Source organism: Lagenorhynchus albirostris, chromosome 12 (assembly GCF_949774975.1).
Source record: "Lagenorhynchus albirostris chromosome 12, mLagAlb1.1, whole genome shotgun sequence".
Classification (NCBI taxonomy): Eukaryota; Metazoa; Chordata; class Mammalia; order Artiodactyla; family Delphinidae; genus Lagenorhynchus; species Lagenorhynchus albirostris.
The window spans coordinates 32,242,071-33,315,748 of NC_083106.1; the positions used below are offsets into that span (position 1 = coordinate 32,242,071).

The 1,073,678-nt window shown below is 36.8% G+C and overlaps 2 protein-coding genes, 1 long non-coding RNA gene, 2 other non-coding genes and 1 pseudogene across 7 annotated transcripts; 3 read left to right on the forward strand and 3 right to left on the reverse strand.

The window, feature by feature from the left end:
• Positions 1–326: 326 nt before the first annotated feature.
• On the forward strand, positions 327–131,339 carry ARHGAP18 (Rho GTPase activating protein 18). 3 transcript variants are annotated; one of them, XM_060167927.1, is made up of 15 exons: positions 327–493; positions 72,642–72,838; positions 76,481–76,719; positions 80,406–80,469; positions 84,752–84,930; positions 94,961–95,126; positions 97,286–97,377; positions 101,627–101,704; positions 105,343–105,502; positions 107,889–107,971; positions 112,292–112,498; positions 113,546–113,686; positions 124,475–124,599; positions 128,192–128,256; positions 129,824–131,339. In XM_060167927.1, exons 1-15 carry the CDS (start codon positions 381–383, stop codon positions 129,913–129,915), a joined length of 2,001 nt encoding a protein of 666 aa, XP_060023910.1. In that variant the 5' UTR covers positions 327–380; the 3' UTR covers positions 129,916–131,339. The 3 variants fall into 3 exon arrangements, with proteins under 3 accessions (XP_060023910.1, XP_060023911.1, XP_060023912.1); XM_060167928.1 differs by having other exon boundaries at positions 128,195–128,256; XM_060167929.1 differs by lacking the exon at positions 327–493 and adding an exon at positions 15,407–15,502.
• A 41,660-nt stretch (positions 131,340–172,999) lies between these two features.
• Positions 173,000–778,755, reverse strand: LAMA2 (laminin subunit alpha 2). Its single transcript, XM_060167667.1, has 65 exons — positions 778,641–778,755; positions 621,146–621,316; positions 615,008–615,120; positions 569,721–569,963; positions 518,561–518,740; positions 515,561–515,650; positions 514,046–514,163; positions 508,523–508,701; positions 502,404–502,503; positions 492,571–492,731; positions 479,968–480,108; positions 477,437–477,610; positions 432,388–432,489; positions 430,781–430,992; positions 422,050–422,161; positions 416,316–416,429; positions 410,078–410,205; positions 399,840–399,926; positions 391,795–392,006; positions 386,810–386,916; positions 381,378–381,558; positions 378,190–378,326; positions 366,422–366,658; positions 364,431–364,574; positions 362,536–362,715; positions 362,241–362,429; positions 362,024–362,157; positions 357,960–358,077; positions 350,608–350,742; positions 338,656–338,780; positions 332,278–332,364; positions 328,268–328,461; positions 310,347–310,489; positions 306,905–307,003; positions 294,609–294,720; positions 289,689–289,851; positions 288,176–288,386; positions 281,007–281,123; positions 280,146–280,309; positions 278,666–278,804; positions 259,798–259,900; positions 250,749–250,865; positions 249,116–249,298; positions 247,513–247,518; positions 244,323–244,477; positions 237,663–237,806; positions 236,522–236,655; positions 234,495–234,654; positions 231,392–231,516; positions 226,948–227,110; positions 226,125–226,269; positions 219,687–219,825; positions 217,595–217,606; positions 214,329–214,449; positions 211,672–211,848; positions 207,890–208,038; positions 203,120–203,296; positions 202,714–202,882; positions 193,075–193,187; positions 192,565–192,754; positions 190,475–190,630; positions 187,768–187,921; positions 185,185–185,315; positions 176,229–176,451; positions 173,000–174,698 (listed from the first exon to the last, which is right to left on the reverse strand). Exons 1-65 carry the CDS (start codon positions 778,753–778,755, stop codon positions 174,541–174,543), a joined length of 9,372 nt encoding a protein of 3,123 aa, XP_060023650.1. The 3' UTR covers positions 173,000–174,540.
• LOC132530965 (U8 small nucleolar RNA) lies at positions 661,231–661,378 on the forward strand. The gene has a single exon (XR_009543970.1). It is a non-coding gene; the product is annotated as a U8 small nucleolar RNA (small nucleolar RNA).
• Positions 778,756–827,388: 48,633 nt separating the features above from the next.
• On the forward strand, positions 827,389–827,495 carry LOC132530948 (U6 spliceosomal RNA). Its single transcript, XR_009543954.1, has one exon. It is a non-coding gene; the product is annotated as a U6 spliceosomal RNA (small nuclear RNA).
• A 134,863-nt stretch (positions 827,496–962,358) lies between these two features.
• On the reverse strand, positions 962,359–962,528 carry LOC132530983 (U2 spliceosomal RNA; annotated as a pseudogene).
• A 95,028-nt stretch (positions 962,529–1,057,556) lies between these two features.
• On the reverse strand, positions 1,057,557–1,058,280 carry LOC132530518 (uncharacterized). The gene is made up of 2 exons (XR_009543803.1): positions 1,058,251–1,058,280; positions 1,057,557–1,058,052 (listed from the first exon to the last, which is right to left on the reverse strand). It is a non-coding gene; the product is annotated as an uncharacterized LOC132530518 (long non-coding RNA).
• Positions 1,058,281–1,073,678: the final 15,398 nt, after the last annotated feature.

The following is a 1,073,678-nucleotide window of genomic DNA, read 5'->3' on the forward strand; positions in this document are numbered from 1 at the left end:
AAAGGCTCTGCAGTAATTCATTGTTTCCTAACCAAGACGGCTTGTGCTTACAACGTTGAGAGGCGGCTGCAACGTGGCTGTTTAATCAGATCAGAATAACTCGGGGGTGGGAGCAACTAGTACCCCCGCCACCCCCCACCCCTTAACCGCAACCTTTCGGACTGGGGTTGTCCCCGGGCTGCTGCCACGCTTTGAGTCACCTGTCTCTCCCTTGGAGAGTCGGCGGCCCCGCGCCGGAGAGGCCCCGCCCCTCCCTTGTGAATCGCTGGCCTTGGTGGGAGGAGCCGGCCGATGCTAATGAGCCGAGTTGCCGGGAGAGCCAGGAACTTCTTTCCCCTCCGCTGTGTCAGGATCGCAGAAATTATGCCCCTTCTCTCACCATGAGCTGGCTCTCCAGTTCCCAGGGAGTTGTGCTCACTGCCTACCACCCCAGCGGCAAGGACCAGGCCCTGGGGGGGAACCATGGCAAGGGAGGGGAGGAAGCCACCACGAGGTAAGCCCGGGCACCTGAAAGCTAGAGAACAAAACAAAGCCCTCTTACCTGCTCCGGGGAAAAAAGTGACAGGGAAGTTAGTGTGGGGAGAAAGGAACCAAAAGCCACAGGTCGCGCTAACCTCGTGCAGCAGCAGAAATCTTCGGCTGGGGTTTTCTGTACTTTGCACCTCACCTAATCCTGAAACCGCCTCTATGATGACTGGTGAAGACGGATAGGAAGGAACTGGGGCGATGGCTGTCAGGCTCCTTGCTCAGCAGGTGCATTTGCAAATGCTGAAAGATCAAATAACTATATTTGAAACACTTCCTGTGAGATGGAATTCTTGAATGGGCTCAAGGCCCAGCCACTGGAACTGCTGCTTGGGAACGGCGCCAACAAGCAGGAGGGCTGTTCGCTGTATTCTACAATCTGCTGTTGTTACAGTGTGATTCTTTCCCCCCTTCTTCTGGCTGAAAGCAAACTTCTTAGGCAGAGAGCCCAAGACACTGGCCTGGGGCAGTAGGTTTCACATTCTTTGGCGTATGTAGATTGTTTGTTGGTGGGGGAGCTTTCAAAAATGTTTTGTCAGGAAGTAGTACTCTGCTGCTAGAGTGACCTGTGGTTAATGCTAAATCACTTTATAGGCAGATAGGGCGAATGTTCTATAGACCACTGAGGTGCAAAGAGTACCGTGTATCTGTGTACTTTGTTCTGTTTTTCCAAGCCTCCCCCCCCCTTCCTTTCCTTAATGACCTTCTCACTAGCTGAACATTTTTACCTCCTGTCTTAGATAGAAATTGTAAATATTGGCCTAGAAGCTTGCAAACAGCAAATGCTAACCTAATAGGGTAGGATACTAAATTAGTTATCAGTAAGCACATTTCCTCCTTGATGTTTAATGTGATAATAAAACCTTCTTTGTTCTTTTGTGACTTATGCTTATGCCTTAAGCTGGAATAATGCCTTCTTTCATTTGTTTTAAAATCCGCAGATGTGGAGGAGGGGAATAAAAATCAATGGAACGGCTGTAATACTCTGCGCTAGATTCCCAGGCTGACCAGAATTTTTTCTCACGTTGCAACCACCATATGTATTCCATTGACTTAATTCATTTCCAAAGATAAAAGGGAACTGCTGCCTGTGCTTTGGATGTGTTATCATTTTATTTTGTGTGAGAGGGTCATAAAGTGTTCTCATCCATTTTTCTGTAGCACGCTAACGAGATAGTAACCTTTGAGCAGTAAGCAGACTGCAACGCCAACGCCTTACTGTCTGTAACTTGGACTCCCCTTGACGGTCAAAATGGCCAGAATTATGCAGACTTAGCACATGCTCCAGAGACTTTACTCTGGGATGGCCTGAGGATCTGAGCTGAATTTTGGGTCTTGATTGTGAGAGTGAAAAGAACCTTAGGGACTTTGAGTCCTGACCTCTCATTTTTACCTTGAGGACTCAAACCTCAGGGATTAGGCTGCTGCAGGGTCTGTTGTCGTAGGGCTTTGCCTGGGGCTGCATATTGAGTTATGGAGCCTTTATCCGATGTTTGTGGTTTTGCAGCCTGTTGTGGGTGGCCTATACTTGAGTGGGTTGAGAGAACACAAGAGAGGAACAGCTCATTCTCAACCTTGGCCAGAGCAGGATCATTCTCAACCTAGGCTAGCGCAAAATCGAGAGGGTGTAGGGTGGGCAGCTGCTCATACAGTGAGCGCACTCCATGGCGTGGTAGTGCCAGACCTGTTCCCAAGTGCCTCCCATACTGGCCCCAAATTCCTACCACTGAATTAGAGTCCTAGGCTGGAGAAGACGGGAGCCTTGGTTTGAGGGCTGGGGGGGAAGGAGAGAAAAGGGACAGTCCTTATTGGCTTTTACCCTTAAGCATGGAATCATTTATCAGATGAGCTTAGTGTTTCTTTGGGAGGCACCTTCTTTAGCCTGGAGAGGTTGAGATATTGCTATTGGGGCGGGAGGGGGGTGGTGGTGGGAGGAGGGATTTGAGGGTGGGATGGGATCAGGAGCCAGCCTTTAAAGATGGTGGTGAGGGGGCGGGGCACAGGGCTTGGCTCTGGCCCGAGGTTGTCAGCGTGTACTTGAAGCATTGGCAAGCAGCCCTGAGGTGCAAGTTTGGTGGTTGATGCCTATTTTAAAAAGCTCTTCAAAAGTCAAAACCAAACCAAACCAAAACAAACTGTGAAAAAGACAAAAGTTAGACTCTTGTGTTCCCATCCACCTATTCAGCAGTTGTTGAAGGGAGCACAGAAGTCTAACTTGGCTTATTGCAAGACTTTTTCTCCTAAATAATATGCACTTTGATGAACTACTTAATCAAATGTTTAGTTCAATAAGATGAACTCCTCTATATGCCATTTGAAAAGTATAAAGGATTATGTATATGATTTAGGATATTTATAGAAAGCATTTGAGTTTTAGTCCTATGTTACCAGGTCCTTTTTTAATTGTTGTTTTGGTCTTTGGGGAAGCTGCGATAGTAGGGAATTAATATTTTTGTAAGTTATCTGTTAGTCTAAAATTCCCTCCATTCCATTCCATTATCCCTCTTTATCAGGACACATTCATTGGATACCTGATTAAGGAATTCTTCCTACTCATGGTTAGACCCTCTCAAATATTTACAGAATTCGGTTTTCAATTTGTTTTGTTATATTTCTTCTTGAAAACATTAGGATTTGAAGAAATACGCTGACATTAGTTGTTCTGACTGACTTGTGCATAGTCAAATGTTTCCAGAGGAAACCACTTTTTATGAGTAGCTATATTTATAAGACTTTATTTACTTGTTAATTTTCAAGTAGGTTTCTTAATGTTTACTTTTGCAAAGCAGTTTTTCAAAGAATACTGCGTTTTGTCTATTCTTACTGTTTTCCCTTGACTTTCCCATCATTTTAAGAAAAACTATTGTTTGCTTCCTATCAGTTTTTGCTAATATTTGATAAACATTAATGTCAAATGGTATTTTTCTTATTAAACCTTTGAACTCTAGTTTCGTCTGAGATATTTTTATGTCTTCTATGAGTAAATGTATAGCATTCATCATGTAAGATCTTGTTTTGTTGACCCCGTTTGCCATTGGTGTTGGGCAAGCAGAACCGAGAGGCTTGGTTTATGTCATGATGACATAAACCCTGAAAATCTGGGCTCGGGGGCCAGCCTGCATGGGGTCACATCCCGATTGATTCTCCCACTCATTCTCAGTGTGGCCTTGGAAGGGTTATTTAAATCTCTACCTGTAAATTGAACTTCATATTAGCGCTCACTTCACTGAGAGGATTAAGTGGAATGATCTAAAGCCCATAGAACAGTGCCTGGTTTATGGCTAGCTGCTGCTTGCTCTCACGCTAGATACAGAAAAGGAAAGAACTTATGGAGCTTTGCGGCATATCACATATTCTTCCTCATTTCAGAAGCATTTTCACAAATATCATTTTGTCACATGTTAAGAAACATGGGCATGATCCTTATGCTTAACTAAAAATGGCATAACTGAAAATTAACCATTGTGTAAAAGTTCAGGCCTGGCAGAGGGCTGCCATCGTCTAATGTCTTTCTTTTACGTGAATTTACAGCATTTTAAAAAACCTATGTACTGTATCATGAATAGAGTTCTTTCCGTCTGAATTTGTGTGTTATCTGAAATTTTATATATTTTTGGTGAAGGAAGGATGGCGAAGAGTTGTTATATTGCAATTATGTCATAAGTGAACGACTGTTTCTTTTTATTTTTCCTAGCCTTATCATTGAAGGCGTGATTCCTCATTCTAATTTTGCAGGAGTTACTGACCAAATACATTTTTAACCTGTCCATATGGATAATTGGTTTCTAGATCAATCTAGTCCTCCGTGTGCTGGCATAAGAGTACTTTCTAAAAACTGATTTTTTTTTTTACTGTGTCATTTAGAAGCCCTATTCATAACTTTCTCTTGAATTGTTAAAAGACACACCCAGTATTCTAACTGGGCAGGTCTTACCTTTATTTAGAGTTCTGTGATATTTGCCTTTTAACCGTCCTCATCTGTGAGGCATGTGATTTTTGTGGGCCTGTTTAAAGTTATCTTCATGGGACTTATATTAGGTGTATGCCTTTCAAGTATAAGGATTTATAAATCACAAGAACCCTACCTTCTTAAAAAAAAAAAAAAAAAGCTGCTGAAAACTTTCCTTGTCTTCCACGGTACTCTTACTTCTTTCATCACCTGCCTTTGTTTTTCTTTTCTAACGGGGGCTAGTGCTTATTTGAAGGTTTATGATTGCTCTTTTGGTGTTTGAGTTCTTAGTACGTGTCTTGTTTTTGAGAGTGTTGCAGCATGACGAACTCACAAAAATTGATGCTTTTAACGACGCACACGATGGCTTCTGGATTGCCTGGTAATTAGGCCTAAAGAGTTTTTAATAATTGGCCCACCAAAATGAATTATTTTTCTCTTGTTTTAAAATTCCTCATTATCTGTACACCTGAGTATCATTTACAGGTTAGAAAAAGGACTCAGCATCCTAGAGGCCAAGGCCACACTTGTGACAAGTGGAAGTCCCCTGTGCTCTATGGTCATGGGTCTGTGAGGTCTCACTCCCTTTGGTGGCCTTTGCTCTCCTACATCTTCTTGATTTGAATGCTGCCCAAAGGTCCTGAGAAGCCTCTCTACTTGTCACCCTTGTGGTGTCCCTGTGAGAGAGCTTGGAACAGCAGAAACTTGAGGCCTCCAGGCTGTTGCTTGGGTGGTGATGGAGTAGAGGATGGGAGTGGGCGGAGTTAGCAGCATGGTCTCCAAGCTTGGTTTGGGGAAGAAGGTGTGCTAGGCTGGGTGTGATGCCAGTCCTCTCCTGAACTCTCTCCTTTAGGTGATTACTGTCCTGACCTAAACCTTTCATTTCATACAAATACTCCGAGATGAAATGGTTTGTTGTCAAAGTTTTAGTCAGTATTGATCTTTAATGACTTTGTTTTACTTTTGATAAGAGGAGACAGAAAATAAGAAGTTTTCATATTTGAGGAGAGTGGGGATAAGTAAAGGTGTTGGGGGTGGATTAGGGCAGAGGGAGTAGAAGGGATGACGTCTGGATAATTCTGAAGACACATTCTTTTGACTTCTGTGTTTGTTGCTATGAGCTGGCCAAGTTTATCCCTTTTTTTGCAGGAAGTAAACAGCAACCATGGAGATCTGTGTGGCCAGTTACTACATCTGGAGTCTTTTCTCTACTCAAGCCCACTAAGTATCTGAATTTTTGTGTTGGAAAAAATTGTGAAACGTCATCCACTTGACACATGCTCTTTCGGTAGCTGCTTTTGCAAAGAACACTTGTGTCTTTAGGGAAAATGACGTTTATTGCAGGCATCTGGGTCATAAGGAAAAGACCATATCCCCTGTCTTCTTCCCTCAGGACTGGTCACATGGCATGTTGCTCTCTTTTTGGAACTCTGTTCTTTTCTGTCCACTGGCTTTATAATCTCCTCATTTCGAGCTTGACCTTGGCTGTCAATGGATACCCCACCCTCGTCGCCCTCTATCATCTTACATCTCATAGCAAAGGGACGGACTAATTTCAAATTTTTGAAAGGGGATCAGGTTTGCCCAGTTAATTTTTTTGAACTGTCCCAGGAAGCCTATGATTTGACCATTTGGGGTCTTTTTAGAGAAGCAGATTCTGTAGGCGGGGCAATTTCCCTCCAAAGGCAATGCGGCATCTTTGCTAAGCTGTTCAGAACTTATTTGATTCCTCATCTGTGAAATGAGTGTAATAATGCTCGGCTTCACAAGGTTCACTTTAAAGATCAAATGTGTAGCTTTTGAAAGTATTCCAAAAAAATGTGAACATCAGGAATATTATTACTAAATCCTTTTCAATACAATATCTTATCTTTTCCCTGGACATTTTGCTGAACCAGAATTGTCATATCGAACTTTTGGGTTTAATTTGCACTTTCCTTTTATGCTGTGCATTAAAATGTAAGTTCCTTGAGGATGGAGATCTTGCCTTATTTTGTCTCTTTATCTGGGTTTAGCAAAGTGCTTGACCTACTCTAGGCAGGTAATAAAAGTTTGAATGAATGAGTGTGAGAGGGAGTAGGGTGCAGTGATTACACCTACTTTGTGTAATCACTTTGGAACTGGACTGTCTGGGTCAGAGTCCTGGTTCTGTCATTTAATAGCTGTGTGATCTTGGGGAAGTTATTTAATGTCATAGAGCCTCAGTTTTTTCTTTTCCTTCTGCAAACTGGGCATAGTAATACCTAACTCAAGAGTTATTATGAGGATTGAATGAGTTAGTATATGTAACGTACTTAAAACAGTGCTTGACATAAAGCGCTGTGATTGTCTGTGATGATGCAGGGCAGTCAAAGACCTGTGGGTGAATTAATTTGGAAATACTGTTAGAAAGCATTTTTGAAATTGATTTGTAAGTGGTTCGGGAAAAGGATGCTTGCTTTAATACATATACAATATAACTTCTTAATTTGAAAAATAATATTGTGGAATTAGTTTAAGATATTTATAAAAATATCTCAGATTATATTAATGTTAATAACTACTAAGAATACCAAAACAGTATCTTAAAAAGGGCTTAAAGGTATTGAACCCCTGTTAGGCACAGGTGACTGTTTTAAACAGCTTTGTGTAGTTTGGGTGGATATAAATTTCTAAATCGTTTGTGACTCTTAATAAGATGGGAAATCATCTTGTTTAGAGCAAGGAAAAGTTATTTTCTCATGTTCCTCAAAGACCGAATTGACTTTAGGTTATTTGAACACTTGTAGGTAAAAGTACTAGTGTATCACCATACCTAAAGTTTTTGAAGACAGGATAATTTTTACGCTTTTTCTCCCTTAAAATATATTTGTGTAGTTTCTGAACAACTCTCTTTTTTTTTTTTTGCCCACGCCCTGCGGCTTTTGGGATCTTAGTTCCCTGACCAGGGATTGAAACTGGTTGGGAAACTGCCCCCTGCAGTGGAAGCGTGGAGTCCTAACCACTGGACAACCAGGGAAGTCCCTGAACATCTCTTGATCTTATAACCTAAAAGTGATGTTTCACGGAGCAGAGCTAAGCTGAGGGTGTGATATCCATGGTCCAGGTCACCACCCAGTTCCCCCGAGCCCCATCCCCTTTCTCATTTAGTGCGCACATTTAAAGACTATACTGTTGGTTTTTCTCTTCATCATATTATTATACATAATACATTAACTTTAAATGCCTACTGTGCACTGGGCCTAGGCTAGGAAACTCTGTCCCCTTAGCCAGTTCTTCTCAAATCTCTCTCATACCTGCCTTTCAAATTGCTCTTAGCTCGGTAGCTCCTGCTTACGAATGGCTCACAGGATCAGGCTGTTTGCTTCCACCTCTAAGAGACTGGGGACTTTTTTGGTGGGAGTGGGAGTAACTGGAGGAAAGAAAGAGATAGTGAACTGGAGGGAGGAGGGAGATGTATGCCAGTGAGTAATGCAGTAGCCATTTTCCATAGGGGGAAAAACAGCATACATGGTAATCAAATCCCAGAGAGCTGTAGATTCTCCAGTCGTGCCATTTTCTGGATTCGCGGAGTTCTTTTCACCTGCTGGAAAACTCAAAGCACCATATATTTGTGGCATTGTTGCTATGGGAGGATGTGTCCTGAGTTCCCAACAGCAGGTTTTGAAATACATTTTTCAAACCTAAATAAAATTTTCAAGTAACTTGGGGGTGACTGTTCTCTGTTGCCTCTTAGGATCTTTGTGAATTGAGACGTGACAGTGATGCTTTTTTCTGCTGCCTTTAGTTTCGTCTTACTCTGGTACGGTGTCCTTCTCAAGGTACATGAGAGCCCTGCACATGCCGATACGATATGTCTTTCCACAGCCCCTTAACATGTGCCCGTCTTCCGTTAGGGGGTATGCACTTGTCTAAGTTTGTCGTTTATTTGGAAGATTTAGGAACATGGAAATTGATATATGTTCTTGTGACACTAGTTGAATCAGATTAGAACTGTAAAATGTAATTAACTTAATAAACTGGGAAATGCTTTAACATCATGCTGCTGTGAAACGGAAGCTGTGTAGAAAAATATTGGAATTCACACTAACAAGAATTCTTGAAGTTTGGGTGGGTTGGCTGTAGAGATCTGGTTTATCTCTGAATGCTAACGTCTGTCAGACATTGTCTATATTTTGAGAAAAAGAGTAAGAATTATTTATTGTTGATGAGCAGCATAAAATTGAAATCCTACCTAGAATGAGATTTGGGTAACTTAGAAAGGCATTAAAAATATGTAAATGTAGAATGTTAAAATTTAAATTATTTAAAAGAATCCTAACATGTATTTTAATAAACAACCGTGGAGATTTTTGCTGGATGTATAAAATAAATGTAAGAATTCCTGCCCTGAAGGAGCTTGCATTATAATACAGATGGATTCTGAAACAGCGTTTTCAGTATCATATTTAGGAAACCATGGCATGGTTCCCCCTTTTGAGGTATAAAACTTTAAGATAATTTGTTATTGAATAATTAAGATTTGGTTTGAGTAAGAAAAGGTGAGCTGGCAACTGAAAGTTGAAAGGAACTTTGGCTATTTATAGGTGGTCTAGAAACATGTAACTCGATCAGCTTATTCTATAATTAATGTTTTGACTAGAGTTACTAAGTGTGTGTCTTTTCATTTCTCTCTGGTCCAAATAATACTGTCAAAGCTATGGCCCATCATCTTGATAGAAGTTATTTAGATCAAGGTAGAAGTAAATTTGAATGATGTCTTTATTTATTTTTAAGTAAATCATTGTTATTTTTAAAATTTATTATTAAAAATGGGGATATATATGCTTCAGTATATCCAGGCTAAAATTCTTTTGATTTATGGCATTTTTGAATCATTCTGGATTATAGTATAACTATATGATGTCATCAGACTGGATATATTTAGGTAATTGTATAAGTGTATTAATCCCCTGCTCCCATTTTTTAGAGAAAGGTTTCTATACTTAAGGACCAATAGGGGCCTGGCAGGTTATATAATAAGTGAAGTGGATGATTGGAAAATGCAGGCCTCAGAAGAATGTGGGTTTTGTTAGAAAATGTTAGCTAGAATTTTAAAAATACTGAGTAAGCCCCCCAAAATCCTGTCTGCAGGTTCGATCTGGCCCAGGATCCACCATTTGTGACCCCTATCCTGAAGGTCAAGGTGACTGTTTCAGTCGGCTGTTGCTGTGTAACATACCACCCAAAACTTAGTGACATACCACCCAAAACTTAGTGACTTAAAATAACAATTTTAAAAAAATAACAATCAAGACAGAAAATAACAATTTTCTGTCTTGATTCTGGAGGATCACAATCAAGTTCTTTCTTGGGGGGTCCGTCAGGCAAGATGGGCTGAGGCAAGGGGATCATCAGAGGCGTCTTCATGCACAGGTTTGACACCTGGGCTGGTGGGTCATCTTTCTCCTTGTGCAGCTTCGCCACATGACTAGCTTGGGCTTCCTCATAGCATGGCAGAATCAGAGTAGTCAGACTTCCTACATTCTTGCTGGCTTACCCCAGAGTGAGCATTCTAAGAAGTCTAGGTGGAACCTGCCAGGTTTCTTGGGGCTTGGCCTCAGAAGTTACTCAATGCCACTTGGCCATATTCTGTTCGCCAATTAATCATATCCCGTCTCAAATTCAAGAGCATGGAGGAATAGGCTTCACCTCTAAGTGAGGGAATGGCTTACACAGCTTGGTAAAGAGGTCATCTTTGGCAATAAGCTACTCAGTTATCATTCCAGTCTCTCTGTATCTGGCCCTACCTGCCTTTTCTGGTCTTATTGCCAACTTCTCTTAGAAACCTCTCTTCCCTGGAGCTTGACTTTAAAATTCTCCACTAGTACATGTACACATCCTATGTGCGTTTATCCTTCTGCCTTGCTTTATTAGGCAAGTTTATACTGTAGAAATTTTTCTATTTACTAAGAACATAAATGCCTCAAGGGTGGGCTTGATTTTTTTTTTTAATCCTAAGCACTAGATGGATTCAATACCCTGTATATAATAGGAATTCAACTATATTTGTGCATTGATGGATATTTTATATTTTGGAACGGTTGGGTTTTATGTCTGCAGGACAATTTAGTATAGAGCCTTTTTTTCTTTCCACCAGAAACAAAAAAAAAACTTAATTCTCAAAAACGTTTTTCACAAAAGTGCTAAATTTGAATTTAGGCACAAGTGAATTTGAATTTGGAAAGAACAGAGTCCTGAGAAATGAGATCTTCCTTGTATAGAACATGTTCCCTCTATTTGATAGCAGCAGAGTTGCCAAAGGCCCTTGTTTGTTTACATCCAATGATATTTACTCTAAGGGACTATTGGACACAGATGTAGTATTTTGGAGTACGTAATCTTTTTGAGATCACATAGTACATATGGAAAACATCCCAGAGGCTATATAAAAATTAATTGCCAGTATTTGAGTTGCTTGCTTTTTCTACTCCCAGAATGTTAAATTTAGCAGTCGTCCAGTAATTCTTATCATTGCGCCTTAGCATACCTAAATAGCATCACTGTAGGGTATCCTTTCTTTCTTGTTTAGAGACATTGCTTTACTATACCAGTTACTTAAATGGATTTGTCTCTTGCCACACTTCCTTCAAAGCAAAGAGGAAAACAAGTGGCTAGGACACCCTCTGAACTCTGGGTAGAGGTGGGGGGAGTGTTTTTCCCTTAAAGGAAGGAACTTTTTTAAAATTAGTACTTGAAGATTAGAATATGTATCTATTTCTTTAAAAATACTTTGCGTCTCCAGCTTAGAGCTGCCACTGTTTTTGTGAGAACCTGCTGCATAAATTTTAGTTATTTGTCTATAGCAATGATGGTCATGTTTTATTCGTCAGATCACTTAATTCCTAAGATTTTAAGGTCATTTAAGAAACACATTTACACCAATTTTCCCGTCCCTATACTATTGATCGGAAATCATATCATCTCCATTTTGCAGGTAAAGGAAAGAGACTAATCCCTTTTGAGCTCAGTTTGAAGCTTGAAGCTTGAAAGCCAAGGCCAGGCTATGTGTCTTTAAAATGAAAGGCTTGTTCTAATAGCTTTTTACACATTTCAGGAGAGACTAATACTTTGTTAATCTGCTTAAAGCAAAATTTCTTTAATAAATAAGTGAAAGGAATAGAGCCCTGTTTCCCAAATTGTGTGTGAAATATTGTTACTAGGTGTTCTGTTGAAAAGGAGTTTCGTGGTCCAATATTTTAGTGTAAATAAAGTTTACTGCAAGACGCCTCGTAGCATATAATATTTTAGCTAGTATTTATGAATTGCTAAAAAAACTGGTAGCAAGAAGCATATTTTAAATATTCTAAAGTTATTTGACCTAGGAGCCTTTTTTATTTTTTAATAACACTTGTTACCAATGTTCCAGGGAACACAATTTGTGAAATCCCCAAATATTGCTGTTTCTTTATAAGTGGAAAAATGTTCAAAAATTGTATACTTTGGAGTTAGGGACATATTTTGGGCTTTTTCTGTTGTGTTGGTAGTAGTGGTAGTAATAGGTTTTTAAAAATTACCCTTCTCCTGTGGCCACTATCTGTTTTATTGATACAAGCATACCTGTAAAAATCTCCCCTTGGTGAACATATTTCCACAGTAAGAATGTTTATTGCTTTTTAATACTCAAGCTTTATAGAATATACATCTTTTAATACAACATTTTTAAACTTATGTTTTTATAGGGAAAATTTATACGTATGCCTCCAAACCCAATAACGAAATTTTAAACACAAATGTGGAGGAAATAGCTCGAGTTACATTTTTAGTATAATGGGGACATCTTGAAAAACATACCCAGTGTCAATCAAGAGGATATATGCCACGTCACTGCTTGGAAACAACACTTAATCTTACTAATAGTTTGATCTTCAGTAAACAGCACTTAAGCATTTTACATTCAACATGATAGTTTGTTAATTGTGTATTGGAGTATTGCTGTGTGTTTTGTTTTGGAAAACGGGTTGAGGGTCTGGGGTAGATGTGTTATATGTTATTTTTTCTCCTTGAAAGAAGAGGACAACACCAGTGTTTTTTTCAGGGAAGGATTGCTGCCACTAAATTAGAGAGGCTATCTTAACTTATTTAACAACCCAAGCAGGTAGGTGATATTACTCCCAGTTTACAAATGGAGAAATGGAGGTGGGGAGTGGTAGAGAACCTCACTTGAGGTCCTAGAGCTAAGTGGCAGGACTGGGACTTGAACCTGGGCAATCTGCTATCAGGGTCTTCACCACTGTGCTGTTCATAGAAATTATTTGTTTCCAACTTTTGTAAGCTGAATATGGTTTCTAGAAGTATATGCAGAGCAAGTTAAATTACAACAGAATGTTTGGTTGTCTGGTAGTTAGTGTGTGTGTTTATATATATTTATATAATAAAACTCTGCTGTCTTCATATTGAGAGAAGCTTCTGTGAATCTGGATTCTCAGCAATTCACTTAGGAGTAAAATAGGCACTTCGGGAGATAACCTTAACTGCTTTCAAACCCCAAGATACCATTTACTGCAATGAAGTAGTAAATAGTTTTACTAAATTCTGCTATTTAAGTAAATAATTTTGTGTGGCCTTGAAGTATCTCCTGGCATTTTGTGGTCAGCTATTCATGTAACTGGTGCAAATGGTATCACGGCGGAAAAGAAAAATATTTATTGAGTACTCTCTGTGTTCAAAGCCCTTTAAAATGGACTTTGTTTAATCTTCATTAGGTGAGAATTACCATCCACATCTTAAGAAACAGAAAGCTCATGTACACAGAATAACTGGTCTGAGATCGTGCAGCTTGTATATAGATCAATTGTGATTTGAACCTTGGTCATTTTCATCCTACTGACTGGTATAGAATAGGGGCCATTATCGTTTTTCTCCCTTCCAAGCACATGTGTCTGAATGACAGTGGGGCCTCAGTTCAAGGGTGGCATGTGTTCTGTGGCAGGCCCTGATCTGGGTCTTTCAGAGCAGCAGTCTGGACATGCCATGCTGCCTTGGGGGCCGCAGGAGCCATGGGGAAGTAAAGGAGAAAGCCCCAGGCCGGGACCTCTCTTCTCTCTCCATCAGTAGGCATTTGTAAACTGGAGACTCTCTTCACATGCATTGAAAATCTCCCGACACCAGCATGACACAGTAATAAGATGTACCTTTAAAATACTGCCACCAAGACTTCCTTGGCGGTGCAGTGGTTAAGAATCTGCCTGCCCATGCAGGGGACACGGGTTCGAGCCCTGGTCCGGGAAGATCCCACGTGCCACGGAGCAACTAAGCCCTTGTGCCGCAACTACTGAGCCTGCACTCTAGAGCCCGTGAGCCACAACTACTGAGCCCTTGTGCCTAGAGCCCATGCTCCACAGCAAGAGAAGCCACCGCAATGAGAAGTAGCCCCCCCACTCGCCGCAACTAGAGAAAGCCCGCGCTCAGCAAGGAAGACCCAACGCAGCCAAAAATAAATAAATAAATAAAATTTAAAAAAAATAAATAAAATACTGCCACCATCACCACTGTCATTGCTATTAGGTGGTTGTATTTTTCTATAACGGCTCAATAATCAGATTTTCCTTAGTGCTAGAAAAGTAAGACAGTAAGACAGCTGTGAGGCTACATTGTCTCCAGGTCTTCCCCAGCTATCTAGGTGGTCTCAATACCCTTTCTGTCACATGAGAATTTTCCACTGAAATCCAAACGAGCCATTTTTTTTAACTGGGAAAGTGTGGAAATGTTGCAGTTGCTAATGAACAGCTCCTTTTCACTTAGTAAAGTCATCCAAACACTTCAGGGGGCTGCAAGGACATTAAAGTCTTGGCCTACCACAGACCCAAAAGTCTCAAAATAAAATGACCTATTTGGAGCGTCAAAAGCGCTTTTGATTAAATTACTGAAAATAAGGTGGTGAGGGCTGGCTGACTGGACAGTATATACTTAGAACTATCTTCTAGCCATGGATATTTTTCATAGCAAATAGATTTTCTTAGTTTATAACTACTAACCAAGTGATCAACTCAACCACAGCTCTTTCTGGAGCTTCTCCACGTTTAGGCAAAGTAATTTGAAACTTGTCCGAAAGCCAAAGGTTGGGGATTACCTTATTCTTGGTCCTAAACCTAGACCTGTTCTATAAATAGATTCTGATTTCCAGGCCAAGCTGTCCCTGCATGACATGTCCCCGTAAATGTCCCATTGCCACAAATTGCTAATCTTAGCAAAAATAGAATTCTTTGTCCACTCAGAGCTTTCCTGGGATGCCACCTCAGTGCTGCTTTACCACACAGGAAAGCATGCACACATCACCCAAAGAAATCCATTTGTCTCCTAAGATTCTCTGCCTTCTAAAGCTGTCAGTACTTGACATTATACCCTTTCTCTGTACCCAGGCAAATGGTTTGCATGGAGCGATCTTCCAAAGCAGCCAAGTCTGCAGACCCAGTGCAGGGAGGAGAGGGAAGGGGGAAGGAAAATATGAACCCTGTGCTGCCGAGGAAACCAAGCATGATGGGATAGTCTTGAGAAAGGGGCCTGCTCAGGCAGGCTTAGCTCCATGGGCAACCTGCCTCTTCGGGGGAGAAGGAAGGAAGGAAGGAAGGGAGCATGCAGTTTGAAAAGAGTAAACCATTTCACAGTGTGAAAATTTGACAGAGAAGCCCAGGCTGCCCAGCCCTTCCTTGTCTCAGGCCAGTGGGTCCAGAGGCCTCAGGCTAGGGTAGGAGGGGTGCCCTGGGCTTCAGGGTCAAGAACAGAAAACTGGGCCTAGGCCTGGAAGAGGAGGAGAGCAGTTAAGGAAGTATGCGGCGATTGCTCCTGTGGCCTTACAGAGGTGCTGGCTGGCAATAGAGCTGGCCTGCGGGAGAAGCCAAGAACCCAGAAGGCCACGTGGGCTGACCAGGAGTGAGAGCATTAGGCTGCTGGGCAGAGCAGTTACCAGGGCTCTTGGCCACAGGGAAGTGTGTATGCAGCCTCTCAACAGCCTTTTGGGCAGAAAACAGACGATGGGCAGGAGAAGATTCCCGCAGTGACATGGGCCAGGTATTCACCAGAGACTATTTATTTGTGCCTTTGTAGGGTAATTCACATCTCCTCAATTACGCTTCCTGGGGACGTGGCCAGGGAAGCGTCTCTTCAGGTATACCTTTTATTTTTAATTGATCGTACTGAAATTTTAAACTGTCTCATAACATTTTGTTCTGTGAAACATTAGCCAGTCACTTTTAAAGCTTGGAGAGAGTTGGTCTTTAAATTTCCACCTGGAATCCTAATAGTCCAAGCATCTTGAAGAAGTGATCGAAAGAGTGAATTTCATTAGGACAAACTAGCTTCCTGAGCAAAATGTTAAAATGCACAAAATTCATTGAAGGTTAGATAGATCTTTCCATGGAGATGGCTAAAGCGAAGATCTGCCTGACTGTGTCTCCCCGCCCTGCTCCCGTCCCTATCTGCTTGCTCTTTAAGGGGAGTTCCCCAGGCTTCTAAGGACCCCGTGCTGATAAGAGATGTGGCCGAAGTCTCTTTAAGGATGTAGTCCTTTGTCAAGGACTGGTTTAGGGAAAGTTTTAGTGTATTTGTGTTGCAGGTGACCATTTCTGGGTCATTGACCATTTCTGGGTCATTGACTCCCTCTCCCTCACACACACTCACTACTTCTTTCCTCATCTCATTTTTATTAATGAACTAAATTAAGGATTAACCTGTTAAATTGTGAGGATTTTGTGTACTGCTGTAACATGCCTTATGTTACTCATCAAAGAACAGCTTAAACTGAGCCCCATCTATAAATGACCAAGATGTAATGCGATTGTTACACTGCGTTTTCGTGTACGACTAGCATCTTTTTTCTGTCATTCAAGTAATTTGTATTGCAAAAATGATGGTAGCATTGAAGTGAATTTACAATTTCAGAGATTTTAAGAAAATGTCCAAATATTGTGAAACATATAAGATTTATTTGATCTCATGAATCTTCTAACTTGCGACGTATGTTTTTAAGCTCATAGTATGCAAAGTTTTCCTTCTTTTTCAGAGGAATATTAAATGCTACAAATCTACATAATGCTGTGTTATTGATATATCTCCTGGGACTTCCCTGGGGTTCTGCGGTTAAGACTCTGAGCTTCCATTGCAGGGACATGGGTTCGATCCCTGGTTGGGGAACTAAGATCCCAGATGGTGTGTGGCGTGGCCAAAAAAAAAAAGAAAAAAAGATATATATCCTTTTCTCTATGCATGAACATTTTTTTAACATATAGACGTATTTATTTATTTATTTATTTTTGGCTGTGTTGGGTCTTCATTGCTGCTTGTGGGCTTTCTCTAGTTGCGGCGAGCGGGGGCTACTCTTTGTTGCAGTGCGTGGGCTTCTTATTGCGGTGGCTTCTCTTGTTGCGGAGCACGGGCTGTAGGCACGCGGGCTCAGTAGTTGTGGCTCGTGGGCTCTAGAGTGCAGGCTCAGTAGTTGCGGTACACAGGCTTAGTTGCTCCGCGGCATGTGCGATCTTCCCAGGCGAGGGCTCAAACCCATGTCCCCTGCACTGGCAGGCAGATTCTTAACCAGTGTGCCACCAGGGAAGTCCCTGTGCATGAGCATTTTAAAGTGTTTATACTATTTAATATTTTATTTGCATTACGTCTTGGATAAAAAGTAAATAAGGACTATATTAATTATTTGTTTGAAAGCAAACCTTATCTATAGATTCTAAAATTATACTTGTGAGTAATGTAAACAATCAACTGTTTCTTTACTGTCTGAATTATCATCATTTTATTATATTTAGAACATGAATTCTTTTACACTTGGAGAATTTTATATGTTGTATGTAATGACAGGTGATTTGAGCTGAGGGTAAAATCTACCACTTTTGCTCAATCCACGGCAGATATTTAAGAGTTATCCATTTTAAGTATAACATTTACAGGAATATATCTGATAAGCATGTATTTAATTCAGCAGTGATTTTATTTTATTTTACTTTATTTTATTTTATGTTATTTTTTGCTGTATGTGGGCCTCTCACTGTTGTGGCCTCTTCCGTTGCGGAGCACAGGCTCTGGACGCACAGGCTCAGTGGCCATGGCTCACGGGCCCAGCCGCTCTGCGGCATGTGGGATCTTCCCGGACTGGGGCATGAACCCGTGTCCCCTGCATCGGCAGGCAGACTCTCAACCACTGTGCCACCAGGGAAGCCCCGATTTTATGCATTTTAATGGCATGTACCACTTTAGACGTTGCACACGTATGAAGATAATATTAGTGCTTCATGAATTAGTCATTTGGTTAATTTTTACTTATAATTTCCGTATCAGTGATTTCACATACACACATACACATGAGTTTACATGGGCAGGAAATTTGTATTGATTTTGTGATTAATAAAATGTTATTAGGGACTTCCCTGGTGGTGCAGTGGTTAGGAAACCTGCCAGTGCAGGGGACACGGGTTTGAGCCCTGGTCTGGGAAGATCCCACATGCCGTGGAGCAACTAAGCCCGTGCGCCACAACTACTGAGCCTGCACTCTAGAGCCCGCAACCCACAACTACTGAGCCCGCGTGCCACAACTACTGAAGCCCACGTGCCTAGAGCCTATGTTCTGCAACAAGAGAAGCCACTGCAATGAGAAGCCCGCGCACCTTAATGAAGAGTAGCCCCCGCTCACTGCAACTAGAGAAGGCCCGTGGACAGCAACAAAGACCCAATGCAACCAAAAATAAATAAATAAAATTTCTTTAAAAATAAATAGATAAATCAAATGTTATTAATTGGACTGTTTAGCCAAAGTAGTCTGGTATGTTTGCTTATTAGCATTAGATTCATAATTTAAATTTATGAAATTATTTTAAAAACAAATTAACTGGCCCCCTTTTAAAATTAAATGGCAAGTTGACTTAAATGGTCAAAACTTCTTTGTAATTTCAGAATTCAGAATGAAAATCTGAAGGCTGGGATGACAGGAGTGAGGGCGGTAGAAAAAGAATTGTTTTTCCAGGGATGCTGTTTTCTCAGGTCCTCACGAAAAGCAAATGGAAAAATGTATGCTTTTTCCAAGTGATGAAAAAGAGGAATAGAAAGATGTCTGTATGTATATATTTTGCCTTCACACTTGCACTGATTTCTGAAGTTACTCCAGAAGGACATCTTAATGCAAAATAATGTGTAAGTGGATTATCGTTCCTGTATCTTTCATGGAAGTACTCTGGTACTTTCAAATGCAAAAGCAACAGCTGCCCATTTCTCCTTCCTGGGAGGAAGCTCCTATCTTCGTCTGAGAGGAGACCTGATGCCTCTCACTGCCAGGTTTCTCCTTGTCTTTCATGCTAGAGATTGATACATTTGTCCTAAGCTGCTGATGAGGCCTCAGAGGTCTGGCTGGGGAGCCATCATTAGTGATAACAACTATTAATTCCTCTAGAAATTTAAAATTAGCCCCCTTGGTTGTGTTTGTTCAATAAATTTTAGACAAGGAAGGGTAACAGCAAGTACATTTTTGGATGTTGAAGAATTAGAATCTGCATCTTCTTGGCCTTGTGACATTGAGATCTTCAAGGAGGTAGAAGGAAAATAGAAATTTTTATATTAGACAGTACTTAGATGCAGCACACTTAGAATCAGTTTCCTGAATCTCCAAAAGATGGAATCATTGTCACTGGTAGCAGCTCTGTTTGTTTTCATTACCCAGTGTAGCAGCTGTCAATGATGAGACATCTTTAAAAACAAAAACAAAAATCCGTACTATGTTAACTCTTCTATGAAGTTTGTTGAGCAGGTACTGTGTTCTGTCCTATGCTGGGTACCCTGTGCTATTCAGAGAGAAAACCCTGTTGTGGAGTTTTCAAATTTCTGCTAAGGATGACGAGCCGTGTCACATGTTACAATCACTATAGGAAGTTACAGTCACTATAATAGAGGTTAAAACAAACCAACCAATAACCCTGCTATGGATGTCTGCAGAGGAAGGACATCTTACAGTCAACTAAGGACCCAAGAGAGTTTCAGGTTTCATCTTGTTGGAGTGGTTGGGTAGGATTTGGCTTTGGGGGAAGAAAGTAAATATATTATGAGGAGAGGGAGGTTCAGATGGGCGTTAGTTCTATGAGGATTCTAGTTTGGCTAGAGGACAGGAGGTGGAAGGAAAGGCAAGAAGGGGAGGTTGAGGCCAATTTGTGGCAAGCCTTAAAGGTCAACCTTGACTGGGGAGTTGGGATTACTTTCAGTCAGTGGCTGCGTGTAACCTGCCCACTTTTCAGAATAGCCAACTGCTCCAGTATAGACCCTTGGTTCCCTTAAGCTGGGACAGATGTAATGGAATGGCATTGTGGTGAAAAGAAGGAGCTCGGGATTGTGAGACAGCATGGTTTCATACCTTGAACCCATCACTTACTAATTATGTGACCTTGGGCAAGTTAACCTCGCTGTGTTTCAGTGGCGGTATGAGGATTAGATGAGGTAAACCACAGAAAGCGCACAGACCCATTGCAAATAACTGGGAAAAAAAATAAAAGAAAAAGTTTGGTCACTACTGTACCTCTTATGGCATCTTAGACAGTCTCCTCCCCTGTCTGTCCTATTATGAGCATAGCTCACAATAAGTCTGTCAGTGAATCCAGAGAGAGACAAAATATGATGGGGAGATGGGGGAAATGGTCAACACAGGTAAGATGTAGGTAAGAAGAAAGTATGGCATTTTGTATGAACTATAAGTAGTTCCTTTAGGTTCATTTCCTATAGTGAAGTCTGACTTCCTAGAACAAAGATGCTTGTCTGTCTCCTTCCCATATTCAGGGAAGAGAATGAAAGAAGTATCCTCAGGCTGGGGCGACTTTGGTGGGCTTTGAGCCTGAGCTCGAACGTCCTGGTGAGTCCTGCCTGGTGCCTGAGTAGAAGATAGAGGTTATGGCTTGTCAGCCCTAGACAATCAGAAAACACTTTCTTGACTGTGGGATAAGGTCTCAGCTACAAGCTCTGTCAGTAGGTCCTCAGACCCCTAGTATTTCCAGAACTAACATTTGTAGTGTCTGTCGCTTGCAGTAACTTGGACGGTTGGAAACTGTGGTTGTTTAGAGTTTCTCTGAGATCCATGAACCTGAGTTGCAAGTCCTGAAGGTATGGTGTGTAGAAACCAGGCTCTAACAAGAGCGGGGAATACCTGCCCGGCACCTGCAGCCAATTGTCTTGAAGTGATGAAGCTGTGTGCTTATAAAGAATAGTTTTTTAGGGAGACAGTTTAGTGAAAGTTGACATGGCGACTCCCCTGACTTCTGAAAGAAATGTGAATATGGAGAAAGCCAGAAGTCTGTATAAATATTTCTGTGGTTGCAATTCTGAGGATTTTGGAAGCGTTCAGCTCATATCCAGGTGGTTGGCTTCCTTAGTATCCCAGGGAAGAGGCTGAGCTTGGAAGACACTAGCTCCCTGTGAGGGGCCAAGGAAATTCTGCGTAAGCCTCTGGCACTTGGCAGCTTACCTGACAGGGAACCTCTGGCCTGGCATCTTATTGGTGGAGTGCCAGGCTAGAAGCTACTGTCATTGGCCAGATTTTGAGGTGGGGTGGGCTTTCCAGGGCTCCCTGATAATCACCTGTGGACTGCTCAGGGAGCCTTGTGTGAATGGCTGAGAAGAGACAAGCTCACTAGGAGATGAGCAGGCCAGGCTGCAGAGGGCAAGTGCAAATGACAGAACCAACCACTGGTAGTGGGGTTTGGCTCTAGTGGGAGTTAGTATTTCAGTTTGTGATGGCCCTTAATACACAAATGGACAAGATTCATTATCTAGAGAGGTGACTTGAAGAAATACTCAAGAGTTGAATTCTGAGAGGCTGCACTGCTCTGCAGGAGAGCTAGTTATTATAGCTTTTTGTAAAATATATGTTTACTTAATTTTCCTTTAGCACAGACTTTTTTTTTTTTTTTTTTTTAAACAGTGAGTCAACTTGTTTTTCATTTTGAAAGTTGTTGCCAGCATACTGGATTGTTGAGTCAAAGACGTTTCCTTGGTTTCCTAGGGAAAGGCTTGAGCAGGGAAGAGCATGACACAGTGGGGACGAAAACATCTCAGCCTCTCACTCTTGGGTTACTGTTACTTTTGAGGAACTCTAGTGTGGGCTCTATTAATCTTTGTATATAGGTCAGGGAGGGAATGAGAAGAAGTGGGAAGGAAAAAAAGCAACTTTGTATTTTTGAATATGGCCTAACTGTATCAAAGGGTCACCAACAAGATTAGCACAGTTTATGGTTGCATGTAAGTATAATTCTTGAGAAGACTGAGCTTTTTCAACATATTTCAATAATATTTATTATGAAAAATAAATAATAGCTAACCTTCCCACGGTGCCCTGCGTTTGCCTAGTGCTGTCCTATCTACTTTACAATATCCTGTATGTGAATGTTGACTCCTGTACTTCACAGTACTGTGAGGGTCAGTATAATTTTGTCTCTGATTTGCAATGGAAGAAGCTGCGGCACAGAGGCTCAGAAACTTGCTCGAGATGACATGCGAGGAAAGTAGTAGAGCAGAGCTGGGTTCAAAGCATCCTGGCAGTCTGGTTGCCAGAGTTTGTTCTCTTAGTGACTGCATGATGTCCAACTGTCCACAGACTGAGTTTGAGGCAGGAATAATGACTATTCTGTAGTCCCTTGCATACTGGATTTGCCCAATTTACTTTGGAAGTACCCATTCTACTTCTTTATGACCAGGAAGTGCCTTATTTAATACTAGAAAATCTTAGTGCTGATATCCTCTGTACTTCTAAGAAGTACTTCTTACAGATCTCAGTGAAAAATGCCTCTCAATAGTAGCTTCTTGGCATTGGCAGGCGTTAGGCTGAATATTAGGCTGACATTCCTTGGCTTTCATGATGAGCTTTGGCTGAAGTGAGACCAATCTATGTGATGTATGTTAAATGTGAAAGTCACCAGATGGCGGGATGATCCAGCGTTGGGTATGTGAGTATGATGGGTGTGTGAGTGGTGATTTGGAGTTGCCCTAGTATGCTAAAACCTCCATAATGCTTCAAGTAGGTGGACACGTTTTGTGTGTGTTCCATGTGTGTCCATGAAGCTTATAAAGTAACACAGCATGGTAACATGCTCAGTTACGAAACCTCAAAAATTCTTCCAACAAAATAGCATTCTCCTTAGAGGAAACTTGGAAAGATAAATAAGACTGCAAAGAAGGAAATAAAGGTCACTTATACAACTACTCCAGAGCCAGCCACTATTGAAATTTACTTTCCCTCTTTTTTTTTTCCCCACACATGCATTCCTAGACGTGCTCTCTTAAAGCAACAGTTGGGGTCATTAACATGTTGTTATTCTCCCAGTTAAATTTTAACCAAGGTGTAGAACGCAGGATGTTTCGCACATGCATTTTTGCCGGAGAAACCACAGCTATGTGACTATTTATAGTGTTTCTTAGCTATCTCATGCATCATTTCCTCTGGTACTTCCTCAGTGTCACTGGCAGTCCTGCTGCTGGTCTGTCTGTTCTCCACTCGTGACGTCTGAGTCATCACTGACATCTCTCTCCCCAGGCTTCCTCATGGAGTCTGTTACTGAGCTTGGCTATTTTCCTTCTCCCTGAAATTTCTCAGATCTGTACTTTATTTTTCAACTGCTGCCCCCCAGCCAGCCGTCTCAGTGCTGTCCAGTGCCTGTTTCTGGGCCTCAAGCTGCTTCTCTTTTCAATCCACACTTTAAAGTAATTTTCTCATAACTATTTTCTCAGCATCCTGTTCTTAGCAGAACTCCCACAAGATAACACCTCTCTATTAGTTTCTGGTTGTCTCTACATCGTTTTCAGATTCTCGGTGACATCCTCCTTCACCTCATCCACTCCGTGCCAGGCAAAGACACACCTTGGTCCTTTGTTATTGCATTGTTCAAGGTAAACTGTGCTGGCCCTAGTGGAAATTGTGAAATAAGCAAAGTCTTTGCCATTTCCACCCTCTATTCTCCATTACATTTCTGACCCACAAAGGTTTTTCTTTCCTCCTACGTGTCTTTTGGTTTTTCTTCTTGTTCTATAATTCACACTTCTAGTCAGATATGAAAGGATCTGATATTGGTGGTTGATACTTGAATGAATGTGATCACGTGTTCTTTTATGTGATCAGGTGTCTTTAATGAAATAAAGCTAGTGCAAATAGATACAGTTTATTAAAAAAATGTACTTGGCTAATAAAAAGTTTGCAACTCTGTGTTGATACTCTCCACCCCAAATTAAAAACAAATTTTTTTTTCTAGTATACAAGTCTGGGAATAACTACTTTAAGCTATAGCAGTAAACAAGAAAAGAAGCGGAAGGGGGAGAGATAAAGAAATAAGACAGCCAGTAAGAGATAATAATATTAGCAAGCTATGTCCTTTGATAAAAGTGCATTATTATGAGTATGTTTTTCTTTGATAAAAATGCATGATGTGTGCTAATGGCATCATAGCATATAAGGTGGTGTTTTTATTTTTGCTCCAGAGGCTAAGGATTGTATTTATACACTAGTGCAGATCTGGAGTGAGAAACAAGTAGGTGGAGCTTGTATATAAGTAATTGTGGTTCATGTTACATTTTCTACATCAGGATGTTTTCATTTTTAGAGCCCACCCTTATTTATTAACAGTATTAAGAAATACTTCTGAAGGAAAAAAAATAACAAAACAAAGCAAAACAGAAAATATAAAAAGAAACAAAAAGAAATACTTATGAGTAAGAATTTTCGCTAAGGATCACTGCTTAGTGGACTGTGGAAGAGTAGAAATTCTCCATATCCAGGTCACTAGAGAATGAGACAAGTCAGGATTATGATGGTCTATCATATGGTTCTACTCAAATAGCTTGGTCAGCAATGATGTGGCCTATCCTGTGTTATTGCAACTGCTGAAGTGCAAAAGGCAGAAAGGTTCCTCAGTGATTTGCCTGGAAATCTTCAGTTTCTCTGGACCATTCTTCTTGTCCATACAGTTTTGGCCTTAGACTTCTCAGCGTCTTTAGTCAAGACTTACTTTTGTAATTAGGGAAAAGTGACTAAGTAGATTGTCCCCAGAGTGAATTGCCATGCCACTTTTCCCATTCTAGAGACTACAAAGGTTCCAGCTTGAGAGTTCCACCAGACCAGGCTTTGGCTTTGCCCAGGTTCACCTCTGGTCCTACAGACTCCTGAGGACCGGCCCTGTGTTGGGTTGCCTTACTGAACTTTTTTGGGCTTTTTCTTCCCATACTCAGTGTAGTGAAAAATCAAGCCACGTCCTGAAATGGGAGAGTGAAAGGTACAGGAGCTGTTTTGTAAGGATATTTGAGGTTATGGCTGAGGAGGCAGAAGAGAGGGAAAAAAAAAACTAATATTACTTTGAACTTGTATGGTGCTTTCTAATATGATGTAATTAGATGCTCACCATACACACATACATATAGCAGAAGAGTAAACCATCTTCATTTAGGGACCTGTATAGAGGCAGGTAAACTTGTTATCTAGATGTGTTTGGAGCAGATCTGTAAATGCTCTGGTTTAGTCAGTTGGCTTTGTTTCTTGTTGTGCTTTTTCACTCTTAGGCTTTCTAGGTAGGTGTGGTAGTCAGATTTATGGTCTTAATTCCTGGAATCTGTGAAATTTTTTTTTAACATCTTTATTGGAGTATACTTGCTTTACAATGGTGTGTTAGTTTCTGCTTTATAACAAAGTGAATCAGTTATACATATACATATGTTCCCATATCTCTTCCCTCTTGAGTCTCCCTCCCTCCCACCCTCCCTATCCCACCCCTTTAGATGGTCACAAACCACCTAGCTGATCTCCCTGTGCTATGCGGCTACTTCCCACTAGGTATCTATTTTACGTTTGGTATTGTATGTATGTCCATGCCACTCTCCCACTTTGTCACAGCTTGCCCTTCCCCCTCCCCATATCCTCAAGTCCATGCTCTAGTAGGTCTGTGTCTTTATTCCCGTCTTACCCCTAGGTTCTTCACGACCTTTTTTTTTTTCCCTTAGATTCCATATATATGTGTTAGCACACGGTATTTGTTTTTCTCTTTCTGATTTACTTCACTCTGTATGACAGACTCTAGGTCCATCCACCTCACTACAAATAACTCAATTTCGTTTCCTTTTATGGCTGAGTAATATTCCATTATATATATGTGCCACATCTTCTTTATCCATTCATCTGTTGATGTTTGCTTCCATGTCCTGGCTATTGTAAATAGGGCTGCAGTGAACATTTTGGTACATGACTCTTTCAATTATGGGTTTCTCAGGGTATATGCCCAGTAGTGGGACTGCTGGGTCAAATGGTCATGTTTTTGTAGTTTTTTAAGGAACCTCCATACTGTTCTCCACAGTGGCTGTATCAACTTACATTCACACCAACAGTGCAAGAGTGTTCCCTTTTCTCCACACCCTCTCCAGCATTTATTGTTTCTAGATTTTTTGATGATGGCCATTCTGATCGGTGTGAGATGATATCTTATTGTAGTTTTGATTTGCATTTCTCTAATGATTAATGATGTTGAGCATTCTTTCATGTGTTTGTTGGCAATCTGTATATCTTCTTTGGAGAAATGTCTATTTATGTCTTCTGCCCATTTTTGGATTGGGTTGTTTGTTTTTTTGTTATTCAGCTGCATGAGCTGCTTGTAAAATTTGGAGAAGAATCCTTTGTCAGTTGCTTCATTGGAAATATTTCTCCCATTCTGAGGGTTGTCTTTTAGTCTTGTTTATGGTTTCCTTTGCTCAGCAAAAGCTTTGAAGTTTCATTAGGTCCCATTTGTTTATTTTTGGTTTTATTTCCATTTTTCTAGGAGGTGGGTCAAAAAGGATCTTGCTGTGATTTATGTCATAGAGTGTCCTGCCTATGTTTTCCTCTAAGAGTTTGATAGTATCTGGCCTTACATTTAGGTCTTGAATCCATTTTGAGTTTATTTTTGTGTATGGTGTTAGGGAGTGTTCTAATTTCATACTTTTACATGTACCTGTCCAGTTTTCCCAGCACCACTTACTGAAGAGGCTGTCTTTTCTCCACTGTATATCCTTGCCTCCTTTATCAAAGATAAGATGAGCATATGTGCGTGAGTTTATCTCTGGGCTTTCTGTCCTGTTCCATTGATCTATATTTCTGTTTTTGTGCCAGTACCATACTGTCTTGATTACTGTAGCTTTATAGTATAGTCTGAAGTCAGGAAGCCTGATTCCTCCAGCTCCGTTTTTCATTCTCAAGATGGCTTTGGCTATTCGGGGTCTTTTGTGTTTCCATACAAATCGTGAAATTTTTTGTTCTAGTTCTGTGAAAAATGCCAGTGGTAGTTTGATAGGGATTGCATTGAATCTGTAGATTGGTTTGGGTAGTAGAGTCATTTTCACAATGTTGATTCTTCCAATCCAAGAACACGGTATATCTCTGCATCTATTTGTATCATCTTTAATTTCTTTCATCAGTGTCTTATAATTTTCTGCATACAGGTCTTTTGTCTTCTTAGGTAGGTTTATTCCTAGGTATTTTATTCTTTTTGTTGCAGTGGTAAATGGGAGTGTTTTCTTAATTTCACTTTCAGATTTTTCATCACTAGTGTATAAGAATGCCAGAGATTTCTGTGCATTAATTTTGTATCCTGCAACTTTACCAATTCATTGACTAGCTCTAGTAGTTTTCTGGTAGCATCTTTAGGATTCTATATGTATAGTATCATGTCATCTGCAAACAGTGACAGCTTTACTTCTTCTTTTCCAATTTGGATTCCGTTTATTTCTTTTTCTTCTCTGATTGCTGTGGCTGAAATTTCCAAAACTATGTTGAATAAGAGTAATGAGAGTGGGCAACCTTGTCTTGCTCCTGATCTTAGTGGAACTGGTTTCAGTTTTTCACCATTGAGGATGATGTTGGCTGTGGGTTTGTCATATATGGCCTTTATTACGTTGAGGAAAGTTCCCTCTATGCCTACTTTCTGCAGGGTTTTTATCATAAATGGGTGTTGGATTTTGTTGAAAGCTTTCTCTGCATCTATTGACATGATCATATGGTTTTTCTACTTCAGTTTTTTAATATGGTGTATACGCTGATTGATTTGCGTATATTGAAGAATCCTTGCATTCCTGGAATAAACCCCACTTGATCATGGTGTATGATCCTTTTAATGTGTTGTTGGATTCTGTTTGGTAGTATTTTGTTGAGGAGTTTTGCATCTATGTTCATCAGTGATATTGGCCTGTAGTTTTCTTTCTTTGTGACATCTTTGTCTGGTTTTGGTATCAGGGTGATGGTGGCCTCATAGAATGAGTTTGGGAGTGTTCCTCCCTCTGCTATATTTTGGAAGACTTTGAGAAGGATGGGTGTTAGCTCTTTTCTAAGTGTTTGATAGAATTTGCCATCTGGTCTTGGGCTTTTGTTTGTTGGAAGATTTTTAACCACAGTTTCAATTTCAGTGTTTGTGATTGGTCTGTTCATATTTTCTATTTCTTCCTGGTTCAGTCTTGGCAGGTTGTGCATTTCTAAGAATTTGTCCATTTCTTCCAGATTGTCCATTTTATTGGCATAGAGTTGCTTGTAGTAATCTCTGATGATCCTTTGTATTTCTCAGTGTCAGTTGTTACTTCTCCTTTTTCATTTCTAATTTTATTGATTTGTGTCTTCTCCCTTTTTTTCTTGATGAGTCTGGCTGGTGGTTTCTCAATTTTGTTTACCTTCTCAAAGAACCAGCTTTTAGTTTTATTGATCTTTGCTATCGTTTCCTTCATTTCTTTTTCCTTTCTTTCTGATCTGATCTTTATGATTTCTCTCCTTCTGCTAACTTTGGGGTTTTTTGGTTCTTTTTTCTCTAATTGCTTTAGGTGCAAGGTTAGGTTGTTTATTTGAGATGTTTCCTGTTTCTTAAGGTAGGATTGTATTGCTGTAAACTTCCCTCTTAGAACTGCTTTTGCTGCATCCCATAGGTTTTGGGTCGTCGTGTCTCCATTGTCATTTGTTTCTAGGTATTTTTTGATTTCCTCTTAGATTGCTTCAGTGATCACTACGTTATTAAGTAGTGTATTGTTTAGCCTCCATGTATTTGTATTTTTTTTACAGATCTTTTCCTGTAATTGATATCTAGTCTCATAGCGTTGTGGTCGGGAAAGATACTTGATACGATTTAAGTTTTCTTAAATTTACCAAGGCTAGATTTGTGACCCAAGATATGATCTATCCTGGAGAATGTTCCATGAGCACTTGAGAAAAATGTGTATTCTGTTGTTTTTGGATGGAATGTCCTATAAATATCAATTAAGTCCATCTTATTTAATGTATCATTTAAAGCTTGTGTTTCCTTATTTATTTTCATTTTGGATGATCTGTCTATTGGTGAAAGTGGGGTGTTAAAGTCCCCTACTATGATTGTGTTACTATCAATTTCCCCTTTTATGGCTGTTAGTATTTGCCTTATGTGTTGAGGTGCTCCTATGTTGGGTGCATAAATATTTACAATTGTTATATCTTCTTCTTGGATTGATCCCTTGATCATTATGTAGTGTCCTTCTTTGTCTCTTGTAATAGTCTTTATTTTAAAGTCTGTGTTGTCTGATATGAGAATTGCTACTCCAGCTTTCTTCTGATTTCCATTTGCATGGAATATCTTTTTCCATCCCCTCACTTTCAGTCTGTATGTGTCCCTAGGTCTGAAGTGGGTCTCTTGTAGACAGTATATATATGGGTCTTGTTTTTGTATCCATTCAGCCAGTCTGTGTCTTTTGGTGGGAGCACTTAATGCATTTACATTTAAGGTAGTTATCAATATGTATGTTCCTTTTCCCATATTCTTAATTGTTTTGGGTTTGTTATTGTAGGTCTTTTCCTTCTCTTGTGTTTCTTGCCTAGAGAAGTTCCTTTAGCATTTGTTGTAAAGGTGGTTTGGTGGTGCTAAACTCTCTCAGCTTTTGCTTGTCTGTAAAGGTTCTAATTTCCCCATCAAATCTGAATGAGATTCTTGCTGGGTAGAGTAATCTTGGTTGTAGGTTTTTCTCCTTCATCACTTTAAATATGTCCTGCCACTCCCTTCTGGCTTGCAGAGTTTCTGCTGAAAGATCAGCTGTTAACCTTATGGGGATTCCCTTGTGTGTTATTTGTTGCTTTTCCCTTGCTGCTTTTAATATGTTTTCTTTGTATTTAATTTTTGATAGTTTGATTAATATGTGTCTTGGCATGTTTCTCCTTGGATTTATCCTGTATGGGACTCTCTGTGCTTCCTGGACTTGATTAACTATTTCCTTTCCCATATTAGGGAAGTTTTCAACTATAATCTCTTCAAATATTTTCTCAGTCCCTTTCTCTTTCTCTTCTTCTTCTGGGACCCCTATAATTCGAATGTTGGTGCATTTAATGTTGTCCCAGAGGTCTCTGAGACTGTCCTCAGTTCTTTTCTTCCTTTTTTCTTTATTCTGCTCTGCAGTAGTTATTTCCACTGTTTTATCTTCCAGGTCACCTATCGTTCTTCTGCCTCAGTTATTCTGCTATTGATCCCTTCTAGAGTATTTTTAATTTCATTTATTGCGTTGTTCATCATTGCTTGTTTCCTCTTTAGTTCTTCTAGGTCCTTGGTAAATGTTTCTTGCATTTTCTCTATTCTATTTCCAAGATTTTGGATCATCCTTACTATCATTGTTCTGAATTCTTTTTCAGGTACACTGCCTATTTCCTCTTCATTTGTTAGGTCTGGTGGGTTTTTACCTTGCTCCTTCATCTGCTGTGTGTTTTTCTGTCTTCTCATTTTGCTTATCTTACTGTGTTTGGGGTCTCCTTTTTGCAGGCTGCAGGTTCGTAGTTCCCGTTGTTTTTGGTGTCTGTCCCCAGTGGCTAAGGTTGGTTCAGTGGGTTGTGTAGATTTCCTGGTGGAGGGACTAGTGCCTGTGTTCTGGTGGATGAGGCTGGATCTTGTCTTTCTGGTGGGCAGGTCCACGTCTGGTGGTGTGTTTTGGGGTGTCTGTGGCCTTATTATTATATTAGGCAGCCTCTCTGGTAATGGATGGGGCTGTGTTCCTATCTTGCTAGTTGTTTGGCATAGGGTGTCCAGCACTGTAGCTTGCTGGTCATTGAATGAAGGTGGGTGTTGGAGTTGAGATGGAGATCTCTGGGAGATTTTCGCCATTTGATATTACGTGGACCTGGGAGGTCTGTTGTGGACCAGTGTCCTTAAGTTGGCTCTCCCACCTCAGAGCCACAGCCCTGAAGCCTGCCTGGAGCACCAAGAGACTGTCCTCCACACAGCTCAGAATAAAAGGGAGAAAAAATTAAAAAGAAAGAAAGAAAGAGGATAAAATAAAAATAAAGTAAGATAAAATAAAGGTTATTAAAATAAAAAATAATTATTAAGAAAAACATTTTAAAAAGTAAGAACAAACAAACAAACAAAAAAAACGAACGGACAGAATGCTAGGACAAATGGTGAAAGGAAAGCTATACAGACAAAATCTCACACAGAAGCATACACATACACACTCACAAAAAGAGGAAAAGGGGAAAAAATAATCCATCTTGCTCCCGAAGTCCACCTCCTCAATTTGGGATGATTCGTTGTCTATTCACGTATTCCACAGATGCAGAGTACATGAGGTTGATTGTTGAGATTTAATCCGCGGCTCCTGTGGCTGCTGGGAGAGATTTCCCTTTCTCTTCTTTGTTCGCACAGCTCCCGGAGTTCAGCTTTGGATTTGGCCCCGCCTCTGCGTGTAGGTCGCCTGAGGGCGTCTGTTCTTCGGTCAGACAGGATGGGGTTAAAGGAGCCGCTGATTCGGGGGCTCTGGCTCACTCAGGCCGGGGGAGGGAGGGGCATGGAGTGCGGGGTGAGCCTGCGGCGGCAGAGGCCGGCGTGACCTTGCACCAGCCTGAGACGCGCCGTATGTTCTCCCGGGGGAGTTGTCTCTGGATCCCGGGACCCTGGCAGTGGCGGGCTGCACAGGCTCCCCGGAAGGGGAGGTGTGGATAGTGACCTGTGCTCGCACACAGGCTTCTTGGTGGCGGCAGCAGCAGCCTTAGCGTCTTATGCCCATCTCTGGGGTCCGCGCTTTTGGCCGCGGCTTGCGCCCGTCTCTGGAACTCCTTTAAGCAGAACTCTTAATCCCCTCTCCTCACGCACCAGGAAGCAAAGAGGCAAGAAGAAGTCTCTTGTCTCTTTGGCAGCTCCAGACTTTTCCCGGACTCCCTCCTGGCTAGTCGTGGCGCACTAACCCTTTCAGGCTATGTTCACGCCGCCAACCCCAGTCATCTCCCTGGGATCTGACCTCCAAAGCCCGAGCCTCAGCTCCCAGCCCACGCCTGTCCCGGCAGGTGAGCAGACAAGCCTCTCGGGCTGGTTGGTGAGTGCTGGTCGGCACCGATCCTCTGTGCGGAAATCTCTCCACTTTGCCCTCCGCACCCCTGTGGCTGCGCTCTCCTCCGTGGCTCCGAAGCTTCCCCCTCCGCCACACGCAGTCTCTGCCCACGAAGGGGCTTCCTAGTGTGTGGAAACCTTTCCTCATTCACAGCTCCCTCCCACTGGTGCAGGACCTGTCCCTATTCTTTTGTCTCTGTTTATTCTTTTTTCGTTTGCCCTACCCAGGTACGTGGGGAGTTTCTTGCCTTTTGGGAGGTCTGAGGTCTTCTGCCACTGTTCAGTGGGTGTTGTATAGGAGCAGTTCCACGTGTAGATGTATTTCTCATGTATCTGTGTGGAGGAAGGTGATCTCCGCGTCCTACTCTTCCGCCATCTTCTCCTGTCTCTGAAATTTTTTCTTTTAATATTTATTTATTTGGTTGCACCAGGTCTTAGTTGTGGCACGTGGGCTCCTTAGTTGCAGCAGGCAGTCTCCTTAGTTGTGGCACGTGGGCTCCTTAGTTGTGGCATGCATGTGGGATCTAGTTCCCTGTCCAGGGACTGAACCGGGGCCCCCTGCGTTGGGAGTGTGGAGTCTTAACCACTGTGCCACCTGGGAAGTCCCAGGAATATGTGAATCTTAATCTGTGAATCTTATTTAAGAAAAGGGTCTTTGGAGATGCAATTAAGTGAAGGATCTTGAGATGGGAGATTATCCCAGATTATTCATTTGGGCTCCAAATGCAATCACAATCATCCTTATGAAAGAGGGAGATTTCATGCGCGCACGCACGCGCACACACACACACACACACACACACACACACACACACACACACACACACACACACACACACACACACACACACACACACACACACACACACACACACACACACCATGTGAAAATGGAGGCAGAGATTAGAGTCAACGAGGCCACGAGCAAAGGAATGCTTGTCCCAACAGATGCTGCAAGAGGGGAGGAATGGATCCCCTAGAGGCTCTGATGGGAGTTCGTCTCCATTGACACCTTGACCCCAGTGATCCTGATTTTGAACTTCTAGTCTCTAGAATTATGAGAGAGTAAATTGCTATTACTTTAAGCCACCAAGTTTGTAGTAATTAGCAGCCACAAGAAACTAATACAGTAGGGAAAGGATGTATAAATGAAATGGAAAGCAACTTGGTCAGGACTGTACCATCAAATTTAATTTTTAGAAAGGATCTGCTTTTATTACTTATGCAGAATATACACTTTGAATGCAAACCTGGTCTAGTTTATTTTAATCCTGCTCATCAGATTAGCTTTGCAAAAGCAATGCCCTAATTGTGTCATGCTTGCTTGTCTGTATTCCCAATGTGACTATTAATTTGGGATCCTGTTTGGCTTGTTTATAATTATTTCCACATTGCTTGACACATAGTAGTTTCTTAGTAAATATTTTCCAAATGAGTACATGCTTAAGTATGAGTATCTTTCTAATTAGGGCTCCAGTCTGCTTTTCCGGCTGTATTTCTCCACCTCCCTCCCTCTCTCCTTCTCTCTCTCTCTCTCTCTCTCTCTCTCTCTCAGTACATGTGTGTGTGTGTTGTGTGTATTCTTACCAGGAAAAAAAGAAAGCAAGTTGAGGAGATATAAATAATGAATAATAACTACAGTTTTCCTTATGAATAATAACTGTCCAGATGACAGATGGCACTGGAATAGACTGATTGTACAATATTAATTGGAACATTTTGTTTCATCTTTAGGAGAAGGAGGCAAATTAGGACAAATCAAATGTATATTAAGGATTTATTTTTAAAATATACTTTAAAGTGTATTTTTAGTACCAGTATAGGTAAAACCCCATGTCTCCTATGCCTGCAGCATTCTGCAGAAGCAGTGAATGTTCAGAATAATGTCAGTGAGGCACTGTTCTTTCAAAGATAGGATGGTTTTAAAACATTTAAAAATAAACATTGAAACAAAGGTTTAGAGTAAAACTGTTGTACTAAGTTGAAATTAAAAATTCACTTGGTGAATTCTGAAACATTGCCCATCATCTGAAAGTAGTTTTCTGCTTATAAATTGTTGAATTTCATACTCAGGACCACATCCTGTCTAAGATGATCAAGTGGACTAGATGATTGATTTTGTTTCCTCAAATTTTATTGCAGAATATTTAAGCACTTAGAACTGTTTTTTTTTTTTTTTTTTTTTTTTTGCGGTACACGGGCTTCTCACCGCCATGGCCTCTCTCCTTGCGGAGCACAGGCTCCGGACACGCAGGCTCAGCAGCCATGGCTCACGGGCCCAGCTGCTCTGCGGCATGTGGGATCTTCCCAGACCGGGGCATGAACCCGTATCCCCTGCATCGGCAGGCGGACTCCCAACCACTGCGCCACCAGGGAAGCCCTAGAACTGTTTTAAAATGGATTAGGATACACGTTAAGTCTTACATCCGGATTCAAAGTTTTAATTTAAAAAAGTTTAAAATTCCAAAGCTCAGGCCACAACTCCAGACTAATTAAATCTCAATCCCTGGATGGCTCAAAGACGCCAGTAATTTTTTTTTTTAAGCTCCCAGGTGATTCCAATGTGCAGACAAGTTTGAAAACTACTGTAAGATAATTATAGTCTAATATATGATCTACATTAAGGTTTCCACAGTATTTCCCTGGATGCCCTGTATAGCTGTTTTTGTTTCTAAACTGTGATGTATTTGGTTGCAGTGTCTCTGCAAGGACAGGAATTTTTGTCTGCGCTGTTCATTGTATCCCCAGTGCCTGGAAGAAAGACTGGGCAGAATAGGTCATTGAGAAATATTTGTAGATTTCATGAGCTTAATCCATGGCTCCTGTGTCTGGCTGGGCATCCGCTGAGTGTGTTGTATATGACGGAGTGATGTCTTTACCTGTCTGGTTTTGCTTGAGCAAAAATGTGTCACACTGGATTTAGAAAAAGATTAACGGACCCATCTGGGTCCCTGGGGTTCAGTGGGGCACAGTTTGAAAAAAACCCCAGCTGCCCCTCCCTCAGGTTGAGTTCATATTCTTGTATGCACATTATCACCTTTCTTTCTTTCTTTTTAGTTTTTCCTGTACCAATGGGTTTAATTCATCTTTGTGAAAACTTGAAGCCAACATGGCAAAGAAAACATGGATGGCACTCAGTACCCAAGTTTTATTTTTGACCTTTCAGCTATTGCTACCTTGCATTCCCTTTTCCCTTCACACATTAAAATTACTCATAAGTTTGATGGTGGTAGTATTACTGTGTGGGAAGCTTAAATTCTGGCTGATGGTAAAAGTGGTGAAATTTGGAAGCATAGGTTTTTGCAAGGACAAGGAAAACGTGATGATACTTGGAAGAAGCTACTTGTGAATGGCATTAATAACAGACAAGAAGATCGGGGATGTGTGTCCAGGGAAAAAGCCAGTGAACTTTTTAATGTACTCCTAGTGGTAACAAAATTCTAAGAAATATTTTAACCATTGTTATTTTGTGTCTGCCATGGAGTATTCCCCAAGCATCAATGTTCAATTTTAGGACAGCTCCGGGAGTTTGACAAATAGCACACCAAAGTCTAATCTAACCAAGAGGGAGAATCTAACTGGCTTGAAAATGGTACCTTATTTCTTTTAGAGCCAGAATTCTAAGTTGTCATGCTTCATGAAAGTAAGAGTTCACCAAACCGCCTAAAACTAGCTACTCATAATCATAAGCAAGTATGATTTTTATGAACAACACCAAAAAATCAGTGAAGACTATATGTCAACAAAAGTAACTTTATTTAAACTTGACCTTTGGCACTAGGACCCTGACACTCTCTTAATTTGCAGTTTTATTTTATTTTATTTTATCTTTTGGCCATAACTCGCGGCACATGGGAATCTTAGTTCCCCGACCATGGACTGAACCCACGCCCTCTGCAGTGGAAGTGCGTAGTCTTAATCAGTTTTAGATCTGGCCTTGTGATTTACTTAATTTAGGTTCAACGATATAAAAATTCAATGGTGTTATTCTCTCTGAATATCCTGTTTTCCTTTTTTTCTTTTTTGGAAAAATGTATAAGCAACTCTTCATCTGTTTTCAGATAAATCACTGATTCTTAGATAATTGTTGAGAATAATACTTTTACCTTGTAATCACAGATTTTTGTGTTTAAGGGAATTCAAGTGTCATTTGGTCTAAACTCTTTCTTTTACACATGAGGAGATGGAGGTCAGGAGAGGTAAACCCACAGCCAGCTGGTGGTGGAACCAAGAACAGAACCTAGAATCACTGATGGATGTTCAGTGGATGCTGAAGGTTTCCAGCTGATGGTGGAAGGAGCTGAGCCTGTAATCCCTGATGAACTTTGTTAACTGCCTGCTGCAAGCACTTTGTTTTCCATGCCTTTGAAAGAGTATTATTGCAACAATCTAATATTGAAGTTCTACAAAGTGTAGCATTTATACATGGATGGGTAGAATGTTTTCATTCCGTCTTCATGAAGGATGGAAAAGGAACGTTTTTAGCGTGAGCTCTAACAGAGTTGCTAAGGGTATGGAAACTCATAAACCATGCAGTGTGCATGGCACACACACCCCTTCTTAGAGGGTCATTGGTTGGTTTTGGATAGTTTGGTGGTTTCATTTGTGAAAATTCAATGACTAATACCTTTAGCTATATTTAATGGATTACCCAGTGATGTAGGTGCTATGGTGTTATTTGACCTGTTGCCCCCTCTGCAGTTCATGGGGGTCATTTAACCTTTATGAGTGGTCAGAAAGCAAAAGTAACAGTCCTTACCACTTTCACTTGTAAGAAGACATTGACTGCGTTTGCCACAGATTTATTACTTTCCTGTCTACTACCGGGACACTGACCAACTGCGTCAGATGTGAGGACGCTTGGCCACATCTGCTCTCCCCGTTCTCTCCCACTTTTCTCACCATTCTGTAGCTTCTTCTGGAAGATAGCCAGGAAAGAGAATTGAGTACTTGATGTTCTAGGTCAAGTGCTTGATCCCAATGACACTAACCAGGGTTTTTTCAGTGGCTCTGCTTTACATTTTCTGCAGAAATAAGAGCTGGCATTTAAACTGATCCCTGGCTACTTATTGGTCAGTCCTTCCACGGGATACAGTTGCTTCTCCAGTTGTTGGCAGGCATGAGCAGAGTGGGGTGGAGTAGGGCGTTGTGAGGTGACTCTTGGTTGAAGGTGGAGTGGGAGTTGGGCTGGAATGGAGAGCTGTTTGATTGGCAGCACAGGTAGGCAAGGGACAGAGGGAGGGGAATTGATTACATGCCTCGTCCAAGGAACAAGGGGTGAGGAAAGGCAATTGAGTCTCTGCTTCTTATTCTTTCTGAAATACTTTCTCATATCTCTTATGGCTTTGAACCAAGGCTGTTTCCTTGGTTATAGATTGATTTCTGAGAAGTAGGACAGAAGGCAGGTGACTGTGCTATAAGAGATGCTCCAGAGAGAAATGCCGGTCTTTTTAGATGTCTATGTAAATACTTGTGTGGATTTTCTAGATTATAACACCAGATATCGGAATGCCAAAGCTGCTCGAACAGCCATTCTCATGGTAGATGTGGAAAATGAATTCCAGAGGAATGTATCTGGTTAGTGTCAGACTGAACTAACCTTCCTATTGCCACTCAGCCTCTTACTTAGAGGTTGTAAGGTAAAGGCGTTAGCCACCCGAGTGAGCCGAAGGTGGATTGCCTGGCGTCCAGATGCAGCTCTCCAACCTATGGTGTCATCTTGTCAAGTTACTTACCCACTTTGTCCCTCTGTTTCTCAACTGGCAAATCAGTAGCTAAGGTTGTTGTGAGGAGTAAATGCACAAACACCCGTGCAGATGTTTAAACAAGTTCCTGGCTGATGGTGATGGCTCAGTGAGTGCGAGCTACTGGGATTGTTGTTACTGTTATTCCTTATTGGCTATTTGACTCTCTTACTAGCAATTTTGTCACCATTTTAAAAATGAAAAGTAGAAGCGACATCTTATGAAAATAAAACTTATGAATTATTTATAGATTCAGTTGGCCACACATAATATGTGATAATGAGCTGATGTTATAAACAAAAAGGATTCATAGTTTAGGTCTTAGCCAGTGCCTCTACTGAGGGCCAACAATGTGTGTGTGTGTGTGTGTGTGTGTGTGTGTGTATATATATACACACACACACATATGTATGTATGTATATATACATATATAAATACATATATTTAAGAAAAACATATTTTCTTCATTTAGGCATGTTATAGAGAAATGTCAATATTATTCTTTTGTAATTTCCTAGAACCATAAAACTTAAAAACTTAAACAGATACTTTGTTCGCATTCTCTGCTCCCTTGATTTACAAGTAAGGAAGTAGGCCAGAGACAGAAGTGCTGTATTCACGATTACATAGTTAATAATACAGGCAGGCAGTTTCTGGCCTCTCTCCTTTAAGTCGTAGACATGTGTATACAGATCTTCACGTGTATCACTTGCCTAGCTAATATCTTACACTGCTTCAATATTGGATGGTTGTAATAATGAGAATTTTACTGAACACTTTTCATGGAGATAAAAATAGTTAATTGAAATTTTTAGACAGTTTATAAAATACTTCAATAAGGTATATTTCCTTAATGATGAAAGAGGAGTTAAAAGCCTGAGGCAGAGTTGGGAACAAGCTAAAAACGGACTAGTGACTAACAGCTTTTTCAAAGAGAGGAGTGTGTGTGTGTGTGTGTGTGTGTGTGTGTGTGTGTGTGTGTGTGAATTACTCCATCGGTTTAGAGATTAAGATACTTAGCCAGTATCTTTGAAACCTTTCCCAATTTTGTCGTTCAGGTGAATGGCTTTGGGAGAATATCTGCTTCCTTTTTTCCACATTTTGATTGTGTTTATAATAGAGTATAAAGTAACTTCAAAGGAGAGAAGTTTTTCAAAGGATAGAAACATCAGATTTTCAAGGCTGGTGAAGTGCATTCAGTACAGTAGTGTGTACCTGCAGGTGTGAAATGAGTTAGTATTCTGGATTCTGACTCTGGTCTTCTCTTCAGATACCATTAAAAGGAGTCAAAGATAACATTAAAAAGAGTCAACTGGTGGTACATTAATGTAAATGAAGCAGATAGTAAAAATAAGTGTATGAAAAGAATGTAAATAATCTAATCTGGTGATTTAAGACATTTACCACCCAAAAGTGAATTTACCACCTAAATGATTGAGGACTGAGAAATTGCAAGACGACAGATAACATGAGCTTGAAGACTGTGAATCATTGCTGACTAATTAACAATAGTTAAGGCATGTAAGGCACACTTCAGAAGTGTAAGAAATGATTGCAAATGAAATATTGTGATTTTTAGTTACTCTGTCCTTTTATATAGTCATAAAATAAAAATGAAAACCACTTGTAAAGTAAACCTGATTTGAAACCGAAATGCTATAAAACTTAAAAATCTTCATTTCAGATGTTTATTTGGTGGCCCCATTTAAGGCTTTTTGGCAAGGCTAGAAAGCAAACTGGAGATGGTTATTGACTGAAAAAAACCTGAAATGACCAAGGGAAATAGGAACTGGATATTTGCATTAAATTTCCTTTTAGCATGAAAATATGTTGCCAATAAAATATTTCCATTTTTAAGTACTGAATGAATGACAGTATGAAGCATAGTAGAATTATCCTTCTAACATTTGTCCAAAAGCATGTTTTTCAATATTATCAGAAGCATGCTTGTAAATATTATCAAATTACTCACTGGGCAGGAAGGGAGAGACCTGAGTTGCAGCCTTGTCTGTAACCAGTTACATGACCAGAGACTCTTTCCTTGCTTCTCTGGATTTCAGTTCCTTCATCTGTAAAGTAAAATGATTTGGCTAGGTCATGTAAAGATTTCTTTCATTTCTGTAAATCTATCATTGTTAATAATTTGAGAATTCAAAGATCAATGTGGGCCAAGAGCTTGAAAGCTTTGTTGAGGATATTAACAGGGACCAGATTTTGGAGGAAAGATAAAACTTGGTTTTTCAGAAAGAAGGCAGTCCACTTGGACATGCAGCATGACCAGAGACGTGATTGGAAGGGGCATCTTCATAATTTACTGCCTGATTATTATAAAAGCAGAATAGGTGGATTGAATCAGGGATTGACTCAGCAGATTTGGAGCAGCCATTTAAAGAACTTTTTAAGCAGCTAGAAGAAACTACATTGAATAGAATTATATTGTAACTGATGAATATGAAATAACACAGGTCTGCTTAGATATGGAATTTAACATACTTACACTTCTGTGCAGCAAGGATTAAGGACAAAGCTGACAGTGGGGCATTAAACCAAGACTTAACAGATGTATGATGGGCAGTGCTGAGGGAGCAGTGTCCAAAGTGTTCTGGTTGCTGAGAGAATGAGGTGTGTGGACGGAGGGACTGACATAATGGGCTGGTTGGGAACTGGAAGGTCCCAAAGACAGCCAGGAGGTTGGTTATGGTCCAAGAAGGGGAACACTGGGCACGTTCCTTGTGATATGAGTTAATGAGGCTCAGACTGTGACCATGCTAATGAGACTTGATGTGCAGTGGGAAAAAGTCAGCATACACTATTTAGGAAGAATGCAAGAGGTGTGGGGGTCAGAGTAACACAGATGTTTCAATTCTAAGGGTGATGATTGCAGAGGGCAGGGGTGAAAAATCTGAGCTAGGAGTGACAGGGGCAGGGGTTTTGTGTGTGTGTGTGCATGTGTGTGTTATGAGTCTCATTTCTTTTTTTTTTTTGAATTTTTCTTATTAGTCATCAGTTTTATACACATCAGTGTATACATGTCAATACCAATCTCCCAATTCATCCCCCCCCCCGCCGCTTCCCCCCTTGGTGTCCATACGTTTGTTCTCTACATCTGTGTCTATTTCTGCCCTGCAAACTGGATCATCTGTACCATTTTTCTAGGTTCCACATGTATGTGTTAATATACGATATTTGTTTTTCTCTTTCTGACTTACTTCACTCTGACAGTCTCTAGATGCATCCACGTCTCTACAAATGACCCAAGTTTGTTCCTGTTTATGGCTGAGTAATATTCCATTGTATATATATATACCACATCTTCTTTATCCATTCATCTGTCGATGGGCATTTAGGTCGCTTCCATGTCCTGGCTATTGTAAATAGTGCTGCAATGAACATTGGGGTGCATGTGTCTTTTTGAATTATGGTTTTCTCTGGGTATATGCCTAGTAGTGGGATTGCTGGGTCATATTGTAATTCTATTTTTAGTTTTCTAAGGAACCTCCATACTGTTCTCCATAGTGGCTGTATCAATTTACATTCCCACCAACAGTGCAAGAAGGTTCCCTTTTCTCCACACCCTCTCTAGCATTTGTTGTTTGTAGATTTTCTGATGATGCCCATTCTGACTGGTGTGAGGTGATACCTCATTGTAGTTTTGATTTCCATTTCTCTAATAATTAGTGATGTTGAGCAGCTTTTCATGTGCATCTTGGCCATCTGTATGTCTTCTTTGGAAAAATGTCTGTTTAGGTCTTCTGCCTATTTTTAGATTGGGTTGTTTGTTTTTTTGATATTGAGCTGCATGACCTGTTTATATATTTTGGAGATTAACCCTTTGTCTGATGATTCATTTGCAAATATTTTCTCCAGTTCTGAGGGCTGTCTTTTCGTCTTGTTTATGGTTTTCTTTGCTATGCAAAAGCTTTGAAGTTTCATTAGGTCCCATTTGTTTATTTTTATTTCCATTACTCTAGGAGGTGGATCACAAAAGATCTTGCTGTGATTTATGTCAAAGAGTGTTCTTCCTGTGTTTTCCTCTAAGAGTTTTATAGTGCCCGGTCTTACATTTAGGTCTGTAATCCATTTTGAGTTTATTTTTGTGTATGGTGTTAGGGAGTGTAGCTGTCCAGTTTCCCCAGCACCATTTATTGAAGAGACTGTCTTTTCTCCATTGTGTATCCTTGCCTCCTTTGTCATAGATTAGTTGACTATAGGTGCGTGGATTTATCTCTGGGCTTTCTTTCCTGTTCCATTGATCTATATTTCTGTTTTTGTTCCAGTACCATACTGTCTTGATTACTGTAGTTTGTGGTATAGTCTGAAGTCAGGGAGTCTGATTCCTCCAGCTCCGTTTTTTTCCCTCAAGACTGCTTTGGCTATTTGCGGTCTTTTGTGTCTCCATACAAATTTTAAGATTTTTTTTGTTCTACTTCTGTAAAAAATGCCATTGGTAATTTGATAGGGATTGCATTGAATCTGTAGATTGCTTTGGGTAGTATAGTCATTTTCACAATGTTGATTCTTCCAATCCAAGAACATGGTCTATCTCTCCATCTGTTTGTATCATCTTTAATTTCTTTCATCCGTGTCTTATAGTTTTCTGCATACAGGTCTTTTGTCTCCCTAGGTAGGTTTATTCGTAGGTATTTTATTCTTTTTGTTGCAGTGGTAAATGGGAGTGTTTCCTTAGTTTTTCTTTCAGATTTTTCATCATTAGTGTATAGGAATACAAGAGATTTCTGTGCATTAATTTTGTATCCTGCAACTTTACCAAATTCATTGACTAGCTCTAGTAGTTTTCTGGTGTCATCTTTAGGATTCTGTATGTATAGTATCGTGTTATCTGCAAACAGTGACAGCTTTACTTCTTCTTTCCCAATTTGTATTCCTTTTATTTCTTTTTTTCTCTGATTGCTGTGGCTAGGACTTCCAAAGCTATGCTGAATAATAGTGGTGAGAGTAGACATCCTTGTCTCGTTCCTGATCTTAGAGGAAATGCTTTCAGTTTTTCACCATTGAGAATGATGTTTGCTGTGGGTTTCTCGTATATGGCCTTTATTATGTTGAAGTCGGTTCCCTCTATGCCCACTTTCTGGAGAGTTTTTATCATAAATGGGTGTTGAATTTTGTCAAAAGCTTTTTCTGCATCTATTGAGATGATCATATGGTTTTTATTCTTCCATTTGTTAATATGGTGTATCACATTGATTGATTTGCATATATTGAAGAATCCTTGCATCTCTGGGATAAATCCCTCTTGATCATGGTGTATGATCCTTTTAATGTGCTGTTGCATTCTGTTTGCTAGTATTTTGTTGAGGATTTTTGCATCTATATTCATCAGTGATATTGGTCTGTAATTTTCTTTTTCCGTAGTATCTTTGTCTGGTTTTGGTATCAGGGTGATGGTGGCCTCATAGAATGAGTTTCGGAGTTTCCCTTCCTCTTCAGTTTTTGGAAGAGTTTGAGAAGGATGGGTGTTAGCTCGTCTCTAAATGTTTGATAGAATTCACCTGTGAAGCCACCTCCTCCTGGACTTCTATTTGTTGGAAGATTTTTAATCACAGTTTCAATTTCATTACTTGTGATTGGTCTGTTCATCTTTTCTGTTTCTTCCTGGTTAAGTCTTGGAAGGTTATACCTTTCTAAGAATTTGTTCATTTCTTCCAGGTTGTCCATTTTATTGGCATAGTGTTGCTTGTAGTAGTCTCTTAGGATGCTTTGTATTTCTGCCTTGTGTGTTGTAACTTCTCCTTTTTCATTTCTAATTTTATTGATTTGCGTCCTCTCCCTCTTTTTCTTGATGAGTCTGGCTAATGGTTTATCAACTTTGTTTATCTTCTCAAAGGACCAGCTTTTCGTTTTATTGATCGTTGCTGTTGTTTTCTTTGTTTCTATTTCATCTGTTTCTGCTCTGATCTTTATGATTTCTTTCCTTCTGCTAACTTTGGGTTTTGTTTGTTCTTCTTTCTCTAGTTCCTTTAGGTGTAACATAAGATTGTTTATTTGAGATTTTTCTTGTTTCTTGAGGTAGGCTTATATAGCTATAAACTTCCCTCTTAGAACTGCTTTTGCTGCGTCCCATAGGTTTTGGATCGTCGTGTTTTCACTGTCATTTGTCTCTAGGTATTTTTTGATTTCCTCTTTGATTTCTTCAGTGATCTCTTGGTTATTTAGTAACGTATTGTTTAGCCTCCATGTATTTGTGTTTTTTACGTTTTTTTTCCCTGTAATTCATTTCTAATCTCATAGCATTGTGGTCAGAAAAGATGCTTGATATGATTTCAGTTTTCTTAAATTTACTGTGGCTTGATTTGTGACCCAAGATGTGATCTATCCTGGAGAATGTTCTGTGCGCACTTGAGAAGAAAGTGTAATCTGCTGCTTTTGGATGGAATGTCCTATAAATATCAATTAAATCTATCTGATCTGTTGTGTCATTGAAAGCTTCTGTTTCCTTATTTATTTTCATCTAGGATGATCTGTCTATTGGTGTAGGTGAGGTGTTAAATCCCCCACTATTATTGTGTTGCTGTCGATTTCTTCTTTTATAGCTGTTAGCAGTTTCCTTATGTATTGAGGTGCTCCTATGTTGGGTGCATATATATTTATAATTGTTATATCTTCTTCTTGGATTGATCCCTTGATCATTATGTAGTGTCCTTCCTTGTGTCTTGTCACATTCTTTATTTCAAAGTCTATTTTATCTGATATGAGAATTGCTACTCCAGCTTTCTTTTGATTTCCATCTGCATGGAATATCTTTTTCCATCCCCTCACTTTCAGTCTGTATGTGTCCCTCGGTCTGAAGTGAGTCTCTTGTAGACAGCATATATATGGGTCTTGTTTTTGTATCCATTCAGCAAGCCTGTGTCTTCATGTTTTAGGTAATTATCGATATGTATGTTCCTATTACCATTTTCTTAATTGTATGGGGTTTGTTTTTGTAGATCCTTTTCTTCTCTTGTGATTCCCACTTAGAGAAGTTCCTTTAGCATTTGTTGTAGAGCTGGCTTGGTGGTGCTGAATTCTCTTAGCTTTTGCTTGTCTGTAAAGCTTTTGATTTCTCCAACGAAACTGAATGAGATCCTTGCTGGGTAGAGTAATCTTGGTTGTAGGTTCTTCCCTTTCATCACTTTAGGTATATCATTGCACTCCCTTCTAGCTTGTAGAGTTTCTGCTGAGAAATCAGCTGTTAACCTTATGGGAGTTCCCTTGTGTGTTATTTGTCATTTTTCCCTTGTTGCTTTCAATAGTTTTTCTTTGTCTTTAATATTTGTCAATTTGATTACTATGTGTCTCAGCGTGTTTCTCCTTGGGTTTATCCTGTATGGGACTCGCTGTGCTTCCTGGACTTGGGTGGCTGTTTCCTTTCCCATGTTAGGGAAGTTTTCAACTATAATCTCTTCAAATATTTTCTTGGGTCCTTTCTCTGTCTTCTCCTTCTGGGACCCCTATATTGCGAATGTTGTTGCATTTAATGTTGTCCCAGAGGTCTCTTAGGCTGTCTTCATCTCTTTTTATTCTTTTTTCTTTATTCTGTTCCACAGCCGTGAATTCCACCATTCTGTCTTTCAGGTCAGTTATCTGTTCTTCTCCCTGAGTTATTCTGCTATTGATTCCTTCTAGTGTAGTTTTCATTTCAGTTATTGTATTGTTCATCTCTGTTTGTTTGTTCTTTAATTTTTCTAGATCTTTGTTAAACATTTCTTGAATCTTCTCGATCTTTGCCTCCATTATTTTTCCAAGGTCCTGAACCATCTTCACTATAATTATTCTGGATTCTTTTTCTGGAAGATTACCTATCTCCATTTCATTTAGGTTTTTTTCTGGGGTTTTATCTTGTTTCTTCATCTGGTATATAGCCCTCTGCCTTTTCATCTTGTCTGTCTTTCTGTGAATGTGGTTTTTGTTCCACAGGCTGCACGATTGTAGTTCTTGCTTCTGCTGATGAGTCTCATTTCTGAAACCAGCTTTGTCATTGTCAGTAATCTGCTGGGAGTGTAATCACTTAACCTCTCAGGGCCTCTATATTGTCAAAGGCAAAATGAGGGGGAACAGTAGAACTGTGTCAGTACTTCTCAGTGGGGGCAGTATTACCCTCTTAAGGGCGTTTTGCAAATTTGTGAGGATGTTTTATGTTGTCTCATTGTTTGTGGGGCAGGTTCCAGTTGTGTCAGACATCATACAGTTTCAGGACAGTCCTGCCAAACGAGGAATTATGTGGTGTCCGTCATTCCTTTAGAATGACCCAGTTGGCGTTCCTGACGGATGTCATGTAAAAAAGTCTCATCTCTGCTTATCTTAGAAGGGTGAGCGGCTTAGTAGTCCACAGCAGAGCAGAGCAGTGGGGGGAAGCCCTAAAAAAGTAGAAGCTATAACTTCACACTCATTGTTCTTAGCTGCATCTGGGTGATCCTCCTTTTGATGGGAAGTAGGTGGTATAGGAGACTTTTCAAACCATTTAGCTACCCACCAATGTGTCCCTCTCTTCTAGAAGTTTATTTTGTTATAAAATTATGACACAGTGCCATCACCCATCATTCGTGTGAAGGTCCTCTATCAGAGTACAAGAAAAATTGACCCGTGATGCGCGACCTTCCTTTTTATTTCAGTAGGTGCACTGTTTGCCACTTCGGTTTTTAATTGGAGAGTAGCTCTATCTTTCACTTGTAATCTTGTCTAATATATTAAAGCATATTGAAAATATTAAAACTGAAGTGATTATAGACATCGGCCATATGAGAAAATATGAATGTCAAAATAATGAGACATCCTTTAAAATGTAATGTGGGGGCTTCCCTGGTGGCTCAGAGGTTGAGAGTCCGCCTGCCGATGCAGAGGACACGGGTTCGTGCCCCGGTCCGGGAAGATCCCACATGCCGCGGAGTGGCTGGGCCCGTGAACGATGGCCGCTGAGCCTGCACGTCCGGAGCCTGTGCTCCACAATGGGAGAGGCCACAACAGTGAGAGGCCCACATACCACAAAAAAAAAAAAAAAAAAAAAAAAAAAAAAAAAAAATGTAATGTGGGATTTCTTAGGTTTACATATTTTTAAATTTTTTTTTAAAGTTGGTTTTAGACCAGAGAAAGTTTGAACTTAACATCCAATATTAATGCTCACTGTGGGCACAGATGAAATTCTGAGGGCATATTTTGGAGTCAAATTGAAGGGGAATTTTAATAAAAACTGTCCTTATTTCAGCCTAGAAAAAGGTGCTTTATTGGAAGCATTATTGCTTAAGTAGAAAAATTAGAGAAAGTTTGAAAGAGAGATGTAAAATCAAGTGAAAATCAAGTTGTTACTGTAACTTGTATTTGTGGTGCTTAATGGGGACTGAGACTAAAATTTTGGTGAGATATTGAATACATTTGGCATAACTTTAATAATATTTGTTCAGTCTAGAAAATTTAGTTAATATTGGAAAGCACAAATAAAAAAGCCCAATAAATTGCCTATGAAACCAGTGCCTGAAGATAGTTACATTAACATTTTGGTGCATATTATTTTAGTCGTTTTTTTTTTTTTTTTATTGCTCTTTATAAACTGCCAGTTAAACATGAAGCCCAGTAGATGGGCTCCCGGGGGAGAGGAAGGACTGGACCCTCCTCTCCAGGAACCCACAGCTTGTACTGCAGCCCGTCGTGTGATTGCTTTATTTCTCTGGACTTGAGCCACTCGCAGTGGTGGTGGTGGTGGTGCTGGTGTTGGTGGTGTTGCTATTTGTGGAATCATAGTCCGCGTTTCTTGAGTATCTACTCTTCAGTATTCGGCCCTTTATGTAGTTATTTCCAATCCTTATAACAGCCCTGTAAGGTAGGTACTGTTACTTCATTTTACAGATAAGGAAAGGGATGTTCCAAAAGGTTAGGTGATTTGGCCAAGGCTCCACGTGCAGTGAGTGGCAGGGTTTAGACTCAAAGCCTTCATTTGTCCCTGCAGCGCCAGACTCTCAGGGCAGGGGTTCCATCAGAGGTGAGGACTGCGTCATTTGCTGGTGGGCCTTAGGGAAGGTAGGGAGGGTGCGAGGTTGGGTGGGGACTATGTAGATGAGGCTCTTGGGGTGGGAAAGGTGCCTGGGCTGAGGTGGGCTTGGCAAGCCAGTACTGTTCGGATGGGTTGGGTCCTTGATGACAGAAGTGGGAGATGGGCCTGAGGCCAGGTGGGGAAGGCAGATGGGGCAGAGCTCAGAGGGTCTTGAGTGACAGCCTGGAGGGCCTGGGGACCTAATGAACCAGGCTGCTCCTGTACTGTCTGATTTTATGGTTTACAAAGAGATTTAAAGGAGAATTTGGAGGTGATGAGACCTGTTGAATTCACAGAAGGTTTTTGTATATTTAGTGGTGAATATTTGGATAAACTGATGGTTGGAGACTAACAGTTAAAGGTGCTTTTACATGCAGTGATAACCTTCTTCAATAAAAGAGGTGGTTCTGAAATAAATGACCACTGAAAACAGTGGGCTGATACCACGTCCCGGCTTGGGAAGCACAATTCTCTGTTTCCAGTAAAAGACTATTTGAATGAGGGAAAATGAATAGAAGCAAAACCAAATAAGCTTGTCACACGATGATAATGACAAAAGGAAGGAAGGTAGTGACAAGCGAACTTCAAATATCTGTGGTATTTGTAAGTTGTGGACTTGCTTGAATTCCCAAGGTGCATATGAAGTACATTGGAGAAAAGAGATGGGCACTGTTCTGAACCTCATTCGTCATATTTCGTTTTTTTTTTTAAGATGTTGGGGGTAGGAGTTTATTAATTTATTTATTTTTGCTGTGTTGGGTCTTCGTTTCTGTGCAAGGGCTTTCTCTAGTTGTGGCAAATGGGGGCCACTCTTCATCGCGGTGCGTGGGCCTCTCACTGTTGTGGCCTCTCCCGTTGCGGAGCACAGGCTCCGGACGCGCAGGCTCAGTAGTTGTGGCTCAAGGGCCTAGTTGCTCCGCGGCATGTGGGATCCTCCCAGACCAGGGCTCGAACCCGTGTCCCCTGAATTAGCAGGCAGATTCTCAACCACTGTGCCACCAGGGAAGCCCCCTTCCTTCTTCTTGATGGAAAGGGTACCCCTGACGCTATTCCTCCTCTTGCTTTTCCACTGTTTCCATTGTTCTGTTGTCTCACCACCCTCCTCTCCTTTCTTGTTTCCAGCCCGTTCACACCCGCATATTTCTGACTGCCTGCTAACCCTCCTTTTCCTGGCTGAGAGCCCAGGCAGCATTATCAGCACCCCCCGGCTTCGCCAGGAGCCTGCCGGGAACCACTGAGGTTCTTGTCAGCTTCTCTTGCCCTTCACATATGTATTGCCTTCCGCTTGCCTGATCCTGGCCAGGGGATAACAGCCTGTACCGTGCTAGATACTCTGGATCTCAGTAACTGTTTCCTGAAGGAGTTCATTACTCACTGGGAGAAGAGAACCCTTCATGGGAGGACTTCCTCTTTAGGTATCTCTGGATTCAAAAAAATATCTATATGTATATTTTTCATTTCTTTTTCTGTAGACCTGGTTGATGCCTGACTCAATATTGTAGGCTTATAATTATTTTAAATTTACAAGTGTTCTGTGCAGAAAGCATTTATTAAAGACATATTAAGACTTTCGGCTTATGGGCCAAATAGGGTGGTAGTTCAATTCTGTCTATCCCTGAACAGCATTAAGAGATATCAGAGTTCTGGGCTTTCCTGGTGGCGCAGTGGTTAAGAATCCGCCTGCCAATGCAGGGGACATGGGTTCGAACGAGCCCTTGTCCGGGAAGATCCCACATGCTGCGGAGCAGCTAAGTCTGTGCATCACAACTACTGAGCCTGCGCTCTAGAGCCCTCCAGCCACAACTACTGAAGGCCGCGCGCCTAGAGCCGGTGCTGCACGACAAGAGAAGCCACTGCAGTGAGAAGCCCGCACACCGCAATGAAGAGTAGCCGCTGCTCACCACGACTAGAGAAAGCCCGTGCGCAGCAACGAAGACCCAATGCAGTCAAAAATAAATAAATAAAATAAATTAAGAAAAAACAAAAAAGGAGATATCAGAGTTCTGAAAATGTCACCATGAGTTTTGAAAACATTGAGCAGTAGTGCCCACAAGATGGGGATGTTATTCCATGGCGGCAGTGGCGGGGGGAACCAGCTTTTTTTTTTTCTTGGTAAAATTGGGGTAGTGTGGGATTCCCCACTTTTCGAAATAGGAAGATAGTGGGTTTGTTTTAATCTGAAAATAAGGAGCAATAATGCTTCTATAAGATGATTTTAATTTGTAAGTGCTTCAATATTTTGTGAAATTTGTTGGCATTGGTAACTTTCCCCATCCTATGTGGGAGTTTGAATCTTTTTCTTAACAAAGGAATATTTGTAGATGAATTAGGTATTCGACCTGCAATATAAAAACTATGTGTCATCCCAGATTTAAGGGAAAAGGTATTAAGCATTGGCAAAGAACAGGAAATAGGCTTCTAACAGGTATGGAAGAAAAGGATGGTGTTCCCTGTCAACAAAGAATTATAACCCCATTTGTGGGTTGAGATATACACACATGAAATGATTAGTGAACCAGGCAGTGTTATTTATAACCGTATATGCATTTGTTTTTAATCTCTACCCTGTGGATTCCACAAAGGATTTGTGTCTGTTTGTATATGAGTATGTATAGACAGTGTGTACATCAATTTGTAATGAGGTGCCTTGTAAGAGAATTAGCGGGAGAAGGGAGGAAGCAGGCATTGGAGTCGGGGGGAAAGGCTTCCCAGAGCAGGGAGCCTTCCAGGATGGGGCTGAACTGCCTGGAGAGGGCTGGGGCCTTCTTGGTGAGGGAAGACACATGAGCAAGCTAGTAGATGCTCCAACGGATATATATATACAGGTGACCCTTGACCAACACAAGTTTGAATTGTGTGGGTGAATTTTTTCAATGGTCAATACTACCTGATCTGCAGTTGGTTGAATCCAAAGAAACAGAACCATGGTTACGGAGTAACCGCAGATATGGAGGGCTGACTCTAAGCTATACACAGATTTTTGATTGCACGGAGGTTCGGCAGCCCTAACCCCTGCTGTTGTTCGAGGGTCAGCTGTACAGTCGTAGTGGTGCGGTTGGACACCTGTCATTCTTTCGGCTGCCTGGCATCTGAGTTCCTGTCTGGTTTGGGAAATGCTTTGCTTTCTGAGCTTTGCTTGGAGGCAGAGCCCTCCTCTCGCTGAAAAATAGGGCAGTGCCTAGTGCTGCAGCCCTTGGTGGTGTGAGCTGCGTGGTCTGCTCTTGCACAGTGTCCCTGGGCCACTCCACGGCATGATCTGGGGCATTATTCCTGGCTGTTGGTCATTCTGGGAGCCACCTACTGGGTGACTTTTAATAAAATTCTCTTCTGCTTTGTCAGAGTTGATGTCTGTAACTTGCAGTCAGAAGCCCAGATAGTAATATGCACACATCATTGGGCACTTCCCTTTGTGCCAAGAGAGTTTCATGTGTTTTATGGACATTCAAGTCTCACCACAACTCTGGAAGGAGGTAATGTTGGTCCCCAATTATAGCTGAAAAACTTGAGATTCAGAGAGGCTACGTAACTTGACCAAGGTCACAAGCCAAGCGGAGAGCTGGGATGTGATCCAGGCTTTTCTGACACGGAGACAGATCTTAACCTTTGTGATCTGTCTCCCACCCTCTGAGGAAAGCAGATCGTAACCATTAACTACCTGTATGTATGTTGGAGTACTCTGTTATGAAAAGATTTTCCTCAAAGCACAGTTGAGGAAGGATTTGTCTCTCTTACCTGAGTATCAAAAATAGGATTTGACAGGTACGGATTGTCATGGGTTAGAACATGGGATTAGAAGTGAGGTTTTCTCACCCTTGGTCTGCTTTGCTTTGAGATGTTTGGTACTGGTATCAGGGCAGAGGGCAGACAGTAGATCCTGAAGGGCACGCATGTTTGGAGGAGGGACACGGGGAGGGAAGGGGTGGAAAGGAAAGAAGCTTATCGCAAAGACTCTGTTAGGAGTTCTGCTTGTCACATCTTTAAATTTTTATAACTGCTGGGTATTCTGCCTGGAACAACCTGTACCCAGATATCTGCATGGCTAAACCTCCTCTACCCCCCACTTATTTCAGGTCTCTGTTCAAGTGTCTTATCAGAGAGATCTTCTCCTCCCGCCTCCCTCATTCTCTTAACCCACTTAATTTATTTTCATAGCACTTCTCATCACCTGACAGATTACACATATTTTTATTTTCTCTCTCCTAACTGCTAAAATGTAAGCTCCATGAGAGCAGGGTCTTTGTTTTGCTCACTGCTGGATCTCCAGAATTTAGAAGGTACCTGGCATATAGTAGGTGCTCAGTAAATCATTTTGAGTAAATTAATGAATGTGAGGAAACTGAGGCTTTGAGAGTTTTATATAACTGGCCTAAGATCTCATGGAAAATGATGGAACTGTGTATTAAATTCTGGTCAATGTGACTCCTGAAATCCCTCATGTTCCTTCGTTTGCTAATGACTTTTGCTAATCTGGGAAGATGCCTATATTTGTACATGATTGAGGAAAGAGACATTGCACAGGATTTTTTAGTTAGCAAAGAAAATCTTAGGTAGCTAGCCAACTTTCCTCTTTTACAAATGAAGAAATGACCATGATGCATTGAGAGTTGGTGACATGATCAAAGTAATTCCACTATTTACTGATGGAGAAAGACCAGAAGCAAGATACCCCATCTCCTTGCTCAGTCCTATCCCTCTGTACCCGCCTGCAGCATTCACTTTCTTCTTGATAAAGTGAGCCCTATCTTGATGCAGAATTCAGATATCATTCATTGGTGATGGGTGTGAAATAGTGGGTCATGTTAATTTAATGCCATAATATTAACGCAGTAAAGCAGAGACTGCAAACCAGATGCCTACAGGGACCAGCCGACAGCATAACAGTCAAGTGGGACCGGTGGGAACTATGGCAAACTGCCTGCCAAGAGAAACATGTTACAAGAGAAAAAGGTGGTAAACCAATCTAAAAATGTTTGAAACACCCTGCTGGCCAAACAAAACATTTCTGCCAGCCAGATCTAGCCTGCAGGCTCCCAGTTTGTGACTGCTGAAGTTTTAGTGTAAATAGCTCTTTTCTTTCCAAAGGAGTAAGTTTCAATAAGTGGGGCGATGTCGGAGAATATGTGAAGTGGTGTCACTGTGGTTAATTGTTCTTTAGCCTAGCCAGAGGATCAGTGGGTTGGGCTGTCAAAGTTCACAGAGAGAAAATAATTATCAATAAAGGAGTAGTTATGGCCCGTCTTTATTACCCTGGTGATAAAGTTGAAGAGTAATGTGTTTTCTCTGTCATAATACCATCTGTCCTCATGGAAGGTACTTGGTTATGCTATTTACTGATTGAGAATCAGGAAATCTTCTTAGTGATTTGGCAGGGCTGTGAACTAGTACCTGTATGTCACTGGGCAGATCACCCAATTTTCTACTTTTTCTAATTCAGTATTCATGTCTGAATAATTAAGGGCTGGACTTTATAAGGCCTAGGAAAGAAAGAATTCAGAAGATCTCATGCAGGACTTAAACCCAGTTCTTTATCTTTGTCTCTAAAACAAACAAAAAACAACAACGGCAACAAAAACCAGTGTTGTCAGAGAGAAGAGAGACAAGATAGACAGGGATTGGATGGTTTGTATATATCACTTATGTCTTTAAGCACACTGATAATAGCAGGGGATTTGCTGTGGTTCCTCTCACTTGCCAGCTGTGAAGCTCAAACAGATTGAGAATGATATGACTTGGTGATCTGTAGGGTCATTTCAGCTCTAAACTCCATCATAACTTGAATTAATGTTCCTGAGGACAGGTTTCAAAGGCTTCTACCATGTAGAGCATGGGTTCTGGAGCTGCGTGGCCTAGGTTGCAGTTTCTCTAAGCCTCAGTTTCCTCATCCTTAAAATGGGGATAATAGTGGTGACTACCTCATAGTCTTGCTGTTGTGATCATTGTTCTGGCAAATTATCAAATGCTCCTTTTATTCTTACCATGGAGCAACTGTATGGTGTAGATAGTAAAAATCAAATTTAATTCACATTTACATTTGAAATAAAGTATAAGAATTTCCCCCTTTTCCCAGCAGATATAGGGCTTTTAAATTTCTTGGTAGAAACTGAGATGTGTTGGAATTAAAAGTTGGCAAGGTTATTTGAACCTTGATATGAGGGCAGTGTGGGTATGAGCTCTCGATATTGGATTGGTACCAATTGATTAAGGCACAGAGGTAAAGATGAATGAATCTTGTATAAGATGGGTGTAGGTCCTGATGTTAACAAAAGAGTTAACTTTTGGATGTGTGGCTGGGTAGATGTGCCTGTGACCCCTCGCACAGTGAAACGGAAAGAAGGCTTGCACGTGTGGTTTTGGTATCCATCTCAAAGGAGATCATCTGATGCAACTTTGCAGTGAAGGGATGAGTTGATTACAGGAGAAGATGTTTTAGTAGCTTTCACGTGCTAATGTGAAGGGCCTCTGCACTGGAAGAACAAGTACACCTCTCCAGATCCATACTGGAGCGTAATTAAGGCAAGAAGATGACAATAGACAAATTGCCTCTATCTACTTCAAAAGGAGAGTGTGGGTTTACACTGAGTATTTGTTCCAAGGAGCCAAGAAGCAGGCATCGTGCCCTGAAGGTCCTTCATATCGGGCTGCCCTGGCTACTGAAAGAGCATCCTGTCCTCATCCGCTGCACTTTCATCTTCTGCCACGTTTGTATTCATGTGCACAGTCCGCCACGTAAAAGCACAGTTTGTTATTCCAGGCTTTGCTTCTGTGACCTGAGGTAAAGCCAGATGAGAAAAATATATATATTGTAAGGCTTTTACGTGGAATGGCAGTTACGCACCCTGGTTTTGAATCGTTTGGCATCTAGCAAGGAGCCTTCAGAGGGTCTTCCGCCTCGGGAGCAGCAGCCTGCACTGGGTTTGAGAGGGACTCTCTTGGTTGCGGGCCTGGGTATGCTGGTCCTGTATGTGGCAACACCAGGCAGCGACGTCAGCATCGCCTGGGAAACAGAGGACACAGCGTGGTGTGTCCAGAGGACACCACGTGGTGGACTTGAAATCAGCTCTAAACAGCTGTTGGATTCTGAACAAAACTTCAGGAAACTTGTTTGCTGGGTGAGCTGGTGGGACGAGGCAGTTGGGATGGGCGGAGGGTGGGGAACAGAGCCTTGCTCGTCCTGTTGCCAGGGAGTGCTTGGAAGCAACAAATGAATCTCACCTTCCTACTTAGCCACAGCTGGAAACCTCCTTGGAAGATGTCTTACTCTCAAGCCCCCTCATTACACAGCTGAGGAGACCGTGGCAAGTAGAGGGGAGATGCCCTGCCTGGTGTGAGGCCAGCCTAGAATCCAGACTGCTTCTGTCCCAGGTTCTGGTTACCTCTGCCCCAGCAAGCAGTGGCCCCGAAGTTTCCAGTGAATTCTGCTTCCACTCACGTCAAATTTGTTTTTCAGCATCCCTGAATATTAAGGCACGTCAGTGCGAATTTATCTGAATCATAAATAGAAGTTCTTTGTAGCTTTACTGTGGATTCACCATTGTGGATCTTTCGTTGTTTTTAAAGGTTTTGTTTCCTTTTTCTCTTCTTCCTCTTCTTCTTGAAGGTTCAGTTTTTATTTAATGTACTTAGCAAGATATCCTGTCTAAAGTTCTTTGTTTTCTGAGAGTAAGCTCTCATAGTCTTTAACTCTCATCTCTATGCTGATGACTTCTAAAATTATCCTGCCTTCAGTCAGTACCTCTTTCATGAGCTACTAATCTAGATTTTCAAATACTTTCAGCAGTTCTTTTCTAATTTGAATGTGCAAAAGGGTCACCTGGGAATCTTGGTAAAACGCGCATTGGGATTCAGCAGGCCTGGGATAGGGTCTGAGATTCTGCCTTTCCCACAAGCTTGATGCCACTGCTGCTAGTCCCAGGAACACACTTTATACCCAGAGGGTCATTAATTAAGGCACAGAGGTAAAGACAGATGAATCTTGTATAAGGTGGGTGTGAGCTCTAGGTATACAGTGTCACCCAAGGGTCTCTAACATATTTCAAATTTAGCAGGTCCAAACTGAACTCATCACATTCTCTGTCCAACCTGCTCTGTGTTCTATATTCCCTCTCTCAGTTAATGATTGTCATGTATCCATCCAAGAACAAACTGTGGAATCATCTTGGTTTCTTCTGTGTCCTCCATCCTCTTTATCTGACTGGTCACCAAGGTCATTTGAGTCTACTGGAGAAAAGCTTCTTAAATTTGTCCTTTCACTTCTGTTTCTGTCAGTGCCCTCTGGATTCAGATTCTTATCATCTCTCTGGAATCCCCTCACTCCAGAGCATCACAGCTCCAGGCTGTCTTACTATTTATTCTTCTTAAAAGTATGTTTCTTAAACACTAATTTGGAGTGACATTTGCTTGTTTAGAAACCTTCCCCTGTCGCATTCCAAGTGTTTCAATATGACAGGCAAGGTCCAGCACAGTTTGGCTCCCTGCAATGCCTAACACCATCTCCCCCGCCCCCAGCTGGTTGCAGTTCCCTGGAAGTCAGTATAATCCGTCTATATCAATCCACTCACAGTTCCCCAGGCTCACTGTGTATCTTTGCTCATATGGTTGCCACTGCCTTGAATGCCTTTCTCATCACGTTCTACCTAGCAGAATCCTGCTCAGCCTTCAAGCCCCAGCTCTTACCACTCTTCTATGAAGTCTTGACCACGTCTCCTCCTTAGAGCTTGTGACTTTTCTAATCTCTGCTTCCATAGCAGTTACCACTTGCAATATTGTTTTGGAGTTCATTGCACAGGTCTTCGTTGCCTACTAAGTCCTAGGCCTATCTTGTCTGAAATACATCTACATTCCATAGTTTAGCATAGTGTGGAATAAAATAGGTTTTCCCTAAATGTTTGCTGAGTCACTGAAAAAGCAAATATCCTGTAGACAGACATGAAATTTTGCATGTTGGAAGTAGGAGGGAATTACATCACTCATACATATTGGGCTCTTTGAGGAGAACCTGCCTGCTGCCTCATTCTTCTGTAGCTGCGCTGTCAGTACAGTAGCCACCAGCCATCTGTGGCGACTGAGCACTTGAAACGTGGTTGGTCCAAACTGAGCTGTGATACAGGCATAAGTTACAGGATTTTGAAGACTTAGAATGAAAAGAAAGCAAAAGATCTCTTTAACGGTTTTTTTTTTTGCGGTACGCGGGCCTCTTACTGCTGTGGCCTCTTCCGTTGCAGAGCACAGGCTCCGGACGCGCAGGCTCAGCAGCCATGGCTCATGGGCCCAGCCGCTCCGCAGCATGTGGGATCTTCCCAGACCAGGGCATGAATCCGTGTCCCCTGCATCGGCAGGCGGACTCTCAACCACTGCGCCACCAGGGAAGCCCTCATTAACAGTTTTTATGGTGATTACGTGTTGCAATGATAATATTTTGGGTATATTGGGTTAAATAAAGTATACCATTAAAATTATTTTTACCTGCCTCTTTTTTAATGTGGCCACTAGAAAAATTTAAATTACCACTGTGGCTTGCCTTTTATTTCAATTAGATAGCACTGTTGTAAAATAACGATCTATTGTCACATTCAAAACAACTCAGGAAGGTTTCCTGCCACCCCCTCCCCCCGATTGTGCTTTTTATTTTTTTTAAACATCTTTATTGGAGTATAATTGCTTTACAATGGTGTGTTAGTTTCTGCTTTATAACAAAGTGAATCAGCTATACATATATCCCCATATCTCCTCCCTCTTGCGTCTCCCTCCCACCTTCCCTATCAATTGTGCTTTTTAACATTCTGTCAAGTATTTAATATTTGTGGTTAAGTTTTCAATTATGAGTTACTGATTTAAAAATAAAATCATTTTTATGAAACTACTACCACTGAGTTCAGTTTTCCAAGTTGTAGTGTCTTTTGATTCTTACTGAGCTACTAAACTAAACCTCAGGAACTTTACCATATCTCACCTATGTTAATGTCACAAATCAATAAAAACTCAGAATGTTTATTTATTTACCATGACCTATGGAGTAATAAGAAATGGAAAATGAGAAAGTTTATTATAAAATTTGTAATCCACGTCTTTAACCCTACTGCCTGCATAGTTTCTCAGTACTTCTGCTGGTTCAAAATCACATCCCTTACCATCATAAAAACCTCCTGCTTAATTAATTTTTCAGTGTTTAAAGCTTAAGGATTCCATAAAAGTCTTTTTTTGAGATGCCTAAAGCACTTGTTTTTCTAATTTTCTGTAGCCATAGAATCCTCTTGCAGTACATTCTTAAGTGGATCTCCAAATAACGTATTTATCAAAGTGTCTAAGGTTGAGGGGAGGGGCAAGTGGGGAGTCCAGACAGGCCCTTTCCATCACCTTAGTTTCTCTTTCTTTAAAAAAAATGCACCTCTGGGAGTTCCCTGGTGGTCCAATGGTTAGGGTTTGGCACTTTCACTCGGGTTCAATCCCTGGTCAGCAAACCGAGATCCCGCAAGGTGTGGCCAAAAACAAACAAACAAACAAAAGGCAACTCCAAGGCAAAGCGGCTGGCTAAATTAAGACATTATACATGAAAAATCAGTGTGAACAGATGAATAGATTAAAATTATGTAATTTTTAGAATTGGAAGAGACTTGAGGTATTCTTCTTCTTGTTATAGGGTGAATTTTATGTGATGCTTACACAGTGAACAGTAGGGCTGGAGATAGGCCAACTTCTTCCGTCTTCCAGTAGAATCTTCTTTTCTATGCTACCCTGCGATAATAGCCTAAGAAATACTCATTCCTGGGACATTAGTATGGCCAAACAGTGATGATAGCACCTGTGGTGGAGGGTAGGAACCTGTTGGAGATAAAGTGAGGGCATATATACCATGATTTCATGGAGCGGTAGCCCAAAGTGAGGATTAGGTGACCACTTAGGAGGTAGCCGGTAAATGTCAGTCTCTCTTCCCTCTGTACGCATTCCATAGCTTCTTGCAATTCACTGATTAGCGTTTAAAATGGCGCAATGAATTATGCAAAAGCTGTTTCTGCAGGAGGGACTGTCTTGCAGCCTAATGCAGCACAGATGGAAAGATCCTCTTTTAATCATTGTTCCCACAACACTTGGAAGCTTTTTGAGGACTAAGCACTCAGAAGTGGAAGTGAATGGGCTTCAACAGTAAGTGGATTCCTTCTGCAGAGAGGAACTGAAATGTATTTATGATGCAGAAGGTTGCCCTGTGTTTGAATGCTCATCCTTGTCATCTGAGATTCACGCTTAGAAGCCAAACGTCTCTTGAAATACTTGGGTTCGAGATGCTTCCACTGGAGGAATTACTTCTGCCCAGGCTGGCCCAACATGTATTATTATTTTTCTTCAGAAATGGTGGCGAGTATTTAAATACCAGTTCACTCTGTTCATGAAAATATGCAAATTACCTCTCTTTTTCTGATCTTTAGTCACTACTGAAGAGACTGAATTAGTTAGCATCCCCTTACTTTTATTAGCATAATATTAATGCAGATCATTAGCAAAGGCTTTTTAAAAAAGAAAGCAGAAGCATCCATGGGAAGCAATTCACATGTAAAGCAACAGTGTTTAAGTCCTCAGTGAGGAAGAAGAAACATTTATGATTAGGTTTCTAACTTTGGTATCTGTGCCAAGGGCCACCCACCGCAGCCCAAACAGGCACTTGCTTCTAAAATCACCTTCCCCTTGGAGGTTTCACTTGCAGAGCAAGAACCAATTGGAAAAAGCCCAAAGGGAAAATTTCAGAACAAAGGTGATACACAGTTACCTGTATTATGATTCAGATGCCATTAAGAATGTGTACTATAGAGTATATTTCTAAGACACTGCTTTTTAAAATACAGGAGGAAAAAGTAAATGAATGTTATTCATTGGCCAATTCAAGATATGGTAAAGGACCGACTTAAAACTATTCCCAGCAAAGGGGTTAATATAAAGAGGACACTGGTTAATTCCTTCTTTGCTCAGAGGAAATGGGCTTAAATTAGAGGGAAGTAAAGTTGAATCAAATAACAGGAAGACATTGCTGGCTCTGGGGAGAGCTTTATAAAATTAGAATGAGGTATAGCAAGAGCCTGGAGTCTCCCTTCTTACCTCCTCTTACTGTGTTACAAACATTTTGTACACTTTCTGGCAACTGTGTCTGCCTGTGTCTAACTGGAGTGAGCACTACAGCACCTGCTGTCTGCACCAGTCATTTGCATGGAGCCCGTGCTGCCCTAGCTTGTTGTTTTCCTACGTGTTTTATCTCTTCTCATACCATGTAAACTCTCAGGGATCAGAGTTGAGGCCCTGTGCTGCTTTGGATACCAACATGTATAGTACCTTGCAATGAATGAGGAGCCAGTGTTTGTTGAATGAATGTATGAATCACAACTTGGTTATCTGTTTATTATTATCAAGCAAGAACCTAAGCTCTGTGGCATCATTCCACCAAAACACTGAAGTGTTGACTTCATCCCAATTCCACTGTTTTTTCCAGTGGAAAAAAAAACTTGAAATGGAAAATATACTTCATTATGTAGGTTAATTTCATTATTAAACTATAACCGCAATGATTTTTTAAAAAATAAAATTTAAGTAGGAAATTCTGCCCCATATCATAATGAAGACTGAGGATTAAATGTAGGCATTGATGTTCAGTGAAACTTTCTGTTCACAAAGCTATTGGATTAAGAAATTTATATTCCTGTATTAGATTGGTTGGTATATGCTTAGAGTTTCACAATATTTCTAATAAAAGCTGCATATTTTACTTTATAGAACCAGCTTCAGCAAAACTAAAGTCCTTTATGAGGTGGGAACCCTTAAGAGTTGGCCCTCAAACACCTGAGTTGAAAAAGAAAAACAAAGAGCAAGAAAAAGTTCTAAGTCTTGGATCTTTACTGTGGAGTATCTGACAACCTAGGTCTTTCCGACAGCTTACCCTGACAAGATAGTAAAGGAAGTTCATCTTTTTAAAAAAAAAAATTTTTATTATTTTATTTTTAGAAAACATCTTTATTGGAGTATAATTGCTTTACAATGTTGTGTTAGTTTCTGCTGTATAGCAAATAAAGGAAGTTCATCTTTGATCCCATCATCCTGCCTGGCTACCATGCCCTTGGTGCCCTGCACAACTACCACCTTCTGCCTTAGGGGCACTACATCCTCTTAGTCCTTTCATCTCCTCCTTGTAGTACTTACTCATTCTGTTCTGGTCTCAAGAGGCTCTGTTCTCTAGTCAGTGGCCCAATGGCTAATCTCTTCTGCAGTGTTAGCTTCCTGAGACAACAACTCTTTCTTCCACCTCTTCTTTCTTGGCAAGGAAGGGCATGGGTAACACACTTGGCTGGGATGTGAGTTCCTGGGAGCCTTGGCCAGTTCAGAATGTGGGAGTCAGGAAGGCAACTCAGCAGGTGACCTTTGGGAAAGAATTAGATATCACTCTGTCTGGATTGTTTCTTTGCTGGGACTGGGCAGAAAGGAGAACCATGTAGAGCAGTGGGGATAGCAGTAGAGAGCAAGAGGGGTGGCAGTGGAAAACTGGAGGTGGACGTCCTTGAGCTGGACCTTGATTTAGCGTCAGCTTTTTATAGAGAGCCAACAGCTTGGGTCGTGGCTAGGGAGGGAACTCTCAGGGACACTGGCTTCTTGTGGACTTCTTAGCTTGTTTCAAATTCCCACATGGAATGGCATTTTGGAACGGGATGCCATATTGCTTTTGGCTAAGTGCTCATATTGCTGCCCCATGTAAGTAACAGGTCAGTAGTAGGCTAGCATAAGCTCGGTGATAAGCTGGAGACGGAGGAGCTTCCTAAGAGGACCAAGATAGGAATTCAACTGGGACAGGTTCAGAAACTTCCAGTTTGGAGGATTTAATCCTCCCAGAATTTGATGTCCTGTGGGTGGCATTTACCAGAGCTCAGTGTGCCCGTAACTATGCCAGATGATGTGGTAATGCTAAGGAATAGCATTAGTTATGTTTTCTTATTAATATGTTTTCTTTCCCTTCTGCATTTCCTCCCCTCATTGCCTGTATGTTCTCATAATTCCTTCCCATAAAGCCCTTGCCCATCCCTCATGGTCACCTTAGGTCTCTCTGCCCTCTGAGAACTGTTCCTGTCCTCCAAACAGAGCTTGGTGGCTTTGAGTGAAAACACTCGTTTTCGTGGGATTTTTGTTTAGTTTTGTTTTTCCTTCAAAAGTTAAGGTTAAAGCCCCCACCCCCAGGCAGTACTTTACCATTGGAAATTGCCTTTAGTTTCCCATGTTTTATTTTATATTTCATGTCTCTTTTAGGCTACTTACGTTCATATCTGACTTGTGTTGGGTCAGCTCAGATTCTAAAGCATACTAAGAAAAAAGAGGTCTCAGGTAATCTCATTTACAAAGGAAAATTTATCCTGTAATATTCACATCGTCTACTTTGTAACTGACTCCTGAAGACATTTAGTGGAAAATGTTACAGATGGATTGTTTCTAAGCTTGGCTAAATTATTTGAAAAGCCGGAAATTATTTCTTCACCCCCCCCCCCCCCTCAGTAGAGCTGACTTTTAGGACCTGGCTTATAAAAATACTTCCTGGCCTTCAGTACTTATCGGTGGAGCATTATAGCCTTTGAAGGTCACTTGGAGCTATCCATAAAATTACACTTTGCAGCCTAAGTGAAGCAGCTTTCTTTTCTCCTACCCAGGTATTTGCCACACTGTTGCTGCTGTTTTAAATTGTTCTGCTATTACTACTCACCAGCATTACTTTGAAATGATGTAGAAGTGTGTATCCTCTCCCTTTTCATTGTGTAACATAAACACAGACATCCTTTCACTTTTAACATTTTTTTCCAGTGTTTGTCCATAGCGTTCCTTATGCTGTCTGGTGGAAGCTTGGTTTCATGCCCCTGTAGCCCCACTGAGATAGATGATTTCTCTACCTTATTGTAACAAATAATCACAAAGAACCAAAAAGAGTTTAATAATAATGCTCACATCTTTTCCAAAGTATATGCCCATGCATTTAGCTTCAGTTATTATCAAAAGGTTTTTTTTTTAAATCCAACTTTGCCTTGTGTCCACGTTTTTATTGGCATAGGAAAATCGATGTTACTATGTATATAAAGTCTTACAGAAGGGCAAGAGGTTGGCCCATAGAAATAAGTAAAACCAATATTTTATTCAACACTATTCCAATATTAAATTTAAAAAATATTAATGTTCATAGTTTTGTGTTTTATTGACATATATTTTGTTAGTACCTATATGGTGGTAGGTATTATGAATCAATAGCAACCTACTTTATGAATTGGAGGGGGATATCAGAAAACTGTAATTTGTCAATATTTAGTTAGTCAGCGCCCAGAATGAGATTCCTGGCCAACAGTTAAACATCTATCCTGGATCCCAGATCCTGAAGTATATTGTTATGTCTTGTATGTGAGCGAGTTGCACATTGATGAAAATTTATCTATTTGTATTAATGTATTTTTAAGGCATATTGGTGAACTGTAATGCTGAGATTCTAAGCTAATAGAAGGCATGATGGGGACTTTGTGAATGACGAGTTCAAGCATATTAGAGAAGATGGGGAAGACTTTTGGTCTTCATTAGTGAATCCCTTTCTTCATTTCACCTCTGAAAATGTGTTGAGAACTCGATGGATTCCTCAGAAAGAAAAAAGCACAGCCCTGAAACCAAAAAGACAAAAATTTGATTTGTCAAAAGCAAAAAAAAAGAAAAAAAGGATAAAAGGTTGATGACAATTTGGGGTGCTGATAGCTACCTTTGAAGCCTCATGACTGTTGTGAAACAAGAACCAGGCATTAGACGATTGTGGTGAGAAAGCTAGACTCCATCTCGGGAAAGAACAGCCTCAATTTTGGACCAGTGAGTGAGCTGCAGACAAATCCAGGAGGACTGTGACAAACAGTCACGGGCAGAAGGAGGGATCGCAGGATGGGCTGTGGAGGTAACCTCAAATTGTTGAGCTGAATCTATGCAAATGGTTGTTTGGGTGGAGGGTGAGCTGGAGGTGAGTGGGTAGTGACAGAGAGGAAAGGAAATTCTTTCTGGGGAAGGAATGGTGAACCACAGCAGGGCTTGAGACAACGCTAAAGCATAGGTCATGACCCAGAGCCCATGCTGGAGAGTTGTCTGGGCCGCTGGTTCAGTGAGGCACTGGAAAATTCCACGCATGCCTAGTTTCAGTGTCATTTATAATCTATTTCAAGATAAAGGCTTGAGTAGGTTGGTTGAACAGACATCTCTGATAAGGTGCCCAACATACACCAGGCATTCAACAAATATTTTAAAATTTATTTTAGAGATTAAGTTGACAGGATGAAACCAGGGAATGTGGTGGGCTTAACAAAATGTATGCCAGCGCTTGTTTGTGACTTAATATTAGGTACAGTATGATATGAAATTGGCCCTTTCTTTTGTTATGTTTTTATTCCCTCATAAGGAAGGCTGCTTTCAAATTAAACACCCAAGAGTTACAGAGGCATAGAACAATTACCTATTAATTACCTTTTAGGGTTTCCTGATGACTGATTTCTTTACTGTCTACTTTTCATGTCCTTGTTTCATTCCTTTGTAGTTTTGTGCAATTAAATGAGAAACACCTTAGAAATTAAAAGGATGTTGTTGTTTCAGAAGCAGCCATAAATCAGTAATTAATAATTGAACAGTTCCCAAGCATCTGCTATGGCAAATGGATGGCTAAACCCAGGGATACCCAGATGAAAAAACAAACAAAACCCCCCAAACAAACAAGCAAAAAACTCTGCAGATCCTTGCAGCAAGGAACATACAGTGGAGCGGTAGAGATACAAGCATGAGTATCACAGTACAGGATGTGGTCAGGATTGTGGGGAGACTGAAGGAGCGTGGATATGTCTGTCTTTATTCCAACCCCCATGGAGAAAGACACCAAGATATGAAATTGAGTAATGACAGCTGGAAAACAGATCCAGCTGGAGAGCCTATGCTCCGAATGCGAAGTGGCTGCTGGTGTTGAATCTCCAGATGGCTTGAAACTAACCAGAACAAGGAAAGGAGAGAGTTCTGGAGAAGAGCTGTGTCAGGTACATCCAAGTGTCAGGTAGATACAAGTCCTGGCGATGGAGAATTGAGTGGAGTGCATATGCAAACTCAGTTCGATATGCTTTGAACCAGTCTTCCAAGGTCTTGATATTTCATGTCAAGTCCCACTGCTGATCTCTTTACCCTCGTCTTGGAAAATGACTTAGACGTTCAGATCCCTGGCTACCATTTGGCTACTTGTTGTTGAGTCTTGATGCCAATGGAGGAGGAAAAACTGCCTCCTGAGAGAGATTGGGGGAGCTCAAAACAAAGAGGATCTCACTTCTACCCAGAACCAAAGCTCGAAAATAAGAAAGACCGATGTCTGGTGGCCGGTGTTAGCCCATAACTTCCCCTTTACATACCCTACGTCTATACTTAAAAGGGAAGGGAGTTTTTCCAATTTGCTTGGGCTGCCTCATGACTCTCCCACATGCCCTTCTGTCTTGTGCCTTTTCTCCTTTCTTTCTACTAGACTTGGTGGTAGTCGCTGCTGCCTATACCCCTATTCTTTTTTTTTTTAACATCTTTATTGGAGTATAATTGCTTTACAATGGTGTGTTAGTTCCTGCTTTATAACAAAGTGAGTCAGTTATACGTATACATATGTTCCCATATCGCTTCCCTCTTGCGTCTCCCTCCCTCCCACCCTCCCTATCCCACCCCTCTAGGTGGTCACAAACCACCTAGCTGATCTCCCTGTGCTATGCGGCTGCTTCCCGCTAGCTATCTACCTTACGTTTGGTAGTGTATATATGTCCATGCCTCTCTCTCGCTTTGTCACAGCTTACCCTTCCCCCTACCTATATCCTCAAGTCCATTCTCTAGTAGGTCTGTGTCTTTATTCCTGTCTTACCCCTAGGCTCTTCATGACATTTTTTTTTTCTTAAATTCCATATATATGTGTTAGCATACGGTATTTGTTTTTCTCTTTCTGACTTCACTCTGTATGACAGACTCTAGGTCCATCCACCTCACTACAAATAACTCAATTTCGTTTCTTTTTATGGCTGAGTAATATTCCATTGTATATATGTGCCACATCTTCTTAATCCATTCATCTGTTGATGGATACTTAGGTTGCTTCCATGTCCTGGCTATTGTAAATAGAGCTGCAGTGAACATTTTGGTACATGGCTCTTTTTGAATTATGGTTTTCTCAGGGTATATGCCCAGTAGTGGGATTCCTGGGTCATATGGTAGTCTATTTGTAGTTTTTTAAGGAACCTCCATGCTGTTCTCCATAGTGGCTGTATCAATTTACATTCCCACCAACAGTGCAAGAGTGTTCCCTCCCCTATTCTTTTAGTGATGTTCACATATGAATTGGTTCTACCATAGTTTTCTGTAAAAGTGAGAAAGCCAAGTGTTCATAGCTCTCTCTCAGCAGCGTCACTAATGGGCTTCTCTTCTCAGCTTTACTTAGGCAAAGTTAAGTAAATAGAGCATCATCAGTTCATTTGCTCATTGTTTTGCTGTGTGTCAAAATTGGGCGGACGCTCTGTGAAGACTACAGCAATGTGCTAGACGTATGTTAAGTGACATTTATTTTTAAAGAAAAAGAAAGCTGAAAGAAATAATGGGTAAGTTTTATCCTTCCCCCACATGAAAGGGGTAAAATATGCAAAGGGTAAAAGTAAGTTTACTTGAAATGTGAAAACTAACTAATATATTTTAAAAACAATAGCAATTGGGTCAGGTCGAAGATGTGAGGAATCCTTTCCCTGGGCTCCGGAGGCTGCCTGGGAGTGGGGAGAGTGTGGGATTGCTTTCCAATCAACTTCTTACTGCCTTAAGGCACTGTCAGTGTTCTTTCTTTCTGGTGTCAGAGCCACTTCTAATAATTACTGCTTTCAGCTAAACAATAGTAGGCATTCACTTCCCAGGGAAAAATGACTTGGGTCATTCATAGGCTGCAGCTCTTCATAGTCATTCAAATTCAGTGTAGGCTTATGGACAGGCCATTACGAGTATTAATAGCTTCACCATCTCACGATGGCAGTGATTACTTCTTTAATATCACTGACAAAAGAGAAAGATCTACACATCAGAAACACTTTTTTTACCCCCAGCCTAGAGATAATGTAGCTGGAGAGACAGAGTGAATTTTTAAAACATTTAAAAAATTTTAAACATCTTCAAAACAAAGCTTTTTAAAAAATGGGTATATTTGAAGTTGTGCCCCAGCGTGGCACAAACCACTCTTTATAAAATGCGTTGGAAAAGAATTCTCATGCATTTTAAAGAGGTATGATTTGACTGTTAAATGTATTTTTCTCTAGATAAGTGTAGTGGTCATTTTAAAATGTTAATTATAGACTGTGTGAACAAGATCACTCTTGGTTTTGCTGTGTGCGATATAAACTCACAAAGACTGGAGCATCAGATGTGAAAAAAGTAAATTCTGCCCTTTCTAGTCTATTTGGTATAATAGACCGAAAAAGAAATGAGGACACTAATTTTGGTTCAACCATCACTTTGCTGAGATTTTGAAGAAGACTTACCCTGGCGCCTCATTACCTCATCTAGAAAATGATGGGATAGGTTTAAATCTCTAAGGTCTAATACCATTCTAAAATTTACACTTCAATAAATATGGCTTTATCTAAAATATACTTGGTCATTATGGTTTGATAAGTAATGATCTCAATAAGAACTTTTTTTTTGGCACATTAAAAACAGAACAAAAAAACAAAACAAAAATAACCTTATTCTCTTACATCTCTCAACCCAGTCACTTCTTTTCCCGTGTTGGAAGTAAAAGTAGAATAAGGAGCATGAGAGTGTACGTGTAAGGATCTTGTAAAAAAAGAAAACAAATAAACAAAACCAAGTCCTAGCATCAAAGGGCTTCACGAAAGCAGACTTGGGGCCACAGAAATGCCCTGGAAGGAGCAGGACCAGGAGACAGACTGAATATAAGTGTAGCAATATGATTCTTGATGGGGCAGGGTACAAAAAGTAGAGATTGGATCAGATTGTTAAATATGAGTTCAAAGAAATGTCCTAGTTCCAACTGAATGCCTTGAGATAATTGTAGGAAGAGGTACAGATCGATGACAAAGGAGCATTAAAGAAAATACATATTTTCAAATACACCGGGCAAAAGGGGAAGCTTAGAGAGGATTTCTGCCCATTGTACATGGCGGATGAAAGCAAATGATGGGGGACTTCCCTGGTGGTGCAGTGCTTAAGAATCTGCCTGCCAACGCAGGAGACACAGGTTCGAGCCCTGGTCTGGGAAGATCCCACATGCTGCAGAGCAACTAAACCCGTGCGCCACAACTATTGAGCCCACATGCCACAACTACTGAAGCCTGGGCACCTAGAGCCCGTGCTCTGCAACAAGAGAAGCCACTGCAGTGGGAAGCCCACGCACTGCAAGGAAGAGTAGGCCCTGCTCGCCGCAACTAGGGAAAGCCCGCACGCAGCAACGAAGACCCAACACAGCCAAAAATAAATAAATAAAATAAATAAATTTATATTAAAAAAAAAGCAAATGATGGAAGACATTGGCAAGGTAGGGGTTTTTAAATAATGCTTTTATTCTTTGTCATTGTAGTATGAATTAAATATGGATATATCATTGGAATAAGTCCCAGTCTTGATGAAAGGCTGTAAAACTAAACTAAAATAAACAAAGAAGTAGGTCAAAGGTCATTAGGAAAGCATGTCTGTTTCTTTCAGTAAGGCTTTCTGGAGTGTTGCCCACAGAATTGAAAAGTGCTTTTTCAGATCCATTTGGTGGTTTTGAGAAATCCTGGAGCAGTGTTTTCAAAGTGTGGTCGTGGAACACCTGAGGCTCTTGAGACCCTTTCAGGGGTCTGGGAGATCAGAACTATTTTCATAATGACACCGAGATGTTACTGGCCTTTTTCATTCTCATTCTCTCCTGAGAATACAGTAGAGTTTCCCAGAAACTACATGACTTACAATATCTCAGAAGAGTAAATGCAGAGGCAGATGTGAGAATCCAGATGTTTTCTATTAAGCCAGACATTAAAGACAGTTTCAAAAATGTAAAACAGTGCTACTTATCTCACTATTTTTTTGTCTTGGTTTGGAAAACATAGGGCTTCCCCCTTGCCCCAAATGTTATTTACGATATTTATTCTTCTTATTCTTAAATTAATTAGTGTTTACATTTTTTTTGGTTTTAATATCTAATAGTGTCCATATCAGTGGATATATCTATCTCAAAAACACTCTGGAAGCAAGCCCTTGAAAATTTTTAAGTGTGTAAAGGAGGTCTGAGACCAAAGGTTTAAGAATGACTGTCCCTAGAGGATAAGTAATTTCTCTGAACCTTAGAAGAGGGCAAAGGTGACCTTATTAAACTATGGGAGTGGCAGTTATCTGTAGTTAGCAGTTACACAAATGTTAGCAATGATGCTAACTTGAGTGCCTTCTTCTTGGTTACCTCTGAGACACTTTAATAGGAATTCTTATTTGATAACTCACAACAGACAAAGCAGTGAAGGCTGTTGGCATTCTTTCCATTTTATAGATAGGAAAATGTTAGAATCAGAGAAGTGATTTTCCAAGGATCATGAAAAAAAAGTTGAGCTGGAACCATTTGGTACTTATGAATTCTAGTCCTATATGTTTTCCTGTTGTTTCACTGACTGCATTGGTGCTAGGACGAATCAAGAGATTTTCTTCTAGTGGATCACAGCATGGTGCATGGCAAACTCTTAACTCCTTGTGGAGGACAGCTTGTGTCAGATCACTTTAAGATCCTCTACGACAAAAAAAAAATAACAGGTATCACTAACACCCTGATGATATCAGTACATTTGAAATTCACTGGCCAGGTGGAAAAAATATTACAGAAAAATAGGGTAAAATATACCTGGGGAAAATATAAGGAAACAAAACTCCAGTTTTTATCAACACAGCACGAGGACATGTCAGCAAGATAACACACCATGAAGGCCCATGGGGAGATTTTAAAGTTGAGTATTTGCTGGTGATGCTATAGTGCCCATGGGAAAAAAGCCCGAGTGATAATACTGTGATGTATTAGAGCAAGACTTGTACAGTGGACTAGGAAGCATCTTCTCTTAGAGGACAGTGTCTAGTTCTGTAGTTATAGTTGTAAAAGGTGAGAAATGGGGGAGTTTTGGAAGAGTGGTCATGGATGTTTAGCACATGGGATTCTGGATGGGGAGTGAGGAAAAGCGAACAGAGAACCATCATTTGCTGGTAAGTCAGGCGGAGGTAATTAGTAGTTGCCTGTGGGGCAAAGCGTGTGTTTCTCTGATTTGAGCACCATGTGTTGCTCAGATCAGAAATACAGAATATTTCTGCTGCATACTTCATTATGTCTAGCAGATGTTGCTTTTATGTTTTTGAGCCCAATTTGCAGAATGAACATGGTGTCGTAAAACAATACTCCTAAAAACAGAAGAGAGGAAACTAGTTAACTGGCCTCTTACCAGGACAGTTTTAGGAAGGGCCAGACTTTTAGCCGTGGCCTGTCTGGAGTACAAAAGTGAGACTATTCTAAGAAGAAAAGCAGTGTCATGACATGTTTATTGATGTAAACTGTGAATAAGGAATGTTCAGTCACATTTTTAGAGAAAATATAAACTATTCGGCAGCTGACTAAGGAGGGGACTGTCACTGGACGGTTGCCTCCTACCTACACTCCATCCCCTAATATTTAAAAAAATTGTTTTCTTGCAACATTTGCCAGTGATCCAAAAAAAGAAAAAAAAAATCCTCCTTTTCATGACTCAGTGTCTTCAGGTTGTTACAACAAACCTGTTCAGCTTTTGAATCTTATTAAAGTCAAAATATTGAGTTGATTCATCAGCACTAAGCGATTAGATTTTCGCTTTATGCGTGTTTTGAAAGCAGGGCTTGCTATAGAAGGTATATTTACATAACAACGCTGTTGCTCAGTGCCCTTGCATCTTTCTGCACATGCTCTTATCTTAATGGAAATTTACTGGAAAATTCTTGCCAGAATAAACACATTCCTTCAGGAGTGAAAGGCTTAATGTACTTTTCGTTCAACAGCACCACTTTCCCGTGAGCAGATAAACCAAATTATTTGGCATTAGTCATTATACTTCACACATTCCACAGTTCTCATCATGATCTCCCGTGGGGCTAAGGGTTGTTGAAAATAGCAATAAAGTAGACAATCTTACATTATAATGAGAGGTAAAACAACAGCAAGGAAGGGCGTCTATATATTTGACATGAAATAAACCAAAAATGAATCCGGCAAACACTGTAAATTAGCTTTAGCTATCCTGATAAAGCAGGATTAAGGAATATGAACCAGAGATCAGTTGAGCTGGTGATCACAGAAATGAAAAATATAATTTACTTTTCATTTTTAAGAGAAAAGAGAGCTTTCTCGTTCACACTGTAACTTAAGAATCAGGAGTGTAAACCCTAAACTGAGAACACCGGGTGGTATCATGGCCACAGGGTGGGATACAAGGATGTAAACAGGAGTTGGGGCAGGGAGGGAGGAAGTGTCCTTTGAATTAAGGGATGGGGGGCGGCAAACAATGGACAATGGAGGCTAGAGGAAAGAGGTTCACACAAACATGTCTAGACTTCCTGCTGTTGGCCCTCATTCTAACGCCCACCCATCACCAGGCCAGGATTGCTGCTGGGGTGAGATTATAGGGATTGTTCCATCATTCATGCCACCAGCATTAATAAAGTATGTAATCAAGGCAGAGAGAGCCATCTTTAAAGGGATAAAACTGGCCGATTAGCACATTACAGTTAAGTAGTCAGTTATATTGCATTTATTTGCAGCAATAGGTAATTAAGTTCTTTGACTTTTACTAAGTCAGTTGGAATTAAACTGCTGGGTAGATTCGACCAGAGTCTAGTGACCTTCTTCCTTATGCTGTATTAAATCCTACTATTTTAAATAACTACGGGAAAGGCCAGTTTAAATGTGAAAATGTTCACACACTATTAAAGAATTTTGTTTTGTTGCATTTCTTTTTATTTTCTCTATGTGCAGTAAGTAAAACCAGTCTAGCAGAGTATTACTTCCTAATGTCTTCTTGGGAGATAAAAAAGCAATTTGATATTAGAGTAACAAAACACTCATTCACCAGTTATTGTCTCCACTCAAATTGTATTTCTGAAAAATTATTGAATATAAAGGGGAAAAACCATAGCTGAAAAATTTCCTTCTTCAAGTAATAAGGCTTTTCCCTCTCTATCTCAATATAAACAATAATGAAGCAATTTAATATTTCTATTCTATATGGGTTTTTTTTATTATTAGGCACTTTAATTCAATGTTAGTAGTGGTAGGATATGACTTACAAAGAAAAAAAATACAGTTGAAGTCATTAAAAAATTTATTCACTTATCCTTTTCTTCATAGATTATATTTAACCAAATGTTTACAAGGTAATTCCTAACTACTTATTCAGAATTGCCAATAAATACATTTTTTACCATGTTTTCAAATATATGTAAGTAATGGGTACATTTATAAGTGTAAATATTAAAAGTTGCTTTCTAAAATAGAGTGTAACAGCAAACTTAATATACCATCCTTCTATTGATGTTTTGGTTCCAAAAAACAAAATGAAAATTCAAATGGTGCCTCATTCATTGATTGTGGATATTTGCTATGTAAGGGGTGATTGAGTTTGATTTTTAGGTATCAATGATAAATATGAAATACTGTGTAAAATTCAATCCCAATTTAATTAACCTCTAATCAAGATTTAACCTGTTGCTTTCTAAGAACAAATTTTCAGGTTTAAAGAAGCCTTAAAATAATTTAAGTGAAATGGAAATGGAAGAATATTTATCCCATTGCTGTTTGTTCTTTGCCATGCTTTTCCATAGAGGATAAAACTGTTCACTCTACAAGCGTATTATAATCAGTAGCCTCTCAAGATAAACAGTTTCAAAATACACATTTCTTTGGTTTTGTTTAGGAGAACTTGAGTTTCCAAATTCTCCAGCTCAGTACTGTGATAGTTTAGAAATTGTACTACTTCCTCATGTACTAAGATGAACCGTGTTTTCTTTTGAATTTATAGTCGCAGATATGGCCAGTATACCATGAACCAGGAAATCACCAAAGTTATAGAAAGACCTCCATTTGATCGATCAAGTTCCCAGGATTCTTTGGATGAACTATCTATGGAAGATTATTGGACCGAACTAGAAAATATCAAGAAATCCAGCGAGAACAGACAAGAAGATCAAGAGGTGGTGGTTGTCAAAGAGCCTGATGGTAATAATGAAATTAACAAAACTTTTTTCTCTTTTTTTCTTTTTTTCTCTCTCTCTTTTTTAATATGTATAGATGGGAAATGAATACATGGAAAGGAAGAGGAGGAAAAAAAATATTAAAGCTAGGAAAACCAGAAAAAGATAAATGGTAGCTGCCTTTCAACTTGAAAATGACTTAATTGTGGCAGATTTATAGATGCAGCTGACAAATATAAGCGGCATAAGTAAATGCGCTTAGTTTTGGATGTGGCTAGAATCTTGTTGGCTAAGCTTGCTGTATCATAGACTCTTAGAGTTAAGACTAGAATTTTGAAATCATCTAAGCTTTATTTAAATTCCTTCTTTGATATCCTAGCCACATGGCCATTTGGCCTCTAGTGAGTATAGATGCTGATGATATGAGTATAGATGCTGCTTTTCCGTCAGCTTGAGCTGTTTCGGTGTTCTTTATTTTATTGATTTACAATCTGCTCTACACTACCTTTTACTCACTTATTGTAGATCTGCCTTCTGGAAGATCAGAACAAGTCTGTTTTATTTTTTGCATGATAGCCTTTCAAATGGTTGAGGATAGTTGTCTTGTTACTAGCCAAGCAACTTTTTCTAGAAGGAAAGATTCACATAAATCCATCCTTGTTGGTGATTTGCAGACCTGTCCCAGTACTGGTCATCTTATCTTTCAAAGTATCATCCTCCAGATTGGCAGCAGTGCCACAGTTTAGCCAGCTAAGCTCAGGGTACAGATTTGTACAGTGGAAGATGGTATTAGCATTCTTAGCCTCCACGTTTACTTCTTGTATTTGGTTCATAATTTCACTCAAGTCTCTTTCTAGCTGCATTTCCCACAGTCTCCACTACTGTATTTGATATTCTGGAAGAAGCATGTAAAACTTCACTTTTTTTTCCCCTTAAATTTCATGGTTTTTTTTTTTTTTTTTGCTAATCTATTAAATTAGACACTAGGTTTCTGATGCCCAACTCTGGCATCTATTATATTAGCATTCTTTCTATGCCTTGTGCCACCTATAAGTTTGTAAGTCAGTCTTTGGTGTATAAATTGATACAAATGCCAAGAAAGTAAGAGCCACAGTTAGTACCTTGGGACCCACTGCTTGTAGTGACCTGTTTTTCAACAGAAGACTTCTTTTTCTTATATATATCAATTTATTTATTTTTGACTGTGTTGGGTCTTTGTTGCTGTGTGCGGGCTTTCTCTGGTTGCAGGAGTGGGGAATATTCTTCGTTGCGGTGCATGGGCTTCTCACTGCGGTGGCTTCTCTTGTTGCGGAGCACGGGCTCTAGGTGCGCGGGCTTCAGTAGTTGTGGCTCGCGGGCTCTAGAGCGCAGGCTCAGTAGTTGTGGCGCACGGTCTTTGTTACTCCGCGGCATGTGGGATCTTCCCAGACCAGGGCTCGAACCCCGGTCCCCTGCATTGGCAGGCAGATTCTTAACCACTACGCCACCAGGGAGGCTCTCAACAGAAGACTTCTTAATAATGCTAAATGACTTAGCATCAAGTTGTTTAATACTGAAATCTATCAATACATAAATAGGCTTTTCTCCTTTGCTATACCATTTGTTGAAAAAAAGCAACCGATAATACTTGAAAAAGAAAAGTTAGAGATTTTCCTTAATTTAACACTGATTTGTAAAAGAAAATTATAACCAACTCATTCTTTTATTTGGGTTCTCTTTCATTTTACTCTCATTCTTTCTCACTTTACCAATCCAGTTGAGCTTTTTGTGGTAATAGTGTCTCCCAACCCTTCTGTCTCAGTGTTTCAAGATGGCAGCAGCATACCAGTGGCCTGCTGAGTAAGGAGAAAACATTCTGCAGAAAGCAGCACTCGAGCCTGTTACATAGCCATGTGTCCTTAGCTGTTTCATAATTCTCCAAGACTAAAATGGATTCATACAGTGTTGTGATTTTCAAGAAGAATTGGGACTGTTTCTATACACCCATGCCTTCTTTTTGACTTTAAATTGTTTGAATTTTACCTCTACTTTTTTTTTTTTTTTTTTTTTTGTGGTACACGGGCCTCTCAGTGTTGTGGCCTCTCCCGTTGCGGAGCACAGGCTCCGGATGCGCAGCCTCGGCGGCCATGGCTCACGGGCCCAGCCGCTCCGCGGCATGTGGGATCCTCCCGGACCGGGGCACGAACCCTTGTCCCCTGCATCGGCAGGCGGACTCCCAACCACCGCGCCACCAGGGAAGCCCTTACCTCTACTTTTTAATGGAACAAGTGACTCTATACTGTAATCTTGTTTACTTCCCTTATCATGGCAATATCAGCTTTTTTCTGGCCATTTGGTTTGATACACGTATACCGAGTTCTACCTTAACAGCATTAATAATCACGGCTGACTTTTTATGTCAGTAAACAGTTTTTGTTGTCTGGCATGCAGAATGCCTGGCACTGCCTTATGTTTCTTGAAGCCGAGGTTATTAATACTTTATTTCTGCCCTCATGGAGTTTAGATAGTAGAGAGGGATAGATGGGCACACCAGTCAGGGCTCCATCATGTGATATGGACTATAATAGAGCTCTGCAAAGTTCTTCCCACGTGACATTCTCACATGTGGTTATGAGGCACCCAGGGCAGCTGTGGTTTAGTTTACAGATGAGAAAACAGAGTCAGCTTGAGGCTAAGTGACCCGGCCAAAGTGACATGGCCATCAAGGTGCAGAAATGGGGTAAGGACACAGGTCTTTTGTGTCTCAAGTCCTTGATCTTTCAATTTCCTCTATAAACATGGAGCTTGGAGTGAATCTATTCTAGTTATCATTCAGTTTTTCTGTTAATCATCGACAGATTTTCCTTTTTTTCTTGGCCGCGCCGCCTGGCATATGGGATCTTAGTTCCCTGATCAGGGATCGAACCCGTGCCCCTGCAGTGGGAGCACAGAGTCTTAACCACTGGACTGCCAGGGAAGACCCGAATCGTCAATAGCTCGTATACAACATTTGCTTTACTGTTTACTTCCTTTCAGTGTTTTGAATGGATTCAGTTGTTTAATTGGTTTCCTATAATAAGCTATTTTGGTCTTTTTGCTGAAAATAGTGTGCTTAAAAAAAAATTTGTAAAAAACATGACTTTGATGGGCTGACCTGGGGGGTTAAAAAAATTAATTTGAAATTGATTAGTTCCTGATGTCCAGATGCTCTTTACTTCTTTGCCACACTCCCTGTCAGCTACAGAGAGCAGAGAAAACAAGCCTTTCCATCAGTTAGGGTTGGACTCGGGTAGTGCTGAATTTAAGCCAAGAAACAGGGCTTTAATGGCCATCCCCAGCATCAACTTCCTTCTGTAACTTGATGGAAGTAAGTTATCTTTTCATGGCTTGCTCATCTCTGGAAAGGGAACAGTATTATCTTCCCCTGGTTAATCTGCAGGGAAGTTACAGAGGTTAATCACATGTGAAGTCATTTAAAACTTTTAATTGAGTGTATATGAAATGGATCTAAAATTTGATATCTTTATGCCTGGAGTTTATGGCAGTTGTCCAAGTTTCAGATGATGATTCTTAGCACTGCGGTTTGGTTGTGATATAAGAGTTTCAGTAAGGGTTTTTAAACAGCTTAAAAAAATGTAAACGTTCTCATATTTTGTGATTTAAATACCATTCTTCTCTATTGTCTTAGAGGGAGAACTGGAAGAAGAGTGGCTTAAGGAGGCCGGTTTGTCCAATCTCTTTGGAGAGGCTGCTGGAGATAACCAAGAAAGCATGGTGTTTTTATCAACACTGACCCGGACGCAGGCGGCAGCTGTTCAGAAACGAGTAGAGACTGTCTCCCAGACCTTGAGGAAAAAAAACAAACAGTACCAGGTTCCTGACGTCAGAGACATATTTGCTCAACAGAGAGGGTCAAAAGAAAGGGAGGTAGGTTTTCTTTTTTGATAAAGGGAAGGAATAATTGCTTAGAATCAATTGAACCCATCCAGTTTAATTCAGATCATTAAAAACTTAATGGGCATGTATATGCAAGGCGCTAAAGCTCCGTGCTCTCCATGATCAAGAGGGACTTGACCCTTGTCTTTCTAGAAGTTATAATGATGGGACAGAAAATGAAACAAGTTACATTTCTCTGTGACAGTCCCTGTGTTAGGTGTCCTTGGAGCTTTAGGAATGACCCCAACCTCCTAGACAATGTGACTGCTAATTGTTACTTACAGAAAAGTCAGAGGTAGAGGATTCTTCCTTCTATGTTAACTCTTTTAGGAAAATTTGCTCTTTTTCTAGACTCATGTGGGGATGAATGGAAGTGGAATGTGAAGGAGCTAGTTGTAGCTGAATTATAAAACAGGAACCCTGAACAGGAAATAACTTCCCCTTTGCATCTAGCACCTAGCACGGTGCCTAGCACATAGAAGATTTGAGTAGATATTTGCTAAGATGATGAATTTATTAGTGGAAGCTGTTGGAGTCTGGTAGAGACTCTGGGGCTGATGGCTGTCAGGGGAGGCATGGTACAAGTAGGAGATCTGTATGGCGTAGAACAGTGCGGCTCAGTACAGCCAGTTGGTAGGCTGCTAGTGGCTTGCCCAGGAGGACCTCAAGAGCTTGCACAAAATATAAATTAATATCATCTGCTCCTTCAACAAGAAAGTCTTGCTACAAAGAGGAAAAAAAGGTCAGCTGAACTTAATGATGTTCTTAGGGTCAAAGTTGATCTATACTCTGGACTGTTCTCTGATGAAGTTGGAATAGCTCTGGTCTAGAAGACCCAGTTGGATGATTGGAGTGAGAACAAACAGAATGGATGTTGAACGATGATTGCAGTGATAATAATAGCAGTTATATTTGCTGCTGCCACTACTGAACACCCACTGTGCCGACTACTTTCCATACGATATCCCATTTCATCCTTAGAGCTGTCCTGTGAGTGAGGTATCATCATTTCCGTTCTACAGGCTCGTAGACTTTAAGTCACTTGCTCAGTGGTCCTGTAGAAGTAAACCCAGATTTGTCAGACTCTAAATAAGTGCTTCTAACCACTGTGCATCCTGCTGCGTTTGGCTTTACATATATGATTCTGATATTAGTCTCAGTAAATACATGAGATGTATTTACACTGTAAATAAAGGGTAACAAAAATCTTTAAAGGATGAGGGACTAAATGGACTTATATTTAAGGTATCTTTCTGTCATATAGAGGTTTTTTGCTTTTTGTAGACATTTCATTCTTCCAAGAAATCCTTTATAGCTGCAGGTTCCTGCTCTATTCACATGGTCAATTGTAGATCAAATCCAGTCCATTTTATAGGAGTTTTGGGGTGACTGGATTGCTCTAGGTAGGTCTCTGGCTGCTGTGAGGCAGTTACGTGCTTGCATACCACCCAGTCGTTATTTGGGACATCCACTGGGGTTGAAGGACTGGACTTGGTTTCTAGCTGTAGAAAAATGAATAGTAAGGAAATATAGTATTATGACATTTCCTTCCCAATTAAAGAGCTCTCCCTGAGGGAGTTAAGAGGAAACAAAAGGGGGGGGGGGCGCAGAGAGCTGAGCCTAAGCAAACCATATACTGTGGGATTCCTGCCAGTCTCTAAGAGGATGTTGCTACTCAATGCTTCAAGCAACATTTTCCAGCAAATTCTTGGTAATGTCTAAACCACATGGTTTGAGTTCAAGGTAACTGGTGAGTTGTATCATCTGATGGAGTCAATAAGAGAGAAATAGCACAAGTAAATTAAAATAATGTTAACTTGCTTACACTTTATGCCTTGAATCGAAACACTGCCACCCATTAGAAATATGTCCCCCATCCCTCAAGCGGACATGGGCCAGCTATCTTTACTTGCAGTTCTTCTATTCTCAAATAAGTACAGTGGGCCCTCCATATCCCTGGGTTCTGCACCTGTGGATACGGAGGGCCGACGATACTATGCCATTTTTTATAAGGGACTTGAGCATCCTCCAATGTTGATCTGCAAGGGCAGGGGTGGGGGGTGTCCTGGAACCAGTCTCTCACAGATACTGAGAGATGACTGTCCATATTCAGCTCTTCCGTTTCAAATGCTTCCTCATGAAGCCCTTGCTGACACTGGGAAATATAATACAGAAATGAATACCATCTGCACTGTTATCTTCAATTGCTTAGGAAAACAATTCCAACCACATGCTCCAAAATACGTGTTCCTATGTAAGATTAGAATTACTCACTGTGTGCCCTGTGCCGTGGAGTGCTGGCCTTCTGCAGGCTCGTGGGCGGAGGGAGGAGGATGGTATTGCCCTGCCTGAGGGGGACTGAAGTAGTGCCACGACTCTTGTACCACTTCTGTGATTGGTAGTCGCTCTACACTGACCTGGGTACCTCTAGCCTCTAAGTAGAGCACCTCTGCGTACCTGCCCCGGTGCTTTTCTAGACTCTTCTTGGACTGCAGGTGGAGAGGGGAGTTCTCCTCTGCTAACACCTGAGTTGAAGTATGTGGGGAGGGGACTACAAAGGCTATCTTTTTTTGTATAGAGAGGAAAATCCAATGGAATGAGTATTTTAAAGACAGTTCATTCAAACAGACCTCTGTGTATGATTGACCTAGACTCCCCTTCCTGATTCCTGAATTCCTCCTGAAGCCTTACTTGGAAAGGAGGAAGTACAGCCTGGACACACTTACTGGTGAGAGGAACCAGCCATGTTTTCCTGTGTCCGTAAACCCTTGGAGGGCTGCATTCTTCAGGTGTCACTTCCCCAACCCCTCGAAAATGGAGTTCCTTTGAATATCTAAGCTCTTATTACCTGCTTGGTAATTTAGTTTTAGTTGATCTCACATTTATTACTAGCTTTTTAAAAAAATATGAAGAATTCTATTTTATTATACCTACATGTCAACTTATAATTTTATTTTATAACAGCGTTATTGAGAGAGAATTCACCAAGTCGCCCACTTAAAGTTTACAATCCAGAGGTTTTTTGTGTAGTCACAGATTCACAACCATCCTCACCATCCATTTTAGCACCTTTTCATCATCTCCAAAAGGAAACCCATACCCGTTAGCAGTCATTCCTCATATTCCTCTCCTTACCCAGTAGGCAACCACTAATTTACTTTCTGTCTCTATGACTTTCCTATTCGGAAGATTTCGTAGAAATGAAATCACACAACATGTGGTCCTTGTGACTGATTCCTTTCACTTAGTGTAATGTTTTCAAGGTTCATCCATGTTGTAGCATGTACCTGTACTTTGTTTCCTTTTATTGCAGAATAATATTTCATTGTGTGGGTGGCTCACATTTTGTTTATCTACTCATCTGTTAATGGAAATTGTTAACTTTTTGATATATTTTCTTTTCCCTTCAATTTATAGCGGCATTCTTGATGGCAGGGACACTCTTGATGTTGCCCTTATTCCCCACAGGGCTTAGTAGTGTGTCTTACAAGTTGTGGGTGATCACATGTTTATTGGATGATTGCTTGTTGATTATACCTGTAGTCCTTTTTTTCTGTGATTGATATAATTCTGAGTGCATTTCTTGTACTCTGAAGGTTAGTAATAGAGTTATTTCACAGTACCGTTTCTCTGGTTGTGAGGTGGAGATGACTAAATGGCCCATGTTCTATCTTTAGCCTCCAGATGGTGCAGAATCACAATCAGTCAGAACAGACGAAAACAAATACCAAGGAAAAGATGGTAAGTTGGACCCGTTCTCTTGTATTTTCTCATTTATTAGTATAACAAACAGATAACACCTTTTAAAACATTCATCTTCAATTCTGGTAAGCAAATTCTATTCAGATACTCATATAAAGTACCCAAATAGATGATTACATAAGACTGAGCATATAGTTGGCCTTTGATTTTTTTTAAATACTTGTCTATGTCTATCTGTTCTAACATCTCTGTACATAGTTTTCCCAAATGCTTACCATGTGCCAGGTACTATGCAGAGATATTTACCTAATTTAATAAACTCAGGAGCTCTATATAGTAAATATTGTTCTTAACCCATTCTACAGATGAGAGAAGTGAGGTTTGCAGATGTAAAGTTACTTTCCCAAGGCCACACAGCTAGTAAGGGGAGCCAGTGAATTTGGAACCTCATTTTCAGATCTGAAGTTCTTAGCTCATAAATGGATTGCTTTTCAGAAAGTTTAGAAAAACTTTTTTTTTTTAAGTTAAGATTTTTTTGAGGGGGGTCATTGATTACAACTCTCCTTTTCATTCCTTTTTCTGTATCTGTTATTTCAGAAATGGATTAGAAATTCAAGGCATGGATGAAAATAAATAGTAAGACTTTATTAGTACTTACCAAGAAAGAATTTAAAACTATTTCATGGATTTACAAAAAGGAAAAATTTCTAAATTAAGGTCACAGATTTAATCCTCAGTGTGCTGTTACTTAAAAACTATAGCAGAGGTGGTTGGTGGCTGCCTGAGTCCCGCTTGGGACTTTTCTTTTGTTTATGTCCTTAAGACCTGGCACCTGGAGTGTTCATGGCATTACTTGTGTTGTGTTTGGATTGGAAGTAGTGGAGGAAGAGTATCAGGTAGACTGTGGAGGCCTGGGAAGTGTTCCCAACCTTCCTATAAAAATCAAAGGTTAGTCCAAAATTACTGTGTACAGGACATTTTGGAGTCTTGGAGCATCTAGTATCTTTATCCTTCCTTTCATACTTTTCTCAGAACTTCTCTCCTGCACCCCGCCTTAAAATATAGACACACACACGTATGTGCATATATAAGTGTGTGCATGCGTGTGTATAGACACATACGTATCTATATATTTATGTCTATAAAAGCACTTGATTTTTACTGTTCTGTGGAGATTTCTTTAGTTACATGTTTTATATCAGAATGAAATTACTGGGTGTTTCCCTGAGTCTGTATGCCAGTAGGCACTGAAGTGGCAAGCAGGCTGGAATAGCCAGTGCAGGCGGGCTAGAGAGCTGGGTCGTTAAGAGAGACAGATGAACCTTTTGTGCCAATATCAATATGCTTTGGGCTTTGGGGAAGAGCGACTGGCAATTGCTAAATGAATACTGAGGAAAACATTGTCCTTTCTTGGTGTTTTCCTCCTTTGCCAGAGATGGTGATGTAGGCTATATAAACAGAAGTTCTGGAAGACAAGTTCATTATAGCAGTCCCTTCCAGCCTAGCTTGCAGCAGCCGAGTGGAATGTGACAAACTTGCTGCCTGATTTACATCTGCTTTTGCTGGAATGCTATGAAGTGGGCATAGAGCCTCCAGTCAGAATAATAAGAGAATGTGTATAATGCCATCCAAGTCACTGAGTATTTACTACTGCACCTGTTCTGGGCAATGCCATGCTCTTTTGCTAGCCAGTGAATTAACCAGTGTTATGCAAACATTGAAAGGTTCTGAATGAAATGCATGGAAAATATTGTCTGGAGTTCAAAAGTGGAGCTCTTTCCATTTCAAATCTGTGTGAGCTACGTAGTCTATTTTAAATGTTTTCCCTACACTTAGGCTTTTATGCATGTTCAATCAAAGTTACTCTAAATGAAAAATAAAATTTTAATGTTGCAAGCATTGTTGCATTTCAAATTAATTAATCTACTGCTAAGTATCAATCTTAACTTTTCATCAAATTATACAACTCTGTGTATATGAAAGTCCAATGTTTAATACATACATTTAGAAATACTAATAATGCCGAAATAACTTTTAAAACTTTTGTGTTATGTTTTCTTTTCCGAGTTCCAAGGAGGAGGGGAAATTATTTTTTAAAATAAAGATATGGATTATTTTGGACAATTGAAAAACTTTGAGTTTTGTAAAATATTTGTAACTCAGTGCTATTATCCACTTAAAAACCAAAGGAGAATAGATTAAATAAATTATATTATTTACACTTTTGGGCTTTAAGAGCCAAAAGGTTTATCTCAGCATTCTCTGTTAACGTTTCTCTTTGAGAGTAGATAATTGATTCATAGATACTTTTATTAATCAGTTAACTATTTCTTTTAGCAGTGCTCCTTTATCACCCCTGAAACTGTTTTTCCTGCTATCTGCCTTAACTGGAGTTACCATTTGATCCTTAAGCCTTTTCTATATTGTGTTTTTTATTTTTGCCAATTTTTGGAGGAACTTCATATGTATAAAATGTATTCTAACTTAATTATAATTCTTCTCCTCAGTTTTGAATTCAGCACAACATTTGTTTGTGTGTGTGTGGGGAGGTGGTGTTTATTGTAGCTCTGACATGGTGCTGTTAAGGAGAAAAGGGAGTCGTTTTAACATTCTTGACCATAAACACTCAGCTTTTAGAAAGGTAGCTTCTAATTTAAGAAAATGGCTAATCAGTTTTTTCCTCTTAGAATGGTTTCCTAGGAAACCAACATACATATTCACAGTAAAACATAAAGCAGTGTAAACCAGTGGGAATGTAAAACTCACATTGTGCTTTGACATTTAAGTTAATACTTTAAAAATTAATCGGAGAGAGGTCTAGTTATCCTAATTAAAAAAAAAATTGTCACAGGCTGTTGGAAAAGCATAATGTGGCATAGATGGCAGCAGATAAATACAATCAAAGAGGTTTAAATTTTCTCTTATTTTTGGAATTCACATAGGTCCATTTTACTTACTTTCTTAACTGTGAGATGTCACCAGGGCCAGCTATGTAATTTGCAAGGCCCAGTGAAAACTGAAAATGTAGGGCTTCTTGTTCAAATTGCAAGACAGCAACAGTAGAACGTTAAACCCAGCTTGGGGCCCCGCTGAGCACTACCTAAGTCCTACAACCACGAAGCCCGCACTGCTTACTGAATGAGAGTGAAAAAGGCTAGATTTAGATTTATCCATATTTTCTTTTGAGTAAAACAGTTTTTCTGTGTGTTTTTGATTTAAATGACTATAAGTATAGAAAATATATAGAAGATAATACAAATACATTTTCTGAAGGCATCAGACTTCTAATAATATACGTATATATGACATATTTATTAAATTTTAAAATTAACTTTACCCTCCATCACCTTGCTGTGTTAGTATATAAGCATTTGAATGTACTATGTAAGCTTACTGATGTAGTCCAGAGCTGCCCACCATGAATTAAAGGTCTGCAATGAGAAAATAACAGTAATCCTGTCATTGATTCCAGGTTTTTATCTAGTGTGAGTTGTGTTAAAAACCAAAAACTTATCAAATAGCCAAATTTAGAAGTATTTTCTTCCAAGCTTAAAGCTGACGTTTTCAGCAAATAAGTTTTCAGGTGTTAATTTTTTTCCTGGAGGATTAACAACAAACAAACCAAGAAAATAATGTTAAATTTATTATAAACTGTTGATGTAAATACATGGAACTTATTTCATTAGATTTATAGTTGTAAGAGAGCTGTTATAATCTTTGTAATAATCTGGTGCAAAACCTGTTGCTTCTGGTACCAGGTACCTCCAGACCTGACTCCCACAGTGCACATTGTTGGTGCTAACTTTTGTTTTGGAATTTTTACTATGATAGATAGGTAACATTCCAGAAAGGACATGCAGGGCATGGGAGAAATCTTTTTCAGGAATCTGTTCCACTGTAAGGAAATTAAATGGTATATCATAGTTTTAAGAGAGAGTAACGCTAACCTCCTTCTCTCCTTTTTTTGCTTTTACTCTCCCAGTATAAAATAAAGCAATGATTAAGTCTACTAAATTTTTGTGAGGTTTTTCATTCAGAGCTTGAGATCACCCATCAATGTTTTGGAACTGGACTCAGTCTAAGAATTGTGACCTTAGAGAAAGATTCCACAATTCAACTCTGGCTTTCTAGTTACCACCTTCTCTCCCTACACCCCCATTCACCATTGGTAGAATTCCTTGAGTATACTTTTTACTATTAAAATAACCGTTAATTATTGCTTATAGTAAATAGTACTTTTCCCAAAGGTTTATATGGTTGATGTATTAGAAGTTAAAAACAGAAGTAGCCAAAGCACTTGAATCTTTTGTCTTTTTCCCAGATCAGGCATCTAGCCTAGTTGTTGGCGGAAAGGAGCTGACTCCATTGGTGCCTGAAGAGGCACCTGCCTCTGAAACAGACATCAACCTGGAGGTATCATTTGCAGAGCAAGCTGTCAATCAGAAAGAGAGCTCCAGAGAGAAAATCCAGAGGAGCAAAGGGGACGATGCCCTGTTACCTGTACGTAATACACTCTTCAGATGTCATTATCAGAGTATATTTTTCATCAGCTTTTTATTTGGAAAATTTTAGGTCCTTAGAAAAGTTGAAAGAATAGTATAGCATACACTCCCAGCCTTCCTGTAGATCCATTTAACATTGTACAACCTTTACTTTCTTTTTACATCTATCTATCTATCTATGTATAGGTTATACTATAGACATATACTCACTTTTTTTTTTAGCCTAACAAGAGCATACAAAACAAAACACAGTTATAATGCTTAAGAAATTGAACATTAAAACAATACTTATATTTTAATATATGATCATATTAAAATGTTCCCAATTGTCACAATATTGTCCTTAATATCAATAGCTTCTCCCTTACTCCCACCTGGGATTCAAATGAGGGTCATGTGTTGCATTTAATGTCATATTTTTTTGGTTTCTTAAATCTAGATCAGATCCCTTGATTTTTCTTTAATATTTTGAAGAGTGCAAATCAAATTTCTGATTTTGTCTGTTCTTGGTGACTGAATTCACATTAAACATTTTTGGTCACAGTACTGCCTAGATGATGTTTATGCCTCTCATTGCATCATCAGAAGAGGGCATGACATCAGATGGTCCCTTTACTGGAAATGGAATTTTGACCACTTGGTTAAGGAGACGTTCACCGGTTCTCCCCATCATAAAGATACCTTTTCCTATGTACAATTAATACTAATTTGCGATCCTTGAGACCGAGGGAATATCCTACCGCCCAGTGGCTTCACCATGCATTTGTAATCCTTGCCTGAAACAATAATTAGACTAGTGTTTGAGAAACGGTGATTTTTCTCATTCTATTATTTCTTCTATATTGATTGGCTGGCAATCTTCCATAATAGTGCTTTTCCTCCCTTTTTTTGTTTTTGAATATCACTATTCAAAAACTTCCTTTTTTTATTCAGTGTTTTATAACTTCATTATTGTTTTTCTTTGATGTTTAAATTTACCCAGATTTGACAAAAGGGAGCCCTTCAAGCTGGTTCCTATGCCATTTAACATGTCCTCATTCTCTTACTCCTTTGCTTTCTAGTACAAGATGTTCCAGGCTCACCTTGTACTTTTCTCCTCTCAGATTAGAAGGAATCTGTTTCTTCAAGGAGTCCTTGTTTTTTCAGTAGCAGATTGTGTTTAGAAACCAACCTCTGTGTACTGAGTGTTCTCATTGCTACCGAATGTCTTGTATTTTTAAAAAATACATTTACTGGTATAGATGAACTGGTTTGCAGGGCAGAAATTGAGACACAGATGTAGAGAACAAACGTATGGACACAAGGGAGGAAAGCGGCGGGGGTGGTGGTGGTGGTGGTGTGATGAATTGGGAGATTGGGATTGACATGTATACACTGATGTGTATTAAATGGATGACTAATAAGAAAAAGAATACATTTACTTATTTTGTAGGATTTCACCACACAAAAGTTAAAAAGCATAGTATAATGAACTCCCCAATACTCACCACCTAGCCTCAACATTCATTTTCCCATGACTAGTCCTGTCCTATACATACCCCCAACCAGTTCCCTACTCTGTGTTATTTTGAAACACATCTCTGAATTATATTTTGCCATCTATAAATATTTCAGTATGTGTTTCAAAAAGATAAAGAGAGTTTTTTAAAAAACACATATCCAGGGCTTCCCTGGTGGCGCAGTGGTTAAGAATCTGCCTGCAAATGCAGGGGACACGGGTTCAAGCCCTGGTCTGGGAAGATCCCACATGCCGCGGAGCAGCTAAGCCTGTGCGCCACAACTACTGAGCCTGTGCTCTAGAGCCTGCTAGCCACAGCTACTGAGCCCGTGTGCCACAACTATTGAAGCCAGCATGCCTAGAGCCCGTGCTCCTCAACAAGAGAAGCCACCGCAATGAGAAGCCCGTGCCCCGCAATGAAGAGTAGCCCCCGCTCGCCGCAACTAGAGAGAGCCCACGCAGCAACAAAGAAAGACCCAACGCAGCCAAAAATAAATAAAATAAATGAAAAAAAAACCCCAAAATACATATCCATATTACTATTATTGTACCTTAAAAATTGCTAATAATTCTTAATTTCAAATATCTAATCAGTGTTTAAATTTCAAATTGAATCACAAATTTCATGATTTTTTTTTTTTAGTTTGTTTGAATCAGGATCCAGATAAGGTTCATACATTGCAGTTGGTTGATAATGCCTTTCAAGACTCGTAATCCCTTCCTCGCTCCCTCCCTCCGTCTCTGTGTGTCTCTCTCTTTCTCTGCCTCCTTCCCTCTCTCCCTTATTTCATTACTCTCCCTCTTTTTCCTTATCCTTTCTTCCATTCCTCCCTTTCTCCCTCCCTCAAAATTTGTTTGTTGAAGAAACCTGGTTATTAAGTTTCTTGTTCTGTCCCCATGTTCTTCTGCTTCTTGTAAATTGGTTGACTCTAGATTGATCAGACTCAGGCTCACTTTTTGGTCAAGACTACTTCATATGTGATCATGTATCAAGAGATTAAAAATATCTGGTTGTCTTTTGTGAAATTAGCAGCTGCTGCTGATCAATGCTTGGATCCTTTCGTTTATTGATGGTTACAAAATGATGTTCTAATTTCTTTTTTTCCTTTATTAATGTGAATACTTCTCTTAAGAAAAATGTTCTCAAATGGGTTACTTCTTACTTTCATTTACCAGTCTTCAATTTTTTTTTTTTGTTCCCTAGCATCTTTCATCAGTGACCAATTAGTGTTGTTTCATTTTAATTTTCTTATAAAAATAGTATCTTAACTCATGGATGTAGACATATATGACATGATCCTAGAGAAAATTTCTCATATGTTTCTGGTATATTTTCTGCTTCAGACTTAGAATTGTCTATTTCTGCAAGAAACTCTGATTCCATTTAGTAGAAATATACTTTTTGTGACTATGTTCAAGACACTAGGAATGTTCCTTTCTCTGAGTTGGTCATTGCTTAAAGCCTTTTCAGAGGACAGAAGTACATCTGTGTCTTCTTTCTTCCATGCTGAGAATAGTGGTTTTCAGGATACAGCAGATAATACAATTAGAATATCACATAATTATTTATGTGTTTTATCCTCCGTTAATGCACAGCATATCAACAATGTGATTACTAAGAAACAGTTTAAGCTTGTTTTTCTTTTCCTCAGTTGGTTGTATCCTCGGGATACATCCCAGAAGGACTGTAATAATCAAATTACTCTGCTTTAGGTCGTTTAGGATAGTGATTCTCCATATGGTTATGCCACCAACTGCATACCTGGTTGGGTTAATTAGTTTCATTTCATATTCAATGTTTAGTGATTGCTGTTTTGAAACTTAATTTTATTTTATAAACATGTAAATTATTTAAGTGGTCCAAAAGTCAGAATTAAAAACAAGGTGTATAAGAAGTCTCACGTCTATACTTGAGCCATCACCCTCTTCTCTCCCTGCCCTTCACAGGTAAATTTCCCTTACAGGTAAATTTCTTTTAATTTTATGGTTTATCCTTCCATTGTTAGATAAATGGTAGCCCACTATACACACTTCATTATTTATTTACTTATATTTGACTTAGCAGTATGTCTTGGAGATCACTCCATTGTAGTAGAGAGAAATATTTCTTATTCCTTTTTATTTATACATTGTACCCTGCTGTGAGGATGTATCGCAATTTATTTAACCAGCCACCTGATGGTGGACATCTAGGTTGTTTCCAGGCTTTATCATATATTTTTAAGAATCTATTTTTACGCCTAGTGGGAAAAGTAAAGGAGTATGCATGCATCATGTGGCCTAAAGAGATGATCCAGGCTCCAGACCATCCGTAGCAAAAGTATCTTTTAAAAGTGATGGTCTTCTGGGCTTCCCTGGTGGCGCAGTGGTTGAGAGTCTGCCTGCCGATGCAGGGGACGCGGGTTCGTGCCCCGGTCCGGGAAGATCCCACATGCCGCAGAGCAGCTGGGCCTGTGAGCCATGGCCGCTGAGCCTGCGCGTCCAGAGCCTGTGCTCCGCAGCGGGAGAGGCCACAACAGCGAGAGGCCCGAGTACCGCAAAAAAAAAAAAAAAAAAAAAAGTGATGGTCTAATATATCTCTAACAGATGGAAGGGGGTTTAAGTGAAGGATGGTAGAGTCTAATTAAACAAGATGAAGACTTTGTTGACTTCTAAGTTGTTGATTCGAACAGTGGAATAAACTAGGAATTTTGTTCAGAAACTTAAAGACAAAACTTCCTCTCTCATTTTATTCTCTAACAAACTAATTTTTGCTCACCTGCTTTCTAGATTTTATTCACGTTGTGCCCCAAGCTTAAAATGACCTTCCCATTTCTACCCGTCTGTAGTTCCGTGTTTATCAAGGAAGCCTTATCCCATCCTTTGGGGTCTAGCTCAGTATCTAGCTTTACTGTTAGTGCTTTCCTGTTTGTGAACTTACATTAGATAAAATTTATAAAATCATTCTTTAAACTGTTAAGGTGCCATGCTTTTGATAATTATTGTCAATGTATCCATGTATTTATTTATTTTAATTTTTTTTTAATTTAATTTTTATTTATTTATTTTTGGCTGTGTTGGGTCTTCGTTGCCGTGCGCGGACTTTCTCTAGTTGTGGCAAGCGGGGGCTACTCTTCGTTGTGGTGTGTAGGCTTCTCATTGTGGTGGCTTCTCTTGTTGCGGAGCACAGGCTCTAGGCGTGCAGGCTTTAGTAGTTGTGGCACGCCGGCTCAGTAGTTGTGGTGCACGGGCTTAGTTGCTCTGCGGCATGTGGGATCTTCCTGGACCAGGCCTTGAACCCATGTCCCTGCATTGGCAGGTGGATTCTTAACCACTGCACCACCAGGGAAGCCCCTCCATGTATTTATTTATGCATATATGCTTCAGTTCATCTATACAACCATTTATTTATTTGTGTATCTTCTAGAAGGCATGCGCATACTGTAAGCTTTCTACAGGTCATCAGCATGATTGGTGAAGTAAATATTTATATTCGTCACTCTGAGGTGAGAGTCTAAGCAGATAAAACCTCAAATTCCATTTCTACTCCATGCTCTCCTGCTTCTGTAAATAAGCAGTAGGCTTTATGTAATACATTGTTCTCTGTTGACCTCATTTTACATTCACTTCCTTTTTCTTATGGCATTGGGCAATCTTTGTTAATTCTTTATGATCTCTCACAGCAGATTCAAATTTCTCCTCTTAAATTTGGAGATCAGGCTTTATAACCTTTAATGTGTGTTAAGATGAAAATTTAGCTGTTACTTATTGTTTTTTGTGTACCCATGATATCTTAGAAAGTATGCTCTGTAATTATTTTGTTCATTTATCGAATGATCTCTATGAGGTGGATATTATGATCCTTTTTCATACAAAAAAACAGGTTAGAGAGATTACATGGCATGCTAAGGCTTGGCTTCAGTGACTAAGCCTTTGAAGCTGGAGTTTTTCTGGAAGATCATGATGACATGTGCCCGCAAGGTATATGTGCATTTAATTTAGATGTGAGTTTGTGTCCTTGTATTGGTGCTACTGACAACTTCTTCAGGATAGCTTGGGATGTTATACAAATAAGATTCTGGTTTGTTGAGTCCTTCATATACAATAGAAATTTAGTAGTACTCCTTTATCCTATCTTGGGAGACTAAAATCAGTAAGGCTTTATTTAGCAATTTTTAAGATCATAGCTTTGAAATGATAACTATGGTGAAGCCTATATTCTAGATGCATGCCTATATTTTCTTAAGTCTTTAGTGTCTTTTGGATTCTTACTGAATTATGTTTAATTCAAGTAAATTCATGTTTTATGGCAACTTTGGTTGTCTGGTAACAAAGCTCAGTGCATACTGAAGGCTAAAAACTTGCATGGGGGCTCAAGTTGGGGGTTTGTTAGAAAATGGAACATCTCTGGAGGAAGCAGAAGGACAGTGAAAGAAATGTTAGTTCGGAACAGGGTGAGGAGACTGAAAACCTAAGGCAGACACACATTTGTACACAATGCAAAAGTAGGTGTGTAGGATCGTGATCCAGAATTGTCATGAGAAGTTTAAATTATGATTATTGCTCTCCATTTAAAAAAATAAATTTAAAAAACTGTGAGTTTGAAGTTTTCTAAAACTTCATTTATCTAGAAAAGTATTCATTCCCTAGGATGACAATGACTGAAACACTGTAATAAAATCCCATTTTTACACATGGAAGAATCTTAGATAAGAAATGAATTTCCTAGCAGATGATAAGAAGTCAGCTGTGGAAATTGACCGAGTAAGCGTAGATTCTCTTGCTTTCTGAATTGAAGCTAGAGTGACTTGATGAGTGGAAAACGTCTAGTCCGTCATTACTGACAAAGTGTCTAACGGGCCCCTCATACCTCAAGGCCTACAGAAGAGGGGTGCAACCTGGGTGAGCTGCCTGATTAATTTATGGTAATGCATGGGAGCCAAGGACCTTATATGTTTTGAAAAATTTTATTTCATTCCTTTTTTAAAGCACACTTTTCAAAAGGTGAAGAGCTTTTCTTTTGCTGAAATCGCATTGCCTTCTCTTAGCCAACGAACTGAACCATCCAGTCTATTAACTAAACAAAAACGACGTGAAACTTCATAAATATTTAAAGCTGCTGCTATGAATTAAACATTGGGATAAAGAACTAACTCCTTTCATTAAGCACAATGTTAAATCAATAAATAAATAAAGCTCATGACATATTGCTAGGTAAATCCAATGTTTGAACTAATAATATTTCAGGTTTCTTTACACATTTACTTTGGGTAATGCTTTAAATAATTATATTACGTGTATTTGGTTTATTACAACAAAACCAACTGATTTTAATGAAACATTTAGGGCTTTTTTTAAATTAATAAATGGTTGGTAAATGGAATTGGTTCAGCCCTTAAGAAAACAAAACAATTAGCAGAACTCTGGGGCCAGGCGAGAAAAAAATGGGAAGAGTTTTGTGTGATTTTAAAAGTGAAGCCCAGTACAAATCCCAAAAAATTGGGGGAGCACCGAGCCAGTAACCCTGTACCTCACTGAGCTTGATTCTGTGCTTTTCTCCCTGTCTGGTGTGTGTCTTCATTCATTGAATACACTGGGACAGAACACCCGCAGCGTGTCAGGGCTGTGGTATAGCAGGGATACAGAGGTGATTAAGACATGGTTCCTGTCCTTGCGGGGTTCACAGTCCTACATCAACACTGATCAACCTAGATTCCTCCCTGCCTGCTGTGGGGGGCAGGGAAAATGGAGCAGAGCAGAATGGCCACTGAATTTAGGATTTAGAAGGTCTGAATTTCCTTCCATATATCACTGGCTATGTGGGCATTTTTAGTCTCTTAAAGAACCTCAGTTTCCCAACCTAGACTATGCTGTAATAATTTTTATCCTGTTGGAACTTTTGCAGAACAGAATGACAAACCATTTATGAAAGATGAGTATTATTTTTGTCTTACCTTGCAGTAATAGTTAAAAGTCCAAACTGTGATATCTGGCTGCACGTTCTCGTTCTCAACCCCTAGGCACTGTACCATTAATGCTGGAAATTTTGCTGGAAATTCACTTTGGCTGCATATTAATGATATCTACTGCTGTTCTTTTAATATTCTCATAGGGAAAATGTATTACAAAAAGTTAAGAAAGATTTCTTTTCTCCTATAGTGGACTCTCTTGAGACTATAGCAGATTCCAAAGAAGGTTCTGTAGGAGGTTCTGTGGAGAACTTTAGAAGATTCTCTCTTGGAGCTGAGTTTGCTTGAAAGGAATTAGCTGCTCAACTGCCAAAAGTTGTAGGTTTTAGGAAATGCTCTAGGACAGTGACTCTCAAACATTTTGGCCCTATAACCCCTTTAGGCTCTTAAAAATTATTGAGGACCTCAAAAAGCTTTTGTCTTATCAGTCAGGAAGGATGTTGGTGTTGAGGAGAATAACTACCACAGCTTCCAGTGCTCTGATGAAACCTCAGACGCATGGCCTTCTGGCCAAGAATCTGTGATTTCATACTGTTGGAGCATTTGCTGTCTCCCTGGGGACTGCAGCTCTCTGTGTTTACTCTGGCTGACCCAAGAAAGAAGGCGTACACAGATTTCTACGGAAGCTGTGATCCCATGGAAGATTTTGAGGAGACGAAGAAGGCTGGTACAAAGTGATTTTGGAATGTAAAGAATTTCTTTGGATTGAGTTCCATGGAAGTTGGTCACTGACCTGTGTTCCTGAGCTATGAAACATGAATAAGTAGGCTAAGGAAAAGTTTCTCTTGATAAATAATTTAAAATACTGTGTATGTGAGGGGGGAGAGCTTTTCTTTATGTCAGTTATACCCATGGATATTTACCATGTTAGAAATTAAAATTGAAAAAATTTTAAACTATTAACCCATTTAAAATATATTAGTGTTATGGTGAACATAAATAACATTTTTATGCAAAATAGGCATATTTTCTAAAACAAATTATTAAGAAGTGTGCAATGGTTTTTCATTTTAGCAAATCTCTAATGTCTGGCTTGAGTTGACGTTAGTTGGATTCTCATATCTACTTCTGCGTTCAGTCTGTTGGCAATAACATGTCTTGTGAAAACTCTGGAAAACTCCACTGTGCATCATGAGAGAATGAGAGTGAAAAAGGCAAATAATGTCTTAGTATTAATTATTAAAATAGTGTTGACCTCTTAGACTCCTTGAAAAAAGTGTTGGGCACCTCTCTGGCTCCTTGGAGCACACCTTGAGAACTGCTAATTTAGGACACGTCTTTTGCAGTAGGTTTTAGACTATGAAGTGTTAATGATATGGCACAAAAATGAGCAAAGTAAAGGGAATAAAAGGGAATCAGTTGAATATCCTTGGCCATTAAATTAGGAAATCAAGGGCAAACCCAAGAGATACAACCTTCATAATAAGATTTTTATCAAACTATTAGAGAATGATCGTTGTTTTAGTAATTGGTAAATACAATGGGGCTGTCATTTGTAGTAAATACGTTAGAGAAATTCATGTTCTTACTTTTTTTTTCTTATTTTAATATATTTAATATTAAAAGAGGCTGAATAGGTAGTAGATAATATTTGAGAAAGGCACAAAACTACGAGAACACCACTTCCTTGCCTGTGATAGTGGTATATCTAAGTCTCAGCTTATTTATTCAGTGGTGAAAGTAATAGTAGCAGCAACCACATAAAAGTGTTTGGGAAGTGCCAGGCCTTTAAACCTCACAACAGCCCTCTGAACTAGGTGGCCTTCCCCCTCCCCCTTCCGCTCTCGCCTTTCCCTCCCCTTCCTCTTTCCCCCTCCCCTTCTCCTTCCATTTCCCCCTTCCCTTCTCCCTTTCTCCTTCCCCTCCCCCAACCCCCTCCCCCTTTCTTCCTCCCATTTTACAGAAAGGATGGTTAAAGAGTTGCCAGAAGTCAGACACAACTAGGCAGTAGCTAGATGACCGGTGGGCATCCTGGCTCTAAAGTCTTGCTTTTAGTCTCCCCTCTGCTCTCCCCCTCTCCCCAGTGCTATACAGCCCTTCTTCAGTACCTGCCTTATTTGGATTTTTATGACAGTATTACTATATATATCATATATCTGCATATATAATATTGTATATATAATGCCATGTATTACATATATAACAATGAATGATAATGTATATAAGGGGTACCTGGCACACACCAGTGGTTGCTCCTACTCTCTCATCTCCCACCTCCTCTCCATCTTCCTCCTCATGGTTTGTCTTCACTTCTAATCTTTCTTGTCTCTTGAAGGTCAGTTAACTCGAGTTTTTTTTTTCTCCTTTGGTTTTTATTGTCTCTTGTTCTCTTGGCCACTGGTATTCACACTCCTAGCACATGGTCTGGTTCGTTGTCTGTCAGACTTCACATATTGACTCCCTGCAGGTTTGGGATCATCATCACAACAGGATTGTTCTTCATTCTGACCGGAGAAATTCTGCCAATTTCATCGTCACCACTCTGAGAATAACTTCTTTCTATAGTTACAATTTTGTTGTGTTCCATTAAAAAACGAGTTAGATACTGTAAATCCTTCCTATATTAATGGCATTTATTTTAGAGTTTCAGATTGCCAAAAGACAAAACAGGCACCACCAAGATTGGTGACCTGGCGCCCCAGGACATGAAGAAAGTTTGCCATTTAGCCTTAATTGAGCTGACCGCCCTCTATGATGTATTGGGTGTTGAACTGAAACAACAAAAAGCTGTGAAAATCAAAACAAAAGGTAATTTTGAAATGAAAAACAGTTGGATTTACTCCTGAAGTAGTAAGAATGAGCTTGGCTTTTTAGAAGTATTCTTCTGGGGAGTGGGAAACGCCTACAAAATAAACCAACACATGAATACATGTAAAGTTCAGATTCTAAAACATTCCCTTCAAAATTTTTGTAACTTGATAAAAATGCACTGTCTCCTTGATTATAGAAAATAAAGACACAATCAAATATTTAATTACCATAGAAGGAAATTAGAAGGAAATTCTGAATCAAGGATTCTTAACTCAAATGCTCTCTCCTTTGAAAACTGTATTTAAAAACATCTGGTACATATACTTACTTATTTCTAAAACTGGATCTTGAAAAATGACTTTAAGATAGTTAATCCTGATCAATTACTTTTGCTTATTTATTTCATGGCAAATACATAGGCAGTTAGTAGTCTGTCCCTTTGTTCATTTGCATTCTACTTTTAACTTTTCTGCAAAAAATATTCTTCCCTCTATTAAGAAAATAATGCGACTGTGGCACACAATATCACTAAATTGTGCTTCTCACAGGTATGTGTAGTTTTTTTTTCCTTTGTAAGCAGCTTGCTTTACCCATTATATAAATAGACTTTATTTTTTATAGTATGATAGAGAACAGACACCTCCTCAGTTTCTGATTTTTCCAAGATTTTATTTGTCTGGAAATCCAGATAATTTTCTATTGACACAGCTTTTCTGTTTAGGAATCTCTGACATCTCATTTAACTTTAAAGGTATCTCTTAAAGGGAAACCAAGAATGGGGATTATTGAGTTGCTATGGTAACAAGAGCAAAGACAAGTATTCACCTGATTTAAGTTTTAGAGGCAATTCCTCTGTAGGATTGAAGTGTACCTTCCCTTCAGGTCCTCTCTCCCATGCTGAGCCCCAGAAGACCTCATTCTGTGTTCTGTTCCTTTGAGTATTTTAGCTTAAGGCTTGGGATGGTGAATTTCTGAGTCAAATAGTTCTTCTGGTTTTCCACAAGTCCATTATAGATAATGAAGACTTCAGATGCTTCTTCACAAAGTCTTCTCCAGATACAACATAGAAATATAAATAGTTGTGACTCAGTGTTCAAGACTTTAAAAGTGGCTTAAAGAGGTCTTTTAATTTTATGTCTTAGAATTGCCTCCTAGCAGAGAGAGAAATATTAAGCCATTCTCATTAAAAGTATCACTATTAATATTATAGATTTTCTTTCCATCTTTTTTATATTTTTGTATTTTATCTAAGATATTTATCTTATAAACTAGACTTTTGACATTCTTAAAGATCACATTTTTCTTAGTTCCTAAACTAAAAGTTATTTACTGGGTTACTAGCATTCTGCTGAATGTCATCTCTATTGAGTGTCACAGTTTCCAATGTCTATTTTCACATCACAGGATAATCCCCCGTTCCATGTTCACAAATGATTTATATCTCCCCTGATAATGTGTGTTACACTTCTGAGCTAACTATTCACTTAGTGATGGACGTGGGGTAGGAGGTTCTGGGGAGAAGCTATGCTCACATCAGACTGAAGGTATATAATTTTAATTTAGAAAAATTATCAATTATTACCTGTCATTTCTTCTGGAGTTATTCCCAAATATATAAAACTACAAATTTAAATTCACAAAGACCAAGTATAAACTATTTTCTAAAGGAAAACATTTGTAGAACAAGCCCATAATGTTGGCTGATTTCTCAAAAAGCAAATATTTATATTTTGCTGTATTGTATTCAATAGAATGTAGAATGTCAGTTAAGTATGGAAGAGATGAGTGATATTTATTTTAAGCCAGAACTTTTAATTTGATTACATTTAGTAAATTATTTGCATATTTTGCATACTCCCACAGCACTCTATTTCTCATATGTAACAGTTTATACTTTTCTAATTATTTTGGTGATGATTTGTAATCATTTGTTTAGTTGTCTTTACTTGCTAGATTGCTTTATAAGGCAGGGCCAGAATTTTCCAATTAGGTTGTGTGCACCTAACTGGTAGACAGTGTCACTCAGTCATTCACTTAGGTGCTCAATAAATAGTTGTTGGATCGAGTAACAATATCAGGAATCTGAAACCTTAACATTTTTTCATTAATATTTTATAGGTTGATGAAAGTGAAGAAATTTTATTTTTCTGTTGCAGATTCTGGCCTTTTTTGTGTTCCATTGACAGTGCTGTTAGAACAAGATCAGAAGAAAGTACCAGGAACTCGAATACCCTTGATATTTCAAAAAGTAAGTAGGCCTGAATGGGTCAGCATAGAGAGAACATACTTGAGCTAATAGTGTTTTGTTTTTGTTCTTTTTGCATTCATACTATTTTAATATAGTTTTCCAGTTGTTATGCTCTTTTATTTTATACTTCGATTTTTCTATTCAGGAAACAAATTTGTTTCAAGGGCTTATAATTTTTATTTCATGGTGATGGTTTCAGTGTTATTACTTGTAACTGTGATTACCTGGCATCATTTTTCTGTCTTATATTAGCTGGCTTTGTATAATTGAGATTTCAGTTCTATAATACATAGGAGTGGGAACTGCTGGTAAATTTCTAGGGAATTGAATCCTCATGAATATTCCACGCCTGTATGTATTTTCTAAGCTTTTCTATTTACAATGAGGATGTCCAATTTAATTTACTAGTGCCTACTTCGAAAGTAGACAAAGAAACCATAAAGTAGAATTAGAAAATGATTGCTAAACTATGAATTCACTTGTGTAGTCAACACTCAGTTATTCATAAGACAGTTATCTATGACAATATAGAAACTTCAGTCTAACCTCTGAGCCATCACTGTTTAGAAATACAGATTACATTTGATAAAAGACAGAGAATGCCCATGAGGAAGGTAGGTCAAATCAGTTATGGGCTACCCGAGATGCGGATTTTTGCAACAGCCCAGACATCTCACAGTTCCTGAAAGTTCTGGGGTAGCAAGAATGGCAGTGGGAACTTTCACAGTTGTTTGGCTCAACAAACTCATTCAATACTCAAGCTCAATCTACCTGGCACTAATTCTTCCATTATTCCAAGACAGTCATTTACTGTCTTACCTACTAAGCTCTGACTTCTTCAGTCCTCATATTCACCATTACATCCAAACCCGTGTCTCAGTGTTTCTCCTGATGGACTTTGTTCTACACAGCTTGTTCTACTCACCGGCTTCTGCCAGCCATTGTCTGCAGAACCTGTGTCTGTGTGGATAGTTGTCAGCGGTGTCTGTGAAAACAGAGAGATGCTAACAAACGTAGGCCATATATTCAAATTCTTTTAATGGCAGTAAAAGGTGCGAGTTACTTATACACATGGACAAAGCAGGGATCTCAGTGGGATCCTTTCCAAGTGTATTTGGGTCCTCCAGAGAACCAGAACCAATAGGAGATTTTATCTCTGTCTGTCTGTCTGTCTGTCATCTATCTATCTATCTAGAGAGATTCATCTTAAAGAATTGAGTTCTGTAGTTGTGGGACCTGGCAAGTCTGAATTATGTAAAGCAGGCCAGCAGGCTGGAAACACGGGCAAGGGTTAATGTTTCAGTGTCGAGTCCAGAACCTGCAGGCTGGAAACTCCTGTAGGGTTTCTGTGTTACAGTCTTGAGGCAGAATTGCTTCTACTTTGGGGAACCTCAGTCTGTGTTCTTACAGCCTTCAGCTGACTGGGTGAGGCCCACCCACGTTATGGAAAGTAGTTTGCTTTACTCAAAGTCTACTGATTAAATGTTAATCACATCTAAAAATACCTTCACAGCAACATCTAGACTGGTGTTTGACTGGTATTTGACAACTGGGCACTGTAGCCCAGCCAAGTTGACACATCAGATTCACTGTCACATCAGCAAAGAGTAAGCTTTGGTCTTAACAGAAGTCAATGTTGCCTCCTGATCAGGCCCAGGATTGCATCCAGCCCCTTATCACTTTCTCTTGAAATTGTTTTCGTATTTAGTTAGTTAGTTAGTTATTTTACATTTTTGGTCGCTTCAACGTTCTGGAGACTCAGACTGCCCACCAGTTTAAAGTCATTAGATAAGAGCCTTAAAGGTTTTTGGTTCATATAAAAAATAAAAGGGAACATACAGAGTTGTCTATTAGATAACACTCATCTGTTTGCATTCCCTTTGAATTATAAGCAAAAAAATCAGTGATTTATCATGAAAAATATTTTTTGATTTATCAGCTGACAACTTATTTAGGTATTCTGTTAATTTTGTAGAAAGGAAAGAATTGGAAACCACTGATTGGCAAAAATTCTTATTACCATTCTTTAGAGGATTACATTTTCTCCGTTATTGAGAAATATACTTCAAAAGGGCTTTAACAAAGCTTATCTAATATCTGTAAATTGTATCTGTTTCTTTTTTTCCCTACTTAGAGGCACGTTGTTTAAACTATATTCTCAGAAAGGGTTGGGGAAATAGAAATATTGTTAATTTTTATCTATGGCAAAATTCTGCCAAATTAGCAAATCCTATTTTCACCATCAAACTAATCAGCCAAACCAAAGATACTTTGTATCAAAAAAGTCTGACTTCATATTCAATTCATTAGTTCATAAATTCATATACGTGTGTATTTTCTGTTTGGGGAAAGCCTGTGAACATTACTGATAAATTCTACACTGTATCTTATAAGATAAATTACTAACAGCAGCATGATTAAAATATATAGATCATTATAGTTATTCTCCATTTTTAAGTCTTGAAAATAAAAGGAAAGCTGTAAAGCATTATTTATATTTTAACAATGACAATATAATGTGGTAGCAAAAAATATGTTATTTTCAAAGTGAGAAATAGGAGAAAACACCTGGCATTCCTTCAATGTATATATATATCTAGATCTATTGAATGCTGGTATTCAGCATTAGAGAATAATAAAAAGAATTCAAATATAAGAATGCAGAAAGTACTCTCATTCAGTTATTTAGAAATCATCAAATTTTCCTGTGTATTTAATAAAAGCAAAATTTATATACTGCTAAAAACTAATTTGGTCCGGCTACTAGCTAGCATACAATTTTATTTTTTGTTAATAGAACATTTTAAACATTTTATAAGATGAATTAAAACAAAAATTACATGTACATTGAATAAATGTTGCTTGGTATTTTTCGATAAATTTGGTTTTAACTACTTTATTAAATAATGCTCATCTAATCTAAAATAATTCATGTAAAGATTTTTGCTGTGGGTTTTTATCCAGTGTAACTTGAAAAATGTCTTAGAAGTCATTCCAATTGAATATTTTAAAATCGTGTACTGCTTTGGTCAAAGATGCTTCTTTTTTCAGTTAATAATAAATCTTTGGGAGAATTTTGAGACTACTCTTTGCTTTATTCTTACCTGACTCCCTCAAGATCAGTGCATTCTTTGGCCATAATCCAGGGATAGAAGAGGTGGGGTCATTAAAGAAAAATTGCCCTGTCTTCCAGTGCCTACATGCTCTAAGAGCCTTGGTAAATCATTAAAGGAGGTTTCCCTGAAAAAAAAAAAAAATTAAAATTTTACATTATTTTGGCACTCTGGAAGATTTTATGCCTTAGAATATGCAGAGAGTATTATAGTAAGTTTGGGGCTGAGTGAAGAGTAGGTTTGTCTTTCTGAAGAAGGCAGTTGTGAAAGGAGGGGAATGGGTGGTAGGAAGGAAAACCTATATGATGCTAGGAAATGCTATATTTAAACTGGGACCAAAGAAATTGATTTCTTTAAAATAGCAGAGTGCCCCCTAAAAAGCCTTTGTGTACTGCCCAGGGAATGCACATTCCAGTTGGAAGTCTGCCAAGAAGATGACCACTTCTTTTATTATCTTCCTGGCGTCCAGTGTTATGTCATTGTAGTTTCTCCATTTGCCTCTTCTTGTGTGTTTCTGCTTTATTTTAAAACAAACAAACAAACAACCTTTGTTATTTTAATGGGGTTCTGGAGATAGAGAGATCTGTATGTATTCATCAGGCATTGGCTATGATTTAGAAGCCCTATACAAGAACTGTTTTTTTAATTTAAGTTTACCACCAAAAGCTTAAAGCCTAAAAAGGAATATTTGCAAGCATTTTTTTCCTTCATGTCATAAATAATTCTTTCTTTGAACAGACTAAAAAAGGGATGTAAATATGCAAATACTAGAATTTCATAAGATTTATTTGATGGCAGAACGTGTGTTTCTGAAAAAGCAGAAGAAATGCATGGTCTTAGTTGCTTTGAAACAATGAACGTGGGTCAGTGTCTGTTTGGGATAGCACAGCTGTTGTGTGAAATTATACACTTTTCTTCCAAAGGACCCAACTTTTTCTAAATTACGATTAAAGTGTTGGGATGCATTGGCTTAAAGGATGGGTAGTGGTAGTGCAATAGCATTCAAAACTTTGTGAAATCCAGTTTACACGTCACTGTAATCCGTTTTCCTTTATTTATATATGAAATAGATGTTAAATTTGGGATTGTACCTGTTAAGAATGCCAAACTCAGAACGTTCTTCTGTTTATACACAGCTGATTTCTCGCATTGAAGAGGGAGGTTTGGAAACAGAAGGCCTCTTAAGGATACCTGGAGCTGCTTTTCGAATCAAGGTAATTTCTTGGTTCTAGTCATCTAAAACTTGTTTGTTTAATTATATTTTTTTAGAAGACAAAATAGACCAAAAACCTCTTAACATTCAGTTTATATTTAGTTTTTCTACAGGCTCTTCTGATTTTTTATTTTTTTTTCAAAACTACCCTATTACCTGTAATATTACGGTGATGAATAAAGAGACAAATGATTTTAATCTCTCTACTGTGCAGACGTAAAATAGGAACGAAAGTAAACAAGCAAAAGACAAGGGTAGGGCTTCCCTGGTGGCGCAGTGGTTGAGAGTCCGCCTGCCGATGCAGGGGACGCGGGTTCGTGCCCCGGTCCGGGAGGATCCCACATGCCGCGGAGCGGCTGGGCCCGTGAGCCGTGGCCGCTGAGCCTGCGCATCCGGAGCCTGTGCTCCGCAACGGGAGAGGCCACAACAGTGAGAGGCCCGCGTACCGCAAAAAAAAAAAAAAAAAAAAGACAAGGGTAGTTCTGTCCTTCTGATGAAAAGAGAGCATGGTGAGTCAAAATATTAAGAGCGGGCTGGTGACAGATTTAGTCAGCATGAGTAACAGCAAAAAATGAGTTGTTGTTGTTGTTTTTTTTTAAGGGCAGGGTGATACACTCCACCAGGTGAGCAGAGTAGGAGACTTGACATTAGTTCCCCTACGTTATCAGTCTTAGTGAGCTGGCAAAATGAGACTGTCTAAACCACTCTCCTGACTGCTGCAGTTCTTTGGCTCACTGGGTCCAAGGGTAGCCTGAGTCCGGCTTGTGAAAGAGGCAAGGGGATTCCCAGCCTTCCCAGTTGGAGTCCCCTATCTCCCTCCCCTGCTTTCTTTTCTGTCAAGATGACATTTCCTTCCCACTGTCCATGGATGCTGTGTAACTTCCTCCTTTCTCTGCTCCCCAACTCCTGTGCTAGGGAATAAAGTATCCAATGAATGCATGGTACAAGTAGAATTACCCTACAGATGATGCATACTTCGTACGCCTCCACAGGGTTTTGCAGTGTACAGCGGCCGCATACTTGGAATTGTAGCTCTATCTGGAAAATGTATCCAGGGAAAATTTGTGGTTAGCAGTCATTAACAACCTCCTTTATCCTTATCCTCCAAATTCAGCTCCAGCTCTAAAAAGGTAACACTTATTGCTGCCCACATCCCATATTTCGTCGTCCTGAATTTGTAAATCCAAGAAAAAATAGGATGGGGGAAGAGATATTCTCTGTTGGTTTCCTGAAGATATATTGTGTATGACATCTTTAGAGCTGGATCGGGAAGAAATGATTCTTGGTGGTTGTACACTCTCCTCGCCTGTGGCTGTGGCTGTGATGCGTCCAGGACTGGATTACTGTTCATAGGTTCCACAGTTTGCATCACCTGCTGATTTCAATAAGCTTCCTCAATTTAGGCGGACAGTTTCAGCCTACTTGCCTCTTACTATATAGTGATCTCAGTTTAATAGGATTTGAGTAACCTGATATCTACCCTGCTCACAAATGTCATTCAGCTTGTGTCCCCTGGGTCTGCTGTCTGGTGCACAGAGGTCCCTGAAACTGTTTTGGTGCTCTTGTAAGTTTGATACGTGGCCACTGTCTCACTTCATTTGCTGATACCTGTGGCAGTTTCACCACCAGTCCATCAGGCACATTGTGTGTGATTGGGAGACGAGTTCTGTTGAGAAGTACATTCTCTTACAGAGCAAGAGTCCCTCAATAACCAGTAACGTGACTTCATATTACCCATCTCAGCAAGAATACCACCTCCCAGGTCACTGTTCACGGCCCACATTAGCAGAATGCGACGGCCAACTCACAAGAGTCATAATCACGTTTACTTTGCCATATGAGAGTGGATGTAATGCGGATTTTACATTTTGACCAGGTAGCTGGCAGAGGGATGAGTTCAACTATATGTACTTTCTTAGAAGGTCAATTAAGTGGATTCATCTGGCTCAACTCTTCAACACAGCCTCTTGTCACAGACTGAATGACGCAGCAGCTGGTCTGTTATAAATAATTTAAAGATAATGTGCAAAATTTTGGGTTGTCTTTCCTCTCCCCTCCCCACCACATTTCTTGGACTCTCCTGCCTCCCTCCCCCTCTCCCCTCCACCTCTGTCCTCCTGTCCTTCCCCTTCCCTTCTCTTTCCTCTTTTCCCTCTCCTTCCTTCTCTCTCCCCATTTCCCCTGCTCCCTCCTCCTCAGGCCTTCTCTCCTTTCCTTTCTTCCTACCCTCCCTCCCCCTGTACCTTCTTGCATCCCTTTCTCCTTCCACCTTTCTTTCTCCTACCCCCAATTTCTGGGTTCACTTTTTTTTTTTTTTTTTTGCGGTATGCGGGCCTCTCACTGCTGTGGCCTCTCCTGTTGCGGAGCACAGGCTCCGGACGCGCAGGCTCAGCGGCCATGGCTCATGCGCCCAGCCGCTCCGCAGCATGTGGGATCTTCCCAGACTGGGGCACGAACCCGTGTCCCCTGCATCGGCAGGCGGACTCTCAACCACTGTGCCACCAGGCAAGCCCCTGGGTTCACCTTTTGTATTTCACCAATTACAAAAGTAATTGGGGTAGAGGATGGAATTGTGTTGGGAAGGGAAAGTGTAATAAATTTACCTTACAGGAAAAACAAAGAATGTTCCTTGGGAGAACAGTTTCAAATATTAGAAGGAAGTGACAGAAACTTGGAAGGACTTCTAACGTAATAGGATTTATGCCACAGTGAAAAAGCATATAGAAGGTAGTAATTATGAAACGAAATTGATTTATTATTAATAATTTGGCAAATTTTGTAGCGTCCCTGAGGTAAATGAACTATAGGTATTTCTAATTCTGCAAGGACTCCAGCTCCTTTTGGCAGCTGGCAGCAGCATGGCTGGGTCACTGACAGCCTGTGCATTTCAGACAGGTATACTGATGTATTTTCGTGCCTCATTTGCTATAGAATTTGGTTTTCCATTTCCCAGAGGTGACTAATCAGAGGTGGCCTTCTGCTTTAGGTCCAGAGATTGATTATGTATTTTGTTACGTAACGTACTTCTAACTAATTTAAAACATAGACTTGTTTTCTTAATGATGTTTTAAAAGTTGGTGAAGGGCTTCCCTGGTGGCGCAGTGGTTGAGAGTCCGCCTGCCGATGCAGGGGACGCGGGTTCGTGCCCCGGTCCGGGAAGATCCCACATGCCGCGGAGCGGCTGGGTCTGTGAGCCATGGCCGCTGAGCTTGCGCGTCCGGAGCCTGTGCTCCACAACGGGAGAGGCCACAGCAGTGAGAGGCCCGCATACTGCAAAAAAAAAAAAAAAAAGTTGGTGAAAAATTATAGTATCTAAGTAAAGCCCCCAAATGTAAAGGCTGTTTTAACTAATATTTTAATTCAGTCTTTACTGCTTAAGGTTTGGTGCATGTCCAGGAACATGTGTAAAGTTTCAGAATTTTGGGCCTTAGGTATCATTTTCATTGGTGAAGTACACTTGGGGTGGGAGGAGGAGTATTTTTCTGAGTAATAGAGAAGTGTTGGCCTTTAGTATTTTCAAATGTCTTTTCAAAAGAGTAGAATCTCTTATAAAGTGGGACGTATATCAGTCTCAGAAGGAAAAAAAAAACACATGCACTTACTGGTAGTTTTTTTTTCTCTCTCTCTTCTGCCTTTCAGAATCTTTGCCAAGAACTGGAAGCAAAGTTTTATGAAGGGACTTTTAATTGGGAAAGTGTTAAGCAGCATGATGCCGCCAGCCTGCTGAAGCTCTTCATCCGGGAGCTGCCCCAGCCACTGCTCAGTGTAGAATATCTCAAAGCCTTTCAGGCTGTCCAGAGTAAGTGCTATCCCTGTTTGAAGCAGTCCTTGTGCTGGTGCCATCCATATTAATTGCTTTAATGATACTTTGCGTCGCAAAGATAAATTTGGATAGACGTATTTACTCACTGATGTCAGCGAGTACTCAAATGCCACGTGATGTTTTCCTTTTCTTTTATAAATATACATCTCTGAGTAAATAGATGACAGAATGTTCTCTTTGGGTACGGATTAATTGCATGCCCTTTAAGCAATACAATATACATATTTTCATGTTAAAACCTGGAAACTTCACACTTCTTTTTTAATAGAATGAATCCCGTAAGCTCTGTGATACATTTTTCTTTCCAAGTGTTAAAAGCAACACTTACTGGAGAAGCTGTGGATTAACAGTTATCATAAAAGCACAAGGAGATATGGCAGAGTCTGTGATTATTTCCTGAAAAATTAACTTCTGAAATTGTCATGCAGAAACATGGAACAAATCATTTGGCTGCCTCATTGGTCAGGGGGCAACAAATTTCTCATGTCTTTACATTCTGTGGCCTTAGGCAAGCTCCAAATTAATGTCTCGAGTAGTTCTCAATTCCTTTCCAGTGAACAGAGAGAGCTGATGAGGTTCTTGTACTGTCATAATTATACCTTTTAGTCAGAGAGACCATCAAAAAAGGAAAAGTGCTGTCACCACATTCTAGTGACCAAACCATACTTTAAGTTCCAAATTGGAACACTTTTGAGAGTAAAAGGGAGGCACTATTAATGGTTAGGCTGAACTAAAGTGTCAACCAGAACTGTTCCAGGCTATTCTTTTATTTTTTATTGAGGTATAATTGACATATAATATTATATTAGTTTCATATGTACAATGTAATGATTCGATATTTGTATATATTGCAAAATGATCATCATAATATGTCTACTTAACCATCTGTCACCATACATAATTACAGAAAAATTTTTGCTTGTGATGAGAACTTTTAAGATCTACTCTTAGTAACTTTCAAATATGCAATATAGTGTTATTAACTATAGTTGCCATGCTGTACATTATTTCCCCAGGACTTATTTATTTTATAACTGGAAGTTTGTACCTTTTTTTTTTTTTTTTTTTTGCGGTATGCGGGCCTCTCACTGCTGTGGCCTCTCCCATTGCGAAGCACAGGCTCCGGACGCGCAGGCTCAGCGGCCATGGCTCACGGGCCCAGCCGCTCTGTGGCATATGGGATCTTCCCAGACCGGGGCATGAACCCGTGTCCCCTGCATCGGCAGGCGGACTCTCAACCACTGCGCCACCAGGGAAACCCGGAAGTTTGTACCTTTTGACTCCCTTCACCCATTTCCCCCCGATCCCCACTACCTATGGTGATTCAGGTTGTTCCACCAATCTGTTCTCTGTATCTATGAGCTGTTTTGTTTTTGTCTTTGTCTTTGTTTTAGATTCCACATATAAGTGAGATCATAGGGTATTTGTCTTTCTCCATCTTATTTCACTTAGCATAATCCACTCAAGTTTCATCCATGTTGTTGCAGATGGCAAGATTTCATTTTTTTTAAATGGCTGAATGTTATTCCATTATGTTCCAGGCTATTCTTAAAGCATGTCGTATTGAGATGTTTCCCATGGGTTATCTCATATCATAGCATTTATTCAGAATTTTTAGGGAAACATGACTGAAATCATCTGTTTAAAATATTTTTTTTAATGGTTAAGTTGTGCTATTTTGCATGTATATTCCTTGGATGTGGATCAAAGGACCAAATTTATACCTGAAAAACAAATGCCAGAATGATTGCAGATATCCATGAGTATTAGCTAATGGGGTAAGGGCTACTGAAAATAAGAAGTATCAATGAAAATAATGTACCTCTTCAACTCTTCCATTGCTGGTTGGTCTTCTAGTTGATTCCACAAACATTTATTGAACACCTGTTGTGTTCTAGGCTCTGTTTTACATATTCCTGCTGGAATTGATGGACTCTTACCATGTACACCACATAATTTGTTAACTCACCATTATAGCAAACAAACTTCACTGTTGCAGGTCCACCCTGACACCATATCATAGAAGATCTGATCTCCTATGTCTTTACACTGGGGAATAATTATCATGCGGAAGTTAAAATTATTTCCAAAGCACTGTTGTGTGTCTGCAAACATAAGGCTGCCCGTCATACACTCATAGTTGGAAGTGAGCATTCTGAGAGAGAGAAAGCTCTATAGCAACAGCTGCTTCTCCTGATCTCCCCCAGACACGCTCCCAACAAGGCTTGCTGCTCAGGCATTGTGTCTCACATTTCACAGTGATGTTTATGCCAAAAAACTTTTTTCTTACAAAATGGAAAAAGAAAGTAAAGAGAAATGTTTGGTAAAGACAAGCGTTCAGATGTATTTAATCTGTCTGCAGATCTTCCAACCAAGAAGCAACAACTACAGGCTTTGAACCTTCTTGTCATCCTCCTGCCCGATGCAAACAGAGACACACTCAAGGTCAGCTGGATTCATTTATGTTAAATATCCCTCAGAACTAAACAGAGTAATTTTTCATTATTTGTGGCAAAACAAAATGATGTTATCGTGGAGATATTAGTAGTTGTCTATAAGGAAAAGACCTATTTTTGAGGGCAGATGGTGAAAGTCTTTAACTCTTTATTAATTTATTAACCAGGTTAGTCATGTTAATAGTATCATTAGGTGTTTTTTTGATTTTTTTTCAATTATAACATTTCTTCTACCAAAACAGGTGATTGAGGTTCATTTGTTAATAAAAACATGGGTGCCTTTTGTTTTTTTCTTCTTTCTATTTTCCTGCATTTTCCAGATTTTATCTGGTGAGCATATACTAGTAAGGTGAAAATTGAATGTTTAAAAAGAAAATCCTAAGGCTCATTAAATATCGCCCACCTAAAAAGGTTACATTTGTTTGTAGTTCCAAGCAGTAGAGTTTGAAATGTTATAATGATGATTTTGAAATGTTTGGTTAGCCAAAAGATAGACCAACTCAAATAAATTCTAGTTATTTCTCTAATGAATTACCTTGAGTTTCTGATTTATATCATCATTTCAAAGTGATTTGGTCTGATATTCATATGATTAAATACCATTTACTGTGTATTGTCAGAGGCTTTCATAATAATCAGTGCATTGTTCCACATTGATTAATTTTCCTTAATACAACCATTTATAGAGTAGTTAGAAAAGGTTTAGTTATACACTTTTATAAAAGAGAAAGAAATTTTAAAAATATAATTTAGAAAGAACATCTCCCGTATGTTTTGTTGTTGCCTTAAAAAAATTTTTTTCATACAGGTAAGGGTGAAACCCTTGCCCATTTACCCCCGATGGTTCTTTCTATTTAAAACGAAAAAAATCATGTCAAAAAATTTCCTGTCAAGAAAACAAAACCACCCGTTGGTAAATCTTGGAAATGTCTTTCTGTACCTCATTAAGACCCCCTGAACTGAAGCTAGGTGAGCGAATTCCATGCCCGTGGAATGAATGTTAATACTCAACTTTTCTGCCTGAAGCAGTTGATGAGGATTGCTGGAATAAAAACACTGCATTGCTGCAGGAGAACTTCCAAAGAGTTAGTTAGTCCCTTTACTAAGTCAGAAAATAATCTTTCGCTTCACTGATTAACTGAATGAATAACTGAGAAGGCAGGTTATGTTTGGTTTGGTTTGGTTTTGGAGACAGAGGCCAACTCCAGAAAGGGTTGCATTCAAACACTGTGTGACCAGGGCTGCTGGCTATGGGTGTGTAGACGGTAGCTGAAATAAGGACCTCTGGCCCAGGATGAAGCGGGGACCGATTTTCAGTCTGTTCTCTGCTTGCCAGCCGTGCCCTTGACACAGGGCATCAACTACCTAGAAAGAGGAATTTAATCCATCTTTTTCTTTTTCACATAAAGGTGCCTGTCTGTGTGATGGCCCTGTGAATGATCAATATAAGGTAGAAATTGAAAGACATGACTTACTTAAAATATGCCTGCATTCAGATGAGTTCAAATAATTGTGGGAGGAAACGCTTATTTCGATATGGTTACTGTTGGGCGAGGTTGGTCTAGAACTCGTTCTTGGATTTTGCCTTTAAAGTCCCAGGCACATTCTTTTAAGACAAAATCTGTTTAAAAGTGTACTTTTTAAAATTTTAAAGTAGTTTTAATTTTAGCATATAAGGTTACTGGGAGCACAATTGTATAAATGAGGTGGAAAATACTTTCTTGGGGTAAAAAATTGGAAAATGCCAAACAAGTAATTTTACTAATTTACTTAAGCTTTAGTAGCTTAATTAGCCAGCTCTGATGAAGGTTTCAAACAAGATTTCTAATAACAGAAGCACCAAAACAAGTATGCCATATATAAGAGAATAAACCATCTAAATTTAGTTCTCTAAAAGAGAAGGGAAACTTCATCACAAGGTAATTTCAGGAAGCTTAATGTGAACTTCCTCAATTTTCCCAGTCCTGTTGCCACTTTTTCCGTTGCCATTTGGAGGGATGGGATCATGTGCATGACTTGTGTAGACTATTTCTACAGCATATCTAAGGGTTTGGAGGGACCATGTTAAATCCCATGTCCTGGTTTAAGTCTAGAGCAACAGGTGTCTTTAGGCAAGTTGCTTGACCAAGATTTTTTTTTTAACCTTGGGTTATCGTGCATTTGGACCAATGATCATACCTACCCTTTGACTTGGAGGAATAAAAAAGACTAATGTTAAGATATCAGTGGGGAATTCATGTTAATATAATTATTGGCATGTGTTTATCCTTTTTGTAGTTTTAGGAAGTTCATTGTATACATTTTCTTGCTTAATCCTGGCAGGCTAGGAGATTAGTATTCCCATTAAAATTCCCATTAAATTAAAACTACTTTAAAATTTTAAAAAGTACACATTTTATGAATGAGAAGACTTTAAAGAACAGGGATGCCAAAAGGTTTATCCCAAGATCACACATAGCTAATAAGTAACTGTGCTAAGACTCAAACTGAGTTTTCAGAGAGTGGGTCCAGTGATACTTATATAACACCAGACTGGTGATAGATACATTTTTTTTTTTTTTGGCCACACCTCGTGGCACGTGGGATCTTAGTTCCCTGACCAGGGATCAAACCCGTGCCCCCTGCATTGGAAGCACAGTCTTAACCAGTGGACCACCAGGGAAGTCCTGGTGATAGATACTTTTAAGAAAGGACAGTGCTTGTAGATCAGATGAAGAGACAATATATCCAAAGATGAAATTCTTTCAGCAAAGGTTAGGTTAACATTTTATTAGTTTCATATCTACATATACACACACATATTCTAATATCCTGATAGTAATATTTTGAATAACTTTATTGTATTATGTACCCCACATTTAAGTGGTTTATTACCTAATCTCTGCAATTTATGCTTGTAAAGAAAGAGATACACTGGTCCCTGAATAATTATTCTGGTCTCTGGAATAAAATTAAATATTTTTTCCAAACCTTACCAATTAATCTTTTGTCCTCATTTGAGAAGGTGTTGTTTCTATATAACCTTATGCTTGGATTACAGTTTAACTTTGTGAGCACTGGACCAGAAATTAGATACATAAATCTCATTGTTAAATAGGCTATGCCTTTAGTTTGTTTCAAACTTTGAGGGTCTATATAGTAGCTAAACTGGACTCAAGATCAAGTTGTTAGAGCTTATAGGAATATTTTTTCCCCTGAAATCCTGTGAGAGATGAACACAGTTTTTTTGGTTTTGTTTTGTTTTTCCATTTTGATGTAGTTTGTTTGAACTTTTTCAGGTAGGAATTTTAGGCTAAGTATGATAACATGCTTCTTTTAATAGTTAAGAGTTCAGAAACAAAGCCAGATAGACAGGCAATTAAATTCCTTCTCCACCATGTGCTTGCTCTGTGACCTCTGGTAAGTTACATCCATTCTCTTAGATGCTGTTTTCTCATCTGTATGATGGGGATCAATTACGGCATCTATTTCCAATCAGGATTAAGTGAGGTGATCTCTATGAAGTTCTTAAAACAATGCCTCGCCTGTAGAGATCATTGAATATCTGTGCAGTTATTGTTGTTAATGTTTCGGACCAAAATTGATTCAAGAAAGAAAGCAAAAGAAGAACTTAAAGCTTTATGCCCTAGCAGAAGGAGGGTGATCTAAGCTGCCGTGGCTTTTGTGGAGGGGCGCTCAGAGGACACATAAGTGTTGTCCATGGAGGTGGGAAGTGGGGGGCATCAAACTGAGCATAAACTAGCCTGTTCTGGTGAAAAGCTTCTTTTCGTTCATTCATTTTTTTGAAAAAAATGATCTTCTCTTTGTCTCTATTTCCCCTTCTCCCCATCCCAGTCTCCATTCTTTTTGGATTTCAAATCAGCCAGCTATTGAGTCCCTTAAAACAAACGCAACTGAGATTGAATGAGCCTTTTTAATGGATTTTTTTTTTTTAATATTTAGAGATAAAAAGTACAGCACTTCCTGCAGCAAGTGAATACTTGTTTGATATTTTGAACTATTTTTCAGTGCTCCATGGCTTTGATAGGCAGGCGGTCTGACGCTTCTCCATCCCTCTCCCCACTGCCCAGCTCAGATGTGTGTCCTCTTGCCTCATTCCCCAGGGCCATAGTCCACAGCGGAAACACAGCACCAGCTCCGGGTGTGTTAAGCAATGGAGCAGCTTTGAGGACAAGGCCCACTGGATGTGGCTGGCTGGCTGTAGTTATGCACAACTTATTATTTTTTTTAATAAACAAAAATCCCTGCAGTGCCTTAATCTCTTATCTTCATGTCTAACACAGGTCTCAAAGCGTTATTTCTGTTTCAGGCCCTGCTTGAATTTCTCCAAAGAGTCGTGGACAATAAAGAGAAAAATAAGATGACGGTCATGAATGTAGCAATGGTCATGGCCCCGAATCTCTTCATGTATCATACATTGGGTTTGAAGTCCAGTGAACAGCGAGAATTTGTAATGGCAGCTGGGATAGCTAATATCATGCACTTACTGATTAAGTATCAAAAACTTCTGTGGACAGTAAGTATATATTTTCAAGTTCTGTTAATGAGTGATGATATCTAGATTCTGAAGTCTTTTTATTGTTATAGTCTCTATAAAAAGGTAACCAATATAGGTGATTTCAAATGCTGTTAAAAAAATTGATGTCTATTTTTAAAAGTCTCAGTTTTTAAAATGCCTACATGATTAAGTGTTTCAGTTTGGTAACTTCTAAAATATTTTATTTTTGCTAATGGAATTTCTGAGGATTATTTTTTCCTGGATTATTGCTAGGTACCTGTCAGCTCTTGTTTATTGGTGAGTTTTTCTTTCTCTTTTGACAGGAGAGGCCAGCTGGTTATTAGAAGGGTATAGGTTAGTTGGAGGCTAGGTTGTAGACAGGTGGCTGCTAAAGGGACCAACTGCTGAGTTCGTGGTGCCTAATGCCCGTCACCTCAGGCAGTCTCCAGTCCTGGCGTAGTAGATGGTCACTATGTCCTTGAACTTCACCAAACCTCTTTTTTAAAATTAATCAATTAATAGTTTGGCTGCGTTGGGTCTTCGTTGCTGTGTGTGGGCTTTCTCTAGTTGTGGCGAGCAGGGGCTACTCTTCATCGTGGTGCACAGGCTTCTCTTGTTGCAGAGCACGGGCTCTAGGTGCACGGGCTTTAGTAGCTGCAGCACGCAGTCTCCCTAGTTTTGGCTCGTGGGCTCTAGGGTGCAGGCTCAGTAGCTGTGGTGCACGGGCTTAGCTGCTCTGTAGCATGTGATATCTTCCCGGACCAGGGCTCGAACCTGTGTTCCCTGCATTGGCAGGCGGATTCTTAACCACTGCACCAGGGAAGTCCCTAAGCTTCTTTTTGAACCTTACACAGTGGGTGGTAATTATTATCACCTGGATGCTCTGTACACATGGTAGGTAATATGATGAATTTTTTTCCCACAGATTTAATGAATGGCATAGTCTTATCAAATAGACTGAGTCTTTACTTCTCTCCAAATATAAGAAATAAAGATAATTATTTCTATAGTTTAAAATGGTACTACTTCTTTTTCCTCCCCAAACTTAATTTCATTTCTCCATAGATTCCCAAGTTTATTGTCAACCAAGTGAGGAAACAAAACACTGAAAATCATAGAAAAGATAAAAAAGCCATGAAGAAATTGCTGAAGAAAATGGCTTATGACCGGGAAAAATATGAAAAGCAGGATAAGAGTGCAAATGATGTAAGAAAAACTTGAAGATATACATAGTTATACAGATTGCAGTACTGTTTTTAATATCTTATATACAACAAAGAGTTTTGAATGTTTTTGTAGGATGAATTTCTATACACTTAGTAGGCTCTGGTACTATATATAAGTTAAAGGCGTCAATAATGGTAGCTATGCTCCTATTAGTACTAATGATGAATACGGATAGTTGCACAGGTCTTGGTGACTCAGCATGTGAGCTGTTGTTAAGGAACAAAGGAAGATAGCAAGACAGGATTGTCTCAGCACACACCCACCCACACATAAACACACAGAGGACTCTGTGGAGATTCCAGTTGCCCACTAAATGTGTAATGTTTAGTAATTAAAACAGTCCCTTGTGTGAACCATTGACCTTTTTTCCTTCAATTTTCTCATCTGTAAAATGAGGAAAAAAACTAACCCAGATAAACAAATAGGTCAATATTGGTGTAGTGCCTGAGATCTTTCCTAGACTTCAGTAAGTCCTTAAAGTGTCTTAACTGGAACTTAAGAATTTGGAGAGAGTTATGTTGGAATGCAGAAAATTAAACTATTTCAAAAAAGGGATATTTAACTCTTAGTATTCATAAACTTCTGTAAGAGTATAGTAAGAACTGGGTTTACACTAATGAAATATACATGAAAACACATTCAGAAGAAGTGAGTTACCAAAGCTCTAACTTAAGATCATGAAATGCAAGGGTTTCTATTGTTCTATTTATGGTGAAGACACCCCTCCACCACCATCACCACCATAGAAGTTCCTCAGTTACATGCTGACATCTTGTGGAATAATGTGGAAATGCAATTATCAGCCTTTGATTTTTCTGCTTTGGCCTACTTAGGGATCCAGTAATCACACACAATTTTTTTTCTCCTTTATTTATTTATAGCTCTCACTCTTACAAAATAGCATTTTCCTGGCATTAAACTTTTTTTGGTCAATTTCAAAGTATCTTTAAAAGCATAAAATTTAATAAGTGGGAATTGTACATAGTGTTTATATTTTTTGAGAAATGCTATACAGGTTAGAAAGGATTTTTGAGATATCATTCTTGTTTAACTGAGAATGTTCTATTACCTCTAAAGATTATGAATACGTGAACCTCTTTTGTAGCCCTGATTAGTCACATTAACTTAGGTGACTTTATATCCTTGTGTTTTCAATTAAGACCGTTATAATGTGATACTCTGAGGAACAGTGTATCTAAGAAAACAAAATTTGTGCTGTACCTTTTTTAATAATAAGTCCTTAGACAAAAATTAAAATGTTACTTTTTTTGAAGATGGAACGTTTAAATTATTTTGTCATTTATAGAAAAATAGCATTAACTTGGATTTCTTTAGTTGGTACTTTGGGTTAAATAGAGGAGAGCTGGTCTGAGAATTATGTCTGGACTAGTTAGAAGCTGTATTGTCAGTTTAAGGCTTGGGATTTAAGCCTGGATTTAACTCTCAGTTTCATCATGTATTAGGTGTCACTTAATCTTCGAGTTTTGGTCATCCCTTCTGAGAAATTCAGTGATTATTCTGACAAAATACTACTAAGAGCCTCCTTGGTGCTGAAGCCCCACTTCCTGTTAGGTCTTCCGAGGAGATGGGCCTGCTGCTCCCCTACAGGGAGCCAGAGAGGGATGTAGGAGGGTTGGGCTCAGAAGTGCTAGAGGTGTGTGATGGAGCCTGACCTGGGGACCCTGGGCTATCAGACAGGAAGTGGGCATCAGAGGGGCTTCACCAGAGAGTAGAGCAGAGGCATGAGAAACACAGGTCAGGTGTTAAGTCTCCCTAGCAGAGGAGCTTCCTGGTAGAGTGGTCACCATCGGTGATGGTGGCCCACAGTGGAGGTCAAGTACCTTGTCATTTCGGTTGAAAAAGTTTCATCAGTTGCCAGAGGTTTTTTCCAAGCTGCTATCATTTTCTTAGGGAGAAAAAATGTACCCAGGAAACAATTACAGGACAACAAAGAAAGTAGAAGATAATGTCAAATACTATGCTTATGTGGTGAGTCACCAACTAATCAGTTTTCTACATAGGCTTCCATCAGTTGCCAGAATGTTAACTCGAAAAGATTTAACACGAAAGTCTGGACTTCCATCTTGACTTGACAGTTTGGAGGTGGGAGCATCCTCATGTCCCCTTGCCATAGGGGACCTGTTTCCTGCAGGGTAACAATTGCCTGGATCCAAGGAGCAGCTCTTCCCTTTGGGTGGAACGTGAGCCATCTATGTTTCGATAAACTATCCCCTCCCACACTGTCCCCACATTTTTCCTGTTGGTTTGTGTTTCTTGACTCTCCCCACAAATCATTTGAATGAAACTGGCATGTTTTTTATTTGTTAAACAACTCTTTGATGTGTGGAATTGACACTTAGATAGGGAAGATAATAATTTCAACGTAGGGCCTGTTGAGTATGAGGTGTGTGTTGGATATCTAAGTGGGGAGGACTGAGGGTGTTTGGAGGGAAAATTCAGTCATCCTGGCCAGTGAGGTACATGGAGGGGCAGGGGCAGAAGGAAGGCGGGAATGGGGCTCAGCAGGGAGCCAGGCTTCTCTTCTGTATGTGGCAGGGAACTGCTGAAAGCTGTGACCCCAGCAGTTACATGATTATATTTGCATTCTAGAACAGCTGTTACGATGGCAGGTGAGGGATACATTGGAGGAGTGTGAGAGAGGAGGTTTGGTAGGAGATGCCAGCTAATTTCATTGTTGATGGGAATATATAAACTGGTAGAATCCCTCTGGAGAGCAGTTGGCATGTGGCAAAATCTTGAAAACCATGCTCCTCATTGGACTTAGAAATTCCTTCAGAGGGGAGAATCAGACGAGCATGCAAATAGTTATGCTTAAGTTCATTGCCATTTTCTGTATACTGGCCAAAATTAGAAATAATCCAAAGGGAAAGAGATGGTTAGTTAAATATGTTATGGCATATCGATATAATGAAATACCATGAAAATGGACAAGTGTATATATTGGCATTGGCAGATATTTGTAATATGTTGAAAGAAGAAGTTACAAATCAGTGAACAGTTCATCGCTGTATTTGTAAGGGGTAATAATTATCGTTATTTTGAATGCTCACCAGAGGTCAGGTATGCTGCTAAACATTTTACCAACATTTTATTTAATATTCATAGTAGTTTAGTTGGAGTTTATTATTAAAATAGTCTCTTTTTTTTTTTTTTTTTTAACAGATCAGGAAAGTGAGGCTCAGCAATGTTGAGTAACTTACTTAAGGTTATCTAGATAGGAAGTGGTGGAGCTGTAATTTGAAACCAAGTCTATATGACTTTAAATCCAGGTCTCTCTACTGTTATCCTCTCTTTCCCCATAGAGCACAGAAAAACTCCATCCCCAAATCCTGGGCTTATGTATAGTAATAAAATTGAACATGTATTACTGCCATTATTAGATATGTTTAATATATAGCTTTAAAAACAGTTCTGGGTTGAGCTAAGGCCCAGCAATGGGAATGGAAAGAAGTGTTGAATGTGAGCCAGTAAGACCCATATCAGTGAGATGGTGAAACTGATTAGATGTAAGGAATGTGCAAGAAGAAGGAATCTAGAATGACTTGCTGATTTTACTTTGGGTGATTTTATCAGCAAGATAAAACATCCAACAAAAGGAACAGACTTTGATGAGATAGTCAGTTTTTGGCATTTGGGGTTGACATGCCTTTGTGAAAGTTGGCTATGTGGGCCTGAAGCTCAGAGGGTGGCCAGAGCTGGAGGTGTGCATTTGGGACCAACATAGAGATTGTAGTTGAAGGCACAGACTGGTTCCTGTTACACAAGTGGATATATGGGGTAAGAGATCAAAAAGGCAAAAACCCCAATATTTAAGTAGTGGGCCATGGAAACGGAACTGGTAGAAGAGGGCAAGAAATAATAGGAAGTAAGAGAAAGTTGAAGACTGTAGTGTCTTAGCCCCCTGGGGGAAGAATAAAGTAATGGAGCTTGATCAGTAGTACCAAATGCTACAGAGAGGTTGAGTAAGGTTAGCCTTGGATAAGAGGTCCTCTAGATTTTGCATTTGAAAGGTTAGTTGTGACTTTCTCCAAAGCATTGTCTGTGACTATTGATGGAAGAAACCATGCTTTCTAGGGATTGAAATGTGAAAGACAAGAGATTATAGATCATGAGAATTCATCAAGGCAATATTTTTTTTAAAGCCCTCTGTATGCTATTAATGTTAACTATATATAATTGGGCATTCATGTTATTAAGACATGCTTGACTAGGTAAATTAATAGTTTGAATCAGGTTGTAAGGGACACAATCTACTTAACAAGACCAATGTTTATAATGACTGCAGCATATTAATTATTTGGTACAAGTGTGAATTTCTTAAGTACTAATGAGACATCTATTAATTACAGCAAGAGGAAACAGTGAAAAATAACATAATTGTAGACTATTTGAAAATAACCATTTTCTGATAGCCTTCAACTTGTAGTTGGGAATGATATCTCACACACACACACCACACACACCACACACACGTATATACACATACAACATCAAACACCAGGAGTCATTTGGCTTGATATAGCCCTAGCTTTGCCATTAACGAGACATTAATGGCAAATCATTTTCTCTCTCGGGGTCTCAGTTTCTTCTATAAAATGAGAGTAAGACCAGATTAATGGTGTTTAACCAGAAGTATACAGTAGGGGCTTCTGTGGTATTATTTTAAAAAACAAAAAGCAAAAACCCATGCCTGTGCTGCTTCCCAGACCCACTGAATCAGAATCTCCCAGAGCAGTACCTGCACATGTGTATTGTATAAAAACGGTCAGGGTAATTTTTCCCCCATTTGCTGTATATGTGTTTGTGTGCACATATATTTAATTTTATTATGGAAGTTTTCTAACATACACAAAGATAGAATAGTATATGAACCTCCATAAACCCATCACCAGCAATCACCCATATTTTTTTAATCCTGTTTCATCTTGTCTTCCACACCTTTTTTCCTTTTAGTATTTTTAAGGAAATCACAGACCTTTCATCATTTCACCCGTAATTACCTCAGACTGCATCCCTGTCTAAAAAGGATCTAGGGCAGCTTTGATGAGCGTCTGGTTATGAATTGCTGAATCATGCAGGTTTCAAGTCCATTGTGGACTTAGATCTGGGTGAGTTTTCTTCTGTCATTTAAGCTTACCTCTGAAAGTAAAAGGAAGCTGTACATTTATGAGAGAGCGTGAGCACAAAGTGGGGCTCTGTGAGATTCCGTGAAATAAGCCAGGCTGCTCACCACATCTGCCCTCATTGTAGAGGGAACAAAAGTTCTCTCTTCCTAAGGTGAGCTTTAGTGTTAACTCAGGATGATCTGCTGGTCACACCCTTAATTACCAGTCGAGAGCTTGAGCTTTAGAGAGCTTACAAGACTCTCTAAGAGTTCCAAAATGAGCTGGTAACATTTTTAGGGTTTTGGACATGGAAAAGAAATCTGTTTCTCTCATCTTCTGCCATTCTCCAGAAGAATCCTGGAGTTGGCAGCAGTGCGGTGTAGACTCTGGGTCGTTTGTGGCCGAAGTTGTGTGTCTAGTCACAGCTCTGTTTAGAATTCCATCTCTGGTTTCACTTAACAGCTCTGACCCAGAGCATTGTCGCAGGTACAGTTTCAAGCATCTGCTTTAGGTCTGGAAACAGTGTCTGGATCTAGTTGGGGACTCATGTGGAAAATCAAATTACAATATCAAGCACAAAATCGTGTTTCTTTTTCAGACATTCTCTGATTTTTTTATAGTACTTAAATACCATATTAAAAGAGAAAAATATCACAACTTATTTCATTATCAATTAAGTGATTATTAATTTTGGAAGTTACTTCAGGCCCTTCTTTAAAATTCTCTGAATCTGTAAGTTGGATAAAAGTTTAAGCATTTGGATAACAAAAGCCCAGTTATAGTCAGAGCAGACAGTTCAAGACAACAGAGAACGACTTCTGTATCTCCACCTCCAAGTGATGAATATGCCATTTTAGTTTAAGATACCCTGCTAAAATGTCCTTGTTAAATTTTCTAAAATGTGTGTTATATCTGGCCTTTATTTGAGAAAGTTGTATGTCCAATTTGCCCTTTTGAAGATAAAAGGTTTTTTTTGTAGTATTAAAAAATGTCAGCTTTACATTTAAATTAGCTTTTAATTTAAAAGAAGAAATTAACATTTCTCCTGAGGGTCTGACATTAAATTTATGGCCTCTAGAGTGTAAAAATATGAGCAACACAGTATTTATCTACACCTTTTGAGAAAATACTAAAATCATTGTTTATTTTACCGGATAGTAAGAACTAAAATCCTATTTTTAAAAATATACTTTCGTTCAATGTGTAAAACATGTGAGGGCCGTATGAGATCATTTTCTCTATTTTAACAGTCTTTGCATGCATAAGAAATTAACATTTTGTAAGTTGTAAAATCCTTTGTGACTAATTTTTAATGGCATGTTAGTCAGATACTGCTCTTCTCCAGTCCTGCTGTACATCATAAAACTTCAGCTCCCAAGCACACCAAAGAAATTTAAAAGTAAGGGACAGAGTCACAGCTGTTAAGGCAAAAAAAAAAAAAAAAAAGTGAAATAGGAAGGTTACGAAGATTATACTACTCACAGACTTAGTTATTTTTACGGCTCAAGCTAAGAACAGACGGTTTGGCTTAATGATCAGGCATGTTGCGTCTATTCAAAGCCTGGCAGCTCAGTGTAATTAGCATACTAATAGCTTTAGTATTCGATACACCATGATCCTGGAGCTTAATAGTAGTCATCATACACTATTTAAATGAGAGCTTTGACATCATTTATTGTTTATCATCTTTAGTAAATATCATTTGGCCACCCTTGTCAAGAAATCCAGGGAAAACTTTCCAGAAACAACTTCTAAACACTTCATCTTTAACCATTGCACGTTACCAGTTAAACTAATTTCTCCTCCAACAGCAAAAGGCAGGGTAGATTCAACTTGAGTCAGGCTGTTAATCGTTTTATTGTTATGAGAATTTAGATGGGATGTATTACCACAGAAATAAACACTCTGAGAATTGTTACTCACACACAAACACACACACATACACTTGCACTGAGGGGAAGGGTGTGGGAAATGTTTAATTTCGTAGCCCTAAGAAACCTGTACACACGCCACTCCCCATATGCTGGCAAAAGCCAAAATACAGCAATTACCTGACTTTTCACATACGCATGAGAACTCTCAAGTGCCCTCAGAAGCTGGTACCTGGGCCTCTTCCTTCTAAACTAACAATCAGAGAGACTCTGGGTTCCTGTGTCAGATGTGGTGCTATTGGGTACAACCCCTGACACCACCCTGATTTCATTGTTAGGTTTTATAAGAAATTATGGCCATACTCTCCAAAGTATGATCCCTGACCTCATTTAGAAAGTATAGGCCATGGTCATATTGTTAGGGGTCTTTAGTTGTTCATGAGATGCCTTGGGGAAAAAGTGGCTGCATCCCCAAGCAGGTGCATGCTAATGTTGGTTACTCTCTGCAGGACCAAATGACTGAATTATCCCTTGTAGCATCTTTAATTCCTTTCTTCTGTTCTCTTTCCCTCCCTGTCTTTTCCCAGTAGCAAGGGGAGTAGTAGTACCATGTGGTAGATAGAAGCAACTTAACTTGTTTCTTTCAGACAATATTCCTAAGACTATTTTCTGCTATTAAGGAAAATACTCATTGGTATAGTTTATTTTATTCTGGAGAAATTTTACTTTTATTAGCATACCATTTTTAGAGAGAAATTATATGTATGTGTATATATATATATATATATATATATATATATATATATATTTTTATTTTTGGCCGTGCTGTGCAGCATGCGGTATCTAGTTCCCCAACCTGGGATTGAACCCATGCCCCTGGCATTGGGAGTGCAGAGTCTTAACCACTGGACCACCAGGGAAGTCCCCAGTGAGAAATATTTTTGAGTGACTCATGTAATCAGTAAACATTGATAGATGCCTACAGATGTCACTCAGATATGTGGCATGTAACTAGAATACAGGTGTCATATATTAGAATCTCCATCATAAAAGAGATTCAGTGGAAAGAGGAAATTCCTCTTGATTCTATGGAGTCAGAAACCCTCCATGGAGTGTTTCATGCGGTTTGAGGTGTGTGAGCTGGGCCTTGAAAAATGGATAGGTAGCAGGGGATATTTCAGAAGGGGAGGAGAACATACGTCAAGATAGGAAAGCATGGTGTTTGTAGTGAATTTTGACTGTCCTTTTTTTATCCAAAGAATGGAATATGCCACAAGGAATAGTGGGGGAGGCAGGGAGCAGAGGAAGGTTGTTATATTCCTGAACTCTTTACAGCAACATATTATTTTTCTGGATCATTTTGCTTGTATAACTCATTTATTGTAGACCTTCTATATATAAAAACTTAATCATATCAACTTACTTCACTTTAAATGTCAGCATACGTTTGCCTGCCGTTTTTGATATTCTAGGGTTGTATAAGATGTAATTATGGAAACAGTTTTTGCTGCTATTACTTTCACCAAAGAAAGCCTCTATGTAAGGATATTTGGCACTATGACTTGAGCAGAATTTCCTAACGTTTAAATCAGCATAAAGTAGATGTCGATCTGCAAACCCCAACCTGCTGTTTAGGACCCTCCTATAGTATAGTTATAACAATAGACTAACAGAATCCAAAATACTGGTACTTGTTTCCCTGAGTAGGCAAGGTGGATTGGATCTTATCAATACAGACTCAGTGCTTCAACTGTTGCTATTACAATTTTCGCTCCACCGTTCGAGTTGTCAGGCCCAGCTTATTGTTTTTCACCTCCTATGAGGAAACAGTTGAGGCCAGGACAGCAGGCAGAATGGCCACAGCAGGATATAAGCTAGAGATGAACCCCAAGGGAGAAGTGCAGGTAGCGTAATCCCTGAGTTATAAGATACTTCATTGATTGAATAACTGCTTTGGAAAAAGGTAACAACACTACCACGTGAAATGCCCCATCCATTGTAAGAAGCAGCTCATTTTTCAAAATGCTACAAATGAAAATAAAATCTGTCTTAGAATCAAGGGAAAAGGCAAATTAGACCTGTAAGCTAGAGGCGAGGTGGAGGTCAGAGACTAGGTAAGGTATCAGGCCAAACTACAAGCCCCAGAAATTGGAAGTCAACAAACCAAGCCAAGGGTCCAGGCTGGATGGGAGAGAGAGAGCAGGAATTGAGGGGTCTGGGCACAGGTTGGGATCAGGACGTCCTTTAGGGATTGGCTTGAGCTCAGTATCCCCAGGGAGAGGAGTCATACAAGGCTGCTAGGAATGCAATCCCTCATCTAATCTAGCAGAATGGTGAGCGGGTAGTACCACATGCTTTGTCTTTGACTGGCTTGGAGTGAATGCACCCTTTGGGGCTTCACCGAGTGGTCAGGTGAGGGCACAGCCTGTCTCTACAGGTTGAGCGTGTGTTTGTAGCCTTCAGGGAACGAAGCCATTGTCGTTCCGGGCGCGCAGGCTCAGCGGCCATGGCTCGCCGGCCCAGCCGCTCTGCGGCATGTGGGATCTTCCCGGACCGGGGCACGAACCCGTGTTCCCTGCATCGGCAGGCGGACTCTCAACCACTGCGCCACCAGGGAAGCCCCTTTTCTCCCTTGATGGTCCTATGCAGTATTGCTTTTCTTTGTTATTCCTGCACTACATCTCAGATGTTACTGAGAAGCAGTCATATCTTTTGGGGGCACCTGCGTTTTTATGCAGCCTGATCTAAAAATCATCTTATTTTTGTTAAACGTTGCAAAGAATCACGTTAATTCCATCTGTGATATATTTATACTTCGTTTAAAAAAAAATTCAAGACCATATACATTTAAAAATGATATTACGAGCACAAAAATAATATTGTGCAGGAAAGACTTGTGTGTTATTTATTTACTAGGTAAGTAGACTTAGCACAATGCCTGGTACTCAGTAGATGTTTAGTAAATTTTGGTTGAATTAAACAGGGTGTTTGTAGTGTTTAAAGCATTATGTTTAAACATAATTTGTGCATGCTGTTTGGTCTAAGATCTGTTCAAGAACATATGGTTATAAATAATAAATTAGTATTTATTTTAGCAGAGCCGTTCGGACTTAATTAAGCCTAATATTTTGAATGCCATCGTTGATATTTTGATATTACAAAATCTTTCTCTGATAACCTTCCAAATACATAAAATGTTCTTAACGTCTGTGGGCAAAGGATTTAGAATGGGTCATCTCAATTTCAAAGTATGCGGTCACAGTGTATGCTCGTCAGCCACATGAGGAGCAGACACAATACAAATGTATTAGAAAAGTATGTTTCATTTATTTTAATACTCTCAGGGACAAAAATTTTTGTGAAATTTTGTGAATGCGCAGAAATGTTTTTTAAAATGCTTACATTGCAATAGCATGCAAAGTAACTTCTTTCTGATTCAATTTCATAAATTGCTACATGAAGAAGCACCCTCTAGTAGATAACACTCAGAAATCAGCACTTAATATGGCAGTAATGGTTATTGCTGTCATTCTTTACATCTTTAAGAATAATTAAGCATTACTGCACAGGCATTATGAAGTTCTCCTATCACCATTAAGAGGATATTTGAGGTTTGATGTAATTTAGCAAATTACATTATATAGTAGTTAAGGTTTTTATGTAGTGAAGTAAAATGCGTAGTAGTTAAGCACACTTACCGTATAATGCATTGTACAGTTACATGTTCCAGCTGCTGCCAGCTTTGTTCCAGTGTCATTATTGCTTTGCAGGCTGACGTTCCTCAGGGAGTGATTCGAGTGCAAGCTCCCCATCTTTCGAAAGTTTCCATGGCAATACAGCTAACTGAAGAACTCAGAGCCAGTGATGTACTTGCCAGGTTTCTCAGCCAAGAAAGGTAGAGGCCTGTTTTGTTTTAATTATTCCATGGTATAATTCACTTGCTCTCTCTTTCCGTCCCCTCTTTTTTTTTTTTTTAAACTATGGCTGGTGTGAGGGCTTATTAATGTTGTCTTCCCGGCAGAAAACAAAAGCAGACTTAACAATTAGACTGTTAGAATGAGTTGAGTTCATTGGGTGTAGTTTGTGTTCAAGTGGAGCCTGTTTCGAGCAGGAGGTCTGCGCACTCCTTCACTGTGCCCGCTGTGGGCTTGGTCCATGACGCCACTCATATTCTCTCCAGAATATGGTGACTGGAGGTTAATTACTGTGTGTAGGCTGTTAGGAAAATCACTAATTAGGATACAGTAGGATTAAAAAAAACAAAAGGTACAACTTCTTCTAGGAGATATAATGAATACAAAGAAATGCTTAAATTTTAAAACAGAAGGTATAAAGACTTGAGAGGGGACAGCCGGTCCCTGGAGCTCTGAAGTCAGTAGGACAGAGCATACTATCCTCGGTAGGAACGACCAAGCCTTCCCCTCTGTGTGCAGCTGGTGGGGCAGGAGTAGTCCTCTGAAGGTCATTGGCATCCCTCCCATGTACACTTGCAGAGACATTTTGCGATATCTTTTCTTGAATTTTAGGGGTTCGAACAGGGTACAGGCATTTCAGTGTTCAAATTCTTATTTTTAGCTAAAATTATATTTTAATGCTTCCCCCGCTCATTTCCACTCATTGAAATAAACAAATCTAATTTTTTTTTCTTTTAAAGACAGGGACATCAGGGACGTTGGCCTCTTAGCTTCTGTCTACTCTGTCTCCCATAGAATTTCATCTCCTCAGTCTAACATTCAACTTTTCTGCCAGAACTTCTCCAATTTTAATACAGAACCACATGTATTTAATACGTGTCTGCTCTGTCTACGGCTTTCTGCTAGATGTTGGAAGGGTTATAAAAAAATACTTTAAACTGTCTTCCCTCAGGGTTTGTAAATTGGGAGAAGAGATGAGCCCGTGCAGTTAACAGATGGTGATGAAATAAAAGAGTGTCTTAGTGCTAATTCTGGGCTTTCAGTAAGCCAGCATAAACTTCCCTTTCAACCATGCTCTGAAGGAAGTATTATCTTACTTCTGTTATACTGATAAGAAAACCAAGACTTTGCAAGGTCATGCGTTACATAGGTGGTGGAGTAGAGCTGAGTTCTAAATCTGTGGTTTCTGTCCCCCAAGGAGGTCCTTTAACCCCTCTCCATACTGGCTCAAGCGCCTAGAGGCTATCATGAATCTGGAGGCCATTGGTGCAGAGTCTGGGACTAGATGGACTTTGGGGGGATTAAAGTCCTGGGCCAGTTGGAATTTTGGGGGATTAAGTTCTGGGAGCAGTTGGAATGTCTTGGATGTCTTTGCTCCCTAAAAGTTCTCTCCACTTCAAGGGAGTCAGTCCACAAAGGGTGTACTTGAAGATCTGGCCAGACTTCAGATATAAGCAGCTCTTCCAGGCTAGACATGGTTTAATTTACACAGCATTTACTTGCAGGACCCAAGTGCTCAATTTAATCTGTACTTGTGTTCCTCTACTTGTGGATGACACAAGGTGTGACTCTGAAGTTGTATGATATATTCCACTCTGACTTCAATATTTAGGGTAGAGTAGGATAATAGTAGGCATACTCTTATAAGAAAGCACCAGTTTTGTGACAGTTTCCATTTGCATATTTGGATTTTCTGCTTGTGGTGCTTTGCTACCCCCTTAAGTGGAATCCCTTCTTCTACCTCCCCCCTTCTTGCCGTCCTGCTTCACCCAGAGGGAAGTCTGGTAAGCATCTTGGTCCATTTGCCCTTTCCCCCCCAAGTCCTCAGCCCTTTCCCTTATGCTTGGGGATGCTGGAAGCAGATGATCTGGATCCAAATACCAGCTTTTCCTGAATCATCTTAGGCTAGTTTTCATAATCTCTATAAGTCTCAGATTCCTCATTGTAAAAGTGGGCCTACATTATAGCCTTGTGATAATTAACTGGGAAAATGACCGTGAAGCACATAGCATTATCTGTCTGGGCCATCTAATAAGTGAAATTCTCAGTAAGTGTTTATATGTATCTTCTTTCACCACTTTCCCCTCCTCCCATTTGCATTCCACTTGTATAGTGACAGTGGGAAACCCTACTTCCCTCCATCCTTTTCTTCCCCTTCTTCCTCTACTGAAGCCCAGAACACATGAGTGACATAAAATAAGTGCCCAGTGACTTCACCAGTCTTTGATAACGACTGTTGTCTTTTCTGTATGGATTTGTTGATTAGTATTAAGTGAAAGCTCATGTGTACCAGGAAATCCAGTTCAGGTTTCTTTAAAGTGGCATAAGAACATAGATACTCAAGAAGCAAAATCTGAGAAGAATATCTGACTAGAATTTTTTTTTAGTCTGCCAAAACATTCCACTTGGTTTTCATGAAATAATGACTCTTTTTATACTCATAGTTTATTGGGTTATGTACTATATTTAAAATGAAAATAGAATTATTACATTATTTAATTTCAAAAATAAGCATACGCCAGTTTGAAAACGAAGTGAATCGTCTCTTGGTCAGGATACAGCTTAGCAGGGCAGATCTTAAGCATGAGGACTCCCAGAGCCCTGAGCAGTCAGTGTGTCACGGACAGCAGAGTAGATGGAGCTGGATAACCAGATGAGCCATTAAATGGTTGGTTAGGAAAGCCTCTATGTACTCTTTTTTTCTAATGGTTTGGATAAAAGTCAGACCTGGTTTTCTCTTCTCAGTTCCAGGGAGTGTGTCCTCAGGGTCTTCTGTCAGTGGTTCACAAATCTTTCTGAGCATCAGAGTCCCACTAGAGAGCATTTAAAAACCACATTCTCGGGTTCATGTAGACAAATTAAATCAGAGTTTCTAGAGCCCTGGATCTGATTTTTAGCAGGTTTCCCAGATATAGAGATTTTTGTAAACCACTGAATTTTACCCATTTTTATTGTTTGAACCTAATGCTCTGGAGAGTTGATTCTTTGAAGAGTATAAACCTGTACGTGCGTCCTACTTGTAAAGTCTTCATAATGAGTATTTGCTTCTGTTTTGAGTGTATGTACCTCCCGTATTTGGACGGTCAGCACAGGGAGGTTTATGAACCATGTCCTAGTCTTTATATTCATCTTGCAGACTATTAGAGTGGTCAGCACAGCAAACCCGTGATAAATACCTATTGAATAAATACAATGTGAAAATTAAGGTGGAAACGTTACTTCTTAGAGTTTTATGAGGACCTTTTTGGTCCCTATGCAAAATAGATGACCATATTAATAATTTTATTGGCAGCTAAAATGTTGTTACTTTTCTTTTTAACTTTACAAATTTAGATACTGATTTATTATTTCACCTTCAGATGTACAGTTCCATTTGTTTATTTTAATTTACAGGCGTGACATTTTTATTACCTATTCAGCGCATTTAACAGATGGGAAAATACAAACGTGTAGATAATTACAGTATGTCTAAGTTATGAATTTTCCATACAAGCTAGAATTCCCCAAGGACATTAAAGTGATTTACTTGCAAGCTGTCTGATGATGCAACTAATCAGTTTGTTTTATCCCTAGTAGTGGGGTTGCCCAGACTCTCAAGAACGGGGAAGTTTTTTTGTATGAAATTGGAGGAAATATTGGTAAGCGCTCTTTTGTTGTTGCTATTTATTTATTTATTATTTTTGGCTGCATTGGGTCTTCGTTGCTGTGCGCGGGCTTTCTCTAGTTGAGGCGAGCAGGGGCTACTCTTCGTTGCGGTGCGCCGGCTTCTCATTGCAGTGGCTTCTCTTGTTGTGGAGCATGCGCTCTAGGTGCCTGGGCTTCGGTAGTTGCAGCATGTGGGCTCAGTAGTTGCCGCACGCAGGCCGTAAAGCTCACGGGCTTCAGTAGCTGTGGTGCACGGGCTTAGTTGCTCCGCGGCGTGTGGGATCTTCCCGGACCAGGGACTGAACCTGTGTCCCCTGCACTGGCAGGTGGATTCTTAACCACTGCACCACCAGGGAAGTCCCGGTAAGCACATTTTTTAAATCTTGCATTCCATATGCTGATTTGACATTGCCAGTGGTTATTATTTATGTCTTTGGGAGAGAAAAAGAAATTAGAAGTAAAATATAGCAAGCTGTGGATAGTTAATGAATATTGTGGATTTCTTTTTAGTGGTCTCACCTTTCTGTTCTGGCTCCTTAGAGCTTCTTTGTACAAATGCCCATCTATGTGGAACCTGAGCCAAAGGCAGGTTCTCTAAAACAGGAATAACTCCTAAAATGGTTAATGCAGTTTTTCAAAACTTTTTTCTTTTTTATACACTGATGGCACATCTTAATAAAGGAAGTAATTGAGCTCATTTAAGACCAAGATGACACTTTTATTATGGTACAGTACTAGATATATTTAGTGAAAGCAGAAGTTATTTTTGCCATTGTTGATTGCCTACTAAATAATATACATATGCATACATAAACATATTGTTAGCTTATGAAATAGAAATAAGATAAATGGATTCGTTTTGACCATGTCTCATATTTTATTTTCCCACGTGTAATTATCAATGGGTTGTACTCATCTTCTTATTAAAATTCAACATAAACGTTTTCTCTTATTTTGACCTTTAAAAAGGTAAGAGTGAAATTGTCAACAAATAAATGAAATGGTGTTTAATTCAAAAGAGTAATTGAAAATATTTTAAGATAAGTTTTTAGAATTTTTTTCTAGGACTTAAAAATTTTAGTAAATATTGAAAGTTGAATACAAGAATGTGAAGACTCCTAAAAATTTAAATAAACCACAGCTCCACTAGAACTCTGTATTGTTACCTGTATTAATCAAGATTATTAGAAAAAAAAGATTAAGTATTAGTATATTTGATTTTGCATGTTGCTATTAGATATTGGGAATTAAGCATGGTTTCTTACTTAGGTCAATTCAAAACTGTTGCCACTCTTAATAAAGGTGAATAAGCTTTTAAGGAACCATTTAAAAGCCCATCACAGAATTTTCAACTTCCTAAATTAATTTGAAACCTGCACATTTAGAGAACTACTCAATCGACTTTTCCAATATTTGGCCAAGCCTTATAATATTATGGGAGACAGGAAAAAATGAGAACTATTTCGAAGCGTAAGACTTGAGTTAAACCACTAGGCTTAAAGTTAAAATTGCATCCCTATCTCCCCACTGTATTAAACTGATGCAACATCTCTTTACTAGGGGAACGCTGCCTCGATGACGACACTTACATGAAGGATTTATATCAGCTCAACCCCAATGCTGAATGGGTTATAAAGTCAAAGCCATCATAGAAGTCTTAACGCTGCAAATAACCACAAGGACTCCCTTAGTCATATTTGCTGGGTCAAGAGTGTAAATAAAAGAAACAGTGGGACACTTTTATTATTCAAATGTACCTGACTCTTGAATAGTGACACACTCAAGCTTTAAAAAGTTATAGATTTGTGCTGCTGCCAGATTATGTTAATTATTTTTATTCATATTATTATTAGAAAACATCTCTGGAGTGAGAAGAAAGGGGCTTATTTAGCTTGGAGGCTATTTTCATACACTCTGTGGAATGTGTCCAGAGTGACATCATTTTCTTTAAATGTGAAAATATACTCTCTTCCCTCTCTTTTTTTCTCCTAAAATAATACATACAGTAATATATGCTTTTTCACCTTTCTCTCCTCCTGACATCTGCCTTCCCCCAAATGGGTTTACTTTTCAACCAAAAAGGTAACAAGTACCAGGTATGGCAAGTTGTAAGGGCAGTACCTCTTAAATCAGACTGAATTCAACAGTATTCCTGTCTCTATTGAACGTTAATATTTATCTCTTTGAATCATTTGTTCAAACAGTAGCATCCCACTTCTTCCTGCTGTATCACATGAAGTGATTTGCATTTTTTTTTCAGTTTATCTGACATGTGCACAGAACTGTATCCACTATCAAGAAAATAGAACTGTCAGAAACTGCCAATTATTACTGCACCATTTAAGACTTACATACTCAGAATAAATAAAAAAATCCACGTGGAATAACTGGATTATGGATAACAAGAGAGTGAAAGCCAGATCACTTCACGTATGCTGTAGTCTTCTCAATGAAACTTAAAAAGTCATAGCTGGCTTTACCTGTTGTCATATTAACAGTACAAATATGCATGATTGTGTGATCCAGTAATTGTTGAGAATGTATTCTGCTGAAAGAGGAATTTTTTTTTTTTTAACTCATAAATAAGTCAACAGTAAGAGTTATTCTTCTGGGTGTGACACAGTCATATGAACAAGCTTTTGTTTGTGTCCTTATTTTAAATAATCAGAGCAAATTTATTACAATGCGGTGGAAAGGACTATTCCCAGGGATTTTAATGCACAAACCATATTGTGAAAAGAGATGAGCCTCTGTATGTAAATAAGAGGAATGAAGTGACAGAGAAATGTTCAATATTTTTTGAGTTTAGAGTGTAGTAAATAAAAGGTGATGTAAATAAATATTGCACAACTGTGTTTATGATACTTTTATTAGGACTTTAGGAAAAATTGCACATTCTCAGAAGCTCTTGATGTCACTCTAATTAGGAGGGAAAAATGCTGCTAATGAGAACAGTCGCAAATTTTAATTATAAGAGCAGCCTGTGGATATGATCACTTAAATATCTTTGTGGTGATTTGTGCCATTGCTTTTTTATTTAAAAAATTTTTATAATTAAATGCTTTTTTCTAAATTATCTTCTCTTGGAATTATTACTTTTAACCCTATCCGTTCATGAGTATAATAATGGACCATTTTTGTTTTTGTTAAAAGCCATTTCTACTTTTACTGTTCCTATTTATTGTTCCTGTGTAATTTTTAAAGTGGGAAGACACGTGGGAGATTTAAACTTGTTTCCTTTCTTTTTTTTTTCCTTATGCGAATTTCTATTCTTTAGGATTTTTCAAAACACACTGTATTCTATTTCTGAATTTGACAGTATATATTAATTTCTCAGTTAGTAGAATGTTTTATTAATATTTTCATTTAATGAAGACAGTTAACAATATAAAAGCAAAATCAAGTGCTTAAAGCATTTTACGGGTGCCCAACTTAAATAAAAGACAGGGGTGAATATGATTTAGATAAATGGCTGCGTAAAGCATGTGTCAACTAATTGTCACCACATTTACTACTCACGGCAGGGAGTGGGGAGACACAAGAGGCTTTTGATAATGAAAAAGTAGCAGATCTTGGTAAATAAACATGAAAATGCCACTTTATTTGAGTCCTTCTTAGAACTCATGACCTGCGTTCGTTGACATTGAACAGTAAGTACTGCATTTAAATAACCAAGAAAAATGTCTATCTACACTTATAAAAGAGGAGAAACTTTATAGTGTATAGTCTTAAATATAAATGCCCTTGCATTTTCCCAAATGCCTTTTCTGTAATTTTTTTTCTAGTGAATTTTAAATCTCTGGGTAGATTAGTTTTTATTCGTTTGTATGTGAGGGAAAATAAAAACAACAAATATGTTTGCTTTGCCTCTCAAATATCCTAATTCTTAAGTTGCTGGTGAAAAACAGAGAGCTGGTATTTATAGAAAACTGGTTGCCCTGTTAATGTTTTGGAAGTGCTTCCTCTTTTCTGGAGGGGGTTATTATGAGTCTTTACAATTGCACAATATTTGCTTACTGCTGCTATAGAATTCAGTGTAAACTCCTTGCTAGCACTCTTTGGGAAAAGCAGTTTATTTTACTGACTTTATGGGATTTTTCATTACTATCTTTTCCTACTTTTTCAGATTAGACTGGTTTGTACTTTCTTCCTCACTGTCCTGATTTCTCACCTATTGATCAGTAGGTGGCACTATTGGTCAGGAATTCCTTCGCAGCTAAACTTGGAAGTTTTGAAAGAGAACCTGAGTTCAGAGTATGCGGTTAAGACTCAGTGCCAGGCATCTGCAAGACAATTAGGTAAGAACAGCATGGATCTCTCTCAGATCACTGATTGTGAAAATTGTAAATAATAATTCCGAGGTTTCTATGTTCAGTCTGTTAGTCTGCTTTTATCCTTAACTTGTTGAGTGGAGAGGGAGGGTGGGAGGAGGGTTATCTGAGTCACAATTAAACGTTTTTTTAAAATTAATTAATTAACTTTTGGCTACATTGGGTCTTCGTTGCTGCACGGGCTTTCTCTAGTTGCAGTGAGCGGAGGTTACTCTTTGTTGCACGGGCTTCTCATTGCAGTGGCTTCTCTTGTTACGGATCACCGGCTCTAGGCGCACGGGCTTCAGTAGTTGTGGAGTATGGGCTCAGTAGTTGTGGCTTGCGGGCTCTAGAGCGCAGGCTCAGTAGTTGTGGTGCACGGGCCTAGTTGCTCTGAGGCATGTGGGATCTTCCCGGACCAGGGCTCAAACCCGTGTCCCCTGCATTGGCAGGCAGATTCTTAACCACTGCGCCACAAGGGAAGTCCCACACAATTAAATGTTTTGGCAATGTCTATTTCAAGCAGAAGGATCATGATAAGAGGAAGACAGTGAACCAGGAAATTAAAAAGAGAGATGTCTAAGAGGACATAATAACCTCTGTCTTTAGTGTATATGTGCTTGTTTCTTCATTCAACAAATATTTATTGGGTACCTACATGTATGTGCCAGACAGGCTCTACCCTTGAGGTACATCAGTGAGGAAAAGAGCTCTGCTCTTACGTTCCAGTGGAGGGAGACAAATAATTAAATAAAGTGAATTAATAAGTACAGTCAGCCCTCCATATCCAGAGGTTTCAAGGATCAAAAATATTTGGATGTTTTCATGAATCCTCTAGATGTTTGAGTCAGGAGAAGGCAGGGAGGCAACTACGAGAAATCTGCCTTTTATTCAGCATCTGAGGACTGCAGCTGCAGAGGGAAATTACTCAGTAAGGCAGAGGGCGTGTCCTGGCTTAGTAATAAAACAGTTTAGTAGTAAAGGCTCAGATATTCCATACATAAAGTACTGCAAGCAAGGTTAATGGGCAAGTGTAGACGCATTTAGCAGTGGACTGTGACTCAGAGCTACAGGATGAAGATTTGATCCAAATGAGAACAGATTCAGTTATTACAGGTAGGAAAACCTCAAGCAATTATCTTTTTGCAAAAGAAATAGTAAACGATTTAACAGTCTCCATATATGTTAGTGTTGCAAATGTATCATAATATGTAACATAATTGTGTAACAAAAATATCTACAATAAATCTTTCAGTATTAAATGAATATGTATTTGGATAAAAAAAGAATCCAGAAGTTCCAAAAAGCAAAATAAATTTGCACACTCTGGCAACTATTTACACAGCATTTTTATTGTACTAGGCATTTTAAGTAATCTGGAGATGATTCAAAGTATGTGGGAGGATGTGCATAGGTTATATGCAAATACTGCACCATTTTATATAAGGCACTTGAGCATCCATGGGTTTTGGTATCTGCCAGGGTCCTGGAACCAATCCCCCGCTGATACAAAGGGATGACTGTAAATAAAATTACATGGTATGTTGAAAGGATGGAAATACAGTGGAGACAGAAAAAGGATGAGCAGGGAATGTGACAAATAATGGAGGGATAGGCTCATTCCAGTAGTAAACAGGGGGTCTCACTGAACATCTAAAAACTGAGCAAAAACTTGAAGGAAGTAAGGAACGTGCCACATGGATATCTGGAAGAAAGCATTCCAGACAGGGTATAACCAGAACAAGGACCCAAAGACAGAAGTGTGCCTAGCTCACCAAAGATTAGCAAGGATGCCATCATGGCCGGAGAGCCTGCGAAAGTAATGGATGAGGTCAGAGAGGGAACACCGGGGTGAGCGTGGGCGTGAGACCATGGAGGCCTTGTATCAGGGCGACCATAATTTATTCAAATTAAAACATTTTTGAGAGTGAAACAGGGCACTGTTGGTGAGGGCAGTAGCTGTGCAGTGATGAGAAGTGATCAGATTCTGCATATATATATATATATATATATATATATATATACATTTTTTTTTTTTTTTTTTTTGCGGTATGCGGGCCTCTCACTGTTGTGGCCTCTCCCGTTGCGGAGCACAGGCTCCGGACGCACAGGCTCAGCAGCCATGGCTCACGGGCCCAGCCGCTCTGCGGCATGTGGGATCCTCCCGGACCAGGGCACGAACCCGTGTCCCCTGCATCGGCAGGCGGACTCTCAACCACTGCGCCACCAGGGAAGCCCTCTGCATATATTTTTGAAGGTAGAACCTGCCGGGTTTCTAGTAGGAGAGAGAAGGAGGATGCATTTTCAATTGAGAATAACCACAAGATTTTTGACGCGAGCAGTTGGAAGGATGGAGTTTCCAACAACAGAAATAGGAAGAAGAGGGTAAATCAGGTGTTCTGAGGGAAGAGGGATTCAGGAGTTCATCATGGATGTATTGAATTTGAGGTGCCTATTGGACATTCAAGCAGCAATGTCAAGTAGGCAGTTATCCGCGCAGAAACTCAGGAGAGAGGTCTGGGCTGGAGTTACCGGCTTGTAAATGGACTTGAACCATGAGCTTGCGTGAGATCACCAAGGGAATGAGTGTGCATATAGTAGAAAAAATAACCAGGAGTGGAGCTTTGGAGCTACCCAACATTCGAAGTGAGAAAAAGAAGGAACCAGGAAAAAGATTGAAAAGAAGAGGCCGTTGAGATAACCAAGAGATTGAGATGTGCTAGCAGCCAAGTGAAGAAAAGCTGTTGGGGAAAGAGGGTGATGCTGCTGTCAGAGGCTACTTATGGCTCAGATGCAATGAAAGCTGGGAAGAGACTCCTGGACTTACCTATGTGAAGGTCATTGTTGACCTTGCTGTGCAGTTTAGGTAAAGTGATAGGGATGAAAGACTGATTAAAGTGGCGTTGAGAGAGCAGCTGCAGAAGAATCAAAGCCTGTGAGTATGGACAGCTCTTACAAGGAGTCTGCTACATAGAAACAAATAAATGAGATACTAGCAAGCAGAAGAAGTAAGAGGTGGTATACAGAGGGCCTCGAATGCTGGGCTAAATGGTTTGGGGAATTTAGGCAGTTAAATACTGTTTGAAGAGATGACATAGATACTGGAGCCAGCCTACCTGGGTTAACGAATGTGACCTAAGTAAGACAAGCTCCTTCCTTATGCCTCATTTTCTACTTTGTATAAGGAGAATAAAAGGAATGTTTACTTCTTAGAAGCTTACTAGAATAAGTCAATCCATATCAAAGGGCTCAGCAATATATTTTTGCCTGATGGTATTCAATATAACTTGTATTTTTATTAGTGGTATTATGATCAGTATGATCAGCTGTCAGTCTTATTTGGGGTTATTGGTTTCAATGTCATAAAAGTTTTCCACCTGGAAATCCCTGGCAGTAACTCTTCCTCAGGGTATATAGGGCACTGTAAAGGGCACAGAAATAATTCCAGAGCACCTTTTCTCTACTTGAAGTGAGTTCAGCTCCATTTTAAATATGATTTGTTTCATTTAAGGTAAATAAACTGGCATAAGGGACAGAGTTCTCTCCCTGCATCTGAGACCTAGATGCCCAGGAAGAAAACCGACCCTTAACTTGTTTATTTTCCATACTTGATACCTTTTTCACTCCTGCGACGGTCCTGGGCATCTCCAGTTGGTGTTCACTGCTCCTGCAGACAGAGGTCCTGCTACATTTTCTTGGCTTTTCTGGGTCTGTGATTTCTCAAATTTCATATTTAATAAATATAGCAATGAGAATTTTCCTTCCATTCCAGTTGGCCTCACATCTTAGAATCTGGATTTGGCATCTAGCTGGTTTGTTTTGTTTTGTTTTTTCCACTTCTGGCCTAAAGTATTGCATGGGGTAACTTGGCTCTGCTAGAAAGGGTTTCATATGAAACACTAGAACCCCCTCCCTCCATGTAATCATTTCTTAAACTCCTTAAGATGTCTTTGAAAGTTTCCATGGGCTGTTTCTGCACGTAGCTGCATACTGTATAAGAGAAGCAGATTGGCTGCAAAAAAGCTTCTTCCATGATCTTTCCGACTAAAGCCAACGTGCACTGGCTTTGTCACAAGCAAGCTTTTTATCTTGAGATTTCCAGTCTTGATTTCTCAACCAAAGGAGTTCAGATAAGCTTCAGAGAAAGCAGCCCCACTCTCTTCCATCTTTACTCCTCTTTTAATGTTCACCCCTTGTTGCACCAAGGCAGCTCAGTTCTGTCTCCTGTTGCATCTCCTATAACCTTTAGAAACTTATGGCTTTCATGTCGTCTCTGCCTTAAGTCACTACCCCCTCCAGCCAGGGCCAAAGTGAACAAGGAATTTCCCAGGAAGGCAAGTTCATAAGGAGACTCACAGAGAGTGGCCCAATTCCGAACAGTCAGTTACAATTTTCTCTCTTTCATCGGACAGTTGCCTTGTCACAAATTTAAAAAAAAAAAAAAAAGTGATTTAATCAATACTTGTTCCTTTAAAATGCTCATTTCAATGGGAGAAATCTTGGGGCATCTTAGCTTTGGTTGCTTGTATCACCCAGTTTGTATTCAGCAATTCTACCGAGAATTCTACTGAGATCAAGAAGAATTAATCAACTATTGAGAGATTGTGCGTCACTTCTGTCCAAGAATCTTGAAACACATTCTAGGGACATGCATCATTCATCCTCATTCTTGTCTTCATGTTAAGGCGAGGGAAGCAAATCACATTCTTCATCATTAAGAAATGATTAGACATTACTAGATAATGCCTTAAAGCATACTATGAGTTCATTAGAAGATGTTATTATGATAAGGAATACTTTAAAGTTTCAGAAAGAAATGTAACTATTTGTTCCTCTTTCTTCTCCTTTCCTTTGCTTTCCAAGCATTATAGTGCTTGCTCTTGCTGCGCTGTGGTTTATATTGTGGTAATGTGAAAACCAATCACACGGTAGGATGCATTTTCACAGGAGATTACGTTTAGATTTGTGGGGAGCATTGATACAGGCTGGTGATAGGGAAGGTATTCTCAGCAAATGAATCTCTGATCTGAGGGAGGCAGAAATGGATGCAACTAACTCTGTATTTTATTTATAGATTAAATATACTGGGGAGCATAGAGAAAGGGCACCGTTAATTGGGTAATTGTTAATGGAGGTCATGGTATTTAAGCTGGAAGCCCAGTTAGGATACCAAGGATTAGACCAGGCCTGAAAGGATGAGATTCAGAATTAGGCCTATGGCAATGAAAATGGGTGAGAATGGGTTATATTGATGTTGCAGAGTTGGGGTCAAGAGAACTGGATGATTCCCCTGGATGGGGAGGAGATAGGTTTCCTAAAGACCCCTAGGAGAGTTCTAATTTCATTCTTTTACATGTAGCTGTCCAGTTTTCCCAGCACCACTTATTGAAGAGGCTGTCTTTTCTCCATTGTATATCCTTGCCTCCTTTGTCACAGATTAGTTGACCATAGGTGCCCGGGTTTACCTCTGGGCTTTCTATCCTGTTCCATTGATCTATGTTTCTGTTTTTGTGCCAGTACCATACTGTCCTGATTACTGTAGCTTTGTAGTACAGTCTGAAGTCAGGGAGCCTGATTCCTCCAGCTCCGTTTTTCTTTCTCAAGATTGCTTTGGCTATTCGGGGTCTTTTGTGTTTCCATACAAATTGTAAAATTTTTTTGTCCTAATTCTGTGAAAAATGCCATTGGTAATTTGATAGGGATTACATTGAACCTGTAGTATAGTCATTTTTTTTCACAATATTGATTCTTCCAATCCAGGAACATGGTATATCTCGCCATCTGTTTGTGTCATCTTTGATTTTGTGTCATCTTTTGATTTTCTGAGTACAGGTCTTTTGCCTCCTTAGGTAGGTTTATTCCTAGGTATTTTATTCTTTTGTTGCAATGGTAAATGGGATACATAATACACAAATATAAACTCAAAATGGATTAAAGACCTAAATATAAGGCCGGACACTATAAAACTCTTAGAGGAAAACATAGGCAGAACACTCTTTGATGTAAATCACAGCAAGATCTTTTTTTGACCCACCCCCTAGAGTAATAAAAATAAACAAGCGGGACCTTATGAAACTTAAAAGCTTTTACACAGCAAAGGAAACCATAAACAAGAGGAAAAAACCCTCAGAATGGGAAAAAATATTTGGAAATGAGGCAACTGACAAGGGATTAACCTCCAAAATATACAAACAGCTCATGCAGCTCAATATCAAAAAAAACAACCCAATCAAAAAATGGGCAGAAGACCTAAATAGACATTTCTCCGAAGAAGACATACAGATGGCCAAGAGGCACATGAAATTACTAATTAGTAGAGAAAAGCAAGCCAAAACTACAATGACATATCACCTCACACCAGTCAGAATGGCCATCATCGAAAAATCTACAAACAATAAATGCTGGAGAGGGTGTGGAGAAAAGGGAACCCTCTTACACTGTTGGTGGGAATGTAAATTGATACAGCCACTATGGAGAACAGTAAGGAGGTTCCTTAAAAAAACTAAAAATAGAACTACCATATGACCCAACAATCCCACTCCTGGGCATATACCCAGAGAAAACCATAATTCCAAAAGGTACATGCACCCCAGTGTTCATTGCAGCACTATTTACAACAGCCAGGACATGGAAGCAACCTAAATGTGCATCGGCAGACGAATGGATAAAGAAGATGTGGTACATATATACAATGGCATATTACTCAGCCATAAAAAGGAACGAAATTGGGTCATTTGCTGAGACGTGGATGGATCTAGAGACTGTCATACAGAGTGAAGTAAGTCAGAAAGAGAGAAACAAATATGGTATGTTAACGCATGTATGTGGAATCTAGAAAAATGGTACAGATGAACCTATTTGCAAAGCAGAAATAGAGACACAGATGTAGAGAACAAATGTATGGACACCAAGGTGGGAAGGGGAGGGTGGGATGAATTGGGAGATTGGGATTGACGTATATACACTACTATGTATAAAATAGATAACTAATGAGAACCTACTGTATAGCACAGGGAACTGTACTCAGTGCTCTGTGGTGACCTAAACAGGAAGGAAATCCAAAAAGGAGGGTATATATATATACATATAGCTGATTAACTTTGCTGTACAGACAAACTAACACAACATTGTAAAGCAACTATACTCCAATTAAAAACAAAAAGAAGACACCTAGGAGGAAATGGTGGTGCTTTGCATTGAGTCCTAGAAGAAGGTAAGTACTGGTTTGGGATGAAGGGATTGGGGCAAGAGAGAGGTGTGTATTATGGGTGGAGAAGGGAGAGAAAATGAGGATATGTTGAGGTGTGTGAAGAGCCTAAACAGTTGGAAATGAAACATCTTTTAGGTAAGATGTCTTTAAAAGGTGTATATTTAGAAAATGTGTGCATCAAGATGATAGTTCAAGCCATTGAGGTGTACAGTCCTGAGGGCGTAGGGCCAAGAGAGGGCTAAGAACAACTTTGGAGTATATCTCCTTCCACTTAAAGGATCGTAAAGGAACAGATGCTTTGGAAGGAGCAGTTCAAACCATAGTAGTAGTGTCAGAAGAGGAAGATCATTGGCATCAGGGAAGACAACAGGTCTAACAAGGAGGAAATGGTCAACTCTGTCAGATAATTGAGAGAAGTAAACCAGATGAAGATTGATTAGAGACAAAGATTGGAGCTAAAGTTTACAAGTTCAAGGTTGACCTTCTAGAGGGCAGGTAGTTTTGAAGTGATGGGAACAGAAGCCTACTAGAGTAGGCCAAGATGTAAATAGGACTTGGAAGCTATGAGTTTAGTTGGGATTATTGAGGGGAAGGGAAAAAGGAAGGCATTTTATCAAAGTTTTTTTTTCTCCTTTAATATTTTGCAGAGGGGAAACTTGATCATAAAATAGTTTTCACACATAATTTTCTAATATCTGATATTATCTGTATTTCTATACTTAGTTAATTCAAAAGCTTCTTGGTCCCTGTTATCTAAAATATTGCTCAAGTAATTGAATAACTTTTGAAGAAAACTGTACTAAAGGTGGAAAATTCCCCAAGAACTTTGCCAGTCCTTGGGAGAGATTATTTTTATTTAATTTTGATGATTTTTAAATTTAAGACTCTTTCCCAAGTTTAAAATCAAATGATGTTAAAGTAAGCATGTTTGGAAGCTCTTGTTAAAGGGGCTGATAACTCTGATATATTAAAGCTTGTTCCACATTAACAGCTCTGTCAAAAGCACCCTTGAGGACTTCCCTGGTGGCACAGTGGTTAAGAATCCGCCTGCCAATGCAGGGGACATGGGTTTGATCTCTGGTCCGGGAAGATCCCACATGCCGTGGAGCAGCTGGGCCCGTGAGCCATGGCCGCTGAGCCTGCACGTCCGGAGCCTGTGCTCTGCAACGGGAGAGGCCACAACAGTGAGAGGCCCACGTACCGCAAAAAAAAAAAAAAAAAAAAAAAAAAAAAAAAAAAAAAGCATGACAGCTCTACATTAATAGTAAGATATTTTAAATTGTTCTGTTTTTTCCTTGAACTTCTATTTCCATTGTACTTTCTCCTTATAAATTTATCCTAAAGTAAGCTATTCAGTGGTACAGATTAATTCCATTTCTCTGCAACAAAAAAGTATATATATATTGAAGTTATAGTTGATCAAACAACAAAACTATATCACAGATTTCGAGTTAATAAATACAAAATTTAAGTTTTATTGAAAATGGGGTTCTTAATGAGAAAAAGATTTTTAGTTTTTTTCTGTTTAATTATCCATGAATAGATATTACTTATTCCTAATAAATTTAGCATCTTCTATTTTTCAGATATATATATATGCGCACTGAGAAACTTGTTTACATACAAATGGAAATTGGAATTTAAAAAATTAGTTATAGCAGTGACAGTTTTTTAACTCCTTTAAAAGTTTATCACATGCCAAAAATCATAGCGATCTATCAGCAAAATTATTTGTAACGATCCACCAGCTAATAGGTCCTTCTTTATATTTATTGAAAACAATTTGAAATAATCTGACTTGTGTATGGATTTGTTACTCAGCTGTTATGGTAATTCATTCTGTCAATTTCTGAGAAATATGCCAGAAAAATTATTACTGAATCAAAGAGAGTAAGAATATTTAAAGCTCTTGTTGCACATATTGTCAAAGTGAGGATGAAGAGGCATTTGGGTAGAAGTAAACTTGTATATGTATTTTAGATGTAAAAGGGGTTTCTCAAACTTTTACACCAAATATATGTAAGTACGAGATATATCTAAGTGTAATTTTTATGCAACTGTCAGTCATTTGGCTAGGAAACTACATATGAGATAATAATAAAGAGTAAGAAAAATTAACTTATCTAGGTAGAGAAATGCAATGACTAAGATTCCAGAGATATATGGTTAGTAAAAAAAAAAAACCCAAATCTTTCAGTCCCAGGACAACATACAGTCAGCCTAGAAGGATCCTTTGGCATCTGACCTCAGACTGTAAGAAGGACTTGCAAATTTCTGAATGGGTGCAAAGGTGGCAGATGACTTTCAAGGATGGTAAGTACAAAGCCCAGGATTTGGGAGAAACATTAAATTCAAATTTAAGACATAAAATATATTACTAAAATGTACTACTCTAGGTCTGAACCTATAGTAGAAGCTTGGTAGACCTTTTGTAGGTTGTTCCATGAAGACAAAGACCTAGTGACCTGTTGTGACCAAAAAGCATACTGAGCATTTAGGCTTATCAAAAGAGATGCTAAAAAACAACAGACTACACCCTATGGAGCTTTAGTAAACTAACCTGTATGAGAAGTCTGGATATGGTAAATGAGGTAAGTTATAGGAACAAACTCTTTAAAGTGTACCCATCATTTTGTGAAAATTAGTTATGATGATGGCAATGGTGATTTTAATAGAACCAGAGCAAGTCCAGAGTAGGACTCGCAGTGATGGCCTGTGGGATGCTGTCAGTTGGAAAAGATTATGATTCTCAAGTGTGAATGTGTAGACTGAGAAGTGAAATCGTTATAAATCATAAAGTTGTATAAATTGTGGATTTGTGAACATGAAGTGAGCATCAAACTAAGGGTTAAATTAGATAATGCGTCCAAGAATGAGATTGTCTACACATTGAGAACAGAGTATTTTCTCATCTGGTATCTGCAGTGTTTAATGTAGTAATTCACACATGGTAGGTGCCCAGTGAATGTTCATGATTGTTGATCTAAAACCAAGACTGCCAGTTATTTCTCCAGCAAAAATGGGTTTATTCGGGGTCAACAAAGAATTGTAATTCAGGGTTTGCAATCATGGTGAGCCCCATACAAGTTCCTAATGAAAATGGAAAGGAGAACTCTATTAAAGAGGGGAGAAATAAGTTGGGAGGGTTACAGAGTCCATTGAGGAATTGAGGGTTGGAAGTACAGTGGCTTTTTATTGGCTGAGTTGTGACAGTCTCTCATTGGCTGAGCTCTTGCCAGCAAGAGGAAATCTTTTCTTCTTCCTGTTGGGCCCTTCTATTGTCCTTGGGTGTGAGAGCTCCCCCTTCTGGTGGCCTTACTCTATTTTAATTGAGGTTTTGTTTATTAATTTTTACGTGACTAACAAACACTTAGAGATTACACATATGTAATATAGGAGAATTCTAAAAGGATTCAAAGAAGGCAGGCAAGTTTAGCCATGGCAGGGGCATAATTAACTAAAAGATGCTGGTATCTTTGTCACGTTTCAAGTTGTTGGTGAAGATGTCCATGTCATCCCATTAGGCATTTGACAGGACTCGACCTGGTGGCTGGAGGCATTGTCCTGGAGTGGCCATTTTCTATTTAATTTATTTATTGTTCTTAGATACAAGCAATGTACTCAAGTATGTAAGATACAGTCTGTTTCTTCGAGAAATAATAGTGATGTTATTAGCCTTTATTGGGTAGTTACTTTGTACCTGGCAATATATTATGTTTTATATACAGTGCAATCTAATTTTCACACCACACCTAAAAGTGATATTTTTATAGCCTATTTTACCAGTGAGGAACCTTCTCCACCAGGTCAATTAAGTGGCTGTACAAGGATTCAAACTGACCACAAAGCACATATCACTCAGTGTGCAAAACGTTTACAGCCTGATGCAGGAGATGAAACCACATGCTCTGGGGATGAGAGAGAGGGATATATTACATTACCTGGAAGGGTAAGAAAGATTCCTCATGAGATGGCGCTGAGTTGGGTCAGTGACGAGGCAAAGCCTGTCATGCTCTGTACCTGCAGGCCCTGTAGCTCTGCAGATAAGTGATCACTCGTGACTACTTGCCTTTCTGCGACTACATGCATGAGGCTTAGTTGATATGTCAACTGGGATTAACTCAACAATATAGCTGTGATGTTGTGATTTATGGTAAGAAATATACATTTGGTCTTCTTTCCCATTTCTGGCACAGAGCTCCTAAAAACCCTTGAATTCCCTAATGATGAGAGCCATGAAGGTGTCTTTTGTTACATTAATGAGGTGAATTGGAAAGCAGCAAGGGAGGGTGCTGGTAGCCAAGGGAACCAATCCTAATTAGAGGTTTGGAACTTTCAGTCCCACCCCCAGCTTCCAGGGTAGAGAGCGAGGCTAGGGATTCAGTTCAATCACCAATGGCCAGTGATTTTATCAATCATACCTATGTAATGGATCCTCCGTGAAAACCCAGAAGGAGGTGGTTTGGAGAGCTTCCAGGTCGGTGAACCGGAAGGTTTTCCTGTGCCACTGTGACAGGCCCCAAATTCCATGGGGACAGAATCCCCTTTGTTCAGGACCTCACCCTATGAATCTCTTCATCTGGCTGTTGATTTGTACTCTTTAATATCCTTTGTAAGAAGCAGGTAATCTAGTCAGTAAACTGCTTTCATGGTTTCACTCTAGCAAGTTAATCAAACCCAAGGAGGGGGTCTTAGGAACCTCTAATTTATAGCCAGTTGGTCAAAAGCATAGGTAACAACCTGAACTTGCAGTTGGCATCTGAAGTAGGAGTGGGGAGCAGTGTTGTAGGACTGAGCCCTTAACTGTGGGATCTGATGCTGTCTCCAGGTAGGCAGTGTCAGAAGTAAACTGAATTGTAGGACACCCAGCTGGTGTCAGAGAATTGCACAGTGGTATTGGAAAACCTACACATTGGAACTGGAGTTAGAATAATAATAGTATTGGTGATCTTGTTAAGGCAATGATGCTATGATTTCAAAGTGACTGGCTGAGGTTGAAAGAGACTCCAAATATCACAGTACCAGGCTTCTGTGACGTATGCCAACATTCATACATGTTCCCTGGTAAGGAATGAGCACAGACCAGAGTCTGAATATCCCCAACTTGATGTCATCTTGTAACCTTAACTAAGACCCGTACCCTTTAAACTTACCATAGTGAAATATAATTTGTTTAAGACCTGTGAATCAGTGTGAATTCTGAACAGTCTCCAAACCCAATCCTTGAAGTTTGTGTTTGATTTCTTTTTCTAACCGGTAACCTCTAGAAAAAGGACATTCTACCCTGAGGAAAATCACAAGGAAACCCAGAGGAAGGATGTGGAAGAAATGGCAAACTGATTAATGTGTCTGAGTCTAGGGCACAGAAAATGAAGAGAGGGGCAAGGCAGACTGGACACACTTCTGGCATGTTTGTAATGTATGACCTGTCATGTCTAATTGGACCAAGGGTGGACACTTGAGATGGACATTCAGTTTTCCTGGGAATTTAGAATTTAGACTGAGCGTTCTCTTGTTAGTCTCCACACCCAGGTGGGATTGCATCTGGGACATTCAGAGTTTCCTTATCCCATGATGGGGACTGAGCAGAGAAAGGGAAGGTTTTCCAAAATCAGGAGAACAGTATGTAATTGGTAGGCAGTAGAGAGCCACTGAGATCTTTTTTATTTGAGAATGACCTGTAATCAGTCATCTAGTCTGCCAGAGACATCTAATACTTGTTAGTTCTGAAAATTGCTAAATTCACTGTGTGAAAGCTATTCTAAGGGCCTGCTCTAGCATACTTTGCTGAGATGAAACCCAAGTACTTTTTTTCCACAGGAACTCAGCCTGAGTTCATGGGGCATCCAAAGGGAAGAATGACAGCCACGTGACTCTCCTACTTCCCTCCCTTCTGAAAAGGCTCAGTCATTTAAACACCTCTTCATTTGCTTATCCTGGACCTGGACTTACGCTTTGGCTTTCGGAAAATTGTATTATTTCTTTGGTTTTTTCTTGACCATATGCAACTTACAAACCGTGGCTGTCCAAATCCACTGGGAAGCTCAGCAGCATGGGCCCTCTTAGGCTTGATAATATCTGAGATTGTCTTCAGAGCTTTATTGTTGACAACAGCAGTCTTGTTATTTATTTATTTATTTTTTTTGCGGTACGCAGGCCTCTCATTGTTGTGGCCTCCCCCGCTGCGGAGCACAGGCTCCGGATGCGCAGGCCCTGCGGCCATGGCTCACGGGCCCAGCCGCTCCGCGGCATGTGGGATCTTCCCGGACCGGGGCACGAACCCGTGTCCCCTGCATCGGCAGGCGGACTCTCAACCGCTGCACCACCAGGGAAGCCCTGTGTCTTGTTATTTTTAAGGGGTTCTTTTTCATACACTGACAATGCCTTCTGGAGAAGGTTGCAAACAGCTTCTTACCACCTTTCATGTAAAGAGGGTTAATATGCCTATGTTTTCGCAGAGAGGGCAGCTGCAGCCCAGAGAGCACGGCCAGTGTTCTCATTTATCCTCCTCCTCCTAGTGTGCTTTCAGATTTCTGCCGATAGGGAGCCCAGCACTCTGGGAAATGAGCTTCTCCTGGCACATAGGTACTGTCATTCTCTCTCCCCTTGGCGCCTACCTACTACCTACCTCTTCCCTTACGTGCTCTTAGCCAGCTCATTGTAAACACACTTCAATCCTTGCTTGATTAAGATTACTTGGTATTGACCTAACGTTCCCTGTACTGTTTCCTTGCTGGCCTCTTTCCTGCTTCCCTCACCTTTTAAGATGCTATTTGCAATTCCTTGAAAGTTATTGAACTGATAAACATATAAGGAAAAAAGGCTGTAACAATTAATAACGTTAATAATAACAATAGCAACCATTTGGGTACTTAATCTGTGCCGTGAACTGTGTTAGCACTTTGTAAACATTGTCTCATTAAATTCTGACTAAGGCTCACAAGTGAGGTATTTCTATAATTATCTCGATTTTCAGAAAGAGTAGCTGAGACTCAGAGAGTTAAGTGACTTTCCTAATGGTAAACCTAGTAAGTGACAAAGCCAGGACTTGAATCTACTTGTCCTGCCCAAGTCTATGCTTCTATACACAATACTATTATAACTCATTGCTTGGTGATACGAAATCATTTCTGAGAACCCTGAACATTGTTCATTTTCATAATAGTTAGTCTTTGGCAGCCAAAATTCCCAGTGGTGATTTTGTTTCTCCTTGTTTTACTGTTATTGAAATCTGGGATCCAAGTTCTCTCCAAGCTCATGGTCATCTCTTACTTCCTTTACCAGGAGGTATTTACAGACATGTTTTCTTTACCTAATCAGGCAGTGCAGAGGCCAGTGATTATGTCAATGTTTTATTGGTTTTTAAATACCTTGTGTTAGATGTAATCGAAACCTTACTTCCTTTTAAGCAGATTAGTGTAATTTTGTGTTAGGACCAGATAGCTAAAATCTGATTCAGAGTTACAACGCCAGTAACCAGCACAGCATATATGCCTTTGCAATGCTTTATGTGTATTCTCGTTGATTCATTGCAATAGCCAGGTGAGGTTGATAACAATTATGAGCTTCATTTTGCAGAGAGGAAGCTAAGACTCAATATAATAGCAAGCCACTATCACCTAGATTACTGCATCATTTTCCCAACTTGTCTTTTCACATATCCTCTTGCTCTCCCATTTTTTTTCCCACATTATGTTTTAAAATTGTAAATCTGATCTGAAAGTCCCCTCAGTGGTCTCCAATTTTCCTTAGAATCCAGTCTGAAATCCTTAATGTGGCTTAAGAGAATTTCCACGTCTCACCCCCGACCAAGTTCTCAGCCTCATACTCACCTCTTTGCTCAAAGCTTATCTGACCCAATACTACTGGTTTTTATTCCATCTCCAGTATGTGCCTATTTAACAGAAGTTGTATGTCTGTCTCCCAAGTTATCTGAACAAAGCTCGAACTCCTATTGGCATACTGGCAAATACAGTAGTTTCTTCTCTTCAGTTGTTGCCTACTTGTGCTGTGCTTCACATACTCCACCCACAAAACTGTTTTCCGCATGAGGTAGGCTGAGTCATGGCCTCCCAAAGATGTCTGTGTCCTAATCCTCAGGACCTGTGAATGTTAGTTTATATAGCAAAAGGGACTTTACAGATGTGAATAAGTGAAGGACCTTGAGATGGGAAGATTGTCCTGGTTTATCTGAGTTGGCTTGATGTAATCACAAGGGTCTTCATAAGAGGAGGCAGGAGATTGAAGCAAGTAGTAGATGTGACAAGAGAAGCAAGAGTTTGGAGTAATGAGAGGAAGGGGCTGTGAGCCAAGGAAAGTAGACAACCCCTAAAGGCTAAAAAAGGCAAGGAAACATTCTCCCTGAAGCCTCCAGAAAGAACACACCCTGCTGACACCTTGATTTTAGACTTCTGACCTCCAGAACTATAAGTGAATCAGTTTGTGTTGTGCCACTAAGTTTGTGGTGATTTGTTAAAGTAGCAACAGAAAACTAACACACCACATAACCCAAGTTTCAAGATTCTGCATAACTGAGAGACTGAAATTATTCACTCAGCAAACATCCATTCAGTGCCAGACACTCTAACTAGGCTAATGCCCTTGTGGTCTTTATATTCTAATAGAGGGAGACAGAAAACAAAGAATAAATATCACATTGAAGTGATAAGTGCTATGTATTTAGAGAGAAAAAAAAAGGAGAGCGCAATTTTAAATAACGTGGCCAGTGTGGTCCTCACTGAGAAAATGAGTAATGTGAAGGAGTTAGATATTTGGACTTAGGGAAGGGCATTCCCCAGGCAGATAGACAAAACAGTACAAAGACCATTAGAAGGGAATGCTCTTGGCATGTGCGTGGATGGGTAAAAAAAAGCCAGCGTGGCTAAGGCGGAGTGAGCCAGAGTAGAGTTGTAGGATGATGAGGTCAGAGAGATAATAGTGGAGCCAGTTCATGTAAGGCTTTTCCTTGAATAATATGCGTTAGTCTTGGAGGGTTTTGAACAGAGCCATAAGATGCATTGATGTAGGTTTTAAAAGAATCACTCTGTTGCTGTTTTGAAAATAAACTCAGAGCTGGGGGGTAAGGATGGGGATAACAAGAATGAAAACAAAGATCAGTGAGAAGGCTGTTGAAATAACCTAGGCAAGAGATACTGTTGGCTCAGACCAAAATGGTAGCATGGGATCAGTGAGAATTGGTCAGATTCTGGACGTATTTTGAAAGGTAGGGCCAATGAGATTTCTTGACAGAATGGATGTGGAAATGCAGCTACAAGATTTTTGGTCTAATCAAAGGGAGAATGGAATAGTCATTAACAAGGATGGGGAAAACTATGTGTACAGCAATATTGAGAGCAAAGATCGGGAGTTCAGTTTGGGGCATGTTAATTTTGAGTCATGTTAACATCTAAGTGGAGGTGATGAGTGGCAGTTGGATATTAAAATCTGTCCATCAGGAGAGGTATGGGCTGGAGATACTTGTTTGGGATTTGACAGCATGTAGATAGCATTTTAAATGATGAAGCAAAAGAGAGTCCTAGGAGATGGAGGCAGGATAAGGGATATGCAGAGGCCTCCCCATAGGGATTGGAGTACAGGAAACAAAGAGTAACTGGGAAGTGTGACTTAGAAATGATTGCAACGTGTGTTGGGGAAAATCTATCTATATTACCTTAGGAAAATTAGTTGTCTGTTTTCACATAGAGGGAGCTATTGATTGTCTATGAGAGAAAAACACAGTTTTGCATCAAATCTTTTGCTCCCTTTTCTGATTAACTCTACCGAATGCAATATAAGGAGTCCACTTAGGTATCAGTATTTGCATTTCTTATGCTTACAGCAGTAATGTCATTTTCCAGAGCTCCATAAATCTCCACACGTTGTACTCGAAGATGTCTATTCGTTAAGAAGTGAAACATCAGCACAGTGACTTGAAACGAGGATAATTTTGTGGTTCGGGGAATGGAATTCCTAAGTGCACATTTTGTAGTCTCCCTCCTCGTCCGACAGGTTGTTCTACTCTGCTCTTTGGTTGGAATTGGATGATAGCACTTACCTTGTGTTTGGCACTTTATAGATTATGAAAATTTTTCATGTATACTCTCATTTATTCCTCCCAACAGTCTTAGGAAGAAGATAATATTATTCTCATTTAGAGATGAGGAAACTTAGGCTCAGAGGGGCAAAGCAATTTACCCAAGGTCACTGAGCAAATTTTGGACTTGACTCAAACTTAGAACCACCAGTTCTTCTCCTACTTCATTAAGATACATGAGAATCTTTCAATTTATTAGCTTTTTTAAAAAAAATCAGTTCAGAGTAAGAAAGAGGGCAAAGGACATTTTCTGGGCTTGTTAGAAATGGGTTCTACTAGCCATTAAAAAACGACGTGAGGTTGTATAAAATGTAATCTAAAGATAATTAAGCTATTATAAATTTCTTCTAGGAAATTACTCTTTCTTAGGTCTTGTGTGCTTCTCTCTTGCACAGATTAGTTAGCATATAGGACATAACTTTTCCTTGATTGTTCCCAAGCTGCCTTGGGATTGGTCGAAATTGGAAAGCATCATGAAAGAAGAAGAAGGAAGCCAGTGAAGAAGACTAGGTGTGTGCCCCAGTTCACTGAAATGGGGCTTGCTAATGGTCTCCATTTTGTCCAGAAGTTTCCATCACTCTTACCTCTTATGTTTGCTAAAGTCTGTACTGTGTGAATTCCTCAAAGAGAACTAAAAAGCAATATCTTAAGTATTCTTGGATACATTTTTCTGAGTATTGCTGATAAGGAGAGAGAACAGTAGATAAGGAGGGAGAACAGTACCAGAAGTGAGTGATGACCATTTTTGTTATAAACAAGTTGCCATGGGGGCAGGTTTCCAACTTGATTATTTGCTGCCATGGATGAGAAGTTTGGCTTCATGAGGAAGAAGTGTGGGACTAATTTAGAGTATGAAAGAAAGGGGGAGGCTTTGGGGAGCAAAAGGGACATGATAGATAAAGCTAGTCCCGATGGTTGGGAACACTGTATGTGGAAAACATTCAAGGATGACTCCAGAAGGAGGTGGGGATATGGAAATGATACATTTATTAATAAGGTACACATGTAAGTGGAGATGAAACAATATATCCCAAATGACAGCATCTGAGTATATTTAGTTAGATGCTTGCATGTAAAAGAAATGAGATGTCAAGAGAGTTTGGTGATGGCATGACTCAGGAATAACCATTACAGAGAACAATTTGATAAAAATCGGCTGGTGGAGGGGGAACATTTGGAAACTCAGAGAGAGTTAACTTGAATATTGTCAACTTCCTATCCCAACTTCCACTCCCCAACTGTGTAAAGTTGTATACAAGGTATTTATGGATTTGGAGAATATCATTGGTTTAGTGTAACCTATACGCCCAACTGAAATCAAGTAGGATATTCCTGAAATAATTAAGTGGGCATTCCACGGCACTTATAGTCACCAAGGAGCCTACACCTATTTTACTATGTTTCCTAGGTTTATCTATGACTGAAAATAATGGAAAACTGGTATTTATTATACTTAGGTTAAGTTGAAAGATAGTGGAAGAAGATAATGGTAGCAATTAAAATTTCCATACAAATTTGTTCTATTATAAGAAACAGGAAACCAACTCTTAAGCTTTAGATCTAATATTTGGGAGAACACTGACTTAGAAATTAGAAGACAGCTTACTCCCAATTATTAGTTTGATGATATTGACCAAATCATTGAGTCTTTCTTTTGTTATCAGTAAAATGAGGATAATAAGCCTGCGTCAGTGAGTCAACCTGTTCAACAAACATCTCCTGGGCAAGCAGTGTCTGCCAGGCCCCGTGTTAGCCTTTGGGGATGCAAAGCGGTCTCTGCCCACAAGGACTTCAGGGTCCTCTGAATGATAGGATTGTTGTAAAGAGTAAATAGGTTTAATGAGATGCATATAACAACACTGTGCACATGGTGAGCCTCTGTGTAAATATAAGGTAGTAGTATTTGTGTCAATGAGCCCTCATTAAGCGTTGAATGTGATAGATTGTGTTCAGAACATAATGTTAAACCATTACACGAGATCTTTGTTTCTAATTTTTCTTCCTGTTAAGTGTTTGTGTTTCTAAGCATAACTTCCTTGAAAACAAAGACATTCTAAAAAGCAATTAGAGTTTCATGCCCACGTCATGCTCTCTCTCTTTTTCTGTTATTTTGAAAATACTCACGCTGAAGGCGAGAAAGTGCCAGGAGGAAGCGCCAGGCAAACATCACAGCTGCCACGTACACAATGGCAGAAATTCACAGGCAAAATGCAACGCTGGGTATATTTTGAAGGTAGAACAAATAGGATTTTCTGATGGACTGGATATGAAGTGTGAGGGAAATATAAGATTCAAGAATGGTTCCAAAGATGTGGGCTTGAGAATCTAGAAGGATATGTTTGCCACCATTTAAGATGGGGAAGACTTCAGGGAGAGAAGGTTGGGAATAGACAAGTGGTAGAGATCATATGTTTCACTTTGGGATATGTTAGATTTGAGATGTCTACTGGCTTCCAAGGGAGACGTTAGTTAGGCAGTTAAGACAGGCACATCTGAAGTTCAGGAGAGAGGTCTGGGTTGGAGGTCTTTTTGTATTTTTTTTTTTTTTTTTTTTTTTTTTGCGGTATGCAGGCCTCTCACTGTTGTGGCCTCTTCCGTTGCGGAGCACAGGCTCCGGACGCGCAGGCTCGGCGGCCATGGCTCACGGGCCCAGCCGCTCCACGGCCTGTGGGATCTTCCCGGACCGGGGCACGAACCCGTGTCCCCTGCCTCGGCAGGCAGACTCTCAACCACTGCGCCACCGGGGAAGCCCCAGATCCTCTCACTTTAATGTCTAATCTATCTATAGGTTACTACACTAGACTAGAGTCTTAAACTGCATTTCCTTTATTTATAGTCATCATGGGAAGTCAATTTGTCACTACGCTGGTCATGCACTGGAAAATTATATAATGAACACTGATTTTCTGTGTGCCATGGTGGAGGTGGATTATAGTGTCAAAATCAGGCCACTGATTTTGGTTGTGATACTGTCCAATGCAATTCAGAAATTCCTGATTGACCTTCACGTGATGAACTAATTTTTGCTGTTTCTCAGCATGATTTTCCGGGACTTTCACTAATTTGGCAATTTGAAGGATTGATCAAGTTAGAGTTCTATTCAAGTATCTGCTACAAAGTATCAACTTGTGAATTTTTTTTAAAGGTCAAGGTACAGCTTTTACCGCAGTACACTTTATATAGAAATTAAAGTGATTCTTTTTACTTACCCCTCTTAGAGGTATCTAAGATGGCCAGAGATTTGGGGAAACTCTGGGAGTGAGGGAGGTGGAGCCTTTGAAGGGCCAGCATTCAGTGGGTTTAAGCCAACGATCACCATATGCAGAGAGCAGCCAGTGGCGGCAAGAGTGTTGTTAGGAAGATGGGCATGTGAGGCAGAAAAGTCAGGGATGAAGCAGCTCTTCTTTATGTGAAGCTCTGAGAACCTCTCTCTCTTCCTTCCCACCGAGGGGCTGTATCAGGGATTGGTCCAACAGCAAACAGAAAACACACCAAAAAATTGAATAGAGGAAGTTTAATATAAAGAATTACCAGGGGCTTTTGGGAATGAGGCATTGACTAATTCAAGCCACGAGAATGCTAACAAATTCAAGAATAGCAGATACAGTAGCAGACATTGTCCCTGGTGCTGAGATGGGGCACCCCAGGAGGTGCTGGGTCTCGGAAGTCTGCAGGCTGCGGGGGCCTGGGATGCCGTGAAAGAGGAGATGCCAGGCCCACCAACTCTTCACGGAAAGGTGCTAAACAGTGGCCCTCCCCTAGGAAGCTCTCGGTGGTGGGGGCTTGGTGTGCTGAGAAGCCGGCCTCAGAGATGACGGCTCAGACACACCATCCTGGACCCTCAGCTGGGACGTCTCCTGAAGGCCGTATGCTGGGGAAGCTGCCACAGATAGGGGTCACTTGTTGCTGGCTGCTAGGCATTGCTGAAAAAAAGTCACACACTGCAGGAGCCCAACAAGCTGAACATGGCGGACCAGGCAGAGAAACCTCGTCCTCTTCTCCTGACAGCGTTGAACACCAGGCCACCCGGCAATGGAGAGAGATTTGCAGAATTCAGCCCTGATTTTGCAGAGCATGGCAGGAAAAGTGAATCTGGAGCCGAGAGGTAATAAATCGATAGCTAACACTGCACTCTAGATATCTCCCCACCACCTCTCATCCCCTAAATGAGGGTGGCCCTGTGCTCTTTGCTTTCTGAGGAAATTCTATTTAAATGAAAACATTTGCTGCAAGGTGCCTCTCATAGTGCTTAAAGCCTACTATGAGATTCAAAGTCTCTTAATGAAGAAGAAGACTTAGTGCACAGCCTAACATGCCCTGAACATAAAACAATTCCAGCTCTGTGCCAGGTGTCATTACTTTGGACAAGCCCTCACAACAATACCTAGAGGTTGAGCTGAGGCTCTGGTAGAGAACAGCAAGAAAGCAATTTAGAAAAGCAATAATAAAATGGATGGTGGCAGCCAAAGGCTATTCACAGGGAATTACCTTAAATATATTTGCCATTTTAGTTTTCTGGAGGGTTTTCTTTGTAATTACATGGAGGTCTCTAAGGACCTCTAGTTTCTTTATCAGCTCCTTCAAATTACATCTGTAGAAGACAAGGCGAATAGTTATTTAGGTCAGCATAGTTTTCGTATTTATTTTCTGCGTATATTTCTTAACAAACAACATGAAAGAAAAGGAGCTTAGTCTTAACACAGAAAAGCTGAAATCTAGTTTTTAAAATAGGATTCTAGGCAATTGAAATCAAACCAGAACCTACACTTCTTCATCTACTTGGGAAAGAGATTACTTCTTCGGCAGAATTGGTAGATTTGCTGGTTTGTTATTTTCTGAGCTAAAGGTTCCTGCTCTCTGCACCCTGTTCCAGCACACTTACATGCCCACAAAACAGTACAGCTATCATAGTAACTACCCTGACAAGAAACCTGCACAAGCAGACAGAGTTAAGGCACTGTGTAGTTCAGTGCCCAGAAAGGATAGCAAGGAGGCAGTCAGAGCTGGAGATCATAGTTCCACATGCACTGGGATTCTCTGGTCTACACACAATGATTGACTTGTCCACAACCCTTGCTTTCACTACTCCTGAAGGGGATGAAGAAGATAATCCAGGATGAAGGCAGAAGAAGCAATTTCCTCTTTGTTTAGAAGGGAATTTGGCTAGCATCTTTCAAACATGAAAAAGGACCCATGAGGGAGTTGTTCAAAATAATCAGCATGTAGCAATGGACAAACGGTAGTCTTTAGCAACTAAAAGAATGGTAAATTTGATGTTATATATATTTTACCAAAAAAAAGCAATCAAAATGTAGGCAGCTAAAAAAAAAAAAAAGTGATTTCCAGGCAGTTAATAATAATGTTATTTTTCTGGAGTTTGTGATGTTTGTGGTCTTGTCAGCATCTTTTAATCTGTAATGACTTCTCATTCTAAATATTCACTTTATTAAGAGAAAGTATGGATTAAACACCACCCAGAAACTAAGAAACAGATTTTCCTTATATGAATAAATGAATATAAAGTGAAAATAAAATGAAAGTTTGGAATGAGGGAGGTTTTGGAGACACGAAAGGGACATCGCAAGAGTGAAGACAACCAAAAGAGAAGTCTGGTAGGTTTTACAGCCATTTTTTCTTTAAGGCAATTATATAAAGGGGAATATAACAAATTCTAGAATTTATATATACACACAGGAGACCTGTGTGTAACATTTTGAGTCACTGAATAAAAGAATCAAGTTTTTAGTACCCATTAAGCTCATCTCTAGGGAGATAATTCATTTAATAGATACTATCATCTCAGATAACCTGGATAACATCCTTCAAGAGCTTTTGAGAGATGAGTAATCTGATACTATATCTCTTATCATGTCTTATTTTGCTAGGAATTAGAGTGTGCTGATTTTTAAAAGCTCATTGTATATAAGACTTCTATAATAATTATTATTATTATCACTATTATTATTTGGCATAGAATGACAGGACTGCTTCAGGAACTAATAATCAACTGAATTACTTTTTTTTGTTTTGGTTTGGTTTTTTTTTTTTTTTTGCGGTATGCGGGCCTCTCACCATTGTGGCCTCTACCATTGCGGAGCACAGGCTCTGGACGTGTAGGCTCAGTGGCCATGGCTCATGGGCACAGCCGCTCGGCGGCATGTGGGATCTTCCCAGACCGGGGCACGAACCCGTGTCCCCTGCATCGGCAGGCGGACTCTCAACCACTGCGCCACCAGGGAAGCCCTGAATTACTTTTAAGATTGCCTGGTACAAACATTCCCAGGCCGGTAGTGACCAAAGCCCATTACTGTTGAACAGTTGTACAACAGACCACCATATTTATGTTTCCTTAGACTCAAGCCTGAAACAGGAAGAATTTTCTGCCTTGGGAGCCGCCTCTCCCTGATCCTTAACTTTTCCATAATTGTTTGCTTTTTCCCTAGCTACCTCTAATTTTTGTTGTTTTGCTAAAGTCCTGCTGTGCTATCATTACATGTGCCATGAAACTTGATCACTTAGCAGAGTTGGTTATAGCATACTCGGTACTAGGAGAGAAGGCATAATCGAATCAGAAATGTGTGGAATCAGCTTCCCCTACTGCATAAGCTGTTCCCCCAAAGGCAGTTAGACTCATTGGGAGCCTGTAATAATCCAGACCACCAGGGTACTACTTCATAAATTACTATTTCTTCATGGTAAGCTTTTCTCTTTGGTTGCAATTTCCGGGGCTGCTAGTGGTGACTGCTTGCAATATCCAAAAAAGAGAGAAAGTGGGGCAATGATAGGGAAATAATAGAAGCAGGATCCAGAGCTTGAAATAGCTTTAGGACAGCACTGCTGACTGTAAAGCATGGTCTACTGAGTGGAGTAATGTTAGATCTTTTATCCATCCATCCATCTGTTCACCCAGATGGCAGAATAAATAGTCTAAAAAAAACCTTGGCCATTATGGAAGGAAAGTTGTAAGATTAAATGTAAAAGGGATGTATGTATATATACCCTAAATTGAGGTGTAAAAATTAATCATACAGTTACAGTACGGAGCACCCTACCTTAAGCAAATATGTGCATGTATAAATAACAGGTGATTAAAAACTCGACGTTACTCAAATAGCTGTTAAAAAGCTCTGTGATCATGTAAACAGAGTTAGAATCTCTATCTCAGTGTTTAAGAGTCATGTTTTCCTCAGGGATGTTTGATTTACATCAGGCCACTTGGTTCTGAAACCACATTTAAGAGGAGCATTGTACACTGGAATTCTCAAGCTGAAACTGGTCAGAAAGCTGTTGGAATGCGATACTGGGAGCTCTTGGTGGCTATCTTTCCAGTTTATGGAGATACTTTTCTGCAATATGAAAGACTAAAGCTGATAAATGTAGAGACAGATATGGTTAGTCAGTCTTTGAAGTACCTTCATCGGGAATCCACACTGTTACAGGTGGATGCTTAGCATTTCCAATATTATCAAAATCTTCATCCAAGAGATTGTTATTAGTTTAAGGGCCATTGGAAACACTTTCTTGGTGAAATGTGTCACGTTCAAGATAGATGTTTGGTTAGGAACATTGTACATACAGGTTCAAGGTACAGAAGTCCAGGTATCTCAGAAGACTTCTGCAATTACTATTGTGCTTGAGTTCTACAGTGCCATTGGACCTATTATGTTCCTCCAGTTCATGAGGAACCCAGCCACCTAAACTGGTGATAAGTCTAGGTTGTTTTGCCATGAGAATACTGTTTCTGTACTGGAGCAAGGTTTTCATGCAAGGTGCTGTGCGTCAAAGACCTCAGCATGCAGTTAGAAAGTTCTTGCTAATAAATGTTTGTCTTCTCTTCTGTGGGAGACTGGTGAGCAGCATTTGGCTCATGACTTGCTTTCTTTGTGATACGCCCTCTGTTATGGAGGTTATATCTGTGTGGTGTATGTGCTTATGTGTGGTATCAGCTGCTACCTACCTCAAGCCGCAGGAAGATAACATTTACCCCCCAGATCTGCTATTTGCGGAATGATCAAATTGACCCACGTCTTTCTGCAACATGGGGATGGGGTTTTAATAGCAGGAGCAGAGATGGTGTTGCGGCTGCAGGCACCCCGCGTGGCAGGGTGCCAGAACTGGGCTCTGTTCATAAAGGTAAACGGGAAACGGCCGCATGGGGATGCCTTCCTAAACCAGGGCACGTAAGACTCTCACCATGATAAGCACTCAGTCAAAAACTACAACACACTCGAGGCACTCTACCGCCCTGAGGTTGTTGGCTGGCACATAACCTGGGAGCATTCCCCTCAACGACTTATAGATAATAGAGAAACTTAGAATAGGTTAAAATATGTGTCTTTAAAATGCTTAGAGATTCAGAAGAAGTTGAATACATAAAACAAGAAGAGGGTATTATTTTTTTTAATTACAGGAAGATGTGCTAAACAACAGAATAAAAATTTCAGAAATAAAAAGGCATTGAAATGAAAAATCAACAGATGAGATAAATGGTAGACTAACTTCACTGAAAAGAAAATTCATGAAACACAAAATAGAAGCTGAAGGAATCAGAATACAGTGGAAAGAAATAAAGAAATGGGACAGGTAGAGACAGATTTACCAGATTTATAAGGAAATAATGATGCCTATGTCTAGGCCCTTGCCCCTTCCAACAATACGCCCCTCTTTAGCAATGCGTTCATTTTAGTATATGTTTGTATAAAGTTTGCAGAAGTGAGATTTTAAACTGCAGTTGGTTAATACTGCTGTATCTTTCCATTCCAATTAGCCTCTCTCACACTTTCCTCGTGTTGGGAAGCATTGGAGTAGTTATGTACATTTTTGGGAAAGTTGACTCGGGAATATCTGGCTTGTGTTTGGTGGGATACACTTGCGTAGTTTGCAGCAACTTCTCTGTGTAGCTGAGTTACTGCAGGCATTCCTAGTTCCAGGATTACTCCTGCCACCACTGTGCCAAAATACCTAGGATCGTGTCACCGAAAAACAGGGCCAGAGATGATTTCACGACAGAAAAAGGTCCTCTAGCCCCTGGCACTGGGACAGTAAGGATAATTAAGAAGAAGCAAGATTTGATATATATGGAGTCAGAAGGTGGTCTTCCAGTTTATATACGAAAGAAACGTGCTAGCAGTTTTCCCCATATTTGACAACAATCCTAGACACAGATAGTACTAATGATGAGTTGTGGCACGACAAGAAAACTGCTTAAAAACAAATTATCAACCATAAGAATCAAACTAGAGAACAGCAGACCAAAATATCCTTCTATTCCTTCAACTGAAAAAGATACTACATAATCATTGTCATAAAAGAATATGCAACCAAAAATGAAGGAGAAAAAATCATTATGGAGGTATTCCAGCAGTTAATATACAAATTATATTTTTCTAGAGTTTATTATGTTTGTAGTATTTGTCTGCTTTGTTTCGATTTATAATTTGTGTGATTTATTTTTTTCATTATAAATAAATATTCACTTCATGTTCAATTTTCTGTTCATACTTTGTATTCTTTTTTAAAAAAGACTCCCAGATTGTGGAAATTGCAGGTCCCCGAAACCTGGATCTGTCCGTATAAGTATGAAAGACTGGTTGAGCTGTGGAAGATAAAATGAGAAATTCCAATTTAAGTGGGATTCAAATGGAGAGAATAGGAGAATTTGGAAGAGGCAATATTTAAAGAGATGTGTTGGAGAATTTCCTCAAATTGCAAGAAAACTTAAGGCTTGTATTAAAAGGTACATTAAGTTCTGAACAGCACGAAGAAACCAAATCTTTACCTAAGTACGTTACAGTGAAACTACAGAATATCTTCAAAACCGTCAGAGAGGGGGACTTCCCTGGTGGTACAGTGGTTAAGAATCCTCCTGCCAATGCAGGGAACACTGGTTCGAGCTCTGGTCCGGGAAGATCCCACATGCTGTGGAGCAACTAAGCCCTTGCGCCACAACTATTGAATCTGCGCCCTAGAGCCCGCGAGCCACAACTACTGAAGCCCATGCTCTTAGAGCCTGTGCTCCGCAACAAGAGAAGCCACAGCGATGAGAAGCCTGTGCACCGCAACAAAGAGTAGCCCCCGCTCGCTGCAACTAGAGAAAGCCCGTGCACAGTAATGAAGACCCAACGCAGCCGTAAATAAATAAATAAATAAAAATAATAAAACAATCAGAACAGAAAGAAAACTTACAAAGATGTCGATCAGAATAAAAACAGACTTCCCATCAGTGATAATTGATACAGAAGGACAATGAAATTGTATCTTCAAAGTGCTAAGGGAAAATGTTAACCCAGAATTCTGTACCCCAAACTATCATTCAGTGTTAAGAGTGAAAGAAAAACATTTCCAGACATTTAAAAACTAAGAGGTTTACTTTCACTGAGCTACTTAAATAATATTCCTCAGCAAGAAAAACAAAAGAATCCAGAATGAAGAGGTGAAAGCCATGAAGAAATGGTAAACAAAAGTTTTTAAACTAACGTATTTATTAAAAAAAAACCCAAAACAACAACAGAAAAACAGCAACAGCCAATTTTGATGGATTTAAGAGCAAAATGGAAGTAAAACTATACAGAAGTAACATAAAGGTGGAAAGGATGAAGACGGAACAGTCCAAGTTCTTTTAGACTGCTTTTTTTTCTAAATTAAATTTTGAGTTGAATATATTAAGGTTAAAGAATTAACCTTACATTTTAAAAATTAAGAAAATAAATTAGAAAGTATAATTGCAAAACCGTGGGAAATAAGAGAATTATTTATTCAACATAACGCAGGAAAAAAGGAGGGAAAGATGCAAAACCAAAGTCTGTGTGTCAGGTAAGCAGAAGGTATTATTTTTATTTAGAAATGAGACAAATGGGGCTCAGAGAGTTTAAATGATTCATCTAATATCAGACACCTAAGTGGTGGAAACCAGACTCTCATCTTCTGCCTTTTAGGTAGATTATAGTTCTATCTCACTAAGCTATGTCTCTCCTTCACTTCTAAGAGGAACACACTCTGTAATATCTCTGACATATGGTTATATTTGAATACTTCCAAAGTAGCCCTCAGAGCAAATGTTCCCATCAAATATTTTCTTTCCACCCAATCATCTCATCTCACACTCGTTGGTTTTGGTTGACACAGCCTTCTGAATACTTCACACGAAGCAGAAAGTTTGTCCATGTATCCTAACCTGCCCCAAATACAACAACTCTCACCTCCTGACCTTAGTAAATTACCTTACCATTGAAGCAAAACAAGGAGGAATTGACATGATGTCAAGTAAGGCCTTTGCTTATAAACTCAATTTTATTTATGCTTTTTGGGTTTACCCAAAGAAATTTTTGTTGGATTTTGTGGTCGTTGGAGTTTCCTAAGAATACAGCCCTCCAGAATTCAACTGTCAGGTGTTCTTTCCAGTAGAAGCTCAGCTTGCAAAACAGTGTCAGTGGCCTTTCCCCTTTCTGCAGCCACCTGGTCTTAAAGGGCGCTCCCTGCTCACGTTTGTGTCTGTGGTGTGGAGGGGAGAGGGGAGAGGCAGCGGGAGGCTGTGGTTAGCAGTGCTGGTACTTTGCGCCTTTTTCAACTTGCTCCTTTTGTCTGCTAGACTCTTACATTATCTATGTTTTTATCTTTTACTTTGAGATTTTATCTTGCTTGCTTTTATTCTACTCTATTACATGTATAAAGTTTTATCACTTATTGATGGCTGGAGAGCGATTTATTTTAACTGAATTATTTAAGCTCTAGAAAACTGGAAACATTCTGCTTTCTTTGAATTCCCAGATTGCAACCTGGCTAAGAGTACCTGGGTAAGAGGGCGTATGTGATCTGATTAGTTAGTGATCTCTCAGTTACTGGAGCTGCATCTCTCTGAGAACCAGTGCCTTTTTTGGAGTCATATGAGCTTGTTTAATGGACCAGTATCTTTTATTGAAATTGTGTGTGCACACATGTGTTCAAATAGTTTAATGATCTTTCCTTCTACTCCTTTGGCGTGAGTGAGGCAAGTTTATATGCAAGCCATTGGGCTGACACAAAATAATCCCTTTACAGAAAAATTGGAAATACTTAATGTCTATAAATGCTCTCTTTAATTCTTTGTTTCTCCTTCACTGTTCAAACCACTTCTTCCTTCACCAATCTACAGAAATAGCTTTTGTTGAGGTCATCACGTTGTCTACCAAAAGACTATCTTCTTTATCTTTCAGAAAACACATTCAGCACCTCTCGAAACACTCTCCTCTCTTGTCTTTTCTGACATCACATTTTTTAAATTAATTAATTTATTTATTTGGCTGCGTTGGGTCTTCGTTGCTGTGCGCAGGCTTTCTCTAGTTGCCGCCAGCGGGGGCTACTCTTTGTTGTGGTGCACGGTCTCCTCATTGCGGTGGCTTCTCTTGTTGCGGAGCACGGGCTCCAGATGCACAGGCTTCAGTAGTTGTGGCTCACGGGTTTAGTTGCTCCGTGGTACGTGGGATCTTCCCGGACCAGGGATCGAACCCGTCTTCCCTGCATTGACAGGCGGATTCTTAACCACTGTGCCACCAGGGAAGTCCCATTTTTCTTTAATTTTTAGTTTTTATATTTTTGGCCATGCCATGTGGCTTGTGGGATCTTAGCTCCCCAACCAGGGATTGAACCCAGGCCTTCGGCAGTAAGAGCATGGAGTCCTAAACACTGGACCACCAGGGGGTTCCCTCTGACACCACATTTTCCTGAAATCTTTTTCTGCTCCTCATTCTACTTTGTTGCCATCACCACTTCTGTGTCCAGCCTCTAAATGTGTTGGTTCTTCAAGCCTGGTCCTGAGTATCTCTCTGTCTCTGTTTCTCTCTCTCTCTCTCTCTGCTCTCTGCCTAGGAGATCTTACTAATCTCCATAGGTCCTTGAGTCCTTGCCTCTCAAATTCATATATCTTGCCCAGATCTTTTTTTTTAAGTGTAAGATTCACACATCTAACTGCCAATGACTGACATATTCATGGGATGCTTCATATCTCAAATTCAACATGTTCATAAAGGAACATAGTTATTTTCCTCACCCATTATAGATACTGTTAGCCACCCATACATCTCTATCTTACATTTCCTGCTGGCAGAATGCTGACTTTATTTTAACGGACAATTTTTAGAGCAATTTTAGGTTTACAGCAAGATTGGGTAGGAAGTACAGAGAATTCCCATTATGTCTTCTTCCCCTGCTCCCACCCTCCTCACCCCATACCGCCACACAGTTTCCCCTGTGATGCGCATCTTGCATTAGAGTGGTACACTTGTAACAGTTGACGTAATGATATTAATAAATGATTATTAACTGAAGTACATAGGTTATATTAATGTTTATATTTGTGTTGGCTTTGACCAATGCATAATGTCATTTATTTTATTTTATTGCATTACTTACCTCTTTCTCCCCAAAGAATGAAAGAGACAAGGGAATCCATCCATATTATTCAACATAGGGTCTCCAGCACCTAGCCAATGTGTTACATGTAGGAGGCACTCAGTAGTAGGTGCTAGATGAAAGAGGAGCGATACACTTTACTTTTTCTTATTTTTAATAGTCATGTCCATTGATCTTAAGTTGGCATTCACCAAGATTAGATTTTTTAAATGAAAGGGTGACATAGTGGAAAGGCAGAGAAAGGGGAGAATCAGAGAAAGAGAAAATGGTGGAAAAGGCATTTAATAATTTATCACACTATGAATATTACTACCTCATTTTAGAATGTTTGATCTAGAAAGCATAAATGAAGGTTGTTATATGAGTTTTACAATTTTTATTCCATTTGGGAAAACAATCTACTTTAATTCAGTAGAGATGACTGTGGGTCCGGTGACCGTATCCACTTGTATGTGTTCATAAAGTGTTTGCTGATAATGAGAAAGAGGTTACTGGGTTACTCTTCACTCTTTTTTTTTTTTTTTAATTTCTGTATTTATTCATTTTTGGCTGGTTGGGTCTTCTTTGCTGCGCACGGGCTTTCTCTAATTGAGGCTAGCGGGGGCTACCCTTCATTGTGGCGTGTGGCCTTCTCATTTGCAGTGGCTTCTCTTGTTGTGGAGCATGGGCTCTAGGCGCGTGGGCTTCAGTAGCTGTGGCACATGGGCTCAGTAGTTGTGGCTCATGGTCTCTACAGCGCACTTCAGTAGTTGTGGCGCACAGGCTTAGTTGCTCCGCGGCATGTGGGATCTTCCCGGACCAGGGCTCGAACCCGTGTCCCCTGCACTGGCAGGCAGATTCTTAACCACTGTGCCACCAGGGAAGTCCCTACTCTTCACTCTTGAGAGATGTTTTTATTTAATATCTGTCTTACTGCCATGAGGAAAAGTAGCTTCATTAATTTTTCAGAAATACATTAGATTGAGTCAATTATAGACATTCCGTTAAGTAAATTCGTTTTTTTTTTCATATTCGCACTATGTGGACTGCAATAAACACAAACCAAGCATTTTGAGTAAACCTTTAAGTTATGGAACAATTTAGATTGATTTATTTGGCAGGTGAGGTTCTTTAAAAGCAGGGGGAGATAGGATTTTAAAAACTCATTATCATTTAATCAGTGACTAAATATTTTTTGGTTGTGGTGATAAAACTTTCATTTATTTCATTTATCATCTGTTTTTTGGAAGGATTCTATGAGACACTGCATAAATCTTATAATTTCTTTGGGAATATCAAAAAAGTGGTAGTTTTAACATGCCAGTTTTTTTTTTTCAGTGCCTGTTTCTGTTGTTAGATATATTATCAAAATATGATCCTTTCATTCATCAGATCACATTCTGTAGGAGTCCAGGTTTCAGATCTCCCTGTTTGGATTACCTTTCCTTCTCTGAAAACCCCTCAAGGTCAAGTTCAAGTCTGTGATATAGTGATTTACCCATATTTACATATTTGGTCTTTGTCCATTTCTGGCACAGAGCTCCTAAAACCCTTGGAATTTCCCAGTTGTGAGAGCAATAAAAATTGTCTTTTGTTATGTTAATGAGGTGACCTTTGGAAAGCACCTAGGGATGGGGGCTGGTTGCCCAGAGAAACAAACATGTGATCTGAGGGTTGAAAGTTCCAGTCCCATATCTACCATCCTCGACCCCACCTCTGGGTTGGAGAGAGGAGATGAGGTTGCATCTGGCCAACAGCCAGCGATTTAATCAATCATGACTATGTGATGAAGCTTCTATCAAAACCTAAGATGATGGGGTTCAGAGAGCTTACAGGCTGATGAACTCTTGGAGATTTGGGGAGAATGGCATGATCAGAGAGCATGGAGGCTTCATACCTCTTACCCCATACCTTGCCCTATGCATCTCTTCCATCCGTCTGTTCCTGAGTTTTATCCTTTTATAATAAACTGGTAATCTAGTAAGTAAAAGATTTCTCTGAGTTCTGTGAGTTGCTCTAGCAAATTAATTGAACCCAAGGCGGAGGTGGTCGGAACCTCTGAATCACAGGTGACAGCCTGGAATTGCCATTTGAAGGGGATTGGGGTAGTTGTGCGCCGCTGAGCCTTTAACCTGTGGGATCTGACACCATCTCTAGGTAGATAGTGTTAAAACTAGTTAAATTGTAGGACACCCAGCTGGTGATATGGGGAAAAAAACCCACACATTGGAGTCGGGTGCTGAGTCGAAGTTGGTGATCAGAAGTTGGATCAGAGTCAGAATTCCACCAGGGACTCAAAGCCTCTCCTAGCAGCCCCACAGAACCCCTTCTCCCCTGAACTTCTATGTACTCTAAATTTAGCACTGACTTTGTCTTGCTGCTGTGTGATAGTTGAACAGTTTTTTTGAGTTTGTATGTAGTCAATCTCCCTATTCTCTGGGATCCCTCCTGCCTCAGCCACTGGGGAGGGTTATAAACAGGTATACTTGTCCTATCTGATTCTTCCCATGACCACACTGATTTGATCATAAGCGGTCAACACTGGATTCCTGCTTAGCCAAAAATGCTTTCTGTTTAGGGAATTTCAAATTTGGATCAAAAGCATCTAGTCCTTCTCTGTGGGGTCCTTGAAAATGACTTTTGTAATCAGAAGTTGTCTATATACAGGCAGCCGTAGCAGGGTATCCCATCTGGAAAGAGGGAAGAGTGAAGCAGCGAGCCAGTGGGAAGCAGAGATGGAGGCAGAATAGCTGCTGGGGAACCTGAGGGTTTTCAGTCCTTGACCGCACGTCCTTATGAGGGGTCAGGCTTCTGTTGCTTCCTTGGTTTCCATGAAAACCCCTGATATTGTGATAATACACACCCTTGTGTTGCTTTGGCTGGTTTAATGGATTTACTTACACACTAAAGAAACTTGGATAAGATAAATGCTTCTCATTTCAACAGTGCCTGTATGTTTTAGGAGTTAAAAATGTTTGTGGAAAGAAAGATCTGGAATGATAGCTTTTCTCTCTCTTCTCAATGAGAACACTCCTAGGCTCACAATAACTACTTTTCAACTTAATTCGGCAAGTTCTATTTTTTAAAAGGCAATATAAGCGTAAGAAAATAATAATCTACGACTTTACTTTCAGAAAGTATTGAACCTAATATGAATATTTTCAATATAAAATCAGTGGTTCCAGGACTTCCTGGCTGGGTGACTTTGGACGTCACTTAATTATTTTAAGCCTCTGTCTTTTTCATATCTAAAACGGGGATGATGACAGCACTGCCATGAAGGGCTGCTGAGAAGACTAATTTGGAGATTGTGTTGTGCCCAGCACGTAGATGACGTGTCTGTTAGAACCGATTGTTCCAAGTGAGAGAAAACTCTGATAATTGGCTTTAACAACAGAAAACTGTCGTGCCACACGTAGTTGAAAAGACCAGAGTTATGACAACCTTCAGATGAGGTTTTACTCACTGACGATATGGTTTCTCCACTCTCCTTTATGCATTACCAGTCCCATCCTCAGATTCGATCCTGTGATCCCTCGGCAGATCTGGGCTCTCCTCTCATGTTAGCAAATTGGATGCAACAGTCCCAGCTATCACAGCCTTGTGCACACTATGCCTTAGCTCAAGAGAGAGGTTGTATATTTTCAAATGGGCCTAACAGAAAACTCATTGATTCTCACTGGATTTCTTATCATCCCAGTCAATGTAAGCAGGAGAATGGGATGCGATTCACTGATGAATCACCCAAAACTAGCACCTATTTCTTCAGTAGGGATAGTGGGAAGGGTAGGTCCTCAAAAGTAAGAGGGATAGATTTGAGGCAGATGTCTTCTACAACTCAGCACATTCAGTAAATGTACCTTTTTTTTTTTCACCTTCAAAAGGATTTTAAAAACCTACACAAAATAGACCATATTATCTTCCCCAATATTTTATTTTGTATGAGTTCTCACAATTGTGAGAACTAACTTTCATTAGTTTGTATCTCAGTGTGGTTTTTAGAAAGGCATCCTAAGAAATATTTTATTCTTAATTGAAAGGTTGATCTGAACAACTTATTATTTGGCCTTTTAAAAAATTTCAGTAGGGTTCCTACCTTCCAGAGTCTTCTAAGAAAATGGAATTTTTGCAATTTTTTTAAAAATAAATTTATTTATTTTTGGCTGTGTTGGGTCTTCGTTTCTGTGCGAGGGCTTTCTCTAGTTGTGGCAAGCGGGGGCCACTCTTCATCGCAGTGCACGAGCCTGTCTCTGTCGCGGCGCACAGGCTCCAGATGAACAGGCTCAGTAGTTGTGGCTCACGGGCCCAGTTGTTCCGCGGCATGTGGGATCCTCCCAGACCAGGGCTCGAACCCGTGTCCCCTGCATTGGCAGGCAGATTCTCAACCACTGCACCACCAGGGAAGCCCTTTGCAATGTTTTAATTTAAAGAAAATAACTCTTCATATTAATGTGCTGGATCCTAATGTCTTTGGTTCCTGTTATATTCCTGTTCAATTATTCCTTCAAGCACTTTGTTCTCCCATGACTCTTCCTTTTTGTTACCACATCTTTTCAGAGATGAGCTTCTGGATACAACTGAACCTCTTGGTATCTGGTACCAAGAGTCAGAGCAATCACATCTGGGAAGCTATTTATTAAGCTACACTTTTAAATATTCTAATGTAGTTTAAGAATTCAGTTTAATAGTATACATTATATTGGCTTAAACCGATATAATTTGGATTAGTACCTAATTTTTACAAATTTGTTATTCTAATCTCCCTGAAAAAAGTTTCCTTATCCCCATTCTTCTCTTCCCATTTTATCCTCCTATTTTATTGTTTCTGATCATCTCTACTTCAAATTTTTAAACTTGTAACCTACAGAAATACATTTTACATATACTTTACATTATGATCCAGCATATATACATATTCACACATACATATGTAAAACAAGTTTTACAAAACAATACTTACCGTACAATTCAACTTGATGTTGTCTATTCTGTTCTGTTCTATTCCATTCAACTTTATTATATAAGTTGCTCCTTTATAATCCTGTTATTTGACCTCATGATCCACTGATGTGTCTCAACAATATAACTTGAAAATTATTGCTAAAGCAGTACTTCCTCACTGGGAGATTTTTACCCCACAGGGTTTTTATGGTTGTACTCAAAGGAATTTTGTCTCATAAAGGCAAAATAGCAAATATTTCTATTTCCACTTAAAAGGGCATTATACAAAATAAAATAATTATTGAAATGTTTCCCTTAACTACACAGTTGAAAGCCCACTGGAGCACATCAAGTGACAGTACATGCCAGTAAATGAAAACCAGATAAACGTTATGATTCAGTTACACAGTTGTTTTACTACCCAACAGAGCAATTCTGGGTACCTTGATGTTTTGACTATTATGAAGTTAATTTTGGCAAATTTGCATCGTCAGATGTATGATTTATATTCATCTGATAAAAATTTTTATATGATGCATTGTAATTGTCTCTAATATATTAGAAACCAGTTTATGAGTGAAAATATTAAATTATATCATTTATTTTTTATTTACTGGGACTAAACTATTCACAGTAACAATGTGTTATTTTTGAGAAGTGCCTGCATGGAGTAGTGTAAAAATTCCTCTTTTGATTGTCATTGAGAAACAAAAAATAAATCAAAATTAACCAATTGATATTTTAAAACACAAAAATATAAAAATTGCAAACATCAGATCATAGTTTTGACCCATTTCTGATGCTGTAACACATTACTAAAATTTCAAAGTATTTGTGTGCATTCTGTATATTGAGACCAAACAAAAGGAATTTATCAACAAATTTGCTGTTGCTTATATACTTATTTTTTTGTTTCTTTTTTGTTCACTAGGTTGTTGTATTTTTTAGATTCCACATATAAGTTATATCATACAGTATCTGTCTTTCCCTGTCTGATTTATTTCACTTAGCATAATACCCTCCAAGTTCATCCAAGTTGTTGGAAATGGCAAAACTTCATTCTTTTTTGTGGCTGAGGAGTATTCCCCTGTATATATATATACTACATCTTTATCTACTCATCTGTTGATGGACATTTAGGTTGCTTCCATATCTTGGCTATTGTGTTGAATATAATGCTGCTATGAACATTGGGGTGTATGTATCTTTTCAAATTAGTGTTTTTGGTTTTTTTGGATATATACCCAGGAGTGGAATTGCTGGGTCATATGGTAGTTCTATTTTTAGTTTTTTGAGAAAATTCCATGCTGTTTTCCACAGTGGCTACACTAATTTACATTCCTACCAACAGTGTGCAAGGGTTTCCTTTTCTCCACATTCTTGCCAACATTTGTTATTTCACAAGAAATGTAGCAATGGAATCATAGGGTTAGGGAATTAAGAAAATTCAATTATAAACGAACAAATTGTGTGACCTGGATTTTTTAAATTAAGCTGGTTCCTCCTCCCCTGCTACAGTATCGTTTTCAAAAGGTTAAATATTCATGACCCTCAGGCAAATATAATGTGAACCCATGTCAAAGATTTTATTTAATTCATTAATTAATGAGGAAACCAGTAAGATGTTAAAACTGGTCTAAAGAGCATTTGAGAAGCTACAAACACCCACATAAGCAAAGGAATATTAGGATAAGATTTTTCAGTTAGATACAAAATTGTTACCTTTGGGGTTATCTCTGCCACCAAACAAAACAAACTATTTACATCTCTACTAGACAAAAATCTGCAAGAAATCTTTGACCCTATAGAGTTGTAAAATAGCCTAGTCAAAAGAAAGTCAAGCCTGGTTCTGCACTGAAAGAACACTTAGCAATTTCTTTTGCCTATTTTCAAGTTCTGAATAATTTTTCTGACACCTGTTCTCTCAATATTTTTAATGTTGGAGTGTCCATAATCCTCTGTCTATACTCACTCCCTTAGTGATCTCAGTCAGTCTAGTGGTTATAAATTATATAAACATTTGGATGACTTCCATAGTTATATCTAAGTATAAATATTTAGACCTCTTTTCTCAACTCCAGACTTGTATATTCAACTGCCTATAGTACAGTGCTCTTAGATATCTAATGGACAGCTTAAATTCAACACATCTAAAACTAAACTCCTGCTTTTCCTTTCTATAAAAAGGCTATTACACCTATATCCCCTATCCCCCAATATTGGCTACTCTATCCTTTCAGATAAGCAGAAGTTATCAGTACCTTATTTTCTCACATTCTATAGGCAATCCTTCAGGAAATACCAATCCACCTTCAAAATATATCAGAATCTACTTCTCACCACCTCCACTGCCACCACCTCATATATCATTAGGTATGTCCCTGCAGAAGGGCTGAGCTCCAGGGAGACAACTTTCCCAAATAAAGCAGAGCTTTGATTTGTTCAAGGGCAAATGAATAGTTCTCTAAACCTGAATATACAAACTGGCTCTCCAGAAAACCTATTCTCCTGAAAAGTCCAGTAAGTGGTGTTATTGAATAGAACATTATTTCTTTGATTTATAATTGCTATCTAGCTATTCCTAATATCCCCAAGCATGTATAAACCAACTTCCTCTATTTAAGTATGTTGTGAAAATTCTTTTATATTTGTTTTAAGTCTCGATTTTTTTTTTCTATTCACTTACATAAGTGATAATAGTCACTGTTCAAAACAATTGATTTCTCTGATGTACATGTCACTCTTCAGGGAACCTGAAATGTGCTGATGCTTTAGGTATGTACTTGTGTATCTGTGCAGAAAGGCTTTGTGATAGCTTTCTGGGACTACCATAGCAAAGTACCACAGACTGGCTGGCTTAAACAACAGATATTAATTTTCTCACAATCCTAGAGGCTACAAGTCTCAATTCAAGGTGTCAGCAGGGCTGTTTTTTCCCTAGAGGCCTCTCTCCTTGGCTTATAGATGGCCCTCTTTTCTCTGTGTCTTCACATGGTCTTCCCTCTAGCCCTGTCTGTGTCCTGATCTCTCCTTAGAAGGACATCAGTCATGTTGGATTGTGGCCCACGCATTTGACTTCATCTTACCTTAATTACCTCTTGAAAGAACCCATTTCGAAATACAGTCACATTCTGAGGTACTGGGGGTTAGAACTTCAACACATGAATTTTGGAGGGAGATAATTCATGCCACACTTTCACTTCAGTAATGGGCAGAGATATCATGTTAACTTAGAGATCTGAGTCACCAGCTTGCGTGTCAAGATTCCAAAATAATGGCATTCAGGGCCCAGCCTGGGGCATCCCTTACCTTCATGTGCCCTTTGGTTTGTGGTACCTACTAATCTCAGGTCCAGCAAATGAGTGCAGTTTATTTGTTTGTATTTCTCTCTTGACTCAACACAGATAAAAAGGTTGAAAAACAGAGATAAAAAAGTTGCATCAGTAACAAGTCATATCTTTGCAAATGGTAGTGGAAAAGAAGACTACCTTCTGTACTTATGAAGACTAAGTATTGTGTTTTGTTTTCACGTTAATTGTAGATACCAATTTTATATACAAAATAATTCACTAAATAACTCACATAAAATCAAGGGATTTTAAAATTTGTCAAAGTAGTCTTTTTCTCTGTTGTTAAGCAGAAAACCTAGAAGAGTTCTGTAGTTGGAGACAATAGGCTAAATCAAAGCAGGAGAAAACAGTTATGATTTTTAAAAGCACTGAAGCTTTAAGTGTCTGCCAGTGTTCTGGTGATTTGGGGCTGAAATCTGCTCTGTTCCTTACTTTCCTTTGTCAGCAGTGTTCACCATGGCAACTTCAATAAAACTCCCCTCACAAATGTTTTTCTTCTAGAGTGCAAAGCACCTTTTAAAAGAAGGCCGACAACCTGGTAGGAATGGGTGTTCAGAAAAAATCAAATGAAAAGTATTCTGCTTTCTTCATGATTGCTGTAGGTGGCAGGAGGTGAGGACATTATACAGGGGATAAAGTTGGGTGAAAAAAACATTTTACCTTGTTTTGAAATAAAAATTGTTTTTTTGAGGTATAAAATTAGTTTAAAATATGTTAGAGAAACTTTTCCCTTTCATAACATTTCTTTATTTCTCATCTAAGCATTTGGACAAGCTTTGTCCATACAAATTCATGAGCCACTTTCGAACGTGGATTTTGTATGGACAACTTTAGCCAATTACCTGATTTAGTGAAAGCTGCTTGGGTCCAGATCCATTTCTTGGGACTACTTTGGTAAACTTAACTAATGTGGGATTTTGAGCACACCATTAAATCTCCCTGGGTTCCTTTTAGTCCCTCCCCATAAAATGTGGAGGCAGTAGAAGCCCAGGAGTTCTCAGCCTTACAATCACATTAGAATCAAGTGGAAATGTTTCGAAAATGCCAATGCTAGGACCTTATATTTTATATTTTAATTTATATATTTTAAGATTATATTTTAAGGTCTAGGTGATACTCAGATGTAAGATTTTTTTCTTTTTAAGTACCCAAGGCAATTTTAATGTCTAGCTAGACTTAAGAATCACTGTATTTATTGATCTCAAAGAATCCTTCCAACTACACCTTTCTAAGGCACTGATGTACAAGTTGACTCCGGCAGGGCTTGACTCTGATAGGAGTGCTGATTAAGTACCTTTGCTTTCAAGTTTATGTATCTTTTGTTTCAAGATTCAGGAAAGAATGGCATTAGCTTTTAATTTAGTAGCCTAGCATCTTTATTCCTGCTTATCTATTCATTATCCAGAATAAGCCCAAAAGTCATGTCAGTGTCCAGTGCAGAAGTAATACCTTCACTTTCAAAACACATTGGTTTTCAAAGGATTTTTATTGCTTAGAGGTTGGTCAAAAGGCATTAACTAGATACAATATTACATTATTTTCTTGTGTGTGTGAAAATGGCCAAGACAAAGTTAACAGTAGATTTTTCAAATGACTCCACAATTCTTTGTTGCCATAGTGGGTACCTTTTCTCTTAGAACAGTGGGTCTCAATCCTGACGGCACGTTAGAATTGCCTGGAAGGCTTTTTCAAAATCTTAATGCTTAGGCTATCAGAATCGCTGGACCAGGCACCAGTTCTTTGAAAGCTTGCCTGGTAATTACAAAATGGAGCCAGGGCTGAGAACTGCTTGCTCTAGAATGAAGTTGTGTGGACAAATTGGGTCAAGCAACTGGCCAGTGATGAAATGCTAAGAGTGTGTTAGCCATCTCCTTGATTAGAAACAGCACCTCCTTTTCCCCTGTGGATAACACTGTCAGAGATGATTATTCTTCTTTTGCTAAAATTACCACTGTGAGGAAAATCTATTCCTTTAAATGTTCAGCATCATTAGACTACAACTATTTCTACTGCAGGTGGCAAATGAAACGTTTCCTTAAGTTGATGAATAAAATCTAGGCCTGTCTTCTCACAGATCCCTTTGAAGATGATTGAAATAGTGGGTAAAAGAAGGAGAAAACACAGCAGTTTTTTTAGGACATTAATTTGTTAGGTTAAATTGCAACTCAAAAAGACCCAATGGTGTATGCCTTTTAAGTTTCAGCTTTGTTGTTTCCTCATAGGTAAAAACTGCATTTCAGCATTATTCCTCTGTGATTTTCCTCTGTAGATTGTGATAGTCACTGGAAACTTCAAGAGTCCAGAGCCTCAGTACTGTAGTATCAAATGTGTGCTAAATTGTCATTCTGGAGCTTGGTTCTGGTGTCTCCCCAAAGCCTATAAGTCATCATCAAACAAACAAATCAAGTAATTAAGCTCTCTGGCCTGAATCTGATCTATACTCTCCACCTTAAGCCTAAAAAGGTATCCATTCATGTAGCTAGTTAAATCCTCCAATAATGAATCTGGATCAGGGAAATGACTTGCTAATGCTTTTCGCAAACACGGGGAAAGGGAGCTCATTTCCTCCCATCACGCATCCGAAACCCACTGTGTTTTCAGTGGCCCGACAGAAAGCCAAAGCTGACGTACGTGGAAAAAGGATGACAGAAGTATTAATAGGAGTTAGTAAAAAAAAGTGTTGCCTTCACAAATTACATCTGAGCTCTTCTTGAGATGACTCCAGGGCATGTTGCAAATTCAACAATTTATGATCAGTTGCCTTTTATCCTTCAAATCACGCAAAACAAGCAATTATTTAGAATGCAGTAAATGGTTTAATATTTATGGACTTGAGAAAGAACTTGAATTAAAATTCAGTCTGGGATCTGAATTAGCACCATCAGAATACAGAAGGAATTTAATACGCATGCACAAATTAGTTTTAATAACATACATAAGTAAAATACATTTGTTTTACTTGATACGGTTGTTTTGGAGGATGCTTCTTGGAGTTGAACTTATTTTTATTAGTTGGCTGGGCATGATACAGGTTGAACACCCCTTAGTTCCAGGGCCTTGGCGAAATTCACCTCCAATGGCTTTCCCGTGCCTTTGGTGAGCCTTAGGGATCGGATGCAACCTCGGAAACGAATGTTGGTTGTCAGGCCAAACTGGTTGAGGCCCTCTGAAAAACCAAGCAAGGAGGGCTCAGTTTTGAAATTCAGCTACTATGTTAAGAGCATGCTTCAAAGTCAGCTGTTAGCTTAAGATGCAATTGGAATGCTATTTTACGTAAAGTCAGTGATTTTGTTCTTAGCTTTACTAACAGTTAAACTGGTAGAGAAACATCAACTTTTTTATAGTTATGTATTATGAAATATGGAGACATCTATAATTACACATTTGAAGACATCAAAGAATTTGGTTTGGAAGGGACAAGTTTACAGTTGTGAATTAAAATTATTAAATTTTATTTAATGAACCAAAGTAACTGATCAAATACTTTAAGTACTGAATTAGGACATGGACTTTTAATGGTGACTTTTTTACTTTCTTCCATTGTAAAGATAAATCCCAAATGGTTAAGTTTGTTGTGAACTCACACAAAATCTTTCTCTTCTTAAGGAGAGAGTCCCTTCTTTTAGCAGGCCTACTAGGTGCTAAGATACCATTTAGTAGACTGTAAATGGAGAAGTATATTACCTCCTTCATAATACCTTGGGGTTTGTCCTGATTGAAGCAGGAGATATTTTCTTTTTCTTTTTGTCCCCGAAATTTTTTTTTTTTTTTTGTCTGAGCCATGAGGCATGCAGGATTCTAGTTCTCTGAGCCACCAGGGATCGAATCCATGCCCTCTACATTGGAAGCACAGAGTCCTAACCACTGGACTGCCAGGGAATTCCCAGAAGGAGATATTTTCCAAACCCCAGGAGCAATTTTGGAAAGAGGAACTCAGAATTGGTCCCCATGACTTCTATATCTTTTCCATCATCAACTGCTGCTTAATATACATTTTGCTTGTTTTGTTAAGGAGAGGAGCTCTATATAAATGGGGACAAAGGTTTCTCTGGCCAAAATATTGAAAGACCATTCCAGCAGTCTGCATTACTACAGTATTTATTAAGAGGCTGTTGGCTTACTTCTTATCAAGTTGGGCACTCTTGTTTATAGGCACTTTGGGTAACTCTCTGTGGTTCACATGCTATATTTAATGTGCTGGAGAGGTATTTCTGAATGCAGATTTATTGCTTGGGTTTCTTTGTCATATAAACTCTATAATAGCCTAAGGGGGAAATTAGCTATGTTTAACCCAATGATTTCCAGAACTTGAGGAAATAAGTTCCATAACATTTAATGATTCCTCTGGTATATTAAATTTTTAAAAATGAGAAAGAACACCGATTCTGGCCCTGATTGCTATTAAATGCCTCATATCTTTATAAGCCAAATGCATTTCCTCTAGCCTCCATCTCCCACGAATGAAATTTTGGAGGCAATCATGAAAAGTTCAGTCCCATGTGGTTTATATAAGTAAAATGCTCATTTTACACACTAGAAATGTCAGATAATGTATTATTTATTGGAGCAGATTCTAAAGCTAGGAAGCAAGTATACTTAAGCACACATTCTTGAATGTATTTATAGAATATAAATGTGTTCAAAACCACTAACAAAACAGAGCAAAGATATTCTTGCTGGGGTAGGCAACACTCACCTGGGAACCCTCCAACAAACACGGGGTCATTTGTATCAGCGGATGTAGATGCTCGATTTGGGCTCTGGGCTTCCACCTGGTTCCCATCTACTGTCAGCTCGATTCGGTGCTTGACCTTGTTGGCCGTGACTTTATGCCACTGTCCGTCACACAAATGCCCTGGGATCCCAGCATCATAGACAGCAGTGAATCGGCCGGCGCCATTGTCCACATGAAACATAAGCTAGAAAGCAGGAAATTGAACAGCCACAGATGGTTTCATTGGAAGGGTGTCACGGTGGTTCACAGAGTAAAAGTCATCTCTAGAAAAGTCATTAGCTGAAATAGTTTTAAATGAATAACTTAGGCATATTAGATTAAAAAAAAAACTTGACAGAAATTAAAATGCAGATTTAATGACCAGGAGTCACAAATTATGCTCTTTACTTTCGGACATTGTTGGGAGCAATAGGCAAGACGTATGAGGCTGGTAATAAATAACTCTGCTTTCAGAAAATGTGAAATACAATTTGAGGCCGAGTGACAGAAAAAGGATGTAGTATACACTGGGAAAAATTCTACCACAGATCTTTTTAGAGTGTGGGAGTTCTTAGGAATCTGGTTTACAAATTCATTTGAAAGGATGATTTTTTTTTTTAAGATTTTGATGTTTTAATTGTATATTTTTTCCTTCACAGAATCTATTTTATATATAGGATTGAGAGTTACATAAATTACATTTTGGGGCAAGTTTCATGTCACAGTTACCAAAGACTTTGAGCCAGAAGGCCAGTTCAATTCTTAACAATGAAGAACTTAGACTAGGAGTTCTTGTCTAAATGAGAAAAATCTGTTTTTAGTAACATAGAATGGGCCCTGAAACTTGAGATTGCAGAATTCTTTTGAAGCTGATGAAGAAAAGAAACATATTGAAACATTAAAAACAGTCAGTTTGGCAAAACATTTGACAAGGTAAAAGAAAAGAAATAGGGGTTTTAAAAAGAAGATTAAAAGTGCAAGTAAATAGGTGAAAAGTTTGTAAACTATACAGTGATGTAAATATTAGTTAAGATTTTGCTATATTCGGTGAAATTTGTAACAAGGGAGTTTGGCATATAAAAAGAGCTTGGTGAGAAATCCATATGCATTGTGATGGAACTCGACACCCTGACAAGTTGCAGGGAACTGTGATTATAATCAGGTGAAGAGCAACACTGACAAGATGCATTGAAACTGTGTGTTGAAAATCTGGCAAAACTATTATTATTATTTTTTTTACATCTTTATTGGAGTATAATTGCTTTACAATGGTGTGTTAGTTTCTGCTTTATAACAAAGTGAATCAGTTATCCATATGTTCCCACATCTCTTCCCTCTTGTGTCTCCCTCCCTCCCACCCTCCCTATCCCACCCCCCTAGGTGGTCACAAAGCACCGAGCTGATCTCCTGTGCTATGCCGCTGCTTCCCACTAGCTATCTACCTTAGTTTGGTAGTGTATATATGTCCATGCACTCTCTCACTTTGTCACAGCTTACCCTTCCCCCTCCCCCATATCCTCAAGTCCATTCTCTAGTAGGTCTGTGTCTTTATTCCTGTCTTACCCCTAGGGTTTTAATGACATTTTTTTTCTTAAATTCCATATATATGTGTTAGCATACGGTATTTGTATGACAGACTCTAGGTCCATCGACCTCATTATAAATAGCTCAATTTCGTTTCTTTTTATGGCTGCGTAATATTCCATTGTATATATGTGCCACATCTTCTTTATCCATTCATCCGATGATGGACACTTAGGTTGTTTCCATCTCCTGGCTATTGTAAATAGAGCTGCAATGAACATTTTGGTACATGACTCTTTTTAAATTATGGTTTTCTCAGGGTATATGCCCAGTAGTGGGATTGCTGGGTCATATGGTAGTTCTATTTGTAGTTTTTTAAGGAAGCTCCATACTGTTCTCCATAGTGGCTGTACCAATTCACATTCCCACCAGCAGTGCAAGAGGGTTCCCTTTTCTCCACACCCTCGCCAGCATTTATTGTTTGTAGATTTTTTGATGATGGCCATTCTGACTGGTGTGAGATGATATCTCATTGTAGTTTTGATTTGCATTTCTCTAATGATTAATGATGTTGAGCATTCTTTCATGTGTTTGTTGGCAGTCTGTATATCTTCTTTGGAGAAATGTCTATTTATGTCTTCTGCCCATTTTTGGATTGGGTTGTTTTTTTTTTCTTACTGAGCTGCATGAGCTGCTTGTAAATTTGGGAGATTAATCCTTTGTCAGTTGCTTCATTTGCAAATATTTTCTCCCATTCTAAGGGTTGTCTTTTGGTCTTGTTTATAGTTTCCTTTGCTGTGCAAAAGCTTTGAAGTTTCATTAGGTCCCATTTGTTTATTTTTGTTTTTATTTCCATTTCTCTAGGAGGTGGGTCAGAAAGGATCTTGCTGTGATTTATGTCATAGAGTGTTCTGCCTATGTTTTCCTCTAAGAGTTTGATAGTTTCTGGCCTTACATTTAGGTCTTTAATCCATTTTGAGCTTACTTTTGTGTATGGTGTTAGGGAGTGATCTAATCTCATACTTTTACATGTACCTGTCCAGTTTTCCCAGCACCACTTATTGAAGAGGCTGTCCTTTCTCCACTGTACATTCCTGCCTCCTTTATCAAAGATAAGGTGACCATATTTGTGTGAGTTTATCTCTGGGCTTTCTATCCTGTTCCATTGATCTATATTTCTGTTTTTGTGCCAGTACCATACTGTCTTGATTACTGTAGCTTTGTAGTATAGTCTGAAGTCAGGGAGCCTGATTCCTCCAGCTCCGTTTTTCGTTCTCAAGATGGCTTTGGCTATTCGGGGTCTTTTGTGTTTCCATACAAATTGTGCAAGTTTTCGTTCTAGTTCTGTGAAAAATGCCATTGGTAGTTTGATAGGGATTGCACTGAATCTGTAGATTGCTTCAGGTAGTAGAGTCATTTTCACAATGTTGATTCTCCCAATCCAGGAACATGGTATATCTCTCCATCTATTTGTATCATCTTTAATTTCTTTCATCAGTGTCTTATAATTTTCTGCATACAGGTCTTTTGTCTCCTTAGGTAGGTTTATTCCTAGATATTTTATTCTTTTTGTTGCAATGGTAAATGGGAGTATTTTCTTGATTTCACTTTCAGATTTTTCATCATTAGTGTATAGGAATGCCAGAGATTTCTGTGCATTAATTCTGTATCCTGCTACTTTACCAAATTCATTGATTAGCTCTAGTAGTTTTCTGGTAGCATCTTTAGGATTCTCTATGTGTAGTATCATGTCATCTGCAACCAGTGACAGCTTTACTTCTTCTTTTCCGATTTGGATTCGTTTTATTTCCTTTTCTTCTCTGATTGCTGTGGCTAAAACTTCCAAAACTATGTTGAATAAGAGTGGTGAGAGTGGCCAACCTTGTCTTGTCCCTGATCTTAGTTCCTGATCATCGTGAGGACGATGTTGGCTGTGGGTTTGTCATATATGGCCTTCATTATGTTGAGGAAAGTTCCCTCTATGCCTACTTTCTGCAGGTTTTTATCATAAATGGGTGTTGAATTTTGTCAAAAGCTTTCTCTGCATCTATTGAGATGACCATATGGTTTTTCTCCTTCAATTTGTTAATATGGTGTATCATGTTGATTGATTTGCGTGTATTGAAGAATCCTTGCATTCCTGGAATAAACCCCACTTGGTCATGGTGTATGATCCTTTTAATGTGTTGTTGGATTCTGTTTGCTAGTATTTTGTTGAGGAGTTTTGTATCTGTGTTCATCAGTGATATTGGCCTGTAGTTTTCTTTTTTGTGACATCCTTGTCTGGTTTTGGTATCAGGGTGATGGTGGCCTCATAGAATGAGTTTGGGAGTGTTCCTCCCTCTACTATATTTTGGAAGAGTTTGAGAAGGATGGGTGTTAGCTCTTCTCTAAATGTTTGATAGAATTCGCCTGTGAAGCCATCTGATCCTGGGCTTTTGTTTGTTGGAAGATTTTTAATCACAGTTTCCATTTCAGTGCTTGTGATTGGTCTGTTCATATTTTCTATTTCTTCCTGATTCAGTCTTGGCAGGTTGTGCATTTCTAAGAATTTGTCCATTTCTTCCAGGTTGTCCATTTGATTGGCATAGAATTGCTTGTAGTAGTCTCTTAGGATGATTTGTATTTCTGCAGTGTCAGTTGTTACTTCTCCTTTTTCATTTCTAATTCTACTGATTTGAGTCTTCTCCCTTTTTTTCTTGATGAGTCTGGCTAATGGTTTATCAATTTTGTTTATCTTCTCAAAGAACCAGCTTTTAGTTTTATTCATCTTTGCTATCGTTTCCTTCATTTCTTTTTCCTTTCTTTCTGAACTGATCTTTATGATTTCTTTCCTTTTGCTAACTTTGGGGTTTTTTTGGTCTTCTTTCTCTAATTGCTTTAGGTGCAAGGTTAGGTTGTTTATTTGAGATGTTTCCTGTTTCTTAAGGTAGGATTGTATTGCTATAAACTTCCCTCTTAGAACTGCTTTTGCTGCATCCCATAGGTTTTGGGTCGTCGTGTCTCCATTGTCATTTGTTTCTAGGTATTTTTTGATTTCCTCTTTGATGTCTTCAGTGATCACTACGTTATTAAGTAGTGTATTGTTTAGCCTCCATGTGTTTGTATTTTTTACAGATCTTTTCCTGTAATTGATATCTAGTCTCATAGCATTGTGGTCGGAAAAGATACTTGATACAATTTCAATTTTCTTAAATTTACCAAGGCTTGATTTGTGACCCAAGATATGATCTATCCTGGAGAATGTTCCATGAGCACTTGAGAAAAATGTGTATTCTGTTGTTTTTGGATGGAATGTCCTATAAATATCAATTAAGTCCATCTTGTTTAATGTATCATTTAAAGCTTGTGTTTCCTTATTTATTTTCATTTTGGATGATGTGTCCATTGGTGAAAGTGGGGTGTTAAAGTCCCCTACTATGAAAGTGTTACTGTCGATTTCCCCTTTTATGGCTGTTAGTATTTGCCTTATGTATTGAGGTGCTCCTACGTTGGGTGCATAAATATTTACAATTGTTATGTCTTCTTCTTGGATCAATCCCTTGATCATTATGTAGTGGCCTTCTTTGTCTCTTCTAATAGTTTTTATTTTAAAGTCTATTTTGTCTGATATGAGAATTGCTACTCCAGCTTTCTTTTGGTTTCCATTTGCATGGAATATCTTTTTCCATCCCCTCACTTTCAGTCTGTATGTGTCCCTAGGTCTGAAGTGGGTCTCTTGTAGACAGCATATATATGGGTCTTGTTTTTGTATCCATTCAGCCAGTCTGTGTCTTTTGGTGTGAGCATTTAATCCATTTACATTTAAGGTAATTATTGATATGTATGTTCCTATTCCCATTTTCTTAATTGTTTTGGGTTTGTTATTATAGGTCTTTTCCTTCTCTTGTGTTTGTTGCCTAGAGAAGTTCCTTCAGCATTTGTTGTAGAGCTGGTTTGGTGGTGCTGAACTCTCTCAGCTTTTGCTTGTCTGTAAAGGTTTTAATTTCTCCACCAAATCTGAATGAGATTCTTGCTGGGTAGAGTAATCTTGGTTGTAGGTTTTCCTCCTTCATCACTTTAAATATGTCCTGCCAGTCCCTTCTGGCTTGCAGAGTTTCTGCTGAAAGATCAGCTGTTAACCTTATGGGGATTCCCTTGTGTGTTGTTGTCTTTCCCTTGCTGCTTTTAATATGTTTTCTTTGTATTTAATTTTTGTTAGTTTGATTAATATGTGTCTTGACGTGTTTCTCCTTGGATTTATCCTGTATGGGAGTCTCTGTGCTTCCTAGACTTAACTATTTCCTTTCCCATATTAAGGAAGTCTTCAACTATAATCTCTTCCAATATTTTCTCAGTCCCTTTCTTTTTGTCTTCTTCTTCTGGAATCCCTATAATTCGAATGTTGGTGCATTTAATGTTGTCCCGGAGGTCTCTGAGACTCTTCTCTGTTCTTTTTATTCTTTTTTCTTTATTCTGCTCTGCAGTAGTTATTTCCACTACTTTATCTTCCAGGTAACTTATCCGTTCTTCTGCCTCAGTTATTCTGCTATTGACCCCTTCTAGAGTATTTTTAATTTCATTTATTGTGTTGTTCATCGTTGCTTGTTTCATCTTTAGTTCTTCTAGGTCCCTGGTAAATGTTTCTTTCATTTTCTCTATTCTATTTCCAAGATTTTGGATCATCTTTACTATCATTATTCTGAATTCTTTTTCAGGTAGACTGCCTATTTCCTCTTCATTTGTTAGGTCTGGTGGGTTTTTATCTTGCTCCTTCATCTGCTGTGTGTTTTTCTGTCTTCTCATTTTGCTTATCTTACTGTGTTTGGGGTCTCCTTTTCACAGGCTGCAGGTTCGTAGTTCCCATTGTTTTTGGTGTCTCTCCCCAGTGGCTAAAGTTGGTTCAGTAGGTTGTGTAGGCTTCCTGGTAGAGGTGACTAGTGCCTGTGTTCTGGTGGATGAGGCTGGATTTTGTCTTTCTGGTGGGCAGGTCCACGTCTGGTGGTGTGTTTTGGGGTGTCTGTGGACTTATTATGATTTTCGGCAGCCTCTCTGTTAATGGGTGGCGTTGTGTTCCTGCCTTGCTAGTTGTTTGGCATAGGGTGTCCAGCACTGTAGCTTGCTGGTCGTTGAGTGAAGCTGGGTGTTGCTGTTGAGATGGAGATATCTGGGAGATTTTCGCCGTTTGATATTACGTGGAGCTGGGAGGTCTCTTGTGGACCAGTGTCCTGAAGTTGGCTCTCCCACCTCAGAGGCACAGCACTGACTCCTGGCTGCAGCACCAAGAGCCTTTCATCCACACGGCTCAGAATAAAAGGGAGAAAAAGTAGAAAGAAAGAAAGAGGAGAAAAGAAAATAAAATAAAGGTAAAATAAAATAAAGTTATTAAAATAAAAAATATTAAGAAAAAAATTTTTTAAAAAATGTAAAAAAAAACAAAAAACACGGACGGATAGAACTCTAGGACAGATGGTGAAAGCAAAGCTCTACAGACAAAATCTCACACAGAAGCATATACATACACACAAAAAGAGAAAAAGGGGAAAAAATAATAAATCTTGCTCTCAAAGTCCAACTCCTCAATTTGGGATGATTTGTTGTCTATTCAGGTATTCCGCAGATGCAGGGTACATCAAGTTGATTGTGGAGATTTAATCCGCTGCTCCTGAGGCTGCTGGGAGAGATTTCCCTTTCTCTTCTTTGGTCTCACAGCTCCCAGGGGCTCAGCTTTGGATTTGGCCCCGCCTCTGCGTGTAGGTCTCCTGAGGGCGTGTGTTCTTCGCTCAGACAGGACGGGGTTAAAGGAGCCGCTGATTCGGGAGCTCTGGCTCACTCAGGCCGGGGTGAGGGAGGGTTACGGATGCGGGGCAAACCTGCGGCGGCAGAGTCCGGCGTGACATTGCAGCAGCCTGAGGTGCGCCGTGCGTTCTCCCGGGGAAGTTGTCCCTGGATCATGGGACCCTGGCAGTGGCGGGCTGCACAGGCTCCCGGGAAGGGAGGTGTGGATAGTGACCTGTGCTCGCACACAGGCTTCTTGGTGGCGGCAGCAGCAGCCTTGGCGTCTCATGCCCGTCTCTGGGGTCCGCGCTGTTAGCCGCGGCTCGCGCCCGTCTCTGGAGCTCCTTTAAGCAGCGCTCTTAATCCCCTCTCCTCGCCCACCAGGAAACAAAGAGGGAAGAAAAAGTCTCTTGCCTCTTCGGCAGCTCCAGACTTTTTTTTTTCCTGTCAAAACTATTAAGTGTTGCTTATTCCCCCTTTTTGTCTCTGTGCTCCTGGATCTTTTTGCTTTACTGCCTTTGAGGATGATTTGAAGACTGAGAGGAAGGAGGGAAGAGGATAAGGAAAGCGTATTTTAGGTCAGTGTGTGGTTTTTCTTCTTGGGAGGCAACGGCACCCTAGGATTGGAAATGTGAACAGAGCTGAAGTATGATTCCTGTTGCAAAGGCAAATAGGAAACTTGTGAAATTGCTTGCTCTGCCTTCTTCTTTTTACCTGTGCCCTATAGTACAAAGTACATGAAAACTGGTTATCTCACTGCAGGTAGGGACAGAAAAGGCAGTTAGAATTAGATTATCCATTGTGAGCAAACCGGCACAATACTTTATATTCTACTAATATAACTTTATTATAAATTTGTTCTATTGTGCAATGGTATGTGGATGCTTTTAAATAAATTGAGCAATCAATATGTCAGCTAGACATCTTCATTTCTGAGAGGTGCCTACCCTGTTATAAGAGGCAAAGACTGATTTTAGACAATCTAAGCCCTTTTTTTCCCCACTGGAATTGATAGCTTCATAGAGCATGTATTCATAAAGAGGAGAATAACTTTACTTTTAACCACACAGTAACTAGCTTGAGATCCAAAACCACTTCGGCCATTATTAGCATAGTTGGCTTACCGTAGAATTAGCACATTTAAAGTTTACACTGGTCTACAAAATAAGTGTGTTGAAAACACACAAGAATTGAGATAATCCAGAAGGATGAAAAGATCCAATCTAGCTTTCTCCCAACAAAGACAAGAGCAGGGCTTCAAAATAGAGCAGATGTAGAGAATGGACTTGAGGACACGGGGAGGGGGAAGGGTAAGCTGGGACGAAGTGAGAGAGCAGCATTGACATATACACACTACCAAATGTAAAACGGATAGCTAGTGGGAAGCAGCCCCATAGCACAGGGAGATCAGCTCGGTGCTTTGTGACCACCTAGAGGGGTGGGATAGGGAGGGTGGGAGGGAGGGAGACGCAAGAGGGAGGAGATAGGAGGGTATATGTATACATACAGCTGATTCACTTTGTTATAAAGCAGAAACTAACACACCATTGTAAAGCAATTATACTCCAATAAAGATGTTAAAAATAAAATAGAGCTTTCTACATGTAAACGACAATATCGTGAAGAGAGCAGAAATGCTTAGACTGCTGATGCTTACCTTTTCAGCGATCATTTCAATACCCATTCCATCCATTTTCTGGCTGCTGATTCCCAGAAGAACTCCAGTGGTTCTAGTTGTGCGGAATTCAAATTCTACAAGAAGGTCCAATCCTACTTTGAACCCATCAACTGTAAAATGAAAACATTTTTAAAAAATTGTGGATTCGAGTTTAGGAACTGTTAATTCAAATTTGTACAATGCCACGGTTTTATTAGCTTTCAATTCATGTGTTAGACAACTATAAGTTCCAGACTTTCGTATGGCCTACACCTCCACCATTTATAGTTATTGCTTATTTTCTTGGCTGCCTTCCTTCCTAGAATATAAATTCTGTGAGGGCAAGGACTTTGCCTATATTGCTCACCATTTTATTTCTGTGCTCACCAAAGTATCTGACACATGGTGAAGGTTGAATATATATTTGTTGAATGAATGAATGAACACAGACTAAGATTGACTCAAAGAATCTCGCAGCCAGGTGTGATTGTCAGAAGTCTTGTTGCTGGATGAAGTCAAGCATTTCAATGATTATTCAGTAAAATTTCACTGGGGCACTCTACATGGTACCACGATGATCTGAAAGGGCTCAAATATCCCCAGACATTTTATTTATAAAGAAAGGAATTACAAATACAATTTTGAAGGATAAGATTCTGGGACATAACTAGACTTTTCTAGTTCATCAAGTTAAGTCTTTATAATTTTCCATATTTGATTCATTGGTTTACTTAATCTTTTAGCAAGTATTTAAGACATGCTTCTTAGAAACAAAGTAATCCATTAAGATCAGGCTAGACTAGACCTGCATGAAATATTAGAGGAAAACTCATGGAAATTTTTTCCAGGTCTCCTATTTATTAAGCAAGAAATAAATGCTATGTGTAACCACAACTATCTCCAATGAAGGGAGGCAGCTGTTATGTGAAAGACTTTTTTCTTCTACTGAGAACCTTGATGAGTTTGAATGGACAAAGACGGGCTTAGGGCAGATTTTAAGAATAAAGGGTAGAAGAAGCTGGAATTTTCTGCAAAATAAAACAATGATTTTGTTTCTGTTCCTGAAAGGAGGATAAGGAAAAGAGAGAAATAACATGAAGCCATTCAGCAGAGGATAGGGGGAATGAAGAAGCTATTAAACCCCCAGAAACTGGGTAGCTGGAAAGCTTTTAAGGACAAAGGTGTCAAAGGTTTAAATTGAAGTCGTATATTTTCCAGTAATGTAACCTCCTCTGACCACCCAAGTCTTATATAGATTGTATTACACTGTGTGTTGAGGTGATGGCAGGAGTTATTGGAAACTGGGGAAGTGGCTAATTTTCTGGTCCAGTTTGATCTCGAACCAAAAAAGCCCAGGCAGGATGGTAAGTTAATCTGTTAACTGCAGAAGTTGAAGCTGAAGCTTGCCATCAATTTGACGAAGCTAATGCCAGCTATCTGAATTTGCAGAAAACTTGAGAAAAGCTTTGGGCTTTCACAGAACATGGAATTTGGGGTTCAACATAACCTCCAACATTTCAATATTTAACATATCCTGTGTTTCTCTGTTTTCTGCTTCTGCACAGGGGAAATTTCCCATGTATCCCCTGGTGGAGGGCCCTGCTCTTCCGTCTCCAACCTTTGCATGTGTGTTCAACTCATCTTTTAAACCTACCTCAAATGTCAATTCCTCCATAAAACCTTTCCTGATTTCCCCAAATTAATGTTTCCTTAAAATATCCACAGAACCTTGCTTGTGTGTCTTCTCCAGTTTCTAATTATTTTTTACTTGTCTTCTTGTGATTTCTGAGCATAAAGAATCTTATCTATTGATAGCATGTTCTTGAAGGAAGGGAATGACATCTTATTTACTTCTGTTTCCCATGTTAACTTCTACATATTATGTACTCATTAATTTTTTTTCTAACCAGCAAATGCATGTTCCTATGGTAACCATAGGACTGATTCTATCTTAGAGTATGTTAATGTCAGACTTTTTTGTTATTATGTACAAGTGATTTCATATTTTTTCTTTCCAAATTGTACATTCACTGTCAGTGATCCAGACCTGCGCTGAAAATGCTCACTGGAACGGGGGGAGATACTTAAAGAAAGTCAGGGAAAGGTGCCAGTCATCATCTCCATCAGCAAGAAATGGGCACCAGTATGTGTGCATTGTGTGTGAGGGGAGAGCATGAAATGGAGCCTTGCAAGGAACTGAAGAGAGGAAGCAAGGAAAATGCTGCCTCATCTCCAGAAAGAAAGGTAGATGGGGAAAACTAGAAAGTAGATACATCACATAATATAAACATATGAACCTTCTTGTAGAATTACATTTATTTTGCTATGATTGATCTCCAGGGAAGGAGATGGAATAAACTCACCAGATAGCCTTTTACTTTATTTCTTCTATTCGTTCTTATCAGAATCGGACGTATTAATCTTTAAGAGGCATGTTTTTTATTACTTCTAAAAGTTTTTATTTCTGGTTTAAACAAAGGATGCTAGTTTCAGACCCCAGGGACTTTTATTTTCCCACACAAACAAGAAGTCAATATTTGGACCTAGTTAATATTCAACAGAAAGGACATGGAAGCACCTCACCTGCTTTGGCAAAACCCGTTCCGTCAAAATACGTTCCTTTCTGAGCATTTGCAAAACACGTCCCGACACGGTAGCTGGAGGTTGGCTGTTCAAGATCGGCAGGGGCTTCTGCCATCTGAAGATTCCTGATGCAGCCATCAATGCTGTAGGTCACCTAAACATTCAGGTCAGAAGAAACACATATCGGGTTTTAGCAGAAGTTTGCCTTTATGTGGAATGCAATCATTGGTAGGGGGTTCTGTGTGTATAAACATCTGCCGATTGTCCTAGGCCATCTCCAAAACTGCCTGGATCGGCACCATCAGCCCAGGCTTCAGAGCACAGGTGCAGAGAATCCGGTGTTGTGCTTCGCAACTAAGACAGACAGCGGTCCCCATCCCCCCGGGGCGGCAGACTGGCCTGTTAGGAACCGGGCCGCACAGCAGGAGGTGAGGGGCGGGCGAACGAGCGAAGCTTCATCTGTATTTACAGCTGTTCCACATCGCTCGCATTACCACCTGAGCTCCGTCTCCTGTCAGCATTATGGTGAGTTGTATAATTATTTCATCATATATTACAATGTAATAATAATAGAAATAAAGTGCACGATAAATGTAGTGCGCTTGAATCATCCCCAAACCATCTCCCCTGCCCCACGGTCCGTGGAAAAATTGTCTTCCACGAAACTGGTCCCTGGTGGCAAGAAGGTTGGGGACCGCTGAACTAGGATGTGTCTAGCCTGGAATATGATTGTTTTGATATTCTAAATACTGCACACTACGTCTCTAGTGGGACCACTGGCTTGACAGACTCTGGGCCCCTATGGAAATTGTAACTTTTAATTAGTCTCTTATGTTTCTATTTCATGTTTCTAGTAACAGTTTATTAACCTTACTATATATACATTTTTTTCACAATCTATGTTCAAATTCTACTTGAAAAGATAATTAGGTTCGGTTCAGTGCTTCTTCCTTATGAAAATCTAAGGAAAGCAGTGGATACTTTCCTAAGAAAATGCACATACACATGAAACTTGAAAGCCTGCGTGACACATTCAAAGTTTAAGGATTTTAGAAATAAATCAATCCTATTCTGCTTCATTATATTTCATCTGGGTTAAGGGATGCACGTTAATCACTCTTGCGACTCTCTGTTCAGAGGCTCTCACTTTGATTGGCCTGCGTAGCACAGCCAATAGCTGTGAAGGGGAAGTAATACTGATCAGCCACAAGAGGAGCCAGATACTGAGAACTGTAACCATCACGGACAATTGTCTTTGATGAAGAACGATGCTGCATCGTCACGTGTTCTGATTTGAGCATAGAAATGAACCACACTCGTGTGTAGTGCATTTTCTAAAAACACTAATCCCCTGTGCTTCTTAAAAGAGTGCTTTCCAAAGCCAACCAGGACACATGGTCTGACAAAAAATTATTTTGTGAATACTGATTTACAAAATTTGTGAGGACTTTAAATTCTGACTCCAGTATTGGATAACAGTACTCTAGATCAGGGAGCCCCAATCCCCATGGTACTGGTCTGTGGCCTGTTAGGAACTGGGCCGCACAGCAGGAGGTGAGGGGTGGGAGAGTGAGTGAAGCTTCGTCTGTATTTACAGCTGCTCCCCATCGCTTGCATTTCTGCCTGAGCTCCGCCTCCTGTCAGATCAGTGGGGGCATTAGATTCTCATAGGGGCGCGAACCCTACTGCGAACTGTGCGTGTGAGGGATCTAGGTTGCACGCTCCTTAAGAGAATCTAATGCCTGATGATCTGAGGTGGAGCTGAGGCAGTGACGCTAGCACTGGGGAGCGGCTGCAAATACAGGTTATCATTAGCAGAGAGGTTTGACTGCACAGAGACCATAATAAATCAGCTGTTTGCAGACTCACATCAAAGCCCTAACAGTGAGTGGCAAGTGACAATGAAGCTGCATCTTACGGAGTAGACTGGACATAAGCAACACGCTTTGGGTGTCACTGTCTCGCATCACCCCCAGATGGGACCATCTAGTTGCAGGAAAACAAGCTCAGGGTTCCCACTGATTCTGCATTATGGGGAGTTGTATAATTATTTCATTATATATTACAAGGTAATAATAATAGAAATAAAGTGCACAGTAAATGTAATGTGCTTGAATCATCCCCAAACAACCCTGTGCCACTCCACCTCCCCGCCCCGGGTCTGTGGAAAAACTGTCTTCCACAAAACTGGTCCCTGGTGCCAAAAAGGTTGGGGATCACTGCTCTAGATACTGCATCTCTCAATATTTGCTAAATGTCTAGTCCCGAAACAATACCATCAATATCATCATTATCATCTTCCTTGTTGTCTTAGTGCTTTCTGTATACTTGGTATTTTTCCAAGCACTTTAAGTATATTACCTCATTTAATCTTTCCATCAACCTTGCTTGTTTGGTTATTATTATTAAACTATTTTACAAAAGAGGGAACTTTTCAAAGAAAAATTAAGTAAGTTGCTCAGGATCGCACAGCTACTTAACAGTTAAGCACATATTCAAACCAAGGGAGTCTGGCTCCAGGGTCCACACTCTGTTTTGTAATATTGCCTCTCATAGTCAGATCTGTCTAGAAAATTTGTCACTTCTCAGAAAAGATGATTTCCTATTCATCTATAATTGGTCATGGGCCAATGTGACCTAATAATTCAAAATACATTCATGACTCAGGCAGCTGTTTAGGCCACAAAGAAACAAATTAGACACTCACTGGACCAATTCTTCGGGTAGTGTAGTTAATGGGTAGCCCGCCAATATACAGCATTCCCACAACATCCAGAATATCAGCTTTCTTGGGACTGATGGTTCTGTTGGAGGCACCGTCTACGTAAATAATTCCTTCTTGCTTAATTCGAACAATCTTAATCTACCAAAAGAAGAGGAGTCATTAACACCAATCATAGATAAATTTCAAATATGCAGAGTATAAAGCATAAGAACTTTTAGGATATTCCTTAGGAAAAAGTGAAACAACTTACTGAGGGCCTAATATGTGCTAAACCCATAATATAAGTGAAATTAAATCTGTTTACAGAATGTCTCAAAGTCTGTCTTTTCCATTAGTACCATCTCCAAAAGAGGAGAGAATCTTCCTGGGTGAGTTTTAGATTGAAGACTCTTCTATAGTAGCCAAGTGAGCATCTGTATCAAGAGTATGCTTGTTGTAAGGAAACTTGCAGATTGAGAGCCCTGTCATGAATTAAGTGGGCTGCAAAATTCATGTCCAAATTCAAAAGTTCATTGGTTTGATTGAGCAAAGCCTGGTCTTCCCAGCACAATTTCAGATATGCTACATCCCTCTGCTTAAGAGGCATTTCTCAGTGCAGACCTGCAGGAATGCAGTGCATCCGGGCTGCACTGCCATTTCTGCAGCAGCTGATTAGTACAAAGTCAGGGAGGAAGATGGAAGGCTGACTGGGCTGAAATGACAGCAGCGGATTGAATTATTTTCTGGGGCAGAGTGAAATAAAAAGTGTGGAGACTAGCTTGAGCATAAAATCCTTGAGTCTGAATTTAGGAAAAGGAGCATGTAACCCTGTGAAATGCTGGAGTACAATAATGGTTTAAAAACGAATCTACATCAGGATTAGAGTAATTTAAGACCTTATTTTACACTGATCTATTCTGGTTTTGGAAATAACTTTCTAAAAACCTGCAAGGATAAAATCCCTCCTTAATTTGGCTACTTAGCGTAATCCCAGCCTCATTGTAGCCCAACAATATGTCTTTTTCTCAAGTGTCATATTTATTATGCTATTAGCCAGAGATGAGAATAAACCTTAATGAGAGCTCCTGCATAAAGTATTTGCTAGTCATAAGCTCCCTAGAAAATTTCTTATTTCTAGATAACAAGTTAGTTGACTTTGCGTTTATATTGTATTTTTTCAGGTTCCTTGGCTTTCTATATGATACAAGTCCAAATATGTTAATATATAAAATCCAATATCTAATAATATCTTACTCTAAAAATTAAACATTTAATTTGTCCACCTAGCGAAGCTTTACTTGATAGGCTACCACAGGTGCAGAGACAAATTCCGAGTTTTTGTTTTAATCAGGCAGTATATTATCTACTTGCAGTCATGCCAAAGAGGACAGTAAGCTGGCAGGTGAGCCTTCTGTGCCCATAATAGTACCAGCTTCTGGGTGTAAGGCCAACATTTAAAAAGTTGTTCCAAATGACTGTTAGTGGAAATGATACCCCAGAGGCCTTTAAACGGGAGGTAGCAGATTCTCAGACTCTTGGTGTGCTCAGACCACTGTGGGGTGGGGGTGGGGGGAAGGCGCAACCATAGGGCCCATTTTAGGTTGCCAGCTTTTAAGCTGGTCAAATATTATTTCATAAAGAGAGGTTATTTTAGCACTTTAAAAATAGGAAAATATAATCTTAGAAGAAATATTATTCCTTTCAATTGAATACATAGAGCTTTATGATTAACGCACTCCATTGTCCCATAATAATAATAATACTTACTTAGAGTACTGGAAATGTCTTCAATTGCCTGGCCCTAGTTTGTGGACAGATGTTTGGGAACCACAGATGTACAGCAATGATGGAATCTTATAGCACCATGATGAGGCATGTAAGTGGTCAACTGTAAACCTACCCAGGTTTGATCGCGTCTTCCTAGGTTGGGCAGTTATATATGGCACTTACTGTATTTTTGGCCTCGGCCACGTTCCAGTACCGCCAGAGTCAGTGTCTGCACTGGCAAGATAATACTGGCCCCAGGGGAATGCCGATGGCTGCCACCCAGTAACCCCCTCGTAGGGCACTGCCAACATCCTGGGGACTATTACCTTGTGCCAATGGCCATCATTGATTTTGGTGGGGATCATGGTGTTGGTGTCACCACTTCCCAAGTCATAACTGAAGTAGGGCAATCCATTTCTCAGCTGAACTGTAGCAAAATCAGCATGATTGATCCGGGCCATGTAAAAGAGCAAGCCTGATTCAGCTTCGGTTCGCGCTTCAAATTCAATGGTGAGACTGTGAAATAAAAGTATGCGAAGTAAAACAGAAGAATAAGAACGTTCTTATTCTAGGATACAGCGGCATCTGATCGTGGTGCTTTTTCGTAAAGGATAGCAAAACCTTTTCCAAGGTGAGGACTATCTAGGTCTGCTGAGTTCCTCAACTGGCTTCTCAGGCTCAGACAAATATTCATATAATTCTATTCTTTACAGTATTCAGTGAACTAAAAAAGCTCACCTCATTTATTAACAAATATAGTTAATTAAACTTGAATAAACAAATACTGAGTACTTCCATTTATCGGTTCTTGTCTAATATCTCAGAATAAATCATACCGGTTTTTAACTTTGGTGTCATCAAATGCAATTGCAATGTGACTGTTTCTCGAAAGCCCAAACTGTTTGCTCCCTATCAGGAGAGCTGGTTCCGATTCTGCAGCACAAGGGGCCTGTAAAATACCAAGGAGAGAAGGAACAGAGATTTTGGACTCCATTCTTTAAAAATGTAATGCTGCTGTCTAATGGTTTCTTATATTTGAGTTTAATGTTCTTACAAAATCTCGTTTAAGTTCCTTAGAAATGAAAGCTGCCTCTTATTCATCGCTGTACTCTACTACATAGTAGGTACTTACTATTGATACTGTACCTTTGCATTGCCGAAGGAATGGTGCTCAAAAATATTCATTGATTAATGCATGTTTTCATGATCCTTTAAGGAAATCTATTATTTATATTTCTGAGAAAACTGGAATTTCCTTCTCACTTTTACTTCATTTATGAAGAGTTATATCGTTAGAAGATTGAACAGGGAAAATGACAAGCTTGCCACTGGGTTACAAGAGTAGAAAAATGTGTCCTTCTTGTCCTCCCCATTTCTCTCTCCCACCGGCTTACTTTTTCTTGAAAATTATCGGTGCTAGAAGGTTTCCATGAATTTAGACTTTCAAGCTGGTGTATCTCAACTTGCAAGTCAGCCCATTCAGGCTTAGCCCGTTGCTAGGCAACCCAGCACACTTTTTAATGTAACCTGCCATACACCATTTCAACTGCCACTGTTCAAAGATCAACTTCCTAGGGTGCTTACGAGGTAGAGCTCGCTGCAGGGCTAGCTTCAGAGGCAGGCTTCCTGTGTAGTCACTGAGCTTAATGCTCTGCTGTCACCATTTTGAAATTCTTAATAATTTTTGAACAAGGTACCCTGCATTTTCACTTGGCCCTGGGCCCTGCCAATTACATAGCCAGACCTGACTGGGTAGACCTTACTTGGCTACTGTAACCCTCAGCTCAATAGTTAATCAAGGCTCCTCAAATTACCAAAACCACAATTCCTTTCCTTGGTCTCTATTTTCACAGAAATAGCTCCGAGTACAAGCTGCTTAAGAAGTCTTTTACAACACAAAGTACGTGAGAAAATAAATAACCTGCCTGCTCTCAACAACACATCTGTTTTTAAAGATCTGCACTTAATAGCTGTGGATGGGCCACTGCCCCAGTGCGCGCTGACTCAGCAGAGGTTCCCAAACAGCCCAAGGCAGGCTTTCCATGCTGCATGCTCTCCCCAGGGGGTACCTTGGAGATGACTCCTCAGCGCACAGGAAATTTTTACTTGATGAGGAAAAGCCTTGCCCTCTTTTCTCTGGAGCTTAGTCAAATGGAGCACTCTGCCACAGCAGGTAAAAAGCTTTAAGTGTTTTGAAATGCTGTAAAATTGGGCTTTATGGAAGTATTTCCCTTCTTGCTTCCCAGGAGATGGTCAGTTACAAAGAGCAGACTGTGGCTGAAATTCACACAGATATGCAAAAACCCAGCGGGTAGAACAGGAACATGCTACTTATTCATACAGCTGAATGGACCTCTCTTGGAATCAACATGTGGCACCTTTCTTATTACCCTGACTGCAAAAAGAGCCCAAATGGAAAGGCCTTGGTAGCTTAATGTCTCAGCCTTCAATGATGCTATTAATAGAACTGGGAACATTTATCAACCTCTCACAATATTTCCTGTAGAGAGGACCGTCACAACACACGTAAGTAGCCTGCAGAAATCTCGAAGAGAATCCAACCTGCTGGGAGTCCATCAGGGGCAGAATTTAGCTAAAATATCTCTAAACCCTCAGCTCTGAAAAACTGAGGGATTGAAAAGGTCACTGGATGTGGAGGAATTAGGGAACTATAATGCATAGCCTAAAAGGAAACCACCAGCAGGTTATTTCTGTGTTCTTGTTAACATTGTCTAGTGGCTACATATATATGTTAATATAAAACAACTTTTCTCATGTAATTTTTTAAATTATCAAAGTGGCTATTGTAAAGAGTAGGTCTTTTATGGGTAGCAGCTATTTGTCGTGGAGACCTTTTGTCTTTACATGTTTGGGGTGTTGTGGCCTGAACACCATGCTAACCTTGCTTGCTGGTAGACTGGACACGTGATTTCCAACCCTGGTCTTGAGCTGAGCGGCTCTGCTACACGTTATCAGATTTTCTAGATGAAAAAGGCCCTGCTTACATTGTTTTAGAAAAACCTTTGACTTCCTAAGGGTCCTGTTTAGAAGCGTTACATGCTACATACACCCGCTTGAAATTCAGGAAGAGCAGTGTTACCCGGAGAGGCTTCTGCTTCACTTTTACAACAGGTGGATCCTGAGAAGCAGGTGGAAAACAGTGGCTAATAAAACCGTGTTCTCAGATTGGCCAGTTTTATAGAAGAGATGCATCACTCTATTAGGTAAATGCAAAGTATAAAGCCGTTATGTAAGTTCATTGTTCTTTAAGGACACCCGAGTTGACATTTACTGTCATCAATTTGCAGTGGGATGGATATTATGGAAACAGTTTAAATAAACTGTCTATCACCTTCCTTTATAAAACTGGCAGTTGAAAGAGGGCAGAGAGGTTCCAGTGTAAGAGGATTTTCTGTGTATCTACTTTAGGATTTAAATGGGAAGACAATTCTCCAACAGTCTCTGATCTGGTAATGTTTTTGGTGCAAGCCTAGATGTCTCCTCTCACTTGGTTAAGGGGAGGCGGGATGGATTGTGTCTGCTTTGCATCACTTTCCCTTGGGTGGATCTGAACAAGGCCCGACATTCCCAGCAGGTTTGCCTGTTTGTTGTGCCTCTTCTTCCTTGTCCCTCACACCCTGCAGAGGGTGGAGCTCCTCACCTGGCCACTCAAGCAGCTCTTTTCCTTCTAATAGCATTTTTTTTTTTTTTTTTTTTGTGGTACACGGGCCTCTTACTGTTGTGGCCTCTCCCGTTGTGGAGCACAGGCTCCGGATGCGCAGGCCCAGTGGCCACAGCTCACAGGCCCAGCCGCTCCGGACCGGGGCACGAACCCATGTCCCCTGCATCGGCAGGCGGACTCTCAACCACTGCGCCACTAGGGAAGTCCCTAATAGCATTTTAAAGAGTGACCATGTGAGATGGAATAGAAAATGCCCCAAGGTTTGCACGACAATAAAATGATCTTGTCATTAAGGACATTTTCAACCCTGCTTCCCACAGAAATCTAAGCTAAGAGGAAGGATCTTCTCATGAGGTAATTTTAAGGAACCTTTAAAGAATGGCTGTTGAAAGATGAGTCGTCCTTCTCCAAGCCAGTGTGAGCTCGAGGGGAGGCATTGTCTTTATGGATGTGATACATGACCTGTGCTATTTTGGAAACACTTATCTCTGAAATGTGTTAAAACAATAATACAAATAGCAGTGGCTCATCAATCTCAGCATGTTACAATCCTGCCACCTTGTGGGGACTCTTTAAAGTACATATGGGGGAAAATAGAGGGCAGGATGTGCTTGCTCCTTATTTGTCTCTGCTTGGCAGGTGACAAGATGTGGGCAGACAAGACTTGGGTGGGGAGTCTAAATGTGGCCCTGCACCTGTTGCTGAGAACAGGGACACAGCTGGAGAGGATTCTGAAGGAAGCCATGCTGCCCATAGCCATGCTTACGCAAGTGGGCAGAGCCGCAGGTTAGTAATGGAGCTTAACATTTTCACCCTCATATTGTTAATTAATTTCAGATCAGAATAAAGCATGGTCATTTCCAACTGCTGATTGTTGGCTGACGTTTGGAAATGAGTTACTGGATTCAGGACGGCATATGATTGGTGGATAAGCATTCCTTGACTCTAGATTGGTGCAGAGTAGAGATTTCAGTTGCATGGATCAAAACTGGCATCTCTGTCCTTGAAAGCACCAAATGATGAATGATATAAAAATTGCATCATTGGAGTATAATCTGCAAAAATACTGGTTCACTATGCTGTACACCTGAAAATAATGTAATATTGTAACTCAACTATACTTCAATACAAAATTAATTTAAAATAGCATCATTTTCTTCTTTCATGAGTCAAAAATCCTCTAACAAATGTGGGCTAACATGACATCTGCGAAGTTGGGTGCTTCTCTGTGATGCTCTTTCAGCATGAATACTAAGCGGAAGACACTTTTTACGGCACTGACTTTAATATTCTGAAATACAAAATCCCTATTCAAGCTGTTTACTGAGAAACTGAGTTTAACTCCCTGCACATAAGCTTTTTTGCTAAGTAGTGGGCATTTGCTAACTCCCTGCATATAAGCTTTTTTGGTAAGTAGTGGGCATTTGCGGCACTATTTACACACTAATGCCTGAACAGTAATTCTCTGCAGTATGGAAAATGTATGTTTCCCCTTTAAATACATATCAGTATCCAACTGATTTATCCTTTGGCCGGGACTGTACTTAGCTTTTAAAATCACAGCATTCAATCTGCTGGAGGAAGAGCTTTCTTTTGCTCTATTCTTTCCTTCTCTGCTCCCTTCTTTCCCCCAACTCCCCAAGAGCCCCGAACAGCACAGGGACTCTTCCTGGCTGCTCTTCTTAGTTATTCACGTTTTAAAATTTGAAGTTCGAAGTTCAACTTTCCAATAAACTTCAAGTAAAAAAAACAAAAAACATGCAGCCAACTTATTGTATACAAATCCACACAGGCCACGCTGGTTGTAAAGACTTGGTATAAACGCCGTATATACCTGCTGAGAACCTGTCACATTTTGACAATCTTCTGTAATACTAGAAGTCCACACTCTTAATCCCTCCCGTCCTCCACGAGAAATAGCCACAAATAAAACATGTAGAAATGTTTTATGCAGCTCTAAATGGGCTGAAGAATAAAAGTATAAAGAGAAGACAGGGTATCACACTATCAAATGAGATAATACGCATAAAATATGCTCTCTGATCTATGATGTTCTGGCATGTATTAATAATAGGATTGACATAATCCATTTCACAGGGCAGGGCTTTCTCAAGATACTCTTAAATTGCCCTGGAGGAGAGTGAATGTCGTCCTGTTGCTGTAAGCTGCTGGTGGGGAGGGGTACGATGGCATAAAGAAGAAAACTAAAGGAACTGAGAATAGGAGAGGGTTTCTGTCCACTGTGCTAGAACAAATAAGAAACATATAGATAGGTAGTTCCCACTTCTGGAATTAATGTGTAAGTCTTAATTCTTAAAATTCTGAATTCTGATCTTAAAAAAAGAAAAGAAAATGGTGAGAATTGAAAATGATAGGAGACTTGAGAGATAATAACCATATCGGAGTTTGTTTAAAAAGGAATGCTCACCCTCCTTTTCCTAGCGCTTGATCTCACCCTAACAGTGTGAAAGGTTAAACTAACTAGTTCCCTTAGAAGAAGAATGATGGAGTGTTACTGGGTGCTTTGCACACAGTGTATATAATTTAGTCCATGGTAATCCTCAGGGTAGATATTATCCTCATTTTTCAGTGAGTTTACTTACATTTAGAGAGGACAGTAAGTTATTCAGTGAGCCCCCCCCTGAGTTCACTGAGTAAAGGTAGGTGGGTTATACCAAGACAGGCAGGCAGACCCGCATCGTGGATAACTTGGATTAAAGAAGACCCAGTTTATTTCCTCAGTGTCTCAACGCAAAGGAGCTGAGAGGGGATCACGCACCATGTCCCTCTTCCCCAGTGAAGAAATCAGCTATATAACTGGATGTTGTGGAGGAATCAAGGTTGAAAGACCACTGCTTTTGTCTTTTTAAACATTTATGAAAGCAAAACACATTTAAGAATGTTTTTTGAAATGATGAAAATCATCTCTGGACCATATACCTCTGCTGTTAGCATCTGATGCATTTCTTGGAAAGGCTTTTCTTATGCATTTTTCTAGCTATTGATATAGACATGCTTATGCAGTATAGAGTTTTATATCCTGTTTTCCCTACTTAACATAATGTCATAAGTATATCATCCTCATTTTATATTGTTTCAATTGAAAGATTTTAAGAGTATGGTGGCATATTAAAATTTGCATTTTATGGACCTGTTTTCACACTTCTAGGTACCACTACCCATTTTGTTTGGATGCAGTTTAACGGTGTCCCCTGCCATGCTTCTAATTTTCAGTCTTGGAAGCCAGCAGGTTGTGTTTGCAGCTCATATTGGCATTTATCCTGACTGACCTCTACACATATTTGCTTACTGTGGTATTTATGTTAATGTCTACTTTCTCAAATATGTCTCTCAGTTTCTCTTTCTTTCTCTTTCTCTGGTAGGCTCTTAATAAATATTTTTCATAAAATAAATGTCATAAATGTCTTATTCATCTTTGCATTTAGTAGCCTTTTAATAAATATTTGTCATGAAATAAATTGTCAAACCTTTAAGTAGCCTTTAAAAAGCTGACACTTCTCTCCACACACACAAAAAATAAAGAATGAAGATAAGGGAAAGAAATCAGATTAAAAGAGGAGATCTGTATGGTTTCATGATCTGAAACCCTGAAAATACAATACAGCCCAATAGAGATGAAAAATTCTAAAATATGTAATTTTGGCCACAGTCATACATAATTATAATGTGCAAGAGCTGATGTTCTATGAGTCTTTCTGTACCAATGCACGGGACCACTACTCAACCTCTCTCTTGCTTTTGTCTTATCTACTAAGTGGAATGCTCTTTTTTGGAGAAGTTAAAACATACACTGCTGAGAGAAAATGGAAACTGGAATGAGAACAGAAGGTTATAAGAAAACTTAAATGAGTTAAAATCTCCAGTCCAGGTGGGAAAGTACCTTTGTTTTCAGGAAAAGGGGGAAAAAATGTGATCTCTAGAAACCACAGAAGGATATGCTTGAGACCTCCTATAAAAGAAAGTTTGTGTTTTAGAAATATAACTAAGAAAAGAAAGGTGATCACTGAGGACCAGCAGTGTTATTCACCAATAAACCAGACCAATTCAATGTGGACTGGCTGAGGGACCTGATTCAAGAGAAGTTCAAGTGATACAAAGGCCCTCAAGGTTTTGGTTGACCGAATATGGTACCTAATGATGAACTATGGCATGATCCATTCGTGTACAACATTAAAACATTCCCAGGTATATTAGTAGAATATGGTGACAGACCAGTGAAAGGAGCAACTCTGCTGTCCTCTGGACTGGGCACTCCACTTTGAGTAGTATGGTCTATTCTAGGTGCCATATTTTGAAAGAGATATTTCAAATGTAAGAATATTATCAGTGTGAATATGGGAATTAGAAATTAATTAAGGAGAATGCTTGAGATAATGGAATAGTCAGCGTGGGAAAGGAGAACACTTAGCTGTTTTCAAATGCTTGAAGGGGTGTTTGTTAGAGAAGATATAATGTGTTTGGCTACAGAAACACAATCATTACGTAGAGGTTATAGGGATGCAGTTTTACTTCATTATAACCAATGGCTTTCTAACGACTACAGCCTGCCTTATCATAACACTGGAAAATCCTCGTCAATGGAATGTTCAAGCAAAGGCTGTAAGTCCACATCAAGTATCATATAAAAAGATTCATGTATTAAGATGGAGATTGGACCAGCTGGTCTCTAGGGCTTCTGCTAATTACAATTTATAATTCTAAGTCGTTCAGAATTTAGGATCCACTTTCCTATAGAATCCAAATGGACATTTGGATCCAAGGTCAAAAACGTTTATTTTAACCATGGTGTTTTTAAATTCTTCAGTTGAAAACACTTTCCTGAGTCCAGGGAACAGACACGAGGGATAACAGTCTAGAGAACAGGACGTGAGGCAGAAGGGAGGGAGGATCATTAGCCTTCCCTTTGCTGGGGGAAATCGAGCATAAGGCCACGTTATGGAAGAGCTAAGGAAACATTCTACAGTCCACGTGGCAGATCTCAGTGAGGTCTTAGGAGAAAATCAACTCCTTGAACTAATCCCCATATGACTGACAGCCTTTCACTTGCTAGCTGTGCTGTGTGATTGTAGGTATTTTCTTCTGTGAACTGGGGCTAATAATACGTCCAATGATATAAATAAACATAAATAAAACAATAGCTTGTGAGAATCAAATGAAATAATGGATATACAGTGCCCGGCAGAATACTGGACACATACTATATAGTTACTTAGTAAATGCAGGGATTCCTCACAGTATCTATGTGTGTGTGCTTCCTTCACTTTTCAAAGAAGTTCCACGTGCATTACCTCATTTGATTCTTAAAATAATCCCATCGGCAGGCAAGGTAGGTGTAATACCCACATTTTACAGAGGAAGAAATGATGCTTGGAATAAATGGCCGGTTTTCCTAAAAGATGATTATTTGGCTTCACAAAGTGTTGCAGTGATAAGGAACCAGATTGTATAATCAGACCCACTGGATCAAAATTCCTATCCTGTCACTTACTGGCCGTGTCTGGGTGTATTACTTAGGCTAGCTAATTCTTATTAACTCAACTAAAAATGGGATGATGGTATATAGGTATATATTTTACACAGCTGTTGGGAAAATTACAATAATATTGGATAGAAATTGTTAAAAAGCAGTCATTGTGATCATTACTGTATAGTAATTATGCCATTTACTAAATGCTTAGTATATGCTAGGGGTTTAACAAGCATTTTTTAGAATCCTCATAATGACTCTGATATATGTGTTGTTAGTATATTCATTGTACAGATGAGGAAACTGGGGAATAGATTAGCCAAGTAGCTTTCCCACATTCATACAGATGGTAGGTTAGAGTGCTGGGATTTGAACCCAGGCAGGCTGACTCTGGAACCCACGCTCTAATCAAGGATATACTACCTCCAGTGCTATGAAATATTCTGTGTGTGTCTGTCACACAAACACATATACGTGTAATCATATTAGATACGCACATTTGCATGATGTTTAGAAACAATTTTAATTATGTATTACTGGTTTTAAAAAATAGAATACCAAATTGTATGCATGATATGCGATCTACTATGCAAAATGCAAATAAAAGGGGCTGAAAATCAATATGGTTGCCTCTGTGTGGTGCTATGGTAGGTGGGTTTTATTCTTGATTCTGTAGACATTTCTGTGCTAACTTTTCAACTGAAAACACGTGCCATTTTATAAACAGGAAAATTAAAGGAGAACAGATATATAAAAGAAAGTAATCCAAGGAAGATATAAGGAGAAAAGGTTTTCATAGACAGGTGACTGTAAGGCCAGCAGGTCCGGGGAAGGGCCCAAGGGAGCCAGACGGAACCCCCGCCAAAGTGGCTGACGCAACCGACACCTGACATTGCCACACCACTCGGCCCCGGTCTTCCCGCTCCCCGAGGGGCGGAACCAACGGCTCTGAGCCTGCTGTAACCGACACCTGACATTGCCACACCACCACCCAAGAGATTACCAAAAAAGGGCTGCTTCACACAGCAAGCGCCTCCCCTGCGTCCACCCCTATAAATTTTGTTCGCGCCCGCACCCGGGCGCGACTTCTCTAGCCCCTTTCTCTCGGACTAGTGAACCTCGCCCAGGAGCATTCCCAAATAAACCGTGTTTAAGCTCTCCGCCGTTTCTTGGTGCCGTTCCTTACAGTGACCCTTCCTCTAATTCTAGCAGTAGAGTATACTAGATATCCTGAATAACCTTCGTTCTGAAAATGACTAAAAACACAGCGTTAAAATGAGAAAGCAACGGGATATAAACACTTACATATGCCAGAACTGGGGTGGGTGCAGGTACGGCTGGGGTGGGAACTGGCTCTGGCTGGATAACTGTTTCAGCTGGAACTGCTCCATCTTCATCCTCAGGTGGTTTCTGATGGGCACAGCGACCGATGTCTGCATTTTTGAAGGATACAGGCTGTGCAAAGTCCATAGGGCTACGGGAATATAATTAAAATTCAATACTTTCTCCTATTTTTCATTGTCCTGCTTCCTTACCATGACATCAAATTTCCCCTTTCCCATTTTAAAGGTCATCAGTGCAATTAAAAAAAAAAAATCTAACCTGAAGATCTTCACTGTTTCCTTCCCCCTATGGTTTTAGATAGTGTAGATGCAACAGTGATGCTCATACCAAAAAAAAAAAAAAATTAGTAACAAGGAGATTCACTTACACCGAGTTTATAACGAGGTTCCATATACAGCCTTCAAAAGGAGGAATATTTCTGAGTGGGGAAGGTTGAAATTCAGGTGGAGCACCCCCGACGAAAAGCTTTTTAACTTCTATCGCCTGTTCTACTGTCAGATTTTGCACATGCCTTCTGTCTTCATCCACTTGAACAGTAAAGATGCTGATAAAACATTGAAAATAAGTATAAAACACACAACGTCCGACACAACCGGAAATCCAACTCTTTCCTGCCACCCCGCACCCCTCCTTCCTGAAGCTTCTAAGAGAGCCAAGTTTGACGATTAGGGATTCGACACTAAGCACACAGTACTGTTTCTCAGGATCTCATCCCTCTGCCTCCCTTGTAAACTCTCCTTGAGAGTTTCCGGAAACAAGGCAATGGTGCAGCTGCAACACTAGCCTCTGGTGGTGGTTGACAACAGCGGCCTTACACGTGAGCCTGTGGAGCAGAGGCTTCTGTAAGGGGTAGTAATGTCTACTCGCAGGAGGCTCAGTCGGTTTAGCACAGCATGGGGTCACGTTTTGTTTCGCTCTTTCTTTCTTGCTTTGTGCTAGCTCTTATCTCCTTGCTAGGGAACAAACTGTACTCCCAGAGCTTAGATTGCAGGAATCAACAGCACACACTTACAGGATGTTTTATAAAGAACGTAGCTACTGGCTTTTGAATAGAAGAGGCAGGCCAGAGTACCATGCTAACTGTTCTCGGCAATGATTTTCCTTAGTGGCTGTTTCATTGATTTCCCTAATTTGCTTATGAGAGAGAACTCACACATTACTAATTGAACACCTCATGCTACTTATTCACTCTGCGGATCCTGGGGCACAGAATCAGGAGACAAAGAATTCTGCTGATGAAAATGACCAAAGGCATTTTCTCTTTTGCTCTAGAAGCAGATTTTAAACTTTAGTCCCAGTAGTCAGCATGGGGCTCTTAGTCATAAGTGTTAGTCAATAGCCCGAGGATCATGAATGGATTGCTGAAAACTTATTTCACATCTGGGGAGAAAACCCTAAGTACTTAGGTGGAAAACTCAGTTCTAAAATGCCATTTTACTTGATTTTAGAAAGAAGAAAAACCACATGTCAAATTAGAAACAATAAACTAGGGCAAAGATGCTCTGAAATGGCACTGAACAACTGGCCCACTTTGGGACAATTCAAATGTAAGAGAATAAGACAAAGAATAGATATGGTTGTGGCTCAAAATGTCATTATTCAGGAGGTGCAGAGGGAGCAGGTTGGGTTTAGTTTCAAAGGCAAAATAGGGGAAATGATACATTGATGTTTTGCCAGACTCTGGGCCAAGGACCATAGCAATGGTCCTTTCTTCCTGGATCATAGGGTGGAGATGTAGAATGAGCCTGAGCTTTCAGAAGGAACAGACTGGAAGTAAGCACTAGTATGGAAGCTTACTAGCTGTGTGACCCTGGGCCAGTTACTTAATCTTGCTCAGTCTCATTTCATTCAGTTATAAAATGAGGATAAGAACACCTATTTCGAACCATGGAAAGCATTAACTAAGGCATTGCGCTGAGTCTGTATTACTTAATAAGGGCATCGCTAGAAGACTACAGCTGAATCCAGTTTGTATTTTACATCCTAGGAGCATCAAATCTAGGTCATTTATTTAGTTCTTTGTAAATAGGGATATTACCTACATGTCCTCTCTGATTCTGGAGCATTTCCTTTTTAAAAAGTATTTATTCAAAAACTCTTTACTGTGGACCTACTATGTGCAAAAAGCATTATAAGAACCATTACATTACTATTAGTATTGTGATAGGTCAGCTGAATTTCCTTAAAATTTCAATAGTTGATTCTTGAAGTTTTATAATTAAATATTTTATTACTTAAATTCTATTTATTTGTATGGAATATGGATCTAAGATTTTTTTCAAACCACCACCAAATGAACTGCGTACATGGTAAAAGATATTAAGAGAAGTGCCCTGATATTTGCAATTTACATGAGAAACAAAATCTGAAATTTTTTAAGTTGATGGTAAGAAAGAAATATTTGGGTTGCACTGTCCAAACCATGATCCCTTTCTGGAAACCTCAAGTTACTCCTGAAATATTTGCTACAACTGTGTGGTCTTTAGCCTAATTCTGTACCTGTGTGTAGAATGCTTTCACGTAGGAGAATACCTACTTGCCTAAACGTCTACTCCAGGCTCTTAGGATTTACTGTTTTCGTCCAGTTAGAACTACTGGCCACTGAGGTGGACTCCAGGTGGAAGATCAGAGGACCAAGCAGTTATAAAAGGCAGAGGTCACTGGAGTACTAGGAAATTAGATACCAAAGTGAAGGGAGTGGAATTTTTGCAGAGGAAGGGGTAGAAAAGGAGAGAGAATGTGGGAGGATGGGTAAAGAGAGGCAGAGGGAGAGAAAAGGGCAAGAGTAATATTGAAAAGTTTGCCTCTCTATTATGAGGTGGTATTAATGGTATTAAAATTGCCTTCTTATCCAGAGTTTTAAGAAAAGAAATAACAGTTGACATTTATGGTCTAAATAGTGTTGGAAGAAAGCAAATATTTTCAAGTTAACAGGAGTATCATAATCAACATGAAGTAATACAAATCTCTGAGGTCACAAAAAGGGTAAGAATAAATAGCGGGTGAGCACAGATGGGGGTGTTAAAGTCAAGTATATCTGGGTTTAAATCCTGCCTCTCTTATTTACTAGCTATGTGATTTTTGGCAAATTAGTTAATATATCCTCATCTGTGATGATATTAATACAGATCTCACATACATTTAGAATGACTAAAGGACATAATCTTTGTTTAGTATTTGACACACAGCATGCCATAGAATTGATATGAAGCATTAAAATTGTTTCTGGGAGATGTTCTTAGGGTCATTAGTGATCTCTAGTTAATCAGCTAATTGAAGTGCTCGCCTAAAGGATAGGTGATGATTGTTTTTTGACCTCAGAGTGCTGAATGAGACATTATGGTGCAAATGAGTTCTTGCTTTGCCACAGACTGCAGTGACAACCCACTAATATGTCCAATACATTATCCTTTAATTAACAGCCAATAGTAAAACTGTTTGTTTATATGGCCAATTAACGGAATGACCAGTTTTCAGGGGATGCACTATACACTGAGCTTAATCAAATAAAGGTTGGATTGATGGCCAACAGCTGTGAAGCTGGCATAATAAAATACCCTTCTTGAAGAGACACACCTGTTAAAAGGACACCTTAGCATAACATCATAATGCACTTGAGAATGTCAGAATTCTTTCTCTACAAAATAACATATTTGGGTGATTTTTTTGTCAACTATATTTGTCAGATCTGCATTTGCTTCTTGAAGTTATTTAAAATTTAAAGACTTTAGAAAGTCTTTCCTACAATGAGAAGGACTAACATTTGGCAAAGGACCTGAAATCTAGTCTAGAAGACATGTAAAATCAGTATTCTAGAGCATTCCCTAAGATTCAGATGAGAAAATTCATTTTGCATTTCTCTTCAGAGACTATGACTGCAATATGTGCCTATAAGATTAGTAAAAGTTCTTAGTTAGTCCAAATACTGATCCCTCATTTGTCTTAATCATGGTTTCTAAACATCTCAGTTAGAAGATATCTGCAAGAAGGCTTAGTATCAATTCATCCCACAACCTAATGCTCTATGTAATAGAAAAACATGAACCAAGGAGAGCTTCATCACTTACTTAGAAGAAAAGGCATTCTTATTACTTAAACTGTTATCCACACAAGAGTATGATTAGAAAATGGAGGTCTTTAAGTACAGAATAACATCTGCTTACTTGAACTTTTCCTACACATTCATACTGTTGTTGTGTTTAAAAGCAGTCTCTGTGTTTTGAGGTTTCATCAGATTTGCTTTCCAGTTCTCTTCTATTTCTTCAGTCTAATAAAATGGATTGTGGGTCTGGAGGTCTGAAGTCTCTGGGTTTCTGTTTTCTTTTTCTCTAATTGTTCTAAGCTCATTACCTCTCTGAGTTGTCATACAACATTTTGATGGAAAAAAAACCAAATGACTTCCCCAATAAAGTAAGTATGAAGTACTGTAGCATTCTGAAGAAATGAGAGATCAGCTTATAACACTAATAAGCAATTCCCTGACTCAGGGCTGGGAAGCAGGTGCTCTGGTGGATCAGCAGAAAGGCAGCCACCGTGCACGGATGGCAGGACAGCAGCCTTCTTCCTTCCCTCTCTCAACTCTGTTCCCTCACGGAGCCGTCCCGCAGGGACCCAGCACACCTTGGCGGCGGGTGCGGGGGTAAGGGCCGGGGCCGAGGCATGCGCAGAACCGTGCTCCGTGGGTCCTGCAGCCGCGGGCCGCGCTCTGTATCTGTGACAGATTTTTAAGCAGCCGCCATAACTGCTTTGGAACCTGAATGAAACAGCAGCTGTCAAAGGCTGGCGGCTCCAGCGGAGCTGTTCTGTGCGTTTCACCACGCGCATGCCCTGCTTGAGGAGAGAGTATTCGAGAGGTGAGGAGGGAGTTTTCTCATCTACGCTTCAGAAGATGCATTTGGTTTTTCCAAAGGTGGAGAGGAGAACCACCTAGCATAAAAACGTTAAGAACAAAACTCCTAAGGGTCAAGGGAAATGAGGTTCCCGAAGTATGAAATATAAAGAAGATGAAATTAAACTACTTGATAGTTTTGCAATGCATCGTATGTCCATACACACAAAGGTCCAGTAAAGGACTAAGGCGAGCAAAGGAGTTCGCGTTAGTTATGACAGTACAGTCAGTCGTTAGGACTATTGTTACCCTCTAGTTCTCTCTACATGAACAGAATGTTCTCTCCCGTCGTGAAACAGACTCGGCTCTGGTTTGACGGCAATTTTCCTCATTGTTCGTGCCCCTGTGGAGAGATGCACTTCCAGACGACCCTTGTTCAGGAATATCGCATAATAGGCCTGCAATAGCAAATGGTCATTGAAGATTAAAGAGGAGTCTCATCTATGACTTAGCTTAGTTCCCTGACAGAACTGTGTATTCATCCGCTCTGAGATCTTACCTGAGAAGTTAAGACTCAGTATTTCCTTAAAAAGAGTATTTAAAGCAGCTGGAAATAGCTTTTTAATCATTTACCATTTTTGCTTGTTAGATGGTGTGGCAAGTGGAGATAGTACCACAGCAGTCTCTGCAAAGCAGATCTGCAATGCTGAAAGGAACAGGTGTGATGGCACTGGGCTTCTAACTCACAAATCCCATCAGGAAATAAAGAGTGTCAATAAAATCCCTCTCCCTTGTATTCACAAACAGACAGCTAGCTTCTGGGAATGAGGTCTGACTCCCAGCCTCACGGCATTCTGAGTGTTTAGATTTCAATTCGTTCTCAGGGCTGGTGGAATAGATTGCTATCCACATGTAACTTGTCTCCCACATTTAGAAAGAAGGAAGACAATTTTTCATCCACAAACAGGACTGCTTTCTTTTTGCCACTGTTACTATAGAAACAGTATGGTTTTGAGATCAGTTTATGAACCCCAGGGAGCTTGAATGCAGTCCTTGTCCCCAAAGCTGACGCCACGCTTGCTCCCTTTCTTGTGGAGCAGGGGGGTGGCACCTGATACACGGTGATCACTTGGTCCTCTGCGAGTCACCTGAGGTAGTGGAGATGGTTTCATTCAAACATCATAACGTTTCCGAATAACTTACAAAATCGTCTGTGCCGCATCGTGTCCACCACAAAATGGCCAGAGGATCTGGATTAGTGCTTGCCATTCATCAAAAGGGGCAGCTGCCATCTACTCAATTACAATTTTTTTAGCTGACTGAGTTCTCAAACCCCTTTAGCAGAACATAATCACAAATGACCCTATGGGTATCAAAACTGGTAGCTTTGAAAACTAAAGTACGTCATTTAACCAGTATTGATTCTACGACAGACATGAACTGCTTAACATTGTTTCCTCTTTCAGATAGCATTGACAATGAGATTTTGAAAACTAGATACTCATTATCATTAAAATGTTGAAACATTAACATGTTATTTCTAATTTACTGTGTACTATAGTGCTTAATATTTTCTCATTTTAATTGTTTGAATGGGAACATGTTTTATTTTAAGAACTATCCTGAAAGCTGATGACTCAAGTCCATTTATTTAGTTCTGATGAGGAGAAATCTGGAAACGATGGCTGGTGCTCAATTATTTGACTGTGACCTAGGAAACACATATCCTTTAGTGAAACCTATTTCAGAATGTTTGATCTGGCCCTCTTATTATAACTAGCTTATCATTTGTAGCAGTGAGAAAATAATTTAATTTTTATGATTAAAACATAAAGGCTTTAAGAGAAGTTATATTTTATATTTATTCAGTGCTTATGCATAGTAAAAAATGAGATAAAATACCACTTTTTCTCCCTCTACTCTTCAAAAAATATTTTTTGTTTTTTTTTCTTCCCAAAGAAATCCTTTTCTTCCCTAAGGTCAAAGGTTATCCTTTTATATTTTCTTCTAAACTTTTAAAACTTTTTTCCTTTCCTATGTAAGGCTTTAATTCATTGGGAATTTATTTTTCTGTCTGGCATGAAGTAGAAATTAGTTCATTTTTTTCTGTATGGATAACCAATTGCCCCAGAATCATTCACTGAAAGGGCCACTTTTTCCCTAATGATGTGCAATGCCACCTATTGCCAAATGTTGTTTCCATCTATACTTGGCTCTCTATTCTGTTCCACTGACACAGAGTTATCCATGAATTAACACCATACTCCCATGGTTCAAAACTCTAGCTTCTAATGTGCTGATATCTGCTAGGACAGTCCACCAACTTATTCTTCTATTTCAGGAGTTTCTTGGGCTTTCGATCTTTGATATAAATTTTAGAATTAGCTTGTCCTGATTTACAAAAAGATAAGGGTATTTTCATTGAATGTGAATCTACATATCACTTTGTAGAGAACTGATATATTTTTTACACTGAGTCTTTCCATTAACATGTTGACTTTAATAAGTAGTCTGATGTAATTTTTCAATAAGTTTTGTAATTTTTTCCATATAGGCCTTACATTTGTTTTGTTAGATTTATTCTTAAATTATATACTTGTTCTTGTACTATATTTACTTGTTCTTTTGTTATTGTATTGGCTAAGACTGATACAGTGATAATATTCATCTTTTCTTGGGCTTGATTTCATAGAAAATGTTTATAATGTTTTCCTATCAAGAAGCCCCATCCTGTTCTTAGTTTATCAAGTCTTTTTTTGTTGTTGTTTTTAATCAGGAATGGTTGTTAAGTTTTACCAAAAGTTTTCTCTGCATTTATCAAAATGATTATATGATTTTAGATTTTCTAATATCAAGCCACATTTGTATTCCTGACATATTGCAAATTACTCACGGTAATGCATCTTTGGATTTTATTTGCCAATACAGCTGACCTTTGAACAACACGGGGCGCTGACCCTCCGCACAGTCAAAAATCTGAGTATAAATTATAGTCAGCCCTCCTCATACGCAGTTCGTCTGTATCAGATGTTCTGCATCCTCAGTTTCAACCAACCTCGGATCGTGTGGTACTGTTATATTTACTATTGAATAAAACCCGTGCATATCTGGACCTGTGCACTTCAAACTTGTGTTGTTCAAGGGTCAACCATATTTTGTTTAGTGTTTATTTTTTTTGTGGGGGAAGAAAATGGTATTATTACATGACTACCCATTACTAAATTTTAAATGCTAAAAGTGATTTTAAAAAACGTATAATTACAAACAACACAACCTGATTTACAAGAATGCATGCATATTTAAGGCTATATTTGTAAAGCACTCTGTGCTTTGGCCATGGCATACTGGTAATTCCCAAGAATGCTTTCACTGAGAAAAATGAGATTAAATGGAAAAATGTATATCTTTAAAAATGTGACTGAAAGTACTGGAGGAATATCCATGCAGTAAAGAGTTATGGTGCCTAGATCAGGACAACTAAGAGACAGCTTTTAACAGAATCAAATGGCTAGGGGGTATGAAAACTAAAGCTCACAGCCCTACAAAACAGACACTGTGTAGGCTTTATTTTAATGTCACTAGTGTCCATGCCTGTGTTGGTTGTGTTCTCTTCACCTTCTCCTGCCCAGGTCCATTCTCTGCCTTCTCTCTGTCCAGAGAGGGTGCAGCAGGTTAGGCTCCAACAGACTGCATCACATTAGCTAGTGAAAATGGGAAGCTGATCCTAAAAAAATTAAAATTAAAATTTAAATTTAAGGGACTCCATCTGGTTATCTACAGATCTGGTAGGAAATTGGATTTAGAGAGAAGATTAACACAATGTGAATGTATTTTAAGCTTTCTCTCTTTATATATGCAAAACCCATATGAAATATGGATGTAAATACAGGTGTGTCTGCACCTAGAACTGACCAACAGGAAAATCCTAGTGGAGATAATTGTCCTAAGAAGATGATAGTGGAAATAAATGATGCAAATCAAAAAATATAAAAACAATTTATAAACTGTAAATGCTTCACCTGAGTCTCTATAAAATAATCATTTTATATAAGCATTAGGGAAAATGCATTATTAGCTAGGTGTGAGGGTACCTGTCCAGTTTGCCTTCGTTTTCTCCTAGGTGGCGCTGGTGTCCCTCCACTTCCCAAGAGAATAATACCAGACTCATTCTTGGTGCTGAAGGACAGGTTGATTTCTGTTCCTACATCAATAGGTACAGGGGACAGCTCTACAAAACCAGGCTTCGGGAAGCTAACTGTGTAAACGTTCTTTGGGTAAAAGGAAAGAAGGGAAGAAAGCATTAGAAATGAACATTTAAATTAATTTCTCCATCTCACTCATCCTCCTCAATGCACTCAACGTTACTATGAAATACAGTGTCATTTTAGAACACATAAAAACCCACAGTTACATGGAGAGCTTAAGAGCAACCAAAGAAATATTATTTCTAGCTGTAACTGAATTTTCTGAGCAGTCTGAGTTAAAATAAAAATTTGGGCCTCTGCTTTTATTCTAGAACTTTTGATTTGAAATATAAAAGGTTATCACTGACAGGTAACATTTTCTTTTGGTTTAAATCTGTCTTGCTAAGTCTCCCTTGAAAACTCTCTAACTGATCCCTGGAATAACACCTACCAACTAACTGCTTATGTTTTATAGCTGAGTCTGACCATGGTCTCTGTCTGCATTCTTCCTCAGTGAAGAGCCCAAGGTAAAGATGTTTGCTGCTCTCAAGCATATAAAGACACTCTAGCGGAATTTTAAAAAAATCAGATACAATCTATATCTTAAAAATAAATAAACCAAATATTTCTTAGTCTGGTTTTCTTCTCAAAATGAAAGTAGTATCATTGTCCTTGCTGATAATAAAATTAAAACAGTAACATTTTAAACGGTAACAAAGTGCAAAAGGGAGAAAGTAAAAATCACCCCCATTCCAAAGCTGTGTAGAAGCATATAGCTTTTTCTAATCCATTCATTCACGCATGCATGCACGCATGTTTTCATTCACTCACTTTATCTTTTATACCTGCCCTCTTCCTCTCTCCTCCTGTCTATATTTAAACTGAATCATGACAGGCACGTTCATTTGTAACTTCTCTTTCTCACTTCACATGTGGAGGATATCTCTCTGTCAGTAAACACAGATCTCATCATCACTTATAATGGCAGGAGGTCATTCCATTGTATGAATGTGCTAGGACTTATTTAAGCATGGCCATGGAGTCGGGCATTTAGAGTGCTTAAAACATTCATTTAAAAAGTCCTGGATTTGGCTGGAGTGAAAACAAGGGATCCTTTAATGCAGGTTATTTCCCTCCACAGTGTTTCAGGCCCAGTTAAATGTGTTGTAAAAATGTATAATCTGTTTTTGATTCCAATTTTCAAATCATAGAATTTTGGATACTTCAGATAAAACTACTGTGCAGACTTTTCAATATTTATCAAATATTGAACTTTCTGCATCATATTTTAGTTGCAAACAATTCCCAGTTATTGAAAAGTGCCTTTACAGAATCATCATTTCCACACATACAGGCTATCCATTTTCTGGACAGTTTTCCATCCTCATGCATATATCTTTTGCATGTGGATGAGAGTTAGGCTTTGGAAGATTAAAACTCTGAGTAAAAAGAGGCTAGTATGGATTCTTAGAGATTTGATTCTGTATGTACTTCCTTTTTCCTCATTCCCGAGCTTCTCAGGGTGGATGTCTATGGCTAATTCCAACTTGGAGACTGTAACTAGGCACAGTGAAGACCCTGAAAGTTCTGTTTCAGTCTTTAACCTCATGGCTCAGTGGTGATTTACTTTTTCTTTTTCCCCAAATCCCTTCATCTCCTATCACAATGCTTTAACATAATCTTAATTGGAGGAAGCAGCTAAAATGAATAGTTGTGTCACATCAGGGTAATTAAAAATTTGTAAGTATGATATATTTAACATTTTCTTTTTAAAACAAACCCATCACTTTTAGAATTCCCATAAAACTTTTACTAATATTTGCTGATGACGGTTGGATCTTGTTTACAGATATAATAAGAGCAGTGCTGTGACCTGTGTTCCTCTCTCCTGTGGATCAGCCTCTACTGAAGAGTCAGTGCAAAATAGTCACGTGGTATCAGGAAGCTTCTGGGCTGCTTTGGCAATAAAGAAAAGATACTGAAGATACCTGATAACAGGGTACTTTGCAGTCCCGTCAAAGCCAAGTCTTTGTAGATGGTTCCCACTATGTGCCATTTTCAAAGAAAAGGAGGTTTGACTTCTAAGCTGTGAACAAGATTCTATGCACTAATGATCATGGTGTAAACTATTACTTGCTATTTGTGTAAACTCCTAACACATTTCAGAAAAATAATTTAAGGCTACTAATAAAGCTATATAAAATACACGAAGATAAACTAAATCTAATGTTGATGACAAAAATGAGGAAAAGAGATAAGTAGTGTGGGAAAGGAAGAAGGAACCAGAAAAGGGATTAATATTAAAAATACATGCTATGAAGTGCTGTATGTGTGGGAAACTTGTTCACAATTTGGGGTCTCTATAATACTGTTCTCCTAAGTTCAGTTGATCATGAAAACTTATAGAAGTACTTCCATCTTGCTTTATCATTTATGCATAGCTAAGACTAGGGTCAGTAGGAATTGAAAATATATTAACAAGGACTGGTCCCTGTAATAGACCCAACCTAAGTAAGTGAAATCCGATATGAATGTATTTAGGAAGATATTAAGAAGAGACCAACCTCCAGTGAACATCCTTTGGTAACACCAACATAATCAGGGCTGCTAAGTATATTATATGGAGTTCTTGAAATTTCAATATCTCTGAGGCAGCCAGAATATTTCTTCAAATTTACTTCCGGCCTGTTGAAAAGTTAAATGGAAAACAAAAGCAATATCATTAGGGCAATGGCGGTATAGTGTGTGTGCCTAGTGGATGAAAGCTACATGGAGCAAAGTGCTGCACAGGCAGGCACGTCTCTCAGACTGTGCACACGCACACACATGCACCCAGCAAACTATGCTTCCCAAATTGCTGCACAGGCAGGCACGTCTCTCAGACTGTGCACATGCGCACACACGCACCCAGCAAATTATGCTTCCCAAATTGCTGCACAGGCAGGCACATCTCTCAGACTGTGCACACGTGCACACACGCACCCAGCAAACTATGCTTCCCGAATTGCTGCACAGGCAGGCACGTCTCTCAGACTGTGCACACGCACACACATGCACCCAGCAAACTATGCTTCCATTAGCTACTGGTTGGATAAGTGGATATGAGCACCATCCTGCACAAGGAGTCTTTATGTAGTTCTTCTTCCTCTCCTTTTAAAAAATAATCTCACCTATTGCATTTAAATACAAGGTACAGGAATTAACTGACTTCTTATGAAATGCTTCATATGCATAATGAAATGTGTTTCTTTTTTTCCAACAAAGGGCAGAACTTGTATGGGACAGCATAATCAAAACTACATACTGACAAAGTTAAATAAAATCTTGCTCAAAATTAAAAAAATATCTGGAAACATTGATTTTGAAAAGATAATATTTTCATTGAGACTTTTTTTTGGGGGGTGGTTAGCTGAAGAATAAGATAATGTCATATTTCTCTTTAAAGATTTTAAGTCAAATAAAACCTGAGAAACATTCTTTTGGATTACATAGTCTAAAAAAAAGATACTTTAAGATTAAGTTTACAGATTGACCCTAAAGTCCTTATTCTGTATTGCAGCAGTAACAAAATAAAGCAACCAGAGTCACGAAACATACATTTAATTTTTCCAATAAGGTTGAAAATGGCTTCAGTACCCAAATGACACTTGAATGTTTACTTTTTGCTCACTACTTCTTAAAAAGGGATAAACTTGCTAGCACGTAGTAAGTGCTCAATAAACATAAGCTAGCAGGATATTAATGGTGATGACACCTCTTTCATCTATAGCAGCACTATCCAGTAGAACTTTCTGTGATGATGGAAATATTCTTTTCTGCACTGTCCAAATCAGTAATTAGTAGCCATATATGGCTGCTGGCACTTGAAAAGTAGCTTGTGCCAATGAGAAACTGAATTTTTATTGTTATTTATTTATTTGGCGGCACCGTGCGGCATGCAGGGTCTTAGTTCCCCGACCCGGGATCAAACCCGTGCTCCCTGCATTGGGAGTATGGAGTCTTAACCACTGGACCACCAGGGAAGTTCCATTTTTAAAAAAATTTTCTTTAACTTAAATTTAAATAGCCACTGTGGCTAGTGGTTACCATATTGAATAATGCAGGTCAACAACAATAGAAAAAGTAACACTTTTTTTTATGTTAATAAGCAACTCTAAAAACTGTCCAATCAACACCAAGATATTATATTTATTTGGATAATGGTTAATTCTCTCCTCACTGTCCCATGATGGCAGGATTCCTTTTTTTTGTCTTAATAAAAAACACATGACATGAGGACAAACAGGTAGGAAAGCAAATCAGACCCTGGGAGTGTGTATCAGGTGATTTATGTCATGCTGGGTATTTGTTCTATTTGTTTCTCTCTCTCTGGGACTGTTTTATTTTCTTTGATCATTTCCACTTGTTCCCAAGGTCTTCCCCTTCTGTTCAATTAGCTGGTTATTACAAAAAACATGCCAACTGGAGAGTGAGAATGTTGCTTATATTCTTCTTGTATAAAGTAAAGGAAATGGGTGGACTTCATTCTCAGTGTTCATTTGCTTCCATGTTTGCTTAGAGGAAGACTGATTTATCACAAGTTTCTCAGAGGTCTTATCAATCACTCCTACACAAAATAAATCACTCCTACAAGTTAGACACTTCATTGTTTCAGGGAAATACAAAGAATCATTTCAAAACACAATGATTTAGCAAGCTCGACATTATGAAAATCACAGGGTATAAGTAATCACATATGGTGATCAGATTCCTAATGAAAACCACAGGCCACTGTTTCCTCTGTTTGCCTCAGAGACAAAATTACAAAGCTACACAATGTCATTCCAGAGTTTTATTAGCATATATTTTCACTGAAAGCCAACCTCTGCTTTTCAGCCATCTCAGCAAACAGCACTTGATTGGTCTTATAACTGTATCGTGATTAAACAACTTGGATTGTTTTTTTCACACTTTCATTTCTATACAGTCTGGTTTCTGGTATTAAAAGTCTAGCCTTTGCTCTAAAAATTTCTTAGATCAGCTCAGCTTCATTATGTCCTTTCGGGAAAGTTGGCACCATTAGGTTTTGAAATACCAAAACACTCAGCTGTAGCTCTAGCCAGAGTTTGATCAGCCACTTACAGAGGGCCTGCTGCTTACAACTTCCATGCTAAAACCTCCTGCCTACAAATAGGAACTGAAATGCTCCTGAGAAGCTAGGATGACTGTCCGCAAGCTTCCTCGTCATTAATGCAAACACTTGTTTTACATATAGTATTTCCAGAGAAATACTGACTCCATAGCTAAATTCTAAATAAACATGGCAAGAAAGAAGCAGCTTTGTCAAGAGGTGCAAGGGCCATGTTAACGCTTGCATATTTGCAGGCTTGCAAAAAGCAACCAGGCAGTAGTACGCATTTGGGAGCACAGGTTGATTGTTCAGCAGACAGTACGGTACCTGGGAGACCAGAGTCTGAGGTTCAACCCAAGAGACCAGTTTGTTCCCTGGAGCTAGATTTCGCCCATAAACCTGTCCAGCTGCCCTTAGCGTGTGCTGCTGCATGTGTGCACCTGGCGGCGCTGTGCGTGGGCGGTTGAACAAATAAGCAGAGCAACTTTGTCATCACGGCTGGTGAACAAGTCAAACTGCAGTGATGGTGGGGAAGCAGCAGCATTTTTATAAGCAAAGGGCAGCATGAGAACTATCTCAGAATGCACTACTCGTTCGTGAAATGTACTGTGAATAAAGCTGCATAGGTGTCACTCTGCTTCTGCATCACTGCTTTATCTAAGAAGCCACATTTACCCAACCCATGCACTTGAAGAAGGCATGCATAAATTTAAATTTTACCTTGCTTTCATACTAGGTCAAAGGGAAGAGAAAAAAAAAATGATTTACTTATAATTGCATTTTCATTTAGTAAAACAATAAACCTTAATCATAAATCTTTTAAAAAAGAAAGCATTTCATGGAGATCTACAAAGGAAAGGAATATAAAACACAAACAGAAAAGAAAACAGACATATACCCTTGACTACAGTGAAAATAGAGTCCAACGGTGACCATCTCCCACACTATTCTCTTGGAAAATTTTAATTTTGGAATTGAATTTAAAGCACTCATATTTATCATTCTTACAAATGGGAAAATGCCCAAGTGCTGTTATGCTGTAGTGTTCATGAGTAGCCTGTAAGGAGAGCTTATCGCCTCTTTGAACTTAATTTGAACTTAATATACATAAAAATAATTCATGTTCATCACATCTTTTGTACTTTATCATATTAAGATCCTGTTTGTAGGCAAAATTACAGCTAACTATGAATGCATGGCTCCTTGACTAGTCACAAATATATGTCTAAAGGCTGTTTTGAAATAATGTGCCCTGCCATAGAAATATTATAATTATGAAATTCTGTACTGTGAGAGTAAAAATATCTTGGCAGTAAAGACTCATCAGGTATGTAGTCTGCAAACTAATACATAAACCCATCGCAATGAAGTTAACATATACACTTTTGTAGATAATTCCTAAAAATCACTTTATGGTAATTAAAGCTACATTATCACAAGGATAAATGAAGCCACCTTTGGATAGCCTTATTCTGGGTACATTTAGTTCACTCCTAGAGAATTTAGTTAGTGATCTTGCAAAGTAAATCTTAGCCTTGAACAATTTGCTGGATCCCTAGTATTTAAATAGTACCTGAAACATAGTATTGATAGATGCTCATCAAACACCTGTTGAATGGATAAATGGACTTTGGAGTAATAACTATGCCACTATTCAAATACATTTAATCTGCAGTGATTTTTCTGACCAAACACTTTAAATCTATATTCCTAATACAAATGCAATATCATGTAGATGAATGCAGAGCCAGTTTATTTGCACCATTAAAGCTTATCAACTTATACCCTGATAGACTGGTAACTGGACAGGTGCCTGGTTTACGAGTTTAGATACAGAGAGGAGCAAACCTCTGTCTGAATACTCACTATCATAAAATGAGACTGAATTTTCACTGCTCATTTGAGAAATATGAAAATAATTGACCACCGTACTTTTCAGTTATTCTGAGACACTTCCTATCATAATGTGTCTTTTTAGAGTAGAAACACCTAGACAGGACTTTTGCAACCATCAAAAGGTAACAAACTAAACAAAACAAAAATTAAAAACATGGTGGTCTGTATTTATAGTAAACTCTTACGGGTTAGCCACATCAATTCATCCCATTCTAATTAGATTTAATTAACATTTATTGAGCACCAAATACTCTATAACTTGTATTTCTTATAGGTTATTTTATAACAAGAAGGAAACTAATTAAATACCACATGAAATATTTTCTGACACTTTTTAGTTACTTCTATTAATTTTTTGAACTAGTTAAACTATGAGCTAAATATATCTCCCTATCTGCTCTCTAAAAAACATACGTGAAATTTAAAAAAATGTTGACATGGGCACGAGAATAACTAATACCACTTTAGCATCAGGCATATGGAAAAGTCCAAAATTATTATCATTGCTTGTGCTTAGCCATAAAATAGGTTATACTCACAGTGTCCTGGAACACTGACTAATTTTCAGAACACTAAGCAATGTCAGTGCACCATTATCTCCAGTGAATGTGCAAGGAGAAAGGCAATTACATTCAACTCCAGTTTCTACCTTTAATAACTTTTATAATTCTTTTCATCCGGTGACTGTAAGGGAAACAGTAATTCCCATGCATCTCTTCAACAAAGATATCAAATTAATCTTTAGTTTTTAAATCCTGGTGGTGTTATTGTAACATGCAACATGAATTTTTAGATTAGGCCTTTCTGCAACTAAAGGTTATGACATTCCTGTTGTAATTAAACTTCAGAACTCTAGTGAGCATAGTGGCCATTTAATTAAAACTTAATCCTTAGCTCTAAATATACACCAAATTACCTCAAATTTCTCAGTGTTGGCAGACCACCAAAATATATTTTGTCATCTGCTTTCAAGTCAAGACCGAAGTTGTTTCCAGGAGATGAAGTTGCTATGTTCTCCTCCTGGTTAGTATCTATATCTACAATTGATATGTTGGCTGCAAAGGAAAGAGGAAGTTTCACTTTTTATTTGCACAATACCAACCACATCTATATCATCACTGTTCCTTCAAGATAAATTCACTTTAATTCTCAAATTAACATTGACTTTCTCAAGCACATATACTATATACAGCTATTTAATAATCGCAGAAACGACAATAACATCAATAAATACGTTGTTAAACGATCCACAAAGAAAGCACGAAAATAACAGCCTGAACACCAGTGAAGGTAAACTAATCAAGTTAAAAGAAAGAAGTGTAGATGGACAGCAGAGAACCAGTTGACATAGTTTTCCATAATATAGATAGGTAGTTAGAAAATAGGGTAATATAATTAACTAATGCTAAGATAAATATCTAATTAGAAATTAGATTATTCATTAGAAATATACAGAATTTGTGGTTCCTTCTGTAAATTTCAGTATCCACAGAAGTACTGGGGTTTAAGCTCATCCACAGAGTGATGTTGACAAGATGGCTGTGCATGGAAGTGAAGAGATGGGAATGTTTGTTTTGCAAGATAATGGGATCCACGTCCATTGTAAATTACATTTTAGTTGGGGGATGCTGCGTGTTTTGAGAGAGGTACCGTCTTCATGCCTTACTGCTTTTCTCTCAGGTGTCTAAAGGTTCTTCCAGTAGGATAAGGATAAGAATTCAGAAACAGAAAGGAAAAAGGAAAAAAGAGAGGCTCTTCTCTGTTTAAACTGCTTTGTTCAGAGAGCAGATGGGAACACTTTATCTCATTGATTTTACCCTCTTCATTCTTAAGAGTCAAGCTAGGCTCCTTCTGAATTATGTGCTTTCTCACCATAACATTTGCCTAGGCCCAGCCTTTAGCTGCTAAATATATTTTGGATCCTTGATGCATACTGAGGCATTCGTTCATTAACATGACAAATTTGGCCTCTAAATCTTTGCCTGATATAAGATCTGGATTAGCAAGGGTCTAAAGATGGCCACTTGAACCAATGGATTATAAGGGCATTTCTAAATGTTTATTCTTTGGAACACTAGTTTCTTGGATGTTCCTGGGTCAAATAAATATGACAATCACTGGGTTAAGCAAAATTAAACATATGTCTTAATTTTATAGCTGCCCATATCTTTCAACATGCTAATATGTAATGGGATGCTCCAAAAGAGGGACACAGAGCACCAAGTATTTCCCAAGTTTGTTTGACCCTGGAACATTATTATTTTCTCTCAACTCATCATCTTTTAGAAGAGTGTTCTTTGAAAAATAAAAGAACTAGCAAACCTGAAAATTCCATTGTAATCTGTAGTCCTTCCATTTCAAAAGAAGTATTTTCAATGAAACCAAACATAATTGCCTTATAAAAAATGTCCAAAATAAAATACCTAAACCTATTAACACCTCAAATCCTCAAAGCAGAATTTTGTAAAAATAAACAAACAAAAAATACCTCAAAAATAAGTTCCCAATTAAAAAAATATTCAGCAAGTTAAGATTTAAAAAATTAATTACTTTCTAGCACATATTAATTTCATACACACATATCTTTTTGACCAGACTGGTGGCTGAAATAAAAAATTTTTCATACATATTCTTTCTTATCCAGATCAGCAAAGAAGTTTTCATATAGGGCTGTTGACTGGAACATGAAAATAGCCTTTTTTTTCTACAGACCTGGTATGTATTTTAATGGTGTCTGTGAAAATGAGATTCTCTATCACAGGCAAGCCAGAGACTGGAGGTAGCTTTCCTTCTTATCCCTGAGTGAATATATGCATTTTTAGAAATCATTCTAAGAAAAACTGATTAAAAAGCAGAAACACAATTGAACTGAAACTCACTGGCCCAAGTGTTAGCTTTGATAGAGAGACAGAGGATGGCATATTTTTACTGATTTAAAGGAAGCACTCTACCCTATCCTTTATGAGTGATAGCAATGAAGTGGGTTCTGCTATGGAATGCTAATACTTGCTTTTATTTCTTGCCCTATTTCTTTCCCTTATAGAATAGCCATTAACATAAAATTTTAGAGTTGATGAGTTCAGACATCATTTATGGGTAAGCAGGGAAATAAGGGTTTTATTAAATACTAGACACAGAGTAGGGGCTTAACAAGTATTTTATAATCAATGCTATTAAGGAGTTGTTATAAAGGAATTGTTTTTACTTTGGTAATTCTTTTCTTCTCTCTCTTAGTCCACTGAAAATCTAAATGATCAATCTTGCATCCATATCAATGCACTTGAGGGGATAGGAAGCACTTCTATTAGTGACTGTGGTTCCACTAACTGTCTCTCAGGGAAGGTGGGGAATCCCTCCTGAAGGAGTGGATTTGAATTTCAAGGGACAGTGGCTTTTACAAACTAGCTGAGAATAAAGCAACTAATCTGGTATCTGAAAAGGAGCAATGGCCTTACTTGAGTTCCTGTCCCACTATTCCATGGATTCTGATCTTGCTAAAATCCAGTGCCCTCCCTACAACCAAACCCAATGGGGTCCTTTGATCCTTATCTTAATCCATATCTATGCAGTATGTGAGGTTAAAATTTCTATCCTTCTAGAATTTTCCTCTTTGACTTCCATAATGCCAACTTCTCCAAGCTTCTCTTGCCTTTCCAACATCATTCTCAGTCTCCTTCCCCAGGACCTATTTCTTTGAACACTTCTGAAACGCTGATGTTCCCTAATGTGCTTTCATTTGGCCACTTGTCAGGTTTCAGCTCTCGGGGTAGCTCAAGTTTATATTTACTTACCATATGTTGACAACTCAGAAATATATATGCCTGGACCTGATTTTTGCCTAAAAATCCACATTCAACAGGTGAGTCACTATATACATCCCCAGTTGATATTCCAAATTAAAATGGTTCTCTTTTTCCTCCCAGATCTGTATTATTTATTTTATTTGGTGGCACTAAGACTCCCACCCAACCTCCTAAATTAGAGTCATCCTTTCTCCTCACCATTCCACATCTTACCAATCAACAGCCCTACTAATTTCATCTCCTAAATAACTCTAATAGCTGTCCTTCTTAAAATTTTTTAAATTTATTTTTTCTAATCTTCAATTTTTATTTTTTGGCCACGCTGCACGGCTTGAAAGATCTCAGTTCCCCGACCAGGGATCGAACCCAGCCACGGCAGTGAAAGCCTGGAATCCTAACCACTAGGTCACCAGGGAACTCCCTCTGTCCTTTTTTTAAAAAAACACTTTTATCGAAGTAAAATTGACATAGTATAATTTGCCCATATTTAAAAATGTACAATTTGACAAGTTTTGAGATCTCTATACATCCATGAAATGATCACAGTCAAGAAATGAACATATCCATCACCCCAAAAGTTTCCTTTTGTCATCCTTCCTTCCAGTCCCTCCCTACAAAACCCAGTCAACAAATAACCTCTATCGGCTTCCTGTGACCATATGTTAGTTTATGTTTTCTATATAATTTCACATAAATGTACTTTTTTGTCTGCCTTCTTTTACTCAGAAAACTTATTTTGTTATTAATCCATTTTGTGTGCAAATTAATAGTTCATTTTTTTTAACCACTAAATACTATTCCATTGTGTGCATGTACAACAATTTGTATATCCATTCACCTGCTGATGGATGTTTATTTTTTGTTGTTTTGAGTATCACAAATAAAGGTGCTATGAACCTTCTGGTACAAGTCTCTGTATGGATATATGCTTTCACATATATTAGGTGAATACTTAGGAGTGGATTGGTTGTTTCATGTGACAAGTCTATATTAAACTTTTGAAGAAACTGCCAACCTGTTTTCCAGTGTGGCTCTACCAATTTACATCCTCGTCAGCAGTGTATAAGAATTCCACTTACTTGACATCCTTGCCAGCCCTGGGTATGTTCAGTCTTTTTAATTTTAGACATTCTAGTAACCGTATAGTGGTATCACATGTGGATTCATTTTGCATTTCCTTACTGTCAAGTCCCACTGCAACTCTTATTTCAAGCCATCATTCATCTGTCTGAACTACTATTGTACCTAATTGGTCACCCTGCTTCCAGTTTAACCTGAAAATTTCCATTTCTTATTTCTCCTTTCTCTGATTATTTCCTTATAGCTCCCTTTGTGGGCTCTTCCTTTACTATACTGCTTCAATATTACTGTTTGCTCAAGGGCTTTGGATCACCTTATTCTAGATATGACTGTTTTGTTTTTCTCATCTCTATTAAGGTACAATGATTTAAAACATGAGGATGCTTTGTAGCTATCCATCTCTGCCCCAGAACTCTGCTAATCCTCAGATACACGTAACTAATTGCCTGTCAATTACACAGCTTCTCTAGGTTGCTAAGGATACTAAGAGTACCTTTAATACAGCACATCCAAAATAGAACTCAGCATCTTTTCTAAAAAACTATGCTGCATTTTTCCTGTATCCAATAGCTTGGTAAATGGCACTGACATATTCTTTGTTATTTTAAGGAAAAAAAAAAGGAATCATTTTTGATCTCCTTTTTAAAAAAATCTTACTCTCTGCACTGAGTATATCATAAAGCTCCTCAATTTTAAAATGCTTAATATCTTTCAACTCCATTCTTTCCTATCCATTCTCATGGTTCCCTTCTCCTTGCTCCTCCCCTCGTTTTCCTGCAGACTGCAGGAGCATCTGAAATTGTCACCATCTACCCTCCAGTCTGCTGCTAAAGAAACTTTACTAAAACACAAATCTGATGGTGTCACATTCTTGATTAAAACTCTTAGTAGTTCCCTATCGATTTCAGGAAGAGTTAAACTCATTAGTTTAGCTCATATGGCCCTTTATAAACTGACTCTGTATTCTCTCCAGCTTCATCTGATAATTTTCTGCCAACATTCATCCTGTTAGCCTATGGATTGACTTGTAGTTCCTAAAGCATTTCCCAAAGTGTGTTCAGCCAATGCTACTATGGCATGGATAGATTCTGGTGATCAAAGAAGTCTGGGAAGTGTTGGATCAAACAAAGTTAAACATTCTTCTTAACTACTGTGCCGAGCCTCTAACACGCAAATGTAACTTACTCGGGAACAATGTATACAGACAACAGTATTCCAATTTATTTTATGAGTGCAAAACCAGTTTTTGTCCAAACTGAGGAGTTTCTCCAGGGTTTCCTGTTCCAAGGAAAAGCAGTTGGAACAAGATGTATAATGATGTATTATGCTCACTGAGCCCTTGAGGCTTTCATACAATGTTCACCTCTCTGAATTGTCCAAAGGTGCTTTTCACCCAGAGTACTCTTCAGCCCCTGCTCATGCCTCAGGGTGCTTCCTTGGGGGCTGACCTCTGGGTTTGACTTTGACGTTTCTCTCTTCTGAGATTCCTAGCCTGCTCTGCAGATCTCTACATGGCAGTTAGATTTCTACTCTCTAACCATTGACTGACTTGTCCATCTCCCCCATTAGACTGCAAGTTCCATAAAGACAAGGACTTATAGACTTCACTTAGTTCTTGCAGAGTATTTACTTGGTTCTTGGCAGATATACGTTAAGTGCAGGAATGAAAGATGGTGCAAAGTTATACCTAAATTTTCATGAAATGTCACACTGGCATGTTCAAAATGAATGAAGTCTAATTATATAAACAGAAGAATCTAAGTTTCATTTGCAGATATTGGTAATGCCATCGTACATAGAATTAGCGGAATTATACTAAGATAAAAATAGCAGTCCGCAAAGACCTAATAGGCTTGGATTTCTGTCTTGGTTGTGAGATCTTATGTATATATGTCTGGGACCACATATAAGTTGGAGTCTACACTTTCCTTTCTGTAAACCAGAACAAAATACCTGCTTCATGAGCAAATGAAATAATGTTTGTGAAAGTGTTTTGAAAATGTCCTGGAATCATAAAAATGTTACATTATTATTAATTATTAACTTGCACACATACAAATGTTTGGCATTTTCAAAAAATAAAGAACTGGTAGCTGTGCTCTATCCCCGCTACAAATTCTACCTGTGGGTCACTCTAAAGGAAACATCTTGGCAAAATGGGAAGAAAAGGAAAGCACACAAGATTTTCAAATCTACTACAGGATATAATTTTACAAGTTGTAAGACAGTTTCATGCTTTCAAATTAAGCTCTCAGTTTCAAAAGAAAATGACAGAGAACCATTTGGCTCTTCAATCAGTCATGTCTAACCCAAACCACCTATAAGCTAAGCCAAAGAAATGACTGTATCAATTTTTCACAGAATTTGTGAGTACCTAAGATAACAGACAGGGTCTTCCTCATGATTAGGTACGTGGGAGCTTTGGATAGCATGATTAAGGCTCTGAGTGCATTATTACTACAGAAACTCACCTTGTTTTTGAGTTCTTGACAAGGTGAATGATTTCCATTTCCCATCATTATGGTTTTGATTGCTGACAACGGAAGCCATTCCTGAACCCAGATCATAGCTGACTTTTATGTGCCCATCAGTGAGCTCTACACTCATGAAATCTTTCTATTAATAGAGTAAAAACACACCAGTGATTAGATACACAGAGAAATATATGAGTATTCATTTTCTTTGTGGAGTTTATAATAGGGCTTTATGGCTAAATTACTGACTGTGTTGATCTGTAAGTGAAATCCATTTTTGGATACAGAATTGGTGTTACTATTTTGTGAATGTTTGTGGGTGTGATATTATGGTGCAAATGGTCACAACGAAATTACTAGGATGTGTCCTTTTATGACAGGAGTAAAATTGGGTTCCTTTGAAAACATATTAAGCAAACTAAAGAGTACATTTCCTGAAAGAATTTACTAAGAAATATTGACCTGGAAAAAATAATGAGGCTCTTTAGAACAACCTTTTGACTTAGGTCTCTAGAAGAAGACTAAGGAATAGTTTTTTAGCTGCATGTTTCCATACCGGGGGAATCTTTACTGGGTGCTTCTCTTAAAGGATTATAAGGGAGGTATACTGAAAATAAATAAAAATTAAATTGTATCTGTAATTAAAGTTACTGATGGAAATACATAAACACTATGCACCACTCTTGGGTATTACACAGCCATCCCAGACTCCTTTGAACAATAACTGATAATTCAACAAAAGTGATAACTGCATTGGAACCTTACAGAAAAGAAGCAAGCATATTTTCAGTCATGAAAGATCAGCTGTGCAAATCTTTACCAGGTCTCGTGTGGCAAGGTACATCAGGAGAGCATTTGAAGAAAATGTCCTGAACTTGAACATGACAGTAGAGATGTTGGGGTACCAACGAATGGGGCGGCTGACTAATGCATAGCCTTCTCCATCAAACTGAATAGTCCCCTCACTATCTTCTACCTGTGGACTGAAGAGAGACATTTCACGTGAATCAGACGATGTCTACTTGGTCCATCAGTATTCAATATATCACACTGTCTTCTGAGACTGGACTGTAGGCTCTTGTAGGGCAGGAACCATCCCAGATACATCTTCCATCCTTCCCCTTCTCTCCAGCTCTACTGCCACCATCAGACCAAGTAACCACCATCTCTCACCTGACTTTATTAGGTGTTCAATAACTAGGTCACTGATGTTTTAACTACTTTTGCTGAAGTGCTTGGTGGCTAGTTATGTTAGTGTTTAAGTGTATTTTAGTGGTGTGAACTAGTGGGATTTTGGAATGGGCTGAGAATGCATTATTACATTTCCCAAATACATAACATAATAGGGAGTAGGGGTTGGCTGAAGAGTGAAGGTGGTTGAAAGGTACTAACTTAAAGTTGTAAGAAAAAAAAAGCCGTACCAGGATATAGGCTTCTATTCTCTGAACTCTTGCTATGCAGTAGGATTTTCTGGGACAGATTAGATTCAGATAATGAAGGGTTCCTCTAACTACATGTGTTTGTTGATCTGTCTTCTTCACCAGGATGTAAGCTCTATGAAACCAAGTAGAGATTATGGGCCAGGCTCCATGCCAGGCACAAACTCAGCATCTAGTGTAGTACTTGGCTAATAGCAGAATCTGGTAGATATTTGTGGAATGAAAGGGATATTAGTAAAGCAAATTGCCTCACAGAGAATATATGTTCAATCAATATTGGTTGAATAATTAATGAATATCTAAAATAAGTCTTGTAAATATAACATTTAAAAAGATTTTTTTCAAATGAAAACTTATCATCTATCTATCTTATCTAATTGATGTTAAAAGAGTAAGTTTTGATTGTGGAGATATTTTTAAACTTTTAATATCTGCGTATTAGCTTATATTTGAATCTGTGAAATTGGAGTGTTGTATTAACTTGAGAAGAGAGGAGATATGAGAAATATTATAGTAATCTCATAAAATAACAAGAGGTTAGAATAGTATTTGCATGCAATCTTGGCTAATGAGAAAAATAATAGGGTATAAACATTAATGGCCTTGAGGAGGAGGAACTGTTACTCATTTTAGACAAGTTGGCTTTCTCTCTGTTTCTGGAAAAGGAGAAATAAAACTCTGAAGACAAAAGGAAGGGAAGAGTCTTAACTATGCGTTTCACAGTCAGGTTTTTGTAAATTTAAGATACATCTAAATAGGTATAAGATCAGATGATGCCATATATTTTTTTTTTCTAATGTACCCTTAAAAGATGCTTTTTCAATATTCATGAAACATGTTCACTGAAAGGTTGAGGGACTAAATCAGCCTATTAACAATATAATTTATGTGAATAAATCAGCTGAATAATTTTGGCCTTCCTTCATCATTATAACAAATCCATTAAAATCTAGAGCACCACATTTGAGATAAGAAAATGTAATGTAGCATCTACTAAGGAGAAGTTCCATGAGGTTCTCAAATCCTAGGATTTTGCATTATATACTGCCATGCTACCAGTGACAGTAGGGTGCGAGAGTCACCACTGACACGTTCCCGAGTGCTTTGGTCCAGTGCATTGTTACTCACAAATTGAAGAGAAAAAAATACAAAACTTCATATATAATGTCAGGAGAGGCACTGGAATAAAAAAAATATATATCACATTTTATTTTCCTTGTACGGAAACGCTGGGATATTTGTATCCTGGTGTTCTCATGCCCTTAATCTATTAATTTCCTCAACACACAATCGAAAAAATAGCAGAGTAGATGGCAGGTACCCTGGAGTCTGACGTGGAATTTCAGAAGTCACTTTAACACCTCAGGTTTCAGTGTCTCCACTCTGAGACGAAAGGGTTCGATCTACTCCAACCCTATTAGAGCTTCTACTCAAGCAGCAGGCAAATCTTCGAGCAAGAGTTTTGTACAAGAATAGCAAAACATACAGATGAAAATCAGCCTACTTCATTTAATTCATTAGCTAAAACCAGTAAATCTGGCTTCAAATTGTTGACTTGGAGGTGGGGGAAAAATGAATCTTTCCAGGTATAGACTCAATATTTCAACATCTAACATTATGCTAGAGTTTTCCTATTCATTTTCAATACATTTACCAGGAAGAGTGACAATTCTTTTCTAATTAATAAATGCTAAGCTTCTTAACTTGCCTTTTGTTTCTCTTTTGAACCTGGATTTCTGGTCAAGTTAGGAAAGATTAATTATGCTATTTGGAACAGCCATGCTCTTCCATGTAAAGCTTGTTAACCATAGAACTAGATGAATATTGAAGTTTAGTATATTAATATTTCATCATTGTTTCAGTGTTCAGCTAAATATATTTTACTAGTAGCAGTTTTTTCCCTATTTTTTAAGAAAAATAAGATACACTTTTTTTTATAGCCCTGACAGATATTCCTTTCTAAAACATTACAAAAATTATATCCTTTCTACTGACTACTGAATAAGTGCAAATTTCTAAAACTCACATTCCAAGATTTTCTACAAAATGTTCCTAGTCTGTGTCTTGTAGCCTTGTCTATTTCATCTCCCCCATTTTACCATTTCTGCTCTAAAAGTGCAACCATTAATTTTATGTTAAAATGTGTTATATGTTCTCCTGAAAAGAAAACAAACACCAGGAGTTCTAAAACATTTTTCCTAAAATTACCAAGGCTTATGGAAAAATAGGGCTAGGGCAAGCCACTCAAAATTTGTGACTTTGTAATCAGAGCACTCACAAAAACAGTAACATTCTTGATCAAAATAGTAGTATAATTCAAAAACGTATATTAGGAATTTTTAAAATAAGGAATTATTTCAGTAAATGTAGAACTTTAGCCTATTATAATTATATTAATTCATATAACACTTTATATAATGAAGGCCCAAGATCTTTGCAGAATTGATAATTAGTGATGCTACAGTCTTAACACATAATATGCACTGCTGAAAGGACATTTAAATACTTTAGACATTTGTTTGATAATAAGCTTTGGAAAATCCTACTTAGAAATTTACCAAAGAAATGTTTACGGAAAAGTTGGTGTTGATTTGTGAGTAGCAGAATATTAATGTAGAGCTCATTGTCCTTGTATTGAAAGAATTTTACAGACAACATTCTATATTAGATTTTATTGAAGATTATTAACAAAACCACTTTAAACTATGAATGGATCAGGCTTTCAAACTGTCCTCAATGCCATACTGAAAAGTCCATGATGACAAAAAAAAAGTAGAAAGATGAAAGTTAAAACTTTTGGAGAGGGAATATTTTTGGGCTACTTTCTTCTATAAAACTCTAGAGATGTTGAGAAGAAAATGTGAAGTATACTCTGCTACATTAATGGAGAATTTAGGTCCTAACAATGTACATGTTCCCTTTATACTGGAAATAAAAAATATAAACTCCTTAGCACCTAATGATGTTAGAGTTACTATGTATATATATTAAGCTTCCAGGTATTTAATTTAAATTTTATAGCTTTAACTAAGTATAATTAAAATTGTTGTAGGCTCAGATGATCAGTGGGCTTTAAGTTTTTTATGCAGAGAAATCCTCTACTTCTTCTTAATTGTTTTACATCCTCTATTCAGGTTTATATAAGAATATTTATATATGCTTTATATGCTTTTTAAATATTTTTGAATTCCAACATTCTAACCTCTATCTTATAATTGGTGATGTTTATTATGAAACTTTCTCCCGGTTTATCTTGACCTCTGCTTCTTAAGCAGAATCTCCAAGTCCCATGGGTTTCCACTTGAAAAGCACATACATGATGCTGTGTGTCATTTGAAAAATCCTGTGGGAGATAAAACCTGCAGTATCGTTCTATATTTTGTTGTAAACACAAGCAGAGTGAATCCAGGCTCTGAGAGGCCTGAAGCTTAATCAGTTTAGGGAGCCCTTTCCTTAAGTAAAGATAAATGATGACTACAGAATGGCCACAGACACGCAACACCTCCTGAACATGAAGGTAAGCTGGAGTGGAAGGAGATAGTAGTCTTAACTGATCGAGGCTAAAATGTCTTACCTTTGCAAATTTCACAAAAACACATGACCATGTCAAAGTACTAGGATACTTCCCAAATCCTTGGAAGGTGCCCGCACAGTGAGGGAGGGGACTTAAAGTTTCTTAGCTTCCTGGTAAATCCACCTCTGAACACAATCGCTTCAAACTTGTTGTATATCATCGACATGATAATAGAACACTGCACAATAAAATTAAAGCTTTTGTGATACACAGGCCTGATAGACCTTGGAAGAGTCCTCCTCTCCACTAACCTGACGGTACATCCTTTGCAGTCACCTTCTATCTCTCGGAAATTCCACAACCCTATAGGTTTGCTGTCAAAGTATGCTTCTCCCATACAGCCAGTGAATGTAATCACACGTACAGCATCAGCCTTCTGAAGAGAGAAACGTATTTGTTAGAGTTTAGAATTTCACAGAAAAATTAAGAGTACCCATGAGAGTTATTAGATGAGCAGCAGAATCTGGAGTAGTTATTACCTACTCTTTGTGAAAGTCTTGGTTGTGTACGTATCCATCTTTTAACCATATAATATCCTCATGGATCCTGGTTATTCTGTGCTTTACCAGTTTATCACCATTAGTAAGTGAACACTCCAAGCTTCCGACCTTAGGTAAACTGCTTATTCTGAGATTCTATTTTTTTTATTGGTCTGTAACATGAGATTATCAGGAGAATTAACTAAGAGAATTTATTTATGGTACCACATTTAGTGCCTGGCACAGAGAAGGTGTTTAATAAAAGTAAGTGTTCCTATCCACTAAGGAGATTTACGAGAAAGGGTACATACTGACTACATAAAGGGGAAAAAAGCTTGCATATTGATTACCCTATGATACTGCTGTCCCCAATTTTTCATTTCCTTTTACACCCAAGTAGGTTTCTAGGGCAGGAGAATGAAGGGACAGAGTAAATTTATAAGAGAAGGGTCCCTGTTGTTGTTGTTTGCAGGCATACACAGCACAGAGCCCGACATCGAATAGGGGCACAATAAATATTTGTTGAATGACAACTCTGGTGTCATTCTCACAAGGAAAGGTCTTTATAAATTTATATTTTATATTGGAGCATAGTTGATTAACAATGTTGTATTAGTTTCAGGTGTACGGCAAAGTGATTCAGTTATACATATACATTTATCCCTTTTCAAATTTTTTCCCATTTAGGTTATTACAAAATATTAAGCAGCATTCCCTGTGTTATATAGTAGGTCCTTGTTGGTTATCTATTTTAAATATAGCAGTGTGTACATGTCAGTTCTGGGTATTTAGCAGTCAAGAAGGAGGGGAATGATCCGATCCACTCTAGAGAACCTTGCTGTAATTTGAACAACTATTCCTTTTAGCGTCAATATATTACAATTCTACAACTTTAGAAGCACTTTGCCAAGGCGAATCCACATTTATCTGAATAACCTGGAAGGAAAAAGTGAATTGATATGTTTGGATTTTAGAAAAAATAGAAGATAGTCACTGAGTAGTTAAACATTTATAGTTATAATTTTAGGTTAAACTCATCAACACATACATCTTCCTACCGTTATGATCAAGTGGGGCACTGCCATGGAGAAGGAATGTTGTCAGACACTGACAAATACAAGTCAGGAACAGTCCTTGGAATTCTCTGTCATCTGTGGAAGCTTCTCTTAATTTTCCAGAGGTTGATTATCCTACCTGCGAATTGTATTTGCTTTTTGCTTTTCCTTCTTGCATCATAAAAACTATACTTGGGATATTTTCCTGCTCCTTTGAATTTTCACTAGCATGTTGATTTAATTACTTGTTTTCAGTTTTTTGGTTCATATTCTGGTATGGCAGAAGCCTTGAAACTCTTGGCCAAAATGATGAAGATTTTCTGTAGATTTCATTTGCTTGTGTTTTTTTTCCCCCTCAGACTGGCATAAATAAGTTTCTTTATGTCTAGTGACATCTGAATAATAAGAAGAATTATTTAAGGTGCAATTTAAGGTGTGACTACCATATCTTAGGCATGTAATCTCGCTATTCATTGAGGTAGTAAAGGGTGGTGATTAAGAGTAGAGATTCTTGTGCCTGGTAACGAGTGTTCAAGTCCCAGTTCCACCACTGATGGCTGTGTGATCTTCGGTGAATCATTTAACTTCTCTCTTACTTAGAGTCCTTAACTATAAAATGAGGAGGATATTATCTACATTTTTGGGTTGTTATGAAAACTGTTAATTCATGTAAATTACTTAGAACATTACTTAGCAAATAGTAAGGGTTATATAAACGTTATAGAAGTTTATTACTGTATCCTACAATATGCAAGCAAGGTAGATACTTTTATCTCCCTTTCTAGTTAAGGAAACTGAAGCCCAAGAGGTTAAGTGACTTGCCTAAGGTCATATTTTTGTAAGTGATAGAGCAGGGAATTCAACCTGGATTTAATTTCAAAATTCATGTTTTTTTTGTATTACTCGGTGCTATCCCTATATTTATCTTTCTGAGGAGGAAAGAAAGTTGGCAGTATGACTATATATTACGATGTACCATATATATTTATATGCAGCTCTAAGAAATGAGGATGATTTTAGTGTGTAGCTGTGGAATCCATTCCAATACTTTAGAGTCACATCTCATACACAAAGCAAATAAAACAACCTCACTCTATATGAAGGTTGAGTTCTCATAAATTTGGGGTCACCCTGGCTTTTCACATTTTCTGACTAATCTCATCCCAGGATGATTCTGCCAGACCCAGGATTACACATTGTACTTGGCTGTGCTCTTACATCTCACCCACAGGTCGTTTTCCAACACCTAACTCCACTTAATCAACACGAGCTTCTTTAAAATGCAGGCACTTTGCAATCTGAAATGCATAAGGACCTATCACAAAGCAATTATGAATATTAAGTGCATTACTCGGTAAGAATGAGAAGAGCAACTTGAAAACTTTAAAAATCGGATCATGATCTGAAGGCTTATGGCTCCTGTGATATTTCCCAAGGTATTCATAAATCTTTTAATTAGATGTGAGTTTGAACTTTATAGCACTTTATATCAATAAATCATAAATTGATTCAGAAAATGAGGTATCTTTAGAAAACACTTTGCTCTTGAGGCAACTAAAATATCAAAAAATTGATGCCACAGATGAGGGCAAAACAACTGTTTAAGTAAATACACATAGGTTTAAAAAGACTGTGCTTCCAGATTGCATATTCAAGGAAGAAAATTCTTACTCAAAATATATTCATGTTTTCATAAAAACAAATTAAGTAAAAAGTGGTCAAGTTTTTGCAGTGCTTTATCATGTCTTTGCCCAAAGTCATCATGCCAGGAATTGTCTGCAGAGATTAAATAAACAGAATGGGGAAGAACAACACATTACCTTCAATTTCCCAGTCAAGCCACCAACAAACAGCATTGCGTTTGCGTCCACATCTAGAATAGTGTACCCTGGAGGTGACGCTGAATGGTATGTACTGGGCATAATGCTGGCTTTGGGTCCATCCAGAGCTCTCACGGAAATTGTTCCATTTCTCCCAGTTCTTCCAGGGTACGTGTTGAAATGAAATGAAAGAAAATACAGAAAATGAAGTAGGTATCACATTTCTGGTCACTTCAGATTTAAAAGATATAAAATGTAGAGATTTGTTTTGGAATATTTAAGAGATAGCTGGGTGTTTAGCTTCAAACATTCCAGATTCATTAAGCTGAAAATCAAAACCCAGAATCTGCTCTCTGCTATACGTTTACCATCAGATTCAACCAGGACCACTGAGCAATCTACCCTGATTCTGAATGTGTCCAGTGATAGATAGGAAATGACACAGCAACAATTAGCTGATGGAATTGCTGTTGGTTAAATGGAAAGTCTTTTTCCTCTTGCTTTACAAAACAATATGCTATTTACCTACATGGACTATTTAAACAAGTTTATATTACTTCATTCAGTCTAATTTAATTCAGCAAGTGAACCCCAAATAAGCCACGCTTCTGCATTATAAACTGCATAATTTCTCCTAAAATCCCTGATTATCTTGGATCCAAATTTGCTGAAGTAGTCTTCCTGGAATCATGCATCATTTATTGTTTGGCACACCATCTTAATGTGTACACTATAAAATCCAGGCTACAGAGTTGTGTATACAAATTGTACAGAAGAACTTCACATTTAGATTCAATTAATAGACTTTTGGAAGCTATTATTATTGTATTTCATTTTCTTTTTTTAAATGATTGGTTCCCATGAGTTATTAAACATGAAAATCTGATCTTTTTCCGGAGACAAGCAGTCATAACAAAACTTTGTCATATTTCTCTCCCTACTGTCTCATTTTGGTAATCTTTTTATCTTTGAGGGTGCAGTATTAACTGAAATATGTAGAAACAATAGAATGAATTTATAAATAAGGTTCTTCTTTAAAAGAATACATCTTTTCTAATAGAAGAACTGTACTTTGCAAATATAAGTATTCTTAAGCCCAATAAAGTACTTAATCCCTCCCCCACCATCACACATGTAAGCATTTTATCTGTTGCTCTCTCCTCTCTCTCCCTCACACACACACACACACACACACACACACACACACTTTTATTTAAGATCTTAAAAAGGAATTGAAGATATTTCTTTTCATTAAGTTTTTTTTAAACTTTTAATTGTGAAAAAATTAAACATGTACACCCATAGAATGAAACTCTATGTATCTATCACCTAGATTCAACAATCACCAGATCTTCAAGTCTTCTTTACCCATCTCTGATCAACTTCCCTTGGCCTTTAACAAAACCTCTTGACTGTTAGCTGCTTTGTGTTTAGTAGGTAGTTGGGAATTAGAAAAAGAAGAGGAGAAAATGAAGAGGAAGTATTGGGGACAAGAATGGATTCTACAAGTAATCTGTACACTGTTAGAAGTTAATTAAATTAAAGCATCAAGGATAGAATTAATCAATTTCCTATTCCTTCCCACAAGTAGTGTGGACCTGACATATTTTATATTCATGCCAGCATTTAGATACTGCACCCACCTGTAGCCAAGACTGCTGTGTAGACTAGAAGAGGCACTTTGCACCAAAGACAGATACCAATGGCACCTCTTAGGCTCTGGATTGTACTGAATAAGGGCAACAGAAAACAACTTAACCTCAAAGTTTCTACAGGACAACCAGATGAGGAGGCCAAAAAGGACCGGTCATTCTGTTCAATACCTTGAAGATCTGTCAATTCCTAACATGTTCTACAAAGGTACCATTCACACACACTTATACATGTATATAATATATAACGTTCGTATATATGTGTGTGCGTACCTACATAGCTACCTTCTTGAAACAGAGATAAAATTTTTCTTGTAAACTAGGAAACTACTTCAAAATTCTGTCAATGATCTTAATCTCTATTGAGTTAGTTACCTTGATGCCTCAATACGGTACCAATATGAGTCATCAATAGTCAAATCTGGATACTCGACACGTCCAACCCCGGATCCAACATCCCAGAGGAAGCTTACTTTGCCTTTACGCATCTCTATAGCCAGAAAGTCAATCTAGTGCAGAGAAACACAAAAACAATAGATATCAGATGTAAGGCACCCTGAAAGAGGAAGCCAGCCGAGTCTTTTCAACAGGTACCATTTTCAGATATATGAAATAATTAGAAGCCTCACAATAAAGATTCCCAAATAATATGATCTATTATTTCTACGATTAAATAATACTTTATTATTGTATCTTTACAATACAATGTCCATACACATGTTCATAGTGCTGAGGCAAATGTGTTAATTCAACCAATTCTAATTAGGTCTAACATTGAGACAAATGTCTTTTCTTGCACTGATACTTGTGGTAGAGATAAACACAAATATTTGGGTTCAGAATTCATTGTTTTCACCATGGGCACTGACGTTTTTGAGGGGCCAGGTATGCTTTTTCACCCAAGGTGATCCAAAATTTCTCACCTGATTTCCAAGTATTGATTTATGTGATAAGTGGTCTGTTGAAAAGTCTTGTTCATTTTGGAAGGTCTCCATGTGTATAAAGTCAAATGGGTCAAATGAAAGGAATTAGAAGTTTGAGGTGAGCTCTTTTAGATACAATTTCTGTTATTTCAGTTTGAGTCATTAATTCAACATGAATCAGAAGAGTTTTCATTGGTAAGAAATAGTACACAATTTTCAGTTTCATTTCACATGAAAGTTCATTGTAATTTCTTAGTTAGAGAAAAATGTTTAAAAAGCCTCATTCCTATTAATCTTTCTTCTTAAATAGCTGGATCTGAAAATATACTTCAAAAATAAATGCTGGTATACTCACAAATGAAAGCAGATATGCTTAAACACTGTAAAAAGTTTTCATTTCATTTGCCTTCTAACTTCATTTGACACTTCAGAACTTGGTGAGGTAAGATTCTGAGGTTTTCGAATCTGAAAGGCTACCTTATTCAATTTTGGGACCATTATATTAGACTCTATACATGTCCCACACTACCAGGATTAACCTCTGACTATACACATACACAGTAGGCCAAAGAAAGGCTGAATGTTAGACTTACAAATTTGGCACTTCCAAGATAAAAAAGGAGGTTGTCCGCGACAGCCGTCTTTACGTTGACAATGATATTATTGTAGCTTCCTTTCTTGATTTCTGGCTTGTATGTTCGAATGCAGTCACCTCCCGAAGACACAGATACTTTGATCTTTAAGAAAAACGAGGTACAAAGAACCAAGACTAAATCTCTCAGAAAGTTTGAAGTAGCTCCCAATCACAAAGCCATCATCTTCTCTTCTTTGAAGTTATTTTTCCATCAGCAAATGGTATCATTAAATGCCCATATGCAGACCCCATTATACTCATTAATGAGGGCACAGAAGAGCACCTTTCCACCAGTATTTTGACAATGAGCTGTTCACAGTCTCTCATGGCTTGTTAGCACGCCACTACTTTTTGAAGCATGCAACTAACAAATTCTTGCCTTCATAACTTACTCCTTTATGAATAGGGGAACATTCTCAAGAGGTGATTTTATATGAAGCTAATGGTATAGATCTTCATTCAGGTTGTTTAATGAAATTTTACAATTCAAATTTCAGTGATTTTGGTATCACTTAAAGTAGGAAACCATTTTTCTTTTAGGTTTTGAGCGGAGGTTACCTACCCTGCCATGTTCTTACAGTTGAAAGAGGCCAACTAGATTTTGTTCCAGATGTTCTAACAATAAGAAGAATTATCATTCTACTCAGAACATACATTTCAGAATAAATTATACCTTTTTATTAAGTCACCAGGAAAAGGAACAGAAACAATTTCCAGTGACTATCATCACTAATGTATTTAACAGCTCCTTTTTCTTTTGACTAGTACTTTAAAAATTACTATAAATTGCTAAGATAGAAATTCCTATGTGACTAGAGCTGACACTGTTTGTACCAATTTGTACTTACACTTAGGGAGCCTTTCTTCAATCACAAATAACACTAGTTGATTATTCCATTTAATTTTCTTTGGTTCATGTATACTATCAAAAAGGTACTTTCAGGACAGCAATATTGTTGTTTGGACTCAGAGAGATTCTGTTACTTTGTTAGTGATAGTGTTCAAAGTAGGAGGCGGAGACACATACAAAACTTCTGTCACTGATTCAAATTCCTGGCTTCAGGCTTCAGGAAGCCTCTTGGCCCTCACTAGGGGTGAATTTCCATTTTCTCATCACTTATAGCACCTTGCACACTTTGGAGAAAGCCAACGGCTATTACTGTTACCTCCATAAAAGGGCTGTGCAAACTCCAAACAAGATAGCCTAGGACACCAAACCCGTCTCCATCTTATGGTGAGACAAGGAGGTGTCTTGAAGAGTCTAATGAGAGAGTAGGTGTTAGGCAGCGCCAGCACCCCTCTCCAAGGGTGGTACAGACTACACAGAGGACGTGCTGGATTCAAAATTGGTTGGATTCAAAAGAGAAAGCTAAGGAGAGATTTTTGGTTCTGACAAATATGTAAATTCATCTATGTTTGAGAACTCCCAGGGATATAGCAGATCTGTTGAATCTCCTGCGGATCCTGTGTAAGTCATATACTTGTACTGTTTCCTCGCCTAATCTGCTATCCAAATTGCATTTCCAAGCAAAGAAAACAGTGTGCTGGAAAGAAAGAGGGGCTCACCCTAACGGAGTTCTGTGTGGGGCTGGGGCTGGAATAATCTAGGACGACTGCTGCTTAGACTGCTCTCCCTGTCCTTTCCTTCCCTCTAAGGGTGGGACCCAGACTGCCAACTGAGGAGCACAGTACTGGTCACCAGAGTGTTTGCTCTCTGCCCTGGAGAGTTAGTCTTCCTGCTGGTGTGCTTTTCAGTTAAGAAGGTAGCTCTTTGTTCCACAAAGGTAAGATAGGATTTCCCTTCTACATAAAATGCTAAGAGTAGATGAATCAAAATGACTTGCAAAAGAACACAGATCAAGTCCAGAAGGCTTGACAACAGATTTGTATCAAGGAATTTTTTCCCCTTTTCTTAATGAATTTTATTAGAAGGAATAATCTCAAAATAGAACTGATAATGGTTAAAATGTCACACTGTACAATTTATTAGAGATTTTAAAAAAGATCAAACTGACTTAATAAAATTTATTTATTTATTTTTAACAGGAAAAAAAAAAAATGACTTGCAGAGAAACAACCGGGAAAGGTATAACTCATTTTTGTTATTTGTGATTAAACTAGCCATCATATGTTATTTTGGTTATTTCTTTTGTTATTACAAATAACTCATATGTGTTATAAAGAACACAATGTAGTAATACTCCTCGGTTACTGTTTAGAGAAGAAGTGACTGAATATGGGTGGAATGCATGACTGATCAGGATGTTTCTGCCCTTGCTTGGGTATACCTGGTAAAAATGGTAGGGGATTCCATGACTGGAGTGTTGAAAGCGGGGTTCTCAAAGCGTTGTAGACAGAGCACCAGTACTGAAGCCTAATTCAACTGATGAGACTCCACTGGAGGACTGAAAGTCTGAGTAGCCATTTTAGAACTAAGGGTGTTTAACATCTCTAGGAGTTAAAATTACTCTGCCTTATGGCATACTTTACATATCAAAAATATATGGATCTCTGAACAACATGGCATTGTTATACCCAATATGCCAGGAATTAATCTTGTAAAGTAACCTATTGCTCAACTCTTACACATTTTTATAAAAACCCTCTGGATTTTCTGTTCTCTGGCTTACAGTTTTGAATATATCCTCAGTATCTGAGATATTCAGGCAGCCCAAACTATCTGTAACCAGTCAATAGCTACTAATCTCTGTTTAAATACCTTGTGTTTTGTTTTCCAATTATATTGTTTTATATACCTTAAGACAAGTAAATCAAAGGACAATATTTATAAATTTCTCTAGAAGAAACCTCTGACATACAATCCTCTCATAAGAGGGGAGAGATTTCTGAAATACAAACATCCTCTTAAGATATTTGTTGCTATCAATTATTGTTATTTCTTTTTTGTGTGTGAATTTTTGAATTTTAATAAGCAGGCTCTTATTAGTTATCCATTATATACATATTAGTGTATATATGTCAATCCCAATCTCCCAATTCATCACACCACCACCCCCGCCACTAATTATTGTTATTTCTAATGTGAACTGTTAGTAAGACTTCTAAACAAAAATCACTAAGAAGTAGGTCTCTCTAAGGCATTTCTCATACAACATTATTTACCAATTCGTCATCATGAACTCAAACATTATTGAGGATCTCATTATTATATCTATTGAATTTTCACTGCAGTTTTTCATCCAGTTAACTAGGTCATTCATTTAAAAAGAGTATCAGCCACTCAATTTCAGAGTCAACAACAAGGGGAAATCTACTTTAAAATAAATGTCTTTAATTTCTTGGTCATATTGAATATGTGTTAGGGCCACGTCCAGACACTCATGCCAGATTACAAATATATTTCTAAAATCGGGCAAATGTAATCTTCAATTAGTACAAAACCCATTTGAAAAAAACGTTGGCTGCTTACAAATTTATAACATCTTACAAAAAACAAAGAACTTTGTTGTAACTTCCATTTCTAAAGGTAGTTACAAATTTCCTTAAAAGGCACAGACAATGATTGTTTTTTCAAGCATGACTTTTATACCTTTCTTTCATTTTGTATTTTGAGACAGGTTTTATATATTTACATGCCAGAATTTTATCCTTCTTTCCAGGGGGGTAGGGGTGGGAAGAGGAAGCATTTATAACTGATGAATATATAGGCATATATTTAGATTTCTTTACAATGAAGAAATAATGAAAATGTACAGATTTCCCTGCTTGGTAACTAAGTCAGAAAATGTGGCTAAGTGTGGAATTCACAAGAGAACAGTTACTATGACTGCTTCTTCAAACTTAACATGGCAAAATACAGGAGGGATACATCAATCTTTTTCTTTCTCTTACCACTGCCACTGCTACAGTTGGGTCTCTTATTAAATTTGCTTCCTTCTTTCTAGTTTCTCTCATCTATCCCACAAATTACTTCTGGATTCATATTCAAAAATCACCGTTCTGATTATATTGCATTTCATGTTCAAGAACTTTCAGCTTCTCCTCACCAATGAGGTTTATCTCAGGTACAATTGTGGCTAAAAGAAACTGTTTAACTTACCATTCAACTTACCTGAGAAAACCTGGCCTCCGTTGAATTTTCTAGTTTAATGTTCACTCTAACAATAGTCTTGGCGAATTAGACTGTTCTGTCATGAAATGACCCTGAAACCTCCTTTTCTCACTGCCTTGGCTGAAGTCATTCCCTCTCCTCAGAATGTTCTCCTTCTTCACCTTCTCATCCCATGACCAGCACTATCCAATTTCAGAGCCTGGCTCATCCTTCCCTTCAGGAAATCTTCCCGCCCTGACTAGAGGTGATCTTTCCTTTCAGAAACTTAATAGCACTTCCCAGCGCTCATGGAATGTAGCACAATATTCTGCCTTATCTTAGAGTTATTTGTGTACATATCTTATTTCTTCTATGGCGTTGTAAACTATTCGAGTGGAAGAACATGCCTCACAGCATGTGACCTTGTGCATAGGAGATGCTTTTTCTGCACTGGTTAAATCTTTAAAAATCCAAACCTTGGAGTAACATCTGATTTCTTTTCACCTTGTGCTTCACATATACAATGCTCACCTGTCATCCTTACTGCCTGCAAGGTTCTCATATTGTAGTTCAATGTATGTCTATCTGCTTCTTTTACTCTGAGTTTATGTACTTCATCTTCACTAATCTTTCTGTCATTTTCTAGGTTTCTCTTCAATTAGTCATGAATTCCTTTTCAAGGTTCAACCTGAACTTATTGTCTTGACCTGGTTTAAAGATATCAGGTATGTATAAGGAGGGAGAAGAATATACTGTCACTTGGGCATCATATTCTTGGCCACTTACTAAAAAAATAAGTTTATGGATTAAGAAAGGTTATTTCTGGTCATTTTGGCTTCACAGTTGCTTAAAAATAGAACTTTTTAGAACTACCATATGATCCAGCAATTCCACTCCTGGGTATATATCCGAAGAAAATGAAAACATTAATTTGAAAAGATACATGCACCCCAGTGTTCAGAGCAGCATTATTTACAATAGCCAAGATTTGGAAGCAACCTACGTGTAAAGAAGATGTGGTATATATATTCAATGGATTATTACTCAGCCATAAAAACAAATGAAATTCTGCCATTTGCAACAATGTGAATGGACCTAGAGAATATTATACTTACTGAAATCAGACAGAAAAAGACAAATACTCCATGTTATCACTTATATGTGGAATCTAAAAACTAAAACAAATGAATGTATATAACAGAAACAGACTCACAGATATAAAAAACAAACGAATGGTTACCAGTGGGGAGAAGAAAGGGGAAGGGGCAAGATAGGGGTATGGGATTAAGAGATATAAACTACTATGCATAAAATAAATAAGCTACAAGCATATATTATACAGCCCAGGGAAATATAGCCATTATTTGTAATAACTTTAAATGGAGTATAGTCTATAAAAATATTGAATCACAATGTTGTACACCTGAAACTAATATAATACTGCCAATCAACTATATGTCAATAAAAATAAATAAATTTTAAAAATTGAAGTACAGTTGATTTACAATGTTTATTAGCTTCTGATGTACAGCAAAGTGATTCAGTTATATATGTGTGTATATATATACACATATATATATTCTTTTTCAGATCCTTTTCCATAATAGGTTATTACAAGATATTGAATATAGTTCCCTGTGCTATATAGTAGGATCCTGTTGTTTATCTATAATACATAAAATCATGTATATCTGTTAATCCCAAGCTCCTAATTTATCTCCCCTTTCCCCTTTGGTAACCATTAAGTTTGTTTTCTATGCTTGTGAGTCTGTTTCTGTTTTGTAAATAAGTTCATTTGTATCAAAAAATGGAATTTTTGAGATGGAAGGCTTGGGTATCTGAAAAGATTTCAGTTTAAGCCTGATAACATGAAAACTGTTATTTTTTTTCATTCTATTTCTATAAAGATCATAAGATGACTTCACAAGGTTAAAGTTTCATATTGGCATTTACAGTTCTGTCCTGGTTCATTAAGATGCTACCTTCTAGAAAGTTATGCCTCTATCCTTATAGTCTTCTCTTCTAATAAAGAGAAAAATTTTGAGACAAGTGAAGTATTTCCTATTCTTGCTCCAAAAAACTGTAGAAATTGTAAGCAAAATAATTTTTGGTTGCTTGTACTCAGACAAAAGAATATATAGAAAATAACAGTTCCTCTATGCTATTATTCCTTATAACCTCGTCCGTTCATTCCTTCTACAGCCTCACTGGTTGGCCTGTTTTGCTTTCATTAAGAGCAAGGCTCTCTCATCCATGCCTTTTTAGTACACAAAAACCAGGCTTTCATTCTTACAGTTTGTATTAACTCTATTCGAACAATAATAAAATATATCAGAACTTTCATTTCTAAAATAGTAAGTAGTGATTACTCTTCTCAAGAAATGTCTTTTGAAATTTATGGGAAAAATATCTAATCTTCCATTCCCCACCTCACCTGCAAATAGCTTCAAATTAAAGGAAAAGAACCAGAGATCATTCAACAGGATACACTGAAGGAAGGTATTCCTTCTGGGAATAACACCAAAAGTTACAATCATTTACTGATAACTGAAAGCAGAAAGAGCTTACAGAATTGGCCTGCTTCCGGGCTTGGTTTATCAGTTCTTTTATCTCAGAGATGTTTTTCTTCAGGTTATCCTCAAGTTCCTTGATGGGTTTGAGTTTATCTATCAGTCGATCAGCTTCTTGTTCTAGATTTTTTACAGTGGCATCTGCATCTGCAACTGCATAGAACAAGATTAGCGCATACCATGCACTCACACGCATACACACACACAGACACAGACACCATGCACATGCATGCACACACAGACACACATACACAGAAATGAAAATAGCAGTATGCTTAAGTAAATAATGGAAAAGATTTCATCTCATCCACACGACAAAAGCAAGGCCATGACAGTTGAAGCAGTTTGTGATGGCAAATGGAAATATTTTAGTTGGGACTCAAGCAGACCAGAGGAGGAGATGTTAGAAAAAGAAGGCCAACACTTTGGTTTTGTGATTAAGGTAAAAATTTGCATTGAAGATTGAGAATATGATGAACTAATTCAATGCTTAATTTCTAGCTTCAGCCCCAAAGCTAACCTTTATAGCATAGAACTTTAGTCATAGAATCAAGGAATTGGAGAAGCGTCTGTAAAATGTCACCTAGTCTGTCCAAGCCAGAACTGTATTTAAATCAGGGTTCTCACACAAAATTGGTTTTCCTTCTTTTTCTCACTGTCTTTCTTTGTACATCTTAACGAGAAAAGCTATAAAAATGTCTTCTGAAAAACATCTCAATGTTGAACAATCCTTCGACTGAAGGCCTATATTATATTTTAATTAAATCTTTCATGCTGCAGTTCATTTTCATTTTGAAGAACAGTTGATTCTCCTGCTCTTTACATTAGGTTGAACCACATTAAACTGTCACTTTTGTAGTTAAAATTTAAAGAAGGTTGAATATTGACAATTTTAAAAGGGGTTTAACCCTAACATAATTGAAGGTTATCACTGATCCTTAGACTTCCAGCTTGTGCTTTTCATAGGAGGGCAAATGACACATGGAAAATCAATTATTCTGTCCCTAGGATGCTGGCAGTCTTATCCAAACCATGTCATTAATTATCTGATCAAGTGTGTATTGTTCTGTTTTCTGTCATTGCGACCCTGATGAAAAAGAGAAACTGCTTAAGGTCCAAGGCTTTTGGCCCTGATGAACTATGAAGGATCTGGGAATTAATCCTTAGGAATGAATCAGATGTGCTAGAAAGGAAGTAAGTTATTTTAAAACTCGGTTTTGAAGTAAGTATTTTGAACTCATGCTCATAAATATGAGTTATATAGTTAGTGATGTTTAAAAAGAACTTGGTCTATTATTTTATTTTATTTTTATAAATTTTATTTATTTATTTATTTATTTTTGGCTGCATTGGGTCTTCATTGCTGGGCGCAGACTTTCTCTAGTTGTAGCAAGCAGGAGCTACTCTTCATTGCAGTGTGCGAGCTTCTCATTGCGGTGGATTCTCTTGCCACAGAGCACGGGCTCTACATGTGTGGGCTTCAGTAGTTGTGGTGCAGGGGTCTAGTTGCTCCGCAGCATGTGGGATCCTCCAGGACCAGGGCTCGAACCTATGTCCCTTGCATTGGCAGGCAGATTCTCAACTACTGCGCCACCAGGGAAGGCCCATGGTCTATTATTAACTTCAACTAATAGAGTTGCTAGATCAAGAACTGACTCTTCTGAAATGCAGGTTATTGAGGTCAAAGCTCTTGTTACATAACTGTATAGGAATTCAACATAAAGACAGTTACCCCTCCGTTTTTACACTTTAAATAAACCATTTATCCATTTTCTCCCTTCCTTTAATATTCCCCAATATTACTCTGATATTCTAAAAGTTATTCTAGAAGTGAGAAAAAGTGATTTAGATTTAGATTCATGAGAATGAAAAAAGGGCTATGCAGGGACTACTTAGACAAGTAATGGATCCTTTTCTTCTAAAGCTCCCAGAAGCTTTTATCAAATGTTTCAAAATGGAACCTGGAGGTCCCCCCATCCCCTACTTTTTTTCCCCCTCTATCTTCTGTAGCAGTCGAAGTCATATGGAAATTATCTTCTTGAGGTTTTAAAAATAAATAACCTGTGATATTGAGTCTGATGCTCTCTTGTGCAGTAGTTTTTGAAAACTTCTCACTTTCTTCCATAATTATTTGTGTGGATTTTAAAATCATTGCTGAAGACAGATTTTAATAACAATATTTTACTAGAGAATTATCTATCTCTTTTAGGCTTTACAATTTATTAGCCTAGAGTTTTGCTAAGTCTTCTCTTACCTGCTAAATTTCTTCCCTTATCTTGTTATATCTCCTTCAGAACTTTGCCTATTTGTGCTTTATTTTTCTTTATTAAGCCTGTCAGGCATCTAAAATTTTTTATCTTTATATTCCTAAAGATATACCCCTTGAATTTATCACATCTATTATTTTCTGTCTTCTAATTCATTAACTCTTTTTTATCTTCTTTCTTTTAGTTAATTGCATTTTGTCTGACTTATAGAGTTGATTGCCTAAATTGTTTATTTCAATGCTTTTTAGTAATGTCATTGCATTCATTTTCCACTGAGGACCGCCTTCATCGTATTTCTGAGGTTTTGATATGCTGGATTTTATTATTACTATTTTCTATTTTTCAGTTTTATTTTAGACTTGGAATTTAAACTATGAAATTGTTTAAGACAGAATATTTTTATATCCCAGTGATTGCTCACTTGTTAAGATCTGATTTTATTAATTCTGTTTTATGCGTCTCCAAATATAATGCTCTTGAAGTTGAGAATAATTACTTGTAAGGGGAGGAGTGAGCTTCAGGGGGGGACAGCAACAACAGCAATGTAGATTTTAATCTATTTTAATCCTGCTAGAAGGAAGTCATTTGGACTTCAGTGGCTGCATATATGTTATCAGAAGCATCATAATTTAGCTGAATCTGTGGGAGAATTCAATTTTCTACTTTTATATGGATAACAGATATTTCACTAACTTTTCAAACACACAATTAAAATATTTATGTCAAATATATTCACATACTAACTTTTTGTAAGGAAAGATTCCTTTATTAATCCAGCATTAATACTGTGACACTGGAAAGAATAGCTATCTGATGGGTAAAGCAATACTAAAACATGGAAACATGCAAAGCTGAAGCTTTTTGCAATAGGCAACCAAGCATAAAAATTACTAAAAGGTATGCAAGTAAACGTATACATACTGATTTCTTCAGGTAATTTCATATGGAAAACAGAAAAATAGAAAATTCATGAGAAAATATTTTTAATCGGTATTATAAAGTAGTGATTATCAAAAAAATAGAACTTTTCACAACAGGTGCTAATTACAAATTCACCCCATTTTAAGTCAAACTAGCGTTATCAAGTAAAAGTCCACAAAAACGCATTTAGCAGCCATTGTTCATATTAAAGGGAGCTTTATTATAATGTTCTAATAAGATAGAAACAGACCCAGTTTAATTAGTGTTTATAGATATTAACTATTTCTTTTGATAGATGATAGAATCATAAAAGTGAGATAAATATTATAAAAAGGCCACTCTCAGCTGAGAATCAATCTGAAAATGAATGAAATGATACCTTAACTTACAGAATAAAAGAGAGAGTGACATTTACTTTAAAACTTATTTTCATTCATTTCTTGGGGGGAAATATTGTGATTTGGCATGACTCTGAACCAGTTATTCAGATGGTATCTTTGAACTACAGGGGTAAGCTAACTCTGGGCTTACATAAGAAATAAATTTAAAACTATATATCTCTTCTTTTTCTTCCCTGAAGAAGTGAGGAGTGAAATCCTTCTCCCTAGCTCTGAAGTGCATGTCAGCTGTGTTTGTACTCTTCCTTGCTCAGGAAGGAGTCATGCTAGTTGTATCTATTATTTCATAGCATCATTAGCCTTTGATGTGAGGCAAAGGTGATGAAAAATCAGGCTCCACTCCCCCGTCGAACAGCATCTGGATTATACAGTGTATAACGCCAATAACTGTGTTTTTGTTATTACACTCTACAAATGTTTTAATTCCCAATAAATATATTGGTGCTATATAAAGCGGGCTAATCTCTTGAGACTGACAAGTACAAAGAATCAAGCATCTCCTTTGGTGAAATCACATACTAAGATAACATTTTATCACTTGAAAGAATAAAAAATATTAGAAATCATAACGTTTATTGAGTATAATTAATAAATTATATTTAGTTCTCCCACATTTTCTTGTAAATCCTTGTTAACTCAATATAGTTTAATGCAATATACAAAAGATGTAAAGAAATATTCTTCTTGATAAACTAGATAAAAATTTTAATTTCCTGATAATGTTAACTAACCAGAATCTAAGTAATAAAATAATAATATTTTCCAATTTGAATGCATTTCAAATTGATCCCATTTAATATCCTGTTCTAACAGGATTGCTAATAAGACTGCTCCTTGACCTCTAGGTTCTATGGAATTTCACCAACTCCGAGGATATAATTTCCCAAGTATAACTACTTTCAATTACACTAAAGGATTTTAAAATATTTGGCATCGCTATACCAAATATCATGTAGATTTGAGAATTCCTAATTTCCTCTCAATTGGACGAAATTTGAATAAGATAAGCTCTAGTGCAGAGCTGGGAGTCTTGGATTCTGTGTCTGGAGCTGCACGCACTCAATTCCTGAGCCCAGTCTATGAAGGGAGGAGGGCAGACTACACCACTATGAGGGTCCCTTCCTGCTCTAACAGTTATGAGTCTAGGATACTTTTATAGTGTGAAGAAATAAATGACATAATCAAAGTGAAAAAGCACATCTTACTGTTCTTTGAAGGATCTTTTACCACAGCATTTGTTTTGGCTACGCTGTCTGCCAGTTGATTGTAATTTTTCTTCAGGCCATCAAGATTCTGGTGGAGATCTTTAATCTGTGTCAGTACATCTTTAGCTGTGTCGTTGGCTTGTCTTGCTTTGTCCTTAACAGCTTGCAGTTTAGCGGCTGTGTCTGTCAGCAGAAGATGGTATGAGAAACAAAGGGTCTGGAGTTATTGGCTTAATCCATGCTTGTCAAAGAGAGGCTGTGGCTGGCTGACCTCAGGGACACAGGCACAGAGGGAAAGGCTGAACTTTGTCTCATTCAGTCATAGCAAATGAAGTACATTTTTAGCTAAATTGAATTTTCTCAGGGACCTTTGCTATGAATACCTGATTAGCTCTTAAAATAGCAACATGATTGTTCTAAATGTTCATTGTGTAAGGGTATATTGTGATTTGCTGCTGAACATATTAAAGAGAGAAGTTTATCCACATGAATCAAACAGCTTCATCAAAAGTAGGTTTAATCTGCATTTCTGAGGCGGGATGGGGAGGGAATGAATGTGTTTCAATTTTAGTATAAAGATACTTTTTCAGATATATTAGACCTTGTGTTTGTGTATTTTTATTTGTTTTCAGCATTGGAAATTTTCTATGTACATCTTTACTACTGAAGAGGTGACATGAAAATTGGGAAAGTTACTTAGGATTTTTAATGTTAAAAAAGTAAAAATCATTAAGGTTTTAATATTTCCTGTTTTCTGTAGATGTATGTGTTTCTTTCACCATAATTTGTATAAAAAACATATATATGTGCCTAATAGTATGTTGTAGATTAGTGGTTAAGACCACAGCCTCTGAAGTTAAACTGCGAGGTTCAAATCATATATGCCTCTTTTAACAATGGCCCTTAGTATCCCTAAGTTTGTCCCCTATAAACTGGAGATAACAATGCTATTTACCTTGTAGGATTAGTATGAGGATTACATACACTTAACATAAGCATATTGAATAAGCACTCAAAAAATGTTAGCAACCCTTGTTATTGTTATATCATGCTACTAAAATATAAAAATAGTATCCCTAAAAGAATAGTGCTTTCAGGAACTAATACGAAACATTAACTCCAAGTACGTGTAATAGGTAGAAAGATATTACAGACATGGTTCAATTCTTAATGTCAATGTTTTTGAAAGCTAAAACATTTAAGTAACAGAACTTTGCCAATAAAGATATGCTGAAAGGCAGTTGGCTCTACCTATTACTGTAGGTACTGTAATAAGCTGCAATTGTGTACATCAACATTGTAGAGAATAGTGTTTGTATGATTTTATTTTTCCCACCAATATAAGATTTCCTGGGTCAAAACATGGAAGGACAATACAATAATGAGATGTCTATATTTTCCTTTTTGTAATTTATTCCAACGAATGTCAGCTAGGGTAACAAATGATAAATATCACAGTGTAAAGTACGATTTAGTTTCTCATTCTCACAAAGAAGAATTCATAAGTAAGAAAACTGTTATTGAATAGCCTGACAATGGTACAAATGTAGTGTTAGGAAAAAAAGGCATAAGTTAGAACATCCTTTAAGAGTTCATATCCACTGGCACGGTTTGCAGTGTCCTGAATGCTTACCATTTGGAATGGCTGATAACTTTTCCAAAGTGTCATTCAGAGCTCTCAGGAGATCCCTGTTTCTGACATTGGCATTGTCTAATCTGGTTGTCAAGCCATTCAGATGTTCATCATTTTCTGTGAACAGAAAACAAAAAAGGATGAAACAATTTTAATCATCTCTGAACTGATACATGGATATAAAATTTCAGGTTATTTTAATAAAAATTTAGTTAAAAGCAAGAAATTGATTTACTTTATTGGCATCTGTCCAAAAATATATTTCAGACCAGAATATAAAATATGTGTTTAAATGACCATTTGACACTTCAACATGTTCAACAATTACATTTTCTTCTTGGTATCTGATCTTTATTTGACTTAATTTGATGGTTTTCTATGGAGAAAAAACTTTGACAGATTTGGTCTTTTATTGCATTTATAATGATGCCCTCTTGACATCACTTCCATTATGTCATTATTTTAAAAATTTTATTACCAAAATGAATCACTGAATTAGCTTTTAAAAATCTCAAATAGATATGATTGTTAAGCAGAATCTCCCAACTTTACTAAACATCACTTATTAACATTTATTTGAAAAAAACAAAAATCAAAAGAATGAATAAATAGCTTCTAGCACATTTCCAATTTTTTATAGAGAAAATAATATTTTATAAACTACTTCAAGCAGGCTTTATATAGGTCTTTTCTTGCTACTTTAGCATGCTTACTTTAAAATTAAAATATATTATTTACTATTACTAATGTAATATTACTACTGTAAATTTTCCAGCTTCTCTCCACTAATTTTTAACATGTCTGAATTTTAAGTTAGTCTGTATATAATGTATTTTATAGCAGATAAAAACTAGGAATGGAACAAGTAAGGCAGTTAATGATGGTGTGAGCGACAGTGTACTAAAATCTTTCATTTTATACCTGTTTGTGCTGGTTAAATCGTTTTCTCTGTGCAAATATTTTTGCTTTTTTATCTAAAACAGTAAAATAAATAAGCAACTTGGACTGGGGAGGACCGTTATTTGCCAACACCGAGACTGTTGTTTTAGTCACTTTCCTGGTACCCAGAGTGGGCAGACCAGGAGAGACTACATCTCACAGAACAGAGCCAGAACAGTGTTGATTTGATTGTGTGTCCACCCTTGTAGAGGTAGTGCATCTGGCTTCTTTCAGGAACCAAACAAGCCACTGGCAACTTAGGGAACAATGCTTGCCTTTATTGGCCTTCATCTGGGAAGAATAGCAAAGGGAAGGGAATATAGATGGAGGATTCTTAACTGTCAGTGTACTGGGTGTGAAAAAGAGTACTGAACATATTAATTAATGATCCACTCCATTTCATATCAGGGTTTTATAGGCGGACGAATTACACCACTGTTATACTACAGTAATATAAGTACATAATATTGTTTCAGGCATCTGCTTTTAGGTTCCAAGCCAAAGGCCTAACATCACTGAAAAACAAAGCATAAAGTATTCCAGCAAAATGTGGCTCTAAAATATCAATATGTCCATTTCAGTCACTAAGATATTATTATTTTCAATTCTAGTCCTTCAAAATATACTTTCCAAGTAATTAGATTTTCTCCTCTGTCAATCACAATTCACTTTTCTTTTAATACTTCTGTTACTTTCACTGCACTAAAGTAAAATCTTTGACTAGGTTATGGAAAGAATACTTTCTGAAATAAAGACAGCATGATTATGACTGTGATAGCTATATGAATCCCCTAAGAATAGTTAAAGTCTGCTCTTTTGATATTAATTTAGAAGTCTTCATCAATTAAGGAAATAGAACGGTACAAATTTCATTTCTTAGTTTCTTGATTGTATTTGACTTTTTAAATAATGAAATATTTAAAATGTTCTGGCAAGCAAGATATACATGTACAGTTGCAAAAATCATTAATTTAAAGGGTATCACTTGGTTTACACTATTTTATGAATTCTGAATGCAAATACTGGCAGAATAATCAGGCCAATTATTCAGAAGAACGACTGATCTGAAGAACATTGTTACTGCCGTCCCTCAAGTTTCAAAGCAGTGATTTTGTTCCTCTTTTTCTGTACTAGAAAGTCAAGATGTGAATATTCTGAGCCTGTTCTGATTTTTTTGTTTCAGCTATTTGACTCTATTTTCTTGTTAATTTATCCTTTCTTACACTCTGGTCATTTTTTTCTGAAGTACTTTTTGGAATTTCTCAAACCAAGTCTAAACACTTTATAGCTTTGTCAGTCTAATTGTTTAGATGAATAGAAGTTGTATGCAGAAAAGAATTACAGATTTTAAAATGGAAAACTTACAAAATGTTAGCCATGAAAACCTAGAAAATAAGCACTCCAAGGCTGGCTTTAAATGCAAAGATATATGAGGCAGAGGTATCTATAATCAAAATGTAAGGAAGAACGCATGTGGTCCAGTTAGAATGGTAACATGGCCAAAGAAACAGAATTATTGGTAGTTAAAAAATATCCAACCCAATTCTTTACTTGTAATTTTTGGAGAACAAGAAAAGGATCCAAATTATAATCACAGTGCATTTTCCGCTCCTTATTTCTTCAGTATTCATACCCATTAGCTGTAGCCAAGTCATTTATCTTCTCTCTAGATATCACACCCAACTAACCTCAAAGGTTACACACACGCTCCAGCTTTGGCTCTCCCTTTCTCATCCTCTCCTCCCACATCAGAAGACAAGTGTACAGGAATGGGTTCGTCAGAGACAGAGCTCATAAAGTGAGGGAAAGAAGCAGAACAGCCAGGGTAGACTGTGAACATGCCTGACAATATCATTCCCCTTTGTCGCATAACCATTGACATTGAACCAGGTAGACATATTCAGAATGAAAATCACTAGACAGAGTTGTATGTTACTTCCATTAATAATATGCATTTACTTATGTTGACCTCATTCCTTGTACTGTGCTAAATATATTAGAGTTTAGTTTACTTGGAACTGCTAACACTGAACTATGCTATGTAATATCTCAAAATAAAGCTATTACAAGTAAATCAGTTATACAGCAGAAACTAACACAACATTGTAAATCAACTATATTTCAATAAAAATTTAAAAATAAATTTAAAAAGCTAGTACAAGTATTTCTTTGATCATTAATAATGCATTCTTTTACAAATTCTAGCCATTCGAGAAAGTAGTGTGGTGCAATGAAATTATTACAGGACTTGGAGCTGGAAGCTGTGGGTTCAAATGTCATTTCTATCCCTTTTTACATGTGTAAAATGAAGATAACAACTTCCTTCATATGACTGATATGAGAAATCAATGGAAGGATGTATGAGAAAGTACTGGATTTATCACGGGCAGTTACTAAATAGTAACAAATAATTCATGTTGGTTTGATAATTTACATTGGTCTGATAATTGCCCTGGTACGTTTGCCAGTTTTCAATAATATTATTTACGATTTGCTTTCTTCTTTGTTTAAACCGCATTATCCAGAAACTAAAGCTGTTAATTTTTCTATTATGTTTTTTAATATATGTATATAGCTCTCATTTTCAACTAAATATAAGAATGATTTTTATAGATTTTAATGGGAATGTTCTATTTTGACTGTTGACACTCATCTAATTAAGTTCCTCAAATGCAATTTTTTATTTTTTATTAATATGAACAAAGCACAAATAAATACCTTGAGAGAATTCCCTCATTCACAAGGGTGAAGTTTGTAGAAATGTTTTTAATTTTGAAGGGATCTAGTTAAATGGAATCTACTGCAAAATTACCATATAGATAACATTTTGCAAGCACAATTTTCATTACCGTGACATTTGTCTTATGAGCTACTTCTTGTACTCAATATCACTTCTGACTTTGCTCCTTTAGCAAAAAATGGAGAAATATCCTCTCTTTAAGATTTCTTTGTAAAAAAATTTTACAAGGCTACAAACCTGTTTCATCTTTTGTTCTAGAGGCTCCTTCTGAATTAGAGAACAGGTTAATCTCTGCAGTGCTTCTATCTGCAGTTCCGAAGCAGAAAGTTTGGAATAGGTAAGGGATCTCTATGAAGTCAGGTGGAAACCTTGATTTTGACCTTTCTGGTAATGAGAGATTCCTGCTACTCTCTTCCATTCACTCATTCTTTATCAAATATTTGTTAGGGCCATGAGTTTTAATGTGTCACCTCTGCACCATGGCAAAAACCCAGTTTTTGCCCAGCAGTGGTTAAAAGCATCAGCTTTGAAGCCTGACTAACTTGTTAAATTGTTGGCTCCACTATATTTATGAAGTTTATTCAATCTGTTAGTATTTCTTCGACTTAAGTGATTTTGCTTTAAATATCAAAGGGGGCCAACCGTACTAAATTATATAATATGTGATTGCTCTGTACAATTTATTAATTTTATTACATTATGTTTTGTTTTGTTTTGTTTTGTTTGCGGTACGCGGGCCTCTCACTGTTGTGGCCTCTCCCGTTGCGGAGCACAGGCTCCGGACGCACAGGCTCGGCGGCCATGGCTCACGGGCCCAGCCGCTCCGCGGCATGTGGGATCTTCCCGGACCGGGGCACGAGCCCGTGTCCCCTGCATCGGCAGGCAGACTCTCAACCACTGCGCCACCAGGGAAGCCCCTGCATTATGTTTTTACCTTTGGATATTTTAAGAACATAAGAGGTACAATTTCCCTCAAGTTACTTTACTATAATTTTTCATCCACTTATATAGTCCTTTGTCTTCTTAATATTGAGATTTCTAAGAACCTGCCCCTAGGTCAACCCCATGACTGAGTACAGGATTCCAACATCTGTGCAGAAGGAAGAGCAGCTGTGTAAGGAAGAAAGCTGGGTGAAATTCAGAGCCCTATTCCTGTCCCTAGCATTCTGTTAATTGATTTGATGAGGTTGCTACACCCAGTCTTTCCACTTTGGGGTACACCTAGCCTTCTTTCATGACATTATTCCTATGCTTCCCTTTCCCCAGTTGCTGTCACAAGTTTGCAAAGTGTCCTATCTCTGATTGCCTCTTTTGTCCAGACATGCACCAGTGACTGTGTATGGGAACTTCTAAGATCACTTAATGGAGCCTGCGTTTATAGGAAGGCATATTACCGATAAACTTTGTCCTGATCTAAAAGTTCCAAGTCAGCTCTTGTTCAGCATGGGCACCGTGCTTTCTAGGTCCTCAACAGCTGTTAGCTGCAACTAACTGCACAGGCTCTTCCTCCACACTACAGGGTTGTAGTAGAAGCCCAAGGAGAGGAGGAAGGGGAATTTGCCTGGTGGCAAGATCTCCAAAGACTTAAGATATCAGGATAGAGGGAGTCCTCTCTTCAGCCAGTGGAATGAGAAATCAAAATGACCAGATATCGAAAACTCCGTGTGGTTCCTTTAGGGCAAGCTCTAAAGCCTGACTGTGGGCTTGCAGGCTCGTTTTGTTTTGGCCAGCAAGATATTCTAGAAGAAATGGACTTTAAACAACTTTAAGTAAGACAAGTACTCTCTCTGGTTCTAATAGTTCCTGCCCTTCTATGTTTGGCCACTATTTTGCCCCTTTTCCTTTTAACTCCTAAACCAAGCCCAACTTGGTTTTAATTTCTCAATTTCCTCTATTCACAAGGCTAAGGAGGAACAAAAACTCTGTATGAGGGATCAGCAATATCTACAGGAAAAGATTGCTTTGTTCTTCAGACTACAGTAGGCTAGGGGATCCAGGCTTGGTTTTGTCCATTTAGTCCAAAATTATTCTTTGTCAGTGGAATGGATTTTGTTTCTTTTTCGTATGCCTACCTATGGGAAGGCTGACTCTGGCAAACGGTAGTATGCAAATTCAAAAGGAGTATATATGTATATTTTTGGCTGTGCCACACGGCTTCTGGGATATAGTTCCCCAACCAGGGATTGAACCTGCACCCTCAGTGCTGAAAGCATGAAGCCCTAACCACTGGATCCCAGGGAATTCCCAAAAAGAGTATATTTTTAATAATATAAAAATGCTTTATTTACTTTTTTGGGGGGCAAGGAATAGCGACTTTATTTGGAAAGCCAGCAGACTGAGAAGACCAGTGTCCCACAATGTTTAACTCCTGAGTCATACTTTGGCTTAACATCACTGCAATATTCCTGTTTATTCTCTTTTTTCTAATCTGAGATAATAACATAGATTCTTAACAGGTTAGTAATTGCAAGTGTTATTATATTCATGATCGCAGAACCATTCTGATACACTTGTCTGGACTTCATGACTCAGTGTCTGGAGGATCATAGTACAGAAGAAAAGTATGGATTAATTTGATTAAAGTAAATGTTTGGAATAATTCTGGCACTGCTCTGTAGTTTGGACAGCATCACATGTCATACAATTCACTGACTCCATATTCTTGGGCTTGGAAATAGATCTTTTTATTCCATATGCGTGTCGTCCATTTTATAGAAATGTTATCTATTTGTTCATAAGTAATTAAATAATTTCACTTATTTTGGGCAAAGATGAAAAGTAGGGATAAATTAAGAAGTAAAATAAAGTTTAAAAGTTACTCTATATAAGGTATATAATTATAGAATCTTAGTATTTTCAGACTTCTAATGAACCATCCTCAGCTTCATTCCTTGCCCTGTACACATTCCATGAGAACCTCAACTAGCCCTTTTATTGACAAAAATCTTTTGTCAATCTACAAAGTAGTATTAATTCACCCAGTGGCATTAATTTATCTTCTAACTCTTTCAATCATCAATTTGTACCAAGCCCCATATCCATCAACAAAACAATTTTTATCTCCATGGACGTTCAATCAATTCAATGTAGAATGGCTTCAAGTCTCAAATGCACAGAAAGGCGAATTTACTTTTAACAAATGTACATTCAAAAATTAAAAAGCAAAACAAATTGCTCCTGGAAAGTTCAGGTTCCCTCAAGGCACGGACAGCACAAAAATGGCAGGGAGAAGCTCTAAGTCATTCATGACTAAAGCTCATGAGCTAACTGGATTGTACTGAATCGAACCAAGGAACAACTTAGAAATATGGAGTGTGTACTGGCCTCACCACTTTTATTCCTTCTAAGTCCAGGCACCATAGAGAGAGAAATGACTAAATCTCTATTTTTAATAGCTGCTGCAAAGTATTTTGCTCTGTAGGGCCTGTTTCAGCAGTTCCTGGTGGTAATATATGGCATTTCCCTGATTAACAGCCATTTTATAACTTGTGTAATTGGCCACAAATCAGGGGAATGTCATAATGTAGCAAGAAAACATTCCTGTCTCCGTCAGAGCCTTGGCTTGGATTTCTGGAGGAATTATTACTTGAGTAGTTTGTGGGTTTTCATTACTTTAAATAATGTACTACCTGAAGTACAAAAAAAGACATTTAAACTAATGAATATTTTGTCACCTAACCCCTTCTACCATGCCTGTCCTTAGATTTCTTTCTCCCTTGGAAAAAACTTCTTAAAAATCGGATTCTTTTTTCATTTTTATAACACCAGTATTTGTGGGGAAAGAGAGGCAAGGGCAGGGCTGGAAGTAGGGTGAGGTGACTCAGGCACTCCCCCCAGGTGTGAAATTCAAAGGGGCACCAAAAAATTCAGTGATCAAGGTAAAAATGTTTTAATGCAGTATTTTTTAAAAAATCAAAAAAGATCAATGATGAGCAAATATTAACATTTAAAATAAAAACAGGATCTAACTCTGCACTTGCATGGCTCAACCTCTCTCACCTCACCCTGATCCCAGCTCCGGCCAAGGACACTGGAGACGAAGGAGTGATGGCAAAGTAATGAGATCAACTCAACTTGCCCAAAAGAAAAATAGGGTTGACTCTATAGTTACTGTTCAGGTTGTAATAAGTGCAATCTCCTGCATAGGATTTTATATATATATATAAGGGGTTGTATTTCACCTGTGATACGTAATCCAAAGCATTTACTATCAGAGTGCCATCTATAATGGAGAAAGAATGTGTAATTCCATACCAGCCTCTATTGGAGACTCTTCGTTTAAAGCATGACAAGTATAAATGATGATAAAAGCTCTCTTCTTTCTAAGGTTAGTAAAGACCAACACCATTCTTTTATTTAAAAAATATGCTTATTTCCTGATTTGAGATAGTCATTGTGATACTATACACTAGAAATACAAAGTTAAAAAGAAGACCCTGTGACTGTCCTCAAGAAGATGGAAGCCAAGTCCATGGCTGCAGTGATTTGATAAGTCTATGAGAAAGGGAGGCACAGAGAAGAGGCATGTAATTCAGATGGGGTGCTAGGTTTCCCAGAGAAGATGACATCTGAGCTAAATCTTGAAGGTCTGGTAGAAGGCAGTTGGATGAAAAAGAAAGAAGGATGGTGAGAAGTTCCAAAGAGAAGAATGAACACTGTGGAATGTGGAGGCTTGAAATGGTAGCATGTTTTCAGAGGACATGAATGTTTCAGTAAGGTTGCAGAGCTGGATGCAAGACAGAAAAGGGTGAGTGAGACTCAAGATAGAAACAGGAGGCAATTAAATGAGAACAGGAGATATTTGAATGAAATAAAAATGTAATAGCTTATCTAGAGTGTGGCTGTATTGAATAATACATTTTTAATGCAAACCCCATAATATATCAGGGTAGCTATATTATGCACTTTGATCCTTGAATTAGGAATAAAATACCTAAAAGTGTATTTAAAAGGTGAAAACTTTTCGAGACGTGCCCCACTAAATCGAAAGTTTCACAAGGATATTTATATTACATCTGCCTGATTGATTCCTTTGTGACTATGATTTCTAAAGTCAAAAAAAAAAAGGTGGGGTTTGGTGCTCTTTAAAATTTATCATACATTAAAAGTTCCTATACTCTGTATACAGATGAAATGATGCTATAGAAATTAGGTTTAAAAATTATGAAGTATTGCCCAGTGCAAAATGAGGTGTGAAGGCAAAATACTGTAAAACTGATGAGAGAGTTTACTTGCACTAAATCTAGATAGTAAAAACAATCATAAAAATTATGCTGCAACAATTACACTTTTCCAATAATGTGATAAAATATCCTACCAATTACAACTACAATTAAACTTAAAATAATAATAAAAAGTGGTCACACTAACCTTTTACATCATTTGCTAACTTCTTGGCTTCATTAAGAAACCCGAAGCTTTTCTGAAGAGAGCCTTTGGCACCTTCCTGTAATGAACCCTGAGGACCTGTTGCCTGTGGACAGAAAAAGAAGTGTCACATATCTAAAACAAAAGAATTGTGGAGTAGAGATATCTAGCAGGCAATTGGTACACAGAGTTTACCTTCAGGAAAGCATTCCGGGCTACATATGCAGAATAATAAATTATCAGCACAGATTTGTGATTAAAGTCAGGAGACTGTTTATTGGGAGATGAGAAGAAAGCCTAGAATAGAACCCTTAGGAATCCCAACATTTAAAGGCAGGTACAGAAAGCTGGGCTGGCAAGGTGATTGAGATTCCAGAAAGGACAAAGAGAACCTAGGAAAGCATGATATTATGGAAATCAAGAGATACAGAAGTGGCTCAGAGTATGATGACTTGCTATGTTGCAAGGTCAAAACTGGTCAGTACTATCAAGTGCTGTCGAATGCTCAAGCAAATTAAGAACTAAGCACATCCTTGACTTTATCCCTAAGCACATTTCATTCAAGTTGTGGGGTAAGTCGGGGAGCATTTTCTGTCCCCTAGGTGTTGAAATGAGGAAGAACACTGCTTCTGTTTTGAAATGCATCTCAGAGTACTAGGGCAAAACAAAATCTTCTAAATGAAAATCTCTGAGCCACAGTCATCTCCTAGCAAAGATGGATTTGTTGAACCTTGGACTATAAGAGGTGACACAAAGATAATAGAGTGATATGGGAAAACGATCATTTAAATTGAACGTTTAGCTATCCATTTTAATAGTGTTTGCTCTTCAAGAATCATTACATAGTACGTTAATACCAAAAGATAAATCAAATAGGATCTTACCTGTAAATTTTAAATTGGAAGAGTATTTCAGGGTGCAAGACGAGCTAGAGAATGCTAAATAACTTACTGTTGAAGTTATAGATCTGAACTCAGGTTAGCCCAGACATAATATTCTTCAAATACATCTCCAGTGCCTTAATAACATTTTTTATCAGTCATATGATTTAAACATTAAACTAGGAGAGATTACAGAACTTGCTACTGTAGTGGCAAAATTTATTTTAAGGTGTTATTCCAACAGTTTTAAATAATCTATTGTTCATAGAACAGATTGATTATATAATACTATGACATCTACAAAGGGACATATAGGAAACATCTACATAAACAAAAAGAGACATTGTGCATTTATTTCTAGCACATGCAAAAAGAGCTGTGTGACAACCCTGACAAATTATTCTATGGGAAATGGACACTCTCTTCAACTGAGAACACATAAATTCTTAGTCCTGCAGTTTCCTGTGAGAAATTAGGTACAGTGACACCACATAAGTGTAATTTATTTTGAAAAAAAAGGAAGAGTGTCAATATAAATGGCACAAATCCAATGTACCTTACTCAAAAAAAAAATAAGCCTCCATTACCCACTCAGGTTCTATATTTGTTCCAAATTTATATGCTGTTCTTACTCCCTTGGTTATAGGTTTCCTGAATCAAAACAGATTAGAGAAAGGAAATTACAAAGAAAGAAGGATGAAGATTCTCTAAATAGGCACATGAAAACAGCCGAAGTGACAGCTGACAATCTGTCTGACAATGAGGAAAGAGAAAACCAACAACTAGAGAGAAGAGTTTTTAAATCTCAGAAATCCAAATCGATAAGGATGAAATAGGTTTCAGTAGATGCCAATATTATTGTAGTAAAATAACTATTGTTGATAATGATGATCCTGAACCATCAGGATAACACAGGTCATTCACAGTACAAGATGAAACCAGACAAAGCAAGCTTTCCCCATAGCCTTAACGTGTGAATTCCTCTCCACAAGAACATAATCTGGTGAGTGTCTAACAACCAACATCTTAGAGCTAATCTTGGATATGCAAAGTGAGGCATGGGAGTAAAGGAGGGAGAGAGAGTTGACTTGCTGTCCATGAGAAAATTAAAGAAATGAGGTAAGAGAGAAGAGAAGGGCCAGACAACATGTAAAGAGGCTAAAGTCGGAGCCGTGGAAATTGTGGAGGGATTAGGAGCAGCGATGGGCAATATTTATTTTTTTCTACTTTCTTACACTCTTCAGCAGTTTTGTTGAGGTATAAAAAAACTTCACATATTTAAAATTTACAATTTGATAAGTTTTGACATTTATACACCCATGAAACTGCCAATCAAGGTAGAGAACATACCCATCATTTCTTTTCAATCCCTCCCTTCCACCCCTCCTTGTCTTCCCCCATCTCCACACAAACACTGACCTGCTTTCCATCACTATTAGTTTGCATTTTATAGAATTTTATACAAATAGAATCATCCGGTATGTACTCTTCTTTTTGTCTGGCTTCTTTCATTCAGTGTAATTATTTTGATGTTTATCCATGTTGTGTGTGTATCAACATGTGATCCCTTTTTTATTTACATGGATATGCCCCAACCTATTTATTCATTCATCTCTTGATGGACATTTGGATTATTTCCAGCTTTGGCTATTCTAAATAGAGTTGCTATGAACATTTGTGTACACATCTTTGTATGAACATATGCTGATTTCTCTTGGAGTGGAAACCTCTAAGTGGAGTGGCTAGATTATCTGGCAGATGTATGTTTACATTTTTTAGAAACTATCAACATGTTTTCTAAATTATTTGTACTATTTTAAATTCTCACCAGCAGTGTATGACAGTTACGTTTGCCTACATCCTTGTCACTACTTGATATAGTCAGTCTTTTAAAATTTTAGACATTCTAATAGGTGTGTACATCATTTGGTTTTAATTTGCATTTTCCTCGTGACTAATAATGTTGAGCATCTTTTCCTGTGCTTATTTATTTATTCTTTGGCTAAGCGTTCAAATTTTTTGTCCAAGTTTTAACTGGGTTTTTTGTTCTTATTGAGTTTTGAAAGATATTTATGCATAATATGACAAATCCTTCCTCATATATGTAATTTGCAAATATATTCTTCTAGTTTGTACCTTATCTTAATAAATGGTTGGATTTGTTTTAACATTGTCCATAATTTTTGCATCTATGTTCATGAGGGATATTGCTCTATAATTTTCTCATTTTTTTTTGTAATGTCTTTGTCTGGTTTGTATCATAGTAATACTGGCCTCTTAGAATGAGATAGGACATATTTTCTCCTCTTCAATTCTCTGAAGAATTTATTATTTCTTTCTTAAATATCTGGTAGAATTCACCACTGAAGTCATTTGGAACTGAATTGTATGTGTGTGTGTGTGTGTGTGTGTGTGTGTGTGTGTGCGTGCGCGCGCACGTGCACACATGTGCAGGTATGTAAGGGTTTTAAAATACAAATTTAATTCCTTAATGAGTATAGGGCTATTCAAGTTATTTATGATGAGTTTCAGTAGTTTGCGATTTTCAAAGAATTTGCCCATTTCTTTTTTTTTTTTTTTTTTTTTTTGCCGTATGCGGGCCTCTCACTGTTGTGGCCTCTCCCGTTGCGGAGCACAGGCTCCGGACGCGCAGGCTCAGCGGCCATGGCTCACAGGCCCAGCCGCTCCGCGGCATGTGGGATCTTCCTGGACCAGGGCACGAACCCGTGTCCCCTGCATCGGCAGGCGGACTCTCAACCACTGCGCCACCAGGGAAGCCCAGAATTTGCCCATTTCATTCAAAATGTCTAATTTTTGGCATAAAGCTGTTCGTAATTTTCTCTTATTATCCTTTACTGTATGCAGAAGTTGCTGTGATTTCACCTCTTTTATTCCTGATATTGGATATTGGTGGCCTTTCTCAATTTTTCTGATGAGTCTGACTAGATGATTATCAGTTCAATGATCTTCCATTGGACCTTTGCACCATCACCCAGCAACATGACTGATTCCTGACTGAAGTCCATCTGCTGATAAACTTCCCTGCTGCCAATTTCTTATCTTGCATTTATGAGTGTTGCCTACCTTTTGCTTCCAGACCTCTTGTCTTTCCTGTTTTTCAGGAAGCCAGTGATTTCTTCCTGGATTTTTAGTCAACTATTCCTTGCTCAGATGTAAGGAGGTGGGTGGTATACTTGGGGGTGTAGGAGATATTGTAGCAACAAGGTAAGGAAAGACAAGGAGACAGGGAATTTTGATGTGTGGATGGGAGAGCAAGTATTTTGGTTGCAAAGGACTGTAGATTTTATGAAGGGCAGTGTTAAGAAGTAAGGCTGTTAGGTAGTTTGGAGTCGGTTTCTGGAAAGTTTGAACGTTAGACTAAGGAAACTGGACAATAAGCAACATGGAGCCGTTAAAAGTTTCTGAGTAGGAATGTATGCTCAGAGCAATAGTCCAGAAGAGGAATTGGGCAGCTGTGTGGGACGAAAAGGAGATATCAGTTGACCATTGTAATAGTATGAGCCAGAGAAAATAGAGTTGTAATCTTAGGCAAGGGCATTGGAAATGAGAGGTTTGGGTTCAAGAGATGTGGAGGAATAAGACACGTTTCAATGTTTCAAGAAGCACTTCAAAATATTAAAGTAAAGAGCTGATGGAGTACAATTGTCAGCTATAAGCAGTGTACTAACAATCCAGGTTTAAAAGACAAGTCTTTCATATGATAACAGAATGGAAAACACTAATACGTTATGGATGAACAGAACTGTTTCAATTCATTGGAATTTGGAGAGTTCATTTTCCAACATTGCTTAGTAAGTCACTGAAGCACATCAGCAATATCAGGACAGGTGATGAAGCAGCATTTTCCAAGCTAATTATACTTCATGCATATTTATAAGCATCACATCTGAGTTTCTGGGCTGTGTCTACAGCATATGTGAAATATAAATGAGGTTCTTAGACTTGCAAGATATTTTGTTACTTGCTTTTTAGAGACTGTATTTTTATAAATAAGTTCTTCTCTGTGTATATATACATATATGTATTTATAAATTATCTAAAACCTTTTATTATATCACACAAAATAGGATCTATTATTACATGTAGGTTGCTATATGTTTTATTAGCTAATAATCATTTATAGAAAATGTGAGATAATTTAAAACATCAGAGAAGGAAAGATACAGGAAAAAGTAAAATGATAAAGTCTACAAAGATTTAACAGAGGCTTGGCACTTAATTGGCTTTTAATACATGTTAGTTTTCTTCTTCCTACTATTTGTTAAGTATTCATAGTGACTTGTTTAGGCACCATGTCATTGACTAATAGATGAATGAATTGACTGATTTACCCAATAAAAGTTTTTAGCTCTCTCAAGCACCAGAGTAAGCTCTGATTATTCAAAGATCGAAAGACTCTGCCTTCTCTAATGGAACTGGAGTGGAGAGACAAACCAAAAAATCCTTATAAAGAAAATGATGATTGCCATAATGGAGTATGGAAATATCTAAGTGTTTTGTTGTCAGAGGAGGCTCTCTTAGGGGGAGGAGATGTGCAGGTGAGACCTAAAGTTAAGTTTATCAGGATGGTATACCCACACCCCACTGATGTATTATTTAAATAAGCAAATTTAAAAGTTATCGTTTATATTTCTTTCTATATTACATTTTTATTATTTTTCTAAATGTTCCTCTACTAACTTCTTTATTAGAGATAAATTTTCTGAATTCATTGAAAAAGTTGGTGCTAAGGAGAGATGCATAATTGTTTTTGTTTATTTTTGTTTTCTAAAGAAAGTACTAGCTGAAAATTCATCAGCGTGGTTTATAGCCTATTCCATTACTTCCTCTTTATGAAATAATTTATTTTAGAAGACAAGTCTTGCACATTTCCAATGGGGATAATGTGTCAAGATAATATGTGACTTAGATGATTTTAAATTCAATATCTTTTTAATAAAGAAAACTGTTCAAAATGTGCAGAGGTATATGTAAGGGCTGATAATTAGCTGCAGTGTGTTTATGTAAAATATTTATCAGAAGAAATTTATATTTGGGCATGTTAGGCTGTTGTTAAAAATCAGGGAAAAATTTCTTACTATAATAAAATAAATTCTTAGAAGAAATGGTGGAATGTAGCCCTATATACATTTTAAAAGACATAACTTTTGAGAACACTGAAAAATGTGCAAGTGATGTTACTAGATATATTAAGCTACAAAACAGTTATGTAAAAATTACCCATTTGTACAAAAGCTATTTGCACAGGAAAAAGTATGGACAGATAAACAACATTATAAAACTCGTTGTTTGTGGTTGGTGAGATTACACACATTTTAGATTTTCTCCCTCTTGCTTGTCTGTATTTCCTATTTTGTTTTATAATGGACATGAACTGCTTTTGTAATAATGGAAAAGATCATACACAATTTTTAAAAAAGAAAATCATTGTGTATTGATTTTAAAGGTGTTTTAATATAACCCATATTTTAAAAATCGATAGGATACTAAAATGAAATTATGAATCAAAAATGAGTTCAGAAAGAACCCAAAGAATGACTTTGGTCAGAAATCTGGTGAAAGAAAGGTTGTAGATCCTAGCATTGCGTAATATCCTAAAATGGGACAGGGGTTAGATGAGTCTCTGGAGGACTGGAAGCAACTGGGCACACAAAGGAGACCAAGGGATGAAATAGAAAATCTCCAAAACTACTCATGAGAATTTAGAATTCATGACTGCGAATTTGCAGCTTGAGAACACCAAGAAAGACAATTGAGAGAGGATTTTAAAGTATATAACTAATTGAGAACAGGTTTTCACCACTCACAGCATGAGAGCCATTGCTCCATCACCCTTGGGTGCCACTGGCTTGCTGCTGACAAGCTGTTGAGGGTAGGATGGGTGGGTACCACAAGGAGTCTTGATTTTGAGTACAGACAATGCATAAAGGTCTATTGAGTTAGAAAACCTCCTCAGAGGGCTTATTGCTTTCTTTCCATTTAATGTCCAGAATCAAACTCAACATGGCAATTTCAAATCTTGATTATTCATATATTTATTATTGTATTTATTCCTACTGGTGGAAATCTCAAATACCAGGTCTGAGAGCATTGCTGCCTTGAATAAAATTAGTTTAAATTTATATTGCATTATAGCATCACCCCAAAGAGTTTCTGTGTTGCTGACTGATGTAACAAACTCTTTGATTTCATTTTTAACACTTTATGCCCTCAATTTTTAAATACGCCAAATTCTGGGTAATCAAATAGAAGTTTGTTATTCTGCTTCCAATAGATTTTCTTAAAGTTATTGATGCAAATGAGTGTATCATGTACAAAGAAAATCACTAAAGTCAGCTGGCTTGATGAATACCATTTTCACACACAGATTCAATATTTTTCTATGTAACTTAGATCCTCACTGACTTTTTCATATTTGTTCTTGTGTGAATCAGTTCTTATATAAGTCACTGAATTGCTGATGGAGAAAAAATGTTCACCAGTTTTATTGACAGATTCAATTGTCATACCTATTATGGATTATACTGTTTCTCCATTAACACTACACTGGTACAAACTTTAAATCCCAATGATTATAGATATTAATAAGAAGTCAAAATTACTGTTTGAATGACTCCTAAGTAATCACTGGCAGAATAAAATACAAGATATATGAGAGTTAAAGTTTAAAACTTGACTGACACTATATTATATTGGACCTTTTGAATGCAATGTGTATTCTGCCAATATTTGCACACTTCTTTATGTAGGAAATAAAAACTCAAAATGACCTTGCAAGTATTCTTTATGTATTTTGATTCATCCAATTACACAAAGCAAATATTAAATAAGACAGACTGAAAAGACGATATGACCACATTTCTAAATAGATACTCATTAGAAATACCTTAATGTTTACTCCTATTGTAAGATTCACAGTGTTTAACTATGTGATGTATTGACCAATAGCAGTGATATCAAAAGACTCTGGCTACAGATTAGGAACCAAGATGGCAGAGTAGAAGGACGTGCTCTCACTCCCTCTTGCGAGAACACCAGAATCACAACTAGCTGCTGGACAGTCATCGACAGGAAGACACTGGAACTCACCAAAAAAGACACCCCAATCCAAAGACAAAAGAGAAGCCACAATGAGGTGGTAGGAGGGGCACAATCACAGTAAAATCAAATCCCATAACTGCTGGGTAGGTGACTCACAGACTGGAGAACACTTATACCACAGAAGTGCACCCACTGGAGTGAAGGTTCTGAGCCCCACGTCAGGTTCCCAACCTGGGGGTCCAGCAATGGGGGAAGGAATTCCTAGAGAACCAGACTTTGAAGGCTGCTGGGATTTGATTGCAGGACTTTGACAGGACCGGGGGAAACAGAGACTCCACTCTTGGAGGGCATACACAAAGTAGTGTGCACACCGGGACCCAGGGGAAGGAGCAGTGACCCCAGGGGAGACTGAACCAGACCTACCTGGTAGTGTTGGAGGGTCTCCTGCAGAGGCAGGCAGTGGCTGTGTCTCACCGTGGGGAAAAGGACACTGGCAGCAGAAGTTCTGGGAAGTACTCCTTGGTGTAAGCCCTCCCAGAGTCCACCATTAGCCCCACCAAAGAGCCCGGGTAGGCTCCAGTGTTGGATTGCCTCAGGCCAAAGAACCAACAGGGAGGGAATGCAGCCCCACCCATCAGCAGTCAAGGGGATTATAGTTTTACTCAGCTCTGCTCACCAAAGCAACAGTCAGCTCTACCCACCACTAGTCCCTTCCATCAGGAAACCTGCATAAGCCTCTTAGATAGCCTCATCCACCAGAGGACAGACAGCAGAAGCAAGAAGAACGACAATACTGCAGCCTGTGGAACAAAAACCACATTCACAGAGAGATAGATAAGATGAAAAGGCAGAGGGCTATGTACCAGATGAAGGAACAAGATAAAACCCCAGAAAAACAACTAACTGAAGTGGAGATAGGCAACCTTCCAGAAAAAGAATTCAGAATAATGATAGTGAAGAAGATCCAGGACCTCAAAAAAGAATAGAGGCAAAGATCAAGAAGATGCAAGAAATGTTTAACAAAGACCTAGAAGAATTAAAGAACAAACAAACAGAAATGAACAATACAATGACGGAAATGAAAACTACACTAGAGGGAATCAATAGCAGAATAACTGAGGCAGAAGAACGGATAAGTGATGTGGAAGAGAGAATGGTGGAATTCACTGCTGCAGAACAGAATAAAGAAAAAAGAATGAAAAAATGAAGACAGCATAAGAGATCTCTGGGACAACATTAAATGCAACATAATTCGCATTATAGGGGTCCCAGAAGGGGAAGAGAGAGAGAAAGGACCCAAGAAAATACTTGAAGAGATTATAGTCGAAAACTTCCCTAACATGGGAAAGGAAATAGCCACCTAAGTCCAGGAAGCTCAGAGAGTCCCACACAGGATAAACCCAAGAGAAACACACCGAGACACATAGTAATCAAACTGGCAAGAATTAAAAACAAACAAAAATTATTGAACGCAGCAACGGAAAAACGACAAATAACATACAAGGGAACTCCCATAGGGTTAACAGCTGATTTCTCAGCAGAAATTCTACAAGCCAGAAGGGAGTGGCATGATATACTTAAAGTGATGAAAGGGAAGAACCTACAACCAAGATTACCCTGCAAGGATCTCATTCAGATCGATGGAGAGATCAAAAGCTTTACAAAGAAGCAAAGGCTAAGAGAATTCAGCACCACCAAAACAGCTCTACAACAAATGCTAAAGGAACTTCTCTAAGTGGGAAACACAAGAGATGAAAAGGACCTACAAAAACAAACCCAAAACAATTAAGAATATGGTCATAGGAAGATACATATTGATAATTACCTTAAACGTGAATGGATTAAATGCTCCCACCAAAAGACAGGCTTGCTGAATGGATACAAAAACAAGACCCATATATATGCTGTCTACAAGAGACCCACTTCAGACTTAGGGACACATACAGACTGAAAGGGAGAGGATGGAAAAAGATATTCCATTCAAATGGAAATCAAAAGAAAGCTGGAGTAGCAAAATCATATCAGATAAAAACGACTTTAAAATAAAGAGGGTTAAAAGAGACAAGGAAGGACACTACATAATGATCAAGGTATCAATCCAAGAAGAAGATATAACAATTATAAATATATATGCACCCAACATAGGAGCACCTCAATACATAAGGCAACTGCTAACAGCTATAAAAGAGGTAACTGACAGTAACACAATAATAGTGGGGGACTTTAACACCTCACTTACACCAATAGACAGATCATCCAAAATGAAAATAAACAAGGAAACAGAAGCTTTCAATGACACAATAGACCAGATAGATTTAATTGATATTTATAGGACATTCCATCCAAAAACAGCAGATTACACTTTCTTCTCAAGTGCGCACAGAACATTCCCCGGGATAGATCACATCTTGGGTCACAAATCAAGCCACAGTAAATTTAAGAAAACTGAAATCATATCAAGCATCTTTTCTGACCACAATGCTATGAGATTAGAAATGAATTACAGGGAAAAAAACGTAAAAAACAGAAACACATGAAGGCTAAACAGTGCATTACTAAATAAACAAGAGATTGCTGAAATAATCAAAGAGGAAATCAAAAAATACCTAGAGACAAATGACAATGAAAACACGACAATCCAAAACCTATGGGATGCAGCAAAAGCAGTTCTAAGAGGGAAGTTTACAGCTATACAAGCCTACCTCAAGAAACAAGAAAAATCTCAAATAAACAATCTAATGTTACACCTAAAGGAACTAGAGAAAGAAGAACAAACAAAACCCAAAGTTAGCAGAAGGAAAGAAATCATAAAGATCAGAGCAGAAATAAATGAAATAGAAACAAAGAAAACAACAGCACAGAGCAGTAAAACTAAAAGCTGGTCCTTTGAGAAGATAAAAAAAACTGATAAACCATTAGCCAGACTCATCAAGAAAAAGAGGGAGAGGACTCAAATCAACAGAATTAGAAATGAAGAAGGAGAAGTTACAACAGACACCGCAGAAATACAAAGCATCCTAGGAGACTACTACAATCAACTCTATGGCAATAAAATGGACAACCTGGAAGAAATGCACACATTTTTAGAAAGGTATAACCTTCCAAGACTGAAGCAGGAAGAAACAGAAAATATGAACCGACCAATCACAAGTAATGAAATTGAAACTGTGATTAAATATCTTCCAACAAACAAAAGTCCAGGACCAGATGGCTTCACAGGTGAATTGTATCAAACATTTAGAGAAGAGCTAACACCCATCCTTCTCAAACTCTTCCAGAAAACTGCAGAGGAAGGAACACTCTCAGCTCATTCTATGAGGCCACCATCACCCTGATACCAAAACCAGACAAAGATACTACAAAAACAGAAAATTACAGACCAAAATCACTGATGAATATAGATGCAAAAATCCTCAACAAAGTACTAGCAAACAGAATCCAACAACACATTAAAAGCATCATACACCATGATCAGGTGGGATTTATCCCAGGGATGCAAGGATTCTTCAGTATACGTAGATCAATCAATGTGGTGGACCATATTGACAAACTGAAAAATAGAAACCGTATGATCATCTCAATAGATGCAAAAAAAGCTTTTCACAAAATTCAACACCCATTTATGATAAAATCTTTCCAGAAAGTGGGCATAGAGGGAACCTACCTCAACATAATAAAGGCCATATACGACAAACCCACAGCAAACATCATTCTCAATGGTGAAAAACTGAAAGCATTTCCTCTAAGATCAGGAACAAGACAAGGATGTCCACTCTCACCACTATTATTCAACATAGCTTTGGAAGTCCTAGCCATGGCAATCAGAGAAGAAAAATAAATAAAAGGAATACAGATTGGAAAAGAGGAAGTAAAGCTGTCACTGTTTGCAGATGACACGATACTATACATACAGAATCCTAAAGATGACACCAGAAAACTACTAGAGCTAGTCAATGAATTTGGTAAAGCTGCAGGATACAAAATTAATGCACAGAAATCTCTTGCATTCCTATACAATGATGAAAAATCTGAAAGAGAAACTAAGGAAACACTCCCATTTACTACTGCAACAAAAAGAATAAAATACCTAGGAATAAACCTACCTAGGGAGACAAAAGACCTGTATGCAGAAAACTATAAGACACTGATGAAAGAAATTAAAGATGATACAAACAGATGGTGAGATATGCCATGTTCTTGGATTGGAGGAATCAATATTGTGGAAATGACTATACTACCCAAAGCAATCTACAGATTCAGCAATCTACAGATTCAATGCAATCCCTATCAAATTACCAATGGAATTTTTTACAGAACTAGAACAAAAAAATCTTAAAATTTGTATGGAGACACAAAAGACCCCAAAGAGCCAAAGCAGTCTTGAAGGAAAAAAGCAGAGCTGGAGGAATCTGACTCCCTGACTTCAGACTATACTACAAAGCTACAGTAATCAAGACAATATGGTACTGGCACAAAAACAGAAATACAGATAAATGGAACAGGACAGAAAGCCCAGTGATAAATCCAAGCACCTATAGTCAACTAATCTATGACAAAGGAGGCAAGGAAATACAATGGAGAAAAGACAGTCTCTTCAATAAATGGTGCTGGGAAAACTGGACAGCTACACTCCCTAACACCATACACAAAAATAAACTCAAAATGGTTTAGAGAGCTAAATGTAAGACCAGGCACTATAAAACTCTTAGAGTAAAACATAGGAAGAACAGTCTTTGACATAAATCACGGCAAGATCTTTTTTGATCCACCTCCTACAGTAATGGAAATCAAAACAAAAATAAAAAAATGGGACCTAATGAAACTTAAAAGCTGTTGCACAGCAAAGAAAACCATAAACAAGACGAAAAGACAGCCCTCAGAATCTTCTGCTATCTTCTTTCCACAGCTTGATTAGGAAATTCTGGCACACCACTTGAACCTAATTCTAATCAATAAAAAAATCCTACAAGGCATCTACATTCAAATAAATATTCATAGATGATCTCAAACTAAGTAGGGAAAGAAAGTAATTTTATTTTTTCTTTGAAATTTTCTTCTCTATTCAACTTTCCTATCTCTCTTGGCAGTGTATATATCTTGTTCATTCTGAAAATCTGGAGCATCCTAGCCTTTCTAGATTCCTAGTATCAATGTTTGGAGGTGGCAGGGGGCAATTTACATTTAGTGATCAGCTACTATACACCAAGTATTACCTATATGAAAATCATGGAATATTACTTGTGAAATAGTGCAAATGAAATTCTCACGGAGTTATTCATGCTTCTGTCCCCTCGAGGTCTATTTTCAGCTTAAAATTTAATACTGGAGACATTATTTTCTGGTAAAAGGAAGTAGGAAGAGGAAAACACCACAGTCACTAAGCTGTGAAATGGTGGCAGCAGGCCATGGGAGCAGAATGCCCAGAGTAGAACACAGGCAGAGATGCAACATCTTTCAAAGCCCCGGATGCTGCGGCTGTGCAGTTGGCATCTGACCCAAGGACTTTTCTCCCTAATTATTTTAAGATTTTGTTTTCTTTTTCTCTTTAGTTTCTGTAGTTTAACAATGATCTTTCCAGGTGTGGACTTATTTTATTTATTGTGATAGGCTTCCTTAACTTGAGAAATCATATCATATCCTTCACCAGCACTTGAAAATTTTCAGTATCTCTTTTACTATTACTATTCCCCATTCTCACCCTTTTCAACTTCTGGAACTCCTAATAGATTTGCGTTTCATTTTTACAATCTATATTCCTTGTTTCTTACACTCCTTTTATGTTTTACCATACTTGTTGCATTCTAGGCAATGTATTCAACTCTTTCTATTAACTCATTCTCTTTTCCTATATATTTTATTTTTAGAAATTTTATTTGCTTCTGTTACAAATTTCTGTAATCTTCTGTATTTTTTCTTTTTATCACTCTTTTCTATTCTTTTTAACATTTCAATACTTTTAAACACGTTTATTGTATATTCTCTTTCAGATTTTTGAATAACTTCAGGATCATGTTACATACTTTGCCTGCCTACCCTCTTTCCTACTTGATTATTTATACTGTATCTAAACAGACCACTTTCCTGTGTCCTTCTAGATGCTCTAGAGGTTGCAAGAACCAGGATCAGTTCCTTCCTCTCCCCATTAAATTTTTAGCTTGGAAAGTCTTGTACCATATGGACTTCAACCCATATATAAATATATACAGTATAAATTTGGACTTCAATCCACAGGCTTATGGTTTTAGCAACTTATGAGAGACATTTTTCACCACTGGAGGCATGAAAAGTAACAAGGCTCCTTGGCATGTTCTGGGCTAGAAGGAGTGTTTGTTGATGAGAACAATTGTTTCCAAGTCTCACGGTTTTGCATACTTTCGATTAGTCAAAAAAGACTCCTTCTTTTGTAGGTTTAGGATGATATCTGTGATGTCTTCTCTCCCTGCCTGGGCTTTAAAATCCCAGTCCCTAGACATATGATCTATATTTATGTTCCAAATTCATTGAGTCACCAAGCTGCCAGCTCTAGAATGTGCTATTCTGTTTTACTCTCGTTTTTATTTTTAGATTTTCTTCTGTTTCCTCTTTTTTTTTTTTTTTTTTTTTTGTGGTACGCGTGCCTCTCACTGTTGTGGCCTCTCCTGTTGCGGAGCACAGGCTCCCGACGCGCAGGCTCAGCGGCCATGGTTCACGGGCCCAGCCGCTCTGCGGCATGTGGGATCTTCCCGGACCGGGGCACGAACCCGTGTCCCCTGCATGGGCAGGCGGACTCTCAACCACTGCGCCACCAGGGAAGCCCCTTGTTTCCTCTTTATAAAATAAAGTATGAGTTAAATTTTGGGGAGTTAGAATTTACCTAGCATTTCTGTGAATTTCTCACATTTGGATGGATCTGAATTAACTCAGACTGCCATGTTATCAGAGCTCCCTGACTTTTCTTTCTAGTATCCTTATTTTCTATCAGGGTTTTTCTCCCCACTGATCTGTCACATAAGAGTGAATTTACAAAAATCCAATTTATTCTGTAGACTCGACCCTAAAGCAAGAAAAACTCCTTCAAGTTTTCTGAAGAAAAAACTTCGAGTTTCTATGGATTTTTACTCCCCTCATACTAAGGAATCAACAGAGGGAAGTCACTTACACAGTTCACGTATTTTTAGGATCAGGTGTCTAAGGCTTTAACCTTACTTAATTTTAGGTATATTTTCCTCCTGTCTAATATTTTTTTCAGAATTTCCCCCCTCTCTTTAGTTCATCTAAAGCCTACATATCACTTACACAGCACTGTTCTTTACTACCTCTCACTATTATTGTTTCTATGAGAAAATGCATTACTTACAAATTGCGCTCACTTTCTTCTGTATTTTATATTATTTTTTCCTAGATGTGCCTGAGAAAGATCATGCCGAAGATATTTAGACTTATGGCTCCCAGGAGTGATGGGTAACTGTAGCAAGTGACAGAACTTGAATTTGGAGAATAAAGAGGAAGACCACATTGTGTACTGGTGTTGAGAGCAAGTATAAATTCTTCTCAATTTCTAGTGCTGATTCTTAGTGAAGATCAGACTAAACACTGAGACTGAGACTAATTGAGAAAGAGGATTCTGGATTAGAGTGTTTTAAGGAATTTTGTTGGTGTGTGTTGGGATGGGGAGAGAGAGAGAGGGAGAGTTTCAGACAACAACAATGATTGCAGTGTAAAGAAGAGGGTATAGAAGAAAAAAGAAATCTTCAGGTGCTGTGGGAAGTGAAAAAGTGATTCTTTTTTTTTTTTAATGGAAGATACCTAGGGAAGGTGAGGACTGCCTACATTTTCTACACTGAAGTATATATCACAGAGCACATTCTATTCACCCTGACAAAGGGAGAGAGGGAGAAAAGAAAGAAATGAAGGAAGGAGGAGAACATTTCAGAATAGATAGAGATTGTGTGATTATTGTTGTGTGATGATTCTTCAGGATCTTAAAGAACCAGATCTAAGGAATCCATTCTACATTAGACTTCCTTTTTGTTCCTTCCTTTTGTTTGCCATTTGGATATACCAGATTCAAGTGCAGAGCATCTAAGAACTTCCCAGTGAAAAGGGCAGAGGGTCTCATCTCCCAGTGCTACTGACACCGTGCCTATTGCCTCTGGTGGTCATCCCAAGGACCCAGCAGCACATGAAATCTACTTTTCATCTACTTCTAAAATCTGATCTGCTTGATAACATAGGTTTTAAGTTCACCTATGATCTGGAAACATTTTTTAAAGGTTTAATTCTCTGTTATTTTAGAGTCTGAGGACTTTTTACAGCATCAAAGCAATAAAGATTAGAAAAAAATTACTGGATCTTCATATTCTATTTTCTAAACGGTGACATATTTCCTTTCTCTTTCTCCTGTGCCCACCAATGAGAGGCACAAAATGAGATGTTATCTTGGAGATCACGTGTAGGGAAAACAATCTTTTGCACCAATAATATAATAATAGTATTTATCTGCCTAGCACTAATAGAAATAGTGTTTTTTCATAATGTCTGTTCCTAAAATAGTATTTCATTTTGATATTTAAATAAATTATATATACAAGGGGCTGTTACTCTTCACATAGGAACTATACTACAACCTTGAATTGTTTATAACCTCCACCTGCTTATTATTTAATTAAAATAAAGGATCAACTTTTTTCTCATTCATATTTTCCTTTCAATTCCATTGTTGATTATGTGTGCACTACAAATAGGTAGACTTAAGCAGATTTTTAAAAGTGAAGTGGCTTTACAAATGCTGTCAATTATGCTTTGAGACTATTCCATATTCATTTGTTCCTTTTCCTATGGTATTTTCAATGCTTTTTTTCTTCTCACATTATCTTACGTCCATCTTCTTCACAGTAGTAATTGATTGCTTTATTGCTTGTCTAATATGTCTTTTTTCTCCTTGTATAAATTCCTGCTTTGTTTCTTTGTCCTTTGCTTCTAATTCATTGAAAACATTCTTCCTGCTTTGCAGGACTAGACTCAAATGACTCTTTCATACACAAATAATAAACTTAATCTTACTCTTCTGTGTTTATCTATAGCTCTAGCAATAATACCAGCTCTAACATTTATGGAATGCTAGTACTATCTAGGTAATTGTTCAATTTAATGGCAAATATATTTCTTTTCCAGTATAATAGAACTATATTATAATGAATTATTAAAATTAAAACTTTATTTATTCTGTTCTTGAAACATGGTCCAACAAACTTTCTGGCCAAATCAGTCTTCTGTGTGTTTGTTGTTAGCCACTTAATAAATCAGTGATTCTCTTTAGCTTTTACTTTGTAATTTTTCAGACACTTAATTATTTTTACATGGCTTATAGAGAAGGAATAACAATAACAAGGGGACATGCTGTAATGCAGTAAAACTTGTCCTAATTAAAACAAAAAACAACAACAAAAAACTTGTCCTAGCTCTATGTTTGAGTTTGGCTAGCCTATCATGTATAAGCATCAGTGTTGAGGAAAAGTGAATATTTCATGTTGGCCTGAATATGAGAGTCTCCTGAGTATAAAGTGATAGTATTAAATTTGGGTGAAAATAAACAGGTCTTTAACATAAAATGTTAGAAGTTCATAAAAATGAAGCAATGACAATAGTGAGGATTTTATTGGTACAAAATGTTGTAAATAGGTATGAAAAATGTCAATTAGAATGACATTCATTCATTTACTCACGAGTGTCTACTCTCTGTCAGGTACTGTGCTAAATGCTGAAAATGGTGATCCAATAAAACATGGGTCAGATGAAAATGGTGAACTTGAAGACTAGGATCTTTAAATAGATTTGAAAAATGGTTCCTTTTGAAAGGATAATTGAACATAGGGAAGTTTCTGTAATAACTGTGCCATGATTTTGAATAAGAAGTAAACAGAACATATGGTATTGGTAGAGCTCATTCCAGAGAAACCAAAACAGTACTAACTGCTGATGGAATATGATGCATCATTCACCATGACCATAAAATAAACCTGCTAAGAGTGTGGCAAATACCTCCAATACCCCTGAAATCCATGAAAGCATTGTGCTCAATACCAAAGCAAAGAAAATAGGGATCTGTTTCTTCAACACCCACTATTTATGCATATTTCATTCACAGTCAAGTGTCCAATCAAATTCTTTTTCTCCTGAAATTCTGATGTATTTGGGGGATTCTGTGTGAAGCCAAAGGAGTAAGTGATGGTTCTGAACATTTTAACTCACCACGTGCTTCCTATGAAATGAAATTTGACCTGAAATAGTATTACCAAGGTTTATCACATAACTTGGTTACAAAATGTTGCTCTACATGTAAAGGAAAAAGATTTGTTACTATTGAAGATACTCAGATAATGTGCTATACTTAGAACCCGAAAACTCTAAAATATTAATTGCAAATTTATTTTGAACAATGACAGCAGCCAAAAGTAGCTTTGAAGGTAAACATTTCAACTGATAAAAACAGTATAATAGTTTAGAAATATATGATCTGGCGTGTTTGTAAAATGTGCACCTTATAATCAAACTTTACATAGAATCAATCTGTATGTGACTATAAGCACTGGTGTTAATTTCCAAGGCACTTTCTTACTGAAGGCATATGGAATAATAGTGATAAATTTCCCTGTTCAGAGTCTTATGTTTGACTGTTTTTCCTTTGCGAGTTGGTGGCACAAACTATTTGGCATCTGCGATAATTTCAAGACCCTTATTAATAGTGGAAATTAGTAGGTGACTGAGAAAAGAGTTTTGCTATGACTGAGAATTTATTTAGGATAAAATTTAAAAGGAGCCTTTGAAAATAATACAAAACAAATATTCTAATTTACTAGCATTTTCCAGAGCTTTGAGAAATTTAGTTCAGGTACTTATTCAAACAGATTGACCTCCATTCTCAGTACATAACGCTATTTGTTTCTTACCAGTTCTGTGGCTTCATGTGCAAGATCTTTGGCTTCTTTGGCAATTTTCTCAGCTTTATCAATATAGTCCTTAATATTGCTGTAAGCTTTGAAGGCTGCAGTGGCATTGAAGGAGATGTTTTTGGCCTCATCAAGGATTCTGTTGGGATTGCCCCCCAATAGAACATCAGAGCAGTTGGTACTCAAATGAAGAACATCTTACTTATAACAAATATGGCTTCCAAATGATCATGGTCAGTATAATTATGTTAATTCCAAACCATAGTGAGGTATCTACTAATTGTATTATATTGTAGTTTTCAGTTTAAACTCATATTCCTAAATAATTAAGCAGTGAAATGCTGCCAACATATTTTTAAGTACCCATAGCATCCTCCAGAAGTTTCTGCAACCATGAGCACCACGCAAGTATGAGCAGTGAGACGATTCTTTATGTTATTTGTGAAGCACGCACAGGTTTCAGAGCACTTGTTCTATATTATTGGAATGAAGTTCACAAAACCTCTTTAGAGTAGGTGCACTTCTCAGATGAGGCCAAATGAGTCTCGGTTAAATTGCTTGTCTCAGGTCACATGACCAACATGTCACTAATTAGCTAATTAAGGACCTGGAGCCTGCCTCTGTTGACTTCTAGCTTACTGCTCCATTTACCACCCTTCATGATAAATTAGCAAAATGTTAAAAAATGTTGTAAAGTTGTTATAAAATGAATTGTATGTAAATTTTTTCCAGGGTCTTCAAACATTAATATTTTCCTTTGTATCAAGAGTATTAAGTATTGAAACAGAACCTTACACATGGAGTATATTAAATACAGATTCATTTAGGAAAATTATTCTTGGGGCTAATACACCTATTTTGTTATGACAACCCTGAAATTGTAGGGGAAGCACACCAGTTATACCTAGAAGGCTGTTTACGAGTCAAACACACCTCACCAGTTGCCCCTCCCTCACTGACCCGTATAAGAATCCCAGTTCTAATGAGCTGTTATTTCACAGGGCAGTATGTAGTGCCTCCATGGAATGTGAAAGAAAAAACAAGACTTAAAGGCTATGTATGGAGCCACATTTTCAAAAGCCACCCTTTTAACAATAAATAGTTTGATTTCATTAAAAATATAAAACTGAAATTTGAAGCAGAATGTGTGTTTATACATTATTATTTAAAATGCTAATAAGGAAACTGCTGTGCTCTCCAATAAAGAACAGAAAATATTTTTTCTAAGTGTAGCCTAAGGCAATGTTCACTCCCCACCATGCCATATTTGAATCTACTTTTAACTCAGACTTTTGATGCTGCTCCAGTAGAGCTTTGCCCAGACCCTTCTAATTAGGCTTTTCCACAGAAAGGCCATGTAGCTCGTATGTGCATAATTACAAAAATCAAGCTTTGAAAGCAACTCTCTACCATTTCTGCTAGTCAAAACTTTTGGACAAGCGTCAAGATACATAGATATTTCCAACAACAAATGACATACCTATCAAGGACAGCAGATGAATCATTTAACTGAGCCGCATGGCTCTCAGCCTGGGACACCTTCTCAGCAAGCTTCCTGTCCTTTATTTCTTGGGAGAGGTCATCTATTTTACCTTTCAGATCCTCAGACAGGGGTGGCAATTTAGTTTGAATGTCTTCAACATACTGATATGTAGAGAGAAGAAGGTATTTTAAGTAAGTGAATCCAAGCCTCCTCTCACTTATTAATTTCTCTTGGAGATCTAATTATACACACTTAGGTTTTTATGAAACTTCAAATTTACTAACCTAGCAAAAAAAGAATAGAAAATAAAAGCTATTACTTAATGATAGAGATTAGGAAATATATGAAGGCAATTTATACCAAGAAGAACCTGACAATCTTTTTAAAAAAATGCTACTTTGTAGCATAAATAATAGTCATTGGGATCTTTTACACTATTTGCATTTCTATTACCATTCATCACCACATATCAGTATCTACTGCGTTAGACAGTATGTTAAAAGTCTGTTTGTAGCTTTACATTTCTCTTTTAACTAATATTCTGTGAATATTGAAGCAGATTGTAAGTGCTATCCTAGGAACAAGAAATGCCCTTCATCACTGTGAAAAAAATACAGGTTGGTGTGAGTGTGTGAGTACCCTCACCAGACATTCATGTCTACTGAGCGAATAATGTGAAGTCCTAATTGTTACCAACGGGTGAGCACGGTCACAATAGAATAAGGCAAAAACAACTTTATACCCACAAGAAACTAACAGTATTTGCTTATACTACTGAGATGTCTCATTGATTCCCATTTATGAGAGCTTGTATCATTATCATCTTTCTTTTAACTTTGGGTTTCACCAAATACTCACGTCTATGACTGAGTTGATTTCATCTGCAAGACGGTTGGCTTCATCAAGTATGTCAGTTCCTTCTTTTAAAGTGTCCTCAGTTTGTCGTTTGCCACTTTCAATAGCCTCCTTCTTTTTCTGTAGGACAGTATAAACAAAACATCAAAATGCCCTTTGGGGAAAACCCTATCCAGCCCTGTATTCCTGGCTTTCCTAAGCTGTCTAAACAAGGCTTTGCAAACAAGATATGTCACGTTGACTGTGAGACTACATGAGAGTGCTATAGACTACCCAGCCAGCCCTCCAAGAGTTACTTTATTTAAATACCTGTACAGGTACTTTCTTCCTCCTATTGTGAGAAAGTCATGCAAGAGAAGAAAAGTTGTGTGATGGTAGCTGAGGAATTAAAAAATATTTTTAAAGTGAGATGCACATCCATTTTAACTGAAATGTAAGTACTGAATATGCATTGCTGAGCATGTGGTAGTACACTGAATTACATTGGAATGAGACATTAAATTCCAGAATCTATGTCCAAATGAATGTTTTGTGAGCATAAGTGTAAGCAGATTTATTCTATGGGAGTTCTGTAAAAATTGGAAGAAGTGGGATTTTATTTCTTTTTATTTGTTATTTTTAAAATAATTAATTAATTTTATTTTTGGCTACGTTGGATTTTCGTTGTTGTGCGCGGGCTTTCTTTAGTTGTGGCGAGTGGGGTCTACTCTTCGTTGTGGTGCACGGGCTTCTCTTGTTGCAGAGCATGGGCTCTGGGCGGGCAGGCTTCAGTAGTTGTGGTGCATGAGCTTAGTTGCTCTGTGGCATGTGGGAGCTTCCCGGACCAGAGCTTGAACCCGTGTCCCCTGACTTGGCAGGCGGATTCTTAACCACTGTGCCACCAGGGAAGCCCAGAAGTGGGATTTCAAAGGAAACTTAGGGAAAGTACTTTCCAAAAAAAAAGAGAAACTCTCACATGGAAGAATAAACTTAATGGACTGTTCCATAAAAAAGAGAGCAGACTCTAATTTTTCTTTGAAACTGATAGCTTGTCTCAAACCACATGAAACTCATTCCTAGTCTGGAAGAGTAAAATCAATGAGAAAGATATAGTGTTATTTCTCCGTTTGGAACATAATTTTGCCTTTTTTTTCTTTCTATTTCTGACTCATTCTTTCAATTACCTTTTTACCTGTGGATTTAACTGCATCAATTATAATTTTAAGCCTTTGCCACTTACGCTTTTTATATAAATAATAATGCTAGTTTATACATTCATTTAGATTTCAGTATGTGCCAGGTAGTTTATAAGCTTTTCTCATTTAATTCTAAACTAACACACGTCCTGTGTTTATCACCTTTTAAATGAATAGAAAATTGAACAAGTTAAGTGATTTACCCAAGGTCACACAGTTAGTACAGTGTAGTTAAGATTTGAATCCCAGTCTACCTAATGATAGAGCTTCGGTCTTGAGGTGTGAAAGCACTGACTTTCCAATTGTGGAAATCACACTTCTTATTTGCACTGGACAGTGCTAATTTCACACCCTACTTTCCCTACCTCTTCACCAACCACTTCAATCTGCTGCCAGTACACACATCTTATTCCCGCCTCTGAGCCTTTACAGTTGCAGTTGCCTTCACCATGTGCCCTTCCCCAGTTCCTTGCCTTGTTTCCTCCTCCATTTAGCTTCATGTAAAATGCTTATTCTCTCAATACTCAAAATATGGCCCATTGACCAGCAGCATTGGCATCACCGGGAAGCTTCTTAGAAATGCACAATCTCAATGCCTTTTTGGGAACTACCAACTCAGAATCTGCATTTAACAAGAAGCCTAAGTGATTGATATACACAATAAAATTTGAGAGAAATTGGTTTAGAACACAGCCTGGCACACAGTGAACACTACAGAATTGTTAACTATTATAATTACCTTATTTTCTTTTCCCTAGAACTCATTTATCTGCATTATATTTTATAGGGTGGCCATCGATTATAGAAACATAGATAATACGATTTTACTTTTTGTATAGATTGAACCATCTTGATTGCTTCTTCTAAGAGTTGCTAAAAGCACAGGCTATTTAATGATAATCAGACACCAGTTCATCACAAGATGCATGCATAGGGAGGAGAGGAAATGTACAGCCCACTGAGCTGGAACTAGTGGGCGAAGGATAACATTTAATTCATCAGGCAATACACTGAGAACAAGTCACTTATTATGCATATTAGCCCATGCTCCAGACTTTATGGCCATATTATATTCTTATTTATTGGTTTAGTGACTATCTTTCTCACTATAATATAAATTCCATAAAACAGTCTTTGTATCACTTTATCTTCAGTACCTAGAAGAGTTTCCTCAATAAATAGTTCTGTTTGCACTGGTGACTTTTGGTTCATTCAACTACTCCCAGACCCGGCTAAATAAGAGAAATTTCATTCTCCCTTCACAAACAGCAAATGTAGAGGTAGTCCTGATGTTCCTGGTTATAAGGCATATCTTATTTTCCAAAGGTCTGACACTCTTATATAACTATCAATTTTAGCCCTTAGCTTTTTTTGTGTGTGTGTGGTACACGGGCCTCTCACTGTTGTGGCCTCTCCCGTTGCAGAGCACAGGCTCCGGACGCGCAGGCTCAGCGGCCATGGCTCACGGGCCCAGCCGCTCCGCGGCATGTGGGAGCTTCCCGCACCAGGACACGAACCCGTGTCCCCTGCATCGGCAGGCGGACTCTCAACCACTGCGCCACCAGGGAAGCCCTAGCCCTTAGCTTTTGTATGAACTGATTTAAAATTGACCCTGGACAGACATTCAAGAAACTTTCTTTAGCATGGCTTGTTTGCATTTATGAATCAAGCTAACAAAATGCTGTATCAATAGGAGGGAGAATATTTCCACCTATATGTGAGGTGAAGAGCTACATTCATTTTGGTTTCAATTAAGCAGTGAGTTAGAATCTTTATAAAAGCTCTCTTTGAGTCACTTTAAGGAATCCATTGTTATGCAAAGATCAAAATGTGCTTTTTTTTTTTTTTTTAATAACACTGAAGCAGAAATGATCTAGGGATTAAACAGATTTTCAGTGGTGGCTAGTTTCAGATTAGACACTAATGAAATCTAGGTTTGAACCAAGGAAAGATGAAGATTTGGAGCTCCTAAATATTGATAAAAGCATCGATATAACATTTATCTGTGTTTGCTTTATAGTACTTTCTTCATTGAGAAAGAACACTTCTGTTCTGTCTTGTGCCAGGTACTACTCTCTGCCCTGGAGATACAGTGGGCCAGAAGACATGTTTCTCATGGCTTTCTGGAGGGAAAAAAATTGAATGAATATATTAATGTATATTTTTTATGATGAGTGCTATAAAAATAAATAAAGACAGGGAATGGATAGAGAAGGATGTAGGATATAAAATACTTAAAGATAGGAAGCTTTGAGGAGCAAACGGGGGGCTCATGTTTAGAGAGAATATTCTCCAAGTGTATACCACAAGCATAATTGTTAAGTGATTCTGATTAGACACCAAAGTTGTTGTATTTCTACTTTTAACTTCTAATTAGATCTTAATACATTCCAGAGCTTTGTAAGTTTAATACCTGTTTTTTTTTTTTTGCTGAGGGGTGTTGCTGGGGGGTGGATTAAGAACTTACAAAAGTTATCTTCCTGTCTGTCTCTATCTAGCAACTCATTCTTTCCTTTCTTCCAGCTCCTTCCTGTTCAAGGTCATAATGGTAAACTTGGGGACACACTGCTCAAAACACATTACTTTGCTTGACTGAATTGCTCATCTTCTCTTTGCCCCTCAGCCCACAGTTTCCTCTGCCTTTTCTCCATTGCTGGAAATGGCATTCTAACCCTGTCCTGTTCTAGAAAGTAGCATACAAAGCCTTCTGTGATCTGGCTCCAAAGCCCCATTTTCAGAGCCATCTTCTGCTACAGACTTACGTAGCTTATGAACAAGTATCACTGCTTTATTCGACATTTCCTAAGATCATACTTGCAGAGCTCTGTGTTTCTGCTTATGCTGCTCCATCATTTCTATTAACTTCTATGATGCCATCATTTTGGTGTTTGATTCTCCCAGCCCATATTAATCACAGTGTTACATATAATGAAAGGTTAAAATGCCTGAATTTTCAGGGAATCATAAGTTCTCTGAGGCCAGAAATCATTCCTATTCAGCCTCTAACACCCTGGTTACCAATAGCATCTTGATAATGGTAGGTGTCTAACAGACATCTGCATATTTTTCCTGCCTGCTTTCCTAGCCTTGTATCACACTATTTTCCAAAACAAAACCAATCCTCCAGTTTACATGAACCACTCAGAAAGTCCCCCAAATATAATTTTAATCCATGACTCCAATATTTCAATTGCTTCTGATAGATTTCAGGATAAAACCAAATTCCTCAGCTTCATTCTCAGAATGCAGTTCTCTTATAACTCAAGGTCTGGACCCTCTCTGTCTTCGTTGGCTTTCTATCCCCTCACTAGTTCACAGGCAGTCTTTATTCCAATCCTATCAAATCACTGACATTTCTCCAAAATGTCTATATGTTTGCATGGTTTTTTTTCTTATTTCTGGAATGTTCTTCCTCTTCTACTTTGACTCACTAGAGCTCACCCTTTAGGACTTAGCATACGTGTCAAGTCCTCTATGAAGCCCTTCCTAAATCCAGGGGTGATTTCGATGCCCTTCCTTTGCATACCTCCATGATAACTCCTGGAGTGTACAGACTAGTTTACTTGTGTGAGCCTCCCGCTAAATACAGGTCACCTGAAATCATCAGAGGTGGTGTTTTATTTTTTATATCAATATCAGTGTCTTTAAAGCTTAAGGCTGCATCTGAATCATGGGTGGGATTTTAAGAACACAGGTTGCTGGGCCCCACTCCCAGTTTCTGAGTTGATAGGTTTGGGGGGAACCTGAGAATCTGCATTATTAACAAGTGTCTGGGCGATGCTAACGCTGCTGTTCCAAGGACCACGCCATGGGGACCAGTGTTCGATATACTCGGTTTAGTACATTTCCTGAACTTAGGAGGGGTTTGATAAATGTTTTTAATAATAAACATTACATGCTTACTTCCTTAAATTAAAAAAAATGAGTTGGGTCTTAATTATATCACCTTTTTGTGGGCACAGGCTCAATGAAGTCATTTATTGAAAGCACAACTAATTACTCAATCAAATGGATACAACATATCAGTTCTTTTAAATCTATATGTACATCAGATTAACCCAGGGGATGTTTTAGAATATGGACCCTGGACCACACCTCAGACCAGCTACCTCAGATTCTGGGTGGGAGCCCAGGGGATGCATCTGTTTAGCAAACTCTAAACAGGCGATGCTTTATTGGCCAGTCTAGCATCAACCTTGGCAATCAACCTTAATCAGCCTTGGCAAGCAACCTTAAATAAGCTCTGCCTTATTCATATTAATTTAGTCAGTTTATCTATTTATTCTAGTAAGTTTTAAACAAGCCTTTAGTTAAGCATCACGTGCAAAATGAGAATACAAGAAGGACAACTTACACTTCAATACTGACTACATAAGCTCCAGGCTTCTCTAGGGGTACCCAAGAATGATGGCTCTTGGTTTTAAACATCACTAAAATGAAGGAATAGCTAAAAGCACCATTTACTGTGCCACTACAACTCTTCTTGAAATACTTCCCAGATGCTTATTATAATTTCCACACAGGTTATTTTAATTTCTTAAACTGTTGCCATAAAATGGAGTGGTGCACCTCCGGGTAAGTTACACCACTGGTGTATCACCGAGCAAGATGAATCATGCGGAAGCCTGTGATATGAAGGCAGCCTAGCATCCTGCCTAACAAGACAGTGCTTTTTCTTTAATATTGCCAGCATGTCAGTAGATTCCAAATTGGTTAAGATTAGATACATCAGTGAGTCTCCTCAATCCTCTATCAAAATGACAAGGCTAAGTCCCAGGGGAGGGATCCAGAAAACAATTCTTTTAAAAAATTAATTCATCCTTTTACTTCTTAATCCAAAGGAAAATGGAAAGAAATGAATGGATAAAAAAAATCCAGATTCTTTTTATTCAACTGTCATTCCATGAACAGTTTTGAGAGCATAATATATGCCAGAGAGTGTTCAGTTATAGCTGCAGGTAAAATTTTATGTTAGAAGAGATAAAGGTCTGCCACTGTTTTCAGATCTGTTGGGGTCAAATACTTTGAAAAGAACAAAGGTAAGTTTGTTTCTGGTGAGGAAGTTTTTTTTTTAAATGCTAAATACAGGTTTGTGCCATCATATGAGCTGAATTCACTGTAGGGAGAAGTGATCAGTTTGCCATGTTAAATATTAAGAAAGAAACGAGAGAGAAAGGGAGAGAAAGGAAGGAGAGAAGGGAAGTAGGAAGGAAGGGAGAAAGGAAGGAATGGAAGGAAGGCTCTGTTTTAGTTCTAGCTTCATTAACACTCTAAAAAAGGCAGAAGCTGCCTATCATTTCTTGAGGAGAGAACTCTCTCTTGTCTGAGGAAAAGGAGACAAAAATAACTCAGACTTGATCTGCTCATGTTAGTCCGTTGTAAAATATCATTTTCATAGAACATGTTGCAAAGAAGAAGAGAACCAAAATTTTCCCAGGCTCTGGTCTCTCAGTGAGCTGTTTCCTCTGTGCTCCAATTCCATTAGAAAATCCTCGGCACTTCTGTGATTTATGGCAGCCGGATGTCTAAACCCTGGTTTGTGGATCAGGTTGGGTGGACTGTACAATCATATGGTATTAGTATTTGAAGAAACTCTAGATATGCCCTAGTGTAATGCACTCATTGTATAGTTGAGAGACTGATGCTTTGAGACTTTAACTTACTCACACTAGTACTTCTAGTTAGTGGCACAGTTGTCGTTAAGACCAAGGACCCCTGACACCCAGTAAAGATCTCATTCCACTGTACCATTCTGCCCTTAAAAATCTTAAATAGTTTAAGTTATCTAAATTGTATTTGATTATATGGGCAATGACCATTCATTAAAAAACAAAAAGAAGGCTCATTCCCCGTTCTGCTTCTTAGAAGTCTCCTTTCAGAGCTGTCACACTTGATTTCATGCGTGTGCATCAACTTGCATCAACTTGACTTACTCCGCCATGGTCAAACTCCCACCCCGTGCTCCCAGATTCAGATGAAAGAGCCTCTAAGACTCACCTCCAAAGCAGTCATGTTTTTCTGGTTTTCTGCAGATAAGCGATTAGCTTCTTTGATTTTATCTGTGGCTTCTCTCAACAGGTCCCAAGCATCATCAACCTTGCTTTTGTAGTCTGCCAGTTTCTCCCGGAGATCCTTCTCCATTTCTTCATTTTTCCCTCGGGATTCTCCAAACAGCTTCTTCACTTTCTTCAGAAGGGCTTCTGCAGTTCTATAAACACCCCAGCCCAATAAGAGACAATAAGCCCTTGCCACTGCCTCAGGGTTTATTGGTATTAAACAGTGTTACAAAGAAATGCTAACATTAGAAGTATGGAAAAATTAAAAACAATATTTAAGGCAGATTGACTGTGTGCTAAACCAAGTTGAAAACTGATAGCTGAAAAGTGGCAAGAGCATTTATAATTAAAACTAAAGAAGAAAAAACTCCACACATTTAAAATTGATTAGTAATATAACATTTTCACTTGGAAGGGATCTCATGTTATTCTCATAATCTGGCTGATGAAATCAGTTTTATGATTACTTCACACACCAAAAATAAAATCTACCTGATTAACCATGAGATATTTTCACTGTTACTTTGAATATAAGATATGAATATTGATATGTTTGGTTAGAAACTGAATATAGCGCCATGCTGTTGACATGCTAGTATGATATAATTTTGACCTACTTTTCTTTTCCTTTGAACTGAGTGTTCTGGGAGTTTCCTGGATTCAACTTAATGGTTTTCCTAAAGTGATAATATCTGAGCCCTTTAAGGAAGGCTAAATATTTGAAGAACAGTAGTTCTCAAACTAAAAGGCATCATAATTCCCTGAAGAAGTTGCCAAAACAGATTGCTGGGCCCCATCCCCAAAGTTTCTGATTCAGTAGGTCTAGGGTGGGGTTTGATAATTTGTATTTCTAACAAGTTCTTAGGTGTTGCTAATGTTGCTGATTTAGTATATACTATTTGATTATTAATAACACCATCACTTTGAAGTTAGCTGACTATGAATGTAAAAATGTATTTTTTTATTGAGTGTACGGTCACAGGAATTCATTGGCATTGTAAAATCACTATCATTAGTCACAACCTCAAATTCTCAAACTTTATTTCATAGTATTAGGCATGTATTATTTGACAAGTCTTCTAGTCAGTATTTCCTAAGATGACAAAATGTATAGGATGGCCTGTTAAATTCATAACTTTATCCAAAGATATTTTTATTAAAACAAAAATAATTAATAGTTCTAAAGGCCCTAATAATGGAAATTAATAAAGCAAGACCATTAGCCTAATTGCAGAAGGGACAGCACCAAAAAAAGATCATTTACTTGATTATATATAGGTATAAACATGCCTTTGATCCATTTTAGAGCAAGACAAATGATAACTAAGTAGATGAAAAATAAATAAAGAACAAAGTATCTCCTACTGATATGTGATGGAAAATTTAGAAATCTCTAAACAACAATTTGGAAAGCTCAGTTTATCAAATGAAAAAGTAACAGAGCTTCTACTCACACCAACTCATCTTCAGCAACTTCCTTTTGTGTGTCTAGATTTTTCCTCCTCAGTTCTGTCATCATCTTATCAACTTCATTCTGAAGCTCTTGCAAATTTCTCTCAAAGGCCTTGTCTTGAATTCCTAGAGTTTCATTTAGTTTTACAGCTTTTTCACTTACAGCTGCAGGGGGTAAAACAAATTTTGCAAATTAGTAAACTAAATGCCACATGCAAAAATGGCACCCAACATCTGCTCTTCCCCACCATCTCTAAGAGAAATGTTGTTTGTCATGGGTGTTCCTGCTGGGAAACAGAGAGGCAGTTGCTATAACAATCCATAACAAACAAGGAAATGTGACATATTTCTTCATATTACATTGCTTTTAGGGGGACACAGTAATTAAAACACAGTGTTTCTACCCCAAAAGGAAGAAATAAAGTAAACAAATAGCTCAAACCTTCTTCAGGTAAAAGGTAAAAAATGAGACATGTAGCATAACACTTGGAAGCTGAAAATGCAAGGTCTGCATTGCTGATAAGACACAATCATATTCAATTTTAAAACCCTGAGTATAGAAACACTATCAGTGATGAGATCTCTCAAAACGAACCTGCCCTTGTACTTCCACGCAGTTCTGTGTTGATCTGTGTAAAGGAATGAGGAAAGGAGCCCCTATCTACGGACAGGCATTATGCATTAGGGCTCACAGATACCCTCCAGCAATAACAGCCATCCTAAGAGTCTGTGTTTATTATGCACTAAACAGGTTTTCAAACTGTGCTCTTTGGAATCTTAGGATTCTCCAGGCGCTTCAGGTATTCTACAAATGATATCTCTTCTGCCAAGAATCTGTTTTATAGGTTGGTGCTCTGGGCAAGTTTTCATTTGAAAAAAGAATTCTATGTCAAATAATAGTTTGAAAAATTGGTGAACTGAAACATGTACACAGTTCTTAGTTTTAGACCAACTTTTCCTGAAGCGTGTTCTATGGAGCATTAATTTAGCAAGATGAAGAGAGGTGTTTTTCTGAACTCTTTTATCTTCTGAACACTATTTCTATTATATAATATTACCTATGAAAATCCCCAGAAAAAAGGCTATGGGTTGGCCAAGAGACATTTTCTACCATTCAAAGCTGTATCCTAAGAGCTCTTTAAGACCTAAAGAATTTTCAAAACTCATTTCTATACTTGGAGAAACTTTTCTGATTAACACTGGTGGGAGCTGTTCCAAGGGTCATATGAACAGAGCTCCTGAAAAAAGTGCACATAGTTAGGCGAAGTAGACCAGCCATGGGGATGTGACATGGTGGGTTAGTACAGCGGTTCTGAAATGTGGTCCCCAAATTAGCAACCTCAGATCACCTGGGAACTTGTTAGAAATGTATATTCTCAGGTCCCATCACAGATCTATTGAGTCAAAAAGTCTGGGGTGTGGACCAGCAATTTGTGTTTTTAACAAGCCCTCCACGATCTTCTGATGCACCTAGAGTTTGAGAATCTTGGGTTAGTAGAAGAAATTGAGTTTCAATCTCGAATTCTACCCTTTCCAAAATGCATCTTTCTAATTCTTTTTTAATGATAAATGTCTTTGGTTAGAAAATTGCTGCAGTCAACCTGTTATTTCTGATAACCATAGTTTAATCTGCAGAACAATCTAAATCAGGTCTTTTAAAGAACAAATATGGCCATTCTTAGCCCTGTGGTAGAAATTATGCTCAGGTGCTATTCTTAGAAGTAGGTGAGGGTGCCTACTTTCTGGCTGACTACTTCATAGTCATCCCTTGACATATGCCAAAGAACCTTCTTAAGATCCCACCACTGTGATTAGTAAGATATCACCTAGGCCATGTCATTCTTGTTAAGGAAACATGGTAACCATGGACTATTGATTGGAAAGCTCCTTGGTCCAGCAGACTATGGGGAAGCCATGCTAGAATGCTGATGATGAAATGTAAGAAGGTTTCTACTCTTTAGATTTCAAGAAAGGTAGTAGTAGATTTGGCTCTACTGATGATACAGCCCCATCCTTTGGTCTGAGTGCATGCCTATCTGTACAGTTGATTTTAACCAATTGTAGCATGTAAGTAACCAATGACATCATTTGTCTTCACATTTTTTTTTTAAATGAAAGGGATAAGCCCCACTTTCTAACCTGACAAAGCTGTATGTTTTTTCATTATTAAATGAATACATAAATGAACTTTGCTTAAAGACATTTTTGGAAATTTGATGGAATTTAGGTCCTGGGCCTAGGTGGTATTGAGGAAGGAAGGAATGTGAGATGCAGCCTCACTATTTCTTTTGTGGTCTAATCTCACAGCTAAATTTCTACAGAGAAGAATTTGGTGGAAAAAGAATGATGGAGTGAGAAAAGGAAAAGATGGATTGCATCATTTCTTTTAAATGAAAGCAATATGTAAGCAACCAGAAGAAATTATTAGGGCACACAAAAACTGCTTTAGCAAAATGATGCTATATTAAGAAAGCAGCATTATTTTAATAGAAGAGGTCTGATTGCTCCTTTGCTTCTATACATGGAATTTGGAACTTCTCTGAGTACTTTTAAACTAAAGATAAATGTGTTATGTAGTCTACTATTCCAAGATATACACTATCACTTCAGTATGTTTTCAACAGTATTAAAAATACTTACAACATAAACACATCTTTTAAATTTAATTATCTTTTCCTTCTAACTTATTACAAAGGGAATTTAAAGTTGTTTAAAAATATCTTTAAAACAAGATAAAATAAATATAAAAGGAAATGGAGCAAAGATAAAAAAAATTAATGTAAATCAGGCAAAGAGTTACTAGACAGAAATGCATATGCTGGAATGCCCAGGGCAGTGGATCCTACATCTAGTGTTAAGCAGCTCAGTAGCCAATGCATCAGGATAAAATGGAGTATTTTAAGAGGTATACAGTATCTATAACATACAAACTAAATAAATAAATTCCTCAGAAGAGGCAGAGCTGTTTTTCATGCTGAACCTGAGAAAAATATCCTATAATGGGTAAATTTATCATGAATGACTAATACTATTGAGACCTGAAGAACAGGAAAGAAGGGTGTCCAGCATTTCTTAAGTCTTATTATACATCAGAACATATGCTAATGGTTTATACAGACATTCAAGCCTTGTTATATATATATGTAAACGCTTTATGATTTAACTCTGGCATATTCAAATTTGAATTTTCATGAAATTTTAATAGTTAGATTAATTCTGTCAAAGTTCTTTTACAAAGAGCTGTGGTTACCATTTTTGTTATCATTTACGTTAGTACCTGGTGGAAGAAGAGAGTAGTATTCATTTTGTCCTCGGGTATAGGATCACAGCTGTCCACATGGTACTTCACATGAATTAGAAAAAGGTGCCCCATTTGGACAGACACAGCCAGACCACCTGACTGATGCACAATGTAGGAAATGGGAGACACCTTTGATGACCTAACCCCTTTCTTTGATAGAGAGATTGTGGATGGTGAGCCAAGCCTGGGTTAAATATCATCTCCACTCTGCCCCCTGCTGGTGCCTTTGTGGCACGCACAAAGATGTAGATAAAGTAGGCAGTGCTGGTACTGGAGTCTACCGGAAACGTGTATTAGGATTTATTCTTATGTAGCAACGTTTGATTGAAATGATCAAGATTAGTTCCTAGGATAGGCTGCTGGGTGTCAATGTTTGAGACTGAGTTGGAAGGAAAAGGAAAGTCCCTGGAGTACTGACTAATGTCTTCAGGGATCCAGGTAGAGTGAATCTGTTCTAGCTGCAATGGGATTTTTTTGGTGGGAGGAAGGGAGGGTGGACACTTTCAAATAACATTACTGGAAAATAAAAACAGGGAAAGGACAACAACTTCATCTAGCAGAGGAGAAACCACAACGAGTTAACTGAGATTTTTTTGGTAGGAGTAACTTCTGTTTCGGATCCTGACACGTCTTGCCTGAGATTATGCCTCAGATTGAAACTCTGTTGTTTCTTGCTGTGGGGAATCTTTGGAATTTTCTGCCTCTTCTTGGCCAGTGATTCCTAAGACTGACCTGTCAGGATATGCCTTGAAGGTTCTCACGTCCTGATTTATTTGGCTATATTAGAAAGCAAAGTATCTAAAATGTATAACATTATAGAGCAATAAAAATGTTTTATTTTTAAAGCAAAAAGAAAACACTTTTTCCTATTTTCTCAACATGCATGCATGTTTATCATATATTAGTAGATATTTAAGAACTAATGTTTTGTTGTTTTGTTTTTTGAGGGTTTTTCATTCTTTCTTTTTGCATTATCTGTTTTCTTTGAGTTTCTTAATCTGGGCTTTTGCCTAAAAATGGCTTCCACTTTGATTCTCAAATCAGATTGGTAGATGCCAAGAACTAACCCCTTGAGAATTGTGGACTAAATGCAGTAGAGCTTCTGGTAAGGTAGCACATCCAAATCCCAAGCAACAGATGTTCATTAAAAACTGGTACCAAGTATTTAAAAGCCATTTTGAGAAATTAAAGTGCTGCTTTAAGGTACTGAGCAGAACAATAAAATTAACTTTTTTTTTAAAAATCAAGGATCTTTTAAATAGTTCTGAATACAAAAACAGCACCATAGCAGAGGATAAGTTGCCCATTAACTAATTTAATCATATTTGATCACAATAGCCATTCCTCAAGGATCAGAGCATTCATAAAGGAATGCATTCAATTTACTGCTATTTTGTACTCATAATTCCTAATTCACTGACTTCTGTCACAAATTTAACACTGTAGGCTGTAGATTCTCAGTTGATAATGCCCTTGAATATCTTGATCAAAAAACTTTTTAAAAATCCAACCCTCAAATTTAGAAATGTCATCTCTTACTAGAGAAATTCCAGTCCTGTGCAATCCTTTTTTTCTTTTCCTGTTAGGAGAAATAATGATTAAATTGTGAGTTTTCTAATACCTTCTGCCTGCTGGGCCAGGTCCTTAATGAATTCTCCTAAGGAGTTTGCTCTCGTGTTGGTCCTCTCTGCATCCTGTCCAGTTTGCTCGCCATCTGCTGTCACTTTGGTAGCCTAATGAACCAAATTCGGGAAAAGCATAATTAATAGAGATGATGAAGCTACAGCTAGATAAGCTCTCACCGGCTGCATTTTCTTTCAAATATTACTTTGAGCCAAAGGAAATTGATGAATTATTGATCAGATGTACTGGAAATGACGCCCGTGCTCAAATATACAATTAAACTTTATTACTTCGTCCATTAAATGGAAATCAGAGAGCTGTATTTGGTCTTTTTAAAACCCTCATTGTACGCAATGGCACAGTAGAAGCCATAAAGCAGAATTATTTTTGAAATATTTTGAAGGTACTATTGCCAAAAGTCTTTAATGGATTCTTCAGCCTGCACATGTTGCAGTTTTGTCCATATTTTATTTACTGAAAAAGTGTGGAGTGTAGCAATGATCTCTCGAAAGAGGCACAGACAACCTGTCTCAATCAGCTTGATCCTATAGATTCGGTTTAGATCAATACATTAATTAAAGAAACAAAGAAAGGGAATGCTTAGCTACTAAGTAGTAAATGCTTGTTTTATAACACTGTAAATATCTAGTAAAATGTTAAAGAAGAATAAATGTTAACTTTCCCCATATGACATCACCAAAAAAGATTCCAGTAATCACAGGACCATATATTACTATCAACAAAATAGAACAGAACTCTACAACAGCCCCACCTCCCAAAGAATGTCCTCATACTGTTTCACCCTTATTCACATTGAAAATATCACTTGACACAATGGAATCCATTTAATGTGTTCATAGTTAAGATATACCATATGTAATCAAATGGCATGTGTAACATTACAAGTTTCAGATACTACAAGGCTTAGAGCACCTTGTAATAGGTTTATACTTCGTTTTTTAATGTGTATGCATATGCTAATAAATATGACTTCCTTTTCTAAAAAATAGGGATAATCTAACTACAGAAAATGAATCAAAGAATCACAAACTGCCTCAATACAATTTAAATAAAGGTTCAAGCTGGCAGAGTATTAATACTCCACAATCTTGTACCAGAGTGCTTGCATTTTAGACATGCCCAGAGAATCTAAGTTGTTTTATACATAAACGGATTTTAAATAGAACTTAAGATAGAACTAACTGTCTGGCCAGCACAGAACATGGTAGGAGGTGCTGCAGGAATTATAGTGCATTTTATGATTTCCCAGGGGGCAATAAGAGGTTTAATCCATGAAAGTTTTCAAGGTTTTAAATAAAAGGTAGAATATAAAGTCCAACCATTATCATCTAATTTCTCAACCTTCAAATATTATCACCACAAATAAAAGAATGAAAGGAAAAGAATCCAATGGAAGTTTAAAAAATTCCTCTTTATAGTTTCAGTATATATACAAAATGATTTGGCGTGTGTTAATCAATATATTAGAATGCTCTGGATTAACTCTTCCAAAACATTAATATTGGAATGATTTTCACTTTTAAATTCGAGGTCCAGTTGGGTCAAGAAACTCTACACATACACACCACACAAATGTATGCTCACATAATTTTTTAAATGTTGCTTTTGAATTACTAAGGTCAGCTGCTTAAGATGTTGGTCATCTAAACTGCTTTAGATGTTTGTCTAGTCTGGATTTTACTGTGTTCTATAATATCTCTACTAATTTCACATATCACAGAATACTATAAGGGATTTGATCTACATTATTATCATCTTGCAATATCTTAAGAATTAATATACCACCAGCACTAGTATCACTTACTATACAGAAAATATACATTATAATTTGAACTAAAATTTATTTTTTGCTTCATCAGTATCTTATTTACATTACTAAAAGGTAATATTTCCCATAAATCTCATACCATCGAGCTTTCCAACTCTTGTATGCTCAAAGCATCTAATTTCTTGAAAATAAATGTATACTGATACACTCTCCTTTTAAAATTCTGGATGATCAAGATAATATTCATTGCCTTGACTTCTATTTATCAAGTTAATTTATAGAAAAATGTGTAAGAGTCATTGTTAACACACTCAGTACCAATAACATGAGTACTCCAATATTAAGATGTGAAGAATTCTACATGACCCATGGTAAGAAATAAGTCAAAAATGTTATAATTAAGACCCTATGCAATCAGCTTCCCTGGCTTCCTTTTATATGTAATATGCCAATCTCTTCCCTTCTTAGGGTCTTCTCATATTCTGTTGTCTTTGCCTGGAATGAGCTTCTGCTCAACACTTTAGTGGCTGGATCCTTGTCATCCATCAGCTTTCAGTTTAATAAGTATCTCTTCTTGGTGTGGCCATCCCCAGGGCATCTATCTAGGTTTCTCAGCTTCCTGCAGAAGAATATTTCCTTCATAGCTCCATGCATTTTAGAATTACTATGTACGTGTTGGCATACCTATGTAATGGCTACCTGACTAAAAAGTAAGCTCTAAGAGGACAAAAACTTGGTCTGTTTGCTCATCACTTTATATCCAGCTTAGTATGATATCTAACTTAAAGCAAATATTGAATGAATGTTGTTAAATATATGACTAAACAATTTCCTAACTAATCTTGTCAACATTATTGCCATTCTTATTGCCTACTTATTGTCTACCTTTCCAGAAAAAGCTTTGTTCACACTATTGCTCCCTAACTCCTCTCCAATTATCCAAAAGAAATCCAGCCCCCAAGATGATTCACTTCCAACTTCACCTTCTCTGTGAAGGCATCCCCAATGATTTTGACCCATACGCTCCTTTCTTAGATTTTCAAAAACAACTATCATTACCACTATTCGTGACTGTTGTGGGTAATTTTTTTTTTAGGTGTTTCGTCATATCTATTGAATCGCAGTCCTTGGGGGCTAGGGTTATATCTTATCTCTTTTTTATTCCTCCGAGTGCCAGGAACAGTGCCTGGCAAACTGTAGGGCGTCAAGGATGTTTGGTGATTGACTGATGTAGTAATAATCAACCAAACTATTCCTTTGAGGTTCTAAAGCCTGGTGGAGAAAGAAAAATCTCTTTCCATATGCCTTTCTGATACCATTCAAACTGGCCATATGCCTGGTTTTGCTTACCAGTGAATGTGGATGGCTGGGCATTTTTTCTGGACATTTTTCACAGCCTTATAGGAAGCTGCTGCTGAAGGGCTACAGCTGAGTGCTTAGGAGGAGAGCCAGGCCTGAGTGCCTCTGGTCCCAGCCACACTCCATTCTAGTTAGTGGCCTTCTGGTAATTCAAAACTAGCCTGCGATTGCACACCAAATACCACGCTGGTGGGGGTGAGTGGAGGTAGGGGCCGGGGGTGGGCAGAAATCTTTATGGCCAGCACAGTACTTACTAAGGGAGAAGATAGTCTTCCTTCTGCACAAAAAGAGCTTCCTCTCTTGGCTGCACTCCAGGAGAGGAGGAGATGTGAGATTCCTGGACCAAAAGGCATTGACTTATGATATTAGCCCTCTAAGAGGCGGGTTACACAGTCAGGCTCAGCTGTACCCCAGATTGATATGCGTGTTCAGAGGGCTGACAATACTCTTGTGTTTCGTTTACTCTTCCTGCCTTTAGAGATACATAGAGGGCAAGATCCCTATTTTCACACTGGTGAGGATGAAGGTGTAAAGAGGTTAAGTGACTTATCTGAACTCACACATATAGGAAATAGGGGACAAGACACAAATTTTCTGTCTCACAGCCTTGTATGCTGTCTGTATTAAACATTAACTTCTGTTTGGCTAACATCCAGGAGGACTGGGAAGATACTTGAAAAAGTTAAGCATTCTGGGTGGGAGGAGGGACACGGCTCCAGCTTTTATGTATTTTAAGTGCATAAGCTTTAGGTTTTAGTAAACATATTTAAAAATCCATATCAGAATATCATATAGATACATTAAAAAAAAATCATGTCCCTGGTGGCCCAGTGGTTAAGACTCTGCCTTCCAGTGCAGAGGGTGCAGGGTTGATCCCTGGTCGGGGAACTAGGATCCCACATGCTGTGCAACGTGGTTAAAAAAAAAAAAAATCCTGTCTCATTACACAGTAATGAAGTTGAAGAGTCACCTTGTCAAAACGACCCAGGAGAGACTCCATAAAGGAAGGCAATTACAAATACACTATCACCTATGGGGAGTGGTGATAGATTGTAAAAAGTGAAATTTACAAAAATCAGTTTCAACCAGGACAGGCTATTGATAATGTTACAGATGAAGGCTACATAGTACATGATAGGAGCTGTCTGCCTGATTCAGTTTGGCTCTCCTTGTATTTTATTAACTTGCCATCCCCATCCCTTAGTCAGCTTCCTTCTAACTCACTATTATCTTGTCCTTTGAGTATTTGACAAATGTCTTCTCATTTATCCTAATATGTTGTGCAATCTTCCTTTCATTCTCTATCTTAGATTTTCTTATTTTTACTTTCTCTTACCTCTGTTCTACATATTTCCAGTGTTCCTTTGTACATGATAGCTCACACACTGCTTTGCATGTATCTCTCTTACCTTTGATTATCTTTTTTTACATTCAAGTTCACTCAACTAGGTATTTTTTCCTTTTATTTTTCTTTTATTTTCTTTGTGGGGTTTTTTTTTTTTTTGAGTATTTATATCTAGGCAGCACGCATTACCATTAGGCACACATTCATTTACTTCTGAACAATGTAGCTATTACTTTCTTACTTTAGCTCAAGCAGTTCTCACTGTGCCTCTTGAAATCTGCACATAATTTTCTTGGTTGGATATTACTAGTGTCTTTCATTTTCCGCCTTCTTTATGTTAAAACTAGAACCTAATGGAGCAAATCTAACTACTGAGTAGACAACATTGCTTAGATGTCATCCACCTTTGCATTTGCAGAGGTTTTCTGCTGAATTTAAATTTGAGATCTAATCATTTACATGATATTCTTTAGGGTCAACTTCAAACACTACCGGTTCTGTATATCCAAGGGTCAGTGAAGTACTAGGACAAGCTACTAGGACAGACAGAGCACAAAGAGAGAGACAATCAACTGACCCTGGGGAATGATAATAAGTCAGTTCTATGTGAAATTTCTCCTTAAATATTTCAGGCGTCAGTTTTGAAAGTTCCAAATAAACAAATGTGATTTGTTATACATTATCTCTCTCTCTTTTAAAAAAATATTATTTTATTTACTTATTTTTTATACAGCAACTTCTTATTATCTATTCTATACATATTAGTGTATACATGTCAATCCCAATCCCCCAATTCATCCCACCACCACCACCACCACCTCCACTTTCCTCCCTTGGTGTCCATACGTTTGTTCTCTACATCTGTGTGTCTATTTCTACCTTGCAAAACAGTTCATCTGTACCATTTTTCTAGATTCCACATATATGCATTAATATATGATATTTGTTTTTCTCTTTCTGACTTACTTCACTCTGTATGACAGTCTCTAGGTCTATCCACGTCTCTACAAATTCTCTCTCTTTTAAAATATAACAGCAGAAATGAAAAACATTGTTGGCAACTTAAACCTTTTAAAACTATAAATAAGGCATTGTAAATATATATATATATGTGTGTGTGTTTATATATATATATATATATATAGTAGGCACTTAAATCATTTAAAAACTAGTTTCATCATTTTGGAAATGCCTCATCTTCATTTAAATTTGATTTTCAATATACAGTAAGAGACAAGGTAGATAAAGCTAAATTTTGATATTTTATATAGTTCAGTCTATTACATTGCATTTACCCCTTATGAAATATAAACAGTTAAGAGATGTTTATCAAAGAAAGCAAAATATTCAACTCAATATAATTATATGCCTGATTTTAGTGCATTTTAGAGAAATTCAAAATTAATGCTTATTGTAGGTTTCTATACCTTTCATTTATTTTTATGCTATTTTTAAAATTATTCACAATTAGTTAATTAATTAATTAAACAAATATTGACTGAACACCTCCTATATACATGATACTGGTGATACTGTGGTAAGGGGGAAAAAACCCCACACTTCCTGCTCTTTTGGAGTTTATAGTCTGGTGGGATAGAGAGGTATTTGTTTAATGATCATGAAAATAAATTATAACCACAAACTGAAGAAAAAGCACAGTGGTATAACACAATTATAAGAGGAATCACATCACACCTGGAATATCACAGAAGACTTGTGGTAGACTTCGAGGAGCTGAGCTTTAGAAAGTGAATTGGAATTAACAGAAGTTAACAAGATGTAGGAGGAAGTGATTTACTTCAAGGCTAAAGACAACATGTCCGGAAAGGCTCTGCGGGACAAAGTAATTGAAGGACACCATGGCTGGAGTACAGATGGCCAGGGTCAAAGTGGTGTGAGATGTGGCCAAGGTGAGACTTTGGCCTTTATCTGAAGGGCAATGAGAAGCCAGGGGGACGAGTTTAAGCACTAGGGTGCCATGTTCAAATTTGGGGTAGCAAAAGTGCATTCTGGCTATACCTTGGAGAACAATCGAAGGAAAATAAGAATAAAAGCTGGACAAGCTAGAAAGCTAATCCCAAACTAAGGGCTGGATGAGAGTAGGGTAGTAAAGATGAGATCTATACACAGAAGTGGAACTCACTGTATTTGGTAATGGGTTAAAACTTATTTTTTAAGGAGGATGAGAAGGAAGAAAGTGGCATCAAAGAAGATTTCTAGGTTTCTGGCTTACATGTTCAATGCATCAGGGTCCAGATAACCAGAGCATGAGTTGGGGAAGAGATGAGGCTGGGGAATTAAGACCATGAGGAAAGAGCATCACATGTCAATGAACAAAATGGAGAATTTGAAGGAGGAGAGTGATGTGATCAGATCTGTGATTTAGAAAGTTCACTCTGCCGTAGGAATAATAATTGTTTGGAGTTAGATAAAGTTTAGGAAGAGAGGTAATAGAAGACCTCTGAATTGGGTTGGGGTAGAATGAAGAGCAACCATTCAGTTCTATTTTGGGAGACTGGTAAATATTGGAGGATAAATCATTGAGGTGTTCTAAACAGAAGAAAGTATGGGTTTTAAGAGGAAGACGGTGAGTTTAATTTGAGATGTCCAGTTGATAGTTAGGTACATAGGACTGAAACAGGAGAATGAAGTCTGTCTTGAGAATATGGACTTATTAATCATAAACATATATGTGGCGATCAAAGCCAAAAGAGAGGGTTTACAAAGTGAGAAGAGGTGTGGACTGAGGACTGGACCCCAAGAAAATCGACTTTTGAGGGATGGGCAGAGGAAGAGCTTGAAAATGAAAGGTCTGAGAATTAAGATAAAAGCAGGGAGGAGAGTATGTTAAGAAGGAAGATAGGGTCAAAAGTGCCAATTGCTGTAGGAAGTTCAAGTAAAATCAAGTTTCCACTGGATTTAGTGACCAGCTTGTCATTGATTACCTAGTTGAAATAGTTTTAGTAGCAGGCTGGGAGTGGAAATCTAGACTACAGTGGAGTGAGAAGTGAAAGCAGACCAAGTCTTTGAAAAAATTTGGCTGTGAAATGGAAGAGGGAGGTAAGGACAGTAGCTACAGAGGTATATGGAGTTGTCATCAAAAACATCTCAATATTCCACACTAATCATACTGTCTGACAGTATGAACATGTAACATATGATTGTCGTATTCAAAAAACATATTCCAAGGGGGAAATGGAATGACAATAAATTAAAATACATTGAAAAGGATACATAATTATGCAACATTTTGCATATGTAATATTTGACATTAAATTATATAAAATAAATGTTTAAAATGTTAATCTGGGGGAGGAATATTATTCTCTTTACCAAGGGCTATCAGAGAACTAAATTGCTTCATGAAAAAGATAAGCACAAAATATACAAGCACTTGCAGGACAGAAGGCAGCTCACACCAGCCATGCAGGATCAGACTCGCCAGATGTTTTAACAAACATAAAGAATGTACTAGTCGGGCTTCCCTGGTGGCACAGTGGTTGAGAGTCCGCCTGCCGATGCAGGGGACACGGGTTCGTGCCCCAGTCGTGGAAGATCCCACATGCCGCGGAGCAGCTGGGCCCGTAAGTCATGGCCACTGAGCCTGTGCGTCCGGAGCCTCTGCTCCGCAACGGAAGAGGCCAAAACAGTGAGAGGCCCGCGTACCGCAAAAAAAAAAAATAAATAAATAAAATAAAGAATGTGCTAGTCATAAAATGACTCGCCAGCTAACAAAGTAGAGAAAAGGATTCTCAAAAAGATTGGCTGTAGCAGTGAAAGCACTTTCCAGAGGAAAGGGAACTGGAAGAACCGGGTACCTCTAGGCTCACCATAGTTTTCAATCTTAGCCGCCATCAGAATCATCTGGAAGCTCTTGAAACTCCCAGTGCTCATACTGTGCCTCAGACCAAATACATCACAACCTTTGTGGGTGAGACTGGGCACCACGTAACTCTAATGTGCACTCCTAGTTTAGGCACTATCTCCTCTAACGTAGCCATGGATAATAGGAAGTCATGGCCCCTGCACTTATACTCTGGGCCCAACTGCTGAATCATTCATGGCTGTGAGATAAAGGTACTGGGGGTCTCAGCCAATATTAGTGGATACTTATGTCATCTAGTCCTCTAGTTATGATTACATGTGTATCAATACACCTTTTGATTATCACGCTGATTGACCACAGGCAAAGAAAGAATTGATCATTTTGAATATTGAAGGTCTCCATGACAATCCTGTTTCTGGTGGGGACAAGGTTAATAAATAAGCAAGGATTTCTATTTCCTCCCCATCCTCACTTTATCAAGGAGATACTTACTTTTAGAAGTCTTATTTCTAGGCTTTCTATGTTACAAAATCTGAAGAATGGTCAGATAAAAATGGTATTGAAGTGTGGAAAGGGGGAAAAAGAGTAATGTTCCAGTGGAGAAATCTGGCAAATGCTACCTCAGTCAGGTGATCAAGATCCACATCAACAGTAATAAGACATATTGATTGCACGGGTTCTTAATATGACCTGATAAAATGATACCTTATCTCTGCGGTCTTCCCTACAAAAACCTATATGTCTATTCTGATCATGAGAAAAACATGAGGCAAACCCCAACTGAGGGACATCCTACAAAATACATGAACTTGTCAAAACTATCAAAATCATCAAGAACAAGGAAAGAATAAGAAACTGGCACGTTCTAGAAGCCATAGCCTAAGAAGACACGATGACTTAATGTAATATCCTGGATAGGATCCTGAAACAGTAAAAGGACATTAAGTAAAACTGAAGAAAAAGCAGAGTCTTTAGTTAATAATAATAATCAATATTAGTGCATTTGTTGTGATAGGTAGATCATACCAAGATATTAGTAGGGAAAGTGGGTACGGAGTATATGGGAAATCTCTGTACTATCTTTGCAACAACTTTTCTGTAAATCTAAAACTATTTTAAAATAAAAAAGTTTATTAAAAAATAGTATTGGAGGGCTTCCCTGGTGGCGCAGTGGTTGAGAGTCCGCCTGCCGATGCAGGGGACACGGGTTTGTGCCCTGGTCTGGGAAGATCCCACATGCTGCGGAGAGGCTGGGCCCGTGAGCCATGGCCGCTGAGCCTGCGCGTCCGGAGCCTGTGCTCCGCAACAGGAGAGGCCACGGCGGTGAGAGGCCCGCGTACCGCAAAAAAAAAAAAAAAAAAAAAAAAATCTCAACATAGTATGTCACTAGGGAATTGTAAATTAAAACTAGAATGAGATATTACTACATACCTACTAGAATGGCCAAAATTCAGAACACTGACAACACCAAATGCTGGTGAGGATTCGGAGCAATAGGAACTCTTACTCATTGCTGCTGGGAATGCAAAATGGTACAGCCACTTTGGAAGACAGTTTGGAGATTTCTTACAAAACTAAACACACTCTTCCCATATGATCCAGCAATTGCACTCTTTGGTTTTCACACAAATGAATTGAAAACTTATATACTTGGATGTTTATAGCAGCTTTATTCATATTGCCAAAGCTTAAAAGCAACGAAGGTGTCCTTCAGTAGGTGAATGGATAAATAAACTTGGTACATCCAGAAAATGGAATACTACTCAGCACTAAAAAGAAATGAGCTATCAAGCCATCAAAAGACATTGAGGAAACATAAATGTATACTACTAAGTGAAAAAAGCCAATCTGAAAAGGTTACATACTGTATGACTCCAGCTATATGATATACACAGACAGTAAAAAGATCAGTGGTTGCCAGGGGTTAAGGAAAGGGAGAGGTGAATAGGCAGACCATGGAGGACTTTTAGGGCAGTGAAACCACTCGAAATGATACTATAAAGGTGGAGACATGTCATTAAACATTTGTCAAAATCTATAGAATATACAATACCAAGAGTGAACCCTAAAGTAAACTATAGGCTTTGAGTGATGATGATTCGTCAGTGTAGATTCATCTATTGGAACAAACGTATCACTCTGGTGGAGGATGTTGATAATGCGGGAGGCTGTGCTTGTCTTGGGGCAGGGGGCATATGGGAAATTTCAGTATTTTCCAATCAATTTGGCTTTAAACTTCTCAAAAATACAAAGTCCATTTTAAAAAATTTAGTATGTGAGAGTCTGCTGGAAAGATGAAAGGATGCCAGTTAAGAAGTTATAAGGTAATAATAATAATAATATTAAAGGCTCAGATCATTTGGCTGTAATCAGCTCAGTGAGAGCAACAACAGTGTCAGTTTTGCTTATACCTCTTTCCCAGTGTCTGTCATTCTGTTATAGTGTCTAGAATATATTTGACCCTTAGTAAGGATTAATTAAATGAATGAATGAATGAAAGGCCTCTGTTCCATGGAATTTTCCCTAGTTACCCTTAACATTAAATTAATATTAAATTAATCCATTTGTGTGTATTTCTCAGGTACATTCCTTTATTTTATTTCATGCTGTGTTACATATTTACTTGCACTTGTCCCATATTACCCTCCACATACCTAAATACTTATATACCCCCCCCACACACACACACTCGAGATTGCAACCTCCTTGAAGACAGACTGAGCCTCATTTTTATCTTTCATCTGCCAACACTTAGCACTTGGGCTTTGTATGTGGTGAACATTCATATGTGCTGTTGAATTGAGATTACTTTGGCATGATCTGTTTAAAAATTCTTATTTAGTGTATTCACATAACCAATACAAAATTGTTAATTATTGAATTGATATGAGATACTTTGTACTCATTAATCTGATTAATATCTAACTACATTTGGCAAGAAACTCTGTTCTGTATTTGTACATTCCACATTGCTGGCAGGAGATTCTGAAAATGTGTTTAGTACGCTATTTGTAACATCAGGGCCATTGTTTAGCATCACGTGCTCAGAATCCCATTTGATTTCCCTGTGGAAATTCTCCTAAGCCAGCAGCAGCTTAGGTGGAAATGGTACTGGGTCAGTGGGAATCTGGAATCTGGGTCCTACTTAGGTCCTTGAATTTGGTGAAGTACGTGGCCATTGCTAATTCATTTCACTATCATGGCCTGAGGGATTTCTTATTTAAAAAATGGACTAGATAATCTGTAAGAACCTTCTAGCTCCAATATTTTTTGTCATTTAAAGTTCTTTGATAATCAAACTGGATCCCTAAATTCCAGGCCAGTTTTCCAGTTCATGCATTTTTCTGGCCACAAGATGGCAGACTTTATGCTGTTTTCTTCATTCTGTATCAGGGAAAAGAACCTTAACCCTCTTGCAGTTTTGAAAATTAAAAACTCCCAATATCTTAAAAAGTCTGATAAACGCAACATGGACTTTACATTATGACTCTAAAAAGTGTCTTGAATGCTTTGGATTTTCATGATAAAGGACAGTTCCTCTTTTGTGGGGGGATAACGATTTAGGCTGTATTTCTATACAAACACAAAAATCTTATGATGAGATCAAAGAGACTACAAGTATTTTCATTTGTTTTTCTTTTTCCTTACATATCAGAGCCAGGGCTTTGGTAATCCAGAATCAATAAAAACTTCACCATGGAAGCTACTGGATAGAGTACTCAAAATATACTGTCTTTCTGATATTTTTAGCCATTGTCCTTGACACTTCCCAAGTATGTATCCCAATCTTTTCTTGTGCTACTGGGTTCTCAGATTTTATCTGTGGCAGAAGTAGCAAGTCAAAAATACATCTATTTCATGCACCAAATTGGGATTTAGGAAGAACAAGATTTGCATTTCAGAAATTTGAAGTAATTTTCCTTAATTATACATAATCTATCTGCTTTAAGAAGAAGCATGATTTTGCCAACTTACCCTGGTCAGAAGTTCATTCATTTCTGTCACCAGTGTGTTCAGATTGCCTTCTGCCAACTGAATGAGCCTCTCTGGGGCCCGCTGAGGTGAGAGCAAATGCTGAAAAAGATTTCATTCCATATGTTTTAGAGTAAATGGTCTTGCAGCGATCATGGGTTGAACATTTAACAGAACACATTTTTTCTTTATATACAAAGAACTTAGCCTTCTCACCTTCAGAGAAGAGAGAAAGAAACTATTTCAGCTGGGCACTTACAAAGCACCGTGCAGAATAATCTGGCAAATAATACAAGCTGCTGCAATTTATTGAGACATTACTATGTTCCAGGTCTTTTTGTTTTGTTTTGTTTTTCATTGAGCTCTTACAACAGTTCTATGAGATAAATGCTATTTCATTTTGTATATAGAAAACTGTGGCTTAAAGAGACTTAAAAATTTATACAAGATTGCACAGCCAGTAAGGGGTAGAGTCAAGATGAACCTTGTCTGAGTCTTTAAGGCTCCCATTCTAATCAACAGAGATACAGTTTACAGGTTTATTACCTCTTTCTTTGCGGACAGGAGCCCTGACAGAAGGGCCTGGCCAGACACTAACTAACTTCATGGCATCAATGTTGTAGGAGCTGCCCTGGCACTCACAGATGGGCCATTTTCCTCTCCTGTTAAACATAATCAATCTCACCAAACACTAACAGTAGACAGCATCACTCTGAGAGTTATGAATGAAACAAAAGATGAGACCACTCCATAATCTTATCTAAATGCAGACGAAATCATGGTCTCTGTGCAGACCACAAAAGTACCTCAAATCCCATTTTCTGGCTAATATGAGTGACCACTGCCTCCTTACTAACTGTAGCTTTAGCTTCCCTTTTTCTTCCCTCCTTCTAGATAAGATTCATTAGAATACTTAATTATGGAATTATTCCCACTTCCTAATAGTACCCAGTCCAACACAAACTCCTGCTTCCTTGAATCTGCCCCCAAATTCCCTAGCACAAACCCCCAATACTCTAAGTGATTCCTAATGCCCTGTTATTGAGACAGCCCCAATTCCCCACACTGTGTAGTGCCCCTTGTTGCAACAAGTTAGTAAACCCAACTTCGTTCTATCACATGTGTGTTTCTGGTCATCTCTGGCTGGAACCCAGGGAGCACTGACACAGTTAAAGGAACTGAACAAAGAGGGCACATGACTTGCTTAAGGACTTAGAATATCAAAGTGGGGTTCCAAATATCCAGATATTAAACAAGTTATGGAAGAAGAACACAAACAGAATCAAGAAAGACTGGAATTTAAGGAAAATCAAGGTCATTCTGGCCAATACCCAGCCATAAGGAAACAGGTGACTGAACCCCAGGCTTGGTTGATGTCCACAGATTGGAACCTCTTTCAGAGGGCCCTTCAGTACTTCATCCACTGCTTAAGTTATTACTTTAAAATTATTTTACGTCCTACTGAAGTATTTGCTTCTCTAGTTTAATTTTCTTTCTTTGTATTCCTTCCATACATGATAACTGGTCAGCATTTTCTTTATTAGAACTCTTTGCACTCCTGAATGCTGGGCCTACAAAGGAAACTCAGATTCCTCTGCCTGGCTTTCATGATTGTCCTTCATATCACCCAGCCCCACTGAAGTCTCCAGCCTTATCTTTCACTAGCAGGCCTGACTTCTAATGTCTGCTGGACAGGCCTCGCTCATCCACACCTCTGCCTCTGCACATGTGGCTCTCCTAGATTCAGTGGCAAGAGTATGTAAGGATGGGCTGGGGGTCAAGGAGACCTTGCTGCTGCTGGACTGAGCCCTTCTCTCTCTGAGCTGTGTGAAGGTAGTTTCATTCTCACAGGCCCTAAGTTAAACGACCTCCTTCCATGTCCCAGCTCTGTACCTAGTAGCCATGTGACCTTGTCTCTGTGCCTCAGTGTCCCTACCCGGCTATCTGAGACAAACATAGCTAATACAGTACTCCTTTCCTACTTCTTGGAGTTTCTGTAAAATCTATGTATGATAATTCACATAAGACTTTAGTCAACTGTCTAGCACAGAGATACTCATCAATAAATGTTATTCTTGCTGTCATTATGATTGGTTTCTTCTTCTGGTAAATAAGGATAACAATACTTACTTTGAAGGCTGTGGTCTAAATTAAAGAATATATTCCCTAGAAGAATGTCCGCCAGTGCCTAGTGACTAAATCTTAGGTTTCTTCCTCCAGTCTTCACCAATAATTCTCTGCCTATTGAAATTGTTTCTATCCTTCAAGTTCTAACACAAATTACACTTTCATTAATGATGTATTCCCTGGTTACTCTGGATCTTATCTATTTCTCCAGTCTTTGAACTCTATTGTATGTCAAATGTCCATAAAGCACGTAGTAATTATGTATTTTTGCTAACTGTTTAACTATTTTTAAACCACATAGACTCTACGCTTCCTAAGGGTAGTGACTGCATTATAGAGGTCATGAAACCCCTGGGGAACCAAGTGCAATATTGGGGCTTTCCAGAGTTTCTTAATAAATATCCAGTAATTGACTGATAGTGTATAAGGAGTCACTTTTCATCTTTTTTTTTATTCAGGTGAAACAACTTCAATTTCCTTAACATTTCCTCTTTATCCCATTAACTACTGAAAGTTTTAAGGATGTCTTAGAATAGTGTTTCTCTTACAACAAAATTACTTCTTGTTGAAGTACTTTCAAAAGTCTCCTCACTCTCTAGTACAAAATTTTCACCTTGTGTTTTCATTTTGACAGTAAACTTAAATGTTAATGTAAGCATTTCTGGAACCCAGGCTGGGCACCTGAGAGATGCACTTGATCTTAGCACCTACATTTGCATGCCTGTTTGATCATACGGCAGATTGAGCACATAAATCACTTGTCAAGTGATGCTAAATGTCATCTCAGGACCCCTCACAAAGGGCTCTCTAGTTCAAATTGTGGAAAGGTAGGAGAACCGAGTTACCACATGTCACATGCTGATGAAAGAACCTATGTGGAAGTAGTCAGTGTGATATTCTTGTTGCAAGTAGCAAGTTGCTTTCAGCAAAAATCATCTGTTATTTTATATTAATGTTTTTAATTTGAATTTTATTGGTTCTTTAGGCTTTTGTAAAGATTAATTTGTTTTGATTTTATAGAGCTATTAAGTATAAGGAGTTCATATCTGATTTTATGTTTGCACATATTTAAGGAACATAATAAAATTGATTTAGGCCAAACACTGGGGGTACATGAGCCTCTTTTTCCATAAGAGCAATCAGTAAATTATAGTTCTCAAGTTTGAAAAACACTGGTTTAGAAAGTTTTTGAATTTCCCTAATGGCTGCCTGCCTTGATTTGGGACAAAGGGAAGAGCATTTACCAATTACGGCAATTACCCCTTTGGAAGCTTCTGTCATTTTTCCCCTGGCTCTTGCTGTTACTGCTCCAACCTACCTTGAGTTCCTGAGTCATATTTTCAAGACCATACAGAATTTTATAAGGAGCAGGCAGTGGGCCAGTGAGGTTGATGCTCGTGGCCATCTGTTCCAGGCGAGCCAAGTCACCGAGAAGAAGGCCGGTGCATTCATCTCCACAAACTGTGAAGAGGAAACAGCAAAGAATATTTACTTCTGCTAAGCATCCCAGGCAGATGTGCAAAGATTTCAGCTATGAAATGTTTTATGGCCTAAGTATTATCCTGTGAAAGATGATGTTTCTCATCTCAGATAATAAATGCTTTCGAATGGATGACGGTTGATAAAAGATGAAAAGAACAACAAAAGAGCAGACATTCCTGTTGCTCAGACCCTGAAATAGGGATGATGATATAAACTGAGAAACCAAAGAGGACGAACAAATGGATTTTGAGGGTAAACGAGTGTACTGCCTAAGTACTAAAGGAGAGGTAAAACATGGACTATAACATTATAAATGCCCCAGAGAGTCGCACATGAACAATCTAGAGGAAATCTGTAATTGGCAATAAAATATGCTTTGGAATCTAAAAATGTATACATTGCCCCATTAGATTGCAATGTGGAGTGTCTATAGCAATTAGGTTTCTACGTGCTTCAGGTATTACATATTCAAAAACTGTATGACTCTTTAGCTTGACATCTATTGAGAAGAATATTTTTAAAAGTCAAAAGAACTCTTCTTTTTACAATTTTTTTGTCATGATGAAATGTATTTATTTATTACTTACTTGTTCACTTACTTATGCATTTGCCAACTCTTCCTCTTTAACTATTCAGCACATTATCACTCATGATTAGATGCAGTCCCACAAATTCCTACTTTGATGACTAACCTAATCCTGTTTTGTGGATAAATAATTGCCAAAAGCCAGGAAAACTTTATTCTTGAAGTAGCCAAGAGTGCTAGTGTTCTACCTATATTTTTTCAATGATTAGAAAGGGGGACTATTCAAATTTAGTGGTGGTGGAAGGGGGTTGGACGGTAGTAGGGTGGTGGAGAGAAACAATGGTTTCTTCGCCATTATCACTTGAATCTCATAAATAGTAAAATTTCTAAAATTAAAAGATATTGATTCTTTTGGAGGCTTTATAAAATATACCTATTCAGTTTGGATTTTTAGTTCAAAAATTTTTTTTTCACTCTTTGCATCAGAGTAATGAGATGTAGCTCTCCATGCCAAGAAGCACACGCTACCATATTTATGATATGCATCCGTGCATACAGTTACAATTTCTAGCTTACGTTCTGCAGATAGAGGTATAAACACTATACACATGTTAGAAGAGAGGAAAATATATAACATGAAAAATACTGAGACCTGGAGCAGCTTTGGATCATGCCCCAAACTGGCAAGAATTCAATTAGTTCTCTAAACAGGACTCCCCTGAGCTGCCTAATGGAGAGAAAACCATTAACTGAAGCTTGTAAACAAAGAGAAGTAGTACAGAGAGTGATTCTGTGATGGGACAGCAGTTAGAGGTGAGTTACAATAACCCTTCACAGGGATTAAACTGCCCCAGCAGGGCTTTTAATAAATCAGCTCCTTGCAGGTGACACCTGTAAGTGTTGAGTGTCACCTGCAGGGGCGCTGTAAGCTCCTGATGCCTTGCAAGCTGAGTGAACAAAGAGGCTTTGGGAGCTGGAGGTGGAATCTGAAACTAGAGCTGGATCTCTTCCTCTTCTAGCCAGAACGAAAGAGAATTTGCTCTGCATGGAAACTAAGTAAAAGGAAAAGAATGCTGTGGCTTCAAACCCTCAGTTCAATGCAAGTGCTTGAGAAGCTTCAACAGACCTCTTGACATGAAGTAATTGTAGAAAACACAACCTGGAACACAATTAGGTACCAAATTGACTATGTCTAAACACCAAGACCCTGTCTGATTCTCACACTTGAGTGGGTTTTAGAATCATCTGAGGGCTTTCTTAAATCACAGGAGGCTGGGCCATACCCCTAGCAGTTCTGATTCAAGAGGTGATCGAATCACCTGGTTTCTGATTCTCTGACTGATCATGTGCTTTTCCAACAAACTTCCAGGTGAACACTAATACTCTGGTCTGAGCACCACACTTTGAATAACTACTAGATCAACAGCAATGGCATGACCTGGGAGCTTGTTAGAAATACATAATCTTGGGCTCTATCCTAGATCTAGTGAAACAGAATCTGTGTTTTAGAAAGATTCCCATGTGACCTATGCATGTTAATGTTTGAAAAGCACTACTGTAGGTCAGTGGTTCTCCATCTTGGCTGCATACAAATCATGGCGATTTACAAAATACAGGTATCTAGGTGTTTCCCCTACCCACCTCCAGAGAATCTGACTTGATGGGTCTGTGGTGAGGCCCAGGCAACGGTATATTTAAGAGATCCCAGATGATCCTATCATATAGTCAGAGTTTAGAACCACTGGGCCAGATAACAAACTTTAGGGATGCTCTATCCTAAAGGGAGCAAGGATTTGGAAGAGGTCATTTTATTTGCTGTCTCCTCTGCCGAGAACACTTCTTTCTTCATCTTCACCCATGTGACTCCTGGAGATCTAGGTCAAGTGCTCAAGTGTTACTTCCTCGAGGAGAAGGCCCTGATGACTCTGAAATTACTGTCCCCACCAACCACTACTGTATTCCCTTTGTCTTTTTATCTTAACACTCATGCACGTGCAGGCTATTTTTTCATTTTATGTGTTTATATATTGTTTCTCTCTCCTCAGAGAGGGACCTTAATCAACTTTGGTCACAGTGCCTAAGAAAGTGTCTTGCACATAGTAAATAATCAATAAATATTTGCTTACTACTATCTTTGTGAAAGGAGAGCAAAAAATATTTTGGAGAAGATCAGGGAGTTACAAGGAGAGGACTGAGAGAAGAATAGAGAGAGGGAGAGAAAGAGACAGAGAAATAGAGATAAAAATATTGGCCAAATAGGAAATGTCTGAATGTGAGAACACTATACATGATACGAAATGAAGAATCACACAGATATGTGAGGAACAGAATAGTATAAAAACTATAGTTTTTATAGTTATAAAACTATAAAACATAGTATAAAAATGGCCAGAGAGGGAAAATTGTCTTGTGATTGGAAAGGCAGAAACTGACTCATGTCAAGGAGATGATTGCTATGATACCTGCATGAGGTAATATTGACACAGGAAAGGTATTGGAATGGAGGAATGGAGGGGAAGAAAAGATATACAAAACGTTAATAAAAGAAATGACACAGTTGGGTTACTGGCCAGATAAAGATGATGCTCATTTCTGGGGAGGATGAAGGGTTAAAAGTGTTTACCATTTCTTTGCCGCTCCTCCCATTAAGAGGTGGAGTCTATTCCCCCGCACATCCCCCTTTGAATCGGGGTTGGCTTTATGACAAACTCTGACCATCAGAATGCTTCAGAGGGACACTGAGCCTTAGCTTCAAGGAGTTTCGCAGTTTCTGCTTCCACACTTCTGGAATCCTGCTGCCTTGTGAAAAATCCCAGGCTAGCCTTCTTGAGGAAGAGAGGCAACATGAGCAACAGAAAGGCAGATCCAACCATTCTAGCTGAGGTCCTACCATGTGAATAAGGCCATCTAGGAACCCACCCCACCGCATGATAACAAAAGAAGTATCCAAGGGGACCCTGTTCAAATTGCCAACCTACAGAATAGTGAGGATATATATAGTTGCTGTATATTCTCAACAACTATTAAATTTTGGAGTAGTAGCAATAGATAACTGATAAACTTTGTCAATTTTCACATGTGTGATTTAGAATGTGAATTCAGCTTAGAGCCTTCAAGTTGCAATTCATAGGTTAAAAAGTATTAACAACAGTTCTTAATTTTATCAAAAGTTAAGAAGAATGTGAAGGTCCCTTTCCCACTGAATCCAAGTTCATCATTACTTTAAAAGTTCCATTCAAAGCACTGTGCTCCTTTTTCACTTTCAAGATCTTGAAAGATACTTGATAATATGACATCTCACTATGCTTTTTAGGGTAGTGTACGCTTCAGAAATACTTTGCTAGCTCTTTCTCTAATTTATCTATAATTCATAACTTCCCATTTCTAAGAGGAATTGAGTCAGCTCATTGATAATGGTATGGCTAGAGGCTCCTTACTGATGGTTCCAGAAATTTTCAGGGAAATGTTTTCTCAGTACTCTCAGTTTTCACTTCAGACAAGCAGAAATCAGGGACTGGAATGCAGAACTAGATCTGATTTACTGTAATACACTACAGAGTAAATTGGTGAGCTAAATTGATGCCAAGAGGCATGATGGATACGGATTTTTCTGTCATTTATTCTACCTCCTGCCCATCTGTTTTGGTTCCTCATCTTCAGTTGTTGAAATGAAAATGTACTTAATTGCTCTTTCAAGGACTCATAATTCCATTTTATGTCTCTGTGTCCAAAGGTCTATTATTATCCCATGTCTTATGGTCTCCGTATCTGCTTTTGGGGGAACAAAGTACAAGCACATTTCCATAGATGAAAGGTAAGTTTTATAGTATGCTCCAAGTAATACACTAACATCTGTCCAAATGGGTCAGAAAGACTTATGAATTCGACAGCCATGGGAGTTTTTTCAAAGCTTCTGTACAAGTCTAGTTCATGCAGTTATAAGATAAACACATGGGGAAGTGTGCCCTTTACATAATGGTTTGCTATTTTATCCTGACACAAAATATTTAACTTACACCACAAGCTACTTTTATTTGTCCTCAAAAAGTCTGAAATGTCTGGCAACAAACACTGGAAATGGGATGCAAATTAAAACCACGTTTAATTCACTATGATAGGGAAGATCTGAAGAGTGTATAGAGACAAGGAATATTCACATTATGTAAACAACTGTTCTTTGATAAGGGTGCAGTAACTGCTCAGTGTAAATTGACACCTATCTTATAATCAAGACCCCCAAGGAACCTCTCCAAACCATTCTCCTATTCAGCAATAGAGATAAGGTTATAAAATGAGATTCTGCCTGAAATGCATGGGAGCAAAAGCAAATATTTCAAGACTATGATTATATTTTACATGACTAAATGTTTTTGAGGCTTTGCTTATAAAAGTGTCAGGATAAATTTGTGTCTAATACTAGCAAATGCAATACTACATTCAGGTTGTTACAGCTGGGCACATGTAAGGGGCAAATCATGCAGCTTATATTACAGATCTTTCCGTTAGCAATTAGTACAAAATACTGCATTTCTACCAGAGTCCCCCATGCATAATAACTACTGGCTTACCGTCACAAAAAATTCACACACTGTATCCAAACCAAAGAAGCCAAAGCTGAAATGAGTGCACTGCATGTTTTTAAGAAGGCCAAACCTATTAACCAATTTTAGGTAAAGATACATAAATTGTCTGGCTCTAATCAAAAAGGGATCAAATGAGTAAATATACATTTCTAACAAAAGATAAAATTTGTGTGTTAATGTGTGTGTTTTAATTTAATTCTTCTACATTAAGGCCATTGATAATTCCTTGGGTATGGATTGTATATTTCTCTTTCCTCTTTCTTCTTCAAGAAGAAAGTTTTAGATTAGCATTTATTTAGGGCTTATTAAAATGGATTCAGTTATTCCATATTATTTATAGATAAATATCTTCTAAAATAAAAATGTGGTTTCAGACCCATTAAAAAGGCTTTTTTTTTTTTTTTGCCTGTTAGTTCTTTGAATAGAGGGAAAGACTTTCTGTAGGTTTAGGATGAGGCTGATGAATTTATTCATGTACCAAGCAGTTGTGATATATATACATATATAAACATTAAATAAAATTATGTATATAAATATATATTAAAAATAAGTTCGATATGGTTCAAGTATGGTATAGCTCTTCAAAAAACAAATGGAAGCTTTGAAAGTATTATAAGTAATAATTGGACAGTAGCTTTTATCTATACAATATTCACTACATTGAAGACAATATGTTGTGTCTTGCCTTCATTATCTCATCTAATGTTTACAGCAATTCTATGAGATAAGTACTATTAATATCCTAATTTTAAAGATGAGAAAAAGAGTTACAATCATAGTGTTTATGAATCTATAAATAATGTATTTGAAGAACTTTAAGAGAAAACAAAAATGTAAGGTCACCGTAAAAGGGGTTTTCAGCGACTTGAAAAGCTAAGAATTATTAAAAAAAAAACAACAGAATTTAGCCTAACCTAAGTATCTCATCAAAAACTGCTTCACTCAATGACCAGCAAGCTACAGTTCTGGACACCCTATGCCAAACAACTAGTAAGACAGGAACACAACCCCACCCATTAGCAGAGAGGCTGCCGAAAATCGTAATAAGGCCACAGACACCCCCAAAAACACCACAAGACGTGGACCTGCCCACCAGAAAGACAAGATCCAGCCTCATCCACAAGAACACAGGCACTAGTGCCCTCCACCAGGAAGCCTACACAACCCACTGAACCAACCTTACCCACTGGGGGAAGACACCAAAAACAACGGGAACAAAGAACCTGCAGCCTGCAAAAAGGAGACCCCAAACATAGTAAGATAAGCAAAATGAAGAGACAGAAAAACACACAGCAGATGAAGGAGCAAGATAAAAACCCACCAGACCTAACAAATGAAGAGGAAATAGGCAGTCTACCTGAAAAAGAATTCAGAATAAGGACAGTAAAGATGATCCAAAATCTTCAAATAGAATAGAGAAAATGCAAGAAACATTTACCAAGGACCTAGAAGAACTAAAGAAGAAACAAGCAATGATGAACAACACAATAAATGAAATTAAAAATACTCTAGAAGGGATCAATAGCAGAATAACTGAGGCAGAAGAACGGATAAGTGACCTGGAAGATAAAGTAGTGGAAATAACTACTGCAGAGCAGAATAAAGAAAAAAGGAAGAAAAGAACTGAGGACAGCCTCAGAGACCTCTGGGACAACATTAAATGCACCAACATTCGAATTATAGGGGTCCCAGAAGAAGAAGAGAAAAAGAAAGGGACTGAGAAAATATTTGAAGAGATTATAGTTGAAAACTTCCCTAATATGGGAAAGGAAACAGTTAATCAAGTACAGGAAGCACAGAGAGTCCCATACAGGATAAATCCAAGGAGAAACACGTCAAGACACATATTAATCAAACTAACAAAAATTAAATACAAAGAAAACATTAAAAGCAGCAAGGGAAAAACAACAAATAACACACAAGGGAATCCCCATAAAGTTAACAGCTGATCTTTCAGCAGAAACTCTGCAAGCCAGAAGGGACTGGCAGGACATATTGAAAGTGATGAAGGAGGAAAACCTACAACCAAGATTACTCTACCCAGCAAGGATCTCATTCAGATTTGATGGAGAAATTAAAACCTTTACAGACAAGGAAAAGCTGAGAGAGTTCAGCACCACCAAACCAGCTTTACAACAAATGCTAAAGGAACTTCTCTAGGCAAGAAACACAAGAGAAGGAAAAGACCTACAATAACAAACCCAAAACAATTAAGAAAATGGGAATAGGAACATACATATCAATAATTACCTTAAATGTAAATGGATTAAATGCTCACACCAAAAGACACAGACTGGCTGAATGGATACAAAAACAAGACCCATATATATGCTGTCTACAAGAGACCCACTTCAGACCTAGGGACACATAGCAGACTGAAAGTGAGGGAATGGAAAAAGATATTCCATGCAAATGGAAACCAAAAGAAAGCTGGAGTAGCAATTCTCATATCAGACAACATAGACTTTAAAATAAAGACTATTAGAAGAGACAAAGAAGGACAATACATAATGATCAAGGGATCGATCCAAGAAGAAGATATAACAATTGTAAATATTTATGTACCCAACATAGGAGCACCTCTATACATAAGGCAAATACCAACAGCCATAAAAGGGGAAATCGACAGCAACACATTCATAGTAGGGGACTTAAACACCCCACTTTCACCCATGGACAGATCATCCAAAATGAAAATAAATAAGGAAACACAAGCTTTAAATGATACATTAAACAAGACAGACTTAATTGATAGTTATAGGACATTCCATCCAAACACAACAGAATACACATTTTTTTCAAGTGCTCAAAGAACATTCTCCAGGATAGATCATATCTTGGGTCACAAATCAAGCCTTGGTAAATTTAAGAAAATTGAAATTGTATCAAGTATCTTTTCCAACCACAATGCTATGAGACTAGATATAAATTACAGGAAAAAAAATGTAAAAGATATTAACACATGGAGGGTAAACAATACACTACTGAATAACTATGAGATCACTGAAGAAATCAAAGAGGAAATCAAAAAATACCTAGGAACAAATGACAATGGAGACACGATGACCCAAAACCTATGGGATGCAGCAAAAGCAGTTCTAAGAGGGAAGTTTATAGCAATACAATCCTACCTTAAGCAACAGGAAATATCTCGAATAAACCACCTAACCGTGCACCTAAAGCAATTAGAGAAAGAAGAACAAAAAAACCCCAAAATTAGCAGAAGGAAAGAAATCATAAAGATCAGATCAGAAATAAATGAAAAAGAAATGAAGGAAATGATAGCAAAGATCAATAAAACTAAAAGCTGGTTCTTTGAGAAGATAAACAAAATTGATAAACCATTATCCAGACTCATCAAGAAAAAAAGGGAGAAGACTCAAATCAATAGAATTAGAAATGAAAAAGGAGAAGTAAAATCTGACACTGCAGAAATACAAACCGATCATGAGAGATTACTACAAGCAACTCTATCTCAATAAAATGGACAACCTGGAAGAAATGGACAAATTCTCAGAAATGCACAACCTGCCAAGACTGAATCAGGAAGAAATAGAAAATATGAACAAACCAATCACAAGCACTGAAACTGAAACTGCGATTAAAAATCTTCCAACAAACAAAACCCCAAGACCAGACGGCTTCACAGGCGAATTCTGTCAAACATTTAGAGAAGAGCCCACACCTATCCTTCTCAAACTCTTCCAAAATATAGCAGAGGGAGGAACACTCCCAAACTCATTCTACGAGGCCACCATCACCCTGATACCAAAACCAGACAAGGATGTCACAAAAAAGAAAACTACAGGCCAATATCACTGATGAACACAGATACAAAACTCCTCAACAAAATACTAGCAAACAGAATCCAACAGCACATTAAAAGGATCATACACCACGATCAAGTGGGGTTTATTTCAGGAATGCAAGGATTCTTCCATATAAGCAAATGAATCAATGTGATACACCATATTAACAAACTGAAGGAGAAAAACCATATGATCATCTCAACAGATGCAGAGAAAGCTTTCGACAAAATTCAACACCCATTTATGATAAAAACCCTGCAGAAAGTAGGCATAGAGGGAACTTTCCTCAACATAATAAAGGCCATATATGACAAACCCACAGCCAACATCATCCTCAATAATGAAAAACTGAAAGCATTTCCACTAAGATCAGGAGCAAGACAAGATTGGCCACTCTCACCACTCTTATTCAACATAGTTTTGGAAGTTTTAGCCACAGCAATCAGAGAAGAAAAGTAAATAAAAGGAATCTGAATCAGAAAAGAAGAAGTAAAGCTGTCACTGTTCGCAGATGCTACCAGAAAACTACTAGAGCTAGTTAATGAACTTGGTAAAGTAGCAGGATACATAATTAACGCACAGAAATCTCTGGTATTCCTACTCACTAATGATGAAAAATCTGAAAGTGAAATTAAGAAAACACTCCCATTTGCCACTGCAACAAAAAGAATAAAATATCTAGGAATAAACCTACCTAAGGACACAAAAGACCTGAATGCAGAAAGTTATAAGACACTGATGAAAGAAATTAAAGATGATACAAATAGATGGAGAGATATACCATGTTCTTGGATTGGAAGAATAAACACTGTGAAAATGACTCTAATACCTAAAGCAACCTACAGATTCAATGCAATCCCTATCAAACGATCACTGGCATTTTTCACAGAACTAGAACAAAAAATTTCACAATTTGTATGGAAACACAAAAGACCCCGAATAGCCAAAGCAATCTTGAGAACGAAAAACGGAGCTGGAGGAATCAGGCTCCCTGACTTTAGACTACACTACAAAGCTACAGTAATCAGGACAGTATGGTCCTGGCACAAAAACAGAAAGATAGATCAATGGAACAGGATAGAAAGCCCAGAGATAAATCTATGCACATATGGTCACCTTATCTTTGATAAAGGAGGCAGGAATGTACAGTGGAGAAAGGAGAGCCTCTTCAATAAGTGGTGCTGGGAGAACTGGACAGGTACATGTAAGAGTATGAGATTAGAACACTCCCTAACCCCACACACAAAAATAAACTCAAAATGGATTAAAGACCTAAATGTAAGGCCAGAAATTATCAAACTCTTAGAGGAAAACATAGGCAGAACACTCTATGACATATATCACAGCAAGATCCTTTCTGACCCACCTCCTAGAGAAATGGAAATAAAAACAAAAATAAACAAATGGGACCTAATGAAACTTCAAAGCTTTTGCACAGCAAAGGAAACCATAAACACGACCAAAGACAGTTTGGAGAAAACAGTTGCAAATGAAGCAACTGACAAAGGATTATCTCCAAAACATAGAAGCAAATTATGCAGCTCAATAACAAAATACAAACAACCCAATCCAAAAATGGGCAGAAGACCTAAATAGACATTTCTCCAAAGAAGATATACAGATTGCCAACAAACACATGAAAGAATGCTCAACATCATTAATCATTAGAGAAATGCAAATCAAAACTACAATGAGATATCATCTCACACCAGTCAGAATGGCCATCATCAAGAAATCTACAAACAATAAATGCTGGAGAGGGTGTGGAGAAAAGGGAACACTCTTGCACTGCTGGTGGGAATGTGAATTGGTACAGCCACTATGGAGAACAGTATGGAGGTTCCTTAAAAAACTACAAATAGAACTACCATATGACCCAGCAATCCCACTACTGGGCATATACCCTGAGAAAACCATAACTCAAAAAGAGTCATGTACCAAAATGTTCATTGCAGCTCTATTTACAATAGCCAGGAGATGGAAGCAACCTAAGTGTCCATCATCGGATGAATGGATAAAGAAGATGTGGCACATATATACAATGGAATATTACTCAGTCATAAAAAGAAACGAAATTGAGTTATTTGTAGTGAGGTGGATGGACCTAGAGCCTGTCATACAGAGTGAAGTAAGTCAGAAAGCGAAAGACAAATACCGTATGCTAACACATATATATGGAATCTAAGAACAAAAATGTCATGAAGAACGTAGGCGTAAGACAGGAATAAAGACACAGACCTACTAGAGAATGGACTTGAGGACATGGGGAGGGGGAAGGGTAAGCTGGGACAAAGTGAGAGAGTGGCATGGACATATATACACTACCAAGTGTAAAGTGGATAGCTAGTGGGAAGCAGCCACATAGCACAGGGAGATCAGCTAGGTGCTCTGTGACCGCCTGGAGGGGTGGGATAAGGAGGGTGGGAGGGAGGGAGATGCAAGAGGGAAGAGATATGGGAACATATGTATATGTACACCTGATTCACTTTGTTATAAAGCAACAAGTAACACACCATTGTAAAGCAATTATACTCCAATAAAGATGTAATAAAAAAATTATGAATTTAGTCTTAATCATATCTATGAGTAAAAATTTTACTGTTATACTTTGCCTCTTATTTTTCTAGTCAGTTCTTAACTTCAATTTGGAAAGGAAATATACTTGTCTAAATAGATTTGGCTCAATAAAATTACGCTCATGTTCAGAATTTCGAATTTAAGGAATAGAAGTGTTAAAATATTAAAATTAAATGAGCATTAAAATAATCTTCCTTATTACTGGTGAAACTGAGGGTAATCACAAGTTAGAGTCATTAAACTATTACTTTCTGAATCAATAATAAACTGTAACCTGCCTAAATTAAAAACAAAAACTGAGGAGCTACATAAAGCATCATGCTTTTGAAAAAACTGATCAAATAATAACCATGGTGATAAGAACAGCTAAAATTTATTGAACATGTATTATGCTTAGACACCACCTAATGTACATAGGACTTTATTTCCACTTTACAGATAATAAAATGAGGTTTAGAAAAGTTAGCTAATCAAATGTCACACAACTTTTATGTGGCCAGCCAGAATTCAAAGCGTCTACACCCCTTCACTATAGCATGCTTCCTTGCATTAGGAGATGGTCTGTTTCAAGGACACCACCGAACAGAAGATGATTAGACTACCTCATTTATAAGACTTCCAACTTTAAGGTGATGTGATCTATTTTTCTTCAAGGTTAATAAACTCCCTGGATTCTGCAGAGTGCAAATTGCAATCAAGTAGAGTTTACTCTCAAAATAAAGCCTGACTGAAAAGAAAAGAAATAGTGATCAGCCTCTTCTACACACAGTTCAACAGCACAAGTCCTTAATCTATTAATGGAACGGCTTTCTCAATGTGATATACAAACCACTGAGACTGATGGCCAATAAGAAAATTACCTGGAATCAGAGTGATAGTTGCTGTTCTACAGCATTGCTAGCCTTGACCAAGGCCGAGAAAGTTGCCAACAAGAAACTCAAAGCACCCTTCACTAACAAAATAGATGTGAAAAAGGTGTGAGGAGGGTGAACAGAAGTTACTTTTATAGCTATCCTGATGCCTGGATTTGAACAACATACCCCAGTTTAGAGTTGTAGAAAACTATAATAGCCATACTGGGCTTTGAATAGGAACTAGTACCTGGGGATTAAATGGGGACAGAGAGAGGATGGTGTTTAAAGGTTAGGATGGGGCTTCCCTGGTGGCGCAGTGGTTGAGAGTCTGCCTGCCGATGCAGGGGACACGGGTTCGTGCCCCGGTCCGGGAAGATCCCACATGCCGCGGAGCGGCTGGGCCCGTGAGCCATGGCCGCTGAGCCTGCGCATCCGGAGCCTGTGCTCCGCAATGGGAGAGGCCACAACAGTGAGAGGCCCGCGTACCGCAAAAACAAAACAACCAAAAAAAAAGAGGTTAGGATGGAGTGTGATCACATGTCCAACAGAGCCTCACTCATTAAATAGCAAATGGAGGTCAACTGATGTTTTTTTATCATCTTTTATTATAGAAAGTCCCATTTTCTTTACAGTAATCAACCACATTCCACTATTTTGTTCCTGCTCTCATATATAGGGGACAATAACTGCCATTAGTAATTATTTTTGATTATAAGAGTACTGCAGGGTTCTAGTGATAATACATAAGGGCCTCTGCATTACTGTGATAGATCCTTGTTGGCAACTGGCTATTGAAAACAATAATCTATATAAAACAGATAACTAACAAGGACCTACTGTATAGCACAGGGAACTATACTCAATATTTTGTAATAACCTATAAGGGAAAAAAATCTGAAAAAAAATATACATATATAAAATGGAATCACTGTGCTGTATACCTGAAACTAACAAGACTCTGTAAATCAACTAGGGTTCAATAAAATTAAAAAAAATAAAAATAAAAACAACAATCTAGACTGTGTCTCTGCAGGTCGGTATCAAGTCAGGGTAAAACTTCAAACCTTGGGTTTTATCAAGTGTCTAGAAAGTGCACATTTTACAGAGTTAGTGCACTACCACATTTAGTTAGGCTTACCTTAGGTTACAGGTAAAAAAACCACAGTTTATGATTGCTTTTGCAACATTAGCAAGAAAAGCATCTTCTAAAATGTTATATTTTAGATAAATTGTGACTATAAATAATAAAGCTGATATATACCTAATATTTCATATGCTTTGAATAAAAATAGAAAGCATCAATATGATATTTATAAAATGATATTTCAGGCTCTCTTTACAGAATGACATCCTGCCAACAGCTACTAATTTTAAATTCTGTTCTTTAGGAGAATAATATATTTTACTACGCCACTCATAATCTATTTTAAACATTGTACAAATTGTTCAGTGTTAACTACTAGTCTGTAGAAAATAGGACATGAAAAAATCCAAGTTTTGTGCTTCCCAATACAAAACTTTACTATTAAATAAATAATGCTTTTCTTGCCGAGTCTCAGATTTCAGAAAGGCAGGTGGTTGTTCTCACTTTATAAAATGACTTGTAAATTATGAATGAGGGTTGAAAGAAGAAGTTGGATTTGTATTAACCTAACTTAGTAAGAAGTCCTGATTTGGGAAATCCAATAAAATATCTACTCAGAACTCATCAACATCTGTAAAGAAAGAATGCATTGCAGAGCTCTCTCCAATTATCCCCACAAGAAAAAAATGAAAAGGCTTTGGAGGAAACCTGAGCACCCAGTTAGTGTGTCTTCTCATCTGCACAGAGGACAGGACTCCACTTGACCACCTCTGATGAATAAGAATCTATCATAACTACCATAACGTTTTTTTGGTTTTTTTGGCCGCACCATGTGGCTCATGGGATCTCAGTTCCCCAACCAGGGATTGAACCTGGGCCACAGCAGTGAAAGCTCTGAATCCTAACCACTAGACCACCAGGGAACTCCTGATAACTACCATAATGTTTTAAAACTTAGAGGAAAGAGTCTTAATGGTTAGCAGAGGGGAATAAAAATGTATGTACCTACTGACATTATACACATTAAAATTTTTTCATTTTTTAAGCCCATTTTATCTTTCTTCTTCATAGAGGTAAGATGGGCTCTAAGCCCAGAAGAAGTAAATGAATTAAGAACTGAAATAATTAATGTTGAATATATTGGGAAAACCATGTTTTCTTTTTGTGCCTTGCATTAACAGTCAGCATAGGGGTTAAGAAAGTAAGATTTTCAAGACAGATCTAGGTTCAAATCACAACTCTGTTGAAAAGTCAGGGTGAACCTTGGAAAGGTGACTTAAATCACCTAAATTCAGTTTTATTTATTTATTTATTTAAAATGTAAAAATTTTTGTTGGGGTATAGTTGATTTCAGTTTTTTTTTTTTTTTTTTTTAAATCACACTGTGGACATAATAATGTATGGGGACGTGGCAAGAATGAAAAGAACAGCATATAAAGCACTTAACATCATTTCTGACAAATGGAAGGCTCTCAACACGGGTGAACCTTTAAAGAATTACTACTGTGATGAATCCTGTGTGGCGGAAGGGGCTGTAGGGGATGCCTGGGATTGAAAGCAGATACGTTGGTCAGGTGTGCCCAGGCACTGAGTTGGTTTGGCGGGGTTGAGAACGTTGGTGGTTTGAATTTGGCTAACTATGAGAGACTCTTGTATCTAAATATCTCCTACTAAAGGCACAGACTATTCGTGTAAATTCTTCATGATAGTAATGGAATGCCCATGTATAAAAAGCCTGTGTCCTGCAAGAAACTCACTATTTTGGATCCAATAAAACCCTAGCTTGCTCTCTGGCAATTGTCCGTGGCAGCTATTAGTTTCTTTTAGAAATGTAGGTGGTCAAGAAAAGTTCTTTCATGCTTTCTGCATTTTCTCTGTGTCCTCTACAGCACAATTTAAAATTATTTGTTAAATAAATTAAGAGCATAAACTAACTATACAGGGAGACTCCTTCCACCAATATGCAGCTCACCTGAGATACTGCAATGATCATGCCAATGTCATTTATCCTACATTTTTGGGGGGGTATACATATCCATGATGTAGGCCAAATTAAACTGTGTTTTCTAGAGAATGAACCAAAGAGAGAAGAATTAACTGTACAATACATGCTCCAGGCTCCAAAGAAGCTTTTCTCAGAAGACATTTCTCTTACTATATAAATATTCTCTTGCCAGAACCAGGCTACTTTCATCCACTCCCACTCACGGGCATTATAAAATTCTACTATAGGCACACGTGACAAAACAGGCCCTGCAGATCAAATGTGCTGGGTCAATCCATTCTTTGGTTTCTTGCTCTAAGTTAGCTTAAGGATATAGAAAGATAGAAGGAAAAGAAGAAGTAAAACTGTCACTGTTTGCAGATGACATGATGCTATATATAGAAAACCCTAAAGGCACTGCCCCAAAACTATTTGAACTCATCATTGAATTCAGTAAAGTGGTAGGACACAAAATTAATATACAGAAATCTATCGTATTTTTATATACTAACAACAAACTATTAGAAAGAGAAATTAAGAAAACAATCCCACTTACAATTGCATCAAAAAGAATAAAATACCTAGGTATAAATCTAACTAAGGAGGTAAAAGACCTATACTTGTAAAACTGTAAGACACTGGTTAAAGAAATTGAAGACAACACAAACAAATGGAAGGATATACCGTGCTTATGGATTGGAAGAGTATTGTTTAAATGACCATACTACCTAAAGCAATCTACAGATTTGATCCAATCTCTATCAGAATACAATGGCATTTTCCACAGAACTAGAACAAATGATTCTAAAATTTGTATGGAAAAACAAAATACATGAAAGAGCCAAAACAATCTTGAGAAAGAAAAGCAGAGCTGGAGGAATCAGGCTCCCTGACTTCAGACCCTACTGCAAAGCTACAGTTATCAAAACGGTATGGTACTGGCACAAAAATACACATATAGATTAATGGAACAAGGTAGAAAGCAAAGAAACCAACAAACTCATAGAAAAAGAGATCAGATTTTTCTGATCTCACCTCTAGAAAACTAATTACTTTAAAGTTCAAGGTCCGTTAGATTAGCATTTAGGTTAGGAATATCTATATATTACTTAGTTAAATATTTCCATACTAATAATTTAGTTTCAATAATATTAAAACTAGTTGGAGTACATTGGAAGTCCATTTCAATTATCATTAAAATATGCCATTTTACTTGAGAAGAGTGAATATGTATACACCAATAACTGAATACGATAACGTAAATGTATATTACATATTACACTTCATCTCTCCCCTCCCATCAACCTTGACACTTACTTTTATTTTAAATGCAATACACTTTCATCAAAGATTATTGAAATACATAGAAAAAAAGTTTAAAAAGTTATATTCCCAAACATACCCAGTCTTTACCTTTTGGCATATCTAAAAAGCCAGCCTTAGCTTTTGAGGTAACTCATCAAACTAGAGCACAAACAAAAGTTCTAGTTAAAATGTTAAGCTTCAGACACACATAAGGTGTTAAAACCAGAAATACTGGCCTGTGTAAATACATTAAAATAAATAAATATTGAAATAAAAGACACTTAAATAATTTCCATTTCTATTTGTTAGAAAGAATTAAGACCACTAATGTAAATTCCCTCAAGGAAAAGAATACCATAATATAACTGTCCTCTCTAAATTTATAAATAACTGTTTTAGATTAGAATTTATATAAGATCCAAGAATTCTATTTAACTACTGATATTCGATGTATGTTCAGTATGGCATTACTGAATCCAGAAGCAGTTATTAAAACAAAACAAAACATATGAGTAAAAACACCTGAGTTCATTGTCACTGCTTCCAGGTTCTGTAGGGCAAGAGAAAGTTACGAAGCAGGATGCCCATGGATTTCTGTAAAAACTCGGAAAAGAAAAGTCAGTTGTAATTCAAGCCTTACAGTGTCTGTCCAGCTGATTACAAATTCAGGACGACTCTAAAAATATTTAATAAACCCAGACCTTTAATCTGTCACAAAGGCAATGTCAACTTTAGGTAAAACTGCAAACTCTGAGATGGGCAAAATAAAATAAAATCTGCCTCCGGGAGCTTTGCTGTAGGTCTTCAATGAACTGACTAAAGCATGCTGAGGATTTTCTCAGCTGTTCTCGGCTCAGGAGGTGGAGACAAAAACAGCAGGCAAACAGAAGAAGGTGGATAGATAGTGTCAGAGAAAATGAAGAGTAACACTAGCTATTGCAGAATAAGAAAAAAAAAAGTCAGTCTTTGCCATTGGAAATGAGATAGAAATGGAACCAAGGCCCCCAGAACTAATAGCTAAGTTAGTATACGTACAAACACACTCCATGCCCTCGCGCGCATGCCAGTGTTTGCAGCCGTCACACTTCTGCCCCGTGGCTCCGGGTCGGCACGTGCAGATCCCTGTGACAGGGTCACAGGGGACAGGCAGTGAGCCATGGGGGTCACACTCACATTCTTGGCAGGAGCCTCCGGGGCTGCTTGGGCTGCCGGTATAGCCAGGGGCACACCTGAATTTAAACAGTGACAAAGCAAAGGAGATTAATAGTAAGTCATGTCTCGAAATTGTTGTTGTGTGTGTGTGTATTGTTTGAATGAAACAAAATTGATACCAGAAGTCAACAGATCAGGGGTTAGCAAACTTTTCCTGTAAAGAACCAGACTGTAAATATTTTAGGCTTTGCAGGTCAAGAGGCAAAATCAAACTCATGCAGTGAAAGAAATTTTCAAACACTGTTGGTTGATGGAATTCAAAACATAATAATAGAATATAAATTGTTTTATAATAATAATCTACTAATGGAAAACCAAACTAATAATAAGAATGGGATTCTTGTTGAGGTATCAAATTTACTTAACTAGGGCTCAAATTTATTGCTCTCTGTCATCAAAGTTTGCCCATAACCGCCATTCCCAGCTTGAGTGCCATACAGGATTAGTCAATGGGCCAAATTTTGTGGTCCATACTCTGCCCACTACTGCTCTAGATAATAAACTTTTTTTTGAAGGTTTCATTTTTAAATTAGAAATGAATAAAATTTTCTATTTACTCCTGGGCTTTCCTAGAAGCACGCATTTTAGAGATCAAAATGACCAAGGAATTCAACCCATTAATTTTACCAATGAGCAAAAAGAAGCAAGTGGCGATAAACTACTACATTTTCTATTTAATTCGCCTGGTCTTTCCTTTCTACCACATCTTCCTCAAGATGGATTTTTCATTGTGTATCTCTGGAAGTGGGGTAATGTTATGCCAATAAAATATGTAACACCGACTTGAGAAATTAGAAAGGAAATCCAACTGGATGAAGCCAAATTGCCATCCACTCTCTTCTACCCGTCTGTGCAACAACCATTCATCTACGTATATACCACTGTCGGTTATGTTACTGGAAGTCTGATAACTTCACAAGATGCTGGCAAAACCATATGCTCTGGTTTACCCAGAATGGTCCCAGTTTGCCTGTTGTCCTGGCTTAAGTATTAAAAACATATTCTGTCTTTCCCTAGAGTATCCTGGATTGGAAAATAAATTATACACATAGCCTAAATATAATCAACGGTAAGAATTTTTGTTCAAGAGGAAAATATGGGAGGAAGCTGAGAGACAGTAGGAAATTGAAGGCAAAAGTTGCAAACACTAGCCAGATAATCCTGGACCATCTTTAGTGGCCTGGGATTGTAGAAACTTGCAGGCTGATTGTGAAAGTTAGTTCATCCCATGCTGGTTAGAAAAAGCAAAGCAAGAAGAAAATGATCTGTAACGTTAGGTTTTTATACATTTATGGTTTTAATATTTTATTTCCAATGTACTATTACAAATGCTCAATAAAAGTATCATTTAAATAAGCCCACTTAAATGGTTTCTTAACATTTTCAGGTGAAAGAATTCAATTCTAAGCAGGTTCAGAATGATTAAATGTTCAAAGAGTTTTAGTTACAAGAGTAACGAAGACAAAGCATGGGTAGGGGTTTCTATAATACAGTGATACTCAAGACATTTAAGCAGTTTTAGACCTGAGCTGATGAGTTTGGGCAGGTCATAAGGTGATTTAAATGATTTAAGAAGCTCTCAGAAGTGAAACAAATTTATTTGGAAGGTTACAATAAAAATTTAAGCAAGACCTTTGGATTAATTTAGCTGAATAAAAGCAATTTTTCAGGGAAATATAACCTGATCATTTATGTGTTAGAGATGATGAATGTGGAGCTGTAACAACATTTGAGAACTGCAAAAACAATTCAAGCCATTCCCATTTGATAGTGTATGACCCTGCTCATCTCTATGCTATATAAATGTCACCTCTTATTGATTAAACATTTATGGATGTTAAAAAAGTAATTTTTCTATAATCACTCTGCCTTATGACAATAATTGTCATTTCAGTGTACCCTTCCAGTCTTTTCTATATACACGCTTTTATAGATAGTGGAAACTCCAATTTACAAATGTAGCTATAGTATCAAACATTTTTTCATAAATTATGGCAGATAATCCCCTTGGCATCCAGGGATGTTTTAGTCATCATCCTACTGGTGTTTACAAGGGCATGAAATGAATATTAGCCTAAGCATGAACACTAAAGCACGCTGGCTGACATTAAAATATACATATTCAAATGATGTATATATCTCCACAACAAATGGAAATGTTTTTGGATTTTGTACTGCTTTTAGTTACCTAATTGTTACAAATCTCTGTTGGCATGGAAATTGTGAATGTACTGTTTTATATATATATATATATATATATATATATACACATACATACACATACATATATATGCAAGTAGTGGATATTGTGTTTAAAGTTACCACATACAGAATTATTTAGAAATATATTTTGCAAACTTATAGAAACAGAATTGGAATTTAGAAAACGTGTTTAATTATTTAGTTACCTATTTATTTCCATTATTAACACAACCATTGCTGGTTATATTAAAAGACGATTCTTAAATTGATGATGATAATATTGGTTTATATTTGCAAAGAGATTCGTAATTTAAGGAAGTGCTCCTGGAAGAATCCAGCAAAGGAGTGGGTGAAGCAGGAAATGGAAAAGAAAGAATCTAGGCAATGGTGTGATTCCAGGTGAGGTCCCAGTCTTAGCCTAAGTCCATGGAAAGCTCTGGAGCATAAATAGCATCTCAAGATTTGTTCAGCTTTCGGGCAAAGGAGCTGGACTTTTGTACTCCCACGCTAGCGAGTCATTAGATCTGGGCCACTGGAGGAAGGCGTGGGGGGTAAATTCTCAGGCTTTTTTGCCTCTCCTATGGGAGAGGAGACCTCTATGTAGGTACTCAGGCAGGGTATCCTCTATTTACCTGATCTTCATAATGTCAGTGGAAAGTAGGTAGAGTATCAGCTATTCTGATGTTATAAAAGAGAAAAATGAGACCCAGTAGTTTGTGGAGCTCAGCTATGTCCATGGGTCTTTATAGAACTTTATACTGTTATCAATTACACTAAAATTATCATGTGTGTTTAATGTTAATAGTTAATATCAGTTGCTCTCCATTACCTTAGAAAGAATAAAAACCTACTAAAAATAGTGGTGATAAGCTTGAATATCCAAGATACTGACCTTATAGAAAATATGCATCTAGAAAAATATAAATTACAACCTTCCTAGACAGTCAGTCTGGAATTCTGTTTCTTAACTTACCATTTGTATTACATGTTAGCATTCAATTTAATAACTACCTACATGCATTATCAGAATTTGTAAAAAATATGGTGAGAGGAGGCATTTAAATACTATTGTTTGCGTGTTGAAAAGGAGAACCAAATAACACTTTAATGTTTGGTGGTTTTAATTAAGAATCCCTGATACCATTTATATTCTGAATTACGTGTATACTTGCTGATGTAGTGCCAGAGTGCTCAGAACAGCGATGTGCATGCAGTTAGTGCTAGCCAACAACTTCCAGTGAACTCAAATGAGAATTATGTGTGGCCAGCTTTTTATTACTGTTAACTACAGATAAGCTTTTGGAAATTATTTATTTGTTCTTGTAAAATGCTCCCTCCCTCTGTCTCTCTCTCCCTCTCTAATCTATGTTGGAGTATATACATATATATATGCTAAAATATAAATCAGATAATTGTGAAGTAATTTGGAATCTTAGAAAAAGTCTAAACAGATGGAAGTAAACAACTTTCTTTGGATAAAGTCTAAAGATATAAAAATACTTTTGAAAGCATATAAGCTACTAGAGAATATGAAAATAATGACATAAAAATAATGAATACTTTTCTACTATGATCTTTTATTATATGATCTCTATGCATCATTGCTCTAAATGTATCATGACTGTTCCTACCGTTCGCAGTACTGGCCTTCGTATTCTCGAGGGCAAGCTGTGCAGCGGTAATCATCCAGGCCTTCCGCGACACAAGAAGGGCTGAAACTGAATCAGAAAAGGAAGATTGCAAAAAATCTTTTGACTTATTTATTTTATAAATTTAAGCAATTCTATCTATTAACTAGATGACTATTTTTTGATGGTTAGAAATGGCATATTTATAAGTTTCTATTCAAGGGTAGGCTATCACAACTAAGTACTACTAATAATAGTCAGCAAATAAAGATGGTTGTTTTTTGATGAATTAACAACGCATCTCACCGACCATGTTAAAACTTTGAAATTTTAATAATTATGTGACAACCAGGAAAATATTAAACATCCAGAGAAAGTGTACTATTTTTCATGAATCAGAAGAAAAACATGATGAGAATTCCTGCATATTTGTCAGATAGTAGAATAAGTATTATTGAATATCTTTCAGGTTAAAAAAATGGGGACATAAAAGCTATATAATTTTTTTTCTAAAAAGCCCAAACTGCCACTGGCATTTCAATGCATGACGTGTGAATAGATGTTTCACTTAAAATAAAAGAGTGCCTTTTCTAATTTATATACAGATTTCAAGCTACATTTTACTTTAAGTACAAAATAATGTGATCTAGTGTGAGGAAAGAAGAATGGAAATCTTTCTGCATGAAAATGAATAAGCTTTTCTGACAATTTTATAATCTCTTCTAGTAAGTAGGTCTCATATAACATGCCCTGTTGTCACTACAACACTGACAGACCATGGCCAGTCAGCCCTTCTCCAGGATTCTTGATCACCTTACACCACAAAAGAAATACCAGACAAGACTTGAAAACTAAACTATGCTAAAACGTACTTTTGTATTGTTACAAACTTCTCTCAAATACAAGTAGTGCTTCATTCCCACTGGACAAAATGCATGGTACACTGGAAATTTAGGAAGAAAAGACACATATATTCGTTGCAAAATGGTAATGCTGCAAACACCATTTTCCTTTTTGTTGGTCTGCAAAAGCAGTTGATGCTGAAAAAGCAATAAAGTATATAGACCAGAGCTGCAACTCCTATTGGTCAGGTGCCATTAGGACACTATTTCAATTTTCTGTCTAATGCATTAAATCGATAGTACATGAATGAGTAATAAACTCTAACCTTTGCAAAATATGTGAACAAACTGATCAACTACTCACAACATCATTATTCAACAAATTATTTTTTTTGCCTTCACAAAAATAGACCCACAAATACATAATTGACACATTCTTGCAAGCTTCTAGCTCTTTTAACTCAGCTTGATGCTGAGTTCATCTGCGCGTGCACACACACATGCACACACAAACTCATATACATATATAGGCACTTGGAAACAGATTTTTAGACATTCAAGGGAAATTCTACAGAGCCAACATAATTAAATTATATTCCTTTATAGTAACATATCTGTCTCAATTACTATGCAGGAATGTTATAATTCTCCTTGGATAGTAGATATAAATTTTTTTGAATTATGACATTATGGTGGACTAAACTTTTTCCTTACATCATATATAAGGACTTATGAAAGAGGAAGTAGGAATTACACCTTACTTGAGGTTAGAGTCTATTCTTTATGCTCCCAAATCCCTCATCTCCTCTCAATTTTCATACTGTCTGCAGGACCACTCAGAAATCCGACTATTTTTCCTCTTGTAGGCCATCTTTTACATTCCCTTAGATTTGTTAATTCCAAGGTTGCTTCAACAGAATTTCTGAGATTTAGAGTCTGCTGCTCTGTGTCATCCCCTGTGGAGTCTACTGCAATGAATTAGCTTCTGGGATCCCACCCCCTTATCCCAGTTCACTGATTGTTCCTTTTCAGTCTCCTTTGCTGGATCTACATCATGTCCTTGACCTCTTAATATGCTTCACAGTTCAGCCTTTAGGTTTCTCCTATCCTGTCCTGTCCTTTCTCCCCTAAATGATCTCATTCAGTATTAAAAGGCTCTAAATACTGCACCTATCCTAACAGATCTAAAACTGAGCTCCTGTCCTCCAAAAAATACCGCTAACCATTCTATCGTTTTCCCTGTCTCTGTCAATGGCCATACTTTGCTTCCTTTGCTTCCATTTGCTCTGCCATAAACCACAGAGTCACCTTTGTCTCCTTTCTCTCACATTCCACAGGTATTCTATCTGCAAATGCTGCTGGTGTCACCATAATTAATTCATTGCATTATCCTGTTCTAAGCCACCTCTTGCCATTGGCAGATTTTTAGCCTTCAGGACGTTTAGTTACTCACTGGAGCTTCCCTGACTCCAACTCCTGTCACCCTTCCCCTGTCCCCATTCGCTCTGCTCCAGCTGCCCTGGATCCTTGCTGTCTACTAAGCGTGGCCTGTCTCCAGGCCAGTGCACTTATTTTTTCCTCTGGCTGGTCTGCTCTTCCTCCAGGTAGTCAGGTGACTCTCTCCATTACTTCATTCAAGGCTCTGAACAAGCCTCACCTGTTTCTTTGTGAAGATCTTCATCAAGCACCCTAACTAAAAGGGTACCCCATTCACTCCAGATTCACTGAGGCTGCTCTATTCTTTCCTGGTGGCACTTTCACTATCTGATATTACATTATATATCTATTTGTGTTTTTTCAGCTTTATTAAAGTATAACTGGCAAAAAAAATTGTAATATATTTAAAGTGTACACGTGATGATTTGATACACGTGTATGGTGTGAAAGCATTCCCACCATCTAGATAATTAACATATCTATCACTTCATATATTTACCTTCCTTTGTGTGAGAATTCACAAGTTCTACTCTCCTAGTAAGTATCCATTATACAATAATGTATTATCAACTGTGGTCACTATGTTATGTATTAGATCCTTAGACCTTATTCATTTTATAACTGAAAGTTTGCACCCTTTTACCACCCTCTCCCAATTTCTCCCGTTCCCTGCTCCCTGGCAACTACCGTTGTACACTGTTTCCATGAGTTTGCTCATTTTTAGATTACACCCATATGTGAAACCATGCAGCTTTTTCTTTGTCTGGCAAAAACTGCTGAACACATTTGGAGAAGAAAAGCTCCGAGAAACTCAAACTTGGCCTCATTGTAGAAGGGAGGAGAGGGCATTGAGCCTGGAAAGAGGGGTCAGATTGCAGAGAGTTTCTAACACTCTGCTAAAATATCTGAGCTTTCCTTGGTAGGCAGTGGAAAACCCTTGAGGGTATGCGAGCAATGCTGTACTGTCACAATGGTTAAAAGTTCATTGTATTTGTTTTGGTAAGAGATATTGGAGACTTGAACTAATATGTGGGTGAGTTAGTAATCACTTACTCACCATCCTCCATCTATGAAGAGGGATATCTCAGCCTCCTCCATCTATGTTTCAGAATCTTTTTTTCTTATCTCAGGGAGAAGTGCTTCTCTTCTCATCATACATAGGTCTTTACTTTGTTAATGAATGTTCCAAACTTTATGTGATGACCTTAGGGGGTCATGAAATCACTTTAGTGGGTTTTGGCTAAAGTTTCTTCTAATAATACAAGAAAATAAAATTGAATAGAAGTTACAGTATATATTATATATGTATAGCTAGTTAGCTAGTTAGTTAGCTAGCTAGCTAGTTAGATATCCACACACACATTTTTTGTATTCTAGCTTATGATTAAAAAAAGGTTTTCTTACAGTGGTTGCAATCAATAAAGTTTGAAAGCCACTGAACTAGCCACTTTGATTTCATACTTGATTCTTACAGTGTCCTTTGTATAAAAATATACTTAAATTACGTAACTCATATAAAACAAAAGTGAAACAAATATGAAAACACTTTTTTGTTGATCCTGCTAATCAATCGAGGTAGTACTATTTCTTTCCCTTCTTCACATTTCTTAGAGCTGTGCACTCACACCCACGTGACCTAATGTCTGCTTCCACTACTGATTGCCAAAATCCATCAGGGACCTGCACAGTTAATTGCCACTGTATGTACTTAGTCTCCCTTGGGAGAGCAGCATCCAATGCTCATTCTCTGCTGCTCTTTTCTCTCACTGTGTCAGTGGCAGCGTGGCCTTGGTTCCATTGCCTCCCTCACAGCTCTTGTCCTGGGTCTTCTTTCTCTTCTGACTTCTCTAATGTACATAGTCTTGTCTTTCCTTCTTTCCATGTGCTCCCCTTGAGTAACATGACCCTGGGGAATCTTATCTATAATTCATTTATTAACATATCACTTCCTTCATCTGCCCTCCCAATTTTCAGGTTTTGATTTCTTGTGGCTATTTGCATATTTCCATTCAGATAGACCTTTCATATCAATTTAACTTATTTGAAACATAAATTGTCTTTCTTCTATAGCAGCTCTCTCCTGGTTTCTATTTCAGTTAATGACCCCACCATTTTGGGGGGTCAACCTGGCTACAAATCCCTGGCTTCAAATCCTGCTTTGCCTAAACCTGTCGTATCTAATTAGCTATCAACCCTGTAGAGCTGCATTCAACAATTTTCTCACATCCATCTCCTTGTCTCTATTCTTGTTGCTATTACCTACTTTCAGGTTCTAATTATCTTTTGCCTAAGCTAGTGCAATAGCTTTTTAATCAGTCTCTTTGCTTTTCTTATTTTCCTGTTTCAATTCATTACACTCAATTCCATCATAATAGTCTTCCTAAAGTGTGGCTCTCATCACATTAATCTTTTTTTTTTTAATAAAAATGTGTAATGTTTCCTCATTACATAGAAAATTAAATAGCAATTTCTTAGACTGGTATTCATGGATTTCTACACTATGGCCTCCATTCTCTCATTCATTTTCTTCTGTAATTATGAAATTCTATTTGAACCCATGCTCCAAACTCTTAACAGTTCTTAAACATGATTTGAGTTTTCTGCTGCTAAGCTTTTGCTCCTTACATTTTCTACTATCTCCACCAGTAAAAACCCTTCAATCCACTGTAAATTTAATAATTTAAATACATTTTAAATTTATTATAAATACTCCTACTTCTTTAAATATGTTCTTTAAGTTTCCACAGTCAACTGTGGTACTTTGTGCCTTTGAATTCTCTTTATATCTCAGTTGACCTCTCTGAAGACACCCATTTTACTGTGAGCCTCTCCAAGAGGTGTTATGCTTCTTTTCTATATCTCCTGGAGCTTTTGCTATAGTCCGCCCAACAGGAAATTATAAAGTAATTATTGAATCTTTCTAATCCAGATCATTTATATTTTAATAAACAATAAACAGCATTCTCTTGTTCAAAATCTGGTCATCAGAGGTAGATTAGGGAAAGGAAAATGATATTTTTCATACACCTACCACTTGGTGCTTGGATGAACAAGAAGATCATGTATTTTATCCTCATCAATACACCACTTACCTAAAAATTTACATTTGAGACCCTATGCAAAACTTGTGACTCTGTTCAACCAAAAAGAGGTGCTTACAGAGGAAAGGGAGACAATTACGTGAAAATGTTTGCAGAATGTAAACAAAGCCAGAGATGGAAAAAGAAACTTAGTGAGTATAGGTGGAAACAGTTCTTCATCTGAGTTGCTTTGTGCTTCTTATACACTCAAGATAAGGTGTCCAGGATTCTAATTCTGAACAAAGTGCCCTACATTCTTTTCAAAAGCAAATTCTTAAGAGAAATAAATGCCCTACAATGTAGAGATTGATGTCTATAAATCACTTAGCAGAAAGTATAGATAGCCTTAGCAAAAAGGTAAGTGAAAACACCTAGGGGTTTTCATCAATACATAAACAGTGCAGAATGTTCTGACAGCACTAAAATAAAATATGCCAGCGTTTGTTTCCCCTTATGGTTGTGTTTCCATGGTACCAAGCTCAGACTATCTTAACAGAAAGGGGGTTGTGATTCTGGGAGATATTGACTTACTCTGGAGTATAACAATAAGTCACCCTGCTTTAACAACATTATTTTTCAATTATTTCCTTGATTATTCTTTACCAATCATGAATTAATAAACACATAAAATGAATGGAAACAGCTACAAAATTTATATAATATGCATCAAACAATCCTTCATAGCTGAATTTATGGCAGAACTATATGCAAACACTAGACCTTTCTAAAAATTTATAAAATATGCACATTTGTACATATATTATTTATTTCATAAATATAAGTTAATGTTGGTATTTACATTTTAATTAATAAGCATTATTTACTTGGGACAGAGTTTTAAAAGAAAAATGAACCATAGAGTATTATGTGCTCACTTTTGTCATGTTTTTATATTGTTTAAAAACTCTATCTTAAATTGAGACTTTTGTCTACATGAAAAGAATAGCCAAATCATAGAAAGCCCATGTGCTACACAGATGGTGTTACTGATTGGGAAACATGGTAATATTTCACAATCTTACTTGTTGCTGGAAGAAATCAGAGGGCAAGCACATTGCTGACAGTCATCTGGCAATCCCTTGACAATGCCATAATATCCAAGAACACATCGTTCACAGAAGTCACCAGCAGTGTGATGTTGACAATTCTGTAAAGGAAGAGGGATGTTTGTTTTTAAATTAATGAAAGAATGTAATTTATCATACAGCTCCCCACCTACGCGTTTGTGTGCTCCTGTGAACACACATGCGCATGTGCACACACATATCATTGAGAGAGAACTCAGCTCTTAAACATATTGATACATACTTTTAAAGAAGCTCTTTGATTTGAGAAACGAATACTGGGCTGTTGTAGCTATACTGACAAGAGTTTCTGTTCTCTTTTCCCTACATCAATCTCTGCATTAGTTTTTCTCTTACTCTAATCTGGGGAATAGACTCACAAATTTCTAAAATTTATTGTAGCACCTGGCTATTTACATTTCTTCTCTACAAGGTGTTTAAAAAAAAGTGCTAAAAATCCTGGGGCCTTGGTGCATACCCATCAGCGGGCTTTTTGAAACCAAACCAAGGTGGAAAACATAAATATTTTAAGAGGCAGGAATAGCAAAAAAAAAAAAAAAAAAGTCAGCCTAGTTACCACATTAAGAATGTTATTCACCTAATTCTTGCCAAATGTTGATCATTCTTTATAGATAGGAGGACCCAACCTAAAACCAGGGATCTCAAGTCAATATTTTCTTTTTATGTTTGCATAGTAAGAGGCACTTGGGTAATATGCTTTAAGACATTTCCACAAGAAAATGAGAACAGTTTCAGAATATTGTGTAAACAGTTTTGAAATTAAAATTCTCACAAAGTGGAACTTTATTTAACAATATATTTAGCAATTATTCACGCAATAAGGACTTAGGAAGAGCTACAAGCCAGGTACTGAGAAAGGCACCAGGAGGAATCTAATGAGGGAAAAGGTAAAATAACATTCTAACCTATAAGAATTTATTTCCACTTTTAGAAAAAATTTTAAAAATGGCAAATAAGAAACATGGCAAATAAGAAATGTGGAATTTACTGGAAATGGGACAATTGACTTTAGGAGTTGAGAAAAAGGAAGAAATAGAAGGAATTTAGAGTTGGATTTTAGCTTGATTTTATAAAACCGCATTTGGAATGGTCAGAAGGGTAATTTCTTATAAATAGTATTTTTTAAAAGGTTAAGAAGCAAAAATGTCAGTAACAAAATACATGTATAGATATGCTAGTGAACCCATCTCCTGATCAGCTCAGCTGGAAGCACATGGCCACCTGTGGGCTCTACAGTAGATTTTCCATATGCTGTGCTCTTTGCTTTATTCAATTAATCTAGAAGAACATATTTATTTCTCATGTGTCATCTAATGGCCAGTGTTTGGTATGGTATGTGTGGTCATTCACCACAAACAATAACTGAAGTCTTTTCCTCTGACTTTTTTTATGTTTATGTTACTCTCTGGGGAGAAACCATGCCATTATCACAATGAATTTTAGAATACCGTGGGTTTTTTTTTTCATTATTTGTTGTTATGTTTGAAAACACATTGTGTTACTTACAGATAGATTTTATAATTCACTCTTAAATGGATCCAGTTTTCTATATGATAGGATGCAAATCTCAAATCTTCTAATTCCCCACCTCACTCTCAGCAGATGTTAGCCCTCTATTTTCAGGGAAAAGGCAGCCCTCATTGGGTGTTCCCTTAGCTTCCTGCCAAACAGCACACCATCTTGTCTGCATTACTTTCCATCCCTTCGACATTTAGTTCTGTCCACAAGAAGTGGTGTGTTGTTCTCTGTCTAAAGCTTCTCTCTTCCTAAACTCTGGTTTAGGAAGAAGGCCCTCCTGTCTCCTATTTCCTCCAGCACCTGCATTTTCTCCTTCTTTGATGGCTTATTTCCATTGACAGTTGAGGCTGGTCAAGCTTTTCTTATCTTAAAAAAATCTCTGGGGTTTCTGGACAACTTCCATCCTATGTTTGATAGGCTTCCTAAAAGCATTGTTTACATTGCTGGTCTCTACTTCCTCATCTCCCTTTCACCTATTCATTCTTTAAACAGGCTCTCTCTCTCTCTCTCTCTCTCTATATATATATATATATGTATATATATTTATATATGTATATATATATTCTTTTCCATTATTGGTTATTATAAGATATTGAGTATGGTTCCCTGTGCTATATAGTAGGTCCTTGTTGTTTATCAATTTTATATATAGTAGTGTGTACATGTTAATTCCAGACTCCTAACTTATCTATTCCCCTCCCCCAAACAGGCTCCTGATTTCACTATTGAAGGATAAGTCCAGACTCATGCATAAGATCTTTGTTGCTAAATCAAAATTTACTGACAATAATCAGTCCTCATGATATATGAATTATCTGCAGCAGCTGATATTTCTGGCCACTCTTTATTTGAAATTTTCTCTTCCTATGGGTTCTTTAATAGTACAGTATGTAGATTGTTTTCCTACCTCTATGGCTACTCTTTCTAACCCTCTTTCATGGATTCTTCTTCCCTTTTCTGTTGAGTAAGATTGGGGTCCTTGATGCTAATTTTGGCTCTTATCTCTTTTCTTTCCTACATTTTCTACCTTGGTGATTTTAACCGTTACTAGAACTTCAGCTATCTTCTATGTACCCCAAACTCTAAATTTTATATATATTCTGCCTAGATATCTATCTCTAATGAGTTCCAGACTTACGTTTCTAATTGCTTCTTAGCTAGGTCTTATTGCATAATGCAAAAGCATTTGAATTTGAGATGTCAAAAATCAAGCTCATCTCTTTTAAAACCTGCTAATACTCCTGCATTTCCCATTTCATTTGAGGTCACTATCATCTCTCTGGCATGGCAAGGAAGACCTTTATAATCTGGCTTCTGTTTACCCCTCCAGCCTTCTGTCTAGCCACTGCAAACTTTGCACTCTACGCTAAACCCATATGCAGCCATCCGAAATTCTCAAATTATGCAGTGCTCTCTCTTACCTCTAGGACTTTTCATATGCAAATCCCTTGTTCTGGAATGCTTTTCCTCCTCTTGCCTGGCTAACACCTATTCATTCAGCTCTCATTTTCACTGTTGCTTTCTCTAATAAACATTCCCTGATGCCCCAAGTCTGGGCTAAATGCTCCAGCTAGCTCAACACAGTGACTGAAATATGTTGACATTCAATGGCCATTTTGAATGACTGCATAAATGAATGCATGTTCTAGGTATTATAGAGGAAACTGGTCAGGCTTCTTAAGATGAAAAAGGCCAAGCTTCAAGTCTGATGACTTTGCAGAAAGGTTGGTTAGCAGGGAAAGAGGATTTGTCGTATTTGGATATTGATTTAAGTACCATAATCCTCTCTTATTCAATCATCCAAAGGAACCACTGTATTTTAGCAATAAAATAGCCATTCCATATTTAACAGTAGCATGGTGAGCGATAATGGTTCCAAGATAAAATAATTATCTATGAATTGCAGTCTCAAATCATTCAGCAAGGTGCCAAATGATGAATAAGTGTCAACTGGGGAGTGTTTTAAGAACATACTTTATAGTTACAGAAATGAACATGTGCCCCGAAATACATGGAATCTAGAACAATAATTGTCAGCTTTTGCCTTTGGAAAAAAACTAACTGCATGAGTTATTTTATGTAACCTCCTATAACATTGATAACTGAATCAAAACAATAATGCTAATCATTACTAAAAATACAGAGGTTGAAAAAACATGGTTTGCCTCTTTTATATCTACAACTCTGTATAATTTCTTCACAGAGAAAGCAAATATTTTAACTTTCTTTGGACAGTCAATCTTTCACAGGGTTGCTGACATACTAAACTTGGTTAACAGAATCAAATGTCCCTGTTAGGTCCACAAACACAGCACATAAATCATGATGCTATTTTTGAAACTTTTTGACATCGACCTTTCGTATGACTTTCCTGTCTGCTCTGAAATAGTGGACATAATATTTCTCTTGTATAGATATTAATCTTTAGGAACAATTTTTATATTTTAGATGCCTAATGAGAAGTTTAATTATCTCAAGATTAATATGTGCTACTATCTTTTCAATAGTAGATTAGAATATATGGCATTTGTTTTTATTTTTTGTACATGGGAAAACTGGTGGTATATACTTTTCCACTAGATCAAATGAATATTATATTTATATTTGGAATCTTAAAACTAAGATGAGAAGTTACTTAACCTTCTTTCCTTATAGGGATGCCTCTACACATTCCTTGACATATTATTAAATGCATGGATTCTTATAAGGCAGCCCTTTTCATCTTGTATAACTACAAGCTATAAAGTTTTTCCTTATGCTGAATGAAAACTTGTTTCACTCTAATATTTAGTCAGTGATCCAAATTCAGCCTTCTGAAGCTATGCAGATTAAGTCTAATTCCCATTTCCTGGGGAAAGTCCTCAAATATCTAAAGAACACTATTATTTCCTAAATCTTTTTTCAATCTAAATATCTTTTTTTTCCCCAAGCTAAACAGCTAACAACCCTGGTTACTCAGAATTTCTCTTAAAATAGAGATTATAAAATTTGCAAATATATTTAATGTACTTCCTTCCTTGATCTTGATCTTGTACAAATGAATCTGTAGTCAAGTAAGAACTCCTATTTCACAGAAATTGCTACTATGTGTCATTTCCTTTGTTCTTTCACTTAAACACTAGAATATAAACTCCTAGAGGGCAATGTTCACACATTCCTCATCATTATTCTCCCAGCACCCACCACAGTGCCTGAACTTTGGAAATACTTATTAACAAATGCCTCAAGGATGAATAAACAAGTGAGCCTACCTAAGTTCAAAACCTATTCTATTAATTTCATCTCGTTAATTGTAGCTCATAGTTCCACCTGCTAGGCTCTTTTTGATTCTTGACCACCATTCAACACAGTAGGTATAACTTCTAGCTTTACATCATCTGAATATTTGATAGATCTCATCCAAATCACTGATACAGATTTTGAACATGACAGGGTCAAGCACAAATCCTATGCCTCATTATTGGAGACATCTCTAGAGCTTATTCGAGGTCAGGCTGTTCAGCAACTTCTAACTTCTGTTAACTGATTACCACTTGACCCATATTTTCAACCATGTTTGTGAGGATATAATGAAACATTCTATCAAATGCCTATTTAAACAAACCAGAGTTTGAGCCATAGATCTAACCCTTATAGGCTTATGACTTAAGCAAATTATACAATTTCTCTCAGCATCAGTTCATCAACTGTATCAGAAGGAATAATCCTGTCTGTCTCATAAATTTACTGTAAGAATAAATGAGAAAAGATCTATCTACAGTGGCAAGCCCTGGTTCTGGTACATATATAAGGTTGGACCCATGGTAGTTGTTACCATTTTTACTAAATTTGACATATGATTTATCACACTGTCTGATGAATTTGAAATTACACTGAGATTCAGGGATCTAGAGTCTCAGATATTATATACATAGTAACTCTAGCAATTAGTTTGATATGTTTTGCTTTGAGGGAACCTATTCTGATTCCTAATAAGCACTGTTTATGTTTCACTGGAGATTGAAATCAATCTGTTTCTCATATTCTACAATACTTTCCTTTATAAAACCTGGAGTGGGGCTTCCCTGGTAGTAGAGTGATTGAGAGTCCGCCTGCCAATGCAGGGGACACGGGTTCGCGCCCCGGGTCCGGGAAGATCCCACATGCCGCGGAGCGGCTGGGCCCGTGAGCCATGGCCGCTGAGCCTGCGCGTCCGGAGCCTGTGCTCCGCAATGGGAGAGGCCACAGCAGTGGGAGGCCCGCGTACCGCAAAAAAAAAAAAAAAAAAAACACAAAAAACAAAAACTTGGAATGACATTTCACTGCTTTCCATCCTGTGACAAATTTCATATTTTCATGATTTTGCAAATATTTTTCATATATGGCTCTTAATCACACTGCAGATTCCATCAGTATTCTAGGGTATAATTCACCTGGACCTTCAAATCAAACTCATTTAATCAGCTAAAAGTGTGATTACTCTCTCTCACAATCTCCAGGTACCATTTTGCAGTGGATTTGAAACCCGAGTCTAATGCTTTTTAGCCAAGGCACTGTAAGTTAAATTTTTTTAGGATTAATTTTCAGAGTTATAATGAAATGCTAATAATTCCTATCTTGGTAAGAGGTCAGATAGATTAAATAAGATAAGGTTTATAAAACACCTCATATACAGTAGATTATAGTTATGAGATTATTTACTGAGGATATAGCTAATTGATTAACCACAGATACTGACAATGTTACAGACAACAGGGCAGATCAATGATAGAGATTTATTTTATCCTTTTCATTTTAAAATAAGAATTGTGATAGAGTGAAAATAATATTTCCACAAAGTATTTGGTCTTGAGAAGTTATTTGCACTAGCTGGGACTTCAATTTTCCCACGTAAAATATAGGAGAAATAATATTGACTATAGAGCTATAGTGATAATTAAATGAGAATATACATGTTTATAAATAAATATAGGCATAGATGTGTGTGTTATATAAACTCTGAAAACTCTATCTATCTATTTATCTATGTGATTGTGTATGTGTGTACTGATTAGTATTAATTCACCTACCTCTTCTCCCCCTTCTGGCTTGGGGTTCAATATCATGTAGGTTTTACTCCTCCATTTTGAAGAAAATTTTCCTTAAGGGGTAATGGTCACTGAGCTATCGGTAATCACATGCCTATGTGTAGGATTTATTAGCACCTACAAAGAAGCAACAGCTCTCTTGTAAGTGTCATGAGGAATTATTAAGAGAATAGTTACAAAATGATGTGGGTTTCATTTAACAGTTGAAATGCCTAGCCTGTGAAGTTTTCTATAGTTTCGTTTCTTCTCTACCCCTTATTTTTGAAGAAAGGAATAAAGAAAAAAGAAGAAAAAGTGAGAAAATCTAGCATAGCGCTGGATATAATGGTGGTTTTTACATTCATTTTTGATTATTTATCATCTGATTGGTTCTTAGACTATAAATAGTGGCTAACATGTATGGTAATGATCATCTTTATCATCACCAATCATCATAGCTATCACTTCCACTATAGAGCTTATCACAAGCTAATTAATGTTCTAAGCCTTTTATCTAGTATTTCACTGAATCCATAGAAAAACTCTGAGTTGGCACTATTCTTATCTTCATTTTATAAATGAGGAAATTAAGACACCACTGAGGCTAAATAAATTGACTAGGCCCACACAGCCCAAAAGGGATGAAGCCAGGATTTGAATCAAGGCAGTCTGATCAGAGTCATGCTTATAACCACTATACCAACATAGAGGGCATTGCACTGTGTAGTGGATATGATATTAAACTTGGAAACACAGTACAAATAGTAAAGAAATCAGTATGCTTCAGTTGCCTCAGTTATAGCATCGGAGTAATAATAGCTATTTTCTATTTGCCTCATGGGGCTGTTTCAAAGATAAACAATGTTGTCAAAATTCAGAAGTTATAAGTTCCCTGAAGGAAAATATAAAAATTCAGAGGACAGCAATTTATACTAGCTGTGCATGTGTGATGCACCTATGTATTTATTTTTTACTTCATCTAGGGATATCTCAGAAAATAGACCTCTAATAAGGATCCTTAAGGCACAAAAATAGATATAATAGCCTATTGGTCAAAACAGGACAATATAATGACATCAAATTTTTATCCTAAATAAAAATGAAAGTAAACTGTATATTTTGTGAATGCTTCTAAATTATTCATATGGAGTGACATTACTATTAAAAATTCCAGCGACGATTGCATAAGAAAGAAAAATGCATTTAATTCCCACTTAAGAATGCATAAGTTAACCACATTCCTGAAATTATCTATTGAATTTTACAAGCCAGTAGATTGGTGAAAAAAATGCTATACTTAAACCAAATCATGATTATTTCAAGAATTTAAGGATGGGTAAGACCTTCACCTCCACTCCAGTCCTCACAAATAAGCATATGATAAATTTCCATACTCTGCCTTGATTGAAAGAAGGTATCTTTAAGAAGTCAGGAATAAAAAGAAGTTTTCTTAACATGATAAAAAATATTTACCTTAAACTAATCACCAGCATCATAGTTCGTGGTGAAAGACCTGAGGCTTTCGTATTAAAATCAGCAATAAGATAGGAAGCTGACTCACCCTCCTATTTAACATTTTTTGGGAGACTTAATCAATGCAAAAAATGAAATTATTATACTAGATATAGCTCTGGCAAGGAAGACACAATTATAGCTATTGCAAATATTATTGTTGTAAATATAAAAATAACTGTAAGAATCAAGCAAGAAACTTCTAGAAGTAGAAAAAAAGTGGCTGGATATCAAACACATGTAAAAAATATGTTTTGTCAATATTTACCAGTAATGATCAGTTAATAAATACACTGAAACAAAAAAATGTAATGCTCACCATTAAAAAGAAAATGTAAGATAAATGGCAATAATTTTAACATTAACAAATGCATAGCCCATATGGATAATATTAAAAACTGTGAGACATAAAATGTTTGAATAGAGAAGAGTATCATTCCTGGGTTTAGGGAGGATAGCTGAATAGTGTAAAGATAGCAATTCTTTACAAACAGCTTTAATGCATTTTCAATAAAAATTCCAGTAATATTTTTTGGGGAAGAGATTAAAATAGTGAATCAAAATGTCATTTGGAAGAATATATAAGTACATCAAGTTAAGAAAATTAGGAAAAGGAGAGTAGTAAAGGGTCTTGCTTTACCAGAATTTACAGTGTACTATAAAATGAAGGTAATCAGAACATTATAATAGGAAATAAAAGGTAAGCAGAAAAGAATAGATGATTCTTTAAATATATCTTAAAATGAACAAAACAAATGTGTATATATTCAGATACCATGATGTGTCAAGGAGAAAAGGAAATATTAAAAGATAAATGTTTCTTTAAAGTAACATATTGAAGGAAAATTATCTCCCCACATTATAATAAATTCTGGAAAGACTAAAGAGTTGGATCTAAAATTTCATCATAGAAATAATGGTAAATATTGTGAGATCTCAGTAGATATTGAAAGTCATTGCCTGGGTGAGATCACCATGAGAATGAGTGTAGTCAGACAAGCAAATTGCTCCAAGGATTGGATCCTAGGAATACCAGTATATTGATTTCAGGTAATGAGGAGAAAACAGCAAAGAGGACTGAGAAGGAGCAGCCATCTAGCTTGAAAAACCCTAGACTGTCATGTCCAGAGAAGCAAACTGAACCAAAGCTTCGAGAGGAATGGCTGCTTCAGAGGAGCAAATGCTGCTGATGAATCAAGTACAGTGAAGAGCGGAACACCAGTAGTTGGTATGCATATCGTGGTGGAGGAAAAGCCTGATTTTAGTAGTTCAAGGGAGAATGGGAGGAGAGAAATTGTAGACAAGAGTATAAACTCTTCTCTGTGTGAAAGGAGAGGAATGAAGTGGTAAAAATCAAGAGGGGAAGTGGAGTCAAGAGAGATTTATTTATTTGTTTGATTATTTATGTTTTTTAAGATAGAAGAAGTACCAAAAAGTGATTCAGAAGGGAGGGGAGAATAGGCATGGCCAGAGTGATGTCCTTGAGTGGGAGGGAGGGCTGGGATCTAGAGCATAGGTGGCAGAGTTGGTCTTTTCTACAAACAAGAACAGTTCATCCAAATTGGTGGAAAAACCAGAGTCATTGCACACAGACGCAGAAAGGTAGGTGCATGTGTTAGTGGGAGCTTGGGTTAGTTCTCTTCTGATTGTTTTTAATTTCTCAGTGAAATAAGAAGAAACAAGGCCATCAACTGAAAGTAAGGATGGAAATGGGTCTGGGAAGGGTTTGGGATTTGAAGAGGGATGAGAAGGTAGGAAATTATCACGCAGGAATGTGAGAGAGCCACTGGACTGGAGAAACGTGGCATGATGGAAGAGCAGAATAAAGGTTCCCTTTGAAGTGAGTGATAGTGAACATACGGTGAGACTAGTCAGCATAGTCGACTATTTTCCAGAGCCACTTTCAGATTAGAAGGCATAGGTATTGGAGGAGTAGGATTTAACCGGAGTTGGAATTCACTGAGTAAACGTAAGTAAAGGAGTGGTAATAAGAGAAATGAACATTACAAAGCAGTGATATTAAAGAAGGGTCATGGGACTTCCCTGGTGGTGCAGTGCTTAAGAATCCGTCTGCCAATGCAGGGGACACGGGTTCGATCCCTGGTCCAGGAAGATCCCACATGCCGCAGAGCAACTAAGCCCATGCGCCATAACTACTGAGCCTGTGCTCTAGAGCCCACAAGCTGCAACTACTGAACCTGTGTGCTGCATCTACTGAAGCCCGCGCACCTAGAGCCCGTGCTCCGCAACGAGAGAAGCCACCGCAACGAGAAGCCTGCACTTGCCGCAACTAGAGAAAGTCTGTGCACAGCAACGAAGATCCAACGCAGCCAGAAAAAAAGAAGGGTCATGAATATTAAGCTGGTTAAGAAAGTGAGGGCATGAGAAACATAAGGAATGATAAAAATGTGAGCGTCGATGATGAGACAAAATGTTGACACTGAAGTACTAAGAAGAAGTGAACTGGAAAGAAAAGAAACGGTGGTCAAAGAGAGGATAGTTGACATTGAGACTATAGAGGCACTCAGTTCCTGGTAATGACAAGTTCTCAGACAGGCTCATGGAGTGAGGACAAGACATGGGAAGAGTCCATTTTATGGGCATCAAAATCACCAGGAATTATGATAGGAGTGGTGCCACAGTGAACGGCAATGATACAAAGGAAAAATCTTCAAGGAATGAGGTGGGTGACCTGAGGGTTAGTAAATGGCTTCAACAAGCAGGTGTAGTGGGCAAATGGATGGAGACCTGAGATTCAAAGCTAGGTGTTGTTACAGAAGAGAAAACAAGGATGACCTGAAAGTGGCAGCGAGGAGCAGGGCCACAGCCCCGCCCTCAGGCTCAGGGAAATGAAGAGTGTGAGAAAAAACAGCGGCTTCCACTTGAGACTGCTGCCAGGGGAGTAGTGTGTTGGGAAACCAGGTTTCAGTTTGAGCAAATAAAGAGGACCTCAAAAGAAGAGGGAGATTACGTAGGGGATTTTGCTGATGTCTGGTCATGAGTTCCACAAAGCTCCATGAAAGAGCTTCAGGAGACGAGGAGAGGTGGGAAATGAGTTCAGCAGAGGAGACACCCAGAGTTGCCTGGGGACTAGAGTCTGGGGACCCTAAGTGGTGACAGAGGAAACCTGAATTTCTCCACAGTCCTGATTGTTCCAGGGGTGACAGAGTAGGGTGTTAGCAGGAATGTAATAACAACAACAAAAAAATAAGAGCAGTAAACTGTTTTAAAGAAATGGTTAAATTATGGGATATCAAATCAAAGATAGTAAAGATTTTAGAGACTATTTAACAACATAATATGCTCATGATATGTACATTTTTTAAAATGCAGAACATAAAACTACACCTATGGTGTCATATAAATCTTCTTTATAAACACATACATAAAATTGGTGGGAAACACATAAAATATTAAAGGTTTATATTCAATTTTGGGTGACTTTTATTTTTTTCCTTAACACTTTTCTATGATTTCCAAATGTCTTACGAAGAGCTTATTTTTATTTAAAATCAGAAAAAAACCCTCATGTGATTTTTAAATAAATCGTTGTGTTGTCTGGTATTTGTCTACGATGCTGTTGATAATAATATACTATTTCTTGACATGAGCAGTGGTTTTTCCAGTTGTAACTTTTTAATTACTTAAAAAAATGCATAATATGGTAAATGTATTTTTTTCCCACGTTTTGTTTCACACACACACACACACGTTAAGTCCCCTGCAGGTTAGCTGACCTCTGCACTCAGTATATGAATATGTGTAAAGAGAAATGAGCACATGGGCTTTGTTCAAGAAAGGCTCAGATGAATACCTGGCATATGGAGGTTTCAGGGTCACACAGGCTGCTGTGTCCATGACATTGACATGGAACACAGGTGCCCAGGGCTGGTCCAGGGGTACGGCCACCTGGCTCAGAACGCAGTCGATAAAATCCTGGCATGCATGCCTGAAAGAAAACGAAGGCAATTAGGACAGCCAACTTGGAAATCTTTCTTTAGTAACACTTGGGTTCTTCAGTAGTTAAAAAGAAGGATTTCTTTCCCCTCATCAGCAGTAAAGGCAACACCACTTAGAAACAATGAATGCCACTTTTGATTCCTAATGTGTATTCTGCCTGGTCCATAGAGTATACAAGCAGTGTCTGCGTCATCAGACTTTAGCAAAGGAAAGCTGTCATTTGCAAATACCACTCAGCCTGGACAAACTTCAAATAGTCTTCTTTTTCTTGAAACAAAAGTTTGTTTTTAAATAAAATTGTCATATGGACTAAAGAGAGAATTCCAGTGTCCTTGACAACCTAAAATCTGCTTCCACTGTGCTTGATGGGTAGCTAGGAAATGTCCAATGAGACTCAGAAAAACATTAAATAAATAAAAAAGTGTCACGGTCATGTTATTTATATCGGTATAATTAGAAGACTATAAAAGTAAGAAATTCAAAATAATAAAAGCTCTACATGTCTTGGGAATATTAGGCCACCAAAAAAATGTATCTTTCCTTGATCTAGTTTTTTCATTCTGCAATAAAAATCTGAGCGCAAACAGGAAACTGCTAGCAAAGCTGACATATGCAAAATCAAGACTTCCATCTTCATTTGGGTTTATTACGTAAATGTATCAAGAAACATCTCTGGCTCTTTGAAAGAAAGCCCAGAGCTCTGAAGAGGGAATGAGAACAGTCTTGTGTTTTGGGCTCAGATCTCTTAGTGTGCAAAGCTGTTGCATTTATTAGCCATTGTTTGATTTATGAGTAAGAGATAGGAGTTAGTTTTCCAGATTCCACTGAAGATTATAAAGGGATATTAGCTATGTAAAAATTTTTTCACAGGATATTTTGCTCCCATTGATGAGAAAAGTGATTGCTGAATAAGCAGGGGAAAAAGTGAATTAAGAACTTCTTACTGCCTTTGCATCCTTTTGGTTCTGGACTAGGTCATCCAGAGTGGAGTATGTAGAGGCTCCTTAGAAGAAAAACGATCAACAGTCAGCACTCTCCGTGTTTGTTTTGATTTGGATAATGTGAGAGTACTTCAGTTAAGCATTTAAGAGTCTCTCTGCTTTTATCTCAGACTATAAGAAATTCTAATGAGATTTAATAATATCCTGGATTTGAGCAAGCTGATAAAACTGGGAATAGTATTCAAAATATTTTGAGTCCTATTTGTCTTATAGTGGACCTAAGATATTTTAATAAGTTTATTCATATTCTTGAAAATAAAGGTTCATTTTTGCCATTGTTACCAAATAAGGCCTGGAAATTATGGCTGAGGAATTCATTTAAGCATAACTGCAGAAACAATCCAAGGTGTGTTTAAAAATTTTACCTAGTATGGGTTGTTCCAGTCCTGGTGTGTGCTGACTGTAGAATAAAATTGGATTTTCTTTATATAGATTTCATCGCTGGATACCTATATAATTATTGTTATTTTACTGGTATATTTGCTGGAGGGGTGTGTGTGTGTGTGTGTGTGTGTGTGTGTGTGTGTGTGTGTGTGTGTGTGTGTGTGTGTGTGTGTGTGTGTGTGTGTGTGTGTGTGTGTGTGTCTTTAAAAATCACACAAATTGAGAGTTCCTAGCTCTACTTTTTATATCAAACAGAAGTTTAAAAAAAGTCTTAGAAGAAGAATAACATTAAGAAATGGTACTTTTCATTGAGGAATCATAAGAAATTCAATGTTATGGACTGAAATCTGAAGGTGAGCACCGCAGGTAAAGTTTACACCCAGTTTCTCTTATTACTATGGCTCTTCTCTGGAAAGAGTAGGACAAAGTAGAAAAGCACTCCAGTGTGGGTAAAAGTCTGGGCTCCAAGTCAAGCTCTGTGTGGAAGCTTTTAGGCCTGTCTATGTGATTCTCAAGCCTGGCTGCACATAGAATTGTCTGAGGAGCTTTAAATACGGATACCTGGCTCTGCCCCCAGAGAGTCTATATAATTGGTGGAGACTAGGGCCAGGGTGTGTTGTAAAACTCCCAGGAGGGTCTAATAAGCAGCCAGGATTGAGAGTCACTGGCACACTCCTCATTCCCTGCTGGGAATGTGTGTCTTTGAAGGGCGTACAGACCCTGGTACTATAACATCAATGAATAAGGAAGCCTTGATTTTACTAGTTAGTTTTTCCTGAGGGATACACGCAAGTCGTTTGGTGTCGTTGAGATGTGGTTTCCTCATCCCACAAATAAGCAGATGTATTAACTCAGTTGATTTCTGAAGTTTCTACAGTTCTAACACTCTAGATAAATTTTGTGTCCTTATAAACTTCTGAGTTAGAAAAAAAAAAAAGAAAGACTATTTTGCAACACAAGAATTAGAAACTTCAAACACACTGTAAAGGAATGAGACATATTTATTTCTCTTTAATCTCCTCCTTTCATGGACCCTGTATTTATTTTTTCCATTTTTCAAATATTTGAGGCTATTTTTCAAAATCAGACGTTTTTCTTGTCAGTCAACTGGGGCAAAATTCATGAGAATGATTATATTTGAGTTGGGCAAAAAAGAGGAAAGATAATAGCTACTTTTTAAAGTCCCATCTAAAATTCTTTCTGGAACAAAATAAAGAATTACAGAAAAGCAAGTACATAAACACTGTCCTAATCTTATCCATTTTTTTTTCCTAACTCAAACTTTTCCAAAGTTCTCTTCTTGCCGTGTGCTGAAATTATTCAGAGCTCAATTTTCTTCTGCTCTCCTTCCATCTTTAATTTGTTTTCATAATATGGTACCCCATCATAATGTTAGAATCAAATTGCACAAAAATGTGGGAGGGAGGAAAGAAGGGAATGGGAGACAAAGAGAGTAAAGAGGCAACACACTCCAGGTGCCGGGTTACATAACGCAGAGTTTAACCATTAAAAAAATAATAGATACTTGTGCTGTTGCCAGTAAAAACACTGTCTTGTATCTTTACATGGGTTTTGCAATCAGACAATCCTAGGTTTAATTCCTGTTTCACCACTTACTACATATGACTTATGCACGTTTTAAATACTGTGGGCTGCAGCTTCCTCACGTGGAATGTAAGGATGTTGTATAACTTACTAGTTGAGTATTAATGTAGCTAGGTTTTTTGAAACAGACTTAGGTAGGTTCAGATTGCTGTTTTCCAACTGTGTGATAAAGGGCAGGTTTCCTAACCTGCCTGAGCTTCCATTTCCTCACCCATAAAATGGGAATTATAATGTGCTTAATGATGTTGGTGTAAGTGTATTAGGGAATGCACTTGACATTGTGCAGCATACAGTAAGCACTCAATAAATGGTCAGTTTTGTATGTTTTTTTAATAGGGTTGTGAGGATTAAATGAGATGATGTGTGTGTAGTGCTTGAAATACAATAAATCAATATGGGTGCCTCTATTCCAGATAATTTTTTAGATATAGTCATCGAGAATACACTGAAAACAAAGGCAACACTGCATTGGGAAACAAAATTACAATGTATGCCACTTACCCATACCATGTTCTTTAATATTTTAATGTATATGAAAAGAGTCTTTGGGTCTTCCATGTGCAACTGAAGTGGTAAAGAGCATCCCTAGAAATGTGCATGTGTAAGAAAAAATGTCTAGTCTCGCTATTTTGTCTTTTGAGTTTTATGAGTTGATAATAGGTACTGTTTGAGGATTTTTGTTTGAGGATTTAAAAAATTATTGTTGATAGCCAATTGACAGCTTGTGAGTGGTGATCCAGTACACACTAGCCATTCAACTGTGAGCCAGAAGCCCTAATAAAACATGATGGAGAGGGGAAACAAGATGAAATGAGCAAAATATCATTAGGAGATCACCTGAATTTATGACTTCCATGATCTTATTGCAGAGAACCACATATTCAGCATTGAATAGTTTCCATTTCTACCTACAACCTAACCTGAGTTTAGGTCAGTTTAGGCAACAATGTTAACCGAGACAACAGTGAGGAGTAGCTTAGGTAAAGTATGGTAAACTCAACGGCTCCACACCAACAAATGTGGTGAGGAAATTGTGTTATTTGACTTCTAAAGGTAACCTAGTCTCTACTTCAAATCATAAATTATAATAAGTAAGCATTTCTAGAACTGAAATTTTTAATGAACAGGGCTACAGTGTTATAACCCTACAGGTAATAGGCAAGGCTAAGTGTCTTCACAACTGGCTATATTTACAATGGTAACCAACACTTAATTTTGTTTCTTTGCAACCACATTTCTGGATAAAAACATGAAATGAGTAGCTTGTAAATGCAAATGTCTCTAGAATACCTTACATTTGGTGAAAATATTGTAAAGGTATTGCTTTGCGTATTCATGACCCAAAGCATATGTTACTAGAATGGGATGTATTATTTCAAAACTGTCCTTAGTTCTTGCTTTGATGATTAGATTTTATGCCTGAGTAATTACACTTTAGATTCAAGATGAATTATAAATAAGATGTATAATGGATTAGAGGCAATGGGTTGTGGAGAAAACCTCAGGTAGCTTATTATAAGAGATAGGTCTTTATCCCCTAATCTCTCCTCTAAGATATTACTGTAATTATTGTCTGTTAACAGGAGCTTAAGTGAAATTCACAGGACATAGGTGAAGCCACCAATGCAGATAATAGTTTGTATGTGTTTCTAGTTTTTCTTGATTTTCTTCATATATCATTGGCTTTATTTGTATTTGTATTGGCTAATTTATATTTTCATATAATGATGGAAAATTACTAAAATTAATGGGAAAGTGTGTTTTAGAATATACTATTTAAAAAGCCTGGTGGTCATAATAAGATGAATTTTAACATTTCAAATCTGGAATGGAAGGTAGATTGCATTAAAATAATCTGATAATCTGCTAATATTTTGGTTCATAAGTGAAGAGTACTCTTTAAATAAATGCAGAAAAATACAGCTGTAGTAACTTTCTCTTCAAGATATCTAAGGTCAATTTTGACTACTTAATATCTTGTATAACAAAATAACATTGCAGAATTAGAGAATGTTAGAACTTCAAAACCCAACCTGTAATTTTATAGATTGGATAACTATATAATAACTAAGGCCTACAGCAATTAAGGTATTGACCAAGGTTACACAGTGAGACAGCAGTACAGCCAAACACTCCCTGGGATAAATAAAATTCCACCTCTTGTCTAGAAAAATCTCAAATTCTATCTTTCATCTTTTTCATGCTCATTGGAAAGGTAGCATATTTTGTATGTGCCTCTGTCACTGCCTCATTTTTCACATCTACAATGTGTGTGCATATATATATTTCACACATATTGGGTTGTGCATATAGGTACAATATATATACTTACTGGTATATGTACAAATGTATACATGTGTATGAACGAGTTATGATTTAATAATGAGATGGATTATTTGGTCATTTATTAGATCAAAATATACACATTCAAATAAATATTGCTGTTCAGAGTAGTCACAAAACTATAAAATTATTCCAAGGATATTTCACAGATATTTGCAGTTATTCTTAGGAAATTTGTTTTCTGACCTGTGTGGAATTCATACAATGGCAACTAAGTTGAATGACATTTCAATTTGCAAAGGAGCTTTTATATGTATGATTTCATTTAAATTAATCCTCATGATGATTCTATGGGTATGAAAACCCCAAAGTTCAGCAACTAAGAGCAAATGTCCTGTTCAAGTGGAGAAGCTAGGGAGGATTCACCGAGACCAAACTCCTTTTTTCTTTTCATTGTGCCATGCCACCTCTCAAGAGATTTATATTCATTGTTTTTTAGTGTACTTCACCTGCCTTGTGAGCCATACTTAATAAAACTTCTCAAATCCTATTTACAAAAGATATACAAAATTACAGTCCTCCCTCATTATCGGCCAGAAGATTAGTTCCATGAGTCTCTGTCAATGCTTAAGCCCCAGAGTCGGCGCTCTCATATCCGCTGGTATGGCATTAGTGGATTCAACCAACCATGGATGGAATTTTTGATCTGCAGTTGGTTGGATCTGTGGACTGGAAACCCGTGGAGGGTCCATTGCATATTTACTGAAAAAAATTCATATATAAGTGGACCCAGGCAGTTCAAACTCATGTTGCTCAAGGGTCAACTGTATTTATAAATAAATCAATAGTTAGATCTATAACTACTTATTCCATTAATAATATTATTAACCATATTGACTTTGGTTATTATTATTATGACTACTACCAGGCACTGTGATAAGCGCTTAAGTTCTAGTTCACTTAGCCTTCATGTGATTCTTGGGCTGTGGGTACGGGAGATATTAAAAATATCTAACTAGTATGTAGTGGCCACCAACCAATCTGACTAAGGGGAAAGAATCCATGCTGTAGGGCTGGAGCAGGTCCTGGAGGCCCCTCCCAGGCCAGCCTTTATTTGTTGCACTGTGGAGAGGACTATAGGGTCTGCAGGAGAAGGGGTGAGTGTGATGGCAGTTACTCAGGGGCTTGGAGATTTACCAGCTGAAGCTTAAGCAGGTTTACAAGCTGCACAAGGTCCCAGTCTTAGTATATGATGAAGTAGAGATTCAAATCCAGGTGACTTTTTCAGCAATTCCTCCTCTCCCTAGATCATACTCTTCCTATTAAGATTTAATATTTGTAAAATTTAAATTGGTTCCACAAAATAAAGATCTAGAAAATTTACCGATTCTGAAGATAGTCAAAGGAATATACTAGAAAGTAAAAAATGCAGTTTTAAAAATATAATGACTGAGTGACAGTGGCACTATTGGAACAATTTATGTCCTTCTGAGAAGCCTATGTTAAAGGGAACAGTCTGATATTTACTGCCTAAGTTTTGTCATGTTCTATATAAAAACAATCTTTCAAATCCCAATACAATCTTGTCTCATAATCACTGCAGTTTAAATGTCTCTGTTCAGAAAAGGTGCCAAGAAAACAGATCAGATACAATAAAGGGGCCTTAAGAAAACATTCTTATTTCCTGACTGTTTCATATTTTTACAAATCTTTTAATTTTTATTAGATATTCCCCTTGAGTTGTGATTCCTACTTCTAGGGAGCAATAACATCATCCTCTTCTTACTGCGTCTCATACTGTGAGTGGAAGATCAGATAAAATAGGTTGAGGGTATGCCTGAAAGTAAAACTGACTGTGGTAAAGGTGGTCCTGGGAGTATTTCCATTTGGCTGGTTGAGTGGGACTTGAGAAGGTTAGTTGGAGCCAGCTTACCTCACAGGACAAGCCAGAATAGCCCGGGGGACAATCACATCTTTCTATCAAGTGAGCTGGAGGAGTCATTGCTGTGATGCGTCCTGGTTCAGCTACCTCCATTGAGATTTCAGAAATCCTGGAACAGCGAGCAAATTCTTAGATGGGGGTACCAGTAAATTAAGCTTACCCAGCAAACACTCAATCCTGAAAGAAGGGTCTTCTCAAGGTTTTGTCAACAACCACAAACTTGTTCTATTGTTTTGAAGCTGCTAAATTCTAGGGGCTCCGTGTGCCACATTTTATTTCAGCATCTTCGCTTCCTCAAAGGGTGAGATTACACATTAGCAAAATATTCACATAAATCATAAAGCGTTTAGGAAATTAGATGTCTGATGTCCTATTGAGAAGTTATTATAAAGAGTTTTCCTCCCACTTTTAAAAATGTGAGTGGCTTCAGGTAGACATGGCCAATTAGTTAGACATTTTCATTCTTTCAAACAGACAACCCAAGGTCATTCCCTGTTGGAAAATCTCCAGTTGTTACTAGTGAAATTGCTTTTAATTTGCAACCAGTCCCAATTTCTTGCTCTTGAATCTCTGAACGTCCTTTCAAGAACATTAGAAAACCATCTAGGAAACGACTGAGCATAAGCTAGTAATATTGATAACTTTCTGAGGATAAAGAACCTCTCAAATTAGTCTTTTGTTAACTTTATTGAATAAAGCCTTCAAGTAACTTAACCCACCCTTCCTATTGGCAGAAAGGTCCTCATAATTGAAAAAAATTATTCACAATAAAAATGTTGATACCCTTTGTAATAATTTGAAATTATACATTAAAAAATATACACAGTCCATAAACTCACACTATTTCATGACTAACTGGTAACATGAAATGTTCTGCAAATAAACTTTTTTTTTTTTTGCAAATAAACTTTTAAACGAGACAATGAATAGTTTTGCTTCAATAAAACACACCTCTAAGAGCTTAAAGAGCTTGAATCATAAACTTTATAACAAGCATAGGTAGGTTTTATTGACACTGAATTATGAATGCGCATTCTGACTTGGCTCCCATTGTAATCTACAATCTGAAGACCAGCCAGCCTTTATGAAACACATGTTCAGTTAAAATTCAGATTTCATGCTCCCCTCATTATAGGACGCACAGCAGTTGTGATCTGTAAATAAACCACTCCCCTCCTACAAGAAAGACTCTGGGTTCTCTGACGGAGTAGGAAGGTAACTCGGTGTTTGTTGCAAAGTCATCTCTGCTAGTATCTCATGGTATTTTATAACCTGAGGAGTTTCTAGCATCACCTTCCCTTCTCTGGCACGTGCATGCACACAACAGACTAGTGAGTATATAAAAACCAAGTGAGACCTGAATGGTGTTAGCAACAGACATTTCTGCAACACATCATTATTTTTCCTCAGGGAATCAGAGAGGAACTGTTTTGCTTGAATCAGGGATTTGGCCAAACTCAGGCATCTACTTAAATGAATACTGAAAAACAAAGTCGTTAAGTTCTTCAAATAAATGTAAGACAGGACAAAAGCAAAGAAAAAAGAAAATTTCAGCATTGTAATATGTACAAAGTCAGAACCTCAAACCACATGTATAACAAACTCTCTGCTTCTGAGACTATTTAAATTTGTAACTGAATAAAGATGCAGCGTTATGTGTTAACTGCTTTGAGAGGAAGACTCAAACATATCTCTGACCTTTGTCAAAATTCCACTGTCTTACAAAATCAAGTGCTGATACACTGCTTTATTTGTTTTTACCGTTACTAGATGTTCACTCTAGTTTTTATTGAGCCTAGAAAAAGTGAAGTATTTACTTACTCTAGTGTTTAAAAAAAGGAACTCCTAAGCCACAGGATATTATTTAGTGAGCTATATGAAATAAAGTGATAAGAGAAAGAGACTTACGGGGAAAAAAGCAACCTTACAGCAAAGATAGGTGGAATCGGTGTGAGAGAGGCAAAGAAAGCGTAATGAAAAATGCATGACAACGCTGTTTCTACCAGATCCACTAACAAAATGTTCTGCGTATGACCAAACTTTTTTACTGAAGCATAGAACAATTTCAAAATAACATATTTTCACACTCACAAAGTCACCTGCTGTCTTCCAGGACATGCAAACCTGCTTTGGCTTCTGTCATCTAATTTACATTTGAAATTCTAAAATAATTAACAATATAACTGACAAGATATTTTGGTATATGTTTTTTAAAATTATTTCATAATTGGGATTTGGGATTGACATGTACACACTGCTATTATTTAAAATAGATAACCAACAAGGACCTACTGTAAAAAACAAAACAAAGAATCTCCTGTTAGAAATGAGAAATATGAAAAAAAAATCAAAACAATATAGACTTAAAAGTAAATTTTGGTCCTTGATTTGGTCCCTACTTTTGGTACAATCAGAAGAGCAATATGGATCTTCTGCAACAAAGAAAGGATTTTCTGCTACATGTTTAACAGTGTAAACATTTGAAACATGGTATTCTTTTAAGGTATTTTATTTTATTTATTTTTTAATTTTATTTTTTTAAACATCTTTATTGGAGTATAATTGCTTTACAATGGTGCTTTTCTGCTTTATAACAAAGTGAATCAGCTATACATATACATATATCCCCATGTCTCCTCCCTCTTGTATCTCCTTCCCACCCTCCCTATCCCACCCCTCTAGATGGTCACAGCGCACCGAGCTGATCTCCCTGTGCTATGCGGCTGCTTCCCACTAGCTATCTATTTTACATAGTAGTATATATAAGTCCATGGTAGTATATGTTAAGTCCATGCTGGGACGAAGTGAAACATGGTATTTTGATATTCATTGGTTTGTCAATGAGAGGGTTCATAATTTTGTTTTCTTTTGTTGTCCTGCACTGATCTACTATTTTGTTATATAAGATTATTTCTAAACATCTATTGATTTCATATTCTTATAGACACAACAGAGAAGCTAATATGCCAGAGAAGTTGAGACTATGTGTATGAACTCAACTCAACTTTCTGCCTCCATGGCATACATTTAGCTACATCTGTGCAGTTCCTCATTTTATCTCATTAGATAAGTTTTCCCTTATACTTGAGGCACATGACCTCAAGTATACTCATGTATACTCATGATGTTGAAGAATCCTGGCTTCTTCATTGTTTATTTTCTCTTTATTCTATCATTTTAAAATTTATATCTTGCTACTAATTCCTCCCCTTCCCCAGCCCCATGGTATATAAACATGCTTACTTCTCTCTCCGATTAAACAATCCTCCCTTGACTTTTGACACGACCTCATTCCTCCCTTTTTACGATTTTGTTCATGGAGAACAATAGTCTACATTCATAATATTAGGTTCATTGCATTCCATTCATTCCTCAAAACCTTGAGACTATTTCTGCCCCAGAACTTCACTAAAACTGGTATTATGAATGTCACCAGGTGTCAGTTTCAAAGAGCCTCCTTTTAATTGTCCTCTCTGGGTCATACGAAAAAACCATACCTACTCCCTTATAGTATTCTCATCCTTTGGCTTTCATGACATTCATTCTTGTTCTTGTTCCGTGTACTTTCCTATTCAGTGTGATTCCCAGTCTTTTCATATCATAAGGCACAGGGAAAATGGCAATATAGTATGGCACACTGGGGTGAACAGATGAGAATGCATATGGTTGGGAGAGACAGGACCAACTTGGCCCTGCCTGGTTCCCCTGACGGTTGAAGGAGCATACCTTCTCAGCAATCTTGCAACCTATTTATAGCACAGCAGTGAATTCTCTCTACCCTGTAGGACATCTTCTCCTGAACTTCTGCCTGACATCTAAAATTCACCATGTCAGAGATCAATTCAATTTTTCCCCTTAATCTTGCTTCTGATTCTGTTTCCCTTTTGGGGGGAATGGCAGTAATTTCCACCAGATGACCTGGACACCATCCTTGACTAGTCTTCTATCATCACACTCCCAAACCAAACTTTTAAATCTTTCTTGTCTGATGTCTTACTCATCTCTCTTATAGACTCTAGAATAAGAAATTAACTTGGATATTCATTATAGTTTACCTGCTTTGTCTCATGATATTTCCATAGGTAGCCTTGATAAGAATATAATGGATATCATATAGTACATCCAAGAAGTCTTCACGGGTCACAGTTCTACTGATTCGAGGATCATCACCATAATATTTCCATTTTTTCTGTTAACAAGAAAAGAAACCACTTTGCCGAAACCGAGTGCAAATCCATTGGCATCCTGGCACCCAACAAGTAACCACCTTACCTCTGTCATTTCAATTTCATGTCTTGTCAACTGGCCAATTAGAGGAGCAGCCATATGCCTGATGATAATTCTCACATGACTAGGAGTCCCACCTCGAATGATAACTTGTGGGTTATATGTAGAGAAACCTGTCTCTTCCCGAGCCTCAAAATAGATTGTGTACTTGAGTTTGCCCCCATAGGCCATCAACTGATAAAAGAGAATGAGGAATGATGAGTTAGATAAATCTCCAAATAGCATTATTCTAAAAACATTTTATTTTGTTCTCATGTGACTTCAAAGTTCTTGTCCTTACCTTCTTTCCTTCAAATTGTTCTGGAAGTTTCCAATAAAAAGGTTCCAAATGGAGATCTTGTCTCACCAGATCCATGTGTGCAACAATCTCTGGATGTTGAAAAATGATGCCTCTGGTAGTTGTGTGCTGCAGCGCCTCATCCACCAGGGGCAGAATGGTCTGCTCAGGCTTCAGAGTCACCTGCATGGGATCAAAACACAGCAGGGGCTGAGTTTAAGTCTTTGGAGGCCTCCTTTAAACTCAACCTCCAAAATTTACAAGCAGCTCATGCAACTCAATATCAGAAAAACAAACAACCCAATCCAAAAATGGGCAGAAGACCTAAGGAGACATTTCTCCAAAGAAGACACACAGCCTGCCAACAAACACATGAAAGAATGCTCAACATCACTAATCATTAGAGAAATGCAAATCAAAACTACAATGAGATACTACCTCACACCAGTCAGAATGGCCATCATCAAAAAATCTACAAACAATAAATGCTGGAGAGGGTGTGGAGAAAAGGGAACCCTCTTGCACTGTTGCTGGGAATGTAAATTGATACAGCCACTATGGAGAACAGTATGGAGGTTCCTTAAAAAACTAAAAATAGAATTACCGTACGACCCATCAATCCCACTACTGGGCATATACCCTGAAAAAACCATAATTCAAAAAGAGTCATATACCACAATGTTCATTGAGGCTCTATTTACAATAGGCAGGACATGGAAGCAACCTAGGTGTCCATCGACAGATGAATGGATAAAGAAGATGTGGCACACATATACAATGGAATATTACTCAGCCGTAAAAAGAAATGAAATTTAGTTATTTGTAGTGATGTGGATGGACCTAGAGTCTGTCACACAGAGTGAAGTAAGTCAGAAAGAGAAAAACAAATACCATATGCTAACACATATATATGGAATCTAAAAAAAAAAAAAGTGGTTCTGAAGAACCTAGGGGCAGGATAGGAATAAAGATGCAGATGTAGAGAATGGACTTGAGGACACAGGGAAGCTGGGATGAAGTGAGAGCGTGGCATGGACTTATATATACTACCAAATGTAAAACAGACAGTGGGAAGCAGCCGCATAGCACAGGGAGATACGCTCGGTGCTCTGTGACCACCTAGAGGGGTGGGATAGGGAGGGTGGGAGGGAGATACAAGAGGGAGGAGATATGGGGATATATGTATAGCTGATTTACTTTGTTATAAAGCAGAAACTAACACACCATTGTAAAGCAATTATACTCTAATAAAGATGTTAAAAAAAAAGTGATAGACTGCATGTCTCTCTGCAGCCCCATCCCCTTCTGATGAAGTGTTCTCATGAGAAACAGAACTCGTGCACAATGAACAGGTAGGAGAGGGGATAAACCCTTCTGACTTGTTTGCATAGTGAAATCCACAACATCTGTGAAAACTGGTCTTTTACACTAACAATAAGTAGAGTTTAAAAGTAGGAAGAGTTAAAGGAAAATTAAGGCAAAAATGAACTTTTTTCCGCCCTAAAGAGTGATGATTCTCTAAGCCTGGTTGGACTAAATGCGCAAGTTCTGGTTTTCATTACTGCATGAACACACATCTATCTTCCCGCTCTGGTGCCCTTGCTCTTCAGAGGGCAGCTTCTTCCCATCCCCAAACATAACATTTCCCTTATAATGTTTTCCTTTTTCACTCGGCATCTATTTCCTTATCCGCAATGAACTCTTTTAAAGGCAGGATAAAAACGATATTTACTCCAACTGTCTAATGGCACACGGCCCCTCTACCCGTTCTAAACGTGCGCAGGGGAAAAGGTTACTTAAATGTTTTGCCATTTCCTCCTACCCCTCAGTGCCTGGCTAAAAGACGCCAGCAGGAACTAACATTATACCATTACATGGCTCAGCAGTTCCTTACTCACCCACGTATGGATCAGTCCTTTTGCTTCAGAGCACTGAGTAGTGGCGCCGAAGCAATAGCAGCTGCTGCAGCCAAGTGGGTTCTTGGCCTCAAGTCCGAATTTGCCAAGCCGGCACCTGTCACAGCGGACGCCTTCCACATTCACCTGAAGAAAGATGAGAGATCCCCAGAGTCCATACGGTGACATGGTGAGAGAAATAAACTCAAGAATGAATAACAGGAGCACATTTTAAAGACAATGAAACAAAAAATAAAAGAATGCTGAATATCAGACTCACATCCCAAATAGCATATGCAGTTAATCTCTTTGTTAGCATGGCATGGGTCTAAAACAATGCTTTATTTATAAATGCATGCATTACTAAGGATATTGTATATTGTTTTTAAAATTTAGGCAGCACATTTCCCATTATTCCACTGTGAGGAATATGAAAGAGTCATGAGAATTTTGAAAGCAAAATAAAAACATTGATTCTTAGACAGTGGTGTGATGCAAAGCTGTAAAAAACAGGCAATATGTTAAAATATAGATTTATATAATTATTATTGAATACTGTATATACACACATATAGCATGTATTAAGTATAATGTATAATCATAATTATAATATGTAATAATGCAGCATCATACTTTGTGCTTTGTCTAGGACTTTTAATGGCAGAATCTTCCATTTTCCTAAATTCTCAAGACTCTTAACAACCACTCCCTAGATTTCATCTTTCTGTTTCCTCTGACTCTCTTTGCATAGACTTTTTCTTGTAAAGATACTTCTGATACAGTCTTTACTGCATTTATCCTGGGACTGATTTTCCAGAAATATCTAAGGGAGAAAAAAATCCTTCTTAACCTTTTTTTTTAAAAAAATTATTTTATTTTTATTTATTTTTGGCTGCTTTGGGTCTTTGCTGCTGCACGTGGGCTTTCTCTAGTTGCAGCGAGTGGGGGCTACTCTTCGTTGCAGTGCGCGGGCTTCTCATTATGGTGGCTTCTCTTGTTGCAGAGCATGGGCTCTAGGCTTGTGGGCTTCAGTAGTTGTGGCTCATGGGCTCTAGAGCGCAGGCTCAGTAGTTGTGGCTCGCGGGCTCTATAGCACAGGCTCAGCAGTTGTGGCACACGGGCTTAGTTGCTCTGCGGCATGTGGGATCTTCCCGGACCAGGGCTCGAACCCATGTCCCCTGTGTTGGAAGGCGGATTCTTAACCGCTGCACCACCAGGGAAGCCCTTCTTACCCTTTTTAATTGGCTGTTTTCCTATGTCATTTAACAATACTAATGAGGACTGAAATTTGCATATAGTCACTGTTTGTAATGTCACTGCTTATACGTGATGAAGTTTTACTGAACTTTCACAGCAGTAAATCTATTTTGCAGTGTACAGTAATTGCGGATTAATTTGAGGAGAAATATTTTTTTAAATCAACCTTGTCATTTAGCTGTGATTTTCTCTGATGATGCTTAAGAGAACTTTTTTTTCTCTCCCACATTATTCTTGTTGAAGCAAAGTGAATATGTAAAGACAAACTGAACTTTACTGTCGAAAATATATCATTTATATGAGCTAGAAAAATATGTTGGGTTTTGGTTGAAAATCAGTTCTTAAAAATCAGTGCTAGGGCTTCCCTGGTGGCGCAGTGGTTGAGAGTCCGCCTGCTGATGCAGGGGACACGGGTTCGTGCCCCGCTCCGGGAAGATCCCACATGCCGCGGAGCGGCTGGGCCCGTGAGCCATGGCCGCTGAGCCTGCGTGTCCGGAGCCTGTGCTCCACAATGGGAGAGGCCACAACAGTGAGAGGCCCGCGTGCTGCCAAAAAAAAAAAAAAAAAAATCAGTGCTTATCTGTATGCTAGAATAAAACTGTGTCTGGCAATGAATTTTCATTTGTCTGTCTGTTTGGCCTAATGATGCAGGAATAAATAACTGAATGAAGTTAAAGCTGAGCAATGGAAATAGAACTGAGTAAGGTTTTTCCTTACTGAATTTCGGCAGCACTTACCTTACAAGTACACTGCCCAGTCTTATCAGTACAGGAGCATTTTTTAGTCTCTAAATCACAGGTTGAGTCATCAGTCCCTGGCAGGAAGCAGTCACAGGGATTGCAGTGAGGGTAGCTCCAGTGGCCTCGATTGCACTCTGTACATTTTGCACCAGAGAATTTGGGACGACAGTTGCATTGCCCCGTGTTTATATTGCATTGGAAATCCAAGGATCCCACCGAGCTGCAGTTACAAGGCTATGGAGGAGATAAAAACAGCAATGATTAACATCATTTCATGGGCAATATCTTTAAATTTTAATTCTAATGTTTCTATGCTTCCATTAAGCACATATTAATCATGTGTCTGTTACATGCTTTGTACTGTTCTAGTTCAGTCGCTTGGGAAACATCAGTGAACATAATGTTAAAATTGCTTCCTGCATTTACTAAAATATATGAGTGTCCAGAAACCATAAAGCTATTGAATAAGAAAGAAACTGTGTTTTCTCTGTCTTTGTGGTGAGCAGGAGTTAGGTATAGGTTTTCTTCAAATACTTCTTACTTCAAAGATTGAACTTTAGACAAAGCCATTTTACCTTATCATTTCATTTTTATAGCAGTTATTGTATAGAGACATACCTTACAATCTAATGTACATAAATATAAGTAAATACATAAATATAACACAGTGGAATAAGCATGATATAATAGGGAAAATGCAAAATGCTATAATAGGGAAAATGCAAAATGCTATGAGAACATATAAAAAGCACCAAACCAGATCTGGGGAAGCCAGGGAGAATTTAGAGGAGAAGTGATATCTAGGATGTTGTGTTTTAGAGTTAGGTTTGCAGAAAAGCCCAATCTGAGGTGCTTTGCTGGTAACCTTTTTTCTTCTTCCTAGATACGCATAGGATTTTCTCTTTATATATGTAATTTGAAATTTTGCTAGAATTTTTTTTTTTAATGCTCATTCCAAACCTTTTATTTTAAACACTAAAAAAAAAAAGGTAGGGGCTTCCCTGGTGGCACAGCGGTTGAGAGTCTGCCTGCTGATGCAGAGGACACGGGTTCCTGTCCCGGTCTGGGAGGATCCCACGTGCCGCGGAGTGGTTAGGCCTGTGAGCCATGGCCGTTGAGCCTGCGCATCCGGAGCCTGTGCTCCACAACGGGAGAGGCCACAACAGTGAGAGGCCCGCGTACCACAAAAAAAAAAAAAAAAAAAAAAGTTTAAGCAATTAAAAAGTGATGAGACCATTAAAAAATTCCTATTGCTAGGGTGATGAGAGGCCCTTGGAAAATTTTAACCTATACAAACAAATAAGACTGGATTAAACCCATTCCAGAGTATTGAAGCTATTAAGATTATTAGGCTGTGAAATATGCTCCCAAGGAAGTGCCAGATCCACCACCTCCTGAGACACTTAAAACTCAACTAACAAAACAGTACAAAATGTATTTCTGGGAAAAGGAAACTAGCACAGAAGGGGATCAAGCTACTAATTAAAGATATCTTTTTGTTTTCCTTCTGGTATTCATGTTTAAGCAGCTACTTTTTTTTTTTTTTTAAGAGGGAGGAGATATGGGGTTATATGTATACATATAGCTGATTTACTTTTTTATAAAGCAGAAACTAATATACCATTGTAAAGCAATTATATTCCAAAAAAGATGTTAAAAAATATTAAAAACATAAAAAATTTAAAAAATAAAATGATGCCAAGTTTTGCTAGAATTTTTAAAAGCTTGAGTCTTTTTAAAAATTAATTTACTGGAACATGGTGAGTTCTTTCAGTTTGAGAATAAAATTGCTCTTTAATTCAGTGCTATTTCTTCAAATTTGTTTTTGATTTTTACTTCTGTTCTAATTTATCAATATTCTTCTTCAGGATCACTTATAATTCTTAAAGTACATCATTTTTGTCTGTCTGCCAAATCAATAATATACTACTGTTTTCTGCAGTCGTTTCCCTATTTGCCTCTCAAATTTGTTCTCCATTTTGTCCTTTCCATTCTACACCATGAAAATTCTGTTGTATGTATATACCACCAATACTTATTTTAATTACACTGCTGCATTTTTAGCTTCTTTTCAATAATTTCTTTATCTCACCTCATCAGCAATCTTCAATTGCTGCTCATCCACATGTCTCTTCGTCTCCTATTGCTTAAGGCTCTCTGTTTCTGATTTACAGCTCATAGTTCCTTGCATTTTAATTAAAATTCAAGTGGATTTCTAAATGTTATTTAAGGTCTTGGAATACATCATTTTCACAGATCAGCTGTGCCAGTGATTACTCTGCTGCCTCTGAGCTCTAAACTCACTCCTCCTTGCCCTGCTTTGTGATATTGCAGTTAGACCCTGTGGACACCTCTCCCTGGCCAGGTAGCAGAACATTAGGCTTATTCATTAGAAGGCCATAGTGATGGAAAGACACTTCTGTTCTGGGTTCTGGGTCTTCATTACTATTGCCATCATTATTATTTAATTATTTAGCATGGGAACCCAGAGGCCCAGAAAGAATTCTAGCTATGCCATCAGGCCAGTCTCTCTCCTAGGCTGCTTAGGTCTGCACACAAGCTCTGTCCACAACAGGCTGCTTCTAAGTAGCTCCAGCATACCCATAACCTCCAGCAATGATGGGTAGCATCTATAGACCAACACTTGCCCACAAACTCTGGCAAGTTTTGTGTATTATTATTATTGTTTGTGTTTTACCACCAGCAGGCTATGCATTCCTGTAGTAGCCACATTCTTTTCAACTATGTCTGAACCTAAGCCTTGTTGGGAGTGGGGGGCAGGGGGATGCCTTCCCCTAGCCCTTGGTTCCTTTATTGTCCACCACCCCTCACCCTGGAAGTAGTAGCTACTCTTTTGTACCTACTACTTCAGGACATTTTATATCCCTCTTTTATCCTTTTTACTGGTTAACAATTCTTTATATTCTACTTTCCCTGTTTAAACAACTAGTGTGGTTTCTGTCCCCCAAGTGAGTACCACCTGTCTCTGTGTCTGCGTTTGCCACCATACAGGCTTTGTACTTGACCTCTTTTTGGTGACTTTCTATTAATTATCCTTCTCAGATTTACAGCTCTGTGGCATACTCAAATGCATAACAACCTGCCAAATTTCCAGATCCAAGTCTGGCTGGATCTCACTTTGCATTTCTCACACTTTCATTGCTCAGCTTAATTCTTATACCCACTACTACTAGGGCTATTCCTGCTTCTGCTCCTGCCAGCAGTTTACTTATGGGACAACACTTTCCAGGCTGTGATGTACAATCACCAGCTTTCCATCTATTATCTCTTCCCTGTCGAAATGTTTGGTGAAATATTTTCCCAGATTCTGATATTAAAATATCACCTGGCCTTATTTTTGGTGTCTTTCTGGTTCAGTATTTTTCTGTCTTCACTGCTATCCAGTAAAAAGGTCTGCAGTAGGGGATGCTCCTAAAAGGTATTTTAAACTCAAAGATCTAAAATGTGATTATGTATTATACTACAAACATGGCTATAGTTTCCAAAGCATAGAACAAACAACCACCGTCCCCCCAAGTAACTCGTTCTTATAGAACATCAGATGTAGAATGAGAATTCAAAATAAGGATGACTGAGCTTCCCTGGTGGCGCAGTGGTTGGGAGTCCGCCTGCCGATGCAGGGGACACGAGTTCGTGCCCCGCTCCGGGAAGATCCCACATGCCGCGGAGCGGCTGGGCCCGTGAGTCATGGCCGCTGAGCCTGTGCTCCGCAATGGGAGAGGCCACAACAGTGAGAGGCCCGCATACCGCAAAAAAAAAACAAAAACAAAATAAGGATGACTGACTTATTCCTTTAAATAACTTTTCCTTGACTCATTTAAACAAAACTGACCATAATCAGAAAGAGAAAATTATATGCTATGGAAACTATAATCATGCAATAACTTTAAAAATTGTTTTATGAGATAGAGATACTTAACTAAAATAGATGTCTTAGACTTTATTAACTAAAATAACTGTCTTTAGACTTTAACTAAAATATGAAATGTCTGCTACAAATTTATTATTATAAAACGAAAGCATTAATACTTAAAGACTAGTCAACAGTACAGATAGACATTGGGACCTTTCCAAATCAGGGAGTTTATTCAGGAAGTTATAGTAGAGAATAAAAGAGACCATTAACCATATGTTTAGACAGTACTATAGCCAACATGAAATGTAAATCATAATTAGATGTAATGTTTGTTTAGCAATAGAAGATTTATGCACTATTCCCCTGCTAGTGAAAGATGGCAGGCTTTGTATTCTAGTTCAATAAAAGCTCAGATGATGTGTGTGCTCACACCTCAGCACAGAGAAATTATCCATGACACAAAGAAATGAAAGCTATAAATCTCAAATCACTGTTCATTTAGATTATAATCATCCAAGATTTTTAAATAGTAGGATACATGCTTATAAATATTTGTGAGGGCTGTATGAATTTTTTTGTAATTATTCATAATTATGAAGTGTCTAGCTATTCAGAAATTTAGATTTTTAACAGTTGTTCAAAGTAATCAAAATATTTCGATCGACTTCAGTCAACATAATGTTTATTCAATGATCAGTAAATATAATGGAATCAAACATACAAATGCTTAAAAATAACTTGGTCTACATTCTATCCTGATTTACATCCTGAACATTAAGCATCAGCTTCAATTTCAGGGGTTTCATTAGAGTTTGGCCACATCATAGGATTTTGTAGATAACATGGAACCCTCTTAAGTTTATGTACAACTTATTCATGAGTCAAGCGATGATGGGGCAGATGCTTGGATTTGAGGTTGAAAATGCAAAATGTCAGTCATAGAAACTTAAAATGTTGTTCATACTCATCAAAAATCTTTGGAACTCTTGAGAAATTTTTGTTTTGTTTCCAAAAATGTAGATCTATGGACCTTCAAACTTAATATTGCTATTGGCAATAGAAAAATGAGCATCCTGTCCAGTTTTGAATTTAATCACATGTCTAACTGAAGTCATGTATCTGCACTTCCTTGAACAGTCACCAATACTCTTGTTTTCCTCTAGATCAGTGTATCTAGACGAATGTATTCAGATATTTTATCATATATGTAAGAATGGTTACAGAGTCTACACGTGTGCTGACTCAGTAGAAAATAATAGTTTACATCTCTATAGGGTACTACCATGGAGTCAAACAGGCCACACTTGGTCATTATGTTCCAGTATTTCTCAGTCCAATGTGATCAACTGGAATGGCTCTCACTAACATCAAAAATGCCCTTATTTATTGCTCTTAAATTTAATGGACACAGTTCAGCCCTAATCTTACTTGACCTTCGTGTTGCACTAGGCACTAAAGAATATTCCTTCTTTTTAAACAGTCTTAGTTTTTAGAGCACTTACTGGTTTATTTCCTCTCTTTTAATCTGTTAAACTATAAAACTAAGAACAAAATACATACAGAAATAAAAACTAACAAATAACTGTTTTCAAACATTGGATAACAGGAAGCGAAGGACTGTGATTTTTGAGAGAAGGAAAACAAATGAGTTAGAACATAAAGGCAGTCTAGTCTGCAACCCAAAGACGGGAAACCCAAATAAAGCCCAAAACTATAGCTGAATTGAGAAACAGCGTAGAGTTTGGAGAAGCCGAGGCAATTAGAATTTATGGAAGACAAGTAGAATATGTGTCCCAAAAGAAGGAAGTTAGAGAGAAAATTCCAGAGATATGCAGAAGGGTTCCCTTGAGTCGTTGGCTAAGTACTGATCTGTGCATGCATGGAATGAAATTCTACATGGTTGGAGAAAAAATAATTGGAAAGCCTGAGGCTGAAAAATTCCTAGGGTCCACAGAAAGCTTGGAATAATTCATATTCCCAATAGCCAGAGTGAACAGATAGTAATGCACTTCATAATTATGAATAATTACAAAAAAATTCATACAGCCCTCACAAATATTTATAAGCATGTATCCTACTATTTAAAAATCTTGGATGATTATAATCTAAATGAACAGTGATTTGAGATTTATAGTGTTCTCAATGTATTTAGCACCTTAGTAGTAGGGCTAAGTGATTCCTAGATTAAAGGCTGCTCTGGACCTTCCCTAATAAAATTTAAAAGCAAGCATCAAAAGGATTCAAGTGATCGGTGAGTAACTAACCTGATAGCCAGGATAAAGTTCAACTCTCTTTAAAAGAATACAACAAAATCTAATGTGCAACAATGAAAAAATGTACAACATCCGGCATCCAAATAAAAATCACCAGTCACGCAAAGAAGCAAGAAAATATAGTTCATAACCAGGAAAAAAAATCAACCAGTAAGCATGATCTTGAAATAAAACAAATGATGGAATTAGCAAAAAACTACCTTACAAAAACCAATATTTATAAATATTATAAATAAATATTCTCAAGGATAAATGAAAAATGTGAATATAAGGAGGAGAGAAATGAAAGATATAAAAAGATACAAAAGGAAATTTAAAGATGAAAGATACATATTTGAAATGAAAAAAGACTAGCAACTGGATTAACAACAGATTAGATACTACAGAAGAAAAAAAAATCAGTGAATTTGAACACCTAACAATAGATACTAACAAAAATGAAGAATATAGAAAAAAGAAGAATGAAAGAATAAACAGTTCAGTGAGTTGTGGGAAAATATCATGTGGTCCAACACATACATAATGAGTTCCAGAAGGAGACAATGGGGATGAAAAACAAACAAACAAAATTTTAAAGATACAATGGCTGGAAAATTTCCAACTTTGATGAAATCTGCAATCCCACAGATTCAAGTCCAACTAACCCCCTGAGAAATGAATATAAGGTGACTACAAAAAGACAACATAATCAAATTGCTGAAAAACAGGATTTAGGATTATATACTCAGAAACAATAACTTTGAAAAATGAAGGAAAAGTAGAGACTTCTTGGTAACAAAAATGGAAAGAATCATTGTCAGCAGACCTGAAATACTAGAAATAATAATAATAATAGAAATTTGGATGTATCCAAAGGAATAAAGAGCACTGGAATTGATATTTATATAGAAAAGCAGAAAATAAGTTTTTTCTCCTTTTGAAAAAATAATTGATTATTTAAATCAAAATCATAAGATTATATTGTGGGATATATAATATACAGAAGTAAAATATATGACAACAATAGCATAAAGATAAGAAAGAAAATTAGAGGTTTACCCTTGCAAGTTTCTTATGTTAAATGTAAAGTGTTAAAACATTATTTTAAGGTACATTATGAAAAGTTAAAGACGTATATCCCTAGACAAAGACAAAAATATAAAATAAATAAGTAGAGCTAAGAAGTCAAAGTGAATATAAAAGGTAATTATAAAAAATTACTCAGTCCAAAGTGAGGTAGAAAAAGAAGAAAAATGAAGGTAAGAGCAGATAGGGCAAATATAAAGCAAATAGCAAAATGTAGACTTAATCCATTCAGACTGATAATTGCATTAAGTGGAAATGATTTAAATACTTGAATTAAGAGGCAGAAGCATTAAGATAAACATTAAACTATTTTTAAAAAGAGATGGAATAAATGATAATGTTTTAAAATGTATACGACCACAAAAACACCAATCAGAAGAAAGACAGCATAGCTATATGAATATGATAAAAAGTACACTTCAGAACAAGGAACATTATCATGGATAAACAGGGATGCTTCATAATGATAAAGGCATCAACTTTTCAAAAAGATAGATTCATCTTAAATGAGCATACACCTAATATCACTGCTACAAAATACATGAATCAAAACCCGAGAGAACTGAAAGAAGAAATAGATCACAGGTATAGCTCAACATCCTCAGGTATTGAGAAAACATGCAGACATAAAAATCATTAAAGATAATTGACTTTTATAGAAGATTTTATCCAACGGTGCCAGAACATAACACACCTTGTTTTCAAGGACACACGTTAATCAAAATGGATACGATTCTGAGACAAAAAACAAATCTCTATATATTCAAAAGGACTAAAAAATACAAATTACGCTTTCAGACCAATACAGAACTAGATGACAATAATAGAAAGAGATCTTGAAAACTCCCAAATATTTGCAAATTAAAGAACATACTTTTAAATAATCATTGGATTAAAAATAAAATAAGTAAGAATATTTTAAACAATGAAAATTGAGACACAACATATCAAAATGTATGGGATACAATTAAAGTAGTGCCTGGAAGGAAATTTATAATATGAATTGCTTATATTAGTAAAGAAGAAAGATCTCAAGTCAATAATCTAAGTTTTCACCTTAAGAAACATGAAACGCAAGGGCAAATTAACTTCAAAGTAAGAAAAAAAAAGGGATGTTAAAATAAACCTTTGAAAACATTCCTCCATTCAGTTCATTTAATATGTTATCAAATTTATTGTTTTAAGTTGTTCAGATTATTCCCATATTATTCTTTTAATGTCTGTAGGATCTATAGTTATGTCCCCTTCTTTATTCATCATTTTATTTGTTTCTTCTCTCTTTTTTTCTTGATCAATCTTCTTAGAGTATTGTCAACTTTATTAAACTTTCCAAAGAATCAGTTTTGGGCTTCACTGACTTTTTTCTATTTTTATTTTCTATTTCATTGATTATGTAAACGCTTCAGAAATTATGTGATGGGAATACTTCCCAATCTATTTCATGAGGCTAGCAGTACCCCAATACCAAAACTGGAAAACAACACTACGAAAAATATAAACCAATATTCCTTATGAATGTAGATCCAAAAACCATTTACAAAATGCTAGCAAACGTAATCTAAAATAATTCTAAAAGAATAATTCCCCATGATCAAGCAGGGTTTATCTGAGGATTACAAAGTTGGATCAACATTTGAAAATCAATCAATATGATTCACCATATTAAGAGCTTAAAAAGAAAAATCATATGATCATCTCAATAGCTGCAGAAATTCATTTGACAAAATTGAACACACATTCCTGATAAAAGTTCTTAGCAACCTAGGTACATGAGAGACATCCTAAAACTGATAAAGAGCATCTGTAAGTAAAATATAGCTAACATCATTCTTAATTATGTTTTAATTATAAAAGACTGAATGCTTTCTACTTAACAGAAGGAATGAGGCAAAGATGTTTGCTCCAACTTCTTCTAGTCAACAATTTACTGCAGTAGGTCAAGGAAATGAAATAAAACTTATATGGATTGGAGAGGAAGAAGTAAAACTCAATTTGCAGATGACACTATTCTCTAGATAAAAAATCCTAATGAATCTACCAAAAAGCAAGTAAAACTAATAAGCTTAGGAAGATTGCAGTATAGAAGGTTAATGTATAAAAATAATTGTATTTTTCTGTTCTAGTAACAAACAATTGGAAACTGAAATGGAACAAATAATAGCATTTGCATCAAAAATATGAAATACAACAGTAAATTTAATAATGCACATGCAAGTCTTGCACACCAAAACCTATAAAACATTGTTGAGGAAAATGATAAAGACTTAACTAAATGGAAAGTTATGCCATGTTCATGCACTGGAAGATCTGATGTTCTTAAAACGTCAATTTTTCCCAAATTGACCTGTAGATTTAACATAATCCCAATGAAATCTTAGCAGGCTTTTTAGAAAGAAATTGGCAAGCTGAGTTGTCAATTTATATGGAAATGCAAAGAATTCAATGTAACCAAATGGTATGGGAAATGATGAACAAGGTTGGAGAGCTTATACCACCTAATTTCATTCCTTGCTAGAAAGCTACAGTGATCAAGACAGTGTGCTGTCAGCATAAGGATAAACATAAATCAATGAAACAGAATAGAGTCCAGAAATGTGTGAACGCATATATGGTCAGTTTATTTTGACAAAGGAATCAAAGTAATTCAATGGGGAAAATAAGATAGCCTTTTCAACAATTGGTGTTGGAAAAATTGGACATCCAGAAAAAAAGTGAATTTTGACCTTTACTTTACACCGTATATAAAAATTAATATTGAAAATTGAACATGGACCCAAATTTAAGACATAAAACTGTAAAAATTCTTGAAGAAAACACAGGAGAGATACTTTAGACCTTTAAGAAATATAAATTGACTTCCTAGATGGACCATAAAAAGCATGAACCATGAAAGAAAAAGATAATAAACTAATTTTTATAAAAATTAAAGATACTTAGAGGAATTGAAAAGCAAGTCATATACTAGGAGAAAACAGTTGCAGAACTAGATGTATTAAAGGGCTAGTATCCTGAATATATAAAGAACTCTTTCAACTTATTACTAAGTAAACAAACAACCCCAAATAAAAATAGGCAAAAGATTTAAATAGGCATCCAGAAGATATATAACTGACAAAAAACCAAAATTATTCCTAATATCATTGGACAAAAAAGAAAAGAATGCAAATATATGAATACACACCCAATTGAATGCTTAAAGTAAAAAAAAAGACTTAGAATCTTCAGTACAGGCAGGGATGTGGAGCATTCTTGTGAAGAGGAATGAAAATGTGTCTACACACTTGCTTTTGACATTTATACACTAATGGTCACAGCAAAATTATTCATAATAGGACCAAACTGGAAATGACCCAAGTCATGGCATATCATACAATGAAAAATTATCAAGCAAGAAAAAAGAACTACTGATAAAATATAACAGATGGATGAATTACAAAAGCATTATACTAAGTAGAGGAAGCCAAACTAAAAATAATCCCCCAAAACAAACAAAAAACCCTCCAAAAAACAACATGGAATATGACTATATTTATGTGAGTTTGTAGAAATGGCAAAAGTACAGTGATAGAATGAAAAGAGTAGTTTCCTGGTGCTGATTGGGGGCGGGGGGCAGGGGAAGTAGACTGCAATGGAGCACAAGGGTTGGTTATACAACTGTAATCATCGATCAAAACTCATCACTTTAAATAGGTGAATTGTATTTTATTTAATTAAAGTCTCACAAAAAGCTGACAAAAACCCCCAAACTCATCACTTTTCCTTTTTGAACTTGCATCTCCTCCTATAATCCCTCTAGCAGTAAATGATACGATCACCTGTTGCAAAGCAATACCTGGCAGGCATCCCTATGCCTTCTCTTTCTTACCCCCTAAATACATGAGTTCAGCAGGCCAAATCAGTCTAGGAGTTCCATAACTTAGCTTGCCGCCTAAATGTTAGTGGATAATTGACTGGGGCCAAAACCTCTGTCAACTCTCACCAACGTTTCTGCAAAGGCCTTACAAGCAGCCTTCTACCCTGAGGCTGTATAGATTTCTCTAAATCTGAGTCTGGTCATACCACTTTCTATGGTCCACTCATGGAAAAAAAAATGGGTAGTTTTCTAAGCTAAAGGTTGTTTATATGACTCTTCAGAATCCTCTCACCTACTTCCTGAAAACTGACACCTAGGTATAAGTTGGGAGAAATTCTTATGGATTTTTGGCAAATTCTTTTAATTCATTCTTAATTTCCTTGTACTTTGCAGATATATTCATTGTGTGTAGGTATGAAGTTATAGATGTTTCCGGTTTTATTTTAGAATTTTTGGTTCTTTTTCCTCCTTTTTTTTGTAAGTATCATGGATGAAGCTACATAAATGTATATTTACTTTATCATCTTTCCCACAAGTAAAATGTAAGATACTGATCAATACCTGCAAGCATGCTATAGTGATAGTTCTGTATTGTTTTGTAATATAATATTGACTTTTGAAATGCCAGACTACTGAGGTCTACCAAAATAGAAATCCTTAAAAGACATTATGAGATGAAATAAAGCAATTCACTCACCTTACAACCAGTGGTAATGCTGTGGCCCCAGGTATTAGGTACACATTTAGAACATTTCTCTCCAATGGTATTGGGTGGGCAAATGCATCGACCAGTCTTTGGGTCACAATTATTACCCAGATGGGAACAGTCACAAGCTTCACAGGTGAAAGGATAAAAAAGAAAAAAATAATTTGATATAAAGTGTTTGTGTTGGTTTTTTTTTGCGATTTGTGTCATCTTATTTGGTTAAAGATCCTTGAAAATGACTCACCTCATTCATCTTTTATATTATAGTACCGTGTATTTCAGAGGCGTTGTTCAATAAATATATACTGAATTTCATTTAATAATTTTAAAGGGTAAAACATTTTTGTTTTTCAATTAAGGATAAAAAGAACCGATGTATCAGATTCCCTGTTAACTGTATTCCCTTATATCTGGATACTATCAAGGTTACAATTCTGTTTCTATATTTATTTTAAGTTCATAACTAATGTTTCTGTGCTGTAGAGATTAATATTTCCTTCCTGTTGATGACTCAGATTTGCAATAAAAACAATAAGCTTAATAAGCTTCCTAAATTCAGTATATCGTACATTTAATTAAAATGACATCAGGATATTTCAGTTGTACAAATATTTTTTAAATAGTTGAACTACAGAAATATATTTACATATAAAAACATTTTTTGAGTTTCATTTACCACCTGCATTATTTCTTTTCAATGGATTTTTCATTTTCCTAGCTATGACACTATATATGAAGAGTGCAAACATCCCTATCTATTGCACTTTCTCAAAGAATGCAAAAATAAGATCTGACGGAAAAAAAAAAGATTTGAGAAGATCTTCAAAGCCATTCAAGACAAGGAGTGCATGTCACTTATTAGCTATAGTTGACTCAGTTGCTGAGTATACCTTAGTGCAGCATTTCAAATCAAAAAAGTGAAAGAGAAAAATACCATCAAATACTCAGATTCAAATAGAAGACTAATGTTACGAGAAATCTTTAATTAGTTATATGATGATGAAATCTTTTAAAAAATACATTTAGTTTATTTGATTAAGTTCACTTTTCAAGGGATCACAATGATCATTGCTCACAGCATTCTATCCCGCTGTGAAAAATGTGTAGCACGATGCTTGACATAAATGTTAGCGGTTGTTTTTATTATTGTTGTTGTTGCTAATTTTAAGCCAAAGGATTTATTTTATATATACCCTTTATTAAGAAGAAAAATATTTTCACATTATGTTTAAACTTATGTGCTAAAAAATGTCTTGGGACAGTTACAATCTACTTGCAAGTAGAAATTCTCTAAGTAGTTCTTCAATGGAAGCACAACACTGAATAGGAAGACTTGAGTAATTAGCTAGTTTTCCCTACCAAAACAGAATGTTTATCACAATTGATAATACTAATAAACAAAAATGATGATGATGATGAACACTTACATAACACTTTTAGTGCCAGGCATTTCTCTGAATCTTTTAACTCAACTAATTCTTACAAAACCCCAGTGAGGTAGATATTATTATTTTCCTGACTTAATAGATGAATTTTGCAGAGGGACAGTGAGGCCAGGTCACTCAGTCAAGGTCATATAACTAGTTGCTGGTGGAGTCACTAAACAAATCCAAGCTCTTTGGTGAGAGTCATGCTCTCAACCATAACGCTATCCTGCCTGTCCTGCTATATTTTTTTCTGTTCTGCTTCTCCAGGTTCGAATGCTACTAAGTTTGCATTTCTAAAATGTTATCACTGTTTCATAATTTAAAATAATTTTTTTAGTATTTATAATTTCTGGTAGTGGATATATTTGAATGTGTAGTACTTTTTCATCAATTCAGATTCAGTGAAAATGCTAGTGAGAGTTGTGTTTATAAAGAACAGAGTATACTTTAAAATGCAGCTCTATAAATTTTTTAGTATACACAGATATTGCCCTAGAGATCATACATAGATTCTTAGAGGATCTGTAATTATAATATTCAGAATAACTTATAATGGCTGAATTTATGATAAAACCTGTATACATCAGAAGTGGTTGAGAATATCTGAAAGGTATTGGCTTTTAAAAGAACTTTAGGGCTTCCCTGGTGGCGCAGTGGTTGAGAGTCCGCCTGCCGATGCAGGGGACATGGGTTCGTGCCCCGGTCTGGGAGGATCCCACATGCTGCGGAGCGGCTGGGCCCGTGAGCCATGGCCACTGAGCCTGAGCGTCCAGAGCCTGTGCTCCGCTAATGGGAGAGGCCACAACAGTGAGAGGCCCGCATACCGAAAAAAAAAAAAAAAAAGAACTTTAAATATTATTCCTGCCACTTCTCACATAAATTTGCTACAGTAGTCAATAACAGTATCTTAAAATCTTGCCATGTATTTATTATGGTGCTGTGAGTGTAAGAGTACCATCAATGTTGCATCAGTGAGTTTAGTAAACAAGGGTAATATTCAACCTAGTGACTGTTGGAATAGGGGTCAATTCCAACTTAGTGGCATAAAATTAAGGCAAATGTTCAATCTTTACTTTCATCTGTAGTGTGCTAATTCCCATTTTCTTCATTCAGGATCTGTAGGAAGGCTGTGGCCGGACATAGGAGAACACTGCTTGAGGGAGCCATGGTTAAAAAACCTGGCTTGCAATTTCTCAGGAACTGACAAATATCTAGAGCCAATCTATTTCTCTCTCAGAACATCACAGTTTTCAAGGCACCTGGAAGTAGATGAAAACATTTTTTTTTTGGTACCAGAGAAAGATATTAACTTCCCTGATCCTTGTACCAATTTTGCAATAGGAAGAGTAAAAGTTGAACTGTATTAGCCTGCGAGTAATGTTTAAACTAAGGTAACATTGGCACCAGAAAAACTGAACATCTGACTTTCAAGCTGCAGTAGCCTTTGAGCGACTGGCTGAATAGAGGTCACAGAAGGGGAGGGAGACAGCAGAACTGGGACCTGCGGATGGATTTTTATTGCAAGCACAGTTATTTATAGGGCAGTGTTTCAAACTGCAATGTATTTCATCTAATTTATTTAAAATATATATATATGTTAGGTTAAATATTATTTGCATTATATATCAATACTTGCTTGTTGTCGAAGTGTATTTCCCTTAACTTCTGGGAACCTTGTAGAACCAACTGTTACAAATGCTTAAACACCAAAAGCAGATAATGAATGCATGGAGCTTAGTCTCATTTACAGACCTGTGCATCCTCCTTCTTGAAAGCTGAAATAGCCGTGGGCACAGCGATCACATTTCTTTCCTGTTACTCCGGGCTGGCACCAACATTGACCACTCTCTTCGCAGTCAAATGATTTAGACCCAAAGGAATTGCAGTTGCAGGGAATACACCCCCTTGCTGATTGGAGGCCAAAGGTTTCAGGCTGGCATAGAAGAGGAAAGAGAAAAATTACATTTAAATCAATTAATTCACAATGGCACAAGATGCACGGTAAGATCAGGTGGGAAAAGAGGAGCCTGGGGTTATCCAGGTTCTTCAGTGATGTTATGACAACTGGGCTGTCATTTAATCTAATGGACCTTTTCTATAATGTCCAAGAGAAAAGTTCAATTACTTTGAAATTCTATCAAGATTATTGGAAGAATTAGGGCACTATTATTGTCTGTTATATTTTCACCAGCGTTTCCCTACACCTCTCAAGATTCTAATGGAAATGTGGAAATAAGTGAGGGTGGCATTTCTATTTAATTAAAAATTTTTCTTGTTTCATTCCTAATAATCTGAATTGATTATTTTCAGATCTTATTAAGTCCTTTTACTTGGTAAATATGTTTTCAATATTATTGGCCAGCAGCCTAAAGTTAAAATAAATCTTTTTTTCCCTCTTATATTTGATGTAATTTTTGTCGTATATCCATAAATACTTCTAATCATCACTATAGGGCTCACATTATAAATATAACTCTTAGGTTATGCCTATACTGACAAAATAAGTAGTTTGACTGATATCTCGTTTGTTGGGTTTCATTCTAACGATCAAAACTGATTTGTGAGATCACATATCAAAGCACCAAATTAGGTTGAAAAAGGGAAACTTTCATCCTCTGATGAGTGATTCATATGCATATCTCTTATCTATTTATAACAAATAATCTTCCATGGTCAAGCATTACTAGCTTTGGCTGACTTTCTGGAAATACATGTTATCAGACCTAGAGTGACTATGTTAGAAAATGCTGATGGATTAAAAATCACTCCTACCAGAAAAATGAAAAGCACATATCCTACTTAAAGTATGTCAGGGCTGTCTTTTAAACAGAAGTTTGTCATATTATTATGATATTTTTATCTGGAAACTTAGTCTCAGTAATTACTTCTTTGTAAAACTAATTCCTATTTTGGAAAATTAGACTTAATAATTACTTCTTGGAAAAAATAAATCTTGCTATTTAATGTGAGCCACCCAAAGAGAAATGAAGAAGACTCATTAGGTATTTTTGCCATTCTTGTTAACAATATTAAAAATAAGTCCTAGAAAACAAAATCACACTGAAAATTAGTTTCTTAAAATGACTGTTGCTAAGAATAGTTTTGTTTTTTAAATCTAAAATGGGTTATGTTTGATAATCATTTTAATCTTTATATTTCCTGCTGACTTTATTTTTATTTCTAGTTCTATTTCAGCTTTCACTATATAATTAAAGACAGAAGTGTGCATCACTTCTAACAAATGACCTAACACTTGATTTTGAAGTTAAATTAAGTTATAAGAAAAAATGAAAACATATAGTATTTTTATTCATAAAAAGCAATTCAATGTATCCTTCTAATACGTAATCAGAAATTAAGAAAATGGTTAAAGTACAAGCATGCCCATTACAATATTATTTATCATAGTGAATAACTGTAGAGGCACTTAAATGTTCAATATTAGAGAAAAAGTTAGATAAATTAAATTGTGATACATTCATGTCATGAAATATATGCAATCATTAAAATCCTGTTTTGAAGCAGTTTTAATGATATGAATATATGTAGAATAGAGCGTTAAGTAAAATTTTAAAAAGCAGAATACAAAATTATGTACACACTATAATTCTAATTACATATCTGTAAAGATACACATACCATTCAGACACACACTGATAGAAACATATATACATAGAAATAAAAGACTAGATTATATATTAAAATTTTTAAAAAAGTTGTGCTTCGCATTTGTCCTTATTTCCTAAATTTTCTTGACTTAGAATGTGAATTGTAGAGATAGTACTTTATATTCATCTTTATTTCCTAAGTTTGCTTTACGTAGTGTATCTATCTATCTTTAATGCATAAATCAATAAAATATTAAATAAACTTTCAAATCATTAGTTATTTTAAAAATTCCAAAGTTGATTATATGAAGAAATATATGAGAAGTAATGTCCCTATCATACTTTTCTAATATTAAACTAATGTAATTTTAAAGCCTAGGTTATACCAAAACAAATACTACAAAATTTCAGTAATAAAATTTTAATAAATTGGTGATCAAAAATTTATTTCACAGACCAGGGAAAACCCTGTAGTAAACAACTTTAAGGAACAAATATTCTTAGTCAGTAATTGAGATTAATGAGGTAAAACATATATGGAAGAAAGTGCCTGCCTAGTCTCAGTGGAGAGTCTGATGAGCTCCCATAAATTATTCTCATTTGGGGTAATAATAAAAACTATCACTTACGTATTGTACTTTCTATGTACCAAGCACTGTTCTAAAGCCCTTTAAAATTATGAATTCATTCAAAATCTCAAGGCAATCCTGGAAGATAGTTATTAGCAATAACTTTTTACAGAGTGGTGAAACTGAGGCATAGAAAGGTCAAGTAATTTGGTTACCAGCTAACCAATTGTGGAGTCAGCCAAATCAACTAGACTGGCTTCAGAGTCTGTGCTCTTAACTCTCACATATACTGCCTCAAAGGAAAAATGGTCTCAGGACAAAACACCACTCCATCATACATCAGTGCTGTAGGATATGTAGGAAAAGGGCATGTATCAGGGTTAAAATTCCGTTAAATTTATATTTTGGAGACATACTGATCAGTTATTGTCCTTTTCTTTCACTTTAAATGTATGCATTTATTTCTGAAAAACATAATCTCTTTTAAAGCTTTCTTCATTTAATAACAATAGTAATAATAACAGTAATAATACCTAACATTTACTGAGAACTCTTCAGATGTGTGTCTTATGCACTCTTCTCATGACACCTGGAAACAGCCATGGAGGTGCCTGGATAGATCTCCCTGCAAGAGAGCCTGCAGTGGGAGTGTCGCTGATTGACAAGCCCCAGCTTCCACTCTTGGATCTAGTGGAGGAGCTCACAGCAAGTCACGCTTCTCCAAGTCAATGACTGGTACACTGAAGTACTAGAATCTTCCTGCCCAATCCAAGATTCCTCCAATGGGCAAATTTTGCTGGGGCACTCCCTACTGGCCAGGCTAAGAATTTGAGATTTGGGCAGAATGCACCCAATGAGACTTTCCTACTCAATATTTCCTTCCCTCTCTCCTTTCACATGGTCAGACCCGCATTTCAGTAGAAGGCTCCCTGCATACTGCTCTCTCCTCCATCATCCTTCACTGGAGTTTTCCCCCAGTAAATCTCTTGGCATTTGCTTCTTGGAGGATCTGAGCCAACACAAACCCTATGAAGTAGGTCCTACTATAGATGAAAAAGCTGAATTACAGAAAGATTTAAGAAACTCTTTTACAGTTTACAGGCAGTGTTGGAGTTGGGATTTGATCTGAGGCAGTCTGATATCAAAAGTAGTTTTTTTTAAATGTCAATAAAGAGCCAAGAAATAAAACCATAAATTTGTTCTACTTCCTCCCCGCCTTCCTCCTACTCCATCTCCCTTTTCTATCCCCTACCCTTAGTTCTCCTGAGCTCTGATTCTACACTGGCAAGTCATGTCTCCTGGTACTTTGCAACTTGGCCTTGGACCTATTCTTCCCTCCTTCCTCCTCTCTTCCTTTCTCCCCTCTCCCTTCCTAACTTCCTTCCTCCCAACATTCGTTTTGTTTTGCCCTGTGAGAAGGGGGACCAAACTTTTGTAGTAGAAGACATGCTAACTTACTTTGTGTATGTTGTACATTTATAGTGTGAAAGTGCGTTTCTTGTGTTTGTTGTATACGTGAACAAAATTGTAATGTGGAAATGTAACAAAATCATTATTATGATGAAAGGTCAGCCCAATGTCAGATCAATGGGCTAGATTTTCTTGGCTAGATCTCACTTTCTTTGCTAGATTTCCCTTCATTTATTCATTCGTGTGTTCCCTTCATTTGCTCCAAATGATGCCCGAGGTTCCTTCCCCTTCTAAGATTATAGGTTCCTACTAATAAATTTTTCTTTGTTTTCTAATCCATGATCAATTGAAACTTTTATGAACATATGAACTTGAATAGGCTTTAAAAAAGATATTGATAAAAAAAGATATCGATAGCTATTTTTAAAAGGCAAGACTTCAATCAGGAATTGTCTAGTTTTCGCATTTGCAATTTGCACACTTAGCAACCTTTATTTGGTAAAATGGCACCAGAGCAGGTCAGCAGCAGCACATGGAAAACAACATGCTGAGGCACGAGCCATGCAGCGCCTCTGAGATTACCGGAGCTGGGGGTCGATAGGCTCCCCGAGGACATCCACTGGAGCTGCTGACACCCCACCTCTGGGGAGATCCCAGCACTGGCTGCGCTCTCTGTGGCTGCTCCTTCTGTCGGTGCACCTGCCTGCTGAGGGTGCATTGTTTCCCTACGAAGCCTGATTTACAGACACATCTTCCTGTGATATCACACTGTCGTGTCACAGAGCCAATGGGATTGCAGCCACAGGACACACAGAATCGCTTCTCTGGGTCCCACCACATAGTGGGCTTTAAAGGCCAACAGAAAAATAAAACAACAAAAAAAGAACACATAATATTATTCAAGAGATAGAAGCAAATGATATTTCCAAACTTCCTGCAGACGGCTGGTTTGACACCTGAGAAATGCTTGGTTCTGCTTAACAGTGTTTATCACCAAAATATTACATATGTATGTGAAGGAGACAGTGCAAATCCATGTCCTCTTATGGAGGAATCTCAGGTGCTCACCATACTGAAGGCAGGGCAATACGTGCAGGAACAGAGAGCAACATATTTTGGTTTTTGTTTCATTTTAGCAAAATGGTATCTAAAAAAAATATTTTGATTTACTTCTCTACTGAAAACTTTTGTTGAGTAGAGTGCTCACTGGAACTTTTAACTGATGGAACTAGTACAAAGTGTTTGATAAGAGCAAAGGGTGTGACACTTTTTTTTTCCTGCCAAAAACATAAAAGCAAAAAAAAGAATACATGACTCGCCATAGACTGGGATTAAATTTGTATGCTGTTTCAGAAGCATCTGAATTACAGTAAATATTACACAAATTTACTACCAAGGAAATATAGGTTGAGGGTCAAATGCTAGTGTATGGTAAATTTTGTTCTATTTTGAAAAAAACATTTCAATGATCACAGTAATTTTGTATGTACAATGAGATACTCCTGAACTTGTCTTTCAGTATGCTCAGGAGTACATGAGTGAAAGCCAATGAGAAGTTTGAAGGAAGAAGTAATCATGGTCAGTTCCTACTTCTTACCTTACATTCATCACACTGCCGGCCCTGCACGTTAGGTTTGCATTCACACTGTCCCGTCTGAGCATGGCAAACCTCAGAGAAGGAGCCGTTGGCATTACAGAGGCAAGCTGCAAAGAGAAGAGAGATCTGTGATTGGGAAAAATGTTCTAATAGTCTTAATAGGTTTGTTAAATAGTAATATCCCCCAGGTGGTAACACTGGCCACAAAGTTTTAGAATAGAATGTCTTCTGATTGCTAGGGGTTCTGTTAAGCATTATATTATTTGATGTTTACACCCACTTTATAAGCTGTAGAGATATTTATGTAAAGCAACAGCACAGTTCCTGGCACATTCATATGCTGTGAAAATACTAATGTCACCATTAGTATTCAAATCCTGAGAATGAAGACACTGAATTTCCATGTAGCCATAACTCAAACAAGGCCACTTGATTAGTAGGTGATACAGTTGACTTCGGGTAAAAGGTTCTTTCCACCCGTCCTCCAGCTGTTTTGCTTCTTCACAGATACACTGGGGTAGCACCTAAAATATAATCTCAATATAAGTAATGCATACTGACTCTAGAGCTGAAATAATTTTGAGAAATTATCAAAATGAATAGCACCCATGGCATAATATTAATTCTAAAATTAATGAAGCAAAATTAATTAATTTTTTCCAATTTAATGATTATTTACAATATGCCAGTTTTTGTGTTAAGCTCAAAAAATGAGCTTGAGGGGAAATATATACATACCTTTAAGATTAGAAAAGTATGTAAGACCGTAGAACCAAGTAGACATTTTTCTAAAGAGGATATCAAAGTGGCCAACAAGCACATGAAAAGATGCTCAACATCACTACTCATCAGGGGAATGCAAATCAAAACCACAATGAGATATCACCTCACACCTGTTAAAATGGCTGTCATCAAGAAGACAACAGACAACAAGTGGTGGTGGGAATGTGATGAAAAGGGAACGCTTATACACTGTTGGTGGGAGTGTAAACTGGTCCAACCACTATGGAAAACAATATGGATTTTCCTCAAAATGTTAAAAACAGATCCACCATACAATCCAGCAATCCCATTTCTGGATATATACCCAAACTAAATGAAAACAGTGTTTTGAAGAGATATATGCGCTCCCATGTTTACTGCAGCATTATTCACAATAGCCAAGATATGGAAACATCCTAACTGCCCATCAGTGGGTGAATGGATAAAAAGATGCGATGTATATACACAATGGAATATTACTCAGCCATGAGGAAGGAGGGTATCCTGCCATTTGGATGGACCTTGAGCACACTATGCTAAGTGAGATACGTCAGATATAGAAAGACAAGTACTGTGCTTCCCTGGTGGCGCAGTGGTTGAGAATCTGCCTGCTAATGCAGGGGACACAGGTTCGAGCCCTGGTCTGGGAAGATCCCACATGCCGCGGAGCAACTAGGCCCGTGAGGCACAACTACTGAGCCTGTGCATCTGGAGTCTGTGCTCCACAACAAGAGAGTCCAAGACAGTGAGAGGCCTGCGTACCGCGATGAAGAGTGGCCTCCGCTTGCCACAACTAGAGAAAGCCCTCGCACAGCAACGAAGACCCAATGCAGCCAAAAATAAAAATAAATTAAAAGAAAAGAAAGACAAGTACTGTATGATATCACTTATATGCGGAATCTAAATAAGTCAAACTCATTAAAAAAACAGTAAAATGATCGTTACCATAGGATGGAGAATGGGGGGATAAAATTATTGCTGTTTAGGGTAAAAAATTGCAACAAGTAGTTAATAAGCTATAGTGATCTAATGCACAGTATAATGAATATAGACAATATTGTACTACAAATTATGTAACAGGATAAATATTGCTACAATGGCAACCATGTTACAATATATAAATTTATTAAAGTAACATATTGTACACCTTAAATTTACATGTTATATGTCAAACATATTCAATAAAATGTATATAAGATAAAAACAACTTTTTCAAGTGTATTAGGAGTACAGCATTATAATTTTTAAACTGAGGAAGATATATACTATCCTCAGTTTATATACTATAAACCTTATTACTATGATAGTATATATTATATACTATCTCCAAAGATAGAAAATGTATTTGGTTTAAGTAACCTTTTGTCATTTTTATGTTACAAAGTTGTCTGATGTTATTCTGAAACATATAATAAATCAGCCTAAAAATTAAGAAGCTTTTTCACAAATAGAACAGTAATTAATGGTTCACTCTGTACTCCACAAGTGTATTTTTAATGGTACATATAATTGCATTGATACCAGAGTAAAAATGTGAGGGGGAGATGACATGGGAATTTAGACTATTCGTAGATGTTTTTTGTAAATTTTGTACAATATTTCATGTCTCTGAATACTTTGATTTGAGCACAACTTATAAATACATTATAAATAGCTACTCCATCAGCCTGCACTATTTTTCTGTTCATGGGGCTGGAAGCACTACTTAGTTTTACTGCTTTCCTAAAAACTGCTTGATTTTTCTTCCAATAGTTTGGTCTTCAGTGTCTGCTAACTTGATACTTGTTGGGTGGCCATTTAAAAACTTGTCCCAGCCAGTTATCTTACTCAGGTAATAGCCTACGGATAGTCTATAGCTGGTGTGTGAGAAGAGGCTGAAGAAAATATTTTCTTTAAATATCCATTTCATTTGGCTAATAGAATTGTTATATATACTTTTAATTTCTTTATATATTTCATATATATATATGATACATCGATTTTAAAAATCTCAAATAATTTATAAATTAAAAGCCACTTTTTCTTAGAGTGGGGAATACAAGATTAAATTTACTAAAAAGTCATCTTAAAAATAACAAAAGCTGGGCTTCCCTGGTGGTGCAGTGGTTGAGAGTCCGCCTGCCGATGCAGGGGACACGGGTTCGTGCCCCGGTCCGGGAAGATCCCACGTGCCGCGGAGCGGCTGGGCCCGTGAGCCATGGCCGCTGAGCCTGCGCGTCCGGAGCCTGTGCTCCGCAACGGGAGAGGCCACAACAGTGAGAGGCCCGCATAATGCAAAAACAAAACAAAACAAAACAAAAAACAAAAGCAATATAGAATTTTAAGTGGCATTTTTAAATGAAATGTATGACACAGAAATATGTATATAAATTTAAAAAGCAAAATATATTTCTTAGTAGTGGTGTACTTTTCATGAACAGATCCAGAGGCAACTAAAATAATAGTTTATTATGAATTTTCTTTTTGTAAAGGTTTACTAACTATGCATAGAAGAGCTATTATATCTATGAAAAGTTAAAAATAGAAAATAAATGTGTTTTGGTATTTTTATATGCTAAAGAGCATTAAAAACATAATTGTGTCTATACTTCATGGCAAGTGATATTAAAAATTGGTGATGGTTCAAAAATGTTTTTATAGCATATTCTTCTATGTGTTAAGACTTCATGCCACAGATCCTGAATTTACCACAATAAAAAGAGTGGAACTGTCTCTTCAACCTTATGGAGGGGGTTATTGGAAGATAGAAAATGAGGTCATTCAGCGAGTAACACAGCCTCAGAATTAGTGAGCATCTCTACCAAAGGAGCTACCATGTGTGAGTAGCCCATGCCCCAGGCAGCTCACTAGATACTCTCACATGCTAGATCCTTTAATCCTCATTGAAAATTAGGACACTTTATGTAAATGAGGAAACTGAATCTCAGTGAGGTCAAACGTCTTGCCCAGCATCACACAGGTAGAAAGTGTAGACCCTAGATGATGAGTTTGAACTGGAGAATTTCTTAAGTTCCTTATGGTTTTACACAGATGCCATAAACCCACAGTGTTTAAAGGCGCTTCTGAGCCTGTTGGAAATTTTGCTTTAAAAACAATTGACAATTTACACGTGATATTAATAGCTGCAGACTGTCCCAGAGAGTGGTTTGTTTTTGATTCAATAAATTGTCATTTTTAAATGACAAAAAGCTGGCACTTATCTTCCAAACCTGTGAGGAGAAAGACACATTTCTTATTGAAATGGGGGACGGGACTAGCAGGTCTTTGGTGTTTACAGCGAAGATACTAACAGGCACAACATTTCCAGTGGTTTCTGTATTGTTGCAGGTCCTGGGACCCAACTGAATGATTGGAAGAGTCCCTTCTTAGATAACGAAGTCTGCAGAAGTGAATACTGAGCTGGTATCATAACCTGCTCTGCCTAAAGATTATCACAGCAGGTGAAGTTGATGATGGCAGTGTCCAGCAGTAACGTGGACTAACAAGGATGCTCGTTCCATTTAATTCTCCACAATGAAATCTCTCTTGCATAATATATTACCACTAATATAAATCATTTGTAAATTCTATGCAACACCAAAAAATACAGCTGAAGAGATCAAGATGAGGGTAGGAATGTATTGACTAATATGGATGAAGTCCTACAATAGCTAATTTGCGGAAGTAAAACACAGAAATAGCATTCTGTGAGTAGTCCTAAGGTTAATACCTCAACAGTTACAAATGCCAGTGTGTAAGAATATTGGCAGAATTTTACACCTGCTGTGAAATGCTAGAATGTAAAGTTTATATATGAAAGCATAACAGATTAATACCTACTGACAGGTACTAATGAAATAATACGGACTGATAAATTTATTTCAAGAAAATGGCTAGAAATGTAATAAACAATAAGGATAAATAGGGGCTACCTAATTTTCAAATTCTTCTTTCCTGTCATAGACAGAAACTTATTTCAAAGTCTTCATCCCATGTGGAAACAGAGATATGTGTATCATTTGAAAAATGATACTTCAACAATGCAGCAGTTTTGAAAGGATTTAATCTATTAGCACAAAGAAATGTATTAGAATATTCAGACTCTGTGTATAGGCTGTGTATCTATCTATCTTACATGTATTACACATAATTTGCTACCCTCCAATCCCCACTCAAGAACTCATCAGTTACTTTGAGGTGCAATGCATCAATTCTGTCAGGGGCATCAATAGTTCAGGACTTACGCTGACAGTTCTTTGCATCAACTGCGTCTCCAAAATATCCATCAGCACAAAGCTCACAGTACCGGCCTGTTGTACCTGGCTTACATATCAGACAGGAGCCAGACAAGCTGTCACAGCTGCCAGGGATGGAGAAGTCAAGGTTGTCATTGCACTGGCATGGCTGACACGATCCTCCAGGTAGAGAAGGTTGTCCAAAATAGCCTTCTGCACACCTAAGGTGAAAAGTTGCATCAGTGAGTATTTGGGAGGAACTCATGACACCCTTTGGGGGCAATGTTTATATATTTTTTCATTCTATCCCTCTCCCAGGATATGCTTTCCCTTTAAGCGCTCCTGTTCTCAAATGCAAGGTGATTAAAAGAATGTTTTTCTGTTACTGCAGTGTAGATACAAGATGAAACCCTGCCAGCCCCACTAGTAATTAGATTTCAGCCAGAAAAAAAAAAACTTGTCACTGGCACTGAAGACGAGACCAAAGCATAATAAGAAATCTGCCACTGGCACTGTGGCAGGATCCAGGTCCACGCTGGAAAGCCTTTGCAGGACAACACATATGTACGCAGCTGGTTGTTTCCTGTACACATATGTAAGGTTCACACGTTTCTGTTGCTGCAGCAAGAGCTTGTTTTGGGGAAGCAGGTTCACAAGGCATCTCAGTAGTGAGAATTCAGAGTTTATTAAATAGAAAATTGAAAGAGCCTCATCATTTGTGTGAGGGCCGTACATCTGCCTTACTAATAGGCTTTTATACATTTGCACATCCATACGGAGGCAGGTTTCCACTGAAGAGTCTTTACTGAGTAGCAGGCCTGCTGCATATTATGGTAACATGACATAAGGCGAGGCTTAATGGTGCCCAGAACTCTTATTAGCAAACTCCAGTTCTTTTTTTTTTTTTTAAAGGACTAAACACTATTGGACATATCATTGGAAAAACAAAAGTTCATTTATTTGTGAGGCATGGGAGAGATTTTTTTCAATTATAGTATCAAATTTCCCTTTAACCACACCGTTATGTTTTACAATGCTACTTAATGTTACAGATGCACAGATACACCTTTATAGGAAGTACTTATTTATATTCTACTCTGTTTTCTCTTTCAGTTACATTTGCATATGCTTCATATTAAGCTCCACTTGCCAAAGGAGAAATGAAACAGTACATCTGAAGTCTTATGGTCAGGCTAGCTCTGTTTTCTGTGCTATCTTAGCAAAATAGAAAGTCCTTTACGGCAAGGGTCAAAATTGAAGGGGAATATATCTCAAAAGTACATTATGTTTATGCTCATCTACTTACAGATACGTAGAGAAAAATGCTCTCTACTCTAGAAAGAGAAATGGTTTAAATACAGTACATCATATAAGGATACTTTAATAATATCATGATTGTGGGGCAAAGTCATTAATTTGGTAAGATACATTGATTAGTCTAAGTTTTCTAGAACATTTATAGGTACCATAATAATCTTGTAGAATTAACCTTTTATCATAATTTTTAATGAGATTACTAGTTTTAATTTTAACAAAATCTTTTATAAATTGTGAAAGTCATTGTATAAATATTGCTTGGAAGAATACTGCCACCCACAAATATTAATTATTAATTCTCTGTTGTAAAAATGAACTAATATTTTAGTGCATAAAATTCCTCCACAATCCCTTCAGGAGTGGTAGTCAATAATGATAAGAAGAAAATCCTTTTGAATTTTAATCCGATTCTTCTTGCCTTACTTGATATTCAGAGCTCATGATCACACCCACATATATTCACATCTCATTTTGTTTACCATTAAGAGAGTGACTTTGCTCCACCAGAATAACAATATACAATGATCATTATCACAGATAACAAACCCCCATTATTTTCAGTTCACTTTCCTCAAAATGACTTACTGCCCTCAGGAGAGATGGCGCTATATAACAAGATCATGTAATTTTTTTTTTTAATGTAGATAGTAATTAAGTCCCAAATTCTCCCACAACAATAATTTAAAAAACCAACTCAATCCATGAGAAAATAATTACAATTAAATAGAGTAACTGAAGAGGCATCTGTCTTTTACTTTTTGTTGTAGGACATGTAAGGAGACTTACTAAATATACATGATACATCATTCATATGGCACTTCACTGAAAGTAAGCATTCAGATTTTATTAGGGGTGTGCAGGTGTGTGTGTGTTTCTATACATAGAACAGTATTCTTAGAGACTTACAGAAATGTTTCAATAGAAATTTTTTTAATTAGTTTATTATTTATATATTTTTAAATTGTTTTATTTTTGGCTGCATCGGGTCTTAGTTGCGGCACATGGGATCTTCACTGAGGCGTGCGGGCTCTTCGTTGTGGTGTGCGGGTTTCTCTCTAGTTGTGGCGTGCAGGTTTTCTCTTCTCTAGTTGTGGCACACAGGCTCCAGAGCGCCTGGGTTCTGTAGTTTGTGGCACATGGGCTCTAGCTGAGGCACGCAAGCTCAGTAGTTGTGGCACGTGGGCTTAGTTGCCCTGGGGCATGTGGGATCTTGGTTCCCTGACCAGGGAGCGAATCCCCATCGGCTGCATTGTAAGGCAGATTCTTTACCGCTGGACCACCAGGGAAGTCCCATCAATAGAAATTAAAAGGTAATTCTAGGGTCAGTGAATACAATACCGCTAATCGTATAACTTGTATTAATAATAGCGTTTTATAGTCTGATCAAGTTGGATTCATCTAATTAACATTAGTGTAAATCACAGTCCTTTAGACCTTTCCAGCTTCTCAGACTTTCACTCTACAAAAACAAATTGTTTGTTGAAATCTAAAGTCCTCTCATTTTCATATGAAAGACAAAAGGAAGACATTTGTAAACAGAGTTAATTAGATTTTTTTTTGCTAGAGATGGACCTTAACATGACAAAGTCCCTGTTCCTTTGCACATTTGCTAACTTTTTTTCAAATCGAATTGCAATATTTTAGGAAGAGATTCTTTAAATGTAGATAATACATGCAGTTACGTAAGATGACTTAGGAACAATATTAAAGGAAGGTATATATATATATATATATATGTCTATCTATCTATCTATCTAAGTGAGAGTAAGACTGAGAGGGAGGGAGGGAGGGAGGGAAAGAGAGAGAGAGAGGAAATGGCAGTGGAGAGAAACAATAATGAAAAGAAGAAAGGAAATTGGTGAAACTTTTCTCTATTTCATTCTGCTCCATCATTTTTCAACAACTTTTGGCTAAAATCTTTGGTCTATGTTCTTCCTATCTATAGACTGAAAACAATGCTTCAGTCTCTCTAAGCAAGTTAGAAAAGCTCTTGCTTTTTTTCCCCTCCCACTCTTCCTTAAACATCTACTGAGCACTTGCACATGATACTAATATAAATAAGGAATAGCCTTTATACTACAGTCCATGGAGAAGAAAGATATAGAGTTACACCTCGAACAACATGGGTTTGAACTGCGTGAGTCCACTTCTACACAGATTTTTGTCAATAAGTACTATAGTACTACGTGGTCCGAGGTTGGTTTAATGTGCGGATACCACACTGTGGATACAGAGGGCCAACTGTTTTCAACCACACAGGGGTCGGTGCCCCTAACTCCCATGTTTTTCTAGGGTCATCTATAGTTAAAAATGTAGCAGTGAACTATTAGAGATATGCAAATACTGTTAAAGAAGTATAGAAAAGGGCAACCAACTCGAGCTAGGATTCATCAAGGACCCTTTCAGGATGACAGAGCTGAATTTTAAGAGCGTAGCAGAGTTGGTCTCAGGCGGAGGTGGGGGAAGGGCTGCAGTCTTCCAGGCAGAGGAAGCAGTATTGGCAAAGGCACAGGGGAGGGTGGCTGGAGTTTAAATGGGAATGGTTGTGGAACTGCACTGTATTCTTACTACCTCCCACTTGACTGAATCAGCTGAAGACTGAGGAATTGTGCCTGCTTATATGGTGCCTTTCGGCAAATTAAAAAAAAAGATTCTCTCTGGGCAGATGCAGAAAAATGAACAGAAGACTAGACGTGGCTGGGCACCCAAGCACAGCACAGCTAGTGTATTGGCAAGAAGAGGGCACACTGGATTCGAGCCCCCAGTCTCCCCCTTGGCTGAGCACTTTTGTGCAGTGTACGCACTGCACAACCACAGATGAGCAGCCTTTTGAAACCTCACTTCCAGTCACAATTTTCCTAATGGCACTACTGAGTAAGCATAACTGTCTTTCATCTCTAATTTCTGTAACCCCATGCTCTGCATACAGGACTCAGGGGTCAAGGAGACTCAGCCATGAGTAGAAATTCTCACCATCATAGTGATCAGATGACAATTAGACTTGGTTCAGAGTCAAGACGTTTCTGAAGCAGAGAATATCTAAATTGGATTTTGGAATTGAAATAAAAAAAAAAAAACAAAAAGGGGCTTCTCTGACACTGAATATAAATCATGTGGATAAAACTGTAGGTAAATTTTCCAAATACAAAGCAATTGAATTCAAATACCTTCTGCATTCTCTGTGGCAATTGAGAAATTAAAGTTACCTTTGACTTCTCTCTCCTTACTTAGGGAGGACATAAAAAACTGCCCAGCTCAGGAGGGGACAGGGTTTAAGGGGTCCACATAGCTCATTAAGTTTCTTGTGGCCCTATGGATCTCATTGGATGAACTTGTCACAGTCTCTTAAAATATCTGTCTCCATGAAGTGTGATATGTTGCTGAGGCTACAAACTTATTCAGAAAGTAGCTTAGTACCCAGTAGAGCAGATGTCATCAGCATTTAGCTCACTTTTTTTTCTCCATGTTCTTTTTAATTTCACTTGATGCTCCGGCACTCATCCCTTTTTGCCCTTCAAAATACTGTCTCCTTGTTTTTCTATATTTTTCTCTTCTTGTCCAGATAATATCCTAGACTCTTAGCAAAGTGCCATGATGAATACCCAGTTCCCTCACCCCTGGTTCTCTTCTTTTCATTTTGTTTAAAACAGTCCCTAGTCAGAGGAAAGCAGTACTGTCTCAAGGGATGAGTGCTTTGGCTGCAAGCAGAAGTTTCTGAAAACTGTAACCAGTGTCCTATGTGTGACAGACCATCAGTCCCTATTTTGTCATATCTTGTTTTGCCGTCCTCTTGTTCACAATTTTTCTCCATTCCCTCAATTTAAGCAGCAAGACCATCTGTGCTGCTTGACTGAGTCAAGGGATCTGACAGGAAGGAAAGCAGAAACATAGGAATCTTTTGGACTTTGCCTTTAAAGGTCACCATTTCTATGAATGTGGCACCTCCTCCTGCAATTCATCCCCAAACAGGAAATGGGATGGAGTTAGAAAGGCAGATGGAGGAGAAATGATGAGAGTAGGCATGTTGGTGGATCCCAGTTTGGAAAGAAGACAGCAGTATGTGTCCTGTGTGCCCACGAGTGGTAGGACAGTAGTGGGGAGAGTTATTAGACCTGAGGGCAAAGGTAATCAGGAGGACAGGAAACAGGAAGAGGTCAGCAGAAATGCATTTGGATGAATTACTCAGAACAGGTTGGCCCTACTATAGGTGCGCTACCCAAAACAGTCACACACACACACACACACACACACACACACACACACACACACACACACACTCTCATTCCGGCATTCAAGGCTGTTGGTACTATAAGTAAGCTTGTTAGAACTTTGATTCTAACCAAAGCTAGAGGTGGAAAGTGGGGAGAAGAGAAAAAATTTTAAAAACTGGAACATAATTGACATATAACACTGGGTAAGTTTAAAGTGTACTTGACTGAGATTATGTGTCCAAGCCCTCACAGCTCCTACATATAAAGAATTTGATCTCAAAGTAGAAATTAAACTGAGATAAAAATATAAAGTTATAATTCCCATCTACCTGAGTCTGAGATGCATTCTTGCTATATAATAAAAGTAGGGAATTTATGGTCACGTAAGATTAGAAAATGATGAGTTAAACAAGTTGAAGAGATTTTTTTCACTCCAGGACTGGTCAGAACCTTTCACATGCTAATAGATGCTTCCCAAATGTAAGTGATCATAGAACTCTATTCCAAGAACATCTATAACTTGGAAAACACAGCTTCAGTTTTTCAATGCTGATTTTGTGTAGATGATATGCATAACTGATTACACCAATCACTCACAGAATAGTTTTGATTACAGGATTTTCAGTCCAACCCATATCTCCTTCCTTCCCTGACCCTTATTCTCCCTCACACCCCGGTCTACTTCAGCCTGCACATCCCCAAAAATGTTTCTCCTAATATTTTGGATCCATCTAATGGACTTCTTAGCTCCTACAAACACAAAGAAATGATAGACTCTAAATATTCCTGTAAAACCCTAATCTGTATTCTGGCTAGAAAAATATAATATCACATCTTCCATATAATAATGGATTAAAGTTATTTTTGACTGAAAAACTTGAATGAGAGGTAAGATATGCCATTCGAGGCATGTTTCTCTCTTCTTTTGGATCAGATTAATAAAGGTTTTAGACAGGAAATCATCCTTTTTGTCAGGTATTCCTTTCCTAGGTGAATTTTATTATTCAGACCAGAATGTTCTCCAGAATATGTTCAAATATTCTCACCCACATTAAAAATGTGAGCTGCTTGAGGGCAAGGATGGTAGGATACATCTGTTTATAGCCTATGTCTAGCCCCATGCACAGCACATGGTAGTTGCCAAACAAATGTTTCTTAAATAAAACGTAGGATTTTAAATTGTAGATGGTTCAGAAACCATTGTCTAACGTATACAGAAAATACATATCATGGAGCAAAGCGGTATAAATACATCAGAAACTAAGTCCACCTAGATAAATGGATTTAATGGCCTTCTATGACAGAGCAGCTGTCATTTTCCAGTTGCTAAAAAAAAAGGTTGCCTGTAGTGAGCCAGAGGGATTAGGCATTTGATGTAAATCTGTCTTGGCAATGATATGTTCTCCTATTACAGTAAGTAATATGCATGTGTCCTCCTTTTTTTAAAAAAAACACAATCAAAGACTTCTAGTTTCTCAACCGCAAATAAACCCTCCTTATTTCAGTTCTGTTCCTCCATTACTCATTTACAGATGCTGCCATACTCACAAACAGTACTTGCTGCCGCTAGGAGCTGTCACTGGCACTGTGTCCACAGACTGCTAGCTGCTGGCTAAATTCTCTCTGGGTGATTGGCTCTTCCTTCATTAACTTTATACAGCCTTGTTGAAATAGGGTTGATGGCTGCCCAGGGGACAGGAAAGGATAGGCAGAAATAGCCCTCTGTGGCGTTAGCCTTGGTGATGCTGGGTGAAAGCAGGTTACTTTCTCTGCCTCTCTCCCTACCTTGACCCCCACCCACCTTCTAGTGATGGAAACAAAAGGGACTATTTTCAGTGCTACACCCAGAAGATGCTGTTGTGTTTGTCAATGACATTATGGGAGAATTTTGTACCATTTTCAGTGAGACTGAAATACAGAAGAACCTTTTCCTCCAAAAGATTTTAGGAGGAAAAATAATCACACAAATTACATAAAATAATATCCCTGGCTCCACTGCAAAACAACCTAGTAAAATCAACGGGAATTAAAATACTGGCTTAGAAGTAATTAGAGGAGAATATAAATCATGATAATAAATTACATTTTGTTTCGATTTTCAAATATATTTAAGGTAAATTATGGACCACTTGCTGAACTATGAACTACACATTTAAGCTACATTTTAAGGACAAAAAGCTAATTATGAAAAATAAATGTTGCCAATGTAGACAGTAAGATAAATCTTAAAGTGCATGACTTTGCACTTGAACAATACTTTCTAGAAAGATTGCAGGTTAATGCTTAACCTTTAAGATTAAAACATTAATCAAACACTCTCTGAGTGAATGGAGATTTATAGAGCAATTTCTAGAGAATAAATAAACTATAAAAATATACCGCATTTGTTTGACAAGTGTGGTGAGAAACTTTATTTCACCTGAGCGTGGCGGCTTTTCTGGGATAGTGAGAAGGATGATAATGCCTGTGGTTTTTATAACTCCCAAGGTGGAAATCACATTGAAAGACAGTGTAGTACGTGCTTACCTCTCACAGTGTGGTCCTGTGTACCCGACAGGGCATTCATCACAGATCAAGCCAAGACTTCGGTCCAAATGGCACGTCGGGCTAAAGCTATGTTGATGTCATTGGGAAACAACGGCGACAAGGAAGAAGCATATACACAAAGTCATTAGCAGCATATTTTCATTTCTCTTCTTCCAATGTTGCTGTGACAAAAGGGTACAGGCTAGTCATTCTCGTCTCACAGACGGAGAGTAGGATCTGGCCAATCCAGGATAAAATGACATTGCTATTTCTGCAGACGTGAACACAGTCCAACGGTAAACAGTATCCCTGTGACATGCTATTAACTGATTTTTGACTGTTCTGGGTCCCTGATCATCAGTAACAAGTGGGACTGTATAGCTGCTCTTAAGGGATTCCCTGGGCCTGGAAAAATACAGTCTCACATACTTTCTCTCTAGCCAAACCCTGATGAATTTGAAGCAACCCAGAGAAATCTGTTAGAGATTTTGGAAAACCCAGTATGTGGTAGTGGAAGCTGTGGTAGTGGTGGTGGTGGTGATGGGGTTCCTCTGTCCAGTACTTCTGTCATGGGCGTGGATGTGTGTGTGTGTGCAGGCTGTTGCCCATGTGTACTCAGGGTTACACTGTTTACACAGACAGAACCCTCAGAAAAGCTTTCAGATGAGATCAAGCATGCATATTCCGCCTAAATTTATAATAAAACGAAACAAACCAAAACAACCTTGCCATTTCATATCTTCTGGCATGTTCCAAAGTTTACCTCTCTCTTTGTACATATTTCCATCCTGGGTGTCTGAAGTCACGGAGTCGAACACCAAGTCAGGAGCTAGCAGAGTAATTACGTGCTAGCTTTAGCCTTCATCAACCTGTTCGACTCTGGCCATACTTCTTTGCCTTGTGAGAGACAGCCTTCGCGCATGGACCGTTACCTCAGAAGTGACACATGGGCTCTCTGCAGAGCCATCAACTGTTTGAATTCTGTGACCTCTGCTCCTCTGCCGTTTCAAGGATACTTTTTTTTTTTTTTTTTCTTGCGGTACGCGGGCCTCTCACTGTTGTGGCCTCTCCTGTTGCGGAGCACAGGCTCCGGATGCGCAGGCTCAGCGGCCATGGCTCACGGGCCCAGCCGCTCCACGGCACGTGGGATCTTCCCGGACCGGGGCATGAACGCGTGTCCCCTGCATCGGCAGGCGGACTCTCAACCACTGCGCCACCAGGGAAGCCCCCTCTGCCGTTTCAAAGGAAATGCCCCCAACTACTCTTTCTCTCACTATGTTTTCCCTAAATAGATTTATTTTCTATTATATATGACAGGACAATTCAGTAGAGGTTTGCTTGATGGCTAAATGAATTAAAGAGAGAACTACAAATTAAACACTGAGCTCATTTTGCTCCTGACACTTGTATGACTTTGGAATACTTTCTTAACTTTTGTGCAGGTCCAATCGTGCGTACTATTTTTTTAAATAATCTCCCTTTGGCTTAACTCATAGTAGTCCTGTAAGTAGTTAATATTTCTTTTATTTATTTATTTTTAACTGAAGTATAGTTGATTTACAAGATTGTGTTAGTTTTGGGTGCACAGCAAGTGATTCAGTTTTATATATATATATATTTTTTAATTATTTTCCATGATAGGTTATTACAAGATGTTGAATAGAGTTTCCTGTGTTATTTAGTAAATCCTTGTTGCTTACCTATTTTATGTATAGTAGTTTGTATCTATTAATCCCGTATTCCTAGTTTATCCCTCTCCCACTCCCTTTCCTCTTCGGTAACCGTAAGTTTGTTTTCTATGTCTGTGAGTCTGTTTCTGTTCTGTATATCAGCGATCCCCACCCTTTTTGGCACCAGGGACCAATTTCATGGAAGACAATTTTTCTATGGACCGGTGGCGGAGGGAATAGTTCAGGTGGTAATGCGAGCAGTGGGGAGCGGCAGATGAAGCTTCCCTCGCTGCTCACCTCCTGCTGGGCGGCCTGGTCCCTAACAGGCCGTGGACCACTACCGGTACATGGCCCAGATGTTGGGGGCCTCTACTGTATACAGATTCATTTGTATTATTTTTTGGCTTCCACATATAAGTGATAGCATATATTATTTGTCTGACTTACTTCACTTAGTATGATATTCTCTAGGTCCATTCATGTTCCTGCAAATGACATTATCTTATTCTTTTTGTGACTGAGTAATATTCTGTTTATATATATACCACATTTTTTAAACAGTCTTCTATTGATGGGCACTTGGGTTGTTTCTATGTCTTGGCTATTGTAAACAGTGCTGCTATGAACATTGGGGTGCACATATCTTTTCCAGTTAAGAGTTTTCATCTTTTCTGGATATATGCCCAAGAGTGGGATTGCTGGATCACATGGTAGCTCTATTTTTAGTGTTGTAAGGAACCTCCATACTGTTTTCCATAGTGGATGCACTAATTTAGATTCCCACCAACAGTGTACCCTCTCCAGCATTTATTATTTGTACACTTTTTGATGATAGTCATTCTGACCAGTGTGAGGTGATACCTCATTGTGGTTTTGATTTACATTACTCTAATAGTTAGCGATGTTGAGCCTCTTTTCATGTGCCTATTGACCATCTGTATGTCTTCTTTGGAGAAACGTCTATTTAGGTCTTCTGCCCATTTTTTGTTTGGGTTGTTTTTAAAGATTTAATAATTTTTATTTTTTGATAGTAGCAAGCTATTAGAACCAAGTAGCTCTATCATTTAAAAAATTTCAACTCAGCGGAACATTTAAATGAATCTGGTGAGGTAAGTGGGGAAAAGCCTGGTCTGGCGTATCTTGAGTTCACAAATCTTACTCAGATAAAAGATTTCACGTTAAGGGGTTCTGGTGGCTGCCACGAGCAGCAGAAGCAAGTTACACCCAGTCTATGGTCTGTGAGAGGGGACCCATCTTTCAGAGAGCAGCCTGTGGTTTGCCACCCATGACCCAAAGGGAGCTCACCAAGGGTGATTTTCTTGGCGGGAGTAGGATTGCAGTGAGGAGAAGAGGCACACGTAAAAATGGAAAGAAACAATTGTTTTTTCCTCCTCATGCCGTGATTTGCTATTGTTTTCAGACATAAAACGGAGGACTGGATTTTGACAAACCTCTGGAATGCACGTATGTTTTCTTTTAAAACTGGCATTCTTTAACTACCTCATCATCTACAGAGAAAGTGACCCTTAACTAGAAGCCCTAGGTTTCCCACCCATGTGGGACTACAATGATTGAATGAAAACCATACCAATTGTTTACTGATCCTAAATTAGTTTACCATAAGTCATGCCAAAGGTTCTTGATAAGGCTTCTGACACTTTAAAACTATTTATAAAATAGATTTCAAATTCTTGAATATACTCATGCCTCAGTTAAGGCTGACAGAAGTAAAATAAAACACACTCACTGACAGAAATCAATGCTTTTTCAGAAAAAAATTAAGCAATAACAATATATCAGATTTGACTAGCTCTTTACATTTTTAGAGTGCTTTTATGCATAATTCTATCACATTTTCACAAAATCCTATGAGCTGGTGGGGGCGGGCATAATTTTTCTTGCTCAAAGTCATATGCTAATTTCCAGGAGAATTTAGCACGGGATCCAAAACTTTTGATTTCTAACTTGATGCTCTCTTTTCCCTATAACCATCCAGTATTCAGAATTAAGTGAATTTAAACTTCTAGTAATATAACTATTTGATATGATGAGTCTAAATAAAAGCTCCTCATAAAATATATTTGTATTTGTGCTTCAATACTCCTTGAACAACGTAAACTGAGGGTTCACTCCCTTACTGCTGTAACTGCAGTTATAAGTATGGAGAAGATGGTAGTCAAATACAAACATAAAATTAGCATGAGAAATAAACATGTACAACAAAAAATGTCTATAGAATTCGGATTGGCAAATGCAGCAACTTGACACTGATTTTGGCAAATACAGGAAGCTAACTGTTCTGTGATAGAAAGAGGGAACTGTAAGATCTTTGTTGACTTCAAGTGATTCCAAGATTATGTCATCTAACTCTAGTTGGCTCGCTCTACACCAGCAGAGGCAATATTCGGCTTCCTGGATTATCCACTCCATGCCACAGAAGACACAAGAGATCAAGAATAGCAGGCTTTTTCCACAAACAGGGGGAGGAAGAGAAGCTATTGCTGGAATAAACAGTAAGGAACTACACATAGAAACAGTCTTTTTAAATGGCTGAATGTAAATTTTTATATTTATAAGTAAGTGTATATATGTACATACAAATGAATATGTATGTGAGCATATGTGTATGTATTTAGGTATGTGAATGTATAAATACAGATAAAATTAGCTTTGTTCCAGAATGCATTTAATCTTACCTATCAAAATATGTACATTAAGATAAAATGATGCAATACGATTAAAGAGAAAAAAACTAAAAAATAAGATAAAATCAGGGGTATATTTAGAGTGCAGAATGTGTATTGTAAAAAATGCGTATATATGTGTATATGTATATATTGTACAATATGTTCATTGGATAGTGGCAGATCATATGGATAGTGGCAGATCATATGGCTTTGAACCTTCTCACAGCCAATGCAAGAGGGAACTGAATTGCCTCTTGGTTTCTGTGATGTGACAGGAAATAATGAAGTTTTTCATCACTGGTATAAATTTTCCATCATTAGGGGTTAGACAATCAGGACATGTTCTACGTTTGCATATAAAATAGGAGAGCAGGACTCCTTTTAGCTAATTGTTACCTGGAACACTTGGGTAGGGGAAGACAGACCAGAAGGGATAAGATGCTGCAAAGTGTCGGTGAGTGAGGAAGCTAGGGCTAAGATGGTGTGACTGTCCACGAATAACTGCTAAAGGAGTAGAGGACTGAGAGAAAGAGGAGAAAAATGAAGGGCAAACTCATCTTACTTCATGACTGTGGTTTGGATCACATATATTTTTGAAATTTCTCCATAAGTTTTTTCTTCTTTCAGTTCAGTGATATCTGTTCTCTTTATTCTCAGGAGACCCATTTAGCAAACATATTTCTTTAATTATCTTTAAATAATGTGAAATCTGATGTAATGTCCATAATTGGATTTTGTAATTAGGATTGGGTTATTTTCTGTGTTTCTCTAAACATGAGTTTCTCATTTAGCAAAACAGGAGTATGATCTGAGTAAAGCCTTCATGCTGATAAATTACGAAAGCAAATACTTAGCATCGTGCCACAATAAATTAAGTAATTAAACCTGCAGTTTTTCATCCATCTAGCTCCTTACATTTGAGTTAGCATAGCTGTTGCCAAACACTAGAGTCATTTTTTACAATGGACATTCATAGTTTGTCTAAAATTAAGTCCTATTAAATTTTTTTTTTTTTTTGCTTCTCTTCAATGTCTCTGTAATTGTTTCTATTTCTATAGTGCCATTGGAAGAAGCACAGAGAGGTGAATCAGAATATACGGGTTCTAATATTGGTTCTGCCACAAGCAAGCTGTATGATCACGATCCAGGAACTTAATTTCTCTGGAGTTTAGTTTTCCTTCTGGTATATGGGACTAGTAAGATACACGATAATCACCTGTGTGTACATAAAACTATATGTGGGAAAGTGCTCTAAAATACCTAGCACACTCTAAAATTTCTAAAGTTGTTGAAATGAACAGGTCCTTAAATTTAAATTTTGTCTTAGAATATTTATATTTCTCTGTTGTAAGTACTAATTTTAACAACAATTCAATGTGGCCCCTTGAGTGAGTCCAAAAGTCAGCTCTAGAAGTGGTCCATCCTTTCACAAATTTAAAGTTTAGCATTTCTGATGTGCACAAAGAAGTAGTATTCACAATGATATTAGTAGACAGAACTTATTAAGAGCCTACTCTCAGTTCAGCTTTGTGCCAAGATTATCTCCAATTTTTTTATATAACTGATGAAAATCTACAATGATTTCAATAATATTATTTATTCAAACACATCCTGAGTGTTCAAGGGCAGACAATCATGTGTCTCTTTCATATCATATTTAATCTATAAGCTGTGTGATGCCAGAAATTAATTAATATAAACATCTGAAATATTTACATTTTTATTTGCATTATTACATAATGTAATGATAATTACATTATTATTCTCTAGAGATAAATTTCACTACCTAGTTACAATCTATAGCTAGAATATATACATCACCAATGTGAGATGGCTAAGCAAACAGTGGACACTGTAAATAGTTGATGAAGTGATATATATATATATATTTTTATATATAATTTAAATATTATATGCTTGTCTGTATTCATACATCATAATAATTATACTGATCTATCTCTATCTCCCTACACATTTGATTTATTTTGCAATATTATCTAAGAAATTTGGAGCCAAAATGCTTATGACCTATAAGATTTATGACTGGGGATTAAATAGATAAATCACCAAGGCAAAACTATCACTAAGCCTTACAATTCTAGATGAAGGTTGCAGCAACCTTTAGTTGAATTTTTTTTTTCTGAATAACTTATGAACATTCAAATCCCATCTTCTGAATAATATGTAACTAGTCAAGTTATTCCTCATAGTTTCTAACTCAGATTATAAGTGTAATGACTTTTTAAAAACTTTTTTAAAAGGGGAGTTTCTCTAAGTCATTAAGTATCCCCATTATTTAGTGAATAAAAAAATTCAGGTTATTAGATTAAAATGAATTTTTCTCATCACTATTGTGCAGCTTAACTATGTTAATTTTCAAAGTGTGTTAAATTTAAAAGACCTAATACCTCTGAAAACAAATTTTTAAACAAAGTGGATCATCACTGTTCCCTCTTTCTACTTATAAAAATGCCACTTTTTTATTGCAGTATAGTTGATTTACAGTATCGTTAGTTTCAGGTGTACAGCACAGTGATCCAGGTTTTTTACAGATTATATTCCATTATAGGTTATTACAAGATACTGGGTATAATTCCTGGTAAAAATGTCACATTTAAAGCTGGCATTTAAAATTGTTTTTTGCCCTCTATTGCCAATTCTAAAGTTAAAATTATTACTTAATAATTTAATAATTATTTAATGTAAATGAAAGCACCTGAAATTAAGAATCTTTAAATATTTGGTGTAACTTACATTGTTATTATTGAGTTGTCTTTATTTTAAAGAATCAAGATCTGCATAATATACCGAACTGTAATACACTACTAAAGAACATTTTATCACTGGACACTGGGACCTCAATCCTTTTTAGCACTGACGGATGGTATTGCAACGCTTGCTGACTTTCTCCTTTCAGGAACACAATTAGAATCCATTTTAAAGTAAAGGCACAGTAAGCAGAGAAGAATGGGTCATGAATGCTTATAATTACCCAAGCAAAGTTCTCTCCCTTATGGCTCTTCTGCATTTATAGTAATTGGTAATTAGTTGGTCTAATTTGAAGATAAATTCATAAGGTCTACATATTCACTAAATTACATAATTCTGCAAATATATTAGGCTAGGATTCCCATGGTACTATGAATGGTCAGCTGTGCTGAATTGACAGCTGTGCTAATGCCATTGACATTTTGGCTGAGAAGGAGTGCAATGTAGATGAGTGGCTAGATGCTATCCCTTAGTTTTCCTCACCTCAGTGAAAGTTTTGTATACATTGGATGGTTCTGGAGAATTCCATTCAGCTACGTGAGTGAGTAGGTTCTCCATTGCTTGATCTGACCCTTCACAAGTACACCAGAGAGCAAGGTTTGTGTCACGTTATGACCAACATATTCATTATTTTCCAGATTTCCTTTTGCCTTCTTCCTCTTCTCTGACATCCCTGGTTACCAAAGGATCTTCAGTTTTGTAACCACCCAGGCTCATGCCCTAAATTCTGAAAATGTTCTGATCACTAATATATAGTTACCCCATTTCCCATTTAAGTCTCTTAATGCTATCACTTAAAATGCAGTGTGATTTTTAAAGAAGCCCTCAATGTAAAACTGTAGAGGAATGGAAAGCACATTGGACTTTAAACTTAAAATTCCAACTCTGATACTTTAATATTTTATGACTCTGAGCAAAATAAGGCTCACCATGTTCAATCGTTGTTTTAGGTGCTTTGTGTATTTTAATTTATGTAATTCTCACAAGAACCCTATGAGAGGGTCCTATTATCACAACTAATGACAAGAGAATTGAGGCACAGAGAGTTTAAGTAACTTTCCCAGAGTCACACAGTTAGAAAGTATGAAACTCAGCATTTAAATCAAGGAATTCTCTGAGAATTGGCACTATAATGCTCTTTTCCCACTCAGAAACTCTTTTCTTAATCTATAAAATAAGACCCACTTATTGAATAGTTTTTGAAGGTAAAATAATGCCAAATATAGTGCTTGAGCCTATGCCTAGAATGTAGTAGGCTGCTTTCATTAAATCTTAGTTCTTTCTCTTCTTTTCCAGTGACTAAGATGGAAAATTCTGAGGGAGGAAGGTTGTCAGGAAAGAGGAAAAGGATTTCATGTGAGATGAAGTATAGGAAGCATAGTTCCTATGAGAACTTTTAAATTTAATGACAGAATTATTCTCAAAGTCTTTAGCTTGTAGTATTTATGGACTCTAGTAACAAAAGACCATTTCCATTAGGAATATCTTGGGTAAGACCTCAGAGCATGACCAACTTGATAACAGCTTCACATTAAAAAACTGTAACTGACAGATTTCATTAAAAATCATTAAAAACTTTTGCTCTGCAAGCATTAATACAGCATTTAGAAACAGGTGGAAAGTACATAAAATAATATGAATTTTATTAAGCACTAAGCTTGCCTTTAAGAAAAATTTTTATAATTTCTTTGATTTAAAACTATAGTTTATAATTTTTACTAGTAAAAAGTGTTGATTAATGTTCAACATAATATGCCCCATTAAAATAAAAAACATTTTTGGTTTCAGGGTCTTGCTTACATATTTGCTTAAGGGATGGCTGCTCTAAGGGGAAAGTGAATTAGAGCAGCTGAAATACAGTGTTCCCCTAAAAGGTAAAAGGAAGAGCAGACAAAATATATACTTTTAAAAGTGTGGTACAGAAGGAGAAAAACAAGTATTGTATAATATCGCTTATATGTGGAATCTAGAAAAATGGTACAGATGAATTTATTTGCAAAGGTGAAACAGAGTCAGAGATGTAGAGAACAAACTTATGGTTACCAAGGGGGGAAGGGAGGGTGATGAATTGGGAGATTGGGTTTGACATATATACACTACTATGTATAAAATAGATAACTAATGAGAACCTGCTGTATAGCACAGGGAACTCTACTCAGTGTTCTGTGGTGACCTAAATGGGAAGGAAATCTAAAAAAGAGTAGACATATGTATGACTGATTCACTTTGTTGTACAGTAGGAGACTAATACAGCATTGTAAAGCAACTATATTCCAATAAAAACTGATAAAGCAAAACAAAAACAAACAAAAATCAAAGTCTGTTACAAAGGTTATTATTTTAGGGGAACAAACAGAAAATTTTAAAAAAAGACAGAAAGAAACCTGGATGACTAGAAAAATTGTATGAAGTTTGCATTAAACTTTTTCAAGATGTAGTTTATGTAAAATAAGATGCAAATTATTACCCATATTTCAATATTTATATAATTTATCATATAATACCATTATAATTATTTCAATAAGATAAACATATATATATAGATATATATATACATAATATGATAAACCGTGCGCTAAGGGACAGAACTGGTGCTTAAAGGTCAATTAACTGATTTCTTATTTTACCTTTTTGAGGGGTTTATGACTTGCCTAAGAGTTACAAATATTGTGTGACTGGGACCCAAATGAGCAGCATTTATATTAGTAGTCTTTTTATTACAGTATGAAGATGTGTGTGTGTGTGTGTGTGTGTGTGTGTGTTTGTGTGTGTGTGCGCGCGTGCGTGCAAGTGCTTGCCTGTGGGCACATGTCTATGTTTGTATAATATATGTCTTCTGTTCTTTGGAGTTGGTTTAGAAAATCTATTTGAGTTCTGTCTCTTAGATATTAAATCCCCCAAACTAGAGCTAAAATACTAAAAAATCTGCGGAATAAATAGCCATAACTTTAAATGTTTTATATTTAGAAAAACTCACAGTATCTTCTTGAGAAATTCATGCATAAATCTATTATTTTTTATGTGTGACAAGAGAAAGGGTAAATTCTATATCAAAAATGCACTTGCAGAACTGGATTCCCAGCTCATGAGAGAGGTTAAGTTTGTTACTCACTTATTGGATGGGATATTGAGTGGACAGGCACAGGGCTGACAGTCATCAGAGGTTCCTTTAGTAGGATCACCATAGAAACCAGGAAGACATTTATTGCAATATAGGCCACCAGTGTGATCCTTACAGTTCTGAGGAAGAAATGCACATCAGAGTTTATTATTTCAGTCTCAAGCATCAACATCTTACCAAAAATAGATCTACAGAATCATTAGTCTATTCCCCGCCAGAAAGAATAATTTTCCACATTAAATGGTCAATTTTACAGCTGGGAGAGAGCACTGCAAGTTAATTTAATATCTAGCTTATAAACTACACACTAGTTTCAGCATATGCATACTTACAAAAAGATGATTGAAATTCATTATAAATATTTTTCATTATGCAAATAGTATTTCCTTTTTTCTTTGTTGTTTTTTTAAGGAAATACAAGTGATCATGAGTGTGTGTGTGTGCATAGTTATAGAGTCTTAATAATATATGTTCAATGGAAATTGCACCTGATTTAGGTAAAAATCAATTGTTCAGCTTAAACTGCTGATTTAATGAGAACTATGGCTAATCCTACAAAACCTCTGACACTATGGCCTTTTACATCAGAGATTAATTTGGACCTCAGTAGGCTCTGATGATGTGGACAATGCACTAATGTATTACAGCTGCGAGGGCCTTACTTAACTCATAATTTAAAAATGAGAATACTGAAAAATTAAAAATGTATACCAATAAATAATAAAATCACAAGGCACATAACAATTTCCCTCACACATTGTTTTTTACTTTTTATTTTTTTTATTATTTTTATCATCTTTATTAGAGTATAATTGCTTTACAATGGTGTGTCAGTTTCTGCTTTATAACAAAGTGAATCAGTTATACATATACATATGTCCCCATATCTCTTCCCTCTTGCATCACCCTCCCTCCCACCCTCCTTATCCCACCCCTCTAGGTGGTCACAAAGCACCGAGCTGATCTCCCTGTGCTATGCGGCTGCTTCCCACTAGCTATCTATTTTACATTTGGTAGTGTATATACGTCCATGCCACTCTCTCACTTTTTCCCAGCTTACCCTTCCCCCTCCCCATATCCTCAAGTCCATTCTCTAGTAGGTCTGCATCTTTATTCCTGTCTTGCCCCTAGGTTCTTCTGACCATTTTCTTTTTTTTCTTTAGATTTCATATATATGTGTTGGCATATGGTATTTGTTTTTCTCTTTCTGACTTACTTCACTCTGTATGACAGTCTCTACGTCCATCCACCTCACTACAAATAACTCAGTTTCATTCCTTTTTATGGCTGAGTAATATTCCATTGTACATATATGCCACATCTTCTTTATCCATTCATCTGTTGATGGATACTTAGGTTGCTTCCACGTCCTGGCTATTGTAAATAGAGCTGCAATGAACATTGTGGTACATGGCTCTTTTTGAATTATGGTTTTCTCAGGGTATATGCCTAGTAGTGGGATTGCTGGGTCATATGGTAGTTGTATTTGTAGTTTTTTAAGGAACCTCTGTACTGTTCTCCATAGTGGCTGTATCAATTTACATTCCCACCAACAGTGCAAGAGGGTTCCTTTTCTCCACACCCTCTCCAGCATTTATTGTTTGTAGATTTTTTGATGATGGCCATTCTGACCGGTGTGAGATGATATCTCATTGTAGTTTTGATTTGCATTTCTCTAATGATTAATGATGTTGAGCATTCTTTCATGTGTTTGTTGGCAGTCTGTATATCTTCTTTGGAGAAATGTCTCTTTAGGTCTTCTGCCCATTTTTGGATTGGGTTGTTTGTTTTTTTGATATTGAGCTCCATGAGTTGCTTGTATGTTTTGGAGATTAATCCTTTGTCAGTTGCTTCATTTGCAAATATTTTCTCCCATTCTGAGGGTTGTCTTTTCATCTTGTTTATGGTTTCCTTTGCTGTACAAAAGCTTTGAAGTTTCATCAGGTCCCATTTGTTTATTTGTGTTTTTATTTCCATTTCTCTAGGAGGTGGGTCAAAAAGGATCTTGCTGTGATTTGTCATAGAGTGTTCTGCCTATGTTTTCCTCTAAGAGTTTTATAGTGTCTGGTCTTACACTTAAGTCTTTAATCCATTTTGAGTTTATTTTTGTGTATGGTGTTAGGGAGTGTTCTAATTGCATTCTTTTACATGTAGCTGTCCAGTTTCCCCAGCACCACTTATTGAAGAGGCTGTCTTTTCTCCACTGTATATTCTTGCCGCCTTTATCAAAGATAAGGTGACCATATGTGCGTGGGTTTATCTCTGGGCTTTCTATCCTGTTCCATTGATCTATATTTCTGTTTTTGTGCCAGTGCCATACTGTCTTGATTACTGTAGCTTTGTAGTGTAGTCTGAAGTCAGGGAGCCTGATTCCTCCAGCTCCTTTTTTCTTTCTCAAGATTGCTTTGGCTATTCGGGGTCTTTTTGTGTTTCCATACAAATTGTGAAATTTTTTGTTCTAGTTCTGTGAAAAATGCCAGTGGTAGTTTGATAGGGATTGCATTGAATCTGTAGATTGCTTTGGGTAGTAGAGTCATTTTCACAATGTTGATTCTTCCAATCCAAGAACATGGTATATCTCTCCATCTATTTGTATCATCTTTAATTTCTTTCATCAGTGTCTTATAATTTTTTGCATACACACACTTCTTAAAAAAATTGAAATGGTATTTTTCTGTTAATTAGTATTTTTTGAAACCATGTTCTTTTCAAAAATAAAAAATCAAAATAAAGTAATTTATATCTTGATTTCTTCATATTAATTAAAGTATATTCATAAACCCACTTTGTGTTCACAAAATTGATCAAGACTGGTAAAGGTGAGCAATCAGATAATCAACAAGTGAAACTGTCTATAAAGCACTGATAAGTTTTAATGATGTTTTGGCATCATGTAAACATAACTTCTTCAGTCTCCAATGATACAATAAAATGTATCTAATGCCTATTACCTATCATATGATATGGATTTATTATGACTGAAATACATTTTTAATTTTACAAGCATATAAAATGCTATTTTTTTCTCATTTCCAAAGAATTCATCAGAGCTTGGAGTGCAAAACTTTTAATTTTATCATCAGTAACTAAATAGGTAGAGGTAATGGCTAATAGCCAAAATATAAATTCACTTTAAGCACAAAGTAAAAATTTGTTAATCTGATTGACCAATGGGATAGCCAGTTTGATTCAATGAAAATTCTGAATTATTATTTCTTTTAGTATATTTTTAAGAAGCTCAATTTTAATTACACTTAGTAAATGGATTTAAGAAAAAAACACCCATAAATAAACACTTCTGAACATAGCTTGTTAAAGTCCTTGGGGAGAGGGACAGATTCTTTATTGTAGACAATGTTAAATGAAAATCCAGTAATCCACTTGCTTACAATCTGTAAATGTGGGAGTTAAGCTCACAATACATGAAGTTTTCAAGCTCTGAAATCTCATGACAGTTTCATGACAGTTTCATGACAGTGAGTAGGTTAATTCTTTAGTATCTGGTGATACTTGAAAATAGGTTTTTCTTTAAGGTATCTAAAATTCTCAAATTTATTTTGCAACCCTCTATCAAAGTAGCAAAGATGTTAACTTTATTATCCACATTTGTCTAAATAACAGCACATTGGGATGGAAGGTGCAAAACATGGATCAATTTGATGAAAGGCTTTCCTCTTTGATTTCATCTTCATATTAGTTCCTTGCAGTTTTCAAGTTTAAAGTTGTCTCTTACTAAAAAAAGTATGTTTTTTGCAATATTCTTTGCATATTGTCAGATTGACACAATCAAAATTATATCTTCAAAGACTTAGGGACTTTAAAAAATAAGATTATAAAACTGATTATGTTTTAACCATGTTGAAAATGGTATTTCTAAAACTCAACTGAAAATCTTGCACAACCCCGAGACCATGCTTTTCTTTACTGATTTGAAAGAAAAATAACATGTAGGAGTTTCTTACATTTCCTGATGTCATATTTCAGTTAATGTAAATAAAATTAATCTTAAAACTCAAGTGTTTCTGCAGTTGAAACCATAAAACAATATTAGACAACAATACTATGGAAAACCCAAACTGAAAAAGACGAAAGGTTCGCTCTGATGGGCTGGTTATTTTTACAGGTGTCCTGCTACAAAACTACTTTCCAAATGTCTATTCACATTGCTTATCACAAGAACAATGACAAGGAACAAGTATGCAATCTTCCCATGTGGCTTGAGTGTTTCCTAGATCACTTCAAAAGTACTTTGAGTCAAAATGACCTTTTAATATATAATAAGTTTGCCCTATAACAGAGGTCTGGATTTTGATCTAATATCAAAAAATATTTCAGTTAATTTCTAATTAGATTTCAAAGCCAAACTAAAAAGCAGTTTATCTGTAAGTTTTGTAAATTTTCTGTCTAGTGCTGGTGGGGGGGGAAGCATAAATAATAAAAAAAAGGAAGCTAAAATGCGGGTCAACTGAACAGTAAGAATGCCTTTGATGTGCAACATTTAAATATTTTTCTCTTTGTGGATCACATTAGAATGAATACACTCAAAATGGAACATCAGCATTTAGTTATTAATACCATTTCAGATAAAGAGAATTTGAAAGTCTCCAGAAATATCTTACATGATCACCTATTTACCAGCTACAGAGGAAACCTCAGAAAACACCCCAGATTCTCTCTCTATCATCAAGATCTCTGTTGTTTCCCTAAGATTCATTGTGTTATTTGAAGTAGCCTATCTCCCTGTCCATGAAACAAAGTCAGTAAACTAGGCTTCATTAGTAGAAGGTCTCACATAATCATTGATCCCCTCCCTTCTTCCTCCCAAAATTATGCTGGATGAAACTATTTTATTCTAAAACAATGGGCTTTCATTCTTAGAAATATTACATAACCAAATGAATTAACAGCATGATTTTAGACTTAATGAATGCAACATGAAATATTACTATTGGGAACATTAAAAGTCTGGTATCATGAAATATTTATTTTTGTCTTTCTAGGTTTCAGTAAAGCAAATCTATATCTGGTTTGGGCTGAATATTTCCTATTGCATGTTAGTAAAGTGTTTAAAGGTAATTCAGTATTTTTTCCAAGGTACATTTTAAAAGACTTATTGTATAATTAAAATGAAAATCACTTAGTCTTTCTATTCATAACAATGCCATTTGAAAAATCTACTGATCCACAAATTAAGGCTATCACGCTTTATACTGCAATGCAATTAAACAAAATCTTCTATACAGAAAACAGAAAGAGCATCAATAAACCTAAATGCCAAATCACATTGAAACAAAAGCCCTGAATTTTCATTTTGGATTTTTCCCAGAAGCTTTTAAGTAGAAGAAAAAGGGTGGGGGGAAGAATGAGCAAGAGAAAGAGAGAACATTAAGAAATACAGATAACAGAGTCTGCCTTAAATTCTACAGGGAAATGAGAGTATGATATCTTCCTAAACTGCCACCATTTCAAATTGTGTTTCTGCAAGACTAATGAAATGAGAAGTGTTGTTTCAAGCTTCATGCCATGTCAGACAGTATAAAACTAACATGCCCTTGAGTTAATCAGAATTGTCTATTCAGTGTAATTCTCTAATCCAAAAGCTTCTTAGCAGGATGGAAAGTACTTTGCCTTTTGCAGAGCTTTTTTTCTGGTTGAAGTATAGACTTAATTGTAAAAGGAGTAAGGAGCTCTGGTGAATATGTATTGCATATATTTATGATTTTTTAATCTATATATGTTGCTTTGTATTTAGTTACATGCTGACATTTGACAATAAAAAAATGTAGTATTCCCTCATTTTCAAAGTGACAAAAACTGAATTATGCCTGTTACAGAGGTTACATTTTATACTTTTCATATTATGGGGATATAAATTATTTCCTGTTACAGAAATACAGTCTATTTTTTGGTAGATTTATGGAAAGGATTGAAACCATATATATTTGTGGTAGAAAGGTATCCCAGTCATTAGTTATGCTTTATTATGATGTATCTGATCTTAATTCAATTCTTAGACTAATATGAATAAACACTTTCTAATGCTTGTTAGTCAGGGAGACCACGTATGAAAGAACGTTCCCAGCTTCCAACTCAGTTCAATATAAAGAGTGCCATCAAATCACTTCCTGACTCAAGTATTTAAAGCCCCAAAGGTAGTAACTGAATTGCAGGGCCTATTGAGCTGACTTCAGCCCTGTCAATCAGCATCTCCAAAGGAGAAAGCACTTACCAGGCATTCTCCAGTGATATCATCACAGGATTCCGCGTGACCAAAGCACTGACAGGGTTCACAGATGCCACCAAAAATAGTGCCGTTAACTCGTCTGTGCCTAGGCCAACAAGACTGAAAGGAAGATAAGGCTTCAAGTTAGTCTCAGGGATTTTTTAGAAGTTTGCTTTTTGTCTTTATTGGATAAAGGAAAATATTTAGGTAGCAAACCCAGCAAATGTGCTTGTCAAAGCACTGCCATTATGGAAATATTGCTACAGAGCTATTCCTCTTGACATGGGAGCTTCATACTAACCTTAGTGTTATTGGCAGGTATGAGATTAGAAGAAGCATTAGCTTGATGTCTCTTCTGAAATAGCAAAATAAAGCAGAGATATAAAGAACTGAAACATGACAGTCGCAAAGTAAAAAGCACAGATAAGAAAATGGAAGAAAAAGTACTGAAAAAAAGCAGCCGACAGAAATGGACTCTTCAGAACCTTAGCCTAAGAGAGCACCTAATGTCATTCCAAGGAATATAGATTCTCTGGAGTGACCTCTCTTTCCCACGTACAAACTGCCCATAACTCTGTCCCTTTCAGAAAATCTTTGCAGTCATTTGGAAGAAAGGTAGCATCCGCTCTTAACATTTGATCACACACACATATATAATTTATACCTCTCATTCTCAACTTCCTCCATCCTATTATGCTTTCTCAAATTTACACAAAATAGTTTATGATTTATTTACCATATATTTATTCCCTTGATATTTTATTTTATGGCATTATTCTACTAGAACTCTACTTATATCTATCATTTCCTTTCTAAGTGTGAGACACTTTACCGTCCAAAAATAGAATTCTGATTAGAAAAAGGGTATTTGGGCCATACAGTATCTGTGTGTCTGTGCTGGCTTTCAGTTCACGTCATGTTTAAGTTTCTCTTCCGTGCGGGTCACTATAAATTGGACAGGATGCAAAATAAGGGGACAAACTTCACTGCCCTCTAGGAGGTTATGATCTCCATCAAGTTAAAATTGCATTTTGTGCGTTATTTACCATATTTCTGGATGGTTAACTATGACATAATATATCATGAAAAGGCCTTTTTTTTCCCAGTTGAAAGTGGAAACAAGAGAGAAACCACTGAAGTAATAAATAATATAGAATTGTGTTGTGTATTGTTGGAAATGTTCCTTCTGCCTCAGGATATGAGGACTCTTAAATGTGAACATCGATAGCAAACACATTAAAAAAAAAGGATAAGCTGATACTTCATATTTGAAAGGAAAACAAAACAACTTTCCTCTTAATTTGCGCAGTACAGAAAAGGTGTCAATTTTCTAACCTCTTCTAATAATTTCTCCTCATTAAAACTGTTGTCACCCTAGACTCATTATAGAAGAGATTTTGTAATGTAATATATATTTCTAAAAACTGGTGAAGCTACATATCCAGAAGGGGGTAGAAATTAAGGGTGATGATAACAAGGAGAGAACTGATTTACTCTTTTCAGGACAAATATTCATGGAATTGTCATTAATAAGTTATATATATATATATATCTGCAAATGTACTACTCCATTTGTACATGTACTCCATCTTCTTTCTTCAAATTTCCCAACTCTTTACACCTCTCTCTTAGCCAGTAATTTCATCTCATTAGTCACAGAGAAAATTAAAGCCATTGGCAGCCAAATTTCCACTACCAAGTCCACGAGCATAAGTGTATAATTCCATTTGTCATATTCCCCTCTGGAACAGGCATGCAGGATTCTTCATCCTCTCAAAGGAATATCACTGCACTTGTAATCTGTATTCCATTATCTATTGTCTTCCCAGTATTTCCTCTCTGTGCTGCATCAGTAATAGCTTTCCTTTCTGTTGGATCATTACTATCGGCTTGAAAATATGATCTAGCGTCCCCGTCAAAAATCAGCTAATAGAAAAAAAAGACAAAATTACTTCCTTAATATCCTATAACTTTCAGTTACCTCCCTGTTTTTCTTTTCAGTAAGACTGCGCTAAAAAGAATGGATATATATATATATATATATATATATATGTATGTATAACTGATTCACTTTGCTGTACACCTGAAACTTTCACAACACTGTAAATCAACTATACTCCGATAGAAGTTTAAAACAAGAAAAAAACTAAAAAAAAAATGTTTTTTCTTCCTCACTTCCCTTTTATGCTTCATTCCATCCTAATCAGTCCTGTGCTATCACCACTTGATTAAAACTGCCCTGGTCCATGCCACCAAATTCCAGGGAGCCAAACCTAATACACAATTCTACAATCAACACCTTATTGTTCTCTCATCAAGATATGGTTTAGTTGATTCCTATCTCCCTCAAAAGTCCTCTTCTAGAAACTTCCATGATATTACAGTCCCAAAGTTTCCGCCCCATTTCTTTGCTGTCTCCTCTGCTTCAACCTACTTCTCATTGTCAGGAGCTCCTGGGGGCTTAGTCACTTTTCTTTTTCTTTCCACAGTTTCTCCCAGGTCATTTTATTTAGTCCCCTAGTTGATGATTCCTTCTAAATACATATCTATAGACCAGACAGATATTCTGAGTTCAGGACCTACATTGGACATGGACAATACACTTCACAGCTCTTTCAAACCTAATATTTCCAAAATGGATCATTGATTTCATCCTCCCCATCACAGCTGTTCCTCTCCCAGTTTTCCTCAGCTCAGTAAATGGCACCACATCCAATTGCTCAAGCTCATCATCTGACTCATTCTTAAAGCCTTCAGTTTTTTCAACTCTCCCATGGCATGTCTATCAGATCAGTAAGTCCTATTGGTTCTACTACCAAAATATATTTAGAATAAACACATGTCTTTCTACATCCTCTGTCATTATACTAACAAACCACTATCATCACTGCATTCTACCACAGTAGCATATTAACCATTTTCCTTCCTACCATTCCTGCCATGTACAATAGGTTCTACACACTGTAGTTATAATGACTTTTTCAAAAAAATATAAAACTCAGATCATGGCATCACCCAGCTTAAAGCCTTCTTTCCATTGCATTTAGAATAAAACCACAAGTTCTTATCATGCATGCAAAGCTCTGAATGGCCAGCCTCCTTCAATCATACCTTGTGCCACTTTCTTACTTGCTTACTATAAGCTTCAGCCATACCTGCCCCAACTCAGCTCCTTGCCGACTCCAAACTCTGTTTCATTTCCTCCTCAGCTCCTTTACCTAAGCTGACCCTAAACTCAGTTTAGATGCTACCGCCTCAGAAAACCTTCCTGACAACCTCTCATAAAGTAGTCCCTCACATCTAATCTTCCTATACCCATTCTCAGTACCTCTATCAAGGCACCCTGTTTATTTTCTTCATTGAATTTATCATATTTATCTAAATTTTCTTTGTGGCATCATATAGAAGAGGGAACTGAGATTTGAATCAAAACAACTTTTTTTAGTACCCAACTTTGCTTTCACTTCCTCACCTGTTCCACTTGTCAAGTGAAATGAATTATGATGATACTAGGAAAGTATGAAAATATTTGAAAGATGAACTGTGGGGGGATTTATAAGAAGTAGAAATGAGGAAGAAAAAGATTCTGAATCAACATTGTGGACCCAAACAAAACAGAAGAGAACAATTTTATAATGGAGTTATAGAATGTGTTTTTGGTAAGCTAGAATTAAGACATTAATAGTCTTTGGAGTTTACTCAGCTTTTAAAGGATCCAGGGATATTAGTGATAACAAAACTAGAGTGCCTGGCGTTAGGAACTCAATAAAAAAGCAAATGAATTTAGGAAAGGATAGGAATAGATAATAGTGAGTTTAAGGATAGGAAGTTTCAAAGAAAAGAAGGAATTATTAGAGAGTAGAAAAAACTAAGAAGCCAGAGAGAAACTCCAGAGTTCATTGTCTTCTGATTCAACCAAATTCTTTTATGGATTCCGAAGTAACTTGATTTATCAATTATCATGTGAGAGGCACAGGAAGGTTTTCTTATCCCTGCTCTGCTTCTTTGTTCTGACTCTCCCACACTCGCTTGCTTCTCTCTCTTCCTACCTAATTGTTACCATTATTTAGCATCCAATTTGAGGTTTTTCCACCCTAGGATACTTTCTGTGACGTCTCTCTCCACTGGAATTGCTCATCTCTTTGAAAGATTATTGCACTTAAGTTCTGTACCACTTACTGGTGCCTTAATTATATAGTGCTGTGATCCAATTTTTCATAGGTATTTGTTCTGTCTCCCTAAACAGACTGTTAGCTCTTTAAGAACAGGGATTGTGGTGTAATCTTCTTGATAATCCCCTCAGCATCTAGGGCAGAATTTACCAAAGATTCTTAATAAATACTTTTGAAGAAAGAAAAGAAGAAACAAAATGCATAACCAATTAAATAATTCTAATATTCAGACAATTTTAGATTCAATGGGCATTTTAAATTTGTATAAAAGATGATGAGGAGCACTGAGAGTAACCAATGCGGGAATAAGTGCTAAACCAAGAATAGAATCAAGGTATTTATTATTTCAGTTGAAATAAGAACATAAAGGTTCAAAGAGAGCTTGCTGGTTTGAAATAAAAACTGCTAGGCTCTTAATAAAAAAATACTTTTCATCAAGTACAGTATTTATTTTACATGTAAAATCAAATTTGGGTTGACAGAGCTAATTCATTTCCATGATTATTTTTCTCTTCTCTATTTGAATTTTGGAAAAGTGACAGTGAATTACATTTAGTTTTATTTCCGAATAGGTGAATCTGAGCCCAGTTAAAGAAAACACATTTGTCACCAATATGACTCTAAGCCCTGAGTATCCTCTCGTAGCATGCATTATTTTAAAGTACAAGAGAAACGACAAAGCAAGGCCTAGGGTATTTCTGTAAATGGCATAATGGGATAGTGTGCTGAAGTGGAACATCTTGGTACAGTCAGATGATTCCTTAAAGGCACCATTTTTAAAGAATTTAAGTTCCCATTTATCCGCAAGCCATGCCCTCTATAAGGGAAATGGTGTTTATATTTTTTTGACCAGATTTCAAGTAAAATCAATTTTCAAACTACCTAAAGAAAATGCATAAAAGTAAATAAAAATTATTACCTTAGAATGACACACTGTGACATTAAGTAAGGAACATTAATCTTATTATAAATCTAGAATATTGAGACAGCAATAAATATCTCAAACTTTAGGTGCTAAACAAATCAAAGACCTGTAGGAAATTTTCTAGATCAAGGTATTTCTTCCATATATTATGTTCTGGACATTTTAAAGACTGAGCCCTTCAGATGACTGTGATTTGGTTGTATTCTTAGGAATAAAGTAGATTAAAAAATGGATTAAAAAATGTGGAAAGGGTGAAAAAGAAAAGAAATAGTGCTAAATTCCTCGTAAGTACTCAGGTGGAAATGAAAGAGAAATATATTGAAATATTATTCCACCATCATTTATCCTATTTCATCAACAGATTAAATCAAAAACAAACACTTAAAGAAACATCAGATTTTTAGCTATATGTCATAATGCAAAATATCTCTACAAGAAACCTGATTTCAAGATGGCATTACATGAGTAACACTATTTGAAAGTCATGACTTTTTCGCAGACGTTGGAGTTTCTTCTTTAACTAATAATACACTATCATTTGTGCAATCCTTGATGAAAAAACTAAGCTTATTTTAGAATAGTTTATGGAAAATAATGCTGAAGGAACTTAGAATGCACTGAAGCTATATTCTTGCAAACTTACTTCACAGGAGGAGCCAGTATACCCTGATGGACATTGACAAACTTCCACAGCTGCTGCAATGCTTCTGTCAGTAGGATAGGGGACAGCAGATTCAAGGCCAACAGAGCTCAGCCTGGAGCAGAAGGAAAAAGAAATGGTAAATAAGCAACAGACTCCTAGGTGTTACATCCCTTGAGGAATAGTACAGAAACAATGATGTAAATATAAGCAAATTTTTATGTTTAAAAAGAAGGCAAATGAATATCCATAACTTGATGCTCTGGTCATTCATCATATTAGGCAAAGTCAGCCCAGTTAAAGGTGCTCACAACCAGTACCACAATCAAATGTTGAAAAGATAGGACTATTCTTGCTCATTTCTTGGTTTTTGGCTATGTGTTTTGATTCCACCACCCCCCCCCCTTTTTTTTTGAGATACAGAGTTTAAAATCATAGTTGAAGGGCTTCCCTGGTGGTGCAGTGGTTAAGAATCCGCCTGCCAATGCAGGGGACATGGGTTCGATTCCTGGTCTGGGAAGATCCTACATGCCGTGGAGCAACTAAGGCCATGTGCCACAACTACTGAGCCTGTGCTCTAGAGCCCACGAGCCACAACTACTGAATCTGTGCACCCTAGAGCCTGCGCACGCCGCAACCACAGAGCCCATGTGCTGCAACTACTGAAGCCCGCGCACCTAGAGCCTGTGCTCCCCAACAAGAGAAGCCACCACAACGAGGAGCCTGCGCACTGCAACAAAGAGTAGCCCCCGCTCGCCACAACTAGAGAAAGCCCGTGCACAGCAACGAAGACTCAACGCAGCCAAAAAAAAAAAAAACATAGTTGAAGGAATTTTTAAAACAGAAAACACTCATATGACTGACTTATTTTTAATATTTAAACTAGATAAGCAGAAGGACATAATATTAATATTCAGTCCAACATTTTAAATTTAAAGAAAAATGGAAGCAAAAAAAAAAAGAAAAAGAAAGAAAAGAAAGATGGAAATTATTTTGGTTGCTTTTTCTCAGAGATAGATCTTCATGTTGGTAGGTAAAAGTGAAACTTTTTCAAATGCTCAGTTGAATTAGTTAGAACTATTTTCCTAAATTGTTTTGGGCCTAAATTAAATTCGCTGTTTTCTGTACTTACGGGCTTCACTTTATTGGCACTTCTGTACGATCTGGTGATTTTAGCACAGAGATTTGGTATCATTCATTATTCCTAGGAAAAGCTGGTTTGGTCAAACTGAAAAATGCTGTTACATAAATAGTATATATGTATAGTGTGTGTATGTATTTCTTTCCAAATATGCAACCAATATACATTCACAATTTAAATAAATGTTATTAGTGTCTTATTGGCTTTTCCCCGTTAAAAAAAACAAAATGTAAAATCTTCATTGTTAAGAACACAAACTCAGAAGTCAGACAGATCAAGATTCATATCCTGTCTCTGACATCTACCAGTCCCGTAGCCTAGGAAAAATTATTTAACATCTCTTGGCCTCAATATCATCATCTATGTAATGGAGATAAAACAAGAGTCCATACACGATGAGCTTGATTAAAGGATTAAATGAAATAATGAATGTAAAGCTCTTGATATAGTACATAACTCATATACGTGGTTATAAAATGCTAGGCATTTTATTAACATATATTGACTGCTGCAACAGGATCAAAATGACTACATGAGTAGTATAAGAAATACTATTTCCATCCCCAAAACTAGATTTTTGTCATTTTAATGTATTAAAATAAATTTTAAATAAACTCTAAGAGCACAAAATTAAATGACTGCTATTGATTCATAATGATAATTATTGTTTTTTAAAATGACTGATAGATCTCCATAACACATAATATGCCATTATTTAACCATAAAAAAGATGTAACTGATTCTTGCTAGGGTATGCATTTTTAGTTGCTTTCTTAAGAGTGGTGGTAGATTTTTATTGTTTGGCGATTCACAATTACCAAAGAGCTTGCCAGTTTGAGAATCTATGTTGTAATCAAGCCAGAGAACAAAGTTAATCACCTCATTAAATGTATCTTCAGAAGTGACAACCTTTAACCAAGTCGTAAGCTTTTCAGCAACAAGTTTCTAAAATCTTTATTGTTTTTACTCCGATTTTCTTAATCCTACAAGCATTAAAAATCACTGTTTTACAGTGTTCAGGTTACACAGAGATTGAAATAATTTTTCAAGCGGTAATTTTTTCCACCAAATCAACTTGTATATGAAGTGTCACTGGCAATATTTTTTTAATTGAGGTGACATTCACATAACATAAACTAACCACTTTCAAGTGTCATTTAATATATTCACAGTGTTGTACAACCAACATCTCTATCTAGTTCCAAACATTTTCATTAGCCCCCTCCCCCTTCCACAATAAAACCCAGTATCTATCAAGCAGTCACACTCTAGTCCACTGTTCCCCCAACCTCTGGCAACTGAGAATCTGCTTCTGTTTCCATGGATTTACCTCTTCTGGATATTTCATACAAATGGACATATATAATACATGACCTTTTGTGTCTGGCTTCTCTCTGTTAGCGTAATGTTTTCAAGGTTCATCTACGTTATAACACATATCAGTATTTCATTCATTTTTATGGATGAGTAATATTCTATTGCATGAATATACCACATTTTCTTATTCCATTCATCTGTTCATGGATGGTTGGCTACTTCTACTTTTAGGCTATTGTAAATATATTGCTATAAACATTTGTATACAACTATTTTTGAGTGCCTGCTTTTAATACTTTGGGGTATATAACGAGGAGTGAAATTCCTAGATCTGGCAATTTTTAACACAACATAAGGTTTGGAAGAGTTACTAAAATAAGGATAGGACTTGTTTATGCTAACATGAGTTTATGACTACTCCTTAAGAACAGAGACCCTGTTGTGTCGTCTCTACCTAGCCTGATCACGTCAATACATGCTCAACACATTTTTGTTGGATGGATGAATCTCTGGATGGATAGAAGGATAGACAGGTAGTGGGTAGATGAATAGACAGATGGATAAATGGATGGATACAAGACCAAATACATACATAAATGAATAAATAAATGGATAGATGAATGGAATGTAGTTATATTACAAACAATGTGTAACATACTCCATAACAAATGATACACTGAAGCCAGGATCCACATTTCAGATGAATAAAATCAGATAAGTAGAAGAAAACTTACTTGTTTTATCTAACAAAGAAAATAAATTGAAAACTGCTAGCATTAGGACTTGAGGCCAGAGGCCAGAACTCATCTGAATTTATTGTGACATCTAATTGCCTGCAATTAATGGACTGTCGCATGACAAACTTGTATTTCTGATCACTTTAATTTCAGAATTAGATGATTTCATGATTACTATACTAGTTGATTATCATACAAAAGACTTTCACAACTTACTAAACAGCAGCCTGGTCAATTGTATATAGATGTAATCCCAGGATTTTCAATATAAAATTAATGAGCAAAACATAAAGAAAGATTACTGGAATGTTTTAAAATAGAAAAATGAGTAATTGACTGCTTTAAGAAACAATTTAAAATAGAACAAAACAAAAACAAAAATATTTTCAACGAACTGCCAACCTTCATTTGTCTTTTGAAACAACAGATGTTCCTCTCCTTAATCTATGTAACCATTTTGAGCTATGAGAAATTTCAACACTCAAACATCTTTCCCAGCAATATTGCACATTAGTATTCACTGAGCAGTCCCAATGTTCATTAGGTTCTGCTATTTGTTAAATGGGATTTTAATGTGTTTAACAGTTTTTAGTGTTACTCATGAAGAAGGCTGCAGTTTATTCTTTTTCTCCCTTCAATATGGTCATTTTATTTTCTTGATACAGGCTGCATTTATTTAAATCCATAATGCTGATAGTAATAAAGTACTAAAGTTTGGAGATGCATGAACTGTCGAAGATCTGTCAACTAAATCAAATGTTTTAGCTGGCTAGTTCTCTTTATTCTCTTTATTATTATGAGTGATGGATGAAGAGAAAAGACATAATTATATAAGCTAGTATTGAAAATATTGGAATCATATAAGAAACACTGTCCTGGAACTGTCTTAAAGATTGTTCTTAATGTTTTTGTTTTCCTATATTTTCCACCAGAGTTAGCTATGTCACGCTTCACACACAAAAAAGAAAAAAACCCAAACTATTCTTTAAACAACAGGACATTCGATCTTAAAACTCTTTTATATTCTTAATTCACCTTTTTTGTATAGAAGATATCTATTTAATTCTACTTAAACAAATGTTACTTCAGGTTCGTCACCATAAAGATTTTATCGCTGTTCAGGTGCTTTGTTCTATTTCATTTTTGACAAAACATAAGATGATGACTTAGAACTTCCTTTAGCCTCTGTCCTGTGGAAGTTCCACAAAGTACTACTCAATTAGTGAAGGCTGATCATTTTTACTTCATTCCTAAAAAGGCAACAGAATCATTCACTGGTTCATTCAATGTCTGAGTGGGCCATCTGGGAACGAGCTAGACATTTTCTCCAAACATTTTCAATCCCATACCAAGTAAGGAAAATAACTGACAGAATCTGCTATTGTTGCAGCCATTCATCAAAAATATATTAAATGCTAATATAAGAATTCATCTCTTCCTCCCTAGTTCCACCAGGATGCTCTATGCACACTTCCACTGCACTCTTTATTATACTACCATAAACGTTACTACATGTCTGCCTTTCATACTCGACTATGCCTTCTTTGGATTCAATGATCCTTTATCCATCTTTGTATCCTCTTTCCTTAGCCTAGAACTATCACATAATAATTACTGTGTACTGAGTGTCTTCTGTGCACTATCATGGGAACTTGAGACATAGCTCCTTTAAATATCAATGAAACTAATGTGGTAATCATGTTTTTGTCCACATTTACAAAGCTAGAACCTGAAGCTCAGAGAAGTAAAGTGCCTTGTCACTATAATACCATTAGCAAATGGTGCAGCACAGACTCAAACCCAAACCCAATGGTTAGCCTGTTACTCAACATTGCCTCCCAACATATACTAGATAGCAGGTCAGATGTCTTGGATACATCATTTTCTCACCTTAGCATTCAATCTTGAAAGTTAGGTATTCTTTTTGCCATTTTACAGAAGAGAGAGCTGCAACTCAAATGCACAGGGAAGGCACTCAGTAAATGCTGGCAGACTGAATGAATCCAATGTTACAGAATAGATTTGGGAGGTAGTCAAAGATAATGGGGAGAAAGCACATGTGGGCATAAACCCTGGCTGAACCTCTTCCCAAGAGCAAGTTACATAAATCTTTTTAAGAGCCTGAGAGCCCTCGTCATAATAATTTCTTCAAAATGCGATTACCTGTATCATTAATTTCAAAAGGTAGAAGTATACTACCAACACTATTTCCACAAGCCTCAAAACACTCCTTTCTTTATAAGGATTTTTCTAGATTATTTATTATGTAAATTCTGTGTAATATTTTTGATACCCATGCCAAAAAATTTACTATTAAAAGTCACGTGAAAACATCTTGCCTTGGAGAAATTTCGTATTTCTTTTCAAGCAATAAAGACACATGGGTTGCATCAGAATAAAGTCATGATGGGCTCAGTTATGCTGTGGTAACAGACAACTCCAAATTCTCAGTGGCTTAACAGAAAACAAAAGTTTACTCATGTGAAATCCTCTACAGGTCTGGGTAACTATTCCGGGTAGCTGACCTATGTGTGCTGTCAATATTTCAGGCTGTTTTGATCTTCTGGTAGCTAAGTAAGCTCCACAGAGTCTCAAACTGGCAATTCAATGCTTTTCCAGGGCTTGGGGGGAGGAGGAGAGGAATAATACATCATTTCAGCTCAGATTTCATTGGCCAAACCAAGTCCTATGACCACATCTACCCTCAAAGGAAATGCAATATTCCAAAAGGAGGAGATTAAAAATTTGATGAACTGTACTAATGTCTGCTATAGGGTATAAGAAAAAATATCAAGCTAAATATCAAGGATGCTACTAAAAACAAGGTTTAGTGAATTTAAAGGAGAAAGATACACAGGTTAAGTTGATTTCTCTTACATTCTTAAAGGAAGAATGAAAAATTTTCCATTTTTATCTTCATCTTATCAATGAGGGCAATGAGAAGGAAATCAATTAATTTTATCGTATGGGCCTCTCAGCATTGTCGAAAAGAATGACAGCAAAAATGGTCTCAGTTTTAGAAATATCAGTCCATGCTTTATTCTAGATGTCTCCAAGTCTTAACGGTACTTGGAAAAAATGGTATTCCCTGGAATGATGCAGGTCAGATAGAAAGACTTCAGATTTGTGTGCTGATCTGCCATTAGCAAAATGCTTTTGCAGTCCTCTAATTCCATTCTCATAGTGACTTTCTGACGTTGGCAAGCAATTGTCCTCATCCTTATTTTACAGATGAGGTGATTGAATCCAAAGAGGTCAAAATGACACTTATGTTTACAACTATTAAATAGCTAAGTTGAAAACAGAAGTCAAAATCCTGACCTGCAGCCCACTTCTCCCTCCACTATTCAGTTCCAGTTCCTCCATAACAGGAGGAACGTAAGCCCATTTGCTGAGAGAACTACCCTGGAAATAAATCTTCCTTAAGTAATTCTAAACATGAATTTCTGTTGAGATAGCTTCAATTTACTTGTGCTTGCACACAAGCTGTATACCAAGTTGGAAGCCTACTGTGCAAGACAAGTTGAAATCAATTCAAATGATGTTTTACAAATATGACTCAATCTACTAGTAGATAAGAGATAAATAAAATATAACAAGCGTACTGACTCGGGATTCATGCTGACTTTCGGCTCACCTGAAGTGGGTAGGAGTTTCAAATATGATACGGCTTTCACTCCTTGAACCACGGTGCCTTACAAAATGTAGGCCGCAGAAAGCATCGCCTACTTGGATTAGTTCCTGTGTCAGATCCCATAGACACACTCTGTGAACACGTTGTTCGTGTATGGGGAAACCTCAGCAGGCCCAAATGAAACTAGTGATTTTCAGATGGGTAGACACTACAATTATCTGACATGAATCAGGGGGATTCACGTCTTTGGATTAACTAGTCTGAGAAACAATGCTGGCAAAAATAAATAAGTCCCCCAGCCACTTTTTGTCAATTTGCTTGTCATTTATTTTGAAATCCAGAGGACTCATCTCGTTGTACTTGTTAAACATCGTGGCAATCTCTATTTACTAAATGTGAAAAAACATAATTAATTCCTAAGTGCTGCTTCTCATCTTCATGGCATTTTAACCCAGCTTCTAGCAGAATTGACTCTGCAGAAGAGGTACATTGTTTGGCAGTGGTTCTGTTTATGAATCTGAGATACTCTCCTTTGGGAGATGGTAATGATGATTACGCTTAGTTAAAGTACTACAAATGAAAGACAAACTAGGCCATGCAAGCAAATGAAGGAGGTAGGGGAGCATCAGTAATAAAAAAAACCCTTTTGCAGATAAATCAGTATTGGAGACATTGCTTTGATTATGGTTATGCCAAGTTGTCGGTTTGGGGTCACATTTGGTCATCGAATTAACCTGATTTAGGACAAAATTGCCACGAGAGCTTGTGTTATTTACTATTAGAGTAGAAAAGGAGAAAGGAAAAGAGCTCATTTAGACACAAAGTCAAAACTTTGTCAGAAAAATACATCTTTTTTTTTTTTTTTTTTTTTTTTTTTGCGGTACGCAGGCCTCTCAGTGTTGTGGCCTTTCCCGTTGCAGATCACAGACTCCGGACGTGCACGCTCAACGGTCATGGCTCACGGGCCCAGCCGCTCCACGGCATGTGGGATCTTCCCGGACCGGGGCACAAACCCGTGTCCCCTGCATCGGCAGGCGGACTCTCAACCACTGCGCCACCAGGGAAGCCCCATCATTGTTTTAAAAATGAAAAGCACAGCAGCCTACAGTCAGCCCCTTATGGATGTTTGGTTCAAGTCAGGGAGCTCCCTCTTTAAGGAAAAAAAATGGAGAACAGAAAGGAATAATCCTTTGAAAGCGTTCTAGGTAAAGAGCACTTTACATAATTATCACATATAATTTTCACAATGACCCTGAAAGGTAGGCACTATTTTCTCCACTTCACATTTGAAGAAATCAAGTTTCCACAAGGACCAACCACTTGCCAAAGGTCACACATACAATAAGCAATAGAGCTAATTTAATTCCTAGTCAGGTTACCTCCAAAGCTCATACCTTCCTTTATATCATGCAGCCATTACAGTATTACAGTATTTTTTTTTTAAAAAACCTTGTAGTTACTTAAATGAAGGTGCTTATATTTCTCATCATAAACTATATACTATTAAGTCAGAGACGACTGAATTAATTAATGGAAGAAAATATTTTACAAACCACTTTCTGAATACGGGTATCCTGGAATTGTATCACTTTAGTTTTCCACTATCTGAGTCATCATAAAGGAGACTCTTTTCCAGTATAGCATTTCTCAGTATGGGAATCATTCTTATTGCATGCTCTGGCAGAATTGAAAAAGAATCATCAATACTAAAAAATGACTAAGACAAATTCATCTTGGGTATGTAAAATTTTAAAGCTTAATAGAAACACTTTTCAGAAAACCAGTGCTCCGTTCTTATCTACTATTTGAAGACAGCAAACCTTAGGGATCTTCAGTCACTCAGCACATGCGTGTTTGCCCCAAGGTAAATGTGTGAACGCTGGGAGATGCAGTTCTTGAGTTTACCTGAAGATGGCATCCATCCCAAGGCTGTATGTGATTTGTATAAGGACTCTCTTTAAATTCGCAAGCACGGTCATAAACTCTTTCCTACTGACTGGGAAATTTGTGCCATGTATGGTAAATAAATCTTCTTTAAGTGACAACACATTAATATGTTCTTCAGATGGTTGCAGATACACCTCATCTTGGGCTGTGCTGATTCTCAAGTCATTTCCCTAAAGAGAAAAAGAAAGTATAAAAGGGTGAAACTGTGAAGAAAGGGATTCTCTTCTCTGTGGATTATCCTCTGTAGGCTTTTAATTTCAGGTTAGCTTCCCCTGTCAGTCAGCATATTTCTAGTATGTACAAAAGGCAGAGAAAACAATTCAAATATTAGCCTTAACCAGATGCATCACAAAGTATAAGCTTCCTGGTTACGCATGACTTTGCTTCCCCCATTAACTAAAATAATAAATACCTGGCAACTCATAGAGATATGTGATTACAAATGTCTCAGTTTTACAGAAGTGTACAAAAATTGCATATTTCAAATATACTATTTTATGGTGAGTGGGGGTTGTATAGGAAAATAGGGAAGAAAACTTAGAACAGTGTATGAAGCTATTGTTTTAAAGGACTCTTCTATCTGGGGGAAAAACAAACAAACAAGAAAAAAACCTGCAGTTTAATGTTCACAATAGGATAATGATCATTACCATTTGGGTTAACATTTTATCTTAGTTCATTCGTATTAATAATATGTAACTTCTCAACATTTTACATTTAGAGAATCCCTTTTATCTCAAAGGAATTCCATGACATACTTCTAGTTTCATACACATACATATGTAATGATATATATATATCACCCAGATCACTTCATCTAATACTGGGAACATTCATTTTGGGGAAAGAATTTTTTTTATTGATTCTCATGCATGAAAGTTTCAAGACAAAAAACGACAGAGCCTCGTGCTAAATCAACACAGATCCGTTTGGACTCATAAATATGCATGAAATGTGTGATTCTGTGTGAGCTGAGGGGAGGAGGGCATGTGTTATGTGAAAGGAAGAGTATGAGAAAGGATGGAAGACAGCCTTTGTGATAACTTTAGCCTTCTAGCATTTGGGAACTGCCTATGGCCCTCCAAATCCCAAAAGCAGTTTCTCCTATATTTTTCTTACCTAAATTAGGAGTTTTGAATTTGATTTAACTGCACCTAAATAAATGTTTCCTTTTCCATTTACTTCTACCTAATATAAACAAAGAAATAAACAATAAAATCTACTTGGAAGCAAGGAGAGATGGAAAAAGTACAACTATGTAAATCTGCCATTTGCCTAAATACTTTCAGTATCCTTATATTCTTGGGAAAATGGTCATTAAGTTTTAAATTTAAATTCCAAATCTGCTGTAAAACTCCCATTTACCATTGGAACCCAATGCCTATGCTCAGTCTTTTGGTTATGTCTCAGAGTGAAACATAAGACTGGCATAAAAAAATTCCCAAAATATGATATTTTTCTCTAGTAGTATGTAAATTAATGTTAAACTAGCCAAGTAAGGAGTAACCTCAAATAACGTAAGAGTGTAAAGCAGTTAAATATAAATGACACTTTCCATACTCTACCTCTAAGATGAGCATAAGCTGGAGTACGTGTTCTGTATCTTCCTCCTCTTCTTCAAGGTCGTATGATACAGTAAATGTCAATTGTCCTCCAACTGCTGTGAGCTACAAGAGAGGAGATGCGTAATCATTACAGGTCTGGAGGTGGGTCATTAAATCATGTTTTAGTTATTATTTTAAAATTATTGTATTGCTCTAGAGGGCAGGATTTGGAAGAAGCAGAAATCATGAGCGTGCAGAGTGAGAATGATAGACACTTCTTTAGGAGTAACCTTTATACGAACCTTACCCACCAACAGCAAGCCTGACACAAATATAAATTCATGTGCTATTTTCCCTGGTATTGCAGGCTTGCTGAAATAGGTTAAGTTCCAGGGAACCAAACACAGCCCCTCCTGTCATTCTCCTAGTGCGTAGCTTGAGCTTTAAAATTCCCAAACAGAGAAGGATCTTTGTTAAAATTGGGAGATTTCTACCCATCCCTGAGGGTCACTCACTTTCTGTGGGTCTGAATGATTTCAGCAAAGACATCACTCCATTTCACAGGCACTTTACCTAGACTATAAGCTAAGCTGGGAAATGTTGTTGGTCAAAGAAAAAGAAGTGTAGCAGCAAATTTTGTATCATGATAAAATTCAATCAAAACTCCCAAAGAAGATACACTTTCCCCTGTGCAATCAAATATGCTTAGTTTGAATGAATGCTGTTATCCCTTTTCGTTAAACGAACTTCTTTCCTTCCCACATGCATGCCGAGCCCCATACAATGTATGCTTGAGGTTTACATCCTCTGACATTGACAGTAACCTTGCAGAAAGGATAAAAAAATAGGAAAGCAAGATCATTTACAGGATAGGAATCAACACTGGAGCTTGAGTGACAGACTCGATGCAAATGCTACAGTGCTTTTTAAAAAATTCCACCCCAGCATTGTAAATAGACACTCATAAAACAAAGCTGATGATTTGTATTCTGCAGTTTCCTCCATGCTGACAAACAGACACAGCTTCGCAGCCCTAGGCTCTTTGTGGCCTCTCACAGCAGACCCTGACCACAAAGCAATTCCCGATCATGCTCTGGATTGAAGAGGAGGAACCCGGATTCCTCTCAGAGTTGTTCCATAGGGAATGGAACATAGCTCGCCATGGCTGATTAAACAGGGTTTTAAAATTGCAGCTCCTAATGTCTTCTAAGAGCTCATTACAGGGAGCTCTATAAGGAACTAAAATTCAGAAAACTTTTATTCCCCTGCTCCACTGAGAAATAGCCCTATTCTAATGTCTTTTCATATATAAAATAATAAATATCTCTCTGGACTACAGCCCTTGGCATTATTGTGAGTAATGAGGGGTGAATCTATGTAAAAGGTTTTTGGTTCTATTAAGACAAGCTTCCAAAATTTCACATAGCAAGCTTGTTCAAAATCAGCCAGACATTTTCTCAATGACAGGAGTCTAGAAAGGCAGCAGAAAGAATGTTTCATATATTTCAAAGAGGACTTAACTATTCAGAATTTCATAAATTAATAAAAATATTTAGTAGGAGGTAGGGATTGAGTTTGGGAAGAACATTGGGACATAGATCTATAATGTCGTAAACTTTTGAGCTTCCAAATGTGTTTTGATTATTTAAAATTTGGATTACATGTTATTATTCTTCTGGAATATGTTTCTCTAAAAAAAAAAAAGACCAATGTAAATTAATTCTTAATTTCTTAAATCAATTTGAGAAACTTAGAATTAAAGGTAATTCCCACTTTGCCAATAAAAAGAGCCAAAGTGTGTGTAATTTGAGTATCCCAGATGTTAAGACTTAAGATGAAATACAAAAATGTTTGATCTGTTACAATATTTGATTTGTCAATGTATTTTCCATACCTGCTTATAATCAGTCATATAGTATATGAGATAATATAATATGGGAGAGTAATGAGGGTGGAAACGGGGAAAAAAGAACAAATAACTACATAGAAAAAGAGAGGGGCCTTTTGCAGGTCAATGATAATATAAAACATGAACTAAGGAATAGAATTAATTCAACCTATTTTCCTGAGGGCTTATAGTAATAGTAGTAATAATAATAATGAAAAACTGGTTTCACATTTCATAAAAACTTTTTTCCAAACTCTTCCACGCATATTTGATACCCATGCTTTGGCAACATTAGAACCAGTTTTTGAATCATCTAACAATTTTCATGAGTGAATCTATTTTGCTTCCACCTAAGTTGTGAAAAACAGGAAATTTTAAATAGATGCATGATACTGTTACCAGGTTTTTTCCCCAAACCACAAGTGTTCATTTCTATAATATTAAAATCATTGTCTACTTCATTCATCCTAAGGTGTGTATTTATGATCACCTCTATATAACTACTTAGTCAAGTACTTAGGTAATTTTTTAAAAGACTGTTTAAGATATCATCCTTCAATTTAGAGATTGTACCTCCTAGGAATAATTACTTATTCTCTGTTAAACTCCTTTGCCTCTATTTTTCCTTCAACTCCATAAAGTAATCTCTTCATATGCAATAAGACCAAGCACTTCCTGGTGGTGTTTCCAGCTAATGTGTCTTCCCCAAAGAGTATATACCATTGTAAGGTCTTTGTAATGATTCAATTATAAGATAACACCTTCTTTTCTGAGGAATATTGTTTTTTTGGGGAAAAAATTTTGCAAATACTCAGAATATAAGTTGTCCTTTCATATATGGCTTGGATGAGGAGTTCTGTCTCTTCTCCATCAATGTACTGCTCCATATTCCAAATGCCATTTTTACTTGGCTCCCCCACATGCTTGCTTCTCCACTCTCCTATAATTCCTTCAGTATCCCAATCTTCACTCTCTCCATCAAATCAAATGTGCACAGGGCTGCAAGTCATCAATTAACTTTCTTGTCTCCTCTAGCTGTTATCTCTGGTTATTTGTTAGTTTTGCTGTCAAACTCTAAGATATGTGGTATTACACTCGTTTTCTTTATTTCTACCCATCCACCCTTTTTTTATTTTATCAAGCTGCAGCCTGCTTTCCACCCTTAGTACTTCACTAAAAGTGCTTCTTGAAAGGTCATTTATCAGCTTTATCTAGCAACCACTAATGGGCTTTTGTCCAGTTCTATGTGTCATGTGATAATTCTTAAGATTCTTGACTCCTTGGTCTTCTACTACATTAGACTTTTCTGATACTTCTTCCCCTGGAGTACGACAGAGGTCATAACTCTGTCTCTGTGATAGATACATTTTTCTTTTATTCTATACTCAGTGTATGGATGTCTCCAAGACTCTTACTCTCTTTTGGTTATCCTTTCTTATTGACTTTCCATTCCTCGCTCATGGATCGAATTATGTTCATACCTGGTTTCTCAATCTGTATCTTCTATCCTGTCCCATGTCCCTGTATTAATTTGCTCCTGGTGTCATAACAAAGGACCAGTGACTGGGTAAACAACAGAAATCTGAGATCAAGATGTCAGCAGGGTTGGTTTTTCTTAGGCCTCTCACCTTGGCTTGTATTATAGATGGTCATCTTTTTCCTGTGTTCTTCCATGGTCTTCCTTCTGTGTTTGTCTCTGTCCTAATTTCCTCTTCTTATAAGGACAACAGTCATAGTGTATTAGGGACCACACTAAGAACCCCATTTTAACTTAATTAATTAATTGGAATAAAAGATCCTTTCTCCAAATACAGTCATATTTTGAGGTTCTGGGAGTTAGGACTTCAACATACAATTTTGGGGAACAATTCAGCCTGTAACAGTTCTGTACTGAATGATTGTTCAGTAATGTATCACACACTCAACATACCCAAAGTTAATCTTATTATCTGGGTCTTCCCAGGAAACAACTATTTTCTTAACTTTCATGAAGCATGGGTCAAGCCAATTGCTTTGTTTCTCTACTGTAATTTGGAAACCATAGGTACAACATAATATTGTTTTCACTTTATTTTCTGTATCAGATTAGTGCCTCAATCCTATTTCTTGAAATGCTTCTTGTCTAACTTTCTGTTCCCATTGCTACATCCCACTCACTAGGTCCTCATCAAGCATTTGAATTCAATTCCCTGACTTCAGTCTTCTTTTTTGGGGAAAGTGTTATCAACAATTACTTCTGTTATTGCACTTGCCTAATGAAGAACCTCTAGTGGCCCTGGGATCTATGGTATCATTCAAGTTTCTATGCAGTTTCAATACTCTGTAGGATCTATCTAGCCCCCTGTTCACAAAATCTGTGCAGAGCTGTCCCAGGCACTTCAGTAAACTCACAAAGGCACTGTGGGATGTTGTAAATGTTTGAAGGAAATACAGCAATACTGTATAATGGTTGGACACCACACAAACAACTAGCTCTATGTAGTCCACAATTTTAACAGATAGTTCTATATTTCTCTAGAGGATGTTCTCAAAATTTTGAGCTATGTTTTTGTTTACTTGCATTTTCAGCCATGTCATATCTTTGTTAAGCAAAGTTTTCAGTGGATGCTGTGATAAACAAAAACAAAAACAAGCATTGTACAAAAATCAATGTGAAACAGAAAATAAAGGCAGCAATGTCTGATCTGATTCTCGGTTTTGAGAACTTGAATATTACTCAGCAAGAAAGATCCCATTAGTAAGTAATTGTGGTAATTTATGAAGAAAAGAAATTATTGTCTAAATTTATGTGCATTATTTTTTAATGACTGCTAAGTTGTTAAATTACAAATATTTATTAAGTTGTTTAGCCCTAACTACTGCAGCATATTTCAGTTGGTCTAGAAGGCATTGTGAGAAAAATATGGAGACACTAAGAATACCACAAATTGAAAAAGTTTCAGAACTCCCAATCTAGCCTCTGTATCTATCCATTCTGCTACTTATGTGTGCTTCAAGTAATTTTCCTGCTGCAATTCTCATTCCTACAGCTCTCTGACCATTCAAATGCTGCTTTTCTTTCTTTGCCTGGTTGATGTCCTGCTGGACAGAAGACTGAGGGAAAAAAGTTCTTTCAGTGATATTCTTAAAGTCTACTGAGAAGTCAGTGGCAACCACAACTAGTAAAAGAACTAAAGGACAGAAGAACAGGTAGAGCTCTGTATAAACCAACTCATCCAATAACATTAAAGAATTCTAACCATACATCACATGACATTGGTAAGTTATGTGTACTGTGCATAACTTTAACTTTCCACAATCTTGGACTTTGTAGACTCTATTAATTTTACATTTGAGGTTTTCATATTAGTCCTTTTTGGGGACAACACTGTTTTCTCTAATTTTACAGAGCACTGCATGTACAGCCAATAGAACATTTCATTTTCTCCTGCTATTTAGGAACTAAACTGGCATCGTTCTATTGGCTAAAGAAATATGCTTTTCCACGGGTAGAAATAAGTGCAATTCCAGTTTGCTTTAGGGCCTTTCTTATATTTACTGGACGGATTAGACTATATGTACCAGAGATGAAAATTATATTCCTTTTCAATACAAAGAGAAAGTGAATTTAATGAAAATATTTCATTCCATAAGAGTTCCCAAAGACCTAGCCTTTTATCTTTCCCCTTATCTATTAAGCAAAATTCCCTTTGGGGAGATTCAGATATCAAATTGCGAAGGCGCTGCAAGACAAAGGAGCAGCACCCATCCATCCATTCCTGGGGATGGTTCAGTGCTAAGCCCTTCACTCTCCTGATCCTCAAATTCACCCCATTAAGAAAAGAGCAATGCAAGTAGCTGTTTCCCTTGAATACCTGTTTTAATTCTACCTTCAGGGGAAAGGAACAGCTTGATTCCAAGTAACATTACAGTTACTATGCAATATATAACCTAATGTCACACTTAATAATGCAGTGTGCATGCAGCACATTGCATTAAAGATCTAATGAGGCAGGAAAGTTTTTCCTCATGAGTGGAAAAGGCTAAAGTTAATTCATAAAGCTAAGCTTTACAAAAGCATTTAGTACTAGGTTTTGTGTGTTCTAGCCTCTCTTTTTCTCCCCCCAATTTAAGAAGTATGGATTGGATTGAGGGATGAAGGGTGGATGATCTATGGAGGACAATATATCTGCAAGGAAATTTTTCTCAGAAAAATAAGCCTGGAATATTTGGTCCTCTGATGTCAGAACATCATCACTCTTACTCCACAAAATGGGGTGTGAAACCTAATATTTGCTTTTCTTACCACAGCAAATATTTCAGAAGGGATATACTAAAATCAAATGAGGAAAAGGCTTTGTAATATTGAGCAGGAAAAGTGAAACAGAGCTGTCAATTTCAATTTCGTATCACAAAGAGGGCAGGCGATTCATCTTTCTAGATTCCAAAGCCCCAGAGTATTAAACTCTGAAAAGGTATCCTCCCATTTAAGTGTTTATTAATGTGTCTATTCATGAAGCTCTCTTTCAAAACAGAAAATGTATTCCACTACAGGTTTTGTTATACTCTTCTGTACATTTATAACATTGAGATAAGTGCATGTTTCTCTCCTTTCAAAACTTGATCATTAGAATAGAACCAATGCAAGGGGATGTTGAATTAGAGAACAGGCAGAATTTACATGGGAGATCTTAAAGTTACATCATCTTTGACGCACAGAAAATGGACTAGGAGTTGTGGGTGTCACATGGGGACAATACGTTCTAGAGATGTTGCTTTGGAAGGCAAGAGGCTACTTTATGCAGTCCAGGAGATACAAAGAAAAAAACTCGAGGAATTTTACTTTCTGCCTGCCTTACTCCCTTTCTTTTCTTCCTCTCTGCTTGCTTTTTCTGCCTTCTTTCCTTCCTTTTACACATCTCCCTCAAACCCTACCCCCACTCCCACCATCTCCTTCTCTCCTCTTTCTTCTGATTTTTTTTTTCCTTTTAGACTTGGCCACTTCCAACCCGATAAGATAATTTTGCATCCCTCTGTACTTTGTATCATCTAAAGTTCATATGTATCCAAAGCAGTGATTAAAATTGTGAATGCGTCAGGGCCAAGGATAGAGTTTTGTGGCAGCCCACCAGGGATACTCCCTCAGTGTAACACTCGCTACCTGATCATTCAGTGTCCTTGCAGCCCAGTCCTCCAACTGCTTACGGAACTACTCACGCATATTTATTCTTCCCAACTTTCACCATGTTCTTCCAAATTCTCACAACCTACCTCCTAGCTAGTATTCATATACAATGTTTCTTATTCATAATGCCAAGAGATATTCATTACAGCATTTTGGTTGGCAGAGGGAAAACAAAGCAATTGTGAGAGATACATCTAGAGGAATTACGAAGTCAATATGAGATTCCCATATGAATTTTTGTTAGATTAGTTGTTTATTCACTTGAGTAATGCCAACCTATCTCCAGCATAAGCTTTCTGTCTCCTGCGTAACAAAGTGAGGCCCAATTATACTTTCCCTATACTCAGTTATGATTCAAAGCAAATGGAATTATAAAGGTTTGATCAGGTAAGAATGTATCTGGTTGCAACTGAAAACCAGACAATTAGTGGTTCTCATATAACAAGAAGTCCAAAGGTAGACAGATCAAATTTTTTAAAATTACAATGAATGGGTTAATCTTTTTCTATTTCATGTATTTTCTACAAATGCCTAGATCCTTCTGGGGGCACTTAAAAATATAAACATCTCATGAACAGATTTGCTAAACTTTACATAGAAGACGAAGCACTTAGAAGTACAACATCCCATACATAAATTAGTATTTAGTGTTTTCTCTAAGTTCTCTGACTTAGAGAACTACTTGCTACCTTGTGACATGCACTGATCAAATATTGAGTTGAAATAGTACAGTCTCAACAGATGTGAGTAAATGGTAGCAGCCAAATTCTCCAAACTGTTTTTTGTTATCAAGCCCAGACTCAAAAATAGGATTTTTGCAACAGCTGTTTGTCTTCTGTTTACTTTTTATGTTTGGATGGAAGCTTCCATTAGTACTCTTTCTTTGGGTTGGATTAATTTATGAGTAAATATTCAGTACAAAAAATACATGTAGCATATTATTAAACATTGATCTAATCAAATAAACCATAAATTACGGTTTTATATATACGTATGTTTTGTATTGACTAGGGCTTAATTTTTTTAAGTTCTCTGCCAAGAAAACAGAAAACTATATCCTCATGATATGCAACATTGATCTGATTAAAATAACAGGACCCATTTTAATCCAAGTTCCAGTAAGTTAAATAGAAACAGACTTACTATTTTCACATAAATGACGAATGAAAACAAAATATACAATCCTTGTGGAAAATTTATGAAAACACTGTAAAAAAGAGTTAGCAGCATTGCTGTTTTCTATGTGAATGAGAATTTTAGTTAACCTTTCTCTTACTGCTTAAGTATTTTGTCTTTAAGTATATTCATTACTTTGGATAGTATATGGCTATTGTATAGCCTTTTCCCCTCACATTGCAAAAGTAGCAACAAGAGTGTAATAAACAGAGCTTTCCTCTTGCCCACAGTCAATTCTAACAGTTTATATCTTTAGCAACACTAAATATGGTTGGAACTGCTGCATGTTTAAATAAGTTCAATTAATTTTAGGTTACATTATTTAAATAGAGGTTATTTTGAAATAGCAGTCAACTTATCTCCCTCAAAAGCAGAAGCCAGAACACATCTTGGAATACTATTCCGATTTGATGCTAAATTGATCTACCACTATTCTCTTTGCTTTCTTTCCTCATTTGTGAACTCTGCTGGTGATTCTTTATTAACAGCAGTAGAAGCTGATTATGAATTTTAGAAGAAAACATTCCCAAATGTGCAATGGAAACTAGAGGAGAATCAACAGGCTAATAAAATACATTTAAGTATCTTCTTCCAGAATGAACAGATAAAGGGCTGTGTTAGTTATCTGATGTCTATTAATATAGGGGTCAGATATAAATCACACCAAAGATCAAACCCATTCCTGGAGATCTTCCAGACCTAATTTCAGATCCTGGTTCTGCCTCTAAATTGCTGTATGGCCCTTGGGAAAGTTATTTATGCCTTCAGAGTCTCAGTTGATTTTCACTAAAATGAGCTGAATTACACCTACCTCAGAATTTTGTTCTGAGTATGAAATGAGAAAATACAAGGTAAATTCCTCACCCGGCACCTAGCATATAGTATATAAGTAAAAAATATTGTAAGTTATACTGTTTTAATATATTTTCAAAATTAAATATATACACACTTCACACAAAAAATCTAATCATAATAATATTTATTTCACAATTCTAAATGAACTTTAAAGTCTTAGGTTTTCTGGAAGAGTCACAGTGATGGCAGGATTCAGATCTTATTCATGTTTTAATGTTTCCCTCTGGTACTCTGCATAAGTATCTCACAGATAGTAGATGATACATAAATATTTGCTGAATTTTAATCAAATTCAACACCATATTATCATTTCAATATATGATATTGAATAGATGGAGAAGGCATTAAAAAAACTTGGAAAATTTGTACGACTCCATGAGATAACTTGCAGTTGTTATTAAAGTAGGTCTTTATTGGTCTCTCTATTATTATCTTTATCAGTCCTAAAAACAAACCAAACTAGACATATCTATTTGAGCTTTTTGGTGATTTGAGCTTACCACAGGAACTTACTGTACTGCTGACTGGCAAACTATAAATGCATTTGTTTTAAAATAAGAAGGCTTTAGCACTGGGAAGTTTGATCTGAAGTTGAAGGGAAAAAAATCAATATTTAAGTCATTTAGACATTTACACACATGAAGCAACTATACGCCATTACTTTTCACCAGCTTCTATATGCTAGAATAATAGTGCAATTTCCAGCACTCCCTAATACATATTTTATAAGTCATATGCACATTTTCAATACGTTCTGATACATTGGCAAATAATGTACTCTCTGTATTAAGAAGAGACCTAGCACACAGATTAAAGGAAGCAATAATCCAACTGCAATCACAGCTAGTAAGAGCACATTCTTGATATCACCGTTTAAGAGAGTAGTTGACAAATCAGAGTTCATTCAAAGAGGAATGACCAAGATGTTGATGGCTCTAAAAGCTGAGCAAAAGGTTTAGAAAGGTAATAGGAATCTTTAATCTTAAAAAAGAAAAAACTTAGGGAAAACATGATTGTTCTCTCGAATGTCTGAGGCTCTAGCTTGTACAATAGGAAAAAAACGTGCTCTGTTTGTAGCACAGAAATTGAGCCTATATAAGGAAGTGGGGAGAAGGAGTATTGTTTGGTCATGTGGAAAAATTAACTTCTAATATCTAGAACTGTTGAAAATTGAATGAACTACCTTGTAGGGTATCCATATCCCTGAAGATGAATAGAGCTTCATCTGTCTAGGATGATGGAGGAGGAATGCCTATATCAGCTGAAAGGTTGGACTAGATCTGAAATCACTGGGCAACTTGAAATTCCACCATGCTAAGTTTTACAGCTACTTTATTATAGTTGGTGACTAAATATCAGGGTAAGCCTCTGCAATTTCTATTGTAGAGCCCCAGGATAGTATTAGTTTTATATACATCTGCTTTCTGCTCTGTGATTTTAGAGATAAAAAATTTATAGGAAAGAGCAACACATTTTATTAAGAGAAAACTACTTGTATACACAAAGACAGAATGGCATAGTGGGAAAAAGAACATGTTCTGGAGCTAGACTTCTGGGGAAGAAACAGTCAGCTCTGTCTGCCACTTATTAATTGCTTATGACTAGAGTAAATTACTTAATCTCTCTTTGTCTCAAATCTTCATCCGAAACATGGATATGATACAACAGTAAATGCTTTATAGGGTTGTTGTGAGAATTCAATTGAATAATCTAGAATAGTGCTTGACACTTTACAAGTGTTGAATAAAGGTTAGCTGCTATCATTGTTCTTGTTGCTATTATGTAAAACAATCTGCAAAAGTTTGTAACCATCCAGAGCAAGATTCTCTGATTACCACATCATTGCAACAAATCAGTATGATTTGGGTATTTTTAAGTTTGAAAACAAACATTTGTCACATTTTTAAGCAATATATGCATAACATAAAATTACGGTAGGTCTCAAATTAAGGGACCCAATTACTGAGCCTTATATAATCAAGCAAACATTTATATAAAACTTTAGAATTTCAATAGCACTTTTGGCATCATTTTATTTACTCTTGAAAAATCTCGTATTATTAGTATTATATCATATCATATACAGGGGGAAATTAAGGTTCCAAAAGGTTAAATTGTTCAAGGTCACACTTTTACTTTAGTGATATCGAGATGCAGCCTTGATTTACCTTTTTAAATTCAAGACTCTGTATCTCTCCCTCCTTCTCTCTCTCTCTCTCTCTCTCTCTCTCTCTCTCTCTCTCTCTCACACACACACACACACACACACACACACACACACACACACTCAGTGTGCATGGTATCTATAATGCAAAGATCCTGTGCTCCAGAATAGGACTGACTCACTTTCCGTTACATTTACTGTGTGACTTTGGACAAACTAATTTAATTCTATAGTATACTTAGTGTTATGTCTAAAAGAAAATGAAAATACCTACCTTGAAGGGTCTTTGTAAAATAATTCATGAGAGAAACTATGTAAAACCTATTCTTCATGTTCTACACGAGGCATATTGAATTTATTCAAACATAGTCTCATTTTCTCTTATAATTATTCTGGGAACTGAGCAAGCTTAAAATAAGTTTGTTAATTTGAGTCTAAGTGTTCAAGTAGAAAATAAAATACTGCTGTTTCTTAAACATGAAAATATATTACCTTCATTAATAATGAGAAGAAAAAGTAAAACTTCTCTAAAATACCATTGCTCACTCATTGAATTGGTAAAGATCCAAAAGTTTGATAACATACTCTATTGGTGAAGGGCTTAGGGAAACAAGCACTTTCATGCATTGGTGGTGTATGTATAAAATCTATGGGATCGGGGCTTCGCTGGTGGCGCAGTGGTTGAGAGTCCGCCTGCCGATGCAGGGGACATGGGTTTGTGCCCCGGTCTGGGAAGATCCCACATGCCGCAGATCGGCTGGGCCCGTGAGCCATGGCCGCTGGGCCTGCGCGTCCGGAGCCTGTGCTCCGCAGCGGGAGAGGCCACAACAGTGAGAGGCCTGCGTACCGCAAAAAAAAAAAAAAAAAAAAAAAAAAAAATCTACGGGATCGATTTGGTAATATCTAAAGTACAAATGCATATACACTTTCATATGGCAATTTTACTTCTGGAAATTTATCCAACAGTTATACTTGCACATGTAAGATATAGCTAAGCATGTGATTATTCATTGCAACAATGTTTGTACTAGAAAAGCATTGAAAATAGACCCATGTCCATCAATAGTGATCATTATTGGACATATTAATAATGATAATGGCGATGGCAAATATTCTGCAATGTGGCTGTACATATATTAACTCATTTAACCCTCAAAATAATATTCATACAGCCTTATGAGATAGGCATATCGTTATCATTGTTACATTTATTTTAAAGATGAGAAAACTGAAGCATTGAGTGATTATATAACTTGCTCAAGGTTATAAAGTTGGTAGGTGGTGAAACCAGGACTTGAACCTCATGACCTAGCACTAGAGTCAAAGTTTAACCTCTTTTATGACTGCTGAATGAATTTGGGTGCATCTATTCAACAAAATAAAATTAACCGAAAGTTATATATATAAGTATATATATATATTTTTATACATGGAGGAGAAAAATATCCCTTAATATGGAATTATTTTCATCACATTAAATAAAAACTATAATGTGCTTTTATAATAGGTATGTCATACTACCATTTACATAAAATGAGAACAATTACATCTATGCATATATTATATATATATATAATATATACATAAAAAGTAATGTAGAAATAGGGAAAATAAGAGTCAACCCCAAAATACATGGCAGTTACTATTTTGATATTATTTATTCTTAATTTATCAGATGAAATAACTAATAGAATCAGCATCACTAGCTGGGATATCTGAGTAAGGTCAAATATTTGTGATTTAAGCACCTGCAACATGGCCCTGGTAACCAGGGAGAAAGTGCATTTTTATAAAGAATGCTTTGCACATATATTTAGAGGGGTTTCTGGAATAGTGATACTGAAGAAATACAAAGAAAAGGGAGTCAGGAGACTTGAGTGTTAGCTAGCCCTACTCAAACCAGATGTGTAATTTAAAAAGTATTTGTTTCTGAAGAACAAAACCAAAACCAGACTCTGAATATGGAAGTGAAAGAGCTGACATGATGTCTCAGTTCATGATTATTTCACAGAAGTATGACTTCTGTCATACTTATATGACATATTTATCTGAAAAGAGCTTTAAAATCATCATCTTTACTGTGCAAATTTCAATGATTTTCCTGCTATTTTACTGTATTATTTTGAGATTTCTAAGAAGTAATATTAGTATATTTTGGAGACTACATATATGTACATTTTTATTATTTGACACCTTTAGTTCTAAAATTCTCTGACTAAATGACAATAGAAATCTGATACATCAGACTTCTTGCTTCAATAGTGAAACTCTAATATGCAGAAATGATTGCACTCAAGTAAATATATTACACAGTATTTTAGATATGCCTTGCCCTCTTTTCTTTTCTTTTTTTTTTTTCCCATTGCAGAGCACAGGCTCCGGATGCGCAGGCTCAGCGGCCATGGCTCATGGGCCCAGCCGCTCCACGGCACGTGGGATCCTCCCGGAGCAGGGCACGAACCCGTGTCCCCTGCATCGGCAGACGGACTCTCAACCACTGCACCACCAGGGAAGCCCTCTTTTCATTTTAAGTAGATAAATCATTACACTAAAATATCCTTACCTGAATCTACAAATTTCATCACTTGTATATTAAAAGTACGTCAGACTTTGGACTCCTTAACTCAAAACAAAAACAAAAACAAAAAACCCAGAAGTCAGGGAAAAACAATAGCCAAAATTTTAAGATAAAGCTTAGTATTTCTTGTAAGATATAGGAGAAAACTTGTGATTTTTCTACTAAGTCCCCCAATTCCCATAAACTGTAGGTACGCTTTTATAACAAAGGGAGTATAAATAGTGTTCCTTACTATTTTCTAAGAAAACAGAGTTTCTGCCATACAAAGGCAGACAGACCCTTAGGACACTCCATTCTGCTAAGAGTTCAAAAGGCACGTAAAAGCAGCCCCATCAATCACAACATGAAACACACACTTTCTCACACTCTCACAGGGGTGCAAATATTTATGCAGCTTTGGACACTTATTTTCTTCATGCACTTTCACATCAGCATAGCAATTGTATACTTTTTTGCGGGGGGGAACATTTATGCAGTCTTTGAACCTTACCATATTGCACTGAATTTCGTAGTACATACTTTATTTTATATACTATTTCTAAAGCTTTCAACATCTCTGTTATTTCTCTTTCTTCTCAGTCATAACTGAACAACCCTCCCACACAGACCAGCTGTTTCTCCATTTAAAAGAAGGCAAGTGATTTAACATCATAAATACCAAATTGCATCTCAAGGTCAGAGTCAAAAGCTTTTATGTCTCATTAATTTTTAGTCTCCTCATCAGTTTTTCTCGTTGAGCTACCATTTATATTTTGGTACATGGAAAAGCATGGGACTTGTATTATCAGTTAAAACAGAAGGTTAGCTCCAGCTACTAATGACTAATATAAAACATTTCCAATTAAATGTGTAGTACCTCATATACTTTGTAAATGGCAACAGCAAAACTTCATCAGCTTTCTGGTCCATTTAATAGCAACTTCCCTTCCCACTGAGGGAGAAGAAGGAAAATACGTCTTTGAATTAATCCATCCCCTAAGTGCTGAGACATAAAAATATGGACCTTTATCTCTCTCCTAAACCAAATCAGTTAGGCCACTCATATAATTCTTGGAAGTGATAGATTTAATTTTAAAATATTAGATATTTCTTAGAAATTCACTAAAAGTAGGTAATAAAGAAAACCTATATGCATCACTGTCTGATTTTAGCACTCATTTATTCAATGATAAATAAGCAGAAGTGTGATAACATGAAGAACCTCCCATTGTTTTAGAGTCTACAGCAGTATTTCTGAAAGTAATCATGTATGAAGAAGTTGATGGCAAATCAACTGACTTCATTTATTTCCCCACCTATAAAAGGACTTTTTATGCCTTTTAGCCCCCAAACACTTGTTTTATCATAAGGAAAACATCGGACCAAAGAAGATATGTGATCTGCCCAAAGCCAAAGTGTAAATAATGGCAGAGATTCTGGGACCTGGTTTCAGTTCTGCGTCTCTACATGTGTTCATAGATACTATTTGCTTAGGACAACATGTTTTCTGTTCTATTTTGTTATAATTGTTTTAAAATACTGTCACAAATTCTTTGACACCCATCCCAGTGAGAGTCAATGGGGGTATCTGTCCTCTCTCTTGAATCTGAATGGGTTTGTGATGGCTTTGACCAATGGAATATCGTGTGCAATTTGAGGTAAGGTCATAAATCATCATTATGTTTTGCCTTATTTTCTGGGTACATATTCTACTGGAACTCTGCGCTGCCATGAAGGTTCCTACTACCCTAAGGCCACCATGCTTTGAGGAAGCCCAAACTACATATATTGGTCATGTGTGGGATGTCTGGTCTGTCTCAGGTGAGTTCAGCCTTTGAGCTATTGCATTCCAGGCAATAGCCATGTATGTGAAAAAGCTTCCAATGGTTCATTTCACTCACAACCATTCAAGTCTGCCCGCCTGAGCCCCAAGATATTACTGAGCAAAGAGTAGCCATCCCTGCAATTCTCTGTTCAAATTCCTTACCTGCAAAATTTGTGAACATATTAAAATAGCTGTTTTACACTACTAATTTTGAGGTGGTTTGTCACTCAGCAATAGATAACTGGAAAACTCTTAGATCTTAGTTTTCTCCCATATGGGTTAAGCACACTGGCTAGTTTGATACGTTTAGCTATTGCCAGTCAAAAGGTATACTGTTCTATAGCTTAGCTTTTCTTAAATGACCTTTCTTTAGAGCTATAATTCTGCCATCCTTTTGCATATTATTTTTATGAGCATAGAGCAGCACTTTTTTTTGGTTAAATTTCTTTTTTAAATTTCATTCACTAAACATGTATTGAATATATAATCTATATTTTAAAAATTAATAGATTTCAAACATATAGAGATGAACAGAATAAAATAATTGTTCTCCAGAGAGTGTGGGGAGAGAGAGAGCTGCTGTTTGATTTTTTTGTCCTTATTTTCCTCTTTCTCCTCTTTTTATTTTATAATGAAAGCATTTAGGACTTTAGATTTACCCTGAATACTGCTTTTGCATCATCTGAGTTTTTGCTTTATCATACACTGTTTTCTAGATTATATATAATTGTAATTTAAATTTCTTTTTGCAGGATAGTTATTTTACAGCATGTTTCAAGATTTTAATTCATTTATTACTTTTAATTTATATTTGACCACACCATGATCAGAGACTGAAAACTAAACATTTTCTGGTTTTAGAATTTCTGAAAAGTGTGTGTGTACATGAGTATGCCTGTGTAGTCTGTCATGAGACTGATTTTTAAAATATTCCATCAGTATAGGCCCTATTTATGAATATAAAATTAACAAAGTGCTATTATTTATTTTTTAATCTTCAGTAAGATTTATCAATGTTTACATCCTCTCTCCTTACCTTTCAAAGATTGAGTCATGTATTAAAGTCTATCACTGCTACAACTGTTTGCTTGCATATCAATAAAATAGTGTCAAGGAATATGCAGTGAGTATTCTTCAAACATAAGAAGAAATTCATGATATACTGGCATAGTTTTTATTCTAACAAAGAAAGCCTGGGGTAAACTAATGATATGTATAGTTTCATATCTATAAGACAACATTTGGAGCATTTCTAACTAGCAAGTAATTCTAAGAAAATATACTAACCATATAATTTATTTAAAATTGTAAATTAAGAATCAAATAATTAAACATAAACAATAAATTTCACAATTTCTAAAACTGTTATCAAATCTGACAATATACTTTGGATGCACTAAGAAGTTCAAAAATGAGAGGAAAAAGAACATCCAGGCAAAGTATTTTTTATGCAAGGTAATTTGCATAATAAATTTATAACAAATTAATGCCATAATAGACATTTTTAGTGTTACATTATATTTAGCTAATGAGAACTGAAATGTTAATGTGTATCATAATCATCAGGCAAGCACATTCATCATTTTATTAACTTTTTCTGTCTTATTTTATACATCTGACATTCAAGAAAATTTGATCATTTTTCTGGACCAAATAAAATTGTTATAATTTTAGTTATTATCAGGTAATTCAATAAGCATATTTTTACATATGGCTTGGTATTAAGCTTGGCCTTATGCAAAAGTATGTATAAATCTAAGGATATAGCAAAAAGAACCATGTATTTCTATTTTGGTTCAATTTACAAAATGTGAATCTTTTTTAATGTCAAGTTAGAAAGACAGAAAAGCCTGGTAGCTGTGTCAATGGATGAAAAAGGTGGGGTGAAGCAAAGTTTGCTCTTTTGGAGGAGTACTGATTATGCACAGCATGTGAGGGGAGAAAGCAACAGCACCAGGGGTCTCTGAGTCATCTTGTTAAAGCTCATTGGTTCCTCACCATGGCTTGATAAGAGTGAAACAAAACAAACCCAAAGTGTGGATACTCTAGGAGCATAATAATTAAGAAGAACCCTTTTTTTTTTGTCCACAAACTCTATACACTGAAATAAATAATGTTTGTTTTCTTCCAGTTCAATTGGTTCTAAGCTTCCCAGTCCCTGTAATTTTCTTGCTTGTCAATCATGCCAATGTGAGCATTCAATTCTGAGTATAAAACATGCTCAGATGAGTCAATACGCTCATGTAAAGGCTGGAATTACGAAATTATCTTTTTAATATTTCAGAAATGTGTTTGAAATTTTACTTCCAGCTTTTAAATCATACATTTTGTCTAAAATAAACTAGAATAAGATAAGATTAACTTAATGTACTGCATTTCGTTCACTCAAGCACACAGGCCACAATTTGTAGTAGGTTAATGAGATGAACTCACTTGAGTCCATTGACAAATTTCTCTTTTTTTCATAGTTTCATAAAGACCCAGAGTCAGTGATCAGTTTTATGCCTCCTAGTATTTGCCTAGGTTGTTTAACACTTGAATACTTAAACACACATTCCATGTAACTGATTTTCTAAATTGCATGAAAGTATATACACAATTAATAATGAGCATATTAACTGATTTATTGACATCAATATGGCTTAATTTTAATAATGCAGTTTTGATTTTTCAACTGTTCATAAGTGTACCCTCCCAAGTAAACATTATTTTGCTTCAATAAAATTTACTCATTTAATTTAAACTAAATTCATGTTAATGGATTTCTTATCACAAAAATAGCTCCAACTTCCCTGGTGGTGCAGGAGTTAAGAATCCGCCTGCCGATGCAGGGGACATGGGTTCAAGCCCTGGTCCAGGAAGATCCCACATGCCGCGGTGCAACTAAGCCCATGTGCCACAACTACTGAGCCTGCGCTCTAGAGCCCACAAGCCACAACTACTGAGCCCGCGTGCTGCAACTACTGAGCCCACGTACCGCAACTACTGAAGCCCACGTACCGCAACTACTGAAGCTCGCACGCCTTGAGCCCGTGCTCCACAACAAGAGAAGCCACCTCATTGAGAAGCCCATGCACTGCAATGAAGACTAGCCCCCGCTTGCCGCAACTAGAGAAAGCCCATGCGCAGCAACAAAGACCCAATGCGGCCATAAATAAATTAATTAATTTAAAAAAAATAGCTCCAGTACAACATGTGTATGGAGCAGAAATACCATTATTACATTCTTTCTTCAATTTAGCTCCCATTTTTGTTATACTTTGAACATCCTGACTCTGTGATATAAGTGAAAAACACAAAAGTCAGCAATAGGTGAGCTCTGAGGAGCTTCTACATAATAACAAACAGCTGGATTGGTAGAATTATTATGATAAATGATTCACTTTTGGGGTTTTAACCTAAATATGTGGCATTATACATCATTTATAATGGCTGAATATGTGGACATTAATTACTTCAGGTTTTTCTAGTGATAAATATAGTCTGTTTTACATGATGCCCATATTCCCAGACCTCACAAACGTATGGGTAGAAATAAGGTCTCACTGACATTGGTGTCCAATAAAGATAGTCTTAGACCCCTTTCATTTCCAAAGGAAATCTGTTTTAGTCTCTCATCAAGACACCTCTTCATTAGGTGGCTGCTGGTGCCCATAGCAGGAACCCAGATTCATGCAAAGCTGCTCTTAACTCTCAGGATATCAAATCTGCTCTTGGTTAGATGTGGGGAAAATGGGCTTTTCCTCTGCTGTGTTTCACAGTTTGTCTCACAAAATTTTCACAAAAATATCTTACTCGTTTTTAGTCCTCCACCTTTTTCTCTATTGTAATGAGGATTCAAATACCAGTTTCTCACGGCCCTTCAAGAAGGTGAGAGGAGAAAAAGGGACAAAAACTATGACATCTTCCCTACTGATTTTTTTCACCCCATTATTTCCTCCTGGTCTTTTGCACAAAATAATTCTCACCTCCTTCTGACCAAAGATACAAGCATCCATATATATTATATTAGTTTCCAATTGCTGTCAGAACAAACTTAGCAGCTGGAAGCAACACAAAATTATTATGTCACAGTTCTGTAGGTGAGAATTCCAAAACGGGTCTCACTGGGCTAAAACGGCTAAATCACGGTGTCAGCAGGACTGCATTCATTTCTGGATTTCTGTTCTAGGGCAGAATCCATGTGCTTGCTCATCAGAGTATTGGCAGAATTCAGTTCTGTGGTTATAGAACTAAGGTTCCCATTTCCTTACTGGCTGTCAGCCAATGCCCATTCTCAGCTTCTAGAGGTCATCCACATTCCTTGGCTCATGGGCCCGTCCATCTTCAAAGACAGCAATAATGGACAGAATCTCTTTCATGCTTAGAATCTCTCCTTCCTCTTCCTCCATTGTCACATCACTCTGACCTTCTCTTCTGCCTTCTGCTTCTAACTTTAAGGCCTCATGTGATTAGATTGAGCCCACCTAGATAATCCAGGATAATCTCCCCATCTCAAGGTCCTTAAACTTAAGCACATTTGCAAAGAACTTTTTGTCATGTAAAGAAAATTTTATAGGTTCTGGGGATTAGGACGTGGACATATTTGGAGGGGTCATTATTCAACCTACCACATATATCAGTCAATATAAAGAAATTCTTGAGGGGTCACTAGTCACCAGCTCTGTAAACAGATCCAGAATTCCAATTTGGAATCAAGAGCTGTGATATTGAAATAGTAAAAATAAAACGTGGGGGAGGGGAAATATGGAGAAAGAAAAAGGGACTTGCAATTATAGATTTTGCTCTAAGATACAGAATGGCTGCACAATTTCCATGGAGCAATAGGAGTTAACAGATTAAATCATAACACCCAGAAAAGGAAGGCTTACATTGAGAATTCTGACAGGTTTCTAACAACAGGACTGCAGCCCTAGCAGACACAGCTATAATAAGACCATATACTTTCCCTATGTATCTAATGACATTTTGCTGAGTTTCAAGCAGGAAGAAGCTGAGATCTCCTTAGAATATAAATCATGTCAAAAGTAAGAGTTAAACTCCAAAATAAATTAAGTAAAACTTAAAGTGACTTTTCTAAGCCTAGCACATAGACACAAATTAGGACCATATTGTACATAAACTGTGTGATGACAATATTCTGACAAACATGAAAATGTCTTCTTTAAATAGACAGCTATATTTTTCAGGATATTGAGCTAAAAAGAAAGAACATTTGTATAATGCAGTTTCAATCAAGGGCGCCTTAGTGACCACTATTATTTCTATATCATTTTTCTGCAATGTGTTTGGAAGTCTATATATATTGTGTTGATATAGCGATGGTGACTACATTGAGGCAGAGGACATGTATTCATTTACAAGTAAATGTCACTAATATCTAATGACATGCCACTCCAGAAGCTGAACATTTTCTTTAAGCAGCTGAATCATTTTATGCTTAAGATGCTCTAAACAATATTTTGGAGGGCATATGTTCCATTGGCTTCTTTTTGTTTAAAAAAATTTAAGCTCTCCATTTTAATCATCAGTGTAAAAAGAAAGAGGAAGGAAGTGCATGGGCAGTTTGAGGAACTAAAGGACAAAGAATAAAGTGTGTTTATGCCTAGAAAAACGGGTGTACTCTACAGTGCTGCCTTAGCAGCCTGAAACTATTCAGTGTCAACACATACGAATGAAAAGTGAACAACCATACATAATATTGCAAAACATTCCTCCGTTCCCCAAGTAATAAGCACATTTTTAAACTGTTTGCTATATAATAAGAATAATGATAATAGCTACTTCAGAGCACTGTGAAGGTCAAATCAGATAATGTAGGTAAAACACTTGGCACTGTGTCATGTACACATGTGAACACAAAGTAGTTCAGATATACACAAAATTCCTCAAAACATTTCAGTTATTGCTATTACTAATATAATTATGAAATATGACAACTGCTTAAATAATTGGTAAACATTCTTGTGTGCATAGCAAAGTGTTGTTTCAAGACATTAACCTATATTTTCCTTGTTGCCATATTTTGTACTGGATATAACAAATAGATGATTGGCTTGTTTTTTGTCTTTGCATAAGTATTTTAATATTATATAAACTAGCTTTGTTTTGGGGGGCATGTAGAAAAAGGCCCATTTCAAAAAAGAAGAAAAGGCACTGAGGTTAAAAAACTGTTCATGATTACTTATTGTTCCCTTAATTTTGGTGAAGTGCTACTGATATTTAGTGTCTGGGGGATCAAGGATACTAAATATTTTATAATGCCTTGCATAGTCCCATAAAACAAAGACTTATTTTACCTAAAATACCAATAGCATTTTAAATTCTCTTTTTTTTAATTATTTATTTTTTGCTGTGTTGGGTCTTCGTTGCTGAGCGCGGGCTTTCTCTAGTTGCGGCGAGCGGGGGGCTACTCTTCGTTGCAGTGTGCATGCTTCTCACTGCGGTGGCTTCTCTTGTTGCAGAGCACAGGCTCTAGGCGCACGGGCTCAGTAATTGTGGCTCTCAGGCTCTAGAGTACGGGCTCAGTAGTTGTGGCACACAGGCTTAGTTGTTTCGCGGCATGTGGGATCTTCCTAGACCAGGGCTCGAACCCATGTCCCCTGCATTGGCAGGCAGATTCTTAACCACTATGCCACCAGGGAAGCCCCTAATAGCATTTTGAAGGAGGGGAAAATGAGAAAATGTTATGATCTGAGACTTTACCATCACCATCTTGAACTCTGTGGTCAAAAATTTTAATCTCTCCCTTCCATAAATCTCAATTCCCTTGCCCTTCTCTAGTTTCATTGTACTCCCTTGGCTAAACACACCCTAGTTAAATCCAACTCTCTACCTTCTTTGTATCTGCAACTGTTGAGCTGGATGTATTTGAAGAAACACATAACACCTTGTTGACTGACCTCACATCAAATTCATGATCACTAAACTTATGTGACTCCTTAGTACTTCCTGGTCCATTTTTCCTCCTATGTTCTTGCTTGCTATTTCATATTTTCTCCTTTCTTCTTCAAATTCCAAAATCCTCCTCCCATATCCTCATGCTCAACCATTTTCTATTTTTCTAAGAACATAAAAGCCAACAGAAGAAAACTTCAACCCTTCCCACCACTTCAATTCATGTCCAAGCATATGTCTGTATTTTTTTCCTAGAAAGAGAGGTCTATCATTGCTGTCTCCAAATCCTTTCTCCTCATTCTCTCATAAATCAACTCCAGTCAAATTTTTATACCCATCACTCTACTGAAAGTGCACTTTCCAAGGTCACCAGTAACACCCATTGCTAAATTCAATGGTCAATCCTCATTCTGTACCTTATTTGATCCATCAGTAGTATTTGACAGAGTTGTACACTCTTGATTAACTCAACTGGCTTTCAATACCCTCCTCTCCTGATTTTCCTTCTATCTTTCTGGCTATTCCTTCTTAGTCTCCTTTCTGGTTTCTCCTCACTTTCTTAATGTCTAAGCATCGGAGTGTCCCAGGACTCAATCCTCAGATTTCTTCTCTTACCTCTCTTTTCTCCTGTTTGTGGTTATCATATCTAGTTTCCTAGCTTAACCGACATCTGTATTAAAGATTAAAACATTTTTTAGAAATTTAGTCTAGATGCCCTCCCTTCACTACACAGACAGACAGACAGACAGACGCACACACACACTGAACTTCAGACCTGTATGACAATTATCATCTTAACATCTCTCCTTGGATACCTAAAAGGCATTTCTTACTTAATAGAACCAGCTAGGCTGAGCTCCTGATCTTCCTCCCAAAATATGCTCTTCCCTGTCTTCCTCACTGAAGTAAACGGTAACTCTATTCTTTCAGGTGTTCAGATTGATAACTTTGAAGTCATCCTCAACTCTCCTCTTTCTCTAAAATGTTCCACAACCAAACTCTCAACACATCTTTTTGGCTTTACCTTCAAAATAATCTATAATCAAATCACTTTTCATTACCTCCACTGCTACCACTCTGGTCCAAGCCATCATATCTACTGATCCGATGATTACAAAGCCTCTGGTCTCCCTATTTCTGTCCTGTCCTCTTCATTCTATTCTCAATGTAACAATCATATTGACCCTATTAAAATAGTTCAGATAATTACACTTTTGTGCTCAAAGGCTTCCTATTTCATTGTGAGAAAAATCCAAAGACATTATAATGACCTAAAGGTCTACAACATTACCCCATCCCCTTCTACATTCCCTCTCACTCACCACATAATGATTTTTTTTAACATTCCAGGCATATTCATGTTTTAGGGCATTTGCAATTGCCTTACTCTTGCCTTAAGACCCTCTTGCCCAAGATAACCACATAATTTGCTCCTATATCATTTTGATTTCTTTGAATAAATATTCTATCTAAAATTATAGCATCATCAACCTACCATCACTCTTCCTATCCTCTTCCTTGATCTATTTCTCTCCTTAGCATTTAAAAATTAATTTATTTTATTTTTATTTCTTTTTGGTTGCACTGGGTCTTCATTGCTGTGCGCGGGCTTTCTCTAGTTGCGGTGAGCAGGGGCTACTCTTCGTTGCAGTACACGGGCTTCTCATGGCGGTGGCTTCTCTTATTGCAGAGCACAGGATCTAGGTGCATGGGCTCCAGTAGTTGTGGTGTGTGGGCTCAGTATTTGTGGTTCATGGGCTTCATCGCTCCACGGCATGTGGGATCTTCCTGGACCAGGGCTCGAACCCATGTCCCCTGCATTAGTAGGCAGATTCTTAACCACTGTGCCACCAGGGAAGCCCTCTCCTTAGCATTTATAACCACCTAACATACTGTATTTTATGTACTTAATCAACTTTCTCTTTTCTAACTAGAAATGAGCTCTAGGAGGGCAGGGTTTTTTCTGTTGTCTTCACTGCTCAGAGACTAGAAGTTTCCTGATAAATGAATATACACATCGGTCATCAAATGGTAATTTGCAATGATAATTCTCTTAAGTGTCTGTCTTGAGTACTTAGATCCAAGTAACAGTATAATTAAGAGGAATAGAAGAATCCTAGATAACCATCAGGAGAATGGGGGCCACAGTTGGAAAGACATTAATTGTGCATGAAAGACAGACTTCATCCATTCCACAGATTTTTCTTAGGGCTGGATTTACTGCATTACTCAATTACCTAGAGCAGGGGTCGCCAGAACTGGTTTTACAATTTTAGCAACAAAAATGCTTTTTAGGGTATATATACACATATATATGAGAATACATATATACATGCATGTGTATTGGGTTGGCCAAAAAGTTCTTTCGGGTCTTCCATAACATTTTACGAAAATCCCAAACAAACTTTTTTGGCCAACGCAATACATACATGTATCTGTACACTCTCTTTTTATATGTCATGAACCCTATGGCAAAGAAAATTTGATATTTCTAATATTTGAAAAAAAACAAACAAACTATGAATTCTGGTGAATTTTGGTGATGCAAGCCAGGAGCTTTTGGCATTGGGATTGTGCTGGTTGGCATACAAGTGACAATTATCTCCTCTGTGCATTTCTAAGAAGTAAAGAGAGAAAGACACTTCTTCACTTTACTAGGTTTACCACTTCTTGACTTTACTAGGTTTACACAGAGTCTTCTGGAACACAAACTACTGTTTACTGGCCCAAATTTATTTTTCTCAAGGGATTTTTAGAAACATTTTTTGAAATGTGACAGTATCTCTTTGCATCTGAGCTTCAGAACTAACTCTTAAGTTATATATAGAGGCTGAACTGCCCCAAGCCCATAAATATGAAGCTGTCTTCGTCTGTGAATGACAGTCTAGGATAGTTTACATCCTGGAGTCTTCAGAAATTCTGACATTTGTTTAAACTTGTTTTCATTTTTTTCTCTATGAAAAGGCTATAAACCAGATCTCGTTAACAATCTTATTTCAAAGTAGGAAACATCTCATGTTTTAATATGAACAGATTATTTTAAAAGAGGAAAGGTTTGAATTTATTCACAACTTGGTAAGAGATGATCTCCATGGAAAATGCGATGGAAACGTTTACAGGAGAAAGATTGTTGAGGTAAAGTAAGGTATAGTTCTCCATATTACTATGGTAGTCTTACTGAAGGTAGTCTGTTAACATTCTTTTCTCTAGTTTAAAGGGAAGGCTGAATTCAACTCCAAGTAGAGTAGACAATGGCCAAAAAGATTTCTAAGACTGACCAAATGATTTGATATTCACGTGCATTCACATAATTACAAACCTAATAGATATAAACTGATTACAGAAACCAGATGTTGGGACTTGTATATGAAAGGAAGTAACTAAGATTCTAAAAATATGTATTTTTTTATTCAAAACACACTCTTTGTATTTATCTACATTTTAAGAACATAATTATACAGCTTATTTTCCTGCTCCAAAATCTAATTTCAAAACAAAGGCCTTAACCCATGTTTAGGTACAATTTGTATTTCCAATAAGTACAATCTATACAAAGTATTCTCAATAACTTTAAAGTATTTTATAATTTTGAGACAAAAATCATGCATCATAAATGGAATATTAATAATGGCACTTTATATTAATGTTCTTTTATTATTTATTAGGTTAATACTCAGTGTATTAATAAAATGAAATAATAATTTCCATTAAGAGTGAAAATGGATCTCTTATATTCCTCCATGATTCAATACTAACTAGCATCTGTCATGATAATACCTGTAGCTATAATGTAGATTATTATATAATCCGAAGAAAATGTCTTTTGCATTTCAACTATTAATTAATACCTACTTGTAACACAGCATTATTCATTACACATTCCAGAGGAGCAAAAGTCTATTTATTGCAAAACTACCTTAAGGCTATTCAGATAACCATGTGTCTCCATCCTCATGTCAAGGAACATCATTTTAATTATAGGGATTACTTAATATTTATATAATGTGCCAGAATATGCTCAAGGCAGCCCTAATATACGAAAGGCATGTATTGCCCTAAAGGGTATTCTCCTATCCTCAAACTGACATGAAAACAAAGAAGAACAGTTTTCAAAAATTATGAACAATGAAGTTTCTATCTCTACAATGGTGTTTATTCCAGAGAATGTAGCTGCAGTTCACTGTAGTTGTACAACTAGAGACTCCATTCGCTAGCTGATGTGTGGTTATTCATCACCTGTAAAACAGGATTTGCTTACTGATTCATGATTTCCGTCATATATTGAGCTCATGTTTGCTCTGCACAGTAGGGCATCGACAACCATTATTGTCCTTGTTCATCCTGAATCAGTAGGCAGCAATTTGTTTATGGTCACTGATTCTGTTTCTTCTCTAGATACTTTTTAGAAACCAAAGAGAAAAATAAGTGATAAGCCTCTTCCTCCAGATTAAGTTAGTCAACTGGAATCTATCATATAATTTTGCATATTAAATCAAATTATTTTTATGGGAATATCAAGGGAAACCAAAGGGATAAATAATAATCCAGTTCCTATTACACACCAGATGTTTTATGTATTATTAAATGAAATCATCATGACAATTCTATGAGGTAGCATTTACAATCTCCATTTTATAAGTAAAGTTAGGATATGAAGTGAAAGTATTTTTCTAAAATCTCACAGCTAGTAAATGTTAGGTTTAAAAAACAAAATCAGGTCTGTTTGACTCCATCATTTTTGCTATTATACTACACAACCTTGAGAAATGTATATGGGCTGGGTACCCTAGCGTTCTCCAGAAATGCATTATTGTGGCAAGGAGTGGCAAAACAGTATTTCTAGTTACTTCTTACTGAGGACAAAAAAAGACTTATGGATATGGGGGAGTGGTCTAAATCAGAAGCTTTGATATTGGGTTACATTTGCAGCTAGCATACTGTACATAAGCCTTTATGAATCTATTGGGAATAAAAACCTCTAATTTGGATAATCCCTTGGGGTTCTATTCAGTCTTTTACCTCCTGGAAGATAACACAGGAGACAATCTAGATGATCTTAGGTTTGGTAATGAGATTTAAATACAATACTATAGTTATGAAAGAAAAATAAATAAGTGGGACTTTATTAAAATTAAAAATGATCTGCTCTGCAAAAGACACTGTCAAGAGAATGAGAAGCAAGTCACAGTTTGGGAGAACATATTTTCAAAAGACATATCTGATAGAGAACTTATTACAAAACATACAAAGAACGTTTAAATCTCCGCAATAAAAATGTCAACAATCCAGTTTAAAAAATGGGCAAAAATACGAACAGACTACTCACCAAAGATTTTATACAGATAGCAAGAAAGCATATGAAATGATGTTCAGCATCATACATCATTAGAGAATCAAGAATTAAAACAATGAGAGACCACCACACACCAATTAGAACGCCTAATACCTATAATCTGACACACCAAATACCGGCAACAATGTGGAACAACACGAACCCTCTTTCATTGTTGGTGGGAATGCAAAACAATATAGCTAAATTGGAAAGACACTGGCAGTTACATATAAAACTAAACATTCTCTTCCAATAACCTAAAGGGACTGAAAACTTAAGCCCACAAAAAATTCTGTATCCACAGTAAAACCTACCTGTGGATGACTGCGGCAGCTTTATTCATTTTTGCCAAAACGTGGAAGCAACCAAGATGTCCTTTAGTAAGTGAATAGATAAGTAAGTTGTAGTGTAGCCCCCAAATGGAGTATTTCTCAGCGCTGAAAAGCAATGAACTATCAATTCACCAAAAGAAATGATGAAACCTTAAATGTATCTTATTAATTGAAAGAAACCCACCAGGAAAGGCTGCATACTTATGACTCCAACTACATGACAGTCTGAAAGACAAAACTATGGAGACAGTAAAGAAGAAAATGGCCTATCGCATCTTTGCCGCTTCTTCTAAAAAATATAGATTATGAAAGTAACACGTATATTGTCAAACAGGTGCTGCCAAAGCAGTGTCATGTCTATTCAGGGGATGCAGAGACATAGAAAGACAGCCAGACCCAGGACATCATAATACACATTAAAAATGCTTTAAAATGCGTACACCTCTCTCCACGAGAATATTTTGGAAATCAGCAGACTAAACAGCACTAAGTCAAACATTTAAATTAAAAGCCACAGCTGACCAAATATTATTGTATCTGTTTATTATCTTGAAAGACAGCTGCTTCCTACGTGAAAGCAAATTAAACTTAGTTAACAAACTTCTTTAATTTGATGGCGTAAACTCAAAACTGATGTTTCAAAACAAACGTCACAATTTTAACTTACCTTGACCATTATGTAAATAACCTGCCCTTTTTCATGTGTTGCATAGGAAAATGGAAAGAGATCTGCACAGAAGTCAGGGGGTCATAACTCTAACGTCAGCCTGGTCTCTGGAGAAGCTGTGTATCTTTGTTCAAGTGACTTCATCTCTCACAGCCTCAGCTTCCATTCCATGTACTCTCAACGTGCAAAATAGATAAATACACCTGGTCTAAGAAGGAAAGGGGCTCCCTGTCTGCTCCATGCCTCCTGTCCCAGCACAGGAAGACCACACAGAACACAGTGTGAAAACCATTTAATAGAATATGGCTCAAATGATTTCCAGTTCTGAAATTCTTTGTTTCTGTGTAAATATTCAAAACAGTATAACTCCCTCCTGATTCACAGAGAACAAGACTTTTACTCAAACAATGCTACTCAGGCTCATACAATTTGAGGGCTGGAAAAGAATTTGGCAGACTATTCAGGTCATCTGCCTGGCTCTGAATGGATGTGGCCTTAAATGATCCCAGAATTATTTTTTACAATATTTAGAAAATCCAGACAGGCACTTCTGAAGAAATCCCAACCAAGTTCTTTTTCTACAGCTTCAAAACTTTTTTATTTAGGAGAATTCTACCTATATTTCCTCTTGTTCATCTTCTATGGAAACAGAAATAATAACTATTCACATAGAGCATCTATTTATTCACTCTGCAGGGGATTATTAAGCTCCTAAACAACAGTAAGCAATCTCCTAAGTCCTAGAAGTACAAAGGTGAACAGAAACCAATTGCATCCAGGAACTCACAGTTTAGGGAGGAATATTTCTGTATGCTGGGTGGTGGGAAGTCTCAGGGAAAGAGCACAAAGGAAGACCTAACTCAGTCTGTCCTGGGAGATGGGTCAGAAAATTTTCCTATAGAAATCAATGCTTGAACTGCATTCTGAAGGATGAATACAAGTTAGTCACTCAGGAAAATGGTACAAGAGAATCTCAGACAAAAGGAAAATGTGAGATAGGAAAGTATGAGAGAGCATGGAATACATATGGGCATTTGAATGGCTGGACCACACAGAGTTCCTTCCTGAGTACAAGACCAGAATTGTCTCAGAGACCTCAATGTATCGTTAAGACAGTGTGGTGGACTGAGGCAATCAAATTTGAGTTTTATAAAGATCTTCCTCCATCAGGTATGTGAATAAAGTATTAGAATGGGAAGGCTGGAGGTAGAAAGTTAGATGGCTTTTTCTGTAATTTAGGTAAGAAATGATGTGGGCTTAACACTGACTATTCAGTGTCTTAAATCATTTTAGTTGCTCTGCTCTGAAACCTCCCACATTTTCTATGGCTGGGTGTATGTATCATCAAGGCATCTGGACATGGACAATAGCTCAGCTGAGAAACACTTGTTTTTTCAATTGGTATCAAGTAGCCTCTTTACCATACTTCGTAGAGTTGTTATTTCATTGTTAGTAGTCAGCTGATTGTATTATTCTGTTTGGTGTTAGAATCATAAAATTTTAAATCTGCAAGAGACTTTCTAATTCATTTGGTCTGTTTGTTTTCATACCATGTTTCTCCAAAACCTAGTTTTCTTTTGGGGAAACCACAGATGAGGCTATGGAATAAAACGCAGACAGAGCTCCTGGCCTTGTCACCCAGTACAACCAGGACCGGCCCTGCCAGTCATTGTAACCAGCACCGTTCCTGTCTCCCCTGGTAACCAGCACCAGCCCTGTCACCCACTTGAATGATTTTTCTTGATTTTGTGTGTTCTAATTAAGGTTTTGTTTGCAACACAGGATCTGTTGCTAAAGTTATAACCTCTCCCTAACTTCACCAATAAAAAATTCAAACACAAGGAAGTTAAGGGTCTTGCTTGTGTTTATACTTAGCTAGTGAGCAACAGAGCTCAAGTAGCAAAACTGTTAACACATTCAGGAAGCGTTGGAACCTCTTCTAGAACCTGAAACTGTCCCTAATCCCCAAGTCATATTCTGATCTTGCCAAGCTTCCTCATTCCGGGTATCCATGGCAGGGCATTTTAGACTTCCTGTTAAAAAAGAACACAGCTTATTTCTAAGAGTCATTTTCTCCCCATGTGAGTATGTATGTTTGTGCGTATTGTGTGTGGGTGTTTCTATTTGTAATGACATGGATATATAGATTTGGATTTACACATTTTGTTGTAGCTAAGAAAATATTATAATAGGGTTCCATTGCACAGGCTAAACTATTACTATTGGGTAAAAAAAGCCAACCTCTGAATTCAGAGTAAAGCATGCGGCAGGATTTTTTTTTTTTTTTTAAGCTTTGGGAAGTTTCACTCTCTGGAATCATCTACAGATACTTAATTCATCAGCAGTAATTTTTTAAAGTAATCATAAAAGAGTGGCTCTCAAAATTTTATGCGTAAAGAATCACTTGGGGAGGTTGTTTAAAAATGTAGATTTCCACACATTTCCCTCAGATCTCCTGACTGAGTGAATCTAAGATAGGGGTCAGTAATGTCCACTTTCAATAAAGACGCCCAGTGACTTTGATGTGGGCCTGAGCACCACACTTGAGAGACTGACGTAGCTCTAACTAGATTTTAAAAAGGGGTTGATGTAAATGGTTTTGCTGAACCCCTTAACCTGGCTTGTCTCTTTTAAGTAAAATTATCTTACCACATGAGTCAGGGACATGGAACCAAACCCCATCCCTGCTAAGTCTTACAGGATCAAGTGGTCATAGGGATCATTCTCAGCATAGTTTATATTTTCTTCAGCCTAAATATCTTTCACCAGGCACAAAGTTCATGTGTTTGGCACAACAGAAAGTTATTTCTTGTTCCAAACACTTACTCTATCCTTCATTCTCCAAATATCTGCTAGACAGTGAGATCCATTAAACTGCTGTGTTGTTTCCTGTGTAAAAGTTTCTCATCAAGAGCAGAATTAAGATTAGATATTAACATAATCAAATTTTATCTCTACATGTGTTTTGAAAGAAAAGCAAAAAGTATTCTGACTTTTATAAAAAACCATCACATCTTAATTTAAAATTATTTGATATAAGACAATGCCCCTATTCATTTTTTTCCCCTGTGATGATAAGTAAAAATAAGCTTAAGGCAGTAAATGGCCTCGGAGACCTTCAATGGCCTGCCAAGCTTTGTGCTTGTGGGTTATTTCCAGTTCCATTTCATTATAAAGGACTTATTTCAAGGACACTGGGGCTGATAATCATGTCAAGCCCAGCCTCAGAAGAAAACTGGAAAAAAGGGTATTTACTCAAAGACCAAACCACCTCTTGATAGATTTGGACTAGAAGAGAGAGGTCCCAATAGATAGTTACTTTCTAAATCAAAACACCCTAAAAAATGAAATATATATAAGCAGATTCTTCTTTTCCTTTTCTGCTCTATTTCTCCCTTCCTTCCTTCCGTCCTTCCTTCTTTCCTTCCTTCCTTCCCTTCCTTCCTTCCTTCCTGCCTCTTTTCCTTTCTCCCTCCCTTCCTTTCCTCTCCTGTCCTTTCCTTTCCTTCCTTTCTTTATGGGTAGTTTTTCTAGAAGTTCAATGAATAATGTCTGACCTCAAAATAGGCCCACTAATACTGAGTGCTTATTATTTATCAAGCAATGTCTTAAGTGCCGTATATGTATTAAATCCTCAAAATAATTCTGCTGAAATGGGTATTAGTATTATCTCCACTTTACACATGAGGAAGCAGTGGCACAAAAAAACTAAGTAACTATATTATATGATCCCACAGCTACTGTCTGTAAGAACTAAAGTCAACATAATTCCCTATTCCTATGTTAAGGCTGGCAGCAAGCATAATTTCTAACCCCTATTGCTGAAATACTTATGATAAGAGCTCTGGGACTTGCTTCAGTGTGGTGGAGGGAGGGAGGTGTAGGGGAATAGGTGTGATTATAGTTGAAATAAGATCGTCCATGAGTAGATAATTGTTGAAGCTGGATGGCAGGTTCACTATAATAGTCTCACTACCTTGTATATGCTTGAAACATTTTATTATAAAAAGATAAAAATATATGGAAAACTAACTAACTAAATAATTCTGCAAACAAGCTCCAAGAAAACCTGGTTCCTGGACGGTGATCTGTCTCAACCAGCTTACTTATATACTAATAGCATGCTCTTCAACACTTCAAGACTCTTGTGACAAATCCAAAGCTATGGTATCATAAATTCTGCCCACTTGCCTGCAATACGAGATGCACCCTGAAGTCACCCAACCTTTCCTCTACTGGGATACTGCCCACGAGTATCCTCCTCTGATCTTTCCTTTCCTTTTGAGACGCTACTAAGACTTTGTCAAGGTGGCTGTTGTTTTCCCTTACTTCAGTAACTTCATAAACTTAGTTTTGCTTGGTGAATACGTTTTTTCAGGATATATTTGGGAGGTTGGCAACTGACCGCTGTCTAATAATTATTAGGAATTAGAAGCCTGTATTTTGTTATAGACATAATAACCTGTTCTCCTCTAATTCTTCTCAAACCAGAGATATCACTACAGCAGAATAAGGAAATTGATATCAACCTTCAGTAACTACTTAAAGAATTTTTGACATTTCCTTACAATAGAAATCCAAAAACTAAAGAATTTATGCTTGTGTGATTCTTAAAGAAAGAGCTTTACAAAAGTTCTCTACAAATAATGTCTCTGACTAGTTTCCCTAACTCACACCAAATATAAATTGTGAGATTTAAATTGTGAGGATTAAAATAATTAATTTTAAAAAAAAACAGTTGTTTGTATATTACAAACTTCATTAATGTAAAAAAAATATTGTTATTCTGAAATTTTACTCAATCAGGAGACCAAGACTGGGCAATTAAAACACCAAAAACAACAAACAAAAACTAAGACAAAAAACAAAACCGGAAAAAAAACCTAGTTATCTTAGAATGATGTAGCTTTCCTGATAAAGGAAACGTCACATGGTAAATATTTCAGGTGTGAACACACAAGGCACAAGGAGGTCCAGTTTCTTTGGAAATAGCTGTAAATATATTCATCTGAGTAAAACAATCATCTGTGTCTAGTCATGCATGCTCTCTGCTCCCGTGGCTGTCACTGTTGTCGATCTGAACTTGAGAGGTAATGGCCTCATGATTCAAGGAAACTGCTGAAGTGTGTACTCAGGCTTCAGCTGAAGAGATGGGTTCATTTATCATCATAATAAGCTATTACCATCGAGAGGTCACAACTCATTGAAGAGACAGTCAGTCTAATTGGATCAATTCCGTCAGCTTTCGATGTGCCTCAAAGAGATAAGCACTCTTTCACAGGTAATTTTCAATCACCCAGCAAACTACCTGTTCAATAATTCATCACATTTCAGATTGGGATCTTATCACATAGCTCCTTTTTCCATGTGGCAAATGTTGAATTTTAACTACTTGGAATCTCCGACCTAGTTAATAGAGAGAGAGCTTCAGAAAAAGTAAGGTGAGAGAGTGTCTGCTTTACTCGGCTACTACTGTTGGAAGTGACGAGAAGACCTCAGTAATATAAATGTAAGCTTTATGCTTCCCCAACAGGCCCTGCTGACAATAACAGAATTTCCTGAAACTACCTGGTAAGATAAGAGTGCTATTGGAATCCTTGTGATTAATTAAGCATGACAACCATTTTTAGCTTATAGAATTGAGGCACTTAAGTGATCACATCAAAGCAATAACCTTTACAACAAAGTCTAGAATAGAAAATTAATAGGTTATAATAGATCAAAATAAAAACAGACTGTTACTTAAAATATCTTATTTTACAACCTTGACAATATTACAATCTTGAGTGGGGCAGTAGATAGTCTCTGAGGCAAACTCACCTCAAATCAAATGCTGGCTGTGACTTTAAATAGCTAAGTTACCTTATAATTACAAGCATATTATTTTTCTCCACTATTTTTTACACAAATGGTGGTCATATATACACTATTCTACTTCTAGGTTTAATTACTTAACCATATACCTTGGATCATTCCATATTCGTAGACAAAGAACTTCTTTTCTTATTTACAGTTTTATAGTGTTTGACTGTGTGTATGTACCAAAATTCACTTAATCAGTCTCTTGGTGACAGACATTTTTGTGTTTATCACAAACATTTATAAATGAATAACTTCGCATTTCACACGTTTATATATACCAGTAGGAAAAACTTCCCAGAGGAGAAATATATAAACACATGTGCATTTGTAACTTTGGTAAAGATTTCTAAATTAGTTTTCTTGGATTGCATCAATATGTATCTCCACTACCAATATTACAAGATCTTTGGCGTTTGAAAATCTCACTAATACTGTGCTATCCATTTTGCCATTTTGTTGTCTTTTCCAAGATAAATGACAATTTCTCAGTGTAGTTGTATTATGAGTCAGGTTGTACATTGTTTCATATACCTAAGAGCCATCTGTATTCCTTTTCTATGAACTGTTCATTCGTATCTGTTGCCCATTTCTTTATTGAACTGTTGGTCTTTCTTATCAATTTCTACAACTTCTTTAGATATTAGATTAGCCTTTTGTTTGCTATAAATTAAAACAAAATGAAAATATCAAATTTTAAAAATAATTGATATTTTACTTCATTTGTTTGCTAAGGCTGCCACAACAAAACCATAAACTAAGTGTCTTAATAAACAGAAATTCATTGTCTCACAGTTCTAAAGGATACAAGTCCAAAATCAAGGTGTTGGCAGTGTTGGTTCCTTCTGAAGGCTGTGAGAAAAGGATCTGTTTTAGGCCTCTCTCCTTGGCTTGTAGATGGCTGTCTTCATGTTCACATGGCATTCTCCTTGTATGAATATCTGTCTCCAAATGTTCCCTTTTTATAAGGATATCAGTCATATCGAGTTTGGGTCTACCTTAATGACCTCATTTTAACTTGGTACATTATAGCTGCAGGGTATTGATGCTGTTTATAATGCCTATAAAATTAACTTCCCTAATCAGTTACTGATGGACAGAAATCTTAAATCCCTTTAAATACTTCAGTAAAGCAGGAATAGTTAGATATTTATCACATCATTTACTTGGAAAGACATGAAGCGATGCTTGTTTGCTTTATTTTGGTACCTTCAAGATAAAGTGCAAAACACTGCAGGTTTCTCAAAAATCTAGATAACTGATTTAATTTTTTCACATTTCCGTAAAGCTGCTGTTTAAGTCACATAATCTACTTACTTGCTAAAATTAACTCTCTGTAATTGTCCATTTTTATTTTTAATGCTACCTTATCTTTACCACCACCAGATGCTATATCAGATAGCAACAATAAGCAAGGGACAAAGTGTTTTAACAAGTGTCTTATATTGATACAAAGATTACCTCTATAAATTTATACCTCTGTATAAATTCCAATCCTTGACATTTACTGAGCAGCTTCTGCATGCTAAGGGCATTTTTGAGGGCTTTGTACTATTCTGAGGAGGTGCTGGAACTCTCAATTTGCAGATATTGAAAGTAAGTCTCAACTAAATAATGGGATGTGTCCAAGATTACAAAACTAATAAGGAAGAGATGCAGCATTTGAATCAGATCTGTGAAAGGCATAAGGATCAAAACACTGAAAATCACTTACCAGAGCCTCCCCATGCATAAATAATAGCTTTCAATCAAGAGCAAGATGGTGGGAAAGGATGGGACACAGATATGTATAGAAAATGAAAATGAAGAAAGAAAATAAGTACTCCTTTGGTAGTCCACAATCAAGATGTCAGCAGGATTGGTCTCCTCTGAGGGCTGTGAGAGAAGGAGCTGCTCCAGGCCTCTCTCCTTTGCTTACAGATGGCCATCTTCCTTCTATACATATCTGTATTCCATCCTTCCCCACCATCTTGCTCTTCTCCCACTACCACCAATTAAACAGCATACACTGGGTTACATACGAAAACCCAGTAGATAAAACACTCTGGCCATGATAGGTTCAGAAAGGGCATAATACTGCCCTCCTAAACTACAACAGCAATAGTTGGTGGGTCTGATCTACTGCAAGTGGCAGAGGCCAGCACACTGGAGGTTTGTCCCACAAGGACTTGGGCTAGTACATCAGAACCAGCAATCCACTGGTTCCCTATAGCTCTTCACTGAGTTGCACATGAAACATGGGTGTAAAAGTGTTATTGAAAAGGATATAGTAAAAATGTAAAGTTTTTCATGAAGATTTGATTGAAACTTTCAAATTGATGGTGGTTTTGCTTTCTTTACTTCTGAGATAAGGAATGGGGGTTTCATGGTCTTCCATTTTATAATTCCAAATAAAAAATTATACAGAGTACCCAAATTTCTATTTTCACCTTGTGTGTTTTGTCGTTCATTTGATAATCATTGTGTTAAGCCCCAAGGCTAAAGAGGTGACCAGCCTGAGGTCATGGTAGGTGGCAATCCGTGGAGAAAGCATCATTATTTACCTTTTGTGTTACTCTTAGTTTCTTTTTGTAGGGACAAATTTCATCTGCTATCATATTCCTTTTACTGGAAGAACTGTCTACATTTCTTCTAGTGATATGTTGGTGAAAAAGTATCTCAGCCTTTATTTCTCTGGAATACTCTTTGTTTTGCCTTCCTTTTTTCAAAGGTATTTTGGCCTGGTAAAAATTCTAGATTAATAATTTTTGTTTGTTTGCTGTTGTTTCTTTCCCCCCAATATTTTAAAATATTTCTGTACTGTATTCTGGCTCTCGTGATGTCTAAGAATCTTCTATCTTATCTTTGTTCTTCTGTACATGTTGTGTCTTTCTTTCTCTGGCTGCTTTTAAGATCTTCTCTTTATCTCGACCACTGTTTGTTTTTCTACTAATTTGATTCTGATGTACTTTGACATTATTTCCTTATCATTTTGGGTCTGTTTCTGTTGACTGATTTTTCTCCTGGTTATGGCTCATATGCCCCTGCTCGTTTACATGCTTGGTCGTTTTTTATTTGATGCCAGACATGATAGATTTTACATTGTTGGGTGATGAATTCTGTTGTAATTAATTAAGTAGTATTGGATTTTGCTCTGGTATGCAGTTTTGGAATAAACTGGTTTCTTTTAAGGTCAGCTTTTAAGATTTGTTAAGGTGGGTTAGAGCAGCCTGTAGTCTGGGTCTAATTTAGCCCTATTACTAGGACAGTATCAAGTATTTTACTGAAGTCGTCTCTATTATGACACTGTTCCCCTTTAGGTGGTGGGAAAATGAGCTAGGAATTGTTTCTCATTACTTTTTGGTAGTTCTTCCATCAACATTAGATAGGTAGTTTTCTGCCATCCAAATCAGTATTCATCCAGGTTGAAAGTTCCCTTTACATCTTTACAGATATCTGGATTGATTCTCTCTTCTCTTCTCTTCTCTTTTCTCTCTCGCGCCCTCTCTCTCTCTCTCTCTCTCTCTCTCTCTCTCTCTCTCATTTTCTCTCCACCTTCCTCTTCCCTAATAGTCTGTCCCACAAGTTCTAGCTTCCTGGGCTTCCCTGAACTCCAATCTCCCTCTTTCAAACAACGTTGTTTGGGTTTTCCCTCGGTGCATTTCACCTTGGAAACTACACCCAGGCAACAATCTTGGCAGCTGTTAAGCCTGAACTCATCTATTTCTTTTTTCTCAGGGATCACAGTCCTACACCATCTGCTGTCCAGTGTCTAAAAACTCTTGTTTGACACTTTTTCTCAAGTTTTCTTGTTGTTTAAGAAACGTTTATTCAATCATGGTCAGAAGCAAAAATCCAAGGTATTGTCTTTGAAAAGCTTTTTTAGTATGATTTTTGAAATTGTAGTCTTTGATTCAATTAGAGTTTATTTTTATGAATAATATGAGGTAGAGATGGTTATTTTTTTTCCTCTTTAGATAACCAATGGTACCAGTAGCATTTATTATATGGTCTACCTTATTCTCATTGATCTGCAATATCTGTTTTGTTAAAAATCAAGTATCCATATATGCATGGGATATTTCTGGGCTATTTTTTTCAGCTCCATTGAGCATTTTTAACCCATTTTCTCACCAACAGCACTTTGTCTCACTCATTATTTCTTTTTTAAAATGAGTCCTAAGTCTTTATATCAGGGAAGTTTTGATTAATACTCCATTTCCGGCTTTCTTTAGGATTTCCTTTAATTATTTTTGGCCCTTTGGTTTTCTGTATAGATTCTATCCTTGGTACTTTTATTACTTATCGCTATTATAAAGCACTTCTTTTTTTGTTAAGTTTTTTTCTTTTTAATTGCAGTATCGTTGCTTTACAATATTGTGTTAGTTTCTACTGCACAGCAAAGTGAATCAGCTGTTCGTATACATATATCCCCTCTTTTCTGGATTTCCTTCCCATGTAGGTCACCACAGAGCACTGAGTAGAGGTCCTTGTCCTATACAGTAGGTTCTCATTAGTTATCTATTTTATACATAGTATCAGTAACGTATATATGTCAATCCCAATCTCCCAATTCATCCCAACACCCCGCCCCTTCCCCCTTGGTGTCCATACGTTTGTTCTCGATGTCTGTGTCTCTATTTCTGCTTTGTAAACAAGATGGTCTATATAGAGGACTTATTTTTAAAGTGTTGTTTTAACTGATTTTTGCTGATGTAAAGAAACACAATCGACTTCTATATATTAACTTTGTATACAGTTTCTTTCTTGATTCACCTATTAATAATTTATCTTCTGAGTTCACAAAGCAGATAATCATATCATCTACAAATGACAGTTTTATTTCTTCCCTTTCGATCTCTGTATCTTTTATTTTTTATCTTACTGCACTGTCCAAGTATTCTAGTACAATGTTAAATAAAAGTGGTCAGAGTGAAAATTGTTTGCAATCTTAAAGAATTCTTTCAACATAGATGCTATTCATTTTTGTGGACATAATCTTCATCAGATGAAGAAGTGCCTTTCCAATCCTAGTCTGCAAAATTTTTAAAACATCATGAATCGTTATTTAATTTTAACTATTTCTTTTTCTACCTCTATCGAAATATTTTTTCCCTCTCCTTTAATCAGTCAATATTGTCAATTACTTACACTGACTTTTTGATATTAAACCAACATTGAATTCCTATGATAAAAGTAACCTGGCCAATTTAGTTTTACCATTTTTATACATTATGGATTCTGATTGTTCATGCTTTGGTTAGGATGTTTGCATCTATTTTCATGAATGAGTTTGAACAGGGATTCCCTTTTTCATACCTCCCTGATATCCAGCATATTAAGCCACATAAAACTGCTTGAGGAGTAGTCCTCACTGTTCTGTTCTCTGGAAACCTTGTAAGATTGAAAAAAAAAATTTAAGGTTTGAAATGTGACTGAACAAACTAAACAGAAGTAAACAAAATACTTATTTTATTTATGGGAAGAACTTTTTGGCTACTGATTCAATTGCTTTAATATTCATATCACTTTTCACATTTTTCAGCTTGAGTCAGTTTTATTAATTTTCATTATTCTAGAAATTTGACTTTGAGTCCTCATAGGTAGGCTAATTTTGCATAGTAGACATTACCAGAACTATGGGCAATAAATGAGTTCTTGAATTCTTTTGTTTGCTTTTTAATAATATCTTTCCTCATTTGCCCCTAACAATTCATTTGGTTTATTCTTGACAACAGATCTTCTTCTAGTACTACTCCATTACCAAATCATTTTTTATATGATCTCATTTATGGAATAAAAATTCAATCACAGTTGATTTATCGTATTTACTTTTATGGCCCTACCATTCACCACATACATAATACTTTCTTAATTAATCCATTAAATCTAAGACTTAAATTGAAGGACATTAAGGATGAGGGAGAGAGTTCGACCTTTACTTCTGAATAATTTTGAGGAATGTGGAACAAAGAAGTCAGAAATACAAATTATGCTGCTAAAAGGAGAGTGGATCATGCTTATTAGTAAGTTTTTAGTTTTTTTTTTAACCAAGATTGAAATCATCTTTCAATTCTAACTTAAATCCCAACTCAAGAGTCATTTCTAAGCAATCTAATGAAAACTATTCTGTTGTTGTTAAAAATGTAGCATTGATCACAAAATATTTGTGAAGTTCCTTTTATGTAACAAGGCCTACCCTGTCCTGTAAATCTCAAACATCAATCTCCTTCAAATCCACAGCTTTAATTAGGGATCTTAGGGGTAGAACTGAAAGTCAAGCAAACACAGCAAAGAAATACCAGAGATTACTTTTAGAACCAGACACTATTTTGTCCACAGACTCATAATGTGCATCTTAAGCTAAACTATAGGTATTCTTGGCAACTACATGAAACAATTTACAAGTTTCTCTAAGCTAGAAACAGAAAAAGATAGTATAATGTTGTAGAAAATAAGCATTGTTTTGTAAAGACCACATCACACAAGATTAATTTAATAACACTCAGAGAGAGATTTTCAAACCTTAATCGTAATGCGGGAACAGTAGATAGGCCAAGCCAGATTCTCAGGGAACTTTACAGATGGGAAGAGAATTGCTTTTGGAAGCTGCACTATCTATTTCAGACCACTAGGGTAACCTTAAGTAAGTGACCTTTCAATGTTCCAAAAGCACTTAGTTTACTAAAGCAGTAAATTATTCCAACTCTGAAATACCCAAACTGTTTCTCAATAGCTGTAGCCTGTAGCAAATCAGCAGGACTCTTTGTCCTCTAGCTCTTTCCATTCCTGCCTAGTTTCATGCTTAAACAACTGCCCTAAAACTAAGCATTAACATGTGCCAAGTATTTTGAAAATAAGCTGCTGCCTAGTAGAGCCCTGTGGGTGCCTGACTTAATTCTCTTTGAATATCTATAATGGAGGAGGGCAAGGAATTAACACTCGATTGTGACAATTGTGCTAAATACTCACTCACATATGAGAAAACAAACATTTTCAAGATTGCTGTTGAGGAACCAACTCATAGTTGAGATTGTAATCCAGCAAGACCCTCTGGGGCCTTCTCGGGACAGACTCCTTCCCCCATGTCCTCTGCTGGCCTCTTGTTTGTAGAAAAGCTGTAGGCTCCCAGGCCTCCCCTGAGTCACAAACCCTGGCTCAAGAATTAATGACTGAAAGGATGTGAACACGTAGTGACAAAAATAGCAGTTGGGCCAGGAGAATTGGTAAGAATTTAAACAATAAATCAGCCGTATGACAGTCACAGAATCTTTAGTTCCTCCCTGAAGCACCTAGATAACTGTATCTGATGCACATTTCCTGAGTTGTTTTACAGATGCTAAAACCCCCAACAAATGGAAGAAGTTAACTACTTAATGACCATAAGCATGTAGCCCCCAGACCTACTGAACCTGAAGATTGATAATGTTAAGCCCTGTGACACTACCCTGTTATCTTGCCATCAACCAATCAGAGAATTGTGCACAGGCTGATCACACACCAGGCAACTCCCCTCCATCACTTTGCCTTTAAAATCACTTTGAGGATTTTGGGTCTTTTGAGCGTGAGCCACCCCATTCTCCTTGCTTGGCCCTGCAATAAACCTTCCTCAGCTCCAAACTCTGATGTTTTAGTTTGTTTGGCTTCACTGTGTGTTGGGCACAAAAACTTGCAATTGACAACAAGATCACGGAAATTTTTTAAATGGGTAGTATAAAAATGTGCTACCTTTTCCTAGGCCTCATCCACTATCCACATACATAACTATATTCACTTAGGTACTCCTCATTAGTCCATAGAGGAACTGTAGTCAATAAAAATGTTTCTTAAGATGAAAAGTATTCCTTTGCTAAATTGGCTAGTGCTCTTGAGTTTAATTATGATCAGGCAGGTTTCTATGTTAGCAAAGTGTATCCCAAGTGAGAATAGCTTTATTATTTGGGGTTAGGTTACCAAAAAAAAGGAAGACTGGCATGTGGCACCTTCATTATAACAATATGTACAACACATCTCCCTTCTGTTATAAGTGGACTTATAACCAAGTAACTTGGAAAATGTTTGAAAATTGGTTATATAAATATTTAGGAAAAGCTAATAGCATCTCATAAATATATACATTTTTTGACTTAGGAATTAACAATAAAAAGGCAGAGGAGGGATTATGTACCCACAGCCCCCTGGTCATGGATGTAAACAAAATTCTGTATTTAGGCAGATGTACTAGTTTCTTGATACACTATTTCTGTCAGATTCTGGCAATGGCTCTGATTCCTACAGCAATTACTGGTAAAGAACTTAGCCTCAACTATTTAGAAAAATGGCTTTACTGGATTTACAAACAAGGCCTTACAATTTTCCATTTCCTTAGCAAGATATTAAATCAACCAAGCTAAGCATGTCATCATAACTGTAATTTATGTGATATGACATGACAGTTAAGATGTACTGTGGTAATTTGTGAGAGTTGGCAGTATTATTGTAGTATCAAAAATTTATATGGTTCAGTTATTAAGGCGAATTGTTTCATTCATACTGAGATATCTGACTGTAAACCACAGAGGGATTTCACATTACATTAAAAAATGTCTTCCATATTCAAACAATTTGCACACCCTGTTATGATTATTTTGTTCACTGAATGGAAACTGAAGCACAGACAAGCACAGCTTTTTGATGTGAAAATGATCTGTGGGGGACATGAAGTACTTCGTTGTGGGTGGATATAAGAAGCAGTTCAGCCAGGATAAGGGAAGTTATCTTTGGGAACCAACAACTACGAACAGGATGTCCAAATCCTTTGCTCTGATGCTATTTAATATCGCTTTTGCTTGCTTTCCTTCTGTCAGTTTGATTTTCAGCCAACAGAAAGAAAAAGCATATGACCAAAGAAGAAATGATGGAAAATATGGTAAAGAATATTCTATTTAAAAACTATCTGTAAGTAAATTTCTCCATTGTAAGAAAAGTAAGACCTCTGAAACTCATCCAATGGCTCTTCTCTAAACTCCTCAGAGCAGTTAGAAAAAAGACAGTTTATGTATGTATTTATTTTTTTGGCAATTTTAAGCTATAAACATTCAAGTCGTATGTGCTATTTTATTCCTGTCAGGGATTCAGGAAGTTCCTAAATAGAATAGGATAGAATGACTTCTTGTTGGAAAGGGCTTTGAAGTAAAAGTTTAATTGGATTTTATTACAGATAGAAAATTTTATGCAATATACACTGTCTCTTTAAAAATACATATTCAATGAAAATGTGTTTTATTCATTTACACATTTTTCATAATGGTATTCAGAAGCTTGTAAAAATAAGAAACAGGCCACGAATTAAAATGTTTTCAGTCAGCTAAAACCACTAGTTCCCATTCATATGAACTAGTAACGTTTTCTATCTCAATACTCACACGCCACTATTAATATATTTTAATTTATTTAATCAATGAAGATTTCTTCAAAAGTAATGCTATATTCTTATAGGTGAAAACTAGGCTTAAATAGCATCAACTTGCTAACGAATTTTTCTCAGACTGTCACAATTTCTGGTGTGATTAGCTGACTTAACTATTAGCTGAAAAGGTATTAAGTTCCACAGACCAAGCAAATATTCCCCCTTAGAATTACTATATCAAATTTTGTTTCCAACAAATTGTTAAGCAAAATAAAATAAAATAAAATGATAAAAGCCAAGGAACCTATCTAGATAAAGTTAATCCACAACAGGCTGGGGTGGGGGGGGAAGCACCTGCATTTCTGAGATTGCCACATTTGTTTATCTGTGTGTTTTTATATGTGTGTGAGTGGGCTTGGAAACAAACATGTGCTTTCAGTCTGGCACTTCTCTTAGGGTAGTTCTCTTCCTGAGCTCCAGGAAATATGGTGTTTATATAAGCTTCATGGCAAGCATTAAATTAGTTGTGTAATAAATTTCATTTCCAGTTAACATTCAGACACGGTAGAAAAAGTAGCTCTCTTGAATATCAGTTTTGAAATGAAATAGAAACGGATGAGAAAAACTTCAGTAAGTATTGCACCATAGACAACTCTAGAAAAACAGCTATTTCAGGTAAACATAACACCGTCTCTTCCAATATCTATAATTTGTTTTGCAAAAAAATATCCTAGAGGCTTCATTAATTTATTTGTAGATTCAAACTGTGGACACAGAACAGCAACTATGTAGAGTTGTGAAGTAGGCATGCTGTGGCCCACGGGGCAGGGCGGAAATGTCCACCTTAATCTGATTCAGCTGTTTCCAGCAATTCAATACAGTATACATTTGATTTTATCTGTCTTTAAGGAAAGACTAAATAAAACCCATTATTCTTATTGATCAGTTAAAGCAAAGTAGCAAGAAGCAAGCACTATCTGGACTTACTTTGTTTCCCAGGTACAGAGCTGGCGCGCTCCAGTAGTAGCTCTGGGGCAGGGCTCGTCGGGCCTTCACGCTGCTGATGCTGATCTGCTGATGTGGATCTAAGTCATCCTGCTGCGGAGTCACTCGAATGTGGCCAGAGATGTCAGTCAGATACCAGCCACTCATGTCTTGTATCTTAAAGAAAACACACAACCATCGTTACTTAGGAAAAAAAAACCCACCCACTTCTTTTCTCTTTCATATTCCTGTAGTGTTCATTTTATGAAAATTAAAAACGCAAGAACTATGAAAGTTTAGAAAAAATGAGAGTTGTGAATATCATTAAACTTGTCAGATGTACTCAACTTTAGGTACCAATTATTTTTTTGCTTGATGTTTCTAAGAGTTTCGATGGTATGATATAGTAACTTGCTTTTATTGATCCAATGTGCTTTTTTAAAATTATGATTACAAATGCTTCTTTCTTAAAAATAGAAACTCATTCAAAATTACACATAATGTTATATAAATTATCAAATAGTTGAACTTTGATTTTCATGTTTTTCACTCCACTAGTAATTTCCTGTTTCGTATAGAAAAATTATTTCAAAAGGTGTTATGTATGTGTTTGTAAAGCAGAGGAAGAAAAAATATATGAAAGGTAGCTTTTCATTTAATATTTCCTTCCTTTTCATATATTTAAATTTAAACTTTGAGGCTCAAGTGCATTTGAATCTACCAGCTCACAATACTGTACCTATTCCTTCCCATGAGGTTGGAAGCGTTGTAGGAACTCCTAGCCTAGATCCTTGGCCCAGAGAAGGGAGGAGCCTTTAAGGGGGAATTAGGGAATACATGATGATTTGCTTTTCCATGTTTATACTCCAGCCATGGGTGGGCACACAGCTACCATTCAAAACCATCCAACCTCGTCAGGACAAAACACTGGATAGTGGGGTTTGTGGCTACCAGGTGCCCACTAGATGTGTGTGAGCTGCTTGGTGCTGTAGGTGATGGGGAGCAGAATGGTAATGGTGATAATATGTGGATGAAATATTTTTTTAAATTTCTTCATGTAGAGGTCATTTGATTCTGCATCTCCCAAAGCTGTGGAATTGCTGGGACTGCCCTGGTCAAAGAAAGAGAGATTAAGTAAAAGCTTATGGGATAGCCACACTACAAGATACATATTACTTCCTTCTCTTCCCTTTCCAACATCATCATCAGACATTCTAAGACAGCCCAGTGAGATTCAGAGAAAGTTGTTTCCAGAAGACCTACTGAAATGCAAATATCAATGGACCTAGTTTCTGAAGAACAAGGCTGAGTTCTACCTCTGTTCCTCTGCTAAACATAAAACTTTAGTACATTAATGGAACAGTCTAGAGGGTGAGGTGCGACTCTACAAACAAAAGAAAGAAGTTAAACTAGATGTTCATATATCGTTGGTTCTACATAATTTGCTCCAAAAGCTACGCATTTGATAAAGTATGTATAAATTCAAATTTAGGTATGAGAGTACAATCAGAAACTACTCATAATATTTCAGACTTTAAAAGCAATACAGGCAGAGACAATTTTCATAGTTGTGTTAAGGATTAGTTAGCTGACTGAAGTTGAAAGGCAAGAGTAGTGTTTGGAAGACAGTTTTATTAAAATAGTGATCTTTGTAAAAACCAACCCTAATCATAACAGTCTCCTGCTAAAATCCTCCAATGACTCTCCAAGGATAAGAACTCAACTTCTCAGTAAACTCAGCCCTATATGGTATAGTTTCTCATTCACTCTGCAGGTTTCTCTTTCTTTCCCCAGCCTGTTTCCTGTTACTCTGTACTCCTAAGTGCTGCCACATAGGCTATTTGAAATTCCCAAAGGTCCTCTTGTATAAGGAGACAAATCGCTGTCTGTGGAGGGTTGAAAAGGCAATGGGAGTATGATGAGCAGTGAAGGTGGGAAGGGAAACATGTTTATGTTTATGGTAGAGGAAGAATATCCCAGTAACTACTAAACAGGTAATAATTTGAACTTTTTCAAATCAATTAAGAATGAAGGTATTGTTCAACTTCAGTGTCTCGTTTTAACGAAGAAAGGGCCCTGGCAACATCAAATCACGACTAAAGGCTGGTGGGTAATATGTACCATGTATATAGTTATTAAAGGAGTTTTTATTAATGGGTATCCCAAAAATACTGGTGAGTGAAATACATAATCCTTCATAGCACAATCTGATGTTTTCTCTGTTGAATCATCTGCCCTTGAGGCTAAAGCAACATTAATTCCGTTATTGCTTCACATAATAATCATGGACACCGGAAAGGCTAGTGTTGACTTATTCTAAGAGGTTCCAGTCTACACATCGGTACAAATAAAATCCTAAAGGCTTTGGTCAAAGAGGCACAACTAGCATTTGAAAGAAAATTCTATCACTTCTTCATGATAAGTTTAAGTAGAAGCTCACTACAAGAAAAAATTAATTTCTTATAGAAGGAAAACAACAACAATAGCAAGAAGCCCCGTGGAGCAGCACATAGGATTCAAAGGCTGTTGCTTACATTGCCATAGGTCCAGTAGGAGCTCTGACATCTGTCTGAAACCCCTGAACAGAAACACTCATCACAACCTCTATGATTATCCTCTTGCAAGTTGAAGAAGCCGAATTTGCAGCGACTACAGTCTCCTCCTTCGACATTTTCCTATAAATAGAGAGGTGGGTTAGCAACAGAGGTGCCCTTCAAAATGGAGCATTGTCTCTATTTCTGTTTATGAAAAATACAAGCTTTCTATTCTTCATTTTACCTCTTAGCCTTATTTAAAGTATAATGATATTTTTAAAAATCGTCTCAAAAGCTTCTTATTAAGTTATATGCTGTCCTAACCACACTGATGGGAAATAATTTGGATTCTAATCTACTGCAGTAAGTTACAATTTGATCTTCATCTCTGTCAAGGGTATGGAGTAAATGTCATGATAAATACAGCAATAAGTTAGACATTTGGTTTACTATTTACCGTTCTATGCTGTTGAAGTACTTCGTCTTAGGAACACATGATATATGATAAAAATAAAAGACATTAAGCTAATACATGGATATAGAATAGAACACCGAAATTATACAGATGGTAAAATACTTTTCACTCCACATATGAAAAATACATATATTTGAAGCAAGCATAAGAATCTGACAGGTAGAGAAACTGGGGCAGATAGTTATACTATTTCCCTGATGAGATCCAGTAGGAAGGGAGGAAAATTTTCCCTGGTTAATTTTCAGTGTTTCCTTTAACCCGTTGGTATAGCCAGTTAATCATATAGTAACATTATGGGAAAAAATAGTTCTCATTCAGTGACTGCTCTCCAAATTGGTTTCATTAATCCTAGGCCCAATACGCTGAAAAATTATTTGTTTATAGGTGGGATTCAAGCCAGGGAAAGCTGACTATATGATGAAAAGCTGGGAAGGGTGTAATCTCTCAACTTAAAGAATAGTTAATCTTGACTAATGTCTTCTCAATGAAAGTTCCCTGCTTTCCAGGAAACAGATTCTCAATATTCCCCACACACGAAATTGCTCCACATTTTCCCTCTTCCTTGAATTCCCTTATTACTTCAATTCTGAAGCTTTCCTTTTCCTTAGAGAACTAACTTCTCTCTCAAATGTGTTCCCATTGCCCTTTACACATTGCTCTATTCTAACCACAAAAATGTACTGCTGTATCTTCTAAGATTATTCTCTCCAGCTACATACCATAATCCGTTCAGGTAGAACCCTGTCTTACTTACCTCTATAGTACCAGAAAATGGCAGTGTTCCTGGTACAACACTGAGCACTAGCTTAATAAAACTTTATTAGGTTTAAATAAGTCTCTTGGTGGTCATATTTTTCACCTAGTAGATGTTTCATAAAAACATTTTTGAATAAAGCAAGATTGGTCAGAAGATGGGATAATAAAATCTGAGAACATGGGGGAAAGACAGAAGAGGGAAGAACAATAGAGGAAAAAATAGACATATTTATAAAAAATAAACAAAAAAGTTCTCCTTGTATCCAAGAGAATAATTTATTTGAAAGTAACTTTTGGGCTCAATTTCTATGAATTATTTACCACCTCAATCATTTCTACATTGCCGGGAGCCTAAACAAAGAGGCATCTCTAGGCCCGTTTCATGTGTCAAACTTTAGCCTCCCAATATGTACACAGCTTTAACGACTGCAATGATATTTTTGCTAGTTTTTGTTTCTAAGGTAAATTTCAGATTTTTTGAGATGGTAGATGTCAACAAAACTAATCAAATTAATTTCAGACCTAAGGTGACAAATAAATCCCCCAAACCCTGAAGTTGAGAGCATCTTCAGAAGAGTACACAGGCAGGAAAGATGAAACATATCTATAATCATAATTTAGTTTATCCTGAAGACACAGTACAGCTGTTCTGTACACTGTGTTCTTACGTGGTTGGTCTAATCTACTTTCATTTACTCTAATTTGAAAGCTTGGAATACCACTTTTCTGAGATTCAGACTGAGTTCAACAATTAGAAAGTTTTAGACATCAGTTACATTTTCTGTCACAACATTTTCGCCTGGCAATATGACCTTGAAAAGTAATGATTAAATAATAGCAATATTCAATTTAATTTAATAAACCGAAGCATCACATTAGGGTAGACATTCTAGGGACTATAAAGATGGGTGAGTCAAGGTCTCTGTTTTTACAAGCCAGCATCTAGAGTTGGGTAAAAAGATACATTTACAATCAACCTTAATGCAAGGTGGAATATGAAAAGGTCATCTCAGGGCTTCCCTGGTGGCACAGTGGTTGAGAGTCCACCTGCTGATGCAGGGGACACGGGTTCGTGCCCTGGTCTGGGAAGATCCCACATGCCGCGGAGCGGCTGGGCCCGTGAGCCATGGCCGCTGAGCCTGCGTGTCCGGAGCCTGTGCTCCGCAACGGCAGAGGCCACAACAGTGAGAGGCCCGCATACCGCACACACACACAAAAAAGATCATCTCAGAAATAAATTAAATTATGGCACCACAGAGGAGGAGGGGCTAGTTTCTGCTATGAAGGCTTGAGGAGGATTTATGAAGGAGTGGAATTTGACTTAAACTTTGGAGCATGGTTTAAAAACTCGACCTGTTGGAGGGGACAGAATAGAGGCCTATGTTAGTAAAGTATTAGGAATAAGAAATAATTCAAAGCTTAGTTTGACTTCTGGGGTTACTGGAGACTGAGTAAATAAGGCCAGTTGTATGAGGACTCCATATCTACTTAATTGACCCCCAATAAAAACCCTGGACACCAAGACTTGGGTGAGTTCTCCTGGTTGGTAATACCTCCTATGTGTCGCTGGGAGAAACACGTATGTATGATTTTACTGGGAGAGGATAACTGGAAGTTTGTGCTTGGCCTCTTCTTGATTCTTCCCTTTGCACCTTTTGTCTTTGCTGATTTTAATCTGTATCCTTTTCACTTTAATAAACCACAACTATAACAGCTTTTCAGAGTTCTGAATCCTTCTAGTGAATCATTGAAAATGAGTGTTGTCTTGGGTCCCCCAACACATCACCGTAAAGATAATAGGATGTCTACACCTATAAAAACAGGTTAGCCAACTGGTAGTTTTACTTTGTTTATTGTGACAAATCTTTGAGGCAAAATATTTTAGATCCTGCTACAGGTCCTCAAGCTAATCCTATACTCAATTCACTTCAACCCTCTTCACAAGCAATTATCAACTCATAAATTTGCAAAGACCTTATCTAATATTGTATAGCACCCCAGCTGGAAGCCACCACTTTAAGTTTCTAGACTTCTACTTTTTCAGTCCTGAGTCTATACCATACTTTTTCTTTATTTCATACTTTCTCTAGCTCCTAATCAGATTGAGCTAGACTCACTCAGTTGAGAAGTTCTTGGTTCTGACTTTTCTCTAGCTCTACTACAGTTGAATATTAAGCCAACACTGAATAGTAAATATGGTGGATATAGTACCTATATGTGTGTCCTTGTGGACTGGTTAAAGAGCCTCTTGAAGCTGGTAGGAAAATGAAGAATCAGGGAGAACATCTTTTTAGCTCCCTAGCACTCTGCTCTCTGGACGTGTATAGAATTAATTAGTTATATCAAGTTCTACTTCCTTTTTAGTTTTCTAATCTCCCTTGAGAGAGTATATATCTAAGTAATTTCTTATTGAAGGACTGTGTCTCCAGAGTTTTCTTTAAAAAGATACTAGTTTTAAAACAGTGATTACTAGAGGACATTACAGTTTGATATTTCATAAATTTTAGAGTGGCACAATTCAAACACAGAAGCATGGTGTTCCAGGACTTTTATTGAACCTTCATAGAGACAGAGGTTCCCCACTTTCTAGTAGTTTGCTAATACATGTGATCTTGGAAGCTTGGGTCTCAATTCTTTTTATGGGTTCCCAGGTGCATAATTGCTTTTTCAGAACTTCTTTATGACTCATCATCAACAACTGTCATCCATGAAGCAACCCCTCATTGTATTCCTAATTTATTTTCAGCTTGATGGGTAAGTTTTATGGGTAAGTTCGTTAAGCATTTTAATTTCCTTTGCTATCAATATCAAATTATTAATAAATGCTCTGTATATCACTTCTCACTGTTTCTTTATTCTCTGTAATTATTCATTCATCAAATCATAGCTGAGCTACTACATATAAGGCATTATATGAAATGCCAGAGGGAATATAAAAAATGCCCTCAAGACAATTATAGCAAAAGAAGTAAGAATGTGGACAAATAAGTATAAGGCACAAGGGAGTTACTGCCCTAAGAGGAGTATTGAGTACGTGCTCTGGATCTGACACCAGATTTATGACCAAAGTTCTCCAACCCCCTGAAGGAAGAATAACACAGAGAAGCCACAAGGCTGAAAGAAAAAGATGTATCCCAAGGTTTGTATGATAGGAGTAAAATAGGCTACTGCAGCACTGTTCTCTTTAATTAGAATGTTCACAGATGTAAGAATGTCTATTGTAGACCTTTTAAATCAATCAATCAATCCAAACAGTAAAACCATCATTTTTGTTCTTTTCTTGCCACTTATATTACTAAGATCTTCAAAGGCAAATACCTTATAATGTGTCACCATCCAACTCAGTCGCTAAAGCACAGATGTGAAAACAATTGATCCTGAATACCTAATAATGATGGTGAGAGTCTGTGACTTCTAGCCCAAATACTATTTTAGTCATTATGAGACTTCTCTTTCCTTTAGCTATTATTCTATCACTTCTTTGTACGGATCAACTTTAAAAAGAATTGTTAACATGTAATTTAATACAAATTTTAAAAGTTGTTTTAACTGTTTATCTAAACAAAATGGGGTCTAATCTATTCTCTCTCTCAGCATTTCAAATGGATAGCTCTTGTCAATCCAGTATATTTATTTTAATATTTTATTTATTTAGAGTTCAATAGTGATTCTAATTTACAAATTTAATGGTTATTTTTATACCTAAACCTATGAAGTAGGTAATTTCCAGAATGCTCCAGACTTAATTTCCAGAATGCTCAGACTTCCACTCTAGAGATTAACATTCCCTTATATGACCATATTTTCCTAAAAACAAATATTCTAGTTTTTTCATTTCTAAACCATTACTCTAGTTGGTTATATTAACAAAAATTAAACAGAAACTAATGAGAGTTAATTATTTTTTCATTGTCAAATATTAATCCACATAATAAATATTTTTATTCTCTTATGTATCGTGATAATAAAAAGTGTCACTTCAGACCAGTGGTTCTCAACCTAGTTTTTATTATCTTATCCCTAAGGAGCCTTTTTAGTCATTTTTTTCATAATCATCTCCACCATGAAATTTTAATTCTACAGATACACTGCATGTGCTGATGTACTGTGTGAATATGTTTGCCTTATACATAAAATGGATATGATATTTTTGCCAAGAACAAATTTTCATCCCCTTAGAGAGAAATATGTGCTTTATATACATATTTCTGCTGAACATATTTAGCTGAGTATCTAATTAGATATTTTGTGGCCTACCCTATAAAAAATATATGTAATAACTGTCCTTTTTGTCTTTAGTACTTTTTTTTTCCTAAAAACAAAGTTGAATTAGAAAAATCTGACTAGGTTCTTTTTTCTTGAAGTGACATATTGTTTGGTTGACATCAGTTTTATTTTTGCTATAGTTTCCTTAGCAGTTTCTCTCTTGAGAAATATAGTCACAATAGTTCCCCTGTATTCTTTCTTATGAAGCCACCTTCTTATAAATTAGGAAAAACTTCAACAGTACATGTTTATCTGTGATTGTTAGCCAACTGGGAATTCTATTGACAAAGTTACCAGGAATATCTCCACTGATATTTAAGTTATTTTTTGTGATAGTGCTTCAGAAATTTTGCAGTCATCCTTGTTTATTGGGGTGTTTGTAGTCAATTACAGATTTTCCTGTTATGGCCTTCATTCTAATGTATCCTAGTATTAAAAGAAGTTAACAAAAGAAGGATAATTAGATAATTAGCATTATTTCTTGAGTGTTTACTCTTTAAATATACTGTTCCAAGGCTAAATAATAAATACTTGGTGGGTTAGAAAGAGAGAAGAAAATAAATGAAAATTTAGTTCTCACTTTTTACAACCTTAACTTTTAATATTAGAAAAAACAATATTTTTGAACTGTAACTGTTGCAAGAGACAAATTCTGGTATATACCTTTAATGCTAAAAATTTTACATCTGTAATTTAGATTTTGGATCAAATATATAAATCGAATGCCTCTTGTAAAAATGCCCTGGGTTCTAGCCGAACAAGTTAAAGAGGTAATCATTCCTGTACATAAACGGAAAAGAGGAGGGAAACTCAAACCAATAAAAATATTAGCACACACCATAAAAGTCCCATTGGGGAAAATAACGGAAACATCTCTACTTGTAAAAACAATATAAATAATCAAAAAATTAATCCAGCAGGTATTTATGATTATACTTTATATTTGCACAGGGCTTCAATGTTATAATTACACCTACTGAGAGCTGGGCAAGAAAGATTTAGTATCATTTTATGGATTAAGAAATATGAATCAGACAGTTTAAGCAACTGTCAAATCTTCACACTTCTTTTAGTTTTCTCCTTTCCTTCTTTTTTATGTATGAGCCACTGTGTTATCTTCTTATTTTTTAATAACGAAGAAAATATACAGAATTGATGTCATCACAGAGGTGCAAAAGACATTAAATGGATTGCAAATTGTGAAAAGATCATAAAGGAAAAGAAAAAGGTGACAAGTGACTATGGCAGAAGAACGATTTATACCGGGGGATAAAGGATAGCTTTGCTGAGAAGTGGAACTGACCCTTGAAAAATGCCTAGGTAAGCAAAGGGAAAAGGTCAGAGTGAGGGTTTCCCAGCAGTCTGAATGGAATCTGTAAAATTCCAGAGTTAGAAAGAGGTTGATGACTCAAGAAATTAAGCAAGGCTGGAAGACAGTGGCTGAAGCTCAAGAATATTCTGGCGAGGTAAACCAAGGTCAGATCACATCATTTTGGGCGTCAGTAAGAACTTAATGTAAAGTGCAATAATAAACCCAAAGCAAAACAAGATGAAAATACAGATTTTGATTTCTAGTCTTTTACTTCACTGTTTATCTTTCCATTATGACTTTGATAAAAATAAAAGCACATGTTCCTACCTAGATCAATGTCTATTTATATTATTTATCAGAGCCTGCAATCCAACTGACTTTGGATACATAATATGATGCCAAACTCCAAAAGAGCCAATTTTTAGCATGTAGTACTTAAAATGAACAAATACCAAGAGTCAGAATAGTATTTACATTTACTTGATTTGTCATATGTCTGAGATTGTCTTATCTCTTGTAATTTACCAGAAGAGAGAGGAATTTTCAAAATTTTAATAATGCATAACAATTAGTAAATATTTTTGTGTTGCATTGTTTTCATATTTTGAAATATAATTAGGATGGGGTGCTCAGTAATATCATTATCTAAAGAAGGATATAACAGAAAATCTTATGTGTAGAGGTAATAGTATTTGACAGTGTATTAAGTGAGAAATTTTGTTCACCTCTTTTTAAATCAGGAAATCCTTTTTTTCCTTCAATTAGAGAAAGTTTAAATCTGGAATTATTTTAAAGCATTAGAAAAGTACATATAATATGATAATTATCCACTACCCACAACCTAGAGGCAAAAAATATGAATGTTTTCCCAAGTGTGCTTCAGTTATATTTTTAAAGAAATAAAACTTAAGCGCATTTGAATCTCACTTCCCTCACTGCGCTTCTATCCTATTCCTTTCCCTCTTTCTCTAGAGTTAACTATTATTCTGAAATTAGTACACATAATATCAGTGTATTTAAATTTTTAAAATTTATATTTGTGTGCTCACAGAATGTTTTATGTTTTACAACTTTACATAAATGATAATATAATGGCATTTTTTTCCTTCACTTCACCTGAAATTTATCAGTGTTTTTACACATAAGACCTATTTCACTCACTCGAGTTGTTTCTTGTACCAGATTACATGAATATATTCTAATTTATTTTTTCTTCTTTATGGATATTTAGATTTTTCCTAATTTTCATTATAACAAGTAGGTCTATGTCGAACATCTTGTACATGCTTTTATATGTCTCTTTATACATGTTATATAAGATTCTTTTGGGGTAAACATCTAGATATTGAGTTGCTGGCTGACAGGTTTTTAATATCTTTAATGATACTAGATAATGCCATATTGGCCTCCTAAGTAGTGGTACTAATTCATCCTAATAACAGCATTTCCATTTCTCCAGATTTTCACCAGCACTTGATATTAGCAGCTATCTCCCCATTTTAAATATTACTTTATGGTCTTCAATAATCTTTTAAAAAATACCTGTACTTGACACATTTATTTCTAAGCACCACATAGTTTTGTTACTATTCTAAATATTTTTATTACATTTCCTAATTGGTTATCACTAGTGTATCGAAATGCTACTGCTTTTTATAAACTGATTCTTGTATTCTGCAATCCAGTGAAACTCTTCTGGGTTCAAAATTCTTTGACTAAAGTACATACATTCTGAGAATTTTTTTCAGTGAAGTTGGACTATTAGTGGGAAACACAATAATCTGATATTTGTCTCTAGTTTTAATATTTTTCTCTTTGTCTTGACTAGTGGGCAGGGTTTCTACTATAAGACCTGCTGGTGGTCTTTTTTTTTTTTTATCTTCTTCAAAGGATGTATAATTTTAATTCTACATAATTCTTTACTCCTTCATTATTTCTTGAATATTGTTTCTCCCCAATTTCATCTAATCTCTTCTTTGGCCAGTCCTGCTAAATTTTATGTTGTTTTTTTATCATTCTATCAGCCATGCCACTTAGCATCTCACACTTTTATTTCTTTATCTCCCTATGACAATTTACAAGTCATTTCCTCCATTCTGTATTTCTGATTCTCTATCCAGCAGTTTCTAATCTCTTGTTCAACCCATTTACTGAATTTTAAATTTCAATGACTACATATATTTTTATTTCTAGAAGTAAACTACAGTAATGTTTTTCCACACCTGCGTATTCTTTTAATATAGTGCCCTATTTTGTGTTGTTTTTTCCTATTTTTTCTTTCTTTGTTCTTTTATTTTCTAGTCATATTTTTAGGACTGTACATTTTCTACATATTTTATTCTATTATTTATATTATAAAAGTATGATTACATATTTTGTTTATATAATTTTTTAAGACTATCCTATTTTTTTTTAGTTTTTAGTGTACAAATATTCTGAATTTTACGGCTTCTGATTCCCTTTTGTAGTTATTTTCCTTTTGTGCAGTATACTGCTTTCCAGTGAGCTCACTGTCAGTTAAGGCTATACTTTCTTTCCTGTGGAAATACCATTTGCTTGACTTGTTGAAGAATTCTAGCACAGAAAGGGAGAATAAAACTGACCCCATTCCCATGTGGCACACAGGTTTGAGGGTTTGACAATGCACTATTTTTACCCACCTAGAGCCCCAAAGGAAAGAGAATGTTTTCTATGCCACTCCTAGCTTGCAGGTGCAATTTTCTCGTGCCTGTTTGTTTCACTGCCAGGGGACATTTCTAGAGTCTAAGCTTAAGTGAATTCAGTTCCAATTTCCCTCAGTGAGTCCAAATCCTAGTGTCAAGTCTCAGAAAAGCCATTAAAACTCTAAACTTTAACCCCCATCTTAGGACTATGACCAGTCTCCCACCCCCACCCCACCCCCCAATGACCTTAATTGCACAGTTTTGCTTGAGTTTGTGCTTAACTCAGACCTCCCTCTTTGGTTTAACATCTAGGAAATTCCCTTTCTTTCCTGAATCTACGTGATTGCAAATTTATTTGCTCTGTTTTATCCAGAATACTTGTATTTGAAATGGCAGAAATGGGAAAAGCGGTGTCAACTTTTCTCAGTACTGCATTTTAATAGAATGTTAGTCATTTAAAATTTATAATAGAAATAAATTTAGGCCCAAGACTTTATGACAAAGTACTTTCTTAAAATGTTTACAAACTTCAGTAAATAATTTTTCTAAAAAAATTATGGAAAACTGTTATATATTATAGTGAAAAAGAATAAATGTGCAAATGTTTACTGGTTAATAGACATTTTGGAGATGAACGCTTTTACAGATATCACTTTACCTGAATTTAAGTCTCTAGTATCTTAGCTTCTCAATAATGTTTTACCTGTTAAATAGCATTTGATATATGTTGTTTTGAATAATCAACTGACAATCCTATGTCAAATCATGTTTTTGTTAAACATGCATATAATTCATGACTTTTAAAATTATGTAGATATCTACTGAGACTTGCTTTCTGCACGTTTTTATCCCAAAAAACATTTAGTTTATAAGAACTTATAGTAATCTATTTAAAATATCACATAGTTGAAGGGTAACTCTTTTCATGATGCTAGTTACTTAATTGTTCATTCTCTTTTATGATTTCTTAATTGCTTATTGTTGTGTTTTAATTGTCTATGTAGAGCTTCAAGTGACTTTGTAGAAGGCATTTTTCTTATTAGGATTATAATCACTCTTAGTGCAATATTGAGGCAGGCAGAGAGCAGGTGGTGGCTCGAGGAACTATCCCTCGGATCTCTGCTAATGGCGACAGCTCTCCTGTTCTAGCCTTTCTCTATATATTTTTCAAGGAAAATGAATGGGGTCTGCCTCCTTTATGTGTTTCTCTTTCCTCGCAAAAATACTGGGCATCTCCCTTCTATATATAGTATGTGTGTAACAATATTCCCTTTCTCTTTTTTTCTTATAATTTTTTTTAATTCATTTTTGGCTGCTTTGGGTCTTCATTGCTGCACGCAGGCTTTCTCTAGCTGCAGCGAGCGGGGGCTACTCTTCGTTGCGGTGTGCAGGCTTCTTATTGTGGTGGCTTCTCTTGTTGCGAAGCATGGGCTCTAGGCACGTGGGCTTCATTAGTTGTGGCACGTGGGCTCAGTAATTGTGGCTAGTGGGTCCTAGAGTGCAGGCTCAGTAGTTGTGGTGCACAGGCTTAGTTGCACCACGGCATATGGGATCTTCCCGGACCAGGGCTCGAACACGTGTCCCCTGCATTGGCAGGCAGATTCTTAACCACTGTACCACCAGGGAAGCCCCCTTTCTTTTTTGTCCAGTTTGATCTCCTATATTCTAGAGACTCAGGAGGTTTCTCTTCCATTTTAAGCACAGCTGTGTCTGTACTTTATTTGAGCAAGTGATAAAGGTTAGAGATTTCTGTGGAGTTTTGGAAAAGGAATAAATCACACACAGGAAATATATTTGGTAAATATTAGAGAAGATGCATTAAGAGCCTCTAGGATCGCCCCAAAAGACATACAGGATGATGATAGGTGGTGTCCTTTAAAAAGTGATCACCCACAGACCACTCCAGTCTTGATCTACAAGTGTAAGTCTCCATTTCTGATAATATTAGAATAAAAGGTACTAAATCTAGTTAATTTACTATATTTCAGTACATGGCAACTCTTTACCATGGACTGTACACTTTCTGCCTGTTTATATGGACAGGAGTTTTATTGTTTCAGTGGTCCAAGATAGGTACCTAAATTATCCTTGATAAAACATATACTTATTATATAACTATTATAGTATTTAGCTTCCTATTTCAGACATTCCTGTCCCAATAAATGAACACTCAACATCAATACTAATATTTACTTCTTATTTTATGGTCTAACGTTTGTATACATATGCACACTCATATAACAACTATCAGCATATAATTTATAGCTGCCTAGAGAAGACTAATGAATAAAGGAAATATTCTTAATAAGATTCCACCTATGTTTGAGAACAAAGAAAAAAAGAAGTAACATTTATTTTTACATCAGTATGGAATGCTAACTTTTTCAATGGAGTGGTTATTTTCTCAGCTAATATAGCTAACACTGTCTGATCTGAACGTTTTGGAACTGATTACTATAGCTAAAGGAAATCAGTTTTATCAGTTTAGACTTGGGCTCGCCTCTATGTTTCCCCTATGTGTATAAGCTGCAGGTGTAATATATCCCTTGGTGTTAACACGATTATCTGAGTGTATACAACAAATAAAGTTGCAATTTCTGAACGTACTCTTGGGAGGAAATATTGAGCATTTAATCAATTCCACTAGGGTTTCTCACATTATTTGGTAATTAAACAGAGGATTTTGAACATGGTATTTTCAGACCTATCTGGGTTCAAATTCAGATTATTTAAAAATCTAGACTAAAACCCTTGACAGAATTATTTTCAGAATTAGATACAAAGCTAGAGTAGTTTTGAGTGTACAGTAGATTTAAAGGATTGCTAGTTTTACTGTTGTGTATTTTAAAATTAACAGACTAGACAGGTAGTGGGGGAAACCTGTATTTGTTATAAAATAACACATTCTCAAGGTGACTTATCTTCTGTATTTGTAGGTTTTTAGACAAATGGCATGTGTCTTGCTGCAGTGAACCTGGTTCTAAAGACACTTAACAGGAATGCCACCAATAGAATAGAGAATGGAGATTTACAGACGTTCCAATTGCTTAATGCCTGCAGATATATGAGAGAAACCAAGAAAAATGACCTTTGCTCTAAACAGTGGGACATTACTAGAATAAACAACATACCTTGCAGTTACAGGGTCCAAAACAAGGGTCCTCATTTGTGCTCCCTGCACCACTGCAATTACAGGGTTTGCAGTCTGGGTAGCCAGTGTAGCCCCTGGCACACCGATCACAGCTCACCCCTCTGAAGCCAGGTTTGCAATGACAGGACCCAGGTGCCAGACCTAATGGTAGATGAGACACATATCAATATTTTCTAACTGACTCATAACCCCGCTCAGACTATCACAAGATGGGAAAGTGCCTTGGGCATAAAAATATACTACTTGAAAAAAAACCTAACAACAAACATCTAAGTACAACATCACTAAGTACAACAAAGAAAAAGACTAAGGGTGTTCAACCTAAATGTCCATCGACAAATGAATGGATAAAGAAGATGTGGTACATATATAAAATGGAATATTACTCAGCCATAAAAAGAATGAAATAATGTCATTTGCAACAACATGGGTACAATTAGAGATTATCATACTAAGTGAAGTAAGTCAGAAAGAGAAAGACAAATACCATATGATATCACTTATATGTGGAATCTAAAATATGTCATAAATGAACTTATCTACCAAACAGAAACAGACTCACAGACCTAGAGAACAGATTTTTGGTTGCCAAGCGACAGAGGGTTGGGGGAAGGATGGACTGGGAGTTTGGGATTAGCAGATGCAAACTATTTATATAGAGAATGGATAAACAACAAGGTCCTACTGTATAGCACAGGGAACTATATTTAATATCCTGTGATAAACCATAATATAAAGGAACATGAAAAGGAATGTATATATATATATATCTATAACTGAATCACTCGGCTGTGATTTACACAACATTGTAAATCAACTATACTTCAATAAAGTAAATTTTTAAAAGAGACTGAGGGTGTTCATGGGAATACATATTTGGGGGATAAAAAGGAATAGAGGAGGGAAATAATAGCCATTTAAGTTTGCTTATTTTAAATAGAGAAATGCAAGAGACAATTTTTATTCTTGTCTTTGATTAGAAAAATAGAAAAAAAAACACATGAAAGAATACAAGTTATTGACCTTCAAAATCTGGAAAAATATAAGAGCAAATCAGTAAAATATAGTCCACTCAAAAAACAAAAGAAGGGAGAAAAAAGCAAGGAAACATTACGCTGAGAAAACATAAAACAATGACAGAAAGAGTGCCAAACATACATACTAACAATACATAAGTTAGTCTTACTCTTTCAATTAAAAATATGTGCATGTAATGTTCACAAGAAATAGACAAAATGACAAGAAATATTAAAAATAAAAGAAGGTAAATATACATTAGGAAAGCATATAGAAAATTAAAAACAGTTGTAGTAATATTAATGATGGCCAAAGTAGGATTCAATTAAAATAAATTCAATAGAACAAGCTCTCTGTTTCCATTACTAAAGGTACAATAAAAACATAATTTAAGTTATTATATTTATGCTCCAAATAAGCACTAATTAGAAGTACAAAAAAATATAGACAATGAAAGATACTGGAAATCAAAGGAAAATTGCCCCAAAATCAATGGCTGAGAATGACATTAACCTACCAACTTTAAATATTTACACAAAACACAAAAATCTGAATAATCTAATAATGTTGAATTATATATTAAATGGCATATAAATATTTATTGTAGCTTATCTTTAACTAATCCACAAAAATGTTCAATTTCTCGAAGCAGAACTTATTTAAGGCTTATTTTCTTAACATAAATTGCTACTTCTATATTTGTAACAAATGCTACATTAAATTAGGATTAAATTAATTATGAATATCAAACATGAAGATAGAATTTTATGCAAAACTCAGACACTCTAAAAATTAATAAATATTTCTTCCTAATAACTCTTAGGTTAAAAAGAAAATCAAGACTTTAATTGCAGATCAAATAGTTTTTTAAATAGAATATAAAAGCAGTAAGAAAGGAACTTAGCAATGTTCATTGGATGTTGAAAAACTGAAGCCAAACTTTTAGGTTTAAATATTCCATTATTTTAAAAAATGTAAATAAATTAAAACTTAATTCATGTAATTATCAAAAAATTTTAAAAAACAAAATGAACACCTGGGAAAGAAGGTAAATTTGAAACATAAACAAAAAGAAAAGGAAGCAAAAAAAGGAAACTCAGACAAAGCTGATTAAGGATATCAAAAGAGGACAAATGATGAAAGAATTCCCACAAAAATATTTCAGTACCAGTTAGTTTTTACAGTGTTTTCAAAGTTTGAAACTCCTATGGAGCATATAAAAAACAGAGAGGTATGTAATTCAGTTTATTAAGCTAGTGAATACATGAAATAAAAATCTAACAAAGATAATCCAAAATAAACATAACGACTAATATTTAAATAGCATTTATTTTATGCTAGGCATTACAATTTGCTTACACACTACATATATGCTAATTGAGTTAACATTCAAAATAACAATATGAGGTAGACCCTATTATCTTCCCCACTTTACAGAGGAGGAAACTGAGACACAGAGAAATTTAGTGATTTGCCAAGGTAGCACAGCTGGCAGGTGTCAGAGCCAGGAACAAGTTAACATATGAATCCAGATAAGAAAATCCTAAATAAAATAAACACCAAGCTGAACCCTAAAGTACTGTAAATTAAAAGGACCTTCCATGATGACCTAGTAGAATTTATTTTGGTAATATAAATACCTCATCTTATTTCACTGTTTTATTGTGCTCTGCAGATATTTTGTTTTTTACACATGGATGGTTTGCCCCTGCACTGAGCACGTTTACTGGCACCATTTTTCCCACAGCATCTGCTTACTTTGTGTCTCTGTGCCACATTTGGATAATCCTCCCAATATTTCAAACTTTTTCATTATTATTATATTTGTTATGGTGATCTGTGATCAGAGCTTTGATGTTACTATTATAATTGTTTTGGGGCACCACTAACCACACACACATAAAACAGCAAACTTAATCTATAAATGTTGAGTGTGTTCTGACTGCTCACAGACTGGCCATTTCCCATCTCTCTCCCTCTCCTCAGGCCTCCCTGTTCCCTCAAACACAATATTTAAATTAGGCCAATTAATAACTCTACAGTGGCCTCTAAGTGCTCAAGTGAAAGGAAGAGTTGCATGTCTCTCACTTTAAATCAAAAGCTAGAAATAATTAAGCTTAGTGAGAAAGGCATGTCAAAAGCCGAAATAAGGTCTAAAGCTAGTCATCTTTCACCAGTTAGCCAAGTGGTGAATGCAAAGGAAAAGTTCTTGAAGGAAACTAGAAGTGCTACTCCAGTGAACACACAAATGTTAAGAAAGTGAAACAGCCTTATTGCTGATATGGAGAAAGTTCTATTGGTCTGGATAGAAGATCAAACCAGCCACAACCTTCCCTTAAGCCAAAGCCTAATCCAAAGCTAGGCCCTAACTCTCTTCAATTCTATAAAGGCTGAGAGAGGTGAGGAAGCTACAGAAAAGTTTGAAGCTAGGAGAAGTTGGTTCATGAGGCTTAAGGAAAGAAGCCGTCTCCATAACATAAATGTGTCAGGTGAGGCAGCAACTGCTGATGAAGCAGCCGCATCAAGTCATCCAGAAGATCTAACTAATTCGCAAAGGTGAGGACACTAAACAACGGATTTTCAGTGTAGATGAAACAGGCAACTATTGGAAGAAGATGCCATCTAGGACTTTTATAGCTAGAGAGGAGAAGTCAACACCTGGCTTCAAATCTTCAAAGGACAGGCTGACTCTCTTGTTAGGGGCTAATGCAGCTGGTGACTTTAAGATGAAGTCAATGCTCATTTACCATTCCAAAAATCCCAGGGCCCTTAAGACTTATACTAAATCTACTCTACTTGGATGATAGCACATCTGTTTAAGATGGTTTATTGAATATTTTAAGCCCACTGTTGAGAATTATTGCTCAAAAAAAAAGAGACTCATTTCAAAATATTACTGATCATCTTGACAACGAACCTGGTCACCCAAGAGCTCTGATGGAGATGTACAATGAAATTCATGTTGTTTCCCTGCCTGCTAACACAACATCTATTCTGTAGCCAATGGATCAAGAAGTAATTTTGACTTTCAAGTCTTATCATTAAAAATATGTATTTCCTAAGGTTACAGCTGCCATAGACAGTGATTCTGCTGATGGATCTGGGCAAAGTCAATTGAAAACCTTCTGGAAAGGATTCACCATTCTAGATGCCATTAAGAACATTTGAGATTCATGGGAAGAGGCCAAAATATCAACATTAACAGGAGTTGGAAAGGAGTTGATTCCAACCCTCATGGATAACTTTGAAGGGTTCAACACTTCAGTGCAGAAAGTCACTGCAGATGTGGTGGAAATAGCAAGAGAAATAGAATTAGAAGTGGAGCCTGAAGATGGAACTGGATTGCCACAACCTCATGTTATATTTTAATGAATGAGGAGTTGCCTCTTCTGGATGGTCAAAGAAAGTGATTCCTTGAGAAGGATTCTACTCCTGGTGAAGATGCTGTGAAGACTACTGAACTGACAACAAAGAATTTAAAATATTACATAAACTTAGTTGATAAAGCAGCCACAGGGTTTAAGAAGATTGACTCCAAATTTGAAAGAAGTTCTACTGTGCGTAAAATACTATCAAATAGCATTACATGCTACAGAGAAATCGTTCATGAAAGAAAGAATCAATCGACGTGGCAAACTTCACTGGTGTCTTATATTAAGAAATTGCCACAGCCATCCCAGCCTTCAGCAGCCACCACCCTGATCTGTCAGCCACCACTGACATCAAGGCAAGACCCTCCACCAGCAAAAAATTGCAACTCACTACAGGCTCAGATGATGGTTAGCATTTTTTAGCAAGGAAGTATTTTTTTAATTAAGGTATTGTGTTTTTAGACATAAAGCTATTACACACTTAAGAGACTACAGTATAGTGTAAACATAACTTTTATATGCACTGGGTAACCAAAAATTAGTGTGACTTGCTTTATTACAGTGGTCTGGAACTGAACTTGCAATATCTCTGAGATATGCCTGTATCGTTTAACATTAATACATTTAAAATCATATGTATAAGTCAAATGGAAAAGAAATCCGTTCAATAAAGGTTGCAGATGCATTCCCCCAAATTAATATTTGTTTCTGACGTTAAAATCTCCAGACCTTGATACCAAATGTACAAATACTGCAAGTAATAAATAATGTCTATTAATGTTTGTTTCTAGAAATATTATGAAGTAAATGTCCATAAAGACTTCCTTGTTTAGAACACTTGACTATGCAGGATGAAATTAAAGATAGACAGTTAGCAGAGAGAGATATATATAAAATGGTTGTGCTGTTATGAAATAGAGAAACCCCTTGGAGATCAGAAACTAAAAAAATTACTTTCTAGAGTGGTAAGCCAGTCCCTAAACCAGTGTCTTTCCTGAAGTTGACTAATTCTGATTAACTAGTCTAGAGCATGGAGCATGGTTTTATGGAACAAAAGACAATTTCTAGGTACTACTCAAGTTAGGAGGACATATCAGAGAACTTTACATATAAACTCAAGACTCCTGAAAGGGTAAACTAGAAAATACACAGGTATGTGCGCACGCACACGCGCGCACACACACACACACACACACACACACACACACACACACAATCATGAAACACACAAGAAAACAAGGCCCTGATAAAGACTTAGCAGAAAAATCAAACTGCAGAATCAAATAGATAGCAGAGAATACTGGTAACAGATACAAATTTAAAAATAAACAAAGAGCTGTCCTGTCTTATCTGCGGTTTCACTTTCTATGGTTTCAGTTAACCTATGGTCAAACACGGTCGAAAAATATTAAATGGAAAATTCCAGAAACAGACAATTCATTAGTTTAACATCAAGTGCCATTCTGAGTACAGTGATGAAATCTTGCACCATCCCACTCTATCCTGCCCAGGATGTGAATCATCCCTTTTGGCAGCATATCTCATCCCACTGGTCACATCCCACTGGCCATATTGGTTTTCAGATTGACTGTCAAGGTTTTGCAGTGCTTGCGTTCAAGTAACCCTTATTTTACTTAATAATGGCCCCAAAATATGAGTAGTGATACTGGCAATTCAGATATGCCAAAGAGAAGCCATGAAATGCTTCCTTTAAGTGAAAAGGTGAAATTTTTCAACTTAAGAAAGACAAACTGTATGCTGAGGTTGTTAAGGTCTACCATAAGAACAAATCTTCTATCTATGAAATTGTGAAGAAGGAAAAAGAAATTTGTGATAGTTTTGCTGTTGCACCTCAAATTGTAAAAGTTTTGACCACAGGGCATGATAACTGTTTGGTTAAGATGAAAAAGGCATGGAATTTGTACAAAAAGATATTTTGAGAGAGAAAGACCACATTCACATAACTTTATTATAGTATATTGCTATAACTGTTTTATTTTATTATTAGTTGTTGTTACTCTTGCTGTGTCTAATTTATAAATTAAACTTTATCATAGGTATGTCTGTATAGGAAAAAAACATCGTATATGCAGGGTTTGGTACCATCTGCAGTTTCAGGCATCCACTGGGAATCTTGAAACATACCCCCCGGGATAAGGGGGGACTGTATTTAAATGTTTAAAGAAACAAAAATAATATTAAATATAGGTGAATTAAAAGAGACTATCAGAAAACAAAATGCAGTTAGAAACTTTTCTTATAAAATATACCAAAATAAATTCCAGATGGATTAAAGAATTAAGTATCATAAAAAGAAATCAAGTGGTCAAGATGAAAGTGGTCAAAGGTACAAACTTCCAGTTATAAGATAAATAAGTACAAGGGATGTAATGTACAACCTGATTAATATAATGAACTCTGCTGTATGTTATACATGAAAGTTGTTAACAGAGTAGATCCTAAGAGTTCTCATCACAAGAAAATTTTTTTTCCTTTTTCTTTTATTTTGTATCTATACGAGATAATGAACGTCCACTAAACTTATTGTGGTAATCATTTCATGAAGTATGAAAGTCAAATCATTATACTGAACACCTTAAACAGTATGTCAATTATATTTCAATAAAACTGGAAGAATAAAAGGAAATAAAAACTAAAGAAATAAATAATTTGTGTAAACTTGGAGTAGATAAGAATTTTAGGATTATAAAGGCATGTAAGAAATCCAATAGAAAAATATTGCTATGCATAATAATTTTAGCATGTCATTATTATAGCTAAAGTGGGTTTTCTAAATTTTCATAGGTTATTATATAAAAATTTTAAAATTATATACATTAAAAATTCTTATCTATAATAATGAGACACAAAGAAAATCTAGAAATTGTTCATAACAAATACGACATACTATTAGAGCTCTTACAAATCTATGGAGGGAAAAAAACAACCTTACACCAAAAAGAAAATTAAGGAAACAGAAAATTCACACACAAAATATTTGTTTTTCTCTAGCAATCAGGTTAATGCCAATGAGATAGTGAACATCATTTCTCATGATCTGGTTATTCATTCTGACTAAGAAATCCAAATCATTAGACTACATCTGAGACTGTTTCCTAAAGAGATCATCAGACTAAACAGGAAGAGAAAAATGTATCATGGTTATATGTCTAATTATTCAACTCAAGCCCATACTGAATAAAATAGATCTAATTATAATATTACAAATATTGATTATTGCTTTCAATTTAAAATTAGGAAAATTAATTATTGGCCTGGAACCAAATATCTCTACACAATTTTTGAAAAGGTGAAGATGCAATTGACAGACATTGTCAAGTAGGTTGAAGATCAGGGGAGCATGTAAGGACAGTCTTTTTCTCAGTTTGTGTAGTATGACCTCAAGAGATAAAGTCCAACTTTAATAAATCAAAAACTAGGAATTTAAGCTTTTTATTTAACATGCTAAAAATACCATAGAAGAAAAAAATTATAAAAAGATATGAATGGTAGGAAGAAGGTGATATGAATGAAATGTTTGTGTTCCAAGATGGACAGGCAATAGGCAATATTTAATGGTGATGAAAAATACTAAGAATATTATTCAGATATTGTTTGAAAGATAAGTTCTTCCAAAAGAACTTAAGAGGAGGAAAGGATCAGTGTGATTAAATTCGGAAATGAGACTAGGGGTGCATAAGTTGAAGAGGACACTTTGCTGTTTATTTTATTACCTTCCCTACTGTTAAAATTTTATGTGACCATGTGTTGTTTTTATAATAACTGAAAAATCACTATTTTGTACAACTGTAACTTATATAATATTGTATATCAACTATACCATAATTTGGAAAAAAGAATTTAGAGCACAGAGGAAAAAAATAATTGAAAAATATTTATATCCAGAGATCTTCATTAAAGCATTGGTTAAAATATACAAAATTTAGAAACAATCTTAATATCTATTCAAAGTTGAGTACTGTATTCAGGAGCTAAAACCAGATTTCAGAGAAGCGAACGGATATGGGGAAAAATTCATCATGTAAAGTTAACACACAAATGTTAATAAGAGTACTATGCTGAATTACCACTGCATTGAATACTCATTTTTCTACTTTTTTTTTTGGTAGTCACTTTTTTCAACAACAAAATACCTACCATTTTAAACTCAGGGGATAAAATTAAATTACATTGCTCAAAATAATGTGATTCAGTTGCTACCATAAAAAGATAAGGGACCATAAAATGAAAAGTGACATCAATAATTCACCATTTGAGTTTTTAAATAATCATTTTTTAATCTTTTAAGATTTAAGATTGTAAGGCTTAAACAGATAATCAAATAGTTTTGTAAAGAAAGCAGGTAAGCTAAACTGTGCCAAAGAAATATTGCCAGTCTTTTAAATAGAAGGTCTTTCGGGGAAAAAGCCTATAGCATAGCCATGATTTATTTTAGTCTTTCCACAGAAGAGAAGAATCCAGTCTTAGAAATATAAAGAAACAGTTCCAGATATATTCTATGAATTTTCTACTTTGGCAAGCAACTTTCCTGGAAGTAGTTCCTAAACATTTTACATCAAAGAGTTAATTTGGCATTTGATTACTTAATGTTTGGAGTTCATCGTGAATTTCAATCCTCAAAGAAGGTTTTGTCTTAAATTAATGTCAGCTTCTTTCCCTTCATTAACTCATTCCTACTGCCTTTTACAGTCCTTTATGTAGACTTCTTGCTTTCTGTATTATTAACTACATCTCAGTCTGTGATCTCATCTATTCGCTCTTCCCATTGTAGCACACACATCCCTCAAAGAACACTGTCATTTCACCCTAGAAATCATACATGCTACAAAGCAATATAATAAATAGCAAGACGTCAAAAAATTACATACACCACAGATTTATAATAGACTAGAAAATATATATATAGATATGTAAATATGTATATATGTGTGTGTGTATATATATATATATATATATATACACACACACGTATACTAATGCAAAACAAATGATTCAACTTTTCTTGCTTTTAAAGTATAATTAAACAAACATAATTATTGAGATGAATTAAAAACTGCTTCCTGTAGGGGACATTGATAGCTGTAAGAATAAATTTATACTGAGCCCACGTGCTCTGGGGCCCACGTGCCGCAACTACTGAGGCTGGATGTTTCAACTACTGAAGCCCGCACACCTAGAGCCTGTGCTCCACAACAAGAGAAGCCACCGCAATGAGAAGCCTGCGCACCGCAGCAAAGAATAGCCCCACTCATCGCAACTAGAGAAAAAAGCCTGTGCGCAGCAACAAAGACCCAACACAGCCAAAAAAAAAAAAAGAATAAATTTATTCCATCTTCTGAAAATAATCACACTTGGCTTTAGTTGTCCGTTCATCAGAACAACGGCCTTCTACTATAGCTCTCACCTCGCTGAGCACGTTTTTCATCCTTGACACAGACTTCACTTAAGGAACCAACTGGGTCACAATGGCATGGCTGGCATGGTCTTGGATAATTTGGAGATAGCTAAGAAAAATATTAAAATTCTGTTTTAAAAACAGTAAATTTTTCAATTCAGCAAGCCTTTAAAGCACATTTTAATAAATAATAATAAATTATATTTAGAAGATGATAATATAAGAAATTTTCTTTATTATATGTTTGCATTTTCTAAAATCCATTTCATCTAAGTGGATACACAGAAATAAAGAGGATAGCATAATAAACTACTAAATATTTGTTACCTAGATTCAACAATTATCAAGATTTTGCTATATGATTCATCACGTTTTATTCTTTGCTGAAGTTTTTAAAGAAAATCCCCAGTAAAGAGTCTTTTAATCCCTACACATTTCAGTATGCATCTCTTTCTTTTATAATCACAGTATCATTATCATTACAAACAAAAAGAACAATGTTTGCTTATATAGAGAACATTAGAATATTAGAGAAATATACATTCCATAATAAAATCTTCCTTACTGTTTTATTACAACATAGTTCAAAATTAGTAATTTTTCCCCAAATTAATTTTTCAAAAACTTTTTACATTGATCATGATATAGCTAATTAAATAGAAATTTATATTTGGTGCTTGAAAAAGATGTTAAATATTTACGTTAAAAATTTGACTTTCTCAGGAGGCAGCATAAGCTGGGGGGAAACAATGTAGGCTCTGTTATTAGGAAGGCTTGAGCTCATATCCCAGTGTGTCCACTTACTGGCTATGTGGCCTCCTGCAATTTACTTACTTCCTGATAATATGAGGATAATAGTAGAAACTTTAGTGATGTTATTAAATTAAAATTAAGAGGAATAACATACAAAGCATCTCATGAGATTCCTCACATACATTAAATACACAGTACAACTAGTAGCTTTTAATGTTAGAATATTTTAATTAAACACACCTAGACCGTGCTAATGTACCAAATATACAATATTTATTTTCAAGATGCAGTAGGATAAGAACAAAAAAAAATAAACAAATTCTTTGCCTAGGAAATACTAAAATACTCTGAATATATATATAAAATTGTGTATATAAGTATATCTATATGTTTCTCCAATAAAATACAGTTTTATATATGTATATATCTAGGTTTAATTGATAAATGAAAACCTGTTTGCTAATATAAGTCAAAGTTTCACAAGTAGAGAAATATTTACATGTCTTATAGAATTCAATCAACTATATCCACAGATCAGTTTCAAAATCATCATTTGTTTAAGACCCATTCATTCACTTCCTATTATGAAGGACTGCGCAAAGCACAGATAAGGCCTGATTTCTGCCTTAAAGAAGCTTACAGGAATAGCAGACTTGAAAGATATTGATTAAATAGAATGTGCAAAGTGATAAAACAGACACACAAGCAGCGCGTTCTGGGGCAAAAGAAGAGAGAGTAATAACACAATGAAGTCAAGCAATGTTTCACAGAAAAAGTGACATTTAGACTGGAGCTTGAAGTATGAGTAGCAATTTGAGAGTGGAATTGGGAGGAGGGCTTTCTAACCAAGAGAAAACCAAGACATGAAGAAAAACAAAACAAAACTCTCTGTGGGCATATAGCAATACATTTCTTCGGGATAGATTCTTAGCTCTTATAAATATGATTTATGATTCCAATAATGAGCTTGAGTAAACCAAAGCCTCTTAATTTGTTATCCTTCTTTGTAGTAATTGGAAAAATCTGCCTGAATCAGACTGCTGATCAGGAACAAGTCCTAACATAAGAGATTTTATAGCTTAATCTACTTTATACTTGATTTTTAATTTTATTAAAATAATCAGATTACTAATCAATCCTCAAAGTAAGCACTGCTGCAGGTGTGTGTGTGTGTGTGTGTGTGTGTGTGTATTCTAACATTTAAATATATGTATTTAGGAGATAAATCTAAAATTAGATTTTAAGGCAATAATTTTAAGAATATCATAGAGATACGTTATTTAGCTATAAAATTTGCAATGCACAAAACTTTTCTATCTATATCTTCATAAAAACACACTGAATTTCTACCCAAATATTAAGAACCTGAAAGATTTGAATTTTTAACACAATATAGCATACGTATATTTATGTGTTAAAATATCAAAATCTAGGCTCAGATTCACTTAACAACTTGTAATAACTTGATGAAGCTTCCAGTTTTAATGATGGCACAGTGTCTTGTATAGGTCTAGCACATGGTCAAATGACAATTATGAATTCTGGACAAAATATAAAAATCAAACATTTGAGGACTTGGGAGAATAATCAAAAGCAGGCAGAAATTAGAAGGATTTGAGATTTGAAAGAAGAAAATACAGTAGATGAGATCCATGTTCATATAAGGGTAACAACAAAATTTGCATATCAATACCCCTCAATTCTTAACTGATCCTTTAATTGTACATTAAATCAGGGGACTCCAAGGAGCCCAGTGGATAGCAACAGCTGGAAAGCTAAATGATCTGAGTAAAATTTTCCAGTCTACGCACCATAAAGGGAAAAGAAATAAGAGTTTATCAACCAAGTCGGAAAGGTTAGATAAACACCTGAGCTTTTTATTAATCTGTCCTAACAAGGTATAAAAGCAAGCCTCTTCAGTTTAATAGTGATTAGTCAGTAAGTTGATCACCTATTAAGACAAAATTCACAAATCTTCGGAAGAAGACAACAAAATCTTGTCTCTACACTGTATCATCCTCAAGGTCCTGTGTAAATCATAAATTACTAGACATGAGGAGAAAAATGAAGGTGTGGTCCTTATTCAAGAAACAGCAAGTCAATAAAAACAGACCCTGAGGTGTCCCAAGTATTGAAATTAGCAGACAAGGACTTGTACAGGTCTGTATATATGCCCAAGAATATAAAGGAAATAATGTTCATAAGGAGTAAACATATGGATTATTTCAGCAGAGAAATGAAAATTACAAAAAACACAATAAGTCTAAAAAGCTGAAAATAAAATATCTCAATGAAAAAATTAACTGGATATGCTTAGCAGCAGGTAAGTGATCGCAGGGAGAAAGGTAGTATACCTAATTACAGATAAATAGAATTTATCCAATCTGAAGAACAAAACAAATTTTAATTACCACAGACTCAGTAACCTATAGGACACCGTCCAGCAACCTGACCTGTATGCAGTTGGAGTCACAAAAGGGGAAAAGACAGCATGGTTCAAAAAAGTTTTTAAAGAAATAATGGCTTAAAATTTCCAAAATGTGGTATAAAATCTCAATTTATAATTACAAGAAGCTCAGTAGCCAAGAAGGTAAGCACAAAGAAATCCACATTTAGATACACATGGTCCAATTCTGAAATTGGAATATTTTTTCTGTAACTAAAACTGTAGGCTTTGTAAGGCACATAAGGTTTGTTTCTTCTCTTCCTCCTCCTTCTCTCCTCCACCTCTTCCACCTAGTCCTTGTTCATCTTGTTCTTCTTTTTCTTTTCCTTAATTGTTTTGTTGTTCTTTTCATTTTCGTTCCATCTCCTTTCCCTTCCTCTCCTTTTTCTACTCCCCTCCTTCTCCTCTGCCTCTTTCTTTTTTTTCTTTTAACAAACTTTTACAAATGTAAAAAAAAATTATTTGTTTGCAGTCCATATAGATATAGGCCATGGGCCAAATTTTATCTAGAGGTCACAGTTTGCCAATACATGTTTTGGCTGCTAAAAGGCAAATAAAAAGAGGATATCTTGAAATCAGTCAGAGAATTAAAGACACATTATATATAGAAGAAAAAAATGCAAATGATGGCTGCCTTCTCATTAGAATAAGTGAAATCCAGAAAATACTGTATCTTTATTTTTTTAATAAATTTATTTATTTTATTTTTGTCTGTGTTGGGTCTGCATTGCTGCATGCAGGCTTTTCTCTAGTCGTGGTGAGCAGGCTTCTCATTGCAGTGGCTTCTCTTGTTGTGGAGCACGAGCTCTAGGCACGTGGGCTTCAGTAGTGTGGCATGCAGGCTCAGTAGTTGTGGCTCACGGGATTAGCAGCTCCGAGGCCTGTGGGATCTTCTTGGCCCAGGGCTCAAACCCATGTCCCCTGCATTGGCAGGCAGATTCTTAACCACTGCGCCACCAGGGAAGCCCAAGAAAATACCATATCTTTAAAGTACTGAAAGAAAAACAAACATCTCTCTCCATGTAATGAAAATATACTTCAGTAATAAGGGTAGTATAAAGATATTTTCTGATGAAATAAACCTGAGAGAAATTGTCACCATCAATTCTTGCCCTATTTTAAAAAAAAGCTAAAGGAAGTTCTTCAGGCAGAAGGAAATTATACAAAATTAACAAATTAACAAAAGACATGCAAGATCTCTACACTGAAAACACTGATATGAATAATTAAAGAAGATAGAAATAAGTGAAGAGATATACTATATTCATTGACTGGAAGACTCAATATTGTTAAAGTGTTAGTTCTCTCCATATTTGCATTTAGATTCTATACAACAATCCCAACTAATATTTCTGTCATTGAGAAGCTGATTCTAAAATTTGCATGGAAATGTAAAGAAACTACTATAGTCTAAACAATCTTCAAAAGGAAGAATAAAGTTAGTGCACATATGTTTCTGAATTCTAGTTTTATTAAAGCTAAAGTTATCGGGCTTCCCTGGTGGCGCAGTGGTTGGGAGTCCGCCTGCCGACGCAGGGGACACGGGTTCGTGACCCGGTCCGGGAGGGTCCTGCGTGCTGCGGAGCGGCTGGGCCCGTGAGCCATGGCCGCTGAGTCTGCGTGTCTGGAGCCTGTGCTCCGCAATGGAAGAGGCCACAACAGTGAGAGGCCCGCGTACCGGAAAAAAAAGAAAAAAAAAAAAAGCTAAAGTCATCAAGATAGTGTGCCATTAGCACAAAGATGGACAAATAAATCCATGGAACAGAACTGCGGCTCCAGATGTTGACCCAAAAGATCAACTGATTTTCAAAAACTGCCTCAAAACAATTTAAAAGAGAAAAAGAAAGTATTTTTCCAAAAATGGTGCTGGAACAACAGATGAACCACATAGATCTCAATCATTATTTCATACCCTACACAAAGATTAACTTGAGATGGGCCATAGCCCTAAGAGTTAAAATTATAACATTTCTAGAATAAAAAAGAACAATTTCTTGACTTGAAGAAATACTTCACAAGAGAAGATATAGGAATAGCCAATAAACACTTAAAATAAGAATTTAATCCATGGGATCTGCTGTAAATTCATAACAGAAGATCTGCTGTAGCACCAAGCATTGATGGGAATGACTTAGTGATTGCCTAGTACCCACTTGCGATACCTACTACACCCACATCCACTAGAATGGTTAATTCAAAAAGATAGTCAAGACCAAATAATAGAGATAATGTGGAAGAACTAGAATTTACATACATTTTTGGTGAACATGTAAAACAGTATTACTAACTTGACAAAATGTTGGCAGTATCTTATAAAGTCAAACATATACCTATCCTATGAAGCAAGTACTCTACTCCTAGATATTTACACAAGGTTAATAACACATGACCACAAAAAGACTCACATAAAACTGTTTTATAGGAGCTAACCAAAAACTGGAAATGACCCAAATATCCACCAATAGGAGAATGGATTAAAAATTAAGATGTGTTCACGCAAAGGACTACTCCTTAGCAATTTTTTTTAAAAGAAATAACTACTGATGTGTACAACATGAATAAATCTTAACATGTTAAATTGAGTGAAAGGAAGACCAACAATTTTATGTACTTTATGATTTCTTTTTTAGGAAATTCACTAAGAGGCAAAACTAATTTATGCTCTAAAAATCAGAACAGAGTTTGCCTGGGGGTGGTGACTGACTGGAATGAGGCACAATGGGACTTTCTGGAGAGAATATTTCAGTTCAAATATTTTATATCACATCCTGAAAGATTTATACAGTTTCTACTATGAAATATTTCGAGTCACCTTTGAGAATTTGAAGTCCAATTATTTAGAGAAGCTATCAAAATTATTTTTCCCTATAATACATCTCTGTCTGAAAAAGCCAAAATAACACTTAATGAAAGAAAAAGCATACTTTACCCCTTTGGGTCTGAAGAAACCATCAATGCATGTCTCACAATTTATGCCAGCAGTGTTTCCAGTACAATTAATGCACACACCCCCTCCAATGTACTTTCCATGTATATTTAAACTCAGATTTCTTCTGGCAACATTTTCATCATAATAGCATTCTTCAGCTTTCCCATGACAATTGCAGGCTACATTAGGGAAAAATAAATTTATAGACATTAATTTCAGATATACTTAAAAATAATATTTTGTTACATAAGAGATTTTTATACCATATGGAAAATTATATTACATTATATATGTATATATATATAATCAATACAAAGGTATCTAGAAAGTACTTGGATTTATTAGACATATTAATAAATTTGCATGTTTTAATGGAACTTGAAATAGTTAAAACATAAATTAAGCGGAAGCATATGAAATTGCCAATATTTGACTGATTTTATCTTATAAAACTGATATTTCATATAATTCACCCTACAATTTCCTATTACGACAAACAGATTACTGAAGTATGGTACTGAACGATTAACATCCATGTAATCTGTAATGAATAATTATTATATGTGAACCTCTGTGTTAGATACTACGGGTAAAAAGGATGCTTAGTATATACACTTGACCCTTGAATAATGCAGGAGTTAAGGGTACCAATCCTCTGCACAATGGAAAATTAGAGTATAACTTTGCAGCCAGCCCTCCCTGTCCTTGGTTTCTCATCCCCCAATTCAACCAACCACGGATTGTGTAGTACTGTAGCACTGTTGTCTGCATTTAGTGAAAGAAATCCGCCTATAAGTGGACCCTTGCAGTTCAAATCCATGTTGTTCAAGAGTCAAATGTTATTCCTTTCTTTTACTACTAATCATAACTAAAACCTAGGGATTTTTTTATATGCCACATTCTGTTCTAAATGTTTTATATTTATTACCACTGATTTTAATTCTCCAATAGTTTTGTGACTTACAGACTCTATTAACCTCTTTTCATATATTAGGAATCTCAAGCAAAGAGAAGTGAAGTAACTAGTAAAAGTTCACCAAGTCAGTATTGTAAGCCAAACTCTGAAGTCGGGCTCCAGAGTCTGCAGGGCTAACCACTACCACAATCCCTTCAAGTTATCTGATAAGAAAAAGCTGTACGATAAGTGCCAAGGTATCAGGACAAGATGAGAGCTGGTTTGCTCAGTGGTGAGATCACGCTATTTTGTGCCAGTCTTGGATTTGGGTGTCCTCTTCACTCCTTAGTAGTCCTGTGAGGTAGGGAACTTCATTTCACTAAGGCTCAGTTTCCATATAAAACATGAATTGGTCAGTAGTAATTACTAGGTAGGGATATTTAAAATGCACGTAAAATCATTAGCATAATGCGTTATAAATAAGTTCCCAAATGATTTTCCCTGTTCCACTTCCCCTCATCTTCATCCTCTATGTTTTCGTAACCCCCTTCTCTTCTTCTCCTTTTCTTTTTCATATCACATTACAGGCGTTCAGAGGAATGATAAATTACTTCCCCAGGAAGAATTGGGTAAGGCTTTGAAAAATGGGTAGAATTTATTTTAGGATAGCAACTAGGCAAAAAATATACTATGCAATGTCTTTCCTCATATGTTGAGTTTCTTAGGTGTCCTTGCATTGATTTCCACATCTATACGTGTGTGCGTATGTGTGCATGTGTATGCACGTGCACGGGCCTGTGTGCGGCACACAGCTCAATCTTTTTTTAATTCCACAAAAGGGGACATTTATATACTGTTCTGAACTATCTTTTTACTAACAGTAAATAAACAGTAAATAGCATGGCTCCTTCTCTATTGGTATTATGTTTTCCCTAAGGCTACACTGGGTACTTCTTGATTAATTAGATGCCTAATAGTGGGCAGTTACATTGTTTCCAGATTTCTCCTTTATAACACTGAGTACCTACCAGGAGGGCAATGGAGGTCGGGGTTAGGAGTGGGGGTCTGGTGTTAGACGGCTCCCCATTTGCCAGCTGAGTGACTTTGAGGAGACAGTTCAAGTCTTAGCGTCATTTTGGTATTTAACTCTTAGGTTGTGGTGAGAATGCAGATCATCTAGTAGAACGCCTGAGACAGTAAATACTCAGCCCTGTAAATGTCAGTAGCAGTGGTATTAGCAATTGGGTACTAAAGACAAGGATCATAAAATGTCCTGTACAGCTATCCAAGTCCATCTACAGATTAAATTCCTGCAAGTGCAATTTCTAGTCAAGGGGCATGGGAAATTTTAATTTTAATTAACTTGAAAAAATTCCCTCTGCAAATGCTATGTCAGATTACTCTCCCTCCGATAGATAGGATAAAACTGTTTCCCCACAGCCTCACCAAAACTGTGTATTACCAACATTTTCCATTCGGTGAGCATTCAAACATATGTTGAGTGAATGAATGAACACTTTGGTAAGTTTTAAAAAAAAGTACTATTATTGTTTTAATGGATACTTCCTTAATTATAAATAAGTGTGATCATTTCTTTATATGGTTATGTCATATTTTTTTCCTGAGCAATGTCTGTTTTGATCTTTGCTCATTTTTAACAGGTTGTTTTGAATTTTTTTCTTATTGCTATGGAAGATCTCTTCATATAGTAAGGATATTATCTCCTTTTCTTGTTTGTTGCAAATATCTTCTTCACCTTGTTGGCTTTTGATTTAAGATACAGTACTCTTGCTATATTAGTGGAGAGTTTTCAAAATGTATTCTAGGGGACATGTAGTCACAAATATAAATCACTAGGCATCATAAGCAGTTTTATATCTTTAGGACAATGCACAAGAATTCTCAAAAATCTTGTAAAACTATATTGCAAGAAATAGTCAAGATTTCTGCTACAAGTACAACTAGAGGGAAATACAGAGGAATACAAATTTATTCTCACATTATTTAGAACTAGTATTGCTGACTGTACTTATAACCATGAGCTAATGCAGGTAAAGACTGATGCCTGAGGAGCAGTCCTTTTCACACTCCATGTATGAGGGCCCTTTCCTACAGCCTTGGCTGCTGTTTAAAGGTCCTGGGCCTGCACAGCTTTCATCTATAGCCTTAGAGGACATGGATAATATCTACTCACAAAGAGCCATTTTTCACTCTGTCATCAGCAGTTTGTTATTTCACAGAATGTCCAAGACACATGATAGAAACTGTCTGTTAGTACAGGCTTAGCAATGGAATACATACCCTTTGCACTTTAGAGATATAACCTGCCTCAAATAAGCTAGATTGATAAAAGTCGAAATTAAATTCAAATGAATTAGAAGGCAGTTATTCATTTTATAGAGGGATTTGTCACGTTGCAGGATTTTTCTAAATATTAAGAGGTGAATGGAACACAATTCAACTTGGAAAATAAAATTTTCATATAAGCTTTTACGAATGTGTACATTGCCAAAAGCACAATATTTATACAAGGTTTTATGGTTAAGACCCCTATCTTTAATTTGTGGATTTCAAAAAAAGAAATTATTTTCTCAGTTTGGAAATACAACCTCCCATCTCTTCCACAAAGAAAGATAAAATTGTTTTATAATAACACTATTTTATAAAAATGTATATAGCAGCAAGTGGAAATTTCCTTCTGTGTTGCTTTGTCCATCCCTGTTGCTAATAAGTCTGATCCATCCTTTCTGTTTCCTTGTTTAAACACATACACACAAGTGGAGAGCAGTAAAGGATTCTGCAGAGCCACTTAACGTTACATCATGATAACTCTGTGATAGAATGTTAGAGACAACAGGAAGAATCCCTACCCTCAAATGCTCAAAAGTTCCACGTGTGACTGTTGATATTCTACAAGCAGAAGAGAAATTAATTAAATTTAAGGAAGTTTGAGAAGAGATATTCATGGTGTCATTTAACTTAAATTCAGTCTTAGGAATGAATGTCTGCTCTTGTCGGGACAAGCTGTGGAGATCCTGAGGGATTGTCAGGAATGGGGTTGGGGGCAGATGATAAAAAACAAGGGCTGGGCATCTGCTACCCCCCCCTTTACAACACTGGGTAGTGGTGGCCCATTCCCTCAGATACATCTCAGTAACAATGAGTGGTTTCTAAATCAAAATATCTTCACAAGCACTCAGACACAACTCAAAAGGCAAAAGAGATATGTGCAGAAAGTGAAGGGACTCAAGACATTGATAGGATAGGCAGAATCTTAAACTGAAAAGAAAATGTATTTTATGTTTGGGGAATATTTTATGATTAAAGTCTTCTACAATTCAATAATTTTAAGGACGTATCTTGTCTGACACATGATACATGATATTTTTATTCAATAAATACATAAGGTTGGTATTGGTTTAAAATGGCTACCAAGCCTGTTTTGGTGACCACATACACCTACTGAACTGAAAAAATGTGATTAGGACTGATTCACTAAAATATTACTATTTGAATTCAATAGAATTGGGCTTTCTGGCTAGTTCGGATTTATAGTTCAGCAGAAGTCTTTGTTTTTAGGTCTCATCTTGGCCTGAACAGATCTCCAGAAACAGAAGTTTCTCTAGCTTCCCTGTCACTGTGTTGGGACAGTTGGCCATATTAGGCTACAAAGTCATCTGCTACCTTTCTTGGGTATTCCCCTTCAGGGAAAACTTCAAAAGTGATAATATTAAAGTATAAATGAGTATTTGTTGGCAAATGTTCGCATAGCCAGTTGTTTTACGGTTTTTCATTACCGGCTTTTTCTTGGTTGTCACTGTCCAATAATTACTATAGCGTAGTTTATGCTAATGATTGTCACTGATACCATTTCTAATAGTAGCATTTTATACCGTTATTAATGTGAAACCACACATTTAAAATATTAATGCCTATTATTAAAATAAATATTCTTTCTCCACAAATTTGACTTCTTGCCTTCTCTCTGTTACGTTTTACTCTCCTATTCTTCCCAGCTACTGCCCCCAAACACTACCCTTTAATAAGTATAACTAATGAATCAGAGTCCTTTCTTTCCCAGATAATAAACTGACTCTAACCTGTAGGGTCTGATCTCTTCCCTCTGGTTTTTCTCCATTTATTAGATGATGGGTACTCAAAAGCTATTTACTATTTACCTGAGCTATTTAGGGGAGGAATTACAAAGGGAACAGGCAGAAGGATCTGGAGCTATACTGGTTTCAGAACCATTTTATAAACATACGTGTTTAGAAGGATAATCTCTATACCCTGTAGGTTTTATTGAATGTTTATTTACACTTGTATATATATATTATGCTGTAAGCTTCAGATTCACCCCTGATGACTGTAAGTGTATACTATGCTTTTATCTGTTTCTCATTATTCTCACACAGTGGTAAATTCATGGGTGTTTTGTAAATATTTGTCAAATTAAAAAAAAAAACTTGAAAACTCTAAAACAGGAGGGTAAAAGAGCTTACCAGCTACTGTCTTGGATAAATTATATGAACTGGAAATATGCGCTCACCTGAAATCAGCACATGTTTATATCACCTGTGTCCCAGGGAAGGAAGAATTACTCATGGTGCTGGCTTGTCAGAACGTACCTTCACATTCAGTTTTGGTCAGAAAAGTGCCTGCTCTCCACGGTTTCTGATGAAATCCAGGACAGCACTGATCACAGCTATCACCACACGTGTTATGCTCACATTCACAGCGGGATTTCTAGTCAAAAAATGGGGAAAAAGCATACTTTCAGCATTCTTTGGAACCATAAATGAGGGGCTTCCCCTGAAAGGCAGAATGAAGAGAAAAGGAAACATCAAGACTATGTACCAAAATCTAAAACTCCCGTCAGTCTGGGAAGGAAAAGGTGCCAGCCTTGGGAGTGGGTATATTTGATCAACACCAGCTTAGGGAGGGAGATCCAGGCTGGCTCTGGAATCACTGGGCTCAGACACAGAAGAGAGAAGAGGACCAGCTGGAAGTAGTCTAGAAGACTAGAATCCCTTCTCTGATTCCTGAGATCCACAGGTCTTCAGGGTGGGATGTATCCATTTTAAGGATTCCCTCAAAGTACAATTAACATTTGGTGTAGGAAGAGGGGAAAGAGTAGATTCCTAGGCATGGAGGGGCATGGACAGAATAGAAATCTAATACCCCAAGCCTGAATCTCCTGTCTGTGTGTGTTTTGAGTACAGTCTTATTTCATCACATGGAACTGGCCCTCCAAAGCTGCCACCTGATCTCTCAGTATTTCTCAGCTTGGGAAATACTGCTCATCAATACCCCTGATAGACAGTGCCCACACTCTGAAGAAAGCAGGACCACAACCGTGCCCAGAAAAATATGCCAGGGGTTTGAATCTTCCCGAGGAGGTAATACTATGATGCATTAGTCAGAAAACTAATACTATTTGAGAAATACCATTTGCATTACAGTTTTAGTAGGAAAAGAAATCTTTACATATGTAGCTACATTCACTGATCTTACTATTGAACACATTTCTTCCATACACTATAAAGTGGATGATTTTCTATTTCACCAGTTTATTTATGACTGAGAAAAACAGATGCTCATTCATCTTCTTTTTTAGGTTATGTTCATTTAGTCCATTGTCATTAATGAAAAATTCAACCCCAAACCATTCCAGCATTTTCTGACCTGGCGGTTTCAAGCTCTCTTGAATACTCTCTTCCTTCCTGCCCCTGTCCTACCTCAGCCTCCGGTTCCATGGTCATTTAGATTTACTTCCATGTACGTTTTTCATTTGTTTGCATTAATTTTTTTGATGAAAATTCTTAAAAGAAAGGGTCAGGTTGATTGATGACAGGAGTTCTTTAAAGCTAAATCATACAGCTGGCTGTCACAGCTAGAAAGGTTTCAAAATATATAGACCAGTTTGGAGCCTTTTTGGAAGAAAACTAATTTGTCTTCTGATACTGTGATGGCTGCCTTCAAAGTCTATCATCCTACCTGCCAGCTCTATTTCACCCTGGCACGGCTTTCTGTTAAGTGGGGGCCTGACACCCATTCACAGCGTCCCTGTCAGCAACGCTTCTCATGAAGCATTTTACAGTTCAGAGCTTCATTTTACCAAAGCATCCTATAAATATACATACATTTGTCACTGGATCAAGTGGACAAGCCCTGGCATGACCATAGCAGATGCACATCCCTCCAACCGAAATATCCTTGACCGAGTAGTAATACTGCAAAAAAGCAATCCAGAGAGAAATCCTATTAAGACTACTGCAAGGTGAAAGCAACAAAAGGGAACGTTCAGTTAAAAACTCGGCTTTCTGCTTGTATCCTTAGTTTGAAGCACTAGAGAACAACAGAAGGTTCACAAAAGTATCCAGTAACTCCTCACATTGAAATCATAGCCCAGGGACAGAATGCCTCTAATTTATGTTAGGTGGGCATTTTAGAAATTTCTTTCTTACAGACAGTACAAAGGACTGCACAGTACAAATACTCCATGCTGGAGTATTTATTATTGAGAGCAAATTGTTATGGGGCGGGGGAGCAAGGGCACTAATTCTTCATACAAGTTGAAAGAAAGAAAACCTTTTTTATTATCATTATAGGAACATCAGTGTTCGTGAATCATACGCAGACTGTTTTACTCGATGGATTTGAAAAGAATCAACAAATTTAGGGAAATAGTGCTCATAACAACACATTTCTTAACCATATCAAGAAGAAAATGAAAATTAATTATAAGATTGATTTAACATAATGTGAGAAGTAAACTAGATGTGCAGAATACTTTTTTTTCATTATTATGTTAAAATATCCATGCAATTACTTTCCTATCTGAGTTAACAGGACTGTTTCTAATTATTTTCATCTACTCAGTTATTTTTAAAATATCATTTGTAATTACAGAACAGGACTATGTAAAAATTTTACTTAATTTGTATATAGCATTTTATAGTTGTGAGAGTACTTCATATTACCTTATGGAATCCAAATAACCATCTTATGGTAGACAGTTCTATTATTCCAATTATTTACACTAAAAAAAACCCCCCACACATTTAGTGAGAATAAGTAGGTGGACACAAAGTTCCCTGAATACAAATTCCCTTTTCCAATTTACTTCTTTTCTTCACTTCTTTTTAAAATTCTTTCTGCTTGTTTTTGCTATTTATGTATAGTATCTTTTATAATATTTTTGTTACTTTATCTTACTTGATATACTTAGACCTCACACTATTGTAACTTGCAAGGGAGTTTAGGTGTAGTTTAGACATAAAAAAGTCTGCTCTTCACTAACTTCATCACCTTATAATACAGATACAAACAGGGATAGTTGCTCAGAAAGCTGAGACAGTAGTTTTGTAGGTGTTTTTAAAATTGGGAAATTTGCTTTAAATATAAATGTGCAATGCTTCATTTCTGTGTCATGAAGAGGAGCTAAAATTCAATATCCTATTTTTATATATTTAAATTTATATGTAGTGTTTACAGAACTTGAGTACTTTCAAAAAACATATTTATATGTTGAACTTTACTGCACTATTTTAAAGGCTCATGTACAATGAAGTTATAAATAATAGATGTGCACCCTAACCCCTCTCTGCTTTCTGCAAAAGATGATAAAAGGAACACATTTATTTCCATTGATTTTTTTCTTTGATAGATATACTGTCAGGAAAGATTAAATTTCACTTCAAAATTATTCAGTCTTCCTTGGTGTGTATTTTTAAGTCATGCCAAAATTATAATTAAACATCTTTTTTTTTAACAAGTGAAGAATCTAAACATTGGTGAAAAATAATGATTACTTTTGCATAAAACAATTTACAATATACTGAAATATAAGACAAGGTAAAATTATTTCAGATTTGGAAATAAGGGCACTAAAACATCCAACACGTGTTGCATGGGGACAATAAAACTTTAAAAGTTATTTTGCAATGATGGAGAGGTTAGGTGTAAGTTAAGTAATGAGAAGAGAAAATATGCGAGGGGTACTCAGGAATTGTGAAAAGTACCACCCTTCAGTATTCAGCCAGCCGGTTCAGCAATTTGGTAATTCGTGGCAACCGTCTAACCTTAGTAGGGTCATTCTAGAACAATGCTTTTTCTCACAATCTCAGTTTCTCCCTACAATCCTCTTTTCTCCTCCGCTGTTAGCATATATTTGTTCTATGGATTTACTGCTGAATTGACTCTCTTGGTAATAGTGTCTTGGCTGTGTAGCAGCATATAAAGGAGATGAGTAAACCAGTGACTACGGTGAGGCGTGGACAGGAGAAAGAACAGTTATCACTCATAGCAACTTGGGCTGATCGTCTATGTCATAATCTCTCAAATTCCTGTTTAACACTGGAAAACAACACTTGGTAGCTCCTACTTTCAATGATCTGTTGAAAGGATGCTATAACCATTTTTTCCTGATATTCAATTCATAAAGGAAAATAAAATAGTATATATGATCACTTTTTTCCTATAGCAGCGCTCTTTTGAACTAGCAGTGCCTTGTGATTCATTAATGAAGCATAAAACTAAATTATTTAATTAGACAAAATGGTCCACAGAACGGTGACATCCATATCACCTGGGAATTTATTAGAATTGCAGTTTCTCAGTTCTGCCCTAGACCTACTGAATCCGAATCTGCATTTCCACATCACCAGCTGATCTATGCACATTAAAGGTTATCAAGATGTCATGTGATGTGTGTGTGTGTGTGTGTGTGTGTACTGAGTCATGATATAAAATGTATTTCTTAGTGTGCATTGCAACCAAAAATGTTTCAAAGCCCATTCTCTTCCCGTAGTAACCACCCCCCCAAAGCCAATTATAATAGTAGTATGGATTACCCAAAGTGTCGAAAAACTAACTTAGGCCTCAAAATTAAGATAATGATCTAGGCATTACGATCTCCATTGTACCAAAGAGGAAATTAAAGTTTAGAAACGTTAAAAAGTTTGATAAATGTTACACATCTAATAAGTGGCAGAGCTTAGGTTTAAACAAAGGAAGGTCTGTGGAATTTCAAAGTCTTTCACTCCTTCACTGAAAGATATCTTTTAAAACTATTTAACAGACAATTAAAACGATGGGTGCAGTATCATTCACAAGTTCCAGTATGATTCATTGTAACTTACTCTTCGTGTGACAATGGGGTCAATTTCTCTTGGGTCTTTGTGAGCAAACATCATCAAATCGGCATTCAAGGTGCGGATCCTCTGAAATCTCAGGCGAATATAGCGGGCGGAGGTAAATTCTAGCAGTTCAGGAGACAGATCATCAGCACTTGGTCTCCCATTGATCAAAGAGATGTGAATCTACGCAAGGTGGGAAATCATTTGACAATTAAAGTTACCAAAAATTAAATATCTGGTTTTAATTTTTCTTAGAAAAATAAAGTTAAGCTTCCTTTCTCCCAGTTAGTCAGGCAGATACAGGTTCATATTTACTTACTGGAATGCAGTGAAGTAATTGAGAAATTTTATGAATGCTTTAGTACATATACATGCAATTTATTTGCTTATATTTCAGGTGTGTTGTATATACTGCAATTACCCATATTTCTCTGTTCCAAGGCAGTGCATCTACTTGACTTTCCTAGGATTTCTATAAATTCTTGTCAGTCATTCATTTTCTGAGAATTATTGTGCCCTAACATTATTTAAGACTGTAGTATACAGTGGGAAACCAGAAAACTTGGTATAATAAAGTTACAAAATATCAGACAAAAGCAAGAAACCATCAGGAGCTTAATTTTTTTTATTCTGAACTTGAAAGTATCCAATTATATAGCCTTAAAATATGGAGAGCAAAAATGGACACATTACAAGAAAAACTACACAAATCTCCAAGCACAGTGAGAAATTTCAATAAGCTGGTTTTTGTTGTTGTTGTTGTTTGTTTTTTAGTAATTGATAGATCAAGAAGGCAAAAAATTTACCAAGGATATAACACATTCTATGAAAAATATACTCTATGAAAATATAGTAAAACCTGGACAGGATGGTAATTTTTTCAGGAAAATAATTTAGCACAATTGACACCAGAAGAAATCAAATCTAACCATGCCATTTTCCATGTAAAAAGTGGAGAAAGGTCAAGGAATTACCCTCCAAAGCTAATTTGGAGGCATGGGGCCCACATATTCTAACAGGGATTTCATGAGAGCAGAGAATTCTAATGGGGAATAAACCATTTGATAAAATAAGAAGTACTTCTATCACAGATAAAGGAATTATTTTTCTAATGCCTAAAGAACTCCTATAAATCAACAAGAAAAAATACCAACAACACAAAAACAGACAGAAGATATAAGAGGACTATTCAAAGAAAGGGAAATATAAATGGCTATTAAACTTTTGATAAGATAGTGAACCTCACTCATAACAGAATCGTTAATTAAAACCACTCTAAAAACCTTTTCCAGTTTTTCAGGTTGTCAGAATCCTACAATATTGATAATACTCCCGGATGGCAAGACTGAGGAGGTACAGCAATCCTCACATACTTACGGATGTGAGTGTAAAATGGCACAGGCCCTTATGAAGGTGAATTTAGCAATAACTGTCAAAATTACAAATGCACAGAATATTTTACTTAGAAATTCCACTTCTGGGGAATCACCCTACAGATATATATATATAGATATATACATATATATCTATATATATATATATATCACTAATTAACATGAAATTAATGAAATGTACAACTATACTGAATTCCCACCACATTTTTTGGTAATAGCAGAAGACTGGAAACAATCTAATATCCATCAATGTGAGACTGGTTAAATAAATTATACATCTATACAGTGAATTATATGTACCTTACAAAAGAATAAGGAAACTCTCAATATAATGACAGGAAGAACTACTTTCACTTTTTTGTACTTTGTAAATGCATTATTACCTATGCAATAAATCCAATGAGATTAAAATTGTTAAAGAAACTGAAATTGAGTGGTAAGTTTTGGACTGCACACACACACACACACACACACGCACACACACACACCCCATGTGTACGCACACACAGGAGGCTAAAAAGCAAAGGAAACCATTAGATGAAAAGACAACCCTCAGAATGGGAGAAAATATTTGCAAATGAATCAACGGACAAAGGATGAATCCCCAAAATATACAAACAGCTTATGCAGCTCAATATTAAAAAACGGGTGGAAGACCTAAATAGACATTTCTCCAAAGAAGATATACAGATTGCCAACAAACACATGAAAGGATGCTCAACATCACTAATCATTAGAGAAATGCAAATCAAAACTACAATGAGGTATCATCTCACACCAGTCAGAATGGCCATCATCAAAAATTCTACAAACAATAAATGCTGAAGAGGGTGTGGAGAAAAGGGAACCCTCTTGCAGTGTTGGTGGGAATGTAAATTGATACAGCCATTATGGAGAACAGTGTGGATGTTCTTTAAAAAACTAAAAATAGAACTACCATGTGACCCAGCAATCCCGCTACTGGGCATATATCCTGAGAAAACCATAATTCAAAAAGAGTCATGTACTACAATGTTCATTGCAGCTCTATTTGCAGTAGCCAGGACATGGAGGCAACCTAAGTGTCCATCGACAGATAAATGGATAAAGAAGATGTGGCACATATATACAATGGATATTACTCAGCCATAAAAAGAAACGAAATTGAGTTATTTGTAGTGAGGTGGATGGACCTAGAGTCTGTCATACAGAGTGAAGTAAGTCAGAAAGAGAAAAACAAATACAGTATGGAACACATATATATGGAATCTGAAAAAAAAAAAGGTTCTGAAAATCCTAGGGGTAGGACAGGAATAAAGATGCAGACGTAAAGAATGGACTTGAGGACATGGGGAGGGAGAAGGGTAAGCTGGGTCGAAGTGAGAGAGTGGCATGGACATATATACACAACCAAATGCAAAACAGATAGCTAGTGGGAAGCAGCCACATAGCACAGGGAGATCAGCTTGGTGCTTTGTGACCACCTTGAGGGGTGGGATAGGAAGGGTGGGAGGGGATATGGGGATATATGTACATGTATAGCTGATTCATTTTGTTATAAAGCAGAAACTAACACACCATTGTAAAGCAATTATCTTCCAATAAAGATGTTAAAAATAAAATAAGAAAAAGAAGAAAGGAGTCCTGTGCTGGGCTGGGAGCTATTAAGGAACACAACAGTCTGTAAATGCACTGGGAACTGTGACTTGAGGTCACCCACTGGAATTTTCATCCACTTTTGCAAGACAATATATCATTTGTGTTAATTACACTTTTTGACGGCAGAGGCAATACGTGTCTCCATTCCTAACATTCTGCATTTAGATAATCCCTGAGAGAATTTTACAAACTGACTGCCAATAAACTACTGAGTCACTAGAGGAATAAATACAGCAAACTCTGAGATGAGAAACTAATTCTGATGCCACAAAGAATAGACTCAAAATGCTTCATGATAAAAATATGAAATGTCCCAGCTAATTGAACCTACCTTGGATACTTAGTAAAGAATAAATTCACCTAAATCAACTTTTGAGGATGATAAAATACAAGGTCTTCTAAAATAATAAATCTCCAAATACTGAATATCCTCCCCATCTGATGTAGAAAAGTAAGACAGAGTAAGACAGATCTTGTATATTCCACAGTTCTGGCATCTAACAGGTGAGCCAGAAATGTGTTTAAAGTCAAGTTGTCTCTATTACTTAAGAAGGTATCCATTAAACGGTAAAGGATGAATAAATAGATGTATGAAGCAATTAAAATGAATTCCCCTTACAGATTAATTTTGGCATCCAAAAATTCACCAGTGCCCTTGAATTCATGCTAAATTTCTGTCTTATCAAGCTCTTACTTGACTGCTCCTAAAAATGCTATTTGAAGGGAGAAAATCAGACCATGTCTAGAATTAAGTTTTCCAAAAATTATTAAGGTTTATTTGGCGTTAATGCTATGGTGAACTGTATTTGTGCTATACATGGAATCAGTAAGTGCCTCATTTAAACATACAGGAACTTTAAAAAATGGTGAACATGTTCTCATTTACGTTAATAAACCATATGATCGCTAAAGAAAGGCTTCAGCAAAAGAATACTTCTCTTCACAGCTTTTGTATTTTCATCAAGCGACTCCGCCAAGAGATCTTGTGAGCATAGTTAGTCCCAAGCTGTTTCTGAGACAGAAAACCAGACAGCTGTTTGGCCATGTTTTGTGCAGCTTATTTCCATCATTTTTTTTGTCCTTTTTAAAAAAACTCTCCTTCCAAATAAATCATAATATTGGATAAGATATTTCCACTGGAACCTCGCTGTGTAATTCCAACTCCACTGGATAGTTTAGCATACTTCCTGATTTCCTGTGGGGTAACAACTGGAGGGTGTCTATCTTCAAAAAGATGAAAAGTATCATTCCTCAAGACCACCACTGTCTTGCTGAGAGGCTGTGGGAAGTCTGTGGCAGTCTAGTGTCTTCTGAAATGACTTCCATTACAGACATGTTAGTGGATACATGTTCATGCTGTCAAAGGAATTTATTCCAACTGAAAATATCAGCCTGATTAACCACCGGTTTTTTAGATTTTAAAATTACACTCTTCTTTGAAATTAACTTTCACAGATAGATAAAGAGAAAAAGACACTCATGAGAGATCATCTCTTTTTACGACTAAATCAATATTACACTCTACTCATCCAAATAAATTATTTTTATTAGTGTAAGGGTACTATATAAATCATGTTTCCCTTGCAGATGGATAAGATTTGAGGGCCTCTATGGTATTTTTACTTTGATAATTAGAATATAATTTAAAGACGTTTTTTGCAGCAAATAATCGAAATTCTAGTATGTATAATGGCCCCTTATTATTATGTTTTTCTATTTATATTACTACCTCTGCTTTAGATTACTGGAAAAGCTATATTCCTAACAGCCTCCCCAATGATAGAAGTTTACTGAGTGGATGGATGGGAGAATGAAGGCTACTTAAGGATCATTAATAAGGATAAGAAACTTTGAAATGAGTAGCGGAAGTGGATGGAGTTGACAACTTGACGAACATTTTAAAATCCCCTTTATCAATCTCTAAGTGTGTCAATGAAATTGGTATAACAATTTGAAAGTAAGGTGACACCAGAGGATAGAACAATAATTTTCATATGTATAGGATGAGATCAGCTATCTATAGGTGTGGTCAAAGAACATGTATGTAAATGAGTGGTTGAGACTTGTGGAACCTCTTAAATCTAATCATGATTAATGTGATATTAATTCAGAGAGGGAGAATAAGATCACAATGATAACTTTAAAAAATGAACCTAATCACTTGTATTTTACCCAGCATGGGAAAAAAAAAGAAAGCATACGTTTGGAGAAAGGGGGTGATCTGTATGAAGCTTAGGAAAAGGTGACAGTGCACCAATTTGCCACTGTGTTTCTAGCACAGCACGAACAAAGGCTCTGACTCTGGCTCTGGGTGGTCAACAGGAGCCTCTAAATGATCAATTTTCAGTCTCCACCATACTTGATCTATTAAGAGCATTTGAAACAACTGATTACTCCATTGATTTCCAGGATACCACACTGTCTTTGTTTGCCTCCAGTTACCCATTCCCAATCTCCCTCTCTACTTAATACCTTCTCTCCTCCCTAACTTTCTAATATTGGAGTACCATGGTGCCCAGTCCTTGGCCTTGTCTTCTGTTCTATCCACACTCACTTAGCAATCCCACCAAAGCTCACAGATTTAAGTACCATCTATACTGATGCCTCCCACACTTATATCTCCAGGCTTGATCTCTCCTAAGGTCCAGATACAGAATCCAACTGCCTTCTTGATCCATTTATGCGACTGTCTAATAGGTACCTCAAACTTATATCTCAAACTGAGTTCCCTTTCTTCACCCTCAGTGTTCCCAATCTCATTAAATAATTTTATCCTTTCTATTACCCAGGACGAACAACTTGGAGTCATGCTTGCCTGCTCTTGTTTTCCTTCTTCCTACATCCAACTTTTCTGCAAATCTTGTTGGCTTTACCTTCAAACGTGTTTTATGTCTCCCTACTGCTCCCATTAGCACAGATATACTTTATACCTTTCAGGTCTCAGCTAAGATGTCAATTCCTTCCTTCCATGAACACTTGCATGTCCTGTCTAGGAGCTCTTCCTATGAATTCTCTGAGCTCCACTGTGATCACTGCCTATTTACTTGCTTGTATCTGCTACTAGACTGTAAGCTCAATGAGAGCAGGAACTTTGTCTTATTTACAGTATAGTCTTAGTGATTAATATAGTGAGTAGCATCTAGTAGATTCAATAATTATTTGTTGAATGAGTAAATCATTAACAGTGCCCAAATATTATAGACTGTGATAGAATTTCCAATGAATTAACTCTTTCTTCAAACATTCACAATTTTTGAATTGTGTATGTCATTTAAATTTTGACTTTGTGTATATTTCACCTATATTTTTAATTGCATTTATTGGATGTACATCAAGAATTTTAGCATAAATTTTATTTGACATAATTCAATAAATCTCACTAGAGGTGTAATAATTCAAGTACCTACAAAACATTACAGGCAGATTCCTGTAGCCCCAACATTTGGATAAATCATCCAAAAATTATTTAAGTCACTAATAGAGCCATTTTTGAATATAAAAATAATGCAATATACTTGTATATCCTTAGGTGCCTCAGTATTCCTACTTAACAGAACTGGAAAGATTTTCTTTTCATGCAGAGTGTAGTGTACTGAATTATCTTGGAAGGTCCTTAATAAACATCACACTATCATCAGAAGTTTATAAGCCCAACCAAAATAACTACTATACTTCCATGGTTGATGACTACTGTGCTGCTGGAAAAGTAATATTTTAACATATAAAATGTCAAAGACTGTGAATGACATTAACTTCCTTAACTAATCTATTCCAAGAATATAAGGAAATGTCAGCTTAATGAACTATTTAATAAATATGACTGTATCACTGACATCTGTACCCTGAGCTTAGTCTTAACAGGTCTTTCCGACTCCCATAATATATCTCCTTTCTGACAAGTACTTGGCTCCAAGTGCCCCTGAAACTTAGATTGCTTTCCTCCTGTTCTTTAGAATTACAATTCTTGAATTTGTTATTCCTGGATGAAAACTTTTCCTTCCATGAAATATTTACAGAGATTCATCACTGCCAAAGTAATGGTCATTAATAAACTACAGTAGAATAAGAAAATCAGTTTTCTTCAATGAGTATCTATCATCTTATGTTTTTATTTTTCTCCTCTCTTAGTGAAACTAGTTAAAATATTGTGCTCCAAAGGTTGTGTAGCTTCTCTCCTGGTCAAAGAAGAGAACCTCTCTCTCTCTCTCTCTCTCTCTCTCTCTCTCTCTCTCTCTCTCTGTCTCTAACTCTCTGTATCAGAGTTATTCAGAGTTATTTAATTTTTTGTACGAATACCAGATTTCATGTGGCAGTGCTTTTTAAATCCTATGGAATTAACATACAGAAAGGCTAAGTGGTTTGGAAAGATTAAAAATAGAAGTAAAGTCTTAGCTGTTTTAGGAGTTCCAATTTTCTCAAAGTTTCGAAATTGGTATGGTCCTTCTTTCAAAAAGCTTCTGGTGGTGTTCTTGCTTTGTACAAGTCAAAGCAATCCAGCAAAGCATTTAATTCTAAGCCCTTTGATCTTAGATTAGTTTCATCTGAAACATGTCCAGATGAGGGACATGTAATCCATCATAACTGAATAGAAGAGCCCACTGGTCATAATGTATGAAAGAAACAATGACAATTAAGTTCCTGAAAGTTTCAAAAAAAGGAAATAATTATTAAATGTAAATAGCTTTTTTCCCTCAAAAAGGACCTTGACACATGACCTCATTTTACATCTCTCTAAAAATTTATAATTATTTTCAAATAATAAGTTTTAAAAGTACTCCAAGTTGTGAATTTTTCATTTATCATTTGTGTTTTTCTTCCTCCCATTAAAGTATACGATATTTGTGTGGATAAAAGAAGAGTTGTCAAAATAGGTTTTCTCAGTCTCTTTTGGGAGCGTCTCATTTAAATTTTATCAAATGCAGGTGTCATTACTAAATCTTTGTGCTGTCCAGCTGAGACTATATAGGGATATAGATATCATCCGAAATTCACAGCAAGAAAAGAATCTAAGAGGAGTTGCTCCAGAGCAGACCATGAGGGAAAAATCACCAGAAGAAGAATTCTTTCAACTCTCCTCCAACATTTGCATTGCTCCAAATTTCGTTCTGGGTGTGTCTCAACCAAAGATAGATTAAGAGAATAAATCATTAGTTACCTATTCCAACCTCATAGCTATTTCAGAAATTTCTCTGCAATATACAGGAGCTTACTCATAAAAACAATAGTGATTATGATTCTGTACTTACTGGATACCAGACACTCTTGCATATAATCTGTGTGTACTAACTCAAATAGTATTAACTCACTTAATGCTTACAACAACCTCATGAAATTGGTGCAATTACTATCTCCTTTTTTAAGAAGAGAAAATAGACATTGAAATTTTAACAAGGATGGCTAAGTTCATATAGCCAAGATGTGTTCTGATTCTAGTCTGACTTCTTTGGCTGAGTTCCTCAGCTCACCATTTCACTACCTCAAAGAACAGGGGTTTAGTAAGCATTTGTTGAATGAATAATAGCTGGTCATCTAGGCTCTATTTGAAGACTTCTAGCAACATTAAGCTCACCACTGGTGAGACAATCTTCTCCATACACGCTCTCCATTATTTATTTGCCTTACTTCCATTCCAAACCTGTCTGTGACTGACACCAGTATTTTAACTTCAATTTCTCTCTATTATCCTGCTCTTGCTCCTCTGGAATTATCTAGCTTGTTCAATTTCCCCACCTCTTGGCTTTTCTTCTTGAATCTGTGTCAGGTTTATCCCACTAGTTTTATCTGTTCTAGACTTCCTTGGGTAAACTGTTTACCATGCCCCAGGTCACCACTCAGGACCCACCCCCAGGTCAGATGGTGTTCAGGCCTCCTGCAAAGGGGCAAGAATGAAGTATATTAAAGCACAGAGGATCACTAAGGCAAGGGATAGCTGCAGACCTCATCAACATCTCCTGGGATTGATCCATATCAGTAGAGAACCTCCTGGTAAATGGAAGCAAAGCTCTACATTAATCAAAATCAGAACCAGAACCTGTCCAAAAATCGAAGGCTAAAGCACCAATCGTTCTGAAAAGAACCAACCCCTAAGGTCTTACTAACATCACAATAAATGAAATTAGTTATGACAGGTTTAGTACTTAAGCATTTTAGTAAGTGAAAACCACGCGCTGATATGCAAAAAAATTAATTTAAACTTTATGGCAAATTCTACTTAGTAGGAAGTACTAAAATCTCAAGTTATAGAGAGAAGGGGAAAATAATGTGCTAATACCAAAAATAAATATCTGTGAAACTAACATGTTCTTCCTTGTTGTGGAGAGCTGTTAGAGACAGTTCCGAATAGAAAAAAAGCAACTGAGGGTACAATGACCTACATTAGTAGGATAGAACAATCAGTACACTTGAAAGACATTTAATAACAACACAAAGGAAAACTTAAGCAACATTTTCCTGTTTTGTTTTCAGTCCCTGTGTGGGAACACTTGTTTAAAATTAAAACAAAATCTTGGAGCAAGAGGTCTAAATACAGTGCCAGATTCTGTGTCATTCGATTGGAACAAAACCTAGATGTGTACTTGAAAAAGAAATGCAGTCTCTCGTTCTCATTCTCTGACTCAAGAGTTCCTCAGAGAGAAGGGTGTGTGTGTCGTGTGTGTGTGTGTGTGTGTGTGTGTTGCAAGTATTTAAATGAAAGCTGTAAAAACACATTAATTTGATTTTTCTCATTTATATAGAATAGCGTTTGGGGATGGTCATTGGCAATCTCAACTAATTTAAGATTCAGAAAGGTTCAACTTCAAACGACATGTCAGATTTTAAATGATCGAGACATATTAATACATACTTAGAGAGGGGTCTGAACATAGCACAAGGTCCTCAAGATTGAGCATGCCCTCTAGGCTTGGCGTATTTCTGATATCTCTGACCTATGTGACTGCCGCGTCCCCCACCCTCTGATATGTGTCCCCGGACTGCCCTCTTGCACCAATACAAGGACAGGCTCATTCTTTGAATGTTCCCTTCTTTTGCCACCTTTCTCTCTCTTCTTGTTTTGCTTTCACATTATTAATTTTTTGGTGTCTTCTTCATATCTTTTCTTATTCTCCACTCACCTCTTACGGTTTTTATTCTTGCCCTGCTTCATTTTATTTCATCTTTAGAGTGAAACTGTCCATCCACAGTTGATCAAGTTTCTATGCTTTCAAGTGAAAACATGTGTTCAATTACTTTAAACACGGCCTCTAGCCTAGCTTTGTAAGAAGAAACTGCAGGATTTACCTCTTTAATCCTAAGATTTTTCATTGCACAGAGTAAAAACAATTAATAAAATAAGTTGGTGTTTTTGTGGAACAAAATTTTATACTTAGATAACTGAGGGCTTTTTATTTCAGTGGGCTTGTAAATCTGAGTACCGATGAGTCTGTATGTGAGACTACAAAAATGTTTATACATATATGCCTTTCTAATTTGGGCTAATACCGTTTCTGGTGCTTTGTACGATAGTATGTGTGGATGTGTGTTGTGTGTTCAGATAGCTAATGACAGCTGAAGACCATATATGTTGAAGCAGACTGCCTGGGATCAAAGTCTGGCTCTGCCACTTACTACCTGTGTGAATTTAGGCAATTGACTTAATATCTCTGTGCCTCAGTTTCCTCTGTAAAAGGCAAGTAATAATAATAATACCTACTTATTATGCTGCTGCTAGATTAAAAAAGATAATTCATGCAACCTGAATAGAAAATGCCTGGCACACAGGAAAAACTATTAAGTGTTAATGGTTGTTACTCTTGAAAGAGTAAGAAAACTAACACAAACAGTTGTATGTCTCTTTGCTAAGCAGAATATGCTGTCCTCTTTACCTACCAGCAACCTGGACAGCCTCAGGACAATGGAAGTAGTAGTGATAAAGTTCCCACCCACAATGGAGAGGTGAATCTGGAAGTACTAAGAATGTTGAACTTCAACAGGAGATTATGTGTCAAGAAGAAAGAGCAGGACCTCTTCCTGCGTTTTGCCTCCTTGCTTATAACCAATTTCACACAAGAATTAAGAGAAAGAATGATCAGAGGACTTTCTAGCTCAAACCCCCTCCAGCTCCATGCTGGGACTATTGTTTTGGGGATGGCTTATATCCCCATCCCCTGACATGACAACCTTTGGGCCTGAGGACAGAGTAGGTGACCATGTGCCAACACAAGGACTGCAGGAAGAGGAGGCTGTAGAATTACCAACATCTGGGCAGTAGTTTGTGAGAAGAGAAAGACGAAAAGGAAAAGGATCTGTCACAGGAAGGGACTCCATAAATGTGCAGTCATACTTAAAATTTCGTTGGAGTCACCAGGTTTGCAACACAGCACTGTGATGTGCACAGACGACTAGATACCATTTGAAAATATCAAGGTTTTAAGGAAGTTTTTCATTTAAGAGGTTAGGTGTTAATTTTACATGCTTTATTGAACAACAAGAACAAATATGATCCATGTCAACAGTAGCCTACGTTCAGGTTCTTACCATTATTCTGTACAGAATTGGACCATAATCATTTATTTACTAGGTTTATAAGATGTTGGCTCCTTGCACCCCTGACATCTGTACAGCACCAACAGATCTCTAGTCCCTTCAAAGAAACAGAATGCACCACGGGACCTCTCCTCCCACACAAACAGAAGATGAAGTTTTCTGTAGATTGACCGAGTACACAGTGTTCTTGTTCCTTTGCTGGACTCACACTAATAACTGACCACAGGAAGCTGCAGGGCCATGCCCTCAAAGAAGCTCAAATACAGCTCGTGTTGTGGTTAGCTGGTGGGGGTGGGGGGGTGCTGAAATTCAGGGTCTCATTTTCTGCAGGAACCCATGCAGAATAGTGAATATTCAGAAACATTCAAACTTGAGAAAAATGAATAAACGGCTGATTCGAGGTCACTGATCATTATCCTGTTATTTGTTTAAAGTGGATTTTGTTTTGAAACACTCCCTTTTCTCTCTCCTCTGACAAACATGGCGTGAATGAAAGGTAAAGGGAATAAAAAATTTAATCAATCATCTAGAGGCCAGGGCTGAATTGCTTTCTGTTACACATTTGCTGCCAAATTCACAGAATCAGGTTTGTTTTCAATTATTTGTAACATGTTTTCCTAGAAGAATTTATAATAGGCTGTTTAGGGACTGCCCCCCTTTCTATTAATGATAAAAATACAGCTGTTCCTCCTTAACAAAAAAGGAGTTAAATTAGAAAATTGTTATGAATGTCACTGTTGGGCTTAAGAATTTTTTTGTTTGTTTCTCCAATGAGAAATGGCAACCAGACTGTTTCATTTCTTTTTGCCTCTTACTATGTTTATTTTCAAAATAAAAAGCTACCATTAATCTTTTTTGAGATAGTTTATACTAATAATACCTATAAAATATTAAAAATAAGCATATGTCATGATTATCTATTGATATGTTGCTTCTGTAGTTCTAACAGCTGTGAACTTCATTCCTTGAAATAAAAGTACACTGTAAGTCCAGTGAATATTCACTGACCAGAATGCAATGCTTCCAGTCTCTCCATTTCCAAAATTACCTTTTCTCTCTCATCACAGACTTCCCTGTATCTTTTCTCTAGGCCTCCTGTATCCTGACACTATCAGTATCCCTGCCATCTTCTGTCTGATCAAGTGCTTATTAAACACATAGACTCATTAATAGGAGATGTCATTCCTTATTAGTTGCCTAGGTATGGCAGTCTTTTGAGAGACACAAGTAAGAATCTCTGAAATCCTACTTATAGGCATCCAGTTGGGCTGATTACCTATGTGGAAAGATGACATACAGACTTTTCTTATCCCAGTCATCTCACTCCATTGCCCAGGCCCAGGGACCACAACGGCCATGCTCCAAAGCCCACCTTTATTCACAATGCACTAGAGCTGGTTTTGAAGAAATATGGGGCCTATGACTGCATTAGTATGGACTGGGGTTTATTTGTAGATTTTTCTGAAAATCTGATCAATATTCATTCCCTTCTCTCCTGATAATCCACCTTCTTTTCTGTTTCTCTTTCTTCTCTATCATAATTAAGCCCTTTCACTGGTTTATCTCATGACCTTTCCATCCTCCAGTAATTTACTTTAGGAGAAATAGTCCTGCCTCTTAACTGCTGCATCTATACCCCAGCTTCTTTAAAGTCCCCTTACTGGGTCTCAAAATTATGTCATATTCTAAATAAAATTGAACTAATTTTCTATTTTAATTTACCACCTTGTTTTTACCTGAATCTCTTACAATTATAAGTCCCTATTTTCCTACCAGTAGTATATTTAAGAGATGATGGCACTGACAAAGAGAAAGGAAAACATTCTCTTATAAATATCATTACCAATTTACACAATGTCTACAGAAGTGCACATATACCACCAGCAATACCATTTCTTTTTCAAATAAAAATACAATATGTATGTAGGTCAACAAACTAGTGAATAATTTTAAAATAAGTATTCCAGAGTTCATACATTCAAATGAATGCTGCTCTTTCAAAATACCTATTTTGGAGTGCTCTGTTTACAACAATAGTGCCTTCTCCTTAATCATTTTAATAGTCCTTGTGTTTTTCTTTATTTCTGAAATTTTTCTTTAAGTGGTAGGAGGAAGACTATTTCAAAAACAAAGGTTATTGGGGAAAGAAAAATAAGTCACAAAAATTAAAGGTCAGGATAGAAATTAAAAAATTAAAATTTGAAATAGAGAAAGGTACAGCCAGTAAAGCCTATGCACATTTTTCCTCCACCACCCAGAATTACAGGGCTTCTTACAGCTCTGGCACTCCTAAAGACTTAACAACGAAGGCTGTTGGGAAATATTAAACGTTTAAGAAAGAAACTGGCAACCAAAGATAGTTTACTGGAGAAATCTTTTCACTCGTCAAATCAAATACTTGTAGCCCACTGAAGACAAATAACCATTCATGATGGAAAGGCTTTTACTATGTCAATGACACTTATAAAAAAAAAAAACAACTTAGAGTTAAAAGAAGAAAACCTGACAAAAATATACACTATGCTTGAACCTTAAATGTAATTTATAATTCTGCCTGCTGCTGTTTTCAGTCATTAATATCATTAAAACACAACAAGTTAAATTAATTTCAACACATTATCATTTTAGTATAAATTCTTTTATAAAATAAGGTACCTTATCTTTATACATCATTGGATGGATTATGTTAATAGTGTTTTTCTCTTTAACTCTGAGAAGAAAACGAACAATTATGGGTCATCTAAAGTGTCCTTCCAGCTTGTAGAATGAGTTGTGTTTGTATTTCAATGAACATCTGTTTGACAAATTGTAATGCTAATTATGATTTATCATTTCCATGGCACCAAATATCAAGGTAGTAATAAACACTGATGACTAACAATATTTTTCCATTTCACCCAGATGTTTGGCATCACCAAACTTAGTTTTACAAAAAAAAAATAAATTTCTTGAATTCTGGAACATTATGGTGGAGGGGAACTAATATGAATGACGTGGCGGGTGCTTTTTTTTTTTCTCAATATGTAAAATTTGACTGGCAAGGCTTGTAAGATACAGAAATGAAATTGTACTTAAAAATAAATGTCTTGGGGCTTCCCTGGTGGCGTAGTGGTTAAGAATCCGCCGGCCATTGCAGGGGACACGGGTTCGAGACCTGGTCTGGGAAGATCTCACAGGCAGCGGAGCAACTAAGCCTGTGCACCACAAGTAATGAACCTGAGCTCTAGAGCCCGCGAGCCACAACTGATGAGCCCATGCGCCACAACTACTGAAGCCCACACGCCTAGAGCCCGCGCCCCACAACAAGAGAAGCCACCGCAATGAGAAGCCTGCGCACCTCAACGAAGAATAGCCCCGGCTCGCCGCGACTAGAGAAAGCCCGTGCACAGCAATGAAGACCCAACACAGCCAAAAATAAATTTAAATAAATAAATGTCTTTCAAGTTTTACCAATGCAGCCAAAAGCCAGAATGAAAAAAATAATTAAGTAATTTATATCATAAATTTTTTTCAAAGCAAGTCTCTAAATTCAGAGTTTATCCTTTAGATCTTATTTCAAGAATGTACCATCGTGAGACATCTTTGAATATATGGCATATAAGATCTGATATGACAATTTGGAATGTGGAGCTTGAAGGACATAAAACAGTATACACTCGTTTGTTTGCTTTTGTTTAATGTATAGCAACGCTTGGGCTTTTCCACACCTTTCCTGGAAAACCCTAATCAAGTTCTCCTTTGTGAGCCTGGAGCCCCTTCCCCTGATACTGTTTTTTTAATAACAAATAACATTTTAGTTTTAATAGTAATCAAATGGAATTAGCAAATAGTCCATTGTTTATTATATAAATCACACCAAGGTCTGAGTGCACGTTTCCCAAAAGATTATTTTTACATCCTGCAACAAAGAGAATATGTAATGCTTGCAATATTCCTGTGAGAAAACTCTCTGTCCAAAACTGTTTGTTTGCTCTTTGATTTTGCTGGTTCTACCTCATCTCTCTGACCTCTAAAGGTGGAAATGCCTCGGCTCAGTTCTAGAGCTGTTTCTCTTCTTGGTCTTCATGTACTTCCTGGGTGATCTTGTGCAGTCTTACAGCTTTAAATCTTCAAATTCAGACATTTCGGCAGTATTTCTCATCTGAACTCTAGAATACTATTGAATATATACTGTCTATTCAACCTTGCCATAATGTCTAATAGACATTTCAAGTTTAACATACTCAAAACTGAACGCCTGTTCCTCCTCAGCAAAACTTGCTATACCCACGGTCCTCCCTAACTCGCTTAACTGCAGCTCAGCCCTTCCAGTCGCTCATGCCAAAAACTGTAGACTCATCCTTTGCTCATCTCATTCTCTCACACCTAATGGAAAATCCATCAGCAAATCCTCCTTGGCATATCCAATTGGTCAGGAAATCCTATTGGCACGGCTTTAAAAATGTATCTTCTATTCAGACAATTTTCACCATCTTCGCTGCTGCCAGCATGCTCTAAGCCACTATCATTTATCCCCTGGAGTATTGCAAAAGTCTCTTGACTGCTCTCCTGCTTCTACCCTCCCCCTCATGTGTTAACCAACCCAACACAGCCGGGGAGAAGGGGAGAAGGACAGGAATGGGAAGGGAATGGGGAATGACTGTTGATGTGTATTAGGTTTCTTTTTGAGAATGTTCTACAATTAGATTCTGATGATGGTTGCACAACTCTGTGAAGATACTAAAGACAACTGATGTGTACACTTTAAATTTTTGAATTTGGTGGTATGTGAATTATATCTTAATAAAGCTGTTAGTATAAACTGTGAAGGATCTGAGATTTTCAATTTTTACATTATTTGCAAGGTAACAAGTTAGACTGACAGTTTCCTGGATGCTGGTGGAACATATGAGACTCCAACAACAGGAAAAAGGGTCTTTATCACTCCGAGTACAGGAGGCAGCATGAGCATCAGCATATTTGATGCCAGTCCCTGAGCCTCACTTTGCCACACAAAGAGATACAATGAGGACCAGCTGATACTGGCGCTCCAGTGGGCTGTGTTACAGATGGAGAACTCTGAGGGTAACGAACCCAAATCTTTTACTCTGGGGGGAGATACCATCCATATCTTTCAAGGCTATAAGCAAACCTGTCCTTGGATTCACAGGGAGATACTATCCAAGGCTGTTCAGTCTATAAATAGCCTTGAAAAGATAGCCTGGAACAAAAATGATCAATGCTGCTGGTTTCAAAATTTATAACCAATTTATCAAGGTGTGCCATCTGAATTTAGGCATAAGCTTTTTTTTTTTTTTTTGCGGTACGCGTGCCTCTCACTGTTGTGGCCTCTCCCATTGCGGAGCACAGGCTCCAGACGCGCAGACTCAGCGGCCATGGCTCACGGACCCAGCTGCTCCATGGCATGTGGGATCTTCCCGGACCGGGGCACAAACCCATGTCCCCTGCATCGGCAGGCGGACTCTGCGCCACCAGGGAAGCCCTAGACATAAGCTTTTAAATCTCAACTATTAACCAAAATATAACTATTATTTCAAGAAAACACCACATGAATTGGAAGGTTTGAAGTTGTAGTAATTTAAAAACGGGCATTTATATGCTGATTTTATCATTTAAGTTTATCTAATTCTCAGGGTTAGGAAGGAATTACCATGTTCCTCATTTTTGCAGATGAGGAAACAGGCTCAGAGAGGTTAAAGAACTTACCCAAGAGCAAACAGGTTGATAGTGACAGAGCTGGGATAGTCTGACAGTAAATGTGTGTGGTGGGGCTGTGTGGGTGAGCTGGAGCAGGTAACCCAAGCTGAACACACCTGCCACAGACAAATCCTCTGCACAACTCCTGTCCTGCAAATCCAGAGATCGTTCAACACCCACAAAAACACAAGTTACAAATGTTCACATAAGCACCACTTGGGAAAAATCAGGTTGTAAACCTCATATATAATTTTGCTTTCCAATGTTCTGTCTAGTGCTACTGGGCCTCCCAAAGATTTCCAAGGGCATGAAGCAAAGAACAGCATGAAGGCATTCTGAGTCCCATTTTCTTGAATTTTCACTTTGGACCACAAGTATTAATAAGGATGTGTTTGCAATAATGAGCACATTTTCCCACTGAAGCACCAGGGAATGAAATCCCGTTGCCTAGGGGAAACACAGAAGTCTGTATTGGTATGACCTCAGGAAAGAACATCTGACAAATAGGGAAGCAATTCTGATATAAGATTTTTTCAAAACCACATTATAAATGTTGATTGTATAAATGTGATTAGGAGAAAAAAACCATTTCCTTCAATATTCTGTTAATCATATATAAATTATCAGTTGATATGATGAAAGTATTGCATAGAGTTAAGCCTAAATTTTCACAGGACATTTAGCTGCGTATTCAAGTAGAGATTAACTGGTTTAGGAAACTTGTAAGTTTTGTTTATGTGTTAAGGAGAGACCAAAACAGCGTTTAGTAATCTTTTTTCACACAATGTTGAGCTAACCATAATTTTGCAATAAACCCAGGAATCAGTAATAATCACAAATTTGATTTTTTTCATGCTGGTCTAAGAAGTGAGGCAGCAAATAAGATATCTTTCCTTTATCTCAACTGAAGCGATTACCTCAGAAGGATTTGAGAGTCTAGGTAACTTGTAAATCTTTAATGGCTCAAGGCCTCAGAAAATTGACCCTGGTTAATTTTAATTATAATTTCAAAATATATTATTTACAGTTTGCTACTGCCTTCTAATTTCTTTGATCCACAGCCTTTTCCATAGTTTTCAGAGGTTCCAGATATAATTTTCTTAAAATTGATTTATAATGGTTTTTAGAAGATTTAATCTAGAGCTTCACTAAGAAGATGATTTTATTTTTCTAAAGCATACAATTTCCAGATTTGAGGATATTTGTTAGCACTTCCTTCCAGAGTTTTCAGTTTTTACTCCAGGTGTCATGAGGCTCTGTCAGGTCTAATGTGTAAAGTTCAGGGAGATCTTTGGAATAGCAGACACACCATTGAAAACACATAGAAGATACTGCTAGATAGAGCTAGGATGGAAAGTTGTTACTCTACAGGAATGACTCAGGCTAAATTAAAATATCCAAAGTAAGTAAAAATATATGGAAAACAACAGTATTAAGGAGGTTTGTCATAAAAAACTGAAAGTATATTTGCAGAAGACTCTGAGGTCTTCAAAAAGATAGCAAATATTTTTATTAAATGGGCAAATCTCCCAATTTAACAGCCTAGTAGACAAATTTCCCGAAATGGAACAAGCACTGTGAAGAGGTTGAGTCATTTGTTTTTATAAGTGCTCTGTAAGTAATTATTTCTGAAATCCCAGGCCCACCATTGGTGAGGGACAATGGGGAAGGTGGTTTTCATCTTGCACTCAGCAGGGGCCTCTAGACTAATATGTATACACACCCACGATTACCACAGCACAGTTTGTGCAATTTCACTTCAGATATTGTTAATCATTTCAGCATTCAAAAAGTCTCCTTGAAAAGTCCAGCTAAAGGAGCATACTGATTCACATGGCTGAAAAATACCCTTGCAATTCAGAAGTTATTTTTTATTAAAGGCAATAAGGCGGCAGCATGAGAAGATGTTAGGTGCATTTGGATTCTTCTAGAGTGCTCACTTCTACATTTCCCTGTATATTTTGCCTTTATTCTAAGTCACAGCAAATGCAATAGCCAAAGACTGTGGAGACACTTGAGAATACTAATTTCCTTGAAGAAGATTTCTCAACCAATTGGAAAAGACACGCTGAAAGCCTTAGAAAGATCACTTGATGGAGGATAAATAAGCCCTTAAATAAAACAGCACTAGAGACAAAAGTAAAGTCATCTGTGGAGAAAGGTCTGACTTTGAAGGTCATATAAATATCTAAAATCCAGATGTTATCTTTTCTTATCTTTTAGTAAACATTGTAAAACTGTTTCACTTTTCCTGATTTTTGAATCTGAAATCCCATAATTGATTTTATTCACAAAATAATTATACGTTTTTACTCAGTATGATTCTCATAAAATCTTTTCAGTTCAAAATTTTATTAGTCTAATCATATCAGTTTTTATGTGTGATGATGTTTCATGGCACAAAGCTTATTGTTTTAGATCATTTGAGGTTTTTTTCTCCTTTTTTGGATAATAAACTTTTAAAACTTTAAAAATGGTAATCCTATTATGGATTTTCACTAATTGGGTTCAGAAATCCCAAAACATTTAAAACTCAATTTTGAGCTTTACATTACTGTGTCAATGGTGACTCTCTTAAGAAAGAAGGAGAAAGGGAGACAATGGAATTTTGGATATTTAAATAATTTCTTTTGATTTTTTTGAATGTACAAAAATTTGTATCTGAGAGACTCAGGCTCAGACATGCTGAAATCTGCTCTGACAACTTTAAAAAGGCTCTTGACATATTTGACTTTCCTGTGGACCTAGAAGTTTCTGGTTATAAATAGAACTTCTTTATGACATTAATATACAAGTACTGGAAATTATATTTTAAAGTTTCTTAAGTTGGTCATATCACAGATATAATTAGAGCTAATATAAGTGATAATAATACTATTAATAATAATAATTAGCTAATATAAGCTAATATAACTTCTATATCCCCTAGAAATATCTTTTTATTGGTTATTCACTCAATTCTGTGCCAGTGCATATCAAAATAAAATGTGTATATCCTGTGACTAGTGATTATATTACTAGATTTATTTACAGAAATATTCGTGGATGAATATAAACATCTTTGTACAAGATGTCCATTACAGCATTGTTTATAATCATTAAAAGTTGGAAATGAAGAACCATCAGTGAGAATATGATTAAATAGATTGTAGGGTACCTACTTTCAAATGAAGTACTGCATCACAATTAAAATAATCAAACAATGTAAATCTACCAGTACTGAAATAGAAAAAAAATGTCTACAACATCATAAGTGAAAAAGCAAATCACAAATACCATGCAGAGGATAATTCCACTTGTGAAAAAGCAAGAACACATAATATATTTTACACATGTTTTCATATATGCATTAAAAATAATGTCTAGGAAGGATACATATCAAACCATTAATAGTTGTTAGCAGTGGAAAGAAGAGTTGGGGAAGCGAGGACTCTTTCCTTCAACTTGGCCTATTGATCACAGTGTAATTCTCCTAATATAATTACATTATATAATTTTGTACTGTTTATTTTTAAATTGACATTTAAAAGCATTAAAACAAAACTTTATGTATGTTATAAAACTTTTTGACCCCTTAAGGAATCTTTAGGCTTGATCCCTCAGTCTTACGCATCACCCTAAGGAGCACATCAAGTACCACTACTAGTTCTGGCTTCACTTCTTCCATGCTTGCGGGAGGTAGTGCAAAACAATAACATGCTTTTCACAGTTTTGGGAAGTCTCTCATCGGCTTTTGACTGTTACAGAGAGATTCTGACTCTATATACTTTTGGCATATATTCCAGTCTATTGAAGTTTCCTCAAAGACAGAATCAGAGTAGTTAAGAACAAATTTACAACAGAAGAAATTGCAACTTTAAATGCCATGAAACTGGCCTATAGATAAGCTGCTTGTCTTTTTTCTTTTTTTAACATGTTTATTGGAGTATAATTGCTTTACAATGGAGTGTTAGTTTCTGTTTTATAATAAAGTGAATCAGCTATACATATACATATGTTCCCATATCTCTTCCCTCTTGCGTCTCCCTCCCCCCACCCTCCCTATCCCACCCCTCTAGGTGATCACAAAGCACCTAGCTGATCTCCCTGTGCTATGCGGCTGCTTCCGACTAGCTAGCTATTTTACATTTCGTAGTGTATATATGTCCATGCCACTCTCTCACTTTGTCACAGCTTAACCTTTCCCCTCCCCATATCCTCAAGTCCATGCTCTAGTCAGTCTGTGTCTTTATTCCTGTCTTACCCCAGGTCCTTCATGACCTTTTTTTTTTCTTAGATTCCATATATGTTAGCATAGGGTATTTGTTTTTCTCTTTCTGACTTACTTCACTCTGTATGTCAGACTCTAGGTCCATCCACCTCACTACAAATAACTCAATTTCATTTCTTTTTATGGCTGAGTAATATTCCACTGTATATATGTGCCACATCTTCTTTATCCATTCATCTGTTGATGGACACTTAGGTTGCCTCCATGTCCTGGCTACTGCAAATAGAGCTGCAATGAACATTGTAGTACATGACTCTTTTTGAATTATGGTTTTCTCAGGGTATATGCCCAGTAGTGGGATTGCTGGGTCTTATGGTAGTTGTATTTGTGGTTTTTTAAGGAACCTCCATACTGTTCTCCATAGTGGCTGTATCAATTTACATTCCCACCAACACTGCAAGAGGGTTCCCTTTTCTCCACACCCTCTCCAGCATTAATTGTTTGTAGATTTTTTGATGATGGCCATTCTGACCAGTGTGAGATGATATCTCATTGTAGTTTTGCTTTGCATTTCTCTAATGATTAATGATGTTGAGCATTCTTTCATGTGTTTGTTGGCAGTCTGTATATCTTCTTTGGAGAAATGTCTATTAAGGTCTTCTGCCCATTTTTGGATTGGGCTGTTTGATTTTTTGTTATTGAGCTGCATGAGCTGCTTGTAAATTTTGGAGATTAACCCTTTGTCAGTTGCTTCATTTGCAAATATTTTCTCCCATTCTGAGGGTTGTCTTTTGGTCTTGTTTATGGTTTCCTTTGCTGTGCAAAAGCTTTTAAGTTTCATTAGGTCCCATTTGTTTATTTTTTTTTATATCCATTTCTTTAGGAGGGGGGTCAAAAAGGATCTTGCTGTGATTTATGTCATAGAGCGTTCTGCCTATGTTTACTACTTAATAACGAAATGATCACTGAAGTTATCAAAGAGGAAATCAAAGAATACCGAGAAACAAATGACAATGGGGACACGACGACCCAAAACCTATGGGATGCAGCAAAAGCAGTTCTAAGAGGGAAGTTTATAGCAATACAATCCTACCTTAAGAAACAGGAAACATCTCAAATAAACAACCTAACCTTGCACCTAAAGCAATTAGAGAAAGAAGAACAAAAAAAACCCAAAGTTAGCAGAAGGAAAGAAATCATAAAGATCAGATCAGAAATAAATAAAAAAGAAATGAAGGAAATGATTGCAAAGATCAATAAAACTAAAAGCTGGTTCTTTGAGAAGATAAACAAAATTGATAAACCATTAGCCAGACTCATCAAGAAAAAAAGGGAGAAGACTCAAATCAATAGAATTATAAATGAAAAAGGAGAAGTAACAACTGACACTGCAGAAATACAAAGGATCATCAGAGATTACTACAAGCAACTCTATGTCAATAAAATGGACAACCTGGAAGAAATGGACAAATTCTTAGAAATGCACAACATGCCGAGACTGAACCAGGAAGAAACAGAAAATGTGAACAGACCAATCACAAGCACTGAAATTGAAACTGTGATTAAAAATCTTCCAACAAACAAAAGCTCAGGACCAGATGGCTTCACAGGCAAATTCTGTCAAACATTTAGAGAAGAGCTAACACCTATCCTTCTCAAACTCTTCCAAAATATAGCAGAGGGGGCTTCCCTGGTGGCACAGTGGTTGAGAGTCCGCCTGCCGATGCAGGGGACATGGGTTCGTGCCCCGGTCCGGGAAGATCCCACATGCCGCGGAGCGGCTGGGCCCGTGAGCCATGGCCACTGAGCCTGTGCGTCCGGAGCCTGTGCTCCACAACGGGAGAGGCCACAACAGTGAGAGGCCGCGTACCGCAAAAAAACAAAACAAAAACAAAATATAGCAGAGGGAGGAACACTCCCAAACTCATTCTACAAAGCCACCATCACCCTGATACCAAAACCAGACAAAGGTGTCACAAAGAAAGAAAACTACAGGCCAATATCACTGATGAACATAGATGCAAAAATCCTCAACAAAATACTAGCAAACAGAATCCAACAGCACATTAAAAGGATCATACACCATGATCAAGTGGGGTTTATTCCAGGAATGCAAGGATTCTTCAATATATGCAAATCAATCAACGTGATACACCATGTTAACAAACTGAAGGAGAAAAACCATATGATCATCTCAAAAGATGCAGAGAAAGCTTTCGACAAAATGCTTGGCTCTTTAATTGAACTAAAATAACTTGGTACAGCTGAACATTACTTGGATGCATGCCTCTCACCTATGGCAAGTATGTTTGAATGTTGTACACTTGTAGATTGCTTTAGAATCCACAATGGTATGCATATACAGTATTTTATTTGGTATCATAACAAAGCTGGAAAGTAGAGGGAGCAGGAATCTTTATCCAATTTACGGATAAGAAAATTGTGCTTCTAAGAAGGCACATCAAAGGCCCCAGGAAAAGTAAAGACTAGGAGATTACAGAGACCATGAGTGGTAGAACTGGAAATTAAACTCTTTATTTTTGGTTTCCACCTCAAATCCATTGGAGTGCCCATTAGACCACAACCATTTCCATAAGATGAGCACTCTTTCTGAGCCTGAGGCCATGCAGTAGGTTGATCCATTCATTTGGCTATTTCAGGGTACGTTTCTTACTTTCTTCATCTCAGCCTGCTGATAACAATGCAAATCTCTTCATAATCAGATACTGGACAGGGAGTCACAATGATGTTCTTTCATGACTAAGGCAAGAAAATTTTAGTTATTACTCCCATTGTCACTCACTGATCGTGTCAATATTCCTTCTATATTACATGAAAGAATCTAAAATATCCCTTCTGTCCAGTCCACATGCTAACATAACTTCATAAGTAGGTTGACGTTAAGTTCATGACTGTGGTTAAGCACACAAGCTGTAGTATCATCCTGGGTTCAAATCCTGGCTCTGCCCTTTATTAGCTGTATAACCTTGGACAAGGTGATACTGTCCATCAATTTCCTCATTCGTAAAGTGGTAGCAATGACAATATCGACGGCATTGGCATGAGGTTACTGTGGAAGCTTGAGGAGTTAAAGGATGCAAAGCACTTAGAATGGTATCTGGCATGTGTCAAGTAATAAATAAATGTTAGCTACTCTCACTCAAAATGTTATGTTCGGTAAAATATATTGGTTCTAACCACAGGCCACCTGACAATGCACTTCTGTGTGGCACTGAGCTGGCTCTCCATTGGGCTATGAGTACATTCTTTATGTTAACCACCCAGAAGACTAGCCAGCAACAAAGAACATTGATGCCTAAGTCTCTGTCAAATAATTAAACTCTGTAGATATGCCTGTGCATTTGACATTTGAGACTGACATCAAGATGGATACAGCACCCAACCATCCCTTGCGATCCTTCCTGGGTTAAGTTAGACTGTCAGAAAGTTATGAAATTGATCATATTAACTTAATTCTTCAGGGAAATTTCATTTCTTAAATTGCTTTTAACATCTTTATTCGAGTAAAATTGCTTTACAATGTTTTGTTAGTTTTTGCTGTAAAACAAAGTGAATCTGCTATATGCATACATATATCGCCATATCCCCTCCCTCCCTCCCATGCTCCCTACCCCACCCCTCTAGGTGGTCACAAAGCACCGAGCTGATTTCCCTGTGCTATGCAGCTGCTTCCTACTAGCTATCTATTTAACATTTGGTAGTGTATATACGTCAGTGTTACTCTCCCACTTCATCCCAGCTTACACTTCCCACTCCCCGTGTCCACAAGTCCATTCTCTATGTCTGTGTCTTTCTTTATTCCTGTCCTGCCCCTACGTTCCTCAGAACTGCTTTTTTAAAAAATTCCATATATAGGTGTTAGTATACGGTATTTGTTTTTGTCTTTCTGACTTAAGTCACTCTGTATGACAAACACTACGTCCATCCACCTCACTACAAATAATTCAATTTTGTTCTTTTTATGGCTAAGTAATATTCCATTGTGTATATGTGCCAATCTTCTTTATCCATTCATCTGTCGATGGACACTTAGGTTGATTCCAGGTCCTGGCTAATGTAAATAGTGCTGCAATGAACACTGTGCTACATAACTCTTTTTGAATTATGGTTTTCTAAGGGTATATGCCCAGTAGCGGGATTGCTGGGTCATATGGTAGTTCTATTTTTAGTTTTTAAAAGAACCTCCATACTGTTCTCCATAGTGGCTGTATCAAATTACATTCCCACCAACAGTGCAAGAGGGATCCCTTTTCTCCACACCCTCTCCAGCATTAATTGTTTGTAGATTTTTTGATGATGGCCATTCTGATTGGTGTGAGGTGATACCTCATTGTAGTTTTGATTTGCCTTTCTCTAATGATTAGTGATGTTGAGCATTCTTTCATGTGTTTGTTGGCAATCAGTATATCTTCTTTGGAGAAATGTCTGTTTAGGTCTTCTGCCCATTTTTGGATTGGGCTGTTTGTGTTTTTGATGTTAAGCTTCATGAGCTGCTTGTATATTGTGGAGATTAATCCTTTGTCAGATGCTTCGTTTGCAAATATTTTCTCCCATTCTGAGGGTTGTCTTGTTGTCTTGTTTATGGTTTCCTTTGCTATGCAACAGCTTTTAAAGTTTCATTAGGTCCCATTTGTTTACTCTGGCTTTTATTTCCATTTCTCTAGGAGGTGAGTCAAAAAGGATCTTGCTGTGATTTATGTCATAGAGTTCTGCCTAGGTTTTCCTCTAAGAGTTTTATAGTGTCTGACCTTACATTTAGGTCTTTAATCCATTTTGAGTTTATTTTTGTGTATGGTGTTAGGAAGTGTTCTAATTTCATTCTTTTACATGTAGCTGTCCAGTTTTCCCAGCACCACTTATTGAAGAGGCTCTCTTTTCTCCATTGTATATTCTTGCCTCCTTTATCAAAAATGAGGTGATAAAGTGGGTTTATCTCTGGGCTTTCTATCCTGTTCCATTGAGCTATATTTCTGTTTTTGTGCCAGTACCATACTGTCTTGATTACTGTAGCTCTGTAGTATAGTCTGAAGTCAGAGAGCCTGATTCCTCCAGCTCCGTTTTTCTTTCTCAAGATTGTTTTGGCTATTCAGGGCCTTTTGTGTTTCCATGCAAATTGTGAAATTTTTTGTTCTAGCTCTGTGAAAAATGCCATTGGTAGTTTGAAAGGGATTTCATTGAATCTGTAGATTGTTTTGGGTAGTATAGTCATTTTCACAATGTTGATTCTTCCAATCCAAGAACATGGTATACCTCTCCATCTGTTTCTATCATCTTTAATTTCTTTCATCAGTGTCTTATAGTTTTCTGCATACAGGTCTTTTGTCTCCTTAGGTAGGTTTATTCCTAGGTATTTTATTCTTTTTGTTGAAATGGTAAATGGGATTGTTTCCTGAATTTCTCTTTCAGATTTTCATCATTATTGTATAGGAATGCAAGAGATTTCTGTGCATGAATTTTGTATCCTGCTACTTTATCAAATTCATTGATTAACTCATGTAGTTTTCACTGATTAACCCAAGTAGTTTTCCTAACATCTTTAGGATTTTCTATGTATAGTATCATGTCATCTGCAAACAGTGACAGCTTTACTTCTTCTTTTCCTATTTGGATTCCTTTATTTTCATTTTCTTCTCTGTTTGCTGTGGCTAAAACTTACAAAACTATGTTGATTAATAGTGGTGAGAATGGACAACCTTGTCTTGTTCCTGATCTTAGTGGAAATGGTTTCAGATTTTCAGCATTGAGAATGATGTTGGCTGTGGGTATGTCATATGTGGCCTTTATTATGTTGAAGTAAATTTCCTCCATGCCTACTTTCTAGAGTGTTTTTATCATAAATCGGTGTTGAATTTTGTCAAAAGCTTTTTCTGCATCTATTGAGATGATCATATAGTTTTTCTCCTTCAGTTTGTTAATATGGTGTATCACATTGATTGGTTTGCATATGTTGAAGAATCCTTGCATTCCTGGGATAAACGCCACTTGCTTATGGTGTATGATCCTTTTAATGCTCTGTTGGATTCTGTTTGCTAGTATTTTGTTGAGGATTTTTACATCTACGTTCATCAGTGATATAGGCCTGTAGTTTCCTTTTCTTGTGACAACTTTGTCTGGTTTTGGTATGAGGGTGATGGTAGCCTTATAGAAGGAGTTTGGGAGTGTTCCTCCCTCTGCTATATTTGGGAAGAGTTTGAGAAGGATAGGTGTTAGCTCTTCTCTAAATGTTTGATAGAATTCACCCGTGAAGCTATCCAGTACTGGGCTTTAGTTTGTTGGAAGAATTTTAATCACAGTTTCAATTTCAGTGCTTGATACTGGTCTGTTCATATTTTCTATTTCTTCCTGTTTCAGTCTCGGAAGGTTGTGCTTTTATAAGAATTTGTCCACTTCTTCCAGGTTGTCCATTTTATTGGCACATAGTTGCTTGTAGTAACCTCTCATGATTCTTTGTATTTCTGCAGTATTAATTATTACTTCTCCTTTTTGATTTCAAAGTCTGTTGATTTGAGTCTTTTCCCTTTCTTTCTTGATGAGTCTGACTTATGGGTTATCAATTTTGTTTATCTTCTCAAAGAACCAGCTTTTAGTTTTATTGATCTTTGCTATTATTTCCTTCATTTCTTTTTCATTTATTTCTGATCTGATCTTTATGATTTCTTTCCTTCTGCTAACTTTGGGGTTTTTTTGTTCTTCTTTCTCTAATTGCTTTAGGTGTAAGGTTAGGTTGTTTATTTGAGATGTTTCCTGTTTCTTCAGGTAGGATTGTATTGCTACAAACTTCCCTGTTAGAACTGCTTTTGCTGCATCCCATAGGTTTTGGGCCATTGTGTTTTCATTGTCATTTGTTTCTCGGTATTTTTTGATTTCCTCTTTGATTTCTTCAGTGATCTCAGTAGTGTAATGTTTACCCTCAGTGTGTTCATATTTTTTACATATTTTCCCTGTAATTTATATCTAGTCTCATAGCATTGTGGTTGGAAAAGATATTTGATACAATTTCAATTTTCTTAAATTTACCAAGGCTTGATTTGTGACCCAAGATATGATCTATCCTGGAGAATGTTCCATGAGCACTTGAGAAGAACGTGTACTCTGTTGTTGTTGGATGGACTGTCCTATAAATATCAATTACATCCATCTTGTTTATTGTGTCATTTAAAGCTTGTGTTTTGGGGGCTTCCCTGGTGGCGCAGTGGTTGAGAGTCCGCCTGCAAATGCAGGGGACATGGGTTCCAGCCCTCGTCCGGGAAGATTCCACATGCCGTGGAGCTATTAAGCCCGTGTGCCACAACTACTGAGCCTGCGCTCTAGAGCCCACGAACCACAACTACTGAGGCCCGCACACCTACAGCCCGTGCTCTGCAAAAAGAAAAGCTACCACAATGAGACACCTGCGCACCACATGAAGAGTAGTCCCCACTCGTCACAACTAGAAATAGCCCATGAGCAGCAACAAAAAAGACCCAACGCAGCCAAAAATTAAATAAAGAAAAAAATTAAAGGAAAAAAAAAGCTTGTGTTTGCTTATTTATTTTCATTTTGGATGATCTGTCCATTGGAGAATGTGGGGTGTTAAAGTTCCCTACTATGATTGTGTTACTGTCAATTTCCCCTTTTATGGCTATTAGCATTTACCTTACGTATTGAGGTGTTCCTATGTTGGGTGCTTAAATATTTATAATTGTTATATGTTCTTCTTGAACTGATCTCTTGATTGTTACGTAGTGTCCTTCTTTGTGTCTTGTAATAATCTTTAAAGTCTATTTTGTTTGATATGAGAATTGCTATTCCAGATTTCTTTTGATTTCCATTTGCATGGAATGTCTTTTTCCATCCCCTCACTTTCAAGCTATATGTGTCCCTAGGTCTGAAGTGGGTCTCTTGTAGACAACATATGTACAGGTCTTGTTTTTGTATCCATTCAACTAGTCTATGTCTTTTGGTTGGAGCATTTACTCCATTTACATTTAAGGTAATTATCAATATGTGTGTTCCTATTACCATTTTCTGAATTGTTTTGAGTTTGTTATTGTAGGTGTTTTCCTTCTCTTGTGTTTCCTGGCTAGAGAACTTCCTTTAGCATTTGCTGTAAGGCTGGTTTGGTGGTGCTGTATTCTCTTAACTTTTTCTTGTCTATAAAGGTTTTAATTTCTCCATCGAATCTAAATGATATCCTTGCCAGGTAATCTTGGTTGTATGTTTTCCCCTTTCGTCACTTTAAATATGCCATACCACTCTCTTCTGGCTTGCAGAGTTTCTGCTGAAAGATCAGTTGTTAACCTTACGAGGACTCCCTTGAATGTTATTTGTTGCATTTCCCTTGCTGCTTTGAATATTTTTTCTTTGTATTTAATTTTTGATAGTTTAATATGTGTCTTAGCATATTTCTCCTTGGATTTATCCTGTATAGACTCTCTGCATTTCCTGGACTTGATTGACTATATCCTTTCCCATGTTAAGGGAGTTTTCAACTGTAATCTCTTCAAATATTTCCTTGGACACTTTCTTTTTCTCTTCTTCTTCTGGGACCCCTGTAATTCGAATGTTGGTCTGTTTAATGTTGTCCCTGAAGTCTGTGAGACTGTCCTCACTTCTCTGCATTCTTTTTTCTTTATTCTGTTCTGTAGTAGTTATTTCCACTATTTTATCTTCCAGGTCACTTACCCATTCTTCTGCCTCAGTTATTCTGCTACTGATTCCTTCTGAAGAATTTTTAATTTCATTTATTGTGTTGTTCCTCATTGTTTGCTCTTTAGTTCTTCTAGGGCTTTGTTAAACGTTTCTTGTATTTTCTCCATTGTATTTCCAAGATTTTGGATTATCTTTACTAGCATTACTCTGAATTCTTTTTCAGGTAGACTGCTTATTTCCTCTTCATTAATTTGGTCTGATGGGTTTTTATCTTGCTCCTTCATCTGCTACATATTTCTCTGTCTTCTCATTTTGTTTAACTTACTGTTTTGGGGTCTCCTTTTTGTAGGCTGCAGTTTCGTAGCTCCCGTTGTTTTTAGTGTCTGCCCCCAGTGGCTAAGGTTGGTTCAGTGGCTTGTGTTGGCTTCCCGGTGGAGGGGACTGGTACCTGTGTTCTGGTGGGTGGGACTGTATCTTGCCTTTCTGGTGGGCAGGCCTGCGTCCGGTAGTGTATTTTGGGGTGTCTGTGAACTTAGTATGATTTTAGGCAGCCTCTCTGCTAATGGGTGGGGTTGTGTTCCTGTCTTGCTAGTTGTTTGGTATGGGGCATCTAGCACTGGAGCTTGCTGGCCATTGGGTGGAGCTGGGTCTTAGCATTGAGACAGGGATCTCTGCGAGAGCTCTTTCCAGTTGATGCTACGTGGAGCCGGGAGGTCTCTGGTGGTCCAATGTCCTGGACCCAGCTCTCCCACCTTGGAGGCTCAAGCTTGACACCCAGCTGGAGGACCAAGACCCTGTCAGCCACACAGTTGTCTCTGCACTGCTCCCCTGCTGAAAGCGTCACAATATGGGGACCAACTCAGCCTCTAAGTTCCCTTCCTCAGGATGGGGATCTTCCAGGAGCTCCATCATCTCAGCAGCACAGCCCTCACACCTGACTCCTCTCATGCCTGTGCACTCACCCCTCCACATATCACTATTGAGTGAAAATTTTAAGTCTGTATCCTTAATGTGGAAGAAATACACAAATAATAGTACTAGTTATGCTTGCAGATATTACACTTCCTGCTATCTGAAGTCTTTACGTAAGGATTGCATTAAAATGTTCTCTGAGAATTCATTGCCAAGAAAATGTTTGTCTTGAAAATTTGGAAGCTGTCCTTTGTTAGGCAAGGAAACTGTATAATTTAACATTTTCTCTTTTTTTTTGCCCTAATTATCTGAAAATTCTGAATTAAGTGTTCAACTGCAATAACTAACTCATTCCAGATGAACAATAAATGTGCACTTTAATATTTTTCTGGTTCAGTTAAATTTTCTTTTGTCAGTTTAACATTGTGTTTTGTTATGTATACTACCTTGACACTTTTCTTGGAAGTAAGTGGAGGTACAAAAAGGAACGTCTTTAAAAACGATGGTAATATATTCATTTATTTTATCAGCTGTTCATTCATTTGCTCATCTAGTATTATCTAGTATTATTGAGCACCAACCCTGCCAAGTATCTAGGAAAGAATGAAAAATTAGTCTGTAAACCTGTAGCATAAAAGCATGAGGAAGGAAATATTTAAGAAAATTATTGGGTTTTCAGATCATTGTGTGAAACCCATGTTATTAAAATCATTTCTCTGAACCTCTGTTAACTCATGCTCCTTTGAAAACTGGCTTCTAATCTGTGAATGTAAAATGAAGCTGCTAATTTTTTAACAAAGAGATCAAAAAATCTTACAACTAAATGAATGAAAAACACTTTACATTAATTGCCTTGGTTCTACACATATCTCAACAGCACTCAAGAGATTTTTTGAACTCTTCAGAGCTGTGTTCAGAACCGTCAGTAGATTCCTTTAACTAACTTGATATTACAAAATTTTATCTTTGAAGGTGAATAATGGGCGGGTGGGAATGATGAAATGTCATTTAGAGTCAAGAGTGGTTAATGAAGTCATCAATATAAAAATAATAGACTCCAAGAAGATTTCCAAAACATCTTGAAAAACATTTCGAAAAACATTTCACTCACGATTATGAACGTAAAACTATTTTTACCTCTTACCATAATAGTTTGAACTTAAAAGATTTTATTTTGGTATGTGAATTCCAAAGCACTGCTTAAAAATTTAAGTTACTTTGGAAGCACACATCATAGCCTGTGCTACAGAAGCTCAGAAAGGAAGTGTTCTCTGGTTTCCTCAATAATGCCTTTAGCTAGCTTGATTCTGTCCTTTTCTTTCCACTCAAAAGAGCACTTGAAAAGATTTAGTCACAGTTCTCAAAAACCTGTACAGATTGCCAAACTGCTGATTATATACATAAAAGCCCTAGGAGGTCAGAAAAAAAGAAATTCTAACTTGCATTCTGTATACACACAAATAAATGGTAATAACAGCTCCCATTTATTGAGTCCCCAGCTTGGGCCAGATAATCTATATAAATTGTCTCATTTAATACAACCAGTATTAGAAGACATGTATTTATACTTCTCCATTTTGAGATAAGGAAACTGAACTTCAAAGAGTTGCCCAAGGATACATAGCCCTTGGCTGCGAGACCAAGATTCCAAACCAGGCCTGATTTCAAATCCCATGTGCTCAAGGACACCACCTGTTACCATTCAAAACTCTTCCTTCTATACAGAGCTTAACCATTTCTCCCATGGGAAAAGCTGGTAGGAGAGACAGTCAACTGTCAGAACTTTGTATTAAACATGCTTTGTGTTTCCTCAGGAATTTCAGAGGCTGTTACACTCACTTAACCATGTCTTTCTGGAATGAATAAACAGCAGCTGGGAAAATACATTTCTTACAGAAGTATTCTATATGCATCAGACAAGTAAAAAAAAAAAAAAAAAAAGACCCTCAATTCCAGATGTTAACATAAAATTATCCAGATGCTACAAAATGATCATCCAGAACACCAGAGGCAAAAGAAAACCGAAGTGGAAATTAATTTCAAAAGAGAAATCAAAGTGGAGACACCAATTTGGTTTTGTGCTAAGTTACAGGAGACTGGTTATTTCTGTTTTTTAGAAATTACTCTCTTAAATGATGGAATAGGGTTGCAAAATTAAGTTTACTGACTTGAGTAATTAATGCACAGTCTTCAAGATAACATTCTGGGGCCTCTGTAGCATTTTGCTTATGTGTTACTTTTGGATTGAAAAAGTATAGTTCTCTCTTAGGTACCCCCAAGAGATACGATACACAAAATAAAAATTGTCATACAAATATATTTTACCTATTAATATTCCTATGTGAATGTTTAAATTTGAATCAAGAATAATTATCTTTTTATTCTTGATTTTCCTGGGAGTTTGATGTTGCTCTAGCACATAAAAGAATGACACACGCAAATACTAAAAAATTCTAAGGTGTTACTTTCCTGCCACACTTTTGAAAGTTATGTGGTTCACTGGTCAAGACAGTCAAACTAGATAAGTCAAGTCCCACTTTCTACTCCCAGGCAAGAATGATCCGATTTGGCTGTTGGTATGAAAGACCTTACACATATGTCTACATGATGTAAACCGTGGAGTGGGAAAATGTGAAAAGGGATAAATCATATTCCTCTCTCTCATGGAATTCAATAACTTTTAGCAATGCTCAGAAAACAGCAGTATCTTTCAACTACTTAATGATCTATGACAGTGAGAAAAGATTTTATGTTAAATGATCAGATATAAAATACAGAGATACTTTTTAAAAGCAAATACAGAAAACATTTTTTACCTCATCTTCATTCTTGTTATCTGACTTAAAAACAAACAGATGAGCCAATGATATTTGTATTCCTATCTCTAGAAACATCCTTTTGTAGTTTTCCTTTAGGGAATTGTATACGAGGTAACCATATCACTGAGAATTACGAAGAATTTTGTTGAGTTTTGAGTCTTTGGTTGTTCTTTTACCTTCCAGTCTTCTAATAGGATGACTTGTTTACTTCTGTTTCTGCAGCTGTGAGTTCTGGACAGAGTTGTAGTGACGTTGTTTTTCAAAATAACCCCAAATCCTCATTCCAGACCAGAATATCAAAGTATTCTTTGGTTGGCATATATTTTACTGATTGCTCTTGACTTAATTATTTTATATCTTTTCAACCTTGATTTGCATTTATCTTATGCTTTACAAGTCCCCTCTTTTTAATGGATGAATATCCTATTTGTCATTATTTGATCTGCTTCCAATTTTAGAGTCTAAAGTGCCTGGAGATACTGTTTCTTTTATTATTTTAAAACAAATCTTTGTATATTCTAAGCTGATATCAGCTTCTCTCCATATTCTGCCTTTGTTTCCTCTTTTGATAAAAATCTCATTTGGCTGAAAAGTCACCTGTGCTATTTTCAGAAATGAAAGTTAGGCACCAGCTGTGCTGTTTTTCCAGTGATAGAGATAAAATGCCCCAAACCATCTCTCCTCTCAGTACCAATGTGGAGCCTTAACCAGGGCAAGGCTGAGGGTGACTGATATCCTGGACTCCCCTCCCTGGGGAGCCTTGAAGACACTAGAGAGCCTTGGCAAACTTCAGCAGAGTGGCTCTGAGGGTAAGAAGATGGGTATAAACACGTTACATGCCCTGGATACCATTTCCCCTCATTTTGCTACTGCCCTAATGATTTGGTTTCCTGAGAACACCGTTTGCAATCCTCAGTCCAAGTTTCAATACTCTATATGGTCACAGAGAGTTGTGACCATATAAAGAGGTGTGTTTTTGTTTGTTTGTTTGCCTACATTTAACATCATCTGTGTTAGTATTCAGTAAACATCAGAGGCCTAATGGAATTAACTAGAAGAGACTATGTCACAGCACCCAGACAACACAATGTAAGATGGAAGTGCTGACAAAATGTGTTACAGTGGTCCCTCATATCTGCAGGGCATTGGTTCCAGGACCAACCCCATCCCCGATACCAAAATCAGCAGATGCTCAACTCCCTTCTATAAAATGGCACAGCCCAGTCAGAACCCATGGATATGGAGTGCCAATTATAGTACTTTGCTTTGGGCTTTTTTCCCTACAGTTGTATTAGTTCTATCTTTCTGTCAGTTCTCTGATGCTTTCAGCTAGCCATTGTCTCAAGAAACATGTAGACACGTTCCTTAGTGTGGAGCCCTGCTAACGATGAGTACATCCATATTCTACCAACTGGACTGCTTCATCTGTGATGGTAAGTTAGAGGTTAAACATCACTCTGTGCTTGTTTCAGGAAATTATTAAAAAGTTACCTCCCGATGGAAAGGCTGATCAGAACACTGAGAAAAAATGAAGGACTAAAACATTGCAACTCTAGTAAAAGGTCCCTCACGCTAAAGGGCGAACCCCACATTACATGAGCCTTATTGGAAAAGAATTACAAAACAGGATACATTTTATAAACTAAAGCAAAAAAGTCAAATGCTTTCATTCCTTAGGCTGATAGCATCCTTATTTTTTTGTTATTTAGTAAGCACTTAGCCATAATTATTGTACAGGGAAGAATTCTGCTCCCCTAAAATCCGTTTCTGTGATATGTTTCGGCAAGGCGGGTGTTTGGTTTTTTTCTGGGTGTGGGCTTCAAATCGAATTTTTTCATTCTGAAACTGTTTTACAGCTCAATATAGGCAGCCTTTCTATTGAATTTATTCAGATATGCAGTAGCTGAAATAATCACAGTGCGTCAAAGCAACTGCTATGAGCACAGCCTGTCTCCCATTATCCCCTCCCACATTTTCTATGTGGCACTATTCAGTTCCCTAGACAGGTCACTGCTATTCATTCTCTCTCTCTCTCTCTCTCTCTCTCTGTCTCTCTCTCTCTCTGTCTCTCTCTCTCTCTCTCTGTAACCAAGACTTTTCTGTGCTACGTATGCCTTTACCACCTTGTCCAAGCCTCCAAGGTGTTTTCCCTGATTTATTGAATCTCTTATCTTACCCTCACCCAAAATATAATGTCCTTTATCCCCTGCACCTAAGAGAGTGTTTGCAACATAGATGGTGATCAGTATTTGTTAATGGAAAAAAATAGCTAAATGTTGAGGACTACTCACTGGCTACATAAACCCATAACATTTATTCATAATATCAAATCATTTGGTGGTTGAACTGAAACTGTATCCTGGCCATATTTTTTTGTCCTATCTTTTTTGGTAATGGATTGGCTTTGTAGTGAATAATGTGTGAACTTCTCTACTGCAGCTAATTCAACACCAAATTTTATCTTGTTATAAGATTAATGGATGCAACATAACAAATTATAAAAAAGGAAGAACAAAATGTTTTTTCATCTGCTGATAAAAAGAACAAGTGTAGAGATAAGAAAGCAAAACGGAAACATTGCTATGATTTTTTTCCCTTTAAAAACAAAGTGTTTCTTTTCCCTTTAACATAATCTTCAAGAATTTTCACCAATAATCTTACAATAAGGTAATTCATACTGAAGAGTGGATAACTACTATAAGATGGATGCCAGTTTTTTAAATATTTGAAATGCCTCTAAGAAGGTGGCAGCTGTCACTCCTGATACAACTAACATCTATTTACATGATTATGCTGCACATTTATTGGCACTGGAATGTGTGTGTGTAAAAACACAGATATGCTTTACATTCTATGAACCAAAACTACTCAGCTCCCAAACTTATTCCCAGTAACCAACTCCCACGTGGTTCTCCATGGTACCCGATGTAATGCCTGATTATTCATATGAAAATGCTATTTGCTATTCTCCCATCGACCAAAAATTAAGAAACAAATGCAATACAACTCATTTTAGCTTAATATTTACCATATAACTAACAGTAAAAAAAAAAAACTTCACTATTATAAATTATTATACTTATAAATTATCGTTTCAGTGAAGGGACTTGATTTCCTTTTAATGCTTTTGCTAAAATAATGTGTACAAGTGAGGTTATGCTGAGGACAATTTAAATTTCTGCAAATGTTTCTATTCATGCTTTGGCGTATATTAGTTAAAACCATATGAAACTGCATATTTATTGTCTAAAAATAGTCAAATATTGGCAGTTTCATATGGCTCAACCTAAGAGTAAGCTTGGTTTTAGAAGGCACTTATCTGCCGAGTAAGAAAATAAATAATTCTTATAACTTAATGAAGCTGAAGAACAAATTTACCCAAGGGCAATATAATTTTCTTCTAACTTGTAATCTTGCCAGGTTGCCATTCTCCTTTGCAAAATGAGTATCAGGGGATTTTTGCTACCTATGATTAGAATTTAAATTGTATGTCTCATATGATTCCCAGGTAGCAGAATTCAGCAGTTACTCATTTAGGTATTTTCAATGAAAATATTTGGCTGCAGTCAGTCTGCCACAGTGCAAACTAGTACACATCCTCAGGCTAGAATGCTTTGCAGAAGATTATTCTCCAGTTTTTATTTCATAGCAGGAGACCTGGTAAAGCAGCTCCTGGTATCTTTTTAAGTTTGCCTGTAAAGTACAATTATAACTATTCCACTCCTGAGTTACTTGTCTCAAGGACTTTTGATGATAGCTCTAGTATTGAAATAGTTTCCCCAAGGATCAGAAGCTTATTTTAATAGTTTTAAGATCCTTTGTTGTATTTTCAAGTATACTTCTGCAATAAAAATAGTATATTATCTTTCCTCTGTGAGACTGATTAACTGACACACCCTCAGGTCCTCAGGTTTTTCCCAGGAGAGATGGTGGATGGCATTTAAATACCACACAGTGTCACACAGCCCTTGTGACCAATGGTAAACGCACATTTAGACGATGGCTGATTGGACCTAAGGGTTCAGTTTATGAAGTAGAAATATTATGAGATTTGCCATCAGAAGATTTGAACTGGACCTGAACCAGAGATTAATGTTGAAAATTTACCATTATGTGATCACAAACAAGTTATTTAACCTCCATCAGTAAAATGAGAATGATAAATATTTTGGCTTCAAGTGTCTCCAAGGCTTTGATAAAGATCAGACAGAAGAGTGTATGACAAGTGATTTGTAATCAGTGATGCACTATATCCAAAATGGTCATTGCCAACATTATTGATAACAATAACAACAGTACCCACAAATCCTCTTCCTTCCCATGGGATTTACATTTTAACTGAAGACTTAGTCCCTACTTTGGTAACATGAAAAAAAAAAATGCTGACACCATTAACTATAGGATGACCTGCCATTCTCTCATGCAATGTTTGCTCAGGACTTCAGACTTGATTTTAAAAGCCACAAGGTGAGTTTCAATAGTCTCAAATGCTTCTTATAATGTCCAGTGCATTTAATAGTTCTTTTTTTCCTCTTTCTGTACACAACAAATACAATTCTGTTTCATAATTTCAACACGCTTTAAAGTTGGGTCTCAAAATACTGACAACACTTTCAGAGAATTTTAACATAAGTTTTTCTATTACAAGTTGCAATGAGTACAACAAATGGAACTTGGTTTACCCAGCTTTCTTGAAATTCCTCTACAAGGTGCTCACATAATTTAAAGCTTGTGTACTTGTCTCTACAATATTTATATGGAAGAATAGCATTATTGGATGTATAAGCTAAAGACTGCATATATAATATTAAATCTTATTTTATCCTTTGCAAATTTCCTTATATAATAGTGAGGCTAGCACTGACCAGTCATCTCACATTTAGAGGGGAGCTTAAGCCAATGTTACCTACTAAACTAGAGTATTTACTATCCTATTATATAGGTTACAAGGAGGCATTACCATAAATGACTTAATTTGATCTTTATTATATTTATGTGAATTGGCTGGGGCATGAATTGGGTTGTTACTCATCCGTCCAAGCCCCATGGTTAATCAGTGACACAGCTATACGTGACAGCCATATCTAGCGAACACCCTAAAAGAGAGTAAGCTGTGCCTTTGTGCCCTCTACCACAACCCCAACAAAGCAACAAACAACATACAAGAGAATCCCCATAAGGTTAACAGCTGATCTTTCAGCAGAAATTCTGCAAGCAAGAAGAGTGGCAGGACATTTTTAAAGAGATGAAAGGGAAAAACCTACAACCAAGATTACTCTACCCAGCAAGGATCTCATTCACATTTGACAGAGAAATTAAAACCTTTACAGATACGCAGAAGTTAAGAGATTTCAACACCACCAAACCAGCTTTAAAACAAATGCTAAAAGAACTTCTCTAGGCAGGAAACACAAGAGAAGGAAAAAAACCTACAATAACAAGCCCAAAACAATTCAGAAAATGGTAAAAGGAACACACATATCGATAATTACCTTAAATGTAAATGGATTAAACGCTCCAACCAAAAGACACAGGCTGGCTGAATGGATACAAAAACAAGACGCATACATATGTTGTCTACAAGAGACCCACTTCAGACCTCGGGACACATACAGATTGAAAGTGAGGGTATGGAAAAAGAAATTCCATGCAAATGGAAATCAAAAGAAAGCTGCAGTAGCAATTCTTATATCAGACAAAATAGACTTTAAAATAAAGACTATTATAAGACATAAAGAAGGACACTACATAATGATCAAGGGATCAATCCAAGGATATATAACAATTGTAAATATTTATGCACCCAACATAAGAGCAAACCAACACATAAGGCAAATGCTAATAGCCATAAAAGGGGAAATCGACAGTAACACAATAATAGTATGGGAATTTAACACCCCACTTTCACCAATGGACAGATCAACCAAAACAAAATAAATAAGGAAGCACAAGCTTTAAATGACACATGAAACAAGATGGATGTAACTGATATTTATAGGACATTCCATCCAAAAACAACAGAATACACTTTCCTCTCAAGTACTCATGGAACATTCCCTAGGATAGACAATATCTTGGGTCACAAATCAAGCCTTGGTATTTAAGAAAATTGAAATCGTATCAAGTATCTTTTCTGACCACAACGTTATGAGATTAGATATCGATTACAGGAAAAAAAACTGTAAAAACTATGAACACATGGAGGCTAAACAATGCACTACTGAATAACCAAGAGATCACGGAAGAAATCAAAAACTACCTAGAAACAAAACAAAATGAAAACATGATGGCCCAAAACCTATGGGAGGCAGCAAAAGCAGTTCTAAGAGGGAAGTTTACAGCAATACAATCCTACCTCAAGAAACAAGGAACATCTCAAATAAACAACCTAACCTTACACCTAAAGCAATTAGAGAAAGAAGGAAAAAAAATACCCAAAGTTAGCAGAAGGAAAGAAATCATAAAGATCAGATCAGAAATAAATGAAAAAGAAATGAAGGAAATAATAGCAAAGATCAATAAAACTAAAAGCTGGTTCTTTGAGAAGATAAACAAAATTGATAACCCATTAGCCAGACTCATCAAGAAAAAAAGGGAAAAGACTGAAATCAACAGACTTTGAAAGGAGAAGTAACAACTGACACTGCAGAAATACAAAGGATCATGAGAGATTACTGCAAGCAACTATGTGCCAATAAAATGGACAACCTGGAACAAATGGACAAATTCTTAGAAATGCACAACCTTCTGTGACTGAACCAGGAAGAAACAGAAAATATAAACAGACCAATCACAAGCACTGAAAGTGAACCTGTGATTAAAAATCTTTCAAGAAACAAAAGCCCAGGACCACTTGGCTTCACAGGCGAATTCTATTAAACATTTAGAGAAGAGCTAACACCTGTCCTTCTCAAACTCTTCCAAAATATAGCAGAGGGAGGAACACTCCCAAACTCATTCTACGAGGCCACCATCACCCTGATACCAAAACCAGGCAAAGATGTCACAAAGAAAGAAAGCTGCAGGCCAATATCACTGATGAACATAGATGCAAAACCCTCAACAAAATACTAGCAAACAGACTCCAATAGCACATTAAAAGGATCATACACCACAATGAAGTGGCGTTTATCCCAGGAATGCAAGGATTCTTCAACATATTCAAATCAATCAATGTGATACACCATATAAACAAACTGAAGGAGAAAAGCCATATGATCATCTCAATAGATGCAGAAAAAGCTTCTGACAAAATTCAACACCCATTTATGATAAAAACCCTCCAGAAAGTAGGCATAGAGGGAACTTGCCTCAACATAATAAAGGCCATATATGACATGCCCACAGCCAACATCGTTCTCAATGCTTAAAAACTGAAACCATTTCCTTTAAGATCAGGCACAAGACAAGGTTGTCTACTCTCACCACTCTTATTCAACATAGTTTTGTAAGTTTTAGCCACAGCAATCAGAGAAGAAAAAGAAATAAAAGAAATCCAGATCAGAAAAGAAGAAGTAAAGCTGTCACTATTTGCTGATGACATGATATTATACATAGAGAATCCTAAAGATGCTACCAGAAAACTACTTGAGATAATCAATGAATTTGGTAAAGTAGCAGGATACAAAATTCATGCACAGAAATCTCTTGCATTCTTATACACTAATGATGAAAAATCTGAAAGAGAAATTAAGGAAACACTCCCATTTACCATTGCAACACAAAGAATAAAAGTCCTAGGAAAAAACCTACTTAAGGAGACAAAAGACCTGTATGCAGAAAACTATAAGACACGGATGAAAGAAATTAAAGATGATAGAAACAGATGGAGAGATATACCATGTTCTTGGATTGGAAGAATCAACATTGTGAAAATGATTATACTACCCAAAGCAATCTACAGATTCAATGCAATCCCTATCAAACTACCAATGGCATTTTTTTACAGAACTGGAACAAAAATTTTACAATTCGTACAGAAAAACAAAAGACCCCTTATAGCCAAAGCAATCTTGAGAAATGGAGCTGGAGTAATCAGGCTCCCTGACTTCCGACTATTCTACAAAGCTACAGTAAGCAAGACAGTATAGTACTGGCATAAAAACAGAAATATAGATCAATGGAACAGAAAGCCCAGGGATAAACCTAGGCACATATTGTAACCTTACCTTTGATATGGGAGGCAAGAATATACAATGGAGAAAAGACAGCCTCTTCAATAAGTGGTGCTGGGAAAACTGGACAGCTCCATGTAAAGGAATGAAATTAGAACACTCCCTAACACCATCCACAAAAACAAACTCAAAATTTATTAAAGACCTAAAGGTAAGGCCAGGCACTATAAATCTCTTAGAGGAAACATAGGCAGGATACTCTATGACATAAATCACAGCAAGATCCTTTTTGACCCACCTCTAGAGAAATGGAAATAAAAACAAAAATAAACAAATGGAACCTAAAAGCTTTTGCACAGCAAAGGAAACTATAAACAAGACGAAAAGACAACCCTCAGAATGGGAGAAAATATTTGCAAATGGAGCAACTGTCAAAGGATTAATCTCCAAAACATACAAACAGCTCATGCAGTTCAACATCAAAAAAACAAACAACCCAATCCAGAAATGGGCGGTAGACCTAAATAGACATTTCTCCAAAGAAATGGAGAAATTGCCAACAGATTGCCAACAAACACATGAAAGGATGCTCAACATCACTAATCATTAGAGAAATGCAAATCAAAACTACAATGAGGTATCACCTCACACCAATCAGAATGGCCATCATCAAAAAATTTACAAACAATAAATGCTGGAGAGGGTGTGGAGAAAAGGGAACCCTCTTGCACTGTTGGTGGGAATGTAAATTGATACAGCCACTATGCAGAACAGTATGGAGGTTCTTTTAAAAACTAAAAATAGAACGACCATATGACCCAGCAATTCCACTACTGGGCATATACCCTGAGACAACCATGATTCAAAAAGAGTTATGTAGCACAGTGTTCATTGCAGCACTATTTACAATAGCCAGGACATGGAAGCAACCTAAGTGTCCATCGACAGATGAATGGATAAAGAAGATATGGCACATATATTCAATGGAATATTACTCAGCCATAAAATGAAAAGAAATTGAATTATTTGTAGTGAGGTGCATGGACCTAGAGTCTGTCATTCAGAGTGAAGTCAGTCAGAAAGAGAAAAACAAATACTGTATGCTAACCCATATATATGGAATCTAAAAAAGAAAAAAAGGGTTCTGATGAACCCAGGGGCAGGACAGGAATAAAGACGCAGATATAGAGAATGGACTTGAGGATACGGGGTGGGGCAAGGGTAAGCTGGGATGAAGTAAGAGAGTAGCACTGACATGTATACACTGACAAATTTAAAATAGATAGCTAATGGGAAGCGGTTGCATGGCACAGGGAGATCAGCTCGGTGCTCTGTGACCACCTAGAGGGGTGGGATAGAGAGGGTGGGAGGGAGACGCAAGAGGGAGGAGATATGGGGATATAGGTATATGTATAGCTGATTCACTTTGTTATAAAGCAGAAACTAACACACCATTGTAAAACAATTATACTCCAATAAAGATGTTAAAAAATGTGATCCAAATAAGGAAAAAAGTGAATTATGGATTTTATGTGTGTGTAATTCCAATACATTTCAAGTGCTCTGTATATTCCAACTGGAGTTGAAATAAGCTGGGGGGTTTTTTGGAGGAAGCCACATAAACCTCATTGTATTGAGGCACTTTCACCTTGTTGCTCCAGGTACTAACTGGCTCCATGTTGGTCAATGCAAGAACTATTTTTAGAGGAAGGAAATCTGAAACCCCCATAAATTATTTTGCTAAATCTCTATTCAAAACCAATACAAATTAGTGATACCCTGATGCTTCTCCTTAAGGGAGCAACTCCAAGGGTAATTGAGAAAGGCTCGTTCCTCATTTCCATCCCTGCATTTCCACACAAACTCACACATGCAATCATGCCATACCGTGAACAATATCACATCAAAGAAGGTTCTCAGAAACAGTTTTTTTTACACAGTGTTGGGTTTGTTTCTTCATTTTCCAGTATTTGCAATTCTAAGGATCATCATAATGTCAGGTGATACAAAGAGGGAGAAAAAATTCTGTCTGTATATGTAAAATTCTGTCACATAGGAAATGAAAATAATATCAAAGCTCCACACACAGTTTAAAGGAAAAAAAGGTGTCTTCAAGAATTAATGATGGCTGCTCCAGGAAATTTATACAAGCCTGCCATGTTTCAAAAGCAGAATCAAAGTGAATCTAAGTTCCAACTGAGTTGCAGTCCTGAAGAGCTGGGAAGTGTTGTAGTAAAAAAAAGAGGAAATCATATGTGAATAACTTAAAGGTCTCTGTATGAGGAAACTGAAGCAAAAATTAATATGGTAACTATGAATATTATTTAGCAGTCTAGTGACAATACAAAGAAATTTAAAGCAATAATCCCAGTCACAGAAAGGGGAGAGTCTCATATAACAGAAACACATTTACTACAATTTTAATTCTAGGAGCCCTAAAGCAGTGCCATCCATACAGCCCCATTCTTGTCAATATCAATGTGATTCTCCTCTCCCAGCCGCTCCTTTAACCATCTGTAACTTAGTGACAGCTCAAAGTTTATTTACTAAACTCAAACTCACCCACAGATTCGGTCCACCAAAGCCAATCATGTTTTCTGTCAGAAAAGTAAGCCTCTTTCTTCAGTTAGAAGGAGTTAGAATGTCTGATACGCTTTCCCTAAATAACTAATGATCTGTTCTTCTCCAGGGTTTGGGAAAGCTGGAAATATCTGAACAATGAGCCAAAAGGAGCGGTATCAAAATCACCAGGAGTACTTGTTTAACATGTACATAGAGCTTCCTGAGCCTTTCCCAAACCTACTGAATTAAAAACCCTGGTCCCAGAAATAGCTACCTTTCAAATGTTCCCAGTGATTGCCAAGTAAAGCCAAGTTTGGGAGGAGCCATGGCTGCAATCATAGTTCACAGTGGTGCTTCCAAGTGGTGGTTCTTGTTAGCAGTTCTAAATAGCATCCAGGGGCAAGTGCTTTCAGCAGAGGCAGCACTCGGGCTGGTAGCAGCTCTGGTTGGAATTGGCTCCCTGTGGCACTGCTGGAGAAGTACATCTTTGCAGCTGTACCCACCAAAGTTTTTGTCTTTGGCTGCCCTCAAAGTAATGGAGGCCCCCTGCGGTCTGTTACTACATACTACACAACTATTCTGGAGCTTAGGATCATTCTCTCAAGGCAAGGCAAGCAGGGTTCCTGCTGAGCCCTCTCTTGGCACTGCTGATGCAAAATCACCTTTCTAAAATGAAACTCTTGGAAAGTTTTGCTCCAAGTCTCCTTCTGTTTACACCCTGGATAACAACATACTAGGCCATACTATTATGACCATTGCCTCCATTGCCCTCTACTATTTGTCCTCTGCCAGTCCTGAGACTTGATTATCTCATAGCTCAGTAAATTTCTCTTCTCCCTTTGGGTGCAAGCCCAGGATGCTAGCCTGCAGGACTACTCTCCTTCTTGGATGCAGTTGAACCCAGTCATCTAGGGGACTGGGTATGTGCCCTTCTGGTGAATCCACATGACTAACATTTGTTGATCTCTTGCAGGCAATGTGAGGTGGAGGACAGAGAATGGACCAGGCTAGAGGGTGGAGGCCAAAAAGTGGCGGTGGCTGTAGCAACAAATAAAACTGAAGAAATAAGCAGAGATGATGCTGTTAAGACTCAAGAGGTCAGAAGGAAAGGCTAAATGGTTTCCAGTGATAATATGGACAGAGGAGAGCGCTGAAGTTTGGATATAGATGTCAAAGTCAAGGCTATGATATCCTTGAATTCCTAAGGTATTCACCTAAGGTATCTTTCAGCTCTAAAATGATGTACTTTTCACCTGAAATATGATATCTTGGAACGTTCCAAAAGTTATGGCACATGTCTCTAAAACTACAGACAAGTAATAATGTAATAAACCTTAGACTCAATAGATTTGATGTTAGTCACAGAAGACTATTTTCTATTAATGTTCTATACCTATAACATAAACATTATTACTTAGTGTGTTATAATTGAGATATGTTTATTTCATAATGCCTTGCTGCACAGGTGAGTCTTAAAAATGCTCTGCTCTTATTTTTCTTATTCTCTGACTTAAATTTATATTTAAAGGGTATTGTGAAGATCTGAAAGCAAATGATCATTCAATGCTTAGTTAAAAATATACATTTCAAATCATGGTGAATATTTAGATATTGTTGTCTAAAATAAAATCCTATCTAGAAGACAGTAAAACTTATAAACCAATAAGGAGGACATAGGAGATGTGCATATAAAAATAAATATGAGTGATGCAATAAGAAAGTTGTTTCACCTCTGTGGTATTCTTCCCCCAAACCCAGTAGCCCAGTCTAATCATGACTCAAAATGACTAACATGTTACAAAAAACTTGACCAGTACTCTTAAAAGTGATTAAGGCCAAGGAAAACAAGAGACGTTTAAGAAATTGTCATGGATTAGAAAAGACAAAGCGGACACAATGATGCAATAAATGCAGTGTAGTATCCCAACTTGGATCCCAGAAGAGAAAAAAAAAAAACGACATTAATGATAACATGAATTAAATCTGAATAAATCTGTGGTTTAGGTAATAGAGTATCAATATTAATTTCTTATTTTGACAAATGAATGGTAATTATGTAAGATATTATCCTTAGTGGGAGCTGGGTAAAAGGGACATGCAAATTCTCTGTCCTCTTCTTACATTTATGTAAATATAAAATGATTCCAGAATAAAAAGGCTTTAAACAGTGCATATGAGACTATGCTTCTGTTTATAGTAAATTATATAATTAGTGCTAACACTGTCAATGATAACAACTAGACCAACTGGACAAAATATATAAAAACATTTATGTAAAGCCATATGACAGCTATCAGGAAGATAAAGAATCAACTTCTCAATATCAAGGAGAAGACTGATGTCTATAGAGATAATTAGTGTATTGTGACAGCTTTTGTCCTGTGGACATTTCCCTGTTCAGAAGACATGGCTCAGAGACTGAGCAGTGCTTTGACAGTCTTGCTGTACTAGGAGGACAAAAGTTGGATTCCGGAACTTGTATGGGTGAGACTTAGGTAAATTCCACACACTTTAGTTTGGACTTCAAAGACAGGAAGCCTAGAATGGGGATAAACTAGAATTAAATCAGCTGTCATGGGAGTTCAGCACAGCTTTGAGGCATCTAAGTATCCCAGAAATTGGATTAAGATGATCCATACTGCCATTGCCTGGCAGAAGCATCAGAAAATCCTCATAAGGTAAAGATAATTTCTTAGGCCTAAATTATTTCTACACACAGTTTTTCAAATACAACTTCTGATATGCAAAAATAATCAAGAATGTGAGGATACGATACAGCATAGGAAAGAATCGGCAAATGAAACAGAAATAAAATATATTCACAAAGGCCAGATATTAGAATTATAAAATAAGAACTCAAATAATTGTTACTTTATGCTCAAGGAGATAAAAATAGAATATTGAAAATTTGAATATAATTTTATTATTAAAAATTCAATAGGTATATAAAAATCTGATATAAAACTAGATACCAAACTATTTTAAATGAACCAAAGAGAAATTCTAGAACTGAAAAATATAATAAATGAAATTAAGAATCTTATGATTGGTTTCAATAGTAGTTTTTACATAGCTGAAGAGAGACATCGTGAACTCAAAGTAAGCAAGAAGAAAATATCTAGAATGAAGGACAGAAAGCCAAAAGGATGACTATAAATAAAAGGGAGTGTAAGATGCATAGTGTATACTGTGAGAAGTTCTAAATTATTCTAAATCATATTTATAGAAGAGAGATAATGGGTAAGAAGCAATATTTGGAGAGTTAGTGGCTGAATTAGTTCTTGAACTGATGAAACACATCACTCTGCAGATATACCAACCAAATAAATCCCAATCTAGAAAATAGAAAGCTATCATCTATAGCAACACTGCCCAATAGAACTTTAGGCAATGATAGAAATGATCTATTCTGTGCAGTCCAGTGTGGTAGCTGCTAGTCACATGTGGCTATTGAGCACTTGAAGTGTGGCTGTGCAACTGAGAAACTGAATTTTAATTTCATTTGAATTAATTGAAATATAAATTTAATAACCACATATGTCTAATAAAGATTGTAATGGGCAGTGCAGATCTGGAGCATCATAGTAAAACTAGTGAAAAACAAAGATAAAAATCTTTAAAGAAATAAAAGACTTTACAAAGGACAATTACTAAATAGTTACCTTTTCCGCATAAACAATGGAAACCAGAAGACAATAAAATATGCCAAAAAACAATAAGAAACCTACAATTCTATACCCAATAAAAATATCCTTCAACAATGGAGGTGAAGTCTTCTTATATGCCTAGTTTAAGTCATAGGGCATATTAGAGATGAATTTGCATATTGCCTTTGAAACTTTTGAGATACTAAGAAACTTTTGTTTCTGTTTCCCTGTACTCTGAGAATTCATCTTCTCAATGTGGCTCCTTTGGCTCACCCAGATGGACGTTACCACTTTCTGTACACACTTCTGCTGTGGCATTTATACTATCATTTTGCATTTACTGGTTTACATATTTGGTTTTTACTTGAATGTCACTTCTCTGGGAAGTTCTGAACATAAGCACCTAGTAATTAGATTTCAGATGGTACTCAAAAGTGAATCATTTTAAAACTGAAATTTAATAAGATTTATTTCATAGTCACTTGTCTGGGAAATGTTGGAGACAAGCATCCAAAAATTATTCCCACATGTTATATTGTAGTTGATATCCAAAACTATTACTTTAGAACTGAAAGATGCCTTAGGACAATTTATATATAAAACTAATTCATGTATTAAAGAAATTCAAACTCAGAGATTAAGTGACCTGCCCAACATCCCACAAAAACAAGAGCCAGAAGCAGAGCCCAGTCTTCCAGTCCCATGTACATTCTTCTATATCATGATATCTCAGGATTAAGAATCTTTCTACTTTAATGGATCCAGCATATCTATCTCTATATCTGTTCTAAACCATTATTTGAGTTTAGCTATTACCAACTTTTTTTAAAAAATCGACTTCCAGTCTTCAGTCTGAAAGAAACACTAACCTAGGAGTCAGGGGACCTGGATTCTTATCTCAGCTTTGTCACCAGTGGATCTGGGAGTCTTGGGAGATTATCACCTACCTTTGCTGGACCTGTTCATTCCAAAAAGTAATACGTTTCACAGCATAATATATAAAATGAAGCAGATATTCTAGGAGAGGTCTGAATTTAATTCATATTCTTAAATACTATCATTCTACATCAAATATTTTGAATTTACTTTCTGTCCCTCACCTCATCCACTTTCCAATGAGAGAAAAATAGACTTAAAAAAGCATGTCACAGAGAAAGTTGAATAAGTTGTTCTTAAAAGTCACCATCAATGATTAGTCTTTAGTGAATGTCTAATACAGCATAGCCAGTTAAACACAAACAAATAGAATGTGTGTTTGTTCCATGTTGGCAAGTTGACACGGTCTAAAGGATGGAGAACCACCATCATTATAGGGAGAGCATGCTTCAGGGATATACATGTAACTTGTATGTTACACATCTATCTGGGTACATTTTACATTGTTCAACAAATTTCTGAATTAGACCATTTTTTTAAAGGTAAAGAATAGCTTTATAAATATTAGATAATTATTGGTTCTGGGTAAACACTGGATCCAGGAGAAAAATAATACAAATTCAACTCAAATATAGTCTCTCTGCACTCCTCTGTACTCCCATATCCTCAGGCCAATCTGGCCAGGACTTTGGATGCCTCTGGGCACAAAGCAGGTTGAACAGCTGTTTGACTCACTGCTTTTGACTCCTTGTCATTTGGCAGATTGGAATCTCTGCTGAGAGCACCATTTGGATTTCTTTTCGCCCAAAACTGATATTTTTGAACATGAAATTGAAATATAGTGAGGCACTGGTATACATTCATAGAATAATAGTGCCAAAAGAGAGTGTGATAGATTTATGTCAAAACTCTAACTTGCCCCCAGAAGTGTTTAAAGAGATAACCCTAGATTGGTGGAGGTGGGCATGATAGTGTATGAATATGGATTTTCTGAAACTGTGAATATAAAAAATGATACCAGCTTTAGGTGTGTGACCTGGTGAGGAGAGAATATCAGACATGAATATAAATAGAGATGTATACAAACAGGTAGGAAAAAAAGAGCTAGGCCGTATATACTGAAGGGAGACTGATTAGGGAAATATAACTAGAGAATCCAAAAAAGTCACTAAGTCTAGGTTTGGGTATTTGAGAGGAGGCTACTAATACTACGACTACGACTACCGACAAAAACAACAATCTCAATAGTTGTTATTGTTATTATAACAAGAGCAACAAAAATAGTTAATGCTTACAAAGCAATAGTGTATATGTCTGTCAGCACTGTTCTAATGTTTTAAACATAATAATTCATTTAATCTTCTTGACAATCATAAGAAATAAGAACTACTGTTATTGTTTCCAATTTATGGGAGATGAAACTAAGGCACAGAGAATTTAAGTCACTGATTCAAGATCACACAGCTGGTAGAGGTGAAGTCATGGTTTGACTTTGTGGCTGAAAAGCAATGAACGAATCTAAAATCTTACCCATACAAAAAAAAATGCTACGGAGAAATTGAACGCTTTTGAATTAAGCATATAATAAGCAAAGACTGAACAAAGGAAAGGAACCCCACTGCAGCACTATGTGGTGACAGCAGAAAAACATACAAAAACTGACAAAATTTCCTTCTCTTTAGGTCCTTCAGGTGAATTATATTTCTTCCCAAATTTCCCTCTTTTGTCCCCACCTTCAGACCAGAGTACACACAGATCTAGGCCTTCTTTTAAGGTTTCAATCCTCCTCCAAGTATTAGCAAACAACAGTGTTAGAAAAGTCTCTTTACATTTAAAATTAAAGTCTCTTTATATTTAAAATTAATCACTGACTTTCCAACTTAAGCCCATTTCCTCTTCTCTGATCTTTATTGGAAATGGGAGATAACACACTAGAGGAAGGCAGTTAAAATTCTAATCACTTTCAGTTTTTCCCTTTTATTTAATAAGTTTTTTAAAATGTACTTCTGCTAAATCCTATTTTAAAATCTCCCTGACATTATGACTGATATATTCTAGTTTTTATGACAGGCCTATTTTGGCACCTTAAATGTACTGAGGGTGAGTTTTCTCATCTTACCTCTCCGTTTTCTAAGGGGTGTATCTTGGAATAAAATGAAGTGCAGATGACCTCATCATCTTTGGCGTATGATGGTGGTCCAGTGCGGGGATGAATATTGTAGAGTGTTAGGCACTCTGTGTCCGTCACAGCATGATACTGCCAGGGCTTATAATCAACATCATCAAGTGAGCGTTCCAAAATCCAGTTTCCAGGCCGAGGGGAATTAGCTGCTTTCACAATCACATACGCAATCTGGAACACCTGGGGAAGAGTGACAACAACAACATGTAACTCTGAATTCCAAAGTGTTCTCACTATTACATATCAAATATAAGGCCTACCTAAGGCTACAATAGATTTTATTCAGATATTATTCCATAACCCTATGATATTCTCTAAAAATGTTTTTACGGTTACATATTCATATTTCATACCTTTTGGCTAAGATAAGATGTTCCATTTTGTGGATTTTAGTTCTCTAATAACTCATTAACATCATTTCACGTAATTTTTGAAGTTCTATTATAATCACAATCAGTTAAAACATTTATTACATACCAATTTACTCACCTTACTCTGTTGGAAATTATAATATATGAGTTAGAAATTCCATGTGTGGATAGTGCTTGATAGATTAGAAAACAGTTACTTATGTCACCTAATCCTCAGACAAGTACCATCCGTTACTGTGGTACAGCAAAAACAACATAGTGATTCAGAGGCACAATCTTGTATTCAAATTGTGGTCCCAGCATTTCTGTGACCTCGGGCAGATTATTTTACTTTGTCAACTCCTAGCTCCCTTATCTGCAAATTAGGGTCAATAATAAGTACATTAAGTACACTACTGAGAGACAATTTAGATTAAATGAGATAATGTATGCAAAATACCTAGCAAAAGGCTTGGCTATAAATACTCAATAAATGTCATTTCCTTTACATCCCCAAATAGAAAATAACGGGGAGGAAATTCTAGTACATGCAGACAACTGTTTGAAACTGCAACATATTCAATGAAGGGTTTCTGTACCTTCTGTATAAGAAGTAAACATGTGTTAAAGAAAAGGAAAATAAAGGCATCAAGTGACCGTAAATCAACAGAGTGACAATTGAGGGAAATATGGCAATCCTCTACATTCAAATCTACATAATATATGAAGAGGTAAAAAATAAATATTCTGGATATTTTGCGATGGTCCATATGTGTCTTTACCAATCCAATCCAAAAGAACAATGCACAAACATTACCGAATGACATTTATTTGCAATGTCCTGGGTAGAATGGTAGATACAAACTAGTTTAAGTTATTGTCCCACCATCTATGAATTGATAATATATTGTAATAATGAGATATATAATGAGTACACTAATAATAAAGCAGTGGTATATCTTCTTTTTAGTAAATTCAGTGAGGTACAAGGAGCTTGTCAACCCTAAGCTCTGGGTGATTGGGGTCATTGAAAGGATACAACTGTAGGACAGATCTGCTAAAATGTGATTAAGGGTCTGCTTAGAAGGGAGCTTGAAAGGAATGTTCTGAAAATAAACCTTACTTGCTACATAGTTTTGACATGAGACTTTCAGGAATACATCTACACTGTCTATGGTACACTTTAAGGGACTTAATTTAAAAATATGAAAGGTTGATATATAAGACGTAAGACAGGAGACCTTCAAGATGGCAGAGGAGTAAGACGTGGAGATCACCTTCCTCCCCACAAATACATCAGAAATACGTCTACATGTGGAACAACTCCTACAGAACACCTACTGAACGCTGGCAGAAGACCTCAGACTTCCCAAAAGGCAAGAAACTCCCCACGTACCTGGGTAGGGCAAAAGAGAAAAGAAAAAAAAGAGACAAAAGAATAGAGATGGGACCTGAACCTCAGGGAGGGAGCTGTGAAGGAGGAAAAGTTTCCACACACTAGGAAACCCCTTCACTGGCAGAGACGGTGGGTGGCGGGGCGGGGTGGGTAGCTTCGGAGCCACAATGGAGAGCGCAGCTACAGGGGTGCAGAGGGCAAAGCGGAGAGATTCCCGCACAGAGGATCAGTGGCAACCAGCACTCACCAGCCTGAGAGGCTCGTCTGCTCACCCGCCAGGATGGATGGGGGCTGGGAGCTGAGGCTCGGGCTTCGGAGGTCAGATCCCAGGAGAGGACTGGGGTTGGCTGCGTGAACACAGCCTGAAGGGGGCTAGTGCGCCACAGCTAGTGGGACAGAGTCCAGGAAAAAGTCTGGAACTGCCTAAGAGTCCATTGTTTCGGGGTGCACGAGGAGACTGGATTGACAGTACCGCCAAAACGAGCTCGAGATGAGCTCAAGACGGGCGCGAGCCACGGCTATCAGCACAGACACCAGGGCTGGGAATGAAATGCTAAGGCTGCTGCTGCAGCCACCAAGAAGCCTGTGCGCAAATACAAGTCACTCTCCACACCTCCCCTCCTGGGAGCCTGTGCAGCCCGCCACTGCCAGGGTCCCGGGATCCAGGGACAACTTCCCCGGGAGAACACACGGAATGCCTCACGCTGTTGCAACGTCATGCCGACATCTGCTACCGTAGGCTCACCCCGCACTCTGCACCCTTCCCTCCCCCCAGCCTGAGTGAGCTAGAGCCCCCGAATCAGCTGCTCTTTTAACCCCCTCCTGTCTGGGCGGAAACTGATGCCCTCAGGTGACCTACATGCAGAGGTGGGGCCAAATCCAAAGCTGAACCCCAGGAGCTGTGCAAACAAAGAAGAGAAAGGGAAATTTCTCCCAGCAGCCTCAGGAGCAGCTGATTAAAACTCCACAATCAACTTGATGTACCCTGCAACTGTGGAATACCTGAACAGACAACGAATCATCCCAAAATTGAGGCAGTTGCCTTTGAGAGCAACTGTAGACTTGGGGCTTGCTATATGCGACAGACTGGTTTCTGGTTTTATGTTTATCTTAGTTTAGTATTTAGAGTTTATTATCACTGGTAGATTTGTTTATTGATTTGGTTGCTCTCTTCCTTTTGTTTTTTAATGTATAGATATATATATTTATATATATTTTCCTTTTTCTCTTTTTGTGAATGTGCATGTGTATGCTTCTTTGTGTGATTTTGTCTGTATAATTTGCTTTTACCATTTGTCCTAGGGTTCTGCCTGTCCTTTTTTTTTGTTTTGTTTTGTTTTGTATAGTTTTTAGCGCTTGTTATCATTGGTGGATTTGCTTTTTGGTTTGGTTGCTCTCTTCTTTCTTTTTTTTAAATTACATTTTAATTTTTAATAATTAAAAAAATCCTTTTAATTCTTTTTCTTTTATTTTCTCCCTTCCGTCCTTCCTTCCTCCCTCCTTCCCTCCATCTCTCTCTCTCTCTCTCTCTTTCTTTCTTTCTTTCTTCTCCCTTTTCTTCTGTGCCATGTGGCTGACAGGGTCCTGGTGCTCTGGCCAGGTGTCTCTGAGGTGGGAGAGCTGAGCTCAGGACATGAGTCCACCTGAGACCTCCCAGCTCCATGTAATATCAAACGGCAAAAGCGCTCCCAGACATCTCCACCTCAACGCTAAGACCCAGCTCTGGGCTTCCCTGGTGGTGCAGTGGTTAAGAATCCACCTGCCAATGCAGGGGACAGGGGTTTGAGATCTGGTCCGGGAAGATCCCCCATGCTGAGGAGCAACTAAGCCAATGTGCCACAACTAATGAGCCTGCGCTCTAGAGCCCGCAAGCCACAACTACTGAGCCTGCGTGCCAAAACTACTGGAGCCCGTGTGCCTAGAGTCCATGCTCTGCAACAAGAGAAGCCACCACAATGAGAAGACCGTGCACTACAATGAAGAGTAGCCCCCGCTCTCCACAACTAGAGAAAGCCCGAACGTAGCAATGAAGACCCAATGTAGCCAAAAATAAATAAAATAAAAATAAATTAAAAAAAAAAAAGACCCAGCTCCACTCAATGACCCATAAGTGACAGTGCTGGACACCCTATGCCAAACAACTAGAAAGGCAGGAACACAACCCCACCCATTGGCAGAGAGGCTGCTAAAATCATAATAAGATCACAAACACCCCAAAACAAAACACCGGGCGCAGTCCTGCCCACCAGAAAGACAAGACACAGCCTCATCCACAAGAACAAAGGCACTAGTCCCCTCTACTAGGAAGCCTACAAACCCACTGAACCAACCTTAGCCACTGAGGGGAGACACCAAAAACAATGGGAACTACAGACCTGCATCCTGCAAAAAGGAGACATCAAATATAGTAAGTTAAGCAAAATGAGAAGACAGAGAAACAAACAGAAGAAGGAGCAAGGTAAAAACCCACCAGACCAAACTAATGAAAAGGAAATAGGCAGTCTACCTGAAAAAGAATTCAGAATAATGATAGTCAACATGATCCAAAATATTGGAAATAGAATGGAGAAAATACAAGAAACGTTTAACAACGATCTAGAAGAACTAAAGAGCAAACAAACAATGATGAACAACATAATAAATGAAATTAAAAATGCTCTAGAAGGAATCAATAGCAGAATAACTGAGGCAGAAGAATGGATAAGTGACCTGGAAGACAAAATAGTGGAAATAACTACTGCAGAGCAGAATAAAGAAAAAAGAATGAAAAGAATTGGGGACAGTGGTAGAGACCTCTGGGACAACACTAAACCCACCAACATTCAAATTATAGGGGTCCCAGAAGAAGAAGAGAAAAAGAAAGGGACTGAGAAAATATCTGAAGAGACTGTAGTTGAAAACATCCCTAATATGGAAAAGGAAATAGTCAATCAAGTCCAGGAAGCACAGAGACCCCATACAGGATAAATCCAAGGAGAAACACGCCAATACACATAGTAATCAACCTATTAAAAATTAAATACAAAGAAAAAATATTAAAAGCAGCAAGGGAAAAGCAACAAATAACATACAACAGAATCTCCATAAGGTTAACAGCTGATCGTTCAACAGAAACTCTGCAAGCCAGAAGGGAGTGGCAGGACATATTAAAAGCGATGAAAGGGAAAAGCCTACAACCAAGATTACTCTACCCAGCAAGGATCTCATTCAGATTCGACGGAGAAATTAAAACCTTTACAGACAAGAAAAAGCTAAGAGAATTCAGTACCACCAAACCAGCTTTATAACCAATGCTAAAGGAACTGCTCTAGGCAGGAAAGCACAAGAAAAGAAAAAGACCTACAAAAACAAACTTAAAACAATAGAATTCAACACTCAAATCAATAGAATTAAAAATAAAAAAGAAGTAATAACTGACACTGCAGAAATACAAAGGATCATGAGAAATTACTACAAGCAACTATATGCCAATAAAATGGACAACCTGGAACAAATGGACAAATTCTTAGAAAAGCATAACCTTCCAAAACTGAACCAGGAAGAAATAGAAAATATCAACAGACCAATCACAAACACTGAAATTGACACTGTGATTAAAAATCTTCCCAGAAACAAAAGCCCAGGACCAGATGGCTTCAGAGGTGAATTCTATCAAACATTTAGAGAAGAGCTAACACCTATCTATCTGAAACACTTCCAAAATATAGCAGAGGGAGAAACACTCCCAAACTCATTCTATGAGGCCACCATCACCCTTATACCAAAACCAGGCAAAGATGTCACAAAGAAAGAAAACTACACCCCAATATCACTGATGATCATAGATGCAAAATTCCTAAACAAAATACTAGCAAACAGAATCCAACAGCACAATAAAAGAATCAAGCCCCACGATCAAGTAGGGTTTATCCCAGGAATGCAAAGATTCTTCAATATACGCAAATCAATCAATGTGATACATCATATTAATAAATTGAAGGAGAAAAACCATATGATCATCTCAATAGATGCAGAAAAAGCTTTTGACAAAATTCAACACCCATTTATGATAAAAAACCTGCAGAAAGTAGGCACAGAGGGAACTTACCTCAAAAAAATAAAGGCCACATATGACAAACCCACAGCCAACATCGTTCTCAATGGTGAAAAACTGAAACCATTTCCTCAAAGATAGGCACAAAACAAGGTTGTCCACTCTCACCACTATTATTCACCATAGTTTTGGAAATTTTAGCCACAGCACTCAGAGAAGAAAAAGAAATAAAAGGAATCCAAATCAGAAAAGAAGAAGTAAAGCTGTCACTGTTTGCAGATGACATGATACTACACATAGAGAATCCTAAAGATGCTACAAGAAAACTACTTGAGCTAATCAATGAATTTGGTAAAGTAGCAGGATACAAAATTAATGCACAGAAATCTCTTGTATTCCTATACACTAATGACAAAAAATCTGAAAGAGAAGTTAAGGAAACACTCCATTTTACCATTGAAACACAAAGAATAAAATACGTAGGAATAAACCTACCTAAGGAGATAAAAGACCTGTATGCAGAAAACTATAAGACACTGATGAAAGTAATTAAAGATGATAGAAAGAGATGGAGAGATATACCATGTTCTTTGATTGGAAGAATCAACACTGTGAAAATGACTATACTCCCCAAAGCAATCTTCAGATTCAATGCAATCCTTATCAAACTACCAATGGCATTTTTCACAGAACCAGAACAAAAAATTTCACAATTTGTATGGAAACACAAAAGCCCCTAATAGCCAAAGAAATCTTGAGAGAAGAAACAGAGCTGGAGGAATCAGGCTCTCTGACTTCAGACTATACTACAAAGCTACAGTAATCAAGTCCGTATGGTACTGGCACAAAAACAGAAATATAGATAAATGGAACAGGATAGAAATCTCAGAGATAAACCCACGCATATATGGTCACCTTACTTTTGATGAAGGAGGCAGAAGATACAATGGAGAAAAGACAGCCTCTTCAGTAAGTGGTGCTGGGAAAACTGGACAGCTACATGTAGAAGAATGAAATTAGAACACTTCCTAACACCATACACAAAAGCAAACTCAAAATGGATTAAAGACCTAAATGTAAGGCCAGACACTATAAAAGTCTTAGAGGAAAACATAGGCAGAACATTCTATGACATAAATCACAGCAAGATCTTTTTTGACCCACCTCCTAGAGAAATGGAAATAAACAAAAATAAACAAATGGGACCTAATGAAATTTAAAAGCTTCTGCACAGCAAAGGACACCATAAACAAGACAAAAAGACAACCCTCAGAATGGGAGAAAATATTTGCAAATGAAGCAACTGACAAAGGATTAATCTCCAAAATTTATAAGCAGCTCATGCAGCTCAATATCAAAAAAACAAACAACCCAATCCAAAAATGGGCAGAAGACCTAAATAGACATTTCTCCAAAAAAGATATACAGACTGCCAACAAACACATGGAAGAATGCTCAACATCACTAATCATTAGAGAAATGCAAATCAAAACTACAAGGAGGTATCACCTCACACCAGTCAGAATGGCCATCATCAAAAAATCTACAAACAATAAATGCTGGAAAGGGTGTGGAGAAAAGGGAACCCTCTTGCACTGTTGGTGGGAATGTGAATTGGTACAGCCACTATGGAGAACAGTATGGAGGTTCCTTAAAAAACTAAAAATAGAACTACCATATGACCCAGTAATCCCACTACTGGAGATATATCCTGAGAAAACCAGAATTCAAAAAGAGTCATGTACCACAATGTTCATTGGAGCTCTATTTACAATAGCCAGGACATGGAAGCAACCTAAGTGTCCATCGACAGATGAATGGATAAAGAAGATGTGGCACATATATACAATGGAATATTACTCAGCCATAAAAAAAATGAAATTGAGTTATTTGTAGTCAGGTGGATGGACCTGAAGACTGTCATACAGAGTGAAGTAAGTCAGAAAGAGAAAAATAAATACCATATGGAATCTAAAAAAAAAAAAATAGTTATGAAGAACCTAGTGGCAGAACAGAAATAAAACTGCAGACGTAGAGAATGGACTTGAGAACACAGAGAGGGGGAAGGGTAAGCTGGGATGAAGTGAGAGAGTGGCATGGACATATATATACTACCAAATGTAAAATAGATAGCTAGTGGGAAGTAGCCACCTAGCACATGGAGATCAGGTCACTGCTTTGTGACCACCTAGAGGGGTGAGATAGGGGGAGTGGGAGGGAGATACAAGAGGGAGGAGATATGGGGATATATGTATATGTATAGCTGATCACTTTGTTATAAAGCAGAAACTAACACACCATTGTAAGGCAATTATATTCCAATAAAGATGTTTAAAAAAAACATAAGACAGGTGGCTCTGATGCTGGTCTTTTGAAATCTTTAGTAGGATGTGAGCATTTCTATCTGTGTGCACTAAGGGGAGAATCACGAGCCATCATATGACTGAAAGTACGGATGGTATTTGCATCTTAGGCACAGTTGTGGAAATACTGGTAATTAAAATACTTCTGTAGTTGGTAAATCACTGCTGCCCAAGCCTTCCAAATGCCTCCTCTCTCCTGAGATCATCTGGTTAACCTTGGGATAGCAAGGAATAGCCAAGACATCGTCTCTGATTAGTCTGAGCTTTGACCAATTCTAGTTTATTGACGAACACTCCAGGTGGGAAATATTATGAATTTATATTTCCAAAGGTATATAGATAAGTGTAATTGCAGATATACACACATATATGCCTATGTGTCTATAATTATTGGAATACACTTAGCCATTTTGGGGAAGGGTAGATACGGACATCTTAAAGCTGTGACCAATGGGGTTTGGCAATCAAGAGTCAAAGAGATAAGAAGAGCTTTTAAAGTTCATCTAATAACCTGCTATATTAATTGCATTAATATAAATGTCTTGGTTTTTAATAGAATTATTTTTAAAATAAAGAAGTATTTTTAAAAGTATTGAAGAAAGGACAAGAGTAGGAGTAAAATGGAATATACTCTAGCAATCATAATCTAAAGTATTTGCTACTTCTGCATGTTTTAGGTGTTATTCATAAGGAATTATTTCTCTTAGACACTCTGTATTCAATAACTCATACACATGGAACCTCTTTAAAAAGGAATTCACTGAAGGTCAAACCTATTGATTAATCTGATAGAACAGAGAGATATTTGATCCTATTAAAAATCTGAAATACCCTGTTCCTAATTTCTGGTAATCCTAAATTATTCGTGACAAAGTCTATAAAATGATAAAGAATATGAATAAATAAATTGTGAGCTCCTAAAGGGCAGAGATGCTACAATCCTTATTATACCTTATTATAATTCTTTTGAAATAGTGTGCATTCAGTATTTATTAGTTTTAACTGAATAACCAAAATCATTGCAACATGCTTCCATGTTACTTCTACTAGCTTAACACTTTCTTTTCTGTTTGTTAGAGCCTGAATTTCAGTCAACCAGCATATTTTGTCATTTATAGGAACTAAGACATACATTGCTTGTAATGTTCATCCTATTACATCTCTATGAGTTGAAAAAATTGCTTAAACTCTTTTACCCTGTTTCCCAGTGTTTCTTTTCCAAAGTCAAAACCATGGAAAGATAACGAATATAAAATACTGCGTGGTCTTTGGAAAAAACAATCTATATAAATATTGTAAATTAGCAAATTTCTATCCAGAAAAAAGAATGCACAGATATTTTCTTAGTGGAAAACCAAAAGAGAAATATCAAAGCATAATTAGAGATCATAAGTACAAATAAGAAAAATAAAGATACACTGATGTATGGATAAAGTACTTTGTTTAGAAACAACTCAGCAAGCAAATACAGGAAAAGGGCAAATTGTCTTGGAGCTACAACATGGATTTATGACTTAGGAGCTTCTGTGCTGGCTCTGGAATAATAGATGAAATCCATGAAAAGAAGTTATACTAGAAACCACACAGACTTTTTCTATAATTCAACATAACAGCCTACATTAAGTGACATGGAAAAGCAGTCATTACCTTCGAGAATATGTCACCCCATTTCAAAACAATATCCTTCTTTCATTTATCTTCTATGGATTCTTTCACATTTCATGCAAAATTAATTAAATTAGTTAGCATGTAGTATTTTGAATAAACTTTTAAAAATGTGGTAGACAGCATTATTGGAAAACACAATGAATAGAAGTATTCTTTGAAGGCGTCAGGCAAAGACTGTGAAAATTCTAATAGTGATTTTCTAAGTATGCCAAAATTTTAATGACTTGAATAGAATAATTCTCTAACGTACTCATGCTACTTTTATTAACTCTGTCTTGTGTTTTAAGTATAAAGGCTCTTCAAAATCAGTAGTTATAAAACCTATTTCCAGATAGAAAAAAACTCAATCTGTATGGGGTGCAACAAGGAAAGCAAACACCTCATTATAAGTACAAAAATGCTACGATGGCTAGGCTTTTATAAACCGTAGATATCAATACACAATACCCAAATTTTTGGAGGGCACGTTTTACAAACTTGGTAACTAAAAAAAAATCCCAAATAATTTTTGAAATAATACCAAATGTTTGACATTTTACTGTAACAAAGAGAACTTTCTATTTCATATTCCATTTGTGCATCACCTAATAAAATATCATGTAATTATAATCATATGTCACTGATGTAGCATTAAATTAGATGTTCCTAGAGTATTAAGAACCTAATCTCACTTAGGGTGGAAATGAAGAATACAGTCTTTCTGAAGAATCCTTGTCCCAAAGTAACAAGTAATATGCAATGACCATCATACGCACTGATGCTTCCTCATCTTTTTCACATTATAGGAGGAGACCTCACAGCCTGAACAGCCTAGGAACTTTGGCCACTGTCCTAGGACAGGATATACATTAGCTCACCTGTAACCCATGTGGGTAAGTCTGACCTCCAGAACCAATTTCTAGCACATGCATTGCTGGGTCTGAATTTTTGAAAAATATTCTCTGCTATGACTCTCAGGAACCTACTTTATCCCAGTTCTTTTGTCCTCAGAAGAATCATGGATCCAGGAAAATGCTACCAAAGAGTATTGTGTTTTGGAGGTTTTAGTGATACTTTTGAGTGTCACTGGCACACAGTTAAGAGAGCCAGGCCAAAGTAGGACTCCTTAATGATGTAACAAGGACAGAGGACCTCCGTTTCCTATAGGCTGATCCCCCATGAAAGCCATAAAACTATTAATGAAGGCCACTCTCTGTGGAAGATGGTACTTCAACTTTCTCATAGAGAAAGTTTGTCAAGAGAAAAACACATGGCCATCTAACTTCTGCCCACTGATATGCTCTGCCTCCCTCCCCCCGTTGCTATCTGTCTGTGAACTTCCTATAGCAAATAGTTGTCCACATAACAAAATTGCTTAGTTGTGAAAGAGGCTTTGCAATATTCTACTACCTGCTCTTGCCAATGTTATGGATTTAAACATTTCCACAAGCTGTGATGTCATCTCTAATATGTTTTGAACACTCCTGTGTATTCTTAGTTCTAGTATATGTTTGTCAAATACTCTTATTTATTCATATAGGTATGTTGGCTTTCAGAAAGCAATGAGAGTTATACAATATCAGAACCTGAAAGGATCCTTGGAATCATGAGTTTCAAGCTTAGTACCCACTAGAATAATCGGGGAAGCCTTACAGAAACGTGTGCATGTCTCTGTGTTTGAGTTGATAGATGGAGTTCATGTGTTACCTAATCTTTCACCTGAGACCTAAAAAGAGGATAAATAAATAAATAAGAAACCAATAACAACAAAGATAAGAGCATGAGGAGGGTTCAGTATTTTTCTGGAAGGTCAATGAGAGTCAGCGGAGGAGGGAGAGCAGAGATCATGGCCTAAAGTACTCAGTACTTGCCCTGGGTCAAGTCCAGCAGAAACTCACAAAGGCAAGTCTGACCAGAAGCAGGGATGAGAAGCGGGGCTGAATGTACGAAATTCATCGAAATTCTGAGTTTAATAGAGGCTTCACTCAAAGATGCGCCCACCCAACCACATGTAACCAAATTCTTACTCCCCAGCAAAAAATTTCTGAGCAATCACAGAAAACAAGTGGCTCATTATAATCTTAAAACTTATCTGAATAGATTATTATACAGATTTTGAAAATATTATTACTGGACTTATTGGATCAAGTTCCAACAACAGAAGCTTTTAAATGCTGCTTTAAACTTAAAAAAATTAACCTACAAATAACTCTAATCATTACTTTTTGAGTCAGTTTTATGTCCCTTGTAAATTTACACTTACTTCAATAAACCTAGAATAATGTGGTGGCGGGTCCAGAAGGATAGCTCCTTGTCTGCCTGTGCTTTCAGACAAATTCATTTACAATGATTTCAAAGACGGAAATGATTTGAGATTGTCACTCAGTTATAATGTGCAGCCCATTTATTCTCCTCCCCCCAAGTATACACTACAACTGCTGAGTGTGAATTTAGTGAGTTGCAGGTAAGCAAATGTGCCATTTCACCTCAGGGTAAGTGGCTCCCGAGTCGCCAGAGGAACAGAAACACTCCGCCCTCAATTAAAACAGATTTTTTATACTCACATTAAACTCATGTAAAGTTTATACATTTGAAAATGAATTAATCTACCACTCCAGAATTTCTAAGAAATAATAATCTACCTGGATGACTAATAATCCTTTGAAGATAAAATGTTCAATTATTTGTTGAAAGTTTTTTTTAAGGGTTTTTATCAATGTCTAACTACTCATGGGCAAGTATTTGAAGGACTGCTCCACCTCACTATGCAAGGAAGAAAATCTCAACTTCTAGTTCTGAAAAGTAACAAGAGTTACTTTTTCTGCTCTCTCTAAGTTAATACATAAATTTAAAGCAATTTAATTTCTTATTAAAATGTTAGGTTTGGGCTTCCCTGGTGGCGCATTGGTTGAGAGTCCGCCTGCCAATGCAGGGGACACGGGTTCGTGCCCCGGTCTGGGAGGATCCCACATGCTGCGGAACAGCTGGGCCCGTGAGCCGTGGCCGCTGAGCCTGTGTGTCCGGAGCCTGTGCTCCGCAACCGGAGAGGCCACAACAGTGAGAGGCCCGCATACCGCAAAAAAAAAAAAAAAAAAAAAAAAAAATGTTAGGTTTATTTTCCCCCTAAAGCTGGACAAGTTGATTATAAAGTTGATTTGGAAAAATTAATGAGAAAGAATAGCCAAGAGAACCTGAAATGAAAGAACAACAGATGCAGGGATGTATTATTAAATGAAAAATAATCAACGTAGAGAATATTCAGCTATCCTGGATGCTGCTGTTTACTAAGAAGGCCTTTTTTGAAATGATGGATCTGCGGTGGGACTAATGGTCATCATGGCCACTAATGTCCCCAAAAGAGAGAACACAGCACCATCTATAAACACAGCACCATCTACGATTAATTGTGCCAGAAAAGTGAACCCAAATCAGAGTGGATCTCTACATTTTTAACTATCAGCTTACAGGAAATGAGGTATCCAAGGAGCATGAAAACAGCACCACAGGAATACAATTAGCAAAATCCAGAATGTGAGAACCTTTACTAGACAAACCATATCGCTTCTTCCAAAAATAAATTGCAAGAAAATAAAAAATAATGAGGTTATAGATTAAGAAAGCTTAAGAGATATCAAATAAATACAGTATGTAACTTCAGCTGTTCAAAAAATTCAATCAGCTGTTTAAAAAATTTGGAGGTAAATGTGATGAATTTTGATACTGACTGAATATTTGCTAGTATTAAAGAAGTAGTAGTAATAGTATTAATTTTTAGGTGTGACAATGCTTTTGTTTACAAAAGAGCTGTATCCTTCAGAGATACATACTGAATTATAGAGGAAGTAATATGCATGGAATTTGCCTCCAAATAATCTGGCGGGTGGGGTGGGGTATGATAAATGTAAAACTGAAACAAGAAGGGACACAAGTTAATTCTTACAGGTGGGTGTTGGTTACATGTGGGTCTAGGGTATTCTCCATACTTCTGTGTATGTTGGGAAATTTTCATAATGAGAATTTTTAGAAAGATTACTAATACATCTCATTTTGATAAACAAATGATTCTCTTTTACATAATGATTTTTTTTTTCTTTTTTGCGGTACGCGGGCCTCTGCCTCTCACCGCTGTGGCCTCTCCCGTTGCAGAGCACAGGCTCCGGACGCGCAGGCTCAGCGGCCACGGCTCACGGGACCAGCCGCTCCGCGGCATGTGGGATCCTCCCGGACCGGGGCACGAACCCGTGTCCCCTGCATCTGCAGGCGGACTCTCAACCACTGCGCCACCAGGGAAGCCCTACATAATGATTTTAACACTATTGGTAATTCAGTGCTTGCTCTTAAAAAGCAAATATTTAATGCATTTTCTTTATTATCTTGATACATGGTTAACTCTGCTTCATGCTGCGAAGACATTGCATTCTGAGCTCAAGAAATATATCTTAATTCTTTCAAATTAATTATCAACTCTAAAGGGCATTGCTTGTCCAAAATTTTAGTCCCATCTTAAGAAAACTAGGAACACAAATAAATGGAATCCAAAATGCAATGAGTAAGGTCCTCTCTCAGCTTATTAATGCATTTAGTACTCTATGCTTCATTAAATTGCTATCATTTTTAACAATGTTAGCTGCAGGTAAAATTCATTTTCCTTTTCTTTAGCACTGCCCTTGACATCTGTTCTCTCCTCACATATTTCTCTCTTATCTGAAACAATCTATGGTTTCAAAACATTGACCTGCCTCCTGTGAATGAGCCATTGGCACAGCATGGCTTTCACACCAGCTACTGTTAAAAGAGCAGGTAGGCTGAGTCCCCCACAGAACATGACAGTCCTTTCAATGAAGCCATCACAGAGGACAATATTGGTGTGAATCACAGACAATCAGAAATGTGACAGTTTAAAGCTTGCGTTCTAAAAATTATCCACCCTGGAGAAATACCCAGGATTGCCTTTGTTTTTGTGCTTCTATAGTGATCAGGGTAAGAAGAACCTATACCTTCTCAAATTTATGACATTGCAGACATGAATGAATCACTCTAGTTCAAAGCATTTGGGGAATAATAGCAAAGATTTGTAGTGATGAGATGAGTTAGAAATATAATGTTAACAGTGGAGAATAACAAATCAAAGACAGATGAAACTTTCTGATCTTGGTTCATGAATTCTTTCAACAGATCAGAGCCACATAACACTTATTCAATTTTAGCCATTACAAATGAAATAGCATCAGCTATTTTCTTGCTTATATATTGCCCCACTTCCTTGTCCGTCTCTAGGGACTTTCTTAAGAGTAGTTTGTACCCTCTTTTGTTTATTACCTTAATACCTCCTCTCTACTTAACCCTCTGCAGTGCATGCAACACTCACCACCCTACCTGAATCACTTTCAGAAGAGTTACAGCAACCCATTTGGAAAATTCATGGTTTTTTCCTCCATCCTCATCTTCTTTGAGATCTCCGCAGCTTTTGACTATATTGTTCCCCCCGCCCCCATGTGAAACTCTCTTTATCTTTGGAAAAATGATATTTATTTATAATTCAGGGATTTTTTTAAAAAAAGAGAAACATGTTTTCCTAATATGGCTTTTTACCTAAAATGGAAGGTAAACAATAGGAGAGAAGGGAGTGAAGACAAAAGGAATATTCAGAAGAGAGCACTGTGTGGGGTACACCTGCTGTGGGTCTTTTTAATTCGAATTTCTTTAACAAAGGTGTGTCCCAATGTTCTATGTCCTAATAATCTTTTCTTGGGGAAAGAAGCATTTTATTTAGTGCTTAGTTTTTGCCAGGCACTTCAGCATAAGAAGTTTGTTTCTGTTAACAAGAACCCTATGAGATAGGTAGGTAGGAACTGATTAGAAATTGAAATGAGAGAGTTACCCTAATTTGTGTGTAGAAAGAATAATGGCTCCTCAAAAATGTCTATATCTTAATCCTTGGAACCTTTGAATACATTCTCTTATATGTCAAAAGGGATTTTGCAGATATGATTTAGTTAAAGACCTTGAGATGGAATGATAATTCTGGATTGTATGAAGAGGTCCAATATAATCACAAAGATCCTTAAAAATAGAAGAGGGAAGCAAAAGAGGAGGCCAGAGAGATGGAACATGAGAAAGCTTCAACCCATTTCTGGCTTTGAAGATGGAAGAAAAGGCCACAAGACAAGGAACACAGGTAATCTCCAGAAGTTGGAAAAATCAAGGAAATGAATTCCCCTCAAGAAACTTCAGAAGGGAATGCAACCTTGCCCACACCTGGATTTAGGCCAGTGAGGCTCATGTCAGACTTCTAACCTATTAAAATGTAAGATAATAAATTTGTGTTGCTTTAAGCCACTAAATCTGTGGTAACCTGTTACGATAGCAATGGAAAACTAGTACACTAGGTAACTTGTTCCACTTCACATGACTAGTAAATTATGGAGCAAGTCTATAGATCCAGTTTTGTTTAATTTTGCTTTCTGCATAATACCTTCCATGTCTATGACTATTTCAACTAACTCCTTTATACAGATATGTCCCATATCTCTCAATTTCTAACCTAACCACATTCTCACGTCCCATTTTCTGTTTCAAGCTAACAACTGAACATCTCTATGAAAATTTAATTTTGCTTTGTAAAAAATTAATTTTGCCCTCGTTTTACCACCAAAACTGATACAAGTTACTAGCAGTAGAAACTGTAGAATACTCTACAGATGTTTTTTAATGTCTTACACATAATTATCAATTATTTTTTAAAATTCAATGGAATAGGTGATCAAAAATGGAATACCACCTCTGAAACAATTTAAGGAACCTCAGAAGTAATTTCTATAAGCACCTAAAGTGTGAACCTACCTAGCCACCATTCAACATTAATAAATACAGGTGACACATCCCTCATCATTTCTAATTTCCTTGGGAATTTCTACCAAGGTAACAATCTTAAATATGTCTAAATCACATATTCTTCCTCTGAAATGAAAATCTGCAAAAAAAAGAATTCTGACAAGGTTTGTCAAGCTGGCCTTTACCCCAAATTTTAAAGAGGTGACTTCACTTGCCAGTGAAGTGTGAAGAGTGTAAATGAAATGAAAAATGAGAAAACTGCAGAGCCTGATATCATTCTGGCTAAGATTTTAAAATAAGGATAGGAGATGGCACTCATATAACTGTATAGACATTTTCTAAAGACTGAGTGCCAACAGTTATGACAAATATGCCTGAAAGGTGACCATTTCAAGAGGACATAGGATAAAGTTCTTACAAAACCACCCTACAAGTTCTTTGTTCTTTGTATTCTGCCTAGATTTCTCCTGATTTTTTTATGAGTTCAAAACACACCAAATCCTCATAGAACTTTGGTGATGTCAAGTCAAAAATGATTTATGAAGTGCTGAGCTGGATTTCTGAAGCTCCAAAAGAATCCATGGCACACAGATAACACTTAGGGAATTTTACTGTCTCCTTTATGCTGCCTTCACAAAATTGTGTTTTACTCTGTCAGCAAGTTTGACTGCTCGTGGATTTTCCAAACCTCTCCATGCAGGACTAATTAATTGGTTGCACCAAAGCAAAAGTTTTTTTTTAAACCCTCACCCTTAGAGGAAAATCAAGGCTAATCAAATTAGGACTCAGCACAGGAAAGGGGGAGAAAAGCTTAAAAATTGACTTAGAAAACAATTTTCTGACACTGAAATTCATCCAGTTAAGCAGGTTATGAACGTCATGAAAAGTCATGGTTATAGTTGTCCTGAAAAAGAGCAAATAAATGTTTTTGGACATTTTCTGTGGTACTACATGTCCTACTGTGAACATTCTATCAGCCCTGAATGTAATTAATTTATGTAAAAGCCTTCACTAGAAAAACCCTACACACATTTCCATTTAAATTATTACAAAATGCAATTGTACTCTGACTCTGAAATTGCTATCCAAGAGAACATTTGATCACAATGTCTAGAAACAAATTGTAAAGAACAATATATCTTTGGGAAACATAAGTAGTATTTCATCAATATGGAATCAAGCTCTAACTCATTTATGATACCCAAGGCATAAAACAGAATCCATAGGGCTTCTTGGACAGTTTAATTGACTACAATTACTCAACATCAAATAATAAAGCTGCAAAATCATCAAGAGTAAAATCCGACACTATAAACTGAATCTGTCTAAACAGCAGAGAATGGATGACAGCAGAACATCCACACAACTCTACCATAAGCATATATGGAGGGATAGTTGTGAATAGAAACACTATAAACAACACTTTAATGAAGTGCTTCATTACTAAGCCAAGATTCCGTTAAACCTAAACATACGGTGGATTGTTGCAAAATAACTGCAGCTATTAGTAAAGCGCCATGAAAGGTATGAAGGATGAAAGCTTAACTTTTTCCTATTCCAGGCTTCATGTCTGCAGTGGGCATAAATATGGTATTACAAATAGTGACCATGAAAAGCAAGTAGTAAATAAAGTCACTTATTGAAAGCAGACTTTACCACATTTTGTGTGAAGGAGACCTTTTTTTCCATTGCTTGCCTGTTCAGTAAAATACATTACCAAGTATCATCACAGACAGAAGTGAAGAATAGCCGTATGACTATTAACATTTTTTAGTCTAATCCTTTTTGTGTCTATGTCACTTTAAAATTATAGTACAAACCAAAAGAAGGTCATGATTTGAATTGTAGATGTTCTTGACATGAACAACATTTTAGACATATATCAAGTGCTTAAAGAACACAACATACTGGAATAACTTCAGATTCATTTTTCCAGACCAAACATAAATGAAATTATTTAAATATGAACAGAATAAATTTAAATGTCTATATTCTCGGTAATCTATTTAGGGAGGTTTAAAAGAATATATTCAAATGGGAATTGGAACAACTCCTTGATTAAGAAGGATGGGAAAGACAGTTATACCTGCAGTCAAATTCGCTTGAGCTAGTGTTACTCTCACCCTTTTGTTCCAAGATTCCTATTATGGATTCTAAAATTCTGTACTTCTGTACATATTTTAAAGGCTCACATAGTAATATATTAATTAGTTCATTTATTCTCCAAATATTATTGAACAACAGATTATTTATTGTGCCAGTCCTTAACACAAGTGTTGAAATATAGCAGTGAGGATAAAAAAATTGCTCTTTCATGGAGATTATATTCTAGAAAAACAGACAATACACCAGTAGTCTGCTGGAGCCAGCTTGCGCTAACTTTCAAAAGCCAGTTTTGGCAAGGATGTGGAGAAAAGAGAATACTTGTACTCTGTTGGTGGAAATGTAAATTGGCAGAGCCATTAAGAAAAACAACATGGAGGTTCCTCAAAAAATTAAAAATAGATCTAGCATATGATCTAGCAATTCCACTTCTGGGTGTACACCCAAAGGAACTGAAAATAGGATATCGAAGAGATATATACTCTCCCATGTTTATTGCAGAATTATTCACAATAGTCAAGACACAGAAACAACCTAAGTGCCAATCAATGGATAAATGCATAAAAAAGAGGTGATGTGTATATATATATATATATATATATATATATATATATAAAAATACATACAATGGAATATTATTTCACCATGAGAAAGAAGGACGTCCTGCCATTTGCAACAACATGGATGACCTTGAGCACATATATTACGCTAAGTTAGAAAAGTCATACGGAGAAAGACAAGTACTATATGATATCACTTATATGTAGAATCTAAAAAAGCCAAACTGGTTACAAGAGAGAGTAAAATGGTGGTTACTAGGGAATGGGGAGGAAGGGAATAGGACAGATGTGGTTTCAGGGTACAAAACTGCAACGAGTGGCAAATATGACCTAGAGATCTAATGCACAGTATAGTGAACACAGACAATATAGTATTATAATCATAAAACTTGCAAAGAGACTAGAACTAATTATTACAACCATTAAAAATAAATGATAGCTATTAATATGATATAGGTATTAATTATTGCTATAATGGCAATCATATTACATTATATAAACGTATCAAATTAACATGTACATATCAAATTTATACAAAGTTGTATATCAAATATATTTCAATTTTTTAAAAAGCCAATTGTGTTTATCTCTTCCCAATTCCTTGTTCAGTGACATCAGGTTGGTAGCTTGAAATCAGTCCTGATAACGAATATTTACACCACGGAAATTGGCTAACACTATAAATCAGGACTTTTCTTTCACCCCCAGAGAATCAACTGTTAAACATCTGTCAGGACTCCACTGCAACAGACAAGACAAATGAATAAATAATGCAATTTTAGGTAGGGGTTTCTATAATAAATGGTAATCAGGGAAGAATTTTTATTTGAGCAGAGACTTCAGTGACATGACAGAGGAAGCCATGTCAAGATCTGGGGAAAGAACATTTCAGTCAAAGGAAATAGCAAATGTAAAGGGCCTGTTGTAGGAATGAACTTGGTTCATCTCAAGAAGGCCAATGTGGCTAGAATAAAACAGCAGCTACAGATTGTTGTCAGCTATGATTTTGGAGAAGCACACAAGGGCCTGGTCTTGCAGGTTCTACAGGATGTGGCAAGAAGTGTGGATTTTGGCTTCTGTATGTTAGGAAATCATTGTAGAATTTTGAGCAATGAGGTGATATATCCAACATGTATTTTTTAAAGAGTACTGTGGCTGCTGTTTGGTGAGTAGGTTATGAATAGGGGATGGGAAATCAGAGAGACTAGACAGGGAGCTATGCTAGTAATCTAGATGAGAGATGGTGGCTTAGATTAGGGTTGTAATGGAGCAGATAAGAAGTTGCCAAATTCAGGATACATTTTGTAGGTCGAGTTTTCAGAACTTGGATAAGGGGTATGAAGGGAAAAGAATAATCAAATATAATTCCCAAGGTTTTTGTTTGTGTTTATCTATTAAGAGTAGTACCATTACTGAGAAGGTACATGTTTGGATAAAGTAAATCATCAAGACCTCTCTTTTGAACTATAAAATATGTGATGCTTCATTAGACATTCAGGTGGAGTTGCTGGTTGAGAGACAGAGGCAGGGTAGTGTTAAATGGGCTATTGCCACTTGGGCAAGTTTCATAACCTTTCAGTGCCTCATTTTTTTCCATCTGGACAATGGGAATAATAGTACATTTCCATAATAAAGTTGTGAGGATTATAAAACACAATACACATAAAGTGCTACAGCACTGTCCAGCCCATAGTATACACTCATTAAATATTAGTTAGCAATGCTAATATTAGTTAGCAATGCTTTCATCCATTTCCTAGCATAACATAGGCTCTAAATTGTTATACTTTTTAGATAACCTTGAAAGGCAAAGAAACTTGCATATAGAGTTGGCAAAAAAAAATCTAGATCTATTTTAAAACTTTTAACTGAGATAGAGACGCAGAGCCAAAGAGAAATTAGATTAGTCAATAAATATCTTCAAAGTGGAAGCCAAGTCTACCTTAGCCTTTACTCCTATCTATCCTTATAATTCACATGCCAATAGGCATTTGGGTTTTGGTTGTTTCTGTTTTGTTTTGTCTTGCTTTGGTTTTACTATCGTAATGAACAGAAAATGAAGAAAAGGGGTTGTAAATAATGCAATGGCAAAATACATTTTAAAATTTATTTTATTATTGAGATTTATTACTTGTTTTGAAAGGTCATATTATTTGCTCCAATGATATTGCAGGTAGCATAAAGTTTATGGTTTTCCTAAGATCTGGTTAGGTGTTCTGTCTCACTTACATCACCCTTGCATTCCAGGGAGTCCACAACTTCTAGGAGGTCTGGAAGCAGGAACATAGTCTATGAGACCATATATTTGCAATTTAATTTTTAAATAGCTAAATTTCAAAGACTACGTAATTATATGAGGAAGATGTTCATAATATAATATCCATTTGACAAAACACAGTTGAAAAGAAGATAAAACTTTATGTACAGTATGCTACCAATTTAAAATTCATATGCATTTGTGTGTGCACATATGCATTGGTGTGTGTGTGTGTAGAAGTAAAAGAAAATAAAACCAAATGTTATTGCTATTAACTAATTTTTATAATTCAATAGAGCAGAATATATATCAAAAAGTTAGTTCATGAGGAAAAAATATCTGTAAATATAGCTATGCTTCCTATGAAACCTAGGTAAAAAAAATCCCAAGATGTATAAGGGAAAAACAATCAATAGGAAAGTACCCATGGAAAAAGAAAATGTTTCAAGAATAAAAGTTTAAAGTACTAATTTTAAACCATACCGGATTGAGAGATTGGGACTGACATATACACACTACTGTATATAAAATATATAACTAAAAAGAACCTACTGTACAGCACAGGGAATTCTACTCAATACTCTGTAATGGCCTATCTGGAAAAGAAACTAAAAAAAGAGTGGATATATGTCTATGTATAACTGATTCACTTTGCTGTACACCTGAAACTAACACAACATTGTAAATCAACTATACTCCAATAAAAATAAAATATATATATACTGGAAATAGTAAAATGAAATGATTTTAAAGATATAAAGGAAAAGATGTTTGATGAAGTGTACTTTTATATGAGCATGTAGTTCACAAATTAATTAGGAATTCAAAGTTTTAATGAAAATCAAAAGAATTAAAGATAGTCAATACAGTCAGTATTCAGATAGGGAATAAAAATTATTCCTAGGAAATTGACAATATAGCCTAAATTAGAAAGGACTGTATATGAGTCCTATTTTTTACAATTTACAGTATCATCTACTTTAAGTTTGTTCCCAAAACAGAATCCCCACATTACATATCAATAGATACAAGTGTTTCTTGTTGAAACTGAACTCTTTTGGAAACTTGAAAGTAGGCATCTACTAGAGAAGTCACATTATATCCTAACTTTATTGGGTGTTTAAAAGACTTAGATTACTGAAAAAATGTGTTAAGACTAAGAGACTGGATTAGCAATTTATGTTATTCTGGAGCAAGGAATAATTTACATAATCATATTATAAAGGAGTGATATAATATAATTAGAAAGTAATGTCATAGCAACACAAAGAAGAAAGTTCAGAGACAAGAAGATTCAGCAAAGCTATCCATTTATTCAACAGCTATTTATTGGGCACCTATTATGTCAGTCACCAGAATCCACTGATGCTAGAAAAGTAATGAAAATCTTTAAAGGAATTACCAAGAACTCTTACATATTTCTACATCTAAATAGTATCATATGCAATTACAGCTTTTAATTCAATCATACAGTATAAATTTTATTTCAAGTATAAAATATTATTTTGTCAAAGGTATCATCATGTTTTTAGAATATTTTGATTGAGATATATGACTTTAAAAAACCCCAGCTATTTGACATACAGATTCAGCAAGTTTATAATAAATCATTGTTTCCTATCAAGTTGTTTTAGCACCTTAACCTTCATTTTCTACATTTGACAATGATATTAAAAAGCATGTAATTTTTTGTGTTTAAAAAAATTCTACTTATTTTCTATATGTTCAGAAATGCTTCTTTTGTAAAATTTAGAGTATGGAACTCTATTTAATGTCTATAAGTACTAAGAATTTTAAAAGCTATGTTGATATGTAAATATTCAGGCAGGCTTTCATTGTGATTACTGGAGAGAAGTTTAAAAGCCCTTCCTTAGGAAAATCAATGAATAACACTAAAAATGAAGAAATAAGGATTTAAACTTCTGGAAATCATTTTAACCAAATTGGATTAATGATAATTTTTCTCAAATCTTCTAGCACAGTGTTTAGTTTATTGCAATTGTAACTGCCTGAAGAATTTTCTTATAGAGGCCCACAAATTCTGCATGATTCCTTAAAAGAAACGTACTTAAACTGAGCAATGAATAGCATTTAATAATGCAATAACTGTCTTCAAAACATTTTGAAAAGACCAAGGACACAGAATATGCACTTAAATAGCCAACTGCATATTTCAAGTTATATCTATACATATATTACATGTTAGAGGTTAGTAGTATTCCTGGTAAATCTTAAATTTGAGGTAGAGTTTTAAAATTTAATACTCTTTTATATTCATCTCTTCTTGTTTTTAGTGAGATTATCACAATTATTGGCATGTACACAAGCCATTATACATGCAAATGTATATGGTATACAGAGAAGTCCTATGCTCTTAATTACTCTAAGATTCAAGTAAGGAATTATACATTGCATGAATGTCTATTGGGAGTAGAGAGGGCAGGCTGTGAAATCAGAGAGAACTGGGTTTGGACTCTGGCTCTATTGCTTGCCAGTTGTGAAATTTTGATCAAGTTGCTAAATCTCTCATCTTTCTAATAGAGTTGAAAAAACTCCATAAGGTGATTCATGTAAAACATTTTGCCCCATGTCTAGGAAAAAACAGGTTTACAAAAAGTGCCAGTTAAAACTCCCTAGAGATAAAAGTACCTCTGCTGTATTTCTCAACACAAGTACTCTACATATTATATTTATATTATCAAATTATTTATACTGTAAAAAACATAATTTACACAAATAAATTATGATAAGCAAAATGGTTGATTTCCACTTTGATGACTTAAAGTTATCACAGGCCTCTTTTTGATGACACATTTCCGCAAGTTGAGCAAAACTGCCCAGGATTTAACTTCCTTTCATATAATTCTTTTATCTGCCATGCTTCAAGATTCTCACATTTTACATGGGCACTCTTTACTGCTATTCTTTCCAACAGCATATGGTCTAAAAGTTATTATATATCTCTCTGAATGATTTATCCCAAGTTATCTCAAGAAAGATTAAAAACTGTGAAAGAAAATCTGAACCACTATCACTTCACACCCATTAGGATGGCAACTATCAAAAAAAAAATGCAGAAAATAACAAGGGTGGGCAAGGGTATGCAAACTGGGAAACTTCATGGACTGTTGGTGGGAATGTAATATGGTGTAGCTGCTACAAAAAATTATGATAGCTCCCCAGAAAGTTAAAAAATAGAATTAGCATATGATCTAGCAATTCCACTTCTGGGTATATACCCAAAAAAGAAACAAAAGCAGGAATTCAGAAAGATTTTTGTACATCTATGTTTTATAAGCATTATTAGTAATAGCCAAAAGATGGAAGCAACCAAAGCCATACTTCCAGAATCATTAATTAGTTAAAGAAATTTTTCTCAGCACTGATGGATGGAAAAGCTTATCATTTGAAATGAATTAATTGAGGGAGGTGGCAGTAAGGATAATAATGAAGCAAACATGGAAACTGTATTTAAATATTATTACTGATAAGATGACATATTCCAGCCCACTACTGCAAGATTTTATCACAGAAATAGTAAATACTATGATGGCAGACTGTTAAATTAAGTATTTACTCTGCATTTGCAAGAGTATTCATCTGTGCTTCCCAACCTGGCTCGTTAAATTAATATAATCATAATGACCCAATGCAGAGAGGCAACTGCTCATTAGGGTTTGGGCTGCTTTCCTTGGTTATACTATATTATGATGCTGATTTTTCTTTTAGTTGAGTTCATTGTTTCAGCTAATTTGAGATTAATCTACCATGACCTTCAACAGCAAACCTGGCTGAAATATCACATTAAAATATTTGTAAAAACAAACAGAACTGAGTATTTTGACAGGAAACATATTACTTTTAATATGTAGACCCAACCTGGCTAATAAGTAAAGGATGCTAAAATCTATTTTTTTTTCTGTACTGTTTTATTAGCTATCACCTTAATTTGAAAATTATACAATCAACACGTGCATGTTTAAATAAATAGACTGAACACTGATAGGTGTTGCTGTGGTGAAAGCTTCCAAATTAAATCTTGGTGTTTGGAGCCATTCACCCTGTATTAAAGTTTCTCTAATAAATAAATATTGTCACTCACTGAAATTTAATATGGTGCTTTTTTTGTATATTCTGATATTTCCACTACCTGAGTGGTTTAACTCGTCCCTCTTAGCAGCTACATTACCACAGTTTATCGTTCCCTCTTTCTTGATATATTTTATCTTGGCTTCTCTGATTTTACCTTTCTCTCCTTACTCCACTCACCACTAAATTTGAAGTGCCTAGGTTTCAATTTCAGGACCTCCTTTTAACTCTATACTTTCTTTCTAGGTGATCTTAAACAGGGCCTTTGTATTAAATACAGTGTTCAAAAATCCAATCATATCTTTTATGTTTCCACTTGGATGGTTACTGTGTTTTTCAAACATAACATGTTAAAACAGAGGCCTTATTTACCACCTAGTATCCCCATCCTGGTCTTTCTTGAGTCTATAACTGTCTCAGTAAAATAAATTTCTTCAGGCCAAAATCCTAGGAGTCAACATCTTTGCCTCACTCTTTCTCCATTCCACGATCAGATCTAGTCACATCATCCTCCACAGTAAATCCCAACCTACCACTTCTGTCCATCTGTGCTCCTACCACCACAGTCCAAGTCAACATCATCTCTTGGCTAGAGTATTTCAATGGTTTCCTAACTGCCACCTCGTTTTTAACTCTTGTTTCACTACAATCATTCTCCATTTAGCAGGCACAATAAAATTTCTAACAAAATAAATGAAATCACATTATTCCTTTCTTAAATCCCACCGTAGGTCTCTCATTACACTCAGAATTAAATCTAGCTCCTTATGGTGATTGACAACTCCCTCCTACTCTAAGTAGACCTGGATATGTCCCAGACATCATCTCATAAAACCTTTGCTCTTCATCACTATGCTCTAGCCACATTGACCTTCTTTTAATTCCTCAGCCTACCAAGTTTATTCCTGCCTGGTATAAAATTTACTTAGCATTTTTCATGACTGGCACTTTCTGTTATTCAATTCTCAGCCCAAATATCACTTTCTTAAAAATACATAGAGACTTCCCTTGTGGTCCAGTGGTTAAGAATCCGCCTTCCAATGCAGGCGATGCGGGTTCAATCCCTGGTCAGGGAACTAAGATCCCACATGCTGTAGGGCAACTAAGCCCATGCACCACAACTAGGGAGGAGCCCAAGCACCACAGTGAAAGATCCTGCATGCTGCAACTAAGACCCAACACAGCCAAAAGTAAATAAATAAATATTTTTTAAAAACAAACCATACAAAAATAAAGTAGCACCTTTTATTACTCTCTATCATATTACCCTGTTTTGTTTTTTCCATGACATTTTCACTATTTTACATTATTTATTTGATTTTCCATGTCCCTTCTCTCTCTGTAGCAACCCTCTCTATCCCTGCAATTACAATGTAAAATCTTGGAAAACAAGGACTTCTGTCTCCTTCATGGCCAGACTTTCAGGCTTAGAACAGTGCCCATCAAGTAGTAGTTACTCAATAAATATTTTTCAAGTGTATTATTGTTAAATGATTTTATGTATTTTTCAGGGCATATACCATAAGGGGCATGGTGCTTCCTACTGAGGATCATGTCCCTACTTTGATTAGTATTGCTTTAGATGACAATTTCATGCATCTCAGATTTTTCAGGATGATCCCAGTTTTAAATATGCTTTCTTGCTTTCTTCATAACCCATCAAAATATTCCAATATTTAGTATATTTTAATATTGAAGCAATAATTGAAACTGTTCCTTAAATTCACCAAAAGAACCCCCCCAAATTCTTATCAGATAATATTCTCATTTTTTAACTATAAACAAAACAAATACACATTTTCTTTCAAGTAGAAGAACTATAAAACATGAATAAAATACTAAAAACAGCTGTTTGAAGGCATCAGAGAGCAAGCAAAGCAGCCAGACTTGATTAAAGAGATACAAATAAAGATGAGCTGGCCATTTTCCTCTCAGGGTATTCTTACAGGAAGCTACATCCTAGAGCTTTCATCACTCTCTCAGGATGAGATGACGAACATTGAAGTTCATGGCTATGAAGTCAGCTAGGATGTGAAGGGCCATGAGCCACAGAGAAATGAATCCTACGTTCTGCTCAGCTTTTGACTTCAAGAGATTTGCCAAATTAAGTGGTGAAGGAGCCAGAAGATAAACACCATGCAAAAATTAACTCATAAGAAGTGAAAAGCTAAGCAGATCTTTCGTAAGTCTCACAGAGCTGAGAAGACAAAATTGAAAGTTCAGAGTCTGCCAAGAAAGAAAGAAAAGGCTTTCAATTATGAACCCTGAAGGTCTACCCCTAGAAATAAGGGCAAACCAGAAATAGCCATCAGAATCCCTGATCAAGCCACAAAAATCTAAATAGCTGATTTAATCAAGGCAATCTGGTCCTACTCTAACTCTTGCCAGAATGAAAATAAATTCATTTAAGAGAATTTTTACAAATTTTCAGATACAATGTATATTATTTAATTAAAAAAAAAACAAAAACAAAACTACCAAGCCTTCCATGAATCAGTAAACCAAGAAGGGGGAAAAAGAAAAATAGAAAAAGACTCACAGGTGTTTCAAATGTTAGTTATCAGGCATATAATTAAAAGAAACTGTGATTAATGTGTTCCAGATGACTAAATAAAGAAGTAGTCTGGAATCTATTTTTTAAAAGAATCAAATGGAAATTCTAGAACTGAAAAATAGAATTATTGAAATTAAGAGTTGAGTAAATGTGTTTAATAGAAGATTAGATCCAACAAAAGAAAGCATTAATATACTGAAAAATAGGTCACCTGAAAATGTATAGACTAAAGAAGCCTTGAGAGAGAGAGAGAGAAAAGAAGAAAATAAGGAAAAGCATAAAATATGTAACTGGAATCCCACAAATAGAAGAGAGAATGTAGATAGGAACATTTGAGGAAATACTGGCTGGGAATTTTCCAAAACCAGTGAAATACATCAATCCATAGAATACAGAAGCTTTTGAATCCCAACCAGTATTTATACAAATAAAATCACTCCTAGACACAGGTGTCTCTGAACACCAAAGACAAAGAAATAAAATCTTCAAAGGCAAAAAAGACACCTTACTTTCAAAGGAGAAGCAATGTCTTTCACTGACCTCACATAAATTATGAAAGCCAGGCAATAATGATATAAAATTGTTAAAGTGTTGGAAAAACTTCCAAATTAGAATTTTATTCCTAATGAAATATATAAGTCAAAAAATAAAGGAAGAATAAACACTTTCAGGAAAAAATTGAGAGAATTTTTCACCAGCAAACTGTCATTGAAAAATAAGTCAGAAGGGAAATGACCTTATATGGAAGTAACTAATAAAAGAATAAACAAAAAGCAACAGAAAAAGTAAAACATGTGTTTAAAATTAAACGAATATGGCCTCTTTATGATGGTAATAGTTACTTCTTATGGAGCTTAATATATACATAGAATTAAACACATCAGAACTACTATGGGTGAAAATCTGACTGGGACAGGGGAGAGCTGGGGGTGGGTGGAGAGTGTAGTTAAAATGTTATAAGGTCTTTTGCCTTGTCTGGGAAGTGATGAAAGTACCAATTTATAGCAAGTTCTGAAATCAAAAATACATGCTATAATATTTATGCTGTAATATTATAATTAATACAAGTAATAAAAGACTGCCCAGAACACATGTTAATGAAAGGAGAAATAGAATAATTAAATGGGGGAAAATCTTTAATATCCAAAAGAACTAAAGTCAGAGGAAAAAATATAAAATAAGACAAATAGAAAACAAATGGGAATATGTCACTTTGAACCCAAATATTAATAATGATATTAAACGCAAATAATTAAATATCCAATTTAAAGACAAAGATCAGCAGACTGGTTAAATAAACAATTCAACTACATACTGCTCAAAACAGGTACTCCTTAAATATAAAGACCCCAAAATAAACAGAAAAAGCAATATTATGTAAACACTAACAAAAAGGAAGCTCGTGAAGCTACAAAAGTAAATCTTAAAGATAGAATTACTGCTAGCAATGGTACTATTAAAAAGAAGGGTTAATACAGCTCAAATCCTAAATTTGTATGCCCTAATAAAATAGCTTCAATATATATAAACAAAAACTTACTCACTGATATATTCATAAAACTGCAGCCAATGACTACAGAATCCACATTCTTCCTAAGTGCACAAATGTCAGTGACCAAATGTTAAATGAAAATGAGTTTCAAAAATTTGAATTTCAAAGAATTGAAAATATAATGATCACAGTGAAGTTAAGTAAGAAAAAATAACAACAGCAAAGAGATGAGAAAAACACTCAATAGTTCAGGAATGAAGTACTTCACTTCCAAATAATCCATATATTATGGGAAATTATAATGGAAATTAGAAAATACTTTTAAATAAATGATAATGCAAAATTTCAAATTTATAATATGCACCCAAAGCCATGTATAGAGACAAATATGTACCCTTAAATAAATACATTTGGAGAAAAGAAAGGCTGAAATATTAATAATTTAAGTATCCATTCAAGAAGATAGAAAAAAAAAGTAAACTAAAATTTAAAAAATTAGAAAGGAAGAAACAAGACACATAAACACAGAATTCAATGCAATGCAGTAATCTAAAAAGAGAGAAAAACAACCAAGCCAAATACTGACTATTCAAAAAGTAATAAAATTATTAAAAAACCTGTTAAAGCTTTAAAAACAGGTTGCACAAACAGTATTTGGAATGAAAAAAAAAAAGAGGCATCACCACAGATCACTTATATATTAAAAAGTTAATACTGGTATATCATTAACAACTTCATGCCAGTATATTTGAAAATGGAGAGGAAATGGATGAATTTTTTGAAAAGTCTGACTCAACTAACCAGACAAAATAAGAAATAAAAACTCTGAAGAGTCCCACATTTATTATAGATATTGATCTATAATTAAAACTCTATCCACAGAGAAAATGCCTGAGGCCAAAGGCTTTCAGCATTGAAAAGAAGTTAGTTAGAATACTGATTATCTTTACAGGGAGAGGGACAGAATGGCTCCAAGAGGGTCCTCGGTTAGTTTCTGGGTTGCTGGTTATCTTGATCTGGGTATTGGTTACTTAGGTAGGTTCAATTTATGAAAATTCATCAAGCTTTTCACTTATGATTTGTCAACTTTTTCATACACATGCTTCCCTTCAATAAAAATGTTAGAAATACACATATACATGGAAAATAAATGCTTCCTTCTAAAATAAAAACATTATCACTCTAGTTAAAACATCAAAATTCAGCTCTATGCTGTCTATAAGAAACATATTTCAAATGGAAAGTGGCAGAAAAGTTGAAATTAATAAAAAGAAAAAAATAAACATGCAAATGATAACAAAATAAAGGGGATGCAAATGAAATAATACCAGGAGGAAAAAGTTTTTAAGAACATACTAGTAATGAATACGTTTACTTCTTAATGATTAAAAATTCAAGTAATCAGGAGGATATAAGAACAACAACAAAATAGTACAGAAGGTGTTAAAAAAAGTTTCATCGCCCAAATGACCCTTTTGGGGCTTTCTCTATATAAATATTAATTTTCATAAAAACTGAATATATATTGAATCAATACTTTATTTAAGTTATAGGCCAAGTGAAACTTATAGGTAACCTTCAAATATGTCAGTAATTAAGCTGTTTTAGAACTATTAAACCAGCTTTAGTTTTGCTTCTTTTTCGGAGATTTTTTTGACGTGGACCATTTTTTTACTCTTTGTTTGTTTTTTTAACATCTTTATTGGACTATAACTGCTTTACAATGTTGTGTTAGTTTCTGCTGTAAAACAGAAAGTTATTAAACAAAGTGAATCAGCTATACATATACATATACAGCCATATCCCTTTCCTCTTATGTCTCCCTCCAACACTCCCTTTCCCACCCCTCTGGGCGGTCACAAACATGGAGCTAATCTCCCTGTGCTGTGCGATGCTTCCCATTAGCTATCCATTTTACATTTGGTAGTGTATATATGTCAATGCCACTCTCTCACTCTGTCAGAGCTTATCCTTCCCCCTCCCCATATCTTCAAGTCCAATCTCTATGTCTGTGTCTTTATTCCTGTCCTACCCCTACGTTCTTCAAAAATATTTTTTTTTAGATTCCATATATATGTGTTAGCATACAGTATTTATTTTACTCTTTCTGACTTACTTCACTCTGTATGACAGACTCTAGGTCCATCCACCTGACTACAAATAACTCAATGTCGTTTCTTTTTATGGCTGAGTAATATTCCATTGTATATATGTGCCACATCTTCTTTACTCATTGTCTGTGAATGGACACTTAGGTTGCCTCCATGTCCTGGCTATTGTAAATAGTGCTGCAATGAACATTGTGGTACATGACTCTCTTTTTTTTTTTTTACATCTTTATTGGGGTATAATTGCTTTACAATGGTGTGTTAGTTTCTGCTTTATAACAAAGTGAATCAGTCATACATAAACATATGTTCCCATATGTCTTCCCTGTTGCGTCTCCCTCCCTCCCACCCTCCCCATCCCACCCCTCCAGGCTGTCACAAAGCACCGAGCCAATATCCCTGTGCCATGCAGCTGCTTCCCACTAGCTACCTACCTTACTGCGTTTGTTAGTGTGTATATGCCCATGACTCTCTCTCGCCCTGTCACAGCTCACCCTTCCCCCTCCCCATAACCTCAAGTCCGTTCTCTAAGAGGTCTGCGTCTTTATTCCTGCTTTACCCCTAGGTTTTTCATGACATTTTTTTTTCTTAAATTCCATATATATGTGTTAGCATACGGTATTTGTCTCTCTCTTTCTGACTTACTTCACTCTGTATGACAGACTCTAGGTCTATCCACCTCATTACAAATAGCTCAATTTCGTTTCTTTTTATGGCTGAGTAATATTCCATTGTATATATGTGCCACATCTTCTTTATCCATTCATCCGATGACGGGCATTTAGGTTGTTTCCATCTCCGGGCTATTGTAAATAGAGCTGCAATGAACATTTTGGTACATGTCTCTTGCTGAATTATGGTTTTCTCAGGGTATATGCCCAGTAGTGGGATTGCTGGGTCATATGGTAGTTCTATTTTTAGCTTTTTAAGGAACCTCCATACTGTTCTCCATAGTGGTTGTATCAATTTACATTCCCACCAACAGTGCAAGAGGGATCCCCTTTTTCCACACCCTCTTCAGTGTTTATTGTTTGTAGATTTTTTGATGATGGCCATTCTGGCTGGTGTGAGGTGACACCTCATTGTAGTTTTGACTTGCATTTCTCTGCTGATTAGTGATGTTGAGCATTCTTTCATGTCTTTGCTGGCAATCTGTATATATTTTTAGGAGAAATGTCTATTTAGGTTTTCTGCCCATTTTTGGATTGGGTTGTTGGCTTTTTTGCTGTTGAGCTGCATGAGCTGCTTGTATATTTTGGAGATTAATCCTTTGTCAGTTGCTTTGTTTGCAAACATTCTCTCCCATTCTGAGGGTTGTCTTTTCATCTTGTTTACTGTTTCCTTTGCTGTGCAAAAGCTTTGAAGTTTCATTAGGTCCCATTTGTTTATTTTTGTTTTTATTTCCATTTCTCCAGGAGCTGGGTCAAAAAGGATCTTGCTCTGATTTATGTCATAGAGTGTTCTGCCTATGTTTTCCTCTAAGAGTTTTAGAGTTTCAGGCTTTACATTAAGGTCTTTAATCCATTTTGAGTTTACTCTTGTGTATGGGTTAGGAAGTGTTCTAATTTCATTCTTTTACATGTAGCTGTCCTCTTTTCCTAGCACCACTTATTGAAGAGGATGTCTTTTCTCCATTGTATACTCTTGCCTCCCTTATCAAAGATAAGGTGACCATATGTGTGGGTTTATCTCTGGGCTTTCTATCCTGATACACAGATCTACATTTCTGTTTTTGTGCCAGTACCATATTGTCTTGATTACTGTAGCTTTGTAGCATAGTCTGAAGTCAGGCAGCCTGATTCCCCCAGCTCTGCCTTTCTTTCTCAAGATTGCTTTGGCTACTCAGGGTCTTTTGTGTTTCCATACAAATTGTGAAATCTTTTGTTCTAGTTCTGTGACAAATGCCATTGGCAGTTTGACAGGGATTGCATTGAATCTGTAGATTGTTTTGGGTAGTAGAGTCAATTTCACAATGTTGATTCTTCCAGTCCAAGAACATGGTATATCTCTCCATCTCTTTCTATCATCTTTAATTTCTTTCATCAGTGTCTTATAGTTTTCTGCATATAGGTCTTTTGTCTCCTTAGGTAGGTTTATTCCTAGGTATTTTATTCTTTTTATTGCAGTGGTAAATGGGAGTGTTTCCTTAATTTCTCTTTCAGATTTTTCATCATTTAATGTATAGGACTGCAAGAGATTTCTGTGCATTGATTTTGCATCCTGCTACTTTACTAAATTCACTGATTAGCTCTAGTAATTTTCTGGTAGCATCTTTAGGATTCTCTATGTATAGTATCATGTCATCTGCAAACAATGACAACTTTACTTCTTCTTTTCCGATTTGGATTCCTTTTATTTCCTTTTCTTCTCTGATTGCTGTGGCTAAAACTTCCAAAACTATGTTGAATAATAGTGGTGAGAGTGGGCAACCTTGTCTTGTTCCTGATCTTAGTGGAAATGGTTTCAGTTTTTCACCATTGAGGACAATGTTGGCTGTGGGTTTGTCATATATGGCCTTTATTATGTTGGCTGTGGGTTTGCCATATATGGCCTTTATTATGTTGAGGAAAGTTCCCTCTATGCCTACTTTCTGGAGGGTTTTTATCATAAATTGGTGTTGAATTTTGTCAAAAGCTTTTTCTGCATCTATTGAGATGATCATATGATTTTTCTCCTTCAATTTGTTAATACGGTGTATCACATTGATTGATTTGTGTATATTAAAGAATCCTTGCATTCCTGGGATAAGCCCCACTTGATCATGGTGTATGATCCTTTGAATGTGCTATTGGAGTCTGTTTGCTAGTATTTTGTTGAGGATTTTTGCATCTATGTTCGTCTGTGATATTGGGCTGTAGTTTTCTTTCTTTGTGACATCTTTGCCTGGTTTTGGTATCAGGATGATGGTGGCCTCGTAGAATGACTTTGGGAGTGTTCCTCCATCTGCTATATTGTGGAAGAGTTTGAGAAGGATAGGTGTTAGCTCTTCTCTAAATGTTTGACAGACTTCGCCTGTGAAGCCACCTGGTCCTGGGTTTTTGTTTGTTGGAAGATTTTTAATCACAGTTTCAATTTCAGTGCTTGTGATTGGTCCATTTATATTTTCTCTTTCTTCCTGGTTCAGTCACAGAAGGTTGTGCTTTTCTAAGAATTTGTCCAACTCTTCCAGGTTGTCCATTTCATTGGCATATAGTTGCTTGTAGTAATCTCTCATGATCCTTTGTATTTCTGCAGTGTCAGTTGTTACCACTCCTTTTTCATTTCGAAGTCTGTTGGTTTGAGTCTTCCTTTTTTTCTTGATGAGTCTGGCTAATGGTTTATCAATTCTGTTTATCTTCTCAAAGAACCAGCTTTTAGTTTTATTGTTCTTTGTTAAAGTTTCCTTCATTTCTTTTTCATTTATTTCTGATCTGATCTTTATGATTTCTTTCCTAATGCTAACTTTGGGGTTTTTCTGTTCTTCTCTAATTGCTTTAGGTGCAAGGTTAGGTTGTTTATTTGAGACATCTGTTGTTTCTTGAGGTAGGATTGTAATGCTATAAACTTCCCTGTTAGAACTGCTTTTGCTGCATCCCATAGGTTTGGGTTGTCATGTTTTCACTGTCATTTGTTTCTAGGTATTTTTTGATTTCCTCTTTGATTTCATCTGTGATCTCTTGGTTATTTATGAGCGTATTTTTTATCCTCCATGTGTTTGTAGTTTTTACAGTTTTTTTCCAGTAATTGATATCTAGTCTCATAGCATTGTGGTCAGAAATGATACGATTTCAATTTTCTTAAATTTACCAAGGCTTGATTTGTGACCCAAGATATGATCTATCCTGGAGAATGTTCCATGAGCACTTGAGAAGAAAGTGTATTCTGTTGTTTTTGGATGGAATGTCCTATAAATATCAATTACGTCCATCTTGTCTAATGTGTCATTTAAAGCTTGTGTTTCCTGATTTATTTTCATTTTGGATGATCTGTCCATTGGTGAAAGTGAGGTGTTAAAGTCCCCTACTCTTATTGTGTTACTGTCAATTTCCCATTTTATGGCTCTTAGAATTTACCTTATGTATTGAGGTGCTCCTATGTTGGGTGCATAAATATTTACAATTGTTATTATCTTCTTCCTGGATTGATCCCTTGATCATTCTGTAGTGTCCTTTTTTGTCTCTTGTAATAGTCTTTATTTTAAAGTCTATTTTGTCTGATATGAGAATTGCTACTCCAGCTTTCTTTGGATTTCCATTTGCATGGAATATGTTTTTCCAACCCCTCACTTTCAGTCTGTATGCGTCCCTAGGTTTGAAGTTGGTCCCTTGTAGACAGCATATATATGGGTCTTGTTTTTGTATCCATTCATCCAGTCTATGTCTTTTGGTTGGAGCATTTAGTCCAATACATTTAAGGTAATTATTGATATGTATCTTCCTATTACCATTTTCTGAATTGTTTGGGTTTGTTATTGTAGGTCTTTTCCTTCTCTTGTGTTTCCTGCCTAGAGAAGTTCCTTTACCATCTGTTGTAAAGCTGGTTTGGTGGTGCTGAATTCTCTTAGCTTCTGCTTGTCTGTAAAGGTTCTAATTTCTGCATCGAACCTGAATGAGATCCTGCTGGGTAATCTTGGCGGTAGGTTTTTCCCTTTCATCACCTTAAATATGTCCTGTCACTCCCTTTTGGCTTGCAGAGTTTCTGCTGAAAGAACAGCTGTTAACCTTATGAGGATTCCCTTGTATGCTATTTGTTGCTTTTCCCTTGCTGCTTTTAATATTTTTTCTTTGTATTTAATTTCTGATAGGTTGATTACTATGTGTCTTGGTGTGTTTCTCCTTGGATTTATCCTGTATGGACTCTCTGGACTCTCTGCGCTTCCTGGACTTGATTGACTATTTCCTTTCCCATATTAGGGAAGTTTTCAACTATAATCTCTTCAAATATTTTCTCAGTCCCTTTCTTTTTCTCTTCTTCTTCTGGGACCCCTATAATCCGAATGTTGGTGCGTTTAATGTTGTCCCAGAGGTCTCTGAGAATGTCCTCAATTCTTTTCATTCTTTTTTCTTTATTCTGCTCTGCGGTAGTTATTTCCACTGTTTTATCTTCCAAGTCACTTATCCATTCTTCTGCCTCAGTTATTCTGCTATTAATTCCTTATAGAGAATTTTTAATTTCATTTATTGTGTTGTTCATCATGATTCCTTATAGCGAATTTTTAATTTCATTTATTGTATTGTTCATCATTGTTTGTTTTCTCTTTAGTTCTTCTAGGTCCTTGTTAAACTTTTCTTACATTTTCTCCGTGCTGTTTCCAAGATTTTGGATCATCTTTACTATCATTACTCTGAATTCTTTTTCAGGTAGACTGCCTATTTCCTCTTCATTTGTTTGGTCTGGTGGGTTTTTACTTTGCTCCTTCATCTGCTGCGTATTTCTCTGTCTTCTCATTTTGCTTAATTTACTGTGTTTGACAAATCCTTTTCTCAGGCTGCAGGTTCGTAGTTCCCATTGTTTTTGGTGTCTGCCCCCAGTGGCTAAGGTTGGTTCACTGGGTTGTGTAGGCTTCCTGGTGGATGGGACTCGTGCCTGTATTCTGGTGGATGAGGCTGGATCTTGTCTTTCTGAGGGGCAGGACCAAGTCCGGTGGTATGTTTTGGGGTGTCTGTGAACTTAGTATGATTTTAGGCACCCTCTCTGCTAATGGGTGGGGTTGTGCTCCTGTCTTGCTAGTAGTTTGACATGGGGTGTCTAGCACTGGAGCTTGCTCATCGTTGAGTGACGCTGGGTCTTAGTGTTGAGCCAGAGATCTCTGGGAGAGGTCTCGCTGATTGATACTATGTGGGGCCAGGAGGTCTCTGGTGGTCCAGTGTCCTGAAGTTGGCTCTCCCACCTCAGAGGCTCAGGCCTGACACCCAGTCAGAGCACCAAGAACCTTGCTCTCGGGAGGCCACGAGCCAGGCAGCTCTTTATTGATTTTGTTACAATACTACTTCTGTTTTATGTTTTAGTTTTTGGCTGCAAGGCATACGGGATCTTAGCTCCCTGACCTGGGATCGAACCCACACCCTCTGCATTGGAAGGCGAAGTCCTTACCACTGGACTGCCAGGGAAGTCCCCTTGTTTTGCTTTTTCAAGTCACTCTCATTACTACTCTAGCCCATTTGTTCTCTGCTCAGCATTATTATCAGTGTAGAAGGCCAGGACCTATTACTTACTGAGTATTAACTACTGTGTAGCAGTGTGCTTGGCTATTTGCCCATATTACATCACTTTACCCTATAACAATCTTCTTAAGAAAGAAGTGGTGCTATTGATTCCATTTTCCATATGACCATATTGAGGAGTATAAAAGTAGGACAATTTACCTAAGGTAAATGAGCTAATAAGTGATAGGTCAGGAAATGGAAGTGGGCAAAATTATATCTCCTCCTTTCTCCTTAGCCTCTTGCTCATCCTTCTTGCCATTTTAGTATTTTTAAGACTCAGGGTCATACTGAAAACATGTATCATCTACAAATTAAAACACACATGCTATCACATAACTTAAATATACAGTCAACTTCTAGGAAAAAACTCTAATTTATATGTGCATATGATATATAACTATATATAAGTATAATTATATATATAAGCATATATAAATATAATAAGTAAAAACTTAGACTTCAAGAATAAAATGGGACAATACACAATATTCCACCAACATGAGGAAATACAGTTGTGTTTCATGTGTGAAAGTCATCAGACAGCTGTGAAAAATTGCCCACATTCAGTCTCTTTTAGTCAGTCCTCTTCAGACTTTGCATAACAGAATCAGTATGATTTAAAATTTTTAACAGATCTTTTCCCACAGATATTTAACAGATCTTTTAATTATGTATTATTATTTCTATTTTTAAAAAATTCATGAATTTATTCCCTGGTTTCAAGAATCATTTTCCAGGGTAGTCATCTTGACACCATTTGAAATAGGATCTGCATCTCCAAAACATTTACGTTTTCATGATATTGCTAGAATTTAGTTTATTAGCTATTTATATCAAAATACATAATATCTTTTGTATAGAATCTTGTTTAAACAGCATTCTGGTGGCACTTTCCCCCTTTTATACTTCTACTTTTTTCAACTGGGAAATTTTTAAATATCAATTAAAAAATTACAGTCCTAGACTTCTCTGTTACAAATGAAGAGTTAAATTGATTAAAATCTGCTTTTCCCAAATAAAGCTATAAATGTGGTAAAGTCACACAGAGAGTGACAAATATGACCGAAGTTTAGAACATGTTTAGTAAAAGGATTAGTGAGAAAATTTACTTCATGCTATTTAGCCGGAGACTTAAAGGAGAAATCATAAATTTGAAAATGCATAGCATATTTTATCATAAGAAATACAGTAAGAATATTTCTTCCTTTGTTTCATTTTCAGCTTTAATATGATTCTTACACTATGAATTGGTGTTTTGATTGTTTATTCATTCAATCATTTATTCATTTAATATAAATCTATAGAGTACCTCTTATATGCTGTGTATTATTCCAAGTGCTTAGAATGCGGCAATTCAAAAAAACAACAAACAACTATCTCCACTCTCATGAAAATTGCATTTTAAATGGGGAGATAAACAACATTCAATATAAATACAGATGGTCTTGGACTTACTATGCTTCACTTCAGATTTTGAATTTGTATCTTTTCCAGGCTAGCAATATGTGGTATGATGCTCTCTTGTGATGCTGGGCAGTGGCCGTGAGCAGCAAGACGCAGTCAGCCACAGGATCAGGAAGGTAAGCAACTGATACACTTTCAACCACTTTGTACCCACACACCCATTCTGTTTTTCATTTTTAGTACAGCATTCAATAAATTATTGGTGAAATATTTAACAATTTATTATAAAGTATGCCTGTGTTAGGTGGTTTTGCCCAATTGTAGGCTAATGTAAGTGTTCTGAGCATGTTTAAGGTAGGCTAGGCTGAGCTATGATGTTTGGTGTATTAAATGCATTTTTAACTTACAATATTTTCAATTTGCAATCAGTTTACTGGGATGTGATTCCATCATAAGTCGAGGAAGAGCTGTAGTAAAATACATGTAGTAAGTTAGACAGCCATGTACTTTATGGAGAAAAATAAAGCAGGGAAATGGGTTAGGAAATAGGGAGGGATTTGTAATTTTCAATAGGATTATCAAGGAGGTCCTTGCTATGAACATGACACTTGAATAAAAATCCAAAGGAAATGAAACAGACTGTATGGAAATTAGGGAAAACAATTCCAACACAAGGAACCGCAAGTGCCAAGGACTTCAAGACTCAGTGAAGTAGCCAGTGGGGCAACTGAAGAGGGGAGATTGAGGCCAGGGATGAAAGGGGGTGAGGTAAATTCTTGTGAGTAATTGTGCTTTTTCCACTGAGTGCCATTAGAGGGTTTTAGTGGAAGGAGTGATCTGATCCAATTTGGTACTAAAATCAATGTGAGTGCAGTGTTGAAAGTAGACTGAAGGGGAGAAAATTAAAACTAATGCTCTGCACAATACAGACAGTAAAGCTGGTAGTCACCTTTATTAATGATTAAAAGATCAGCACAAATTCATTTAGTGAGAGAGATTACACTTTCTAATTAACCACAGATCCTACTTGTGACATTGAATCAATGATCTTAAAAAAAAACTAAAGCAGGTAAAGAATTATATGATATTATATTTAATTATATTCTGCTATACTAAACAAGACGTATCATGTAGGACATTTTGAACGTGTAGATTATAATCTCCACTGTAGTTAGTTTTATATTCATCAATTTAGCAGTGACGCAAATAATACCAAGAAAAAATTCAGTGATTTGAAGAGCAACCATGAACCATTCTTTCATCAAATCTGCTGAGTTCCTGCTAGATGCTGAGTGCCATGGTGGGTAGAAACAGTCTGAGAACTCTGCCTTCAAGAATGCTCAATCCAGAAGGACAACAGGGGAATACATCTAATCACCATGCCATGGGCTAAATCCTTCATAGAGCTCTGTCTCCAGGAGACAGATCAAATAGACTGTATTGAACAGAACCATATTCAACCAGAGCTATGTAAATCTTGTTTCGCTTTTTAATATATCATGTGTATCTTCCTTATTTAGATAATGGGATATTAAATGTAGCAATGTCATTTATACTTCTTTCTACCTGTTGAATATTTAATAATTAATTGTATCTATCTCACTTTTTTCATGCTTTATTATTATATGAGGGATTAATTATTAACAGTTCAAGGAAAAATGGTTTTATGCTATTCACACACATTCCAAAAGTATAACAATATTTGTATAGAAATATTAATTCATCCTCCTCCAAAACACAACTCTCACTTTAAACTGTTAACCTATCTCACTAGATATGTCTCTATAAGGTCAATGAATAAAACATTTAGGTCAAGAACATGTGGAACTTGATCTCTGTAGCTGTAAGACAATTTTTCTTGATAAATGCATTTTTAGTTTTGGGGGATAAACCAGGAAGAGAAGGGAATTATGTATTGAGATAAAGGAGATTCCTACACATGAGCATAACTAATTCCATGGCATACCTGGATTATCCAGGAGTGAATATGACTCAATGTACGTTTTTTAAAGGTCTATTAAAAAGCTGCCCCTCTGTATTTTAACCCACTTGCCAATCAACTTTCTTCCTAAACAAATCAAAGGGAAAGCCTAAGAAAATGGCCAGATTTTTTTTTTTTTTTTTTTTTTTTTGCAGTACGCGGGCCTCTCACTGTTGTGGCCTCTCCCGTTGCGGAGCACAGGCTCCGGACGCGCAGGCTCAGCGGCCATGGCTCATGGGCCTAGCCGCTCCGCGGCATGTGGGATCTTCCCGGACCGGGGCACGAACCCGTGTCCCCTGCATCGGCAGGCGGACTCTCAACCACTGCGCCACCAGGGAAGCCCTAAAAATGACCAGATTTTTAAAAGTAATAAAATGAGATCATATATTATAATATATATTGTCATGAAAATCCGGTTGGAAAGGGACTAAAATGGAATATTTTGGACATCCTATTAACCTTCAATTTCCTATTATTGTCTTTTAAATTTACGTATATTTTTACTTACCACTATACTGGGGTTTTGCCTACACATCATTGGAACAGCTAAGCTTCTCTTTGCGATTATGCTGATAGTAGGTCTTTATGATAACTGTAATTGTCAGATGTAATTTAGTTGTATTGCTATTATCGTTATTTCAATTTCTTGCCATGATATTATAATATTTATTTTACTAATCTAGAACTTGGGGCACAGCATGATTAAATTATTTGCTCAAGATAGGCTGTGAGTAAATAGTAGTATTGGGAAAGTTAATAATCCCTTAGTAATAAAAATCTAAAAACCATCTATAAAATAAGTACCTACTTTCTTCTCAGTAAGTTATATTTTTCTAGGGCTCATCTTGAATGATAAAACGTAAAAGAAATTTCCCAGTGTAATCTGTAATGATTCAATCAAGGAAATCCAATGGTGAACTTTATTTAAAATAGTAACTTATTAAAAGTATTCCACAGAGGAGCCAAGTATATATCAACAACAAAAAACCGGCACTTGTTGAAATTCATGCATCTCAAAATAAAAAGGAGAACTAATAAATGGTCAAACCTCTTGCTGAATGAATGACAAACAAACATTTAGTGATATTTACCTATTCATTATGAAACTACTGCCCTTGCCTCCCAGCTGAATAATAGCTCATATTATGATGAAAAACCTATTAATCCTTCATGCTGTAGGTGAAAAAGACTGAAGTTATGCTGTTTTAGAGATATGCTAAAGTGTAGTAGAAAATGAGAGATCTAGTCCTTGTTTTATGACAAAACAGACTTTGGCTATATTCTCCTGTGTAAGCCAGGAGATGATAACCCAGTATTCCTTAAACCCAAACAATGTATGGACCCCTTGAAATTATATACCAAAAATTCTCCCTAAATTAGGTCTTCCAATCCCAGTTTAGGAAATACTGGCATAGTTTGGCGTCTGGATTCATACAACTCCGGATGAAATCCCAGCCCTGTCCATAAAAGACTTTAGTAAGAAGCCCAAGTCACTTAATTTTTCTAAGTCTTAGTGTTCTTCAACTATTAAAGAGGGGTAATAATACTAGCTGCCTTATCAGCTAATTGTAAGAAGTAAATGATATAATAAGGATGTCCACATTTTCTCTGTTGCCAATGCATTGTAACATGACTTCCTGCAGATTTGCCCCTTAATTGAATAGGTTTAAGAACCTGTTCCACAGTTTGTTCCTCCAAAGCCTGAGGCTAAATAAGAGGTCTAATTCCCCTTTCTGTCTGTGGAATTCCCTTATAAAATCTGATTACAAAATCTGCTTAGCTTTTTACATTATTAAATCATTGACTAAATTAAAATCTTGAGACAAGTAGAAATAAGGATTTATTTTATTTTATAGGCTGTGTTCTGCTTCTCTTAAACACATGATGAGTTGATTTACAGGAGGTAAGAGAGGGCTGAAGTGAATAAGGGCATGGGTGGGTGCCATTCTGGGATATGAGGCCATACGAGGACACATCTGTGCCACTTCCATGAGGTGTACTCCAGACTCTGGAGACCGGTAAACTGATCTTATAAACAGATTCCTGCCACTTGTTATGAAGACTGAACTATAAAAGATGTCTTGAATATTCACACCTCTGAAGGCCATTAAACTAAAAGGGAAGAGGGTTGAGCTCAAAGGATAGTATAAGTGACTTGTGCAAATTATATTAACAATTGAGTCTCCTGCTCCATGTGTGATTTAAAAGAATAGGCAGAAAGTAAACCAGAGCAATGAACCATCACTATTTACTGATTCCCTATCCCAGGAGATGACCCAAGGTAATAGACAGCAGACTCACTCCTGATTGGAAAGTTGGATTGCAACTTTCAACGACCACATGATGGGGGACAACTGCTGTGACTGGCAAAGGACCAAGTTGTCTTTATCCAGAGAGGGATAAAGTCCATTTCGAGGCTAGGATTTTCAGGAAATTCATGCATAAGACTTCATTGAACTAAAGCATAATTGATCAACGTAGTAGTTTGCCTGCTTTCCCTGATTGTGCTCTGAGATTTCCTGAGAAATACTGTTAACTCAAGGCTGACATTCAGCTGCTGGTATGGGTAGAAATAAATACATACCAGTTGGCAGTTTAGCTGCAGCACTGAGTCCCTGCTGCTACCCTGTTGCTCAAGTCCTGAGGAGTCCCAAGTGGGTGGAAAGAGTACCTGCTGTGAGACCCACTAACTGGCCCTTTGCAATTCCTGAATATGTGCACCCTGGCCAAAATGGGCCTCAAACCTGAAGTGGGTAGTTCGTATCCTATTGATGATAAACAGCATCCATTAGGGAAATGCCTGGTGCCTATCTAGCCTCCTGAGAAGGTGACAACCCCCCACTGGCTAGTGCTTTCCTCCACTGTGATCACATGTGGAAACACAAGCTCTGCAGTTACGGTATCTGTCATTAACTATTTTAGCCATATCCTCTCCACTAACCCCAAGCCCCTTTGCTGCTCTGCCTCTACTGCGTCAGGGAGGAATGCCTAAGTACCTTTCCTATGCTATCCCAGAGAGTGAGAGAGGAACAGGTTGAGTTAAAAAAGTCATCTAAGTTCAACATTTCCAGTCTCAGCCTTCAGTCAATCAAATAAACTTTTGTATTTGGAATAACAGTAAAATATGGGAACATTTTTCCAGACTCCATCCTATTTGCAAGCCTAAATAATTCTTGATGAATACTTTCCACCTGACCTGAATACTGTAAACAGAAAGAAGAAAAAAATTAAGGTAGAAGGCACTATACCTACGTACCACAAACTCTAACAACTTCTAACATCAATTTTATACAACTACAAGGCTTGTTACCTCATTACTGGCCCAACTTTAAGAATCAACCGTCACATCTTGCTCAACTCCCAGTAATGAGAGGCAATGTACTCAAGAGTCCTGTTATCCAAGAACCTTTTCATACACCCACCATGAGCAGAGTGGCAGCACTCTATTATTTTAAAAGTTTTAAAATGGCACTATTATATTTTCTTTATGTAAGATTTCATTGATCAACATTTTTATCATTAACTCTCATTGGCCAGAACAGAGTCAGCTCCTAATTCAGTTCTAAACCTCTCACGCGAATTCATTTTATTGGGCTGGCCGAAAAGTGAGTTTGGGTTTTTCTGTAAGATGTTATGGAAAAAACCGAATGAACTTCTGGGCCAACCCAAATAGCTGTGCTTTAGAAATAAATGCCAAATATTTTTAAATAGCAATTTACTAAATGAATAAGCCCCTTTGTTCACTGTATCAAGAAAACAATGGAGGGTAATAAGAAAGAGTATCCTTTCACCCAAGAACTGCTAACTACACAAATAGCAAATCCAAGATCCAATTTCAAAGTGGAAAAGTAAAAAAAAGGCATAATACCTGCTGTAAATCCAGTGTAATTGTCACATAATGGTATTCGATTCCATTCTTAATACTGGGACTCTGCCACCAAGTGTTCTTTCCATCAATAGCATTTGTAATCGGGTGTCTCACTATTGAGTCAGCAGCAGCATGTGAAAGAAGAAAAGATCATATGAAGAATTTATAGCTGTTTTTTTAAAGTAAAAAGTAAAACAAAGTTAAAACCATCATCATGTGAAGGTCAAACATTAAAGTAACATAAAGAGAGAACAATATCTTTAACAGAATTTGGTTACTGTCGACTTTTTCACAGCGCTCCGCAAGGTAGCGTGAAATGGTTAAAGACTATAAGAGAAGAAACTGTGCAGCACTCTGGCCATCAACGGAAACGGGCAACTCTAAAGATAACTATAGAAACTAAGTGTGAAGAAATGAATTTGAAGTCTAATTGGTGTGTCAGTCATTCAAAGAAGCAAAAACTCTACTGTTTGAGGCAGCTCTAGTATGACATCAACTTTTTGAACAGAAACATAAAATCCTGAATTGTGGTTGAAAGGTACTTGAAGATTTGCCCTTCTGACACATACATTATTACCAGGACTTGGGCAATTCAATATGTATCTGGTTTTAATAGAAAATGCTGTCAAATCCATCCTATGAGGCTTTTTGCAGTCAGTCCTCAATCTGCCAACTTTCTATTTAAACCACTATTTAAAAATATAATGAAAGATACTCCAAATCTCCCATCCAGGGATGCCTGTCCCCATAATCACTAACTCAGTGGAGGGGTATGGACAATAAAAGCAAGCAAAGAGAGCTTGGCACATGAAACTCCATCCTAGTAACTAAACATGGATCTCCCCTTGTCTTTACTCCAGATACATGAGAACAGGACGTATTGTGAAAATTAAAAAGGAGATTGGCAATAAAAAACAGGAGGTGTGGACGATCGTTGCCACCTCCCCCCACAGTTCCTTCTTACAATCCTCAAAACTCACACATTCTTCATCTCCTCCCACTTAGTTCCATGCATCTCACAACAGCAACCATTACCTCTGGAGTGCCAAAGCTCTTGTTCCTTTTTGAATGCAGTCATTGGTTCTTATCTGCCATCTGTGCTTCTCATTTCCCAAGTAAGGAGGAACAGAACTTGTTCCTCCTCTGATCCGGCCCAGCTTAGGCACGGGTGAGGACGGCAGGAGGGCAGTTTGCTGGGGATGTTCCTATTTCTATTCCTAGGGCTGCAGTAAGAGTTCTTAACTCCCTAACATCTCACTTGGACGTCAGCCTATTTGCCCACAGAAATGTAAATAGAGTGGAGGTTAGCTCCCCTGCTACTCTGATTAATTATGCTTTGGAGTGTCAGTCGTGAGAACTTTTATAACACTAATTCCTTGGGAAGATGTTTCAAATGAATGGCCTAAGAATACCCCTTTATTAGAACATAATCTTTTTTTGCAAACTGAAGGAATATTTCAAATAATAAACAAGCCATATCACTATGAGGAACAATCATGGACTACTTGCAATCTGTGGACGTAATGTAATCTAGCCAGGTGTTTTAATGATAATGGTGATGAAAGAGCATAAGATTTGAACCATGAAGTGCTGGAGTAGGAGCAGCTGGACAGCCTATCTGCACCCACCATTCAGCACTTAACTGACCACGGGCAAGTCACTTAAACTCTGTGTCATTCTTGAAGTGAGGATAACATAACTCCACTCATAGCACAGGTACCCAGAATCTTAACTCTCAGAAAAAAGTAAAAAAAAAAAATTAAATGTATGTGAAAGAGATTTGTGGACTTGATACAGGAGTTCTAGCTCTTTATTTCTCAAAGTAATAGCGTTCAGTAGTAGCGTTCAGCCTACTCCTGCTATCATTTAAAATATCACTTATTTCATAAAATGGAGGATATTTAAAAACAACAAAAGTTTTAAAACAACATAATATTAAAATGAAGGATAATTCTTTGAAAGGTATTCATTTTATCTTCATAAAAAATTTGGAATTTTGTTTTCATTTTCTCATTTTGCCATGGACCAGTAATTGGATGGGAACTCTCAACTTACAGGGTTACCAGAGGAACATTAAAACCATTAATATTCTAGCCATTATTATGCATATACATAGAATTAATTATACATCTGTTCAAAATATGCAGGATTCTGAATCTTTACTGGGGACAAATTACATTTAATAAAATTTTTGAAGATAAAAACCAAGCAAAAAGAAGTCCTCAGTGCAATAGGAGTCTGATAGTAAAGTAAAATCATCTTCAAAAAATTTATAAAAACTGAATATTCATTAAATTTGCCTTTTTCAGATTGTGAACATTTTTATTACATATTAATTTTATTAACATAGTCTGCTATAACCTGTTTAACTGAAAATATAAAGGCTTATATCTTTGATTTACTTATGGTAACATGAGTATATAAGACAGGACAAAAATAATCTATTTTTATTGGTAAATTACTTAATTCAGCTGAACATCTGGATGGGCTTTGTTTTGCACCAAGTCTTATCACATTAGCAGTCCACTGAGATGAGGCACCTTATCTCATTAATGAAAAGTAAAATTGCTGACTAAATTTAATAATTAGCACTAGTTAACTTGTTCTGCTGAAGCTAGGGAAAGTGTTAGGTCTTTATAACATCAACAAATACAAGAAGCATAACTAAATATCAAATAAATGTCCTTGGTGGTATGAGTGGGTGCTGAAATTGGCACATTGGGAATCAGAACCATAATTGAAATATTACTGGCACTGCTTCTGAAGAAAAATAAATATCACAGCAAGCATTCCTTAAACATCCTCCTGAATCTTCTTCACAGATTGTGGGTTTAAAATGTGATAGAAAAACACACACACAACCACATTTCCAAATCATACTTGTGGCTCATAAGGTAGTTGTGAGAGAAGCTATCTAATTGGAAATTTTGATATCTGTCACCTCAGGTCAAATTGATATGAGAATTAGTCATGAAAAGGAAGACTGGGAGATGAATCAACAATTAACCATAATCCCCATTATGAAACTTGAATCATAATTAATTTGAAAATACTGATTAATTGTTGGCATACTTCCCTTATTTAAAAAGAGATAGAAACTTATAACATCCTCAACAGGGATAGTGACTCAAGTCAATCCAAAGGCTAACTGCATCTGAAAATTGGCGAGGGAATCACTGATGAAGTAAATCTTTCAAACTGCTGTTTTAATTGGAAAGCACAATCTATTAACAGTCAGGAGGTGCAAATTTCCTTTTCTTTGTATAGTACTTAAGTACCAACCTTCCAGATTAATTCTAGCTGTTCAGTGAATCTGTGGAATTTTATCATCTGTTGCTTCAACTTTTACTAAAATATATCCATGTGGATTATTGCTAGATTTTTTATTCTTGTGGGGTATTATTCTTTCTAAATTTCTGGTTCCAAAACAGGATTTTGAAATGTAATGAAGCTGGTAATTTGAAATTAAATTAATCAAAGTAAATGTAGGCTGTGATAAGTTTTTAAAACTTACCACAACTAAATAAAATGGGAAATACAAAACATACCTCATATATGTCTTGCTTTACTAAAACAGTTTATTCACTTTTTTGTCCCAAAGTGAAAATATGGGGTGGGATTGCCTAAATACAGATGTCTCCCACTGAAAGACGCTGAATATTGAACTCTGAAGAAGGGAGTGACAGTCACTCGTAGACTTAATTTGGTGAATACATCTCACTGATTTTGCTACCAAGAGTGTCCACTCAATTATTTTCTACCTGAATCACTGCACCTTCCTTCCATCCTGTCTATTTACACATTTCCAGCTTTTTCTCCTTTCCTGGAATGCTTTTCCTTCTTATCTCGGGTAATTCAGGTTTTTAGAGCCCTTCTTGGAACTTTCTCTTGCTACTTCAGTTCCCACTGATGTTTTCCTTCTTAGAAATTCTACATCATTGATAACATGTACCCTAAGGTATAGCCCTAAGTTTACTGCTGAGAATATCTGTTTAATTGTCTTCTATATCCAATTTTATGCATATGTATATATAGATAACCATACATATATACACATACATATACGTGTATATACGCACACACGCACACAAACACGCATATATACGATTTTCGTACTTTCTCTCTCTAACTCTCCTTCTCTGCCCAGCCCGTCCTAAACACACATATACACATTCCCAACCACCCCCATCATTCCCTCCCAGCCATTCCATGCCTCCAGGCTTTCTCACATTCTCTGTGAAATCATCAAGGCCACCAAGTCTTGCAACAATGTCAATTTCTCCCTATCAGGCTTCATCTTCTTCTCTAAGGAACCTAAAGCCCATAGTCCATCAATTCATTTATTTTTTAATTCACTTTATCTTCATTTATTTACCTCAATTTTCTTGCTTTTGATGTTTCCCCAGGGCTCTGACCTAGGTCTTTTGCCCTAAACGTTTTGTACAAGAACAGCAAACAGATAGGATGTGTTCCAATATTCCCTACTCCTACACCCATAACAATCTACACCATAGAAAACAACCAGAGTCACTTAACAGGCAAGGAAGGTTTCTGACGCTTGCCATCTTTGGTTTCTCAACTTTTTGTTTAACATTCTGTGATATACAAGACCAGCAATTGTATTCATAAAAGTCCCAGTTCTCCAAACATATTAACGTTTTCAGTATCTCTAAATTGTATAATAGAGAAGGGACTATGCATTCTTCCCTTTAACCAGCTCCAAGAAAGAATGCACAGTGCCTCCCGACTTTCTTTTGGGATTAAAAAATATAAACTGTGAGAGAAAGCTTTCTTCGTTTTATGAGCATTATAACTTTTTTTAAGAAGAGAAGAAAAACTAAGTAAATTTTAAAATAGTATAATTGTGAAACTTTATTATAAAGCACCTCATTGACACTATTCACTTTATTAATCTCCCCAATATTTGATGATTTCCCAATGTATCAATATATCTATAAATCAACCCTCATCTCTAGAATTATCTCACACCATTCTCTCCTTCTCCATATAAACTCTTTACTCATTAAACCTAATTACTTACAGTTCTCTGAATAGATCATGCTACTTCATGCCTTCAAGATTTATGTATTTTTTATATATATATAATACTTTTCCCCTTTTCATCTTACTAACCCTTATTTTCTCAGTACATGGTCACTTTCTCCCAGGAATCTCTAGATGTTCCCTTAGCACTCAATTTAGTTTTGTTTCCCCTATTCCCCCCTCCAAGTCCTTTAAGTCAAGGACTATGTATGATTCAACACTCTGCTCCAGTAGAATGCATTTCTAGTAGCTGGTGTTCAAATGCTTGCTGAATAAACGCATGAATGAGTCTGAGATATCAGTGTGGTTCCTAGAGGCCACCCAAGAGGGCTTTGTATGACTCCTTTCCTTGAAACGCTCTTCTTGTGGTGTTTAAGAACCGTATAGTCTGATTCCAGCCCTGTACCAGACTCATCCCTACCCTCTGCCCTCTGACACCTTCAGTTGCAGCCATTCCTAACTACCTGTTAGTTCCCTGAGCAAGTACTCTTTTCTGCCTTACTCTGAAACCTCTTCCTGGCATTCCTTCTCTTCCCTCTGTCTCCCCTTTGCCTGCTCAGCTCATATTTGTCCTTGGGTCTCAGTTTAGATGTCACTTCTGGCAAGCCTTCATCTACACCAGGACTAAATTTGTAACCCTCCCTTTTCTCCCTAAAGCCCCTATGCTCATTCTTTCCTTGGTACCTACCACATTACACAGCAATAATCTGCTTTCTGCCACTTCTTCAACTGAGTCAGAGTCCACATCTTATTCCTGTTGGATCCCCAGCAAAGTACCTGGCATATAAGTGACCACTGAATGACTAAAACATGAATTAATAACCACATCTTCAGATAATCTTCTGCAAGTGATAAACTTAAGGACTGCCACAAGTCTTCAGCTAGAAAACTCTCCTCAAGCACCACACCCACTACACATAAGGAATTCCAATAACGTTTGTTAAGTGACAGAGAGGGGCTGTAAGGTTCACAGTGGAAGTAAAGTTCTAGAAATTTGGGGGACCACAAACCCTTTGACTTTAATGCACTTTGACCTCAACATCCTCAATTACAGCTCCTACCCAGTGCCACACAAATTCATCCTAAAATACGTACGGTGTGGATTGCTGCTGTTTTGATGGCAGATCCGACACTGAGGGTTCCTCACGGGCTGCCCAGGGACGTGCTCTACCAATTTGCAATACATTTCAGGTCCTTTTTCTCCACATGTTGCATTTGTGGTGATGAGAGCACTGGAAGCAAGATTCAGGACAGCAGGGAATAAACCTAAAAAAGATGAACAAATGAAGGTGTGTGGGATGATTTTGCTGCATTTTAAAATGAAATTAAGATAGGATGTTTTCCAGAGCATTAAATTAAATGAAAAGGGAATAATCAGTTATAATTAAATATCTGACTTAAGTAAGTACACTACATAAGTAGCATGTGTTATCAAGCGAACCTTTTTTTTCTTTCTGGGTCTTAAATATGAATTCTAAAACTATCTTCTTAATTTTTAACCTCTAATACATAATCAGAAAATCCTGTCTCTAAAACATACTTTTAAAAAAGTCTTCTGTTATCTTCATGTTATTGACACAAGTCTTACTGAAACCTCCATTCTGCATTTCAGCCATTTTGTGAAATTTGTCAGGTTACAAATGTTAAAATAATTCAATCATCCCCAGAACATTACCTCTCTACCTTTAGACATTGTATTCTCTAGGTTGCTAAATGATTTATTATTAAATAAATAAGGTTTCTCTTCTGTCATTCATCATTATTTTGCATTTAGCTATACAATTATTATTTCATAAAATACATGTTGAGCCAACCCAATCCAAAAATGGGCAGAAGACCTAAACAGACATTTCTCCAAAGAAGATATACAGATTGCCAACAAACATATGAAAGAATGCTCAACATCATTAATCATTAGAGAAATGCAAATCAAAACTACAATGAGATACCATCTCACACCGGTCAGAATGGCCATCATCAAAAAATCTAGAAACAATAAATGCTGGAGAGGGTGTGGAGAAAAGGGAACACTCTTGCACTGCTGGTGGGAATGTAAATTGATACAGCCACTATGGAGAACAGTATGGAGGTTCCTTAAAAATAGAACTACCATATGATCCAGCAATCCCACTACTGGGCATGTACCCTGAGAAAACCACAATTCAAAAAGAGTCATGTACCACAATGTTCACTGCAGCTCTATTTACAATAGCCAGGACATGGAAGCAACCTAAGTGTCCACTGACAGATGAATGGATAAAGAAGGTGTGGCACATATATACAATGGATATTACTCAGCCATAAAAAGAAACGAAATTGAGTTATTTGTAGTGAGGTGGATGGACCTAGAGTCCGTCATACAGAGTGAAGTAAGTCAGAAAGAGAAAAACAAATACTGTATGCTAACACATATATATGGAATCTAAGGAAAAAAAAGGGTCACGAAGAACCTAGGGGCAAGACAGGAATAAAGACGCAGACCTACTAGAGAATGGACTTGAGGATATGGGGAGGGGGAAGGGTAAGCTGGGACAAAGTGAGAGAGTGGCATGGACATATATACACTACCAAATGTAAAATACATAGCTAGTGGGAAGCAGCCACATAGCACAGGGAGATCAGTTGGGTGCTTTGTGACCACCTAGAGGGGTGGGATAGGGAGGGTGGGAGGGAGGGAGATGCAAGAGGGAAGAGATATGGGGATATATGTATATGTATAACTGATTCATCTTGTTACAAAGCATAAACTAACACATCATTGTAAAGCAATTATACTCCAATAAAGATGATAAAAAAAAAAAAAACATGTTGAGCACATACTATGCCAGATACCATAAAAGGTTTGGGGGTTTGGGAATGAAAATACTATTAAGATGGGCTTATTGTGGGAAGTGATCCTGATCTGAATCTTGGAGGAGAAATAGAAATGTTTTTGATATAGAAAATGAAGAAGAAAAAAACAAACATACCAGGCAGAGGGAATATTATATGAGTATGGACTTTATTCTGAAAGCTTATATGAATGCTGAGTGACTGACAAGAGGACTGAATTTGTAACTGTTCTAACCTGTTAGATTATGTGATCATATATAGATGCAGATATGGATGTAGATATAGATATAGTATAGCTACCTACAGATTATACACAGAGTATGCACAATGGTTCACATGTATATCAACCCAAACCATTACCTGTTTGTCATTGTCAGTAATTTTAGTGGGATTTTCTTCTAGGTCTTTAAAATTATAATTTATAGTATTAAAAAAGTAGGTAGTAGGAAGGAAGAAATACGCTGAGAATCCTGTTCTTAAGAGGTCAAAACACCTTGCTGGCCAGCAGGATGAAGTTAGATAGTTAAGCCCCTTCTAGCTTCTTCAAACAAAAGCCACTTTACTTACACAAAAGCCTTCTCAGGCAGGAGCCAATATCTCTAAAACTGCCCCAGGACATTGTCAGTTTTACTCTGTGATCTTTGTCTCCCTCACCTCTGCCTAGTCTTGACCTTGACCCTGACTTTGGGTTCTGTTTTGTAGGTATGGGTGAGACTCCCCATGCCCTGCTTTGGTACAGCCCTGTGAGACCTAATTGGAGCTGGGTAGGCCTGGACTTTCTCAGATCTGAGGAATCATGGGAGGGAGCCGAGATGGGAAGATGGCTGGTGAAAATTATTTTCCTCTATGTCGTATGTTCCAAAATATAGAATTGGATTACATCCCAAATTACCCACAGCATTAAATGAATAAAATGTGAGCAAAATGACATGGTTATAAAAGAATTATGGGTATAGAAGTAACATTAAGAAGCTATTTCATATTCATTAATATGATTTAATCACCAGTAACCCCATTATGTAGATTTTATTAGTCCCATTTTACAAGTGAAGAAAATGCAGCTCAGAGAAGACAAACAATATGCACAAAGTTATGAATTACCAAGATCAATAACTAAGATCTGAACTCAGCTCTTTAACTCAGAAGGCTAATTCTCATCAGGGCATGAAGAAAAACCTGGTCCTTGGCAGAGTTTATCAATTTACATACTTAATAAAAGAAATAACTTACCCAGTCACCACCCCTTTGTTGTTTCATAGAGTTTTCCAATCATAAACTAAAGATGTTAATATAATTTACATTTATTTTCTTCCAGTTCTTTCCATTGATTTGTTTGTTACATTTATTGATCATGTGCTCAAAATTAACCTTTTCATAATTTAATTGCCTTGCTTTGTGATCAGGGAACAGGTGACTTTTGAAATTTTATTAGCAATTTTGTTGTTTATTTTAAAAAATCAGTAAAGTGTATTGGTCAGGGAAGTTCCCCAAGTAGTTTCTAACGACCAATTTGAAGAGTCATTCAATATCTGAGCTTCTACTGAATTTTCAGCAGGTTGTATTATAGATTGCAGCCCATTTTCATTATAAGTTAAATGTATTAGACTGTACCTATTTATTCCCATTCAAAAGCAGCAGAGCAATATTTATTGCTATATTCAATATGGGTTACTTGGTTAAGATTATATAAACATTGCAAGTGTAAATGAACTACAAATAGATGGTGAACCTTTATAGAGTACTGACTTACAACCTCTTAATTAAATTCTTAATTTGAGGTCATGTAATGTTAATGACATAAAAGCCAGTTATCGTTACCAATACAATTATGTCTGACATTTTTTTTTCTGAATAGTATCTAGACTAAGTAAATTTAGTTGGATTTGTGGCTTAAAGAACAAAGTCTAAACAAAAAACAAATAATATTTATTCTCCCTATACTATATATTTTATTGGAGATTAGAATATGTATACTATATAGAGAATAATATAATAAATTCTTTTCTATAATATATACATTTAGTAAATAGTCTAGAAAAATTTACATCATGGGAAAAATAGAAATTTTGCTACAATATGGCAAACATTTAAAAATTCACCAAATTGTCACTGTTTTTATTTGAATGTTTTTAGACTATATTTGCTTACTCACATACTGTGCTCTAGTCATACAATTTTGCATGATTTTGATGATCTGCCTTAAAACTCCACATTTTGGTTTTAAATGGCAGAAGCATCTATAAAACCTGCATATGGAGGTTCTACTTTCAGTAATTGTGAAGTAGCTCCTATTAAATCACTCACAGATAACAGCTATGAATTCTAAATAAAATATATTTTTAAAAATCTCAAATACTTGAAGACATTGAAGAACAACTCAAAACAGTTAAACCAGGAGGATGTGTATTCTTAGAAGGAAGATAATGGATGTGTCTCAGACTGCCCATGCAAGGTGGCTAAAACTCAAGTAGAAACCCACAATTTCACTGCCTTTTTTGTTTTTTCTTTTTTTACTTTACTGTCTTGAAGAATCAGAAAACAGAACCAAGAATGATCACAGCTGCTGTAAAGTGAGGAAGAAATACTGGAAAAAAGAAAGCCACAGACAGGGAACCTCAAAATATGTGTATAAACTCTTCCCAAATCTCTCATCAATAACAGATATGCATATGCCCTAGGCAGACTCCAAGTACCCCCGATTGGACCAAAAGAACAAAACAGTGATCATAGTTGCTGCATTCCATAGGAAAGACAAGAGTGTTTCAGTCCAGATAAGTTAACCAGTAAAACACAAAACTATAAGATCGATAACTATTCTTCAGAACATATCAGAATCCTAAGTTTTCTACCATGGATTGTTCACAACATCCAGAATGCAATTTTACAAAAAAATATTAGATAGACTTACAAGGAAACAATAAAATGCCACCAGTACTTAGAAGAAAAGCAGTGAATGGAGACAAACACTGATATCAACCAGATGTTGGAATTAGGACACAAAAAATTTTAAGCAGCTTTCATAACTATGATGAAAGACACACACACAAAAATGCTTATATTAAAAAACAGAGAATAGAAACTACAAAAAATATGAAATATACATTCTGGAACTGAAAAATGCAATATCTAGAATAAAAAATATTACATGAGATCAGTAAAAAAAAATTGGAGGACTTCCCTGGTGGCGCAGTGGTTAAGAATCCACCTGCCAATGCAAGGGACACGGGTTCGTCCCCTGGTCTGGGAAGATTCCACATGCCGTGGAGCAGCTAAGCCCGTGCGCCACAACTACTGAGCCTGCGAGCCACAACTACTGAGCCCGCGAGCCACAACTACTGAGCCTGCGTGCCACAACTACTGAAGCCCACGTACCTAGAGCCCGTGCTCTGCAACAAGAGGAGCCAGCACAATGAGAAGCCCACGCACCACAACGAAGAGTAGCCCCCACTCGCCTAACTAGAGAAATCCCGCACACAGCAACGAAGACCCAATGCAGCCAAAAAGAAGAAACAAAAGAAAAAAAAGAAATAATATATATAAGTATATATCTGTGTGTATAACCATACATACACATATATGCACATACACATATATGTACATATATGTATATATAATTCATGTCATTCTTTGGCTTTTATAAATTATCAATACCAGTAACAACAGAATTTTAATTTGACATTTGTCAAATCAAATGTGGAAAAACTGGTTAGATACTACAAAGGGAAACTGTTTTCAATCCTGTTCAGAATCAGAAGAATGGAGAGAAAGAAAACCCTGAATTAGCAAAACAGCTGAATGTCTTTCCAAGACACCTGCTGGCCAGCAAACAGCAGGTGAATTTATTTTCCTGTACAGCTTTCCAGCTCTTCCAGCTTTTATTTTATAAAAATGAAGAACTTTGACACAGCATCATATTTAATACATGTTTGTCTTTTGAATAACTACAAGTGAGTCACAGAGAAATGCATTTTACATATCAGTAAGTGATCTACTGTGTGGCACAATTCAGACTCGTTCCTTAGGATTTAGGCAATGTTTCTCTAGGTGAAGAGCCAGAGGGTTGTTATCCAGTAGGAAAAACAAGACCATTTCGAATTTGAGCTTTACAAATGAGGAAAATAACTCCCAGAACCTAAAAGGCACAGCTGATTTTCAAACACAATTACTGTAATCCCAAATAAATTAGAATTAATTTTATCATTAAAGATCCACCCTGCCTCACTCCTCTTCCTGCTCTAAATGAAAATCCTTCTCACCTCCTACATCATTCCTGAGTTCTGTGTCATCTAGTTCTCCTTTTCCCTTCTATATGCACACCCACAGGCCAACTTCCATCGTAGTTTTACAAGTCCTATAATTTATTACCAAATTTTCCTTTTTAAGAAAGCACTCCTTCCACCTGCTTATTGTAATTGAAGCTTTGATTTCCTCTGACAATGACACTTCATAGATTTCCCCAGTGGATCCCTAGAAGCACTGGAAAAGGAAAAATAGCCTCCTTCTGGCTTCTAAATGCTACTTACAAATCAGTTCCTCTCGTTGGCACTCATAACTTCTTAAAAATTCCAAGTCACCCAACCTTTCTAAGTGCTCACCTCCGTTGACTGACTTCATGAAGACCATCTACAAAAATATTGGTAACTGATTCACAGTAATCTTCATCCCCCAAATCTCTGTCATTCTTACTAAATAGGTGAACATAAACCAGCATTAATAAAATGTTACTCCACAGAAACCAGAAAATGTTAAAAAAAAAAGGTACTTTAAGGACAAATATGTCTTACTTCTAATCTTAATTCTAAGATCTCTGCTCCCAATTAATTGTTTTGTCCGCAGCTTAATGTTATCTATCTATCTATCTATCTATCTATCCTTTCAGGTAAACATATCCTATCTGATCTTACATCTAATGCAACAGCACCCATACTAGTCTTCCTTCATGACTCCACTTCCATTCATCTTCCAAACTGCTGGAGAAATTACCTTCCTAAAAATTAAGTCTGATCATATCACCTTGTTGTTTAAAACCTCTGTGAGTTGTCTGTTGCCTATAACATAGCAGCCAAATTTCTTGGTAATCTGAACATTTATAATCAGGCCCCTATCTACCTCTCTAAACTCATCTGTTTCCATACTCTTTCATGCCTTCCTACACAACCAGAGTACTAACATCTTACTGTTTACAAATATATCAGGAGCTTTGAAAATTCTTTGTCATGACATTATCTTGTCCATAGAACATTTTCCTTTTTTTGCTTACATGGTCATCTACTCATCTTTCATGACCTAGCTCAAATATCCACACCTCTGTAAAAATGTTTCCTCGACTTTGCAACACAGAATTGGTTATTACCTTCTTGGTGTCTACATAGTACTTAGTTTATATTTTATTATAACCCTTATCACACTGAAACTTTAATATCTTTTACAGTGGATCTCCGGTCTATAACATTATTGAGTACGGGGATAATACTAGCTAGCCTATAATAGCACTCAGATTTAAATTTATTGAATGAGAATAAATTCATGCACTTTGTTATACAGCAGAAACTAACACACCATTGCAAAGCAATTCTACTCCAATAAAGATGTTAAAAAAAAATTTTTTTAATTATGTTTCATGATGAAAGTTTCCTTCTAGCTTATTTTATTTGTTTGTTTCCATCGTGCTCTTTATCTTAATTATATTTAACTGTGTGACGTTTGGTGAACCACCATTTTAAAATGACAGTGATATAACTCATATCTTAAAAGAAAATCTTCCTAATGTAGTTTGGCAAAAAGAATTCCTAAATATATTTTCTTGTTTTCATCAGTTAAAATATTAAACTAAATGAATATTGTCGAGTAGCTGTCTTCACTACCTGTGCCTAGCATACTATAATATTTTTCATTAACATTCAGAGATATTGATAGACATGTTAAATATCAGTATATGTATTTTAATTTCTCAAATAATGTTTGTTGTTAACATCTACAGTCCAACTCACAAAGACCATCGTTAACATAATTGATAACAGACAGTACTTGGAGACTTGCTATGGGAAAGTCATCCAGTCAATGAATTCTCTCCAATATATTCAATTTTTAAATAACTTTTAAAAATCATCACATATTTTTTACAGTAATACAATGCACATTTCTCCCCCCGCCTCCTTCTGCCATCCTAGTCTTGATACACAATATTTCTCTTGCTCGCTTATGCCAAGCATCTCTCCCCTCTCAAACGAATAAGAGGAAACTGTTTGAATGTTTCTGACTTTCCATTTCAGTCTCTAGGTCTGTGGAGCACTTTTAAAAATTCTCATGCAGGCAAACAGAGCTGTTTGCAAGTAATTCAGCATTTGAAAGACAAAAGAGAACATGCCAATTTAAAATGTTCTAAGACATGTCAAGGAAGAAAAGGAGATACTTGTCTGAAATCCTGAGCTATGTGGGTGTGTAGGAACACACTGGTATAAAACAAAAATGGGACAAAACAACATGTTGCCGAAGAGAATGATTTCCAGCTGTGCACTGCAGGAAGTAAGTTAATGCTCCTAATCCATGATGCAGATGAAGAGTTTTACAGAACTAGAAAATCAGTCCAATGTGAACTACTAGCCATCCAGACACAACCATGTTTGTAAGCTGGAAAAAAATAATGCTGAATCCAGTTGTTCAGAAGAAAAACAAAAGGAGGGCATGTATTCTCATCCTAACAGGCCTTTCCAATATGTCTTGTACTGTTGCTCAGTTCTCTTTTCAGCTTCCAAAATAAAAGGATATTTTTGGAGGCTTAAGGGTTGGTTTGGTCTCCTTTCTTCTTTTCTAATCAGAAAAAGTAGTACAATTTCTACTTAGTACATGTTAAAAATTGTTTAGTTTATTCTAAGCAAAGATGAAAATTTAAGTATTTTTATTATTATCAGACACAAAATAAACCAGATGCAAACACACATATTCCAAAGGGTCTTAAGCAAGTTTTGCTTATGGAATATCAACTCTATGTACAGATATTCTGACTAAAATAAGGATTACAAGGGCCATAATAAACTCAAATGCCATCTTAGCCACTTGACCCAACCAAGCGCTATAGGATTTTATTAAATTTCTGACAAAGCATATTATTAATCTTATTAAGACAGGATTACATCATGGATTTTCAATAACCTAAAATGATATATATAAGAAAATAACTGTCATTATGACATGGATTTCTGGTAAGAACACTAACAGATACACCAGGAAGGACATGACAGTACATCTCTATGACAGTGACTCAAAATAAGGCATTTGTACTCAAAGTTCCTCAAACTCCTCAAAATATATATATTTTAAACCAACTCTCTAACTACCGTAGGCTCATTAAATTGAACTTGACCACACTATATCTGATCAATAAAGACTTCTTGAGATGGATAAATAAATAAATTAAATTCAGCAAAATATCATCTCTAGGGCTAGATTGAATAGATTCTTTTTCAAACTTCAAATTTATATCCCCAAAATACAGATCCCCACTACTCCCACTTCCATTATTTGTTGAGGACCTGGTGGACATTGCCCTGGTCACAAAACTTCCATTCCTTTCTATTTGCGTGGAAATCTCACCCACTATCCATTTAAAATTAGTATCTACAAACTGCTTTGTTTTTATTTTAATTTTTTTAATGTTCCACTTGTAGAACAATCGTGAATCATCCTAGAAGTTTTCAAAATCATATGATAAAAAATAATTATTATAGCTGGGGCACTTACTTAGAATATTCTAACATAAGGGTACCCAAAATATTCATTGAGGGGGTGGCAGTTAGGGAGAAATAGACTGTTTCCCAGCTTCCTCCAATCTCACTTCATCCATATCAGCAGAGCATATGTTCAGTATCTGCTCTCTTCTCTCCTGCCTGGCTTCCAAAACCAAGCCTATAAACTAGATGTCTCTTTGGCAGGTCTGTCTGCAAACTCAAAATGAGAAGTAAAAAAGGCAAAGGAGAGGAAATGTGAAACAATTTTAAGTCACTGAAAACGAAATTTAGAGCCTCAAATTGGCAATTACCCCACAACAGAGGTGTATAGAAAACAAAATAAAAACTTTGTGTCTGTGTCTGCTGTTGACAATCCAAAGTACAAAAATATAAGAAAGCTCTAAATTAATTGCTCTGCAAAGAGCATGAGCTTATATTTACGGCCCTCAAACAAAACTATCAGAAGGGACTCAAGTAAGCTTTGGTGCATATAATGGCAGCAGGAAAGACTGTTCCCCATGGGTCCTGCTCTTTAAGGACTGCTAGACAATTTCTTATTTCTAATGATGAAACAGATATTTTTTAAAACAAAACCAAAAACGCTATTCTACATTGTGCTTCCTCTGGCTTAAAAGATCTAGACAAAAGGAAAAAGAAAAGTCACATTCATTTACTATGATCTTTTTCATTTGTTTTTATCAGTAAGTATTAGACTTCCTCAGGGCTTGATCCTAGACCCTTTTCTTATTTCATTCGCATCCCCAAGTAATCTCCAAATAATCCCCAAATAATCTCCAAATAATCCGCAATAATCTCATCTACTTCTAAACCATTTACATACCATCTGCATAGTCAATGTGGAGTTATATCTCCAGGCCAGATATTTTTTCTGAAGCTCCTGGTTTAATTATCCAAATAGCATACAACCTCCACTTAGATGTCTCACCAGCACCTCAAACTTAATCTACACAAAGCAGAGCTTGTGATTTCCAGTGCTCAGGCACCACCACCGTCCCCACACAACCGCCCTGAATTAGCTACTCCTGAGTTATTTCTAGCTCAACACATTTTATTTTACCCACCCAGTGTCTCATACAGAAAGCTAGGAGTCATTGTGGATGCATTCCATCACCAAGAACTATTCTAAGTCCAAAATTAATTTCAGATCCATACGCTTCTCCCCAGCGCGAAGGCCGAGTCACAGGCATTTTTAGCATCTGGATTTTTGCAGTAGCTTCTTAAATGGACTTCTGACTACCCTTTGCCTTTCTTCAATCCATTTTTAACAAAATGGATTTTCTTAAGATGCAAATCTGATCAAGTCACTCTTAACATCTTTCAAGGGAGTATAAGTGCACCTAGGTTAAAATTTAAAATTATTATCCTATTTTATATAATATTCTCTCATCACATTCAAAGAATACTACCTTTAGTTAGTTTCTAGAACAAGGCTCTGTTTTTTCCTTCCTCAGGATTTTGCCTAGAAATCCCTGCCTCTTAACTTTCCTCCACTCTTTATACCTTCCTATCTTTCACAAATCTTTTTTTCTTATACCTTAATTCCTCTGAGATCTTTCCTAACCCTTTCTAAACAATCCCCCATTTTAATCCCTAAATATGCCATACTTTGCCCATGTGTAATTTTATTTAATGATTACTTACCCAAGGTCTATCTCCCATACTGGAATAGAAACTCCATGAAGGAAGAAACCATGTTTATTTTATTTACTTTGTTCCACTGTATTCTCAGGGCCTAGCGAGGGCTGGACACACAAAGGTGCTCAAAAATATTCTCTAAGGAGAAATTAACCTTAGAACTTAGGGTATAATTGTATGCCTAGTCTGAAGAAGTGGAAAACTTCCTTTTGTCAAAATATAAAAGAATAAAACATGAAAAAAGCAAAACAAAACCAACACACACAAAAAAACTCCACTGATACATCTCTTTTATTGTTTTAGTGCCTTGACAACACAGACAACGTTAGTCTCCAGGGCTAAAACCATTATTTCCTTAAAGTTTATTGTGTTAATTGTCTTCTTAAATCCAAGTCCCTAAGCTCTGGGTAGTTTCTTATTTTCTATCTTAGAAAATAAAACTATCTTTTGTGTTTTATGTGAGCAACTTTGAATTCTCTCTGGGATTAGATTGGTTTGGTTGATAAATCAGAAGTTAGATTTATTGATTGATGTATTTCCCCACACCCTGGTCTATGTCCATCCTCATCCCAAAGCCCCTCTACAAAAAAAAAATTTTGGAAGATATAAATATATAAATGTATGGTTCTAATAAATACAATGTTAAAGTTATGCTCATCACTGGAACTTTATATTGTATTATCCCTTTCAAATTGTACCAGGTCTTAGCCTGATCCATAGGCTGAAGAATTAGAATGAGAGTTGTATGAAAAAATACTTCACAGCTGACTCAAGCATCTAATTCTAGTTTATGCTTTAAAAGCAAATTCTATGCAGCTTTAGTATATCTATGGAAATACTTGTTTTATGGACAAATTTTTTTCAAAGTGAGATTTGACAGTGTTTATAGCAAAACACTTTGTTCTCCAGCAGCTGTTTGAACACACATATAAATATGCAAGAAAACTCACAAATATTCTGTTTGCTCTTGTAAATACTTGAAGCAAAAAATCAGCATTTTACAGTCATTTAGCATAGTGTTGCTAATAATACTTTTCATTTACCAAGCACATATAAACTCTCGTATATAATGAGGTTTTTGTCACTTTTGCTTTTGCATTTTTACCAACATTCTTTGACCACTAAACTCTAAGTTCCTTGAGGGCAGAGACCATAATTCATGAATCTTTTTATTCTCAGAGACAACCAGAGTCACTGACATCAAATAGATGCTCAGTTAATATTCATAATATTAATGAATATCAAAAGTGAATGAGATTCGGTGAATTGATTTCATCACATCAGTTCTAACTTCTTTTTAAAAATTCTGGAGTAAGAATATTTGTTCTCGTTTGAACTAAAACAAACAAAAACAAAACCAAGAACCATGAACTTTCCTTTGTCGCATGGTATGTACTGTTAACATTTGTTTGAGTAATGCAATTCATTGATCATAATAAAAGAGTAGCACTGAATTTTACAAAGATTTTCATTTATCGCTTGACTCTCACAACAAAACTATAAGATAGATGGTATAGGCATTATTCACTCGATTATATAGATGAAATAATAGAACATCAATAATGATAGACCATTTCCTAAATACAGAACTTGTGTTTTTCAAATCCAATCCCAGTTTTTTTTCGACTGCATGTAACAAATTCATTGAATTCCTCCAACTCTCCACTCAGCTAGGCAGCGAATTAATACAAGAATGAACAACACAGGCAAACCTTCCACCTTCACAGAGCTTCAAACTAGTGCCAGAGAATTATATAATAGAATTTTTGCATAAATTGTATTAGAAACGATAAATGAAGGACTGGAATTAGGGGGTGACAGCAGGCAGCAAGGAGAGCATTTCGAAGATACTCAAAGTAAGTCTGGCCAGAGGTCAAGCCCAGAGGGTGTCCTAAGGAAAATATGGCTATAAGCCCAAAGAAACCAGATTTAACTAATCTTCACCTTAAATACCTAGGCAAGGACTTGAAACCTAAGTTTGGAGATGCAGAAATTATAGGTATGGATCTCTGAGAAGGCGTCTGATTCTGAGTCAGCTGCTTTCAAAGGGAAAACCTCTGTATTCTAACCTAAAGGCAGAGGTAGCCTTTGCAGTGGATAAAGGCAAGAAGGCTCTACAATTAGTTGCCCTAGAGATCTGAGGAAAAAGCAACCATGCCATTGCTAAAAAATCCACTTACGATTTTCGAAATTTGAAAATTTCTGAAAAACTACTGTCAAAATGTGACCCAAAATAGTTTAGTATTGCAGGCTAAAAACATTTTCAAAAATGTCCTTTGGTCTTGTGGGGGCTTTTTCCTAGTTTTTCTCATGATTATTTGGAAGCATGTCTTTTTTCTCCAATTATTAGTAGACATTAAGATAATAACTCATCACCACCAACTTTATGTTCTTTAATAACTTCAATCACTTTAAATGTTCTAATTTTCTGTAGAGCTCCTACCAAATAAATACCACTGCAAGTATTGCAAAGATCTTCAAAAAGCGTTTTGTTTTTTTTTTAAACATCTTTATTGGAGTATAATTGCTTTACAATGGTGTGTTCGTTTCTGCTTTGTAACAAAGTGAATCAGTTATACATATACATATGTCCCCATATCTCTTCCCTCTTCAATTTCCCTCCCTCCCACCCTACCTATCCCACCTCTCTAGGTGGTCACAAAGCATAGAGCTGCTCTCCCTGTGCTATGTGGCTGCTTCCCACTAGCTATCTATTTTACGTTTGGTAGTGTATATACGTCCATGCCACTCTCTCATTTTGTCCCAGCTTACCCTTCCCCCGCCCTGTATCCTCAAGTCCATTCTCTAGTAGGTCTGTGTCTTTATTCCCATCTTGTCCCTGGTTCTTCATGACCATTTTTTTTTTTTTTTAGATTCCATATATATATGTTAGCATACGGTATTTGTTTTTCTCTTTCTGACTTACTTCACTCTGTATGACAGACTCTAGGTCCATGCACCTCACTACAAATAACTCAATTTCGTTTCTTTTTATGGCTGAGTAATATTCCATTGTATATATGTGCCACATCTTCTTTATCCATTCATCTGTCGATGGACACTTAGGTTGCTTCCATGTCCTGGCTATTGTAAATAGGGCTGCAGTGAACATTTTGATACATGACTCTTTTTGAATTATGGTTTTCTCAGGGTATATGCCCAGTAGTGGGATTGCTGGGTCATATGGTAGTTCTATTTTTAGTTTCTTAAGGAACCTCCATACTGTTCTCCATAGTGGCTGTATCAATTTACATTCCCACCAACAGTGCAAGAGGGTTCCCTTTTCTCCACACCCTCTCCAGAATTTACTGTTTGTAGATTTTTTGATGATGGCCATTCTGACCAGTGTGAGATGATATCTCACTGTAGTTTTGATTTGCATTTCTCTAATGATTAACAATGTTCAGCATTCTTTCATGTGTTTGTTGGCCATCTGTATATCTTCTTTGGAGAAATGTCTATTTAGGTCTTCTGCCCAGTTTTGGATTGGATTGTTTGTCTTTTTGATATTGAGCTGCATGAGCTGCTTGTAAATTTTGGAGATTAATCCTTTGTCAGTTGCTTCATTTGCAAATATTTTCTCCCATTCTGAGCGTTGTCTTTTCATCTTGTTTATGGTTTCCTTTGCTGTGCAAAAGCTTTGAAGTTTCATTAGGTCCCATTTGTTTATTTTTGCTTTTATTTCCATTTCTCTAGGAGGTGGGTCAAAAAGATCTTGCTGTGATTTATGTCATAGAGTGTTCTGCCTATATTTTCCTCTAAGAGTTTGATAGTGTCTGGCCTTACATTTAGGTCTTTAATCCATTTTGAGTTTATTTTTGTGTGTGGTGTTAGGGAGTGTTCTAATTTCATTCTTTTACATGTAGCTGTCCAAAAAGCATTTTATCATCACTAGAATCAATGAGTTTAGGACACAGAGAAGAGACGAATAGGACTCTATAACTTGCGGTGGTTACTAGTTATCCGCATTGAAACTTATTCAGCTTTCAATCTTGCTTGACAGTCAAGTTGACAGAGGGACGTTAATGGAGTATAGGATATATACTATTGGCCGTGAAAGAGAACATTCCAATCAGCATACAGGATGTTGATGCATCTTTGGCGTATCATTCTTACTATAAGTATGATATCCAAAATGAGACATTCTTGCTTGAAAGATATTACAGAAGTTGTCTGTGTAACTGTTCTCTAATTAAATATTCCTAATCAGTCTCCTTTTTCAAGAGTATCACTCTACTAAAATTCCACCCACTTCTAAATTTTTATATGCCACCACACATGATACACTCTTATTTATACTCTCTAGTATTTTAATTGCATGGTAGTTAGAGCTTTTCATTGCTGATGTATAATGAGCTCTCAGATCACTATGGTATCACAAGCTATTTTTTTCTCCACACTTGCACACAGTGTAATTTCTTCGTCATCTTGTTTTAGTGTCATGAGATTTTTGCTTACAAAGTAAATTGCTCTTCAGTTTTATATAAGAAACTTATGATTTCTGTCTGCCCACTTCTCTAACTTCTCTCCTTGTATCTTTAATAATATTTAATCTATTTTTGCACTACTGGTTAATTTAATAATATACTACATCATCTAAAATCATATCTAGATAATATGCCCTGAATCACTTTGGAAGTGAGATATATATGTATATGTGTGTGTGTGTGTGTGTGTGTGTGTGTGTGTGTGTGTGTGTGTGTGTGTGTGTGTGTGTGTGTGTGTGTGTGTGTATATATTTGGTGGATTCAGTCATGTCAAGACAGCCAAGGGTTGGTTATTTTTTTCTTGTTGATACTGAATCTCACAACTGCTACCAGATTGGCTTATGGCTAGAAGTTACTGGTCAGAGTAAAATATTCCAAAAGGTAATTATTTTATTCAAAATGTTAAAATAATTACAGTAAAGCATTGATAATACAAAAAGATTAAACTTAGACACATATAGAAGATTAAACTTAAGGCTCCAAAATTTATTCAGAACTCAAGAAGGTCAACTTATTGAACAAAATGTTTTCAGTATATAGATTTATTCACTCACAAAACTGTAAACATTAACTGGTCCCAAGCATGTTGAAACAAGAGATTTAAACAACACTTTCAGAACGCTATATATTTGCTTGGCTACAACAAACATGCCCAGTAAAATGTTATTCTTTAGAGATATATATTTTGTCTACCTTGTCAGTAATGAAGCAGGCTTGTAAATCATGCTCGTGAAACTGACAGATGGATTTGAGGACCTAAGATTTCTAGGCATTCATAATAATATTTTTATATTGTCTCCATTCTTCTAAACTAAACTGAAGACTTGTTTAACAATATATTGGGTTGGCCAAAAAGTTCGTTTGGTTTTCCATGGGCTCTTACGGAAAACCTGAACGAATTTTTTGGCCACCCCAATATCTGCTTATTGTAATGCTGGACCCAAGAAAATATTCAAAAAATATTTGATAAATAAATCATTTAATGCATGAATTCAACATAAAAGGCTGGTTTACAATATGAATTAAACTTACACTGCAGAGAACAATACAAATAATTTACAATTTAAATTTGACTGTGTGTCTGTATTTGCATTGTTTTAAAGTGATCTAAGACAAATTCTTCTTTCATCTTTGAATCATCAAATCTTATACTTATTTTTCAAAATATACTCAATATTTACATTATCCTCCATCAGTACTGATGCAGCCTAAATCCCATTTTTGTTAAAAGCAGAGATTATAATAATGTGTTAGATTCCTGTGCATTATTGTTAAAATAAGCTCCAAAGAAGTCCACTTTCTTCAAGTTCTTGCATCACTCCAGATCCTATAATAACTGTCACTGGACTCTAACTATAATTGTTTCATCTAGATATTTCAAGTATTCCATAATCTCACTCTAATCCACCTTTCCTACCTAAATTCCCCTAAAATTATCTTCTATTATTCTCAATTAAAATTCCATGCTCAAGTAGTTTCCTTATCTTATTCTGAAAACACTATCTCATTACCCACCTCACCTAGGTTGTGTTAATTTCCCTACCTGAATTATTCTCCATGGGTCTAAATATAATATTTCCCTCAAAATCTTGATTAAAAAAAATTATCCATCCTTTCCCAATCTTTTGCATTAAAAAATCAATGAATCTTTATTAAACAATTTTTCGTTTCAAACAAATTGTTCTTTATTTTATTCTTTTAATGCAAATGTACTTATGAGATGAGAAAAAAAAAATGTTACATAGTTGTTTAAATCACCAGAATGCCTAGCATACGAGGAAGTGCATAGTCAGTGCTCAGAAGTTCTTATCAAACTTTCTTTCATTCGCTTACAGTATATAAACATACTTATCACACACACACACACATATGTGTGTGCGTGCATGTATCTCCGTGTATTAAAACCTATAAGTTTCTGGGTGAAAATTTCTACAAATAAACAGGTTATTACGTATGGATTCTAACTTGTTCATTCATTCATTCATTCAGCAAATATTTATGGAGGCCTTGCTGTATACAAGACAAGGTCAGCCTTTGGCTAAGTCACTGTCAAGTTATTCATTTCTGTAACTCCCTCTGTGTCTAGCTAGAGCTTTACACACAATTAAATGAAACTCAATCAATAAGAAGATATGGTCTCTGTTCTAAAGGAGCTTATTTATTTTTCAGAGCTATTTAGAAGACATTCACCTTAATATACAGGTTATTACTAAGCAGAAAATATTGCTTTTATTTTTAATATTGAGTGCTAGTTTTATGTTCTCTTATAGTCAAAACTACCTGGAATTTTCCACTTTGAAAAATGTTCAATTTTAGCTATGGCTGAATAGAGAAAGTAAGGCCTGAGCAGATGGCTGTCAAAACACCAATGACTACATACCATGGCTGAGAACTTGCACACAAAAATATGCAACTTGGTACACTGTAGACTTCTTTCATGTAAATACCAAGGGACAGCTGGCTTGAAAACTCTGCAAAATCAATTTGATGCTATTCTATATTTGGTCCGTCTTCCACGAATATTAAATTATATCAGCATCTGCTAGAATCCCTGACAGGAAAGGCTGTGTCCCCAGAACCATTTCAAGCCCTAGTGTTTCACTTTCCAACATCAGAAAATAGCTGGAAGCTGAAATCTGTCTTATATGAAGTGTATTGCTTACATGAATGGAGTTACTTGGGAAATAGAATTCTTATGTTTGAAAGAATTACTGCATCCCTACTCTAGTGTTTCATTTTCAAGCTCCAGTGTTTCACTTTCAAGCCCTAGTGTTTCACTTTCCAACATCAGAAAACAGCTGGAAGCTGAAACCTGTCTTATATGAAGTGTATTGCTTACATGAACGGAGTTACTTGGAAAATAGAATTCTTATGTCTGAAAGAATTACTGCATCCCTACTCTCAAAGCACATGTATACTAATGGCTTCTAAACAGCTTTATTCTTGGAGTTTCTTTCTAAATTTGTCACCACTACCTTCATCTTTGCTGTTAGATTCAATTTTAGTGCACATTTATGCGACTGTCTTAATGCAAAATATTTTGCCACTGGGCTACTTGCAACTTGATAATATATTTGTTTTAAAACAGTGTATTATCAAGTTGCAAGTAGCCCAGTGGAAAGTTATATAACTTAACAGAGAAATCAATATTCTACAAATTCAGTTCCTACAGTACGAATGTATTTAATTATCATAGATACTTTTTATATCTAGTCAAAGTACCTATTTCCTTCTGCATGATAGAAAGATAATTGTTACCGTGATTTTAATTGCACACAACCTTTCATTCTACTGCATATTATATTAAATAAAAATCACAAATACATCTAAGGTAAAACAGCCGAGAGAGAGAGAGTAAGTAAAGAGCATTTTACTGATGAGATAAAATAATATTCTAACTAAAACATAAGTTCTAGTTGATGGCTAAGTTTGACACACACTAATAAATATATAGACAGCTGGTAAACTTTGACACGTGTGAGCGTTTGTGCAGGTATGTGCACAGCAAGTACATCTATGACTGAATTTGCACTCCCCTTTAAGCGTAGCAAAATTAGAAAATGATTCTGAGATGAAAAAGAGCAAGGACTTTGTTCCACTAAAAAGAAATCACTGTAAATTTTCTTATGGCTCCATAATGTAGTCAGAACATTTCAAATGTAATTTCTTCAAATGAGCAAAAGCTGCCACAGGTTTATTGTACCCTTCATCCCCTCTGACCACAGAGCTCACATCACTGCTGTTCAGCAGCTATGAAATTTCCCATTTCCCATTTAAAATGCATGAATTTGCACATCATACTGAAAGAAGTAAAAATGGTTTCCTTGATTTAAATTTTTTCAATTTAATTTTAATTCTGATATGGTTCATCTTTTTCTCCATGGATCCTTCTTCTTAGGTATGATTTCTCCTTGACCTACTAACAAAGCTACTGATGAAAAGAGTAATCGTGGCTATATTCAAGCAAAATGTGATATTTCTACCTTTATAAAAGAGCAATAACTGTTGTCAGATCACTATTTTAAAAAAATCTTTAATAAAACAAAATTCATGATTTAAGCTTTAACTTTTTTTAAATGGTAGCATTGTCTGAATATGTATTCTTTTCTTTTAAATGTTAAAACAATGTATTTGAATATTTGCACTTTTCTTAGAAATTTACTTGCTACAGATAACAAGCTACCCAGAGAGAGGGGAGGCAAAAAAGACTTTTTTTTCATAATTGGAAGTAAAAGGTCTAATTTATGCAAAAATAGCAGAAATATACATTTCATTTAATTTTTCACATTTTATAATACCTCAGTTCTCTTTTTTCCCAATGACTCAAACTAAATTACACTCCTCAATAAATGCACTCAGATGTGGACATTTACTATGTGTAATTTTTGTCATTGCAAAATTATTTTCTATGCACTGTGAACCCCAAAACTATGTAGCACTAAATTAATTTTTAAATTTTCAAAAGTTAAAAGAAATTATTTCTTGTGGCACTTGACCTTTTATTTTGACTGACCTTAAGTACACTTCTGCCTAATCAAGAACTGGAAAGATATTTGGACATACCATTAACATCATAACGTAACGTGAATTGGGTTAGACAGATCTACAACTATACAATTTTTGGGTTGAATCTATTCCTTGGGCATATTATCATAGAAATTAGAAAATAAGGTTATCATACTTCCTAAATTTTTTCACATAATTTGACTTATTTATCTCATGTACTCTCTATATAATAAATACTTAAGTAGACTCAGCATTGAATTGTATTTAAGCTCTACATTAAATGTATGAATAACCCTGCTTTTAATACAGTCAACTTTCACAAATGCAAGGAAGAAATAGAAAACTTCTCCCAGACTGTTGATGAAACAGCTGCTGAATGATGCTTCCAATTTCAGTGACTAGCTCTTATCCATGCCCCACTACTCACTCAGTCATTATCAACTGGCTTTGGAGCAGTTAGACTGTATTTATTCACATATCTATTTACCAAAAAAACAGTTATTAAGTACTTATAACAAGTACTATGATATGGAATGAATGACAAATACAAAAATAATATTAATATAGAATTGGTACATATGTTCATTGCAGCACTATTTACTACAGCCAGGACATGGAAGCAACCTAAGTGTCCATCAACAGATGAATGGATAAAGAAGATGTGGCACATGTATACAATGGAATACTACTCAGCCATAAAAAGAAATGAAATTGAGTTATTTGTAGTGAGATGGGTGGACCTAGAGTCTGTCATACAGAGTGAAGTAAGTCAGGAATAAGCAGGACAGGAATAAAGATGCAGACGTAGAGAATGGACTTGAGGACACAGGGAGGGGGAAAGGTAAGCTGGGACGAAGTGACAGAGTGGAATGGACATATGTACACTACCAAATGTAAAATAAATAGTCAGTGCGAAGCAGCCACATAGCACAGGTAGATCAGCTCGGTGCTTTGTGACCACCTAGAGGGGTGAGATAGTGAGGGTGGGAGGGAGATGCAAGAGGGAGGGGATATGGGGATATATGTATACGTATAGCTGATTCACTTTGTTATACAGCAACAACTAACACAACAATGTAAAGCAATTATACTCTAATAAAGATGTTAAAAAAATATATAGAATTGGTACCTAATGAGCTAACAAAGAGCATGACTTATAAGTGAATAAGTAAAATCAAATATATAATAAAAATTGATGTGATATGATAAATGTTAAAAGAGAGGAAGATGAGAGGAGTGGACTGAATGGAGTTGGCAAGACTAGATACAAGACAGCAAATTGGAGTGCTATTCTAGCAATGCAGGTGGGATATAACCCTGTCTGAAGGGTACTGACAATAGGGTACTGAGAAAAAAGCAACAACTGAAGAGAGATTAAGAAAGCAAAATCAGTGAGACTGGTAATTCCTTAAATGCAGGGGTAGGAAAGAAGGAGGGCTCCCAGGTGATCCCCAAGTTTCTTTGCTGGCACCCCGCAATGGTATACAGAAAGCACAACAGATCCGGTTGATGGTCTAGACCTGAAAGTCTCCGATATACACTTGGAATGGATGCCAAGGAAATGTGTGCAGATACACAGAGAAACTCTGTGGAACTGAAAAAATGTAGAACATCTGTATATAAGCATTATGCAGAGGAACCTACAGAGTGTCATCTCAGAAGTCAATGGAAGAGGGTTCTCAAAGAAAGAGGGAGTGCTCAGACATGTTAAATGCCACAAAGAATTCAGGGAAGATAAAAAAATAAATCTTCACTGGATTCAGAAATCAGGGGCTTATTGATGAATTTAATGAGAACTGCTTTATAGAGAGATGGAAACAATGCAGACTGTCACCAGTCGAAGAGTGGATGGATATGAGACAGCAGGTATAGACATGGACGCAGGGGGTAGCGTATAAAATTTTTTTGTTTCACATTTTAAAAGGGGAATAAAAGCAAACAAAATGCTGAAGGGAAAGAAATAATAGGGTGGTATATTAAAAGTATAACTGAGAGTGAAGAAAAAATGGATGGAGTGGGATCTGATTATGGGGAATATTCAAATTCAAGGAGTCGATCAATGTTGGCATGTAGATGCAAACAGAGTTCCCAAATATCTAAACTGGAAGCACTAAACAATTTTAAAACTCACATTACTTTTAAGTATGAGAGTATTTTGAAGTTAGTGATTCTGTTTGTTTTGTTGAATTATTATTATTATTTCAAAAAAGTCCTCTTTGAATAGAAAGCTGGCTAGATGCTTTCTAGTTATCAACACTGTTGCTTCTTATTACTGAAAGGAAAAGTCTACAGTTGTGAGTTACCCTAGGAAAAGCTTTTGAAGTATGATGATTTCATGTGGGCACTCCTCATGTATCTATTGATTTTGTCTACGTTTATCAAAATCTAAGAACATGCTGACATTATATGTCAAAGTACTATTTTTGCTAATTGTTTTGGCTAAAAGCGATTAAAGTACAATTTCTTAAGCCCCAAGAAAATTTTGCCACTGAGAATGCATTTATAACATGCATAGCACTGAACACTTAATTTGAGAGTAAGTGAGGGTTTCATGTTGTGATTAATACACAATGAGAGCTTGTCAATGGGCAGAATTTCTTCTGAGTTTCAAGAATAAGCAAAAATGTAGAATAAGCAAAAATGTGCAGCATTATAACATTCCATTTAGGTAAAGTAAAACTGAATCTCAGTCTTAAAAACCTCAAAAATGTATGATATTATCTTAAAGACTCCTGAAAGATTTCTTTTTTCTTTTCTTTTCTTGTCATTGCAAAGTTATATTTATATACTGAAAATCAACAAGCCAAGAAGTAAGCAAATATCCAGAACAAACCATCCAGTCAACAAAACAACAACAAAGCAGCAACAAAACTACTTAGGTTCTACCACCCAATCATTTCTTGCAGGAGAGATTTTTACTAGCATGGTTGATTTTTTGCTGCTGTTTTCTTTCTAATACTGTTTAAAGCACTGGGGAACTCTCCAATGGATGAAGTATCCTAGAACCTTGAAGTTCATAAAGCTGCCTGGCAGGCCTTATGGCCTATTTTTGGTCCATGGCCTACTTAAAATCACATTCTAGAGGAGTCTTTTTCTTTTGGAAACAAAGGTAAGTAGCATCCCAAATTAGTCCTCATCTTTCTGTAAAACCTGTAGTCCCTAAAGAAATGACGTATATTTAAGTGGAGGAGCACAGCAAGCTTTTCTGGCTTTCTTCCCTTTGGCTATTTATGAGTCTCTTGTTTCCTTATCCACAAGTTCTTATCAGGGCAGGACACACTTCCAATTACAAAAAAGTCACCTACAGTTTCCTCCTGGGATAATAACACCTGTTCTTGCCTGAGCTATTCAAAGGGATGCTCAGGGCATTCTTTCTCCTACCTTTTCTCTCCAAAACTGCTGCTAATTCTTGTGGCTACAGAACTAAATACACTATATACATGTGTGCGTCTGTGTATGTGTGTGTGTAGCAAATGGAAGAAAAATAGCGAAGTAACAGGGAGAGTTATTTAGCAGCTGAACATTTTTATTTCCAGAATTATGTGCATTTTCTGTATAATTTTAAGAAATAAGCTATGTTACATAGAACATATACTAATTCTCCCAGTTTATAAGTTATTTCAAATCGAGGAAAACGTAATTTCAGCATCTGAATAATTTGCCTTTCTAACATTATTTTAACTTTTATATAAAGAAAAGCCAACATAAAAGAGCAGTCAATTCACAGATGAAATATTTTGGAATAAATAAGTGATACAATGTGCTAAACAACTCAATATTTCGCTCGATGCATGAGATACTATAATTTAGCAACCAGGGCTCCACATAATTAAGTGGACTATAATTCAAAAGCTGGGATTTTCTCAAACACTAAGATTTAAGCCTACTATACATTGAAATGTGAATCCAAAAAGGAAAAACTTCAAAGAGCTACTGGGGAATTAAAGTTACGAAGTTTCCTTCAACGAATCAGTTATGTGAAATAAAAGTTATTCATAAGGTACCACAGTGTTCATTGCAGCTCTATTTACAATAGCCAGGACATGGAAGCTAGCGTCCATCAACAGATGAATGGATAAAGAAGACGTGGCACATATATACGATGGAATATTACTCAGCCATAAAAAGAAACGAAATTGAGTTACTTGTAGTGAGGTGGATGGACCTAGAGTCTGTCATACAGAGTGAAGTAAGTCAGAAAAACAAATACCATATGCTAACACATATACATAGAATCTAAAAAAAACAAATGGTTCTGAAGAACCTAGGGGCAGGACAGGAATAAAGACACAGACGAAGAGAATGGACTTGAGGACATGGGGAGAGGGAAAGGTAAGCTGGGATGAAGTAAGAGAGTGGCATGGACTTGTATATACTACCAAATGTAAAACAGATAGCTAGTGGGAGGCAGTCGCATAGCACAGATAGAACAGCTCGGTGCTTTGTGACCACCTAGAGGGGTGGGATAGGGAGAGTGGGAGGGAGATGCAAGAGGGAGGAGATATGGGGATATATGTATATGTATAGGTGATTCACTTGGTTATAAAGTAGAAACTAACACACCATTGAAAGCAATTATACTCCAATAAAGATGGTAAAAAAAAAATCTTACTGGGTCACTAACCTGCCTACTGAAGAGTTAATTACCCAGGGTGGGGGGGAAGTTATTCATAAGATGTGATTCTCATAAGAGGTATAATTTGACAAAAGTAATGGAAACTTTTCTCTATAGGTGAACACTTCTACTTGTGGCCAAGAACAGCTGTGGCCCCAAATACTCGTAGGTACTTCTCCCCCAGGAAAAAGAATGAAGGTTACCTCTCTAGAGAAATATGATCCCAGAGGAAAAACAACATATTCTTGCATTTGATGCTGCCTCCGCGGAAGAGCTAGCTCCCTGCCTAATCACACCCTGGGCCCTCAGTCCTCTCAATCAGCTCCTCAAGCAGATCATCTTAAGACCTCACAGCACAATATTAATAGGGAATAAAGATAGGCAGTTTTTTTAGTAAAGAGTACCTCATAGAAAAGAAGAACCAAGATTAAACAGTCAAAAAAACTGGAAGACAGAAGATTATACAAAGGACTGATAATACCATTTTTGAAAGAAAGAAATTTCTAATTAATATTCCTGGAGAGATATGAGAAGAGAAAAAGAATACAGTAACATGAAAAAGTAATATTACAATTATTTATCTATAATAAAGTTTCAATACAACTTTTGAAGATAGAGTTAAAGACATTGACTATAAAAGAGAAACAAAAGGAAAACATTAAAAATAGGAGAGGATAGATGAAAAAGGCCAAATTCGAAGAAAAGGAGCTTCAAAAAATAGAGAAACTAGATAGAAGAATTTCTACTAAAAAAAAGAGAAATTACCCAAACTTGAAAAAAATTTTATATAATACAATGACTTAAATTTTATTAAAAGGACTCAAAAAGTTTAGCGTCCATGCAACATTTCTTAAGAAACTATTTGAGGATGTACTCCAGTAAAATGAGAAAGTAACCCAAAAAACAGGAAGGTGTGAATTCCTAGACAAGGTGGATTCAATGTAGGAAAACGTTACAGTAAACCTAGGGAACAATGAATCCAAGTTCAGGCAAAACACAGAGGACTTTGGGCAAAGAGATCTAAAGAAAAAAGTGGGACTGTTAGAAAAAACTAATGTACTGAAACATTTTTGAGAGGGGAAACAATATAATAGCAAATAGTATAAGAAGTACAAGAAGAATTAGAAATCCAGGAAACATAAACAAATAAAAAATAACTCTCAAGACAGGCAAGAAAGATGGTGTGCAAGAAAGCTAAGTTGTGATCTATAAAAACAGAATGTCAATTGATAGTATATAAAATTGACAAATTGAGAAATATGAATAGAAGTCTATCAAAAAATATGAGATGAAATTGCCAGAAGTTGTTAACTTTAGACACCTAAGAGTAAAGTAACTGGAGAGGGATGGATAAATGTGTTCTGTTTTCTCTCAAGCTTGTTAATATGACTTAACTTTTTGTGTGTGTGTGTGTATATATATATATATATATATATATATATATATTTTGTGTGTGTGTGTGTGTGTGGTACATGGGCCTCTCACTGTTGTGGCCTCTCCCGTTGCGGAGCACAGGCTCCGGACGCGCAGGCTCAGCGGCCATGGCTCACGGGCCCAGCCACTCCGCGGCATGTGGGATCTTCCCGGACCGGGGCACGAACCCGTGTCCCCTGCATCAGCAGGCAGACTCTCAACCACTGCGCCATCAGGGAAGCCCTGTACTTATATTTTTTATTTTAAAAAACTCAAAATTTTATAATAATAAATCTCATCAACCTTTTCTTTTGAATTGTATATCACTTGTAACATATCCCATCAATTCTTCCTTTTAAGACCCTAGTCATTGTTTCTGATTTTTCTCATGTATGCAAGTTTGCCTTCAGATTAGTTTCCTGACATGTTCAACCCTCTTAGAGTTACTGCATATGCCTCTTAAAGCAACATAAAAGATCATCATGTCCTTTCTTTTCGTAGATCCTTTTCTAAAATACTTAATTTTTGTTTCTTAAAAGAAAATCTTTTATTCAGCGTGACGCTATTATTTCACAACCAATTCTAACTTGAAATAGCAAAAACACTTTACAACATCCAACACAGTCATTCACTCTTGTTTCAAGGCAACTAGATTTGAAAAAGAAATATTCTCATTCTATTTTTTTCCATGCAAAGTAGACTGGAAAATCCCTTTAAATTTTTCAGATCATGTAATGGAAAAAGATGTCATCAGTAACAGAACTGCTGGTTTCAGGATATTGGTATTTCTGTGCATATATTTAGATCTACAAGATCTAAGGTAGGATAACTGCATTTACTTTTATCCTCCCTTGATGCTAACTTTTTTAAAGAATCTTTAAGTATACTGGATGATAGCCATCAAATGATGGCATTCTTCTTTAAAAATGGTCAATTTTCTCTTCAATAGTATAAGTGAAATAATGATTTTAGGAAAATCACTTCACCAATTTTAAGGCAGAAAAAAATTCCTTGTTTAAATTAACTCTCTCTGGAAATATAGGTATCATATGTATTATCGGCCATAGAAGTAAGTGCCCAGCACATGACATATGCCTGGGAAACAGCAGCTTAGTATCACCTTTATCATCCTCTTAGATAATGCATCCCAAGAGATTATGAAAAGTAGTTTTTTTAAGTAATACATTATATATCTGAATAATAAAGTTTTGCTAGACTTTATATTACCAAGTTCAGCTGCCAGACGCCAGGCATGTTTACACAGATCTTCTACCTTTCATAGTGCACTTTTTGAGTAGTCGATAACTAATCCAGAGATTCGCATATGTACTCACTTGCTGAAATCAAGAGTACTCTTATGTACAAAATTTTCTAACTGGTATGCCACAATAGGAACATTTATTATATAAAAACCATAGTGCCTCCCATAGAGTAGGAGCAAAATAAAATGTTTTAACTTAAAATTGAAGTGAATTATTGACCTTGATGAAAATCAAGATGAATTCAACAGACTCTGAGTTACAAAAACTTTAACATTAAATCATGTTAAGTTTGCTCAGAGTTAAAATACTTGAAGATTGTTAAGAAAGAAAAACAGTTTTCACTTTAATTTTTTAAGTGGCTAAATGAAATGTAACTAAACTTAGTTCTGTTTTGTGACCCATTAGAAGCCTAATGGAGTTGCTGAATTGCTTATTTAGCATATTTTAACATATATATGCATACACGACTTGTACATAATTGAATTATCTCTAGCGAAAAGGAAATGAAGTATTTTTTATACCCTGAAATTTTTTTCTTCTTTTTAAAGCATTTTTAAAATTGGTACATGCTACATACCAACATATTATATATTATAAATGCCATGTATTATACATATATGTACCAATATAAAAATGTACACATGTATTATCTTTTCATAATTTAAATGTAAAATCTTAATGTCCTATACTAATATTATCAATGTACTATCATAAGTAAAAACCTATATAACAATTATCCAGGTCAAGACAATACTTCCCATGAATCTACCCTCTCAATCCCTGTATCCACCCTCCTTAAAAATAACTACTCTCCTAAGTTCTAACACGATAGTTCAGTTGTATCTATTCTTGAATGTTGTATAAATAGAATCATGCAGTAGATAGCCTTTTATGTCTAATTTCTTTTGCTCAACATTATGTTTGAGGATTTACCCATGCTGTCAGGTATAGGTTCATTTTTACTGCTTTATAGTATCTCTTACATGACTATGCCAAAAAATATTTATCCATGCTTATATTTATGTCATAGGTTAGTTCCAGCTTTAGGATATTATTAATAGTGCTGTTACAAGCATTTTTGGATGTGTGTTTGGTGCACACATTTCTCATGAATACACGCCTACTAGTTGAACTGCAGCTTCACAGAGTATGCATTTATTAACTTCAGTAAATAATGCCAAGGAGTTTTCCAAAATGGTTTATACGACATACCTGCATACCTGTTTTTATGTCTAATCTGGATCTTAGAGAATTTTTTGGCTCCGTTTGGTATTCAGATAATGGTTCTTGGTCTACTATGCATAGTAATTTAAAATTTTATTTGGTTTTATTGTTACCCATCATCATAGAGGATACCTTAAACTGTTCTTCAGCTAGACAGAAGTTTTTGTGGCATTCAGCATTTAAGCCACAAGGGGCAAAAGAAAAATCTTTCTGTCAAATACTGTATTCTATGCAGATGACAGGACCTGGTTCTTCTAAACAAACTGAAAGAAAATCTCCTGCTGATTGAAGCACAGACAAGAGTGGTGGTTTTTCTCAGTTGGATGCAAGCTTATATATTGTACCTCACAGTTCTTATTGTCTTCAATCCAAATTTCCACTACAGTCAAAAGCTAGAATACAAAATACAAATGGCAATTTTAAAATGCACACGATTGCAAAAATAAGCAAACCCAAGATGCATAAACAACTTGCAAGATAAAAAGCTGTATTTTTGTGCATCATTTCCATTTTCTTGTGCAGACTACATAAAAGAGATCTTTTGATTAGGAACAATGAGGAATACTATATTTATTTAAAGAAATACCTTCCTTTGACAGTCATAAGAAAACTTTAAAGACTTGAACAAGTATAAAATTCTGGAGTGTGAGGGTATTAAATTTCTTAATAAAGTTAGAATTGACAAGAATAAGGTCAATAAAAATAATTAACAAAGATGGTGCATTTAATATTATATACTTAAAATGTTTAGTGCTTTTTATGGTGAAATATTTGTGAATATTATTACACTAAGAAAAATATTTTTAAAAAATACCTCTATAATCCATAATACAGATAAACTGTAGGGAGAAGCAAAAGTGGTTGAGATCCTGCATATGTCCTTTTCCTAAGGGGTTCACAAGTGAGGCCCCCTTTTCTGGCTCTCATTTGTCACCAGTGCTTCTTAAATTAAACACATGACTTTGATGATCTCACAGCAAAGACAATCAGCCTAAACTTATACATGTGTTTTTAAGGGAAGTGGGGAAACCCTGGAGATTTGATATGATTAATTAAGATAACTTCTTAATATCCGTTCTTGATTTGTATCTCCAAATAAGATTACAGCAGTTTTTAAACTCTAAATTGGTATCATTTAGTTAGTATGTTTACTTTTGTTTTTTTTTTTTTTTTTGCAATACGCGGGCCTCTCACTGTTGTGGCCTCTCCCGTTGCGGAGCACAGACTCCGGACGCACAGGCTCAGCGGCCATGGCTCACGGGCCCAGCCGCTCCGCGGCATGTGGGATCTTCCCGGACCGGGACATGAACCCATGTCCCCTGCATCGGCAGGCGGACTCTCAACCACTGTGCCACCAGGGAAGCCCTGTTTACATTTTTAATGATAAATGATCTATATTGAGTTCAATTTCAGACAAGAGTGTTCTCAGCTATTTTGAAAAGTGTTAATTAGCTACCTTGGAGTAAATTCTATTTAATTTCTTATTTGAAGAGATTCCTTAGTTCTATTTCAAAGCATTAAGGCTTGATAATTCCCCCTGACAGAATATAATACCTGATATACTCATGCTTGGTTAGAGTCTAATGACAATATTGAACACTTATTAGTTCACAATCCTAATATCCTTACTTGTTCATATTTATGTTCTGCTCTGCTAGCTGGATTTTATATTCCTTATTTTAAAGATGGTAGGTTAAATAATTCCACCATAGTCAAACATCTAGAAAGTGTGCACAGGATGAATGGTATTTTTCTTCTGTTTTGTACTCAGAAAACACAACTTTAGAGAATCTTTATAAAACTAATGAGCCATCTGAAGGCAGGTTTTATACGGATTCTTCTGATGCAGCTTAAATCTAGATGATGGAATGATGGAAAACTTAAAGTTGGAATGATTAAATGCAGTATCTTGTACTCGAGAAGTTGAAACTCAATAAATACTTGTTCATGAATGTTGACTGTAAGATGTAGTACCTAAAACCAGACCTGCCCACTGAAGTGGTAAAAGTGAGGAGGGGACACACCCAGCTCCAGGTTTTGCTAGGTAGCCCAGACCAATGTAAAAAGTACACAGGATCCAAATGTAAGATGATCAGAAAAGGCATAGCTGAGGTACCCATATCTTCTTGCTCTCCAAGCATACTAGACTCCATCCTCCTCTGCCTTATTTTCCAATGTTGGTCTTGTCTCATACCCCTTCAAGAAATTAGAAGCAATGAGACAGAAACCTTCTCATGTTCACATCACTGTTGCTATAGAGGAAACTACACTCTTATCGAAGACCAAGCTCTCCACATGTGGTCTATAAAGTCTGTATTACAACCTCTCCCACTTTCTCAAGGACCTTGCTCTATTTTGATGTCTAAAAGATGTCTCAAATTAAACTCTTTATTCCTCAGCCTTTCCTCCCTAAAAATCTTGCTCTCCTCCTAATCTATTCCAGCACTTTCAATGACATCATCATCCACGTAGTTGCTCAAGACCAAAATCTAGGATCTATCCTTGATTTTCCTTTCCTAACTACCTTAATTAAACTTTCTCCTTTTTCCCTTATCACCTACATCCAATTCAGCAGAAAGTAGCATTTATTCCGCCTGCCAAAAAATCCCATACACATCTTCTTTTTTCTCATTTCCATGAAATCTACCCTATACAAGCTGCCCTCACACCTGGTTTCCTACAGCCCCTTAGTTCATCTCCCTACTTCAGCTCTTGCATCCCATTAATAAATTCTCCATATGGTAGCCACATAAATCTTTCTAAAATATGTCAGAAGTAATACACATCTCTACTTACAATCTATTTAGAGTAAAATGCAAATGTTTCTCCTGGCTTACAAAGCCCTACATGTTCTGGCCCTGTCTACCTCCCTGACATTCCTTTCTAGAATAGGAACATTCTATTTCTCTAACCCATACCTTCTATGCTCCAGTCACACCAGCATTCTTTTGGTTCCTATAATGTGCAACTCTGGATTATTTTACTAGGTCTTCCCTGACCACCTTAATAACTATTTGGTTATTTGTTATCATATTAGCCTATTTATTCAAAAAAAATTAATAAATATCAATATACAAAAAAGTTGAAAGACTAATGATATCTGGCTATACTTGTTTTATTTTTAAAAGTGAGTTTCATATCATAGTCTGATAGCCATAGATAAGACTTCAAGAAGAGATGGGAATTTGTAATATGATTATGTTGAATGAGAAGGGGACATTACAGCACCTTCCTATTTAAGGTCAACATTTTATATCTTATCACATATAGATGGCACATTTGTCACTGACTCTAAATAAAGCCTTAAAGATGTATATACCATAGACAAAAACATAATCAGTTTTTGGGCCAAGCGCAGCAGGTTTGAAAATGATTTTCTTTTTATTGTGCTTTAATTCATTTAATAAACTAAAATACATAACTAACATTGTCAATGGAACATTTATTTATTCTTTATGAACCATCACCTTGATGAACCAGAAAAACAATACAGTATTATTCTTGCCCTTCAGTGAGCATTATTTTCATAGTATCTTTCCACTAGGACAAAACCCCATTATCTTTAATGAAACTGCTATAATTTTGAGAGACATGTAAAAATGATAACTGGCTATTTCCAGTGAATAGCCAAGAAGAAGGAAGTATTCCAAAAGTGAACGAAGTCTTCTTAATATCCAAAATAAGTGTGTATTTTATCCATAGGAGAATGGATAAATCCTTTTTTTCATAAATAATTATAACAACTTTAATAATTTTAATTCCAAATTACAGCCGTTTTAAGGAAACAAATTAAGGGTGGTAACAGTACTGGAATCTGGGGTTATTTGCAGATAGAGATAAACAGTTCTAAATAAATTTACAGTGTATAATGTTATCACTGTATTTAAATCAGAACCATAATTATAGTAATAGTGAATGAGTTACAAAAATCAGTAAATTTATCATCTACATTCTGTGTTTAAGAATGCAAATAAGTGCAAAATGTAGGTAAAGAAATTTTAAATGTCCCTGCCAGAAATAATAAAAACATATATCCTAAGGGTCGTGGATGGCTGAGTTGTGAACTACAACATTACCTTTGCTTTGCAGAAAGACAAGGTACAGTATGGAACTGTGTGAAATGACTAAAATTAATACTGAAAGTCTACAGTTGGGCCCTGGGTTGGAGGAAGCAAAGGGAGAATATAAGCCATGGTCCAGGAACCTAGCGCTGCATTTGCCCTCTTTCAATAAATTTTCTGTATTCAACAACATTAAACCTACTCATTTTTACAATTTTTGTATGCTACCAGATAAAATTTATGAAAAAAATAGGATCATAAAAGAGCCTTAGTGCATTTAGAATTCTATCTACTCATTATCTCCCTCCCTTTACCACTTAAAATTACCAGGCACATGTAAAAAAACTACCAAAAATAGTTTTGAAAAGGAACCATATTTGCTGAAAAACTTTCCTCCTGACCCCGAAAGTCCTGAAGTAAACAGCGCTAGGAAAACCGTGTGTTCTCAGAACAGATTTCAAGAGAAATCTCTGAAGATCTTTTCTTTGCTCAGTCTTGATGCCGGGCACACTACTGCCACCTTTCACGCTCGGAAACACTCAGAGATAGATGAACCACCAGGCACAGAATAAGAGCAACTCCTCTCCATTAGGTAGAGCCTAACCTAATTACATAAATGCTCAAAAAGATATAAAAGACAAGTCACAGTAATTTCATAAATGTGCAAAGACATGGAGGTGGGTTCAAGGCTTCCAAATAGAATAATCAGCAGATCTCTTTTCTCCACACAAGGAGCATTTCTTAACCCTGTTACCAAAAGAGCAGGGACCTGATTTTATAAAAGACTGTGACTGTCAGGTTTGCCACCAAAATGATGTATGTGTTTAAGTTACTTCTCAGAAAGTGGTCTGCATGTCTTGCCTTAGTAGCTGAAGGCTCTATTAGTGAAGGATGAAAAGAAAGAGAAGGGGTAAGAAGAATAGTGAGTGGGTTTACAAAGTAAAATGAGCAAGGTGGGCTAGTCTCCACATAAATAAATGAGATTACGTATAAGTCTGCTTTTCTCACTAATAAAATTTGAATATGAAAAAACGAACACTTGAATTTTTGGTATATGGATGTACACGTATGCATAGATAAAGGCATAGATATAGGAAACAAGTATATTAAATAAAAAGTCATATTACATTTGCTTTAGCTCTAGACCATTCACCTCTCTGACAGAACTCCTAAAACATCTTCTGAAATTTTTGAGACTTTACCTTAGGGAAAACACATATTTAGACAATCAGGAATGATGGACTGTATAAAGTATGCATTGTCATGAAAACTAATAAAGTAAACAACTACATTTCTCTCCTTCCTCTTCACCCGTGAATGTTTCTATTTTGCCTTAATGTGAAATGTCATAATATACTAGGAAGGGAGAAGTCAATTCCACATTATGACCTTAGAGTCACTTTTCCTTATTCAGAATAGGAGAAAGATATGTTGAATTTAAATAGATCATGAAAGTTTTTAAATCCCTTCTCTCTTGAGGAGAGAATTTTCTAGATTAGTGAAAACTGATTTCCTCAAATCCACTATGTCTGTGAGCACCTGCCATATGAAATTCTAATTATCAGAGCTGTATCCTCCATTTCACCTGAACCAAAGGGAAAAAAATTAAAGGAATATTGTAGCTTTCCCATCTTTTCAGGCATGTTTGGTAGGGATACTTTCAATGTTGCTGTATTTCTGGGAGAAAATTGTCCTGGCTTCAGTATGTGTATGGTCAGTAGCCAGATTTAGAAAGTATAACTTGGTCCCAAGATATATACAGGTTCATTTGGGTTCTCCACTTAGAATTAACATCTTTGATTATAAAAAGACTTTTAAACCTTTTAAACCAATTCAGTAACCAGTTTAAATCTGATTTATTACTGTTGCCACATTGTTCCTGACAAAGAAACCTGCAATAATCCCCAACAGCTGCCGGCCAACAGGTGCTGCCGAATAACATTGAAACACTGAGCCATAAGCTAGAATCAATTTTGTCTCCTTCACTGTTACAATCAAGCAAGCAGAACGACTGGAGCATTTTTAATCTTACCTTTAATATCCTTCAAAAACAGAGGTGGGAAACAGGACCCCACCGCATAATCAAGAAAGCACACTCCCTGTCATGATAATTGTTCTCCAGACTCATGCATTTTATGAGTTACATATAAAACTTATAGGGAAGGTCATCTTCTGAAATCAGAACACAGCTGGAAGGCAGTAAGAATCACATTGTATACATAAAAAACTCAGTGCCTGAGATATCACATTCAAGGGTTTAAATTTTAAGAAGTGCTCATTTGCAATCTGTGAACATATATCAAGGCAATTTAAACTATTTTTGTCCTCTGGCCCTGAATCTACATTCATATCTTTTCCTTCTAACTGCTTCTTTTTGAAAATGGACATTTGAGAAGCCACAAAAGGTCAAATATTTAATTAATAACTCTATGCTTTTCAAAAAACTTATTTCTTCATTTTTCTGAAGACTCACTCTAATGTCTGTCTCCAGCCTGGATTTTTGGATTAAGCACGTTGTGATTTTTTAAAAATAACTATCCCAATTAGAAGAAGTTGTGGAATATTTGGCAAAATTTTGAGGTTTTTGGAAAACTAGTCACAACACAGTTTTTAAAGAATCTGAGCCGCAACCTTGACTCTAGTATTGAGTTTTTGTCATTCTTGGCAAGACACTGTGACTCAATTTTACTATCTATGACACATAAATAACACCAGCATGCTTTATCTTCTGCAGTTGTGGTACCCTTGAAAATCTGTGTGAACGGAAGTTGGGAAAATAAAATTACAAGCTCTGAATATATTCGTGGAAAAAAAATCAATAAGAAACTGTACGATGAATCCTTCTGACAAGTGAAGAATCCTTTTATACCTTATTTTGAGAAATAAATTCCAGTTTTAGTATTTTAAAAAATTTCAGCCATAACTCCAAAGTCCTTGGAAGCAAAAAGAGAGAGAATTCCTAATAGTTGAGAGATTGTGGTCTGGGTGGGAAGATAATTAACTTATTTCTACATTGGCTCAAGCATCTTATAGGCAATTTTTATACTAAATGAGTCTTTATTTTACTAAAGAGTTAACTTCTATGTTCTCCAAAGACACCCAGTGGAGACGATTGTTTCCTCATCACCACCAGGTGAGATTTCAATGGCATGTCTTTCTTAATTAATTGTAGTTGGTAGAGATACTGGTATGTTTAATATGAATGAAGATATTCTCTTGTAGGAAACTGTTTCATAGTAGAAGTGCTACAGTTAGCCATTTCTATCTAGGTCTTTGGGTTATGCATACCCCCCCCCCAAAAAAAAATCACAGACCACACTGCAGTAAGCACTCTACATCCTGGGTACAATATGTATTTATGGTCCCTACAATGTTTTCCAGAAGATTAAGTTGATTCTGTGTGAATCATTTGGAAAATTGCTACAAGTGATTCTATCCAAAAAGTCATCTTTCCCCGCCAAAGGTCCTGGCAATATACAGATCTTGACTCTATCGCTATTTAGGGAATACTTTAAGAGGTAGAAAAAATGAAAAGATAAGCTATCTTTGAATGCATATTTTTCTCAGCATTCCTTTACATGTGGAGATAGAATTTTTTTGAATCTAGATTGAACAAACAGCAAGACTTTAGTAAAACAACTGCTTTGTTAGGAGACTCTATATAGTACTAATTAAAGCTACACCTTTGGATTCTTGTAGACCTGGGGCCAAATACGAGCAAAACTTTTAGTTCTCATTGGTATAATAGGACTAACTATATTTCCACTCTCCCAGTGTTATGATGAAATAGGATGATGGATGTAAATTCTTATGTGGCTTTGTAGTTAATTTTCAGTACTGGAAGAAAATGAGCATCTCTTACCTTCACTAACTTTGAATTCTTTTTTTAAAGTCTGGCAGCCTTATATTACCTTATATCCCAAAGGAGTAATCTTAAGATCAAAAAGATGGACAGCAACGCTTGCATCAGTGAATGCATGCAGGGTTTCTGCAAGCTTTGGCACAAAGATTAATGCCAGCCTCTGAGACAGCATCAGTATCCCATCGTGCAGGTAATGACACCATGTGCAAGAACAAAATAAGCATGTTGTCACTGTCTTCCATTATTTCAGTCCTGAACTATCATGTGTTGTGTACCTTAGTTCTCTTCTTTCAAACTGTACAGCTACTAAAATGGTGAGGGAAATTTCATAGAATGTATTTCATTAGGTTTAAAACTGCCCATAAAATCTGACAATTTGTGTCAGTGTCGCTGCTAGGAAGCCAATAAAGCCAGCACACCACGGCAGGTTGCGTGAAATGCCAGCAGCATCTCCATCACCTGATGAGTCAACTGTACCCCAAAGACAAACTAATCAACACAGACCATTTCACTGACAGTACACTTGTGTTCCCGTATTTCAGAAAGGCAATTTGGGTATACTTGATGTGTAGCAGCTCTTAGGAAAAAATGGCAGCCTAAAATGGAGAAAGCTGGCTGTTAATATTTCTGATGTATTCCTCCATCAGAAAAGCACTGGCCAAAGCGATTCCTTTCACTAAATCTCCCTTAGTGAATAGAATGTTAGACTAGCTATTCGTGTGTGATTTACATACACGTGGCAACACTTTGGGAATCCTGTTTGAGCCCACATATCTTAATCAAATAGCATGGATCAGACATTTCATTTGGAAAAAAGGATGTATTTTAAATAGATTCCAATGCTACAGAGAAATTATTTTTTGAAAGCAATTTAATACGGTTCCATGAATAGCATCTAGGATCCCCAATTCACTTAACATTTAAGAACCTACTATGTACCAGCAGACAATCTGTTTGCCAAACACCATGTGGTGCTCAGGGGACACACAGATCACAGACATAGCCCCTGTTTTCCAGGAGTTCACTCCATTGTGGAGGAAACTGCAGCGGTGGCGCCAGGAGTTGCTTAGCATCCCTCATACTTCGCCTTTCCTTGGTAATATCTCTGAGCTTCCCTAAAACCATCTCGAATCAGTACAATCTAAGGAAAACACTGTGCTGCCACTGCATCTTAGAGACAAGTCTCCTTGGCCCCCTTCCAAGATTGCTTCCCCTGAGCTCTCCACAGAGCTACCTAAGCCCATGATGGGAAACAGCCACAAACCTTCAGTGGCAATATCATGTGATAAATAACATAAATACAAAGACCTCTGTAGTCCAGAATGGTGACTGTTAAAAGATTAGGACATCAGGGGATAATTTCAGGAAATTCTTAAAAGGTGAGGACATGTTGCCCATGCAAATAATAGGAAGTTTAGGAGAAGGGAGGCAGAAGGGGCAACCTTTGAGAAAGTGTATGCAAGTTCACTGTGCAATAACCACAAAGCACTCAGCATGGCAAGAGCACAGCGTGTCAATGCAAGGCGTGTCAAAGATTAAGTTGGGCTGATGAACAGGGACCAGATTATAAAGGAGATGCCTGCCTTACTAAAAGTTCCCATATAAACTTTAAATCGGAGACCATGGCATCCTTAGGAGAATATTAAGCAACAGAGATGTGAGAATGGGAGAAGGAAGGAAGGGTGGCAGATGACTGACTAACTTAAGAAGCTGTTCAGAAATCAAAGGAAGAAATATTTAGATTTTGAATGAAGGTAATGGCTGTAGGACTGGAAAGAAGCAGAAGGCTTTTAGAAAGATGTCAGAGGTAATACCCACAGCACTTGGTGGCTGAGTGGATGGCAACTGTAAAAGCGGGCTCCATGGTATGGCTTGTGATGTGGATAATGGGTGAATGGGGCTCTTCATCAAGATCAGGAATATAGAGGAAGAAATGAGAGGTCACAATGACTAGTGCAGCCTCTATGATCGAAACAAGTATGTTTAAGGCAGCTAAAACAAAATAAGATTATCACCCATTTCTTCCTAAAAGAAATCTGTTAACACAAGTAGTAAAAAGGCACTAAACTCTTAGCAAAAAGCACTTTAAAATTTCACATTAAAATTCTACAAAAGTGTTATGCAGAGAACAATACAATTTCCTATATATGATCACAACCACAAATGACATGTCTCTGGGTTTCAATAATCGAAGATCACATTTTAAACACTTTACAAGTTGGTTCTTACCTAGCCTGTGTTATCTGCTGCCAATATTATATATTTAATTATAGACTGATTAAATACTGATCGTTAGGCATTTATGATAAATACCTAACATTAGGCTTTGCCATCCGAGACACTGATGGGCACTTTTCAATCTTAGGTTCTTTTTTTTTTTTACCAAAACATAAGAATAATTATATCACACTTACATATCTTTTCTTTAAAAATACAATAAATCTCAAACAGATAGTTCTGAAGAAAAAGCATAAGAATAGGAAACACTTGAAAACAGGATCTCCCCTAACAAAAACTAGAAATATGGAGCTAATAGGTAGATAAATAAATATAAAAAGGGACAGAAACACAAAAATTATACATACATATACAATTATATATAATATAGATATAGTCTTTCCCTTGAGTTGAGGCATCTTTGGATCAATCTACAGAGCTACAGAATAACTGGAAAACTTTTCTAGAATGAAACTATTGTATTCCTTCAACAACAATTTATTAGTCTCTGTGTATTTAGCATAGGAACTGGAATTAATTTAAATTGTACAATTACTATTAAATTATTGGAAATATTTTAAAGTAATGAGAAGTCAACAAGTTATCAATTACTCAAAAATTTAGTAAAATACCAGTATTAAAATGCTAAATAGCCAGGACATGGAAGCAATCTAAGTGTCCATCAACAGATGAATGGATAAAGAAGATGTGGCACATATATACAATGGAATATTACTCAGCCATAAAAAGAAACGAAATTGTGTTATTTGTAGTGAGGTGGATGGACCTAGAGTCTGTCATACAGAGTGAAGTAAGTCAGAAAGAGAAAAACAAATACCGTATGCTAACACATATATATGGAACCTAAGGAGAAAAAAAAAAAAAGTTATGAAGAACCTAGGGGCAAGATGGGAATAAAGACACAGACCTACTAGATAATGGACTTGAGGATATGGGGAGGGGGAAGGGTAAGATGGGACAAAGTGAGAGAGTGGCATGGACATATATACACTACCAAACGTAAAATAGATAGCTAGTGGGAAGCAGTCGCATAGCACAGGGAGATCAGCTCGGTGGTTTGTGACCACCTAGAGGCGTGAGATAGGGAGGGTGGGAGGGAATTTAGCAAGAGGGAAGAGATATGGGAACATATGTATATGTATAACTGATTCACTTTGTTATAAAGCAGAAACTAACACACCATTGTAAAGCAATTATACTCCAATAAAGATGTTAAAAAAAAGACTTGGTGCAGCCAAATAAATAAATATTAAAAATAAATAAATTAATTAATTAATTAAATAAAGTGCTAAAAAAATCATCAGGTAGGATAATCCTCACCTGTTCCTCCTTTTGGAGGGCAGATACAGAGTGAAATAAGTCAGAAAGAGAAGAACAAATGTACAATATCGCTTACATGTGGAATCTAGAATAATGGTACAGATAAACTTATTTGCAAAGCAGAAACAGAGTCACAGATGTAGAGAACAAACTTACGGTTACCAAGGCGGGGAAGGGGGCGATGGGATGAATTGGGAGATTGAGACTGACATACATACACTACTATGTATAAAATAGATAACTAATGAGAACCTACTGTATAGCACAGGGAACTCTACTCAATGCTCTGTAGTGACCTAAATGGAAAGGAAATCTAAAAAATAGTGGATATATGTATACTTATGACTGATTCACTTTGCTGTACAGCAAGAAACTAACACAACATTGTAAAGGCAATAAAAATTAATTTAAAAAAATTAAAAGTAAAATGCTAAAAAAGCAGGTTTTCTTTATATTATCTTATTATATAAAGCACAATAGGGCTTCCCTGGTGGTACAGTGGTTAAGAATCCGCTTGCCAATGCAGGGGACACGGGTTCAAACCCTTGTCTGGGAAGATCCCACATGCCATGGAGCAACTAAGCCCACGCACCACAACTACTGAGCTTGCACTCTAGAGCCTGTGAGCCGCAACTACTTAGCCCATGGGCTGCAACGACTGAAACCTGCGCATCTAGAGCCCATGCTCTGCAACAAGAAAAGCCACTGCAATGAGAAGCCCGAGCACCGCAACGAAAGAATGGCCCCTGCTCGCCACAACTAGAGAAACCCTGGCGCGGCAACAAAGACCCAACACAGCCAAAAATAAATTAATTAATTAAAAAAAAAAATCAGGCCTGACAGGAAAATGCTGCTGTTATGGCCATTAAAAAAAAAAAAAAAAAAACGACAATAGATAACGTTAGTAAATCATTTTTTTTTTTATTTCAAGGCTGAGATATTTGAGTGGGCTAAGAATGGAGCAATCATTATCCCCTCCTCCTAGAAGAAAAATGTGAGGTGTGTTATCTATAAAAATTAATGAAGAAGGAAGAAAACAAAGAAAGAAGGAAGGGGGGATGGAGAGAAAAATGAGGGAGAACTTAAACTCACTGCCTTACACAAACCTAACCTCAGCAGCTAACATAAACACTGAGAATAAACTCTGGGAAAGAAACCTTTGCATTTTTACACAAAAAGGACAGTAAATCATAACTTATAGAAGTTTTTATCCAAAATAACACACATTAAAGTAGAATTTTCTTTCCAGTATATTTTTTCTTTCCAAAATAAATTTCTGACAACTCAGCAGATATTTTATAGAAGTTTTGAATGTTACTGAGGAATCTGATAATTCCTTAAGATTTCACTTGAAAATCTGGATCACATAAATTGAAACCAGGGTGAAACTGTGTCAACAAGCACTAACTATAAATATGTCCTGAAATGAGTTTAGTGGGAAATGTGTTAAATTCCATATAACAGATTATGAAGCGTCAAAAAGATATTGTGTTTATAATTTGACAATAATTAGAACGTGTCAAAATATGAGCATATACTATAATAGAATATAAGAAAAAGAATTAGAAATAAAGTCAGAAAATAAGAAAAGTACATTGTTCTTAGTTTGCAAATTAAAATCAAAGTAAGAAAAACAAGAAACTCAGTTTACAATTTAGTCAATTAATTTCAGTCAAACTGTATTTACTAAGAGGACAATATGTTAGGCTCCGATGATTCAACAGTCCACAAAACAAACATGATCCCTGCTCTCACAGAAATACATCCTTGCTAAATTGTTCAGAAATACATATGGGTGTAAAGCAATAAGTATTGAGACATGACTGTATTTGACTGAAAATAACCACCATCATCCTACCTCTGATTTGGAAACCTATTTTTCTAAAATGTTTCAAGACGTAGCAGTAGTTTACATGTCCACCTTGCTCCTCTTTGCTGCTACTACCAAATCAATTTTCTCTTTCCCTCCAGAAATCTCAGCTTATTTGAAGCTTCTATCATCAAGCTATACCACCTACTACATCCCCCACTGCTTTCATAAAACCACCTTCCAGGCATTTTAAAGACATGGTTTCTGATTCATCTTCCTTCCCACCTCTCCTTGTGTAACAGCAAAATCTACACATGTGACTCACCCAGTGTTCAGGTCCTTGACTTCCTCATCAACCTCTTTTATGCCTCTCCATCTCCAGTACCCACCCTCAGGGCTCCTCCCTAGACCTGGAATTCACCACACCACCTCATCCTTTCAGCTCACTTACTCTTGTACCCCATTACAACAAGTCATGGTCCTTTCTCTTACCCATCCTCTCTTTCCTGCCATCATTCCCTCCTCCCAGGCTTAATGATTCCATGATCCATCCTTAAAACCACTGCATTACAAACCTCCTCAACTCCATTTCTCTTTTAAGAAAGCTGCTTCATTCTTTTACTTAAAAATCACTGGAAAATTTGAACATCTTATCACAGGTATGAACTCTTGAATAGTCAGCTTGTACCTACAGTTCCAACCTTGACTCCCTTACTTTGCCCTAGTCACACTGGCCATATCTTGAACCCACCAAACCCTTTCTTACTATTATGCCTATCCACTTTTTCACCATTCTGTCTTGTGAGCTTATCTCCCCAACTCTTGACTTGCCAGCCTCTCTCTCATCCTTCTCTCAGCTGCAATGTCACCTCGACATACAGTCTTCTCTGGCCATTTCATCTAAAATAACTTGACACAATGACTTTCTATTACATTGTCTTGTTTATTTCCTTCTTAGAACTAACTGTATATATAGTTATATTGTTTAATTACTTACTGGCTATCTCCTGCATTAGACTTATAAGCTCCATAAGGACAAATGCCCTTATCTGTTTTTTCGCTTTTATATTACATATTAGCAAATATTAAATTCATACACAAATTAATAGAATGAATAAAAGGGAAGTAATAGGAGAGTAAGGTTTGACTATATACATGTCAAAAATCTAAAAATAGTAAAAAAAAAAAAAAAAAAAAACCCAAAAAGAAAGGGGGGGTGGAACTGGATGAAGGCCATCAAAAGGTGCTAAAAGTTCCAGTTATAAGATACATAAGTACTAGGAATGTAAAAATCATGATAAATATAAACACTGCTGTATGTTAAACACAAAAGTTGTTAAGAGAACAAATCCTAATAGTTCTCATCACACTCAAAAATTTTTTTCTATTTATTTAATTTTGTACTTATATGAGATGATGGATGTTCACTAAATTTATTGTTATAATCATTTCATGATGTATGTGAGTCAAATTATGCTGTACACCTTAAAATTATACAGTGCTATATATCAATTAAATCTCAATATAAAGGAAGAAAAATAAATGAACAAATAAAAATTGATTTAGAAAGGAAAAAATAAAGAAAAACAGTAAAAACAAGAGTTCAATATTTATTTAGCCATCTATACAAAAAAAAATCAGTGTATACCAAGTCTACTAATTATACTCTTATTTTGGTCAATATAACTAAGAGAAATTAAGGCATATAAATGTATTTTAATGTAAAAACTGGTAATAACATAAAAATTCACTAATCAAAAAAAAGAAAAACCAGTCAAGTGGGTTGTTTGATAGCATATAATAAGGAAAATGATACCTGAATTCAATTTTTGAAAATTAAAATTAAAGTAGCATGAAAAATATAGATAGAACCCAGAAATTCATCTATAAGAGAATCAGATTTAAACTATGAAATAACAAAGATACGCTAAATCATAATATTTACAATAAATTCTGAAATTCACAAATATTAAGTAATTGAATATGTCATTGATGAGTCACAAATCTAATGAATCATGGGATTTCTCTACCAAATATCAGGTTCTTATCAACCCTCTTAACTTCATCCTACAGAAATCTTCTTTAACTATCCAGGTAAATACAGTATTATGCTAAGTATAATAGAATTATGTCAAATACATATATTATCTGACATAATATCTATGAGAACTTTCACTCAGAAAATAATTTGTATTGACTATATATAATTCAATGTGATAAACTTTTACATGTTCTTTATTTTCTCTGCCCATAAAACTATACCCATGAGGATACTTTTTATCTCTAAACTTCTATGGGGTAGAAGATTATAATAAATATGTGATCAGGATTTGTATAATAAGTGTTATTTTTAAAAGTAATCTTGGTAAAATATACAGTGGAACTTACACCCAATTTAATCTTCAGTTTCAAAGATAAAACTACATAGGTTCGATCAAATGGTAACAATACAAATAAATAAACAAAAAGCTCTCAGCTCAATATTGATTCAAACTACCATAAGAAACTCAAAGTGTATCAGACTCTAAATAGATCAGATTCCATCCCTTTAGTATTCCTTTAGCATAGGTATTATAAACTCTGGCCTACTGTCCTGGAATGGTTCCATAACCTTGGTGTGATACACTAAAAACATCTTCATTCACAAATTTGGACCATTCAGCTAGTTGGAAATTAAGTAAACTAATAAGATAACGGATACCCCAAATCCTGGGAGTCTTCCTTGAAATAAAAGTCCTTGGTATTCCTTGCTTTTCTCACCTGTCCTTCTCACAGTTACAGGTGTGTAATCATACGACAGAGATTCCTAATCTATCCTTTTGATTTGGTCCATCAATTTTCAGCAGTTTCAGATGTCACAATCCATTATGCACCATTCCTTAAAGCTCTTCTGTCATAAATATCTAATTCTCTGGTTCTTAGCATTGACATAGCATTAACTCTTAAAATTTGATTCACAAAACCACTCCAGTTCTCAAGTATAATACTCCCACTTGAAATTAGGCTACCAGTTTATTAAACACCACAGAGTATTGCTCAAAAAGCCCAAGCTGATTAGTCTTTAATTAAAATAGCCACAGTTTGGACCTTTAATATCTCACTGGATTTAAACTTTCTATTAATTTTTCTCTGAGTCTATTAATCATAGTAATTAAATGAGAGGAACATGTGGAACAAAGACACTACTTTCCTTCATAGATTTCTTGTTTAAAAAACACTGCCTCCCCCCACCCCCGCACGAACACACACACACACATTGTAAAATTTATGTTTTTTAAAAAACTATTATTTCTGCATCAAAAAAGCTACATATTTTCTATTTTCTTTCATGTAGCCAGAATAGTCAACCATAACAATGTGTATATTAGGGCTATGTTAATTTTCAAAAAAAGGGGGGAGCAAGGATGCAGGTAAGAGTGTCTTTCATGTATATGCTGAAAAGCTCACACAAAAGAGAACAGAAATGTACAACTAGCCTGTAATGATGTGTGTAATATATTCTCAATATAATATGTATAAAATCTAACATATATAAATTTGAGTGTAAATTTCCCATCCCCTTTTGAGTTGCCTAGCAACACGAAGGCACCCAGAACCACTGTCAAGACAATGTTACTGAAATTTGTGAGAAGTAACTGTTCACTCATTGTTAAGTCAGGCTCCATCTACATTATATCTAAACTCTTGGTGGATCATTTTCCAGTTTCTGCTGCTAGTAATGTTTTCATACGAAAAAGAGAGTACTTTTTTTCTCTTCAGCTTTCCAGTCAGGATGTTTTTGGCACGATCGATACATGTGCATAAAAATGTGGCTGTTGTCATTTAAAATAAATAATCCATGGCACTCACTGCTGGGGTTCAGTGATTTCATCTGCAGAAAGATTTTGCAGTGTATCTCCGGGATGGTTCTCATTGACAGGTAGAGAAATTAAGTAGTACCAGCGATGTATTTGGCATATGAAACCCAAAATACTTTTATTAAAAAAAAAAACATTCTGCTATCTTAAATGAAATTTCCATTCTACTTTTGGATAGCCTTGTACATAACTGAGAATTGGACCTTACTTTGACACTGTCCCAAATTTATAGTTTTCTCTTCACAGCAGTAGATTCAATGAGGTGATACACATGAAGTATCTAAAACAAAACTGTCAACAAACAGTGAAGACAAAAAGGACAAAAGCCATGTGGAAACACTGAAATGTTATTGCACAAAATATTGGTTTCTTCTTACCCTAACCTAGCTAGTCAGGAATTACACTCTTCCTACTCTTCACTGAACATAAATGTAATTGGATACTGTAGAATATAGACGTGTTATTTAAATTTAAATGTGAAAGCATGATGTGTGTGTGTGTGTGTGTGTGTGTGTGTGTGTGTGTGTGTGTGTAGTTCTCCTTAAGTGACAATTCCTGGGTCTCATATCCAGATACCCTAAACTGCAAAAAAAAAAAAAAAAAAAAAAGATTTTTATCAAAGATGATAATTATTTGAATGCCTTATAGTTGCAAACTATTTCTAATTTGCAACATTTCTCATTTAATGGAGGGCTACATACCAACTCCTGAAATAATCTGATCACAGAACAAGAAATGTCTCTAACTTCAGTAAAACCATAACATTCTTGAGGGATATATCTTGGGATCACAAATCTCATAATACATAAAAAATTTAAATGACTAGAAGTTGAACTTCTTTTTAGGTACCACTTCCTGCTATGAAACAAAGTTTTTATAACTTTTTAAAAGTTAATATAAGGTGTTAATTAACTGACAACCACACTGCAATGTTGGTACTGTGTAGTCAGCTGGACTCACTTACTGGCTGCCAATAACTGAAGTCAGAGCAAAAATTACTGTCCTTAAAAATTTCAAAGTGTATTACACACCTTGGAGATTTCTCACAAATATCTGAAACTGAAAGATTTGTAACTGTATAGGGTAAATCTATAAATGCCAAGGCTCTATCACTGCATTAAAATTTTTAAACAGTTGATTATGTCAATTATTCTATACTATATGCTATAATATAAAAAGGGTTAAATAATTCACAATAAACATGCTCTGGCCATAGAATACAGTGGCAAATTCATGCTGTGATTTAAAATAATGTGGACATAAAAGAAAATTACTAGACCATGAATGCATTTCTCAAGTTAATATTCAAATGAGCCTAATTCCGGGGTTTTGCTTTCACTGGAAATTAAACAGATGTACAGATGTCAAGAGTACACAGGAAATACTTTTGAAAATTAAAACTTAAATGGTCAGTTTGCTCAAATATTTCACCAATGAATTAGGTATGTAATTCCAATATCATTTTATTTTATCTTAAAATAGGTTTCATAGCCAACCGTAAGTTTCTCCTGAAGGGTTTCTTAAAGAAGTCAGCAACTGTCACAGACTTTTGTATTCTAACAAAACAGGAAGAGTTTTTTTAAATCGTGCTTTTTGCTTCACTATTTAATATGAGAAGCAGATTGCTTTACCTTCTTCAATTTATTGTGAAGAATTCTAAAATGAATTTTTATGTTATTATACCAACATTACTGTATTTTACTTTGAAAAATTTGTAAAGCAAATATGAAGATGTTTTTGCTTCCATAATAGATTGTAGTATTTTCATCCATTTACATTTTGGGGAGCACTAGTTTTACCAAAATATAGCAATAGAGTGTTTCATATTTCAGGACAGCAGAGGAAAAAGGGCTATGTCAATTGATACAAATTTCTATTTGTAAACCAGTCATCATTATCAGGGGAGAAAAAAAAGTAGAAGGAAGCAAACCTAGGAGAATAAAGTAAGCTTCCTAGCAGGATTCTGCTCTCAGGAAAAAAAATAAACAAAAATCACAAGGTGATTTTTCCCTTTGTACGGGACAGATTGTGCAATACCCCAAATCCCAAGAATTCATTCTTTTTGAACCAAAATTCAACCTAAATGATCATCTCTATGTTTATACTTGTTTAAACTGATTGAATCACAATCTTCTACCCAACATTAAAGAAATAACATTGAAATTGTCCCCTTTATAATGATTAAAAAGCATTTTTAATACCTACATTCTTAGATCTGTAGACTAGTTCTTTCAACCTTTAAATACAGGAACCCGTGCTGATTAAAATATCCTCTTTATGCATATATAGAAATATATGATATTGTGTGATTTATGTACTGACAAGTCCTCCCAGCTCAATTAAAAACTAATTTTAGCTCATTTGTTTTAGGTAACAAACAACACACAATGAAAGTATTTCAGATTAAAGCTTTCAACAATGAACTCTCTGATTAAGGCAAGATAAATAAGAGTCAAAGTGGCCTGCTTGAAAACAAAACAAAAATACAAACTAGTCTTTTACCATGTACTTGGCTTAAGGCAAACCAATAAATATTTAATAAGCTCACCACAAAGAAGTCCACTTCTTCCCAGACACAAAACTCTATTGGGTGTTATTACCTCTAGCTGTGGACCCAGAGCTTCCATTAGCAGGATCTATTATAATAGGAAGTTGAAGCACAGAACAACTTATTAGGAGCTCGGGCAGCCAGCCAGGCTCTAAATGCATGTTCATATTTGAAGATATATGTTTTCTTTGTTAGATACACATTTCTGAGATGTTTCACTTGCATCTCATTTGTTGTTGTTTTATTCCTATGAGTTACAATAAAATAGTCCCTAATTAAACCATCAATAATCAATAATTAGAATAATTACACCCTTCAGGGAACCAACAGGAAATACAAAAGACAATAATATTTTTTCTGAAAAGGACAGGCCGAGGAAGAGCTGAAAAATAAAAAACGCTAACTACATATTGTGTGCTGCGGAAGCCTGATAAACACTTCTCTGAAACAAAGCTATATGAGATATCCTGGCTTGTGCTAGAGCTTTGAGTTTAGTAATATTTCAGCAGTGGCCATAATAAATAGAAAGCATTTAAAAATAATAAACATTTATAACTACTCTTAGTTCTATTCAGCAAAATTATCTAGAAAACTGGCTTTTATAAATATCAATGAAGTTTGATGTGAAGTGAAAAATAGTAAGTTACATTTTATAAGCTCTTATTATGTGCCAGGTCCTTGTATGTATTATCTGTAATTCTTAGGACAGCTCTGTGAGGCATAGATTTAATAGGCAGAGTACCTGAGGCATGAGAGGAAAATGTCTTGCTTTCTAGTAGCCAGCTAGCAAAGGTACAACAAGAATTTTGACACAAATTCAAAGGTCTATTCTTACTTAGCCCATGCAGGCTATTTGAATGCTATTTTGTAAACTGATGCTTTATCAACTGAGCATATATGAGCACCATGCATGATTTCACTCACTCAAAAGAAATTAAGTTCACATGATTCTTCTCTGCATTACTCCATCTTCATAATTTATATTTAATTTTTACAGTTTTTAAATTTTAGAACAAATGTTTCACATGTATATGCTTTACTACAATTCAGTTGTTAAAATTTTGAAGGATGGAGCCCTATTTCAGTAATTTAAAATATATGTATAAAGTATCAACAAACTTGTTAACTAAATATTATAAAATTCAAGAAGCCAGGTTCACATAGTCATAATATCTTCTAGATAATCATCATTTTTAAGCAACCTACATCCACACATCACCACCACTGCCATTCTTTATAAAATGTTTTTGTGAAGACAATCCTTTCACTTCTAGAAACTCAATATTACTTTATAGAACAATTTTGTCCTGTTTTTCATTTAATTGACTAGGAAAGGATAATTTCATTTTTATTCCATATCCTATTAATTTGAAGTGAATCTAATAGACTTGATAAATGAACAACTTTAGCATGAAGAAATTTCTGAGTTTTCTAAATCAAATGCTTCAGTTTTAATTTATTTGGCTCAACTCAGATGAAACTTAATCTCCATCAACATAGAAAATAAACGTGGAGAACCAAATTTCTCTTAGTCCTATGATTTCAAAGACTTAAAGAAAAAAAAATATTTCTAATTTATTCTAAATTCTGAGCACTTATGAGAATACCAATCACTATTTAATTGTCCAGGCAATGCTTACGCAGTATTGGGCTCCGTGCCCCCTGATCCCTTCTCATGCCCATGGTAGCATATGTAATGTACATTATTATAGTGCCTTAGTCTTAGGCTGGCCTAGCAGGTTTTGTTTAATACCTAAAACTTCTTTAGTAAAACATTTGTCCATACCTAATGTGTTTATTTTTTTATCAAAAAATGCATTTGATGGAGAAAATAAAATGTTACTTGCCCAGGATCACATTTTCATAGCCTGTGCATTGGTTTGGCACTAGCAAGCCTATTTCATTAACAAGTGGACACTTTATTTTTTTTTTCCACTAAATTTGCATTGTCATGCCCCCTTTTAAAACTCCTTCACTTGTCCCAACATGGTGCACTCTCTAAATAGACTAACATTTCAAGTACTGATTATCAGATCAAATGTTGAGCAGTACTTGCACAAATAAAAATTATAAAGTAAATAAGCAAAATAAAACCAAGCTATGACTAAACAACAAGGTCCTACTGTATAACACAGGGAACTATACTCAATATCCTGTGATAAACCATAATGGAAAAGAAAATGAAAAAGAATATATATATGTATAACTGAATAACTTTGCTGTACAGCAGAAATTAACACAATATTGTAAATCAACTATACTTGAATAAAATGAATTAAAAAAAACCCAACAAACTATGACTTTGGTTGACAAATGAGTTACACTGGTTCCTGATTTTCCTTTAAAAAAACAAATATAGTGACATAATTTGAAAAAGGCATTTCCAGTTCAAGTTGGTGACATTTTTCTCTGAAAAAAGAGGGCGAATTAATATGAATGTAAATATTTAGGTGAGTATTCAACTTAAGTGAGTACTCTGGTTAAGCTAACTTTATTTCCATCACAGTAGCAAGAGACCAATTAAGGGTCATTCATTTATTCAAAAAACATTAAGTGATCAGTTTGTGCCAAGCACTAATCTAAGCCCTGGGAATACATAGATTGTTAAAATGTGAGGAATCAGTGACCAGCATAGAGAGCAGCGTGCTCTTTTTCTTCTCTACAACTTCAGACTGAGCTCCACTAGAGACCTAAACTCTAAGGCGATGTTTATCACAGTTGCAGGCTGAATTAACCCCCAGGTACTATAAAGAAGTTAGCAGACCACCCACCAGGAGGGTGATGTTTTCAACGGTCTTTCTTTAATTTAGGAGAGAAGATTCTTCCACTAAACTCTTTGAACAACTATAACATTAAGCCACTTCACAAATTGCCTACAGGGTTACAGCCTCTTTTTACTCCTAAGTAGGGTAACTTCTAAGAATGAATGTTGGTGCTACTAGCAGTTGTATCAGGATAGGAAGTGTAAACCGGCATGGTCCTGGGCAAACAAGAATATACAGTCATACTATCTATAAGGCACTGAACTGGTTTTGATTTCTTGAACTGAACTTTTTCTTCCCTCAAACCCAAACATCCAAATACACACACACACACACACACACACACACACACACACACGCTCATGCACGTACACTTGCAGACTGTCGATTTCAAAAGTTGATTCAACCATAGTAGCTACATGAACTTGTGCAGTCACTAAGCCTTTCTTACCCAGTTTACTTACCTGTCAAATGGGGTTAATCTCTATATTTACAGAGTTTTGTGATAATTATAATTATATAATTTTTAATTCAGGAAAAGTGTTTGGCATGTAAATTTTAAATGTAATACATATTTATTACTATTTTAATTATTGTTCCACATCGACTTTGGCCTTTGGAAGGGGCACTAGAGATTATCATAACATCTAGGATAGTGGTGATCCTAAAATCATTGGTCAGTAATAGATATCCCCTTTTCTGTTCTCATCAAAACACTGTTAGAAATTTCCAAATAGTTTAAAAAACTCAATTGCTTTACATTTGAAAATTGCATGCTGAGTAACTAATATGATAAGGTATTCTATCATATATTTCATAATATCACCTCATTCAATTGTCAAGTACAAACTGGAACTTGCCATCTACCTCTAAAAGGATTAAACTATGAGCCGCTGCAGCTGCTGACCTTCAACACCCCCTGAAAGGAGTTCAGGGTGGAGATCAGGAGTGAGGCCCTCTGTGCTCTGGGAAAAACTGGCAGAACAGGTCTTCAGATAGTTAGATATATTCAGGATAAGATTTTATAAGCCAAATTCTTGCATCTCCTTGAACCTAGAAAGGCACTAAAATCCTTCATGGTGACGTCTGCTCCTCGTGACTATCAGTAATCTTCACAAGGGTAGCAGCAACCTTCTGCAAAAATGTGTGCTTGATTGCATGCACTCCCCTTTCACAAAAATCACATATATACTGACCTTCCCACCTGCCTCTTAGGAGCTGTTTCTCAGAGCTATCTGAAATGCTATCCCCCGGGCTATAGTCCTCATTTTGCCCCAAATAAAACTTAACTCACAACTCTCAAGTTGTGCATTTTTCTTTCAGTTGACACAGTCTTCACCACAGACCTATGGAACAAATGAAAAAAGTTAACTAACCCGTCTAAAGTCAAAAACGTAGTCATTGACAGGCCAGGAATTGAACCTGGATCTTTTAACTTCAAGTCCAGGACTGTTCCCTTCAAATTGAGTTTTCCCTTTTTCCTCTTCCCTAACCATCAGACATACCCTCAGAAGCTTTGGAACATAAAATTTAGACACATGATTTGTTAGATAATCTGCAGGAAAAATACACTATCATATACTGGTCTTGAGATTGGAAAATGGTCATACCCACACAGAGAGGAATTTGACAATATCTAATTAATTTATATTCACGTTCACCCTTTGACTGAGTAATCACACTTTTAGGAATCTATTTAAATACATAGTGAAAAACATATAAAAGAGACATACACAAAACAATTGCCTGCAATCTACTTGTAGTAGCAAAAGACTGGAAAAAATACCCTTAAGTGGATTCTTTGTAAAGACTATTTTGAGACATTCCCCTCAAAATGTAAAGGTAACCCAAAACTAAAGAAAACGGTGACACATAAGGGAGAGAATAAACAGGATGGATAGACAGAGTCTAGTTTTCCCTGAACATACCTTTATTTCATAGATTTGACTTTGGAACTATGAAAAAGTTCTACATTTTTATGAAAAAAACCAAAACTTTAAAAATTGTAATGCCTGGACTTCCCTGGTGGCACAGTGGTTAAGAATCCACCTGCCAATGCAGGGGACACAGATTCAATCCTTAGTCCAGGAAGATCCCACATGCCATGGAGCAACTAAGCCCGTATGCCACAAGTACTGAGCCTGAGTCCTAGAGCCTGTGCACCGCAACTACTGAGCCCACCTGCCGCAGCTACCAAAGCTCGCACGCCTAGAGCCCGTGCTCCACAACAAGAGAAGCCACCGCAGGGAGAAGCCCGCATGCCACAACAAAGAGTAGCCCCTGCTCACCACAACTAGAGAAAGCCCACGTGTAGCAACGAAGACCCAACACAGCCAAAAAAAAAAAAAAAAAAAAAATGTAATGCCTTAAAGCAAAAAATCACATAAAACAAATGAAGCTGTGATTAGAGTTGGTAGCTTAACCACATAAACATTTTTTCAGGTGAGTATTTTTTTAAGAAAGGTAATTTGACTGCACATGTCTAGTGGGATGTTTCAGAAGTACAAACTAATGACTACGAATTTTTTAAAAATAATTTCAGTAACTATGTTGTATATGATAATATTGGTATTATTCTAAAAGTACATATACAGACAGAGAGATAGCATGACAGAGCAAATAAATTATTAGGAATAAAAGCTTTCAGTAAATGAGAAAATAGATACAATATAAAATATAAAAAATTAAACATAGCCCCATTATCCTAAATGGACATACCAGCATGAACTCATGATGTATTTTCACTATCAAAAAATACATATTTCTCACATGAGCCGCTGCAAGACCTAAAAACTACCGACATATTAACAGTGAATTGCCCTACAGGCCTAGATGTGGCCTACAAATATCATTTCCCACTACAAGGACCAGAGTTCCTCTGTGAAACGACTGTTTCTAAGAGTAAGACACAAGCAAGACAATCCTGCAACATCTTCATATGCCAGACAGCACAGAAAATAGCAAAGAAAATTGAGCTGTAAAGACTATAAAAAAGCCAAGCTGAAAACACTCCCACCAAAGGTGGGGCAATTTAAGCATTGATAGGGATAACTACAATGAACTGAAGGACATCAAATATGTTCAAAATCCATGAATTCAAAAAGATACGTGGAATCTACAAAAAAGGTACAAATGAACTTATCTACAAAATGGAAATAGAGTTACAGATGTAGAAAACAAACACGGTTACCAGGGCGTAAGGGGCAGGGAGGGATAAACTGGAAGATTGGGATTGACGTACACCCAAAATATCAAGTATTTAATCTGTTTTCCTGTGTGAACTCTAGCTGGGGTTAAAAAAAATAGTCAATGATGGAAAGCTTTTCTTTATATAAGTATTCCAGCAAATATATTAAAAAGGAATGTTAGATTATCACTGACTATTTGATGATAAAACATAATTATTGTTTACTTTTTAGTGTATAATGATACTGGGATTATGTTTTTAAAAATAATCTTTGTCTTTTAGAGGTGCATTCTTACATATCTGCAGATTACAGATTATATGATGATATCCAGGATTTCCTTCAAAAGAATCCAGTGAGGAAAGAAGATAGTCAGTAGGGTTTCAGATTTAAAAAAAAGACTAGAAGGGTAAGCTGGGATGAAGTGAGAGAGTGGCATGGACATATATACACTACCAAATGTAAAATAGATAGCTAGTGGGAAGCAGCCGCATAGCACAGGGAGATCAGCTTGGTGCTTTGTGACCACCTGGAGGGGTAGGATAGGGAGGGTGGGAGGGAGACGCAAGAGGGAGTATACATATACATATATCCCCATATGGGGATATATGTATATGTATATGGGGATATATGTATATGTATAGCTGATTCACTTTGTTATACAGCAGAAACTAGCACACCATTGTAAAGCAATTATACTCCTATAAAGATGTTTAAAAAAAAGACTAGGTGATGAGTAGTGCTATTGAAGTGACTAATGTGTACTTGAGAAGTTTTTTATACTATATTCTCTATTCTTTATGTTTGAAATTTTCCATAATAAAACATTTTTTAAATATTGGAGGATTAATGTCAGATTCTCCAGTGGGCTCCAAACCGAAGTTTTACTTTGTTTTTGTGTGCCATTTTGTTGACACTTTTAGATCTTGAGTCAAACTTTCTTATTAAAGTCAATCCCCTCCCCACAATCATCCAATGTTTTTGTCTTTATTTTTGCCTCACTTTCCAATAAAATGTCTACTCCTGTCCCAACATCAAAAGAGCAGAATTTTGCCATAAGCACTGAATAGTTTAAAACTGCATAGTGGTTTGAAGTGTTCAGGCTGGTAACAGCACTGTAAACCTTGACTAATCCGTATTATAAAATAGCACCCTTCAAAAAAGCCCAGGAAGCTATCAGTTTCTCCTCAATCGGCACAAGCAACCATCTGACCCACTTTCCTTCAGACAGACCCATTCCACATTCAGGACCATGAACATCATGAACATAAATCTAAAAAGAATGAGGCAGGCGATGAACAAGAATTTTTTAAAAGCTGTACTTACAAGACACTATATTATGATTTATATCAAATGAATAAAAAGTGATACAGTCTTTGCATAATAAAAATCATGTATTTCAGACCTACTAATTAATTTGTAGAAGATCTACACAGAAGAGCAAGAAAATGATAGTTTCTAATAAACTTTGAAATATTCATGAGTCTATTTTCCATCCTGATTCAATGCAGTCAAGTGATTCCCAAGGTGTATATAGGAAACTTATGTTGTTTTGTAATACAAACACAGCCCCCTGAAAACTACCCCCCTAAGTACTCCACCCCCGAAAACTAAGGAATCAAATAAAATTTAACTAAACCATGTCTGTCACCATCTAAACTGACTATCAAGATTAAATTACAGAGAAATTCAGATGGAAACCCCAGTAAGATTCGTGAGAAACGTCTCTCTTTCCCATCGCAAAAACTTCATTAAATTTTTCATCTCTAGAAAGAAACTTTGTTTCTTCCACAGAAAAATGGTTTTTACTCTGAGAAATTTGTAATTTGATCCTGCAGAATTTGTAGGCACAGCATTTTTCCTTTAGAGGTGTCCAGAAAGTTGAAACAGCCATGTTTTGAACAGAGAAAATGAGAAGTTTAGAGAAAAGGAGAGTAGCAGAGGGAGTTCACATCCAGATACTTGTTTCTAATGATCTTCACGTTTAAATACATGTGAATGGGTCCTTAATGAGAGAAGTAAGTTTTCAAACATCTGCCAGGAATGAGGAGGCATTAGTCAAATCGGTTATACAGTGACTACAGCACAGCAAGAATGTGAGCAGCTGATGAACAGAAAAAGATCATGTCCGACTAAACATGAGAATTTGCTAGTAGTTCTGAATTGTCCCAGCATCACAGCAGAAAACAAAATAAAACAAAACAGAATGATGTAGCGGTTAACCATATCGGGGCACGGGGAAATGAGAAGGACTGAAAGATAGGAAAGGAAAAGGTGGAATTGGCAAGAATAACTACACTGCAAATTTCAGGTAGTCGTGCATGTATCTATTATATTTATTCACTGTACACTTTTTTGTTTTTTTTTGTTTTTTTGTTTTGCGGTACGCCGGCCTCTCACTGTTGTGGCCTCTCCCGTTGCGGAGCACAGGCTCCAGACGCGCAGGCCCAGCGGCCATGACTCACGGGCCAAGCCGCTCTGCGGCATTTGGGATCTTCCCGGACTGGGGCACGAACCCGTGTCCCCTGCATCGGCAGGCAGACTCTCAACCACTGCGCCACCAGGGAAACCCTACTGTACAATTTTTTATGTATTAGCACTGGATATAAAATGATGAACACAGGACAATATTCAATAGGGTTTGATTTCCTTAATTTTCAGTTTAATGAAGGAAAAATAACTATCAGTGGTACACATTAAGTAAATGTCACAACTATTATCTGTATTATGTGCACCAAATACTTACCTGTGTACTTGACCCAAATCCCTGAAATTCAACTTCCTAAATAAATGGCAAGTGCAGTCATTTCTCTCCACTCCCTCTGATCATTTCAGACCATTACCATTTCTTGTCTGGTCCACTGCAATATTTTTCTAAGCCCTTTTCTTGCTTCCCTACTGCCTTGACCTCCAAAGCATCCTTCAAAGCTCATTTTTTAAAAACCAGCTCTGAAGCTGTTGCTCTTCTAGTTAGAGTCCATCAATAAATTTCCATAAACAGATGATAAAATCCAAGCTTCTCAGCAGTGTGTTCTTCCATCTCCCTCACTGTCCTCTCCTTCTATCATTCTTTCACAATACAATGTTTACTGACCACACTGCCTGCCTATGCATAATAGAATACTCCCACTTCCTCAAGCCTGTGAACATTCACTTTTTCATTCTCTGGGGGGGAAAAACATGAATTTACAGGAAATTCAGAGTCAGCAGCATCTGACGGACCAATGGGAAAAAGCTCAATCCATTATTAATCAAAAAGGTAAATGAAGACCACAATGATATATCATTTTCACTCATAAAATTGACAGAAATTAAAATGTATTTAACATTCTACATCTTGACATATTCACTCAGTGTTTTTGAGACCTATACATATGGGCATAATATTAAAATAAAATTGCAAGTAGTATCTTACGGAATGTACAAAACCATTTTAAAAATTGTAAAAATATAAATGTCAATATTGACTATGTATATATAATACATATGTAAAAGTATTTTTAGTGGAAAGGAAAATGGCCACAAACCCATGATGGTGCTTTCCTATAAGAGAGGCAGAAGAGGAGTAGGATTTAGGGTAGAGATAGAGGTGAGTTGTATTTTGTTTTATTTCTTTGGTGAGAAAAAGAAAACACGACATGTCAAAAGTTGTTATTTCTAAGAGACAGGACTGTGGGTATTTCTTTTTTCTGTGTTTTTTAATTTTCTCAGTATAAAAAATAAATAGACAAAGAAAAGACAATTAATAGCCTCAAAGAGCAAAGCAGTGAAGAAGGCAAGCAAGGAAAACCACAATTCTGATAATGTGTGACATGCTGTTAGAGGGCTAGACTGTGCTGTGAGAGCAGAGAGCGTGGGCTGCCTAACTGACCAGGAATTACAGGATGGCTTCCAGAAGGAGTCACTGTCAATTAAGAGATGAGTAGAAGTTGAGGAACTGGGAATTGGGGATTGTGTTTTTGTGTTGAAGGCAGTAAGAATAGCATTTACAATGGAAAGGCAGCAAGAGAGAATAGGATATTCTGGAGGAAGTGGAAGTCATTTTTTAATGCCTTGGGTTCAGATGGTGTACAGACAGGTAATAAGAATTGAGGCCAGAAAGGCAGGCAAGGGTGAGATCCTGAAAAGAAGTATTTCCAACTCTCAGGACTTTGAACTCTATCCTGATGGATGGGAAACCACCAAAGACTTTTAATCAGGGGAATGATAACACCAGGTGTAGATTACAGACAGATCACTGCAGGGAGACTGAACATGACCTGCACTGGCAGAGAAACAATAGGGCAGAGGGAGGGGAATCAAGAAGTATTTCGGGACTAAAAACTACAGGACACACTTAATTACATGTGACTTTGAGGAGCAGAAAGAATAAGATGAAGCCAGGCTCTGGCTTAGCCACCTGGATGAATGGGATGTCCTTCATCAAACAGGAGAATATGGGAAAGAGTATGTAGCTTGGTTTGGGGAAACTGGAAGGATAAGAACTAAGACTTTCTAAATACTATCTTTTGTCCAATCCTACATTTGTTCAGTGATTGGTATCCCAAATTTATTTTCATGTTATTAGTACTGGTCCAAAGAAATCTTAAGATATACATATTAAAATCAAATCTACTTGTTGTTATTGAAGTTCTCAAGAAGCAAGAAAAAAATAAAATATCTACCCTAACTTTCTAAAACAGACACATAGTTCACTAAGTATTTGTGGAGGGAATATTAGAATAACAATCATGATATTTCAGCTGGTAGAAATATTTTTATACAAAAGTTTCACTATCTCTCTGGCACCATGGAAAAATAAGCTTATTTATTTATAGATGTGAAATTCTTTTAACAGATATGTAGACAGCTTGATAAACACAAGTTTCCTAAACTTAACCTAATATGACCCATTATTCCATGAGAAATGTCCCTCAAAAAAAAAAGAGAATGGACTTTTTTGGTTAAAAAGAAAAATACCAAAGAGAACCTCTTTAATCAATATGAAAATCTAGAACCTGGCATGTTATTCACATATGTGAAGTGTCATTTCATGTGGGCTATAGTGCGGGAAGTCCGGGGATCTACAGGACAACCAACAAAATATTTTAAAAGGTACAAGAAATGTTACTGTGTATGACACCAATCTAGAAAAGTGAAATAACCATTTTTCCCTTACAATGTTCTAATATATGATATGAGAAATGACTGTTGACATCAATTCATAAAATGTTTCTCCTAATAGCAGACAGACCTTTCATTGTTTTGTACCATAACAGCAGTGACAGCCTACATTTATTGGGACCAGACATGACACTAAAGATCCAATCCATTTCCTATTTGATACTCTTCCTATCATTTTATCATATCAGTTACATTGATAGCTTTTGCAAGCCATGACCAAGCTACTCTATCCCCCGTGGTGTCAACACGAGTTTACTTTCTAGGGGGTTCCATATCCCCACGGTTCCAAAGGGGATCCTCTACATATCGACATATAAATATTTAGACTTTTAAACTACCTCTGTGGAGATTATCTGTGGTAGAAAAAGTGGTGCCCTCCAAACATCCCACCTGCTCTTCCATGTCACTCAGATACCTTGCATTAGGTGAGGCCGTGTGATGGGGTTCTGGCCAGTGACCTACAGGTATAAGTGGTGCTTGTCATCCTGGCCAAGAAAGGAGGAGATGCATGGGATTCTCCAGGTGTCCCTACATCAGTCAAGGTGCCCCGCAACTGTCCATACAGTGGAGCACCCATTAGTTCCAGTCCTAATGTGGCTATTTGAGCAGAGCTCCTCTTTCTACCTCCCTAGTAATCCAAGTTGGATAAGTAATGTGAGGAAGAAAAAACCTTGCTGTATTAAGCCACCAGAACTGAGGGGTTGCTTATTATAGCAGAATAACCTTGATTAGCATGAACCAATAGAGTAAACCCCCCAAGGTCAAATGCGCCACAATCTCAACTGTCTCCTGCTATTGTGGGGAAAAGGTGGACATTTAAAAAGATTATCCTCGGTTCCTTCTAAACAGTATCTGTTTTAAAGAGAAACTTTAGGGCTATAATTTTCAATAGTGATTTTACATCTACTTCGATGCTAATATTACATAGAACTCACATTTCTGAAGACTCTGATGACAAGAAAGAGCACATTATCTTGCATGATCTATTATCAAAGGGCTAGACTAGACAGAAGTCTTCATCCACTTAAATATTTTTTGAGCCCCTCATCGTGCCAGGCACTGTTTTAAGACACTGAATGGAGGAAACTGAACAAAATCAATCACAGTCCCTGCTCTTATGTTGCTCCCTACCAAGTTGAAGAGATAAGCATTAATAAAGCAATTATACAAGCAAATATAAAACTGTGTGTGATAGTCTTGAGTGCTGTTTGCCAAATACTCCAGCTTTCCACTTTCTGGGCATACAGATGGTAAGGCTGTATACCCTTGCCCACTATGGGTGAGTGGGGGCCATTTAACTAGTTCTGGCCAATGCATTGTGAGAAAAAGTAATATGAGTCACTTCTGGGCTAAATATTTAATTGTTCCACAGCTCTCTCTTTCCTTCCATCATGGCCACCAGCAACACTGAGATGATGACTGCTCCATTAGTGATTAAGATTAGTAGAGCCCTGTGCTGACTACAATGAACATATATTGTGAGTGACAAAAAAGTTCGTTGCTTACAGCCACTGAGATTTTGGGGTTGTTTGTCTTTGCAGCATAACCTAACCCAGGCTGAGTAATAAATTTCTTCTAAATTGTGCCTAGTGTTATAATTCCAAAATATTTTAAATATGCTATGTAATTTTGACAAGGATTTTATGAACTGGTCACTTGAGCATAAAAAAGTTTTATGAAATTACTCTAAGAAGTTAGTACCATAATTATAAGGGGAAGTCAAACCCACGTTTTTAAAGTCTTTTTAGCTTTTTCAGATTTCATCTGAACACTTTTATGACAGTACATCATTCTCTACAGCATGAGCACTAAACTCAATACTTCTCAGGTAGAGTCTGTTGTCTATGGAGACCACAGGTGCTGTATATCAGACAAGCTGGAGCACAGCCTTGTAATACAGTTTGTTCTAGCAAGAGGCAAGTTAATGCATGCTTTGAACAAGTTCACCTCCCAAGCGATTTTTGCTTTTCATGAAACCTTTTTAACATTTTCTTAGCACTCATTCCCTCTAGTAATCCAGTTTCTGGCATTTCATTTTGTCTTTTATGCTCTTTCTCTTGGCAGATGAACCAGGCTGTTGCTTTCTTCTCGTGACATGAGTTCAAAGGAAAATCAGAGAAGTCCACTTTTTTTTTTTCTGAACCCAATTTTCAATGTATAAAGTACATTGATGCTCACTGACTATACACTGTTAACGTCCCCCAAATATCCCTGTGCCACTTCCAGTGAAATTTGAAAATAAGGCAGGAACTTTAGGATTTACCTAATTAGGGAGTATGCAAGATACTGCCCTTGATTTTTTTTTGTAAATAAAGTTTTATTGAAACACAGCCACACCCACTCATGCATGTGTTGTCTATGGCTGCTTCTTCCTTACAACAGCGGAGCTGAATAGCTGCCACCATATGTTTATTATCTGGCCCTACACAAAGTAAGTTTGTCTACCCCTAACCTAAATGGTCAATATTACTTAATTAGGATAATGTACCAAATACTTAACGTAGCCTTTAAAGCCTTTCTCTCTAAACACCTTCCCCAACCTGCTGCCCCAATTTGCCTGCCTAGCTCCTACTCATACTCCAAGAGTCACTTTCTCAGAGAAGTGGCTCATGAGTGCTGCCTGACCTGAAAACCACGTTCTTTGGTGACACACCTTCGAGAACACCATTCCTTATCTTACCTCATGTTCTGTTAGCTTGATTATTTGAGTCTGTTCTCCCATAGGCTGCAAAGGTCTTTAAAGAAACGAGAGGTCTGGTTTTTGTTCAGCGTCTTTGCTTAAGACACAGAGTAGGTGTTCAGAAAAATAACTGCTGAAAAAATACTTGGATTCTTGGGATACACAGACTTGATATTTGAAGTTTCAACTATCCACATACGGTTGCAATAATTTATTACAAATATTCATTGGTAGTTCCCCTCAGGTCCTGCTTTGAATCTCAAAATTGTTTGGTTAAAGTGTGAGTTCATTAGCTAGTCAGTGAAGCTGCTGGCACCCAGGATACTTATTTTATTGCAGGCTTGCTACTCCACATTCATCTTCTCTCATAGAGCAAATCAGGAAATAATTTTTTTAATCGTTTCTTTTTATAAAAGAAGTTCTCCTTAAAAGAAAGTCAACTGACAGTGCTGAAGGTTCTTTTTTGTTTGTTTGGTTTTGTTTATTTATTTTTGGCTGTGTTGGGTCTTCTTTGCTGTGCACAGGCCTTCTCTAGTTGCAGCGAGCGGGGGCTACTCTTCGTTGCAGTGTACAGCCTTCTCACTGTGGTGGCTTCTCTTGTTGCGGAGCACGGGCTCTAGGCATGCGGGCTTCAGTAGTCATGGTACGCAGGCTCAGCAGTAGTGGCTCGTGGGCTCTAGAGCGCAGGCTCAGTAGTTGTGGCGCACAGGCTTAGTTGCTCCACAGCATGTGGGATGTTCCCAGACCAGGGCTCGAACCCGTGTCCCCTGCATTGGCAGGCAGATTCTTAACCACTGTGCCACCAGGGAAGTCCCATGCTGAAGGTTCTTAACTAGAATATATACATTTGGGATTCATGTAAAAGTAAAACATTGATTTTGCAGTATTTCCAATCTGGAGAGGGAATGAATCAAACATATTCTCTGAGGCAAACAAGATAAATTTTTCAAGGTCTTGAAATTGTTTCCATACGATTTCCTCTGCTATAAAACTATTTATCAAAATAGTGGTAAAACTAGATAGAGGTTGAAAATAAATTAACTTTGTGAAGTGAGGACATATTCAGAAAATACTCGTCTCAACAGAAACCTAAATCAGGTGAAATGTAAAGTATATATAATCATTCCTCTGAAGCAAAAGAGGCTGAAAGCAGCATTTATCAAAGTAAAATTTAGTTTGCATAGTTTAAGAATCATTCTCTTTCAAAAAAAGAATTAAGATGAGAGGCTGAAAGGTGATCGCATAGCCTTGTGAAGTTCTTCCTAACCAAAGGTGATCATAGAGAAAAAGGTTATAGACCAGGAAAGGCATTCATGACAGATATCACCAGAATAAAATGCATCTGTGAACATATATGAAGAGGAGAAATAACCAAATATGTCTTCTCTTGGTAGCACATAGTGTTTTGCTATATTATACTGGGAACCCCAATTGGGAATTATAAGAATAACTTATGTCCATATATTGGCATTGGGTCACAAGGCTACTGTATGGATCAGTTTTATAAGTGCTATATTTGAAGTATATCTTGCAACACAACCATGAAACTTAACATCTCAGAATTTCTTTGTATTCATATGTACTAAAATGACATTTACAGATTTGAAGGTCCCAAGACACATTCCTCATGAATGCTAACAGCATTCACATCATACACTGTTCATTAGTGAGATACCACTGTACAATAGTCTGAAATATGGAAAAAATAATTTCTTTTGTTATGATGCTTCCCTCAAAGAGAAAAATCAAAATGTAGAGTACACCCTCAAGCAAAGCAGCTTCCTCTCCCACGTTGATGTCTTTCACAGTGTTCCTATCACTCCTTTTCACCCTACCAACTTGTCCTAGACAGCATCTCCCATTCCCCTGGGTTCCAACGACTATTTATACGCTGAAATTTCCCAAATCATTATCACCAGCTAGAAATCTCCCGTGAGCTTTGACTCTGTTTAACTGACGCTTAGATACTTGCCTGTGAGTATCTATCAGGCACAGGAAATGAAAAGGAAAAAAAATCCAAGTGGAAAGCTCTTGTTTCCTTTTGAAATCTTTGTGTGTTTCTGTTAACCAACTTAGACATCTGAGAGTCATGCCTAACCCCTTCCTCTTCACACTCTACATCTAATCAGTTACCAAGCCTTTTTGAGTCAGACCACTAAGAAAAAAATTCTGCCAGTCCATTCATGCCTGTCCTACTCCACTGCCACCACTGTAGTTCAGGTCATTATCACCAATCCTTTCAATTACCTCAGTAATGTCCTAATGAATTGTCCTGTCCTGACCCCTCTGATTCATTTTCCTCCTAGCTGCCATCAAAGGGACTTCCTGAAACTCTTTATCAAGGCTCATAAAGTGGTTAATGATCAGGTCCTTTTGTATCACTCAACCTTCCCTCCCTCCATTCCCTCTGATCCTCACTTCCTCCTTCTTCTCCATCTTTGTCCCCACACTTAAATTCCGAGCATTCCAAATTTCTCTCTGTTCCTGGAAAAGTAAGTGCTAAATGAATTGCCTGAAACATTCTGCCCCGTCCTTCCATTCCCAACCTCACTGCAAATTCTTTTTAGGTGAACTTCTCCTGTTCATCCTTAAAAATCTTGGGTTAGTTGTTACTTCCTCTGGGAAATCTTCCCTAACTCTTCTGAAGACCTATTTTTCTTTTTTCTGTCATATGTTCCTACAGAATCTTGTTTAATTTACTGTTGTACTTTGCTCACCATATACTATTTACTTTAGTAATTGTTTCTCAATAGATTGTGTCACAAAGCAGAATTCCTATTCAACTAATTTTGATATTCAAAGTTAATAAAATATATTTAGCCCGTAAGAGTGACTTGATAAATATATACTGTGTGAATGGATAGATAGATAGATGGATGGATGGATGAATAAATGAATCAGTGAATCCACAGGCTCATTTCCACTAGCTTTTTCTAATTGATTTACTCTGCAAATATTTCTCTGAAAATCAATGACAGTCTAGGACAACACTTCTCAAACTTTTTGAAGGCATTAATACTACTGGCAGAAGAGTCTGAATTAGTACCCCAGAAAATGTATTAATTTGGGGGGGTTATCTGAAAACTGCATACAAACGTTCAGTTATACACCATAATATGTTTGAACATATCCTAATACAAAACAGTGTTTTTCTTACCCCATACCTCAACAAAATCTTTAGGTAAAATTTATATTCCACAAGATGCTAGTACCATGTTCATGCTGTAGTTTTGGTTATCTGCTGGCATGCTGTTACATACCCCAATAGATGTGAGTATTTGAGTTTAAGATCCTATCTACCTCCAGGATTGATTTTTCCACAAGTCATGAAGGCATGTCTTCTAGTGAAGATTGGATGTAGCAAATAATAGCAAATATTCTGTGATATCAAGTAACAATTTCTATAGAATGCCAGGATACTTTTTGTCCCATTGTGACCTCTTTGACAGTCTAGTCTATGCTTGATAAAGCAACTAGAGGGTCAACTGGTTAACTGGGCATAAATGGAGTACCCTGAATTACAGGAAAGGCCAGAGGACATACCGTGCACAGCATGCTGGTATCTGACTACTTACCTTGATTGAACTAGCCACTGTGTGATATATTCAGGCCTTTTCAATGCTGCACTAGGTCAGTATTAATATGCAAACTTAAAAACATTTCAGGAGGGAAATGCATCTACTTGAAATGTAAGTCTGCATTCGTGCTAGAAGGCAGTGCCCAGAACTGTTTATGGAAAGGGGCACCAGCTATAAGATCCCACGGCACTGCCCCCACAAAGCAAGAACTCCATCCACTCCCATGGTGGCTGACCATTTGTAGTGAGTCCCTTAGTTATTTATTCGTGGGACAGGTAAAGAAATAGGGTTAACCCTATACTTAAAGGGTCCTTTGTCTCAGTGACTCTTTCATCTCTTCTTGCAATTTGAAGCTGTGTTCAAAAAGGGAGTTTCTGTTCTTCCTCCACCCACCCCTCCATTTTCCCTCCTTCAACTTCAAATTCCCATGAAGCAAGCCAGCAAACTCTTATCATTAATATTGTCTAGAGATGATTAAACCAAATATTGAGTCATTTAGCTAGAGAAGTATATAGTGAGAAGGAGGATTTTAAAATCATGCCATAAATACTGTTATGGCTTCAATATTTTAAATCATCAGTAGAGCTTCTAAGGGTGTTCTGAAGGAAAGAAAAAGGCAGAAAATACTATATTTTAAATTAAGCTTCTATTTTTAAATAATTTCCTTGTATTTTTTCTGTTTTTTTTTTTTTTGGTGGTACGCGGGCCTCTCACTGTTGTGGCATCTCCCGCCGCAGAGCACAGGCTCCGGACGTGCAGGCTCAGTGGCCATGGCTCGCGGGCCCAGCCGCTCCGCTGGGATCTTCCCGGACCGGGGCATGAACCCGTGTCCCCTGCATCGGCAGGCAGACTCTCAACCACTGCGCCACCAGGGAAGCCCCCCTTTTTATTCTTGATTCAAGAATTAGAAAGTGATGCTGGCAGAAGAAAAATTATAAAAATGTCAACCTCTATTATTATCAGTGTCCTTCTCTGTATGGCTATGCCTTTGAGCCAAAGCCAGAGGTAGGAGTACTGCACAGTAAAGAAATCATGAATCTTGCTCTCAAATGAGCTCTAATGTCCTAGGCTCATTAGCAACCGAGCCAAGCTATTAAGAGGTCTGTAACATCTTACAAGGACTTTGATTTAGGATTGCCCCACATAAAAATGACTTCACCTATAAGGGCAGCAATTGTTGAATTACCAGTCTTATTTTTCCACTGCAATATAGTAACTTACTGGTAACTACTTTTAAATTAATAAGCAAGTTGATTACACTGTAGTCCATTATTTTCCTATGTATTCTCAACTCTTACACTCAGTTGAAATTTTATATCTCAACAACAAAAGGATATTAATACTAAACTGAAATACCGATATTATAACTAAAACAATGCCAATACTTTTCATAGAATATTGGAAAGCCATTACAAGAGACATAGAGATCATTTGGAATCAGAGCTATTCTCGAGGTATTACTAAAATAATCTCATTATTAATATATTTTCCTTTGCAATGAATTTCATGGATGCTCTAACATATCAATAAACCATCCTTTTCAATATCATTTTTTTTTCTAATTCAGCATAAAGATTTACTTTTCAATGATGAGGTCAGGGAGGTACCCTATGACACAAAATTTAAGATGGCAGATGCCCAAGGCATCTCATTTCCTCATCCTGATCATAGTCTTTGTCAATAATCCCCCAGAAAGAATCAACAATGGCCCCAAATACCCTGTATTGAAAGAGTAAAGTTTTACTCACTTAGTAAAGCAATAAATGCCATTTGCTGAACATTTACTATGCACCAGGCACTCTGTTGAATGCTTCACATGGATTACTGCTTTAATACAACAAGCTTGAGGCAGACATGATTAGCACATACTGCAGATGGAATCTGAGGTTCAGCATGGTTCAGTAACTCACACAAAACCATTTATACAGCAAGGGACAAAGCCAGAGTCTAAGTCCATATCTGTCTCACTCGATTGAAATCAAGTGCTCTTAATCAATAAACCTTCCTATCTGTAAGGAAGGGAATGACATGGATCTTTTACTAAGTGAACTTTTTTAAAACTGTTATTTCTTCAAAATGCATAAAGGAGCAATAGCTGAAGTTTAATACAGTATTACCAATTAGAAGTCTTGACAAATCTGCATTAATGGATACTGCCCAGTAGGCTGGTCTCATTTCCCACACCTAACACGCTATGCTCCCAACATTAATTTCCCCAGCATAGGACATTCTGCTGATGCCCAGAACCCTTCACCAGGCCTGAGCACCCCTCTCTCAGCTGCACCCAGGGCTGGCTGTTAATGGCTTGCAGCTGCGCCATTCCAGAGACCTGCCCTATGTGGACGAGAGCCACCTGGCCTGCGACACCCAGCAAGTTACATCACTTGCATCAGCCCGACCCCTGGCCTGAAGCCAGTGGCTGACTGATATGGGGTGTAAAACTCTGACACCTCATTCCGTAATGAGGAAACCCTTTCTGTGATGAACTTCTCTCTCTAGACCACACCGTGGGTCAGGCTGAGGCTCCGCTTCTCCTGAAATAACGTCTGTCCAGTTTCTCTCCCATCCCTTTACTGCCTCCCTCCCTCTCATGGATTTCCTCTGAGAGCACTCCCTCAGTAGTTACTCACACTACAGTTCCTGCCTCAGGCTCTGTTCTAGATACTCTGCTTGGAAGACCTGCCACTATTCTCTCTCCAACCTTTCTCTTATTTAATCCCAACACATCCTCCAAGTCCCAGCACAAGTACACCTCTCCTAGAATGCTCTCTTTGTGTACTCACCTGGCAGTGATTCTCACCCTCCTCTATATTCTCAGATACCTATTTGCCTAAGTTCTCTGTGTTAGAGTTTAATTATAATTTCTTTTTTCTGTGAACACTCATTTCTTTTCTAATCCATAATATAATTATGCAGTTGAAGCTTGAACACCACAGTTAGGGGTGCCAAAAATCCATGAGGATCATGCAGTACTATACAGTTGACCCTTGAACACAGGGGTTTGAACTGTGAGGGTCCACTTATAGGAGGAATTTTTTCAGCAGTAAATACTAGAGTACTACAAAGTCCGAGGATGCGGTGGACCCTCAGATAAGGGGGGCGAACTATAAGTTGTATGTGGATTTTCAACTATTTGGAGGTCTATGCCCCAACCCGCACAATCCATTGTTCAAGGATCAACTACAGTATGTGCTTATTGAAAACAATGCACGTGTAAGTGGACCCGCATAGCTCAAACCCATGTCATTCAAGAATCAACAGTACGCTTTCTTGAGGGCAGGTAGCCTACTTCATTTATACCTACAACAACACTAAACACATAAAAAATATATTAATAACTGCCTGCTAAAAGAACGTGTTGAATTTTCAGTTATCAATAGAGGTATCATGTTAAATTATAAATATAGGTAACAAAATGCTTTAAAATGCTTTCTCCATATAAGAATTTTTTCCTTTAGTTTTCTGTGCCTTTCCAGTGCCAGGTGAAGGAGAGCAAAGGAGATGGGCTCTCGCGACTGCAAAAGCCCAGGGCACCCAAACCCTCCTGAGTCAACTGAAAGACTGGTCAGAGCAAGAAGAGAGGAAACCATTGCCAGGAAATGAGAGTAGTTTGGGCTCCTATTCTTACCTTCCCACACAGTCACTAGTAAAACCAGCCCTTCAGCAAATGAATCCTGCTTCAAGGGACATGCAAAAGAAAGCTAGCACCTCTCACCAGAGACAAGTTTAGCTACCAAGGTTCACAGCTGTAGGCTACAGTCATTCTAAATTACAACTTAATTCATTGCACCAAAAGACAGCTCACTAGTATAGAAAAAACAATGGGGAATGGTCAGCTTAGTGATGATAACTCTATCACTAACCATCAAACACATTTTAAAAACAAGTATCCTAACAAGTTAAGAGAAATAAATTATCAGAATAAGAACACAATTTCTAACAACTGAATTTTCTATCATGAAATGAAAGTTTATTTACTGATGTTCAGGAATAAATTTTAGAGAAAAGTTGTTTGAGAAAATTTTTAATAGACTGTTTTTTTTAATTAAAGTGTGTTTATGTCTGTTGAACCTTTGAACCTTATCCAACTTCAGTTGTAAGCCCCAAATAAGCATCTTCTTATCCGTACCCATCGGGGATTGGTAAAATCAAAAGCAGCTGCAAAAACTCACGCAGACTCTTAACACAGTAGGTCATGTAATATAGAAGAGAACTATTTAAAGTGACGGTATATTTGAAGGCTCGTCATACTCTAATTTCCACCTTTATTTCTTGAATTCAAACTCTATAATATTCTAACCATACAGAAATTTTTAAAAATAACTTGTAGTGTAATAAAAGTCACCATAAGTTTGCATTCTTTCAAGAACTGATTATTAAACAAAACAAAACAAAAAGAGTTATGACGAGGGGAGGAGTCAAGATGGCCAGTGGGAAGACACAGAGTTAGCGTCTCCGCACAACTAGGGCTCCTGTCAGTCGCTGGTGGGGAACCCTGACGCCCAAGGAGACAGGAAGAACCCCCAAGTGAACCAGTAGGACGTGGGGGGAATGAGGGTGGGGAGAAGAAGTGGAGGTCGGACAAGACCAGTGCCCCTGAGGGGTGGCTGAGAGGGGGGTAGGGGTTCCCACGCCTGGAGGAACCTTCGGGGGCTCAGATCAGGAGGGAGCAGGCCCAGCATTTCCCCTGCCCAATCGGCCAGGGAAGTCTGCCTGGCTCTTGGGCCAGGTCCTACACCCTCAGAGGCCCCCTCCGGGCTGGGTTAGTCCCAGGGGTATAGAAGGGAGACCAGGAGAGAACAGGAGAGGCAGGTGGGAGGGGCCCCCCAGGACGAGAGGAGGAGCAGAGGGCATTTGCTCCGCCCACCAGGGCCCGGGGAGCCTGCTAAGCTCCCAGGCCATTCTCCCGCTCTCCAAAGCCCACTCCAGGCTCCATGGGCCCTGAGGGCATGGAAGGGAGGTCAGGGAGATCAGGAGGGGCACACAGGAGGGGCCCTCCAGGACAGGAGGAGCAGGACAGGGGCAGAGGGCACTTACCCCTTCCATTCAAGCCCAGGAAGCCTGCTAGGCTCCCAGGTGGGGTCCCCTGCCCTCTGAGACCAGAGGTGGGAGGCACCCCTGGGCCCCTTCTATTCCGGTGAGCCTAAGCCCCCCCCCCCCACACACACCAGCCCTTTCCATCCCTATGGGTACTAAGCATAGGCCCTGCACACCATCCAAACCTCACCCCTGCTTAGGCCCTACCCTCCACAGCCAAGGCCTTTTCCACCTTTTTTTCTTTTTTCTCCTATTTTTTACTATTGTGGTTCTGTTTTACCTTCCAGTTGTTTCCTCCATATTTTTTTAAATATATTTTTTAACATAGCTTTCTAGCCTAATTTTATTTATTTATTTATTTTTGCGGTACACGGACCTCTCACTGTTGTGGCCTCTCCCATTGTGGAGCACAGGCTCCAGACGTGCAGGCTCAGCAGCCATGGCTCACGGGCCTAGCCGCTCCGCGGCATGTGGGATCCTCCCAGACCGGGACACGAACCCATGTCCCCTGCATCGGCAGGCGGACTCTCAACCACTGCGCCACCAGGGAAGCCCTAGTCTAATTTTACTTTTTACTACGTCATTGTCCTTTTATTCCCCCACCCCCCCACCCCACACACCTTGCTGGATCTTGGTTCACAAGCTGGGGATCGGACCAAAGCTCCTACGGTGGGAGCTCCAAGTCTGAACCACTGAACTAACAGAGAACCTCAGACCCCAGGGAATAGTCATCGGAGTGAGGTCTCCCAGAGGTCCTCCACTCAGCACCAAGACCCAGCTCTACACAACAGCCTACAAACTGCAGTGTCGGAAGCCTCAGGCCAAACAACCAGTAAGGCAGTAACACAATTCCACTCAAAAAAAAAAGGAAAAAAAAATGAGATGTCAAAAAAATATGTCACAATGAAGGAGCAAGGTTAAAAGCTACAAGACCAAATAAATGAAGAGGAAATAGGCAATCTACCTGAAAAAAAATTCAGAGTAATGATAGTAAAGATGATCCAGAATGTCAGAAATAGAATGGAGGCACAGACTGAGAAAATGCAAGGAATGTTTAACAAAGATCTAGAAGAACTAAAGAACAAACAGAGATGAACAACACAATAAGTGAAATGAAAAATACACTAGAAGGAATCAATAACAGAATAACTGAGGCAGAAGAACAAATAAATGAGCTGGAGTACAAAATGGTGGAAATATCTGCCAAGCAGCAGAACAAAGAAGAAAGAATGAAAAGAATTGAGGACTATCTCAGAGACCACTGGGACAACACTAAATGAATCAACATTCACATTATAGGAGTCCCAGAAGAAGAAGAGAAAAAGGAAGGGTCTGAAAAATATCTGAAGAGATTATAATGGAAAATTCCTTAATATGGGAAAGGAAATAGTCACCCAAGTCCAGGAAGCACAGAGAGTCCCATACAGAATAAACCCTAGGAGAAACACAACAAGACACATATTAATCAAACTAACAAAAATTAAATTCAAGAAAAAATATTAAAAGCAGCAAGGGAAAAACAAAAAATAACATAAAAAGGAATCCGCATAAGATTATCAGCTGATTTTTTAGCAGAAACTCTGCAGGCCACAAGGGAGTTGCATGATATATTTAAAGAGAAAAACTTACAGCCAAGATTACTCTACATGGCAAGGATCTCATTCAGATTCTACGGAGAAATCAAAAGCTTTTCAGAAAAGCAAAAGCTAAGAGAATTCAGCACCACCAACCCAGCTTTACAACCAATGCTAAAGAAACTTCTCTAGGTGGGAAACACAAAAAAAGAAAAAGACCCACAAAAACAAACCCAGAACAATTAAGAAAATGGTAATAGGAACTACATATCGATAATAATCTTGAATGTAAATGGATTAAATGCCCCAACCAAAAGACACAGAATGGTTTAATGGATACAAAAACAAGACCCATCTATATGCTGTCTACAAGAGAACCACTTCAGACCTAGGGACACATGCAGACTGAAAGTGAAGGGATGGAAAAAGATATTCCATGCAAATGGAAATCAAAAGAAAGCTGGAGTAGCAATACTCATATCAGATAAAATAGACTTTAAAATAAAGACTGTTACAGGAGATAAGGAAGGACACTACATAATGATCAAGGGATCAATCTAAGAAGAAGATATAACAATTACAAATGTTTATGCACACAACATAGGAGCACCTCAATACCTAAGGCAAACACTAACAACCATGAAAGGGGAAATCGACAGTAACACAATAATAAGTAGGGGACTTTAACACCTCACTTACACCAATGGACAGATCATCCAAAATGAAAGTAAATAAGGAAACACAAGTTTTAAATGACACAATAGACCAGATAGGTTTAATTTATATTTATAGAACATTCCACCCAAAAGTGGCAGAATACACTTCCTTTTCAAGTGCACATGGAACATTCCCCAGGACACATCACATCTTGGGTCACATCAAGCCTCAGAAAATTTAAGAAAATTGAAATAGTATCAAGCATCTTTTCTGACCACACTGCTATGAGACTGGAAATCAATTACAGGAAAAAAAATGTAAAAACCACAAACACATGGAGGCTAAACAGTGTGCTACTAAATAACCAAGAGATCCCTGAAGAAATCAAAGAGGAAATTTAAAAAATACACAGAAACAAATGACAATGAAAACACAATGACCTAAAACCTATGGGATGTAGCAAAAGCAGTTCTAAGAGGGAACTTTATATCAATTCAATCTACCTCAAGAAACAAGAAAAATCTCAAATAAACAATCTAACCCTACACCTATCAAAGAAAACCCAAAGTCAGTAGAAGAAAAGAGCTCATAAAGATCAGAGCAGAAATAAATGGAACAGAAACGAAAAAAACAATAGCAAAGATCAATAAAACTAAAAGCTGGTTCTTTGAGAAGATAAATAAAATTGATAAACCATTAGCCAGACTCATCAAGAAAAAAAGGGAGAGGATGCAAATCAATAAAATTAGAAATGAGAAAGGAGAAATCACAACCAACACTGCAGAAATACAAACGATTATAAGAGACTACTACAAACAACTATATGCCAATAAAATGGACAACGTGGAAGAAATGGACAAATTCTTGGAAAGGTACAATTTTCCAAAACTGAAACAGGAAGAATTAGAAAATATAAACAGACCTATCACAAGTAATGAAATTGAAACTAATTACAAATCTTCCAACAAACAAAGTCCAGGACCAGGTGGCTTCACAGGTGAGTTCTAGCAAGCATTTAGAGAAGAGCTAACACCAATCCTTCTCAAATTCTTCCAAAAAATTGCAGAGGGAGCAACACTCCCAAATTCATTCTATGAAGCCACCATCACCCTGATACCACAACCAGAAAATGATATCACAAAAAAAGAAAATTACAGACCAATACCACTGATGAACATAGACATAAAAATCCTGAACAAACTACTAGCAAACAGAATACAACAACACATTAAAAGGATCATACACCATGATCAAGTGGGATTTATCCCAGGGATGCAAGTTTCTTCAATATATGCAAATCAATCAGTGTGATACACCATATCAACAAATTAGGGAATAAAAACCATATGATCATCTCAATAGATGCAGAAAAAGATTTTGACAAAATTAAACTCCCATTTATGATAAAAACTCTCCAGAAAATGGGCAGAGAGGGAAACGACCTCAACATAATAAAGGCCATATATGACAAACCCACAGCAAACTTCATACACAATGGTGAAAAACTGAAAGCATTTCCTCTAATATCAGGAACAAGACAAGGATGTCCACTCTCGCCACTCTTATGCAACACAGTTTTGGAAGTCCTAACCACAGTAATCAGAGAAGAAAAAGAAATAAAAGGAATACAAATTGGAAAAGAAGAAGTAAAACTGTCACTGTTTGCAGATGACATGATACTATACAAAGAAAATCCTCAGAAGGAAAGAAATCATAAAGATCAGAGCAGAAATAAATCAAACAAAAACAAAGAAAACAATACCAAAGATCAATAAAACTAAAAGCTGGTTCTTTGAGAAGATAAATAAAATTGATAAACCATTAGCCAGACTCATCAAGAAAAAAAGGGAGAGGACTCAAATCAATAAAATTAGAAATGAGAAAGGAGGAGTTACAACAGACACCACAGAAATACAAAGCATCCTAAGAGACTACTACAAGCAACTCTATGCCAATAAAATGGACAACCTGGAAGAAATGGACAATTCTTAGAAAGGTATAAGCTCCCAAGACTGAACCAGGAAGAAATAGAAAATATGAACAGACCAAACACAAGTAATGAAATTGAAACTGTGATTAAAAATCTTCCAACAAACAAAAGTCCAGGACCCGATGGCTTCACAGGTGAATTCTATCAAGCATTTAGAGAAGAGCTAACACCCATCCTTCTCAAACTGTTCCAAAAAACTGCAGAGGAAGGAACACTCCCAAACTCATTCTATGAGGCCACCATCACCCTGATACCAAAACCCGACAAAGATATTACAAAAAAAGAAAATTACAGACCAATATCACTGACGAACACAGAAGCAAAAATCCTCAAAAAATACTAGCAGACAGAATCCAACAACACATTAAAAGAATCATACACCATGATCAAGTGGGATTTATCCCAGAGATGCAAGGATTCTTCAATATACGCAAATCAATCAATGTGATACACCGTATTAACAAATGGAAGAATAAAAACCATATGATCATCTCAATAGATGCAGAAAAACCTTTTGACAAAATTCAACACCCATTTATGATAAACACTCCAGAAAGTGGGCATAGAGGGAACCTACCTCAACATAATAAAGGCCATATACGACAAACACACAGCAAACATCATTCTCAATGGTGAAAAACTGAAAGCATTTCCTCTAAGATCAGGAACAAGACAAGGATGTCTACTCTCACCACTATTATTCAACATAGTCTTGGAAGTCCTAGCCACAGCAATCAGAGAAGAAAAAGAAATAAAAGGAATACATATTAGAAAAATAGAAGTAAAACTGTCACTGTTTGCAGATGACATGATACTATACATAGAGAATCCTAAAAATGCCACCAGAAAACTACTAGAGCTTATCACTGAATTTGGTACAGTTGCAGGATACAAAATTAATGCACAGAAACCTCTTGCATTCCTATACACTAATGATGAAAAATCTGAAAGAGAAATTAAGGAAACACTCCCATTTACCACTGCAACAAAAATAATAAAATCTCTAGGAATAAATGTATCTAGGGAGACAAAAGACCTGTATGCAGAAAACTATAAGACACTGATGAAAGAAATTAAAGATGATATCAACAGATGGAGAGATATACCATATTCTTGGACAGGAAGAATCAATATTGTGAAAATGACTATACTACCCAAAGCAATCTACAGATTCAATGTGATCCCTATCAAATAACCAATGGCATTGTTTAACGAACTAGAACAAATAATCTTAAAATTTTTATGGAGACACAAAAGACCCCAAATAGCAAAAGCAGTCTTGAGGGAAAAAAACAGAGCTGGAAGAATCAGACTCCCTGACTTCAGACTATACTTCAAAACTACACTAATCAAGAGAATATGGTGCTGGCACAAAAACAGAAACACAGACCAATGGAACAAGATAGAAAGCCCAGAGATAAACCCACACACCTATGGTCAACTAATCTATGACAAAGGAGGCAAAGATAGACAATGGAGAAAAGACAGTCTCTTCAATAAGTGGTGCTGGGAAAACTGGACAGGTACATGTAAAAGAACGAAATTAGAACACTCCTTAACACTATACACAAAAATAAACTCAAAATGGATTAGAGACCTAAATGTAAGACTGGACACTATAAAACTCTTAGAGGAAAACATAGGAAGAACTCTCTTTGACATAAATCACAGCAAGATCTTTTTTGATCCACCTCCTAGAGTACTGGAAATAAAAACAAAAATGAACAAATGGGAACTAATGAAACTTGAAAGCTTTTGCATAGCAAAGGAAACCATAAACAGGACGAAAAGACAACCCTCATGATGGGAGAAAATATTTGCAAATGAATCAATGGACAAAGAATTAATCTCTAAAATATATAAACAGCTCATGCAGCTCAATATTAAAAAAAACCAACAACCCAATCCAAAAATGGGCAGAAGAGCTAAATAGACGTTTCCCCAAAGAAGACATACATATGGCCAAGAAGCAAATGAAAAGCTGCTCAACATCACTAATAATTAGAGAAATGCAAATCAAAATTACAATGAAGTATCACCTCACACCAGTTAGAATGGGCATCATCAGAAAATCTACAAGCAACAAATGCTGGAGAGGGTGTGGAGAAAAGGGAACCCTCTTGCACTGTTGGTGGGAAGGTAAATTGATACAGCCAATATGGAGAACAGTATGGAGGTTCTTTAAAACACCAGAAATATGGCTTACCTGGTGGCGCAGTGGTTGAGAATCTGCTCGCTAATGCAGGGGAAACGGGTTCGAGCCCTGGTCTGAGAGGATCCCACGTGCCGCGGAGCAACTAGGCCCATGAGTCACAACTACTGAGCCTACACGTCTGGAGCCTGTGCTCCGCAACAAGAGAGGCCACGATAGTGAGAGGCCCGCACACCATGAAGAAGAGTGGCCCCCGCTTGCCACAACTAGAGAGAGCCCTCACACAGAAACGAAGACCCAACACAGCAAAAATAAATAAATAAATTACTAAACTCCTACTCCCAACATCTTAAACAAACAAACAAAAAAAAACACTAAAAATAGAATTACCATATGATCCAGCAATCCCACTACTGGGCATATACCCAGAGAAAACCATAATTCAAAAAGACACATGCACCCCAATGTTCACTGCAGCACTCTTTACAATAGTCAGGTCATGGAAGCAACCTAAATGCCCATCGAAAGACAAATGGATAAAGAAGATGCGGTACATATATACAATGGAATATTACGCAGCCATAAAACGGAACAAAATTGGGTCATTTGTTGAGACGTGGATGGATCTAGAGACTGTCATACAGAGTGAAGTAAGTCAGAAAGAGAAAAACAAATATTGTATATTAACGCATGTATGTGGAGCATAGAAAAATGGTACAGATGAAGCGGTTTACAGGGCAGAAGTTGAGACACAGATGTAGAGAACAAATGTATGGACCAAAAGAAAAAAAAAAAGAAAATCCTAAAGATGCCACCAGAAAACTACTAGAACTAATCAATGAATTTGGTAAGGCTGCAGAGTACAAAACTAATGCACAGAAATCTCTTGCATTCCTGTACACTAACAACAAAAAATCAGAAAGACAAATTAAGGAAACAATCCCATTTACCTTTGCAACAAAAAGAATAAAATACCTAAGAATTAACCTACCTAAGGAGGCAAAAGACTTGTACTCAGAAGACTATAAAACACTGATGAAAGAAATCAAAGATGACATAAACAGATGGAGAATTATACCATGTTCTTGGAGTGGAAGAATCAATGTTTTGAAAATGACTATACTACCCAAAGCAATCTACAGATTCAGTGCAATCCCTATCAAGCTACCAATGGCATTCTTCACAGAATTAGAACAAAAAACTTTACAACTCGTATGGAAACACAAAAGATCCCGAATAGCTAAAGCAATCTTGAGAAAGAAAAACGGAGCCAGAGGAATCAGGCTCCCCTACTTCAAACTATACTATAAAGCTACAGGAATCAAGACAGTATGGTACTGACACAAAAACAGAATATAGATCAATGGTACAAGTTAGAAAGCTTAGAGATAAACCCACACACCTATGGTCACCTCATCTATGACAAAGGATGCAAGCATATACAATGGAGAAAAAACAGCCTCTTCAATAAGTGGTGCTGGGAAAACTGGACAGCTACATGTAAAAGAATGAAATTAGAACACTATCAAATACCCTATACGAAAATAAACTCAAAATGGTTTAAAGACCTAAATTAAGACCAGATACTATAAAACTCTTAGAGGAAAACATAGGAAAAACACTCTTTGACATAAACCACAGCAAGATCTTTTTTGACCCACCTCTTAGAATAATGGAAATAAAAATAAAAATAAATAAATGGGATCTAATTAAACTTGAAAGCTTTTGCACAGCAAAGGAAACCATAAACAAGATGAAATGACAACCCTCAGAACGGGAGAAAATATATGCAAATGAAACAACAGACAAAGGATTAATCTCCAAAATATATAAACAGCTCATGAAGCTCAATATCAAAAAAAAGAAATAATTCAATTAAAAAATGGGCAGTAGACCTAAATAGACATTTCACCAAAAAAGACATACAGATGGCCAAGAGGCACATGAAAATATGCTCAACATCACTAATTATTAGAGAAATGCAAATCAAAACTACAATGAGATATCACCTCACATCAGTCAGAATGGCCATTATCAAAACATCTAGAAACAATAAATGCTGGAAAGGCTGTAGTGAAAAAGGAACCCTCCTGCACTGTTGGTGGGAATGGAAATTGATACAGCCACTATGGAGAACAGTATGGAGGCTCCTTAAAAAACTAAAAAAAGACCTAACATATGACCCAGCAATCCGACTTGAGCATATTCCCTGAGAAAATCATAATTCAAAAAGAGTCATGTACCAAAATGTTCATTGCAGCACTATTTACAATAGCCAGGACATGGAAGCAACCTAAATGTCCATCGACAGATGAATGGATAAAGAAGATATGGCATATATATACAATGGAATATTAGCCATGAAAAGAAACAAAACTGATTTATTTGTAATGAGGTGGATGGACCTAGAGTCTCTCACACAGAGTGATTAAGTCAGAAAGAGAAAAACAAATACTGTATGCTAACACATATATATGGAATCTAAAAAAAAAAAAAAGTACTGATGAACCTAGTGGCAGGACAGGAATAAAGACATAGACATAGAGAATGGACTTGAGGACACGGGAGGGGCAGGGGTAAGCTGGGGTGAAGTGAGAGTAGCATCGACATATATACACTCCTGAATATAAAATAGATAGGTAGTGGGAAGCAGCAGCATAGCACAGGGAGATCAGCTCGATGCTTTGTGATGACCTAAAGACATGGGATAGGGAGGGTGGGAGGGAGGCTCAAGCAGGAGGTGATATGGGGATATATGTATGCATATGACTGATTCACTTTGTTGTACAACAGAAACTAACACAGCACTGTGAAGCAATTATACTCCAACGAAGATCTATTAAAAAAGCAAAGAAGCCTTGTGACTAAAATATGATGTGGGGCTAGAAGATTATTTCAATTTTCATAAGAATTAAACTTGGTAATTTGCAATCATAATATAGTGATTTGCAGCTTATAACTTATACATTTTAAGGAAAATGATATCATACTTTCCCCCTAAAAGCCAAATTCTTTATTTCACTTGAGTTATTTAATCCTGAAAAAAAAATTATTTCCACTTACTTTCAACCCAGATTCTAGTTGTTTATTATTCCTTTCTGAACCTCAAAATAACTGCAACACCAGCTGTAATTGTATTTGGTGTTGATCTTCACACAGCCTTAGACCTGAGCCTACCTCTGGGAACACCAATGTCATATCTTCCACTTATAGAGCACTTTTGATTTTCCTTGTCTATACAAATACTAACATTGTTGCTATGGTTTCTGTATGCAGAATATTAATTTGCTTTAAAAATAAAAATATAGGGCTTCCCTGGTGGCGCAGTGGTTGAGAGTCCGCCTGCCGATGCAGGGGACATGGGTTCGTGCCCCGGTATGGGAAGATCCCACATGCCGTGGAGCGGCTGGGCCCGTGAGCCATGGCCGCTGAGCCTGTGCGTCCGGAGCCTGTGCTCCGCAACGGGAGAGGCCACAACAGTGAGAGGCCCGTGTACCGCAAAAAAAAATCTATCTATATCTATCTATCTATCTATCTATATCTATATATATATATAAACCCAAGTATTTAAAACTACACAGGAAATTGTAATATAAAAATAAAATATATTCTCAAATAACTGGGAATTCATGTGAACTGCCTTTAGAAATTGGAATGTCAGTGATAATTTAAGATTTCAAAACTTCTGTTAAATTGTACAAATGTGATTATTTTAAAGTGCTATTGCATCCTGTGGAGACCAAAGGAAAAGTTTGTTTGTTTTTTTAAAAAAAGGTTTCACTTTGTCATCTTCCCTATAGGTGCATTAACCCTATTCAACCGGCCAAGATGTGAGCCAGAACTAACAGTTGTAATTGGTCCCAAATTTCACCTGCTCAGTTGTCTTGACCTGTAACAAATGAGAGCAATGGAGGAAGAAGCCCTAGTGGTCTCCTTCAGAGTTTGGGAATTATAGAAACTGAACTTGGCAAACTCTCCTCTGTAGTCTTTGACTAGAAGTATCACCTGCTTCCAACTCTTGTCTCTCTACAATCTGTTTTCCAGAGAGCAGGCAGAGTATCATCGTATTAAACAAGCACAGTTTCAAAACCTTCTATTCGTTTCCCATGCACTTACAGTAAGGCTCAAACAAAGCCCCACAGTTAAAAAGACCCTACAGGATCGATCTGGCCCCTGCATGTCTTCTGATTTTACCTCATACCACCCTTGCCCTGACTCACAGTACTGTAGCTTTTATGGCTTTGTTTCTGTTCTTTAAACATAAGAAGTTCATCCCACATGAAACATTCATTCACGTCCTAGGATCTGTGAGTCTCTCTGTCCATCTAGAGCCACCTGCACCTTAGATCTCTCATAGCTGGAAAGGCCTTCAGTTGAGCTTCAGCTAACACATTGCCTCTTTTAGCAGAGCCTTTCCTGACCTCCCAGTCAAATTGACTCCCACCCCATGAACTAGCACAACACCCCAGCAATGATGGACCTGAGGCTTGGAATCTTAATGGTCTTTAGACACTGAGTAACTTAGAAACAACCTGAGATGCAAAGTTCAGACTCAAATCTGCTTTCCTCAGTAGAGAATGGGGTCTTCTTCCTAGAAGCCTATGCAAACCTTGTGCTCTTGATTGGCAGGGATTCCCCTACACTCTTGAGCAGGAGGGATAGTTTTTTAAATGTCTGGCAAATATATTCATCAGGTATTCCTCAGTATAGATTCTGGTGGTCTCCTCAGTACAATAGCAGACAGGAGTCACATGTACCGTGAAGAGTGGTGAGGAGTGTGTCTCCAAGCCTGACATATAGCAAGTGGGTGTACAAGCAGAGCACATCAGGTCAATCTAACAGTGCCCACACAGATATTTTGCTCAATGAATATTTAATTAAAAAATTGATATTGACTGTTCTTTGTGTTGTTCTCTGGTACCTTTTAAAAAATATTTTTCTTTTCCTTCTCAAATTTATTTTGTTAATATTTCTATTTTTATTAATGTTTGATTTAGTATGTTTTGGGGAATGGTAGAGCGCTTCAATCTACGTGTTCATTAGCAGTCAGTCAGACAAACCCCACTGGGCACAGGTGGTAATGGAAGCTTCCCTGATGCTGCTTTCTGTCTCAGTGCAAAGAGCATAGCCCTGAACACTTTATAGCAGCAAGAATGAATCGAGGCTGTTGACTCCTGGACACATCCCTGTTCCGTATTCCCAATGATATTATGTAAGTTTCTCTAACAATCTGCATAAAGTTTGTAAGCACATTTTCCCACCTACACTTGAGTTAGTCATTAAAATTTAGACCTTCACTAGTTGGGTAATGAGGAAGAATTTTGACCCTGAAATGTGTTTTATGCAATACTTCTACAGTGAAATTTAATTAATCAATTCTAGGTTCAAAACAAAAGGACAGTTTTCCTGTGTACAGTACTTTCATTATCCCAAGTACCTTATTTGCTGAGCTGATCTTTGCTCTTCTTAAAGAGCACAGAATTAACTATTTAATAAAGAAAAGCTCATTTCTCAGCACACTGACCTACTTTTTCCTTAATTTATCTCATTTTAAAATGTGAATGAATAATTTTTATGAATATTTAGCATTGAGACAACAATTGAACCATTAATCAAAATAATAAGGATTTTTCGATCTATTCAGTTAAATGTGGCCTTTAAACACAATGCCTTTCTTAAAAAGAGCTGGCACATTCTCTGAGGCCTTGTCCAAGAAAATCCCTTGAGTTCAAATTAGTTTTCTTTTATTTTCAGTCTTTGTTCTCATGTATTGTTTTAGTTTATTTATATGAGTTGAAAGGCCTATGTGTTAACCAGGAACAACAGAAGAGACCTCCAGAAGTTGTCCACCGAAGGTAAAAATGACAGAGACTTGTATTTCCTAAAAAGAATTTAACTCAGATATTCAGTTGCTCTTAAACAAGGGTCTAACTTATAAACTTGTACAACTGAGCCTTGAATAACTCTGGGGTTAGGAGCACAGGGGCGCTGACCCTAACCCCACCCCCACCCCCATTCAGTCAAAAATCTGCCTACTGCTATCTCTGCCTCAAAAACAAAAGAACTGATAAATGACTCCTTAGGGCAGGAAGCTGAAACAATATGAATAGAATCAGGACTCAAACCCTAGTTTGAGTCCACATATTGTGAGCTCTAATTGAACACAAACTTTTCCCCAAACTTAAAGGCCCTTAAAACAAAAATACAAGTACCATATTTATTGAAAACAAAATCCACATATAAGTGGATGCATGCAGTTCAAGCCCGTGTTGTTCAAGGGTCAACTGTCCTAATAGAGAACATAACAACAGTTACATTTTAAAATCTATGAACAATTTCTGACCATTGTTTAGCAAAAAAGGAAATCAAAACATTTGCATTTCAGATACCAGGTTGAACCCGATGTGAAGTCCTACAAATTGAAAAGTTCTTTATAAAAAATCTAGTTCTGATCTATTACTATTTAAATATCAAACAAAGGTATTCAAACAACTGTTCTATTCCTGATAAGTTTATCTGTGGATTTCAATCTTTCTTATTGACAATTAATACTATCCTAAGAAGTGTTTTAGACTAGACTGTTCTAAGAATTTTTTAAAAAGCTGTTTTATATATCTAATCTTCCAAAGAGCAAGCTATATTTCAACAGAAATGAAGAACATGGGAATAGAAGTATAGGCCATTGTTTATTATTTTAATGTAATGCCCATACGCTTAAAAAAGGGAACACTAGGGCTTCCCTGGTGGTGCAGTGGTTGAGAGTCCAACACAGGTTCATGCCCCGGTATGGGAAGATCCCACATGCCGCAGAGCGGCTGGGCCCGTGAGCCATGGCCGCTGAGCCTGCGCGTCCGGAGCCTGTGCTCCACAACGGGAGAGGCCACAACAGTGAGAGGCCCGCGTATCGCAAAAAAGAAAAAAAAAAAAGGGAACACTAGAATAATAGATGACTTTAAATGGATTCAAATATTGCTATACCGAGGGGGAAAAATATCAGCAGCCATTTTTAAGATTTTTTTTTTTTTTTTTTTGCGGTACGCGGGCCTCTCACTGTTGTGGCCTCTCCCGTTGTGGAGCACAGGCTCCGGACGCGCAGGCTCAGCGGCCATGGCTCACGGGCCCAGCCGCTCCGCGGCATGTGGGATCTTCCCGGATCGGGGCACGAACCCGTGTCCCCTGCATCGGCAGGCGGACTCTCAACCACTATGCCACCAGGGAAGCCCTAAATATTCATTTTTAAACATTATAAAATAAATGTAACTCAGGAGATACTTTAAAACTGTTTAAAAACAATTTTTAAATACCATAATAATGCCATTGCTATTATTTGTTTGTTTGCAAACACCCACACTCAGAAACCTATACACTTTAAATTGCTTCTCATTTCCTTTAGAGAGCTTGGTCCCTCTGAGCTGAAAGAAGAATAAATGAATGATTCAAATAAATAAGAAACAAGATAAGAAGTAAAATAAAAATTGACAAATCCCAATTTTCTTTCACAGTGTTATCTGTTATAGTTTGGTTGATGACCACATTATTAAATCTGATTCATATCGTGAGGCCAATTTTCCTCTAAATATAATATAACAGAGTTTGTGTTTTCCAACGTACAAACTAATATATTTAAAGAGTTTTATCTAACCTGCGCAAGAGAAAAATAAAATGATACTGGCACAGCCATCACTACACCCAAATGTCAAACAGCAAAATATTTCACTCAGAACAGAGATCACTGCCCTGCTTTATTTAGTTTTCTAATATACGGTCAGCTCAGTACTAATAAAAAAAATATAAACTCTTCCTCCCAATTGATATTTACAAAAATACATATATATTTGGAGTAAGATTAATAAATCCTTGAAAGTGTATTTTTTTCATGATTTAAAGGACCTTAACAACATACTAGTCACTGCAGTTGCTTGTGCTATTGCTGAACTTCATTTTATGATGCTCTCACATAAATTGTTCATGAGGGGACTCCTCTTATAGACTCTTGAAACAAGAATGTATCCTGTACATTTATGTTACAGGTTTATTATGATAGATTGTTCTTGCCACAGAACTGGAAACTACCAGGCCAGTTTATAAAATCTCTTAATAAAAACAGTGCTCACACTAAAGCAAACATTTACTGAGCAACCCAAGCTTACCCAACATATATTCAATTTCCCAAATAAAGAAATGTCCTGCTACGTGAGACATGTGTGTGTAATAAGAGCAAACATTTTTGATTTTTACTTTTCTTATTAAACTTAAATGAAGATGACTTTGATGAAGTACATGTTTTTTGAATTTCAGGTGATACACCTGTGAAACAATAAAGGTTGTATTTTTTTCAACATAATTGAAAGAGACATATGATTTAGCTTACCAAGTGTTTGAATGCCAACGTTCATCTACTCAGATTCAAACCTGTTCTTTAATATTTGCTTCAGTGTACTGAAATTTGAAAGTAGAGATTCTAAACATTGTAGAAATTCTGCCCATGATGAAGCAAATTGGAGCCAAACACAATGACAGCAGAGTACTCTGCAGTCCCCTGTCCTATAAAATTATGCCAACATTCACTATGGGAGAGGTGAACTGTATTTGACAACATATTCCCAGACACTATGTAATGAACCTTCAAACTTCAGTTAGAACCTATCAGAAAGAAAAACAAACACAATTTCACTAAGATGCTGCCTTCATAAGAAAAACAAGTCAGTTGGAAAATATAGCAAGTTCAACATCATTGGCTGCTCATCAGGCATTCCTTTCTGATGTCAGGTATTGCACAAATGCAGATTCTTTTAGTAACAAGAGAGATCACTCCCATTTTAAAAATACAGGGCATTCAACTCACTTGATACCCTTTCAATCAACAACAATTCTATAATCCAGTCTTTAATAATGGTTCTTTCCCACTACTTACACCAAATATTTTTTTAAGTGCACTGAATAGCACTGTTTATGAAAGGTGATCAGCATATTCAAAGCTCAAAAGGAAAAACACAACCTTCTGGGATACCATGCGTGGAACATATAAAACATCTACATGTTGGTTTAAATTAACCTAGATGAAGAATGTTGAAGGTTTCCCCCCAGATAGATTACATTCTTCAGGGATTTGGATTCAGACTATTCAGATGATAAATTTCCCAGTGCTTCACACAGGTAACATTTCAATAAATGTTTTGTCAGTTAAAATGAAATGGTTTGTCTGTTTTTAACCTCTTTCCTCACCAGTGTTTATTAGTAATTTGCAGAATTTTGGCCGTGGGAAAAGCATTCATGAAAGGACCAAAGTGATGAGTCTAGTTAGCTTATAAACTGGGATAAAAATTCTGCCTTTGCTAATGCATTAAGGGATGAATAGAGTGTTTGGTCGTTCTGAGGTTTCGCTGAGGTTCTTTTGATGAAAGTTTTCCTTTGATGTAACATTTTAATTTGAGATATTATGGCAGTAAACAAAGCACTTGGTAGAAAATACTCAGTGAATTTTGCGTAACACGGGGTCTAAAGATAGCCATATGTGAAAGATCTCAGTCATACAAGACACTATTTTAATTACATTTCGATAACTGGAAGTGATAACTGCCTACTAGGTAAGAAATAAGACTGTGTAAAAAATAGTCCATATCAGGCTTCCCTGGTGGCGCAGTGGTTGAGAGTCCACCTGCCAATGCAGGGGACACGGGTTCGGGACACGGGTTCGTGCCCCGGTCCGGGAAGATCCCACATGCCACGAAGCGGCTGGGCCCATGAGCCATGGCTGCTGAGCCTGTACATCCGGAGCCTGTGCTCCGCAACGGGAGAGGCCACAACAGTGAGAGGCCTGCGTATCGCAAAAAAAAAAAAAAAAAGTCCATATCACCCCTGCATTTTCCACATACCTTTTTACAGTAATCATATGGTCATATGCTATTATTTATTTGTATGTTTGTCAATGACGTGCACCGACATTTTTACCCCTAGAACGTGAGCCAGTTGAAAGCAAGAGTCATTTATGTTAATATCAAAAAGAAAAGAAAGGCAAAATCACAGAAAGCAATGGAGAATAGAAAGAAAGGGGCTTTACCAATCATCTAGTCCTACAGTTATCTGTGGTCACACATCAGGGACTAAATACATCAGTTAGTGAAAGAACTATACCTGAAAAAGGCCATCTATTTCTCAGGCCAATATTCTTCCCCCAACAGAACCATGTGTTTTGTTTTTTTTTTTCCCAAGAAAAAGTAATAACAATAATAAGACAACAAAGCTACTAAAATAATTAGCATAATCTCTCATCATTAGTTTGTCTTATTCAGTAGGAGGAAAAATATGGGTATTTGTTTGTTGCCCTTTCATTAATAAGGGATGTAGATGACAACTTTCTCTTTGCCATTCCAGAAGGTTCTGTTGTTAAATTTAAAAAATAGAGCCACTGAACTTGAAATAACTTTTAATTGATTCTATCTCTGCCATCAGCTAAATAAATATATATAAATTTTTTTAAGTTAAATCTGGACATAGTCTGGATTTATAGACATCTTCAGTAACCAGAGGTCCACATCACACGGATGATAAAGTCTTGGACTAAATCACTCAGGGTGCTTTTCTTTACAAACGTGGGCTAAAGAGAAAATTTCCTCCATTGTTTAATAATTAAAAACTACCTCCTAACTTCTAACAAAACTTTTAATGTAGTTATACTAAATTTTCAATGTCCTTGTCACTATGGCAATGAAGAATAACTCATTAGCATCCTCCTCACCATAGTCATGTGATTGAAAAATCTAAGACACCATTCACTCTGTGCATTAATGAAATACACATAGAATTAGCAAACAGTTTAACACTATTTGTATGTAATTTGATTGAAAACTTAGGGCTCAGAATCATAGGCTCTCTAAAGTAATGGGATAGAAAAAGCATATTCTGTTTGTGCTTCCCATTAAAATACCCATACCTGGGAGTTTGGTTAAAGATGGCCACAAACACACACACTTTAAATACTACTTAACTACAAAACCTTCTAAAGTAAGGGTAAAGTAATAAAAAGATATACAGTCACTAGATAACTAGACAGAAGATGACAGCTGAAGAGAAATTCACAGAGGATGGAAAGTTAGTGGATTGAGTAAGTGGTCCTAACTCAGAGCAGAGAAGGCTGGTGCGAGGATGTGTCTGGAAGGGTAGGGGATGGGGAGGAATAGCAAGAAGGATAGTTTGATCCCCAGAAAGTCTCTGAAATGTGAGGCATCAAATAATTCATAAGGCAAGAGTAAAAACTGAGGTTACAAAATCTGTCTTTAAAAACTAGTTAGGTCACCAAGTACCCTCACCAACCCCATAAAGTCTAGCTACCATCCCACTGCTGACCTGGCAGGATATAGGGGATTTATTCCCCAGAGAAATTAAATCAGAAAGTCTCCATTCTCCACATAGTGGAGGATGTGGGTGAAGGTAGGTTTCTAAGGAAACCACTGGAGAGTGTAATCCACAGAAAGGTGAGAGTAAAGAGTTCCAGGATGATTGTTTCGGGAAAAAAAAAATCAACTAATAGATTTTGAAGTGTTATTCAGTATACTGAGAGGAGGTTTACAATTCCATCAAAGAGTATACTTTAGAATTAAGGATGTGTCTATAGCAAACTAAGAATATAAAAAGAAAACAAGGCAATTACTAATGATAGGACAAATATACAAGAAAGAAAACATAGGCATAGTGCATCACAGAACTCAGCTGTAATACTCAAATAGTTTTAATTATGTTAACACTAAATATTTATTTTAAAATATAAGTATATATCAGAGAATATAGGAGAAGTATGTGTACAGGTTGGATGAGAGAGTTCAATCTTTGTCTTCCACAGTATGAAAGGAAAACATAATATCTAAAAATTTAAAAATCAAGATATTTAAAATTTTGGAGTTAAATGCTAGAAGAAACAGCTAAGATAGATCAGTCATGTCTCTCAGAGTGAAGAAGGGATAGACAAATTGCAATTTTTTGTTATCATTTTCAATATTACTTTTTTGCTTTAGCTGGTTTTACTTAGATATGATTAAACTGAATGAAAATACATATAACCTCTTTTAAAATTCATCCAGGGATTTCCCTGGTGGCACAGTGGTTAACAATCTGCCTGCCAATGCAGGGGACATGGGTTCAAGCCCTGGTCGGGGAAGATCCCACATGCCAGGGAGCAACTAAGCCTGTGCGCCACAACTACTGAGCCTGTGCTCTAGAGCCGGCGAGCCACAACTACTAAGCCCACGTGCCACAACTACTGAAGCCTGTGTGCCTAGAGCCTGTGCTCCACAACAAGAGAAGCCACCACAATGAGAAGCCCACGCACCATAACAAAGAGCAGCCCCCGCTCGCCGCAACTAGAGAAAGCCCACGCACAGCAATGAAGACCCAACACAGGCATTAATTAATTAATTAATTAAAAAATAATAAAATTCATCCAACCTGCTTGGGCAAGAGGCAGGTCATGATCGGAGCACATCTATATTATCTGTTATTTCCAGATTACAAAATCTACTGTAAAGATGATGATGAGGATGAATGTGAAGAATAAACATAAATACCATAATAATTAGCTCAAGTCATTCATGATCACAAATTATAACTTATGACCGGTTCCCTTGAGGAGAGGAGGATAGATGTGATGGTAGTACACAGTGGGCTTCCACTGCACTTGTAATACTTTACTTCTCATTTCTCAACAATGTAATAAACACATGGTACTCAAGAGTCTGCTATATCATTTTTCTGTCTTCAAAAGTTAATGTATAAAAAGATTAAAATGTATTAAACATAAAAACAGTAACTTTAAGAATTTTGCTTTAAGTCCTGAGATTTTAATAGTATCATCTGTAAGTCACAGAAAAATGTGTGCTACAGATCAAGAAGACCAACTACTGAAAAATTAAAACCAAAATATATAAATAACTGTAATTATTAGAAAACACTGCCTTGACAATAAGCATAGATTTTTTTTCATAACAATTAGGTATTTTTAAAGTTTGGAATAATTTGAATTCCTTACATAAAAATACAAGAAAATAACCTACCCAAAATGAAAATGCCAAAAGCATGATCTGTCTGAAGCTTATTGACAATTGTGTAACAATGAGAAAAACCAATAGTAAATTTTGGAAGGGGATCTGTTGATAAACTGTTTTAAGTATTACAAAGATCTTTTAAAAATTCACCTGGTAATTTTATAAAGATCACTTGATAATCTTGGAATAAAAGTAACATTCATATAATAAAAAAATGTAGATGACAGATTGAAAGCCATGAAGAAAGAAATGCATATATAACATAGTAGGTACAGGTGATCACAAATATGTAAAATGTATACTTGCAAATAGAAATATTATAACATATGCTAAATACTAGCAGACATTATTTTTGATTGGTGAGATCACTTGTTTCTGCTCTTATGAAATTTCCAAATTTTAATATAAATATGCAATATTTTGTAATCAGGAAAATGAATACATGGCAATTTTTTTAAAAAGCAATAAATAGATTAGAAATAGGAAACAGAGAACAGATAAAAAGAACCAACTGAAGATGAGCTAAATGATCACCTGTATGGGCTAGGAGGATTTTCAAGTGAAACCTCAAATTTACAGATGACACAGCTTTTCTTGATAGCCAAATACACAGAAATACATTTCAGGAAAAACTGTAAATAAAATAGGCAGAAAACTGGCGTGAAATAGTACACTCTAGGAAAAAATACAAACTCTACTTAAATGAAAACTGAGCTCTGTGCTCTCAGGGACCTCATCCACACTGTGTCAAGTGCTCCTCAAAGATAACAGATCTAAGCCACTGAGACAGTCAGTAAGATCAATAAAACACCAGGCATCCTTGAGAAGGATAATACAAACAAACGGAAAAGTATTATTCTACATTTGTTATCCAAAAAAGCGCCCCTCACACAGCTATAAGTAACCACAACTTTGAGAGGACACTGACGTAATGGAAGGTCCAGAAAAAGACAAAACCAATTACTGCAATCCAGGGGCTGCTATAGAACAGCTTTTAGAAGATTATATACATTTGAGATCTGCAGAATGACGTAAACACAAAAGACACAGACAGTATATCAAACCCCAACTGAGTACAGGAATACTTCATTTTTTTCGCTTTGTAGATAGTGTGCTGTTTTTTCCAAATTGAAGGTTTATAGCAACCCTGCTTCGAGCAAGTCTACTGGCACCACTTTTCCAACAGCATTTGCTCACCTGGTGTTTTGTGTCATGTTTTGATAATTCTCATAACAGTTCAAACTTTTTCATTATTACTTTATGTGTCATGGTGATCTGTGATCAGGGATATTTGATGCTACTAGTGCAAAAAACAACTCAATTAAGGCCCAGGTAATGGTTAAGATTTTTTAGTAATAAAGCATTTTATTTTTTAATTTTTTTGTCAGAATTATACTTCACTTTAATTAAACACATAATTTTCTTATTAATCATCTATTTTATACATATTAGTGTATACATGTCAATCCCAATCTCTCAGTTCATCCCACCACCACCCCCACACCCTGCCGCTTTCCCTGCTTGGTGTCCATACATTTGTTCTCAACATCTGTGTCTCTATTTTTGCCTGCAAACTGGTTCATCTGTACCATTTTTCTAGGTTCCACAAATACGTGTTAATATATGATAATTGTTTTTTTCTTTCTGACTTACTTTCATTCTGTATGACAGTCTGTAGATCCATCCACACCTCTACAAATAACCCAATTTTGTTCCTTTTTATGGCTGAGTAATATTCCATTGTATAAATGTGCCACATCGTCTTTATCCATTCATCTGTTGATGGACATTTAGGTTGCTTCCACGTCCTGGCTATTGTAAATAGTGCTGCAATGAACACTGGTGTGCAAGTGTCTTTTTGATTTATGGTTATCTCTGGGTATATGCCCAGTAGTGGGATTGCTGGGTCATATGGTAATTTTATTTTTAGTTTTTTGAGGAACCTCCATACTGTTCTCCATAGTGGCTGTCTCAATTTATATTCCCACCAACAGTGCAAGAGGGTTCCCTTTTCTCCACACCCTCTCCAACATTTGTTGTTTGTAGATTTTCTGATGATGCCCATTCTAACTGGTGTGAGGTAATACCTCATTGTAGTTTTGATTTGCATTTCTCTAATAATTAGTGATGTTGAGCAGCTTTTCATGTGCCTCTTGGCCATCTGTATGTCTTCTTTGGAGAAATGTCTATTTAGGTCTTCTGCCCATTTTTGGATTGAGTTGTTTGTTTTTTTAATATTGAGCTGCATGAGCTGTTTATATATTTTGGAGATTAATCCTTTGTTGATTTGTTTGCAAATATTTTCTCCCATTCTGAGGGCTGTGATTTCATCTTGTTTATGGTTTCCTTTGCTGTGCAAAAGCTTTGAAGTTTCATTAGGTCCCATTTGTTTATTTTTGTTTTTATTTCCAGTACTCTAGGAGGTGGATCAAAAAAGATCTTGCTGTGATTTATGTCAAAGGGTGTTCTTCCTAAGTTTTCCTCTAAGAGTTTTAGAGTGTCCAGTCTTACATTTAGGTCTCTAATCCATTTTGAGTTTATTTTTGTGTATGGTATTAGGGAGTGTTCTACTTTCATTCTTTTACATGTAGCTGTCCAGTTTTCCCAGCACCACTTAATGAAGAGAGTGTCTTTTCTCCATTGTATATCCTTGCCTCCTTTGACATAGGGTAGTTAACCATAGGTGTGTGGGTATATCTCTGGGCTTTCAATCCTGTTCCATTGATCTATATTTCTGTTTTTGAGCCAGTACCATATTGTCTTGATTACTGTAGCTTTGTAGTATAGTCTGAAGCCAGAGAGTCTGATTCCTCCAGGTCCGTTTTTTTCCCTCAAGACTTCTTTGGCTATTCAGGGTCTTTTGTGTCTCCATACAAATTTTAAGATTTTTTGTTCTAGTTCTATAAAAAATGCCACTGGTTGGGCTTCCCTGGTGGCGCAGTGGTTGAGAGTCCGCCTGCTGATGCAGGGGACACGGGTTCGTGCCCCAGTCCAGGAAGATCCCACATGCCGCAGAGTGGCGGCCCCCGTGATCCATGGCCGCTGAGCCCGTGCATCCAGAGCCTGTGTTCCACAACGGGAGAGGCCACAACAGTGAGAGGCTCGCGTACCGCAAAAAAAAAAAAAAAAAAAAAAAAATGCCACTGGTAATTTGATAGGGATTGCATTGAATCTGTAGATTGCTTTGGAAAGTATAGTCATTTTCACAATATTGATTCTTCCAATCCAAAAACATTGTATATTTCTCCATCTGTTTGTGTCATCTTTGATTTCTTTCATCAGTGTCTTATAGTTTTCTGAGTACAAGTCTTTCGCCTCCTTAGGTAGGCTTATTCATAGGTATTTTATTCTTTTTGTTGCAGTGGTGAAGGGGATTGTTTACTTAATTTCTCTTTCTGATATTTTGTTGTTAGTGTATAGGAATGCAAGAGATTTCTGTGCATTAATTTTGTATCCTGCAAATCTACCAAATTCATTGATTAGCTCTAGTAGTTTTTTGCTGGTATCATTAGGATTCTCTACGTATAGTATCATGTCATCTGCAAACAGTGACAGTTTTACTTCTTTTCTTACAATTTGTATTCCTTTTATTTCTTTTTCTTCTCTGATTGCTGTGGTTAGGACCTCCAAAACCATGTTGAATAAGAGTGGCGAGAGTGGACATCCTTGTCTTGTTCCTGATCTTAGAGGAAATGCTTTCAGTTTTTCACCATTGAGAATGAGGTTTGCTGTGGGTTTGTCATATATGGCCTTTATTATGTTGAGGTAGGTTCCCTCTATGCCCACTTTCTGGAGAGTGTTTATCATAAATGGGTGTTGAATTTTGTTAAAAGGTTTTTCTGCACCTATTGAGATGATCATATGGTTTTTATTCTTCAGTTTGTTAATATGGTGTATCACATTGTTTGATTTGTGTATACTGAAGAATCCTTGTATCCCTGGGATAAATCTCACTTGATCATGATGCATGATCCTTTTAATGTGTTTTTGGATTCTGTTTGCTAGTGTTTTGTTGAGGATTTTTGCATCTATATTCATCAGTGATCTTGGTATGTAAGTTTCTTTTTTTGTAGTATCTTTGTCTGGTTTTGGTATCAGGGTGATGGTGGCCTCATAGAATGAGTTTGGGAGTGTTCCTTCCTCTGCAATTTCTTGGAAGAGTTTGAGAAGGATGAGTGTTAGCTCTTCTCTGAATGCTTGATAGAATTCATCTGTGAAGTCATCTGATCCTGGACTTTTGTTTGTTGGAATATTTTTAATCACGGTTTCAATTTCATTACTTGTGAATGGTCTGTTCATATTTTCTATTTCTTCCTGGTTGAGTCTTGGAAGGTTATACCTTTCTAAGTATTTGTCCATTTCTTCCAGGTTGTCCATTTTATTGGCATAGAGTTGCTGTATTAGTAAAGCATTTTAAATTAAAGTATGTACATTGATTTTTTTAGACATAATGCTATTGCACACTACAAGTGTGCAATGGACTACAGTACAGTGTATATGTAACTTTTAAATGCACTGAGAAACAAAATTTGTGTGACTTGCTTTATTGTGATATTTGCTTTATTGCAGTGGTCTGGAACTGAACCCACAATATGTCCAAGGTGTATTTGAAATAACCACTTAAATTGTGTGGCAGGTAAATTTCAGACAGAAAGGAATTCCAGGCACAAATCTACAGGATTTAATGGTTTATAAATTGACACTGACTAAAAATAAAAATAGCCTCAAATGGTTGCCAATGGGGGTAGTGGGGCACAAAAATGGATAAAGGGGATCAAAAAGTACAAGCTTTTATTTATAAAATAAATAAGTCCTGGGGATGTAATGTACAAGTACAGTGACTAAAGTTAACAATATTGTATTGAATATTTGAAAGTTGCTAAGAGACTAGATCTAAAGTTTTTATCACAAGAAAAAAATTTTTATAACTATGTATGGTGACTGATGTTAACTAGACTTATTGTGGTGATCATTTCACAATATGTACAAATATCAAATCGTTACATCATAGACCTGGAACTAATATAATGTTATTAGCCAATTATACCTCAATAAAAAAATATTATGACCTTATATCAAAAAAAAAAATAGCCTCGAGAATAGTACTAGAGTCCAAATACCTTTATATCCAACCAGCAATTAGGCGGATGCCTGCCACATAAAAAACACGTACAATAAATACTCAATAACTTGAATGAATGTTCGGGAAAACATTCCTAATTTGATGAGATAGGCACCATGAAGGCAAATCATTTCTTTTCCTTGAAAGTCTTTTGGTTTCACAATCAAAAACAGAAGAGCAGGGCTTCCCTGGTGGCGCAGTGGTTGAGAGTCCGCCTGCCAATGCAGGGGACACGGGTTCGTGCCCCGGTCCGGGAAGATCCCACATGCTGCGGAGCGACTAGGCCCATAAGCCATGGCCGCTGGGCCTGGGCGTCCGGAGCCTGTGCTCCACAACGGGAGAGGCCACAACGAGAGGCCCGCATACAGAAAAAAAAAAAAAAAAACAGAAGAGCAGCCTCCATCAAAAGGTTACCATCTTCTGAATGAAAGTGTAACTATTAATTTATGGAAGAACTGCACTGCTTTGCTTTTTCCATGCAGTATGTCTTATAGAGCATTTTAGTTTGAATTTCTCTTCATTCTACATACAGTCACACATAAAATCCGGCCACACCATCATTCGATTTCAGTGTTCCTTAAATTTTAAAAAAGTTCCATCATTGTGGCCTCCTGAAACAGTATTACTTGAGAAGTGAATTTCTATGACGTGACAAATAAAATGGAAGCAGTAGATGATAATATTAGCATATGCTGTGACATCTTTACAGAGAACAACAGTAAAAATCTATTTTAAAAAGCAATAATTGCAAGGTGAAAAAGATTACTCAATGCACATACTTTTCAATCCTATGCTATATAAAATATCATGTAACTTTAATTTGTATTTATTATATATTATTTTCTCTTTATTTTCTTTCACTAAATAAACTCTTCATCTCTCCATCCTATTTGAGTAACGTCGATCAGTACACATAAGGTATATAAAAATTTCCAGCACTGTGTTTCACCTTCACTTTCAGCTTCACAGTAAGTATCAAAAATTTACCAGCAATCTATGGAGAGAATAACTATGGAAAGCCTCATTATCTCAGTGCTTCTCAAACTTTTTTTCAAAATTTTCCTCAAGGTAGAGAAGAATAAATTGGATATACCCTGGGGTCTGGTGGTATAGCCACAACTCTGAAAAATTTTTTGGAGTCAGACTGGATCTTTCAAAAATTCAAATAAATTTTGGTCTACTCATATATATTTTCTTTAAATAAAAATAATGTTTAAAGTTGCTCTTGAATAAAATCAATGGCCCAAAAAGACATGCCACATTCATGCTGTGGCGTTATGAACTCCACGGCATAGCACTATGCCATGGATATCTTTAGTTGCTACTGCTCTCCACATTGCAAATGGTGTGAATTTTTTTCTCTAAAAATGGTAGTGAAATTTATAATAAGAATTCTTAACTCATATGAACTCATGTATTTTGTTCAGATGAGCTTTTATTTTTTTCCTTTCTGCCAATTTTTTTTTATTGAATTTTTTACACACTGGAGTTTTTTTAGATATACTAATCAACCACACTACCTACTCTCATCTGAGAAATAGAGGCATTTTAAATGTTTTTGAAATGATTAATTAATGGCTCTACTTAACGTTAAAACTTTGTATGGGTAGCTTGATTTTTGCTCCTCAGATTAGACAAAACTTGCAAAGAGAGATACAGTGATACAATAGGTAGATGACAGATTTATTTATTTTTAAAAAAAACAAATTTAGAAATCCAAACAGGATCCAAATCCTCATAGAGTGGCAAAAGTAATATAAGGATGAAACTATTAAATGTGGGTTTTGTTCTATTCATTTTATTCTATTTTAAAAGTATTCCCAGTTTTGAGTACCTCCACATCTTCTGACCTTTTGTTTTCAAGTTTTGATAAAGCTAGGACTTATCTCTCTAACTCACCCGCTGTGGTCATAACTCACAGACTAGTGGTTGACAACCCAGATCATACTACCTTTTTACATGTGCCCAAATCCTGGATCTGGTGCTTAATAGCTGTGTGGCCTCACTAAAGCTTACTTAACCTCTACCTCTATGACTTCATCTGTAAAACAGGAATAACAATAGTTCCTATCTCATAGCAGTTAGTGAGAAAATAAATTATCTGTAAACACAAGATTTATCACTGCTTTAAATAGAACAATTTCATTGACTGTCGGATTGAACTTTCTAGCTTTCTAAAGAAGTAGTTTTTATTTGTGTGGAAAAAATATTGTATGACGTTTTCAATATTTTTTGTATATTGCTTTTATAATACAGCCTTGGAAGAAATAAAGAAAACAAAATCAAAATATACTCAGACAATTTTATCAACTTGGAATTTTTTAGCTCTAGGGAGGTATAATTGACAAATAAAATGGCACATATTTAAAATGTACAACTCGATGTTTTGATAATACATATATACTGTAAAACTGGGAAGACCCAGCGGGCTCTCTATGTGTTACTACCTACAACTGCACGTGAATCTACAATTGTCTAAGTAAAATTTTCAATTAAAAAAATCAAAAGAAATATATTCTCAGACATTCTCACTACATTCCTGCACTGTCACCAGGAAGGGAACTGAGATACATATTAGAAACATAATGTTTAGAAACATAATGCTGTTTGGGCATTGGGATTCTATAAGGTCTTCCATGAAATAATCACATCTTACTGAAGTATAAACACATCTAAATTAAGCTCCTCCTCTGATCCTATAACATGAATGATTAAATAACTGTTACCTGAAGATTTTTCCATCCAAAGCTCACACTTAGTGACAAAGTGACACTTAGTGGTTGAAAGTGGATGCCTTGAAGTTAGCACAACTTGAGTTAGAATATGGACGTCACCAGTGAAGAGATCTGTGACCTCGTGCAAGGTCCTCACCATGAACTTTCTCTGAACCCCATGCCCACTGGCCACCCCACCACTACATTTCTCCAGCAATCTGTGCTTAGCTCTAACAGCACTCAGGATCCTGTTTCCAACTCCCTGTTCTCTTTCTTCTGATCTCCCCAAGATTATGCTTCATTTATTGTTGCACTAAATAATTTTATTATTTATTACTTACCTGTGAAGAGTGATTCTTACTCTTAGTACTTTCCTTGCTCTCATCTGTTTCTTATAGGTTTATCTAGCTCATAAATCATAATCTTCTTCTGACACACTGAAGAACGCTTATTAATACTGCTGAAATTTAAATTCACGTGGAGAGTACTTAGATAAAGAAAATTAAGTTGGAACATGCATAGACATCTCACGCAATCTACTGTTTGATGGTAGAATACTTCTGTGCTTTAAACCAAAGGATTGTTTAAAAAGCTCTTAAATATTTCCCCTTATATGATTTTGTAATTTTTTCATTCAAATGTGTCATATCTGGCTATGTACTTGAGAACAACATAGCTTTGCTGTGGTACAGATTTATCCCATATGACAGGTCAGCAACTGAGAGTAAAAATTACATCAAGGAATTGGTAATGTAAAATGCCAACAAACCCCCCTTTCATAAAACAACTGTATGTGTTTAAGAAATATTAAATAAAATCAAATATGATGACTGTTAGCAATCTTTTGCTGATACAGATATTCCTTTAAAAGAGCTATAAAAACCAGAATCTTCTTTCACTCAGACACAAAGAATTTCCAGAGCTTGCAATTTCCTCCTGAAATAATATAATATAAAAAACACATCCTAATTTAAATATTCACGTCTTCACTTTATTTAATGGTATGGTACTTTTACTATAGATATTATATTTTAATGTTCCATGATGGTTCTTCCTGTTTTAGAAAGCTAAGAGCCACCTTCAACAGTAATAGATCATCATTATGAAGTTCATATTTCTTTCTTTGAAAAATGTGTTCTGCTCCTAAAACTGACAACACACTGGCACTCAAAATAAAATCTTTAACATGCATACTACATTTTTTTAAAACTAGCAAATAATCCACTGGTCTAGGAGACAAACTTCAGGATTCAAGTCTACTTCAAACAATCTTGATCAAACATTCCTGTAGAACTAAAGCATAAGAGATGAAACATGAAATTTAGCAAAACAATAACAAAAAATCTGCAGGATATAATTCGGCCCCTGAACTTTTTGAAGATCAAGAAAATTCAGCTGGGATTCAACATTTAAAGGATACTACCAATAAAATATACCTAGAATAATGCAAATGTACTTTGCAGGTTTGTCATGTTGACTAGAAACATCTGAGAAATGAAATTCTTTTAAAATTGTCCTCAGAAAAGGTGAGGTGGCGGGGAGCAAGTTTATCTCCTTTAAACAGCACATCCCAAGTCATCCTTTTATCAGTTTGGAAGAAAGGAAAAAAGAAACATTCAACAAAATTATCATAGAACCTCAATAAGCTAATATCATACTTTTTCTCTCTTCTCCTTGCGCCTCTCATACATACCACAACGCGTACACACATACTGACACACACACATCCATCTGCATACACATTCATACGCACAAGCATATATACTACAGACACAGGTTTGTTGTGGAGTATTTTTTTAACAAGGGGCGTATTTGGAGGTTGGGAAATGGATCATACAGGCTGTCAAGTATGTCAGAATCCAGGAGGCATTAAATATTAAAGGATACTCTAATATTTTATAAAAACTATGTTTTTCTTCCTTAAAGATTAGATCTACTAGTGAAATCCACTCTGTGTAAAAGCTAGTTTCTTTGTGAGAAGAAAATATTACAGGGCCTTCTTATTGCTTTTATATGAAAACCAGAATAATAGGTTTTCACACAAAATTAAAGAAACAAACCAGGAAGCAGTCTCAATTGAAAGGTACTTTAAGCAGAGACAGGGTGATCTTTCGGAAGGAGCATGGATTCCGATCCCAGCTGATATTGACTAGTTCTGGAATACGTATCAGGCATTTTCACCTATCTGATACTCAGGGAAATGTGACCTAAGCTGGCCAGGTATCTTGGTCCCTATGAACACATGGCTGGACACATGAACCATGCAAGCTAATCAGAGCCCGGAAGTAGGAAGACTTTTTCCTTCTGAGATTTAAAGTGCTGAGGACCACCTAACCCTGTAACTTAGGCATCTTGTAGAGAGAGCCCGAATGAAATTAAAGACAACAAAAAGGAAAACTGAAAGGAGAGAGGGGAGAGCCCCAATGAAGCAACTGCAAGCCCTCATCAACAGGTGGTTAAGTCAGGTCTCCTTTGCACTCTCTGGACAAAATACCAAGAGTTGTCAATAGAGGCTAAATTTTTATTTCCATTACCTGCAACTGAAGACTAACATAAGAGAAACTACCTATCTTATATAATTCTAGCAATGAATAATCTAGGACAGTACGTAGAAGGTATCTGACAATGCTAAATATTATTATTACTATTAATATAAAAGGGTAATTCTTTTTTCTTTTACAAAGGATGTGCTCTGATTTTGCATTATAAAACTCAACACCTATAAACATCTCCCTAACACAGGATAGATACCTAATCAAATATTGATGAGCAAATGAATAAACAAAGTTGATGGGTTTCAATTTGGAAAAGCTATCTATGGTATAATGTTTTATTTTCCAGCTAGATAGCTAACAATTTAACAAGCCATAGAAGGTGAAGAGCATTAAATTAATATTTCATGTTCATGAAGTACGGGAAAATATAAATTATCATTCTATTTTCCTTTTTTCCATGGTTAAACAGTAAATCTCTCAACCTTCTTAAGTAGTTTAATTTTTGTATCCAATGAGACATATTTATCAAATGTTAACAGAATTATTAGTGGGAAAATCTCAACTTTCAGCAGTTTACAACTTGAGAATTAAAAAGGCAATGTCAAAACTGGATGATAACTTGTAGATAAAGCAAAAAAAAAAGAAGTATAATTATTCAAACTTTTCCATTCTGTTATCATTGAATCCTCTTTTAAATCAATAATTATAGAATAAATAAATAGAAGTTATATGTATTGTAAAGAAAATATTCAGTGTTTGAGTACAGGATTGTTGATTCGTAGTATTATCTTTTCAATCTTGATTTCTACTGCTGCATAATAAATTACCAAAAACCTCATGACTTAAAACAACATGCATTCACTATCACACAATTCCTGTGGGACAGGCGTTGGCATTGCTTAGATTGGTCCCCTGCTTAGGGTCTCACAAAGCTGCAATCCAGCTGTGGTTTCTTGCTGGTTATCAACCAGGGGCTGCTCTCAGCTCCTAGAGGCCCCCAAAGATCCCTGCCATGTGACCCTCTTACAACCGGGCTATTTGCTTCTTCAAGGCCAGCACAGGAATCTCTCTGAATTCTAGGTGTTCTTTTAAAAGCTCATACGATCAGGTCAGGTCCTCTTACGATAATCCCCCTTTTGATTAACTCAAAGTAATCTAGTTAGAGATCTGAAGTATATCTCAAATTGCCCCTTGTACTTTGTCATAAAATGGAACTTAATTATGAAATTGATATCTCATCATCTTCACAGGTCCCTCTCACACTCAAGAGGAAGTGATTATACAGGACATGCAACCCCAGGATTGGGAACCTTGGTGCCCACCACACCAAAGAACCTAATTGTCCCAAAATATGATTGTATATACACAAAGACCTCAGACATGCAGACCAGTCACTTAAAAACACACAATTTAAAATTACCAACTCCAGAGGCTTCCGGGAAGATGGCGGAAGAGTAAGACACAGAGATCACCTTCCTCCCCACAGATACACAAGAAATACATCTGCATGTGGAACAACTCCTACAGAACACCTACTGAACGCTGGCAGAAGACCTCAGACCTCCCAAAAGGCAAGAAACGCCCCACGTACCTGGGTAGGGCAAAAGAAAAAATAAACAGAGACAAAAGAATACGGACGGGACCTGCACCAGTGGGAGGGAGCTGTGAAGGACGAAAGGTTTCCACACATTAGGAAGCCCCTTTGCAGGCGGAGACTGCGGGTGGCGGAGGGGGAAGCTTCGTGGCAGAGCCGCAGAGAGGAGCACAGCAACAGGGGTGCGGGGGACAAAGCGGAGAGATTCCCTCACAGAGGTTAAGGGCCGACCGGCACTCACCAGCCCGAGAGGCTTGTCTGCTCACCCGCTGGGGCGGGCTGGGCTGGGAGTTGAGGCTTGGGTTTCGGTCTGATCGCAGGGCGAGGACTGGGGTTGGTGGCGTGAACACAGACTGCAGGGGGTTACTGCGCCAGGACTACCCGGGAGGGAGTCCGGGGAAAAGTCTGGACCTGCCGAAGAGGCAAGAGATTTTTCTTACCTCTTTGTTTCCTGGTGCGCAAGGAGAGGGGATTAACAGCGCTGCTTAAAAGAGCTCCAGAGACGGGCGCGAGCCGCAGCTAAAAGCGCGGGTCCCAGAGACGGGCATGAGATGCTAAGGCTGCTGCTGCCGCCACCAAGAAGCCTGTGTGCGAGAACAGGTCACTATCCACACCCCGCTACCGGGGAGCCTGTGCAACACGTCACTGCCAGGGTCCCGGGATCCAGGGTCAACTCCTCCGGGAGAACGCACGGCGCGACTCAGGCTGGTGCAACGTCATGCCGGCCTCTGCCGCTGCAGGCTCGCCCCACACTCCGTGCCCCTCCCTCGCCCCGGGCTGAGTGAGCGAGAGCCCCCGAATCAGCGGCTCCTTTAACCCCATCCTGTCTGAGCGAAGAACAGACGCCCTCCAGCGACCTACACGCAGAGGCTGGGCCAAATCCAAAGCTGAGCCCCTGGGAGCTGTGAGAACAAAGAAGAGAAAGGGAAATCCCTCCCAGTAGCCTCAGAAGCAGCGGATTAAAGCTCCACAATCAACTTGATGTACCCTGCATCTGTGGAATACATGAATAGACAACGAATCATCCCAAATTAAGGAGGTGGACTTGAGAGCAAGATTTATTATTTTTTCCCCTTTTCCTCTTTTTGTGAGTGTGTATGTGTATGCTTCTGTGTGAGATTTTGTCTGTATAGCTTTGCTTCCACCATTTGTCCTAGGGTTCTATCCGTCCTTTTTTGTTTTTTTTTATTTTTTTCTCTTAATAATTATTTTTTATTTTAATAACTTTATATTTTATCTTACTTTATTTTACTTTATCTCTTTTCTTTTTTTCCTTCCTTCCCTCCTTCCTTCCTTCCTCCCTCCCTTTCTTTCTTTCTCTCTTTATACTTCTACTAATTCTTTCTTTCTACTTTTTCTCCCTTTTATTCTGAGCCGTGTGGAAGAAAGGCTCTTGGTGCAGCAGCCAGGAGTCAGGGCTGTGCCTCTGAGAAGGGAGAGCCAACTTCAGGACACTGGTCCACAAGAGACCTCCCAGCTCCACATAATATCAAACAGCAAAAGTCTCCCAGAGATCTCCATCTCAACACCAGCACCCAGCTTCACTCAACAACCAGCAAGCTACAGTGCTGGACATCCTATGCCAAACAATTAGCAAGATAGGAACACAACCCCACCCATTAGCAGAGAGGCTGCCTAAAATCATAATAAGTCCACAGACACCCCAAAACACACCACCAGACGTGGACCTGCCCACCAGAAAGACAAGATCCAGCCTCATCCACCAGAACACAGGCAATAGTCCCCTCCACCAGGAAGCCTACACAACCCACTGAACCAACCTTAGCCACTGGGGACAGACACCAAAAACAAAGGGAACTACAAACCTGCACCCTGCACAAAGGAGACCCCAAACACAGTAAGATAAGCAAAATGGGAAGAAAAACACATCGCAGTTGAAGGAGCAAGATAAAAACCCACCAGACCTAACAAATAAAGAGGAAATAGGCAGTGTACCTGAAAAAGAATTCAGAATAATGATAGTAAAGATGATCCAAAACCATGCAAATAGAATAGACAAAATGCAAGAAACATTTAACAAGGACCTAGAAGAACTAAAGATGAAACAAACAACGATGAACACCACAATAAATGAAATTAAAAATACTCTAGATGGGATCAATAGCAGAATAACTGAGTCAGAAGAACGGATAAGCGACCTGGAAGATAAAATAAGGAAATAACTACTGCAGAGCAGAATAAAGAAAAAAGAATGAAAAGAATTGAGGACAGTCTCAGAGACATCTGGGACAACATCAAACGCACCAACATTCGAATTATAGGGGTTCTAGAAGAAGAGGAGAAAAAGAAAGGAACTGGGAAAATATTTGAAGAGATTATAGTTGAAAACTTCCCTAATATGGGAAAGGAAATAGTTAATCAAGTCCAGCAAGCACAGAGAGTCCCATACAGGAAAAATCCAAGGAGAAATATGCCAGGACACATATTAATCAAACTCTCAAAAATTAAATACAAAGAAAACATATTAAAAGCAGCAAGGGAAAAACAACAAATAACACACAAGGGAATCCCCATAAGGTTAACAGCTGATCTTTCAGCAGAAACTCTGCAAGCCAGAAGGGACTGGCAGGACATACTTAAAGTGATGAAGGAGAAAAACCTGCAACCAAGATTACTCTACCCAGCAAGGATCTCATTCAGATTTGATGGAGAAATTAAAACCTTTACAGACAAGCAAAAGCTTAGAGAGTTCAGCACCACCAAAACAGCTTTACAACAAATCATAAAGGAACTTCTCCGGGCAGGAAACACAAGAGAAGGAAAAGACCTACAGTAACAAACCCAAAACAATTAAGAAAATGGGAATAGGAACATACATATTGATAACTACCTTAAATGTAAATGGACTAAATGCTCCCACCAAAAGACACAGATTGGCTGAATGGATACAAAAACAAGACCCATATATTTGCTGTCTACAAGAGACCCACTTCAGACCTAGAGACACATACAGACTGAAAGTAAGAGGATGGAAAAAGATATTTCATGCAAATGGAAACTAAAAGAAAGCTCAAGTAGCAATTCTCATATCAGACAAAATAAACTCTAAAATAAAGACTACTGGAAGAGACAAAGAAGGACACTACATAATGATCAAGGGATCGATCCAAGAAGAAGATATAACAATTGTAAATATTTATGCACCCAAAATAGGAGAACCACAATACATAGGGCAAATACTAACAGCCGTAAAAGGGGAAATCAACAGTAACACATTCCTAGTAGTAACACATTCACACCCCACTTTCACCAACGGACAGATCATCCAAAATGAACATAAATAAGGAGACTCAAGCTTTAAATGATACATTAAACAAGATGGACTTAATTGATATTTATAGGACATTACATCCAAAAACAACAGAATACACATTTTTCTCAAGTGCTCATGGAACATTCTCCAGGATAGATCATATCTTGGGTCACAAATCAAGCCTTGGTAAATTTAAGAAAATTGAAATAGTATCAAGTATTTTTTCCGACCACAACGCTATGAGACTAGATATTACAGGAAAAGATCTGTCAAAAATATGAACACATGGAGGCTAAACAATATCCTACTTAATAACGAAGTGATCACTGAAGAAATCAAGGAGGAAATTAAAAAATACCTAGAAACAAATGACAATGGAGACACGACAACCCACAATCTATGGGATGCAGCAAAAGCAGTTCTAAGAGGGAAGTTTATAGCAATACAATCCTACCTCAAGAAACAGGAAACATCTCGAATAAACAACCTAACCTTGCACCTAAAGCAATTAGAGAAAGAAGAACAAAAAAACCCCAAAGTTAGCAGAAGGAAAGAAATCATAAAAATCAGATCAGAAATAAATGAAAAAGAAACGAAGGAAACGATAGCAAAGATCAATAAAACTAAAAGCTGGTTCTTTGAGAAGATAAGCAAAGTTGATAAACCATTAGCCAGACTCATCAAGAAAAAAAGGGAGAAGACTCAAATCAATAGAATTAGAAATGAAAAAGGAGAAGTAACAACTGACACTGCAGAAATACAAAGGATCATCAGAGATTACTACAAGCAACTGTATGCTAATAAAATGGACAACCTGAAAGAAATGGACAAATTCTTAGAAACGCACAACCTGCCAAGACTGAATCAGGAAGAAATAGAAAATATGAACAGACCAATCACAAGCACTGAAATTGAAACTGTGATTAAAAATCTTCCAACAAACAAAAGCCCAGGACCAGATGGCTTCACAGGCGAATTCTATCAAAAATTTAGGGAGGAGCTAACACCTATCCTTCTCAAACTCTTCCAAAATATAGCAGAGGGAGGAACACTCCCAAACTCATTCTATGAGGCCACTTTCACCCTGATACCAAAACCAGACAAGGATGTCACAAAGAAAGAAAACTACTGGCCAATATCACTGATGAACATAGATGCAAAAATCCTCAACAAAATACTAGCAAACAGATTTTGATTAACAGCACATTAAAAGGATCATACACCATGATCAAGTGGGGTTTATCCCAGGAATGCAAGAATTCTTCAATATATGCAAATCAATCAACGTGATACACCATTTTAACAAACTGAAGGAGAAAAACCATAGGATCATCTCAATAGATGCAGAGAAAGCTTTCGACAAAATTCAACACCCATTTATGATAAAAACCATGCAGAAAGTGGGCATAGAGGGAACTTTCCTCAAGATAATAAAGGCCATATATGACAAGCCCACAGCCAACATCATCCTCAATGGTGAAAAACTGAAAGCATTTCCACTAAGATCAGGAACAAGACAAGTTTGCCCACTGTCACCACTCTTATTCAACATAGCTTTGGACGTTTTAGCCACAGCAATCAGAGAAGAAAAGGAAATAAAAGCCAAATTGGAAAAGAAGTTGTGAAGCTGTCACTGTTTGCAGATGACGTGATACTATACATAGAGAATCGTAAAGATGCTACCAGAAAACTACTAGAGCTAATCAATGAATTTGGTAAAGTAGCAGGTTACAAAATTAATGCACAGAAATCTGTGGCACTCCTATACACTAACAATGAAAATACTGAAAGTGAAATCAAGAAAACACTCCCATTTACTACTGCAATATAAAGAATAAAATATCTAGGAATAAACCTACCTAAGGAGACAAAAGACCTGTATGCAGAAAATTATAAGACACTGACAAAAGAAATTAAAGATGATACAAATAGATGGAGAGATATACCATGTTCTTGGATTGGAAGAATCAATATTGTGAAAATGACTCTAATACCCAAAGCAATCTACAGATTCAATGCAATCCCTATCAAACTACCACTGGCATTTTTCACAGAAGTAGAACAAAAACTTTCACAGTGTGTATGGAAACACAAAAGACCCCGAATAGCCAAAGCAATCTTGAGAATGAAAAACAGAGCTGGAGGAAACAGGCTCCCTGACTTCAGACTATACTACAAAGCTACAGTAATCAAGACAGTATGGTACTGGCACAAAAACAGAAAGATAGATCAATGGAACAGGATAGAAAGCCCAGAGATAAACCCACGCACATATGGTCACCTTATCTTTGATGAAGGAGGCAGGAATGTACAGTGGAGAAAGGACAGCCTCTTCAGTACGTGGTGCTGGGAAAACTGGACAGGTACATGTAAAAGTATGAGATGAGATCACTCCCTAACACCATACACAAAAGTAAGCTCAAAATGGATTAAAGACCTAAATGTAAGGCCAGAAACTATCAAACTCTTAGAGGAAAACATACGCAGAACACTCTATGACATAAATCACAGCAAGATCCTTTTTGACTCACCTCTTAGAGAAATGGAAATAAAAACAAAAATAAGCAAATGGGACCTAATGAAACTTCAAAGATTTTGCACAGCAAAGGAAACCATAAACAAGACCAAAAGACAGCCCTCAGAATGGGAGAAAATATTTGCAAATGAAGCAACTGACAAAGGATTGATCTCCAAAATTTATAAGCAGCTTATGCAGCTCAATAACAAAAAACCAAACAACCCAATCCAAAAATGGGCAGAAGACCTAAACAGACATTTCTCCAAAGAAGATATACAGACTGCCAACAAACACATGAAAGAATGCTCAGCATCATTAATCATCAGAGAAATGCAAATCAAAACTACAATGAGATATCATCTCACACCAGTCAGAATGGCCATCATCAAAAAATCTACAAACAATAAATGCTGGCGAGGGTGTGGAGAAAAGGGAACCCTCTTGCACTGCTGGTGGGAATGTAAATTGATACAGCCACTTGGAGAACAGTATGGAGGTTCCTTAAAAAACTACAAATAGAACTACCATATGACCCAGCAATACCACTACTGGGCATATACCCTGAGAAAACCATAATTCAAAAAGAGTCATGTACCAAAATGTTCATTGCAGCTCTATTTACAATAGCCTGGAGTTGGAAACAACCTTAGTGTCCATCATCAGATGAATGGATAAAGAAGATGTGGCACATATGTAAAATGGAATATTACTCAGCCATAAAAAGAAACGAAACTGAGCTATTTGTAATGAGTTGGATAGACCTAGAGTCTGTCATACAGAGTGAAGTAAGTCAGAAAGAGATCGACAAATACCATATGCTAACACATATATATGGAATTTAAGAAAAAAAATGTCATGAAGAACCTAGGGGTAAGACAGGAATAAAGACACAGACCTACTAGAGAATGGACTTGAAGATATGGGGAGGGGGAAGGGTAAGCTGTGACAAAGCGAGAGAGAGGCATGGACATATATACACTACCAAACATAAGGTAGATAGCTAGTGGGAAGCAGCCGCATAGCACAGGGAGATCAGCTCGGTGCTTTGTGACCGCCTGGAGGGGTGGGATAGGGAGGGTGGGCGGGAGGGAGACGCAAGAGGGAAGAGATGGGAACGTATGTATATGTATAGCTGATTCACTTTGTTATAAAGCAGAAACTAACACACCATTGTAAAGCAATTATACTCCAATAAAGATTTAAAAAAAAAATTTTTAAGTAAAATTACCAACTCCAAATATTTAATCTATATTTCACTATTGAAATTTACACTCAACTTTTTCTTTTGTGGGAAATGAGTTGGGATTAGAGTTCAAGCTATCGTAAAAACTCTTTCTAGTAACGTGCCTATCCCTGTTTATTAGCACCTGGATGCTATGACAGAAGGAGAAATGAAATAATAACAGCAGCTTTTCTTCATTTGCTGCTGAATTACTGTGACATGGATCAAATGGATTAGCAGGCAAGCTGGTTGGTCAGTCTGATGGCAGCAATGCTGATTAAAAAGTCCAGAAGGGAGAAGCTTGCTGTAGCAAATGTATCTTTACTGACATAAAATGTTTCATAGGTCTTGGTATTTAAAATTTGAACAGTCATCAGAAGAAAAAGGCACAGTTACATCTACTAAAATGCATTTTTAATTTTTTTCATTCCATAAGTGTTTACTGAGAGCATTCCCAGCTTCACCACAAATAAAATGAGTGAACATTATAAAATCATACCTCCTCCCTAAAGCCTTCAGTGAAAGGATTTAGGTTGAAAGGATCTAGGTTGAAAGGATCTAGGTTTTTTTTAAGGCTCTGAGTCATCTCGCAGTTAATAAAAATTTTTAGGTAAGTGAGGCCCCCTTATGAATATACTTCTTCTTACTGATATTCTCTCAAATGTCTGAAGACAACTAGTATACCTTTTCTGAGCCTGCTCTGGTATATGATAAATACTTGCCATCACCCCAGGCATTACTCATATGGGCCTTCATTCCAATATCCACTCTTTCCTCAAAAAGTAAACTGCTTTCCTATATGCCTCTGAGGTATGGCATCTGAAATTTATGTCTTCAGATTTAACTCAGCAAACAAAAGACAGGAGCTATCACTTTTCTATTTTAAATCAGTGGGCTGCAAATTTAGGGGTACATATAAGGATTTTGGTAAACATTCAAATTACTGGACCCAAATCCAGAGATGCTGATTATCTCATTTAATCTGGGTAGGGTCCCTTGAATGTGCATATTTAAACCCTTGGTAATTTGGACTCAGGTGAATCATAAGTCACTATGTGAGAAAATTTATCTCTTGAAATCATATAAGATTCCATTAGCTATTGTGTAATCTTATCAGAGAACTGACATCTTATGAATTTCCTGTTCACTAAATTCCCTAAGATTATATATATGAGTTCCCGTGCAGTGTAAAACTATCAAGTTCAGGGGACAAATCACAAGGGCTTTGACATAGTACTACAGAAGTCCATCATAATAGATGTATCACTCTAACCTTTGACGATCTTCCAAGATCTTGATTTCGTCATACATATATGTACCTAATGAACTTGCCACCATAAATATATTTTATAAGCTGTCTCTGTAAATCTTTATTAAAGTCAGTGGCTTTTTCTTCACAAGGTGCCTCCTATCCAAAAAGCCTCTCATCTGAGATACTCTCACAAGGTAGATATGCTTCTCCTCCTCTTCTTTATCTTTACAACTGTTTTCTTCTACATTATTCATGAGAAGTATTTGGTGATTTCTTTTTAATATTATTTCTATTTTAATAATATTTAATATTATTTCTATTTAATATTATTTCCACTAATTTTCTCTGATAAGTGAGTGAGTAGAAAAAAACTTATGAAACTCTCATCGTCTCCTAGTCATATGGAAAAATGTATTATATACAAACCCACAATGAAAATCACAGTCACTTCCAAAAAGTAGAAACTGTCCAAGACACATTCTCTGATCACACCAAAATAAAAACTATGCCTTAAAAATAAACAGTTTGCACCTAGAGGGATGGGATAGGGAGGGTGGGAGGGAGATGCAAGAGGGAGGAGATATGGGGATATATATATATATATGTATAGCTGATTCACTTTGTTATAAAGCAGAAAACAACACACCATTGTAAAGCAATTATACTCCAATAAAGATGTTAAAAATAAATAGTTTGTGTTTAAAAAATATATATTAGCTTGTGTAGAAATTCATGATAATGAGAGCCCTATAGAGCAGCTTGCACAAATGGCACTCTTCCTCATCCAGTAAGCACACTGCCCACAGGTCTCTAGAACAGTCTTTCAGCCAACCTTGCAGTCAGTCCTACCACCCCAAGTGAGCTCCCTCTGATAAGTACTTGGGCTTAACTGCAACCAAGGCAGTTACCAATGGAACTGATATTTGTTCAATATGCTCCATAATACACAGGTAAAAAATATGTGATTTTTTAAAAATGTTATCCAAATAATACTACATATTAAGAATCCCATTAAGACATATCTTCATTAACTAAGCTTTTAAAAAAATTCTATAAAAGATGAACTAGTCGGCTTAGTCTACAGGATTCTACAGAAACTATTTTTTTTTTTAACATCTTTCTTGGAGTATAATTGCTTTACAATGGTGACGAAACTTAATTTTTTTTATTCCACAGAAGCACCAACTAGAAGAAATCTGCCATTCTCAGTATATACAACTGAAAAAAATAATTTTACTCTCCATGACAACAGTGTTCAGACAAACAAAAACTTTTAGAACCCGTTTAAATGAGTCAACTCATAATTTTAAAAATGAAATTAAAAAAGGTAATAATTTATTCAATGTTTCTGGGTGCTGTCCATATTTTATTACTTTTTCTTTTAAACTAAGCTGGAAGAAAAGGATTTCTTTAGTCTTCAGAGAAGTTTCAATAAACAGTAACTTAAATGACAATGGAACAGACACTTTTAAATGATATTATAAACATATGTTACTTTAAAAGCACTTGAGGATTTGGAACCAAGATGGCAGAGTAGAAGGACATGCTCACTCCCTCTTGTGAGAGAACCAAGATCACAGCTACCTGCTGGACAATCATCAACAAGAGGACACTGGAACTCATGAAAAAAGATACCCCACATCCAAGGACAAAGGAGAAGCCACAGTGAGATGGTAGGAGGGATACAATCACAGTAAAATCAAGTCCCATAACTTCTGGGTGGGTGACTCACAGACTGGAGAACACTTATACCACAGAAGTTCACCCACTGGAGTGAAGGTTCTGAGCCCCACGTCAGGCTTCCCAACCTGGGGGTCTGGCAACGGGAGGAGGAATTCCTAGAAAATCAGACTTTGAAGGCTAGTGGGATTTGATTGCAGGACTTCGACAGAACTGGGGGAAACAGAGACTCCACTCTTGGAGGGCACACACAAACTGGTGTGTGCATCAGGACCCAGGGGAAGTAGCAGTGACCCCAGGGAAGACTGAACCAGACATACCTGCTAGTGCTAGAGGGTCTCCTGCGGAAGCAGGGGTGGCTATGGCTCACCGTGGGGACAGGACACTGGCAGCAGAAGTCCTGGGAAGTACTCCTTGGCGTGAGCCCTCCCAGAGTCCAACATTAGCCCCACCAAACAGCACAGGTAGGCTCCAGTGTTGGGTTACCTCAGGCCAAACAACCAACAGGGAGGGAACCCAGCCCCACCCATCAGCAGTCAAGGGGATTAAAGCTTTACTGAGCTCCACCCACCAGAGCAACAGTCAGCTCTACCCAACACCAGTCCCTCCCATCAAGAAACTTGCATAAGCCTCTTAGATAGCCTCATGCACCTGAGAGCAGACGGCAGAAGCAAGAAGAACTACAATCCTGCAGCCTATGGAACAAAAACCACATTCACAGAAGGGTAGACAAGATGAAAAGGCAAAGGGCCATGTACCAGGTGAAGGAACAAGACAAAACCCCAGAAAAACAACTAAATGAAGTGGAGGTAGGCGACCTTCCAGAAAAAGAATTCAGAATAATGATAGTGAAGATGATCCAGGACCTTGGAAAAAGAATGGAGACAAAGATCAAGAAGATGCAAGAAATGATTAACAAAGACCTAGAAGAATTAAAGAACAAACAAACAGAGATGAACAACACAATAACTGAAATGAAAACTACACCAGAAGGAATCAACAGCAGAATAACTGAGGCAGAAGAACGGATACGTGACGTGGAAGACAAAACAGTGGAATTCACTGCTGTGGAACAGAATAAAGAAAAAAGAATGAAAGGGAATGAAGACAACCTAAGAGACATCTGGGACAACATTAAATGCAACAACATTCGCATTATAGGGGTCCCAGAAGGAGAAGAGACAGAGAAAGGAACAGAGAAAATATTTGAAGAGATTATAATTGAAAACATCCCTAACATGGGAAAGGATATCGCCACCTAAATCCAGGAAGTGCAGAGAGTCCCATACAGGATAAACCCAAGGAGACACATGCCGAGACACATAGTAATCAAACTGGCAAAAATTAAAGACAAAGAAAAATTATTGAAAGCAGCAAGGGAAAAATGACAAATAACATACAAGGGAACTCCCATAAGGTTAACAGCTGATTTCTCAGCAGAAACTCTACAAGCCAAAAGGGAGTGGCATGATATACTTAAAGTGATGAAAGGGAAGAACCTACAACCAAGATTACTCTATCCAGCAAGGATCTCAGTCAGATTCCATGGAGGAATCAAAAGCTTTACAGACAAGCAAAAGTTAAGAGAATTCAGCACCACCAAACCAGCTCCACAACAAATGCTAAAGGAACTTCTCTAAGTGGGAAACACAAGAGAAGAAAAGGACCTACAAAAACAAATGCAAAACAATTAAGAAAATGGCCATAGGAACATACATATCGATAATTACCCTAAACGTGAATGGATTAAATGCTCCAACCAAAAGACACAGGCTTGCTGAATGGATACAAAAACAAGACCCATACGTATGCTGTCTACAAGAGACCCACTTCAGACCTAGGGACACATTCAGACTGAAAGGCAGGACATGGAAAAAGATATTCCATGCAAATGGAAATCAAAAGAAAGCTGGAGTAGCAATGCTCATATCAGATAAAATAGACTTTAAAATAAAGAATTTTATAAGAGACAAGGAAGGACACTACATAATAATCAAGGGATCAATCCAAGAAGAAGATATAACAATTATAAATATATATGCACCCGACATAGGAGCACCTCAATATGTAAGGCAACTGCTAACAGCTCTAAAAGAGGAATTCGACAGTAACACAATAATAGTGGGGGACTTTAACACCTCACTTACACCAATGGACAGATCATCCAAAATGAAAGCAAATAAGGAAACAGAAACTTTAAATGACACAATAGACCAGATAGGTTTAATTGATATTTATAGGACATTCCACCCAAAAGTGGCAGAATACACTTTCTTCTCAAGTGCACATGCAACATTCTCCAGGATAGATCACATCTTGGGTCACAAATCAAGCCACAGTAAATTTAAGAAAATTGAAATCATATCAAGCATCTTTTCTGACCACAGCGCTATGAGATTAGAAATCAATTACAGGGAAAAATATGTAAAAAACCCAAACACATGGAGGCTAAACAGTATGTTACTAAATAACCAAGAGATCACTGAAGAAATCAAAGAGGAAATCAAAAAATACCTAGAGACAAATGACAATGAAAACACAACGATCCAAAAACCTATGGGATGCAGCAAAAGCAGTTCTAAGAGGGAAGTTTATAGCTAGACAAGCCTACCTCAAGAAACAAGAAAAATCTCAAACAAACAATCTAACCTTACACCTAAAGGAACTAGAGAAAGAAGAACAAACAAAACCCAAAGTTAGCAGAAGGAAAGAAATCATAAAGATCAGAGCAGAAATAAATGTAATAGAAACAAAGAGAACAATAGCAAAGATCAATAAAACTAAAAGCTGGTTCTTTGAGAAGATAAGCAAAATTGATAAACCATTAGCCAGACTCATCAAGAGGGAGAGGACTCAAATCAGTAAAATTAGAAATGAAAAGGGAGAAGTTACAACAGACACCGCAGAAATACAAAGTATCCTAAGAGATTACTACAAGCAACTCTATGCCAATAAAATGGACAACCTGGAAAAAATGGACAAATTCTTAGAAAGGTATAACCTTCCAAGACTGAACCAGGAAGAAATGGAAAATATGAATAGACCAAACACAAGTGATGAAATTGAAACCGTGATTAAAAATATTCCAACAAACAAAAGTCCAGGATCAGATGACTTCACAGATGAATTCTATCAAGCATTCAGAGAAGAGCTAACACCCATCCTTTTCAAACTCTTCCAAAAAATTGCAGAGGAAGGAACACTCCCAAACTCATTCTATGAGGCCACCATCACCCTGATACCAAAACCAGACAAAGATACTACAAAAAAAGAAAATTACAGACCAATATCACTGATGAATATAGATGCAAAAATCCTTGACAAAATACTAGCAAACATAATCCAACAACAAATTAAAAGGATCATACACCATGACCAAGTGGGATTTATCCCAGGGATTCAAGGATTCTTCAATATATGCAAATCAATCAATGTGATACACCATATTAACAAATGGAAGAATAAAAACCATACGATCATCTCAATAGATGCAGAAAAAGCTTTTGACAAAATTCAACACCGATTTATGATAAAAACTCTACAGAAAGTGGGCATAGAGGGAACCTACCTCAACATAATAAAGGCCATATATGACAAACCCACAGCAAACATCATTCTCAATGGTGAAAAACTGAAAGCATTTTCTCTAACATCAGGAACAAGGATGTCCACTTTTGCCACTATTATTCAACACAGTTTTGGAAGTCCCAGCCACAATAATCAGAGAAAAAAAAGAAATAAAAGGAATACAGATTGGAAAAGAAGAAGTAAAACTGTCACTGTTTGCAGGTGACAAATACTATAGATAGAGAGTCCTAAAGATGCCACCAGAAAACCACTAGAGCTAATCAATGAATTTGGTAAAACTGCAGTATACAAAATTAATGCACAGAAATTTCTTGCATTCCTATACACTAATGATGAAAATCTGAAAGAGAAATTAAGGAAACACTCCCATTTACCACTGCAACAAAACGAATAAAGTACCTAGGAGTAAACCTACCTAGGGAGACAAAAGACCTGTATGCAGAAAACTATAAGACACTGATAAAAGTAATTAAAGATGATATCAACAGATGGAGAGATATACCATGTTCTTGGATTGGAAGAATCAATATTGTGAAAATAATTATACTCCCCAAAGCAATCTACAGATTCAATGCAATCCCTATGAAATTACCGATGGCATTGTCTACAGAACTAGAGCAAAAAATCTTAAAATTTGTATGGAGACACAAAAACCCCGAATAGCCAAAGCAGTCTTGAGAGAAAAAAAACAGAGCTCGTGGAATCAGACTCCCTGACTTCAGACTATACTATAAAGCTACAGTAATCAAGACAATATGGTACTGGTACAAAAGCAGAAACATAGGTCAATGGAACAAGATAGAAAGCCCAGAGATAAACCCACACACCTATGGTCAACTAATCTATGAAAAAGGAGGCAAGGATATACAATGGAGAAAAGACAGTCTCTTCAATTAGTGGCGCTGGGAAAACTGGACAGCTACATATAAAAGAATGAAATTAAAACACTCCCTAACACCATACACAAAAATAAACTCAAAATGATTAGAAACCTAAATATAAGACCAGACATTGTAAAACTTTTAGAGGAAAACATAGGAAGAATACCCTTTGACATAAATCACAGCAAGATCTTTCTTGATCCACCTCCTAGAGTAATGGAAATAAAAACAAAAATAAACAAATGGGACCTAATGAAACTTCAAAGCCTTTGCACAGCAAAGGAAACCATAAACAAGATGAAAATACAACCCTCTGAATGGGAGAAAATATTTACAAACGAATCAACAGACAAAGGATTAATCTCCAAAATATATAAACAGCTCATGCAGCTCAATATTAAAAAAACAAACAACCCAATCCAAAAATGGGCAGAAGACCTAAACAGACATTTCTCAAAAGAAAACATACAGATGGCCAAGAAGCACATGAAAGCTGCTCAACATCACTAGTTATTAGAGAAATGAAAACTACAATGGTATCACCTCACACCAGTTAGAATGGGCATCATCAGAAAATCTACAAACAACCAATGCTGGAGAGGGTGTGGAGAAAAGGGAACCTTCTTGCACTGTTGGTGTGAAGGTAAATTGATACAGCCACTATGGGGAACAGTATGGAGGTTTCTTAAGAATCTAAAAATAGAATTACCATATGATCTTGCAATCGGACTACTGGGCATATACCCAGAGAAAACCGTAATTCAAAAAGACACATGCACCCCAATGTTCATTGCAGCACTCTTTACAATAGCCAGGTCATGGAAGCAACCAAAATGCCCATCAACAGACGAATGTATAAAGAAGATGTGGTACATATATACACGGAATATTACTCAGCCATAAAAAGGAACAAAATTGGGTCATTTGTTGAGACGTGGATGGATCTAGAGACTGTCATACAGAGTGAAGTAAGTCAGAAAAACTAATATCGTATATTAAAGCATATATGTGGAATCTAGAAAAATGGTACAGATGAACTGGTTTCCAGGGCAGAAATTGAGACACAGATGTAGAGAACAAACGTATGGACACCAAGCGGGGAAAGTGGCGGGGGAGGGGGGGGTGATGAGTTGGGAGATTGGGATTGACATGTATACACTGATGTGTATAAAATGAATGACTAATAAGAACCTGCTGTATAAAAATATATATATTATTCAAGTAAAAAAAAAGAGAATAAAATAAAAGCACTTGAGTGAAAACCTTTGCTGATAAAGATTTTCTTTCAAGTTTCTTCTAAAAGAACTCAATAAAAATCAAAGGGGAAAAATAGTAGATGGGATGGGTGAATAACCACAGAAGTTATGGCTATGAACAAAGTTTACTGTCCAAAACAGAACTTGAATAAGGAGCTGTGAAAGTAGAAGTCAAGGGAAGGTCACAGTATTTGTGCTTCAGCTGTTAGGTTTGCTCTTAATCATATATCTTGGAATTGTTTTCTGAGCTTGTTTTAATGAGATTGTTTTTGCTGCTCTTTTGTGGTGAAGACCTTTAAACACAGCTAAATTTGCATAGTGTTCTCTAGCCATAATCTTTTCAAGCTAAGATAAACATAGGCCAACAATGTCCTCCTTTATCTTTTGCTTCTGAACTTCTCAGTGACAGAGGTATATATAGGTTATGTGATGACCCCTAGCTACATGGTGTATTTGAAAAATCACTGTCAGTAGATTACAGCACACTGGGCACAGAGCATAAAACTACCATCTAACACATGAGAATATGTTTGCTTTTAATGGTGTATCTTGTTAATGAAACTCATTATCATGTTTCTCACTTACATATTTATCATCTGGTTAATATTGTTTTTTAGTTCTGAGCTCATCTGTTTGTTCAGCATGTCATGTATTTTTTGTTTGTTTTGAATCTTGTAAACTATATTTTTAAAATCTCTTAAAATGAATGTAAGAGACGCAAAGGATTAGTGAAATACAAAGTCAAATTTTACAGTCAAGAGAACCAAACTGAATGAGGATGCACAGAATATTCACAAAAAGCATGACTCATTTATTTGATTTATTGATTCATTCATTCATTCAACAAACTTCCTCCCTATCCCCAATCTCTCAAAACCTTTCAGATTAATCTCCTAACACAAACTTTGATGGTGTACTTTACTTTTCAAGAGCTCACAGTAAATCTCTCCCACCTCATTTTACTTTCCTCCATTTCTCTAGCACCTAGTATTAAATGGCTGGTAACTAGTAGACATTAAGTCAGTGTTCATGGAAAGTTTTACATAAATTCATTCCATCTAAATTACTCTGAAGTTTTTCCATTTACTTGCTCCACTCCAAGCCTTATTTTCCACCATCACCCAAAGAATATCTTCTGCTCAGGCAACTTATCTTAAAAGCCCCAGTCTTATTCCATGTCATTGCCCTTGACTTCTTCCTTTATGGAATATGTGGTTCTGTACCTCTGTAAGTACTACACACCTCTCATTAAGATTTAAAATAGCATTCTGCATATATAATATACCCTCTGTGTTTCCATGGCTTCTAGGTCATATTTTAGGATATGGCACTCCTAGATTTAGCCATGGAGTTAAACAAAATATTTACCACAAAAATGTGATACATTCTTTATTCATTCATGAATGCATTATCTGTTTATTCCCTCATTCAATATTGATTCATTCCAACAAATATTTATCGGGTGTCTATCAGTGCCAAACAATGTGCTAAGCATTAATAGAGAGAGATGGTAAGGAAAACAGAAATAGTCCTTTCCCTCTTAAAGTTTACAATAGAGAAAGAAGGGACACTCATCAACTCATTCAAAAAGTCAACAATTATAATCCATGAGGAGTGCTAAGACAGAAAAGCATAGGAAATGACAGCACCCCCAATAAGGGAGTATGATCTACTTGGGAGGTAGGAGGCAACCTTAAAAAGACTCCTCTAAGGAAGTGATATTTGAACTGAAGTTTGAGAAATAAATAAGCTAGGTGGGGGCTATCTTCTAAAGCAGTAGGAAGGCTCAGAGATAAGGACTTTTAATTCAGCGAAGCAAACAGAACATATTTAAGATATCAAAAGTCTAGTATGAACAGACACAACTTGACAAATAATGGCAAAACCCCCTAGAGGCAAGAATGGTGGAGACTTTTTTGGTGTTTCTTACAGGAACAATGGCAGATCACTTCGCTATAACTTTAAAATAGGGGAATGACAAACATCTCTGGCTACTGTGAAGAGAACAGATTGGAGTGAGCAAGAACTGGGGAAGTCTTTTCAGAAAACAATGATGGGGGCTTTGCTCAGAGCATTCAGAGAGAATCAGGAAGGGCAGCTGAACCTGCATAGAAGAGACACCTGTTTCTCAGATGAGGTGTGCTTGAGTTAATTATCTTGTGAGAAGTAGGAGTTGGTCAATAAGATAATGGAGGGGTAGGTATTATAGCCTCTACTCAACCCGAGTGACCATTTCTTTTTTGTTGATCCTCCTTTTCCTCTCTGCTTTTGAGTATGACCCTACACTTTGGACTCTGCTTTCCTACCTGTAACCATGATACCCATCTGCCATCTCTGAGTGAACTTTCTGGATACTGAAATCTTCTTCTCTGCCTTCCTCTAACATCATTAGGCATTTAACATTTGTTCATTCATATGTTTAAGGCTTGTACTGTGTATCAGATACTCTTCTAATTAGATGAATTAGAAGCAGTTGTGACTCAAAACTCAAAGTCAAGTGAAGATGTTATAAATGGTTTCATGCTTTCACTCAATGCCTATTTATTGAATAGCTACCATGTACCAAGCATAAGGATACAGAAGTTAAACAAGAAAATGCCTGATTTGGTGCTGCTTCCTTCTGGTGAGGAAGATAACATTTGTAACACATTATGCTAAGGGCTATTATAGAAACAGAACAAAAAAGACAACTGTTAATATCGAGAGGATAGAAGAGTGGCCATTTTCATGAAAAGGCCTCCCTAGACCAGGTGATGAGCATGTGAAAAATCTGAGTGGGAACTGAGGAGAAATTAAAAGTTGCAGAACCTTTGTTTTTTTAAAAAATAACTGTGGATTTAGGGTAGGGTGGAGGATTGCTTAAAATAAGGAAAGGCTAGCACCAGGAAGATGAGTTGAACGTCTGTAGTGAAAATACAGGGAGAAAATACTGAAGTCTGGACTGTAAAGATGTAACAAGCTGTGCAGATGGAGAGAAAAGAGTGGGGTCATTCTGAGGTTTCCAAATAAGGCAGCAGGAGTCATTAACTGAGATTAAGACCACCGGACATGGAGTGCACTGGGGAGTCAAGCTGATAGAATTCTATCCTTTTGGCTGGCTCTTTTTCTTTTGCTTACTCTCAAATGTTGGTACGCCCAGGGATTTCCCTGTGGTATATAATAAAGCACAACAGATGTTTACAAATAAAGACAAACAAAAACAAGCAAAACACAAATAAGTAGGAGGAGGAATACTTCTGAAAAGGACATATTCTGCCAAGTTTGAGTTGGAAATTTTAATGTGCAGTGCCTTAATCCTTTCTCATTTCCATGGAATCCAGGCACTAAATGCATACTCATCTGGGGAGGCAGATGTGGTGAAGTGCTCAGCTTCCTGTGCTGGATGAAAAAACCTGAGGTTTGTATACCATCTCTTCCATATGCTAACTGGCTTAACCTCTCCAAGTGTTTCTTCACCAAAAACATGGCACAACAAAACTTTCTTCATAAGATTGTGGTGAAGATCAAATGAAATAATCCATGTAAACAGTGTCTAGCACTGTAAAGGCCTCATAAAACATTAGTTTAAGTAATAATAATAAATACTATTGATATATACTGTGCACTGTTCCAACTACTTTTTCTTCCTACTACTTAATTTGATTCTCATAACATCTTAATGAGACAGGCATTATTATCATTATTATTATTATTACAATCATCCCATTTTTACAGATAACGGAATTGAGGTACAGAATTCTATTGATTGGCCTAAAGTCATATAGGTTGCAAGTGCTGAAGCTGTCATTTGAACATGAGCAGCCTGGCTTTGGAGTCAGAAATTTTAACTCCAGGAGATTCTGAAGGATATCCAAGGATATCCTTGCCTGATCCCACAAGCTTTCCGCAAGTACTCACCTACTGACATCTGGCCTCCACGAAGGATTTCTCTCCTATACCATTCATGCTCCATATTGATTTCTCCTTTTACTCCATTCTTTCCACTTATAAGCTGTACAGTACAATTTAAAACTTAATCATTTACTTGCACATTTCTCTGTAATGTATGTGAGTCTTGTCTTGAACATAAGCCCTTGAGGCAGGGATTATATCCCATACTTGGTATTCTCTCTAGTAATAGCTTAAGGCCTGAGTATCAGTAAGTTCTCAGTAAATACTTGTTGATGATTGATTCTCAGGCTCCAAGGCATCATTACTGGAAGAAACAACAACTGGAGAGATTTGCATAAGGTCTGGTCACCCCTACTAAAGATTTCACATTAGCAAAAGTTCAGTCCATGACACAGATCTCCACTTGTGAGAATATTGCTAAAGGGCCCGTAGAGAAGAGGCAAAGCTCTTGGAATTTGTATTGAAGAATGACTTAATCTTGTTCTTTTGTTTATTACTGTGAAGATTACTTTTACAGTATAATATAGAGGCATGTTTAAGTATGATTATGCAGAATAAAAATTTTTAGATTTTTTTCCTTTTAATAATTACAATTAGGGCAATATAGAAGAATATTCATTGGTTCAGTATATGAATATTCATTGGCTGAGAATATTCATATACTCAGAAAAAATGGTTGGTGCATTTAAAGCAGTTTGAGAAAAAAATATAATGAACAATTGCTATTTTTTAAAATGAAGTAATAGATCTAAAATGAATATGAACAGATTTTACAGTAACAGACCAAGTGCACTATTTAGGAAGTAACAGCTTGAAAATAAGTTCTCTAAAATAATTTTTATTTGTTTAAATTGTTTAAAAACTGGAGTCACAAAGAAATGCTTGAAAGTCAAATAAGTCAGATAAAAGAGTAAAAGTCAAAGTAGACCTTAGGAAAAAATATTTTTAAGAAGATCATTTGAAAGAAAATGACTACCATGGAATTTACATTTTTCTAACAAGAAATATTCATTGCAGCACTTGTCTCGTTGTTGCCAATACCACACGGTTTCTAAAGAGCAAAGTGGCAGTTTTAAATCAAATGTAACCTTAATTTCATGTATTCATTTATTCAATTTTAAGATATTTACTAGGCACCATGAAAGAGAATTTGCAATAATATGGAAGTGAAAGAAGACCATTTCCTACCTGAAAATAACTAGAAATCTACTCAGAATGGTAAGTGCGAGGTGTGAGAGCTATAATGGAGATTCAAAGTCCTTTGGGAGATGTGGGAGTTATCTCTTGCCCCTTTTATGCAGGAGTCCAGGAAAGCCCTCATAGAAATGATGGCATTTGAACTGTTACTTAAGAATAGGTAGGAGCAGGACAGGAATAAAGAAGCAGATGTAGAGAATGGACTTGAGGACACAGGGAAGGGGAAGCTGGGACGATGTGAGAGTGGCATGGACATATATACATTACCAAACGTAAAATCGATAGCTAGTGGGAAGCAGCTGCATAGCACAGGGAGATCAGCTCGGTGCTGTGTGACCACCTAGAGGGGTGAGCTAGGGAGGGTGGGAGGGAGATGCAAGAAGGAGGAGATATGGGGATACATGTATATGTATAGCTGATTCACTTTATTATAAAGCACAAACTAACACACCATTGTAAAGCAATTATATTCCAATAAAGATGGTAAAAAAAAAAAAAGAATAGGTAGCACTTGGACAGCACTAGAAGGGGATCGCATCCTGGATCAGAAGAACAGAAAAGCAAATGAGGTAGGTGTTTGGTGTGTATGCGTGTAGAGAAGCAGCAGGTTGTTTAAAAGGAAGTTGATACATGTGATGTGAGGACCAGAGTGAAGATAACAGGAAATACTGAAAGATTTTAGTAAGGAATTTATATAATTAGACATATTTTAGAAAGATTAATTTGACAGTGATAGAGAATAATTGGAAGGGGCAGAGACTTTGAGTAGAGAACTCAGTTAAGGTATACTATGTCTCAGGACAGGTGGGATGTTGTATAAACAGAAACTCCCAAGGCTCAGTGGATTAAACTAACAGAGACTTATTCCCTGCTCCTGTTCCATGTGATGTAGGGGCCCATAGGGGCCATTGATGCATATTTTCTGCACTCAAGCATCTATTTGGAAGATCATTTGTCTCTACAGCATGGTGAATTGTACACTGGATTTTAAAGGACTCAGTCTAGGAGTAACACATGCCACTTCTGTTCACATTGCATATGGCTATGCCTAACTTCAGGGGATGGGCAAGTACAATCCTGCTATGAATCCAGGAGAAGAATGGGAAATATCCACAAACAGCACCAGTGACTACCTCAAGACATGACTGCCACAGTTCAGATAAAAGGTAATAGGGATGTAAGCAATGGGAATTGAAAGAAGTAGAAGAGTAAAAGAAATACTCTAGAAATAGAATCAAGACCTTGCTGACTGATATAATATAGGAGGAAAAAAAGGGATCTAGTATGACTCTAAGAAAGGGACCTAGTATGACTCTAAGGGATCTAGTATGACTCTAGTATGACTCTAAGGTGTCCTTAGCAGAAATTAGAAAATAAGGAGAAAAGAGTTGATTTGAGGGGTGAAGAGTGGTATAGAGGTGGTATAGAGGATGGGGAACTTCAAAGAGAGAATGCTTACTTGTTAAGTTTAGACTACGTTAAGTTATAAGTCCTTAATAAATATCCTTATTTATACTTTGTAAATAAGGATATCCAAAGGACAGTTGAAAATTAGGAGCTGGAGTTCACAGAAAAGTTCAAATGTGGAAATAAGGATTTTAGCCTCATTGACATAGAAGTAATGTGTAATGTTTAAACCTATCGGCTTAGATGAGACTACAAATTTTGCATCATTAGATTGACCTTACCACATTCTTGAGCCAATAGAGAGAATGTTGATCTTATTTTACTGGCTTCATATTCCTGAAGAAAATAAACTACCAATGATAAAAATAATGCAGACAGGAATTTGCAGTTGTTCTGGAGGAAGATACACTACTATTTTAAGTATTAAAATTGGTGATAGTGATGAATTTCAAATCTGTCAGGAGTCTTTTATTAATACAATCTTACAACTTTTATATCTCATTCCTAGAAGGTCACCATGTAAATGAAAGTGAAGACTGCTAATCTCTACTGGGATAATTAATAAGCACATACTTAAAGATAATCCTCCTCATGGTGTTTTAACACTTATGCAATTTTTAAAAAGAGAGCTTTCCTTTCCCTTTGCCTTAGCGTGCACAGACATCAACATTTAGTAGAGAGCTAATAAGGTAAACCCTTTATAAAGAATTTCAAGCAAATTTCCTGAACAAAGCTTTGAGCTCACAGAAACATTTTACTTGTCTATGCAGGTAAATATGAAGTGATCCATTACTCAGTCAACACACATTCAATTACTCTCACAGTGAAGTCAAATATATAAAATGAAACACTCTAGGGAGGAGTTTTCAAATTGATTTTACGATCTGTGAGTGGATATTTAAATCAAGTTAGTAGGTTAAATCTAGTATTAAAATAAAGAATATCGAGTTAAAATATTGGAGTGCACTGAATTTAATAAGTCTAAGTATTGTTGAAGACACTTTATGACATTTTCACTGTGTGTGTGTGTGTGTGTGTGTGTGTGTGTGTGTGTGTTAGACAGAAAGAAGTGGTCATAATTTAAATGTATTTTTTTTTACCAAGAGAAAGAGTCTGAAGACCACTGCTCTACAGGAGTAAGGAGACAGGAGGGAGACTGGTGTGTTAACCAGGACATGCTTTAGCTACTTTATTAATTACAGGAAAATACCAGCTATGGATCCCACTTCAATAGCCATAGAACATTCTCAGTCCCTTAAAATCCACCAGGCCTTTGTGTTCTGCTGATTTCAACTTCACCGTTTTCTGCTTGGTTGATGATTTATACCCAAAACTATACCTTAGAGAATGAATGTATTCAAATTGGATGTCAACCTTAATCAGATTCAGCATATACATACTTATTCTCCATTTCATCTTTGTTAGCAGAGCTTAAGTGTACTGGGATTTGTTTCACAATCTTACCGGTAATACTGTAACATTATATCTGTTGAATACTAAAACACCTTATCAACCCTGCACTTGACTACTATACTGAATATTTCTAATTGCCAAAGTGGTCTTTATCTACTTCAAAAGGAGTGAGGGGCTCAGAAGAAAGGCCAAATTTCCTGAACTTATCTCAGAAAAGGATCACCAATTTTTAAAATGAGCATAAATATTCAAAATATCATCTATATTTTATTAATCAAGACACAGTATTAGTATTAAATAAGGATTAGATATGGAGTATCTCACTGTTATTTGGAAATTTCCTTATGTTGAAAAAAGAAACAAGATTTAAGCTGTCTTGGTTTTTTAAGCATTTAGGTTTTGAAACTTTTCTTCCCAATCCTTCATCTTGGGTTCACCCTAAATACTCAGAACAAATAATATTATTGAAGTATAAAATATCTGAGTAACCTCTGAGAATTATAAATTCGGGGTATGATATGTTCTCAACCTTGAAATTGTGAATTGCTCATATCTAAAGATTAGAGACCTGAAGGAAAACTAATATTTGTACTCTAACCCCTACTATCACCACCACCAAAAAGGTTTTTTAAATAAATTCAGAACAGACTCAAGGCTAAGGCTATTTGAAGAGTTGTAAAAGATGTGATTTCACCTTTGAAGCTCAACATTCCACTCATACCCCTAGATGGATGGATGGATAGATAGATTCTATCTAGGTAGATAGAGACACATAATCTTCAGTAGATAAGGGAATTTGGGAGACGCAATATGGAAATGGTAGAAGTTGAAGGTAGAAATCCCAGGTCTGGTGGACCATGAAAAAGTCCATCAGAATGGGTCATTAGTGAAGGACCGATGGAGAGTCTCAGTCTAATGAAATTAAGACCACAGAGAACATAGCAGAGAAGGGAATAAGAGGTCACCTCAGTTAGGGCCCAGAAATTCTCTTCCGCCATCTCTCGTAATAGAACTTAAACACTGTTGGACATGCAGAACAAGATTTGCAGTAAGATAATATTTATGTGAAAAACAAAACTAATCAAAGAATAAACCATATATTGCTACATGAGAATATGTGTTTAAGAAAAGGCATAAGAAAAACCTCACAACTGAAGAATAAAGACAGTGGTTTTCTCTGGGTAGAGCACTAGGAATGTGTGAATTTTTTAAATTGTGGTAAAATACACATAATATAAAATTTGCAGTTTTAACCATTTTGAAGTGTAGAGTTCAGTAGTTTTAAGTACATCCATACTGTTGTACAACCATCACCACCATCCATCTCCAAAACCCTTCTCACCTTGAAAAACTAAAACTCTGTACCATTAAACAGTAACTTCTCCCTGCCCCCTGGCCCTGGCAACTGCAATTCTATTTTCTATCTCTATGAATTTGATAACTTTAGGTACCTCATATAAGTGGAATCACACAGTATGTGTCTTTTATGATTGGCTTACTTCATTTAGCATAATGTCCTCAAGGCCCATCTATATCACAGCATGTGTCATAATGTCCTTTCTTTTTAAGGCTAAATAATATTCCATTGTTTGTATATGCCACATTTTGTTGATCCTCTCATCTGTACTTGGACACTTGGGTTGCATCTACCTTTTATCGATTATGAATAATGCTACTATAAATATACGTGTACAAATATCTCTTTGAGATTCTGCTTTTAATTCTTTTGGATAAATACTCATAAAGTGGGATTGCTGGGTCATATGGTAATTCTATTTTTAATTTTTTGAGAAACTGCCATGCTGTTTTCCATACTGGCTGCACCATTTTATATTCCCATCAACAGTGTTTAAGGGTCCTAATTTCTCCACATCCTCACCAACACTAATTTTGTTTTGTTTTGTTTTTTTAAGGTAGCCATTCTAATGTGTGTGAGGTTACATTTGAACTTTTTACAAGCAAAATATATTCTTATATTACTTTTGCAAACACATATCTTAATGTTGCTAGAGACTTAAGTATGTATATTCTGTAAAAGGCTTTTCAACGTTATTTCTCATACCTAAAACAGATGTAATCCTGTAAAGAGTAATTGCAACCAGCTTGATACGAAAGGGTAGTTTGGCTTGTGGTGGAGTCAGATAAAGCATCTACATACTGGGTAATAACTCTTCGGTATGAGCTGCACCTACAAATCTAGGGGAAGTTAGGGGGCACCCTAGACACCTGTGCACTGAACTCTTACAAATATCTAACAGAAGGGTGTAAATTTTTTATGAGTCTAAGAAGAGTGTTGGGTAAAGCTTTAGTTTGTTATGAGAGGAATTTTTTTCCTGAATTCTGATAACTGATCATTCAATTGACAGAAAAATAATGCAAGTAAAATATCAGGATGCTTTTTTTACTCTAAAATCTTTAGTGGATGCCTCCCCCTCCCCCTCCCCTCCCCCTCCCCCCCTCCCCCTTCTCCTCGTCTCCTTTTTCTTCTTTATTTTTCCTTCTCATCTCCTCCTCTTCCTTCTCCTTCATCATAAACATTTCAAACATATTAGAACTGAACATTAATGAATGTTTAAATAAGGAATGATTTTGGACAGAGAAGAACTTTATCAATGTTGTCAGTAGTCCTGGCATAGACAAATATAACACTGTGGAAACGGAAGGACGTGTAATAGCTGTATATATGTAAAAAGAAGCCTTTAAAAGACTATTACTAGGATAAAAGGAAACCAAAACTAGGGAGTAGCTGGAATCTTTGAGAAGATAGTGTGATATTCATAGATGTTGAAGACTATTTTGCCATTATGATTAAGCAGAGATAGTTGTTCTCACCAAACATTCCTTGTGACCCCTATACTTTTTAGCTCCCTTGCAGTGAGGAAGGGAATATGACTATTTCTTGATAATTACATGTAGACCAGAAAAATGTGTATGACTTCCTAGATGAAGCACTGAAGAACTGGAGGGCCAGTTCTGCCCTCCTCTCACCCTCTGAGACTTTTGCTGAGTTGGAGAAATCACAAAAGGAGGAGCAGAGGGACTCTGAGTCACCGGATGGACCCCTTGCACCCTGCATGATTGAGAACTAGACCTCTGTCATGCTCAGCTATTAAGATTTTGAGGTTTATTTGTTCCTACAGCATGGCCTAGCACTGATCAGACTACTACAGTAGATGAATCATTGTGAAATTTTGTTATTAAAAGAATTAGCAGTGGGATTGAGAGCAATAAGAAAGCACAGCACATAAATTAAATCCTAAATAAGTATTCCTCTGATCATTCTACCATTTCTAGCTCCATCTTTTCCATGTCAAATATATTGGATATACTTTTTTTTCTTTTTAAAATAGCTATATTCGTTTCCTAGTACTGTCATGGTTTTGGAGGCTAGAAATCTGAAATCAAGGTGGAAGAATCTATTCCATGCCTCCTTCCTAGCTACTGGTGGTGGCCAGAACTCCTTGGCATTGCTTGGCTTGTACATGCATCACTCCAATCCCTACCTCCGTCATCACATGGCCTTCGCCCTTTATCTCAGTGTCTCTCATCCTCTTCCTATAAAAACACCAATCATACTGGGTTAGGGCCCACCCTAACACAGTATGATCTCATCTCAACTGATTACATCTGCAAAGCCCCTATTTCCAAATCAAGTCACATTCATAGGTACCAGGGATTAAAACTTCAACATATCTTTTTGAAGGATACAATTCAACCCACAATAATAGCTTGCAAACAATAGCTTTCAACAATAGCTTACAAACAGCTTCCCACTTTCATTTTCTGGAAGTGAATGCTATAAATTGGACTTAAACAGCCCTTACTTTTAGTCACCATTTCAGAAATTATTTTGTTTTTGTTTACCATAACTGTTACCAACTTTTAAAAGGAGAGATTATCATAGTGCAATACTTCCTCAAATTCAAACATAATTACTTTCTGCACTTACTGAAAATTATGTTACTATATATGATGCTCTAATAAGTTTGCACACTGCAGGCAAAATATAATGGGTTTCAGACTTTTTAATTGCCCCTACTAAGACAAGCGGAGCAGCAGGGCAAAGACAGGATCAGATGATCAGAAGTGGAACGTACGTGTCCATGCAAAGTGTCAGTTCAAAGCCTCTCAGTTTTTTTTCCATTTGTTCTTTTCTTGATACTCAAGACTTAGTCCCTTTTCTGATCTCCCTTTCTCTTCTTCTCCTTCTTATAGTGTATAGTCTCTCAACATCTCTCTCATAACATAAAAAGTCAGGAGCAGGTGTCAAAGTGCAAAGTCACCCTAAAATTGTTTTGTCTCATATATTCATTCAGCACATTTAAGTATATTTTTAGTAACATCTATGAACAATAAGCGCTTATTAAGCCCGGGGGGGATACAATACTGAATAAACTGAGAGCTCTGTCTTGCCAGAACTAACACTCTGAAAGGAAGCACAGAAATCAGATAGAAACCTGGTTAAATGGGAAGAGGTTTTGACTGGGGTGTGTAGAGCAAATATGAGTACAGGAAACCTGGGAATTTAAGCTGGTCTAGAGATCAGGAGGTGCTTCTAGCGGTAAGTATATAAATGCAATCATGACAAATTGGCACAAATTAGGCTAACAGAGGGGTATTGCAGGCAGCGACATCATCATGGGCCTGCACTCAGAACTGAGAGATGGCATGACATGTTCTATAAATTCAAAGGACTTCAGGATGGCTACAGCTCAAATTGTAATCTAAAAAGTGGTGAGAGATGAGGCTGGAGAGAAATGCACAGGCCAGTTCATAAGGTACCTTATAAATAAGGTGATCATATAATTCATCATCCAAACCAGGCCACATGTGAGACTAAAAGGGGCACCTTTAATAATTGAGCTGGGGCAGCAGGATAAACCAGGGCTGTCAGAGACTTAACAGGGATGTATGGTTACATGACTTACAAGCTACATTAACGGAGCTTGGATTTTATACTAAGGTCAGTCAGATGTCATTACAGAATTTTATACAGAGAAGTGGCTCAATACCATTAAATTTTATAAACCTTACTCTACAAATGGGAGAGGGTGAAATGAGAAGCAGGAAGATCCATTAAAAGACCGCTGTGATACTTCTACTTGTGAGATGACAGTGGCCTGAATAATTGTAATGATTATGAGTCTGTAAGGAAATTGACGAATATTAGGTTGAACCACATGAAATTGCTGCCACTCACCATTTTTAATGTACAAAAGTGGCAGTTTCATAAGGTTCAACTAATAGATTTGCAGGAAATAGGCTAGATTGGACTTCATTGGTGAGTGTGCACTAGACAAAGTAACAATTTGAAACATTAATGTGTTCTGGTTTTTCTCCCATGTGACCAATACTGGCTGAATCTTAGACTATAAGGGCATCCTTTTCCTGGGAGGAGTCCGAGACTGGCAGCAAGAGGAGGAAAAGAACAATAAATAAAGATCTCAAATTTGTGGTTTCTGAACCGAAAAGGTCAGAATTCAGGTGAGAGTTAGTGGAATAGTTGAAAGCAAATGAAATTTGCTCTCTACTGAACAAGTTCCTCCGCAACCCTCCACAACCATCCCCTGGCCTAGATCAGCCCCTGGACCACTGAGGACAAAAGAATTGGCAGAGATGAGAAGAGAAAAGTTAAACATATGGGTGTACCCCACTGAATTTAGGAATTAACAGGACAGACCCTAATGTCATATGACCTGGTTCTGCCACTTACAAGTTATTTAACCTTATGCCCCAAATTTCTCATCTACAAAATGAGAACAATACTATCTACATCATTATATTGTTTTGAGAATTAAATGAGTTAATATATTTCCAGCACTTACAATAGTACATGGCAAATTTTAATCACTATACGACTGTTACATGATTATAGTAGTAATAGCAGTAGTATGAGTACTATTATCAGGATTGACTGACACCAACTGTACATTAATGTTTCAAACATAGAACACTCAAAATTGCTACCTCTAGATATTGGGAGAACAGCTGATGGTATATGGCTCCTGCATAAACAGGCACAAGCAGGGAGTCAATCTGGACAATCCCCATGAGTGCTCCATGGTTCTCAAGGGGGAGGGAGGAGAAAACCCCAACACTCTTGTGGGCCCATCAGTGAGGAAACTGAGGGGAGTCAGTTCATTTGCTAGAGATCACCAGAGTGCAGTGCAAAGTGACCAGCTTAGGAGAAAACCGTGGGCCAGATGGGATGTATGGTTGAAGTGAATACTGAAGTTACTATGGGAAAACTGAATCTGTATGAGGAGGGATTCCTGAACACCACTAGTTGAAGTAATTACAATATACTCTCTATACTGATACATTTAATCAGGATCCAAAATGCACTCCTCCCTGTCCTGACACTATGATGCTACATATGCTCCCTTCACCCCCCACCCAGATCTTATACCAGGACAAAGATCAGGAGGCTGACGCTTGCAATGAGTTAGTTTTAAATTGAAAAGTGACCCCAAAAGTACCGGATTGAATTCACATTACCTGAAAACACCTAGATTAAATTGCTTACCCTGAAAGCTCAGAGTTACTAATCAAGTTCTATACTAGAAATATTAAATTTACATTTTTTTGCACAACACTGCTAAGATTATTCCTGTTACAAGAGAATGTTGGGTATAATGGAGGGGAAGAAGAAAGTGAAGATTAGGAAGACAAAATGTTTCCGGTTGGACAAGAGTTGGGTGATAGTGCTTTTCTAGTGTTCAGTGTAGGAGAGCTGGAAGAGGAATAGAAGACGATAAATGTGCAAATTCTAACTTCCAACATTCTTCTATTTCTTTTTTTAACTCCCACCTCTCTTTAGATAATTCAGCATTATGTAGATTTTTATGATAAAAACATTAAATTTTCAAACACAACCTTTACCGGAATGCAAATATACATACATTCATTCCAGCAAGTTTACTTAGATCCCGAAGTGTATGTTTCCAATATTTCTAGAATCAAGTACAGAATTCCTACTTCACTAAACTGAATTATAAGTTCAGAAAATTTACAGTAATGATACCAGTTTTTTGGTAAACATCATCAAGCTGGGGGAATCACTTTTGCTCCCAACCTTTCATTCACAAGAAAATAACAAAACTAACCTTTCTGTCACACTAGGTTGACTCAACCACTTTATAAAAACGAGGTTAAATGAAAGGGAACAAAGAGGACAAATAAGAGATATTAAGATGAAAGGAAGACAGATAGAAGGATATAGAATAAAATAAAGAGAAAATAGATGTAAGAAAATGAAATAACATTCACCATTGTACACATTCAGTAAAGGGGTTGTGGTGGAATTAAAATTCCATGGGGAAGAACTAGTGCTGACGTCAAGCTCTTCTCATTTCTTCTCATTTTCCTCACCTCAAGAACTAAATACGAAAATATATAAATCCCGAAGCAAGCAAAAGGAGCCTCTTTCTCCACTGAAGTTAATAGGCCTTACACAAAGCAAGTAAAATTTAATTTAGCTTTTGTGGCATGGAAAAGGAGGAAGGTGAAAGCAAAATAAAAGATAAAATGAATTTTTGAACTGAGAACACAATAAACTCTTAAATAGCTGAGAAAAATTAGGTAAATTATACTTCTTTCTATATAATTATAGTTCTTCAGTGCTTTTGATTCATTTCTAGTTTGGAAAGATGGAATTTTTCTCTTTTTTGCTTATAGTTTCTAATTGTAATGAGTAAGTAATAAGCATATATTACTTTTATTATCAGGTTTATTTTTTTTTAAGAGGGAGCTCCAATTTCATATTCCACTGTGGAAGGGGGAAGAAAAGAAGAGGCAATGAGATACCAAGGAATAGAGGAAATGGAAAGAAATCCAACACAGGAATGAAAGAAAGAACAAGAATTCGGTGGGCTGAGTTAGAGAAGGGGGAATAGTAAACATAAATGTAAAGATAATGGGGTGGGGGAGGGGCGGTCAACACTCCTCACCTATCTTAAATCTAATGTTTAAAAGGTTCTACTTCCCAAATCTCCACCCCTTCAGATCCACTCTTATCATCTGCACAATAACTTACCCAAATCATTCCTATTAAAACAGAGAAAAGAGCCAGCTTGAGGACCAATGGGTTTACAATTTTATTGGAATACTTGACCCATCAGATGGAAAGGAAGTTGGGTGGGAAGACTTTGGATCACCTCTAGCCGTAAGTCATTGGCTGGTCGTACAGCCACTGTTGACAGGACACAACAGCTTCTCAGAGTTGTGTGATGTCCCCACATCACAAAACTATATCCACACTATTCGAGAAACCCCATCTTACAAGGAATGGATCTTGGAGTTGTACGCAATCAGATTCTAACTTTAAAAGCAGTCGTTGAATAAAGACAAAGAAATCACAAGAGAAGGAAGAATTAAAATGCCAGTTATTTTACTGAAGCATGATCACAGTGGTGAGACTTTTCAGATTATATTGCTCAACTGCCATGCCCAATTATAACAGCATTGCATACACCATTTCACAAGCAGTCACATAACTAGTGAGTTATTCGTATATCAGAAACTCAGTGATTCAAATACTAACTATTTCAGTTGCTAAACTCAGTACCTACACTTAGTGTTCTCTCTGATCATTGCATTTATTCTGGAGTGCCTACCAACTCACTGAATAGAATACAAATTAATAGAATTGAAGTCTTTCAAAAATTTGCCAAGGACTTTGAAAGTTTTGGCCCCCATTCCCATATCTCCATTAGGCAAACACACTCTTTGGTTGCCTGGCTATTATTCTGCCCAGCTAGGACCATGAAATCACTACTAAAATTTGCCATAAGAAGCAGGACTGTCATCACCCAGGGAGATGGATGGTGACAACCAGCAGCAAAAATGGCACAGCAATTTGATAATAAATAAGAGCAGCAAAAGGTAGATAATCAGGTATTAGGTACATATGCAATTAAATGTTTCAATTTCAACAAAATTATATTTAGACACTTGAAAACAACAGTGACTTATTAATTATATTATACATCTTATTGTAGAAGTAAAGAACAGGGAAGTTATCTCTCATCACATATACTTGATGGACTATGGCCCAATGACTGAGTTTACAATATTTACCCACAAGGAACAATTATAGTTTTCACTACAGATAAAGACTGGGCTTTTATATTGTGGCCTCAGAGGTCCATTTTTTAAACTACAAATAACTGGCAGACTATTCACTTGCATAAACATCACTCCAACTTGTGATACAACTCTCATCAGAAAATGTATTTCACACTGTTTAAGTAATACTCCCATCGAGTGGAGTTATATAAGACACTGCCAAGTTTACCTGCAGAGCAACACACTTCAATAGTTCTCACACAGCGTGAAGGAATTTATCATTGTTTAAATATAGAAGAAAAGGTTCCGATGTTTTTGACACTGTAACTGGCTTGTGGTAAACTGCAGTTAAGCAGTGTTCAGTGGGCTGTACTTATCCTACACAATTGGAAGAGACCTCTCATGCTGTTCCACAAAGTGCTAAGGGAATCAGAAAAGCTCCGGGTAAAATGCCTTCCTTAGCTCTTACCCTGTGCTCCCATAACTCTTCAAGGTCAACCACAGAGTAATCCGAAAAACAGATTAGCAATTAAAAGGGGGAAATATTTATGTGAGTATGTATGTATGTGTGGTCTTTTTTTAAGAAAATAAGTACGTTTTTTCCATTATCCTTTCTGTCTTGTTCATGTGAGTGTCCAAGTGGAACGTTTACAAAATGTTTTGACACAGGCAAATATATGCTGATCTTCAGCCCTTGGACAAATATTGAATACATAGCAATGGCACTCAGGCTAAGTTCCACGTAAAGCAAAGTACTTCGAATTAGACCAACTATCTCCCATCTTGACCTTATCTCTATCACCTAATAGGGTCTAGAAACAAACTGCTCCAAGTAGAACTATTCACAAATCGATCTAGCCATTTGTTTTAAGTGTTCTTACTATTACTCAAAATCAGTAATGTATTTGGGGGGAAATGTTTTTACTGTTGTTAGTAAAATAGAAAAAAATTCAAAAGTACCATATATTATGAATATGCTATTGAATTTAGAAATTTGTAAAATACTAAACAATATGAATATCCTACCAAGTTTAAGAACACATTTTTGATATTATAAATTAAAACATATTTAGGTTCAATAGTAATGAATTCAAGAATGACTAACCCATGTTCAATTATCAGTCTGTTTTAAAGAATATGCTATCTTCACCTTAAGGTTCAAGTAAAAGAATTATCTTAAGACTCTTATAAGTGGAAGTGTCCATGAAAGCTGACTTAGTTATCTAACTAGGAGGTACATCTTTAAAACTAAAACAAATAAAGTAAAATAAAAATAAAGCAAATTCTTCCTTTGAAGTGAGCATAACTATTTCAAAATTAGACATGCTTGAGACCAGACTGGGATATACAGGGTCCAGAAGCTATGGTGAATTGAAGCAAATATTACATACATATGCTATGGAGGATGACACAGCTAAATTACAAAGGTCAGCTCTTATCATCAGTAGTATTTCTCTGTCACTCACTTCACATCTGTTTGCTAATTTCAACATTCACGTTTCTAATAAACACGCATATAGTTTCTAAAGTGCATAATCAAATGCACCTAAAGACTATTTAAGCAGCATTTATCTCCCTATTTACACCAGGAAGGCAATGAACACAAACCACTGGTTTGAAGAATCTAATACAACATGCCCAAAACATGTGGCTTTTGGGAGCTGTGACAGTTAAACAATGGAAACAAACCTTGAGCTATATAGAGCTATTTTCTAAATAAAAGTAAAATCTCCATTTTTCTGTAACTATTAAGGTTGAAAATTATTTGGGCCAACAACCTGAAGAAAAGAAAGGATGAGGAAGTTAGTTTTCCTCTATTCTTCTAATTTTGTTTCTCTTCCATTTCTCCACAATCCCTTTTTTATTTTTCTAATTTTGGTCTAGGTTTGCCATATATCTGTACCCACAGCAGAAAAGCAGAGCCACATTTAACGGAACCTACGCTTACTCTCAGAGGATACCTAAAACTTTGGCTGTGATATTAAAAACATAGATAGTCTATCTAACAGATAAATTTTCCCTTTTCCTGTGCACAAACCTCAATTATAAACTCATTTAATTTAGATTAATCATGTGCTGAGGTAATTCCACTACATAAAAATATGTTTATGCCTGATATCTTTTGACTATATTTTATTGTTAGTAAGCATGTCTAATCTTCTCTGAGAGCTTAACTCTGATTGCCTTATTACTGCAGCTTTAAAATGTACTGTAGACAATGACCACAAATCAGATTCTGGAGGTAGAAGTATGTTGCAATAAGACACAAGTACACAATTTTTAAAGGAATTTTCTATTAAAACACCTCTAGTTAATAAGTTAAAAACCAAATTATTAAAGTCACCTAAACAACTGGGATAAAGAAATAGCTTAAGTTCCTGTGGATGTCTATCCAGTGCGAAAAGAAGCCTGAGTAGAATAAAACTGTGCTTTTTTTTTTCATAAGAATGTGTCATTTAAAGAAGAAGTACACCAGTCAAATAAACCATTGTAATAATTGGTTAAATCAATGATGGCATGTCTTTTTCTCTGGCTAGAGTAATCAAATTTGAAAAGTTACTAAAAATGTGAAATTTGAAAGTCTGCAGCCACTTAAAAATGCTAACATAGTGATGACCTTTCTCACACCTTCCAGACTTCATCAAAGCCAATGGCTGGTGGCATCATTTCATCTCAATAACATACAAGGAGACCTCACCTTTAATTTTCATAATCTCTCTGAGTGGGGACATTTTCAAAATTTAATTTTGAGCTTTCCTTTCTCTCACTGAAAATGAACCTCTTTCCTTAGAAAATAATAAACCTAAACTTCATCCTTTGTTCTCCCAGTTCATCAACTCTGTTTAACTTATCTGCCTCTCTGATCAGCCATACCCCACAACCCACCCTTCACTTTCCTGAACTGTTCTTTTCCTGATCTGCCTATTAAAATTCTTCTCTTCTGTTAGGCTCAGCCAAATTCCATCTTCCCTGTGAAACTGTCTCTACTCCTATGAGACGGAAATCTTTCTGCTTCACTAAGAATTTTACTTTAGTTTTTATTGGAGTATAGTTGCTTCATAATGTTGTTTTAGTTTCTGCTGCACAACTAAGTGAATCAGCTATATGTATACATATATCCCCTCCCTCTTGGACCTCCCTCCCACCCCTGCCTCCCACCCATCTAGGTCATCACAGAGCACCGAGCTGAGCTCCCTGTGCTATACAGTAGGTTCCCACTAGCTAGCTAATTCACACATGGTAGTGTATATATGCCGATCCTAATCTCCCAATTTGTCCCCCCTCCCCTTCACACCATGTCCACATTTCCATTCTCTATGTCTTCATCCCTACTCCTGCCCTGCAAATAGGTTCATCTGTACCATTTTTCTAGATTCCACACATATGTGTTAATATACAATATTTGTTTTTCTCTTTCTGACTTACTTCACTCTGTATGAGAGACTCTAGGTCCAGTGACATCTCTACAAATGACCCAATTTCATTCCTTTTAATGGCTGAGTAATAGTCCATTGTATATATGTACCACATCTTCTTTATCCATTCATCTGTCAATGGACATTTAGGTTGTTTCCATGTCCTGGCTATTGTAAATAATGCTGCAATGAATATTGGGGTACATGTGTATTTTTGAATTATGGTTTTCTCAGGATATATGCCCAGTAGTGGGATTGCTGGGTCATATGATAGTTCTATTTTTAGTTTTTTAATGAACATCCATATCGTTCTCCATAGTGACGGTATCAATTTACATTCCCACCAACACTTCAATAGTGTTTCCTTTTTACCACATCCTCTCCAGCATTTATTGTTCGTAGATTTTTTTATGATGGCCATTCTGACTGGTGTGAGGTGATACCTCATTGTAGTTTTGATTTGCATTTCTCTAATAATTAGTGATGTTGAGCATCTTTTCATGTGCTTCTTGGCCATCTATATGTCTTTGGAGAAATGTCTATTTAGGGCTTCTGCCCATTTTTGGATTGGGTTGTTTATTTTCTTGATATTGAGCTACATGAGCTGTTTGTATATTTTGGAGATTAACGCCTTGTCCGTTGCTTCGTTAGCAAATATTTTCTCCCATTCTGAGGGTTGTCTTTTCATCTTGTTTATGGTTTCCGTTGCTATGCAAAAGTGTATAAGTTTCATCAGGTCCCATATTTTTATTTTTGTTTTATTTTCTTTACTCTAGGAGGTGGGTCAAAAAAGATCTTGCTGTGATTTATGTCCAAGAGTGTTTTTCCTACGTTTGCCCCTAAGAGTTTTATAGTGTCTGGCCTTACATTTAGGTCTTTAATCCACTCTGAGTTTATTTTTGTGTATAGGTTCCCTATTTCCTCTTCATTTATTTGGTCTTGTAAGTTTTTACCTTGTTCCTTCATCTGTAATATATTTTATTGTCATCTTATTTTTTTCTGATGTGGGTGGGGCTGTTTTGCTGTCTTACTGGTTGTTTGGCCCGAGGCATCCAGTACTGGAGTTTGCAGGCAGTTGGGTAGAGCTGGCTCTTGGTGCCAAGATAAGGACCTCCGGGAGACCTCACACCAATTAATATTACCTGGGGTCTGAACCCCTCCCCTCCCCCAGCCGCCCCTCAGGGGTGCCGGTCCCATCCCAACTCCACTTTTCTTCCCCTCCTTCTTCCCTCCACATCCTACCCGGTCATTCGGGGATTCCTCCCGTCCCTTTAGGTGTCCGAGGTCGCCTACCAGTGCGCTGTAGTTGCCTAATTGTGAGAAGATGCAAACTCTGTGTCTTCCTACTCTGCCATCTTGACTCTTCCACCCCACTACGAATTTTAAAACATTTTAAATAATTTCATTAAATCCCTTTCCACATACATACTGCCTGTATTAATTTCACTGCATACATACATTTACGTTTTTCTCTACTTATACAATTCTGCAGGAAAAAATTATGTCTTTCCCATCTTTGTATGTACAGTATAGAAAACTTTATTTTACTCATAGTACATGTTCAACACACTCTTGTTTAATGAATAAATTGGAGTTTTTTCTTTTCCCATTAATATTATTATTGCTTTACCCATGATTATAGTACATGTAAAACAGTTAAATAAGATGACCAATAACCTACTTTAAAAGTTGAACAAAGCATATTTATTCTGCTTTGTATACCTATGTAGAATTTTAAGAAATCTTAAATTTACCAGAGAGCCTCCTGAAAAATAAAATCTTCCTTTTTTTTAGTTTTCTAAAAAAAGAGAGAGAAATAGAAAGGAGTAGAGAGAAAAATGGTCAATTGCCATATCATTCTTTATCCCAAAATTTAGCTTACCAAACATTTACAGTGCTTGAAGTAAGTAAACATCACTAGATTAAGGTCATGTCTTTGTCTTGGAAAAGTAAAGCAGTACAATCATTTTGAAAAACAATTTTCCCATTTCTTATAAAATTAAATGTATATTTACCATGCAACCCAGGAATTCTACTCCTAGATAAATATGAGAAGTGAAAACATATGTCCATAGAAAGTCTTGTACATGACTCATATACAGCAAATTTATTCACAACAGCTAAAAACTGAAAACTATCTAAAAATCATCAACAGGTGTTAAATTTAAAATTGAGATATATTCATACATTGTTAATTCCTAGCAATTAAAAGGAACAAAATATTGATGAACACAAAAATATGGATGACTTTTACAGAAAAGTTGTTAAAAAAAATAGAGGTTGTGGGCTTCCCCGGTGGCGCAGTGTTTAAGAATCCACCTTCTGGGCTTCCCTGGTGGCACAGTGGTTGAGAGTCTGCCTGCCGATGCAGGGGACACGGGTTTGTGCCCCGGTCCGGGAAGATCCCACATGCCACAGAAAGGCTGGGCCCGTGAGCCATGGCCGCTGAGCCTGCGCGTCTGGAACCTTTGCTCCACTACGGGAGAGGCCACAACAGTGAGAGGCCTGCGTACCGCAAAAAAAAAAAAGAATCCACCTTCCATTGCAGGGGACATGGGTTCAAGCCCTGGTCTGGGAAGATCCCACATGCCACGGAGAAACTAAACCCGTGTGCCACAACTACTGAGCCTACGTGCCTAGAGCCCATGCTCCACAAACAAGAGAAGCCACCGCAATGAGAAGCCCACGCACCTCAATGAAGAGTAGCCCTCGCACACCTCAACTAGAGAAAGCCCACTCACAGCAACGAAGACCCAACGCAGCCAAATAAATTAATTTAATTTAATTTAAAAAAATAGAGGTTGTGCCTTTATGTCATACTGTAAATATTTTACAGTCATATGAGCCTCATCTTCTCAGCCTGATTCTCTAGAATGGTAACCATAAAACCAGTCCTCAGGGATCTCAGAAATAGTAGAGACAAAGTGAATAAAATGCCTGCCACGTAATTGGTACTATCCCTTGGGTAGAACAGGAAAATAGTGAAAGCTTGTGAAAGTTAAATGGAAATAGGTTTAAACTCAACATACATATTTCCCAAAGAAACCTCATTACACACATCTATATAAATGTGTTTAAAATAGATAATTATCAAAATACATATCAGAAAACAACAGTGTTTTAACTGCAAGATGTCATTTAGGCTACGGTTCTAAATAATGGTTACCATGAAGGTTAGTTTTGGAAATAGAGTTGCTTTATCTGGCTCAATAGTTGTACTACAGGAAACTATGCCCAGAATACAATGCACAGTATAGAAAGATATTGGAAGTTATATGGTTTCTAGAACTTTATAGCACCGTTTAGATGAGTACTTGTCAACCAGTTTCCAATTAAAATTATAAAGTATTTTATTATTTCATTTAGCTCATTAATTGCTTCAATTAAAATTTGCAAATAAGCAAAACATACACATCTCAGGAAAGAGATATTATTCTGTTAACTCCCACACATACACAAGAAGGCTAATCTTAAACAGCTGTCTTGTTCTTTAACTAAATTAACAATGCTTATTAGACTCTGGCTTCCAGATGCAGAACAACATTTCACGTTAATATGCCTAGTTTCTGACCTAGAAATAATGCTAAGGAACTCAGCAGGAAATCTGGCTTCCAGATACTCTTATCTTGGGAGATAGAAACAAAGGAACACAATTCTCTGAATTACTCTATTGTGGAATTTTAAATGCTCATTAAAACATCATCAAGGGCATCTCCATTTCAAATATGTTACCTAAGTTCAAACACGATGCCCCCAAACCAAGCTGGAAACTAAGACTGTGGGTGGCATAATGATGAAATATAAAGCTGTGTTTTGAGGTGGTTACTAACTGTCCCCACAGAAAGAACAGAAAGAGTAGAAAGAAGAGGAAGTGTGGTAAGGTTTAAGCACAGACATAGCAGGTCATTTTGACCTGGATGAATTTCAAATGTTCCTCTCATCAAACTAGACTGAGTAGAAGTATCCTCAGCCTTGGTATTCCCTGGGTCTCGGACCCTTGAGGAAATGGTTCTAGAATTAATGGCTTTAAGACTATTCTAGGGCAAGTTCCCCTTTGTATCTGGCACTCTAAGTGTCCCTCTGAGCCAAAAAAAGGGACTACCTGCAGATGGAAGCCTATGTCTGAGATTTTCTAGGGTAAAAGATGAGGAGGTCTCAACACCAGCCCTCTTAAAACCAAAGTCCATTGTCTTTGTCACCTCCTTCAGCCCAGTCCCCTCCTTCTCCGGCCTCCACAGAAATAGCTCTGCCATCTAATCCAGAAACATGTATCCAGACAAAAGACCCTATTCTCACCAAGCTTTTTCCCCTGAGCTTGAGACAAAAGAAATATTCTAATTTTACTCTTTAAAAGAGAAAGGCATTCTCAGCACTACATAAAATACTTAATTTTCTACAAGAGTTTTCATAATAAAGTATAGAATAAAAGAAAGTTACAAGAGAAAGCCACAATTACAGCTTAAGTTCCACAAAGGCTTTATAAAGACCTACTGTTAGAGAAAACTCATGCAAATATATTTAGAATCCATAAATTTTATCTCATTTTTATACAATAGTTGCAACTAACATGAAATATTTTTGAATGATTTCAGAAAGGAAAAAAAAGCCACCATTAAATCAAGCAATGGAGTTTAACAGAATTCCTCTATACAACAACTATGTAAATCAACAGTAGTTTCTTTGAAACAGAACTGAAAGCACACATAATGCATTTTAATGCAGAGTGTACAAAGACACTAAGATCTGTAATTCTACTAAATGTCAACGATACTGTAACCCACTTATTGTGGAGTCAGATATAATGAAATTCCATTTATAGTGAAGTAGAATGGAAGTTTAAAATTACATCAATGGAATGTAATGCATAAAATATAATTCCAGTAATGGGGAATGTCTTATTAGAAAGAAATCTTAGTGAAATGATGATTTCACTGTAAGTCTCCAATATCTCTCAAAGGTGATATTCAAAATAATGTTAGATTTTAACATCAATATTTTACTCAGTGAATAATTATAATAAATTCAGTTTATAATTCCCCAGTATATGAAACCGTATACAAGTCTACGAAGAAAGACAGAAAATACATGTGTATTAATATAAAACAATATAGTATACATATTCTAAGTTGTGTCTGGTCATATTTATGAACAGAATGTAAAAAATGAATTAAACACTTCAATTAAGTTATGGAAGGAATAAGAATTATCTTAAACACAAAGATAAAATGAATGGATGTTTCTCTCTGGAGAACATGAGAAACCATCATTTTTGACTGAATTTAAAAAACCTGTTATAGAGTATCTACAGAGTCAGTTTTCAAAAATCTTAACCCTACCATCCCTAAATATTGTTATAATGCTGCAATTTTCATATTAGCTTCCTCCTTTTAAAAATTGCTACTTTCCATACTAGAAAGAAGAATTTATATAGAACTGAAATGCACGTCTGGGATTTAGAAAATCTGGGATTCTATATCTCCATTCTTATTTTTATCAGGCTAAGTCGTCCATTTTAAGCATTGACCCCAATGTTACTCCAACTGTAGGAGTACACTGATATATACAACAATACTCAAAAGCTTTGTGTGGAGGCACAGAAATGGTGGTGAAACAATAAAACATCCTAGACACCAGATGCTACACAAATGTAAAGCATATGATAGCAGCATGGTGGAAAATGAGGCTGTAATTAAGGCTATCAGAAAGGATTTGATTTTATCTCTCCATGGAAATCATGATAACTATGTTATGCAGTTACTTAAATTTAGAAATTTAGTTTATAGGATCTGCTGTATCTTAAAGTTATACTAGCTAATCGTTGTACAGAAATTTTTAAAGTGTTTAATATAATTCCCAGTTGTAGCAGAACACCTAACTTGAAAGAAATTTGCTAGTATGCTAATAATTCTATAGTTGACTGCAGAAATTTTTTATTATTTGATTTATATTATCTTTTCAGTCACTTTACTGTTTCTTCATCTATGAATAATACACACCAAGAGAATAATAATTAGAGTGGAAAGCCACTTTTCTATTCCCTTTAAGTAATCTCAGCTGAAAATACTGCCCTTGCCTGGTGAGTTCACGTAGAATTCAATCACTAGTGCTTCAATTGGTATTATATAAAATGAAGAAAACATCTAATTTCAATAGAAATTCCTACCCCTCCCACACTCTCAGCTCATAAACACATAAATGAAGCAAGACAACTAAGAAAAACTTCACATACATAATATGATGAATATTTTTACACTATACGTAATGATATGTGGGACTAACGTTACAGAAGTGATCAGACACAGGTGGATTCATACCTGAGGACTTGGAGGAAACGAGCTTTTAACTCCGTTTTAAAAGTGCAAGAGAATGTAGGGTGTTCAAAAGCAGGGTGTGTGAGGAAAAAGAAAGGTGTCTTGATGGTTCAAACAGCTTAGTAAAGGCAGAGAGGGTGAGAATTACCTTTTTGCAAAAAATGGGTGAAAACAGATTAATTTGGAAAAAGTAAAAAAAGGAATCCTTTCCAAGCTTGGAAAGTGGAAGAGTTAGGAAGGAAAGAGGTGGGGAGCTTTGAATATTAATGTCTATGATATATCTAAAATGATAGCTGGTAAACATTTTAATCCTTTGTATTATAATTCTCATCCAAAAAGACCTCACATATAGAAAAGTTCTGACCAAGCAAAGAAATATGCATTCCTCATCCAAAGCTTAAAAATTGCTCAGCTCTCACTGGAATATCCTTAGGGGAAAAAAATATGCATCAAGAGCAAAATAAAGTACTCTAAAATATTTTATTTATCACCTAAGTGGCATTGATAGCAATATCTTGTATCTGTGCACACTGTGTTTCAGTATTTTTTGAAATGTATATCTCATAAAAATATTCATTTTGACTATGAAAGCATTAGAAAAAATAATACATGTACAACAATTTTTAAAGGCAACTCTTTTAGTCTATCCAAAAAGAGTGGCTTCTTCATTTTAGAAGTTTTATTGTGTTCCTACTATATACCAGACAAGAGACAGAGCAGTAAATAACAAGACAAAAAGCCCTATTATTATGAAACTTAACATATTAATTTCTAACCATCACATAGCTGAAGATCTTGGAAGAGGAACTAGTTAATTATATGCCCTTCTAGCTTTCTGAAATAGCAATAGCTCTCGAAGTTTGTATAAGATTGGATTGGTTGTTCAACTTATTACACAGCTGAAAATCATAAAACAAGACAGATTAATTATATACATGAACCAATTTTGACCTAATCTATGGAATTACGTTCAGAGAGCCTGAATGTAGTCATTTGTTAATTCAAAAAAAAAAGGTGGGGGACTTCCCTGGTGGCGCAGTGGTTAAGAATACACTTGCCAATGCAAGGGACACGGTCTGGGAAGACTCCACATGCCCCGGAGCAACTAAGCCCGAGCGCCACAACTAGTGAGCCTGTGCTCTAGAGCCCATGAGCTAGAACTACTGAGCCCACATGCCACAACTACTGAAGCCCAGGCGCCCAGAGGCCGTGCTCCACAACAAAGAGAAGCCACTGCAATGAGAAGCCCCACACCATGATGAAGAGTAGCCCAGGGCTTCCCTGGTGGCACAGTGGTTGAGAGTCCGCCTGCCAATGCAGGGGACATGGGGAGTAGCCCCTGCTCACCGCAACTAGAGAAAGCCTGTGTGCAGCAATGAAGACCCAACACAGCCAAAAATAAACAAATTAATTAATTATTTTTTTAAAAAAAGTAGGGATCTCCTAGAATATGGAAAATGGTCTGAGAGGGCAATGTTCTGTCCAAAGGATCTAAAGTTAAAATTTCAGATCCTAGATGGATAGGAACTTTAGGTTAGTGTTGCTTTCTTAGCACGTCTTAGGTAGCACATATTAGGAAGCCTGTGGATAAAATCAGTTCTTGAAAGTTGAGTGAAAAATATTTTACACCAGCTTGAGGAAGATAATAAAGAGAAATAAAAAGCATTTTGAAGAATCTTTAAACATATCATTGTCTGTATACGAAGTGTATCTATAGCTATTTGCAAAACCAATAAAGATAGGATATGCATTTTAAATATTTCCTTTCCATACCAATTCACTTTTTCTGTGTTACTGGGAGATACGTCACAAAAAATGAAAAAAAGAAATAGAAGGAAGATGTGCCACGGTTTTCAATACACAAGAACTAAGTGTATTAAGAGCTACTAAGGGAAAAAAAATCAAAGAAAGGGAGTGAAGAAAAACGTTATAAACCAATAATGCCTTTGACCAAACCTATCATTTATTATAATACAGAGTAGTAGTATTAATAATACTATTTGTATGGAACATTTTATTTAACTCATAACAACCCCATGAGATAGATTTGAACATTATGTTCTCATTTTTTAGATGGAAATTGAGTTTCAGAATAGTTAAATGACTGAACTGTTGTTTAAGGGCACAGCTTTAGGAAGAGCTGGAAACAAAACCCGTATCCTGGAGCTCCAATTACAAATCCAGTGATTTTTCCAATTTACCACAGTGAAAAATTAAATAGTTGTACATTACATGTTAGGCATGATTGAAACTTTTTGAATAGGAAAAAGGCCTATAAGAAGTGTTTTGTCTGAATTAATTTTCAAAATCTGATATTCCCAAGTTTAAAAAGCAGGTTTCCCTAGAGATCTGTTGGGGTTACATGATTTCCTGAGGTAGTTTTTGGGATTTTTTAGTAATTTACCATTAGACTTAACACATAGGTAGACACAGTAAAAATTCTCCCTATTCAGGTTGATATTAAATATTGTGTTCCAAGACTATTTTTCACCTTAGTCAATAGAGAGAGTCCAAATAAAGAGGGTCTATCTTGAGAGCTTTTCTACAATCCAATTAGACTTTGCATTGAAGACCATCCTGAAATTAATTTCCATTGTGTGTCAAACATGCTGAATTGCCATCTCTACCCAAGCAGATGTTAATGAAGACAAGCTTCACAGGCTGAAAATAATAATCTTTACGAAGCACTTATTATGTGCCATACATTTTTCTAGCACATTACATATATTAAAAGTCTTTAAAAAGTAGTTTATCAATCCCTAATAAATTCATGTCCAGAATTGAGAAATGTCTTTAAAAAGTTTATTATATCATATTTGAAATATAAAAAGCCAAAAAGTACTGCTAAAATTTCCATTCTGTTGCCTGTTTAAATCACTTCTCACATTCAGCTACTAACATAACTATTAGCTAATTATAGGACCTTGTGTTTCTTCCTATCTCTATTACTGACTTGTTGTGTGACCTTGATAGAATTCTTCAGTCACCCTGCAGTGACAGTTTACCATCTATAATCTCTTAGGGTCTACTCAACGAAGCTTTTAGAATATTTTGCTCTTCTTAAGCTAAAGGGGTGTCATCTGCACTGCAAATATCATTTTGAGCTTTGTGATCAAATAAGAAGAAACTAGCTAATATTTACTGATTAACTGCCAAGTATTTTCACAAATATTATCTAGCTTAATTCTATTTTACTAATAGGAAATTTAAACTCTGTCGACTCAGGTTTTTGGTCTCAGTAAGAAAATACTTTCCATCTCCCAAGTTTATACTTCTTCTGCTATTCAAAGTTATCTTCAAAGCAGAGGAATGTATATGGAAATTGAAGACATAAAGAAATATATGTTATAAAGAACAGACTTGTGGTTGCCAAGGGGGAGAGAAGTGGGGGAGAGATGGAGTGGGAGTTAGAAGATGCAAACTAGTATATATAGAATGGATGAATAACAAGGTTCTATTGTGTAGCACAGGGAGCTATATTCAATAGCTGGTGATAAACCATAATGGAAAAGAACATAAAAAGAATGGGGCTTCCCTGGTGGCGCAGTGGTTGAGAATCTGCCTGCCAATGAAGGGGGCACAGGTTCGAGCCCAGGTCTGGGAGGATCCCACATGCCGCGGAGCAACTAGGCCCGTGAGCCACAACTACTGAGCCTGCGCGTCTGGAGCCTGTGCTCCGCAACAGGAAAGGCCACGATAGTGAGAGGCCCGCGCACCGCGATGAAGAGTGGCCCCCACTCGCCACAACTAGAGAAAGCCCTCGCACAGAAACAAAGACCCAACACAGCAAAAATAAATAAAATAAATTAATAAACTCCTACCCCAACATCTTCTTATTAAAAAAAATGAATGCATAACTGAAGCACTTTGCTGTACAGCAGAAATTAACACAATGTTGTAAATCGACTATACTTTAAAAAAAAGTATATGTTAATAAGAATATTTTTGTAAGCTAAGCTATGAAGTTCAGAATAGCGAAATACTACAACACAAATTCCAATTAAAATTGAATTCATACATTTGTGTTTTCAAGTATATGAGCAAATACCTTCATAATCAACCTCAGCTGAGTTTGGTATACCACAGTATTGGAGAAAAAAAGTGCTGCTTTAAGCCAGAAGACACCATGACAATTTTTAGACTTAATTCATTTTTCTTGAAGCATTTTGAAAATTCACATTGATTGAGTCCCTAATAGATGCTCTATGTTTTATATACTCCTCACAACAAACGAATGAGATGAAGCAGCTACCTGAAATGACAATTGCACGACTTTGTGTTCTCCTTCATATTTTCAGCCTTATTCAGTAATTGAAAAAGGCATAGCAGGCAATAAGCCAGAAAATTGGGGTAGCTATACAGGCTTGTGGAAAAATGTATCTGATGTGGCAAGCTCGACTAACCTTATTTCCTCTTTAGAATAGGACCTTATATGTTACAAGCAACTTAAAAAGAATTACCCTTAGAGTTGTTTTTGTTTTTGTTTTTTGTGGTACGCCGGCCTCTCACTGTTGTGGCCTCTCCCAGTGCGGAGCACAGGCTCCGGACGCGCAGGCTCAGCGGCCATGGCCCACGGGCCCAGCCGCTCCGTGGCATGTGGGATCCTCCCAGACCGGGGCACGAACCCGTGTCCCCTGCATCGGCAGGCGGACTCTCAACCACTGCGCCACCAGGGAAGCCCTACCCTTAGAGTTTTAACAGTACAGCTACCAGACTGAAAAATATAATGATCCCATTTACAGTTTATTCTGTGGTCCACAATCATTTATCAAGGCAACTAGACTTTTCTGCAAATTCAGAATTCTAGAAATTTTTAGATTCCCTTATTCTATACTTGTTTATAAAACTGAAAATCTAATGACTAAAAAAAAAATCACATTGGAATATACTAAATATATTAAGTACTGTGAGAGTGTTAAAGTATAAATGGTACATACATACACATCCTCTCAAAATCTAGGAGGTTTGCAAAATTTTCTCTTAACTGAGAGGTTCAACTTCAAATAGAACTCTTTAAATCTTTTTATGAAGATGCCAGTGTTCTACACTTTTTCAGAAGGAATTTTGAGATTCACTCTGCTCTGATTCTTAGGTGTATCTATTTGATTCTTGCTCTTTTCATTCACAGACATACACAGTGACTATGTTTTAAAGAATCTTTTGTATAATAAATATCATTATGTTTCTAGCCTGCTGAAGTAATTTCTGTAAGGTAACTCCAGAAAAGCCAATAATCAGTTAATACTTTCTCACAGTCTAGTGCCCAATAATCCAAATCCTAAGAATTTAAAGACTAAAATTTGATGAATACTTTTAAATTTATGCATAGTTTTGAGTAATGTGTGTGTGTATTTCTGCATGGTTTTAAGTAGTGTGTACGTGTGTTTAAATGAAAATGAGTTTTGAAGACTACACATTTTATTTTTCTTGTTCTTACATAATACCTAGTGAATCTCCAGTTTCAGATTAGACTACTAACATAACTTAGAAATGAAAATACGATTTTTGAGGTGTTTTATAAAAGATAAGAAAGGATCTAAAACTCCAAAAGAGATGACAACTTAGGATCCATAAAAGCAGCAGCAAGAACATATTCTAATTTCTAATTTCTAAAACTAACATTGGAACTTGTGTTTTTCCTTGACAAACTTCTCCTTCTATAAAATGAGGATAATTATATTAACCTACTAAAAATTTTTGCTATGTAAATGAATGTGTTAATTTTCACAACGCACTAGATACTATTCAACCAGTCTAAAGCATCTGGCACTCAAGATGCAGTTAAACAAAGAGCCTCGGGAAATGGCACAGCCCAGTGGTCAGATGAGAGGACCGTACAAGGCGAGACATAGTTAACATTGCACAGGGTGCCTTTCCCAAGTGCCAGGCACGAAATAGTTGCTCAGGTGTTCATCATTCAGAATTTGCACAGATGAACTTGCTATTTGTATTAGATTAGTCCTGTTACAGAAAGCGAGTGTTATGAGTAATAAACCACTAATAGACTACCCTCTATGATCTTTTTCTAAATGTCATGTGCCAAATAGGATAAAGCTCCCATATTAAAATTCACATTCAAGATGACTGGAAAAACACTATTTTTTATTCATATTATACATCTTTGGCAGGCAAGCCCCTAGCTTTAACTCATTATGTAAGTTTAGATTATGTCTCAAAACTATCTTTAGATAGTAATTATCAGTGGCTTTTAATAAGAAGAAAGATTTAAGCAAAGTTTTGCCTTTCATATTTTCTAAAAAGTTAAATTTGTTAGAATCATCTCTTCGAAAACCATATTGTATTCACAATCAGGGTACTATAGGAGAAAAGAAGGAAGGGAGAGAAGAAAGGAATGAGGGAGGAAAGGACGGAGAGAAGGAGAGTGATTAGAGAGAAAGAGGAAGGAGGAAGGAGGGAGGAGGGAAGGAAGGGAGGGAGAGAAGCTATACAATTTTTTTCACTTAAGTTTGTTCTAAATGACAGAACTTAGGCCAAAATTGTGTTACTTTATTCCAAAGGTTACTACAAGACTTACAGAGACCCTTAAAGAAGTTATAAAAATCGAAACAGAGCGTAGAGTAAGTTTCTGATTGTAAAAATAGGTAACATTTCAAAGTCCATTTCATAAAAGAAGTCATCAGATCAATACATCATTGTGTCATTTTACCAATAGTATCTAAACTTTAGCTCTGCTACTGAAATGAATAATAAAAAAGAGAACTCCAAGGTACACACATATCCACGTGGGATTGTGGATAATTTTTGTTTTAACGTTTTTAGTTAAAAACACTCTAAGAAACCTATGAAATCTTTCTAAGAACACTGGGACAAAATAAAAGGATATGTAGAAATTCCTTGCGCTTGAGTAGTTTTGAGGTATTGATATTCTTTTAATCATGGAATGGAAGTGAGATGCCAACAGCAAAAAAAAGAAAAAGAAAAAGAAATTTTACAAAGACACATCTGAGCTTCCCAATGGTAAGATTGTTGAGGTGGAATACTCTGAAATGGAGTCACTTAAATATGCTCTATGAATAAAAGGTTTGGGGCAGGAGATGAATTTAAAATAATCCTACATTGTACTACTGGTCTAGTCCAACGGATTAGAGTCTGCTTGAGATGAAAAATATTAATTATTATTTCATTCGTTCATTTAATTCTACTCAAAACTCTTCAATATCACCCATCTGACTTAGATTAAAAGGCAAAATCTTTACAATGATCTAGCCTCCCGTTACTTCTGTCCCTTCTAATTGTGCCTTAGACCTTTATAAGCCTGTTCCCTGTGCCCAGAGTACCCTTCAAGCTGATATCTGTATGAATCACTCCCACATCAGTTTCAAGTGTTTGCTCAAGTGTGACCTTCTCAATGAGGTCAACCTTTATCACTATTTAAAAATAGCAACCATCCTTCAATCCTAGAACTCCTGATTCCTCTTACCCTGCTGTATTTGTCCAGAATCCATCACCCTCTACATTCTACACAATATAGGTATTCATTATAACACTTATTCATTATATATTCATCATATTTCTGTCTCGTCAACTAGAATATAAACTCCATAAGAGCAGGGATACGTGTGTGGGGTTTTTTTGTTTTGTTTTTGGCTCTCTTTTACTCACTGAACATATTCATTCATTAACCAATGAATGAATACACATAGGCCCAACCCCACCAATTTCCTGCTCAAATTCTGACCTTGGAACTCAGTCTTACCAATGGGTACAGCCCAGAATCTGTCTTCTTTCTGTCTGCCTGGCATACACTGAGCCTGGCATGAGTCTTGAGAACCATGTGCCAATCTGATGCCATCTTTCTCTAACCTCTACCTTGTTTTCTCATTCACTGCAACTAGGCTTCTGCCTTAGGTCCCGCTTAGCTACACATTTCAAAGTTGTGACTCTACACAAATCCTAAACCCCAATCTTCTAGATTAGAAACTAAACAATTTGGCCATTGACAACATTTTCTTCCTGATCTTTTCCACTGGGTCTCCAGGTGCTAAATAAGGACCTACTGCAAAATAGACAGATGACCTGGAGTCACCTTTTTTTTTTTTTAATTATCCCCTTGGAAACTCTTCCAGACATGTTCTACCCACATGACAGAATCCTACTGGATAGCTAATGCTGACTGGACTCAAGTGTGCATTTGATACATCCTTTGGACTCTACAACTTAGACAGCTAGCTGCCCCACAAATCTGGTTATGCATAGGCTAGGTTGAAGTTAGTTTTCCCTATTCTGAACCCCACTAGACCTCTATTCCTCCTCTTCCATTGTTGCCCACAACTGTAGTTCCATAATTCTAAAACAGATTATGAAAGAAGATATAAGACCTCATATAAAGTTTAAGTGAATTTCTTTTTATATTTCACTGCTAAATATATTTGGATTAAAAGAAAGAACAATGATTCAGTCTCAGAGGTCCACATTGAAAAGCCTAGCACATTAGTCACTGTCAATGAATAAGCAGTATTTATTAAATGTATGAATAGAAAAATAGTGGCAATGATCTGCTTTAGATAAATGGGAATGGAGAAAATACTGGGATGTGAAATCTACCAAAAAGTAAACTATTACAATATAATTGTAAGGTGTCAAAATTCCAAATACTACTTCAGAAATTCTTCTTATTTAAATAAATCCATCCCACAAAAAAACAAATTCATGTTTTTCTTACAGAAGTCATATCTGGGTAGAACTCTTGGGATATCTATTTGAGCTGTTAAATAATTATATCTGAAGAAGGTGAAGAGTGCAGTTATTACAGTGAGGTGACAGTTATCCCATCTCTCAGGAGCTACGGTAACTGAAGTGTACTAAGAAAGAATCGGCAGAGCAGGCACAGTTCTTTCATAATCCCTAGCAACTCTTGATACAGATTCAGTTCATCACTCTGCATGAAATCTTAGAAGAAAAATATTTTAGGAATAAGATATATCAGCAATTGGCATACATTGATATATCAGATTTTTGAAATATAATATACAATGTATGTCATTTTAAAAAATTCTAACACATCCATAATATAATAGTCGATGTTGAATATGTTCTTATTCTTAGCCATACATTTATCTATTATTAATAATTTTTACCAAACTAGTAGGCCAGTATGTAGTGAACAAGCCAACAAGTTACATGTGTAGCAAAAGAAAATATCAAAAAAAAAAAATCAATTCCAGCTTTACTGCCACAATAAATCCCCTGAAAAGTTCTCTGGTAATTTATAAAGTGTTCTCACATTTTATAGCGCGGGATGTTTTAGAACTGTGCAATTTATGGTGATGTGGAAGTTCCATATTAAATTTTTAAGTATTCTTGCCAAACATGAGTGAGGATCGTCTCAAACATGTTTTTATTTTAAATCCCAGAAGACATTTAAAAACACATTTATATTCACTTAATACTTTCTTGACATTTTTTAAGAATTCAGAAGTTCAAATACAAGTATGCATTCTGAAAACAATAGAATGTAATAGTAGAATCTTGGACTTGAAAAAGGACTGGAGACTTGATGAGTCTTAACTTCCTCTCTGTAGAGGCATTCAGTCCTAAATCATCTCTGACAACCTGAACATCTGATCACTGCATGGACATTTCCAGAAGCTGGGTGCTCCAGCACAACCCAGATATTTCTGAAGAGCTCAGAATAGGGAAGGGAGAGGAGAGGCAAGAGGTTTCCTCCCATTTTATTTAACTCAAACATTCCTCTTTGTCACACTGTTCTATGGATCCAAGTTCAGGCTTTAGAAAGAATATTTTAGTCTCTCTTCCAAATAACAACCCTTCTAAAAATTCGAAGATATATCTTACGATTTCCTAAGTCTTTCTTTCTCCAAATTAACAGTCTTTACTTGGAATAATTCTCCTCTGAAAATCTTTTCAGACTTCTAACCATTCTACTCTCCCTTCTCTGAATTTACATCCATTTGTCAGTGAAGCACCCAAATGTATATTAAACAAACAAACCTACCCGCTTCTGAGTTTTTTATAAAAGTGAGTTAATTTTTCTGTCACCATATCATACTATATGTTCATATTGAACTTGCTGCAATTCAGACTGCCTTTCTCATCCTGTCTTTGTACTCATTCCTGTACATATAAAGGAGAAAACAAATTTCCAGAAGACAGCAAAATGAAATTAACATCTGGATACAAATAATAAAACCAACTCCATGTAGGTTCTATTCATGGACCAGGCTATAGAGACATTTATAGATTCCTGAATCTGATATTCACCAGCTTAGCTACCTGAATCAATTTTGGACCACCTGCAGTTGTCATATGCTTGGATTTTATTTTCCATCAAGCCATTACCAAGACAAATGAACATAAGGAAACCTCTGTCACAGCCCTAAAAACTTCTTTCTGAATTGACCGTGATCCACCATGCAACAGTCTTTGGAAACTGTTTTCAATCACTGGCAATTTACCTACTATTACATTTCCATTTCCACATATTATTTACACAGATGTGAGGAAAAGATTTTTTCTGCTGCCTTGCTGAAATACAGAACTATTTTGACTACATCGTTTTCCTATTTTGTCAATCTTCAATTTAGTTAAGGAATTTCCTTGGAATATCTTTCTTGCTGAGTCAATGCTATTCATACTACAATACAGTATGTTCTAGAAACTACACAAGATTTCAAATTTTTTTTTTAATTCTGATTAAGTTTCTAACTTAGTTACAACATCTGAAAAAGTCTGCTTCGTGTCAACATTCTTAGTAAACTGGCACCATACTATAAGGGAAAACAGAACTCATTCTAAACAATTAATTTGTGGTCAGGAAGGTCAGTGCTAGTGTAACTGAAAAGAGAAAATTGATGACAGCCAAGAAAACACCTCTTCAATCAAACTCATATTCAATGATCTTCACTGAGAGCTTGCTTTAACAGAACGGCATTGAAAAGGAAACACGGCCTCAAAAATTAAATGGAAAGAAACTTTGGTACTATAAAAAGGGAACTTTACCATAAAGTTCCTTGTAAAGTTCCCTTTAGCATAAGGTAATACTAGAAGCGCTCTTAGTTGTTAAAAATTAAGTTATTATCATTTGCATGAACTTAAGAGACAGCTACTCCAAGCCCCAGGTTTTAAATTTGTCCAACAATAATAAATAATGGCTGGAGCTGAAATAATCTCACGTATATAAGGCATTTTAAAATTATAAAGCACTATACAAATTTAAGGCATTATGAAATATATTTTATGTAGACTTTTAATATTAACAGGTTTTAACCATTTATCCAGTCTCTAAACATATTGCAAATAATCTATAAAATACACAATAATTGATGTTAGAATGCAGAATATAGCAGTGTATAGTAGACTCTGTGCTATAGTTATTTTGCATAGAATTCCTTATTGTGTGTAATGTTCAAGTTATCTCTCAACAGAATGGCAGTATAAATTCTCCCTTCTGAATTCACTTCATCTTGTGCCTGGACCACAGAAGTCAGAGTTAATTTTACCTCAAATAAACCTGGGGAGGGGGGATGGGACGGGAGAGAGAAATAAGAGAAAAGGGGAATGGGGAACACTCTATGGAAAACTGTCAGGAACCCACTTGATCCCTACTCGGCATGCTTTGAGCTTCTGCCCACTCCAAGTGAACAGAGGATTGGTGATCTTGGTCTCTTCACTCCCAGCTGCCTAACAGTATTAAAGTATTATGTATTGTTAAAACATATCACATAATTAAGTAAAGTTAATATTTAAAAGTAGTATTTTTAAAAACCAGCTGCCAAAGATATTCTCAAACTCACTCTCATAAATTCTATTAATTAAGCCACATTGACCCCATTTTACTTCTCAAAGAAGGAAAAGCAAAAATAGAAGAAAAAAGTTTATAGTGAACTTAAGGTCATTTTCATTCTAGGAATTTTAATCAAGAGGTTATTATTATAGCAAGGAGCTTAGAGTGCTTTTTCTACTCCTTTTAAAATAAAATAGTAATGTTAAACATGCCAGACTACAAGCAGAAAACCTATCAGAACTGTTAGACGTAGCTTTATCCCAGTTAACTAAAAGAGGGATAAGTATATTTCAAAATTTTGGCAGATTCAGCCTCATCAAAACTGTCAAAAGCACTAATCTCCAGATTTTGTACTCTTAGGGTAAATATTTTGATATTTGAAACCAAACCTTAAATATTTCTTAATTTTTAAAATTTGATACATGTTTTCTAACTTACAGAAAAGATTTCTGAAATTTTGTATTATAAATTATTTTTTAAACGCTGCACATATGCTTCTTTTAAAATTCATGATCATAAAGTAACCCTTCAAAGCCTCCCAAGAGTTCCAGAAATGATATGCATATAAACATTAAGGCGCTCTGAGGAGTATAATTTGAGTTACATTAAGTGCAGCTGTTTTCCGAAGTCCCGTGAAGGGTATATCTGGTCACGGTGGTCTTAATTAAACTACAAATGACATAGAGGTCTCATCTGTATTTAAGCAAGCGGAGACATTTCACTATAATAAAATAGGATACCTAAAATAGGATGTGGGTAAAGAAAAGGTGAGGCTGGAAGCAACACTGCCATGAAAGAAAAAATCCACATACTTAACGCCTTTACAAACCCCGTTCAAAGAGTTGGAAACAAAGTCCTTAAAAAAAAGATGTATCAGCTGCCCTCGCTTAAGTTCCAAGACGTACCACAGATTGGGAAAGCTCTCTATGTAGGGATGGAATCTAATTGGGAGAAACTTTTAAAAAACATTTAATTGGTTAAAAGTTTGCCTCTTGGAGAGATTTCGGAAATCAATTTGCAACATGTATAGTGATAGCAAGTCCTCTTAGAAACGAATGAAAGATGAAAAGCGTTTCGTGTTCTTTTGGGGGAGGTAGGCAGTTCCCCCTACACCGTGAACTCAGGGAGTTGAAAGTGAACTTGCATCAAACTTAGCCTTTCTTGCCCCAAAGCGCACTCCTCAAGGGCAAAAAGCAAGAAATTGGTCCCTCGCCTGCAACTGTGAGAAGAAGGGACCCGTGAGGGGCCGCGGGACCCGGCAAAGGGTGTCAACTGGAGCCCGTGCCTCGACTGTACCTCTTTGCTGATGCGCCGGTAGCTGCCGCCGCTGCTGCTGCGGACGCTGCGCCTGGCCGCCCCCGAGGCCTCCGCTGAGCAGCAGGACCAAGAAGACCCCGGCGGCTCCAGGCATTGCGGCGGCCCCGAGCAGATCCACTTCTTAGGAGCCGGCGTCGCTGCCGCCCGCTCCCCTGGTCAGAGCTTGTGAGCCGAATGAGCCGCAGCTGCTGGGTAAGGGAAGGAGACAGCCCCCGCCGGCCTCCACTAGGCCGGCGCCGGAGCGTGGGGGTAGAAAGAGGACACTCCCCCTCCCGCCCCCTTCCCGGGCCCTCGCCCCACGGACGTCCCGGCCCAGGCCCTTAAAGGGTCCTCCGTGAAAAAGGCCTTTCCTACGGCGGTCCTTCCCTCTGAGAAGGGATTGGCTTGATCTGTTAGCTGAACTTCCTTTAAGTTAAAGAAAGTAATTGATATGAGAGCAGTTTGTGATCTTTAAAATCCCTCCACATGGAAGGCATTACTTGTGGGAAATCTGCACAGCTAGGGTCTATACCGAAGCTGAGTAGATGCACCTCCTGAGAAAGGCCTGGCACAGCTGTGTGCGAGCACTGTGGATCCAGGTGATCCACGTTGGTGGTAAGACTATCCAAAGGCCCCGTTGACTGCGAAGTTACCAGGAGGCAGAAGGTGGTCCCCGGGATGCTGCAATCAGGCCAGGAGACTTACTGCTTGGTAGACTGCTGGCAAGGCAGCAAAGGGAGGACAAAATAAAACAAGCCCCCTTCATCCACTGCAATGTTTATGACCAATATAAAGGTAAAAATTAAGGTTTTCCGTTCAGTCAGGAAACATTTATTTAAAGAGGATAAAAGGTCTTTTCATTTGTTTCCCTTCAGACGCAAAATTTCATGTTTCCAGTCCCCATTCCTTCCCTTTAACTCAACAGAATTTCTGCAAGTTTTTCTAACACCCCATGTCCAGATGACAGTTCCTTACTAGTTTTTTGTTTCTTTGTGTGTTTGTTTTTTTATGGTCTGTGGTTCTCATAAGGTTTGGAACAGCTCCTTACTGGGGTTTTATGAGAGTTGCAGGATGTCTTTTGGTGTACTCAGCGACTAGGGGTACTACTGGCATCAGTATACAGTGAGGTCAGAGAGCTAGTTGTCCCACAATGGGTAGAACAGTCCCACACCATAAATTGTCCCCCATGCAGGTCTGAAAGGGCTGCTGGCCATTCATGTAGGTAAAAACCCTTGCATTATATTTGAAGCCCAATTTAAGTCTGTTTTGCACTCAAGCAAAATTTTTCACACAGCTTTTATTTTCCTGGATGCATCTATTATGTAAATTGAGGAAAGAATATGTCTGTGTTTTTTAACCTTATCAAGATTTGTTTAACCATTTCAGAAAATCAAATAACTGATAACAGTTCTGCTCATGGTATTGACTCAGGACAATAACAATACCCCACCTGTCACATTGATGGTGACTCTGGGAATAGGTTCACACTTCTGTTTCATTTTGCCTGCTAAGGTAGTTTTACCCAAGCATTTACACATTGAAATACATATTGTTTTATATAGGTAACTTTTTTCCCCTTTATTTTATACTTGATTTTACATTGATTTTTTTAAATATTATATTGAAGTTAGGTGATATTATCTATGGATTTCCTTTCACTAAAATAAAGGAGGTATTGCTCCTAATAGGATTGATTGAGACCCATTGGCCAAATGGTACTGAAGTGAATGAATATCCCTCAATGTTACCCATCTTTCCGAGTTTTATTAATATTAGTAGTAGGAAACTTTAAAATCAATTTTTCTTTATTGTAGAAGCAAAATGGAAAATGGCCCACACGTTTGAGAATAAGACTGTGATCTCTGCTGTCAACTTTACTTGTTTGATTCAACACAGGGAAAAACATACAAAATTATTTAACCAAAATTAAGATACAAAAACAGTACTATTTGAGCTATAATGTTTTTCAAATAAACCTAATTGCGATACAATTTACACAAAATAAATGCATCCATTTGATATGTTTAAAAATGTAAACAACCGTTTGACAACTACTCAATTAATATAGCCTATTTCTATAATTCCCCCAACGTTTTCTTTTCTGCCCTTTTGCAATAATTTCCCCAACCAGCATCCCTAGAAACAGGCAACCACTGATCTGATTTCTGTCACTATAGATTATTTTAGCTCTTCACAAATTTTATGTAAGTGGGATAATAAAATAATAATCTTTTGTGTCTGTTTTTTTTCACTCAGTACAGTGTTCTGCAGGTATAGCTGTGTTGTTACTTTATGTCAGTAGTGTGTTCCTTTTCATTGCTAAATAGTATTCTATTGTACGGATATATCAAAATTTGTTTATACATTTACCTGTTGAAGTGCATTTGGACTGTTCCAGTTTTGAGCTATTAAATATAAAGCTGCTATGAATATTTGAATACAGTGTTTGTGTGGACATATGCTTATATTCCTCAATTCCTGAGAGTGATATTATCGGGAGTTTTGGTAGGTATATAATTGAAATTATGAAACTGTTTTACAGTATGACTGTATCATTTTAAATTCCTCCAGTAGTATATGAGAGTTCCAGATTATCTACATTTTTGCCAACACCAATAATTAAAATTATTTAATTTTAGTGACTAGTATCTCACTGGCCTTGTCATGTGCGTTTCTCTGGTAATGCTGAAAATGTTTTCAGGGCTCACTGGGCATTCCTATGACTTTCTTTTGTGAAATGTCTGTTCAGATCTTTTGTTCATTTTTCTAATTGTTTAATTTGCCATACTATTATTAAGTGATAAGATTTAAATATAAATTCAAGAGAAAAGTCCTTTGTCAAATATACTTAATGTAGTGCATATTGTTCTCAGTATGTGGCTTGACTTTTCAATTTCTCGACTACTGCTGAAGGAGGTCATCGGGAGGACGTGACAGCCAGTTGGGCCGGGCAATTGGAGGCTCCTCTCCCCCTTCCCTCTCCTTGGAAAGTGCATTAATGCTGCCTGCCTTCCCTCCATTAGAAGCTGCCTCTAGAACACACCCTTGAAACAGTAATGTGTTGTTGAGATCATCTGGACGGTATATGTGACTGAAGCCAGCTAAGGCCTCCATATAAACGTTGCGGGCTGGTATGGAGATCTATGCATCTTGCAGCTGCACAAGACAAGCTTCCCTTGCTTGTTAAATCTGCTTGTTAAACCTGCCACCTACAAATCCTCAGTGGTTTGCCTCTTCCATCTCCTCTTGCCCTCCATGCACTGGGGCCAGTTTGTGAGGCTACAACTGCTTTAGCAGAAGTAGTTAATTGTAAATTCCATTTATTAAGCCTTTTCATTTATGCTTAATAGTTTTTGTGTCCCATTTCAGAAATCTTTGCTTTCTCTATTTTTCCCTAGAAATTTTATAGTCTTGGGTTTATGATTTATTAGTGTTTGCTATGAAGTAAATGCCTTAGGTAAGGGCTTTTTTTTTTTTTAATGCAGATATCCATTCATTTTAGTACTGTTTGTTGAGAGAATTATTATTTTCCCATCTGATTACCTTGGCCCTTTTTTTAGAAGTCAATTGATCAAATGTGGGTCTAATTTTAGACTCTCTTTTCATATATCCAAATATATATATATGATAGTTTATGCCAATATCATAGTCTTTATTAGTGTAGCTTTATAGAAACCTCGAAGTTAAGTAATGTAAATCCTACAATTTTGTTTTACAAACAAAACTCTTTTGTCTATTCTAGGTCCTTTGCATTTCCATACAATTATTAAAGTCAGCTTGTCAATTTCCATCCCCAAAAAATAGTGTCGTAGGGAGTTTGATAGCAGTTGGGTGGAATCTATAGCTAAATTTGGAAGGAAATTGACATTTTAGAAATACTGTGCCTTCCAATCCATGAATATAGCATGTTTCCATTTATTCACATCTTCAGTATTATAAGCAGTGCTTTTTAGTTTTCAATTTATGTCTTCAACATACTTCCTAAAATTCACCTCTAAATATTCATGTTTTTGGATGCTATCATAAGCAGTATTTTTAAATTTAATTTCATACTAATGGTAATACAAGTGATTTTGGTTATATACATTGGATCCAGCAAAATTGTTAAAATAACTTCAAGAAGCTTATACGTAGATGCCTTAGAATACCCCATGTACAGGATCTCCAGAATAAAAGCAATTTTCCTTCTTCCTTTTCAATCTGTAGGTCTTTTATATGTTTTCCTTGCCATATTGCCCTGGATGTGACCTCCAGTAAAAAGTTGAATAACGTGTTGAGAGTGTGTTTTTTGCCTTATTTCTGATCAGAGGGGAAAGCAGTCATTCATTCACCATTATGGTGATGGTTATTGGTTTTCAGTAGGTGCTTGTTATGAAATCGAAGGAAATTCCACTCTTCTACTGAAAGTTTTTGTGACAAAACAGTATTAAATTTGGGCAATGGTTTTCTGCATCTATTTAAATACACATATTTTTCTCTATTTGGTGAATTACAGTAACTGATTTTCAATGTTAATCAAACTCACAGTCCTGGCATAAACCCCAGTTTGTCATGAGAGATTATCCCTATTATATATATGTTGCTGGTTTCGATTTACTTGTATTTGATTAAGTATTTTTATGTCTGTGTTCATGAGGGTTATTAGTCTATAGTAATTTTTCTTGTAATATTTATATCTGGTTTTGGTATCAGAGTAATGCTGGCCTTATGTAATTAGTTGGAATATCGTCCTTCCTGAAAGAGTTTGTATAGAATTTATACAATTTATTCCCTAAGTGTTTTATAGAACATACTAGTGAAACCATCTGAGTCCACACTTCTTTTTTTTTGGTTACAAATTCTATGTTTTATGTAGGTATAGAATGATTCAAATTTTCTGTTTTATCTTGAATCAGTTTTGATAATTTGTATCTTTTAAGTAATGTATCTATTTGGCTAAGTTGTCAAATTTATTGGCATAAATTATTCTTAATATTTCTTTATTATCTTTTTAATGTCTATGGCATCTTTAGTAAATGACACCTTTTTCCCGATATTGGTAATTTGCGCCTCTATTTTTTTTAAAATAAATTTATTTATTTTTGGCTGCATTGAGTCTTCATTGCTGCACGTGGGCTTTCTCTAGTTGTGGCAAGTGGGAGCTGCTCTTTGTTGCGGTGCGTGGGCTTATTTTGGTGGCTTCTCTTGTTGCGGAGCATGGGTTCTAGGCGGGTGGGCTTTAGTAATTGTGGCATGTGGGCTCAGTAGTTGTGGCTTGCAGGCTCTAGAGTGCAGGCTCAGTAGTTGTGACGCATGGGCTTAGTTGCTCCGCGGCATGTGGGATCTTTCCAGACCAGTGCTCAAGCCTGTGTCCCCTGCATCAGCAGGCGGATTCTTAACCACTGAGCCACCAGGGAAGTTCCTCCTCTATTTTTTTTATATCAGCCTTTTTTCATAGAGGCTTGTCAATTTTATTCATTCTTTCAAAGAATCAACTTTTGGTTTCAGTGATTTTTTTTTATTCCTTGTCAATTTTCTGTTTCATTCGTTTTCCCTTGTATCTTTAAATTTTCCTTCCTTCTATTTATTTTAGGTTTACTTCACTCTTCTTTTGAGCTTCTTATGGTGGAAACTTAGATCACTAATTATAGACCTTTCTTCTTATATCACTATTATAACTTTATATTAATATTTATTAAAAGACTCTTAAAGCCCTGAATTTTTCTCTAAGTAGAGCCTTAGCTACAAATAACAAATTTGGAATTTAAAATTTTTTTAATTCAATTCAAAATATTTTTTTAAATTTCTTTTGTGATTTCTTCTTTGACATGTGTGTTATTTCGAAGTGTGTTGTTGCTATGGTCTCAATGTTTGTATCTCCCCAAGATTTATATGTTGAAATTCTAATGCCTAATATGATGGTATTAGGAGATGAGGCCCTTGGAATGTGATCAGGTCATGAGGATTGAGCCTCATGAATAGGATTGGTACCCTTATGAAAGAGACTTGAGAGCTCCCTTGCCCCCCTTTCACCATGTGAGGACACAACAAAAAGACCTGGAAGCAGGTCCTCACCAGACACCAAATGTGCTGACACCTTGATCTTGTACTTCTCAGTCTCCAAAACTGTGAGAAATAAATGTCTGTTCTTTATAAGCTACCCAGTCTATGATATTTTGTTATAGCAGCTGAAATGGATTAAGACAGTTGTTAATATCCAATTTTTGGAGGTCTTTCTAGATATTTTATTGTCATTAATTTCTAGTTTCAGTCTGTTATTGTCAGAGATTATATTTAAATACTTTTAAATATATTGAGACTTGTTCTTAATTCTAGCACATTGTCTATCTTAATGAATGTTCCATATTCAATTGAAAACAATGGCATTCTGCTGTTCTGGGGTGGAAAGTTCTATAACGGTTAATTAGGTCAAACTGGTTGATAGTGGGTTTTTTTATACTTATTCATTTGCTTTTTGGTCTATCAATTACTAAGAGATAAATATTGAAATCTCCCACTGTAATTATTGATATTTCTATTTTACCTTTCCAGTCTTACATTATCTATTGCTTCATAACAAATTATGCCCACATTTGGAAGCTTAACATAATAAACATTTATTATCCCAAAGTTACTATGGATCAGGAATTCAGAACCATTTATTTGGTGGTTTTCTTCACTTGGGTGAAGAGAGGAAGGAGGAATCTACAATGCTATTTATGACCTAGTCGCAGAAATCACATACCATCTCTTTTGTCAAATTTTATTCATTAGAAGCAGGATAAGTATAGATCACACTCAAGGAATGGGGAATTAGCCTACACCTTTTGAAGAAAGAGTATCAAAAAATTTGTGGGTATGTTTTAAAACAACCACAATCCTGTAAGATTTTGCTTTCTGTAATAAGAAGCTCAGTGTATACACACTAGTATTGTTATGCCTTCCTCAAAATTTAATCTGTTATCACTATGAAATCTCTCTTTATCTCTATTAATATTTTTCATCCAAAATCCATTTTCTTATTATTCATATATCTACTCCATATTTCTGTTTTCTTTTTTTTCTACCCCATATTTCTGATAATTAATGTTTGCTTGGCATATTTTTTCCATCCTTTACTTTTCAATCTGAATCTTCATATATACAGAGTGTCTCTTACAGCCAATATATAATTGAATCTTGTTTTTTCACCTAGACTGATAACTAATGCCTTTTTATTGGAGTGTTTAGACCTACACTGTCTAATGCAGTAACCACTAACCACATATGGCTGTTTAAATTTAAACTTAAATAAATTAAAATAAAATAAATTAAAAATTCCGATCTTCACTCACCCTAGCCATAGTTCAAATGTTCACAAGCCACATGTGGACAATATAGGCTATATGTGGACAAGGAACATTTCTTTTACAACTGAAAGTTCTATCACGCAGTTCTTGTTTAGACACTTTACACTTAATATAATTATTGATATGATTGGGTTAAATATACCAGTTTTTATGTTTTCTATTTCCTCCATCTATTCTTTATTCTTTTTCTCTTTTTCTGCTTTCTTTTTGAATAATTATTTTTAGTATTCTATTTATATCTGCACTATTGTACTATTGTGTATATATGTGATATATACACATATATGTCTAGTACATATATACATTGATATAATAACACTATTATACATCATAATATACATTATTATAAATAATGGTCTACATATATGTACATATATTGTGTGTATATATAAATGGCATGCAATATACAACTTTTAGATGTTTCATTACATTCTAGATTGCATAATTTCTGATGACAAGTCTGTAATTATTCGTCTGTTTCTCTTTATTCAGGCTGATTTTAAGATTATTATATAATCCTTGGTTTGGTAAATTTTTTTATTATGTACCTTGATATGGATTTCTTTGATGTTTATACTGCTTAGGGATCATTGAGCTTCTTGGAACTGTGAGCTTAGAGTTTTCATAAAATTTAGGAAAATTTAAGTAATTTCTTCTATAATCTCTTATGTCCTTTCCCACCCCCACCCCTGTCTGCCTCTGCTTCTGAGATCAGTTCTCATTCTGTTCATTTTTTTTTAATTCTTTTTTCTCTTTGTGCTTCAGTTTGGTTACTTTCTATTGCTGTATCTATGTGTCTTTGTTTAGGCTGCTATAACAAATTATCATAGACTTGGTGGCTTATAAACAACAGAAATTTATTTCTCAGAGTTCTGGAGGCTAGGAAGTCCAAGATCAAGAGGCTGGCAGATTCAGTGTATGGTGACAGTTTATTTCCTGGTTCATAGACCACATGGCAGATGGGTAAGGGAGCTCTCTGGGGTCTCTCTTATAAGAGCACTAATCTCACTCATGAGGTCTCTACCCTCATGACCTAATCACCTCCCAAAGGCACCACCTCCAAATACCATCGCATTAGAGATTAGGTTTTATCACATGATTTTTGAAAGGACATAAACATTCAGTCTATAGCACTGTTATCTTTTCTTCTTCAGCATCTAATCTGCTTTCAAGCCCATTTACAGTACATTTTTTCTGTTTTATATTGCATTTTTTTAAGTAAACAAATTGTTAGTTTTAATTTTATGCTTCCCTTTTCTATTCTTCTTGTGTTCAAATTTAACTTTTAACTTTTTGAAAATATTTACAGTGGATGTTTTGAAGTTCTTATCTGCTTATTCAAACATCTCTGTTATTTCTGATTCTGTTTCTATCAACGTATTTTTTAACGTTTTTTTTTTTACCATGGATCATATATTTCTGCTTCTTTGTGTGTCTAGTAATTATTGACTGACTGTTAAAGTGATGAAGTATTATAAATTCTATGTTGTTGAGTATCTGGACTTTGATTTCTTCCTTTGAAGAATAATGTTTTTTTGTTTTGTGGATTAAACGCTTCTTGGCCTTTTGGCTAAGATTAAGTGTTTTGTGGATCAGCATGATCCTTTCAGTGTTAGTTTTTAAGATTTTTTTTAGGGTATAAATACGGTAGCCTTCACTTTAGGTCTAGTTTAGCTCTCCTATTAATGCATCACTCCTCTAAGGTCACTACAGGATTATAGAATTGTTAAGTAATATCTCTTCATTGTGGCTGGCTGGAAATGACATGTCTTCCAGTCTTGTATGTTCAACCACAACTCCCCTGTAATTCTTTGCATAGTTTCATAGAGTTTCAACTTTTGCTGGAGAAACTTGACATTCAGTCAAAAATACAAGGGGACCCGCAAATAGATTCATGGAGCTTTATCCCTCAAACTCACTCTTCTCCGGTACTCTGCTTTGCGAATTTAAGTTGCCTCCCCAAACTCTGATCTCTAGCTCTGCAATTCAGTGGGACTGCTATAGTTCATAAACTGTCTCCAGCAGAAAGTTGGTTCAATCACTGGCACTATCTAGTGTGTTTCTTTTTTCTCAAGACACAGATTTACACTGCCTATTATCTAGTGTCTTAAAAGAGCATGTTTATATTTTCCCCAGTTGTTCACATTTTTCCCTAGTTGTTTATATATAGAAAATTCAGTACCTATTAGTCCCTCATGGCTAGGAGTAAATGTCTCGAAGTTACACTCTTTAAATAATTTTTTTTTTAAAAGACTAGATACAAATAATGATAATTCATCCTAATGATTTAAGAAATGTAATGAGCAGAACAATTTTGATGATCATAGCCTGAGACTATTTTATTACTCTTCATATTAATAATATGACCTTTGAAATGGCTCACAGTGTTTAAATTTTTTTTCAAATTATACTTAACAGCTCTTCACAACCTGTACTTTAAGAAAACATGAGAAGATCAAGAACAGGAAAAATAATTGTGGTTAACCTAACTAACATTTCTTACAAATCTGTAAAATTATGTCAGACTATTTGTTGAATTTATCCATATTAAATAATGGGGAAGTCATAGCACTACTTATTAATAAGCTGAACACTTATTTACCAAAATATATTCTCTAAGTAACTAATCACAAAATATCAGATTGGCAATAAATGTGGGAACATTTTACCCTACAAAGTAGTATTGAAGGTCAGGAAATTAAAGATTTACAAAGTAGGAATTTTTTTTTCAAAAAGAGTGTTTTATCTATATACAGTTGACCCTTGGATAATACAAGTTTGAACTGTGTGGGTCCGATTATGCATGGATTCTTTTTTTAATAGTAAATATGTACTACATGATCCACGGCTGGTTGAATCTGAGGATGCAGAACTGCAGATACAGAGGAACCATATATGTAAAGGAACCATGAATATGGAGGTTCAATTATAGGTTATACATGGATTTTCGACTGAATAGAGAGTTGACACCCCTAACCCCCACATTGTTCAAGGGCCAACTGTAATTTAAAAGACTAACTTAAAAAGAAAAATGTATAAGTAAAAACAGCATAGATCTGAAAGGAACAAAGTATAATTCAAGATAAAATTGTTAAAATACTCTGCAAACAAAAAAACATATAAATACTATTTTATATTTTACTTCAAAGGAATTGATTAAATCATACCATTAAATTGTATGGAAATAAATTTAGTAGTAAAAAAATCCCCTATATATTATAGGACAAATATGATATAGAAAACTATTAAAAATGAATTATATGGCCAATACACAATTTTAATGTCAAATATGTATGATTTTTAAATTATTTTTATTTAAAGAGGACGAGATATTAAAATGTAAATTTTTAGTGATTGCCACACAGAAACATATAATCTGCAGAAGAGATAATGGCATAAGACAAATCAACCCCACAGGCTAATCACAAAATACAATTATTTTATGTGTAATTTCTATAGCTCTATCTAGAAAAAGATAGTGTTTAACTGTTAAGATTCTAAAATATAGAAAAAAGCTAACAATTGAAATTTTAAAATAGAAAAATAAAGGAAATGTATGGAAAAGAGAAAAAATAAAACTTAATCTATGAAAAAAATTAAGTCAAAAACATCTGTGAAGAAAGGATAAGGGTGGGATAGGGAGGGTGGGAGGGAGACGCAAGAGGGAGGAGATATGGGGATATATGTATATATATAGCTGATTCACTTTGTCATACAGCAGAAACTAACACACCATTGCAAAGCAATTATACTCCAATAAAGATGTTAAAAAAAGGATAAAATCTATACAAATTCATGAGCTTTTTTAAATTCCAAAACTATAGAGAATCATGTTTTTTAAATGCATAATTTAAGACCAAATATGAATTTTAAGATTTTGACCTAGTACTACTGTACATTCAATTCTACTTAAAACCTCATTTAAAGTACATTAAAAGTACTTCTAATTTTAGTTTTTTGAGAAACCGCCATACTGTTTTTCACAGTGGCTGGACCAATCTACATTCCCACCAACAGTGTACAAGGGTTCCCTTTTCTCCACATCCTCGCCAACATTTGTAATTTGTGGTCTTTTTGTTGATAGCCATTCTGACAGGAGTGAAGTCACATCTCATTGTGGTTTTCATTTGCATCTCCCTGATGATTAGTGATGTTGAGCATCTATTCATGTGCCTGTTTGTCTTCTGTATTTCCTCTTTGGAAAAAATGTCAGTTCTTCTGTTTATTCTTTTAATCAGGTTTGTTGTTTTTTTGTGTTTTTTTGATGTTGAGTTGTATGAGCTGTTTATATATGTTGGATATTAATCCCTTATTGGTCATGGCATTTGCAAATATTTTCTCCCATTCAGTAGGTTGTCTTTTTGTTTTGTTGATGGTTTCCTTTGCTGTGCAAAAGCTTTTAAGTTTAATGAAGTCCCGTTTGTTTATTTTTGTTTTTATTTCTGTTATTCTAGGAGATGGATCCAAAAATATATTGCTGTGATTTATATCAAAGAGTGTTCTGCCTATGTTTTCCTCTGGGAGTTTTATGGTATCCAGTCTTACATTTAGGTCTTTAATCCATTTTGAGTTTATTTTTGTATATGGTGCTCTAATGTTCTAATTTCATTCTTTTACATGTAGTTATCCAGTTTTCCCAGCACCACTTGTTGAAGAGACTGTCATTTCTCCATTGTATATTCTTGCCTCCTTTATTGTAGATTAATTGACCATAAGTGCATGGGTTTATTTCTGGGCTTTCTATCCTGTTCCATTGATCTAATTCTATTTTCATGCCAGCACCATACTGTTTTGATTATTGTTGCATTGTAGTATAGTCTGAAGTCAGAGAGCATGATTCCTCCAGCTATGTTCTTCTTTCTCAAGATTGTTTTGGCTATTCGGGGCCTTATTTCCATATAAATTTTAAATTACTTTTTTCTAGTTCTGTGAAAAATGCCATTGGTATTTTCACAGGGATTGCATTGAATCTGCATATTGCCTTGGGTCGTATGGTCATTTTAATAATACTTATTCTTCCAATCCAAGAACATGATATATCTTTCCATCTGTTTGTGTTGTCTTCAATTTCTTTCATCAGTGTCTTATACTTTTCAGAGTACAAGTCTTTTGCCTCCTTAGGTAGGTTTACTCCTAGGTTTTTATTCTTTTTGATGAAATGATAAATGGGATTGTTTCCTTCATTTCTCTACCATATGACCCAGTAATCCCACCACTGGGTATATATCCCCAAAAAAACAAAAACACTAATTCAAAAAGATACATACACCCCAATGTTCATAGCATCATTATTTACAATTGCCAAGATATGGAAGCAACCTAAGTGTCCATCAAGAGAAGAATGGATAAAGAAGATGCAGTGTGTGTATATATATATATATATATATATATATATATATATATAAAATAAAATACTACTCAGCCATAAAAAAGAAAAAAATTTGCCATTTGCAGCAACATGGATGGACTTGGAGGGCATTATGCTAAGTGAAATATGTCATACAGAGAAAGACAAATACTGTATAATATCACTTACACGTGGAATCTAAAAAATACAATAAACTAGTGAATATAACAAAAAATGAAGCATACTCACAGATAAAGAGAACAAAATCGTGGTTCCCAGTTTGGGGTGGGGAGAAGGGGAAGTGGGAGGCACAAACTACTGGATATAAAATAGGCTACAAGCAGCTGCACAGCACAGGGAGATCAGCTCCATGCTTTGTGACCACCTAGAGGGACGGGATAGGGAGGGTGGGAAGGAGACGCAAGAGGGAGGGGATATGGGAATATATATATAGATATAGCTGATTCACTTTGTTATACAGCAGAAACTAACACAACATTGTAAAGCAATTATACTCGAACAGAGATGTTAAAAAAAAATAGGCTACAAGGACGTATTGTAAAACACAGAGGATAATAGCCAACATTTTCTAATAACTGTAAATGGAAAGTAACCTTTAAAAATTGTATAAAAATTTTTAAAAATTTTAAAAGATATACCAAACTCCAAAAAAAATACTGCTGTTTTCCTATTAAAAAAATAGACTAGAAGTAATTTTACCACTTTTTATAGGCTGTGGAAATTGATGTCTATCTTGTACTTATGAAGATAAAGAAAGTTTTTAAACTGGGAAGTAACATGATCAGATCTCTGTTTTTGATAAACAATTCTATCAGTGTGGAGGGTTGATTAGAAGAGATGAGTAAGGAAAGTGGAATCAAATGACGACCCTAATAGAAAGCAATGTGTTCTTCATTCATTCATTCTTGTAACAAATCTTTATAAAGTGCCTCCTATGAGCTAGAAACTAGACATTGTGACTACTACAGAAAACAAGATAGACAAGGCCCTACTATCATAGCACTTACATTCCAATGAAGAAACAAATAATTAGTAAAAAGTTTTAAATGTCATTACAATTTGTCATAACACTATGAAGGAAATAAACAGGGTGATATAACTGTAACTGTAAAGTGAAGACTCTTTAAAGAGGGTGTCAGGAGAGCCTCTCTGAGGATGTGACACTTAAGCTGAGACTTGACAGAGCACAGGACTCTGATGAATGCAGGGTCAGTAGGGAGAAGAGAAAATATTTTGGAGATGTTTGAGCAAGTGCATTAACAAGACGTGCTAACCAACCGGATATGGGGATTTAAGGATCATTCTAAAGTTTCAGGTTGGAGCAACTGGCTGTCTGGCAGTGTTAATACTGAGATAGGAAATACAGGAAGACTGCCAGGTGTGAGTTAGAAATGTTGAGGTAACTACCATTGGAGATATCCAGTTGGTTATTTTTAGTTCTTCTATCACATTTCACAGTCATCCCATGAACAGACCACACATTCAAGGGAATAGATTTCTCTGTGAAGTCGAGGAGTGGGTGTGAAGGGAATAATTAGAAGACATAGCTAGCCTAGAAACAAATGTAAGGGTACAAAATAATTTAGAATAAACATTTGCACTAAATGTTCTACTAGAAAACAAACTCTGAAGGAAACATATTTCTGCTAATGTTTTATTGGGAAGTACAATCCCAGGGAAGCATGAACACTGGGAAAATGGAGTAGAGCAGGGGATGAGATAGAACAAAATAAGGCAGAGTGTTATGGACCAAGACACAGCTTTATGCAAACTGATGGCTGGGTCATGCGAGACATTGTCAGGGAGATCACACAAAGCCACTCTGCCTTTAAAAAGAGGAAGAAGAAAGAATTTATCCACTCACTCCCATCCCCCTTCAGTCAAAGTTCATCTTTCAGGAATTAACCCCTCAGACTTCCAAGCAGCACATGTGTGGTGCTTAGTGAAACGGAGAGCTGCTGCCCATGTCTTGAAAACCAGTGGCAACATGGAACATAGAAACAGGAAGCAAGACGGGTTATACCCAGACTTTAAAGGGGGAACAGGAGAGGCAGGCACAGGGGCAGCGCCAGTCTAAAGCAAAAGCAGCTGCCGTAGCAGCAATCTGGCTCCAGGCCTGTGGGACACAGCAAGCCGCTACTCTAAGTAGAAAGCAAGGCAAAGTGCCCAAGTCAGGGGTTGAGTATAGACTGAAGCCAATGCACAGTGGAAGACGGTGAGGGACAGAGGAAGGGGTAGACAAAGTGGTAAGCGACAGGTAGGTGGTGATGGGGCCAGATCATTTTAGCCTTTTTAAGGACATTGGTTTCACTCTGAGTGAAAAGGGCAGCTATTGCTATATTGCTTTTTAAAAAGATGTCTCTGGTTGTTTTGTTGAAAGTAGCCTGTCATGAGCAAGTGTTTGCATAAGACGATGACTTAGCTGGCTACTGCAGAAATCCAGAACTTGTGAAGGTGGCTTGAACCAGAGGAGTAGCTGAGGTGGAGAGAAGTGACAGATTTTGGACATATTTTAAAGGTACAGCCCACAGGATTTCCTTGCTTCACACTTTTCACAACATCAAATTTCCAGTGGATTAAGAAGCTAGCTTTTAAAACTGTTAAAAATAAAATCATAAAAGCATTAGAAGGAAATACAGTCAAAGGGAAGACAACATTCTAAAATTCAAAATTTATAAATAGTATCAACACTAAAATAAAATGAACAGATAAACAACAGACAAGTAGAAAATATGTGTAATGTATAAGAGATTAGAGTTTAGTACCTAGAATATATAAAATACCTTTATAAGTTCAACAAGAAAAAGGCAAATTGAAAAGTGGGCAAAGAATATATGGAGGATTTTCACAGAAAGTAAAACGTGAGTAGCAATACACAAACAAAAAAGCACTCATCCTTGTTAGTAGGAAAACACAGCTTAAAACAATGAAATGACAGTTGTCAACCATTAGGTTGGCAAAAATAAGTCAAAACTTTCAAAGGTCGGACAAAACATGATAATGGGGTGCTCATATACTGTCCAGGGAAGTGAAATAAATTGATCACAAAATTTAAAGGTCAATTTTACCCAGTGCTGGTGAAAATAATAGGAAAGTAGACTTCCTCATACTCTGTAGTCAGAAATTCTTATTATGCTTTTGAGGAACAATTTGACAGAATCCACACATTTGAAACATACATTGCCTTTGACCCAATTATTCCTCTTGCAGAAACATATATTTCATAAACACAGTCTGTTTTTACCTCAGCCCATGTTTCTCTAATTTGAATTACTCATATTTGATTCATAAGTAAGGGAGTAGATGCAAAAAACACAGATGCTATGTAGATTTATACATTATTTTTTCCAGGCAAAGGAATCAGAGAAAGCAAAAGTAAAAATACAACCTTAAGCAGAAAAGGAAAAAGCCCAGAGCTGGGCTGATGATACAGTAGAATCAGGACTCCATTTGGCTTTTTTTTTTTTTTGCGGTACGCGGGCCTCTCACTGTTGTGGCCTCTCCTGTTGCGGAGCACAGGCTCCGGACGCGCAGGCTCAGCGGCCATGGCTCACGGGCCCAGCCGCTCCGCGGCATGTGGGATCCTCCCGGACCGGGGCACGAACCCATGTCCCCTGCATCGGCAGGCGGACTCCCAACCACTGTGCCACCAGGGAAGCCCCATTTGGCTTTATTTTTAAAAATTAAAAATCAGTGCCTGAGCCCAGGCCTCTCCCATGATTGCTCACCCTCAGCCTTATGCCGCTTTCATCTTTAAGGGCAATTTGTATTGCCACCTTCATGGCATCCACCCAGTTTATGGCTACACTTAATCTGTACACCTTCAGCACCACCAGCCCTACTCTTATCAGCATTTTAAGTTAGTAATTTTGTACATTTTTAGTATCCACTGTGACAGCCCCCCCGGCACACAAAGCTCTCTTGCCCTGACTGTCCACATGATCTTCCTAAGTATCAATTTGGTTTTGTGGTGCTCTAGTTTCAAATGTGCATAGGTATTGAGTAGTCTGCCACAACTCTATTTCATGTTCTGGTATTTTAATTGCACTATTTTGAAGAACATGAGGTTTTTAGGAGCTCATACATAGCTGTAGGAAGAAAGCCTATACTTGCACAAGTGAGCAACTAAATATGGGTACACGGATGATCATTGCAGGAGTGACTGCAATGGTACATAATTGGAAACCTAACGTCTATTCATTGAGCACTGGTTAGATAAATTACGATGTCTTTTCTATAGAATTCCATGCATTTATCAAAACAAGGCATGGAAATTTTACCAAGATATATTGTTTAAAAAGTCTCTAAGCAATATGTATTTTTACATTAAAATCAGGAATAGAAAAGTATCTACTTGTACCAAATTGTTCTCAGGGTTACGTATAAGGATGCAAGTGTTATTAATGGAGAATTTTCAAGTTTTAGTAAATATGTTTCTGTATGATTTAAAGCTTTTTAAAACAATATGCATATATTCACAGATCATCTTTGTAGTGATCGTAAATAACCTACTCTAAATTCAAACACTAAAAATCTACAAGAAAATGTTCAGCTCTTAGGAGAGACGAGGATAGAAATGAAAACAGATTAAAAAAGACAACCTTTATTAGTAAATTTCATATGTTTATTTTCTCAAAAATTATAAATAAAATGAAAATATAAACACAAACATGAAAAATACACACAAAAGATATAACTGATATAAGTCAATATCTTCATTAACTTAGGAGCACATCAAAAAATATGTGTTTTTCTGAAAATACAGATGCCCTTCTCCACCCCCAGAAATTCCAATTCAATCTGGCAAAGAGGAAGGAAAGCTGGATAAAATAACATGGTATTGTAAAGTTGTTAATCCGTAGATGTAAGTAAAGTGTAGGAGTGGTTAAAAGAGGGATAGATGGTCAGGGTTTGAAGAACAGCAATTTTTTTCCTTGCCTGAATTCAGAATCAGTTAAAAGTTAAACGAAGAAGTCAGGCAGAGGAGTAATGGAAAATCAGTATAACATGATAATACTGTTGGAGAATGTAGCTTAAATGTGTAGCCACAGGTCCTTAAGCCCCAACCCCAAAGTTAGTCAGATACTTATCCACCTACTGACAGTCAACTTTGGGGACCTACAAACACTCCCATGGAGCACACCCAGATAAAACTGTGTTATGGGGCTGAGAACCTGAGCAGGCAGGTAAACACCAAAAGCAGAAAGCCTAGGCTTCACATACCCAACTCCCACTCTGTAGTTATCAACCAGATAGTTCTGTCCTCCTCCCATGGAGAAGATAGAGTGAGGAGACTGAGAGGCAGGAATGTCAATCCTCACGGAGAACAAGAAGGCAAGTAAAAGGAAGGCCCATCCCTTCTTACAGAGACTAGAAGAGAAAGTAGAGATTTAAATGTGTAATTAGGGGACGTCTACCACAGAAGAGATGAAAAGTTTCAAAGAATAATTCTCATGGCTATTAATGTAAATTATAAAGCATACTATAAAACAGTTTCTACTATTTTAGACGAAATTTGCTCCTTTCAGCGTTTTTTATGTAACTTATGCTGCAGATGAACTTAAAACCCTTATATGAAACATAAAATGCATCATTAACCTTGACTTAGAATTTTAAAAATATAGAATGATCCCTGAATCAGCATTCTTCTGAGGAGAAAAAATAGCGTTGAAATTTATATTTTAATGTCAAATAATGTTCTTTAGGATTAAATGTCCCACCAGCCTATTTTGCCTCACATTGTATCACAGTTCAAGAGCAAAATATTTCCATGATCTATATGAAGGCAAAAATTATAAAAAAGGAATATATAAAGAATGACAAAGTACTTGTAGGTTTATTATAACTAGTGTAGTATTACAGAAAATTTCCACTGAAAGAACACTTACATCAAAAGAGGTATTCAGAAAGAAAATGATTTGCCAGACTCTTAATTTTCAGTTAGTGAGCAAAATGCCCTTACAAAATTCAAACACCCTGTTCTTGTCAGGACACATAGTCTCAGAACACTCTTAACCAGAGTAATTTGGGAATGGCTAGAGGTGATATTCAGGATAAAAGGTCAATTTTAACTTTCTTACTTCTTTTTTTTTTTTTAAACGTCTTTATTGGAGTATAATTGCTTTACAATGTTGTGTTAGTTTTAACTTTCTTACTTCTTTTTTTTTTTTTTTTTTTTTTTTTGTGGTACGCGGGCCTCTCACTGTTGTGGTCTCTCCCGCTGCGAAGCACAGGCTCCGGACGCGCAGGCCCAGCGGCCATGGCTCACGGGCCCAGCCGCTCCGCGGCATGTGGGATCCTCCCGGACCGGGGCACGAACCCGCGTCCCCTGCATCGGCAGGCGGACTCCCAACCACTGCACCACCAGGGAAGCCCTAACTTTCTTACTTCTTATTTGATCTTTTCTACTTCTTCCCACACTAGAGAAATAACCAACTTACAAATAAAAGTCTTCTCTCCTTACATATTTTTGATGCAAACCTACAGGGCTCTGTCAAGACCTCTTTTAGCTGTATTTGTGACAAGTGCTGCAAAAGATACTGACCCTACCCATGGGGGGATTACACCTCCCCACTGTGTTGAACTCAGGCTTGCTGTGTAACTTGCTTTAGCCAGTGAAACGGGAAATGTGATATTTGTCATTCTGTGCTTCACTATGCTTCTCCCCCACTCTCTCATGAGGACTAGCAATGCTCCAAATAAGCCAGGACCATTGCCTGGGTTTTAAAGTGACATGCAGTGTAAGTGAGACATAAACATTTGCTGTTATAAGACCCTGACAGTTGGGGATTGCTGTTGACTGCATTAGAGCATACCTATCCCTAGGTACTAAGAATCATCCAAGAGAACGGAGAAAAAAAGCCTTCAGTATACTTTCCTCTTCTGGAGTAAAAATAAATAAAAATCACTCATTTTTAAATTCATCTTTAAGTCCTTGAATTGACTGATTAAAACAGAAAAACGATCACTTGGTCTAGTAACCTATAGACTTAATCCCTTACCATCTTTATTTCTGTAAAAGCTGGTAACTTCTTACTAAATATAGAAGTTTATTTTAGTCCTGCCTTTTACAAAAATTGTCATCTGATAACTGATCTGGAATGAAAATAAAAGAATTAAATTAAAAGAAAACAAAATAATACCAACTTTTTCCCGTTAGGAGAAAAATGCATTATTCTCTAATTTCTGAATCAAACAAACTTCTATTTATTTTTACTGTGAATAAGCATAGTTTAAATTAATAAGAGAAAAAATAATGATCGTGCTTTTAGAAAATTATGTAATTTTCAAATGAAAAACAGTAATCTTAACACTTTCTTGGGCAAAGAAGATTATGCTACTAAAGAGAACTTGATACTTTCAATAAAAAAAATTATTGAAGAGAGTATCTACCACCTTCACTTGAATAGTACCTCTGTTGCAAGAGAAAAGAATTTATTCATAAGGAGAATAGTTGCTTCCTACTAATTTTAATCTTTTTACAGCTTTGCCTCTCATGGGATAAACATGAGGACTATGTGGCTTTATAATCAAATCTGAATCTAACCATTCCCTTGCCAGCAGCCAATGAGGTGCAAACACAAATTAAACTAGATTGAGGATTACATTGCTTAGCTGTTTGAAATTTTATATTACTTGCAAAGCACACAAAGAGTAGCAGATGGGCAGTACTGAGCAAAACTTTCTTTCTGGATATTGCCCATCTGTTTTCCTTCTTTGCATTTCTACTTCAAACTATTCTAGATGTCCTAATTTTTCTGTCTTTCTTTCTCTCTTTTTTCATGGTTTCATAAATTAGTTACTTGAATTTTCAGTGGTCAAACGAGTAACATAGAGTTGATGATTTCAACATAAGCAATAATAATAATTACTAATTTATATGTGTTCTTACTAGATTCCAGTCAGTCTGCTAAAGCTTTTAAATGTCTTAACATTTTGCCATAACCACTAAGTAGATACACCTATTATCTCCATTTTACAGATGAGGAAATTGAAGAATAAGAAGTTCAAGACAATATTCCGGTTCACAGTGCTAGGAAATGGTAGAATAGGGACTTAATGCTGTTTTAAAATATCAAGCCTTGCAAGAAATAAAAAAAAATTTTTTGCTCTAAAGTTAAATGTACTATCTATTATTAACATTTAAATTTTGTATTTATAATCAAACTTAAAATACATTTTATTTAATTTCTCTCAAATTCTTCAAAGAATATAAACAAAATATTTCAAACAATTATTTCAAATAATTGGTAGGATGTTATAAGTGGTGAGATTTTAAGTACCAAGCCATTGAATTTCAGATTTGGAATGGACACAAAACATCACCTTATCTAGTGCTTCTCAAAAGTCTTTGTGCAATGGAATCCTTTCTTTAAATAAAATATGAGATGAAAATTGAACATAGAGAACAAGTGAAGTTAATCTAATATATAGAACCAGATCAAAGTACCTGAATACAATTGGGAGTGGGGAAGAAGGAGTTGCCATGGGAAGGAAGAGGGAAGAGACTTGGAGCCCTGCCGCCTCAACAGTTCTCTGTCCTTGTCCCTCTTTTCCCCTTGCTCTGGTCCCCAGCACTCCATTTTGGACCTCTAGTGCATCATGTATTCCTGAATAAAACTAACAAAACTCTCTAATGATGATAACTGCCTAATGAGTAGATAATGTTTATTTTACAGGTCTCAGTTTAACTAGAACTCAACTAACAAAAAAATCTCAAAATGTAACCACTTACCTTTATCCACTGCCTCCATCCTCAGAAGCCAATCTGTGACACCAAAGGAATCTCCAGAAAAGCCTTCAAGTTTTTCAAGGGATCTATGTATTTAGAAATGGAAAAAAGAAGGACCTGTAGAAAGCAGAACAGCTTTGGTGAACCAACCTTGGGAGCAAATATATAGGCAGAGCAGCCTACCAACATGGTGTTTCAACCACCCGAAATGAATGCCTTCTCACTTTTTGCATGCAAATACAGTGCTATAAATATTACTGTAAATTAATTTTTTAAAAGTAGATAATTTTGGAACAAGGATCCCTTTAGATCACGTAGTAAGGTTGGGTCAGCGCTACACTTCAATAACTAGGTTAGCAACTCAAGTTTAGTCAAGGAAGTAAAAGTACAAAAGGATCAATAAGCAAGATGGGAAAATCTGTTTTGGTTTGGTTTGGTTTGGTTTTTAAGACCTAAAGACAGGAAAAGGCTTTTCTTTCTTCTACTGCATTTCATGGCTGTTTTTCACAGGGCCTAAAATCTACATCTTACTATCATAATGTATCTATAGTCTAATGGCTCTAAGTTGGCCTTTGTGGGCTGGCCTAGTAACTAACATGATTAAGAATACAATATGTTTTTGGAGGAGCTTCAAGATGGCGGAAGAGTAAGACGTGGTGATCACCCTCCTCCCCACAAATACATCAGAAATACATCTACATGTGGAACAAGCCCTACAGAACACCTACTGAACACTGGCAGAAGACCTCAGACCTCCCAAAAGGCAAGAAATTCCCCACGTACCTGGGGAGGGCAAAAGAAAAAAGAATAAACAGAGACAAAAGAATAGGGATGGGATGGACCTGCACCAGTGGGAGGGAGCTGTGAAGGAGGAAAGGTTTCCACACACTAGGAAGCCCCTTCGCGGGCGGAGACTGCGGGTGGCGGAGGGGGAAGCTTCGGAGCCGCGGAGGACAGCACAGCAACAGGGGTGCGGAGGGCAAAGCGGTGAGATTCCTGCACAGAGGATCGCTGCCGACCGGCACTCACCAGCCCGAGAGGCTTGTCTGCTCACCCGCCTGGGCGGGCAGGGGGCTGGGGAGCCGAGGCTCGGGTTTTGGAGGTCGGATCCCAGGGAGAGGACTGGGGTTGGCGGCGTGAACACAGCCTGAAGGGGGCTAGTGCGCCACAGCTGGCCGGGAGCGAGACCGAGAAAAAGTCTGGACCTGCCAAAGAGGCAAGAGACTTTTTCTTGCCTCTTTGTTTCCTGGTGCGCGAGGAGAGGGGATTAAGAGCGCCACTTAAAGGAGCTCCAGAGACGAGCATTAGCCGCAGCTACCAGCGTGGACCCCAGAGACGGGAATGAAATGGAAAGGCTGCTGCTGCCGCCACCAAGAAACCTGTGTGCGAGCACAGGTCACTATCCACACCGCCCCTCCTGGGAGCCTGTGCAGCCCGCCACTGCCAGGGTCCCAGGATCCAGGGACAACTTCCCCGGGAGAACACAGGCGCGCCTCAGGCGGGTGCAACGTCACGCCGGCTTCTGCCGCTGCAGGCTCGCCCCGCATCTGTACCCCTCCCTCCCCCTGGCCTGAGTGAGCTAGAGTCCCCGAATCAGCGGCTCCTTTAACCCCATCCTGTCTGAGCGAAGAACAGATGCCCTCAGGCGACCTACATGCAGAGGCGGGTCCAAATCCACAGCTGAACCCCGGGAGCTGTGCAAACAAAGAAGAGAAAGGGAAAACTCTCCCAGCAGCCTCAGGAGCAGTGGATTAATATCCACAATCAAGTTGATGTACCCTGCAATTGTGGAATACCTGAACAGACAATGAATCATCCCAAATTGAGGAGGTAGACTTTGGGAGCAACGATATATATATATATTTTCCCCTTTTTCTCTTTTTGTGAGTGTGTATGTGTATGCTTCTGTGTGTAATTTAGTCTGTATAGCTTTGCTTTTACCATTTGACCTATGGTGCTATCTCTCCCTTTTTTTTCTGTTTCGTTTTGTTTTTTAATATATTTTCTTAATAACTAATTTTTATTTTAATAACTATATTATTTTATTTTATTTTTATATTCTTCTTTCTTTCTTTCCTTTTTTTCTCCCTTTTATTCTGAGCTGTGTGGAGGAAAGGCTTTTGGAGCTCCAGGCGGGCGTCAGGGCTGTGCCACTGAGGTGGGAGAGCCAAGTTCAGGACACTGGTCCACAAGAGACCTCCCGGCTCGACATAATATCAAATGGCGAAAATCTCCCAGAGATCTCCATCTCAATGCCAAAACCCAGCTCCACTCAACAACGAGCAAGCTACAGTGCAGGACGCCCCATGCCAAACAACTAGCAAGTCAGGAACACAACCCCATCCATTAGGAGAGAGGCTGCCTAAAATCATAATAAGGCCAAAGACACCCCAAACCACCACCAGACGTGGACCTGCCCACAAGAAAGACAAGATCCAGCGTCATCCATCAGAACACAGGCACCAGACCCCTCCACCAGGAAGCCAACACAACCCACTGAACCAACCTTAGCCACTGGGGACAGACACCAAAAACATTGGGAACTAAGAACCTGCAGCCTGCAAAAGGAGACCCCAAACACAGTAAGTTAAGCAAAATGAGAAGACAGAGAAACACACCGCAGATGAAGGAGCAAGGCAAAAACCCACCAGACCTAACAAATGAAGAGTAAATAGGCAGTGTACCTGAAAAAGAATTCAGAATAATGATAGTAAAGATGATACAAAATCTTGGAAACAGAATGGAGAAAATACAAGAAACGATTAAAAAGGACCTAGAAGAACTAAACAGCAAACAAACAGTGATGAACAACACAATAAATGAAATTAAAAATTCTGTAGAAGGGATGAATAGGAGAATAACTGAGGCAAAAGAACGGATAAGTGACCTGGAAGCTAAAATAGTGGAAATAACTACTTCAGAGCAGAATAAAGAAAAAAGAATGAAAAGAATTGAGGACAGTCTCAGGGACCTCTGGGACAACATTAAACACATCAACAGTCAAATTATAGGGGTCCCAGAAGAAGAAGAGAAAAAAGAAAGGGACTGAGAAAATATTTGAAGAGATTATAGCTGAAAACTTCCCTAATATGGGAAAGGAAATAATTAATCAACTCTAGGAAGCACAGAGAGTCCCATACAGGATAAATCCAAAGAGAAACACGCCAAGACACATATTAATCAAACTATCAAAAATTAAATACAAAGAACAAATATTAAAAGCTGCAAGGGAAAAACAATGATTAACATATAAGGGAATCCCCATAAGGTTAACAGCTGATCTTTCAGCAGAAACTCTGCAAGCCAGAAGGGACTGGCAGGACATATTTAAATTGATGAAGGAGAAAAACCTACAACCAAGATTACTCTAACCAGAAAGGATCTCATTCAGATTTAACGGAGAAATTAAAAGCCTTACAGACAAGCAAAAGCTAAGAGAATTCAGCACCATCAAACCAGCTTTACAACAAATGCTAAAGGAACTTTTCTAGGCAGGAAACACAAGAGAAGGAAAGGACCTACAATAATAAACCCAAAACAATTAAGAAAATGGGAATAGGAACATACATATCGATAATTACCTTAAATGTAAATGGATTAAATGCTCCAACCAAAAGACAAAGACTGGCTGAATGCATACAAAAACAAGACCCGTATATATGCTGTCTACAAGAGACCCACTTCAGACCTAGGGACACATACAGACTGAAAGTGAGGGGATGGAAAAAGATATTCCATGCAAATGGAAATCAAAAGAAAGTGGGAGTAGCAATTCTCATATCAGACAAAATAGATTTTAAAACAAAGACTATTATAAGAGACAAAGAAGGACACTATACAATGATCAACAGATCAATCCAAGAAGAAGATATAGCAATTGTAAATATTTATGCACCCAACATAGGAGCACCTCAATACACAAGGCAAATGCTAACAGCCATAAAAGTGGAAATGACAGTAACACAATCATAGTAGGGGACTTTAACACCCCACTTTCACCAATGGACAGATCATCCAAAATGAAAATAAATAAGGAAATACAGCTTTAAATGATACATTAAACAAGACAGACTTAATTGATATTTATTGGACATTCCATCCAAAAACAACAGAGTACACTTTCTTCTCAGGTGCTCATGGAACATTCTCCAGGATAGATCATATCTTGGGTCACAAATCAAGCCTTGGTAAATTTAAGAAAATTGAAATCGTATCAAGTATCTTTTCCGACCACAACGCTATAAGAGTAGATATCAATTACAGGAAAAAATATGTAAGAAATACAAACACATGGAGGCTAAAAAACACACTACTTAATAACCAAGAGATCACTGAAGAAATCAAAGAGGAAATAAAAAAATACCTAGAAACAAGAGACAGTGAAAACACAACGACCCAAAACCTATGGGATGCAGCAAAAGCAGTACTAAGAGGGAAGTTTAGAGCTATACGAGCCTACCTTAAGAAACATCTCAAATAAACAACCTAAACTTATACCTAAAGCAATTAGAGAAAGGAGAACAAAAAAACCCCAAAGTTAGCAGAAGGAAAGAAATCATAAAAATCAGATCAGAAATGAATAAAAAAGAAATGAAGGAAACGATAGCAAAGATCAATAAAACTAAAAGCTGGTAATTTGAGAAGATAAACAAAATTGATAAACCATTAGCTAGACTTGTTAAGAAAAAAAGGGAGAAGACTCAAATCAATAGAATTAGAAATGAAAAAGGAGAAGCAACAACTGACACTGCAAAAATACAAAAGATCATGAGAGATTACTCCAAGCAACTATATGCCAATAAAATGGACAATCTGGAAGAAATGGAAAAATTCTTAGAAATGCACAACCTTCCAAAACTGAACCAGGAAGAAATAGAAAATATGAACAGACCAATCACAAGCACTGAAATTGAAACTGTGATTAAAAATCTTCACACAAACAAAAGCCCAGGACCAGATGCCTTCACAGGCGAATTCTATCAAACATTTAGAGAAGAGCTAACACCTTTCCCTCTCAAACTCTTCCAAAATATAGCAGAGGGAGGAACACTCCCAAATTCATTCCACGAGGCCAACATCATTCTGATACCAAAACCAGACAATGATGTCACAAAGAAAGAAAACTACAGACCAATATCACTGATGAACATAGATGCAAAAGTCCTCAACAAAATACAGGCAAGCAGAATCCAACAGCACATTAAAAGGATCATACACCATGACCAAGTGGGGTTTATCCCAGGAATGCAAGGATTCTTCAATATACGCAAATCAATCAATGTGATACACCATATTAACAAATTGAAGGAGAAAAACCATATGATCATCTCAATCGATGCAGAGAAAGCTTTCAACAAAATTCAACACCCATTTATGATAAAAACCCTCCAGAAAGTAGGCATAGAGGGAACTTTCCTCAACATAATAAAGGCCATATATGACAAACCCACAGCCAATATCCTCCTCAATGGTGAAAAACTGAAACCATTTCCACTAAGATCAGGAACAAGACAAGGTTGCCCACTCTCACCAGTATTATTCAAAATAGTTTTGGAAGTTTTAGCCACAGCAATCAGAGAAGAAAAAGAAATAAAAGGAATCCTAATTGGAAAAGAAGAAATAAAGCTGTCACTGTTTGCAGATGACATGATACTATATATAGAGATTCCTAAAGATGCTACTAGAAAACTACTCGAGCTAATCAATGAATTTGGTAAAGTAGCAGGATACAAAATTAATGCACAGAAATCTCTTGCATTCCTATACACTAAAGATGAAAAATCTGAAAGTGAAATTAAGAAAACACTCCCATTTACCATTGCAACAAAAAGAATAAAATATCTAGGAATAAACCTACCTAAGGAGACAGAATACCTGTATGCAGAAAATTATAAGACACTGATGAAAGAAATTAAAAACGATACAAATAGATGGAGAGATATACCATGTTCTTGGATTGGAAGAATCAACATTGTGAAAATGACTCTACTACCCAAAGCAATCTACAGATTCATTGCAATCCCTATCAAACTACCACTGACGCTTTTCAGAGAACTAGAACAAAAAATTTCACAATTTGTATGGAAACACAAAAGACGCTGAATAGCCAAAACAATCTTGAGAAAGAAAAACGGAGCTGGAGGAATCAGCCTCCCTGACTTCAGACTATATACAAAGCTACAGTAATCAAGACAGTATGGTACTGGCACAAAAATAGAAATATAGATCAATGGAACAGGAGAGAAAGCCCAGAGATAAACCCACGCACATATGGTCACCTTATCTTTGATAAAGGAGGCAAGAATATACAGTGGAGAAAAGACAGCCTCTTCAATAAGTGGTGCTGGGAAAATTGGACAGCTCCATGTAAAGGAATGAAATTAGAACACTCCCTAACACCATACACAAAAATAAACTCAAAATGGATTAAAAACCTAAATGTAAGGCCAGACACCATCAAACTCTTAGAGGAAAACATAGGCAGAACACTCTATGACGTAAGTCACAGCAAGATCCTTTTGACCCACCTCCTACAGCAATGGAAATAAAAACACAAATAAACAAATGGGACCTAACGAAACTTCAAAGCTTTTGCACAGCAAAGGAAACCATAAACAAGACAAAAAGACAACCCTCAGAATGGGAGAAAATATTTGAAAACCAAGCAGCTGACAAAGGATTAATCTCCAAAATATACAAGCAACTCATGTAGCTCAATATCAAAAAAACAAACAACCCAGTCCAAAAATGGGCAGAACACCAAAGTAGACATTTCTCCAGAGAAGATATACAAATTGCCAACAAACACATGAAAGAATGCTCAACATCATTAATCATTAGAGAAATGCAAATCAAAACTACAATGAGATATCATCTCACACTGGTCAGAATGGCCATCATCAAAAAATCTACAAACAATAAATGCTGGAGAGGGTGTGGAGAAAAGGTAACCCTCTTGCACTGTTGGTGGGAATGTAAATTGATACAGCCACTGTGGAGAACAGTATGGAGCTTCCTTAAAAAACTGAAAATAGAACTACTATATGACCCAGCAATCTCACTACTGGGCATATACCCTGAGAAAACCATAATTCAAAAAAAGTCATGTACCAAAATGTTCACTGCAGCTCTATTTATAATAGCCAGGACATGGAAGCAACCTAAGTGTCCATCGACAGATGAATGGATAAAGAAGATGTGGCACATATATAAAATGGAATATTACTCAGCCATAAAAAGGAATGAAACTGAGTTATTTGTAGTGAGGTGGATGGACATAGAGACTGTCATACAGAGTGAAGCAAGTCAGAAAGAGCAAAAGAAATACCCTATGTTAACACATATATATGGAATCCAAAAAATGAAAAAAAAAAAAGGTCCGAAGAACCTACTGGCAAGATGGGAATAAAGACACAGACCTACTAGAGAATGGACTTGAGGATACGGGGAGGGGGAAGGGTAAGCTGGGACAAAGTGAGAGACTGGCATGGACATATATAACACTACCAAACGTAAAATAGATACTAGTGGGAAGCAGCTGCATAGCACAGGAAAGATCGGCTCGGTGCTTTGTGACCACCTAGAGGGGTGGGATAGGGAGGGTGGGAGGGAGGGAAACGCAAGAGGGAAGAGATATGGAGATATATGTATATGTATAACTGGTTCACTTTGTTATAAAGCAGAAACTAACACACCATTGTAAAGCAATTATACTCCAATAAAGATGTTAAAAAAAAAGAAGCCTGCACACTGCAGCGAAGAGTAGCCCCCACTTTCCTCAACTAGAGAAAGCCAGCAAGCAGCAGCAGAGACCCAACACAGCCAAAATTGAATAAATAAATAAATAAATAAATAAATAAATAAATAAATAAATAAATAAAATCTATTTAAAGGAAGAATACAATATATTTTTATTTAGGAATAATCCAAAGCCCATGTAACCAACTATACAGGAATTGTTAGAAATAAATCTCTTTCTATACTGGGGTTGTCTTTGTGCACACACACATACACATGGTGACTGTGATTAATCAAGCTCTCAAATCTAAAGAACAATTAAGGACACTGATCTGATTCTTGGCATATATATTTACAATCTTGTCCCTCATCTATGTTCATTCTCTCACACATGCTCTATCACAATGTAGCTTGAGGGGACCTGGAACATCTAGACATTCCACAGAACAGGATAATGTTTTCCTATATATCAATGACAGCATCCTAAAGGGGCCACATAAGCAATAAGAGGCAACTAAATCAGAAGCCCTGATTACACAAATGAGCTCCCAAAGGGGAGAAATAAACTACTAAAATTCAGGGGTCTCTGTGTTAGTGAAATCTGGGGGACATGCCAGTAGATCCTTTTGAAAGGACAGGACAAAACATTGTATCTTACATCTCCCAGCATTAAAAAGGAAGCATGGTGCCTTGGTGGGCTTCCTGGGGTCCTTTCAAGTCTTTGATGACGGTTTGATGATGATTAATTCCCCCCAGGGAGAGGGTGTTGCTTTCAAGTTATTACCTTGCTAGGAAGGGAAAGCTCCAGGGCATTTAATTTGGCCCTCCCTACTACAGTAACCTATATTTCATGGTTCAGACGGGTAAATAGGAGGTGTTGCTAGTTATTAAATACATGTATTCTAATAATACACTCAAGATCTGGTAAAATAAATATGGCATGTTGTGGCAGAGTTTATTGTTTGATAACTTAACATCCATGCCCCACTCCATCCTTGCTAATGTCCTCATTTTAATTCAGGAGAGCAATGAGCCCAGCCCAACTGAATGTATCATTACAAACCTTCCTTGTTTTTCCTATACTTTCTTATTGTCAGGGTGAATACATACTACACAATCCTAGAAATGATCTCTTAGCAGAGTCAAGTTGATGTTATTTCTTGGAAAATTATTTGCTTTATAAAAGGGGAAATAGGCAGAAGATTAGCCTTTTTTCCTTACGTTGACCTTGTCTTGAACATGAATGTAGAGGTAGGAACTGCAAGAGTTGTCCTTTGACATGAGGGAATGGCAAAGGGAAACAGAGCCATAACCTCTGACACCACAGAACTATTCAACTCATTGACATCTGCTACCTCCACACCTCTTGGGATAAGTGTAACATGAATGCTTCCTTATTTACATCAAACTAGTTGGGCTATTATATTATTTGCAGGCATACACAATCCTAATGAATACAGATCAATTTATCTGAGCCTAATGGGAGGTATGCATAGGTTAGAATTCTATTTATCAATAACTTCCTTAAATCTTAACTCTTCCCAGTGGCTCATCAGCATACTTAGTCCCCTAAAACCAGTGTTCATTCAGGCTGTGGTCCAATCATTCCTGATTCATGTGGGAATTTCTCTTTCCACAGAGCACAAATATCCTGGTTAATGGTATTCTGTGTATTGGGCTGTTACTAAGAGGTCCTCCTTCCACAGACCTAACCTCCCTTAATCCAGGGACTGAGAACCTGTAAATAGACTCAGATCTTATGAGTTCAAGTTGGGCCTCTGTTCTTCAGACCGAGTTTTTGGTACATATAAATCAAGTAGGGCCTTAAAGAATTGTCCATCTCTTTCAGTGCTAGAAATTCCATAGTCAATTAGCCACTTCAAAACAACAACAAAAGCACAACCACAACACCTGTGTGTATGCCCAATACAGTTTCTAAGATAGTCCTACTAGCTTTTATGGTAACCAGCCCCATTTTGCCTCGGAAAATGAAATATTCCTACAGGCTTCTGTAGATTTACATGGGTGGAGGACGTGACAGACTAGGGAGGAAGTGAGTGCTTCGTATACCCTAATTCCACTCCAAAATGTCCAACATCTTCAATCCTGAGATTGTTTTTTCTGCGCTATCATACTGGAGGAATTTCTGGCACCTAACATAATGTAGAGTCTGTCACTACTGAGTCTAATGCAAAATAGAAGTTAAAAATTCAGATTACTTCCAACAGCTCAAGCAGCACGTTGGCAGAATCGCCAGTGTGGCCAACCCAAATCAATAATTCCAGGCTGATTCAAAACTTTGTTCTCTTCTCTTAAACAGGGGGTCAGCAGACTTTTTCTGGAAAGGTCTAGATAGTAAAGATTTTTGGCTTTTCAGGTGGGACAGTCTCTATCACGACAATTAAACTCTGCTATTGTAATGATCAAGCAGCCATAAACAATATGTAATTGAAAAAGCAAAGTTGTGTTCCAATAAAATTTTCTTTATAAACACAGTTAGTTGAGCAGATTTTGTCTACAGGTCACTTCTAATCTAGACCCTCAGAAAACAGTCCCACATATGTTCATTAGATTTTTACTACACAAATTTGCAAGTTCTTACAACTCTTTATGTGTTTGTGTGTGTGTGTGTGTGTGCACACATGTATGCACAAAGCTTTGTAAGATCTGAGTTTGTAATTGTGCCCCAAAGCACGCTGGGATCTAACTTTTCTGATTGATTTAAAGATGAGGGAACTATTGGGATAGGGACATGAGTAGAACTGGCTTCCTGCTGGCAATTCCTTCATTCATCTCTTAGGTGAGACAAGCAAGAGGGGGCAACCACATCAAAACAGAGGAGTGGTAGCTTTCTGCAGGCAAAGGAGGCTCAGAAAGCATTGGAGGCCCAGGCTTCTCTGAATTTTCCAAACATCTCAATTCCAATGTTCACGGGCACATTTTTTTTTCAAACAGTGCTCTTTCATCCAAGAAAGTCAGTGGAAAAATGAATTCACCCAGTGTAATTCAGCAATGCACAGACTCAAACTTTTGTTTTGTTTTCAATATATTAGCTCTGTGCAACAAAAGATTATAGGGTTTCTTTTTTCTTTTAATACAGACATAAAGATTCTCTTATTTACAGACTGTGCCTTAAGCCAAGAATTTTGAAAATGAGCAAGCCATTCACTTTTTTTAAGATGTCCATGCATTTAGGGAAAAAAATCTCTCATACTCATTGAATTGCCCTTCATACTTCACTGTAATAGCCACTGTTGCCTCACAGCCTTGCTTTGAATTGTTATTTTATAGTAGATAACCCCAAGGGATAATTTAATTAGTGGTTCAGGTACCACATGCCATTGGCCACTAGAGTTCTACCCTTTAATATTTGCTAGAATTTTTCTGCCTTTAGGCCAGCTAACAAATCTCAGACGTTTCAACGTGCATGTGTTCATGTGCTCTTTTCCCACCCCACCCCCTATTTTCCCTTAAGCTTGTTGACTGCAAACATTTCTGGTCCTAATTTTATATGAGGGATCTTCACTGAAAGCAGCAAACACTGACACTGGCTGATTCAAGATAAAAGAATGTTTTGAAAGAAATGCCAAGGGGGCTGGAGAACAGACTCAGAGGCCACACAACCAGAGCAGCAGCCAAATCATACCCCAGAAACTGGCCACTTCCTGTGCTGCTATTGTCACTGCTGAACCTTCAAAGCCACAAGAAACACCACTGACAGTTCTGGAAGTCACTGTCAGGCAGGACCCCTGCTACTGCCCTGGAAGGTGGCTGTTGCTGCTACAGTTGTCTTGGTCTTCTACAGAATAGATTCACTTCTGTGTATATTTCTTTGCATCATTATCTCATAATTTAAAATGTGGGCTACATGCATCTGGTTTCTGAGCCTAAGTACAAAGGAGGCTAGATATGCAAGCGTCATAAATACTTGCCATTTAAACTTCTATATAAGACAGTTGACTCTCCCTCTTCCCAAGGGGTTTTAGATGGGGAATTCCCTATGTATAGGAAGATGGTCTGTATGATAGACAAACAAGAAGAAAGGCAAATATTCAATATAAATTGTTAACATTTACCAAGTTCTTATCATTGCCAGGCACTCTTATGAGCTTTCTATCTGTTAATTTATTTAGTTCTTACATTACTCCATTTTCCCCATTTTTGGAGAGGAAACTAAGATACAGTGAGTTTAAATAGCTTATCTGAAGTCACAGCTAATAAGTACCAGGAAAAAATTCTATTTCAGGTCTGTCAGATGCTAAATCCACCCTCTTAGCTGTTATGGACATTGTTTATAATTGCATAATAAACTTCTCACAAGGTCCAAAAGTATATTGTAATTTTGACATATAATATTGCTTTTTTTTGGAGAAAACTGATAAGGTGCTAAAAAAAACTCATATGAAGGAAGAAGAATGTAAGATTGTGATTGAATTTAAAGCCTGACGCATTAGATTAAGATGGTTGCCATAGGCATAAAATTTCTTAGGATTGTGAAATTGGGTCAGAAGTCTCTAGCTGCAAAATTAGACTTTAGAATATATTGTAAACCTCTGAGAAGACCTCAGCAGACATTTCTTTCTGCTTTAGTACAAGTAGTAAATATTTTGCTTTCTGGATAACATCAGCAGAGACAATAAAGAAAGTGATATTGCCAGAGGTACTTTTCCCTTTACTGGACAACAAAATAGCAAAATAATAGATTCTGACACTGATGGAAGCTATATGCTATAGCGGAATACTTACTTTCACAACAATTTTTTAACTTAATTTTGTCTTTGTTTATGAGTGTTTTTATATTTTAGATTGATGGTATTGTTTATATGCATTTTGAGGTAGCTTGGTCAAAAAATTAGAATAAAAAGACTGACATAAGGTTATAGATTTGTATTACTTGTCAGATATAATGGTCTCAGTCCTGTTCAATATAGGACATGAAACATAATAGGTTTAATTGTTTATTGATTGAAGAATGCCAGTACTTTGACTCATCACTAATTATCTATCTACACTAGTCTTATCAGGTTTTCCAAGTCTCTTTTCCACTTCATTCAAGCTTAAACTTTTCTTGCCCCTTTATCTCCAGTTAATTTCCTCTTGTAGTTTATTAAAACAAGAAAGAGCATCTAACATGAACTCTCAACATTCTTCTCCATTTCAATTTTTTCTCTTTTTCTTCTTCTTCTTGTTCTTCTTCTTCCCCCTCCCCCCAATTTATAGAACAGGAAAGTGAGGCACAGAGTGGATAAGCAACTTATCCAAGGTCAGACTACCAAGGCATAGATAGAATTTTAACTCAGGTAGTCTGACAGCTGGGTCAAGAATCTTTGCCACTTCACATGTTAACTCCAACTTTTCTGGGAATGGTTTGAAAGATAAATTATAAATGGAAAGCCCAAAGCAACAGAACACTATAAGAGGTAATACCAAATGACCAGACAACAGATGATGAAATTCTATGATTACAAAAAAAGGAATTGGGATGAATAGTTGAGACCCACTTTTGCAGTAAAAAGCATAGAAGCTTGATGAACAACTAAATGAAAGATAAGAGGTAGAGGGTAGAGTTAAGGACAATTCCAAACTTTCTTACATGGATATCCATGTTAGTGGTGTTACTGAGATAGTGAATTTGAAAGAATACGTTTGCATCCATAAACAATAACGAGTTCTTTTAATATTAATTAATCCATGCATCCTACTAACAGGAGCAAGCAAAATCCTAGTTTTCAGAAATGAAAAGGTGAGAGGTAGATTGGTGGTCATGGTGATGATGCTGAGCTTCAATCTACCAAAAGAGCAATCCTTACTCTTTCTTCCCTTATGGTTAAACCGGATCTAGAGCAAAGTTAATGGAGCTACTGACTGTGAGAAAAGAAAAATTGCAGAGCCTGAAGAACCAGTCCAACCCTGACATCAGTTTAATACTCTAAAATAATACCATTAAAGATGTGTGTATCCTTTAGCAATTCCACAGAAAACAAGATCCATTTTACTTCATGTCTGTTGTTCCAGACAAGGTTCTTGGTTCAATATCTGGAACTAACATTTCTATTATAAGCAGAACAAAGAATATATTGAAAGGCCATTGTATAGCCTTTCATATATTTGAAATTTATGCTACCAAAAAATTTCTACTTAAAATCATCAAAAAACATCAGAACGAGGGCAATAGTAGTCATTTATGCCAACCTATCAAAGACATTCCATGTCTTTCTCATAAGTGAACACTTCTGAAATCTATTGACCTTAAGCAATCTGAAGAATTACTTTCTAAAGTTTTCCAAATGTAATGCTATCCTCCCACGTTATAAAAAAAAAGAACTCTGAGTATTCCTTTATTCATTTAATTCTTCACATTTCAGGCAATCAAACTAATCTCTAAACTTAAAGTAAGAAACTGACTATCATTTACACAACTGACGTTAGAAGTAAATGCCATGGAAACAACGTAGGAGGGACACAACTCTTGAAATAGACGGTGTAAATAAAATATACCATTCTTTGCCTTAAGATTCATTAATCATCTTTGTTTTGTTCATTTGATTGTTTGTTTAGTTTTTTAAGATCACAGAGTTAAGAAATAGGCTATTGTCTGCATCCCTTACTAGTACAAAATAATCTTAACAGCAGTACTTCAAATATCACTGGATTATGATTCCGTCTATGAAAAATACTCAACATCCCCACCCAGTTGCCCACCTCTTGTTGTTTGTCTCATACATGCTCACAAATAATTTTCAGGTCTTAGTCCAACATTTCCCTGAAGTTTGCTGTCTACCACGGCTCTATGAGTGGGCCCCCTCACGCTGCTTCTGCTGTCTGTGACCTTCATGAAAGTATTATTTCAGGATAAGGGTAGCTTCTCTTGTTGCTTATAAAGCTACAGAACCACTAGAGAACAAAATGATGCTGCATTTACTTCACTCTTCACTGTGTCTGCTTCATGCTGTGTTGCTCTGAAAAATGAACAAGTGGAATGTGCCTCTCTAGACACATTTTAAACCAAAGCACTGAACTGCTTTGCCGGAGCCACCCTTGGTTTGTGGGGTATTTTATAAGAAGAGTCCATAGGTCTATCTCTGCACGGCTTCACACTACCACCCAACCAGGCACAAACCACCTATAAGTCATTTCTCCTTCATGTAAATAAATTAATGAGTGGCCTGACTTGGCAATAATTCATTTAACATATAGTACACAGCATCTTGACTATTGGATTGTTGGCTGAGCCTGCTTTTCTGGAGGATTTTAAGAAATGTTAGAACCATACCTTTCCGGAAAATGTTAAGTATGCTTTAGCCTGAAGATAGTATAGTATTGAGGTGTCCTTCCTAGCACTCTTTTCAATGCTAAATGATGTTTCCTATATCCCTAATCCTTCTAATTCTTTCCTCCAAGACAGTCATATACAAATCCATGTTTATTTGTTCTGTATAGTTGTTACATGTGGTTTAAAATGTATTTTTAAAAAACTGAAGAATTTTGGCTCTAAAACTTTAAAAGATCTGGAGCAAATCCTTATATCTTATTCATTTGAACTGTAAACAGAATTGCTTTTTTCAGTCCCTACAGAACTTAAAGTATCTGTCAACTTTTAACACAAACCAGCCTTAACTTGTACTGCAATATTCGCCTAGTGTTCTCAAGTTTGTTCCAACTGGAGCTTTGCCTCAGCTCACCTGAAGTGATTTGCTAAAACCAAATAGACAGAAAAAAGAATGTTAACTCTTTTTTCCCTCTTCGGACACAGTTGTCAGTCCTGGAAGTCAATTTGAAAAAAAGCGGTGTGGTTATTGCTAGCATCAGAGAAATGGGAGACAGAAAACCATCTACAACTTTGATGTAGCATTTTTAAATCGTTCATTATTTAATCAGATCTATAAAGGCAGTATTTCTCATGCTTCCAGATGAAAAAGTGGCTGAACTGTGCATGATGGAACCACATGACAAGTGTCTTCCAGATGCCATCGAGAGCAAGTTACTGGGAGGTATATTTTCAAAACAAGTGTTCAGTTCCCATATCTGACAATGCTCTTGGTTGGGACACATTACTCAATACTCACAGGCACAGTCATTTAAGACACCTGGATCTCCAGATCCATAAACTTCAACAAAATCTACATAGAAAAGTAAATAAAATTTCTGGGAATAGAGGTTCTATTTAAGAAAAAAAAAAGTTAAGGGATTACTGTAATAACTGTAGATATGTTCTCCACATGTGCTTTTATTTATTTCTACAAGTAATGTAAGATGTATAGTTATATTTAGAAAATCCCCAAGATTAGTTTTTATGATTTTTTTCATTCTTTTTGATGACTTTGATCAAAGTGCCTGCAGTGGATCTGCCGGTCACCTAGTCAGCATCTATTGGCTGCTTTATCTTTCCTAAAGGCTTTTTTAATTTCAGTTTGGGTATCTACCATTTCACTATGTAGCCCATATGGTCTGGGGAAAGTTAAATTTGATAGAGTAGCATCTGATTGACCTAAGCCAATCAGCACATTTCCATTCTCTTGCATAGAGATTGGTTCAGACATATGTGACCTTAGCCAATCCAAGCAGAAACTTAATTTTTTTGTTGTTTCTGGGTTTTTTTTGGGTTTTTTGGCTGTGCCACGCAGCATGCGGCATCTTCGTTCTCCAACCAGGGACCGAACTCGTGCCCCCTGCATTGGAAGCGAGGAGTCTTAACCACAGAACCACAAGAGAAGTCCCAGAAACCAAATTTTAAAAAGTAAATTTTAGGACTCTGGCTTAGAACCCTAAGAAAGAAACACTCCTATTTCTGGAGGATGTGTGTTTATAAAGACTGGAACTGCTGGAGCTATTTCGTTAATATGAGGAAACTTCTAAGGTGAACTTGACAATGGAAGGAAGAAGGAAAAAATAGGGGTCTTTAAAGATATCTTTAAGTTGCTGAATCAAAATGAATTCAGCATGCTTCCAGATTTATATATTTATGAAAGCCAATACATCCTCTTTAATATTTAAACCATATTCACTGGGATTTTTTTTTTAGTTACATGAAACATTAAAAAAAATACAAAACTACAGTATCATATAGTGTGGTATAGTATAGTATAGACAAGACAAGATATATTAGCTATGGAAATGAATTGCTGATCTCTAGAAATTTCTTTTCCTGGAGGTTCTACTTTTAAAATATGGCATTAGGCACAAACGGCTTTAATCCTCTGTCATTGTTATGTGATAAAAGATAAAATAAATATCAGTTACTTTAATTACTTATCATATATTTTTTAAATATTTCTGCAAATGGAAATAGTAATAATTTCTTTTAAACTTACATTAGAGTTGTTGAAAGCCCACATGATTTTTGCTTCACCTTGGAGATTACATATACCACCTGCTTCACTAGTGATGGAAAGAGCAGATGGAGATGTTAATATGTTAAAATATTTTAGAATTTGACTAGAGGCAAATCCTAACATTTAGGAATTTTTTTCTCCAAAATCTCACCCAAATTTTTAACTTATTGTGTGTTTTGATAAAGAGATGAACTTCTTAATATTAAAACCTTATTTCTCAAAAGTCAATAATAAATTACTTTAAAAAATCAATAATTACAAAAGATAAATATCAAATCTTTAAAATATTTAATTTACTGTTATTCTTAGGAATGTCATACATTAAATTATGTAACTATGTCATATTTTAAAGTATGAGAATGTATATTGTATCATGATTGACAATATTAAATTACATAAATATCAAGAGGTTTGATACTTATAAACGCTTAAATCTTTTAATAGATATTTTAAATGTTTATAATTCAAGCTGTTTGTACTAATAACAATAATAATTTAAATTTTTAAATTGCTGCTTAATCAGGAATAGATTCTCATATATTCCTCATAATAATTCCTGGAGGTTATTATTCCTTATTTACAAATTAAGAAGCTAAGGTTTATAGAAGTTCAATAACCTGGTCAAGGTAAACAGCTGGCAAACAGAGAGCCAAGGCTGAAATCCACGGAATCCAACTTCAAGCCTATGGGATTACTCACTGAATGATTCTTCGCAGGATATCAGAACTTTTTCAATTTAAAGTTTAGCAATATAAAAAATTTTTAATTACTACAAATATATAAGAGACAGATGATAGGCAACTAAAGAATAGATTTAAATCTAGAAATTTTAAAAGGTAATTATTTTCAGTAGTGATGTATATTTTGTGCAAATGATACACCAAGGAAATAATGAGTTACAAAGTTTGTATGTTCACATAGATTAAACCTAGAAATATTTGTCTGAGGGGATGAAGTTTTAGAAACTACTTAAAAGATGAATTTTCTTGTTAGTCATAATATACTGCATTTTAGAAAGCCAAGAATCTATGCAGAGATGGGTGTAAAGTGATCAGATAGTGGATTTCTTATTTACAAGTGTTCCATTTATTTTGATAAATGATGTGAAAATATTTTAAAAACTATTTGTAGTTTTTGTTGTTTTGTGTTCATAAGTACTTGGTGACTTCCTATCATTCTACCAGGACTCATCTACCTTATCACTTAATACATTTCATGCTCACACAGTGTCCTAAAAATACTATCCAATTATGTTGAATCCAAGTACCATCCAGCTACCTTAGCAGTTTCTGAAATTATACAACTCTTTGCAAAGATAGAAAGATTTTGTCACCCCAGGAATACTGCCAAGATTTTACCTTCAAAGCCTTCTCAAAGAAATAGATTCCAGTAGGGCATATTCACTGCACAGATTGAAAAAAATATCTTACATCAGCTATGGAATTACCATGACTCTGAGTACAAGCTTAGGAAAAAATTAGGCCACCATTAAATAAATTGGCCAATTGATCAAAATTGATTTTTGATAAAATGTAAGTTTGTGACACCCAGTGATCTTTCTCTCTGCCTGAGCCTCCACTTTTGGTAAATGACCTAGCTCATGATTGTTTACTGTTCTTTATAGCTCTGTGATTTTTTGCATATGTTACTTAGTCTTCTCCATAATTTGATTTCAAATGCAAAATATAAACTTTATTTCATAACAATAGTGCTGACATACAAATATTCTTGTTCGTAGATAATGTTAGAATGGCTGTTCTAACTATAATCTCGGGCCCTCTGCAGCCTCTATGCTGGTGATTTGCTATTTCCCCTGGACCTCTCCTCTCCCCATCTATTCTCTTTCTCTGCTAGTCCCAGTAGACTACATCACTCAAGTTCCCTCATTGTTTGACTTCCTGTAGGATTTGGACAAAGGAAAGCACCATCAAAATAGAGAGCAGGAGAGAAACTAAGATGTTTTATTCTAACCACTTCTTTACTTCCTTACTTTGGGCCATGTTTCTGTCAGCTCCCACTGTGTGTCCCTTCCTTCATGATTTCTCTACTTGCTGGGCTCCATCCAGTACCAGGAAATTCCTTACTTGGACCCTTCAGACCTAGGGATGGTAATGGCTAGGCTCTGAGAATCTCAATATACCTTGTCTGTTTCTTCAACCTTGCCCACACCTGGCTAAGTAGTTCTTTTTAGAAGAACCTTCTATTTAGTCATTTGGGGTAAAATTGTTTCCGGATAAGACCATTTGGTCTCCAAAACAGTTCTCTCCAGTATTCCTATGGATAGCTTGATTTCCTTCTGCTATTGCACTTTCACTTTTCAGTTGCCTCCTAGACCACAAGCTCCACTGAAGTACAGATTTGTCTTTCTTACTCAGTCCTGTATTTTAAGCTCTCAGAAAGTACCTTGAACACAAAGTCCAGTAAATGTTTGTTGAAGAATGGATGGCAGTTGCTGCTAAAGATCAAGGAAGAACCTGCTTGCTGCTGTGATTAAAATTGTCCTCATTTTACCACTTGCCTCAAGAAAATCTAAATTATATTTAGTCCAAATTGGAATTAGTTTATGTTTGAGTTATACAGTAGTTCAACTTCATTATAGATTAAATAGACTCTTTGAATTCTTCTAGGAAACTGATCTTCTGCCAAAATATTGTTTCTTAAAGATTATGCATCATAATTTGCAAATAGACAAATTTACAAATAAACATGTAAAAATAACCTTCAAAATTGAAGACAAAATAAGTTTTCTTTATTCCTTTTGCTCCCACTATAGTCCTGGAAATGAAGCCTCTTAGTATTTGGTTATAGAGGGGCTGATTGTGGGGAAAAGAAAAGATGATGTTTTAGATACAAACTCAGGGAGAACAATTTTAAAGTTGTATCTTCAAAGGTATGTTTTCTTGTAACAACTGTGAGCGTCTTTAATGGGATGAAATGTGTCCACCTAAAATTCATATTTTGAATTCCCAATCCCCAGTACCCCAGAATGTAACCATATTAGGGGACAGGCCTTCAAAAAAGTGGTTTTGTTGAAACGAGGCTTAGAGGGTGGTACCCTAATCCAATATGACTGGTGTCTTTATAAGAACCAGGAATGATCAGGTACTGAGAAAAGGCCATGTGAGGATGCAGTGTGAAGAAGGCCATCTGCAGGGCAAGAAGAGAGGACTCACAAGAAACCAACCTTTCTAACACCTTGATCTTGGACTTCCAGCCTCCAGAACTGTAAGAAATAATTTTTGTTGCTTAAGTTGTGATATTTTTTATGGCAGCCCTAGTGAACTTAGTATCTCAATCTACTATGTATAAGATCTTCAAGGCTACCTTGCTTTTCAGATTTACTGAGGTGGCTTTAAGTTTGATCTATCACATTTTATTTTAAGTCAAATTGTCTTAAGCTGTTAAAGAAAATACTGATTCATTCCCTATAGAAAAAACATTGAGTGATGTAACCATAATGTGGAAACATGAAATTGCAAGTAGAAACTAAACACTGACAATTATTTTGCAATATGAAGTGAACATGGATACCTCAGGATAATTCCCTCCAGTAAAGAAAATGTAACTTCTCTACCTTTTTATTCCCAGATTTTACCACATAGTACTCAAATTTTTATAGAATGGTTGAATTGATAACTGAATAAATTCATATCATATTTCATAGTAGAGGTTCTTAAAGTGTGGTCCCTGGGCCATCAGTTTCAATGCCACCCAAGAACATCTTAGGAACAATCCTGAATCCAACTCTAGACTTATTGAATCAGAAGCTTTGGGGCCCTGCAATCTGAGTTTTAAAGGCCTTCAAGAGATTCTGATTACAGGCTAGCATTTCAGAACCACTGCTGTCACCACATAAATCCAAGTGTCTCAACAATAAATGAATGACTTTGAAAATGTGTGTGGGGAGAAAGTATTCCTTATCTTATAAACAAATTGAATTATTTCTTCCAGATATTATCTTAATAACAATTGATGTTTATTAAAATGGAAAGTGTTTTGTTAATTATTTGGATTCCAAATCTTGTAATATTGCAAATAACTCATTAGTATAATATTAAATATTGACAATATAGTAATAAATTATAACTTCTTAAAAATCTAAATTGTAAGTAACATTTAAAATATTTATGATGGTCTTTCAAAAACTACACAACGTAATATGTCATACTTATACAGCGTACCATTAGTAGCATTTGTCAAACATTAGCAGTACTCCTAGTTCATCCAGTATTACTCACCTAACAATTACATGGTAGGAAAGACTTAAATGAAACACGAATCCCTAATGTTTTCATGTCACCTGTAATTTGATGAATGATTCTCAACAAATTAAGAACTTTTATAAATCTTCAAATAAAATAGTAAAAAGGAATTATCTCTAACAAAGGTATTACCTTTTGCTGCTCTTTATTTTCTTCATCTCCAAATGAAGCAATGATTTTTAACTGACTTAGATTTGTCAAAAGAAATACATTAGAACCCACTTCAAAACAAACACTTCTAAGAATCTTTCACATATGTAAACAGCCTCCCTGTAATCAAGTTTCACTACTATTTTCTCAGCATGGGAATGTTTTCATTTCATAGTACAGTGTTCAAAGGGAGCAGAAAAAAGAAAACCAAAAGAAGTATCTTTGTTACTCACAGAATTTAGAACCAGTGAAAAATCCATTACCTAATCTGCTTGTAGTCATAATAAATTACATTAAATAGCAAATACTGTATTTACCTCAATGATAAAATGTTTTAAACTTGCTCGCTCTTTAATTATAGCTTTTGCACTCATTTGTGTTACAAAAGGCTACTGTATTTTTGTAACACAGAGTGAGAATTGAGAATTCTCATGTCGTTTTTTAAGGTCACTATGTCATCACTGAATAATTACTAGCCCCAGGTTTGACCCTTAGTTGGCCAGCCAGTTTTGTGGACAAGAAGACTGTGATTAATTGGAGTCTAGTGGAGTATCTAATAACTACAGTAAAATTTTAAAGTAATCATGAAGGAAAATAATATTTCAAGGTTTCTATAACAACTGTAATATAATATGGACATAAAAATTTCTATTTATGACAAATAGAAATAAAAATCTATGTAGTAGTGCTAAATACTTCTATGGTTTGCTGCCCATATTCAACATGAAAGAAATGCTAAATTTCTGTTAAACATTAGGGAATATAAAGATGTCTTTTTCCTAACCCATGTCATAGAATCCCTGAATTCTATAGATCTGAGACTCTCAGGTTAAGAACTCTGGTGTGGAGGAGTATTATAGAATGCCATGAAGTTATCATCAGTCAAAGGCAAAGTATGGGAAATTCCACGGGACATAACATCCAGTTACTTCAACAAATATTGTGTGTGTGTGCGTATATATATATGAGTTTTAAAAAGACAAATATAACAGATTTTTTTAACTTAAGGGACATTCAGCCAAATGCAATGTTAAGATTGTAATTCAGATAAACCAATTATAAAACACATTTGGAAAATGTCAGGTAAAAATGAATGTGGACTGGGTATTCAACTGAGTTTATTTTGCTAAGTATAACAATGGTATTATGATTAGATTTAAAAATTCTTATTTCATATAGATATATACTGAAGTTATTGTGAATAAAAATTAATATGTTACCTTGACTTTGTTTTAAAATACACAAAGAAAAAAGAGAGAAGGTATTGATGAAATAAGAGTAGCAGAATATCAGTAGGGATTTTTTTTGAATTTTATTTATTTTTTTATAGAGCAGGTTCTTATTAGTCATCCATTTTATACACATCAGTGTATACATGTCAATCCCAATCTCCCAATTCATCCCACCACCACCCCCACCTGCCGCTGCTTTCCCCCCTTGGTGTCCATACGTTTGTTCTCTACATCTGTGTCTCAATTTCTGCCCTGCAAACTGGCTCATCTGTAGCATTTTTCTAGGTTCCACATGTATGCGTAAATATATGATATTTGTTTTTTTCTTTCTGACTTACTTCACTCTGTATGACAGTCTCTAGATCCATCCACGTCTCTACACATGACCCAATTTCGTTCCTTTTTATGGCTGAGTAATATTGCATTGTATATATGTACCACATCTTCTTTATCCATTCATCTGTTGATGGGCATTTAGGTTGGTTCCATGTCCTGGCTATTGTAAATAGTGCTGCAATGAACACTGGGGTTCATGTGTCTTTCTGAATTATGGTTTTCTCTGGGTATATGCCCAGTAGTGGGATTGCTGGGTCATATTTTTAGTCTATTTTTAGTTTTTTGAGGAAGCTCCATACTGTTCTCCATAGTGGCTGTATCAATTTACATTTCCACCAACAGTGCAAGAGGGTTCCCTTTTCTCCACACCCTCTCCAGCATTTGTTGTTTGTAGATTTTCTGCTGATGCCCATTCTAACTGGTGTGAGGTGATACCTCATGTAATTTTGATTTGCATTTCTCTAATAATTAGTGATGTTGAGCAGCTTTTCATGTGCTTCTTGGCCATCTGTATGTCTTCTTTGGAGAAATGTCTATTTAGGTCTTCTTCTGCCCATTTTTGGATTGGGTTGTTTGTTTTTTTAATATTGAGCTGCATGAGCTGTTTATATATTTTGGAGATTAATTCTTTGGCCATTGATTCGTTTGCAAATATTTTCTCCCATTCTGAGGGTTGTCTTTTTGTCTTGTTTATGGTTTCCTTTGCTGTGCAAAAGCTTTTAAGTGTCATTAGGTCCCATTTGCTTATTTTTGTTTTTATTTCCATTACTCTAGGAGATGGATCAAAAAAGATCTTGCTGTGATTTATGTCAAAGAGTGTTCTTCCTATGATTTCCTCTAAGAGTTTTAGAGTGTCCAGTCTTACATTTAGGTCTCTAATGCATTTTGAGTTTATTTTTGTGTATGGTATTAGGGAGTGTTCTAATTTCATTCTTTTACATGTAGCTGTACAGTTTTCCCAGCACTACTTAATGAAGAGACTGTCCTTTTTCCATTATATATCCTTGCCTCCTTTGTCATAGATTATATATCCTTGCCTCCTTTGTCATAGATTAGTTGACCACAGGTGTGTGGGTTTATCTCTGGGCTTTCTATCTTGTTCCATTGATCTATATTTCTGTTTTTGTGCCAGTACCATATTGTCTTTTTTTTTTTTTTTTTTTTGCGGTACACAGGCCTCTCACCGTTGTGGCCTCTCCCGTTGCAGAGCACAGGCTCCGGACGCACAGGCTCAGTGGCCATGGCTCACGGGCCCAGCCACTCCATGGCATGTGGGATCCTCCCAGACCAGGGCACGAACCCGTGTCCCCTGCATTGGCAGGCGGACTCTCAACCACTGCACCACCAGGGAAACCCCCATATTGTCTTGATTACTGTAGCTTTGTAGTATAGTCTGAAGTCAGAGAGTCTGATTCCTCCAGCTCCGTTTTTGTCCCTCAAGACTGCTTTGGCTATTCAGGGTCTTTTTTGTCTCCATACAAATTTTAAGATTTTTTTTTTCTCATTCTATAAAAAAATGCCACTGGCAATTTGATAGGGATTGCATTGAATCCCTAGTTTTTAAAGCTGGATCCATGGGGTTCTATTACACCATCCATTATAATTTTGTTGATTTTAGAATTTCCTTAATAAATAGATGCTAAATGATGAAAAATTGCCAGAAGCCCTTAAGATGAAAGAAATTTAACCTAACTTGATAGGAAATGGAGCTCCTAGAGGGGTTACATCCAACACATCCTTCCACACCTCCCATCCACTAGACCCAACTTTTTATTGCAGCTGTTGTTGCAGCTACCAGCTGTACAGAGGTTGACACCTTCATCTTACTTCAGCTCATCCTCATCTCTCTCACTTTCTAGCAAAAGGATGATTCTCTATCCCACAGTTGAATTTTCAGTAGGAGTCTATTCAGCCATTCTGATACACAGGGAAATCTGGTAATGTAAGGGAGTTAACACCCCAAGGGCATCCCTTGACCAGTGAGAAACTGGGGATGATGAAAATTACTCCACTTTTCCATTTCTCCAGGAGACAATTCTGCAGCCTCCCCACTGGTCTTTAGTGGAACTTAGTCCCAGTAGCTCTCAGTGGTCATCCTAACTACCTTTGGATTATCTGTTTCACTCTGTCAACTGCCCCATCCTTGTTCCCTAGAATAATTTAGTAAAATAAGCTGTCTGGACATAAGTTCTTGTCTCAAGCTCTGCTTCATAGGGAACTTAAGGAGTAAAAGGGTAATTAGATTATAAACTATGGTGAATTTTTTAAGCATTAAACAAAGCAGTTAAAAGATTATGTCAGTTAAGTGCCCTGGGAAGTCATCTCTGAAATAAAAGGCTTTGTTGAGCTATAATGCCTATAAAAGATAAAAGCTGGAGGAAGCAGAATCTTGCAGAGAAAGACTTGAGGTCATGATAGTGAAAATCTGACACTTATGAAAGGAAAAGGAAGCTATAAGAAAGATTGGACAAGGAGATATTCTAACAGTGATGTAGGTTTAACAAAATCTCAGCCAACCAATTGGGAGCTCTGAAGTAAAGACTGTCTCATAGTAGAGTTCTGTATGTATTGAACAGATATGCCAGGACCAGCACCTGTAGTGGGCTCAGTCGTGACTATGGGTTGGCTGGGAACAGCATGGATTGTCTCAAAGGCTAAGACAGAGACTGCAATTCTTCCAGCTGTAGATTATGAGATCACTGTATTAACTACAGTTGAACAAAATGTATTGATACTTTCTTGGAGGAAGATTCAAACAGCCCACCTCCATGGCTGCCAAAGGTACATTAAAAAAAAATAATAATTCATATATTTGATTACCTCTCTTTTTTCTAACCTTAGTGAAAAGGACTATATGAAGCTGAAGTTAAAATGCAGTAATCATTGAGAAATATAATTATACACTGTTAGTCACTTGTGCTGAAATCAGTGAAGAAAATTTCACCAACTCTGTGATCTTGCAAAGCAGTCTGTGGCTGTGTTCAGAGATGAGTGAGAAAAAGAAGTTTGAATTAATATTCTAAAGGTAGACATGAGGGATGTGCACTCAGAGTCCTGCAGGAGCTTCTCAATGGTAGTGGAAACAGTCACCACAGTAAAAGATTACAAGGGCTCCCAGAGAATGGGAAATTGAAAACATAAGTACATGAACCATATCAGCACCAATGTATTTCTCACAGACTGTGATCCTCCTTTCAAAAAGTCTCTTTTCTGGCCACTTTGAATCCATAAACAGGAAGTCGGCTATTAACAAGGCAATGTGATTATACATTAAAAAGAAGGACCAAACCATAACTATTGAAGAGTTAAGTATTAACAGTTACAAAGCATGTGTAAGTGCACCACAAAAAAGTCTAGACATAAACCTCACATCATCCCATTTGCCATTGCAAAAAACCAACAATCAAAACCAGTACTACATGTCTATCATATTGAATCTTTTTCCTTTTAGAGTTCACCTTATCATATTTAATCAACTTTAAATAACACTTAGGAAGCATATAACTGGTCACTCTTTTTTTTTTTTTTTTTTTTTTTGCGCGGGCCTCTCACTGTCGTGGCCTCTCTTGTTGCGGAGCACAGGCTCCAGATGCGCAGGCTCAGTAGTTGTGGCTCACGGGCCCAGTTGCACCATGGCATGTGGGATCCTCCCAGACCAGGGCTCGAACCCGTGTCCCCCGCATTGGCAGGCAGATTCTCAACCACTGCGCCACCAGGGAAGCCCTATAACTGGTCACTCTTAAATTGATCTCACCAAGTATTTCCAAACAGTCTTTCTAGTATTAATTTCTAATGCTATTCAATTTCAAGATAAGAATCAGTTGAAAGGTATTGAGGGAGCATAGCTGAGGCATTAGACCTGAAGTGCTGTAGCAATGCCCATGGGAAAGGCTTCATTTGCTCACAACTCTCCATGGCTTTCGAGAGACTGCTTTTTGTCTTTGAGAAAGCTTATAACTGGAGAAGAGGACCCTTAGGCAATTTCTCATGGGAATAACAATCACAGATATTCTTAGAGAAAAAATGACTGTCTCTCCTTCCCTGTCACAACTCAGGGAGAAAACTTTTGTTATGGTCAGTAGAAGTAAAAGCACAGCTCTGTCTGAAGAACAAATGCAGAAAATATATCATCTTGCCTTTCCTAATATTATCAGTTACTCATTAGAAAACTACTACCATAATTCAGTTTATCAAATTTCCAATTAATTGTGCACATGATTCTCATTTGTTACTCAGGATAACTTAGAAAATTATTATTCAGAAAGTTCAGTAGTGCTCGCTTCGGCAGCACATATACTAAAATGGGAACGATACAGAGAATATTAGCATGGCCCCTGCGCAAGGATGACACAGAAATTCGTGAAGCGTTCCATATTTTTATGAACGGATAAAGAAGATGTGGCACATATATACAATGGAATATTACTCAGCCATAAAAAGAAATGAAATTGAGTTATTTGTGGTGAGGTGGGTAGACCTAGAGTCTGTCATACAGAGTGAAGTAAGTCAGAAAGAGAAAGACAAATATCATATGCTAACACATATATATGGAATCTAAGAAAAAAAATGTCATGAAGAACCTAGGGGTAAGACGTGAATAAAGACACAGACCTACTAGAGAATGGACTTGAGGATATGGGGAGGGGGAAGGGTAAGATGGGACAAAGTGAGAGAGAGGCATGGACATATATACACTACCAAACGTAAAATAGATAGCTAGTGGGAAGCAGCCGAATAGCACAGGAAGATCAGCTGGGTGGTTTGTGACCACCTAGAGGCGTGAGATAGGGAGGGTGGGAGGGAGGGAGACGCAAGAGGCAAGAGAAATGGGAACATATGTATATGTATAACTGATTCACTTTGTTATAAAGCAGAAACTAACACACCATTGTAAAGCAATTATACTCCAATAAAGATGTTAAAAAAAAAAAAAGCTCTGTAATAAGGGTATTGAGAGGGATAACAATTTTATATCAGCAGTCCAATTTACTATACTGATTTTTTTTGTGCAATATTAATATCGTTCATAAATGTCCTAATGTTCTTGATTTTTTTTATCTTTATAGAGCATAAAAAGAAAAGCTCAACCAAGCACTATTCCATTTTTTATTTATATAACAGCAAAATCTGTACGTATCTAATAACTGGTTGACTAACCCAGAGACACTGGAGATAGGTCTATAATTAGTTGTTACATTTATATATAACAGAGCAAAATACAAGCAGCTATTTATGGTTACTGCTTCACCGATTCTGAGAATAAATTTGTAAAGTCATGTGTGCATGGTGTAACCGTTCCGTTTTTGTTATGTTCAATAATATACACAGAACATTCCAGTGATTAGGGGATTGCCATATCACATTACCCCGTGATGAGCAACATCTCTTATTCAGTGATGAATTCAACAAATTCTTTCCATGTTTACCTCATGTCATTTTATAATTATAAATATCTCATAGATGCAGAGCCAAGCAAATCGTTGATGGCAGAAGGAAAATAGTAGAAAAACAAAAGGCAGGTCATAAAGATGTCTGACAAGGAAGAGAAGTGGAAGAGACACTTGCCAACACTGAATAATCTGCTAACCACTCCCTGTTAGGAAAGATCCAAGTGTTGTATTGTCCAGAGGTTCAAGAATCCTTCCTCCACCCACACAAAACCTTTCTTTAAGTCAGTAAGCACAAGCACTTAATGAACATCTGCCATGTTCTTACCTTGGAATTTGCACTACGTGGGATTCAAATACACATCAAGTCCTGACAGGCGAGGAGTTTACAATCTATTTGTGATGCTGTAGCTAACACACAAAATCATTAAGGCCTAATGAGTGGGACTTATCTAAAGGAAATAGTAGACTGAATCCAAACAAACTCAGTAGGGCTGAGGGTATCTTCATGGAGTAGGTAGGGCCTGTGATGAGGCTTAAGGGTTGGCCATGATTTTGTGAAACTAAATGAAAAACAATTTCAAGCACTGGAAATAAACACATAGGGTTAAGTTGATGTTACGTATCCTGATAGAAATAATCCTCTGATTTCTAATGGAGTTGATTAACATGGTTATTGGAGAGAATGTGGGTAAGCATTTTAGGGTGCAGGGAAAACAGAAATAAAAATTGTCTATACAAAAGAAAAGAAAAAGATCAAACACTAAATGAGAGGTTCAATGATACAGAGCAGTGAGAGACAAATAAATACTTGTGATGACTGAAGTACTCAGTGATACAGGGCAGAGGAGACAAAGGCAACTAATATTTATGCACGACTTCTATGCCCAAGAAATGTGCTAAGTGTCTTATTAAACTGTAACCAAATTAGGTATCAATGGCTTTATTGCAGTGTCCTCCAGGTATCCCTGATGGTATCCCTAATATTCCACAGTCAACCAGGACCAATTTATAACTTTGGACATGACTCCTCCTAAAGACTGGGTGATAATGGAAGAGAATTCTTGAACAGTAAGTAACTTATACTATGATATAGAGTAGCCCAAGCCCTAGGAGCTATTTACCCTGGCCTGCCTCCCCATGTCCATAGGCATCTCAGACCTCACCCCCAAAAACTCTCCTGGCACCTCCAAGCCTCAGAAATGTCTCTGCCCTGATTGAGGTACCCATTCATACCTGTCTAAACCAGATTTTTTAAAGTGTTGAAACTCATTTCCTTCAAGAAGAAAATTTCTTTTTCTTCCAAAGTCTCCATTTTTCTCGATCTTCCATTTTTCTCCATCTTCGTTTTGCTTCCATTATCTCAGCAAACACCCATATCAAATCCTCTACATTTCTGATCCATCTAATGCAATGACTGCTGCCTGCCTCTCCAGGCTCTTCAGACTTCAGAGACTTCATTTCTTCCTACAACGTTGACAGCCACTACTGGCTGTTGACCAATCAGCCTGCTTCTGTGCCATTGGGCATACTGGTATGTTTGCCTGCCTTTTCTAAAGAATCATTACCTCCATTGTGAAATCTAGCCTAACTCCCCAAGGCAGATTTAATTTTTTATTCTTTTAAAAATTTCTGAGTACTCTTCTAGGCCAATCACTATTCTAGGAACTGGAAATTTAATGTTGAACAAAACAGGTAAGGTCTCTGCTCTTACAAATTGAGCATCCAATTCTGAGAATTGGAGACATTAGAGCTTTTTCATCAATATTTCATGTATATACCAAGCATACCTCTCCAAAGTACATGGTAATGTACTTTCTTGTTTCCTTGTCTCTTTCTCATTATATTATAAGAAGCTTAATAGCAAGTACTGGGACTGTCACCTGAGGGTCTCTGGTGCCTAGCAAAGCACCCGGAAAATAGTTCTGCTATTCAGCACTCAAGGGAACATTGTCATCAGTCAATGTCAGTGGAATCACGGAATCACGTTTAATAAACTGAACTTTTCACATATCAAAAGGCTTTTTAACATTATTATTATTATTATATATGATAGCAGCTTTTCAGAAAACAGCTCTTGCTATTTTCCAAATTTGGAAAGTATCCCCTAAGCCCAATACCAAAGAGTTTATTATTTTTCTTCTAAGGATACATTCCCTCTAAAAATACTTCAAGAATTGTATAAATATCATAAACCTTTTGCTAAATGATTTCTTGTTTAATAAACATCAATAAATGTTTATTTATTGATTAGTTTCAATTTTGCCCTCCTTCTCAAGTGTTTTTCTTCATAAATACATTGAGTTGTTATTGTTGTTGTTTGGAGGGGGGCTGTTGGTGGTGGGTTTTTGCTTTTGCCATTGTTTTGCTTACTATTTAATACATCTGTCTTCCATCTCTGGAAACTGGGAACTGACTGAGAGAAAACAAAGAACATCAGTAATCCTAAAACATGTTCATTCTTTATCTTTTTTATTTTTCACTCTAAGTCAACAGTTTCTGTTTAGCTCTCCTCTAAGGTTTAGATCTTTAGGCTTCACAAACTTCTGTTTCTTAGTTTATATACTCTAACTTCTGAAAGAAAAAAACGACTTTTACTTATCTAATTGTATCTCCACCAATTTTCTATAACTTAAGCTGTCACTTTCAGCTGCTGAGTCAAAAATATTCTACAGGGAAGATAGCAGCTTCTGCTCATCACCTTTTCTCTATCACAGATGGAGGCCAAATGTGCAAAATATACAGAAAGATTTTAGGACATTATTTTTCTGAGGCAACATGACTGATGTCACTTTGTATTCTTTCTCATCAATTTACTATCTTTTTTTTTTTTTTTTTTTTTGTGGTACACAGGCCTCTCACTGTTGTGGTCTCTCCCATTGCGGACCACAGGCTCCGGACGCGCAGGCTCAGCGGCCATGGCTCACGGGCTTAGCCGTTCCGCGGCATGTGGGATCTTCCCGGACCGGGGCACGAACCAGTGTCCCCTGCATCGGCAGGCGGACTCTTAACAACTGTGCCAACAGGGAAGCCCGAACTTACTATCTTTATATTGCAATATGTTTACTATTTTTTTATATTCCAGTATATGGTTATGACATAATTCCTTAACTAAAAATCAGCACTTCCTAACACCCCTTTTACTTTCTAAAGTCTCAGTAATGAGTCTTTATCTCCTTCTCAAATATCATCCTCTCATTGTTTAGACATCTCACTGTACCTTCTAGCTTCCCAGAGTTGCTCCTACTGTATTTAATCTAAACTACCAAACATTTAATATTAGAGCCATCTTGTACCAGTCAAAATGCAGCTGTCCTGGGTCAAATTCTCCAAATATTAGATTAGTTAACTACTAGAACTAATAATTTGCATTCAAGATTCCATTTGTAATTTTTACTGGTAAAACTTCGGCAAATTAAACTGACTTGTCACTATCATATGGTTGTCTCCATTGCACACTAGTTTCAAATTTTATTTTTACTTTGAAGCAACTTCATTTATTTACCTTGAATACCAGTACAGTATTTCTTTACATGACATAAATATAATTTCTTGTCCTCTCCTTTACCCAGCCAAGTATTGCTGCGCTTTTTTTTCCCTTCATGTAACCTGAAGGCACACTCAGAAGCTTTCCTAAATTTTTATTTTAAAATATTTCAGGGATGCCAATCCTCTCAACAACCATATTAAGGAATTATAGGGAAAGCAGTTGTGTTGCCACTTTAAATAGGGAGATGCTGGACTGCAAATAAAAGTGTGCACTTTTTACATAAGTCAGTTGTTGGTCTGGGAAAGGAGCCCAGGAAACTTGCCTCTTATGTTAGCATATCAGTAAATAGACTAATTTTTATTTTCACTTAAGATAAAATCATAAGACTGGAAGGGACTGGTTTCAGTTATAGCCTAGGCAGAATTCTATCAATGCTCTGCCAGAAGAAAGGTTAATTTCCCAAATACTTATAGAATTCTTTGTAATATGCTTCCATGATTTCTTTTTCTGAAATGATAAAGTCAGAGAACTGTAACTCTGTGTCTCAAATTAGAAGCCAGACTAACCAAGAGAAATGGCATGCAATTATTCTTGAAGAAAACAATAGCATCATTGTGATATTCATAAATGCTTTTTTTGAGCATGCTCTCTAAGTCCAAAGCTATCTTGGTCTTAAGCTGTCATTTATTTATTAATTTGCTTTTAAATATTAATTAATTAATTAATTAATATTTTAAAATATTATATGCCTATCCCACCCCTCAAAAACATAAACCACAGTTCCTTCCTCACACAGCTGACAATCTTTTAGAGATTATTTATAGTGTGCTAACTCTTACAGTTGAAAATGTACAAAGCGCAGTAAAAGCACATGGTCAGGGCAACTCCATAAGATTTCAGGGCTCAATGACGTTTTCTAAAGGAAGCACCATCTTAAAATGAGGCTTGAAGGGTGAAAAAAAGGGACAACACAGTCAAATCGGAGGTAGGGTAGTTAAAGAATATTGTAAGTAGAGCACGTACAAAGCCACAGATGAAAGACAGCATAGCATATTAGATGATCTGTAAGAAGTTTAACATGGGTAGAGTGCAAGAGTGGGAAATGACAGAGATGGGGGTGGTGAAATACCCAGGGCTAGTGTGGAAAATAAAATAGAGCAAGAGTTGACAAACTTTTTGTAAAGGGCCGGTTGGCAAATATTTTAGGATTTGCATGCAGTCTCTTGTCTCAACTACTCAAATCTTCTATTGCAGAGCTAAAGCAACCTTAGACAATATATAAATGAATGTAATCCAATCGCTATATAGAGCAATTTGTGGAGATCAAAATATAGAATATAGATCAAAATATTTAACAATATTTAGTTTTTTGATCCATGAACACAGTATATCTCTTCATTTATTTAGCTGTATCATTTTACTGAGCAACGTTTTGTAGTTTTCATTGTATAGGTCCTCCCCTCTTTTTTTTTTCAGATTTATTATTTTTTCGTATTTTAGATGCCATTGTAAGTAGCATTATTTTATTTAATTTTCCTATAGTTTGTTGGTAGTATATAGAAATATATTTTTATATATTTATCTTGTATCCTGCAACATGTCTATATTCACTTATTAATTATAATAGCTTTTTTTGTGGATTCCAAGGAATAGTCTACAAATCATCATGTTCTATACAAATGAAGTGACTTTCTTTCGAATCTGGATTCCTTTTATTTCTTTTGCTTACCATATTGTACTGGCTGAAACCTACAATATAAGGTTGATTAGAAGTGGTAAGATTGAGGGCTTCCCTGGTGGCTCAGTGGTTGGGAGTTCCCCTGCCAATGCAGGGGATGCGGGTTCGTGCCCCGGTCCAGGAGGATCCCACGTGCCGTGGAGCAGCTGGGCCCGTGAGCCATAGCCGCTGAGCCTGCGCATCCGGAGCCTGTGCTCCGCGACGGGAGAGGCCACAGCAGTGAGAGGCCCGCATACCGAAAAAAAAAAAAAAAATTAGTAGTAGGATTGAATATCTTTGCCTTTTCCTCATCTTAGGAAGATAGCATTAATCTTTCACCATAAATTTTCACCTACAAGATTTGCTGTAGGTTTTTCTTGGAAAGCGTTTATTCTGTTAAAGGAGGTTTCCTTCTGTGATGGTTAATTTTATGTAACAACTTTGCTAGGCTATGGCACCCAGTTATGTCATCAAACACCAGTCTAGATTTGCTATGAAGATATTTCTTAGATGTGATTAACATTTAAATCAGTAGACACTGAGTAAAGCAGATCACTTGCCATAACGTGTGTGAGTCTCATCCAGTCAACTGAAAGTCTTAAGATAAAAGACTGAGATCCCTCAAAAAGGAAGGAATTCTGCCTCCAGATTGCCTTCATACTCAAGGTTGCAACATCAACTCCTCCCTGGACTTATAACCTGAGGGTCTGCCTGGCAGGTTCTAAACTTGCCAGCCCCCACAATTACATGAGCTAATTCCTTAAAATAAATACTTTCTTTAACCTCTCCCTTTCCCTCTTCCTTCCTTCTCTCCCTCCTTCAACCTCTCTCCCTTATCAACCCTCCCCCTTTCTCCAGGTAGATAGATAGATAGATAGATAGGTAGACAGATAGATAGATAATAAATAGAAAGATAAAAGTATAGATATCTTATTGGCTCTGTTTCTCTGGAGAATACTAATATACCTCTATTCCTAGTTTGCTGAATGTTTTTAAAAGGAATAGAAGTTGGACTTTTATCAGTTTTTTCTGTATGTGTTGAGATGATCACATAATTTTTCTCCTTCAATTTTTTCATTTTTGAATCATATCTTTAATTTTCAAATGTTAAATCAAACGTATTAACCACATGAACCTTGGTCATAATACTTTATCATTTATATATATTGTACCTGATTGGCTAAAATTTCTTTAATAATTTTTGCATCTATGTTTATATGGGATATTAATCTATTTATTTAATCTATTTATTTCCTTGTAGTGCATCTGTTTGGTTTTGATGTCAGAATAAAGCTGGCGTCAAAGAAAGTATTACTTCCTTTTCAATTTTCTATCTATATATTTTCTAGAAGAGTTTGACAGCGCTAAATAAACTCATTAGATCTAGTAGGCTTTGTTTTGTTTTCTTTTGTAAAATGCATAAAGTTTATTAAGTATACATGTCATCCTTAAATAAAGTTTTACATCTTCTTTTCTAATTTTCCTTCTTGCTTTATTTTACTGGCTAGAAGTTTAATTTCAATGGTGAATAAAAGTGGTGCGACTGATGCATCTATCATTCCCTATAAGGAGACTTTCTAGTCTTTCACCGTTATATGTACTGTTAATTGTAGTGTTTTCACAGATGTCCTCAATGAGGTTGGAAAGTTTCCTTGTTTTCTTGTTTTGGGAAAACTTTTTTAAAAATCATGAATCAGTGTTGAATTTTGTCAAATGACATTTTTGCATCTATTGAGGTGATCATATTTTTTTCCTATGTTTATGTTCTCATTTTGTTCTGTTGAAATTACATTGATTGACTTCAAATATTAAACCAACCTTGCATTCAGGGAATCAAGTGAGCTTGGTCAAGACTTATTATCTTTGTTATATATTGTCGCATATGATGTGCTCATTGCTAGGGCTACCAAAAAGATGTACATGACTAAGTGGTTTGAAAAGAAATTTATTGTCTCACAGTTTTGGAAGCTAGAACTTAGCAACATTTAAATGGCAAACTCTTTTTTTTTCCAAGCAATGATCAGTGACTGAAACCTCTTCTAATTTCTTTAACCTCCCAACTTCTGCTTTCCTTTTGGCTCTTGGAGTCTTGTTTATCATATACACATTTTAGGAATAATCTAAACAGTTGAAGGAAATGTGTATACAGAATTTGGGGGTGGGCATCCTTTCCTTCTTTGCTTCCTCACTTCTGAGGTCTTCCCTAAATTTCCATCTGTTCATGTCTTTTTCAACCTCTGTCTCTTCAGTCCGGTAAGACTGCAAATTTTTATTTGAATTCTATTATTCTGTATGTCTCAGGAAACTGGGGAGTGGCCAGCCGCTCCGCAGCATGTGGGATCTTCCCGGACTGGGGCATGAACCCGTGTCCCCTGCGAGGCCAGGCGGACTCTCAACCACTGTGCCACCAGGGAAGCCCCACATTGTAGTTTTGATTGGCATTTCTCTAATGGTTAGTGACGTTGAGCATCCTTTCATGTGTTTTTTGGCAATCAGTATACCTTCTTTGGAGAAATGTCTATTTAGGTCTTCTGCCCATTTTTGGATTGGGTTGTTGGTTTTCTGGATATTCAACTGCATGAGCTGCTTGTAAATTCTGGAGATTAATCCTTTGTCAGTTGTTTCATTTGGATTTTCTCCCATTCTGAGGGTTGCCTTTTTGTCTTGTTTATGGTTTCCTTTGCTCTGCAAAAGCTCTTAAGTTTCATTAGGTCCCACTTGTTTATTTTTGTTTTTATTTCCATTTCTCTAGAGGTGGGTCAAAAAGGATCTTGCTGTGATTTATGTCATAGAGTATCCTGCCTATGTTTCCTCTAAGAGATTTATAGTGCCTGGCCTTACCTTTAGGTCTTTAATAAATTTTGAGTTTGTTTTTGTGGATGGTGTTAGGGAGTGTTCTAATTTCATTCCTTTACATGGAGCTGTCCAGTTTTCCCAGCACCACTTATTGAAGAGGATGTCTTTTCTCCATACTGTATACTCTTGCCTCCTTTATCAAAGATAAGGTGACCATATGTGCGTGGGTTTACCTCTGGGCTTTCTATCCTGATTCATTGATCTATATTTCTGTTTTTGTGCCAGTACAATACTGTCTTGATTACTATAGCTTTGTAGTATAGTCTGAAGTCAGGGAGCCTGATTCCTCCACCTCCATTTTTCTTTCTCAAGATTGCTTTGGCTATTCGGGGTCTTTTGTGTTTCCATACAAATTGTGAAATTTTTTGTTCTCATTCTGTGAAAAATGCCATTGGTAGTTTGATACTGATTGCATTGATTCTGTAGATTGCTTTGGGTAGTAGAGTCATTTTCACAATGTTGATTCTTCCAATCCAAGAACATGGTATATTTCACCATCTGTTTGTATCATTTAAATTTCTTTCATCAGTGTCTTATAGTTTTTTGGATACAGGTCTTTTTTCTCCTTAGGTAGGTTTATTCCTAGGTATTTTTTTTCTTTTTGTTGTAGTTGTGAATGGGCGTGTTTCCTTAACTTTTCTTTCATATTTTTCGTCATTAGTTTATAGGAACGCAGGAGCTTTCTCTGCATTGATTTTGTACCCTGCTACTTTACCAAATTCATTGATTAGCTCTAGTAGTTTTCTGGTAGCATCTTTAGGATTTTCTATGTACAGTATCATGTCATCTGCAAACAGTGACAATTTTAGTTCTTCTTTTCTGATTTGGATTCCTTTTATTTCTTTTCTTCTCTGACTGCCATGGCTAAACCTTCCAAAACTATGCTGAATAACAGTGGTGAGATTGGGCAACCTTGTCGTGTTCCTGATCTTAGTGGAAATGGTTTCAGCTTTTCACCACTTAGAACAATATTGGCTGTGGTTTTGTCATATATGGCCTTTATTATGTTGAAGTAGGTTTCCTCTATGCCTACTTTCAGGAGACTTTTTTACCATAAATGGGTGTTTAATTTTGTCAAAAGCTTTCTCTGCATCTATTGAGATGATCATATGGTTTTTCTCCTTCAATTTGTTAATATGGTGTATCACATTGATCGATTTGCGTATATTGAAGAATCCTTACATTCCTGGGATAAACCCCACTTGATCATGCTGTATGATCCTTTTAATGTGCTGTTGGATTCTGTTTGCTAGTATTTTGTTGAGGATTTTTGCATCTATGTTCATCAGTGATATCAGCCTATAGTTTTCTTTTTTGTGACATCTTTGTCTGGTTTTGGATCAGGGTGATGGTGGCCTCATAGAATGGGTATGGGAGTGTTCTTCCCTCCGCTATATTTTGGAAGAGTTTGAGAAGGATAGGTGTTAGCTCTTCTCTAAATGTTTGATAGAATTCACCCATGAAGCCATCTGGTCCTGGGCTTTTGTTTGTTGACCAATCTTTAATCACAGGTTCAATTTCAGTGCTTCTGATTGGTGTGTTTATATTTTCTATTTCTTCCTGATTCAGTCTCAGAAGGTTGTGCTTTTCTAAGAATTTGTCCATTATTTCCAGGTTGTCCTTTCTTTTCTTTTGTGGTACGCGGGCCTCTCAGTGTTGTGGCCTCTCCCGTTGCAGAGCACAGGCTCTGGACGCACAGACTCAGCGGCCATGGCTCATGGGCCCAGCCGCTCCACAGCATGTGGGATCTTCCCGGACCGGGGCACACACCCGTGTCCCTGGCATCAGCAGGTGGACTCTCAACTGCTGCGCCATCAGGGAAGCCCCAGGTTGTCCATTTTATTGGCATATAGTTGCTTGTAGTAATCTCTCATGATCCTTTGTATTTCTGCACTGTCACAGTTGTTACTTCTTTTTCATTTCTAATTCTGTTGATTTGAGTCTTCTCCCTTTTTTTCTTGATGAGCCTGTCTAATGGTTTATCAATTTTATCTTCCTAAAGAAACAGGTTTTAATTTTATTGATCTTTGTTAATGTTTCCTTCATTTATTTTTCATTTATTTCTGGTCTGATCTTTATGATTTCATTCTTCCTACTATTCTGGGTTTTTTTGTTCTTCTTTCTCTAATTGTTTTAGGTGTAAGGTTAGGCTGTCTATTTGAAATTTTTCTTGTTTCTTGAGGTAGGATTGTATTGCTACAACACAATAACTTCCCTCTTAGAACTGCTTTTGCTGCATTCCATAGGTTTGGGGCCATCGTGTTTTCATTGTCATTTGTTCCTAGGTATTTTTTGATTTCTTCTTTGATTTCTTCAATGATCTTTTAGTTATTGAGTAGTGTATTGTTTAGCCTCCATGTGTTTGTATTTATTACAGCGTTTTTCCTGTAATTGATATCTAGTCTCATAACGTTGTGGTCAGAAAAGATACTTGATACAATTTCAATTTTCTTAAATTTACCAAGGCTTGATTTGTGACCCAAGATATGATCTATCCTGGAGAATGTTCCATGAGCACTTGAGAAGAAACTGTATTCTGTTGCTTTGGGATAGAATGTCCTATAAATATCAATTAAGTCCATCTTGTTTAATGTATCATTTAAAGCTTGTGTTTCCTTATTTATTTTCTGTTTGGTTGATCTGTCCGTTGGTGAAAGTGGGGTGTTAATGTCCCCTACCATTATTTTGTTACTGTCGATTTCCCCTTTTATGGCTGTTAGTATTTGCCTTATATATTGAGGTGCTCCTATGTTTGGTGCATAAATATTTACCATTGTTACAACTTCTTGGATTGACCCCTTGATCATTATGTAGTGTCCTTCTTTGTCTCTTCTAATAGTCTTTATTTTAAAGTCTATATTGTCTGATATGAGAATTGCTACTCCAGCTTTCTTCTGATTTCCATTTGCATGGAATATCTTTTTCCACCCCCTGCCTTTCAACCTGTATGTGTCTCTAGGTCTAAAGTGGGTCTCCTGTAGACTGCATATATTCAGGTCTTGTTTTTGTATCCATTCAGCCAGTCTATGTCTTTTGGTTGGAGCAGTTAATCCATTTACATTTAAGGTAATTATCAATATGTATGTTCCTATTACCATTTTCTTAATTGTTTTGGGTTTGTTTTTGTAGGTCTTTTCCTTCTCTTGTGTTTCCTGCCCAGAGAAGTTCCTTTATGATTTGTTGTAAAGCTGGTTTGGTGGTGCTGAACTCTCTCAGCTTTTGCTTGTCTGTAAAGGTTTTGATTCCTCCATCGAACATGAATGAGATCCTTGTTGGGTAGAGTTGTATTGGTTGTAGGTTTTTCCCTTTCATCACTTTAAATATGTCCTGCCACCTTGTTCTGGCTTGCAGAGTTTCTGCTGAAAGATCAGCTATTAACCTTATGGGAATTCCCTTGAATGTTATTTGTTGTTTTTCCCTTGCTGCTTTTAATATTTTTCCTTTGTATTTAATTTTTGATAGTTTGATTAATATGTGTCTTGGCATGTTTCACCTTGAACTTATTCTGTATGGCACTCTCTGTGCTTACTGTAATTGATTGACTATTTCCTTTCCCATGTTTGGGAAGTCTTCAACTATAATCTCTTCAAATATTTTCTCAGTCCCTTTCTTTTTCTCTTCTTTTTCTGGGACCCCTATAATTCAAATGTTGGTGCATTTAATGTTGTCCCAGAGGTCTCTGAGACTGTGCTCAATTCTTTTCATTCTTTTCTCTTTATTCTGCTCTGCAGTAGTTATTTCCACTATTTTATCTTCCAGGTCACTTATCTGTTCTTCTGCCTCAGTTATTCTGCTATTGATTCCTTCTAGAGAATTTTTAATTTCATTTATTGTGTCCATCATTATTTGTTGCTCTTTAGTTCTTCTAGATCCCTGTTAAAAGTTTCTTGTATTTTCTCCATTCTATTTCTAAGATTTTGGATCATCTTTACCATCATTGCTCTGAATTCTTTTTCAGGTAGACTGCCTATTTCCTCTTCATTTGTTTGGTCTGGTGGGTTTTTACCTTGCTCCTTCATATTTCTCTGTCTTCTCATTTTGCTTAACTTACTGTTTTTGTGGTCTCCTTTTTGCAGGCTTCAAGTTCGTAGTCCCCGTAGTTTTTGGAGTCTGACCCCAGTGGGTAAGGTTGGTTCAGTGGCTTGTGTAGGCTTCCTGATGGAGGGGACTGGTGCCTGTGTTCTGGTGGATGAGGCTGGATCTTGTCTTTCTGGTGGGCAGGACCACATCTGGTCCTGTGTTTGGGGATGTCTGTGAACTTACTATGGTTTTAGGCAGCCTCTCTGCTAATGGTTGGGGTTGTGTTCCTGTCTTGCTAGTTGTTTGGCATGGGGTGTCCAGCACTGGAGCTTGCTGGTCGTTGAGTGGAGCTGGGTCTTAGCATTGAGTCAGAGACCTCTGGGAGAGCTCTCACTGAATGATGTTATGTGGGGCCGGGAGGTCTCTGGTGGTCCAGTCCTGAACTTGGCTCTCCCACCTCGGAGGCTCAGACCTGACACCCGGCCAGATCACCAAGACCCTGTCAGCCACATGGCAACTGAGGAACTCCCAGGCAGACGGGAATGTTAGAGAGGCTTCTGAGCCTGATCCACCATCAGCCACCGAGCTTCTTCTGCCACCACAGCCTCCCTCTACCCTGTATATGTATTTTTGATGTATTTGTGGGGAGGAAGGTGATCTCTACATCTTACTCCTCTACCATCTTGAAGGTCCCCCCTACTATTTATTATAATAATAAATTTAATACATTTATTATTTATTTTAATTAAAATTTGATTTTATGAAGTTTTTAATTTTATAATATAATAAGCAAAAAGCATTTCTAAAAGTAACATTCAATACTATTAGTGAGGCGCAAATATATATTCCTTATTTTTCAACATAATTCCATAATTTTAAATTTTTTAACATAATACTTTAAAATAACATCATATAAGCATAACTTAAAATATTATATGCAAGAAACTCCTTGGTCTGTCCATGTTTTTATTACCATTAGCATCTCTTGTTTCTTTTCCCTGTTTTGTGCAGACAACATGGTAACATACTTATATTAGCCAAAATTTGATGTAATCAAGAGAGGTACAAAAATCATTCTGTGTATAGAATCATAAAAGACTAGAAATCAGCCCTGAGAGAAGGTGAAGGTAAAATGAGCTGCTTTTGAGCTAAATTCTATTCCCCCAATAGAGAGACTTAACTAGTGACTACTGCACCTCTTTTCCTTCCCTCAATTTTTATTGGTACTTTCAACTATTAAGTAGACTTATCTCAGACTCACAATACATAGGACATAGTTGACCACAAACTTAAGAAAAACGACTAAAGAAATTTTTCCTTTTAATATGTAGGACAATTAAATCTGCAATGATTAATTACACACTATTAATGTTTCACCTCTTTTTTTAATGGGTGGGAACACAAAATTACAGAATGCTGTTTTGACTTGCATAATACTGAAAATGATGTTCAGCATTGTATTCCCATAAAAACTTTTCAAGAGACTAATATGTTGCCACATTGTGTTGAGTATAGGAGATGTGAAAATGAACTAGATGTAACCCTTACAAAATATATGGTCATTCAATAACTCATCATTCAATAACTCATCCTCCTTCCCCAAATCTCTCATGCCTATACCTGCCTCTCTGTTCTCATTGCTTAGTCTCTAATATACATTTTATAGCAACACCTCTAAAATATAGCTACTTCCTGTGAGGCAGAGTATTATGGTGGAAAAAACATGATCTTTGAAGGCAGAGAGACTTTTAGATTCAAATCTTAACATTAACACTCATGAAATGTATGTTTTTGAAGAAGTTACTTCAACTCTCTTGGCTTAATTTCATCATTTGTAATATATGGGCATTAACACCTATATCAAAGTGTTTTTGCAGGGAGTAAATGAGATAACAGTTGTGCAAGTCTCCTCAGAAATTATCAAGTCTAAATAAGTCTTTATTTCCTATCTTCTACTGGCATTGAGAAAATGGATGTAAACATATTTTATAAACCGTAAATTAATCTAGTAATTTTAATTTTGTTTTGAATCCATCAATCATATTGCAGATAGACTAATCTCCTTAAATTTGCTTTAACACACAATATGCCTCAAAAACCTTGATCAGCTTTCCATTTTCTTCCTCAGGTAGTCTAGCTCCACCACTCGACTTTCAAGGTCACCAAAAGTTGTTCACATCATCCCTATCCAATCATTTCCCGATTACTTCTTGAGGTCTACTGTAATTTCTAAATCTACTCTGTACAATTTGAACAGGCATGCACATTCTCTCCCTTCTAGTCCTTGGATCTCACTTCTAGGACTTCTAGTCTTTGTTAGGATGGTTTAGCAAACTAATACATGTCATTTTCGAATCTTTGTTAATGTTCCCATAAAACCAGATGGAACACTCAGGGTAGCAAAATCAAACACTGTGGAAAATAGGTGACGATACACACCTCAAGAACAATACCCAAATAGTTTTTTTGGGTGACTCTACAGGAGGAAGTAGAGGAAAGGCACAGGGATTTTTTAGAGCCATAAGAGCTAGAGAACCCTCAAATTATCAAGCTCTGAAAAGCTTGGGAAGGAAATATGGGAACATTAACTGATTTGGAAAAGGACTTGACAGCTTCCAATTTGTGGGTACAATACAGGAAAACATGGTAAGATCACATGGTGTTGGAGTAGTCTGAACCCTCAAAACTCTATTTAAAAAACAAACAAAACAATCAAAACTCCTTCCAAAATCTGCTGGAGAGTAGAATGAGAAACAGGGGAGGGGCAAAGAAAGAAAAAGTCATCTAACATTGGAGAGGGGAAAAAAGACATAAGATCTCGGAGAGTATGAAGACATATTTTCTCCAACACTTCATTAAACTAACAGAAGAGAGAGGTCTAGAACCATGAAGCTAGGAAATACAATTGTACCCACTTTTCTCTCCTAAGAATACAAGAAAATTAATCTGAAGCATTAGCAATGAAAAGGATTGCAGCCAAATCACAGATAAAATTATTGTAGCAAAACTGAAATTAAGGAGAAAGTTTATGTCCCTTCAGACAATGAAAGTGCACTAGAATAATATTTCCACAAAACAGTTACCTAATCATTAAATATTAGCCCAAAGAATTTAAGAAATTTTTACAAACTATGAATAGCTTAACTAAAGAATTATACAAATTCATAAATGTGATGACTAGACAAAAGTATGATTTGAAAGACTGCTGAAAAAAACTTAGAAAGAATTCTAAATAAAAGAAAAAAATCACTTCAGAAATGAAGACTAAACTAGAAGGGATATACATGCACACGCACACACACACACACACACACACACACACACACACACACACACATGCACACCAGCATGATTAATGGCTTAAGAGAAAGAAAAGATGGAAAGGGCTTAATGTTTGAAAAGCAAAACAAAATAGAGATAGGGCTTCCCTGGTGGCTCAGGGGTTGAGGGTCCACCTGCCAGTGTGGGGGACGTGGGTTCGTGCCCCAGTCCGGGAGGATCCCACGTGCCGCAGAGTGGCTGGGCCTGTGAGCCATGGCCGCTGAGCCTGCGTGTCCGGAGCCTGTGCTCCGCAACGAGAGAGGCTGCAGCAGTGAGAGGCCCGCATACTGCAAAAAAAAAAAAAAAAAAAATAGAGATAAAAGGGGATTCAAAAGAAAATGATAAACATCACTGGAAGTTAGGCAAGATCCAACATATGAAAACCATGACCATAAAACAGAACAAATACTAAAAACACAATTCAAAAACACTTTCTTGAAAAAAGAAAGGCTGAAAGTACATATTGTAAGGCACATTATATATGTGGACAAATGATCCAGAAGAGGATACACTGTCACATTTAGTAAAAAAAAATGAATTTTTAAGAAAAAGGAAAAGGGGGCAGGGGGGTAGTTTGAGCAGTTAGGCAAAAACATCAAGATATCTAAAAGGAAAAGAAAATTAAATTGTTGTTAGACTTTTTGACAGCAGTACTTTATGCCACAAGACAACTGAAGAAACAGATTTGAGAAACACAATAAAAGAAAATGTAAGCCGATAATTTTTATATTCAGGCAAATTGCCATACATACATACAAGCATACTACATATACAAGCTGAAAAGCGTCCAACTCTTAGGAATATCAGGAGCCCAGAGAATATTACTTCCATGAGCATTCTGAAGGAATCTATTAAAGAAAAAGTTTCAGGCAAGTTAAATAAATTGGGAGTCATCAGCAAGATGTCTAGAAGAAGCTTTAAGGATAGATATATTTATCTGCAAAACTAAAAGTAAATGATGGTTATAAAGAAAATAGTATAGTCACAAAAAACTACATTCTCTAAAAGTATAGATACACTACAATTATTTTACACTGAGTATGGGGAGCAAGAACTGATACTAAATGAGGTAGTCCAACAGATGGCACCCCAAAGTCATTTAAACCTAATTTTAAGTTTCTACATATAAATTCCTGTCTATAGGTAATACTGCAGATAGAGAAACAAGTTAAATGATACCACAGGAAGAAAGGTGTCAAACCCAGAATTCCTCAGGACACCTGACCCAGGTTCTTCAAAAGTCAATGGCATGAAAAACTAAAGGAGGACCATTCAACATTAGAAATAACCTAAAAAACATAATAACCAAGCACAGTGAGAGTTCCTTGTTTGGATCCTAATTCAAACCAACTGCAAAAAGATATTTTTTAGATATTTTGGGACATTTGAATATGAACTGGATATTAGATCATAATAAAAATTATAATTATGTAAGATGTGATAATGGCACTGTGGTTATGTAAGAAAATGCCTCCCCTTTTTGGAGATGCATATTGATGTATTTAGAGGTTGAAACGACATGAATTCTGCAACTTGCTTTGAAATACTTTAGTATAAATAATTGGAGGATAGATGGAGCAAGTTTGTCAAAATGTTGATGATTGGGTGATGACAGTGTTTCATAATAAAAGTTTAAAAAAAGAAAAGAAAAATGGCACCCAAAAGATTCTCAAGTCAAATCCCTGGAACCTGTAAATGTTACCTTATTTAGAAAAAAAATCTTTGCAGATGTAATTAAGGACCTGAGATGAGATCATTCTGGATTATCTGAGTGTTCCTTAAATCTAATGAAAAGAACCTTATGAGACAGACAGAGGAGAACAGACAGAAGAGCAAGGAAGTAATGTGGCCATGGATGCAGACATTGGTGTGGTGCAGCAAAGGACTGCCAAGGAATGCCAACTGCCACCAGAAGCTGGAAAAGGCAAGGAATGCTATTTTCCCTAAAAGTCTCTGGAGGGGATTTGGACCTGCTGACAGTTTGAGTTTGGACTTCTGGCCTCCAGAACTGTGAGAGAATAAATTTTTATTGTTCAAAACCACTAAGTTTGTGGTAATTTGTTATGGTAGCCCTATGAAACAAACACACTAAATTCATTAATAGTCATAGTATGGTGGGGGAAACTCAGCAAGGCCTAGAGTCCACTCTGTGTCCCATTGTCTCTGCATGGCCCAGCAAACATTTGTTTTTCCATCTCCATGTGAATTGCCTTCTCCCCTCTGTAGTCCCAAACAACTACCCCCAATATCTTTTGTCTTCAGCTGAGAATAATATTTAAGGTGAGAATTTTGGCCTTTGTGGTGAGTTACTCAGTTTTCCTAGGTCTCTCCTATGTATACGTGTTATTAAACTTTTGTTTGATTTTCTTCTGTTAATCTGTATTATGCCAATTTAATTCTTAGATCAGCCAGAAGAACCTAGAAGGGTAGAAGAATATTTCTTCCTCCCTAACATAGGAAACACATTCACCTCTTAAGGTTCTGAAGCAACACATTTCTCACTGAGGAATACTGATCTGGTTCATATACTGGATACCATGAGATACTGCCGTCTTTGACTGGAGCAGATAGGGTATATGAAATGGGTTCAGGCATGCTGTAAGGAGCCTGCTGCTTAGGCTATACAAGTTAGTCCATCCTATATTGAAGTGGAAGTCTCAGTGGTAGCTAAAGATAGTGAGGGGTTTATGGAAAGCCCCAGTAGGTGAATCACAAGGCAGGCAGCTGGGGTGATGGAGCAAAGTCATGCTATCTACAGTGGAGAATTATACACTTTTTGAAAGACAGTTCCTGGTGGGCTACTGGGCCCTGGTAAAGATGAAACACTTGACAGTAGAACACCAAGTGGTCACATATAAGGAACCGCCTATCATGAGTTGTGTTCTGTTAGGTCCACTAAATCATGAAGTCAGGTAGACACACCAGCCATCATAATAAGATGGAAGTGGTACATCTGGGATCAAGCTCAAACAAACCTAAAGCACATTAATAAGACACTAAAGCAGGCATCCCATAATCCTGTATCACCCACCATGCTTGCACCAGTGCCATTCCCTCAACTACACTGATGGTCATATGAAAGGAGGAAGGTCCAATACAAACAAATGAAGAAATAGGAAAAAGGCTGAGTTTGGTTTACAAATGGTTGAGATTGCTTTGTCTTTGTATTTATAGATGACATGATGCAATACGGGAATTTCCTTGAAAGTAATCAGGAGTGGATAGCATAGAGTAATAAATATTGGTCATAGGTTGATAATTGTTAAAATTGTATGATGAATACATGGAAATTTATTATATCATTTTCTCTCATTTTTTATGTTTGGCGTTTTCCGTAATAAACATTTTTGAAGTAAATTAAAGGTGATTATAGACAAGAAAATAAGGAAGTCCTTGGTAAATTCCATAATATTAAATCTTCAATATGAAATATAATTTCTTGGAATGATATTCCATATTTTTCCATCACCAAGCCAATTAGCCTACTAAGAAATTTACAGAGATGAATAGCAGTAGATTGGAATGTTGTGGTATTTAAAGGATTATTTTGTATGTAAGGGTCGTTTTGTGCCTATCGCATTGGCAAGATGCTGCATGCTGCATGTAAAAAGAATAATGTCTTTATCTTCAAAATCAAGAGCCCACAATATATTTATTGTACTGTTACTACAAAATGTTCAGTTTGCAATCCAGTTTCTTTTGCATTTTAGTAGAGCAAATCTCTTAATTACACAGTCACATAAGTAGAATCATAGCATTTTAAAAGTCAGAGAAAATTGAAAGATCATTTACTCTAACTCTTGTATTTTACAAAAGAGGAAACAGGATCTTTTAAAGTTCCCAAAGTACAATATTATTGACTGAGCTGAGACTAAAACCCAGAACTTCTGCCTCCCGACCCAGTGTTTCTTCCACTACCCACCCTAAAAACATGATAAGATAATGTCCCTTTCAAAAAAATCCATTCTGACTGCAACTGATGCAAACTTTCCAGTGAATATTGAAGAAAGGTTTCAATTTCAAAGGTTTCAATTTCAAAGGTTTCAATCAATTAACCTTAATTCGCCAAGATCTATCACAGTACCTGACATACAAGAGGCAGTTAATGAACATCCACTGGAGAATAAAGGATGTGGCAGATCTACATGTCAACAACTGCAAAACTTCATCTGAAAACAAAATAATTGTGACCTTTTGTCAATGAGATGACAGAGGTGATGTGATATGTTTCTGATACATAGACATAAATAGGTTTGAAGCATTATTGTTGGTGTGGGTTTTTTCTTTGTTTGTTTGTTCTGTGAAGTGAAACAAAACTCACTTCCAACAGTGCAACTTGGTATAAGCAGTATGTAAAGTGTTTCTTGATTTATGTAAGGCTCATAAAAACCCAATATATAATTTTACTTAATCTACGTAATGAAGAAAAATTAATATAATGTAACATAATGTATTAAAGTTTTATACTTCATAATTAGAATATATGCTAAAATCTCATCACTATTTCTCCCAAATAATTTAAAATTCTTTTTAGAGTGGAAAACTATTTTTTAAGTGTCAAAGAAATTTTAAAAAAAAACCTGACTAAATTCACTTCCATGCCTGAAACAATCTATGAAACAATTTTTAAAACTTAATAATTATTATAAATAAATTATCTGTTGTCTTTTATTTGTAAGGGAAATTCATTTTTTGCTCCTATGCACATAATCTCTAATAATGTAAAAAAGTTCTTTGAGTATGAACATCTCCATGTGAATCCAACAGAAACATTTTACTGCTCTAGACAAATGAGTTACAGCAAATTAAATAGCTGATTCTTGTGTTTATGAGTGCTTCTTAGTGCACCCTTGTGGTCAAGTCATACCTTACAAATGCAACCTTAAAAATTTCAGAGCATAAAGCGAGATGGAAAAGAAGCAACTGTGAGTCATCTGTTTGCTACTTTCAGAAAGCACCAGCCGTTGTCCTACGTGGCTGTGGAAAAAAAAGGTTTAGTGTGACTTTTGTTTTTAGAAAAGGAGATACAAGATAAATGATTTGAATAAAAAGGCGAGGACAAAAAGATTATCTCAAATTAAGTTTGTAAGAAAGGCTACTGAAAATGATGTTGAATAAATCAACACTGAACAAATATCAGTAGATTCATTTGCTGCAATTTGCTTGTTCAAACTTCTGTGTTCTGTCATATGAGAAAATGGTATTTGGACAGTGCTTTCCAGTTTCTTTCAATTTGTCAAATCTACTCAAAACTCTTTTCTACTTTTTTTTTTTTTTTAAGCGGAACACAAATCCTTGTCCTGGACAGAAATGGATGTTTTCTTCACATCAACTGATACACCAAGTGAGATAAAACATAGTATTTACCTTTTTTAAACAATTAAGCAAAAGAGCATTGAGCATACCTTTGAAAATAAGACAACAAAGAAAAATATTTGCAGGTTGGACAGCAAATTTGAGATTTCTGACAAAATTAACTTTCAAAAAAAGTATTAATATTACATTTCTAAACATGTGTATTTCACAAGAATTTGTCTGGGATACATAAGTTTATATAATAGCAAAACACAGTCTAAAACATTTCTCTTTTTCCTGATAACTTTTAAGAAACTTGTGGTTAACTCAGATAATTTTATATTAAAGAGCATCTCATGCAAAAGTAAATAGACATATATACAGAATATTTATATCAGTAGTGTTTGTAATAACAAAAATTTGTAAACAAGCAAAAGTACACTGATAGGCAAATGGATGACTAAATTATTGTATATTCATGAAATGCAATAATGTCAAATAATGAATGAATAAATGTTACATATAATAACACTAAGGAATGTAAGCAATCTAAATTTAAGAGGGAGAAGGTCAGTTGTTTGATAGGGAAGAGAAGGAGTGAGGGAGTGCAGACCATGTCTTGGCTCTATAACCTTGGTCTCCATGACTGAGGTAACTAGTCTCTGGGAGTGGAACTGACTACCTTGATGGAGAATTATCAACACAGAGAGAGATAGACAAGATGAAAAGGCAGAGGGCTATGTACCAGATGAAGGAACAAGATAAAACCCCAGAAAAAACACTAAATGAAGTGGAGATAGGCAACCTTCCAGAAAAAGAATTCAGAATAATGACAGTGAAGATGATCCAGGACCTCGGAAAAAGAATGGAGGAAAAGACCAAGAAGATGCAAGAAATGTTTAACAGAGACCTAGAAGAATTAAAGAACAAACAAACAGATGAACAATACAATAACTGAAATGAAAACTACACTAGAAGGAATCAATAGCAAAATAACTGAGTCAGAAGAACAGATAAGTGACCTGGAAGACAGAAGGGTGGAATTCACTGCTGCGGAACAGAATAAAGAAAAAAGAATGAAAAGAAATGAAGACACCCTAAGAGATCCCTGGGAGAACACTAAACGTAACAAAATTCGCATTATAGGGGTCCCAGAAGGAGAAGAGAGAGAGAAAGGAACAGAGAAAATATTTGAAGAGCTTATAGTCGAAAACTTCCCTAACACGGGAAAGGAAATAGCCACCCAAGTCCAGGAAGCTCAGAGAGTCCCATACAGGATAAACCCAAAGGAGACACACGCTGAGACACATAGTAATCAAACTGGCAAAAATTAAAGACAAAGAAAAATTATTGAAAGCAGTAAGGGAAAAACAACAAATAACATACAAGGGAACTCCCATAAGGTTCACAGCTGATTTCTCAGGAGAAACTCTACAAGCCAGAAGGGAGTGGCATGACATACTTAAACTGATGAAAGGGAAGAAGCTACAGCCAAGGTTACTCTACCTGGCAAGGATCTCATTCAGCTTCGATGGAGAAATCAAAAGCTTTACAGACAAGGAAAAGCTAAAAGAATTCAGCACCACCAAACCAGCTCTACAGCAAACGCTAAAGGAACTTCTCTAAGTGGGAAACACAAGAGAAGAAAAGGACCTACAAAAACAAACCCAAAACAATTAAGAAAATGGTCAGAGGAACATACATATCAATAATAACCTTAAACGTGAATGGATTAAACACTCCAACCAAAAGACACAGGATAGCAGAATGGATAAAAAAACAAGACCCATATATATGCTGTCTACAAGAGACCCACTTCAGACCTAGGGACACATACAGACTGAAAGTGAGGGGATGGAAAAAGACATTCTATGCAAATGGTAATCAAAATAAAGCTGTAGTAGCAACACTCATATCAGATAAAATAGACTTTAAAATAAAGAATGTTACAAGAGACAAGGAAGGACACTACATAATGATCAAGGGATCCATCCAAGAAGAAGATATAAAAATTATAAATATATATGCACCCAACATAGGAGCACCTCAATATATAAGGCAACTGCTAACAGCTCTAAAACAGGAAATAGTAACACAATAGTAGTGGGGGACTTTAACATCTCACTTACACCAACGGACAGATCATCCAAAATGAAAATAAATAAGGAAGCAGAAGCTTTAAATGACACAGTAGACCATATAGATTTAATTGATATTTATAGGACATTCCATCCAAAAACAGCAGATTACACTTTCTTCTCAAGTGTGCACAGAACATTCTCCAGAATAGATCACATCTTGGGTCACAAACCAAGACTCAATAAATTTAAGAAAATTGAAATCATATCAACCATCTTTTCTGACCACAAAGCTATGAGATTAGAAATGAATTACAGGGAAAAGAAACGTAAAAAACACAAACACATGGAGGCTAAACAATACATTACTAAATAACCAAGAGATCACTGAAGAAATCAAAGAGGAAATCAAAAAATACCTAGAGACAAATGACAATGAAAACACGATGATCCAAAACCTATGGGATGCAGCAAAAGCAGTTCAAAGAGGGAAGTTTATAGCTATAAAAGCCTACCTCAGGAAACAAGAAAAATCTCAAATAAACAATCTAACCTTACACCTAAAGGAACTAGAGAAAGAAAAACAAACAAAACCCAAAGTTAGCAGAAGGAAAGAACTCATAAAGATCAGAGCAGAAATAAATGAAATAGAAACAAAGAAAACAATAGCAAAGATCAATAAAACTAAAAGCTGGTTCTTTGAGAAGATAAACAAAATTGATAAACCATTAGCCAGACTCAAAAAGAAAATGAGGGAGAGGACTCAACTCAATAAAATTAGAAATGAAAAAGGAGAACTTACAACAGACACCACAGAAATACAAAGCATCTTAATAGAATACCACAAGCAACTCTATGACAATAAAATGGACCACCTGGAAAAACTGAACTAATTTTTAGAGAGGAGAACCAGGAAGAAATAGAAAATATGAACAGACCAATCACAAGTAATGAAATTGAAACTGTGATTAAAAATTTGGGGGGCTTCCCTGGTGGCGCAGTGGTTGAGAGTCTGCCTGCCGATGCAGGGGACACAGGTTCGTGCCCCGGTCCGGGAAGATCCCACATGCCGTGGAGCAGCTAGGCCCGTGAGCCATAGGTGCTGAGCCTGCGCGTCCGGAGCCTGTGCTCCACAATGGGAGAAGCCACAGCAATGAGAGGCCTGCGTACCGCAAAAAAAAAAAAAAAAAAATCTTCGAACAAACAAAAGTCCAGGACCAGGTGGCTTCACAGGTGAATTCTATCAAACAGTTAGAGAACAGCTAAAACCCATCCTTCTCAAACTCTTCCAAAAATATTGCAGAGGAAGGAACACTCCCAAACTCATTCTATGAGGCCACCATCTCCCTGATACCAAAACCAGACGAAGATACTACAAAAAAAGAAAATTACAGACCAATATCACTGATGAATATAGATGCAAAAATCCTCAACAAAATACTAGCAAACAGAATCCAACAACACATTAAAAGGATCATACACCATGATCAAGTGGGATTTATCCCAGGGATGCAAGGATTCTTCAATATATGCAAATCAATCAATGTGATACACCATATTAACAAATTGAAGAATAAAAACCATATGATCATCTCAATAGATGCAGAAAAACCTTTTGACAAAATTCAACACCCACTTATGATAAAAACTGTCCAGAAAGTGGGCATAAGGGAACCTACCTCAACATAATAAAGGACATATACGACAAACCCACAGCAAACCTCATTTTCAATGGTGAAAAACTGAAAGCATTTCCTCTAAGATCAGGAACAAGACAAGGATGTCCACTCTCACCACTTTTATTAAACATAGGTTTGGAAGTCCTAGCCATGGCAATAAGAGAAGAAAAAGAAGTAAAAGGAATACATATGGAAAAAAAGAAGTAAAACTGTCACTGTTTGCAGATGACATGATACTATACATTGAGAATCCTAAAGATGCCACCAGATAACTACTAGAGCTAATCAATGAATTTGGTAAAGATGCAGGATACAAAATTATTGCACAGTAATCTCTTGCATTCCTATACACTAATGATGAAAAATCTGAAAGAGAAATTAAGGAAACACTCCCTTTTACCACTGCAACAAAAAGAATAAAATACCTAGGAATGAACCTACCTAGAGAGACAAAAGACCTGTATGCACAAAACTATAAGACACTGATGAAAGAAATTAAAGATGATACCAACAGATGGAGAGATATACCATGTTCTTGGACGGGAAGAATCAATATTGTGAAATTGACTATACTACCCAAAGCAATCTACAGATTCAATGCAATCCCTATCAAATTACCAAAGGAATTTTTTCCAGAACTAGAACAAAAACTCTTAAAATTTGTATGGAGACAGAAAAGACCCCGAATAGCTAAAGCAGTCTTGAGGGAAAAAAACGGAGCTGGAGTAATCAGACTCCCTGACTTCAGACTATACTACAAAGCTACAGTAATCAAGACTGTACGGTACTGGCACAAAAACAGAAACATAGATCAATGGAAAAGATAGAAAGCCCAGAGATAAACCCACACACCTATGGTCAACTAATCTATGAGAAAGGAGGCAAGGATATACAATGGAGAAAAGACAGTCTCTTCATTAAGTGGTGCTGGGAAAACTGGACAGCAAAATGTAAAAGAATGAAATTAGAACACTCCCTAACACCATACACAAAAATAAACTCAAAATGGATTAGAGACCTAAATGTAAGACCGGACACTGTAAAACTCTTAGAGGAAAACATAGGAAGAACACTCTTTGACATAAATCACAGCAAGATCTTTTTTGATCCACCTCCTAGAGTAATGGAAATAAAATCAAAAATAAACAAATGGGACATAATGACACTTAAAAGTTTTTGCACAGCAAAGGAGACCATAAACAAGATGAATAGACAACCCTCACAATGAGGAAATATTTGCAAACAAATGAATAGACAAAGCATTAATCTCCAAAATATATAAACAGCTCATGCAGCTCTATATTAAAAAAAAACAAACAACCCAATCCAAAAATGGGCAGAAGACCTAAGTAGACATTTTTCCAAAGAAGACATACAGATGGCCAAGAAGCACATGAAAAGCTGCTCAACATCACTAATTATTAGAGAAATGCAAATCAAAACTACAATGAGAGGGGCTTCCCTGGTGGCACAGTGGTTGAGAGTCTGCCTGCTGATGCAGAGGACACGGGTTCGTGCCCCGGTCCGGGAAGATCCCACATGCCGCGGAGCTGCTGGGCCCGTGAGCCATGGCCGCTGAGCCTGTGTGTCTGGAGCCTGTGCTCCACAACAGGAGAGGCCACAACAGTGAGAAGCCCGCATACCGCAAAAAAAAAAACACACAAAACTACAATGAGGTATCACCTCACACCAGTTGGAATGGGCATCATCAGAAAATCTACAAACAACAAATGCTGGAGACAGTGTGGAGAAAAGGGAACCCTCTTGCACTGTTGATAGAAATGTAAATTGATACAGCCACTATGGAGAACAGTATGGAGGTTTCTTAAAAAACTAAAAGTAGAATTACCATATGATGCAGCAATCCCACTACTGGGCATACACCCAGAGAAAACCATAATTCAAAAAGACACATGCACCCCAATGTTCATTGCGCACTCTTTACAATAGCCAGGTCATGGAAGCAACCTAAATGCCCATCAACAGACGAATAGATAAAGAAGATGTGGTACATATATATAATGGAGTATTACTCAGCCATAAAAAAGAACAAAATTGGGTCATTTGTTGAGACGTGGATGGATCTAGAGACTGTCATACAGAGTGAAGTAAGTCAGAAAGAGAAAAACAAATACCTTATATTAATGCATGTATGTGGAACCTAGAAAAATGGTACAGATGAACTGGTTTTCAGGGCAGAATTTGAGACACAGATGTAGAGAACAAACGTATGGACACCAAGGGGGGGAAAGCCGTGAGGGGGTACGGGTGGTGGTGTGATGAATTGGGTGATTGGGATTGACATGTATACACTGATGTGTATAAAACTGATGACTAATCAGAACCTGCTGTATAAAAAAATAAATTAAATTAAATTAAAAAGAAAAATAAATAAATTTAAGTGGGAAAAATAAGTCCAAAACTTAAAATATTGCATAACATTTTTATAAAGTTAAAAAATTAAAACAAAACAATCTACTTGTTAAATACGTCTTAGCAATGACTAAGACATATTTTTAAGAGCAACATAATATCCATATATGATCCAAGATAATAGTGACAGAAAGTGGTGAGACTCAGGTTGGGGTAGAAATAGTAAAAACCAGGTCATTAGATGTTTCATTTTCTAAATTGGGTGTTACGTTAATTGGTACCGGTTATACTACTGCTTACAAACTAAACTAATACATAAAAACAAACTAATAAGATACGCAAGAGCCACTGATGAGTGTGTGTGGTAAAATAAAGATAAATATTAGTCAAATCCTGTTCCCCTGCGATACAAACTTAGAAACACTAAGATACAAAGGAAGATAAATGTTAATTAATGTATGTTTCTACAAAGTACAAAAAACATAATAGATATGTAACAGTTAGGCATTATAGATGTTGTAAAATTTTGTAGTTCATCCTGAAATCAATAATTCGCCTTCTAATGATCTATTCACATAATTTTACATGACAGCAGAGAGCACATGTCTTTTGTTGATCCTTATGTGTCCCACATAAGGATCAACAAAGGATCAACAAAGCACAGTGCTTTGCATAGAGCTCTGCTTAATAAATACTTTATGACAAATGGATATATGATTCAAATATTAACCCAGTCTATATTCAAGAAGGCCCCTAAAATAAAAAGCAGGAGAAAATAATTATTTTCCAAAAAACATTATACACATACTTTAAAGTCATTTATATAAAAAATACTCTGAAACACGTTCCAAAGTATATGACAATAATTAATAACATCATCTTTTTATGATAATATTCTCTTGAGGATATTTAGCTAAAGTGTAGAAATAAAATTTTGCACTTTATTTTCAACCTTTATTATTTAAAAATTTTTAAATGCCGTATTTTCTTTCTAGTTAAATAATTTCTACTTGGTGGTTTATAATGAGACTAGGAATTCTGCCCACCAGCAGTCAAGACAAATAGTCTTTGCCTCATTAGAGAATCTAGTGTGTTATGAGAAAAAGCCAAGGCAAGAAGAACCTGGAACATGAGATAGGCCATGAATATGGCAAAGGATTTTAAGAAGATGCCAGCTGGCTTGGGGAAGAAGTAGAAGAGCCTTTCCTGGAATAAAATTGAATGATCATGCCAACCTAGAATTGGGTGAAATTTGGCACTAAACAGAGAGCCCTGGAGAAAGGCCAAGATGACTTAGTAGGAAAGACGAGAAAAGGGAGCAGGTGGGTAAACTCCATTGCAAACTCAAGTGTTGAAAACAGCCACGCTCATAACTCTTCAGTGGAAATGGAAAGATCTCGAGAATATAAATATTAGTAACTTAATTTTACTTAGAATTCATTTAATTTTAAAAATAAAATGTCCCAGACATAATTAGTCTATTTTCAACATATCCTTCCCACACCAACCCCCAGTAACAACATGCTAAAGGAAATATTTCTTATTTGCCTGTTATGTGCTAAGTATTTAAGTTAAACCCAGAGAAAATATACTTCAAATGAAGAAGTGAAGGGTGAACAGAGTATACCTAGGAGAAGCGGGTAAGGACGTGTGAAGATGTAAAGATGCATGACTATCTCACACATTTGAAGAACCCCAGGTTAAGTGAGGCTAGAGTACAGGGTATAAAAGGAAGAAATGGAAGATACTGGATTGAAATGATTGTGGCCAGATTTAGACAGAAGCCCTCAAAATCATATTAAGCTTTAATTAGATTTTATTTTTCATGCTAAATGCTGTAAGAAGTCATGAAGTGTTTTAGCAGAGTTCTTGATCAACTATGTATTTTAGAAGGATTACTCTGGTTGCAGCAAAAGGAATTTATTAGAAGAGAGTGCAAATGAAGGAAGGGAGAGATATAGGAAACGTTAAAGATGTCCAGGTAAAATAGAATGGTGGAACTTACACATCTGGCTAAGAAGGAGTAGCAGGGACTGAATTTACCTTCCTACTTGAAACAACTGAAAAACGAAAAGAAAATATATGAAACATTTTCAATATATCACATGAAGGGCAGTGATTCCTGAGATATGACACTCAAAGTGGTGACTTCTACTACTGTCCCAGCTTACTGCCTTAAAACAATTTTCAGGTGTCTTTGCAGGGAGGGGTCACGAGGAGACTAACAGATTCCCTGGGTAGAGAAAACAGAGCTGAAAACCCAGAAAGACCAAGGTGACAAGAGTCAAAGGAAAGGGTATCAGTGAGAATACAGTTCCACAGAGATTGAACCCCAGAGAACTACTAGGTTCCCCTCTAGTATACAGACAAGTACTCACTGGTGCATTAATGTGAGGAGATCACCCAAGGCCAAGGAAAAAAAAAACACCTTAAATAAATAAGGGGAGCAGTATCTGGTGCTCACCAAAAACCAGAAATAGTGCCTGTTCCCACAAGCATGACTGGAAAAACCTCGTAGTTCAAGGTGCATTGTGTAGAGTACTCAGAAGGGTCTCAACTCAGTAATGGAGTAAAATTAGACTTAAATGGTGCACTTGTCCTGAAAATCAAATTTTAAAAACAGGACCAGAATGAATCAAATTATTTCCAAGTATTAATAACTGCACTGAGAATAAAGATCAAGACTATTTCTAGAAATAAAAAAGTACATAGCACCAAAGAAGTAAAATTTATATTTCTGCCATTCAATTAAAAAAAATCAGCAAGCACCCAAAGAAGAGGAAATTATGTTAGGACAAAAACCAATCAACTGTAACTGACCCAGAATGGGAATGGATGTTAGGATGAGCAGACAGAACATGAAAACATGTTCATCGTTATAACTGTTTTTTATATATTCCAAAGCTAGAAAAATTGAGCATGTTAAGTAGAGACATATAAAAAGATACATAGAGATCACATATCATGATCAATTGGAATTTATCCCAGAGATGCAAGGATGGTTCAATATCTGCAAATCAATCAATGTTATACACCATAGTCACACACTGAAGAATAAAAATTGTATAATCATCTCAATAGATGCAGAAAAAGCTTTTGACCAATTTCAACATCCATTTATGATAAAAACTCTCAACAAAGTGGGTGTAGAGGTAATATACTTCAATATAATAAAGGCCATATCTGAGAAGCCCATAGCTGACATCAGACTCAACAGTGAAAAGCTGAAAGCATTTCCTCTAAGATCAGGAACAAGACAAGGCTGCCCACGCATACCATTTTTTTAAACATAGTATTGGAAGTCCTAGCAAGAGCAATGAGACTAGAAAAAGGAATAAAAGGAATCCAAACTGGAAAGAAAGAAGTAAAATGGTCAGTTTGCAGATGGAATGATACTACACACAGAAAATAATTAAGAGCTCATCAATGAATTCAGTAAAATTGCAGGATACAAAATTAATATGCAGAAATCTGTTGCATTTCTATATACTAACAATGAACTATCAGAAAAAGAAATTAAGGAAACACCCCATTTACCATCACATCAAAAAGAATAAAATACCTATGAATAAACCTACCTAAGGAAATAAAAGAGCTATACTCAGAAAAATATAAGACATGGATGAAAGAAATTAAAGGTAACACAGGTGGAAAGATATACCATGTTCATGTACTGGAAGAATTAATATTGTTAAAATAATCATAAAACCCAAGGCAATCTACATATGTAATGCAATCCTTATCAAAATACCATGGGCATTTTTCACAGAACTAGAAAAAATAATTCTAAAATCTTTATGGAAACACAAAAGACCCTGAATAGCCAAAACAACTTTGAGAAAGAAAAACAAAGCTGGAGGTATCACGTTCCCTGAATTCAAACTATACTACAAGGCTACAGTAATCAAAATAGTATGGTACTGGCACAAAAACAGACACATAGATCAATGGAACAGAAGAGAGCCCAGAAATGAACCCACACTAATATTGGCAATTAATCTATGACTAAGGAGACAAGAATATACAATGCAAAAAAAGACAGCCTTTCAATAAATAGCGTGGAGAAAATGGAACAGCCATGTACATAAGAATCAAACTGGACTACTCTCTCACACCATGCACAAAAATAAATTCAAAATGGATTAAAGACACATGTAAGACCTGAAACCATAAAACTTCTAGAAGAAAACAGGCAGTACTCTCTTTGACACTGGTCTTAGTAATTTTTTTTTGGATATGTCTCTTCAGGCAAGAGAAGCAAAAGCAAAAATAAACAAACAGGGGGGCTTCCCTGGTGGCCCAGTGGTTGGGAGTCCGCCTGCCAATGCAGGGGACGCGGGTTCGTGCCCCTGTCCAGGAGGATCTCGCGTGCCGCGGGGCGGCTGGGCCCATGGGCCATGGCCGCTGGGCCTGCGCGCCCGGAACCTGTGTTCCGCGGCGGAAGGGGCCGTGGCGGTGAGAGGCCTGCGTACCACAGAAAAAATAAATGAATTAATTTTAAAAAATAAACAAACAGGACTACATCAAACCAAAAAGGTTTTGCATTGTGAAGGAAACTATCACCAAAACAAATATACCACCTACTGAATGGGAGAAAATACTTGTAAGTACTATATCTGATAAGAAGTTAATATCCAAAATATACAAAGAACTCATACAATTCAACATTTAAAAAAAGCTAACAACCTGATTTAAAAATAGAGGATCTGAATAGAAATTTTTCCAAAGAAGACATACAGATGGCCAACAGGCACATGAAAGGATGCTCAGAATCACTAATCGTCAGGGAAATGCAAATCAAAACCCCAATGAGCTATCACCTCACACCTGTCAGAATGGCACTTATCCAAAGCCCACAAATAACAAGTGTTAGCCAGAATGTGGAGAAGAGAGAGCCCTCCTGCACTGTTGGTGGGCATGTTAAGTTGGCGCAGCCACTACGCAAAACAGTATGGAGATTACTCAAAAAGTTAAAGACCGAACTACCATATGATGCAGCAATTACAATCCTGGGTATTTATCCAAAGTAAACACAAACACTAATTAGAAAGATATATGTACCCCTATGTTCACTGCAGCATTATTTACAATAACCAAGATATGGAAGCAACCCAAGTACCCATCAATAGATGAATGAATAAAGAAGATGTGGTTGGGCTTCCCTAGTGGCACAGTGGTTGAGAGTCCGCCTGCCGATGCAGGGAACACGGGTTCGTGCCCCGGTCCGGGAAGATCCCACATGCCGCGGAGCGGCTGGGCCCGTGAGCCATGGACGCTGAGCCTGCGCGTCCAGAGCCTGTGCTCCGCAACGGGAGAGGGCACAACAGTGAGAGGCCTGCGTACTTCAAAAAAAAAAAAAAAAGAATATGTGGTTATATACATACATGTGTTTATGTGCGTGTGCGTGTGTGTATACACACACACGCACACACACACAAAATGGAATATTACTCAGCCATAGAAAAGAAGGAAATCTTGTCATTTGCAACAAAATGGATGACCTAGAGGGCATTAGGCTAAGAAAAATACGTTAGACAGAGAAAGACAAATACTGTATGATTTCACATATATGTGGAATCTTAAAAAAAAAAAGTGAACAAACCCCATAAAACAAAAACAGAGTTATAGATAGAGAACAGAGGTTACCAGAGGGGGTTTGGGGGAAGGAAAGAAATAGGACACAGAGATTAAGAGGTGCAAACTTCCAGTCGCAAAATAAGTGGGTCATGGGATGAAACGTACAGTGTGGGGAACATAGTTAACAACTAAGTAATATCTTTGGTCAAATATCATAGCTAGACTTATTTTGGTGATCATTTTGAAATCTATGGAAAAAAAATCACTATGTTGTTCAAAAGGATCTAACAAAGAATTGTAGGTAAACTATACTTCAAACATACAAACTCATAGAAAAAAAAAAAGATCAGATTTGTGGCTACCAGGGACCGGGGATGGGGTAAGGGGATTGAATGAAGGCAGTCAAAAGGTACTACAAACTTCCAGTTATAACATGAATAAGTACTAAAAATGTAATGTACAACATGATAATTAACATTGCTGTGTGTTATATATGAAAGCTGTTAAGATGATAAATCCTGAGTCCTTATCACACAAAAAATTGTTTTCTGTCTTTAATTTTTTATCTATATGAGATGTTGGATGTTCACTGAACTTTTTGTGATAGTCATTTTCACGACATACGTAAGTAAAATCATTATGCTGCACACTTTTAACTTACTTACACAGTGTTGTATGTTCACTATATCTCAATATAACTGGAAGAAATTAATTAATTAATTTAAAAGTAGAGACATAAATAAATAAATAAATATATATATATATATATATATATTACAGTGTGTGAAAATTAGGTAGTGTGATTCCTCTAGCTTTATTCTTCTTTTCAGAACTGCTTGGGCTATTCTAGTTCCTTTGCCTTTCCATACCTATTCTAAGATATATTTTTCTAAGTCTACAAAAAAGATCTTTTTGACAATTTGATAAGAATAGTGATTAATCTATAGATCAGTTTGAGGAGAACTGACATCTTTATTATGTTGAACTTTCTAATCCATGAACATTGCTTCCCTCTCCATTTATTTAGATCTTCTATATTTCTTTTACCATGGTTCTGTAGTTTTTAGCATGCAGACACATTAATGGATTTTCAAGTGCTGAAGTAGCCTTGCATAGCTGGAATAAAATCCACTTGGTTATTATACATAGCATTTTTAATACACTGCTAGATTCAATTTGCTAATATTTTGTTGCTGATTTTAGTGTCTATGGTCATGAAGAAGTAGTTTGTTTTTTTGTACAATCTTCATCTGGTTTTCGTAGTAGGGTCATGCTAGCCTCAAAAAATAGGGAAGTGTTTCCTCCTCTCTTGTCTTCTGGAAGAAATTATGTAAAACTGATCTTAACTATTCTTTAAGTACTTGGTAGAATTCTCTGGTGAAACCATCTGGGAATGTGTTTTCCAGAAGCTTTAGAGATTAATTTTAAAGATTAAATTAAATTAATTAAATTAAAGATTTAAATTAATTAAATTAAAGATTTTAATGTGTTTTCCAGAAGCTTTAGAGATTAAATTAAAGATTAAATTTAAAATTAAAGATTAAATTAAAGATCAATTTCTCTAATATTCACAGAAGTATTCAGATTATTTCATCTTGAGTGAGTTTTGGTGGTTTGCAGTATTTGAGGAATTGGTCTAGTTAATTGTAATTTGCCAATATCTATATCCTGTTTTGGATAATGTACTTTGTAATATGTCACCACTGACAGAAGCTGGAGGATGCATACTGTCTGTACTATTTTCGCAACTCCTAGTGAAATAAACTAAAAGTTGAATAAAAAGAAGTACATGTATTTTTAATAGTAATTGTTAAGTTTTTTATATTGTACAAATTAATTCAACTATTTACTACTATGAGAGTATGAATAAGTAAGAATCTACCATGTGATTCTTACTTTGTTATTTATTTCTTTGATTGCAACCACTTCTGGTTTGAAAAGGCAAAAAAATAAAAATAACAAAATAACACTCAGCCTTCTCAATCCTTTAATTTAGTAGGAAAAAAACTCTCAATAGTGCTGTCTGTACTCACTTCTTGTAGGCAGTATACCATACAATCGTGATAGGTAAGCTCTTTCGGACTGGAAGAAATCTTCTAGGATATGCTGATATTATTTCAGTTGATAGGGAATTATTTTAATTATAACAAGTATTCCCAAGACTCAACAGACTGTGAATTTTTTTTTAATTGAGAGATATTTAATTATGAGTCATAAACCTCTCTCCTACTTGCCTAAGCAAGAAATAAGCTCCCCTCAACTTGTTCTCCAGGTTTTTTATCTTTTTCTGGAAGTGCTCAAAGAATGTCTCGATTATGCTTAAAACACAGCCTGTCGGCTGCAGTCATCATGTCACATTTATACTCATCTTCAGCTCTCCTTTCAGGTTTAACATAAGTTCACACCCCCCCAATTGCAGAAGCCCTTGGAAAAGAGTGGCTGCTTCTAGTAATGAAAACTCCAATGCCCCATGTTGTTGGGCTCTAAAGAACTAGAAGGATGCTGTATTCAATGCAGATGTGGGAAGAATAACCTTTTACTAACTTTGGGCTATACTTCGACTGTGAAAATAAACCCTGCTCTGCAGGGCCCCTGGGTGTACAACATCGACACAAAGAGTTCTGTCAAATTTGATCACAATCTCTTGCCTGAATACCACAAAGTTCTTTCAAAGGATGAAGGAAATTAAATCTCTTTACAACCCCTGTGGTTGAGTTTAATTCCCTTTTAAAGGGCTCAAAAGTTGAAGAATCAGTTTCTCTATCCTCTTGCTCTCAAAAAATCTATACTCTAAAATTCTTCCCTCTTTTTCTAATTAGGAAACAAAGATACTTCACACATGTGGATACTGATATTTGTAGCAGGTAGAGCTAGAGAAAAGTGTCAGCAGCATCTTTGCACTATCGTAGCTAGTCAAAACTTTCCTGTTACTAAAGGATATGTGGGAAGAAAGGAAAATGTGAACAGCAACAAACCAGACCTCATAGACACTGAAATATAGTGGTAGCTCTAGCAGAAAATCAGACAAACCTGGCTCTTATTGTTTTATCAGAAGTAAGTGTTTTGAGCCTAGGACTTAACCATTATGGTGAGTTATCAACATTCTGGCTCTCCATCCAGTATTCATGAGATGAAAGACTCCCTCTCAGTATGTTCAATATTCAAATGCCATAAGAGAAAGTCTGGAATTGTTCATTTAATCACCTATTATCACTGTTTGGAAGAACTCATCAGACAACTGATCATCCATCCTTGGGTCAGAAACTTACCTCTGATGCAATCAGCTACGGAAAAACCTATTAGCACTCTTCAGTGTGCCAAGTTCCAAGAACATAATAGATTCTTCTGAAATTGAGATCTTGGTAGTAGATGGTCATGTTCAATGTCTGAAGTATCTTAAATAAACAATAAAACTGTTAAGCCCATCCATTGCTAGCATAAGCTTTGGAGTCAGAGAGACCAAAGTTCTACTATATGGGTGCCTCTTATCTACAAATGTATGTCTGATACATTTTGCCATGTGAGTATTTGTTGATTAAATGAAACAATTTAATCTATGTTTCTGTTTGCTTATCTTTAAAATAAAAATAAATATTAGTAGTACAGCTGTTAGACTGTTTGTGTCCCCCCTAAAATTCATACGTTGAAATTCTAATCCCTAATGTGATGATGGTAAGAGGTGGACCTTTGAGGAGTAATTAGTTCATGAGAGTTGGACCCTTTTGAGTGCAATTAGTGCCCTTATAAAAAAAAGAAATTGAATCTTGCTTCCTCCCTCTCTGCCCTGCACCATGTGAAGGTACAAGAAGAAGACAGCCATCTATAAGCCAGTAAGTGGGCCCTCACCGACACAGGATCTGCAAGCACCGTGATCTTGGACCTCCTAGCATTCATAACTGTGAAAAATAAATGTTTTTGTTTAAGCCACTCAGTCTGTGATATTCTGTTAGAGCAACCCAAACTGACTAACACAATAGCTCACATATGACCAGCATTTGTGAACTAGTCAGTGAATGATAAGTGAGTTATTAATAACAAGCTACTAGTAGGCGCTACATTTTTTTTAAAAAAAGGATACCAAAGTTAAATCATAATCAAAATCTTTTGGGAGCACTTACATCAAATACTATTCTAAGCACTTGACATATATTAACTCATTCAATCTTCACAAGAAATTTATGAGGCAGTTATTATTATTACCCCCACCTTATAGATGATGAAACTAAGGAACAAAGAGATCAAATAATTGGCCAAAGGTCACCCAACTGGCAAATGGCAGAGTCGGAATGTGCTCTTGAGTTGCCCAACTACAGACTTTGAGCTCCTAACCAATGCACTAAACCACTTTTCAAATAAACTTGGGAATTATTATGCCAAGCAGATTTCTTCAATAGGACATATGAGAGAAACTATTATGTTTAAATTCACTGAATCTACAAGATAAGACATGGTTTATGCTTATTATACTGCATATTATACCATAAAATCCTTTGTGTTTTCATGAATCATCCCACAGGATATTCTGTAGTCTTGCTTTAGGACATGCTGCTCAAGGTATAAAACTTCATTCCATAAAAATCAATCTCATTTTTCCTTTAGAGTCAATTCCCATTTATTAAATTCCTAAAATTTGAAAGTGGAGAAATTTTATGCATGGTACCAGCATTGTGCCTTTACAATGTCTTTCACATGAAGAATACATGTGTCAGTGACATAGAAACTAGTAAGAGGCAAAATTCCAGGAAGCTAACATTAGAGCTTTAATTGTTTATTCACTTGTTCGTTTTAGAGGCAAAGAAACTGTGGTTTGATCAAAGAGAGTATTCCAAGATCCCTGGGGCAGGAATAAGTTCTATCAACACCAGAAAGAACATAGGGAAGGGTCATGATATCTGTATCCCAGAAGATAAAGATAATAATGCTGGGGTTTGGGAGGGATAAGGAGAGTGTAAAGTTCCTTCAGAGTGACACATTTAAATATGAGAGTAAGTAAAAATTTCTCAAGAACTAAATAAGCAGTGCACCAGACTGTCAGTGACTGTCTAATGCAGGACAGCGCGATAGATATCTACTTGGTTTTTTTCTGCCAATGCTTATGAGTTCATGAAAAGCACAGAAATATACTGTAATGAAGACTTGGATGGATGTGTAAATTTGTAAATGTGATCTCTGTTGCATGCAATCCTCAGTTAGAATTTGTCACAGAGAATTAATCAGAATTTCTTGCAGTTACTTTTAAGGAGTGCAGGGGAGTACTGGGGGGCACAGTTTTTCTGTGTTCTCAAATGTTTTGGAATGGCATGCCTAAGTCCCACTTCAACTAAGGAGGAAGCACAGATGATATGAGGGTAAAGGAGGAAGTGAATGATTAGGGCAAGACAAAGTTAAAGACGCCATATGAGTAACATGGCAGGTGAAGCAATAATACTGGTTTGAACTCCTGAGGTACACACAGAAGAGGCACGGTTTCAGAATACCATCTTGTGCTTAAATATCTTTAGTCTCCTTTTCATGATCTCACTTGTTCCCCCAGGAACCGCTTTCTCTCAAGCACTTAACTGGCTAAAGTTTTTATTTTCTCAGGTTTAAGGGAAGCCCAAGGGAAAGAAGCAAATTAAGAGGAACAAAATATAGATCCTTTTTCTCTTTGGTTAAAATTGTGGGGCTTCCCTGGTGGCGCAGTGGTTAAGAGTCCACCTGCCAATGCAGGGGACATGGGTTCGTGCCCCGGTCCAGGAATATCCCACATGCCGCGGAGTGGCTAGGCCTATGAGCCATGGCCGCTGAGCCTGCGCGTCCGGAGCTTGTGCTCCACAACGGGAGAGGCCACAACAGTGACAGGCCCACGTACCGCAAAAAAAAAAAAAAAATGGTGGTAACATTCGTGACAATTTTTTTCAGTTCTTAAGATTGCTCGGTTGTCCAGAGAGTAGGCATAGAGGGAACTTTCCTCAACATAATAAAGGCCATATATGACAAACCCACAGCCAACATCGTCCTCAATGGTGAAAAACTGAAACCATTTCCACTAAGTTCAGGAACAAGACAAGGTTGGCCACGCTCACCACTATTATTCAACATAGTTTTGGAAGATTTAGCCACAGCAATCAGAGAAGAAAAAGAAATAAAAGGAATCCAAGTTGGAAAATAAGAAGTAAAACTGTCACTGTTTGCAGATGACATGACACTATACATAGAAAATCCTAAAGATGCCACCAGAAAACAACTAGAGCTAATCAATGAATTTGGTAAAGTAGCAGGATACAATATCAATGCACAGAAATCTCTTGCATTCCTATACACTAATGATGAAAAATCTGAAAGAGAAATTAAGGAAACACTCCCATTTACCACTGAAACAAAAAGAATAAAATACCTAGGAATAAACCTACCTAAAGAGAAAAAAAACTGTATGCAGAAAACTATAAGACACTGATGAAAGAAATTAAAGATGATACAAACAGATGGAGCGATATACCATGTTCTTGCACTGGAATAATCAACATTGTGAAAATGACTCTACTACCCAAAGAAATCTACAGATTCAATGCAATCGCTATCAAACTACCAATGGCATTTTTCACAGAACTAGAACAAAAAATTTCACAATTTGTATGGCAAAACAAAATACCCTGAATAGCCAAAGAAATATTGAGAAAGAAAAATGGGGCTGGAGGAATCAGGCTCCCTGACTTCAAACTATACTACAAAGCTACAGTAATCAAGGCACTATGGTACTGGCACAAAAACAGAAATATAGATCAATGGAACAAGATAGAAAGCCCAGAGATAAACCCATGCACATATGGTCACCTTATCTTTGATAAAGGAGGCAAGAATATACAGTGGAGAAAAGACAGCCTCTTCAATAAGTGGTGCTGGGAAAACTGGACAGCTACATGTAACAGAATGAAATTAGAACACTCCCTAACACCATACACGAAAATAAACTCAAAATGGATTAAAGACCTAAATGTAAGGCCAGACACTATTAAACTCTTAGAGGAAAACAGGCAGAACACTCTATGATATAAATCACAGCAAGATTCTTTTTGACCCATCTCCTAGAGAAATGGAAATAAAAACAAAAATAAACAAATGGGACCTAATGAAGCTCAAAAGCTTTTGCACAGCAGAGGACAATGTAAACAATATGTAAAGACAACCCTCAGAAAAGGAGAAAAGTAGCTGACAAAGGATTACCCTCCAAAATAAACAAGGAGCTCGTACACCTCAATATCAAAGAAACAAACAACCCAATCCAAAAATGGGCAGAAGACCTAAATAGACATTTCTCCAAAGAAGATATACAGATTGCCAACAAACACATGAAAGGATGCTCAATGTCACTAATCATTAGAGAAATGCAAATCAAAACTACAATGAGGTTATCACCTCACACCAATCAGAATGGGCATCATCAAAAAAATCTACAAACAATAAATGCTGAAGAGGGTGTGGAGAAAAGGGAACCCTCTTGCACTGTTGGTGGGAATGTAAAGTGATACAGCCACTATGGAGAACAGTATGGAGGTTCCTTAAAAAACTAAAAATAGAACTACCATACGACTCTGAGTCCCACTACTGGGCATATACCCTGAGAAAACCATAATTCAAAAAGAGTCATGTGGGCTTCCCTGGTGGCGCAGTGGTTGAGAGTCCGCCTGCCGATGCAGGGGACACGGGATCGTGCCCCGGTCTGGGAAGATCCCACATGCCGCGGAGCGGCTAGGTCTGTGATCCATGGCCGCTGAGCCTATGCATCCAGAGCCTGTGCTCCGCAATGGGAGAGGCCACAACAGTGACAGGCCTGCGTACCGCCAAAAAAAAAAAGAGTCATGTACCACAATGTTCATTGCAGCTCTATTTACAATAGCCAGGACATGGAAGCAACCTAAGTGTCCATCGACAGATGAATGGATAAAGAAGATGTGGCACATATATACAATGGAATATTAGTCAACCATAAAAAGAAATGAAATTGAGTTATTTGTAGTGAGGGTGATGGACCTAGAGACTGTCATACAGAGGGAAGAAAGTCAGAGAGAAAAACAAATACCGTATGCTAAAACATATATATAGAATCTAAAAAAAAAAAAAATGGTTCTGAAGAACCTAGGGGCAGGATAGGAATAAAGATGCAGACATAGAGAATGGACTTGAGGACACAAGGTGGTGGAAGGGTAAGCTGGGGCGAAGTGAAAGAGTGGCATGGACATATATACACTACCAAATGTAAAATAGATAGCTAATGGGAAGCAGCCACATAGCACAGGGAGATCAGCTCAGTGCTTTGTGTTCACCTAGAGGGGTGGGATAGGGAGGGTGGGTGGGAGATGCAAGAGGGAGGAGATATGGAGATGTATATATAGCTGATTCACTCTGTTATACAGCAGAAACTAACACAGCATTATAAAGCAATTATACTCCAATAAAGACATTAAAAAATAGTTAATTAAAAAAAAAGACCTGGATGGCATCTCAAAAAAAAAAAAAAAAGATTGCTAGGTTATTTGCTTGGTATAAAATATGCAAATATAATAAAGCAGTATTTTTAAAACTGGAAAATACTGATATTAGGCTAACATAATTCATAATATTAGCATGTTTATCATTAATGTTATAAAATTTATAGATCATATATCTATTCATTAAGAGAATAACTATATTACTTTTAACATTTGTATAAAAATTAATTTGATCTTTATGAACATGTGAATTCACTGAAGTTAGAGAAAGTCTTATATCACTTTATTCTCTCAATAAATATCCATGTGTTATACTGTAGATGCTAACTAAGCTCAATAAATGTTTGTAGACTGAATAAGTCAATGAATGCTCAAAGTGAAATCCTTCTAGAGTCAAATGAAGTTTTTCTTCTTTCACATACGTCTCCTGCATTTACGTAAGGTTTTTAATATTTATGTTTCTTTCTGCAAACTTAATTTCAACTGTAGTTTTCATATATGAATTTCTCATATCTCTATATAATATTATATTCAGTTATTCAAAAGTTCATACTTTTATTGGAATTTTGTTTTATTTACTTAGTTCAATTCAATATCTTTCATAAGTTACTCAACCTTAAAAAATATACTTCTGTTGTTATAAGACTGAATCAAACCAAGTTCTCAATTCCTTAGGTAGACTGTTCATCTTAAACCCTTACATTACATTTAACATTTATAAGTTTAAAATTATTAACATTACTTTGAATTTGTACAAGTTTCTTACTAATAGCTCAGATATACCAGTTCATCCATTCATCTACAACATAGCATAGAGAAAATAAAACTGTTTAAACAAGGAATAGCTTCTTCAGACTAATCTTTTCTTGTTCTTCATCAAATCTAAACACTACTAAACAACTAAGTTCAGAAAAATATATAATTTACCAAAATAAGGTTAAATTATATTTTTAATAAAAGAAGAAAAATTCTGTGGATAAATGACATATTAAAAAAATATACAATATCTTATATTCCTATTTTCATCATAGCATATCATACTTAATCAATTACAAGAAATGAAAGATCATTAGAAGGTATTGCACTACAAGATTCTAAAATATATTTTCAACTTCCTACTATTAAACTATTAGATACTTTCTTAAGTATAAACAAACATACGAATGTTTGTTTTACGAATATACGAATGTTTTACGAATATACGAATATTCGTATTCTCCTACGAATAGCAGGAGAATAGCAAGTCCAGAAAGAGATATAAGTATAATTAAAAATTAACTTTATGATAAAGTTGATATTTCAGATCAATGAATAAAGATTTAAACAGTGCTTTGAGAACTCATTTACTAATTAGAAATTAAATTATTTGGGCTTCCGGGAAGATGACGGAAGAGTAAGACATGGAGATCACCTTCCTCCCCACAGATACACCAGAAATACATCTACACATGGAACAACTCCTACAGAACACCGACTGAATGCTGGCAGAAGACCTCAGACCTCCCAAAAGGCAAGAAACTCCCCACGTACCTGGGTAGGGCAAAAGAAAAAAAGAAAAAACAAGACAAAAGAATAGGGACGGTACCTGCACCAGTGAGAGGGAGCTGTGAAGGAGGAACGGTTTCCACACACTAGGAAGCCCCTTCGTGGGCAGAGACTGCGGGTGGCAGAGGGGGAAAGCTTCGGAGACGCGGAGGAGCGCAGCCACAGGGGTGCGGAGAGCAAAGCGGGGAGATTCCCGCACACAGGATCAGGGCCGACCGGCACTCACCAGCCCGAGAGGCTTGTCTGCTCACCCACCAGGGTGGGCGGGGCTGGGAGTTGAGGCTTGGGCTTCGGTCGGAGCACCAGGAGAGGACTGGTGTTGGTGGCGTGAACACAGACTGCAGGGGGTTACTGCGCCACAGCTAGCCGGGAGGGAGTCTGGGGAAAAGTCTGGACCTGCCGAAGAGGCAAGAGACTTTTTCTTACCTCTTTGTTTCCTGGTGCCCAAGGAGAGGGGATTAAGAGCGCTGCTTAAAGGAGCTTCAGAGACGGGCGCGAGCCGCGGCTAAAAGCGCGGACCCCAGAGACAGGCATGAGACGCGAAGGCTGCTGCTGCCGCCACCAAGAAGCCTGTGTGCGAGCACAGCTCACTCTCAACACCCCCCTTCCGGGGAGCCTGTGCAGCCCGCCACTGCCAGGGTCCCGGGATCCAGGGTCAACTCCTCCGGAAGAACGCATGGCGCGCCTCAGGCTGCTGCAACGTCACGCCGGCCTCTGCCGCCGCAGGCTCGCCCCGCACTCCGTGCCCCTCCCTCCCCCCCGGCCTGAGTGAGCCAAAGCCCCCGAATCAGCGGCTCCATTAACCCCGTCCTGTCTGAGCGAAGAAGAGACGCCCTCCGGCGACCTACACGCAGCGGCGGGGCCAAATCCAAAGCTGAGCCCCTGGGAGCTGTGAGAACAAAGAAGAGAAAGGGAAATCTCTCCCAGCAGCCTCAGAAGCCGCGGATTAAAGCTCCACAATCAACTTGATGTACCCTGCATCTGTGGAATATATGAATAGACAACCAATCATCCCAAATAAGGGGGTGGACTTTGAGAGCAAGATTTATTATGTTTTCCCCTTTTCCTCTTTTTGTGTGTATGTGTATGCTTCTGTGTGAGATTTTTGTCTGTATAGCTTTGCTTCCACAATTTGTCCTAGGGTTCTATCTGTCCTTTATTTTTTTTTAATTTTTTTTCTTAATAATTTTTTATTTTAATAACTTTATTTTACTTTATCTTCTTTCTTTCTTTTTTTCTTTCCTTCCTTCCCTCCTTTAGACAACGAATCATCCCAAATTGAGGAGGTGGACTTTGAGAGCAAGATTTATGATTTTTTCCCCTTTTCCTCTTTTTGTGAGTGTGTATGTGTATGCTTCTGTGTGAGATTTTGTCTCTATAGCTTTGCTTCCACCATTTGTCCTAGGGTTCTATCCGTCTGTTTTATTTTTGTTTTTTATTTATTTTTTCTTTTTTTCTCTTAATAATTTTTTTATTTTAATAACTTTATTATATTTTATCTTACTTTATTTTATTTTACTTTATCTCCATTCTTTTTTTCTTCCTTCCCTCCTTCCTTCCTTCCTCCCTCCCTCCCTTCTTCCTTCCTTCCTTTCTTTCTTTCTTTCTTTCCTTCCTCTCTCTTTCTACTTCTACTAATTCTTTCTTTCTACTTTTTCTCCCTTTTATTCTGAGCTGTGTGGATGAAAGGCTCTTGGTGCAGCAGCCAGGAGTCAGGGCTGTGCCTCTGAGGAGGGAGAGCCAACTTCAGGACACTGGTCCACAAGAGACCTCCCACCTCCACATAATATCAAATGGTGAAAATCTCCCAGAGATCTCCATCTCAACACCAGCACCCAGCTTCACTCAACGACCAGCAAGCTACAGTGCTGGACATCCTATGCCAAACAACTAGCAAAACAGGAACACAACCCCACCCATTAGCAGAAAGGCTGCCTAAAATCATAATAAGTCCACTGACACCCCAAAACACACCACCAGACGTGGACCTGCCCACCAGAAAGACAAGATCCAGCCTCATCCACCAGAACACAGGCCCTAGTCCCCTCCACCAGGAAGCCTACACAACCCACTGAACCAACCTTAGCCACTGGGGACAGACACCAAATCAACAGGAACTACGAACCTGCACCCTGCAAAAAGGAGACCCCAAACACAGTAAGATAAGCAAAATGGGAAGACAGAAAAACACACCACAGATGAAGGAGCAAGATAAAAACCCACCAGACCTAACAAATAAAGAGGAAATAGGCAGTGTACCTGAAAAAGAATTCAGAATAATGATAGTAAAGATGATCCAAAACCATGCAAATAGAATAGACAAAATGCAAGAAACATTTAACAAGGACCTAGAAGAACTAAAGATGAAACAAACAACGATGAACAACACAATAAATGAAATTAAAAGTACTCTAGATGGGATCAATAGCAGAATAACTGAGGCAGAAGAACGGATAAGTGACCTGGAAGATAAAATAGTGGAAATAACTACTGCAGAGCAGAATAAAGAAAAAAGAATGAAAAGAACTGAGGACAGTCTCAGAGACCTCTGGGACAACATCAAACGCACCAACATTCGAATTATAGGGGTTCCAGAAGAAGAAGAGAAAAAGAAAGGGACTGAGAAAATATTTGAAGAGATTATAGTTGAAAACTTCCCTAATATGGGAAAGGAAATAGTTAATCAAGTCCAGGAAGCATAGAGAGTCCCATACAGGATAAATCCAACAAGAAATACTCCAAGACGCGTATTAATCAAACTCTCAAAAATTAAATGCAAAGAAAACATATTAAAAGCAGCAAGGGAAAAACAACAAATAACACACAAGGGAATCCCCATAAGGTTAACAGCTGATCTTTCAGCAGAAACTCTGCAAGCCAGAAGGGACTGGCAGGACATACTTAAAGTGATGAAGGAGAAAAACCTGCAACCAAGATTACTCTACCCAGCAAGGATCTCATTCAGATTTGATGGAGAAATTAAAACATTTACAGGCAAGCAAAAGCTGAGAGAGTTCAGCAGCACCAAACCAGCTTTACAACAAATCGTAAAGGAACTTCTCTGGGCAGGAAACACAAGAGAAGGAAAAGACGTACAATAACGAACCCAGAACAATCAAGAAAATGGGAATAGGAACATACATATAGATAATTACCTTAAATGTAAATGGACTAAATGCTCCCACCAAAAGACACAGATTGGCTGAATGGATACAAAAACAAGACCCATATATTTGCTGTCTACAAGAGACCCACTTCAGACCTAGAGACACATACAGACTGAAAGTGCGGGGATGGAAAAAGATATTTCATGCAAATGGAAACCAAAAGAAAGCTGGAGTAGCAATTCTCATATCAGACAAAATAGACTTTAAAATAAAGACTATTAGAAGAGACAAAGAAGGACACTACATAATGATCAAGGGATCGATCCAAGAAGAAGATATAACAATTGTAAATATTTATGCACCCAACGTAAGAGCACCTCAATACATAAGGCAAGTACTAACAGCCATAAAAGGGGAAATCAACAGTAACACATTCATAGTAGGGAACTTTAACACCCCACTTTCACCAATGGACAGATCATCCAAAATGAAAATAAATAAGCTTTAAATGATACATTAAACAAGATGGACTTAATTGATATTTATAGGACATTACATCCAAAAACAACAGAATACACATTTTCCTCAAGTGCTCATGGAACATTTTCCAGGATAGATCATTTCTTGGGTCACAAATCAAGTCTTGGTAAATTTAAGAAAATTGAAATTGTATCAAGTATCTTTTCTGACCACAACACTATGAGACTAGATATCAATTACAGGAAAGGATCTGTAAAAAATACAAACACATGGAGGCTAAACAAACACTACTTAATAACGAAGTGATCACTGAAGAAATCAAAGAGGAAATCAAAAAGTACCTAGAAACAAATGACAAAGGACACACGATGACCCAAAATCTATGGGATGCAGCAAAAGCAGTTCTAAGAGGCAAGTTTATAGCAATACAATCCTACCTTAAGCAACAGGAAACATCTCGAATAAACTACCTAAACTTGCACCTAAAGCAATTAGAGAAAGAAGAACAAAAAAACACCAAAGCTAGCAGAAGGAAAGAAATCATAAAACTCAGATCAGAAATAAATGAAAAAGAAATGAAGGAAACAATAGCAAAGATCAATAAAACTAAAAGCTGGTTCTTTGAGAAGATAAACAAAATGATAAACCATTTAGCCAGACTCATCAAGAAAAAAAGGGAGAAGACTCAAATCAATAGAAGTAGAAATGAAAAAGGAGAAGTAACAACTGACACTACAGAAATGACACTGCAGAAATACAAAAGATCATGAGAGATTACTACAACCAACTCTATGCCAATAAAATGGACAACCTGGATGAAATGGACAAATTCTTAGAAATGCAAATCTGCCAAGACTGAATTAGGAAGAAATAGAAAATATGAACAGACCAACCACAAGCACTGAAATTGAAACTGTGATTAAAAATCTTCCAACAAACAAAAGTGCAGGACCATATGCCTTCACAGGCAAATTCTATCAAATATTTAGGGAGGAGCTAACACCTATCCTTCTCAAACTCTTCCAAAATATAGCAGAGGGAGGAACACTCCCAAACTCATTCTATGAGGCCACCATCACCCTGATACCAAAACCAGACGAAGATACTACAAAAAAAGAAAACTACAGGCCAATATCACTGATGAATATAGATGCAAAAATCCTCAACAAAATACTAGGAAACAGAATCCAACAGCACATTAAACGGATCATATACCATGATCAAGTGGGGTTTATTCCAGGAATGCAAGGATTCTTCAATATATGCAAATCAATAAACATGACACACCATATTAAATAATTGAATGAGAAAAACCATATGATCATCTCAATAGATGCACAGAAAGCTTTCAACAAAATTCAACACCCATTTATGATAAAAACCCTGCAGAAAGTATGCATAGAGGGAACTTTCCTCAACATAATAAGGGCCATATATGACAAACCCACAGCCAACATCGTCCTCAATGGTGAAAAACTGAAAGCATTTCCACTAAAATCAAGAACAAGATAAGGTTGCCCACTCTCACCACTCTTATTCAACATACTTTTAGAAGTTTTAGACACAGCAATCAGAGAAGAAAAGGAAATAAAAGGAATCTAAATCGGAAAAGAAGAAGTAAAGCTGTCACTGTTTGCAGATAACATGATACTATACATAGAGAATCCTAAAGATGCTACCAGAAAACAACTAGAGCTAATCAATGAATTTGGTAAAGTTGCAGTATACAAAATTAATGCACAGAAATGTCTGGCATTCCTATACACTAATGATGAAATATCTGAAAGTGAAATCAAGAAAACACTCCCATTTACCACTGCAACAAAAAGAATAAAATTTCTAGGAATAAGCCTACCTAAGGAGACAAAAGACCTGTATGCAGAAAATTATAAGACACTGATGAAAGAAATTAAAGATGATACAAATACATGGAGAGATATATCATGTTCTTGGATTGGAAGAATCAACATTGTGAAAATGACTCTACTACCCAAAGCAATCTACAGAATCAATGCAATCCCTATCAAAGTACCACTGGCATTTTTCACAGAAGTAGAACAAAAATTTTCACAATTTGTATGGAAATACAAAAGACCCCGAATAGCCAAAGCAATCTTGAGAATGAAAAACGGAGCTGGAGGAATCAGGCTCCCTGACTTCAGACTATACTACAAAGCTACAGTAATCAAGACAGTATGGTACTGGCACAAAAACAGAAAGAGAGATCAATGGAACAGGATAGAAAGCCCAGAGATAAACCCACGCACATATGGTCACCTTATCTTTGATAAAGAAGGCAGGAATGTACAGTGGAGAAAGGACAGCCTCTTCAATAAGTGGTGCTGGGAAAACTGGACAGGTACATGTAAAAGTATGAGATGAGATCACTCCCTAACACCATACACAAAAGTAAGCTCAAAATGGATTAAACACCTAAATGTAAGGCCAGAAACTATCAAACTCTTAGAGGAAAACATACGCAGAACACTCTATGACATAAATCACAGCAAGATCCTTTTTGACCCACCTCGTAGAGAAATGGAAATAAAAACAAAAATAAACAAATGGGACCTAATGAAACTTCAAAGCTTTTGCACAGCAAAGGAAACCATAAACAAGACCAAAAGACAACCCTCAGAAAGCGATAAAATATTTGCAAATGAAGCAACTGACAAACGATTAATCTCCAAAATTTATAAGCAGCTCATGCAGCTCAATAACAAAAAAACAAACAACCCAATCCAAAAATGGGCAGAAGACCTAAATAGACATTTCTCCAAAGAACATATACAGACTGCCAACAAACACATGAAAGAATGCTCAGCATCATTAATCATTAGAGAAATGCAAATCAAAACTACAATGAGATATCATCTCACACCAGTCAGAATGGCCATCATCAAAAAATCTACAAACAATAAATGCTGGCGAGGGTGTGGAGAAAAGGGAACCCTTTTGCACTGCTGGTGGGAATGTAAATTGATACAACCACTGTGGAGAACAGTATGGAGGTTCCTTAAAAAACTACAAATAAAACTACCATATGACCCAGCAATACCACTACTAGGCATATACCCTGAGAAAACCATAATTCAAAAAGAGTCAAGTACCAAAATGTTCATTGCAGCTCTATTTACAATAGCCTGGAGACGGAAACAACCTAAGTGTCCATCATCGGATGAATGGATAAAGAAGATGTGGCACATATATACAATGGAATATTACTCAGCCATAAAAAGAAATGAAATTGAGCTATTTTTAATGAGGTGGATAGACCTAGAGTCTGTCATACAGAGTGAAGCAAGTCAGAAAGAGAAAGACAAATACCGTATGCTAACACATATATATGGAATTTAAGGGGAAAAAATGTCATGAAGAACCTAGACGTAAGACATGAATAAAGACGCAGACCTACTTGAGATGGACTTGAGGATATGGGGAGGGGGAAGGGTAAGCTGTGACAAAGCGAGAGAGAGGCATAGACATATATACACTACCAAACGTAAAATAGATAGCTAGTGGGAAGCAGCCGCATAGCACAGGGAGATCAGCTCGGTGCTTTGTGACCGCCTGGAGGGGTGGGATAGGGAGGGAGGGAGGGAGATGCAAGAGGGAAGAGATATGGGAACATATGTATATGTATAACTGATTCTCTTTGCTGTAAAGCAGAAAATAACACACCATTGTAAAGCAATTATACTCCAATAAAGATGTAAAAAATATATATATTAAAAAAAAAACATAGCTTGAAAGTCAAAAAGAAAAAGAAAGGATACCTAGTCAAATATAAGCAAAAGAATGTTGCTGTTGCTATATTAATATGAGGCTATTCTTTAAGAAACAAAGCGCTGTCAGGGAGCAAGAGGGTCACTACTAAAGGACAAAAGGTTCATTTTATCAGAAGTACTGTTCTGTTCTAAACTTAAACGCTTATTAACAAAGCCTCATAATGCAAACATTCACCATCTAAGATTTTTAACTTTCTTACTAAATTAATAGATCAAGCTGACACAAATTTATAGAAACTATTTTAGCAATATAATTTATCAGCTTGATTTCTCTACCTCCCAAGTTAGAGAATGAATATTTATCAAGTTTATATTAATAAATAAAGCATCACATTTTAAAGAAAAAAAAAGAAATTAAATTATTTTCTTTTCCATTACATACAATGATTTTTAGGAGTTCTGCTTCTGACCAAGGTAGAGTACCAAAAGCCAACTAGCTCTTTCACCATTCATAATGAAAAATCTGCACAAAAATATATGAAACAACTAAGAGACAGGAAACAAATCAGTGAGACTTACATTGCCCTGGATTTCTGTCTGGAAGCACAGTCCAGATCTAAGTTCATGGGGAAGATTCCAAAGAAAACACAGTGATTTCATTGAATTAAAGAGTGAAAAGCTGGATTGAGGGAAGTTTAGGTAGCTGGAAATTACAGAACAGTATTCTACAGATGAGGGAGCTACACAGAAAAGGAAGTCCAGAAAGATGCACAGTGTTGCCCTTAATTCTTTGGCTGACTATGTGACTACTTTATATATTAAAGACTTCAAAACATTGTAGGACAAAGTTTTAAAACATCTAAAGAAATGGTGAGGTAGACCATGTTCATGAATTCGTAGACTTCTAATTGTTGAGATAATTCTACATAAATGAAATATAGCTTTAATATTTACAATTCCAACAAAACAAGGAGGCTTTTTGTGATAATTAATAAGTTGATTCTAAAATTATATAGAAATACAAAAGACCAAGAAAGGTTTTTAAAAAGAACAAAGTTGAAGAGCATGCACTATTTGACATCAAGACAGTATAAAGCTGAAGAAATCAAGACAATTTATCTTTGGTATAAAGATCAAGCTATGGATCAAAGGAACAAAATAGACCTACACATGTATGGTTAATTGATTTTTGACAAAGGCAATTTATTGAAAAAAAAATTTAGTCTTTTCAATAAATGGTGCTGGAACAACTAGATATAAATATGAAAAAACATAAACCTTGACCCTTATGTTACAGCACACAAAAAACTTATCTCAAAGTGGATTATACACATAACCATAAGATTTAAAAATATAGCACATCTATTAAAAAACATAGGACATTAAAAAAAAAAAACATAGGACAAAATGTTTGTGATTCTGGAGTAGGCAAAGATGGGAAATAGCATCATCCATTTTAGAAAAATTGGCAAGCTGGATTTCATTAAAATTCAAAACATCTGCTCTTTAAATGACAGTGTTAAGAAAATAGAAAAAGCAATCCACAGACTGAGAAAAAAATGTCCTCAGTATGTATATTTGGAAACTGACTTTTATCATCAACATATAAAAAACTTCTACAACTAAATATTTAAAAGACAAAGCACTTCCCCACCAAAATAGACAAAAGACCTAATTAAGTACCTCACAAAAGAAGACATACTAATGACAAACAACTACATGAAAAACAGTTCAATGTGATTAGTGATCAGTTAAATGAAAATTATAACCACAATAACTTACCACTATGCTGTAGACTGAATATTTGTGTCCCTCAAAATTCTTATGTTGAAACCTAATTCTGAATGAGATGGTATTTGGAAATGGGGCCTTTGGGAAGTGATTGGTTCATGAGATAAAGTCTTCATAAACGAGATTAGTGCCCTTATAAAAGAGACCCCAGAGAGCTCTCATTCTCTTTCTGTCATGTGCAACAAGAACAGTCATCTATGAGCTAGGAAACAGGCCCTAACACTAGCACTTTTATCTTGGACTTCGTATCCTCTAGAGCTATGAGAAGTATTGATACATGTTTGTTGGTTCCCCAGTCTATAGTATTTTTGTTTTGGCAGCTTGAACTAAGACACACTATGCACCCGTTAGTATGGCTAAAATAAAGAAGATTAACAATACAAAGTATTTGTAAAAATGGTAAGAATGTAAAATGATTTAACCACTTTGAAAAACTTTTTGGCAGCTTTTTTATAAAGGTGTACACATTCCATGCAACTTATTAATTCCGTTCATAGTTATTTACCAGTTAAAATGGAAACATCCTATGTTCACGTAAAGACTTGTATATGAAGATTCTTAGCAACTTCATTCAAAATAGCTAAAAACTGGAGCCACACAAAAAGTCCACCAGTAGACAAACGTATAAATAAATTTTGGTATATCCATATAACGGCATACAACTCAACAAAACAAAAATAATGAACTACTGATAGATACTAGAAAATATTTAGCTAGACAATTTTATACTAACAAAAGATTCAGACACAAAGAGTACATTGTGTATGATTTCATGCAGGACAAATCTTATTTATAGTGACAGAAAGCATCAGTAGTTGCCTGTGGCCAGGGTTGAAGAAAATTTGTGTTTAAAAAGGAGGGACTGATAAGAAAAAAAAAAATCCAAAACTTAGAAATAGGCAAATGTATGACTGCATGTCCTTTCAATGTCATGTTAGATCCTTTTGTAGCAGGTTTGTCTGACAAGTATTAGCTAACTCCTAGGGGCATGTACATTTGATTGTGGTATTTTGCAACTCTGTAAAGGTAGGTGTTGGTGAGTATAAAACTGACAGTGATGCGGATGATCCTGTTTCTATAGCAAGGCAGATTAATTTTGTCCTATAGATATGCAAAATATTTTTATGCCATAGAAACCCTTATATATCCTGTAGGGTATTGAAATTTTTTGTATGTAATTTATAAATCTTAATCTAGCATTCTTTCTTTCCATGGCTATAAATAATTCTATCTACCCTATAATTTTTTTTAATCAGCTTTACCATTTTAATGATTCCATCAATAATGAGTTAAATATATCTTTGATATGTTATCATTTTTTAAAAATAGCCTTCTCCAAAGATTCCTGTGAGTTAAAATATTCAGATTACCACTTCATTCCTGCTGCCCATTACTGTAAATGTACCTACCTTGTCTCTGATCCTATTTAAGCACTGACACTTAGGTTACGTCATTCTGAATCCCATCACCCTTAATAAAGCCAGAGAATATATCTCACTGGCAGCATCTCCTGTGGTCATCACTAGCCTACAGAATACAGTCATCACTAGGCTTTTTAAGGACACTGGTGGTCAATGCCCTAGTTAAGTGAGGATCTTTTAGGTCTCTTTGGAATATATAAAGATTAGGGAATGCACAGGTCATACATGATAAATATTTCAACACTCATATTTCCTTAGACTTTTGGATTCCTTCCTTTACATTATTCTAGGGAAGTTCCAGATATCAACCTCTTTCAATCTAAGTATCAGTCAACAACAAAACAAATTATTAAAGCTCTTTCCAGCTGTTCAAGTTAATATATAAAATCTAACATAGCTAGCAAATTTACACATTTCAAAAACTGATACAATCTAATGTTACATTCTGTTCTCCTTGGTCTAATACTCTTAAAAGGCACTCCCACATCTATTCCTCAGGCATCTGCAACATACATTAGAAATTTTCTGCAATTTTTTGGGTAAATGAGTTATTTCCTCCCTGCTCAGACTTTGTACCTGGCACTCTGAAGCATGCTGATAAATAACCATAGTTATGAGTCCAGTAGCAACAAGGGTACTTGAAGGGTGTGGTAGGCAGGGTAATGGCCCACCAGTGCTTTCTACATTATAATCCCCAGAACCTGTGCATATGATACCCTACATGACAAAAGATGTTTCAAGTGTGATTAAGTTAAGGATATTGAGATGATTATCCTGAATTATTCCAGTGAGTCCAATGTAACCACAAGGTTCCTTAAAAGTAGAAGAGAGAGAGGGAAGGGGAGGTCAGCATGATGGGATTTGAGAAGGACTCAACCCCCATTGCTAGTTTTGAAGATGGAAGAAGGGGATCATGAATTGCAGGTAGCTGGAAAAGGCAAAGAAATGGATTCTCTCCTAGAGCCTTCAGAAGAGAATGCAATAAATTATCCTGGATTTTATGAAATATAAATGTAAATATCAAAAAGCATATATCAAGAAAAAAATCAGTCCATTATACAAATTTGAAGAATTAATTTTATATATTGTCTAAAAAATTTCTACTAAGTATCTTTTTCTAATCTTGCTTTTGTCTATTTTTCTGTCTGTATAAGAGGTATCAGTATACTAAGTGGTCCTAGAGTTCTCCTTTCTACTCCCAGGAGCAAAAAACAACAAATCTTTTCCTGCTAATTATAAAGGAGAATTAGTATAACTGATTCACTTTGTTATAAAGCAGAAACTAACACACCATTGTAAAGCAATTATACCCCAATAAAGATGTAAAAAAAAAAAAAAAGGAAAAATAAATAAATAAAAAAGAAATTTTAAAATTCTCAAAAAAAAAGGAGAATTAAATCAATTTAATTTTTAGCATTTAAACATTTAGTACTGATTTAAAATCCAACCATGGCAGGGAAACTTCTCTATTTCTTTTATACTAGCAAACAAATGGTGAAGTCAGGGACTCTCTGGGAAGACTGACATTTCTTTAAGCTAGTGGATTTTTTAGGCCACTCTCAGTCCCTAAAGCCACTTAAGTAGTCATTGTTTCTGCCTGTCAAGCAAGATAGTTGTTAGCCTCTGTGAATATTTCCCTAATAGCTTCACCAATCATTTTTATCCCTGCTGCCAACCTGAACTTTCATTAGCAAGTGTGAAAATGCTCACAAAGTAACATAAAGAGGTCCTGGACCAATTCAGTCTTTCTGAGTTTTTACTTATATCCTGTGAGAATTGTTATACTCCTAGGAAAGACTTTGGAAATCAGTACATATCTAATATTATTTTTCCCTCTCAGTAAAATAGTAATGTCTATTTTTCCAGGTTTTCAGTCAAAAATCATGGAGTCATCTTAGTTTTTCTTCTTCTCACATTCCATATCCAAACATCAGCAAAGCCTGTTGGTTCTACCTTTGAAATGGAGTGAGAATCTCACCCCTCTACAGATCCCACATTAGCCCAAGCATCACCATTTCTTGTCTGTTTTATGCTAATAGCCTCCCAATGTATCTGCCTGCTTCTACATTTGTTCCACTATAGTCTATTTATACACCACACACACAGCATTTTTTTAAAACACAAGCCAGATTATGCCCTTCCTCAACTCAAAACCCTCCAGTATATGCCCATTTTATAGAGAAAAAATTCCAAAGTCCTTATTAAGGCCCACAAAGCCCTGCGTGTCCTGGCTCCTGGCAACACCTCAGACCTCATTTCTCACTCTCCTGTCCCAGTGCTCCAGCTGCATCACTTCTTTGTAATTCCACAAACATACAAAGCAAGCTTCTTCCTTGGTCTGAATTGTTCTTTCCTGAGATATTGTCCTGTCTCACTCTTTCACTTAATCTATGTCTGTACTGAAATGTTACTACATCAGGGAGGTATTTTCTGACTAGCTAAAATAGCAACCCTGTGAATTTCTCTGTCCCTTTATTTTTCATATTAGTTTGCATCACGAAACACACATACATATATATACATTTAAATGTATGTAGACATGGCATATATGTGTATGCGTACATATGTAGAGATACATATACGTGTGGTGTATATACACAAAATCTTTACCAACCAGACTGTACAACTGTAAATTCCAAGCAGATTATAAATTCCATGAGAGCAAAGACTTTGTTTTATTGATTGCTTTGTGCCCACGACCTAGGATAAGGTCTGACACATAGTAGGCACTTAATGAATTTTTTTAAATAAATGACTAGGGCTTCCCTGGTGGCGCAGCGGTTGAGAGTCCGCCTGCCGATGCAGGGGACGCGGGTTCGTGCCCCGGTCCGGGAAGATCCCACATGCCGCGGAGCTGCTGGGCCTGTGAGCCATGGACACTGAGCCTGTGCGTCCGGAGCCTGTTGCTCCGCAACGGGAAAGGCCGCAGCAGTGAGAGGCCCGCGTACCGCAAATAAATAAATAAATAAATAAATAAATAAATAAATAAATGACTAAGTCTCTACTAAAAGAATATAACCCAGATAAGAGTTTATACACACACATATTTAAGAGAAAAAGAAAGTCCAAGATGCAACAGAAAATAAGAGTATCTTTCAAAGCTCAGACATTAAATTGAAGGACATGAATGAATTTATATAGTGGGTATGTGAATAAAAGATGATGAAATATTTTGATCTGACTAGTTTGTTTCTGAATTTATGCTCTTGAAGATTCACCCAAGAAGCAGGTAACTTGAGCAGGGGCTGACAGATCCCAGGTGCGTAACTATGCCTCTTTTCATCCACTTGTCCTTAGTGCCAGAAAAGGAATATGCACCACTACTGTCTGCTGTCCCCTAAAATTATTCTCCTAGTTATAGTACTGTCTGAACTTATGAAATTAGTGAAACCACAGTATGGAAATGCAAACCATATTGGCTGGATGAGTTAATCAAAATTAGTCATTAGGGCAAGAGCTCTGACATTTTTCATCCTTGATTAAAGATTCTAACAATATGTTTCAAAACCTAAAATAATAAAAGACAAAATATGTTCAAAGACTGGTAAAACTGTCTTGATATCTTTGAGTTTGTCAGGAAGCATCAAACTAAGACTAACTCAGGCAATTCATATTTGAGTATATCTCTTCCAGAGACCCTCTGCTTTACAATATTTAAGGGAAATCAGTTTAAAACAAAAAAAGGAGGTCAAAGAATCCATGTACATTAAATCCATTTGTGAATTAAACTGATAAATCATTACTGACACTAAGATAAGTTTAAGAGGGGTATAGTAAAACATGAGGCATTAAAAACAGCATTGCATTTGGAAATGGGAGACATGGGTTCTAATTCTAACTCTTCACCTAATTTTCCAGACCTAATTTTCTGGACCTAATTTTTTGTTCAGTGTTGAACAAAACTGACTCTCAGTTGCCTTGTTAAAAATATGTACTAGATACAAGCTTTTAAAGGAATGGAAAAGGATACAAGAATTATTCGGAGGATTTTATCAAAGTATCCATGCCCTTCTGTAGCCTCCCACTCCCTCGCCAAGAGGCTAAACCTACACCCTTTTGGGAACCACTCCAGTTGTTACCTATAGGAGTTGGTTGTTTCCATCAAGTGTGTTGAGTAGGGAGAAAAATGGTTGAGGACCACAGGGAAATAGCTCTTTTCAGCTCTAAAATCTCATCTGTTATACAGAAATAAACTACAGATAAGTCTTTAGAATGTACAAAATCATCAAGAAGATATTTATCCTAGAGGGATGATTATAAGGGTTCCTTTAAAAATTGTCCAAAGTTGGTAGCTCTCTTCCTTGTTTATACACTCCAATTACAAGTATTCCCCTATATTCAATGTAACCATTGTTTCTGCTATAATTTAAAATCTCTATTATTCCAAAAAAATAAATGTGTACTTAAAATACTAATAAAATTCCTCTTATTTTACTTGAAACTATTTCATAATTCCTTTTTCCATCTCCTCTCCTAATAATAATACTCTCTGGAAGAATCAACCTTAAATCTAAATTTATAAATTAAAAAGTTCCCATTAGTTCCAAATGTAAAAATTCTTATAGTTAGATGAATACTTTAGGTAGCAGTTTACTTCTTTTTAATTCCAATTATATTCTATTTTATTTCCTGATTTACTGCTTAATTTAATAATGGGAAAGTTGTGATATTCAGTAAGTATATGTAATCTGGAGAGAAAAAAACACTGGTGAGGAATTTTGTGGGTTTAATAACTGTTTTTTTGTATTTTTTATGATTTACCACCAAATTTTTAGAAAGCAAGACTATAAGTGATCATTTGAATTTTTTTTTAATTCCAAGAACATTCTTTAAAATATTTTTAAGTAGCAACACCAGAAAAAGATTTTCAATTATAGTTAAGACCACCAATTATAGTTAAATAATCACAAAGTCTAGGTGCTGATGATCCCAACAAGCTGGAAGTGCTTCTTCTAACACAGGTGTAATCAGCAGCCGCATTACTGGGCTGCTTTGAAGACCACAAACTTCTTTGTTGCTTCTTGGAAATATCTTTGTCTCTGGTTTGAAATTCCCATTAATAGAATCACTTATATTGGATTATGACACTGACATCAAAAGACCACTATTACCTTGTGCATATGTTATATGAGTTGAAAATTGGGGAATTAACCCGTTATTATTCACTTACAATGCAGCTCAGTTTTGTCAATTTGCTAATTGTCATCTTGAAAAACAGGAAGAACAATGCTGAGGAAATTATCCTCATGAGAGAAGTAGAATTCAGAGAGAAGGTCTTGGGTATAGGATACAGTGCAATGAAGCTAAACTTGGAAAGTGTTCAACAGTGGGGCTCTGGGCATTCATCCTAGTTGTAATGTGAATAGGGTTGCCAGATAAAATACAAAACATCTTGGTAAATTTGAGCAAATATTGCAATTTGGGACATACTTATATTTAAAAATAATTCCTTGTTTATCTAAAATTCAAATGTAACTGGATGCTTTTTATTATTATCATTATCATTTTTGTTGTTTAGTAAGTCTGGCAACCATGGTATGAAAGCAATACAACTTTGGGTAAGTGGTTTGAGAAAACAACCATTGTCCATTGTCCTCTTGCCTTTGGATTTATTCTTGTTTGCAACTACAACTAAAGGGAAAAAAAATCTTCAAAATTTACCTTGCCCACAGAAACGCTGTTTTTTCTCACCGAAATTCATCCACATTATTACACTCATTATACATCAACTCCTCCATTGAGTGTATAGCTTGTGTAATGTATTGCACCGAGCATGCACTATGATAAAAAGAATGTAAAAAAATTCCTTTCTTTGCTGAACTTACACTCTTGTAGCACAGCAAGAACAAGCATGCAAACTAGCAATGATATAACAATAGCACAGAGCATGTTATAAATATATAAAAAGAGAACTGAAAAGTACTGGCAGGTTTCAGAGGAAGAAAAAAAGTATTTCCAGATTGAGCAAAAGGTTAAAAGCTACATGAAGGCCTAAGAAGTGACTTATGTTTCCTGAGAATGTGACACACTAGATATTGTCCAACCACAGAACACCTAGAAATGCGGGATAAAATATAGAAAACAAGCTTTTATAAGCATAATTTATCTCATTTGAGAGTGAGGAAATTTCCAATGGTGGCTAAAAGAGTAAGAGAAGAAAGAAAAGAAAAGAGAAAGCACTGACAACCTGCATAGTATGCTAAAACCTCAGGATGATTCTTCAGGAAATATTTATTGATTTTAATAAACTAAAGGCTTGGATTTTAAGGCACAGATGGAAGTAGGAGACAAGATCTTGGACATAACTATACACTGGACTCATGCAGGTAAAAAGGTTTAGTAGGAAAAAAATTGGTCTGACAGCAAACATAGACAATAGGGATAATTCTGTATCTTTAAGAACAGAAAGAACAATATAATACAGTAGAAAGAATTTCTGCTTCTAAGTAGAATGTAGAGAAATGCAAAAAATACAGACTTTTCATGGTAGCCACAAGAAAAACGGCAAATAACAAACCTATACATAATAGTCTATGGGAATATCAAAGGCTGATGGATTCATGGAAGCCTTGAGAAGCTAAACCCCAGCAAGAAATGAAGCATGCACAGAAAAGTAGCGGGCCAAGATAGCTTCCATGCCTGGGGTGCATGCCTTTTCTGGGTATAAGTGGGCAGTAAGTGGGCTTGTCATAGAAAGACTTGGCAGAAATGAGGAGAAACCAGCTTAGCTTTTTAAAAGTGTACACTGGCAAAGAGGATTAAAATCTGGAAGATCCCCAGATATCAATGTACCTGACAATTTCTCCCAAAACTCCCTGAATTTTGGTGAACACTGGCAGTGGAAGAAGAGTATGAAACAGAATTCATGCAGTGTTATGCCTTCTGGGGTGCAAAGTTTCCAGAGCCCTGCTGAAAATGAATCCTCAGAGTCATACCTGAAAAGGGCATTAAAAGAAAAGAAAATCACGGAACAGCATCTATCATGAATATAGATGCAAAGATCCTTAAAATATAAGCAAACCTAATCCAGGAATATATAAAAAGATAACATATCTTGACTAAATGGAGTTTAACACAGAAATTCAAAGTTGGTTTAATATCAGAACATCTGTCAATGTAATCCACCATATTAACATAAGTCATATAATCATTTCAGTAGGTACAGAAGAAAACATATGACAAAACTTAGCACCCATTCATGATAGAAATCCATAGCAACTAGGAATAGATGCAATAAATCTATAACTACTTAAGTAGAACATCAAATGCTTTCACTTGATATATGAAACAAGACAAAGATGCCCACTCTTGACACTTTTACCCCAAATTTTACTGCAGTCTTCAGAGATACAATAAAGCAAGAAAAAGACATTTTTTAAAATAATAACAATATGAAAGCAAAAGGTAAAACTGTGTTTATTCACAGACTGCATCATTATATATAGACTTAATCTATAAAATGAATGACTAGAATGAATAAATGAGTTCAGCAAGGTCATAGAATACAAAGTCAATATCTGTTAAAAATCAGTTTTGTCTCTATTAGCAAGAAACAATTGTGAAAGGAATATTTTTTTAAAATAGCGTTTATGTAAGCGTTAAAGAATACAAAATACTTGGAAAGAAATTTAAAGTAAGAGATACCTGTCCTATATACTGAAAATTACAAAAGTCATCCGAGAGAAATTAAGAAAAACAAACAGGGATATTCTATGTTCACGGAGGAGACTGGTTTCATGAGAGGCTGCTACAAGGGCTTTCTCATTCATCTCTCCAGTGCTGGTGAGGAATGAGATTCTGTTTCCCTCTCCCTGCTCCTTCTCTCACTTCCTTCAGTACCCTTGCAGGCTATAAAACTGCTTAGCTACAGTATAGATATAAAAAATATCTAAGACATAGTTTTTGCCCCCAAGTAATTTATAATATTCACAAAAGACCAAAATTTCCTTGATTTTAGCAATGAACTGTACATATTAATTTTTCCAGTGTTGGCCCTAAAGGCAAAATAAATACCTCACAGGCAGGTCTTCTTCTACTTTGTCTATTAAAAAAATTCCATTGAATTGAACCTAGAGATTATCATACTAAGTGAAGTAAGTCAGAACGAAAAAGACAAATGCCATATGATACCACTTATATGTGGAATCTACAATATGACACAAATGAACTTATTTATGAAACAGAAACAAACTCACAGTCATAGAAAACAAATTTATGCTTACCAAAGGGGAAAGGGGGTGGGGGAGGGATAAATTAGGAGTCTGGGATTAGTAGATACAAACTATTATATATAAAATAAACAACAAGGTCCTACTGTATAGCACAAGGAATTATGTTCAACATCCTGTAATAAGCCATAATGGAAAAGAATATGAAAAAGAATATATATATATATATATATACATATATACATAAACTGAATCACTTTGCTGTACACCAGAAATTAACACAACATTGTAAATCAACTATACTTCAATAAAAAATAAAATAAATTAAAAAATTTAAAACTCTAGTGTGAAATCAAAAAAAAAAATCCTGTATTAAACAAGAGAAAAATCAACAGGTCGATTATACTCTTAATGATGATTATAAAGTTGAAATCAATTCATTTGCTATCAAGTTAAAAAAAATGTAACTATCTTACTCAATAATAAATCAAGCAAAATAAACTACAATAAAAATTCACTATGTATTTGATCAGATCTAATTAGCATTTAATATGTTGTTTAAAACTTTTTAATGGTGTCTTTATTGTGTCATACTGGAAGGTGCCTTTTGAACAGGAACTCAACTAGAATGAATGAACTCAATGCATTATAGACACAATATTTCAGCACTAATTTAATAAGGATACTGGAAATGGATAACTAGTAAGAGGTTTTCATTAAATCTAAATGGGTTCTGCAGACTAATAGGAGGCATAAGCTCAGTATGTAAGATTGAGCAGTTTCTAAACAGCCATCTCATTTGATTCTGAGATGCAAATAAATATATCCATGGATGAATGTAATTGTTTTAAATGTTGCTATTTGTAAATTAAAACCTAAAAAGTAGTGCTTCCAGGGACTTCCCTGGTGCAGTGGTTAAGGATCCGCCTGCCAATACAGCGGACACGGGTTCGAGACCTGGTCCAGGAAGATCCCACATGCCACGGTGCAACTAAGCCCTTGCGCCGCAACTACTGAGTCTGTGCTCTAGAGCCTGTGAACCACAACTGCTGAACCCTCATGCCACAACTACTGAAGCCCGCACGCCTAGAGCCTGTGCTCTGAAACAAGAGAAGCCACTGCAAGGAGAAGCCTGCACACCGCAACAAAGAGTAGTCCCTGCTCACCACAACCAGAGAAAGCCAGTGTGCAGCAACGAAGACCCAACGCAGCCAAAAATAAATTAGTTAAAAAGTAGTGCTTCCACATTAAATGCTTAGTATAAATAATCAAGAGTAGATATTTAATTTAGATTTAGTATTATAGGACTTTTTTTGTGTTATGTTGTTATTGCATCTCACAAAATATGTTCTCCAATTAACTGGGCTTGATACTGCAGTGTGTATCTAATATATGCAAATAGCCTGTGAGTTTGAATTTATACTGTCAAAATATTCATCTCTCTTCTCTGGAAGTATGGGCTTAGGTCACAAATGAGAAGACCATAATTATCGTTTGTTTCTTCCACTATTAAAGTATGAGTGATTTTGAGAAATTAAGCATTTCAGCACAATATCTTTAATTATACACATTTTTATTTGTGTTATACTCTCCCATGTTTAAGAGGAGCTAGTTTTGAAAGGCTAATCTAAATCTTGAAAGTTTGTATAACTTCAGGACTCTATTGCTATTGCAGGTAGAATTAAATGAGGATTTATACAAGATTCACATATAAAACACTCTCATCAAGATGTTTTTATTTTTAGTGTCTTTAAATTCACTGTGAATAGGTTAAAATTCACAAATATTACTCTCAAGTAAAATGTATTTTTTAACATATGTATCATATAATAGAGGGCGTGCATGATTGCTTTCAGCTTTTACTTATCATTTTAGTGATACATGCTCCTAGATAAGTGAGTTAACCGAAAGGTTTTACATAATGGCACAGAATATATGGCATTTCCATTCCCACACAATGGATACCTCATCAACTCTATTTAAATTTGAATGTGGGTATAAAGTTATAGTGATGAGAGGCTTCTGTGATAGGACTGGTTAACTGTACAAAAAAATTCTGATCCCTCTTCACTAATATAAGAGTTCCTGTGGGAAGCCTACCCATCTGAAGTCTAACTGCCAGCTTTAGGCAGTGACACCGATGTAATGTGAATCAAAGTGATGTCACCTCAGGCTGAGAAAACAGCCCTGCTTTATTTACACTCTCTTTTCTTATTTACCAACTAAACGCAGAGGACTTCGAGGTCCTAAAGGATGGTGGAAACACAAGATGAAAGGAGCCTGAGGTCCTGAATCACTTAATACAAGGCAAATTATCAACCAAGAGCAACTGTATTAGATATTACTTGAGGAAAATATAATCTTCAGTCATATAAACCAAAATTTTGTTTTGTTTGTGCTGTTTGTTAATTTTATAGTACCTGGTTTTATTTTAATTAATATAGATATTAGTAATTTGAAGTGGGATACTTCCTTTAAGAAATATTTTGCAGGGTTTCCCTGGTGGTGCAGTGGTTGAGAGTCCGCCTGCCGATGCAGGGGACACGGGTTCGTGCCCCGGTCCGGGAAGATCCCACATGCCGCGGAGCGGCTAGGCCTGTGAGCCATGGCCGCTGGGCCTGCACATCCAGAGCCTGTGTTCACAATGGGAGAGGCCACAACAGTGAGAGGCCCGTGTACCGCAAAAAAAGAAATATTTTGCAGTGTAGCACTGGCTTAGTGATTAGGCAGTAGACAGTGAGGAAATTGATATTAGAAATGGAAAAGATGGATAACTATATTATCCAATAGCAAAATATTTGGTAAAACTATAAACATCAATAAGTTGAAAGTTACCCAGCTTGTAGCTCTAGGGAAAGAGGTTAGAAAAAGTAAGAATGTTAATAGCATAGATTGGTTATTATCCCCTCCATATTTTGTATTTTCATGGATTTTAAATCTTCACATATTTTAAGCACCATAAATCATTACTATTATTGTTGTTTTTATGGACTCTCTAGGTTTGGATTTACCCACATATTTATCTGACCTCCTGAATTTCCATATTTCTATCTGAAATTATTTTACTTCTGCCTGAAGAATTCCCTAAGTATTTCTGTTCATTCAGATCTGCTGGTGATGACTTCTCACTTTCTGTTTGTCTGAAAATGTCATTAATTATTTTGTCTACATTTTTGGAGGATTATCTTGTTTGATATAAAATTAATTCAGGCATGTCTTTTCTTTAATATTTTTAAGATAGCATTCTACTGATTTCTGGCTTCCATCATTTTCACTGAGTAATTAACTGTCAGTCTATGAAGATGAAGTGTCTTTTTCATTTTTGCTGCTTTTGAAATTTTCTATTTGTCTGGTTCTCAAAGTTTTGCTATGGTATACCTGGGTATGATTTCTTTGTATGTATTCTGCTAAAAGTTTTCCAGCACAGTTTTTCTTCTAGTCATTCTATGGCATCTTTCATCAATGTTAGTAATTCTTAGTCATTATTTATTCAAATATTGCCTCTGCCACATTTTCTCTCTCCTTCTAGAACTCTAGATCATATCCATATTTCCATAGGTCTCTGATGTTCTTTCTCTTTCAAGGATTCAAATTGGATATTTTCCATTGAATCCAGTCTTCTGTTGTTTCTAATCTTTTATAGAGTTCTTAATTTTAGTCCTAAAATGTCAAAGTTTTTTCAATTTCTAATTCTATAGTAACATTCTCTAACTTTTCATCTTTTCACACATTTTCCTCTTTTTTTTTGAACATATTAATTATAGTTATGTTAATGTTCCTATCTGCTAACTCTGGTTACTAGATTCCCTGTGATTCTGTTTCTATTGTCTATTTTATCTCTTAATTCTGACCCCATGATTCTATCTCATAACGTGCCCAGTGTTAATGAAATAGCACAAATTTTGTGTAAAAAATTGTATCTCCAGATAATATTGACTTCCTCTAAGGAGTTTTCTTTATGCTTGTTTGTTTGTTTTGTTTTTTTAAATTATCTCTGCCTAGAAAATACAGTTGTATGGAGTAGCTATCATCTTAATCTAATCAGGGACTAAGCTAAGTAGAGTCTGATTACAGTTTTGTTAAGACTCCTCTGATTTTTACTCACTCCTAAGGTGAGCCTCTCATTGTTTTCATCTGAGATTCAAATGTGTTTACTAGTGCCTCTTTCTCTGGTGGATCTTGAACACTATTCTTGTATAAGAGAGGTAACAGTAGGCCAGGTCATGCAGGGACTTACATGACATTGTATGAACTTTGGCATTTACACTAATTAAAATGGGGAACCAATGGAGCTTTTCAGTAAAGAAGTGACATGAAAATTAATTGTGTTTTAATGCATCACTCAGTTACTGTAATGGGAATAAATTGTAAAGAAACCAGACAAGAGGTAGGAAGACTATTTAGAAGTCTAATGAAATTGTCTACCTGTGGTGGTTCAAACAGTACTAGTTAGATGCTATATATACTTTGAATTTACTGCAAACAGGATTTCCGGATGATAGAATGTGGGATAAGGGAGAAAGAGAGCAGTGAAGGATGAATTTAGCTGCTTCCCTGGTGGTGCCGTGGCTAAGAATTTGCCTGCCAATGCAGGGGACATGGGTTCAAGCCCTGGTACGGGAAGATCCCACATGCCAGGGAGCAACAAAGCCTGTGCGTCACAACTACTGAGCCTGTGCTCTAGAGCCCACGAGCCACAACTACTGAAGCCCAGGTGCCTAGAGCCTGTGCTCCCCAACAAAGAGAAGCCACTTCAATGAGAAGCCTGTGCACCGCAATGAAGAGTAGCCCACTCGCTGCAACTAGAGAAAGCCCGCATGCAGCAATGAAGACCCAACGCAGCCAAAAATAAAATAAATTAAATAAATAAATTTTAAAATATTTTAAAAAAAAAAAGGATGAAGTCAAATTTGGGGGCCAGAACAACTGAAAAGATTTAATGATATCAATCAAGATGCAGATGACTTTTATGGAGTTTGAAAAGAATGAGGTGGTGAAGAGGGGGCCAGATTGGGATTCATTAATTTTAAGCAGGTAGATATACAGTCTGATATTCAATGGAATGATCTGGCTGGAAAGAGAAATTTGTGAGTGGTATTTAACCACTGACATTGATATAAATAAAACATGAAGAACCCCTAAATGCATGGAATTCAATTGAAAATTGAGAATATTTTTATGAGATTTTTTTTCCATTTCTGTCATCATTTTAAGGCCATGTTGTCCATAAACAGCTGAGATAACTGCCTAAATTCCAATAAAAAGAATGTGGTTTTGCCAGAAGAAATGAGCTTATCAGCACTCAAATGGGAGAAAATTTGAAACTTTCAACACGTATTATTCAACTGTCAGTAAGGCCCAGGCTAAATTTGATGTGAAAGATGTTCAGAACATTCAAATTTCTATCTAGGAAGATGACTGGATTTTACCACCATAGTACAGTCACTCTCTATTCTGTATTCATTTTAATCATTTCCATCAGTATTTTTCTTTACATATCAGTTCTTACAACCTAAAAATTTTCAATATGTCTTTATGTCAGTAGAAGACATAAACTGGTAATGACATAATTTTAAATTGTTTGGAAAGAAAATAAGCTGTTGTAATAGAGATTAGGGTAAAAGACTGAAAAAGAAAATACTAGACACCTTTTTATAATTGGGAGTCAAAGATCTAGAGAACAGCTATATATGAAGTTGAATGATTTTGACAACATTGTTAAATAGGTTGGTGATACTTGATTTGTTTTCAATTTCTGACCAGAACTGGCATTTAGAGAAAAGGTAGAAAATGTAAGATACATCTGCAAACATTTCAGAAAGTCAGGCTCCTCATTTCAAATAAGTTGGCAATAAAAGAAAAGAAATAAAGTTATTATTAGTTTAAGAAGGCCAATTTAAAAAGACAAAATATATGTGTGATATATGTATACGTATATCATTTTTCTTAACTATGGTGCCTATTTTGAAAATAAATTTTAAAATGAAAATTTAGAATGAATTACAGTATTTCTATAATTAGTAGCCATGTTTATGTTCAGGATACTGAGAAATGATACATACAACATAGGCAAGTTCATCTTAAAAACTAATCCATGTACAATCTGTGAAATATATTTGCAATCACCTATCACTCCCACTAAAAAAATGATGGTTTTGTGTGTGAGTGTAAAACAGCCTTTCAAATTTTTTTCATGGTAAAGAAAAGTAATAAAGTATTTCTAGAAATGTTACAAAGCAATAATAGAATCTGTCCAATTCATATTTCCAGCCCACGAAAAGAAACAGAATACTTTTTTAAAAAACACAATAATATAAGTTTAAAGCTCTGCCTTCAAAACATATCCAGAATCCTACCGTGCAAAATCTAGAGTCTGGATCACCATGATTTCTCATCTGTTTTAACAGCCTCCCAACTATTCTTTCTACTTTGTCCTTTCCTCAGCACAGCAACCAGAGTGATCCTTGAGATAATATGACTCTACTGCTCTCACTTCTCTTTCTAATATTCACTTCACTCAGTCACTCCTGCCTCTTGGCCCCCTTGCTATCCTCCATCACCCCAGGCATACTTCTCTTCAGGGACTCTACTAGTTTCCTCTCTCCACCATACAACTTACTCCCTTCCTCTTTCAGGTTTTTGCCCAAATATCACCTTCTCGATGGGGCTTACCCTGACTCCACAATGCCCCTAATACTCCCATCTGCCTACCCTCCTCTGCTTCCTTTTCCATTGTGCATTCTTCTTCCCTACTAGAGAGTGAGCTCTGAGAGGGCAGTAATCTTAGCTGTTTGATTCACTGATATATTCCAAATGCTTAGAATCATTCCTACCACTTAGTGTTTACAGTAAACACTTCATTAATGAATGAAAAAAAGTTCAGCTTCAACTTGAAGAAATTATCAAAAATATTTTCTGAAAAAGAAGAAAATTTAAAACTGTCCAATATTATCCAAAAAAAAAAAAAAACCAATCAAGAGACATCACATAGCATGTTATAGCTATTGCTTTTGGATTCCAAGCTCGTTTCACCACTTAATTCCCATACATACAAGTGATTCTGCTTCGCCTAAAATTGCTGAATGAGAAATCACAATAGCAGCAAAAAGAAAACTACAATTAAGTTGGGTTCATTTTGGTAAAGAAATAGGAAGGAGGCAAAGTTGAAAAAATAGTGTTTTGTTTACTGACATAGTGGGAGTGTTCTAATGGACACATTATCACATTGTACATGTTTAGTGTTTGTGTTTACATAAAAAGAATCATAGTCCTCTGTTTCTTTTCTAAATTTCCTTATGACATTGCTAAAGTACTAATATGACATAATATGGTATTAAAGTACTGAATAGATTTAATAAATAAGTCATTGAAAAGAAAAAGAAAAAGTTTTCGAACGTTAGTTTGTGGTACTGACAAAAATAGTTATAAGTAAGCATATTTCTTATTAAAATATTAGTTTTTAGATAAAATAATAACAATACTGACATATCAAAATAGGATAAAAACAGCAGCATTTATATTTTCTGAAAGAAAACATTTTCAGCGTGCCAATCAGAAAAAATATATATATACCTAATTGTATTCTTATGCCCCCAAATCATAATATAATAACAAATTTATATGAATATTCAGTCTACTTGACTGACTCAACAGAGTAAGCTATTCTCTCCATTTCTACTATAAGGATACTGACTAATGTCCATTGATTCCTGAATGCTGCCAACTATTATCCAAGTGCCCTTACACTTCTGCTCAAAGAACTCATGCTAAAGAAAATCTTCAGCCAGAATGCATACCTTGCTCAAAGTAAAAAAAAGAACTTGTGGTGGATGGCTGAAAAGACTGGTCACATATTTAGCCATATCACATATCTTTTTCAACCTCAGAGAATTAACACTAGAGAAAAATCCTCTGAATGCATTGAATGTGGAAAGGTCCATAGTAATAGCTTCTAACTTAAACATCAAGGACCTCAGGCAGAGGAAGGACCACACACTTGTTGTGAACCTGGGGAAGTGTTCAGGTAGAGAACATCCCTGATTTGTCATAGAGAGGCTATAGTTATTTACTAATAAATATTTATTTATTTTCTAATCTACCTTTCCATGCTGGCAGGGATTCTCATCTGTTTTACTTACTCTCATATCACCAGGACAAAGCTCAGAGCCTGGTACACTAAAGTACTGAAGGAGTTCAGAATATATCACTTTAGCCTATTTATTATTTTGAGCTGAAGGCACTTGAGAAACAGCAGATGCAAGAAGGGGTTTCTGACCTACCACTTTCTACCTAAAAGCAAGTCGTAAAATTTCCCATGAGAAAGATGTGTTTCCTGTACCATAGCGAGAAGAACATTCTTACCACCAGAGACTAGGAATCAACAACAAAATGGATCTATACAAACAAATCTGCTAAAATAACCTTTTTGTTCCATTAGTTTCCCCTGTATATTTCCTAATAACTACCACTGTCCTACTTGCCCCTAGCCCAAGACCGTTTGTCTTGTCACATCCTTACAATTTATTATTCTTTATTTAAAGATATATAAGTTTTAAGACCTAATGGCTTGTTTGAATCTTAATTTTTCTTTTAAAAACTCTCATGTACATGTAAAAATATTAAATAAAACTTGTATGGTCTTTTCCTGTTAATCTATGTCTGTTTAATTCTTAGGCCCAGCTACAGAACCTAAGAGGACAGAAAGAAGTTTTTCCCTCCTGAATAGTCAGTGAATACTTTTTTAAGTGGATATGCTTCCACTAGTAGAATTGTATGCTTACCAAGATTCAGTTACATTTCCTAACTGTTTATGCCAGTTGAACTTGTTACTACAATTATGTAATTAAATTAAATTTTATGCGAATTGATGAAATGTGATTGATGATGGGTGTGCTATGTAAACTAAGTTAAATGCTGTGAAAGATTTCATAATTGTGAGTCACTAACACGTATTCTCTGTTGTATGAAGTGCAGACAAAACTGTTAAAAGTTGACAGGAGACGAATCTAGAAGGAATTTGCTCTCAATATTTTTTTTTTCAAGGGCATGGGCTCTCATTCTAATTTTAAGGAAACCAAAATCAAAAATTACAGAGTGTATTATAGATATGTTTATATAAAAAGGAAAAAGTAGAACTTCTCTCAGCCATTCCATCAAAGTAAAGATTTTGGATTTCCATCAGCAGATTGGCAAATATACAAACTGACTTTTTAAAATTAAAGTGGAATGTTGAAATATGTATCTATATTTGTTTCTGATATTCAACTTAAAACAACTACTTCAGTTAGCTTTCTACCACTACTCCTGAATTGAGTAGGAGGGATATTGTTACATAATGTATAGAACCTGTAACCTAATACAGACTTTGGAAAGTTTTTTTTGTAATTATTTCATGTTGTTGATTAAAGTAACCAAGGTTTGACAATCATAATGAAAGAGCATAAAAATATTGTAGTTTTACTTCATGCTTTATCTGAGGCAAACTATTAATATTCCTCTTCCTTTGGAAACATTATCTTTGATGAAAACATTGTTTATGTAAATAACTGTTCCAGACAACCCAAATTTCCAAGGAAACATGCTTCAAATTTTTCAACAGAATATGCAAAAGGAGACCTCTGAGTGAGAGACAATGCCTGAAACAATAAGCCAATTTAAAGATAAAAAGAAACAACTGGCAAAGTGACTCCAGTGGCTTTGTTCAAAAGCCATGAAAATCATTCTCTTCTGCTCTACAGATTTTAGTACCCAGTATCAATATTTGTCAATGGGGGAGAGATTAAAAATAAATTGGGTTTAAATGTTCTTGAATTTGCATGGTGGTGCCTTTGCCCCTGAATGATATCCATTCAGCTAGCTGATTGTTGAGATTAAATTGCCTTGTAGAGCAGTTTGTGACAGTTTTTAGCCTTCTTTCTACAGCTGAAATCAATGTGACTTCCCTGATGAAAAATGGAAACAACAGAGACTATAAAAGATATAGAGGAAACTAGAAAGCTCCTGCTACTTGTAACACTGTAAGTTGGTTGTGTATCCAGAATACATTTACAAAGATTTACCATTTGACCAATTAAATAATTATCTTATCACTATACAAAAAGAGGAGGATGAGAGAAAGAGAAGTAGTAGTGCTACAAAACACAACTACCTCTGACTCCTATAAACCAAGCTCTCAACCATACTATCTACTACTCTACTCTTTTAAACTCATAAGTCTAACAAATAGGTCTAATTTTCTATCCCCTAAACACACCATGCAATCACTCCTTTGCTGGTACAAAATGAACCAACTCACAGAATCTATTTTGGAAGAGAAAGTTAAAGCCTTTGCTTATGCCTGCTCCAAACTGCAAAATTGGTTTTAAAGACTACCTTGTGAATCTAGCTTTTTTTTTCTTTAGCTTATAATATTTTGAAAGAGGAATAACAGAAAAAAAAAATCTAAAGAAGAATCATGTCAAAGAAAACCAGAGCTGGAGAGCAAAGAGTAAAAACATTTTATTCAAGACTATTGCAATAAAGGGAAAGAGACCTCAGTAAAGAACTGGTCTCAATTCCAAATCCAACAAGTAGAAACTGGAATTTATAGTCAAGGAGCTGAGGATGGCGGGTAGAGCGGCAGTGAGTGGAAAATTACTAAGAGGAAACATGAAGATTACCTAAGGGAGGATTCTAGCTAAACTGACATAACAGGATTCTTGATGAAGGTAGGCCAGGATGATCAGATAACACCTGGGCAATGGCGAGAACTGAAGAACCTGATCAGAAACCAAAGGTGATCAGATACCCAGAGTAGGGGATTCTGGCTAAACCAACTTAACAGGGTTCTTGCTAAAAGTGGGCAATGCAAAGAAGAACACAGAAGTCCAAAAATCAAGGCCTCACTAGACAGTATTCAAAGGAGTCTGACTAGGGACTTCCCTAGCAGTCCAGTCGTTAAGACTTTGCCTTCCAATGCAGGGGGTGCGGGTTCGATCCCTGGTTGGGACCTAAGCTCCCACATGCCTCGCAGCAAAAACCCAAAACATAAAACAGAAGAAATATTGTAACAAATTCAATAAAGGCTTTAAAAATGGTCCACATCAAAAAAAATCTTTAAAAACAAAAACAAAAGAGTCTGACTTAAGTTTGGTTAAAGAGAGACTCTTTGTCAGGCCCTAGGAGTAGGCAAGGGAGAATTTTTTTTATAAACGACACTGGTAGAACTTTGCACCTTTTGCAAAAATAAGGTAACTTCTCTTATGGAGTAGTGAAATAGTCAGCACATAGAAAAAGCAGGCATGAATGTAAAGAGCAAACTAAAATATTCAGAAAAGAGAGCCAAAATGCTGTACCAATATCTACTGTGACATCAAGTAGGAATGGATAAACACTAGTTAGAGTATGTGGACAAGATGGTTGGTATCTGAGTTTGAAATCCCCCTGAAGCAAACCCAGAGAAAAGGGCTAGAATAAGTAATATGCTTGGGAAATGATCCAGGTAAATATCTATAAAAGAGTGGAGAGAAAAGAAAGGAAAGTAAGCCAACAAAATATGTAATACAAGTTACCACTATGGGCAACTGGAACTAAACCCACTAAGTAACTATGGTAGACGGTGTAGAACATGCTTTGGAGTTATCCTAAATGAGGGGCAGGAACCTGTGACGGTTACACACCAAGTCATATCCAATTTTCTGTGGACTGGTTCCAAAGGCATTAACATTCTAGTACTTTTCGTTTGTACTGCATTTAGGTTAAGCAAGATACTACAGCCATAAAGTGCCCTCAACAACTCTTAGGAGAGTGGAAAAGCTTATAATTCAATAGCCAGATACTAAACAAATTTAAAAGGAGCTTACAAAACCTGTAGCTAACTTTCAAAAATTATCACAATACCAAGAAAACAAAACAAAACAAAACATGGGTCAGGGCAAGAAAGCATGATGAAAGGGTGAACATTAAGCTGAATAACATATACACAGGTCAAAATAGCCTTTGATAAGCTCCCTTGATTCATAGTAATGACAAATAAAAACAGAAAAACTAAAATGACATAGCCATACTGAAATTCACAGCAAATATCTCCATTGACCAGAAACGGAATATAAATGCAAAACAGTGTGAGAGCTTGATGTTTCAGGACAAGGAAATAGACAAAAAGACAAACAACCTTGTGACAGGAGGCTGAACCAAATTGATCACTGGCTTTGTGAATAGATCTGGTATTCCCAGTATCACCACTGGGCAAGGAAATATTGATTGTCATTACTTGACTTGTTTCTGAAATAGACGATCAAGGACCAGCTAGAAGCAAATTCAACATCCTGGGTGGGGACGTGTGACAGAGTGGGAGAGAAAGAGAGAGAGAGGAAGTAAAGGAGGGAGGGGAAGAGAAAGGGAGAGAAAGAAAGAGGGACAGTAAAAATAATACACACAAAGAAATATAATGTTAAGAGACAGCCAAGAAAGTCAATAATTAGAAAATAAATTCATTTTAACTAATTTAAGTTTATTGTTAAAAATTGGGGCAAGGATTTAAAACTAAATAAGTTGAAGACTTTCAAGGGAAAAGGGAGACAAGGTTCTCTTTAAAATTTCAAATTTTCGAATTCTTAAATAAATTAAGAATATAGAAAATATTTAAATATACTAAAAGTGAAAAATAATGTTAAATTAAAATACAATATATGTAATTAACATAGAAATGGAAACAAATATACAGAACAGCTAGGAAGGTGAGCATAAGGAAGGGTCTCATCCAGAATACAGTTCAGAGAAGGAAAATAAATATGACAAAGCAGTGAAGAAACATGGAGGATGGATTGAAAAGCTAAAATGCTGGTCCCATAGGGAGACTGATGAATATGCAACATTTGAACACATAACTACTTGAGAATTCTCCAGAACTAAAGAAAAGCATGAGCCCTCAGATCAAAAGTACACTCTGATTTGTTGGTAACTTCTATACATAGACACAGTGCACTAATACATACTATAGGGCATCAGGGATAAAGTGACACTCCTGAAAACTACCAGAGAAAAAAGACAAATTACTTACAAATGACAGAACAGATACTTCTCATCTGCAACAAAGCATTTCAAAATTCTATAGAATAATTATATACAAGGACAGATAGATGGGAAAAAAAGAAAACTGCCAAGATAGAATTTATACTTAACAAACTATTATTCAAGAATGAGAACAAAATAAAGATGTTTCAGACATAAAAATATCTAAGATCATTTCCCCACTAGCCATTCTCTTAAAAAAAATTGAACCATGTATTTTATGGAAAGAAAAGTGAAGAAGGAGGTAAGGTAGGGAAATGATGAGCACTGAAATTTATAAAAATACTCTAGTAAATTCAACTAACTACCCTTCAAAAATAAAAATTTTGTCTTTTAAAGTAGGAAATTAAAATTCTTAGTTAAAATAAAAAGGTGAGGCAGTTTCAGACATTGTTCAATGAGCAAATCATGCTAAGATCTTTATTGTTGTGTGTTTGAGAAACAGAAGTTCTAAAAAATTATAGATTTGAATTAAAAATTGTAGTTATTTATGTTAATTTAGGATTAAACAAAACAATAATATTTAACTGCCAAATCCATACAGAAAATAATTTAAACAAATATATATATATTCTACTTTTAAGCATCATGCCTCAAACAAAACCACACAGAAAGTTTGAAAATAAAGAGGTTAAAAAGATAAAGTGTGCAAACAGAAACAGATACAAAGGTGTTGAAGCAATATTGATAGTAATATAAGGGAAAACAGAATTTTAAGCAAAAAAAATTAATAGGAATAAAGGTTGCTATACAGTCACAAAATTAATAATCATCTTCTGAGAAGAAAAAATAACCATAAAATTGTATGCACTTAACAATACAGGCCTGAAATGTAAAATGTAAAAGTCTGCCTGAATTATAAGTAGAAATTTAAAAATCCACAAACATGATGACAATTTCTGACAAACCTCTATCAGAAATAGATAGAATAAGGATAAAACACATAAGACAAACTATAAAAGATTTTGATAGAGCTATTTAGGATATTTATTAAACATATGGGAGCAGGCACCCAATTAATTTTCCTCAAATTAATTCTTCTCTTCCCCCTTTAAAATAGAATTACCACTTTTTTCTGAGCATACATGAACTAATTGTTTTTGCTATAAAACTCAATAATCAGTAGAAAAGCTGAATAAACCAATTATAATTAACGAATTATTGTAACGAATTTTGTAAATATATATATGTGTATATGTATATATATACATTCACACATATTTATTTACTTAATTTTCACTCAAAGAGGTAATTTCCATAAAAAATTCAAGGAACAGATCTCAATCATATGTAAAATGTTCCCAAGATAGAATACTTTCCAACTAATTTTATGAGCCTAGTGTAGTCTTGATGCTAAGACTGGACCAGGACAGTTAGGAAAAAGGAAAATAGACATCAATACCTTTTATAAGCATATTTGCAAAAATTGTAATATTAGCAAGTCACAGTCAGCAGTACCTTACACACATATGCATACGTACACACGCATACACACACACACACACACACACACACACACACACACACACACAAACATCTAGTTTGGTTTTACCATAAGGATAATTGAATGTTAATGTAAGATACCATTTTCTCATATCAAAAGAGTAAATCCATAGGTAAACCTCAATAGATAAATACATTTGAGCAAATTCAGCTTTCATGTTTATTTTTAATTATAAAAATAGAAATAGAAGAGAATTACTATATCCTGGAAAAAGACATTTTTAAAAATTTGTAGGAAATATCCTTGACATTGAAGTCAGAAGAACAAGCAGACCTGATATCACTATCCTACTGAACATCGTACTGATGGCTTCAGCCAATTCAAAAAGACAAGAAAATTAGAGAGTTACAAGAATATGAATTGAGAAGATAAAAGTGGACATATTTTCATAAAACATGGTTGTTTAATTAGAAAATCAAAGACAATCTAGACTCATAATGTTAGAAACAATGAGGCATTGAAAAAATTATTATCAGTAATCTTCCATTATAAAATAATAGAAAATGAGATTCAATTTGCAATGTCAACAAAAAGTAATTTATAGTTTCTTTGCAATTCTAAACAAAATCCTGACAGAATTTCATGGAACTTGATTTTATATTCCTAAAATTCATATGGAAAACAATGATTCTACCAATAAAAAATAAAATTTTGAAGAAGAAAAGTGGAGATGCTGCCCTACCATTATAAAAATTATGGCAAAAAATTATTACCTCAATTATAAACAAATAGAGAATAGACAGCCTAGAGATAGATCTCCACACATATGGAAAAGATATGCAACAGAGGTAATGCAAATCAGTGGGGAATGATAAAAAAATCCAATACTGAGTTTGTCCAAGTGGTTGTCTGTCAGGATACTTTGAGAGCATCCTTCTCTGTTTATCAGATCAAACTTGTTAATGTGCTGTATTTTTACTATTTATTTTGTCTCCTTGAAATATGAATTCCTGTTTTAAAATCTATTCAGATAGTATATTTGTTCATTTATCATTTAAATGTTTTCATTTTATAGCAAATTTAGTACCTTTTTCATATTTAATAATGCATTTTGCTTAAAAGTCTAAGTTGTCTGATAATAATATAGTTTTGTTTGATTTAGTTTTTTTTGGAAGGGTTGTCTTTTTCAATTTTTTTAATTTTGTGTCTTTATAATATTAAACATGTCATATAAGCAGCAGATATTCTGATTTTTACTCTAGTTTTGATAATTTTTGTGTTAACTAGAAATTCAGTTCAGTCATTTATATTTATTGTGATTATGGCTATGTTTAGATTTACTTGTATCACCTTCTTACGTGTTTTTATTATTGTCCTGTATATTTTTTCCGTTTCTTTTTTGCTTTTATAAATTTCTAGCTTTCTTTTGGACTAGAATCTTGTTTTCCTCATTACAGTCTCCTATTAGTTTGGAAATTATATGCTTAGAGTGTAACCCATTTATATTTGTTGTAATTACTGCTGTGTTTGAATTTATTTATACCAACTTTTTATGTGCTTCCTATTGTTCTGAATTCTATTTTCCTCTTTTTTACTTTTACTAATTCTTGTATTCTTTGAGATTGGTTTCCTTCATGACATTTTTCCTTCTACCTGTTAGAAATTATTCTGTCAGTATACACTTTTTTAGTCACCCTTACAATTTTAAGAGGCATAGCTAACAAAGTCTAACGTGTTGAATCTTATTGTGAAGTCTATTGTTTCATCTGACTCTCTCCTGTGGTCTATTATTTGTGTGTGTGTGTGTGTGTGTGTGTGAGAGAGAGAGAGAGAGAGAGAGAGAGAGAGAGAGAGAGAGAGAGAGAGAGAGAGAGAAAGGGAGAGAGAGAGAGAGAGAGAGAGAGAAAGAGAGAGAGAGAGAGAGAGAGAAAATGAGATTTTTTTAAATTTTGCACTCATTTTTGTGAACTTGATGTGAGGAAATTCTTTGAGGACTTTTCTGAAGTTGTATTTCTCCAGAGAAATACAATTGTGTTTGTGTTTGGAAATTGCCTAGAGGCACTAACAATCCTAGACAATTTTAAACTATATTCTCCATTTAAATGTTCTAGATCAACACAGTGTGAATTTGGATCTCAAATCTGCTTGAGGGTTGGTTTTTGGATATGAATTCTCATATTAGGTTTTTTTCCTTCTTCCCAGAACAAAAGTTGAGACAGGAAAATGCCCTTGCTGCCCACTTCAGCATTGTGGTTCTTTTCTCTGTATCTTTATAAAGAGTCTCTTTATGCAAATGTCTCCTATAAGACTCTGCATCCTGCATAAGTTCTAGGCTTTATAGCCTATTCCTGCATCATGTGCCCTTCCAAAGAAAAGCTTCAGATCTTTCAGAGTGAAAGCAAGTTTCAGCTCTTCCTTATCTCCAGAGGTTACTGCTTTCATTTTGTTTGTCCTTTTTCAATTCCTTTCCTTTGTGCCACCTAAGCATTATATTTCAAGATATTTACATATTTTTAAAGCATTGTAATTATTTTGTTTGGGAGGGTCGTTTAAAGTATCTCACCCACTATATTTTTGGAAATAGTAGCAAACCAGTATTATACAATTGAGATCAATTAGTTCTTTTTTACTTTCTTAAGTTCCCAGTAAAAGCTCACATTACATTTTATAAATCAAACTCTGAAATAAATTAGACAAAGTGAAATTTCTAGAGATAATTATATTAGTTCCAGTTAGCAGCCTAAATGTGCATTAAAAAAATTACTAAGCAAGTTTCAATACATGGCTTCAGAATAGGGACTAACCCTGCTTGAATAGTTCAGTAAGCTTGAAGTTCACAAGCCAGGACCAGATTTCCCTGTTCTTGATGTTTAAAAGTTGCTAGATAAGATATTCCTGTTTGCCATCCTTAGTTTCAAATAATAGGAGCTGGAGGCAATCTAGTCTTTGGAAATTTATATTCCATCCATTTTGACAAACTTAAAATTTTGTACACATTCTGAGGTGTGTAGTAAAGCCTGGCTTTCTAATCTGAATTTTCTTGAAATAGAGTGGGCAGTCTAAACAGGGAGAAAACTGTGAACGTTGTTTTCTTTCTTCTGCTTTTGACCATATTTATAATTCCTATGGAAATTGGAGCAATTTTCTAAGTCTATTTAATCTTTCCTGTCTCTGAACCTTCATAGCAATTTGCTAGAACTTCTGTTCTTATTCTTACAGTCTGCCTTGAGGTTGAGCTGCTTGTGGGCTTATCTTAGGCCCAGGATGAATGTTAAATTTCTAGACTATAGGGGTCTCTGAATTTTTTTCATACTGCTGGAAACCTTCACAGAATTGCATGTTGTAGATGTTCAACAAATGATGGGTGAATGACAAAAAAAAAAGAAATAATAAATACATAAATAAAATAAAGGTTGCCAGATCAGAAATCATGAGAGGAAACAAATTTAAGTTGAGCTTGCTATTTTTTGACACTTTCAACAATATTTATTTTTTATATTCTGGCCTCATAAACATAATAATAGCAAAAGACCATTTGATAATTATTTCTTGTTAATAATTTATATAATGAAAATTTGTTCATTCTAATTACCATGACAAATTATTCAAAATTAGTCATTTATTTCATTGAAGTTAGGTGTTTCTATCTATGGTTTAATAGATTACTAATTATATAGGGGTATGTGTTTCACATTTTTTTTTTTTTTTTTTTTTTTTTTTTTGCAGTATGCGGGCCTCTCAGTGTTGTGGCCTCTGCCGTTACGGAGCACAGGCTCCGGATGCGCAGGCTCAGCGGCCATGGCTCACGGGCCCAGCCGCTCCGCAGCATGTGGGATCCTCCCGGACCGGGGCACGAACTCGCGTCCCCTGAATCGGCAGGAGGACGCTCAACCACTGCGCCACCAGGGAAGCCCCTTGTTTCACATTTTAATAAATCCATTTAACTTTGCACATTTGTACTATTGTAATGTCTGGCCTGCCCAATCAATAGTTTTCATTGATGAAGAAGAGTTGCAAAAAATAAATGTAAAAAAATCATCCTTCAGGACTTCCCTGGTGGTGCAGTGGTTGAGAGTCCGCCTGCCCATGCAGGGGACACGGGTTCGTGCCCCAGTCCGGGAAGATCCCACATGCCACGGAACGGCTGGGCCCGTGAGCCATGGCCGCTGAGCCTGCACGTCCGGAGCCTGTGTTCAGCAATGGGAGAGGCCACAATAGTGAGAGGCCCGCGTACCGCAAAAAAAAAGAAAAATCATCCTTCAAGCTAAGATTGTGAATCGCAATTCACTTATCCAAAAAACAAAAAGAAAAGAACCAAATGTCTTATGAAGATCCTTTTCATATTCCATTAATTTCTTTGAAGCAAGATATTATAAAGGAATTAATAGGAATCTCACCATGGCATTTATTTAGAAATATTGCAATACTGAAATAATGAAAAATTATTAACAGTTAAAACTCAGACTTCCTCTGAATTTCCTGTGTATCAGTGTGGGTATGAAAAACTTACATTGTGAATATGAAATAGTTATCTGTGTCTTTTGTATTTGCTGATCTCTTCCTTAATTCATCTGTTCACCAGTGTTGTTCACTGTGTGAATCTGAGTAGAATGTAGAGCCATTCAGAATTGCTTTCTACTTTGTTTACTCAGTTGATAAGTTTGAGCAAAGTTTGATAGGTCAAGAAGCAAGCTTATAAAAGAAAAAAAACAACAGACCTTAGAATATTTTGCCAAGACAACGGCACTATCCTTCGACTACTGATTAAAATGAAGTCAAATGAAGAGCCAAATAGAATTCAGTAGCATTGTATCCATATACATTTTGGTAACACATTCGATCTGATTGTTCAAGGTTTAAGAACTTTTCTCAGGGGACTTCCCTGGTGGCGGAGTGGTTAAGAATCTGCCTGCCAGTGCAGGGGACACAGGTTCAAGCCCTGGTCCAGGAAGATCCCACATGCCTCGGAGCAACAAAGCCCGTGCGCCGCAACTACTGAGCCTGCGCTCCACAACCACTGAAGCCCGTGTGCCTAGAGCTCGTGCTCCACAACAAGAGAAGCCACCGAAATGAGAAGCCCGTGCACCTCAACGAAGAGTAGCTCCTGCTCACCGCAATTAGAGGAAGCCCGCACGCAGCACTGAAGACCCAAAACAGCCAAAAATAAATAAATAAAATAAAATATATTTGTAAAAAAAAAAAAAGAATTTTTCTCAGAAAGATGGGAAATGATAATGGTTGAATAGTGGACATGTTATTCACTGGTATCTAACCAACCACTTGGAGGTATGCTAAGTATATAACTCTCTGCAACTCTCTGCATACATGACCAGTGCTCAAACCTGAAATCAAAGGAAGAGACAATAATATAGTACACATGATATTAGAATATCATGTAGAATATAGAATATCACATCTATTATATTATTGTTTCTTGCTGCTGATGAAAATGATAGGTACTAATTAGAGTATTTACTATGAGCCAGGTCTTTACCATGAATCAGTTTCATTTACTTCTCCAAGAGCCAATGGAATAAATAGTGACATTAACTCTATTTTATAGAGGAGGATATTTCCCAACCTATACCATATCAGTCTCCTTAGTTAAAAAAAAATCAGTTTTTAAAAATCATATGATTGATATAATTGTTCTTTGTGATTAAATTATGAGGACAATATCTTTTCTTTTTTTCTTTTTTTTGCGGTACGCGGGCCTCCCACTGCTGTGGCCTCTCCCTTTGCGGGGCACAGGCTCCGGATGCGCAGGCTCAGCGGCCATGGCTCACGGGCCCAGCCGCTCCGCGGAATGTGGGATCTTCCCAGACCGGGGCACGAACCCGCGTCCCCTGCATCGGCAAGCGGACTCTCAACCACTTCGCCACCAGGGAAGCCCGACAATCTCTTTTTAAATAATGTAAATCGGATCATTTTATTCATTTTTCCTAACCTCTTGGCCCCTTCATCTAGAGCAAAAAAATAAATAAATAAAGAGGAAGAGAAAGAAAGTCACCCAATCAAAGTGTCATCCACTTAATCCAATACCAATCATTCTAAGAGGACAATCTTAAAGACACATAATATTCGGCTATCTAAAATCACTGACTCTTAAATTAAGCCAATAAAAAATTATTATGAGAACAGTGGCACAAAAGAAAGAATTTGAATTGTACCTACAATTCAAGAGGAAATACTTTTCTAAATTAAATATTTTCTAATTATAAAAGTAATATTTTTAATTGGAAATGTACAAAAGTATAAAAAGGAAAAAATAATCATAAAAAAAATCCCACCTATCCAGGATAAACAACTGATAACATTATGGTACATATATCCTTTCAATCACATAAATATATACATGCTTTTTAGGTTTCTTGTAAAATTGGTTATGTGTTGTTTTGCAATCTGATTTTTTCACTTAATAAAAATATTATAACGTTTTCCTCTGACAGTAAGTATTCTTCAAGATGATTCTGAGATTATTTCTACTATTTGTAATAAACATTCTTGAACATAAATCTGTCGGGATGCCAAGTACTTTTCCTTAGGGTGAATTACTAGAAGTAGAATTTTTAGCTCAACAGATACACATTTTGGCCTTTGATATCTGGATCTTTTTCACTGGTTCCCTCAAAGTAAATACAAACGTGGCTATTGCAGTGTGATAACACAAATTAGGAGGAAGTTTGGTGTTTTTCCGCTTTACCCTCCAAATTATTCCTCCTATAACTGCTGGGCTAGAGGAGTAGAGGGAGGTATCACAGTTCTGTAGTCCCCCTGGTGGTTGCCCTCTAATCATGCAGTCTTCCTGCTCTTTTCCATAGCCGGGGCTCAGCGGCCCTGCTTTCTTCTGGACTTCAGAATACTGGTGCTTTTTTTTGCTTGTCAGCCAACAAGAAAGCTCTCCCCTTTTCAAAACCTTGCTCTTTCACAGGAAATTGGGCCCCGGGTGACACAGTTCTTTCCTTTCATATCCCTGGCCTTTTTCACAGGTAACAAAAACAGGATTGGGGATGGACAGATTTCTGGTTAGTGGATGGTCGAGCATGCCCCATGCATGGACCCTAGGCACAGACTTCCAGCTGAGCATCTACTTCCCAGTTCCCTGCAAGCAGGAAAGTTTGGATGACCAAAGAATGATGACCTCTAGGGGGCAGTATTGCCTAAAACCACAAGCTAGCTTGACAACTGTAGCTGACCCAGACTAAGTACTGCCCTCTGGAAAAAATGGTGCTGCTAGAACGTCTGTGTATTACAGTGGCCATTTCTCCACACGTTTGCCAACACCATTATTTTTTCTTTTTCTTTCTTTTAAACTAATTTGAAAGGCAACAACAGTATCTTATGTTGTTTTAATTTGGATTTCTTTGATTACTAGTAAGGGTGCCCATTTTTTAAATTCTGATTTTTACAAACAAAATGTACCTTTTAGAAAACACACAGCACTTAAAAATACACAAAGAAAGTACAGTGTGTCATAGTTTCACCTCCAGAGGAAACCATTTTTATGTATATGCTACCAGAATGTCTCCTATGAAAACATACTTATATACACAGATAAATATCTTTTATGCCCAAACTCACAGACCTAAGCTTACCTCACTATTTTTACTAGCTACTGAAGATTTTACACAATGAATACCATAACTTATTCAGCTACTCCTATACTGATGAACTTTTAGCTTGTTTCTAATTTTTCACATGACTAACAGTGCTACAGTGAATATTTTACATAAACCTCAGTGCACTTGTGCAAGCTCTAAGATAAATTTCTAGAAGTGTAATTATTGGGGCAAAGAGTTTGCACACTAAGTTTGATAGAATGAAATTACGTGAGGTCAGAGATTTTTGTCTATCATGTTCACTGCGTTAACTCCAGTGCCTAAAACAGTAATTGGCACATTTATAAGCACTTAATGAATATTTGAGTGAATGCTTGAAAATATTTTGCCCAATTCTCCAAAAATTTTCACCAATTTACCCAACTGTTTATTAAAAGACCTTCTTGTTACACAGTTCTCATATTAGAGCCTGTTGAACCTCTCCTGAAGCCTTGAGTGCCACAAACAGGATGAGAATCACCGGAGTCACAAAACGTGCACACAGCCTGAGAGCAGAAAGACCTTGGTAGATTCAATGCACAACAATGTGAATGTACTTAGTGCAACTGAATTTTACACTTAAAATGATAAACTGGTAAATTTTTGTTACATATATTTTACCACAATAACCAAAAAAGTAGATTCTGCCATTTACTGAATAGGTGACACTGGGCAAGGATCTTAACCATGTGGACTGTTAGTTCTTTTTCAGCATGTTGGCATAAGTCAGAACTGGTTAACAGGGCATTAAAATTGAACTGTTTTATCTCAGTTTTCTGCTAAAGCCCTGAGACCGCATATCAAAGTCAGGTGCAAGACCACCAATGAGATTTGCAGAAAATGGTGAGAGGAACTGATTTTGTGGGTCTTCAACTCCCACCCATACTGAGTGTATAAAAGGGCTGGAGAATTTTGGGGAGTTGGTGTGTTAAGCTTCTCCCCTAGGAAAAGGAATTAGGGGTTCATTTGTCTTAATGTCAAAACCAAAGAGAAGGCCTTTGAAGAAACCATTTAGAGAGAGTGATGTATGTCTAAATATGAAGGTGAGACAGGAACTCTCCCTTGAGGAAACAACTGCTGTGAGACTTTCAGCAATGTGAGGTGAAAGGAGAGGAGTCTGTGAGGAACTCACAAAAGTGCCTTAAGAGAAATGGGTAGTTTGAAACAACATCAATTCCCAGGGAGCTTAACGCCAGCTCATGAAAACATCAGTCAAGAAAGAACTTTCCTGCTCATTTCTTCTTTTCTCTCCACCAGCTAGCTGAAAGACCACAGGAGGGAGGAAGAAGGATTTACTCAGAGAAAACAGGAAACAGAAAGTCTAAGAGCAGACAGAAGACAATATAAAGTTGGGCAGGTGAATGCTGTCTATGCTTCATCAGTCTTAGAGTTTCTAAACTCAAAAAATACTGAGGGTGAGTGAAAATGCTGTGGCAAACATGGGAAGCTGGCAGATTTCATGACCTGACTGATGGAAGAGCAAACAGCACGTGGGGATGCAGTGAAAGAGATGCCTTAGTGGGCTTCTAGATTGCAAGAGGATGCTTGCTCAGCCCCCAAATCAAGTTTTAGTCAACTCTGAAAATGAAGTGAGGAAAATTTAATTTCCTATACCAAACTCAATTTTGCAGAAGATTATTTGAAACTTACAAGTACAATATACAGACTGCCATCTAGAAATTGACACAGAACAGCTACCTTGGTCCAGCAATGGGACAAGCCTCATCACTTCCCTTCCCTTTCTGGAAGTTCAATTGGGCTTGCTCTCTCTCTCCCTTTCTCCTAATCACCTATATCACCTTCTGTATCTGCCTAGCAAAGCATTCTTGTACAACCCAGCCCCAATTTCTATCTTTTTGGTGTTGAACAATATGATGATAATCTCATATTGAAAAATATGGCAAAGAGTCCTTTAAAAATTGAGAGTTCATTTCTTCACAACCATTTTTTTTAGTTTCTCATATGTCTGACAATGTGATACATATTGGGCATGCTACAAAGAAAAAGACATTGTCTCAGCTTCAGTGAATTTGTAGATTAGGTGCAGAAAGAAGAAACTGAAGACACAATTATCAGGTAATGAGAAAATTATAGTAAAATATATATACAAATTGCTATAGGAGCACAGAGAAAGGAGAAATTTGTTCTTCCTCTGGACTTACGAAAACCTACATGCAGGAAAAAAATAGCTAAAGAACCAATTAAATGTAATTGAATCCCCATTTAACCATTCCCTTTCTTCCAGTTCAGCACACTGGAACATCACTGTGAACAAGCAGCAGGAATGCATCACCTGGCTATTGCCATGGAAACTGCTGGCCCTGCCTAACCACCTGAATGAGACTCTTCCCTCCAAGCTGACATGGCTCCCTTTGTATGGAAAATTTAGGGTTTTGTGTGATCCTCACTGTCCCTAAATAGCTGCCCTACTAATCCCACTACTGGCCAAAATGCCACTATTAGAATCACTCCTCTGAAATTGCATCACTATCTTCAGATGGCTACAGATAATCATACATTTGTTGCCTAATGTTTAAATGTCTCTTTGGGTGTTTCTACATGTGTGCTGTGTAACTGGTATACAATTTTGTGGTCAGCTGGCAAACTTAGCAGAGCCTAGAGCTTAGCAGCATGCTTTCTGCAGTCAGGCAGCCTCAGTTCAGACCCTACCTCTGGCACTCTGCATAAACCATTGTGCTTCAGTTTCTTCATCTACAAAATGAAGATGTTATGAAGACTTAATGCCTAGCACATAATAAGCATTTTTTAACTAAAAGTATTGTCTTTATTATCTGGAAACCCATTTAAAACAAGGAAAAAGGAAGAAGAGGACAAAAGTAAGAGTTTCTAAAGGAAAGAAAAAAAAACTTAAGACTGTTAAACAAAATTCTTGGAAGAAGAGCACTCTTTGCCATTCTGAGTGATCTCTTTTAGTGCCACTTTATGTTTGAAATATTCCAGAGAGAAACATGCTTCCTAATAAAACTGTAAAACCTATCTTCAAAGTTGAACTGTGGAATAAATCTTGAGGTAATGATTGCTAGTCTGCAACTTCTTTGCATTATTATAAATAGAAATATTCTTTCAAGCAGACACACACACACCAGAGAGTGAACATTATATAGTTCAGCATATCCTTTATCTACAATTTTATTCTAAGATAATTTTCATAAACCCATAGCTATGATATGCATAATCATTAATTACCTAACTCCTCCCATTTCATTTTATGAAGATATTTGTACTATTTTATTAAGCAACACCATTATCTTATCTATAAGTAAATTATTAAGTGAAAACCTCATTTTAAAATTTAATGGTTTTAAGTAATGCCCTATATATTATACCCTAAAATGCTTACTGTCTTAAGAGCCCTGCTTCAAAGCAACTAAGCAGATTTTTATTCTCAAAATAGTTTTTGCCCAAAAAAGCTCAACAACATTCCCTCATTCATAAAACTCTGTTACAAATTTGGTCTTTACAACAGGGCAAGGACAAGCAGCAAAATTACTAGCACTTAGTGCCAAAAGTCTTTTGCTTTTCTTTACAAAGTTGCTTACTTCCTTCTGAGATTAATGGACTGTCAGTGGGTTCTCAGCAATGACTAAAATTTTAATATAAGGAAGGGTGACCCCTAGTGTTGGCCTTTAGAAACCAAATTCAAGTAAAACCACAAAGCTCCAAAAATGTGGGGAAAAATTCAGTAGCATGCGTTATACGACAAGTCAAAAGACCTAATTTACTTGCCTTAATTGTCTATTGACACATAAATCATTATTATTTAAGATATTACTAAAATGTTTAAAGAAAATCTTTCAAACAACACAGTTCCTCCTACATAAACTCCCTTTCACCCACTGAAAATGTACAAATTGAAAAAGAATAAAATAAGAGGAAAAGGCACAAGATTTGCTTGAATGAGAAAAGAGAAAACTAGCTAAGGAAAAAATAATGCCCAAACATTAACTCCACATTGCACTGTAGATGACAAATTATATAAGCCACAGCATTAGATTTGTGTGAAGTATTTAGTAAGAAAGTCTTGAGAGAATCATTTACGTCCTTACTAGTTTTTGCATAGAAAGGTTCACCTTCAACAAACGCAAAGTCACCAGTTCTGCAGAAAAAGGAAAATAATTCAGCTTAAACACCTGTCACTTGTGACAAAATGAAATGAGAGGTCAAAAGTGACTTACTGCGTCCTTTGAACTCATTGTCACTCAACAAGAGAGACTTTGGCAAAAAGAAGACATGCTGGGACAGAGAAACCCTACATGTGAAGGGGAGTTCTTCCTGGAGAAAAAAAAAATGTAGTATGTAGGAAAGTCCTGCAGTTCTTTCCTATTAAGTTTTATTGCCATTATTTACTAAGGTTCTTGACTGGAGCTGACTTGACACCAGCACAGAGCTAAGCAAAAATTAGACATTTAATGCTCTCCTTTTGAATTTCAGGTGCCAAAGTGACATAAGAGTTGCCTAGGCAAAGTTTGTGCTGAGGACAGCACTGCTACTTCCTTTTACTCATATGAACTCAACAAGGAACAGTACAGACTGATGGGGAAAATAAGGAATAAGAAGGAAAATGAATGTAGTGATGAAATTCTTGATTTAATATGGGAGGTAGAACTTAAAAGGATAGCAGAACTTCTGCTATTAACAATGACTGCTGACACATCACCCATTACTCATACAACACATTGGTTCTTGGGATATGGATTCATTTTCTTGCTTTGTTCTAATGTGTCCATGAAAAGAGAACCTTTTTCTTGGTGAGTGCTTCACAACTGGGACCTTAACCTTTCCAAATGCCAGTTCTATCAGCAAACAATTTCTATTGGTCATTTAAAATCTAAACCTTCCTTAAGTCCCTAAATTTTGTTCAAAGTGGATTTTTCTTTTTATTTTTCTCTTATACCCTCTGATTTTACTCTGTAGGTCCCCTTCACCTTTATCAAGAAAGAAGTACCTTTATGTTTCACATAAATGGTTCCTAATAAACATCTTTTATCTAACTTGTAACTGTAAATTATTTAGATCACACATGCTAAATTAAAATAATGCTTTGAAAGAATTGTATTAACAAAAAACACAATTTTACTCTCTAAGATGATTTAGTACTAAAAGATTTATTTTATTCCTTTTATGTGTCTGATTTCAAACATTTGGGAGAAAGTAAAATACCCTTTTTTAATCTGCATTTTCCATATTTTGTAAAAAGAATTTATGCAAACAGGTGGCCTCAAGTTTCTGTTGTCATTATACACCCACAACCAAGGACTTTCAACTACAAGAAATATGTCTCATAAAAAAATTTCATTTACTTAGCAAGAAGGTACCCCTTAATAGGTGCACACATAATTTCATTTTGTATGACTGATTTACCTGCCTACTGATGCTCGTTCTAGCAGAGCCTTAGCACTCTCTGGGAACATTCGTTGCTTGTAAAAGCTGCAGCAATTCCTTCCAGTGACTAATTTCATAAGACACTGAAATGGTTTTTCTGAAGTTCAGCTTTCAAAAATGCTGAAATCCTAGAAAAGAGCTTATGCACATTTTGCTTTCTTTTATATATAACTCCCACCAGGAGCATAGAAAGCTCCTAAGAAAGGTTGGGAAGACAATCTTTCCTTGTCAAATAATAGTACAAAATAATGCCCTATTCAAACACACATATACACACACACACACTCCTAAACCCAAATGCACATGAAAGTTAAGTAGTAAATACAGTGCTTTGGCAAGGTGCTATTCAAGGAAGCATGAGAGTGATGATATTAACAAGAACACATCTTCTTGGAGATGGAGAATCAACTTTATTCAAGATTTGGTGGAATAAATGATTTATTCTATTTCATATTTGAAGCCACAATTTCATATTAAAGTAAGCATATTACAAAGTGGAATTCAGCCAGACTTGAATTATAGAGATAAAACATGGGCCTTCAAAGAAATTCAGTATTTGCTGGGTGCTTTAAGCTATTTTCCCAAGTCCTTTGGGTTTATAGAGATTTTATTTTTCTATTTGGAATATTTCTATGGAAAGGCTTGTGGTCAAGTTCTCTGTTCAAATTTAGACTCTCCTGGGAGGGGTAACAAATAAAGCTGTTAAAGGGAAAGTGTATGTATCACATCCATGTGAAAATCAAGGGCAGCTGCCTATACAGAAAAAAATAGGTGATAGATGGGTAAATAGATAGATAGACAGATAGATAGATAGATAGATGATAGATAGGAGAGCAATTTGACAGAGGGTGAGGTCCATATTTAAGGGCTAGGTAGGGAAGCAGGGATGGCTATGAGGAAAACTTGGGGAAGAATGACCATACAATGCTTATGGGTGGGATCAGGTTGGAGACAGGGCAACAAAAAGAAAGACAGAAATGTGGGAACATCCCAAGGATAAACAGCTGACATCACAGTTTTGTGAGTCTACCTTTCTTTTACCATCTATATCCTTGAAACAAGGAGACTTTTGATACTAAAACTCAGACTTATATCCTCTCTTTGCTCTATACAATGAAAACATTTAAGCTATAATTTAGATATATGTGTAGTATGTCATAAAACTAGGAAGACAATATGGGATTTTTTTGGTCTACCAAAAGTTCCCATACCATTTGGATTAGGTGCAGAGAATAGGCTAAATTACCAAATATTATTAAATGAGATCAATGTAAGGTCTTGTGCTTAGATCTAAACTTTTGATTGCAAAAGTGAGAGTGTGATTTAGATGAAGGGACTGAATCTGGTTTCTAACACAGATCTGCCCAAAATTATTAAATGGAGAAGAGCCTATATGGAAAGAATTTTTCTGAGCCTAACTTTGTCCCAAAAGTCTATGTCTCTGACTGTAATTCCAAGCTAAGCAACGTTTATCCAATATCTCTGCCAACCTTATGACTTTTCCTAAGACTCGATTTTTATTTTAATCATAAAAAATTGTGTTCTTGTTGTTTAAAAAAAACCCAGTGTTATAGAACTGTATGCAGTAAGTAGTAAAGTGTCTCCAGTGCCTCATGAGTTAACATTTGGATGTGCATCTTTTGAGCATTTTCCTCTATATATTCAAATATATCTAAATGTATAAATATGGATTCTAAGCAAAACGAAATTAAACATAGTTTTTCAACTTGCTTTCTTCCCTTACTAATATCCCCATCAATCAATCAATATCCACCTCATTGCTAGGTCAAAGAATATGCACATTCCTCATCTAGATATGTAATGCCATATTAGCCCCCCAAAATATTGTAGCAAATAACATTCCCACCAAGCATAACTGAATATGTCCATTTCTTTGCAAACATTAATTTAATTCAAATGAAATTTAGAATCATGACTATTAAAATTTTTATTTGAATTACACTCAATTTATAGATTAATTTAGGAAAAAGTGATATCATTCCATGCTGAGTTTTCCTATCTAAGAACATCCTATATGTTGGTTTTTCTCAGGTCACCAATTCTGAATATAAGTAAGTGGTATGGTTTTTTTCTTAGTCCTGTTATAATGATAGTTTCTCTAATGTTTAAGCAAGGTTATACTCCTAGAGTAAACTTTTAACTTTTAAATCATATTTTCTAAGTGAGATTTAACGTGTCTCTGTGTGCGTCTGTGTCTGTGTGTGTGTGTGTGTGTGTGTGTGTGTGTGTGTGTATAAATGAGTCCTTTATGTGACAGGTTTTGTTAGCAGTATAATGCTACTATAAATATAGGAATTTTCATCTTGTCCTGTTTTGGGAAGCAGTTTTAAACAACCTAAAAATCTTACACAAGTTAGAAGAATTTGTTCATAAAATCATCTAATCCTATTACCTGTCTTAAGTACCATTTTTTTCTGTAATTGTTGCTCTGTTCAGGTTTCCTACTTTATGTGATTAGAATTTCCCAATTTATATTTTCTTAGAGATAAATTCAATTAATCTAGTTTTTCACAGTTATTTTGTCAAATACTTGTTTTAAATATTCTCATATTCCTTCCCATATGTTTAATTAGAGCCCATTTCTTCATGATACCAACAATAACTAATATTTCATATTCTTAATGTATGCCAAGCACTGTATAAACGTAATTCTTACAACAACTCTTGAGATAGGTACCATATTTTTTTCAGATGAAGAAATTGAGGAGTAAATCAGTGTTACTTATCCAACATCATACAGAGAGCCTCTGTAGGGCCTCTGTGGCCTCTCAAGGGTTCAAACTCAAACCCTATGTTCTTAACATGTACACCATAAAAATCTGGCAATTGTTAGGTTCTTTAGGTTGCAAATTGAACTTATTTTTGTGAAAGGAAGAAATTCTCACCAGATCCCTGCAGCACAAGTTTCAGGAGTTGGTCTTCTCTTTAAAACAGAGGTCATAAAACATTTTGCTTATGTATCTTCATAAGAATTGTTTTATTGAGATATAATAGACATATAACATTTTACGTTTCGGGTGTACAGTATATTGATTTGATACTTGTAAGGAATTTTTAAGTTGAAAATTAAAATATTGTATTGTAAATTTAATTAGCTGCAAAAAGATAATTTCCTGTATGTTATAAATATATGACTTTAAAAATGAAACTCCTCTATCATTTTAAAATGTATCCAGTGGACTCTAAATACCATAATGATTTGACACCCACCACAATCCTTTTTTTTTAACAATCCATTTCTAAAAAGCTTTAAAAAGTCAAAAATTTCCATCATTCCTTGTTTCCTTTTTTATGTTTCACTTGACCCCATAAAACTCATACCAAGGTGATACATATTTTTATGTTTGAGCATCTTTTATTTATTAACCTTTAAAATTTTTCTTCAAGAAAACTATGCATATAAATTTAGTGTTTAATTTCCTTTGATTATAAGTTTCCAAGTGTTAAATTATTTTTTTTTCTTTTGGATTGAATTATTATTACTAGTTGCTCTCTGTTGAGTTAAACAAGTTCACAAATTTTAACAATTACCAACCATAAAATGTAAACTTCAATTAAAAATGTATTTCTTAGTGAAATGGAAGGGACTAAAGATTTTCTGTCTTTCCATTTATTTTTTATTATTAATTCATATATTTATTGGTGAATGTTAATATTGCTTGAATGAGATAGGGCTCAAAATTCAGGTTATCTGTATTTTCATTTTCATAGATTTAAGTGCTGAGAAAGTTTGTTCATATAAATTAATAACTGGTCCTAGAAGGAGTTTTGATATAGTAATGCTTTGGATTCCTTTAACTCATCATCATTTACATGACAAAAATTACATGACAAAAATTACAAAAATTACTTTTGATATAGTAATGCTTTGGATTCTTTTAACTCATCATCATTTACATGACAAAAATTACATCATTTACATGATAAAAATTACAAAAATTTAAAAGATATATCTTTTAAAATTATTATTAATGATTAATCAATGGAAATTCTATTAAGTTCTCCTGAAATTTTATTTAATTCTATGACAAGAAATCTCCTGACTTGCAAGAGGATTTGTTACCCAGTCATTAGGCCTTCACTTCTTCAATACCGACATCAATATTTCCAAATGTTCTTTCTTTGGCACCCTGGTGTTTTTTACATACTGGTGCAATTAACCATTGTAATATTCAAGAAGCCTGAGTGAGATGTATGTCTTTTTTTGTAAAGGAGAAAAGGGATATTGTGAAAATTAAAATGAGAAAAGCATAACTAGAGTGTGAATGGACGATAAGGTTGTGGAAATTGATTCCTTTAATCTATCCATGAGTCCCAGTAACTTTTGGAGAGTCTGCACATATGTGCAGAAGCACAGTGAACCCCAGATGAAGTCTACTTCTCTAGGCTCTAACCATTCTGGATCTTGGTTTCTTACAATTTTAAATGTCAAAATTTCAGGGGGCAAATCATAATTGGTCCAGCTTGGGTGAGTTCCCCAGCTTACTCAGTGAATGATGGCTACTGGGAGAGGATCACATACTACAGACAGGGCCACTAAGAATCGATCACTGTGCTATACAGTAGGTCCTTGTTGATTTCTACTCAATATTATGTAGTAACCTATATGGGAAAAGAATCTGAAAAAGAATGGATATATGTATATGTATAACCAAATCACTTTGCTGTATACCTGAAACAACACAACATTGCAAATCAACTATAATTTAATATAAAATAAAAATTAAATTAAAAAATGAATCAATCACTATTTATTGGAGGCCAATCCTAGAAAAGGTGAAGTTGTGAGCTGTACCACCCTCACAAAAGTTACCTGCAACAGGTCTTAATGTGTTTTCTCTCTTTTTTTTCTCATTCTTCAACTTGCCAATTTTCTCCTTTTCATTTGTTTTCTCAAAGAACCAGTAAGAACTTAGTCTTATTTTATTTATTTTATTTTATTAATATTCAATTCCTGCTTATAGCTTTCTTCAGCCTTTCCACCTATTTTACCTTACTTTCTTAATTACACTTTTGTTTAGCTAAATGTTTAGTTTATTTACTTTCAACAATTTAAGTAGATCATTTTACTGTTATAAATTTCTCCCCAGTATCACTCTACCTATATCCTTTAAGTTTTAATATGTAGTAATGTCATTAATTTCTAAGTAATCTATAATTTCAGTTGATTTGCAATGTCAAGACACAATATCTTATTCTGTACTTGCCTATTGTCAAATTTCAATGGAGTATCTATAATGGTCATGTTTTAAATATTTTATATTTAAAATATAAGTAGTTCATGGCATGCTCTTCTCAAAATCCTACAAAAGATGTTCATCAAGTTTCAAATAAATTCCAGACTCCTTACCATGGCTTAGGTCACTTCCTTGATTTGGCCCTATACCACACCATCCTCACCTGCTATGATTTCATCCTCACTCTCCCAATCTGTCTACTCTGGCCAGTTTGCTTTTCCTGGAGTACAACAAGCTTGTTTCCACATAAAGGACCTTGTAATTGCTGTTTACTTTCCCTGGAATTTTCTTTCCCCAAATTTTCACTGGATACGCTCAGTCACTTCACTAAGGCTTCTGCTCGAATGAGACCTCCTTAGGGACAGCTTCACCACTCCCTTCATTATTTGTATTAAAAGCGGGGAGAGGGGAAGGGATGAGGATAGAATATATATATTATATTTGTTTATATATAGAACATCTCTGGGAGGAGTTAAATGGGGAGCTGCTAAGGGACAGAGACTGTATATGTCCCATGGTACCTTCTGAATCTTATACTAAGCGAGTAAATCATCTATTTTAAAAGACTATGTACATGACATTAAGAAAGGGGAAAGATTAACAAGAATAAGAGGAAAAAATTGATAGGGGAATAAAAAACATTTGTTGGGTCATGGAGTTTCCGTAGATTTATGTAAAGTGATGGGAGAGAAGGCGGCATTCCAGGAGATTTAAACAGCATGTATGAAAGCATAGAAGGCAAGAGAAAAATAAGGAACATGCTACTGAATATTTTATGCAAATTTGTATCTTCAGGGCCTAGTTTACTAGAGACAAAAAATATACCTGTCTTGGTAGGGCAGTGGAAGCTTGTTAAGGAATAATGGAAAATATTATTGCCTAGGAAGAGTAGGAACAGATGGAGATTTTAAAATTCAACGGAGAAGCTTTGTTGTGCTAGGAAAAAGCAAGCCATTGAAGGTTCTTGAACAAGGATATCGTATGGTCAAATGAGTGTCTAAGGAGGATTATTCTAAATCATTGTAATGAAAGGATTAATAGAGCTAAAACCTGGGGGCAAGGTGTCCAAGTAGACTACACTCATAGTTATTCTCAAAGGATATTGGGACCTGATTAGGAAAGTGGATTTGGCTTATAGAAGAAAGTAATAAAGATAAGACATTTTTGTTTTAATCAACAGGATTTGGAAAGTGTCTGTATATGAGAAATGGAGAAGTGATATCAAAGTAAATTCAAACCACAAATAACCACAGGCTTTTTATATAAAAGTCACTCTGTTATTCATGTTTGTTCATGTAATGAACAAAATGCAAAGATGTACAAAATCTGACTCCTCTGTTCAAGCACTTGATTTTAGTCATTATTTACATTTTACCACAAATCTTATAGTTTATAAACATCTCATAGAAAAATTTCTCATCATATCCCACAAATACTCACTTGAATTATAATCCATCCCATTGTATAGCAGAGATAATAAAAGTACTATGGGTTTAGGTGCTATGACCAGGTCACAGCACTGTTAAACCAAGGGGCACAAAACTGGGAACTGAATATTCAAACTCCAGGTTCTGCATATTTTCACAATATTATGCTTTAGGAGGTGATCTTTTGAGTATTTACTATGTTCCAGCTATGTGCATTATTTTCTCATTTAATCTTTTTAAGCACCCCACAAACTAGGCATTATTAGTATTGTTTACCACTATGGAAAAATGAAGCTTCAGAAAAGTTAAGTGGCTTGCAACAAGTCATCCGGCTTATAAGTGATGGCACGAGGATCAGAATACAGGCCTGTCTAACCCAAGAACCTGAGCTCTGAAAACCACAGTATTCAGCGGTATCAGGATGGGAATAAAAAAGTGCCACAGGAACAAAGAGTTGTGAAAAGGTTCCTAAGAACCCTGGGATCAGGTGAAATAGCATTTTAGTGGGCTTTTGAAGAATGAGTTGACAGGTGATGAAGAGGACCACTGTGATATTGTGATATAATAAGAAATATATATTTGGTCTTCATCCCCAATTCCTGGCACAGAGCTCCATAAATCCTTGAAACTTCCTGAGTGATAGGGATGAGTATGGTCTTTTATTATTCATAGTAAGTCCCTTTCAACTGTATCTGAGTTTATGTTGAGAAGATGATTCTTGATAGGTCCTTAGATAGCTTCAGGATTGGCGATGGTTGCCAGAGGATCAACCATGTGATTAGAGGGTTGGAACTTTCAGCCCCACTCCCTAACCTCCCTCTGAGGAGGAATGAGGGGGCTGGAGGTTGAGTTAATAATCACAGTGGCCAGTGACTTAATCAATTACTCCTACATAATGGAACCTTCATAAAAACCTTAAACGAAAGTGTTTGGAGAGATTACAGGTTGGTGAATGCATCCTTGCACTGGGAGGGTGGTGTACTCCATGGGGACAGAAGCTCCTTTCCTTCCAGACCTTAATCCATGTGCCTCTTCATCTGGCTGTTCATTTGTATCTTTTACAACATCCTTTAATAAATTGGTATTAGCAAGTGAAATGTTTCCCTGAGTACTGTGGGTCATTGTAACAACGTAAAGAGGTGGTCATGGGGACCTCTGATTTATAGCCAAATTGGACAAAAGTGTGGATAACCTGGGGGCCCTCTACATGTGATTGGTATCTGAAATGGAGGCAGTATTGCGGGACTGAGTCCTTAACCTGTGGCTCCCAGTAGTTGGTGTCAGAAATGAATTAAATTGTAGGCAAGCCAGCTGGTGTCCACAGAGAACTGGAAAATTTCTTAGTGTGAAAAACCCACACACTTGATATCAGAAGTGCTGTGGGTAGAAACAGATCATTGTAGCCACCACCAGATGATAATCCAGGCTAATCGGGTTAGAAGTCTCTACTGGTTAAAATCAAACTTAAGTGAAGATTTTGAACTAAATGACTTGGCTAGTAGTTGTATTATTAACGCCCATAGGAAAGTTAGAAGACACTGGATGGGACAGAAAAAAAAGATTATAAATTTAATCCTGAATGTGTTACTGCACTATATTGAATGCCTAAGTACAATGTGTGTCCAGTTGACTTTTGGAAAGTGGCCAGATAGTTGGAAACTGAAAAATATGAATTCAGGAGTCTATAAAATGAGTACAATAATATCAACCTCACGGGTTCATATTGAAGATTAAATATAACCATACAAACAAAAAACTCTTTAAAAATGGGAAGCCATTTTTTAAAAAATAATTTTTCACACAAAAGGGAGAGTTGCAGTTCTGGGGGAGATGGGATCTCTGAGGTGTATTATTTAATAGAGAGCACAACAGAGGAGTGAAAAGAAATATTTGAAAAAGATTGAGCATTTAAGAGATAGGAAGAGGAGAATTTGAGAACTGCAGAGCAATTTAATGTGCTTTCCCAGAAGTCAAAGAAACACAATTTTAAGGAGTGAAATGCATTAAAGAATTAAGTAGATTGAGGACTTCCCTGGTGGCGCAGTGGTTACTAATCTGCCTGCCAATGCAGGAGACATGGGTTCAAGCCCTGGTCCGGGAAGATCCCACATGCCGTGGAACAACTAAGCCTGTGTGCCACAACTACTGAAGCCACGTGCATAGAGCCCATGCTCTGCAACAAGAGAAGCCACCACAATGAGAAGCCCGCGCACGGCGATGAAGAGTAGCCCCCATTCACCACAACTAGAGAAAGCCCGTGCGCTGCAACGAAGACTCAACACAGCCAAAAATTAATTAATTAATTAATTTTTAAAAAAGAATTAAGTAGATTGAGAGTGAATACTAAAGTTAACAATGAGTGGATCTTGAGAGGGTAATCCCAGTAGAATGAGAGAGAAGAAAAAACAATTACATGAATTTAAGATCATATGAATAGACCTGAAGGGGACATTGAAGATGTTTAGCAATAGAGGAAAAGAAGGAAAGAGGACTGTAGCCAGAGGGGGATATGGGAACAACTGTGAATGTTAAGAAGGAGATTCTAGTCTGGAAAAGAATATCTGTGAGAATAATACTGCTTATGAAACAGGAAGAACTGGGTCAAGGACAAAGAGACAGTTTGGGTTTATACTATAAACATCTCTTTCTTAAAAATTGAAGGGAATCACAAACTGACAAGCCAAGAAGGAGGGAAAAGTGCCCTGAATCTTTCCAAATAAATAGGAAGAATAAAGAATAATCATTTGATGAGGACTAAGGATGGAACTTGAGGAAGAAGGGAATATGGAATTGGAAAGATCAGGGGAAAGATGAAAAAAACCTCACAGCAGCTACTCTTTTGAATATTTTGTTAGAGAACCATTGAGATAATTTTTTTAAAAGAGAAGGCATGAGCTCAGTTAAAATTGGCATGAAATTGTGGTGAGCAAGAGCTGAACAATTCCTTGGGGTTTTTTTGTTTGTTTGTTTTTGTTTTTTTTCCTATACAGTTGTGAAGCCAGGGATAAGAATCAGATTACACAGGCAAAGCAAAACCCTGGTAAATCAGAAAATCAAGAGTGCTTCAGTCCATTTTTTTTTTCCTGCAAACAATGCATTGAAGTCAGATTTCTACATTTCAGCTTCATTATGAGATAAACAAACGAGTTTGGGGATCATTCTTGGACCAAGTCCTACTCCTTAATATTGCTGCAGTGGGAAAATTTTTCCAAAATTTGTAAACAATAATATTATACATGAAAATTTTTAAATCTCATTCATTAGTTATTAATTGCCTGTGTTAAAGAAGTTGATTTTTAACAGAAGACTGTGTTTAATAAGTAGTTGAAGAAATTAGTTATGATGTTTTCATATTTGCAGTTCCATAGCTGGAACATTGAGAAAAATATCATAGGAAGATCTACTTGTGGCTATATTTCAAGTTAAAATAAGTCAATATGGACATTTCTAGTAAGCAAGAAATTTTAAGGAAAGTCTATACCACAGGGATTCTGAACTGTTTACTGCAGTTTGTTTCCAAAACTATGTAGAATTTGTATAAAATGTTAGGCAAAAGAGAAAGATAATACATTCAAATTTATATTTTAAATTTTCTTAGAAGAAAAACGTCAACACATACACACACACGCCTTGAACTTGCAAAACTAAATGTAAGGACACTGGCATTCTAAAATTCTCCTCAAAGTGGAAACATTTCTTGTTCAAGGCAGAAAAAAAATTTGGTGGGAAAAAGGCGAGAAAAGAAACAAAGGAATGAGAAAGGAAAGGAGAAAAGAATAAAAGAGAAAGGAAAATTAATGAAGGGAAAACCAAATACAAAAAATTACAGTCTAAAAAAAGGTATAACATTTGTCAAATACACATTAAGTTCAATGTTGGTCATAACATTTCTCTCATCTTTATTTTTTCTCCATTTTAGTTTGTTCCTAAGTGGTTCACTAACATTCTCACATCTTCCTGCACTATACCTATTTTCTCAGGAGAGTCAGAGGGGAAAAATGTTTAGAGTATAACAAATTACTCTACAGATACAGGCTTTTGGGAATTTAGTACATATACTAGTAAAAACCAGTGAGCTTATACAGCACAAATACTAAGTACGAAGTTCTTTAAACAAAACATAGTTCTAAAGTTTGAAGCTTTGTAAAACATAAGCTCAAAACATTATCTTACTTCAATTCTTATACTTATTTCACATACAACAAATAGAAACATATTTCCTAAAGCACAAAGAAGGAGGGAAGGAGGAACAGAGGAAGGAAGAAGAAATAACAGGCCATAGCATTGGATTTTTAAAAGTTACAGAATATAATGGAAGACTTATGTACAAAATATTAACTATGAGTCCAATATTTCTTTTTAATCTCAGCAAAATCAAATATTTTAATTTAACAGCCTCCAGATAGCTAGCTTATTAGCAAACGATACAAAAGTAAAAAGCTTCAGGCATACCCCCAAGGCTTCTCAACGGTACTTTCCTTCCAGATGGCTGTTAACTCTGACTCAGATGTAGTTTTCAATCCAAATAAATGAATCACCTCTTACCATTTTCAGCTTTTTAAGAAACAATAATAAATTAATCTGGCACCCAGAAATGACAATGAAGCTTCTTTTTATTATAACAAGCTTACTTGTTGATTATGACGTCTGATTGCCTTTAAGCGGTTGATATATGTTTTTAATGATATCATCATTAAATTTTAAACAGGAAATTTTCTTTATTGTTTTATTTTACATCTTTTTATGCATATGTTTTGGGGGATTGATTGTTGGTAATTTAACAGCTTTAAACTTGTGGTTAAGCAGCCATGATTTACTAAGACGACAAAATATAGGCACTCACTTGCAAAAACTAGTGCTAATTCTTGCCCTTAAGGTTTTATTTCTCTTATTGTTTCTTTCCCTCTTACTTTCTTTTTCTTCTATATGGACAATTTCCATCTTTCCTGGCTGAAGACATGCTCTTCTCCGCACTCACATTATTGAACTGTTCTTAACTTATTATCCTGTCACAGGGCTTGGTTGTTAAATGGCAAAATTCCAATGACATACCTATGAGCTAAAATAAAGTCTAGGCATAAGACTGAGAAGCTCAGAAGATGACGTTGCTGACACCTGGTATAAGGAGCTGTTACTCAAATGAGATAGCAGTGTTATCACTGTGTCCAGGTCTTGGATCATGATTTACATTCAGCATCTTCTTGTTAGTAGTAATTTGCTGATATTTAGAATTGCATCTGTTTGAGAGAATTGCATGAACTTTAAAACAATTATTTATATATATTTATAAATTTATATATATGTAAACTTATTTTATCTTAAAGTTATACCATACATTCATACGCTGCTTTACTTCAAAGATCACTTAAAATAAGCATTATATTTTAAGTGCTGACTCCCTGTACATGTCCAAACTTTCAAATTTATAATTAAGCTTAGTCTGTTTGGTTTTCTAGTCCATTCATTTTTGTTTTATGGTGAAGACTTATTGTCTGACCAAAATATATAAGGAACCCTAAAAAAAAATTCATATTGCCCAATGAGTTTGCAAACTGGTATGATAATTTTCAGTTATATTCCCATAATTTCTTTTTCTCATGAAAGGGAAGTCATGTATGTGTTGAGCTGCACATTCTTTCTGTCCAGTGTATGTAAGGAGATGTTCATACTACATCCCCAACCCAAAGAAAGAGACCTAAAGGAAGGGTCATTAATAACTTCTTTCAAATGCCAGGGAACCTGGACCTCATTCTGAACACTCAGCTGTCTTCTCCATTTCCTTCAGTTACATATGCAGAAATACTTAATACTTTGACATTTTACTGGCAGCTGATTTCCTCTCCAAGCTTTGATTGTTCTTAAATGTTCTTCCATGTAAAGTAGGCTTATACCTCTGCCCCATTGTGCTTGGAAAATGGGCCAGACCAGCAACATCAAAGGACCAATCATGATTTTTACTCTTTCCCTCACTTGTTCAACCGAAGGTAAGGGAGTGGGGAGTGGAGGTGATTGTTTTTGTTGAAATATGAAAACATTTATGTTCCTTTGGGTTTAATTTATAGCCCAAAAGTAATAACATGTATGAGGAAAGGATTATGAAAAAATTTGAAAGAAGGAAAGATGGTTGCTCAAATGCTAAACTCTTAAACACTTAAAAGATAACTTAAATGCATTATAATGAAAATATTGGTGAATAAAATTTACTTTTTTCTTCATATCATATCTTCCTAAAAAGAGGGTTCTTTCTGAAATCCCACAACAAATAATTTACTTCTCTAAACTTAACTTCCAATCAATACATCCTATTATTTTATAAGCTATGCCCTTGGTAATTTATTAAAATCCACACAGTTTGGTAGGCTTCATAATAATTAAAAGAAAAATTGAATCAAATTAATTTCCCTATATCAGACTGACCAAAATTTATATTTAATTGATTTAATGTTTTGTTAATAATTGAATTTATTATAGACACACACACATACATTTAAGATTTTCATCTTAGTAAACCACACAAAATTGATAAAATAATATACAAACAACTCATGACAGTAATAAAAGACAAATTACAATTGTTAAAATGGACCAAGGATCTGAATAGATATTTTTCCCAGAAGATAAACAAACGGCCAATAAGCACCTGAAAAGATGTTCAAAATCATCAGGGAAATGCAAATCAAAATCACAATGAGATATTGCTTTATTCTCACTAGGATGGTTATAATAAAAAAGGCAGATAACAACAGGTGCTGGCAAGGATGTAGAGAAATCAGAACCTCATACACCACTGGTAGGAATGTAAAATGGCACAACCTCTTTAGAAAACAGCCCAGCAATTCCTCAAATGACTATTCATAGAGTTACCATATGATCCAACAATTCCACTGCTAAGCATATACCCAAGAGAAGTGAAATATCCACTTAAAAACTTGTACAGGAATGTTCATAGCAGCATTATTTATGATAGCCAAAGGATAGAAACCACCCCAATGTCCTTCAATCAATGAACGGATAAATAAAATGAGGTATACCATATAATAGGGTATTATTTGGCATTAAAATGCTATGACATACTGATACATGCTACAACATGGATGAGCCTTGAAAACATTATGCTAAGTGAAAGATACCAGTCATAAAAAAAAACACATATTGCATGATTCCAGTTATATGAAATGTCCAGAAAAGGCAAATCTATATAAAGACAGAAGTTAAATTAGCTGTTGCCTAGGGTTAGGGTGGTAGGAGGATGGGAGGAAATGGGGAGTGATTCTAAATGGGTATGGGATTTCTTTTGGGGATCATGAAAATGTTCTAAAATTAACTTTGCTAATGGTTGCATAACTCTGAATAGATTAAAAACCACTGAATTGTATACTTTAAGTGGGTGAACTGTGAGGTATGTAAAATATATATCAATAAGACTTGTAACAAAAAACTTCCTAGAACAATAGCTGTTGAGAATAACACATCACTTAATATTCACGGAAAGGGACCTGGCTTGTTAAATCACACTAACTAAATAACAGAGTCATCTAGCACTCTTATTATTACCAGTTTGGTGAACAATCCCTCTCCTTCCAATAAGAAAACCAAAAGATGATGTTTAGAACAACTAAAAGTTAGTCTTGAAGTTGTTTTCTTGCTCTGCTTAATAAATAAGAATTTTTTAACAAAAACTTTAACTAGGCATCCAATGGACAATTTAGGCTTTAACTTAGAGATTATTTGTAGTAGTAGAAATCTGTAAGTGATAGTAACATTTCTGCCCTGCATTTGTAAGTGTGACTTCAAACCAGCTTATCCATCTCTGATAAAGTACTTTGGGACATGGAACAAGACCAGAAACAGACATTTATTTAATAAACATATACTGAAAAAATATAAAATTTTATAATTAATTGTTATAAAACTCCTCTAGCCTACTTCCCAGAATTCATGCCTGCATGAAGACACTTTACGATTAGTTTATTACTATTAAGATTAGTTCTTTATTTTAAATATTCAATATATCTTTCACTTTTCTTATTACATAGAGTGATGCTGTTTGGATTTCCTTCATTCAGCAAAAACACAGTTTTACAATTTATGATGCAGTAAAGCAAACTTAATAAGCAAAAACACAAAGGACTTACCTTCTTTGTTCTTAAGAGATACTAAATAAAGAGACCAATGTCACCATTTATTTCATACTGTCTACAATTTACTACAATAGGAAGCAATTCATAAAGGACTCTATTAAATACATATCAATGTTTTATATTAAATATATTACATTTATATTTAAGTGATTAAAGTAATTTGAAAGAAAAAGTTGAAATTTTCACTCTGAGTAGTGTCAACTCTTATTGAATTATATTAAAATCACCCATCAACATTAGCTTGGACATATCTGCCCTTTAGTAACGAACAATTTATCTACCAGTAATATTTTATGCAAACCAGACTTTGAAACATTCTGAGACGTATTTGGCAAAAAAAAAAATCGAATTTCTTATTATTGTGATACAAGCAACTAAAACCAATTTGAAGTCATATTTTTGAGATGTGAACTAGCAGAGATCTGTAGAGTTAAGTATAATGTGACAATTGAAAGAATATTAAAACTAAATTTTTGTAAAAAGTTACAAGCATCTATAGAAATTTTAGCACACATTAACAAGGAACTATAGTTTTCAGATGTCTGTGAATTTATTTAAATAACAACCTTTTTCCTTAAGAAATAATATAGCCTTTTTATTTTTATGCATTATGTACAATAAAAGAAAGAACAAATGTGCAGTGATATGGTTGAAAGGTTATTATTACTCCAACGACAGAAACAAAAGTATATTATCACTTGGATGATGTCAATGAAAGGGTATCATTACTTTTTCTGAGGAGAATATTCTGGTAAGTAAACACACAAATACAGTATTTATTACATTTTATTCCACATGTCTCCAAGGAAATCAAAAAGAAATGCAATTAGTTTGTAATGTTGGGGGAAAAATCTTTGGTTTCATTTGTTCAACAAAAATCTCTGAATCAGTTATACTTTTATCAACTTTCCCTTCATATCCTAGCATTCTATTTCACCATCCACTCTATATTTCTCACACATATCTATCTCAAAGTTACCTTGCTAGGGAGAGTGAAAACAAAAATCCAAATTCTAAAAGCAAGTGTTTAAACTTTCAATGTTAAATCTATCCACAGTTATGTATATTAAACAGAATCGTGTCTATTGTATCTTAAGCCTCTGAAAATAAGCATATTTATGCTAAGAAATGTCATTGCGATATACAAATAAATAAATTTTTCCAAAATTTAGATTATTTTAAACTAAAATTAAGCTAATTTGTTAGTTAAATGACTACTTATTAGCTCCTTAAAAATCAGTGTTCATTGTTCTTTGCATTTGTCCAAGTAAACTGTCAGGTGTAGAAACTTTTAAATACCACTAATGATGCTATAGGTACAACAGATCACACTTAAAGGAAAATACTTCAAAAGCAGAACTATTTTTGCATAAAAAAGGTAGCAGCTGAATCATAACATATTTTAACACTAATGTTTCTCTCACCAAACTTTTCTCTCCACATCTACATAGTACCAACCAAAAAAAAAAAAAAATAGGAAACTACAAGCTCCAAAGCACATTGCGTGTCTTACCTCTATTGTCAGTCAGGTATCTGGGATAAAATATGTAGTCTCTACATAGACAAAGCTTTCACCATGAAAGTCAAGGAAGATACAGCCGGGCATGCTGGCTAAATGACATTTTCCTGTTGCCTATTGTAGTTTTCATTAACTAGAGAAAGTGTCTAGGTAACTAACGGTCAGGAAGAATATATACCTCACCTTGCAGTCTTGTGTAGACAGCTTGATTAACCCATCAATGGGTGGACCAATTCAGAATGATCACCTTTATACTTCTTTAGTCCCCTTCCAGAAATTTCTTCTTTTGAGTTTTTTCCCCCCTACATCACTGATAATTTACCTGTTCTTTTTCTTTTCTTCTCCTCAGAAATCTGTCATTGATATTTTTATTTTCTTACCTTTAATTCCCATTCATTTTCAATTATCTAGGACAAAAGTCATGGTTATTACCCCTCTCTGTTTTAGGGTAAGTCTATTCTCAGCTTTTTTCACAATCCATGAAAATGGACCATAATTCACTGTAATCATGGCAAGAATGAATTCCCAGTTTCCCACATAATTCTAATCCTAATTCTAACACGGCATCTAAGCAGTGGGAAACGGTTGACATATGTGACTTATACCTAGACAAGCCTGCTAGGAGGAATCATGCATTTAAAAGGGTGTGTGCCACAGTGGCATATAATTAGTATAATAATATCAGGACACCAAGTTTTTGTAATCATCTCCTTTATATGTACACACTTTAATTATTTTATTGATAGCAAAGACAGTATTTTCTTGTTGATAGTATTAACTCATGTGTTTTGAGCTTCAGATGGCAGAATGGGGACCAGTAGGTAATAAAAGATTTTCACTATACATGAAAAAGACTTTTGCAGTAATTAAAACTTCCAACATTTCACCACACATATCCTAATAAGGGCATGGTTCTAAAAAGGTACAACACCACTACTAAAACTAAGAAATATTAATAAAAATTTCATAATATCTTCTAATTCAGTTGTCATTCAAATTCCCCCAATTATGCTCAAAATATATTTTAACAGTTTTTTGAATTCCAATATCCAAATAGTCACATATTTCAATAAAGATTGTTATGTCTCTGAAATCACTTTTAATCTAAAGAATCCTTCTATTCTTTAGATAGTATTTCTTCTTTTCTCTCGACTTTTTAAATTTTTTTCTCTTGACTTTGACTTTTTAAAAAGTCCAGACAAGTTTGCTTTGAGAACGTCCCAAATTATCAATTTGTCTGATTGATTCATAATGATGCTATTTAACTTGCTTCTTTAATTCCAATACTTCTTGTAAAATGCAAATTAGATAGATGCTTTATTCAGAATAAACATTCTTGGCAAAATCACTTTATTGTCAATGATTTATATATGTTATATTACATAGAAGAGAAGACACAAACTGTCAGATCATCCTACTATTAGCAAATACTAAGACTGTCTACTTGGTTGGGGTAGTGACTGACAGATCTTTTCGTACTAAAGGTACATTTTCCCCTTTGCAATTAGCAAGCAATCTATGGAGTGATGACTTATCACTGTGAGACTATCGTGTTACCCAACAATCCACTGGTCAAAAATTTTAGCCTCCATTGACATTCCTGCCTGAATCAGATACAACATTGATGCTGCAACAGTGATTTTTTTAAATGTATCTTTTTTCCTATAATTTATTAGTCTCTCTCTTTCTTTTCTTTTTTGGGATATCTCTGTTGACTGATGAATTTTTGTTTGTTTATTCAAATTTTTGTGATCACTTACCATCATTGTTATTTTTTTTTATGTTCAAATTTTCCCAAATTAGACCAGTCAGAGACCCTTCAATGTGATCTCTGAGTCCTTTTGACATGACCCCATTAGTCTCTGACCACTTCCTTTATTTCTAGCACCACAAGATGATCTGGCTTGATTGTATTTTCCTGGCCACAAGCTGTAATCTCAGCCATTTCTCCAAAGACGCTTGGTTCCTTTAGAAGTTAATGGTATTCAGAAACCAAGATCTGTGCCCTAGGTGTCTGCCGGTGGGATGTCACTACTTTCATGACAGTACCTTATTATTAACGAAGAAAGACAAAAACAAAGAAACTTAGTAACTACCTTTAAAAATAGAAAATAATTTAAAAATATATAAAAAAAGATAACACAAGTATTTCAAAAAACTACATGAGTCTGGAGATGAAGACGACTTTCCTAACCAATACTAGGAAAAAATTCTTACAGCAAAGAATACCAAAAGCAAAACCAATAATCAAACAATATGACTGGGGGAAATATTTGCAATCCAAATAGCAAAAGCTAACATCTATAATATAATATCCAAATAGACACATTCTGAAAAGAAAAATGCAAATGACCAATGGAAAAAAATGTATGAAAGTTTAAATGGGAGTTAATAGATGAACAAATCCAATCAACTACCAAACATGTGAAAAATGCCGAAATTTGCTAGTCATCATAGAAATGCACATGCCCAGTCACATTTTACCTTCCTCACTGGCAAGCATGTTTAAATGGACATCTCTCTGATTTGTGTGGATATGGGAGAAAAGAAGCTCAGACATTTGGGAGAAAAGTGAGTTATCGCATCCATTTCAGAAAGCAATCCAGCAACATCTATCAAAGTAAAAAGTCAATACAGCCTTTGAGCCAAAAATCTTACTCCTATGCTTCAAGCTATAGAAACAAATGCACCAATACTTAGAACATATAGGTATGGATATGAGTGTGTCTGTTGTTTCACTGGTTGTTGCGAAGGGAAAAAATAAACCTAGAAACAAACTGAACACTCCCCAACGGGGAAATAAACACCATGGAATAGTATGCAGTCGTTAAAAACAATTAATTAGAGCCACTGGAAGAATTTCCATGAGGTAATGCTGAGTGAGAAAATCAAGATGCTAAAAGGTATGCGGAGTTAGAATTTATTTTAATAAAACCAAAAGACCAAATAAAATCTCTAACATATGTACACGTGTATGGATACATATGGTTATATATCCAAGGCTTTAAAAGACACCATAAAGAAAATGAAAAGACAAGACACAGGTTGAGAGAAAATATATGCAAGTTATATCTGATAAACGTCTTGTGTCCTCGCTTCTGAAGAATGTGAGTCTATGCACTGTGACATCCACAGAGAAATGCTGGCTAGCTGAAAAATGTCACCTGAAGTTAACATTTTGCAGGATGTGATTAAAATTATCAGCCACGTTAAAGTACGTGCCCTTAACTCACGTCTGTTCGCGCAGCTCTGTGAGGAGCTGGACGCAGAGCACACATGTCTTCTCTTATACACAGAAGTGAGATGGCTTCCTAAAGGTAGATCACTGGGCAGAGTTTTTGAGTTATGAGAGCCGCTCCACAGCTTTCTTTTAGAAAAACAGTCACCACCGGCAGCACACTTCAGTGACACATAATGGGTCACAAAACTTGCTTCCTTGTGTGACATACTCAACCTGCTCAATGAACTCAATCTGTCGCTTCAGGGGAGAATGACAACTGTGTTCAAGTCGGCAGATAAAATGGCTGCATTCAAAGCTAAACTGGAATTACGGGGACGACGAGTGAACATTGGGATTTTTGACATGTTTCAAACATTAGCAGAGATTTTGCAAGGGACTGAGCCAGGGCCTTCTTTCTCCCAGCTGGTGCATGATCACCTATCTCAGCTTTCAAAAGAGTTGAGCATTACTTCCCAAACACGAAAGACCCCTGAACTAGGGAGGAATGGATCGCAACCCATTTGTGAATAAGCCAGGTGAATCGACTGTCCGGGCTAGAAGAGAATCAATTGCTTGAGATCGCAAATGATGGTGGCCTTGTGAAGCAGGGTTTTCTGCAGTGACAGCAACCAAAATGAGATTACAGAGTAGACTGGACATAAGCAACACACTTCACGTGTCACTATCTCCCACCGCCCCCAGATGGGACCAGCTAGTTGCAGGAAAACAAGCCCAGGGCTCCCATTGATTCTGCATTATGGTGAGTTGTATAGTTATTTCATTTTATCTTACAATAATAATAGAAATAAAGTGCACAATAAATGTAATGCGCTTGAATCATCCCAAAACCATCCCCCCCACCCCGCCCCAGTCCGTGGAAAAACTGTCTTCCACGAAACTGGTCCCTAGTGCCAAAAATGTTGTGGACCACTGACATAGAGAATATCAAAATGGTTCTGTGAAACAACGGAAATTTGAGGTGTGTCACACTTAAAAATAAACAAAACAATAAATAAGCTAACAGATAAATTCTTCAGTAGATCTTCACAGGTCATAATATGAAATTTAAACTTTTCTGGACTCTTTCCTTTGCAGAACTCTTTTTTGCGGAGCACAGGCTCCAGACACGCAGGCTCAGCGGCCATGGCTCACGGGCCCAGCCGCTCCGCAGCACGTGGGATCTTCCCGGACCGGGGCACGAACCCGCATCCCATGCATCAGCAGGCGGACTCTCAACTACTGTGCCACCAGGGAAGCCCCAGAACTCTTTTTATAAGCAGCTACCATATGAGCATTACCCAAGTCATGTTTTCCATACATAAAAATGAGGTCCTAGATGGGTAATATGAGGAAAGCTTAGAAAGGACTTTTTATAAACATGTAGACAGGTTCATAAAGAGGGACAGTGTAAATTCAAAAGGCTTGCAACAGCTGAGGAGTACTGCCAGCCTTAGGTCTAAAGGGGTTAGGAGAAGGAGAAGTTATAGGAACTCAGAGAGGGTAGCTTTATAAGAAAGGCCATCGAAAAGGAGTTGTGGCCTTCAGCTGAGGGAGCAGCTAATCTGTGGTGACCTGGTTACTTGGAAGAGGAATAAATATCCTAAATACTCTCTCCTCCCACTATTACCTTCTGAAAGTACAAGTGTCCCAATTAGGCTAAACACAACCGAAAACAAACACGGGGGCACTCGAGCATGAAATCCATAAACATCAGCATCCTGGGAACAATGTGAAGAAGAGTAGAGAGTAAATCTGGAAGGGTCAACAATGGATGCTACCCAACACATCACAGGTTGCTAACAGCTACACAAAAGGAAAGAAAAGGTTATGTTGGCAAAATAACTGTTGGCTAACATAAAGCCAAATCCTAAGGCATGAGGAAGGATATAGTGTGTACTCTTTTCAAAACTTCATTTTTAATTGAACTAATTTAAAAGACACTTAGTAGAATCGGTGTTTCACAGAAATCAAATGCAAGGATTCACTACCCATACAATGGCTGGTTTACCTGACTCTCTCCAGCTACGTTGTAACCTTGAGAGCAGAAACTGTTTCTCATCTCTCTGTCCCCATTGCCTGAGATATATTTACTGAATGAATAAGTAAGTGAGTGAAAAGAATGAATCAACTCTATAGTCTAACCTAATACTCAAGGCTCACCTAATAACATTTTCTTTTTAAATTTTTTTAATTCAAGTATAGTTGATGTACAATATTATGTTAGTTTCAGGTGTACAACATAGTGATTTGACAGTCAAATACATTATGAAATGATCACCACAATAAGTCTAGTAACCATTTGTCACCATACAAAATTATTAGAGTATTAATAACATTTTCAGTATTACCTACCTCTATTTCTCTACTCCTGTCAAACTAATTCCAAGCATCCTATACTTTCTCCATTTGGTAACTTTGATAGCCCTGTGTTCTCTTCAAGAACGGAATTTCTCTATTGACATTAAGGTCTGATTATTCTTTGTTGTGCGGAGCTGTCCTGTACATTGTAGGATGTTTAGCAGCATCCCACTAGATGTCAGTAGCACTTCCCAAGTTGTGACGACCAAAAATCAAAAATGTCTCCAGACATTGCTAAATGTCCCCCTGGGATGGGAGGAGGAGGTAGGAAAGGGGAGGATTGTCCCCCATTGAGAACCACTGTTCTACAATACCACTCCTCCTTTTTTTCCTAGTAAAGCCACCTCTAAGATGCTACCTTTACAGAAATTTTGTATTTCTTGAAACTGTATCTCCCTTTTCTCAGCCATTGTAATAATGACTTTTAACCTTCTACAGAGAACCTATCTCTTTCCACCTTGAACTGAATTGCTTGAATTCTTCTATTAGATGCATTTGCCATGAAAATGAGAACATTTCTATATTTCTCAATGTAATTGGTGATTTATCTTTTGTATGTTTTACTATATGCTCAATAAATGTTTTTTAAATAAATTAATAATTTTGCTTTTTCCATATGCAGAATTGCCATAATACAGTCATGGGTGCTCTTTGCATTAAGTAAAGGGCTTTAGAGAAAGGTGAGTCTTTGAGGCTCTGGTATGATAAATTTCTTTTTACAATAAGGAGGTGGGAGCGATTTTGCTCACTCCCTGGGATATAAAAGAGGCTTATGACCGTGAGAAAAACAAAATTCAGAAAAACAAGCTATCCATGATTTCACAGCCTAAACATCAAAATTCAAAGCAGGATTTCACATCCTCTTTATAATAGTTTTTTTTTTTAAGATTCCTAATTAACATAGGGATCCAAATTAAATATTTGAAGAGAAATTGAAGAGACCAAATGCGTGGTTTTCGTTGGTTGACATTTACCATAACAATTTACCTTTAATAATGAGGCCTATAAAGTTGTTTTCATCTTCAAAACGCTCTAAGACATTAGTTATTGCAAGACTCCTGTGCAATAAATAATTATTATTATCTCTCTCTTTATTGATGGGAAAATGAAACAAAATTGTTTAAGTACTTTCTCCAGCTTACTTAGGTCAGCTACAGTGTTAAATATCTAATTCCTTTCAGCACACCTTTTTTTTTCACTCTAAAACCTGATTTAAGAATGATTTTTACAAAATATATTTTATTAAGTTTGTTAACAGAAACCTCAAATAATTTTTTTTTTTTTTTGCGGTACACGGGCCTCTCACTGTTGTGGCCTCTCCCGTCATGGAGCACAGGCTCCGGACGCACAGGCTCAGCGGCCATGGCTCACGGGCCCAGCCGCTCCACGGCATGTGGGATCTTCCCGGACTGGGGCACGAACCCGTGTCCCCTGCATTGACAGGCGGACCCTCAACCACTGCGCCACCAAAGCCCTCAAATAATTTTTAATATCAGAGATATAAATAACAAACTCTCCTCTTCCACTAAATATTAAATCAAACTTCAGTCTTCAGTATTCCAGTTTAAACTATAAAATTTTACAAAGGGATAAGTGATTTCTAGAAATTACTTTTCCATTCCTTCAGCATCATTAGTAGTAAGTGGATGAACATTTTCTTCAAGAAAATATGTAATCTTTTAAAAATTCTAGCTCAAAGAGAAATAAAGTTCAAAACATAGTCTGATGATATTCCAGGATTTACAAACCTAGAACTTCCCTTGGGAAATAAATGACATGAAATATACTATGTTGTCATATTTTATAATGTTTTTGGAAATAAAATGTTGGAAAAGTTTTGCATATTTCTGTCAATTTTGTGTTTGTGAATTTGCAGTTTCAGATGCATTATAGGATATGTTCACAGATTTAGGAAAACAAATTTCTTGTCCTATTAATTCCATACAATATGGATGTGTCTTTGTATTTGCACCACTTACTTATAATATATATATTCAAAATGATGTCTACATCCACCCAGTCAACATAAATGGATCTTTTCCTTGAGATTGTTAAACATATCTGTGCCTCTTTTCCAAAGTGGTCACTTAAGTAGCAGCTTCTCACTAAACACCCAGTTTCTACAATCATACCTTGTCTTCTGTTGAGCATATTAACTTGTACGTAATAGGTCAATCTACAATTTCACTTCTTAAGAAAATACAAACTAATTCACCAGTTTTAAAATTGTATCCATTAGCTGCTTAATAGTTTAGGATTGAAATGCCAGAAGCATTTAAGAAAGGAAGGAAGCCAAGACAGTGGATGATGACAGGATACATGTCAGTGCTTAACATTTCAAATAAAGGTTGTCCACTCAGTGTAAAGGAAGGTGAGGAGAGGAAGAGATGTGATGGAGAAGTACTAGGAGTTTCCATAGTAGCAGAGAGGAGAGGTTTTAGAAGAACCATGGTCAGTGCTATTATTTCTTCACCAGTGGAATGACTTGACTGCTAACTCTCATGGAAGTCTTGAACTCTTGGCAGGAGAGAGACATGGCTAACCCCCCACAGAACAGCCACTTCAGAGTGCTGCCCTGAAACAGCCTTTTTCTTACTATGTATACATTTTTAGGCATCCACATGCTTGCCACCACTATGACATTAATCAGAATGTGTGGGTGAGTGAAACCAAAAGTAGAATGAGAAAATACCCCTGAGAGGAAACAGAAAGCAGCCAATGCTAACATTTCCCCTAAATTCACATGGAATATTCCAGTGTAAAACTATGGTCAGAAATATTTCATTTGCTCCTTTGTTTTCTTGCAGAAGTTATCTGAGTCTCCAGTGATTGAATAAAAATTTGGCAAAAAGTGACTTAAGAGGTCACTTTTAAACCTTAGATTAGGATATTGTTGTCTTTATTAAAGTACAAATATTTGGAAAGATGGAGGCAAAAAGGGAGGGATGGAAAGATGGATGAACATAAGAAAAAGGGACAGAGAAAATCTTCTTTGACTACCTATCTACCTACTCTATAAGATGCACCTGTTGTTAACCATTTTATATACATCATGTTTAATTCTCACAGTATGCCTGTAACACGGATTTATATACTAATTTTTATAAGTAAAAAAATGCTCGGGCTTCCCTGGTGGCGCAGTGGTTGAGAGTCCGCCTGCCGATGCAGGGGACATGGGTTCGTGCCCTGGTCCGGGAAGATCCCACGTGCAGCGAGGCGGCTGGGCCCGTGAGCCATGGCCGCTGAGCCTGCGCGTCCGGAGCCTGTGCTCCACAATGGGAGAGGCCACAACGGTGAGAGGCCCGCGTACCGCAAAAAAAAAAAAAAAAAAAAAAAAAAATGCTCAAAGCTGTTAGGCAATCTGCCCAAGATTACTCAATTAATATGAGTAGTAATAGTAATTTTAAACCAGATCTAATTCTGAAGAACAACCTTTTTGTACTTCACAATTCTAATACCTTTTTACTAATTTATACTTAAGTGAACACTTAAAAGTCTAAAATCTTAGTGAGAGCATTGGGGCCAAAAAAAAAGTGGCAAAGAGAAAACAGTGGGACAGGGAGAGAAGACCATTCAAGAAAATAGGGCAAGAAAAAAGTTCTAGAAGAAAGCTGTGCCCTCTCCAAAAAACTTTAAGAATAAAGGAAACCATATAGATCAGGAGACTACAAAAGAAGCTTGCAAACACTATATCTATGAAATGCAGCTTTGTGAAAAGCAATGACATTAAAATTAAACAAAACCAATTTATGATCAATTCATTAGTTATTCATAATTAATCAAAATTCTTAGGGAGTACAACAGTCCAATATGTGATAAATATTTATTTATTAATTGGTTATAAAACTATATAATATGATCCTTTCATAAGACTAATAAAAATGTGCTGAGAAAGACAGAGAGAGAGAAAAGAAAGAGAGACCTTCATAGCACTGACTTATTTCTGGACAGCTCTGCCAAAAATTAATGCAATGCCATTAATCTTAACATGTATTTATCACCATCAGACAGTTTTCAATTCATTCAATGCCACTCATTTTTCAGCTACAATGACAGTGCCAATTAAAATTAATTTTTCACATATTTCAGGTACTTTTAATGGTTTACTAAATTCCAGGAACTACATACTGCATCTACTATCTTTCTTCTATTCTCAAAGTTTGTAATTTGACATGAAGCTATCAATCTTAACATAATTTATCCTTTATAAGACCATGTTATTATTAATTGATCCCAGTGTCCTCTAAATTTTCCAAGATGCTATATATATAACAGCTTATAGGAAAAACAGGTTTACTGAAATTAATTAAAATTTTTTTATGATCACATACATTTTCTATTTCACCTTCCACAGTATCTATATATTTCATATAGATATGAAGATCTAAAAATAGAGTACTTTCTGTTTTCTCGAATGGTTATTTTCTAAAAATATTGGTTCCTTAAACATCCAGAAAGTCAAAGAGGTTACTTATTTTACAGAAAGGAAAATAACAGAGAGCTCTAGATTATTTTTTCTTGATAAAATAGATTATAATTTTGAGTGGTTTGAGAATGGCAGAAAGTCAGAGGTTACATCTTTTATTGATTTTTTTTTTTTTTTTTTGGTGATTTTACTATCATGAAACTCTGATGTCCATCTGGAAAGAATCAGAAGTATAAAGTATCAAATCTAGGTTCAGTGTGCCATGGAGTTATTTACGTTAAATCTTGGTATACCTTGATATACTATTTAGGATTTAGGATTTGGACCAGCTGCATGAGACAGAAAACAAAAATTACTAGTGGCCTGAACAAAACAGTAGTATACTTTTCTCCCATGTAAAATAATTTTGGGGGAAGGCAGTCAGAGTTTTCAGAGACCCAGACTTTTTCTCTCTTTCTACTCCACAATCCTAGTACATGCTTCGCATTCTAAAGGTCAATCATGGTTCAAAAAAAAGGAAAGGAAGACAAAGAGCATACTTCCTCTTTTTAAAGAAGGCTTTGCATAAATCCCACACAATATTTCCACTTATATCAATGGAAATAAGTTAGCCACATGATCACACCCAACAGCAAGACAGGAAATAGTCTTTTAGCTGGGCAAAAAATCAGAATTTTCTCACAAAAGAAGAAATGGACATTAGGGGGCAATTAAAAATCCATGACATGAGAGTGTTCCCTCCTTGTCCCTCATTTTTAAAAGCATTCTTCAAATACTTTTTAAATCATCTGTTATATTCTTTCTTTGGGTAATGGCTTTCATTATCCAATATCCAACTTATCAACCCAATGTAATTGTCATTATCTTTAAAGCTATATTTATTATTCAGTCCTGTCTCCTAACTTCCTAATTTCAAAATGCCTATTGTCATCTCTACTTGGATTTTCTACAGTGTGACAGACATACTGCTATGTACTCACCAAACCATTCTATTTTTTTTGGCAGAGAGGGGGATGGTGCACACAAGAAGACTACATTTACCGCCCTCCCTTACTATAAACTGAAACCATATGACTAGATTCAGGCCAGTGGAACACTGGAAGAAGTGATTTTTTTTTTTTTTTAAGAAGTGATATATTCTTAAAAGGCCCCATTTGATAGTTCACTCTTTCTGCTATATCTGAGGCAGGGGTGATGGACTCCAAGACGGTAGAGCTAAAGAACTGAAGGAGTCTATAGGTGTGAGTCACTGCTTAGAGATGGGCAATCCAGGAAAAACCATTACACAAACCCCTATCAGACTTCCTATTAAAATTATGAGATTTGCAAGGTTATTTGTTCCATAAAGCATTAATTACACTGATGAACACAAACAGGTATCAATAATTTAAAGGTTCACTATATGTTCTAGTGACTCAAATATAGTTCATACCAGATTAGTTTTGTTAGGTGGACAAACCATGTTTAGAATTACAGGTTTTCTTGATATCAATCAAATAGACTGAAATCCAATATTAATCAAATTATGAAGGTTAGAGGAATTATATATAATAGCATAAAGGGGAAACATCACAATCAATGAGGGCAAATTCTGGGGACTCTTCAAGTAAGTCTAATGGTTTTGATTAGCATTCCTTCAGTGCTGTGTATATCTACTATCTCTACTCCTTGTGATCAGAGCTGTTGTCTAATTTCTATTTCCGTACAAATACACAGTATCTTACTTTGTATGGAATGAGTGTTCAATGGTAATGATGATAATGTTGATGAAGATGACAGTGATAATGATAGTATTAACAGAGTTGAAGTAAAACTATACATTGGTATCATTTTATCAAGATTGGTAAATATATAATAAATACTTTCAAATAATGAGTTTGGAGGTGGAATAGTTTAAAGCTATTCCCCCTTTATTTAATTTTTCTTTTTTTTTTCTTTTTTTCCCTTTTAATTTTTGGTTGCCTCACCTCTTGTATATGTACCAAGTTTTATCATATGATCACTTTCTCAAAATTTTTCACTTTTGAGCTTTCTTCTAAATGTGTACTTGTGTAAATGAAGCAGTACATTTAAAGCCTAATTGGCATCCTCACCTTTCATTAAAAACAAAAGTCAATACTTGCCACCTCACTTTTTTCCCTGCTGACATGTGACTAATTCTTCTTCCAATGTCTCCACACCTGAAAGAAGTCACAAGAAGGATTCTCTACCCAAATAAGGAAGAATTTGAGTAAATAAGCAATACTGCTCCATCTACAGTTTTTGAACACTTAAACATGAATTGCAATATATATAAGTGTTTTTAGATGAAAAGTACAAGGACAGAGTCTTTTTCATGCTGTGTAAGCTGTGCAGAAATAATGGTGATATTTATTCTAGTTGTTTGAGCAGAGGGTACATTGAAGTCAAATGGAAGATGTATGACGAGAGGAATGAAGAGAAACTTTTACAAATATAATAGGACCCCTATTAAAGGAGCTTTAGAAAAACTTCAGTAAAAACTTGTACTGTTAACTATGACAAGAAAGACAAAAGAGAAGAAAGGGGAAAAGGGGTATTCAAAAGAGAAAGAAAAGCATGGACAAAAGTTTGTTTTTTGCTTTTTTAAGTACTGCAGAAAAGAGACAGAAAAAAATTATGAGATATAAAAAGAGCACAAAATAATACAGGTTTATCCTATTCTACTTTATTCCAATTTTCCCTGAAAAGAAAAATGGTCATGAAAACAGAAAAGAGACAGGGTTATCGCAGGTAGGAAACCATTAGGAAACAAGCATGTGGAGTACAAGGAGAGTATCAACTATGGAAGAAGACTGTTGCAAGTACAAAGGAGAAAATAACCTGACTCATTTGGTAACAGACCACTCTCCCCAACGCCCCCCCCCAAAAAAAAGATTTTAAAAATCCTTCATGTTTAAAGAGAAATACAGTCAGATACTAAGGAATTAAAAAGGCCTCCAAGTGCCTTCTTTGTGAGTGTCTGCCTTTGTGCTCACTTTCATGTCCTCATCCCCAGTCCCCAGCCTGAGCTCCCACCTTATACAGAGTGTCTGGCACAGAGTGAACTGTCATTAAATGTCTGAGGAAATGTTCATGAATTCAAAGTGCTCTTCTATAGAGGGGTACAAAAAGCCTTCTTTATGCCCAATGAGGTTTTATATGTTGGAAACTGCACTGAACTGATGTTACACTTATGTACTTGGTTTTCATACCTTCGATGAAAACCCTTCTCTATCTTGGAAGGTATCTTTAAACTGTCCAAGACTGCAAACTGGTAAAGGACACAAATGGAACAGTAGAGAAGAAAGAGGATAAACAGAAAACAAATTAATTCAGCCAAACATTCCTTAGTGATTAATGGACTGACAGATGTCAATGCCAAAGCATCCTTGTATCTATAGACTCTAAGTGTTACTTCTCAGTATTACTCTACTTCTTGGATTAATACTTACTCTAAGTATTACTAAAGAACCAATTTAGATGTTCATAATACAATGACTTTTGACCGGATGAGAGTGATGCGTAGGCATGGAATAAATATCAGAGTTGGCAATTCTATCAAAAGAACCTACCAATTCCAAATGATATGTTTCTTAAAGACCTAGAATATCAGAGCACTTGCTGATCAGACATGAAGGAAGATAACAGGGAGCTCTAGACATTTTTTTTCTTCCTGAAACAGATTATAATTTTGAGTGGCTTGAGAAATGACAAAAAGTAATGAGCTACCTCTTCTGTTGATTTGTTATGCTTTTGTTGTCAGGTACCTCTGATGACTACCTGGACAAAGTCAGAAATATGCAATATCCAGTCGGGTTTCAGTGTGCCATGGAGTTACGTTAAAGGAAATGCAAGATCTACAGAATTTAATCTTTACATTTAGAAGAACAATGCGTGGATAACATAAACTAGGAAAATATGAGGAAAGCCATTAAGGAGTAGATAATAATATAGAATAGTCTATTTAAAAAAGGAAGAAGGAGCAAAATCTAAGTCAACAATGACCCCAGACATAGGCCTTAGGGGTTTTTCAGCCTATTTGGCTGACAGAGAAGTTATAATTACATACTGGAATTGATTTTATATAACAATCTTGTTCTGCAGAGGATGTTCCTGGATTTAGTACTTTTAACCATTATCTTGTAACACTGTACAACTTAAATCTGTATAATGCTTTTTATTTTTCCAGGTTCTTTCATTCATGTTAATTTGCTCTGTGAGATAAGATAAATATAACTTCTCCTGGTTTTGAAGATGAAGAAAACAAAGCATCAAAAGGTCACAGGGCTAAATCAAAGTATGGAACACACCTCACAATTCCCAGCTCATTGAGAAAATGGAAAAGTTAAATTCTTTGCCCTATATTTACCCCAACCCCCATCCAGCTGTACATTTCAACCACACACTTAACCTAGTTTGTAATTAAATATTAGTGAGATGTTTTAATTAATATCTTACCTTCCAAGAATAAGCTCCATAAGTGTTTTGTTTTTCTTCATAACTCTCGCACAAAGCATGGTCCCTGACACACGAGAGATGGTCAATAGATACTTGTTGCATGAATGGATGCATGATTTTTTTTTCATCAAATGGTACATAATCTTTGTCCCTTCATCTAATTGTACTTCAACTATATCACTTGCAGCTTTTTGTTACACTTGGTTATCTCTGCATGCATACATCTATTTCCTTCTGCTAGAGTGTAGATTCTTAATTATCTATGACCATCAAGACCTAATACAGGTCTCTGTCCTGATGTGGTAACCAATAAATGGTTGAGAAAAATTAATTTTTCTCAATGCAGTCTAGGAAGTTTACTAGAATGATTTTTTAAATGCTATGATCACTGATTAGAGACAAGCCACCTACACAGTAAGCCCTTGATGAATTTTAGGACATACAACATTTTCCAAGTGAGTGAATAATTCTCTCTTGGTCTAGAGCCATGACACATGTTACATGAGTCATGACTGCTGCCTGTCAATCCATGTGAGATCACCTTCTTCCTTCAAAAGACACCCTTCTGGGCTTTCCTGGTGGCGCAGTGGTTGAGAGCCCGCCTGCCGATGCAGGGGACACGGGTTCATGTCCCGGTCCGGGAAGATCCCACATGCCGCGGAGCGGCTGGGCCCGTGAGCCATGGCCGCTGAGCCTGCGCATCCGGAGCCTGTGCTCCGCAACGGGAGAGGCCACAACAGTGAGAGGCCCGCGTACAGCAAAAAAAAAAAGACACCCTTCTTAAGCCAGTATCAGAGAGCAGGTAAAAACTGAACATTCAGACTGGCCATTTGAATTCTGACATTTGTTACTAACATGTTAATACTGCCAGTAATTGCCCTCGGTTGGGGACTGAATTCCCTAAAACAGGTGGCGATTTTTTCTTGTTTTTACATGGGCATCAAGCCCTTACCCTTGAATGCGAGAGATGCCAGCGGTAAAAAATTCTGACCTAACATTCTATACAAGTAGAAGTTGCACTTCGTGAAACTAGAAAACTGAACATTTTAAAAAGATTTCGTCCACACCTCACACCTCAAAGGGAGAAGTGACATCTTCAGTTCTTGCTTCTCAATCAGGAATAAAGATCTCCCAATGTAAAAAGGGAAAACAGCAGTAATTCAGAGACATTTTAAAGTCCAGTAATATAAGACATAGAGCTGAAATCTGTGAAGAAAACCACTACTTTGAAAGGATAAAACTATCCACTCAACCTTCAGATACACTAATTAAAATGATATCTTCCTAAAGAAAAAATGCTAAGTCAGATACTTTACAAAATAACAGCCTACTTTCACTGAAATTCAATTTCATATAAGCAAGAGGTTCTTAAATGTCATTCAGATCCCTACACAAATGGTATCCACAATGACACAGAGACAGTTTATTGATCATATGATTCAAATCTCTGAATTTCCTTATTCCCAGTCTTATTTAAGTCTTAAATTTTGTCTCACTTATAGGGACTTATAGGGACAGCTAAAGGCCATCTACTTGCTTAAGTTCCCTACAGAGCTGCATTTAATTTTATACCTGAAAAATAGCTGTCTGCCCGATCCATCACTAGTTCTTAATCACTTGCTTTTGGTCTTTCTGTTTTTACTCTTAGTAATGATAAAAATAAGAAAAGTGCCTTAATTGTAAACTATTAAAGCCTTAGTTTAAAACCTGCCTGTGGATTTTTTTGTAAATCATTTTAATTTTGTTCTTTATTTCTCAACTTATATATCACCTCCAGCCTTGCTCTAATGATGCTTAAGATTTGGTTTTACTATAGACATAAAAATTATAATTTATAAGTATGTCTAACATGAAAAAAAAACACCCTCCAATCTGCTTTAGCTCCTAGAGAACACGTCAGCTTGAACAAAAGGCTCCAGTTGAGTCTCTGGGAATACAAGAGTGGGTATCATAGTTAGCTCAGGCCACTAACGAAAGGCCATAAGTTAAGTGGCTTATAAACAATAAAATTTTATTTCTTACAGTTCTGGAGACTAGAAGTCCAAGATGAGCATGCCAGCATGACTGAGTTCTGATGAGAGCCCTCTCCTGGGTTGCACACTGTCAACTTCTTGTATCGTCACATAGTGGAGAGCAGAGAGGGAAAGCAAGCTCTTTTGTGACCCTTGTAAGGGAGATAATCCCACTCATGACAGCTCATCTAATCCTAAATACATCCCGAAGTTCCCACCTCCTAATACATCATTTTGGGGGGTAGGGTTTCAACACACGAATTTTGGGGGGGGACAAAACATTTAGTCATAATATGAAATAATTGCTGTATCATGTAGAATGCTGAAGGGGAGTAGAATATACTACTTCAACATATGTCACTTGGCATAAGGACTATTTTGAGCCAAGGGCAATAGAGAAGCAGCAGATACAGGAAGAACTTTCTGCACTCCCCCATTTTTCCTAAAAGGAGAGCATAAGTTTCCATTTGTAAATGTCTTCCCCTCTCCAGGAAGAGGAAAACAACTCTTATCTGCATAACAAACCACACTCAATAACCCTTATCTACTATATATTTCCTAGTCATCTTCCCATAATTTACTGCCCCTAGTAGCCCAAACCCCCTCTTCCTTTGTCTAATCATTTCTCTGCAATTTATGACCCTTTGTTAAAATGGTATACATGCCCCAAATCTAACTCTCTGTGTTTTCACTTTTTATCTGTGTGGTCTGCATACACATAAAAATATTTATATCAATAAAGAAACATATGCCTTTCTCCCATTGATCTGTCTTTTGTCAATTTAATTTGCAGTCTCCCAAACTTTGATACTAAAAGGGAAGAGGAAAAGTTTTTCCATCCCAGCAATGCTTTTGGCTGCAAGAAAGAAAAAAGCCATTAAAACAAAATTGGCTTCAGTAAAGACATTAGTTAGGTCATATAGGAGTTCATAGGTATGGCAGGGTAGGACTAGTTAGCTGGTTAATTTGTCAGTCCATTATACCATGAAGAACTCAGGTTCTTTCCATCTCTTCCATTCTGCCATCATCAGAATGTAGACATATGTCCTTGGGCTTGTCTTTTCCTGATAGCAAGATGGCTACAATAGCTTCAAACATTACATCCTCACACAACAATATTCAAAAGCCAGAATGAAGAGAGGACATATTCTCCTTCTTCACATCCCTAAATAAGAATGGCTAAGGGTTTCCCTGGTGGCGCAGTGGTTGAGAGCCCGCCTGCCGATGCAGGGGACGCGGGTTCCTTCCCCGGTCCGGGAAGATCCCACATGCCGCGGAGCGCCTGGGCCCGTGAGCCATGGCCGCTGAGCCTGCGTGTCCGGAGCCTGTCCTCCGCAACAGGAGAGGCCACAACAGTGAGAGGCCCGCGTACCACAATAAATAAATAAATAAATAATGGCTAAAAGTGTCCCAGAAGCTGTCCAAATGATTTCCCTTTACATCTCACTTGCCAAAATTCTGTCACATGCCCATGCCAGAATGAATCACTTGGCAGGGATATGGAATTACCATAATTGGCTTGGACTAATCAAGCTTCACCCCTGGAGTTGGGGAGGAAGCCAAATTCTCCTGATGCTCAACATCCCTGGGCAGAGCATGAATAAAATCAGTGAATGTTTGCATGTAGTCCCCCAACCAACACTATCTGTCATGGTTTCTAATGCTATCTCTTTGTTCTGCTCATGCATTTCTTCTCTTTTACTTTTGCTATATACTTAAAATACTGACTTACTTGTTTTATTTTCCACCACCCCAAGTTTGTAGCACGAGCTTAAAGAGTTCCCACTAGACCACTTTGTGGCATGTCTTATAAATAGGCTAACATTCAGTTCACAAAAGAAGCACTTACAAGCACATTAAGAAATGCAATTGTCCATTAACCTTCCTGATCTTTGATGATCACCAACATAATTCACTCAGGATACCTGGGGGGCAGGAAGTAGCCACAACATCACTCAGCAGATTCTATTACTTTAGTTCTTCAGACTCAAAAGATCGTGATGTTTGTGGTAACTTATAAATTCCTCAAGAGCAAGACTGTCATCTCCCACAGTGATATGTTATGGGCAGTTAATAAAGATTTATTGGATTAATTAATAAATTAGAATTATTCGTTTTGTGACTCTCTTCTACAGTCTGACTAGATGAAGATTGCCTTTTGGAAGCTCATTAAACCTCCTCTATCTATTTATGGTCTGACTCTCCTTCACCCCAGAGAATCTTGCAAAAATGACCACTTGCTGTACATTAGACCAGGGGTCCCCAAGCCCTGGTGCCGGCCCACAGCCCATTAGGAACTGGGCCACACAGCAGAAGGTGAGTAGCAGGGGAGCGAGGGAAGCTTCATCTGCCGCTCCCCATCGCTCGTGTTACCACCTGAACCATCCCCCCACCCACCCCTGTCCAGGGAAAAACTGTCTTCCACGAAACTGGTCCCTGGTGCCAAAAAGGTTGGGGACCTCTGCATTAGACTACACCATCCTACTTCACAACACTCCATAGGTTTGTGTTATTGCTTGACACAAATGTACGTTTGGGGATTATAATGACAGCATTATTTCTTCTCACATTACAGAGTTCAAAAGAGTCCACTTCAGAATGCTCTAACACGTGCTAGTGGGCAAGGCCTTTCATCAGTCGGCCTTTGTCACAGTCCAGGGTCATGTCATGCCTTTTGACAGCTCCACCAATATTCTACCATTCAGTTTTCAATTTCCTCAGCGTTCTCTACTTTACACCTCTTCAGTGCATTTGCCTGTAGAGTTTCCTATGCCTGAAATGCCCTTTCCTACTTGGTCTACCTTTGAGACTTATCTTGAGATTCATTCTTTGGGCATAGCTTGCCAGATAACCTCAAGCAGAATTAGACATACTTTTTCTAAGCTCCTTTAGCTATGTTTTATTATAGCTTTGTTTTGGTTTGTTTTAACTTTTAACATGCTTGTTTCCCTATTTAGATGGTGAATTTCTTGAAGACAAATTCTGTCTTTTTTATAAAATTTCCATTGCCTTTTACAGTACCTTGAACATAGAAAGTACTTATTAAATATCTGCTAAATTAAAATTTTGAATTTCACATAAATCTAAAACAACCAAAGAAAATTTCTAATATCATTATAGGACTGGGGTCCTGTGTGACTTTTAGTAACTTATTGCCAATCCTTTCTCAGTGCTTAGTAAGACTATAACTAGTCAGTCTCACAGACAGAAATACTCTTGAGGGAAATGTATTTCTCAGACTTAAATCTCACTATTACAAACATGAATGAAAACTGCCATATGTTGAAGACTTTTTGTTTTATAACATGTTTAATACCCAGGCAATTCAACGCCTCTCTCCAGCTATCCAAAGCACTTCAGATTTTTTTCCAATTCTTTTTCCTTATCTTTCTTTTTTCTTTTCTTTTTACTTTTCTGTCAGGTCACTGTAGAACTTTCAGACTGATAAAGTATAAGATGATTCTGAAATGTTTAATTTAAATACTCTTCAGTTACTTTATTCTTTAGTTCAAATGGAATATTAATGACAAGTAATATCATCTCTTCCAGACTCCAAGGAGCAAATTTCTTGCCTACTATTTTGGCACAAAAAACTAGAAATACCTCCACAGCTTTGTAACATTTTACCCTTTCACGACTAGCACTTTGTGGTGCCATAATTGTCCCGTTCACTTAGGACTTCTGTATCATCCCCTAGAATGTAAACACCTTAGGAGCAGTAACGTTGCTTTGTTCACTGATGTATTTCAAATGCCTGGAACAGTGCCTGGCTCATAGCATAGGCCCTCAGTCATTTTTGTGGGGGTGAATGAATGTACTCATAGCTCCTATATCCATGCACATATAGTTAAAAAGAGCTTTCAGGGTTTTTTCTTATTTTCTCTCATCCTAATTTCTTCTTTTTCTTCCTCATATTAAATCTTATATGAACTTATATATGCTATGCAAAGAAAAAAAATCTTACACCAACTTCATCTCTTTTCACTTCCCAGTCTTTTATACACCACAATCAATTTTAACTTTCAAAAGCATTTAAAGACCCCATTCTACCAATAATATCTTAATTGGAATCCAAAGACTTATATAATTTGGCCCAACTTAATTCAGCTCTAATTCAATTTGGCTGCTTACTCATCATTTCTGAACCAATTTACTTTATATTTTCCTTTCTTATCATTTGTACTCTTGATCTCTCATAGAATGCTCTCCCTTTATCTGTATGTGTCTCCACCCATAGGCATCTTATGCAACTTTTAGGTGCTACGTTTATCTTACTTCCTCCAAGAAACCATCACTGATTATTGCAAAAGATCCCCAACAATGAAAGCAGTTATGGTTTTAAAGTTTGAGGAGAAACTAATGGAATATACAAATCCTTTCTTCAGAGAAATATGAATATACACATCTTCCCTATATTCTCCTAAGGAGTCAAAAATGCCTTTGGTATCCTGTGCCACTCACAAGTTAGCTTGTATCTTCATGGTGTCAACATTTTTCTCTCCAACTAAATTATAAATCCTTGTAGAGTATGGACCATGTCATGAATGTGTTACATTCTTATATAAGTGCCACAGTGTCTTAATTAGAGCTAAAAAAATTTTTTAACTTAAAAATCTGTAGTTTATTGAAGTCCATCTTATAAACAATTGTAATAGAATTAATGACAATTGAGCTTGCATAAATTTTTTACTCATACTACCTACTGCATAATTACTTATGCATGTGCTCATAACTACACTTTAAAAAAACTCCAAAATCATTTAATACCATTTCAATTTGAGAAATTCCAAAAATCTAAATATACTTTTTATAACACTTTGTTTATATAGGAAGAAAAAAAAGCAACTTTCTGGAGAATTGTGTGCCTTTGTTGCCCCATAGCTTCACTTTTCCCTATACTTTCTGCTCCAAAATCAACCATCATATATATATTTCATAATATATAACACATATATATATATATATATAATGAAAACAAATGGATACCTCCCTTAAGTCAAAACTGTAGTCAAATGCTTAAGTGCCAAAGTGCAAAAATGTGATGGTGGCCAGAGAAGAGAGTCAGAGAGAGAGAAAGTATCTCCATGAAGGAGAAAAATAATTTCACATCTTTAAAAATTTCATAGTAACATGCAGGAAAATATATTTTTAAATCCCTAAATGGAGTTATTTTATGTTATGAAATACTCCGCTCTAGAAGAAACTAAAATCCCTTCTCTATTATAACTTGTTTCTGCAATCTTACCTCTGCTATTAAAAATATGAAATACTGTAGCTTTTTAATATACAGCATTCAATTTGTAGAGAATTGTCACAATCAAAGATAAAGCCAATTTCAAAGGAATAGGTAACCATATTAGAATTCTTCTGCAAGAATGTACTTGTTTCACTCAGATTATCCAGAGGAAATAACACATTTCGAATATACAAAGTACCATTCATCATTTTGTTAAAAGTATAAATAATCCATTAGGGGGAAAAATAACCCAAGAGCACTATGTGACTCTGGAATGCAAAATTAGTTTAGACAAATTATTAGAAAACATACTGTAAAAAATAATCCTTTGCTCTTCACAGACTGAACAAAGTGACCTAGAGAGAAATTCACATTTTTTTTCATCCAATAAAACTCTCCCTCTAGAATAACTGAGAATATGAATCAACCTTTCAACAGGACAATTAATCATTCCTTAATCTGCATCATTCTCCAGCTTCTGCAAAATATCTTCACATTTTTAGGACTCTCCAAATGGATATATCACAGATTCAAAGATGTAATGAGACTTTCAAATGTCAGAAAGTCCCAGGTTCTACCCCCAAAAAAACTATGCAAATCACAAAAACCAGCTATTTATTAATGGGCTATACAGGTATAACAAACAGCCTCTGAACCAGCTCTAAAATCCTTTCAGCTTCTGTGTTTGACCTGTTTGTTCAGTCTGCAGATTCATGTAGACTCTGTGGTATGATATTTTTATCAGAAGCCCCAAGGTTTCTAGCCCTGAAGATAATTAAGTCGCATGGAAAGAGAAGTTTGATCCAAATTTTGCTAACTCAGGAGTGAATTTGGGAGTCCCAAAACAGCTCTTGTCCCTTCAAGTAAGATTTTGAAATCTCAGATTCTTCTAATACTTACATGACTGAGCTTATGATACATCCAGGCTAACTTGGCATGTCTGGGCAAGATCTGGACTGTTCTTGTAAAACTAGAGGAATAAAAGTCTAGATCCACTCTTCCCTCTGCATACCACAGGCCACACTCCTAGTTCAAACCCTAATTACCTCATATTTACCTTTTTTTTTTCCGGTAATGGTATATTATTTACAATTTCTGTTATGAGCTATTCATGCATACAGCCTTTATTTGATTTTTAAATATTTTATTTTAATTTCATAAAATAACTTTAATAAAACATATTTTAACAACCATTTACTTTGGCCATTCATGATTCTAACACTTTACAAGTATTATTTCAATTAATCCTCATTACAATTCTATGAGGTGTGTACTATTAATTTTCTCATTTTAAAGATAAAAATGCCACAAAGAGGTTAAATAATTTGCCCAAAGCCACATAATTTGTAAGTAATGAAGCTGAGATTTGAATCCAGGCAGTCTGACTCTAAAGTACATGCTCTTAATCACTAGGTTCTCCGAAATATCCTCCTTAGATAACCATTTTGATTCTAGAATTGCCATATTTCTTCCTCAAGAAAAAAAGAAAAGGAAAAAAAAACAGCTAGCCAATCAATTTAAATTAATACTCTTGACAAGGGCCCACTCGTTTTGGCCAACTCCACCATGGTCCAGCTAATGCTCACCAATGAAGACAAAGGGATTTGCTTTGTCTTATAATGAACTTGTCTTCCTTGACAGCACAAGCCACTACTTGTACCTTCTTCCTCCTTACAGTCCATGCTTTTTCTGCACCATGCACCTTCCCTCATAAGGTTCTACTAAAAGGCCACGTGGAACTGCAATTTGTTTGTAATTTCCTTACCAGAATCATTGTCTAATAGAACCTCCCCCTGCTAGCTGGAACATGACCTCTTGCCTGCTAGATCTACAGTGACTACAACATTCTTTCTACATAACTGGACTTTTGGACTTGGTCCTAAATAGCCAATTTTGCCCTGAAACGGTCATTGCTCACTCATGATATCATCCCTCCAAAAAGTATGGCTCTTTCCTTCTTCAAATATTGCTCAACACTAATCTTAACAGTACTTTTAATCTAAGAAATATATGCATTTGTTTGTATGGCAACATATTTGTCATTACATTAACACATTTTACACCCAGTGAGCTCTCAATATACATTTGTGGAAGGAAAAGGAGTTAGGAGGAAGAAGTAATGGAGGTGGGGGGGAGGCAGAGGGCAAGAGATGGAGAATGACATGAAAAGAGTTGCTCATTTAAGGTATTGTTTAAAAGGATAATTTTAAAGCAAATTTCTTGTTCCCTTAAATTTTTAATCTAGACTTTGACTTCCAAAAGACAATTATAACAATTAACTCTTTAATTATATCTATGGCCTAACAGACCAAAAAATGCAAACAAGGATAATACATGTACCACCAACCCCACCCATAAAACTTTATCTAATAACCTTGAATTCCATTTTTAAAGCCCAATCTTTTACGTAATGATTTATTTTTTTATCATTTCTAAAACTATTATTCCAGGGGGAAAATGAGACCCAAAAAGATAAATGTTAGCAATTAAAGTAGAATCTTCTATCTTATGCTAGATGGTGCATTTATAAAGCCACATAGAAAATATGAATCATCTTTATGACAACTGTGAAAAGAATCATTAGTACTAGTCTTGCATTAAGTAAGGAAATAAATTGCTTTGCTCAAAATTTATTCCAACTATTTTTTTACATATTTGCTAAAGCGAACAACACTTTAATTGCTAGAAGGGCAGCTAAGGACGCTAAACTCCTTGAAGCAAACAATTAATATGCATCACTACTATAAAACATCTAAGTGTTAGTATAATTAGACTAGATAAAATGTAGAGGCTTATTTCATTATTTTGATTGACCTGACTTGTCAAATCAAGTCACTGCCATCAAATAATACTTGATATGGACAAACAATCCCAGGCATGTGAATCCCATTTCATAACCCATTACAGTAGGGATTTTGAACAGCATAAATAAGAGAGTAGATTTTTTTTTAAAAGACATCTTATATAGCAATAACAATAATAATTTTCACAAGAGTTGTTACTTTTCAAAACCCATGACATATTAGCTTTTCATCTTTCAGCTATACAAGAATTAAACTTTTGATATATTCCTTATTCACATACTTCTTCTTTTCTCTTTAGCCAGATACCTATTAGATATTTATCTAATAATTTACATTATATCTGCTTTTGAAGAAGAGTCAAGTAAAGGAGACAAAACACAAACCAGTTCCTTATGCTCTTGGATAACTGCAAAATATTGATAAAGGAGACTTATATTTACTGTTTAAAAAAAAAAACAGTTTTGAGGGCCACAGTGGAGTTAATTCGTCAGCCTGATGGACCTCTCAAGCAACATGTATCACTATCATTTCTATATAATTGGCTCTGCTGCATCTGTTCCTATTTAGAACTGCCTCCACATTGTCACTTTTTAATTTTTTTACAAAAATCCATCCATTCATGTCAGTCCTGTGCTTTAAAATACTGGTTAGTTCTCCATGCCTACAGAATAATTCTTTATCATGGCAATAATATTCAATAATTTGACCTTAAATGAGTTCTAAGCCCCTTATCTTACTTCTCCACCATCTTGTTCCTTTACCCAACTCGATAGGCCTCAATCACTCTGGCTTCTCTTAATTCACTATACTCTTTCATACCATTTTTTCTGTTGGAATGATCTTCACTGCCTCGCAAACTCTTATGCATCTCTCAAGGCCCAGTATAAATGTTATTTCCTCTGTGAAATCATTACCTACTACTCAAGGAAGAGGGGGTTGCTTTCTCCTCTGTTTTCCAAACGAACATTTATTCATAATTATTATATCATGCATTAAATTATTTGTTTACATGAGAGATATTGTAGTATATTGACAACAGTTTGCCATCTAGAGTCAGCCTAAGTTACCTCACCAGGTTTTTATATTAGATGATGTAGGTAAGTACTCAGTCCTTTATATGTGTTTTGCTAAATGAACAAGTGAAGGATATATATTTGAAGGATATCCTTCAAATATATAAAATAATTTACTTTTAAATGAAATGAAAGAAAAAAAGAAAGCACAAGGGTAATTATATGTCTTGGTTTATTTACATGTTCAATGTTTATCTCTATAAAGTAGAGATTCCATATCCTATATACAGACAGTAATGTCATAGAATTTAAAAGTATAACGTCATCCCTAAGGACTTTTAAAAAGTTTATTTTTAAGTGCTAATAATGAGTCTTTCATTGGTGATCTCAAGTCTCTTTTTAAACATATTTTTGTTCAGATTTTACATTTTTAATTTTGAATGCCGTCTTTTTCGAAATCTATGGTTTTGCATAAAAGGCACGATAAGTTATAAAACTAATAAAATACGTTCTTAGCTGGAGGAATAGTTGTTATTTCAAGGAGAAACCCCACAGGTGGCACTTTAAAATGAGTAATAAAAGAAGTTTAAAAAGAGGGACAAAACAGAGGATATGAAACCAACCTGTACATCCCCTATCACTAGCGATGAATAAATAACTAAACCTAAAATAAGACCAAGGTAAGAAAATCTAAAACAAGCCATGTCCCTGAAATAAGTGGACTGAAGGGTTACATGCAGAAAGTATTACTAATTTAAATATTCAATATTTTTGGTTTCACAGATCCAGATGTAATATAATCCTCACGCAGATTCTTTGAATGTGTCTTTCATGAACAGTTTGGGAAGTTTCTACACAGAGAATTGGGGGGTGGGGGGGGAGGCAAATCTAACTTGCATATACAGGATAAATACATACTTTTCCCATAAATTATATTTGGATGGGGGCACATTATTAAAGCAACATCACTTGAAACAAATATCAGAAAGCAGGTTTTATGTTTTGCAATAATTTTACACTGACTGAAAAGCTACAAAGGTTGGATCATAATCACTGAGACCCGGAGTGGAGCAGATGGATCATTATCTAAGCGCACAGGCTAGACCAGCAGAGCTCAAGCATCTTTCTGCCCATGGAGCTTTACGGGCCTTGTTAAGTAGGTAAATTTTCTGTATTATTCATGATAAAATGTCCTCACAAACAGCATTATAAACAAGGACAAAACAGATGTGCACTTATATGTGTATATTCTCTATATACAACATTTCAAATTTATGCCTTGCAAATCATTTAGAGAAAAACTATAGTATAATTCCAGATGGCTGCTTAATTTTATCATGAAATTTATTTCAAAATCTTCAGACATTTTACCACTGATAAACTATAGTGGCAAAGATATATGTGATTGATTAAAATCGATGTTTATAGCAGGTGGTCAAATTACACAAATCTGCTTTGCTGTGAAGCTGTATTAAAAACACTGCTCATAAAACTAATCTGCCATTTTAAGGAAACAGTTCTAGCCAATCCAGTAGCTGTTGCTTTCTTAAAAAATTTGACCATGCCCTACCAATATGCTAATACCCATCTGGGACATAATCCATTAAAATAATCCAAAGATGCCAAATGAAATGATGACCAGACTCTTTCATTTGATGACCCAAAATAAACTGAAAACATTTCTAAAGCTTTATTTTTCTCAACTATTTTATGTTAAGTTTTATATTATGTTGGAAACTTGTGAGCAAAATTTCATGCTGACCACAGAAACATCTAAATTCTCTTATACTAGGATTTGTTATATACTTAAGTAAGACTGGCGAATGTTTCCCAATATGCCACCTGTCCACTCTAGTTTATAGAACCCAACACTATTTACAAAGATGTCATCTAGGGGGTAAATAAATTATGCAGATGATAACAAGCAGAAAATAAATGACTCCCATTCACCATCTCATGTTTGGTAACAGTGTTGATGGGAACAATGTAGTGACAGGACTGGACATCAAGATATGTCATCTACAGCTGGCTAGTAATATGCTGGCATCAGCTGTGCCACAAGCACAACCAAGTGGATCATTTTGTTAGAATTCATTACTAAAAGTAAAATTAAAGTAAAACAAATCAAAAGAAACTAAATAAAATAAATTGGTTTATATTTTAAAAGTCATAGATCTGACTTCAAGGAAATACTTATGAAATCTGGATTCCTATCAGAAACTCTGATTGTTGGGGGTAGAAAAAATGGGTGACCGGTTTTTGAATTTTTTTTTTTTTAGTTTAAATAAATTGAATTTTTAAAAAAGAAAAAAACCCAGAAACTCTAATGAAGTAATTTTTTTAAGTTTTCACAATTTCATCTCATGGAATTTTTAAAAATCTAGTTAATAAGTATGTGTGCATAGCACTTATATATATAGCTATATATATTATTTTGGTGTATATATTTACATATATATATTTTTTTAATTAAAAAAATTTTTTTTACATATATATTTTTTAGATGGAATTTTGGTTTTATCACTCTAGCAACAGTTGATATTGTCACAACACTTGTTGGTATAATTTGAAGTCTTTAATGTTACAGGAAAAAAAAGTGCTATTAGGCTTGGGAAAGACGGATTGGTTATAGTCCATAGGATATGTAACCACCAAATTTATATCCAAGTACAAGATGTTTTGAAGTTTCTTTATCATTTATTTGGCTAACTCCTTCCATTGCCTGTGGGCAACTTCACATAAATTTAAATATGTACAATGTTGAGTAGGATTCTCTCTTTAAAGCTGAAAAGTTTCAATTCTCATCCATCTAAGAACTTGCAACTTTGCTCTGTCCATCAAAGGAACTCTAGCATTTCTGGTCACAGAGTGGGAAACAATTTATACTCATGATATTTCCTTGGTTCCTACAGGGTGAAGGCTCAAATCCTCTACTAGGTATTCAAGACTCTTATTCATTCATTCACCATTTATATTGAGTACAATTGCATCTGTTACAATGGAAGACTATCTACAATATACCCAATTTATGACTCCTACTTTATTTTACACCTGGTTCATAAACACACACACACACACACACACACACACACACACACATACACATAGCAATCAACTGGACTGACCTGTCTACTCCTCCCTCAAATACACACTATTCCTTCCCATTACTGCTGTTTTCCACACACCATTTTAGGCAAGGATGACACTAACCCAAAACACACAGACTCAGAATCCCTGTCGTCAAGAAGACTGCAAGCTTCTAAGGGTAGAGACTTTCTTTGTTAAACTCTTAAAATCACTCTCTCAACAGTTCTCATTATTTCTCAATAATTACTGATTGGAAGAAGAAATACCTATAATATATAAGATTATAAGAAGCTAATTTAATACGTTGCATGGGTGCCTTTAAATGAGCTCTACATAATAAACCATGGCACTACTACATAAAAATATTTTGAGGGTTTTATGCAGCATAATATCCCTTTTATTAAACTGATAATAAGAGATACTACACTTGATCTTAGCCAAAAGACAGAGAAGCAATGTAATATCTCCTTTAAATCCAACTGAAATAACTGCTCTGAAAATTGCAAAATTCATAGATTCTCACTGTTAGTGTTCATGGATTATTGTTTATTGAAAAGAGTAAAATATTCTTCAAGGCACATTTTTAAAATTCTAAATTTGCTTGATGCTATGAGTAATTATATAATCCAGCATCTCTAGTTTTAAGCCAAATCATTTCTCTATGCTTCTAAAAGTCAAATCTGTCTGATATCCCAGCATGATGAGTAACATCTATTAGTTTGGAGAGGATACACCTGCATGTGTAGTAGGTTCTGTTAAACATTCAGTATTTTCTTTGACAAATGACCAAGAGATTAGTTTATCTAGACACAGAATACCACACTCTGGAACCCAGCAGTACATTGGAATGACCATTATTCTTCCAAAGCAAGTTAACCCATCTGTCCAGAGCATACACTGGCCAGTGCTCCTGAACTATCTCTTACCCTCTTTACTTGTGTCCAATTTCTGGGCCTCAGAAGGCAAATAGAAAATTCCAACAGAGATCTGTACTACTTAAAGTCAAAATCAGGAGAGATTAAGCAGGGTTTAAGAATGAAGCAAGAGACTTTAAATGAAACTCTTTAAGACATATTTCTTTTCCTTTGTTCTCTTATTAAAAGAGTAATCCATGGAAGTTATGGAGTAAGGCGAGAGAGAAAAGGACAAGGCTGCCTCCACCTTAGCTCTTTCTCCCATGGCTACTGCAGGTGTTTACTTGACCCAGACTCCCCCATGGCAACCTTACATAATGCTGTATAACTCCTATGACAAAGTCTCTTAAATCATCCAACTGCAAGATTGAAAATTTAATATAAAAAATATTCTAGAGGGACAGTGGAGTAGGTATGGGTGGGTTCCTGTGTGGGTTGGAGGAAAAATAGGTACTGTTGTAAAAAATATCCATGCAGTTTTAGGCTTAAGTCCATCCATGGAACTTCCCTCACATTTCAGTAGGCCATTCTGCCATTCCAAATCTCTGACAACAACTAATCTACAGTCAGCAATGTGTAAGAAATCAGATGGCAGTTACGTTTGGTGAGGAAGGAGGTACACAGTAACTGAGCAGAGAAGTTTGGGGTGCCAGTCATGTTGTGTTTCTCGATTTGGGTGTTTGTTACACCAGCATGTTCACTTTGTGGGAGTTCATCAAGCTTTTCACTTATGATTTGTGCAATTTACATGATATATATTTTTAAATTTTCTAAAAATGATAAAATTAAATCTGCTACCAAGTTAAAAATATAACACTTTCCCTACTGTCAAATGACTTCGAGCCTTCTCAATTTCACATTTTATTTGCCAGTACAGAAATGGCCTTCATGCTAAGTCCTGAGAAGAAAAAATGATTCAACAACTTGAAAATTAATAAAGAAAATATGATACTTTCTGTCCTAGTATTACAAATGATGTATATCATCTAATATAATTAATGTCTACAGCTATGAATCTATTTATTTTTCTTTAAATCACCAGAATAGTACTATAATATCCCAGTATCTCATAAAAAATTCCCTTCCAGGGACAGAACTCAACTTTGGATATCACCATGACTTTTCACTGGGGGCTGTTTCTTTCTCTTATTCACTTCTTTGAAGTTTAGCAAGAACCAGTGTTTAGCATCCATGATCCTCTGCAACACTAGCCATGCTACATGGAAAGAAGAAGGCAATAAGGCAACAATTTCTACACTAGTATTCCAGCCTAGAAAGTAAAAGTGTCATTTTGTTCCTTTCCCTTTGCAGCATCCTGGGCTCTACTAAAGTGTATTGTTAGTGATCTCTCTTTCAAATACCAGTTTTTCACAGCTATTCACTACAGAAGAAATTCTAGTTTAAGATAAGTCCACCTTGTTCCCTAACAAGGGAAGGAAGTATTTATTATTACGCCATCAGCATAAGAGAGATGACCCATGGCAGCTATTTGTATAGCATGCCTGGTTGGCTGGCCGCTCATGCCTGCCTTCACTGCCCTCTTTTAAGGGTAAAGCAAGACAGAAAGGAAGTGGATTCTGGATAGAATACTCAGCATTTGAAATATAGAAGCACCCAAGCTCCTCTATGGGTATGGAAGTAAAACGTATTTTATTACCTAGGACTGTTTCAGTTATGAGTAACAGAAAAAGGCAAGTCATGGTGGCTCGTGCGAAACAAAGGGGGTAGGATAATCTATAGGCTTAAGAAACTGAACATTCAAAAGGCTCTAGATCCAGTGCCTCGAACTATATTGGTCTCTCTTCTTCTCTCAGGTCTGCTTTTCTCTGCGTGGGCTTCTTTCAGTCAAGCTTACCCAGGGAGTAACAAAATAGCTGCTAGCAGCTCCAGGCTACATTTTCTACTTTCAGCAACCACAGTGGAAAGACCTCCTCCTTTTCAATAGTTCAACCCTAGGATTGTTCTGCAAGGTGTGATTCCCATCCTCCCCTGAAAACCATGCTCTGTAGGCACAGGAATTGAATAAAGTCATTGTCTAGGCCTGGATCATAGTCATGTAAGGGTCTGGGTGAGTGCTCATCTCTTTCAAAATATAAACCCTAAAACTGGGAGCAGGGTGAAAAAAAAATTTAAGAGAGAAAGGTAATGGGTTCTAGGGAGCAAAAGTAGATATTCAGTAGTAGGTATATTCAGATGAGTATTTTAAAATAAAATGTCAACTTCCTAAGGACAGTGGAAAAAAACACTATGTCAATTTACAAATAAAGTAATCAAAGCTTTGTTCAGTGTCTTGTGTCAGTCTGAATTAATGTTCCTAGTTCCCATTGTCTCTGACAAAGACACTAGTCTGCCTCTCCAAGAAGTCTCCTCTGAAGACAGAGTCCCATCTTTCCCTCTTATTAAACTATCTACTTAAGCCCTTTCACACTCAGCCTGTATCTTTCATCCAACTTTAATTCTACTACCATTTAAAATATCCTCCATCATTTTCTCTTCTGAACTTTCTCTAAAGCCAAAGGAGTGCTATATAGAATACAAAAGACAAGACATGATCTGTATACAAGTTTACACTTTAGATAAAATTAAGGAAGGAAGTAGATATATAATTTCAAAAGAATAAACTCATTCCTCCCAGGGGTCTATTAGTTAAGATACTAGAATGACATGATAATAAGATGGGCTGTTGACATCTGTGCTAGTACTATATTAAGAAGAGACTTGGAAAAAGGAAAATCTTTGAAAATGTATCTAAAAACAGCCTGCCAAATAGATGTTTTCCACAGAGCTTACAAAGGAAAGATTGTGGCCTCTTCTTCACAGATTTTTAAGAACCAAGAGAGATGTTTTAGGTTAGTTTGAATGGTATTGGGCCTGGAGTCAGGAAAATAGACTATATATAAGGCTTCCCAGGCTATAAATTCGGGGACAGTCAAACCACTCAAAGGATAATCTACAAATCAATTGTTATATGAGACATTCAGGAACAGGCTAAGTAAAAAACTTAAAGACAAATTGTAGGGTAAAATCCTGGACTGCTAGAAGATGGAGTCTTTTACCCAATTTTACCTGTTGTTCTCGCTATTTTACTAGTTGTTATATGGTAGATTCTCTCTGAGAAAAAAAATAACATTCAGTATCAAGTATTGTGAAAATAAAATGCCCCATAAAATCTGTATGATGGTATCTTTATTTCTTTAGGGATCTGAACATTCTAAACTTTCAGGCTTTAGTGTGGTTTTCTAAATAAATGGTTTTCTAACCCTTTAAGACTGCTTCATGAAGACATAGGTTTCATTTTTCCTCTTGAAGGTTACAATTTTTATATTAATCTTTCTGCCAAATTTCTGTTGATTTCCACTTTTACTTATCAATATAAATAATATATATATTATATATATAATATAATATATATATTATATAAATTTATAATATATATTATATATATAATATTATATAAATTATATAAATTATATAAACAAAAATCAATATAAAATATTCTGTAAGTAAGCTTCTTGCTTTAGAATCTTGAACTCTTCAAACAAAATATGGTAAAAACAAAAATAACAGAACAGTATTGCCAGTAATTAACTAGTGAAAGATAAATAGAAAATTCTTATTTGTACAAATGATACATATGAAAGAATGCACAAAGCTAAGTCATAACAGGCAGTTTATCATTCCTCCAAAGCTACACCTTTTTTTATTCCCTTCTCCTGATAAGAAAGAAGCTTTAGGGGAGACATTGTGTTCAACTAGACGAATGTTGTTTGAATGTTGTTTAAATGTTTTTCATGCAATACAGGTCTTTTATGTAAACGTTTTTTGGAAATGTGCTAAAAGTTTTCTTACAAGAAATTTAACTTAGCTCTGTTTCTAAAAATACTGTCTGAAAGTGGAATCCAATCTCAAAATTCAAGAGAATTACTTGTTACTGCTTTGATACAGGTGGGAAAAAAAAACCACCTCAATTTCAGTTTTAGCTCAGATTATAATATAAAGGAATCTCACTACATTCTTTTAATTTGAGATCATTTCCACAACATATCGGCTTAAAAAATTCCTGCCTTTGCCACCAATCTCCTTAGCTTGTTTGTTTCTTCTGTCCTATTAACAGCTATTAATGGAGATAGACGTTTAATCAACATTGGGAACTTCAATCAAAATCTTTAAAATAATTGAAAGAAATTAAAGCGTATGTGCTTTTTACTTGATTATTTCAATCCATTTTATTTGTGGCTAGTCTTTTCTGTTACATTTACTTTTTCATTTCAATCAGCTTCAGTATAAGTATGGATATTGAGTAACTTGTATTACTTTAAAAAATATAAAATCTACCCAGGCACTTTACTAGTTTCTTTACTAGTAGAAAAGCCATTCAATAATTCTGTGAGCTAATATTTATTGTCTCCATTTTACAGATGACATAACGGAGACTAATAAAGTAATTATTTGGTCCAATCTATATCCAAGTCTCTATAGTTTCAAAGTATTGCTACTTTGTTTGAGATTCTAAAGCAAAACAATAAAAAATTTGAATGCTTTTAAAATGTGAGAGGCATTACTAATCACATTAAGTTAAAATAACTGTTAAAATTTCACTTGTCTCAAAAACTGCATCCCCTTTTAGGCATCATCTCAACTTGCTGTGTTTTTTCCTTAACACTCCTCCCCACTTTTCTCATCTCTTGGTACCTTTCTTTTCATAATGATTTATACTTTGCTTCACCTTCTGTAATGCTATATTTTCAAAAACTCATCTTTATCCATTCTAAACTTTCCTTTCTTCTTGAACATCTTTCATCCCCAAATGCCAAATTTCTTCCCATTATAATTTATATATATTATCACTTGGTTAGACTTGACCCTATTTGTCACATTTTTTAAGAAGCCACAGATAATATTCACATATTCATGTTGTAGTGCTCTGTCACCAAGATAAAAGTTATAGTTCACAACTTCTTTAAGTCTGGTGTTTGCGGTTTATGTTGGTGCAGTACTGTGTACGCATAACCAAAAATCAATAGGAAGTTAATGGAAAGCAAATATCATAGGGAGAATCTGGCACTATACTTAATGTACTCATACAGCAAGAGAGAAAACATTTCAAGCAAATGGATAAAAACAAGTTTGGAAAGTTGAAGAAAAATGGATCACTTGTTGCTTGGTTTATTTTTTTGCGGTACGCGGGCCTCTCACTGTTGTGGCCTCTCCCATTGCGGAGCACAGGCTCAGGACTCGCAGGCTCAGCAGCCGTGGCTCAACTGCTCAGGACCCAACTGCTCCGCGGCATGTGGGATCCTCCCAGACTGGGGCACGAACCCGTGTCCCCTGCATCAGCAGGTGGACTCTCAACCACTGCGCCACCAGGGAAGCCCAGATCACTTGTTTTATATGATGCTTACCTTTAGGGAATCTATAACTTGGCCTTAGGTTCAGTATGCTTTCACTCTCTCATCCTATAAAAAATGTCTGTTTGGAACACCTTGAGGGAAACACCCAGATTAAGATGGTTCACCAGGGTGTGCTAGGAGGTTCATGTATCTTCTTATTCTCAGAATTCTAAGAAATGAACTCTCAAAGGCTTGAGTAACTCTCAAAAGATAGATGTAATGAATAGCTAAAATAGAAAAAGCCAAGTTCTAAGTTGCTCCAGCCACTGACACCTCTATCCAGGGAGGTAGAATAACTCCAGCCTCCTGAATATTCCTATTGACCAAAATGCTGCCCTTTAGAAAATTAAGAATTGGGTTCTAATAGAAAAGGCAATTTTAAATTATAATATTAATTATTCATAAGCATTTCCTGAGCACTTCATTTACGCTCCATATGTACCCACCTTGGTGTTACAGATCTTAATTATTCATTCACTGATTTATAAATGAATAGCACAGTGCATAGCACAGTGGTTAAGACTATAGGCTTTGGAGTCAGACAGAGTTTGAATCAAAACTGCCTTCAGCCTTCTGCTGTAAAAGTCTAATGCATAAAATTGTGTGAGAACAACAACAAAAAGAATATAGAGTATTTAACCAACTATTTTGTGCACAGTATGTGGACAATAATGTAATCTAGTGTTATTATTTCTATCTGACAGTCATATTAAGTTTCCTGTTATCACTGTAACAAACTACCACAAATTTAGTGACCTAAAGCCAAGCTGATTTATTATCTTAGAGTTCTGGAGGTCAGAAATTCGAAATGGGTCTCAGTAGCCTAAAATCAAGGTGTCAGCAGGACTGCATTACACCTGAGGCCTAGTGGTGAGTCTGTTTTCTTGCCTTTGTCAGCTTCTAGAGGCTGCCTACATTCCTTGGCCCATAGTCCTCTTTCCTTTTCATAGCCAGTAATAGTCTGGCTAGTTTCTCACATCAAATCACTCTGACTCTAATCCTTTTGCTTTCCTCTTCCACATTTAAGGGTCTTTGTGGTTACTTTGTACCCCCCCGAAAATACAGGATAATTTCCGTATTCTAAAGTCAGTGGGTTAGTAGCCTTAATTCTAACACCCTCTTGCCATGAAATTATGCCAATTTAATTTATTCACAGACTTGAAGATTAGCAGGTAGATATCATTGGGGCGGGGCCATTCTTCTGCTTACCACATACTGAGTAGTTAAATAATATTATTTAATTTACTAACTATAACATTTTAAAAAGTTAGGCACAATAGGAAAAGATTGATATTTACAAGATCCCTTTTCAAAAGAACCCAGTGATATTAGATAACAACAAAGTCAGCAAACTGCATATGTATTGTTCATTAAACTAAACATATTTTATTATTATTTTTACAAATAAAAAAATTTCTGTGAATAATAATCAAATCCAATTGTAAACTACAGAAATGTAGAAATATGTGATGGTAGATGAATTTTCACTAGAAAATTCAATTATTTATAATTTTAAGAAGCAATAATATAGGTTACTTGTGAACAAAATTTTTAATTAACCTTTAAGATTAAACCCTTGTGCTAGAAATGAAGGGGAGATACAAAAGTCATAAAAAAACTATGCCTCTTGGAATTTTCTATCTGATCTCTAACAGAAGCCATTCATTTCCCAAGCCGGTAAGTAGCATGTGAACCAGTTTATATTTAAGTACATTAAGTCTTGCAGAACTACTTCCAGAGTGAGATAAACGTGGACTAGAGTCTTCAGGGACAAGGCAGGATTTTTGAGCAGCTACCTACAATTTTGACTCATTGTTTTCTCTTAAAGCTAGTAAATATTATGGACTCACTTCTCTTGTCCAATCTTGACTCTGAAATACAATTCTAAGTTTTCACTGACCCCCTGAAGCCTATGCACAAACTCCAAATGTGTCTACAGCCCTGGTGAAAAAGGTCTGTTCTGTTAGAGAATTAGATATGATTAGACTGATGAGGAAAAGAATAAGTTTCTAAGGACAAGGAAGCATCCAAAAATGCCCAAGCACCTCCTATACAATCTGGCACATAATTCATGCTTAAAATCTGTAAGTTCTCCTACATTCTTTCTCCTCCCAGTGACTGAAGGTCTGGAGAAAAGTCTGAGCAATATGAGTTGGATAGCAGAAAGAAAACAAGTCTTACTGAAACAGTGTAAGGAAATACATATAACCAGCTAAGTTTACTTGATAGTTAAAGCCTTTCTACTTAGAATGGTAGATTTCTTAGGCAGGATAATTCTTTGCATTCACTGCATCCCACTGACAAAACTAGACAATGTGTATTAGTCTCTGCATTTTAAGTCACAAGACTAACACTTATTTCAAGAAGAAAATTAATGTCAAAGGCATAAAAAAAGAACTTGGAAATTTAAACCCATACACTTTTACATTTCTCCACTTTTTTATTACAAGTAATTATAAACTGATTTTTTTTTTTTTATTCCACAGGCCTATTGGAACAAGTCTGCCACTTTAACATCTGACTTAGAAAATATATACAAAAACACTTTATTTCAGTTCCTCAAAGAATCATTCCATGTTATTCAGACTTGGTCAAGTTCCTTCTCTTAGTGGTTCTCCTGAATAGTACTCATTACAGTTAACAATAAAGTAAATAAATGTGTAACTAATCATTTAATATCTTCCTCTTCCCTCCCCACAAGAATATGCGTTCCATAAGGAAAGGGCAGTATCTGCCTTGGTTTCTGCTATATGTTCAGTGCCTTATGCTTCTATAGCTGCCCAATGAAAAAATTAAATGAATAACTAAACTGCTTATCCTTGAGATTCACCCTAGATTAATTCTGAATGGATTACCTCATTTTCCTAAATGTTACTTCCAGCCTTTTCCTATCACCCTTCCAACCTGCTTCAGTCCCATCTCCAGCTCTAGAGTACCTGGTACTTAAACTTCCCACACAGAATTTTTTTAAACCTGGCTCAAGTCTAACCTTCTTAGAAATTATAGAATCTGATATAAATCTGCATTACCAGCCTCTGACTTGACCTTATCATCTTTCTTCTGCCAACTGACTTCATCTGCTTCCCAGGAGATGATATACAGTTTATATAGTTTAGGGTAGATGTTGGATAACATATCTGATGGTTTATACCAAAATTTTACTAAAATAAGTTGAATACTTTATTAGTTGGAACTCCTGCCTTATAAGCATTATAAACTAATTTAGCTAGATTAAGCAAGAGAAAGAAAGAATTTATTATAAGGTAATAGGTACATTTCATTAATGTCTAAGGACAGGAATGTAGGTTGGCTTTTGAGAAATGCTGGAACTAGAAAAATGGAACACATCAAAAACCTGGAAACTTTCTCCTCCCCTCTGCTTCTTGCTGAGTACTAACTTCACCTATTCATCTCTCTCTGAAGGTTACAGAGATACAGTGAACAAAGATGCCCATCCTACAGTATCCTAACATTGCATCTTACCCATTCAAGTGGCTCCCCTAATTTTCAATTTAAATTTTAGAGCCCAGATTTAAAATCCCATGAACATCCATCTTGATTCAGATGATGGGTAAACAAATTGGTGATGGGTAAACAAATTGTGGTATATTCACACAATAAATATTGTGAAACGGAATGAACTATTGAAACATGCTGCAACATTAATGGATCTCAGAAAAATTACACAGTGATGTATATAAATGTCAAATCACTATGTTTTACACCTGAAACTAATGTAATATTTTATGTCAACTGTATTTCAATTAAAAATACATATATTAGACAGTTAAATGAAGCCGGACATGAAAGACTCTATACTGCTTGATTCCACTTATATGAAATTCTAGAATAGACAAAACTAATCTATAACAAGTCAGTGTTTGTTTGGGAGGGAGGTAAGTGGGGGTTTTGACTGCAAAGAGGCACAAGGGTAGTTTTTGGATGACAGAAATGTTCTATATTTGTGGTTTTGTGGAGGTTACAGTGTACACATTTGCCAAAATTCAGAAATGAATGCTTTTGTGTATATAAACTAATGCCTTCAATCGTTTACTTCTTCTTAAAAGAGATGGCAGAGCTACACCATGGAAAATGGATAACAGTTTTCCCGTTGCTCGGAATTTTGAAAGAAAAAAATTAAAGGATTGATAACAAGAAGATTTGAGTAAGAAGTGGTAAACTTCTGGGAATGAGTAAGAGTTTGAAATTATTTGTGCCCAAGTAAGTGCTCACAAACAGGCATCAACTGCAAAGAATTTCCTCAATAATAAAGTGGAGAAAATAACACTTTCTGTGGATATTAGCGACACTCTTTCCCCAGCCACTCCAGCTTGACCAATGAATGGGCTCGTGAACAAAGTACTCAAAGCATCAGTGACAGAGGGAGGCTATGCATGGGTTAAAAAACATGGTCTTCCCTTCAACAAGAACAATTCTGACTGTTATTATTGCTAAATATCTGACATGCCATCAGCCGAGCCGGATGCTAATCCCCTTTTGTGGCACCGTACCCAAGGGGATTAGCTAGCCAGGATGATCACCCCATCATAGAGGAGGAAGCAACATGTCATGAGAATAAACACGATAGATATGCATATGCCTTCCCTGTCTGCACTGTTTTGTAAGCACCACTACCCATAAGCTAATGAACTTCCTGATTTTCTATTGTGATAGCCACAAAACTTTGCTTCTGGCCAAAGAACACATTTACCGGCAAAAAAAAAAAAATGAGGAAAATGTTCACACCCATGGAATTTATCAGTTTCGTTATGTGTCACATCACTTCAAATTTCCTTGCTTGATAGAAAAAGTGGAATACCCTATTAAAGACAGGTAATAATACCTTGTTCAGCTAGGTGCTATCCTACAATATTTTGTGTATGTTTGGAACCAGCAACCAATATTATATTTTTCTCATAGCCAGAAGATATTGACTAAGGAACCAAGAATTGGGAATAGGAGTGTTTCCTCCCCCTGTTATTCTTAGCATCCAATCACAAAAGCTTTTGTTCCCATTCCCCACCTTTTGGCTTTACAGGTTTAGAGGACTTAATTCCTGAAGAATAAATGTTTCCACTAGTAGACCTAAACATGATTCCACCGAACTTAAAGTTTAAACCTTGAACTCTTCATGCCCCTAAGCCAATAGGCAAAGAAGGGTTTGCTGTACTAACTGGAGTGATTGATCCTGATTATCAAGGAGAAATATAGTTACTGCTACATAATTACGGCAGAGAGGGTTCAAGGGATTCTCTGGGTTGCCTCTTAGTACACATATGTCCCATGACAAATAGGTTAATAAAGTAGTGGAGCAAGCCAAAAAAGAAGGGCCAGTAATAACTCCAGCCATTCAAAAATGAAGTTTTGCATCACCCAATCAGGTAAAGAACCATAACCAGCTAAGGTGCTAACTGAGGGCAAATGGAATGGGTAGTGAGAAAAGGAAATTATAAACACTGACTATGGCCTCTTATTTACTTGTGAAAATAAGGCAGGTAGGAGCTAAGCCTATTTCCTTTTCTGACTTATGATATACATATTTGCATATATCAATCAGTTTGTTTTCTAACCTTCCTCTTCTTGTATCTAATATAAAGTGTATTAGTAGAGATTAATCTTATAATTCAGTCTGTAAGTTATAAGCTATCAAAGGAGAATTGGAATTAAGTTAGAAAAGGAATGGACATCACCTAGGGATAGATAGTGACTCATGGAATTATGTGTCAACCTTTTTGGAGAAAAGGTGAGCTATATGTGGCCAGATGTATATATGGCTATATAAAGCAGAGTTATATCATATTATATAGAAGCATGAAGTTGAATGGTTGTTGTTTTTGAAGTTAAAATATGAGTAGAAAGGCATATATAGACTTTGAGTTGACAAACTGTGAACTATGCCAGACTGTTCAACTTGGCATCACTCCTGTTCCCACTTGCTTTGGACTGAATGTTTGTGTGCACCTAATATTTGTATGTTGAAGCCCCAATCCACAGTGTGATGGTATTTGGAGATGGGGCCTTTGGGAAGTAATCAGGGTTAGGTTAGGTCATGGGTGGGGCCCTCATGAAGGGACTGAAGCCCTTATAAAAAGAGTAAGAGGGCTTCCCTGGTGGCACAGTGGTTAAGAACCTGCCTGCTAATGCAGGGGACATGGGTTCGAGCCCTGGTCCAGGAAGATCCCACATGCCACGGAGCAATTAAGCCCATGCACCACAACTACTGAGCCTGTGCTCTAGAGCCTGTGGGCCTGTGCTCTGCAACAAGAGCAGCCATTGCAATGAGAAGCCCATGCACCACGACCAAGAGTAGCCCCCGCTTGCTACAACTAGAGAAAGCCCACGCTCAGCAACGAAGACCCAATGCAGCCAAAAATAAATAAATAAAATAAAGAACTTAAAAAAAAAAAGAGTAAGAGACATGAGATCTCTCTCATTGCCATGCGAGGATAGAGTGTTAAGATGGCAATCTGCAAACCAGGAAGAGCTTCCTCACTAGACACTGGATCTGCTGGCACCTTAATCTAGGACTTCCTAGCCTCCAACACTGTGAGAAATAAATAGTTGCTGTTTAAGTCACCAAGTCTAAGGTATTTTTGTTATAGCAGCCCCAACTGACTAAGACAGCATTTTATCTTTTGGTCTGCTTAAAGGAGAAGAACTTGAAACTCCATTTCCCAGACCCCCTTTAGATGGTTCCAAGTTAGTCTGCAAAGGGCAAACAAGCAATAACATGCTGAAAGTAGCAAAGAAAAGAAGCATTATTTTCTGGCAGCAGTTAAAGAAATATGCATAGGTAGACATGAGATTCTGAGATGAGGGCTTCCAAATCATCCACTTTGGGTGCCTGAGGCAACATGAACATTAGTAGCCACTTCTTGGAGATTCTTAAGATTCATAGCTTCCAGAGGAACTCTTGAAAATCCACTCTAGGTCTGCTGGCCTCTGGGTCTTGACTTCCCTACCCTCAATCACCAGCCATAACTATGGTTACATCTGTAATTCTTGTGTCCAACCCCTTCCTGTTGAATAGTCAGAGAGGCTCCTGCTTTTTAAACGGAAACCTTCCAATACAGGAAAATATCAGAAGTTTGAAATGGCCAAAAAGTAACTGAGAAATAAAAAGAAAAAAAGAAACAAATTACAACCAAAAACCACCCTTGATATCAGTTCTGATGAAACCATAGATCAGGGGATTTTGCTATATAATAGTCTACCTCAAGGGCTACTTGTATGGGAAATAGAAGAGCTATTGTTATCTTCATTTATTGTAAGAAATTATTCAAAAACTTTTTTCTGGTTTTTTGATAGGAAAAGTAGTTCACTACATGACTGTGAACTCAAAGCTTTAGTCGAAGGAATGAACCATCTTTTTGGTTCTTACTCTCAAGGCAGGATAATCCTTCACAGACATATCTCTCAGTCAGATTTCAGTTAATCTCAGCAATCTTATAGGTGAGCTAGTATTACTGTATATAATCTACCACATTTAATGTTATAACAATAGAATTGAAGTATTTTGTAAATTATGCAACATTTTAGATCACTGAAAATATGTCATTTAATATCAGAAGGCATCAAATGATGAATGAATTAGTGCTCAAGGAAAACAAATTCCAGTTTCCTGCTCCAAGAAACATTTCATGCCAGTGACTAAAACTGGGGGGTTTGTTTCCAAATTAATCATAAAACTAATGCTGATTAGGAAGAGATCTTTATGCATGCAGCAGTTAAGTTAATCTGAACAAAGTCTCACTTCTAAGTATTAAAAGTTCAAAATGAAAGCTCTCTCTGTTTGTGATTTTACGTTTAGCTTAAAAAAGATTACTCATTTAACAGAAAATACTTGTGGTTGTCAAAAGAAATGTTATGGTCTATTAATGGTGCTGGTAAGAGCATTTAAATATTTCATTGTTACAGAAAACTCATCATTCAAATCACTGAATATTCACTTTTCATGTGTTAAGAACAAGGCTAAGTTAAAGACATTATTCATTAAATATCTATTTATCCTATAAGAACTAAATGAAGATTTTCCAACTAAAAATAATCGTGGCCTCTTGATACATTTTTAGCATGCTAGCAAATGACATATTGACGTATGAAGAGCTAAACAGCTACAGTGAACCCAATGCGCTTTTGGCAAGAAGTCAAACAATGTTCTATGAAGCAACACTACTGTCTACTATACAATGCGACACCTAAATCTATCAGTAACATCATATTCAGCTTCCAGATAAGTTTCACTGTTGACATGTTCCTCTTAGCATCAAGTGACAAGGGAAAAGTGTCCATTAAAAAGTTCTGAACTTCAGGCACTCCAGAGGCATGACAACCAAATCTACGTTCAACTAAGCATTTTGGTCAACTGATAAAAATGTAGCAAGTGACAACCAATTGTGGAAGAAGTTGATTCTAAGGCAGTTGCACAGAGGGCAGAATACCTGAAATGGTTCCAGAACATGTTACAATCCAATCTGAAACAATGCATGAACAGGACAAGAGCCAGAAAGTGATAACAGCAGAGCAGCTACAGCTGTCAGAGATGGAGCAGAAGAGAAAATATAAGTTTGAGAAAGACTGAATAAAGCTACAATCTGCAAATGACCTCCAAAGAAGCAGCATTTTCTAATGGGCAGAAATCGGTAAAGACAAGAGCTGATTATTTTTAGGCAATATTGTTTAGTCCTCTGACAATGTAATGTTATTTATGAGAAAAAAATGATAATAATTGTCATTTGTTGATACCTACTAGATGCCAGGCATTGTATCAAGACTTCTATTTCTTTATCTTACTTAATCCTGGTGATAACACTTCAAGATAGTCATTATGTGAATTTTATAAATGAGGAAAGTAAGGTTCAGAAGCTAAGCAACTTGCCCCAAATCACACAGCTAGCAAGTAAAAGTGCCGCAGAGGATAGATTAGGAGGATGTAGAAACTGGCCCAAATGATTCAGAAACTGGAGGTTGATTTTCTGGAAAAAGTGCTAAAAAATATATTCCTGCATTAAACAAAAAAAGTTCTGCAGACTGTAAATACTGTATTGTTATCATGTTTTTTCCTCAAGTTTGAAAGTAAGAATGGAGTCCTCTTCAATTTACTGAGACTGATGATTCAGTCACATGCTACCTCTTCATATAATTACCTTAGGTAGCTCTCTTTAGCTGTCTTCAGCTATTTTTTAAAATTTCCTTTCTTACTTTGTTGAGTCAACCTAGCAGAAAGTTCAGAATATCTACGATGTGTTTCCCTAGTAGTTTAAGAGAAAAATCAGGTGAATAAAAGCATCTTGTATACTCAGGTGATGTACTAGCAAACCAACAACTTTTTCTAATTAGCTGCGCAAACTTCAGCAACTCAATAGCTTTGTTTGTGCCTCATTTTCCTCCTACTATAAAGTAGGGGAGTTGGACTGGATGACATCTAACAAATTTATCAGCTCTAAATTCTGCAGTTTTGTACACCAAGCTATTAACTGTGGCTGACTCCAAGGAGTGGACATCCATAGGAATGTCTGCCTTTATTACAGCTCTTGTTTTTTTCTTTTCTAATAATATGTAGTACTTTTGTAAACAAACATTACTATAGATTTTTCAATCCATTATTTTGTGATAACTGGCATAACAGAATTCTATTATCTTTGGTGCATACCACAGCAAATCCACTAAGTGTCTTTTAGAAGTAATCCTCTGCATACACATTTTAAATATCTAGCAGAGTACCCTCCCTTCCTCCTTTTACACTCAGAGGGGATTGATTTCATTGGTCCTTTCAGTAACTAAATACCCCATTCTTTTCAATTTCTTCTTTTCTTTCCCAACTTTATTTTACATACTCTAACAAGTGACTTGACTGGGCCCCTCACACTATCTGACCAAACTCAGTGTGACTTGAACTCTGAAAAGAAAACCTTTGCATTTCCCTTTTGATCGTTTTAAGGGTATGTCAGTCTCTGAATATCACTCTCTTGTTCTAGCAAGAATAAGTCTGGTCGCCACTGCCAGGTCGTTATCAAATTTCTCTTGCTTTTGTGATAAGCGTTTGGGATTTCAACTAACTGAGGGAAGGCTCCCTGAGACTGGGGCTACAGCTGGATTCCCTGAATTATCTGTCCCACATCTCTGTGCATCAATGGAGCTAAAGCCTGACAGCTAGATTATAATGTTGCCTTTGTGTAACATGAAAAACTTTTCTTTTGTCTGTCAGATGTAAATTTACTAGGTCTGGCATCCACAAGGTCATTTTGAGGAAAGAATGCTTTGGAGTGGATCTAGTTTGAGTTTTGAAGCAGCAGTTGTTTTTGCCCTTTTTTTTTTAAAACCTGGTGATTTAAACCATTTCTTTAAAAAGAACTGTTCTTAAGGTCCAGAAAAATGACTCAGACAATTTTCCTTCTATTGGTTTCTTTATTGATAAACTATAGCATACATCCTATTTACTCAGCCACGCAATTTTGAAGGATAATCCAGGACTTGGATTAGAAAAAAGAAAAAAAACAGAGTATCTGGCACCCATTCTCATCCAGTGCTGTAACTAACACAACTTCATTCCATCTAGGTGGTTAGATTTAATATCTCAACTAAAAGGGAGATTGGGGCACTCAAAAAGAGACCTTTTCCCTCTTATTCTCCCCTCCTTTCACTTTCCAGTTCTATTACAATAGCAAATGTTATTGTTGCCACTGTACTGCTAGATACCTCCCACATTGCCTACCTGCTTTTCAAATTTTACCTTTCACCACATTAAAAGCACATTTAGAATCACATTTCTCCCCAACAAATTGCAATGAAGATGTTCTCCAAGGCAGGAGTTATTTTAGTTACTGTATTCATTTCTTGGGTTGCAGTAAGAAATTACTACAGGACTTCCCTGGTGGCACAGTGGTTAAGAATCCACCTGCCAATGCAGAGGATACTGTTTCAAGCCCTGGTTCAGGAAGATCCCACATGCCGCGGAGCAGCTAAGCCCTTGCGCCACAACTACTGAGCCCACGTGCCACAACTACCGAAGCCCACGTGCCTAGAGCCCGTGCTCTGTAACAAGAGAAGCCACCACAACGAGAAGCCCATGCACTGCAACAAAGAGGAGCCCCTGCTTGCCACAACTAGAGAAAGCCCACACGCAGCAAAGAAGACCCAATGCAACCAAAAATAAATAAATAAATTTATATTTAAAAAAAGAAATTGCTACAAATTTAGTGGACTAAAACAATAGGAATTTATTCCCTCTCATTCTGAAGGCCAGAAGTCGAAACTCAAAGTGTCAGCAGAACTTTATTCCCTCCAAGGCTCTAGGGGAGTATCCTTCCTTGCCTCTTCCACCTTCTGGTGGCTCCAAGCACTTTCTTGGCTTGTGTACACATCACTCCAATCTTTGCCTCTACAGTTACATGCGTGTCTATGTGGAGTTCCCCTCTGCCTCTAACTTATAAGGACACTTGTGATGGTATTTAGTGCCCAGGGAACAGGCCACAGTAATCTCCTCATTACAATATCCTTAATTTAGTCACATATGCAAAGACCTTTTTTTGTGGTACTCAGGCCTCTCACTGTTGTCTGGATCATTAGAGAAGCAGAAGGTGCCCAAAGAAGACTTCAGGACCACCTGGCGTAGCAGCAACCATCAGACAAATTTACGGGCAAAGACGGCAGCATGAGTTAATGTGATAATAATCACATCATCTTAGGTAACACAAGCAATCAGATTTATTTTCTTCTGTGCCATTCTCCTTCCCACCTTTCACTTTAATCCAATAAAAATGCCCAAGAAAAACCTTACAAAAGATCATGCCAAGGTTACGAGTTACTAAGAGGCAGGACTGGAACAGCCAAGAGATATTTGGGACCCAAAACCGATGGAGCTGAAGGTCCAAAAACGGTGTCCGAAGTGGAGTTGGAAGTATACAAACACCAAAGATCAAAGATGAACTAAACAGCTGATTACAAGTGCAGCAATAAGGTGACCTTGAAATTATAACAACTTAGGCTTCCCTAAGTAACTCCTAAACATTTCCTGCTCTGGCCAGATGGGGACATGATCATTCTAGAACCCAGCAGTAGAAGGCCAGCGAGCCAAGATTAAAATATAATAAACAAACTATTATAACAAGAGTAAAAAGCATGCAGTCACCAAAAAAGAGCTAGTCCCCACATGGATTGGCATAATGCTTCCAACTGTAGGTCATTAGTGTGCTGATGATGAAGATCTTTTTGACCAGAGTGTCTTCTCTCTTTCTAAGTCCTTTTGTGTCTACTTGCTTTTCCTCTCTATAATTTTAATTTAAAATAAAATATTTAAACATCAGCTATCTATCTATCTATCTACCTATCTATCTATCTATCTATCTGATACTGGGCTAAGGAGATAGAGAATACAAAGCTGAAAAAGAAACTCTGTGCCTTTAAGGAGCTTACAAAATAGTGCGGCAAATGAACAGATTAAGCAAATAAGTGTAACTATATGAAGAGTGAAGTATTTTATGCAGTCAGAGGAAGGAGAGATTATTTTCAGTTTAAAAGATTCGGAAAAGGCTTCACAAAGAAGTGACATTTGAGAAAGAAACTGAAAATGATTAAGATTTTTGTCAAGTAGAGCTGAGGGAAGAGTAATTTCCTAGCAAATATGCAGTCACTGAATATTTTTGAACGAGAGTGGCAGGCATTAGAAGTCAGGAAGATGTCACTCTCTGTAGCCAAGTTTTGACAAGGAGGAGCTAAGGTACTGCCTCAACATCTTCAGTGGCAATTTTATTCATTCTGAAGGGAGATTTTGATACTCTTTCTAGCACTGTTTAATTTGTCCCAGCAACTCCCACAAATTTAAAACTGGTAATAAATTTTATGGAATAATTAGCCATTCCTATGACAATTCATTCACAAGATCATAGAAATCTGAACAATGACCTGTTCCTAACTGATAACCTTTGGTTATCATTTGGTTGATAACCTTTCTAGAGAAGTTTGTCTCTTTTCTAAAGCACATTTGTATATTTCTTAAAAAATTATCTACTCACATCAAGCAAGACAGACATAAATATCAGGACTTGAAATTTGCCATCACAGAGTATAATCTCATATTTTCTTGAGTCATGCCCTGAAAACCTTGTGTGTGTTCAGGTATATGTGATCCACGTGCTTATATGGATACATGCAGTGATTTTCAAAGGCGTGTTAAGTTGTATGTACGGTGCTAAATTATTGAAATATTTAGGTAAAAATTCTAATTCACTTCCAACTGAAACATTTTTAAACCAATAAGAATTATAAAGGAAACTGCCGCTTCCAGGTATAACTCCAAGGGGGATTTCTAGAAAGCGCCTCTCTGTCTCTGTAGAGACAGAAGCTCTTCTGACCCTCACAAACTGGATTAGAGGACATCAGAGCTCTATGGATGTTCTGAAGGCCAAGGGCTCCAATCAGCTCTGCTAAATTCATTGATAGAAATCTCTTCATCATTCTTGTCTTTGCCCCTTGTGTGAACAACAGATTATGGAAGTAAGAACACATCTACATATTCACTAAGGAGACCCTGATAGGAGGTGTTATACTTTCTGGAACTTTCCTTTTTAATTAGAGCAGTTCTATTTATTGAAAAATGTTTGCATTGACATGGAATGAAATAATTAATCAATTTAACTTCTCTGAAATTCTTGGGTTTTTTTACATCTTTATTGGAGTATAACTGCTTTACAAGGTTGTGTTAGTTTCTGCTGTATAACAAAGTGACTCAGCTATATGTATACATATATCCGCATATCCCCTCCCTCTTGAGCCTCCCTCCTACCCTCCTTATCCCACCCCTCTAGGTGGTCCCAAAGCACCGAGCTGATCTCCCTGTGCTATGCAGCTGCTTCCCACTAGCTATATATTTTACATTTGGTAGTGTATATATGTCAATGTTATTCTCTCACTTCGTCCCAGCTTACCCTTCCCCTTCCCCATGTCCTCAAGTCCATTCTCTACATCCTGACTACTGTAAATAGTGTTGCAATGAACATTGTGGTACATGTCTCTTTTTGAATTATGGTTTTCTCAGGGTACATGCCCAGCAGTGAGATTGCTGGGTCATATGGTAGATCCATTTTTAGTTTTTTAGGGAACCTCCATACTGTTCTCCATGGTGGCTGTATCAATTTACATTCCCACCAACAGTGCAAGAGGGTTCCCTTTTCTCCACACCCTCTCCAGCATTTATTGTTTATAGATTTTTTGATGATGGCCATTCTGACTGACCAGTGTGAGATGATACTTCACTGTGGTTTTGATTTGCATTTCTCTAATGATTAGTGATGTTGAGCATCCTCTCATGTGTTTGTTGGCAATCTGTATATGTTCTTTGGAGAAATGTCTATTTAGATCTTCTGTCCATTTTTGGATTGGGTTTTTTTTTGATATTGAGCTGCATGAGCTGCTTGTATATTTTGGACATTAATCCTTTGTCAGTTGCTTCGTTTGCAAATATTTTCTCCCATTCTGAGGGTTGTCTTTTCATTTTGCTTATGGTTTCCTTTGCTGTGCAAAAGCTTTTAAGTTTCATTAGGTCCCATTTGTTTATTTTTGTTTTTATTTCCATTTCTCTACGAGGTGGGTCAAAAAGGATCTTGCTGTGATTTATGTCATAGAGAGTTCCGCCTATGTTTTTCTCTAAGAGTTTTAGAGTGTTTGGCCTTACATTTAGGTCTTTAATCCATTTTGAGTTTATTTTTGTGTATGGTGTTAGGGAGTGTTCTAATTTCATTCTTTTACATGTAGCTATCCAGTTCTCCCAGCACCACTTATTGAAGAGGCTGTCTTTTCTCCATTGTATATTCTTACCTCCTTTGTCAAAGATAAGGTGACCATATGTGCATGGGTTTATCTCTGGGCTTTCTACCCTGTTCTATTGATCTATCTTTCTGTTTTTGTGCCAGTACCATACTGTCCTGATTACTGTAGTTTTGTGGTATAGTCTGGAGTCAGGGGGCCTGATTCCTCCAGCTCCATTTTTCTTTCTCAAGATTGCTTTGGCTATTTAGGGTTTTTTTGTGTTTCCATACAAATTATGAAATTTTTTCTTCTAATTCTGTGAAAAATGCCATTGGTTGTTCGATAGGGATTGCACTGAATCCGTAGATTGCTTTGGGTAGTAGAGTCATTTTCACAATGTTGATTCTTCCAATCCAAGAACATGGTATATCTCTCCATCTGTTTGTAACATCTTTGCTTTCTCTCATCAGTGTCTTATAGTTTTCTGCATACAGGTCTTTTGTCTCCTTAGGTAGGTTTATTCCTAGGTATTTTATTCTTTTTGTTGCGATGGTAAATGTCCAAAATTCTTAACCACCTACATTGCAGGTCCTGCATATCTAGGAAACATAGTTCACATAATCTTGTTTCAGGAGGTGGGTAGCCTCTTGGAAATATCCCAGCCTTTCTTAGGCCCAAAATGTTATTCCTGCTGCCATTTTTCACCAGTTCTCTCTCATAATATTTCATGTTTGGCATCCAGTTCAGTACTTTCTCAGCTCTCCTGTAGTGCCCAAGGCTATTTTGAGCTTTTGTGATCACTCTACTTTGAAATAGAAGTTGACCTGTGGTTTACAACAATACTGTTAAGTAATGGAATTAAGTATTTCTCTCCTCTCTCCTGTCTTCACTGTCACCAAGTTCAAACTTCATGTACAATGTTTTTCATATTTTTTAAGGGTTAAACTGGAAAACCTGAATCAGTTGGAAAGCAATCCAGCTCTGGGCATACATTTTCCTTGATGCTTTTAGTTTACTTATTAACCTGGGGAAGCCCCTCTTCCTGAGAGGTTCTATGGAGTTAAGAAAAAACAAAATTAATTCTTAAAAACAAAATACTGTCTTAATTTCTTCCAATACTGATGTTAAGTTTTATACTATATATATAATGACCTCTTAGAATGGTTATTATCAAAAAGACGAGATAAATACTGGTGACAATGTGGAGAAAAGGAAACCCTTGTACCCTGTTGGTGGGAATGTAAATTGGTGTAGCTGCTATGCAAAACAGTATAGAGGTGCCTCAAAAAATTAAAAATAGAACTACCATATGATCCAGAAATTCCACTTCCGAGTTCATTGCAGCATTATTTACAATAGCCAAGACATGGAAACAACCTAAGTAAGTGTCTATGGATGGATGAATGGATAAAGAAAATGTGGTATTTACAGTTGACCCTTAAACAACATAGGTTTCAACTGTGCAGGTCCACTTATATGCGGATTTTTTTCAATAAATACATACTACAGTACTAAATGATCCACAATTGGTTGAATTCAAAGATGTAGCACCAGGGACAGAGAGTACTGCCTGGAGAGTAAGCGTCCTTAACCTCTAGCTTGTTCAAGGGTCAACTTTATATACAATGGATATTATTCAGTCAAAAATAGAAAGAAATCCTGACATTTGCAACAACATAGATGGAACTTAAGGGCATTATGCTAAGTGAAATAAGTCAGAGAAAGACAAATATTGTATGATCTCACTTACATGTGGGTTCATGTAAGTGAGAAAAAAAGAAACTCATAGAAACAGAGGATAGATTGGTGGCTGCCAGGGTTGAGGAGGGTGGGGGAAATGAAGGTGAAGGTGAAGGTGGTCAAAGGGTAAAAACTTCCAGTTATAAGTGAATAAGTTCTGGGGATCTAACATACAGCATAGTGACTATAGTTAATAATACCATATTGTATACTTGAAAGTTACTCAGAGAGTACATTAAAAGTTCTCACCGGGGTTCTCTGGTGGAGCAGTGGTTGAGAGTCCGCCTGCCGATGCAGGGGATGCGGGTTCGTGCCCCGGTCCGGGAGGATCCCGCGTGCCGCGGAGCGGCTGGGCCCGTGAGCCGTGGACGCTGAACCTGTGCGTCCGGAGCCAGTTGCTCCACAGCGGGAGAGGCCACGGCAGTGAGAGGGCCGCGTACCGCAAAAAAAAAAAAAAAAAAAAAGTTCTCACCACCAAAATAACATAAAAGGGTAACTATGTGAGGTGATGGATGTGGTAACTAACATTATTGTGGTAATCATTTCACAATATATATGTATACCCAATTATCATGCTGTATACCTTAAACTTACACATTATATATCAATTATATATCAATAAAGCTGGAAAAAATTTCATGTTACAATAGCTACATTATGAATTTAGAACCATTAATGCTAGTCTAGAAAATGACATTCAGAATTACTATTTAAATTAATAAAAGAAATACAAATAATATCATGAAAAGAAAGAAATAGAATCTGAGAGGCCAATTTTGTCATTTTGATTATATGAATTTACTAAAATCAACAATTCTCTGAATTAATAAGGGTGTTGAAGAAGCAAATGTAACTCCTCCCCTCTTTTTTTTTTTTTTAAACCAAATGAGCAAAGGGTCTTGTAACATTTAGAAAAAGAAGTAAAGGAAATACTTTCATGGTATCAGAGTGGGTTTTGATTGATTTGATTTGGCTTCATCCTTCCAAGGTAAATCCTTTTGCTTAACAAAAATCCTTAAAATATCACCTGAATTTTCACAAATGAGGCAATACCCACCCCTGACTTTTTAACTTTTAAATTGAGTGAACACTCGTAGGTCCCCATCTTACTTGACCTCTCAGTCACTTTTGACATGGTGACTGCTTCTTCTACCTTGAAATTATTTCCTCCATCATCTTCCAAGATTCTGCTATGTCTTGGATTTATTCTTACTTCTATGGTACTCTTCCTCAGCTTTCCTTAAGTTTCATCTTCCTCCTTTTCCCTGTAAATACTGGTTTTTCCCAAAGTTTCTTCATTTGTACTTTTCTGATTCCTATTAACCCTTTGTCCTGAAACATCTTAGCCAATCCTGTGATTTCATCTGTTCAGCAATGAGTTTCAAATCTATATTTGTCTCTCAGATCTCTCTCCTGAGCTCCAACCCATATACCTATATGTCTATTATACATCACGCATTTCTAAAGCAATAGATCCACAACTGAACTCACCATTTTTCCTACCTCTTTTTCATACCCACTCCTTCAAAACTCTCTGATGTGGATCATTAACTATTAGGCCGAGCCAGAAACTGAGCAATCAACTTTAACCATTCTATAATTTCCATCCTCTATTTAATTTTTCACACTGTCCTATTGATCTAACCTCCTTAGTATCTCTTAAACCAACCTCATTCTCTCAGCTCCTACCACTGCTGCTTTGGCTCAGGCACTCTTCACTTCTTACTTGGAATACCCAATAGCCTCCTAACAAATCTCTCAAGTTTATTCTGAAACTTCTCTATCCACATTTCGTACTGATCCTAAAGCTGTTATTCTTAACTGAGTGACTAGAAGAAAATCACATAATCCCATCTAAATGTTAGGGAAGGAGTAGGGTAAAAGAAGAGAGTCTTCTTTAATTAAACAAATCATATTATTAATAAAGTAATTTGGAAAATCTTATTGGAGAGTAATAATTTTTATTTTGAACTTTAAAATCTTTTAAAGGAGGCCATATTATTTCTATGTATATTGAAAAAGAGCATGTATTTTAAAAGGAAAGAAAGGAAAAAAAAATATACTGAATAAGATTCTTCAGTGGGTCCACGTTATCCTTAGAACAAAGAACCATTTGTTTAGCATGCTTTATAAGGTTCTCAGTGATCTGGCTCCTATTTATCTCCCCTCAGCTTCTCATCAATGATTACTAAACATAAATACTATACAGAGCTACAAGTGATAAAGAGCTATTTGATGCCTTAATATCTTTGCACATGCTATTTTCTCTATTTGAAATACCCAGCCTACAGGCGTGCACACAGACACACACACACACTTTTCCTTCTGGCTGGTATCTTCTTTTCCTTCAAGAAACCCATCAAGTATAACTGCCTTTAGAAAATCTTCTTTGACAACAAAATAAATTATTTCTAGTACAAAAAAAATGTCTCTAACTCTCTGCTCTCATCTTTAAATATTGTGTGAATTCCTCTATTATATTACTCATCACACTGGAATGAAATGCTTGCTTTCCTTATCTATATTCCCTACTAGACAGTGAGCTTCTTGAGAACAAAGATCACGTTTTTCATCCCTATATCCCCAGTATCTAACCTACTATTTATTAGATGTTTTCTGCAACCACTGAGACTTTTTTAATGTTTCAGTAAATAAGAGGTAGTAAACAAACACCTTAATACAGATTTGTTTTGAATATTTCATACGTGAAATTCTTTAGCTTAAAATGTAATACCTCCATAATATTCAGAGAATAATAATCAAATGACTAACTCCAGTCTACAGATTATGTAACAGGGAAACTGAAGTCTGAAGTACTCAATGAAAGTCACTAAAGACAAAATAAGACATAAAATTCTACATTTTTTTAATTCTGTAAAAGTAAAATTAGTTAAATTTTAGTTAGTTAAATTAGGCTTAATTTAGGTTAAATTAGTTAGTTAAATTAGTTAAATTAGGCTTAGTTCATTTGGTGATTTTCTCTTTAATTGGCTTTAAAACTCAAATTTATAAGCTTATTAACAAAAGAAGACAAATTACTTCCAGTAGACAGAATGTAAAGAAATTTGGTGAATGCAAACTAGCCTGAATAAATTATATTGCAAATCGTTTTGGGAAAAAAATAGCCCATTTAAGGAAAATAAACTTGCTATTATTAGCTAAAATGGTCCTTTAACGTCTTTATTATGTGTATTAATTATTATACAACCAACTAGTTAGGTCGGCTAAGATTTGTTCCTATTGAACATACAATTAAGAGTTACCATGAAATTTGAGCATACAAATAATGATATATTCATGACCACCCTGAAAATATGCTTAAAACATTTGACTGCCTGCCAAAGTTGTTTATCATCTCATGCTAAAGAATTGCACAGGGAGCTGAAGAAATGAAAACAGCTTTTGTTTACAGCTCACCTGGCCTGTTACACAATTACCGTATACACAGTATGTAATCAGAATCCAGGGTAAGATAACAGCTTTGCTGCTACCAACACAATCAGAGAAAAGAGTCACCTCCAGGTCTCACAATGCTCCCTGGCCATAGCCAACACTTGGGCATTCAGGCCACTGGTACCCAACAGGCTATAAATCAGGGCACAGAGCACAGAACCTTTAGTGTTTTATTCAAGGTCAACTCTGCTGACTTTCTGTGGTATCCCTGGACCTACTTCCTTCATTGTCTAACCCTCTAATTATCTACTAGGTTCGTTCATTCTTCCACTCATTCATTTATTCTTTCACAAAAAATGTATTAAGTTCTCACCTTGTAGAGGCTCTGTGTATCATACATAGTACATGGAGGATTCAAGATGAGAAAAAACGAGCAAGGTTCCTGCCTTTATGGATTTTATAGTTTATCTGAGGAAACAGGCATTATTCACTTAAATAAATATAATTCTTACCAAGTGTCATAAGGGAAAAATATATAGGATAATGAAGATATCTTATGAGGAAGTGAGAAAAGGATCTCCTTTTACTCCTCTTAGTCTTACTCCCTCGCTCAGAAATTGTCTAGTAGCTGTCCATTGACCAAAGCCTTATTTTTCAAACATCTTCATGACTCCATACGTGAAACATGAAGATGTTTGAGAAATATTTTCAAGTGACAGGGGTATTCCTCAGATGTACCTAAATGTTTTTAAAATATTTTAAGTGTATGCCTTTAAATTCCATATATATTTTCAGCTTGTGTAATTTCTTGGAGTAATAATTATCATAAGCTTATTGTCCATTTTGTAAATGTAAAAAAGAGATCTTTTGGTCAGTGAATGGACTTATAGGAGGTTTTGGGCCTATTCTAAACGTTGAAGCTTTGATGGAGTTGTCCAGAAGTTATGAATAAGAAAATTTAGCTAAGACTCTTTTCCATTAGAGTTAGACAGGCGAGAAAAAGAAGAATAGTTTCAAAAATCTCATGGTTATCTTGAAGGATAATAATAAAGTTATCTTGTGGGAGACAATTACTGTGCACTAAAAATGGCCCAGCACTCACACTACCAAGGTAAGATTCAGTCATACCAGGATGATATTTAAAGCATCAGAAACTGTAAACCATTGTCCACTGTTTAAAAACTTGAGCCTGACTGGTTTTGCATATGGAGCAAATTCTGTAAAAAATATTAATTTGACAACTGTCAGTTCCACATATTCAGAGTTAGTGTTACATGAACTGTCAACCACAGTCTGGTTGAAGAGGGGGTGGATATACTCTGGGGAACCTATCTTATCAGTCTGCCTCACATCATTTTTTTTAAATAAGGGAGCTGACAAAGTCAAGGGCAAAGTAAGGAGAGCTACAGTTTACAAATCTCTCAGATTAGGGTTTTACTGCTTAAGTACGGATGCATCCTTGGCTTTAAGATTCCCCCTTTCACTAGCACAAACTCCTCCTTTCCTAGCACCAGGGAATGATTTTGCCACTGAGGACAAAGATCAATAACATGTCCTAATTCAGGACACAATGAATTTTCCTGGGAGACCAAAGATATGATGTTACTTTCAGGTAACAGGGATTTTCCCAATTTTTTCAAGATTTCCGACTTGAGCATTCCACCTCATGGGAGAGTAGAAAAGGCAAAGAACAACAAAGCAGCCCTTAGCCAAAAAGGTCAGGTGTCCCCTCTCAGAGCCACAAGTTCTTGGAGTTCTTACCATGCCTGCCTCTGCCCAACCTGTATGACCTACTTGACTTTGTGCCAGTCCAAGTGTTTCAGATCAAACCACCTGCTTAGTCCCTCCCCAGGACCTTGATCTAGGCTGCTGACTGCAGCTTCTCAGCCCCGGCAACAGGCTAGGCCAGCTCGTTAGCCAGAACTAGGGTGCTGCTGGCTAGTCCAGTGCTCCCTCCTGACTCCTGTGGCTTCTCACCCACCTGAAGCTGTCAAAGCCATGGGCACAAGCTAGGTTTAGCTTTGAAAACAATAAATACATACACAGTCAATGCTTTTTGCAGAGTCTTGCCCTGGGCATTCATACTTTATTCTCGCCTGGATCAGCTCAAAACTTCTCTTGAAAAGACTCCCAGTTTGTGTTTCGTATCTGTTCTTTCTGACAAGGTTATTTTTTTTCTGTGTCTTACCATACTGCTTCATTTTTATTTACTTATATTTGCCAACTCCTGGTGAAGGTTTTCTACCTCAACTCCATGGAATCGCTATTTAAATACCCTAAAATTATTAAACTACCCATATCCATCCTGTCTAGCACAGTGGTACTGCAATAGCATCATTTGTTTTCCAAAGAGTTTTGAGACTGTTACCTTGATCACATGTCAGTTTATATTAATTGCAGTTTCGAGATGACAATGATAAAAATGCAGTATATTTAGCAGATATAGCTTACTAAACCACATTCAAAATTGGAAAGTACTATACTATCCAGTGTAAGTACTTCCCTGCATGAGTGGCTATTTGCAAAGCTGATTTACAGTGTAGCAAATAAGAAAATGGGATGATATACAGCAGTAGAGATGCTGCAAGAATTGCCGTGCAGGCACTGTTCGCAAGTACTACCTACCATAAATTCTCACAAGATAAAGTGTATACCAGAGGATGCAATGAACCATTTTCTTTATACTTTTTCCATTCTGCCAGAACTCTAAAATTAAAATAGGAAAAGTGAAAAAGAGCCTCTACTTTGAAATCAGAGTGGACAGTGCTAAAGAAGAGATGTGACTGGTTCCAACTCTGGATGGACTTATGTGACCTTGGGCAAGACTGAATCTCAAAATTCTCAGTTGCTTTCTTTTTTATTTTTATTTTTTTAAGGAACAAATATCTTCTATATCAATGTGAGGATACTATAATATAAAATTGTTATGTGTCACTAAAAAATGGTATATACATGTGTATGTGATAAAACTATATAATTTGACGTGTGACATATAAAAAATACATATGAAATAATGTCATAAAAGAAATACAGTGGTTGCATATACCTGGTTACTATATATGCTCAGGGCAAGTTTGCCACTACTCCAGTTCCTGATATTATGAGCTCCCCAATAACATGAGAATTCTAATTACAGGTAGGTAAGGGAATTTATTATCTTTCCTATTTACTTTAAAGAAGCGAGATAATTTTTGAATTAGTTTTAACTAGCAATATTGAAAGGGATACAAAAGCCAATAACTTGAAAATCGGTCTGAAACCAGCAAAAACATACAAAACAACAGAAATGCATAGCAATCAGATATCATAGAGTCAACTGTCCTTCAGATGTCCCTGATATATCTTTGAAATGATCTTGATAAAAGAAACAACCAAAGGATTTTTTCCCAATCCAAAGTGATAAATTTATGGTATATAAAAGCTATTAATACTAAAGATGTTGATGAACTTTGATGCTCATTTATATTTTAAACTTTTTATAATAAAGATATAAATAATTCCACATATTGGGTAGAATTTTATTTTATTTTTTAAGTTCCCAAGCAATAACAACAAGAAATCATCATTCTTATAGTAACATTCCAAACAAATCTGAGAGCTTTTCAGGATATTTTGCAACTAAAAAGAGAGAGTAGATAAATGAAACTAAAAATTACTTCAGGCTTTCTTCAAAAATCAGTGAAGCTTGGCACATAAAAAGTATATTTTAGAAGTAACTTATTTGGGAAAGTCCTACAAATATTAAATGCCTAATATATACCAGTCAAAATGTTAGACGTGGGGGATATATTAGTTTAAAAGATAGCCAGGTTCCTACCTTCATGGAGCTTACACCAGTAGGAAATACACAAATTAAACAGATAATTACCACGGTTGAATAAATAATTATAAGGGTGCAAAGTGCTACGGACTGAGTGGTTGAAATACATATATGATCACTACACAGAAAATAAAGTTTTAATTGGATGAAGAAAGAGTTAATAATAAGGACTATGAGTCGCTTGAGATTCTTGATTCATGAGATGAGAATTACACCATTAGGAGAAAATAAAGATCAGCATCAGTGAGTAAGTAAGACTGGCCAGTTGGATGCAGAGACCTTTTCAACTTAGATAGCATTTGAGTCTCTTCTCAGCAAGACTTGTAAGAGTTTCAGAAGCACAGTGAAAAAGTCTGTTGTATCCCTAGATTTATGTTACTATGAACTCCTGAAATTTAGTGATTACAAGACAGAGTAGACATTTCCTGGACACTGAAACTTACATGTAGAGTCAGTTGTCTTTATCATACTTATCTGAAATTCATAAACTTGATGCAATTGCACCCATTAAAGCAGAAAAATAAGATTATTTTTTCCTAAAAACTGTTAACCCACAGTTTTTTATATTCTAACTAACTAACATGTAAGGAATGAAATAAAAATTCATATAAATTTGTAAGATATAAGACGAAACTTAAAGACAACTACCTTCCCAGACACTCCCCAAATACATGCCTATGCACATAACTTCCACAGGGACATAATTTTACTCTCCTCTGACTTTATTGAAACTGTAATCAAAAGTTTTTTGGGCAGAACTTTTCCGTGTATATCCTAGCTTTGCAACTAAGTGGCTTTTTGACCTTTAACAAATTACTTAAACTTTTTGAGTCTTGGTACCTTCATCTGTAGGAATAGAATTAATACCTCCTTGACAGATTTGCGAGATTCCAACTGTGAAATGCTAACTCTTACCTAAAAGAGAGAAGGTACTCAATAAAGTTTCCCAGTTTCTTTCTTTCCCAGCTTCTATCCTTCTCACTTTGCTAAAACTAAGCAAGAGAAAGGAAAACAAAAGGAGAGAGAAGAGGAAACTTGCTTCTCTTTCCACAGAGCTGGAATCAGAATAAAAGATGACTTCTAGGCACAAAGAGAAATTAGTGAAAACAAATTTGCATGTTAGCCATCAAGTAGTGACTGAGTGGAGAACCTCTGCCCCTATTTCAGTGACAAATACAAAATAGGTGCTTAATAATTATTAAATTAATTGAAGATAATGAAAAGAATGACTAAACTGAATGCCTGAACTGAAGGAATAAATAAATGAACAGAAAAGGAAAATAAGGAAATAAGGAAAAGAGAAAAGAAGGAAAGAAAATATAAAATGCAGTCAGTTCTTTAACTCAACATATTAATTCCTAAAAATGACTGTCTTTTGCAAAACCATGCAATTAAAAGGCTTATGGGAATAATGGGGCTGGGAGTACAACGCTCAAAGACTTTGTCAGTGACACATTAATAAAAAGATCGGAACCTAATAAAAATGAGGGACAGTTTTTCCCTCTTCTATATGCCCCCAGGAAAAACTATTTAAATGCTTTTATTTTCTCTCTTATCCATTATAAACTCTGAGGTTTTGCTCAAATAATGTACTTTTGGTTGTGAGTAATAGTCAGTCCTCATATATCCTTTCAGTTTCAAGATTCCATAATTAACACTACCTTAACAGTCCAAATCAGTAGGATATTATTATCCACATAGACTTAGCTATATGGTTCCATATCCTCCTCTCCTCTCCTCTATTTCAGTGTCTCTCTTCTATTTTACTTGTGATTTGAATATATTGTTATCTCAATTATTTTCTTCTAATGCAGAATATACTCCATGGTTTGCATAATCATAAATATCTTTCCTACACTCTGAAATATGGGTATCTTTCATGAGTGCATTACGATTCTTGGCTTGAAGTCTTTCTCCCTTCAAGATGTTATTCCACTCTCTTCTATATTACCTTTTATAAATGAGAAGTCCATTGACAGATTCTCTTTCCTTTGTAAGAATTTTTTTTCCTTTTTTGGATAAAGTCTTATAAGGATCTTTTAAAAAACATTTTACCATGAAATCCTTAGGTGCATGTATTTTCTCATCAATTTTACTTGAACATCATTAAGTTCTCTTGGTTCTCTCTTCATCTCTAGGAAGTTTTCTACTGTTGGTTTAATCATTTATCTGGTTTTTTTTCTCGTTCTGGAACTCCATTTCTTCACATATTAGTTACCTTCCAAATGTCCTATGATTTCCATAAATCTTTTTTTAAAATGTACACACTGAGATATTTATTTCCTTTGATCTTTCAAGCCACTAATTTTCAGGTCACCGTATTCATTAACGTATACTTTAGGCATAACAGATAAACTCCATTGCTTAACACAATTGCAGTGGATTTCTTGATCGCATAAAGTGTAAGCGGTAAAAGTTGGGGTGGGGGGGTCTGCTCTGCTCAATCAAGCTTGTTTGACAGAAACTTGTTGTCTTCAACATAGGATTTCCCAGGTTACCTCAGACATCTCCATCCAGCCAATAAACAGGGAGAGAGTGTAGGCTCACCATTAGAAGTTTGTCAGTTCTGGAGCTGGTGCACATCACTTCTACTCACATTCCATTAGCAAGAGCTCTATGGCGCGGGCATTCGTTAGTGCAAAAGGGGCTGGGGAATGTAATCTATCCACACGCCCAGGACAAAGAAGGGTCAGGTTTTGTGGAACATATAGCAGTCTCTGTCACCTTACCGAAGACTGTCAATCCTTCAGTTCTTCTGGTAAATTCTTCAGTTAGAAAATCATATTTTTTTCTCTTTTGAGGGGAAGGAGTGGATTTTATTTTTGTTTGTTTATTTTAGCTTCAAAAGACTTCTTGAGAAGTACTTGAATCTCCTTGAGAGCTCTAGATTGCAGTTCAAATTATTATCTACCTCATCCAGAAGTTCAATTCTGTTTGGCATGTGTTTTGTTTGTTCTAACCCATCTTCCTCTCTAGTTGCTGGGCTCGTTTAGATGTTTTTGGTTTTGTTTCATTTTTCCTGCTCAGTGGCACTCAAGTCTGGTTGTATAGTACCAAAGTGATGAAAGTTACACATATATTGGAGGCCTCTTTGGTGACCCACCAGCAGTGTAGAAATTCTTGCTAAAGCAGCTGTCATTCTCTCCCAGACTTAGGTACATGTAAAACATCTGAGAATGGTGCAATTCTCTTCTCCTTTATTAAAAACAAAATGTTATGTCTCCTTTGGAAACCAATGAAAACCATGCCCACAAACATGGTGATCTTCCACTGGGTTTCCATGAACCTCTAAGGGCCAAGTTCTCTACAGATTCTGGTGATTAACAGCACAAGGCTCCTTTAGTGGTCCTGGGCATTTGCCCCACCAGAGTGGGAAAAATGAACGCTTTCTTTCCACCTAGTCATTCTATGAGTCCTAGCAACCATTTGACTCAGGAAAGACAGTTTGGATGGCGTAGGTATGTAGTGGAAAGGAAGAACACCAAATGTAGGTTACCATCTTCCTAGAATCTCATGTTTTTAATATTGTTTTTAATCTTTGCACATTAATTTAAGGAAACATTTTTTCCCAACAGCAAAAATTCAGTGTTAATCTTTTAAACTCTGTCTGCTTGTTTCTGTGTTATTTAATGAAGAAATATATGAACAAAATGCAAAAAACAAAGATTCTACGATATTTTTAAAGAAATATAGTTGCATCCACCAGAAGTATATATAGTAATATAAACTCAATTACTGATGAATCAAGATCTTATTATATATACCTTGGGAAATAGCTACGATTTCATTGTAATTAGCATTGACTCTATAAACACTATGCCTTTTTTTTCTTTCTTTAAATACTGTATGTAGGTTAACCAAATCGTCTAAACTTTCATTTTTACCATCAACATTTTAAAATAGACAAACAAAACAGAGGCTTTCCTCATGGCGCAGAGGTTAAGAATCCCCCTGCCAATGCAGGGGACACGGGGTCAAGCCCTGGTCGGGGAAGATCCCACATGCCGCGAAGCAACAAAGCCCGTGCGCCACAATTACTGAGCCTGTGCTCTAGAGCCTGTGAACCACAACTACTGAACCCATGTGCCACAGCTACTGAAGCCTGTACACCTAGAGCCCGTGCTCTGCAACAAGAGAAGCCACTACAACAAGAAGCTGGTGGACTGCAACAAAGAGTAGCCCCCACTTACCGCAACTAAAGAAAGCCCGTGGCAGCAATGAAGACCCAATGCAGCCAAAAATAAATAAATAAAAATAAATTTATAACTAAAACAAACTTCAGAATAAAATATTTGATTTACCATAAATTTTAAGCAATTGTCAATTAAAAATAATAAGATTTTATTCTGAAGACAAAATATAAAATAAGGTTCTATATAACAGTAATATTCATGTGTCAGTGTATTAGTTTTTTTTGTACAGCAGGTTCTTATTATTTATCTATTATATACATATTAGTGAATATATGTCAATCCAAATCTCCCAATTCATCCCACCACCACCAACCCTACGTTCCCCCCTTGGTGTCCACACATTTGTTCTCTACATCTGTATCTCTATTTCTGCCTTGCAAACTGGTTCATCTGTAACATTTTTCTAGATTCCACATATATGCATTAATATACGATATTTGTTTTTCTCTTTCTGACGTACTTCACTCTGTATGACAGTCTCTAGGTCCATCCACATCTCTACAAATGACCCAATTTTGTTCCTTTTCATGGCTGAGTAATATTGCATTGTATATATGTTCCACATCTTCTTAATCCATTCATCTGTCAATGGGCATTTAGGCTGCTTCCATGACCTGGCTATTGTAAATAGTGCTGCAATGAACATTGGGGTGCCTGTGTCTTTTTGAATTATGGTTTTTTCTGGGTATATGCCCAGTAGTGGGATTGCTGGGTCATATGGTAATTCTCTTTTTGTTTTTTTAAGGAACCTCCATACTGTTCTCCATAGTGGCTGCATTGATTTATATTGCCACCAACAGTACAAAAGGGTTCCCTTTTCTCCACACCCTCTCCAGCATTTGTTGTTTATAGATTTTCTGACGATGCCCATTCTAACTGGTGTGAGGTGATACCTCATTGTAGTTTTGATTTGCATTTCTCTAATAGTGATGTTGAGCAGCTTTTCATGTGCCTCCTGGCCATCTGTACGTCTTCTTTGGAGAGATGTCTATTTAGGTCTTCTGCCCATTTTTTGATTGGGTTGTTTGTTTTATTAATACTGACCTGCATGAGCTCTTTATATATTTCGGAGATTAATCCTTTATCAGTTGATTCATTTGCAAGTATTTTCTGCAATTCTGAGGGTTGTCTTCTCGTCTTGTTTATAGTTTCCTTTGCTGTGCAAAAGCTTTTAAGTTTCATTAGGTCCCATTTATTTTTTTTTATTCCCATTACTCTAGGAGGTGGGTCAAAAAGGATCTTGCTGTGATTTATGTCAAAGAGTGTTCTTATTGTGTTTTCCTCTGAGAGTTTTATAGTGTCCGGTCTTACATTTAGGTCTTTAACCCATTTTGAGTTTATTTTTGTGTATGGTGTTAGGGAGTGTTCTAATTTCGCTCTTTTACATGTAGCTGTCCAGTTTTCCCAGCACCACTTATTGAAGAGACTGTCTTTTCTCCATTATATAGCCTTGCCTCCTTTGTCATAGATTAGTTGACCGTAGATATGTGGTATATCTCTGGGCTTTCTATCCTGTTCCACTGATCTATATTTCTGTTTTTGTGCCACTACTACATTGTCTTGATTACTGTAGATTTGTAGTATAATCTGAAGTCAGGGAGTCTGATTCCTCCAGCTCCATTTTTTTCCCTCAAAACTGCTTTGGCTATTCGGGGTCTTTGTGTCTCTATACAAATTTTAAGATTTTTTGTTCTAGTTCTGTAAAACATGCCACTGGTAATTTGATAGGGATTGCATTGAATCTGTAGATAGCTTTGTGTAGTATAGTCATTTTCACAATATTGATCCTTCCAATCCTAGAACATGGTGTATCTCTCCATCTGTTTGTGTCATCTTTGATTTCTTTCATCAGTGTCTTATAGTTTTCTGAGTACAGGTCTTTTACCTCCTTAAGTAGGTTTACTTCTAGGTATTTTATTCTTTTTGTTGCAGTGGTGAATGGGATTGTTTCCTGAATTTCTCTTCCTGATCTTTCATTGTTAGTGTATAGGAATGCAAGAGATTTCTGTGCAATCATTCTGTACCCTGCAACTATACCAAATTCATTTATTAGCTCTAGCAGTTTGCTGGTGGCATCTTTAGGATTCTCTATGTATAGTATCATGTCATCCCCAAACAGTGACAGTTTTACTTCTTCTTTTCCAGTTGTACTCCTTTCACTTCCTTTTCTTCTCTGATTGCCGTGGCTAAGACTTCCAAAACTATGTTGAATAAGAGTGGCAAGAGTGGACATCCTTGTCTTGTTCCTGATCTTAGAGGAAATGCTTTCAGTTTTTCACCATTGAGAATGATGCTTGCTGTGGGTTTGTCATACATGGCCTTTACTATGTTGAGGTAGTTACCTTTATGCCCACTTTCTGCAGAGTTTTTATCATAAATGGGTGTTGAATTTTTTCAAAAGCTTTTTCTGCATCTATTGAGATGACCACATGGTTTTTATTCTTCAGTTTGTTAATAAGCTGTATCACATTGATTGATTTGCGTATACTGAAGAATCCTTGAATCCCTGGAATAAATCCCACTTGATCATGGTGTATGATCCTTTCAGTGTGTTGTTGGATTCTGTTTGCTAGTATTTTGTTGAGGATTTTTGCATCTATATTCATCAGTGATATTGGTCTGTAATTTTCTTTTTTTGTATGTCTCTGTCCAGTTTTGATATCAGGGTGATGGTGGCCTCATAGAATGAGTTTGGGAGTGTTCCTTCCTCTGAAGTTTTTGGGAAGAGGTTGAGAAGGATGGGTGTTATCTCTTCTCTAAATGTTGGATAGAATTCACCTGTGAAGCCATCTGGTCCTGGGCTTTTGTGTGTTGGAAGAGTTTTTAATCACAGTTTCAATTTCATTACTTGTGATTGGTCTATTCATATTTTCTATTTCTTCTGGGTTCAGTCTTGGAAGTTTATACCTTTCTAAGAATTTGTCCATTTCTTCCAGGTTGTCCATTTTATTAGCATAGAGTTGTTTGTAGTAGTCTCTCATGATGCTTTGTATTTCTGCAGTTTCCGTTGTAACATCTTTTTCATTTCTAATTTTATTGTTTTTGAGTCTTCTCCCTATTTTTTATGATGAGTCTGGCTAAACGTTTATCAATTTTGTTAATGTTCTCAAAGAACCAGGTTTCAGTTTTATTGATCTTTGCTACTGTTTTCTTTGTTTCTATTTCATTTATTTCTGCTCTAATCTTTATGGTTTCTTTCCTTCTACTAACTTTGGGTTTTGTTTGTCCTTCTTTCTCTAGTTCCTTTAGGGGTAAGGTTAGATTGTTTGAGATTTTTCTCTTTTTTTTTAACTTATTTATTTTAGGCTACGTTGGGTCTTTGTTGCTGCACATGGGCTTTCTTTAGTTGCAGCAAGTGGGCCTACTCTTCGTTGTGGTGCGTGGGCTTCACATTGTGGTGGCTTCTCTTGTTGTGGAGCATGGGCTCTAGGCACACAGGCTTCAGTAGTTGTGGCACGTGGGCTCAGTAGTTGTGGCTCATGGGCTCTAGAGCGCAGGCTCAGTAGTTGTGGCGCACAGGTTTTGTTGCTCCATGGCATGTGGGATCTTCCCAGACCTGGGATCGAACCCGTGTCCCCTGCATTGGCAGGCGGATTCTTAACCACTGTGCCACCAAGGAAGTCCCAAGATTTTTCTTTTTTCTTGAGGCAGGATTGTACTGCTATAAACTTCACTCTTAGAACTGCTTTTGCTGCATCCCATAAGCTTTGGATCATCATCTTTTCATTGTCATTTGTCTCTAGGTATTTTTTGATTTCCTCTTTGATTTCTTCAGTGATCTCTTGGTTCTTTAGTAACGTACTGTTTAGCCTCCATGTGTTTGTGTTTTTTACATGTTTTTCCCTGTAATTGATTTCTAATCTCATAGCACTGTGGTCAGAAAAGATGCTTGATATGATTTCAATTATCTTAAATTTACTGAGGCTTGATTTGTGATCCAAGATGTGATCTATCCTGGAGAATGTTCTGTGTGCACTTGGGAAGAAAGTGTAATCTGCTGTTTTTGGGTGGAATGTCCTATAAATATCAATTAAATCTGGTCTATTGTGTCAGTTAAAGCTTGTGTTTCCTTATTAATTTTCTGTCTGGATGATCTTTCCATTGGTGTAAGTGAGGTGTTAAAATCCCCCACTATTATTGTGTTAATGTCGATTTCCTCTTTCATAGCTGTTAGCAGTTGCCTTATGTATTGAGGTGCTCCTATGTGGGTGCATATATATTTATAATTGTTCTATCTTTTTTCTTGGATTGATCCCTTGATCATTATGTAGTGTCCTTCCTTGTCTCTTGTAACATTCTTTATTTTAAAGTCTATTTTGTCTGATATGAGAATTGCTACTCCAGCTTTCTTTTGATTTCCATTTGCATGGAATATCTTTTTCCATCCCCTCACTTTCAGTCTGTTATGTGTCCCTAGGTCTGAAGTGGGTCTCCTGTAGACAGCATGTATATTGGTCTTGTTTTTGTATCCATTCAGGGAGCCTGTGGCTTTTGGTTGGAGCATTTAATACATTCATGTTTAAGGTAATTATTGATATGTATATTCCTATTATCATTTTCTTAATTGTTATGGGTTTGTTTTTGTAGGTCCTTTTCTTCTTTTGTTGTTTCCCACTTAGAGAAATTCTTTAGCACTTGTAGAGCTGGTTTGGTAGTGCTGAATTCTCTTAGCTTTTGCTTGTCTGTAAAGCTTTTGATACCTCCATTGAATCTGAATGAGATCCTTGCTGGGTAGAGTAATCTTGGTTGTAGGTTTTTCCCTTTCATAACTTTAAATATATCATGCCTCTCCTTTCTGGCTTGTAGACTTTCTGCTGAGAAATCAGCTGTTAACTTTATGGGAGTTCCCTTGTATGTTTTTTGTCATTTTACTCTTGTTGCTTTCAATAATTTTTCTTTGTCTTTAATTTTTGTCAAATTGATTACTATGTGTCTCAGCATGTTTCTTCTTGGGTTTATCCTGCCTGGGACTCTCTGAGCTTCCTGGACTTCGGTGGCTATTTCCTTTCCCATGTTAGGGAAGTTTCCGAATATAATCTCTTCAAACATTTTCTTGGGTCCTTTCTCTCTCTCTTCTCCTTCTGGGACCTTTATAATGCAAATGTTGCGTTTAATGTTGTCCCAGAGGTCTCTTAGGCTGTCTTCATTTCTTTTCATTCTGTTTTCTTTATTCTGCTCCATGGCAGTGAATTCCACCATTCTGTCTTACAGGTCACTTATTTGTTCTTCTGCCTCAGTTATTCTGCTATTGATTCTTTCTAGTGTATTTTTCATTTCAGTTATTGCATTGTTCATCTCTGTTTGTTTGTTCTTTAATTCTTCTAGGTGTTTGTTCTTTAATTCTTCTAGGTCTTTGTTAAACATTTCTTGAATCTTCTCAATCTTTTGCCTCCATTCTTTTTCTGAGGTCCTGTATAATCTTCACTATCATTATTCTGAATTCTTTTTCTGGAAGGTTGCCTATCTCCACTTCATTTAGTTCTTTTTCTGGGGTTTTATCTTGTTCCTTCATCTGGTACATAGTCCTCTGCCTTTTCACTTTGTCTATCTTTCTATGAATGTGGTTTTCGTTCCACAGGCTGCAGAATTGTAGTTCTTGCTTCTGCTGTCTGCCCTCTGGTGGATGAGACTGTCTAAGAGGCTTGTGCAAGTTTCCTGATGGGAGGGACTGGTGGTCGGTAGAGCAGGGTGTTGCTCTGGTAGGTAGAGCTCAGTAAAACTTTAATCTGCTTGTCTATTGATGGCTGGGGCTGGGTTCCCTCCCTGTTGGTTGTTTAGCCTGAGGCAACCCCAGCATTGGAGCCTACCCAACTCTTCGGTGGGGCTAATGGTGGACTCTGGGAGGGCTCATTCCAAGGATGACCTCCAAGAACTTCTGCTGCCAATGTCCTTGTCCCTGTGGTGAGCCACATCCACCCCCAGCCTCTGCAGGAGACCCTCCAACACTAACAGGTAGGTCTGGTTCAGTCTCCAGTGGGGTTACTGCTCCTTCCCCTGGGTCCTGATGTGCACACTACTTTGTGTGTGCCCTCCAAGAGTGGAGCCTTTCTTTCCCCCAGTCCTGTCAATGTCATGCAATCAAGTCCTGCTAGCCTTCAAAGTCTGATTCTCTAGGAATTCCTCCTCCCCTTGCCATCCCCCAAGTTGGGAAGCCTGACGTGGGGCTCAGAACCTTCACTCCAGTGGGTGGACTTCTATGGTATCAGTGTTCACCAGTTCGTGAGTCACCCACCCAGCGGTTATGGGATTTGATTTGTGATTGCACCCCTCCTACTGTCTCACTGCAGCTTCTCCTTTGTCTCTGGATGTGGGGTATCTTTTTTGGTGAGTTCCAGTGTCTTCTAATCGATGATTGCTCATCAGTTAGCTGTGATTCCAGTGTTCTCACAAGAGGGAGTCTCTCGTTCTCCAGGATGGAATTTCTTCTGGACTCTGCTGTGTACCTTCCACTCTCTCCTCTTCAGAAATAGGACAGCCAGTAGTCCTTCCTCCAAGGAAATGGCAAGCTATGTCATGACTATGCAACAAAGTCGTTTTTACTCCATTGGAATCACTGTTTAAAATTTCACGTTGAGTTTTTACATTTCCTTAATATTCATGAAGGGGCTTGAGCGGTAGACAGAGTCCAATCTTTAGTCTGTATTGGATTTTTGTAACCAGTACTTCCTAGATCTATTTGTACTAATTATTCTCTAGAATAATCCTGCATAACAAAGGCATTTTCTGTTCTTTATGATTTTAACAATCACTCATTATAATTAAAATGGCTTGAAAATATCTTATTTGTCCTGGAATGATGAAAAAACTTAGAAAGAACTAAAAGAGCTATTATTTTGACTTGAACAACAATTACCCTTTCGCTCCCATCACAACTCTTTCTTACTCCCAATACAGGGTTTGGTAATTTGGAAAAAAGAAGAGACAGGTAATGAAAAGAATTATGTGAAACTATCTCTTTTAAGCAATTCAAAACTTCACTTTTAGAGGCCAAGTGACTACTGTATTTATTATTCAATAAACTTGTAATTTCTAACAATGACGCAAAATTTTATAACAATCAGGCCATTTGCTTTTCCCAGGAAGCTTGCCATAATAGAATACCTTTCAAACTGCATACTGTTATTATTCAATGGTATTAAAACACTCCTACTGTGAGCATTAATTTGCACAAACTACCATTACACTTGCTACTCATGAAAATACAAATAATAAATTACACATTTCAAAACTACATTTGAACTTGAAAATATGTCCAATATCACTTGTTATCCCAAATAGAAGGAACTAGCTGTGGTAACTGGGTAAAAATATGATGGCTTACATCTGATGTTTTCCAATAAGAGAATTTCATGTGCAAGAAAAAAATGTAGTTGGTTATAGTTATGAGGACTGTTTTTTGTGAGCCATCCTCCTCATTTCTCCTTTGAGAGAAAGCCAATACAGTAAACTGTGGCTCCCCCATAAAATTTAGGGTATATGTTTGTAACACCTAATTTGTACCCGATACTGGGAATATTGATAGAGACTAAGTCTGCAGGACAGGCACAGTCTAGTGGAACAATAGACATATCCATCAATTACTACACTTTAAGTTATAAGGGGGCTAAAAGATGCAGTGAGAGCTATATTAGTTAAGATTAAATTAGTGGCTATAATGGATAAATTCCAAAATTTCAATGATTTAACACCATGGAAGTTTGTTTATTTCTCACTCCTACAATGGTCCCATGCAGGAGTTACTAGTTGGGCAGTTCTCCTCCAAGCAATGACTCAGGCACCTGGTCTCTCTTTTTCCGACAGTTCTACCAGCCTCAATACACAGCTCCTGAGATATCCTTGAGGGGTTCTTAAACCAGCCATCTGAAAGTGGAGGATGTCATTTGGGAGGAATTTAGAGTGGAGACTAAGAGCTCCACTAAACAGATTGTTTCCACTCATATTCTATGGCCATGTCAAACAAGTGAGGCTCTGCAATGTTTCCTTGTGTGCCAGAAAGAAAAACAAATGTATTTGTTATTCTCCAGCAAGGTCTGCATAGAAGTAGGGAAATAAAGGGAAATTTCACAGGGATGTTAATTCTGCTACTGATTTTTCAGAGACATATCCACTTTTCAGGTAAACAATGCATTGCTAAGAACAGTTGAGGCAGAGGTAACAGCTTGTAAAGGCAAAGAAACATGGAATCATCTGGAGTATTGGTGGAAGAGTAGGCTGTACAGTGTGGGTGGGGTGTAGGATGCAAGGGTAGCAAGACATAAAACTAGAAAACCAGCGACCAGATTATTTAGTTCATCTCCACAAAACTTATTGCATATTATATTTTATATGCTTTTAGGAGTTGAAATGAGAAAGAACATACAGAAAAACCCTCATCAACAAAAAGCTGCTTCCAGTTCAGTGGAGATCACAAGAAGAGAAACCTGATTAAGAAAAAAGATAGACTCATGACATATTTAAGGGAAGAATCAATAGGACTTTGTGTCTGATGGATGGGAGGCGGCAGGAAAGATAAGAGGAATAGGCAGGGATGAAAAGAGAAGTATAAAATGACTTCCAGGCTTCTCATTTGGGAGACTGGATAACTAGGAGGGGGAAGGCAGCAATAGAAATATATTTGAGAATGGGTAGGGTCAATTAATGAAATTTATTTTAAACTTTTTGAGCTCTAGGATATGGGACATCCATCTCAAGACTAGCAAGTCTTAAAATTCACATTTTGTGTGATTACGATTTTGCTCTATCATGGTGAAATGCATCATGGTGGAGTAGGGGGGAGCACATCATGGAGAGTGGCCAGTGAGCTACACTTGGAGATCTGCCTGAAAGACCCAGAGGAGAACCACACCTGCGTTACTATCAAAAAAATCCCTGCGTTACTATCAAAAAAATCCCACCCGGATTGCAAATTGGTGCAGCTGCTAGGAAAAACAGTATGGAGGGTCCTCACAAAACTAAAAATAGAGTTGCCATATGATCCAGCAATCTCACTCCTGGGCACATATCCAGACAAAACTGTAATTCAAAAAGATACATGCACCCCTATGTTCATAGTAGCACTATTTACAATAGCCAAGACTTGGAAGCAACTTAAATGTCCATCGACAGATGAACGGATAAAGAAGATGTGTCATATATATACAATGGAATATTACTCAGGCAGAGAAAGAATAAAATAATGCCACTTGTAGCAACATGGATGGACCTAGAGATTATCATACTAAGTGAAGTAAGTCAAAAAGAGAAAGACAAACACCATATGACATCACTTACACGTGGAATCTAAAACATGACACAAATGAACTTACCTATGAAACAGACTCACAGATATAGAGGATAGACTTGTGGTTTCTAAGGGGGTGAGGGAGGGAAGGGTTAGGTGTTCGAGATTAGTAGTTACAAACTATTATATAGAGAATGGATAAACAACAAGGTCCTACTGTGTAACACAGGGAACTATATTCAATATCCTGTGATAAATCATAATGGAAAAGAATATGAAAAGGAATATATATGTATAACTGAATCACTTTGCTGTACAGCAGAAATTAACACAACATTGTAAATCAACTGTACTTCAATAAAGTGAAAAAATAAAAATCCCACCCGTCATCTAGTACTAGGGAGACCATCAGCAAGGAGTCCCCACAAGCACAACAGGCTGTACATGAAGGCAGGGCCCTTCCTCGACTCCTTGGTTGAGGACACCGTCAAGGGCCAGGTGTCGGCCAGCCAGGAGTTCAAGTAACGGGCCTCTATCTGGCCAGGAAATATGAATGGAACCTGTCCCAGGCCGAAAGAATGCCGTACTTTGGGCCGGCCAGCACCAGCCCTATCATTTTCCGCGACATCAGCAAGGGTGCGCAGAGCCTCAAGGAGAACAGTGCCACCTGGCGGCCGGCCTCCCGGAGCCACCGAGCAGGAGCGCTGCGCCTGTAGCACAGGCGGGGCCCTGCGCCTCGACGTGACGTGACGCTGCGCGGATCCATCCTGAGCGTCTCCACGCCAGGACGCTACCTCTACGCCACGCCGGCCACCAGCCCTGACCCAAGCGCCCATCTCCTTCTGGAGGTCTGTGTCTGCACCGAGGGCCGGGTGGCCTCTACCAGGTCCTGAACAGGTAGCGGGGCCATGTCTTAGAGGAGGCTCCGGTGGCCGGCACCCCCATATTTGTCGTGAAGTCCCAACCGCGAGACCTTTGGCTTTGCTTTCCATCTGAGTTCCACACCGGCCGCCAGGCCCTGTGCGTGTCTGACCGCCGCCGACCCTGCCCGCCGACCCCTTCCACCACACCGGCAACCCCAGCCAGGTCACTTGGAGACACGTAAGCACAAAGGCCTGAAGGAAGGCGTCCCAGCCCCAGACAACTTACAGGACAGATTATAGGCGGCCTCGCAGCCCTTCTTCCCAGGCGGGACTCGGCGCAGCACCTGCGTCCAGCTGGCAATCGACCGCAGCCACGAGCCCTCGCGTCCTCCTGGCGACGTCTCGCGAGACTGTCCGGAGCCCAGATGCCCCGCCTGACAGGGCTCTGAGGCCGACTGCGTGTCATCTCTCCAGGTGAACACTTGATACCGTTTCTTTTTTTATCTATTTCAAGATTTCAGAGCAACAGAAATGCCCTCGCAGCAGGTACTTATTGGCTGGTGGAAGTGGCTTTGGGGGTGAGACCCAACACTTTTTCATTTCTTCAGGGGGAAACTCAAATGTCCCCCCCAAACATTTAAGATTAACGCATTAAGAGGTTTATGTGGGTACAATTTTTTTTTTTTTTTTTGCTCAGTCATTCACAGCTGGCTAGAATCAGGCTCTATTGTTTCTGTCTCTTCACGCTATTTGCAGTTATCTCCTACTCGAACTTCTTCCGAGTTGGTCAATAACACTGTTTTATTCTATAATAAAAAAGCAGCCCTCCTATAAAATACCTCATCTAGCTATCACTCCATTAGACAAAATACTTTCCAAAAAAAAAAAAAGAGAGAAAGGAAAAGGACTTCCTCACTTCCTCTGTCCACCAGAGTTCTGTCCAATCACAGGAATGAAACTGCTTTCATTAATGTATGCCATGAGTCATCTTCTAATTAACAAAACCAGTAGATTCTTTTCACCCAGGCTACCAGGAGTCTTTGGGAATGTGGCTTTTTTTGACCACACCCCTCCAATTAACACTATCTGCCCCCTCCGAGTGTGATGGTAATGCTCTCTCTTGCCTCGTAAATACTATCCTCTGCTGCCATTCCAACGTATACCAAATTGTGATGATTGAAGCTGAAGTTCAGAATGTTTTGAAAAGTTTAAATAAGAAATCTATCATAGATAATAAACTCTCCTTCCAGAATGGTGCCATGAAATCATGACCTTTTGACCAAGGCAGATAGTTACTCTCCGTCTGTGAGAACATCAACAATTATATGTCCAGCATCACTCTCTCCTTCTTCAAGTCATGCAACCTCCTTTCCTCCTGATGACTGCCTGTCTCCCATTCTGGAGTTAGTGGTTGGGTGGGCAATCAAAGGGTCACATTTACCCTGTCACACTACAGGATTGGAAATGTGTATTAGTTTGCTAGGGCGTTCAAGACAAAGTACCAAAGACTGGACGGCTTAAACAATAAAAATTTATTTTTTCACAGTTCCAAAGGCTAGAAGTTCAGGATCAAGGTGTCAGTAGGGCTGATATCTTTCGAGGCCTCACTCTCTGGCTTGTAGACGGCCATCTGCTCCCTGTACCTTCACATAGTCTTCCCCTCTGTACACATCTGTGTCTAAATTTCCTCTTCTTATAAGAACATCAGTCATATTGGATTAGGGCCTGCCCTAATGACCTCATTTTAACTTAATTACATCCTTAAAGAACATATTCCAAGAAATACAGTCACATTCTGAGTTACTAGGGGTTAGAAATTCAAAATACATATTTGGGGGAGAATACAATTTGGCCCATACCTGGGTGAACCAAAGCTGGCCAATCAGTATATCCCATGCCCCTAAATAGAGAGGTTGGTCCCATTTGGGGATATTTTCAGGCAAGATTATGCAGTGTCTTTTTGAGGATTGATAAATATGTGGAAAAAGGAAGGTCATATCCTACTTTCTGAGATCCACAGTGCCAGTAATGATATAGGTTTGGAGCTTACCTATAAGCTTACAAAGCTTCTTTTTTTTAGCCACGTAGAGAAAAACTGTCAAGGATCAACATGAGGAAAAAAGACGTGAGAGATAGGAGGAGAAAGAATTCTGATATTATTTGACCACACATATCCAGCATGTCTAAACTAGGGAACTTCTATAATTTTTACCTGAGGCCATATGTTTTTCTTTTACTAACTAATGTCACTTCCAATTGAAAAAAGCCAAACAAACTGTACCTTGGAAAAATAGATACATTTGGCAAAGTAAGGTAGACTGCCTGTTGTGTTGCTGTAAATACAAGTCAATCATAGGTTACCAAACATTGCTAACAGTCAGTGCCCCTACTGAAACGAATCTAAGATGTGTTGCAGATCAAGTGATCACTACCCTCCAGAATTTTTCCCTGTATGGAACTTCTTGGTAAAGGGAGGCCATGGCAAGTCCTTGGTAATAACTTGAGAAGAACTTCAGTTCCTCAACCAACTTTGTATTGGACTCCACCAACATATCCATTAATATGCAAGACAAGAAGAGCATGAACAAACAATTCACAAAGGAGAAATTTCTCAACGTTTCTTGCAGTATTAATGCAAAATAAGGCAAGGTGTCATTTTTCCACTATGAAATTTGTGAAAATGTGTCACAATCCGAGTGCTGATCTCATGAAGTATTTTCTAGCTCTCTTCCTTTTTTGTACATGGTAGATTTGTATTTCCTGGGCAACTTATGACTGGGTGAAGCCATATGACTAGTTATGGCTAATGGGGATGTGAACGTAAGTGCTGCTTTTCACTTCCGGCTTAGAATATTCCATTTCTGATGTAAAACCCTCCAGATCTCTCCTGGGTAGGATTCCAGAGCAGAGTGCCCATCGAGCCTGAAAAAGATATATAGTTTGAGCAAGACATAAACCTAAGTTACTGTAAGTCACTAAGGTTTGGGGATTCTTTGCTACGATGGATAATATAGCCTGTCCTGACTGAAACAAAATGTAAAACATGACAACACCCTATTTTGATGAAGCAGATTAAAATTGCATATTTATATATTGTTAGTGACAAGTAAATTGGGGTAAATTTTTGAAGTATACATTGGCAGGATGTCCTATGAGATCATTAAATTTTTAATCTTTCTTCTGGTAATATATCCTAATATAAAAAGGACAAAGGGAGAAAAGAAGTACTAGCACTGATAACGGAAGTTTTATTTTCTAGAAAATTTAGGGCCAAATTAGTTTTCATAAAGTTCCAGTGTATTATAAGTTAAAAGTGCCTAAGCTGAGCTCAGGCCCTGTATTAGTCAGGGTTCTCCAGAGAAATAGAACCAATAAGCCATATATGGATATTTATTTAGGAATTTCTTGTAGATTTATTATCAGAATTGGCTTATGTGGTTTTCGAGGCCAAGAAATAGGACAATCTGCTGTCTGCAAGTGGAGAACCAGGAAAGCTGGTGGTATAATTCAGTCCAAAGTCTTGAGAATCCTAGGGGTGATGGTGTTAAGTCCAAGTCTGAGCACAAAAGATGGATATCTCAGCTCAAGTGGATGGTGTGAATTCACCCTTCCTCCACCTTTTTGTCCCATATAAGTGCTCAACAGTTTGGATAATATCCACACACATTGGTGAAAGTGATTTTCTTTACTCAGTTTACTGATTCAAAAGCTACTTTCTTCCAAAGATACCCTCACAGTCACACCCAGAAATAATATTTTACCAACTATCAAGGAATCTCTTAGCCCAGTTGAGCTGACACATCAAATCTTCCCCTTGTAAACTAATTTTTCAAAGAAATTAAAGTCCATACTTATTCCTCTACAATTACTGCTGAATCCTGGCAGAAGCATCTCACTCAGACACCTGGGTGGGTTTCAAGTTTCTTCAGCAGCTGTGGCCTGGGATTTTTTATTACTGGAATGCTTGTGGTCTCTCATTAATGTTGATAAGCCCAAAGAGTTAGATGATCACACAAGATAATCAAGGCATGCACCTGTTAACAGTTTAATTTGTTTCTTAAATTGGCCTCTTTATTTTATGTAGGTCTCTCACCATTTGTAGGTTTTCGGTGACTATTTTTCATTTTCTTGACCTCTCAGTTTCTCTCTCAGGCCTGGCCATTTGTTTCATTTGTTTTTCAAATCGTACTCTTTAGATCTCTGGAGTAACCACATGAAGTCAGTGAGTTTTTTATGTTCCAAAGGTACCTTCCCCACCCTAGAGTGGATAATCTCACCAAAACAGTAACAAACCCTGGCCTGGATTTAATCTTTTGCCTGGTTTACATTTAATATGGTTCAGTTTGTCTGTCTTCCCTTAAAGTCTCCATCTATTCATTTTTTGAACATGTTCCCTAAGGACACAGGACTCTTCATGCTGACTATCCACCAGCAATAGCTTTGTCACCTCAAAACCCATCCAGCAGTTCTTTGAAGTGTTTACATTGCTCTTCCTTTCTCAAATCTGTTCCGATTTCAGTAACCATTTGGTGTAGCTCCCCAGTCTTCAAGGGGCGGTTCTCTACTTGCCCTTTCCATAAGTATGATTGGAGTGAAAGGTAAGTAAATGGATTCCAACACCATTCTTGACTGGAAGTTGGGAATTAAGACAAGTGACATTAGTCATGCAGCCCAGCTCCAAATCTGCTTAAATTTCTAGTTGTCCTTACTCCTTCATTGAAGAACTAATCCACATTAGAGTGGGATCTTCAATCACATATCAAAAGAAGTGAGAGGTTTTAAAATTTACAGTTTGAGCCTTGGGACATTTCATTAGATTAACAGATGGTATGCAACATATTGGGAAATACAGGAGCTAAAAATGGGATTAGCAAGGCTATACTCTCAGGGATCATTTCTATAGCTCATTACTAGAGAAGTTTCCCTGAACATGTAGAGCACTGATAATAAACCAGTGATCTAGTAAGTTAAAAAAAAAAGGCGGGGGGATAAAACTCCCATAATAATGGGAGTTTTGTGTTTTGTTGTAGAGGAGCTCTATTTGTCTGCAAGACCCAGTGCCTTTAGACTTTAAAATAATAGAACAAACTCTGGAATTTACTAGAATAGCTTTGAAGTTCTGGAGGCCAGAAATCCAGAATCAAAGTGACAGCAATGTTCTCTTTTTTTTTTTTAATTATTATTTATTTATTTGGTTGCGCTGGGTCTTAGTTGCAGCATGCAAACTCTTAGTTGAGGGATGCACGTGGGATCTAGTTCCCTTACCCCGGATCGAATCTGGCTGGGCCCCCTTCTTTGGGAGCGTGAAGTCTTAACCACTGGGCCACCAGGGAAGTCCCCACCAGCCATGTTCTCTTAAGGCCTCTCTTTTTTGGCTTTCAGATGGCCATCTTCTCCCTGTTTCCTCCCGTGGCCTCTTCTCTGTGCATAGCCATCCCTGGTGTCTCTTTATCTTCTTATAAGGATACCAGTTATAATGGAATAGGGCGCCATCTTTAGGACCTCACTTAACTTTAATTACCTTTTTTAAAAGCCCTGTCTCCAGATACAGTCACATTGGGGGTTAAAGTTGGACACATGAATTTGTTGTGGGGGAAGGGGGCACAGTTCAGTCCATAACACCAGGTACATGGTGTACTTCAATAAGAAAGTTAAAAAGAAAAGATGAAGCAAACTCCATAAAATGGGAACACTTTAATGTAAACAAAGAGACTGAATTCACTGTATGAGTTTAAGATATCCCAAACCTTCCAAGAAAAAATGTGATAGTGGGAGTGGGCATGAAGGTAGAGATGGGAGGCAGATGGGGGAGAGTAAGAGGAAGGAGGTGAGAAAGATGGGATATATAGAAGGGAAAGATGGAGAGAGGGGGTAAAGAGAGGAGAGGAAGAGAAGGAGGGAAAGAGGAAAAGGGAGAGAATGAATAAATGGGACTCCACAAGAAGCAAAGGTATGGTTTAATGGTTACGTAAATGAACTCTGGAGGGTGACTGCCTAGGCTTATGTCTCAGTTCTGTCACTTAAGAGCTATGTGACCATGGGGAAATCACTAAATCGTTCCATGCCTTAGTTTCTTAACCTCTCAAATGAAGTAAAGAATATACCTACCTCATATTATAATTTATAGAATCAAATGAGCTAATACATGTACAGACTGGCATATGTTTAAGCAAGTGCTATATAAACATCTACTATTATCAGTCAAGTTTAAGACTTCCACCTGAGATCCAACGTATAAACAAGAAATGAGGACCTACCTGCCTCTGTGAAGATCCAGTGACAGTGTGCAGCTTGGGAAATAGCCCGTTCCCTTTTTTCACTCCCATGCTTGCCTCTCCTGCTTGGGCCTAGGTTTGAATAATCACAGCCAGCTCTGAATATAGAACTAGACAGATTGCTCCACTGAGCTGTGCTGAGGTGGCTGGGATGTACACTGTAGTTCTCATGTGATTTTATTTATGCCTGATATTTCCCAGCATAAACCTAATTTCCCATCTAGGAAATGCTCATATCCTGCCTTTCCGTGATAAGGCTAAGTGAGAAATCTGTAGTTCTCAACTGTAATTTTTTCTACATGGGTTATCTTGGTAAGTTTTTTGCATTGAAACAACCAAAACAAAGCAACACCTCAGCAAAGACCTTTTTTTTCCCCTCCAGTTCACTGTGATACAGGTTGATAGAGCACACCAACCCTGAATATTATCCTTTCTGAAATGTGAGACTGTCGGTGTTTTGCTCATTTCCTACATGGGCACTTCCAGAGGCTACAACACCATGCAGTAACTGGGAGCTGGAAAACCACAGGTAACGTTCACTCTGTGTGTTTATTAAAAGGTGTTAACAAGTAATTGCATGGCATCAGCCACTTAGACACATCTGAAATGGTATTTTTACCCTAAGTCTGAGGTATGTTTCCTTGGCATAGATTTTTATAGCTTTTAAAAAGAATATGGTTCTATAGTAGATGCCAAATGTGTGGCTTCATCCAGTGCAATTCAGATGGCGGACAAGATGTGGTTCAGCAGTTATGGGGGTTGTAGTGAGTCAGCTATGGAGACAAACGTTTCCATGGTGACCTTCCCCATTCATTCAGTGTGAGGCCTCCTTACACCCATGAGGATTAATGACATGGCATTAACACAGATAATCATAATGAAGAGAGCTCTCTGACAGTGGGGCAACCCAACCCTGAATTTCTGAGGAAATAGGATGGAGGAATTTAGCCAATGTGTAGAGGAAGAAAATATTGAACTACAGGGAAAGGAAATCCATTTCTTTTTCTTTTATAGAATAGTTTTCCTGCCAGAATGGACCCTGCTGCTGACAGACTTCTATAGTCTCCCCTCTGAGAATTCTCTTACTACTACGAGAAAGTGAGGGTGGAAATAAGTAACCCAAAGAAGTGATTCACTAAAGGTCAAAAGACACAGGATAAGAGAATATAGAAGGGGCATAGGCTTAAACTCTACTCATCCTGGTTTGTTTGTTTGTTTAAATACTTTAAAATGTTCTTTAGGAGGTCCTTTTAGGAAAAGTCTTTTTCCTGAAAGACTTACCTTTTTCTATAGCTTCATGGCAAAATTTTTGTTCCTTTCAGGGGAAAAGTGCTTTTCACATTGTGCTAATAGCAGCAGTTTACTTCTGTGTTCACAGATGTAGGACATTGTACAAACAGAGAATGTGAAACGTTAGGAGTCTACTCTCTAACTCAGATGCCAGCCTGGGTGAAATTATAGACACAAAGAGAGATTATGCTTTCTCAGCGCAGGATGCAGATTTTCACAGGCTCCCAGAGGATCAGGCCTTGTGATTTAGCTAGTTGTTTGCATGGTTATCTCATTTATTAAATTTTAAGATTCCATAGAGCAGAAACTTCATCTTATTCATCTTCGGCATTATCAGCTCCACTCCCACTGCATGCACACATGCAAATATACACAAGTACATGTGCACACGCAAACATTAATCTAGCATTGTTCTTCACACACCACACACCATGTTACTACGTATTTATGAAATGAGTGCATTTGATCAGCAACATAAAACCTCAGGTGAGGCAGTTAAGCGCTTTGTATGTGAAGTTTTAGAAATCCATAGAGCTAAATTATAACAGTTTTTAAAACTATGTAGCACTGTTTTGCTTTTTTGAATGTTTACACAAGTGGATTTGACACAAATACAATAAAGCCTGAGAGGCAGTAAATGAAAAACATGTGTGAAGAAAATCAAGAGGCTCTGAAGGCAGCTGGACTATTCAGATTGATGAAATGACATGTGCAGAGTGCTGACGGCTGGACCTACTGTGGCATTTCTTAGTCTAGCAAACGTTTATTGAGAACCTACTCTAATAGCCATTTGCTCTGTGCCAAGCACTATTCTAAGTGCTTTATGCATATTAACTTATTTAATCTTCTCCAAGAGGTAAACACTATTACTAAAATACCTATTTTTCATGCAAGTAAACTGAAATACAAGTAATTTAAGTAACTTGCCAAAATTCACACAGATAGTAGAGCTGGAGTCATAAATTGAACCAAGCAGCCAGGCTCCAGATCACAAGCTCTTAACCGCTATGTGTTACTGCTGATCCTTGGGCTGGGAACTCAGAATAAAGCCATCATCAGGAGGTACATACGTTTTCTTTGTTTTCATAAAGCTTAGAGTTTTGAAGGAGAGACATGCTGAAAACAACCAATTACAATCACAAGTGACAAGTGCTATATGAGAGCCAAGGAAGAACTGTAGAGACAGGGCAATATAAATCATCATAACCTAAGGATTATGAGGTTTCTCATAATGAGGAGAAGATCGAGATAGTAAACGAGGCGAGTGCCATTTCTGTACTGACCTTGTTTCCTGACGGTCATTGGTGATGAGATATGAATGGCTGAGCCAGAGGTGTTGAGTCATATTCAGGAGGGAATCTTTCCAAGTGATTCCTAAGGTCAGCTGATGATCTTTGAGAGACACACCTCTGGTAAGTGTGTCACAGGACAGAAAGATAGCATCTGACTAGATAGGGACCATCATACCAGGTAAAATGTGTCAGCAGAGACTATTGGGAGGGACAGTATTGCCACAAAGCTAGAAGTGTAGATGTGGACCTTCTAGAAAACAGCACAGTAATAATACTGAGAAGCTCTGCTAGGGTAAGAGAATGCCATAGATGTGAGAAAATTTGGGGGAGCCAGGCGCCTTCTAGAGGAAGTCCCTCTAAAAGTCAATCTAAATCTTAATGATCATTACACATTTTTATTCATCACCATAAAAGTTAGTACATATTGAACAGTTTCTATTTATCCAGCTTTATGCTAACACTAGGGGGAAAGTATCATTATTACAATTGTTGTCGTCGTCATCATCGTTGTTTATCCTGATCAAAGTTACAACATAGTAGAGCTGAAGCTTTGACCCATTGTCATCGCACAACCCCCAGAAGTTGTTTATCCCTTAAGGTTGCTGATTGCCACCCTTTTGACTCTGAAGTTTGATAGTCAAATCTATGGGGACACATTGAAAAAAATGTAAGTTTTTTCTTTCTCACTTCAAAGTTTTTATAAATTTCAAGTATTGGTTGATTAGCTTCTTTCATACAACACTAATTACAGCAAAATATGTAGGGACAGGGCAAAGTGGAGGTCAGAAGAAGCCCTAAAACTGGGGAGAAATGTATTTTAAAACATCAGGGAAATGAATAAACAAAGAATCAAGAAGACAGACATAAGTATTGGAAGTCAGAGCAAGTCAGGAGTTTTAGAGGCCCCAGCAAACAGCTTCTAGATGATCCGCAGAAATAGAAGGGGTAAAAGCTAAATGTGTGGCCAAACAGGCAGGCCATCAGAAACTGCCAGGGGAGCCAAAGAACTGTAAGGACAAAGCACGACTTGTGGGACAGGAGGCCAGGACAGGAGCCTGAGCCCAGGCGGCCTGCTCTCCTGCACCTACTTCTTGGGTTCCCTCCCATCCTGCTGAGAATGAATGAGCCTGGGTGGAGAACCACATATGGAGAGAGCAGAAGGCAGTAACCAGGAGTGAAGCTGTGAGTGGAGGCAAGTGCTGCTACATCTGAGTTAGTTTAAATTGTTAATGGCCTTTCAGTGTTCCCTAGGTATACCTCAATGATTAAAATAGCGTTCATTTTTAAGAAATAAATGACGGAAAAATCATTCTTAAAATCTTCTGAGATAAGAAGGGCCTTATTTGGGAGCCACAAAATTTTAATGCTTTCTAGTACAATTCTTTCCTTCTGCAATTTTGCAATTGCCCTGTACCTTGCTTACTGTATCCTCTCCTAACCATCATCCCTTCCAGGCTCTTCAAAGAGAACAAAATGTGGCATATTGGGGCATCATTTGAAGTACGTATTGCTCCTGACACCCATGTTTAAAGGCACTTTATGCATGCCCTAAACTGTACCTTTACGTTTGATTACAACTACTTTACAGGATATTTGTTCATCTTTCGTGCGTCATTACTAGGACTGCTAAATATCGGGATAAGGGACTTGAACATATCCTTTATAAATTATAGCAATGCTTAGATAAATGTATTTTCAATATCTAGGCACAATTAGTTAACTATACTATTCCTTTTTTAAAATATAGGTTCAACATAAGGTTGTTGAACTCAAATAATGTACTTATTTGAAGATCTATACCTGAATGAGTTTCAAGGAGAGTCCTCAAAATCTAACCAGTTAACTAATATTGTGGACCAGGAAGTAACTTCCTTATTTTAGCAATAGGAAGTATTTTTATGACCTATAGTACCTTGGGGGGTACTTTGGGGAATTATGAAGCAAGAATTTCCTTCCCTGTTTGCAAACCTCTAGCTACAAGTTATTGCCCTTGGTCTTGATGCTTCTGGCTGTCTTATTAAGGGTCTGATGTATTGTCTTTTGTCCTTTTGGCTTCTGTCACTGTCTTCATTTTCCTGTCCTTTTTGTGGTATCTTCTCGGTTCTGGAATCTCTTTTTGGTTGCTTTGTCTCCCTTGTACAAAATGCTGTCTTGTCTTTTCAGCATTTCGAAAGGTTTCCCCAGAGACTTGAATTTGAAGAAAGCTGCAGGGTCGCAGATCAGTGGAAAGCTTAGAATGACAGTGAAATCCCTAAACAGGGACTACTATTTCTGAATAGGGAAACCTAAAAATAAAAGCTGTCTGCAGCTGGGACTGTGTGCCAAGACAACTATCACTGAAATGCAGAGGAAATCGAAAGCATAAATAAAAAACAACCTTGCTAGAAAGGACTAAGGTGTTAAATTGGTGCAAAGATCGAAATCTGGAAAAGGCCAACTTCATAGTAGGTGGTGTATCACCCACAGATAGTTTAATATGGTGGAAGTTTGATTCATCCAAGAAATGTCAGCCCCAAGAATGCAAGGATACAGCAAAGAGGCTCTAAGTCAGCCTAACTTCCCCAAAACAACTGGAGAGCTCCACGTTCCCGGGGCACCACTATCTGCTTTTCTTCATTCTACATGAGGAGCCCTGATTATTTTCCACCAACGTGCTCCTTTGGAATGGTGATTTTTTTTGAATCAGCAGTCCCAATTCCAAGTCTCCCTCTCCTTAACCCCATTCTTGCCTGGACTACATTTCACATCATCCTACTTCTGTGCTCCTGTAATCTCACTCTTACTGCTGTTCCAGTGCATTTTGACCTCCAGCTTTTCAACCCCTCCGTCTTAATCCTGTCTGTCATCCTTGCGTAGTTTCACTTCCTTTTCTCCTGGAAAAGTTTGGACCACCCCCTTGGTTATCACTTGTTTGTACCCAGGCTGTGATAACATTTGAGGAAAAAGAAACATACAAATGTACAACTAGCGCTACTGAAAATGTACAGTCATCTCTTCACGGGACCATCCAATGCTGCTCAGCAATCCAACGTGTCCCTGTTTCAGCTCCCTCATCTATGAGCCACAAATATGACTTCAAATCTTCACCAAGCTTCAAAATCCTCTCTATTCTGTATGTCCCATTTTTTCTTAACGTATGATCTATATGGAAAAAAGTGGGGCTCTCTATAGTACACAAGACTTCAAATTATTTCTATCTACTTGGCATGTCACGTACTTTCTACCAGCGTAGTTGAAAAAGTGCTCCTTCTAGTTCTTTTTATTTGATCACCCACTCTTCTGGCTTTCCTTCAGATTATAAAATCATGCTTATTTTTCTTAATTTAGCAGGAAAAAAATCTCTCATACCTATGTTCCTTCTCTAGCTACCTTTCCTGCATTCTCCATCCTTCTATTGTTAAGAATAGCCTTCACTTACCATCTTTACTTATTTACTCACTTCACCATATTTCATTTATTTTAAAGAATATAATTCTTTAACATCATCATAAAGGAATGCATGTACCTATTTTTAAATGAAGAATAGTAATTTCCAGATCTACCACATGAACACTTTCAGCAACATGAACACTACCATTTTAATATTTCTCTTCACCAATGGATGTATTTTTTTTTTCTTCCCTTATTTAAATAGAGTGGATTCTTCAGTTCTGATAAGAGCTTTCTGAATTCTTGTGTATCTGAAAATGTTGCTGTTCTACACTCATCCTTGATTAATAGGTGGCTTGGGCATTGAATTATGTGTTGAAAAACAGTTTCCCTCAGACTTTTGAAGTCAGTACCCCTCTATCTCCATCATTTAATGTTACTACTGAGAAGTTCAGTGTTATTCTGATTATTGTTCTTTTTTTTAATAGTCAATTTTAAAGTTAAAAAAAATTCTCAAACATACAGAAAAGTTGCATAAGTAGCACAAAGAATTTTTTTTCCTGTTCTATTTGAAAATAAGTTATCAATCTGAAGCCTCAATACCCTGATTATTTTAGTATATATTTCCTAAAAACAAAGATATTCAATATGCTCCTACATAATAAAATGCAGCCATCAAAATTAGAAAATTAACATTGATGCAACACTGTCAGCTAACTGGTTTAATTCTTTAGGCTACCTCTTTGGACCCTATTCGTTTGCCAGTTGTTCCAATAATGTTTATATTTAAAGGATCCAGTTCAGAACTACCTCTTACAGGTCTCTTTAGTCTCCTTCAGTCTGGGACAATTCTTCAGTTTTCCCTTGGCTTTTATAACATCGACACTTTTGAGAAGGACAGGTCAGCTATTTTGTGGGACAAATGACCCTCCAGTTGGGTTTGTCTCATGATCAGATTCAGGGTATGCATTCTTGGCAGGACTATAACAGAAGTGGTGCTATATTCCTCTCAGTGTATCATAACAGCTTTATAATGCATGGTCCATCTCTTTCCATTCTTTAGCTTTTAAACCTTTAAACCTGTGTCATTATATTAAAAGTATATCTCATGTAGACAACATGTAATTGGGTACTCCATTATTTTATCTCTTCCGACAGTCTTGCCTCTTAATTGGTGTACTTAAATCATTTGAATTGATGTAACTATTGATAGGGTTGCATTTAAGGCTCCAATCTTACTATTGCTTTCCATTTGTCCCATTTCTTCTTTGTTCATTTTTTTTTTCCGCTTTTGTGTCTTTTGGATCATATAATTATTTTGTAGTATTCAATTTTCTCTCCACTGTTAACTTATTAGCTATATCTATTTGCTTTATATTTTTAGTGGTTTCTCTATGGTTTACAGTATGCATCTTAACTTTTCACAATTTGCTTTTAAAAATTATTAAATTATTTAAATGATTTATTCAACATAAAAATAATATTATACCTCTTGATGTATAACATGAGGACATTACAACTGTAAACTTACATCTCCTCCACTTGGCACTCTTGTTATCATATACTTTGCTTCATCAATCCCAAAATACATTGTCATTATTTTTGCTTTAAATAGTATGATATCATTTAAACAAGTGAAAAATAAACAAAACCAAAAAAAAGAATTTTGTGGAAGCTGAAAAGGTTCTGGAGATGGATGGTGGTGATGGTTACACAATAATGTGAATGTACTTAATACCACTGATCTAGATGTACGCATAAAATTGTCAAAATGGTAAATTTTATGTTACGTATATTTTATTACAAGAAAAAAGAAAATATTTTATATTTACTGCTAATTTACCATTTCTGGTACTTTTGAGTCCTTTGTACACATATATGTTTCCATCTGGGATCATTTACCTTCAACCTAAGAACTTTGTTTAATATTTCTTGTGGTTAAAATATGCTAGCAATTCTTCCAGCTTTTGTTTCTCTAAAAAAGTCTTGCAACAAAAGCAAAAATGAACAAGTGGGACTACTAACTAAAAAGCCTCTGCAACAAAATGAAAAGGCAGCCTACTGAATGGGAGAAAATAATTGCAAATCATATATCTGATAAGAAGGTAATATCTGAAATATATAAAGAACTCATTCAAATCAATAGCGAAATGCAAAACAATCAGATTAAAAATGGGCAGACTGGGGCTTCCCTGGTGGCACAGTGGTTGAGAGTCTGCCTGCCAATGCAGGGGACACGGGTTCGAGCCCTGGTCTGGGAAGATCCCACATGCCGCGGAGCAACTGGGCCCATGAGCCACAACTACTGAGCCTGCGCGTCTGGAGCCTGTGCTCCACAACAAGAGAGGCCGCGATAGTGAGAGGCCCGTGCACCGCAATGAGGAGTGGCCCCCGCTTGCGACAACTAGAGAAAGTCCTCGCACAGAAACTAAGACCCAACACAGCCAAATATAAATTAATTAATTAATTTTTTTTTTAAATGGGCAGACTATCTGAACATACATTTTTTTCCAAAGAACACAAACAGGTAGCCAACAGGTACATGAAAAAAAAATGCTCAACATCACTACATCAGGGAAATGCTAATCAAAACCCCAGTGAGCTATCCTCTCACACCTGTTAGAATTGCTGTCATCAAAAAGGCAAGAAATAACAAGTGTTGCCAAGGCTGTGGAGAAAAGGGAAGGCTTGTGCACTATTGGTAGAAATATAATGATGCAGCCACTATGGAGAACAATATGGATGTTCTTCAGAATTTTAAAAATAGAACTACCATATCATCCAGCAATTCCACTCCTGGGTATTTATCTGAAGAAAACAAAAACACAAACATGAAAAAATACGTGCACCTCTGTGTTCACTGCAGCATTTTTTACAATAGCCAAGACATGGAAACAAACAATTGTCCATCGATGGATGAGTAGATAAAGAAAACATCATATATACATCCCATGAAATATTATTCAGCCATAAAAAGAATGAAATCTTACCATTTGCAACAACATGTATGGACCTTGAGGGCATTATGCTAAGTGAAATAAGTCAGACAGAGAAAGACAGATACCATGTGGTCTCACTTATATGTGGAATAAAAAAAAAAAAAGACAAACGGAGCTCGTGGTTGCCAGAAACTGGAGGTGGGGAGGTGGAAAGGGGTGGAATGCCTGAAGAGGATCAAAAGATACAAACTTAACAGTTATAAAATAAATAAGTCCTGAGGATGTAATGTACAGCATGGTGACTATAGTTCATAATACTGTACTGCATATTTGAAAGTAACTAAGAGAGTAAATCTTAGAAGTTCTCATCACAACAACAAAAAATTTATAACTATGTTTGGTGACAGATGTTAACTAGACTTATTGTGCTGATCATTTTGCAATATGTGCAAATATCAAATTATCATATGGTACACCTGAAACTAATATGTTATATGCCAATTATACCTCAAAATTTTTTAAAATAAATAATTATCTAAATAAGTAAATAATTTAAAGTCCTTATTTGCGTGCTGTTTTTGAAAATATTTTGTTGGATATAAAATTCTTTTAGCATTTAAAAATACTGTTTCATTACTTTCTGACTGGCATGTTTTTGAAAAGAAGCCATTCTCATGTGCCTTTTTTGCTTCTGGCAGGTAGGGCTTAACTCATTTGTGAAGGAATTACAGTGCTCTGCTACCTTTTGGCCAATGTCTGAAAATAATTGTTTCATATATTTGGTCCAGTTTTCTAATTGTTTACAGAGAAAAGGCATATTCTATACCAATTTCTTCCTCATGGATAAAGCAGAATTTACCATCTCATCTCACAAATTATGTTAGATATAAATAAATTACTTCTTCCTATTAAAAGACAAGAGATTCTTCACCTGGATTAAAAAACAACAACCACCAAAAACTCAAGACCAAACTAACTTTTTATTCATTTTCTATTTCTCTCATCTGTTTATTTGTTCCTGTCTTCTTTCTTGCTTACTTTCTTTTAGATTAACTTGATTATTTTTTCTTTGAATTCCTTTACTGGCTTTTTATTTTTAGTGGATGTTTAGGGGATTTCAACATGCATTCTTAACCTACCATGGTCTACTTAGAGTTAATTTTATAACATTTTAAATAAAATGTAAAAACCTTGCAAAGAGTTCCTTTTATCCACTCTTGTCCTTTTTGTTACCGTTGCCATACATATTATTTCTACAAATATAGAGTTTATAGTTTGTTTTCTCAATCATAGGTTTATAGTTTTGGTTTTTATCATATGAGTTTTACAGAAACTAATTGAATATAATTATATGTTTAGCCACATATTTACCAAGCATAGGTGAAAGAGATGGAGTTAAGAATGTGCTTGGGTCCCCATATTCTCAGAATTCTATATTCCACCCTTCTTGTCATTCATGAAGGAAAGCAACTTCTCTCCCTCTCATGCATACTTCTGTTTTTGTTCCACTGTAGTAGAGACTTTGTTAACCAGAAGCAAAAGCTAGACTCTGAAATGTTTCACCTCCATTTCTTCCAGTATCTGGTGTGTTCTCTCTAAAAGAAAAAAAAAATGTATCATATTATTTTTCTTGCTTAACTTTGCTGACTCTTCCCGTGACCCATATTTTGCTGTTTGAAATCCACTCTCTGTCTTGATATCATCCATTAAATGGGCCTTGACTCAGTCTTGTGCCTTGTCTCTCATTCTGCTTTAGCCAGGCTGAGTTCCTTGTTGTTTCCTGAATCCAACCTGCCATTTCCCAGCCTGTGTTTTTCCTCTGGTTCTCCTTTGGAAGAAGAGTACCTTCATCCATTGACCATCTGGAAAAGCTCTTTTGAACACTCAGGTCATGCATCATCTGTACCCACAAAGCTTCTGTTTCATCTCCCCTCTCTCAGATGGTAAAAACCATACCTTCCTTTGGGGCCCCAGAGTGCCCTGTATCTCCTTCTGCCTTTGTTCTCCTAACATTTAACTGCACTTGTTTGTTTACCTGGCCTTTACAAGCATTTTTAGATCATAGAACACATCTCTTTCCTCTTTGTTTCTAGCACAGTGTCAGCACTAGAAGTTGCTGAATGAACAAATAACTAATTGACTGAATATATGAAGGAAGGAATATAAGTTTGAATGTATTAAGTTGTAGTGGGTAATTTTAAGGTGGTAAATATTTTAACAAGGAAACAGTGTCTTAAACTGAAGAAGTTAAAGTGAGATGAAAATGTAAAGATTATATCACATAGAAATAGTTAAGAATGACAAAGGATCCTATCTGAGATTTCTAAATATAAATTGGATCCCTGTGTACAAATTTTTCCATTTTTCCCTTGAGGAATATATATTTGCATGCAATCTATAGCTGATTGGCATAGGATGCTCACAGCATCTGACCAAGCATAAGAAGCCAGCATAAGAGAGTTCAAGAAAAAGAATGTCTTCCATGGAAAGACAAAATGCAAATGCAAATGTGCTCAACCATTTCAGGAACTGGTAGAGGAATGGATTTAAAATTCTAAAAAATTTAAGTCCAAGGCAGAAAAAAATATGTCTCTTAAAAATCAGTGTTTCAGTGATGAACAATTTTGGCCAATTAAAGTTTAGACTAATTGCTATGGTGATTTTGGAAAAGAATGAAGCTAATGAGTTTCTGAATGTCAACTGCAATTTTTGAGTACTTTTAATTTGCAATCTCTTTATTTAATGGAGAAAGCATTGAAGACTCAGTCTGAATGTATTCAAACTGCATTTTAGTCTTTACAGCTGTACTTTACCATAGGAATTATATTTTACTATAATATCCACTCAGTTTTTTAGAAGTAAAGTCTTAGATATCTCCTTTAGGAGTGTCAAATCATACCCTCTGTCAGATTCTAAAAATAAGTTTGTTCAATGTTATACAGGATAAGACTCTGGCCTGATATACTAATCCTCTCATCTAGAGGAAAATAGTTGACAGATTGCTTGACCTAGCAAATCATTCAGATAGCTCTGCTAGGAGCAATGGCCCTGCCATTTTTTTTTTAATATAAATTTTTGATTCTTATCAATTTTCACTGAAGGAAACTTTAAGAAAAATGTCCAAGGGTTTTTGAATTCACTGTAGTTTAAATGTCTATTTCAAGCAGATAGAAAGCAATCCCCTGTCTTTCCTACTTGTGCAGAGGCAATTGGGGGAAATAATGAGTGACAATTTGACTTCTCCTTCCTGCTTTATATTAATTACAATAAATGTAAAAATACAGCCCAGCCACCTACACATTTAAATCTACTTCAGCCTAGACATTTACCTAAAGATCAATAGTTAGAAACCCTCACAAACTATGTGCATACATAAATAATGGGTGCTTTTCCTCCCACTTTAGAACTTCCCTTTTTATTTCCTAGTATTGATGTCTACAAAGAAAGGAGTGAAATGACACTACAAAGTCTAATGCACCAATCACATGAGCCCCATCATACATGGGAGAGAAGTAATGAGATGATTTCTTTCAATTTTTCTGCCTGCATTTTCCCCTCTAGATTTTTAGCACCAAGGTAATATTTGATATCAGAAAAAAATACACCAAAATAAAAATATGAAAAGCAAAAAGAAAAACATGGCATCAAACCAAGGGTGACTTTCTGTGTCTGCATTTCAGATTCACACTGCCAATTATTTCAGACATAAGGAACTCAGAGACACAAGGATTACCTACTCCTACAAATACATTATTTTCCCCTTAGTTGTCAGGGTGGCAGGCAACACAAAACAAACATGAAAATATGTATTTTCAATGTTTTTATATTCAGTTAATGGTTTACTAGTCCAACATTCACTAAAGCAAACTACTGTAGAAAAATGCCTGCCCTGTGGTTTCTCTCTCTCTGTCTCTCTTGCAATTGAAAGGCTTTAATGAGAAATACCACTAGTTCTGACACTTTTAGTTAACATGCATAGGACTGAGTCATGAGCTTTGACCTTCCCCTGACTAACTCAGGGGCACTGATCTTTGCCTTTCTTTTTATTTTATTTTATTTTTTTGTTACTGTCATCTATTCTGTTTGTTTTCTTTTTTAAAATTGAAATATAGTTGATTTTGAATGTTGTGTTAATTTCTGCTGTATAGCAAAGTGATTTAGTTAAACATATATATACATTCTTCTTTTTTGTATTCTTTTCCATTATGGTTTATTACTGAATATTGAATATAGCTCCCTGTGCTATACAGTAGGACCTTGTTGCTTATCCATTCTATATATAATAGTTTGCATTTGCTAACCCCAAACTCCCTGATCTTTGAAATAAACTTTGCACAAGATAAACAAACACACAAATGAGGAGTTCAATACAATTACTTGAGCGCTAGATGGCATTAAATTTAATGAATAATATGTAGGTAATGGTCCATGTTATCTATAGATCTGTTATGCTAAATTATATCTAATTGTCTGTACTTTTACAATAGACATTCATATACTTTTATCTCCATCAGTATTTGAGGCAAATAAATTCTAAGAGAGAACTTGCACCCCCTCCAGTAGTGGTCAGTTATTGGAGCAATATTACACTTCAGTGATTTTTTTAGACTCTCTACATACTACCTCAGTGTGCCTTCAAAATATTTTTCTGTAAATATTTAAATAATTTTTCAAAATCATACCATGGTATCTGAATAATTTAATAATATTTTAGAAATAGGAGGACTTTAAAGATTTTACAAAAAAAAAAAAAAAAGATTTACAGGCAAACCACTTCCTTTGACATAAGAGATACAAGGCCCTAAGAGATTAAGTGATCTTCCCAAAGTCAAACGTTGAGTTAGTGAACAAGGCAGAACTAGGAAGCAAAGACTTCAAGTGTGAGATACATTCATCAGCACTAAATCATGATGAGATGTCAGAATGTTTTCATTGTCTTTTTTTTTTTTTCTCCAGCAGTTTATATTTTTTAAAGCTGCTTTTAATGGATTATTTCCTATGTGGTCCGTAGACAGAGTCAAGATGGCGGTATGGAAAGATGCGGCGTTAGCACCTCCCCACAACTAGGGTGCCTGCCAGCCACTGGTGGGGGACTCTAATGCCCAAGGAGATGGGAGGAACCCCAAAGTCAACCTGTGGCTTGCGGGATCTTGTTTCATGAGCGCGGGGTCGGATGGAAGTTCCTGCGGTGGGAGCTCCAAGTCCGAACCACTGGACTAATAGAGAACCTCAGACCCCAGGGAATATTCATCAGAGTGAGGTCTCACGGAGTTCCTCATCTCAGCACCAAGACCCAGCTCTACCCAAGAGCCTACAAACTCCAGTGTTGGAAGCCTAAGGCCAAACAACCAGTAAGACAGGAACACAATCCCATACATCAAAAATAAAAAAAAAATTGAGATGGCAAAAAGATATGTCACTGATGAAGGAGCAAGGTAAAAACATACAAGACCAAATGAAGAGGAAATAAGCAATCTACCTGAAAAAGAATTCAGAGTAATGATAGTAAATATAATCCAGAATCTCAGAAATAGAATGGAGGCATGCATTGAGAAACTACAATAAATGTTTATCAAAGATCTAGAAGAACTAAAGAACAAAGAAACAGAGATAAAAAACACAATAACTGAAATGAAAAAATACACTAGAAGGAACCAATAACAGAATAACGGGGCTTCCCTGGTGGCGCAGTGGTTGAGAATCTGCCTTCCAATGCAGGGGACACGGGTTCGAGCCCTGGTCTGGGAAGATCCCACATGCCGCGGAGCAACTGGGCCCGTGAGCCACAACTACTGAGCCCGCGCGTCTGGAGCCTGTGATCCGCAACAAGAGAGGCCGCGACAGTGAGAGGCCCGCACGCCGCAATGAAGAGTGGCCCCCACTCGCTGCAATTAGAGAAAGCCTTTGCACAGAAACAAAGACCCAACACAGCCAAAACTAAAATAAGTAAATTAATTAATTTTAAAAAAATAGGGCTTTTCTGGTGGCGCAGTGGTTGAGAGTCCGTCTGCTGATGCAGGGGACACGGGTTCATGCCCCGGTCCGGGAAGATCCCACATACCACGGAGCGGCTAGGCCCGTGAGCCATGGCCGCTGAGCCTGCGCATCCGGAGCCTGTGCTCCACAATGGGAGAGGCCACAAAAATGAGAGGCCCACATACTGCAAAATAAATAAATAAAATAACAGAATAACTGAGGCAGAAGAACGAATAAGTGAGCCGGAAGACAAAATGGTGGAAATAACTGCCAAGGAGCACAGTAAAGAACAAAGAATGAAAAGAATTGAAGACAATCTCAGAGACCTCTGGGACAACACTAAACACACCAACATTTGAATTATAGGGGTCCCAGAAGAAGAAGAGAAAAAGAAAGGGTCTGAGAAAATATTTGAAGAGATTATAGTTGAAAACTTCCCTAACATGGGAAAGGAAATAGTCACCCAAGTCCAGGAAACACAGAGAGTCCCATACAGGGTAAGTCCTAAGAAGAACACACCAAGACACATATTAATCAAACGAAAAAAACTAAATTCAAAGAAAAAATACTAAAAGCAACAAGGGAAAAACAAAAAATACCATACAAAGGAATCCCCATAAGGTTATTAGCTGATTTTTCAGTGGAAACTCTGCAGGCCAGAAGAGAGTGGCAGGATATACTTAAAGTGATGAAAGGGAAAAACCTACAACAAAGGTTACCCAGCAAGGATCTCATTCATATTTGATGGAGAAGTCAAAAGCTTTTCAGACAAGCAAAAGCTAAGAAAATTCAGCACCACCAAACCAGCTCTACAGCAAATGCTAAAGAAACTTCTCTAAGCAGGAAACACAAGAGAGAAAAAGACCCACAAAAACAAACCAAAACAATTAAGAATATAGTGATAGGAACATACATATTGATAACAACCTTGAATGTAAATGGATTAAATGCCCCAACCAAAAGACACAGCCTGGCTGAATGGATAAAAAAACAAGACCATATATATGCTGTCTACAAGAGACCCACTTCAGACCTAGGGACACATACAGACTGAAAGTGAGGGGATGGACAAAGATATTCCATGCAAATTGGAAATCAAAAGAAAGCTGGAGTAGCAATAATCGTATCAGATAAAATAGAGTTTAAAATAAAGACTGATAGTAGATATAAGGAGGGACACCACATAAAAATCAAAGGATCAATCCAAGAAGAAGATATAACAATTATAAATGTTTATGCACCCAACATAGGAGCACCTCAATACATAAGGCAAATGCTAACAGCCATGAAAGGAGAAATCAACAGTAACACAATAATAGTAGGGGACGTTTAACACCCCACTTACACCAATGGACAGATCATTCTAACAGAAAATAAATAAGGAAACACAAGCTTTAAATGACACAATAGACCGGATAGATCTAATTGATATTTATAGAACATTCAACCCAAAAGTGGCAGAATACACTTTCTTTTCAAGTGCACATGGAACATTCTCCAGGATAGATCACATCTTAGGTCACAAATCAAGCCTCGGTAAATTTAAGAAAATTGAAATCATATCAAGCATCTTTTCTGACCACAACACTATGAGATTGGAAATCAATTACAGGAAAAAAACTGTAAAAAACACAAATACATGGAAGCTAAACAGTAAATAACCTACTAAATAACCAAGAGATCACTGAATAAATAAAAGAAGAAATAAAAAAATACACGAAACAAATGACAATGAAAACACAAATCAAAGCCTATGGGACGCAGCAAAAGCAGTTCTAACAGGAAAGTTTATAGCAATACAATCTCACCTCAAGAAACAAGAAAAATCTCAAATAAGAAATTTAACCCTACACTTAAAATGACTAGAGAAAGAAGAACAAAGAAAACCCAAAGTCAGTAGAAGAAAAGAAATCATAAAAATCAGAGCAGAAATAAATGAAATAGAAATGAAGAAAACAATAGCAAAGATCAATAAAACTAAAAGCTGGTTCTTTGAGAAGATAAACCAAATTGATAAACCCTTAGCCAGACTCATCAAGAAAAAAAGGGAGAGGACACAAATCAATAAAATTAGAAATGAAAAAGGAGGAATCGCAACTGACACTGCAGAAATGCAGAGGATTATAAAAGACTACAACAAACAACTATATGCCAATAAAATGGACAACCATGAAGAAATGGACAAATTCTTGGAAAGGTACAATTTTCTAAGACTGAACAAGGAAGAATTAGAACATATAAACAGACCTATCACAAGTAATGAAATTGAAACTGTAATTAAAAATCTTCCAACAAACAAAAGTCCAGGACCAGATGGCTTCACAGGAGAATTCTATCAAACATTTAGAGAAGACCTAACACCAATCCTTCTCAAACTCTTCCAAAAAACTGCAGAGGGAGAAACACTCCCAAATTCATTCTACGAAGCCACCATCACCCTGATATCAAAACCAGAAAAAGATATCACAAAAAAAGAAGATTATAGACCAATATCACTGATGAATATAGATGCAAAAATCCTCAACAAAATATTAGCAAACAGAATCCAACAGCACATTAAAAGGATCATACACCATGATCAAGTGGGATTTATCCTAGGGAGGCAAAGATTCTTCAATAGGCACAGATCAATCAATGTGATACACCACATTAACAAACTAAGGAATAAAAACCATATGATCATCTCAATAGATGCAGAAAAAGCTTTTGACAGAATTCAACACCCATTTATGATAAAAACTCTCCAGAAAATGGGCATAGAGGGAACTTACCTCAACATAATAAAGGCCATATATGACACACCCACAGCAAGCATCATACTCAATGATGAAAAACTGAAAGCATTTCCACTAAGATCAGGAACAAGACAAGGATGTCCACTCTCATCACTCTTATTCAACATAGTTTTGGAAGTCCTAGCCACAGCAATCAGAAGAAAAAGCAATAAAAGGAATACAAATTGGAAAAGAAGAAGTAAAACTGTCACTGTTTGCCGACAACATGATATTATACATAGAAAATCCTAAAGATGCCACCAGAACACTACTAGAGCTAATCAATGAATTTGGTAAGGTTGCAGGATACAAAATTAATGCACAGAAATCTCTGGCATTCCTATACACCAACAATGAAAAATCAGAAAGAGAAATTAAGGAAACACTCCCAGTTACCATTGCAAGAAAAGGAATAAAATACCTAGGAATAAACTTGCCTAAGGAGGAGAAAGACTTGTACTCAGAAAACTATAAAATCCTGAAAGAAATCAAAGATGACATAAAGAGATGGAGAAATATACCATGTTCTTGGATTGGGAGAATCAACATTGTGAAAATGACTATACTACCCAAAGCAATCTACAGATTCAATGCAATCCCTATCAAACTACCAATGGCATTCTTCACAGAATTAGAACAAAAAATTTTACAATTCATATGGAAACACAAAAGACCCTGAAGCCAAAGCAATCTGAGAAAGAAAAATAGAGTTGGAGGAATCAGGGTTCCCAACTTCAAACTATACCACAAAGCTACAGTAATCAAGACAAGTATGGTACTGGTACAAAAAACAGAAATATAGATCAGTGGCACCTAATTTACAACAAAGTGGGCAAGAACATACAATGGAGAAAAGACAGCCTCTTCAACAAGTGGTGCTAGGAAAACTGGGCAGCTACATGTAAAAGAATGGAATTAGAACACTACCTAACACCATACACAAAAATAAACTCCAAATGGATTAAAGAGTTAAATGTAAGACCAGTCACTATAAATCTCTTAGAGGAAAACATAGGAAAAATGCTCTTTGGCATAAACCACAGCAAGATCTTTTTTGGCTCACCTCCTAGAGTAATGGAAATAAAAACAAAAATAAACAAATAGGACTTAATTAAACTTAGAAACTTTTGCACAGCAAAGGAAACTATAAACAAGACAAAAAGACAATCCTCAGAATGGGAGAAAATATTTGCAAATGAAACAACAGACAAATAATTAATCTCCAAAATATACAAACAGCTCATGGAGCTCAATATCAAAAAAACAAACAATCCAGTTAAAAAATGGGTGGAATACCTAAATAGACATTTCACCAAGGAAGACATAAACGGCCAAGGGGCAAATGAAAAGATGCTCAACATCAGTAATTAGAGAAATGCAAATCAAAACTACAGTGAGGTATCACCTCACGCTGGTCAGAATGGCATTATCAAAAAATCTAGAAACAATAAATGCTGGAAAGGGTGTGGTGAAAATGGAACCCTCCTGCACTGTTGGTGGGAATGTAAATTGATACAAACACTGGAAAACAGTATGGAGCTTCCTTAAAAAAACTAAAGATAGAACTACCATATGACCCAGCAATCCCACTACTGGGCATATATGCAGAGAAAACCATAATTCAAAAAGAGACATATACCACAATGTTCATTGCAGCACTATTTACAATAGCCAGGACATGGAACCAACCTAAATGTCCATCAACAGATGAATGGATAAAGAAGATGTGGCACATATATACAGTAGAATATTACTCAGCCATAGAAAGAAACAAAGTTGAGTTATTTGTAGTGAGGTGGTTGGACCTAGAGTCTGTCATACAGAGTGAAGTAAGTCAGAAAGAGAAAAACAAATACCATATGCTAACACACATATATATATAGAATCTTAAAAAAAATGGTACTGTTGAACCTAGCTGCAGGGCAGGAATAAAGAGGTAGACATAGAAAATAGACTTGAGGACATGGAGTGGGAGGGCAAAGCTGGGGCGAAGTGAGAGTAGCATTGACATATATGCACTACCGAATGTAAAATAGTTGGCTGGTGGGAAGCAGCAGCATAGCACGGGGAGATTGGCTTGGTGCTTTGTGATGATCTAGAGGGGTGGGATAAGGAGGACGGGAGGGAGGCTTAAGAGGGAGGGGATATAGGGACATGTGTATGCATATGGCTGATTCGCTTTGTTGTGCAACAGAAGCTAACACAGTATTGTGAAGCAATTATACTCCAATAAAGAACTATTAAAAAAAAACAGAATCATGTGGTCCTGTGGACAAAGCCAAACCTATTCAAATAAATGCTTAAATCCTAATTATTCACTAACACTTCATAGATGATCCTCAAACCTACTCAGCTGTGGGTCCTTGAATTTCTAACTGGGTTGATCTTATTTATACTTTATGTCAAGCAATAATGTTAAGAAATTAAAAAATAAAAATGGATTATTTTCTCACCAATTCCCTAAAATATAAGCTTTTATTTTCAAATTTTCAGGTTTTTTTGGGGGGGGAATTAAAAAAAGTATTTTCTGTTGAAGACTTAAGGGTTTTGTACATTAGGAAAGAATAACTTAGAATTTGGAAATTGACTTTAGAACTTTAGAAATGTTTGTCAGTTTATATTTCCCCTGAAAATCCATTTGGTATTCAAGACATTCATTTATCAAAGATTTAGCGGTACTTCGTTATACAATGCCAAAAGTGCACATGTATGTTTGACATCTGATTTTGGTTCTTCCCCTTTCCTACGTTAAGTCCATTTGGTATTTGGTGACAAGTAGAAGACTGCAAACTCAGTCAAGAAAAAAAATATTTTTAAAATAGACAAGTTAATAACTGTTTCATATTTTTTCAAGGGGTTTTATAGAAACTGACTGGCCCATTGAACTAACTGTATTCTTTTCTTTAATGTGAACATCTTTGCAAATCCTTTAGTTTAATTTTGAAGAAGAGTATTTTGTTTGTTCTGTAGAACCTTGTGTCTAATGATGTAGCAGACATTAAGCTAATGTTACTGGAAGTTATTTGAGACTATGGCCTGGGACTTTTTCATTGTACAAAGTATAAAATCTGATATTTTATATTTATACATGTAAATGCCTCACCACTTACTGAGTCACTCATGAGAGAAATAGACTGCAGATTTAAGAGATCAAACCATAAGGGATCAGCAAAGCCATTCGAAGTTCCCCAATTAACAAATTTATGAATCGATCTTTTTTATAACTCAATTTAATTGCTTTTCCGTTTGTTATAAATTAAGAACTGAATTACACACACATACACACACATTGGCCTGGTGTACCATATTGAGAGATATGCATAAGTGATGGTTTTAAATTGACTAATCGTCTGTCCCGCCCTTACACGGATTGTACCCAGCCAGCCGTTGCTCAGTGACAGAAGCTGCTCTCCGTGGGATACAGCTTTGTATGTACACCTCTAGTCTAACAATTATAATGGTGCTTTTTATCATAATCACAAAGCATTTAATTACACAGAGCAATTTAGGAAACAGAGTCTAGGTCAAGACAGATCATATTCTAAGACAGATAACACTGATGTGGAAAACATACAGGGTAGGCAGACAACAAAATAATAAGCAATGAGTAATTACAAAGATAAAACTTAGCAGTTTCACTGTATTTTTGTTCAGGGTAAATGCATTTTAGACAACTCACCTTTGACTGCTAAATGCTTTAAAGGGTCATCAGATGCTATTATTTCCTCACTGAGCTTTCATTACTCCAGAAATCATACTTTCTGAGCACTTTATCACTGGATAAAGCAATAGGGATGAGGTGAGGAATATAGTGAAAAATAAATAAGTTCCAAGAGTCATTTCTGTACAACATCATTTAAGCCAGGTGTTCTCACCTCACACAACATGTACACAGCTATTTACTAAAGACCTCCGTCCTTCATACAAGGGATGACTATAATTATCAAGCATTTTTTGCATTCCTTAAAACATTGATTAAAACCACAAGAATAAAAATATTTTGGAAAAGGGTAAATAGGACAAAGAAATATATATTCAAGGAAATAGTAATAACAGCATTAATGATACTAATAACAAGCAGCTATTCCTATTAAATCTTCCTACAATGATGTCAGACTCCTAATATTCTTTAAAAACCTTTTGGCTCTTATCAATATATCTTTATTTCAAGAAGAGAAGGAAAATTTGGGCATTTTCAGGTATTTGTGTATTAAGATGATTGGTTAGCAAAAAGAGAGGAAATTAAGGAGAAATGCATTTTTTTCTTGGAATCTTTTCTGGTATGGACTAATATATTTTAGTACCTACAACCTGCAATTTTGGAGTCAAACAAAATACATCAATATGTAAACTGGTAAATATTTTAAAGGCTATCACTCCCTGGTGGTAAAAACTTTAAATTCAGTTTTCTATGCTTGCTAACGAGGAAACAAAATAATTATAAGTGTAAAACAAAAAGTTTGCCCTGAAATAAGGATTATAATAGTTTTAAGTTGCTAAGTTCTGATCAAATCACACTCAATTCTGTTTTAATGGAACATAGATGTTTCTAAAAATCTCCACACTGGGCTTCCCTGGTGGCGCAGTGGTTAAGAATCTGCCTGCCAATGCAGGGGACACGGGTCCGATCCCTGGTCCGGGAAAATCTCACACGCCCCGTGCGCCACAACTACCGAGCCTGCGCTCTAGAGCCCGTGAGCCACAACTGCTGAAGCCTGCACATCTAGAGCCCATGCTCCACAAGAGAAGCCACCGCAATGAGAAGCCCGCACACCACAACGAAGAGTAGACCCCGCTCTGGGCAACTAGAGAGAAAACCCGCGTGTAGCAATGAAGACCCAATGCAGCCAAAAATTAGTTAATTAATTAATTTTTTAAAAATCTCCACACTATGCAAAAGAATGCACTTAAAACCATAGGGGCTGGGGCATGATACTCCAAAAATTTGTCAGCGGAACATTAAAAAAAAAAAAGTAAAAAACCTAATGAAAATGGTAGCACAGTTTTACACTTGTTAAATGGATAAGAAATGCTACAATAAATATGGCACTTTACTTTGAAAAGGACCTGAAGTTTGTTTGTGAAAGGGTCGCAGTTTGTGAGTCATTGTGAAGTGTGGAAGGAAGGTTTTCTGAGTCACCAGGAAGTGAAGCATCAGATATGGATGAGTGTGAACCACTAATTATCCTTGTAAGGTGTGAATGTGTGTACATTTTGTACATTCCTAGGAGGCTTAGCTCAGCAGTGTACAGTTTCTTGTGTTTACCTGTTTTTTTTTATAGCAGATGAAACGGTGCATACGCAAAATTTGTCTGATGTGAAACTTCTTTCTTAAAATATCAATTGCATTGGAACAAATCCACATTTTAAAAAAATAATCATTAGAACTGACTGTACAGGGTTGGTTGAATTCAAATTTTTATTGGTATGTACCAGAACATAACAAGAAAACAATTTATCTGGGTCTCAATTGTCTGGTACAGCTGAGTCTCAAATAGCAATTAAATGAAAGTAAATGATCCTATGAAGTACACATGGAAACCACAGAATAGTGACAGTTGAAGGAATTGTTAGACCAGAGCACTGATTCTCAAACTCTAACGTGATCAGAATCAACTGCAGTGTTTGCTAAAACTCAGATTTGCCCATTCCCAAAGTTTTTATTTCAGTATTTGCATTTCTAAATATTCCCAGGAGATGCTGATGCTGCTGGTCCCTGGGCCATGCTTTGGGAACCACTTGGTTGAACCATACTAACTACTGCTGAAAACAGTTGACAGTACTGTGTGTCAGTACTTACACAAATGAGAAAATCTGTTTTCATCGTGGTTACCATTAAGAATGTGACTCGGGGCTTCCCTGGTGGCGCCGTGGTTGAGAGTCCGCCTGCCGATGCAGGGGACGCACGTTCGTGCCCCGGTCTGGGAAGATCCCACAAGCCGCGGAGCGGCTGGGCCCGTGAGCCATGGCCGCTGAGCCTGTGCGTCCGGAGCCTGTGCTCCGCAACGGGAGAGGCCACAACAGTGAGAGGCCCGCGTACTGCAAAAAAAAAAAAAAAAAAAATGTGGCTTTCTAATCAAAAGGATCCCAATAACCTTTCTCTAACTTTCTTTGCTCCTCTGTTAGTGGAAAAAAACAAACAACAAAAAGAATAAAGACAAATTTAATGTTTAGGTTCATGCGGTATGATGGGCATTTTGATTACCACCTACAAGTATTTGTCATTCTCCATTGTATAGAAACCATGCACATGTGGTGCAATTGGCCTCCTCCAAGGATGAGCCTTGATTAGAATAAATCATTTAGGTTAAACCCATTCCCCCTGGGCATCCATGATTGATTCACTCAGAGAAAAATTTAGAACTTCAACAGTTTGAGAAGCAATGTTTGCTTTTCTACAAACCTGAATTAAGAAACAGGTCACTCCAGAAGCTGCTGGCAGTCATTTTATAACCATAAGGCAAGACAGGCTGAGGGCAAAGCTGAAACTGCGGGAGGCCAGAGCCAAGAGAATTACTGAAAAATAGGGCTGGATTCTTCACTGAACAGAACATGAAGCTCAGACTACCACTAGGACTCTCAGTTATGAGAGTGAATTAACCACTTTTAATATTTAAGCCACTTTAAGTTAGGTTTCTTGTTACTTTAACCAAGAATAAAACAAACAGGGACTTCCCTGGTGGTCCAGGGGTTAAGACTTCGCGCTTCCACTGCCGGGGCTGGGGGCGCTCAGGTTCCATGCCTGGTCAGGGAACTAAGATCCTGCATATGGCATGGTGTGGCCAAAAAGTTAAAAATTAAAAAAAATAGAAGTAGCTGTGGGGAAAAAAAAAAGAATAAAACAAAGTCAAAAAAAACCCACAAGGTCTTCCCTGGTGGCGCAGTGGTTGAGAGTCTGCCTGCCGATGCAGGGGACACGGGTTCGTGCCCCGGTCCAGGAAGATCCCACATGCCGTGGAGCAGCTGGGCCCGTAAGTCATGGCCGCTGAGCCTACGCATCCGGAGCCTGTGCTCCGCAACGGGAGAGGCCACAACAGTGAAAGGCCTGCGTACCGCAAAAAAAAAAAAAAAAAAAAAAAAAAAAAACCCACAAAACTCCCACCTGAATAGATACAGACAAAGGCAAGAAAAGACCAGAGCTAATAGGTAAATCAAGCAGCAAGTATATGGGAAGGATGCAACGTCTCCATAAAAATCTATTGATAAACCTTCTACTTAAATCAAACTTTGGCTATTTATACATCCAAGGACCAAGATCTTATTAGTAAGGATTCCAGGGGGAAAAAATTTCAGTTCCAGCTAGTAGAGCCTGGAGAAATCCCCAAAAGGATCAAAGGAAACAAAGTGTCTAGAACAATTAAAGTTACCAGCTATTTCCATGGCCACCCTAGCTAAACTTAGGTGACCTATCCAGAAGATGAATGTTCCCCATTCAGGAGTGCAGTTAGTCATTCTTTTTTTGGAGGGGGGTGGGGGTACGCGGGCCTCTCACTGTTGTGGCCTCTTCCGTTGCGGAGCAGAGGCTCCGGACGCGCAGGCTCAGTGGCCATGGCTTACGGGCCCAGCCGCTCTGTGGCTTGTGGGATCCTGCCGGACCGGGGCACAAACTCGTTTCCCGTGAATCGGCAGGCGGACTCTCAACCACTGCGCCACCAGGGAAGCCCACAGTTAGTCATTCTTAATAATTATTTTGGTCAACTTCACAAAGTCTCAAGTAAAAAGCATCTTTCTGACCTATTATCACATACAGATATCTGGACTGAGTAGACTCTACTGATTATTATAGAATTTTGGGCAAAAAGTGAGCAAACCCAGTTAGGCAGTCTTACTTCCACTCAACTTACAAAATTTCACCTTAACCAAATTTACTTCTGCCGAAATATGTTCAATTTTTACCAACAGAAAACAAACAGAAAACAGAGCCATGAAAAGTGAAAGATCCACAGAGCCAAGAAAAATAAATTTAATTTGCCAGTTTGCCTATCAGAAGAGAGATTCTTTCACTGTCATTTGGCCTAAGGGTAAATTAGGCCCACTAAACAAAATAGTGAACAGAAAGAGCTTTATTTTAGGAGTGAGATAATCTGTTGAAATCCCACCTCTGCCACTTAACTTTGGACAAGCTATTTAACAAGCTATTTAATCTGGTTCTTGAGTACCAGATTTCTCATCTGTAAAATAGGGATAATATGTAATTTATAGAGGAAGTTTTCTGGTGTGAAAATTAAATAAGACAGCATGCAGAAAGCACCTCACAGTGCCTGATGGATATTAGATGCCTAATATATGATGGTTTCCTATCTTTCCCTTACTCTAAATACCTCATTAGCCTCTTAAAATATAAAATAACTATATTTCACCAGATTATTTAGGCTATTCATGGAGGCGGGCAGTCTGAGTCCTGTTAACCATAGGTGCCTTGAGGGTATGGCTGTATTGGAGGGGTTATCATTTTGAGGGTCCTCTGAACAGTACTGGGTAAGGGGTATCTACTGGCAAAGGAAGCCATAATAATATCCAGGGCAACGTTCAGGTATATACAAGAAGGATAACAATTAGTTCCATAGAAACCAGATACACAAAGTGTTTCCTATTAACAAAAAGGCAGAAATTATTTATGTGCCACTTACCCAGCAGCTTTCACATTTGGCAGTGGGACATGAGACCTAAGGACTGAGTGTGTCCATGGAAAGTAAGTCATCAAACAATGAAGCTGCAGGAAAATCATGTGGCATTTTAGGACTCATTTATAAACACATTCTCCTGGAACACTTCTACAAAGCTGGTGAAATTGTGGTCCAATTTACTCCTGCTTGCCAAACAGTAACAATCTCAAACTGCTGAGTTTAAGAAGGAAAAAGATACCTTACCATGTATTAATGGATGAGTAGCTAGAGTTTTGTTTTGTTTTTTTCTGGTTGTTTTAACCTTATTTTGTCACCTGCAGTGTACTTTTTAAAAAGCCTTGTCTGAATGATAGGTTCAGCTAAGAAAATTGTAGAATATAGTCTGAAAAACAGAATGCATAGTGTAATAGTTTTGTGATTTTGCTGCCTGCCACTGTCACCTCATTATTCAAATGGTGTACCTGGGTGTTATTCAGAATATGTAATGCTATAAGAAAATTTAATTTCATGGGATATTAATTCATAAAGTATTCAAAAATTTCTATCATATTTATGGTGAATTTGTAGGACTCTGCCTAAAAGAATATAGAGAGATTAAAGAAAATATTTGTCTGGTGTTTAGCATACAGAGATGATTTTTTTCAATGAACGTGGCTGGATTCCTCGTTGCACCATTACCAGCTAGATGACCTTGGACAGATAACCCAAACAATTCCACACCATTAGGTACCAAAATTAGAGAGGGATCAGTAAGTACCACATAGATCGTTGTGAATAACAAATTAAATAATGAATATAAAGATATTTTCTAAATTGAAAAGTACTGAGGCAGTTTTGGAATATTTAATTGTTCTACGTTCAAGCAGCTCAGCTACTTACACCTGTGTTACCTTGAGAAGTTGTTTTGTCTAAGAGCCCAAGTTTTGCACCTATACATTGCAAAAAAGCAGTAATAACACCTATCTTCTTATCTGCATAATTCAAATGAAATTATATTCTCCAAAAGAACATGGTCAACTGTAAAATATTATAAAATTTTAAGTGAATAGGTGTTCTTGTCCCAGGTAAACTAACATGAATTCTTAAAACAGAGACACTTCAGTTAAAAATATTAGATTGTAAACTCCATGAAGTTAGCGATTCTGTTTTGTTCCTTGATGTATCTTGAACTCCTAGAGCAATATCTGATACATAGCAGGTACTCAATAAATACTTGTTCAATAAATATTAACATACATATATAGAAAAATATATTGAAGTTTCTATGTTAAAAGTGACAGGTTGGAAAAAGGAGATGATTTGTGTGCTACTAAGAAATCAACTGACAATGAGAATGAAGAATTTTCCGGAGGGTAAGGAAATTATTTGAGAGAGGACTGTGTACTTTTATTCCATGATTTACATTGGGAAAGAATAGCCATATTACATTCTCCCGGGGGCCAAGCAATACATTGGTTTTCTTCCATATATATGAAAAAGAAAACAAATCAATGAAAATAAACTAGAAGCAAGCATTCAGCAATCCAGGCATCTTTTCAAGAAAAAAATGTGATGTACCTCCTCAAATTGACATCCATTTGTCCCTACATCCTATATCTCTATCTGCATGTACACCTAAAGCTGAATTAAATAATTATTGATCATAATAGTGACTCAGAATTCTCAAAGAAATGATGTCACATTCAGTGTTGTTCTTTCTAATTCAGAGAAGTAGGTAATATGTTTCATAAGTATATCCTACCAAAAAAAGAATTATTACTTTTTTAAGTTGTGGTATTTACTTCTTTCCTCCAAACATTTTAATTAAGCATCTGCTATGTGTCATGAAATGTAGATAATTCAAAGAAAGAATAAATATTACCCATATTGTAATGGAGATTATAACTCAAAGAAAGATAAAGAGAAATTTAACCTCTTCTTTATTTAAATTATTTTATTCAGTCAGTCTATTTTCCTAGACCACCAGTAAGTATATATCAGGTTTATTTTCTGTACAATTTTAAAAACTAAGACATATTAATAAGCATCTGGGTTGATATGCATTTTCCTTTCTGGGTAGCTTTGATTCTTACTATTAGTTTTTTGTTTGCTTTTGTGTATTTTTGTATGTGTAAGTGTATTAGTCAGGGCACAATAATGTTATCCTGTGTTATTGTCTAGCAGCTTCCAATGTATATTTCTATCCAAGTATTCATCCACAGTGTATTATAATTATTAATTTACTTGCCTGTCTCCCCAACAACTATAGTCTGGGTTTATTAGGGTATGGATTATCATTTGACTTCGTTTCTCTAATATGTAGCTCAGTACCTGGGATATTATATACACTAAATAAATGTAGAAGGATGAAAGAAAGGAAGGGAAGGAGGAAGGAGATAAACATTAATGTAAATACATGTCACAGTTTATTCCAATGATCACATGATCTGAACCTGAAGAAGTTTTAATATAGAAGTGAATACATTGATGCCGAACTATGCTGGAGATTTAAGGGCATACAAAAGCAAAAGAAATAAGGCAATAAGTGATAAGCTTGGAATCAGGAATTAGATCATGTCTATCTACATGCCCTAGTTAACCTCATATATTCTTTTTTTTAATATCTTTATTGGAGTATAATTGCTTTACAATGTTGTGTTAGTTTCTGATGTACAACAAAGTGAATCAACTATATATATACATATGTCCCCATATCCTCTCCCTCTTGAGCCTCCCTCCCACTCTCCCTATCCCACCCCTCTAGGTCGTCACAAACCATTGAGCTGATCTCCCTGTGCTGTGCAGCAGCTTCCCATGAGCCATCCATTTTAGGTTTGGTAGTGTATATATATCAATGCTACTCTCTCACTTCGTCCCAGCTTGCCTTTCTCCTCCTGTATCCTCAAGTCCATTCTCTATGCCTGCATCTTTATTCCTGCCCTGCTACTAGGTTCATCAGTACCGTTTTTTTAGATTCCATATACATGTGTTAGCATCCAGTATTTGTTTTTCTCTTTCTGACTTACTTCACTCTGTATGACGGACTCTAGGTCCATCCACCTCATTACAAATAACTCATTTTCGTTCTTTTTTATGGCTGAGTAATATTCCATTGTATATATGTGCCACATCTTCTTTATCCATTCATCTGTCGATGGACATTTAGGTTGCTTCCAGGTCCTGGCTATTGTAAATAGTGCTTCAATGAACATTCTGGTACATGTATCTTTTAGAATTATGGTTTTCTCAGGGTATATGCCCCAGTAACCTCATACATTCTTTACACCACACAAAGAGAAGTCACAGCCTACTGAGCTGGATGGAGTCTACTTTCACAATACAAGTCACCTTGAGCCACGAGAGGTTCAGGTTTCCATAGCCAGACGAAAGCAGAACATTGTGGTTGTTGCCTCAGTGACACAAGCAGGAGGTAGAGGAAGCCTTAATCATCCTCTCTTTATTTTTACCTTTGGGCCTAAACTACCTAGATAATTGGCTTACCTCTCCATTCTGCCTAGAATGTGGAATGCTGGCAGAGCTGCAAGAGGAAACTTGCCCAGACTTAACCCATGGTACCAGTTTCTTCATTATTATTCACCCCACACTCTAAATAAACAATAAAACAACTAGAAACTCGCTGAGAAAGGTTCTGGCAGAATGACATGCCTGCTGCTTCCAGACTTGGGAAACAAACTCAAAAGTGATTTGCAGGAAAACGAAAGCACAAATAAAAATCTAGTCTGTTTCAGTCCTACAGAGCAGGTTTTACTGGTAGATCGGCAGTCTCACTACTACACTATGTGAATGCTCTGTGCTTCAGCCCTAAGGGCATGCCCCCAGGGTTCTGGGATGACTTCCCACCACCATTCTGTCCACAGAGGGCATTTCTCACTGGTATCTGTTAGGACAGCTGGAAAGATATTATTTTACCAAAATAAACTTTTTTTATTAAAAGTTATGATTGCACCTGCAATACAGCCCAGCATGTGGCATGTCAGCTTTGTTGTACCTTATTTTCCTTACTATTCCAGGAAAGATCTCTATCAGTGACTGCCTGCAGAGTAGGGAAGAAACCCAAAATGGAGCATTATAACTTATAGCCTAGAGGATACCAAAAAGAAAAGAAAAAACAGAAACAACAACCTGGGATTCCATATCCTCCTTTCCCTTAGGAAAGGGAAAGGTTTACCCGATTTTGAGTAGCTTAGTTCACATATGCAAGACTATTTTTTATAAGCCTATGAGAAAAGAAAGTGCTGCATCCAAGCAATTTTAAACAGATTTAAAATGTGGATGGATATTGCCAAATTACATGCCAAAAAAATGCCTTACGTATATGACCTCTCAAGTCTTACGCAAATCACATGCAATTCATCCTCCATACTGGCTTGTGTGCAGGCTTGGGAGGCTGTGTTTTTCCCTATCTTTCTCCCTGTCCAATCCTTTGTCTTTCTAAATATTTAGCTTAGGGACTTCCCTGGTGGTGCAGTGGTTAAGAATCCACCTGCCAATGCAGGGGACACGGGTTCCAGCCCTGGTCCGGAAATATCCCACATGCTGTGGAGCAACCAAGCCCGTGTGCCACAACTACTGAGCCTGCACTGTAGAGTCTCTGTGCCACAACTACTGAAGCCCCCGTGCCTAGAGCCCATGCTCCTCAACAAGAGAAGCCACGGCAATGAGAAGCCCGCGCACCGCAACGAAGAGTAGCCCCTGCTCGCCACAACTGGAGAAAGCCCATGCACGACAACGAAGACCCAATGCAGCCAAAAATAAAAAAAATTTTTTAAATTAAAAAAAGGTCTGGGAGTCAGAGAAGTATTAAAAAAATAAAATAAAATAAAGGTTTAGGTTAACCAGTCCCTACTCAGAGACACCTTTCTTCCCTACTGGGTTCCTTATGTGTTTTCTTCATCAAAATGTTTACAAATTATTACTGCTTAATCTATTTCCTTACTTGTATCTATTTCCTTCAGTAGAATTTACATTCCCAAAGGGCAGGTACCTTCTTTGTCTTTTTGATCATTGCATTCTCAACACCTAGCTCTCTGCTTGACATATATTAAATACTCAGATATTTTGTTAAATGAATGAATGAATTGTGTAACCTGGTGTTAAGTAACCTTATTTAATTTATTGGCCTTGCTATTTATTTACTGCATAATCTTGAGTTAATTACCTCCTTAAATATCTTTTCATTTCCTTCCTTTTAAAAAATAATAGTAATTCTAACCACATAGAGATGTTGTGAGCATTAAGTGAAATTATGAGTAAAGAGCACCATGTGTAACAAAATAGAATTCAAAACAGTTATCTGTTATTGCCTAAACTAGAAAGAGGGGCAGGGAGATAGGTGAATGAGTGAACCCAACCAGGAACTCAGTGGGAATTGTATATTCACTCATGGCAAGTGGAGGCAATTTGAGTTGTTGATTGGCAGTTTCCTGGAGGCAGAAGGCCAATATGTGGTCAACCACAATTTGATTAGAAGGTGCACATATGCCTCTAGAAGGAGGAAATCGTTAAGGATAGTTCTCCCATAAGACTTTCAAGGGATAGGACTTCCACGAATTATTTTATTCAACTCCTTCTGGATGCTGTGGTGTCTTTCTGTAGGTCATCCCTGGAAGGAACCAACTGTGAAACAGTTGTGAGAGAGATAGGATTTTCAGAACTTTATGTTCAATGCCGTCCTACCATCACCGCCCATCACTTCATAGCTAGAGACAAAAAAAGGTTGGGAGAAAAAATCTGAAACAGAATATTGAATCACTCTATTGCGTTTATTAAGGAAGCCAGAGAAATGTGTTGGAGTTCGTGTTTGACTTGTAACATCAGAGATGAGATTTACTCAATTGGAAAATGTGGAGAATTTTTTTAAAAACCTACAACATTCTACTTTGATACATATTTGTATGTAAACTATCCCCATAAAAGTAAGGAATCTTTTGGTAATGAATTACATTATAAATCATATAAGTGAATTAAAAGTGTCACAAGAACAATACAATATTTATTTTAACTTTGAAAATGTGTGCAGATTATCATTTGGTAGCCAACATAAAATTAAGACACATTTTAATTTTTACCTAAAATTTTTTTTAAAACTAGCCCATTGTTGATTTGAATTGTTTAGTTAATTTGCTTAATCTTCTCCTATTGCTTTGTGAAGCCTTTAACAAAGTATATTAAACAAGCTCTATTTCATACACTAGTCACAGGTTTACCAGAAGTTCTTTTTCTTTTTAATTTAAAAAAAAATTATTTATTTATTTATTTTTGACTGTGTTGGGTCTTCGTTGCTTTGTGCAAGCTTTCTCTAGTTGTAGTGAGTGGGGGCTACGCTTCGTTGCGGTGCACGGGCTTCTCATTGCGGTGGCTTCTCTTGTGGAGCACGGCTTCTAGGCGCGCGGGCTTCAGTAGTTGTGGCTCACGGGCTCTAGAGCAAAGGCTCAGTAGTTGTGGTGCACGTGCTTGGTTGCTCCGCAGCATGTGGGATCTTCCTGGACCAGGGCTGGAACCCATGTCCCCTGCATTGGCAGGCAGATTCTTAACCACTGCGTCACCAGGGAAGTCCTCATTGATTGATTTTGATTGGCTGATTTTTCCCCTTAATGTGGGTTGTATTTTTCCCATTCTTTTTATGTCTAGAAAAATGTTATTAAACATCAGGCAATATAGATTTTACCTTATTAGGTGCTGGATATTTTGTATTCTAAAAATATTTTGAGCTTTTTCTGAGATAAAATAGTTTGATCCTTTGGAGTCCTGCTTTTAAGATTTTTTAATGCAAACTAGAGTTATTTTTTTATGCAAACTAGTTAAATATTCCCAGTACCAAGACTAGACCCTACTACCCAGGGCCCTGTGAATTGTATAGTTTTCCAGTGTGGCTGATAGGTGCAATGACTATTCTCCATCCTACTTGATAGATGGGTCCTGTTCCCTTTAATCATTTTGGGTGTTCTTTTCCCCTCAGTTACTATGGAGGTAGTTTTCTCAAATGCATGCACTGATCACTACTTTGCCGACTATACGAGGGTGATTCTCAGTAGTTGTCCAGAATTTTATTTTCATGTAGCTATTTCCTTTCTGGTACTCTAGCTGCCACGTGAACTTTAACTACATTTTCCTTGGATTCTTAGCTCAGCCTCCTCAAATCAGGAAGTCCACTGATCTCCACCTGAGTTTACCCTCCGTATAATCTGGACATTCTCTCAAGGTTGGTGCAATCAGAAGGTTCACCTCATTTGTTTCCTATCTGTGAGAGATCACTGTCCTTTGTTATTTGAGGCCAATGTCTTGAAAACTGTTCTTTCCTATATGTGTCCAGATTTTAAGTTCTTTCAGATTGAAGAGTAAATCTTATTTTTCGTGTTCTATCTTGGCCACAAGTAAGGTCAATGTGTCTTTTAAACTCCATCTATGGCTATATCTATCTATCTATATGGATTTTTTATATATTCAGTTTTTAAGTTGAAGTTTAAATTCATGAGTCTAACCTATTTACATTCATCATTATTATTCATATACTTGAATGCTTCACCAACCTTAACTTATTTTTGTTTACTGTTTCTTTTTAACACTTTATCTCTTAAAAAAAACAAATCTAGTCTTCCCTATTAAGACAAGAAATTAGCAAGTTCTTAAATTCCTTAATTCTCCTCCACAACAATTCACATCATGTAATTTTTTTCAAGACTTTTAATTCTGGATTATTGTGGATGTATTTCCTCTTTTTATTTAGTCTTAAATAAATGGCTACAATAAGAACAAACTTTGCCAAGCCTGTCAGTCACCTTTAATTCATATATCTTTTGCAGCATCTCTTGGATTTTTCTCTCATCCTCCTTTACTTATAACTGTTGTCTCTGTGCATTATCTCATGGCAATTCTCTTGAAACTTTCCATGCCTGAGAATTTTTTTTTTTATTATGCTGGCATATTTGAAAATTCTATATTTTAAACTATTTTCCTTTAGTACTTATAAAATACCTCTTCATTATCTTCTTATGTATGTTTGTTGAAAAATCTGATATCAATCTGATTTTAGAGTCTGTTAGTCTTTTATATATGTATATGGTGTGAATTTGGCTACCCACACTCTTATTTATGTATTTTGTTTTTTATTTTTCTAATATCTTCCATAATTTTAAATTCATAATCTGCTTCTGTGGAGATCTGTAATCCAGAAATTCGTTTTGAAATGGCTGTGCTCCTCACGTGTTCTGTTATATTATTCTGAGTGCTTTTTCTTTAGGGGTAGCTTCCAAGCTTTGCTGCCCATTAGAATCACCTGTGGAACTTTCAAAATCCCCAAAGTCAGGTCCCACTCCATAGCAATTAGATCAACATGTCTAGGAGTGGGAGCTAGGTGTTAGTATTTTTTAACATCTCCATGAGATTGCAACAAAATTTGGGAACCACTGTTCTAGAAGTATCAGCTTTGCTGTCAAGCAGTGTGTATTTCCCAATGTGTCAGCTCATTGAGTCAGGGAGTACCTGTGAGGGGGTTTGATGACTCTTAAGATGAAGAGTTCCAAATTCCAGAAAAATCACGCCTTACTCCAAAAACCTCTCAGGTCAATGCTTCACCTTTCACCACCCTTGGTAGAATTAGTATTAGAGGGAGATACTCCTTAGATTATAATTCTTTAGTACTAAACTGTATGGAGAACCACTTAATCACCAGGCCACACCCTACACCAACAAAATCCAAAGCTGTTAAGGATGGGACCCAGGCATTCATTAGTATTTCTTAAAGTTCCATAGATAATTCCATTGTGCAGCTAAAATTGAGTACCACTCTCCCAAGAATTTGGAGAATGAGGGTGGAGACACAATTGCCTGAAGTTGGATTGTCTTAACCTATTTTTCTTAGTTCCTTAGAAGGAAAGAACTGTTTCTACTGACCAAAATTTACTCTTGAGGATATTGGGACAAGAGTTCTGAGCAGGGATTTGGAGCAGATGTTAACTGTACCAAGATAAAATGGGACAGGGGAGGAAAAACAGAACTGCATCTTATCCCAGGCTAAAACCATCTGAGGACACACACACACACACACACACACACACACACACACACACACACACACACACACACACACACACACACCCAAGTTGCTGAGAGAGCAACAGAGAGGTGATAACCCAGTGTTGTTCATGTTCCTTTTGAACACCTTGTGGGCATGTGAATGTCATGCAAGATTTCTTGTTATGTAATTCCCTGTTATATAGAACTGCCCTGCACATTGCAGGACATCAATCATCCCTGGCTCCTGCCTTTCCCTCCAAATAATAATATATTGTGCCACAATGTGAAGGGTCTTGCAAGCCCTGATAAATTTGAACCTTATCCTAAAAGTCACTGGCATATGTTAAAGGTTTTTTTTTTTTTAAGAAAGGAAAATACAAGGTTTAACTGAGCAGTAGTGAAGTAGACCAGGCTGTTAGTTCCTTAAGGGAGGCACCACCTTGGTGCCTTGACTAAACCGGGGCTTAGTCAAGAGCACGGCAAACGATAGACGGTAAATAGATAGGTAGACAGATGGGTGGAAACAAAGAGAAAGAGACAGGGACAGAGACAGAGAGAACAGAGGCAGGAAGACCAGTTAGGGAGTTAATATAATTATTTAGTTAATTATTAAAGAAGTACCAAATTAAAGTAATAATAGTGGAATAATGAGAACTGAATAGATGAGAAATACTTAGAAGAAATAATCAATAGGTCCTGTGAAATAGTGCAACATAGTAGCCAGAACAAGAATTCTGTAGCCCAGATAATCCCTGATTTAGGTAATAATTTCTTTTTATTTTAATTATTTTTTCTCTATGTAGTTCATTTTTGTTTTGTTTTGTTTTGGCCGTGCCACACGGCTTGCGGGATCTCAGTTCCCTGACCAGGGATTGAACCCAGGCCAGGGCAGTGAAAGCCTGGAATCCTAACCACTAAGCCACCAGGGAACTCCCAGTAATTCCTTTTAAGCACAGAGAAAGGACAATCATATGAGAAGTCCAAAGATAAAGCTACTAAATTGTTCATTTCTGTATGATATGCAGTTTCTCAAACATCTATATTTTTCATATAATATAGCAGCATACTCAGGTATATAATAAACTTCAATAAATACCTGTTGATTTCGTATAAATAAGCAAGGCTGTATTTTATTCACATAATCAAGCTGCTCAAATTTCCATCACTGTTGCAGCTTCAACAGTGGATCTTTCTGATATTAGCTGTGGTTGAATGAGCAGGGTTTGGTGCACATGTACAGCCATTTTTTAACTGTTGTTTTTCTAATTTTACACTTTATCATTGTGGATTTTTGCCAGTTCTTTTTGGACTGATCATATTTTAAAAACACCTACTCATGCACATCATTAATTATCAAAACTAGTAACGTATATTTAAAAGAAAGCTTAGGGTGTGGCAAAGGAGTTTGAAGGGTGTTAGGTATAAAGGATATACATTGCTAATGTAGAAGTGAATTGAACAAACGCAGCAGTTTATGAGAGAATAAAATCATTTGGAATGTAGGAGATTAAATAGATCAGAAAAAAAAAAAGCAAAAGGGCAAGAAAAATTAAAGAGAAGTAGGTCATAGATATCAGTGCAAAGAAGAGGAAGTCCCTGACAACCAGAGTGCCAAGGGCTAAGATTAAATGGAGCAGATTACAGAGAGCTTGAAAAAGAGAGAAACAAGAATGAGCAAAGGCTTGGTCATTGATTGATTGGGGTGACTTTGAACATCTTACAGAAGGATATAAAGAAGATGGGTTTAGTGAGGAGAAGAAAAAAATTAAACACCAAAAATATTTATTGCAGCATTATTCATAAGATATTCACAAAATTTGGAAACAACCTAAGTGTCAGTCAATAGGTGAATGGATAAAGAAGTGGCATATATATACAAAGGAATATTATTCAGCCATGAGAAAGAAGGAATGCTACCATTTGCAATAATGTGGCTGGATCTTGAGGGCATTATGCCAAATGAGTCAGAAAAAAATACTGTATGATACCACTTACATGTGATGTGGAATCTAAAAAAGCTGAACTCAACAGAAACAGAGAATAGAATAGTGGTTACCAGGGGCTGGGGGTGGATGGGGGTGGCAGGGGGGAGATATTGGTGAAAGAGAAAAAAAAATAGCCACAAAATACAGAGAAGAAAACAACAAAAGACATGTTAGTAAAATTAAAGTCACCATATGAAAGTTATTAAGTGAAGCAACAGAATTGAGGGTGTTGCTACGGAGATGATAACTGAACTCAGAAAGAGAAAAAAATCTTTTAGAGAAGTCAAACTATAATGAAACCCAAAGGAAGACACAAGTATTTATGATGTTTTTCATATCATAGTTCCAAGTAGCAAATTTGTTTAATACATCAGAGCACAGAACAAACAAAAAGCTTTCAATGGTGTCAGAGAAAAAGTATACCTGGGAGGATATTGAAGAGGGCAACCTACCTGTGCTCTCAAATCTAATGCACAGAAACTAAATTATAGCAAGAGATGAGAATTAACTATTGAATAGTCAAGTAATTATGGCAAAGTTTTGGACATTGGGACAGTTGGAGCACTTGTGGTTGGCATGACCATCAAAATGATGAGGCAGTTTGTCCTCAGTTCCTCCCATGTGTTAATCTTCCTTCCTTTTGAGTCCATCTAACCTCCCAGGTTCTTTGTCTTCTCAAGGCCCTATCTCTTTTCCCCAGGGCCTGCCATTGGATAAGCATGGATAATCGCCATTAAAATGTTGGTTGATAATAGATTAATGTGTTTTGCATTTAAACAGGAAAAACTTGTACAAATCCTTTTAGGCAAGTGGACAACGGCATGTATCACTGGGTGTTAAGAATATGACTGAGAGGAGGCAGAGATGTCAAGACTGCTGGTCTCCCCTAGGCCCTTAGATGCACATCTTTTTTTTTTTTTTTTTTTGCATGTACAGTATTCTATAAAGAAATATACTATATGTATGCCATGCCCTCCCAAAGGAAGATTTTATATCCCCATAGTCTAGAAGAAATTAAGGAACTTTGAATTAAACCTAATATTCATCATCCTTCATCCCCACCCTTACCTTTATGGAATTATAAGCAGTGGGGAGAATTTTAAGGTGGACAGCATTCTAGGTGATAGAAAGGAGAAAGAAAATGACTAAAAAAGAAATGTGGTAGTATAGATTAATGTGAGTGGTGAAAATGTACATTTTCCAAGCTAATAGTTCTTTGGAAACTTAATGATTTTGAAGGCTAAGGTAACAAAGTGTAGAAAATGGAAAATAATTGGAAGAAAGGGAAAAAATAGCATAGAGAGTAGGAAAGCAAACAGGATAGAATAACCTTATAATAATAATGTTTATTTTTTAATAACTTACTAACAGCAGATCTTGATCAATTATAAAATGTTTCTTCCACTCTATTCTCTTCTTACATACTTTGTGCCTCTTATCTATTCACAGCAGCAGATGAACTTGTTCTCATCATAAGAGTAATTGAGTGTGAACATTATTTGAGCAGGGAAGGCTTTCTGAAGAAATGTGTTGTATTGTTTATTGGTGGATACTGTCTCACACATACACAATGCATACACAGATCTCTGATAATATTTTATATCACATTTTGTGAAAATAAAGTATTTTATAAACACTAATTAAATATCATAGAAGCTCCTATTAACAACATCTAAAGGGAAAGAGCACAGTGAACCTACCAGTCCTGAGATTATTGGACAAGTATGAAGAACACAAATTCAAGAAGACTGTTGTGACCTCCAGATATCTATTCTCTTCATGGTTCTGACAAATCTATTATAAACCTCTCCAATCACATATTTGATCAAAAATAAGCTGCATTTACATAATTATTTAGTAGTTGTTTTGAATCAAATTATCATTTTATAAAGATATTTGTGAAGTTATAATCCTATATATTATTCTAAAATGTTGCCCTAAAATGCAATTTAGGTTATTTTTTTTTCTATCTCTAATATTGTTTCAAGCTTTCTTGTTTTTCCAGGGCACTGTCTGTTTCTGATTCTTCCTTTCGCCTGTTTCCTTTTCAATGTTTATTTCCTCTCCTTGATGTAATGTACCATCTTTTAATTATTTTGTGTGCAGTCCATCTGTTAAAGTTCTGTTTCTATCTTTTTCTTCTATTCTCTCAATCTAATACATTATCCTCTCTGAATCATCTGTGTTTTGCTCTCTCAGTATTAGGGGATTCCTAGTTATTTGCAAATAATATCGCAACCTGATGCTAGATTGTAATAAGCCAGGGCCAAAATACAGAAAGGCAAGGGCCAGGGAAGGAGGCCAACAGAATAATAATTTGACAGGATCAGTGCTAAGACTTCCAGTCCTAAAATTATTTGAAATTTTCATTCATTGGTTTGCTTTATATTGATAATTTTCCACTTTGATAATTGCTCAAAAAATGTTTTTAAAAGAGAACATCAGGGACTTCCCTTGTGACGCAGTGTGTAAGAATCCGCCTGCCAATGCAGGGGACACGGGTTCTATTCCTGGTCCGGGAAGATCCCACATGCTGCGGAGCACCTAAGCCCGTGCACCACAACTACTGAGCCTGCACTCTAGAGCCCGCGAGCCACGAGAGAAGCCACCGCAATGAGAAGCCCGAGCACCGCAACAGAGAATAGCCCCTGCTCACCACAACTAGAGAAAGCCTGAAAAAAAAAAAAAAGAGAGAGAGAGAACATCAGCTGTGTTAAGTAGCTGATAAAGTGATGGTACACATAATTGTGTTTTTCTTTGCAGAATTTCAGTATCTGAAGAACATCAGAATGTGTCCTCTTTTTGTAGTAAGCTTATTGACTTCATCAGTTAGATGTAGGTAATTTTCCTCTTGTAATTGTGCACAAAAGCAGTTTATGATTTGTCATCTTTCCTACAAACTGTTCTCTCAGCATTGTCTGCATTCCCAGCCAAGTCATGTGGTATGTAGGGCTTGAAGGGCCCTAATAAATAAAGAATCTCCTTGATTAGGAGTTATCTCACTTGGCTGGAGGATATTGTGTTAGTTTCCCAGGGCTGCTGTAAGGAAGTGCCACAAACTCTGTGGCTTAAGACAGTAGAAATGTGTTGTCTCAAAGTTCAGAAGACTAAAAGTCTGAAATCAAGATGTCAGCAAGGCCATACTCTCTCTGAAAGTTTAGCAGAGCATTCTTCCTTGCCTCTTTCTAGATTCTGGTGGTGGCTGGCAATCCTTGGTGTTCCTTGGTTTGTGGCAGAATAGCTCCAATCTCTGCCTGTCTTCACATGGCCTTCTTCCTGTGTGTGTCTCTGTGTCTCAGTTTTCTCTTCTTATAAGGACCCCAGGCATTGGATTAGGGTCCACTTTAATCCACTATGGCCTCATCTTAACTTGATTACATATGCAAAAATTCTGTTTCCAAGTAAGGTCACATTCATAGATCCCAGGGTTAGGACTTCCACATATGTTCTTTGTTGACACAGTTCAATCCATAACAGATACCTTTCCTTTTGTTTCTCCCATTTGAAATCACAGTGATGAATTATCTAATATGATGTCATATATACTAGAGATGTTTAATTCACATTATTTGATTTTGATTTCTACACATATGCTTTTTACTATTAGTTATACTGGTGGTAATGGTCATAAGAAGAAAACTGCCGATGAGAAAGGATTTTCTGCTCTCATCTGTGAAAAACATGTTGAAATACAAGTTTTAATAATGTATGTCACTCGATATTTTATATGTTGCTCAAATAATATTTTTGCTTTTATTTTTAGTACATTTTTAGAAACACAAAATCCTTATAAAAATAAATTGAACTATGCTAAAATATCCAGGAGTAAATTGAGAAACTATCTTCATATGAAATAAAACTAGGCCTACTTTAAAGCAAAGTAATGCAACTCAGGCTTTGCTTGAATGAAGAGCAGATGTAAGATCTGAATATTCAATAACTACTGAGCAGAAAGAGTAAATCTCTATTTTTTGTTTGCTTCAGTTAATTATACTAATTAAAATTAGAACTTCCACCATTAAAATTACCTGCAGCTGTATGGTTCTTGATGCTATTGTTGGTGTACACTGAAAATACTCCAACAGAGGGCACCAAGAATTGCTTGTGATTAACATACCCACACATTCTTGTCACTTTGGAAAGATTGCAGACAGCATAACAAAGTTATTGTGCTCTTGTGAAAGAATAATAGCATGTTTGAAGAGAGTGTATTAACCCTGTTGTAAAGTATTGATTACACTCTGTATTAAAGGAAATGAAAGAACAAAGATAAAGTGTTTTTAATTCTTACCCTGTTTGCTCTTGCTTGTTTTATTCCATTTCAATTTACACCTATATTCAAGAACACTAAAAATATATCACCCAGCCTCAAAGGCAGTTTTATTTTTCCTACACACTTTTGTAACAATTTGATGCTTTAAAGAACAGATGTATAATTTAACTTAGGAAGTGATGAATAAGAAATAGTGTCCAATCTCAAATAACTGTGAACTCAATTTGCTATGTTCACTATTATAAAAAAGGAAAAAGAGGAAGGAGGATAAGAGGGAGGGAAAGGAAAGACAGAGAGACAGAGACAGAGAAAGAAGTTTTGTTATTTTTACTCTTTTGTTGACCTTCTGAAATTTCTATTTACTGGATAATCCTGGTTGTAAACTCCCAGAGAATATAATAATAAGCGAACAATCAATATTTCTGAAATCCCAAGTTTGAAATTAGAAATTTTTGATATTGTGCTGATCCTCATTAAAGACTATTAATGCCAATAATATGTTCACAAATATGAATATTCATCCAAACCAGCAACCCCTGTATATAAAGAACAAGCTCTTTGAAGATACAGAAATAATGGAAATTATTTGAATGTTGGACTATTTTGTCATTGTTGAAAACAGGAAAGGGAATTACTGAAATTTTTGACTACAGAATTTATATTTACAACATTGTTGCTACTCCTTTGTTATACTACGTAAAAAAAAGCTATCCTGAAAATAAGTAATATTTACATATTGATTGCTTCTCTATTCATTGTGGTGTAACAAGTCTTCAGAGTATAGCTCATGAGTATTGATGTATAAAAATAAATTGGATTCCAAATAAATTTTTTTTAATGTTCAAAGTTTGAAATTTGAAATATTTTTTTAAATGAAAAAAATCACAAGATGAAGCTCCACAGTTTTGAGTGGCAGTTGATGGCCATTTCATGGATTTTATTAGATATAATCCAATATTTAAAAATCAGATCAAATTCTCTTTTATTGTTAATGAACATGATTTGAAATTATCCTTGTGTGGTGATCTAGTAAGTATAAAAATCAGTCACCTTTTTTGAACTACTTTTAAGAGTAGAGTTCCTGTAATTGCATTCTCATCTTTCTTTCTCTCTTTCCTTTTGAGATGTATCTGTAAAGACATTTGGCATCTCATCAGCAAAAACAGCAGCGGGAGAAAGGCCTTCCTATATGCTCTTTCAAGAGAATTGCAAGTTTACGTGGGGTTTTAATAGACCTCAAGGATTTACTGACATAACATAGATTGCATGCTTTCATTCTATCTATTATTTGTGCCTTTCTCTTTTAATGGAAATGAAAACAATTATAGAGCAGAAAAGATAAAACTCCCCTTTGAGAGTACTGTGTTATAGCCCATGAAGAGGTATAAACTGAAAAATACACACATAAGGTAGGTATTTACACATCAGATGACACTAGTTAAAATTAATTTCTATTTTCAAATTTTGTAGGGAACATCTGTGAAAACCAACCTAAGGAAACAAATCAATAATATTCCGTGTAAGTCAAGGAAGGTTTTATTATTATTTTTATTCTGATTCACATGTTTTCTGGAACTGCTAGTGATTATCTGACATTTTTATACTTCTAATGTTGTTAATAAATTTTTTAAAGTTTGAACTTAAAAAAAATACAAATTAGACAAAATTCCCTGAATCTAGCCCTGAAGATTTCCTTCATAGTGTGCTGATAGTTCTTCAATGTGCAAACCCCATCTTACATGCTGTGGTCCTACATCAGTCAGGATCAAAATAAATTTGTTGATTTATTGCTGTTCAGATGGCTAATTTTTTGGTATTCAAATCTGCCCATCCTCTTTTAATGGCTATTTTAAAAAATGAAAAATTTTCCACATCAAGACTGTATCAAATGTAACGATAGTTCATTTCTTTTTATTGCTGAGTAGTTTTCATGGAATGGATGTACTTTTTTTTTTTTTGATCTTGGGGGTAGGAGTTTATTAATTAATTAATTTATTTTTGCTGTGTTGGGTCTTCGTTTCTGTGCGAGGGCTTTCTCTAGTTGTGGGAAGCGGAGGCCACTCTTCATCGCGGTGCGCGGGCCTCTCACTATTGCGGCCTCCCTTGTTGCGGAGCACAGGTTCCAAACGCGCAGGCTCAGTAGTTGTGGCTCACGGGCCTAGTTGCTCCACGGCATGTGGGATCCTCCCAGACCAGGGCTCGAACCCGTGTCCGCTGCATTAACAGGCAGATTCTCAACCACTGTGCCACCAGGGAAGCCCTGGATGTACTTTTGAGAGACATTCAACTATTTAGAGACATTTTAGCTTTTTCCAGCTTGAGGCTGTGGCAAATAAAACTGCTAAACGATCATGTACAAGTTTTATGTGCACATTAATTTTCATTTCTCTAGGATAGATACTCAAGAGTACAATTGCTGGAATGTATGGTAAATATATATAGTTTTTTAAAGAAGCTGTCAAACTATTTTCCACAAGGGGCTGTAATTTATATTCCCAGCAGCAAGTATGAGAGATTGAGTTTCTCCACATCCTTGCTAGCATTTTGTATTGTGACCTCTTTTATTTTAGCTATTTTAGTATATGTGAAGTGATATCTCATCATGGTCTTAATTTGTATTTCTCTAATGGCTGATGATGCACAACATCTTTTCGTGTGCTTATTTGCCATCTGTGTAACCTCTCCATTTGTTTTGAAATGTCTCTTCATTAGTTTTATTTGAATTTTTTTTTTGTCTTTTACTGTTGAGTTATGAGAATTCTTAAATATTCAAAATAGGAGTCCTTTGTCTGATGAGGTATACAGACAGTTTCTCTCAGTCTGTAGCTTGTCTTTTTATCATCTTAACAGGCTCTTTTGAAGAGCAAAATTTCTTAATATTGATGAAGGCAAGTTTATTGGATTTCTTTTCATCTAGAGATCATGGGGTATTTTTTGTTTTTTGGCGGGGTGTCACATCTAAGGCTCTTCACTAAGCCCTAAATTCTAAAGATTTTATCCTATATAATCTTTGAAACATTTTACAGTTTTTGTTTTACACTTAAATCTATGATCCATTTTGAGTTAATATTTGTATAAGGTGCAACGTTTTGGTGAAGGAATTTTTGCCTGTGGTTATCCCATTGCTCTAGCACTATTTGTTAAAAAAGACTCTCCTTCCTCCATTGAATTGCTTTTATCATCTCTGTAAAAATTCAGTTAGCCATAGTTGTTTAGAGCTATATATGAGTCTTTTATTCTGTTCTATTGATGTATGTGTCTCTCCCTGAACCAACACCACAACAGTTTTTTTTTTTTAAAGTGTTAGAAATTTTATTAAAGTTAACATTCCACAAGATCATACTCATACAGATCAAACTGCAAAAGATTCCAGGCATACAAACTATCATCTGTTAATGTGCCATCTTTCTTCTCCAAATGTCAAAAATGTTCTTAATGATACAAAGTCTCTAGAAAGTCAAATTCACTGTCCATTTGTGCTGGGTAAGAAACCTATATCTTCATTCATTTCATGAAATCCATGTTAAAAGAACCCTGTCTTGGTTGTATATTATCACAGCACTCTTGTATTAATCCATTTTTCTCAATTCCCCATAGTGGACTGCCATCTTGATTTCTCAGTGGTAGGGTCCATTTGAGACTCTTCAAGCTGACTGGGTGTAAATAAATTCTTCCACCAACATCTATTTTCGTTGTACTGGCCCCTTAGATAATTCAGCCTCAGGATTCATATTTTTGCTATATGAAATACAGACTATCGCAAAGATTTCCTTTATCCTCAAGGATAAAATTCCACGGTCTCCGTCTTCAAAATGGCATACCTCAAATAAGAGCTGTATTTGTTCAGAACCATCATCAACCAAATATAATTTTAATCTTGTAAGTTACCTTCTCATCTGCAACACTGCAGCCGTTTTCAAAATCGGCTTTGAAAGAGTTAAAAGCCAACACCCAAAAGGAAAAAAAAAAAACAAGTTTTATTTTTGTTGAAACGTAGTCAGGGTTCCATTGTTCTTTTAAATTCGAAAACGAAGATGAGTTCCCACCTCACCGGAAAGGGGTTAAAAAGCTCCCCCGTCGGACAACCAGGTCCGAGCGCCGCGGTCGGCACCTCCTTTTATTACTGTAGTTATATATGTACTGAAATCAAGTAAAATAATATTTCCTACTTTATTCTTCTTTTTCAAAATCCTTTCCTGTTTTAGTTCCTTTGCCTTTCCATATAAATTTAGAAAAAACTCTTTTTTATTTCTAAAAGCAAATATCTGTGAAATTTTGACAAGAATTACATTATACTTACATATCAATTTGGGAAAAATTGACATCTATACTATTTTGAAACTTCCAATCCGAGAACATATTACATCTATCCATTAATTTAGAAATTTAATCATGTCTTCCCTCATCATTTTATAATTTTCAGCATACAAGTCCTGGACATGTTTTGTTATTGTTACACCTAAATTTTTTGAGTGATTGTAAATGGTATTGCATTTTTAATTTTAGTGATCATGTATTCATTGTTAGAATATAAAAATGCAATTGATTTTTGTGTCTTGATCTTGTGACTTCACTGAACTCAATTATTAGTTCTAGGAGTTTCTTTGTAAACTCCTTAGGATATTTTATGTAGAATATGGTATCTGCAATTAGAGACAATTTTGTTCCTGTTTCATCTGTATGCTTTTTATTTCTTTTTCTTAATTTATTGTGCCAGCTACAACTTCCAGTACCATGTTGAATAGCCATGGTGAGAGTAGACATACTTGCCTTGTTCTTGATGTTAGGAGAAACACAATAAATCTTTAACCATTAAGTATATCGGTTAGAGGTTTTCTGTAGATGTTCTTTATCAATCTGAGAAGTTCCCCCTCTATTCCAAGTTTTCTGAGAGTTTTTATCATAGGTAGATTTTGAATTTTGTAAAATGTTTTTCTATAATATGATCATGTGCTATTTCTTCTTTATCTTATTAATATGATGAATTATATTGATTGCATTTCAAATATTGATGTATCCTTATATCTTTGGACTAAATCCCACTAGCTCATAGTGTATAATTCTCTTTACATTGCTGAATTCAATTTGTTAATATTTTCTTAAGAATTTTGGCATCTCTATTTGGAGGAGATATTGATTTATATTTTCTTCTTTTGTACCATCTTGTTTTGGTTTTAGTATCAGGGAAATACTAGCTTTATAAGATGATTTAGGAAGTACTCCTGTTTTATGGAAGTGATTATATAGAATTAGCATTGACTCTTCTTTAAATGTTTGGTAGGATTCTGCAATGAAACCATTTGGGAAGAGAGTTTTTAATTATAAATTCAATTTTCTTAATATTTGTAAGGCTATTCAAATTACCTATTTCATATTGAGTTGTTAATTTGTGCTTTTTTGAGAAAATATTTCACCTCAGATAAGTAGTCAAATTTATGAGTTGAATGTTGTTTGTAGTACAGTATTCCTTTACTATCATTGTAATGGCTGCAGGATAACATAGTGATATCCCCTGTTGCATTACTGGTGTTCATAATTTTTGCCTTTTTGTTGTTGTTAGTTTTGCTAGAGATTGTTAAATGTATTGATCTTTTCAAAGAACTGTTTTTTTCTTTATGTTTTCCATAGTTTTTGTTTTCAATTTCATGTATTTCTGTTCTTTACTTTATTATTGTTTTTTAAATTATTTCCTTCCTTTTGGTTGCTTTGTTTTTTTCTTATTTTTCTAGGTCCTTAAGGACCTAGAAAATAAGTTTAGATTATTGATTTGAGACTTTCCCTTTTCTAATGTAAGCATTTAGTGCTATAAATTTCCCTCTCAGCATAGCCTTACCTATGTCCCATAAATTTTGATTTTTTTTTTCATTTTCATTTAGTTCAATGTATTTCTTTTCCTTGAGGCTTCTTTTTTGACCCATGAATTATTTAGAAGTGTGTTGTTTAGCTTCCTAGTGTTTGGAGATTTTCCTGTTACCATTTTTGTTATTGATTTCTAGTTTGATTCTGTTGCCATCAGAGAACATGCTCTTTATAATTTCAATTCCTTTTAATTTGTTGAAGTTTGTTTTATGGCCTACAATATGATCTATCTTGGTATATGTTCTGTAGCACTTGTAACTATTCTGCTGTTTTGTGGTAGAATTTTCAATCTCAATTAGATCTCACTGCCTGATGGTGTTGTTGAGCTCTTCTAAATCCTGTCTTGTTTTTCTATTGATTTTTGACAGAGGATGGTTGGAGTCTTCAAGTATAATTATGGTTATACCTATTTCTCCTTTCAGTTCTATCAGTTTTTACTTCACACATTTTACAACTCATTGTTCATTGAGTACACATTTAGGATTTCTGTGTCTTCTTGGTGGTTTGACCCTTTTGTCATTGTATAATGGCCTTTTCTGTGTCTAGTAATTTTCTTTGCTCTTAAGTCTACTTTATCTGATATTAATACTGCCACTCCTGCCTTATTTTTATTATTATTATTATTTTTTTGCGGTACGTGGGCCTCTCACTGCTGTGGCCTCTCCCGCTGTGGAGCACAGGCTCAGCAGCCATGGCTCACGGACCCAGCAGCTCCACGGTATGCAGGATCCTCCCGGACTGGGGCATGAACCCGTGTCCCCTGCATCAGCAGACGGACTCCCAACCACTGCGCCACCAGGGAAGCCCACTCCTGCTTTATTTTGATTAAGGTTTGCATAGCATACCTTTTTCTATCCTTTTCGTTTCAATCTACCTATGTCATTACACTTGAAGTGACTTTCTTGTAGACAGTATACGGTTAGGCCATGTATTTTTATCCACTTTGCCAATATCTGTCTTTTCCTTGGGTTTGTATAATTTACATCTAGTGCAATTATCAATATGTTAGGGTTCAAGTGTGCCATTTTATTTTTTGTTTTCTGTTTGTTCTCTTTCTTTTGCATCTATGTGTTTTTTTCTTGCTGTCTTGCAGGTTACTTGAACATGTTTTAGAATTCCATTTTGATTTATCTACAGACAGTCCCTGACTTTGATGTTTCAACTTATGGTTTTTTGGCTTACTATGGTATGAAAGCTATATGCATTCAGTAGAAAATGTACTTCAAATTTTGAATTTTGATCTTTTCCTGGGCTAGTGATACAAGTGTGATACTCTTTCATGATGCTGGGCAGTGGTAGCAAGCTGCAGCTCCCGGCCAAAAACATGATCCCGAGGGTAAACAACCAGTATGCTTATAACCATTTTGTACCCACACAGCCATTCTGTTTTTCACTTTCAGTACAGTATGCAATAAATTACACAAGATATTCAACACCTTATTATAAAATGGGCTTTGTGTTAGAAGATTTTGCCTGACTGTAGGCTAACGTAAGCATTCTGAGCACATTTAAGGTAGGCTAGGCTAAGCTATTCTATTCAGTAGATTTGGTGTATTAAATGCATTTTCAACTTATAATGAGTTTATGGAGACATAACCCCATCATAAGTTGAGGGGGTTGTGTATAGTGTTTTTAAGTGTATGTCTTTGTATTTTTTAGTGGCCGTGCTGTTTATCACATTATATGTACCTAACATACCACAGTCTATTGCTGTTGATAATTTACTAGGTCAAGTGACATATAGAAACCTTAGCTCCCTTACAATCCTTTACCCATTTATAATAAATCTTAAATATTTCCTCTACATACCCTTAGAACCACATCACACAGTGTTATAATTATTGCTTCAACTGTCAAACACAATTTGAAAACTCAGAAAGAGAAGAAAAAAATTATTGTAAGTAAACACGTATTTACCTTTCCATTTTTTTCAAGATTTATTCTTTTATTATTTCCTTCCTGTTAGGGAACTTCCTTTAGCCATTATTTGAGGATTGGTCTACTGGAAACAAATTCTCTAAGTTTTTCTTCATCTGAACATTTCTTGATCTCCACTTTATTCTTAAAGAATATATTTGCTAGATATAGACCTCTGGGTTGACAGACCTTTTCTTTAACCACTTGAAAAATATTGTGCTGCATTTTAGTGGTCTTCATGGTTTCTGATGAGAAATCTATTGTCATTTGAATTGTTTTCTCCCTTTGGGTAATGTGTCATCTCTCTCTCTCTCTCTGCTTTAAATAGTTTTTCTGTCTTTAGTTTTCAAAAGTTTGATACTCATGTAGCTTAGTGTGAATTTCTTTGTGTTTGTCCTATTCAGGTTTATTCACCTCCTTGAATCACTCTATATTTACCTGAAAAAATTAAATTTGTAGTTAAAAACTTTCCCACAAAGAAAATTCTAGTCCTAGATGACTTTACTGGTGAATTCTGCCGAACATTCATTAAAGACATAATACCAAGTATTTGCAAAATGTTACAGACAATTAAAGAGGAAGGAATTCTTCCCATGTCACTCTATGATGCTAGCACTAGTATGCTAATACCAAAATCAGACAAATATATTTATGATGGACGTAGATGAAACAGTTCTTAAAATTTTAGCAAAACTGAAATCAATAATATATAAGTTAACCTAAGTAATTCACCATATTAACAGACTAAAAAGGAAAAACTCTTTGCAGAAAAAAATGCAGAAAAACCATTTGACAAATTCAATATTCACTCCTGATAAGAACTCTCAACTGACTAGGAATAGAAGGAAAGATCTTCAACCTGATAAGGGCCACAATCTGCAATTAACCTACATGTACTTAGAGTAACAGCATGGATGGGTTTCAAAATAGACTGAGCGAAATAACTCAGTCAGAAAAGAAATACACATTGTATGATTCCATTTATATAAAATCATAGTAAATACATACTAATCTATAGTGACAGAAAACAGATTAGTGGTTGTCTGAGGACAAGATGGAAGAGAAGGCCCAGAGGAGTGGAAGGAAAGGGTGACAGAAAATCTTGAAGAAACTTTTGGGGGTGCTGAATAAGTTCATTATCTTGAGTGTGTTGATGTTTTCACAGATGTATACATATGTCAAAATTTATCAAATTGTGTACTTAAATATGTACAGTTTATAGTGGGATATTTTTACCATTCTGAGTTGATAGAAATTTTACCAAGTTAAAGAAGTTTACTCTCAAATTCGTATTTTTCTATCCAGACCAAATGTCATTAACATATGAGCTATGTTTGCTTAATTTATATGATCATATTATCATTTGATCAAGTGCTATCTAATAGCATTTTCATAATAAAGACAGTTAATTACAATTGTTTTAAATAGGGCAATATTCATGTATTTAACTTTCATATGAGAAAAAAAAGCATTGTATTTCAAGAGAAGGGCTCCACATTGCATCAGATTTCTTAAAGATAATATTCATTTGAAGGAAGAAAGGACAAATGAGCAGGAAGCAGGGAAGAAAAGGTGGAAGGAATAAGGGAGGGAGAGAAGAAAAGAAGGAAGAAAGGAAGGGAAAGACCTAACATGGGCAAAAATTTATATCTTTTTGTATTAATAACTTGACTTCTGAATTCCTTTATATAAAAATCATAAAAAATTTTTTATCATCAAAGAAAGGAGATATAAATATTCTGGGTTTATATATGAGATATAGTACTAAATGGGAAAGAAATGGACCGGTACAGTAAACAATTACATGATTCACAGAGCAGGATGGCAGAGCACCAAGGGCCATCTATCAAAAACTTTGAAAACAGCTGGATTATAGTAGATAATCATGGGACTCTTAGCAGTTAGGATACAGTGCCAGGCATCACTTTTTGAGATGTGTTGCTAAAATGAAACTTCTACATTTAAACAAGATTACCTAGAATTTAGCATTCTATTTCCCACTATGATAAGGAATCATGTCTTTTTGTTTGTTGGTTTTCAAATGGATACCCTTGTATAACATCTGGTGTTCTCCCCTGTTCTGTAATAGAAATAATTTCAATTCCACTTTTAATAGCTCACAAAAGAGGCTCTGAATTATTAACCCCTGATCAATTTCTAAACAAAGCTGACCTTTAATGTAGTCCAAGTTTACTGAAATTTTACAAAATAGAAATAAAAAAGAATAGTTGAGAGTCAATACAACAAGAGTGATCCTAAAGGAAATCCACGTCTACTACCTCTTTCCTGAAATTCATGGGGCAAGATGTATATCAAAGTTAAGAACTTTTAGAATTTTAGAGCAGTGATATGGTACATATACCATATATCACATACATCTACAGTGGGGTCTGTAGAAGCACTGTAATCAAAGGCTCAGCTATTTTTGCAGGGAAATGTGTTAACATCCATAAGTGTGTAAAATCGAGATCATAAATAATCTCATGTTCTGCTAGGTTTTGCCATCATATGAGTTTCAAAACATCTTCTGGTATTCAGACTATTTTGGATTTCAGATTTGCAGATAAGGCATTATGGACCTGCAATTTCAATATGTTGAGAAGAAGAGAAGAAAACTGTGGCATAAAACTGGAGGAGATAGCCTTAAATATGAAAAATAAAGTATATGCACACATTTAAACAGATTTCCATTAACTTTCAAAGAGCTGATAATATAGATATAGGTCTGGTAGTTTTCAACTATTCTATTTCAATTTCATTTTTCCAGAATTTTTACAGAATGGCCATGTATTTTCTGAAAAGTGTGGCTATGGATCACGAAACCAATGTTTTTTTAGAGAAAACCTCAAGAATTATGAATGGTGGTGTGGTAGGCAGAACCGTAAAAATTATAATATATCATATTTAAGGTAACATACTTAAGATATACTTTTATATATACTTATATTAAATTTAAGTTAGTAAATTATGTTCCTATTACATTGGAACCTCATTATGATACTATCATCAGGGTCTGTGTAGAACAAACTTATAGATAAGACTATCACAGTGAAATCTTTCAGGTCTAAAATGTAGTACATTGAGACTGAGGGCCAACTGACTTTTGTTTCGTTTTTAATGAAAGAAAACAAGATAGCAGGAAAGGAAGAAGAGAAGTAGGAAGGAAAGAAGGAAGGGGGGAAGGGAGGGAGAAATCAAAGTGTATTTCATTCTGGTGAATAATGTATTAGACATTTCATATTGGATGATAGAAATTGTTAGCTCAGGCTTCCTGCTTAAATTAAAATATGCACTTAATTTCAGCATGGTTTTCATACGTAATATTGTTTTTTAGAAACTTGATTTTTATTCAGATTAGGTTGGACTTTGTTAAATTGAAAAGAAATTCTGAGTGCACAAAGTAGCCTAAGTATTTATAATGTTAGTACTATTAAAATGCCATGTGCCCATTCCCACTCCTAAGCAATTATAAACTCTAATGTTATTCTCTGAATCATCTAATGAGTAAGTCTTTCTCTTCATTTCATTGACATCTTCTCCCTTAAATTTCAAAATGTTTACCCATATAAAGAAACAAAATTATTGTAATTAATTTCAAAATATAGTAGACAAACAGCTTTCTCTTAAACATGATTATTTTTAAGCGTAGCTGAGGTCAGATGAGGGAAGAACAGAATAACTCTTAAAACAACAATAAGAAAACCATTCTGTTCCCACCACCATGTGAAGTCATTTCACGTATGTTACTATTATTTAACCTTCATCACAACACCCTCATATGTATACTATTGTATATTTTACAGGTAAATTAATGAGATTTACCGAAGTCACAGTTATGAACGGTTTCTCTGTCTCTGGATTGGTAGCCTTTTCTTAATATCAGACTACTTCCTTTTTTCCTCATTCTGCAAAAGATTGAATCTATAGACCCATGTAAATATTTTCCTGATGCTAAGAGCTTAGTGGAATTCTCAACTAAATTCTCCCACTAAAACATCCAAGCATACAGATTCTCCCCCAAAGTTTCTGGCAACAGGCTTACCTGATCACTTTGGAGCTACACAAAGTAGAGTATAACAAATTGAATCAGGATCTCAGATGCTTAATTTGTTCTATTATCCCCACACATACAGCCTACTAGTTGTTTTTGCTTCATATATTCCCTAATCTGCAATCTGGGGCTTTCAATGCCCATCATTCTTGTGTCTCTCTATTAGAATGGGACATTTTAAGATTGAATGAAATTAGATATGCTTCAAGAGCAGCATCTCTGAAATATTATTATGCCCTATTGCAACCCCATTTCTCTCTCTTTGTCCAGAATGTTCAGGCAACTTCAAGTAGCGCCCAGATGTTTTGAGACATTTGATTAGCAGGAGTTATTCCTCTGAAAGTGTGAGGGATTTATTTTGAGATGTGTGCTGTTACTCTGACTGCTGCTATAAAGCAGTGGGTTGTTCTTTCCTTTTTGCCATAGGAGTACTTTATAATTTCAGTAAGATTCTCTCTGCATGAAATAATGTACTTTAATGTAGATTTCCTGCAGCAATCCACAAATACTTCTCTGTGGGATTTTACATTTCAACCAATTCAATGTACTCATATCACTTTTAAATTCATTTTTACTTACATTTTTATAATGTTCACCCTGACTAGTAATTTTTAGCCTTACCATAGATATTTTTTGTCATGTTCTCTCTAAATCTTAAAGCCCTAGAACTCTGAACCACAAGGCAAAAGTTTTTTTTTCTTGGACCTCCTTTCTAATATGGAATGACAAGTCTTAGGTCATAAAATATTAAATAAAAATGAAAAATTTCCTCAATGTTAACATGATTAGCTTGGATTAAAAAATAAAAGAGTCTGGCTTTTGCTAACTCGCATTACAGTCTGACCAAGGTAGAGCAACATTCTTATTTGGGTACAGCTTACATACATATTTTTTTCCAATCCCAGACTGGTTCTTTTGGTTTAAGCTTTTTAATTCCAGTTCCAATTTCAATAAACTTTATTGGCATGGCAAGGAATGCAAGCATGGCTAGAATCCATAAATTATGTTTGTGACTTTAGGGCAGAAGGTTTCACAGAGGAAATGGGATTTTTCTCCTTGCATCTTCATTTTCCATTAAGTAAGGGAAATGGAAGAGAATATTTCAGTCCTAGTAAGAGAGCAGAAGAAGGAAAGAAATGGACTTCTCAGTGGGGCTGCTTTTTGCAATGAGCCATGAGCTAGAAGCAAACGTTGTCTTTAAAGAAACAAAAGAAATACCAATTCAGTATTTTATATCAAAATAAAATGTATATATAAGAGAATATGTAGGTTCTGTGAGGCCTGACATCTAATACAACTATGTGGACCCTTTTTAAGAAAAGAAATTACAATTAAAATTTAATTAGATTCAAAAGTGAATATTTAAGATGATAAAAAAGCACAATAAATTGTGTATTTTTAAAAGCTGACAAATAAACATCACAAAATTCAAGAAAAGCCTAACATTATTGTCATTAATTAATTATAATTAATTAACTGCCCATCATACCTGTATAATACTTTTTTATGTGACGATTCCTATGTTTTCTCTAAATGGAATGAAAAGATAATTCAGCCTGTCTTCTAGTCTTGTAGAACAAATGAGTTTTAATTAATGCTGGCTTAGAAACCTTTATTTCAGCCTCACAACTGGTAGTTGGTATTGTCATGCCAAGATGCCCCTATATTGGAATGCCCAAAATAGGTGACTTTAAAAAACAGACATGCACAATGTTTGTAGTACTGCTTTAGCTGTGTGCCCTACAATCAATCTGAAGAGTTCTATAAATTCCATTTTGCATAATTCTCATCAAAAAGAGAAAAATGTATGGTGCATTTACAGTTGTATATGCTGTGTTATTTAGCATGTTTCCAACAGAAGAGGACTTCTGTTTTGAGTAGTCAGCCTCCCCTTGCTTTCGCTATTCAATGTTTGGAAAAGTTATCTCAGGCTAGCTTCTGGCTCTGCAAATTTCAAAACCCTTTTCTCCTCCGCAGCCTGCTTATATGCTCTACTGTCAATTACTGTAGAGCCAGTTCACATACAATTTCTGCTCTTCCATCTTCATATCATGACCCTGGGAGTGTCAGCACAGAATATCCATGGAAGTCATTTCTACACCAGGACAACCAGAAATAACTTAACTCTACATGAAAGTGATTGCAAACCACAAAAATGTGTTCCACTAAATCAGGATTACTCAGCCTGGCAATATTGACATTTTGGGCCCAATAAATCTTTGTTGGTGGGAGGGAGGGACATTCTTTGAATTCCAGGTGTTTGGCAGCCTCCCTCTCCTCTATATGCCAGTAACATTCCCACCTCCCACCCAAGTTGTGAAACCCAAAAATGTCTCTAGACATTGCTGAATATCTCTTGATGGGCAAAATTGTCCCCAGCTGATAATCAATACATTAGACAATCAGTTGCGTTCCCAGCTCATCTAATTAACTGAATACCAAAAAACTTCACCACTACTCCAATATCTCTCAGTAGGGCAAACATGGCACAGGGAAAGATGAAGAGGAAAGAGACAAAATCTTAACCAATTGCACATATAATAACTTTTATCTTCCACAAATTTTACAAAAAGCTTATGGTGATATGTGCACCTTGTTAGGGACTTCCCATGGTTTTGGAAGGGGGTCAATGTAAGAGGCTTTATAGATTAAGGTTCATTAACTTTAATAAATCCATTTCTGTTTGTAGTTGAGACTAGAAAGAAAATAATAACCGTTGATATTTTTATACTCTATTATTCAAGCGTTCCCTAAACTTGGATAAAATGTTGCTGGTAGGCAGTGGTTGTTTAAATTGTACTGAATAGGGAAAAGCCTGGGTTTCCTCATTCATTATTACTCTCCTTGGTCTCTAGGGTGATGTGGCTGAAAGTCTGTTAGTGAAAAACATATGTGTAGTGTTCAAATAATAAGGAACTGAGCATTAAATTAAGTTAAATATGTTTCTTGCCCGCAGTGTGATGTTTTTCAAGCACAGTTGGTGATAAAGCCCTTTTTCAGGGAACAGTCTTATTTTCTCACCAGACACTAGTATCATTTGGAAAAGAGTTTGATGAATGCTGGTGTTATGGTAAGAAGATGGCATTTGGCACGAGGCAGTTTGGGGTCCAAATCTTGGCTCAGCTCTTTACTGCAATGTCTGTTATAAAGTCGATTAACCTCTCCAAGTCTCTGAAATCTTATCTACAAAACTGGGATCAAAATACCTGCCCTATTGTATTATTGTGAGGTTTAAACACAACCCATAGAAAGTACCTTGTGCTTTCTATGGTACATGGTACATGTACCCATAAATCACACCTCCTGTTAATGTTTTAGTGTGTTCCTTGAAACACTTTAAGGAAGCATTAATCTGAAATCATAGGGAAGACATTTGTATGGAGTTGTAATTCTATTAGTTTTTACTTAATGTAGATTGATTGAGTTTCTAGGGAGAATGAAATCTGCCTGGATTTGTTGAACCCCATGAAATGCTCAATAGTAATTTGTGTAAAAATCTCTCAGCTCTAGAAGAAGCAAACAGCTTTTTCTAGTAGAGACTGATTCACCATTAATTTAATATGGTCTTACATGAAATAGTAGTATTCTTAGTAAGGTTATACATCAAGTAGCAACCATGGTTGTGTCTAAGTGGGTAGGAGTTGTGACATTTAACAGGTTTTCTTCTTTCTAATTTTTCTGTCATGGGTGTATATTATTTTTTGTAATGAGGAAATAAGTTATTTAAAAAAATTAAAATAGTAAACTCCTGAGTTCTTTGGTGTCAATGTTCTGGTAATGCTTATGTTCCTAGTAGGAAGGTAGTGCTATACAAAACACAATTCTTCTGAGACCTAAAAATAATCATAGACTTTAAAACTAAAATCGATCTTAAGGATTATCTTTTCCTGTGATTTCCTATGAAATATGAAGAAATGGATTCCTGGAAGTTTAGAGTACTTGCAAGCAGTTAGTTAATGATAGAACCAGGACTCCTGTGCTTTTCAACATGTTTCTGTGTAACAAACAATGAAGATCCTAGGTGACTGGGAGAAGGGTTGATTAAAAGGAATGTTCACGATTCATGTACTGTCAGTTCCATTATTCATATTTTAATTCCTTCCAAATTATCCTACTAGTGGACTCCCAACTGCCTTGTTGCTTTGCCTCTTAAAACAAACTCTCAATGGCAAAAGTCTAAAATAGTCACAGACTGTCTTATGATCTTCCCCTGTCCCCATCTCCCTTTTGACATTTTCTCCCAAATTCTGAATCTATGTCTTCTCCACTACCCACTGTCTTTCGCTATTCCTGGCTGCTTAAAGTCTCTATCCTGGCCTTCACGCCAAACCTCCCTATTTTAAAATGTTTAGGATTCCAAATTCTCCCCTCCTTCCCTAGCTCTGGTTAACTCCAACCTAAACTTCAAGATTTACCTCAAATCTGTGACCCTCTCTCTGAAGCCTATACCCAGTTCCCAAGGCAGCACTGGTGGTTGTTCCTTACAGTTGTCATTTATTAATGTTGTGGTGTGTTTCTTTTCCCAACTGGCATACGAGTCAGACAAGTCTTCTCCATTTTTGTAACAAGTTAGCCTGAAATAGGATGCTAAATAAATAGAGCCTGAATGAGTGAATTAGCCTCCTGAAGGTAGCTCATGACCACTAGATGTTTAGGGGAAAGGATATGATAAAATAATTCAAACTGTGGCATAAATGACTGATAGAACTTCTACTCTACCCTCACAGGAACATTTGAATGCTTGATAAGACAAGTAAAATGATGGCATTTTAGACAAAGTGACTCTGGAGAGTGTCTATAATTCATAACACATAGGCAACCAGGCTGTCCTGTTACATAGTCTGATCTGTACTTGAAGTACGCAGCAACTAGAATAGTCTGGTACGAGGAACTAGTGAGGCAAAACACTGGGAAATCCTAGGAAGGCATTGGGAAGTTGGAGGGAGAGGAAGAAATGAGAAAATATGCCTCAAACAACTAGTATTGCAGGTCCTAAAGCAGAAACTGGCAACGGAAACCTAGGATCACTGTTCCTCATAGAGATTTGGTCACCAAACTGCTCTTTCACGATATTAAATTAAATACAGCCTCTTCTATGGTTGACATCAGAATAAATTTCATCCTCCAGTTTCACATTTCAGTAGCGGAAACAGACAACCCAGATCCCAAATTGTCCCCATAAAAAGTGAGAGAAACAGATGGGAGGGGAATAAGCAGAGTGAAGATATTTTGTCACCCATCCTTGCTTAGAAAATGACAGAAATTAATTGCTTCTCTATCTGTGTTTTCACAGCCGATTGTTTGTACCTCAGTTGTGCCTATCATTTTTGCCTTTACTCCTAATTCTTTTCCACATGTCACCCTCCAAGTCCCCACACTCACCATTAGATGGTAGCTTAAGCTCTTGGAGTTATGGGACACTGTGCGCTACCTTCTTACCCTTCAATGCCCGGTAGAGAGCACTAAATATATCAGTAGAAAGAAAGGGAGGGGAAGGAGGGAGGGAAAGATGCAGAGAGAAATTGCCCTATTAGGAAGGTATTGATTAGCATGAAGTGGCCGTATGGGGTGGCCGGCGGGCAGGGGGTGGCGGCTGCGGGGGAGTGGAGGTAATTGGATGAGCTGGAGTTGGAAAAACGGAGGTAGAAGGTTAAGAGGAAGAAAAGGGAGATGGAGATGATAGACCAATTGCAAAACCTAGTTTCAAATTCACTTGCATTTTCTCTGATTACTGCTGAGAGTTTTGCAGTCTGGTGTTTCAATTTGTATTGAACTAGTTAGGGCCAACTTTTCAAATTATTTCACTGCTAAATAATTAATCTACCCCGGGCTCCTTAGTAAACTGATCAGCAGCTGTATTACTACCGGACAAAATAGTTCTGTTATGTGTCTCGTCACTTGCCAACTCAGGTGTAATTTTTCTTCATTGAGAAATCATACCGTTGGATCTGAATCACATACTTTCTTTTTAATGCAGGAGTAGGTTGCAATAATGTAAAGGCATTTCTAGTGTCTTACCTAGGCCCCTCAAACATGTCTGTTTGCTAAGATTTATAGATTCTGTAGCAAGATTTATTTTTCTTAAGAATTTGGAAGACCTGGTAGGTCATCCTAATCCCTTTCTCTCACCAAAATCCAAGGATAACTGGCAGAATGTCACATAGAGGAGATAGAAACTTAAAAGCTACTAGAATTCTGTGATTTAGAGATGAATAAACTTAGATTACATTTTAACCAGTAGCCTTTCCTTATGTAGATACCATTCCTGGCACCATTTACCCTGGCAAGGGGTTAATTAGCATATGCTTGAGGATGCACTATTAAATCTTAGGGCACTTTGACTTCCTGTGACTTGGCAATTTTTATCTAAAAAGGTTTACGAAGCAGGAAGGTAGAACCTCTTGAGTTATGCTATAGATCTACAAAACTTAAGTACCCATTCTCCTGGGGTAGTTTTGCTTATTTATTGGGAGACTTAGCTTTTGGTTTACAAAAATAAAACTAATACACTAAAATATAAATAAGTAAATGTATCAAGGTAAAAGGAAAACCAGGGTAGAAGAGTAAAATGAGACCACTGGAAATTGAGTATATAAAAATAGAGAACAATAAGTTGTACATAATTGCTAAATAATGACCACAGATTTAGCTCTGAGTTTCCCAGCAGCCCAAGTAAAAAAGGAAACCCAGATAGTTACACAATTATTCATAAAATATAAAAAGAAATGGTTTCAAAGAAAAAAAATGTTATCTCTTAATCATACAATCTTTTCTTATACTGAGTAAAAATTTTACTTTTGCTAACATTATTACCAAAGTGACTTGAACCCAGGCTTGGTTTCAAATGCAAAATACAATAAAATTATCTATGTTTGTGACATTTTTGAGATATCACAATATCAGTTGTAATGATGGAAGTTATTTCTTGGCCATCTATATATTTTACTTGTTTATCATCCATCTCCCTCTGTTAGAATATAAATACAGTGCAGAGATTTTTGCCTACTTTGCACCCTGTTGTTTAAGCAGAATAGTACCCAGCACTGTGAGGCACACAGTGAATATTTATTAAATAAATGAAGAAAAAATCAGGTTGTGTAGGACAGGCTGACAGGAGAGATGTCTGAGTCATACCACCCTAATTAAGGGTGTATAACCAGTAACTGGATCCTACGCTATCAACCTGATTACGATTTGTTTACTGAGATATTTTACAATGGAAAGACAACATTCTGAATATGAGGTATGAACTTACCTTTCCTTTCTTGAAGCTATCTATTAAGGGACAAAATCCTCAAACACTCAGATCTAAGATGAATTAAACAGCCCTAAACTGTTTTAGGGTGCAATCTCACTTTACCCAGGATGCCTTGGATTTAGAATCACAGCTGTCATTGCTGCAGCAGGAACTGAGTCCTGAGTATCATACGATGAGTTGTAAACCTAAACCTTCATTATCTCTGGGTGCAGATAAGTGATGTTGACAGCTGTTTGTTATGCACAAAAGAAAATATTTCATTAGCAGGAAGAACACAAAAAGAAATAAACGAATATGTCTGTATTCTTGATCAATATTGTAGCTATAAACAAAAATGTATTAGAAATGAAATAAAGGAAAAAATGAGCTTCAATATCTTGCATCAGAATAATAGTTTTAAACTCCAATGGCCATAGGAGTTAAGATTTT

What these genes read in the sequence shown, in the direction of transcription:
- ARHGAP18 (XM_060167927.1), top strand. Translation starts at nt 381, where the DNA reads ATGAGCTGGCTCTCCAGTTCCCAGGGAGTTGTGCTCACTGCCTACCAC. An exon ending in ATCAAAAACTTCTGTGGACA is followed by an intron (nt 112,499 to 113,545) that starts GTAAGTATATAT and finishes ATTTCTCCATAG; the next exon opens with ATTCCCAAGTTTATTGTCAA. An exon ending in AGGTTTCTCAGCCAAGAAAG is followed by an intron (nt 124,600 to 128,191) that starts GTAGAGGCCTGT and finishes TTTTATCCCTAG; the next exon opens with TAGTGGGGTTGCCCAGACTC.
- LAMA2 (XM_060167667.1), bottom strand. Translation starts at nt 778,755, where the DNA reads ATGCCTGGAGCCGCCGGGGTCTTCTTGGTCCTGCTGCTCAGCGGAGGC. An exon ending in ATATGACTCAGGAACTCAAG is followed by an intron (nt 307,004 to 310,346) that starts GTAGGTTGGAGC and finishes AATCTTTTTCAG; the next exon opens with CATTTGCTCTCACCTCAGCG. An exon ending in ATCTTGGAAGTGCCAAATTT is followed by an intron (nt 236,656 to 237,662) that starts GTAAGTCTAACA and finishes TCTCTGCACTAG; the next exon opens with ATTGACTTTCTGGCTATAGA.